This window comes from Lonchura striata, chromosome 14 (genome assembly GCF_046129695.1).
Source record: "Lonchura striata isolate bLonStr1 chromosome 14, bLonStr1.mat, whole genome shotgun sequence".
Taxonomy (NCBI): domain Eukaryota; kingdom Metazoa; phylum Chordata; class Aves; order Passeriformes; family Estrildidae; genus Lonchura; species Lonchura striata.
This window is the reverse complement of record NC_134616.1, coordinates 6,833,887-7,963,411: the sequence shown is the minus strand read 5'-3', so window position 1 is coordinate 7,963,411 and position 1,129,525 is coordinate 6,833,887. Positions and strand designations below refer to the sequence as shown.

The 1,129,525-nt window shown below is 45.0% G+C and overlaps 15 protein-coding genes, 3 long non-coding RNA genes and 1 other non-coding gene across 32 annotated transcripts; 5 read left to right on the top strand and 14 right to left on the bottom strand.

Annotated features, from left to right (window-relative positions):
• Positions 1-142,566: 142,566 nt before the first annotated feature.
• On the bottom strand, positions 142,567-146,081 carry LOC144247123 (protein FAM162B-like). The gene is given in 5 exon segments (XM_077786631.1): positions 142,567-142,637; positions 142,640-142,673; positions 143,326-143,434; positions 144,654-144,759; positions 145,949-146,081. Coding segments are annotated over 5 exon segments (453 nt in total).
• A 10,232-nt stretch (positions 146,082-156,313) lies between these two features.
• SLC6A14 (solute carrier family 6 member 14) lies at positions 156,314-170,846 on the bottom strand. Its single transcript, XM_077786612.1, has 14 exons — positions 170,799-170,846; positions 170,009-170,177; positions 168,120-168,251; positions 166,449-166,610; positions 164,977-165,112; positions 164,118-164,250; positions 162,171-162,311; positions 160,999-161,227; positions 160,789-160,914; positions 160,579-160,697; positions 158,677-158,776; positions 158,172-158,281; positions 157,059-157,226; positions 156,314-156,463 (listed from the first exon to the last, which is right to left on the bottom strand). The coding sequence occupies exons 1-14, from the start codon at positions 170,844-170,846 to the stop codon at positions 156,314-156,316; spliced, it is 1,923 nt and encodes a 640-aa protein (XP_077642738.1).
• Positions 170,847-203,213: 32,367 nt separating this feature from the next.
• On the bottom strand, positions 203,214-206,220 carry AGTR2 (angiotensin II receptor type 2). Its single transcript, XM_021548398.3, has 2 exons — positions 205,989-206,220; positions 203,214-204,382 (listed from the first exon to the last, which is right to left on the bottom strand). The coding sequence occupies exon 2, from the start codon at positions 204,312-204,314 to the stop codon at positions 203,214-203,216; it is 1,101 nt and encodes a 366-aa protein (XP_021404073.2). The 5' UTR covers positions 204,315-204,382; positions 205,989-206,220.
• Positions 206,221-214,201: 7,981 nt separating this feature from the next.
• On the top strand, positions 214,202-215,476 carry LOC110480464 (uncharacterized). The gene has a single exon (XM_021548399.3). The coding sequence runs from the start codon at positions 214,202-214,204 to the stop codon at positions 215,474-215,476; it is 1,275 nt and encodes a 424-aa protein (XP_021404074.3).
• Positions 215,477-218,185: 2,709 nt separating this feature from the next.
• Positions 218,186-981,247, bottom strand: PLS3 (plastin 3). Of its 5 annotated transcripts, none has more exons than XM_077786508.1 (17): positions 981,232-981,247; positions 238,555-238,642; positions 231,805-231,968; positions 229,342-229,471; positions 228,778-228,910; positions 227,407-227,488; positions 226,572-226,737; positions 225,370-225,512; positions 224,129-224,155; positions 223,921-224,016; positions 223,210-223,405; positions 222,483-222,561; positions 222,213-222,327; positions 221,964-222,097; positions 221,002-221,125; positions 220,296-220,420; positions 218,186-219,494 (listed from the first exon to the last, which is right to left on the bottom strand). In XM_077786508.1, the coding sequence occupies exons 2-17, from the start codon at positions 238,619-238,621 to the stop codon at positions 219,362-219,364; spliced, it is 1,914 nt and encodes a 637-aa protein (XP_077642634.1). In that variant the 5' UTR covers positions 238,622-238,642; positions 981,232-981,247; the 3' UTR covers positions 218,186-219,361. The 5 variants fall into 5 exon arrangements, with proteins under 5 accessions (XP_077642634.1, XP_021404037.1, XP_021404040.1 ...); XM_021548362.2 differs by lacking the exon at positions 981,232-981,247 and adding an exon at positions 267,807-267,856 and having other exon boundaries at positions 238,555-238,641; XM_021548365.2 differs by lacking the exon at positions 981,232-981,247 and adding an exon at positions 267,272-267,431 and having other exon boundaries at positions 238,555-238,641.
• On the top strand, positions 330,029-359,018 carry STK26 (serine/threonine kinase 26). 2 transcript variants are annotated; one of them, XM_021548499.2, is made up of 12 exons: positions 330,029-330,072; positions 330,178-330,299; positions 344,945-345,175; positions 349,854-349,910; positions 351,542-351,650; positions 351,742-351,899; positions 354,371-354,556; positions 355,192-355,340; positions 355,813-355,906; positions 356,393-356,455; positions 356,546-356,682; positions 357,926-359,018. In XM_021548499.2, the coding sequence occupies exons 2-12, from the start codon at positions 330,258-330,260 to the stop codon at positions 358,065-358,067; spliced, it is 1,368 nt and encodes a 455-aa protein (XP_021404174.1). In that variant the 5' UTR covers positions 330,029-330,072; positions 330,178-330,257; the 3' UTR covers positions 358,068-359,018. The 2 variants fall into 2 exon arrangements, with proteins under 2 accessions (XP_021404174.1, XP_021404175.1); XM_021548500.2 differs by having other exon boundaries at positions 330,032-330,072; positions 357,092-358,034.
• FRMD7 (FERM domain containing 7) lies at positions 362,913-373,992 on the bottom strand. Its single transcript, XM_077786509.1, has 12 exons — positions 373,909-373,992; positions 369,505-369,609; positions 369,132-369,174; positions 367,495-367,573; positions 366,728-366,825; positions 366,494-366,608; positions 366,165-366,312; positions 364,965-365,060; positions 364,523-364,686; positions 364,240-364,308; positions 364,087-364,162; positions 362,913-363,941 (listed from the first exon to the last, which is right to left on the bottom strand). The coding sequence occupies exons 1-12, from the start codon at positions 373,963-373,965 to the stop codon at positions 362,913-362,915; spliced, it is 2,079 nt and encodes a 692-aa protein (XP_077642635.1). The 5' UTR covers positions 373,966-373,992.
• On the bottom strand, positions 383,428-392,994 carry RAP2C (RAP2C, member of RAS oncogene family). The gene is made up of 3 exons (XM_021548378.3): positions 392,702-392,994; positions 390,679-390,998; positions 383,428-385,919 (listed from the first exon to the last, which is right to left on the bottom strand). Exons 1-2 carry the CDS (start codon positions 392,972-392,974, stop codon positions 390,720-390,722), a joined length of 552 nt encoding a protein of 183 aa, XP_021404053.1. The 5' UTR covers positions 392,975-392,994; the 3' UTR covers positions 383,428-385,919; positions 390,679-390,719.
• On the top strand, positions 393,252-397,794 carry LOC116183633 (uncharacterized). Its single transcript, XR_004148294.2, has 3 exons — positions 393,252-393,333; positions 395,453-395,546; positions 397,158-397,794. It is a non-coding gene; the product is annotated as an uncharacterized LOC116183633 (long non-coding RNA).
• Positions 410,866-497,632, bottom strand: MBNL3 (muscleblind like splicing regulator 3). Of its 7 annotated transcripts, none has more exons than XM_021548437.3 (10): positions 497,526-497,632; positions 464,317-465,332; positions 438,609-438,773; positions 431,244-431,444; positions 429,583-429,819; positions 421,931-422,081; positions 419,627-419,662; positions 417,457-417,551; positions 415,963-416,036; positions 410,866-414,093 (listed from the first exon to the last, which is right to left on the bottom strand). In XM_021548437.3, exons 2-9 carry the CDS (start codon positions 464,488-464,490, stop codon positions 415,980-415,982), a joined length of 1,116 nt encoding a protein of 371 aa, XP_021404112.1. In that variant the 5' UTR covers positions 464,491-465,332; positions 497,526-497,632; the 3' UTR covers positions 410,866-414,093; positions 415,963-415,979. The 7 variants fall into 7 exon arrangements, 5 of the variants coding, with proteins under 5 accessions (XP_021404112.1, XP_077642632.1, XP_021404113.1 ...); XM_077786506.1 differs by lacking the exon at positions 497,526-497,632 and adding an exon at positions 497,312-497,399; XR_002467117.3 differs by lacking the exon at positions 417,457-417,551.
• Positions 517,678-644,750, bottom strand: HS6ST2 (heparan sulfate 6-O-sulfotransferase 2). Its single transcript, XM_021548441.3, has 2 exons — positions 644,224-644,750; positions 517,678-520,524 (listed from the first exon to the last, which is right to left on the bottom strand). Exons 1-2 carry the CDS (start codon positions 644,733-644,735, stop codon positions 519,822-519,824), a joined length of 1,215 nt encoding a protein of 404 aa, XP_021404116.1. The 5' UTR covers positions 644,736-644,750; the 3' UTR covers positions 517,678-519,821.
• Positions 732,404-799,612, bottom strand: GPC4 (glypican 4). Its single transcript, XM_021548377.2, has 9 exons — positions 799,252-799,612; positions 769,530-769,688; positions 755,480-755,871; positions 745,025-745,190; positions 739,136-739,266; positions 738,785-738,931; positions 738,290-738,426; positions 736,003-736,178; positions 732,404-735,167 (listed from the first exon to the last, which is right to left on the bottom strand). Exons 1-9 carry the CDS (start codon positions 799,610-799,612, stop codon positions 734,959-734,961), a joined length of 1,878 nt encoding a protein of 625 aa, XP_021404052.2. The 3' UTR covers positions 732,404-734,958.
• GPC3 (glypican 3) lies at positions 816,732-956,010 on the bottom strand. Its single transcript, XM_021548345.3, has 8 exons — positions 955,742-956,010; positions 946,899-947,060; positions 892,049-892,743; positions 872,202-872,335; positions 869,368-869,493; positions 858,617-858,737; positions 842,415-842,568; positions 816,732-817,898 (listed from the first exon to the last, which is right to left on the bottom strand). Exons 1-8 carry the CDS (start codon positions 955,908-955,910, stop codon positions 817,723-817,725), a joined length of 1,737 nt encoding a protein of 578 aa, XP_021404020.2. The 5' UTR covers positions 955,911-956,010; the 3' UTR covers positions 816,732-817,722.
• A 27,765-nt stretch (positions 981,248-1,009,012) lies between the features above and the next one.
• On the top strand, positions 1,009,013-1,034,993 carry PHF6 (PHD finger protein 6). Of its 2 annotated transcripts, none has more exons than XM_021548361.2 (11): positions 1,009,013-1,009,136; positions 1,013,998-1,014,177; positions 1,014,357-1,014,458; positions 1,017,519-1,017,652; positions 1,017,955-1,017,998; positions 1,027,145-1,027,308; positions 1,027,486-1,027,629; positions 1,028,817-1,028,921; positions 1,029,802-1,029,935; positions 1,030,551-1,030,680; positions 1,030,970-1,034,993. In XM_021548361.2, the coding sequence occupies exons 2-10, from the start codon at positions 1,014,040-1,014,042 to the stop codon at positions 1,030,678-1,030,680; spliced, it is 1,095 nt and encodes a 364-aa protein (XP_021404036.1). In that variant the 5' UTR covers positions 1,009,013-1,009,136; positions 1,013,998-1,014,039; the 3' UTR covers positions 1,030,970-1,034,993. The 2 variants fall into 2 exon arrangements, with proteins under 2 accessions (XP_021404036.1, XP_021404032.1); XM_021548357.2 differs by having other exon boundaries at positions 1,027,142-1,027,308.
• An 11,240-nt stretch (positions 1,034,994-1,046,233) lies between these two features.
• Positions 1,046,234-1,062,488, top strand: HPRT1 (hypoxanthine phosphoribosyltransferase 1). The gene is made up of 9 exons (XM_021548376.3): positions 1,046,234-1,046,329; positions 1,048,054-1,048,160; positions 1,049,590-1,049,773; positions 1,053,748-1,053,813; positions 1,054,449-1,054,466; positions 1,056,719-1,056,801; positions 1,059,077-1,059,123; positions 1,060,921-1,060,997; positions 1,061,607-1,062,488. Exons 1-9 carry the CDS (start codon positions 1,046,303-1,046,305, stop codon positions 1,061,652-1,061,654), a joined length of 657 nt encoding a protein of 218 aa, XP_021404051.1. The 5' UTR covers positions 1,046,234-1,046,302; the 3' UTR covers positions 1,061,655-1,062,488.
• Positions 1,062,489-1,066,202: 3,714 nt separating this feature from the next.
• Positions 1,066,203-1,075,600, bottom strand: LOC110480441 (uncharacterized). Its single transcript, XR_002467109.2, has 4 exons — positions 1,075,582-1,075,600; positions 1,073,955-1,074,020; positions 1,071,668-1,071,733; positions 1,066,203-1,066,583 (listed from the first exon to the last, which is right to left on the bottom strand). It is a non-coding gene; the product is annotated as an uncharacterized LOC110480441 (long non-coding RNA).
• Positions 1,075,601-1,103,966: 28,366 nt separating this feature from the next.
• LOC144247122 (uncharacterized) lies at positions 1,103,967-1,111,994 on the bottom strand. Of its 2 annotated transcripts, XR_013340818.1 has the most exons (3): positions 1,111,862-1,111,994; positions 1,109,371-1,109,454; positions 1,103,967-1,105,076 (listed from the first exon to the last, which is right to left on the bottom strand). It is a non-coding gene; the product is annotated as an uncharacterized LOC144247122 (long non-coding RNA). The 2 variants fall into 2 exon arrangements; XR_013340817.1 differs by lacking the exon at positions 1,109,371-1,109,454 and having other exon boundaries at positions 1,111,874-1,111,994.
• A 5,248-nt stretch (positions 1,111,995-1,117,242) lies between these two features.
• On the bottom strand, positions 1,117,243-1,127,937 carry PABIR2 (PABIR family member 2). Its single transcript, XM_021548406.3, has 10 exons — positions 1,127,759-1,127,937; positions 1,127,367-1,127,445; positions 1,126,043-1,126,099; positions 1,125,617-1,125,660; positions 1,125,482-1,125,536; positions 1,125,159-1,125,260; positions 1,123,782-1,123,870; positions 1,123,186-1,123,250; positions 1,120,822-1,120,918; positions 1,117,243-1,119,793 (listed from the first exon to the last, which is right to left on the bottom strand). The coding sequence occupies exons 1-10, from the start codon at positions 1,127,872-1,127,874 to the stop codon at positions 1,119,643-1,119,645; spliced, it is 855 nt and encodes a 284-aa protein (XP_021404081.2). The 5' UTR covers positions 1,127,875-1,127,937; the 3' UTR covers positions 1,117,243-1,119,642.
• LOC116183662 (small nucleolar RNA U109) lies at positions 1,119,873-1,120,016 on the bottom strand. The gene has a single exon (XR_004148329.2). It is a non-coding gene; the product is annotated as a small nucleolar RNA U109 (small nucleolar RNA).
• Positions 1,127,938-1,129,525: the final 1,588 nt, after the last annotated feature.

Here is a 1,129,525-nt window from a genome sequence, read left to right as displayed (position 1 = left end):
CAAAGCACAGGACAAATCTGAGCTGCAATCATTGCACGTAGAGGTCAGTAAGAGCATATCTGAGTGATCTCATCTAGTTTTATCAGCCACTGATTGTGGAAAGAGTGGGGATTTCTTCCCCCCCCTCCCCAATTTTCTGCCAAGGTTGTTAATATTTCTCAGACACGCTGCGAGTCTGATTCCAGGCAGACTGGGTCATGCAGAGGTTTAAGTAGTTAGGGACATGACTGAGACCTCTTCATGTCACCAAGCATGTGTCCTGTGCTTAGGGATGCTGATAGGAAAAAGCTGTGACCTTGTTTGCTCTCCCTATCCTGACTTCCTCCCCAGAGAAAACCCATCCTCATTGTAAACCAGCATTTTCATTAGACCAGATTGGGAATTTTAAAAGATGCCTCACGTTCTTCATCTCACGCCTCAATTTTGCTGTCTTTTAGAAATTAAGATTAATTTTTTGTCTTACCATCATGTGGCATGAGAGACCAGTGCCATTGAATAAACAGCTGCAGCTTGGAACTTGGGGTTACAGCAGAAACTATGCTTTTTAAAGAATCACATTTCATTTTCCTCTTCCATATTTATACACATATAAATGTGGACTTTCTGGAATTTAGATAACTTGATAGAGATGATATGTGCCATATGGTCTTTAGGACAAATTCCAGCTTCATTAACAGTTCACTGGCTGAAAGAAATAGCAATTAGTCTTTCGTGCAGTCTAAAATCAGCTTGTCAATTAGCAAACAAACTAAAAATTACTGGAGTTTCTTTTTACAGAAGCCTCTGCTCTGAGCCTTCTCCCTACACCCCATGTAGAGCTGACTTTGCAGCATCAAACCACTGCACCCTGTGTTCACTGCTTTGCCACTGGAAATGGGACAGGATTAAGCAGAAGAATCTCAAATGTGTGTAATGCAAGCATGAAAGCAAAGAGACAAGTGAAACCTCTGTATTGCCCTCAATTGTGGGCACAGTGCTGGGAGTGGAGGCAGAGACCTGCTGGAAGAAGCCCTGAACGTTGAGCTGGTGGGCAGAACCCTGCCCTGAGAGAGGAGTGCCTTGAGCCTCCAGGGAGAGGTGGTGTCCAGCAGGGTTGGCTCCTCAGCTTCCCAAAAACCAGCACTGCCATTTACTCAGGCTCTGGATGGGGATGTGGGGAGAGCAGGGCCAGAGTCTGGGAGGGGCACCCTTGGCCTGGCCTGCCCAGGGGCTGGGTCTTGGTCAGAGGGTGTGATATATCTTTATTTTCCCAGTTCCATTTGCTGGAGGAAGACCTTTCTAATTCCTGATTCATTTCTAAGCCACCTGGGATGCCTGTATTCCCTTACACCCATAAAATGGGAACAAATAATTTATCACACTCTTCTAAAGCTGTTTATCAGCTAAGGCTTGAAAGACTTGTTTTCTCCAACTGGTTTTTGATATTACTTTTTGATTTTTACTCAAAAGCTAAGTAAGATCTTGTGATTTACTTGAAGGAGAATGGGAGGTCAGGTGACATTTTTAATGTCATCAGCAAAGACTGTGCTGTCAAGTGGCTGTACTGGCCACCCACAGAAGGTGCAGGAGAACCTGGTGACTACTGGTTATTTTATGAAAACAGCTCTTGAATTGCCACAAGTAACTGAGTAAGGGAATGAAAGTCTGCTGTGATCAAGTATCTAGTGCAGGCTGCCCCTCCTGGCTCTGAAGTCATCCCATGGTTAATGCCTCTGCAAAATGCTGTACATGGCTGCTGTGACCATCAGCCCCTGAACCAACCTGTGCTGTTCCTGCTGGAGGTGGGAAGCCCCTTGTTCAGCTTCTTGTTTCTGCTCTCTTACTATGGACCTTATCCATGTGATTTGACAGCCTCCAGTGGAAACACTTCATCAGAGCAGTAAGTAAATCCACCTGCCAAGGCTCGTGACCCCATTGTCTGCAGAACCTGCACAGTGCATTCTCACATGTGTGGTACTGAGGGGTGGATGTTGGATGGCCTCATGTGCCTTTCAAAACTGGGGAGTAATATTTTGGAAAAACCCCATCAAATTACTGTAAAGGAGCTTCTTCTCTGGATGTTGCTTGAGCAGGGAAGCGGGGTGGAGGGAAGTTGAGAAGCCAAAGCATTGTAATGTAAAGACCCTGGCACGAGAGACCCCAGGTATCTGAATCTGCCAACACCAGAAATGCTCATTTGGGTTTGTTAAACAATTCCTCAGTTTCTCTTTGCCCTCCCAGTCCTGACCCTTTTGCTTGGAAAACATACAGATGATTCCAAGTCTGACAGCTCTGAATACTGGAGGGGAGGGTTTCCCCACAGGCAGCTCTGCTCCTGCAGCTGAGAGCAGCCGTGGGGCTCTGTTCTTGTTCCCATAGTACTGCTGAGGTGGCACAAGGACAAGGTCACAGCACACAAGCTGATGTTCAAAAATAATTTTAGTAACTCTGCTAATGATAGTGGAACTGAGCTGGAAATGTTCCTGTCTGAAAGAGCTGGGCTGCAGAAAGACACTTTTTTCTCTATAATTCAACAGAAACTGGGTTTACTCCTAAGTGCAGCCTGTTTTGAAACCAACCCTTGTGTGGAGCTGCAGGGGTTAATGCCCATCTCCACTGTCAGATGGAAACTTCCAGGGCTGGTAGGGATGATGGAGCGTGCAGAGGAGCTCGCAGGCCCCTTGCGTGTTGTCGGCTGTGCTGTCTGCTCTGTATTTAGGCTGTCTTGTCTTGCTAATCACATCACATCTGTCAGCTCTCTGTGGCTAGAAACAAATTGTAAACAAGATGTCAAGGTGGAGTGGGATGAATTGTTTTTAAAAAGGGGCAAAAAAAATCAAACCATCTAGAATGGCAAAAAAATAATAGGTAAATAGCAGCTGAATGTTCCTTTAAAAATTATTTTTAGTGCATGTTTTATCATAGCTAATGAGTGATGGTTTATACACAAACATTTGGTTGTAAAGATGTGCACCACAGTGGCAAATCTAAAGCAGTTTCATTCCTTCTCCTTCTCATGGCCTATAGCAGGTGCTTTACCATTTTTCCATCATTAAGACACTGGAAAGGGCTGCAGCAGTTTAGTAGCAACTTTTTCTTGCAAACAGTACAACCTCACCAACCAACACCTTGCAGAATGTCTGGTATTTCTGCGTTTCATTTACCAGGTTTGCCCAGTAGCAGGACTCTGGTAATATGATCACAGACAATATGAGAGAGAATATGTCCTGCAGGCACAGAGGAAAGATTTGCAGTTTACTTATTCAGTAAAAGTACTTTGATTACTAATTAGAACTAATTTTACTTACTGAGAATTTCTATCACCAATAATTGTGTGTTTTTAGCTAAAAAAAAGTGATGAACAGGAAGGATGTAACAGAGGAACTGTTTTTTCTCAGTTGAAGAAGATGAATGGTAAATACTCAGATGCTATGGTTTATGTTCATTTAAGGTCCATTTTCCTCCCAGCTCCAATGAATGATGTAGAACCAGGTGAAATGTTTCTGTGTAGGTCACAGATCAGATTTATAGGTCTTGATGGAAAGTTATTTCAAATAATTTTAGGCTTAGAAGACAAATCTGGAGCATATTAATATAGGCATATGAACAAGTTTTGGTTGTGGCTATCACCAAGTAGGGAGTGAACAGTTTTCACCAAAAGAATTTGATAAAATTACAGGTAAAATGAGTTTTATGAAAACTACAGTGGTTTTAAAAGAAATGTTAGGAAAAATACTGTTTGGAAGGATCTTAGGGCTTTGCTGCTTAAGGATGGAGAAGGCCAGGGCAGCGCTCAGGTCTTTAAATGCCCTTTGCCAAAGCTGCTGGTACCTGGGAGCTTCATCCCCCTCTTGGGCACAGCTTCCTCCAGGCAGGGAGCATCTTGCCTGCAGGCTCTGCTTCCAGCTGTGACAGGGCTGGATTCAGCAATTTTGGGTTGCCTCTGGTGTTACCAGCTGCTCCTCACTGAGCTGTGCTTTTGGCCTGGGTGATGGACAGAGATGGAGAAAGGGAGATCCTGAACTGTGACCAGCATGGTCACAAGGAAATGCTTCATATAGTCTTAAGAATTTCCAATTATTTGCTTTAACACTTCTGTAAGCATTTTTTTTTTTTTTTTTTTTTTTTTTTAGCAAATTTAGCCTTAGTGTGCTAGGGCAATGCAAGGCTTATGCTGCATCTCACAGGCAGGAGTGATGTGACAGCATGGAAAAATTCAACAAGACACTGCCTGTAATTGAGGGCCAGCACCTTGTGATGGAGAGACATTGGAAAGCTGTGACTTAAAGAAGAATTGAGCCTGACACAGGTGGCAGATGTGCAGGTGGCACAACCCTGACAGGTCAGTGCAGCTCCTGTCAAGAATCTCCAAGACATGCCACAAAGGGAATAAAGGAGTGTAGCTGTGGGTATGATGCATGGTCTGAGCACAGAGAGGGGTAGGGGCTAATTTATACCCACACAAGATTGTTTCTTGGTTTTGCATGTAGTGGTCTGGTGATTCTTTTGTATTCTCACAAAAAAAACCCTGATTGTTTTTACCCCTCAGAAAGGCAGAAGGATATTGTTTAATTTCTTTGATGCATTTTTCATGTATATTAGCCTGTGCTGTTGTATTAAATAAGAGTAATCATGATTTGCTTATGAGAATCACTGTATTCCCAGGGACAAACCAAGAGTATTTTTAGTAAGGGGACAGACTAATGAGGTCACCGAGAGGATATGTGGTTGAATTAACTATTTCTATTTAATATACAGACATTTTGCAAAGGATTAGACATTGTAAATCCAGTGGCCTTCCCAAGGAGGATAACTATCACTTTGAAATTATATTTAATTGTCCACTCTTGACTTTTATGCCATTTAGTGTGTCTAGCCATGCTATTAGAGACTTATGTCAGGAAAGGCCTGCTGTGACCTTACAATACACAAACCTCCAGACAGTTCCTCTTTATCCTTCTCTCTGGGCAGTCTGTTGTTCAGGAATAAAGGCTTGGCATAAAGGAAAATAAAATTTAGCTGTACCAGTGTGGGAGGGAGAGGCAAAATTAAAGTCTATTTTTGTGTGTAGAAGAGCCCTCGAGGCTGATGGTTTTAGAATACCTGGATGTGTCTGATGGCCTGGATCAGATCCAGGTACTGGATCTGAGCTCAGGATCCAGCCTATCTCAGAGAAGGTTCTAAAGCTGCAGTTGTAGAAATGAACCTGCTTTAAGGCCAAGAGATCTCTGGGAAAAAAAAAAAACAACAAAAAAACCAAAAAACCAAGGAATGGGGATTAAAATACTTTCTTAAAAATAATTAAACTCAGAGGTTTAGCAGTAACTGCAAAATGGGTTAATTCCCAATTGGAGTTGCTTCTCACTAAGCATCTGATAGCGTGAGAGCTGACACACAGAGCTCCCACTGAACTGCACTAAATGAACTTTTGATGGCTTTTCTCCTCCCGCAGGCTTAAAGCTGCCTCCCCCAAATTAAAGCTTCCTTTTTTCATGTAAGGAGTGCAGCAGCAGAACTTGCTGGTACGGTGAGCAAGCTGATCAGATGACTGATGGCCCTCAGTCATGGAAATGGTCCTTGAGGGCTGGTTGCAAATGCTCAGCAGTGGTGAGAGCATCTGCCTACAGCAGATGGACCACCAGAGCCCTGCAGCTCCATGGCCCAGCATTCCAGAGAGTGAGGACTCAGGATCCCTGCTGTCCCTGGTAGGAACAGCTCTGTTCCTCTGAGGCCCCAGTCCTTGGGGGCAGAGGCTGCAATTAAAGCACCCATCCCTGTCCATGGAGAGCAAGAATTCTGGCTCTGGGAGACAGTGGAATGTGAAGTTCACTGGCATGGCAGACTCAAGGCAGCAATCCACCACAGCTGCCTCTGTGAAGGGCACAAGCAAAGGGAGCAAAGTCACTGGGAACATGAGTTTTAAATAATATCAATATGTTCTCAAAGTGAGAGTTTGCTTTATGTAATTGCTCTGGGGCACTGGTGGTCCTTTTGCTTAAGGTGGATGTACTTGTCATTGCTAATCAATTGGTAAATACCAGTACTATGATTTTTTGTGTGTCTGCACAGGCATAGGCTGCTCCTCTGCAGATGCTGACTTGGATGGTGCCTGGTCTTCAGCAGGGAAAATGATGAGAGGGCCTGCATTGCCCAAGTTGCTCTTCAGGCAGCTCACGGGTAAACATTAAATCATGAAAATCCCAGCAAGCTGCCAGCTCAAGCAATGCCTGTGGGATCTCTGGGGGGAAAGTGCCATGATCAGTCATCCATCATTGTGTAGGGTTTTCCTAAGATAATTTAAATTCTCCTTCTTCAGGTGAGAAGACCAGAGCTCATGAAAGGATGCTGTGAGCAGGGTCATCTGCTGCTTCCAGTAGGGAGAGCTGACCCAGCTGTGCAGCTCTGCAGTGGGAGGCAAGATTGAGTCTGCCTCAAAAAAAATAGTATGTTAGAAATCTAAAAAAGTGAAGGGAAAAGTAGAGCAGTAATAGGATAAAGGGAGCATTCAACAAAAGGGAAAGATGTGCAGGAGAAAAGGTTCTTTGATATCTTTCCAAGAATGTCTCAGGTGATGGACACATCAGGCAGCATGCCCTCTGCCCTCAGATGCTCCCCCTCTGGCAGGCCACCAGTTCCCAAACCACGCTTTGCAGAGTCCCAGTGGTCTGGGATTGCTGATCTGTGTGTTGGCAATACTAGGGGGGACAGCCACTGTAGTGACACAGTGAGCAGGCTGCACCTTCCCAGGGCTGGAACTGGGAGCAGAGCAGAGCCTTCTGGTTGCCTCTGGTTCCCTCTGGTCTCTGCACTTGCCGTGGTTGTGGATCTCAAACCACAGGTCACAGTGATACTGACATAGGCAATAAAAAGTGGTGATAAAGAAAAAAAATCAATGTCAAAATCCATGGTTCTAATTACTCATATGCAGTATGGCACCCTAGAATTGTAATTGCCAATTTCATCTTCTCTGGCTGACCACAGACATGAATTCATTCAAGTAGCAAGGAAGGAATTAAGTGTTAATTTTATAAAAAGGAAAGGCTTCTAGGGATTTAAATTAGATTTTTAAATTAAGTATAAACCTGTAAAAAGTCTTTCCAAGTGTTCCCAGTTTCTGTCATTGATAATTCCCTACAGCAATGAAACAAAATGGTATCAAGTCTCTGACAAAATGTCAAGGCACTCCCCCCGTGCAGCAGGACAGGAGCCAGCCTGAGCTGGGAGCATTGGAAGTGCTGGCAGGAGTAGTGGGCTCAAGCATCATCCTCCATCCCCCACCAGGGCCGTACTTGGCAGCGAGGTATTGAGGCTGGCATATCGAGTTTTCAATGGGGCTTTCAAAGTCCTTTCTCTAATGGAGCAGCCGATTGTGCTCCTTAATTAAGGATTGGTCCCGGCGGCTCTGCCTGTGGAGAGGGAGGCAGACCCCGAGTGCCTCGGCTCACTGCCCTCTTATCTTCCCGGCGTGGCTGAGGAGGCTGCAGAGACCTGTCACAGCGCAGATAAGGACAGAAGCAAATTAAGATTTAGGAATTCCTTCTGGGACCTTCCTAGGCAAAAAAGAGGTTTTTAATTGGTTTTCAATTCTGCGGCTGCCAAAGGTCTTTAATTAGGTTTTACATCATTCCCGTTATCACTCTCCTTTTCTATGTTTAGCCTACTGTGGTTTGGGTTTCTTTAAACAGGTAAAAATTCACTATTTGTCTTTTTTTTTCCAAAAATCAAGATGCTGAGTGATTTCATGTTGATGCTAATCAGCAAATGAATTGCTAAAATTTAAGCCTGCAAGACAATGCTTTAGTCTAGTGCTGCTATATTTAGCTTCTCTGGTAAATGTAGTATTAAAAGTGTGATAACTTTATTTTTAATTATGCTTTTTCTCCTTGTACTATTTAGCTGGCAAACTGGCTTTAAATTTTTTTGTCTGAAGCTCCCTTCTTTAAAATCACTTTCCCAATTTTTAAATTCTTTAAAACAGCCTAACAAATACCCTGATTTGCAGAGTTGTGCTGTAGCATCAACACTTTACAGAGTTAATTTTGGCAAAAATAAAAAAAATAAAAATATGCTTGTATAATCCTTAATCAATTGGGTTTTTTTAAGTCAGAGTGATGCCTGAGACTGGTGGGTGCTGGCTTTCACTCAAGCTGGTGAATGGACCAGCTCCAAATCCCATTCCCTGCACCTGGTGCCTGGGGCAGCAAAGCCTCTGAGAGGTGAGCCCTGACCAACACCTTCCAAAATCAGTAAAAATGGTACTTCTGTCCTGAGCAGATTTAGGGTTAGACCAAAAATCCATCAATACTCTGCTAAGAATGGTGGTGGATCATTGCTCAACTCCAGACAATATATTTGTTAAAATCCAACCAGCCAAGGGTGGAACCACACTGTCACTCATCCTTTCTGGCTGAATATGAATCAGCTCCTGAGACTGAATTATTTTCTGGGTGTTTCCATTGATTTAACTGGAATTACTAGGAGTGAGTGCTGCTCTGTTATATGCATGTTGTCAGGAAATAAACCTATTAGTTGATGGGGAGATTTGTCTCTGTATACTGATTTTCTCTACCCTGAAAAACATTTTTATGTCCAAAATCTGCAATGGTTTTGGAAGTTGCTCTCTCCCCTGTGTTCACATCTGCATGTGGATGATGTGATGATGTGTCTTAGTAGTGCAGTTGTCAGCACCTCTCCAGCACCATCCATGGACACCATGGATGCTGTTTACCTCCTTGTGACCAGCAGTGCCATTTTGGTAACACTTTCAGTCCCCAAAGCCCTGGACTCCTTGGGCTTGGGTGCCCTGTGCTGGACCCACATCCCTTGTGCCTCTTCAGCTCCCATCAATGCAAAACAGGAGGTTAATCCCAATTGCAATAAGGGCCTATGTTAATAAACAAATTATAGTACAATGGCTTTATCCAGAGAAGGGAAAACCCCCAAAACTGTTGTTAAATCTCATTAGTTTTACTATTTAAATTATTATTTAAAATTATTATTCCATATGCATGATAGAAGTTTCTGACTTTGCTAGTAATTCCCTTGAAGAAAAAGAAAGCCTTTGCAAGTGCACCTGGGTGCTGCAGGGTCTGAAGGGAGATGCTGCCAGTGGCTTGTGGAATGGGACAGGTCTTGTTCTTTATCACTCTTGAACTTTAGTAAGATAATCTGTGTTCATTAGTCCATGGCTATACAATTTGTTCCACCTTCTCTCCGGGGTCTTGTTCTCCATGCTGTCTGATGGATTTTCTTTCAGGATATCCCCAGTTCAGCACAGCTGAGTGCTATGCTGAACACATCTGGGCAGCAGGATGAAGTTCCCTGAATTTGTCTCCATTCTAGTTCCAAGGAGGAGTTCACATCCCACCAGTGCTCTCAGCGAGGTTCAGTTCTCCCCAATACCTTAGGAGTGGCTTTGTTGCTGCCTCCCTGCCTGTGTTTCAGCCACTCATTACTCCTTAGGGGCTGCAGGGAGGATCAGCACTAAAATGGATAAAAATGTGCATTTGGCAAGGGAAAGGCTCTGGATTGTATGTGCAGCGTGTTGTACAAAGGGCTGATGGGTGACCAAAGTGTCCACAGTGCTGCTGGCCTTCCTTGGGACTGCTCTAAGGCATGAAGGGATCAGTCTGGAGGGTAGATTTCCTTGGACAAAAATAGTAAATTGACTGTGCTGAGAAGTTCTGGGTGTTTTGCTTTCTATCCTGGGAAATGTTTCCAGAGGAGTGGATGCTCAGCAAAATCTGTTGCTTGATGCTGACTCCACAGCTGATCCAAAATAGCAGTATTTTTTCCATAGATACTTATAAAGAGGTTTTTATGCTTAAAAAATCCTGTGGAAATACTTCTATTAATTTCTGTTTATGCCCTGGTTTTTTTGTTGTTGTTTGTTTGTTGTTTTTTTGTTTTTTTCTTTTTAGCCTTCTTTGAAAATGGTGGTATTTTCAGTTTAAAAATTCACTGGGAAAGAGTGAAAAATACCACCTATTTTTCTTCTCTTTCTCTGTGAAAACTACAGTTTCTGAGGAGCAGATGTTCCAGATGAGAGGGGCTGGGTGGCTCTGCCTGCCCTTGGAAGAGCCCAGGAGTCTCTGTGCCCCAGATTGCTGCTGTTTGGGATCCTGCTCAGGTCCCTTAGCTCGCCTTGAAGTTGCAGGGGGATTGGGATGGTTTTGGAGGCAAAACCATCACCTCCCCTCAGCCAGGTGCTAATCCTGCTCTGGGGAAGTCCTGCAGTGGCAGTGAGCAAGGTGTCTGCATCCTCCACGCTGCATCTGGGTGTCAGGGAGCTCATGTCTGAGCTTTGGTCCTCCTGGCTGTGCTGCTGTTCCTGCTCACCCCCATCCCAGCTGAGCTGAGGAAATCCTGCAAACTTCCAAGGGTTTGGTGACCACAGGCAGGTCACCACAGAGCCTCCTGGCTTGCTGCAGGAGTTGCTGTCAACCCTGTGTAGACCAAACCCTTTGTACTATCTGAGCCTTTTTGGTGCACCCTGTGAGAGACAGCCTTGAAGACATAGGCTTCAGCATCTGGCATTATAAAACCTCTTTTTCTTCCACTTTTTGATTATTTAGAGGTGAAGTGTTTCTGGGAGGCAAATGAGAGTATCTCATACTCCTTGCCTGGCACAGAGAAGCTCAAAAGTCACCTGAGCCCCAGGCTCAGCCCCAACAGCAGCATTGACCTGTGCAGAGCTGGTTAGCCAGGCATCAGGCTGGGCAGTGATTGAAAGCTAAATCATGTGCACTGAAGACACTTCAGCAGCAATTCTGATGGCTCTTCAAGGGTGATGGTTCTGGTAGAGTGGCTTTGATTTGTTCCTGGCCCATACATCTCTGCTCTTCAGCATGGTGGTAGAAATTGCTTCATTATGAACTATTTCACTGCAGCAGGCTTCAAATGTTTGGGAATTAGAATCAAATTGCACTGTTGATTGCTTTTCTTTTCCCCTAGATCTTGAGTCTTCAGGAGCTGAAGTACATTTTTGTATTCTTCCTTCACATGGGCCTGTGTCAGTGATCACCTGCTCAATGTAGAGCAGAGCTGAGTCAAGCTGTGCCTCTTTGCAAGGCATTCTCTGTTTTATCTGTGCCAGTCCCTCTGAAGTCACATTTTCACTGACTCTCAGCCTGACCCTTTCAAGGTTTTAGAAAAAGAAAAGCCTGGTAATACAGAGCAGTTTTACACAGGTTTGATGTTATGTCTCCCTCTGTAAAACGGTTCCTGCCTTGAACATGAGCCTGGCATGTTCCTTGAGCACCACAGCTGCTTCATGGGCCAGGATCCTTGATGACAACCATGAACTGGATTGTCATCACTGATAATGCCCTTGCTCTGAGAAATCTCATTTCAGCACAGCCTGCTGGTAATCCCAATGGAGCTGATTCCTGCTCTTAATTCCCAGCTGCTCCATCTTCAAGTAGTAACTCACTTAAGGAGATTTCAATGACTGCCATACTCTGGATAGGTGAGGACAAGTGTGTTTCCTCAGTCCAACAAGGAAGCTTTTGTATAAGAACTTGTGTGCTATTGGTCAGGCATTATTTCCCATGGATGAAAACACATAGTATTTTGTTTCTCACTTGTTTTTATTCTGTTGTTTTACAGCTGATCATTACATTCTGACAGAACAGCAGAAATGCTGTTCTGCTAACCAGGCTGATCACAAATGTCCAGCCTCCCCAGTATTGACAATTAGCAAGTGTTCTTCAGATGAAGATGATTGTCCAATATGGGAACATCAACAAAACAAAAGGGTGATTAACAAAACACTTAAAATATGTGGATAAATCTGAAGGTGTCTGATCTGGCTCTTCACAAAGCAAGCCAGCAAATAATAAGGTTAGTCAGAGGACAGATTCATCACCGTCATGAAACCAAATTGGTTTTTATAGGATTGTGTGATTGAAAAGATTCTTGTGAAATGATCTGGCTGGAGACCAATGAGATGTGACTGAAGGTGTTTGGGGTACTGCAGCTTCTTCACTATAGCCCGCAGCAATTACTTGGAGCAAGAAAGGTAGTCAATACCCACATACATCTGTTGTTCATGCTGGCTGTAAGTCATCTAATCTCATATGTGTATCTCTTCAAGGGTATTTTTCGGTTCTCTCCACTATGGCAGAGGAATAACAGAAAAAGTTATGTCTTAATAGTAGTTTGCATTGATTCCTGCACCAGACAACTGCTGAAGGGATGGCAGGCTGTGCTGTGCAAGCACTGCTGTCCATGAAGAGTGGTTTGGGCTATTTGGGGGAGGTGGTGTTGGTCAGCAATAGGAAAAGGATTACAACGAAGCCTGGATTAAACTTCTCCCAGGATAAAGCTAAAGACTGTATCTAAGCATAGTGGAATTTCACAGTGCAATTTTGCCTTGTTACTGGCTGCTTCATGTAATCCTGTGTCAGGTATCTTTGGCCTCTGGAGAGTTGGGCATCTTCCCTTAGCTCCTGTTACTTTTCTGCAACTCCCTGTTTCAAGCAGGTTCTGGATCTTGCCACCTATCTCTGACCAATTAATATATTTCAGTCTATAAGATCTCCTAGATATCTTCCTGGCACAAATGAGAAGTTTGATGATACACAGACCACATGGGTTGTCTGATCCAGAAAGCAGGGAGGTGATTTCAGGTATCAGCTACTCTTGCTCTTGTCTGTGTCTCGATTTGTTTCTTGCCAAGGACTGGAAAGTGGGTTGCTATTGTCTTAGGCTGCTGTTTGGAAATATCAGTTCCATACCTAATTATGCATGAAATCAGACTGGTTCTTTAGACACTTTGAAGTTTTTACAAGCATGACATAGAGTAAGAATGGTACAGAAATAGACCAGTGTTTCCTTTTACTTTGAAGTTACTAAATGTACATCTAATTACAAAGTGATTAAGACAGAGTCACCACAATATGTCTCTTCTGAACATAGTTATGAAGCAGTATAAATACTCTTAAATATAAAGCATTTCACAAATAGGAGAGCAAGAGTTCAAGTGAAGTTGGGCTCTTTGTGCAATCTGAATTATACACTGAACTTCAAGTTTCCTTCAAGTGAGCAACAGCATTACATAAAACATCAAAGCCTTTCTGTGTGCTGCATGGAAAGAAAGATCTACCTGCTTAAAAAAGCAGAATCAGTGATGGAAGACATTGCTTAGTTGTCTGTTTCTACAACTTTTCTTAGTATTTTTTTAATAATCACTTATTTATAAGTTGTAGGATTAATGCCTGAGCTGCTTTAAAATGAAGACCTGGGGATGCTCCAAGGTTAACAATCACATATTTTTGATTTTCTTAATGTTCTATTTCAGTTAATAAAAGCTATTGCACCCAGTGATAACAGTTACCCAGAACAACAGATAATTGAATAGGTTTAATGGAGCTTTGATTTCAAAATACTTGCCTTGAATGATAATATGCAAAGTTAAATAAATGATGGATGAGCAAGATTAAATGGAACAGAACTGTAATCTTCCTTACATAATATAGGAGATATTAATATAATTCTAAATACCTTAGTTAAAGCTATGAATGTCATAGTCAAGGAGATCACAATGCCACTGGCAAACCTTAATTTGTGGTCTGGGCACAGTTTTGCACAAGCAGGAGCCCCTGAGCAAGCTGGATTTGGAAGCTGAATGCCTGAACACATCCATAGGAAACCTGAGCCTGGTCTGACTCAATGGCAGCAGCAGCTCATGGACATGTGGGTTAATTTTGGGTTAAAACCCAGGTCTTGTTGGGTTCCTCTAGACTTTTGCTCTGCCCTCCAGTCCACTGGGCCCTCAGTGTTACAGGAGTTGTGTCCTTCATAATGGCCACTTTTGGAAGATGGATTTCTGCAGAAATCTTTAAATTACCTTTTTAAAGCCCTTCAGTTGTGAAGAGAGCTGCTGAGATAAGGTGCTCTTGCCCCACTGCTGATTTAAACAAAGGCTCTCAGCATCATTTTCAAAACTATTAGCAGTGCTTCAAAACTATTTTAAAGAGATCCATGAAGGTCATTCAGGGATTTAGAAGTCCAAGAAATGTTAGGTAAGGCTTCCTGCTTGTATACAGCCCAGTCAAGGGAAGAAGCTCATCACTGCTTTCCTCCAGCAAAGCTGTCTGCAGCACTAGCTGAAATGATGGACTTGTCCCACATTGCTCTCATCTCAGGGTGGTATTTTCATTCTATCTCAGCCAGGAGATACTATGGAAAAACAGGTAATCTCTTCATATCAAATCTGCTCTTTCCAATGGTGGACAGTGAGCCAGTGCTCAGTTGGTACAGCTGAAGCAATTAGCAGAGTAACATGGGGTTAGAAAGGCATTCCTGCTATCTAATGATCCAGAAGAAAATAGTATCATAATAATAATATGGTTAATTTAAAAAGTCACAAGTCTGCCCTGATCTGATTATGCACCGTTAAAAAGTAAAAAGGGACTGAGAAATCGAGTGCAGTTGCTTCCCAATATTTTTCAACAGGAAATCCCAAGTGGGTATGCAGTTAGAAGTGAAGCCAGAAGTGCTGAAGAATGGAGAGCTTTAAAGAGGGAATGGTATTGCCAAGCAAAGTGTTCATTGTGATCTAAGACCTAGGGAGAGGCTGTGGCTTTAAGCATTTGGAGCTGTGTTTGTTCAGGATGTGGAGATGATGCTGGCAGGAAACTCATTTTTTTTGTCCTAATCCCTGACACTCTCCATGCATCTCTCTGCAGGAGCATGGTGAACTTGGTCTGATCAGGGAATTATGTATCAATGCTTTCTAGTGATTTTGTCTATTTCAGCATTCACAGTTTGTATAAGATTGACTTGAATCAGAAAATAAAGACATCCTGTATGTTCATCCTATTGACCTAGCTTTCCCCCTAGACAGAACAGGGCTATCCATGCTCATACATAGCTGGGACAGTTTCTTTCAGACTCAGATTCAGTTCAGAGACATATTGCTTCTGCTCTGAGTCTTCTGGATCGTTTTCAGCCACCAGACTGGGATGATAATCAACACTCATCAGACAATATCAGGGTCATGGGTTAATAAGACCGTAAATCTCAGAGTAATTTCTCTGAAAGCTGCGGTGAAGTCATAGTCTTTGGCAAAAAATGTCAGCTGTATCGTTCCAACCTCATTTGTCTGAGAAAAGCAGTTATAGGTAATTTGTGAATTGTGCAAAAACATGAACTCATGCATAATAATCTTAATGGAGCTTGTTTACGTCTTCTTCTTATGCATAATTAGCAAAACATATGATCTGAGTTGTTCTCCTCGTTTAGAGCCCTGTTTTGGCTGGTTGACACAGCAGAGTTGGTGTTGCCAAGAGCTATAGTAGGTAATGTTTTCTGATAGATTTAGTGTGGGATGTCTGTGCGCAGCAGTAGGGTCTGTAAATACACAACAAAAGGATCAAGGCCATCATAAACAGTTGTATCTGCTGCAAACCAGAGCTGCGGGTCCAGCACTGGCATTTCCTCCATGCCCTGCACAAGTCAGTGTCATCAGCTATGTCTCATATAAAAGCCTAATGCTGGGTGACTGATTGTATCGCAGCCTTGAGACTGTGCCTTCTAATTAGATATGAAGAGTGAATAATTTGAGTTCAATTAGGTGTTGCTGGCTGGACAACCAGTGGTGTAATGCATATCTACACTAAATGTTATAATTAACCTGTTTCATGTCCTTGGTTACTGACTTTTGGGCACTGGAAATAGCTATTTTGGATTGTTTGGGATTTTGTGGGTTTTTTCCTATTTTGGCATTATTTTACATCATCCAGCTACATTAAAACCAGCATTAGGTGTTATTTAACATCTTTCTACAAACTTTATAGGAAAGCAGCATTGTTTGCATATGTGTAGCTGTCTTGGAGGTCAGGATTGCTCCTTTCATTCTTTCTCTCAGGGAATTTTCTTGCATCTGTTGCTAGGAGACAATGACTGGTACTTAAGAGAGACCCAAGAAGTTGCCATGGTTCAGGAGAAGGGTGCACCTGGCTACTTGCACTGAGAGCACTGAGGGGTTTCTCTTGGAGGGGCAGAGATACCTCAATAACTGGGCTGTGGGAAGGGCTGGGCACAGTTCCCATCCCTCTCACTATTGAGGGGAGGGGAGACAGGCTGTGAGGGGAATTCACTGCCACCACTATGGGGTTCTGTCTTCTTCTACTTTGAGTGAAGCTCTGCTTGCGGGAGCAGCCACTGAACGGGACCTTATTAACAGCCGATGTCTCTGGAAGGGACCCTCACCATCTCCTCGGGTGCCCCAGGGACCGCCCCGAGCCCCTTCCCCTCTGAGGGAGCCTCTCCCGGCCGTGCTCAGGAGCCGGGCTGCCGCTGCCCAGCCCCGCCGTTCCTCTGCTGCTGCTCGGCTGTTTCACTGCACCGTGACCCACACCCTGCCCGACAGGGCGCCCCGCGGCTCCTGCTCCGGCTGCGGAGCTGCTGCTGCATTTCGTGTGGCGCCCTGGGGCGTCCCAGCCCCGCCGGGCTCCCCCCGCAGCCATTTCCCCGCCCGGCCCGGCGCCATCGGCGCTGCGGGAGACGCGGCCGCGCTGGCGCCACAGCGCCCCCTGCAGGCGCGGGGGAGCAGCGCAGCCCGGCCGGCCGGGAGCCAGCAGCGCCCCTGCTGGCCGTGCCCGGAACTGCAGCGCAGGGAGCCGGGCTGGGTTTGGGCTCTGCTCGCTGGGGCTGCGGCGGCACTGAGACACACGGACAGGGACGGACAGACAGAGCTGGGTGTGCAGGGATGGACAGACACACAGCTGGGTGTGCAGGGATGGACAGACACAGCTGGGTGTGCAGGACGGACAGACACACAGCTGGGTGTGCAGGGATGGACAGACACAGCTGGGTGTGCAGGGACAGACAGACACAGCTGGGTATGCAGGGATGGACAGACACACAGCTGGGTGTGCAGGGACGGACAGACACAGCTGGGTGTGCAGTGATAGACACAGCTGAGTGTGCAGGGACGGACAGACACAGCTGGGTGTGCAGGGATGGACAGACACAGCTGGGTGTGCATGGAATGTACAGACACATCCTGGAGTGTGCATGTAATGTACAGACACATCCTAGATGTACATAGAATGTACAGACACACATCCTAGAATGTACATATACATGCTAGTAAACAATTGTATTTCCTCTTCCCATGTCTTTGCCTGAAAGCCCCATAATTTCAAAGTTAAAATAATTTGGTAGGAGGAAGTAATATTTTCTGTTACAAGGGAGGTTCCCGCCTTCCTTGGCAGACACCTGTTTTTCAAACTCAGAAAAGTTGTTATATTGGTTCTGAGTTCTGATTTCATTCTTGTTGCCAGTTAGGATTCAGTGAACTCTTACCTTTTTTATGCAGCTTTCAAGCCAGTGGTGACTCATACAGATGTAATAAGTTTCTGACTAGTTGTTTATGTAGCCTGCTCCAATTGGAGACTTATTTGCAGATAGATCTCAACAAGTTACCCCTCTCCTATTCACTCTTCATCATGTTGCAGTGTGTAATTTGCTTGCTAATTACACTGTTTTCTCCCTTCTTGGATTTATGAAGCTCTTTTAAAAATCAGTAGATTTTTTATAATACTGCAGGTGGGTGTGCACTCTCAGAGAAGAGTAGGAGGGAGAATGATTTTTGATTTTTGGATATCAGATATTTGCCCGTTGTTGAGAGTGCTGCTGAAAAGTGAAAATGTAGCAGGAAAAGCCTACACAGACTAGATGAAGAGAGTGCAGCTGAAAGGTAGAAGAAGATCAAACTTCACAGCCCCAGGATCACCTCAATTAAACCCCCACACTTAGTCCTGCCAGCTGTATCCTCTCCCACTGCCTGGAGTTGGTGAGATCCTCTGCTCAAGGCAGAGCTGAGCCTGGAATAGGAAATGCTGGGTTGTAGCTGTTCCATCTCCAGCTCATCCACTTCCTCATTACCTTCAAGGGTAACTCTCATTGCAGCTGCTTTGCAGGATATGCTGTGGCAGCCTTAGTGTGAGAATACCCTGATTCTGAAGGGAGGGTAATTGTGCCTCTCCCTGACACCTCTGTGTGTTTTCACCCTGCTCCAGGATCTCCCTCCTTTGGCTTTGATGCTTCAAACAATGACTGCTCATTAGCACAGCAGAGCCAAGCCTTAATTTCCCCAAATCAAAAACTTTTTCTGGCTCTGCAGTTTGTGTGATCTGTCCAGAAGGTGCCTGTGCTGGAGCTGTAGAGAACTGTCTGCCTCACCTGCATCAGAGTCCTTTGTGTGTTGGCAGAGAAATTGCTTATCATATCTTTGCTAGATATGAGCTTTTGCAAGTTGCAAGTGAGCTCAGCATGGGCTCTTTCTGAAACTGAGAGTCTCATCTGAAATCTTTCCTTTTTGGAGCTAGCTCATCCCATTGAGCCTTAGTGATGCTGTCCTGCTGTCCTGTAGTATCTGCAGCACAGGCTGCTCCCATCCTGCAGCTTTGCTTCAGGTCCTGCTTGTATCAGGTATCCAAACTCCCTAGATGGGCTCTGTATCACCCTGCATGCTGTGGGGGTTTGGTACCTTATTAGTTCCTTAAAAAAAGATAATTTTCCTTGGTATTTCAGATACAGGGCCAAAATTTTGCCAGTGAGGCACAGTTCAGTTAGAGATGCTCTAACATTACTGCATTGTTACTGTGCTTGGGGGTGGAATTCTGCTGGTTGGGTTCCTTATGCTGCAGTGCAGTGGCACAAACCGTGAATTGGCTTATCTCCTCAGCACATCTCTAGGACCTGTAACATTTGGTGCTGCTGCAGGACTGTCCCTCTGCCTATCCAGCAGCTCTGCTTCCCCCAGGAGCATCACGATCCCTGGGGTCTCCTGCCCATGGAGCCAGCAGGCAAGTCTCCCAGAGAAGGACAAGTGATGAGGAGTGCAGTCTGGGATTTTCATTCAGACATCCCACAGGAGGATGAGATTTCCCCCAGTATGGGATCATCAATACTCTTCCTTTGTGCTCCCTCCTAAAATTGCCTGTGTTCAATCCTGCAGTGTATTTCAGGAGATGCCAGGCTGTTTCTTTGTGGTTGTTTATGGCTTCAAATGTTTTTCCTTTTACTGCATACTTCAGATGCAATAAAAGAGAAATGAAGGGGCCATTAAAGCAAAATGCTCTTCCCTGGCATTATCTACTCTGTGGGATGTTTCCAGAATTGCTCCTGAATGAATGCTGCCTGTACCCCTGCACCATTTGCCTTGTTACTTACAGGATGCTCTCTTTGCTAGCTGGTGCCCCTTTTCTTGGCTGGCTTCCCACCCCTCCTGCCTGCAGTGCACTGAGGTCTCGCCCACAGGTAGGAAAAAGAGGAGATGCTGGAGCCTGTGGCTGGGGGCAGCTGCAGCCAGAGTGCAGCTGCTGCTCTGGGTACTTCTGCATCCTTTTTGAGCCAGGCCAGCTGGTCTCAGCCCTTGCTGAAAAGCTTGGCAAGGTGCTGCTCATTCCTGAGCTTTCTGTGTTGCTATTAAAGATTGGATACTCTAGGAAGCAGGCCTGGAGCATAAACCTTATCCTTATGATTTATGACTAGAGCTCTTTCTAAATGAAAGAACCAGCTCTGCAGCATGTCCCACATAGATCTGGGAATCTGAGAGGAAAAAAAAGAATCATGTAATTAAAATTGGTCTAACCCATATGCACATAGAGCATTTGCTAGAGTGCAGGGCTCCTGCATACTCTCCCCTTGGTGTTAGGGAAATTCTGGGCTGAGCCTGGTAACTCATCAGGGGGTGCAAAAGGCACAATCCCACTGTTAATGTCCTTTCCCTGCCAATCTTCATGAATCAACTCCAAAGGCATTAAAGAAAAGCAATTGGGGACTTATTAGCAGGCAAAATAACACAGCTTCTCCTTTCCTTGGTCCTGGAAACAACTGACACTTTGGAGACTTCCAAAACAACTCAAGTGGGATGCTACCATTCTCTGAGGAGGCCAGGGACAAGGAGCATCAGACTGGAAAATGGGTACCCTCTGCACCAACAAACAGACCCCCTCTTTTTCTCCCCAGCACTGATGTAGAAGGCGATAAATGATGAGACCACCATTAATTTTCTAATTACAGCTCTTGCCTTGTGACTTCTGCCATCTGCTAGGGGTGAAGGTACCTTGAGGGCATCATTATTTTAAATCCTACTTCATAATGAATAAAATATTAAAGGAGGGCAAGATGACCTTGTCAGACAAATTTGATACTGGTTTTCTGATTGTTTACTTCATAACAAGTTCATAACAGGTTTATAGCAAATGTGATTGATTAAGGTAAAAGGATTGAAGGAGAGTCTCTCCCAGCCTTGCAGATCTTTCCTGCTTTGAAAATAACATCATGAAGAATTTATAATCATCAGCAGTATACTTTGTAGTCAGCACTGGATTGGTGTAGAATAAACTGATTTTAATACAGCTAAATACAAAGCAAGGTACAATGCAAAATAAATGTAGGCTGTGTAGGAAAGATAGTGAATTTGTTGCTTTAACAGAATGCTTCAGAGGCAAATTTATGATGTACAGTTACCAGATGCTTTAGTGTTTGCAATGGCCCTGGGTGTCTAACCTGGGGGTCTGGTGTCTGCTCAGTGTGAGCCAAAAAACTGAACTGCTCTCTGTCATCCCTGCTGCAGAAGTGAGAGGTGGCTGAACAGCTCCTGGCACCACTGGTGCTCCCACAGCATCATCCTGCACTTCCTCTGGCCCTTACAGATGCAAGAACTTTGTCCTTGGCTCTTCCTTAGCCCAAAGGTCACTGTCGCCATGTGTTGTTTTTGTTTTCAGTCTAGCAAAGTCTTACAAAACCTTCTGTTGGCAGGAATAGCTCTCTTCATGCTGGTGCTCAGAACTGTCAGTGGGGACTTAATTTGTCTTTTACAATTTGCAGCTTTGTGTTCTCACTGCTCCACACATCACCCTGTGGCAGTCAATACTTCTAATGGGTGGAATTGGCAGTGCTCTTGCTTAGGCAAGGAAAAATCTGTCTCTGAGGCTGTCATTAGGAGGCAGCTTCAGTAATGCTACAGGTGAGCTCGCAGGAGGGAGAGAAAGGGCTTGCACTGTATGGAGAACCCTGAGTCTGGGAGCTGCAAACAGGAGACTGAGCAGCAGCTGTGGGTGCTCACAGCAGACCTCTCCTGATGGGCTGCACTTCACTGGGAAGGGACCACTGGCCAGAATTTGCCTTTGTCTTCATCCATGATTTATTTGAGCCAGCCCTGGAACATTGTGGTGGCAGCAAAACCTGACATTCCTATATGATAGTGGCAGAGCAGTGGCCCTTGGCTATAGAGATGCGTTTGGCTCTCCAACATTTTCTGTGATCTGTTGACATATATTTGTGAGGGAAAAAACCCCAAACCCACAAAAATCGTGTTCATTTTTGGCAGGTGGGTCTGTTGTTTATAGGAAAAATAACGAAGAAGCCTTCCTTTCTTCCTGCCTTCCTTCCTGCCTGCCTTCCTTCCTCCCTCCCTCCCTCTTTACAATGCATTGCAGATGCCAATAGATGCATTAGGGGGAATTTGTGAAATGATTGAACAGCAGCACTGGCAGATAATGCAGAAAGTCATTTTGCCCTGTGCTTGCTCCAAGGCAGGAACCACTTAGGCATAGATTTCTGTCTGCCCTCATCTCAGGAGCCCATCCCAGGAGCTCTGATGGACCAATTTCCAGATGTCACAACTATTTAGCCCTGTGATCCTGTCAAACCCTCCTTTCCTCTATGAGGAACAGGCATCAGAAGAGTTAATCCTTATCAGGTTTCTCAAGGTCTGTCTCACTGACTTTTAATTTGCATTTTCCATCCTTTCCTTTTATTGGTTGTTTGCTTGAAGTCAGATTTCATCCCAGTGCTTGTCTCAGGCTCCTGCCAAGCTCATCTGAAATGAACCCTTGAATTCATGAGCACAGAATCACTGCTTCCTTGCCTTGCCTTGCCATGTTCCCTCCTTGCCTTGCACTTCTGGTTCCTGCCCTGAAGTCGTTAATTTTCAGGCTGAGGCTTCTGTGGGTTAACTGGAAAAAGAATCCAGCATCTTCCACAGCTTGTGCCCAGCGCAGGAATTTCTGCTTTCATTCATTCCCCTCCAGCACCTTCAGCTCACCTTAAAAGCTGGCAGTGGAAGCTGTGCTGCAGCTTGGAGCATTTGTGGCTGCCCCTGTGTCACTTGTGGATGTGGAAGTCATGGAGTGATCCCAAATTGCCCCATTCTCACCCTGTCCTCAGCTTCAGAGAAACAAGGAAAGCAAAGTACTAATCACTTGGGGTGACAGGCGCTCAGTCTTGTCTCAGCAGCTTCCAGCACAGGCTGTTATATCACAGGATAAAATTAGACTCTGACCTTGAAACCTATATGTGGCTGAGCAGGAGCTGTAGCCTTGAAGCCACCCACATCCCATGTAATTCTCGGGATATTATGCACTTTGAAAATGCTTGTCTTTCATTCTGACAAGTTTAAATCTTTTCTTATAGCACAAAGTGCTCCTGTCTTCTTTTCCAGACTTTGTCTCCCTCCCTTTCTCTCCACTGTGCACCATGCTTAGAACATTTTCTCCTAAAGCATCTTCACCAGAAAAAAATCCTTTTTATCATGCATACAGCAGCGTGAAAGAGAATGTTGTGCCAAGCCTCAGCTCTGCTCAAGAGTTACTGCAGCTGATATATTTATCTCCCAGGCTCAGCTCCCCCTGGCAGTCCATTCATGGGGAAAAAACCCAGCAATCCCCACCCCCCAAAAAAAACCCAAGAGGAAAGCAAGACTGAAGCCTTGATTATAAATAGATTTTGTGGAGAGGCAATATTATCCACTTAAGAAGCAAGCAAACAAGCAGGAATGTACACAAAGAAAGTCTGTCTCTCCTTTTGTCCTCTGAAAGCCACCTTGCTTGCACTTGGTGTGATGGTAGAAATGAGCAAACCCCAGAATATTCAAAATAATTAATGTTTTGGTACTTGTATTTAGTGAGAATGTGACTGCCCCTCCACAAACAATAGGAGTTCAGTGTAAGTATAATAAATCCATAGCAAGTCTGGGTAGATCCCACTGATTTCCACTTCAGTGGAAGCAGATAGCAAAGTCAGGGCTTTTATGACACCTAATCAATGGCAAACGACACAATAACATGTGTACAAAAAGTACTAGGAACTCCAATAGCCCCTGGGAGCCTAGACCAGTCTGGCTGGGCTTCAGGTGTGTACCATCATCACTTTATTTAATTTTATGCCAGTTGTAATGTGCACAAAGCAACAGGTTAATACACTGTAAATCAGGATAGGAACTGTCCTTTCTCATTTGTATTTCCACTATTCCATGCTCAAGTTTTTCATTAGCAGTTAAGTCAAGTTTTTAAAATCAAGTATTGAAAAAACTTTTAAAAGCATATTTTTACAAGAGTTTTTGTAATTTCTCTCAGAGGTTTTTTTAGTATGTCTATAGTAACTACTTACACCTGTGGTTTGGTAGAAATAGTATTTACACATAACACATTAAAAAACACATTTGTTGTGAATCTTGAAAGCTAGAAACCCTTTTCTGCAATGCTTACATTTTAAAGCTCAAGGTATTAGTAATGAAGTCTGCATATTTAAGAAGAAAGAAATTAGTCTTGGCAAACACCTTTGATTGTTTTTCCTTGCTAAGAGCATGCTTTCAAATAAGAGTTGTGTCTCTCCAGTGGAAGCAACTCTCACTGTAAAATGATGGAATGAATCCCGTGCTGGAATATTAGCATGTGAATCCATTTCTCCCTCCCTTCCTTCCTCAGTGCATATCATGTTGCTGACAAGTACTCTTAGTAATGTAGAATATTTTTGCAGTTTCTGGAGGTGAGGACACTGTCTCCCTCATAAACTCCAGGATAAGAGTGAAAGAGAGACTTGAATGAGGCTGGGAAATGTTTGATCTTGTGTTGAAATGATTAAAATAATCTCACCATACATAATACATAATGAAAGTGTAGGTACCCTCCTGGGACAGCCGAGAAGCCCTTTAATAATGGAACATTGCACCTCTGACAATGATGGGCCTTTTGGATTACTGAGTCTTGGGGGAACTAATTTCTGGTTTGATTGGAATAATCTGATTTACACCCAGATAAACCCTGGGCCAGACTGAAAATGTGCCTTTGCTTGATGGAAGCTTTTGCACTAAAATGTGGGAGAGAAGATGGCTCGTGGGGCTGTGCTTAAAGATGTTTTAGTGTCTCATGTCATGCATAACAGTTTAGGGAGACTTCTGAAAGTTCATTAGAGGATATGTTCCACTCCCACTTTCTCTCTCTCTTGATCTCATGATCTCTTCTTGTCTATTCTCTTTTCTTTCATTAGCACTTTATATCATTTGACACTTCATCAGGATGATGACCTGTTTACTATATGCAAATAATTCCTGAATTATGCATGAATAATTATGAATTTGCGTATTGGTTTCCTAAACTGGCATGTTGCCATGTAAAATTAGCTTCACTTTAACGTGAGCACAAAAACACACCGACACATCCAATTAAACTTGAAGGAAGAGCTCACCTTGAAGAGAACACGAAGTATTGAGCCACTGCTGGGAAAGAGCAAAGTACAGCTGGAGCCAGGTAGGTGCAGCCGTGATCCCCAGACCTGGGGCATGGTGTGCAATGGAACGGGGCCTTTTTGCACTGCAGCACCTCTTGTGGATCAAAGGTACCTTCAGGGTATCAGATGTGGCACGCCCGGAGCTGACTCAGCCATCCCTGCCAGGGCAGGGATTTCGTGCATTGCTTGAAGTCAAAGCTGACTGCAGGACCTGACCTGCCCAGCACGGCCCTTGTGAACAGCCTGTGGTGTTCAGATTGTGAGATGGGAAGGATCCACACTGAGGATTTGAAGCCTTCTGCATTTCAAACCTTGTGGTTTTCAGGACTGGGACCCAGCTGAATCACTGTTGCTGACTGGGTCAGTGTGGGCACTTCTGAGGTTCCAGGTGTCTGCCAAGGCACCCTCTATGCCATCCTGGCAGAACTGTGTGTGAAATACTCTGCATAATTGCAAATCAATTATTTAAACTTAAATGTGGTATTTAAATTTTATTTCTCTGCCATTTTAATTGCCTATAAAATCTACTCCTGAGTAGCCAGCCTGCCTCTGATCAGATGAACCGACCTGCTTAAAAGAAGACTTCTAAAGCTGAAGGTACCTTCTTTTCTCTTGCTGCCAAGCAAAGGCCAGGGGTGAGCCCAATGCACCATGCTCTGGCCTCATCATCTTAAGAAGTTCTGCTATGCAAACCCCCTCAGCAGGGCCACTTTGTGTAGCAGATCTAAGAAGGAGGCTGGAGGTGGTAGCAGCCCTTTCACAAGAAAGAGCACAAGTACTGAAGATCTTTTTGCCTTTCTAGTATTTCTCCCAAGATGACATGGAATATATTTAGAGAAGGGCTGAAGACAGACATTCAGTAGGCACAGAGAAACTATTGAAGAACTGTTTTCTGTTGGCAATAATTCTGGTTTGAATCCGTGGTGCCCTTTTGAGTAATCTCTTTCCTAGGTTTGTATTTAATAGATGCAAGCTCACTTGTCTCTGCATAAATGTTCTAGTTATCCTCTCCTCTTTGAATTTCCTGCCAGGACAAAGCTGTTGATTGAACCTGTTTGAGCAAATCCTTAAAACATCTGCACCAGTCATGGTGTTAACAATGCTTTGTTCTGTGATGTTTGACATGGGCTAATTGAAACAATTGTTATTAGCTATTTTATCTGAAATATTATCTGAATTACTCCCTCTGAAGTGTTTTGTGTCTATTGCAGCACAGGAACCCCAGGACAGATGAATATTGCTACCCTGTATTTGCAGGTATTCCTGGCTCTGCTCCGTGTTTGGTGAGTGTTATTCTAGTTGGATTTTTTGGTGAGGTTCTGTCTAAATTCACGACAGCAGTGAGCAAAGGATCAGTTAACATAAAACCCCCTGTTCTTTCTCTCAAAATCTAATCAGTGCACACACTATTCTCCCAATAAGTCTTTTATTCATCAAAACCAGCTTATATAGTTCACTAAAGTAACTTCTTTTTTTCCTATTAAAAAGAGAACCAGTGACAATGGTGACAATGGGGAACGTGGCTCCTGAGCCTGAAGCACTACATCATTTTCACCCATATGATTGTTTACCTCCCCTGTGGTGAATATCCTCTTGATTCCAGCTCAGAAAGTGATTACTAGGGCCTGTGGTCAAGCTGCTGTTTCTACTCACCTTTCTCCCTCTGCAGTTTATCCTCTGACTCCTGACAATCCCTGTGGCTGAGGCTGGTGGGGCTGTGGATTCAGGAGGGCTTTGGGCACCCATGCAGACCTGGCTCACCTGCCCCATTCCCTGTCTCCCTTCCTGCCAGTTCATGTTTCACCTCTGCCAAGTCCTGTGGGTGCTCTGGGCCAGAGTTACAACCTCACCTCTTGATCTTTGTGATTTCATTAACAGCAGCTCGGGATGATCCTCTCGGTGCAGACGAGTCTAATCTTCTGCTTGGGGATTGAACTGGGCAAACACAGACATCTGGCACCAGATCCAACCCACAGAGCTTAGTGGGTCCTGAGAGGGAGAGAGCAGAGGAAGAAAAGGGAGTTTCTGTTCCCACCATCTAAGGATGGGGGAAGTAGGCAGGCTGGGACAGGCCTCCTCCACCAGTGCCAATGGGCACAGCTGGCTGCAGGGCTGAGTTTTCACCTGCTGACTGCCTGTGCCTCTCTGCCAAAGCAAAAGGATGTTTAATTGGTATGGAAATAAGCCAGCAACATCCTACATCTTCTTTTCTCTTCCTGGAAACCCATAGAGAGGGTGATTTGGGATTTGAGCTCTGTGGAGATCTGAGATATTTTTCCCCAAAACACACATTTCAGCCTACTCTGCTCATGCTGTGTTTTTTAATATTTTTCCTATTTTTCATTTGCTTTCCATGTTTTTCTTATCATGACAATGGTGGTGAAAAATAAATACTGTAGCCAACAATGCTGTTCTAATAAAGCTGCAGTTAAAATAGCAAAGAGAATGCAAATTAAATACCATAACCATTTAGAAAATGTACTTTTTATTAAATATGAGTACTTTCCATCTCAGCTTTAAAGTGTGGGTGGATTCTATTATATGTAATAATTTTCCTGGAGGATTTCAGGGTAAAGGTGTTGCACAAATGCACAGATAACAAATGTAGGTGATTTTTAAAAACAGCACAGAAAGGTGCAGTTAAATATATGGATCATAAAGAAGCTCTGTTATTGACTCAACCTCTCCCTTCTCTTTTCAAGTCTGCTTTCTTCTGATGTTGCTGTTTTCCATGGCTCCCAGGATGAATTTTTCAGAAACATTAATTATATATTTATAAACATTAACACCAGTAAATTTGGCTCTTTTAGTGCATTGCAGAGAGGCCTCCCAGCTTTCATTTTGGTTTCAGTCAGAGCAGGATTGAGCATCCAGGAGCTCAGCCTTTGGGCTTGGATTTCAGTGCTGACATCCAGCCCTTGCTCTGGCTGCTGTCTGTCTCCAGGGGCTGGAGATACAACATTTTTCAATATTTACAGCTTGCACCTAGACATGTGGATGCTGTGCCAAATCTTGGCTAACAGGAGATGTCTGTTTTTCTTTCAGGTTCTTGCAGGCAGCTCCTGTTTATAACCACCCAGCTATTGTAGGAACCATCCTGTGGCCACCTGCTCTCCCCAGGTGTCAGCTTGTATTGCAGTCCCTACCCAAATCCTGCTGTGGGTCTGGGCTTTGGTGACCATTCTCAGGTAATTCCAGGAAATTGCCATCATGAGCCTCTTCACAGGCAGTATCTAAATGGCACTGCTTTACAGCAATACTGAGCAGTGCTGCAGTGTTGTGAGTGTGGCTCAAGGCTGGCTGCAGTACACCCCAGCTTCCTGCTGCCTTCCAGTGGGTTGTTGATTCTTCCAGGACTGTCCTTTTCTTGGCAATTTCTGTGTCAGTCTATTCCTCTGGAGGACTCATGAAGCTCTAGCAGTGTACAAACCTGACTTTGCAAAAAACTGATGTTCCTGTAGTTTATTTGCCTGCCAGTGGATCTGCATCACTTTTTCCGTTTCATTTGTTCTGAATTTCCCTTCTGAGAAAAAAATCAAGAAACAGGAGATGCCTGGGGGAATGCTCTTGTCTTTTCCTCTGTCTGGCTCACAGAGCTGTGTGTGCTGCTCCTGTGAAGATGGGTTGGATCCAAGATCTCAGTGCTCATCCTTCCAGGCCTCATGGAGTGCTCCAGTGCTGGGAATGGCTGCACTCCAGAAATGGCCATGCTGAGTTTAGGATTGCTGTAATGCCTCTCATTTTGCAGGTGTTTGGTGCAGTGTGGGAAGGCACAGCACCACCTGCATGGGAGCAGCAACACACCAGGAATCAAAGGACACCACAGAGTGACATTTGCCACAGGAAGTTATCTCCAGCCAGAATTGCTTTTGAGACACAACACACCAGGCTGGATGGTGCAGTTAAATCCTGCATGACAGGGTGTGCTGGTTTAGCACAGCCTGGTTTTTGGTAGTGGAGGGGAGTCACAAAGGTGGTTTTTGTGAGAAGCTGTTGGAAGCTTCCACGATATCCAACAGAGCCGATCTCTGATGGCTCTGAAGATGGACATGCTGCTGGCCCAAGGAGAGAGGTTGGTAACAGCACTGTGATGACACATTTAAGAAGAAAATCAAAACTATGCAGGAACAGTTTTATCTCGGGGGGGTGAGGCGCTGCCACTGAGGCCATCCCGGTGCCAGGTGTGCGGCCTTGCAGCCACCGCGGCCGCCGCCATCCCGGCACAGCCCACGGTGGGCTCTGCCTGCCGGGCTGCTCTGGCCAGCCGGGCAGGGCGGTGGGGGTGGCTCCTCCTTTGTGGCACCCCACATGGACAGAGGTGTTGGATGGTGCTGGTGCCACAGTGGCCAGCACCACCCGTGCAGTGGTGGCCGGGCCAGTGGCCGGCAGCGGAAATGTGGTGAGCGATTCTCCGACACAGAACCTAAATGAAATCATCTCCTCAGCACTGTGAGGTCCTGCAGAAATCTTTAACTAGTGGAATTTGCTGGTGATAGTACTTATGAACAGCAGGGTTTTTTCCTTCCTAGTCAGAGAAAAAGGAGGAAGTGAGGACATGTGGAAAAGACAACATGGTGGCAGCAAGGTCAGTGAAGAGAAAGCAAGAGAAGTGGTCCAAGCATCAGAGTTGAGATTTCTCTGCAAACAATGGTGAAGACTATGATAAAACAAATTATCTCCCTGTAATCCATGAAGTCCATGGAGGGATACAGAGATCCACTGGTAGCCCACGAGAAAAGCTGCTCACACTGGAGCATGTGGATGCTGAAAAGCTGTAATCCTTTGGGAGACACGAACAGAGGGGACCCTTGTTTCCAGAGACAGAGAGCCTTTGCTTCCAAACTAGAGCAGCTTATCCTTAAAGGACTCCACCCCATGAACTAAAATGACCCACACCTTCGCAGTTTTGGGAGGACTGTTTGCTCATGGGAGGGACTCATGTTACAGCAGGTTGGGCAAACTGCTACTCATGAAATTGGAACCATGGAGAATTTCAGGGAGAACTGTCTCCTGTGGGAAGGACCCCAGAGCACAGCAGAAGAGACTCCTCTCCCTAAGAAATTGAAGAAAAATTTTGAGTGATGAACTGACCAAAACCCCCACACCTTGTCTCCCTGCACTGTTGGTGGGAAGGAGGGAGGGGCTGAGGGGAAAAAGCTTATTTTACTTCTCATTATCCTCTTCTGACTCTGTTAAAATTAATTTGCTTTATACCTATAAGTTTGAGCCTGTTTTACCCTTACAGTGCTATTCTCCCAATTCTTAGCTCATGAGCTCTTTATTACAGTTTTTGTGGGTGCCTGGTATGTTAACCAGAGTCAAACCATGACATCAGGACAATAAATTAAAATAAAAGAAAAATTTAAAAATCCCTCCCTCAGGCTTCAGCCCACCAGCTCAGCAGCACAGGTTGAAAAAGCTGCGAGTGTTTTATCCATGGTGGGTTTTGGGACACAAGGAGTTTAAAATCTGTGTCAGTTGTCTGATTGAAAATACTTGGAGGTGCCCAAGTTTGGGAAGCTCTCATGAATACCTGAAAAAATTGTACACATATCTCAAACAAGGGCCCAACTCCAGCACACACTTTGATTTAGTTTTTTTAACAGTCCACAAGTGCTGCATGGAGTAATTGCATCTGTTCTCTTTCCCAGTTGAGTTTAAATGAAGTACAGCAACTTTGCTGACACCAAGCTTGAGATAAACCGGGGCATGTGAGAAGAAAATTACCTTCCATATAATTTCATTCTAAGTAAAACAGTAAGAAGGCCTGAGGATATCTTTCACTCTTTTATGACAAAAATAGAGTGAAAAATCAGATAGTGGGAACTGTCGGTGCTAACCATTATCATCTGTGTATGTGAAGCTTGGAGAGTAGCTGTTAGTAGATCTTTCAAGGTTAATGTAACTGATTTTATTTTGCTGATTGAATAAATGATTATTTCCAGAGGGATTAGTTATAATCCAGAAGTTAACATGTCATTTCATCTTTGATTGTACTCCTACAAATCTTCCATATAACCTCTCAGGCAGACAGCTCTGCAAGCTCAGCACTTTTTATAGAGGGATTTGTTGCAAAGCAAATTATTGTGGTGTATCTTTGCATGAGTTCTGAAGAGAAATACTGCAATGATGCATTTTCCCCTTTCAAAATGCCAATTCATTGAAAATGAAAGGTTTCACAGAACTTTGGCCAAGACATATGACTTCCTTATTGCTATTCCAGTTCTCATGATGCTGAGATTCCTGGTTTTCTACACCTACTTTCCTTGGAACCCTGACTTGCATGTATCCTTTTAGATATCTGTAGGAGGTGGTAAAGGGCAAATTCTGTAAACCTGGTGCTGAAAATCCCCACCATGGGACTTTGTGCACAGACAAATATGACTTAGCAAGTGTAAGGAATGTGAAGTGAGGGCTGGAAGGGAAGAGAGAAAAAGGATGGTTGGATGTATATCTTCTCCAGGAGCTGTTGTGCTATCAGCCCTCTTCTCTGGAGTTCAGCTGGAATATGCAGCAGAGTGGAGTCACCTTTGGTTCTAGGTACAGGGACAAAGAAAATACTTTAAAAGCAAGGCATCTTTCCAAACTTAATCAGCCAAAACATTTTTAAGCCTCACCAATCCAGCCTACACAGCTTTTTAAATTTAATTGGCATTATTAAGTTTTTTAAGGAGGAGAAAGATGCACCATAAAACAAGTGTGAATATAGAGATAGACATTTAGAAGTGCATCAATTTGCCGCTGAATAGAAATATTAGTGAAAGAATGTGACCTGCATAATACAAAATCTTTGCTTTCTCACCAGGTACTGCAAGAGGAATCACAAACATTACTGAAGAGGAATCACAAACTTCTGTTTTTCAGCTTTGCAGAAGTCCAGGTTTCATGATGTTTTAATATAGTTTACTATATATTATATTTATATTTGAATTAACATAATTATATTTTTAGTATTAATATTTTCTATACTGATGCTTAATTTTTTTAATGTGATGGCACCTTGTAGAGATAGCAAGTACACCTGGACTTTTGAGTGCTGCAGCCTGAGAAAGGGGTCTGCTTCAGGTGATTTGTTTTCAAATGCATTTTGGCACAAGAGCAGCAGTGCAGATCTCATGCACAAGCCCAAAGGGATCAGGGGGTGCTCAGCACCCAGGGATGGGCTGCAACAGGCACAGGGACTTTTGGCAAATAATTTGCCATGAATGGCATGTCCTGAGAGGTTGCTGAGGTGTATTCTAGGATTTACAAACTCCAGACCCTCCTGTTCATCCAGAGACAGTCATTGCTCTGTAGTAGCAGTTTTTGCCTCTGCCTCTTGGTAAATCAGCATTTCTCTGAGTACTTCTCTCCCTGCACTGGCTTGTTGTGCAGGCCCCCTCAAGCTACCAGCAGCATCTTCTCTCTCTGAAAAAGGTTTATCTGGCAGAAGTAATCTTCTCCTTCATCCCCTTGGGGATTCTGCCTTTGCTGCCACCCCTCTTCACATCTCAGACACCTTCCTGCAGAGGGTGAGCTGGGAAATCTGCTTGTGCATGGCTGAGGCTCCTCTGCTGCAGCCTGGATCAGCAGGAATCCATAAAGAGGGTGCAGCAGAGGTGAGGCTGAGGTGCAAAGAATTGCTGGTTCAGTGTTTATGGAGAAGTGAGACCCTCAGGTGGATTTGTTTGTGCTGCAGGACAATCCACCCAAGGGCTGGGATGTGCTTCTGGTCTCCATCCCCTCATCCCTCCCATCCCTCCCTGTGCAAGGAGCCAGTGAAACCCTTGGCACAGGCAGGATCTGTCTGCCTCTGCTGCAGCTCTCTAGGGCTGCTGGGGCTGGCTTTAGATTGCAGTCTTGGATTTAATCACTGTTTTGACAGGCTCCAAAAAAATATTGCTGTTGGCACCAGGAGCAGAAGGAACATGAGCAGGTCCAAACAGAATGAACTGAAGAAAAAGAGCTTGTTTAGCTGGGGGCTTCTCTCTCCAATGAATTTCAGTGTCTGGCAGCAAGTGGCAGAGGTGTGAGACCTTCTCAAAAATAGGTGACAGGCATAATTTCTAATAGGAAGTATTAGACAAACCCCAGAAATGGGCTCCAGGGAAAGGTGAGTGCTCTGGGCTGGTTTGCTTTCAAACACAGTGCCCATAAATAACAGCTTCCAAGGCATGAGGTGTGGTAATGATTCCTGTGTTCCTGTTAGGGACTAAATGAGCTGACACCCCACAAGCTTCACTTCCTAGACTTGCATATCTAATATTTTGTAAGGTGTGAAGTTTTCTCCAGCCCTTTCTATTTAGCTGTACACATAAATAAGCAATTATATTGAACCTGTTGTATCTGCCAAGACATGGTCCTTGTGGGGAAGATCCCCCTTTGTGCATGCACTAAAGGAAAGGGAGGAATTCCCAATCAGTGTTAGCTTGCTTCTTCTTATTTTCTCTACCAAAATCTATTATTTTTATACTCAAATTTATCTTTACTGTTTAGGGATATTTACCTAAATAAATCTGTACATCTGCAATGCAGAAAAGAGTGGAAGCTATACTCACTTTTCTGTTCAGCAATACAGGATTTGTACAGGATTTTCCATCATTAGATTCTTTCAGGTGTAGTTTTTCCTTACAATTTTCTGTCACCCAAATGGCATTGAAAGTATCTTAACATTATTGTAGATTAACAGATTTTTTTTTATACCAGTGGTACAAGTTCAGATCTATAATTTTGCCTGTAGATCCTCTTCTATGATATGTTCATTTTTAATACTTGTTATGGAATTCACACATGGAGAAATAGGTATTACAAATTACTTTTATTTCCACTGTGGTGTGTTCCACTCTTCTTGGCAAGCTTGTGGGCAGTTTTATTCAGATATCTATTATTCATCACTTGCCTAATATGTGCAAATGTGGGTGATTTTCAAAATCTCAGCCATTTAAAATCAACAGGTTTTAACATTTTGCTTTTGGTTTCCCAAGAGAAGCTTGTTCAAGGAAAGTGCAAGAAACCAGCCAAATACTTAAAAATTCTTCCTGTGGGATGATCAATCTTTCTCAAATAGAATTGTGACCCTTGGCATGCTTAAATTACTATTGATTTAATGGTAAAAAATACATTTTTATTAGTTTTTATTTTATTTGTCCTTTGCACTTGAGATCCCTCAAAACCGTAAGTATTTATACAAACAATTTATGGTCATATAATAAATAGTCTTCACAATTTAATTAAAAAGTCAAGCAGCATAACTATTTTTCAAGCCCAATGAGTAAAGATCCTGTCATTTTTATGTCATAAATCAGGATACAGAATGTCAGTTTAATCTCCTCTCTTCTCAGCTGATGCACCCATGGCATAACACCGTGTTGATATGAGCACTTGAGCTTTTCTCAAATGCTTCTGAGTTAGCCCAGGAGGGGTAGTAAGCCCAGGCTGTGTTTGTATTTCTTGTTGCCCTCAGGAGGGGATGATCCATGCTCCTTGCTGGTGTGGCATGGCAGGTAATGATGGCTGTGGTCCCTAAATAACCACCTCTGGCTCTTGGCACACACCACAGTGACATTTCCTGTTTGGTGACACAGAAACCCACCAGTGCCCACTGGCATATTGCCATCTCACTGTAAAACTCCTCATTGGATGCATTCTGCCATTAGTCACAGAAAATTGCTGGGTCTGGTCCCCCATTGTCCATGGATGGGTCAGGGAGATGGGGCTGCCTCGCTGGGGGGTGGTGGGGGGAGTGCTGCTCTCCTCCTCCTGCCAGCACTCACTAGGGTGCTGTTTATTACACAAGGTTATGAAATTATCTTCTGCTTCAGGCCTGGGCAGGCTGGCATTTTGTGCAGAAATAATCTGTTAAATGCACCTGTCCTTTCCAAAGGGATCCACAGAGCTCTGCAGGACTCCTGGAAAAGGGTGTTGGAGCACAGGGTCTGCCATGGGGTCCTTTAACTGTGCCAGAGGGGACATTGCAGCCTCTCTATGGTCACCGTGGCTGTGGTGTTAGTATCTGTGCATCATTTCAGCTGTGATGACCGAGCTGGGTGCCCTGTGTGGCACTGGCAGCACTGAGTGGCTCCCAGTGTGGTGGCTTTGCTGGGGAGTGCAGCTGTTCTGGCACTGTCAGATTCCAGTTCTGTTGTTGTTTGAACAGGTTTCCATTTCAATTCATTCTGATGGCTGTGGAAAGGCATTGGAAAGGCTTGTTTCATGCCTTAACCTCCTGTGCTGCACTCACCTGATAGCAAGGTTTCTTACCAGCTGCAAGTGCCTGTGTCCCTGCACTTACCTGTGCTGGTGTCTTGTTCTGCTTTGTAATTCCAGAGATTTTAAACTGAAAAGAGACATATGATTTCTAAGTTCAGATACTGGGCTGAAAATGGCACATGTGGACACCTGCACATGGGCTCTGTGGGACCTGCTGGTGTACAAGTACCAGTGACTACCTGGATCTAGCTCAGATGGTGTGGTTTACCATGGGAGCTTCAAGAAGTTTTCCAGATTTCTTCAGACTGCTGGAAAGTACCATTCTGACAGCCCCTTAGCACAAGATTTATTCTGGAGAAGAGAACACTGATTTGGGATCTCATTAATGCACACAAATATCTCAAAGGCTGGTACCAGAGGATGGTAACAGATTCTTTACAGTGATGTCCAGTGACTGGACAAGGATCAATGCCCATAAACTAAAATATAAGAAATTTCACCTCAACATGAGGAAGAACTTTGGATTGAAGGTGGCAGGGCCCTGGAACAGGAAGGTCATGCAGTCTCTCCCTCCATGGAGACCTTCCAAAACCACCTGGAAATGTTTCTGTGTTCCCCCCTCCAGGTGACCCTGCCTTGGTAGGAGGGTTAGACTATTAATAGTGAGTGAGCAGGTAAGAGATGCTGCCTAGAACCCTGCCAGCCTGATCATCAGAAAAATCAGTGACTGGAGCACTCAACGTGCAGGGAATTGAAATGAAGTTCAAGTGAGGCTGAGTAGGTGTTTGTTCAGCAGCTTGTTTAGACTTTAATCACAGTTAAATCTTTTAGTTAGATAATTGTTCTATCAGCTGATAGTTTGAATTGTATTGAAGAACAGTATGCTAAAACACCTTCAGTGGGTAGCAGCAAAGGAGATGAGTTTGGATTCCTTCTTGTTAATGTCTTGATTATCACTGTGTCAGTTCCTGTGTTTTCTGATTACTTGAGTTGCATGGCGTGCATTTTCCTCTACAAACACCGACTCCAAACACACATTTACCACCACTGCCTGACATGATAGCTTGGGAAGCCAGGACTCATTATCAGAGGTCAAGGCCTCTGTGTAATTTGCCTTGGATCAGGAGTTGTTGTTATACTTCCAGCTGTGCTGTGGGAACTGGGACTAATTTCCTAGTGGTAATATGCCTGCGTTTTCTATTTATGTAGTTTTAGGATTTTGGATCTGTGTTTCTCACAGGCTTTGCTCTACTAAATGCCAAGTTGCTAGGTGATTTCAAAACCCTTGAAGTAAAGCTACATACATTTAAAAAAAAAAAATAATTAATTTAAGCTGTGTTTCAAGCTACATTTTCTTCATTTTATGGTGCTGTGTGCTGGGACAGAGAGCATTACAAGTCTAAAGGGTTTTGTGTGGTGTTTCTGTAGGACACAAGCCATCACAGGAGGCTGTGCCCCCCAAAAGCTGTTCAGTTCATAGCAAAGAGCCCTGGCCTGTGCTGGGCTGGAGGTGTTGGATGCTCGGGCAGCTGGAGGCTTTCCTGCTTCCAGCCCTGCAGCTCCCTGGGCTGAAGCTGTGGTGGGGAAGTCTGTCCACACTGCAAATCATGAGAACCAAGTTCTCCATGTTGCCAGAGAAACATCCAGTTGTAGACACAGCCCTAAATCTTTTTGCCCAGCTTGCTCAGCCCATGGGCTGAGCAGTCCCTCATGGACTGCCAGTCTGGCTGCTCTTGGTGGAAACTGGGACTGTTACAAAATCTGAGGGGGAAAACTGACTTTGGAGACCTCAGCAAAGAATACTCATACAAAGGAAATGAGAAACAAATAAACAAAAAGTGATGCATTTTGTTGTTGAGGTTTTTTCCTCTCATAAGAATGGAAGGCTTTGTTGGCATTTGGGGATTTGCCATGCAAGTGCCAAAACCAGTGTGTTCCTGGGCAGAGGATTGCAGGGGTTTGGTGGCCTCCATCCAAGGCTCAGTAATTCTCCACAGAGACCTCAGAGAGCAGAAGAACCGGTCCAGGTGAGCACCAGGACAAGGGGCCAAAGCCCAGGTGTGAGGGGCTGCCACAGGGCACACAGCCAGCTTGGGGAATTAGAACAAGCTCCATGCTGAGCTGACAGCTGGGTCCTGCTGCCAGTGAAGCCACTGGCAAAGCGCTGACTGTTTTCTGGGGCAGGCAGGCTGAGCCAAAATTGGCTGCCGCTCTGTCTCATTTGCATGGAAGTTAATTACCTACATCTTCAGGTTCACTTATCTTTGTGGAGATGGGCATTAAATCTGGCCCCTGCAGGTTTCTCAGTCCCCTCTGGACTGGTTTCCACAGTCTCTGAGGCAAGACTCATTTCAGGTGCATTTTAGTCTTACGTCTGCAGAGAGAGCCTTGGTTGGTGGCAGTCATGTTGTTGTCCCTGCTTTATTATTCAACCTGTATGGAAATGTGCTTAGGACATGGCAATGAGGTGGAAAATCTGCTTGGACAGGTAATGCACCTGCCAGACATGAAACTTGTAAAGGGTTTTCTGAATGCAGCTCAGACCAGGGTATCAAATGGAAATATTCTCTCTGAGCAACGCCAGGAACTTTGTCCATCTCTGACTTTGGCCCTCCTTTGAGTGGGGGATGGACTAGAGAATACCACAAATACCTTCCAGTCTAAGTTATTATTGGAATCCTTATTACAATACTAGAAATTTGAATTAGTAATAATGGAGTGACATATATGAGCTCTGGGTGAATGTAATTAGAATATATCCCATAGCATCCTCATTTTTCCTCTGCTCAACAAAGTGAGATGATAAAAGTTCGTGTGCACTTTCTATAGACAAATATTTGTGCAGGGCACTTGCCTAAATTGAACTAAAAATCCAGGTTCTGGTTATTCTAAATGCAGCCTGCAGTGTTTGAGTTTTTTGTTTGGTTGGTTGTACGGTTTTGGTGGTGTTTTGGTATTTTCTTTTTCAACTGCAATTTTTCATTTGTACTTGAATTCACTAATAAAGAGAGGGTTTTTTTATGTTGTATTACAAATCATGAATCTGGTAATGAATGTTTCAATGAATGATTACTCATTGCCCATGGCTCTCTAAGCTTATTTCAAGCTGTCTGCAGCTGTGATTCTGCTGTGCAAGTTTTTATCATCCAAGTACAATGTAAAGTCTGATGTGGGTCTTTAAGGTGAAAGGGAGACCCTCTCCTGAGATAAGCAGCTAATTTTCCGTGTTGGTGTTCCCAGTGGTGAACAGCCAGCTGATCATGCAATTTGTGCCTTCAACTGGGGAATACTGGTGCCAGGCATTTCTGCAATGTTACAGGGTGTCCTGGAGTTAGTGGGGCAGCAGGGCAGCAGCTGGACTGAAATGGCTTCACCATGCACATAACCTCTGAGAGCAGCCCAAAGTTGGGAGTATTTTATGTCTTTTTATGTATATCATCTAAAAATATATCTTTTCCCCTGTACCTTTGCTTTCCCTCATTCATTTATTGCTGAACTAGTTTTATAGATTTGATAAAGATTTACCATTAAGAATCAAATGTGGTTTTCCTGAAAGATTATGAAAATTTTGTGTCCTGTAGTTTGCATTTGGACTGTTTTCAAATGTTCTGCTGTCCAGATTAATTAATGGGTGGCAGGTTCCTGCTTACTATTTTCCTTTATTTGGCAATGTATGGGGAATAGAAAGGCAGATGAGAACAAAAAACCTCAAGTTAGATTAACAGAAACATTAAAGCTTTTAAAGGAGAGCTGACACTGTATGCACATGGTAATTATTAGAAAATACATGCACAGATTAAAGAAAGCTGGATAAGAGTTGTAAAATCTAGGGAAGCAGCTCCAGTGTTTTTATTTATAGAGGAAAATACCTGGGGTGGCAAGGAGCAGCATTCCCTGAGTTGCTGTAGGTTAAGGACTGTGGAAGAGTTTGCTATTTAACCTTGTAGGCAGGGGAATGCTGGAGATATGAAAAGTCCACAGGGTGAAAGGTGCACAAGAAGACAGTAAAAACTGTCCAGAAGGAAATAGGTAATATGAGGGGAAACATGCTTAAACCTATTCTGGAATACTCTAGGCTGATTTGTATTGAATGCTCCCTTTTTCCTCCCCTCTTTTTGGCTTTTACTAGCTTCTGTCTATTTCAAGGTTTAAAAAATGTATATCTATTTATTTTCTAAGCACAAGAAGTCAAAGAGCTGAATTTTAGCTGTTAAGCTAAAGCAGCCTAAATAAATGATCACTGCTACATCAGGCAACAAGTGTGCACCCATCCATGCGGCCTTGAGAGGGGAAAATTGCTTTTTTTTTCATTGGAGGACTGAGTTGGTTAAAATATTTAGTAGTTCCTTCTGTTCAGGTTTTATAATGAATATTGGCATTCTCCTCTCAGTAGGAAGGCAGCACAGATTCCCTTCTTGGCAGCAATTTTAAAAACAGCCCCTTTCACCTGCACCCACCTTTGACAGGCAGCCTGTGCTGTGCTTGTGGCCAGAGGTTCACGCAGATGTTCATGCCTGTCCACGGTTTCATTCTGTCTCTGTCCTGCAGCTGCTGTTTTGGCCAGGGCATCCATCTGTGGGGTTTAGCAAGGCTTCACCCCACACCTTCAGGAAGCCCCTGGATCCTCAGTTTGACAGGAAGGTCTCTTGAGCCACCCTCAGAGTGCTTGGCTCTGCTAGACATGAGTGCCTCTGGACAAAAGGTGTTTTCCATAGGCCTGTCTTGCTCCCACTGATAGATGAGGTTTAATTGAGACATTTTATCGAGTCCCTCAAAGGACACACTCCTGGCTGCCTGCAGGGGAGGTGCAGGAGAGCCATTTCTTCAATTGTGAGTCAATTTGCCCAGTCAAAATTCCTTGGAAACATTCCTACCTTTTTGTCCTGGCAGACTTACAGCTCAAGTGCCCTAACAGATTCAAAACACCTGAATGATCACAGTATTAACAAAGTATAAAGAGTTCTATCCTTCTCTGTCATCTCATGGCAGCTAAGAGAAGTGTAATGCCAAATGTAGTGCCAGTGACAAATGCAGAATAGCTCCAGTTGCTGATGGTACAAATTGGATTCAGCTGCAGCTTCACACATGCTAAACAAGCTGGAGAAAATCAAAAGTCTGTTTAACATACTTGAGTGTTTGGGAGTAGTTATAAGGTAGATGGTGTTTCATGCTCATTAATCAAGGACTAGGGGAGAAATTCAATTGTTCAACACTCATTAAACCTGTCCTTGCTACTCTAACTAAAATACACTTTCACTTTGGAGCCTTCCTTAAAAAGATAATGCATCTAGGTTGTATTAAACAGAGTCATGTTTGGGTTTTGCTGGGTAATATTTTAATTTGCAAAATTGCAAGAAAGGCAACACTTGGCTCATACAAAGTGTGAGATGAAGTCTTTGGTTTGAAAAGTCCTCTCTTGAATTGACCCATCTGAGGTCAGTTCTTCCCCCTGGAAAGCCAGGAAATAAAGGAATCATGCCAGAGACAGGAGAGGGAGAGGCTCCCAGGCTGCTCCAGGGTCTGCAGAAGCAGAGCCCATCCCTGGCAGTGCTGGGAGCTGGGAATCCAGCTTTGTCTGTGCTGAGAAATTTGGCCACTGTAGCAAAACACAAACACAGTTCCAAAGCTGTTTTAGTGAGCAGAATAGGCTCAGTTAGCAAATGGAATTAATGCTGGCACTATGTATCTCTGCTATTTTATTTTGCCAGCAGAGAAATGTGGCAGATAGAAGCAAGTGTATTTTTTTTTAAATTCCACCACCAGTAGAGCTTGGCAGAGCCTGGTGCAAGCCTGGTGTGAGTTGCCAACCCCATGGCTCCAGGCATGGAGGGAGGGATTGAAGCAAGCATCAGATCTTTCCTGGGCTCACTGATAAGCTGAATGTGGGCACTAAGCAGAGGAAAAACCTCTCTCAAACTCTCTGCCAAAGGACTCCTTGTTCCCAGAGGTATCTGGGAGAGGAAATATTATGCAAACTTCAATTCTTCAGTGTGGTTTTAGGAGTATATCTGCTAAATTCAGGGGCCTGGGGATTGGGGGGAAGATCTCCGCAAGTAAAACATGCCAGAAGAGTGTCCAGAGCTGGTCACTGCAGGCTTGTGTCTCTGTTGGGTTCACATGGCTGCTGTTGCTGTGTTGGTCCAGGTGCCTCAGATTCCCCAGAGTCATGCATTTCAAGGGGAAAGAAAGGGTCTTAAATATTTTTTTTTCCTAGATTTCTGCGGAGTGTGGTCTCCAAATCCCTTTGGAAAGGGAAATTGCATACTGGGTTTGTTGTTGGGCTTCATGAGTGGGGTATTTTTCTGCTCTATGGTGCAGCATGCTCTGTTTCTCACAGCTGTTAACCTTGTAAATGTGGGGATTTGAGACTCAGCCATTTAAGCAGTTTTAGCTCTTTCCTGGGGCTTGATATATTTTTCCTGAAAATGCATTATTACAAAATTTATTAAGAGAAACTGCCATTGGCAGAGGTCTCTTCCACCATAGCCCAGATCAGGTATGTGATGTGTTGAGGTTTATTCATCTCATTGCACATATTTTTAAAAGTCAGGCTCCTGGGCTGGGGAGGGAGAGATCTGCCCTCTTTTACCTGCTGAAATTAGTAATGACTAGAAGCTGTCAAGTGGTGATGGGATAGGGATGAATCTGAGTAAGGAATAGAAATCAGGAAAGGATTAGGAATAGGAATCAGGAAAGAAATGTCAATAAAGGAAGGCTGAAAAGAAAGGCAAAGAATCCATTTGCTTTATGAGACAGGAAAGACCTGTGGGATATTCACTGGAGTTTGTTGGGTGAGATGTCACCTCCATGGCTCAGGGTAGCTCACTTGCCTGAGGGCAGTGCTGTGCTCCTTGAGAGATCAAACCCATGGAGCAGTGGTGCAGCCTTTGCTGTTCCCATCCCACTCAAGAGGCAGGATTTTCTTTTCTCATTTTAATTTGTGCCACTGCTGGCAGCAGCATTTGCCCAGGCAGAAGTTGCTCTTGCAAGAATTACGTTCCTTTTCTAAAATTGCTTCCACCACCGAGTGCTTAAAAAGAAATGGAATGGCTGCCATGCCAGCCCTTAAATGAGAGCTGCTCAGAGAGTAGCTCAAGAGGTCTCCAGACAAGCAGCAAATAAAAAGTCTTTTCTGTTTCTGGATTCCTATCCTGATCTGAAGCAGGGCTGGGAGCCAGCAGGGTTGGGGGAGCCCTGTCTGTGGATATGGAGCTGAGGACTGGGCAGGCTGGCTGGGCTGGCTTGTATTGAGAGCTGACTTGCTCCTTCTCCCTCCATGCTTGGCTTTCCTTTTGATTTTAAAAATTCCATTTGGAGCCAGAGCAGCAAATTGGAGGCCAGTTGTGTGAAGACAGTGTGGGGAGAGACCTGGACCAGAGCAGGGCTGTGAGCCAGGATGTGACTGGTGGAGATGAAGCCTGCAGGGGAGGGAGAAAAAAAACAAATGCTTTGGGCTGGGAATAAGGTTGTTCTTTTCTGCCTTGGCTGCCAGAGGGATGCTGGGGGTTGAGCGCTACTGAAAAGCAGAGTTTTTCTGGCAGAGGGATGCAAGCCTCCTGACTACACCCCACTGCAAGGAGGATTTGGCACCCAAAGTAATGCTGTGCTGAGGCACTCTCTCCCAAAGACTTGTCTCAGGGGAGAAAAATAAAAGGAAGGGGAAGAAAAACAGCCAGCAGAAAACCCTTAGAAAGAGCAACTCCTGGTTAATGCTGCCCTGCAAGCTTTGAGAACCATGGTGACAATTGCAAGGAGCTGCACGAGGAGGCAGCGGGCACAGAGCTCCGGGTTACTTTGCAGACACTGGGCCAGGCTGCTGGGAGCTGGCTGAAAAGCCACGTCACCAAATGCAGAAGTAGAAATGTCAGATTGCAAATCATGGGACAGGTGACAGCCCTCAAAATGTCACAGTGACACTGCTAAAGAGGAGGCCCAAAGTTGAAGGGTGCCCTGCAGAGGCGCCTGCTGCTGTTTGGTGACCGAGCACAGGGGCTGTCACAAGGGCAAGCAGTGACAGGACAAGGGGCAATGGCTTCAAGCTGAAGCATGGCAGGTTTAGATCAGATATTAGGAACAAATTAGGGAGATGTTGGCTAAAGAGACTCCAGAGAGCCCATTTTTCTGAAGGAAACTCTTTGAACAGCTCTTTTCCACATCCATGCAGATTGAAACACCATTTTTTTTCAGTAAGGGGGTAGAATTAGCAAAATTAAAATTTTTACTTTGAATCCATCACATTGTAGGAAATGGAAGCAAAAAATTAATATTAAAAAAGGTGTTTTCAAACATGATGCTTATTTAACATTATTTTCTATTCTCAAAACCAGTATGTTGACTTTATTATCAGCCAGGTGTCTGTAAGCCTAATAATGACTGCTGTACCCCCACTGTGTATCTCCCAAAATTTTTTGATTGCTGCTGAGAAGACATTGCTGGCAATTCAGGACTAGGATTTCAGAGAGCACCAATTTTTCAGCAGAATATTATGAAGTGTTGAAGAGTTACTGAGAGCCACCAGTCTAAGGCTGATGTTATTTATATCCTCCATGTCTGGTAAAAGTGATAAATCTGCAAAGACAGGGAGGATCATATCCTGCAGCCCATACTGTAAGGGCATTTCTTACCCATAAATTGAAAACTAATGTTTATTTCTCTTTAATTAAATACTCCATTAGCCAAAGACTGTGTTAAAATATTTAAAATGAAGTAATGTAATCAATGTACCAACTGTGCCACTGTAAACATATCTCACATGCAGTAAGTGCCAGGTTTTCTTTCCTTGGTGAATTATGACTGCTTTGAAAAAGACAGGTGGGACATTGTGGGTTGAGATGATCTGTAAATGCAAAAATAGAATTTTTTTCTTGCCTCTCATGAGGACACTTCATCAAGCTGGTGTCTTGGTAATACTCAGTGTATTAATTGATTCAATTTTTTGGGGGGGATAGGCAACATTTCTCCTAAAATCTTCATCTGCTTCTTAGGTATGTTTGTGTGTGTATACATAAAATTATTGTCCAAAGCAGAGGATTTTGTGCTCCCATTAGTTTTACTCTTCATGTTGATTACATTGCTCCTGTCCCTGCTCCTGTGTGGCCACTGATTGCCACTCAAGCAGAAGAGACTTCACATCTCAGAGGCACCAGGGCCTTTCCAAAATATGCCCAAAATAGAAGGGGAGGGAGCAGAAGCCTGGCAGTAACCAGGGGAAGGAATGCAGAGATTATTTTCTTCTTCAGTCTGGTTAAAATCAGGCTTTAAACCACTGAGGAAATAAATGCTTTTTTTCCCCCAATAAAAGAAATATTCTGCAGCCCTTCCTCTCCCTTACTGGTACCTGGAGGAGCTCAACCAGAATCATGAAGTGCCTGATTTATTGTCCACATGTTCTCAGCAGATACTTTCTCCCCTTGTGCTATTGTCTTGCAAAGCATCCATTGTACTGGGGTAATCAAGGGGAATTTTTGCAGCCACTTTCTTTCCTCAGAAAAATATTCCCAGTAGTGTGATGATAGGAAAAAAAAATGCCTTTTGTGAAGATAATCTATCAGATGATTCGTTTACATGTGATTTTAATGCCAAGAACCTCAGACTGCTTAAAAATAATAAAAAATGAAATGTCAAGCAAATAAAAGTTAATTAAACACACAGTGAGAGAGGCTTAATTTTAGCCCTAAAAGGAGCTGAAGCTTTTGCAGAACATCTCTACAAAGGTAACACAATCCCTCACTGCAAGGTGTAAAATATCCCCCACTCCCTGGCAAGAAATGAGCACAGCACCTGAAGAGCATCTGTACTCCAGACACCACCAGATGTGGAAGAGGACATTTGCTGGGGGGTTGGAGAAATAAAAAAGCAGTGAAGTAACGCAGACCCTCCATGAATTGTTGTATATTACTAATATTCTTGAAAATTATCACACAGAAAAAGCTCTGAGTTACTCCAAGCCCAATGCAACACAAGATTTAAAGGTCAGTTCTTTTCCTATGGCAGTCCATGGAGGTGTGTGTTTCACAGGAAGCCAGGCTGAGCTCCAGGCTCTCCCCAGCATGCCTTTTTTTTATTATTTATTCCAGCATATCAGCTGTGCTGAAGCAGAGGAGAGCCAGAAGAGCAAACGAGACAAGGCAGCATGGGCAGGTGGGTTTCTACTGAGACAAGTGTTTGCCTGGGCACAGCAGCAGAGGTTTTCATAGGAATGTTCACTTCCCTTGCTGAGACTCCTAACAGAGGTAATAAACCAGTAATTAAAGGCTTCCCCATCACCACAGCTCAATCAAGGATGCAGCCAACAGGTTTGTGCTCTGGTCCAAGCAGCTCCTGGAGCTTTGGGGTTTGGGAGGGGGCAGAGCTGCAGGAAGGGGGGAAATCCAATATCTGGATCTGTGCCTGGCCCTTCAGGACCACAGTTGGGATAGGGAATGTCCTAAAAAAAGAAAAAAAACAGAGGTATGAAAGCCACAGAGCAAGGGCTGTCAAACCAAAATGAAGGGATACCAAAGCAAAATAACAGTGGTGGGTGGGGCTCTTCTGGTGAGAAACCTCCTGCCCTGGCCAGGATCCCAAGCCTGCTTAAATGTCTCCAACCAGTGGAGAAGGCTTGAGACTATGGCCAAAATAAAGATGCCAGGACTTGTTCACAAACACCCCTAAAAGCCACCATGAGGGTTGTATCTTCAGGCAGCACAAATGCCAGGAAGAAATGGAGAGAGAAGAGAGATTTACTCCCCATTTTATTTATATTGAAGGGCTGTATGCTACATTTCCTGATTAATTTTGAAAATATATAAGTTAGCAGCAGAAGATATGAGACATGCTCTATTTAATCTTGGAGTCTACAAGGCTTTCCTCACCCTTGACCCATCACTGATTTATGTGTGCTGTGGAATGTGCTGACTTTCTTAATGGATGGGTAACATAATTTCATATCCCAGGAAGTGAGAAGCTACCCAAAATGTCAGAGCTTCAGACTGGAGGGTTTCAGTCAGGCTCTTTTCTTTAGTCTTTCTCTGCATTCTGCATGCTTTTTCTTAGCACCATCTAGAAAACATTTGCACAAAGTGGATGGTATTTTGGTAAACACATGTAATCTTTAACAATATAACAACTTTGTTAATCACTGTAACACATAAAATGCTCCTTCTCTGTGCTGGCCTAGTTTGGAGGTTAAAATTACACAGCCTAAAAGAGATAAAAATACGGGGGGAAAAAAGTGCTCTCATTCTGTTTGTATTATTTTGCAATACAAAAAAAAGAGAAGATCGGCATCATCGGGAAAGCAGAATTCATCTTGACAGGTAAGTTTATTTTGAAATGTAATTATTGGGTCAGACTCACAGCATGGGTAACCCCTAAGACTGTGTGTCCTTGGAGCGTGGGAGAAGGAGCAGGGATGAGCAAGGGGATAATAATGCAATGACTGTTTTCTTCATTTTGCTTTATCTGCACTTACAAAGAAGTCGACCTTGTTGCCCTGTTGATGAGCTTGCAGTGCAATGCAAAGAAAAGCAGCCAACATTTGCTGTTAGATGCACAGTGCATTAAATCCATGAAGACATGAGCATACAGGTCCTTTGCTGGGTATGGCAGGCAGACAGCAAATACAGTCATATACCAAAACTTTTTTTTTTGTGGGTGAGCTGTGGGATTACCTGTACAACTTTATATGATCTCTCAGTTAAAGATAAGGAGCACTTTGGTGGCTTTCCCACCCATGACAGATGGTGTGGGCTGGCAGTGGGAGCGTGCAGTGAGCCAGGGGCAGCCCTGCTGTCCGTGCCAGGCTCTCCTCTCCATGGCTGTCCTTTCTGGATGCCCTGACTGCCTGTGGCTCCCACTTGCAGGGAAGGACCTGCACAGAGCTGCCAGCCAGCCCAAGGCAGGCAGGGGTGGCACTGATTAAGTGCCTTTGCTAATGATGTGCTATTAGAGGGGGTTTAACCAATCCTGGAAAAGGACTTTTGTTTTGCTGTTGAACTAGTAAAGATTAGGTGGCATTTGAATTACTGTTTTCCCCTTTCATTTCCAAAGACTATGAACATGTTGGCATTAGTTTCACCACTCAAGAGGTTTGTGTACCCCATGCTTCATCTGGCAGGACTGGCCATCAATCTCTCCTGATGCTGTCTGTTGTCCCAGAATATCCACTGACTATGCAAAGTGCTGGATGCTGCATGCTCATTTCAGATTTATCAGTGCAATTTGCATAGACTTAATATTTGTGCCTCACTGATGTAAAACTTGAATATTATTGGTTTATTAACTTTTTCGGGGGGGAAGGTCATTACTTCTGCTTTATGGAGGTGTTTAAAATGTGCAGAACCTGATGTAGATGCTTTGATTGCATGCATAAAACTTGTAGGAAATACTGTAATAAAGCTAATAGAGCAGATAGTAAATGTCTTCATGTTTGGAAGGATGTGGATGTGCTTTGTGTTTCCTGATGAGTGGTTCATCAGTGTTAAGAAACAATTTTTCCATAATCAGGGTGTATTTCAGCTGCAACCTTCCTCACATGTCTGTGTGGGTTGGTAAAGGAGCAAGTGTCACTTTTTGTGAGGCTGGGTCTGCTTCTGGGAGCCTTCCACCACTGCCCCTTTCAAGCCATGGTCTCTCCTCTCACATACCATGCAATTCTTCAAATTTTCTCTTTCAGCAAGCAAGCAAACATTAAAACTGGCAAAGATTTAGTACTGAAGATGCTTTCATTTTACATGCTGGCAGGATGTGGTTGTATCAAAAATATATATATTAAAAAAAAAGAATTGTGCTTTTTGGAGTAAGAGAACAAATCAAAAAAGCATGAAGGGAAAATTCTCCTGCCAGATGAAATATATCCATCCAAACAAACCTTTGTGTTTGTGATCTTCTACAGCTGCTGAGGGTGCAAGGTGAGGAAGAATAGGACTGGACAAGGTTAAATAATCCTTCAATCCTCCTCTGATACTGAACTCTACAATATCCTAAAAGATATTGTAGTAATTTATCTTCCATATATAGAGGTTTGTAGTGACTTATTTTCAGTTTGTGTGTTCTGAAGTAGTGAAATTAATGAATGGTGCACAATTAATTAATTTATCAATCACATTCAGTAAATGGATTGTCTGATCTGAAACACAGAGGGAGAAATTAAACAGATTAATGTCTTTTCTCAGCTGAAGCAAAAGCAGTGATCAGAGCTGGATGAATTAACTTTGAAATGAATTGACATCATTTCTGCAGACACAAGTAGTTTCTGTCATGTTTGAGGTCATGTTATTCAATGTCCATGAAGCAGTCAGGCATGCTGGCAAAGCTGGGACTTTTCAGAACATCAGCCTGCGTGGTAATTCATGCCAGTCTGCCAACATCCATCTTTTATTGGCCTTTATCCTTTCAGAGGAGGAGGAATGACTTGGTGTTTTCATCCCTCTCTGTCAGTGCCCAGTCATTACAGGAGAAACTGATGATGGAGCCAGGGTGTTTAATTCACAGATCACAGGAGTGCAGCAGGGAAACCTCCCTCCCTCCCTCACTCAGGAGGAGCCTCCATCTGCCTCCCAGCCAGGAGCCCAAGCAGTCCCTGCAGAGGCACCCCTCCAGCACTCAGGGGGGAGCAGGAGGGGAGCTGACACACTCTGCATCGACAGACATGTTCAGGACTGGGGACTCCATAAGGAAGGTGTTTTCTGGGCAAGCTGAACCAGGTATGGTCCTAGAAATAAACACTGCTGGGGGTAGCAGACATTCCATGAGCCAGGCAGAGCGTGCCTTACCCTGTGTCCCATCACCTATTGGAAGGGGCTGTCACCCCACTGAGCTCACCTTCCTGGTGCCCTGCTGCTGGGAGAGGGGGGAAGACCTCTGGAAAGCAGAGGGAGAATGGCTGAGAACTTGGGAGATGCAAACTGAAAGATTTGAGTTCTTGGTGAGCTCAGAAAACACATTGAAATAGGCCAGTGTGGTGCAGGCTGCCTGCTTGTTGTCAACTCCTGCGGTGGCAACCAAAATTTGTGGAGAGACCTGAAAGGTCTGGTTTTGGTTCTTCTGGGCCTCTGAACTGGTGAAAAACAGATCCACTCAGGAGAGAGAAGCCTGAACTGGCAGAGGCAGTGACTTCCCTGCCATGGGCAGTGGTGTTTGACTGCTGCCCAGAACTCTTGGGTCACCTCTGGGGAGCCAGGCTGAGGGGAGAGGAGCAGCCAAGCTGGGCTATCACCTCCCTTTTCCTCCTGAGTGAGCTCACAGCAAGTGGAGCTCCTGTCATGATCTGCTGGTAACGGGGTGTCATGATGGTTTGTTAACTGATCCCAAAAATGCAAAAAAAAAAAAAGGCAAACAGCAGGGGACTATCAGTTTAATTACAACTAATTATTAGGGGCCAAAACAATAAATGCGATAGTGGGGCCAGAAAAGAAATAGAAGGATAGAGAGAGAGAGAAAAGAGCAGGATGGGAATAGCTACCAACACACAACACAGGCGAGGTCCTCACTGGTCCAGATGATGGGGATCCATCCTGTTGTGTCGGGGAGAGGCTCCAAAGTCCTGCTTAACCTAGTTATAGTCCACCAAGAAAAAAAAAGGGGGAACATACAGAACAATGAGGGTCTATTGAAATTGCTGCAGGGGAGTCCACTGAACCACCAAGGCAGGACAAACACAATGAAGAATAAGTCCATTGGAGTTACTGGAGAAGAACAGGTATTGTCATCAGTGGTGTGACCACCAGAGTCACCCCAACAGTTCATTGGGCTCGAGGATGGAGAGTGAAGCAGGCCCTGCAGCAGGCTGGGTCCATGCCAGGTCTTTGCCAAGTTCTTGCCAAGTTCTTGCTGGGCCTCATTCGGAACCGCCTGAGGGCACAGCGGCTGCACCTGCACTGTCACCTTCTCCAAGCCAGAGCTGCACTGGGGGAAGGGGTTTCCTCCTTGTGGCAGGGAAATGGGGAACGAGGGGGTTCAGACAGCCTCTTACAGCTCCCAAAGCAGGAGCCTGCCCAGAGCTGAGAGCAGCTCCCTGCCAGCCACGCTCCCCTCCCTGCCCAGCCCCTGGCAGGCTCTGCCAGCTGAGCTGCTCCTGCTGCCAGGCTCTGGCTTTACTTGTGTGCAAGCAAGTTGCTCTCTGAGAACACAGAACTGCGGAGCTAATCTCTGTTCTTAATTTGCCATTAAGGTTTATTTTCAGCAAATTATTCAAAAAATCCACAGCACAGCTGTTGCACATTAATCTCTTCCTTCTTGCAGTTCTTTTCCTTAGGCAGAAGGCAGTTTCTGTCTCTGTTTGTCTGTTGCAGAGCCATGTCCAAGAGACAGGAGCCTGAGAGAGGTCTGTGGAGGTGGTTTCACCTAATAGGAATTTGGAGACGAGGTGGGGAAGGGTATCCCATCACCTGAGACATCCCTGCCCCAGTGCAGGTTAGGGCAGGGATTTCTGGAGCAGAGACACACCAGGCTGCTCTGAGGAGAGAGGACTCAATCTGAATTATCCTGCCAGCTTCATCACTAACAGCTGTAAAGGCAGTGCATGGGCCAGCTCATTTCCTTTACTGATGACAAGAGGAATTAAAACTGAATGCTTCCTGAAAATCAGATTAGTGCTGTGTTAGTCAGTGGGCAATAGAAGGTTGCCTCTGGGTAACAGTGTAAGCTCAGAAATTTAGGTTTAACTTTTGAAATCACCCTTTGGGCAGCTAAAAAATGATGATACAATAGCTCATTGATACTGTAATCTTGGAAGTAAGTTCTCTTTACATAGGTCCTTTAGACATTAAATAGGTGATTTGAATTAACCATTAACTATTATTGAATTTTATTATTTAATATGTGTATTAAATAATAATGATTTAAAATAATAATGATATATCATATTTATTTATTTTATTTTTCTATTGGATTAATTACTAACTGTAATGGAATATTATTAACTACTACTTGAATTGACTACTAACACAATACAAATTGTTGCCTTTGAATAGCAAAGGCCCAATTTGTAATGCAAAGCCAATTTGTGTAGGTACTTTTAAGTACATGGTTTGCAGTTGTTGTCCCCTTTCTCAACCCAGTTACTCAGAAACATGCCTGCACTACTGTGATAGTTTTTAAAAAGTAATTTATTTTTCTGAGCAGCTCTATCTTTCCTTGTTAACAGACCCTGAAACAGTTCAAAGCAGAAGGTGAATGGGCATTCAAAGTGGGAAATGTAAAATGTGTGAGCTGGTAAATGTTGCATATCTCAAGATGGAGAGTTTAGCACAGACAAGAACTGGGAAATATGTACAGTATCATTTTTTGCTACAAATTTAAGACTGAACTCTTCTGACCCATCCATCCTGTATGCTGCCATATTATTTGATGCAGCATGACATTGGCAGTGCCAGAACTGGAAGGGAAATATGTGTCTTATTAGAAAATGTACCTGGTTGGAAATCAGGTTAATCTATTGCATTTTTTAAAAAATCTTTAGATTCAATTTATATTTACCCCATTCAGTGGCCTAGAAGCCATGGGGGATATTTTCCTGTACATTGAATCCCACTGGAGTCTAAGACAGAGCAGTGTGGCTTTCAACCAGAATTGTGTGGCAGTGCTGTTTGGGGAGTGGAAGCCATGTACAATAACATTGAATTAGGACCAGTCTAGGAAAAATACATTTGAGCAAATTTCATGTCTGCTAGTTCAGACTCCTCTTAGGGCCAAAACACTCACGAGGTACTTGGATAAGAAAAAGGAGGTAGATCTTGATTTCTCCTGCCTCCTTTGGTTGGCACGATGCTGCACAGTAAAGGTTACATTTTCTTTAGTTGCTTTGAAAAAGATGCAGAAGGAGAAGTGAAAGGAAATGGCAGCTGATAAAGATAGACAGCAGGTGGGGTAATGTGGTGCCTGGCAAATCAACTTTATAAAATAAATCTTAAATGGAGGAAGGATGAAGTTAGGAGGATGGCATGTAAAGAGTGATACTAGAGCAGGAAAATGTCAGTGCAGGAAGGCAGAGATGTGGCCAATGTTTCAGGAGGAAGATCTGGCGTCTCCTAAGTTTATGGGAACATTTTTGCTGATTCTATGGAACCAACATTCCCACCTTTTAGCTGGTGGTGCCATGTTTTGAATCTTGAGCAAGGTGCTTTTCTCCCTCTGAGCACAACTTGCAGTGAATAGTAACACACCTTCCAGGACCTTAGGTGCTAAAGTTGTCTTTAATATGTTTCTTACCTTCCCTTTAGTTCAAAGGTTTAATCTTGGCCTCTGAACCACCCACTCTCAGAAACATGTCCTCCAAGCAGACTTAATTCCTATTTAATTCCTATTTCCTTAATTCCTATTTCCTTATCCATTTAGGCCTGTGTGAATATCTACAGGAAGAGAAAACCCACCTGGTTCTCCCATCTGGCTGTGTTTGATATGGAGCTAGGAAGAGTGGTTGGTAAGCATAATCTGGGATAAAAGTGCTCTAAAAATTTTCTTGTCTTAAATCTTTTCCAAAGAGCAGAAAAAAACCTATCAGATGTCAATTTTGATAAAGTTAAGGAAAAATTGTGGTTTGGGTACTATTTAATGAAATATGTTTCTACATCTGTTAAATAAAATTAATTCTTTAATTAGCTGCAGTAAGAGAAGCTTTAAAAAAGACACAAAGTCCAATTTGAGCCACTGCAAATGAAAGAAACTTCAAAAATTTAAAATATGTTGCGTCCTTCCCCCAGTTTCACTTATAGCTTGGTATTTTTGATTCATCTTGTTATTCTGAGCTAAAGGGTTCATGGGCCTAGAAAGCTGTAAGCAAGGAGAGACCAGCTGGGGGAAAAGGAGGCTCTCCAGAGGATTTGTAGGAAGGTGGATTTTCTGACATCCAGGTTGTTGTGGAGAGCTGCTTTATCTCCCCACTGCACCCCCCTGACACCAGGGCTTTGTGTGCTAAGTCCAGCAACCAAATTTCTGCCCCAGTCATGAAGTGTTGCCTTCCTCTGGGGACACTTTGTGGCTTCTGCAAAAACACATCCTGAAAGCATTTTCCTTTCATTTTGCTGAGGAATGGGAATACTTTGAAATCTCAGAAAATGCTCAGGTTAAATCATACCCCACTGAGGTAGCACCTTATCAAACAGCACAGGAAGGACATGCCCTTTCTTTAGGCAAGTGGACTCTTTCCTGAGCTGTCCCTCTCTGTACATCAGAGCAGAGCTGAATCTCTCCAGGTAAAATGGAAATAATTTCCTCTTGACACAAGTTTATCCTGATGTAAGGCTTAATTGATAGCTTGCAGGGCACTTGTGTTTTCCAGGCTGTTGGTTTTGCTCTAAGCACAAATTTACTCAGTGATGTGAATATTTTGACAACTCTGCCTATCTGTGCTCAGGAACTGCAGTTTGGTGTGAATTTCCAGGGTGTGTTGACCCAGTTTTAAAGCCTAAAATGAGCATGCTCTAGACTGATATGGAAATACTGTAGTTGGCAAAATAAAACAAAGAAATGGTAAATAATCAGAAGTAGACTACATTCTGCACAAGAACTTTTAGAGGAGTTTTACTTAGCTGGCAGAGGTGTGTTTTTGTCCTTAGACTTTCTCCAGAAGGTAATTTTTTAAAAAATGGTGCAATTCAGCTTGAAGAAACTTGTCATTCTGACCCACTTGCATGTCCTCACGGATACCTCTCTTTAGCAAATCCCTGCCTAGCTGTAAACACACAAAAATCAACATGTCAAATCAAAGAGAATTAGTTTTCACATGTTACTTCCTTATTCTTTTGCCATCCCAAGTCTAATAAATGTCTCATATAGAATTCTCTCTCACTCATATTTGTGGTGTTTATTTTTATGTGCTTATGAAAGCTTATTTTTAGGCAACTCAAGGCTCATTCTTTAAGAATAAAGAAATCCTTTTTGATTTTATGTGGTGTTGTGTGAGCAGAGCTGGGAAGCCTGCGATTGTTTTCTTTAGATTATGTAACAAATTAGCTTCTTCCAAAATATTATGCTCTGGGGACTGATCACAGGAAGCATGGGAGAGCATTTGGGAAAATTACCAGATTTCTGCAATACATACGTGTGTTTTTTTGTATATAGAACAGGATTTTAAAGAAGGAGTGTTCAAACCATTTTGCTACAAATTCTCCTGACATTGTGTTTGTGCTATCCATACAGTCAGAAAAACATTTACATGCTGGAAGATAGTTGATTTTGGTACATGATTTGAATGTGGAAAAACATTTGTACTAATTATGCACACACACAAAAAAATTAGTAAGGAAGTTCTGTGTTCATCTCTTTTATTTTTGTGATCCAAAATCTGGCTATAAATAAGAGTGCATTTGCTTAATAAAGAAGTATTATCACTTTGCTTCACCATTTCCCTCTTAGGTAAAATTAGCTGTGTTGCTAAGCCATCAAAATGCAGCTGAGAGGGTAACAATGATGAGCCCAGCTGTGCCCCTCGTGCTCCCACAGAGCTGCTCCTGGCCCTTGGTTCATCACTGCCTTTTGTCTCTCCTCATCGAGGAGCACATAAATTATGGTATTGCCATTAAATGTAAATTCTCCTTGGCCACTTTTTATTCCAGCAGCTGCTGGGAAGGTGACATGGATACCTGCTCACTGTTCCTCCCCAGAGCCTTTTTGATGGGGTGGAATGAGGAATAATAACTAGATTATTGCTGCTGTTTGAAGGCAACCAATTACTGGTTGAAGCAGGTAATTATGATGCTGAACACAGCTAGGAAAGTTAAGATCTTGGCAACTAGTTGAAATTTGAAATAAAACCTCAGTCTCATTATGTTCTGTATGCAGAGGAACTGAGCAAATAGTGTTGGCTCAAGCCAAAATAACAAATTTGGATCAGACTTCCCTTGTACCGGGATAATAAGTGTGGGATTTCACATCTGGCCTTTCAGGCTGGGCTGGTTTAAAAAAAAACATCATCAGTAAATTCCATTTTTTACTAAAGCCATCAGAAATTGCTTACCAGGGTTCTGCAGTGTGGTGAATAGCTTCTTGTGACTTCTGACTTTGGCTTGATGAGTTTCCTGTTCACCCTGATAGCTTTCAAAATGGGAGATTCTAAAGTGACAAAAACATCAAGGAATAAAAATCCTGTTGGCAACTGCAAGCTGTGTGAGCATTCAGACCGCCCCAAATGTGGGTGTCTGCAGAGTTACTGCAGAGAACGGCAATGTTCATAAGCAGATTACTGAGTCATGAGCATGTTTTGAATGTGATTACAAGCAGAGAGACAGAATTAGTCTTTGATTTCCATAAAAAATTAATGAGAGAGACAGACAGGGACAGACAAATTGAAGAGTTCACTTGGTTAATTTTCTACCCAGCAGCTATTGTAAATGTTCCTCTTATTTAGCAAAGAAAGATATTAAGTCTATATTGGTTGTGCTGGCCAAGAAAAACTATTAGTGTGCTGGAGGTTTACCTGGGGGCAAACTGTCAGCAAATTATAAAAGCAACGATGTACTAATTTTGGGACATTTTGATGCATCTTTCACAAGTGCAGTCAATTAAGGGCTCCTCTGGAAATGATGTTTGGCTGCTGTGCTCCTGAACGACAGCTCTGTCGTTGTGTGGGCACCAGTGGACTGATTCCCTCCCTTGAAAGTAGAGTCTAGTTGTGTTTTAAAAGGGTGTTAGTGAAATTATGCCCTGCTACAGATGGGATAAGATGGGATGAAATCATCATTAATGCTATAAATGCAGCAAGTGCTACATCTCTAGGATGTAATTTTATTTTTTTTATTCATGGCTGCTGGGCAGCTTATAATTGAAATGATACAACCCTAGCAGTGGGTCTCTGAAGCAGGGCTGTGAGGTTCACACCCTTTCCCATGGATTCTGGTTTGAATCTTGCCAAGGTCTAGCTACTGACTTTAGCCAGAATTTAAGTACACTTTACCTCAGCCATACTCCCTCAACTTTCACTCAAGGCAGCCAAAATGCCACCATTTGGCAGAAATATCAACTCTTCCAGATAATTTGTGAGGAACAAAGAGTTCTGATGTCGTCTACAAAATGGAGTTTGCTCCAATTTGCACTAAATACCAATGAACAAATTTGCAGAGATTTCTTATCCGGATCTAATGTCCTGTATTTAGACTATTTACAGATGGTTAAACGGTGAGATGATGAGTTCATTCCCTATTTAAATGCAACTCACAACAGAACATTGGAAGCTATACTTTAAAAGGAATAATTGCCCTGACTATAGAAGACTTTGTTCCCATGGAAAATGGCTAGGAAACTTGTGTTGTTTAATAGTTTTCAATTTCTTCTTTTTTCTCTATTTTTTTCCCCTTTAAATCTTGCAAAATGCTGACTTTTCAGAGAGAGGCAATAAAACTCTCATAAAGCTTATGATGGAAATGGGCATATCTGTCTGGATGTAATCAACAGGTATTTTCTCTGTTTAATAACAATAATAAAGATTCAGCTTTGGAGTGGAAATATTTAGTATGAATATATAAGGTATTCTAGTTGACTTTGGGCTGAAATATGGAAAAACTCACATCCACTGTGTGTTGGGAGGAACAGCTCACTACAGTAAACAAGGTACTATTTCTTTAGATATCTCATAGAATTACTGGCAGGTAAGACACATGTTTAGTTTCTGCTTTTATGTTCCCTGTTATGATAGTGTCTGCATCAGCATCTTTGTGTTACAGAAGTGCCATAAATAATTCATATCTTTATTTAAATAAATGTGGGTTTATTTCCAATTGACATGGAAAAGACCTTTATTTTCTGTATCATTGTGTACAGTTGTCATACCAGCCCCTTATTTCAAAATGTTTGTGAGTCACTCAGAACACATCAGTAAATCAAACTGCAGCAAACTTAGCCTGAAATTTAATTAGATGATCAACAATTGTAGTTCTGTACTTTCCTAATAAAATGTGTCTCATTTCAGACAGTTTACAAGGCATTGTCAACTCACCTAAACCCATTATTCTTGAAACAACATGGCAAAACATGAAGCAATTCTGTTGATTGTGCTCTGTTGAGTAACAGGGGTCCTTGAGAGTCATTCTAGATTAGTTGGTGATGTGTAACCCAGCAAAGCAGGAAGGAACATAAAACTCTGGCAATCCTTGCTCCTGTGGGATGGGAACCACAATAAAAATAACCTCCACGGTCAGCAAGCATGGCCTGGATAGAGAAAGGATTCACTTAATTATGTGAAGAGAAATCAAATGGGTAAATTAGAGAAATCAGATGTGGGAGGCAGCTCCTGCCACACACAGCAACATATATCTGGAATACAGACTGTTTGTATTCACATTAGTTTGTGCTAAGCTAGGAAGATGGACATCTACATGAGTTAGAAGATAATAAAAAAATTCCACAGATTAAAGCATGCCGGATAGGTTAGAGGAGAATAGAAGACGAGGCAGGAAAATCAGCACTGCCTAGAGGAATATAAATCAATGGAGATTGCAAAAAAATGTGAAGAGGAACACGTGCCTTGATTTCATACTGCAAAGCCCAAAAAGAGCAGAGGAAAAAGTAAAAAACCTGCTGACCAACCATAAGGAAACAAAGAGTCTTTCAGTATATTTAGTTTTTCTGTTTCTAGGGGGAAAGCATCACAGTAACTAGGATTTTCCCTAACTTTCTCTTCCGTTTTTATGATAATGGGAAATTGTTTCACAGTTTTTCTTATAGGATTTTCTGGACTTTTTGTTTAAGTCTCTTTGTCAGCGTGGATATGGAGTCATGGATAAGAGTGCTTCTAAAAAATTTATCTTTGGTGGAATTACTCACATCCAGATCTCAAGTCCTAACTCACTGATAAGAAGCAGTAAAACCTGGGTCTTGTTGTAAGTGGACCTGAAACCTGCTGGGAACAGGGTGTCAGAGAGGAGCCATGGCTTGGAGACCATCCCTCCAGCTGGGGTGGAGCCCAGGCTGCAGATAAATAAGGTATGGAAACAGGGAGCTGCTGCCTCTCACTGGGTGCCTCTGAACTCTTAATCTTTTAATTTATTGTGCACAGTCTGTCTGTTTCTCCTCTCCTAGAAATATTATAACTTGTCTTCCTCTGCTAAAATACCTAACCTATGTCAAATGGTCTAATATTATTGATTATATATGCCATCAACCTTGCTTATTTAGCAAAGAGTATCAGTGCCCCTTGTTTGTCTAACAAAGGTTAAGTTTAACCTTCAAGGCACACTGCAAAGAACATCTGTTTATTCAGACTTCTAGCCTGGGGTCTGAGAAGCACAGTTTGTATTTGGGACTTCTGGCTGACATTTGTTAACTCAGTTTGCATGCATTTTAATGTGGTTTCTTGTACCCCAAGGCAGTTGTTTAGAATATAATATGATGGGATATAAATATATATATATGACCAAATTATTATTTTCCAAGTTATTCCTGCTGGAATATGAAGGAGAAAATTAGTTTTTGAGATTTTAAAACTCTCAGAGTCACCAAGATTTTCATCAAGATTGGGAAGTGGCACTGGACACACTAGAATTCAGCAGCATACAAAGCAGAGAAAAAGAGGAAAAAGACCAAATCTGACTGGTCTGAGCCTTTTGCTTCTGTGGGGAGAAGCTGCTGTTGGGGAGCAAAGGATGGTGACTTTGTGCTGGGGCATGGAGGAGCTCAGACCTCTGGAAATGGAACCTCTCAGCCCCAAAGCTCTTCTGCCTGTGTGGCTCTGTGGCCTCACCAGTGTCACAGTGTCACAGCGTGGTGCCGTGCTGGCAGCAGTGCTGGGGTGGGACACGTGTCACATGCTGGGGGACACCTGGTCCCTCCAGGGTGACCAAATCCCTGTGAGACCTCTCAGCCCCATCCTCGCTGGGTGTGATTTCTTATCTGCCAACACACTTCTGCATGAAGATTGCAAGGAAATGTGGGTTTGCAAGAAAATCCCATTTCCAGTAGAAATCATGCTAAAAATGTAATTTTTAAAATTGTACTTATGATTGCATAGAACTTCTCTTAATGACATTTAAATATGGGGCCAAACTTGAGCTGATGGCATCTCATTAAAGCCAAAGGAATAGAAATTCAAATGTGCATCTTCCTCCAAGTGGTTTATCTAGCAGCAGGAGCTTATTATCTGGTGTGACACTGTTATCTGCCAGGAACTGTGTATCTGTACCAAGCTGAAGACAGATACATTTAAACACAGAGAGTTCTGAGTGTTTTTGATGACTGAGATAACAAAAAACTTGTTTAAGGGTTCAGTACAGTTTACTTAATGGCATCAAATATTCAAACAGGCCTCTTTGTTGGTAGGATTATGGCACTGCAGAAGTCAAATGGGGCGTCTTATAATGCCTTAAGAAACCTAGGAATGGAACAACACATACTTTTAGATAATATTAGTATAGGTGGTAATATAAAGCCTGGCCTTTATTGGAAGACTCCAGGGGCAAAACCAGAAAATGTCCACAAAAGCCCACTTCCCACAGGGGTGCATACAATTTTATAAGTTTATTAAATTAGTATAATTGACAAAAATCACTGATTAAGAACACAGGTGGCGATGCAATTCCCTTCCAGTTCAAGCCCCTGCTAAATCCTCTTCCCTCAGATGGAAACTGAACCTGTTGATGAAAATGTGTCTCTAAGAGCTGTTTTTTGACCTTGAGTCACAGGGAGAACAAAGATAGGATAGGGGCTTTGGAATATATTTTCTTTCTGCCTATCAGGGCAAGGAAAAGTACTGGGAAAACTAGCTCTGAGTGCAATAATAGTCTACAGAGCTACAAATATTTGTGTAAAGAAAACAAAGAATATATAAAAGAAAAAAAGGCAAAAATCAGTATGGCATCACTTAATGCAATGATTTGTACGCAGAGGGCTCAGACAGAAATGGATGTGTGGCAGAACTGTACCCTGCCTGTACTACCCCTCTTGGAGCACTTCACTTTTCTGTAGCAGCACTGCCCAAGGAAAAAAGGAAGCTATTGCTGTGCCCCTTTTCAGCTGTTTTAATTCACAAAGATTTAAACTACAAACTCTCAGTTCTGTTCCTTTGCAGGGTTTATCCCAGTGGCTCTGGCAGCCCCTCACTCCCTCTGTGCTGCCAGATTGGAGATGTGCCTGCAGCCCCTCATGTGCTGCTTACATTTCCCTGCACCCTCTCCTTAAACATCTCCCTGGCAGCAAAAGGCTCTGTTCCCTTTTGCTCAGGCCCCAGGTGACTCTTTTGTTCTCCACTACCTTGTGGGCAAAGAACTGTTTCCTTCTCTGGAGCTCACTCACAATCTTCCTCCACAGCATCACTCTGGGAAGAATCTCAGAAACAGGGAAGTCTTGTATTTCTTTCTGATGGAGCCACCTCATGAAGCCCCAAACCATTTGCAAGGTTGCCTCTAATTTCCATATTCTAATTTCTACCATAATATGGTGTAGGACAAGCAATCTGGATATTTCTCTTGGAGCAGTAGATGGAGATGTCTTTCAAGATATCCTCTGAACCTGTTACCATAAATGTCAAAAACTCCTGATGAATATGCCCTCCCTGGCAAGAAAGCAGTTTGCTTTCAGGTGTTACTAAACATTTTCCCCTGCAAGAAGGTCTTGTGCCTTCCTGGTCCCAGGCAAGCAAGAGCAAACTAATTCATCCTTGGCTTGGTATTTAAGCACATAAAATTATCACCTCCAGAGATGGAGTATTTGTGAACCTTTCTTGGGAAAAGCCATGTTATTGCTTGGAAATCACACGCCCACGTAAGGATGATCATCTGCAGTGGAGCTGTGTATCCTCCAGCAATAGATGCTTAGGGAAAAAAACAAACCCACCTCTTCAGAGGGGAACAGAGACAAAATATTCATCCCAATGTGAAAGGGACAGGAAGGATCTCCACAGAAGATATTTAGGTGCAGGAGGCATCACAGCTGAATGTCTCATCTGAGGTGGGTGCTCCACTGCAGGGAGGGAGCTCTGGGGGCTGCTCCAAATTGCAGGAGCACCATGGCTCCTCTCCATTGCCATTTCCCATTCCTCTGTGATGCTCCAGGAATAGGTCAGGGGCACTGTCTTTGCTCTCTATTTCAGCTCAGAGGGATCTCTGCTTTCCAGGGCAGAAAATCTGCCTTCTTGGTCTTCCATTTCACAGCATGATTCTCTGTGTGAGAGTTTTAAAAATGCACAGCTGAGCCAATGCACTCACTGGGGCAGCATGTGAGAGTTGCACAGCCAGTCGATGTCCTCTGCCTTCAGGGTCCCATGGCCCTTGAGGTGCATTTCATCAGCTCTGTATACATTTCACTATCACTCAATAGGGTGAAAGCTTATTGTCATTAATTGTGAAGGTTTATGTTGGCAACCACTTAGTTCCTATGGTTACATCTCTAAGAAATTGTGAAATAAGCACTTCAAGGCTCTGGGCAGAGAAACAAATTGACTGTTACAGAATTCATGAATGATAATAACTCATTTACTTATAATGCTAATAAATAATTGGTGTAAAATCTTCTAGTACAGCTTTAAAATACTTAGGGTATTTAAAGGTCAGCACTGCTCTTAACTCTCCATTAAAACCTCCATATTGCAATAATGCAGCCCAGATGCAATTACAGAGTTTCAGAGTGTTCACTTAGCAAATCCATAACCTGGTCCTGCTCTGCAGGGCTGCCCTGCCTGTGTTCCCCTAACACCACAGCAGGGCTTTCCAGTCTGTGCTAGGTCAGGGTTAGAAACCCCCATGTTTCTGGATATGCTAAAGCTGTGCCATGGGAACAATACCCACTGTCTTTTTGTCTCATGCAGCCCTTTGTCTAGGCCATAGCAGGATCCTAAAATAAACAGCGTTTTGTGGCAGATAAATACTCTGCAATTTGTCTACAAGGTCACCCCTACTACCCCACCCCACCAGGGAATCTGAATCCTTCTGGTCTTTGAGTTATTTTCCTAGCTGTGTTTCTCATTATCCCTATCTTTCAGTGTTTCTGAGTCCTGAGTATCTGCTTTGTGTTGCTGCTTTCCTAACTCCTTTTCCCCCATGTTTTTTTTCCAGCTTGTGTGCTTTCCCTTTTTGTCACCTGTCCTCTGTCTCATGTGCAAGCAGGCAAGCACCAGGCTTTGCACTGTTTTAGGATGCTCTGCCATGTCCTGTCCTATTTGTCTCATCAGTATTTGTAGCAGTTCAATTTTTGTCACTCTTTACCTGCACAGATCTTGCTTTGCCTAGAATAAATTTTTTATGCCTTTTCTCTACCTTGTTTCTTTTTCTACCTTGTCCTGTGAGAGCTTTCCACAGTGAACCACGGGTGGGGGAAAATAATCCTTTTCTGTAACTATGCTTCCATCTTTGCACAGGATAGCCCCACACTTTGCTTTTGTCCATCAGCAATGTGTACTAAGCACAGGCTTTCCCACTTACAGCTTACAATATATTGAGTTGGCTTTAAATTATTCCTTCGTGATTCCTGGTGTGGGATGAATCAAGATGAATCACACGGTGGTGGAGGTAATTCCTCCCATCAGCTGAACAATGAATCAGTCTCTATTTTTCTCACAGTTAAGATGCCAATTTGCATGTGGTACTAAATAATGTTCCCTGTTAAAATCAAGAGGCTGAATAAAGTGGTCAGTTTGTTACAAGGTTACAGGCTGAGAGACAGAATGCATATCAGCTATACTGCATTCAGTGTAAACAAACAGTGTTTAATCATTTGGAGGGGGAAGTCTGGGCGCAGGTCTGGAAAAACCATCTTCTAGAAACATATGAACGAGCAGTTGCTTCAGACAGAAAAAAAGCCCATGCCCACCCAAGTTTCCTAAAGTCTCTGCAATTTTGCTCTAAAAGCAAACCCAGGACTTAGCTCTGCAGTGCATATCTGACAGTAGACAGTCTTGTCTGTTGGTGAAACAGTATATTTAAAAAAAAAAAAAAAGGCAGAGATTGATATTACTTCAAAAATATTCATAGAAATGTAATGATGCTTGTAGTATCATTAGAAATGTAAGGATACTTGTAGTATCCTAATTGTAGCCTGTGTGTTGTGTATTTAATGAGTTAGAGCTGGGGGAAAAAAGGTTCTTCTCTTTTTCTATGGGCCAAAACCAAGGAGTGGACTCTCTTGAGAGAAGGATGAGAAGCCCAGAGATGCTCTGGCAAGCTGGTTGCTTGTTCTCGAGCAGTTCAGATTAGCGGGCTGTGATATGGAAGGATAGGAGATATCAAAGCCATGTGGAGAAGTTGTGCTGTTGGGAGTGTGGGGTAGCAGGAGATAACCTTGGAGATAAGCCAAGGATCAGAGTGTTAGAGTGGGTTTGGAGGTGCTCAGCCCAGCACACAAAGCCCTGGATTTCCTATAGCCAGGCACAGATTTTCTGTGGTGCTGCTTTGTGGAACAGCAGAGGTCTGGCTGAATGAGCTCTGTGGGGCTCTCCTGGCTGGGAGGTGCTGGCACAGCAAGGCCAGGGGCTGCAGGGTCTCCTGGCTTAGATGGGGCAGGAAAAGGGAGGAGGAGGAGATGGCCAAAGTCCCCAGGGCCCAAAGGGTCTGATAGGTCCCATGTCTGCTACACATCTCCTCTGGGACAAACCAGCAGATTAGCCTATGACCTGACTTGTTTTGGAAATGCCTTCACCTTTTCTAGGTTAAAGGCTGAAAGATTTGCAACACAAACAAGGAGCTTGTGCCCTTTATTCATTATGTCACTTCCAGTGTTAGCCAAATAAAGAAAATCCTTGCTTCACTTGAATTTAAAATGACACCAAGTCATGATTCAAACTTGCAGTGACATTTATCCAGTTAGCTGGTGTTTGCTATAGGTTAAAGGGACACATAAATACATAAATACAGTTGTCTTAATATCTCATGCACATTTCTCAGTGTTCTTTGTCAGTTATTAAGTGCATTAATTCTTCTGATACTAATTTCTGTGCGGTACTGATGAAAAATGCATTTTTCCCAGGGAGCTGGCACTTGGCAAATATCTTGATGGCAATAAATTAACATAGGAACTAAATTTCTGTTGCCATGGTTTTCTTCCCCACTGATACTCACAGTTACTCTATCTTTACTGTATCTTGACTCCAGCAAGGGTGGAGAAGCAAAGCCACATCCCAGATCACCTGGATGCCCCAAACCCTCTCCTCCCGTGGCTCTCTCCCATGGTTTGCCCTGACAGTGCTCCTGCTCTCTGCAGTTCTGTACAAGTCTCGCTTCATCCCAGACCTGGCAGGGCTCCAGGCTCCTGAGGAGCCAGAAGAACAACAGGGATGTTGCTGAGGAGTGTTCAGGCTCTGGAGTGCTCCCCTGCACCCCTCCCCTGCCTCTCCGTGCTCTCACCCTACTGCAAGGCAAACTTTGCCAACAGCACTTCCCTCCTCGGGTGATGAGGCTAAAAGCAAAGAGCTTGAACTCAAAGCATCAAGGGACTGGGTTCAGTGCTTGGTGCCCTTACATTATTTAAGCTTCCTGAGGCTTCCCAGAGGCTTTTGAGGGTATGCAGATAAAATTCAATGGATCATCTGAGATGTGCCCTGCAGCAGAGGTTCAGCTAACAGGCCCATGCTGCACAAACACATTTCTGTTTCCCAAGGTTGAGATGACACAGGGCTGTAAACCATGCTGCTCTTCCCAAAAGAGTAAAGAGAAGCCATGGAGATGGCAGTGGTCAGACTATGCCCTCAGACTCTGTATGAAAGCAAAATATTGATTTGACAGGACCTTCTCCTGCACCTGCAGTACTTCAGCTGTAGCACCATGCCAGTCCCACGTGCCCCAGGAGAGCTTTACTCTGCCTGGTAAATGGTGGCTGGAGGAAAAACAAGTCCCCAGGACTGCTGCTGGGGTCTTCCATCAAGCACTGGTGCTGCTATTGATGGCATGGCTGATGAAGCCTGTACTGTCTTTCTTTGATGGACTGGAAATAGTTCTGTTCTCTACAGCTGGAGGCAAAAATGTTTTTCTCCCTTAAAAGAAAGACTGCAAATAAATTAGGTGTTCTCTTTCTTTCAAATTATGAGTATATCGTTGCTGCTGTCTGTATAGAATCACAGTTCTATTTTTCGTTCAATTTTGTCTTACTTTGTTGGCTTCATTAAGGAAGAGGTTTTAACTATTTTTGCTAATAATGCTAAATCTAAACAAGACCTTCTGGAACCATTTTAGCTCGTCTGACTGGTTAAATATTTGTCTTTGAAATGTACACATCTCTGTTTCTGAATCAAAGGGAATAAACTCTCTGCTTTGCCCTGATTCAGAGATAGGTCCTCTCTCTGGAACAAACAGAAATGATGGAGTGGCAGAATTTCTAGTCTTAAGATACATCAGTTTTACAAAATATATTTGTATGCTTCCAGCAGAAATAAAATACCTCTAAGAAACAAGGCAGAAGACAAGTACATCATAAATTATTCTGGGTGATATTTTTGGGTGGCTGTGCTGGGCTCCTTGGCAGTTCTCAGGGTAGCTGGAGCACTGCCTGCACCTCATCCTGCCACATTCCAGTATGTGTGGGTGGGAAGATGTGCTGCAGAGGGTGCTTTGTCTGCGCTCATGAGATGTTCACATTACCAAAATTTGCTTTGTGTGTTTACAACTTCAGAAAAAGGCAAATGGCTCTCAGGAAAACCTGGAGCCTACAACAAGTATTTGAGGTGCTGCTGCCATTCTTCTCTCTGTGGGTCAAATCCCCATGTGTTAAAATTCCTCATTATTCCAGCACCTTTACAGACTTGGGCACTGCATTTATTGCTGTGTCTAAAGCAAGTTCTGGCTCTTTGACATTCTGGACTGGTGCTGCTGGGTTCTCCCACTCTGCTCAGAGAGATCTGGGGAGGTGGCACCAAACAGCTCTTCCCTGAGATGCTCCTGCTGTTGCTGCCTTAGTGCAGCCAAGGCTTGCTCTGCACTGGTGCCCCAGGGTCTCTCTGGGTGAGGAGTTTGCAAGATGAAGCCCTTGCAGAACTCCTGGCTGTGTATTCTCCCTCTGCCATGACCCGCCCTGGAAAACAATGTCTGATAATATCAGCAGGAAAGGTCAAAGGAACATAATCTACATTAGCTGAAGCAAACAGAAGTCCTGCTCTAGCCAGTGCAAGAGCAGAAATACCAATCCTGGGTGCCAGGGTACGATTGCTGCCAGGTTACTGATGGCAGCCTCCTCAGACCCCATCAGGATTACAGCACTCAGCTGCTATGCAATTTATATTTATTAATACACACAGAGCTTGATTTAAGCACAGCAGCTCAGCAGCAAAACTGCCTCTGATTTATGGTGCAGGCAGGAGGTGACAGTGAGATACAACCCCTGACATGGGTGTGCAGCCTGAAGAGAAAGGAGAGGCAAGGGGAAATGATCTGCATTGTTGCAGGTAACTGGCAGTTAATTTATGATACCCAGATATTTCATTCTATAGAATACTTACTTAAAGGTTTGATCATAGAGATTTGGTTATGATTTTTTAAAATAATATTTGTTAATAGCACAAAATCCTTTCCTTTACCTTGTATCCATTTGTCAGTGTAAAAAAAAAAAAAAAAATCATTCCAGCTCTTTAACCACTGGCACATCTATGCTTCATACAATATTGAATGTTTCTATTTTTTCCTGGTGAGGTTTCTTTAAATTCTAATATCACCTGATCTTTGTGCAGTTAATTCCCTTGTCATCAAGCTATGTAAGTACTGACCTCAGATCTCAGAATAGCCTTTGCAAAAAAATAAAAACCACAGTAATTTGCATCACTGTTGCTGAGGGCTCTGCATATTTCCATTATAAAGTCCCAGTTTCAGCAGGCTGGACAATACAGATTGGTGTGACTGTTTTCAGCTTTCAGGAGGAAATTTATTCTTAGAAATTGGGTCAAAGAATTTGGTTTGGCAGGGCCGACTGAGAGTGACTCCAGTTGAAAATAGAAAATTTGCAGAGCATCTCATTAATTTAAACAACTAGGTTAAAACTTTCTTTATTTAAAAAATGAGAATAAACTTTCAGCAGCCAAGTTACCTAAAGTTGAACTGAGATGTACAGGTGGAATAAACAAATGGGAGGTGTGCAGAAGACAAAAACCAGCAAACTGATGCACTTTTTTTTTTAATTCTTTTCCTATCTTGCTTCCTTAGTATTTCATAGTGTCAGTAAAGTTAGGTCTTTCTCAATATTGCATGTCCTTTATGTTGTTGGCTTTGACATTGAAGAAAGGGAGTTATAAATTACACATCTGGCTGGTGGAGATGGGTTCTGAGCCCCCATGGACACAGACCTTCTCAGAGAGCTGGTTGGAAGATCAAGGTCTGAAAACAAACACTCACATTGAAATCCTGTTTATCTTTGCTTCCTTCTCATCTCAATCAGAGAGATTTCCTAGGGGAAATTTCCCTGCAGGAAATGTGGAAGTGGCAGTGCCAGGCTGGCTTGTTCCTCCTACCATGACCAGAGCAGTTCTGTCGCAGGCTCCTTGTTCCCTTTGTGCCTTCTCCATCCCTTCTTGGATCTGTCAGAGGCTCTTCAGGATCTTGAATCCACTTGGCTGAGAGCCATTCCTCTGAGATGGTCAAGCACACACCATTCCTTTGTGAACTCTTGTCAATTAACTTTCCCAATCAAGGGCTAATGACTCTAAACAGCACCTTGAGCTCATCATTGGGGAAGGAGGGGTGACCCTGCAGCCAGCACAGCTCCAGATCTGGAAAGGTACCTGCTAAGAAGATTAAGTCTGCAATGCTGAGCATTAAGGCCATCAATATTTATGCAGCAGGCAAAATTCATATCAGGCCTGTCAGGCAGAATCTGTCATCGTGATGTTTCTAAAAGGTTACCAGCCTCGAGATACCTGTTTCTCACTTATGAATGAGGTTGAAGATGAATTGTTTTGCAATTTGAGTCTTAGTCTACTGGTAAACTGCAGGATTCATCACTGAATTAATAATTTGCTTGGGTCCATCTGCAGGCACTCCTCTAGTGCACGCAAGGAATAGCAATCTGAAGGATCAAGAGGGTAAGCTGGAAATGTTTTCACCTCAGAAAAAATGCTTGATTAGTTCAAGTTCCCTTTATCAGAGTTCCCATATGAAAGGCAAACCCTCAGTGGGCAGTTCTGGCCTACAAAATGGGGTCTTTGTTCAGTGGCACCTGGCCTTGACAGCAGCTGCTGTGGGGAGCCTGGAGAAGAGCACAGGTACCTTGTCTAATATACTGAAAACCTGAGTGGAGCATTACTTCAACAATTATCAGCTGGCACATCTGCCCCCAGCACCTCCCTGCCTGTGCTCCCTTCCCCCAGAACTGGGCTGAGGAGTGGAGCTATTAGAGCTTTCAGATAAAAAGAAGCAGGAGAGGAGCCTCTGCTCTCATCAAGTAGAAAGAGAAGATTCACAGCAAAAAGGAGCAGCAGAGCACAGAGAGCACAGCAAAATCTGGCATGCAAAGGGTGCTAAATGCAATTCTTCTTCTGACTCATGGTTATGTGATAAACACAAAACCAAGGAGGTGGTTATGCAAGTTTATATCCATGGTCTGGACAGTGTCCTTTTAATTCCTGCTACCCCTGACAGATACTTTCAGCTCACTGTTCAGCATCCCAGTCCCTGCAGGGATATCTGTCCTTTTCCTTTTACCAGAAGACATGCAGACAAAGGAAGGGAAATTTTTCTGATGTGTAATTTATATGGTGAGAGAAGGAAAACCAGCATGTGAGAAAACTATCTAGGTGATGTATTTTGGGGAGCAGAATCCCTCTGCCAGCTCATGCCCTCCCCATGCTGCTGCAGATCATTGCTGCAGTGTGCAGGCAGTGTGCTGGTGAGCAGGTGATGTGTGAGGACTGCAGGCAGTGATGATGCTGGACATTTTCTATTTTCTTCCCTTCAGGCTGCAATTCTGTAGTTTTGACTTGTCTTCTGTTTGCAATAAAACTTATTAACCAACTGTTTTATCAGAGCATTACCTTATTAGTGTGGCACAAGAGTTTCCAGTCTCCTGACAATAATCTGCTGTAAAGGCAGAATCCCACTGAGGCACTGCATGATAAACACCCTCAGGATGCTGAAAATAATTGATATGAGCTGCATCTGTGGCTAAGGAGGAGCCCTGCAGAGGACTGTCAGGATTCTCTGTATCTCCTGCAAAATGTGGCCCTGGAAAGGCTGGTTTAGAAGCCACAGGTACAGGATCTCCAAAGGTCCTGGGACTTTTTTTTTTATTGCTCCAGAAGCTGGGTGAGGAGGGAGTGAGGGCCAGGTGGGCTCTCTGATATCCCAAAGCCATGTTTTCTCTGCCAGCTGTAGCTTGCAGGGGCATGGACACAAGTCGTGGTGCAAACATCAGCCTTGCTCTTTCCTCTGTGTAAAATTTCTGTATGAGTAGAAAATGAAGAAAAGATTGAAAAACCCAACATGGTATTATCACTTGATATATTACCTAGGTGCTGCCTCCCCTTTGTAATCCTTCTGCTCTGTTACATAAAATTTGCTCTGCTTTTTTCCCCCAGGCCTACAAAAAAAACCCCTGTAATTTCCTTCTCATGGGAAATTAGTTGTACAGTAAAAATATATATTGAGGCATGGACACCTTGATCCATTTCCCGTTTGAATCAATAGAAAGGTTGTTATTGATTTTGGTGGTCTTTTTTGAGACAGGCTCTTAAGTTTATCCATTTTTCAGTAGATGAATTCCCTGACGATGCATGCTTTGTCCTGGTTAGTCCTCATTGTGGTTTTTTATGACTATTGGGAAGGAATAGGAACATAACAGAGAGTAAAAATGGCCATTTTATAAAATAGAATATGAAAATGTGGCTTGGAGTTAGTGACTAGAATTGCTTTATCCTGAATACTTACAGGTATGATGGTAGAACTTGGTATTTTTCATCTGTGGTATAAAACCTGCCAACTCCATTAAAATCTGATTCAACATGACATTTGTGTCACATTTTATCTGCTTGCATTGGTTAACATTATGTCAGCTGATGTGATGTAACCAGACACAGCCTAATAGCAAGTGATGTGCAAAACAGGCATTCTTCTTCTTCCTGCGCTCAGGACTAGTGTAAGATAACACAAAAGGCAAAATAATCTTCAACTTCATGAATGTCACATTTTCAGGGGGTGGCTACTGTGTGGTATACACTATGTCCTACCCCATAATGTTATTCATCTAAATACATGAAATCTCCTCATGGCATTCATGATTCCCTGTATTCAGGAGTCTGCTGGAGTTGGTGTCTGGTGGTTTAGATCAATGAATCTCTATGGAAGGGCTTTTTCAGGCCAGCAAGTGTATAAAGAGGTGGGGCATGCAAAGGAGCCACATCACAGGTTTGGGAAACCCCAAGTGACAGAGCAGTAGCCAAATCTGAAAGGAGATGGAGTTTGTGTCCTGATCCCAGCAAGTGTCCTGCATCCTGGGACTCCTCTGAGCACAGCTTCAATTGGAGGTTCTGTGTTTAAGTTTGTCTATGAGAAAGTCCTTTGCAGGTGTTTAGGGGCAGTGTCTGACTGCTGAGAAGGGAGTGAAGGTGGCCCTGTCAGGGAGGGTGCAGGGAACAGCTCTTGGGGCTAGAAATCCCCCAGACTCCAAAGGCATGGTGTGACCTGCTGAAATCCTTTTACAGATTTGATTCAAGTGAGTCTACATCCCATAACTCACCAGCACAGTACTTATTGTGTTTATATTTTGTGACTCTGCACTGGTTTTGGCTGGTGTAGAGTTAATTTTCTCCACAGTGGCTGGTATGGGGCTGTGGCTTGGATTTGTGCTGGAAACAAGGTTTATAATTCAGGGATGGTTTTGGTGAAATCAAGTTCCTTTCTGCTCCTCAGCCCAGCAGCCACAAGGTTGGGGGTGCACAAGGAGCTGGGAGAGGACAGAGCCAGGACAGCTGAGCCCAGCTGAGCCCAGGGACCCCCAGACTATGTGGCACCATGTCCCTGGCATAAAGCTGGGGAAGGAGGAGGAATTGGGGATGTTCAGAGGGATGGTGTTTGCCTGCCCAAGTCACTGTTCAGTGTGACAGAGCCCTGCTGTTCTGGGAATGGCTGAACACCCATCAGCCTGCCCTGAGGAAAGATGAATTCCCTGGTTTCCTTCTGCTGCATGTGAAACTTTTGCTTTGCCTATTAAATTGTCTTTATTTTGACCCATAAGCTTTCTGAGTTTTAGCCTTCCCATTCTCTCCCCCATTCCACTGGAGGGAGTGAGCCAGAAGCCATAAAAGAATCTATCAAATAACCTTGGTGTCCATCACATTACAAACTTCAGGCAAAACAAAAACCCTGGGCAGTCAGGTATTCTTGGAAACTGAGCCAAGGCAGCATGATCATTCTGAAACACCTACATTTCTATGGGACTGCTGCTCCTATAAGTGATGGGTTCAGCCCATCTGGCCATCACGTTTTACCTCAGAGACTACACATTTTGTCAATATTCTTCTTTTTGCAAGATAAAATACTGCTGGAAGAAAGATCTCTAGGCACACTTAACACATATAATGCCAAGTGATGTATTTAAGCTGATCAATAAAATAGCTAGAAAAGGTATTTGAAAGGGAAGCAGTGGGCAAGGTAATTTATATTTTGTATGAAATGCCATTTAGGAACACTTAAATAAAATCATCACAATGCCTGTTTTTCTGCAGTAAACTGGTCCTTGTAGTCATACAACCAGACTTCCAGCCCAACACAGAGGCAAAAGGTAACAGTCTCAAGGCTGCCAACAGGAAATCAGGAATATTTTCACTGTTGGAACATGGCAGGATCCTGCCTGCTCTTCACCCTCCTTGGTCCTGGGTGGGGCAGCTGGGGCTGTTCTGGATAACTCAGCCTGGAGACAGGCTAAACTCAGAGCTGACAGTGGCAGAGAATATGAGGATTAAAGGCCTCAGGAGATGCAGTATCCAAACTCAGCTGGGGCATTGGTACCTCTGCTGCCTTGCTCAGCACTGTTCTATGAATTGATGGCATCTGAGTGCATCTGCAGTGCTGTCACCAGAGCTCTCCTGGACAGCTTCATCTGCTGCACATCTGCCCTTCCTTCATGAGTGACAGCAGCATTCTATTAGACTAGAAAGTCTTGATAAAACCAGACTTAGCAGTGCTTATAGGAAATAAAAATAAAATAAAACAACCCAAAAACATCAGTTCTGCTGGGAATTTCATGCACAAGCAAGGAAAATGGGGTGGGTCACACAGACACCCCACTCCCCCAAGACCATGCCAAGGCTAGAGCTGCTCTGCACAAGCACAGCTGGGCAGGACCCTACAGCAGCTGCCCTCTGCATGGGCACAGCTCAGCAAAGGTGGGGGAAACAGGGCTCAGCCTGGGCTCCCTCCACTCACCCAGGTCTCTGTGGGTCTTGTCAGGGTTGGAACTGAGATCTCCTAAAATTTGGTACCATCCCTGTCCTGAAACCTGTGAAGATCAGAGGGCAATTGTTTTCTTCTTTTTGCTCTGACTTGAGCTGCACACACATTTGCCAGCTTGAAGCCAGCTAGGATAAATATGCTTTATAAGTGGTGCTAGTCTGATTAGGCTGGAGACAGAGCAGACAAACATAAATACTTCCTATTAGTCAGTACTATCTCAAAAATGTGACACCTTAAAGGTCCTTTTTATTTTGGCTAGCTGCTTTCCCAGTACAAGCCTATGATTAATTTCCATGCATTGCTAATTATTTATTTCAATTTAGAAACTTACAGGAATTGTTGTGATAACATTTAAATGGCAAGAGGGGGCTGAACTGTCCCAGCATTCATCCTTGAATCCCTGCTCAACCTGCTGACATTTCAGGGGCTAGAACTCTTATTATCCATGCTGCTCAGCTGTTTCCAGCAAGATCACTTCTGTAACTTTTTCCTATGGACATAATTTCTTCCCTGACACTATCTTGTGCTTCCTGTAACTCCAGCAACTGTGATGGGTAGATGCAATTTGGACGCAGCAAAGGTTGTAGCACACTGGTAAATGAATTGGCAAGTTCCAATTTCTCCTGGCTGCTTTGAGATGGCTGCTGAGCAGATTGTGTAGGGTATAACCAGGATGGTGTCTTGAAATTATAAATAGTGATCAGATGGGTATGTTCAGGTATTAACAACATTTTTCTACTTACAGCAAAAAAATCTTACAAATGCAGCTTCCTGCTTCGTTTGGCCATTTATAGGCATACACACTTCTCCCTTCATGTTTTCTCCTGGTGATATTTGTAGCTGCTGAAACAGATGAAGCTACAAACTTTTCTCCTACTTTATCTGATATCAATGTCTGCTTCCTTCCTCTGGAGAACAGTACAAAGCACCTCACTGAGACATCATCACCCAGCAAGGTAAAACACTGAAGGGTAGAGAAAGGCTTTGGAAACTCCCCCAGAGGAACAGGGGATCCACTTAGGGGTCCCTCACATTAACATTTGCTGTTCCTCTATATTACATCTCTAATATGTGAACATTTGGAAGTGCTGGTTCTCCATTTCCATGTGTTACATGCACCAGGGAGAAGATCTAAACAACATCTGCAATGCCAAGAGAGGTTGCCACTCTGTGCTGAAGCCCAAAATTTTTTGCTAACTATGAAGGATAAATGATGGATAGGAGTTGCTCCTTCTGACCATTTTTGGGAATGATGCCTTTTCTGTGCTAAGAACTCTGCCAAAATGTTGCAAGAAAAAGAAATCAGCTTTGAAGTAATCAATTTTCTCAGCTCTAAAAATGTTGGCACAGTAATTCACTTATTCCTGGTAATTTTGATCTGCAGTGGGGCAACTACACACTGGACACTGCACCTACTGCAGGGAAGGGGACTGCAGCAAAATCTCTGCAGCAAAATATCTGTGAGGAGATCCCACTGCTGACCATAAGGATTTTTGGGCTCAGTGACCTGGGTATTCCAAACCTCTTCAATTTGAAGCTTGGATCCATCCACTGAGCCATGGGATTAATCCAGAGGCTGAATCCTTAAATGCATTCCTGCTGTAGATGGGGCTGGGGCCTCCCAAGACTCTGAGCAATTTAAGCTCTTCTAATTTCACTTCAAATTCAAGGATGGAATTTTATATGCAGTAAGGTGTTAGGTGTAGTATGTGAGAACTGAATACTTGGAGGGAGTGAAAAAGAACAAGCATTTGGAAAAAGTACTTAATATTTTAGTCAGAATTTGCTTATAAAAGGGCATATTTTACATGAAGTAAGCTGTGTTAAAACCCAGTATCCAGTACGCTGTTTAAAGAAGAAAAGGTCAGCACTTCCAGAGCTGAACCAGTGAGTTCCACTGTCCTGCAGTGACACTGTCACATCTGTGGTGCTTCTTGCATGTGTGTCACTGGAGGGAGTTTCAATGGAGCAGGTATTATCATCTACAGATGATACAGAGCCAATGTTAGGCACACCTATGAGGCTGTAGGTTCCAATTACTTTCTTCTGAATAACTGGAAATCTATGGAAACCAGACTCAGATTTCAGACTCCTGAGTTTGTAAATCCTTCCATTGTCATTGTTTGGTTTTAGATCAAAGGAAAGTCTAAGAGTCTTGATAATGAAAAATATGTATCTGTCTATCTACAAGTCCCTTGTCTTGTTTTGAAATCCCACTTGTGTGCTGCATGCCCTCCAAAATGCTTTTACTCTCTTTGTTCACTGTAAACCTTTTGTAAAAGGACTCTTCATTATTTTCTTTTATGCTAAGTCTGCAATATCAGCTATTTCCCTCTAAAGCCCAGCTTAGAAAACTGGGAATTTCTTTTCTCCTGTGATTTTCTCCACTGTGCTTTTCATCTCATCACTGAAATGGAAATATTTTACTAGTTAAATGGGAGGAAAAAAGCAGTTAAGGCAGATGCTGTTTCATCATCTGCCTAATACAGACCTCCTCAGCATTCAGAGTAGCAGTTTACTGCAACAAATTAAGTGCACAAATTTTTCATGTGGAAGAAATGATTCCTGAATTCCCTCTGAAACCTCATTTCTTCAGTAGAAAGATGAGTTAATGAAGAAATTTACAATTTAGTGCCTATTAGTGCTTATTCTGGCTCTCAGAAGCAGTTTTATGTTAGTTCCCATTATTTTAAACTCCTTCAGCCACGATTTGGAAACAGCAGCTGTGGTCATTCCTATAGATTTACTTTTTAATTACCTGCCTTCATTTGCTCAAGCCCTAAACTGACCACTGGGTCTTTAGCCATGTGTTTTTATTGCTAGTCAAAAAACTAGGAAAAGGGAGAGGAAAAAAAGGCTGAGTAAAGCCAGCATTTCTTGGTCTGCCTGGCTGGGGGCTCATCCCAGGTGTTTTGGTCCTGTCCCTCCCTGCTGTGCCAATGCACCACATTTCCAGAGGTGAAGAATCCAATTCATAAGGGTTTTGTCTGGGAAAAGAAGCTGATGCCATTCCAGGTCTGTAAGTCTTGCAGGAAATGATGCCACAGAGCATGGTTTTTCCTGTGAGGCAGTAAATACATTCTTTGTGCTTTCAGAAATGGATGCACCTGGGGATTTTATTGAAAGGAAGAATATGGATGTCATGGGGGAAAAAAATATTTCAGACTAAAAATATAAATTTTGTTTTATTTATATTTTAATGCTTTGGAGGTTTTCTTTCTTACTATCTTCTTGATAACATTATGTACTTTACTTCTGTCATGTCCTTCCTAACTGGGAAATAATTAGATGGATAAACTGAATAGTTCAATAATAATGCTTTGCTCCAGTTTGATTTCCTGTGACACAGAACACTTGACAGCTTTGTCTCAGGCACCACCAGGATCAGTCATCTGTTACACATTTCTGCACTGCACCACCAGATACCAGGGCTGGCCTTTCCCTTTCCCTTTCCCTTTCCCTTTCCCTTTCCCTTTCCCTTTCCCTTTCCCTTTCCCTTTCCCTTTCATGCTTGCATGGCTCAGGCAAAATGCTCCAGCTCAGGTGCAGATCTGGGAGGGAAAGAAGGTGCTGTTTGAAATGTAGATACAGAAGTTTTCCAAAGGCTAAAGAGAAATACTAAGTAAATTAGGAGTGGAAAATAGAAGCAGGAGAAAAAAGTTTAAATACATTAACCAAGAAATACCAAGCAGGGAAGTGCAGAGATTTCTGTGTGCAGGGCAAAGGTTGAATGCTCATTGAAACACAATTCAAGGAACTTCAGATTGAAGCCACTCTTTCAACTTAAGAAGGAGGAACAATTGAGAGAGTGCTTTCCAAAATATAAAGCAACGAATTCCATTTTTTTGTGGAATGAATTATTCTTCTAAGTCTAACTAAAGAGATAAATCTGAAAAGAATTCAAGAAAACTTTGAACGATTTTAGAGATGCAGAACATGACATTGTGAAATGAAGTGAACAGAGAAACACCATTCCCTTAAGGAATGGGACTCGGGGGAGGCACCTCTGTCTGCAGCCTGTGTTCCAGAGTCAGGGTAGCAGGTGCAAGCTAAAGGACCAAAAATAAAGTCTTTAAAGCAGCAGTAATTGAACACCCAAGGCCCCAGCTATGCAGTGGGATGTTCTCCTGCCATGCTGCATCCCCGAGTGCTACCTGCATCATTTGGCTGCATGAAAGCTGGGAAACAGCAAGCCAAGGCACTCATTTCCTGCTGTGGTTCTTTATAGAAAACTTTCAGTTGTCAAATTAATATTTTTTAACCCAACCATTTATTTACAAACCTGATTTTGGGGCCTTAATTAATCTGTCAGTGTTCTTCTTCAGCAGAAAGAACATTTAGACAATTGGCCCCCTGCTGAGGGACATGGAGGGATTGTTGTCATCAGTTCTAATGATGCTCCTATATTAAGAATGCTTTAGGAATAAGAAATCAATGAGACAGTGGTTTGAAATGACCCAAGGACTTTCCAACCCAGTGATTTAATAACACAGTGAATAAAAAAATGAATCTTGGTAAATACTAGTGGCCTAGAACAGAATCTGCCCAAAGGAATTTTCTGATATTACTTTTATTTGCTTGTCATAATCCATTTCAGCTATATTTCCCCCTTTCTGTTCCATACACTATATTAAAGAAGAAAAAAAGGTTTTCTATTCAGTTTGAGTTCTTCATGAGCCTTTTTCCTCTCTGGTTGACTAGAAAGGCATTAAAATAAAAATATGTAATTAACTGACAGAACAATTTAAGACAAGTTTTAAAGTGGTTCTTCTAGCTGTGATGTATGCCTGGAGAAGCAAAAAGGAGAAAATCCCTTATTTTGAGACTTCTTTTTTTTTTTGTGGTTTTGTTTGTTTGTTTGTTTTTGTTTCTTTTTCTCAGAGTTTTTAGGTTTTGTTTTGTTTGCTTGGTTTTTTGGGCAGACTTGAACCTTTTTGATCTCTCTCTTTTGTAAAGTATCTATCTCTTTGTCAGATTAAATATGAAGATCCCTATCAGAATGCACTTGGCTTTGACAAGTCTGGCAGAGTCTTGTGTAGCCTGAAACATGGTAATGGCTGGCACTGAAATGAAAAGGTCTTGGATAATGAATAAAGAATATTTTAGCAGCATGACTCATAAGTAATACAAAGGCAGCTCTGGCAATGTCTGTTCTAATTACAGACTAGTTGCTCTGCTGTAACAATCATGGGTATTAAGTGTGTGGGATGCTGAAATGTGTGGGCATCCCGCTAAGCTTGATCTCAGTTCCTTGCAACTCAAATCCTGTCTGTCCCAGCTGGAAAGTAGGTGCCTAAAAATATACTGAGGTGGACTAAATATGTGTTATCTATTTTTTAATATATTTTGTTGGGCCCTCCGGGCCACAAACTTTTTGAGCTGTCAGAATCACAGAGATGTGCTGCTCAGTGCAGCTGTCCTGTTGAAGCCTGGTGCTCTGGGACTGCTCCTCATCCCCCAGCACTGCCACAGGGCAGCATTTCCAGGGCATCTTGGTGGGATCAAAGAGCAGGAGCAGCAGCAATTCCAAGGTATGTTAGGTCTGTACAGGTTTGTTTTACCTCTGGGATTTCAGGGAATGAGGTAATGTGGGCTGCTGTGCCTTTGAGCAGCAGAGCTGCTGATAAATCTTGGATGGGAAACCTGGAGCTGCTTGAGGGGTGTGTGTGAGATGGGACAGCACTGCTGAGCACTGCCTGCTGAGAGATTGGCTCCCTGGTCTGGTTAGAGAGGCATGGGCTTAGGCAGTAAGATGTCAATGTGAGTCAATCCTGCAATTTAATGAAGGCAGGTCCAGATGTAGAATTTGCTCCATTTCAACAGTTAATGAGTTGGAAAATTATCCAAGCTCAATTTTCTGTTTCCTTCAAGGTTCTTGCTTCCTGAGTTTGGGTGATTATTTCCCTGGGCACCACTTGCCCTTGTCCACTGCTTGTCTTTCTGTTCTTCAGAGTTAAAGGATTTTTCTCCCTTTTCTGAATGGGGGCACCCTCTGCCTATTTCCCAGAATTTTTATGGGTGTTAAACATGGTACATGACTGCACAGGAGAGTGCTCAAAAGCTCTGACTTCACAATACCATGGGATCCTCTTACAGGTGAAGATTTCTGTATTTAGGTGGTATGTAATAAGGAAGGCAGTCCCTGGGCTGGAAAACCTATGCACAGAAAATATATCCACGGGTATTAACACTCCATGAATACCATGTGATGATGGTGCTTTAAAAATACATCTGTGGGTATTAACTATCCACAGCTACCATCTGATGATGTTTTAAATATTAACTGAAGCATGCCAGCAAGCTGAAGGATCACAGACTGCAGCAGGAAAGGAGAACGAACAACATAAGTAAGATTTTGGTAAGGAGGGGTTGGGTTGGTTTTGGATTAATGCCCTCATAATAGAGAACTGTGAGAAGACAAAAAATGCCTCTTGCACTGTGAACACCTCTAATCATGCTAATGTGTCTGTAATAATAATAACATTTATCCTGCCCTTATTCCTCCTTGGATGCTCCCCTAGATTCCCTGTTTGTTGTGACCACCCTGGTGCACAAGGAGAAGGGTGTTTTTCCACACCTCTGCTGTGATAGCTGCCAGCAAATTGTGCTTATGCATTGGCTTTGGAACCAGCCCTCCCTCCTGTGTGGCACAGGGTGCCAGCAAGGGCAGAGCTGGAGCAGAGCCTGGCTGCAGTGCCGGGCACTGGGGAGCAGTGGGGAGAGCCCCAAAGGGCCAGCACAGAGGATTTGCAGGCTGTGCTGTGAGTAAATCATGTTGAAGCTGAAGATGCTGCCTGTTTGAATGCCTGATCACCACTTGGGTAAAGGAGGCTCCTTCTTGTTTGGTAGGTTCACAACAGCACTGCTTGCAATGAGCATTTTTATTAAGTTAAACAGAACACACTGTGCTATAAAGCACCATAATCCCATTAGATGCTCTGCAGGTTCAGACTGGACTACATGTCCTTCACTATTTCTCCTTAAAGGGAGAGAGGCAGTGAACAACCACCAAAACATTTTCCAGCTCTTTCTACCAGCATATTACAAACATATAACTACAAAATCCAAATCAATTCTGCTTTTGTTTTGAAGAAAATAATTTCCTATATGCATTGAAATTAATATTTGCAACTACAGAGGCAATGCAAGTAATTATTTGGACCCCAAGTACACATGCAAAGTATCCTAAAGAATATTTTTTGCCCAACACCTTAATTCAGGAGCTGAATCTAACCAAAGCTCAAACTTCATGTAAATGAATATTCATGTGTTTGCACCACTGAAATGTTAATATTATGAATAAGCTTAAAAGCACTTACAGTAATACTTTAATTCCAAAAGCATAGAGTGAGGTTTCCCAGAAGAGTACCTAGATGTAAAAATTATGAACAATACACAGGATTTTGCTTAGAGGGTGTTTTGAACAGACAGTAATGTTCTAAATGAAGCCTGTGGTAACAGTGAACAAAAAGATGTCCCCAGTCACTGCATGGCTGTCATCTGCATGACTCAAATCCACCCCAACATGGCCAAAGGTGGCACTGGGTTATTTTTCCCATACATGAGGCTGTCATGATGTTGCCAGAGGTGACAAAAATCTCCAAATATTGCAATGTATTGGTAAAATTTACGTGACAGGCAAAGCTACTCACAGTGTGATTTCCAGGGGTTGTAAATATGGAGAGCTTTTCAAACACAGAGAACACTCTCCAAACAAGAGCCACTGCAACAAAAGAACCAAGGAAGCACAGGGATATGGAGAGAACCCAGTCCCCTCTGTCACAACTGTCCCTGTGACACCCCAGTTTCCACTCACAGGGAGCAAAAAGCAATCCAGGAGAAAGGAGAGGAGCTGCCACTTGACTTTGAGAGTACTGTAAGAAAGTGTAGATGGGAAAATACACCTGATAAGTGTTTTGCCTAAGTCTTGCTACTTCCCTGTAGTAACTGAAAGGTGCAAGGGCCTTGGAAAGCTGGCAGAAATCTTTGGCTTTCAAATGCACTGCGGGGAATGGGAGCTGTAAACTGAGCACAGAGCCAGGATGGTTCTGGACAATGGGGACAAAGCAATGTGACCTGCAGAGGGGAATTGGAGGGTGTTCAGCATCCTTCTTGCTGCTCTTAGCAGCACCCTGGGGCAGTCACATTTTCATGGCAGAGTTCCCAGACCAAGGAGGGAGCAGAGCCATGGCTCAGCCCAGGGGACATGGCAGTCCCACAGGTGGAGTGGATGGAGGGAGGGAGGATATGGCAGGACATAGCTCCCTGTAAGGGTGACAGCCCCATTCTCTCCAGCCTGTCCTTCCTTTGCAGGCTGAATTATTTTCAGTACTCAGCCAGGATGTGCAGAATCAGACAGGGATTGCTTTTGCATGGGCAGTGCTCAGCTACAAAGCCACGTGGCAAAGGCAGGTGCTATTAATAACCCCAGTGTCCCTGTCCTTCCTACATCATGTGCATATTCCAGGAGCTCTGCAGCACAAACCCCACAGGCACTAGGGACAGATTACTGTGTTTTGTTTTTCTGACAGTTGGATCATAGGCCAGGATTATGTCCAAGAGGTTGTAATGAGAAGAATACATAAATGAAGTATCAAATTTGCTTTATGTATGTATATATATATATATATATATATATATATATATACATATATATATATATATATATATATATATATATATACACATATATATATATATATATATATATATATGACTGCCTCTCTTTATATATATAGATCTTGCTTGAGAAGGTTAACAGGTGGCCCTGCAGGCAGTGTGGTGTCATTTCAATAAACAAACAAATTACCTGGTGTCCCCATTCAGAGATGTCTTGAAATGCCTTTTGCTACCAGTGCTGTCACACAAGGTGAGTGCATTGGTGCAGGAACCAGCTCTGACTTGGCTGACATGCAGACACAGCTGTGCCACTGCCCCAGCTGCAGAGCTGCCCTCTCCAGAGCAGCAAAATGCCAGGCAGACCCTGGCACTGAGGGAAGATCTCTGCAAGGTCCAGCTGTTGCTCTGGGGTGGTGAATCTCCCACTGGAGGCTGAGCCAACCCTGTGCCCTTCATATTTGGTGCCAGCACCCACACTTAACTCCTGCCCCAGCTAACATTCCTGCACTGAAATAAGGAGAGGCTGTAATAGGACTGCAAGATTTGTATCACATTTTAGGCAAGTTCCAAAGGCTTATTGATGAGAGTTCAATTCAACCCACACCCCAAAGCAGCATTTTCAGTATTACCTTTTTACAGACTACCCAGTTCTGTGTCCCTTCACCACCTGTGTGCTGCATATCCACTTCCCCTCCTGTGCTACAGTGTGCTTGTGTTAGATTTTGAACAAGAGATGAGAGCAGACACCACCTTAAATATTCACAAGGAAATGTCAGCACAGATGAGTCTGTACAGGGGGAAGGATGGAGGTGGGCTCAGCATAAATCATTTATGGCCAGGAGACATGAATAGAGGTCACATCATTCTCAGCAACATTATGTTAATAATGTGATGCAAATCTTCACTTCAATGGCAACCTGAAAATAATGCAAGCACTTATTGGAAACATATTGGTTTCCTAAAGCTGGCTAGAAGCTTGCAATTTGAAGGCTGTCAAGGGACTTGCACTGAATAACCCAGTGGAGTGAGTCCTCCCTACTGCAAGCCCCGACAAAGCTTGTTTTCAGAAAGGAACCAGCTCTGCTTCTGGTGAACCACCTGAACATCTCATTGTTTCAGAAACACCTGCAATTCCTTGGCACTGAAAAGCACAGAGCAGCCCTAGATAGGTGATATGTACTCAGGCAAGGGTGAATATTTTATTCCTTTCACGTGCAGTGCAGCTGTACTAGTGATTCATGGGCTTTAAGGTGTCGGGTATATTAGGTTAAAACAACAAATCTCCTCAGAGACAGTTTCAGAGACCTTTGGTTTCTCGTAATTTCATGTCTGCTTTTGCTTTCAGCAACCACCACTAATTCTGCATTGCTGGCTCAGCCTGGCTTTACAATCAGCCTTGGCACAGCCCAGATGTCACACAGCTGCATTACAGAGCATCCAATAAACTTACCCACAGGTACTCACCTGCCTGTGGGTGACCTCCTGCAGCTCCTCCTTGGGGGCTGTAAGGGCAGTTCTTGCATCAGAGGACAGCTGAATGGACACAATTGATTTCTGCTGTTGCTGAGATATTGTCAAGAACTTGTACAGTCACCTTGTCTGCATCACTGCTCACTTCCTGTGCTATTTTTCCCTGTCCTTTTTTCTCTGCAGGCTTTGATAGAATGGTTTCTCTTGCAACATCCATTTGGCTCCACCTATACTTCCATAACCATGTTTTTTCCAATGTAGTAGCAATGCTTTCTTTCCAGTTTATCTCCTGTTCTGTGCTTTTTCAAGGTGTTATATTGACTTTGTGATGTGCTAACAGGCTTGTATTTTCAAGTTTTTCTTAGACTTCTTGGAAAAGTCAGGGTTTTTTTGCTTCTAGACTGTGAACATAAACTTTCCCTGCAACATATACTGTGATAGACCTGGCTCAGCTTCTTGTTTTAACCTTCTCCCACCATTTATCAGAAATATCTTAATAGGGTAGAAAAGGCAAAGAGCTGTCTGGTCTTAGCTGAGTGTGCAGTTGATTATTTGGGTAATGCCATCTCTGTCTCCCCTGTGAAAATCGTGGCTGGGTAACCAACAAGGCAACTGTCAGAAGCAGAGTACTGTTGATGCTTAGACTGATGCTTGTAGTTATTGTATAGCAGGGAATACCAAAATTATTTGAGGAAATCAATGATGAAAGACACATCAGTGTTTCACATGACATTAGAGGGAAAGTGCTGGTTTATGGGATTAAAAACCCTGGAACTGAGGCCAAAAAATAAGACACAAGATTAGGAAGTTAGCTGTTCTCTATTAAGAGCTGTCATTAAAAAAGTTGCGCCTGTGACATTTGCTGATGTGGAAAATCTAAGCTGCCAAGGTGCCATCTTAAACTATTCCAGCTATCCCAAAGGAAAAAAAAATCTGAACACATTAGGCTTATGTCTTAACTAGTGAGACATCTGAGAAAGGCTCACATAGCTAAGAACAATGCTTTGAATTTTTGTAATACCTGGGATAATTTTATCAGAGAGGGATTTAAGTGGTGATGCATTACATTATCCTAGTGCTGTGCAAGACATATGGAAATTAGTAATGGATTAGATTTAAGAAAGCTTATAAAAATAGACTTGCAAGACCTTTAACCTAAAAATCGTTCATAGCTGAGAAATCCATTAAAATAAGTATTGAAGTAATCCTTGGCCACCACAGTAGTGAGAAATATGCTAGTGATTAATGGCTTTTGGTTATTTTCTTAAAAGTTTAATATGCAGCTGTACAGAAAATATCCGTGATAATGGCAGCCACAAGTCCTCACTCTGCTGTAAGAAAAGTTGGATGTAGAGCTGCTGCTGTTCCTGTGGTTTTTGCTAAGAGCAAAAGCAGAGCCAGGCCCCTGTGCAGCCCTGCAGTGTCTGTCCCAGAGCCTGGCTCAGGCACTGCCCCACCTCTGCTGTCCTGGGGCTCTGCCTCAGGGTGCTGTGCTCACCCACAAGAGTCAGTGAAGGCACTTTGGCTGTGCCTGGGGACCCCTGGAGCTGGGCAAGTCCCCACCCTGGTGGCACCTGTGGCACCCTGGGCTCTCGTGGTGGCAGCGCTGGTGCTTCACACTCGTGCGTGTCCCCGGCCGGGTCAGGGCTCGGGTGTGCAGTGCAGGATTTTCTCAGTGTCAGAGCAGATTATTCTGCCAAGGCAGCAGTGTGACAGTCTTGTCTACACTGTTTTACGGAGCTGGGCTTCCTCTTGTCACCCAGCATAATTTTCTGGGCTGGAAATAGAATCTTAATGGTGGAAATACAAATCAGATTTTCCTGTCGGACGCTCACAGAACTGGCAGCACGTGGCACTTGCTGACTTTGCAGGGAACAAGATGCTGTGCAAAGACTCATCACCAGTCCTGAGTGCTGGAATATATATGTCTGCACCAAAACTCATGCCAGTGGTCTGCCTTTTGAGTTGCTGATGAGAGGCCCAATGCTGCAGGAAAAGAATTTCTCTGGTGATGCAAAGAAAACTGATCTGACAATGTCACTGGCCTCCACTAAAGGGAGAACAGGGGTGAAGTGGTGGCTGTTCCCAAATCACACCCACCTGAGCTGTACCCACCAGAGAAAAGCAGGTCCATCTATGTCTCCCTTTTCAGCTGGGCACAAGGCAGATGTGTGATCTGTGCAGCTGCTGCAGAAGCAATATGACCTGCGCAGCACCAGACTGCCAGGGATCACCATCTAGCAAGGGCATCCCTTGTTAGATGAATTAGAAATGCTTTTTTTTTTTTACAGTTTTGCTGGTATAACAATCTTCTATTTAAAAAGCTATAACAATAATTTCTGTTCTGATACAGGCCTTCAATTTGATGTACACTTGCACACTCTATGCATGCTTTGTCTTCTTTTTAAAATAATTCTCCAACTCATCCACCTGCTTCTGATACATTACCTTAGTTCAAATAAGGATCTGCTGCTCCTTGCTGTTGCTGCCTATTCAGCACAGCACACTGCTGGATGATATTTTCCATCAATAATCACAAGAGTTATTGGTTTATCATCACAAGAATTGCATTAACTCTGCTGACCAACAAAGGCCATTACCCTTGGCTGCAGCAGCTGCTGGAACAAATGAAGAGACCATCAGTGTGCATCACACAGCAACTTTGAGAGCTTGCTTTGCCTCCCACCTTTCTCTTCCAGATGTCAGGTGTTAGTGAAATGTGCCAGGGTTTCAGAGTAGTAATCATCAATTTGAGCACAGAACAAGCTGTTATAATTCACTGTACTAATGAAAATTATGATGACACCACAACAGAAATCCTTGCCAATCTAATCATCTCACACCACCACAGCACAACGTTATTTAAAGACTAATGTCCTTAGTAGCACATACAAGTTTAGCAACAATTTCTGAAGATGATTAAACACCAAAGCAAAGTGGAGCTGTATGGAAAATTTAGCTGTTGCTTGGAGAGAATGGATTCTTCTAAGCACCAGCATGATTCCCACTGTATTAAAGCAAACAAGTTCAATAAAGATCATGGAGAAAAAGCTGGGGAAAAGTAATTTTTGGCCACAAAAATGCTGGGAAATCAATGTTGCTGCCAAGCAGCATTTCTCTAGTAAAAAGATGAAAATGGGGATGCATACTCAATTTGCTACCTCTGAATTCTTCACCTTGGGTCATAAATTAATTGGAGGAGAAAAGGGTTAGAGAAGAGTTCTGAGGAAGAAGATGTGATTCAGGTTTTCTGTGGTGGGTTATCTCAGCATCTGTTCACAAAGAAAAGGGAGGAAGTTGTGGGTCCCCTCCATCCCCAGCACACAGTCATCACCATGTGCAAAAAATACACGTATTTACTTCATTATTGTTCAGGGGGAGGGTGTGGATGAAAGAATCCATAAAGGTTTGTCAAAAAAGAGCATAAAATCAAATTAGATTTAGGGAGCTGTTAGAACTAGTTTGTGTGATTTAATCTGCCTCAAACTCTATCTGCAGCAGTGACTCATAAAACAGCATGTCAAACTATAGTAAATTTAAGGAATAGATACTGCATTAAAAGACTGAAGGAAAGCTAAAATTAATGTGAAAGTGGGCAGTCAAAAGGAAAAAGAACAAACAGGGAGGCTGGTGGGAGGATGGAGGGGGAACAAAGGGAATCTGAGGCAAAGAGGTGAATTGGGAACATGGGATTACGATGGACTCCACAGAAATATTCCCATATGTCATTATATATTCTCTACTTCTTTATTTAGAGGTATTGTTTCGGGAATGAAATTTGAAAAGGTGATTTGAAAGAGAAATGAGAGCCTCAGGTGAGTGAAGGCAGAAGTCTGTTCAGCTCAGTTCCTCCTTGGCTTGTAGTCCAGGAGAATAATACTTGGCAAGTGTGGTCCCGTGAAGCTTGCCAAATAAATATCCAGTTCCTGTGATATACAGAAACACAACATCTCACATCGGATCCAAGGCACTGGTGGTACATTCTCCAGAGGAGAGGTGGCCTGTGGTCCTGCAGATGGCCTCTGGCAGCCCAGGGCCAGCAGCCCTGGGGGCACCTGGGTGGCTTTGTGCAGCTTCCTGGCCTGGTGCTCCCCTGGGACGAACTCACATGGGCTGGGAAAAGGGAGCTGAGCAGCCATAACTACCTCAAAGGAGGAGATGACAACTGAAGAATTAAAAGGAAAACCCTGGAAATCCACAGGACAGGCTGGGCTGCTGCTGAGGAAAGGAAAGGCTCTGGATCTCAGCAGCTCCCAGCGTTCCACTCCCGCTGGGCTCAGCAGGCGCCATTCTCTTCCCACACACCCAGAGCTGCTCACACCCAGCCTATGTGTGCTGGGGAGATTTTTGTCTGATTTCTCAAGGAAATGAGGCATTCACAACCACCCTAACTTCTTCTCCCCATGCCCATCCATGGCCATCCTCTAATGAACTGTTGCAGGATGGATTTCCATCAGCTGCACTCCATGGAACTCTGGGACTGCTTGGCCCTGAAGGCACAGCTGCCTTGCTTAGGATAACTCACCAGCTCAGCTCTGCAGATGTTTCTGGAGATCCCTCACACGAAGATGCTGCAACTGTCACTCTACAGTCACAGATCTTTGTTGCTATTCCTTATATTCTGGCAGCCTGTGTGTCACCAGCAGAGTAAGAGGGATTTCTGAGATGCTCAGGGTAATGAGAATAGCTGCTCCTGGTTTTAAACATAAGCCAGACCTGCAGAGAACCAGCACAGGTTTCTCTGCCCTGCATCCCCCAGTATGCCCTGGTCCAGGAGAGTGGCAATAGCTCTTCCCAGAGTCACCCTCAGTCCAATTTATATCACCAATAAGGAGAAACATAAAAAGACAGTGTCAGTGGCTGCAGACCCGCCCAGCTCTGTGCCCTTCAAGTAGTTTGTGGATACTGAAGAACTGTGTGTATGCTTTTAATTCAAGCACATGATAAGTTAAGTGTCTGTATTTATGAGATATAGGGCTCTTTTTATTGCACAACATACTAAAGTGTTTACTGTATATGCCTCTCTCCTCATCTAGAATGACTGTATATCCTTTCTTGGGACTTTAAGTCTCTCATTTATTTGAGGCAAAAATAATACATTTTTTCTTGTGCAAAAAGGCATTAAATTGGCAGTAAAGCTGTGTGCTAGAGACTCCAAGAATGTGCCTGGAGCCAGCACTCCCAACAGTGGTAAAGAAGCAGTAACAGTATTTAACTGTGCAGCATTTTCTGAAGTGAGGGTGAGCTCCAGCTTCTCACCTGAAGTGACACCTGTCAGTTCTGAGACTCATTAGCCACAGGGACAAACTTACCATCCTGGACAAAAATTTTTGGCGGAAGAGTTAGCTAAGTACTGTTCCATGCACAGGCTGAATTGCTGGACTCTCTTGCTGGGAATCTCCCTTCCAGGAAAATCCTAGGATTTAACCAAGAGAGATGACAGATGTCTTTTCAAGGAGGATATGAGGGAAATGCAAATTGGAGAACTCTTTCAGAAGATAATCAGATATATGATGGTGCTCTTCAAGTTCTGTCTTGCATCCTAAATGTAGCTTAAAGGTTAACAAAATCCACAGACAGGCACACTGGGAGTGCTGAATCGTTACATTTTACACAGTCCTTCACACTAGGAAACCTGGATGGCTCCCAAGAGCAAGCAATTTGGAAATAAAAATGTGTCTGATCAATAAAATGAAATGGCTTGAAGAAATTTGAGTTTAGTGCTCTGTAAGTCCTAATTTGCTTTGTGTGTCTCAGAGTTGACCTTGCCCTTCACAGCTCTTTCAATGTGTGCAGGTAACAACAGTGCAGTTGTGAGCTCAGTGCTCTTAACAGCCCAAAAGACACCAACCACAGGAAAAATCAACACTGGGAAGGGCAGCAAGAATGGAAAAATGCCCCAGTGGCATCTGAGATTTTTATGCCTTGCTTGGGCTAGCAGGCTATAACATCAACTCCCTCTATATCAGACATGGACTAATTCCTATTTGCATCCCTACCTGCCCCTTCTTATTTTATGTCAAAGATACAAAATATAGACATACTTGCCACTACCATGGGTGGGATAATAAAGACAAGTATAAATATTCAAACAGCATGAGCTATTTAAATAGGGAAGTTAAACAAAATCCATCCCAACTGGCTTTCAAGTCTCAGCCCTATGATGTAAAAATCATTCTGTTTTACTTACAGAATGTTAAAATCTCCAGAGGAATTGCTCCTCACTTCTCAGCATATACAGGCAGGATGAACTTCAGAGGCTTTACAAGGGTGAGTCAAGGGAGACAGCTCAGCAGAGCCCCGGCATCTTCCACAAGTGCTCCAGTCCCCTCTAGCATACACACCTGCCCTTTCATCAGTTTTGTAAGAAAATCAGGGAAATTTACAGAGCAAAACATACTGTAAGCCCTCACAAGGGGGAATTGGAAACTCAGTAGATTTTAACACATTGCTTGGCTTCAAAGAGTCAGGTTTGAATGGGATTTCCAGCAATGCCCAGAGGTATCCCCAAAGATATGTTTTAAATTTCTCTGCCACAGGACGAGCCAAAGCTCTCAGTTTTCTTTCCCTTGCCACGTGCATTTGAGCTGACAAAGAGGTTTGCTTCTCTGAGAACATGCAGCCCTGCCAGGCTTCCCTTCACTACCCTTTTTAAAAGTCTGCATATTTCATTACCGCTGTTTTGTAACCTGGCATTGACAACACTCTTTGAGCTAAAATGTGACATTTCTCCCTTGTAATGAGAATATTGCATCCTTGTCCACTTAAAAATTCTAATAATACAAATCTGAAATGAGTTTTGCATATTTAAACACTTTTAAATAAAACACTTGATGTTAGTGAGGAGCAAATGATGACTCTTCAGAGGGGAGCAGAAGTGAAGAGCTCTGCTCTTTGTGCTTCCACTGCTGCAGGCAAAGTATTTGGGATGTTGAGTGCTGATGACCCATTCCATGGCCACAGGCAGCCCCATAACCTGGGGGACTCAAAAAATTATTATTATTTTTCCACCCATATGTATTCTGTGTTTCCGTTACTGCTCTGACTTGCCACAAAAGACATTGCACGATGGGGTATCTGCCAACATCCACCCCAACACAGACACTGGACTGTGCCCTGGGCTGATCCCAGGGTTTCCAGAGCTGGAAGTGCAAACCAGAGTCCAGATGGATCCATAAAAATGTTGTATCTGGGGGCAGCTAGTAGGATTTCTTAAAAGGCATGGAAGTATGGAGACTTCATTACCACGGGCAGGTCTTCCCAGAGCCACTGCAAAGCACAGCCGACCTCAAGGTCACATTTACCCCCACTGTGAGAGCTGTGAAACCAGGGCTTTCAATCAAGCAGCTTTCACAGGGACTCCACAACTTCTGCAGGAAGGCAATCCGTGCCAGCCTGAAGGCTTTTATCCAATTTGACAACACAGTGGTCATAGCTATGAGATTTGCTAAGCCTTGGGAACGTGGAATTGTCAACAAAGGGATGGAGATATCTTTTATTTGAAGTCTTCTCTTCCACCCCCTCCAAAAAATATTCTATAACTCTAGCAACATTTCTACAACTCTAGCAACATTTTTAATAACTCTAGCAATAAATTCTTAAGCCTCCAAGGGCAAAAATGGAAACTAGTGGCAAGCCATGGTGCCTGGGGTGATGATATGCTACTGTGTAATCTCACCATGTCATGGTAAATAACTAGTGTCATTTTCTTGTAATGTTCTTATTGCTTTATCAGAATAAACATTAGAGAATACATCACATTCCTTTGTGTCTTTCAATTCTTATTAAACTCCTGGCTGCTTCAATGTGGCCTCTGCATGCAGCTTGGCTGCAGACTGGTGAGCTGTGACTTTCTGCAGTACAATATTATCATTTCTCAACTCCTGTTCAACTCCAACTGCAACATTTCATGGGTAAAGATGGATGCCATGAGCAAAATCCAGGCTCAGGCAAAATTTATCTCAATTTATCCTGGACAGAAAAAGTAACTGAGGGTACCTTATTGAAAGCAAAATATACTGCTTGAATGAATTTACAGTAAATAATAAAATGCATCAGAGAGAGACCATTTACTGTAGGAGAAGAATGTAATATATGATGTTGGTAATTCCCTTTAAAACTATATTAAGCAAATATTAAGGTGATAATCACCTTTTTTAGGCATTAATATTACATTTCTAAGCCAGTTGGTGTGTGGCATCTACCAATATAAACCAGCCACTTTTAATTTCTTCCAGAAAAATGTATATATGCTTTATATATAACAGCCCAGTTCCTTCTTCACTCCATTTGCTGAGTCCTTCCTACTCCTAGAGGTCACTTGGATCCCTGTTATACACATTTCTGTCATGGATTTATTTGTTTTTGGGGTTTTTTTTTTTGAATATGTGCACTGGGAATTACACAGAATATTCCTGCACACCACCAGTAGCATGTCCCAGTCACCACAGGGAACACATTGCCTGCTGCAGAGGGATGAGCCAGCTCTGAACCTCTGTGATTTCAAAAGCTCTGCTGATACCTGGATACCTCATTTATGGAGCTGCAGATTCCCGAGGCAGATGATTACAGGGAGGATCTCAGCATCTCCTTTGCTTCTCCAAAAGGCTCAGAGTAAAGCCTAAGTATGTGCATTTTGAAGACTTAAATCCTAAAAGGGAAAAAAATAAAACCCAAACAAATCACTAGTTGTATTACTTTCTACATATTTCACGATTTGTAAGTCAATATCATGATACCATCATTGCATTTTGGCTTTGCAAACAGACTCAGAGCAGAATTATCCCCTACACACCCTGGGCAGGGAGCTCTTCCAACATAGGCTTGATCCTTCTGTCTCTGCACAAGCAAATGCTGATGTGTTCAGAGACCTGGTGACTTTATTGCATTTAAATCAATAGTTCCTTTTCCCATCTAGAAATCAGGCTTTAGCTGCACAGGGCAGAGACAACCTTCAGTCTCCAGGCAAGGCATTCCTGTTGATCCCAATTCCTGTAAGCACATTATAAATCTTGCTTTTACAGTTAAACTCCCCTCATCAAGGCAGAAGTATCCTTATTAGATTATTTAGAAAAGCCCATAATTACCAGGGTCTAATTTATTAATGAGATGGGCAATTTACACACCATCTTTGGAGATAATGAAACTGTGCTAACTCTGAGACTGAGGGAACACCAACACCATGGAAACTGTCACCAACAAAAGCCATGGTACTGCAGAGACGTGGTTTGCCCGCCTGCTGAAAACACCCAACACATTCAATCTCTTAAAATGGAAACAGGAGAAATATTACTCAGGCTGCATGTGATGCTGGCAGAGAACAGAAGTGCAGTTTGTGGGCTGCCACAGCAGTTTCCCTTGGCTGCTGCCCCAGCTGTGGCTGTGGCATTGACATCCCAGAGTGTCCCAGAGGTGAGGCAGAAGGGATTCACTAGAAGCCCCACATGTGTTGAAGACAGCTGCTCTCTCCAGGCACTTTCCAGAAATATGTTCATTCTTCAGGGGCCTATTGGGAAAAATGGTTGAAAAGGAAAAAACAATTTGGTCTGTTTTGCCTTTCCTGCTGGTATAAAGCTGTTCACTTACCAAGATTTATAATGTTGGGCTCTTTCTGTAGAGTCCCAGGAACAGCAAGCAATGCATCTCTGCTCCCCATAGTGTTTCTCTCCCAACAGGAGAGAAACCTCAGGGGCTCCTGCAAGGGAAGGAGCCAGTGTCAGGAGCTGTCTGCAGTGCCCCTGTTCTGCAGGACCTCAGAGACAAGTGCCAGCTGCCATCAGCATAAGCTCTTCCCTGGACAAAAAAGTTGCTGCTAGTGGGGTAAGCAGAGCATTGAAGAAAGTGTATTTAACTTTAGGGCCCTGACAGCAAGACTTCAAGCCATGCTGCAAGACAAGCAGAGGTTTCAGAGGATGCAGGAGCATCCCAGCACTGGTGTAAGGGCAGCCTGCTCTTGCAGGGCCCAGGGAGATGTGCTGCCCCATAAACCATCCCAGCACTTGGAAAAGGCAGCATGAGATGTGAGGAAAGCCTTATTTTCTGGTGATAGAAATACTTCTGCCTTTTAGCTGAGAAGCAAAACATTGCCCTGTAATTATTCCTGATGCAGAGTACCAGGCAGCAGCTACATGCAAACCAGGCTTCTCCATCAGATACTTTAATGAGGAGGTCAGTGCATTTTGCATTGAGGGATTTGGGATTTGAACATTAACTGGAGTGGCATGTGTTAGAAGGACATGTGAATTAATGACACTATTTATAACCCATCTCATTATCACACACAGCTTGATGCCTCAGCCAGCCACTAATTCTCTTAACAAATTTATTTCACTGGAAATAAAACTGCTTTGCTTCAGCTGTGATCAGTTAGAAGAATGCTGCTATTGTTATTGTTTGTTTTTTAATGTAAACAGCCCTTTTCAAAGGAAGGTTCCATGGCTGCACAGTGTAACTCAGCCCCAAGTCTAGGTTTCAGATATGAAAATATTCATGCTGAAGCTGATAAATGAACAATGAACAAATTATATGCTTAAATCCCCTCCTTTGTTTTATTTTTGATCTCTAATATTGGAATGCTATAATTGTTTTGAAGCTCCTTGTGTGCACATTACCAATGCATATGTTACTACAGAAATGTAAAATTCATAATCTTGTCCTTTAAATTTTAAAAGAAATGTGCCCTTCCTTTTATTTATGTCCTATTCTTTGAAACAAACGAGAAAAGAAACCATCATCTGATAAATATTAAACACTTGGATATGATTCCAGCCTTTTTCCCTCAGAGGCTGTAGCATGGCACTGGCTTTTTGACTTTTTCAGCTGAAAGAGGACACTGAATCCTAATCATGTTTTTATAGAAAACAAGTTAAAAGGCACTTTTTTGGTTGTTATTCTAGATACCTATTATTTTATATGTGTTTTTAAAATCCAGACACATAAGGGAGAGATATAAGAAAATCAAATCCTCTTCTTAAACACAGACATCCAAGAGTAAAATCCATTCTTCCTCCTTTTCCCTGCTAAAACAAATCACTATTTGCAAGGTTGGCTGCCTGGGGCAACCTCTCTGACCTGTCTTCAGTTTCCTCCTGCATTTGGAAATGACTTTTGAAGCAAGGAACAGAAAGTGTCAGTGCATCTGCTATGGGCTAATTAATGCTTGCCCACGAACCAGGGTGGATTTCTGCTCCTCCTGTGTTCTTTGAGCTGGTACTGACAGCCCTTGGAGGACCCTGGTGCCAGTACAGAAAAAATGTCACCTCCCTATGTCTCTTCTTACCAGCCCCTCAGGGGTGTGCAGAGGACAGGGTTTCATTACTCTTGAGTTGGATGTCTTCATCTGGCCCTGAGTGATCAGGAAGAGAGAGGAGAGACCACATCCTGGTGGAGAAAGAACAGGGCTGAGGGTGGAGGCAACTTCTGCTTGGCAATGAGTGATGCTTTTTCTGTGTCTGAGAAAATAAACACAGGGAATCAATTAGCACTAAATATAAGTGGCAATAATACGACTGATCAGGCATCAGAATTGTTTTAGTGATGGGAGTGAAAAGGAATCCACTATAACTGACAATAGTGTTAATAAAGATCCATTTCCAGAGGTCTGGAGAAGTGGAAAGGGCTGTAATCACAGAATTGCTTTCCCACCCTCCTCTTTTCCAAAGGGATGAAAGCAGAGCTCCTCACTTGCTGCAACTGTTAAGACAGAGGAGAAAAAGACACCAGGAGGATGAATCCCATGCAAGGAAGGTGTGAAGGCACCAGTGATGGAGCCTCTGCTCCCTCAGTCCTTCTGTGCTCACCAGTCAGATCAGAGCCAGCCTCAATCTAAAGGGAAGTACAGGAGAGAGTTCCTGCCTCATTGGTGGAAAAACCTTTGCTGGAAGGTATTTTCAGAAGTCTTTCCCAGCATGCAGGTGCTGTGCTTAATTACAGCTTCCATCAGGTGGCAAATCTACTGCCTTGCAGATAATTTTCCATTGCTGCTGCACCACTGGGAATCATCTTTGTGCAAAGCCTTGCCCAGCTTGGTTACATCTCAGAAGCCTCCTTTCCTTCACACACAGCAATTTCCAGACTACTCAGGGCTTAGCAAGAAGAGGGATAAGCATATGATGCATTGCAGGGAAGGTAGGAGTTGATTTACATCTCTTGTGTCACTGTGAGACTTCCAGGATGGAGCATGGAGGAGGAGGATTTAACAATACATGATGTCTTTAGGCTAAAATGGCATGGACAAAGAGGGCCCCACTAAAACCCAGCTAAAGATGGCCTTTTGCAGGTCTTTCAAAGAACTCTGCTCCCAGTGAGCTGTTCCAGACATCTTCCCCCTCAACGAGCCACTGCTGTGAGCTGATCTGTCATGTTAATTTAATGCAGCAGAATGTGAATAGATTAAAATCCATTCTTGAAAAAGAACCAAGTGTTTGCTGGTGGCTTTTTCCATGGAGGGAAGTCTTTTAGGCACATTTATACCCCTTCTTCTCTCCATCCAGACTGGCCAGGCAGTTTTCTTGCAGATGGCTCAGTGTGCAGCCAGGACTGAGACTAGATCCAGGAGTGTGGCTGTGACCAAGTGTGTGATGATTCCCTGGGTTTTGCTGCCTCTGGCTTCAGAAGAGCTATTGGTGCTTTTCCTGGGGCTCTGTAAGGCACAGCCTGACACCTTTCACAGGGTGACTTACCCAACTCAGCTGGGGCAAGTCAGGGTCCTGCTGTTTCTCCTTGGTGGAGGAGCTCTCTCTCCATCCTGTCATACTGGGAATAGCACCTCACTGATTAACCTGACAATGGGTTTGCAGGGTAAAATAATGTTCTCTTCATTCCTCCCTTCCAGAAGTAGCACAGTGAGTGTGCCATCACCCCCTGCTAACTCCTCTAAGGGCATGGAGCAGCCTGATAACCATTTGAAAATCCATTTTCCCATTTCCACCTCCACCAGAGTCCAATCTCTGGCTCCACAGCTTTGTCTCCTTGCATTTTCTCTGTGGCACAGTTTCCTGCTGAACACACGGAAAAGATCAAGTCTGTCTGTGTGTCCCAAAGATTTCCTTTTTGAGGCAGCAGTTGCCAGTAAAGGCACTAACTGGTGCTGCTTCTCCAAAACAGCAGGGATAAACTGGAGAGTGGTACTGGTATATGGTGTGCAGGGTAATAATCAGCAATAATTAAAGCACAAGCAAACACGTAATAATATGCCTCACAGTCTGACTCTGGTGTATTAGCCAAGTAACCTTGAATACAAAAACTCTCCCAATTTCCTCCAAATTAGGGGTCAAAATTCTGCTGCTGCAACTAAATGAGATGCCACTGAAACTGGAACATTTGTCACTTGGATCTAATTAAACATTGATTAGCTGCTCTGACCCGCAGTGTCCTCAAACACGTAAAGTTGAAATCTCACTCCAAAGATCATCCCTAAGCAAGTGCTGGTTTCTGGAAAGCTGCACTTTCCTCCTGAGCTCTGTAAAGTAGCTCTGAGAAGTCATTTTACAAATGAAGTTCTGAAGCCAGACCTGTCTGTCCCAGGTGCTGTACTGCAACCCCAGCTGCCAAACCTGGCACCTAAAGGGATTTCCCGTGGCTCTGAGGAGCCCAAAAAGAGGGGGCAGATGTCAGTTTGGCCTCAGATTACACCTAACCATCACAAGACAGGGCTCTGAGGCACCCAACATCCATAAAGACAAAGCTGCAATGAAAACATCTCACTCCGAATAAGGCCAGGACCAAGAAAGGATCTCCTCTCAGGGACTGCACCAGTGCAAAAGACCATCAGAAAAACATTCCTCTCTTTGTTACAGCTCTTGCTTCTCCTTTAGCGTAATCTTTGTCTAAAGACGGTTCTGCCACAAGTCCTGTAGCTGTAGGATCCAGAGCACAGATTTCAGAGAGACAAATCTGGCTATGTTTGGGAAAATTTCCAGTTATAATGACTTGACCACAACTCCTCTGCAAATTGGTGCCAGAGTTAATTTCCCTTTTCCCAGGAAAAGCACTACTTTTTCAGTGTGAAGTAGCTTCAGTTTCCACCAAATTTTATTATATTTCATCTACTACCCGGCAGTGCCAGCTGTTACCAAGCTGCCCTCCATTACAAAGACAAGTGTAGATGGTCTTGTAGTCCAGCCAGAATTAATCATACCCAGGAAAATAACTCATTTTCAGTTCTTAGAAACATATCTGTCCCTATCAGGAGCAGGTCAAACACAGATTCCTCCTGTGCCAAATCCATCGCTTTTTGAGTTAGGAGATTGTCATCTATAGTTATCAAATATTTTCAAGACATTTTAGCACTGACAGCCTGAGACCTCTGCGTGTCTGCCAGGCTGAAATCACTTGTGATAACTCAGTTTTCCTCCCCAGAGATTTACCAGAGGGTTCATGAGGATACCATCACCTGGATTTCTGTGGGACAAAGTGGCCTGCAGCAGTGGTCAGTGCCCAATTTCTGGGCCATCTTCAAGCATTTATGTCCCCAGGTATCCTGGTCATCTGCTTCTACAGTGTCAGAAAATGTCTTGCCATGGCAGGACCTGCTCATCCTTCCTGTTTTCAAGATAAACAGATTGTCAAAGGCAACACTGATATCTTTACCTTGATGTACTCTCTCTTTAGTTTTATGCACTTAGAACAACGAAAGCATCACCTGGATTTTGGAAAAAAATATTCTGTATTAATTGCAGATAGAAAAATTATCTGCAGATAATATTTCTATGGATTTGATGATTGTTGTATTGAGATGCTCTTGAAAACAATTTTAAACCATCACTGAAACACTTAGCAATTATTTTTCACAAATAGTATCTAGTTTGGCACCTATTTTTTATTAATAATACCTAGTTTCTTATAAAAACTAAAAACTACAATTTGAGAAACAGAAATTTTTCCAAAGTAAAAAATATCATGAATGTTGCTGAGGGTTTCATCAGTGAGAGCTTAAGTCTTCTTGGGAAGCTATAAAGTGTTCAAAAAAAAATGGTAGAAATTGGAAGTAGTTGAATTTGCTGGCAAGGTGTCTCAGGTTACCAGAGACAGAGGCAAAATTCACACAAATAAAGATTCCATCTGAAAACAATGGCTCCTGATGCTGCTCAGGGACCAGGGTTGTGTCTCTTCCATGGTGTGGGCAGCACACAGAGGTGGCATACTGGTCTCCTTCACGTGCTCTGCCACCACCCAGATAAGTGTGGGGAAATAATTAACAAGATATCAGGTGAAATAATTATACCTGAAAGATACTACATATTCAGGAAAGCAAATAAGCAGTGCTTTGGCTCTCCTTTCCTCTGGCTTAAACTCAGATTTTCCAGGTGATGCATGGGATTGCACTGGAGACTTGAACAGGTAATTACCTCTCTCTGTTTCCTGCCCTTCCTCTGCATCATAAGCATATTTAAAGGGCACTTAGAAAAAGCAGCCACAACCCAAATTAAAATGTAATATGCAAACATAATGTTGGTAGGCTGTCTGGGAAAGTGATGCAGCAGGTATTAGACACTGGACAAAATGTGGCTTTCTCCTCCCCAGAGCTTTGCCCCTGAGTTTCTGGGCTTGCCTGTTTCTATCAGCTCTTCTTGGCTGCTGTGGCAGAAGAGGAGCTGCAGCCACACTTGGGTGGTTGCAGGGGAGCTGCCACCCTCCCACCTGTGTGCAGGACAGGGCAGCTCATCAGAGTGACCCCAGAGCCTCCCCCCTGCCCTGGGACTGGGACTGAGCTCCCCTGCCAACTTTGCCTGTCCCCCAGCATCCACTTCAGAGCATCTCCCTGGCAGGAGGAAAATGTCAGATCTGCTGTTCCTCAGCTAAAAAACTTTTCTGTCTCAGTGGCTGATGACATAGCACAAGACACAGGTGCAGAACAGCTTAGGAAAAGAAAATACAAATCCACACAGATAAAACCCACACAGGCAACAAGAAAGGGGCAATGTAGAAGCAACCAAAAACCATTGACACCAGCAAAATTTTGGTTTGGTTATAAATGAAACTGATTTAGCATTGCAACTACAAAAGGCATGTCAAGGGCAGCATGGCCCTAACATTGCTCCCTGAACAGAAGGCTTCTTTTATTGTTCAGACTGGGGTTATGGTACAGGTTCAAAAAGCCCCAGGGCTTAGAGCTCCAGGGACATTGCAACTACATAATAACCTAAAAGCAAACCATGGAAGATGGGAAAAATTAAATATTTGATGGGATCTGGTGCCACTGAAAAACTGCTGTGTAAATAAATATTTGTTACTTCCTCAAGTGGGACCAAATCTGCCCTGAAACTCCCTAGCTAGCATTGGCTTTAATAACAATAAGCCTGCAGAAAGTGAAGATTAAAAATTTATTCTGAACTAAATGAAGCTATTAAAAGAACAGTTTTCTGCCATTACAAATTTAGGATACATAATATACTAAAACAGCTGCCTTCTTTTGAGAACTCCAAGCCACATTGGTCAGCCTCTCTGATCACCCAGGAGTTCTGCTGCATCCCACTTTTGCTGCTCACTGCTGGACTCTAACACTGGAGGAACAATGAAAACACTTACTTTTTTTTGAATTCTTTAATGAATAAAAAGCTTACATTTCCCTAATTGAAACATTGTGGGAAAGTGTTGGAAGGGATCATCACTAAGTTCAAGATATTTTATTTCTGCCTTTTTTTCACGGAATTTTCTAAGCATAAAATTCCTTTAAAACATCTGCTATAGAATATTCCATTATAAATGATGGAATATTTAGTATAACCTGGAGTAATGAGAAATAAAAACCCATACAGTAAAAAAACTCTGTAAATCAGTCCTCTTAAAGGAATCCAGAAAGAACTGGAGGTGAGGAGGCAACACTGAGTTACAGGAACAAGTAAATAAAAGAGAAGCATGGCATTATTCATGTTGTAGTGACTGCAGACGCCCTGTGATGTGCTCTGTTAGCATGATTAGGGCCCAGGCTCAGCAGGGGCTGGATCAGAGGCAGGGACACCCAGGGCTGCTGTCCCTGCACCCCTGGGAGCCCCCGGGGTCCCCCTTTGCCCACCAGGCCAATTCTGGTCCCACTGGCCCAAAAATCCCAGTGGCACCAGCCCCACACCTCAGGTGCTTGGTAGAACTGCTGAGAAACAATCAGCACCAAAAGGAGCCACCAGGTTTTAAATACAGCAAGATATTGAATTTCTGGCCACACACATGAGCTGTGAACGCTTTGCTGCTTCTCTGCACACCTCCAGTCCCTCTGCTCCCTTCAGAATTTTGGGGGTAAGGCTGTGGTCATGTGGACCAAGTAGGTTTTTGTATTTCTTCCTTTTCTGACACACTGTAACAGCACTCTCAGTTTTATCTAACACTGTGGATAATTCTACTGAAGACAAAAATAACCTTAAATTAAAAAACGTTTTAAAAAAAGAGTAAATTGTTTTCTGGTTGAGGTGCTTGCCAGTACATATAAATTCAGGACAGCGTCTACTTCCCTATAAAATTTTGATGGTGTTCTCTGCTGGAAGGCTGACAAGACATAGAATTCCACATTCAGGAAATGTTTGACTCCATGATGTGTTTATAATTAAATTTATTTCCCTTGAATGCAACTGAGCATCTCCCTGGCTTATTGCACAAGACAGCTGCATGTTATGGATTATGTCGGCAGAATCAAATAGATTGATGACATGATTTAGGATCTATCTGAAAAGATTAATTTATTTAAATATATCTTACATAATTTGCCTTAATCCTCTGAGGAGAACCAGATCAACTTTACACCTTTGTTTTGCTCTAGAAACCTCATTGAAAGAGAGGGGGGGAGGAATGCTTGTTTCATAGAGTTAAGATCTCTATGTTCAATAAATTACTATTCTTTGGAGGAAAAATGTGAAATACTTATTGTCTTATTCCTTGTTGCCTAGTTCACTTTTTGTTTTGTTTTGTGAGGGTTTTTTTGTTGTTGTTTTATTTTGTTTTGTTTTTTTTTTCTTTTTGCTTATTTATGAATCAGCAAGGTGACTGCAGCCCTCATGGTGGGACTTCCAGGTCCCAACAATCTACCTGACCAGATCTCCACCACAATGCCCACACCACACACAGGCAAAAGGAAATATAAATTTTGTATCTCTGGGAATTTTGTGCTGCTCTACACAGCTAATCCCACAGATTTGTCTGGACAATGAGAGATGAGATGTGAGGCTTGCCCTGAGCTCAAGGATCTCCAAGGTTGGTGCAGCCCATGGAACACTCACACAGCTGACACTGTCATTTTCCACATTACTGCTTTGCCTTTGAGCTCAAAATTGCACAGACAATTAATAAATTTAATTACAATATTACAATCTTTTCTCTCAGTAATGTTTAGAGGTCTTTCCCTGCAATGTCCATTTTCCATCATACAGAGCTTTTCCAGGGGTTTTTGGTGCTTGTTGGACAATACAGAAGCTCACAGCCAGCTCTGAGCTTGCACATCAGGTTCACTTTGACTCCCAGTGAATACAAAAGTTCAATAATGGCTTGGTGGAGTTACAAACCCTCAGGCTACCAAGCTGCACATACCAGGGTTCCCTGGCAGAGGCTCTAGAGATGGCAAAACATCACTCATTATATTGCTCAGGTCCTCTGTCACATCACTTGCCTTTGGAGTAGACAGAAAAAGCAACATTACACCACATCTTCAGGAGAAACCAGCAAGAAATACATTCAGCTGTAGCAGCAGGGGCATGTTGGTATGCAGAAGCTCACTCTTGGGCTTGGATTTGGGCCAGAAAACAATATCTAACATCCCTACTGGGGTGGGAAATGGGATTTTAAATCTCAGAGTCTTCAGCCAAGTAATTAGATGGACAATAAAATTCACACCCCCTCTCCCAATAGGTAGCCAGAGGCTTTTCAGTGATTTTTTTCTTTGTAATATCTTTAATGAATGCAGCATTGAAATGTAATATCACATCACCTACAGTTTGAACAGAACTTTAAACTGCACAGTCTTTAAATTAATTATATATTTAATTACTGTGTCCTTGTAGATACATTTATAACTATCTGCAAAAATGACAAGTTAGCCATAAAAACAATGAGGTGTAAAGACTTACAAGGGCAACATCATTTAGAATCAAAGTGTGTGATGTGGCTGTTCCAGTACAAATGCCTGAAAGTTTAGTGCCACGGTTTCTCTGCTATATAGTCATCACATAAATATTTGTGTCTGTAGAAAGAGTGATGTTCTTGCAAGGACACAATTTGTACAACATTTATATATAATTTGGCTTCAAAATAAACAGCCCCCATTTGCTTTCAGTTCAGATCTGGCATAAAGCCACTAAATTTGCTCCAGATTTGTACTGCAAGCGGGAATTTTGCCCACTGCTTCTGTAAGGCAGCTAATTTGCCAGTATTGTGTTTTTGTTCTGTGCCAGCTAATTTGGATACAACAGATTGGATTTAAGGGTCAAAAAGTCAAGAAAATTGACTGACTGAAGATGATGAAATATTTTTTCAAAACTGATTTAAGATAACTGAAACAACTCAGAGAATCACAGAGCATTTTATGAAATCTGTATTTCATAGAAGGTAAAATTGAATCTAGGTACCAGCAGCAGCCTGACATTGGGCTTAGCATGCCTGCCTCAAATCAGTGTTTTCATCAGAAACTATTTTACTTCTGCAATGCTGATGAGAAAAAAAAAAAAAAAATTCATCTGCACTCTAAGGTCTACAAAAACAGACACCAGAAAAAGAGCAAAGAACCAAAGAGCTTTCCTGACCCAAGCTACAGATCTGTTTGGAAACCACCTGTAGCCAGATGTCAGACTGCACACAAGCCTTTTCTCCAGCACAGCAATGATGAACCAAAGTCTGGAATCCCAGCAGCCTGGAAAAAGCGGTTTTCTTTCCTTACAACCCAACCCCATGTGCAGCATTTCTCAACAACCCAATACAACTTCTCTTTCCACGGTGATGAGAACAGTCAGTGTGTGTGTTTCTATTGCAATAGAAGTTATGAAGACAAGCAAAATGGCTTTCTAACCTGGGGTGGTACAAGGGGAATCACTAACTCCACATGGCAGGCAACAGCAGCAGAGCTTGGAGGGACTCTCCATTTCTCTGGGGCTGTGGCAGGATGACAAGAGCCCTGACTAGGAGTCCTGGTGATGTGAGGAGGATTTACAAAGCACAAAGGAAATGGGCCTTGGCATCAGACTAAAGTCACTGAACACCAACTGGGCTAATTAGTGTTTATTGACACTTTGTGGCTCAGAAAATCATACTCTTGCCTGGGAGTAAATCAGCAATTCCATTCACAGGCCGGCAAGCCACTCTGGGGACAAAAGCTGGCACCTGAGAGAGTTGTTCATCCTGGTGACAGGACACAAAGAATGGCAGCCAGTTTGTGGCTCCTCCAGTTTTTCTGAAAAAGGTGCTGCATCTCATTGTGCTCTTCTTGTCCCACAAAGTGCTCTCTGGGTGTGGGATGAGAAAAATGCCATCCCACCTGCTGTCCTCAAACGCTGCTGCCTTTCAGTGAGCTGGGAGCCCCCAGTGCTCTGGACCCTCACCTGGCCCTGCTGCAGAGCACTGCAAGGGCAGCTTTTCATCCTGTGCTGAGGGACACCAGCAGGGCCACCAGGCTGGTCAGCCCTGGCACACTGGTTGTATGGGAAATTCCTCCTGGTTACCTCTCCTAAGGCATCTCCACCGGGCAGAGCCCTCGGGCTGAGCGTGCCATGCAGCTCTCCAGTGCTCAGCAGAGTGAGGGGCCCCTGAGGGCTGAGAGCCATCAAACCACCTGGGAGCACCAGCAGTGCCATGTGAGCCTCAAGGACAGACCTGCAGGATCACAGGAAACAGGGCTGGGAGGCACCTTGAAGGTCCAGCTCTTACATTTTCTTGCCTAGGGCAGGAATAGTTTAACCTCTGCCTGTGAGATGTCTCATCTGTCCTTAACCACCTCCTCAGACTACTCAAGTATTATGTTGCTCACTAGGAAGTTTTTACAGCTGTCTGGTTATGATTGTCCCTTTACAGCTCACCTCTTGCCTTTCCTTCTTTGCTGATGCCAAAAATTTGCTGTGCCACATTTAATGTATTTGCTCCTGGGAGGGGTCCCAGGGTTTGGACAGATAACCCAGGAGCTGAACCACAGCCCACTTTGCCAGAACCCCAGAAGAGCAGAGGGGCAGGGACAGGGGAGGAAGATGAGGGGTTCTGCCATTGGAGAAGCACAACGACCCAGAGCAAGGCAAACAAAGGGTCACAGCCAGCATTGGTTCTGATCCCAGGAAAATGAGAATTACCTGCTAAACACTTTGTGGTTCTGTAGTTATCTAACACAGACCCAAGGAAGGCCCATTTCTGCAGAAATTTGTGCTAAAATAATCCAGAAATGCTGTTTTTCCAGTTCTGCTGTCAGAGCTCTGGTTGCAGTAGCATCAAATGCCACTGCATCATTCCTCTATTGCATCACCAGCACAAGTCCCATTCTAGACAGGGTTGCCAGCCCAGAATAATGCCAGAGACTGTGCTGACCATCTGCCATCCTGTTACATGCACCGCAGTTAATGTGTCTTATGCAAATCTCACATATACCAAAGTGTTGCAGCCAAAGGTTTTTCAGCAGTCCAGTAGTACAAATGTATCTGCTCCAGTCCAAAAACCCCCACACAGAGGGAGATTAAAGATGTTACACCTAACAGCAAAAAATATCTTCTGTTTCTAGTGACAGCTCAATAAATGTTACCCAGAGAATATGATCTAGGTTTTTCAGGGTGGTGGAGAGCTGTTCTAGACAATTATCATACCAAGAAGGTAAATGTACTTGGAGCCCTTTGTTTTCTATATAGAAACATGAAATCATTTAGATTGGAAAAGGCTTTTAAGATGATGAAGTCCAACCAAGAACATAACACTGCCAAGTACCTCTACCATTTCCCTAAGTGCCACGTATCACACACTGGGGACAAAGTAAAAGCTGTTCTATGTGGTTGGAAGTAGTCCTGAGTGTATCTGTACACATAAACACCTATCCTGACAGTCTTTGCTTGGAGGGACCCTTTTTCAAAGTCTGCCTGTAAGAGGCAGGTAGGTTTTGGTAAATCAGAGAGGAGCTTGGATACAGCCACTGAACAGCACCAGAGGAGGCTGCAGGTCCCAAGGGGGTTGAATCCAGTCACACAGCCAGCTGAGGCACTGCACTATAGCCATCTTGCCCCAAAACCCCATCCTGGCAGCACTCAGCATAACATCCACCAGGAAATTCCAGCTTTCCCTCTTCCAGGAGTCTCCAGCTGCTAAATGGCACTATGGATCTGAATTCAAGGTGGGAACTTCCATCACATCTCTATCATTGGCTACCGACTAAAATTACTTTAGGCTTTGTCCATAGCAAGAATTTCTCCATCCATCTTCCAGAATGCATGATCACTCTTGATAAGGGCTTTCCAAGTCACCAGTCTCATTGGAGAGGAAGGCGAGCTGATCCATGAATGCTGCAGCTCTAAAGGCTCTTTGCTAGAAACACCATCCAGGAGGCACAAGGGCAGGAAGGCTGAGTAGAGACCCCTGGGTGACATGCACTGGACTGACCCTGTCCCTCAGGCCATCTATCCCTGTCCCATGCATGCTGAGTGCACTGAGCACCTACAGGGAGCTGCAGAAGCAGGGGGAAAGGAGACTACACCTTTGTGGAGGTATCAGGGACAGAGTCAAGAAACAGGGGATCTCCAAATGTCTCTTGGGGCTTCCCAAATCCCACACAGTAAGATTAAATTTAGCATATTAAGTTTTCTTGGAATGGGTAGCAAGAGGATGTTTAGGGGCCAGTAGAATAGGCACTGAGAGAAAGCCACTGATAATTTTGTGAGGCATGCTGTAGAAGTGTATACACATACACTACAGCAAAATGCATGACCCTATCTTACCTTCTGTACTGTAATAGCAAATTTCTTATTTCGCCAATGGAATGTGCAAATGCGGTGGGAAGTCTGAACCCAGACTCACAGGGGCTATTTTTACAGCTTGTAGAACCAGAGAAAAATACCTCCCAGAGACACAAGGCAATGCAATCAGCCATGGCCAGCAGTTGGCTGCTCCCTTAATGAGCAGACATCTTATCCATGTGTCCAAAAAGGCCACTCCAAGCACAGCTCTGCTCCCACTGTGTTCTAATCCCTCCCCCCATCAAATGGCAAAAATATTTATGCCTGTTGTATTACATTAAAAATTTATATTTCTGAAAATTAATGAGTTATGACATGACACCAGGCATGATAATTGAACCTCAGGGCCCAGCCCTGTTGAAGCTGTTTTAGAGCTGTCTTACTTTTGGGGGTTAGAATAACCTCCAGATGGCATTGGGGATGTTAAAAATAAAGAGACATCCAAGCCTATAGACTGACTTTCCACCAAGGGATATGTCTAATTATACATCCACTTTGCTTTCCCCTGCAATGTATTGGAAGCAATTATTTTAAATAGATAAAGGACGTCAGTGAGGTTCAATTTGCCTCTCTGTCTATCAGCTGTGCAATATGAGCATGCACAGAGTAAAGCCTTAGTCATGGATGTGGATATGTCCTGAAGTTGTATTCTGACATTTGTGAGTCTCATTCAATGTGCTCCCTCCATTGGTTTGTTTTTTATAATTGCAGCATATGAAGATTTTCAAGATTTTTGATTCCACTCTTGGCATTTAATTTGGAGTGATCCTGAGTTTAGTGCCAAGACACGTATTGGAAATGACCTTCAAGCTTGAGAGAAAATAATTTCATTTTTGAATCTGTCAATAAGCAATAGGCAGAAGCCTTATACATTTAGTAGCATCTATCAAACATTTTCCCTTAAGAACTTGCTGACCTTCTTGGCAGAGGCCATTCAACAACGCACCACTTCTATTCACCTCCTTTATCAAAGAGATGGGATTGCTACTAAGCCATTTCTGCACTCAGAAATTAGGTCAGCTATCAGCAGCAACAGATTACAGAGCTCAAATGATCTGTTCTCTGCCTGATGAAAGGGAAGTGTAACGAGGGCCTTTCAGTGCCTTACAGACAGGGCATCCTCATCTCAGCTCTGCTCCTGCATTACATGATTATGCTTTTTAAGGACAACAATTTTAAAAGGAGGCTATTTAGCAGCCAACTGTAAATCCATCCAACAGTTGTTACATTCTGGTTTTGCTAACAGGAGGCTGGCTAACAGCTGATCAGATAATTTGCAATGAATATTCAGAGAAGTATCTCGGGCTTTACAGCTGTGAAAGCAGGATCAGATCCGGAACAGAATTGGTCCCAGTGAATTACACAAGCACATTTGACAGAGAATTCTTTTTGCACATCACAGGAGGGAAGGAGGAAGTTTTGAGTGACAGCCTCTTCAATAATAAGGTTTTGATTGCACAGTAGAAAAACTACAAATTAAAATTTTTAGAAAGCAGGTGATAAATTAAGAAAAGTAAGTGTTCTCAGATGATTTAAAGCTCTAAAAACACATCCCGTGCATACATTAATTTTAGCAGAATGAAATTACCATGTTTCCAAAATTAATTCAGTAGCAACAAGCCTAACAGAAGGTAAACAGTTGCAAGTATGTCCCAGTAATTTATTTCATAGCACACATTCATTTTGTGCAAGAATCCCCTTTGCATTCTCACCAGTAGTCGGCTTTGAAATGTTTGAGCCAGTTAGGGATGCTGCAGACACTCAGCTCACAGATATCCTTGTCACAGGAAGGCAACTTGCAGATGTCCACAAGCCCTGAGCAGATGGTACACTGAAGAATTTCTGCATACTGAGGGGCTGTTCAGAGTTAAAAGGAATTTTTATGAGACCACCAAGAAGTAGCTGCAAGCACAGCTAATTTCTAATTATCAGACTTTCAGCATGATTAGGACAAGTCCTCTGTGTTGTGCTTCAGCACACTGGGGTGGAGAAAAAGCTTCAAAACAAAATATCAGCAACACCAGAGCAGAATCAAACTGGTGTGGTTTTCCTGAGCCCAAATCCTCACTCCTGTCCTCCCCAAGTCTCTGCTGAAAAAGGATGAATCTGTCCCCCAGGAAACCCTTTGGGGTTTATGGGCATTGAAAATGTATGGAACAACAACAAAAACAAACCAACCTACTTTTTAATTTTAAAAAAGTATCAAACTTTTTGAGGCAGTAATTGTAGCCGAGACAGATTTTCTCCAGATGTTGAAAACAATAGCTTCCCCCTTGCATGACAAAATAATTTTGCTAACTTTCTAGTCTACTATTTTTAATGATTCTCAGCAGTGCTGCTAAGTGGAATTTGAGAAGTTAAAACTGACAGGTGGTTGTAAGGAAACCATTGCAAACTTGCAGATGCACCAACAGAATTCAGAGTTTTATACAGGATGTATTTTGGAATGGAGATACTTAAATCTGGAAGCATAAACTTCTAGAACAGCAAATATATATTTTGTAGGCTCATAAAGATTCGTTGCTATTGTGTTTGTGCCATCCCACAGGCTTAAAAGATTTTTTAAAGGTTATTCTGTTTCAAGATGAAAGTAAAAACATATAATTACATAAAATGTAAATAAGAAATCACTTGCAGTTCTCTATCCTGTGTGTTATCTTTGGCAAGTAAACAGTGTATTCACAAGTAATAGGCATTAAAATGCTCTTTTTCTTTTGTTGTTTCATTTTTTATACATAATGTTAGACATAATTTTTACTTATTGTGAAAACAGGTATTTTCGAATGTTAACTGGTAATAAAATTTTCATTGAAGCAAGCGGACCTAGCAGAAAAATGTTCATTAAAATCTCATTATTTTCTTACCATTTCTAGCCTGAGAGATTTTTTTTTTTCATTATGTTAAGAGCTAAATAAGAAAAAAATAGGCTTTTTGTAAAAAAAGACAAGGTATACATTTTAACCCTTACTTAAAACGACAGCAGCCTCCCTTACATCCCCAGCCACTTCCACCCCAGGTCTGTACTCTCCTGCCTGCACCATACTTCCTCTATGTACTCCTGTTGAATGTATCCACCTAAGCTGAATTTTTTAAAGAGAAGGTCCTGATCCCCAGATTAAAAAAAGAAAAAGCCCTTTTCAGTCTGAATCTCCATGAAACATTAAACTAGATGCACATACCTTGACCTGGGTGCACATTAAGAGAACTAGAGCAAATTCAGCTGCAAAATAGTTGTGAGTGGAGACAAAACTTTCCCTTTTGGGGTTAATGTAACAGCAGTGAAACCAACATACCTTCCTGGTTTGTCTGTTTATTATTAACTGAGTTTCCTATTTTAAAAAGTATAAATTTTATTATTAAAACAGTCTATCATGTTTATAAATAATAAAGCAAAATCCAAACATGGTCTTTCTCTCTAGTCAGTTCAGAGCCCTACTATCAAGTGCAGATATTCCCTGCAAAACTTTCAGATTTTTTACTAATTATGTTGTTAATCAAGAGCATGGCTGCACTTTGATTGCACTCAGTTATTGCTCATCTCTTTCTTCTCAAAGCAATAGAAAAAAATCCAGAACAAAAGGTTCACATCTCTCACAGCTGCTCTTTATGCACATCTAATTAATTTTGGGACTATTAAAATTCAATACAATGAGAAACTGGCCAATACCATAATCAGATAACCAAGCTCACACAGTAGTGAAACAATCAAATCAAACAAGCTTCATCAAATATTGCTCAAAAGTGACAGAACAAATATGTTTCAATGCCTGTCCTCAAATTCCTCGATGATGCTCTGATAGCCTTGTCCAATCCTTCAGGGAACAACAGTGGTGTCTCCTACTGCATGTGGTGCATTATCTACCCTTTCAAACACAGAGAATTATCTCTAGTACCTTTCTGGATCAAATACTTCTCAAAATTCTAAAGCAACTAGAAATGGCTGTTCCTGCTTGAAGACAACTCAGCATCTGCAGATCAAAGGAGCTAAACAAACATTTCATCTCCCAAACCCAACAAGAAAATCTTTCCAGTAGCAAAGAGATTCGCTATATAATTACCACATGTTCCTTATCTCTCAGCAGCTTTAGATTTTACATTCAGAAGTGTAATGGACATTATTTGAAATAGAGCATTATTTCTGTCTTGATAATCGAGTTATATTTTGAGCCTGGCATCACAGATTAATGAAATCCTCCTGAAATGCAATGATGAGAGAGTAACTGAGTAGGTTATTTTTACCAGTTACTTAAGACAATTGGGGACAGCATCTCTGAGAATAAATATCTACTCCTCCACAAGAGAACTGTCTCCTATAGGCCTTGCAATAGTCTAATTGCAGTGTTGAAGACAGAAAAAGAATATATGCACAACCTTGGGCAGGCAGGCTGCGGGTTCCTATGGAATAATGGCTGATTAAGAGGGCTGCTGTTCTTCCTGTGGTGTGTGTGGGTGACATGGTGAAAGGCTCTGTGGTTAATGCCATGTGAGCTCATGAACTGAAATCATGCAAGATCCTCATGGGATGTTGGCATTAATTTATAAGTAGTGGAGGAAAATGGGCCCATCCTTAATTGCTTCCTGTGCTTTACCTCACCTGCTTACCAGCCCTACCAGCCACCATCAGAGGCAGTTTGCTGGGATTGCTCTGCTGGCAAACCTTCCCACCAGAGCTGATGCAGTTTGTACAGACAGCGACCAATTAATTCATACCTCTGAAAAGCACCTCTGAAAACCCACAGGAAACATAGCAAAATCACTTTTGGGTGACCATATTCAGACTAAAATTCTTGCCAGCATCACATACATTGATTGAGCTCATAATCCAAACAGCCCTGGGAGAAAATCATTACCTGTGAGCAGGCATTGAGCAATGTGCTTCCCAGAGCAGCAGTCCCTCTACCTGCCCAAAGCTGTTCCCATTCAGATCAGGAATATTTTTTCCAGTCTCTCCAGCAGATGAGATTTAGATCTCACGTTGGTGTAAGTGGCTACTTTTATGAATCCATTCAATAACACCTTGGGAGAATTTGTCAGTATGATTGAAAATATAAAAGTGCTCAAAATGAGTGCCCTTTCCAGTGTTTCATAATGCACCTGAGAGTTATCAGTAGAAATCTGAAAAGCACATTTTAATTAAAATTAAACTTAAGTATAAACTCAATTTTTTTAAACTTAGATCTCATTACAACCCAGTGCATCTCTCCAGGTGAAGAACTGGAGCTGTTTAAGGTTTCATCATGCAAATCCCTTTTCTTGCTGGGAGGTTTTTACTGCTGTTAAACCCAGTAAAAAGGGGAGATGGCCCAGGCTGCTGCTCCTTTGAGCTTCACATTGGTTCTACTGGGGGTGCAGAAAGCCTTCATGCTATGAAGCCCAGTGCATAAGCAGATGGATAATTTCAACTGACTTGAAAATCTCTGTGCCCTTTCCCCCCCACATTCCTTGCTGTTGGGAGTCATGCTGGGATTGAGGAGACCACAGTTTTATCCTGGTTTCTGCTGCAGTGTCCCTGCATGACCTTGCATATTCTCCACTCACATTATATGCTATAATCCAGAGAAATTCACTCTCCTCTTCATATAACACAAACCCTCAATCCCAGCCTGAAGCAAATCAACAACTGCCTGGATTAGGAGGGAAAAGTACAGCAAAGCACCTACAGACACCAGCACATGTAGCCCAGCACACTTTGCATTTCTCTGGCTTTCCTTGCCCTGGGCACCTTCAGCACCCTGTTTCACTTCTTCCTCAGATGTCAGTGTAGCATCAAAATGGCAATTTCTTCCTCTACTGAACTGCTGTCAGTACCCAGGCACACACAGCCCTTCCAAGAAGGGGAGGGTGACAGCATAATTGCAATTCTCAAGGATGCTTCCAGCTTGTATATGTTTTAGCAGTGCTCATAAATTTCAGGGTTTGGCAAACTTTATCTGTCAGTTCATATTAGTCCCAAGTTAAGAATATGCTATTTTTTACTGTTTTCTTTCTAAAAATCCTCTATTGAAAAAGTTACCATTTTATGTCCAAATATCACTAATATTTAGAGCAGTTGAAATTTACAATCAAGTGTCACAAACTCCATCTCAGCTTTGGGAAAGGCAGAGTGTTTTCCCCTACCCTCATGTCATTAATGAATTAGGCAGTTTCCAGAGAAGCAAAGAACTGGGAAGTTTTTGCACCTGGTTATGAGCACTTTTCACGCTCTCAGCTCTGCTTCTTCAGCAGGAATTCAGCATCAGGAAATAACAGACTCTTTACCCATTTTCCCTCTTTCCTTAAGCCATATCCCTCGTTGCTTCCCACTGAGCAAAGGCTTTACTTTCTCACCCCATGGTCCAATTTCCTGAGTTCACACAGTGCTGTCTGAATAACAGCATCCCAAATTGCCTTTTTCTGGTTGTGTGGTCACACACACACTCCCCATAACAAGCAGTCAAGGTTATGGTTGTCCTGAGGAGAGGAGGAACAAGCTGCATAACTCAGAGGCAGCAGTCCACTGAGAAGCTGGGCTTCCACCAGCAAAGTCTTCTTCATGATTATGGATCCTCCTGAGGATGTGGAGAGACTCTTCTAACAGACCCAAGGGTTTGGGAACAGCCCTGCCACCCTGACTGGTAAATCTGCATTGCTACAGGCTTGGCTTGTCCCCACAGCAGCTGCAAATTTGCCCTTTGTGCCCTTTGCCTGGGAATGTGGAGACAGTCTGGTGTGACTGAGTCAGCAGAGAGGGATGGAGGCACAGGGTCAGCATTACCTCCTCTGCAGTGGGCTTATTCTCCACTGAAAAATGAGAATTTTGTCCCACGGGATTTCTGCCAAAGTCATGGATTGCAAAGGTCAGCCCAGAGGCAACGCAGGATCTTTGCTGTACCTCCATCCCTCCAAAGCCTTTACAGATGCCTGACTTCTACTGCAGGGGCTGTAAGCACAAAACTACCTGCTAACTCAACCAGTGCTGCAGGTCCCCAGTCCCCAAAAGCCGGACAAATGCAGGGCTTAACTCTGCCCATCATGAAAGAAACTGGAGAAACCTCACTGTGCCTGCAGACTGAGCCCCCTGCCACCATAGCAAGCAAATAAATCCCACTGCCTAACCCATTAATGCCTCACACTGTGCATTTCCCAGCACTTTCCTTTTAACTACAAAGCTAAATTAATATGAAAAGGAAAAGGGGACCAGATATGCCACCTTGGTTGCCAGGGAACCTTCAAACACAGAGGTTCCTTTCAGCAGGCAGCAGCCTGGCTGCCATCCTGGTGCAGCAGGGCTGCTCTGTGCTGAGGAGCCTGGTACTTCACTGCATGCTGGAATAGCACAAAGTATTTTTTACAAAATCATGAGTGTTGATTTGGCACATTTGGTGTAGTTTTTTGGTAGTGGGGGTTGAACAGAAGTGGCTCCTGTGAGGAGCTGCTGGAAGCTTCCACCATGTCTGACAGAGCCAATCTCTGATGGCTCTGAAGGTGGACAAGCTGCTGGCCTGTTAGAGAGGTTGGTAACACCTCTGTGGTGACATATTTAAGAAGAAAATCAGAACAGCTCACTAGCAGGTTTTTCCAGGGGTGGCAAGGTGCCCCTGGGAAGAGGGAGGTGCTGGGGGTGGGGGGAAGGTGTTTTAAAGGCTTATTTTGCTTCTCATTTTCCCCTCTCTTCTGCCCAACCGTAGCAGGAGAAGGTGAGCAAACAGTTTTCATGGGTGCCTGGCATTTGGCCAGTGTCAAACCATAACATCATGGGAAGTCAACATCACAAATACCTGGTGCCTTCAGCATTTTCATGGCACCTGTAAGTATTTAACTTCTCTATGGAGAGTTACACAGCATCCAGAGTGGCTTTGCTGAGACTGCAGCATTTGTCCCCTCCCCTGCAGTCCTGGAACCCAGAAGAGCTGCTGCAAAACCCTAATGCACCAACACAGACTGTCAGAAAGGCAGAAAGACAAGATGTCCCACACGCACCCTCCTCCTCCTCAGAGGCCTCTTCCAGCCTTCTCCTGAGCAAGCAACAGGGCTTGGAAACAGCAGCCATTCCCAGCAGCTGATTCTCCCAAGAGCAGGAAAGAAGCCTGTAGCACTTCCTGCACTGGAGAAAATCGGTGAGGAGAAACCTGTTTAGTAGTTCTCACCCTAGAGCCTCCCAGAACCTGTTTCTCTAGGAACCAACACTCCTGGTCCTTGAAACCTCCAAAACAGATCTCAGCATCTGATGTTTCTCATTCTGGTGTTGTTTCTTTCTGAAAATAGGATTTCCAAGTAGCTTAAGCTCCCAGCAACAGCCAAGGGAGTTGAGTTTATTCATATATATATGCATATAATTGGTTCTGCAGAAACATGTGGAAAGTCAAAATAACACAGTGGGGGTGAAATCATAACATATTGATTTAAGGCATCTGCAGCCTCTTGCTGAGGCAGCAGGCATCCACACAAGATACACAGTCAGTATCCCTGACAGTAATTTAAAACGCCCTGAACTCTGCTCCTTCATGGAAAAGTGGCACAGCTCTGGCTCCCCAGCATATCCTCAGTTCCAGGATCAGCCCCAGCCCTGCAGACAAGCAGTATCACAACTGAAAAACATCAAATAAAGGGTCAAAGTCACCTGGGCAGGGAGCAGGGAGCCAGCCTGCTGCAGAGCCAATGTCTTCCTCCGTGTTTCTTCTTCTGCTCCAGAGCCCCAGGGAGATGTGTGCTTTCTGACAGGACAGTCTAAGATGGGATATCAAGGAAATCCATGTCCTAATTATCCACTGTCCCCAGCACAGTAACCTAAACCCAGAAAGAGGAGAGACTTTTAGTCTTCCCCCCCTGCTTTCTCTCCAGCTAGCCAACTCTCACTAACTCCATCCAGCAATTGAATCTCATTTGTTTAGTAATGACAGAGAACATTTGTGGGTGGTAACAACATACAATGCTTTGATGTACCTTTGATAACAAAAGTTAATGTAGGCTTAAAGGGAGAAGGGAGCAAATCAGCCAAAGGAGAGTTCTGGGACCAAATACAGTTTGTGGTTATCTTCCAATTTCTAGCTCCATAAGCATTAACTCCCAAGTGCCAGAGAAACCCCTGGTAAATCAGTGTCAGGGCAGTGGGAATGCACACCCAGCTGCACTGGCAAGGCCTGCTCCATTTCTGAGCTGTCAATGCCATGGTATTCACCCAGCAGAGATGATGCTCTGACAAAGCTGTTTCCTCATTGCAATGACCTAAAGAGGACAGCTTGGCTCACCAGAGAGTTAAGTTGCTTGGGCAAGGAGACTGCAGCTGCTCGGAGTTTTAAAGAAGGATGTTTTAAAGAGAAGAAGCAAAAAAATACTATTTGTCACTTCAGTTTCCAGAAGTTTGGATGATGTTTCCTTTTGGGAAGGGGTTTATAATCTGAATGGATGCACAAGCCATGAAAGCAAGACACCCATGAAAGTCCAGGTCCTTGCAGGAGCTCTTCTGAAGGCTGGGGTGGAGAAGCTCACAGACCACACGTGCCCTGTCCCCACCACAGTCTGGCTGTGAGCAGCACACCCAGCACATACTCCTTCCCACATGGACAATTTGTCATTCTGATGCTTTTTAGGTCATGCTAGAAGGAGCCACTGCACAGCACACAAATACCTGTTTGATTCATAGAGCCATGAAATGAATGAGGTGAGAAGGTCCCTCACTGAAAGTCTCCTTCAATTTGTATCTTCCAGATGAAAGTTGCTCCTCTTTCCTTATGCCCCACACTTCAGGTAGGTAATGGTGGAAATTAATTTCTGCCCCATCTCTTTATCTCCAGGCTGAACCATCCAGATCCCACACTCCAACCCTGCCAGCTCCTGATATGTGTTTCAATTAAAACAACAAAAAAAAAAGCAAACCCACCATCAGCAAAAAAATTCAAAATTTACAAAACCTAAACAGCTTCTCCCACCAACAACCCCAAACCAAACGTTTTAGGAAAATAAGAATAAACAATGCTGGCAAATTATCACATCTCTGACTTATATAAAGAAAATTTCAGCTTCTAAATTATATTTCATGCTCTTGGCCTTTGACTGCATTTATATGCTTGGCTCTAACTTAGAAAAAACCTTTTAAGGATGAACAAGCCAAGGCAAAATTTTAACACATTTAGACTGATTCAGATTTCCAGCACTTAGAGAAATTGCAAATTTTGCCATGCTAATCCTGCTCATTCATATTAATGCATGAGAGATCAGTATTAGTACGATCAAAATGCATACTCAGTGTTGTGAGCTTATTTATTTAAAATAGGGTTTCTCATCAGAATGCAACATTAAGAGAACATTAATACTGTGAAGGCAGCAAGACTTGCTAAATTGCTTTCAGGACTTAAAACAACGTTGTACAGAATACCTCAGAAGTTAATCAAGTACTTTATGGGAATTATAGCCCAGGGAATTAGAAGTCATACTGGACACAAGGTACAAGTGATAATCTTTGAGTGATTTGGTACAGTAGAACTAATCCCAGAAGAGACAAAATTATGTCCACAGTGCTCAGTGAGAAAGCACAAAAGTCACAAGATCTGTGAGTGTGAAGCCTGAAGTTTCTTAATGTCAGTTTGTCTGAAGAAAAGGAGCAAAGCCACTTAGCTCATGATATGCTTCGAAGTCTTTCATGGAAGATGACTTACAAGAATTCATTTAAAGATAGATCTAAATTCATTTCTGCAAAGATAAAATGTATTTTTTGAAAATTTATGCCAATATTTTGACTCAGAGGAGACACGGGAGATAAGGGCAAACTGAATCTTTCTGTACACAATAGCTCATGTGAAGAAAGCAGCCTAGCAGCCTCGTGCAGTGGAAATGGATATTGTTCTTGTGGATTACATGCTGCTCCAAAACCAATGTTAAGAAGCTAAGAGAGATAAGAATAGTTTGATGGGTACTACCATATCACTTGTCCAGAAAGGATTTTAAAGCTTGCAAAGTTGATTACATTTTTTACATTTTTTGCTGCTAGAATGACAGTTATTTCTGTTCCCACTGCTAGTGGAGACATCTCCCACATAAAGCCAAAGCTGGCTGTTTGGAAATGAGAACTGTGAAATGCTGACTGCCAGGAAGGGCAGCCAAGACAGACACAGTTCAGAGGGTATTAGTGGGAATCACACAGGCTCTTTTTATGTTTGACATCTCAGCTGATTTAGCTGTAATTTCCAGGACCATCCTAGAAGATATACATTTCTTAAATAAGGATTTTTCTGTATTTGTCATTAATAAACCTGGTCTTTTGAAGCTCTGAGGAGCTCAGCTACTCTCTGAATGAAGCTTTGCACTCATTATTCCAGCTCGTTGCTGCAATGTTCTTGGGTAACGAAGCACAGCACATAATATGGCTGATCATTTAGCTCCAGAGGACACAAAGGCAGAAATTGCACTCCTGTTAGAAGATATTTTTATGAGCCATTCTAAAGAATGGATTGGGTTTTTTTTCCCAGAGTTTAATTTACTTTCCCTCAGGAATCTACACAAGCTCCAAATCTAGACGATCATGAGAACAAATGCTACTGAATTCAATGAGCCAAGGAGTTTGGGTTTTTTTTTAAATTCTCCCTCTTCTGCAAGATAGGTGGTATTTTGTCCTCCACCTGGAGCTCATTTCAGCTGGACTGCATAGGCAGTCACAGCAAGGCTTCTTCTCCTTACTCCAGAGCAGAGGGACAGGGTCTCTGCCTAAATCGAGCTCATGCTTCATTAAAGTCTGCTTACAGCAGCCCTGCACAGGCCAAGCCAAGAAAGATGCAATGAGGGTGGAAACCAAGAGTTCCCTGGAGCAGCCCAAAGCAGGTAGCAGTCAGACAGTCAGCAGAGAGACCCCCAGTGCTTTCACTGGATTCCAATTTGATCTCCAGCGATTTCAATTTGCAGAAGTCTCCCTCTGTGAGGCAAGGTGGGAGGGAGAGAGAGGGAGGGAAGGAGGAGAGCCTGGTCACAGCTCCCAGCAGGAGAGCAGCACGGCTGAGCCATGCACAGGTACCCAGGAGCTTGCTGGGTGCAGAAGGCTGGATTTTGGGGCAGCCTCTGCAATGGCTCAAATTGCTCAAGAACAATGCTGCCCAAGCTGGGGAGCAGGAGCAGCAGTGGAGGGATGAGTTGTCACATCCTACCTTATGTCTGGAAAAGTGTTCTATATATATATGAAAACTTTGCAAAAACAACAAAACGTTGTGCACAACAGTGATCTACAACAAGGCAATATCTTTGTCCTCAGTTGCCCTTCGTGAAATTGCACATCCCTTTTGTAACAGTAGTTAGGGAGCTTCAATTCCACTTCTTGGGCTCCTGCCCAAATTGCAGATTTGAGCCCAGGTGCTCAAATTCAGGCTGCCCCACAGTGGGTTTTAGCCACTCTGTCCCGGGACACTCAGCTCCACAGCAAACCTCACAAGGCTGTTACCACAGGAGCTCTCCTTCCCTTCTGGCAACACGAAATCTGTTTGGGAGCAGGGAGATGGGGCCGAGCTGCAGGCATCTGTTCTGCATTGCTACAGCAAATCCCACCTGGAGAATCAGCTACAGGGCCAAGGCTTCACCAGGGGGATCGGGGAGCTCCAAGGACCCAGGGAGCCCTGCAAACAGGCACAACACATCACCTGTGTCCCCTGCATCACCACACAACCCTCCCTGCCAGAAGGCAGGAGGGGAAATGCCCAGGGAAAGGCTTGTTTAGAAAATATTTATTATTGTGCAATGCCTCTCTAAATAAGTTCTTTGCTTTTGACTCTGTAGACAGTCCCATGCTGCCTTATGCCTAGGAAATGCTGTCTCTACCACATTCACTTGGGTTTTTGGTTGCTAAGAATTTTAAGCCAAGTTGCAAAAATCTCAGAACAGCTTTCCACAGCACAGGAAAGCTGTTGTGTTGGGTTTTATTTAGCTGCAAGTGTTCAAAAGCAAATGCTATGATTTGTAAATCCGGGGAAACAGAGGTAAGAAAGAGCTGTAAAAATATATCTGACTACTATCCTACTGCTGTTTAGCTCCAAGAGGAATAGTGTAGTTTTCTGTATGCAGCCTAAGCCATTCTGCACACCATCATTTCATGCCAAATGACAAGGAAATGTTTGACCAAAATAACCCCTAAAAAACTGAAGAACAGTTTCATAGCCCACAGCCATTACCATCACTCAGAACAAAATGATTGCTAACCCTGACACATGTGCATAAACACAACCTTTGTGAAGCCACTGGAGAAGGGACTGAAACAGCAGATCATTAGGAGACTAATTATGGCCAACTCACAGACATTTTTATGACCTAGTTAACATTTGATGGCCAGCATTAGCAAATGCAGCCGCCTGTGTCAGAGAACTTCAGTGATGCCCATCTTTGTGCACTGCTGAGCCCTTGCTGATCCTGTCCCTGCTGCCCTAAAAACATAGCCCTGAGCCAAAGAGAGAAACTCTTGTCCTCTTCAGAGGTAGGCGCTTTTTTTTAATATTAAGAGAGCAGCTGAAAGACACATAGAAGAGTTCCAGTGATCATAAAAAGATCACGAAACTGCCATCTTCTAAAATTAAACACATATCCTATGAGTTCTGCCACTACTTGTAGGAGTAGCAGGGCTTTTCAGAGTGGATTTTTTTCATTTATTTTATTTAATCCTGATTGTTAGTTTTGCATGACTTAATAAATCTAAACAGCCTTTACTGAACAGAAATGCCAAGACTATCTTCTAACCACAGGGCGTTTAACTCTGTAGTAACACAAAGAAAGATGTTTTTAAAGTCTGTAATTAGCAGAAGTGATTTTGCACCAAATAAATTTTCATGATGATCCAGAGCAAAAAGGTTGTGATCCAAAATAAAACAAAAAAGCCCCTATAATTAAATATCAAACTACTAGTGTTGAACACTACTACTAGTGCTGAACAATTAGAGATAGAGAGAGAGAGAGAGAGAGAGTAGTTCCTGGCTTAGAAGGCAACCTATGGCTGAAGGAACTTTCAGTCAAACTGACACTCTCATAGGAAAATGTTCAAAATGTATCTATACTCTCAATAGCATGGCAGCTTTTCTCAGGAGCAGCTGTGACTTTGCCTTACCTTTAATGATCTCAGGTATAAAAGTAATCATGATGGACTAGTTAATTGCAGCTTTCCTATTCAGTAGTATAAAAGATCCTACTCTGCTTTAAATTTAATGTCAAAAAGGGGAGGTAGAGAATGAAGAGACCTAGGTAAGGAGCATACAATTTTGCTAAATATAATCCATGGCTTTACCAGCCCCCGACTGGCACACATAGAAAAGAAGATATTTCATGCAAATGGGAAGCCCATTTCCTTCCAGCAGTGATACCCAGCTCGTTCAGCAGGGCCATTACCTGCCTTTCCACATGCCAGTGTGGGAGTTCTGCATTTCATCTCCTCCCACACTGGCTACAGCCCCGGTCTGCTCCCTTTGGTGGCAAAAGGGTTTTTGCTCTGAGCTGTGCGGGCTGCTCTGTGCAGATGCTGCGTCTGCAGTTGCAGACCTTCCTGAGCACAAGCCCAGACAGTGGGAGATCAAGCAGAATCACTCTGGCAGTTTTGCCTACCCCATCTTCATCACAGAGGATCTCAGGAAAAGGCTCGCAGTGTTTCCCCAAACCACCGGCTTCTGTATGCAGGTATTTATGAGGGCAAGATAACAGCAAGCAGCAGGGAGCACAGCTCAGCCCAAACCAATACAAAAATGAGCCTCCCTTTTGCTTTCAGAGCACCCTGCCCGTCTCTCTTTGCTATATATTTCAGCCGAGCTAACCCAGCACAGTTTTCAGAGTTGCCCACACGGTAATTGCTCAGGGCCCAATTATCTAGGGATATGGGACATGCTGCCCTCAGCCCCCTAAGAGCTTACAAAAATATTCATGCAAAATGTTTTGTTTGCCTTTGCTTCATTTGGCTTCCACCCTTCAGGCTTACTTCAATGCGCTGAAGGCAGACGGGAGCAGCCCTGAATTTCACCTCGCCTCAGCAGCACAGGAGATTGCTCTGTGCAGAGCTGCGGACACAGGGTGACCTTGCTGCTGTCAAAGCCCAGCCCCAGAGTGGCACAGCCACGGCTGAGCCAAGCTCTGCTCACACCCTCAGTGCCCGTGGGGATCCCCCTGTGCCTGCTCAGGCAGGGAGGGAGCAGCCCTGCACCCCTGAGCCTCTCTGCTGACACAGAGCCCGGGTGGGAGCTGAGCCCTTGGCACAGCGGGGTAAAGGAGGCTTGTTCCAGGGAGGAATTGGGATGCTCACAATCTGTGCTGTCCCAGGGGAGCATGCAGTGCTCTTTCTAGCTGAATGCACATTCTTCTCGGCTCAAAAACATTCAGTTGTGGCATGAAATACCCTGGGAAAAATTCTGCATCCTATTTACACCTGCCGCCATTAGCTGGAAATAATTTTCTATAGGTGGGAACACTGAGGTTTCCTATTCTGTCAAAAATATCAGCAACACTGCAAAACTCTTACAAATAAGCATTTTGCCAAACTCTACAAAAAGGAAAATACTTTTGCTTTTTGAGAGGTGAGGATGCTCTGGGAAAGGCAGGAATGCTAGCAGGTCACTGCTCAATGTCAACCCCCCTGCTGCTTATAAGGGGCAATTAACTAATTGCTTCCTAACTAATTGGTAATAGTAATTAGTATTAGTAAGTACTAATACTTACTAATTACATGCTAACTTACATGCCTTATGGACTTCTAATAAGAAATAAATAATAATGATCTCTTCAGAATCTTTTTTGAAAGTCTGAGTTTCATCCTTAGCTTTAAACACTCTTAAATCTTTAGCACAGCTAGAGCCTCCATAAAGGGGAGCACAGTCCATGGGTGGCCATGCCTTTCAATGGAGAAGGTGAGTTCTAAACAGCAGAAAAATATAAAATAGAACATTCAGAAGCATCTTAGAATAGAAGGACTAGGACACCCTGGATGGCAAGACAGGTATAGACAAAACAAGACAGCCTTCTGCAGACAATATGCCCTGTGTATCCCACTCACACCTCATCAAAAACACAATAAAATTAATGTCTTGCAAAATCACCTTTGCAATAAAGCCTCTAGGATAGGGTCTTTTCTCTTGACCTTGATGGTTGCTTTCAGGGAGGATGGGCAGCATCAGAAGAGGGGAGGAAGAGAGAAGCACCACATCCCACTTTTCTCCAAGCAGAAGCATCCTCCTTTAGAGGAGTCAATAGATGTTGCTCATTTTGGGTTCACATCCCACTCACCAGTCTCCTAGCCATTCTGGAGTTGGCCAGCCCCTCTCCCCAGCTCTCAGAAATGCCTGTGTATTTCTCATTTTGTTCCAGCATAGGACAGAAGTGGCTTCTAAAGCCCCAGCTGTGCCCATAAAGCAGAGCCAGACAGCTCCATGCATAGCTCCACTCATGCTTCCGTGCACCACAAGGAAAGAGATGGCACAGAGAAATTATAACCAACTCCTAGGCAGTCTCCCCCAGCTGGGTTCTGCAATGACAGTAGAGTAGCTTGAAAGAAGAACATAGTGTAGCAAGATTTTTCTAAGTTTTGCTAAACACCCAGTGACCTTTAGCAGCGCAAGGCTGGGGAACAGACTGGCAGGGGGTGTATGAAGTGAGCGTATTCACTTGGCTTCACGTGCTGTCTATGTAACAGGGATTTTTAACAATCCAAAGCTGCCCACTCTCCTGTCATATGAAAGTTCAGCTGCTTTCCCCGTTTCAGGATGAATCACAGGGTGATGAATTTGCCTACTAGCTAAGGGCACAATCCAGCACTGGGCTGGCTGGCTCCTAGCTCTGCCCTAAACCCCACAAGCTTTGTTAAGACCCTCTGAACTGAGTCAACATGCAGGGCTGGGATTTTTGTGCTGGCTCCCACAAAGCAAAGTTATTTCCTTTTGAAATTCTCCAGCCGTGCATTCAAGAAAGATTAACCTGTGTTTAGTAGGTAGAGGAAATGAGACAGACAAATGGATGTCTCTGCCTGATGCCCAGAGAGCTCAGGAGGTCTGTACCAACAGAGGCTGAAAATCCACAGCCAGACAAAATGTCATCTGTATTACTCAGCTTCTAACTATGGGAGCATTTAGCATGTAAATTCGCTACAGTCAGAGTGAAGGGTTTCCTGATCCATCCAGATTCACACAGAATTAAAAAGAGCAAATAATTAAAAAGTGGTAAATTCCCAGTGTGTAAATCTGGGCAGTTCCCAGAAGCGACAGAAGAGAAGGGACATGTCAGAGCAGACTGGTGATCTGTTAGATCAGCTTCCACTGATGGTACTAAAACTGCTCTGTGGTTTTGGATACAGATCTGGTTCACTGCAGTCACACATGCTCTTGGTTCCTGCACAGCCAGAACATGACTTAGAGGGTGGAATCCCTGCTGATCCATAAGAAAGGAGCAAACCTGTTGAAATCCCATGGAATCAGGACACTCACTGCCAACAACCTTCTAGTTCTTGTGAAGGAACTGAACTAGTTTCTCCTAGCTGTATCTGCCTTTCTCTTGCAAATGCATCATGAACCTTCCTGTCATTTTCTCATAAAATTGTTCAGTCAAGATTTCCATACAGCTGGCTTGAGTGCATCCTTCCTATCACATTTATATATGCAAACAGATGGCATTATTGATGCAAGCAAGGGGATAAAAGGTCACTGAAGCAAGTTTAATTAAAGAGAAAGTCTGAAGTTGAGCAAGACTTAGTTAAGCTGAGACATATTGATTAGCTGAGCTAACAGTTTTAATTATTACAACACAACCACAAGTTTGCTTTGTTATTGAACAGAGACAATCCTTCAGATCACACTATCACATCTCTCTGACATTTCTAATCACTTGGGAGATTGCTTAGGCTAAAATCAACAAACGACAACTGCAAGTGAGCAGAGGTCTCCAGCCCAGTGTGGGCAGAGCTCCTGTTCTAGATGAAATTCAAACAGATGCTCCTGCAGAGCACCCTTCTCTGGGGTAAATAAGTCATAGCCATCTGTGTGAAAACTGAACCCTTGGAACAAGACAGCAATGGCAGAATGGCTTAATTAATGTAATTATTCAGCTAACACATATTAAAAATATTTTTTAAAAAAATTACATCTTCAAACATCACCCTATAATTTGAAATCAATAAAAAAAAGAAGACAAAGGGGGGTATACAGTCATCTTAGATCCATAAATTGTGTAGAGAAGGGTAACAAAATACAGTGGGATTTTGTTTTTTTCTTTTAAACTTTGTACAAACCAAGTTCTGGGCAGTGTTCAGCGGCAACCAGCCAGTGGCACCATTCCTGAACAGAAAATTCATTCACAAGACCCTTCTGCCACTATCAGCTTCTCAAGGGAAGGCTATTCCTCCCATTATTGCACCATGAGACAACCCTGAATGCAAGTTAATATTTTTGGGTAAAGTTTTAAAATTATCTTATCCCATAGAAACAGGTCACTTTTCACCAAAGGTCACAGAAGTTTTCTTTACTTCATCTCCCTCATTTTCAAAGCACTCTTTCCCCTGAATAAAGAGATATAGCCTACACATTAGCTCCATCACACATGTGACACTGCAGATATGCACTGATAAAGGAGCACCAAAGGGAAAGGGGAAAGGACTCTGAGAAAGTCTGATCATCTGAGAGGATATATCCAACTGAGATTTGATGCTGGTGAGAGAGGCAGAGAAATACACCTCTGCACCACAGATATAATTTAATCAAAAGGAAACTGCTTCCCATAAATTGTTTCAATTTCCTGAACAATCTGATAAACAATGAGACTCAGAGATAAATACAAAGAACCTGGAGAACGGGTGAGATTTTAGTCATGGCAAACTCCAGCACAAGAGCAAAAATATTCAGGGCAAATGCTGCCTAAGCAGAACAGGAGAGATAGCATCAGATGTGAAGAGCTAATTGAAATTATCCCAGTGTAGCTAAAATAATTAAGTTGAAGCTTCATTCTAATAGGAGCTAATTCTCCTCTGGGGAGGCTGCCCTCTGTGCCAGCTGGGCAGTGTCCCCTTTGTCCCTGCCTGCCCCCACTGCTACACAAATCCACCCATCTCACCACAGCCTTTGCAACGCCACAGACTGGACACTGCCTTCCCCAGCTTCAGCCCCCTGCTCACCTCTGGAATCCGAGGGCTCTGGACTTCAAGTCAGAAGCCCCTGCATGGCACAGGGCTGGAGAGAAGGGGCCCCAGCAGCAGAGGCTGGTCCCCATCACCCGGGTGGATGCCAGAAGGTAGCAAAGACCATGCTTTGAGGCTTAGGAGTTCAGCTGCTGCCTCAAGAAAAGGTCCTCCTACCTAAAGCAAGGGTGCTTCAAGCTCACCCTTGACAGTGAAGGTAAACCCAGCAGAACCTCTGTTAACTGGTGGTTCATACACAGCAAATAACATTACAAAGAGCTGAGCCCCTCCACCTCCCGAGGGAAGAGGCTCCTGCTACATCCTTGCCATTTCACCCCCAGTCCCTGGCAATAACCAAGCCATCATTTCTCTCCACACCTGAGGATCATATTAATTCCTCACAGCTCTTCCTTCAGTCCATCAGCTCCTGCTTGTATTTTCCCAGTAATCTGCTGGAACCAGAGGGACAAAGCCACCTGGTGCTCATCTCCATGAGGCTGTTCCATCCTGCCCTGTCGTCAGCATTGGGTCTTGGCTTGCTGAAGCCCAGAATTTAATGACCTGCAGGCTGCAGTGATGAGGAGTGATTGTACTTCAATCAGCAGCCAGCCCTGTGAAGATCAGCAGCTTTGATTTTTCTTGGTAGGAGAAAGAGAAGTTAGAAATATTCTAGTCTTGATCCCAGCTGGTCAGGTAAATTTTTAAAAGGTGAAATAGAGCAAAGATTGTGTTAGGAATTAGACTTTTGTGGTTTTTCCCCACGTACAGAGTGATCAGTGATATTGTAAATAATATGATGAAGGCACCTGAACTGGAGTAACCCAAATGATGCTCTGAGCTGTACAGAGGACAAGGACTCCACCAGACAAGGAGTTTTTGCAATGAGAAATTGCACTTTAAGGCCATCATTATAGTCACTGCATGAAGATGAGAGGCTGGATCCATATTTAGCTACATCCCTGAAAAACAGCTAACAAAGTGGTTCCAGCTGATTAGTGAAACCAGAGATGAAGAGAGGGTTACAATCATGTCCTCAGCATGAGAGGGGAGAGCTGCTCTGCACAGGACAGCGAGGGAGCAGCCATGGACTGCCACAGAATACCAGCCTCATCTCCTCTGAAACCACCCGATTGCTGCTGCACACTTTCCATTAAATGGAAATTCAAATGCAGGCTGAGTCCTTGTTGGCTTCCCTTGGCTAAGTCAAGAGAGCTAAAACCCATTCACAAGTACTCTACAGTTCAGCCACTGCTGTTTGTACAGCAGAGCCAGCAATAAAACATCTCAGAGTCAAGAATTCGAGGAGCCTGTCTCCAATCCCCCATGGTGGCAATCAGGCTGATCTCAAGCTCATATTTTTCTAATTGAAAGTTAAATTTTAAAAGTTTACAACTAATCTGTCCTGTCTCTTCAAAACAACACATTAAGAAATAATAATTATTTCCTGTATGTGACTTCAGCTTTTTACCTTCATAACTACAAGGTAGAGCTGAGCTTTCTGCAAGGCTGAACCTCCCCTGACCTCCAGGCCTACCTGGCACCCAGGCTGCTCTCTACTAGGAAAAGCTTATTGTTCCGTTTGCTAAAATTCTTGCAGTAAGGGCATCCTGACATAAAATATCACAACAGAACATTTCTGGTATTCAGTTATTGCAGAGAAACAGACCTTCAGTCCCAATGTTAGCTGTATGGTTGCAGGAGAGCAAACAGCTGCTAAAATTAATGATATCCACGCTCTTCACTTCTAGGTTTTGGGCTTTCCACAAATAAAAAATCTTCCATTAAAAGTTTTTAGTCACTTGAACTTGCATCTTTTCATTTTATGTGTAATTTTTCTTACTGTTACTGTAGCCTGAGTTTTTCTGACTAGGGATTCTTTCCACTATACCATGCTCCATGTCAAATCCTGCTTTGAAAACATGATATACCAAATGTCATAGTACCACACAGGATATCTGTCTAATAGATTTTCACTCCTTTCATCTTCTTTCACATCAAAACACAAAGTATTTCAAGGCACTTTAGAAAGTCAGCATGGTCTCTGCAGCACACCAAGATCAATCTATAATTTTAATGTAGTTTTGTCAAAAAATGTTAATGTACCTAATGGCAACATAATGAGGCAAGGCTTAACCCAGCTACATGAAAATTAAAGCAGATGAATATTATTTCACAAGATCTAGTCCTTCAGCAAAGCAGTTACTTGCCTGTCTGCATGCCAGATTTGAAGCTATGGTTGTCTCTGATGTGAAATTCTACTTTCTGATTAAAACATCTACATCAGACATGAAAAATTTGAGCCAACTTGATTTGAGCTGATAATCAATGGTTTTCAGGAAGTTGCCATGTGGACCATCTAGTAGAATCATCAGAAAATCCTGGGGTGGGGTAAAGGATAGCCTCTCTGGACTATGTTTTCAGGTGAAGAATGCTGTACAGAGGCAATGCCCCTGCATTTCACTCTTTGCCATTTTCAAAGGTAGGATAAATCCTTCCCACACTGTGCTAGTGTTACTTCTCATCACGTCACTTCCATTGCCTTCCCTTTTATTTCTGCCTTTATGTGTTTTGGAGGCTTCTCAAGTCCTTGATATCCACACGTTGCAGCCTTCCACACTTTATTCCATGTGAGTTTCCCAAAAAGAAATGTGGGGTTGTTCTTTGCTGTCTTTGCTCTCCCAGGGAGCTTGACTCTCTCCATGTCCAGCACACAGTGAACTGAAAAGCCCAAGTAATGTTATAAACCAGGCAAATGCTCTGAGATTCCTGGATCTGTTTGTTTTCCCACTGTTTCATTTAATTCATGAAAACTGCAGGATTTCACAACAGTCCTTTCAAGCACAATAATGCTCCAGACAGAAAGGCAAACACAAACAATAAGAGGGAATTTTGTGCACCAGAGAAAAGAAACAGCAATAACAAAGCAATGCCCTGAAAAAAAGGACAAATTATAAGCAGCTGAAAAAGCAGGAAAGAAAATGAAAAATGCTGGTGATGGAAGTGAGAGTGCAGCAGAGGAAACACTTGCCAGCTGGGGATGCCACAGGGCAGGGAGGTCAGCACACAGGAGCTGGCTCGTCTGTGCTCCACAGGTTTCTGTCCTGGCTGTGAAAAAACCTGTTCTTGCCAGAACAGTAAAACTGGCCCAAGAAACCACCTCTCATGATGTGTCTGCCCAGGAACCTCCAGGAGGCCACACACACTTCTGCTCTATCTACCACAGCAACTCTGCAAAGGGACCAGAGCCCTCTAGTGCCTCCAGCCACCACTTCAGACAGGCTTCCTTGGCTCTCCAACCAACCATGAGAATGTCATTTATAAATAACCCATCAATTATCCATTTGCGAAAATGGCAGAGTCAGACACCTCCTGGGCTGTCTGGGTCACTGAAACATTTCCAAGTGGGTGGGTGCAGCAATGGATAGTTCTTCACATTTTCCATCTTTGTGCCTGTGGGAGTAGGAGCCCCATTCTAGAACTCGTTTTGTTCTCTTCTGTTTGCTTTTCATATTTAATTTCAAATTCAGGACAAATTTAGCCTAAGTCCTGATGCGCAATAAATGCATTTTTTCTGCTGCTAAATTATTAGTTGTCTTTCATCCCATGCTATCTGGTAAACCCAGAGTGAGCTATTTGCTGCTCTCCACCCTGAATCTAAGAGCATTTTCTTAATAGTTCTACACCCAAATGTGTTCAGCAAAGCACAGAGACAGTGTCATTATTTGCCAGTCTGGGAGAATGCCCTTGATCCAGGTCTGCTGCCAGCTGCTGCATGTGCTGCTCTTTGGAAAAATCTGATTTAATGAATGTAAGGCAGTCTCCCACACAAGCCACAGTGCCACCAGCCAGTCCCACCTGCCACCTTGCTCTGAGCATTACCCACACAGAGGCACCAGGTAAGATGGGCACCTGGTCTTTTTCTTATGGAAGACTGGCAATAAATTGACTGGGACATGAACTTTCAGCTGGATTAACTCTTAGTGATTTCACATTTCTAAGATCATTCCTTTCTTTGCAAAAGCTAGAAGCAGGCTACAAATTCACCTCCTGGTGTCCCTGCTGACTTCCTTGCTTAGGCAACTCTCTGGAGCTGGGTTGAACTTCTGTGCTGTTCATTCTTGGTTCTTTTTGTTCTTCACTAGGAACCTATTCTTTGAAATTTCTTATTTTAAAAACAACAAAAAGCTGAAGTTGTATAAGACTGGGCTCTGTTCAAGATAGCTTGAACAGATGGAAGCTCTGTCCAAGTCAAAACAATAACTCTTAGGTTTGTCTTTTAGGAGCTGATGAAACCCCACACTTTCTCATTGCCTCAAAACCAAGATTTAAAATCTGGAAAGGGCTGCCTCTGAAATGGTTGCATTATTAACTTCTGCACTAGGACTATTTACTAAACTACAGCTTATTTTATTTTAGTCTGGTTTGCCGTAATTTCTTTAGGAAGCTCTTGAATTCTGGCAGGCAGATCTGCAGTTTGAATTTGCTCTTTTCTACAGAATTTATCACTGTAGTGTTGGCTAGTTTGGTGGCATGAGGTGAGCCCAGCTGGGCACAGCTAAACCTCACCCCAGGTTTTGTTTCAGGCTTGGAAACACCTCCACACAAACCATGGATAATGGGTGCTTCCAGCCATCCCTCCAGGCCAGGATGTCCTGTGCTGGGGATCCTGAACTTGGCACCAGCTGAGAGACTTGGTGGGGGAATTTGATGAGAAAATTCACTTCAAGGCAGCAAACACTGTATGAGCTCAAAAATCTCATATTTATGCATGGGGAGATATTTGAGGAGATGCCCATGTGCTCCTGCAGTTGCTAGGGGGATGAATATCCAGAGCAGACAGTTGTGTGAAATGTTGTGAAAAAAATTCAGGAAAAGTAACATTTTTTTTCTTGTTTGACCTGGAATGAATGGATGCACTTATCTGCACTCTGCTTTCCAGGAAGGTTGGCTCTGGGTGCAATTTGCTCAAGGCAGCAATATCAAAGATCTGCACATTTGTCAATTCTAAACACATATAGGACTCCCAGTAGAGCCGAATTTCACCCTATTTGGCCCAAGTTTACATCTGCCAAGCTTTGCTCACAGAACAGCAGAAACAGGGATGAAATTTTTAAAGGCTGGATGACATAGATGTTTCAAACCAGGTACTGAAAAGCTCCCAAAAACCCCAATCTATTTATCATCTATAAAAGCTAGGCTCTTGTTTCCACTCTCTGTGAGCCTTGCCCACCTTCTGTGCTAGCAGGGCACTCTCTGGCAGTAGATCTTTGCCAGTGCTGGGAGCTGTGCTGGGGCAACACAACCACTGAGCTTTGCAAACCACAGAAGCAGGCTGGGGGATTTTCATTTGGACTCACAGCACAGAGAAGTATTTTTGAAAAGTCGCTTGACTGAACTATGAAACTTCCTTGTGATAGTCTCACAAAGAATAGTCAAACCCCATAAAATTTACTTTATGTATCTAAGTCATGCACTGGGACATAGCACCCTCTATTAATAATGCAGTGATCAGATTCAGAGAACACTGACATCAGCCAATATTCTCAGCTAGGAAACAAAACATACTGTCCCCAGCTTACATGGTTTAGTCTTTTCTCTACGTCCATGGAGGTTATGGATGGATCTGTACCTTTTTCTTTTTTTTCTTTTTTTTTTTAATATGACTGGATGTGATGAAGATCTACTTTTTAGTGATTGAACCACTGCATTTTCAAAGGCAGATTTTTTGCTCTATTTTTGCCACTGATAAAACGTTATTATGTTGTTTGTAGGAATTATGGTTTTTATCTTCCTGTCAACAAAATATGCATGCAAATAGACTTAGATTATTTATGGAGCAACATCAAATTAAACTGCTTGTATAATGACTTAAAACTGGTTATCACCATCCTGCATAATATCTGTTTAAACACACCACTTGCAACAAGCTTTGCTAATCAGAGGAGGAAACAAAAACAGTGTCACTAATTTTATGCATGCCATAAAGTGCTGTTCCCCTCTGAGCAATGCAGGAGAGGGATGCTGTTTTTACCAGTACGTGCTCTTCAGCCTCTACACAGCCCTTTGGAGAGTCCTGTATAGGCCAAATCCACAATATAGGACTCAGACACATTTGAAAATCTTATGTAGATTTTCAGGCTCATTCTCTTTCTCCAGCCATGAGGTACAGAAATCTTGCATGGATGCTGCAGGAGCAGAGTCTATAGAGATCTATCCTTTCTACTGGGATGGGAGGTCCAGGACAACTGGGATTATTCAGTTAAACCATGGAGCATTTCAAACACCCACAAACCATGTGGAGCATGGCAGGGTAAATGGGCAAAGGCTCCTGCCAGACTCTGGGACAGGCACCTCGTGGCCCATCTGAGCTAGCCAAGGAGCAGCAACAGGTCTGTGTGGCTGGGATATTGTGGGAGGTGGTTCCCTCTTCACACCCACTGTCTCTTGTTGCCTACACCACCTGGCCCACCAGCCAGTGTGGTTCCTCAGCATCACATTTGGCAGAGCAGGGCTGGTTTGCAGCACCTCAGCTGCCCTCCAGAGCTTGGCATTAGGCTGCTTTCCCAAACCTCACATTCTGGGCTGCTCTATCTGGCTCAGCCTCACCTGCTCGCATTAACTGAAAGCTATTAAAATCACCAACTGCTTCAGAAATTGCTTTTGTCAGTAATAAAGCTGCATTCTGGCTGCCTTTCCTCTGACCAGAGCTGTAATGCAAGTTGCAAGGAGCCTCACCCTGACACCATGAAAGCCTATTCCTACCCAAATTTTCATCCACAAACACAGCGGTCACTTAAAAACCACAGCAACAAAACAAAATAAAGGCTGCACCCACTGCCTGAGCAGGTGGGAGCTGCATGTGTGGTGCACCAGGGACACAGACTCTGAGCAAGGAGAGGCTGCTCAGTGCTCAGAGGGCAGTCCTCATCACACTGTAGCATGTGAGAATCTGACAGGAAATAAATTGGAGCTTCAGTCAACCATTTAGAAGTGTTAGAAACTCCCCAGCGCAGGTCATTTAATTTGGTAAGAAAGGAAAAATAGAGGTGGAATATTTTTTTCCTGCCTCCCTGACTATTTTTTCCTCTTAGACTCACTCTGGTGGTGATGGAGTTCCTGATGCTCTAGAGTAATTGTGGTGTCTCCAGTCCTCAAAGAAGGAGGAAATTACCTCTTTTTCTGTGAGCTCTTTTTTTTTTTTTTTTTTTTTAACAGTTTAATGGTACTGGGTCTAGAATGTTACCATTTACTCATAGAAGAACGTGGCAAATTCTTCCCTGTTTTATCTGTTCTTCATCACAGCCACAGCTCTGGCTTGTGTCACTCCTGCACTCAAAATATTGCTCCAGTTGAGGGGCAGGTGATTCCTTGTAAAATTGATGCCTGGGGCCAGTGATGCCTTAGGCAGGGCAGGCAAGGAGATGCAGAGCCCTCCTGTCCTCCTAAGGTCTTCTGTCATTATCTCATATATGTTCCTACTGGAAAGAGGAGGAAGAAATCATCCCCCACTTCCAAAACTCCCATTGCACAGGAAGAGCAGTGAGAAATTGGAAATATTTTTTCTGTCAAATGGGAAAAGACTGAGGGAAGGATATACAGAGGTGCTTAATGGATCCTACACAAACTCAGTTTTGCACCAGCAAACACCTATTTAGAATGGAAACGTCCTACCCTCAGAGCCTGCCTTCTGCTCAGAGCAAATTTGCTTTATTAACATTTCCTGACAAGATTATGGATTAACTGAACTTTAAAAGTGATTTATCAGCACAATACTGGCCATTAGCAAAGGCAGGAGTGGTTCTGAGGGCATTTCCTGACTGGCAGCCTCCCCTGAAACCCACCTAGGTGCACTGCTGCTTCTCACAATCCTCATGGATAGGTGAGAGTATTTCTAATAATACCTGCCTGCTCCTTGGGTATGTAACAGATGATCTGTCTCTAACAGAAACAAAATTTCACCTGCAGGTGTAAAATAAACCAATGCCAAACTCCTCTGTTTGAGACAAGAGGTATTTATTGACAGCCTAGTTGCTATACAGGCTGAAAAAAAAAAGAGATTATAACACTAAACCCACAGCAGTGGGAAAATCTTTGAGCTCTGAGGGTAGGTTTTACACATCCTGCTGAAAGTTGTGGGCAGACTGCTGGCACAGAAAGGCTTCCTTAAATCAAATTATTCTGTTTCTCTGAAGGCGTAAATGACCTGGTCTGTACCCTTGTGTTGCACCCACATGGAGTGGGTGTGATCTTGGAAAAATCCCTATAGCCAAGGGAGTTCTGTGATGCCTGAGCCAGAGGACCCAGCTCCCTGCACCCCTGCAGCTGGAGGTGGCCCAGGTGGAAAATAAATCAGCCCTGTGACAGGGCTGGGGAGCTCTCACCTCTTGTGCTGTTGTTTGAGACTCACAGCAATGTGAGAGCTGTGCTTCTTAGAAACCATAGCAACAGAGAGTCACTTTTAAAATAAAGAAGTGCTGGTTTTCTGGCAGAGGATGCAGCAGCTCCTGCAAGGTGTGAGCGTGCTGTCTTCCCGAGTCCCTGATCAAACCTGGGCCAGATTCAGCCTCTGCCCTGCTGCAGACTGAAAACTCAGTACTGACAAGGCTGCAGGAGGAAGCAATATCTGCTGCTGATCAAAGGTAAATAAACATCCATTTGGCTGAATCTTGAGTTTCCTACTTAGAAAGGTGAAAGATGGAAAAAATATGGTCAAAACAGGGACTGTAAAGCCTGACTGGATAGAAATTCAGGCCCCACTTTCTCCTCCCTATTTGATAGCTTTCACCTTTTTACTGAACCATAATATTAATAAAGAATGTATTGTGTGCTCTTACTTTCATGGGCTTTTCACTGATACGTTGACATGCAGTTTCTCATCCTTTAATGGAAAGTCTGAGTGGAGCATTGGGACTCTCTAGAGTTAGAGCTGACAGCTTGGAGCTCTCACTCATTGCAGCTAAAGGCACTAATAAAAGCTATTTTGCTCATGTGCATGAGGTTGAATCTGGGCTTAATGGCTTTTTTTTCCTGCCACAAGAAGTAAAAAAATTAAACATTATATTCTGGAACTACTTAAATCTCAAACAACTGAATATAGAAATCCAAAGCAGAAAGTTATTATTAAAATTCACTCAAGCCTCTGAGCAGGACTTCAGACATGCAGAAATGTTATAAAGGAGTTTTCTCTGGAGCAGACTATTGTGCAATGTGCAAACTGTACTGAAACAATTAATTGCTGCATTGTTAGAAGCACTTAAAACACAAAATGGAGCAGAAACAGATTTCTTTACTCTCTTTGTGGGTGGTAGAGAGTTTTGAGATCAATTGTTATGTAAATCTACCTCTAGATTCCACCTAGGTTAAAAACTATTCTCCAGTCACTTAAAATCAGAGTCTCTAAAGTGGTTATTGCATGAAACTTAATTTTCCATAGATGTCAAGATGTGGTTTTTCATTTTAAAATGTAGCTGGGAGCCCCATTCCCCTTTCACAAGACATTTAGGGGACAAATGCATTAATCAAGTGCACCAGAGAACTGAGCTTATCCTGAGCAGACAGCCCAGCCAGGTCCACCAGAAAATCCCACCTGAAATAAGGGCTGGTGTTCTTCAGGGATGTCACCATCTAAGAGCAAGGCTTTCAGCAGGCTGACACAGGTGGACTGAGATGTGTCAGAACAATGGATCAGACATGACCCTGGACACAATGCCTGGTTTTATGGCAAGGCCCTGGCTCAGAGCAGTACCCCAGACCAGAGGCCAGGAACAGCTGGCTGCTATGGTGAAGTCTGCCATGACTTCTGAAATTAGCCACTTCCATCTGCCAGTTCCCTCAGGATGATGCATCTCTTCATGTCCCGTGGACTTATGCACCTTTAGCTTTCCTCAGATGTTCTTGAACCTGATCTACAGTGGAGAGTTCTTCCTTCTCCCAGTCCCTCATTTGCTTTCTATGGTTTGGGCAGTGTGGCTGGAGCACTTGCTTATGAGGCAAAAAGTCATTTAATTCCTCAGCCTTCTCCACATCCCATATACCACACAATCCTCCTCTTTCTTACAGCACTTGGTCTAAAATGAAACATCAAACACTTCATAGCTCAAAACTGCAGAGGTTTGCAATTCTTAGCAGGGGAGTTTACATGAACTTGTGTTCCCAGGTCCCTCATCTCTGACCACAAGCCATTACCTTCACCTCTCCAGAACAAAGCCAACATTTCTGTAAAACTGCTCCTGGGTTTATGGAACCAGACAGCCAGCACACAGCTGATCTAAACACACCATTTTACATCAGGCAGATGGGTTTCCCTGCCAGCAACACACCTTCCCAGCCAGTATGCAAGAAAAACCGTGTAAGGATGTTGTCAGTCAGGACACACAATGCATGTGACAAACAGCACACACAGTGCTGAGCCCTTCCCTGAGGGAACTGGGCTTGCCTGGCTGCAAACACAGCCATCCTGTGCTCGCTGACACCTGAGTTAAGAGCAGCAACACTCAGCAAACACCACAAGCTGGCAAGCATCAATACTACCCCAACCCCGTAATGTGCAGGGGATCGGTGCTGGGGACTCGGGGACACCGATCACAGCCTGGGAGCTGCTGTATGACACAGCACACACCACAGAGAGCAGTGGGATGGCAGGCAGGATAATGGAGGATAATGGCTGTGGAGTGAGAAATCATAATAGCTCAGCCTACGCAGAGGTTAGATTCCAGGAGGGTCATTATCTCAGCTCTGATGTCTGGGTGTCAGAGCTCCTATGCCTGTTTTATTGGTTAAGTACATGGCTTTATTGCTGTTTATAGAAGTATGCCTGCATTCTGAGCAGCAAGGGAGCACATTAGCAGGGAAGCACTGAGCTTGCACCAGCTGCTGTGGGAGAGGATCCAGACCCCAACCCAGCCTCAGTGAGAGGAATGGTAAGTATGTAAAGGAGGCTGCCTCAAATCTCAGATCCCTGGCTGATGTGTAAAAGCACCTCAAAACACATTTTCTTCTTGATAAAAACATTCTTAACAGGGAAGAGGGAGTCAAATGAAGAGGGGGCAAAGCCATCCCTTTTCTATACTACATTGGGGATGTTTCCTCTATCTCACTTCCAGGTTTGTGAATATTTCTGCACACAGCCACTTCCTACAGTAAGTACCACTACTCATTAGTGATACCCTTTCTAGTACTCCCAGGGGAACCCTAAGGGACTGGCCATTGCAGAAGGGTCTTAGGCAGAGTCCAGCAGCATCTCCAGGTGTCTGGGTGATGGGGAACCCCTTCCCAGCATCCCAAACCACGGGCCCTAAACCTCATTATCCTAAGTCCTCAGCTCTTTTTAGAGCAAATAAAGGGGTGATGCCTATGCCAGTCCCTTATGTCCTCTCAGAGCAGCACTCTTCCCAGGGGTTCAATTTCCCCACCTTGAAAAGTTATGGCTTGGCACTGACTGCCTTTGTGGTGCACTTTGGGAGCTGCTGAGGAAGGCATTGTTATTATTTTTTCTCTCTGACTAATTAAAGCAAAACAAAGTATTTGGGCTCAAGATGCTCTGCCAAACACTCTGTCCTAGTTCTTCCAAAGGAATAGCATCCCTAGGGTAGTCACTGTACATTAATAACTTCTCAAAAAGAAGGCCAGTATCCCACCTGATTATCATTGTAGAGTCTGTGTGTTGTGGGAAGTCTGAAGGGTGATGAACCACAGTGTCTGCCCGTGCTGGTGGGCTGGGCAGAGGAAGGCTGTGACATTCCACTGCTCCCACAGCCAGCTCTGCTCCCAGCCCTGTCACCCCATGGGCAGGTGGAAGCCCTGGGCCATGGGACTGTAGCTCACCTGGGGTGGCTGTGCTGATGTTGCCCTGGCAGCCGCAGAGCAGCTGGGCTGTCACAGCCTGGCTTCTGGGAGGATGGCACCATCTGCTGCAGAACACCTGGGTGCCAGGACAGAGTCTGGCCCACAGCAAAGGGCACTGGAAGAGAATCAGCTGCCTTTGGGGAGATGTATGTTAACAGGACACCTGTGTCCTCCCAGTAGCAGGAGACATCCAGCTGTCACTCATGGAAGTCCACAGACACCTGGACTTCACCTGAAATAAGCTTAAAATCTCTCCCAGGTGCATTCAGCAAAGACAACGAGAGGCAAGTAGATTAAAAAGTTCTCAAACCCTAACCATGAGATACCGAAGAGGCTGTGTGTCTCAGTTTGAAAGATAGGTATCTACCAAGGAAGGCAGGAACCTCCATTGGAATGGAAAAAAATATGACCCCCTTCCCTCCAAATTATTATAACCTTGAAATGAAGGGGCTTTCAGGCAAAGACACGGAGTAGCATGTCCGTGTGTCTCAGTGCCGCCGCAGCCCCAGCGAGCAGAGCCCAAACCCAGCCCGGCTCCCTGCGCTGCAGTTCCGGGCACGGCCAGCAGGGGCGCTGCTGGCTCCCGGCCGGCCGGGCTGCGCTGCTCCCCCGCGCCTGCAGGGGGCGCTGTGGCGCCAGCGCGGCCGCGTCTCCCGCAGCGCCGATGGCGCCGGGCCGGGCGGGGAAATGGCTGCGGGGGGAGCCCGGCGGGGCTGGGACGCCCCAGGGCGCCACACAAAATGCAGCAGCAGCTCCGCAGCCGGAGCAGGAGCCGCGGGGCGCCCTGTCGGGCAGGGTGTGGGTCACGGTGCAGTGAAACAGCCGAGCAGCGGCAGAGGAACGGCGGGGCTGGGCAGCGGCAGCCCGGCTCCTGAGCACGGCCGGGAGAGGCTCCCTCAGAGGGGAAGGGGCTCGGGGCGGTCCCTGGGGCACCCGAGGAGATGGTGAGGGTCCCTTCCAGTGACTTCGGCTGTTAATAAGGTCCCGTTCAGTGGCTGCTCCCACGAGCAGAGCTTCACTCATGGCAGAAGACAGCAGAAGATGGAACCCCACAGTGCAAGTGAATTCTCCCCAGAACGACCGCAGCCTGTCTCCTCTCCAGTGTTAAGAGCCAGAAAATGAGGAGCTGCCCTTTCCCCTTACCCCCAGCCCAAATCTCATGGTATCTCTGCCCTTCCCAAGAGAATGCCCCTGAGCCAGCTGCACTTCTCTCCCTTCTCCTTGGCTATGTCTTTTGTCTCTCTGAAGTACCCGTCCTATTTGTCTCAGCAGCAAATACAAGAAAATTCCCTGAGAGAAAGAAACAAAAGGAAAAATCCTAACCCCCAACACTGTGGGAGTTGATACATGGGACACTTTGCCCATTTTTGCAGGGTTTCACTGTGCAGTCCGTGGCAGCCCCACTGTATCTGTATGTGCTCACACCACAGCAGTGGGTGCCCAGCAGTCCCCAGTTCACAGCATCCTCTGTGCCACCTGTGCAATGGCTCCGAGGAGAAGAAAAAAACAAATTAGTGGGAAAGAACAACATTCAATAGCTGTATTTCTGCTTTCCATTAATGCTTGTTTGTCAAGTAAAATTGCCTTCTCCTGGGGCTTAGAGTCCTGAAATATTATGATATTTAACAGCCTGCCTTTCACAGTTTTCTTCTGCTTCTTAAAACAACTTGGGGCCATTCTGGAGATTGTTCTGTTCCCCCTGCAGCACCATTGCTTTAATGATGTCTTTACAGCCTCAGTGGATGTCCTTGGTACACCCTGCTGATAGAAATTTGTTGCATGACAATGTTTAGACTGATAAAATTGCTTGTGGGGGACAAGAAGTTCAGTGCAAGGGGGTACAATTCATAGAGCTCTGTGTGAGCTGTGTTTGCATTCATACAGTCTGCATACAGAGAAAAATGAACCACTAAGAATAGTTGTGATTCACTTGGCTATTTTGGTTCCCAATTCATTAAGAAAAAGTCACAGGACCATACATCATCTGTGGGATGTGTATTACAGACCAGCATGAAAATCCCTCCATGTTCTGGAGCAGTTTCACCAGCAGTTTCCTCTAACTCTGCTCATGCTGCAGAACATACATAAGCCGTGAATGAGCCCAACTCTTCCCTATGAAACCCTGCTCCATGCTGACCTCCTCCCTGCAGTGAGGAGGTGACACACCCAGCAAACAGCAGTCCCTGCCCAAGTAGCTCAAGGCTTGGGTGCTTCACTGAGGAGCACTGCTGCAGGGGAAGAGGCAGATGTGAGGTTTAGGTTTCCATGTAGAAAAACTTTTGCATGCACAGAGAAGGTGCAGAGCCAGCTTGACTAATGCAGTGCTGGAAGTTGTGTCTGGAACCTTTACAGAGCAGAGAAATTAAATGCTCAGGTCCTTTCAGTGCCCTTCAGGAGCTACTTACTCATTATATGACTGTCACAGAGGTTTTGCAATACATCACTCAGCACTAACAATCATCAAGCTACTTAACCATGGAAAATTGCTTTAATGTTATCTCAATGTGTTAATGAATGATTCATTAATTAATCCCAATTATTGAACACTGGCCTTGCTTTCCTGCTAGGCTAGAATAACTCCATGCCAAAACCAAGCCAGCTCTGTTTAAGCCAGCTCTGAAATTGGGTGGTCATGAGAATCCCAGTGCCAGTGGTGGCAGCAACCACCACTTAACTTGCTGCAATGATGCTGAGCAAAGGAGAAATCAGGAGGCTGCTCCAAGCTGGAAAGATCTTTGTGGTCAGAAGGAGCAGGTCCCTTTACAGATCCAAACCATCACTGCATCTCACCCAGAGAAGACCTTTAGCCTTGAAACTCTTTTGAACTGATCCTTGGCAATCCCAGAAATAAAAGCAGATTTGCAGGCATATCTGGCCATGCTGCTCATGCATGTGCTGATGCCTTGGCCACAGACAGAGGACAACCTGTTTCTGATGCATAACCATTGTGCTTTTTAATTTTCCAGGGCAGTCAGTAAAATCTAGGAAGCTTTTACATCCCTTCTTTCTACAAAGAGTACTAGATTATTGATTCTATGCTAAAACCAACAAGTGCAATCCATTTGGATTGTTTATGATGGGGCTACTAATGTAGTAAATCACTTGATTCAGGAATAAATTCACTATAGTGTCAATCACTTACCTGGCCAGTGAGCCAATGACACCCACCAGGCAATGGTTAAAAACTCCAGGTTTTTAAGCATAGCAGCCATACAACTGCAAACAGCAGCTGAGGGGTGACTGGTAACACACAGGGAAAAGTTGGGTTGAAAGTTTCCATGTTGAAGACAATGTCCAATGCCTGGAAGCTGAAGCTGTGTGCCTTTAGACTTAAAACAAGCAAGTGTCACTAGACACTTGATTTGTTTATGACCCTGAGAAGGTCAAAACAAGGTAAAATGAAGGGACTGAGATCTCCTGACTGAGCTCAGACTTTTTTTCCTCTGGTATACTGGGAGACTCATGATGCAGAGCCTCCCATAAAAGCTTGATCTCACCACATTGGAGGAAGAAAGCTCAGTGCACCCAACTCTGCACTGCAGCAGCCTGACTCCCTGGGGAAGCTAAATCTCTGGAAATCACTGAAACTTCAAAAAGTAATGGATGATAACCTTAATCCAGGAGGGACTTCAGCACTGGTTTTAATGGAAGCAGAATTAGATCAACGCCAGCTACTACAGAAGAGCTTCCCCAGTAATTGTTACTGTAATGCAAATCTCTGTGGCACTAACCACCAGTACATTGTTAACCATTGCCATACAAGAATTCATTAAAACAGTAAGGAAGAAGAATCCTTCCCCCCACCACACAGAGCAGTAAATGAGGAGGTGAGAGTTGAAAGGACTCACCTTTGGTCTCTCTGAGCACCACAGCAAACCAGCACAGTCTCAGCTCTATCCCCTGCCTCAGAAAGGACCTGGCCTCTCTCATCAGGGCCAGGCTGGTGAAACACAAGGCACCTTATTAAAAAGGGAAGAATAGCTCCTAGCCAATAACACCTCCCATCCCTTTTTAAATGCCTGGAGAATCAGGTGTGACACTGAAGCAATTCAGATGGGAGGGAAAAATAAAGAAACTCACAACTATAAGGTGGTGAGGATCAGCCAATTATACATTCAGGACTCTGTGTTAATTACAGGCTTTTCAAGAGGAGAGTCAAAGGACTTTGCAGACACAGAAGGAAATGGATTTTAACAAGCAGTGATGAGTCCCAGTGTTGGAGAGGCATGTCCAGTTTATACAGGGGAGACTCCAGCTGGAGGCTATGCTACACCACCAGCCACCCACCACTAACCAAGTGCAAGCCAGGTCAGTCCAATTGATTTTTTGGGGGAGTATTACAATATTGAGATGAATAATGATGTAGGCACTGGTAAGGGATGTTTCCCTACATAATAGTCATAGCTCTTTATTAGAGCCCAAAAGCACCTGGGTCATCTGGTCACTCAGATACTTTCCCAGTGGCTCAGGGAGGAAGAAATTATTTTTTTCTTAATGACTATGTGTAATGTGGCAGCTTTATGCACTGTAGGCAGAGACTACAGCTGTTTAAGAAGGTCTGATAATAGCTCACAACTGCAGCAGGTTTTTTTTCCTAGGCAGAGGGGAGTTCAGAGCAGAGACTGGAACGAGTAACAATTAATTTTCTTGTTGTTTACATATTGCTATGGCCATCTTTCCTGCTTAAGTCAGGGAAACTCAGAACATGGATGTAGATTTGTTTACAAGCATCAAAATGGTTCCTTTAATTGTTACACGCACCTTCTGAAAAAGGCCACATGAAAGTCATTTAAGAATTAAAAAAAATCTGAGCAATTAAAAAAAAAAAAAGACTGAGCAAGCTCTTTTATTTTATCCCCAAATGAGCACTAACTTTGAGGTAATTCTTGCAGTTTATTGCACTAACCAAGAAAACCAGGTCATATAAAATGAAAGAGCCCATATTACCTGTGAAGCAAAAGTGCCTTCTCAGCAGAGACTTGTTCACTCTCTTGTCCCTGACCATTATTTCACTTCCCCAAGATGTGCTCTGTGAGGAATACTACAGGGCCCAGACATCACTTTTGGTGAACTGTACTGCATGGGGCTGTGAGTCAGAAACGAGGACTGCAAGCCTGGAGATGTGAAGAGGTAACATCCCTCTGACCTAAACAGGTGTGCAGCATGGAGAGAAGTGCTCCTAAGAAGCACCAGAGGGAAAAAACTGACCAAAAACCACAGGCACAGAAGATGGAATCCCAGAGCCCAGCAACTGCAGCCCACTTGCCAATGCCTCAGCCCAATTTTGCCAGCAGCTTGTTTGTACAGCGACACTTCAGCAACAAATGGACGTGACTTTTGACAGAATAAACCACAGAAACTTGAGCAGGAGTTTCCAAACTCCCTTGCAGCACAAGGTGACTGCTCCAAGTAATAAACCTTGGAAAGGCCAAGTGCCAGTGTGATGCTCAGGACATTGCCCCAAGGCTGAGCATGGCTACAGCATCTCCTGTAGCAGCTGGAGTCACACTGGCTGGGTTTTACCATGCTGTTTTCCTTGGGACTCCATGCAGCACATCCAGCTCCACCAGCCAGCATTACAGGTCTTGAGGGGTTTCATGTGACACTTGGGAAATCAGAGCATCAGCACCCACAGGCATGAGCTGGGGCCTGTCTTGAAGTAAAGTCACTTTGTGAAAATGTAATTTTCAATATTTCATTAGGACTTCTCCCATCTGTTAAGCATCATCCCAGGGAGTTTGGTGACACTCTAAATGAAGCTGTGAAGATATGTGTTTGTTTTAGATGTAATTGGACAGCTGTTTTATTATGAGTTAATGAACTATGATGATTAAAAAGAATCCAGTTTTAGCAAACCATGTATTAACAATTACTCTGGACTAAAATCACAGCTAAGCAAGTGCTAGACAACTTTAATGACAATGCTTGGAAGCAGAAGATGAAAGGGAAAACCAGTGAGGTCCTACAGGACAAGAGATGTCTCCAGGCCAGGCTTCCTACAGCAGGCATGGATTCTCTGGGCTGCCCCACAGGAACCACTCTACACCACCACCATCTCCTCTTGCCCAAATCCCCTTTTGGCCCAAAACAGTCATCAGAGTCTGTTCACACTCTTCCATCTTTGCAGACCTACTTCATGCTCATGTGCTCCCTTTCCCCTGGCCACAGCATCCCAAGAAATGCTGGGATTTCCCATCTCCAAGAAGGGAGAGGGGACAGTGATGGCAGCAGGCTCAAAGATTATTGAGACAGAGAGATAACTGACAGGTTTGTAGTTGCAAAACATATTTCAGACTGCTTTTCCCCCTGCTCTGGGTCACTTTGGCCAAGGCGGTTTACCCTGGAGGCCTTGCACAGAATGTGTTGCTCCTTGATGTAGGGCCATGTTATTCCTGACTGAAGAGACTTGAGCACAAACAGCACCATAAAAAACTGATCCTGAGCTGGGGAGTCCTGCATTTGTCCTTTCCACAATTTGCAGTTTAAAAGATATTTTTGTATATGAGCTGGGCCTGGTGACAAAGACCAGAAGCCACAAAAAGCAGTTTCCATAGGGGGTTCCCAGTTTGGACAGAGCAGTTTTTAAGCAATTCTCTTTGCTCTGAGAATTTCAGTGAAAAAGCTCTTAAGAGTTAAAGGAAGACAGGTCCATATGCCACATGAGCAAATCACTGATCTTCTTATGTTAAAATAAATCTGTTCCAAATCATTGTGACTTCCCGACAGCTGCCTCCTGACCTTTCTCCACTGCAGCCCTCCATTTGGCCTTTTTTCTGCATTCACCCTCAGCAGAGTCTGATGGTTCTTCACAGCCTGAAAATGATTTGGTGGAAATCATTGCATGCACACAGTTGCCACCACTAAATTTCCCCACGTCTGCACCACCTCCTTTGACACCTCACTGTCCTTTTTGATATTTTGCAGTGATTGAAGTTAATCTGTTTTCTTGTTATACCACATTTTCAGCATTTGCAGCTCTGATTAGCAAGAGAATTACACTGTAAATTGTTTACAGGTGCACTCTGAATTGCAAGTCAAACTGGAGACCCAGCAGTGGGGTGGGATAGGGAGAAGAGTCACAGCTCTTGGTGACCATGGTGGCATCCAGGCCAGGCAGGCAGGACCACAAGAGCCTCATGGCTGACAGATGTCAGGCACAATGAGGTTCCATTGACACTGTATGAGTTATTCCATTATCTTTGGCCCAGGCTCCTGTTGAGACACTGTCATATAGAGCATTGCATTGCACAGGTTTATGGCAGCATGGGTCAGGAGCAAAACATTAAACAGCAGGTTGTGCTTTCCAATGCCAGTGTCTCCTCTAGAGAAGGGGTGATACAGACCTTGTGCATACATTGCCCATGTGTATGTATTCTCAAACCTATCTGTCACCCAGTGCTTATTTCCAAAGAACATACATAGACCATACATTAAGTGAACCAGTTCCTTCAGAAACAATACTCACTTCTTTGCCTGTGATGATCATGGCCACACAGCCCAGCACAGTCAGTGCAATCATGACGTAGCAAACCTTAATCCTGGCAATGTTCCTTGCGGTGTCAAGGACCTCAGACCTGTGGAGGACAGAGCAGATTTTCCATTCTGCAGCAGCATGTGTGAAATGGGATCATGGGAAGATGGGTAATGAATGCTCAAGTCTTGCAGCTACTTCCTGTCAATGTACAATGGCATTCAGCCTTCACTTTCTGCAGCCGATTAAAGGAGAACTGAAAAAAATAGCCTGTGCGGAAAAGATTTAGGTTAAAAGTCATCAGTAATAATAGGATTAAAAACTCCTACTCTCCTGTATTATTTTATTCTGTGAGAGAGTGAACACCTGTAAAATGACAGACATGGGAAAGTCTTTCCACTATAATAATAAAGGACCAACCTTTAGGTGCTGCGGGCAGGCCATGGGGTGCTGTGCAGCACCAGGAGACACTGGGGCCATGCCACAAGAGCCAGGCAATGCCACCCTCAGGGAATTAAAAGCCTATCACAGCACAGCCTCTGCCAGGCAGTTGGCATCAGCCCCACAAGCATCTGCCCATGGTGGGAGGCTGACCAGGTCAGAGCACACAACTGCACCATCCAGGAGTTTTCTTCCCAAGCAGCTGAACAGCCCCATTCATCACTGGAAAATCTCCACCACCTTCCATGAGTAACTCCTGGCATATACCAACGATTCACGTTTGCAAGAAACTGCAGCATGGCAATGAGCTATCCCTGAAATTATATCCATCCATGGATTTACTCACACCTGCAAGGGGAAGGACAGCTGAAGGAGAACCAGGATGTCACAGGTCAGAAGTATTAGGACTCCAAAATTGAGTGACAATCCTTTAAGAAAATATCTCAACAAGGAGGTGAAACCACAGCCCATACAGGAGGAACTCATTGCACAGGTCTGTCACCAAAGTTGTATGTAGCCCCAGCTTCTAATTAAAATTTATGCAGCATTATTAACCACTAATCAATAAAACCTAGAAAAGCCTGTAAAAACCCAGATTGAATGATATCTTATCATGGTGGCTTCTGACTTTCAAAGCCACTTGTCTTGCAAAAGATGCTTCAGCTTAGTTTGAAATTTGTGATAACTAAAATAAGCAAATCCAGTTTACCTCACAGGGAATAACAAAAAGTTACAAGAGTTAAAATTATTTACAGCTAATTTTTGGACACCAGCATGGGGGAGGCACTAACCCCCACAAGAGCACAGTTCTGGGTAATGCAGACTGGGGTCTCAATCTGTGTGCTCACTGCCAAAAGAATCATTCTGACAGGTCCACTTACGATATGTGCCTGGGAATGTCCTCCTCCTTTTTCAAGCGTCCTGACCATACTAGCACCTTTCTATCAAAACTTGTAGGCCTTCTCTCATTCCTGAAAGCTTCTTTACCTGTAAGAGAATTTGTAAAAAGCAATGAGCTAAGCTTCAAAAAGGAAAAAGAGCTGTTGGTACAGAGGGAAAAGAATTGAAAGTTTAAAATTACACTTTTCTATTCTGTGGAAGCTAAATGTGCTTTCTAAAGTCAAAAAGACTCAGCAGCTGGTATGAAGTGCTTTGTTACATTTGCAGCTTATTTTATTTGACTTTCTTTCCTTTAATTTTGGTAGTTTTAAACTAAAATTCTCCTCTAAACTTCCTGATTAAGAGGGCAAATGGTGTGGGGTTGAAGTCCCCAAGCCCACAGCAACATTGAGCACCCTGTGAGCATTGTGCTTTTAAATGGCCCAACTAGTGAGTTAAGCAAACTGCCAGCAGCACAAGTAGCTAACTCCTCAACAGCTTCTCCTGAAATCACTGATGGAGAGATGATGTCTGCTAAAATGCAGCCTGGTGGGAGACTGACAGTTGTTCTCATGCAAGCTGGGTACCACGTTACTGCACTCTAATGATGATACATTACACCCCATCAGGCTACCACGGTGATGCCATTTGCATGCTGTCACCCACAGCACAGTGAGAAAAGTACTCTGGCTCCTCTTGATGGAAACAAGCCCAATAACAGGCAACAACAAGGATAATGGCAGAGAGACCCTGAAAAACATATGAAAGTAGTGGTGCAGGCTAAGAAGAGAAACTGTGTCCATACCAGGAAGCCTGTTCATCTGTGAGCAGACAATGCCTGCTCCCTGCCTCATAATCCAGGCCACTGTCTGGCACAAGCTGTGGCTGTAACCTGACAAGGAGCAGAGCAGGAAGCAGAGGGGAGTAAGTCCCCCACTTGCACAGCCCTGCACGTGGAGGGACATGCACTGATCCTCCTCTGGAGACCTGGCAGCTGAGTAAGAGGAGGAACATTTATTTGTTTTAATTGACATATTCCCTGACATGAAGTATCAGTTGATATTTGCTGCCATAGGAGAACAGCTATAGAATAGAAAAAGCTTTACAACCCTGTGCACTGTGCTGGTCAGAGCTCTGGGTGTGCTCCCTGCCCCAGGAGCATTTGTAGCCCCAGGAGACAAAGCACTGCAGTAACTCAGCCATGGCTGAGAATGAGAATAATTTTCTCACCCTTTCCTGCAAATACCCTTTTCCTCCTTGCTGCAGCACGAAACAGTGACCAAGGCTTTCTACTCACCTGGATAAGCCATCTGCAAAGCCATGTCCTGGGCATTCTCTGCTCTGCTGCTAGCACTTCTGGTGGGGCACAGGACCAGCAGAGCCACCCGCTGCCACAGCCCAGCGCTGTGCCCCAGCAGCCTCCCCAGCATCCTGCCCCGGACCACCACAGCCCCACCAGCCTGGGCAGGAGTCCAGGAGGCTGCTTCTAGGACTTATTAAAGTAAAAATAGCCCTTAAATTTATCACTTGTGTTTTTACCAAAATGACACACCCTGGGAGCTGGGCGGGCAGAAATCACCACACCCAGCCCCGACTCTGCCCGAGGCTCTCCATCCCAAGAAGCTGCTCAGGAGAACAGTGGCTATGAACATTTTTTTCTCAGTCCTTACTATGGAAGAACTAAAATAAGACAGTGTTCTGTATTTCCCCAAAGACAGGCTTAGTGAGTGCTAATTATCACAGCTGGTTAAGCTGTTAGAGTTCTCAGCTACAAAATAATCTTGCAAATCAGTTGCTTTAAACAGATTTTCTGAAAAGGAGCAGTGTTTACTGCATTTCAGAATAAATGTGGTTTGGTGGCAGGAAAATAAAGTTGATGTCTGTACCTATAAATGCAGTCTAGGGAGTCCATCTCATGTGCAGACTGCAAACTTTCCTAGCAAAATAATATACTTTAGATATGCTTCAGGTTTAAAACAGTAAACTAAGAAATCATAACAAAAACCTCAGCTGATGTAGATTTGTCAGTCAGTAAAACTGTCATTGAAATGTAGTGATACCTATAAAGTATTTGCCCTCCACAAAGTCTGGATAGTGCTGACAAACAAGACATGCAAACAAGACCTGCAAACAAGAAGAAATCAGTGGAAGTGATTATGTTAAAAAAAGCAGAAGGAAAAGCTGGTAAAGTCAGAGACAATATTTGTGTCCTGCTCAGGATTTCCCTGTGGTAAAATGAGTATGAGGAAAGACACATTTATAGCCTGAAGTTTATGGCCAGCATGCCTGAGCATTCCCACGAGCTCCCTTCTCATCTTGTGGAAGAGCTGCTGAGTGAAAAAAGGCATTGTACATCTGGACATCCCTCAGTCCCAGAAGGGCAGGAGGGGCTGTGGGCAGTGGATGGGATGTGCTGCTTTGGTGCTTGTGTCTGATTATGGATTTGAAGAGATAAAAAAGAACATTTTTATATTATGTCTTAATTTCTCAAAAGGTGAGAAAACTGTGGGGGTTGCAGGCCTCTGTTGCTTATCCACCTAGGGGTTGCCAATTGTTTCCTCTAGCAGACACACCAGCTAACAGCTGTATTAATCATGTCTGCTGTGAGCAAAAAGGCACTTCAGGATTTATTATGCCAGCATTTGGAAGTGCAAAGACAGAGAGGTCCTCAGAAAACCACAAAGGCAGTTACTTATTCCTCAATTTTACTTATTTGTCTGGAACCATGAATGCTTAATGACAGGCTGAGTTTTAGTGCAGTGTGTGAAAGCTATAGACACCTCTGTCTTAGGAATTCCAGGAATTTCTCTTCAACACTTTGGCTCTCCCTCTGGCCCAGAGCAACTTAGATCCCTTTCTGAACAGCAGAGAGATGGAGAATGTTCTTGGACCAAGGTAGACTTGTGAGCAGCCTGATGAACTCCAATCTCCTTAGAGATGTGTTCTGCCTATCTCAGTGAGTGCACACCCCCCTGCCCAAGTTACAGCAGGAGGCTCATCCAGTCACTCCCCACACTGAGCCATCACTTGATACTCATCAGTGACTCATCAGTGCACCAAAGTGCAGCCAGTATTTCATAACCATTAAGATCATGTGTAAGGAGTTGATTGAATAGGAGTAACAACTTGTTTGGAGATACAGAACTAGCACAACTGGGTCTAAAGCATCATCACCTCTGCCTTCAGCACCCTTCTGCCAGGAGGGGAGCAGGACCCAACTCCTGAGCAAGCCCTGGACAATACAGAAAGCACTGACTAGCTATACAGGCATTGCCCAGGCTTCCTCTGACCTCACTGCAAGGGGAGGGCACAGATCTGAAGGCTTTTGAGTCACAAAGGACCAGACTAGCTCAGACAGAGCAGAGGATGGTCTGCAGCTGTGCTGGTGCAGACTCATGACATTTCTGGTTTCTGTGCGAGAGTGATATGTAGCTGCAGCACTTGTTGCACACTGCTGCCAACACTAAAGATTTAAACTAAACAGAAAACCTCACAGGACTCCATCCTGGTTCTGCGTCCTCTTCACGCCCCTTCTGCCACTTCAAACTCTGCTACTTCAGCTGCCTCCACAGCAAGGACTAGCAGCCAGACCCAAAACATACTCAAAAACCTTTGCAGAACTGGAACTGAGAGATCACAATATGAACCCAGTTGGTGTTTGTGAAACTCCATTGCTCTGGTTTATGGCTGACTTCATACTGTTATTTCCAGTGCCTTAAGTCTGATTTTTGTTACAATTATTGCAGCAATGAGAAACTTGGATTCAGGTTCTCTTCACTTGTCTTTCTTCTGCTGCTTTCAACAGCCATAGGAATGAAAGTGTTTATTCCTCCAAGAGCCCCAGGTTCCCACATATCTCTTTACACCTCTTTTTTCATTTCCATAATAATGCATAACTAATCTTTTTACTCATACACAGAAAAGAATTCATATAAGTATATTTAAAAAAAAAGTATTACTCTGCAAAGCTGTTTTCAGTGTCCTCAAAAACAAGTGGCTTACCATCAGACTCTGGTTTGCATGCCATGAAAACTTCTTACATGAGAGCTGTGATAGGGAACAGAAGATAATCTTATCTTAAAATTCTTTGCCTTCCTTCATCTAATTAAATATGCAGCAGAGCTCTGTCTTGGTTCCTAGACAAGATAAACAGCAATCCTAGATGGGCTTGTGGCTTATGAAATTCTAAGTGAGTCAGGAAATATTTTTCCATGCATCTGGATGTTCTCCAGCAACACAATTTAACACAGCAAGAAAAACAAATTTCTTTGAAATGTCTCATTCACCTGCCGACTCCCAGCCCAAGAGCTGTCCCTCCTCTCCAGGTCCCCAGGGAGCAGCACTCTCAGGGCTTCAGTTCTCTCCAGATGAGTCACCTCCTCCCCATATCAGGGATTAGTCTACCCTAAGGAAACTCAAATGCAAATCCCAAGAACTAAAAGCTCCTTAACTGTTCCTCACCATGGCCAGGTCAATCAAAGGAATAGTTACAGCATCTCACAACAAAACCAAACTTGAGGATTTGTAAAGAGTTCTTTACACAAGCACCAGCATGAGGTCTTCATCAACTCAGAACACTTGAGTCTGGTCCAGCACAGGGCAACTTGACATGTGCAGCATTTGCCTATGCATGGGCTGAAAGATGGGGTAGCCCCAAGTGCAGCTTCATCATGAGGGAACAGCCAAATGAGAGCAGCAAAGATCACAGAACCCATGGAACATCATCCAAAATATTTGGGGTGTTGTGATGCAGTCACAGCTTTTATTACTAGGGAAAAATAATGCACTAATGAGTTTGTACCAGGTCACTGATTTCTGAAATGGTGCACAGTTGGACTGTAGAGTAATAATGTGTGAAACCCCAAAGAAAAAAAAGCATCAGAATCTTAACAGTTTACATTTTGACTCAGAGTTTGGAGAACCATTTAATTTAAATGTTTTCCACACCTGTTTCCCCAGCTGAGCCAGAAAAACACATTGACAAGGACAGACTCGCTGTTCCCTTGTCACTTAATAATTTTCTTTCCTAAGAAAAATGGCATTGTCTTCAAAAACAGATGCATTTACAAAAAAACTCAGTCCATTAGTCAATAGTTTAGGGAAAAAAAACTCCTCTAATTTAAAAGGATTGAACAATTCTGTGTGGAAATTTATTTTCCCTGCACTTGTTTTAATACAAGGATGACTCAAATTTTTTTAGCTCCTGCAGAGAAGTCATATACCATCATTCAGGCCAATAAACTGGCTGGAATCACTAGGACCCCCTCATTTCCCTCTCAGTGACTGGCTGAAAAGATATATAATCAATGCAGAAGCACATGTATCTCAAGTAACACAGTGGGAGGCACTGCCCTGGGCATAATTTGCACCAGTAATGAACAACACAGCAACCATAACAGAGCCAAGTGCCTCCTCAAATATATGAATTGTTTCTTGACAATCCTCCTCAAGAGACAATAAAATGCTCCTGGGTAAAACACGACCTACACATAGGATGAGATTTGCTTCCAGCAGCTTTTATGTGACCAAAGGGACCACAGGGAAACATCTCCTAAGAGATGCATGGCCACCCAAGTGAGCATGGAGAGGGCAGGAGAGTGAAAATCTGTCACACAAGTCTCTACATAGTGGCCTGGGGGCTTTGGTGAAGGAATGTTTTCTTGTTGCCTTGTTAAACCACAGCTCAGGGATGACTTCACTCGTGCTGCTGACTCCTCTGCTCCTTGCTTGTGCAGTGCCTGGCTCAAGGGAGTACCAGGCAGCTCCTGCTGCTCCTATGTAGTCTGGCAAAGCAATAATGAGGAAGGAAACGAGACACTCATCTTGAGAAGATGAATAATGACTGCAGAGGGGCAAGGAGCTGCTTAAAAATAAATTACATCCTACATAAACAGGACTTTAATTCTTCAACAGTAACTCAAAACTGTCCTGCATTTTTTGGACTGTGCATGTCATGGAAACACATACACAACCCATGGCAAAGAGCTGTCTTACCGAAGGAGAGATTTACCCAAGAATAGAGTTTATTATGGATATATGAGATGTTTCCAGTGTGCTACCCACGTTAGATTGGGACCTCTCATTTGCTTAACCTTCAAAATAGTCTCTCACAGGTACAAATACTATCCTTGGAGAATGGGGGGTTCCACAGACAAAGACAATTTGGAAAAGGAAGTAGCTAAAGTGGGGGCCTAAGAAGACCAGAAGACCCTCTGATGTTGTATCAGTGGGACAAAAAGCACATGGTGCAAAGTCAATTCTTCAGGTCTAAGGATGAGGATTTCTGACTGCATTTGGTGAACTCGGGATGACACCAAGCTGCCAAATGAATGCTGCCATGGAAAAAGCAGATGTAATTCTAGGATGTACAAGAAAAGTCATTCCAGTAGAGAGAAAACAGTTTTAGAATTCTCATATAAAACATCTGGAATAGCCTGCAGTACTCTGCTTGTTTAAGATAATTACTCCAGAAGAAAAGGAATAAAGGAAGGAATAAATGAAGAAATTAGAGGAATATGTATTTTTCTTGGCTAACTGATTATAAATGGAAAGGTATCATGGTAGATGTCTCTCTGAGAAACTCAGTGCCAGAGATGAAGGGCAGTCAGGCTGAAGCACAACACTGATACCTGAACAAAGGGAATAAGCTGCTCCTGGTGCATGCCAAGGGCTGCACCTTTTCTGATGGGGCTCCTTGTACCTTCCAGCACTGGCACAGGAGCTGTCCCCACCCTCCCAGTGAAGCACAGGCAGAACAGCCAGGCCACAAAGCTCTCCAGGCTCCTGCAGTGCTGGTTTCACTTCAGGCCACAGCTGAACAGTCATTAGTGTTTACAAAACAAGTTTCCAGAGAAGTAAAATTACACACCGAGGAAATAATAAGCAGCAATGTAATCAGATGAGAGAAAGAGATCATTTCATTACCTGAACCAGGCTTCATTATTCACCATTTCCCTGGCAAGAGCTGATAAATGCAAGCTAATGAATCTTTGCACTCGGACGAGTAGTTGGAACTGCAGGCTCAGTGCTGCCACATTCAGAACAGCCCAGGAGATCCAACTGTCAGCTGAAAGCCCAAGAGGTAAAATAAGAACTCATCCATTGCAGCACTGCAGTGAGAAGAGGGAGAGGATTTAACCATGCCTGGCTTGGTCTTACAGAGTCACCTTGGCTGTGGGAATGCTGTGGCTACTATATGGCTCAGGGGAACAAACTCTAAACATCCCAAGAACAATAGTGTGACACTGTGAACACTGGTGATATGTGCAAAAGTCAGAGCCAGATCTTTGGGAAAAGCCTTTCAGGACCAATAGTATCAGTCCTGACAGTTCTTTCCCCATCCCAACTGTTAAATATCATTTGCAGCCTGCTCATGATACAAGATAACTACAAAGACAGAGGCAACAGCATCAACACACAAAAAGCAGGACCTTTGTCCACTTCTTTGGCACTGTCATTTCTTTAACACAGTTCCCTGTTGTTATTCCTCCTCCTAAAAGCAGGGAAACGGGAAACGCACCACTGTAGATAATTATTTAAAAAAACAACCTCGTCCCCCCAGAAATCCCAAAACACAAACAAACAGAAAACAGAAATGCTAAAGAAAATATCCGATAAGGGCAGCAAACTTCCTTAACATTAATGAATTCTCAGAGTTGTGAAGACAATCTCTGCTTTTCCTATACTTTCTGCATGTGTCACCAGCAATGTGGATCCCAAATTTTATATGAAGAAGCAGAACATTTGGCAAGGCTCCTCTGGAAGGAGCTTAGCATCTTAACAGCCCACATAAGATGAAAACCTATTCAGAGAGGAACACATATGTCCTGACATTAAAGGGAAATACTGCCCTCATCTGTCTTCCAGTGACAGGTTTTATTTTCCTGCCTAGTATGCCTAAGCCATTCATCACTTCCAGGATGAAAAGGTGACTCTGTTGTTGCAACCAGCTCCAAGTCCGTGCTCGGACTCAAGCTATTAAGCAATGCTGCTATTGGTAACTGGAATCAATATGACCATGTTGCTGCAACAGAGTTTAAATGTAGAAATTTCTTGATTCTCTACACTGAAGGCAGTGTCTAGGCTCAAAAGAAGAGAATCATTTGTAGATTCTTTATAAAACTAAAACCAAACAAAAAAAAAATTCCTAATGCCAGGAGAACAAGAACACTGAGATGCAGTACAGGGATTCAGCAAGAGCAGAGCAACCCCTGCTCCTGAAGCCATTTGCATACTCATGCAGCAGGCAGGGATTTGGGCTCTGGATGTCTGCAGTCCAGACAGTTATAGAAAGCACTGAGAATTAGGTTGTTTTGCCTCTTTAATCCACACTGGCAAGAATCCATCCTACACACACACACACATATATACACAGGAGGCACGTTTTAAGCACCCTCAGTTCCCCTCAGGAAGGTGAAATGAAGGAGCAAATAAACACACATTCATTCATATTTCATAAAAGTATAAGCTTTGAAGCTGGAAAATTACATCTAGTAGACAAAGTATAGCACTAGCTGGTTCTGTAAGGGTTTGGGGTGCAGAAGGATCCTCTATTAAATGTTCCTCAGTGAGATAATGCCACTGGCCAGCCCACATCCTCAGAAAGTGCTGTGGCTGGTGAAAGTGAAGTTCCTAGCCCATATTTGGTGGCATTTCAGAGTTCTAGAGGAGCACAGCTTTTAAAGCAGATGGAGGTGCTTCTCCACCAATGCCTATGCCTTATGGTACTTTTATTGAAGCTAGCCCTGCTGAAACTCCAGGACAGGAGCTGGACAAACCAACTCTGCTTGTTCTCAGTTTACTGATGTCTCTCCTTGCTTGTGCCTTATTCCCCTTAACTCCCATTCCTTTTGATTTTATTTTTTAAATCCCAGATTTAATTAAAGTCTGCATCTCCAAAGTTGAGTATACAGTTTCACAACATCTTAATGGTAGGACCATCATCCCAGATCATCCCAGCACAAGCAGACAGGTCTCATTTGATGACAACAAACTGACTCTCTGGCAGCTCAGGGCAGGGGTCTACTCTCAACCACAGAGTCTGGATTTCAGGTTTCCCTCAGCAGCATGATTAGCTCTCACCTAGACAAAGCCTGGAGGTGGTCACAGGCATGGCAGGCACAAGCTTTGTCTGACCTGGAAGGCAGGTGATGGAAACAAGGCTGGATACTTCCTGCCCCGTAGCTCCACACTAACATCCAGGCTCTTGTGTCCCCACCTAAGGAAGACAGACTGGCCAAAGCTTGCCTGAAACATTTTTAACTATACAGAAATGCTCATAGGAACATTTTTAAGGGGTTGGGTTTTTTTAAACAACCCTGAAATTAATTTTGTTTCTAATAGCTACCTAGTTTCCTGGATGAAAATTTTCAAAACAGTCCTTCCAAACTGATTTTCATAGAAACATCAATCCAAAATGATCTTTTCCAAGATCACTAAAGAAGCAGTGCACTCAGGGCTCCCTGGCCTCAGACCCCCCTGTGACTCACCATCACAGTAGTTTTTCCCAGGTCACCATCTCCAGAGTTTGGTTCATGTCTCAGCAGTCTCTCACTACAGCCTTTTTACCTGACACCTTAATTTGATCTGTCATTTCAGAGCCCTGCTCAAGTGAGCCCTGTGTGCAGCAGCAGGGGCTTCTTGCAGGGCAGCAGATGGCTGGTATGGGCATTCAGCATCTCCTTTGCAAAAAATTTCCTGAATTCTTTCTGAAGCTTCTTCAGAAATCTCCTTCCAGTCTCCTTCCCCACCATCTCATTGCTCTCACTCATTATTTCATTAACTTCCCTCTCCTTCTCAGTCCTGTCTCTTCCCAGGTAAGAACTGCTGTCAGCTCCAGCAGATGGAGCATCCTCCTGCTCCCAGCCTCTCCAGGCTGACAGCCCTCTTTTCTGGCTAAACCATGATCCTAAAGCAGCTGGAGTGCAGGAAAAGGGTCCTCTTCACCAGCTTCTAGTACAGGCTCCAGTCCCACAGTCCTTTTTATGAATTCACATTTAATTACTTTCTGTACTTTCTGAGTCCACTCCAAAACAAGACTATTGAACTTTCTAAGACAAGACTTCCTGGAGGTTGAATCTTTCCAGTTCAAGCTCTCAACGGCTTAGGATCATAGAAGCATTTGTGGTCACCAACTCCACACACAAAATTAAAAGTTTCTAGGTCCAAACCCATTAAAAACAGAAAATTATATTTTATTTGCCAGTTCCAAAATCATTAAAAACAGAGGGAAAAAATCACATTTTGTTTGCCATAAAGTGTTGATTTGTCAAAAAAAAAAAAAAAAAAAAAAGAAAACACACAAAAACTCCCAGTATTAAATATACACCAAGATATGCAGCTTGGGCAAGAAAGCCACTATCCACACTCCTTCATGTCCAGAAAAAGTGACAAAGCCCTGAGAGGAAGTGACAGCTGAACACCCTGCTGCTTTGTTCCCAAGGAACCATTATCACAGTGAGAGAGATGTTCCTCAGCACAACAAATGTATTCATTCTCTCCATAGTCTTTTTTCCCCCTTTATCTGGATTCACTTGTATTACAAGTGAAGTCAGTTTCTCTTCACCCAAACCCTTCCTGCCTATGTAGATGCTCAAGTCTGTTCCAAACTGCATTACAAACTTCATAACTTTTCATTAATCTCAGGAGTTCAGCAAATTTTGGAAAAACAGCACTACAAGGTAGTTGTAACCTTCACTTTAAGTTCTGTTTCTTTTTGCCCTACCATAACACTGTTTGAGTCTTTGAAAAAAGCACTTTGGGTCTCCTTTGGAAGGGAAAACCCAAATCTGAGTAAAAGAAGCGGAAAACAACTTCATAGGTAAAGCATTGATGAAAATAGGAGAGCAGACAAACCAGAATTCAATGGTTACTCTTTCATTCTGCAGAGCCTAATGACAAAATATGGAAACATGAGGTTTTTCAATTAAAAACAGATGAGGGCTGAGCACAGGGCATGTCACAGAAGATAGCTCTTTAGGGATCCCAAAGGGAATAATGAGAAATAGAAAGCAGCCTGCCTCTCACCATGTTTAAGCCTTATTTCCTGTGATGGCAATTTTTTGTCACTCAATACTTGTATTTGTTTAGACAACATACACACACACACAGAGCATACTCAACATCAAATCCTGAGCAGACACCCAGCACACTGAGCAAGGCTTAAAGAATTATTTGTGTTCCCTGAGCTCCAGTGCCAAGCAGCAGCAGACCCATTCCCTGGGGGGGGGCAGAGCACAGCAGAAGGCAGCAACTGCACCTCAGGGCACACACACACACATGCACACACACACAGAGCACCTTTGGGCTCCAGCTGGGGAGCACCAGAATGTCTTTACTCTCCTCCACACCTGTATCTGCAGTCCAGCTGGATACCAGTTGGATGGGGTTAGGCATGGCCAGTCCAGCAGCTGGGGAGCCTGCAATGTATTATCCTGCCCTCTCAACCTACATATCTGGTGAGATCTCAGTGCCTAATTGATGTGTTCCTCCCCAAAGACCAAAGCACTAAAAATAAATAATATGACTTGCTTTCATTTGGGGGCTGGATTTATAGGGCAGGGCTGTAAATTCGCTTTTTTTTTTTCTTTTTGCCTAGTACCTTTCCAATATTAAAAGACAAAACCCATATATATACTAAAAAACAGTCATCCAAAGAGCCATCTCAGTGTTGCTTGTATATGATGGCAGACACAGTGGGAATCTCGTGCTCCTTTTTCTTCTGGGGATCCACAATGTGGCTGTATCTCTCTCCTCGGTGACTCTCCAGGTAGGGGCCCCAGTTTGCTGCAGGCCGGCAGCAGCTGACAATGCGCTGCAAAGCAAAACCAAGAGACACTTAATGTTTTTACTTTTAAAGTTCAGTAAAATTATAGCTCTAGACATGCACTCAACAAATGGCAAGTCACCCAAGTTGTTTAAAATCATTCCAAATATATTTAGGGTTATCATTCCAAATATATTTAGGCCCTATTCTGGACACCGAAGTCAAAGAACAGGGAAAGCTGTGACCAACACAACTGTTTGGGAAAGCTCTCCAAGAGCAGAATATCTCAGATCTGTCACTTGCTTCTGTGAGGAACTGGAGGCAAAACTCCAGAAAATTATAAGGGGATAGAAAGCAATAGAAATTCTTCAGAGAATTTAAAGGAGCTAGAATAGCAACAGAACTACTGAAAAATCTTTCTTGAATGGTGTGTGTGCACTCCCAGAGAATTAATCTTCTTATCAGAACATGGTAGGGTAGATGCAACTTTGATGCAGCTACCAGAGATAATGCTTTGGTCTAAAAATCCATTTGAAAAACATGTCAAAGTAGTGGATGTGTTAGAGAAGAAAGCACAGGTGGTCCTGATAATACCAAAGAAATTCAGATTTGAGACTATGACAGTGGGGTTTTTTGCTCTTACCTGAACAATGTTTCCTTCAGCTTTAACTATTTTTACAATAGCAACAATGGGAATCCAGATGACACAGAAGATGATCATGCACCAGCCAACAGCAGTTCCCCAAGTTGGGTATAACACTGAGCCATAAGTGGGATTTGCAAATGTGATCAAAGACCAGACCAAAATAGCCTAGGAACAAATGGCAAAAACAGTAAGAGAGAAAAGCATGTTTCAGCAACATTGAATTTGCACTGCTTCCAATTTGGTTTAATAAAAAGACATCTACAAGTCTACAAGTTCTGCACAGTTCCATCTTGTTTTCTGAGTGTGAGAACAATTGTGCAGGATTTGGTGTTTAGTCATCACCAAACAGCATGACTGAAAGCTAGGACTGAAAAATGACACCAGTGCTGAGATGCACTAAGTATTTGTGTTTAAACATAACATTTAAACATAACATACCCTTCCCTGTATGTTTTATGTGTTCCTGTGTTCCATCATTTACAGGAATACAGGAAAGAAACTAAGATTAGAAATTGGCAAATATTGCTTCAGAAATTGGATAGTTTTAAGCAGCATAAACTATAGTCTGGACAGATTACAGGTAATGTGCTGGCCAGAGTGACTTGCCACTGTTCCTGGATTGGGGATGTTAATACATTCTGTTATAGTAACATAACCCAACCATCTATACTCACATTTGGAAGTACAGGAATAACAAAAACCAGACATGCAACAGGACATTAAAAAGTCTCAGTTAGACAGGAGAACAGCAGAACATCTGACCCAAAAATGGGATTTCCCTCAAAAGGTGTTCAAACCAATCTCAGTCTAAAATTAAGACAATCCAGCTGCCAAGGCAGAGGATCTAATTGCCCTGTGTTAGTCTTTGGGAGTGTAGACCCAGCTCACTAGGAGCTAATCTCTGGCTCCAGCCTCTCCTGGAGAGGATCAAAGGAGGAGGGAGTGTATCAGAAAGCAGAGACAGCCCATAGTTCACTTCACTGGCACAGCTGTGCCCCATCTTTATACACAGAGCCTGGGCAGCCAGCCCTGAATCTTTACAAAGAAACCTCGTTAATATTAAGTTACTAAGTTCTGTCACACTAACACAATCCAGTCATGTGCACACACCATTAACAGCACAGGAGTGATGAAAAACCAGCATACTCTCCACCACAGCCAGAATAAACGACTCTTCTTTCCAATCATCATTTCAATGTCTTCAATGAACCTGTTTCCTCCTGTTGGAAGAAAATCATGAGGCTCACTGTAAAGCAGGTACCTCCTTTGCAGGTGGGGTTACTCAAGAACTATCAAAGAAAGGCAATCATCAAAGATAGTGTCTCCAGTTCTGCATTAAAGGTTTTTTTTAATTATATTATTGTTATTCCAATGGTTAACTTATAAATTCTTCATTGGAGTTATTAGTATTTTATATCCCTGGCACTGTTCAAGGCCGGCTGAATGGTGCTTTGAGAAACCTGGTCTATTGGAAGGTGTCCCTGCCCCTTGCACGGGGTTGGGACAGGATGATCTTTCAAGTCCCTTCCACCCAAAACCATACTGTGACTCTATGATATACACTGTTCCTGGGATTGCTTAGTTTAATTATGTATTTTCAATGCAAATAATTTACCATAAATGTAGACGATGCCTACTATCTCCAGAACAGCTGCAATAAGGATTCCCCATCCAGCACAGAAGTGATCTATTAGGTTAACCCAGTAAATTCCTGCCTGCAGAATAAACATTAGAGGTTAAATTTGATGTAATAACATACAAATAAGATGTGTTTGTTCAAGACAATTTAACTAATCATGACTCTGAGTTTTTAAGTTCACAGTTCTCCAGATCTGTTGGAATCTGAGGTATTGATGATTCCAAGATTGTAAAAAGTCTCTGTTTTTTTTTGCCCTGATGCTAAAGAAGAAGCCATAATTCGTCTGTGCTGTATTTAAGGTTGTTTATTCTTGCTTATCTATAACATGTTCTACTGTCTTGCCGCAGGTCTGTCCTGCAGGGTAGCGTGTGGGGCTCCGCCCCTCAGTGGGATGCTATAAACATTATATACTAGAAACTACATGTGCTATATTTATAATAATGTGCTAATATTTACTATATATGTTGAACAGTGTGTCCCCAGCCTAAACCAATAGAAAAATGCCAACACTACAGTGAAACATGGAGGGCATGAAGAAGGAGAAAAAGGACAAGACACACCCAATTTCCTCCATCTTGTTCCCTTTGAACCCCTAATCTAGAAACTTAAAATTTTACTTTTGCACCTGTGCCAAACTTAATTATTACTTATATCAAACACTCAGAGCTTGCAATTCATCTTGTAAGATTGAAAACTCTTTTCCATGGACAGAGATGAGAGACAGTGTCTCTGGGGGCTCTGTACAGGGGGGTTCCTGACCCCCTGCCATGGTCCTAGGCCCTCCAGGGCAGCCAGAAGGAAGCCCTAAATTCTCACACAGGTCAAATAGAGATTTGTGAATATTATTTTCTTTAAATCCTCTATGTAAAGTTGAAAAGCACCTGTAACAAAATACTATAGATGCTAAAACCAAGATCTATGTATATATAGAGCATATATAAACAGCTGAGAGCAAGATTTAAATTTGGAGCTTACAGGAATAAATCTGGGGCTGAAGTTTTAATACTGAACTACAACAACATCTGTACCAGTTATCAGTTCTGGGAGGCTTCTATCCTCCTACATGCATGACTTCTTCATGGGGTTAACCACAGCTTTTAAACACCAGCCTGCAATAGCAGGATCCCAGAGCAGGAAACAATCTCTGAGGCATTTCAGTCTTGTGTACTAAGTCCCTTGCAAGCTTCCCCACCACCCTGTTTCATGGCTTACTTACTGTGTTTGACCACACAAATGTCTACTCGCCACAATTACCTCCTTCACTTTCTCGGTCTAATTACACACATAAATCTGCATTTCTAGATGGAGTCATTTCAGTGAACCTTTATACCCTTAAAAGCAATTGACTCAAGAAATTTTACACAGTATACTTAAAATTCCTTTTCTGTATATCTATTTATATAAATATACACATGCAGGAGAAGTAACCATGCAATCTACAAATGCTAATAGGGTTTTATCACATTGATAGGCCATTCCTCAATTCCTGTCCTGTTTGGTAGTGAGTTCTGAACAAAAATATCCCATCAGCATTTATTTAGCAGTATCCACTGTGTCACGGACATGTTGTATGTGTGTGTACTTCTGATTACACAAATAAATTCCTGAACTGAGGAACGATAAATCACGCTGATAATTCACAGGCCCTGTAAAGGCCTGCTATTTAAAAGCATGTCTCAGTTCAATAATCACAGAAAACCTTAGGTTCTTCAAGCTTTCACCAGGAATTGCTTACTTGTGTGTTCAGGCACACTGTCAAAATTCAAGGGTCTCTAAAATTTATCCACAAAGACAGGAACAGTTGGAAAGGGTATTTTGATTTGAGTTCATCACTTGCAGCATAACTAAACTCACTACCAATAAAACCTAATTTCTTACCTGAGTAACACAGATAAGCCCAAGAAAAAAGAACATTGCACACAGACCCAGGGTTATAGGCACTCTTAATTTTTTCATCACACTAGGATATATATCTTGAATGGTGGTTGTAAGTGTTTCTGCAAAGGAAGAAGTAGGGAGTTTGAGCAGCACAATTGAGAAAGGCAATGGTCATTTGAAAAGCCGTGAGTCACTTAAAATCCCACTTACCTATGGTGGCAAACTGGGAGTCAAGGCCCAAAAGCAGAAGCATGAAGAAAAACAAGAAGGACCACAGAGGAGAAACTGGTAACTTGGAGAGAGCCTCTGGGTAGGCTACAAAGGCCAGTTCAAACCCTGGAAAGTAGTGGAGAGAAGGATACTATTGTCATGCCTTGGCCAATGCAAGTCCCAGTACCAACAGTGTGACCATCAGCCTACCTGAGTCCACCACCTCTGAGACGGGTCTCTCAGACAAAAATGCCATATGTCCCAGGATGGAGAATATTGCAAACCCAGCAAATACACTGGTGGCACAGTTGGTAACACAAACTAAAATGGCATCTGAGTAGCAGTTGTTGTGGAACTTGTTGTATGAAGACAAAGCAACAAGTCCACCCCACGCCACGGACAAGGAGTAAAATATCTGGGTGGCTGCATCTTTCCAAACCTACCACAAAAAAGAACATGAGAATTACTGTATTACTTACAGTATTTATCATAAACATTTAAGTCTGACCTCCATTGAAGCTCAAGAGTATTTTTTTTCATTCAGCCTGTATATCTAATTCTATTTCAGATGAATTTTAGGGATGATAGAATATAGCATGCTGGTGACCTTGCAGTCTCGATCACAAACAGTATGTCTATTATATCTAAAGTTCACATCCCAAGCATCTTGCCAAATACTTAAATCTTACTGTGCTAACCCTGAAGAAAAGATTAGATTTATTCACATAGGTGATTTGCTGAGCTATGAATCTTGGCACAGAGACAACAAATAAGGACAACCAGGACTGGCTGCAGAAGTGAGAACTTCCATGTACCCTCCCACTTTTGTGACCCAAACAAACCACTCCTGCCCCTGATGTAGCCCCTCAGCTAGTGCCAAGCACTCTTAGGAGTACCAAAAATATCACACTTCATGGGTTTTTTTTGATAAAACTGCAATAATACTGGCATAAGACAGAACAAAGAAAGTTGTGGGTTTCTTTGCATGAAGTGCCCTTCCTGATCCACCTAATTACCCAAGGTAATTTCCCAGGCAAGACATGGCCTGAATTTCAAACTCTGGGATCCCTTCAGTCTTATGATAAAGTCCCTTAAAATTATCAGCAAGAACTTTCTTAGCAGATCTTGCTAAGATTAAACTCCAGCATGATCCCCAATAACTATTTAGAGGCAATAGCACCCTTCTCATCACTGGTGTGGCAGGCAGGGGGAAGAAGGTGGCTGTCTTTCAACTTGAAAGTAGCTGGAATAGGGGCTTGGACTTTTTACACAACCAGTTGCTGATACAAAATACATGGCAGGACTGAAGCACCTGACTGGATAAAAAAGAAGCAAGCCCACATATTCAGGAAAGTGTGTCACACTTCCGAACTACCTCTCACCTCAGCCTCCATCAGCTTGGTGATGTTGGACTGTCTCCCAATGTAGTACTCAATGCCATCCAAGGCGCCTTCCAGGGTGGCACCTCGCACCAACAAGATGAACAGGATGAAATATGGGAAGAGTGCAGTAAAGTAGACAACCTGCAGAAATGGGCAGGGACATGCATTAGTGTGAGGGGATCCACAGACCTTCATGCAGGAAGACTGGACAGGTTTTAGGCTAGGGTCTCCTGGTACAAAAGAAAAACAGGCAACCAGGGAAAGGAGCACATGTCTACCACCAAAGCATCTGGCTTAGCCGGTTCTGGAGCTGCATTCCAGCAGAAGCAGAAGGCCCAAGCCACATATCCACATTTCAGATAGCACTTGATCTGTTTCAGAAATGTGTTTTTCGGGCATAATTTATGGCTGTAGCAAGGTCTGGACTCAGCTACCCCAGACATCTCTTGCTAGGTAGTGCTTCTAGCAAGAACAAACCGAGAGTCACAAAAAACTAGGTGACCAGGGTGGAATTATCTCCTGATGAGCTCCCTGCTACTTCCCACCACTACCCCTCCAAAAAAAGTCAAAACAAAAATTTTGAAAAAGTCACTGTTCTGGAAGCTTTCTTTATAAGAACAAGGACTTATAGGTTCTCTCAGACACAAATCTATTTTGTTGTACTAGCACAATTGGACCAAGGCCAGCAGTAGAATTATTGTCACACAGGCTGTGTTCAACAATACTCTGGTTTCTCGAGTCTTAGTTTCAGTGTTATTCAGACAGGTAATTGACCCAAGATTGCTGGTTCCAACAAGCCAGAGTATTGCACCATTGTGTGATGAGTGACATCTCCGAAGACTTCCTTCATCCTTGCTTAGAATGGACAATTATTTCTGCTTTTCATTCATCTTTCTCCTGCCCAGCTAGATTCTTCCAAGTCTCACATTATTCTCCAAAGACTATTGCCTTTGTTCCAGAAAAAAGTGACCATGGGTAGAAGCAACTACCAGGAACCCAAAGAACATGAGGTTAAGAGGAGCTATGCAGCCAAATAACTGAGGTCAGGAAAGCACAGATACTCCATCCCAAAACACTGAAACAAGGGCAGAAAGTTCCAAATAGAAGGCAAAACAGAAGGAGACATCACACTGAGTATAGAAAAGGAGGCAGCAAGGAGCCAAAGAAAAGCACAATGACAGAAGGAAAAGGAGGGAAAAAGATCTGTGCAGAGAAGGTGAACAAAAGAACAAAGGCAACTGAGGCTAAAGAAGTAAATTATGGAGATGCAACATGAAGGTGAGAAAAGAGTATGAGGAGGAAGGAATAAAACCAAGAAAAGGGTGTCAGGTGAGGAAGGATAAAATTCAGCCTGCCTGAAGTCAGTCTAGCCCAAGAAAAACTCCAGAAAACTATGTTGAAGCTTGTGGAAATGGGAGCTCAGCAGAGATAGATTCTGAAAACAAGCATCTAAGTACCTTGTCCCTACAAATAACTTGAACTCTTGGGAACAAACAACATTTCACAACCTGGCAGGAACCTGCACACACACACCTGTTCACGGCATCTGACCTGTATGGTCCAACCATCTCAACCAGACTGGAAGTACAAAATAATCACCGGGTGTTCCCGGGGCGTGTGCCATCACGTGCACGCTTCCACCACGCAGCCCAGACAACGGCTAAAACTCAGCTGGAATCACTGGCATGACAGCAAGGTCCCAAAATACAGGGCAGCCTGGTGGAGTTGAGGCCCAGGAGTTAAGTAATGGCTGTGTAATCAGCACCTTACTCATATTTTATGTAACAGTTATGAAGCCGAGGAGCAGGAGGGAAGCCAAATGCTGAGCCCAGTAGAGGGGGATGTGTTAGCACTGCGTCCTGCCTTGTGCTAAACTTCCCTGGGTCCATCTGACATTGGAAGGGCAGAATCAGGCCATAAGTCATCTCCTTGCTCTCCCTAACATACCTTTCCAGAAGACTTGATTCCTTTAAACAGGGCAGCTGCAATAATTATCCAGGACAGGAGGAGGCAGAGAGCCAGGTACCACACAATCCTGCCGGTCTCGTCCAGCCCACTCGAGCGCTGCAGAGCCACTTTGCTGAAAGCACACAATGCTCCCGTGAGGAGGGGGCGGCAGCAGCGCTCACACACCTCCTCTTCAGCTACTCCTCAGGAAAAAGTGAGCTGCTCTGTGAGGCCATTACGAGAGTCTGCAGCCTCTTCCAAGAGGGTGCAGTTAGAATTGCATGATTGTCAATGAAAACTCATATTTAACTACCTTTTCCCCCTCTTTCTGAAGCCTACCAGCTCTCATCTCTCCATACATCTCCCATAAGGCCCACCTAAGATATGCTGTGTTAATAATGAAATTCTGACAGGAAGAGTTTCCAGGAACCCAGGGAATATGAGGCAAATTGAGACTGGGGGGCAATAAAGAAATTGCAATTTTACAACAGGCCCAGATTCAGAATAAGGTGAATATATTTTCACACAGTAACTCCTGAGAAAAATAAAATTATATACTATATGTAAAGATGCCAAGTAGTGCCTACCAGGACTCCAGAGAAGAGGAGTTCTTTAAATTGGAGTATTTTTCAATTGGTAAAGGTTGACTCACTTGCTTCTCTTTCTTTACATAATTTCTCTTAAAAAGGCCAAACTTATCAATTAAAATTTAAGTCCCTCTCTAGTGATTTGCATGCCTGTGTCCCTTGACTAGGTTTTTTCTGGACTGCAAGATAGGACAAAAATATATAAAAGGTACATCCAAAACCACAATGCAGAAAAAGGTATTTTTAGTAATTTCTTTAAAGTATTTACTTACTTCCAGTATTGCTCACTGGGAAATTGCACTGGTTTGTAGCTTATGGTGCCATTTATACACGTGAGATTGTTGCCCGTGACAAATGAGTAGTTTGCATGAATGATTTGCCCATGCAAGGTTGTGTTGCAGTCACTTACTGAAATCAAGAAAAAGGAATCATTAGCACTATCAGACTGATACAGCAAATGTGTTTCCTAAGCAATTACAGCTTCAGTTTGCCTGCTAACAATATTTGGAAACAAACCTGAAATGTCACTTGCAGCTGTGACTTCACTACTTGACTGTAAATCAAAATACCAAGAATCTGGTGTGTTCACCACATTTTATTTATCCTCAAGGATACTTATAAAAATGAGAACTGAGCACAGTTAAAATTGTAGCCTTGATTACTCTATGAAAACATTTGTCCCAAACCAAGGTGACACGTGGATCTTCTGGTATCTGATATTCATCTTATTGTGGCAGAGGGCTTATTAGAGTGCTTTAAATATTTTCCTTGGAGCAGAGTTGGAGGAATGGAAACTGGGGTTGGGAAGTTTTTGCCAGGACATACAATAAAAAACACTTTATCAGTATATGTATCAGCATTTACTAGAAATTCTTGTTGAAGCCTATTTGAGGACAGCTTCTTCAGTTCAGTGTTCCCCCAAAACTTAAAAATTCGGTGCTGAAATCTTTTTTGTTTTGCCAATAATCAATCAACTTTTCGTTAAATAAAGCCTCTTAGAAGATATTTTCAGATATATGGTTGAGATATATTTACATTAATACTGTAAACAATGTATTCATCCTCATCTTATCCTTGTCATTTTAATAATCACTGGTTTCCTGGCAAAACATTTCCAGATGCTAATTGGTAATTACCTCACCAACTTCACCTTTTGCCTTAAACTGGTCTGATATGGAAACTGGTGAGGTATGTGCTTGGGCCCTACATCTGCTGTCAAACACAGCAATGGTGTGAGATGCTTTCTGAAGAGTTAATGAAGTGAAACCAGTGCCTCAGTGGTGCTCAGGATTACCACAGCCACAGGAGAGGCAAGGGGTGAAGACCACGATTAAAACTACTGCAGTAGTTTGTCACACAGAAGGAAGGTATTTTTTTTTTTTGCCACAAATCCCGATGAAATGGAAATGCAGTATTTCATGCATGCACTGTAAAAAAAAAAAAAAAAAAAAAAAAAAAAAAAAAAAAAACACAACCTGATTGCATGCACTGTAAAAAAACTGAGGTTTTAAAGGAGAAAAAAAAAAAGATCCAACAAGGTGATTTCAGCCCAGTTCTCTGTAGATTTCCCAAGCACCCAAACTGGTGGCAAAGTGGATAAGCATCATTCCTCTGTGTTCAGGTGCAAAACTCCAGGAAGGACTTTTAAAGCCATGGTTAGCTGTATTGCTCCTATCCTTTCACCCAGAAAACAGTCCAATCACCAAAACCAATAATATTAAACTCTGTCTGGTAAGTATGGTACCTATTCGTGTCTTGCTGCAGAATTCATCTGCCCAGGAAAAGCAGTCTGACCATGGCAGCACTTGTTGAAATGAGGCAAATAAGTAATAGAGTGCATAAGCAATGATAACATTGTAGTAGATAGTTACAAAGGTTGAGATGATGACCATTGTGATGCCCACTCCTAGGAAAGAGAAACACACAATATCTTAATCACTCCAAACTCGGTTGCAAACCCTCCCCCCACCAAAACAAATTGCCTTCACTTGACTTTTAAAAGGCTACTTGGGAAGAAGTTGAAGTTGGTGAAGTTTGTTTGGTTGTAAAGTATTTTTTAACAGCAAACAAACAGTGAAATATTAAACCCATGAAATTATGGATATGATCCAAACTGACCATCTCAAACTTGGTTTTGAAATAGTTTGAATCAGGCTCATAGAAAAATTGGACTATTTACAAAGTCTAAAGGAGAAATTCAGTGTTATGTTCTCTCCCCATTCAGAGGGAAACTTAGTAAAATAAAACAAACAGGACTGCCAAAGCCATTTTAAAGATTCCACTGTAATGAATGCTTTAAACTACAGTAAATCTTGTAAATATTACTATTCTCCCTCTTGTTGAAATGAGTTTTGTTCTATAAGTTTGGGAAAGCTTGACAATCATCTTAATATCATATCATAGAAGCTATATATATACATCATAGAAACTATATATAAGTTTCTGTCTTCACAGACACATAAAATATATGCTGTGTTTAAAACCTTTTGCTTTAAGATAGACACACTGCTTTCATGAAATTTCTTATGCTGCAGAACAGAGACTGGCAAAAAGAGTAAATGATAGGGTAACCAGTTTCTGTAGGTGACAAGCAAATTCTTGTTGCATCAGAAGGAAACTTCCTTGTTCCTACATTAACTCCTCTGATAGATTAAGACAAACAAAACCATTGCATAGTCCTTTACACCCATGGTACAAGACAAGGTGTGAGTAAAGCCCATGGTTAATAGTTTCCAAACAAATCTCCCTATAAGAGAGTTTGAAATACGAACCCTCACCCAGACAAACTATCACTACATGGAACGATTTCTCTTATTTCAAGAGGCACCTCACTTTACAAAGCCAGAGTCTAGGCTATTTTTTATCACACCTGCAGATGACTCCCAAGGCAGTTGGTGGGTGATTGTGCACAAAATTGCACAAAGCACCCAGACCTGTGTGCCTGTGGCTGCAGTGGCAGCCAAATACAGAATTCACCCATCCAACAATTGACTTACAAGCTACACTGGACATGAAGCATAAAGAAACAGTGATAAAGTCAACTTCTAAAATTTATTTTCAATCTGTTGCACACAGTACACCAGTTGTTTTACGGAGGTTTTCCCTCATACAGCAAAACAGGGATATTTCCTTCTGCCTGGACAGCTGGAGTGAGGGTGATTTGCTGCTTAACACTGGAAGAATCACTGATAAAACCTTTCATAACCAAGAACCTTTTTGGGCAAATCTTTACTCAATATCTGTTTATTAACTGAATAATGAGGAAGTATGTACCTGGGTACATAACACTGACCCTGTAACATTGGGAATAGTTGCAACACAGATATCAGTGTCTCAAAATTAAATAATTTCATGAAGAAATCATTAATTCATAACAGTCTATTACTGGAATACAAGGAAAGATAAGAAAACCAACCTTGAAACAATGGTAGTATTCTCCAGATGGAAACTGGCCCTTGACTGGCAAACTGCCCAAGGGAACATTCCATGAAAAATAAGGGCAAGCCAGCTAATGCCAGCATCAGGGTGTAGGGGATTAGAAAAGCACCTGGGAGAAGGAGATAAAAAAATGGGGGGAGAAGCGCCATCATACACACAGAGAAAACAAAGCATCTTTCAGCATTCACCACAGTTTTATCACATTTTATACTCCCCTTTTCCCCCTGCTCAGATACCCCACTGTAGGGGCTTTTTTCAAAATGCAGAGATTTGTTTCTAAATCCTGTTTTCTGTTAAGACTAAATAGTACCTGCAATGAAAGTCAGAACTGCTGATTTAAAAAGAATGGCTTCTCCTATAGAAAGTAAATTAATTTTACAAAAAACTATTGGAGTTGTGCTCAAATACATGCAGGAATGCTGCTCAGCTGTAGGCACCACCAGCCTTGTCCACTTTCTATTTAATCTTCCAGCTTTTAATTTAAAGATGAACAGAACCATTCCTGTATGTGCTCAGCTGTGTTTTGCAACTGCCCTGTTAAGCAGCTACTGGACATCAAAGCATGAAGATTATTTTCTAAGGTTGGCTGAGTCCTGTGTCAAACAACATCTCAGGATGGCTCTTGTTCAAGTCCATTTAAAAGTGCATGTTAACCTGATATCAGTGAGCTCCTTGTTCTGTGAAAACTTCTTTGTGTGTGCACAGAAGACAGGGAAAGCAAGAGCACGAGTTTCATAAACACAACACGATATCCCTGCAGGAATCTGTCCTCATCACTCTCAGTGAATTTAAAGCAATCAAGGACCCAGTTCTGCAAGGAACTGCAAATACCTGATGTAATTTCAGGAAGCAAATTGTTCCAGAGAATTAACTGGATTACTCCTGTGTTTCAAAACAAGGATGCAACAGGTGTCTTTATCAATCATGGGCAAGGGGCACAGAAAATTATGCAAGCACCAGCACAAATATGCTTTAAATGCAAAGTCTCTGCTGCAGCAGGTAAGAAAAAAGATCTAGGACAGATCCAAGGGCTGACATCACAACTTATTTTGTTTTCACAATTTTCTTCAACAAAACTCTAAGTAATGCAAACCAGCCCAGCTCACTCCAATAAAAATTCTGTACTGGGAATGCCTTCTTATGTCCCATGTGCAGCTGTGTGGGCTGTACTGCATTTACAGCCCAGAATTTGACTTCAACTAGTGTTAGGCAGAGCAAACAGGTACATATAAGTAAATTCTCTGCAGTTACTATTTATGTCCTCTTTAATTACCAGTGGTAGCCTGGCAAGTAGATAAAGCTCTGGAATATAAGCCAAGGAAACCAGTGCCTCTGCTTGGCTTTGCCACTAGTTCATTGTGTAAGCAGGTAGAGGCTCTGTCTCACACTTCCCAGGTGTTTGATCTGGGCAATTATTGAGCTGAGATAATTATTCCAGCTTAGATTGTTTGCATGGAAAAACAAAGGTGTAGAGGTGATTCAACAGTTCTCTATATACATACCAGGTATAGTGTATAACAAACTTTCCGGGAGGTAAGCACTGGGGAGGGAGAACAGCTATTTAGACAAGTAGAGGGTATTGGCACATGGACAAAAGGGTATGTGTTGGTTCTGAGTAATTCTGAAGATGAAATTCTCAGGTAGAAATTTGTAACTCAAACTAAATACTATTTCCCTTCTCAGCTGGTACCCCAAAAGCACATAGGTGCCTCTTACTCCCCTTTCCCATGAGCGGGCTCTATCCCAGTTCCCAGGGTGATGTTCACAGAACTTGCCCAGCCTCAGAGCTGGCCCTTGGAGCTTGCTCTCCTCTCTCCCGAGGAGAGCAGGGTGTGCCCACCCGACCCTGCCATTCAGCACAGGTACCTCCTCCATTCTGGTAGGTGAGGTAGGGAAAGCGCCAGACGTTGCCCAGGCCCACGGCATAGCCCACCATGGACAGCAGGTAGTCGCCTTTGTTTGACCAGTTGCCACGCTCTGAGTTCTCATCACTGTCACTGGAATGGGCACCTTTTTCATTTGTCAAACTGAAGTCCTTGGAAGAGAAGAGGGAAGGCTTGTGATCACCCACCAGGCAAGAAGGGCAATCATATCAGCATTTCTCTGTCCAGAGACGCACCTTGGCACAGGTGGGCAGCCAGAAAGGATGGGCACAGCCAGTTGGGCTGCCAGTCCAGCTGATCCCTGGCAGGACAGCACAGATCTGTGAGAGAGGGTCCCACCAGAGAGCCCAAACACCTCCACAGACAGTTTTGCCTTATTCCTGCCTTAGTCCTTTGTGCTATCAGTCCCAGGAGACTCCCCTATTCTGCCCCTGCACATGCCCAGATGCCCCTGTAGTTGTTCAGATGCTCACATCAGCACATACCTGTATGGCCACTTTAAAAAACACCTGTCCTAGTGCCTTATATGCCGAGGTGCTCATCCCACTTTACCTTCCACTACCCGTTTGGATCTCACCTGTCCAGACAACTCCATACCTGCCCACAGCTGCCGCCGTACCTGCACCCTGCTTGCCCGAGTGCCGCTACGCCCACCTGGGCACCTCCACAACCCACCCGCTCAGGTGCGCCCACACTCGCCTACATTCTGGCGCACCTGCCCAAGTGCCTCCGCACCCCGGGAGCCTCGGGCCAGCCTCCCCCCGCCGCCTCACCTTCTTCTTCCCGCAGGACAGAAAGCCGGGCAGGCTGAGCATCCCCATCTCTGCCGCCGCAGCCGCTGCGCTCTGCCCGCGCCGCCCTTCGCCCGGCGCTTTATCGGACCGGCTGCCGCCCGCCCCTCGCTGCCCTGCCGGGAACCGCGGCCCCTGGGCTGCCCCAGGGCCCGGGCGGGGCCGCCTCCCGCCCCCGGGGCAGCCCCTCGCAGCCCGTGCCCGCTTCCCCGCCGCACCCCGCCCGCCGACCCTCCTCCGGCCCCGCGCCCACTTCCTCGGGAACACCCACCTGCCTAACACCTTGCCCGGCCGCCTGCCCACTTCCCCTGCTAAACACCGCCTGCCCTCCGCACGCCCTCGCTCCTCGCCTTACCCCGACCCACTTCCCCTGCCACCAACCTGCCTGGGCTCGCTCCCCCAGCCAGGGCTCTTCAGCTCTCATTGCACCCCTGCCTGGCCGCCTCTCTGGCACCCACCTTCACTTCTAGCATGTCCCCCCACTCCTTCCCCTCTCCCTCCTCTTTCCAGTACCTACCTATACACTCTCTTTGTCTTGTACCTCCAGGCTGCCAGTTCCCCATAAACACTGCCCCTCACCTGAGCAGCTCACCCCGCTGCTCCCTGTGCCTCCCGGCGGAGGCACTGCCTGTCCGCCTCACCTCTGCTCACTGCCCCGGGGACCCTGCTCCACCCCCACCTGCGCCACGCTCGAGCCCAGGCTCGGCAGAGCAGCAAAGCAAAGGGCACAAGGGGGTTAAACACCATGGGAATTTCAGCTTCTGAGCACGCTTTTCAGGTACAGGCACAGAAAGGGCAGGTCATAAAAGTAAAGTCATCTCCAGAGGAAGAATTTGAGCAGAAAGACTTAAGGATTTTTCTACAGCACTTCCCTGCTTCAATCACCAATGTGGCTGTGACATTTCACCCTTTATGGGAAGCGATGTCACAGTGACCTTCCCCAGGCATTCCATAACACATGAGGACACTGCTCAAAGCACACTCTGTGTACAGACATAAGGAGACACAGATCATCTGGTTGCTTAATGGCTCTCCCCTATTTATAAATGGTCTTTTCCATTATTCTTTCAGATCCACACCTTGACAAATACCTTTTCTGTCCAAATTAGTGGGACTTTTCATTTAGCGAAGTGCTACCAGCATGTCTCAATCTAGCCACAACTAAGAGGTACACCAGGACTGAGGACTGTGTGGGACAACATCTGAAAGGTGGGAAGCTAAAATAAGATTGTATTCTATCACCCTGTGCAGCAGACTCTCAAGGAGAGTTATATTTTAGATAATGCAAAAATGCCAGAATAATCTTATCTTTGGAACAAAAAGCAAGTACATGTGCACTGTCCTGATAGGACACAGGCTTTGGGAGAAAATTATAAATGAAAATTAAAGGAAACACTCATCTACAGGTGTCTGCAGTGAGCAGTGGAGAAATTAGTATCCCCAGAGAGGATCATGCCTGAAGCAGGGCTGTATTTCTCCTGTTGGCTCTGCAGCTGAGCAGCACAGCAGCTCCACTGCAATCACTAGGACGGAGTCCATCAGGCTGATCCCTGAAGGCTGGTTTCTCACAGCTGGGACAGCCACTCACCAACCAAGCACCACGTCAGCCAGTCACCCCTGGAATGTCTCAGCTATGAATACAGAATCATCAGCCAGCAAACCAGAGCCAGTTTGGCTCTGCCATAGATGAGATGTCTCATCTCCTGACCAGCAGCCTAACTGACGTCATCTTTCTAGTTTGGAAAGCACCCCTGGATTACTATCAATGCAATTTACTGAATCTTCTGTTAATCCAATGGGGAGGAAAAGTAATTTAGAAATAATTATAATCTTAACATGCTGAGAATACAACAAACAATTCTGACATTTCCTAGGAGCAGTGAGATACCCATGTTTTCCATTTGGTTGCACCAGTGCTATTATCAGATGTTGGGTATTGCCCTTAGCTAACACAAACAGCTCTGGTGATACAGCAGATTGTGTTTGATCTGCTTATTTAAGAATACCATGAGTAAATTCTGTTCTTAACCTATACCTCCTGCGATAGCAGTGCTTACTAATATTGCCACCTGACATCCAAAAGTGATCCAGCAGACAAAGCTGGGGCTCATTTACCTCCCCACTTCCCAACTGGCGTGAGCTAAAGACCAGAAAACCCACTTTGCAAATCACTTTAGAATGCACTAAATCCTGGCAGGCTAACACACACAGACCAACCAACCAATAACAACAAAAGAACCCCATGCTGGCCTTCAGGAAGACTAAATCATTTAACTGTCTATCAACAGCATGTAATTACTCTCATCCAGAGCTCAACTGGCAATGTTACACTCTTTAGAGGAGAGGATCAGACAGGTGAAGCAAGGCAGAAAACTTAGAATGTTGGCTCCTGCAGCAGCAGGAATTATCTTCTCCTCTGCAGTTGAACAGAACCAAGCCCTACAGTTCACATTTAAATTAAGGCTTTCTCCTAAGAAAGCATCAATCTTGATTTAAAGACAAAGTGATTAAAAATGAGACAATCTCCTTGGTGTTGAACTGATCTACAGGCAACTTAGACCAAACCTTTACCACTAACTTAAAAAAAAAAAAAAAAAAACAAAAAACAAACCAACCAGTCACTGGTCTAGTAGCCCATGAAGGCAAGACAGCATTCTCCAGCTGGTGAGAAGTGTCTTATTTCACTGTGAGCCTGCTGTAAGCAAGGTGGAAGAGTATCTACAAGGAGGGCATGTCAAGAAGTGGCCCTTCTGCTTAGAAGACAGAATGAGAGACAAAGATGGTGTTGTCAAGGGAAAATTACAAAGCCAACAGTGTCTGAAATGGCCATCAGGTTTATAGCAAAACACAGTGTGGGAATTATTTGCTGAAGAGGCCTCGTGCCAATACTGGCTTGCCTGGTTCTAATGGTTCATCCAACCATTTATACAACAAAGGTAGGAAGCAAATTTTCCTCCCAATGCTGCCAATTCCTTCGGGGTGATGAGGTTTTGTTCATGGGAAAAGGAGTTGACATATTATATATCCTTCCTGGATTTTTTTTTTTCTTCATCAGTTTTTGCTTTTCTCCATAACTGGGATGTTCACTCCTGTTGCTCAACAGGCCACCAAGACACACACATCTACCCAATATGGATCTCTACCCACAAATTTGTTTTCATTAAAAGGAAATCCTGAAATAATTTGATTCAGAAAAACACAAAAGTTTTCAGTACTGTGTGTAAGTTTGGTTCACTAATAAGAGTAATTTATAATCATATTAAAGACTGTATTGATAAAATCACAATGAGGTACTTAATTCAATTTTCCTCCAACTTCAGGACTTTTGGATTCATCTCTAAAGTCATCTCAGAGGTGAGAAATGCAGCAAAGTCACTCCTACTTGTCTCTATGGACAGTCTGCTATCATAATTCAAAAGAAGCAGCTGAAACCTCACTCATTTTTCTCCTTACAATGGAACAGTTGCAAAAGTGCTATAAATGCAAAGTGCTTAAGCCTTCAAAGTCATGCTCATAGGATGGGTGGAGACTTGAAACTATATGGAAAGCAAATTTGCCCTCAGGCCTTTTCAGCAGGTTGCAACCTGCAAATCATTAATATTATATGCAGTAATCAAGTTAGTGATGGGGAAGTTTTACATATGCATGTAGAGAAAACTTATAAGGCAGAATTAAATTAAAATATGGCAATAAAACTGAAAGGTTCTGCAGAACTGCTCTTCTACTACACTCAGCCTGGAAGATTTTGTTGTCCCAGCCACTCAAGAGGAAGCCACAGGTCTCCATCCACAAAATTAATCAAGGTGTTTTCATGACTCTTGGCAAGATTGACAGATCTGCGTCTATGGAACATTAATCTCAACTTTAGTTAATTTTATTCAACGGTTGGAATGTGCTCCTCAATAACTTCACCCTCTGATCAAAACTCCAGGATAACATGGTCTTTCTTGTATCACTGCTTCTCTCCAGTCCCTGAGAACTCAATCTGTCAGAGATTACTGAAGTGCCATACAGGAAAAAAAAAGTTGTTCTCAAACACAGAGCTCCATCTAAAATAAAGAGAAAGGCAACCAAGAAAGGACTAAATGCTGATAAAGGTCGAAGCTGTTCAAATCACACAACCATATGAAAATCTCTGCTGAAATCCAAACTTGCATTAGAGTTACCAAAGCACAGTGAATAGCAGCCTGTGCGGCCCATCCTAATTCCCCCAGTTCTGCTTCTGCTTTTGGCACAGAGCATCTCAGTTTTCCATGAATCATTGGCACCTTGTGCCAAACAAACATCCAAGCCTTTCCAAGATGCATCAGGCAGGTGTCACTCTACCTGCCCCCTCTCTGACCATCCTAGAGGCAGGTTCCAAACACGTTCAACTTGTCTTTGAGCAACTGAAACTCTCTGTAAACACAAAACCTCAGGAATCGCATGAGCAAAGATGTAACAACAGATATAGCGAAGAAAAGGGAAGAGATAAAGTATGGGAAAATGAAAAACTGGAAGCATGCAGTTAACAAAACTTAATGATCAGGGAGAGCATTGGTGTCAGAATATAATGACTTTTCTCTTAGGAAATATTTCAGAGGTGGGGCCAGTAGAAACTAAGGAGTCATTTTTAATTGAGTAAAATAAAGCATAGGAGGGAGAACAGTAGTAATTTTCAAATATGCTGTACTGAGTTCCTCAATCATTAACAGTTTAATTTTTAAATTCTTCCCCAGCACTAAGTGCCAATATTTCTGGAGGTCAGCACTGCCAAGAGATGCTGGTAGGTAGTTTATCTTCCCCAGCCCCCCAGTTCTATACTGTCTTGCTAGTTACAAAAAAAAAAAAAAAAAAAAAAAAAGCTTTTCACTGAAGATAACATAAATGCATATTCTTGAGAAGCTTTTGACTAAGAGAAAAGCTTTGAAATACAGGTATTGGCTATCACACAGCAAAAAGAAGACCTTTCAGCTCAGTCCTTTCCTTGAGGTAATTTTACATATTGACATGCAGTCTTGCTATGTGATAGCCAAGAGAATTATCTTTGTGATTGTCCTCCTTCACAAAAGGACAAAAGCTGGGCTGTTAGTCCTGCCTGATATCTTTGGAATGGAAATACCTCCATCAACACTTTCCTCTGTGTGATACCTGTTCCTGCAGGTTAGCAATTACTCTCAGAAAGATCTCATCTAAGTCACTGGGGCTTCTCATGTGAGAAAAAACAGCCTCATATCAAGTAGTAATGCCATAAAGTCACCTGCTGTAATAACAAGATTCTGAGTCCAAAACGAAAAAGCAAGATTTGCAGGGACACTAGAACAATTACTTAGCTGAGCATTTTCACAATTTGGGAAAGAAAAAAAAAAAGCGTTTAAAAGAATTTAAATACTAGAGGTATTAATATTATTGCTTCTGCTATCTGGATCTCCTACAATTCTTTTCATCATTAGACTTAGAAATCCTTTCTGAAAGAAACTGGTCTTTTTACCTTTTTTCAAGGATGGTAGCAGAGGTAGGGCTCAGGTATTAATATAGCACAAGTTTTGCAGAGAGCATGTGAACTGCAGTGGTCACAAGCATTAGACCCTGTCATTTCTTTAGTTTCACCACAGGACCTCCTCCCCTCTAAAATCAGGGAGTGCATTTGCATTCCCCTTAAGCAGGGAAGAAAACTGACCACCCCAAAATAATCCATAACTGACTGGGAAGAAAAGCTTTAAGAATCACTATAAGTTATTGTACTACCCACAACACTCACCCTGGTTGCCACAAATCTGGTCACTCCCCTGACATTCCTTTCCAGGCCCTCAGGCTCTCTCCCTCTGGCTCAGGCTCTCCTGAACAGGCATCCCCACAGCCCAGACCTGCAGTACCAGGAGCAGCCATATCTGGGCCCAAAAGCCCAGAGAATGGCTGGGTGGAAGGGACGTGAAGGCAACTCCCATGGCCCTGCCATTAGCAAGGCAGCAGTGGCAACACCTGCTCTGGGGTGGATCCTCTCAGCTCACTCTCACCTGACACAGCAGCCAAAGAGAAGTCATTTTCTAATGAAACACTGATTTTGACCAAGCCTCTCAGAACTCCCAACACTGAGGATTTTCTGGACTTTGCCTGACCTCCTAGGCCTAAACTCAGGGCCCACAGATTTTAAACTTGTTAGGCAGCATCTCAGCATGAAGCTTCTAGAATTAGTTTTGCATTCGTGTTTCACATAATTGCCACTTTAATTTATTTGAGGGAAGGGCTGAAGTCTCTATCAGACTTCAAGGAGTCTCAGGATAGAAAGGTAAGGGACTGAGTACTGTCCTGGTGTGAGGTCTCAGTGCAGCTGTACCTCTGAAAGGTGACTTGCTGAAATTATTGGTATACCCAATGGCAACAAGCTGCTTCCACTAAGTTACAGCTTCTCTGTAGTGCTAAGGGTGCCTACTCCTACAAACGTTTTACTCCAGAGTATAAAAAAAAGTACACTTTCCTGAAAGCTGAAGACTAATGTGTAAAGTTTTACACTGTTATGTTTTCATTCTAGAAGGACCTGCATTTTCTGTGGCTGGTTTTAGTGTTCAAGTGAAAAAAAGTATTATGAAGACATGTTTTTTTTCCTTAAAGCTCGGGCAATTATAAAAAGGCTGATATCTGGTATATCAACATTTGGCACTCATCTGGACACCTCTGGATTGTGAAGCTTTGCGAACTTTTATACAGTCATGAGTTTCTTTGCATAATCTTGGTCTGGCAATCCTATAGTCTCCTACACTCCACATTACAAACTTCTCCTTGACTGGCAAACAAGGGAGTAAAGTTTGAACAGGAGTGCAGGAAGGCAAAGTAAGGAAGTGCACTGACGTCCTTCCCGTGAGATGAAGCAGGACACCAGGACGTGTGTTTATGCACTTGGCAGGGAACACCAGGGCAAGCCAGAGACACTACAAAAACAGTGGATTGGGCAGTCCCTGGAAAGGTGGACAGCAAGTACTGATCCACAGGGGACTAGCTGTGCGAAATGCTCTGCTTTATGGTGACAGTCTGGGTGTGATGGCTGTACCATGTTCTGTTTCTTATCCCCAAAGGCTCACCTTCTCTCTGTTGGTTTGGTTTTGGTTTTTTATGAAGAGCTGCAAAAGCCAAAGGAGAGAACCTGATTTTCTTGTCTGTGATAGGAAGTCTCCAGGACTATTCCACACAGCACAGAGCACCTGGAACTGCTTTTAGGACTATGTGAAAAAATGCCCTACAGATTTATTGCTGAGTTGTGGTATCCAGTAAGAAATTAAAAATAGTAGCAAGCCCCAGATTTTACACAGAATGGCTACTTCAAACCCAAGAAATGTGCACAGAGATTGTATTTGTTTGCATATCCAGATACATACTTTGCAGCCATAAATCTCACACTAGTACACGTAAGAGTATTTGCCCTGTTTTAGCAGCCTGAGGCATGCAGTTAAAACACATCATATTTTCAGGCTACTGAGTAGACCCACCTTGATTAAAGAATTTAATCAAGTAATATGATTAGATGATTTCGTCAAAGCAGATCCTGTCCTACTGACATCATGTAACATGATAATTTTCCCAGTTGCACAGTGCAGCACCTGGGAAAAGTCCCAGGAAACTTCCCTTTGGTATTCCACCCAATCGCATGCCCTTCTGAGCTGATAATTCAAGGCTTAGTACAATCACTCCAGAGCTGTTGCAGTATGGAGAAAATTTGAAACAGTAATTTTTGAAAGCTGATTTTCATTTAAAAATTGATGGTTTATGTCCAAACCACAAGATTCCATGTTTATTGATCATCACTTTGCAGAATTTCATTAACTAAGTACAAATCACTTCCTTCTACAGATGTTTCAAGGTAGCATTTCATTTAGGACATTCTGGTGGTAGATATTAACCAAAAGGTAAATTTACAGCATTGTTTCCAGTGGTGCTTGTAGTGCCAGCAATTGTCCAGTTTGTGGAAGAAATGCCAACCTTGCTTATACAAGTTTCTCTGGTTATGAAACACTCCTGTGAGGCAGGGCTTTGTTAGTTACATGAAAATTTGCTTTCACTTTGAAATTAGGGGATCCTTTGCTGTTGTTATTTTTTTACTTGCTCCCTGGAATGTGAATGTTGGTGTTGGAATACAGTTCCATTTAAGAGGAATTGTTCAGCATGTTACTTGGTTCACCTCTATTCTGATACATGTGCATGGAAAAAAAACAAAATTTGCCTGAATTGGAATCTTCCTAGGGTATAAATCATGCTTGCCTTCTTTCTGGGACACTGAGAAATGGTCCCAGATCTGTCTGAAGCATTAAGATGACACTGATACTAAACCAGGCACTGTAGTAAAAGGGACAACACATGGACACAAGTCCTTCCAGCAAGGGCTCAATACTGGCTGCTTCCTTCTTCTAATGTTCAGTGCTCCCTACGTCTTGGCTTTTGTCCATATACAGTGTGGCTTTACAGGCTAAATTACACAGCTTTGTGTCCTTCCTTTTAGTGTCCTTCCTTTTAGTGTCCTTCCTAGCTGAGTGTTGAAGCAGGGGAGGAAACATTGTGTAGAACGTAAAGCCAGACAAGAGAACTGTGTTTACTCCCCTGCTTAACTAAGAACACAATCACATTTTTTCCTTTGTATTCAAATTTCATGCACTAGGGACTTACCCTGGGTGTATACACCTGAAACACTAAATAAATAGATTTTTTTTCAACCTCAACAAGATTACAAGGAGGTTGATGGTGCTATAAGAAAAACATTTAACCATCAAAGACTAAAAGACTACTGGTGATATGAGTTCAATCAGAAATCCTGGTACATTTATCTTGACTGTTTCCTCAGGCTTTCCAGGGTTCACTTGACAATGAATATTCTTTCTCCATGGGCATGCACTGGCTGATGAAGTGGATGTGGATGGTGGAGAGGAAATTGAAACCTAGAGAAGAGTTCCATCTGCCACGCTAGCAGACTTACTGCTGTGCTGCTGGCTGTTTATATAAAGACTGAGGTCAGGTCCTTCCTTATTTGCCTAAATCAAAGCCAGATAACATCTCTACTAGTTTGAATATTTCAAGCACAATATTTAATGACATGGACACTTGTTTTAGGCCTTTCGTTTTGAAAGATAATGATTGCAAACACAAGAACACAATCACCACATGGCACTCTGAGCAAGGTCAGGAGATTCACAGGCACACTAAGGTCACAAATGATAAAACAGACTGCAAATGGCTAACTTGCTAGCTTTGCTCCAAAATAGAAAGGATATTTGCCAACTTGGCACCTGGATCTTCTTTACTAAAAGAAGGTATCAAGCATTCCTATTACAGGGTGAGGAAAAAGGAAGTAAATTTTTCTATTTTAAAAAAATGTTAGAATGGATCATCTGCAAGGGTTCATCCTAGTTGTCTTCTTTAGAAGGAAGGGTCACTGTGGTGCCAGAAGGCACCAAGCAGGAGTTAGGAGACAGGCAGATCTAGGTTGTACAATCCAATATTCTGTGGACAGTATCATCATTTCATTCCTCTCAAAATTATTAAACCTCAACTTAACCTGTTAAGATTTTACCTGCTACTCCAGATAGAGCATTTCCACAATCTGATACCTCTGAAGACAAAATGTACCTTTCACAACTGTATTGGTGCTTAATTCACTTCCTTTTCCTCCTTTGCTTTTCCCCCCTTCTCTCCTTTCCTTCTGTCTTTCCTTTTGCTCTTTTCTACTGTCATAACTCTTCTCATGCAGGCATTTCTAAGGTAAATAAACCAAATTCCTCTAGTCACATCTCAGTTCCTCTAGTTATTCTGACATCCCTTCTCTGCACATCTTCCAATCTGGATTAAGCTCCTTTGAACACAGGTAACCACAGGCAGGGACAAAGTGCAGGGAGGCCAAGGATTCAAACTTTGAAGACAACACAAGCATCCTGTTTACATGAGAACCCAAATAGAAAAGGCACATTCTCCAGCCATTTGAAAAGCTGTTGATCCTAGCAAGGTGATAAAGTAGAACCAATAAGTCTAAAGTCTTTATCAGTTTAATACATTTATTTATTAAGGTGTTTCTCTGTTTGAAGGTAGTTCCCAGCTGGAAACAAAACAAACAACTATATTTGCAGAGGATTAGATCATATTAGTCTGTTATATAAAGAGAAAAGTATTTAGGAGGAAGTCACTGGAGGTGAGATACCTTTTCTAAATGGTAAACTCAATAGAACTGACTTTCCAAAGAACTAACTCATCTCAAATTCAACAAAAAGCTCAGGCATTGAAAAAAAATTTAAAAGATAAAAATACTGTAACCAGTTTTTAAACATTTATTTGCAAAATGTCTTTTAAATGTTGTTGTAATTCCTTTATTTTTTTTTCTTTCAACTTAACCTGAGCCTTTATATGACAACAGGCTCAGAAACAGAACAACTCAGGCAGGAAAGTACCTGTAGTCCAAACTCCTGCCTATCAGGTTTTTGCCTTTTTTATTTGAAATTAGGTAAAGAGGATGGAAATCTAGGCTGAAGCAAGCAGTCAGGTTTTACTTTACACTGAAACTATTTTTACCTTCAGAAGACAGCCAGGAGAAACAGCTTATCCTCATCTCAGAGTAAGCAGAAGCAATCACAGGTAGCCTTTTTTAATATTGTCACAGCAAACATTTCTGGTAAAAGTCCTAAGATCTGTTTTACTGAACCTGTAGTAGTGGAAATGAGATTCCTGAAAGACGGAAATTGAGAAAAAACTTCCATACTTAAAAAATTAATGCCAAAGCAAAAGCCTACTGGAGATGAGGGAAAGAAAAAATAGTGAAATAGAAATACTAAAAGCTTCTAACATCTTAAAAACATTTAAAGTTATAGAAAAAAATTAAAACACAGCTTTGATAGTCACAGAGAAACAATTCAGCAGGAAAAGGCAGAAAAAAAGTCACTAATGTTCCTGAAGCCCAGAGATGCAGTTAGGATATATTATGGCACTTCACAGGGTCAGCAGGCAGAAAGCAGAACGCAAGTCATCTCCTCTTGGCCCACGAAACAGAAATTCTTGCCCAACTAATGCCAGCAAAAGAGAAGATACTTTTCTTCTGAGGAAAACAAAACCAAACCCAGTAAAGACCTGAAGCATTTCTCCACCCTCAGATCTTCTGCTGAGATGACATTTGAGATAACATGGGACTCCAAAGATTTGAGAGCAGGCATTAGAACAAGAAATCACAGCTGCTATTGCTCCAGAGTCGCTGCTGTGTATCCCATGCCTAAACAATATGGTAGATTCATCACATACTCAAATGTTGTGATGACGCTATGACACCTTACAATAATGAAATAATAACACTGTGATGTCATCCAAACCCTTCAGTTGTCTTTCTGCAAAACTCTGAGTCAATTGGCTGTATCTACCTCATTGGATTGAAATGTATTTCTAAGTCTCTTTTATCTGGTCACAATACCTCATTTCCCACTGTTACTGAAATCTGCCAGGCTCTAAATTTGTGGCCACATTTATTTTGGGTCGCGAATGAAGAAGAATTTGCAAATGAACTAGAAAAAGTGTTGGGGAGGTTTGTGTTGACTATTTTCTTTTCTCTTTGAGAAATTCTTTTGCATATGTTCTTGTTTTTATCAGTTTGCACCGATATATAACCCAGACACACTTTAACCAACATACACAAAACCTAAGCCACATGCAATCACAACAGAAATTCCAATTTCACAGCAGGATGGTGAGAAGGAGGCAAAGTTCAAGCTTGATTGTGGAAGAAGGACAGCAAGCACAACTTGTTTGTTTACTATCACTATCTCCATTCCTCACCCCTCTGCTGAGATGCCAAGCTTAGCCTGTGTACAAGCAAAGCTGAGATGAGCCTTGGAGCCTGTGTTGGCCACGTTGGTCAAAGACACTCAGATGACCTCCAAACTCTTTCTAAAAATACCTACTTCTTCCTCTTCCAGAAGCTCCATGACAATTGTTTTCTTTAGGAGGCTCACTTGTGTTTACAGTTGGTGAAGAAACCAAGATGTGTTAAGAGAACTGAAACCCACAGGGCTGGTTTTGCTGATGACTGAAAGCCAGTCTCCTCCTCCTTCTCCTTGGCCAAGTTTTCAAACCCCAGCAATGATCTGGGACCTCTTTGGACAGGCCATTTGAAACACCTTGCAATGGAGCCTGATGAATGTGTTCTCTGCCAAGGCAGAACCTGCACACGGGCAGCACCTCAGCACTGGGAACAATGGCTCTTGGCTCTGCTGAGGGGCAAATTCAGAGCCAAGAACTGAGAATTTATTTAGAATAAAGCTGTTTGTTCAATAGCAACATTTGAGTACTTGCTGCTGAACAAGTACTAGAACAAACTCCCATGTACACCAGTTTAGTTGTGTGTATTGGACAAAGTCAGCATCTAGATAAAATGCCTGTATAGCCTAAAAATTATGTGGAGCAATCCACAGCAAAACACTTTTCTATATATTTTATTCTTCCTGTCCCCCTTAAAATTACTTGGTCTGGCATTGAGGAAGGTAATTTATTTACATAGAGGGGGCTGCAGTTTAAACACAAAGACGACTTGAGATAACATTCCCTTCTGTATTTTACCCAAAAGGAATTTACTGAAAGCCTTTATCAAACCCTCTCCTCCCTCAGACTTGGGAGCAGGAAGAGGCATAAATGGATTAGTGCATGTTCCACCTGCAGCAGTCACTGAGTCCGGGCCAAACAGTGAAAAGTTCAAGAAAGTAGGTACCATTGTCACCTCACAGAGGTCTGGGGACCAGGTCAGTTGTGAAACACATTAACAGCATGGGGCTGGCCCAGCCTTTGAAACAAAAAGCTGAAAACAAGATTTAGTCTGACACCACAAGGAGAGGAAGTGCTGGAGCCCAATCAGGAGGAATGTGTTGTGCTGCAGACTGCAGGGATTTATTGCAATTCCCACTTCCACTAAAATCGCAAGTGGGGATCAGGGGCTGGCTCTCTCCCTGTCCTTGGCACAAGAGGCAGCTCTTGGCTCTTCAGTTTTGTCTGCTTAAGCCTCTCCTGTAGCTCTGGGTGTGTTGTGGTTTAACTCCAGTACCACAGGCCACTCAAGTCACTCCCTCACCAGCAGGGTCAGGGAGAGAATTGGAAGGATAAAAGGCAGGAAAATCAGGGGTTGAAAAAAAGACAGTTTAATAGGGAAAACAAAAGCCATGCACACAAGCAAAGCAAAACAAGAAATTAATTCACTGTTTCCCATGGGTAGGCAGGAGTTCAGCCACATCCATGACAGCAGGGCTCCAACACACAGAACCATGACCTGGGAAGACAAATGCCATCACTCCAAACGCCCTCCCCTTCCTCTTTCTTTCCCCTACTTTATATACTGAGCATGATGTCATGGGGCATCTTTCTGCAATAAAGTGTTATAACAACAACTACAATTACTGCAGAAGGATTGTTTCATCTGTTCAGACATACAACCTCACCAGGGCAAGGATAAGGCAGAAATAAATGTGGAAGGGTATATATTCCTCACAGCTCATTTTGTGTGCATTTAGCACTCCAGTACAAACTTGCTGCTAGCTCTCTGTAGCTCAGTTGTATTCACTCTTTGCTGAACTTTTCTTCAAAAATGGGCAAAAAAGCTCATGGGTAAATGTGGGTCAAAAGAGATTACACTGGTAATTTAGATTCAACTTTATGAAACTGGAACCTCATATCAGCATTCCAACTCTGAAAGCAAGACTCAAAATTTTAATTTTGGATTCTGCTCAGAAGAATCTAGGCAGACAATCTCGCAAATAAATAAAATTTTGACATTATGAGCATCATTAACAACTTGATTATTTTTCTATAGCTGTCTCTCCACTGCCTGAAGTCAAATGTCCAGAGACAACTGGAACATGATGAAAGAGTTGCAAGAAATTGTTTTTTCAAACAGCAGCTAATTGGTATGTTCTGAAGATTGAAGATAAGGAAATATCAAATTCTCTAACCTTCCATCAGTCTAGAAAATCCTGTGCATTTGTGGAAACCACACACATACAAGGTAGGATTCTGTTAATTTAGGCAATGTGGGACTTCACCTGTGGCTTGGGTATACCTTTCATGCAATTTCCTTCTCTTCAAATAGGAGGAAGATCCTGTATTGCTTAATACAAGGATTTATATCCTACAGCTTGCACTCCCTCCAGCAGCCTCCTCTTCCCAGAGAGCATGGCCTTAAAGACATGCAATGTTCTTCCATGAGTGCCAGCACCAGGATTCAACAATTTTTCACTTTGTTTTGGTCTCTCCTTCACTTACTGCCCTTGCCATGACCTGATCTGTCCCTCAGATTTACCACAATTAAAACAGATTTGTTTTTGTAAGTAACAACATTAGCTTAACTACTGATGCTAGAAAGAGACTCTGTATTAAAAATAGCATGCCTAAAATCATACTGAACACAAATGATCTTGGAAGTCACATGGTTTGGAATAAACACACCACAGGGCTTTTTCATTTACAGGTGCCTGGATTTGGCTGCTTTGGCAGTGAATGCCCAGCAGCTGCTGCCTGTGAGTGCTGAGGAGTTGGCACCTGTTAGAGGAAATTCAGTATTAAACACTCTGTTATCTTGCCCACGAAGCAGTCACCCCTCTCCCTTTATTTGCATAGATAAAAACTTTCCATGCGTGTGTTTGTGCATTGTCATAAACACTGACCTGTAAACCTGAACCATACCACGGTGGCAAACAGTGTGTGAGCATTTATCAAAATGCTGCTCACACCAGAGCTCGTGGCCATGGCAAGGATCCCCAGAAGGAAAATGACCACAAGCCATGACTAACAGAGAAGCAAGAATTGAATGTGAATCTTCATCTTCCAAAGTATCAAAACCAAAACAACATTAGGTGTTGATATACAATACACAATATTGATACACACACATTGATAGAAACAAGCTGCACTTCCCTTGCCAGAACAACACATTCACTTACTATTCTTTCATAAGCAACCAACACGTAATTCCTGATGAAAAGCACACACAGGGCCCTCTCCTACAGTAGCTCCCTCCCTGTGGCAATCCTGCTTTTCACATTTGCTACTCCTGCCCACCATAACCCCTCTGTGCTCGTGCTGCTGAAGACGTGTGGGCAGCAGGAGCAGCTCAGCACAGGAGCACAGGGGCTGTAGGGCTGCTGGCAGAGCTCAGGCAGCTCCTCTGGGAGGGGCACCCATTCTTGTACCATCTTTCATCACCATTACCCTGGCATTCAGGTCAAGGTTAGCATGCACCTCAATCTTCTCTTACTAAATGTAGCAGTATCAACTGCAGGAGTTTGTTTGGGGTTTTTAAGTTTCTGCTTCTGATATTGATTTTGTTGGTGCTGTACGTGCCTAAAAGAGAGAACTCAAATGGCAATGGCAATACAAAGATAGTTTGTTTGAAGCACTATAAAAACCTTATGAGATCACACAAACACATGGCTGAGAGAATGTGTAAACAAAAAGAAATGTCTTGTATAAGCTGCTACAGCAGTCTTAATCAGGAAGCTTTAGTTGATGTCAATCTTAGTTATTACCTTCATTGTTAATTATAACCCTCCCAAATTTTATTCCATATGATTCTTAAGATCTAGGCATTCTGAGACAATCTTTGAGGCCAACACCACAATATAGAAACCTCTGAGACAGAAGTGCCTGTCTATAACAAAAAGTACATGGAGGTCAGCCCAATCAGCCAGGTAAAACTCCTTGTGCATCATAACCAACTTAATGGGTAAAGGTTCCATCTGCTCCTAGTAACTTCAATTTTAATATTTTGTCCTAATACAAAATGCTTCATATTATTTGTAAAACTTATTAAACTTATTAAATGTGAGACAGATGAAAATTCTAAAGATTTAGTAAAACTTCAGAATGGTATTTCACTTTGGCTGAAGTCACAGGAATTTAAAGCAGGAAATGGGAGTGGACATGGACGCTAGACAATGAACAATTTGTTCAAGCAAGCATTTAGAATTTGTGAAAACTCCTACATATTGTGCAAAACACAAATGAAAAACCCTTCATCCTGTGGTGCAATATCCACACTTCTGCCTAGGACTTACATGCATATGGATCTTTCAGTTGCTGATTACAGTGACCTCTGCCCCTGCTTCAGCTCTCAGACTGAAGTGTACTTTTCCACTGAGTAGTTGCTCTTCACGTAAAGATGGTGTCATGGTTTGCATGTTGTGAAGACATTTTGTACTCATTATTAATACAGCAGTATCTCTGTGCTTTGAACATCATCTGAAAGACCATCTGTATAGTTTTCAGAATGAAATAATATGCAAAAAATAAATTTATCAATGTTCCCAAGTTTACTGAGAACACAATTTATGATTGCTTATATACAATGCCCCCTTTTCAACTTGAGAGTACCCCAACAAATATATAGTTTCCTTAGGATGGCTGTCAGGACTTCAAAACTCTTGTGACTGCACATAGAGGAAACATTATAAGCTTCCTCATCCTCTAGAGATGGAATGTTAGGGAAAGGCTGGTTTACCTGAACAACAACAAGGAAACAAGGTCAAGCTCAGAAGTGGAGGCACCAGACAAATTCAGAACCAGAGCTCTAAACTGCAACCCAGATCTTATGACTGAATTTCAATCTGCCTTAGGTAAAATGCCATGTCCTTCCTCAGAATTGGTCAATTAGATTAGAAATCTGGTAGGGAATCATATTTGATGAAGAATTTTGCATGAAAATTTTGCATGTACAGAGTTTGAAGCAGAAAGCAGCTTAAACAATACTGAAGGTCACTACTGACTACAGTGCTGCATTGATATTAACTGGTAGGGAGAACTTGGTTTGGCTTTTGACAAGAAAATACTTCTAAAGGTTATCACAGACTATCACAGACAGATTGTGAAGTTTGGGGAGTGAGCAAGGGGAAGGATTCTGGGAAAGAGAGAAGGAAGAGACTGGAAATAACTGCCAGGTAAGAAAAACTTATTCTCTTGAAAATTGTATTTCCCCAATGTAGTAATAACCTGACCTGATTCAGTGGAAATTATTTCAAGGTCAGGGAAAGGCAAACAAAAGCATGCATCAGAAAGCTGCAAACAGAACTGACACTGCAGGATCAGGATTTCATCACCTCTAGGAAAAGACAGTCTGAGCATTTCCCACGGGGAATACCAAAACAATCTCCCCTGCCCTACAGGCACATGACTGGATCCAAGGCAATTGCAGAGGAGAAACCAAACATCTGCCCTTCCAGTAAGGGGCACAGACAGCTGTCAGTAATGCCATGCCCACAGCAGTTTTCAAGGATGAAGTCAGAAACAACTCTATAAATAATTGGTAGTTGCCAAATTAAATACTCAGAGTGTTCTATTTGTTTCATAACTTAATGTTTGTTTTTACCATATTGCTGTGAAAAGCTGTGGCACTTCTCATTAGATGCCTCTAATTCTAAGTTCCTATAAAAATTATTTGCCACAGAGTCTTAGGAATGGTGGAAAAAGCCCACAAGTCTCATTCTTTCAATTGCTGTTAGACCTGGCTGGAAATTCACCACAGAGCAATTCTTCAAAAGACCAGTAACTTGGTAATGTTGTGCAAGGGTTTTTGGCAACATTAAGTTTGTATCTGTTCTCTACAGAAATATTTTGTTTTGACTTCAAAGAATTCAATGTTAATCTTTCTTGTAGTCCAATAGAATTAAAAATCTTGGGTTTAACACTGCTGAAAAAGTCATGAAATGCCTTGATCTAGTAAAATAAATTATCTTTATTTTGATAATTTAGAAGTAAAATAATAATTGTAGTAAATAAAAAAAAAACCTGTCTGCTTTCCATAATGATTCCAAAGAAAATAATTATTAGAACTTCTAGTCAGAAAAGTTTTAATATTTTTATTATATTGTAAAAGCAGGTGAAATTGCTGGAATTACTGCCATCGTTTCACTTTCTCATGGCTCATAGTACATTCTAATAAATTTTAAATCAGAGACTATGTAGCTTGCCAGACACAACAGGGAACTGGAAAATGCAAACATCCATCCTGAGTCTGACACAGACTCACTGCTGCTCAACTCCCACCTTCTTGCTCGCCCACAGCTCTCGGGGAGCCTGTGGGAGGCTGGGATATGCCTGGAATGCAGACATGTGGCTCAAGAGGGCAATTTCATCTTTCTTTTTCCTCCTATATGGGAACTGGGAGAACTACTAAGCTACAAATCTAACCTAAGATTATCCTTGCACAGCATTTCATAGTGCAGAGCAACTCAAGACCTTGCACCTGTTTGATTTATCAATAGCAGTAGTACAGGATTAAAGATTTTGAGTGATTATTCAAAAAAGCTGTGTATAGAGGTGTGTTCCTCAGTCCTGGCAGCTGATGTGCCTCAAGAGAGAAGAGCCCTTGCTGCTACATCCCTTCCAGGACCTGAGTGCAATGAAGAAAGAGGCAGAGATTCATCTACAAACCCTTAACCTTCCTTCTTCCCTCACCCACCAGCCACTCTGGCCTGGAATTTGGGGGCAGATACCCAATCACCTGTGGGTGCTGGCCTGTGTTTGCAGAAGGTTGTCTGGGAGCAAAGCCTGAGCAGCTGCCAGCCTGCTCCCCGATGGCTCCTGGAGGATCACACCAGTGCTAAAAACACCAAGACCACTTACTGGGGGAATGATATGGACTCCACAGCCCTGGAAGACAGCAAAGCTGAACTTCAGGCAGCCTCTCAGAAGCTGATAGCAGACACAGACAGACTGGGGAGGAGTACCAAGAACACAAGGAGCCACCTAATCTTTTGTTAAATTATCATACCACAAGGTGCAATTAAGTCCTAGGACAGTGTAGGCTCTAAGGGTTGTACCTGTGTGTGGGAGAGGGGTGATTTTCTCCCTCCCAAAATTCATGTACACATTCCTTAGCTCCGCTGACCTCACTGAAAGGGTGGAGAAAACTGATGAGGACTTCACCAAAAGATTGAGGTGTTCCTGCAGTAGGAGAAAGTAAGGGCAAGACTGAGACTTCCTCCTTCTTCCAGGCCCCTATCCCACCATATTCACCCCCTGTTAGGATTCCCCCATGGCTCTGCATTTCAGGAAAGTTAAAACCCCCCAGCCTGCCTCCACCAGGCTGGAGCTCACCCACACAAGCTGCATTTGAAGTCTTGTGCCTGTGGTACATTTTGCCACAGTGAGTTCCCAGAGTGCCAAGGCAGAGGCACTCCCCACTGCAGCGAGAAGAATGAAGACATCTTTCCTGCTGTATAGGAAAGTCCCTCCCTCAAAGGCTTCTCCCCTCAAACTGACCAACTGATTAACACCCCTGGTTGGTTCTTTGACTCCTACATGGATGTAGTTAGGAAGAAATGTTCCCACTCATCTGGGGCTGGTCTGGAATCTGACCAGGATGGTGCCTGATTTCCCAACACCAGTTCCCAAGTGGTGCTGGAGACCTGCCAGCTCAGCAGGATGCCACAGCCTGGCTGCAGAGGGTCACCCTCTCCAGAATGGAACATCACAGAACAGCCCTGGTGGCAGATGTTTGCTTTGTAAATCCTTGCTTTGTGGTTACTCTGTGCTCCAAGGTAGTCCTGCTCCAGAGAAGGAACAAAACTGTTGCTCAATAGGGAGAGTTTTGTGAGCAAATGAGATTAAGTTTCCAAGAAATTGGAAAGAAATCAGGAATGAGCAGCCCCTCTCCCTCTATTCAAAGGTAAATACAACATCAGCCTTTCCCCCCACCCCTCATGTGCTCCCAGCAAGTTCCTGTCCCATCCAAAAAACAGCAGAAAACCTCTGACCTGCTGCCTAGTGGGAGAAAGAAGAGGCAGCAACATCACTGACTTTGTTGATGGTGTCCCAAGGCACATAACTGAGAATTAGAGAAATACCTGTTTGGAGGATTAAGACCCGCAGCAAAACGTTTAGAGGATTATACTGAAATAATACCTGACCAGTTCTTTAGGAAGCACTACACAGATTATTATGTCATGATTTTTGAGGGTAGCTTTCTGTGCAGTCTATGCAGAGACCCGGATGAACATTCACAGTTACACCTACTCAAATAGTTGCTTTTTATGACTCACAGAAGAAGTTTAGAAGACTATTTAAAAAAAAAAAAAAAAGAAAAAGAAAAAAAAAAAGAGCTGATCTGTAGAATCAAAAATATTAGATCAAAAATCTTGGATAAACACCACTATATTTCCTACATCAGGCAGTGATGTAGGGAATATCAAGAAAAAACCAAAACACAGAGAGACAATCAGAATAAACTAAAGAAAGATCCTCCCGGGAGGTGTCTGAACCTGGGACAAATTTAGAAACAGGTATACCTACTGGATGGTTGATTTCTTGTTTTCCTTGGATTTTTCTCAGTGTGGTAAAGAAATGTATTTGCTAAAATGTAGAAAAATCTAACTGCAAATATTTTGTTTTATAAGGCCTTTCTCTACATGTTGAATGTTGGAAAAAGAGGGTTTGATACTGGAGGCCAGAGGTGCCTTGTCAGCCCACCACACCCCTTCTTCTCAAAAATTTACGGGCTTTACTGGTATTACCAAGCATTCCAATTACAAGAAACTTTATTTTCTGAAGCTGAAATGGAAGAAGATGAAGGAAAGGAAGCAGCCACAGTTCCCCACTTTGCAAATCAAGCGGCAAAGTCCAGCAACTAAAGGAAATAATGAGGTTTTTTATTTAAAAGAGTACAAGGTCAAGCTCCTGTATTATCCTCTGTAACAGGTACATGTGCCATCCAAGTGCTGCTTTCATCACCTGTGGGGTGGGGTTTGAGGGAAGAAGAGGACAAGGTTAACAAATTTGAAAGCAACTCAATGTAAACAACCAACTCTCTGTCTGACCATATGCAACTTATTGCATTGAAAGTTAAAATCACTCAGTGAAACATGGTTTTTTATCAGAAGGAAAACGAAAGTAAAGGTTTTGCAAAGCCAGGAAAAATAAAGTAACCATGCCACAGGAGACAAAAGACAAGTAAAATCAGACAGAAAATCTAACTTCAGGTCTGAAGAATGCAGTACTAAAGCTCTGTAATTGCTGTGAACCAAGTAGGAAGATGCATGAGTAGAGATGGCCAGAGATTTGCAAAACAGAAAAGGTAAGCTTAAAAAAAGAGAAGTTGAACCAACAAGGACAAACAGGTTCAGATCTGAAGTGCTGACCTGACAGCTTTGGTAGGCTGCACAAAAACAAAAGGAAAAAAAGAGAATGCAAAGATTTGGCTACTTCTGTCTTCCATCAGGAGTTATTGCAGTGTATGATACTAATGGACAGCATCAGATTTCTCAATATTAGCTTTACTTTATGCGGCAAATAGCAAAAAATATCTGATAGTATGGTATTAAACAGAACCTTACAGAAGAATGTTCCCTCTTGGTTGAAACGTGCCATTTTTGTCTGTGTGTGTTCCTTCTACGTGCAATTTTTATCTGTATTATTTCTTCAGTTTTGGAAAGTTAAGACATTAGTACCAGGGAATTTTGAAGCTTATCAGAAAAGCTCTAGACCATTCCTTCAGTTCTTGTATCTAAGGGGTTTATGAACATTTCCTCAGTTGCACAAGACAGAAAACACTGGAGGATTCTGCAGGCAGAAATTAGAACTGCTAATAAATCTACCACATGGTATTTATTTACTCAAGTAATTACTTTGCTTCAGATAGGAAAAAGAACAGCTTTTGTAAATGCACCAGAGAGAGACATGGCAAATTTGCTTCTTGGGACCATACCTATAGGAAAGAGAATGCCACTGCCCAGCTGCAGCCCAAGGCTCATTGCAGTGTCAAACACAGCATTTGTAAACTCTGATTACAGTGCATTATTCCTGGACTGTGTTTTGGAAGGGAACACAAAGATAAAGTCTGCTGCTCCCTTCAAAGCTGACAAACCTCCAACAAGATTCCCTAACAGATAAAGACCATCAGCAGCAAACCATTTGTTTACCTGAAGTATATTGACCTCCATGTAGTGAATATTTTTTTTCTCCATGATCAAGGCAGCTGGTTTGTAAATGATACTGGTATCAGTGCCTCATGGGTGGAGGCAGTGCTGTGCAGACGTAGAGGGATCAGCAATGGTGCCTATGACACCTTCTGACTTCAGAGTGTGTGAGTTTGTGTGTGCAGATCTTGTCACATGCCCTTTTGTTTGTAGCATGTTCAAATCTCCTTCCACCATGTACGTCACGGTCGTCCAGTCTGACAGAAAACACAGCTCTGTGGTTTGGCATTTCTTGCCCATGATCCCTGCAGGTCAGTGGACTATTTCTACAAAGAATAATTATAAAAAACCAGCCTTGTAGTACTCTCTTGGTCATGCACTTTCATAGGGTTTCTTATTTTTTAGGATTCCTATATCCAAATAGTTAGGAAAAAAACAACCTGGCTGAAGTAGGACTGTGCAGGACATAAGAGCAGTCGATTATAAACACTATAAATATCCCTCTTATCTTAAAATCTTGACATTTCAGATATTAGACAGACATAGTGAAACCCTTAAGCACCCACTAGCCTATGTGAATTGTCCTCCTCAATAACAGAACATGTATCCAAGAGCACACCTGGGACTGACTTGATGTTATGGGCCAGATAACTGGGAGGCATTAAAACCCAGCTCTGAGGACTTCTGTCCCTATTATTAACTTTTGACTAACTTTGTTATTTATTTGCTGTAATCTAACTGTTTTGTTCTGGAATTTATTACCCACATAGATGTCAGACTGAGTTAGAGCATCTACTGAAATATGTAAAAGAGCTGGAATTGTCACATGAAATTGCCACACTTTCCAAACATAATAAATAAATCACCTAGGAATAAAATCATATCCATATTTGTGGATTTTGTCACAATGAGTTCTCTAAATTTAGCTTTTTCTCTGAAGTTATGCAACTTCTAAAAAATATTACTGTTTTTACTATTATATTGCTATCCCCATCTAATCTGGTACACAACAATTTATGCCTGCAGCAAAATGCCTCAAACACAGAACAAAGCTGATTTCATCAATATGTAATCTTACATGTAATCTTACCTTATCTTCTGACTTACCCTTTACTTCTATGTAATTTTTTTTTTTTTTTTGACAAGCCTTGTACAACAGAACTCCATTCTTATTACAACTTCACAACAAATTAAACTGACCTACTGGAATTCCATGTCACCAGGGCATGCACTGATGTGCAGTCCCATCATGGGACTGTCCCCTGTGCTTGCAGAAATTACTAAACCATTTATGTGCATAGTGAATATTTGTAGTATTTTCATGATACTGCTTGCATAAACTGATACAGGCATGAGTACACAGAGACATTGATTTTGGGCACCTCCATTTCTGGATGTTTCTAAGGAGATACTTGGGACCTAGTCTGGAAAGTACTAAAATCACAGAAGGTTCCAGCTCTCAGTAACTGAATGAAACTAAACACCAAAATATGACAAATCTAAAATTTAAGAGCTTTGTTTCAGCCATCTTTTTGGGCAACACTGTGGCACAGAAGAGGAAATAGAAAAGTGATTTTTCTCCTCTCAAGGAAATTGTTTCATGTTGTGTAGATGACTCATGTCACATAAAAACAGGGATTTACCTCTTAGCCTGAACTCTGTACAGCAGGTTCACCTTTGAAAGCAAAGGGTGTCACTGGAACTCTGATTGAAAACTAGAGCATGCAATACCAGTATTTAACAGAGATGCCTGATAGATGCCTTGGGGGATTATTCATGCCATGTGCCTTAGTTATCCAAGTATGAGAAGCACAGTCTCCTAGGAGAACATTTTCTCCTGCAGACAATGCTTGAAAAACCTTGTATCTCCAGAAAACAACAAAGAGACCTTAGGTCAAAACCCCATCAGTTTAGACTCTCCTCCAATACTATCCCCATACTCTCATAAAAGTCAATGCAGAAAGAGGAGCAATGCCACAAATAATTCAGATTTATAACAAACTGGAGGGTACCTTTTTCAACACTGAATATAAAGCAAGCCAGAGATCCTGCAGTGCCAGTGGTATCTCTGCAGCCACAGGGATTTTCTGTGGTGCCCCAGCAGCTGGTCTGGCACCAGCAGTTAATGTTCATGAACCCCTTGCTCAGCTGGGACACACATCTGTGGGGCAGCAGGTGTTCACAAATGTGTCAGGTTAATTACCAGTGGGGCTGTTTTCTGAGTGCCACACTGAATTCCAGGAGCTGAAAGACTCAGTTTTTATGACAAGCAGTGGATCCACCTGTAAAAGTAACACGCTGAATTTTTAAAGTATGGCTAATTGAGATCTGATTCTTAATGTCTAACAATTTGGGTTTTTTAAAAAAAACCTTCCACAAAATGTATTATTATTGCATCAAAGCTGTTTTCATACTTTCCAAGCAGATAGTCTTCTACAGCAGTCTGTAATTCAGCACTAGGTGGCCTCTTTCTTCTTCCAGAGAAGGTCTGATACATCATTATATCACCTAACGACTTAATCAAAAGTAAAAAAAAAACATTAGGCAAATGTAAGGAACTTTATTCAGAAGGATTTTATGACATATATTGCAAAACTGCTCATTGTTTCCTAGCTAGAATGCATTCACTATAGCTCAGAATACAGAACTGATTCTCTGTGACTTGGCTTGCAGCCTAAGCCTTGAGCAATGTTTTATCCGCACAACTTCGTAGGAGGTTCACATAGTACCAACTATCATCCAACTCAAAGATGCAAGAGCATCCAGAGGGGAAGAGGAGGTGAAGATAAAATAATTACACTTTTCCACTCAGCTTAGGTTTTGCCAGGTGAGATCCAAAATAGCAGTCACAGATTCACCTCCCCTGCTCTGAACAAAGCTCATGCACTCCAGCAGTGCTCTTTCTGCAGAGTGGTCTGTAAAAGCAGAATATTGATGAATCATGGAGCATTTAAGAGATTCATGGATGGAATTGAGGTTTCTAAGCAGAGACCAGCATAATTGTTTAATTGAAGCATTTAGCTTTCTTGAAGAGGCTAACAAGGAACTGAGCACTGCCTACAGCAAGAAAGCACTCTGGCAAAATGGCCTCAGGAAAGGGGTTCTTAATTTGCCTGCCTCTCCAAATTTCCCAACCACCAAAAGCACAATCACTTCATTGCAAAACCACTGTGCTTCTGAAGGATAAGCTTTGTGCTGAACAAATGCTTGTAGCAGTATGGGTGATTAGGTGAGTTCATATGAGGAAATAAAGTATGTTTTGCCATGGTGTGGCTGAGCATTGACTTCCTCCATCAGTTCAAAAGGGATAATTTGTTTACAGAGCAGGTAAATGCTTCTTGCTAGGCAAAGAATGAAGACTGGAGCCTGTAGAGCTAGTAAATGTGAGCCAGCAAAAGGGTGATTTATGTAAGGCTGCTTCTCTGGGGAGTTCTCTGGACATCCCCATGAAAAGAAAAGTAGTGACTTCTTTTGGTGACCACATGAAAGGGAGCACGAGGCTGTCTATCCCTATGTGCTGCTGCCTCTCACTTAATGCATCTGCTCCTTTGGAGTATTTTTCTTCTCAAACAAGTAACAGGAAGGGTTTAAGACCCCAGTGAAGATATTTCCTCTGTGTATTGTCATTAAATATTTGGTCTGATACAGAAAGGAAGCAAGGCCAAAGGAACTGCCCTGTGTGAGAGCTTTAGGAGTCAACTGCCAGCACTGGCCTCCTTTATTATGAGTTTGGCTGGTTTGAACACTTCTGCACACCTGCAGAAACGTTACAACAAAGATTGTAGGGCAGGTGGGATCATGAATATATCAGACTGATGACAGGATCCACAGTAGGAGGGAGCTCTGGGATCAGCCTCAATTCTTTGTGTGTCTCCAGCCGTGTCTAACTTGGCTCCCCGGGCTGGCCGCGTGTTGCCGGTGTCGCAACAAGTCCCCGGCACTGTCACCTGCCCGGCCACCCGAGGAAAGCCTGTGAACATTCCTCAGGAATTGTTCAGAGGCTTTCAACAGACCCTCGTGCTGAATCCACCCTGTTCATTCCACATGAATCTCTGGCATTTTTTAAAAGGTGGATTTTTTTTTTCTTTTTTTTTTTTTTTTTTTGATGGCATGCCTTACAAGAGTCTTGCTTAACCCTAGTGCTGACTTTGCAATCAACAAGTACATAATTTCCCACCCAGCTTGGGCATGGATAAAATCTGCTCCTGCCTTCTGCATGAAGACTGCTCTGGGTACTACTGCAGCTGAATTAGCTATAGGGTAGCCCAAGATCAACAACTTTTTGTTTTCGTTACCTGTTTGTGTTCCTCATTCATCCTAAAGTTATCTGCAAAGTATCAAACATCAGAATAAAAATAGCTAGAAAAGCAGCTTGTTGTGTCGTAGTTCAGATTCATGTGTGACTCAGAGCTGAAGGAATAAACATTCCTGACTCCTATCGGTAATTTCTTTTTCAGGTTTTCCAGTGGGTGAAAGAAAAGTCTTTTTCATTCCTGCAGGGGAGGAAGATCAACATAAAATCAGATGAAAGACTGTGAGATCGCAGGCTGAGTGCCAGTGAAATCCACAGGGCTTTACCCAGTTAATACAGAGTATTTAGTATCATACTATAAAGTCTTTTTTACTTAGACTTGTCCTTGAAAACAACTCCCTTGGGTTGTATAATTTCCCTAGTAAAAGCCCATATACACTGAACTACAACAGTCTATTAGCACAGATTTAAAAGAAAAATGAATCTTTTCACTATTAAACATGTTGATTATATTATGAAGTCTGTCTTGGTCTAGAAGTACATTCTTAAGCAGACCTCTGTCAAACATTTTTACTGCATACTGAATGCACATGGAGGAATCCTCTTGCAAAGAAGCACAATCACTAAGAAGAACAAATTCTGCACACTGTACTTATCTATCAGCCTTTCAGAATTTCCCAACCACTGAAATGCTGAGCAGCATTACTGACAGCAGACAGCTAATACAGTAAACAAGGACACTCAGCACTTTATGATAAAAAGGGATTAATAATCACAACGGTAGAGATACGTACAGAGAGACAAATTGCAGAGTCCTTCCCTTGGAAGAAACCTGGCTGTGATCCGTGGAGGTGTTTGCAGGGTGAGATGGAGCACATGAGCATCATACCATCAATTTCACTATGTGTAAAATTCCTCAAAGCACTCACCAGAGCAAATCAAAAACCACAAAGTAATGCTGCTCAGCATCTACTGAGAAAACTTACCATGCTCCCCTGCAAGTGAAGGCCTTAAGTAGCTGTATGTCACACAAACATCATCTCTTGGAGTGCTCCATTTTCTCCAGAGACTGGGTGCTTGCTACATATTTCCACCCTGCCATGACACATCTGCATGCCTAGCACAGGCTGTATCCATCATGTTCACTTTCCTGCCATTGCGAAAGAGCTCGTGCTTGGATGCTGTCCTGACTGCTCCTGCAGATGTTCTTTCACTGTGCTTGTGGAAGGAAGCTGTGCTTTGGGTATGCCACTGCACCCTGGCTAGTGGGGCATCCTGGAGTGCCTGGGGCTGGCATGGCTGAGGGCACAAAGGGCCGAGTTTAAGGCACAAACAAGTTACTTCAGAGTTCAGTCCTGTGCCTCCAGCACAGCAAACAGCTCTACATGCATGCACTTCCTCCACAATGAATGAACTGCAATATGTGTGGGCAGACAGATTCAAAACACAACCTCAGAGGCATCACCAGGGAATGCAGAACACACAGTAAAACCCAAGTTTAAACAGTAATAATTAAATGCTGGTTCTGTCTCCTCATGAATATATTATATGAATGTGACATCTTTTTATTCCATTGCATACAAGCTCTCCCACGCATTGTTCAAGAGTAATTGTATCTCATATATCCATTACATCTCTGTCTAAGTGCATTTAATGATTTTACCATTTCCCTTCTTGTTAGAAATGTTTCTTACAGTTGTTGCAAGGTAAGTGTGATTTCTAGAGACACCCTTGCCTCTGTTCCATTTTAGGTGTCTTGTGTAGAATTGACAGCTGTGTCAGATAAGTCCCATTTGCACTATTGCAGTTGTTGATTTCCTTACATAAATTTACAATACTAGAAGCCAAAAACCACACTGGATCCTAGCTTCCCATAACTGCTTGTCTTACAGGGATGAAGCAGAGCTTTGTGATTTTATGTTTGCTAACTCCAAAGAGCTACTGGCTGTCAGAAGGGGATGGGGGCAAGTTCAGATGTACCTCATGGCAAGGAAATTAATGTCATGACACTCCTCCAACTTCCATGTCCCTCTGCTTTGCCCCTGTGAAGTGCTTTGTAGGATTAACAGGAACTTACAGTGTCAAATCCAGGCTCTGCCTCAGCTGAAGAGGAGGTGGAAAGTAAACATTTGAAAGAGGCAATGAGAAAGGTTGGCTTGCTCCCTGTCCTGGGACACTCTACTCCTGACCCCCACTGCTTTCAATAAAATATCTCCATTTTTACCTAGTTTTATTACTATTTTTTCTTTCCCACTTTGGTTCTAATGAAAGCTGGCAAAGGAGGCAGCATCCTCTCTCAGCCAGGCGCCTCGCTGGATGCTCTGCCACAGCCACAGCAATGGGATGACCACTGCCCACAAACCAGAGGAAATGGGATGCTGAAGAGAGCAGCCTGGGCTCCTTCTAGACAGGTATCTGGTAAGACAAAGCCATGGGGGGCTCAAACCCTTCCTGGCAGAGCCCGTGGGCCACAGGAACAAGCTCCTCTCTGTCACACCCGGCTGGATCCTGCAGCAGGCAGCTGTGAGCAAAGCACATCCCAGGAGCTTGCAGAATGGAGCAGCCCTTCCCAACAACTGCAGGCATTTCCTTCATGGGAAGGAGATTTCAGATGAGATCAATAAGGCTGCCAGCTTGGAGCAAAGGCTTCCAGACCACCTCAATCCCCATGCTTCAGGCTTCCTGCATTCCTGCCAGGACCACTCAGAATATCCAAAAAGCCTCATTTTCGTAGGGGAACATGAGCAGTTCACTTGCTCCCTGGCACCTCCTCACCCTTCAGCCAGGACAAGGGGAGGTGTGAAGGGAAGCCAAGTTGTGGCAGTCAGCTGCAGAGTGGCAAGATGATATTCCTGCTCAGAATTGGGCAGGAACTCCCAGAACTCTTGTGCTGAGTGGGGGCCAGCACAAGATTCAGGCCATGTCGACTCCTCAGGGAGAACATGCTGTACCAAACATTTCTCATTGTATATCTTATATAAAAAAAACATTTAGCTCACCACCCAGCACTAGCTCCTAATAAAAAAGCTAGTGGCTTTCTCTGCTGAGTACATTGAAATTGTGTAGTCCAGTCAGCTCAGGGACACACACAGGATGCTCAAAGTGATCTGAGAAATGAACTGGAGCTAAAAAAGGAAGCCACAAACAGGTTTTGCTGAGCAAATACATCAGGGACAGACTGACCCATGTAGGAAACCATCCCTTCCATCTCTCCTTGGGGAAAGACAATTTGACAGGTCCAGAAGTGCCCCAGAACAATTCCCTCTCCAAACCCATCAGAATTTCCACATGGTACATCAAAAAACACTCCTTCCACAGCAGGCTCTCCTCTCCACTGATGGTGCTGCACCACAGCAGAGCCAAAACCCAGTGGTTGCTCATAAATGCATCTTTCTTCACTTGCAGAGTGGGCAACCCAAAGTGACTACACACTCTCCCGAAGTCCCTGCCAAAACTGTGAGTGGCTCTAGTGTCCCAAAGTCCAGGTGGGTGCTGTGGGATGGCCAGGATGATCTGAGCACGTCCCAGGTTTGCACACTCCATGAAAGGGCTGCCTTGGAGAGGGGTTTGCATTTTTTGGGAGACGCGAAGGCAACACAGGTCTTGCAAAGGACCTTGCAAATATTGGGCTCTGATTGACAGAGGCTGCAGCCCTGCACAACTATCAGAATAATTTTCAAATATCAGCCAAATTTTCTCTTTAAAGGAAAAAAGACACTTCTAAATTGCAAGGAAAAAAACCTGCTTAAATTTCCGTCCACATTCTTTTGCTGAAAACCACAAAAAAATAAATACAACATGCGGAAACTGTGAAACCCCTCCCACACACACATTTTATTTTAAAAGTCCCTCAAAAATCTCATAAGAATTTGAGTATGATGGAAGAAAGTCTTAGAGCTCAACATTAATCAGTTTGCTCTAAAAATAAAGCAAAATCCTTGATACAGAACCTCCCTTGTTTCCCCCCCTCTCAATAGACAGAATTTTTGGGATGTTTGTTTAACCGCACTGCTCAAATTCATGACCTATTAGAGGTACAAGGCAGATCTAGCAAACAAAAATGTCACACTGGGGTCACTAAGTTTGTCACTCTTGCAGAATATGACCTTCAGTGTAGACTTCTTTTGAAACTGTATTTTGAAAGAAATAATTTTCCTCCCCTCTCAGTTCACCTCACATTTAATACTCTTTTTGTTCTCCTGTTTCTAGGAGAGTGACACTGGGTGCAGCTGTCTCAGCCCCTGCAAGTGGTTATCAATCCCTGCCCTCCAGCAGCCAAACATGAGTTTGTCCCATAACAGTAGAAGATGCTGCATTGCTGTTCTCTCCTCAGGAAAGCTTTATTCTCATTTTCTCCAGCCTCTCACAGCTGTAAATGCAACTGGATTTCAGATTCCTGTATTCTTTCCCTATCAGCATAAGTCTGCACACCAGGGAAAAGGCACAATCCTTGTAAAACACTGTGGTTTTTTAGCAGGTCCAACCTGACATGCAGAGAACATGCAGCCTGTCCTCCTCTCAGGACAGGCACAGCTGTAGCACAGGAGGTCAGATGGTGCAGGTTAGCTTTTGATTTGAGCCTCCAAAGATGTCAATTAATGTCCCACTTGTGTTCATTACTGACCTGTATTGCAGCAAAAGTAAAAATCTTCCACAACCTCTTATTATCCCTCTGAGCTTGCCGCCTTGAACACCCGGTGATTTTCTAAGTGTGCTGGTTTGTTTTGCTGGAGCACAATTGCTTTGCTGTCCTCATTGCTAAGCAATTAACAGTTTGTCCTTCCAGAAATACCCAACACCCCAGACACTATTAGCTCCTCGGAACATTTTCAACAAAAACATTCCAAGGGAGCTGCATTAGGAGCCCTGCCACTTTCAGGGCTAAGCATCTCTCCAGCCACATGCCCCATTAGAGAACACCAGAGCAGGACAGGGAGAGGGGGTTACTTATGGTCAGGCCCTGTTCTGCCAAGTTCTGCACATCTGAGATTCACACATTTCTTGTCTAATCCAGTGAAGAAACTTAGCCCTACCTACCAGAGAAGTGAACCTGCACCAGGTTCTCAGGGCTTCCAACCAGTTGGGAATTCCAGGGAGATTGGCTTGACCCCTGGATCAAAGATGTGAATGCAAGCCTCAAGAGTAACTCTGATATCAGAGACAATTCCCTGAAACCAATGATCTTTGGTCACTCACCCTGGGGAAAACCTGCAGGCAATGGTAAAAGGTGCTATAACAGACCCCTCTATCAAAGGGTCCAGTACCTCTCCAGCAAAATCAAATTTCAAATAAACATCAAAAGCAACCTCAACATAGAATCTGTATTTCCCAAATACTTTTTTTCTTATTCATTCTTTTAGTTAAAATGAGTACACTCACACAATTATTTGGCTTCTGGGTGACAAGACAGAATCATTCAAGATTTCTGTATATAGCACTCCAAATTCACATTAGTAATGACATTTAAAATGCAAAAGGTCCATACAATCAGCAAGTCCTTGCCACAAAGGCTGCTGGACAGTGTGTGGGGCTCAGCACACCCACACAGCAGTGGGAGAGTGCATGTCATTTCCCACAGCATTTTTGTCACAAATGACCACCCTGAATCAAAGAAAGGACCATCTGGACTATGGACATGTTACTTGCTATGAGGAAGGTATAAAAACGTGCACTTTGTGGTTTTACTTTCCCACAAGAATACCCTCCTACCTTCAGCAGTCTGCAGAACCATGTCTCCACACAACCTCAGGATCCCAAGCAGAAGCAAGCTGGAAGTATATTTGATACATTTTACATACATCTCTAGCCATTTATTTTAAAAAATTAAAATATACAAAATAAATGTGAAAATATTTTCTTACAGGTAGGTACAGAAGTATCTGCACTGCTTTATTTACACATTCTCTAATGAGAATCTCTTTTAGAATATCAGTTTAGGGTATAATACTCAGCACCTATGCAATTATAGCTGTGGTGCAATGGTCCTTCAGTATATTTAGACTTCTTGTTACACATAAAACTTGCCTGATCTCAGCCATACAAAAAGCTGATATTGAAATGTCATCAATACAGTTATTTGTCAGAACCTTCCCTCTGTGTAAAACTTGAGTTCTTGTTGTGAAAAGGGAGGAGGAATAAATCCCCATGTGTGACAAATCCAGATTCTCCCTCAAACAGCTGGGAGGGCACAAAACAAAGGCAAGAAAGAGAGGAACGGGACATCCAGCTGCACTGACATCACCCCACATCATGCCCCAGTGCCTACAGGAAAGACTCAGGTTCCCCTTCTTTGCCCACGGGGGTTTCAGCCTCTCTGAAGCAGCTGCCCTTCCTGGCAGAGGAGCTCTCCCGGTGGCTGCTGAGCTGGTGAACTCTCCTCTTGAAGAGGCGGTGCAGCTTCTCCTGGAACTGGTTGCCGATGAAGCAGTACAGCAGGGGGTTGGTGCAGCTGTTGGCGAAGGCCATGCAGATGCCGAAGGGCAGCGCCGTGTCGATCAGCCCCACCACCTCACAGCTGTCAATGACCTCCATGTGAGCCAGAGCATTCAGAAACGTTAAAACGTGGAACGGCAGCCAGGAAATCAGGAAGGCCATGACAACGGCAGCCACCAGCTTCAGGACTTTGTCCCTCTTCTGCCTGCTCTTCCCAAACTGCTGTGCTTTAAGCAAGTGCCTCCTGATCCAGATGTAGCAGGTGGTGATCACGGCCAAGGGGATGAAGAAGCCGAGGGTGTTTTTCAGGAAGGCCGTCGCCACGGACCATTTTGCATAGTTCTCATAAGGAAAGGCCATAATGCAAGCATTGACCTCCAAGCTTTCAACGTAGTAAGTGTCTCGGAAATAAAAAGTTGGGAGGGAGGACAAACAGGCGAGGCCCCACACGACCAATGCTACAAAATAAGCTTGTTGTGGAGTTCTCCTCTGGGAGTGGATAGGATGGACAATGGCGTGGTACCGGTCCACGCTCATGCATGTAATGAAAAAAATACTGGCAAACATATTCAGACACAGGACAGAGCTGGAGATCTTGCACATGAGAGACCCGAAGAGCCAGTTGTATCCCTGAGCGTAGTAGGTGGCCCAGAAGGGGAGGGTGGCCAGGCACAGCAGGTCTGCCATGGCCAGGTTGAAAATGTAGACATTAGCAACTGTCTTGGGGCCAGTGTGACGACAGAGCACCACAACCACCACACTGTTGCCAACCAAGCCGAGAGCAAAAACCACAGAGAAGAGGGCTGGAATCACTGAAAACTGATAATCTGAAGATGTAAGGGGGCAGGGAGGGGATGAGTTTGTCAGTGCTGTAGACAGGACTTGGAGACTTTCCCTGGTGGTGACAATCAGGGAGTAGTTGTTCTGCATGTTGGCGCTGGTGGAAAGGGAGTTTCTTCAGGAAATTCATGGGCTGGCAGCACTTTCCTATCGCTCACCTGCAGATCAGAAACCCTGTGTTAGACGTGCACTCTGCAGCTGTCTTAGCTCCGAAATCACACAGACACAATAAAATAAAAACCATTTGAAGTTATATCAGTAAGCTGAGTGCTGAAATAGCAAGCAGCCCTGCTGAATTCCTTACCTCCACCCCACTGACAGAACACAATTAGCCCTAGGGATGTCACAGAACTTTTTAATTAGCCTGGAAGAGAAGAGAACAGCTGGGGTTTATCTGTGATTACAAATGGTGCTTTCTGTGGCCAGCAGAGCAGAAAGATTATGGACTCAGGAGCTGGAGACACTTTGGGAACTTCTGTGACCCAAAGGCCACGCTGAAGCTCCTCATGATCCTTTTCGCAGTTTTCTCATGCTATTTCCAGCACTCTGAGCAGTTAAAATAATATAAAAAGGCAGGCATGAAACCAGCCACTTAAAAGGACTTTTAGGAAAGCAAGCTGTGATTATTTTTTTCCCCAATTCACAGGGCTGGATGCAAAGACATTGAAGGGCCTTTGCAAAATGTCATTCACTGTCAGTGTCCTTCTGACACATATCTGCATCTCCTTCCCTCGTGACAGCTTTAATCAGAACAGTAAAAGAGAGAATTTCAATGTAGACACAACAAACTCAGTCCTTGCAGGCAGTGGATTTAACAGTACTATGTACCATTCATTTACAAATATAAGAACTGGATTTCAGTAGTGGAAAATGTAGCTATAAAACAGCTAAAATAAGAGTTAATTGACAGGTCTGTCTTTGTTACATTTCAACAGCTTGTGTCTTCACTCTGAGCAGTACCTTTTGCAAACTTTAAGACTTTCTAAGTCAATGAAGAAGATATCATTGTATTTTATTTTACATACTAGAAAGAGGAAATTAATTTTTAATTACATTTTTGTGGAACCAGTCAGGCATTTAAGAATTCTCAAGTTCTAAAAATAATAGAACTTTTCACCAAGACAACAGATTTGGGTAGTGATCTCTCGTTTAACAGAAGGCAACTGATAATTTAAAACATATTTTTCTGTATCAACAGTTTAATGTACAATAGCTTATCATTTTCTTAATGCAAAATATGCAATATACTACTTTGGATATACTGACAAAGATTTAATTTTAACTACATTATCTTAACAATGAAAACTCAGCAGGGGAATTTCTGCAGAGTTCTGGTATTTAAAGCCACAAAGAGTTGATCGTAACCCATGTTCTGTATTCAAACAGGTCCTAAACCCAGTGAAAGCTTTTTTGTTTGGGAACACAAATATTCAGAGAGGGTCTGGAGTCCCATTTCACCCTTAACTCTTATATCCTGAGCCCTTCACTTTAACTTATAGAAGCTAAAATATTAGAATTTGTCACAAAGCATTACATACCTCCCTGACTCCTAGCAGATGGAGCACACCAAAATCACTTGCACTGCATGAAAGAGAACAAGGTTTCATTGACAAACACGCTCCCCCCCTCTGGTCATGAGCAAGTGGTGCCTTAGGATCTGCTCTGAGCTGCTCGTTCCTCCTCTCACTGCAGGCACCAGACATTCTAGCCCAAATGGAATCGAATCAATGGAAATTATGTTCTAACAGCAGACAGAAAACCTACCTCTCAAGCCTCCAGAATTCCGTGCTCCTTTTTTCCGCTTTCCTTCTGGTGAGTATTGCCACCAGCAATCTGCTCTCTCATATCTTCCCCTTTCCCACTGGGAGACTTTAACCTACATAACTCGAGAACTGAAATATGAATGCCTGCCAGCTTCTTTTCCTTTTGGAAGCAAAACAGTTTGAGAACCCCCCTTTCCAAGGCCACGTGAGCACATGCAGTAAATCAGGAGAGAGCAGCAAGACAGCTAGAAAAAAAGGAAAAAAAAAAAAGGAAATGAAGCAAGCAAGAAAAAGGAAATTCACAGAAATATCTCTGTGGTTTTCTACTGCAGATCTTGGGCCAGGAGGTTACACCCACACACTGCCCCTTTCTGCCCTCCATGTGCACACACAACATGTGGGAGCCTCCATGAAAGGATTTGTGCATCTCTGAGGGCAGCAGCACTCCCATGCAGTCCACGGGGTCCTAGCACTGGCTAACACATTTGAGGATGAAATAGGCTGTTAGTCCTGGCAGAATTGACTATAACGAGAACACAGAGAGACAGAAAGTGGAGGAACATCACTGCATTCACAACAGCATTGCCTGTGTAAGGGAGCTGATCCCAGCTCCCAGTCAGAATGGGAAAGCCACTGCCCTTTTCCTTACAAAAACATGCACACTGCTGGCACCAAGGAGGGCAGCAGGACAAACCAGGCAGCAGGATGTGGCTGAGAACAGGCTTGGTTCTGAGGCTGCACTGGGGTAGGACATGACCAAAACGAGCTCATGCCAATTCCCCTTCACACAGCACAGAGTTTTTACATCTGCTCTTTCTTTGCACCACATGCTGTGCCTGGCCCCAGCCTCCTCTCCATGGAAGGATCCTCAAGGGGGCTCCTGGAGGATAACAGGGGCAAAGGAAACACCCAGAGAGTTAAACATTTTGCCCTGATGCCTGAGTGTGATCTCTGCAACAACTGCCCATCTACTGTGCTCCCCAGCGATGCTCATGTGCCACGCAGAAAGCAACCACTGGAGCCCCTGCAGTGACATGTCCCTTTGCCCTGGCTCTCAATCACTAACCAGCACTGGACCCAAGCTCATCCCATCCTCTGAACACCAGCACAGCCTTGGGATGAGGTGCATCCACCTGTGGGACTTGGGGAAACCCCAGTGCCTGCCCTTGCTCCAGGACTGTGCAGCACACCAGAGACAGCAACCATCACCAGCTCTGCTGATACCAGTGACCCAGAGGAGAGATGGAAAACAACCTTTTAACAGCATCTTCAGGGGAACCAAGGGCTGAGCAGGCTGTGGAGAACAGTCTCACCAGTTTCACCATAGCCCACCTATGTCTTTGACCAGAAAAAGTTTCAAAGAGTGTTGAAAAAGCTTATTAGCAAATCATATACACCCATCCCTGGAGGTGAGTGCTACATTCAAGGCAGAGAAAAGAGTCCTTAGCAACTTTTGTTTTTATCTGCCTCATAATTCAAAGTCCAGCTCTTAGCATTTTCTGTGCTAAAAGGAGACTGAGTTATTTAAAGAAAGGGAATCCCACGCAGCATTTCTATTTACCACAGTGCAAGGATTTACTGCTTCAAGGACATGATGACAAAGCAGTCCATGGTCAGGACTGTCAAGCTGCAAGCACACAGAAGAGGAAGTCATGAGTCCTGCTGCAAAGGAGCAGAGATGCACCTTCTGCCACCAATTTCCTCAGTACAGGCCTTGCCTGGGGTCTGCAGGACTGCTGGCCCACTTGGTGAGTGACCTGAGATGTCAGCACTCACTCTGAAGTGTATTTATTAATTTTTTTTGGTAACAAGATGTGCCAGGACACCCTTAGCCAGGAGTCTTTGTACACAAACCATTCATAAAAGGTTTTGCTCCATTCCTCAGCAAACACCCATTGAAGGAAAAATGCACAAGAATGTTTATTTTTCAAAAATAACAAACACTAGTTGTTTAGACTTAAATATAAAGTTTTCCTTTCCACAAAACTTTTGATCCTTACAGAAACTGACTGTGTTTATTCTGTTTTGCCTACAGAATTGAGACTTTAGCAGGCAAGAAATGGCCCTGCTGCATGCAGTGCAATGGGGCATAGCTCAGGCTGCCCTTTGACAAATCCTGCTCCCATCCTTTCCCCTGCCAATGCTCAGTGCATCTGATTCCTTATCTGATCCCAAGTCCTCACTGCAAAGCCTCCTCTCACAAATCTCTCTCTCTATTTTCCCCACCATTTCTTTCTTCCTCTCACTATTTCTGAGCACCTTGCATGGATGTAAAACAGATGCTCAAGCTGTCCATGCAGAAAACATCCTCGTGCCATGTAGTGCTGCAGCTGAGCTAATGCCCCCTGAGCTTGTGGGATTTGTTTTCCACAGCTAGGCTGGTAAATCCAGCACATGGATCTGCTGCAGCAGAGCCCAGCACACAGCTCAGCACAGGGCAGAGCTTTTTCACTGCTCATCTGGCAGCAAAGTTACAAAAGCTGAGTGTTTTCAATACAAGACCTGTTCGATTTTAAATTAGTTGAAGCTTGAGGTGTCTGGGGGTTGAATGTGGGGAAGGATTTTGAGTACACCTTTTATACCAACTAAAAAAATTCACAGTTCAAGAGGAGCAAGAAATTTGCTGCAGGCCCATATACAGCCCTTAGGTTTGTCTTTCTACCCGCAAGCCTGTGCACCTAAAGAGGTCAAAAGGTCACCAGAAGTGTTTAAAAAAAAAACAAACCCAAAAAAACCCCAAACCACCACCACCACACAATTCAAATAGCACCTTCTGATCAATTGCACAAATAAAAAGAAAAGGATCCATGCACTCCAAGTCCTAGGTCTTGGGTTTTCCAGGGAAGTGCTGCCACTGTCAGGGATGGAATATTCCAAACAAGCAGCCTGACAGTGCCAGCAGGCTGTCAGAGCCACCTCTTGAGGCTAAACCTTGCCAGCCTGCCAAAAGCTCAAAGTAATGTGAGATTCAGATATAAACTGGATTAATGAGCTTGACTTGTTACCTTCGGAGAAAGCAAGAGGGGGAAAAAAATCTTTTGTAAATGTGCTCCCCAGGATGCATAGCCCAACACAGACCACTGTGGCTGTGTTGGGTGTTGATTTACAGCAGGATCCCCTGACTCCCTGGTCCCAGGGCTGGCAGCAGCAGCTGGGGATCCAGCCCCAACTGCCAGGGCAATGATGATTTTCATCATGCCAGACCCTGGGATTAGCTCACTTGGATGCAGCATGGTGCTAATAATGCCAAGATTGCAGGTTTGCTCCCTGCATGGGCTGGAAGAGCTGGACCTGATGATCCTTGTGGGTCCCTTTCAACCCAGAACATTCTGTGATTCTGGGGTGTTGTGCCAAATATTCCAACATTCCATAAACTTTTCTAAGCATTCCTCCTTCCTGCATTTGTTTATTTAAGGGCTCCTTTAAGGGTTTTTTTAGGGACTCATTGCTCAGTCCTGCAAGGAAGATTGGAGAATCTACCTCCCCCTTTCCCAGCCCCAGAGCACTCCCTCAGAGAAAGCTGATTGCTTGCGTCCTTTCTGGGGACTCAGGGTGGGGAGCAGTTGTGAGCAGTGAATGCTGAGGGTCGAGGCAGTGGTTCCATTCCCATCCAGCACCCATGGTTCTTGCTGGGTCAGTTCTGGGTCCTAGCACTGTCTCAGGTACCTCTGAAGCGTGATCAGTTCTGGCAGTGGCTGTCTGCAAACCTGGTGTTTTGGCCAAGAGGGAGAACTGCCAGCATTCTCACAGGCAAGACCTTGGTCAGTGTTTCACTCTCCCTGCTGGAGCCATGATTTCCTGTGGAGGAACTGAGCAGGCCTGGGGAAAGTGCTGCTTTTCCACTCCACAGCAGCACAGCAGTGACCACAAGGGCCACCCAGAGAGGGCCCATCAGATACTCTGGGAGTGTCTAGTCCCACTGAACAGACTTGCTATGCTAGAAGAGGTCAGTTTTGGAGCAGTTCAGTGAGTGTGACAGAGGCATTTAGGAGTGCAGAGGGATGCTTTTTCCACCTTCAGCATGCAGAAAACTTACCCGAAGCATTTATTTTACGAGAGATGTTTGTGTCCAGCCAGCAGCACTGCCAAGATTGAGGTTATCCTCCCTGACATTGTTTGTTCAAATTATTGGCTGTAAGCATTTTATAAGCTACTAAAAGTAGTAAAGAAAACAAGCAGATAAGTGATTTTGAAAACAAGCTGCACCCGTTGCTATTAAAGGCAGGAAACGCACACACCCTGGCACCACTGCCTGCTCTTGGGGTATGCTGAAGGCAGCAGGACTTGGTCAAAACTCCATCCCTGAGTGCTTCTCAGCTTCCAGCCATGCCCCCAACACAGACAAGACCACCAGACTCCAGGGATTGCCAAAAACAGGCACAGAGCCTTCATGGCCATAGCAGCATCAGCGGCAGAGCAGAATTTCAGCAACTGAGACCAAAACAGGAACCCACAGTCAGCTTTCATAACTCATCACCACATGTAATTTTCTCCTCACTTCTCTCACACCAGTTGCTGTGATGAGCAGCAGAAGTCAGGACACTGGTGCCCATAGCTTGTGGGAGAAAGTTCCCTCCTGTCTAACTTCTGCTTTTTGTGAACTAATATAGTTGTATATAGCCTGGCATTTAAAGGATGGGAGAGAATGCTTCACATTTCTCTTTAGGGTCTCAAGGTGGTCTCTTAGGAAGAGTTAGGACTCTGTGAAAATTTTTATTGAGTTACAGAGCACCCAAAAGTTATCTTTCTAGAGATCTTTTAAAAAGAAAGACCTTCCTCCCTTTGCCATTTTGAACTATAACCACTACAAACAGCTTTCCCACTTTTAAAGTGTTTTTTCTAGAAATTCCTCTTATGTTCCAAGAATACAGAGATACACATGAAAGGGAGTTCACCAGTTAGATAAAGCTTTGGGGGTGTCAGATTATTCCTGATATTTGCATATTCCACATTATTTAATCAATCTTTTAACCAACAAAGCTATTAACTGATTCTACTAATTCCATCTTTTCCCAACAAAGTTTATAGAATGCAAACCTTGCTCTTTTAACTTACTAGACCAGCAAGACCATCCCAAAGTAGATGACTACTGCTTGAATCTTCTAAAAAGAATAAATCTCCTTAAAATCTACAGTATTAGGCAAGGCTCTTGACATCAGCTACAAACAATTTCTGAAGGGGATGTGCTGGCCTATAAATCCCAGATGTCAGATAAATCAGTGACTGAAAAAAAGACAAAAACACAACCATGGTCATGTGGTGGGTGGAATACATTCTAACAGAAGACCTGCAGTGGTTCAGCTTTTCCATTAAAGCTGGGTGGATGAACCACCTCAGCCAAAACACATGATGCACTCCAGAAACCCTCCAAGCAGATGGAGAGAGACAATCAAAATCCCTGCACGTGGAGCACAAAGAGCTGAGCCTGGAAAAGAGAACCCAAGAGCAAGATGCTAATATTTGAACAGAACATAAAGGGAAAGTTTGTTTAAAAAGGTAGGTAGAGGAAAAAACTCATGTGTCATTTCTTCTCAAGGAGCACATCCTTACCTTGTCTCTGCAGCATGGTGTGGCAGTGACTGCAGTAGAAGCTCAGGAAGCTGGAGCAGTGCTGAGCACTTCTTGCCCAGGAAGCACTGGGCACTGCAGCACAACAGGACATTGCTGTGGCCACTCTCTTGGACCAGCACTCAGCCCCCAGCAAAGGTTTAGCTCTCCACAGTGCTGAGTGTTGGCATACCACTGCCTTGCTTCCACCCCAAGGGCAGCTGCAACCTGGGCTGCCAACAGAAAGTTCGGGCAGCCACAGCCAAAATCCTCACAAGGCAGCTGCCACCCCACCTCCATGCTTTATGGAATCCTTACAGGGAGAAAATGGAATTGCCAAACCTGTGACAAAGTGTAAAAATCTGGTTGCTTTGATACTTTTGGGTTTCCTTGGCCTCATAGGCTCTAAAGCAAGGAAACATTCTGCAGCTGCATGGTCCTGCTCCACCACATTGTTTTAGCCCAGTTAAGCAACATCTGGCAGCAATGAGCTCCAAGAGCTGCATGCTTTTGGTCTGAAAATTTCCAATATGAAATCATGGAGAGTTACACTACAGAGAGCACTGGGCTTTACTAAGAGCTAGAACATGGTAACACTGCTGGAATTACACCAGAATTACAACCAAAAATAAAGCCTGCGTAGAATAAAAAGTTACAACCAGAAATAAACCTTGTGTACAATAAAAGGGACACCAGAAAAAGAGATCCATCTTTTTCAGCCTGAGCTACAAACTTCAGCTAAAGGCAAGAGCATTCCCAAGCACACAGTGCAGCTCACTTGTCCTGCACAGAGATCAGCAGAAACCTGTCTCTTTCATAGAGTTGCACTGTTGAAGTCATGGAGTGATGGATATTCCGAGCTGTGCTGCACCAAGAGGCAAAAGAAGCCATGGAGACCCCAGCAGCAGGACACCCCTCCAAGGTGATATCCTCAAAGGAGCAGTCCCAGCTGACCCAGAAATACAGAAAACAAAGATTCACCCCCCAAAACCTTTGGCCTGACCCCAGACACAATTGGCTGGATGGGATGAGCAGTGCACATTTCCACCTTCCTCTGGGGCTCCCAGGACCAGCCCCTGGGCATGGTGCCAGCACTGCTGCTCTTGGTGGAAACCAGATTTTGGCCCCCAGTAACACTGCACCAAAGCCTGTCTAACTAAATAAATGATGTTGTTTACAGCTGGAAGATGGTCTCCATTACACAACATGATCATCCTGGCCAAGCTTCCAGGGAGAAGCTGCTCTTCAGGGGATTGTTGTTTGAAAAAATGAAGAAGAAAACAGAACTAGCTGAAGCCGACATGGCAATTTAACAGCACAGGAAATATAACCTGCTTCTGCTGAGAAAACAACAGAGCTGCAAACTTGTCCAGATCACACTTACTGTTGGGCATACTATATATTTGGAGGTTTAGCCACTGTCTGGACAGAGCTAGCAGAACAGGGAAGAGAAAGAAAACCCAACCTGTAAAGCATGAGAAAAAGAAAAAAGCTGGGACAGACCAAGAAATTAAGAGCATGAAAATTCACAGAAAGGCAGGGGGAGCCTTCCTGTGAAAAGGTGCTTTAAGTGCATCAGAAAACATGAGAACTCCAGCAGAAAGAAGTGGAGAAGAAAAATTTAGAGTGACAAAAACCAAGAGCAGCAATCGTGTCACTGGCTGCCCTAATGACACATCAGCTGCAAGCCCTGGGTCTGGTCCTCCTGCAGAATGATCAGTCTGGAGATCGCTGATCCCTGGCTGTTGAGTTCATCAATCAGGCCCCCAAATGCACTTTCCCTTTGCACTGTGGATATAGGATAAAAAACAGAGCAGGGGCAAGGACACAGATTTTTAAGGACCCAAGTCTAGCTTCAGTTGCTCAGTGGCATCTTCAGACCCACTGGAGACAAGCAGTGCCCTGGGAAAGACAGTGTGCCCTTGGGGTGCTCCATGTTTCAACCACAGGGTTCATTTTTCATCTCTTATAGGGCTTATCCCAAGAAGAAGCACTGCCAGGACACAGCACTCCTCTGTGCTTTCCCAAAGAAAAATGTCAGAGAAACGTCTCTCATGTCAGAGAACACGAGGCTTGCACAGCTCCTGGCAGTCTCCCATTTTACTGCAGGGGAGTCACAGCCATCACCAAGGGAAATCCCTGAGCCTGAGGCATCTGTCAGTGTCTGCAGCCTCTGTCAGGATGAGTGCCCTCACCTCACACTTGGATGGCAGAGCCACCTTCCACTGCCTTTGCTGAAACTCCAGCTGCAGAAAATCACAAAAATTCCACCCAGAAGAGTTTTTTTTTGAGCCAACTGCCAAGCAGACTGAGAATGGTGATAACCCATGAGCAGGAGCCTCTCCCAGACAGCTGCCAGGGGAAGTCTGTTACCTCTTGCTGTTTGCAGAGGGCTGGAGGTGAGAAAAACCATTCTCAGAGCATGATGCTGGGCTGAGAAGTCTCCCTGCCTCTCAGGGCAGCACTTAATCAGCTTTGACGTGCCTAAACACTTAATCCCCACGGGGTTGCAGCAGGAGGAACCAGCTGATTTATTTTCACTGTGCACAGTCCAACCGACCATGCCCTGCCCGCGGTTCACCTGCCCTAAAGGTACACACTCTTTTTCTTGCCTCCTTCTCTACTATCCATCAGGTATTAGATGCTGTGGCTGATGTGTGGCTGGTCATGCTCTTTCTCGTTGTATTTATATTTACTTGTGCAACAAAGGCTGGGCTGAGTCTGAATGTCTCCAATTCATGCCCAAGCATGTGCAAATGTACACCTGAAGAGACCATCCTCTGCAACAGAGCTGGACTGAAAACCCTTCCTGGAGAAATAGCACCATCCACCATCTCTTTAAACCTCTCCAACAATTATTTGCGGAGTCTCAACACCAACACCTTCAGAAACCTGACTTTCCTTCACAACCTCTGGCTAGATGGGAACAATCTGACCTTCCTGACCCCAGGAACTTTTGATGCTCTCAGCAGGCTGCAAGAGCTGCACCTCAGCAGGAACTCACGCCTCACCCACCTGCACGCAAACACTTTCAGAGGACTATTAAACCTCATCAGCCTGGATTTGTCCCATTGTAATATCTTCGAAATCCACCCACTTCTATTTTCACACTTGCCTTCTTTAGAAAGGCTTGATTTAGCCTCCAATAACATGAGGTATGTTCCACAAGCCTTTAGGAACCTCTCCAGCCTCACAAGTCTGTCACTGGAGGGTAATCACATAGAAGCCATCGGCAGAGATTCCCTGAAGGACCTGGAAACTCTGTACGACCTGAATCTCAGGAAGAATCGGATATGGATCATTCAAAACGGAGCTTTTGCAAAGCTTCTCAGACTGGGCACGTTAAATTTAGGACACAACTTCATCACTGATTTGCCTAATCAGCTTTTTGAAGGGTTGATCCAGCTCAAGACCATGCACCTCGAAGCCAACAGAATCACTGCCGTCGACTGCACCTTCAGACAGCTGCTCAACTTGAGGAACTTGTACCTGAACAACAACCAGATCTCCTCGATCTCAGACTCTGCTTTTCTACACCTGAACAAGCTGCACTTCCTCCACCTGAGCAGAAACAACCTCAGCTCCCTGCCCGCGCGCCTGCTCTCCGAGCTGCCCGGGCTCAGGTACGTGCTGCTGTCCCACAACCCCTGGAGGTGCGACTGCAGCGCGCTCTGGCTCTGGCGCTCCCCGCGCCGGGCGCTGCTCCAGGGGCTGGACTGCGCCTTCCCCGGCCCTGCCAACGCCACGGCGCCCGAGGAGCCGCGCCCGGGCCGCTGCCCCACGCCACTGCCCCCGGCCGCCGAGGACCAGTGCGGGGCGGCCGCCGCCAGCGCGGCCCCCAGGCCCCGCGGCCTGCCCGGGCAGCTCGTCCTGCTGGCACTCGCCTGCCACGCATGGCACAACCAGAGGGGATGGGTTTTATATGGAAATAAAGGGATTTAATTATATAGGAATGTGTTGTTTCATTCACGGGCTGAAATGCTACCATCAAAATTCAACGCAAATGCTCGCCGTTGGCAAGTTCAGGGCTGGGGCTTGTGCTGGTGATGTGGGGCTGGGAAGCACGCTCCCCTCTGCCCTCCCCATTTCCCAGCCAGGTGTGACCTCCCTGGTAGGAGCTGCCTTCCTGTGCCCAGCCCACACTGGGCATATTGTGAGCACTGCTGAAATAGGAATAAATTCCACGTGCTCCAGGACATCTGGAGCCCTTAGAAAAGGCTCAGCCCATCAGCAGTGCTGTGAGCACGTGGCACCTTCCCACAGCAGGCACATGGGGATCTCGGCTGTTAGAATGCAAGAAAGTATTGGAGGTGTGGGCAAAACCATCACCATGTAAAACATTTTATCACTCAGCTGTTCTTCACAGCACTGAACCTCAGCTCAAGTGGCTCTGCATTTACCCCTGCAAGGAGGTCATTTGTCTCAGGAAAGGTCTGTACAAGTTGTGTCTATCTCCCTGCATGCAGTCAAAGAGCTCTGTCACAGCATAATTCCGGTGCCATATCCCCAGTCTGCCTCCCTTCAGCTGCTGGGAGACACAGATCAGCCTTCTCTGTCCTCCCAAATGGAATTTTCCATTTGTGCAGGTATATTAAAAGCCCTTATCCAATGTTTACTGGGTGCTCACAGAAGGAAGCAAAGGAATGTGTGCCAGACACACCACATTTGTCCCTGTCCTTAGAGGAATTATCCCAAGCTGATAAGAGGTAAGAGAGGAATCAACCCTTGTTTAGAGGTGAAAACAGACAAACCAGCACAATTTTACATGGGAAACCTGCCATGGACTGCAGAGCAGGACCAACCTTTGCTGTTACACCAGGGAAGGGACAAAGTGGGGCTCCACAGCAAAACCACACATGCTGCATCCTCGTTACATTTGTGATTAGGTTTGTGCAAAGCATTTAACAGTCAATACAATAAATTTTTGCTTACATTCTTTGTGCTGTTTCATCATCTTCACTTTCCTCAGCTTCACATACTTTAAGAAGTGGTGGAAAAATACTCCAGCTGGTTTCTTGCTTTTGCATTACTCTCTATCAAGCTGCAACAGAAAAAGGCAGAAGCAAAAAAGCAAGCAAAGTCCACCTCAGCAATTTCTTAAGTCCCTAAAGGATTCAATTTTTCCCATTGAATAATACAAACTGGTGAAATATTTATAGGTACAAGAACCTTGCCTTCTCTGAACACTTTGAGAAAATATTCCTTCCACTTTTACACCACCACCTCATTAAACAGTAACAGGAACACAACTAAATTGCTTCCTCTGTGCTATGATAAAAAAGTCATAGAAATATTTAACAAGTTATACACAGTATGCTCAGGGAGAATATGCGGCTACATTTTTAATCCACAAAAAATGAATCTTGCAAGGAATACAAGAAGGCCAGAAAACACAGACCCTGAGGAGGCAGTCTGGGCTGGCAAAGACGTTTGAAGGAGGACCTTAAGATGAAGGGTAAGAACAACATGTACCTAACAAGGGCAGCAGCAAGTCCAAATGTTTAAAAAAAAATCAATATGAACAAAGGTTACACTACTAAAAAAACCTTGGAAACAAAAAGTATGTAACTGAAGAAGCAAAACAAAGTATATATACTAACAAATAATTTAATATTAAAGAGCAAGAAGAGTTGCAGGAAGAAGGAAATGTGCTAAAGTTTACATCTCCTGTTGAAAATTTTACACGTGTTTAACAAAACAAACTATTTGAAAACCTGCATGTGAAGGGTGTTTACTGGAGGGAAAGCACTGGGTTTGTCCTGGTTGCCCTGCACTGGGCCTTCAGTGTAAGACATCTGCTTTGTTTGGACTCCAGACCTTTCTTAAATACATCCAGCACAAGGAGATGCTTTCCCATTCTATAATTGACAAAGTACCCATTTCTCCCCCTTTAACCTGGTACCAGGAGGCAAAAGAGGCAAGACAGTACACATGTACATGGCCACTTCCAAAGTCCAAGAATTTTTACTTTAATCACACCACACCCCCAGCAAGTGCCATAAATCACCAGAACATAGTTTCAGTGGGATGGCTGTGGCTCTACTTATGGTATATCACTCCATCTTGAGTAAAAACATGCAATTTCCTGTGGGAAGCTTTGTTAACATACTTTTCTTGTGAAAAAAAATTGTACCAGTGGAAAGTTTCCAGCCAGCTCTGCACAAGGCTTCATGCAGGGAATCACTGGGGTGGTTTGCTGACACCGCACACCCAGAGCAGTGAGCACTCCCAGCCAGTGCCACCACAGCCCATGCCCTCACCCCTGCAGATGCCAGGGCTCCTGCTCATCTCCTCCCACGTGCCCCAGCCCCTCTTCAGCTCCCTGTCAAATTCCTCCTTTTCACCTGCCCTTTTTTCATCTCCTACACACAGGAAAATTAATTCCCTTTCACTCAATTAGCCCTCATACAAATGTGAACCTCTGAAGCCCCCAAGGCACAACAACACAGAAGCTGCTGCTTCACACAAACTTTGCTTTTAAGGGACCTTTCCCTGCTGTGTTCCAGCAGCACCAACCCCTCACCACGCTCTGAAGGACCAGTACCTAGCATCAGATTTACACCAGGCCAATAAAGATTAAGAGATTGAGTGTGGCACTGCAGGCCAGCAGCACCAGCTGCAGCTGGGTCAGTGCAAATAAGGAGAGAAGCATGTATTTAAATGTTTTTATTTCAACTGATGCTTTGCCACCATATTACATCACTTTGAATAGCTTGGAATAGCAATATGATCTCAAAATATAGCAAACAGCTTGCCAAAGCAAGAGAATATGAAATCCTATGGATACAGCATCTTCCTTCTTTGGCGACAATGCTTCCTTCCATTTATCTCTAAAAATAACTTTATATTCCAGCATATTTGCTGTTCACTTTATTGAACCCTGCTGTTTATACCATTTGCCTCTTCCCTGCACAAAACCGCTCCACAATGTAGTATGGTTTTGTATTTAACAGCATTTTAAATAAAAAAGTTATAGTTTTCATGCAAATTTCTGTAAAAATTATTTTCTAGGTGCACAGAACTGAACCAAGATGCATACAAAAATGCATTCACTTCCATTCTCAGGTGTAACCACGCCATCAGCAACATGATCATATGTTGCTGCAAGAGGTCCAAGGATGGTGGTATTAACATATGTAGTATAACCTTAAAAAACAAACAAACAAAACCAAAAACTTTTTATAAGCAGCAAGAGAAAAAACTGCCATGCTTTATCTGTAAAGTAATCAAAATAGTTAGATGTACAAAAAAGCACCATGTACAAAGAATACCAGAGGAAGTACATCTTCCTAATTACACATTTCTCATTTAGCATTGCGAGCTGGCCTGCAGGTCCCAACTTGTACTGTAGATTTACTTGCAAAATTAAGGATGTGGTCAAACCTAAAATATGCTTGGACTGTAGGACAGAAATTAAAGTGGACTGCAGACAGAAATTAGATTTGTTTCCATTACAACTTATACCAACCACCTTATAGCCCTCAAGGGTATAAAACCACACGTCAAGTATCTGAGAAATAATGGAGTGAAAACAGCTCCAGAGCAATATTGCAAGATGCAGGTCTGCTATGAATGCATTTCTGTGAGCTCTTGATAAGTTAAACTTTCCTTTGGGAAAAGAGCACGTCTGTTGGTTATAACTCCTCCCCCTGAGAATTCTGTTAAATTTGTCTTGCAAAGCAAAACAAAGTCCTTTGAACTTCAGCAATTCCAAGGCCAACAGCATTTCAGCGTGGTCACAGCCGATCTGCTACTCATGCACCCAGGGTGGCAGGTTGGGTTTTTGTTGCATTTTGGTTTTTTTTTTCTTCACGTGGATCATCCCTTTTATACTCGCTTCATTCCTCTGCCCATCAAGCAGGCGAACACGGTCATGACCATCTTTGGCTTCACCTCCACAAGATCCTCTGGAAGAGCATAAACTCTGGCACCAATTCTTCTTGCCATGGACACAGCATACCTATTCACCATGGAAAGGTAAGGTGGTCAGCACCAAGACTTCTACCAGTAAATGGCAAGTCAAATCCTGCCCCATGCAACACAATTTCACCTATTCTTTATTAAGATTCAAGATGTGGAACAGTTTAATCACACCACATCCTTTTGTTTTACAAGTTTGTCTCATTTTTTGCTGTTTTCCACAGTAAAGTGTTTTTAATGTGCAAATTGACCTTTGAATGTCAAGTCCACTTTACTGACAGTTAAGGAATCTTAATTAATATTTGTTAGGGCTAATAGCATATATAATGAAGGATTAATCATGTAACACTTCCTTTTCTGTTTGCTCCTTATGAATAACAAAGTGAGACTATCATCTACCAGAAATTTTGCTGTCATTCTGCCACTGGAGAACAGTCACAGAACAAACATTTCAAAGGCATGTTTTAATATGCATACTTTAAACTTGACAATCTGTGATGATTCCACAAGACATAAGATATACAAGGGTTTAATTTCAAAACTCTGAGCCACACACAGATGCCTGAACACTTCAAATGCCTGAACAAACAGGTGAGAAATAAGAGTGTCACTGGTAAGAACAGCATTTCTCTCAGCAAGCCAGAGTTCAGCCAACTGCTCCCTCCAGTGTCACAGGCAAGGACAGCAACTCGATTTCACTAAGTGCTGCCCGTGTAAAAAGTACTGTGCTAAAAGGGACTGAAAAGCACAGCAATAAGCTGGTCAAAACACCTGCAGCTTGAGGCCAGCACATTGAATGTGCCCCTTTTCAATGCAAAAGCTTCTGAGAGAGCAAACTTACTTAGCATTGTTTTGCTTGTCATCTTCTGATAGGTGACCAGTCTTTACTAGGTCATAGTTGATACAACCAGGCTGGATGGCATCGATTAAATCCACAACTGCCAAGCTTGTGCTGATAGTCTTGTCCTAGAGAATACAGGCACAGAGAAGTAAAGGTGATTGTCCAATCCTTAAAGCACAAATCTCACCTCAATTCAGCTGCCCTGCAATATGCAACCAAAGAAGTTTTAAATGAGTCTTTTCAAAGCAGCAGTGTTAGTGACTATTCCCAGGTGGACCAGAAGGAAAACCACACTGCTGCTTCAGCTTTGGTGATAATACAATACTATTACTCCAATTTACAGCAAGCACTCTGGAAATGCAAAGAAGTAATCATTGTGCAGACAGCAGCTCTGCCCTGCTGAGCACAGCCCAAGGCACAATGCTCACCTCCAGATGCACACCAGCTCCAGCCCCTTTGCTTGCCAGCGTCTCACCTCCCATCTCTGCCCCAGATCCTGACCACCCCCAACTCTGTCACTATTCCCCACTATGGGCAGTCCTAAACATTCTCCTCTCTTGTAGCTTGAAGCCACTCTGTTGTTCCCAGCACAGCCTGAATCCTGTCCTGTATAAACTCCTTTATAAGATGCCCCTGCTGCTCCTCCAGACAAAGAAAAAGTTTTTGGGCACTCATGTCCTTTTGTAGGCAAGAAGGGAACCTGTACCTTGAAGTTCTGGATGGAGGTGGACTTGCCAGCTTCTTTCAGGGTCTGGTTTACCCAGCTGACTATAATGTCATCGTTGGCTTTCTGACCATCACCCAGGTCCTCGAGGACATTCAGCGTGTACCTGAGAACCAGCAGAGAGAACAAGATCAGGCACAGAGCCAGGACAAGCCACGCAGCCAAGATGCAACATGAGCAATGGCAGCTTGGAAAGTCTTCACATAGTCTCAGCTCTGGGTTTGGGGATTTTTTAAAACTAGCAAAAAGAAAGAACCACGTATCTTATCTGAAATGTAATTTTCTTAAAGCATTAGTCTTTCTAGCATTTCATGTCTTTTACTAGGAGCTCAAAAAATTGTCTGGGCTCAGGACATTTGTTAAATTGTTTTATCATTGAGCATTTGCTCCATAGGGGTAACACATTGCCTAAAAGGTGTGGATTACCTCAGGAGTTGGCATTCAGACCTGTAATGTCAAATTAGGATCTACCACTCCCCTTTTTTCCAGACATATATTCGCATAATTTACAATTCTTCAGAACTAGGTAACAGGAAGATCAATTTTATCTGTTATTAAGTTTTTTCTTTCCCCATTCCAATGCAAAAGAGGTCTATAAACCAGCCCCAGAACATTTCTCTCTCAATTTCCAATTAAAAATCAAAACATAAAAGTTGCGTAACATTACTGCTCAGGGCTTCTGCTTGTGGACCAGACTTGAGCAGGTGAGAGAGTTGATCCTTGTCACAGGTCCACCAACAGGCTGTCCAGAGGTGTCTGCTCCAGCCTCTCATGTGTAGCTCTATCACAGTTTTGTCCAGGTGTATCTCAGACACTCCCCCAAGGACAGAGGTTTTACAATCATTCTGGGTGACCTGTTACAGGTACTGCAACACTCTCATGGAAGAAACTTCCCAAATTCTGTACTCTGTTCACAAGATTCACATGTTTGAGAGGAGTCCTACCTTCTCATCAACTGCCAGACCAAGGCCAGTGTCAGCGTTGGGTTTCCATCATTCAGATCTTGCCCTCCGATGCCAACCAGTGAGAATTTAGCTGGATGCTTTCCCAAGTCTACAGCATAATTACAGTTTTCCAGCTACACAGGACAAGAGTTTAAGCAGAAAAATTACTCACACACTCATTTGAGTAGAAGCCTCAAACAGGAATTTTTAGTGTCCAGAGCTTCCTTTAAAGTCTTTTGACATGTTTACCTTTTTCATATTTGCTCCAAGTTTAGGGTACGGAGGCTTGTTAACCTTATTCCAGTCAACAGGAACTTTGATCTTTTCATATAACTGTAGTATTACCAGTGCATCTTGGAGATCACTAAAGTGGAAAACATGGATTAAGTCTAATGTTTTGAGATTTGGGTGCACTCTGACTTTGTCACATCATGAATAGCTACTATTCTTTACAGGTGTTTGCAACAGCAACAATAAAAAGAAAAAACCAGCTGGGTCTCCCAAGAGTCTAAAGCTTACCCATAGAGGTGATTTACGTGGGGGTTCACACCCAGGGAGTTCATCCAGTTGCGGAAGGTCCGTTCCTCACGCGTCTCTCCTACATGATGGAAAACAGGTTCATTGCAAATTCTGCAAGTTCAAAGCTGAGCAAGGATCTCCACCTTGCAAGGCAGGGAGCTTTGAGCAGCAGAGCTCACCAGGAGGTTTTAAGCAGAAAAAAAATAGTCTTTTCTTCTACTATAATTTTTTTTCAAAGCAAGAGAGTGACCCTGCTATCTAGTCTTGGATGTCATTTTGATTTCCTCAGGCTTCAGAAGAGCCTTTCACACTTTCTGCAAGAAAAAGGAGCAGAAAGATCTTTCACATGGGTGTCAGCTAACTGCTGTCACAGCCCAGTCCCAGTTCTGCCAACAATTAGCGCTCCCATGAACATCTCACTGCATTTCTGAGGTTTTCTTGCCCATCACAGGAAATGGCAAAACCAAATTCCCCGGAATGGTGAGTGATGGGGTGCTCAGAGTGCCTACAGGTTCAGGCTCCACAACAGGGTCAGAGCAGCTGAACAGGTTGCCAAGTGCCCTTCTCATCTGCCCCACATGAGTAAACAACCACTGCAGCACTGAAGCCTCAAATCATAGGTGTTACTTCAATGGAGATAGCTCTGCAGGGCACAGCCTCCAATGACACAACTGTTTACTTTAGATAGTCCCCTCCTACTAATTTTGTGACTGATAACGGCCATCACCTTCCAAAAGGGTCCAGTCGATGTCCTGGTTTTCAGGCTTGGTAAGTGCTGGGTACTTGTTGAACAGGTTGGCAACGAAGGCCAGGTTCAGTTTGGGGTTGCCACTGACCACGTCAGCCGGAGTGACGAACTGCCGGCAGCCGAGCCGATCCGCCTGCTGCAGCATGTACTCTGCCCTGCGCAGGTCATCCTTCTCCTGCCAGGGATGCAACGGACAAGAGCTGCCATGAGCAGACTGGGCTGCACTACAAAGCAGATGGGAAGCTCCTGACCACGAACTGGAGCAATGTCACAAGTCCACGTTTGGCATCAGTCACTAACTGAGTGAAGGGATGAGGCACACACACCAACCCCTGCTGCTGTGCCATTCTCGTGGCTTGTCTTGCTGTTTTTCTTAGCATGGTGCTTTCCAAGCTCACATACTGACAAATTTTAATGCTTTTGGAACTTAGTGATTCCAAAGAATTCAATACGCTCCTGAATGGAGCAAGCCCACAAAGGATTTCTCAATCATCTCTGTTAATTGGAGGGTAGTGACCAGGCTGGCAGCAAGCACTCATTGAGCACACACCTGAGGTGTGCACATGGCCACTGACACTGTACACGCTCTAGAAATTAAGATACCAGGTTACCCAGATGTCATGGGGCAATGACAGGGTACAAGGAGCTCATGATTCTACAGGATGAGGGCACAACAGCCTGAATACTTACATTGAAACCTGACATGTTAATATCAATCTGAGGCTCTCCTTCTTTCTGCCCTTTGGGAGCAATTTGATTGAGGAGGTGGAAATAGGCTCTGGAATCCTGAAATGAATGGAAAAGAAAATTCAGCCCTCCTGCACAGCAGTGAATACACCATAACAATTCATTTCAAGCTCATTTTTAACAAGTCACCGTGCATAATTGGCTTATGTACCTTTACTGAATTGCCAAAATCTGTAAGCTTAAAAGAGAGCACAATGGTAGAAATCCAGGCAGCAGGAAAGGAAACAAAGGGAAAAGGTTAGAAATATTTAAGATGACAATTATGTGGTTTGACTGTTTGAAAGCTGCCTTTGCTACAAGCTCTGGTGTCACAGCCACCTCTGCAGTGGCTGGAGGAGGCAATGACCCCATGCTTCTCACACTCATGGCCCCCATATGCCTCAAGGCAGCCCTAACCCCTAAACAAGGCAGCCATTCCTACTGCCACAGCAATGATGAAAATGGCTCAGTGAAGACAAATTCCAAGCAAAAAGCTGATTATAAGATGTCTGAATGTTTTCCTCTGTGCCTGTGCATTAGCTAGAACAGTTTAGACAGAGAGGCCAGGGATGGTCACAAGGCAGGATGAGCCAAGAGCTGTAGTGATTATTTATCAACTACATGTCCTTTTAGTCCTCAGCACTAAGGAGGACCTCAGCATATCATGGCAGTCTAAGGGATGCACCAGAGAAGCCAACAGCTATCAGCAAATCTAAGTAATTTTAAAGTTGGAAATAAGAGTACCATGCACACAACAGGTCAGATCTATGACTGTCACACAATTATCAAATATAATTTTTTTTTCCTAGCTCAATCTTCTTTCTCCTACTTGAAACTGCTGGCCGTGTGAATAAGCTCCAGAAAACTGCTGAGCCCAGTGTCCAGATGTCCCACACTGACCGAAAGTCACCATCCTCCATTTCTCACCAGTGCCCCCACTCACATGTGAAAAGCAGCTTTAGGAGTCCCCACTCCCATTCCTACTAAACACAATGTGAAGCATAAGAGGTCTTGTTTCCCTTCCTCTCTCCAGCCCAAAACATTTCAGATGAAATGCCAAGAGCATGTACACGTCTAACTCTCCAGTGAAGAATCTTCCCCTGTTATCTCCATCAAAATACGGACTAAGGACATTTGAAAATATATAAGTAACACCAGTTTCACAGCTGATTAAAACACAGCAGGAGCACTGGAGGAAACACAGTTCAACACTGGGCTCACCCTCATGGCAAGATAGAACAGCACTGCAGGACTTCAAATATAACACTCAAACCCCCTGGTAAGACCAGTCAGTGTGTTAGGGTCAAGAAAGGTCCTGCCTGAGGATGAAAGGCCTCATTTACACATGCAAACACATCCCTGTCCAGCTCCCAGTCTTTTGCCAGGCACTGCAAATCAGGAGAGCTTGGGTACCTTGATATCTGAGCTGAAGTTACTGATTTTGTGCCAGCCTGCGTTTTCCAGGTGGAAGTTGGCCCATCTTAGGAGCAGCTCTTCTGGGGATAGTTTCATAAGGTCCTCCAGATTTTCACCATCACGAAGTAAGGCAGCCAGTGCTACAAGAAAAATTATTGTGAGGGAAGAGTCAAACTTGCATGTCACAATCCAAGCTGCAGCAAGATTTCAGGGGGGTACAATACCAACTACTGATTATGTCAAAATATTCTGGGTATAAGCAGAGTTTTCCTGAGTTGTGTGTTACACAGAGGGGAGTATAAATTATCTAGAAATATATGTGTAAAAAAAAGTATTTTCCCTTTTCTTGTGTAACAAAATTCTCTGGACTTTATGTGCAGTCTTTTAAGCTGATGGCAGGAAGCTAAATGCAAATGCAGTTCTATCTCAATGAAAAATGCTTCCAAGCAGTTTCATAAGCACCATTAAAAAACCCAAAGGAGCCAAGATAAGCACCCTTTCAGCTGGCCAGTGCTTCCTCTGCCATGAATTTTCAATCTAAACCAAACAATGTCAACACTTCATGATGAGGAAGCTTAAATAAAAGACACTGAAGCCTCTCCATCCATCTGGATGCTCTGATAGCACATGCAGGAATATCAGAGCTCTTCAGATGATTTGAAAAGTTTAAATTTTAGAGGCTGTCATGCAGGACCAAGTGACCACAGGGTTTGCAGCATCAGTCTCTCACCACCAGGACAAAGTGAGAGCTCAAACTGCTCCACTGACAGTAGCAAGGAGGATTTTAGCACCAAATAACTACCACAGAGCTGAAGCCCACCTTTCAATATTTTTTTTTGAGAGAGCTATGAAGTTGTCTATAATCCTAAAAGGATCCAAGCAGCTTTTAGCACATCCCAACACCATTAGCAGCCTGCAGCTGGAGCAGCCTAGGGCATCACCAAGCAGTGTGTTCATTCACTGCCAAGCTGCACCTTGACTTACAGGCTGATGTTCAGCCAGCCCTCCACAGCTGAGACATCAGCAGGATGGCAGAGCCCACCTGCAAGAACCTGCTGCACAGCTCCAGACAGAGAACACTCAGCTTGGCACAGGCCCTGCTGATCCCTCTTCCAGCAGAGAGGAGGGAGGGAAGGGGCAGAGCAGGGGCTGACAGCACAAGCAATGCTGTTTTCATGCTTTAGGAGGATTTCATTTACCTTCATTTCTGCTGAGCTCGATGTCAGCGAACAAGCCGATCTTAATGATCTGCCAGAGGAGCCCAAGGACCAGGTGGGGCTTCCCTTCCCTCAGGTCCTCCGCGCCAATATTGACAACATGGCAGCCGATGGCAGATGCAGAATTCAAGGCCAGGTTCAGGTTCTCCTGCAAACAGCAGAGCCCAGTCAGACACAGGGCAGGGAGATGCTGCTTTCCCTTTCATCCAGCACCAGCAGAGTGGAGGTTTCCCCCTTGTCCTTGCTCCAACAGCAGCAGCTCAGAGGAAACACTCCCAGCCACTCTCCAGCTGAAGTTTTAAAAGAGCTGTGTGGCAGCAGGCTGAATCAATAAGAACTGAACTAGGCACCAGGGTTTAATTTCAGCCTCTGGTATTTAGTTTCAGCCTCTGAGTTAGTTGCATCTAGTGGCATCAACAAGAATAAGCCTAGAGAAGTGCTAATTTGCACACATACACATACAAACACAGAGACATCCTCACAAAAACAACCTGCCCTAGTATGAAATGATTCATAGCCAACACCAATAACCACATGGTTTAAAAAACACAGTTCTGTACATAATCACGACAGCAATATCATATGTGCACAACATTTCAGCCACTTTACCCATTTTGTTATTAATTCAGCATTTTTGAACCATGCCCACAGAACTGTCAATTATGCATGGTACAAAACTGCATTTAATAATTAAACAGAAGCTATAAAATTTGCCCCTTTCCAGCATTCCACAATAATGCCTTGAGCCACCATGCTACATTCATTAATTCTATATTAATAAGAATTTCAGAAAATAAAATACAGAAATGCTTTATACCTGAATTATGAATGGTGTGAGTTTCTTCTTATTAATTGCTCTTTCATCAATTGTGTCAGGAACAGAAAGATTGATCATTTTGCTGTTAGGAGGAAAACCAGCGATATTTGAACAACACTTAGTATTTAATCTGAACAAAACTCAATGCACTGTGACAATACTCACCACAGCACATTTCCTCTAGCCTGCTTGTTTTTGTGTAGTTTTTCTCCCATAAAAATCAAGATTGCATAAATCAGAAGTTAATATTTACATTATCAAGAATGTATTTGTAACTAATAGCTAAGCCTGAAACTTTAAACATGTTCCCAGCCACTACTGATCTCAGCTGCTGGAGCAAAAAGAGCACATGAATTATTCACAGTGCAGTCCCTGAACTAGTGAAGACTCATTGCTCTGCTGACATCCACTGCACATTCTAGTAAGACAACAAACTTCCTCCTATTGTAAAGGTTTACTACTGCTGGCAAGAAAACCTGCCCCAAAAAAGAACAAACACTTGGAGAGCTCAGTGGGGAGCATGTGAGCACAATGAATTTTTAATCAACACAAAAAATTTAAACTCTATAGTATGAACTACTTCCTACTCAGTTCAGTCTTTGCCTAAACCCATGAATTTCTTGAAACTTGGGAAATAAATAAACTAAAAATAAGCATCACAAGCTAAAGTTAAAAAATAGAAGTTATTAAAGGGAAGAGGTAACTCACTTAAACTTTCTTTGTGTATTGATACAGAGATCCTGAAATTCCAGGTTGATCCTCCACTATATTAATTCACTTACAAAAAACCAAATTAACCTAACCCATAAAACCAACAAAAATCTCATTCACAGAAGGTTGCTGGTATTTAGTAGCCCTGGATGCCTTCTGTTCTCAGCATGTAACAGAATAAGTCACCTAACCTACTTAGTACAGTTATTAAAAAGAACAAGAAGACTCCCAGAAAATCCATCTTTGGGTTAATGCATAATAAGGTCACTAACGTTCCCACAGAGAACACTGTCTGCCTAAACAGCCAAGAGAATGGGCCATTTATCACATGTGCCCCTCCTCAAGCTACCCTGCACCAGGCTGAGTTTGCACCAGGACAGCTCCTGCTCTCACAAATCACCTTGTGCCCCTCAGCAAACTCAGACTCAAGCCCAGACAAAAGTACTGGATGAAAATATCAGTTGGCACCAAAGCTAAGGCATCCCACAATGGCAATGAAAGCCTGAGGGACTGAGGCTCTTTTTATATGTGCAAAACGTTATGCACACACACCAGTCACAAAACCAGTCTAGAATAAGATGAAAATCCCCAAAATTACATTTTCAGAGTGTTATTTTGCTGACTTTTAACTTCTTTAATTCAGGAGCCATTGTGACTTACCATAGCACAATCCCATCTCCCACAGCTTTGAAGAGGTCATCTGTATTTGGGTTCATTGGAATAACATGCCTACAGTCGGGATCATTTTCCAGGGCTTTGTTTATCCAGTTTACAAAGGCATATTTCTCTTCCTCTAAGATAACCAATCATAAATTTAATACAAGTTTTTTCATAACAAAGATTTTCCCAAAAGAAGAAGAGTACAACAGCCCAAGGAAATAACAGCCCCACCCATTATCATTACCACACATTTTATTAGTCACACAAAGTCTAAAGAAAGAAGACTCTCATAAAATTATCACAATATTCCTGTTATTTACTTAACAACTTTATCATACTCAAGGACTTCATCAGCAAGCACAGTTAACGAAGTAAATGAGAACATATTTAACTCATGCACTGTTAAATTTACAGCATATAAATTCTGTCTTGCTTTCATCCTGACATGAGATCACTCAGCTCTCAGAAAACTAGAGCACAGCACATGGCATGGTGGTAGAAATGGGCTGGGTTTGGCACAGGACCTCCAAAAACCCAAGAGAAGAGTGAGAGGCATAGTGGCACCTGAGTAGGAGTGCTGGGTCCCCTCGCTGGAGAGCTCTGAGGTGCCCCCGATGGCACAGATTCCTTCCTTCCTGTTAATGGCTCTTCGGAATGTTTTGGCAATATCACTGCTTTTCACCTCTTGGAAAATCTACAATTTAAAGTGCTCTGTTAGACAAGAAAAATTCAACTTCATAAACAAAAAGGACCACAGAAGGAGCTATTTCTTCTCAGCTTTAAAGCAAACTTCACAGTAAAATCAGCAAATGTGAAGGGCCCAGCAAGGGTGTAGTTGTATTAAATCTGCCATGGACAGTGGGCAGAGTGTCATCCCCCTTTCTCAAACACACACTGCAAGAGCCTATTGAAACAGAAGCATTAGGCATTAAGTACCTTGCATGTATTTACCTTTACAAGTAGATTTCAAGAGACCACAAAAAAAAAAAAAAAACATGAAACCTTTTCAGTCTGAGCACAGGTAACACATGCAGCAGGTCCTGCAGGGCCAAACTTGAGAAAGCTGTGGTGCAATTTTAACGTTTCTGCATAAGCCAGACTGTGACTGTGACTTTAGTTCACACAAAAGACTTCGTCCACAACCCAAGAAACAATTCTCTTTAAGCATATAGCAGTCAAATCTGCAATAAAGTGTAATAATGAGTGCTCTAAGTAAAGATTCCCCCTTCCTCAACAGCAGCCTTCGCCTAACTGGTGAAACACCCTCTTGTTGGAGGGCAGAAGAGATGCTTTAGCACAGAAGACTGCACATGCCATTCGCACAGGTTGGATGCTACTGTTAGCAGCCCCAAGACCCTACAGAACTGAGCAGCTATTAGTAAAAAACACATTCAGTGGTTGGAAAGCCTACTGTAACTCCTTCAAAACTAAACTAAATTTGTTTCAACCAAGCTGAAAAAACAAATGAAATGTGTACGTGTTCTCTAAACAATACCCAGGAAAAAAACCCAATGAAACAGCACTGTAAAGCAAGACAAAAATGTGCTTCTCCTAAAAGGAAAGGACACCAGGCTGCAGAGGTGTCACTACAGGGCCAGGCTGGTGGTTGTCACACCTTACCTTCCCATCCCTTAAACACAGGGAAGGTGGCAAGTCAAGATGATGATACAGTGCAGTTAAATCATCTCCTGATAACATGCAGAGGTTGATCAGGTAAAGCTGACTGAAGATCTGAGAGCCCAAAAGTTGGGGGATTGTTGCTTCGTTGGCTTTAACCACAAGGATTTTGTTTTAAAATTTCCTGAGTTGACTACTATCTCCTTAAGAATATATGCTCTAATGCTGAGGTACCACTAAGTCACTTGGTCCCAATGTAAAGACAGTTAATGTTATTGTTTGTACCATAAACTCCAGCAAAAATGCTCAGAGCAAGAGCAGAGTTTGTAAAAATGACACAGCTAAGCATTGCTGCTAATGTGCACCTCAGCTGCCCTAAGACATTTTGTCTTTACTCAATCATTGGTACCTTTCAAATGCAACAGAACAGATTTATTTTCTCCTTCCTAGTGCAAAGTTAAGAGTTATGGACCAGCTCAAACCAACAGCTGAAACATGCACCCAGCATGCAAGTGTTTACAAACTGCAAACTCCAACTTACTAGTTGACTCCGAACTCAAAAAGTTCAGAGGGTCTGAAAACAATTAAGGAACAGAAAGTGAAGATAAATTAAGAAATATCAAGAAAACGAATTGACATGAAAACAGCTCCCTCAACGTACTGCACATACTTTAATTACTCCCTTCAGCATTCAGTCATCAGAGCATCAAAAGGATGAAAAATATACATTGAATAAATCTTGCACTTTTGTAAAGAAATAATAAATGTTTAAATTCTGGCCTACTTCTACTAAAAAAGGCAGATCCTCCAACTTGTCCCATCACCTTATTCCCGTTCTTCCCTTTCAAGGTAAGAGATTTGAATTTTCTTAGAGCAGCACCTAACACAAATCCAAGTGTGTCTTGAAATGCCCTTCCAACTCTTTAGCAAATACTTGTAGTCCCATTAAACTGAGAAAGGAAATTATACTGATACACAGGGAAAACAACCATTCATCTGTGTGCCTGGAAAAACTGAATAGCTTCCAGTAAATACAGTAAGCTTGGATCATTGCAAGTCTGTCTCTTTTTCCAGTTGTCATCTCATGTGGAGACAGTATTTTGGCCTCCAATGAAGCTATCATCTAGGAAAACCACATGGATTCTTTTTAGTTGGTTGGTTTTTGTTCAAAAATATTTCAGTATTTCTCCTCTGTCCAAATCTAAAGACTGTCAATAACAGCACGAAAGACTGATCATATACAGATACCTGTACAAAGAACTGATTTTTACATGGCTAGAATGATCAGTTTGTCAGAAGAAAATTAGGATTAGGGTAAGTGGCTGAGAAGTCAGCCACTCTTCTATGGTCATCCTTAGCTTTGTCTTAAAGGGCCCCCCAGGCTGCAGGCAATTCAGAAATATCACTTACATAGACGAACTCCTCAAAACTGATCTTCCCATCTTTATTCTTGTCCCCATCGATCATGAGCTTCTGGATGATCTCCCTCACTTTGTACCCAGGGAGAGGCAGGCTGGCCTCCTTGAACAGCTCATGCAACTCGTAGTCACAGATGAACCCGTTGCTGTTGAGGTCTGAGGAAGAGAAGAGGCAGCAGAAGGTTTTAGAAATGTGCCTGTACCTGACAGAATGACCCCCCAACAGAGGAGCAAAATATGATCCCCCCATATCCAAGAGCTTTATGGAGAGCAAGCTACACACTAAGGACCTGCTGAATCCACGCAGGGCATGGGCACACAGCAGGATGGCCACACCAAAAATATCAGGGAGTACACTGTTCAAAGGACACCCATAGGGACCAAAGGCACACAGTAAATTCACACAACACATCCTCAGAGAGTGCCCCAGCACAAGTCATGGGAACCCTCCAGCTCTGGGCAACAGCAGCTTTGAAGCAGGACTAACCATGATGACTCTGGGCACATGTGACAAGTCTGGTGTTAAAGTTCCACAACAGAACATCTGTATTTTCATAAACAATCTCCACAATGTCTCTTTTTACATCTAAATACCACAGCCCTCTCATGTTAAAAATAGATGGTCATGAAACACAGCACCTCTTATTTTCTGAACTAAAAACACCAAGTCAGCTCTGCAGTTGCATTTTTATCATGCTGTCAATGATACTCTCCATTTAACACTGACAGCAAATTGCAGATATTTTATTGCTGCCCAAGAATGCTCTGCAAGGACATTTTCTTTCACAGTCTATCACCAAGCCACAGCAGCACCGTGTGTTTAGTGAGATAGTGTCACCTACTAGACTGAGGAAGAAAACAAGAATCTAGTGTGACACTGGAGCTTTGCACATAACAGATCCCAGCCTCTTTGAGGACATATCACATCTACCTGACCACACATGGCAAATCCAGCATCCCCAGACCTCTTTCAGGCAAGTGAGGTTTTCCAGCTACTATGGACAGGCAGGGGTTGGGTGCCTCCTTCTTTAGGCTAACCAGGATGAGCAGAATGTTGTTCACAGCAGAGCTGGCACCCAGATTTCAGCAGAATTGGGTCCACAAGCAGACAGAGCATTTGAAGTAGTTGTACAGCCCGGATTCACACCTCAAGACGTAAGTATGACCCTCCAGCCCCATCTTTGGAAAGGCAGGGATTCAGGGAATGTTGTCCTGTTACTGGCTCAGTAACAGGTCGCTATAATCCCTTTGCTGTAAGCAAGTGCTACAGACACTCCAGGGAAGCTAATTTAGTGCCTGAAGTGCTGCTCCAGCTCCAGAATTTGGTTTTCTTCAAGAGGACATCTCACTACAGCACTGGGGTCAGTATTTATGCTTGAAGAAAGATACTTTCAAGAATAAAGAAACCAATCAGGATAGCTCTAAGGTCCAGGGTTATTTTTTTTAACCAAATTGTGGAGATCAATTTACTTTTAATGAGGATTCTGTGGTTTTTAGGTTTTGTTTCACAGCAGTGTTCCAGCAAGCAGCATGCACATTTGCACCACCACTCCAACTGTCCTTATTTTCCAGATCCATATGGGAATATGGGATTTTAATATTGCTTTTATCAGTTAGCAAGAAAGTGAAACTACTCAGTGGCAAATATCCAAAGTAACCAGAGTGAACCTGTACTCCCTCCTACATCCCAGTCTCCGAGTCTCACACTAAGGAAGAGCATCAATTCCAGTGGATGAATAAATACATTCAACTGCTTCATGAAAAGTCAGTGTTTACAATGGTGCTGAGGAAATAAAGTGGTTTGGGGCAATGATTAATGATAACAATAGGGTGCTCTCTGGCCCTCAATTTTAGAATTTTGTTCTGAAGTAATACAAGCATACAAAGGCAAGATTTATTAACAGTCCAGCCTGAGATGTCATGAGTAAACTATTTCCCCTCTAGATAAATCACAGCTTCTTCTATTACAGTATTTTTATTATTGACTCTGACTTTATAATATGCATCTTTTCCCCTCCTTACAGCCAGTGAGGAAAATAAGTCAAGAAGGTATTTCCTAATCTCCAGGGCTTACAAACCTGAAATAAAACTTTGTTTTCACCCTCAGCCTGCAGCCAATTCCCTTGCTTTTGCCTGTGCCTGACTGAACCAACCAAAATCCCCCAGCATGCTGCCAAATTAAGCAGGTAAACCCAAAAACATCTGTTCATCACTTCTTCCAATCAATCCACCATCTAAGTTTTACAGCTACCCAGATGTTAGGGTAGATGTAAGCAGCAGGCAAAGGACAGAGAAAATAAGACTTCAAAGTATAAATTGTATTCTTGACAGGATCCAATTTTGATTCAGATTTGGTAAAGGTTTTCCTCCTGATGTGTCTAGGTTAAGCACTCGGAAGTGCTTCTGATTCAGGCTTGCATGTGCTATGTCTGAGCCTATTCAGATGCAGAAGGGATAAAACCTTATATGATATTTAATGAGGCAGAAGCCTCTTAGGTGAGACATCAGGAAACCCAGCTCCGAAGTCTGCAACTCCAATAAGGGACACACAGATAAAAAGATGCTGAAACCTATTGGGAGGTTGGCTCTACATATGAAGCCCTGCAGGGCAGGTATGAGGAATTTACTCCAAGCTGGGTCAACATCTGCCCAGTTTGGTTTCATTCACTCCTGCAATCAGCAACCTCCCAGTCTTCCAGTTGTGCTTAGTTCAAAGATTTACCTTTACTCACTAGAAAGAAAAAAAAAAAAGTAGCTCTGCCACATGAAGAGCCACATGAAATGCACACTCACAAGGGAGCTCACATAGGTCAGGAGCATGGCACAAAGAAAGATTTTACCCATCAAGAAAGGCTGCACTGGACTCAGACAAAGGGCACAAAATCAAGTGTGAAGGACAACCTTAACTTACCTATAACCTTTGATCCTCACTCAGGACTTAAGTTCTTGCAACTCTTAACAATATCCCAAACACCCATTTGTATAAGCTACTCTTCCATAGTATTCTGGGAAAAAATTAATACTGATTTACTTCACAGAGTAAAAGGGCATCTATGTGCCAGACACTTGGGAGTGAGAATTACAAGTAAATCAGGTCTGTTAGTTTAGCTGTAAGACCACACACCAAGTTACTGGTTTTGCACTGAAGATGCTCTCATTTCAAGTTTTAGCTTCTTGGCCACAGAAGGGGAGATTTGAGTGTTAAAACTGCTGGTTTTACCATAAAGTGGTGCTGGCCTGTGGTTCAGCTTGGTAGCAGAGTCAAGTAGTGATTGACTATGAGATGGAAAATGGACCTGTTCTTAACATGTCAACAAGCCTGACATGACAAATCGACCTGTGACCCCTATTCCACAGGGCAGCTGCTTCCCTTCCTACTGCCTCTGTTCCCCTTCTGGCATCAAATGTACAAAGAAGCAGCACTTAAAAAAAAATAAAACACAAAAAACCCTCCACCTCTGCAGTACCAGACAGTTCCAAAACTTTCTAGCATCACTGCAGGCCCACCATATGGTGCCTTGCTGGATGTCCTGCAACAGGCCCTGACTTCAGACAGAACTCTCTAACAAAATCTGAGATGGTATTCAGCAGCTGAAGAGGCTGTCAAAATAGAAGCTATCCCAATGAAATAGTTCGGCGGCCTGCCCAGAATTACTAATGGAAGAAAGCAAAATTGTTTTAACAGACAAGCTACAGCCTGGATTCATTATAGTCTGCCTGATGGAAAGGAAACTACAGCACATCTGAAGTTTCCTATTTCTACTGAAAGATGCATGCACCAGCGTGCTAAAGCTGGGAAACGTCACGGCAGCCAGGCACAGCGCTGGCCTCTGCCATGTGCAGGTGGTGCAGCAAAGCCGCTATGAATCCCAAAAGCTGCCTCAAGCTCTGGCTCAGCTTCCTCCTGAGTACTTAAAATAGCTTAAATAACAGGATGCAAAAGGGGAAAGTAACCCACACGTTTCCTTTTAAGGACATAAGCTCAGCAGGACACACTAGGATCACAGATCCCTATTTGCCCTAAGCAAATGTTTCGGAGCATTGTTTTACCACCTTACAGCACTGAACAAAGTGTTCAGCTGAGCTCTGACTTTTGAGTACTTCATGTTTCCAGAAAAGATGCTTATCTCTGCTTATCTTAGAAGGAATGAGAATGAAGATAAATAAACAGAGCAAGTTTGTGGACTTCTTTCTGCCACGCCTCCCCTCTGAAGTGCCTGTTTGGCCAAGTACGCACACAGGCACCTGCTCCACAGAACAAATTCAGAGATCCAATGAGATCTGGAGCAACCTGCTCTTCCCCCACTAACCTGTGGGTCACTCAAAGCCTAGACAGTTCCAGTGCCCCACTAATTACTGTTTTCAAACATTACAAAGGTTTTTTTTCCCCTATTGCTCTTTACCACTTGGATCAGTTCCAAGAGAAATAACTGCCTATAGGATGGAGGGAGCTGCTTGTCTGTGCTATAGCTGGCTTTAGTGACAACCTTCCACAGTGGTTTCTCACCTGTGGACTGTTGTAATAAGCAGTAGGATGTCTATGGGACTCATGCCCTTTGCTGGCTGTCAGAGAGCAGCATATCAGTTGCATGGGAGAGAGGAAATACCTTCAAGTGGCATGGAAGGCAAGTGGTGACAGAGCACATAGTAACACACCTCACTGCCTTCCAGCAACCCAGTCCAGCTGCAGACAGAAAAGCTGATCAAACACACACCTTTAAAGCCCCATCAACCTACCCATCTAGAGCAGCAACTTGCCCCATGCTGGAGTTAAAGCAGGTCTCCAGGAAGCCCAACCAGCTGTGCATTGGAGCAGGGCACACCTTGGTGAGCAGAAATCATCCTGTGAAACGTTTCCTCCTCCTCCCCAAATCTCCTTCATGACATCCTAGAAGCCAACCAGCTGAGTTTTGCTATAACCATGGTTCTCAGCTGTGTTCCAAAGCTTCCAGATAGCTGGGAGATAAAAAAGAGGCTTCATTTTACATAGCAGTCTTAGCCCAGCTTCTGTTCACATTCACTGAAGATGCTATTAGAAGTTCACAGTTAAAGGCAGTCACCCAGCCAGTGACCAGTTCTATATCCCAGGGCAAACAGGGCTCCTTTAGGCAAGAATAAAGGGAATGAGAGCATTAAAGACATTCCTGACAGGTGTGTCCCACATGACTGCGGGCTCTACCATGCCTAAAGCACACAAAACAAGGCAGCTGAAAAGAACTAGCAGATCCTATCTCATCAGTGGGTATGTCCAGGATAATTAGCACATTTTTCATTAATATTTAAGTTCTGACACCACCTTTATAATTTAAAACCAAACAGGGACCCACCTCCTGAGCAGGGTGAGCTGGTTTCCTACAACAAACCAGGATTTGACTCACGTTTCTCTGTGTTTCCAACCTAATCTTGATCATTTCCCCCACACTAATGACAAAAAACCACCACGTTCCAGAGAGGTTAATAATTTTAAATGTATCCAAGGACAGAACAGGCTGTCTACATCCCAGCTTTATTGAGACCTGCACTAAGAAGCACATCAGACAGAGAGAAACACTGTGTTTCCTCCCAAGGAACGTCTCCATCTGTGGCAGGTCACTTCTACCTGCTGTAAAAGTCGAAAGAGCAAGAGAGGAGAGGGAACTCCTTAAAATGCAATTTCCTTATCCAATGGGGGATACTGCTCCATGACAATCAGTTGCCTCTCAAATTCACATTTTTCTCTGCAGACTGGAAATTCTGAGCAAGTGAGAGTTTTCACAGCCACCCTGCCCTAGATGGTGGTACCACCCAAAACAGATAAGAGGCAACTATGATTTTATATATATAACCAGTGCTCAAGTGATGCCCATGTCCAGTTAGGAAAACAAAATTCTGTCTCTCACCACTTGTGCAACTCGATCCTGGCCAGTGCCAATCCTGGGTGTGGTTCCCCAGCTGCACACACTGACTTCAGCCCCCCATGGCTGCGCTCCAGTGCCCACCCCACCCCTCCCTGCTGGTTCTCTGATCCTTCAGTAAGCCATATCAAGAAACTAAACCAACAGAAAACCATGTTTTTCCATTCTGTCAGTTGTTTGCCCATTTCAGATTCCTGAAGCAGCCTGCCAGAGGCTCCAGCAATGCCAGCACAGCAGGAAAGCTGGGAGGCAGGCAGAGCAGCCCCTGGAGCACGGCTGGCTGAGGGAGATCAGCAGAGATGGAGCCACCAGAGGGCAATGGAGGTGTGCTCAGCACAAGGCACTGATCATCACCACAAGCTGCTCCATGGGGCCAGGTAAACAAATTGGGTTTTGCTTACGAGCCCCAAAATGCACCTGCACAAGCCAGAAACGCAGCACGTACACTGACCATGCACACAGCTCAGCCACCCTGCCAAACCAACGCCACCACAACCAAGCACTGTGCAAGCCCTGAAGTGCTGCCAAGGCCAAAGCAATGCAAAACCTGTTTGGATATTTCTTCTGCCATCAGGAAGCAACAAAGCCCACCCTGGAGCAAGAGTGCAAGGCTGTCTGCCAGTGCTCCCTGATAGCCAGACTGCCTGCATCCCTGCCTTTGTGCTCCTTGGCCAAAGTCACAAGCAAGAAGCAACTAAGCTGCCAAGGGACTCCCTGGCACAGAGACAATCACAAGAGCAGCAGAATGCCCACATCCTGCTGGCAATGCTGCTCATCACAGGGGTGGGATCAATCCAATTCAAATGTGCAGCACACAGGAGTGAGGTGCCCTCCTTGGTGTGACTTACCAACTTTAGCAAAAGCCTCCTTGAGTTCCTCCAGCTCATCTTTGGAGATTTGCATGGTGTTGGCCATCTCATGAATTTAGGGAGTACCTAAAGAGAGAAAAAGAGCACTGTATGAAGCAGCCTGCATTCAACAACACACAGTTTCCAACAGCAGCATAGCAACAATCAGTACCAGTGTCAGAGTTCCCCAGAACGTTTATATTTCCACTAAGAAAACAGATGTGTCAAACTCAGAGATGGGAAATGCACTCTTTAACAAGTCAAAAAGCCCATTAGCCTTGTTAATATTTAGCTCTGTATATTATTTTATGACTATGCTGTTCTGCACATATTAAGGTACCTGCTGTCAGTGTATTCTGTAGGTCAGAACTCACATCTCCAGAGATTTTCCACAACTTTGAACAAAATCAGAATCCAGTGTTAAAATATTGAGAGCACACAGCTACCAAACCCAAATAAAAGACTCTGAACAGTATATGAAAAGGGTGTTTTGGCACAAAGTAGTAAACCTGGTACTGCTTGCAAAAAGGAAATAGCTTGTTCTTGAATCAACACCTGCTTATTTCCCCAAAGTCAGACTCCTAAGAAGTGCAAGGAACAGGCTGTTTGCATGGCCACTGTTGCCCTGAATGGCAGAAGCACCATGAGCAAGCACAGAACAGCAGGCATGAGAAACAGTGAAAACCCGAGTTCACAGAAACTCCACTTGGATCGGATCTGCTTGGTGTTTAAGAAACAGAGAGGATGAAGCACAGAGTTCCTCCACCCATCTGCCATCATCCTCCTTTCCAAGTGCTGATGAGGTGCCACCCAGCCAGCCTGGACAGGAGGTACCACCACAGGGATGGGAGAAAGACACCTACACACATCCCCAACCCAGACAGTCGTGACAGGGCATGGATGCCCTGGTGGCACTCTGGCTGACACGACCATGAGGGCAGTGATTGATGCAACAAGGAGCAGAGACACAGGCACTGATAAGCATATTCTAACATCACTGCTAGCTCTAGCTCAGGATCTGTAATGGGGATTTAGGCAGGCTTGGTGCAACTTCAAGTAAGATTTGCATCCCGAGATTTTCCAGCTCCCACATTGCTCACTACAATCCTGAAGCTGAGAAATAAAAGGTTCCTCCTCTGCCTATGGGAACAGACACAGCTGCCTCCTCCTTTGTTAGCAAAAGGATGCGGGGTAGATTGAGGTTTACAGACTTTGTCAGAAGGCAGGATCCTGAACAGGCTGGCTCTGGCTCAAGCAACAGGAGGCTCAGTTTAACAAATGCCTGTGCTCTGATTAGCAACCCTCTTTTGTCTGAGATTCCCAGCTGTCTTCACAAGCACTCCATAACTTAAGAACAAAAGTTTGCCTGTAGCTGTATATATTCATTTTCTGTAACACTTCACTCAGTCTGGAAAAATGAAGTTGTTGGAGATGAGAGCGATGGGCAGGTGTGGCAGCTTGGGAAAGCAGCTCAGACGTGCTCACAGCAGAGAAAGTCAACAAGGGTTGCATCACTGCAGAGACACGAAGGAAAGCACTTCAGACCCCACCTCCCAGCATTAGCAGGCACAAGAAGATGTTGAACAGTCAGTAAAAGCCATCAACAGCAAGCCAACAAACTTCATTGGGCTCAGGTTGAAAAAATGGGGCAGAGAGAGGAATCACAGCAAAGTGCTGTGACTGACAGAGGAAAAAAATTCTTACAATTTTTTTTACTGTTTCACAGTAAAAAGGCTAATTGACCAAGGCAATGCTACCATGCAGGTCCCTGCAAGATGCAGGAATGCTGTGTGCAGCACTGTCTTGCTTGATGTCCAGTCTGGGATCTCTCCATTCCTGGAGCAGCCCCTTCCCAGTAGCACTCCCATGGGTGCCGCAGCCAAGCTTCAGTGCCACCAAAACCTGGCTATTTCCAGGGGATAAAGGAGTTGCTTAGCAAGAAAATCAGCTCAGAGCAAGCTTGTTGCATGATACAAAAGATGGATTTCACAACTGACAGAAACACTTGGAGAATGCTACCAAGAGCAGAGCCAGATTTGGCTATGCAGGCAGGTGGCATGAGCTGCCAGGCAGGAGAGGCTGAGCTAAACACTGAAAATTGAACCAAAGCTCCTCCACAAGTTCTGCCCTCCTCCTGATTCTCATTTGCACCAATTTGTTTTCAAACCACAAGGATTTCCCTTAAAAAGGGATTTCCCAAAGCACATAACCACTTAATTGGAATTTAATTTGCTGCTATCTCTAACATCTTTAACACCAAAAGAAGCAGCAAACACCACCATAAGACAAGAGCTTTTAAAAATGCTGCTCTGACTTTATCAAGTAAATATTATGCTCTGGATATGCCCTACGGTTGTTTGTATGGGTCTTGACTTTAAAAAAATCTTCCTTCCAGTCCCTAAACTGTTCAGCTCAATCCATAAAACAGGTTTCACTCTCAGTTTTTATAATATCACTTCTTCCTTCTGTTTCACTGCTTGAGAGGAGGGAGGAAGAATTAAAATCAGCAGAGAAAAAGCAGACACCTGACCTTGTCAGGGCTGTCTGTGAAGGGGAAAGGGTTTTATAACAAAACAGTCTATGGAAAGGTTAGTGGGCCACAAAGTTACAAGCTCCCAAAGCAATTGTACAGAGCTTTTCTGCAATGAAGAGGTATTACACCATCATTGGGACACTAGGCTGGGGGGCAGGGGAGCTTTTCTTGTTCTTCTTGTGTGGGGGTTTTTATGATTGTTTGTTTTTAATAGCTGAGTCTAGGGCATTCAGAATCCAGTTGCATTTTTAAACAAGAGGCTTTGTCTTGTGGGACATAAAAGGCCCTTTTATCACACTGGCACAGGGATCACACATCAGCTGCCTCACTCGAAGCCCTGTGGGGACGCACCACGCTGCTCACGCCTGGCCATGCCACACTCACTCCTGCTGCAAGGAAGCCTCCACCAGGGTATGACAGGCAGGGACCAGCTCACATTTAAACACCCATTTTAGAACAAGAGAAAAGTTTTAGTCTGGTGGCTGACAGCCCATCAGTCAATGCACGGATAAACAAAGTGTACAAGGAAGCAATCACTGCTCCAGATCCCTCATCCTGCCTTCATCCCTCACCCCACAAAATAAAAGCAAGGGCAGCTCTGTCACACACGGATGCACAAAGGCACCTACCTACCTAGAAGAGCGTGGCTCGCAGACAGTGCAGCTCTTTCTGTCCTCTGAAGACTACCTGGGATACAGAGCAGAGCTGCTTTAAGTACAAGTCAGGTTTTGGAATATCAACTCCTTCCCTCAGACAGGCTGTATAAAGTTCCTGTGCAAACAAATTTTACAGGTTCTAAACACACTGCAGTCACCGAACTGGGGTTAGTTTATTTGCAGAACTGCAGTAGGGGAAGGTCAAGGAAAGCTGTCCCAGTGTGTGTTTTGACAGCTGTGAGCCACCTGGGGACAGGCCACTGCAGGGGCTGTCACTGGAGATGTGCCTCTGCTGAGGCACTCAGCACTTCCAGCACAAGTGCCAGAAGCTAACCAGGATATTTGGATGGATTAACTGCTCAGACAGCAACTTAAAAACACTCAAGCACAGAGGAAAATGTTCTCAAGACTCTTCCCCAAGAGGGGAAGCCGTGGAAGCTGCATCCTACAGAGGATTGGTAGAAAACTGAAGAGGAGATATTCAGCCATTTGTACATCTTGAAAGTTGGCAGATTAATTCAAATTTGAAAGCACATGACAACCAAATATTTCCTGACAGCACTTGAACACTTCCAACAGAAACAGAGCTGGAATTTGCTGCTGATCCAAATGGAAGCATTTACTTTCTTAGCAGCTCTATGTTAGTCTGAAAACTGAGTGCTTCATCCCTTCCAGGCCTGCCTTACTTTAATATCTCTACAATGACTGATTAACAATATCAACTTGTTTACTCAAACAGGCCAGTGCAGAGACACATTAAAGAGTCAACAAAAAGGTATTTTTATGTCCTATTTCCATCCAATCTAAAAAAAAATAAAAATAAAATCCAACACAAGTGAGCTAGACCTAGTCTGGAGCAGTGATTCACTCCACATGCATTCCCCATTCGTTTCTGAGGAACCTGTGGTTTTACTCCCTTTTCATGACAAAAGCTCCTGACATCAGAAGGCAAGTCAGATAGAATTAGCTAATTAAAAATACCCAAACCCCACATACCTGTGACCACTAACCCAGCATATATCTTTTGGAATAAGCAATGGGACAGCCAGGCACTCGTCCCCTCCCAACCACAGCAAGTGCCAGAGCCCTGGGGCTTGGGCACTGACACAGCTGCCTGGCCAATTTGGAGGAAAGCGGGTGATTCAGCTGACACAGGATCCAGCCCCCAGGCATCCTGTGGCTCACCTAATGCTCCTTTTCCTCCCTGTGCTGCAGGAAGGGCTGGTCCCTGCCAAGAAAGAGCCACATCGAAGAGTGGGGTGGCTGTGTGCACTCCCCTCTTCACCCTCCCCAGCCCCTTCTGAAAGCAGCCAGCAGCATTGTGCCCATCCCAAAAGGGCTCCCCAAGCTCCAGAGATGCCAGGACAGTCCAGAACAGCCACCCTCAGGACAGTGAGGGAAGAGTCACTGGCAAGGGATATAAGTGTGAGTTTTCTTTGCATCCCTTCCCAGGTGACTGGAAGCTGCAGAGGATGCTGCAGTGACACTGCAGGAACCCTCCTCCACAGGCACAGGCCTGGGCTCATGCTGCTTTTGGAAATGTTTGCAGGCAGGAGAGGGCACAGACACACCCACTCCCATCTCCACCATCAGCTCTGATGGCTGCATTTACTGTCCAGTCCAAGCAAAGCCTTTGGGGTTTTACAGACAAGAGTCCCAAACCTGACAGCAACAGGAGGACATTACAGTGCACAGACTTGGTCTGACGGGTCCTCCGAGGTAAATAGTTTCTAGTGCTTTGGAGGGAGACAGGAGAGCTGAGGGATTGATGGCCTGTAAATGAAAGCTTATCACAAAATCCATCCTCTCCTGCTCATAATCAGTTTGTGTGCTCGTCAAATGCTCACCACAGTGTTTTGCTCATCAAATTCCTACAAGACAGCACCCACACCCTGGATGTGGTTATTAGCAAACACCAAGCTGATGGAAGCACAGAAACTTTTAATTGACAATTACCTTCCAGACAGCCACTGGTCAGGGGTACAGGCTGAAACCAGACCTTCACCACACTTTGGTGATAGATGTCATCCCGGTAAGAGCAGTCATCAGGAGATGCTGCTCCATCCAGAGAGCCTCCACCATGGTGGTGTCTAACCCCTTCCTATCAGCATGATGATGCAGATTCTGAAATCAATTTGGTGTTGCTCTTTGCACAATTGTGGTTCTTGTGCTCACAATCACTGTGGTGCTCCTATCCACTCAGGGAACTGTTTTCCCTGCCTTGGGAAGAGAGGGGCACACAATGCTTTGAGCAGGCATTGCTTTGTGGTGCCAGATTCGGCTGAGTGGCTGCATCTCTCATCTGTGGATGTTCCCTTCAGCAGAGTCTTCCCAGCCCCATACATGTCAGGCTCAGTGAATCTACAGCTCTGCTTTCAGGTCTGCAATGCTTTAACTATTGAACACCACTGTACTCTAACACCAGTAAAGCCATTAGCCAAATCTAGCTTTATTTCACTCTAAATTCAGCTTTTCTTGCAAAGCACCAAAAAGCTCACCTCAACAGGCCAAGACCAACAGCATAAATTCAATTTAATTCTGAATTACTTTAAGCTTGCCTGACTATTTGAACTGACCATCTTACACCACGCAGCTCTCCAGCTCCCTCAAGCTACTGCCTTTACACACAGTACACCTTTTGACTGACCCATGCAGCCCACAGGGAAAGGACACAGGACTGCAGATAGAGATTCCCACTGCACAGGCACCCTTCAGGTCACTTCATCCCAATTCCATATTGAGATTACCTCCAGCTGCTCTTTTGAAGCACCTCTAAAACAGCAGAAGTCCCATTAGAAGGCTTTGCTTTATATTCTTTCAGACTCCTGAAACTGTCATGCTGGGAGAGTCAAGTTTCCTGCTATGCTTATGTTCACCTGGGAGTGGACTGTGAAACTTTGCTCCAGTTGTTGCACAATTCACCACTGCTGCAAGGGAAAAATCTGCCAAATCCATCAGAAGCAGACACACATGTTGGAGTTAGTCACTGCTCTCAGCTTGCCAGAGGTTCTCTCCAAATTTGGAGGCGTGTCTCAATGGAGTATCCACCTCTAGACAAGCAAATCCAGGTTAGAAGCTCAGTTTCTCCTAGCTAGACCTGCCCAGAGTGATGCCAGATATTCTTCTGAGCAGCACTTGGGTAGATGCACAGCAGGTATCTGGGCTGCAGAGAGGCAGGGACACTCCAACAATATGAGAAAAAAATGCAGCAAATCACTGTTTCTATGCCTTCTGCTCAGACTTGAAACACTACCCCTACATCCACTGACAGCCTGGACAACCTGATCCTTCCCCTTTGGCATGCTGGTCCAAGTGTTTTCTCTCCCTTCATGACAGAACCAGATTCACTAGCTTCAATCATCTTAAATCCTTAGTAAAAGCAACTGCTGAGCCATCAGCCAATTTACATGCCTTTGACAGGCCTGCACAGCCAAAGAAGCTCTCTGGGGTGTGGTCAGGGCTGGATAATGATCAGCATGATCAGAACTGAACTGTAGCCAGCACCCAGAGAAAACCCAAAATCAGCATCAAACTTGCTCACAGCATCAAATAGGAATCAGCCCCTTGATAAAAGCCCACGAGAGCCATGTCCTCCACAGCAGCATCCTAAATACTGAAAGCTGGGGATATGAACAGAAATTCACAGGGATTCAAGTACACAAATCCCTCTGTCTCACAGGTAAGAGAAAACAGACAGAGAGAAAGCAGCTAAGGATGATATCAAATTGCCCAGAGGCTGTAAGGAAGCACAAGTCAGAAGAACACAAATGCTTCCACCCCAATTGCCCATGGAAAAAATAAAGCTTCTCCAGCCCTCAGTGAAACTTCCCCCAACACATCCCTGTCCTCTGAGCCAGAGATGCCTCTGATGCACATTAAGGGGTAAGATGCAATCCTGGAGCAGAGTGGATGGATGCTTGGTTACTCTCATCTACCAGAAGAGGCTGAACAGAAACATAAAACTGCTGTGAGACTCAAATGGAAGGAAGAACTAAAAGCTTTCTGCAGACCTTACACTCTTTGAAGGCTCCTGTCATGGAAGACCAGGGCCAAGTGGATTGGATGGATGGATGGACGGATACAGAGGAGACCAGCTGCACTCACACACCCCCATCATGCTGCAGGCTCACAGCTACAGCACACAGACCTTGCTCAGAATCTATTGCACATGTCTACAGAGTACTTATGATATACAGGGCACAAGAGAAAACAGATAAAATACTGCTCAAGGCACCACTGAATCAATCCTTAAAAGCCTTTTTGACAAATACTCCTACTAAGTGTTGCATTTTAACACACCTCCAGTTTTAGGAGAGCAGCTACTCCAGGGTTAGAGAACATTTGAAATCATAACCCACTAGACTGGCTTAACTAACTTTTGAAATATTTGTTCATGTCAGTGGAAACAGAAGATCATATTCTCATTACCTAGCTAGTACAACATGGAACAGGTGATCCTTTCAAGGCGTCTCTGGAAAGGAAGAGCTGAACACTCATCTACCTGGAACTTGCAAAAGCAAACAACATTCAGAGATTATTTAAACTTAAGTGCAAGAAGGTAAAAGAGAGGGGGGCTGAAGTCAGGTGTCGCTAATGGACTGAAACTCAGAAGGCTTCATTTAAATTCCTGGCTCAGACACAGAAAAGTCATGCAAGCCTCTCAGGAAATTCTTATGTTGATAGTAATTCTTATTCTTACGTAGTTCCCTAAAAAAAGAGTAGCATTAACACTTCCTTCTGCTTATTTTGTACCTTAACCATAAATGTCTTAAAGAAAGGACCCATCTCTTACCATCCATTGTGAAAACTCAGCATCCCTCATTTTATGAGGGGACTCTCAGAGCAATAGAGTAGAAGACAGTGGGTTCCCTGCCAGCATAAGCAAGAAGGAATGAAGTTCACAAGGCTGAATCTGAGCAACTTTTCTTCCCCAGAAGTGATTTGGACCTGCTTTCTGGGACCTGCAGGTTACCCTCAACATGCTTTAAGCACATGTCTCTTGATTTCCCAAGATTCCCAAAGAACCCCTTACAAGGTGGGCTGCAGACCTGAGCCTGCAGCCTGGCTCAGGAGCAGCTTAAAGCCCTGCAAAGCCCAAGCAGCCCAGAACACTCTCCATCCCCCCAGCACCTCCAGCTCTGCTCTCAGGTAGGACCTTTGGCAGGTAGAGGGACTGATAGCCAGTGTGCCACAATAAAACAAGGAGCATTACTCAGTCTGTTAAACTTCCCCCCGCGCCCAGGTGGGGGAATCAACCAGATCCCTAAATTAAATCACAGTACAGTCACTGCTTATTCAACACCAGCAAACAAGCTCCTGCAAGCCAAACACCCAGCATGATGGTGCTGATCCCTGGCAAGCTGGACAACAGGGAGTTTCAGCTATCAATTTTGGGAGGGTGGGTTCTGTGCCACCTTTTAGAAGGTACAGCTGTGGTCAACCAGTTTGCAGACTGCTTAATCAGTTGAAGGTAAACAGAGCTGTCTGGAAAGAGTACAGCCAAGGCTGAAATTCTAGCTGCCCAAATGATAAACATTCAGAAATATGTCAATTCATGTTTTCTTAAATAAGAAACAAAACACTAGAAACTACAAACCGTACCCTAAGTGTTGTAATTATGTTTCAAAAGTGTCTTAAACCCCAGGAATTTCAGTAACAGACCTCTAACTAGAAAAAGGCACAGATAAAAGAAAAACCATCTTCCATCCTTCCCCTGCTGTCTGTGAACTTGTTTAGAAAGCACTTGGGAAAAAGGGAAAGAAGTCAAATTAACTTGTTTCAGAGCAAGAAAACAACATCAGACTGCAATATATCAGTGTCAGTACATAGCTGTCCTAGTGGCTTATGAAGTAGGAAAAATCTCTGTAAATTCACCACTTATTTACTGTAGAATAGATGGTGTAGATCCTATCTACTCTTCACAAAATCAGAAACATTAATCTGAAAAATTAATGGGAAATGGCCAGAAGTGAAGGAAAGCTGCTGGCTTTGCCTCCCAGGAGGTTGCAATGACAGTGAAATCACATTTAGTTTAACTGCAGGGTGATACACACACTTCTCTATAATTTAACTTAATATGGGGAGGAGCAACAGGGAGCCAAAGACAGCAGTCACAACCTCAGGATCAGGCAAGCTCTTGGACTTTAGAGAAACATCAATAACCTCCACAAAATGCATTCTCATTAGCAGGTTTCAAGGTTAGGAAAATGCATCCAGCATCAAGGCTAGCAAAATGCATCAGGCACTCTTGGAGACAAGCACTAACTTCTCCTTAGGTCCCTTCAAGCTGCTCTGCCTCCTCTTCCTCCTCCTTCTCCCTCCGTTTCCCAGCTCAGCCAGTGCCCAATACCCCTAGGACAGATGTTGTGGTTAAAGAGATGTATGCACTGTAAACAGCATGCAACCTCACCACTACTTTGAATTTCAGGAGGCTGTGAGAGTCCTCCAGCTGTGGAAATCATTCTTTAGAGACAGATGCTTTGCAGAATAAATGCAGGGTAAAATACCTCTTCTCAGCCTTTTGGCTAAGAGATAATATAGTATCAGTTCAATAAAACATAACTTAGCAAAACCTGAGAGCAATACATTCAGTACAAACAAAATTGGGATGTGGAAAAGCAATACTAGAAGTGTTTTACAGGTTTGCAGACAAATGAAGTTTTTAGAACAAAAAAAAAAAAAAAAAAAATCAGCATTTCAATTCAATAATCAAAAGTACTGGTATGCAAGTGTTTTAAGCTAGTAGTGACTACTAAAGTGTTTAGAGAGGGTCTACATTGGCTTCCAGCATCAGGTATAGCCAGAAACCACAGCAAGCAAGATCAACTCCTCCGTTAGGAAATTAAATTCTGCCAGCCTGTAATGCCTCATGCCATTCCAGCTGGAATGGCCGGGCAGCATTCAGAGCCCAACCCCTCCAGGTGAAAGGCCCCAAAAAGTTCAGCAGCCACCACAGCCAGCAGCCTACAGCCATTCCCTAAAAGCACTCGGAGCTCCTCGCACTTTCTGCAAGACAGAGGTTTAAATATTTAACACTTCACCATGCAAGTTTAAGCAGCTCTGCTCTGTAAAAGCCTGCTGGAGGCTGGGATGGAACAAGAGCGTTCCGGATTCTGAGGAGACAGACACACCTTCAGCCCTGCCCGAAGCACGGACCCGCGGCCGCTGCTGCTCGCACGCATCAGGTGCGCTGGGAAACTCCGAACTTAGACGCACCAAACCCTGAAGTTCGCTCTGCCCTCAGCTGTTTTCCTCTATCTACTGCAGCAGGAGGAATCACAAGACTTTTTGCAGAGAAAAGCAAAGCAAAACAAAACAAGTCGTTGCAGGACAATCTCTGGCACGGGCCCGCATCCGCAGCGCCGGCAGCGCGCAGCCAGCCCGCGCCGGGACACCTTCCCCAGCATTTCTCAGCAATCCTCGGCATTCCTTACCGCTCCTCTCCTCCCGGGAAGGCGAATCGCTCCCTGGCCCGGCCCGAGCAGCTCTCCCACGCCCCCGGCCCGGCACTGGGCAGCCAGCATTCCCCGCTCCTGCTCCCCGCCCAGCGATGGGAGGTCGCTTCCCAGGGATGCGGTCACGCCGCCAAGAGATGCGCGACAGCGGCCCGAGCATCCCGTGAGCACGGCGCACCCACAGGGGATTCTCCCCAAAAAAACAGCTCTTTTGTTGCCTGGAATTTGGGATCAGGAAGCAGTAAGATACAGAGCTTTTAGGTAAGCAAACTATTTTTAATTAATAAAAAAACAAGACACAAACAAACAAACCAAAAAACCCACTACTGCTCTTTACTCTTTAAAACAAATGGATTTTGATTTGCTAAGCTCTCAGCGTGTCCGGTCAAACAGCAATGCAGAGCTTGTATTTGGCTTTATGTACTTATTTTATGGATGTTTTTGAAACAACCAGAAGCTCACAGAATACAAGGATCCAGACCTATTTGGTTTTAGTCTGCACTGAAGGATGATGCTGCCTTCTATTTCACCTCATAGTTCCTCAAAAACAAAAACAAACAAACAAAAAAAAAATATTAAAAATTATCTGAATAAATTAAATTAAATACAGAGTTCAGAGCTGGCCCATACTGTAATATATTGCATTACCTCAGCAATTAATCCTTGTCTGCTCTAGATGAAACAGAAACAGACATCTGCTACTAGCCAGGAAGACACAAGCAACAGAAACATCATGTACTGTGTGCTGCTGATGCAATGAACAGGAGCAGAATCAATTACCAGAAAGGTTAAGTTTGCTTTCCAAACTATAATCATTTATTTCAGAGATTTCTGTTCATGTTAAGTCCATAATGCTTGAGCATTTCCGTAGCTAAAAGGAAAAGATGTCATTTACTAATAAACACAATATTTGAATTAGTAAAAAATTTGAAGAACTCATGACTGTTCTAAAAATTATGGTCACTATGGTCACCGGGTGATTATTTTGTTGTTTCTCTTTAAAAAATTACATCAGCGAGGAAAGTGAGTCGCTACCTGGTACTACTTCTTAGGTATCACCTGAAAATTTAGCTTCCAGCTGTAAAGTTTCAAAAGAGGTATAAAACACACTCCAAAAAACAAAACACAACAAAAAAACTAACCTCAAACCCACAGCCTGCCAGCTTCCTCAGGATGGTAAACATCAGGGAAACCAAAATAGAGGGTTTTATGCCCAGAACTGCAGCTGCAATTTAAAAAGAAAGAAGTTGGACTGGATAAACACTTCTGCAGTCCATGGAGACCAGGCCAAGTGCACATCAGACAGGGTTTAATGAAGAACAAATTCAACTCTGCTCTGACTTGCACCAGCAGCCAGTTACAGCATCACATCCACCTTTGAGCGCAGGGAACCCAACTGGCTGCTCTGACCAAAACCAGGGACTGCATCCATCCTCTGAAGTCTAGGGGCAATCATGCAACAAAAATTAAACAACTCATCTCGTGAAGTTTAGTGTCTCCACTTTCCATCCTACATCTGAGTATATTGCACAGCATAAATTCATCTTGTAAGGGCAAGGGAGGCTTCGGGGCTTGACAGCTCCAGGGGAGAGCATGCCAGAGCCCAGCTTCCAAACTAGGTTGTGACTTTCTGTCAGTGGCAGAGCCATTGCACAAGCAATGTATGCTTTTGGGGAAAAAGAAAAGCCTCCTCTCCTTGTCTCTGTCATCTGTGTTTCTGGAACAGCAAGGCAGCACCTGAGGTGTGCAGGTGGCAGATTGGCACTGCAGAGGGAGACGCCTAAAAGCCACCAGCCCATGGTTCTTCAGACCTCTGCTTACCCACTATTCCTTTTCCAGGCATGTGTAAAGCATCCTACAAGGCAATCAGGTATAATCATTCCCTCTGACTGAGAGGGAGAGGACATCCCTGCCCTGTCACCAGCTAGCACAGGTCCTCAGTGGCTCCACCACAAGGAGTTCAATTGATGCACAGTGCACGTGAAATACCCATCTCCTACATTTGCAAAAGATCAGAGATAGCCAGTTTTTCCAGAGCTTTAAGAGCACTCTGCTCTGTGAATACCCAAAATCCAGTCCTGGCGGTCCAACCTGCAATTACAGTCAAACCTAAAATAGCACCTCGGTGGTGCCAGCACCACTCATCCCCACGTCATGTCCCGAGACTCAGCTCGCCAGTCAGGGAGTGGTGTGGTGACGGCAGGCAGCGAACGCGCAGTTCCCCGGGCACTCCCAGCACACTTCCTCGGCACGCCTAGTCTCACACCACTCCCCACACTCTTCCAAAATAGGAATTTTTTTGCTACAGCCAGTATACCAGTGTATTTTTCCTTTTTTTCCCGCTTTAAAAAGAGCCTCTAAGGAAAGAAAAAGGTGCTTGAGGTGCTCAGGTGACACATCCACTCCCCTGCATGGAACATTGTGATGTAGGTTTATGCACAAAGAGAGCTTCCAGCACTGGCAGGATTCCTCCAGCAGATCATTGCGCAAGGGGAGACATCTCCTCCACAGCTGCCAAGTTTCACTGGGAGGCCACTAATACATATTTGCCCTCCAGAAGGTACTCAGCGATGGCTGTGGGAGTGGCAGCTGCTGCCTCCCAGGTGACAGGGGAGCAGAAAGGGTAAATGCAGGAGTCATCTTTCACCACAAACCCTCAAGATCAGACCCTGTGGCAAAATTCTAGGGGGGAAGAGATCTCGTCCAGTGTGCTGGCCTTTGGCTACTGTGGGCTGTGCAGGCCCACTGCTCTCCCCAGTGAGTCCAGAAGACGACAACCATCTGCTGTTGGACACCAAGTTTTCCTGCCCACTCCAGAAGTAGTGTTTTCCTCACTAACGCCAAGACATACCATGCTAATGTTGGAAGCTGTTCAAGATAACTGGTGATGAAATCCACACTGATGAACGAGTCCCTGGGCATGCTACATCTGTCCCAGTGATTTTTGGGATGGGTTTTAACTGCTGGTACTTCTAGTTCCTGCCTAAAACATCTATTTGCCAGGATACAGCCAGTCCCACTGTCAACTAGCCATGAGAGTATAGGACATGCTGGTCCATTTCAGCATCCCATGCTAGAGAAACCTCCATGGCCAGAGGGCTGGGCCACAGCAGCCTTAGGAGATCCCAGAGCCAGCAGAGCATCTGCTGGTTTGCCAGCAGACCTTGGCAAACCTTCAGGAGCTGCAAAGGTGGCTCAGTGTCCTGCCTCTGCCTGCACTGGTGCTGCAAATCAAGGGTTTTCAGGAACATCCCCTCTCCTTAAAAAAAAAAAATTGAAAGAGAGAGAAGGGGGAGAAGTTCAAGAGTACCTAACTGAAAGAGAAAACCAGTTAACTTAAATAGTCTGCTTCACCAGAGAAAACACACCATGCTCAATGAGCCAGGGCTTTAGACAGCAGAGTGGCCAGCCTCCAGCCCGTTTTGGACTGACATCAGTGACCATTTACCATGTGCAAGATGTTCCCCTCCTCCAGTTCTGTCCACAATCCCTTTTAAATGTAAGGATTTTAATTCAATTATAAACAGATAGACTCTCACCTGTGCTTTTTGATACAAATTGAGAGTTTATGCACTTTTTGCTTTCTCCCTCAGTCCCAGCCAATGGCAGTGTATATCCCACCAATGTAAACAGCTATGGAAAGATGTGACAGCCAAGGAGCAAGCATTTGACCTTAACTCCTCAGTTTATCAGTCTTTCTAAAGAAAAAACAGGTCCATCTTTGCTAGATTTCCCCCTTAAAAGCTTCCTGAGCTGCTCTGTCAGCGAGCCTGTCATCTGGAAGAAAGCAAGACATTAGTCAGGCTCATGCTTATTTAATAAAAATCTTGCATATGCAGGAGGGACTGAAAGTTGATCTTTATTTTTAAAAATGCCTGCAAACTTAAGTATGATTTTGCAGTGCAAAACAGATCTGAGGACTTGCCTGATTTACTCTGTGCTCCACCAGTGCTCAGCTTAGCAATTAACCAGCTAATTATTCACAGCTTAGATCAGGGAGCCAAGCAGTCACCAAAAAAGTCCACAAGTATGCCCGGATCACTGCGCAAAGGCCATTTCATGTCTTGCTTTTTCATAAGGAAATCGGGAGGCTTCAACTGATGTCAGGAAATGAGCCACAGGCAGATGATGCCGGAAGCAGGAGGCTTTATATTTAGTACTGAGTCACCCACTTTATTAAATTCAAAAGACAAAAAAGGTGGGTGTGGGGAGGGGATAAGTGGAAAAAAAGTGAACAATTTATTCTCTGGAGATCATGGGCCATGGGGAGTCTAGCATTGGATAGGGTTTTTTTGTTAATGGAGAAAGAAATTAAGGGATTACCTGGAAACCCTTTCTGCACATCCACTGGAAAAGCAGTTGCCAGATGAGCTGCACTTCCCCGGGCAGAAACCAGCACTGAAAACACTGCAGGAGTCTGCAGCGCCTTTGGGATCTCTCTGGCCAGTCCTGCAGGCCTGAGCAGGGCATCACAGTCCTGAGGCACTTTCCCATGCTGTCTGCTACACATTTGAGCCACAGGAAAAGCTACTGGAAGGAACTTGGAGTGCAGAATATTTTTAAGCCAGTTTTGCAGCTCCATCCAATCAATCACGAAGGGCACCTTGCAACCATCACAAAGAAAGCACTTTGGGTGATTACAACAGCATCAGATGAAACCTGATGGCTGTGACTGAAGCATGGGAAGAGAAAATGCCCTGACACAGTAAAACTGCACCCAGGCAGGCCTGACATCTTCCAAAGGCCATCCTGTCCCTCTCCTTCTCCTCAGCATTTCAGTCCTCCCACCCTGGCTGGCCGAGGGGTCAAATGGACATCAGCACAAGGAAGATGGGCAGAGGGCCCCCTGTTAGCACAGCATCCCAGTTAGAACCAGCTCAGACACCCCACGGACCAGGCCCCTGGAGAAGGAGTGTCACTGGGTCTGGTAGGAGGGTCTTGGAGGCACAAACATATTTTTTCATCTTTCATCTCAGCTGCCAGCTCTGTCCATCACCCAAGTCTGTCCTTGCCATGACTTAGGCAATCCTCTGCTCTCTTGGAGAACATGCTCTAAATAACCATCCAACCCCAGTCACTACTCAAGGAAATAGTATTATTCTACACTAGAACTGCACTACTGCAGAACACAAGCGACTGTTCACGCAGTATTTCTGAAGAGGGAAACCTGTTCTGATCCATTTTTAGCAACACTCAATTTAGACACATCTACAATTAAGAAGTATACAAGCCTCCATGTGGACTGCATCCTCATGGAATGTATTAATATAGAAAAGCTGCCATTCAATAGGGATGTAATTCTTTGAAGGTCTTTTAATATACACTAAAGAAACCTTTAAGAAGCACCAAAAAAAAAAAAAACAATTGTAGTACAAACAGTTGCACAATGCAAATTACAGGAGTACAGATTTGTTTAGAACAGGTTCGTATTTTCATACAAGTCTGTCATAACCCTTTTAACTTTCTATCAGTGATATTCTGCAGCCTGAGCAGCAGAAAAACCTTTGCAAAGTTTTCAGCTACTTGAGCCAGATTTCACCCCTAAGAAGATTCCCTTTCTAAATACTAAAATATAAATACTGTTACCAAAGCCAAGCACTGCATCTCATTTCAACTTTTAAAAAGTCAACAGAAAACAAGAGCTCTCTCTAATGCCAAACACCACCAGGGACTTGCCTAAAGGAGGACTCTATTAGATACTAATAAAATAGGTGTAATCTTCAAAATAAAGCTACAACAGTTAAAAAGATGTGGTTTGTAAAATACCTCGACTGTAGCAAGACTGGCAATTATGCAGAACCAGAGGTCAGGAACTGCTTAATACCTTACACCTATATGCAAGAAGAGATTACATCTCTGCAGTCCCAGCCTGCTCCAGCCAGCAAATGGACATTTGGCCAACTGCTGACCACTGTGCAGACCAGTTTGCTGCACCCACTCCTGGCCAGTGGGAGATTGCCACTGGGTGGCTCCTCAGTCCCACACAACCCATGGACATCTGCAGGTGAGCTCCCACTATCAGAAAGGTTTCAGGTACTGACCAGCCTGGGCAGCAGCAGCACACACCCAGCCCAGGCAGGGAGGATCTCCAGGAAGGGACTGGAATCTCACCTGGGCATCCTGCCAGGGGCACATGGCTCATCATACTGTCCAAGGGGCTTACAAGTTCATCTGTGTTGAAACTAGCCTGAAATCTCAAGAGGCATTGAAGCTTTTTCTGGTATTTTTAGCTCATGCACTTGTTGGCTTCCCTCAAACTACTCATTTGATCTCAGACCTCAACAGAAAGTCTCCTATAGGGTGGATCACTGGATAGGGTAACTCCAGGGGCAACTCCCACAACTCCTGCACTCTTTTCAAATATGTAGAAAGGTAGGGTAGAGCTAGATTTCCACTCTCACACACTGTCAGTTGTCACCCATAGCCTTCAGGTTCTTAGAGCGCAATCTTCACCAGCTCATTACACTATTAATTAGGAAGCCATCTCACATTTTCCAGATCATAAAAAAAAGCTACTAGTAGCAGAGTGATCTCTGTGCTGTGAAGCCAGTATTTGATTTGACAGATTTCTTATATTCTCTAGTCTGTTGTTGCTGTTGGGTTTAATGCTTTATGAATTGTATGAAAGAAACCCTCATCCTAGAAGTTAACAAAACAAAACCAAAAACCAAACATCTACCAATCCTACATAAAGTCAAACAAGGCAGGGCATTTGATAGAAGGCATGAGCTCAGGCAGAAGAGGTAGATCTGTAGCTGGGAGCCATGACACCACAAGGTTCAACATGGATTACACCAAAGAGGTCCAAATGCTGAGCAAGAATATCAGCTGTGAATGTCACACGTGAAAGGGCAACGCACTAAAGAAAGAGCAATGCCTTGCTATGTGCCAACTTGATATCAAACCAGTGCACAAGAGCTTTAATTGCTGAAGCAAATAATTGACTGGTACTGGTTGTAAAGGCTCTTGCATAACAGCAGGTTTCAAGGACTGTACAGGGCAGAATCTTACTTCATGTCATGCCTTTCAAAACTCTTTTTATACAGACCTTCAGAACACAGAAACCAAAGGGACCAACTAAAACAACCCTATATAACCCAGAAAAAGTGTATATACTACTTAGAGAAAGGGAAAGAAGGGGAGAGAGAAATAAAAGCTGTTGCCATTATTGACGGATCTAACAAATGTAGGCTGGGTACTGCCATTACCATCCATCCAGCACATCTACAGTAACTTCTGGGAGCTTCTTAGCTGGGCAGAAACAATGTCAATTCTTCAAGTTTTCAGCAAGAAGTCTGACTATGCTGCCTTTGCTTGAGCATTTGGTTTATATAATACAGTGGCAAGAGCCCAGCTGGAAATCACATCAACAAGAACATTACAAAGGGGTGGGCAAAAGAAGGGCAGGAGCAGGATTGCACAGGAACCTCCCATCCATGTCCCCAAGGAAAGCTAAGTCCCAGCCTCAGCCAAACAGTGCAGAAAGGAACAGGCTAAAGTTTAGGTCAGACATTAAGGCTGCTTATTCAAAGTATTTTCAGTTTTCAGAAGGCCTGGTTTCCCCTCTCTCCATATGGAATGGTGAATTCTAAGTGAGGATTCAAAAACTATTTTATTATTACCAAGAGCACTGAGAAACATTTATTCTCTACTGACCTTCAGAATGTTGCTATCTCAGAAACAGTTCTTAAAAGCAAGGGCCAAATTTGTCCCTGAATGCCTGCCCAATACCAATCACAACAGGGTAACTTTATATACAAACACAACACCCTGTGTATTCCCTAAAATAAAGTCCTCACAATCCATTCCTTCAGGCAAAACATTCTGTGCAAAATGCAGGAAAAAACAGCTTAATTGCAATATTGTTTTGGAACTCACTTCCTTTATTTCTGTGACCAGCTGGAAACAAGCACCTTGTTCTGTGCTGGGTCAAGGAAATGTTTAACTATAGCATTTATAGCACAATATATATGTGTATATATCACCACAGCACTGCAGCTGCTCAACAGTTATAGCAGAAGGCAAACACTGGTTCAGCCCAAGGAAAACAGGGATGGGCTGGAATATCAGCCTGCTCAGAGGCTCCAAGGCCAGAGAACATCCAAGCCAGTCCCTGGGACAAGACTCAGCATCCTGGAATCTCAAAACCACAGCCCTGTTCCAAACCCAAACAACTCCACAAACCCCTCCTGGCTGATTAGCAGGAAGGAGCACAAGATTGCAATGGCAGCATAAACAAGGACCCAGAATTTATGATCTTTGAGACCCAACTGAAGCACTGCTTCACAAAATATGAATGCCAATTACAGGGATGGGTAGCTTGAATTTAGGTTTCCACTTGGTTAGCTCTGCACTGGACAGACGGAGAACTTTGGTACTTGCCCAGCAGTTTCATCTGCAGAGAGGGGCTGCACCGAGAATTTCCATGAAAACAAGGACAGAGACTGAAAACCCACGGGACCTCCTCCAGTTCCTGACCTTCCCAGCAGGGCAGAGTCAAAGGAAAGGAGTTCAGTCCTACTGTTTGTGAAAGTAGAGCAGGACACTCTTCTACCTTGTAGTACAGAAGAGAGAGTGGAAGAGGCAGATCAGCAACTCCCCTTCCCTGTTATTTTGGCCAGAATCCATGGAGCAGAAGTCCTGGTATGTGGGCTTCTGCCACCAGGGCTGAGAGAGTACCACATGCACTAGCAACATCACTGAGGCAAAGATCCATACAAACATCAAAAAAAACCAAAACTGATCAAAAAAAGGTACTTTGAGGGAATGAGCACATTAAAAAAAAAAAAAAGTATTTCAGCTATGGTTTTCCGATAACACAACAGGCAAGGAAGAACATTAAAATAGCACACAGGTGACTGTGCAAATTTGTTCCAGGAACAGCCCACTGCACATCACCTTCCATCTAATCCAGATAGGACACAAGCTTCTGTTATCCAAGGTCTGCAATATGAATTTCAAACATCTTGTGCATCCAGGTCTGGAGAGCCCCTAATTTAACTACAAAAATATTGGTAAAAAATAAACCACACAGATATAATGCAAAATCACATGCCTTCCTATTTGCTTTTTACTATAGAAATACTTTTCATATGTCAACCATCAGAAAAAAAAAAAAAACAAGAGAAAACAATGGGGATTTTTCTATAGCTTCATTTCTCACCACCTCAAAGAGACAACAATCTAAGTAGCAATCTCAGAGGATGCCCCCAAAACTCTGCAATCAATTCTTTCTGGTTTCCCCCTAGCAAGACAGTCTCATCATTTGGACACAAGGCAGGAGAAGCAGTTCTAGCACACAAAACTCCAGCAGAAGCACAAAACTAACAGGACACAGGCCAGGGGCAAGATTACCTGCAGCATCTGAGCCCCAGCCCCATTCTGCAGCTGGTATGGCAAACACTGATGTAAGCCAGCAGCATTTCTGATGTTGCACAGCCTGTCTCATCTACCAGATTATCAGATCTTCTTTATGCTTTTTCCCCAAGTTGGTATTTTGCAGGTTTTTCCTTGTCTTGACCTGACCCTGCAGTGGGCAGCAACTCACTTTGTCATGTGTAAGTTCCTGTATTTATACAATTCTTTAAAACAGCCTGGCTAGCATATTTTCAATAAAAATTTGGTTTCCTCTAGTGTAAAAAAAAAAAAAAAAATCTGTAGTAAAGAACTAACAGAAGCAGTCAGTTTTTCCACTTTAAGAATTTGATATACAAATAAACAGCCCCTTGACTCTCAAAGCAAAAAGCACAACTGAGTTAGACAAAGACTGAAAGCTCATCCCTAGGCTTTGGGAGAAATAAAATCCTTCTAGTGTCCTTCTACAGACAGTTTCATGTCTGTTTACAAAGGTTTTATGAGACAATACAATATTTCACATTTTTAAGCTTTTTTTACCATCTACTCTAGAATGGAATTACCAGAAACAGAACAGGCCAAGGCAGAGTCTAAAAAACTGAAGAGAAGGCAGCATTTTCCCTGATTACAGAGAGACCTTTGATCACCAAGGTCATGTAAACCAGGCACACAGAGCAGGCTAGTCATTAACAGCCATGGAACAGGCACTGGGCAGAGTCTCCCTGCCCTCCTCCCATCACGCTCCCCTGCTCATTTATTCCCACCCCTGCCCTAAACAACCATAAAGGCTGTGGCTGTGCTGGAGGAATTGCCAGGCAGCACCGCCTGCTTCCAGATCCTGGATCAGCTGCATCCTGCCTTTCCCCACAGAGCTGCCCAGAGCCTGCCAGCAGCATTCCCTACCACCCTGGAAAAGGACTCACTCATTGCCCCACCAAGCATGGCCAAGCACAGTGGAAAACAAAAGAAACTACACAAGAAGTCAACACTTGAGGCTCATGAGGCAGAGGACAGATGCCCAGGGCAAGGAGACACTCAGATCTTCCCTCTGCTATCCCATGGCCAACCACTCAGACTTGCCTAAGAAACTTGGGTTTGAGGCATGGCTTTTCCAAGAGGCAGTAGGGGAATGAGATCACCACACCTGATACTGGTCAGCCTCTTGCCCTCAATGTTTTTCTGTTTTATACAAAGAGGAAGGAGTGTGCAGCTCAGGTCTGGACAGACAGGACTGGGCTGGAGGCTTTGGGATAGTTCTCCTGGCCACTGGACATCCCTGCAGCACCAGAGCTGAGACATTCCTAAAGAGGCAGCCTAATGAACAGGCTGTGGACTAAAGTTTCCAATTGTTTCAGGTCCTTCAAGAAGCACAGCTTAACTGTGATCAACATCTATGATAACTACGTGGCTGGCAGTCAGACATCTGGCTCTGTACCTTTCCAACAGCAGTCACCTTAGCACTTCTGGATTAATTAGCAGCAAACGAAGGTATTTTATAGCTGAAGGGCTTCCTGTGGCTGCCAATACCCCAGAAACCAAGACATAGATGTGGTGTGTACAGTTTTCAGCCTGATGAAGACTATTTTTAAATCCAAGCCTACGTAGGGTGGGGCTCAGTCTCCAACCAGGCCAAAAAGCCACTATAATCCACAAGACCAATGCCTGGCAATCTTTGCTTGCAGGCTGATGTCTGTTCTATTTTGGGGATGGGAGGAATTTAGAATAAAAAGATATATAAATTAAAAACAAAGGAGGCTATGAAAAGTGAATAGAGGGAAGGGCCAGACTTATCCTGTGTATTTTGATCTAAAGAACAGGGCTCTAAAAGAACACAAATCAGAATTACTCTATTTTCCATTTCCCACAGCAGTTTATAATTTATAACATGACCTGAGGAGAGTACAGCCCCAGTATGTTTTTTACAGGAGAAAAAGCCAACCCATGGCTCCTTCCACAGCAGTGAGGCCCTTGGGAGGACAAGGCAGGAAAACAGTCACCAGCAATAGACATACCACCAGGAACCCATTCCATTCCTATCTCAGACACCAGTACAACAGCTGCTGGGACGTGTCACCGTTTTGTGCAGTTGGGACTGAAAAAAGGCATAGCAAAGGATTGGAATCTGGCAAGTTTTGTTTATTTAGGGCTTATGGCAAACAGGCAACCAACCCAATAAAGGTAGATTTTTTGTACTCTCAGCACCTAAACAAATCCAAGATCACATGGACTTCAGATATACCATACCACTAGGTTTTATTTGCTACAGACCCTGTCTTAACTTGGCATCTCAAGCCAACTCAATACATCCATTTACTTTGTCACATTAGCCCCACACTCCTTGCAGTGCACAGGTGATTTGTCTGAAAGCAGACACAGACAGCCTCTCTCACTGTCTTCAGGTGCCCCTTTACCACCCAGCCATAAAGTGAAACACCACCTGCATAGGCATCAGCATCTCTACAGCTCCTTCCTCACCTGGCCAGGGCTGGATCATTAACCCAACTACAGAAGTCTGCAATTAATTCTCTTGGCAGAATGCAAAAAGGGCAGGATGAAGAGATGTACACGTGGGTAAGTGGAGGAACAACAATGATGAACCTCAAACACTACTATCACTTTGGCCACAGAGTTCTTTAGAAAAAAAACGCCAACATCTAAGCAACATTGTGAAGTTTAACCCAAACATTATGTATAAGCATAGCAGCAAAACTGGATGTTGAACACCTCAATACATTTTACTTCCTCCTTCCTTGTTCTACACATAAGCAACCTCATGATCTACCTCCTCTTTCATGGACAACACTAAGGGGAGTATGTGATGAGGAAACAGTGAATGAGACTGTTAAGTCTACTGTCAACTTTAAAAAGAAAAAACAAAAAAGCTTACTTAAAACATCAGTAACTAGGCCTCCCACAGAGACACTACACTTTATCTTCTCTTGAAGATCACAGCAATAGTCTCTCTTTCCAGCTATTCAGTGGGGACTCCCAGCAGCATCTGTGAGCTGTCACTCTTTTTACAGGAACAAAAAAACCTACTGAAGCGGCAGGAAAAACAGCTGTAAGCATTTCAGAGAAGGAAATGAGACAAGGAGACTGGTTAGAAGCATATGGCCCATATGGATTGACATGAGCAATATGCAGCAATACTAACCAGAGCTTCTCATTTCAGACAGTCATCCTGCTCCCCACATCCTCAAATCAATCATTATTTTATTTCTTCTATACTAACTCCCAAATGTTATTAGTGCACAGGCCACCACAGCCCATGGGGACAGCCTGGATGTTCCAGGAAGAGTCAATTTGCCCCCAGCAGCACAGGGTGTTGGAGAGTTCAGACCAGCCAGCACAGAGGGACACAAGGAAGGGGACCTAAAGCAAGCAGCCCACTGGCCAAGGATGCTGCATTTCATGGACAGTGGTCACCCTCGTGGCCCAGCTGCTGAAAGGTAGAGACAAACTAACAGGAATCAGCTGGCAAAACAAACAAAAGGGGAAAAATGACTGTAGATAGCTCCATCTCTGCTGATAGCAGTTCTTCTGAGGGCAGGGAAGCCCCCTTTTCATCATCATGCCACTCACAAACTCAGTGCAAAACTAGCTTTAAGAAGCCCAGGCATGAACCCACAAACCCAGACAGGAAACCCCAGCTGTTAGAGGAGAACACATGATATAGTTCTTCCAAGCAGGCCAGACAGGACTTGCTTATCATCCTTGGCATTTTTAATCCATTACCAAAAAAAGCCAACAGATTTTAGATGCCCAGGAGACCAGTGGATGCCACAGTAACTGAGTGGACTGGCTGGCCACCACGCCTCAGCACCCTGCCCAAGGAAGTCCACACCCCTGATGGGAACAGAACTGCTGGAGAAGACAGAGCAACCAAGCAAACAGTCCTGATGACAGGGCAGCTGCTGGTCAGCACTGATGACAGTTGTGACTAGCACTGATGTCAGATGTGCCCACCTCAAGGAAAAGCTCTGTCACCTCCAAATCAAACAGTGTGGCACTAGCAGAGGACAGATGTGCATGTCTTCTCCTCCCACGCCACTTTCCAGGCCTATTAGGAGGGGACTTCTGCCTTCAGCTCCATCAATTAACCACATTTTCTTGTTTAGCTGGTACAGGTTGCTCTTTACATGGCTGACAAGATCACACAGGAACACACCACAACCTGAAATCTCAAATGCAATGTCTGCTGCCCCAGCTGGGCTCTGCAGCCACAAACATGTGAAATCCCATCTTTTGGCTATAATCAAATAATCTCTTCAATCAACAGTTAAAAGAGTGGGCCTCCATCACCCTCCCTAGGCAGCATGTCCCCAGTTGTCACAGCACACCCACCCCAGGTGTGCCAGTGGAGATGGGCTGGCCTGGGGGCTGCAGCGCAGTGAGGTAAGGAAGGAGGATTTCTGACAGCCAGGATCCCTTGTCCCTGTCCCCTGATGGCACAGCTTGGCAATGCCACCCAGGTAAAGCAGAGGAAATCTACACCTTCAGCCCTTCACTTGTGAAGTATTAGCACAGACCAGAAGACTTTTCACAGAGCATTCTGCAGTGCTCCAAGTCGATCTCACAACACATGGAAAGGTGCTATCCAAGTCTTCCCTTCAGAGAAACTTGACCTAGAAGCAGGAAGGATATCCAGGGCAGGAAACAGCAGCAAGGGCAGGACAGGCTTGACCCATCACCTACAACTTGAACATTGAAGAGCACAAAGGCAGCTGCTAAGACTGAAGCTGAACTGATGCTGCTGTGTCTAAACACCACCCACCTCATACTTACTCCCTGCACACAGGAGATACCTATTTTTACTTCAATAAATCCAAGAGAGACAGTACACCCACAGGCACACCCCAACCCCTGTGTATGGAGCAGGGGACACAACAGTAGCTCATTCCTGACCAGCAATCACAAAGCTGAAAGGGATTACAGCAGCCCAGTCACTGTCAGCTGAGCTGCTGCTGCTCAGAGGCACTCCTGAGCATCATTCCAGCCACAGCACCCAGGGTCCAGATACTGGCCCATCACAACTGCCTTCAGCATTCACACTTCCCACCTACTTACCCACCAGTAGCAAGAGCAGCAGGTACCTCTGAGTTAGAAAAGAGCTTTAATGGTGCAAGCAGGGGCAGCTGATTCTGCACAAGAGTCTGAGCAACTCTGGGATGGTCACAGGGTAAGCAGTCCTTTCATGCCCTCCCCTACCAGCAGTGCTGCGGGCAGAGCTCTGCCAAGACATTACCCACCACAAACACAACCACTGCTGCTTGTGCAATAATCCAATTCCCAAAGTGCCAACAGCAATGTGTGTGCAAAGATGTCGACAGATGCTTATCAAGGGGCTTGGGGGCCAGGGGTAGGTGATGTTGTGACATTTGTTACAATAACCCAACAAATTAATTCGAGGTTTAATTCAACCTTGCATCACCCTTATTACAAGAGCTGGTCTCAGTTTTGCAACATGCTTGAAAAAAGAGATATTCAGGAATGTTCTGCTTCGCATATGCATTGAGGCTATTCGGTAAACTTTTTAAATTCAATATCCACCTTTCACACATCTGCTGGTAGGGGTTTCTGGATTCATGTTTGGCTTTTTTTGATATAATTAGCAACTGTAATTATGTCATGAGCTCAATGTCCAAAAAGATACACAGATCACTAAATGCACAGTAGTATTTAGTCCAAAAAGTGCTGCAAAGACCAGTAATTGATTGATAAATATTATCATATCATGTTGTCGCTATTCCCAATTTGACAAGAAATTTAAAAGAAAGTTAAAAATTAATATCTGTTATTGCACAGGCAGGTTGATAACCTGTCAGTCACATGTTTAAACAGCTGGCCTGAAGAGATGAAATCTGCTTTTTTTTATGCTGAACTACTGCTCTAATATAGGTGGAGGCACAGCAATATTCAAAGCCTGAACAAAACATCAACTCAAACCATGTTTTTTTTGCCGCTTAGTGTTACTTGGTGGTACAGAGATAAAAACCAAGTAGCAGCCCCATAAATTTCACCTGTCCAACCCTCTGCAAACTGCACAGCAACACTGTAGCAGCTGGCATCTCCTTCCTTCCTTTCCCACCTTTGCTTTCCAATCCGTTTGTGATCAGAAGCAGCACCATAATCCCTGCACAGGGTTAAACTGCTCCCAACGTGGCAGGTCAAGAGCTGCCCTTGGGGACTTGCTTTGCAGGCGCTGATGGATCCGTACAAAACCTGTGCTGGAATCATACAAGCAGGCTTGATGCTGCCTTTCCATCACCTCCTCTGCCACAGGCAATTCACATGCAAGCAAATCAGGCTAACCGGCCTCTAGCTAAAAAGGGACAAATGTCTCCAGAGAATTCCAATCCACATCTCTCAGTTTTATAAGCAAAGAAATGCAAAACATTGTAACTTAAAAAAACAAGCAAACCCCAACCACAAACAAGAAATACCTCATACTGATATAGAGCAGAACTTACTTGGTCTTTGGCTCTGCTGAAAACACGGCCCCTTTGTGTTTCACCACCTATTATTTAATGCTGTGTAAAATAAGATTACCAAGAACATTATCTGTGTGTTGAGACACGTCACCAAATAAATTATCACCACTTAAAATATCACCACCAAAACAACCTCAGGTGTGAAATGAGCTACTGATCACATCATCTACTTAGATAAGGAAGTATATTACAGTATCTATGATGGGCACACCCTCCCTAAACGCACTGCCAATCATGTAAAAGGAAAGTATGTATCTTCTCCCAATGCACTATGTTATACTTTGTCAAAAATGCCATACTGAAGCTCCAAATGGAGCAGTTGCAGTTTTACCACACAAAAAGTGCAGATAAAGTGGTTCAGAAGGCACACAGATCACTTAGATCACCAGCAGCTGCTTAAGCTACTGAATTAACTGCTCCTAACATCCCTTCCAATCAACCACTCAGCCGCGCTCTCCTTTTCTTCCCTGAAGTCAGAACTGCTATATTTCTGCTTCTCCAAAGCCATTCCAGTCACTGCACTAGAAAGCCAAGTACACACAGGAAAGAGTTACTAGAAGATCCTGCAAGAGTGGATTCAGCACAAACTCATTTAAGACTGCAATTCCTTCACTCACCATCTTAATCTCACAACAATTGAAACCCGGAGCAGAGAAGTCAGTAAGGGAGCCCCAGGGGAAGGGCTTCCTCTGCATTTATCCAAATACCTAATGAAGTCATCAGTCCCCAGAGCCCTGTCCACTGTAAAGCTCATCTAGCCAAAACTGGTAAATAGGTTTCTGGAGTTTGGGGCATTTTTAATCTGGGGAGATGTTTGCGTATTTTACAGGAGGGGAAACTTCATCAGATTAACTTTGATAAGAGAACAAAGACCCTGATTAAAGACAATTCTTTATATCTAGCACTGAATAACTGAGTTTAATAATCACATTATGATCTCTTAGCTCAGACAAAGAATGAGTAATTCATCTTTCACAAGGAAAAAAATTCCTTCAAAGGAGTTTGGTTACAACCAAGCAACATCCTCAAATTGTTAAACCCTTGGCAAGATTAACAGGCTATGATAACAACAGCGTTTGGAAAAGGTTCCATTTAACAAATTATTTTATTACCTTTTTTTCAAGAGTTATTTAGACGCAAACAAACAGATCTGGAAGTTTAAGTCTCTGTGTGTGCACACACCCCTCATAAGGCCATCAAACAGCCCCAGGGCAGAAACGGCTGCAGAATATTGCACCCAGGGGACTTGCCTTGTGTCCACTAATCCCCCTGAATCACTGCTCTCCACTCACAAACTACCAGCAGTTCCTCTTTGCACAAGATTTCTTTTCAAAACAGATTGAATTTCTATACATCATTATGCACAGCACTAGCACATGCTGATCTCGGTAACTATTCCCTCTTTATATCCAGGTTCCAGCTGTTGTCTTTAAAGTTACTCTGAGCAAGTCTCCCTGCATTAAGGAGTTTTGCTTCTCAGGTTACCAGGCTCACTGGAGAAGTCACAAGTGCTACTGGCTGAACAATGGCTCCAAGCTGTCATGCAAAAGCAATTTACTTGAGATATCTATTATCTTTTATAGTAGCTTCTACAGATTGACCAAAAACAGGAAGCCCAGTTTCTCACATTCCACTGGAATTGTGTAACAGCAATAACAATCTCAAAGGCTTGCTTCAGTGGCATTTGCTCAGATCTATACCCGCGACCTCCTAAGAAATCAGTGAGTCCAAGTGATGCCCTATTGAGGCACTGATGCTCCTACAGAATAGGCACATACAGCCTGTCCCAAGGAAGCATTAACTGGAGGTTAACGAAACATGCACGTTTCACCACTATTTCTACTCAGAACTTACTGAACTGGAGCACAGTCATGCCTAAAGAGTTGTTACCTCTGTGAACACCGGGACTTGATGTTATCCATTACAATATTTCCAGACAGCATCAGGGTGCCCCAGTAAAGGGAAGTTTGAAGCTTTAAGTCCTGAAAAATTCCCTGTTCTTCTCTTTCCCTTCCCAGGCTCCCAACAAGAAGCCTTTGTTAAGGGGAGTAGGGTGACACTTCCTCTCCCAGTCCAAATTAGAGATGTATAAAAATAAACCCACACAGCTGTCCCACGACTTCACTTTATTTTACCCCGCTTCAATTAGATGAGAAGTCGTTCCCATTTCCTCACACTCTCTGCTTTGGGAATACTACCCTGCACAAAAGATAAAAGCGAAATACAAACCGAACCCCTTTTCAGTGCCGCTCTGCGGGAACCCACAGCGGGAAGCGGCACCTCCCCGCCCCTCGGCCGGGTTCTGCTTCTCCCAACTCGCACAAAGCCCCGAGTCTGCCGCAGCCGGGGCTCCATCCCAGCGCCGAGCCCCGGCACGGCCGCGGGCAGCGCATCCCAGGCCCGGCTCAGCCCGGGGGCGAAGTTTTCCAGGGGGATGGATCAGACAAGTGCCTTTTCATCGCCGCGGGGAGCGGCGGCAGGAGCGCGCCCGGCGCCCGCGTCCCCCGCGTCCCGCCGGCACCGACGCGCTCCGGGCCCCGCGCCCCGGAACCCCGGGACACGCCGGGCCGGCAGCGGAGCCGGGCGGCAGCGAGGGCCGGGCCGGGCCGGACCGGGCCGGGCCGGGCCCGGCGGAGCCGCCGGGGCCGGTCGGTGTCCCCCCGCCGGGATGCTCCGCGCGGGCTGGCGCACGTCCAGCAGCGGGGCGAGCGCCCGCAACTTTCCCGAGTTGGAGCCCTGCCGGAGGAGCCCCGGGAGCACTCACCGTCCGTGCCGCTCCGAGCCGTCCCGCCGCGCCGCCCCGCCCGCTGCCCGCGCTCGGCGCGCCCCGGCCCCGCCGCCCCGGCCCCATTGGGCCGCCCGCCCGCACATCACGGTGCCCGGCGCTGCGAGTGGGCGGCCGCGGAGTCACTCAGGGCAGGGCAGAGCTGAGGCTCCAGCCAGGGCACGCCCCTGCCGCCGTCGGGCTGCTCCGCCGTGGCTTCACCCCGCCGTTCCCTGCCTTCAGCCCCCCATGCATCCATCCTCATGCCCTGCGTGTATCCCCAATCCCACTTCTGCCGGTAAGCATCCCCCGCTTTTCTCCTGTGTGCAACTCTCCTCCAAGCAGACGTTCTTTCTTCTCTACAGGCATCCCCTCCTGTGCTGTCCCTCCTCCCCTGCAAGGCTCTGTCCTGTCTCCCATGCACAGGCAGCCCCGGCTGCCTCAGCCCTGCCACGCAGACAGAGGAGCTCTGGGCTTCACTTGCAAATTCCCCTTGTTCCCCCGGGAATAACCCTGCGGGCTGACCCTGAGGATGTCCAGGTGGGCACATGGGGCGAGGAGCTTCCCACAGAGCGAGCCAGGGGCAGACTCAGGGCTAAGTGGAGTGCAGGTGCCTGTCCCTTGCACCCTGTTATTCTGTGCTCCTGGACAGAGAGCGTTGCCATGGCCTTTCCCCAGGCAGCTTCCAGTTGTCCAATTTGGGATAGGTGACCTCATAACTGTCCTAATTTCTACATTTGCTACGCAGATATTCACACTGAAAATTGCTAGAAGGGTTCAGGAAATCAAGGGCCCTAGGGACGCTTTTGCGTAAAAGCGGTGGAGAACAGAAGTCAATCCAAATAGGCCTTGAACAGAGAAAGAAAAAGCAAACATCTGCTGTGGGTAGAAGGAGGTGAACAGAGAGAAGGAGATGAGGCCAGACCTGCACTTCAGACCTGGGCCAGAAAAAGGGGAAGTTCTTTCCCCAAATGGGAAATTTGACACTCCTGGCTGACACTGGCACGTCCACCAGGACCAGGGAAAAACATGGGTTTGGATAGTAATGTCTTCTTCTGGTTTTAGGAGAAAAGCAAATGCATTCAGGCACAACAAACCCTTTCCAGGCCAGAAAGATGAGACATTTCCATGCCTGGACATGAGAACAGCAAAAAGTAATAAATCCATATAATACCCAGGAACACTAAGGTGCTGGCTCTTGTATAATGTAAAAGCACATCTCATGTTTTGCTGTTTAACTATTTCCACCAGTGTCAGAAAATTGCCAAATGGTGACAGTTACCTAACAGGCTATTAATAGATAAGGCACACACCAGCATTAGATCATTCCTTCTCTTCTCTTTCAAACTGAAATAAATGTAGGACATATTCAACTAGAACTGCCCAGTGAAATTGATTGCAATGAGTACTTAGTTCTCTGTTGGCAATGTTACAGGTGCACATTTCTGGATCTGAATTGCACAGTCCTATGTTATGAATTTTTATATGAATTATATACAGAAAGGCTGTCAGTCTGATCATTATAACATAAGGCAAAACACATTTTGTTGTCAAAACTGCCAGAAAAATTCATTTTGCAGTGTTTTTTCCAAAGCTACAAAATGACACGGTCTCATAAAGTTGTCCCACATGATGGAAGCGACATGGCTCACAGTGGGAGTTTCCTCATCACATTAGCAGGAGCAGCTTCCTGAGAAAAATTAGACTCTCTTCCCATCATTCTTTTATTCTTTATATATAGTTGGATTTCTCATTGGATATCAGAAACTCGTACATATTCATCAGTTTGTTAGGCTGGGTCTTTGAGATAGGAGTAGTAATTTTAGACTGATTTAAAAGATTAGTTCAATTTTATGCTCTGTGGTGGTAGTCCTGTGTTTAGATTAGACTAATGCTTCACACTGCATTACAAACACAACTGAGCTGGGAATATTTCTGATTCTTATTCTGGATTTTAGCAAAACAAAATATACATTGGTTTTCCTTTTGTCCCCTTCTGCTAGCATGCCAACATAAAACAACGGGAGACATGAAATCATCTTTGTGAATCTTGACTATTCAGAAAATGCAGATTACACATTTCCATGCCCTGCTTTTGCCCAAACCAGTAGTGTGAAACAGGCAACTCTTTGTTCTCTAAATGAGGGAGTAAAGTATTAAACATATTGAACATTTACCAGTTGCCTCTTTATTAGGATTTCCCCATGTCTTCTTGCACAAAGAAAGTTGGGCTATAGTAGATGCATCCATTCATTCAGCTACCACTGCTTAGTACCCTGATATAGCCATCAAGTTCAGTTTAATACATTTATTATGTACTCAGTGTAATTACTATATTCTGAGTGAGTTGTCAAAATGTGGAGTTTCATTTACACATAGTTAGTGAACACCTTGTTTGCAAAAACACAACACTGCACGTTCTTGGGTGATTATTTCTGGTTAAAAACACTCTAACACAGATATTGATTTCCCTTTCTCAGGGCTTTGTGAAAGAGTGGACAGACTTTTTCAAGATCGCCTGACTGCAGGAAATTGGATTCTTATTTCACTGCATCCACAGGTGATGTAATTGGTGAAAGGTGAAATTTCACCAAAGGTCACAAGGAAAAACCGGTCCCCTTAAGAAATGTCCCATGGAGATTTTAAACAGAGACTGAAGCACAGGGTGGGTCTGGAATATTGGTGTTGGCCAATTCCTGAAATTGTATTTGGGGCATTTTTAAAGCCCTTTGAATTATTTTTTTTTATTAAAATTTAGAAAATTAAAATAAAAATATAAAATATAGGAAATTACAAAGAGCACTATTTGCACAGAGGGGCTTTCCACACAGTGCCATGGGAACAGAGGACTTAGGGCCAGACAGGAGACAGGTATTTCCAACCTGACTTAAAACAGGACTAGTGTTATTTAGTATACAACTTTTAAATGAAGTTATAGTGAAATATTCTTGTAGAAAATATGCAGAGTATTCTGACTTCACGAACTATGAGCACATAGGAACTTAGGAGGAAGGAAATAGGCCATACTTTTTGAATACTTGTTTAAACAGTACTTCATTAATTCTCTTCTTCATCAGAGTGCAGTGAATTTAATAGATGTTAGAAGATGCCCTGGCTACAGAGGCACAATGGGAGGAGACTGCCTGTTGTATTTGTTTTAATTTGTAAGGATATGGATTTCTATAAATGCAATTTATTGCCATAATAATCACCAGGCAGATGGAGGGTTAGCCCTGCGTCCAGTATAACTTTGTTACTGGTTCCAGTGGAAGCTGGATGGGCCCTTAAGAGACTTTGCTACTGCCAGGTTAATGTTAGTGTGACTCCGTGCCCAGAGAACTGAAATGAATTTTTACTATCTCTGTTGAAATGTAAGCTTCTTATCTGGCAGCTTAGCAATGCTTCTCCTGTACTGCTTTTCCATTGTATAAAAGTTAATGCATTGCTCTTGGCTGGGTTATTGAACAATGCTGATATCCCATGGCTAAGATAGCTGTCCTAAGATAAAGATCATCACAGACTGTAAGTGAGGGGTGGTAACAATCAGGAAGGAGGAAAGGAAGCCTGACAGGGCAACTAAAAACTTGTCTCTGATGCACAATATGCCAGGGAGAGAGAGAAACTGCAAAACACATTGTAGGAGTTCATGTGGGTTCAGAAGAGGCCTTTAAGGAGTTGGTGTGAAATTCTTCCATTAGAATTAGGGCATCTGTTCTCAACTAGACTTTTGTTTTGTTTTCTACAAATATTTGCCCGCAACATTAACAGAATATAAGAACTAGGATATTAATGTCAAAAACACTTGTCATCAAGCAAAGAGAACAACTGAGTGGTACTATGAACAGATTAATAATCTGGAACTATTTTTTTTCTATTGCAAGAAAGCAGATGGGAATCTGCATAATATTTTGAACTACAGAAAATTGAATTTACCTCCCACTAGAAACATTTACTCAAATAATTCTGGGCACTTCTTTACTTAAAAAAAAAACTTTTATGAGATAAGTATCAGTAAGTTTACCCGTTAAATTTGTCCAGCATAGGGAACTCATATTCAAAATCTACAGAAGTCTCTGAGACTCCTCACATGAGTGCAGATTACCCACCAAAGTTAACAGCCTGCCAGGCTGTGGGCAGGCTGCTTTCCCTCTCACTGTCGTGGCTGCCAGATAACATATCACCTCATGGATTCTAGACTGTGTTGTGAAACCACCAGTGCCTCGTATTTAATCTGCTCTTGCTTTGGCAAAGGAGATTTCCAGAGTCTCATGTTGTCTCTATCCAGCAATGTATGTTTTATTGGTTTAAAATTGCATTCTTTCTTGTCACAGAGTTTTTCAGGGATTGCCCGTGAAACATTCCAAGAGCTCTTCAGTTCCAACTTATGAGTGGCAAGCCAGTTACACATATGATGCCTTTGTACAGCCCTCAGTTACAATATTTTTATGGTCTGAGCTTATAGAGGACTCACTGACCTTCAAAGCACATGGGAGAATGTGTGACTTAAGATTTTATTTGCAGTTCATATCAACAGGGTGAATGCCCTCCTCCACCATTGTGGACCAAAAACCAAAAAAAACATGACAATGAAAAAGTGGCTTTGTATCTTCTCTTTACTTGATTTATCAACTCATCAAGATCAGATCCCGAGGAGTTACTGAATCCACATTTCCTTTCTTGTAGCTAAGGTACAAGCAACTGCTAACAAAGACAATCATCTTTCCAGAGAAGAGGAGATGCAGAAGGTCAGATGCAGGTAGCTTAGGGCAGAAGAACCAAGCAGAGTTAGCTGCAAACTGTGGAAAATAGTCTCTGCCATGTAGTTGACAGGCTGGTCATTTTTTATCTCAGGTGATTTTCTAGTGTGCAGTAACCTGGTTGTTACCAGGACCTGATGTTCTGCGTGCAGCTTCTTATTAAATCCTGGCAATGTGCTCAGAGCTGGACAACACTATCCTGGAATGAAGATTTTAGGAGGGGCTTGAAGGGGGAAAAGCCTGGTGGTTTGGCAAGATAGACCAATACTGGGGGTCAATAATTCATGCAGTTGGTTTTGCACTGGGTCAAGACTGGAGGCAGGAAGCACAACAGCTGCTTATGCAGGCAATTCTGCATGGTATAGAGATCTTGGGATGGGATGAACAGGGACATGTACAGGGCCTCCAGGGAGGAGTCTTGAGAGCACAGTGCTGACCTTTGTGCTGGTCAGGCTTGGAGCAATGGCCTTGCTTTCATTTTTCCCTCCACTCTGCCTGCCTTTGGCTTAACTCAAATTAAAATTAGGTACATAGAGACTGCATGGCAGCTGATGGATTATATTCACCTGCTGCACGCTGAGATCTGGAGGCTGTGCTTGATAACAGAGGAAGTGTTCTTGCTGCTCAAGGACACTTTCTTATGTTCCTAATACTTACTAATTTGTTCATATCTTCACCAAAAGGGTTGTCAAGCACTCAAACAGGCTGCCCAGGGAAGTGGTTGAGTCACTATCCTTACAGAGATTTAAAAGTCTTGTAGATGTAGCACTGAGGGAAGTGGTATTGTTGTGTGCTTGGCAGCACTGGGTTAATGCTGATGATCTTAAGTCTTTTACAACCTAAATTATTCTGTGATTCTAACTAATCTGGGCTTTTTAGTCCTTCTAGTCTGTAACATATCTGTGAATATTTTGTTCTCATTTTCTCTGGACTTTCTCCTTCATTTTTCTTACTATTTTGCTGCTCTAACCTTTGACACCTCCTTCCTTTTACTCACCCTAAATTCCTTCAGCTCCTACAAAACTCAGTCATCCCACAGCCTCCAAAATCTATGGTGAGCGGAAGTGAAGCAGGGCTGTCTACATTCCTGCAAGCCCAGGGCTTGGGAGATGGTGTGGATGTGTGCCAGTGCTAATAAATAGGGAACTATTAGTGACTGTGTAAGGCAGGAAAATTGCAGAACAAGATAAGACTCACAGAATTCTCTTACGCTGATTTTGGATAAGGATATTTACCCAGGGAAAAAAAGAAAATTTTCCTTAAAAGCAATGCTCTCTCTCCAGCCATGTGTGTGTTTGTGCAGGAGCTGTGCCCTGTGTGACAGGAGCAGGACCCTGTGGAGGTGTGGCTGTCACACGCTCACTCCCTTGCTCCCTGCCTAGCACAGAAGTTTTTTGCAGTCTTGCAGCCCAGGCTGTGGCTGTTCCAGCTCTGAGGCCAGGCTGCACCACACCTGCCAAACCAAACACCCCGTGGAGCTCCACTTGGGCCCAGGACACATGAAAACCAATGCAGTGCCTGGGACAAATTCAGCGGAGCAGCTTCTTTAACAGGTCCAGCAGCTGCAAGGCTTTGTTTGCTTCTCCTGTGCTCTGCAGAGCAGAGATCAGGCCAGGTGCCCTGATCTGAGCAGATCCAAGGAAGCTGCTTTGTCCTGAGTGCTTCTCCAGGTAGCTGAGTGCTGCTGGGGCAGGGCTGATCCTGCTGATCAAAACCAGAAGGCTCTGGTGGGTACCAGCCTCCCCAGGATATGTGGGTGCATGGACCGGTGCTGGTGCATTAGCCCACATTTATGTATCTATGCTTTGCATTCCCTAAACTTTATTGCCAAAGACACGGCAGGAAAGAAAGAACTGCTGGAAAGTAGTGTGACTTTTGTGGTAATTGTGTGTGGGATGGGGCAGAAAGCAAAGGTACCCCTTGTGATAGAAAAGAAAATGAGGAATTACAGAGACAGGGCAAACAAAAATCAGCCTGGGTGGGTCAGGTTCACGTCTACTGATGTAGGATATGGCTAGTTACCATCTCCAAGGCACTTCCAATCTTATCTCTTGCTATTGTCACTCCTGTTTGTTACAGGCAAACAAATTTTACTGCTGGTCACACTGGGATTTCTTTCCTTTCCCATCCATCTGTGCAGGATCCCAAGCAGCAGAGAGGGTACAGTGCATGGAGCAGCTGCAAGCTTTGTGTGCAATGGAGTTAACTTCATTTCCAGCCCCATAAGTGGTGCTTAGCTCCATCCCCCTGGCACAGGAGCATGGATCAGTCCTCCAGGCAGCAGCATGTGGGGTGTTACATCCAGCTGGCAGCAGTGCTTTCGCCTTCCTGACCCCACCACTGTACTCCCTGTGCTTAGCTCTTGCTGTTCTAGTTTTTGCTGATCTAGACATGTTAAAATTAATTTTTCTCTTGGTGCCTGACTCTAGGCAAGGTTATTAGATAGCTGGGTCACCAGTCTGTGACTGAGCTGCTGAAATCATTTGCATTGGGCTGTGGGCTGGTAACCCACTGAATACCCACTTTTGATGACTAACCAGCATCAAAATTCCTGCAAGCTTAATTTTAAAAACAAGGAGTATTTTATTGAAAGAGAACAAGAAAATGCAATTCCATGTTGTAAAATCATTTGCCTTCATGTGTCAAGAGCCCAGCTCAATTTCCCTCTGCTCTGCGTTCTGGAATCATTACCACATTTATTTCCAGTAGTGCAGAAAGCCTTTTCCATATGCCTCCACTTCAGCCAGTAGTCTGTAGCTTGTGTTTAGTGTCTCCTAGGCAGGAGAAGATGAGGACAAACCAACAGCTCTACTGTGATGACGACTGTAGAAAACATAAAACCATTCTCCAAAAGCAGTCCCCATCTCTGAAAGCAATCCCAGTTCTTCAAGGAGTGCTTCAATCCCTCTGAGGGGTGTGCAGCCTTGGGACAGTCTGTAAAAGGAGTTCACAGACACCTTCTGTGTCCCAAAAAATCCTCTTTGGCCAGAGCATCATTGTACCTCATCCTGGCTGAGGTGAGAGGGCTCAGCAATGACAAAGATGCATAAAGTTAAAAATTCACCAGGACATAATTTTTTCTGAAGTCATAACAAAACGTGTTTTGCATGGATATTTGCTTTCACAGCATTGAAGGAGATTTGTGCCAAATTAGATGGGTGAGCAGAATGTAATTGTGCATTCATGTAATTTGCATCACAGGACTTTTAACTGGACACTGTTCTGGCATTTCACATTCCAGCCCAACAACAGTCTGCAGATTTTGACCAATGTGTGCTCTATAAAAAAAAAAGTAATTTACTGGAAAAGGACAGTAAACAGCTTATAAAAGGTGTTTCTTAGCATCAGCTGCAGACAGGAATTCCTCCCAGGAGCCCCTCTTGCTCCCTTTGTTAGAGCTGATAGAGGCATGCTGGATCAGAGGGAATTCAGAGATGTGACATGGCTTAAAAACAGAAGAAAATAATACTCTTGTGGGGGGAAAAAAGGCTCTCTAGTGGGCTGGGCACAGGCAGAATTAGAAAACAGGCTGTGCTGTCCTCAAGCAAGGGCATTCCATGTCCTCCTGCTTCTGCAGCAGGTACTGACAGTCTTTTTAAGAGTGGCAGATGGGAGCAGTGAGAGGACCTCCAGTCCCATTGTGGAGGGTACCTGAAATGGCCAGGCCCTGCCCATACTGACCTGTAGAGAAAGAACAAACTGGTTCTTAGAAGGGCACTGTGCCCCTGCTCTCAGCCACATCAAGCCAAGGATTTTATCACCACAGTGTTTAAGGGGTCCACTTCTGTGTCCCTGCCTCAGCAGCCACTCCAGCAGAAGAGTCCAAAACTCTATTTCTTTAGAAATGCAGCTTTTTGGCAAGGGCTATATGGTCCAAGACTTGTCCAAGGGCCACACTTGCAGGAGAGCTGGCCATGTGCAGCCCAGCTGCAGTCCCCAGGAGCTGCTTTGCAGCTTTGCTCTCCCAACCTCAGCACATCCTGTGCTGCACATGGAGACAAATCCAGGTTAAGAGCTGCCAGCACCAAGTACCCAGAGAGAGCAGGGCACCCCTCTGATAGACAAAATAACATGGCTTGGCAGTGAAAGAGTTTTGATCTCTTCCTGCTTTTTGTTGTTGTTGTTTTAGCATTATCTGTCCTCACTTTTCATATTTTTGATGTTCCATCCAGACCAACATCAACTGCTGTGACAACTATGAATAAAAAGCTTTCTTCTAGAAGTTGGGCAAGCAATATTTGGCTTTAGTTTTGATTTTGTCCTAAACACTTTTACAATTTACTTAGTTTTTATGTTCACACATGTATCTCATAAGAAATTTGAGAATGAAGCACTGCCAAAGGCATTAACACACGAAAACATTTTTTAGCCACTAAATATCCCCTCCTGATCTGTGAAAGGAGTTTTTTCCAATCATTATACTCTTATAGTCCATCAAACTGGTACTGGAAGAAAATCTGAGGTAGCTTTCAGTGTCACGTAGCTGCTAAGTGGCTCTTATTCGCTTTATCTTTTGAAACACACCATTTTTGGTGGTGATGACATCAATAGTGTCTGATGGTTTTGTCAGGCCAGCTAGCCAGGAAGGCAGGTTGAAAAACCTGATCTTGTTTACAACTGATTGTAAAGGTCTTTGTTCCCTGTGGATTTAATTCCTGTATTAATGCAACTACTTGACAGATCTGTTTTACAAAGAGTTGGAAATCACACATTGTGAGAGGTCTTGATGGACTGCAGTTCACCAAAAACTGCTCCAGCTCGGGTCCCTTCCGTGGGATGTGGGATCAGTCCTTCAGGAAGAGGCTGCTCCAGGTGAATGACAGAAAGTGTGGAGTCAGGTCAAACTCAGCAAATCACCCCAAATCCTGGGGAATATAAATTCTAACCACAGATTCGAGTGCAATATTTCAAAGCACAATCACTTCTTTTTCAATGTGAGGTTAAACACTTAAAGGAGAAGGAGGCCACAAGTGTTGAAAATCTTCAAGCTGATGCAAAACTAGTTATTTATTTTCACTCCAGCTATAACTTATCCTTCTCCTGTTTTGTTTTGCCAGCCAAACTGTGATTTTCCTATCTTGTAACTGAGAAAAAGAATCTAACTTCCCCACTGGGGACCAGCCTCACAGACCTGGGAACTGGAAGCTGTACTGTGCAGCACACACCAAATAAAACCTTTGCCCTGCAATCCAAACAAGCTGTAATGATTTTACATCCCCAGCTGGGAGGAAGGTTTTTCCACATCCATGCAGCTTTCTGGTGCATGCAGTTCCTCAGATTTAAATGTCAGCTTGAGACCATGGCATCTTCTTCTCACCATGATAGTAATCTCAAAGTGAGCAAAACAGAATTATTAATTCTCCCCTTATCAAGTCCCACCCTAGCTGAAACCACTCAGCTTCTTACTCCTTACAGCCTCTGGGTTGGGTATTCTTTTTGGCACAGCCCAACCTTTTTTGCTAAGACTTGCAATATTTTGCCTAATTTTTAAAAATTTGAACTCTTCTTGAACAGTGCCACCTCCTTGAATCCACCACTGTGTGTCTGCCTGCCACCCTTCACTCTTTATTCAAAGTATTTAGATGATTTGGGGTAATGATGATCATGTCCCCTGGCCATGTGCCATCTGACAGAGTGGGTGCTGATCCACACACAAGGATGCTCAGAACTGTGGTTATGGAGGCAGTGGTGACATCAGCGAGGGGCACAGCAGGGTGATGGGCTGTGAAAGGCCATGGTAACACAAATCCATGTTTTCTGCAGACAAACCCCTGGGTGGCACACATGCTGTGATCCAGGTGGCCTTCAATGGCAGCTTTTCCTTCTGGCCATGGATTTGCCAGGGTCTGACAGCGCCTCTGTCCCAAACTGCCCGTTGAGATTTGCCCTTGGCATCACCTGCAGCTCTGTTTTATCTGTGTGGCCACTGCCCCCACCCCAGCACAGACCACTCAGTTCCAAGAGCCCTCCTCCACAGTGGGAACTGCTCTGAAACCCTGAAGAGAAAAACTTTTATCTTTATCAGTGTGAAAATAAAGACTTCTTGGAGGCCACTGTTCCCCAGCTGCTCTGGCCAAGGGGAGCTGCAGCCATCGCTGGCAGTTCTGGGCATGCCAAGGGAATGCTAACACCTGGTAGGGGATTAGGATGGCACAACTGTTGGGACAACAGCTGGCTGGGCTGACCCTGGGAACAGGCAGCTGCCTGTGGTGTGGCCAGCCAGGGTGGCTTACAGAATCACCTGTTGCATGGGGTGCTTCTCCTCTCAGCCCTCTTGCACACCCACATGTATGCAAAACTGATTTTTCATGTATTATTAAAAGCACAATTTATTCATGCAAGAGTGTAGTACTTCCTCACTGCTGTATGAAAATCAGCTGGGGACAGTCCATAATACTGCTTGCCTTCTCTTCCCTTTTCCTCACACAATGTGGAAGAAAACAGGCAGTGGGAGAAGTCCCGCATGGTCAGACCACAGCCTATTTTAGCAGGATGGTTGAGACCAGAGGCTGCAGTTGTCTGTAAAGGACCACAAACACAGATCAACCCAGCTGTCAGCAGATCCTCCCCAGGATCTCCTTTACTGCTTCTCTGGCCTTGACCATGAAGTAGTTGTTCTGAGCTGCTCCCTTCTTCCTCCAGCAGCCTGCTGTGAGTCCACAAGCTGCTGGGCAAACACACTCTGTTTACTTTTTATTGCCTGTGCTCTGTCCTAGGAGCACGATTATCTGCTGAATGTATAATACACCACCTCTCCTGTAAAACTGCCCCTGTTTATGGTTTTGTCAATGAGGAGTCTCCCATGACATTTCTGTGCCCTAAGGAGGCATTGCAGGAGGATCAGGGATGGTAATACTACATGATGAAAGACTGAGAGGAAGAATTAGACAAGCCACCAGCGTAAATGTTGAAACCTCCACACATCAGTCTGCTGGCCTGTATCTATCTATATGTTACCACTTTAGGCTGTCCCTGATGATCTGGAGAGAGGCACTAAGTGTGTGATAACCACCTGTGCTGGAGTGAACCTTATGGTGACACAATGGATCTCCAAAATGCTTTGTTGGGCCCAAAATCCTCTGAATCCTGATGTCTTTCAAAGTGAGGATGCTTTCAGGAGTGAGAGTTGATCTGTAATATGGCAAGGGACACCCGTGCAGCCAGGCACCACTGGTGCAGCAAGGGAACCACCCACTCACTGGGATGAGAGCTGGAGCTGCTCCCATGCTCACCCTCCATGTGGGAGGATGGGAATGGGGTCTTCTCCTCTGCTGCCCACCCAGTCAGGCTGACAGAATAGGTTCTCTGACCAAGCAAATTAGTAGGTGATATAAAACTCATGATAAGGGAGGACTGTGACCCCATCTGTCGTGCAAGTACTTCTAAAAAAGGTGTAAAGGGTAATCCAGGTCCATGGCCTTGGCTCTGCCCAAGGTGCAACAAGACCTGCTAAGGTCAAGTTGGCTCTTTTACAAGGAAAAAAAAAAATCCATGAAGGGAAAGTCTTTCTTTTCTCCTAAAAGAAACCTCAATGCTGGCATTCAGGGAGGCCATGGGTTTCCACAGCTCCATCAGCCTGCTCTGCCACAGCCCAGCTTGCCCACAGGGCTCAGCATGGCTGTCTCCACCATCACAGTGCTGAGCACGCCTTTTCTCAGCTGGCTGGGGAGAAAATGTGCTGGAAAGCTGAAATAAAGGTTTTAAATTCAAAGAGCTCAAGGCAAATGATAATGCCGAGGGGAAAAACAAGAAGCTTACTAAAGGTGCACTGACTGTACCCTCAAGCAGCCACAGAAGAAGGAGCATTTGTCAGCTCAGAGGTCAAAACAAACCAGAAAGAGAACATGTCTGGGTTAGCAAGACAGGGAGGAGAAAAATATTTAATCTTGAGCAATCAGAAGCATTTTGTTCGACCTGAACATTCCTGTGTTTCCTAACTCTATATTTAACTCCCCTTATACTTAAGGTTACTTGTAATGGAAAAAATGCATTTAAAAATCTTTCATTGGAAATTCAAATAGTTACAGAGGTCCTCAGGTGAAACAAAGGGAAAAACAGAGGATGTTGAATCAAACATGTTTTTCAGCTGTAGTTGTCAAAATCGTGAGTACTTTTTGTTCTCCTCATATGCCTTTGTGCACTCCTTTTGTAAAGGGGAGATGTGAGAACTACTCATGGGCAGCAGCTCTTAGACTATCCAGGTGAAGGAAAAAATCATTAAAGATTTTAAGAAGAAGGAGACAGCTCAAGCCTGTACCTGTGCCTGAGTGTGCACACGATGAAACAGGTTCCTGGCTGCCCTGAACTGATGGCATATTTGTTATGAACATATAATCACCCACCTGCAAATAGCAGTGGGTGCCAGGGTTCATTTACCTTTGCATCTGGCAAGGGCTCATCCCCAATAAACCCCTCTGGCTTAGCTTTTGGACTATCCAGTGCTGCGGGCAGTGATGAGAAAGTAGAACCTCTTTGCCATGGAGCAAGACAGGCTCAGCAGCTCAGAGGCTCTTGGTACCAGGAGCCAAGGATGTGCCAAGCAAGGGAGCCTGGGATTTTTGACTTCTATGTTTTTTGGGGTAGAATGGTGCCAGACACACCTGGGGCCTAATCTCCCTGTGAGTGTTTAGGTGTGACTTGGCCTTTAGCACTTGGAAAGTGAGGGGCAGGTCATCCTGAGGGGTGGTGAGGGGCAAAGGGGGTGACATGTGGCACCTTTCCTTCCCTTCTCCCTGCCAGGACACACCCCTGCAGACTTTGTAGCAGGAATTTTCAGGTCCCTTGTGTGGGAGCACTTGGAACTCATTGCATAGTACTTTGCCCCCTGTTCTGAAAAAAATATATAACTTTTTCAACAGCTAAAGCATGAAGCAAACAACTGAATTAAGAGGGATCTTTGGTTATTAAGAGTTTTGGAGAACAGTTTTAGATTCGTGAGTTGATTACACAGAGTCTGGATGAGAAGGGCAAGCATGAGTGTGTACAGGGCTCCAGCACAGCAGATCCTGGTACAAACAAGCTTTTTCTCTTTCCCTTCCCAGGAGCATCACTGATAGCCATGCATCCTAAGGATCATGGTGCCTGGTAGGGAGCACTCAGGAAAGGTGTCCCACCCTGCACTGGCAGCTTTCAGAGATAGCATCTACACCCACAGCAAAGATTCAGATGTGTTAGAAAAGCAGTATCAGCATTAGGAAAAATATGTCCCTCAGCTAGTCTCAATTTGGACTTTACCTTGGACTGTATCCATTGCAGGGCAAAGGAAGTCAAACCTTAAAAACAACTTTGTAATGGCTTTTTGTATCAGAGGCATTTTGATCCTGATAAGATTTTAAGTTACCATATGCTAAATGCCAGAAGATCCTTGAACCATTATCCTTCAGTTTCAACAACACCATTCCATGGAAGGGCAAACTCCTGCACAGGCAGTGAGGTGACAGAGAGGAGAAATCACCTCTATCTCTCCTGCCTGTCTGGGAGCACAGCCCACGGGCCAGCTCCCACGCAGTGGGGAGCTCCCACACCCCTGTACTGCTGCTGGACAACTGGACCTCAAAATCCAATACCTGCACAAACCTGTGACACAACCCAAGCACTGCCACCAGTTTCCCCCAGTGCAGTCTGAGAAGCTTTTGCTGCTGTGTCCCTCCTTCACTCTATAGAAGGCACCCTGTGATGACCATGACTTCTCTTGTAACCATCTGATCCCCAAATTATGTGCATCTGCAGCTAAATAAGGGTGCACTCTGTGCTGTTTAAGGTGGATCTTCCTGGTCATGCAGGTTGGGCTTTGGACTAGAAATACGGGGGAGTGTCATCCTTCATAGCACCAGAACCAAAACAGATGAGCTCTTTGCAGTATTTGCTGTGTCACAATCCTGATGCTGCCAGACAGTAAGTGTAGATACCATGTTCAAGGGAATTGTAGCCTGATGCTATTGTGTTCTTTGGACGTGAGCCACAGTACCAAGAACCTGCACAGAGACCACTCAGAGTATCACCAGCAGCCAGCATCAGTCCTACAGCCCAGCAGGGACCACTCTGGGCTGGGGGTGAGAGCTGGTGAGTGCTGCCTTCTCCTCTCTAACCCTGCAAAGGTCTCCCACAGCACTACAGAGAAAGCTGGAGGTCCAGCACCACTGCTTGGCTTAATACTCTGCAGAAAGGCCACACAATTTTCGTGCTGCCAATGCTGAAGGTCTCACAGCAGTCATTGTGGTCTCTCTCTCTTTCTTTTCTTTTCTTTACTTTGTACTTAATGTTTCCATTTAAATAATTATATAATAATTATAAATTCCATTTAAATAATTCCTGTTACTCAGCATAGCCAGAAAAATCACACTCATGTACCTGAGAAGCAAAGGCCTGTTTCACCCATATGATTTTGTATGTCAATTGCAGTTAATCAGTGGCATTCTTTGAAAATGAGCTGCAGAACAAGGACTGAGCAGCAGCCTGTTTCAGCTGCATCTGTGATTCCTTTGTTATGATTCACCTTGCACAAATATCCAAATAAACAAGTTTGCTGCCAGGAATATTCTGGTGAGAGGCAAAATGTTGAAAAAGTCACTGAACTCTTGTTCTGAATGGAGAAATCTCTTCCTGACAATTTGATCATCGAAGGTGCCCTGGCTTGCCAAGACTCTCTGTGCCTGAGGCGGGTACCACAACACGTGCTTGGCACAGTCACACCAAGAATATGCACAGCTTTTTCTTGGCACATTTCAAGGAAATGCATATTTTTCCACAGTGCTGTCCTTTTGAATCCTTACATAGAAAAGTATAATTAAATTCTGATCCAATATCCTCTTTGGTTTTGCTGATCCTGTATCTGAATGTAGATGATCTTCTAACCAGGACTTTGCCACTATAACAAGGGTTTCTTCCTTATCAGAGACTTTCACAGTCTCTTCTATTTCTTGAAGGATTCTATCTTTCTAAAAACAAATAGCTGATTTCCCACCTACAGTGTCCAATGTATCATGAGATCTCTTGATTTCAGGAGATCAATGAATATCTAATGTTGCTCTTGCTTATGTGGACAAAGCCCTTCAGCATGTGCCCCAGTGCCAGTGTGGTTTACAGTGTGGCAGCATCATGTGGCCTCTTGACCCAGAGTGAAGCCACCACAGTGGTGTCTGCAAGAATTTAGTACTGTTGCCTGGGCTAGCAGCTTGCAAAATATTTGAGATGCTGAAATATATCCTGAAGACAAAGAAGACAACTGCTTCAGACAGGCTGACAAATGAACCTGTTACCCTCTGTCCCTTAGCAGATCTTGTGCCATTTATTAACTCCTGTCAGAAATGGCTCAGGGCTGATCCCCTGGGTTTAATGCTCTAATTTCTAGGGGTTATGCATATGGAACATGCAGAAGTACAGGGCCTGGAGCACACACAGTCTGGCTCTGAAGGAAAGAGGGTCCATGGAGGGTGAAAAAAGAGCAGAGAGTGAACCCTCCCCCAGATTCAGAGCCATAAATTGTCCCCTTTTTCTCCCACTTAAAGAATTCATTGAGCCTTTCTGAGCTTGGGCTGTCTGTATGTTTGCATTAACACAGGGTTAAGTTGTTACTAAGCAGGTATTCCAGAAAAAGAAAAGAAAATACCTACAAGGTATTTTTAAATGCATTTAACTGTCTAAATCCTCTTGCTAGATTTAAGTTCAAAACTAAAACTATTCCTTCTCATTTTCTTCAGACAGTGCAGACTTCCAGGATACAGAAATAGCCCAGCATCCCTATTCAATAGTTTATGAGCTGTCAATTCATGCTCATTGTGTCCTGTGTTTAGAAATCATCTAGAGCAGCAGGATGTATGTACCAGGCCCAAGAAGTCTGTTTTATTTCGTACACGTCACTATTTAGAGCAGCTGTGCTGGTGAGATTTCCTCACATTACTGCTATTGTGAGAAGAGCAAAAGACACTGAAATACTCCATTTCAGAAGGCTGCTAAATGACAATGTTTGAAGTCTTGATTGCAGAGCAAAGCTTCTCTAATTCAGAATTATGGAATTTTCCCTGGAGCCAAGTGGATGTTTCAGGAAGTCATTCAAAGGAGCAGTTTTGCGAAGGGAGGAGGAAGATCTTTTTTTCATCTCAAACACATTTTGAGCTTTTCTGAAAAGAGACCAGTGTGTTATAAGAGTTATCTGGTGACTATTTTTGTACTACTTCATAAGTTATGTGCCACAAGGACACCAGGGAAGGGGTTTGCAGGAGCCCACACATGGTCCCACCCAGCAGGGAAACCCTGCAACCTTTCCTGCTGACAAATGGCACAAGTAGATAACTGACAGAAATAACGACCATGGAAGAAGCTGGGCAAGGGGCAGGTGCAGATAAACGGGCAGAGACACTGGACATCACCACCTTTTCTCCAACAGAAGAGAAGTTTTCGTTTATATGTCAGCATTGCTGACTGCAAAAGAGAAAAATGTACAATGAAAATATTATAATAGCCATCATATGCTAATGCTGAAATAATTATTCATTGGTTATGGGTTTGCTGTTGAGCCAAGAAGCTCCATGCACCCCTGGCTGTGGAGTTCAGCTGTGATGCTGGCTGTCCTAAAGGACAACTCCTGCTCTGGCTACAGCTCCCCAGCCATAAGTCACACTTCCTTGCTGCTGTGAAGGGCAAAGGAATTTGTCTCTTTCAAAGCTCTTGAAACTAAAAAGTCATCTTCCACAGTGACTTGAAATATTCCAGGGAAGTTATTCTTTCATATGTAATTATTTTTGATTTTTAAAAATTTTATTTAAATGGTCAACACTTTTCAAAATCAGAAGTGAAATTGCAAAGGATGTTAAAAATGACAGTCTTTTCTCTAAATCCTCAGATTTGCTCAAACACAACCATTATCATTTTGCCAGACATCAAAATATTTCCCTAGTCCTGCATTTCTTGTGAATTTTGTCTGTTCAAACCACAAAAAAACCCCAAAAAATTATTGTTCTCTGCTGGACAAATGAGGGATAAGCTGAGAGTCAGACTGTGCTCCTGTATCCTGCCTGCTCCAGGCAGTAGGCTGTAGATGACCTGCTAAATTGGGAGCAGAGGGATGCAGGTATATATGGAAGGGAATCAGAGCTGCCCTGGGAATGCTGTTACTATATAAGCTGTGTGTCTCTATGTGAGCCCAAAAGCAGATCTGACTGCTGCATTGGGCACCTAAATGCGGGGGGAACAGGGCATTTCCATGCAGGAATCTCCAGACATCTCCCTAGGCTGTTCCCTCGGTGTGTAGCTGTGGTGATGTGTGTAGCCCAGAGCAGAAAGCAGCTGCCTGGAGGAAGGATGGTCCCTGGGGCATTGCCTTTCACATCCAGCCCTCTGCAGCAGCCAGTGTTGTTGCAAATAATAACCTCCAGGCAGGCAGGAACTTTTCAAGTCAAGCAGAGTTTGCCTGGAAATGCTCATGTGGTGTGATAGGAAGCATTTGACAATGACTCCCAGACCAAGGATGCAGGCTCAGGGTCCAAAAGTGGAGCCATGCTTAGGGATGGAGTCATCACAGCCCTCCTGGAACTTGCTCTGGAAAACCTTTCATACCCCCAAAAAAATAGGACCCTCATTTTCAAGCCTCTGTGAAAGGATGGCAGGAGGTGAGCTTTCCTTCCTTAACCAAACACACATATTTAGGAGACCAAACCCTGTCCAGTCTGGGGTGGGAGCACAAGCCAAGCTGCTGATGAGGCAATGCCCTGTGTCGTTCATGATGTGCTATGATTACAAGTTACTAAACTAAGCTCAGCTGACTAAACTAGGCTGGACTAACAGCTCCCCCGATGCCTTTCCTTCCCCCATTCCCTGCACAGCCTTTTCCTGTCTGGACCCTTTCTGGGCAGGAGTAGATGGGTGCGTGTGAGACACAGCAATACAGGCTGATGTTATGGAAAGGCAGAGCTCTAACCCAGCAGGGGCAAAGGAAAATTTCTTTTGTTGTTTTTGGTTTAGCTCACCCAGAGTTTCTCTTTGTTTTTTTGCCAGGGCTGCTCTTAAATGTCTGACTGTACACTTTTCAGTGCTTATTGAAAGATCATTGCTTCCCACAGCTCAACATTTTTTCCATCCAGCTCATAAGCCCTCCGGTGCCACGCAGCTCCCCCAAAGCAGCGCTGTGCCCCTCTGCAGCCTGGGGGCAGGGGCTGGGGGAATGGGGGCATCTCTGAAAAATGCATCCTGTTCAGATTCGATCAGCTACAAAGGGAAAAAAAAATCAGGTGCTAATGGCCCTGAACTCAGTGATAACTTTATCACTGCTGCATTCGGGCCACACCAGGACTGGGTGTGAGGGAGCTGCTTCCAGCCGGGAAATTGCCGTGGGGTCAATTGAAGGAAATAGCAGGGCTGAGGTGGTGTTTGGAACACCGTGTCCTTGCAGGCAGAGCTGGCAGGCGGCTGTGACAGGCTCACCTTGTCACAGCTTACCCGTGGGACACCAGCTCCACACCCTCGGCGCTCACGGGAGCGCTGCCCCGCTCCCCACGGACACGGGGCGAGGCTCTGGGTGTCGGGGTGCTGCACTGGGTCTCTGCTTCCTGGGGCAAAGCAACCCTTCAAACAGCATCACCCTCAGGCTTGGCTCAGGGAAATGGCTCAGGCCAGCGGCTTCTCCTGAAATGTGAGTTTGGGGCAAGTTTTCAGGCTCTCAGAAGTGTTTCCTTCCTTGGGCTCTCTCAAAGGCAAAGAGGGATAACTTGCAGGAATATGTGGCTCTCCTGGCACAGCTTTCTTCCATAGCCCCAAATGCTGCCTGATCTCTTCCTTGCTGTCACCCTCAGAGGTGCTTTAATTTGAATGGTTCTAGAGAAAGCAGAGGCCAAGCAGGGAGCATGCCGGGCACGTAAATCCTGACTGAGAACAAGTGCACACCATAATAAGGTTTGAAATCTTACTCTGGCAGATCACCTTGACCCCCATCTGTCTGCAAGGAGCACCCAGCAGTGCAGAAAGGCAGCTGGGGAAATGGGATGCCACGGGCAGAGGGAGCTGAGCAGCCCAGTCCTCTGGGCTGGGTGCCATGTCCTCTACAGCAAGGTCAGGGGTGACCCCAAATGGGGCTGATGAGAAGCATGAGCCATGAGCTGCTCCCCCTGTCCTGGAGGCACTTGAACTGACAGCCTTGTGTAGCACACAGGGTTGATACCCCTTTCCTTGCCTCTGACTGCAGCTCTGTTGCAAAAGTGGTTCTTTATTTCTGATTCTCACAGGAGCAACCTGTATTCAGTCATCAAGTGAACTGGCCTCCCTTTGTTGCTCTTAAGTGGTTTCAATCTGTGTGCCTTGCTAGGAAAAACACCGTCTCCCGTAAGAAAGAAATACATACGGTAAATTCAGAAGCATTTTAGGTGTCCCAGCAGTGCACTAAGACGTTTAAGATGCATTTGAGGAAAGCTGCCCTTTGCTGAACTGTTTCATCACGCTCTGTTTAATGCAATTGCTGTCTCCTTGCCTTGAATAATGTATGTAATAGCCAGGGTTAGTTGTGGTCCCTGGTGTGTGAATAACAAACATCAGCCATGGTCAGAGACTGGCTCTGGTGAGGAGGCACAGTGCTTCTACTCTCATCTCCTCAGAAGAGGAAGTCAGCAAACACTGGCAGCTCTCATAAAATGAAGAATTAATGCACCCTGATGTGCACACAGTGAACATTGGGCAGACAAATTGCTTCCTCTGTCAGTAGTCAATTTTAGCACCCAGCTGAGGTCGCATGTGCTGATATGCACCGGGAGCTGCAGCACTGGGGAGTGGGGCTCTGAGAGCACAGCAGAGGATTGCTGCCCTGGGGAAGGCTCCTGCCATTGCCAGCTATCAGGATGAGAACTGCAGGTAAGGAGGTCTTTTCCCAAGTGATATTTTGTTCTACTGACCCCAGGAGCAAAGGTCATCTAGGAAAAATGACCTCTATGGCTAGGTGAACCATGGATTGTGTAGGTAACAGTGAACTGTGGAGATGGGCTACAGGAGCATGAGGGACAGAGTATTAAAGCAAGGCCACAGGGATGCAGAAGAGCAGCCAAGAGAAGAAAAATGTATTAATAAATATTTTTTTTCCACTATGTTGGCAAAGTGAGCACTGAAAATAATCCATGAAAACTGGAGGAATTTAAAATATTTCAATAACAATCTCTCATATTATCAGGGGGATTTCCCCAGTGCGTCTCAAACACTTTACCAATGAGTTTAATACCCCTTATGCTCAAAAAACAGATAAGAAGACTGAGGCTCAGCTAGGCAAAAACATCCAGCTATCAGCCACAGAGAGCTCCTGTCCCACGCCAAGTTCTGCCCCCACACACTCCCCAGTATACAGTTGTGTGTAGCAAAATCTTCCTTCTCCACACACATGACCCAAAGTGTGATGGAAATGGCAACATTCCTCAGTTGCATATTCCTAATGCTCCCACAGTCTGGATGCCACCACCCTTGGCATCATGAGCCATGACACGCTGTCAGGAGGACAGTGACAGTGCAGCACATTGAATACACAGTTTAGTCTTTCCAGCTTTTGAGATTGAGATGTACCATGCACCCAGAAATGCCCCTTCTGACTTATCTGAAACATCCCCTGAGTTACTTAATCATCCAAAATACTACAGCTCAAGTGAAAGGTGGAAAGAGGGAAAAGCCTGGAATCTTTTCTGTAAAACTGTTGGCTCTTCGCAGTGTTTTCTTCACAGGCCAGGCATTCTGTCCTCAACCAGTTTTGCTAATATTTCATTTCAAAATGGAAGCAACATCTTGACCAGCACTGGATGGAAAACCTGCAGCATCCCTGACGGCCAGTTCAGCTGGTGGGCAGCGTGCTGCATCCAGCTGATCATGTCACAGAGAGCAGCAAGAAACCTGTTGTGATAATTCCATCCTCTTAATCACCAGCTGCTCCTCAGTTTCTCTGTGGCAGGTTTGAAATTAGCTACTGTCTGCTGCTTGACAGCTGCAGAGGGGACAGGTCTCACCAGTTGCTACTGGGCACAGCTGTCCTGTTCCCTGGTCACCCTGAGCCCCCCTGGCCTCAGGGAGAAATGCTGCTCAGCCCCTCACGTGGCACGAGCCAGCCCCACTGGAGCCTTTGGGCACCATCTCAGTGGAAATGGGCAAACAGAAATGATGTGTTTGTGCATACTCCAGAACCCCAAGGAAGGAACCGTATGACACAGTGCCCTCTCTTTTATTTCTGGAGCTTCCTGCTGGAATGCAAAGCTCTTAGGCTTTCAAAGGGTCTAAACTTCCTTGAGTACTAATGCAGGGGAGATAGAAGGCAGCAAAGTGCCCTACTTGCTTTCATTTTCATCCTGGCTTGACAACACATTGCTGCCGCTAGCACATCTACTTTCCCGTTCTCTTTTATTAGCAAATGCACTTTGACTGGTTGAATGATTCATGCAAATAATTTACCAGGCCACATAAAAGAAGCTTTTCTCTTCCTGTGTTATCCTCAAATGAACAGGTACATTTTATGGATGTATTTGCTGTCCGTAACTGCTCAGTGAAAAGGCTGTGAATACTTGAGATGGAGAGTTGTTTGTGAGCCGCTGTGTGGTTGGGCTGACCTGTCTCTGGGTAAGAGAAGGGAGCAGACAGGCATGGAGCAGTCTGACCCCATTTACACTGGAAGCCGTGGAGTAACCATGGTCCCTTCTGTCTCACAAGTGCCCTGATTTGTCAGAGCAGCAGCCACTGTGAATATTATCGTAGGCAAAGCCCTGCACCCATGAATGTTTGCACAAATGGGCCAAGAAAAGGTGACAGATATTTGAACATATCATCTCAAGTGAACATTTTGCAGCACTAGGTCAGGTCAATTGCTCATCCACCGTCAATTTATGCTGTAGGAGAGATTTCAGTCAAATGAAAATCCCAGATTCATTGTACAATATTCACAGTCATTCTGTAAAGGCAGAGCTAAGACCTTCCACAAGTTTGAACAGTCCTTACCAAATCATCTAGATTTTCTCCAGGTGTCACATTTTTCTAGCAGTTTACCCATTTAGTTTGGCATTTTTTATTTTTAAGATGAGTTTCAGTGCTGGTTGGGCAACATTTAACCACATCATTGGGTCTGGAGGCTCTTGGTATTATAGAAGTACAAGCAATTCTGTATTTGTTTATTGTAAAATAAAAGAACTTTGCTTGAAGCAGTGAAGCAGCACTAGTTTACACCAGGGAAAAACACTTCCAGTATATATCACAACATCATCCAGTTTATTTTGTGTTTCTTTTATGGACATGTCATAAGTCTTGATTGCTGGAATATGGTCTACTGTAAAGAGCATTTCCCATCAAGGAGGTTGTTGTGCTCCAGGAGATAAAGAAAATACAGCTTGTGGTGGCTGCTACATCCACCTGTATCACTGGAAACAACCAGAAACCATCAAGGATACTTCTGTGACCTGTGTCATGCTGTTGAATAAAAAAAAATAAAAAGGTGCATTATAAGAAGTGCTATTTGCAATACAAACTTTCTGTCTTGGTTTAGCTTTCTGTCATTAATGTGTTCCAGTTCTTCCTATTCTTAACAGATTTTTGGAATCACACATTTTTTTTTACCTTGCAGAAGTCTTTGTACACTTTTCTCTTCACTTAGAAAAAAGCTGAAGGCAGAGAGGGAAGGAGTTACAAGGTTCCATTGCTTACACTTCAGACTTTGCAACCTTCCTAATTCTGCTCTGCTTCTTTAAATTCAGCCAGACATTAAGTTGGTTGTTTTTTGGTTTGGTTTGTTTGTTGGGTTTTTTTTTTGTTGTTTTTGTTTTTCCACAAATCCAGCTTGTATTCAAAAATTAATTCAGTTTTACAAGTGGAGGGAAAAAATCATTGTTGTGCAGCAAGATGAATGTGAGCTTTGAATTAAGAGTCACTTGCAGCTCTGCCTGTCACTGCACACTCAGAGTTTCCTACAAAGACTTTCTCTGAAGAAAAATCTCCTCATTTACTCCATGAACAGGTCTGACAAGGGTTGAAATTAGACTGCTGAATTCCTGAAGTTTCATCTCTGTAACCTCAACGGTGCAAAGGAAGAAATGCTATCATACTGGAATTCATCCTAAAACCAAAATTAAGTATCCTCAAAAATGGAGATTACTGTGAAAAGGTTATTGGAAAGGTACCGTACTACCACTGCAAGTAATTTTCATGTATTTTTGATTAAAATTAAAATTAACTGAGATCTTAAAGTAATGGAAGATTGGTATTAAATAATCCTGCAGATGCCACTGCAGTCATCTTCTCACTAACAAGATGGAAATCTTTAAAATAAGTTGTCAAGTAGCTAAGCTGTTTTTTTTTTTAATTGTTAAGTGGAGCCCCTTATTAACCTCTTGTCTAGTTTCACTTTCCCTCAAAAATATGGGCTGTTGGAAACACGCAGAACTTTCTGTAGTTTACCCTCTACATCTGCCTGTCCAAGGCAGCAGTGCAAAAAAGCAGTACAAGGAGACTAACAAACTATTCCATCAGCATTTCTAATTCCTGAAATTTGGGAAGGTAATAACAGAAGGCATCGAGTCATCAGCCCCAAGCAGCCTGGGGCAATTGCTCCCTGTTCGTGGCCATCAGGTGGGCTGAGACTGGAGCAGCTGAGCTCGCCCCATCCCCAATCATCCATCACATACATGGCTGAGAACAGATTTTTAGTAAAGGAGGAAAATGACAGAGGAGCTTTCACATGATTCAAATTACTCTCAAGGCAGGTGACTTGTTAGACCTGGATAGTTTTCATTGTTCCAAAATTTTTTCTTGGATGATGAAACCAAAAGAAAATAATAAAAAAAAAAAGTCAAACAAAACCCAGTCATATTGTTGACTGCTGGTGAGTTGCTGTGGTTTGAGGGCACTGGTACTTCCCAGCCACCCTTGCAAGATGTGGTGGCCACTGTCTAGACTAAGGCAAACTCAAACCTTGTGCTGGCACAGCTTGAAACCTCACTGTCAGCCTCAGGTCCTGCTTTAAAACACTCTTCCCCTTTTTCAGTGGAAACTCCTTATAAAACAAAATGGTTCCCTGCTAGGCATAAAACTGACAGACAGCTTTTCTCACACAAATAATTCATGGTAAGTTGAACCTGAGATCCATGCAGGACTGGTACTTCTGCATATGAAGAAAAGTTGCCTCTACTGGCCAAGGGAGTGGAAGAGAGAAAAACAGGCAAACAAAACCCAGCACCTTCTATTCTGATGTAAATATATTCCAGGTTGCTCAATGCTTCGAAGAAGCTCAACAGAGAGCCACAAAAATTGCTTGCAATCTAGAAACATACCTTCAGCATGAGAGCATGGAGCTGAGCAGTCTGTTCATCCAGGAGAAAGGAGGGTGGCTCCATCACAGTCTGCCTACATGAGGATGCATTTTTAACAAGCACTTTTAAAACTGACATAAAATGGTAAGATTGAAATGAAGGTGCAAATAGCCAGTAATGAAGCCAAGTAATCATTAAGATAGAAAGAAGATAAATTTTTCCATCACATTAATAGCAACAGAGAGAGTGGCTGTTCACCTACAAAATATGCTGCAGTACAATCAGCAGTGACAGGCTGAATGCAGGAGATGCCCAATGAGAATGTAAAGTCCACATGTCTGTCTTCCAATGGATGTCATCCCATATCTTGTATTTTTGCTTGGAATATAGCCACATGTAGAATTCCCAGATGTGAGTGATGCCATCTATTTGGCTTTAAATAGCAGTAAGTCTTGAATAATTTATTACTATTAACATTAATGAGACTTTTGTTCATATGCCTCAAAGAGCAAGGAAAATCTCCTGTGCTTGTCTGAATTCTGCAGCACTGATGACAGATTTTTCTCTAAAGGACTTCTTAGGAGTCAGGTCATCATGGGGAGGTTGGTTGTGATAGTCTGCTAAAGAGAGAGTATTTATTCCAGCAACCTTTCCAAGATGATTGTCAGCTGAATTTTTCTTCATATTCAGAGTTCCTCAGGCCTGGTGACCAAAACCTGTGTGACAGTGACACAGCAATTCTGGAATGAAATTATACAAGCAGGAGAAAAAAGTTCATGTCCCCTTGCAGCACCTCTGTCAATTTGCCCTGTGCTTTTGCCATACAGCCCTGAGCTTCTTCACTCCACATTATCTGAAGAATCTCTCTATTAAAACATATTAGTTTGTGGTGACACTCTTTGCAGGATCTTCTCAGTCTTGGCAAAGACAGAGCACATGACAGGAATTGGTGACTATCTCAGATTTTGCTAATATGATTCTTCTTTATTGAATACAGCTTCTTAAAACTGGGTTTTCTGGAGCAGCACGTGGGATGGATGAGGTGCCCCAAAGAATACAAGAGAACACGCTGCTGTCTGGTTGGCCCTGGAGCCAGTTCAGGCCTCACAGTGGCGTTTTTGAGACCAGGAGAAGGAAGCCAGGATATAGCTCCCACTTTAGCCCAGCACCCAGAGAAGCTTGTGGAGCATCGGGGCTGGGATGTGGCACAGGGAGCTCTTGGTGCCTTGTTCCCCATCCCACACGGGGACATCCACAGCAACGCTGCCAGGTCCGTGCCAGGCAGGCTCAGCCCTGATCCCCTGGGCTCCTCAAGCTGAAGGTGCTCTGGATATGGCTCAGGGTATAGTCAGCTGTGCCTCATAGCCATGGCCATCCCTGAGAGCCTTCACCCTGAGCTTCAGGCTCAGCAACACCCTCCTGTCACTGCTCTTCCTCCACAGCACAGCCTTTCCTCTCACACTTGCCATTGCTGATGTGGCAGTTCAGGCTCCAAACTCCAAGTGCCAGTCCAAAGGCACAGGCTTCTCTGCCAGCCAGCTTGTTTCCACTGATCCCTGAGATACCTTTCCAGAGCACTGAGTCCTGAAAAAATGCAGAAATGTTTTAACATTTTCAGTCTTGATATGTGCAATGGCCAGGGCACAAAGACCATATTAGTGTTATGCATTACACAGACTTAACCAAATTATAGCAGTTAACACAGAACCAGTAGGACACAGTGTCACCACCATAAAAAGACAGTTCAGATATAAAAATTTTGGTTAGTTTTAAAATAGGAAAAAAAGTTATTCATTTTCAGTTTGTCACCACATGAAAAGGCTTTTTTCTGCTCTTTTTAAAAAAGAAAAAAAAAAAAGAGTCTAAGATGCAAATAACATTTCCTGATATGGAAAGCAGAAAACACTCCTAGCACATTTTCCAAGGTCAGCTGTGAAAAGGAAGCTGCTTCCAACTCTAGCTACAAAAATTAGCAAGCCAAAAGTTAGAATTCTCTTCTATAGTTAGTCTGTTCATAAAAAAAAGACTGAGCACCTTGGTCCTCTCCTCACCCCAGAAACATCCTGTCTTACATCTTTGGGACATTCTGGGTATTGGGTACTCCCAGAACTTGAGTAAATATCTAAATACAGACTCAGAAGCCTACATTGGAATCTGCTATGTAAAAAAACCCAAAGTCTCTCATTTCAAGCAGCAAGACAGCAGAATAGTAATCTATATTTTCTATATCTTCATTGAAGTCTAAACCTATTCTCTCTCTTCTTTGTTTACTGTGCAAACTGCTTCCCTACACAATGAAATGATCTCTCCAATCCAGATCTCACTTTTTTTAAAGCAGTGGGCAAGGAGTCTGCCCTGGGAGGTGGTGAGCCCAGAGCAGGGCTCACTGACCTCCCCACAGGCTCCTGATCAAACAGAAACCAAAGTGCTGCTGGTGGCAACGCAACCATGAAAGGGCTCGGCAGCAAGCTGTGTGTGCTCAAATCAGCAGCCAAGCAAAGCACCATCGTGAGTTTTCACTTGCACTTGCTGAGGGCTACACACAGTTACTTGCTGTAACTCCACAAATCTGCAGAATCTCAAGAAGCTTCCAGATGTGTCCAGGTATTTTCATCTGGATAAATAAAGGGCATATGCCCATAAACATTTCAGCTCCCCTAACAGGAGTTCACCTTGGTCAGGATGGGTCAAACCCACTGGTTATTTTCCCTTGGTGCTTAGAGCAGATTTAGGGACAGGCTCCAAACAAGATCAGCTGCTCTTCCATCATCCTTGTCAGCAGATGCCCCAGCAGCTGCTCTGGAGGAAGAAGGGGCAGGTTTCTGTCTGTGGCTGGGCCTGGCGTGTCATGCACCTGTAGGTCAGAGCAATATCCATCTGTTTTCTGTGTAACAGTGTCAGGCAAAAGCAACAATCTTTTTCCGGGCAAAAACTCTGGGAGTTTCTGTGGATCTTCCACTCAGAGCAAGGAAGAGACACGAAGAGGTAGCACAACCTATCAATCAAGGATGCATTAAAAATAACTTTAAAAAACACTAAAGTGTGACTTCTTTCTGTCTTTTTGTTCTGTGATCATCCTGAAATAGCATGTGTGATTCAGAAGCAAGCCTAAAGCCACTGCCACCTCCCTCCAACCTGCTCGCAGCAGCCACAAGACCCACTGCCCAGAGGCTGTTGTTCATCTGCCCTGACTCCAAGTTTAAACAATCCTGGGCTGTACTTGCTGTAATGAGTATGATCAAGACTAAGCACATGGGACATAAATAATCCAAACGCAAGATGTACACACAGCCTAATCCAGTTACAGCTCTAATTTGCACATTTCCTCTTTGAAAGCAGTTCTTTCATCTTCTGTAGAGAGCTAAACCTCTCCCAGATGCCATTTGTGAGCCAGGAGAGGTGCTTTGCATCAGAGCCAAGTCAACACAGAGATCTGCAGGACATTTCTGACCCGCCCACCATGTGAAGTGCAGGACAGAGTCCTTCAGCCAGCTCTTTGCATCAGCAGTTCCTCAGCCTCCCCAGCTTTGCAGGGAGCTCTGGGTCCAGATGGGAGAACTCCAGAGCTCAACAGCAGCCCTTAGCTGAGCTCCCCACTCCATCCCTCACTGCAGGCAGCCACAGCACAAAGCAGGAGGAGCTACAAAGAGCTGGCTGTTACTGAAGCAGTACCTGTGGCTCTGTTCAAAAACCTGCTCCTCGTTTGCATCCCCAGACACTTCATTATAAAGTAGAACATGCTAGGATTGACTTTCTTTTTCTTGTTCCTCCCTCAATGTTCTGCTCTTTTCCAGGCTGTTGATGTTATGTGTTATGCTCCTGTATTTATTCATCCTAGCAGGCACAGGCACCCAGCCCTGCTGCTGAGGCTGGCATAGCCCGGGCAATCACTCCTCAGATTTTGCCTTTGCTTGTGGATCTTTGGCTGCACTTGTCAAACAACAAAGTATTATAGAGGCTGCTAAGAGACCTTGTAGGTGTGGGGTGTAGTCAATGACAGAGGGAGAGCACAACACACAGCCAGTTTTTATGAAAATTGTTATTGTTTACCATTCCAGCATTTCCTGCAGTTTTGGGATATTATGGCTCATAGGTCTCATTAACAACTCTTTGATGAGACTATTCTCTAAGAAATCTCATATATATACATATATATAAACAAAATACCATGAGGAATATCGGCTGGAGGCCTGGCTTGGCCTTGGAAACATCTAAACCTAGCTCCAGAGCAGAGCTGTGCTTGTAAAATCTTAACCAGTTAAACTGCTCTGTCAGCTGAGCTGCCAGCTGAGCTCTGTCCATGCAGCAGGGTCTAGCTGCTCACCAGAGGAGCTGTGGCTCACCAGAGGAGCTGTGGCTGCCCCATCCCTGGAAGTGTCCAAGGCCAGGCTGGACAGAACTTGGAGCGACCTGGTCTAGTGGAAGTTGTCCCCACCCATGGAAGGGACACTGCAACTAGAGGAGCTTTATGGTCTTTTCCAACATAAACCATTTTATGATTCTATCTTTCCTGATGGCAGAATTGGAAAATACTACTACACACAGAAAAGACATTTTTACCAGCTAAGGAAAAGCTTGTATTTTCCTGTGCAGATAAGTGGAAGAATTTCATATTCTCAAGTGGAAAACAAGCAGAACAAAAACCTAGAAATGACAGTTTTGTTCAAGAATAGTAAGCTTGGTTTGGCCAGAAAGTTCAGCAACAAAATTTGAATCTCAAATTCTTATACTAAGATGATGTTTAGCAACACTATTGTTTAGAATAATCACTTTAGCTTCATTTTTTAAAACAAATTCCAGCCAAGTCTGGGGGAAAAGATTTTGTAAGAAAAGTAACAGAATAATTCAGTCGTGGCCTCCAAAAAAAACCATGTAGTTTTTGTTTGTTCAATAGAAGCAAATTATGTTCTGAATCAATATTTGGACTTTGTCCAATTACTCACTGTTAAATCCACTAAGAATTATTATTTATTTGGAAATTGGTAGTGTATATTATAAACCAGCTTCAACTGTCCCTGAACAAGCATAACATACAGCCTCTGTGATATTTTTTATTTATTATCCTGAATTCCTTAAGCCAAATCAGTTCCAGCAATTTGCTTCCAAGGCCTGACCCAGTGCACCTTTCTCCACCAGGTGAATGTTGCTGGATGGCAGATGCAGGTCTTGGAGGAGCAGGGGGTCAGTAATCTTGGGGCATTAATGGTGATATGTCTGTTGCTATGAGACATTTTGATTTCCCTGAGGAAAATATTCTGAGCAACTCAGTTCTGATCATTAAAGTCCCTCAAAATATTATTTCAGATAATTCTCGAGGATGCTGGCATAAATCTCTGATTAGAAGCAATTACCACAGGAAATTTACCCTTTCCTGTTTGGCTTCTGCAGCACATGGCAGCTAAAATTTATTCTGTAGTTTGCAGCAGCAGAAAAATGGTAAGTGGATCTAAACACATACATTTAATAGAGACACACATGGCAGAGCAAAAATCTCCAAGATACTGACATAGATGGAGCTGCTTCCCTAGAGGAGCTGCTGGTCTGGAGTTTAAGCAGTGGTCTTTATTTGGTCTTGCCCAGAAGCCCCTGTCTTATCCCAAGTGATTGGATGCCTGGGTTTAATGGGAAGCCATCCTTTATAAGCCTGTTTGAGCCACGGGCTTCAGCAAGAACACACTGTCTGGAGCACTACACTGAGCCTGCTTTATTCTGGGTTGATCACAAGGCAGAGCAGGAAGCCCAAGATTGCTCTGCCCCCTGCAACCTCAAACACCATGATCCACGTGTTGGGAAAGCAAAGCTTTGCATGGCAGGGTTTGCACAGAGGTAACAGCAGAGTTAGAAAGGTTACACTTTCTCTCCCACGTGAATTTGGCTTTTCAGCCTTTCCAGTCTTCCTGCTTAGAGGAGGACTTGCTGGCTTTAAGCAAAGTTTCCACACTAATGATGCAGTTAATACTGTGCATCTCCACTCATGCAGAGTTTCCCTACTGTTCATGCCACGTTCGGCTCTCTCAAGGCTCTCTGGGCTCTGGCTGTGGGCTCTGAGGGTGCCTCTGCAGCTCCATCTGGACACCATCACCTTGCTGTGGCAAGGGACCAGCCCTGTCTAGCACTTCCCATGCCATAAGCTGTAGCTCCATGGATCCCAAATGCCCTTGGCAAGCCAGGAGAAATGCTTTGTACACAGAGACCTCCAGCTAGCGCATTATTTTCTGACCCAAGTGCTACAGGGCAGGGAAACACCTCGGGACAGACCTGGCTGCTGCCCAACTGCCTCCCATGGATGAGACGAAACAAATAAACCCAAGCAAGTGCTGTAACAGGGTATCTGGAGGCAAGCAGGGCTGCCAAGCAATTAGTGTCCAAACAATGCCTAATTAGTCCCTTGGGTGCATCACATTACAGAACAAAGCAGAAGATGTCTGTCGGGGTGTTACATTGGGAGCGTGGGATTCTGATCCGACTGGGGCTGGTGCAAGGCAGCGGGAGCAGGGCTGTTGGATGGTCATGCCCAGGACACACCTGGGGAGAGACCTTTCCTTGCTCTCACAGCACTGGAGGCAGTTCTGTCGGGAGGGCAGAAGAGCTCTCAGTCTGCAAACAGTGCAATACTGAGAGCTGCAGGATTTATTCTGAATTAGCTGCAGTAGATCAGATAAAGAGCTGCATGATTTATTCTGAATTAGCTGTAGTAGATCAGATATAGATGTAAAGGCAGTTTTGTGTAACCTGTTAGTGATACATTGTAGAACTTAAGACTTTGATACACAGTAAATTATACAATGTGAGTAATATAAAACCTGTTGGTTGGGGGGTAGTCAGGAGAAATGAAGCTTCTGATTGACAACATAAGAAATTTCTTAGCTAAAATCAGGCATTCAAAGTTGACCAAATGTAACCATGAAATTCTAGATCCAAAAATAGACAGAATTTGAATGGGGACCGAAATCCTGCTCAGTAACTATTTGTAAATCCCAGCAAACCACACTTCTGTGTCGAAACAAAAACACAGGCATGCATTGGTTGGCTTTGGCAGAGAAAAAACAAATTTGCTTTCCCAAATCTGCTGACATGTTTATCAGGATATCGTGAATGAATGCATTGCATTTGCCAATACAGCACACAGTGGCAGCTGAAGATAGAAAATTATTTGAAAAGAAATTACAAATTATTTGGCTGCACACAAGGGGCTTTATTTGCCCTGCCTGGACAGTGAATTGCACTTCTGAGCAAGATGAGACTGAGCAGCAGAGCTGACTGCTGGCTGTGGCTCTGGGAAAAGCATGGTAGGGGAAGCCTGGGGAGAAACAGGTCACTCAGGCACTGCAGCACCCAGTGGATCCCTCCTGCTGTCTCCAATGTCCTGGACCTCTGCAGAAGCTAAGAGGTCTCTGCCCTTAATGGGTATTTATATTTTAAAAGCCTGAACAAATATTTTCAATGCATTTGCTTTAATTCTTCTGTTTTCACTCTGCACTGCGTGGTTGGAAGAGAGAACATGCAACCAAAAAGGACAGGAGCTAATGATGAAAAATACCCTTTGCTTTCAGCTTTTTGTGTTTGCTGGAAAATAATAGATTTTCTTGGTAAATACCAAGAGGATATTTGTGACTGAGCTTGCTCTAATGAACATGAGCTGTGCTGTGCCTCTAAGGCCTGTTGCACTTTCAGATGATTTCACCACTTTACAATTCAGCTCTTATGATAACATTTAGCACACACTTTTTTAACCATTCAGTGCTAAGGCAGCTAAAGTCCAGCAAAGGGTAGCCCTGGACACAATCAGTTTCGAGGTGGAGTCCATCTTACAGAAAAAAACTCAAGTGAGCAACACAAAGGCTGAGGTGTTGTAACTTTTTAGGGCAGGGAGTAGAATTCATTGGCAGTGCTAATGTGATTTAAGCAAATTGAGCAAAATAACACATGGAACTGTCTTTTAGTGCTCTTGTATTGTGTGGGTTTTACTTCGTCAGTTGTTTCAAAAAGCAACCAGCAATTTCTGGGAATGCTGAGTTTAAAAAAAAGGAGGGGGAGGGGGCAGAAAAACTTATCAGGCATTTCTATAGCTTAGTAAAGATTATTCATCTGACTCAGCAAGACTGAACCAAAGAGCTTTCATTGACCAGTTGATATTCAGAAACATCTTTGTTTAAATATTATTTTAAATTACATGAAAATTAGATCTATTCATGAAACCCTGACACATGCAAATTTCTTGTTTGTACATCTGGGCTTATGGTCAGATCTATTTTAATGTCTTTAAAAAAAAAATGCAAGTGCTAGTAGGCAACCAGAGAGTCATCACAGTTTTTGCAGGGCTTAAAGGAATGCAGAGTTGAAATTAAAGTCTCTAGCCCAAAATATGTTCTGCAGGTGCCCTTTTACCTGTTCATCTGTGTAATTGAGTAGTCCTTGGCAGATCTGCTGGTGGCAGGATGAAGGATGGACTCTCCTCAGGTGTCACTTCACCTGCCATGAGAGACAGGAGCTGAATGTGCTCCTCATCCATCAGCATCACGTACAAGTGACCCTGAGGAGCAGCAAGCACAGGTGGCTGTGGTGCTGTAAACGTGATGTGTCACTCACTTTTTACCTTAAGTGGTACCCCCCATCCTTGCCCTGCTGCAGGGGAGCCCCTCACTGCAGTGTGGCCGTGCAGCAGCTTGACCCAAGTGCAGTCACCACTCAGCAGTGCAGCTTTGGGATTGTGGAAAATGCAACGCTTCCATGGCTGTGGGCAGAAACATCAGTCATGTTTGGGCTTCTCAAGATGTTCACCCAAGTATGGGCAGGATGAAATTTGTTGCTGCTACAAAATGATGCAGCACCTCTGAGCAGGGCCTCTCTCAGCCCATCTGACCCTGACAAACAGTTCACATTAACTCCTATAATTTGTTGACTATTCTTTGAAAACCTTTTAAAGATTTTGTTTCACTGTGTCTGGAGTTACAGCTTATGGCTCCCAGTAGCTGTTGGGAAGGAGAGGACAGATGGATGCAGACAATAGCAGCTCTTGGAAGAGAGACCTATTATAATGACACCTGCAGAGACTGATAGGATGTGGAAAGGAACCCATAAATGAATGATTCTGGGACTTGATTTAATGTATACAAAAGAATCTGAAAAAAGACTAAATATCCTCTATCTTGCCATAACACTTCTTTGCAATAAATAACCCCTATAGAAATGTTTATTTCTTTTATTCCCAGCAGTGAGAGCTTCTTGACAAAACACATCATTTTCATTAGAAATGGTTCTGGTTCTCCTCAAAAACAAAGGAAAAGTTTACCTTAACAGTTCAAAATGTTTGCGATCAAAAATGAATTAAATTCAGAATTCTCATTCCTGGTTCAAGCTGTGTTCTGTAAGGACTTTATTCATAGGTGATGGCTGCTATCCAGAGAACCAAATGAGGCCATTGAAGGAAAAGCAGTGTTTTGTTGGCAGTTTATTGTGAGCTATCAAGTGGTGCAGTCTGGAATGAAATAACCTCCCACAGCCCTTCCACTACCTGTCTCTGATGGAAACCTCTTTGGGAATCATGAATAATTGTGAATTGGTTTTTAGCTGTTCCAGGGTCTTTCTTGGCTCCACCTCCCTCCAGATTTCCATGGCTGGAAATTGCCAGTGTGTATGGCTGAGCAGGACACCCACAGCTGAGATAACAGAGCATCTGCCCCTGGCCCTGAGGTTGCCAAAATCCTCAGTGGCCCAGATGAGCAGGAAATTATCCAGCTATAAATCAGCAACCAGGCAAATATGCCAGACAGCTGGTGAGATGGAGCAAGTGCTGACCTGGAGACTTTTGCAAGGGTTTTCTGCACAGGGATCCAGGATGGAGGTGGGCTCTGGTGTCTCCATCACAGCAAAACCTCTGTGGCAGGAGTCACGCTGGTGGCACGTGGTCCTGACAAGCCCAGGTGGGCAGAAGCTGTGGGCCATTGTGCTATGAGCTGGATTCCACCTTTGTCAAGATATTGCTGCAGCAGGGACTGGCCCTGCCCAGGAATGAGGAGCTGCTGCACAGGAGATGAAGAGGGGAAGGTCCTCACAGCAGACACAAGGATGCGCCAAGAGCAAAGGAGCAGGTGGGGAGCTCACCAAAGGAGGTGAGGTGTGGCCAGCAGCTGTGGTCTGTGTGCACACCACAGCCTGTGCAGAGCTCACTTCTAACACAGACTGTAGCAGGACAGCTCAAAAAAAGGAAAAACACTCTCTTGGCTCTTCCTGGTTCTTCCTGGCTTTGTGCAGCTGCCTGGTGAAATCCTGCCCTATCCCATCAATATATCAGTCAGACCTCAATTCGTGACATTTTGAGTACTTTTTCCTGGCTGGCCATAGTAAAGGAGCAGCTCAGCAAGGAATCAGCTTTTAATTTCAAATTAATATAAAAATGCACTTTTCTAAATACCATACCACCTTTTCAAGCAAAGACAATCAACCATACATAGGAATATGTGACTGGGGGCTCTAATTAGAAGATAGAACCTTGCATTAAAGCTAGGTGCTGGATGGATATTGCTACATTTTCATCCTGTTCATGGCTGCATCCTGTTTTCAACCTTCTGCAATAAATGTCTATTTTAATGAAGACTGCTGGGTCTGATCTAAGTACCAGAACATCTTGTATGCAGTACACAGAAGTCCCTTTTCCCTTCAGAAGTGCTGTAGTGTTCATCTGCATCACAGATCCATGACCAGGCACACAAAGAGGATGGATCAAAGTGCTTCTAAATGCAATGTTAGATCCACTGTAAAATCCAGGGCATCTCCAGAAGCAGCCCAGGTGTAGCTGTACCTGGGCCTGTCGGTTTCTGGATTGCTGTAGAAACACAGCCTAAAATGCTCTTTTTTCCCCCCCGCTCTGGGGTTGCTCAGCAGGGCTTGCAGGCAAACAGGGTCATCCAAACACCTGGGCAGGGCTGGAGATCCCCTGCCTGAGGAGACCCTGGGAACAAGGGTGTCTTTGGTGCTTGCTAACACTCAGATGTACCCTCCACGGCCATGGAAGGGTGCCTAGTGCCTCTGTCTCACCAGCTTCCTTTCTGCTGCTGCTGCCAGGGTTTCCCAGCCTGGGCGGAGGTGATCAGGGAGACAGATACAAAACAGAGGCAAGCTTTGTGCTGTGAGCAAGAAAAAAAACCCTCTGCAGCTCCAACAGGGCTTTGTCTCTTTTTCCCTTCCTCTTGCAGTTTCTCCACCTTCCCCAGCCCTTGTCAGCTGTTTGATGCCAATAGCCAAGCAGGGCACATTCCCAGTGATCCTTCCCCTTCTCATCACTATCAGCAAAATAAACAAATGTATGTTTTTTCCTGTGTTATGGAGCTGGTGAACTCTTAAAAGCCTGTTTTCTTCTCTAAGAACTGAGATCCCTGAGGAATCTGCCTCCCTTGCGTCTTTCTTGTGTTGAGGTGGAATTAGTCACATTTTTTGCAAATGACAGCAGTTTCTCAGGAAAAAAAAAAAAAAAAAAAAAAAAAAAAAAAAAAAAAAAAAAGAGCAAGTTCTGGACAATTTATAGGCTTATGCAAAAAAATAGTAAAGCAGTCTCTAGCTGTTTGGACTGTGCTCTCTTTTCATTGCACACAAGCAACTTCCATCACCACTAATATGCAAATAAAAATATTTGGCCTCAATCTTTCCTACAGGGAGGAAACCCTCAGCAATGCCACGTATCCTACAGCCAAGGCTGGTCACATGTCAGACCATATTTTCTTCCCTAGCTTCAGTCCATGCAGCCTAAGAAACCCAAAGGATCCCTCATATCCATAGACCAGACCTGTAAAGACATTTCAGCTCAGTCCTACCTCAGGTGTGGTTTATCACAAGTTATTTTTCATATCACAGAATTGTTGTAACTACAAAACTGTAGTGATGGAAACTGAGCCTCAGCTGGTGAGAGCTGTTTAGTCTGTTAATATACAGCAGGCAGCTCACAGACACTGCAAATGCAGCTTAGATCCCTGTCCTTACCCAGGCATTTTCTGCATACCAAAATTAACTGTGGTCAACAAAGAAACTTCGGATTGGTTGACACTTCAAGGAAATGCACAGATGAATCATTGTGCCAGGAGTAGGGAAGGGGGAAAATCTGTATTTAGGATGCATGCTCTCTGCAGGCCCAGAGGACTTGTGAAATCCATGAGCTCTTGCAGATTCCCCCTTGGCAAGGCTGACTTAGGGAGGTGCAGAAGAGGCTGGTATTAAATATTGCTGCCTTGACTGGTGGCACTGTGTGGTTGTGCTCCCAGCAGAGCTGTGCTCTGTTGTATGATCCTGAAGGGAGTAGGGAGTTGTATGAAGGTCTGAAAAATTCAAATTAGGGCTGTCCATCTGCAGCAATAACCTGTCTCCTGTCTCATGGGTAAGGCAATTTATTCAACTACATTGCATTTGAGAATGGGATGTCAGGATTGGGAATTTTCTGTTTGTGGGTTTGAAAAAGTACTTTTTAATAGGGCCTCGAGAACTGTAATGAAAGAGGCCACTGTAAATGCTCAGCAAAATGCAGGCTGAGAAGGGACTTCTGACAGCAGACACTCCTGCAGGACACAGGGCAGTGGGGAGGGGAAAACCATTTCAGCAGAGTAGAAGGCTGCCTCAGGGACAGGCAGAGAAGGCCACAAACTCCTTTGGGCTGGAAAACTGAAGCTAAAAAGAGTCTTCAGATCAGTGGATGCTGGATGCCCCAGGTCTTGTGGGTTGCCAAACACCTTGGCTCTGGCAGCCCCTCATTTCTCCAGTGACAGTCAATGGGACGATAAAATGTGTGCAGCTCCTGCACTGTCAGTAACACAGTAGTCTCCACGAGGTTTATGAGCACTCCTGGCAAAAATGACAGAAGTTCTGTTCCTGGAGCAGCTGAGGCAGACATTACCAACTGCAAATAACTCACAGACAACATAAAGCAGCCTCACTCTCTCCTTCCCTCCCTCTCTCCTCCACACCTGGCTTTTCTTTGGAATCTGTCATGGGTTCCCCTTGAGATTTCTGCCAGTCAACACATTCCATCTTCAATCCTACACCTCCTCAATCCATGGTAAGGGGCATCCTCAGCCTCCAGGGATGGGTAGCTGGAGAGTGACAGTGCCATTTGATCATTTGATGGCATAAGGTGGGGAGCCTGTACCCAGACACTTCCTCCTGAAGCCCAGCAAGAGGAGGGTTAATCATTTCAGCCTGGTGTCTTCTCCAGTCATGAGCTATGGAAAGGGTCAATCTCATGTTGCTCAGACCTATGTGCCTCTGCAGCAAGCTGTAGAGGGATGTAGGGACAAAAGTATCCAAATGCTGGCAGTGGCACTGAGATTCCTGGATTTTTTGGCATCTGACACCCAAGCTTTTAAGTTACTCTTAGGTCATGGTCTTTATGGCATAGCCACAGCATTGCAAATTGACTTTTTAATACAGGAAAGTTGAGATTTTTCACCTCCTGACCGGCCTCCAGGAACTGGGGTTTTAATTGCACCATTAAGCATCTTGGGACTTCCAGTGTAATCATAAGAGCTGGCACTAGACCCGACACAACTAGGAAAGATCTGCTTTGGAACATGGCTTAATACTAAATCCTAAATTTCAGATCCTGAAGATTCTCCAGATCTGGTGTTTCTGTTCCTCTTGCCTCCATGTGTTAGCACCTTATGTTATCCTGCCTACAAAAGTGTCCAGAGCTGATCCAGATGACCAGTGGGAATAAGGCATCAGCAAAAACAAACTTAAAATGGGAAAAAAAAGAACTGTCTTACACATGGAAGATCAAGGGCTGATCTCTGGAAGAGGATCCCTTTCCCAGGCTACAAATCATCTGAATCTAGTGCAGGGCACTAGTTCCTGACAAAGATAATGCAGTTTTGGAGCAGGGATGGCCCTGAAAATGGCATCCTACCCATGGCAACACCTCAGTTGGAGGGACTGGGATTGCCTGGTGCTGTCTGTTTGTTGGTCTGGTCTTATGGGAAACAGTGATAAATCCTTTGGGCTTGCAGCCCTTTCCTATACCCCCTTCTCACCCAGCACTATGCTGGAATAGGCCTCTGGTTTGTTTGAAATTGTATGGGATGCCTGGAAATGAGATACTTGATAAAGTACAATTTGAGCTGCCACAGCCTGTTCCTCTTCTCCTGACTGCTTTGCTGTCTGGAGCCCAGTTTAGGCCATCTCTCACATTTCAGTCTGGGGGTTTTCTGGTCTCTTCTCAGCCTCTTGTGGCTCTTTTCTACTGGGTTGCTACCTGGAAAAGGTTCTCCTTGTAGCTCAGCCTATCTCAACTCCAGGGGAAGGAGCTGCAGTGCCTGAGATGCTGTTTGGGTCTCAGGTTTCTGTTTAATACATGCCTGTGGTTTGTGGCTGTCTGAATGCCTCCAAGGACCCCTAAAAATGAACGACTCCTGCTGCTGCCAGCAGGCTCCACTGGCACTTCCCCCTGCACCCTCGAGCTGGGCCACGAGTTCCTGCCCTGCCTGACTCTGCTTTGCAGCCAACCTGACAAACATCAGCTCCAGGAAACCCCTTCAGTGTGGGACAGAATGCCAGCCCCTGGGAGGGATTCCTTGGCTACTGCTTTGGTTCCAGGTCAGAGCTGACTGATGGGTCTGCTCCAAACCATACCTGTTATTCCTCAGGCCCCTCCTGCCACCCTGTTCCTCCAAGGGCACCATTCTGGGACCCTGCCCTGTGCTAGTCTGGCAATACAAGTGCCCCAAAATTCTGGGGCACTTCTTCTACTGGTTGTATGACACTAAAATCATCCAGAATCAACAGAGAAATTAGAAGGGAGCACTGGCATTCTCTCCCATCTGTGAAGCTCATTAAAGGTGGCTTTTAGCATCAAACCAGACATCCCATGAAAAAGAAAGAAAATACCAAATGTCATCTTAGCTGGGGAAGCAGACCCTTGGGCACATCCTCTTGCAGCCAACCTTCCTAGGAGTCCTCTCTCCCACCAGTACGTGGGCTGCAAGACTGGATTCTGCAGAAAATGTTCCCTGGAAACTTGTTGCATGAAACCAATAGAGCTGTGCCTTTCCAATTCCTACTCCAAGTGGCCAGTCTGGGTTAAAAAGCAACTGGAATGTTAGGAATTGTTAGGAGAGGAACAGAAAACATAGCAGAGCCTCCCTATAAATCTGTCTCAAATATTGTGTCTGCTCCAGCCCTGCTGTCTCAGGCAGAGCTACAGAGGTGATGAGAGGGCTGGATCAGCTTCCAGGCAGTGGACAAGGAGATACAGAGAGACTCTTCTAGAACAGAGGTGAGCAAAGGACAGCACAGCAGGGGCTTTAAGGAAAGAGTATTCACCGATAATACTGCATTTTGGTGGCCCAGGGAGTCAGAAAGCAGCCTTGGTGCCCAGCTGGTGGGTGACACGGTTCCGGGAGGCTGATGGATGTGTCAGCAGCGATCTGCGCTGGCTGAGCCCTGCCCGAGGGCACTGCTGAGCTGAGCCTCTCTAACGGGGACAGACTGACAGGGCACATTTCTGGTCAGGGCTGCCTTTGCATCATTCCCTGCCATTGCCCTGAGGGAAAACCCAGAACAGGGAGCTGAGCTGAGCCTCTTGCTGCAGAGGAGATGCCCAGCCCAGGGCGCAGCAGAGCCCAAAACAGAGACTGCTCCGGCAAGCGGGCAAGAGACAGGGGCAGCCCAGGGCCGTGGCTGAAGGGAACCAGGCAGGGAAAAAGCAACTTGAGGGGGCAGAAGCAGGAATAAAAATAAAAGCCATTAAACACAGCGAGACCTCATCACTGTTGGCCAAATTCAGTGTTTGTCAAGAGAGGAACATCTGCACGACTGCACTTCTGCAGTGAAGGGACGTGGTTTGCAAAGAAAATCACTGCTGGCCCCACAGAGCCTGTGAACTTCATTGCTTTTCTGTGCATTTTCTCAGCAAGCACTCCCAGTTGTAAGGAGTGAAGCACCCCAAGGTGCTCTTTGGGAGCTGCTTCCTACAGGCATGCCCTGGTGCCCTCTTCAGTATAGGCAGTGAGCAAGGATATGTCAAGGTAAAAACAAACAAATAAATAAATAAATAAAAATTATGGTCCAGTTGTTGCTTGCCAAGTGCTAGAATTTGGGCATTTAGAGTTGTTCCAGGTTGCTGTGAGGTTGGCTTAGGGATGTTTGTGTCATTTGCGTGTCTGCATCAAAAGGCTTCTCCCATTTCACAGTTAATTCACAACAATGTGAGCTCAGATTGACAGGTTTCCTGATTGAAGTGTTCCTGTCTTTATAAAGAATCAGCTTGGTGGAAGGGTTTTCTATTCTATATTATTTCCAATCAAATAATGTGTTTGTCAATCTTACACAAAATAAGAATATTAGCAAGACCTAAATCATTTCGTATTATGAAAAATAATTTCCTTTTCAGGAATAAATTAATGTGATTCTTGCATCACTATGTATATAAATATTCTTATATTACATTAAGTTAACCTTATAATCAATTTGCAACACTATAATCATAAATCATGTTTTGAAGAATGCTAAAATAGGAGTTTATTTTTGTAGGACATAACTGTTTTAATGAGGGTTTGGAAAACAACAATAAATTTAGAGACAATGCAGGAATACAATTCCTGGTTGTAAGAGAGGAGCAGCTGCCACATTTGGTGGAGTGAGCCCTTTAAATCACCAGATATCAGCTTAAGAGGTAGAAGAATAAGGGAGGTACAGTTGTTCCCAAATGTCATATAGAAATCTGCTGGATTTTATGATCTTTGATCACCTCAAAAAGCATCTACATAAAAATTGTACAGACACAATCCCTTATATGCCTGTGCACAGGATTTGTATGCACAGGTGAGTATAGGTACACATACATATGGAATAGCATTTTCCCAGTTGCTTTTATAAACTTCAGATTTGGCATAATTTTACTGAATCAGCTCTTGTGGGGTTTCACAAAAAAATCTTTAGAAAATGTTTCCTTAAAAACAAATTCCATGTCATCTCACCTTACTATTACTATTTAGAGGAGGCATGTCAAAACTCACCACTATTTGTCCTTCACCCAGAGCATTTTCCAAGGTTCAGTGAAGTAAAAAAGAGACTGTTGGTGCCTTGTCAGGGGGCTGTGGTTCAGAGACACACTTTTCAGTACCAAGGGGATACCCCATACCAGAGACACTGATTCCCAGCACTGTCACAGCCATGTGGCAGATTGGTCTTGCTCTTGCTCATTCATGGCTTTCCCTTTTTCAAGTTCAAACATTTAGGTCTTGTGTCTGCTCAGTAACACATTAAAAATAAAAAAAAAAAGTTTGAAATATTTTCCTTTGAAAATAACTTTTTCAAGGGAGTTATGTTTAAGACTCAAGAGATGGGAAGGGATGTATGTGTTCATCATTAAAGTAATTATTAGGGCTTTGTTCCAAGTTTTGGTAATATTAGACTGGCTTGGTATAGAAGGTGGAAATCCAGTGGGTAGATGGGTCTGGTGAGAGGTGGTTATTATGTTCTGCACTGATGAAAATCTATTCAATTAGCAGGTCATGTGTGCTCTGAAAGCTTTAAAAAACCCCATCGAAGTGGTGAGCATGATGGCACATTTAGTGGCTCTGTCCTGGAGGCATAAATAAGAGAGCCCTAAACTGATCATGCATGTGCATGGAGCGTGGTCATTCCTGGAAATAAAGACTGGCATGACTCAGGTATTGAGTGTGGCTGGGTATTAAGAGAGTAATAAGCAGTTGCTGGGAGGCATAATTCTACAGTAGCTTCCACTTAATAAAGCAAGGGGTTGAACTGGGAGCACAGCCCAGGCAGTGGGTAGGAAGTGATGGTGGCTGTCCCACAGAAGCAAACAGGCTGGAGCCTGCAGCACCTTGTGCAAGGAGCTGCAGGACAGACACTGCTGAGGGCTCCTCTGATGTGCTTCCTGCCTCAGGGCTTGGACCAGGCAATGTACCTGTCCACACCAGAAGGACTCAATGGGCAAAACCAAACCTGAGCAAAGCTATAATAGTGGGCTTTTTTCCTTCCTGGAGCTGACACTTCCGTGCCCAGGGGTGGAGGCACACACACTGATTGCTAATAGCAGTGTAAGCTGAGCCAAGTGCTGGGACTATAGTGGGATTGCTTGGTGGAAACATCCCAGCTGTAGATGAATAACTCCATGGAAGGGACCAGGTTTTAATAGATTTAGTGAGGAAACAGTTTCCCAACAAGAAAATATTGGGGAGGGGAGGAACCCAAATGGCCCTCACAGAGTTCTGCTGCAGAACTGCAGAAGTTGCAAAAGCAAAACAGTTGGGAATGAGAACATAGGGAATGCAGAGCACATGGCACAAGGTTGAGCCCCCTTTAAGCAAACACAGGTGGCACTGAAAACGCCTGAGAGCAGAGAGGGAATCACTGCAGGGTCAGCAATACCCAGATGGACAAAGCCAAAGGAAATACAAAATAAATGATGTGGCATTTCAGGATGCAGCAGTCAGCAGAGAGAAGGACAGCTCTGTGCTGTCACTTGCATTTGCTCCTGTTTGTGTCCCAGGACCGTGGCACCAGTGGCACGTTCTGAGATCTCACTGCTCTCTCAGTGCAAAAACAGCAGCAAGCAGCAGGAGGGGCAGTGACAGTCATCTCCAGGCCCCAAGAGATTCAGAGCTGCCAGCACCCATGGCCCAAGGAGAAGGTAAAATTTTTAGTAACTGGGCTTTTTTGGTTTTCAGCAATTCCCTGGGCAGCTCCTGGGGTTCCCCTTTTGGTGTGTGCCATCTATGAGCTACACACCAAATGAGCTTCCGCAGCATGAGAAAAATAGCCCTGGGTAGGTTAGGAAAGCACCTGGAGAGAAAACATCATGCTCATAGTAAGTAATTCAGATATTACAGATGCCATTTTATTTTAGAAGGCACAGGAAAATGTGACGTTTGTATTTTTATTGACGTTTTCCTCTGTCACTTTGGAGAAAACTTTTAAAGGGTGAAATAGCATTTATTTTTGTAAATGCAAGAATTACAGACAAATTATCTGCAGAGGGAGGGTGTCCCAGTGAGGGCCTGCAGGAGCAGGTGCTGCACCTCAGGAGCTGTGACAAAGGCAGGCTGCCAGTGCTGGGAACAGCCTTGGCCCCTATCTCACTGTGGTCTGTGTGTTCTCCCAGCTCAAAAGGAAGCCCCTTGCAATCACATCTTTCCCTGCTCTGAACAGAGCAGGGACAGAATGACCCCCAGAGGCCCCCTCTGACCCAGTTTTTTCTAAGACTTTCTTCCATGGATTTCTAATTTTATACTTAATGAGCAGACTTCAGAACAAATACAATCTGTTGTTTTATTTGAGTGGAAAAATTCATTTTTCTAATTTTCTGAAACCCTTTGCTGGCAAAACAACCTGCTGGAATGAACCTGGTAACACGCAGGGTTTTGCAATTAGTTTTGTAGGGCTCCCACCCTACCAAATCACCTCATTTACTTCTGTGCTGCTCTGGCTGGGCTGGGAAGTAACCACAGGCTGGGGATTAACCACAGAATTGTCCCTGGGGTGGGTTTCAGATGTCACCTGCACAGACACAGAGATGTCTCCAGGTCTGACTGGAGGCTGAAGGAGCACATTGTGTTTGCAGTGTGCCTTTGTTCTTCCATTGCCTTCTCATCCATGATGGTTTCCCTTCTCTATGAGCATCCATCTAGTGTGAAATATTAAAAAATAAAAAATAAAAAACTTAATTAGCTCTTGCAAACAATTATTCCTTTTACAGTATTTCATTTGATGTGTCCCAAGAATTCCTTCCTTGCATGTTTTCAATAAATTTGCTCACTTGGGTTTCCTGCTGGCACAGTAATCTCTGTGGGGTCACTCTACTTTGGTCATATTGCTGTATAAGTTGCAATGTTTATTTCTATCACCTACCCAGACTTAAATTTACTTACTTGCCATTAAAACTGGCCTGTTCTGCAAATACTTTCCTGGCAATATATACACTCTTCAAGTCATTCAACTCTCCCAGCTACTTTTGAAAGCAAAGTTACAAGCGGGGAAAGGCTGGTAAAACTGAAGGTTTGTCACCACCAGGAGGTTGCAGAAAAAATGTCTCAGTAGTGACCCCTCTCTGAGAGATCCTTTGGAGAACCACTGCAGCACTTGCTTCCCAGTGCTCAGCCCAACCAGCTGGAAACCACATCCTGACTGATGGGGAGCAACAGCAACAATAAATAATCCATTCTTTTTTAAACAGCTTTCCTCATTTTTTACATCAAATAAATGAAGAATAGTAACTTACCATCTGGCAGCATATGGAGATTTCTTCTTATGTTTAATTCTCTAAATGACTGCAATTTTTCTATTTGCTGGGGACGAATATGAAATTCACTACAACTAATATCCTAATAAATACATAATTAAGAAATGAACTGAATATCTTAAATTAAATTAAACAAAGGAAAACTGTTATCAAAAATAGTATAAAGTATAAAATTGAAGAAAGAAGAAATCCTATTTTTCTTGGATGTTTCACATAAAGAAGTTCTACCACAACAAATCTCATTGTTTCTTCAGTGGTAAGTGTACCAAGTTTCAGAAACTCAATTCAAGAAGTAAAATCATTATGAAAGACTGGTTCAGAGATTAAAACTGTAGCCTAAGAATCAGGAGTTCCTGGTTTAGATCCCACATCAGTTAAAAATGTCTTGTGTTAATGTTGGTAAATGACTTGCCAGCAATCAGCTCCTTTCTAAAAATTATTCTCCCTTAAAAACACTGAACCAGTCCATATAGCTAAAAATTTATTGTATAATTTATTGTATAATTTATTCTGTAACAGCAGGCTCACCAACTTCTTGGATCTGAGCACTAGAGGGTGACAGAGCTGCACCAAACAAACACAGACTACAGCACTTTATGCCACCAAGATAACATTTATATATGTAGTCCAGACTGATTCAACAATCACATGGATAAAGACCCTTACTAAACTTTTTAAATTCTAATTTGATAAATTTGACTTCAAAGGTTATTGCATCTACTGCAGGTTCTCCTCTGTCCATGTGACTGAAGTTAAGATGGGATTCCCTTCCTGAAAACATCTCTCTAGCACATGGCTTAGATGTCAACTTCCTTTTTTAATGTGTATATATTTCAATTATGTTCTAAATAGGCATATCACAGGCACTGGAACAAAACCCTCTCTAGAATGCCCTTAATCTGTGTTATCAGGCATGCATTCTAGGTTTGACAGCTCTGAAAAAGAAGCCAAAATAACTACAACTGCAATTCTCAAAAACATTAACTTCCTGTAAACAGTAGCAGTGATCCCACCTTGAAATGCCATGACAGTGAAGTGAGCATAGAGAATTTCTCACTAAATAGTAAAGACATTAGAAAAGACTCACAGGCATTCAGAATATCTCACAGTACTTGTAAATTAAAAGAGAATGTTGAATTATAGTTCAGAAATTAGGTAATGTGGAAAGAATTTCCAGGGCATACACAGCTACTGTGGAAGTGGAATAATGATGCTTTGCACTGACCACAGAATCATGAATGCTGTAAAAAAAAAAAAAAAAGAAAATCTCTGGTCCAAGTGCCAGGTCAGTGAACGGTTTGGGTTGAAATGAAACTTAAAAAATCACCTGCCGTGGGCAAGGACACCTTCCACTAGACCAGACTGCTCAAAGCCACATCCAGCCTGCCCTGGATCCAGCACAGGAATGGAGCTCGCCCCGTTTCCCTGGGGATCCCGGGTGCCTCACCGCCCCGTGTCCCGGCGGGGAGCGGAGCGCTCGGTGCTGCCCCCGGGCCGCGCGGGGCGAGCGAGCAAACGGACAAACAGAAAAAGGGATGTCAGCAAAAATAATCCACACACGCCCAAGGTTTATGGCCGAAAAGGAGAGAGAGGAGTCCTGCAACTTTATTCGGAGAGAGCCCAGTGGGGCACACGCCCGCTGCGTTTTCTCTCTCGAGGTTTCGGAGGGCGCAGCCTCCCTTTATCCTGAATTCCCCGCTCGTTGCCCTCTTCCTTTCCCCACTGGCTGAGGTATTAGGAAGGCACAGCCTTCCCGAACCGCCTACCGCGAATTCCCCCTTTAAACCTGCTCAGAAACTCGAGCTTGTGCAGACCCGTGGCTGTTTCAGGAGCCAGACTGTCTGGGCTCTGCAACAAACCTGCTGCCCAAAATCAGTAGACATTAAGACCCATTTCAAAGCTGTTAACATCCATACCTTCACCCATCGAATTGTTTGTAAAGACATTAGCACACAGCTTCCCCCTCAGGGACAAAGGGTCCCGGCGCTGCGGCGGGAGCAGCAGCGACTCTACCGACCCGTTATCTCTTCTGCCCTCCTCCTCCACTCCCGTTCCCGGTCTCTCTCGCCCTCCTGTGCCCCACCCCGTTCCCGCTGCTCCCGGAGACCCGCCCGGCTCTCGCCGCACCGGCTGTGGCTCCGCCCGGCCCGGCCCGGCCGCTGCCGCCGCCTCCTCTGCGGGTCCCCGGCCCGAGCTCCGCCGCCCGGTGCCCGCTCCGGAGGGGCGAGCCCGGCCCGGACCCGGGAAGGAGAAGGTACCGGCTGGGGCGGCTGCTGGGGACTTGACCAAGGCAGCCGAAAGTGGCCGGAACGTCCAGAAGTTACTCCGGACAGGCCTGGGGGTGACACGGTGACAGCCCTGAGACGAGACGGCACGGCCAGCGTGGGGGAGCAGAGCTGGTGTCACCCGCGGGGACCTGGTCGTGTCCTGCGCACCTCCGGGACGCTCCTGAGGCCGTGGGTTTGTTCGGGTTTTGAGGGGCTTTGGAAGAAGAGTGTGTCTTGGGGACTTGTTTGATTTTTCTGGCGTTTTTCTCAGGGGTGGGAGCGCTGATTTGGGTTTTGCTTTTGCTAAGCTGACGTTTCGAAAGCTGCAGAGCCCCCGCTAGCCCCTGGCCGGGGAGCCCCGGAGAGCGGCGCTGGCTGGAGCCGACACTGGGTGGCAGGAGGCTCCCGCAAACAGCTTCAGTCCGGGGCGTTCGTCCCTTCCCAGCCCATCACCTCCGGCACAGGCTGCTTTGCACCCCCTCGTGTCCGCCTGCATGTGCCCTGGCCCCCAAGTGCACACTTAGCCCCCCACCCACCCCACTGACGCCCGGGCACCCTGCGGCCCCAGCGTCAGCCGCACAGCCAGGGCTGGGTGTGCTCACGGGCGTGCAAGACTGCTCGGGGGATGCAGGTGTGCTCCGGGGAGTGCACGCGTATTCCAGGCTCGCTCGGACCAGTGCTCGAGCCTGGTTCAGCGGGTGAGCAGAGCGAGCGCATCCCTCCCGCAGTTTGAATAAACTGGGGGATGTCGGCCCGTGGGGGATTAACGGCTCCAAGAACGTCTCAGAGCACAGGGACCTTCCATGTGAGAATGTCCCTGAACTGCAGCCTCCCACCAAGCTCCTGCTGTTGTGTGAGAGTCCTCCTGCTCTTCCTGCTTCTCCGCTGTGGATGCACAGTCCTTGACCCAAACACCGAGGAGCACCAGAAGGGGCTTTGGTAGAAGTGTAAAATGTAGCCCAAGGGTGGGAAGGGAGCAGCTGGGGCTCTAGTGATGTGAACGTACCAGGATCTACCTGCACATCCACATCCTGAAATTAAAATTTTTTTTAAGTAAATTCAGTGGGTGAGAGTGCCTCATGACTGTATTGCCCAATAGTCACTCAGTGTCAGCAGCAAATCTCATGTTCCCTTTTGCAGACAGGGCATTTGCAGTCACCTTTGACCCCTACTCCCTGGGAGCAGCCATTCTCTGATACTTCCACAAAATCTGATTTCTTTTGCTTTAACTGACTCTGTTTCCTAGGAAGGAGGACCAAGCATCGTGTAACCTGTGACCAGCTACTCTGGGATGTTTGACAATGCACCACACTCTGCCTTAGCGCTCCCAGTAGCAGAAGATGGGTGCTGTGGTCATGGAGCAGGTGGCTGCTACGCATCTCTAAGGTCAGCAGGTTACCTCTGCACCACTGCCTTCCCATGGCATTGTGGACATCCAGTGCTGGTGCCTGGAGGACCATTTGTCAACACAATACAAACATGCTTTATGCTCTTGCCAGGTCAAGAGGAACATATAAATGTGCAACGGGACAAATAAATAGGAAAGGACTTGGGGCTGCTCTGCCAGAATAGCCTGAAGTGGTAAAGCACTGAGAGAAGGGTCCCTCAGGGCAGAGGGCAGGGTGGAGTGCCCAGGCCCTGCTTGAAAGCCTCAGATGACCGAGGAAGGGTGACATTCTATTAGTAAACTACTAATGACCACCTCTTTGGCATTTCCTGAAAACTACCATAGGTTGGCTGGTTCCTGGAGGAGCACTGTGATGTCAGCAGTCAGAAATCCTGTGGAACCGGCCAGACTGGCAAATGTATGAAAGTCAGCTAATCTGCTGTTTTATCACTCCTCCACCCCCAGATCCCCATCCACTTCAGGCATCGGAGGGAAGCTAATTGACTTGAGCTTCCTTTTTGTGCTCAAACACCTTGGCTGCCTTGGTTATTTTCTCTTATTTTTTGTTTCATACAAACAGATCGGTTTCAAAGGCGGTGCTGGCACAGGTTATGTGATACAGATCTACCAAATAACCCGGGAGAGGCCTTGCTTCACCAGGTGCTCTCTGCCTCTGAGTGATCTGGACACACTTTTGCTGCCTCTCCCCACTCACTGGGGTGAAAGTTACTGCTGGGAAAGGACATCTGTTGTTGCTCACCTTCCCTCTTTTCCTTTATCCCCCAAAGTAGAAGAAATGCAGACTTTTGGGCAGCAAGGGCCAATGTGGAGTGGCCTTCCAGGGAATGGGACTTTAGCAGGGACATGGCACCATTCCTCAGAGTGGCTTTTGTAGTGAGAAGGGCAAGTGTTCATGAAAACAGCTTCCTAGATGTGGGCTGACCCAGAGGCTGAGTCTCCCATCTTCACCTTATCTGACCCAGTAAGTTTGACTCTGATCCTCACCCTCCTCCACCCTGCAGATTGCTGGATGGGCATGCTGCCAGGCTGTATTTTCCCTTACCACGTTGGAGACACAGTATAAACTTGGAGGCAGGTGGGAGGTGCTGAGCTCTTGCCTTGGCAGCAACTGGGACAACCCACCTCCTCATCCCTGCCATCTTACTGGTGTGAGAAAATAGGAGCAGGTTGAATAGAGCTCCTCACAAGCGTCCCACTCTTAAACACCCAGGGAGTTTCAGGGATCCATGCAGGGAAGGAAGCTGTAGCCCTCCTCACTGGCATGTGCCAGGGGCATGCACTGAGCCAAGACCAGCTGGGCGTCACCTTTGCCCCTGGCAGGGAGATGTGCATCCAGGTCTGCACCAAACTGGTTTTTGCACCAAACTGCAGCCAAACTGGTTTTTGAGGCAGCTCTCAAAAACCAATCCAGGGCAAAGGGTCACCTACGTTGGACCCCACAGAAACCACATGGGTCTTTCTGTGCTGTGGCCTGCTCTTCAGGTCCCTCCTGCAGAAAAATTCCAGGCTGGGGGAGTAATTGGGATGAAACCAAATGGCTGAGGAAGCTGTACTGTAGGACGAATAAGGGTCTTTATCATGGTAATGTAAAGAAGGGTCTGCAGGCCATGCACACAAATATTTGTATATGTGTCTGAGAGCTTCATTGTTTCATTTTGATGTAGAACCACAGCAATGATATCCAGCTGGAATAAATTGCTCCAAAATTCAGGTACTTGCATGCCACAGGACTACCAGCATGGGTTAAGTGGGATCTATTTATACAGGCACCTCTAGAGCACAGCAAAGCATCTACAGAAACCACCTGCAGAAACCCCTGGGGAAATCCAGGGGAAGCACTGCAGCTGCAGGTGAGGTTCTGCACAGACCCTGCTGCAGTGTGACAGCACAGGCTGGTCAGGGCTGTGCAGAGCCATAGTGGGAACAGGGAGGTGACTGGGAAGCAGGATGCACTGCCAGGGCCTTACCTGCTCACCAAAACATGCTGTGCCAGATGGGGAGGCATCAGGAGAGGCTTCAATCTGCCCCAGCTATAATTAGCCAAGAGGTGAATGCAAGCATTCAAACAAGGCTGCAGGAGCTCCATGTAACCTGGATGTGATGAGGTCCTGCTGACACTGCCTGTGCCAGGAACAGAAGGGTTGGGAGGGATATAGGTACAGGGACCACTGGGACTTGGCATGAGGGAGCCCAGCACTCCAGCAAGTGCAAACCCTGCAGTTCCTGCAGGACCATGTCATGGTGGGCATCTCTGTTATGGGGGCGATCCACTGCTGCTGGCTGTGTGCCTGCTCCCTCCACAGCCATACATCGGAGTAAAGCAGGTTCCCACTGCCTTTGCCCATCACATCAGAGAGAAATGGAAGGAAAGCATTGCAGCTCAAAACATAGACACAATGGTTGTCCATCCCTGTGGCAGTATGACTTGCCAACAGCAGGAAGTTCAAAATCTGCTCATTGGGTTGGGCCAAGCCAGCCAGCAGCCAGCTATACATCCCTCTGAGCAGCCATAAATCACCAAACTGCATCACTTGAAGACATGCCAGAGAAGACATGTAGGATAATAAACTGGTCAGGTGGGACCTACCTAATCCATAGGGGCATGAGGCCAAGTACCTGGTGGCTGGGCTGGGTTTCTCAGGGCTTGGTGCTGCCTCTGAGCAGCTCATGGGCTGTGGGAATGAGCTGAAGCACAAACCTCTGCAGACTGGCACCACCTTGGGTCAGTCTAGGTGTGTTACTTGCCCTTCTGTCCTTACACTTGTAGATTTGTGACCCATCTTGCCTCAGGAGCTGGCAGAGAAGGAAGAGCACTTTGCAGGGTTTTCTTTCCTTGGTGGCTGGATGTGGGGCAGAGAGGACATTTGAGGTTGCTGGCTCACCCTGCCAGGCAGCACCCCCTTGTCAGATGCACAGGCAGCATGGGCACACAGCAGTGGCAGAGCTGAGACACCACTTGCACCTTGTTCCACTCACAGGACCCCCTGGCCCAGGCTAGTAGCCCCTGGCACTGCAACATTTTTCCTCTTATTTAGCCAGTTTGTGCAAAATCACTTCACTTGTTTATTTGCTTTTGCTACACGTGCCTATATGGCCTAGCCAAACAGTTCATCCTTTTGGCTTGTGCAAGCCCTTTCAAGAGGCTGGTTTATGCCTCATATCTGTGAGTTGATGTTTAACCAAGTCAAGCATTATTTTGTTACAATCTTTCTGCATTGGCACCGTTGCCCTTGCGCCTTCCTTCCCTTCCTGATGTTTTTGGAAAGTCTGTCAGCATCCTCCTTGACTTTCCCTGCCATGAGCACAGGCATTTTATGGTGATGTGTCTATCCTGTTTGACTTGCACAAACTTCCAGATCACCTCTGGTCTTCTGTCCACGTTGTAGTATGAGCTGAAAGTGGAAAGTTCTGTTGGAGAACACTCCTGTGCATTCTCTGCTTTTTACATATGATCCATAAGTTGTCACTGAAGCTGTAGAAACACAAAGTATTGCTTTTCTTTGAGTGCAAAGAGGAGAGGGCAGGTGCACCAGAGAGGAAATGGAAAGAGAAGATATGCCCTCTTGTGCTGCACAGGAGCAATCAGACCAGCACAGTGCAAAACTAGAGCATGTCAAATTTACTCTCTCTGAATTGCAAAAAGAACAACTCTTTTTGCAAGAATACACAGCTTTGCTGCGGTTTTTTCCTCCCTAGGGTTACAAAATCTGCTCCCGGACCTCCAGGCACAGCCTCTGCTCCAAAGGCAAAGCCTTGCTCTGGTGGGATGCTTTCACAGCAGGAGAGCTTTCAGAGTGCTGTAACCTTCCAAAAGAAGGGTGAGCCCACCTTTTCACAGCTTGGTTATGCATTTTATCCTGCCTCCTACAAATATAACTTTAGTCCATATAATCGGTGTGTGAAATAAGGTTAGTCACAGGACTTCCTGGCAGCAGCTCATAAACAAGCTTTCCTCACTTCCCTCTTATGAAAGGTCATCTCTCTCCTGCTGCACTGACTTCTTTGTTTGCCTCTTCTCCCATTTATCCCCTGTCTCCCATTAGTATCTCGATCAGTCTAGTAAACGTTTTGCCCCGTGGCAGCCTTGTCGAACACAGCAGGAAATCAGGCTCTGGAGCCACTCTTGACACATCTCCGGGGGATGGATCTTTTTGCACTTTCTGGTAGGTTATTTTGCTATCGTTCCTCATTCACACATTGAGCAAGGGGGAACCAATGGCCCAAATATTCAGCAGCTCGTTAGCAGTGAAAGGTAATAGGGTCTGTGAAGCTTCCTCTTCCCTTCATCCCTCTCTCACTCATATCCTCCCCCCCCTACTTTTACCTTTGTAGCTGGGATTTTTTTTTTTTTTTTTTACCTTTGTTTCCTGGGCTGAGTCTGCTGTTCAACATGTGGTACAAGAGGGTGGTATTTAACTAGGTCTCACGATTATTTATGTTTCTATGAAAAACACACCCACTTTCCTGGATGCAAAGGTGGCCACGCACTAGCACACATGAAGGATTCACCACCTATTGTGTGTTTTATGGATGCAGCCTTTTAGCACACAGGTCACACTGTCACCATCATGGCATTTACAGTCTCACCAGTAGCCTTGTTGGCCTTGATCCACATGTTTACATCTGACTTCCTCATCAGCACAAGGGATAAGTGTACGTAGCAGTTGGACCAGATAGAGGAGAGTTCCAAAAGCAGCCAGGGGAGATGTGTACTCATGAATCATCAGCTCTTTGGTTGCTCTTAGCTGGAAGAAAAGTGACTCTGTTGTGGAAATTTCCCTTCCTTGCTGCAGCCTCTGTCATTGAACACACTGCACTTAGATCCACACACTCACCATGCTGGTGCCTTGATCTCATCCATTCACACAGAGAAACCCTGGCCCTTGCCTGGAGTTTTATTTTATCTACCAGGCTCTGCATGCACCAGCCGACTGCAGGTCTGGGACTAAGAACTGTCACCTTATTGTCACCCCATTTGCCTCCTGGCTAGTCACAGCTGTGATGGCAGCTGGGTTGGTTTGCAGCATTGCTTGAGGGTTCATTTCCTGGAAACAAGAATTGTGAAGCCAGGAAAATTTTCAGATCACCCTATTTACATATTCAAACAGACATGAAAGCCTAGCAGGATTTTCTGCTAGCCCTGTGTTTCCTTTTCCTCTCTGTCATCCTTTTACCATGTCTTGCTATAAAACTGGCAAAGCTCTCAACTCCTCATCTCAGCCTCAGATTGCCCCCCTTCTCTACTGTCCTTTGAGCATCTCCTGATTTTTTTCACCCAAAAGCCCCATCAGTGACATCTAGCAGTTCACACAAAGCTGCGTGTTTGTGGTTCATGAATGACAGCCCAACTGGGACACAGATGTTGAGTCTCATTTCCCACAATCCGGTGGCTTTTGGACATTTTTCCAAGATATTTGTTCCATTCTCTCCTCATGTTCAAGCTCCCTTTTAACAACCAACTCAACTGAGTATGTTTTTTATGCAAACAGCAATTTCCTTTTGAAGCTCTCAGTGAAGGCCATGTTTGTCACTTAGTGCTTTGAGGGGAATTTGAGTAAATTGGACTGGAAACAAAAATACTGCTGTTCCCTCTCCCAGGAACTTATCAGATTCCTGCATTTCATGTGCATTTCTGCTCTAAGAAGCTCAGTAAAGTGGTATTATCGGACTGTCTCTTCACATTGATTCCTGGCTCAATCACAGACAATTCACTCATTAAAAAGACCTCTTGCCATCATTACTAAGTTCCAAATGGAGGTTCAGGTGAGTCTCCATGACCCAAGCTGTGGTCTTTCCCCTGCTAAGACACCATCACTAAAAGCAAAGGAAATACATGACAAATGCAGGCTGTGACTGTCACTGCCTGGTTTGGACTCAGCTCAGTGTTATGCCACATTGCTGTCTCTGCAGGGACATAGAAATAGAAAGTAAAAAAGAGAGGATTGCATTTAATGTCCCAGTTTGTCTGGGCAGAACCTGTGGGTAGAAGTAAAGACAATGGGTCTCTGCCTATTCTGACCATTACTCAGGGAACTAAATGTAAACTGAGTACCATCAAACACACATCTCCCTGAACAGTTTCTGGGGAAAAATTGTTTTCCACAGCCATATCCCACTGCTTTCTTCCTCTGCCTGCATTGGAGCAACTGGGAAGAAACTGGGCTGGGGTGATGAGCACACATCTCAGCCACATGGAAGGGACCAGGGTGTCATCGTTTCTTCCTAGCTGCCAGCATCACTGCAGGAACAGTGGATTTCTGAGCTGTATTCCTCCAAGGGAACCATGAAGTTATTTCTAGCTTTGACCGAAGTTTTCTCTTCTGAGTGTCCCCGTCTGTGCTCCCCACTGTGCTGTGACCGCTCCATCAGCCTGTTTTCAGCAGGTACTGATAGCTGTGATGTGCCAGGAGCCCCTGGAGGGCTGCCCATGCATTTTGTGAGCCCTGTTGCCACGATACTGAACGCAGAGCAGATGTTTATTTCAATAGAGATGGCTTTGATTCCTTTTCAACTTTTCGCTCGAGCTGCCATCGTGTGTGAATACTTCTTCCCAGGAGCCAGGCGTGCTGTCAGGGCCCAACAGGGCAGGCCTTGTGGCTGTAGCCAGCGAGGAAGGAACAAGGGTGAGAGGCAAGTGGCAGAGCAGCACAAAGCAAGCCGATGGCCCCGGCCTCTCAGGAAGGATGGCTGAAGCTCTGGGGACAGGGACTGAAGATGTGTGTATGTCTGCATTCACGTGTTTGTGCACATTTGTGTTTGTGTGGCCCTGTTTTGGTGCTGGCAGCCTGGCAAGGCTGGGAAAAAGTAGTTTCCTTCTCACAGCTAGTGCTTCCTAGCACTTCATTGTCCTTTTTTCCCCCTCCCAGTTGCCTCCATCAGATTATTGCTGCCTTGCTGCATACATGGACCAGCATAGCTGGAGTGAAGAGAATATCTTCTTGAGAACAACAGAAACCAGGCACCAAAAAATATTGAAGATGTGGTAGGAAAGGTAAGGAGATCCCTTCCTTTAGTACAGTAATTCCATGTGAGAATTATCCAGATGAGATAATTACTTCTTTCTGATTTTTTTTTCCCCTTCTCCTTTACCCTTTCCTTTCCTTCCATTTTTTTTTTTTTTGGTTGGTATATTTTTAAAAATACCTCTTTTTTTTCCTCTTTCCTCTCTCTTCTTTAACCCATCTTGTTTGTCTCTCTCTCCACCCTTTTCTTGGTGCTGGCAGAGCAACGTGCCCTCACAAATACCCAGAGTTCTGCCCAGGGCTATCAGACTCTTTGGAAGGAGTGCTTTGCTAGTGTAGGAATTCCACCAGAACCAGCTTCTTGCTGTTCCCTTATATAGAAATGTTTTTAATTCTATAAATACTGTATGCATTTTACTAAAAAAAAATTAGGGGAAAAAAAGGTTGGACTGGCTATGTAAAGACACTGTGCTGTTGGGGCTGGAGTTTTGTTTGCCCACTGGCAGGGCCTCTCACTTCCTTCACCCTTTCCACTGTTGTGAGCAAACTATTTTTGGTATTCCAAGAGCGCAAGCTTTGCTGAAATTCTGGTTTCCTGCTTAGTGGGGGGAAGAAATTAGAGCACAGAAGAGTTATTTAAAATTACAAAATATATTTACAAACAGGGGGAAGAATATATGAGAACAGTAATTTGAGAACAATGTTCTATGATATTAAACTACTGAATTGGATACAATTACCTATAAATACATATATGTGTGTCTCCGTGTGTGTATTTAGAGGTTGTGGTTTATTTTAGAGATGGAAGTGTAAATATAATATATTTGTAATAAAGAGGTCAGAAACAAAACAGTAGCTCCATCTCACTTATCTTGCAATCTTGGAAGCACAGAACTGTCGTACAGAAGATCATCTTCTTTAAGCCAAATACTGTATTGAAATAAAAAGTTAACTGGCACAAGGATTTTTTGTGTTGAAGGTGGAAATGTTGCCCTTGAACTTGTGAACAGTCCATTCAATATCATAATCCTTAGGAACATAGTGACTCACCATTCACCAACTGGTACAATACACATGCACTATCAGCTTAGTACCCTCATAAAGACAACTCACTGGTTTTTTTACCCCTGTTATGGGAAATTAAAGATTATGTCAGCACAAAATTCCTGTGCTACAGACTCATCTAGCACCACGAGCACTGTGTCTATTGGTCCTGTTAATAAGTGGCTCTGCCTACCATCTACCATTGCAGGGCAGTTCCTCCCATCTCAGCTGAGCACTTTGGCAAAATTTTAACCTCCAGGCTAAACTTCTGCATGGAACAGGCCAATCATGCAAGGACAAAGCCCATCCACCACAGTAGCTCATCTCTGACTACAGCCAGTGGAAGGGGCTGGGGAAGTGGATGAGAATGGAGTGAGCAGGGGCAGTGCTTGCACTCGCCACAGGGGATTTGCAGCTCACCTAATTCCTCAACCAGAGGTGCTAGTTTTATAAACAGTATTTCCCAGTGTTAGAGTTTTTTTTCCTTCCATGAAACTGTCCAGTCACTTTTGGCCTGTAGCAAATAGTTCACCAGCTTAACTATACCCTGTGTGAAGAAGTGCCTTCTTTTGTTTGTTTTGAACTTGGCATCTGCTTGTTTGATTTAATGATCTTTAGTCTTTACATTGAAGGAGATGGTGAACCAGCATCCTTCACCCACCTCTTCCATCCTAGGCATTTAGCTCAGCCTGATTATTTTCCTTAAAAGTACAGGAAGTGTCAATTAAAAAATAGTTCAGACATTTCTAAGAGGAAGATTGCAAGAAGATGTATCATTTTGCCCTGCTAAGAAATATCATTTTGTTCCCTTTGCTTCTGAGGGAGGATGTGGAGCATCATCCTTGTGTCAAGCACGTACCATTGTTTTCTCCTGAAGAAAATGAATGGTTTTACTATATTACATGAAAATCTCAGTTTTTTACACTTAGCTGGCATTGGCAGACTTTGACAGCTGAATTATCTAAATAATCCATTTGTGCTGGAGGATCTCCATGCACCTAGTGTCCTACAGAACAACTGAGCTGCCTCCTCTGGGGGAACCGAGAGCTGCAGAGGCAACAAGGAAGGTGGGATACTGAGAATACTAGAGAGTGAGGAGAGACAAGATGTGTTCTGGGCATGGGAATGAAGGTGGTAAGCAGAAGTGAATGTACAATGGTCTGGGTTCTAGTCCAGCTTCAAGGCTCTGTAATTTTAAATTATTTATTGGATACAGAGATGTCGAAGTTGTAATAAGGGATTGACAAGGACTACGTTTGTCTCCCTTGAGTTAGTGAGTATCAGCAGCTTCTAGTGCTGGAAATTCTGAAGATCCTAAATAAGTTGCCTTGAAGACAAAGTGATTTACCTAATGCCCATGAATCAGAGACTGATTTATGTCAATGGATTGAGAAATTATGTTCTTAAAAAAACATTTTAATTCTTCCTTTGACATCACTGATGTTCTCATTAATAAAATAAATATGTGGCTCTTTTTCCCCCCTAATTCCAGTCAACTTTTAGCTTGCACAACATCTTTGGCAAGGTGTTTCAGACTCAAAAACATGAAAGGCATTTGAAGTTACTGGTTTGGGATGCTGTATGCCACTTCTATAGGAAACCCTTTAGCTGTGCTGTTTCTTTTGAGAGACAGGTGCCAGGCAGGAGAATTGTGGGTGCCTCTAAATGCATTGCATGGGATTGGCACCACAAGCCCAGGTCAGTGCAACACCAGCCAGCTGAACTTTGCAAAGGCACTGAAGGGTTTGCAACACCCATATCCATCCTGATACATAGAAACTGGGCATCATATTTTTAGACAGATGTGTGAGTTTGCATCAGCTCTGCTAGAACCAGATCAGACACCTGTTCCCTCCCTCCCCCCAGTATACCACTGTAAGGAGTCCTTGGAGTTTGTAAAATACAGTATTTTTATGTTTGACACTCTATTTTTGTTTTATTCATTTATGTTTGAAAGTTTAAGAGACATTTCTACCACTTTTTGTGGTAGGTCTAAAGCAACTAACATGGTGCAGGCACTCTCCAAAAGCTGCATGGTTTTGATAGCTCCCTGAAGTCTTCTGATGTAAAAATAATTATATTTTCACACCAGCAAACAAAAATAGTAGTTAAAAAACATGAAACAGTTGAAGGTCTGACTTGGGTCACATTACTACTGTGAGGCCCTGGGAGCTGTCCTAAGTGAATTATAGACACATTTTAAGTCTTGGAAAACAGCAGCACCAAGTATTTAAAGGGCAGGCTGGTAGGGAGAAGGAAAGGTCTTTCATAGAGCAATATCAGCAACTGACCACCTGTCTTTCTTAATGCACAAACTAGAATTTGCTAATTACAGAGGGGAATACAATATTACAGCCCTTTTCTTAGATGTTATGGTGCCAGTCTACCTCACTTCACAGCCTGGCTCAATGATTCAGTCATTGCATGACCAGCTGATTACCTAAGATTCCCTGACAGGTTTTCCTTCCTGGCTCAGCTCACCATGTCATTCCTGGGCTTTCCGACCTGACTTTTCACAGGATGTTTTTCTTTGTGTTTTTGTCACTGCAGTTCCTTAGTCAACCTGCCATGCACAGAAGACAGCTATAGATGTACTTTCTGGGGAGAATACCTTATCACATGATTCACAGTTGTCCTGCAAGACCAGAACTAGAACTCTCTTAAATAAATCTACTACAGTCCCTTTCATGTTATATTAATCTGCATGCAAGTCAGAAATACATAAAAGGCCAAAAGTCACAGTATGTGGCCCCAAAATAGGAAGAATGGATTGGCAATTAGTAGTCTCTGGTACAAAGTAAACAGGGAGAAAATATGTATAGCATCAAGACAAGGCTGAGATAAACAATTAGCAGGAATCTGGAGAGAAAAATCAAGGTAATATATGGATAGAAAGAGAAAAGCAAAGCCTCAGAACCAGAAGAGGAGCAGCAGGTCTGCAATGCAGTAGCAGCATGAAATAAAAATCATCCTATTTCATTTGTCAGGATTTTTTCAGGGCTTATATTCTAAAGATTATTAAAAGCTAGCAGGAGAAGTGATTTAAGTATATTTGAGCAGAATGAATCAGGCCAGGATTCAAAAGTACCATGAGTGAATATTCATTCATTTATTTGCTGAACCACTGTACATAATTAAAGATTTTTGTCAGTAGAAATCCCCATTTCTTTCCAGAAGTTTATTAATGGAAAACATTTTTGAATTTAATTATATGGTATCAACTTTCAGAAAATACTTACCTTAAACATTCCGCACATTAAAATGGACTCCAGGTAGGCTCATAAGTAACTTAGATGTATAACTAAAACACAGAAGCCTTTTTAAGTCATGCTATTTTTTAAAAAGGTGCAGAAGAAAGTAAACACTTTAGTAACAGTAAAGGCTTAACAAACTGGCAAGTTGAAAAAAAAGTATTCCACCACGATCCACAAGCCCGTCTTTGACAAACATTACTGTTTGTTTTTTGGTTCAAACCACAGTGAGTTAAGGATGGAAAGACTGCCTAACTTTGAAATTCTTGTCTTCAGCTTGTTTTCACACAACCTTACCTTAAACAGAGGTGTTTTGTGTTCCTTGCCCAGTGCAACATTCCTCTAAGTCCTAAGAGAGGGAGACTGCCTGCTGTCACATCCTTTCTGAAGGGACCCACCCTCTCAGCAGGATAGCTGTGGTATGGCCAGCAACCCAACACCTCCAGATTACCTTACTTTTTCTTGGCTTTTAGATCTAGAAACCTGTGAATTTGAGGGAAGCCTTCGCATACCCATGAGGATATTTGTGATGGATCCATGATTTCTGTACTCTTGGTCAATGGGCTTCTGGGGAAGACTAGTGCCATAAAAGATGTCAGTTTGAGATTTGCTTTAGTAACCGGCAAAATTTACATGTATAGGAACATGAATCACACACACTAATGTGTGACTCATGCATGAATGGGGAAAAAAGTCACTTCAAAAATACTGTTATTTTCCCCTCTCTAGGCCCTGGTAGAATGTTGGGGCAGCCCAACTCACCAGGAAAGCAGGTGGTGGTGGTGAAGGACACAGGTATGTGTTGGGACAGCCCTGCAGCAGCTGGTGCAGAGTGGGGAGAGCTGCCCAAGGAGGGGGGAACACCCCCAGGGGAGCCAAGAAAGAGCCAACCACCCTGAACTGGGAGCTGAACCTCCAAAGACCAACTGGACCTGCCCTCACCACCTCTGCCACAGCTGGCTGTCAGGAGCACCCCTGAGACAAGAAGACATCACCACTTTTGTCACAAAAGCAAGTAAACCCCATCAAATATTCCCTCAGTTATTTGTACCCGGTTACTACCCTGTGTCTCCGGGGTGCAGGAGCCAGCGGCACAGGGGTGTTGGGGACAGTGGGGCCAAGGAGCAGCGCTGTGACTGTGCAGGAGGGACCCCATGACAGCACCCAAGGGGTCAGCATTGCTGCTGGAGAGGCTGCACCTTAGTGCTGCGTCCAGTTCTGCGTTCAGGAGGGACACTGAGGTGCTGGACTGGGTCCAGAGAAGGGCAGTAGAAATGGGTGAAGCACCTGGAGCACGGGTGTGATGAGAGCTCTCGAGGGAGCTGGGGGTGTTTGGCCTGGAGGAAAGGACGCTCAGGGAGGACCTTGCTGCTCGGTGCAGCTCCTGACAGGAGGCTGGAGCCAGGTGGGGGTCGGGCTCTTCCCCGGGGAACCAGCCACAGGACAAGGGGATGAGATCTTCACTGTGCCAGGGGAGGCCTAGGTTGGACATCAGAAAGAATTTATTCACAGAAAGGGTGATTAGGCTTTGGAACGGGCTGCCCGTGGAGGCGGTGGAGTCACCGTTCCTGGAGGTGTTTAAGCAAAGACTGAGCGTGGCACTCGGTGCCCTTGTCTGGTTGGCAAAGTGGTGTTTGCCATCGGTTGGACTCGATGACCTCAGAAATCTTTTCCAAGCTATACGCTGGTCACTCTGTGACAGCCGGGCGGCCGCGACCCGGGCCGTGCTGAGGCCGAGGGGAGCCGCGGCCCCTCCCTCGGCCGTGCCCCGGCCCCGGCCCCGGCCCGCCCGGGGAGGCGGGCGCCGTGACGCCAGGGCCGTGCGGCGGCTCCGCCCCGCGAGGCCGGAGCCGAGACGGAAGCAGCCGCCGCACAGCAGCCGCCGCCTGCAGCCGGAGCCCGACATGGCGCTCTGAGCCAGCCCCGGCCGCGCCGAGAGCCGCCACCCCGGGGGGCCCCGAGCAGCCGCCCCCGCGCCGGGACCGGGGAGCGGGGCATGGGCAGGGCCGCTGCGGGGAGCCCGGCGGGCAGGGGACAGCGGCGCTAGCGACCCCCGCCCGCCCTTCGCGCAGCGCAGCCCCGCGGCCGCGAGGTGAGGAGCCGGCGGCGGGCGGGGGCCGGCGGGCAGGGCGGGGAGGGAAGGAGGGAGCGCGGCCCGCGCTGAAGCCGCCGCCTCCCCGCCGCTTTGTCCTTCCAGGCCCCGCCGCCGCCGCCCAGGAGAAGGAGGCCGAGATCGGGGAGCAGCGGGCGGCGCCCGCCCGGCCGCCGCAGCCCGCCATGGCCCACTCGCCCGTGGCGGTGCAAGTGCCCGGCATGCAGGTGAGCTCCGCACCGGGCCCAAAATGGAGGCGGCGGGCCCGGCCCGGCTCCGGAAGCGGCGCTTGCGGCCCGCACCGGGCGGAGCCGCCGCCGGGGCGCGGGGGGCCGCGGGTGGGCGAAGCGCCGCGGGGAGGCCGCGTTCGGGCCGGGGCAGGCCGGGCCGCCGCCTCGCCGGGGCAGCGAGCGAGGCAGGGAGGGAAGCAGGGGCTGCTCCGAGGCAACGGGAGGCTTCGGGGGCCGCGTACCTGCACCCCGGCGGAGGAGAAGGGATCCCCCTCCCTCCATGCCTCCCTTTGTTCAGGGGTGGCCGCGCCGCATCCAGGAGCACGTAAGAGCCTCTAAAACTGATTAAAGGCGAAGTGAAGTTAATCGCAGGGTGTGTGGGTGCGCTGTAAATGACATAGCAGGCGCGCTGGCAGGCGGACCTGCAGCAGGACTTCCCCACCATCCTGGCGCTGGGCCTGTAGAGCAGCTTCCCGGAGGACCTTGGGATTCACGGAGAGGTGGTATCCGCCAGGTCTGGTGGGGACAGAGCACCGGCGAACGCAGTCTGTCAGAAACCTGCACCTCTCCTCGCCTGGGAATCAGGCCTGGTGTCACTTTTCTATGTTTGTGTTACCTGCTTAGGAAACAAACAAGTTGGTGTGTTACTGACTTTCATAGGAAAGGTGGAATACCTCTGACTCTTCATTCTTACTCCACTGGACAATCTGATACAAATTTAGCCAGATATCTTTATCAATGTAAAGATTAGCTAATTTCAGTGCTGATTTTTTTTCTTGTCAGGTACTGGCAGCCCAGTCAGTGTTTTTGAGCATTCTCTTAACTTCTAGGATAGTCATACCTGTATAACATCGGAGGTTTTTTTCAGTTCAAATACAGAAACATTTATGATACATTTCTGTGTACGTGAGAGATACAGTAAAGAGTTCAGGAGGCTTCAGAACAGAAATATATCTTTTGGTCAGGTAACTTTATGACTTCTACAAAGTGTAGAATTGATATATAAACAGTATTTACATATTTATAAGTATAAGCCTGTTACAATGCTATGGTTTAGTTTACCTTTCTATTTTCTAATAATTTCTAGGCTTTCTGAAATCTGTTAAATTGTGGTAATTCACTGACTTTCTGTTTCTATAAGAGATCACAAGCCACATCTGCTCAGCCTAGTTGTTCCATTGTGTCAGAATAACTGTTGCATTAGAACATCTTAAAGAAATTTTGTTATAAAAGATTTAAAGGCTTTAGTCTGAGCTTCTTTAATTACAGCCTCTGGGCTTTCTAGTGTGTTTGTATTTGGGAAACTTCTGTTTCAACATTCTAGTTTGTCAATTTCCTATTTTTATATCTGCTTAATGTATTGCTGTTCTATTTTCTGTAACTGCCAACACAAAAGGACCTTGAAATTATTTAAGGTTCTGTTTTTTTCATTGTTACACCAATAAACTTTATCCTAGTAGCATCCTTATCCCCACTAGTATTGTTAGTAGTTTAACTCACAGCCCTTAACATATATGAGTATGTTAAAAACATTTTTTAAACTATTAGATAAATCCAGATGCATAGAATTAAAACACACTTTTTCCCTTGGTGGCCATCTTTTTATGAACGTGATTACACAAGTCCTGAAACCCTCAGAATACAAAAAAATAGAATTTGGTGTGATATTAATCTGCTCATCCTTCTAGAAGAGTCCTAATACAGAGGGTTTTCATTTTTAAAAAACCCTAACCCAAACACAAAAACTTCATGACAGTCTGAGATGGAGGAGTTTCCTTTGGGGTTTTTTAACCTATCTGGACTATTCAGGCAGGATCATCTAAGTAATGGTAAAAGCGTGCCTGCTTCTGCTCAGTGTTAAAGTAGGTGGGTGGTGATTGATTAAAGAAGGAATAAACAGGTTCCTCTGTGATGCAAGATGTAATGGTTATGTTAAAACTACCACTGTGGAATAGTCACAGTGATATTGTCAGAGAATGTCACAAGTTTGAAGTTTTCAGCTTTACTGTCATCTTATGCTTTCCCTTACATTTGATTATACAAAAAAAAAATCAAGAAAAACACAAAAACAAACATGTTATGTAATTTCCATACTCCAAAACCAGACCTTAAGACATTTTATTACCAAAGTATATCAGATGCTTTTTTGACTCTTTTAAGATTTTTCACCTTATGAAGAGTCGGGTCCCCTTTAAAAAAACTCAAACATGGAAAATTACAGAAAATCACAGAGAGTTATTTTGGTGGACTTGCAGTTTGACTTTAGTCCCCTGACAGCAATTGCAGACCCAAAGGTGGTATTATCTGTTGCCCTTATGAGTAGTTACAGAGCCATTTGTTTATGTAGTGGTTGCATTCTGTTTAACCTGTCTTGTGTCCCTAACAAAACCAAATTTTATACCTAACAATTCTTGCTTCTGCAGACAACTTCCTAAACACATTCATTTTCCTTGCTCCTTTGGAAAGGCTCCCCTTGGTGCAATTGTACAGAGTTAACTTAGCCAGCTGCCTAACTTCTAAGCCCATTCAGTAAAATCCAGGTACTCAGTGTATGTATAACATGAGTGGTCTGAAGCTGAACATGATACCACAAATTATGGCATTTTATGCAGAATCCAAGATGAGATGGAAAATGGAAAGGATAATGAGCACAGTTAAGGTGTCCTGGTTACAGGAAGCACAGTTTGCAGTGAGCTTGATTGTCAGGTTTGAGGTTTTATTCAGTAATGTCACAGTAACTTTGTTCCTTGGGATAAAAATACTCAAACTAGTTCTTAGTCTGGAATGCTTTGAGATCTCACAGTGAGAAACCTGTTCACCAGCACTGTCTTCAAGGAATCCAGTTGAACTCCTACAGAACATTTCTGGATACAGCTTGCAGGAGACACATTCCCTGTGTCTTTGGCAGCCCAGGTGCTGAAAACAGCTGGAGTGAAGAAGGTGTTAGACTCCTTATTATTAATCCTAAATGCTCTTCTATTGCCTGGCAGATAGAGTACGTAGTTCAGAGGGTTGTTTGTTTCTAGTGATCAGAACATTTCATGGGTGTAATTTGAGATTAATGTATTTCTGGTGAATATATGTTCTTGGCAGCATCTCACACAATGCTCCAAAACTCTTTACAAATAAAAGAGGTTGGAAACTGTTCATTTGCGAGTGAGTAACAATTAACCTTTCTAAGGTGAACGGGGAGGCTACTTTTCAATGTGTCAGCATTTAAATTTTCTAAACTAGTCTGTAAATTTGCTGGAGCATCACTCAAGTAGTAAATGCCTTTTTTAGCTGGTGGAGTTTTAATGTAACTTACCGTTTTCCTATTCTAATTTGTCATGCCAAACCCTAAGTCTGTGAAATACTAATTTATTAACTGGTGGGAATATTAATTATTCTCATTTATATTTTTTGTTAGTATGTGTGTCTTTGGAACCTGGTTTGGGGCTTTATCCCTATTTTCTCTGCTATCCTACTTATCTAAACACTTTCTGTTTCCTTTCTCATGGCTTTGTTGATATCTCCTGATGCTGTATGACAGTAGTTTTGAGCACAGCCAGAAAGGTTGTTTAGAACTGCTCTCCATCTGTTTTTGTTGGCATTCAGGCTAACTTGCAATAAAGAACCTAACTTCCTCTAAAAGTGTAGCAGCCAGGAGCATGTGACCTGTCAGGCAGTGTACTCTGATTCACAATTGAAGGATTGCTTGATTAATTGAAAACTTGGATGTCAAGGTGAGCTTTGCTCTCTGTGCTGCCAGTTAACAGAGTGACCGTAGGGCGCTGCGCAGTCCGGAGCCTGGCAGCTGGAGAGTCCCTCCCTGCAGGCTGCTCGGGGTAGATCAGTAATGCCTACTTGGGTAAGTAGAGGAAGATGAGAGGTAGTGTTTAATTTTGTAAGTGGTCTTTTTCATAGCCCTAGAAAAAAAACACATTTTCTCTTAACTTAGTGCACATCAGAAATGTGTGATACCTAAAGCTAGTCTTGGAAGTGTGTCAGATTTCTAGTAAACCTTATGCACTGAAGTTAAAAGAATATGGCTTCTGTTAAGAGCAACCAGTGTGTTACTGTAAAATACTTAAATGTTTAGAAAGTGCATGTTAGAGAAACTTAAATCTTTGAAGAAAGATGCATTCAAGGTTTTTTTAATTTATTCGTCTCCTAGGAACTGAGCTGTATCCAGACGCTTCTACAGCAAATTTTTAAAGGCTTTAAACCTTTACTATTTAGAAACATGTCTTACTTAAGGGAAACAGGAGAATCTAGCACTTGTTGGACACCAGGAGATTTCCACAGTGCCTAGAAAACTGATGTCTTATGATTAAGTTGATGTGGACTGTGGTGTTTTTTCCAGTTTCAGTTCCTTGATTGGTACTTTGAGCTGCAGCACAGGTAGACTCTGCAGGAAGAGTATTTTAAGCCTTATGGAGAACAAGCCTGTTTTCTTCTTGAAGCAGCTCTGCTTTAAAATATTGGTGGAATTCAATACTGCAGTTGTTCCTTTCGTAGGAACAGAAAAGATGTTGCAGGACCTACAAGCTCTATTGCAGCTAATAGTAGATTCCTAAATCAGCTCAGGCTGTATTAGCTGAACTTGGTTCTTCCCTCTTATGCCTCCTGGTGAGTTACTCTGGTGGCAAGAAAAGTACGGCTCAGTCATCCTTTGTAACGTCTTACTAGTGTCAAAGGAGGAGAGTAGACAGAGCTCTGAGAAGTATTCAGTACATGGGAGCTGTGCAGGTATCATCTCCTGGAATTTAGCAGATGCTTTTGTCAAGGTTAAAAGAAAAAGTCCAGTCCTGTAGTAGTATTTTCTGTGCATATTTTACAGTTTTATAGACACATTGAGTGTTTTGACTTGGAATTCAGAGGCAAATCAGCTGAAGCTGGAGAGAGTGCATAAACCAGTTCACCTTAATCTCTGTGCTGTTCTGCACCATCATACAATGCCAGTTTTTAGCAGAGAATAAATACACCCCCAGAAGTAAAAACATTACATCTGAAAATAGAGTTCTAACTTTTAAAAGGATAGAATTGTTATTTTATTCTGATTTTAACATTGAATATCTTTGCACTAGCTGTTTTTGGTCTCCAGTGTCTCAGCTTTACAAGTTCTGATGTACATTTTATCTTGCTTTTCTCCTTTTTCTCCAAAAGGAGAATGTACAGCAAGCAGTAGGTCAGTAATATATTGCAATTTTTTATTTAGGTACATATATTAAGGGGAGGAATGTTTCTTTATATCTAGAAACTCGGTGGTGCACCAGGAGGCGTATATATGACTGAGTGTGCCTCTGCAACAGCATTTGTCCTATGATACCTGTGAAATGTGTTGGTGAAGATAGCCAAGAGTAGGAGCCTCAGCTTTCAGCCATCTATAAAAGTGAAAGGCTGGATTTAAAACCAGTAGTAAAAGTACTGCTTGTTTTCTCTTTAGTGACTGTCTTTAAATTTAGAAGTTGAGAAATTAAAAAAATTTTAAGAGACGAGACTGTTGTTTTGCCTTTGATTTATTCTTAGGGACTGAATTTAATAATTGACAAAAGCATTCAGATATGGGTTTGAGGAAGATGAGGTTAATGGTACGAAGTTGAAGCTTTGAAATGTTTCTGTGACAAGTATTTTTTGTCATGCTGTAGTGTCTACGTGTATGGTGTCTTCGAAGAAATAATTGGTGAGGTATCCATTACGTCAGGAGTCACTGTTCCATATCCTGCTATTTCTTTCTTGCAATAATTGGAAAGAAAATTCCTTCCTAATACTGCCTCACCAGTATTTATTTAAAGAACTGTCATTTGTTCTTTAAATTTAAACTTCTTGTAGTTCTTCTGGAACATGTCTGTTCTGCTGATTAGATGAGGATCACTGAGCACACTCCTTAGCTCTGAAGGAGAAGCTTAAATATCCTGGGAAGGGTGCCCACCTGGTGATAGTCACTGAAATCTCCTCTGCCACAGGATTGCTAGCCAAATAGATTTGGCAAAAATAACTGAATCAGAGAAACTATTAATACAGGTACTGACAAGGTAGCAGTAGCTTGCTGGTCTCATTCTTCATCATATTTTGTGCATGTGTTTTTGCAGAGTTGGGCTATATTGATTAGGTCCATAGCTCAGGAAAGAGCATGGCTCCAACTTTATTCCTTCTTCATAAGGAAAACTTTGAAAAATTGCACAAAACTGCAGTTTTTGGAAATATGTAGCCAAGTTTGTGTTGCTGAAATCTGGATTTGAATGGTCTTGATTGAGGCAGCATATCTGAAAAAGCTTTCTGAACAAGGTCTGTCATAGTTCTGCATGAATTCTCTGTGCATCAGTGAAGGAAAAAAAGTAATGAGAAATGTGCAGAAATCTGCAGGTTTCACACTTGAGCCTTGGAAAGGGAGAGTGTAAGAGCCCAGATTGGCTTCACTGTTTACATGAACGAGAATTCAAGGACCATATGTTCAGTCCTGGAGAATGGGTTTTTTTTTCCTGTTTTCCTCCTGTTCCCCCATCTTTTGCAGTCTTTCCTCTGAACTGGGTACTGTTATATTTTCTGAATATCTGAATAATGCTGACTGGGGGAGGATTAGAGAGTGTCTATGCTTTGCTTGATGTCAAGTTGTGTTTCAGTGGAGGCTTCTGTGTTGGGAGCTGAATGCAGAATAATAAAAACAGTGTACAGCTTGAAGTGACCATGAGTGTAGCATGCCTAAATGTAAAACACTGAGTAAAAAGATTGAATTTCTACTGATGTAGATAAGTTAAAAACATACAGAATTGTGAGGGGAGCAAAATGTTCTTGCTGTTGATCTCTCACCTAGGAAGGTGTCATCTGGCAGCTGGTCACAGCAAGAGCACTTTTACATTCCTGCACAGCTTTATTCTAGCCTAGTTGGCAAGAAGAATCTGATTCTTTTTTTTTTCTGCAGGGTGTTTCTTTTCCTCCCCTCCCCCTTCCTCTTGCCTTTTATGTAATGAGATGCTTTGCCATGCTATGAATGAGCTGCAAAGTAATTGAAAAAGGAGTTTCCTGAACGGGCAGGTTGGTTCTGGCAGCAGAGATTTCTTTCTTTGCAGCTCGTTTTGGACTTGTATTTCTGGTTTTTCCTTGTGTGCTTTTTGTAGCTTCAGGTCCAGTATCATCGATATGATCGAGGGCCAGAGTTCAAGAGGAAAGTACAGCTTTCAAGCTTGCGGTCCTCTAGCCTTGGGGGAGAGGACAGAAATGTAGGATTCTAGTAGACTGCTGTTTGTCTTTCTTTCTCCAATCTGGCCCCTCCCCAAATTAAAGAAATGGTGATACCCTGCAAGTGTGGGGTCCCACTTAGGGTTCATTGCAGGCAGTCACTATGCCTGGAGCTTATCTGTGGTAACTAAACTTGTGACCTGCTCTTTAACCCACCCACACTGTGGTTTGGAGCCATCCTTTTTCAACTAGCTTGTTTGTGCCTCACTTTAATTTTGTTTGGCCTGAAAATAAGTAGTGACTTCTTCAATGGAGAGATTTAAGTATGAATGTGTGTCATATTTGATGTCTTTTTGCTACTTTTTAGTTTATGGATTGGCAAGTTAAAACCCTGGATTTTATTGTTGTATTCTAGCTGGCTTGTAGTATAATTCTAATCTTATTTATAGGAGGAAGGTTTGTGTATCAAATTCTGACTTGCACAGGAAATGCTAAAATGGCTTCTAGAGTGAGAAGGCCTGTCAAATTTATATGTTGCCACTTAACTGTATTTAAATATTAGGAAAATGGTTGAAATGCTGTAAAGATACAGGGTATTGCTGGCAGAGTTCTGACATGGTTATTCCTTTAAATGGGTGTGGCAAAAATTAAAAAAAAAAATGTTTGTGTGCTGATAAGCAGGCTGGTGCTGAAAGAAAGGGCACGCTGCTAAAAGTAGGCTGCAGCTCATAAATGGTTATTTTTCTATATTCCTATTAGATGTGGTCTTTGAAATCTCTCTGCAGAGTACATTTTTCAAAGCAGTTCTTAAAGTGGAGAGGTTACAAGTGTTCTTAAGCAAGGAGAAATTGCAGTAGTCCTTCATGTTGTGACTTTTGAATCGGGTTAGTTCATTGAGGTGGGTAAGTTACTCATTCAGCAGTCACTTGTCCTGCACCGTTCAACAGAGAAGATGAAACTTGTGAAAGATCAAGTTGTTGAACTCTTAATAAATGCAGAACAGAGTTAGTTGATACACTGGGACACCACAACCTGTTGATGTCTTGAACTGATTTCTCTCTCCATTTCAGGATGTCCATACTTCTAGCTAGAAAACATTCAGCCACTCACGTATTTTTCAAATTATAGTAGAGACTCAATCATGTAGTTTGTGTGTCCCCCCACCTTAATTTCTCTGGTTTTTTTTAATATGCTGTGCTCCTCAGAGATGTGAACAGACTGGAGATTATGCAGCTGTATGCAGTGGTTTGAGGACATTTAAAAGTATACTAGGTAGTTAAAAGGTATTGATACATAGAATAGAAGCCAAGTGGGACTCCATTTGAACTGTAGGATGTGTAGGATATCAGTTATAGAGAAACTCACTGTCATGGGAAATTGCTCTTTGTTTCCTTTCCTCAGTGCAGAGTACTCTTTATAAATAATTGGTGTAAATGTTTTAAATTGCCTTGTGTCAAAGAGCTAATCTTTGCAACATATGGTATTAGTCTTTTTTTGTGCTTATTTATGCTTTTGCCTAAGCTGCTTTATGTTGTGTGAAAGAAAAGCTAAGAATAGAGGAAGTGAGTTCAGTGGTTTCCATTTTCAGCATAACGTACAATTGACAGCTCGCATCTGCCACAGGTCAGGTGGTTTGAATATGAAGGTAATTCTTTCCTTAAAAATCTGACAGTAGGTGGATTTGAAAGCTGATTTTAGAGTTTTGATAGTCATAGAAATTTTCAAGCAGCTCACCTTATGGCTAACTTGATGAAAACAGCCACATAGGTTTTTCTTGCTGTTTTTGCTTTTTTATGAAGTTCCCTAGGTTCTCACTAAAAATGGCAATGAGTCTTGTCAGATAAGAGAGATGTTTCATAAAGGGTTTAATGGAGGTCAGGTCCCATATAAGGATGGCAAAACCCAGATCAGTTTTTCTTACCCACTGAATAGAAAAACTTGCAGATAATGTAAAAATCTGATTAAATCAAATTGTTTTGTTGTTAAAGTAATATTCTCTGCATGTGTATCATACAGTTCCAGTAAATATAATTACATCTTGATACCTTAGTTTTGAACAGGGCTGCAGGGCAACATCAGAGTTTATTTATATGCCAAAACAGCTGGACAAAAAGTGTGTATATGTTCAAGATGAAGAAAATAGGTGTGTACAGGTTCTGCCCTTGTTTTGAATGTCAGCAGGTTCATTTTTTCTTATTCTTTTTAAGTAATAATGGATCTGCACCTGTGCCTTGATTAACTTCAAACTATTCAAATTTTTATGTATACACACACACATGCCTATGTATACACACACTAATGCCTGGCACTTTCTGTGAGTAACTTTCCATATGCACGTAAAATATGAAAATATATATAATTTATGTGAATATATATTGTTACATGGTTTAATATGCATGGTGTATAATTAGTGTGTATATATATATATATAAAATATCTGAAACAACATGCAGATAGTGTATGGCAAGAGATAAGGAATTTATCTGTTGATTAAGACATTACTCTTAAAGAAGTACTGTAGCATATTACGTTTGTCAATCTTACTCCCTCTTAATTTTATTTTTGGGGAGTCTGAACAGAAGAAAAAATTGAGAGGTACTTTATTATCTGAGAATAGGTAAATGCCTGCAAATGGATTTGTTTGAAATGTCAGTCTTTTAAACACAGGTAATTCTGATGGCTTCCAAAGATACCAGGACCTGTTAGGCTGCCATAGTAGTGGGTGCTTGAAAAACATGAGTAAACACTCTGTGGGGCTTCTCTTACTAACCTTTTATAAAGTCCTTTGAACTAATTATTATATATTTATTTAATACATATTTGGATAATGTAGGTGAGCTGCTCTGTAGCAGTGCTACAATTCTGAGGGAACTTTTGTTCCTGATAAAGCCTGGGAGATGCTTGAAAGTCCTCATAGTGTAACAGCATTTTTCAGTCAGGTTTTAGGAATACTGTAAAGACAAGAGGATATATGTTCTCACACTGACAGACTACTTAGAAGAAATCTCACAAGACTGTTAAAATAATTGCTTTAGGAATCCTAGAGGATGTTGGGTGCCTGATTTTGTTAGAATCAAAGAATTATTAGTTCAGTCTCTGTCCAGGATACTTTGAAGGTTTTGTTGTTTTTTTTTTTTTTCATTCAGTTGTGTTCAGTGCCTTTGAATGAAATTAATTTATGAGCGTTTTCAGAAGGCCTGTTTTTGTAAAAGAGCTGTCCTGTACCAACAAATCTGGACACAGCAGTTTATTCTAATTTGGTCTGTGTCATTAGATTTCTGTATAATCTTGGAAGTTATATATTCAGTATGCGTTAAGTTTGTTTTAAAGAATTCAGAATCTGAAGAACCAGGTACATGACAGGGTCAGAGGTGAAAAGGAGAGTCAGCAAGTCCGTCTTGTAGCAGAGCACAACCAGGACATTGCTTCAGAAACATGTGTTTATTGGAATCAAAGGAAAGAGGTTATATAAGCCAGATTGGCAGAATGCTTGACGCAGCAACTGACAAAAATTATGTTAAAAAAAAAAGAAGTATGCTGGCAAAAATGATGCTATAGTGGTTTTTATTTGGGGCTTCTGAGCAAGTGATAAGGTTGGATGACCTCCTGAGGTCCTTTTGGAGCCAGATTGTGTGACTTTGTGTGCACATACACATGTGTATAAACACATAGAGTGATGGTGTAAGGTTGAATAAGAGAGGAGGAGAGGTTTCCTGAAGGCCCCAGGCTGTGTGGCTGTGCCAGGCTGGTGAAATGGTGCAGAGAGGGCTTGTGTTGTCACGCTCATGCTGGTGCTCTTAGTCACACTGGCAGGACTGGGGCTGGCATGTGAATGTGCCTGTGCTTGTTGCTGCTTTTGTCTGGATCTGGGCTTAGGGAGGGAAAGAGTGAGATATTCTCTGCCTGATTTGTCCACTTGCAGGTATTATCTTTGGAGAGGTGATGATAGAGTTCATATACTGCTTATTGTCTTGTTACCATCTGCTGCCCAACAGACTTGTCTTCCCATGGAAACCAGTATTTATTAAAAAAAAAAAATACTGGTTATTTGTGCAAGCATCTTTCAAAGCTTTTTTCCCTTTCAGTGAAAAATCTGTGAAACAACAAGGAATAAAAATGGGTGGTTTTGCTCAGGAGTGTTAATAGTGTTAAAAATATTAATTTCTATCATATTAGAAGTTTAGCTGGCAGCTGTGTTGCAGAAATTTACTGGTATGTTTTGAGGATGTGTATAAATGCATATACACTTATATTTATATAAAATATATCTCCATCCTTTTCAATACATTTGTTTATGGAGCAGTCTTTTAAAGTTTTGTTTTGTTTTCATTAGTTACAGAAAAACATTCCTGTAGAACAGTAGGCTTAAAGACAAGGAAATTAAGAAAGGTAAAAGCAAATCTGTTCCAAAATGCAGTCTTTGTTCTCAGGCCATGTTTTAAGTTATGTAGTGTTACAAGTTTGAAGTCTTTCCAAAGGACATTATCTCAGTATTCGCTGTAGTTGGTCGGAAATATTTGTCCTTATCCTGGAGTGTCCTACAGTCCCTTGTCAGCCTCGGTGAGTAACAGAAGCTGTAAAGCTGACTGTGCTTGCTGTGAGAGGATTTTCTGAGAATAGAAAAGATGTGACTGTTTCCTGAAGTAGTCCTGCACAGTTTGTTCTCCTCTGATGCCCCTCTGTTCCACCTCCTCCTCCCAGGGATATGTACATGGAGTTCTGCAGCGCTGGGAAGTCCAGCCATGACTGATCTCCCTGTACTCCAGCACTCACACATAATGGCATCAGGAGCTGTTGGAAGATAAAATAGCCTTCAAAGCTCTGATTCACCTGAAGTAGCTTGGGGGAGAGAATTTGTAGGCCTGGTTTGTTCTGTTGATGGTGGTTAAGTAGGTGTATAGGATGGAGTGATGTGCTTTTCTACTGAGGAGCCTGAGGAGTTTTCTACTTAAGGTTTCTCCCCCAGCAAAATCCAAGTGTTGTCCTTTGAGGTGATCAGGCATTCATGAAGGGCTGGATTAGCTGAGCATGTCTGTTATTAAATTGCTTTTCTTTTATCTGACTGGAAGTGCTAAACAGGTTTAATCTCAAATGAACAATACCTGTTAGTATTAATGGCTCCTGGAATCTCAGATTCCAAGTATGTCTTAAATTGAAGCTAGGTTTTGTGAAGATGAGTATTTAAGCATCAATAAAAAGTATTGCCAGTCTTCTCTCTTGTTTCTTGGAAGTGTGTGTTCTTTGTTTATTGTAAATGGAGAACTATATGTTAATTATTCCTTATTGTAACTAATGCAGTTGAAAAATGATTCCTGGCTAGAGGACAGTTTGGCATCTTACCTGGCAGCAGGGTAAGGTTGGGTGGCAGTCACTGCTGCTTTTGCCACACCTGTCCCTACAATAACTTTTTGGAGCATGCCCGAAAATGGATTTTAAATTCAGATTTTTTTAAATATTCTTTTTAGTTTTAGCAATAAAATGATGGCAGGAGCTGGTGCAGTAGTTACAGCAATGTGTCTCTTTTTGGACAGTCTGAAGATTTACTGCTGTTCTGTGACCATTTTAACTAAAAGCTTTATGAGCACTGAAGGCTTCAGTTATTTTCTTTCCTACCATAAAAAAAATAGTTCTTCCAGGTTTCAGACCAAATAGCTTCCTCTCCCTCTCTCTCTTTTTATTGTTTGCTTTGATTATATATTTGTTCATCTTTTAGGTCTTTCACTGTATCTATCAACAGAAGAAAATACAATATTTTTGTTTTAACTATTTCTAGGAATTGTTTTTAATGGAGCAGAGTAGCAATGAGCTCGTTGTAGAGCTCATTGGGGAATTCCTCATTCCACAGTTGTAATGTGCTGGTCAGGAGCAGCAGTAGTGTGTCTTGTCTGTTTGCAAAATCTAGAAATCTTACCTCCACAGATCAGTGTGAACCTGCTGTAGTAATTCATGTTCCCTCCTCTTGTGATAGCAGAAATAACAGCTTGGTATATATGAGCAGTGAACTGATTCAGCTGAAAATAAACCTGGAAAATCATATGGTTAACTCTTAGCTAAATCTGTTTCCTGATTCATTTCATCATATTTTGGGATAAATTCTGGTTCTGGTCAAAGGGAAGAAGCAACACTAAGGGCCCAGATGTAAGAAAATGGGACTGTACATTTTGGGCTAGCTTAAAGTACTAATGCATTTTTTTTCCCAGTAAAGATTTTCTCAGGAATTTGCAAGAACACCACAATGTAAAGTTATTTTCTGGAGTTTCAAGTTCATACTTGAGTATTTGGTTGTGTAGGGTAATCTGTGCTTTAGGTTAAATGTCTGCTTTTGCCAAACCTGCCACTTCTTTTGCTAGTTCTGACTTTTGGAATGTGAGAGAGATGCAAAGCAAAGCATTTCTTCCACGTTTTCAAATTTTCTTACTGAATTAGAGGGCTTTTTCAGGCAGCGACGTTTCTTTATTCAACACTGATTTGTGCAATCAGTTGCCCAGTTCTGATAGCAGTAAGGTATTTAATTCTGTTGCTGTGCAAAGCATTGGTTCTTTTGGTGTGTCTGTCTGACCTCTTCAAAATATTTCTCTGTAAACTTTTGTACTCTGATCTCAAGTTCTGTGCTGGTAAACTGTGGAGTGTGTCATCCACGTCCTTCACAAGCCAGGGCTCTGATGTTCAGATATGCAAGGTTCTCTAAGCAGCTACATGGCTTGCTTTATCTTGAAGGCAAAATGAGAATTTGCTTCCTTTTTGTTGCCCTCCTGACTACTTGTCTACTAGAAATTTACTTACTTGTCTACTAAGAAATCTATTTGACTACTAAGAAATCTAAAATATTTTTATAATAACCAGTCTGCTGATTTTAAGAGTAGTTATTCAGCAGAGATTCCAAACCAGCAGTGTCCTCAGCAGTGCTCTGCTCCCCTCTGTAAGGCATGTGTGGTGATACCAGCCAGTTCTGGGCAATGCCATGTGTTCAGCACTCCATGACAGCTTCTCATTCCTCTGGTCTCACCTGATCTCGGGCTCTGCCATCCCCTCCCAGGCACCCCTCGCTGTGTTACATGACAGGGAGCTGTGCCTGCCCCAGGCTCTTGGCCAGGTGGGAAGCCCAGCCTTTTCTGCCTGGATGGTGTTGGTGGTGGTCCTGTGCCAGTAATTGCATTCCCCAGTCTTCACAATTCCTGCACAGGCAGGATTAATGTTAAGAACAGCTCTATTCTTTAAAAGGTTGTTATGTGAGGAAGTGAAATGAGGTTTGTATCTGACTCCCTCCCTGGTAAGGCTCACTTACCTTTGCCAGAATTGCATAATGTATGTTCTGTAACTAGAATTAGAAGGTAGTGTGTAGGAAATAAATTTACCTGATGCAACCCTTCTGATGATGATAAGTCTGGATGGCGTGCTTCTTGGGGAATAATGAGGGCCAATAACTTGGAAGTAAATTAGGCAACTCATGTGTCTTTTTTCCCTTTTTTTCCTTTTTCTAGAACCACAGAGCAGACCCAGAAGAACTCTTCACAAAATTGGAACGCATTGGGAAAGGCTCCTTTGGTGAGGTCTTCAAAGGAATTGATAATCGGACACAGCAAGTGGTTGCCATAAAAATCATAGACCTTGAGGAAGCAGAAGATGAAATAGAAGATATACAGCAAGAGATAACTGTTTTAAGTCAGTGTGATAGTCCTTATGTAACAAAATACTATGGATCATATTTAAAGGTAATGTATAATATTGCAAAAGATTTGCTAGAATGCTGCTATGAAAATCATCTAAAATTAGGGAAGATTTATCATGCCAAATTGGCATTTTTAGTAGGTTTTTATTTTTCTTTGAACAGAGGTTTTAATTTCATTTTTCTCTTTTTGCTGCTTGCTGTTTGGGACTGGGATTTGCACAGAATGACTAAAGAATGAACAGAGTTGATAAAGGATTCTTTTTGCCATTGCTTTTGAACCTTGGTTTTCTCTCCTCCCTCCACAATCTCTAGCACAATTTTGTGGCCTTTCTGAGCAAAAGAAAAGAAATACACCTTTGTAGTTACAGAAGCAAAAGCTGTTCCTGGTGTGGAAAGAAGCCCTGTGCCATGCAAGATGTGTTGGCAGTTATGCAGCTTAGTGGGCCTGAGACGAAGTAACACTGACATCAGCAGAGTTATGTAACCACTGTGTGAAATGTTATCTAAGGCATAATTTAACAAACAAAAATGAAAACCTACAGAAAACCAAAATGTTGAGTAAAACTTTTCACCTTAAATGCTGCTTAAATGTTTTGTGCTGCTGATGTATTTTGGGTGACTTTTAAAAAATCCCTGAAAACATTTAATGTAAACTAATGTTTTAGTGATAGCTCAGAGTATATTAAGTATCTGGGAGGGGTTATGTGCTTATGTTTGGGATTTTTGTTGGTTTTGGTTTGTTTGCTTCAGTTTGGGAGGTTTTTCTGCTTGGTTCTGTTTTTTGGTGCTTGGTCTCTCTCTCAGCATTTCTGCTTTCTTAAGGTGTAGTGGGGTTTTGTACATTTTAGAGATATATTTCTGATCAGTGTTCTCTGTCTCACCCTTGTGCTGTATCTTTCAGTTATATGTAAAAGTATTTGCAGAATTTATTTAGTAATATTCTTTGTAGATTTTGCTTTTTTCTGTTTAAATTGCAAAAGTATTCAATCTTTTATATTTTAATACTGAGTGGACAAGTTGTTTTCCCAATATTTCCAGTATATTTAGTATACTCCAAATACTAAGTTCTCATTTTGGCTAATGTAAGACAACTGTAGTGGCTTTGCTGTTTACTATGAGTTCTTCACACCTGAGTAAGCATACAAATTGCCATTGATAACCCATTTTTGCTTCTCTTTATTGGACTCAATCAGTGGGATTTTTGTTTTGTTTGTGAATAAGTAATAAATGTCTGAGAAGTAGGATTTACTTTCTACCACCGCAGCATATTAGAACAAGTAGGTTCATTGCAAGATAACTTTGAGTTCAACTTGTAAGGTTCCCCTGGAGCAGTGCACAAATGGTACTGCTGATCCAGACATGATTGGCCTTTTTTACAGTCCTTTATTTTCTGTGTTGAGCCAAGTCCTAAATTTTGTTCTCCTGGATATCCATAATTTCAGCTTTATGCTGTAAAAGTCCAGTTGTTTGCCCTGAAGTACAAACAGGTCAAAGTAAGTCTTGCAAAGTGTTTTTACTTGGAAATGTTTTTGCTTGAAAAAGTGTTTTGTGAAATCTCAGAACTAAACAGTGATTTCAGCAGCTATGAATGGAGGAATTAAACTTTGATTGGGTGGGGATTTGTTTTGTTTGTTCTTTGTTTTCTCAGAGATGGGGGGTGGAAAAAGCTTTATAAGTTATGGATTGAATAGGGAAAGAAAATAGTCTTATCATTATTTACAGCAATATAGGTGTGGAAAGTAAAGTCTAGTTATTCTATCAGTGCTACATAGCTATTAAATTCTGCTTAGGTTTTTTTTTATTTAAAAAAAAAAATCTTGGCAAATGTAGGATTATGTTAATGCTGCAGTACTGTACTCTCTTCACCACTATATGAGTTCTTTCCATTTGTGTTCTAAATGGATACATTCCGAAATATTAATGATGATGTCTTGTTTACTTTTCACACTTGGAAAGTTTTTGGGGAAGGAAAACTTCTGTGCATGGAGTTCGGTGAGATGTTTGTAGAATTGCAGTTACTTTCTCATTCCTGTAAGAAATTCCTCTTAAAAAAAAAAAAAAAAAAAGTAAAAAATTGTTCACAGGAATGTTTTCTATCCCAGAGTAGCATGATAGGTAATTCTGCTGCTTGCTATTCCCCAAGTAAATGAATAAAAAGATCCACAAATAAATGAAGACCTTTAATTCTGTAATTAAAAATAAATAAAGCAACTTTTTAAGTAGTATCTTCTATCTAAATTGTTCTTAGACTAGATTAATCCCTGGCTGCTAGTTTAAGGTCTTTTAGCTTGAGACTCCTCAGGGGAAAGAGGGTATTGGCTTTGTTCATTGTGCAAAGATTGTTTTATTCTGCCTTTTCATTTTAGTAATAACAAGTATTTTGAGAGTTTGTCTGTCTATTTTTTTTTGCTTGTTTGTGATTTTAAAAATATGGACAGTCCTTTAATAGTTTTCCTAGCAGTGCAATGTTCCTTGTCTGTTATCAGGTATTTTAGTCATCATTGGTACAAGATGGCAAAGTCTGTTTCCTTGAGGTTCTTTTGATTAAGTTGATGCTAATTATTGTGACACAAAAGGTACAAAAGCCCCATATCATGGTAATGTGGGATATGTTGAGGTTCAAATGGGAGTTTCCCATTGAATTAACCTCAAAGCTTAGGTATTAGTAATTTTTTCCTAAATTTTCCTTGGGTGTCTGGCAAGATCAATAGTGTTTTCTAAACATACTGGTAGATGATGTGCAAGCATATGTGCAGTCAAAGAATGCACCTTAATAAACACATTTGTGTACAATAATAAAATGTTTTACCTTTATATCATGGCTTTCACTAATGTGGGTAGAATCATATGAGCTTCAGCTATATTGCAACTTTTGTGATTGTAAGATAATTTAAGTCCTGATGGAGATATTTGTAGATATTTGTAGCTATTTCATATTTGTAGAAGGTCAGGATCTAAATTTGTCTCCTCATCCCCTATTGCACTTGGATTGCAATTAACATCTCAATAAATAAAGCATTGGGTGTGGAGGGTCCCCTTGATAAGTTAGGTTAGATAGCTGAAATGAGTGTTTTGCTCCAGCCTAACGGGTTGTCAAAATGCATTACTCGCCTACCAGTTCAGGCAAGAAAAAGATTAAAAGTTACCATAGTTCTGGCATGTTCTGGTTACACAAATTTGGGAAGTGTACTTGAAGTGCTTCAGCTGGACTTCCCAGCAGTACCATAGAGAAAAATCTCTTGATGACTGGAATTCCATTACTGTTTTCCTTATTTGTGCCATTTAGACCAAGGTTTTCAGTATCTAGCCTTGTAACTATTACAGCAACCTGAGCTTTCTCTTTTCTTTTGCAATTAAAACAAACCTGAAGTTATTCTCAGCTTTTCAGACTTGGATATGGAGAAATCCTGCAGTGACATCCAGAGACTTCCATCAGAATTTGCAGCAAAGCTTTGAGACAATCTAAAGATACTGGTTGTTCTGCCCTGTCTATTTATACTTGGCTGACAGAAAATAGCTAGGAAAAAGGTTGTTCATGCCTGGCTAGAAAATATCCACACCCAATTACAGTGGATAGTAGCAATTTCTTTGAGACATTGTTTGAGAAACAGTACTTACTCATTTTCACCCTGTACTGTTTTCAAGTAATAGTCAAATTCTCCAAACATGTCTGGTAACCACAATGTTTGCCTTGAACAGGAGTTCTTTGCAGGTCTTCTGAGCTGACAAAGTTGGGCTTTATAAAAACTGCTAAAATTAGCCAGCCCTTCCCTGCTGAGATCATAATATTGAAATAGACTCTCATAAATTGTGTGGTTTTTAAATTCAGTATAAATCTAATAGAGCACACTTTGTTAGAATGATTGGATGTGGTCCTTTCAGAAACTACACCTTTATTTGCTTGCTGAGTTTTCTTTAGATTTCCATTCCTGGGCAGGCCATAGGGTGGGAAAGTATACAATGGAGAATGCAAGAGGCTTTAAAGAGTACTCCTGCCCTAAGCTTGTGCTCTGTAATGAGAAACTAGCACTGGTAAATATTTGCTGGAAACTTATACAGTGTGTGTGGTACTTCAGCAGCTGTGGTTCAGTTGAGTAGTTTTAATAATTGGGTTTTATTTTAAATAAATACATTTATTAATGAAATTTTCTTGACTAGTACCACACAGATTCATATTTGAGTTTTGTCTTTTGAGAGAACTCTGGCAAGCAAGTAGTCTGTAGATTTGCTACTAAGTGTTTCCAGTTTTATTTCTATGAACCAGCCACTTTTTGCAGTGACAAGCCAAGGACAAAGTCAGTACCTAGAAATCAGTGTTAGAATAATATGTCACTTCTAGAGGTTGAAACATCTTCAGAGAGGAAGTGCAGAAACTCAAAAGATCCATGTTAAATAATTATTTGTATCTAATTAAAACTTAAACCACTGCCGAATCACTTTAACCCCCCCCCCAAGTTCTGTAAATGTGTTCCTTTAAGTGAAATCATTTTAGATGGTGTTTTTTCATTGCTTTTATAAATACAGAAGTCAAACTTACTAATTAATATTTTAGAATTCATAGGAGCTGTGTGATCATTCTACAAGAAGTAATTGCATACAACTGGGTGACTAATGAGACTCTCTATTTGCCGTTTCCTAAGAGTGTGCTGGCATTCTATTGAATTATATATCAATTTTTTATGGCAGCCTTGGACTTTTGACAACTTATGTCTTCTTTACAGGGCACAAAACTATGGATAATAATGGAATACTTGGGTGGAGGGTCAGCTTTGGATCTTGTAAGTATATGATTTTTTTTGTGCATTATAAGTGTCAGTGAACTTTATTTCATTGTGTTTTTTTATAAAAATAAGTACCTAGAGGCAGCTGATATTACATCACTGCTGTGTGGTAGTGGTCTAGAAGTGTGAATTTGAATGGTAGGTCTGTCACATTGAATTCATGTTAGTTTTTCTATTTTGCTCTTTGTAAGCATTAGAAAGCATCCATTTGTTTTCAGTTCTTAGGGTTTTTTTAGTTTGAGTTCTTTTCTTGCTGTATGTTTGATGGAGGCTTGGGGTCCTCTGTCCATCTCTTCCCACTTCCTCCAAGTAGAATTTATTACAGTTCAGTAAAAAACATTTCCTTTAGCTTTGGGTCTCAGGAATGAATCAGGAGAGTGTGTCCACAGACAGTTAATTTTAACTGGTTAAAAGATGTTGGGTTTTCCATGTTCAGGTATTTTCAGTTAAGCATGAAAGTGCCTTTTACTTGAGATAGTGTGGCATTCATAGAGGTATAGCCTGGGGAGTGCACAAGCACAGTCCACTGAGTGTGAATGTGGTTTCCCCATGGTTTCAGTGCAGCTCTGCCTCAGCTGCCACATTACAGACCCACCCTTTCCTGTAAGATAATATAGCTCAGTCTTTGTGTGATTCTGAAGGGAAAATACGATGTCTTCACTATTACAGAGTGGTAATAATTATGTTTGTGCTAACAGGGGTCCTGTCTGTGAGAGCTGAAGTATGTGCTTGACTTCACAAATCTTTTTATAGTTCTTCATGAAATTACATCACATCAGCTCATCAAAAGCATAGTGATTAGGTGTAGCATGTGGTAGTTTGTAGCTCTAGAACTTGGCCCTTTTGAGGAAGAGGCTGTGAGGTACTCTTAACACTTTTGAGTAATTGATTGTATTCTGTGGAGTGTCAGAAACAGGGAAATAGCTATTGCTAGTGCCAGTTTAAATCACTGAACCTGTAGAGGAATAAAATTTTAGAACAAAATTTCAGTTTTGCCTCGCTTTGCCGTACCATAATTTCAGGATGTTCACTGTTTTGGTGCTGAATTGTTGGTATTTTTTTGATTGCTCACTTTAATTTCTTTTATTTGCATAGCTTTCTAATGTGTAAAGGATACACTTAATCCATTAGCAACTTTATAGTAGCATGTCATGGTCTTGATACAAAAGCAAGCATGGAATCAAAAATACTGGGAAAGTAAAAACTGCATCATTAAATTTAAAACCCGCAGTCAACAGATTAATCTGTTTTAAAATAAATTGGTTTTCTTAATTTACGTAATCTAAATTGCAAAGTTCAGTCTGCTGTGTTTGCTGCTTGTAGGAAATACAACTTTTTGGAAAGTTAGTTGTTGCTTTTCTTGTGTTTTGCATGCTGAGGGGAGCAGACAGTGGATGTTTGAGGAGTAAGAGCATTTTCAGTGTGTTTGCAGTAGAGGAGATATGAAGGTGATCATTCCAGTGGCATCTATTTCAATTAGAATATTGACATATTGCATTGAATATTACATTATTTTTGTTAGTTCTCTAATTTTGGAAAATGTTTCAGGTTTAAAATTTAATTTAATCAAAGCAAGGCAAAAATTAGATGCAAGACTAAAATTATTTTAATGTGTCTTTTTTCCAAAGCTGCGTGCTGGCCCATTTGATGAGTTCCAGATTGCTACTATGCTAAAGGAAATCTTGAAAGGTCTTGACTACCTACACTCAGAGAAGAAAATTCACAGGGATATAAAAGGTGTGCAACATTTCAAATATTACTTTGTTAAAGCCTTTTAAAACCATAAAACAGTATTCTAATTAGTTATTATATTACTTCCCCTTGGCAGCTGCCAATGTCTTGTTATCAGAACAAGGTGATGTTAAACTTGCTGATTTTGGAGTTGCTGGGCAGCTAACAGACACACAAATTAAGAGAAATACCTTTGTGGGAACCCCATTTTGGATGGCCCCTGAAGTTATTCAGCAGTCAGCATATGATTCAAAAGTAAGTAGAACTTTTTTTTGTATCTGATTATCCAACAGCATTTGTTTTGATTTTTTGCTTTTAGCTGTATCAGTGTAGGGAGGGAAAAAAAAGTAGATTTGAAATTACAGGGTTTCAAATAATAAAATTAAAGGTAGGATTTAATTGGTTTTATATAGTAGTTACATGTCATTGTATTCAGGTAGAAAGTAAAATGGTGATGTCATGTCTCTTTCAGAGCAACTCCCTGAATGTGGGGTGGTTGGTTGATTTGGTTTCACTTCAATGTTCTGCATTTAATTCAAACAGTAATAAAGCACTCAGAAAGTAAAATGCCACCAGAACATGGCAGTTCATTTAAAGCCAAGATTGTGGCCAAAATGTTAATTTCTTCTTACAGTTCTATACATACAGCTCTGGGTATAATTTCTCAAAGGGTATTTCTGAGGATCTATGTAATGCTGAAAATTTTAGCATGGGTCTTGAGAACATAAGAAGTAACTTTGTGGCTATGGCTTAGTAGCATTGTGGTACCTTGTGCTTTCTTTGTCATGAGAGCTCTTGATGGGTGACTAATTGCAAAGGAGAGTTTCCCTATGTAAACTAGCAGTAGAAAAGCAGAGTTCTTCCATGTTTTTCTGAGAGCTGAGAACTGGTGCTAGAAATGACAATAAGGAGGGAACAGTCCCCTCTTCTGTATGTAAAACCACACAATGTCCTAGAGTATGTGGTGGGTGAAACAGCAGTGTGTTTCAGTCTGGCATTGGACTTTCCACACTCTGTAGACAAAACCTTAAAATAGCATCAAGAGAATAAAAACCTTGGTATGTGTAAAGTAATACTTCCCTAACTGCTTTTTCTCAAATAGTAGACATGAAACTATACTTACATTATGTGCATATAAAGAAAAATTGGTGGATATCTGAAGTGTCCTGAAAGCTTCCACACTCCAGGAGACCTTCCCAGCATCAGTCAGACTTGAAGGAATTTGTGTACTTGTCACAAGTGTTCTTGCTGATAAAAAAGTTGGAATTCTCCTGTTTAGGGTTTCAGTGGTCCCCGTGTAACGTGTTCCCTAGGGCATTTTGGAAAAGCTCTCTACCCTGCTTAAAGAATGTGTGTTGGCCAGTCAGATTGGGAATAATTCTTCTGCTTGCCCTGTGTATAGATCAGCTTTACCACACCTTCATTTACATTTCCCCAGCAACCTAATCTTTTGTGTTCCATATCTCCTCAGTGTCTTGCAAGAGCAATGTCTTCCCCCTTTTTTTTCCATGCCAGTAGGCTGGTGGGAGAGTACAGAAGATAAAAACCTTTGGTAGGAGAGATGAAGGATTTGGATAGCATACACTTTAGTTTCTAGACTAATATTGATGACTGTTTTGGTATCTGGACTGAATTTTAGTCGTCTTCTCTCTCTACTCCAAAAAGCTGGAAAATAAACTGGAAATTTGATACATTTTAGTAGTGCCAGAGATTTGTAAGCCCCATATTCTTCTTTAAAATAATTTTGCTCCAATACACAATTGTTGGTTATGGTATTTCAGTAATAAACAGTGAGTTAGTTTCGTTCTTTGCTATGAAGTACAGCTATTTTAGGTCTTGTGAACAAAAAGGAATATTGGAGAGATGCAAATTATAATTCTTGTTCACTCTGTGGGTAGTTTTGGTTTATGATTCTGTGCCAAGTGTAGTCAACTACAGCCAAACACTTTTTAAACGAGAAACACCTTTAGTGATCTAAGTAGCTAATGTGGCTCATCTAAAAAGATGCAAATAATAATATATTTCACTTGGGAAAAGAAATCAAAATCAGGAAAAAATTTTAAAATACTAGTATTTTATGTATGATATCCAAATATCATACTAAGTTTTGGTAGAAAGGGAGAATTTGTTTATAATGATGCTTTTCGATAAAATAAATAGTACTTCATTATTCTGCTGTGTCTTACACTGTGAACTTGGTGCTTCAAGTGGTTTCAAGTCTAACTAGTTGTCAATAATTCTCCAGCTAAATTCATCAAGCAATCTGTTAGGAAAGAAATTAAGTGATCCCCTGCTGGATTTGATTCAGCTTTCTGCCTTGTTCATTTAGAGTAAGCTGTCAAACAAGGTTGGATACCTAAACAAACTCTGAATTAGACATAGGAAATTTGTGGCAATTTGTCATTAACATGTGGAAAACATCAAAAGAAGATCAATATTTCTGAAGGTTTTCCAAAAGTGTGTAAATCTAGGTGTCCATTTAACTTGCTGGCAGTGTTAGAACACCAACTGCAGCAAAAATTATGATCTAGATGTTTGTCATTAAAGACTGATTAAATCAACCAGGTGAGTCAGGTGTTCCTGAAGTGTTAGAAGGGAATGTTTATCGGCCTAGGCCAACATTAATTTTATTATATAGATGCATTATATGTGAAGATGTCAGTTACTGGATACTTAGTCATGGCAGCCCATAATTTTGTACTAACAGTTCCTTTTCCCTCTCTCAGGCTGACATTTGGTCACTGGGCATCACTGCAATTGAACTGGCCAAGGGGGAGCCTCCCAACTCGGATATGCATCCAATGAGAGTTCTGTTCCTCATTCCGAAAAACAATCCTCCCACTTTATTAGGAGACTTCAGTAAACCTTTTAAAGAATTTATTGATGCATGTCTGAATAAGGACCCAACATTTGTGAGTAGATAAATGTGTGTATGTGTTGTGTAGATGTTTCAGTTTTGTTTTCTGCTCTCCTATGCTTGTGAAGTATTTTGCTGGCATTGTGCATCCTCAGTGAGTGAAATAATTTTAAGGACTGTACTTTGCACTGTGAATTTTAGTGGTGCTTTTTAATATCTCTGTCTTTATCCTAGTTTGTTTTGTTTAAAATACTCAAAAGGAGGAAAGAGAATGCTGAAAGAAATTACAGTGGCAGAGGCAGATTCCTAAATGCAATCTAAACTAGGATAATGTCAGAAGAGAAGCTTTAACAGAGGGGAGAATCATCTGAAATCCTTTTCTTCAGTACAACTTTTGCTGTTTGAATTCAGTTTACAAGGAAACGTTGCATTGGAGAGTTTTCATTAGTCATTTTCCTGGGTGTGACCTTCTAACGTAGAAGGATAAGCTGTATAGTCTATGGGTGACTTGATCATATTTTTAGCATGCTCATAAACGTGGATTACTGGCTTTTCTCACTTCCTGTTTCACTAATTTCCTGATATTATACAAGTTAACTCTAGAAGCCTGTTGTCTTACTAGGTCTCCCCTATTAGCATTTAAAGTCACGAAATGTTAGCATAACATTAAATAATTAATGTTTCTTACAGCGCCCCACTGCAAAAGAACTTCTGAAGCACAAATTCATTATGAAAAATGCCAAGAAGACTTCCTATCTGACAGAACTGATTGATAGATTTAAGAGATGGAAAGCAGAGGGACACAGTAGTGATGAAAGTGATTCCGATGGTTCAGATTCGTAAGTTTATTTTATCGTCTTTAAATTGTCTTTCTTTAAGCTCAATTTCAGTTCTGTTTAAGTGCTGTCTATTTCCTAGTCTGAGGCTAGTGGTTGTACCAAAACCACTGAATCACAATTAGAGATATTGCAGAGCACAGTTGAGGTGCATGAAGAAGTTTGCATAGTGCCTGTGGAACAACATGTTTTCTGTAAGTGTCTTGTTTTTCTGGCTATCAGATAACTCTTAAATGGGATGCCATGGGAGAAGGTAAGCCTTGTAGGCAGATAACATCTTCTGTTTGCTTTTGGTCACATTTCAAATTATTCAGCCTCTTTCAAAGTTCCGATAATGTTTCAATACATGTTTTCCTTCTTATTTTAAGGAATACGGAACTAATCCTGATAGACTTGTTATGTGTTAGGGTTACCTGTGCTTGCTTGGTGTTCTGTTGTGGCTAGTATTATGTACATCATGTCCTTTTTGTTTCAGGGAGTCCAGCAACAAAGAGAATAATTCCCATCCTGAGTGGAGCTTCACTACAGTTCGGAAGAAGCCGGATGCAAAGAAGCTCCAGAACGGGACGGTAAGTACAGACACAGGAGTTCTTCTTTCTAACTGCTGCTTCTGAAGGCAGTTTAAGGAAGATAGTGATAAAGCTTAGTAACTTCACTTTTCATAAGAACTGACTGGATTTTTTGCTGTTCAAGAGATGTTAGTGATATTTCCTATGCTATGTCAGCCTCAAATGCAAAATACACTGCAGATGTACTGTAGATCAGTAATATAGATGGGAATTTTAAACTCTCTTACTAGTGAGGAAAAACTGAACTGTTTTTCTGATGCTGAATGAAATTGTTTCAGATGTGTCATCAGGCATTTGTTTCAACATCCTACAACATTTGTTGATGTACTGTGTCTTTGTGGGTTTTGTAATGTATTTTAAACACTTCGTTAAATTTAACTCAACTTCCAAAATCACATGTGCTGTGCTAAGAGGCCATGTGTATGTTGTATATATGCTTGTATATGTTGTAGTATGCTGATGTAATCTATATTTGTTAACTTCTAGGATCAGGATCTTGTTAAAACCCTGAGTTGTTTAACTATGATAATCACACCTGTGTTTGCTGAGGTAAGTGTTGGCTTAAAAATCTTCGTTGAAAGTATTAGCCAAATGTCTACTAACTTTTCTGAATTTTAACTTCTTTGGTTTGCTCCTCAGCTCAAGCAGCAGGACACAAATAATGCTAGCAGAAAGAAAGCAATTGAGGAACTTGAGAAAAGCATCAATGTGGCAGAAGCAACGTGTCCAGGGATCACAGATAAGATGGTGAAGAAACTTATGGAGAAATTTCAGAAGTAAGTAGCTCAGTGATAAAAGGGAGATCTGCTATGTCCAGTGCTTTAGCTTTGTAGTTAGTTACAGGTAACACTTCTGTCTGAGACCAAAACTAACACTAACAATTACTCTATCTGGTCTTGAAGTGCTGCAGCTTTACTGTAGTTGCTATATCTTGCTTCTTTAATTTAGCCTGCAGGTTTGTCTTAAGCATATTTACAGGCAATAGAGAAGAGACAGAGACTCTTTTTCATACCTTTTTTTGGAGTGTTTTCTTGAGAATATCACTTCTGGTGGGTTTTGTACTATGAGCCATTGAGATGAAGGCATGTATGTACTAGTTTAGTGATGCAGAAATATTTATATGCTGTTTGCCTAGCTGAAGCAATGTGATTAACAAATTTCTTAACTTGCATTTTTTGTCTGTAGATTTTCTGTTAATGACTCATCCTAAGAAACTTCACACAATTGACTGCTGTTTCGTATGGACCCAGTAAAACCCACCAAAACTACTTCAAGCTTGGCAGTGCTTAGCTCATGAGCTCCTTGTGCCTTTTGGATCTTTGCAACATATTGATGGTGATTGAGGATTTGAAAGAACCTACTCAACTATTTTGTGGCAGTGCACATGGTTTTATATTTTCAGGAAATTATTTTGTAAAGGACAACTTTTAATATTGTAGTTTCACCTGTTTAATCTGATAAATGTTGAGGTGCAGTTTTGCTTTTAGAAATAACCATTACTTTAGTTAATAGAATGTGCAAGTACAGTATGTTTTGATGCTGTTTTGTTCCTGTACATGGAGTTGTACAGGTCTTTTATATTCATGAGTTAAACTTTTGTAAATCACTAATGAGCTTCAAAGAAAAATAGCTTTTTCACAAGCATATTCAAGACATGTAGTGGCAAGGGTATTGCTGTAGCACATGCTTCAACCAGCATATAGTTATCGTGCCCTGAAAAACAAACCTGCAACAGTATCTATTTTAATTCTAAATTGGTACAGGATTTTAGGCAGCTCTATGATTAAATATATTTGAGAGCAATATGGCAATAGTTTGCAGGTGATATGTAGCAGCAGGTCTATCCTGATGTACAGTCTGTGTATTACCTTTTAGAACAGGTTTTGAAGTAGTAACTCAATCTTATATCATCATGGTAGGAAAATTTAGAGCAATACAGTTGAGGGGGTGGGGCTTTCGGCAATAATGGACAAAACCTGAAGTCCAGTTTTAACTTAATTTAATTTTTTTTCCTCTGAGTATACATGCCTGGGTGGAAGGGAGCCAGAGAAGCCGAGCGTCGCATGTTACATACCTCACACGCAGGTATCGGTGTAACACCAGCGTTCTGTGTGGTGGTGTTGTTTCTCCTGTAAGATATTTATACACATTTTTGTTCTGAAATACATTAAATACAGTACATCAACATAATTTGTTTATAATTTTCTGAAAGTGTATTTTAAATATGTATTTACCAGTTAATATGCAAATAACTGAGTTATAGATATTCTTTCACGAAAAGGTAGTACTGTGCAGTACGGAGTGATTTTTTTCATAAAAAGTAGGTAAGACTATAAAGTTGCTTTCAGTTATATATTTATGGTACTGCTAGATGGGTAATCTCTTCTGTTGTTTTGTTTTGATTTGGTTTTTTCCCTTTTTCAACCCAGTATGTATATTATGCTGAAGTTTTGAACTGGGATTGTTTTTCAGTACTTAGCTGTGGAACTGTTGGTGTAAATTTATTTTTGATAAAGGCTGGGTGTGTTTATTTTATGGTTCAGACCTGCACATTTTGTTTTTGCACAAAAGTCATTTTAAAGAATCTGAAATATATCTGCCAAATATTGAAAAAGTAATGGTGTGCAAGTAAATACTGCATTTTTCGTCAAATGTTGCCATTACATCGTTTTTATATAAAGGACACTTGTGAGAGATGGTGGTTAGATATGCCAAGGACAATTATTTTCAATGGTGCCTACACTGTAAAAAAAATTACTTTTAACTCCTTGTTTTAATTTTAAAAAAAAATGTTTCTGTTTAAAACTTTCATCTGCTATATAACTGAAATTCAATTAGAATTTATATCTGAGAAAAAGTCTGGAAATAGTTTTTGAAAACAATAATGTTATGGATTAAATAAATATTTTTATAAATGTAAAAGCAGCAAAAGTTGTAAATACAGTTGATCTGAAGCTTTACAAAATAACTGCATCACAGAAACAAATTGTAGTGCTCTTCTAGCTTCTGTAGTTGTTAGTCTTGTAAATCTGTTTATAGATGAAGCTTATTTCAATGTTTTGGGGGGTTTAAAATGGTTTAAAAATAAATATTTAAGTTCTGTAAACTTTCATGAGCTTGTTCTGTTGCGCATCATTTTATTCTGGATTTCAGCAGCTGTGCAGAGGTGGGGACAAGGGTGTTCCTGCATGGGTGCTTTGCAAAGCTCTGGGTGCCCAGCGCTGTCCTTGGCCAGAGAACAGCTCCAGCTGCTGTGTCCCAGGGAATGGGGGGAGCACTCCCGGGGTTCAGTTTGGTTCCTTTCTGAGAGAGGAACTCCGGGATGTGTGAGCTCTGACATGGCTGGCAGTGCAGCTCTGTCACAGCTCTGTCACAGCTCTGTCACAGCTCTCCCTGCCTTTGGCCTCGGCCTGGGGCATGAAGGGACACAAAGGCCCGTGCCACAGCTCCCTCAACTTTCACCTCAGCAGCCTCAACACAAATCTCATTTTAAGGAGCTCCATATACATTTTTCAGAATTAAAACCATGTTTTTACTTGCATGTCACTTCCCTTAAGGTGTTCTTTTTCTGTGGGAGTCTGAGGGATTGCTGATGGGAATTCCTCCTGAGTTTTGTAACTGGTGGCTCTACCCTGTTGACGCAAGATCTTTAATCTATGCAAGTCTGTGAACAGTTCTGGGTAGGTGGGGCTAGCAAATGACATGGGAAATTGGAACCTGACATATTTGAGATACAGCTGTAATAAGTTGCTAAACTATAGTGCCTCTTCTTTTCCTGTGGAATGGATGGGATGTAAACCTACCTTGTGGGACAGCATGGGAAAAACTCCCCCACATGTGTACAAATCAGGCTCATTCATACTACAGTCCATTCAAGAAGGTTTTTTTATTGTGCTGCATATGCCTGAAGTCTCTGTGCATAATAAGACTATAGTTAGCTCCTAAGAAGGGACATCTGTATTGCTGATTCTAGAGATGAGCTGTCTTTTTTCCCACGTTTTAGTTATTGATGAACTGTGTAACTTAATCAGCAGTATTCTGTTGCTGGTAGATAGCTAATGGAAAGATAGATCAAAATATTCATGCAGGAACCATCTTCCTGCTCTTTTGGTTTGCCAGGCTTCCTGCTGTAGGTTGAGAAGAATTGTTGCTGAAGAAATCTTATCAAAGTAATCTGAATTGCAGAATAGAGAAATGTATTTGTTCTTGGGTAGATGAGTCCTTTATTAATGTAATCATTCTTTAAGCCCTTGGTCTCTGACCCTTCTATTCATGTCTGTGCCATCGCACCTGCTCTTGCCTTGCAATTTCGACAGCTGAATAGGAGAGTGTGTAGGTTTGAATGTGTTTGCACAAAGTTTAGTGATTGTTAAAAGTCTGATTTTTATCACACTGTTTTATGACTTAACACTGGAATAAAATTATTTTCCTCTTGGCAAAATTTTAGTGGTGTGTATGTTGGCTTATTTCACAGCTTTATCTATTTTGTCTAAACCTTTATCTGTTTTATATAAACCAGTTACTTCTATCTGAATGCACTGAGAAGCTTAATGTTTTCCCACTGTGATGCTGCAGTGCCTTCCCCCCTTCAATAATCCTTTGTGTAAGGACTATAACAGTTTACATTTTCCAGGTTCTGCTGTTTGTCTTTCACCACCAGCAAACCAAATCTTTCCAGTCCTCCCTCCATCCTTGTTTTCTTCCCTAGGGAAACAAAGTCGCTTAAATAGATGTCCTTATCTCAGAGGTGATTAGGGCTGAGCAGGGAGTGAGGGGAAGGACTTAGGCAAGGGTTGTTTCAATGGTTCCTTGGCAAGTAAGCAACTGCTTACTGGGATTGTTCTTTAGTTTTAGTCAATCCCACTGACTAAAATTTAAAAAGTGGCTTACATAATGAATTTAGCTCGGAGAAGTCCATTTGTGTCACTTACTACTGCTTTGTTGACACTTACACTGGTTGTTGACCATGTGTAGGATGTGCTGAGGCACAGTGCCCACACTGTGCTCCAGTGCTCCCTAGTCCATGGAAAAATCCAAAAATAATTCCCAGATCCTTGTTTCACCCTCTCAATGCTGTTTTCCCAGCATAGTCTTGAAGACCAGACCTGGCAGTTCTTGAAGATTTAGGCAGGATGTTTGTATTGATCTCTTGTGGTGAGACTGTGTCTACTCTGGGACATGCTCAAGGTGTGTGTCCACATGCTTGAGGAGCTGACAGTGATTGTGGAAGTATCCCAGGGCTGTGTGAGCAGCCTGTGTTTAAACACTGCTGCTTTTTTTAACCCTCTACCAAACTGTGCCCACAGACTGCCATTCTTAAATGTTGTACTGAGTGTCTTGCTCTTTCCAAGGTGCAGAGGTTTGGGAATGGGGAAGAAACAACCCTCTAGCCCGAAAGATTATCCTTTTTTTTCAGTAGAACGTGTGCCAGAGCAGCGTGAGGGATCACTGCAGCTCACAGCTTCAGCACAGGGTGACTCAGAGCAGAAGCAAACCTTACAATGTACTCACTTGTTGGGCTAATGCATTTCTTTGGGAACCAACCAAGAATGTGGCTGTTTTCAGCAGGGTTCAGGGATCTCCACAAGTCTTCCCAGTGCAAAGGCACAGAGGAGACCAGACAGCAGAGCAGGAGAGGGAAACCAGCTCCTGGGAGCACTGAGGGAAGCTCCTGAGCTGGGAGGCACAGGGCAAGGTGTGCTGTGGGGTTGTGCCTGCAGGATTTGGGGTGCAGATTCCACAGAACAGAAGGAGGAACTCAAAACTCCAGTGTGAACAAAGGTTTTTTATTGTCCACCTTCTAAAACAAAGGACAGCAACATGCAGAGTGAGCAGGACCCATAAGCCCAAGTCTTTCTACAATTTAATCTATTTTTTTTTGTCCCAATTTTCATATTTCTGAAATCCTTCTAGCCTGCTGCAGTAGTTTCTCCACTGTGGATTTTCTTGGCTGTCTCCCTGCTTACAGTCATGTCCTACAATGACTTACAGGGTTGTTCTTAAAGTTATCAAGATTCCCCCCCCCCACCCCCCACCAAAATATTATGGAGGTGTCATAGTAAGTTTTTCAATAAAAATACTTCCAAGAAGCTGCCTTGTTCCTTTCCTACTGCTCCTGGTATCTTTTCCCCCATGCTGCTAAACTGAAGACAGATTTGGGGAAGCAAAGCACCCCAAAAAAACCCCTCACACGTCTCTCTCCCTCAGATTTAAGCACAGCAGTGAGGTACTGGGGCTGTCACGGTGCTGCCAGGAGGTGATGGCTGATGTGCCTAAGCAAAGCACAGTTAAGCAGAGTTAGAGGGTGTGAACCCATTTCCCAGTACTCACCATGGGGGACTTCTAAAAGCTTGACAAGCACTACCGAGATATTTCTGGAGAAGGATAATCCTCTAAACTGGCCAGGAAGAAGACAGCCATGCACAGAGCCTTGTCTTCGAGTGCCAGCTGCTCCCTGCAGCACTGGAGGGAGGGGAAGCAGATGGAGGAGATAGGCTCTGTGCTGGGGTTTTGCCCTGTCCACATGGCATCAGCTCGAGGAACAACCTCCCATGAAGATCTTGCTCCTTTCCAAAGGGGCCTGAAACACCCTTTCCCCTCCAGTGTGCCACCCTGCAGCTCGGAAAAGCAGCAGCTGAAACTACTCTGTGAGAAGTCTCTTTTTATTTTTTTTCCCTCCCCCTCAATGAAGACTCCAGCAGCTGAGCTCCAAGCATCAGCTTGGGCAGGGCATAGGGGCTTAGCAGGGCTTTAGGAGATACCTCGCACCTGGCTGAAGCAAGAACCCCCCTCAAGTGGGGGGAGCTTCCAAGTGTGCAGGGGTTGAATACTTCTGAACACACCCTGATGTTCATTAAGACATCCTCTATAGCTAAGAGCACTCACACAACACGATCCCATCAATGTTTCATAAGCTGTAAGCAGACCTAAAAGCCAAGAGTGTCACCATCCTTTGACCCCGGGTCAGCACCAGCCACCTCCGCTCCCTCTGGCCGGTGTCAGGCACCTAGGTGAAATATTTGGAGGCCCCTCTGGAAATCCTCTCTTCAGCAGCGCTGGTGGCAAAGGACACCTCCTCATCCTCCTCATCCAGCTGGAGGCTGCCCGAGGAGAGCCGCACGCGGGCCATGGGTGAGCGCAGCACGCGGCCGTACAGGGAGCAGTAGTCGGCGGCCAGCAGGTCGGAGTCGGAGTCGCTGGACTCGGTGCTGCTGCCCAGGTAGCGCTCGGTGGAGCGCCGCGGCCCCGGAGCCAGCCCACGCTGGGCTGGGACGTGCCAGAAAACCCCCCCTTTGCGGCTGCTCAGGGCAGGGCACGGCCCCAGGGGCCTGAACTCGGAGCCGTAGGGGAAGCGGATGGTTTTCATGTCCGACTGGCTCCAAGACCGCTTGGGAGGCTGCTCCTGAAGGCCGTAATCGAAGGAGCGAGCCAGTGACCTGTTCTCCCCCGCCACGCTCATGCCCATGGCTGTGCCTGCAGCCTCACCGTGGAACTGCCCGGCCCGGGTCCCGCTCGGGCTCTGCCGGGGGGGTTTTGCTGCCACAGGGCCACTTGCACCAGCTGCTCCTGCTGTGTCCTCGCCCAGGGCCAGTGCAGGGCATGGGGACTGCAGTGCCCTGTCCAGACAGAGCACAGGGGGGGCCGGGGCCACCACGGGCAGGGGACAGGGCACATCCATGTACACCAGCTGCCGGGCGCTCACTTCCCGCATGTTGCCCACAGAGGTGCTTTTACTGTTCCCAGCAAACTGGTGGGGCCGAAAGGATGTCAAGGGATTCCTGGCTCCGAAGAGGTCGATGGGCTCCCAGGCCCGCTCCATCTCCAGCTCGGCATAGAGGAGGGGGAAGGCAGACGAGCTTTTGGAGTGGGGCAGGAAGGTGGGGGATGCTTCGGGCTTGGAGCGCTCCAGCTCGGCGGCGAACGTCACCTCCACGGTGGAGCTGCGGCGCCGGCTGTCCAGGGTGGGCTCGGAGCCGTGCACTCCGTTGGCGTGGTACGAGCCCCGGCTGCCGTAGGCCAGGCGCAGCTCCTCCACCTGCGCAGGGCAGAGGGGTGGGTGCCAGGTGGGAAGGGAGCCCCCAGAGCTGAGCATCGGGCTTGGCCTCCAGCCGAGCTCCTCAGCTGGGGCAGCAATGCCAAGAGCCTGGCACAGAACTGCTGCTGGTGCCATGGGGACTTACCTGCTTTGATACATCCGTCAGGAGGTCTGGGGAGGAGCGGCACTGCCTCTCATCGTAGCGGGATGTGTAGTGTTTCCTGCAGAACGAGAGCACGTCTGTATGGCCAGGAGGGCCCAGTCCCCTCAGGCACCCCCTCCCTCCATGCCCTGGTACCTCTCGAAGGGCAGGCTCTTCATCTTGGCCTTCCTCCCGTGCTCCAGCAGCTGCCGCTGAGTCCTCCCACTGCAGCATGGAGGGAGAAATGTCAGCCGCACCATCAGCCCCAGCTCTGGGCAGGCCTTGTGCCCCATTTGAGGGGATGCAGCAGGGGGTCTTTCCAGGAGAAGTCACTGGATCACCCCCTTGGATTCAGACAGGGCTGACATAAAAGGGAGGCTCTGAGCCATCCCCAGGCCCTTCCCAGCCCCAGCAGTTTGTGTTTCCCCATGGGATTTACCTGTAGCGGAAGCTGGATCCTTTGCTGCACAGAAGGGCTTTGGGCTTTGACTTGGGCTCTTCAGAGAGTCTGAAGAAGGCGTGGTACTCCACACACGTCTTCCAGAAGGCCTTGCAGGTGTCCCGGCTGGCCATAGTGAACTCCAGCGTGTCCTTGCACAGTGCCTGTGTGCCAGAGACAGGACAGCCCGGGTCAGGAGCATGGGACAAGCTCTGCCATTTGCCCTCTGATCCCCCAAGGGTCATATGGGCTGTCAGTGGCTCCAGGCAGTGCTCTGTCACTTCACTGGGGACACAGGAGTAGCACATGTCGCCCTCAAGAAGGAGCACCATCATGAGCAGCAGGAATGGATTTACTCAAAACTGGGGACTTTGTGTGGCTGACCTTCCATCCACAGCTGTCTGCTCCTGAGCCCAGCAGCTGCCTGTGGCGTGGTACTTACAGAGATGTTTGCATGGAGCTTGATGAGAAAATGCTTCCTCTTGAAACTCAGTTTGCGAATTTTGGACCAGTTGAAGGTGTTGATCTTTGTATTGCCCTGCAAGGACAAACACAGCAATTACAGCTGGATAGGGCAACCTGTAAATACAGAATGCAGTGGGCCACAGCCTGAGCTCACAGGACACTGCACCAGACGCCAATGCAGCTCTTGGAGCTGCTGAGGTCTGGGGAAAGGGTGCTGGGTTTGGTGTTTGACTGCATCAGTTGGTTCTGCAAGTAGAAATTGAGGTTCAGGGCTTAACTCTGCCTGCTGAAGCTCTTTGCAAAAGTCCAGGTTCCCCAGACAAGCCTCAGAGAGGTTGAGGCAGGGAGTCCTATCTGTGCCAGCTCGAATATCATGTGAGTTAAGGCAGAATCAGTGCCCCAAAGAAATAATATTCTCCCCTCTTTTGCTGGGAAGTGTAGCAGTGCTCAGCTCACCCCCACACCTTTAGACCGGGTTTAAGCAGGCTGGAAGCACACATTACTCTGTTATCATTTTTGCACAAGGAAAGATGCAGCCACATGGCAGAACCAGGAAAAATCGTGTTACTGCACTCTGTGGCACCAGAACCCTCTCAGCTTTCTGCGAGAGCCCAGATTTTAATGGGCTCACAGATGCCCTAATCATGAGTGAGGAGTGTTTATGGCTCTGAATAAATAACCAGGTCTGGCAGCACTAATTACCAACAGCAGACCCACAGCTAGGTTTTATGTTTGGGTTTGGCTTTTTTTTTGTTTTTTTTTTTGGTTTTTTTTGCTGTGACAAGATGTTCCCAGGTTGAAATCAGCGGGTGTGGGAGTGGAGCGCTGCTTCACGCTGGCTGAGAGCAAGTCTGTATTTACCGTGCAGCTCGGCCGTGATTACAGCGTTATGTAATTGCACAGACGTGGGGGGCTATTTTCGCTGGAAGATTACACGGTGAGCACATGTGACAGAGCCGTGGAACCTGTGCTGCTCACACGGCCACCACGCTCGTGGGACAAGGGCCAGCCGAGCTGGGCCACGTTCGGTGGCACACAGGGGCTGAATCCCACAGCATCCCCTTCATCCCCGCGGCCTGTGAACACACGCCTGAGCAGGATTTGGGAGAGTTTGGGGCGCTCAAAGGGAGGAGGGTCACCTCCAGCTGCAGAGGCCATCCCCGAGCCCCGGGCTCACCCGCAGCACCAGCACGCCCATGTGTGTCACGGCCAGGTTGATCTGTGTCCCCTCGCCGTCGCTGGCGGGGTGCGGGCGGATCCCGTACATCTCCAGCCTCCTGGCCACGTCCAGCAGCTGGGCGTCCGACTCGGCCGGCGTCTTCCCCCTGCAGACACAAACGCGCAGGGAGAGACAGGAGCGAGAGGGGAGATGCCGAAATGGGATTGGAAAAAAGCCGTTTTGCAGGTGCACAGGCTGGCGTCACAGCCACCCCGCCGCCGCCCTGCCCGGGATGGGAACACCGCGTCGGCAGAGCTCCATCGGGGAGCGAGGCGCGCAGCCCGTACCTGTGCCTGCGGTGGTAGTGCAGGATCTTGTTGTCCAGGTACTCCTGGTTGGGCAGGTACCTGTGCGTGGCCAGGTGCTGCTGGTCTGTCTCCTCGTGGAAGTCGCCCAGCTCGGCTTTGGGACACGGGAGAGCAGGGGTTAGGTGTGAGGGGGCCAGGGGGAGCCCTGGCTGCTCAGCCAAAGCCCGTCCGTGCGGGGATGGGCGCTGGCCCCGCGGGCTCGCTTGCCCTTACACTGCAGCAGGTGCGAGACGAGCAGCGCCGCGCTCTTGTCGCTGCAGGGCAGCCGCCCCTGTGCCAGGTCCTTCTTGATCTGCAGGGTGAAGAGGTACCTGTGCCGGGGACAGGAGCATGTCCTGGGGGGAGCTGGGCTGAGCCCTCAGGCCCGTGCTGCTCCCATCTCTCATCCCAAGGATGCCCATCCGCAGGGTCACAGGATGAGCGCGCAGCCCCTGCAGAAGGCTGCAGCTGGGCACCAGTATGACCAGTACATCCCTGTCATTGGAATGTTCATTAGGAGATTTCAAAATTAACATTCCTTTCTGTTTTGGAGGGCATTTGCCTCTCTTGAGCATGACTTGGGCATTTGCCTCTCTTGAAGCACTGTCTTGGTATTGTTCTTAGTCACCGTTTGCAATGCTTTCTCTAAAATTGTAAAAGCTAACAATGTCATTTTTAAAAATAAAACTAAAGTTGTTCTCTCAGAATGCTGCTTGAGGCAGGAGCTAGACTGAGCAGTCAGACTCTGTGCCCAACTGCTAAAGTGTTTGGCAGTAAACAAATTGCAGCCTTGTAAGACAGCTGATCCTTCAAGTGGATTGTGTTTAAAAACAGAGGATCAAGAAAATATATTCTCTGGTTTTGTTCTGTAAAGCGTAATACTTAGGATACTTAGGATAACTGCTGCACACAGACAGGCTGGGGTGGATGAAGATAAAGAATTAACACACTGCAAAAACACAGCACTGTGTGGCAAGAAAGTAATAAAACAAGCACTGTACCTGGTCAGTTCTTCTCTCAGGTGGCCGGGGTCCACTGGGAAAAATTTCACCATAAATTTGAAAAGAACCTCCTTAGGATCTTAAAACACAACATCTTCATAAGTTTTCTTTTACATGTCTATTGAGAACATTTACAACTCTCTTCACACATGCTGCCTCCTTACAGAGTAAATTATCTGCACCCTTACAAATCAGGGACTACAGCCTGCTTCCCCAAACCAGCCTACCCAGGCCCCCGATATTGCCAATATTCTCCCAAATATCCAAATAGAGATTTGGATATCTAAAGAATATGAAAGAGAAAAATGTCCCAGAAATTCTTTAAACTGCAAAAATCCCCGTTGGAGGGATGTCACACTACTACACGAAATAACTCACACATGGACACTAGATGCAAAAGAAGGAAAAAAAGAACTAAAAGAGAGGATTTTATTTTCTGACTCCACTATATATAAAATAGCAAAAGTGACAGTGGATTGGAGGGTAAAATTGCCACTTCTCCAACTACACTAGTCAAACCAACAGTCCATCAATTCCACCCACAAAGAAAAATACAAAACAATCATTATTTACATGAACAGTGTGAGAAAATTCAGTAGAAATATGTAAGCATCAGAAGGCATAAAAAACTTTTAGAACTTTAAAACTGTCAAAAGAACAGGGTGACAGAGGGGGATTCCATGAAATGGTGCCAGGGAGCATGGCCAGAGCCTTGGTGTAATTGGCATCGCTGGGGCTGTGTTAAACTCAGCCCTCCAAGCACTTGGGATACAACAACTCCATAGGAGGCTTCTTGGGCAAAAGCTTTTTTGTGGGATGAGTGAGAACAAGCAGCTAAGCCCAAGGCAGAATGTGTGGAGGGAGGGAAGCAATTAGGTGAGCGCTGATTGTCACAGAACACCCTGGGATGGCTCAGAGGACAGGCCAGAAGGCACTTGGTAAAGGAAATAGGTGCCTGCAACAATTCAATTTGAGGTGCACCCAGAAAGGGAAGGCTCCTTATCAGGCTTTCCTCTTTCAGGGAAATTCATGCAAACACCATTCTGCAGCCTCCCCATGGCAAAGACTGGGGTCATGGCCCCAGGCTCTCAGTCACCTCCCTGTACTTGGGGGAAATATTCTGGGATAGAAAGGCCTGTGCTGAAAGCAGCACTGTGTTAACATGGGTCATGGCCTGGCAGAGGAGGTGGGCCTGAATTCAGGTCAGGCTCTGCAGCATCTCCGTGGGGCTGGCGAGGAGTTGCAGGGTCTGTGGGGCAGAGGGGGGACCCTGCCTCACACAGGTGCCTGGGCCACTCTGAGCTGCAAAGGGAAAAGGAGGGCACGCAGGAGCAGTGCCTGTCCCACTGCCAGCACGGCCACTCAGCCAGCCCTGCTCCCCTGCCAAGCTGTCAGATTATTAACAGCTCCAGCCTAAAATGGTGCAGATACCAGATTGCAAAAGCAGTGGTATTTCCATGGGATTTTGTATGGATTGAGGTGTCCTTGCAAACAATCCTGCCCAGCCACACCCTCTAAAATGAGCCTGGTTAAGTGAGCCAGAGATCCTGTCCCCCAGCAACAGCACTGCATGAATGTGTCTGTGCTAGACTGTCACTGGTAATGATTTATAACAATTCTATTCTTGAAATACTTACTTTTGACTTGCTTTGTTATGGGTTTTAGTGGTTCCAACCAGACCTGAAATAAGGCAAAGAAGAGCTGGGTAAATAAACAGCACAAGAGATGGGGAATAAAAGCAGCAACAGCATGGTAGAATGCAGCATGAAAATGTTGACCAGCTTGGCTGCTGTGACAAGTGTCCTGCTGGGCAGTGCCACACGGATGGCTATGGATAGACCATGAGCTGTAGATAGCACTGGGGCTTGTGGCTCCCCTCCCAACTCCAATTTTCAGGGTTTTTCTGCCATCATGGCAAAACTTTCTATTTAATTTTCTGTTTGGAATTTCCAGGAAGTGCTAACAATCCTCAGCCATGCAGGCAATGGCAGCTCCAGGGGCTGCACTCACCTGGTTCCCAGCCTGGCTGTGAAACTCCAGCCCAAAGTACTCCTTCTCCACAAGGTTGAGGTGGCTGCAGGTGAGGTTGAAGAGCCCTTTCCCACAGGATTTTTGCTAGCAAACAAACACAGCACAGAGGCAGCAGGTTAGGCAATGCTGACAGTAGCGTGATGGGATTTCAGAGAGGTGGGGAGAATTTCAGCTCCCTCCCTTCACCCCTTTCCTGACCACGTGTGGCTGCAGCTCTCTGGCCACAGAGAGCAGGCACAGCCTTTCCCAGGCATTGTCCTGGGGAAGGCTGGGAGAAGATCAGAGAAAAGAATTATAAACAATCCTTATCTTCACTTGCTGCACTGCTGTTGTGAACATGTGGAATGTGTTATGGAACTTTTTTACCAAAGGGTGGTTTCTTAAATTGGCCAATGGTGATGGTGTTTGGATTCAAGGCCCAATTGTGTCCACCTGTATCGTGACTGTCTGTAAGGGTGATGGGTTTCTTAATAAGTATAGAATAATAGTGATTGATCAGCTTCCTGAGAATCATGGAGTCAATGCTAATTATTACCTGTCTGGGGCCTGCAGTGACAACCATGCTGCAGCAGAACCTTACTCAATAAATGCTGTTGGCCTCAGCATGTACAACAGGACAACTGCATGCTGTGCTCCCAGCTTTTGGAAATCAGATTCTTTCCCATCGCTTCTCTCCCTTACTAAGGAACATAAACCAGAAAGGAGAGCATGAGAAAATAAACCATGTTTTGATTCACTGTTTGCAACTATCACTGTCTGGGCAGTTCTGTCCCTGGCAAGCCAGTGAGTGATCCCCAGGATGGGCAGGGACAGCCATGGCAAACGTGTTCATTAAGAGCCAACGGGAGCAGGCCTCAAACCTGTGCAGTGAGTCCCTGTGTCCCAACAGCTGGGGATGAGCTGCTATTATGGTTAATGGTAATTAACAGCAACAGGATCCTGTGCTGTGGGCTCTGAGTCATCTCTGGGCTTTAGCAATATGAATTAAGTGGTGCTACAATGCTGATAAGGGAGGCCAGGCTGTAGTTATTCCCAGTAAACAGAAACACTTGGAGGGTGTTTTCTTGACTTGTTGCCATGCTGTATGATCTGGCTGGAGAACAAGCCAGGAGGCTCTGACTCTGGAAAATGCTGCACAAAGCACCAGAAATTAAAATGGCAGTGACCCACCCCAACAAAACCCTGATACGCCTTCATCAGCTTGTGAAAAGCAGACCAAAAAGAAGTAATGGTTATTGCAAAAGCAGGCTGGAGCAGAGAGGCCAGGTTAGACAGCTGCTAAATTATCACATGTTGGGTGATGGAGGGAAAGACAGGCTGCAGCTCCCTGTGGCAGTGGCTGTCCCCAGCAGGGATGGGAGGGACCTGGCTGCTGGTGGTGATGCACTCTAATAACCACCTTTCAGGGCTTCTCCTGGGATGAAATTGCTGGCTCTGTGCTGAAAGGCTGCAGAAAAGTGATAGCATAATAACAGCATTTGCTCTGCAGCACTCCCAGTTCTCCTCAAAATTACTGGATCACAAGGGTAATTAAAAAAAATTATAAATGTTTTTTCCCAAGCTAGAATTTTCTAGCATGAAAGGCCTTGGCCTTTGTCAGGCAGCCAGGAAAGACAAGCATTTCTTACTGGGTTATTACCTACCATATGTCTGCTGGCATCAATCCACTCTGCTCCAAGCCAGCACTGCCCAGGGCAGGGACAGGAGCAGCCCCAAACCCAGGAAAACCTGCTCACTGGGAGACACAGCCCTGCTGCTGCAGGGGATGCTTTAGAAGCAGAGCCCTTCTCTTGCAGAGTGGTGCTTGCAGGTGTCCTGTCCTGGATTTTGGGGTGCTAAGGCCAGTGCTTCCTCAAGCACTGGGGTACAGTTTTGCTCAGCAGCATCAGCCCTGCACTGCACCAAGTGAGAGAAGAGGGGTCTGTGCTGGAGGAGCACAGGGCAAGGCACAGGCATGACATGTGGGGCTGTTTGTCCCATGTCCCAGCCTCTGGGTGCCTCTGGGAATGATGCAGGGCCAGGTGAGCGCCCACAGGCAAAAACCCCAGAGCAGAAGGTGAAAAGGAGAGAGGCTGGACTTGCCCTTCACTCCTCAGTGAAAGCATCTGGGACTGGGAGCAGAACCAGAAAGCCAGAGGCACTTGCAGAGGCAGACAGCAACGCATGCAGCACACGGGACACCCACATGCCCATGTCCCCAAAGGGACTCTGGCAGCCCAATGGCAAAGCCCAGCTCTGCAGCACTCCCACAGGACAGGCTGCTACACCCAGATCCTTGGTTTAGGGGTGAGCAACAGCTCATGGGATTTGCTGTGATCTTCTCCCACCACCTTGGGAGATGCCTGCCCTATCAGGTGTGCTGCAGCCAGCACAGAGTGTCAGGCACCAAAAGCCACCAGCCTCCCTGTGCCCTCGCTCCTCGGCCACCCGGCAAGGAATTACCAGCTTTACAAGGGACACACCACCACAGAGACCCTGTCCTTCACTCAGCCTCAGCAGCTGGTTTTTCTGGGCTTTTTGGTTTGCTCAGCAGCATCCCAGGCCCAGCCATGAGGTGCTCAGCAGGGAGGGCACAGTGGGCACATTCAGAGATGTGCCAAGCCCGTCCCTCCCCTTCCCTGAGGGCTCAGACCTGTTATGCCAGGAACCACCTCCAGTGCCCAGCTGAAGGAAATCCTGGGAACTCAGTGGTCCCAGCTGTCAGCAAGGAGGCAGAAACCTTCCTGGGTCAGCATCCAGCACCAGGAGAGGAACTGGTTCTCATGCAAAGCAGCCTGGAAAGGAGACCTTGCTGCACACACCAGCAGCTGTGACACCCACGTGAGGCAGGTAGAGATGTTTACCCTGAGCAGGAGGGGCAGGGGGAGCCAGGCCCTCTGTGTTTTCTTTCTTTTGTCCTCTTCCCTCCCATTATACTGAAGTACTCCCCATTCAAAAGAGCTTTCCAAAGTCAGGAAGGGTTTAGGAAGAGTTGCTTAAAATATCTGCTCAAAACTTAGCCCAAAGCACTCCTTTTATACTGGAGAAGTCACTAATTCAGCTACTCTTTTATTGTACCCACACAGCAGCAGCAAATGCATGAAATGCCTAAAAGGGGTTTCCAATACCATTCCGTGCTAAAAAAGGGAATGACCAGGAGTTCCTCTAATGGAAGCTATTTGCTGCAATAACATGTCGTGCAGAGCTATAGTGCTGTTTTTTGAGCAAATAAGAAAACAGAGATGGAAAAAAAATGCAGCAACATTGTAGCAGAAGCATCTTCTGAATTGTGTCTCACTATAACCTGATCTAATCAATGGGGGAAGGAGGGGAAGGCATTTTAAAATGACCAGTCTCATTTTCAAACTGACTCCTAGACTAGGGCAGATTAATTAAACTGAATCAAACAATTTCCATACTGTATCAAGGGATGGAATTGCCTTATAATCCTCTTTTGTGAAAAATACTGTCACAAAGAAATGGAGCTGTGCATCTGAGAGCAGCTCTCAAGCTGTGCTATAAACCACAGAAGAGGACAGTAGAAGAAAAGCAATAGAACTAGGAAAAAAACCACTTTATATTAAACACTCTGCTCCCACAGGAGATGCAGGTAAGTACTAGAACAAATCTACATTAATTAGCTAATTCAATTAGCTACTGTGATTATCAAACTCTAACCAACAGTAAATGTGCAATCACACTTGTAAAAAGATGCTTCTAACACACAGTCAAGACAAACCTACCTTCAGTTATCTGTACACATATGCATAAATCTAACACCATAGATATTAATACTTAACATTTTAAACCTAGTTCAGATCTACCATTTGTTAAATGTGAAGTATTAATCACAATGTGCTGTGGGACACTGCCATGCAAAAAATAAGATAGAGTGTATTTTTTTCCTCAGCTATTCAGAAAACCACACAGATTTTTTTTTTTTCAACTGAATGCCCAGGAGAAGATATGTGCAGATGTTTCTCAACAGGGATAACTTGGACAAATATGCTATTTTTATTCTGTTCCCAGATTTTACTTCCTTGCTGAATGTTTACACTGGCAGCCAGACAAACGAGAGAACTTGACAATTGTCAAGAGCATCACTTAGTATTAACTGATTTACTAAAGATCACATTGGGTAAGTAAAAGCCATTCCTCCTTCTTCATAAATAATGCCAATAACAGGAAAGCATAGGAGTGTGTTGATACCAAAAAACACCTATACCAATTAGCACTAGAAAGCTTAATTGTAAATTTGAGATTAGTTTTCTTGTTTGTTTGCTGGCTGGGTTTTTTTTTTTAAAGCTTTAAACAATAAGCTATCAGAGACCATGCAACAATTCAGAGCAGCAATGACTTAATAATTAACACCAAAAAATCAGTAAGAATATGATACCCACTTACATCAACTACAAAGATCTTCTGGGAATCATCCAGGAACTGGACTTTCAGGTGCAGCATCCTCGGGCACGCAGCTGGGTGTGCAGCAGACACGGCAGTGCTAGCAGTGTGAGCCAGGAGCTGGGAAGGGAGCCCTGACTCCTCTTGCACACATAATTCCCTCTCAGCTGGATGGAGAAGGCTGCACTCACTGATGTGGAGCAGAGGCTGGAGCAAACGAGCTGACTGCCTAAAAACTAATTTAAAAAAACCAAAAAACCAAACAAACCAACACCTCCCTTGGTTTAAATGTCACCACTGCAATAAAAGATGTTTTCTGCCTGTGAATTATGGGTGTATCAATAGGAGGAAGATTGGCAGTAATGGGGCTGAGATAAATAAATACTCAGCTCTTCCAGCTGGTGGTGAGCAATGTGAGGGCAAAGCAAGCCATGGTTGGTGCCACAGGGTCAGGGGAGAAGAGCTGAGCATCTCTTCTGCCAAAGTCACCCTGCAGTGAGTGTCACCCCTGCTCTGCTCTGGTTAAGGGAGAGCAGCTGGCTGGCAGCTGTGCTGGCTCCATGGGGTGGGCAGATCGTGTCCTGTCCACTGAGTGATGTGTGGATGGGCTGATGTACCTCACCAGAGACTGGAAAATGTTTCCAACTGGACTCAAACCAGTTGCGAGTGTCCTTCCTGGAGAGGCAGAGGAGAACCTGCCCCTAATTCCCACTCACACCGTGGTTGAGTAGCTTAATGAAGTCTCACAAGCCTTTGAGACAAGCTGGTTCCCAGCTCAAACCTGAGAAGCCCACGTCCCCACTCCCCAGCTCATCCTGGCAGTGCCAGAGCCCCGGGCTCAGCCCAGGCTGCTGGTGCAGCCCTGCTCGCTGTGCTGGGTGCCTGGGGGTGCTTGTGCTGCTCCTCTGCCCCAGGTGCTGAGGGTCATGAGGAGTTCTCTGACCCCTCTGGTTCCTCTCATCCATCAGACACCACCTCACTGAGCTTTTGGTGAAAGCAGCCTTTGGGCAGGAGCCCCCACTTTCAGAAATAAATGCACTGAGCAGCGCCAAAGGCAGGCTCTGGACTGGCATAGGGAATTGTTATTGCTGCTGCTGGAAAGTCACAACCACACACGATCCTGGGGGACCCAGAGTGATAGAAACAAACAAAAAAACAGCAACAAAAACCCACAGCAAATAAAAAAAACCCACATTTAGTGCTGCAGAGATTTTGCTTGGTGCTCTCTTGCCTATTTTTATTGAAACTTTCACTGTAAGTCACTTCACTCCATTTGCTATGGCCTCTCTTACACTTCCCAAACATTCCTGAGGAAGTCAAGACAGAGGCTATCAGGGCAACATACCTTGTCATCTCTGGTTCAGAGAGAAAGACCATAAAGCTTTTTATCCACAGAAAAAAACATAAGTCTTCTGCTAACCAAGACAAAAAGGAGCCTGAAAATCAAAGCCAACCTGCTTTTCCCTATGAAGCTGCTCCACAAATCAGCTGAGCCCATTGTGATGCACAGCCAGGAGGGGATGGCCATGCCCCCTGTGCCAGCACCACGTCAAGGACCAAAATTTGCAGATCTGCACGTGGCCCTGGGCTCTGAGATCTTTGTGTCACAGGACAAGGGCAGCATCACGTACAAACCATCCGGGGGGGCTGAGTGCACTTTCCTCTGCAGCTGAAAGTGTTTGTGCTGTCAGATACTGACAGGCACCAAGGAGAGGAGCAGCTCTCCTGTGAATGCCTCTCCTGTCACAGGCACAACTCTGCACTGGGAGCACGGCGGGGACGCTGGGCTGGCAGGAGGGATGTATGGGGGTGCAATAGAGGAGCCCCCAAAGCCCAGAAGAAGCCAAGTCTCTTTGCTGCAGGCTTTCCTGGCATGCCAGGGCACTGACCCTGGACTCCACAGATGCTGGTGGAAGCTGGGCACTGGCCAGTCGGGCTGTGGGCAGAAGGACATGGTTTATTTCACAATCTTGCTATGAAGGAATAAGGCTGATTTGGGTCAGACAGGACCTCTGGCCATGCTATCAAAGCTATCATCCTATCAGAACTATCCATGGATGCAGCATGGAGCCAGCAGCAGCAGCAAACAGGATCAAGCTACATTAATGAGCTTTTTGGGATAAGATACTGAAGGACAGCAAGAAGAGATGTGGGACAAGCAAGGTTTGCTTGGGGCATGAAGATTGCTGCTGTCTGAGCAGATGAGGAACCTCTTTTATCCCCACCTATCTCCCTCTGGAGGTGACTTGGGAGCCAGCCGGAGCAGCACACAAGGGGAACACCAGGAGCAATTCAAGCTCCTGGCCTGAGCCAGTGCCAAAGTCCAGTCTGGTATGTATGTCCTCCCTATCTGCAGGGGCAGGGAAAAATGAAAATGGCACAGGAAAGCACAGAACCTGTGAAGGGCAAGCACAGCCCTAGTGGCAGGTGGGGAGGGGACCCCAGGCAGCAGCACCAGAGCACAGTGGGACCTGAGCAGCAGCATGGTGGAGTGAGTTCTGCTTCAGGGCTCCTTGCTCAGCCAGCTCAGCCCTTGATTTCAAATACTCTGGACCTCACTACCACCATCCCGCATTGCACCAGGAAGGACTTTCTTCCACCAAGTGCATCTAACAATGCATATTAGGCTGGATGCATTGTCTCAGGGTCTTCTTCAGCCTCTCAAATACCCTGCAGCTTGCTGGGATGGACTGAGCAGAGCAAGAAACAAGAAGTTTCCTTCCTCCCAGACTCAGTTGCTGCTTTTTCCAAGGAGAATGCTCACATCCATGTTCGGGTGTTTCTCCTTTGTTCCCTGTCGGTGTTGGAGCAAGGACAGAGACAGGGCAGAGAGCTGAGCAATGCAGCTACACCCTGCAGAGCCTCCTGGAAGGGTGAGCCATTGTCACTGGGCAGTAAACCAGCCAGTTCAGAGCTGCTGTCCTGGTTTGGGGCTGGGGATGGGCAAGGAAATGTCCCAAACCTCCCCACTGCCTCCTCAGAGAGCAGCAGGCTGTGAGAGAACAAACCCTGGACACAACATGCTACCCCTGCATCACTGTGCATTGCTGTCCCTTAGGTTTTGTCATGTTTATCTTCACATTTGGTTTAGAGGAAAGGAAATGAAGATGTATAGAGAAAAATCACTGAATAATCTGCCAGGGGATTTTAAACACCACAGTCCAAGAGGCAAGAACCCACACCCAGCTCGCTGCTGAGCAGACAGAAATGAACACTTGAAATGCCAGACAGGACTCACCCAGGTGGACTTTGGTCAGCTGTGACCTTTCATACACTCACATTTCACCTCCCCTTCCTCAGCTGGAGCTGCAAGGACAACATCCACGTTCCCTCCTCACCCAGCCATAACTGCCCCAGCTGCAGGGCCAGGGAGCAACTCTTGGCTGCATTACTGAGAGCAGACTCTGGCACAGCCAAAATCCTTCTGAACAGCTCCAGGCCCACAACAGGCTACCCCAGTGGTTAAAGGATCCAAGGATGGCACCAGCACTGTAAGCAGGGACATTTATTTCCAGAATAGGGTACCTACCACATTCCTGGTGCCCCTTCCAGGAGGAATGGCTTCACTCTCAGCTGGGGTCCCAGCTTATACACAATTGCTTTAAAATTTTTATAAAATGTACCCCCTAAAAACTATTTTCAAAAAAGAAAGCCTGAAAAAATTGAGTTTGTTAACTTAGAAGAAAGGAACAACATTCACCTGATTGATGCAGAGCCACTCCAGAATGGATCAGCTGTGTTCCCAAGCTAAAGAGAAAATGAAGAGTTTGCTAGAAACTGCAGAGAAGATCTGAGTTAGGTCCTAGGAAAGACCCTTAAATTGTGAGGCAGAAGGAACACTGGAGCAGGCTGAAAAAAACAGAGTTGATTTACACACACCTGCAGGGGACAGTCCAGGTCCTTTAAACCTTTAACAGTGATCATTGTTTTACATTTTCTCCACATTATATCTTGAACATATCTCAATGCTTAGATCTGACTTGCCATGTCCTGCCCTTCTAAAAACTTCTACCTCAAAACTGTTTTTATTGAATATAATAAATAATGATACATTTACATTTTCATCAAATTGTGCTTACCATCAGCTAAATAATCTGACATCAGTGTCCTGAAACTCATTACTCATAAGTAATCGCTTGGAAAAGGGAAATAATTGCATTCTTAATTTTGTGTTTAGGTGGGGTTCACCCATTGCCTTCCAACTGCAGGATAAGAGTTCTCTGAACAGCATTTTGATATCAGAAGGTGACATTGTGCAGCAGCATTTTGCCCCAGTCCCACCCAAGGCAAAATTATTGCATAATCTCAAGGAATCACAGAATTAAAGCAAATCTTATTCTTGTGATTATATTTTTATTTCAGCTTCAGCAGCTAAGGTAAGTGGCTCTTTTTACCCACCTGCAATAACAGAGTAGGAAATCCCAAATAACCTCGATTACGCACTAAAGACTCCACGCACAACTGCAATTCCAGACACCTGAGAAAATTAACCCTAGGTGCAGAACATTCTTTGGAGTCCCGAAGCCCTGAAACATAAATTTATTTCCATTTCTGCTCCGCACCATGCCAGGACAAGGCACTCGCTGCCTCCACGCTCCCTCTCGTGGTGCTGCTGGTGCCCCACAGCAAACACCGAGAGGATCGGTGTGCAGGGATGAGCAGGACACTCCAGCAATCACCCATGGGCACTGCTGACTTTTCCTCCTTTTTCAGATTTTATATGCTATGTAAAAACTATTACCAGGACTGCAGGAGGCAGCTTGCTGTAAGCAAATACAAATAACAGCACGAACTGTACAATGAACTAAATACTGCCCTGACTCTGGTGATATCCAGACCACTTTATATCATTTTTGATATGCCAGTTGCACTGTGTTGTTGGCACAGCTACATAAAAAGCACTCTGATGTTTAATTCAAACAGGTCACTTCAATGACATGAGAAAGCAATTTATGCAGCAAGGGAAAGCCTCTTAAAAGTATTGAATCAAAGGAGCACTGATGCCTCCAAGAACTTGGGCACTGCACAGCATTCAGTGATTTCCAGCTGGGGAGAGGCACCTCGCCACTCCTGTGCAGCAGTGCACAGCACTGGGATGGTACCTCTGTTTTTTGCTGTCCTTTATTTTTTCACACATGCTGCTGCTGGGCTGTTTGCTGAACATCAGGAAGGATCCTACAGCCAATAGCTTCATCTGAGGAAGCTGCCAAATGGAATCTGCAATGCCAGGTGAATCCTAGTGGGAAGGATAGAGTTCTAAGGAGCTATACTGCTTATTTTCATGACAGATGTGGTTTCCCTCTTGGCTCAAGACAAACGACTCTGGTTGAGTAAGCCTTGATTACAGCTAGACAAAGAATGCACTTGTTCTCCAGGTACCTCCAGGCCAATGGATCAGACCCATTCCACCACATGGATCTTCATCCAGAGTTTTATTAACACTTCCCTCCCAGGTAGCCCCTCTACCCCCACTCTTTTTTTTCTTTTATTCTTTCTCAAAACATCCTATCACACTTCAGTCCTACGAGGGCACACCAGATTCCAGGAATACAGCTCACAGCAGAGGGAAAGGCATGTCAAAGCCACTCTTCACAGCAGGCAGGGAAAGAACAGAGCAGTATCCACCTGAAGCTGGGAGCTTGGTACTTTTGTAGTGATCAAAGGTGATCCCAAATTCATGGCTTCTCTTCTAGGGTCTTCTGGCAGGTGGTGACAGCTACAAGACATATTTCCAAAACCAGGAAACATTCCTACGAGGTCCCAAGGTTTCAGGGGTACATTCACAAAACCTTTCCAGGTTATTAAAGCGGGCCCCAAGAGGGAGCCATTCGGATGATCCTGTGCCGACAACTACTTAACAGACAGCTGAGAGAAAAGGAATGCAGCTGGACACACAAGCACTTCTAACCACAGCCTGATAATGGACAGGCCCTGCAGCTAAAATCTTTCTTCTAACCTATTAAAACATCTGCATTACTGAGATTAGACCCAGAGCATTTGGCAAGGCTGTGCTAATTCCTGGAACAACGAATGGAAAATAATGACAAGACCAGTAATGTGACTGTGGTCCCTGCAAGAGACACACATGACAGCCCAACACACAGAGGCAGGAGCTACACTCACCTCACACACTCCTTCCTCCAGCAGGGGTTATCCAGTATCACCTCAGAAAATCCCTCACCACCCCTCATAACTGCAACTTGCTCCAGCACTTACGTGTGCTCTGCAAGCAGCTTTCTCTCTTTTCCAACACAGATCAGCTTTCTGAAATTCAGTGAAATTCTTCTTGTTTTCCACAGAAGCCAGGCTGTTGATGATTACATAATCATTATTAATTTGAAGAAAAAGGGTCTTAGATCTGTCCCAGCAGTAGGATGAATCCCAAGCTGAAAACTAATCATCCTATCTTACCCGTTCCCAAAAAGAAAAGTAGCCCTTCAGAAATGTCACAGTCAGCAAGTGTATTTTCTCTTTTCTGGGCTGACCAAATAATTTAAACAGAATGTCAAGGTAGATCTTCAAAGGACATAAAACTGTATGAACTAGTCAGCCTAGTGGCAGGAGAAAAGAAACAGTTTCTGGAAAAGCCAGAAATTTCCCAGAAAGTTGATTGCTTCTTTTACTGAGTTGCAGTTATAAATCAATCAAACCTTTTAGCAGAAGCATGAGTTTTAAGACTCAAAAGAGACCTTGTAGTCTCCCAAATGTATGAAATATTAAACCTTTTCATAAATCTCAGAATGTTTCAACTTTGTTATTTAAGTTCTAGTCCACTTACTTATTTACATGCAAGAAATCCAATTTAAAAATTATTCTACAATGCTGGTGCATCTGATTCCAAGCAAGTCCAAGCACCTCCACATCTCTAACACACCCTTCCCCATATGCCCCCAGCAGGGAAGTGCTATAGTTATGATTTTTCTTCCCAGGCAAGAACAATGGAGGTCACACAATTTATAATCACTGCAAATATGCTTAGGAGGAAGGAAGGCACTGCTAAGAGAGCTGTCACAGCACTCAGGCTGAACCAGCAGAACACCAAGGAGCACAGATATGCCACAAACCAAACAAGCAGCAAAGCCTCCCTTATGAGTGAATATTTTACAGATTCCTACAACATGAGAGACTCTTTCCCATAAATTATTGCAGTTATTGCTCCAGAGCCTTTGGAGGGACTTGAAGAAAACGGCTTTGAAGGAGAGCACCAGCGGCAAGCAAGCTGATTCCACACTAAATACACTGTTTCCAGAGAGGTTTCCTCCCCTGCAATCCTGCCATCAGCCCACACTGCCAGCCCAGCTCGGTGCTGCCCTCAGCAGCACCAGCACACCACTGCCAGCAGCCGTCCCCTCTGAACGGAGCGCTGCGCTCAGGCACCGCTCAGAGTCCTCCTCCTCTGCTCCTCGCAGCTGCACTGACCAGGCAGAGATAAAAGCAGCTATGGAAAACACCCCAAACCCACATTATTTCACTTTCAGAGCGCAGAACATCGGCCACGTCATCTCCTGCCAGAGCGCGGCCGCAGCTCCGGGAGCTGTTTGCGCTTCCCGCAGCGAGCCGTGACTCACCAGCCCCACAGCCGCCCGGGCTGCCTTTCCAGCACACACCGCTCGCACGGCAGCGGCACTGCTCCGAACCCCTATCTCATTTTAATTAAGACTAGACACTTCCACCTAGTTTCACACTGTAATTACAGCCCAGCCTCCCGGGGCAGATGCCAGCGTGCAGCTCCACACGAGGTGTGGCCGGCGGTTCACCCTCCACCCTGGCAGGGTCTCTCGGTGCCGGCTGTGGGGTTCGTGCGGCTCTGGGTTGTACCCTGCACACCCAGCCGGGCTGCAGGGCCCAGCTCTGCCCTGGGCAGTGCCACAGTTACATGTCACCCCTGCTGCCTGGGGGAGCAGGGTGGGGACAGACCTCCTGCCTGTGCTGCAGTTGGCTCCTGCTCTCTGATGGCTCTGTGGGGACATCCCTGTCCTCTGGCTGCACGGGAGAAGCAGGACACTGCAGGCACCTGTAGAGCAAGACCCGCTAGACCAAAGAAAAAGCTGCCATGAAACACTACATAAACAACCCCAAAACCAGACAGCAACATGACTTTGCCACACCTATTTAACAAAGGATGCTACACAAGTCTGTGCAGCAGCAGTCGAGTTCACTCTCAGCACCAAAGACTTTTGAAAGATAATAGGCTTAAATAACAATCTTATGTCTTTCCTTAAAATCCTCACCCACCCTCTATTACACTGTCACCTGGAAACAAACCGGTGGTGTAAATCACAGGGGCGTAACAGCTGTACTCACATCACTTCCCAACCTGTAAGTGGAAAGAGTAATCAGCTTCCTTAGTTACGCTGAGTGCCATAAGGAATTGGGAGCATTATTGCTGCATTCTGACTTCTTTTAAACCACACGAGAAGTCAGACTCACACAGCAATGAACCCAATAGTAACACCACAAAGCAGACAGATCCTGAAGTGTGAGTTCCCACCCTCAATGACACTAATGAGAACAGGGCATGCTTCACCCTCACATCTCAGCTGGTTAGGGAAGCAGACATTTCACCCAAAATCACTTATAAGCACACCCTGCTCGTCTCTATCATTCTCTCGAGATGGAAACTACTTCTCTATTGCAGCAAAGGAAGTGTGAGCAGGAAGAAGAAACAGCACAGAAACCAACCTACAAGATAAGGCTAATGCTATTTCAGCTGGAGGAGGGGTGGTGAGCAGGCTACGTGGTTTGCCTGCTGACACACTGCTAATGACTGAAGGTACCAAAGTATCAACTTTTTCTCAACTTGAAATCACATTTTCCATTAAAGCACAGCTTTACTTACAGAGGCAGTACTAAAGGTCAGTGTCAAGACTGTATGTCCTGAGGAAGATGCATTTTTTGTTACAGGGCCCAGATGACAATCATTGACTTGGCAAATTCAGGGCTTTTACTGAGCATTTAAGATAATTGCTATCAAATAGCTTTGGGCACTTTGGTTTTCTGGAAAAATCTTGTGCCCCTGCTGTGGCAGAGCTCCAGGAGCACTCACTCTGCCAGGGTGGTGGAAAGATGTCAGCTCTGGCTGGAGGGCAGCTACAGGCACTGCAAGGTGATGCCAGGACTTGTGGCCATCTTCACACACACAAAGCCTGCATGAAAACAAGAACGTTAAAGACTCGCACAAGACAAACACAGATTTCTTTTGAACAAAGCTCCATCACACTGGCCTGTGAGGGGCTGCTCTGAACTGGCCCCCAGCTCAGGGCGTGCCTGCCCTGCACAGGATGACCATGCACAGCCCTTGGTCCCCCTCTGAACACCCAAGACTGTGAGCTTTACACCCAGCTGGGGCACAGCTGTACACCCTGCTCCCCCACACCAGGGCTCAATCGAGACAATTCAGATGTGGTTACTGCATTTAGAATAAAACCAGGACCTCAAAAACAGCCCACAAAACAAAAAGCAGCAGCAGCTTGTCAATTCAGCACACTCCAGAAGAAACTGGACACAGACTACTCACCCTGGTTTGGTAATACAGGTATCTATTTTATTAAAAAAGTTACAAACAGGTGGACTGTAGGGTTGTCTTACAAAATGACAAGAATGAATTCTACTGGAAAAAACTTTTTACAAAGCATTATAGGTAATTGTTCCATTTTTGCACTTGTTATTCCAGATTTCACCTATCACTGATAAAGATACAGTACATTAGATACAAGATGTTAGGTTACATTTTTATTTGTAGAGCCCTACTGCAGTGATTTGAACAACTCCTAAACAGATGCCATAGTAAAGACAATACATATTGCATTTATTATTAGCCTCTTACTCTAATAAGCAACTTCACATGCAAACTATTGAGGAAGCCTAAATAAACTTTTGGTCCCTTTTTCCCCCCAAAGTGTGCTGAAGAAACCATCTCTCATTTTCCCAGTCCTGTCACTCTAAGCTAGTTCAAGTTTAGGGTTTTTTTTCATTTGTTTGTTTTTTTGTGGTTTTTTTTTCTTTTTTCTTTTTTTTTTTTTTGCTGAGGTCAATGAAAATGAACACTGCTTTGAAAACTATCCATAGGAATGAACCACTGATCAATATCAACCAACTTTTTCGTTCTTAGACAAAAGAAAACTAGGATCTTTATGAATTACTTTAATATCCTATTACTTCCTTACAACCTACAAAAAAGATCAACAACCATCACTTAAAAAAAAAGTCTAGTTTGAATACAAGGTTTGGTTTAATTCTGATATTAAAGTGCAAACCTAAGTATTAGCCTCAGCCTGTTTATAAAGTTTGTAAAAACAGGAAAAAAAATTTCAAGTAACCCCACAGAAAAAGAATAAGGTGTTTAATAACCAGGCAGAAATCCTGGAGTCCTCTTCTTTTCAGGATTCAAATTCAACACTGAATGTAGACACAGAATCTTTATTTCTGCTAATGTGGTAAAGTCAGCCTGCATTATTACCAATAAAACACATTAATATTGAGATACTGTACCGGTGATCTTTTATTGTTTTAAATGCCATCATCCACAATACAATTTGTGAGTTCTTAACTGCTTAACCTCATATATCCATCACTGCTTTTACTGGAGCTTTTCTCATAGATATTTAGCTATTACAGGGAAAGAATGTACATTTCTAGAAGCATGTTCAAATGACTAAAGCTGGGCTCCTAAAAACCTAGAACTTTGGTGCAGTAGGTGAGCTGCAGTTATTAAATTTCTGCAAAAAAAATTACACATTTTAAACCACTGCTAGAAAAAGCTCTCATGTATGCAACACGTTAATAGAGGTGAACAAAAAGATTTCATCTGTTCTTTGTACATTTTCATTCTGCTCTTTATACCTGTGTTATTGTTAAAATTTTCAAGTATTCAGAGAAAATGTTGATCAGGTAAACAATAAGGAAGGCAATGGCTGTTTAAAGCACGCTTGCAGTTAGTATCACTGAAACCTGGTGCTTTTCCCCTTGTTACACCAACTTGTCTCTAATATTAAACTTGCTTATTGGGGAAAAAAAAACCAAACTAAAAAGCAATTTGTGACAGTGCAAGAAAAATTTTAACAAATATTGCTTTAAAATATTATTCAGAAAGACAAATATTAAGAACTATAAAATGTAAAGTGATCTTATTTGCATTAGATTTACATATGCAGAGGTCTACTAGATGTCTCTTACTGTGCCAGGCAAAGCTGAGCTGACAGAGTAGGCATAGAGCCCATTTTGAAGGATACATTATCCCTTTTCAAAGGCATAGAGAAGCAATTTGTAAACAAACAAGTTTAGAAACTCGGTAGAAGGAAAAGTGTGCTGCTGTTTTTCAATGCTACAATTGTCGCGTTCAATTGAGAAACCCAAGATTGGGAGAATCATCAGCTGGAGACTTTCTATGCCATTCCAAGTAATCCCTTGTTGTACTGTCAAATCAGGCTAGTTACAAACACATTGTCACAGCTGCATTTGCCAAGAAAAGGGATACTACATCCATACAACAGAGTGCCCTCAATATCTTTCCATGACACTGTCACACGTAAACAAAAAGTCTCAAAGAATGACCAACTACATTGTAGGAGAAAACCTTGCAAATAGAAGTAAGCACTGATGCGAGGTAATATACAGAAGTAACCATTTGTTTAAGGCTCAACTTATTCTCCATTAAAACTCTCTTTTAAAAGGCATTGAGTAGGTAATACTGAGTTTAAGTATTTAATAAATACAAATTCAGAATTGATTAAAGAAATCAATTAAAATATTAAAAATGAACTCTTGCATATTAGCCATTATATGAACTTAGAAAGCTATAAAAGGACTGATAGATAAAGAACAGATTTTAAAACTTATGGTAAACATGCTAAGCATTCTGATTAAGGTGTGTGGATCCTGGAGGCCACCAACCTTATGCACTTAGATGTATGGCAATGTGCTGTAATAGAGACAGGTTTACCAAGGCTCAGCTCTGCAACCTGGGCTGAAAGTTCTCCAAAGCAGCATCTGTGCAAGTTTCCTCTGAGTTTTATCTGCAATTTAAACAAACAAACAAAAAAATACTAATGAAAGCCATATTCAATACACATCCAAAGTGAACACAGCTCCTCCCCTGCCTGGAACAGCAGTTCCATGCTGAGCTCCACTGTTTTCCACAGCAGCATTCCCAAATGCTCCTCTAACTCTGGTAATAAAAGAGGCAAGCAGGTAACAACCTACTGCTATGCACTTTTCAACAGCTGCTGCTGTGGGATACGAAATTGCATCTGAAGATCTGAAAAAGGCAGGAAATTAAGTTCTCTTGTACATATGCACCAGTACAGGACCCAGTGTATGTGTAATAGTCAGTAATATACGGCAACAGCCGTTAACACAAGTTCTGGGAACAGGCAGATGAGCCAACTAACTCAGTTTTGACATCTGTATTCTCAGCAACCAGACCTTTTAATGACTCAAAAAAAAGCCCTTTAGCATTCAGACAGCCTCAGCAGGGCCAGAGCTGTACACCACCATCCTCAGTCAAGCTCACCAACACATTACCAATGTGACCAAACCATCTTTGCATTTCAGATAATTTGCTTGGAGCTCCCAGGATTTATCTTCAGAGATATCCTGAAAGTCTTAGGTGAAGCTCGAAGCCTGTAGAAACCTGCCAGATGTACGTGCATGTACTCCACTCTAGTTTGGATCCGTGACTTCTCAGGGATTTTGAGGAGCCTTCTCAATTCTTGAAGTAATTTCTCCCAATGAGTCAGGACCTTATGTTTCCTACTGCACAATTTCTTTCCAGCTGTTGATTTGCTCTCAGCTAAGTCTGTTACCACAGAGTGCTCTGACATGGCCAGGGTTCCCCTTCTTGCCTAACAACTGGTCAACATTTAGGAGCAGCACTCCTGCCCTGACAGGAGCCAACACCTTGGTTCTTCTTGTTTGTTTGTGTGTTTTCCAACTAACAGCAACTCTCTCCCAGTCTGGTGAGATCATTCCCACTCCACACATTGTTGCTGGCCCACAAGTTTTAGACAGAGTCCCAGTACTGTCAAAAGTAGTGAACCAAATTTAGCTTCTAATGGGGATGGATTAGTCCTGCTGAATAGATGTTTTATCTTTGCTCAGAGCACAGAAGAGGCAAACCATTTACAGTGTAGCTCCTCATCCTACCAGAGTTAGATCCACCCCAAAAACTTCATCTAAACCCAGCATTTAATAATGTGACCAGCAAAGAATTGCTACGAATACTAAGAATAGAAAAATGAAGGACTGGTATTTTCCTCCACATGCCCTTCAGCATCCTTGCATTTGCAGGTTAGGGACCTTCCAATTCAGATTTGTCATCTTTCCATTTGTGTTTAGTTACTAAAATTAACACTACCAGATACCTTATCTGGCTTCATTTGCCCGTCATATTTTGCACCACTCTCTGGTCTCTTCTGTGAGCAGGCAGGAGAGAAGGGGAAGTTAGAAAATATAGTATAGTAAATATGTCTGTGTTGCACAGCCACACAGATCAGAAGAGTACACTTGCAGTTTTTATTCCTAGAGAGGAATACTCTTCCTTCAGCCTTGCTAATACCAGTTACTTATGAACACAGGGGACAGGAACCACTAATCAGAATCAATCTTTCATCCCAACCTTTAATGTGTTACCAATCCTATTAGTATCAGAAAGACTTTAGTGCACAAGCACTGTGCCAGATACCATACTTTAAAGAAGATTCAAAATACAAAACAGTGTCATACTGAAAATTCAAGAGGAATACTGGAGCAAGGAACACAGTGCAGATCCTGGAACTCTCCTATCTCTGAATTCAAGACCAAAACGACAGAAGACCACAGCAGAAACAAAAGAGGAGGTGGGGAACAGGATGTGAGAACAACACACATTTTTTTAAAGGAACTAAGGGTTATCCTTACTATGCAGTTATGTTCCATTCTCCAACTCAGCCAAGGCAGCTGACTGGAACAACAGTTTAGCAAATGCTTCTCAAAAACACCATGAATGAACCTACACATCATAGCTGACAGACAGGCTGAGGTATCAGCACCAAAAAGAGGTTAAGTGGTACCTGGAAGTTAAAACTGACACTGGAACAGCCTCAGGCAAAGCTAAGCCCAGACAAAAAATCCACCCCACCCCTCCTGGGTTTCTGCACCAGAACTGCAGGGACACAAACTGTTGTACGCACTGCTCTGTGAACTGACACTCCCAAGACTCCTTCTGGACACAGCCAGGTTACAGAACTCAGAGATAAAGATAATGATGATCCCAGGACACTGCTGCAGCTCAAGCCCACAGATTTCTGGTGGGCTGGTTCTACTTCCTCAGTTTCAATTTACCTAGGAGTGGTCACTCCTAAAGCAGAGGTCTGACAAGCAGCAATTGTTTCCTGGATCACAGATAAGCAGGATTAGGAAGCTGATTAGAACTATCACAAGACACCATCAGCACCTCTCCTACCAGAGCACATCAGACAGAAATTATCAAGCAGCAAAGGCTAATGATAAAGTTAATGAGATCCTACATCTACTCAATCAAAGAACAAGGATAGAGTGGGAGCTAGGAAGAGCAAAGTACCCCTAAAGTGTTAGCCTGGAATTAAATATACAGAGCATGAAGCCTGTGAAAAGCCAGAATGAGTAATAAAAGTTCCAGACATGGTGAGAACTGGACTGAATAGGAAGTGGATCAGGAAGGAAAGACTTGTTTGGCACAGGTGATGAGACTGTACTAGGCAGAGACAGCATTCCCCAGAAGCAAGGAAGCAGTCTGCTGCTAAAGGCTTGGGGTGATTGCCTAAGCCAGGCAAAAGGAAGGAGAGGAAATCTCTATCACAAAATCTTAGATCCTCTGTCTCAAGACCTCACAAAGACATAAGAATATAGATTTTTCTTCTGAAGCAAAAACACGTTTAGGAAGCCACCAAATCTAGGCAAAAGTTATCATTCAAAAGAATAACATGTGGCCCTGCCCCTTCTTCAATTTCACCTTTAAGATTAAACGTGCTACTTAGTGTTAATCCAGAAGCAGACAGGTTACAAAGCCTCTCTTAGAAGCAATCAATTCCAGAACTATAACTTTCAAGGATGAAAGGCCCGATTTTGTCAGAGTTTAAGACAGTAACCTGCACAAGAGGAACTATTAGTACCACAGAGGATTGCCATATCCTTTGGCATGATACTTCTAGTCCACATAATCTTGTTTGTGAAGCTGCTTTAGAAATAGCTGCAACATTGCATTACTATACACAATTCAGGATATTATCCCTGCAGCACTCATTTTTTTTTTAAGTATTAATTTCTTAGATTCATTTTTTCCTAGAACTCCATAGAATCTGCAGGTGTGATTAATGTACAATGATGTTCCCACACAATGAGAGACTTTATTTGAATTTTCCTGTGCTCCAAAACAAGCTCACCTTTCAACAAGCAAATCTCAAACTTACACACACCTCTTACACAGTGACAGCAGCCCTTCCTAATTTCACAGAACTGGAGATAAAAACATCATGTATTATCTGTAGCATGACAGTGCTAGAGCCATGAGCACCTAAAACTTGATATTTACAAAGCACCTGATAACAATCTCAAAGAGAAGCTTTGAGACTTCACTCTGACCTTGCACTCCAGATTAAAGAGGATACATGGTCCAAAGCTTCCAGTAATAACCTATTTTCCCTGTTGTCACTCAGGCACAAAAAGCTCCTTTGAGTTAAGCAAGTTACTAATGTGGCAGTGGGAGTCTGAGCCTGCAGCAGTGCAGCTGTCAGGAGGGGCAGTTCCTTCCCCTGAGTTTCCACATCATCCCTCATTCCTGCACTTGCTCTCGGAGTTGTTTGCAAAGGTCCAACAGACAACTGGAGGTCTGAGGGAGCAGCTGGCTCCACACAGAGCACACCAACCCTGCTTTGCAGTCACATGGATTCGAGCCAGAGGTGAAACAAGACCTGCAACAGCTACAGGGGAAACAGGAGTGGGAATGCACATTGGGGAGGGACAGACCTATGCACACAGGTGATGAAAAAAAGACCACACATGTGAAAGGCCAAAGGCAGCTGTCCTGGAGGGGAAAAAAATAAAAATCAAAGCAACACCTGACACAGGGGAAACTTTACAGAGGGCCCTCTGAACGCTGGACTCTCATCACACCTCTTTTGAGTCACTGGAAAAGGAGAGCTGTGCATGGGAAGCCATTTTACAGTGTGTTCTCTGCTCTGGAGATTTGAGATGAAGAACACTTTGTGCATGCCCTTGACTGTTGCATGTGGGCTTTGAGCCACTTCTCACCACTCAGGGTGGTTCTCTTGCAAAAGAAACTTATTCCACTGATAAGGCAGAAGGGTACTATCAGTTTCTGTGCTACAGAACTTTATATCTTTTAAACAAGCTCAAAGTCTTCTCAGTAAAACTACTGGGAAACTTGGTCACAATAATCCCATTGAACTCCAAGGTAACTCCCATTACTGGAAAATAACTGAGATACCAGCTACAAGAATAAACCCACTGCAACATCACAAAGCACTTATGCAGAATAACACAGCATCAAATACAGCACTGACAGTCAAAATAGGTGCAGATGAGATCACTCATTTTGTGTCATTGTAAAATTACTGCAAGCAAATGCAGCTTTCCCTGACTAACCCTACTGAGGTAACGCAAGAAGTCCATTTGACTCAATCATGTGCACAATCTCCCATCTTTTGGAGGGAGGCTGCCTCATTTTACACTCCCTGTCCCTTTATCTCTTACTGAAACACCATGTTTAGGCACCTCAGTTAGTTATGTTCCACCAACCTGCTCTGTATGGCCATGGTTGAGGTTTTTCTTAATATCTCTCACTGGACGATGCAAGTTGTACAACACTGATCTTGCTTTTCAGGCAGGGAGGCATAGTTCATTTGCCTGACGATCTCAGCAAACAGTTCATCCACCATTGTTTTGCTCTTGGCTGACGTCTCCATGAAGGGACAGCCCCACTCCTGAGCCAGGGCTCTGCCTTCTGCAGATAGGACTTCCCTCTCCGACTCCAGATCCACTTTATTCCCCACCAGGATCAGAGGAACTTTCTCGTATCTCTTCACCCGGACAATCTGGTCCCTCATCGGCTTGATATCCTGGTCAAACAATCCAGCTGGTTAGTGCATGCAAGGAATCACATGGAATTGCTACAGAACCACTGTAGGAACACATTTTAGTAACCCTCACGTGCAACTGGACATTAAAAATACACCAGAAGACTTTTTAAACTCACAGTCACGCAGATCTAGAATTCTGAGAAAATTTAACACCTATCACTAAACTACTTCTTCTTTCATATAAAAGCATGCACACTTTAAAGAATTTATGTGCATAAACCAACAGAAAGTGACTGCTGTGCTCTCAGCCAGAGGAGGACACGGTACTGCTGCTCTGAAGGCTGGTTTCACCTTTCTGAAGAAGTTGTCTCAAGTCTAACGACCTGTAACCCTAGCAGGGGCGTGCCATTACACAACCATTTAGGAAGTTTGTGCTTAGTTTACAGCTTGAGAAAACCATCAATTTAAATAAAGCCTTCTCAGTCCTGGAATGCTTAGAATAATTCATTGTGAACACATTTAATCACATGTAAGTAACCAAATTAGATGCTGTAAAGAGATTTTATTACCTAGAGATGCATTTATTCAAGTCTGAGCCGACACGGGGCGTTTACACTTGAAAGTCTGAGTCAGCCTCCTCTGCCCCCTGAGTGTTTTAAGTTGCTATCGGTACTACAAATTCTTGCATAGTTCTGAGACAAAGCAATCCCAGCGTTTGAAGTTACCACCGTGCAAAGAACTGCAGAGAGGTTTACACCTACAGCCTTCAGAGCAAACACTACAGACAGACGGGAATAATTAAATATTAACAAGATTACTGCACATGCATTTCTCAAATAATGAGGGCTCGCTGGAACCCAAAAATCAGTGAAAATGAGAGCAGAAGCATCCCAATGTCAGTGCTGTTGTTTTCTAGAGATAAGCGTGTCTTCAGCTCGCACAGGGTTGTTTCGAGGCCTCTGCTGAGATAAGGTTTAGCCTTCAGCAGAAGCAAACAGTGGGGGTGTGGAAGGTCTTGCCAAGCAGCTGGAACACACCCAGCTCAGCAGCCCAAGCCAAGGCAGGAGCTGCAAATTCCCAAGCTGCACGGAGTGCTGCTAAACTCACTTACTGCCCAAAAACAAAGCCCCGTTTCTACAGGCAGCTTAGACCAATTACTGGCTGAGACAGTTCCTTTTTTTGGAGAGTTTTAATAGTAGAAATCAAATCCAGAACCACAAATTACCGTGTATAGCTAGTTCTGCTCTCCAGTACTCCACCTACGCTGGGAGAGCATCGAGCTCGTGCTGGACAGGAATATATTTTGGGGGCAGGGAGCGGAAAATAGCAGCTCACTTAACAAGTCACAACTGTAGAACAATGAGACTCTCTTCAGGAGCAACTGCAGAAACATGCCTTTTAGGAAGGAGAGGGGGTTGGAAGGGGAAGTCTCAGTTTTAATATCGAGTGATTTCTTCACAAAAGGGGATTGCCAAGAGATTTCTGTTGGGGAAGTGGGAGCTAGGCATTGTTCTCCAGCACTGCGTGGGACTTAACAATGGTGGCACCCTGATAAGTACCTGCAAAGCAAGCAGTTTTCCACCGGGAAGCAGGGCTGGTAAACGCGCTTTCAAGCTGGGCATTTACACTTTCGGCCCTTGGGAGATAAAGCGCTGCCACGCACACGTGGCTACCCCTAAAACTTCCTGCTCGGCCCGGGCAGGGCCGGCTCCGTGCGAGGAGGGGACGCCGGGCTCGGTTACCTGGAAGGACTGCTGGTTGACCAGGCTGTAGACGAGGATGAATCCCTGCCCGTTCTTGATGTAGAGGTCGCGCATGGAGGCGAACTGCTCGGTGCCCGCCGTGTCCAGGATCTCCAGCACCGAGGGCGACGAGTCCACCTCGATCTCCTTGCGGTAGAAGTCCTCGATGGTGGGGTCGTACTTCTCGATGAAGGTCCCGGTGACGAACTGCACCGTCAGGGCGGACTTCCCCACCCCCCCGCTGCCCAGCACCACCACCTTGTACTCCCGCATCGGGCCCCGCTGGCCGCTCCGCGCCGGGCCCGGCCTAGGGCAGGCGGCACCGCGGCCCTCGCATAGCCCCGGCCCGCCTCCCGTGAAGGGCGAGGCCCCGCTGCTCCCGCGCCGTCCCGGGGGCAGCCAGACCCCGTCAGCGCCCGGCGCGGCCCCGGCCCCGCTCGCTGCCTCAGCGCCGCGCTCCCGCCATCGCCGCGGGACCCGCCCGCCCGGAAGGGTTTCGCTGGGACACCGGAGGCCGCCCCGCCCCGCCGCCTGCGCTCACTTCCGGCGTGCTGCGTCACGGCCCGCCCGGACTGCGCCGGGGGACAGGTTTGAGTGTGGCACCGAGGCACCCGCGCTGTGCCGGGGGACAGGTTTGCGTGTGGCACCGAGGCAATGTGCTGTGCTGGGGACAGGTTTGGGTGTGGCACCGAGGCAATGTGCTGTGCTGGGGACAGGTTTGGGTGCAACACCGAGGCAGTGTGCTGTGCTGGGGGACAGGTTTGGGTGTGGCATCGAGGCACCCGCGCTGTGCCGGGGGACAGGTTTGACTGTAGCACCGAGGCACTGTGCTGTGCGGGGGGACAGGTTTGGGTGTGGCACCGTTGTGCAGGGGGACAGTTTTGGATATGGCACCGAGGCACTGTGCTGTGCAGGGGGACAGGTTTGGGTGTGGCACCGGGGCGCTGTCCCTGCCCGCCCCCAAGATGGCGGCGCCAAGATGGCGGCCGCCGTCCCGAACCTGAAGGGCGGCTCTGGGAGCGCCGCGTTGTCCCTCCACGAGCTCCTGCTCGGTACTCGATAACTTGAACAAACTCCTTAACAAACTCCTCTCAGCTTCCCGCGGGGGAGGGGACCCGGGCTGTGGCACCGGCACCGCGGTTCTTCATCCCTGGCAGCCCGCTGGGCTGGTGACAAGAGGGCCACCAAGTCACCAGAGGGATGGAGCTCCTCTGATATGAGGAAAGGTTGGGACTGGGATTGTTCAGCCTGGAGATGAGAAAGCTGCGCGGTGACCTAATTGCCCCTGCCAGTGCCTGAAGGGAATTTACAGGAAAGACAGAGAGGGATGTTTACATGTTCACAAATACATGTCGCGACAGAAAAGGGGGAATGGGTTCAGACTGAGAGAGTGCAAGTTCAGATCAGCTATTGGGAATAAAATCGTCCCTGTCGGGCGGTGCGGCCCTCGCACAGGCTGCCCAGAGGAGCCGCCCCAAGTCCTGCAGTGTCCGAGGCCGGGGTGACACGAGATCCCCTTTAAATCCTTCCCAGCCCAAAGCATTCCTGACTCTGCAGGCTGCTGCCTCCAGGTCACAGCTAGAGGTACGCAAGGTCAGGCAAGATCTGCCCCGTGTCCTTGCACTGGTGCAGCTGGCACAGGGCTCACTGCCCGGCTCTGAAACCCCCAGGGAGGAGCGGCGGAGCTCCCGGCCGGGCTGGGCTCAGGGCAGGGGTCAGTAGTGACAGCAGGGGACAGCAGGTGACAGCAGGGGACAGCAGGGTCAGCAGGGGTCAGCAGGTGACAGCAGATGACACCAGGGGTCAGCAGGTGACAGCAGGTGACAGCAGGGGACAGCAGGGGACAGCAGGGGTCAGCAGGGGTCAGCAGGTGACAGCAGGGTCAGCAGGGACACCAGGGGTCAGCAGGTGACACCAGGGGTCAGCAGGTGACAGCAGGGGACAGCAGGTGACAGCAGGGTCAGCAGGTGACAGCAGGGTCAGCAGGGGACAGCAGGTGACAGCAGGGTCAGCAGGTGACAGCAGATGACACCAGGGGTCAGCAGGTGACAGCAGGGTCAGCAGGTGACAGCAGGGTCAGCAGGGTCAGCAGGTGACAGCAGGGTCAGCAGGGGTCAGCAGGTGACAGCAGGGTCAGCAGGTGACAGCAGGGGTCAGCAGGTGACAGTAGGGTCAGCAGGGACAGCACGGCACCAGCGCCACCTGCCCTGGAACTCCCCTTGGCAGGAGGAACCGACTGAAGGAATCCCCGTCTGTTTTCTCCCTAAAATAAACCCCCCCAGTCACTCCAGACCCACGCGATGATTCCCACCTGTAGGAGCAGCTGCCCTCCAGTACAAACACGTTTGTTCTGCTGCTCCCTGCAGGATTTCAGCAGGCACGTGGTGAAGTGCTGGATTTGTTCCTTTCCCCTTTGCATCACCTGTGTGATTGCCAGTCCAGGGCACACACAGCTGCTGCGTTGTGTCCATCCTGGGTTTCCAGCAGCCATAGAGAGGTGCCTGGTCAAGGCGGCTAAAACCATCCAAAGGTACTGAGGAGGTGACTCTGCTTGTGGCTGTTTTCACAAACAGCTTTATTTTGTTCACTTGCTTTCCATAAAGACAACAGGTCCATTATGGGAAAAGGTCAATGAGGATGAGGACTTTTATCCTCCAGAACAAATCTTACTTATGTTACACCAAATTTGACTCACTCTTCTTTATCAAATATAAGTAAAAAGCCCTTGCCTTCCTTCACCGTTGCCTCCAGAATTGTGTTGTCAAGTGAATTGCTGGCAGGAGGCAGACGTGCCTGGCTGGAAGATTTTCATGTGGCTGGTGAATCAGCTCGAAAATGTAAAAAGGTGAGCATTAAAACAGGCTGCCTCCTACTTTAACCCCATTAGAAATCACGAGTTGTTGCGAAGTACCTTAATGCACTCAGGGTGCTCGGGACAAAGGAAAGCCGCAGTGCTCCCAGAGGAGCTTCCCATCTAATTTTAACCATGACACAATCGGTGACAGTGACAAACGGGGGGGAGGGAGCAAAGGAGCAAGGGAGGGTGAGGGTGACAATAATAGGATTACACGGTCACTTAGGTTCATTATGTGCACGTCTTTGTGGCACTGCTGGTCCATTATGTTTGTGATGGGTGGAGGAATGACTGCGGGAGAGGAAGGGGCAAAGAGCACAGCGGGAGAAAAGCCAAATATATTTTTGTGCAATTGACTTTAGCCAGCAACGCCTCGCTCTTGGGCTGAGGGGAAGAACAAGCAGGTGGACACAGGATTGGGAAAATGGATTTTTTTTCCCTCCTCCGTAAATCAATCCCAGTATTGATTTGGATTGCCAAGATTTATTTCCCAGCTCACAGCACTTTATACCTGGGCATAGATGCCTACAGCTGAAAAAAGGGCCAATCCCAAAGTGCACCAGGCTGTTTGTTACCGTTAAGACAAGTCATTCCCTTCATTAAACAGTTTGCACAGCTCTTTCACCGCCTTGTGCCCTACCACATATCCTGAGCCACAAAAATAGCTGGTGATGTAAAAGGTTTTGAAAGTCTGGATGGGAAGAGCTGCTTCTGCCATAAATGGCCAAGCCCTGAGCCAGCCGTGCAGGGCACCTCCTGCCAGTGCCACCTCTGCCACTCCCTCACTATCACCATCCCCTCCCCGGAGGTGCGGCACATCCCGGGTCAAAGGCCTGATTTAATCTCTGCTGTCACTTTCCCCACGGCTCCTGCCAAGAAGAAAGGAGCAGGGCTCAGCCCTCGGTGCTGCCCCAGGAGGGTTTGCCCTTTCTCAGCAAAACAACCTTCCCAAATGAACATCCGGGCAGGATTCGATTGCTGCCAGAGCAGCTCTGTGCTGTTGATGGACTCAGCTGCTCTATGCTGTGCCCGCAGCCAGCAACAATAAAGCAGGCTCTTATTAAATTAACCTGCTAAGACACAGATCCTGCAGGGATGTTCAGGGAACAGACAGATGGCACAAGCAAGGGCCAGGAATAATTGCAATCCCCATCTCACCAATGGGAGAGATGAATCCTGCCCGGTGCTGTGCCCAACAGGGAGGTGGGACTGGGAGCAGTCACCCCAAGAGGTGACAAAAGAGCCTCTCCAAGCCATGGATGGAGTGAGGAGTCTGGAACGTGTCCTGTGGATGCCAGGGTGGGCCTGCACCACCCCCAGCAGCCAAAGCCTCCCCACTGCAGCCACAGTGTGGGTGCTGTACAGCCACCACCTCCTGTGGGCTGTCCCCGCTGCCATCATCGATCTGCTCTGACTCCCTACGTCTGCCCGAGCTACAAAGCAGGCTCTGCCCTGCCAGGAAGGCTGCAGCAGCTGCTGAGCCAGGGCAGCAGGGATAGCCCAGATTTCACCTCAGTTGCCATCTAGCTGGGGACGTCATTTGTGTAAATACATGCAAAACCAGCTTAAGACCCAGCGTCCTTTCTTCTTTGCCTCTTCCAGAGGTTTTGCTAATCCACTTATTGTGCCTTATGGTGTTCAGCGTGGAAGCTGCAGGGCAGGGACATTCCTCAGGGCTGGAATGGCTACTGGAGCACCGGGGGCTGCTCTCACATGCAGCTCATTCAAGGAGGTCGTCGTGTTACACCAGTCACGGAACTGCAATGACAGCTTTTGATCTAAGCCCTGTCAAATTCCAGTGAAATATGTCTTAGGGGTTGGATGTGTCCACCTGGCCCAGACTCCTCATTCTGGGGCTGTTTCAGAACCTGCAGAGATGCTATTCTTTTTTGCCAGCTTTTCCTGCCAATATAGAGATGACTCAGAGGCAAATCCTGAGGACCTTTCTCAGAAATTTCTGATTTTCTGCCATCCCTCAGCTTTTAGCCATTACTTTAGTCGCAACAAAAGGCATGATGGTACTTCAAAAGAAGTAAAGGACATTTTCCAAAGCACTTACTAATTCTGAAACAGAAGTGGGACTGCACTGAAATATAATTGATACACCAAGAAGATTGTTGGGATTTCTGGGAGAAGCATCTCTCTTTGGCTCACAGACGTGGTACCAGATCACCAGCCATTTAGAAGAGCTTGGAGCCGAACAGCACCACAGGGGAAGATGCTGTCGCTACCCCCAGGCACACGCAGTGGCTGCAGCCCCTCCCCTCCCCACCTGCCCTCTCTCCTGGTTATCCCCGCGATGCTGCCTCTCCTGCCGGCAGGATCAGCTCCGGCCGTGATGAGTCACTGCTCCGTGTGAGCAAGCCACCAGTGGTGAAGGCAGAAATGTGGTTTCACGGGTCATTCCTCTTCCTATTTTCTCCAGACATCGAGCTCTCTCCTCGCTGCCCTTCACAGTCCAAGCCATAATCCTTTCTGCTCTGCGGGGCTCGCACCGAGCTGCAGCTCCGTGGCTCTCCGGGACTGGCCTGTCCTGCACACACCCGGCGTGGTGCCAGCACAGCCCCTCTCCTTGGCTGCCGCCTTGCACAGATTTCTGCAAAGCTGAGCGGGCGGGGCTGTCCTCAGGCTTGCCTTTGTTAAATCACCAACACACGGGACAGCCTCTTCATAGAAATACATATACATACGTATTTTAAATTTCTACCCAACAGTAGAGTAAAACTGAAAATACAGCTCCTTAAGGCTAAAAAAGGCAACAGTGAAACACATAAACCAAACCTGTTGCTTTAAACTCCAAATGAAAAGGAAGGGGGAAGGAAATATTCTGTCAAGATATATTTTTAAGATTTGCACATATAAAGCAATTTTAAACTGATGTCTTACAGAAAGGTTGCTTTTAGAATTCCACGTGTTTTTCTTTTTTTATCATATTCCTGCAGCATTTGCAATTCAAATGCTACAGGAATGTGTAACCTTGCTCGTGAAATTTGCTGGCCAAATGAAGCAGACAACAATTAATTAGAGTGAAACCCCCTGCTTTACTCCCATTGGTGAGAACAAGAGAGAAAAAATGTAAAATTCAACCCAAATGGGGTATTGAGAAAATACTTTAATATGATGTTGATCTTAATAAGCAAAACCATTTCTTTCCTCCTTCTTTTTTAGTAAATTGCTTTTCACTTGACAATTTCCTCTCAGAGAAGTGACAAGTATTATTCCGAGTCGTTAATTCCTCCGTGCGGGCTCCGGCGCTGAGCTCACTAAAGCGCGCTGAGAGCCGGGCGGGCCCTGCCAGGCTGTGCCCTGCCCTGGGCCCCGAGCACCCACTGCCTCGGGCTGTCCCCAGCCTGGGACAGGCAGTGCCACCGAGACAGCCCAGCACCTCATCTTCCTGGCTCTTCAGTGCCTTGGGGACATTTCTGTTGCAATATGGTGGCCCTTTCCTGGAGCATCACTCCTGGCCGGCGTGGGATGCACAGTATCTGAGTTCTGGCAGCACTCACGGAGTGTGGGAGATTCTTGCCAGGTGGGCAATGCCACTGTCACCAAATGCTGCAGGGTGGCACATCCCACTTGATTTTGGAACCATGGAATATCAAATCAGAATATCACAGCCCATCGTCCTGGCCTGGTCCTGTTCCCCATGCTGAGGACACTCACTTTCCCATCCATCCCTTTTCTCCAGCCACACAAACACGTCAGCAGAGAGCCCCTGTTCCTGGCACATGTGCTCAAATGGCCTCCCTGCACGTCTGGGATGAGATGCCTCCAGAGATCAGCCTGAGGCCAGAGGGAAAGGCTTTCCACAGCAGTGCAGTGGCAGAGCCATGGGCAGTGGGAGCCAGGCCGAGCTTCTCCCCAGGCTGCCTTTGCCAGCAGCCAACAAACCGTCTGCAGAGCAGGAACACGGCGAGCTCATTATGAGACACTCGATCAGCGTCCCTGTCAAGGGAGGCCAATGGGACAAAGCTGGGTGTCCTCCTCACCAGAGCCTGTCAGCTCTCCTGGAAAGAACACCTGGCTGCTTGGAGACAATCCAGACGCCAGCAAGGGTCATTATAACAACCTGGAGAGCTGCAGCCTGGATGACATGTGGCATCCATCATCATCATCCAAGGGAGCCAAACCAGCAGACCTCAGAGGCTGACTGCTCCAGGAGCCTGGGAACCAAGGGGTTAAAGTGCTTGGCCAGGGAAGGTCCTGGGAGGAGAAAAGCACCGAAACTGCTTAATTAGAGTATTCAAATTAGATGGGGTTGCAGAGCAGTTAATTTCTCAACTTGAAAAAAACCAAAATTAATATTTGCCAGGAAGGATCAGAAGCAGTGGGAGCCATTGACAGCTTTGCTGGGGCTCCTCGTGTTGGGGAAGACTCCAGAGGTCCCTGCCATAATTACCTGCAGTCTTTAGTATTTTGTTCTGCAATTTATGAACTTGCTTGAGCATTTTGTGGATAAAAGGTGGTGATCCAAACCCCAGCTGTATTTCTGTTTAAAGAAGCAAAGGACTGCTGCCTGGCATTGCAGTGTGACACTGGTGTTTCAAAGAGTTTCCTAATTTGCACAGTCTGGAGAGGACCAAACCAGTGGCTGGTGGAAGCAAACTGTGGCTCTGCCAGGCTGGTGCTCCCTCCCATCCTCCAGGAACAGGCAAGCACCTCCCATGCCTGCACAGATGGACCAACAAACAGCCCTGCATGGACTGAGCCACACTCACAGCGAGGGCTCACTGCCTCACGGATCCACAGCCATGGACACCCCACTGTCAGCAGCCCCTGAGCAAGTCCAGCCATGCCAGTGCCAGGGAGAGGATGCTCTTCTCTCTGCCTTGTGCCACAGCTCCAGTGTGGGAATGTGGACTTGGGATGCTGTGTGGACAGTGCCAGGGCTCATCCCCTGGTTAGTCCTTGTATTGTGGGCTGACAGCTTTCCTTGCTCTGGTCCATCTGCCTCACCCCTCAGGCTTTTCTCATCTGCTTTTTTGCTGGTCTAACATTTTCTCTAATATTTAATCCCATGCCAAATTCTTTCCCATCCTCTTAAAATTCTGAAATTCTCTAATTTTTTTTCCCTTAACTTGTCTGCATAATTGAGAACCATCTTGAATCCCTTTGTGTTCAGACTTCATACCTTGTACTGCCACTATGTTCCAATCACTTAAACATGAGATCTTTGCATATTGTTCCTGTGGAGACAAATTTTTGCATGTTCCCTAGAAAGAAAGTCATCCTCCATTAGCAAGTGCTTTGTGGTGAATGAGAGGGAAGTCACAGCAGGAGCAGAGGCAGCAGTGGAGAGTCCCACCCTGCACTGTGCCTCAGAGCGATACTGAGACAAGCTGGGATTTCTTTCCCAGCAATATCTTTGCTCTTCAATGGCTGTGAGTGAAAGGCTTTGACACCCTCCATCAGCACAGCACCAGGTGAGAGCTGGCACACGTTCCCTGCCACCCTCCCTCTGGCAATGCAGCTGCCACTGCCCCTGGTGCCACCCAGCAAGTCTCAGCACAATGGGAAGGGGAGGAAAAAAGCCACTTCCCCCTGCACAGACACATTACACCAAGAGCAGAGAAAATTGATCTCTGGCTGCTGAGCCTCTCTAGCACTTTGTGTTGCTGAAAGGAATAATCAAGCCTGGCCTTGGAGAAGGCAAAGGAAATAAAAGCTTTCCCTGTCTGATGATTTATCTCTGGGGTTGGGGCCCTCCCTGGGAGACCCAGTGGTGGTTCTGGGAGAGGCTTTTGCTCTGGGGCCTGGTTCAGCAGCAGATCCACAACAATCCCACAAAATTTTGCTCTTCCTGCTCACTCAGCAGGTCTGAGGAAAAGGGGAAGAGGCTGCCAGGGCTCCCAGCTGAGCCCCCAGCAAGGGACTGCCACATGCACTTACACTGGGCTTGCCCAGGGATGTCACTTGAGCCACAGCACAACTTCTCTCCTGCCATGGTGTGATGCAGAAGCCTGGCTTTCTCCAGGTTGTGGCCCTCACAACAACTGCAGGCACTGGAGTTTGGGGACAAGGATTAAAGTGCTGAAGTGCCACTCAGGAGGCTGAGCAGGGAGAGAAGGCTCCTCACTTGCCCTCAAGCCAAGGGTTGAGCTTTGCCCTTCACAAGAGTGTGGGCTGTTTGCCACAGCCCATCACCACAGGCTCAAAATCTGTATCTAATACTCTGTTGGCTCAGCAATTACCAGATTAAAAGAAAAATCCACACTGAAAGGGGAGTCCAGAGGCTCCTCCTGGCTCCCGGCAGCACACCCTGAGCTGGCCCAGCCCCAGCTTCAGCTACTTACAGTCCAGGAGACACACATTTCCACAGGCAGCCCCCTCAGCCCCATCCTTGCCAAGCTGTCCAGGAGCTGGGGTAGAGCTGTGGCAGTGTCAGACACCTGTGAGCAGGGGTGTGGGGGGAACATCACATCCCCACACTGGTCCAGGGAAGCTGATTGTCACTTCAGCCCCAGGTAAGCGCTCCCACCCCCTATCATTTGGTGCCCTGTGGAAGATGCAGGTGGGAGAGGCAGAGGAGGAGGAGGCAGCAGATCTCTCCCAGCTCCTGCTCTGCAGCCCCGTGCCAGGCCCGGCCAGGCTGGCTGGCGGTGGGCGTTCGTGACTCATGATCCCTGAGCACTGCCTGTGACACATTTACTGCCAGCAGGATGGGCCTCCCGCCAGCACAGCAGCCCTGCAGCCTCACGGGAGGGTGGCTGGGCTCTGCCAGCAGCTGGGCTGATGCAGACGGGTGGGGAGGTCACCAGCTGCAGCTCTGGGATGCACAACCTGAGGTAGCCCCTGGCTGGGTGATGATAGGGGCAGACCAGGACCCTGAGTCCCAATGTTCAGTGTGGGAGCACAGGGGCAGAGATGGGAGCTGGCCAGGGCCAAGCACAGCAGGCCTTGGAGCCAGCCCAGCTCCCTCACCTCCCACAGCACCTCCTGCCTACCCAGAGCGCTGGCTCCCAGCAGCGGGCACGGTGACAAATGCCTTTAGAACATTCTTTATTAAGTGAGAAATCTCACTGCGCTCCCTATGCCAAGCCCTAATACAGTGCAGACCTAAATACAGGACTAATGCAAAAGCTTAAAGGATTTCCCATAATTGAGCAAAGCTGGCAGAGGGGCGAGAACTTGGTGGGGGGAACTGCAGCCCACCTCCCTCCTCACCGTGAGCTACCCTCAGTCTATCCCCACTGGTCCAAGTGTGGCCACAGCCCCCACCCTCGGACTGTTCAGTGTAGAAAATTAAAATCTTCCAAGGCCTCATCCTCCCCAGCTCAGAGCCCCAGGTTGCCATCGTTACCCTCACCCAAATCCCTTTGATTTATGCAATAGCACAAGTGGCATGGTGATGTGTGACCTGTGCGTCACCCATCCTCCTGCTGCCAGCACTGCTGGGGCCCTGCCTGTCCCAAACCTCCCTGAGGGTCACAACGGGGCCAGGGCAGTAGGACTGGGCACATCCAGCTTCCAAAGCACAAGGGATGCTCCAGACAGGGGAGCTGCTGAGCCAGCACCTGCTGCTCCTGCACACCCCAACGTCGTGGGGTGTGGGTGGCCACCAGCACCCTGCACCCCAGAGAATACATGGTCTTACCTTTGTATTTCCTCTGCCTGGGCACAGCCACACATGGCTCTGAGAACAGCGATGGGAATATCCTGTGTGTCCTTACTAGCACGGCAGAGTGTGACCCTCGGGCAGGCTCACCCCACAGGGCAAGTGGCTGATGGCTTTGATCCAGGCTTCTGTGGGGGAAAGCAAAACAGTTTTCTTCAATGAGAGTTTTCCAGGAGCTTTACAAAGCACAAGCACCTTTGCTTTGGTACAGCCACACGCAGCCCAAAACACCCCCAGCCCCCTTGATGTGATCACCAGGAGCTGCTCACCAGTGGGAGCCCTGCCAGACATTCAGGTGCCACTGTGCTGCAGGTGTGGGGGCAAAACTGAGGGCTGGCAGGGCTGTGGGGCAGGGGGGCCACAGCCAGAGAAGCCTGATGGCCATGGGGAGCACAGGACGTGCAGGAACTGCAGCAGAAGCACTGCCATGGAGATGGGCTGAGGCTTGGTGAAGCATTAAAGCAGAACTGTGTCGATTACAGACACAGGCTCCGAGCACACAGGGGAGGGTGGGAGGCAGCAGCTCCCTTGGGAAGGCTCTGATAACATTTACCAGCAAATCATTTACACGAACCATGGAGCAAAGCAGAAATACCTCTGTGGAGCCCAGCTGTGGCTGTGAAGAGAGAAATGGTGCAGCAGCACCGTAGCAGGGCCTCCTGCCTGGCAGCAGGGATCTTCCTCAGGCAGGTGGTGAGGTGTCACAGTGCCATCCCCTCAGGGCTGGATTTACACATTCCATCCAGGAGAAGGGCAGTAGGAATAGTGGGGCAGATGCCAGGGCATTGCTGCTAAACAGACTGGCAACGCCACCCTGAAAAAGGCAAAAGGAAGGAAGGGCAAAGCAAACATCTGACTGAGCCAGGCCTTGCTGGGACCCATCAGAGCTGGGTGGCTCTCCTCCAAGCCTGTTCCTGTGGCTTTCAGGCTGTGGCTGTTTCTGTCTCCCTGTCCACAGAGAGCTCAGAGGCCTCCCAGCCCACTCCCAGGGATTCTTTGCTGGCATGTGCTGCCATCTCAGATGTACTCAAGGCATGTCTCACCTGGCCTGGAGGAGGCACCTGAGTCCATCGTCTGCAGTAACAGCTCTGAGCACAAGTGAGAGGGTGCAAGCTGCTCCTCACACTGCCCTGCACTCTGACACAACCCCTGCTAGGGAGAGCTAAAAGCTGCTTGTGTTGGAGGCATATTTTAGATCCACAACTCATTGGGGATTAGCCAAACTATTCCCTATTCTCTTATTTCTCATAATAAATAGATCAAATTGATCTATTTATCCAGCACTAAGGCCAGATTGAATAAAAACTGGTTTGGACCATCTGAATATGGAGCAAGTCTTGAAAAGTTGAATTTTTCCCATGTTCCCCACTGAAGCTTCAATAGCCAAAGAGCTAAAAGATATTTTTGTATGAAACTTGACTTTCCTGAACAAACAAGCCCCAATGAAAGAGTAGATGGGCCAGGTACTGCAAGACTTCAAAATGACACATGCTGTAAATAGAGCATCAAGAATAATTTTGGTCAGATCCTTTAATCCAATTCCACCTACAAAGCAGTTTGCAGCAGCTCCTCCTGTAACTTCTGCAAATGTGCCCCAGGTAAAATTCCACATCCTTGGCCCAAGGACGCTGTTTGTCCTTAAAACACAATTTAAAGTCTCTTGTTGATGGACTACCCTAAATTTGCTAGTGTAAGGCTCCAACCCCCAGCCTCCTCCATGGGGAGGTTTCTGAGCAGACCTGGTGTCTCCAGGCAGCCAAGGCCCAGCCATCCCACATCTACATAAAATGCATCACTTGAAAGCTCCTATATCCATCCTGCACAGAAAGAAAGCCAGACCAAAGCTAGCAATAAAAATTATGAGTAATCATTCAGGAAGGATCCCATGCTTCCACATAAACTGCCTAGAAAAGTTTCAGTTCCACTTTTTTTGATTTTAGAAGCAATTCAGTCATTTAACTGTGCCATCAGATGAGGCAGAAGTCATTTATGGAAGAAAGCTCTAAGTGGCCTTGACACACAAATAGAGTCAATTAACCTGCAAAAAGAAGTCAGGGGAACAGGCTGATGAAAAAGCAGCAGTTACATAATTTTTGCTGGGCTCAGTCTGTCTGTTCTCAAAGTCAGCAGCTTGTCCTACTGAGGATGAGGAGCAGTGTCCGCCCAGCTCCCCTGGCAGTGTCTCCTCACCACCACTCCTGCCCTGAGCAGCTGTACTGCACCCACACCCCCTAAAACACATTCTCAAACTCCTAATCTCTCCCCCAAATCCTAAAACCCAGATTCTTAAACTCCTTTGGGAAATCAGCCAAGGATCCCTCCCTTGCTGTCAGGGGGCTTGTGCTGGCACCAGACCCCTCTGGCTGCACGCTCCAGGCTCACCCATCACACCATGGCCCATCACGGCCGTGTCACATCATGCTGTGTCCCATCACACCATGGCCCATCACGGCCGTGTCCCATCACGCTGTGTCCCATCACACTATGTCCCATCACGCCATGTCCCATCACGCTGTGTCCCATCACGCTGTGTCCCATCACACCGTGTCCCATCACACCATGTCCCATCACACCGTGTCCCATCACGCTGTGTCCCATCACAGCCATGTCCCATCACACTATGTCCCATCACACCGTGTCCCATCATGCCATGTCCCATCACGCCGTGTCCCGTCACGCCGTGTCCCGTCACGGTGCCCGGGTGCCGAGGCTGCAGTGACCCTTGCACGTCACCAGGGCAGTTACTCACATCCTCGGGGCTCCAAGTTGTCCTCTGCTGCCCGTGAGCTGAGTGACGCTGTGGCCTGGCGCAGCCACGTCCTGGCCCGCTGCCTCCAGCCTTGATGGGGCAAGTGCAGACCGCAAGGCAGTCTAAGGGAAGAGCCCCTCTGACGCAGTGCCATTGGCAAGGTGATGACCAAGGTGGCAAACAAGCTCATCAAGAAGCAATTTTCTCTTGCAGCAGCCTAGACCCAGCTCAGCCAGGGCAGCTCCAGACCTTGGTGAGAGGCAGCCCCAGTTGGTGCTGGCCAGAGGCGTGAGCCTGACTGAGCAGCCTGGGACGAGCTGGGCACTTGGAAAAGAGCTGGGGAACCCAGGCTGCTGCCAAAGGGGAGCTCACTGCTGTATTATTGCACTGGGACATTCAAAATGGTATCTGACACAAATGCTGAAAGAAAAATTAACACACACGCCACTGTTCTACAAAAGCTGCAAGCCTTTGAATGGGAGTTGATTCATTCTTCATGGTTATCTTCAAATGCACAGCTCTGATCTCCTCTCTAATCACATCACAGACAGGGTCAGAAAGGAAACATGGAAAAACACAAGCCAAGCAGACCACATCACATGTGTCTCTGAAGGTCTAAGGCATGAGAGAAACCAAAAGGCAGCATCTGGAAAGTTTTACTTTTTATTTTTCTAAAATACAAATGTCTGTCTTGTGTTAGTAACTTTAATGACAGGCCAAATGCATCCAGTAAAAAGGAGGCACTGGCTACAGAATTCAAAATACTGAAGGTATTTTCTGGAAAGAAATTTATTCTGTTGATCTACACTTCAGATATAACATTGATTCAAATTCATTAGTTATTATTTTTACATCAGAATCTTTGAAGTTTGGGACTAATAAACTGGAACTTGAAAAGTTTTAAAAGTAAACTCCTATTAATGTGTAGATATGGATCCATAAAAAACATAACCAAGAATTTTATACACTTTATTAAAAGATCAAAAAATAAACAATAACAATATAGAAGTAACATACTAAAATGAGTAGCATTATGCACATTTCTAAAGCACGTACAAGCACTACAGCAATATAATGTGGCAAAAAGAAACATAAATTCAAAGCGTACACCCTGTTGGTAGCAGTTGAGGGAATGAACTATCCTGTTATGGAACTGAAATACTGCATTAACCTACGCCTGTCTGGATCCAATGATATTTTAATTTCTTACAATTCCACAGGGCTAAGTGTAATCATTTGTATATATTTTCTAAACTATTCCATTAAATTGATAACTAATGTTTCCCTTACTTTGTTTTACCAGAAACACCTATGAAAAGAAGAATGTGCTTCAAAGATCTACTTTACACAGTACAGTATAAATGTTTTTATATATTTAAATTAAAAATTGACAATTTAGGAGAACATTCTCTCTTTGATTTTAGTGATTGCCTAAAATACAATTCTCTGTTTATAAAAAAAAATAGTGATCTTTTGTCAGGTGATGTAATAAAGGGTGAGGAGTCAGTTCATTTTCATGATCTAAAAAAAAAAAAAAAAATTAAAACAAAGCTAATTGGAAAGAAAAAAAAAATCCCATAATCCAATCTAAGAATGGTCTTATCATCCCCTCATCTGCTAGGATACAAAAGCCATGGCAACAAAATCATTTGGCTTCCACCACTATCAAATAGCATCTGTGTACAGTAATAAAGAACTGGAACCTTGTAATTCGGTGTCAGGTAATTCTCTCTGTTGTGTGTTTGGAAAAATAACTTCATTTTATTAAACAGTTGTGTTATTTTTGCATGTTTAAATATCTCCTTTGAGAGGCATATAGAGTTATTTTTGATGATAGAGGATGTCAGTAAAGATCACTAGCAAAGATTTTAGCAGTGTTGTCACGATCATGCTCATACCCCGACAAAGTTTGACCAGCTATGATTCATTTCACATAGTGCAAAACATTTTTCTCTCGTAATCCTAGAAATGAGAAAGAACTTGATTATAGAAACTGATGATGGCAAAGGGAAGCCATAATCGTGTGGTGGCTTGAACTAGCTCATTATTTAGTATTGAAATCTAGGTTGTTATATAACACCACGGAGAGAGAAGCAACATCTGATTTTTCCTCATTTTAAAGACCCTGGGGCTGTTCCAATTCAGCAAACCACCACTTGCACAGCCCCGTGGTGCTGGCTGGGCACAAACTGGCATTGCCAGGGGTCAGGAATGCTGGCCAAGGAACAGCTCTTGGGCTTGGCAGCAACAGCCCCCAACCCTGGGGCATCCAGCAAAGGGTGACAGTCACATCGGATGCCACCTCCCACCAGTTCTGCTCTGGGGGACTCGCCTCACTGCTCGAGTCCGGACCAGACTCAGGTTACTTTTCTTAAGCACAACTGGGGCTTGGGTTTTGCAAAAAAAATTAAAAAAAAAAAAAAAAAAAAAAAAAAAACTTAAAAAAATCCAACAAGAACCGAAACTTGCTCCAATCAAAAATAAATGGGTCAACACGCTTCAGCTTCAGCTGTTCCAAAATCCCCCAGCACTGCAGAGTCCCAGCAGTACCAACACAAAAAGGAACAAGAGGCTGCTCACTGAGGGGCCACAGCTTTGCTCTCCTTTGGTGGCAGCTCAAAGGGGCTTGTTAGTCCCAGCCTGCAGCACCCAGCTGGCCACACTGGCACCAGCCTCCACTTCCCTGTCCCAGGAGCACTACCACGCACCTCTCAAATTACACCACGGCTGCCACACAGCAGAAAGAACTGGCCCCAGATAATTCCGACCCATTCCTGTCCATTTATGGCTCACCAGCTCCTTCCATTTTGTTACCTTACCCTAAAAGGTTAAAAAAAAAATAAATCAAGAATTGTGACATTTCAATTTCACTCTGGGATTTAAAACACTTGCCACAATGACAGTCTCCTCCCACAGATAAACACTTCCAGACAGAAATAGGATTAGGTGCTAGGAAAAATGTGTGTGTGCTGCCATGGACCTACCAGTCCTAATAGGATTCACCGAGAACACAACCTATCAGAAACATGACCTGGGGTGTGTTTGAAAATGTAGGCTGATTAAAAAAAGTAATTTGAATCTTTGCTAGTGACCTTACTAATTAATTCCACACCGTTTCCCATTCTCTGTGCTGCAGGTTGGAGCTGACCTGTTATCAGTCTGCTGTATAATAAGCTATGGCAAACTACAAAGCTTTTACAACAGCAAAGCAACATCATGCTTTCAGATAAGTTTTATAGCAAAAAACTCCTCCTTTTCAAAGCCTTAGTAATACCTATCTCTTTTACAAACTTTTCCTGTATTATTACAGACTTTTTATATTCAAAATAAGTTCCAAGGATTTCTTTCGTGGACTATGTACATAAGTGCAAAAAAGGTGTGTCTCACACATTCGTACACTAACTGAATCAGTTTAACTGCAGCATATTTGTATCTTCAACACTGTTACGGGGTCATTCCACAATATTTTTTTTTTATGTACAGTTTTTGCTAATATAAATTAGTATTAAAATAGTTATATGCTTAATTATTTAGCCCTGATCGTAACGTAATCATGTGAGTGTTCAATTTCTGGAGAAAAGAAAATTGCAGGCAAAGCTACAGTACTGAAACTGATTAATTCTGAATTCCCACCGTGTGAATGGATGTGAAATGAAAGCAAGACCAGTCACTACGTTGTAAGTACAGGCTGCTGTGTTTCCGAAGTGAAAATACTGTGGAATAACCCTTGCCACACAACAATTTCTACAAGCTATAAAACCTGACTCTAAATCCATGTGTTGTAAACTTCTTGACTGAAAAAGTGACTTTAAAGACACAAATTCAGCGTTCACATGGGACTTTGGGATTTTAAAAATATTCAATCATATCTTTATCTGACAGTATCGAACTGTACCTTTAACAAGCTCATACTGTTACACATCACTTTTAATTTACATGTGAAAATTTCACAAATAATGTATACAAAGGTAGCCATGTTGTAGTTTTGTTGCCATAGCAACAACAACTTAATATAATTAGTTAACAATGAATCTATCATTGTAGGAGTTACATACAAAGTTAATTTTGTTCTTAAACTGTAAACTATACAAACTAGTTATGGACTGTATTCTATACCTTACCATGCTTCAGTGTTGGTTTAGAATATAACTAAATGGGCTGAATACATGTATTAAAAATTTTAAACTTTCTCTAACTCTCCTTCAAAATTAAATTCATTAGTTACTAAAGATATCAAAAAAAGCAATAATGAAAACCTTAAAAACTAATGGTAGAGAAATGAAAATATATGACATGAATTAATGCGTTGTAGCCTAGTAACAATGAGTTGTAGCTCTATTTACATTTGGATTAGGCTATCAACTATTTTTTTTTTTTTAAAGTTATTACAGTCTTTAACATACAGTATATACTCTAAGGCCTTCAACAGGCACATGGTAAAATCAGGTCAATATCAAACTAAATCCATTCAACAGGAATGGGAAATTAGATTTTCCTCATAAATTTCACCTTTTTCAATTCTCATGTCTGTGAAATGTACAAGGGATAAACAAAACGAGGACTCCAGTTTCTCAATCTGTGTACCCGGCGTGTCCTAGAGCTACTCGAGCCGGGCCAGGGGCACAGCGCGTCCCGCTCCGCCGCCCGCGCACCGAGGCCGGGGCGGCTCCGCGGGGTCCCCGCTCCGGGACAGCGGGAGCGGCGGCGGGACCCCGGCCCGGCCGAGCCCGGGGGATCCCGAGCGCGGAGCGGGGCGGCGGCCGGGGGAGAAGCGCCTCGGGAACGCGCGCGGGCTGCCCGGGCAGGGAACGGCTTCTAGAACGTTGCGATGCAAAAATACACAGTCAAAAATCATCAGCTAAAAATTCCCAACTAAAAAACACGGCTGATTGTGAAATCATGTTCCAAATTACTAAAAACACTGTATTTAACAAAAATAATCTTAATAGTTTTATGAATCCATTTTATTTTAAATCCCTCTTTTTATTGTCTGCTTATGTTACAGTTTAGTAGTAGTACTTTTTATTGAAACTACTAACAACCTTTTTTCGTGAAAATGATCAATCTCAGCTTTCATTTTCCCTCTGCATGACCCGTTTTATCCAAGTTTCAGCATTTCTTGCATATTGTTTGCATAAGGCTGAGAGAAATGGACAAAGAGAAATAACTTTGGATAAATAAAAAATATAGGTTCATGGAAAGTGGGAAGCTTATAAAAATGTCACTAAAATTATATTGATTTAAACAAACTTACATACATCTCTTGTCAAATAAAGGATGATATTCATGCTTTTATGACATTTGTTTAGAGTCACTAACTAGCTCGGTGACTTTGTAATAGTCTATTTAGGAAATTTATAGTCTGGCGACTGGTTTTTTTTCTTTTCTTTCTTGAACAAAGAAAATTAGAGCAAGTCATTGCACAACTAGTTTAAATAGTGCTACCTCAAAATGGCATTTTTGCCGAGATTGTTTTGAATTTGGTGAAGTTTAGTGCTTCAAGCTTTTCTTTCCTTAAACTCATTTACAAATTAACTCTAAATTTGCCAGCAATATAAAAACTGTTGTGGCACCTAATATAACTACCCTGAACATCCCTCATTGGACCTCTTTAATAAAAAATAATCCTTAAACGCCTTTTTTTTCAGTGCTTTAAATGTGACATGAAAACAGCTGTATTCTAGGTTTACATTCTATGCACATCTATGCCAGATGTTTAAGTCGATAAATAAAATAGGAGGTTACATCAAAGTTTCAAGATATACAAAAATCCATTTAGCACTGAAAAAATTTCAACCTCCTTGAACTCATAAAGCCATACAAGCTTGAATGCATCCTTTCTGGCTTAAGAAGATCAGCTCTGTTCTTTGTTGAGGCACTGGCACAGGTTGTGCAAAACCCATTTTTGATACACAAATAATTTCAAACAGGAAGTACTCAAATCCACTTTTTCCACTAACAATGTTATGGTTTTGGGAAACAGAAACACAGTGGTGAAAAGAACAGGTATGTGGTTGCCAATACAAATGAGAGTCACTGATTTCAGGCCACGGCACTGCTTGTGAGCACAGATGGCTGGGGAACATCCATGGACACAAGCGACTGTCAAAACTCAGGGTCCATAAAGGAGGTCTTGGGGGGATGCTTTTTTCTCCTTTCTATCAGGGTTTGGTTCAAAGTCTGCTGAATTGAATAAAAAGATTCCTGCAGGCCTTCTTGCACTGGGCTCCTCACAGGTTCGTGCTATGAGTGAGTCTCCACGGGCAGATGATCAGAGCCTGCCCTGGGGTGCACTGGCTGTGCCCTGGGTGTGCCACCATCACTCGTGGCCCATGGAGATACACATCTAGCAAACTAACTGTGCTCATGCTGCAGGAGAGGGGGCAAAGAATATCCAACCAAGGCCAAGGAACTGGGAAAAGAGAAGAAAATCTGGTTGTCTGAATTTGGCACTCTACAGGACTACTCTGAGCTTGGGGTGGTCACCCCTCCAGACACTGTGAGCTGGCCTCTTGCTTGATTCTCTTTCTCCTTACATGGAGTTTGTGGATTTACAGCAGCAAATCCACCTCTTCCATAATGCCAATGATACTGTAGAGCTATGATAGGGACGAATTTAGCAGTATCCTCAACCAAAATGCATTTCTGCAGCCAGATTGTTCAGCAATGCAGCATAATGACAGGCGGGGCTGTCCAGGGTGCACGGGCTGAAATGGTTTTATTCGTGCGTATGAGAAGGAGGTATTGAGAACTAGCCCTTGTTGTGCAACAAACATTGCTCTTGATCAAGTAGAAGGTGCCAAAATAAATCCACTGACTGACAGGAACTCCATTAAGACAAATGTTTATCTTCAGCAGAAAGCTTATGCTGAACTTTTTGCTGCTTCGCTACTGCTGTGTTTGCTTTAAAGGGCCACAGATCATGGGGTGGAGGTGGGGGGGAAATAATCACCCACTTATGGAAAACAGTGATTAAATAAATGGGGCATGCTGACAAAACTTCAACAAGAGACACATATAAGATTTCAGGCCAAAATGTTTCAGCATGCTTGGTGGAGACAAGCCCCAGAGCTCGGTGCTACCCAGCCTGGGCTGAGCCACGGCCCCGGGCCCTCCCCAGCCAACGGCTGGCACCTGCTCCTCTCCAATGCAATGAGCTTTTGCCCAACTGAAGCTGTCTCACTCCACCACCATCTTTTTGTTGTTTGTTTCAACTGCACCATGAGAACAGCGAGAGAGATTGTGCGCCGTTTGCAGCTGAGAATGCACTTCAATGGACAACAGAGCTGCAGAAATCCCTTGATGCTTACTCCTGTCTAAGCAAATTGTTCCTGTCCCCTTACTGAGCCTGGGCTTTTGTGTTGGTTTTTTTTTTTTTTTTCCCCCAAAAGTTTCCAGAATCAGCTCATTGTATTGAAAGAAGAACCCTGAACTGGACTAAAATGACAACTGTCCTTTCACACCACTTCTAAAAATTTGGAGACTATCTGAAGGCAAGTTTTAAATGATAAAAGGAGCATTTAACATAAGCAACTTAAGCTGACATTAACAGCAAAATCCAGCAAAGGGCAGAACATTCTGTGTCGTGTTTTTCAAGCACATAATTCCTGTTTCCCACAATAACATTTTTAGTAAAAAACAAACAAAACCCCATAAAACCTACAGTATATGAAAACTTAAGACATAACAATAATGAAAAAACGGTACTGAGTATACTTGATAATGATGTACACTTTAAAACAAATCAATAGACTATGATGTAAACAAAACAGTAAGATAACACTTTAAAAACAAGACAAACATTTATCCATCGATAGTATACAGTAAACCAACAGTCCGCTGTGCAGATGCACTTATCATGATGGTAGTCATAAAATGATTAAGTGTGTTAAAGTAATGTGTTATAAAAGTCTATTATAATTTCCTACTTGTATATCTCATATAACAGAGCGCTGTTTGTTAATTGTTTCTATAGTGCTTTTTTTTTTCTTTTTTTTTTGACATTCCCATTGATCAGTTTTTGGTTAACATGTAGGCTGCAACAGGCTTACTGTAGAGGTGGTAGAGAATGATAGAGGGAAGAGGGGAATATATACAGAAAGGCCATGCGCAGCTTCCCACCAAGAAGTCCTGGTGCTCCATAATTTTACTGTTCAGAATTTCAACATGGTCTGCTGCAGGGGAAAGAAAAAAACAACAACAAAGAAATAGTGAGAAGTTAACACATCTATATTTTAAAAGTCATTCTAATACATTTACATCCTCAATGTGTTGTCAAAGAAATTGTCAATAGTGCATTGCAGACAGCCATTTCATTCCATTAATTTTCTGATGTGGGGAGAAATTGCCAGTAACACACTTGGCATCTTCTTAAATCCGCACTTATGACTCTCTCTTTCACACAATGACAGGACAAGTAGTGAAAGAGGGAGGTGAACAAATTGATTTTTGGATGGGATGGCAAGTAGAGGGTGGCTAAGGACAAGGCCAAAGGAATCCCTGATCTGTGTTAGCTCTTGTTTCCTTTAGATGGTCACATTAAATCTGATCCTAAGGATTTAGGCAACTGAGCCCAGAGATAAAACACAGACACAGAAACCCTGTGCTCAGGAGACCCTCTTCTCGGAGCAAATTGCCTCTTTGCGATGTATTAATGAAAATCCTCCACTGAAGGACTGAACAACTTATCTCCTGCAGAGCTAGACCAACTAGTCTGTCTACCAGGACTACTTCAGCCATGGAGGAAAAGAAAAACATCTGTCAGAGCAGCAAATGTTTCAGCTATCAAAGTCCCACTGAAGGAAAGTCTCCTGAAAAAAAGGCTGAAAACTATCTTAAAGACTTCAAGATGAAGCTCTTCCAATCAAATTATCTCCTTATTGGGTAGAACAGGCTGGTTTATGGAAACAGGTTAACATATCATGTCTGTCATTTGGAACAGCAGTACAGTGTAAGCTGAACATTTTCACTAATGTGGATAAGTTTGGTGTCACCCTTCATGAGCAGGGCCCACAGACACAGTTAGCAGGTCATGTATACATATGGTATTTAATTAAGGTCAACAGAGATAAGGGCCACCACTGAGAAATTAGTTTCTGTTGATTGCTAATAGATATCATTACAGGACTGCTTGCCAAATTAATTTCCAGTATTTAAGGACTTGCCTGTAATACATGACCTAGGGAAAAAATGGACTTGCATATTGGCATTACTAAATGGTTGCTTTGAGAAAGACCTCTTATTGAATTGGCTGAACTGCTCTTTACTCTCTTGAGGTAAAAAAACACAGTCAAGAATTGAAACTACCCAGAGATTTTAGCTCATGAACATCAGCTAAAACTCACAAAGAAAAGCAATGGAAAAATGACACCGCTGCTATGGCTGTGAAATAGTACTCTGCAACTCCAAGGACAAATTCCTCCATCATTCCCCTCAGAGAAAACTATCATCTTAGGGAAGCCCAGGATCTGCAGGTGGGGTGAAGACTATGTTGCTTATGACATTCATTCTGGTCTCCAGCCCACCATGAGCCAGGCCCTCTCTGCACCTGACCAGCAGAGTTCTGCCCAGATCAAGCCAGCCTTGCAGATGGCACAGCAGCTGCTGCTGACCCAATCCTGCTTACCCCAGGAAAGAAAATATGTCACTAATAGTAAAAGAGAAGTTACACCTTTTCAGCTGACTCATTACCAGAGCAGTCTTTGCCATCAACACTGCAAATCCCTGAGGCATCTGCAGGCAGCTGAGAGCTGTGCAGGGCAAGAGCAACCTGGAAACAGAGCCGTGGGACTGGGGGATGCACAGGGAGGCTGCGACCACCACAACACAGGCACTTGAGACACAGGAAATTCATTATAAACCACGGGGCTGGTCTGTGTCTGTGCCACAGCAGCTGAATGAATTCCTGCTGGGTCAGCAGAGCATGAAGCCAATGGGGTCCCATGGGCTCAGTCCCTCTGCCTGAGCCAGCCCCGTGTTTAGGGGATGCAGTGCCCATGTACAAATCAATTCACCATAAAGAGAAATACCAAAAAGGAACTTACTGTTCTATCGGGAACTTCTACATCTGTGAAACAAACATGCTGCTACTCAGTTCATCTACTGATAACTGGGATATCTACAGCAAAAAAGAACAAACAAAGAACACAACACATTAAAACATTGCCTTGAGATCAGGCTGATCATTCTGTATTCAGTATCAGGTTAATATGTACATCAGTGTCTTATGAAACAGGATCCACTCCCAAGTCTTTATTTTGCTACACTTAAAGTACAATGTAGCTGCACCACTACTGATGCCTTGAGGAGTACCTGGTGATTCTACTGGGATTTTGATTCCACAGACTACAAGTAAAACAGAAATGCCCTGAAACTATCTGGCTCAATCAGGACTCACACAGCCACAGAGCAACGCTGCACAGGAATTTCTGCTTTCCTCTCATGACCAATACAAGTCTGAGTAAGACCTGCTCTACCTGAAAATAACAACAAAGCACAGAAGAAGACCGGCAATTCTGACTGCAAGCAGTAAAACACTGCCTAGGACTTATGCAGGCAAAATTCCTACTGAAATCCTCATGACCTCACACCAGCAAAAGCCTAGAGGATGCCCCCAGAGATATTACTGGCATTCAGCATGGATAACAGCCTCCTACAGAGCAAAGTGATACCCCAATTTCTTCGCAATAGTTCTAAACCCGAGAGCATGACAAATACAAATGCTAAAATTAGTCCTGGGGGAAAAATTTTTAAGAAGTGTTTGAAATGTCTAACTGGGAGAAGTTGTGTCACACCAAATTATCAGGACGCATCACTTGGACAGGTTGTGCATATACAGTTTAGGACTGGTGCAGAAGCAGCCATCACACTCAGTATCCTCAGAGGAAAGTTTTGGAGAGAATTATGGCTCGGCAGACATGCATGGAATCCTGTACACTTATGGCAGTGCTACAATGGCACGTACTGCACATCCAGAGTCCTCTCTGTAGGGATGGGTGACATGCTATTGGCATAAAAAAAAAACTTCACACTTCACAGTCTCACCCCCGATTTTTGGTTGTTTGGAGATTTTTTGGTAGTTTTTAGAGTCCAATTTTGTGGTGGGGGGAGGCCACTTTGTATTTCCACTTCCACTTTCCAGTCCAGAGAGGACAAGCCAAAATACCACAGGGAAGGATGCTCAGGGTGGTATTTCTGCTTGAGACTGAAAGCAGAAGTGCTGCGGGTCTTGCGTGACTCTACATTCGGGAGATTCACCGCCCGTTTTTGGAGGACCCGGGGGGAGGTGTGTTTTTGGAGGAGAGCCTGCGCCCCTGCCAATCGCCCATCCCTACGCTCGGCCGGGCTTGCGCCCACCCCGCAGGCGGCAGGACGGCCCCTCTCGGACCCCGGCCTCACGCACACACGCACGCACACGCTGCCTCTGCGCGCCCCAGCCTGCGCCGAGCGGGGACGGCGCTCGACCCCGCACGGGATCCAGCCCTCGCCCGGTCCTCAAGATCTGAACACGTGAAAGAAAGCCATTGAAAGGGCCAAACCTGATTGGCGGTAGCTGTTGCAGCGAAGGGGACGCTGGTGGCAGGAGTTGTTGCTGCAGACACAGTGGTGGGCGTAGCACCGTGCATCATGGGCACTTTCGGAAGGGAACCATGGAAGCGACATACAGGAGGGTGGAGCGTATATATATTTTGTTTGTTTGGTTGGTTTTATGTAACCATGGCAACATGTGGTGGATTTGGGGGCGTGGCAGGAATCACAGCAACAAGCCATGTGACATCGTCATGAAGGACACATCGGGGCGCAGCATGCAATCACAGTGCAAAGCAAGACAGCGTTGGGAAAAAAAATAAACAAGAGAGAAGGGGAAAAGCCAATTACAATTATAATTAAGGAAAAAACCAAAACATTCTCAACACTTAGTACATTTATAAGCAGAACAATGATGTATTAGACTCCGAGGGCCAAATTTCCAAAGGGGGGAGAGGATGGGTGTGCTAGCAAAAGCCCACGTCAGCTCGCACCCGTGGGGAGTTAGACACAGCCAGTGCACGTTCCTTTGGGTGGGGACATTTTGGCAAGCGCACCCTCCCGCCCACCTGGGAAAGCTTGTCCCCTTCCCTCCCCACCCCGTCCCCCGCCAGCAACCAGAGGTACATGATGCACTTTGCAGCGGCTGCCGCAGCCCTTTCACCAGGTTTTCTCGCCTCTCTCTAGCACGGGACAGAGCTGGAGGCACGGCAAACGAGCGGCTGGCAGACTGAGCTCTCTCCGTACAAATTCAGCATGCTTCCTTCCCACCCTAATTCTACAGGATTTGGCAAAACTCCCCTCTTGCAGGGTTGGGGGATGGAGAGGGGAAGGGACAGAGAGGGGAAAAATACACAAATGCATCTGAACAGCTACAATTTGAAGGAAGAGCATCCAAAAGTACAACACGGCAGCAGGGAGCTAGGCAGCCTCCTGAAGCTGCACGTCCCGCAGAGCACAGTGCTGGAAGGGATGCTCTGGTGCACACACGGGCATCCCCCCAAACCTGAGGGGGGTTTGTGGGGCCGAGGAGCTCACTGGAAGGCCCAGCCATCCCCACAAACATGCAGTGGGGAAGCAGACTTGCCTTCCCCTCCATCCCAGCAGCCATGGCCAGCCCCAGCAGGGAAGGAGCGTGCCTGTGGCTGGGAATGCTCCGGCCACGGGATGTTGGAACGTGTGGGTTGGGGTTTCCTACAGGCAGAGGTGTATTGAGGGACTCAGCTCCCTATCATCCAGACGATGTGTCTTCCCTGTACTATAGGGATAGGCAGGTTCAAGAGCAGAGTGTTTAAGCCATTCATGCCAGAGCTTCCAGACCTGCTCTTGGAAAGCCTTGCACCCCCCCACCAGGGCTCCTGCCTCTCTTCCTCTGGCTAAAGCAGGCACACACCTGGATGCTGCTAGTCTTGTATAACCTCGGCTAGAGGATGAAAGCTCAGCTTTCACCTGCCCTGCTGTGCCCAGCAGCTGCAGACAAGAGAGGAAGGTCCTCAAAGGCCTGCAGAGGCTTAATCAACACCCAGATGCTGAGCCTGAACAGAGTGGATCCCTGCAGTACTAATGAGCACGTACTCATTGCCTCCCTGCATCCCACGTGCACCTGCAGCGGTACCTCCCTATGATCTCCAGTACCTGCACACCTAACACTGTCCCACAGAGATGATTCTCTAGCCAGTCCATGGTCCAAACCCTGCTTCTCTCACTGTACAAGCAGCACCCTGCTCTGGCAGAGGGGCTGACCCCAGATGTGTTCCTCCTTAGCACCTTGTTAAACCAGTCTCCTAAAATATTCTCAGAAGGACAACTGAAAATCCAAACTTAAGTCCGCCTGTTGCTTGATACAAAATAAAATAAAAATAAGCCAACAGGATCCCCCCCACTTCTACTTCCTTGTGTCAGATGAATTAAATGGGTTGTAAAGACATTTAAGTGACAGATTATTGTCTCTGAAGTGGAACTAAATAGGGGTGGGAACACATCACCTTGGGTTCTCTTATTGTAAGTCACATGAAACACTGCACTGCACAGAAATTAAAAGGGATACAACCATTTAAGCCTCAAAGAAGACAGCAGATAGACAATCACACCACTCAGCCACCCAAGTTCTCACTGATGCATACTAACTTGCAGTCTCTTTCAGATTAGGAAAAGTTGAGAAGTTTGTGTAGAAAAACCTACCAACGCTTGCAGTGGGTGTCATGCACAGAACTGACCCTGCACACCATGCATTGAAGCGTGGAAAGATGAACAAAAGGGATATTTCATTAGTGAAGCTTCAGTGTTAGATATCACTTTAACTAAAAAGCAGGTATTCTCTTTGCTGCATTCAGTATTTTAAGCACATGCAACCAGATTCTGCATATTGGTACATCAATAACTTAAACTCAGTTTAAAGAGATCATAGCAAACCAAATTAATTCTTTAATTCTTTAATTCTTGGGTAGTCAAGAATAAACTCCTACCACCTTAGTATTAAATGATATGATTGATCCCAGAAATCAGGGTTGTTTGAGATTTTTTGGGTATTGGGTATGCTGATTTATTTCTGATTGTGTCAACAGAAAACAAATTGCTCTTAGAAGAATGAATGTCACACTCATGTTAAAATTGACTTTCCAAAAGCAATTTACTCCCACAACCAGAGACTACGATTCAAAGTCTCTAGTTTAAGCTGAAAGAGGCATTTATTTTTCTGGACTCAAAAAAATTGCAACGGTGATGCCATTTTCAAGAGACAGCCTGACTCCCCCCTGCCATGGCAACCCATGATGCTGATCTTTCAACAACTGAACAGGAGACACTAAGAAAAGCAACCACTCCCTTCCCCTCCCCACAGTGAGAGCTGCGACGTGCCACCTCTCTGCTTTACCTTCCTGAGCACAGCCAAGGCCAAACCCAGAGCTGGAGTCTGATGTGTAACATAAATTACACATCACAGATCTGTCCTCTGACTGGAAATTTGCTGCTCTGCCCAGCATTAATGTCTTCAGACAGAGCAGGTGCCAGTAAGCAGCCCTGTTATGCATCAGCCCTGTGTGTAATTTCATTGCCACGAGCCCGGTGCCCAGCACAGAGAGGGCTGGGCACAGCTGATTTATGTTGCTCCATCAGAAATGCCTGTCCTTATGTCAATTTGGGCAACTGCAACCTTGAGGAAGAGCAGTGTATAGCCAGCTGGGGACTTGGCATTCTCCAAGGTGTCCATGTTTCCTGAAGAAGTATTTCACTTGGCACCTACCAGAGCTGTGGTAAGGTCAGTTCAGCCCAGCCCAGCCCCTCCAACGCTTTGCAGAGCACAAGGTAAAAGGCTACTACCCCCTCTCTCCACATGAGAATCCACTTCCCTGGAAGAACATCTTGGTAGCTGCTGAGTTCTGAGTGTTTCCAAGGGCTCTCATAACAGAAAGGCCACACGAGCACAGGGTTTAGGACTCTGCTCCCCAAACCCACACTCCACCTTGCCCTCAGGACCAGATTGTCTCTAAAGCTTTTCCCCTGACCCCAAAGAACAACAGTGCCAAGGTGCAAAAATCCAAGTGTGTTCACCTCCAGGGGTCAGCCCAGAGAAACACTCTGTATTTTTGTAAGTATCATCTGACAAGTAAATACAGCATTAAACATTAAAAACACAGGGCATTAATTTTCCTATGATACTCTGAATGATAATAATGATACTAAAATATGAGCTATAAACTCTGGAATATTCCTAATTCAGCCACTTATAATACTTTCCACTCCAAGCAGGTTTTGTTTTCCATTTGGCTGCAGTTAATTGGCCAGCCAGAAGACAGTCACATCTGCCACATTAATATTTCCAGTCCTATAAGAACTACTGAACTGCATCTTTCAATTTAACTCTGAGACCTTAAAGGTACAATAAAAGCTGGGAGTTAAATTGCTTTTAAAAAGCTTAGGGAAACATACTAGTCAAAAGACAAGGAAGAGAGAAATATATGCCTTTAAAGAGGATTATATAATTTGTATTTACTAAAGACTAACCATTCCCTCTGTAAACATCCCAGCTGCTGCAATATGTAGGTCAGTGAGATACAAGCTCAGGGAGGTGCCTACAGCCTCAAGAGAGCAGGCATAGAGGTCTATAGACATTTTAACGTGAGTCCAAAAGAGCACTATGCAAGAATCAAAGAATTAATTTGGGATTAACCAGTTGAACCATAAGGAGGAAAAACAGAAAGAATGAATTCAAGAAACATGCAGACATTTGTCTTAGTTTGACTGCTTAAAAAAAAACCCAAACCACACAAAAAGGGCTAAGAAGGCTCTTTACATGTGAAAAGCTCTAAATTGTAACAAGTGGAGGGAAAAAAGTCAAACAACAAATGTTAATTTTTCATCCATTTTTAACATGAAACTACACACCAATATTCTTTTGCTAAAGACTCTTACAAAACTGCTCATTAGCTGAACACCAAGGTCATAAAATAAACAACCATGATGATAGGAAAGCAAGGACACACTTACCTGTAGGGATGAACGTAGGCTGTTGCAACTGCATGTTGGCTAGAGCCTGTTGGTAGTGGAAAACGCTTGGGTTAAAGACTGTGGTGGCACCATTGTTTTTTTCAAGTGCTGGCCTCTTTGGTAAAGGTTGAAGTGCACCAGGCGGCAGGGCCTGTGGATAAGGGAGTCATTAAAGACAAGTGGAGTAAATAAAGGGGCCCAGATGTAGGTCAAGCATGCAATAAATAATAGGGGGTCTTGGCTGCAAATCACCTGCAACTCTATCAACTTAGCGAGACAGGAAAGAGAAGAGCAGCTAAGTCACAGTACGTGTAGTAGGCGAAACAACAGCTTCACTAGGTAAGCAGTTAGTAAATGCACCAGGAGGAGGGGCAGAGTCCAGAAAGAGGAGGGATGCTAAGGAGCTTTCCAGCAGGACCGACTTGGGTACAGAGGGAGAAAAAAACCACTGGGAAAAGGAAGGGGAGAGGTGATCACCTGGACAGGATGCTACAAAGAGCAGTTGCAGGCAACAAGCATTAAAAACCCCAAAACAAACAGGAAAAATACAGTAGATGACTATTTAAAACCTAAGAAGATTAGCATAAGCAACAAATGCCATGGAAAAAAAAACGGATGCTTGTCTCTGGTTCAGCACCTGCCTACATGTATGTGTGCATGTGTGGAAGTGTGCACACTGTGCAGCCAACCCATGTGTCCAGATGGTAAAGCTGTAGCTGTTGTCAATTATACACATAACATTACATTCACAGTAAAATGCATTTCCACTTGTCAGTAGAGAGTCTGAGCAACATGGTCAAGACCAGGCCTGATTCTCCACTGGTTACACCAGAGGCACAGCCCACCACCAGCAGATTTGGACCAGATCCCACTTCATAGAAGGTGGCCTCCATCAGTCAAATACTGCTCACTCATTATTAACAGTGGAAAAAGCCATTGACAAATCCCTTCTTTTCATTCTATCACACCAACAGGCTTCTTCCAGCCCGTCAAACCTGTTTCATGATCAGACTTGGTAAAAAGCATTAACCCAACTCAGGAACTTTTCTCAGTGAGTTACTCATCATTCATCCAAGCATGTCTCAACAGCAAAGTAGTATGTCAGGTTCTTAAGAGACAGGAATGTTTCTAATGATTTACAGCTTTTCATTGTACCCAAGTAAGAAACCACATTTTTTTTCTCTACATTGTGATAGAAAAGGGTCCTTTTTAATTATGCCCCGCAGTCCTTTTGCACGTAACACTCCCATTGACGTCAATGAGATTTACGCACGTGGAAGTCATGCAGAATCAGGTCATTTCTGACTAGTTGTTAGTCTGTATCATGTAGCAAAGCAATGGCAGAAAAACAGGGTTATCACTACTACTTTTATTTTAATAGGTCACAAATGAATGGTAGGTAATAGAGAAGGTTTGGCTAATGAAGGGTTAAAACTACAAACACACAATATTCAGAAGGAAGGACACAAGTAAAGAGATTTTAAAGCTTTATGAAGATCAACACACAACAGAATGTAAGTGAAAGCTTGCAACAGTTTGTCACCATCCAGAAACAGGTTTCATTTCATTTGCTATAGGAGACTGCTCATCTGAGAAATGTTAAGCAACATACTTCCAGGCAAAACATTACTCCATCCTATCTCTACTCACATGGTTGCTTTTGGGCGGTTTTAATATTAAAAAAGAAAATTAGAAGAAATTGCCTTGCAAAATTGCCCTCAGACATGCACACATCCTTTGCCTATGCCAGTGGGCAACCACTCTCAGCATTAGGATTTAATCTTCCCAGATTTCTTCTGGCTGCTACCAAAAAACAGCACTCAAAGATGGGACAATATTCTCAGGCACAGACACCAAAATCTTTTACTTAAGATGCATATTTTAGAATGATGTATGAATTTCCATTTCTAGGTAAGCTTTCATTGGTATCTGTGTTAAATCTGCCTGTTATCTACAACTTGTCTATTTAATGATGGCTACGTGCACGTTCCTCCAGGCATGGGACAGATCTGCAGCTTACACAGTCTGGAGTAGTTTCATGTACATCACAGAGGTTTCACAGCTTTAGAACAACTGAAGAACTTGCTACTTAAATTCATGCTCCTTATGGTACCCAATTGCTAAATAATCCTTTTCAGGCACTTCCAAAATATGCCCCAGAAGAAGAATGTACTAATTATAGCAAAGCAACTGTGCCAGGCACATAATGGGCTTTTGACTCCCTGCTTCTTGACCAAAGGCTGTCACCACCCAAACCCCACAACAGCAGTGCCAAAAGCGGAACAGCTGAAGGCTTTGAGACTGTGCTGTCATGTCCCAGCACATCACAGGACAATTCCAAAGCACAGCCCTGCAGTCAGAGGGAGACATCAGAAGGCCCCAGGGATGTCAAGACACATCAGACTATCCCATCAACTCTCCAACATCACCCTCCCTCCTAACCTGCTGCAGCCCCTTGGGAGCAAGGGAAAGAAAAGAAGAATGGCAGCCTCACTGGTGCTCCCTCAACAGCAGTCAGGTGGAGAAACACAAATAAATGCAATATTTCCAGAGTGTTCTAAAGAAACAAGTACTCTGCAGCAGCTCCTGTGCCACCTGATGTCCAGCTCTCCCATGTAGGCTCTGTGGCCAGGGGAGCTGGAACCCATCTTGCTCTACTTCTGGTTTGACCCAGCCCTGTCACCCCTCCACCCCAGCAGCTGCAGGAGTGTTCACACAGAATATGCAAAGATGGGCTCCTCCTGTTGCCAACCGATCTTATTTTAGATACCAAGGTGTAGGAGGGCCCAAGGAGACAGAACCATCTGGCTCCAGCCCTTCCCTGGGCCATGTGCTGAGGTAAGAGCCTCAGGCCAGGAACACACTCACTGAAGGTCCATCTGTAATGCCTTGAAGAGGCATCTAAAATTGCACATGATGAAGCTGGGCCAATACAGCTTCTGCAAGGGAAGCTGGCAGGGACACGAGAGGAAACAAATGTGCCTCATTTGACACAGGCTACAATTTTGTATCACTCTGGACCTGCAAGAGTTGTAGCAGCTCGCAGGGATACATTTCTTTCTTGCACCATGTCCTGGCTCTGAAGGATTCCTACAAGCAGAATATACAAAAAGCAACAGAGATTCCTCACCACCAAATTCTGAAGCTAGTGTCTCCACACTACAGCGGAGGGATTAGACTAAACCCTCCTAAGTAAAGAACTTACTTGATGAGTTTACCTCATCCAGCTGCTTGTGCTTTCCCTCTAGACAAGCTCTGACCACCACAAACACAGCAGCAGCTCTTGGGCAGTAACTTTTTCTGACTTTATTTTTTCCCTGTGTGTTTGTGTGCACACATGGGTATGCAATCTTTGCAAAAGGATCAGGCCATCTGCACCAATGAAAGGGTTAATTCAGTTCAGATTCGATGTGATAGTCCTGCACTGATCCAAACGAACAGTTTGGACTAATTAAATGCCAGGCAGCCTCCTATTTTTGGGCTGGGAAAGCCACATTCCTGCTCGAATGAACATCTGAACAAAGAGGCTTGTGCCACTTCTCTGCATGGCATGGAAAGCAATTCTTCAGCAAGACTGAATGATAAAAAAACACTTCATGCTAAAGTCAGAATTTCCCATGTGCTGGTTAACAAACCTCTCGTTATTTTTTGCAAGACAAGAACTGGATTAAATCTTTGCAACAAACAATTTAATTGCACCTCCAAGTTCCCCTCAGATCTCTATCTCCTGGGATCAGCTCACACTTTCACCCTTCTGCACTCAGAGAGGGGCTGGGTCTGCTGCCAGGCATGACAAACACAGAATGATCTGAGAGAGGGCAGAGGTAGCACCCATCCCCTGGCAGGCAGCAAAATCAAAGTGAGCAGTTTCCTCTGAAGATCATACATGCTCTTGTCACTCATGAAGGGCTCAGAAGAGGTGACATATTCCAACAAGTGGCTGTAAAACTTTTGATGTGTCAGAGCAGGAAGACTCATGCAAGCAGCTTCTCTCGTAGGGCTTGTTCAGTAGGGGAGTAGTTATGGGCTCTCCCACTCTCTGCAGGCCAGGTCTCCTCAGAGGGGTGGCTCTTGGGGAGGGCAGTTGTGCAGGTCCTGCCTGCACTGGCTCTGGGGCTGTGTCTGTGACAGCCATGAGCACAGCGAGTGAGAGCTGTGATGTTTTTCACAGCATCATTCCACCACTGCTGGCAGGAGCTGGGCCTAGCAAGGTTTCCTACTGCAGCTGCCTAAAACTCTGATAAGGAAGCCTCTTGGCTGCTTAAAACCAAAAATAAGTCATTGGAGAGGAAGGGGAACAGATGAGCTTCTCCTCCCTAGCTCTGGGAATGAAAAGCAACATCAGCTTGATGGTTTCACAGCTCTCGTGTGTTCTCTCTTCCTTCTCCCTGCTATAGCTGGGCAACAGATGCTCTCTTTTAAAATGTATTGTATCCCTTATTATTTGGGAAAACAAGAAAGCATTTTCTTCTATGGAGGCAGGACTGACAGAACTGTGAGGATGGCCTTTGCCTCACTTGTCAACATCACAAAGCCAAGTAAAATATATTATTTGAGAGTCATAAAACAATCAAAGACAGCATATATGAAAACAGCTTGCAGGCAGAAGCTCGGGGAGCAGATCCCATGCTTGAGACTGAAGCGAAAGGCACCCAGAGTGAGGTCCCTTTGCTGACACTATCCCACTGGGGAATGGGGGATGAACCACAGACAGAGCCAGCTGAAGGGACGGCCATCTCCCCAGCTTACTCAACACATGAGCCAAGTCCCACACTGAACCTGCCCAGATCCTGTGCAGGATGCTGTTTAGCCCTCTTCCCCCTAAATCTCAGTTGTGCTCCTTACACAGAACACTCTTGTGCAGGGCAGTTACCAGCATGGCACTGCCAGGCAAGGCTGTGATGTTGGGAATACAAAGAAAAGTTACTGGATCTGTCCCACAACTACCCAGACTTCTGACATTTAGAGCACACTGCAGACCTAAAGAGCTAAATTCCTAAATTCTCCCTCAAACATTGCATCTTGTGACTCCAAAGCTGCCAGTGTTTGGAAAAAACACTTCAAAAGCCAGAGCTGCCTCCCCCTGAGATTATTCACTGTCTCCAAAACACATCTAGGCTTCAGAAGGCGAAGCTCAGACGTTAATGGGGCACAGGATCGGCATGTCTGAACGCACACTGAACATTTCTGGCTGGGATGGGCAGTCTCCCCGGGCACTAACACTACAGACCAAGAGCAGGAGGCTTTCATGCAGATTAAGATGGTTACGTGCAAAGCGAGAAGGTGAAAGGTCCAAGTACCAGGTCAAAGGTTGCCTCGAGCGGTCGCTTCAGTGATCTGACAGCTGGCTGAGTCTTAATTAGCAGGCAGCGAGCACATGATGGCAATGGGCCGGGGAGGGGGATCAAGCACAGTAACAAAAACAGCAAGCAGAGGTGTGTCAAGAGAGAGCAACAATTTGGGAAGGCGAAGAGAAAAAAAAAATTAAAAAGTGAATGCGTTATACAATATATTAAAAAGACGAGGCATGCACAACATGGGGTGGCTGGGTAATTACCTGGCCTAGTGGCAAGTCAGTTACTTTGCCTCGGTAAGTTTTAAAAGTAAAGAAATGTCATCACAGGACACGTGCTTTGGAGCTTTGTCACATCGGCTGGCACAGCAGGGCAGGAGCGCTCAGGGATCAGCACCTGCACAGGGACTGGCACTGGGCTCCAGCCCTCATGCTGCAGCTACACAACATGCAGAGGCCAGCAGAGCACTCGTGGAGAGGAAAGGACCACTGGAAAAGGAGGGAGCTTCAAGCACATGCTTAAGTGCTGTCCTGAACTGGGGACAGAGCCTTACCCAGTTCATCCAGTGCTGCACTGACTTCAGCCAAGCAGGAGTGACTAAAGCTGCTACTTGTGCACATCAAGTAACTGCAGGATTGGGTCCCTCAGAAATGCTCAATTTAGATTTGAAGTAATTCTAAATCTGTTTTAGAACATAGACCCACCCTGGCATCTGTTTTTCCCTCCAAGAAAATGGAGCATCTTTCTTCCCTTTGATAAAGTCTTATACCTCAACAGGTACAGTAAATGCATCAAACCTTGAAAAGTCAATGAATAATGTAGGCTGTTTTGGTAGCAGGGGTGATGCAACAAGCCATCAATAAATATTTTAAAGGTTCTCGTTAACAGCATACAAATAGGGTTAATTACATTTTTAAGAGAAGCCAGCTGGATTAATAAAACATGCATTGGCTTTGGTTAAGTAGCAGTGTCCTAGATAATTAGTGAAAAAGTAAAGATTCAATTGTGAAGAACACAAGAGTTTCATTTCAGAAGGTTATTTTTCAACAGACCTGGACTCTTATTTCAACAATAAAACAGTAAGAAAATGAATAAATAAACTCTGCAGGACAAATAAATACTGCAGTATAAATTAATTGTTCAAATTACATTGCAGGTAATATTGATCCTACAAGGAGAGGGCACTTCTTTACTTTCTAGAACTGCCCTGGCTCTGCATTAAATTTCATTATGAATTAAAAACAACCTTCTTCATTATCTTAAAAAAAAACCCAAAAAAGTATTTAGAAAAATTTTAGGGGCCTTAATTCTAAATCAAAGAGGAAGCAAGAGCCTTTTTAATAGTAATTAGAAAAATTTTAAGAAATCATCGAAGAGATGGAAGGAACCTCTAGAGATCAGCTAAAACTGCACCCTGCTCAAAGCAGGATCAACTACAGCAGCTTGCTTGAGACTCCATTCAGGTTCAGATACAGATTCTCAGTATCTACTGGGATGGAGAATCCTGTTGTAGTGTTAGAGCTTTCTTTGGTAAATAAGATTTTCCTTATGTTTAAATGGAATGTCTTGAATTTCAATTTGTGCCCATTGCTTCTAATCTTTTCATTGGGCACCATAGGGAAGAGTTTCCCTCCACCTTCTTTACCTCCCACATGAGGAATTTATGCACATGGCTAGGATCCCCTTGGCCTCTTCTTCCCTCCCCAGCTCTCTCATCTCTGGAATTAACAGGTCCCATTAAACCAAACTCAACAGAATGGCAAACATTTATATGAGCTAGGGGTCATCTGGTGAGTCTTCCTTGACTCACATTCAGAACTGTAGATATAAGTAGTCACAATTCAACTTAAAATGCAAGTGGGACCATCTCTACCAGGCCCAAAGCATCAAACAGGTCAGGAAGCCAGCCTTGTTTTGTGTCTTGTAATTTCACTAAGTCTTGGCAAAGGTATCAGACACAAGCTTGCTAAACTCAGGCAACTGATATAATCTACTTTTTGCAAAGAACAGGCCAGGTTCTCCCTGAAGAGGATATATTGTGTATTGAGGAAGCTGAACTGACCCCTATGACTCAGCCAGGGAAGGTGTTGGGTGATGCTACACTTGCATTCATGTCACACCACGATGTCATGTCAGCAAATCACAGGGCTGGGCACCTTGTCCCTACCTGGTGAGATGTACTGTGCCACTGAGGGCTTCATGCTGTGGTGAGCACAGAGACAGGATGAAGAGATGGGATGCATCTTGCACATGCTCTCAGCTCTCTAGTCAGCCATTTACAAAGCTCTCTACTTTTCCACAAATAACACTTGGAATCTCTTAGCAATGGAAATGCAGCTTGAGAAGAGCTCTACTTACCATTGCAGCTGCAGCTGTCTGGTTCACCTGGTGTTGAGCTGCCTTGATTTTGGCTTGCAGGTGTGCAGGGGGATGAAAGTACTTGCATTTCTCCCTAGAGCATCGACCTTTGATGTAATCCATGCAAACTGTAACAGTATTTTCATTTGTGTCTATCATTGCAATATCTATAGGGTGAGCATAACGGCAATCATTCTCACCACGTGTGCAATTTCCACGCTGAAACTCTCGACAAACCTTAAAAGAAAGTTACATTTTTGAGCAGAACATGAAGTTACTTTTCATTCAGTATTTTCAACACAGCATCAGTTCAGTTGGCCACATTAAACCATGTGTATATTCTAAATCCATGCTCATCTCGGGTAGCACATATATCAACAGACACAGGGGCAACTGGTTCTACTCACAACTGCTTCAGGGGATGAAAAAAACACATTAACAAAGCCAATTACCAAATTCAAGTGAAGTACAGAATTTGTGCAGAATGGAAAGTGACCCCAAAAAATCAATGTCATTTTGACAAAAATTTTGCAGTTCAGGATTTCTCCCCTGCCTATAAAGCTTAAATGTTAATAACTCTGCCATTTGTGTCTCACCTGAATTATGTATTTGTTATGGAGCACACTCTTGGGCAAGATATTTAATTTTAAATTATACAGGCTACTGCTATTTGCAACAACTACTTTTTCTTAAACATGAGGTGTCTCTTTCATATAAATAGTCTCCATGCCCTTCACAATAAAACCCTGACCCTGGCATTACCTGACAGCATATTCGGTTACACAGCAATGTGTTTGAAGGTGTTTCCAAAATTACTAGTTGTACTAGGATCTCGCAGATCCTCCTAAGTTATGACCACTGAAGCATCAGGGGCAGAGGAAAGGGTTTCACAAAAAATCTGCAAGGTTTCTTGTCTGAGGAACTGAGAGAAGTTGTAGAATAATATAGCAAGTGACACAGCTCACGTACCAACGTGCAATCAGACTGAGTGTGGGGAAAGGTGAGACATCAGCAAGGCAAGATAAAGTACAAAACAATGTGTTTTGAAATTACACACTTCTCTGCTATCTTCCCATGTTATAATTTACACCTGCAGGGGCCTCTGAATTCAGGTCCTCAGCCCTTATCTCCTGCAGAGTCTCTGCTTAGGGTTTGAAAGACATTTACAACTCCTCCACCATTAAATCCCAGCACGTCCAGCCAACTGAGGCGGGAGAGACCTCTTTCCAACACCACACACTCTCCACTCCCATCAGTGTAATGCTTAAAGCTTTCAGTAAAAGCTCAATATGCTCATCTCTGGAAAATGGAAACGTTTGTTATCTCCAAAACATCTCCCACCCAACGAAGTTTAAGAGCAGACCATCTACTTGGTTTTTTGGGGTTTTTTTAAGCATAGCAGATCATATACAAAAAATCAATCCTAACCCTGCTCTAATACCTACTAATACCAGACAAGTGAGTTTTCCCAAATTTCCAAAGATTTGGGAAAAGGCCCCACAAAAGCATCTAGTCTGGCAGAGAGCAGCAGCCCTGTGCTACGAAAGCTGCAAGTTCAACTCTGTACTGTGCTGCATCAGGTCATTTTAGCAGAGAGCAACAGCTGGGACCACATGTCGTGTTCATCCCTGTCAGCAGTATTGTATCAGAAGTCCAAATACCTCCAGTTTATCCGTACGCATCAGTTTCTGCCCAGCAGAGCCTCCCGGTACTGTAACAGTAGGATTTCCAGAAACCAGGACAGGAGTATTTGGTAAAAGCTCTGCAGGAACTAAGCCCATCCCAGGAGAAACATGACTCAGGTAGGGACTAAAAGCCATTGTGGGGCTTGTTGCAAGCGATGGAGTCACAGGAAATGTTGTCTGTGTAGAGAAAGAAGAAAAACAAAGTATTAGTTAAAAAGCTCTGTCTTCAAGCTCTGCATCAAGCCTTGCATCACACTTCAATCCTTTTAGACAATTTGATTAGCCACATCAAAATGCTGTGCTCTCCAATCTATTCATTTATTGCCATTTATTTGCAATCCATTTGCTTCTCCTGACTCACAGATTTGTGACTCATCCTGAATACAAGATATCTTTATTTGTCAGATCAAAGCATATTGATGATCTTTATAGTTTAATGACACAATTAAGAATTTCATGCCAGCAATTAGGGCAGGCCCCAAATTAAACAGACTTCTCATTCCTAAATATATGTCTCAGCTTCTTTATGCCTACACTGCAATGCTGTAGAGAGACTCCAAGGTAAACTGCAGCTTCAGGACCTGGAAGCAGGTAACCCTATTAGCTGCACTGCTGCATCCACCATGAGCCTGCCCTGAGCTCCATGTTAGCATGGCCAGTGGGCCTCAGGTTAGACCAAAAGCACCATTCAGTCAGGTGAGCTACCTCAGCTGCAGTATGCTTGGTTGGTCAGGTATCCTGCACATCAAGGGCTGGTTTCAGAGTGTCAAAGTCCAGGCAAAAGCCATTTTGCAGAAGGATCTAAGCCTGTGCTCTATATGAACGGCAGCAAGAGGACACCAAACTCATTAATGTCACAACATGCCAGATCTCATGGCTTTGGCAAAAGCAAGTGACTCTTGGGCTTGGAATAGCAAGGAGAGAGTGTACCAGATGAGATGGCTCAAGTGGACTAGTGGAAGGTCCAAGACCCCACCTGTGCTACAAGGAGCCACGTTCTCTTTGGGACAGAGCAACAGGCCATAAAGATCTTGACCACTTCAAGTCTCTACATTGTGTTAGGCTGGTCCTCTGAGTGCAGCAGAGCTTCAGTGCTAGGGGCCAGAAACACTTCCCTGACTGAGCTGATCCAGCAGCCCTCATCTGGAAAAGGAGCTGCTCTGCTGGCAGGTAGGTGAGCACAAGGCTCCTAAGCCCATGCTCAGTTTAAAGTCTGGGACTAGCCCCTGTAGCCAGGGAGTTTGTGAGGTTTTAAAGCTGTTCAGCTGTTGGGAGACTTTGGCCATTAAAGCCAGAGATCCCCCAATCCATAGCCCTTTATTAAATAATTTTCTTCTCTCTTTCAATTATCTGTAGATCCCAGACATTTTATACCTTTGTTGCTAAAAAACCTCTTTAGGATTTTCAAAGCTGTGACTCCCTGAACACTTTAGTGAGAAAGAAGCATCCATTAGACTGTTTTCTTTTATGCAAGTACCAGTAATTACAATGGTATCTGCTGAACTTCCATCACCATTTGCACCATAAATGCTATTTTAAAGAGCTTCTCCCACCTGGCCAGTCTGCACAGGTTACAGTGGGGCCTGACCTGTTATCAGCATGTGTTTCATGTACCCGTAGTAGCCCAAACCTTGCAGTACGTGTGGCTTGCACAAATGTGTGGGCAAAACTACTTTATGTTTTTCAGCACCTAATACAACAGAAATATCCTGACTGAGTAGATGTGGCACAAACACTGCTCTCCAAAATGCCAGGAGATCCTTTAAAGCAAGCTTCTCCTGCTTGGCTGGGCTCAAATACAGCCAAGGCCCTCCCTGGTTTCTGAGACAAAGGGAAGATGTTCCTCCAATTACAGAAGGAAGGATTTGCGCTGACTGAGAATGCTGGGGCCTTGCAACACCTCACACTGAGTGAATTCACCTGAAACATTCACTAAGAGATGATATACCAACCTCTTCACCACAGCTACTACAAAGGTAGCAGGACCTGCTCCCTGAAACACAATCCCCATCTCCCTCAGAAGCAGTCCCTCTTCTCACTGGGAGCAATCAGCAAGGGCTAAAGGATCCAAACCCAAGCTGAAGCAAGTGCAGAAAAGATGTGCATGAGGAACAACTGAGTAGTATGATCCACCTGTGATCCTGGAGACCTGCAGAGTGATGCTCATAGGAGCAGGAGGAGTTTTTATTGCTGCTGCCGTTTGTTCACCCCTTTTCATGCCCCGACATCTGCTGCTGCCTTCCCAAGGTTTCACAAGGCTCCTTCTGCCTGCCTGCACCATGTGCCTGCTTCCCCGATGGGAAGTGCCAGTTGTGCTCCACACCCTGCCCGCAGGCTGGGGCTGCCGCTCCTCGCAGCCAAGCGGGTGCACAGCCAGGGAACAAACAGACCTCACTCAACATATTAAACCTACAAGAGCTGGGTTTTAAGGCTGGAGTGTGCGAAGCACTCTGAGAACTGCGCCTTTGTGAGCTGGCACCAGGGAACTCTGTATTTATTGTGGCTGATGAGGGGAAAAGATGGGCTGTGCTCACTGCCAGACCCGGCTGCCTGTCTTGGATTGGGAAATCCAGTCTGGCTCATGCATCAGTACCAGTAATAGGGATGCTGCCAGCCAATTCTTTCCTCTACGTCTGTGCAGGTCCCCCATGTCCTCAGGGAATGTGAGAAAATTTCTTCCTTCAGCCAGAACCCAAATGTAATTTTTACTCCAAACAGCGCTGCCCTCCTCAACGTGCCTCCTGTCCACCTCTTGTGACAGCTTTTGGCTGGGATACAGTTAATTTTCTCCATAGCAGCTGGTACAGGGTTGTGGTTTTGATTTGTACTGGAAACAGTGTAGACAATTCAGGGATGCTTTCCTTGTTTCTGAGAAGTGCTTGCACAGGGTCAAGGGCTTTTCTGCCTCTCACCCCACCCAACCAGCAAGTTGACTATGGGGGGCAGCACAAGGAGTCGGGAGGGGACAGAGGACAGCTGACCCCAACTGACCCAAGGTATATCCCAGACTGAATGGCATCATGTTCCTGATATAAAGCTGTGGGAGGCAGAGGAAGGGAGGGACAGGAGATCTGACAGAGCAATGTTATGGCTGTACACTAAAAAACCATACTCCCAACTTAATTGCTGGTGTGCTTTAGGACAAAACAGAGGGATTGAAAGTATCAGCACTTACTCCTGCTGCCCTCCGTTAAAGTTCTTGCTAATTCAGGAAACACAGAGACAGGTTTCCTTGCAAATTAACTTTTATAAATCATAGGACAAAGACACTACCAGTAACTCCTGTACAGAGAGAAGCTGGTTACAGTGCAGCAGCAAAGGGTTGAGGCTGGTAGTAGCTCACAAGACTGGTTTACTGAGTATTTAAATGCTTATAAGAATTGTAATAATTTAAAAAAGCTGAAATGGCTGTTGTGAGAACACATCTCAGGGGGAGGGCTGCCAAGGACTCTGACAGCTCTGAGCTCCTCACAGACCTCAAGCATGGAAGCTGTTGGGTTGAAGGTGTGGGCAGAGAGAAGGAACCATCCCAGGGAGGGACATTTGTCATCACTGGTGACAACAGAACCTGGAACAGCTGATTTTGTTAACAATTCAGAAGTTGCATTCAATTTGGCTAGAGAAGAAACACAGAGTGGGTGTGAAGAGGAAGGCAGAGAAGCGGTTGGTGTTTTGTCAAACACAAGCACTGTTTCAGCCAGAAGTGTTGATTCTGAGTTACCTCAGACCCTAAAAAAGGGAAAGCCTGAAAATGAGAGGCCCACTGTAAATACAGAGGTGTTGATAGCCTGAAGGAGGAGAGACAGGTCGCTGCTAAGAAGCTATGTATGGAAAGCACACAAACAATGGCAGCTTACAGTCTGGAGATAGAAACTAAAGATGAAGATCTCATACTGACAAGATTGTCAAGTACATTTTTAATATCAAGGTTTCCACTGTCAGAAAACCCAAAAATCTGCTTTCCCCTCAGTGTAATTGCATGGGGCTGGCTGGCTGCAAATACACCCTCCAACATGAAGGCTGAGCATGCTGGGGTGAATCCAATGGGCCAAAGCATCCAGCTACCTACCAGCACAGATGCTCATTTCCCCAACCAGACTGCAGAGACACCCTCCTAGCTCAAAAGATCTTTCATTTGTGGGTTGCTGTAGTGTAAAAGACAGGTGTTAACACCCCACAGCACTGTCTCTTGGCAGATACCAGCTCCTGGGTGGGCCAGGATACCTGCTTATTCATTCCTAGCATGCCTTTGACTAGAAGCTGAGATATAAATCAGGCTTTTGCTGTGTGGAAAAAATACCTGTGTAAAGCACCTCTTGAAATTGGCTCCAGCACTTGCTCCAAGCATCACTGGCCAAGCAAGTTGCTCATCCTCTGCTTTAACCCCTCCATCAGCACCAAGGAGTGGCAGCAGGATCCTGCTGCCCCAGAAGGGGACAAAGGGCTGGGTTAAAGTCTGGGCTTCAGGGACATGGGTGACTCAGAACTATCAAGATAGTCCTGATGAAGAGCTTGGAAACAAGACAGGAAACAGCTTCCCTAGGCAGTACAGAGGCAGCTGCAGAGGAGGAGTGGTGGCAGGTGTGTCACCACTGCTGTGCTCTGTCAAAGGCTTGTTCAGGCACTAACAGGAAGCACTGGGCAAAACAGTGCCCTGCTCCACCACATCACTTGGAGCCTGGGCTAAAGCACCTCCATGGTCAGTTCCAAAAGTCTGCCCCACACTGCTGCAAAGGGACAAAGCAGGATGGAGATGGTGGGGACTAGGCCCAAGGTGCAGCACTTTTTGGGTGGTCTTGCACTGGCAAACTCAGGACACAAAGTGACCATATCTGAGACACCAGACATAACATTGACCAAAGCAGCTCTTCCTATCAAAGCCAGAGCCCAGCTCATAGACAGACACCATTTCAGGAAGCCTGGTGAAAAGCTGCTCTGTCAAGTGCTGGTTTGGTTTGGATTTGGTGGGGGTTTTTTGGTGTTTTTTTGTTGTTGTTTTTGTTTTCTTTTTTTTTTTTTTTCCCTTTTTCTAACTCAGTAGCTTTTCTGGTGAAACTGCACTTCAAAATATCTAAGCATTCAGCCACTGTTTGGAGCTATTAAGTAAGCTGTTTCAAATCTCTTCTCTGGCAAGCATCCCAATTAAGCAGGCATCCCGTTGATCAGCTTTCTGATCACATGGGATTTGTTCTGCTGCTGCATCAGATACAATACTTTTTGCTTTGACGAATTTCATGTGTACCAGAAGGAGGCCCCACCCTTCTCATTTAGAGAGAAAAAAATTCTCAAAGCCAGCTTCCACTGACAGCATCTTCCGGAAATCAAAGGCAGTTGAAAGAGCAATCTCTTGTTTGTCCTGAAATTGGTGTGGAGCAAGTTGGGCAGCAGGAATCAGACCAAGAGCTTGTTTAGTCTGAGTAAAGTGTGGGAAAGCACGAAGGGAGCAGTCACTGCAGAACAAATTTTTATTTTTCTTCTTTGCACATGTCTCCCTCATGGCACAATTTAAAAACTAGGGGTTTTTCTCATCAGATAAGGTTACTTCTGAAATGAGAGCACTAACTAGACAAACCAACATATTCAGTCTCAGAGGCAATTTAAAAGGCAGGAGTAAAATTTAGGAGCATAACGGACCTGCAAGATTGCAAAGTGGGAAGATGGGAACTTTCCAAAAAGGAAATCCCAAAGATGCTTTGAATAGCCAGCCAAAGAACATCCACCATGAATTCCCCACAGAGGAAAACTCCAAATAGGAAGGGTTTGCTTTTGGTACAGGGCTTGGAAACCAATGTCACTATTTTGTGAGAATTCAGGATCCTTCTGATGTGGACATACTTTCAAGCTCCACAAAAAGAGGTGTAAGACTACAGCAGCTAAGAGCCTAAGGTACAGCACAACTAAAGACTTTCCTGTAGCCAATTTTCTCTTCTGTCTCAACTTTCCATCTTCAAAATGGGAAGAATAAACAGCATTTTCTTATAGGGCAGGATAAAGCTACTAGCAGACACGCAAGATGATCAGCATGATGGCAAATATGGAAAGCCTCTCAAACCACAGGAGGAATATGCCAGACTGAGGAAACAGCTGAGTCTGGTGGCAGACCACCATGATGAAGGGACACTGACCAGCTTCCTCTGCTGAAACAGGGAAATCTCCATCACAAGCTCTTACACCAAACATCACAACAGCCTCCAATGAGGAGGAATCCTTTACTGTTCTCTGGTGAGAATAAACCATAAACACCTGAGCTTTTCAGCTGGGGTAACAGATGCTGTGTCCCACATGGGCAGAGAGGCCAGGCACTGTAGGTGGGACACCAGGAGGCCAAGTTCAGGCTGGTTCACAGACTTGACTCCTTCAGGCTAGAAGAGCTTGTCCGAAGAATCTGGCCAGCCCTCCCGTGTGGCATAGCACAAGGAGCCTCACCCAGATACAGCACACGAAGTGCACATTGCCCCAGGAAAGATACTCAGTCCCAACTTTAAACTGAGAACTCCTAATTAACTCTCAGTGCAGCTTATTCACATCAGCATTGAAGAGCTGTTTCAAGACCTCTGACAGTTCTTAAAATATACATTGTGACAGACTAAAACTCAGCTGACAAGTGTCATCCCCTCCCAGATACACCAACCAGTAGACACAAGCTATCCTCTCCCTGGCGTAACAGGGTTCTCCAGCCTGAAACCTGTTTTAAATGACAAGCAAAAGCAGGGACAGGCAGTGAAGGCTTCTCTGAACTACCTGCTCTGCAAACATCTATCTGACACAGGCTTCCCTTCCTACCTGAAAAGAAGCAAATTCTTCCTGTTCTTACTCTAAATCAGCATTACTGTGAGAAACAAGTGACAGGGCTGTGACATTAGTACAACTCTCTGCTGGGACAACTGCAGTGAAATGGTTTTACTCCCAGACATTAAATAGGACTGAAGTCTAGGTAGGATTAATTTTCCCCAGTTTTAGTCCAACAGTGCCACACAGCTAATCCAAGGGAGCCAGCATCATCTCAGTGCAAAACAACTATCCACAGCAGGATCCACTGGAATTGAGCCACTCAGAACTTCCGGCATGTATATCAATTAACTAGTCAAATAAGCACCCAGTGGTAAGACCCTTCCACTTGAAACCCTGAATCTCACAGCTCCTAATTTATCAGAGGAAAAGAGAGACACAGCTTTCAAGGAGATGCAAAGGCAGCAGCAGACACCCCTCTGGAAGATTCTGCCCAGTTCTGTGCAGCACAGACAATGGCCTGAGCTTAGCTACAGGGCTGGGGCCTCCGTGAGCAAACAGGGGAGGGACAGGGAGCAGTGTGAGCCCGATGGGCCCAGGGCTGTAACTCACAATTGGCTGTAGCTGCGCGCCCGGTAGCATGAACTGCATCTGCTGAGCAAACATGGCTGCGGCCGTCTTCTGCTGGATCAGGTTGTTGCGTCCATTTATTTCAAGTTGTGTTTTTAAATGTGGGGGAGGGTGGAGATATTTGCAGTTCTCTCGGGTACACCGGCCCTAAAAAACATAATGGAACAGCATTTCAGTGAATGTAACACCCAGGGCAGCCAGAGAAATTTAATTAAGGATTGTTTGGGTTACTGGAACAACACAATCATTGAGGCGGAGGCAGCTTGGTAGCTGCTGTGCCTCTTTTGTGATTTTTCTATAGTAGGTGAAGAGAAGAGCAACATGACTTCTCCTGCAGTAATACTAACTGAATACTATCAAGCTAAACCAAAAAGTCAGGCTTCCTGATGTTAAAATGATTGTTGTAAGAAAAAATCCCAAACAATCTAACACAAACACCAATACTTTCAGAAGCCAATGGCAACAGTTCCAGAAACAACAACAAAAATTCCCTGTGGGTTGCTTTTCCCCTCCTTCCCAACACCAGACCACTTAATTGGCCCTGACAACCAGACAGAAGAAACAAAACTGTCTCCACCACTTCCCCAGCTGCACTGGATAAAACTTTAAGACAGCTCTGTAAGGCAGCACCTCTGGTCCACAACATGTGGGTACCCCAAGATGCTGAGAACTGTCAGTCACAGGAGGAAGGACTTAAATTATTTTCCCCCTTCATCCTTTCATTTGTCAAAAGTGATGTGTGTTGCATCACTGACTCCTTCCTCCCTGCAATAAACATAAGCACTGGCCACACCAGTGGCTCCTAAAAAGCAAGAGATCACTGATGAGATCCCTGCAAGTCAACTGAGATCATCACTTAAAAAACATGTATAAGTTGTGCCTTACTTTAATAGTGTTTGCAGGTAGACACAAGAAGATAAATATCACTAAATAAGAAAGCTAGTAACAAATGTTGTCATTAAGATGAAATAGTTCTTGAAAAATATGGTTTTTTCTGTCCCCTTTTCCTTTTGAATTTCTTCCTCGAGAAACAGAAGGCATACAAAAAAAACATTAAATACTTAACATAACTTCATGCAAAACTTGTGACTTTTTTGAGGAACAAATTCTTCTGAGCTATTCAAAGCCTATTAAAATAAGGCCAGACCTGGAGGCCACAGGGCTGTTCCATGACAGATAACTAATAATGGTTCCTGCAGCCACCAAAGGCACAGGACCATTTATTACCCAGCCTATGCCAGGCACAGTCATCAAGGGCTGGACACAGAGTTCTCAGTCTCAGAGTAATTAAATTTGCTATGCAAAAGGGGCACACCAGATAACCCCATGTACCTGCCCCTGTTAGCAGGAACACGTGCAGCAGAGCTGTAACCCCATAACCAGGCCCACAAGGATACAGCAGTTACATACCACTCACCCAAGGAACCTCCTGGGATCAGCCCATGATGCATCTAGGATACTCCCCTGGGGATTATTTAAATCTTTGCAAACATACAGGTGCAATCAGTGGACAGTCCAAGTACCACTGTAAAAAGCCAACACTGTGACCCACTGCAGGGGCTGGTTTTGAATCCCCAGCTAGGCTCCCCAGCATGCCAGGCTGCTGTAGAGCAGCCTGATATTTCCAAACTTTACTCTGCCTCCCTTCCTGGTGGGGATAAAAGCTTCAATGGAGAAAGGGCTGCAGAGCTTGACTGCAGTTTAAAAGGGGCTGTTTGACATGTGTCATGGGAACAGGCTCCTCTCTTATCTGCTCCGAGGAGATCAGAGTTAAACAAAAGGCAAATAATTAAATGTAAGAAGTGATGGGCTAAAGCCAGTGGGACAGGAAAAAAACTATTTCCAAACTTTAGCAGCCTGGCTTGGTGGAATGAAACTCTCTGCCCTGTTCCTAAAAGAGTCCAGCGGCTCCCAACAACCCAACTCAAAACAAAAGAGGCTTTTTAATGCTATTGTTTTGGCTTCTCAGCAATCCAACAGCCCCAGATCCCAAGCAGTGAATTAATTGCTCACAGGCCCTGAGGACACGAATCCTCATCACCAGACACTTTCTCATATCTGTGTGAAGTAAGGATAAAATGGCACCACAGCAGCTGGCTGGTGCTCAGACACCCAGTGCCACTACAAAGGAAACCACTGCAATAATCTGCAAGGAGAACACTGGGCAGGTTTGGGTCATCCTTCTCATGCTTCGTAGGACCAGGCCTCTTTACAACCTCTCCCATCACCTGGGACCCAGCAGGAGTCCAGGGTTCAGCCTCAGAGCATATCTGCAGTGTCCCACCTGCACAGCTCCTGCTGACCAGGAGCAGACCCCACAGAACCACAGGCTGCCCATGGCCAGGCAGCTGCTTGGTCCTAAGCTCCAGCCTCCATGGGCTCACACATCAGCCTCAGAAATTCCTCCTGACTGTAACTTGGCACAAGTGCTTTGGGTTGGGGAAACACTTATTTCTACCAAATTTGGAATAAATCTGTGTAGTTGTTTCTACACTGCAGGAATGGAGAAGATGAAAAAAACTACTATTTTTTGTAAACAATACTTACACAGTTGACTTCAACTTGAGAAGGACTTTGCTATTTCAACTGAAATTGTGAATATCATTGATATCAGCAACCCCAGCTTGGTGTGAAGCTTTGTTCTATTTTTTTTTTCCTCAAAGCAGTTTGCTTTATACCAACAGGGGGTTCTACAAACAGAATATTTTTACTACCAATTAAAAAAAACCACCATACAGCATGAGGCGCTGGTCTTGCAGACAGAGTCTGTAAGCTGAAACCAGTGCCCACACAGTGCTACTGGTTTCAAGGACATGTAAGAAACAGAGCTGTGCAGGTGCTGCTGCAGAGCAAAGGCTGCGAAATGAAAAGCTGTCAGTCAGGCCTTTGAGAGCCCAGAAAGACTAAATTAATCACTGCTACACTCACAGTCAAACCCATGCTTTTGGTCCAACTCCTCCTTGCCAACATTTTGAACTTGAGCACCACCAACCACTGTGTTTCACTGGGGCATACTGGAAGCCACAGTTGAGCTCCTCTCTACAGCACCACAGTAAGTTCTTTATCCCTCAGACAATTAATTTTAGGAAGTGGTGATGTGACAGAGTGGCACAAAGTGCTCCCAATTTAGACATCTTGCTATGTAACAACTTTCAAGATGCTTGCTCTATAGTGATAGGCGCCACTAGTACCCCCTGAACTCCACCAGTGGTACAGTGAGCCCTTCTTCTACCCTTCCATCACAACACCCACAGTTCTTGGTACTTTCCAGAAACGCACACAATCTTCAAGACCATTTTCAGCTCTACAAAAGCTGCCAGAAGAACAGAGGAGCTGCCATTTTTAACTCCTCAGTACCAGCTGCAACACAGCAGGGAAAGCAACAGGGAACTGGTAGCAAATCTGCTGTGTGGATACTGGGCTGGGGATAAATAAGGACAACTCCTTTTTATACCTGAGTGGCCTAAGAATACAACATGAGAAAATACAACAGGAGTTAGGCCCCCCAGTTTTAGATGAGCATATTTATGCTACAAGGCACAGCTTTCCTGCAGGGACTAGCTATGGCTTCCAGCATATTGAAAGCTCAGCACAGGGCACAGGACAGTTCCAGAGCTGTGCACAGAAGACCAACTGAGGCATTCTCCAAGCTGAGTGTTGCACCAAAAAGCACCATTATAGCACCTGGAGTGGAGTGGCCACTGCATATGTTGGTAGGGGCTTGGTGCTCAAAAACTGATATGTGCTGGTAAGCAGCACATTGAGCCTGCTGGCACCAGTGCAGCCATCCTCCTGTAACTGGAAATGTGAAATTTGCTGCTGTCAATTTAATCTGAGTACTGACTCCAGGACAGGCACATTCCCATCCTGTCCCGGGTGGCACACAAGCCTGCAGCCAGGGAATCACTACCCAGTAACAGACTGCTGCTGGCCTTGGCAACATGCTAAATATAGCTGTATTTTCTGGCTCCTCACAAAATGGAAGGAGTCTGAAGGACCATGTTCATCTGCTTCTTTGACAACTACAACCAGGAGGGAAAAGCATATGGACTGCACTTTCCAAAGACTTGAAAAATGAATATTAAAAATAAATCATTAAAGGATTTTATAAGAGTATCTTCACCCCATTTCTTCCCACACACTCCCCCACCCTTACAGTAGGCTGCTGGCATGTGATTGACTCTGTGTTGCCAACTTAAGTCATGCTGTGATGGCGTATACTGTAAATGGCTGGCATCTGACACCAGCTAACGTGACAGCAGCTTGCACTGCAACAAAGCCAGCTGTTTGGAGTGCAGCACTGAAGGCAGCACACTGCAATCCATTAGAAAAACCTGCATTATACCTGGTTGTGTGGAGTTTGCACCTTGTCATCTGCATCCTAGCGGGATGCAAATAAGGGGATTCTGGGTACTGCACCAGGCTGGATGAATCTTCCCTAAGCATGTTGCACAATTTCTCTCCTCCCTGGCTGCTGAAGTGAGTTGAACTGTGCTGCAGAAACAAGGCTCCCAGCACAAACACCACTGCTTGCTCACATGTGCACCAGTAATGCAGTTTGTTACAGTCTCTTTAATCCCAGACACCAGTGAGGGGTTCCAGACACACATTTCTGGTTTTAATGACTGCACACTATGTCCCATCAATCATGAGCAGTTCTCATATGAAAATCTTCAAGCTAATGCGGCTTTTCACACACTGGAGGCTGCAGTAGGTTGGTGCCCTGACTGTGCAGTCTTTTCCACAGATACTGATGACATGTGCAATGACTGACAGCAAAAAGAATGAAAAGAGACCAGGCAGGAAAGGATTTCCATGTTTTGTACAAAACCAGGCACCAAAACACAGCTTGTCTACATAACTTTTCTCTGCATGAAGCAGCAGATTTCCACCTCCCCAAGAGGAACTCAGTGGGGAGGCACGTTCAGAGATGCGCTGGCCCTGCTTACTCAGTGCCTGTCGCTCCAGTGCTGAGGCATGAAACGCTCTCTGCTTTCCATCCCACTCACCACATGCACACTAAGGCTCTCTCCTGGCTATGGATCCTTGCTCCTGCCACAGCCTTGCACGGCTTTCTCATACACAATACAACCTCAACCACCAGGGTGTCTGCCCCAGATTTGCAGGGCAGGCTGCAAATTCATACCATAGAGCATGAATCGTCCTGCAACAGTGGGAGGCAAAAAGTGGGAAGCTCAGGGTTGCATCCCTGTGTCCATGCAGCACAACTATGAATGTGTACTGAGCAGCACATGCTGCTTTAGGCCTACCCCTACTGCCACCTGCTCTGTAAGGAGAGGTCCCAAGAGGCAGTGTTGGTACCTGGTGCCCAAGCTTTAAGTCACCCATCCTATAAGCACTTGCAACTTTGAAGTTACCCTTCCAGGACAGCAAACCACCAGTGCAACACTCAAGTGCTTTGTTCTCACTGCAGTTTGTCCCTAAACAAATGGAATGTTGGCTGGATTGAGTGGCTCATCCTGCCACCTCCAATGCTGCACCGTGCTCCTCTTTCCACACAGGTAGAGAGCTGTGCTGGAGGAAGGGAGATAGCTGTCCATCTCACTGCTGGATCAAACGCCTTCCACTGGCAAACATCAAATAGCATGGAAATAGCATGTTCTCAACTGGAAAACAAAGGAGGCTGGAGCTGACAAGTCAGTCTGATCATTAGCGAGTGTTACGTCTCAGATAGGTGTTCATGCAGCCCAGTTGTCACTTGCTGCAGTTCAAAGCCAGCTCTGAACACACCTTTATCTGCAAGTCTTTTCTACAGGCTAATGAAATTTCAGAAATTATGCTGCCAACTGAGTCAGTGAGAACTGCAACCTCACAACTTCCCCTGAACATTGACCCTGGCCCAATATATCAGGTAACTTCTGTTTTAGCGCAATGCTTTCCTCCTAGCAGTGTTGGAGCAGCTCACTCTCACAGAGAAGTTTTAAAGTGAAATTATGTAGAAAACACTCCTTGAATATGTTTTTATGGAAGGCTGTTTTAGACCCCCCTACAAGCACCCTAAAAAGCATGTCTGGAAGGATAGAGTGAAGTGATACATCTCCCCATTGCTCACACAAATCACCTATTTTCTTTGTTCCCATTACTTGTGTATTTTCCAGACATGGGACTCCAACACATCACAGCTGATTTTCAACTGCAGTTTTGCTCCACTTGCAACAGAAACCTAAAACTTCTGGTTTAGGCCAGAATAGGAATTATTCCCTTCCTCCTTGAGGAAGGGCCCATACTTAAAGGCTATTGTCACATCTACCCCCTTCCTTATTCTCAGCTCCAGACTATGCAAACCATCCTTTTCCAACTCTCCCTGCACAGTCTCCAAGCTTCTCCTTAGGCTACTCCTCCAGTCCCTGCTGCTGTGGGTATCTGCATGGGGCACTGTGCTCCACCTAACCCCTGACCAGTGCTATGCAGGTACACAGATTTTTTCACGTGTCCTGCAGATGACACTACTGCTTTTACATCCCTGCATGGCATTTCCTTTCCTACTAACAATGTAACATTCTTTGATTCACTCTCAACAAGCCTTTTCCAGAACTACTCCAGACCCAGCTATGCTGCTCCCTGTATGAGGCAGCTGATTCACTCCAACCCTGTATTTCATACTGCTTTTTTTCATACTCACTCACCTTTTTATGGATTACGTTTCCAACCTGTCAAGACTATCTGCAACTCCACATCTGGCTCTCTGAAGAGAGTCTGTAGTTCCTCCCAGCTCAAAGCACCCTACCAATTTAACAAGCACACTCTCTCTATTCCATCATTCAAGCCACCAGAACAAAACAAAACTGAACAGTCCTGCCAAGCACATACTTCCAGACTGCCACTGAACTCAGTTTTCCAAGCTGTTGTGGATAGTCACATAAAAATTTATCCTATGCTTTGTTCCCTGTCTTGTTTGGAAGTGGATTTATGCTGCATCAAAGACTCCCAAACCTAACGCAAGCACTTCATTCTACCTCTCTGAAACAACTCACCACAAAGACTTTCCAGTTCTGCTGCTTTTTCTGCTCCTTCTGGGATAGATGTTGGGATTCTGGAGAGTCTCTACTCTGCACCCCTCCTACACCAGCAGCCCTGCTTATACAGTATTGGGTACAAAGAAGCTGGTGGTCTAAAGTTACTTGAAACAGCAATAAAAAATACAGCACAGCTGGCTGCTGACATTTTTCAAATGCAGGTGTAACACCCATTTACAGAGAGCCCAGAAACTGCTGTTATGGTGAGGATCCTGCTGTGAACAGATCATAGCTGGAAAAAAAAAAGCAAAATGTATCTTCTAGTTAGCATTACCACATGGCAATCAGCCTCGAAGGCAAGGGAAGCAACACAGACTTCCTACCATACAGAACTTTCAATTTCAGTGTGTGTGAATAAAACTGCTAGAGTTAAGGTCAATCTGGTAGTTTCCAGCTATGGATGATACAGACCCTGTGAAATGCATGTTCTAGCCAAGAAAGAGTACAGAACATGAATACAGAATTTGCTGGAAATAGAATTCAAACAGACCATAAAAAGCACAAACCACATTTTTACAATATATCTAGGGTGAGTTTTGCCTAACTTTGAAATTCCCACCTCTGAGTATAAAGAGCCACTTCCCTGAGCCTGCGCAGACAGATGAGAAGAAAAATGCTAAAAACACCTCAGGTGTTATTTTGGCCCAACTCAGCTCCCCTGCAGTCACTTGAGAATCGTTTGCAGATTTTATGCTGTTCTGAACAATGCTCTGAGCTGCAGCAGCAGCATGTCAGCTCTGGCCCAGGGCTGCTGAGGTGAACAGGGACATGTCTTTTGTCAGAGTACAGAGGACAAGAGTAAGACCTGCCTTTCCACACAGCTTCAGTGGAAAAACCAGAATAGCTATCACAAGCTCCCAGAGCTACTAATGTTCCCAGCACTCTCAAGGCAACCCCAGCCTGTCAATAAATCAGGAACTGAATTTCATGGCTTCAATGAATGTTAGATCAAGCCCTTTCTGAGCAAGCCTAGACTTGATCTTGACCAAAATGAATGAACCTTGATGTTTTGCATGATTCCAAATGAAAGCAGGTGACATTTGGCAGCTTTGACGAGAGTTTTGGGTCCTTCTGAACTGAGAGCTCAAAGCAAAGCTCAGTGGCACATGCAAGTGCAAGGCAGCTTGGAAACCCTCGGATAACACCAAGCAGACACTCTGTTCATCCCACTGAAGGGAGGCTGGTACACTTTGCACAGTCCCAATCTACCCAGTTTTCCTCTCCCTACAGCTGTGAAGCAGAGCTGTGAGAAGCCAGTTTAGAAAAGCTAAAAAAACCCAAAACATTATATCCCTCTGCAACTTTAAAAGAACAGGTCAGTGAAACACAACCACCTCAGTCCAGGTAGGGTCTAGCTCTGTGTTCAGGGAGTTAGAAAAATGCACAAGGAATAGAAAGCAAACACAACAATCACTGGGTCTGCGACACTGATGCTGCTCTTCAGCCTCTCCCTGTGACTGTTCTGCTGGGACATTTTTGCTTTGCAGGGAAGATGGAAAGAAGGACACACAAGGTACATAAATCCAGCATCATTTTAGCAAAAGGTATTCAAGTCCAGAAATAAAGCTGCCAACAGCCAGCTGAGGAGACTGCTGAATAAATGCTGCTGAAGAGCTGTAATACTTCCATCTCTCTGTCATTCCAGCCTTTGTCTGTGAAAGCCAACCTGTACCACAGACACAAACCAAGCTGCAGGGGCTGTGTTGTGTGCCACTGGCTCAGGGGGATGTGCTGTGCTTGAAGGCTCTCTCCCATCACAGGACGAGAAAACTGTCCCTTGCCACCAAAACATGATGACCAACCCCTGTGGCACATGGCCAAGCTGACAGGGCTTTGGTCATCTACTTATTGCAGAGTTGGACAGGTCACCACCAAAAGGCATATAAGGGACAGCAGCACTTTGCCCAAGCAGGGGACACACTTCCCACCACGTGGCACAAACAGTTTAGCAGCTGAACAATTTCACCAGTACATTAAAAATGTACACTGAGCACATTGCAGTGCTTCCCTCACAGCAGGGTAAGAGAGTGATCAGGTGCAAATGCTGGGAACAAAAAGATGCACAACGTGGCCAAGCCTGACTGCACATGCCAGTCCTTTCAAATAGTCTGTATAAAAGTGCAAAGCACTTGGACAGGGGTGTTTGCAAGATCAGATGTGCTCTGCTGGAACTCAAACATGCTTATCTAGGACTCACTTAAAATCTGCAGCCTCAAAATGCTTGTCAAGCTTGTTTTTGTTACATAGCTCAAACCAGAGCAGGAGACAAAAACAAAGCAGAAAGCAGCATTTCCATGTCCTCATCTCCCTTTTTAGTAGCACCTTAACTGGTGACAGCCACTCACAGCCATTGCCAATCACTTCAAACCACTGACCCTGGCAAGCAAATCCAACTCCAGAAAGAAACGATGGCTTGTTACCACACAGCTCAAGTACTATCACCCTGACATTTAAAAATATATTTTAATTAGGAACAGGGGGGACATGCAACTACTGCATTCCAGTAGATTCTAAGCAGCCACAGGCACTAGCCTAAATTCCCAAATCCTTATTCACCTGGCAATTAGGGAAGCTGAGAGCTGCTGTGAGTGAAGTTTGCACATTGCTGAATACAGCAATGTTCCACTGAGTTTCCCCAGGACAGCACAAAGAGGTCATGGCTGTCCTCCTGCTCTCACGCAGGATTTTCATTCCAAGCTGTTTGTTATACTTGAAGGTTCTTAAAAACTCAGAGTAGTTATTTTGTTGGGGAAAAGCCCTGTAGCTCCTTCATTATATTTTTACATCTTGACAACTCTTTCCAGCTCTGTTCCCCTGCCAAGCTCTCTTCTTTGAGGCCAATGGCACGCTCTGCTATGCTTAGTGAAAAAAGTGTATTGATTTTAATGTTTTTGGTTTGTGGAACATTTAGCTTGCTCCAAGCAATGGACAGTGTTTACCAAGCCCAAGAAATATATATTAAAACAGTATGGCACTGTCAAAGTATGTTTTTTAAGCTGTAGAGCCATAGAACAGAAAAACATGTTTATCTAAGAGATTACTTCTTCCAATAACAGCAATCTCATGCCACAAAAGACAGGAATAAAGACTTCATCAAGCTCTTTTCTTTTGTATCCACCAATACATTTTGATTATGCTATGTTTGTGAACCATATCAGTCTGTTACCACCACATATTTGAAATTAGGCTTAAACAGAGTAGAATTATCATCATTTAGAGTTTAGAACTGAGCATTTTTAATGTCTTCCAAGTATTATTCCACTACTCTCCTAGGTTCAGGAATGTTAAAAGCACAATAAAATAAGCTTCTTCAATACAGTATCAAGGCTCTCTCCAAGACAAGTAAGACTTTACAGAACAGCCTGGCCACAGACCTGCTGAAGGAAATGATCAATAACAATTACAAAAGAAGGCATTTAGTGTCCAGTAAAGAGGGCATGCTTAGGAGTATGTTTAGCCCTGGGATCACTGCAGGTACAGAGCAGGATGTGGAGGAGGCGACATCCACCAAAGTTAGTATTCCTGTGGGTTTCAATGTGGGACTATTTATAAGTAAAAAAAAAAATCAATTCTACCTGGAAGATAGAAACACTGGAAAGTCATTGATTTTTCTTCTATAATAAATTACAAAAAAAGCCCACACCAGCTCTCTGGAACAATACTGCACAAGTACTGTATTAAAAAAACACCACAAAACCCCAAAGAAAAACAAACAAAATTAAACTTCACATATGTCTTCTACCTTCCATTCTCAATTATGTCCCTCCTGATTGCTATTACACCAGGCCAGGATTAGAAAACAACAAGTGCAGTTTCCCTTGTCCCTTAAACCATCTTTTCATTGCAAATCCCATAATCCAATTCTATAACTTTCACTAGCTGAATCTGTCAAGGTCATATGGAAAGTTGATGCTTCTGACCTTCCTCTACCTACAGTGTCTGTTGAATATTACAGCTGCAGCAGGCAAACCACACGTAGACAGAACCAAGCAAAGTACATCAAAGCCCAGGAGAATAAATGTTAAAGTCCTGTGTTCATGAATACAAATATCAGACATGTGAGCACCTCCAGCAGCCTCACAGCTCAAGTTTACCCAAGGGAAAAGGCACATAGGGATGAGCAGAGATTGATAACTAAGTGTCTGACCCAAACCCTCCCTCCTGTCCTGCAAAGGGCAAAGTCATGCTCAGAAAACCTCATTCTCACTGTGTTTCAGAAAACAAAATTAAATTGCAAATAAAAATATATGGAGGTGGCTAGGTTTGGTTGGGTTTTTCTAAGAAGTTGGCAGAATACAACCATTCCCTGAGCAGGGAAGGATGTGGCTGGGCTCTGCCACTCTGGCTTTCCACACTTCAGGTGGAAACACCAAGATATGTCACAACATGACATGACAGTCCTTCTGTGCAATAGCTTAAGCCAAAAAAGGAGGTGATGGCAGGGCAACAGCAGATGCACCAGTACAGGAGGGTGATGGCCTCAGTTGCCACGACAGAATTTGCTCCCTGACATCTGTCAGAGCCAGGGGTCTGGTGTTCCAAGGCACAGGACACCCTTCTGCTCTTGGCTAGGATTTGCTCCACAGAGAGAGAGTAAAGCCAGCTTGCCCTGCTCCTCACCCTGATGGCCCACTGATGTCCCCAGCTGCTTTCTCAGGCTACAATTCAGTTCACCAAGGACCAAGCTTTGTCCTCGTGCTCCTGTTTCAGCTACACATGCCAGGCATATTTGTGCACAGCAGCATGTTTCCCCTCTGCTCTGGCTTTGCAGAGAAGCTACCAAGCTACAGAAAAGAGCTGACTGTGTGCCACCAACTCCACACATCTACAAGCAAGGACCCCAAAGCTTTCTGGTCCATGCCAGGCCTCAGATTTTGTGCCCACAGTATAATGAACTTGCTGTTGGTCAAAGGATTAAAGGTGCAGATACAAAAAGTACCTTTAAGAGAGCTCCTGCAGCCTGCTAGGCACAGCAGGCAAGGACCACACATCTGACATGGGCCTTGGCTTCCAAAGAGGACACTCAAGCCAAGTGACATTGAATCACAACCCTTCACCTAGGAGGCAGCAAGGCTTGAAGAGAAAGGAAGAAAGAGAAAAAAGGAAAAAAACAAGCAAAAATAAAAAGAAAGCCTGCCTTGCCCTAGGCAAATATTCCACCTCAGTCAGCTTTTGCAGACTGATCTATTTAGTGAGTTGTTTATTACAGCCAGTAACATATGCACATTTAAGTCAAAGAGGGGATTTTTCTCTTAAAAAACACCTTCAGAAGTGCTCTTTAAAAAGCACCTGGCACTAGAAAGCAGATATGTGACCAGTATTTGCTACCATCTCTAGTGAAAGGGAGGTTAAGCATTGTAAATGTTTGTTAGGAGCTCAGCCCATGGAGAAGCATAGCAAACTGTGGTGGCAACAGGACAGAACTTTTTCCACAGAGGCAAATATGATGGGCTCACAATGCCAAATACACTGACATCTCTGTGGGCAAAAGGAGAGTTTGGCAATGACAATTCTGGGATAAAACTGCAATTAGTGAGACATATTTAGGTGCAGTTCCCATGCACTAGTCGCAAGTGCCACACCAGCAGCCAGCTTTAATGACCACGATGCCCACTTCCGTGCCAACATCTGAAAACCTGCTAATATACAATGGATTTACTGTAACAACCTTGGCCAGAGCAAAACTTCTACCTGTTCTAATTGCAACACTGCTCACAGATCCCCGTTCCCACAGTCTGTTATGCAGTCTCGTGAGATCTGTGCAGATTCACACTCCCAACCTCAGTCAGTCAAAGCAGATCCATGTTACAAACTAACAAAGCCTACCCAGGAACAGTAAGACAACACAGATGCTGCAAACCAGACTGCTCAAGGAGGCTTCCTGCTCACCCTGCATTCCAAGCTGACTTAGATAGCCAAAATTCAGGGTCTGTAGGTCTCTACACTGACATACAGTCCAAAACCCCAAAATCTAGCAAGAGTGGTCTGCTTTCTCCATGTGATGCCAGGATAATGTATTTTGCAGAAACCATGATTTAAGCTGCTGAGAGGTTAATTCCATATAGCCACTGGGATCTGTTCCCTTCTGTGTAACAGGAGCTGCAGGACAGGACACTGAAAAGGTTGTATGCCTAGTTAGATGGATGTATCCATTTACTCCTGCGGGATGCAACTTCTGACCTAAATACTCCTCTGCGCAGCACTGGTGTAAGCGCCAGAACAGCTAAGAAAGGAATGTGTCCTGCGTGTGCATACATGTGTGTCTGTCCATCCATCTGTCCCAGCTGACCAACACGAATGGAACTGATCAGGGCTTTCCTTTCATTTGCTTGGTGCTTTGGAGTTCATGTTTTTAATAACTGCCAGATTCACTTAGGTTTGAGAGCACAAGAGAAGAGCTGGGAGAGGCAGACGCAACTAAAGCATATCCATGTGGATGTGCTTGTTTATTCAGACTTGAGGCACAAAAGCAAACTGATCAAATTACCATGGGGTTTTTCTGTCCTTCCTGTATTGTTGCCCTGCTTTCCAAACTCCTGCAGCTCTTCTCCTTGTCCCATTCACCAAATGCAGTACAGACTGCCTGAGATGCTCAACCTTTTGTAGATGAGGAGGCATGCAAGGCTTACCTTTTGAAGGCTGTTTTCTATTAGAAAGCAATCTTAAACAACATGACTTCCTTAGGCAGCAGACACCTGATCTCATGTATTTTACTTTTGCTACTGACAAGAGATATCTTCAGATGCAGCACAATCCCTTCCTAAAAGGGCAGCAAGAAAAAGCCCTTTCACTGCCCTCACCGGGCACAGTTAGGATGAGTCAGCTGCAATGCAAATGTTCATTTGTTTTTAGGTGGGATGGGCCCATATAGATGGGGGTGGGAGGGATTGGAGGGATTTTTTCTGCAAGGAAGAGTGACCTTTTTTGAGGACATCTGCAGTCTCTGCCACGTGAGAGGAGTAGCTGCAAAGAAGCTCCAGGGTCATTAGCAAGTCTGGAATGCAGCAGGACCAGTGCCTACATAAGGAACACTCCAACACTGCTGAAAAAATGCTCAAACTGGTTTAAACCAAGATAGATGGACTTCTGATAGGGCCCTGGCATAAATCCCTGTACAAACTTCTCTTCAAGTGCCTCTGACATAGGCCAAGAAGGACAAAGTAAGGAAAGTGCTAACACTTTTCCCCTGATTGGGCTAAGCACTGAAAGGATGCTTAAAATCATTCTCCAAGAATTAGCACAATCAAAACAGGAAAACAAAACCAGTTTTGAGTAGTGTTGTTGCCCTACCTAATGTGAGCTCTATTCCAAGTAAAGATTTCTAAAGATTTTATATTACTGTGGACTCTTCAAAAACCCATGCAGAGAAACACAAAACAACAATGAAAATCCTCTTAATTCAATCTGTGCTTTATCGCACAAGGCCGCAGCAGGGGATTTCTGGCTGTGGGAATACAAATACTCATCAATGCTACAGCTCAGGGTCCTGCTCCAATTACTACCCAAACACAAAATGAGACAGTCCCAGCCTGAAGAGTTTTCAGTCTAAATACACCAGACTTGGTTGAAAAACCCCAGGCAGCCAGGGGAAACCTCAGCAACACCCAGACTGTATTTCAGCTGCTCTGTCCTGGGCTGCTGCAGCCATGATGCCTTTGATGCCTCCCAAGCTCCTTCCTGCCGGCAGCCTGCCTGTGTCCCACCCCTGCATCACTTGCTAAAAGCGATCCTGCCCATTTGTCTCCCAGTCTCCAAGGGATTTACCCCTCCCCTCTCCCAAGGATGGTGCAGAGCAGTTTGAGTGGGCTGTGCTGGGAAATCCGAGCCCTGCCATGACATGCCAGCCAGCAGATGCTGACAGATCTGGCATGATGGGTGGCCAGGGTCCCTGCTACATCCCCAAGCTCCCCAGTCCTATGGGGAAGTGGCTTGGGGAGCTGCACTGCTCCTCCCCAGAGTCACCCCCCACCTCCTTCCCTTGAGGTCGTCCTTCGCAGCTCAGAGGTTTCAGACATCCGTCTTGCTTTGCTCAGTCCTGATGGCTTTCCAGCTTCGAGCACCAGAGTCACTCAGCCTGCCTGCCTTGCTCCAGCTCCCACCCTGCAGCACATCACTGAGGTTTTACAGGCAACAGGATTGACACAGCAGGGAGTCAAAGTCTGCAGGGAGGTAACCATGATTACATCTTCATCTGCAAGAGCACCAGATGCACTGAGAAATAAAAATGACTGCTGAAGCAACAGGAGAGGAGAGCAAGAGACAGTCCCTGCAGACACTACAACAGGGACAAAGAGGACAGGGGAGCTGCATGAGGGCTTAGGGACAAATAGGCCCAGAGGGGAGGAGGAAACAGAGCAGAAAGAAGCAGGGCATTAGAATAAGGCTGCAAGTCTTGCACCATTGGAGCAATATTTGGGAGGGTTTCTGCATCAGCAGGAGCATCTTTTAACATCTTCATACTACAATGTTTGGGAAGGAGCAACATTCCCTCCAAAGACAACTTGAAAGTCCACTGGTTTATAAAACAAAATTTTCTCACACAGAGGAAAGAGCTTTCCTTCGTACAGCTGACCTAAAACACCATTATCTCTGCCATGCCTGGATGATCTTCCAAGCCCTCCTTAAAGGTTCATCTATATGTCTGGCTTTCAACTCCCTACGACCCTGAGCACTAAAGTGCTACAGCATGGGCTGAAATGTCCAACCCCATGAGGCTCTAGTTTTCAAATCCTGGCAAACTCATCCTGAGTTTGCTATCTGCAGCATCACGTGGAAGGGACTCTGGGAGCAGAGCCCAAGCACTGCACGCAGCACAACACTGCACAAACCAACCATTTGGGATCAAGAGCACATAATGGCTGCAAGCCTTACCCATGCTCTGATCCTTTAGGAATGGACAGCAAGAGGAAGAAACATAGACCACTAGGGTCATCCAATACTACTGGGATTACACACTGAGGTTTTGTATTCAAACTCTCCTCAGCTGAAGCAGGGCTCTTTAAGGACCTAATCTCCGTGTGACTGTTCCCAGCAGCAGCTGTGCCCCTGTGGATAACAGGGACTTATAGAAGCAGCGTCATGATGGCCACATTCTCAGGCACACAGGCTGCAGCTCCACTGTACTGGTGCTGCCCTGGCTGCCTTTGAATACCCAGATATTCCACACTTTTCCAAATGCCCCTCTGTTTAAGAGGTGTCTCCTCTCACTATGAACCCAGAACTGATCACAGCACCCAGAGTTCATAAGGCAAAGAAGTGATGAGACAGAGTTAAAGCACCATGTTTCAGGCTGTTGGCTTAAATCCCCATCAGAACCTGGTGTGGGTACTGCTGGGCAGACGTGGGCATCACTCATGCAACTCAACTGGGTTCCAACACTCTTATGTGTAGTGGTTGTTTTAGGTCTTTTTCTGACACCAATGTAGGAGAACAGCTGAAAGTTAGTGTTGTGTTAATGCAGAGTATAGTCAGAGGCAAGATAAAACTCAGAGACCACTCACCAGTAACCCGGGCAATGCATTGTGATACCATAGCCATTCTGGATTACCAGCTAAACATTCCCAGAACTAAGCAGAATTTGCCTCACTTTTTAATGGTGCTCTGTGCACCTACCTCAGCAAGGTGTGGGGGCCAGCAGCACCCCTGCAGCTGTTATGTTGGACTGGGTGGTGGGTCTTTCTCTCCACTGTGCAGCCATACTAATACACGAAGTAGCTTGTTTTAAACATTCACATTCCACTGCTGCAAGAGGAAAACTTCTTCCTAGAGCACAGGCTGCCACCCTCCAAACAAGGTCAGACACTGACCTCCTCCCCCACCGCCAATGACCTTATTAGCACTGATCATGGTTCTAATAATATCCCGCATTGTAAGCGGGCCATCTGCTGTAATATTTCACTACAAACTTGGGGAATTGCTTGATTTGAGTAGGCTCGAGTCCCAGCAAGCCAATTGTGCCCTCTCAGGAATATGCTTCTTCCTCACAGCTTTAAGCTAAATGTTGCATGCAGAAAGGCACCTCCAGGTCTCAGCTTTTCAGCTTGGAACTGAAGCATGAAGAGAACAGCCCTGAGCCATTCCCACGTGCTGGCTTCAGACAGAGGAGGTAAAAACACAGAGTTAGTGCTTAATAATCCCTGACTCCAGCATCCGGCTCCTCTGACAGTGGAGACATCAATTAACCATGTCACTGCAATCCTAAACCAAGGCCAAACACTAACCAGACATTCAGAGAGCCAGATGTAAAACCCAAGGCTCCCAAGAGATCAGCATTACTTTTGTACCATGTACTTTCTACTGTGTGGACAGCAGAAAGATTTTACTATCCTAACACATTACCTATGGTTAAGCTGAATATTTTCATTGCCATTACAGAACAAGGGCTTTCCTAACAGGCTGATAAGCTTACAGAATTAAGCGTGTTTGATAGCTATTCCTTTGGAAGGAGCCAGGGTTTGAAAAGCTTACTCAGTTATAGGACACCTGTCTAAAACACCCAGAATCTTGCTATTACAGCAGCTCAGCTTACACTCAGCCTTCAAAGACATTTTTTTCTGCACTGCTCCTGTGAGGTCAAAAAGTGCAATTAGGCACGGAGACCAACATTACAACACTTCGAAGCAGTTTGCATCATCACAAGGCTCTGAAAGGTGGTTTTCCAAATCCTTGGTCTTTCCTCTAATCAAAAGACTGTCATCAGACATGGCACGAGGACTATAAGGGGTGAGGAAGAGGGTCAGTGCCTGGGTCCCTGCTGTTTTATGAACAGCAATAAAACAGTATTAATAAGCCAGAAGTAAAACTGTGCCTGTATGGGGCAACATTCACACAAGGTCTTCAAAGCATTTCTTTTAATACCAGCAAAACAATATTTATAGGGGCAGAATTTCAAAGAGCTCAGCTCCTCACTTGGAAATCTAACCACTTATTGAAATGCTCTGTGGGAGATGTCAGGCAATGGGCTCTCCAAAAAGCCTGGCACATCTTGTTTATATTTGTTTTAAAGCTTCTAAACAGCTCAATTACATAAAAGCATGTTACTGCACCCTCCTTCAGAAGGGTGAACCAAGTGGCAGAAAGCTATTGTCAGCTAAGAGATTACATCAAACTGATGCTATGCCACTGAAGAAATCTGCCAACTCCACATATCATTCAGTCACTCCCCCTGAAGGCATCTTTCACCACCTTTTCCCCCAGTGCATTTTGCTGTCCTAATGCAATCAGGAACATGAGAAGTCCCTAGGTAGCTTCACCAACACTGCAGCATCACAGCCAAGCATCCTCTTTGCCCAGACTCTGTCCAGGCACAGAGGCTTGTAGGTTGGGTGCTTCTATTTCAATTCCAATGTTAGCTACTGCTACACATCAGGGCTGGAAGATGTACTGCTTGAACTTCTTCCCTAGAAGAATTTGGCAGTGCCACATTTTGCAACATGGCACCATTTGAGGTGCCAGAGCTCACTGTACACGCACACACACCCCTCCTTTTGTGCTCCCTTGGCCAACTTCTGACTCACAGCAGGCAGAGCCAGCCACTTATTATCTGGGCCCAGCACCTCATCTTCCTCCTCCCTGTGCAGAGAAAGACCCTGGGGCTCACAGAGCATCCCCCTGCAGTTGTGCTGGGTCACAGGCATGGAGCTTGTGCTCGCAGATCCCAGAAGGCTTGTCAAGACTTCAAACTCAAGTTGTACATCCAAAGGAACTCTCAAAAGCCAAAGGTGGCATAGCAAACAAACACAGGCAGCTCTTCCCCTTTGGAGACTGGGTGAGAAGACCACTTCCCATGCTCAGAACTTGATGCAACAGCTCACTCCAGTACAAGGAGCTCTCTGCTGCCCACAGGAAATCTACAGCACTTAAAATCAGGCTTAAGTATTTTGCAGAACTGGAACCTTGGTCTGGAGGGCTTTGCCCTTCAAATGGGAAAGCAAGCCTCAGGAGCAGGAGGGGAATGCCGGGGCCAGTGGAACATTGCAATATGCCCATAAAAGGTTTCAAAATGTATCTGCTTAAGCATACACAGAAGCTCAGAAGGGTTTAAAGTCAACATCTCAAAAGAATTTCTCTCCTGCTTTTTTAGGCAAGTGTAAGCAGCAGTCAGCACTTTACCATCATCTTCCCCACCAGAAACCCAAGGTTACTCTTGGCTAATATTAATAATGTAAATGCTGCTGGCTTTACCCTTTGAGGATGGTGGTTTGCTCACGCCACAGGGAGAAGAATGAGGCAACATGAGCTGCAGGCAGGAGCAGAGGCCCTGCATTGCCAGGGCTGGCTGGTGAGGAAAGGAGAGGCGAGGTTGGCAGCAAAACCCCACTGCTGAATTTGCTTGGCCCATCTCCCTGAAGAGACTGGCCTCCAAAATGTGGTCTCTGCTTTCCAACATGTACAAGGGGAACAGCACACCAGTCTGAGGCCCAAGGAAAAGCTGTAATCAGCTGCAAGGAGACGGACAAGGACGGTGTTCCTGTCCTTGCCCCTTGCATTGGGAGAGGTTACCAACTTACCAGCCTATGCCTACACCTCTGCCAGCCTCTTGAACCTGTCCCAGAGATACCACACATGAGACTGGCACTCACACACATGCAACAGCAAAGGCATCTGCTCCTGTATGGGAGCAATGTGGGGTTAGGAGGTCTGGGGCACAGATGGTGCTCTCAATCTACTGCACAGCAAATACCCAATCACCAAATATCCACCCTCTGCAGGAATACGAATAATAAGCTGAGAAGAGAGCATCCCTTCAGGGTAGCACCAGAACCAGACTATGCACCAGGAAATCAATAGATATCTCACTTTTTTTGCCATGTTACCAGACAGCACCAAGTTTCACAGAGCACGTGTTCTCATAAATGTAGAGGCCAAGGTAGTGTTCTCTGCTGAGGCTGCTCAGCTACAGATAAAGACAAGGCCAACCTCTTCACTCTCCCCAACACACCTCAAAGATCACCTTTAGAGCACAGTCAAGAATTCCTGTCAAGGACTCTGCCTTAAACCTTTGCAAATGGCTGGCAATTAATAAGATCTTCCTGTCTATTGCTGTCCTTGCAGCACAGTCACCAGGTAACACCAGCCTGTTCCAGTTACAGAAGTTCATTCCCCAGCAGCTCTGCAGAGAGCAGGACCAAGGGAATTCCAGCTGCTGGACTTTGTATTCAGTGCCTAAGGCACTCTGTCCTCCTGCTAACCCTGACACAGTGGCAGCAAACTGCAAGAGAAGCAAGGGGACAGCTCAAAGCAGCAATCTTCTAAACCATGACTGCAAAACCCACCAGTGCTCATCTGCCACAGTTCAGCTGTCAAAAAGTCACAGATAAATGAAATGAGACTACTGGGCTACCAGAGAAACCATTGGATAACATTAAACAAATCAAACATGATGTGCACAGACCTCTGTCCCACAAAAAGATCAGCTAGGCAGGTTAAAGAATGAAGGTGTATTCTTTCCCTGGAAAGCTGAACATGCCTAGGGAGGTCCCACATCATCTTCAAGTAACCAACCTTAACCCCAAAGAGAGAATCTGCAGTCAGACAAAGGGACAGGCCTGGGAGATGCTCAGCCACAAGCAGTGCCAGGTGAGCTTCTCCATCAGTGTTCTCCATCCCACAGATGTGCCAAAAACTTCTCTCTCCATTCCACAGATGTGCCAAAGACACTACAGAGAGTATAGACAGTAAATATGCCAATTTATAAATTAAGATGTGAAAACATGGAACTTGTAACCTATAGCTGAGAAGGAATCAGGCCGAAATTATTTTTCCCCCACAAGCTCTCCTATTCTCCTTGAAATACAAATTTAATTCAGAGAGAAATACAAAGAGAAATATAGAAATAAAGAGAAAAATAGAGAGAAAAAAAGTATTAACAGATTTTAAAAATAAAATTGAGTCTAAATACATTTTTCCCCATTTTAAGTTGTTTGATTTGGTAGTTTTAAAAAGCACTTATGACATGCCATAAAACACACTAGCACCCAGAGTGGACAGAAAGCTGCTGCAAATCTACTCTTGCCACACAGGTAAGTGGCTTAATGACCAAGGGAAAGTTGGTGGTTGTCACACAGGCGATGTGGGCTCAACACTCTTCTTGGGGAATATTTACATCTCCATTACACTGAGCTGAGACAGGGAGTCAGAATGTCTCAAAAAATATCACTATGGCTTTGTTTGCTTTCTTCTTCCTCTCTAAAAGTGTAACCATATGCTAAGTTTAGTGGGTGTTTTTAGTTGTTTCTTAATTTGGAGTTTATTTAAATTCTAAAAAAATAGATTTGATTGCCAACCAGTAAGTCAGAAATAATTCTAGTCAAGTCAGCATAAACCAGGTACAAATTAGCATGAAAACTGTGAAAAACAGCCTCAGGTACATCAGTTTCAAGATCATATAGTACATCTATTGCCCAAGCAGTGTGAACTTTTTAGACTGCCGTGGGATTTTGAATATTATTACCGGAGAATAACACTTCTTTTAGAAAACAGACAATTTAGACAAAACTACTTTTAACTTCTTTTTATGCCTGTTCACAGAAAACTTTTCACCTTCTTTTTGTAGAGTATTGCTTTGAAACATGCAATAGTTTAACAATGTTTTTCACACTGTTAAACCTCCCAATTGTCAAAATTCGTATTACTCAAATTTTTCACCCCACTATTTTCCATCTCAAAATGCTCTTTGAAGCTTCAATTCACATTAATGTTCGTAAAGAAAATTTAAAAACCCCTAAACAGCAAAATGCCCCAGCCCACATCTCACAAAGCTGCGTTTGTAAATGTTTTTAAACCTCAAGTCCTCAGTGCAGATACCCAAACTGTGAGCAGTATAAATCAAAGCCTCTGTGAACACCTGATATGCATTACCTACACATTTTTATATAATATGTCACCATCTCCTAATGCCCCATCTCTCAGCTCTCTGCTCCATTAGTGACCAAAGATTATGCTTTTTTTCCCTTCCTGACAACATCAGAAACTGAAAACACAATCAATGACTTGCTGGCCAGGAACTAAGCGTCAGACAAGCTCATATCCTGCCCTCCTGATCCAGCCTGAATAGGAAAGTTAATGACTTGATGAGCAGCTCACCAAAGTGCCAAAACAAACCTTTGTAGGAATTGCCATGAGCCAGCAAACCATGTCCCAGTCCTTACAAAAAGCACTGGCTCTGCATGGGACAGTGCACACTGAGCCTGGGAGAGAAGCAATGAACGAACCCAGAGGCCACCCCAATTTACAAGGATGACATGACATTCCTCCCCTTTGCTCAGAACATCTCTGAGGTACCACAGGACTTGGCTAGGAGGTACCAGAGAGCACTGGCCACTGACCAGCAGCCCTCGTGGTCACTTCTGGAAGCAGGGTGGCCCAGCATAGCCAGCTCTCGGGCCTCTGGACTGCCCTGCAATCAAGCAGTGCAGACTCCTGTCATTCACACAAATTAATTCAGAGAGCACTGCTTCCAGAATAACAAGGAGGGATGCACGAGTAGAGTGAGAGTTCTCTTGGCATCTGATTCAAATAGCAGCTTCTTGCAAGAAACTATTTTTAAGTTTTGTATCAATCTGCTTGAGAAAGGTTCCTTCTGCTGCCTACAAATGTGCAAACTCCTCCTTCGAAGAAACACAGCTCAGGACAGCAAGATCCAGCCTTGCACTTTCAACCTAATAAAGAACAGATATTTCACGACCAAAGCATTGCACAACACACAACGTTCCTGCAGAATATGTTCTGGTGAGGGCCCCCATTACCTTCAATGAGTCCTGTGTGTTCTTCACAAGATTACAGGTAGCACACAGTTCATTACCTGTGAAACAGCCCACACAGAGGCAGTCTGGCTGCTTCTGGAAGTATCACTGCTTTTTCCACTGCAACAGGCATGGAACTGCTATAGGAGATTAAGGAAAAAGGGGGAAAAGGGCAATCCAGTAAGGTATGGATGCTGCACATGACCTGACCAGTGAGGTGAAACCATTGTTTGCTGGGTTATCAGAAGTTCCTGTATGAAGGCATTGTTCAAGCTTAAGAGGTCTGTGAGAGAAAAAAAAAAAAAAACCAAGCAACAGCAGCACACAATGGATGCAGATAAGCAAGGTCTGAACAAAGCCCTGGGCGGCTTCAAGACAACGGGAAAACGTATTAGCCACAAGCATCCTATATCCTGCCTCCAATAAAGCAACACAGATGTTCTGCTAATGCAGGGCAGACAAGAGAGCACTAAGCAGCTATTGAGCCCTCCACAGGAGAGAGGGTCGCTGTTCCACAGCTGTTGGGCACAAAGACATCCACAGGATGGGCAAGAAAAGCCTCTTAAAGGGTCGGAGAATGTAACACCTCTCTGGTGACTGGTAAGGGTGGTCACCCTTATAGCCATGAGCCCCTAAAGACCACTGCAAAAAGTGCTTTGGAAGCCCACCTCTGGCCCAGGAACAGAATGACCATTTTTTGAGGGTTTAGTCCCCAGGGGAGTTATTTCCACTGGGAAATGCATGGCTTTAAGACATGCACACACTCAGGCTGCACACTGGGGACCACAGTCCTCCATGGCACAGGGAAACTGGGCTCTGTCCACTGAGAGCTGCTGGATTCATGGGGCTGAAGGAAGTGCTCCAAGACCCACTGTCCTGTCTGCAAAGAAGGGTGCATCACCTTTGGCCAAAGTGCTCTGCACAGTCAGACTTCTCCTCAAGTACTTCCCAAAGACAGAGCTGTCAGCCCTCCATGAGGCTTTCCTAAGTCCAAAAAACCTGTTCTCTGGAAAATTCAGGTCACTTAACCAGCACATACTAGGCATCTGCTACTGTGTCATGAGGAAACTGCAACCAGAACGTTATTTAACAGCCAGTTACACAGGAAACACTCTGAGCTGTAGAAGATCACACCCTACTCCTTCCCCTGAGTTTTTTTTTTTTTTGTTTTCTTAACATCGTGTTCCCCATCCCATCCCCATTACTGAAGTGGGAGAAGTGTTTGCTCATACCAGTGGGTGGGATTTGAACCCCAGCTGCCCATGGACTTGGTCCTGCACATCGTCCCAGCCCCAGCTGTGCAGAGAGGGGCTGGCACAGCTGGGTGTGCTGCAGGAACTGCACTGCCAACAGCACAGCAGGAAAGTGTCACACACGGGGTGACAGCACAGCTCAGAGCCCAGCCAAGCTGGATGGCTGCACTGGGACACCGCCCAAGATGCTGCAAACATCAGCAAGGGGCACAAAACTATCCTCCACAGCATGACAGCCCTCCTTTCCATTCACAAAGATACACTGTAAAATATTAACATGTTAATCTCTTCATTAAAAATATCTGCACTGCCATTAGCTACAAATCAAAAGTTTCAATGGCAAAAAGACTAAGATTATTTCCCCCTTCAATAAAAAAATGCTTTTCTTTCACTGTCAGCAAACCAGCAATGTAAATGAACATTTGAAAGTCACTGTAAAACTAAGAGTAATTTCATATAATCAGATTAAAAAGAGAAAACCAAATGCAAACAGAAAACTTGAGCTTCTTGGAAAAAGAGAACAGCAATGAAAACATGAAGAAGCCACTAACAGGAACAAAATGGGTAAACCAATGTTAGTCCAGATCCAGTCCTGGTCTGAACCTCTGCATATATAACTCTACCAGTTCTGTTACTCATTAGACTCATAAAAATAAACACAAATCTTTTCAAGCAACAGTTGAAGTTTAAGAGAAAACTTTTAAGATTATAAAATTTTCCAGACTCTTTCTAGAAATTTTAACAGGTTGATTACTTTGGTCAAAACATTAAACACAATGTCAAGAATTCTCATCTGCTATCAGTTATCCATATGGTCTCAGAGCAAAAAATGCTTTTGAGGAGTCATACATTTGGGGAAACAAAAAAAAAAGGATCTTCCTTTCCAAAGAACCATGGTGAAGTGAGGCCAGAAAGAAATGCCCACATCCCCCTCCTGTGAGCCCCTCCACTCCTCACCCTGACTCACAGTCCAGGTCTTTGGTATTTTTGAAAGTCATCCCTGGAACTCCAGCAGGGACAAGCAACCAAGAGAAATTTACTGCCTCCAAATTCAACTCTGCAAGGACTAGCACCAGTCTCATGGCTCAGGCCTAGCAGAGACATTGAGTTCGTGTGTCCCAAGCAGAAAGCACTTCCCCAATGACCATTTCTGGAAATGTTCTCCAAATAGTTTGGCTGGTCTGCATCGACAGGACAACCTTAAAGTGCATTTGCAACTCTGTCTCCAGGAAATACATGTAAAGTTGATTCATTATCTTAAAATGCTGCTTTCATCTTTGCTCACTAAAAACACATTTCAGATCCCTGCACCAAATGCACTGCTGATGTGATCTGGACACTCAAAACTGATTTCAGTTTTCTATACTCTTATTTCATTTGCTACCCACAACCAGTGTTCTCTGTTTCAGGGACAGTTATATCAGACCTGAGCTACCACTGAAAAATGCCCGGGATAAAATCCTCTCTCCCTGCAATGCCTGGCACTCCAGGCAATGGCACCCAAAGTCAGACTCAGCCTAGATTTCAGGAGCAGCATCCTCCCTGCAGACACAGAGCAATAAACAGCTGTTCTGCACATCCCACACCCCTGCCTGAGCCACTCGGAAGGGAAAGAAAAACAAGGCAGCTTAGGCAACGCACGCGTTTCAGTCCTCACCTTTAGGGAGTCAAAGCAGGCAATAACTCGACCATTTTCCACATGGCAACTCCGTGACGGATGGGCGAACTTGCACTCTGCATCAGACCGAGAACAAGTCCCTCTCTGAAACTCTCGACACACTTCTAACGTCAGCCATTTTGTATCACGAACCAGGGAAACGTTTACAGCCATATTAAAAAACAAAAATTAAAATGCAAGCAATCGCACCCCTTCCTCAGGGTAATGTTTACTGCTGATCTTCTTTTTCTTCTTTTTTTTTTTAAAAAAAGGGTAAAAAAGTGAATTCAAGTTAAATGTGAAGAAATAACTAACTTGTTGCTTTGGTAGAACTCCTATTCATCAGCACTTAGGTTTTCATTTAAGTCAAATCGTGTTTCTTTAAACAAGAATTAAACATAAAGCCAATCATAAAATAGAAATCTTATCAGAACAACTGAAAATCAAATTAGAGGCCAGCTCCTAAAAGTGCAATTGTAGAAGTTAAAATACAAGTGTTATATTTTGTGCCACTGCCAAAGTTACTTGCAAATAACTGGCAGACTTTCAAAAGAATTCTGTGCTCTCCAGTTAATGGTTTCAATTATTCTTGCAAAAAGCATATGCTGCTGGCAGCACTTCAGTTTGTGGAATGGTCTCGGTCCTTGGGGAGAAAACTTCGGGTTTGTTTTTTTTTTTTTTTTTCCTTCTATTTCTTGCTTCTAAAAATTATGGTTCACGAGCATCAAAACAGGCAAAAGGATGTTAGATTTTTTTTTCCTCTTTCTTTTCTTTTAAATATTTGCTACATAGTCGGGGGAAGGAAAAAAAAAATAAAATGGCTGAGCAAACTGCGTGTATATGGTGAGCAAAAAAAAAAAAAAAAAAAAAAAAGGGCAAGGCTGGAGGAGCCGCCGTCAGGGCACGGACTGCAAGCAACGCCGAATTAAACAGAGAGGGGGGCGAGGGGCAGAGAGAGGCAGCCCTAGACAGAAATCCAAGCAGCGGTGGCTTCAGGAAAGGCACTTTTCAGCAACCTGCAGGAAAAAGAGAAATAGAATCAGCCAGGAGCCTGCGGCCCCGCTCGGGCGGCGCCGGCGGCCATTGCGGGCACGGGGGCACTGCCCGCGCCGCGCTGCGCATGGGAGGCGGCGCCGGCCAATGGCGCTTGCCGTTACAGCAGCCCCCGCGGGCAGCCGACCAATGGCAGCGCCCGTTCCATAGCGCCGCGGTGGGGGCCGCCGCGCGCCGCAGCCCCGGGACAGCCCCGGCTCGGGCTGCGCCCCACGGGCCCGCCCGGACCACGGGGAATCCTCTGCTCCTCGGCACTTTGGGTTTTTTTAATTCACTAACCCACCCCCTGTTCTGGAGGAAACGTTCAGGCAGCAGGAGCAGCCGGTGGCTTTCTTACATCCCAGGCTCCTGCTCAGCCCTGCACCGCTCCGCACTCCCAAGGTGTTCCATCAAACCCATCCCCAGCGCAGGGCTGCTCCTGCGGTGGCACATGGAGACAAACGACTGCTTCGCAGCCGCTCCTCTATGGATTCAGAGCCTACAAAACTAGGAGCAAACCCGACAGGGAAGCCTAAGCCACACACACACACGGAAAAAATTAACTCATTGCTCACAGCTGTAGTTTTCCACCAGACCAAAGGCAACTCGAATTACTCTGACTCCAGCAACTCGTGTTATACAACAAACAACTTTCAATGCATTCCAGTTGAAGGCTTCCTTGGCATCCATTAAAATGTTAAGCTGTCTCTAGAGTCTCCCATTCTAATATTAGCTGTACCATTGCCGCCTGATAGGATTGGGTTGTTTCCAAGTTCCCAAAATCCGGCCCTTTATCTTCCTAAAGTACGACCGTCCACTTCTGCAAACATTTGACAGGCGCGGGATGTTGCCTGTGTGACTGCTATTAAGATTTCAAGCTTTCGTAGGAGAAAAGCCTTCAACTACAAAAAAAGGAAGCTTAAATTCCTCTTTCATTATTGGTGTGTTATTGCAATTACACTGATCAGTAACTGAAACCTACTGGAGCTGGAAACAATGGAAACAATGCTACCAAGGAAGAAGTGTGGGAAGAGGCTGTCATCAGCAGCAGGGGGTGGGGCACAGAGGCTGTTTGATTCACAGATCGAATTATTTCAGTTTAGAAAAAAAACAACACTCATTAAACCTACACTGCAAGTACTTTCTAGGCTTAATTAGACTCAAGTTGATAACAAAACCTCCCCAGATCCCTGCAATTCAGCTTGAGGCATCAGCACAAAGCTTGGTCTGACCCATGCTTCTGAAAGGACCTTTGCATTTTTGCACATCAGGTGGGGAACAGAGACTGCAAACGTCATATTTGCTAAGCATGTTTTAAACTTCAAAGAGAAGGAAAAAAGGCACACCTAACCATGCTCATGTCTTTTGGGCTTTGTAAAGAGGAACTGCTCTAAATAAATTCCGATTTTGCAAACAGGGCAAATTTATACAGGAATCCTATTCACTGATATGTGGGCTCCCTGTTCAACTGAGCTCAGAAAGCAAAAGAAGGGAGAAGATGGGCAGAAATCTTCTGCAGGGAGCTAAGGACTAGCTGGGTGCAGCTCTTAAAAACGAGCTAGAACAGGTCAGATATGGGTGGGGATTAGAAAGAATGCAGTCTCAGAAGTTCTTTCGAGCAGACTGAAATACAACCATCTTGTGGATTAAGTGTCTATTCCACAGCTTGAGACTCCCAAGGCAAGTAAGGGTCTGTTAATGCTGGGGATAGAATATGATGGGTCTGACTTAACACACAGTTACACCAAACACCAAGATGTCCAAACAGCATAGCAACATCCACCCTTCCCAGCCCCTGAACCTCAGGAAATCTCAATGTAACAAACCAAATGTTGACCTTGCTCTCAAGCCATGCACCTCAGGATCACACACTGCCCACAGGAACACTAAATTGCACTAAACTGTTCAGTCCTCAAAATGAAGGGCATCATGTTAATGAAAGCTAAATCAAATGAATTATATAAAATATTAAACTATTAATATCAAAATATTCAGACACATGTAACACAGTGGATATTTTTCTTTGCAACTTGTGGAGTAGGGAACAAGCCCACTAATGGAAATTGCCCCTGCCCCACACCCTGCAGAAGGGCACATTTATCTGTGCAACATTCAAGAGACAAGAAATTTTCTGTGCCGTGCAAATAACCCCACCTCCCTGCAGAAGGACTGACTCATCTCAGACCCTGGCACTAGAACTTCTGTACTGGAGGGAGCCAAATTAATGAATCTATTTTTCATACCACAATTTCTGCAGCCTGCAAGGCACCTGGCAGGGCACTGCAGCAGCACACACTGCCCCATCACTTGTTTGCTGGGCACTCAGGAGAGCAGTTAAGCACATGCTTAACTCTGAGCATGCCAACAGTCTTTCTGAAAAGAAAATCTGAACCATGTATTTAAGTGCTTTGCTGAATCAGGGCCTAAATAAATGAATCTGCTTCACAGGTTTATCAGGACTGGGAGGCCAGCAAGCACGGGCAGCAGTCATCGTGTTTCGGCTTACATGATCACAGCCCAGAGGAGCACGAGTTAGGCTTTTCTGCAAGTCAACAAATACAGTTCTGTCAGCATTTGGATTGCTGCAAATCCCTCTCTATGTGGTCACGGGGAAGGCTGGAAACGCATGCATGCAGGGCTGACATCACAGCAAGCGCTGCACACTGCTGCAGCGAGGCTCCCACGCACAGCCCAAGGACAGCACACCCCAGACAGGAACACTGACAGTACAGAGCTTCAGCTCTCCAGGTTTCAACTCCTGGCAGTGAACAACTGTTCTCACCAGCATGCACCCTTTCAATTCCCTTGTATTACCCTTTTTTTTGCGGGGGGGGAGGGTGTGGGGTGGCTGGCATTTTATTCCCTTTGTTCTCCCGTACATTTCAAATGGGAGGAATTAAAAAAAAAAAAAATGCATGCCAAAACCAACATACAACCTACAAGGATTAAAAAGTAGCTCCAGAAATCAGGGGCTTCGTTAGCGTACAGGAAATACAACAAAGGGTAGGTGCTGCCTTTTGAACCCTTCTCAGCAAGCCAGATCCGTCTGGCAGGGCTCAGCTCCTCCACTACCAGATGAGCCAATCTCATTTCAACTGCGTCCGCATCAAAGCTGGAGAAAGCAGCAGAGCAGAGAGAAAAGCCTGTGGCCTTTATCCCTGTAAAGAAACTACAATATCCCTGAAGCCTCTGCTCCAGGGCCACTTGCTGGGCCAGGCTCTAATTGCCTCAGCTGCAGGAGGTTGGGGCTTGCTCCAGATGTCAGCCCCAGCCTTACAGCTGCCAAAGTGCAAGGGAACAAGGGCAGTCTGAGGAGTAAGGGTCACACCAGGGCTCGCCTCTGGCGGGACTAAGATGCCCTGACCGCTTGAGGTAACATGAGGATGAGCGTATTTCACTTGATGCTTGAGTTCCTCCTGCTTGCCACGAAACTGATCCCCTTCCACTGACAACCCCCATGGATGTCAACTTGTGAGGACACTTCCTGACAGCCGAGTTCAGAAATGGTAATTTATGTGACAGGATGGATTTGAGCAGCTCCCAAGTGTAAATGATGCTATTTAAAAGATTTTTTTTTTCTTTTTTTTTTCTTTTAAGAAAAAATGACTCAGTACAAGTGCCAAGGTGGGTTCTTCATTTACTATTTTTCAAGGATTTCTGGGTCACAACTGCTCAGCTGAGAAACAGAAGTGCTGTTGCCCTAACTCACAGTCCAGTGAGTAAGAACAGCATCTATTCCCTTTGCCTGAAGAGGAATAGGGATACTGCAGATACATTGGAGTCTTCCCAAGGTTAAGTTCTAGTCGTGCCCGTTTTTTATCATATGCGATGCTGTCCATGCTCCTCTTCCACTCAAACCACCAGCATGTGACCATGGAACTGAGGACTGGCTCTCCTGAGACCCAGCTCAGCCCTACACTGCCAGGCTGCAGTGTGCTTTAGCTAGTTTTGCAAGTTATGGTGAATGAAAGCTCAGACCCATCATGGATGGATGGATGCCCTCAAGGCACAGCAATAGAGAAATTGTGCTTGCAAAATCAAGACCTCCAATTTTATACCAATTCCACTAAAACTAAATATTGCTATTAATGTTCACTGAGTGTCTAGATACTGTCAGAACCCAAAAGAGATTTTGTCTATGGGCTTTCCTCAAAGCAATAAATTCAGCTGTCAGTACAAATGCCACACTCACTCATCAGTCCTTGCACCTTCGAGATAATTCTGTAACTTGGGCTTTTTATTGCACCCTAATGAGTATGGAAGAGCTTGGTGTGCCTACCACCACATCCTTGATAAGCCAGAGTAGGGAACTCCTCACCCAAACAGCAGTGAGATGTTTCTATTATCAAACAATCTTCCAAATAAACAGTGTTCCTGGAAACACTGCAAAGGAAAGAGAAATAGGAGCAATGAAAATAGCATACTGAACTGTTTTGTTCTGAAAGAGAAAGAAAACTCTGTGGACAATACCACCACCGATCCAATAGCCTTCTTTTCTCTTCCACTTTCACAGCAAGTAGTAAAAAACACATGAAACTATATCCTTGCTTATCGAAGGAATAAAAAAGTTATAGAAAAAGGCAAGGTTTTACTGAAAAGCGTTCTACTGTTACATTTATTTACAGTGATGCATGAGTTAAGATAATGCACATTTGTGGGCAGCTTTCCAAGTCAGTGAGGAGGGGAAACAAAAAGGTTAAAAAATTTTCACCTAGGATCTACCAAGCCAGGAACACAGTGACATTAGTTGAGTTGGCTGACATTAGAGAAGTTAATTTTGGGCCTTAGAAAAGCCCATGACAAGTTAGGTGCTGTCACCACTCACAAGGCTTTACTTGGAACTGATGCACAAGTGCTGCTTCATGACAGCAAAAGAAAAAAGAAACTACAAAAATAACGCCCACAAAGTCCAGGTGTGGATCCTCCATTGCTGAAGCACCAATGCCAATGCTCTTACCCTACCCTCACATAAAGCACAGCAGTGGTCAGATTCCCACAGCCACGGTTCCTTTGCTGGTGGAACGGTGACAGTTTGCAAACAGCGGGGCTGCCTCGGACACGGGCCGGTTCCTGCCCCCGGCGCTGCCGGGCTGTGCACTGGGACCGGAGCCATCCCAGCAATGGCAGCTTCTCAGGGCTCCTCAGCGCTTGTGCGCTTAATGGGCTGCAGCGTCAAGACCAAAGAAGGTCAATTTATTTTCTGTCACCTGCAAGAGGTATTTTTGCTTTCAAATTAGAAAATAATCTTCTATTTTTTGCTCTGGCCCTCATACTTTAAAACAAACACTTCAGGGACACAGCAGACACTTTGAATATTTCCTCTGTGAACATTCTGTACCTGGACACTTTCTCCCTCAGGGAACAGTTTACTTAATTTAAGGTAGACCTTTACAGCTAAAAGAAAATAAACCTCCTTTTGTTCTTCTACCAGTTACTCAGAAAAAGAGCAAGTTTCCTCTACCATGGGCATGCATGAAAAGTTTCTGTTCAAGGTCTAATCACAGATGTTGGGGGCTGTGAATCACCAGGGGTCACACTGCGTGCCAGAAAGTCAACTCAGCTCCGAGTGCCGTCTGTTCAGAACAGGATGGCAGAACCCAGACAGAAATAATAAACCCACACAAGCAAAACAAGCAAAACAACCTCCCAATGCTGCTGCAATGGAGAAGCCTCAATTTCAGGACATAAACCCACTACAGAAGTGACAGGGTGGATGTTTGGACATGCAGGTAGCACATAAATCTATGCTGAAGGAACCACTAATGTTTGTCCTTCTTTCCTCACATTCTCTCATTCTGCTGACTTAGGGCAACTTTGGAGAGTGGCCATCACTGGTCATGACCTCTCTGGACAGAGCAGCACAAGGAACATCCTCCTGCCCCTCAGTGGGGAAGGCTGTACATACTGCACCCCATCCCTTCAGAGGCTCGCCGGCCTTGCTGATCCTGGATTTATGGCACCCTGGGAGATGGCTGTGGGGCTCTGCAGGGACAGCAGTGCCACTGTCCTTGGGAAAATGGATCATGCATCACTGGCCTCTGGGTGCTTCCCACTGCTCTTAGCTGCCCTGACACAACCTCAGCACTCTCTTACATGCAGAAGTGGGCAACTCTAAAAAATTAAAGGGTCAGGGGGGAAAAAAGGAAAAGATACAAAATAAAGTAGCATGAGGGAAGGAAGCCCTTCATTGCAGAGAAAAAGAATGTACAAATGCAGGGAACTTTATCCTCCCTTGTGTACATGCAATTCTCCACACTTACACCCTGAAGCAAACAATCACAGGAAAAATTAATGCTGAGTTTAAGGAAGTATGGAAAAAATCCCTTTGTTTTTGAAATCTACCATTCTTCAATGTGCACTGTGGTGCTCCTATTCCCTCAGCCACCTGAAATCTTCAGTCTGTTTACCTTCTTCCTGAACCTTCAGCTGTTACTTGTCCACCAAAGCTCCGGGAACTCCTCTCCCCTTCACTCCTACAGGAGTAATTCCAAAATGCTTCCACAGGCAAACGGCTGGGAGTTATTTCTCGCTATCTGCTGGGGATTTCTAAGCCAAAAATGCAATACAAACACATTGCCGTTTAAGGAGCTTTTTTGTTTATTTGTTTCTCTTTGAACAAAGTCACAGAAGCTGCTGTGCTGGACCCACACACGTGCCTTGGCAGAACAAATACCTTTCCATAGGGTGTTCCAGGGCAGCATGCATTGCGGTGCTTCAAAGGGAACTTCCCCCTCTTTCACTAAATAGATTTGTTGTTAGAATAACCACACGTGCACATTTCTGTCCTTCTGGGCTTTTGATTTTCTGCCATCAGCTTATTTGGAACCAGTTAGAGGTCAAGACCCCTTTTCTACTCCAGCTCTCTACTAGGACTGATAGTGACCCACTGTCATCCCACCCCTCTGGGATCTGGGGGATGCTCTGCTGATCAGGCAGCCAAGTGGGAGTTTTGCTTGACTAAAGCCATCACCAGTAAGAGACACATGGAGAAGGATTCTCCCTTCTACTAGGACCTGTCTGGCAAATCCCTTCTGGCCTCCTACATGAGTGCCAAGGGCCAGGGACCCACCTTACAGCGGGGTGGCTGACCCAAAAGGAGCATTTCCTCTGCAGTGCAGAAGCAGCTACTGCACTTGCTGTGAAACAGTGCTAAAATCCTCTCCAGTGCCAGCACCGCTTGGGAGGGGTTAGGACCACAATTACTCTAGCTGCAAACACAAAAGAACAGGGAAAAAAATTGTTGGCAGGGATCTCTGGAGGTCAGCTAATCCAAACCCCATCTCAAAGCACAGCCAGCTTCAGAGGTGGATTCTTCCATATCCAAGCACAAAGAGAGCTGTCTCACACAAAGAGAGCTCAATTGAGTCAAACAAATTTACAAAGGAGACAGGAAAGGCCAAGGCTCATTAAGGCTTGTTCCCCACCACGTAATCGTAAGAAATAGGATCAAGCAGATGTATCCCACAATCTATCTGATTATCCTACTCAGTGTTCAAGCAACCCACAAGGTCCTTGACAATCAGGTAAGTATCTGCGTGTGTTTGGGACAGCTGAGGGGAGGGAATGCTTTTACCCAATTGCCCTTCCCGGGATTCTGCTGACAGGATGACCCACAGGTATCTCCTAAGCTCCAAGCATGACCCTAGCCCTCAAGACAGGCAATATACTCTGTCAGGAGGGAGAAAAACAGAAACAGGAGCCCAGCTCAGCCATTCAGTGTGCTGCAGAGGCAGCCTGGAACTTTCAGGAGCTATCAGATGTGTTCTATACACAGAGGAGACCAACCCAGGTCTGGTGCTTCTAAACAAATACTACAGCTGAAGGCACTTCAGTGTTAACTCCCCTACCTGGTCACCATAGGCCTGCAAGAAGAGGAGACAGCATTTGAACTGTGGTTTGAATTCTTTCTCAGCTGGAAGAATTCAGAGAAAACAAAAAAAGTTTTTCTTTTAACATTCTTTGTACTGAGCGCTTGGATAAGCCATAAGTAACTTGGCAGCAAACCAGTTTGGTACAAACACAGCACACCAGAACACAATGCAGTCATCACAAAGCCACTGCTCTGGGCCAGACAGTAATTTTCCCCTTTGCACAGGGCAGGCCTCCAAAGGCCTTTGTGCTCCTACATTCGAGTCCATCTGAGTTACATGATGTGTTAAAAATGAGCACTCATGCACAATAGGGAAAACACCTATCATTTATGGGCTACATGGAAGGGAATTCATGAACACAAAGGTATTCAAAATACATTTGCAAACAATTCAGGACTTGAGAAAAGTAAACCCTTGACTTATTTCTCAGCTCAGACCTCTAACAGCATCCTCAGGTTGCAAATCAAATACGCAATGACAGGAGACTGAAAGGCTGGTAACAAAAGCACCCAAAGTATTTACAATATTTTCTTTCAGAATTAAAATAAGTAAGTTAGAACATACAGGAAAGCAGGAAAAACAAACATAGTGACAACTGAGAGCATATCTTCCACTTCCATATTCCAGTGAAAATCCAGACCAGCCTAGTCCCAAACCCCAAAGGCATTATCGTTGCACAGGTAGTCATCATTTTGACAGGAAAGATGTTCTAGTCCTGTCAGACTGGGACCCTGGAAACAGGGGCTCAAACACTGCCGCAGCCACTGGTGCCACAAGTGACATGTCACTTCATCCCTCTGCAAATGGGGGTTGTTACTTCCCCACCTCTCAGCGATGTCTGGCAGATAAAACGCAGGAACTGCAATCAGGCATTAAGAAACTGCTGCGGTAAAGGCTGCACAAGCACCAGATGAACAGAGCTGCTTCAGACCCCACAGCCATTACAGAATGAAGCAGCATAGAGGAGAGAGAGCAAAAAGCATGCACATGCACAGAGATCTGCCCCATTAATCCAGCAGGCTGCAACAGGATGAAAGGCACGTCCAACAATTCCAATCCTGCTTGCGCAGCAGTAAACACCCTCCCAGTGTGCAAGGAAGGCACTGCTGTCATACTTACAGGAGAGCAGCCAAACCAAAAGGCACCTAAAGGTGTAAGGGCTAGTTCTGGCAGTATATCTTAGCACCAAGCACCACCCACTCTGCTCTCTGTCCAGTGCCCCTGTGGGAAACAGGGCTTACGGGTGCATGCAGAGAGAAGCCAGCACAGCTAAGCCCTAAAAAAAGTAGAGGAAGTCAGAATCACCCTTGAGGCACTTCCCAAGCCATTCAGAGTTAGTGTGTTGGCCTTTCCTGCCTTCCATGCATCCCAAAATCTGTTATTCATTATGCTTTATCTTACTGCCAGGTGGATGAATCAACTTTTCAGGTACTGAATATCCTGTGTTTTCCCTGACATGCCTGAGTCATTGACACCAACTGAAATCCTCAGATTATCTCATTACCCTCCTGCATCTGTAACACCACAACCTGTAACTCCTCTTCCCCTGGAAGTCTTAGTGACCTGAATTATTTTCAATTTCCCCCTTAATGCCTATGGACATGCTTGCTTTCAGAAAGCATCCGAATCAGCATGAAACCTCTGGATCAAAACCAGGAGCCCAAGAAGGTGGGCAGATGTACAGATGAACAGTGTCTTCCATGTGCCCCACTCTTCCTGCCACTAGTCAACAGCCCCCAGCCACTTGCAAACACACAAGCACCCACCCCTGCCTGACTGGGTGTCTGTCCAAGCTGAATTTTTAAGAAGCTGGCAAAAATATCCCAAGTAGGGATATATTCCATTAAACCTTGAGCACACACACTGAACCACTAGCTATTAATGCATTTCTGTGCCCCCATCCAAGAGAAGGAGCTTGGGTGATGGCAGAGGGAAGAGGGGATAGATGGCAAGCGAAGTCTTTGTTTTAATTGGCTGCTGTTAAGAACATTAGAAGGATGTTTGAAGGAGAATGATTACGGGCAGAGTGCAGAGGAGGTAATCAGAGATGTCCAACAAACTGAATTTATGATGTGGCTTAGCAATCCATCACCTGGCTATCATTCCTATGTACATGCACATACATAAGCCTCAAAATATATTTAGCTCAGAGGGTCTGGAAAAAAGAGGCTTTTCTTGCAAACCCAGCTAACAGTACTTTGCTCCTTATAATATTACAGAAGCAATCTTTTTCCAACAAGGGAGGAAAATCAGATATAAAGGATAAATTGTTGTAAATTCTTAGTGTGAAGACAACTTTGTTTACTAAACGCATACGAGGGAACATATGTGTACAGCACAAACTCAGCAGTGGAAATTTGGCTCCCTGCAATTCCCTGTTATATAGATGCATTTTTTCCAGAGGAAGTCCAATGGTCTTGTTTGTTTTCACCACTAATAGAGGAGTTCAATGAAATTTTCTATTAGGAAAGTCTAATGAGGTCAGAATAAGAGAACAGAGTAACTAGGAAGGAATGTCATTGCATTTTATTTTTAGAAGAAGGATAAAGGTGGGGCCTCACAAGAGGCAGGGGATGGGCCTGTTTTGGCACAGAGGGCCAGGCTGGAACGCCTGGTCCTTATGAGCCTGAGGGGGTTTAGAGCTTTTTTTTTTTTTTTTTTTGCAACGAATCCCTTGCCAGAATCAGTGAATGTGTGGAGAGGTCCAGCTGGGAGAAGAGCAGAGTGATGTCTGGGGGTGCACAGACAGTCGGGTGGCAGCAGCCCTGGGGAATGGCTGAGGGGCAATTCTCATCCACAATCCCCTACCCAACCTGATCCCCTTTCTTTCCTGGGAAGATGAGCCCCTTCAGCAGCTCCACTGACCTGTGGATCCCTCTACTGCAATTTAAAGGGGATTCAAGTTACAACAGGGTAAACATGGAGGGAATCACGTGTGAGAAAAGCTCAATGCAGAAGTACAGAGGGGCACATGGCTCTGCAAAGAGAGCAGACATGACTATGACAGGAAACAGGACTGATTGTTGTTAAGGCTGGATGTCAAAACCCAGAGAGGCAGCCTCAGGGAGACAAGATAGGCCAGAGTACGGCTGTGAAAATGAAAAGGAAGGAACAAAGCTAAATTAAAGAACTGAGGCAGAACGGAAAGGGGCTTGACTGGGATAAACAGGTAAGGAGGAAAAAGGGTGCATTCAAGAGCAAGCAGGCCATGGTCTGTTTCCTGGCATCAGCTAATCTGATTGGCACAGAGATACAAGAAACAGAGGCTTAAATAGCTCATGGGAGCAGACCTTCAGCTGGAGAGAGCCATCATCACTCAGCAATTAACTCCCTCGCAGGCTCTGCCCTCAAACCCGAAGCGCTGAGCTGACCCTGCTGAGCGCTGCCAATGCAGACTGGAGGAGCATAAGAGGAAGTGTCTTTCCAAGGGTTAACAGACAGCAGAGAACAAGCTGTTCCATGCATTCAGGTCACAAAAAACAGAACTGGGACTCACCACACGTACCATGCAGACGTTGCTCTGCCAGGATCACCAGAGCTCAAGTGCAGGAGCAGCCAACTCTGCCTGCTAGGAATTAGACTGCAAGGAGTTTCACCTTAAAAATGTGCAAGGACAGCATTAACCCAGAGGAGTATTATTTAGGGGACACTGAGGCATCTGAGAAGACCAGAGACTAGAACCTCTGTTTTGCTTCCTAATATTCTGTCTAGGAAAGGAGTAAGGGAAAACTCTTTAGGGGGAAAGTGTGCAGGACCAAGCATAAAGCACTCTTTCACCCTTTCCTGTGCTATCAAGTGCTGCAGGCTTCCTACTTGTGCTGAATATATAAGTGGAAATAACCCAGAAGACTGGAACCAGAACCCCAGGAATGGTTCAGGAAGGGCAAGAAAATGCTCCTTGACAGGGAGTCATGAGAGGCTGGACCTCCCCTCCAGCATGTAAGCCCTCAAACCTCATGTTTCAGAGTGGTGTGCTGTTTGTGGGTCCTTCCTCTGCTCCTGTCCACAGGCAGGTGTGGGCAAAGAAGGCAGGAGCAGGAGTGTGGGGGAATGATCCTCCTTCCAGGTAGGGAAAACGATCCAGCAGCCCCCACAGATGCCCAGGAGTAACAGCACAGCAGACATGCACAATCTCCCACCCTGCTGCTCCAGCCTCCCACTCCTTCTGAGGGCTCCCTAAGCATGCCACTGTTTGCCTGCTCACTATTCCCCATCCCACTCCTTGTTTAGTGCTTGCCCAGTCTCTGCAGCACTTTTGAAAAGCTTCATGTGCCCACAAGACCTTTTGGCAAGGACCTCCAGAGCTCCACTATGACTCATGTGAAGGGAAAGACCTCCTCTAAGTCCCTAGCCACAGGCATGCCCTTTTGATATCCCTGCCCTTCCCCTGGCTAGCTTTATGATATGCCACAGACTGAACAGCAGTCTCTTCCCAGAGACACATGCTTTTTGGGGCTTTTAATATCAGCAATGAACTTAAATTCTATGTACAGTGCTTTACAAAGCTTATTTTTCTGTTAGATAAAGGGAAGGGGCAGAGTGAAACAGAGTAATTGCAGGATGAAATGCCACAATTTCCAACCCTTTCTGGGAGCTTGACACAACAAGTCTCATTTCCAACCCTGGACTTGGGAGAAAGCTTGCAATTAAAAAAATTAACAGTGACCTTGAATACAATGGCTACAGTTTAACTAACTCGAATTCAGTCTTTGTTACTCAAGAAACCCTTCTGTAAACTACAGCACAAAGGCACTTTTCCAAAGATCAGGTTACCTCAGCCCAGCCACACCACGGTGGAAATTTTAGAGACCTTTATTTAAAAGCTCAAAAGAGTTCTCCACTGCTGAAACCATCCTATTCACTCTTCAGCCTCTGCTCTGCAAGGAGCAAGGTGAGCAGGAATCTGGTCAACCCGTGGCTAAGGCAGGGCTTGCAGTTAAGCAATAACAACCACAAAGCATTTCCAAGATGCTGATGACCAGCTGGGTGGGGCTACATCACATCCATGGACAGCATCTCAACCTCTGGAACTGCACAGCAGAGGCTGCACCAGGATTATAAAACAAAATGAGAAGATACTCATAAGACATGCATCTTTCAAGGCTCTGGAGAGCCTTACAGCTACATCTTCACAAATAATCACATCACAGGTACAGGACAAGGTTAGCATGTAAGTGCCCAGAGCTAATGAGCCAGTTTATCCATTTTATCTAGCAGAGAAGTGGTTTTTACCCTCCATCCCATAGTAATGTTACTTTGACAGGTGCAGTGCCCACAGTAAATACTATGTCTGTCCCATATTCTAAATTATCCCTTTAGGGATGAAAGCAAAGATACATATTCAGGGAATGGATGTTTCCTGCAGCCTCCTGCACAGCTCGCAGCATCAGATAATTAAGATGACTGCAAGAGCAAAGCCTGACACTGCTCCTAAACCAGAACTTATTTGGTATCATTACTCATAGGCCAGTTAAACTAGAGAGCTGGCTACTCTGGACTCTTTTCTTCTTACTTTATGGATTATAGAGCAAAATATAAATTTCAAAGAAATGCTCTGGAAATGCCATGTGCCCTAGGACACTGAGCCTAACTTTGCCCCTCTCCATAAATTGTTACCCTTAACAAAATATCAACTGCCTTTGCTCTTACTGACTAGCTGGAATACCACTGAAACGTGGTGGCAGTTGGTAATTAGTATTTTTAACTCTTGGGAAGTGTGTTTTATGGCAGTACTTCCTGCTGGGGTTGGTTTTAACATATTGTCCTCACTCCTCTGGAAGACTCACCAAGACCACATCAGATGTAGACATCTGTGTATGTGGATGGACCAAGGTCTTAGAAGTGTTATCAGACTACAAGACAGCTATGAGGTCCAAGTGGTCTTGTTTCCATCCAGGCACATGTTTAGCATTCTAGATTTCTGCAGTTTTCCCATCATTCTCCTCTCTTGGTAGTTTTAATTGCTAGATCAGCACGTCCCTAAGTTCCACACTATTTCTGCCCAGCCTGAGCTCTGCCTGCAGACATAAGGGCTCTTTTTGTCTGGTTCTTTGTTCTTTCAACATAATCTAAATATCACTCCCTTAACACCTGATTTAGTATTTCAACCCCTCTAATTACACACAGTGAGATTTTATCGGAAATCTGATTATTGTTTGAAAGTCTGAGAATTTCATCCCAGCCTCAGAATTGATCTATTGACTGCCTTTAAATCTCACATTTTAATTTAACATTTAACACTTTATACCCGCATTAATTACATTTCCCGTGATCAATATCAACAAACACCATCTCTGGCCCTCTCCTGATAGAGAGACCTTGGAGACCCTGCTCTGCCAAACACTCAAGACAGCTTTGCTCTTAAACATGGACATTTACAGGGCTGATCTATCCAGTGGAAGAGGAAGAAAAGGGAAAAAGTAATGAGAAACAGCAGTAGTGAGTAAGTAGCAAGATTTAGTAAGCAACACCACTGGAGAAGATGTGGTACAGACTTGGCCATGATGGTGGCACGGGGACTTGTCTGGCCCCAGGATATGGGGAGCAAAGACTCCAGCCAGCTCAACATCCCCCTGTCCCTCTCCAGCTCAACATGCCCCTGTCCCACTCCCACCTTGGATAGAGGGCTCTGAAGCAGGGACTCACCAAGTATAGGCTCCATTGTAATTTCTGCTCACTCCAAACAGTGGGTGAGCTGGACTTGGCCTGTATAAGAGCTGCATGCAAGCCCTGGGCCACAAGAAATGCATACTGGCTCAGTATCTCCTGCCATTTAACCAGCCTGCAGGTCTAACCCCACTGTTTGTCTCCACACAGCACAACAGCAAGAGCAAAGTGCCCCTCTGATCTCTGACTCTAGCAGATCTCTTATTAGCAGACACAAACTGCACACACTAATTAAGGAAGCCACCCATCATGCTGCCTTTGTATCCAGCCACTGCCAGTCTCAAAGGTGGTTGCTCTAAGGCACTGGATCCAGCTTTGCCAGGAGGACAGCACCAAATATCTGTCTCTAGGCCATGGGAAGCAGAAATGGCTGTGCTTGAGGAGGGTCAGGTCCTCCTTGTACCCCATCTGCAATGTATTTGTATTTGTGTTGCAACTGGAGATGGAAGATGACATTGTCCCCAGTACTGCAGAAAACAGGAATATTTGTCCCTGAATAATTTCTCTAGCATATTAAGCACAAGTCATTCTTATGCAAAGACTGCCCTGTACAGCTGGCAAGGTCAGTAAGACCTTGCTTTATTTGCTGCATAAGGGCTGGCTGCGCAAGTTTTACCTTGTACATATTTTTCCATGCGTTGTCTTAGATTTCCCTGCTGCTAGTGTCTATGCATATTGCTGTCTGTTCAGTAGGTCATGCTACCTTCTCCGGCTGTTAATAATAACTACCCAATATCCAGTGCTCCAGAACAGTCAAAATTCCAGCAAACCAACTCTTACAGTATGTTTAATTCAAAAGACAGCAAGAACAACATTGAATAACAATTTTCAAGGAAAACATGCTCCACAGCTTTTGCTAACAACATCAATATGTTTCTATTTTCCAGGGGTTGTGACCTGCTATCCACTCACATAGACATCACTGTTCACATTCTAGTATCTACATACAGATGATTTTTTGTGCAAGGATTGCATTCAACCACATGGCACTGCCTGCACACACAGGCTCTGGATTACAATATCAGTGAGTGCAGTCTTCAGGAAGCAGCCAAATACTGAAGAGCCTGCATTTAAATAGATTACAGGATCTGAAAATAATTCCCCACGTTTTTTAAATTGCAGACACATTTTTACAGACTACAGCCAATAGTTATACCTAAACTAAGGATTGTCCCTCTCCCCAGTTTATTAAATCCTGTAACACAACAGTCAACAGTGCAGCAGTCAAATTTAGATATTCACATAAGGAAGAAAAATAGTATTTTGAAACTGTACAATATCATGACACTGCAAAACTCAAAGTTCTTGACATTTAACCCAAGCAACTCCTTTGCAGAAGAACAGAACTAAACGATCTACCCGAGGTCAGTGGCCATTTAAGAAAACTTCTCAACAGCCTGCCCTGCTCAGGAAGCACCCTGCCTCACCCCAGCCTATCGACCCAAATCAGCGGGGAGATGACAAACAAAAATGTCTAACACATCCCCTGATCTGCCAGAAGCAGTGCAGCACAGTCCCCCAGCAACTTTGATGGTTTATTTCCCTACACCTGATCCACCACAGCAGCATTCGGTGCTGAGCTCCAGCTTATCAGTGTGAGGGGATCTGGTCTGGGTGAGAACAGCAAGCCAGGACCTCAGACAATGGATCATACATACTTCTTCCAGCTCAGAAATCAAGCTGTTTTAACTGTCCCAGTTTGCACCCAACATTGCTTGAGCCTCATTCACAATTTACCACTAATGTCACATCATCCTGAAGGCTACAAGCTCCTCGGGGTAGAAACCCTCTTCCCCTTTACCCTGCAGCTGTCTCTGACCTTGGTAAAACTCCACAGCCACTACCAGTAACACAAACCATCATTCAAACTTAAACACATTCTGGTGCCAGCAGTCTCTCAACTGGAGACAGGCAGCACTAAAATGGGGCTGCACAGAGGGGTTAAGAAGCACTGCTGAAAAAGGATGCAAACAAGGACTCCAGGCTCTGAGCAAGCACACTCTGCCATACAAAAGGTGAGTATCACTTGTGAGCAAGAGCTGTCTGGCTGAGTATACTGCCTTTGTTAACAGAGAAGGCTACATGATGGAGTGGGCTAATTAACTGCATTTTACTTGGGGAAACCCAGGCTTAAATCCTGGCTCTTGTCACAGTTCAAAATGAATTTAGGGACCAGAAGAAAGGCCAAGATAATTTATTTTCTGCAAAATCATCAAATAGTTGACCATCCCCCGACAGAGAGGCCCAGAATTCTATGCAAGGCCACTACAGCTTATGCAGTTATTTCTCCAAATATAAAAGTTATTAACTGACTGACGTGAGTAGTGATCACAGCTATCCATGCTGCTTAGCTGACTGAGCACCCCAACGTGATGAATCTCACCATTCACGTGGCCTGTGCTTCATGATGTAGTGCCACATGGGTTGCAGGTCCTACAGGGAGGGACATCACACCTGGCAGGATTTAAAATTCAGTTTTCATATGGAGTCATTTATCCGTTAACTTTGAAGAGCTAAAGCACAGCTCTGGTGTAACTCTAGTTACTTCACTGGAAAACCAGTAGGACTGGTTGTGGTCCAAGGGAGCTGAGGGTAATTTCCCCACTTCCTCCTGGCTGAAGGCTGCCCAGCAGAGCCAGGAGGGAAGCAAGTACTTTCCCCATAAAGTAATTCTCTATTTTTATCATGCTAAGAAAGTTTTTCATTTGGAAACTAAAACTCCTGCTTCAGAAAGAAGCTGAGCACTCTCTTCCTTTCTGATTTACACCACAGAAATGTTCATTTAATCAAATCAGCCATTTTTTCTGAAAGGCTGAAAGGAGTCATTGTGGAAAAAAAATCAGAACAGCAGACCAGCTCCTGAAGGTCTCCACACAAGAAGTACAGATAAATCACATTCCTGACCCTGGAGGTGGCATGTTCCTTCATAACACTGTTTGCAGTGTCACCTCACCCATCCCATAGGGCAGAGATCCCTGGTGTCAGAGCACTTCTGAAAGCAACATACTTAATGTGTAAGCAGCAGCTAATGATCATGAAGCACAATTCTGGGCACAATATGCTGTTCTACCAAAGTATGAGCTTAGTGCTTCTGAAGTGCCATCACCCTCCTCTTTCCTTCTCAAAAAAGAGACAGCGTCCAACATCCTCAGCTACCAGCACAACTGAATTTGGGCAGAAAGACACAATGGAGGTCAAAAGGAGCACAGAAATATTTTCTGAAGCGGTTTCCAGCACATAATGCTCCAGCATACAGCACAGCTCAGCAATACAGCACCTTTCATCTGCACCAAGCAGGAGACCCAGACACTTAACCCTCCAACACAACAAAGTGAGGGGTGGATGTTGTCATCACAGTAGGGTTTTACACCAAGCCAAAGGTTTGTGTGGGAGGTTTCCCTTGAACAGCAGAAGAGGAAAGCTTAAGTCAAACTTCTATCCAAAAAGTCAGACTCAGGGGGATGGGATCAGTCAGAAGACTCCCATGAACTGAGCAGCAGCCACAGCGTCCTGGGGCCCACAGAGAACTCAGGGATGAGGAGGTCCCTGCTCCCAGGCACAGTGAGATTTCCCACGGCCAACTCAAATTCTGCAAGTAAGGGCCACGCATCTCCCCACACTGTTATCTTTAAATCCTCTTTACTCTGCAGAGCTATTCTCCACCCTCCTTCCCTTTTAATCAGCCCTGACCTACAGATGTCAGCCTCATTTCGGCTAAGTCAACACAACTGCCACATCTAGGATGCTGTTACAGGAAAAAAACCTTACACTCCTGGCTGGATTCCAGAGTCTACTTCTTGGTCTAGACCTGACCTCGTTCCTTTTCTGCAAGCTTAATCCTACACCTTAAGGGCATAGCGAACACACAGCAACTCCATCGTGGGCCTGTCTGTGCTGTCTCCCCTTCAGCCTGCAGAGACTCTTTTGATCACCCTACACAAATACCAACAATTATTGACAGGAGGCTCCCTCAGAACTGATTGTTCTTAAAAACCACACACGTTCAAAAGCCAAAAAGCAAACAAAACACACAATACTTTCTGAAAGTTGAATACTTACCCTAGAGCTCACCCAACAGGACATGAACCTTAAATCAACAGTTTCCAAAGTTTCCTCAGAAGCAGCTCTGGCCTCACACCTAAACCATAGCCAAGTTTGGTATATCCAGCTTCGTCTAAAGGTTAGAATGGGGATGAAACCAACCTTAAATATAATTTCTTTCCAATGCCTCTGTCATGGGCAGGAATATCTTCCACTAAGGCTGCTCAAAGCCCTGTCCAACCCGGCCTTGAGCATTTATTCATCTTTTGTCAGAAACACAAGTCAGGACACCAGCTGAATACAAAGGATTTCAACCAGATACCACAGCACCTTACCAGCTCAGTCACCTGCTGCAATGGTACAGTCAAAGAGCAAGCTGGCTCCTCTGTTTTGCCACGTGTGGCCTGGGTCCCTGCTCTCCCCACCCCATGTAGCCAATATGCAGGAGGCACAGGCTAGAGATGGATGGACAACAGCTTGTTCTGCCTTACCCAAACACACCACACAAACAGGGTATCAACACTGAGCAGGATCCAGCTCCTGCAATCCACCTTGTGACCCAAAAACCTCACATATCAGTAGCAGCAGTGGGAATTTCAAACCACAAATAAGGTATTAGTAGCTAATTTGTTATCTTCTTATTCCAAGAAGGCAGCTAGCTGTGGATTCAACCTTCAGGCAACAATGAAGGTTTTTGTTAGCTCTCAAAAACATTTGCATAGTGCTTTGTAAAGTGTTTGTGGGCAATATTCGAACCCCAAATATCTGTATCTGACATGATGCTGAATCAGTTCTCCTGTAATTCACAGGAGCTGTAAAAGCAAAACTCCATCAAGGCTAGGAAGAGCCTTTGGATCAAATTGTCTGAACTCTGAAACAGTCCTTGACTATGTGCTGCAAGAAATCCTCCATACAAACACACCTTTCATATCGTAGGAGGAGGAGGGGAGGGAGAGAAGAAAAGATTAAAACCAAAAGCCAGATCCTCGGGTAACAGAAAAATCAGAGGTTCTCCCTCAGTTTACAGTAACACAGATTTGAGCCAAAGACTTTTAAAGTCTTTTTATGAAATATTTTAATTTTTCTACCTGCTATGTGTGCGAGCTAGGCAGTGCTTTTCAGACAAATTATTTATTCAGCTTTACAGTGACTAACCTGAATTTCCAGACTCCTTCAAAAGAAAAAATGAAGCATTTCTTTACATTAGGCTTCCTCCCTCCTTGTTTTTCCTTTTCTTTTTTCCTCCATCCCTCAGCTGAAACATCTCTACCTCTCATCTAATAAATAAACAAATTACGTATCTTTCCATTAAAATTTACTCTTCCCTTCACCTCCATGCCAGAAATGTGCTGACAATTTTTTTCTTTTTTCTTTTATTTTTCTTTGGTGATGCCATTCAAAATGGAATAAATTCCTTTCCTATTTTTTAATTGATTTTTCAGTTTAGCTACATACATGAAAAAAAAACAGCAAGTCTTACATCACTGGCTGCAGTCTTACAACCTGGAATAAACTGAACACCATGCTGAAAAGCATGGGATTACCATGGGCCTGGAATTAGTGGGATTCCCTAGAAGAAACACCACAGCCAAAAGGAAATTACAGGGTCAGTGAAAGTGGCCACCCTGTTGCATGAACTGCCTCAATATTACTTCCCAGTAAGTAAGTAGCACCACAACATTTACATACAATCAAAGCTTTAATCCAAGACATCAATTAAAGGATCAGTTCCAAAAGGCATGGACTCACCAGGACATACTTCCTGGCACCCAGGGTAGGTGTCCTGAGGACAGGGAGCTCAGATAGCACATACCTCTCTTCACCATGCCTTCAACATCTGCCTGCCACAGGGGAAGCAATGTCACAAATAGCAGGTCTGGTTTAAGGCAAGGTTTGAGGTTCTTACACTGTATTTCATCAGGAGTAAGCTCTAATTCTGCGATGTGGAAGGCAGATGTACATTTTCTTGGGTGGAGATGCCCTCTACTCAACCCAACCTAAGACCTTCACTTACACGGGGCTATGATTAGGGGATTCAGGTCATAAGCAAGCAGATCTCATGCTTTAATTCTCTCTCTCTCTCTCTCTCGTTTTGGTTGCCTGGATCTCCAGGATGAGCAACATCACATTCCTGCAGAAAGCTGAGCTCTCGTGCAGCAGCTCTCTCCCTCAGAAGAGAGAAATGCATGAGGCTGATCATGATAACCTCCCACCCGAAGCTGTTGGATGTGCCACAGCACTCCTTCCCCACACTGAAAGCTCCAAACAACAATCCTAAAAAGCCAGTCCTCCCTCCTCACCTCCAGAATCCAGCTAACAATACTGCATCAAATTCATCAATACCATTGCATTTGTACCTCCCCTCTCATAAACCATCCAGAAAGTTGTGCATCCAAAACTACAGCAGCCTGCACCCTCTTACACTCACTTTCCTCCTAAGATCACCCTGCTGAGAATCTCTTTGGCAACACACAGATTCAAGACCATCCTAAAACCACCCACAAAGGATATCAGATTGCAGCTCTTACTCTCCTTAAGCACCTTGCAGGATTAACCCCTTCCTAAATGATCTGGGACTATGGTAACATGCTCCCAGTTTGCTATTTATTTGTGGCGGCTTTCACTACCTGCAGATACCGTTCAAAAATACAGGTGAAAAATGTGTGCCCTTCGGAGCTCAAAGTATAAAGGCAGAGGTCAGGAGAAACACTCTGTTCTTATTAATGCAGTTCTACAGAGAGCTGGGGAAAAAAAGAAGCCATGTCTGTATGCTTCTCGGAAGCAGATTATGGTTAATAATACAAAGATTACTGACATTAAATGAATTTAAATTCATTCTTCTATCATTCTGAATATTAAGGTTTTTTTACCTTCCTCTCAGAATCACTCCCATTTGTAGTCAGACTCACTTTCTGCCTATCACAAAGTTATTATATTTGGACAATAATCACCATAGTGGACTTATCTCCCTTGACAGTTTTGTTGTATTAGGAGTCTTATAAAAAGAAGTATTTGTAGCATTACTTTAACCTAAAAAAAAAAAAAAGGAAGACAGGATGTTAAAATTGCTGCATAAATCTCTGAAGACATTTCTGCAATCCTAATGGGTTCTTTGCCTATCAACAGGCAAAGGGAAAGTCTCACTTGTGCTGTAATAGTGTCACTCCTGCAGACAGAACAAGTGGTGTTCAGTCCTGGGCTCTGCCAGGGAGAGGGAGCTGGCACTTGCCAGTGTGGAACATGCCACAACACCAGCACATGTCATAGACACATGGGACCAACAAAATGTGCCTGTTGCTGGTGACCAAAACTTGATTTTAAATTTGAGTTGCTCCTCATTGTTGTTCAGATTCAAACTGAAGACACTGCTCTGCACCACCCCATTAGGAATTTAATGGTTTTACAGCCAGCCAAACACAGATTTATTTTCATGAGAAAAAACTCCTTTTGAAATTTAAGTTCCAGTTCAACTATAAAATCCCTCTCCCCAGTCATCATGACACTGACAGAGAAGTATCTGAGGATGCTCAAGAGAAAGCCATCAGACAAGCAAGTCACCAGTCACGTGTTTGCTGCTGAACATCACGAATTACTGCACTAAAAATTCATCTCACAAGTGTTTAAATCTACATTTTACTGAGAGAAAGGAAACTTCATGTCAAAAAACCTGCAAATCACTGCCAGTCAGCCCCAAACCTGGCATGTTTGGCTGGACTGTGGTATTCTCCCCACTTGCTCTCCTGGTCCCTACATTGGGAAGTCAAGCCAACACATCCCACACCTACAAAACCAGAATCAGTGGGCAGTTGTCCGAAATATAGTGTGTGGTGAAGTGCCACTGCATGGGATCAGTCCAATTCAACTGTCCAGTCCTTCTGTTTCAAAAAGGGAATTACTGCTGTTAAAAGGCACCTGCCTTAGCTCATGGCCTTATGCAATGGATGCTCTAAGCATGTTTTAATTAAATCAGTATATAACTATTTTACTAAAGCAAAAAACCCCAGCACCTTGCAAAAGGCTGCTAGAGACTGACTCAGCCTCACCTATGCAGACGCTCTCCTGCAGCACTGGGCATCCTCCAGCTCAGCCACCTTTTCCAGCTGACCCAAGCACAGGTTGCATTGGCCCTGGTATAATTCCTGCCCTCTCCCTCAGCCATGATAAGCATTCAGGACAAAGCAAAGAGGACAGCACCAGTGAGGAAAAAGAACACACCTTTCAGTGCCAAAAAACATATGAAGTGCATGAAGGACAAGGCTTAGCTCCTCGTGGCACCCATGAAGCCAAGAGCACTGGGCACAGCCAGGGAGCTCAAGCAGCCAATGGCTCTGCCTTGGCAATGCCCAATTGTCAAGAGGTTTCTACCTCTTGTCCCAAATCCACACATTCCCCACAAGATGTTCCAAGATCTAGGGGAAAACTTTATCATATAATCTGGCATGCAAAATGGTGTTACCACCCAACTAGGGGTATCTACAACAGTCTCTGCACCTGGGCTGAATTTAGAAATCCAGGTATCTCCAGAAAAACAAGTGGGTGGCAATGTACAGAAAATAAATAAATCTGTTATTAAACACATGAGAAGTTTCCCTGTACCTTATTAATAGATCTCAAGGTCTTGTCAGAAGCATAACCTTCCACCTAACACAGGACACAGAATGAATTTGGTGTTTGGCAGCAGTATCCTCATTCCAGCTTTGGTACCTGAGCATCAGCTATTGAATGAGTCATATTACAACACAGTCACCAGAGCTGGAAAGTCCCCAACCCAGCAGTCTCTCCCTTCAGCAAGGTTCATAAAACCTCATGCAGAATCTGCCCTACATGCTGTATTCATCTCCACAGTCTCAGAAGAAATGTGGATCACACCTACTCAACACCCTGCTCTGCAGACCCTGAAAATCATGATGAAGGTGGTTAATCCCTTGAGAGAGCCACCCAAGAGAGGTGCCCTGGGCAGACTGGTCAAAGGGAGTGTGCAATGCAGGCACGGGGAGGAAAGGGGATAAACTGCCTACACTTGTGAGCAAGGGGGAGAGGCTGGCTGCACCCAGAGGCAGCAGGGGAGGTGTCACCTCACTGCAGAGATGCGGGAGGGAAGGGGCTCGCTGTTCATCCTGCAGGAGAGCAGCCCACTCTGGTTTCCTTATTTACATGACCTGAAGTGCAGCTTCCTCAAGCACCTTGTGAGAGGTGCTGCTTCATTAGCCAGACCACGCCTGGGCACTTGGGACACCGCCAATATTAGCTCGTTATGGAGGCTCTGCTTAATGAAGGGCACTGAGGTTGTCACACCAAGTGTGACAAGTCACACCAAGTCTGTGTGCTTCACTAAGTAATTAGTCAAGCCAAATTCATCAGTGGTCTGAGGAACAAGCAGAGTACATGGAATGGAGGCGTGTTTTTGTGGATCCAGGAGTAAAGTGCAAACACAAGGTGGAAAAAACCTGGGCAGTCTGTCTAAAGGCATGGAGGCTTCACAAAACACCTCTGCACTCTGACTTCCTCAGTCAGACACAACTCCAGCATCTGGAGGCTTAAGAGAAAGGAGGATAAACCACTTGTAACCCTCCGGATGGCTCTGTGCTACTGTTTCTTTTTTGTACTTCAAAAATAACTTCACTGAAATGTATCTGAATGCAATACAAGCCCCCTGGGCCAGCACTGCTTATTACTATTTATATAAAAATGTTCAGCCTATATTTGAAAGGAGCCCACTGATACCTGGTATGGCCATAAAAAGATTTATCCATCCTGACTTGCTGGCTGCAGAGTAGGAGATCCTACAACTGAGCAACTTAAGAAGAGTGACCAGCATTGGTTAAGAGTTTTGACCAGATTTTGGTGAGAGAAATCCAAAAACCTATGCTGCCCAACCAGGGAGAGCACAAAGAGCCTGATTCTTTCTTCTCCATTAGTTTTGCACCCTATGGCCTGTGGCAACATTTTGCATGCTTTGGACTAACCCAGTGCTCTGGAGAACAGCTCCCAGCAGTCAGCCATGGCTCAGAGCTTGTCCTTTACCAGGCAGATTTCCCGTCAATGACAAGGGGATGTTTTACAGCTCACCATTCCAGCCTTTAGGACCACTTTAACAACTGGTCCATCAACCCACACAGGCTCCTCCCAGCATCACAGTCCTGCATTGCACAACCACACCTCACCACCACACAGCCCCGGAACCTTCCACCAAAACATTACCAAATCCTTAATGAGCATTAATGAATTAAGTCCCAGCATCCCAATTAACTCCAGGAGCAGAGAATCAGGCTGAGGTGTCCCCATCTCCCTGTGAGCCTGCTAAGGAGCCAGGCATGGCAGACAGACCTGCCAGCTCCATCCCTCTGCTCAGCTACAGACCTGTGAGATATTTCAAAGGCTCTTTCCAAAACAGAAGGAAAGAAGAAAAAAAGAAAAGCTTTCTGTTTTCCTTGAAAAGCAGGTCGTGCAACAGAGAAAGCACTAATAAAGGTTTCACCGTCCAAATTAAAAGTCAAAGGCAGCAATCAAGTGTCTCTGAAATATAAGAAACACGTTGTGCACGGTGTAAAATTTATTGCTGCATAGCAGAACGAAGCCAAACTTCTTAATATGGAAAAACACCGCTACTTTTGACCCAAACAGATTGGGAACAGGAAGTAAAAACAAATCACCCAGCTGCGGCCTCCCCACATTAAGAGGAGCAGCAGCCAGTGTTTCCTGCCCACCCTCGCCCTGTCCATGGCTGCCAAAGTCTGCACACTGTTTGCTCAGGGGCCAATCCCACCTAAAATGGACAGCTTGTTACTAAAGCTGTTGTAGGCAAGATCAGGCCTTTATTGAAGCAGATTCAGCTGGGAAGGGCCAGGAAAATGGAACTGCAGGAATCACCCCAAATGCTGCATCCATTTGCAAACTGCACAGGGACATGCTTCCCTACAAGGAGATTCCCCTTCTTTCAGTGGCTCTCTACATTTTCACCAGCCAAATTCCTGACTCAGGACAGGCATATTTCAAGAGTTAATTTTGGTTTTACTACATCATCACCAACAAAACCTGAGAAATTAAGTCAAGCCTCAATTGGCTCAAAACATAATTGCATTTCTCTTAAATAATAGCTTTGCATATTTTTTTTTGAGCTCGTGCATATTACGTTCTAATTATATTTTAAAGCTTTTGTTTGCAGCTACAAGAATAACCCAGAAAGACATACAGATGAGCTAATTTTCAAATCATCACTTGACGAAGGACATGAAGCTTTAAGACAAGTGACAGATAGACCAAAGGACTTGGAAAAAAAAAAAAGATACATGCAAAACTGAAAGTCCATTATCTCTTTTGTTAAAACCAGTGACTCAGTGCCAAAGAGAATGGCTTTAAGACCTCAGCAGAGCAAACGCTGAATATCACATATGTAATGCAGCAGAAAATGCCATTTACACAAATGGTACACACTGAACAGCAGCTCAGAACCTGGTATTCTGACTAGAATTCTGCTTTCAGCAAATCCCATAAGTATAATTTTTATCAGCTCAAGCAGATTTTTCCTACAAGATTTTAAAAGATTACATGCCAGGTGTAGAATACTTCATAAAGCAGAATTCGATTTTTGCCTTGAGTAATTTTTTTTTTTAAATTTTGTTTATATCTAATAGCAACCAGCAAATTACAGCCATTAGTATGACACTGCCTTCACAGCAGATTTATGACACATAACCAAAAGCAGAATTTCATCCAACAACACGTCTGGATAACATACACATCTGCAGAACCAAGGGGGGAAAAAAGCACATAAGCATGCCCAGCCACACATTTTGTGCATTACCATACAAGACTTTTACAAGGATGGGTATTTTGTGCCACTGTTCTGCAAGACAGTACCCTGAGCACGCACAAGGGTATGGTACACACTCCTGCACACAGTGACCTCCAGTCCTACCTCATATTCTTTTAAATCCCTCATGTTCGTGCTCAAAAATACAGCTTTGGCAAAGGAGCTGCACTGCAAGGAAGGAAACTCACCCCACACTCCTGTTACAGTGCTACATGAAATCCTCCCTCTGCCCCAGCAAGCTCCCAGCAAAAATATCCAAGTTTATCAAGGGGAAAGAACAATAAGTGGGAGTTCGAAAAGGCAGTCAGAAGTACCGCCAAAAAATCAGAGTTCTTTCTCAAAAAAAGGCCCTCCCTTAGGAGGCCTGCCAATCAAACCTGATCACGAGGCTGTTTTCCTAGGGTGAATAGAGTTCTTATTGACACAGCTTATGTCTGCAGCATGCAGCCCTCCACAAGGCTTTCAAGAGCAGATCGGATTACACACACACATTCTCTCTGATTTTATGCATTCAGAAGCCGTCAGACATAAAATACCCGGCTCAGAAGGCCACTGCTTTTTCAGCTTGCTATCGGCCTATGTGCTTTTAAAAAAAAAAAAAAGCCCAGGCAAACAGATCCTGGCACCTTTACTTGGGCTCCTAAGGCACTCACCCTCGCTCAGCAGGGCCTTATAATTTGCAGGCCAAGCCACAGATTTACTCCATGTGAATAATACAAGACGACTCATTCCCATGGCGAGTACTTAGCATCAAAATGAGAGAAGGGAAAAAACAAATATCTGCTGACACCATTTAAAATGAGAGACGATAACATCGCTCTAGGTAGACAATCCTTCCTGGAAGATAGCATGGAAAAAGGGGAGGATACACACCTTTTAAAAGAATAACATGCACTGCATAGCTTAGCAGGGAAGAGGTGACCAACTGCAAAAGCATTGCAAGCACAAATTCAGGTAAATCATCTATCCAGGGGCAGCAATTTGCACACATGGAAATCTGGAGAAAACAAACTAAAAGGATCCATTTATACAATTTCTATACTTAGGGGGCACGATAAGGAATTCTATTTCAGCAGCAGACACAGATAAAAAGCCTGGGAAACCTGTGGTGTTGCATTAGAGGTGAACAGAGAATTACAAAATGTTTTATTATAAATGCTCCAGCTTAAAGACTGAATTTCAGCAGAAGAGACAAGTCTGTGTTTAAATAGTATGACAAACTAGAACCTGAGCATTGCCCTAGAGATGGATCCATGCACTGCCCAGAGGTCTGGACTACACCAACTAAAATGAAGCTCACAGTTCCCCCCTCCAAAAACCAGTCTAAAAAGCAAACCAGTACATTACACATGGGTAAGTGGATCCCTATCACCTAAAAAGGAACTGCTGCATCAACTCAACCACACTGAATTGAAACTTCTCACTGAAATATTACATATGGCAAACACAGCAAATCAAGCAAGCTTGAGCTTCAGAGCTTTTAAGGGATTTTAAGAGCAAACACACACTGTTCAGTAAAGACATCCTCTCTTTCCTGCTTCCAGGCTGCAGTCACTCCCCAGTCAAGATTTTCTAGCATTTTGCAGAAGATTTTTCTCACATTTTCCTGATGGCTGCTAGGAGGCTGGAGCTGGGCAATGGAAATGCAAGATGCCATGTCTGTCTGACGTGGCAGTTCTTTGGTTGGATGTTTGCGCTGTTCTCAAAGCCCACCAAGAGAACCATCGCTCCTATTACTACCTTTGGATATTGAGATCTTTGCAAACTGTGCTTTTCAGTGCTCAGCCTCCCTCTCAATGAGTAGCCTCACGTTCCTAGTACCCAGTTTCCACACATTACTTCTAGTATGTCCATGGTCCAAAATGCCTGCTCCTATGAATGCTCCATACTCTTTCCCAACACATGTGAGTCATGCAATGGTTCAGTCCACTGACAAAGACAAGTTGTAACCACCAGTACAGAAGGGGTGTGCTACTGTGGGCATCAGTCACCAAATCCCAACTGTAGATTCATCATCATCACGTGTCCCTGCATTAGCCACAAAGAGAAATTTCATTTGCTTTCAGGCTCCTGACTGACCTGCAGGCACTGGTGACTAGGCCAGCCACGGTTTGACTTGTGCCTTTAGCAAGATCCATTTGCCAGACATTAGCAATGCAGTTATGCCATGGCCCAGCGTCCTCCAGTCCTGCCTGGGCCCCCCAAGTCCCTGTGCCAACACAACCACTTCTGTGACCACATGGAGAAGCTGAGTGATGGCTAAAATTAGCATCTTTTTTTTTCTTGTTATTCTGCAAGATTATTCTTACATTATAAGGATGTAAAAGACTGGAAAATAGGACCAGAAGCAGAACCACTTCCACAAGAGCACCAGCTTCAAAATTGATTTGCAAGCTATGTTGCAAAAAGCAAGAAAGCCAGCCTCTCTGTCTCTCTGCAGTCACAAGTTTTTGAGTTGCACTTTGAGATTCCCTTAAACGTGCAGAACAGCCCCTCAAAACTTCACATGTGATGGCATCATAAGTGCAAAATTCTAAGCTCCACATACTCCTCTTGCCAAGATGGGACAAGCCCAGGAGAAAATTTCTAGGTCAGTAAAGTTCTATGAATAACACATAAGTCTTATGCCAGCCATTTCCCAGCAGAGAATAAGAGGGCAGAGCAGGCCCCCATTGCTTGCTTGTGGAACAAAAACCTCTAGAAAGTCCTCTGTGTGGATTCAACATCTCAGAGGGACAAGTGCCCAGTACCCCGACTGTCAGTAACCTCCCTGCAGCACATGGTCCAGCACTGGGAGGGAGGAATGACAAGTCCAGATCCACTCCCTCTTTCTCCATGTGGGTCCCTCACTCCCTCACAACAGAGGAAAGGACGTGGCACGCTGAATTCTGCTGACCTGGCCAGATGCTGCAGGAGGTTAGGCAGGACAGTTTACAGCACCGTGTAGCTAATTTCCTTGCTGACCACCAGGTCTGCTTTGGGCCCCTGCCAACATATCCCAAAAGGCCCTTAAGGTAGAACCAGATCTGCAGTGGCCACACAGCTGTAAACCAGGTGCACACATAAAATTCAGCTGCTCCTAGGAAGGCCAACTGAGCCCAAAGTAGTCTGTTCCTTCTGCTATCAGCACATCCCATAATACCTAGAAGCTTCAGCACAGTCCATTGTCTTTGAAAAAGAAACACTCAAAACACTGAAATAGTTCTCAAAACTTTTCTGGGCCATCTCTACTTTAAAATGACTTTATTTAAATATATACCATGTCTATATATACACACACACACCAAGGGAAATTAGCACCCGTGAGCAGAGCTGGTGCCCACACACTGTACCTCTGCACAGCCTCCCAGGTCTGCCTGTGCAGCTCCACACCAGAACAACCCTACAGCAAACCAGAGCCGCTGAAGCTGCCCCAGGAAGATCCTGCCCCACTGGCAGGAGCACTGAAAAGACCACAGCCTGCAGGCTCTCCACCAGACTTGCTAATACCCATCGTTCTTGGGGTATGGAGAATAATGGGGGCAGGGAAATTTTAAGACCAAATTACAGAGTTCTTTAATTCCTTCACTTCTTCATGAAGCTGAACCCCCCAAGTCCTCCCTTCAGAATTTTCTTCCCTCCCAAGACCAAGACGCATGATTTGGATGTTCTTTAGTAAACAAAGCTCCAAGGAGCAGGACTGTGCCATGTAAGGTCTTTCTCCAACCTAGACAGCAGCACCATTGCAGCCTCCACATACTACCTTAACAGCAAAACACCCGCAAGGAGGACCCATAGGGGGAAAATATCTCTGCAACCCCATAGAAGCTGCTCTGTGGAAAATTGAACTGCATAACTTCTGCTTCTGTATAATCCCAGAATAACTAGCTTAATTCAGACTGATCCAACACAGACACCCGATAGTTTCAACATGGTATAGACTATAACCTCACTCTAATTACAGGATCATGTTACATGTCCAACAACTGCTGCAATTTAGTCTTGCCTGATACACCCCAGCTGAAAATTGCTCATCCCACCTCTTACTCTCTTACTTTTTGGCAACCTTTGAATGGAGGCAGGGATACCTCACAACACCTCAGCATCTGACACACTCGCATCCCAAGCCCCATAAAGATTAAGTCATTATTTCCTTGCGGTAACAAAGGCAATGACTTCCATCAGTGCAGAATAAACTAGTTTTGGGCAAATAGCACAGACACGACACTACTGTTCATACATTTCTCTATGCAAACACAATATAAGATTATAGCTAAAAGCCACAACACCACGAATTCCCACATCACTCCCCGAGCCCGGTGCTGGTCGCACACGGAGCCTATCTGAACAAGAGGGGAGTTTTCAGAGGCAAAACCTGCAGGACCAGCCAGTCGGACTTTCACTACCTCAAAGGCAGGGGATATTCCTTACAGCAGCGCACGTCTTGCCTTTGAGCTCAGAACTGCATCCACGGCTCCCGCTGCCATGAAACGGGAAGGTTTTCTCCCCGCAGCCGCTCTGCCGCGCCTGAGCCGAATGTTAACAGGTCTCTGCCTCGCCTCAGCTCCGCCACCGCCTCATGCTCGGCCGGGGAATGTTCCGCTGCCCGGGCGGACGAGCTGTCCGGCCATGGCTCGGCGATGATTCAGCAAGGGGGTGGCTCCCGGTGAGAAGGCACACCTCCTGCGAGCTGTCACACCGCGGGGCCGGGGCAAAATGGGAGAGAGAACTTGCTCTGTCTATCATGGCTGCACTTTTCAAAATGCGTAACCTGGCCTCGTAGGGGCGAGGGGGGCGAAGGGGAGAGGCGGGGGTGTATTGCTTCTATCAGCAGGCACATGGGAATAATTGAAGGAAACATCTCGAAGCTTTTACCGATGGCACAAGTAAATGAAGGAAAAGAAAAAGAAAGCCAAAAAAAAAAAAAAAAAAAAAAGAAAAGCCAGACACTTTGGGAGCCAGCATCAACTTCGCCAGGCTGTGTTCTTTGTTTCTAGGCAGACTCCAGTGCGGTGGCAAGAATGAACAAATGCGCATGTCTTCATAAGAGTCAAAAAAAAAAAAAAAAAAAAAAAAAAAAAGGGAAAGAAAAAATCCCCCCTCCCCTCCGGCCCCTCTCTCGCCGCTGCGGCGGCCGGAGCCCTCCGGAGAGTTTGGGCTGCTGTTCCAGAACTACAACTCCGCTTCCCGCTACTCCGAGCAGGGGCTTGCCACCCTGCCAGGAGTCCGGGGCTACGGCAGCGCCTGCAACACTTTCGGCTGCAAAAATTAGTTCTGGTGTGGGTTTTGTGATTTTTTTTTTTTTTTTTCCTATTAAAGAACGGAACGCCGCCCCCGCCACGCTCCTACCGCGCCAGCCGCCCTCCTCAGCCGCCCGCCGGAGCGGAGTCCGGGCCCGCCGCCGCCAGACAAAGGAGCGATGCGGAGCCGCGCCAGCACCCGCGGCCAGCCCGCCTGCGCTCCCGGGACAGCCGCAGCGGGACCGGGACCGGGACCAGCCGCCGCCGCGCCCCCTCCCCGGAGCGCGCCCCCCGTCCCCGGGCGCCCGCGGCTCGGGGGGGCACCGAGCGCCCCGCGGCCGCCCCGGCCTTACCTCGCAGGCAGCGGCGGCCGCTCCGTGCCACGCGCGGCGGCGCGGGGCGAGCCACGGGGGCCGGTTTAGCGCGGGGGCCGCCTGCGCGCCGCCATTTTAACGCCTCCCGCCCGCCCTCCGCCCCCCTCTCCCCCCGGCCACGCGCGGCGTGGAAATGCCACTCAGCGTCCCCCCTCGTCCTCCCCGTCCCCTCCGCCCCCGTCCCCGCCGTTACATTGACGCAGCGGCTCCTGGTCGCCGGGCCCGCCGCGGCGGAGCTATAGCAGCAGGGCAGCAGCAGCAGCCGCCGCCGTCGTGGCCCCTCCGCCGCCGCCTCCCGCCGCCGGGCGCACATGGTACGCTCCGGGGCCGCGCCGCGCCGCGCCCCGCCGGCCGCGCGCGCCGCCCGGCTGCTGCCATGGCAACCGCCCCGCGACCCCCGCCCCGCCGCGACCCGCGGGACGCGCCCCGGGCCGCCGCTCCCGCCGCCGCCCGGGATGCACGGGCACCTCCCGGCACCGCACCTCTGCCCGGCCGCTGTGCACACAGACACCGCGCCCCCGCACCCAGCCCGCCTGTCCCCAAAGCCACCGCCACCTGCTGAGCGGCTGCATCGCCACTGTCCCCAAGCCACCGCCATACCTCCCTGCCGTGTCTCTTTTCCGTCCCCAAATGCCCTCACACCTCCATGGCGTGTCTACTCCATCCCCAAGGCCACCATCGCACCCCACTGATGTGTCCCCTCTATCCCTGAAGCCACCATCACACCTCCTTGCTGGGGCCCCACTGTCCCCGAGACCATCGTGACATCCCCCCACTGACGGGCTGCATCCCTACTGTCCCCACATCACCATCAGGTATTCCTGCTGTGTCTCCTCTATCCCCAAAGCCACCATCACACATTCCCACTGTATCCACACAGTGCCCAAAGTCACTATCGCATGTCCCCACGGTGTCTCTGCTGTCTCCAAAACTGCCATCACACCTTCTTGTGTCCCCAAAACCAGCATCACATCCATGTTCTAAGGGGCTGTAGTCCCGTTGTCCACAAAGCCACCATGATACCTTCCCACTCTGTGCCCTCAGTCCCCAAAGCCGCTGTCACAGCTCCTTGATGAGGGGTTGAATCCCTATTGTCCCCAAACCACTGTCACATACCCCTGCTGTGTCCTCTCTGCCCCCAAAGCCACCATCACACCTTCTTGTGTGTCCCCACTGTTCACAAAGCCACCATCTCATCCCCAGTATTGTGTCCCTACTGTCCCAAAGCCACCACCATATCCCCCCACTGTGTCCTCTCTATTGCCAAAGCCACCATTACACCTTCCTGCTCTGCCTTCTCTGTCCCCAAAGCCACCATCATATCCCCCCACTGTACCCAAAGTCACCATCATACCTTCCCTCTCTGCACCCTGTGTCCCTAAAGCCACTCTTACATGTCCCCACTGTATCCCTGCTGTTCCCAAGGCCACTATTACACCTTCCCGCTCCGTTCCTGCTGTCCCCAAAGCCATCAGCACTTCCCCCACGGCACCCATCCTTATGCCCAAAAGCCATCATTGCACGCCCTCACTGAGGGGCTGTATCCTGCTATCCCCAAGCATCACATCACATCAACCAGACACATCTCATTTGTCCTCAAAGCCACCACCACAGCCTCCCGTCGCCGAAGCTGTTGTGTCACTCCACCCACCCCCCCTTCCCCGGAGGGGCCGTGTCCCCGCCAGGCTTGGCCACGCTTACCTGGGCAGTGGCACGGCTCTTCCACGCTGCAGTGCTCATTTTCACTCCTGTTTTGCAACAGAAGATTGCGTACGCCAGGACAGTCGCGAGGGAGAGTAGGCGCAATGTGAAGCAGATGAGCGAGTAAATCATGAAGCCGCCGTACATGTTCTGCATACTGCAAACGAGGAGCTAATTTCCTGGCAGCCGGCTTCAGGATGCTTCAAGCCTGTCTCTGCCGATGTGGCCCTTAAAAACCTCTCAAGCTGTGGCTGCAAGCAGCCCTGTTCCTTTCTGACTTTGGCATCTAATTCCCGCAAATATAGATAATTGAATTACGCATTCGTTAGGGTGAGCGGAAAACAACCGACAACCGCTGGATCACTGAGGAAAACAAAGTCAGTCACGTTTTTTTTTTCTTAATTCAGCATTTTTTGGGGTTTGGTGACATTTTATCAAGCATGAACTCAACCAGAGGCAGAGAGAAGCAGCTGAGGGTTGTTTATTGGACACAGAATAGCTCTCCCTGACAGCAGCACTAATGGAAATAACACTTATAAAACTGTTATGTTCGTGGTCTGAGCAGCAAAACGTGAGCCCTGGTTTCTGTGCCCTGTTCTGACAACCACTTCCCCAGTGAGCACCAGCAGACCACTTCACCTCCCTTCCTAGTTACCACCACTGATTCATAGTTGAGATCAATTAGTTAATGTTTGCAAAGTCAGTTGAAGATGACAAAGCGTTACATGCTGCTAATAAAACCATAATGATCCCACTGTTAAACATTAAACACACAATGAGGTGTAAAAAAATACCACATTTATGGAAAATTCCTGCAAGGACAAAGGATTAGCTCCTAAAAAATGAAGGATGAGCATAAATTTGCACCACAGGATTGCGTCTCAAGGGTTTGGCTTCTGCTTGAGTGTTTGCTACTGATTATTTGTGTGTCCATGGGCGCGCCACTTGGGCCAGCAGTCGCTGACCCACTTGAATGTGGCAACTTAATCCAGAGCTAGCCAAAAACCACCAGTAGGTTTTGGAAAAGGATGTTCCTTTCCATTTTGTGCCTCTGCTTCCCAGTCTGTAAACGGCATGAGGATTGCAGCTGTGTAGCCTGATTTTTGCAGGCAACATAATGCAGCAGTTAGCAAACCCTGGCACCATGGTCATTAGAAGCCTGGGGAGCTGTGCTGGCTGTGAGACACGTCACACCAGAGTGCGAGGAAGAAAAAAGTGGGCGTGTGGGACTTTCTAGGAGATTTTTCTTGGCAATGAGTCTTGCTTTAAATGTAGAACTGGTAGCTGTGCCACTGGTAGGGCCCCAGGTCGCCGCATGCAGAGCAGCGCATGTCTGATGCTCTGACCTACAGGCAAGAAGGAGGAGAGGAACCAGGAAAACCACATTTGTCTGTAGCTTTGGGCCTGCACGGGGCCACATTCATGGTGATAAGGCACTGGTGTTTCTAGCAGGGCAGAAGCCATGGGTGAGGATTTGCACAGCAGGAACTCCAGGTAGTGTAGGATTTGGCACAGTGATTTCAGGCAGGAGAACTCCTCTCCAAAAAGAGCAGCCCTTTGACAAGGCATCCCTCATTTCCTCCATCAAACTGCCCTTTGCAAGGAACACGCCTGAGCTGCAACAGCCTATTGCATCTTCCTCCTGAAATCTGATGCTGCCCTGCTTTGATGGCGATCAGTTTGATGACTGCAGAAAAGCTGAATCATGAAAGAGAGGTTATAAACAAGGTTATTTTTAACAAAGGAGATGAATCCCACATCATTCAGAAGTCAGGGCAAGGGACTGTCAGCTAGGTCTTGCAGGTCCCACTTCTGCCCCGACATTCTTTATGTCCTGGAGCAAATTAAAATCTCTCTAGCCTTTAATTTACCTCCTTGTAGCATGGACAATGCAGCAGAATCCAGTTGTGCTTTCTTTGTGCAGCAAAGCTCCTGGTGTGACAATAAAGCGATGCTGGGAGCTGCGTGATGCCCAGGGCTGGCTTGCACTGCCACCCGGCACCTTGCAGAGCTATTTTCAGCCATGCAAAATGATCGCACGCAGTATTTCAACAATGTTCATAGACATTTCAAATGCAGAGAGAGACTAACCAGTCTGATTCCTCTCTCCCATATTTCACAGTCTTACATTTCAATTCCCACATGAAGCCCAGTAACTTCTGCTTCATTTTGCTCACTGCAAACTCAAAATAGACAAGTTTTGTAACCCAGAGACTCATGCTGTGTCCTTCAGGCACTGGGGTGCTGCTGCTGAACACCAACCCAGGGGGAAGGAAGATAGATCTGGTTTAGCTACAGCTAACTGGGAAATTTCCTGAGTATACTACTTTCTCACATTTAAATTCTTCCAAGAAAAGCATATTTCATTTTTCCTACAAAAGATGACTCCACTCAGAGAAGCAGGAAGTTGAGGCTGGGGCTGGCCAGGATTCCATGCACTTCCCAAGAAATATGAACAACTCCACATAGAGATCCTTGCAAACCTGTCTTCTCTGCTTCATGCCCGAGTTAACAAGTGTTTTGGGTGTGTCTTCCCAACATTACAGAGATAACTACCAAGGTTAAAGAACTCTAGATTTTTTTAAAATGTTTTGTAAATATTCGTATTTAAATATATACACATGTGTATTTACAAGAACTTTAGGAGATTGTAAACTTCCCTGCCATACTTACTCAAAATGCTGTTAAAAGGACGTTTGCTCCTGGAGGAGCTCACCTTGCTCACTCAAGTTTTCTTTAAGTAGAGACTTCAACACAGAAAATATCAGATAGAACCCAAAGCAGAAATGGGTTGGATGTCAAGTGTGTTCTGCTCCCCCTGGCCCATCTTCACCTACCTGCTGTGGAAGCAGGCACCAAACCTGCACTGGCCTGGGGGACGCAGCAGAGCCTTGGCGAACCTCCAGCCTGGCTGGGAGAAGTGGAACAGGACCAACCTTGCAAGCCAGTTCCCTCTTGCTGGTGCCTGCAAGGACATGTGGCTGTGTGCCAGCAGATGGAATAACCATTGCCCCGTGCTAGTTATGGGGCAGGGATGCTGCAAGACTGTGCTAATTAGTGCTTGAGACGCCTCTGTGATCTGTAGATGAAAGGTGATTTACAGCTGCTAATTATTGCTCTCCTTCATGTGAAGTCTATTATTTCCTGGTGTCCCTCGTTTTGACTCATGCCACATCCCGTATTTGGCACAGGGCAAGTTCCTCATAGAGGTGGTGCTTTGCATCTCCAGCTGCCTGCACGCTGTACAAGCCTGAGATCTGCTCTCAGCATCCATTCGAGGCAGCCTGGCTGTGCCCATGCTTGGGAAACTTGGCCTGGAATTTGCATAAAGTTACAGCATTTGAGCAGGTGCTTAGCCAGTGGATTGAGAGGGGCTGCATTCAGTGCTGGGTACTCAGCTGGGCTGTGCACTCAACTCAGTGAGCAGTCAGAGGACCAGCTGGGTGAACCAGAGAGGAGAAACAGGAATATCCCGAGCTTCTCTGCTCGGGACTGCCCCAGGGAAGGGGAAGAAGCCAGAGAGGACCAGACTAGGGCCTCTTAGTCTATGGCTTCTCATCTGTGTCCCAAACCTCCTGGGCAGGAGTTACAAAGCAGAAGAGGTTCGTGTCTCTGGCAGGTGTCTGGAGGGAAGGGATATTAACGTGGTTTTGTGAACAGCCCATGGATAGCAGAAGGAACAAGTATTTTCAATGTCCTTCCCACGTTATGCCCCATGGCACATACAGGTTGCAAAAGTAAGTGACATTTTGCTCTTATTGCAAAATAAAACAGCACAAAATGACACATGGCGTAAGGTAGTTGTAACAACAGAGGAAGAAATATCCCTGATACTCTCCACCAAAACAATTCTAGCACAGAGTGGGATTTCCTTCCCCCTCACTCACTGTGCAGCTCTCCAGCTGGGAAGTAAATGGCCACTCACAGAAGCTGGCACAAGGCAGTCAGGGATTTTTACAACTGAAAGAGATCTACCTCCTGCCTAGCCCACAGCAGTCTCCACCTTCTTCCCTGAAGTCCACAAGATTTTAAACCTGCAAATTATGAGACTCTCAGGCAGTCTCACGTACCAGAGAACAAGGAGGACTTGTTGGGGCTTCCAGTCCCAGAGCAGCCCTCTCTCCATCACCCTGTTCCCTTGGCTCCACCAAGCCCTCCCAGCAGCTGTTTGCCTACACAGTGAATTGTTCTGGGGCTGCTGTTACTCTCCCCATGGACACAACAGTCACACTCTAATTCCAGCTTTGGCTTGCTCTCAACAAACCCATTTAGGTCCTGTGCCACCTCCCCGGGAGCCAACGATGGTAAGAGCCCTGCCTGTCCTCTGCAAAAACCCCACTAACATAAACACAGCTGCCCACAGATGTGTGACAGGAAGGAATCCGAGTGCTGAGCAGAAGCCAGGTTGCAGAGCTGCACCTCCATGACAATGCAGGTGTGTACAGAAATAGGCTGTCCCAGAAGTGTTTGTGCCAAGTGGGCTGATGGAGGCTGCAGCAGTTCTCTGGGCCAGTGGCACCCTCACACCCACCTGCAGATCCCTTTGTGGGGGCCATGAGACCCATGGTCCCTGCAGCCCATGCTGGAGGAACTTGGTGCTTCAGGCTGATGTTGTGATACTTCCCCTGCTCCACATTCCTGCAGTGTTGTGAATCCTCTGGGGTACTAAGAAAGCCACAAGCTAATTCCTTTTCTTGCTACAAGATGATCAACGGAGTGAGCCAAACACTGCTACGGGGAGTGTGGTTACTCATTAGAGGTCCCACCTATGCTCCAAAGGGAAAACACAGAAAGATCCCCACCATAAAATCTGCCAACTGCTGTGTTGCATTTTTTTGCTGCAGCATTTTCTTCAGAAGGCTTTGTCCTGAATTCCTCAATGTGTCAGGGCAGAGGGGCCTTGGGTCCCAAGTTGCTTTGCACATCATTCACCCTCATGGCAGTGAAACCCAGAATTTGCTGGAACAGGATCCCGCATTGTATTCCTGCACTTCTGTATGGATTCTACTAACTATGGGAAATTCTGAAAATACATCTTCAAAACCTAACCCTGCTCAAGTAGAAGCTGATTTTAATGACCACTGCTGAGCATTAGCCTTAAATGGGTTACGAAGGACTGAGCAGAGATACAGGCCATGAGCACCACTTAGAAATTGACATTTTACATAAAAGGTTGATAAACCAGGATCATTTTGACACCTTCAATAGGATAAATCATGGTAGAGTATTAGAATTCTTTTATTTTTAGCAGCCGAATGGTTGCAAATAACAGTTTTTAATAACCACAAATGATGACATCAAACTGCCACACCCCTAACTGAAATCATTACTCACTTCTTCTGGCAGGTAGGGAGGGATTTCTTAGTGTTCCTCCTCCTTTTAAACAACCTCTGCAGCAAAGAAACATTAAAAGGTGGAAAAAACACACAATGTTGCGTGGTGGTGACATTGACAAATGTGATGGTGCGGGCTGTACATGACGTTGTGATTTTTTATTAATAACTCTGCACTGCAGAGCTCAGTTAGGAAAAGAAGGAGTGCCTGAGTGCGTGGGGAGGACAGCTTTGTTCTTTGGACTTGCAAGAGAAAGAACCTAACGTCAAAGGTAGAAATACAGGAAGGGAACAAGGCTCACAAAGGAGGCAATGGGCTGTGGGTGGCTCTGAGCATCAGGTACAAGCAGCAAACAAGACCCCAGCCATCAGGTATCCAGGCTTTCAAATCAATTGACTTGGATCAACAAGAGGGCAGGGAAAGATGCTCTCAATTTGTGGAGCAGATAAGAGAGGTCCAGTTGTTTTAAACAAAAGGGTTTGGGAGTTTTTCTTTGCTGTTATGGCGGATTACCCACAGAAAAATGCTTGGTCCCTTGCTCCAGCAAGGGAGTGTTCTGGAGTGTTCTTGTCCCCCCGGCCCACACAAATCACCCATGCGGCGGCGTGCAGAGCCAGGCAAGATGGGGAAGGAGAGATTCTTCTCCAAAGCCAGCAAATGGCTCCACACCCCCCATTTGCCCCATTTCCAGGCAGCCACGGAGGAGCTGCTCCGCAGGGAGGACACGGGAGCTGGAGAGCAGCCGGGCTCGGCCCCGCAGAGGGCCCGAGTGCCAGCGGGCGATGAACACACTGTCCCCAGTCACGCCGCTGCACGCCGAGGGGAAGGAAACCAAGCTTCAAAGGGAGGGAGGCAGGAGGGGCCCGAGTTTCCGGGGGCGGCTGCTCCCCAGTGTTTGTCATCATCCGAAAGAAGAGTGAAAGTTTTCACTCTTGGGATAATTATTAAAGACATCTGGGTCTTGCTTTCACATGCCCTCTTCTTTTTTGTTTTATTTAATTAACTGTAAACCCCATCCTGACTGCTAAACAGGGATCTGCGGAATTGAAGCTTGTATAAATGTGGTGATTTATGTTCCTTTGGAAGTGAACTGGCATTTCTGAGGAACCCCACCCAAGCCTAGCAAATACCATGGGAGCGCACTGACTCACTGGCTGCTGGCTTCGCTCCTCTCCCTCGATGGCTGGAGCCTGCAGCCAGCTTGGGCACATGTGAGACAGTCCCGGTAAGTGAACCCGGGTCCCCAGAGACACCTTACACTGAGGAAGCGCCTGCCAAAACCTCCGGCTCCCAGGGGAGGCTCAGAAGGGAAGAACAGCCGCGCTGCAAGGCTGAGTCAAGCTGTAATCACCGGAGCGATGCGCTGCAGGAAGCAGCGTGCTGGCACAGCCTCTGCCTCCAGCGAGGCTAAGAACCTGCTGCCAATTAACAAGCGTTCGAGTCACCCGAAGGCAGAGGAGAGCCCCGCCGAGTGGCAGAAGCCCCTTTGCTTTGCTGCACTGTGAGAGCAGCCGGGAGGGTAGATGAGCATGAGGAAGCTCTAAAAAAAATCCGGTGCTGCCTGCAGAAAGATCAGTCGAGGCAGCAATACCCGCTGAGCACCTGACACAGAGGAGCCTGACTTACAGAAATCTGTTCAGCCATTTGTAGGTGTGATCTTGGTTAAATAAATAAAGAAAAATACATTACCACATTGTTAAAATGACCCCTGCCTCCTCAGTGCTCTGCTCCCTCACATTAATGCAATTGTGTTTGATGAATTGAATGAGAAAAGTCCCTTTTGACTGCAGTGCTCCCAACAGGCTGCAGAGCCACCCTTACCGGCTGCCTCTTGCCTGGCTCATGGGGCACGTCCCAGCTCTTGCATACATCCCATATACAACAAAATCCCCTGGAACCACCAGTTCACTGCCCCACTCACCCTAAGGAGACCCTTTTCCCATTCACCCAGAGAGAGCAACACTGATCATGGGTGTACCTGGGTGGTGTTTGCCTGAAAGAGCATGTACTGGGCTCCTACAGTTCCTAAATGCCATAAAGTGAACCAGCTGGGCTGGTATTCCCCTCTTGGTTTGTTTGTTTGTTTTGGGGTTTTTTCTTTTTTTTTCTTTTTCTTTTTTTTTTTTTTTTTTTTGCTAGCCATCCATTCAATATCAGCTGTAATAAAAAAGGCAAATCAGAAAACAATGCCGTCTGTTTGTGTGTTGTAAACTGGGAGAACAGCTGCTACTCCTGAGCTAAATGGAAAGCCTTTCCTTGAGAGCCATAAAAAGCAGGGTTTCTCCTTTCAGTTGCTGCATCATGTCACAAAGAATGGTTTCTGCCAGCCTTGCTGCCTTTTGTCTAAATAAAACCAGGTACAATGGTGGGGAACAACACACAGGACACTACTCTGCCCCTCAGTGCTCAGCTGTGCCTTTGGAGAGCCTGAGATGCCTTTGAGAACCAGAAAAATTGTTTCCCGACAACATCCAACATGCAGAGGAACCCGGACACACTCTGTTCCTGGTATGTCCCTCTGAACTGTGGCATCATCTCCAAACACAACCAGCACCACCTCCCTGGGGACTTTCCCTGCAGATGACAGCACTGAGAGATACTGTGTCTGCATTCCATTACATATCTCTTTGGAATAATATCTCCATCTTAGGTTGAAACAAACCTCCCTGGGTCATTGGTGGACTCAGGATATGATGATCTATGGAGGTATCACCCTTTCCCAAATGGGTTCTCATTTCTTCCCCCAGGGTCGCTGCTCCAAGCAGAAGAGTGTGACAGGTTTCATCAGAAGCTAAAAGCTGCTCTAAATCTTCTCTTGGGCTGCCTGGGCAGCCCAGCCTGTACACTCCCCACTATCCTCAAACACACAGAGGCTTTGTTTAAGCATTACTCAGCTAATATTTCCTTTTTCATGACTTACAAAAGGTGCACTAATCACTGTGGGAGAGCAGGAGAGGCCAGGAAGGATTGCCACTCCTTGCACCACCACAGCTCCAACCCCTGACCCTCGAATGTGACAGTGTGTGCATCCCACCCACCGAGCTGTGCATCCACCTCTGTGCCAGGGGTCGGCTGCAGTCCTGGAAAGCCCTCCCAGCTGGTTAGCTAGTGGCTGTTACTCTCTCCCAGCCTGTTGCTGGATTTATTTACATCATTGACAGGTCTTTTGGTGACTTGCAGAGTCAGGCCTGGAGCCCCTTTGAAACTTTCTGCAGATGGGAGTACAAAAAGAGCACAGGAGCAAGAGGATATAAATAAATGGGAGATGTCTGCTCTTGGCTGAGAATAACCCTGTTTGATGGGAGAAAACTTCTGTCCTATTTTCTGTTTTATCAGTGGAACAGCACTTGACAAGACCACTGCTCAGCTTTTCTTTTCTTGTCATTCAGAGGGAAACACTTCTGCCTTAACAGAGATGATGTTTCCTTGCAGACAGAAAAGCAGCCTGCACCCGAGCTGCAGCAGAGACAGCTCATCAAAGCCCCAACAAAGCTGCTGTTGTGTTGGAAAGCAGCAAAGCAAACAGCCTGCTCCTGTTGTCATCTGGGCTTCACATATGCAATGCTGTGACCACCATTAACAACAGCATGGGCTAAGTTCTCATATCCCTGCTCTGATTCCAGCCCTGCTCCACTAACAGCCCCGTTCTTTCCCATAAAGCTGCCAGGGCAAATAGTCCCTGTGAAAATGCAGGGCTTGGAGTGGCTGCGTGGCTCATCCTGGCCTCGCACAGTGCATTAACCTCCTCAAGGATCCATCAGCACACAGAGATTGCATCAGCAGCTCCCAATATCAGCTCCCAAAGGAGGAAAAAATGAGTATCCGCTGTGCTAAACCATGCCTTATAAACAAGCATCATTTAGGTGAGGAAAATGGGGGCTCAGGAGGCAGAATCTGGGACTTTGCTGGTGAGCTGGGAGCTCTTTCCCTGTTTCCCAACACAAAGAGGGCTCAGGCAGAAGGAAAACAGGAGCTGCCTCTCTCCCAGCCCCAAGACTCTCCTCTCTGGGAAGTAGTATGGGGAGCACAGGGGACTTTAAGAAGAGATTAGGCAAAATTGTGGGTGGTGGGCACACAAAAATCTGGGAAGCAAGAGAAACAGATGGAATTTCAGATGAAACAGAGTTGCAAAAATAATTTCCCGTCTCCTGAAACATTTTAATTGACTCCTGGATACCTTCAACAATGTCTGTCCTCCTGAGAGCGGGATACTGTGTAAAAACATCTCCTGGGTGCATACACAATGTTTCAGAGGGGAAGAGCAATACAGGGCAACGTCCAAAAGGACCAACATCAGCTAACCTGGGACATTCTCAAAAGACAATATTTAGATGTATTGAAATAAATGCCTTTTCCCATCTAAAATTTTGACTGACACCACCAATACTAGCATATCCAAGCAATTCACTTTAATTTCAACAAACTGCTCCTACAGTTTTGCCTTTTTTTTTTTTTTTTTTTTTTTTTTAAGAGTTTGCTCCTCAAAAACACCCATTTTCCCAGGGGAGAGGTCAGAAGAAGGTAGGGCCCGGGGCTTTGGGGAGAATGGCAGGAGCCTGGCAGCAGGCTGGGGATTGGTTTTTCCATGGCTCCCTCTAGTGTGTACAATCCAAAATGGGATTGAACAGAGACAATGAATTTCGTGTACTCTAATCTAAAATATATTTAATACAACAGGCACTTAAAATGTATTTCCAGAGAAGATGTTTGCTGTGGTAGAAATTCTGCCACTCTTATACAGAAAAACAGCGACTGGGGCTGCAGGAGCATCTGGCTGAATTTTGCGTGCTCACAGTCTGATTTCCTGTGCTTCTGAACCAAAAATTAAAAGGTCAGAAAGACTCTTCTGTAATAGCAGCTCTGGCCTATTTTTCACCTATTGCTTTTTCATTTATTCATATCTTCCTCAGGGACTGATCTACCTATTAGAATAATAGGGTTATTTTCTGAGACTAATCTAAGAAAATAAATTAAAAAGTCTAAACCTTTCATTAGATCTCAAAGAGACAAAATTTCTCGGTCAAGGAGAACTGAGACACCCAGGAATAAATGTCCAGCAAATAACATTTATTAATTATGCATATTCATACTCACAGCCATGGACAAAGGCAGCCTCCACCAGCAGACTGCAGGAGGCTGCCTGCAAACTAATGTGTTAAGTAAACAGCTCCTTTATTGGTCTAAGTAGTCACGTAGTAAAGGAGCTCACATTTTCAAGCAGCTTTGGAGTAAAATAATAGAAAAGCTATTAAAGTCCAGAGAGAGATTGCATTATATTGCCTAAATTAAAGCCTAAATCAGTACGGATGTAAATAATAAGGTTCCTACTTTCTTCCACTTCTGAATACCAAGCAGAACTTGGTCAGTAAATAGAAATCTTTTCAATAAATGCCTCTTTTTCCCCTGGACCTCAGATGGGGCCAGGAGGGCGAGAACTTTACCCTGAGGGCCAAGATCAGGCTGGGTTGTGATGTCCAGGCATCTCTGCTGCTGGACAGGTGGGAACATTGAATACTGTTCCCCCTGATCAGCAATGAAGTTTTCCTCACACAACAGCCCAAGACAAGGAGCATCCTTGGCTTCAGGGCCCTGAGAAATGGGCTCTTCTCTGAGGTCTCACAAGGAGGTCAACCTTGAGATGTGCTTGATAAATCCCCTCCTATCCTGACTGCATCTTCTTTGCTCCCCTGCATGCTGAGCCCTCCCTTGAGGAGCCAGGCTGACCATCAGACAAACCAAAATAAATGAGCCACACCCCAACACTTAGGTCAAGCAAATCCAAGGTGCATCCTGCTTAATTATTATCTGCCCTGAGCATGAATCAGAACAATTTCCCAGCTATGGTGCTGCAGTTGCAGGGGATGCAGCCAACCCTCCCAACAAGGTCTGTGAGGAAGATGAGCAGTGCCAGGGTCAGATGAGGACCATTGGCCTCTATCACGACCAATACATAAATGACCAATATATGAAATGGTCAACAGGCTGCAAAGCAGGACAGTTCTGTTCTGCAGCTGACTGATGGAAGGCAGCTTTGCCACGCTGTCACCCTCAGGGCAGCCTCCCTCCCACCCCAAGGGCAAAGTGCTGCACCTCTCCATGCCCGGGTTTCCCTGCCAGGGAAGGCTGTAGGGCTGCACAGAATGGCCCCTGCACAGCATCCTGCAGGGGACTGAAGCCTGCAGCTCTTGCACCATCCCCAAAGGCACAGAGGACAGCACCAGTGCCCCAGAGGCTGGTGCCAGCTGAGATATTTCTTTAAGGGGACTCAATGAACTGTCCCATGAATATTCAGAACCCACATAGCAGCAGGACCTTTTCTAAGAGCCTGTCACAAGTGTTAAGGGTGGCTGAGATCATTGGATTGTCTCCACTTGGCCTCTGCATTTGGTGGGCTCCCTCCCCAGTTCAGCTGGTTGCACCTGCACAGACTCAAACTTTATCTGGCAGAAGTGTCCCTCACAGAGCAGCAGCCAGCCTTCATCTGGAGACAGCAGGAACTTGAGGATCCCCTGCTCCCCTCAGTGGCGTGTTCCAGCAGTTTGTGCATGAACCAGAAACATAGAATTAATGATTTCTTTCATCTCCTACCTTGGCAGCCTGCTTGGGCTGCTTGTTCTACTGACAACAATGATTTAGTAATCTGAAAAACATTGTACTTCGTTTACAGTATTAACAGCTGAGTGTACAGATACAGAGATTGTATTTACCCTCGTGGAAAGGTTGTTCTGCAGTATGCAGAAGAATGACTCACCTTTACATCTTAATTTGTAATGCTGCCTCTGCAACCTTTGGTTTGGCCTTCACTTTTGTGCAGAAGTGACAGAAAAGCAGCCAGGTCAAAGGGGCGAGGATTTAGGGCATAGGTTGCCAGATTCAGCAAATAAGAAGGAAGCAGGAGTATGTGGACCCCACTCTCCCTTTATCACAGCTCATGGTCCATGCCTTACAAACCTTCAGCCCAAGCACTGTTTTATCCACCACACAGGTATCTTGGGAGGAAAAACTCTGCTGACAGAGTGTGTTCTGTGAGTTCCATCCTGCTCAGGAGCTGAGCACCACCAGGAGAAAGTGGAGAGTCTGATGTTTCAGTTCTGATCTTCTTCTCCCCATCCAAAATCTGACCTGCCACTCCCAGAAAATCAATGCAGCCAAACCAGATAATGCCACCCCTCTGCCCTTCCATGGGAAAGAGAGAGATCGGCTATGACAAATGCAGAAGGCCACAAAAAGTGCACTGCCTTAAAGAGCCATCAGAGTAATTTTAAAATCAATGTGATGTTTGACAAAGAGCCAGCATGACTCCTTCCAGACTGGCAGTGACATCCCGAAAGGCCCTGGAAGGGACTTAGAATTCTGCAGGCAGCACTTTGCACACACTGACGCCGATGCAGCATTTTCTCAGCAAGGCCATAAAAAGCAAATAAAAAATTAAAAAAAAAAAAAAAAAAAAAAAAAAAAGAAAAAGGCAGCATTGCAATGGTGTGACCAGCTGGTGAGGGGAAGTGGCACCGTGTGTGAGTCAGCAGCACCACAGGGACCCTGCAGAGCCACCCACGCACCACGGGCCGGGCAGCCACGGTGAGGAATGGGCTCTGAAGGGCACTGCAGGAAGGCAGGACATCTGTAATTATAATTTGTGTTCTCTCCACAATGGAACTTGAGGACACGATGGAAGGGACTGTTTGGGAAAGCTGTTGCTGCCAACCATTCCCCCTCTGCCTGGTGTGGTGCTGGCAGTGCTTCCCTGGCACATTATTTTGGCAGAGCCTGGTGCACGGGGCTCCCTGGGCAGGATCCGGCTGGATTTGGGATCCGTGAGCAATCCCAGAATGGATGTAGCTGAAACACAGCAGTGCCACCCACGGTATGGCAGGGCAGAGGGGCACAGGGCTGTGACAAGGACTGACCATGGACAATCCTTCTCTGTGCCCTCACTCACCTGCCCTGAGCAGTCCCAGATGTGAGGTCCCAAATGTGGCTTGCTGAGGAGGGGATTAGCCTGCTCACAGCTCACAAATCTTCAGTGATTTCCAGAATGATGGTCACATTCCAGGCTCCTTGGCTAGGGTAAGAGCTCTCCACCATTCCATGTGTCACCTCTTGGCTTAGTGTGCCTGCCAACAGTGGTGGTACCTGGCACCACCTGGGCCACCTCCAGGTGTGAGTCCTCCATGTGCAAACTCAGTCACTGGAGCACAGGACCTGAGGGAATCCCTCCTCATTATTCCCATACATTTATACTGTAAGAATATATTTTTCTGTATTTCAAGAATTCTGCATATCACTACCTTTTATTCTCAATTCATTACTCCCAGGAAGCACCCATAACTTTTATATATATAAACAAGCAACACACCCAGACCTGCTCATTGCATTCATCTGTCCATGCCAGCAATTAGTCCCTCTGATATGAGGGGCTAACCATGTGATTTTTCTATTGAATTAAAATAAACATGTGATTTTCTATTGAATCAAAATAAACACATGTCAATAAGAAAACCTCAAAGGATTACAACAAATGGGGCAAAGGCAGCAGCAGTAAATGCACTTCCCAGCAACAGCAGAGGTTATTCCACATCATCACCTGCCCTGGGAACTGAGGAAAGGGAATTTCCTGGCCTTTGGTCCAGCAGCAGGAGTTACTCCAGGTGTGGCAGTTCTTCAGAAAATACCAAAATCCCAGTAATGACTGTAAATCTGTGCCTGGTGCCTGCAAACAACCATGGGGCTCACTGGGCACCAGGCAGTGGCACCTGGGGTCGATCTGGATGTGGTGGCTTCTACCCACCAGAGCAGACACCCAGCCCAGCTGAGTGCCCAGCTGTGCCAGTGTGTGCCCAGAACACCGGGGCCCAGCCAGGATGTGCACCACAGCATCTTCCTTGCAGGGAGAATTTTGGTTCCTTGTGTATTTACAGCCTCATAGAGCTGTGAAGCTGCTCCTGGGAGCAGAAATTCCTGCCTGGCCCAGGCTGTGAGTCGTGAGCAAGCACCAGCTCCAGCTGCCTGGGGTTTGGACAGGAGGGGTTTTGCCGAGCTGATGTTTGGGATGTGAGTTGGTGCTGATGGGCAGCTGATGCCCAGCTGTGGTTTCTCACCCAGCCATGAAATCGCTTTCTGCACCCCCCTGTGTCCCCAGAGCCCTGCCGTGGGGCTCTCAGCCTCATGCAGAATGCACCTGCAAACCAGGGATGCTCCAGGAGGGCTGGGCTGGGTCCCTGTCCCGTGTGTCCGTCCCCAGCAGCTCCTCCCAGGGCATCCCCCGGCTCTCAGCGACCCCGGACAGTCACAGCCTGCGGGGACAGGGACAAGGGACAGCCCCTGGCTGTCGCCCATTAGCAGGGATTGACTCCAGAGACTGATGCTGCTGAGGGTGCTGTAGCCATTCAGACAGCTTTATTCATTAGTAATTAGGCAGGCGTTGTCTGGCATCTAGATTAATCCCACTTTTAATTATTTTGAAACTGTGTGAGATTTCCCAGGCATTAAAGATTATGCACGCGCTTGCTGATTCCACAGCAATTATTCTAATGTAATGATGTCTATTAATACGCTTCCCAGCCTGCCATGCCCAGAGGGGAAATTCCCAGTCTCCCCCTGTGGAGCACACATCTCCCACGAGGCATAACCCCCCTATTCACTGCTTACGTGGCACAAAAGAACACTTTCCATGTGCTTCACCTAATATTAATAACATTACAGAGCTGTTGCTGTTTCAAGTAGCAAGCAATGATAGCAAAGGGGAGAGAGATCCCTTACAGCCACAGCCCACTCAAAAACCAGCATCTTATAGTTGTAGGATGTTTGGAAAAGAAAAGGTCACATTATTTCTATCCCAAGACAGGCTACACCATTTAATCTGAAACTAAAGGTCTAATTCAGCTTGTGCATCATTTGAGCTCATTACAGATTGCCTTTACAATCTAAAGACAGCATTTAAAAGAATTTTTCAAAGAGGGACAATGAAGTGTAAACTGAGAACCTCAAACCATAGAGCTACTCCAAAATCTCCCCTTTCCTTTGGTCTAAACATCCCCCAAACTCATTCATTTCCCAATATAATTCTCATAATTCCCAAATGTCATGTATCAGAAAGTTTGCTATTTGCTATTCACTGGCAAACAAGTATTGTGCCATTGGCCACCCACTGATACTGTGGAGCTGAGACAGTTATCAGAATGAGGGCTCAAGTAAGTGCTGTGCCAGAACCCATAAGCATCCTTCTGCTCATGAATGCCCATCAGAAAATACATATATTTGACATTAATCTCTCTAGCTCATATAAAGGTTTATGTCCACAACTGCTTGTGCACATCCTATCAAGTGAAAACCTTATTTGCAGTCATACGAGGGAACAGATTAAAATAGCTGAGGATACCAAAAGGCAGTGGTTGTACTGTCCTGAAAAAGAACACTCAGCTCTCACCGTAACTATTTTGTTTGCTTTGCATATATATTGTTTTAGCATTTCATTGCTCCCCAAACAAAAAACGATATAACCTCTCCTGCCTGGCCTAATGTATCCTCACAGAGCTAAACTGCATGACAGAGCTGCTGGGTAGAGACCACGGGTAATTTGGCTGATAGATCCTCTGGAAGCTCAGAGCTAAATTCGATTTCAGGCCCAAACTCGTCAGCCTGTCTCTAGAGATGGCAGAGCAGTGATATTAGCATGATGGCAACACCGTTCACTCTGAACTCAAGAAATGGATTAAATGAAATTACACTCTTCCCTGATGAGGCTGGTGGAACAGGGAGATTGCTTTAGGAAACCCAGAATTGAATTTCATAGGTAAGAGTTCAGATGCTGGGCTATTTGCTCAGGAAGGTTTGTGCAGGCTGCTCCTCCGTGGAGCCACAGCTGCCAGCAGGGCAGGAAGGACATGGTGCCAGCTGCCCCCAGAGCCTGGAGCCCACCCTCATTTGGATCACTGCTTGGTTTGGCAGTGCTCCCTGCAGTTTGGAGGTAGGAGATCCCTTGTCCCCATCCCTGCATCCCCATTCCCACTGGAAAAGGACTCTCCACTTCTCCTTTCCCAGGCACTGCTACCCCAGCAGGGTGCAGCAATAACCAAACCACCCCCAGCTCCACCCAAATCCTTTGGAGAAAGGGATATTTTTAGTAAGTGGAAGATTTAAATTTATCACCTGCTTGGAAAATACCTCTCCTGCAGAAGACATCTCTGTAAGGATGACCTCTCCAGCCAGAGCTACTCTCTGTGCCTCCCTGAGAGTACTGGGCCAGCCTGACAGCTCAGGGCTGCAGCTCAAGGTTTGCATCAGTTTGACATGTTTCCTCAATTACCTGATATTTCTGGCTCAAATTTATGAGAGGAGACGGATCAGGTTTTCTTCTCCTCTCCTCACTGATTTCACGAGCAGAAACAGCTGAAACAGCAATTGCATGGTATCTGTCAGGTGTTACCCATGGCTCTGATATTTGGATAATGTGTGAATTTAAAAAAACTAAACAAAAAAACATTAGTTCATTTTCACTCAAAAATTACATCACTGAAAGCAAATGGATTATAGCACACTAAAATGGATCATTTGCCATATAAAGAGGATGCAAAGGTCATTGACAAAAATCAGCTGAGCAGTTCATGCCCAACAGCTTTTACATACCAGGTACCCTTTAGGAAAGCTTTAGTCTCAAACTCTAAGACCCAAATATGGCCCTTTGCAAGGCCACACAGGTCTCACAGTTATCAACTTCCCAATTTTTTGGAGGGCAAAAGGATCCAAGACTTTAACATTAATTTTAGCACTACATGTCACCATCTCCTCACCAGCCCTGGGCTCCACACTGAGTGCCTGGGTGGATGCTGGCAGTGCCAGAGGTGCTGACATCCCTTTCCATCCCTGGAAACTTAAGAGGCATCTTGGTGCTCAAAAGAGTTTTCCTAACGAGTCTCCATGCTTTTCAAAACTTGCTGGAGGGTTTGAGAGCTACTTGACTCACAGCTGTAGCTCCTCAGTTTCTGAAGTTTGTCTGTCCAAACACATCCCCCACTCCTCCATCCTTCCCCTCCTGCAGTAAGGGTTTTCTCAGCTGTCAAATTACTCCCCTCAAAAGGCAACCCCTGTTGGCTTTACACCGGATTTCACTGCTGGGTGCTTTTTTAGCTGCAGGGAGGCATCTCAAATGACCTCCATCCCATTAGCAGCTCCTGCAGCAGCTCTCCCAGGGCACTAACAGACCTGTCTATAAAGCCAGTCAAACACAGATCTGCTGGCAGAGCCCTCCACCCCCTGCTCCCCAGGGCTCCAAAAGCCTCTCAGAGGTAAGATGCCCCTGCAGGTACTCACAGGAGAAGGGCAGCTCTGTCCTCACAGGGGAGTTCCAGTAGATCAAGGCAAAATCTCCCGTGGACACCTTCATGTCAACTGTCCTGCTGCATGCCTGGCAAACTTGTGGATCTTTTATAGACACCAAGAAAAAAATGCCTCCATCCAAACTGTCAAAAAGTGGCATCTTTGTGGCATCTCTGGCCAAGGAGATGCTCAGAGGGCTGGAGAAGCTCTGCTCTGGAGACAGGCTGAGAGAGCAGGGGGTATCCAGAACCTGGAGAAGGCTCTGGGGAGATCTCAGAACCCCTTCTTGTGCCTAAAGGGGATCCAAGAGTGCTGAAGAAGGAGTCCTTGACAAGGGCATGAAGGGATGGGACAAAGTGGCTTTAAACTGAAAGAGAGAAGGTATACCTAAGATATCAGGAAGAAATTCCTCTCTGTGGGGGTGGTGAGGCCCTGGCACAGGTTGCTCTGAGAAGCTGTGGATGCCTAGAAGTGTCCAAGGCCAGGCTGGACAGCGATTGGAGCAACCTGAGACAGTGGAAGGTGTCTCTGACAATTTTTTTTGTGTCCCCGACAATTTTTTTTGTGTCCCCAGAAGGGATACAGTGGGATGGGCTGGAAGTCAGTGGCTAGGCAACATCCTCCAGAGTCAACATAGAGGGTGGGTATCTCATAAAGGATAAAAAATAAATCATATATGTACAAACAGAGAAAGAATTCCTTAATGCTTCAGACCACAAACAACCATATTTGCTTCACCAGAAACCACAGCTTGTTTTTCTGAGGGCTGCTCAGAAGTCAAAACCTCTGCAGTAATTCCTCAACCAGACAAAAGCCCAAAGTGGTTTTGCCCCTTGAAAGCTGTAGTTTAAATACAATTCAGAAAAGCTGTGACTTCAAATTCCCATACTTGCTGTCAATTGCTATTTCAATCATGTCAGAATTACCATCCATTCTCAACTGTGCAGCTCTCAACACTTTGTCAGAAAAAGAAATAATCACATGAAAATCAGAAGTCTGTAGTTAAATTTTATTTATCAGTTCTATTGTTAAATGACACAATCGAAGTCAGTGGATTGGCCTGTAAATCTACACAATAAGACAGCGTCTACGGTGGAAATCAGTAGAATTTGATATGGTTATGACAAAATGGTATCCTTATATTCGTACATCCCCTATATACAATAAACAGTATACACAAAGAAAATGCAACTAGTCTCTGTAAACCATGCACACCACAGCATAAAAACAAGATGCACCTCCTGCAACAGGCCTCCAGCTGGCCCACAGTTAAGTCCTGTTTACAGCAGTGCCTTTCAGTTTCAAGAGTGAATTATTTTCCCCCGTGAAAACCAAAATACAACTGAGACATCATATTGGCAACTGCAATTCTCATTAAAAAAAACCCAAATTGCTGTACATGAAGTTATTCTCTTCTTGAAGCTGCTAATGCAGGGTATTGGTTTGCTGCTGCTTTGCTCTCCCCTTGCCCTTGGCAGGGTTGCTGCCGCCAGGCAGCCACACAACATCAGATGTAAAACCACTTCCAGGTAACTTAGGCGTGGAGCCGTAAGATGTTTTTAAAGCCTTCTGCCTCATTTTCTGCCCCCTGCCTTCATGGTGTATAGAGTATTACAGGTGAAAGGCAACAGTGCAAGTGAGCCTGTCAGCATGGTGTCCCTGGGCCCGCAGGCCCTGCCCGGCTGTCTCTGCTCAGTGCCGAGCTCGGGAGCACCGCAGGACAAACGTCCTGAGCTTGCTCAGTGTCTGGCCCAAGCCTTGCAGAGGTTTGTATTTTTTTTTTTGCATAGAGATTGATAGGAGCCCCTCGCACCCCGTGCCCCGTTTGCTGTCCCAGTGGGGCTGGGGGAGCCCCGAGGGCTGCGGGGATCCCACTCCAGCTCCCAGCCCCAGCAGCGCCCGCTCGGAGCCGGCTGCTGCACCCCATGCACACACGTCCCTCTCCTCCTCTAACTATGGCTATGGAAAAACTGGCTTCCATCGTTTTCAGTCCTCATCTGTCATCGCTAGGAAGGGCTCAAGAGCACGGGAAAAAAAAAAAAAAAAAAAAAGCCCTGTTCTTATCTGGTGTAGCAAAGATTTACTGGAAGTAAATCCTAATTCAAGTGTAAATCTACTTCCGTTGAGCAATTCTCTTTATAATATTGCTGGGATTAGAGAGTTTTATGACTTTTTAAAGACACTACACAAATATCAGCAACATAATTTCATCTAGTTTATACCACCAATTATTAAGGAATGATAAATTCAGCATTATGTATTCTAATGGGTAAGAAAGACTTAAAATGAGACACTGTCACAGGATTATAACTTGGAGAAGGCTTTATGAAACAAACATGAGAATGTGCTGTAACTTTTCCAGAATGGTTAAAATCATACTGCCCTGAAAAGTTCTGGAAACAGTGTCTATAACGTTGGCATTGAGTTCAGAAAAGTAAATATTTTTTTTCTTTTTTTAAATATGTGATAGACCAAGCTTAAAACTCTAAACAGCAGTAGGTAGAAAAAGTTTAAAATTTTAAATATTTATATAACTAGAGAAATTACTTCTATTCATTTTAAAAGCCAATATTATACATAAAACTAGTCGATAATTTTTCTAGACCTTTACTGTTCCCTTCATCATCCTCTCATTAACTTGGTAAATATCATAAGTAGTTGGTGCCCTTGAAAACACATTATTGAAATAAAATTAAGATAAAATCAAAGGGAAAAGGATTTGTTCATATACTGTATTGTGAGAGTATGCTAAATGCTCGTTATTAGGAAATGAGTTTGCTTCCCAGATAGATTTCAGCCGAGCATCACAAACATTTTCCAGCATCCCATTTTTTACTCATAACTAATTTAAGGATTTTTTTTCTTTCTCTTCTTTTAAATAAATGTCCGAGCAAACATTTCCGATGAGCCGACATGGCTCCTGTATTTCATAAATAATCCAACAAACCTAAAAAGGACAATTTCATTACACGCTAAGATTAAGTGTTCCACGTACAGTACAACATTTACTGCAAAGGCAACTGCAAAGGCAACATTTTGACCTCTTTTTGCTTCAGACCCTTGAGAAGCATCACTTGTCATCTCCGGTTTGCAGGCTGGGTTGGGCTCCGCTTCTTTTTTGCCTGGCAGGTGCCCCCCACTATCGCCGCCACCGCTCCACGTTCCCTGTGTAGTCAGTGCTGGAGCTGTTCTCCCCCCGCTCCCTCAGGTGCGCCTGCTTTGCCCGCAGGATCTTCCGCTGCTCCTGGCGCTTCCGCCGCGCCTCCTGGTGCTCCTTCTGCCGCATGTACTGGTAGCGCTGCAAGAACAGGTCTTTTGCATAATCGTACAATTCCATGTCTAAAAAATTGAGGGCCTCGATGCGCTGCTGAGTCTGCTTGTCTATCTCCACGCTGGAGGCCCTTGTGCTATTGTACTGCGTGAACGGCGAGATGAAGTTCATGTTGAAAGTCTTCTCAAAGAGATACTGAGTCTTGCGCTGGAACTCGGTCAGGCCGAAGAAGGCCATGCGCTTCAGGTTCTCCTTGGCACTGTCCAGCAGAACCTTATTTCTCTGCTCCTCGGGCATGACCGACAGGTTGTAGCATCCCACCAGGCTGAGGTCAGAGAGCATGCGGACCTGGCGGTTGTTGGCCAGGTTGTAGGGGCAATCCATGAATTCCTGCAGGGAACAGCCCGACCAGTCATCCCCGGTGTAGCAGCTGGGCAGCTCCTCGGTGGTCGGGGACCGGCCGTCGCAGACGTGCAGGGACGCCTTCCATGTCGCTCCTCGCTGGACGTGGCGCCACTCGCTCAGGTACCGGGACACGGGGTCACGCAGGATGGTGATGTAGTAGAAGTTCCTGCCAGGGGAGAGGAAAACAGAGCGTTTATTCCCGTGTGTCTCCAGCACAGAGCGCATTAACGCTCCAAATCAATACAAACAGGGAGATGCACTTAAGAGGCTTTCAGCAGCTCTGCTGCAGAGGCTCCTCTGTGAGTTCACCTCTGCAGGGTGAAGGACGACTGAACAAATCCCCAGGGGGAGTGTGAAGGGCTGCATCTACCTGCACACACACAGAGCTGTCTCTGTTCAACAGCTGTTGTCTCTGCAGAGGCCAAGGGGACCCAAGACTCCCCTCTGTGCTGGGCTGTCCATGTGGCTACAGGCTCCTGCTGGTGCTCCAACTGATGGTCTCCCCAGTCCTTGGGGAAATACCTGAAATACCTCCCACGATGTAAGCCACGACCCAGGCAGGACATAGGCAGCTCTGGCTCTTTTAATGTTCTTGTACAACAGAGCTTCTCTGACAGGTTGCCACAGACAGCAAAGAATTGCCCGTGCTATGTTCCTGATGAGCAGCTGTGGGTCTCAGCTGCACCAGCCCCAGATCACCATAATACCTCTGAGGAAGGCATTTTCCTACAGGACCTTTCTTTTCGTACGCCAAATCAACGGGGTGTGCCCAGAAGCCACAAACCACTTCCACCCTAACAAGGACCTTGGCAAAGCCCACATAAATACTGTTTTATTCTCCTGCCTTCATCTGATACAGGACTGAAGTGATGAGGGAGGAGAGCTAAGTGACTAACAAGAAATTAAAGGATGCATTTTTTAAGAGAAAATATTTTCAAAAGCGGTGCTAGCTTTGGTTTGAAGCAACAGGACAGTAGGACACGTGGGGGTCACGCTGCCACAGGGAACCCATCAGGCCACCAGATGGAAAAGCTGCAAGTTCAACCACAGAACTTGCCCAGAGTTCACTCTGGGTTGCACATTAATACCCAGCATCAAACACCATGCTGTCCATCATCACAGCCTGAAGATAGACACAGCTCTTTGAACTTCCATTAACATGACCATGGCCTCACCTGGATGATGCTGGAGGAACATCATCAGGATACCAGCCATCTGCTTAAGCAAATGGAATTGAAGTAGCTCAATAAGCAAATTGTCCTGACAGAGAAGGCTACTCCTCCAGGAGGACACCAAGGAGGGTGTACCCAGGAGCCCTGAGCCCCTGGGGTGTGATTGCCATGTCCTTGGTGCTGAGTAAGGAGCAGAAGGACATTAATTTGCTTTCTCAAGTGACATTGTGACTGGTCACCTTGAAGTCAAACTTTTGTTCCCTGTTGTTTCCTTTGGCAGAAAAGCCACTAGATGTCAATGTTTTACAGAAAATTGTCTTTGAACGGAGTAAGAAGTGAATCACAAGCACAAAAAGGATCCAACTGCACAGGGAAAGAAAACCTGGAGAATCACCATTCCTCTTCCTATTTAGAGCATCCACACTTATGAATAATTAAGTAAGTAGAAAGTACAATAAAGCCAAATAAAGCCAATAAGCCCAGTTACAGCATCAGTGGCTGGAAACAACAACCTCACAACAAACTCTCACACTTGGAGCTGGGACACCACAATCAGCACCACCCCCATCCTCATGCTCGTCTGGGGTGGTTCCTGCCACGATCCCAAGGAAAGTCCTTTTCCACAGAAATGCCATTCAATGATTTCACTGGGAGAGTTGGAGGTAAGAGGGAGCAAGAATAAAACTCACTTTTGTGAGTGAGTGGCAGCTGCTAACCCCATAGTGTCCCTTGCAGAGATGGGCAGTTTTGCTCTGTCTTATCTCAGCAGGTCTCTGGTAGCATTGGAGAGCCCAACCTGGCAAAGAGGAAGGGTTTTCCATGAGCACCACCTCAACCAGCTGCTCCAATGAGCAGGAGCTGTCCCCGGTTGTGGTTGTCCCTCAGGCTCCTTTGACACAGCAGCAACACAGCCTTGTCAGGATCCCCAGCATGGGGAAATGGACAAACCTAATCCCCTTCTTTACCTTCTGCTAGGACTCCTGATCCTTGGATCTAGTTTATTGGGACACTGCACTAAAATAATGACCCAACCATACAGCACTAACTATAGCAACTAACATACAGCAACAAAACTGACGACTGTGGGGGCAAAAGCAAAGCCCTGCTTACTCCAGGGCCCCTTGTACGAGCTGGCCCATGAGCAGTTCAGCTCAGGGGAGAAGGCTGCAGGCACAGGGGTGCTACCAGCTGAAGGAGAAGGCCAACCAGACTGTATGCTCTAAGGTCATCACAGAAATCGATGGGGAGTTAATGCAAGAAGGGAAACAAATCCTGAGCCAAGATCGATACAGGGAGCGTTTTATTATAGTTCAAACTCTCCAGCCACTCTCCCTTTGTGCTCTTTGGTCACAGGCGGTGACAAAGTGTCTCCCTTGGTTACTGTTGTAAAAACAAAATAATGAATAAAAACTCGTGTGCTGGTGGAAGAGGCTGTGTTGTAACAGCGCTCTGTCAGCCTGGAGTGCCTCATCTGGGCAGGTATCTCCACCTGTGCCTGCCAGGGGAATGTTGCAGTCGAGGGAGACTGGGGGGATGAGGCTGAGTAAAGATGCTCACTGGACTCTGCAGTGAGCATGGAGGTGTCTGGGCTTTGAGCTCAGAATGCCAGGCAGGGATACTCACAGGATGTCCCAGGCAGGGCCTATATCCTCCCTGGCCTAAGCACAGTTTGCTGAAACAGGCTCGCAGCTGTTGCTTATTCCACCTTGTTATTTCCCAGATGAATACTGCTTTCAAAAAATGAGATGTCTTAGAGATGCTTTGTTTGCCCCAAGCCTCTCCTCTGAGTTAGGAATCATGGCAGCTCCAGGAAAGCAGCTGTGCTGCTCTGCATTCATCTGACCTGAGCTTCAGAAAGTCATAAAAGCTTTAATGCATCCCCAACTCAGCCGTGCTGGAGATGAATTTGGCCATCAGCACTTGGAGCATCGTTCTGCTGCAACTGAGGAAGACATAAAGATTTGCAATTATTTTTAGCTCTGTAGGTAGCAACTTGTTCTTTCTGCTGTCCTACCAAGGGGGTGTTGAGTTCCTGCCCATTCCTTGAAGCCTGTGCTTCAGAGCCCAAAACAACACGTTTGCAGGTATAGCTCCAGCTACCATGAACCATCCCTCCAACTCAGAGCTGCACCCACCAGAACATGGCTTTTCTGATGAACTTGGGTGGCCATGAAGCAGAGAAAGGGAGCTCGAGGGCAACTCACAAAGTAGGTTGACCCTGGAGGCATCAGGGATGTGGGATGATGTGACAGTGACTTGCTTCTGGTCTCTTCCTGAGCACTGCTGTTCCTTGAGGAATGCGGGGACTGAGCAGTGCCACAATGTTGAGTTTGCTCCCCACGCTGCATCTGTTTGCTTTGAAGGATAATCCTGTGGTCACACAGTCCATTCCTGCCAGCCCTTTCCCCACTTCTGCCAAACCCAGGGGCAGAATGAGATTCCCTTTTTTTTAAACCCAATCAGTTTTTTTAAGAATACTTGCATCAAACTTCTAATAGGGAAAAAAAAAAAAAGGTTAAAGAAAAAAATTGAAGTGCAAGTAAGGAACTGTGAAACCCCAGGGGATGACAACACTGAGTAAAGCCAGAGACTTCAGAGTTTGGAGAAGCTGCCAGGGAAGGGATATGCAGGTACCCACACCACAGTGCTCAGGGGGCTCCTTTTGTACTCCTCACCTAAAGAGGAGAGGAGGGAGTGACTCTAATTATGCATCAAAATGGGTCAGAATTTCCCAAAGTCAGAACACATCTCATCCCAACCCCACTGTCCCACTGTTTAATTGCCTGTTGAGGTCGAGAGAGGCTGGAGGTCAGATGCTGGCAGCTGCCATGGCTTCAGCCTGGAAACTTGAGCCCAGCTTGATGGAACTATGAGGTAAGGACTGGAGAGGGGAGCTGAAAGCTGAACATCCACTCACCATTACATCCATTAGTGGATTAGTAGGTGAGGGACTGAGTGACCTTTTTCCATTTCTGCTGAGAAATGAGGCTGTAGCAAGAAGGGCTTTGTAGGTCACTGAAGGTGAGAAACCTACAGCCTTTGCACAGGGAGCACTGCAGCCCCAGAAACATCCCCATCTCCCCCACAGGCTGTTCCCTGGGGCAAACTAATGCTGGAAAACACAGCTTCAGCACAGGGCTGAGGAAGCAGAGCTATGATTTTCAGGGAAAGTACTGGGGCAGTCCCATTCCCCATGCACAAGTAAGGCTATGCTTCAAGCTCACTCAAACACACCCATTTGTATCTAGGTCAAGTCCAGCCAGATGGCAAGCTTGGCTAGGACGTTTGGAGTCACAGACGGGGCTTGTGCAGTGAATGGGAGGCAATTTTATACGAGTGTCTCCATCTCTTTGAGTGGAGATGGGTGAGGCAAGGAAATTTGTTAGGTTTCCAAATCTGTGTGGGTTTTTTCCTCCCCATTCATGGACTTTGTGGTACATTAATGGGCCGGTGTGAAATCAGGTTCTGCTCCAGGTGAAGATGGGTATTTTGAAAGAAAAGTTCACTCTGAAGGTGCAGGGGCAAAAGGATAGACCAGATTTGTGCCACATCCAGCAGAAATGCAAATAAAACAAACTAAAACCCCACAGCAGAGATTCTGCATATGATGCAAAGGATTAAGGATGGAGCTACTGAAAAAAGAAAAATAATCATAGAGTTGGCACTTCAACACCAGAAACAATGCACAATCACCAGAGCCAGCAAGCAGCACAAGGACAATCCATGTCCTTCCCCCCTCCACACAAACTGCTCATACTGCTGAATAAAAATTTAGAGAGATTGCTTATAAAAGAATAGCCACATACTCATTCTTTTAAAAGCTGCTCAATTTGTTTTTTTTTTTTTTTTTTTGAGATGGAAACTTGTTTCAGCTCATCTGACCACAGGAAGATGCTCCTATGCTGTGACCTTGTGCACAGATCTGAGATCCCATCTCCTTCTCCTCCACTGCTCCCAGCAGCTGTGGGGAAACTGTGAAACTGTGTCGCAGGCAGTGTCCTGCACTTCTCCCTCATCCCACACCACTTGGAAAACGTCCCTGCTCAGGATTCTTTGACAACAAAGACACAGACAATGACAGAAGGTCAGGAACATGAATGGTGTGAGTCTCACATTCCTTGTGCTCTTAGGAACCCTCCCTGTGGGCTCCAAAGCTGCTGATGGATTTTAATCTCTGGCAGAGGGTCTCCCAGCCGATCAATCACGGCCACCACATCTCTCTGAGAAGTCAAACTCTATTATGCCATGCTGAGTGCCAAGTGCTTCGCCCCCAGAACTTGAGGTTAATTCCCATCAAGAGTGGCCCACTGAGAATTTGATTTGCTAATACCACAAATTGCACCTCCAAGAGAAATACCGCTGCTGCCTAATTTGTTGGAGTCAGGCATCTGTTTGGAGATCACTGAGAGAGAGGCAGAGTGTTCATTTAATACTGTGACTCATCCTGATTCTTAACAAACTCTGTCACCTAGAGACACAACCCGAAGGACAGGGGTGAGCATCCTGGTGAGAACCTCTCCTGCCTCAACCATCCCTGCTTGGAACCTCCCCCCAAAATGAGAATGCCTCTTCCCTGCCAAGAGCTGCTCCCACAGCATAACTCACAGAGATGAGGCCAAAATATTTGCCAAGTTTACTGAGGCAGCACTGGGAATAGAATGCTTGCATCCACTCTAGATTGGTCCCAGATGCTTCCCAGCAGTGATGTGGATGGCAATGGCAGCAGTGGAGATGCATTCATTGCCCATGGGCTTCCCACAGAGCTGCTCAGCTCCAAGGCCTCCCAGCCCACAGACAGTGGTGACAAACCCCATCTGGGAGTGGGAGAGGAGCAAGGGGGGCTGTTGAGCTCCTTGTGAGCTGCAGGGAGAAGATCTCATGCCCAGTATTCCACGGCCTGGATCTGGATCTGCAGCCTGGCTGCCCATGCCAGGGCCTCCCCTGCCCCTGTCACAGCTCGTGCAAGGAGGCGACCATGGAGCAGGGGTATTGGAACAGGACTGCTCCCCTTCTCTCCTCTCCCCAAAGACCTCAGTGCAGCTCAGGCCCAGCTGCACCCTGGGCTGGCTACTACTTGTTCCCGAGACCTCTCTTTATTCAGGCATTTCAATGAAACCAAACTTCCAGGTCCACCTCACCCAAAATTCAAAGTACAGTAAAATCTGAATGAACAAATCCCTTCTTCATTAAGGAAGTGATGGATAAAGATTATGGGGAGGGAGAGAAATAGGAACAAACACCCCTTTCCTCTGCAGCAGCCTGCAAGACTACCTAGACTATATTCCTTTACTCTGGGTCTCAAGGCGGCAGAAGCAAATAACGCATTAGCTCTGAAAAAGGGCCTGCAAGGGAAGGAGATAAGTATTTCAGGACTGTGAATTAAAGCTGTTAGCAAATGCAAATTTACATTTCCTCTAAGTAATCATTATGTTTTCACTTCTATCAGCACCCAATGAATCACAGAGATGTTTTGTCTAGAAACACTAATGGTGGGGGTAGGAAGCCAGCAGCCTACCCACAGCAACGGCAGCAGGAGAGAAGTGCCAGAGAAACCCATAAAAAGGAGCTGGATTTTTCAAGAACAGCAATTACATCAGCCCATCATTGCCCGTGAAATTACCAAATATGAAAGATCTGTGGAAAAAAAGCATTTCAGGCACAGAGGAAGGCAGCGATTTAGCAGGTCAAGGTACACATTCATATATGTGCAGGCATGGCATCTGCAAACAAAGATAATGAAAATAAGACTTTAAATAAGTAAAAAATATGCAGCCTCACACACGCACATGCTCCCAGCTACCCTCACGCACAAAATAATTGTCCACAGTGTTGCCTGCAGAGGGGAGAGCAGCCCTGCAGATCTGCCAGAGTGGTATTAATTTCATAATTGCTTGTATTATTAAGATCTCTGCAGGATACCCCCGCTCAAAACCAATTCAGCAAGAATAGTGACCTTTTAAATTACTTTTTTTTTCAGTAGTGCATAACAAGAGAAGCAAGTTTCTGTTTTTAGACTCGGCAAACAGAGGAGTGACTCAGCTGCTGGTGCCAGTCCCCAGTCCTCTGTCTCCACCCTGGGGTCTGGCATGGGAAAGGGTGGCAATGCTGGGCAGAGGGGCCCAGACCCATCCCACCCACCTGACCTGCAGGATAAAGGACTGAACTGCCCCGTGGAAACACCCAGCTTCCATCACAGCCTATCCAGAGCAGTAAAGCTTCCCACCCCATGAGCTTGGTTATATGACAGAGGCATCAGGATGGAGGGCAGCAGTGGGGCAGAGCCCCCAGGCTGGACATGGGAGGTAAAACGCAAGGAAAGGAGAGAGAAGGTGACAGGAGGATCTGTGTGTGCCATGCCTCCATCGTGCTGGATGACAAGCTGCAGCACAGGTGACACTGGATTTGTGAGGTCTCAGCAGCATGCAAGGCCTTGGCTTTGGAAAAAGTGCCTTTCTTGCCTAGGGCGACTATCCCTTAATAAACAGGAGGCAGAGCTGAATTTTACTCTTAATACACACTAAGAAAACACAAGGTCTGAGCGATGTCTTTTCAAACATTAAGCTCAGACACTCACAGAGTGCCAGGAGCACCTTCCTACTCCTGGTGTGAGGAGCTGTCCCTTGTCCCCTGGAGCTACATCACACACATCTTCCAGGTGTGGTACAGCATGGCCCTGATCACAGAGCTCTTATGGACTCATTAAAAAGCATGGCAGACATCCCAAAGTGAAAAGGAGGCCACTGCAACAGAGCTGGTGAATAACCACAGGATGCTGCTATAAATCAGATCTTTACAACAGTATTTACCCCATCTAAATGCTGCTGCAGGAATTAGTTTCAACGTGTAACTGATATTTCTGCGGTGGCAAAGATCGAGGTTTGCAAAGCCTACACTCCATAAGCAGCGGTTTACAGAGATGGAATAGTGGCAGTTTTTCATTTTCCAGAGTCCACTCACCCTTCCAAGAATCTTAATGCCTCATTGATTCATAATACAGTACATAAAGATTTCATTTTTTCTTGCACACAGTGATATATTATGGAGGCAATCTATTTTGCCACTGAAAAGTTTGCTTAGTAGAGAAATTTGGAGTTTTGACATTCAGGAAATTACAGTCATCTGTAAAGTGCGATTGATATGCCAAGGCTAACATTTTCATTGCACTTATAGAGCCAGAATAACTATGCTAAAATATTTATTATATTCTAAAAAAAAAAAAATCCAACTTCTTGTTTATAAAAAGCATGTATTTAGCAATAAAAAAGCTTTATCCTTATATCCATATATATTTTAGCTATGTCTTAAATGCGCAAAGCCACATTCCTTCTGACCAGATGAAAATACTTATAATAATCGAATAAAGCCATTATTTCAGACAGGCTCTGTGTGTGCAAGCAGAGGGCATGAGCTGACACGTGGCTGCATGGAGCTGCACGACAGCAGAGAAATGAGATAGGGGCTGTCACAGCAAACCTGCCCAAGGTCCCCCAGGGCTGTGGACACTCAGCCACCCATCACCCACAGGATGCAGGAGATCACCGAACCCTGTGTGCTTCATTTGCAAGTTCTGTGGCTAATACGATCCAGGAGGAAGTGGGTGTGGAGGGCTCCTGTCTCAGCTTGGCACGCACACTTGTCTTCTTTATGAACACATCAGTGTGTATTTAGAAGTTGTGATTTATCCTATATCCTGAGCACCCACTGAAAATTCATAATCGCTGCCTGAACACCCCTCCCAACTCCTTTGTACATGAGAGTAGCTACTATTGAACATCCCCGCCTCAGGGCTGGAGAAACCTTGGAGCTCTCAAGAAAAAGATTGTACAATCAGCCCCAAGAGCTCTGCATCTCCCACAATGGGAAATTAACTCCAGAGAGGTATTTATAAAATCATTTGTTACTATATCAGAGCTCAATCAATTTGCTTCAATAATACATAAAAGGAGGAGGTTTGGCTCACACGGAAGAACGTAATTCCTTCACAAGTCATTTGCAGATAATCTTCCATACACCAGTTAATACATCCCACGATAGGTTATACAAAAGGGCTTTTAAAAACTAAACGGAGGATATATAGCATATTAAAAAGGAACATTAGTGCAACTTATGTTTTGCTTATCATGACTATTGCGCATACAGAAATCCAGGAAAAGTCCTTCCCAGTCTTTCTAAAATTTTGTCAAAAGCAAGCATCTATTGAAAACATCTCTGCAATGTAATTAATGAAATGATACTAATGTAATTCTCAGCCTGCTGCCAAAAGAGGGACAGAGGAAGGGACAGTGTATTTACAGCTGCAACTTCTACAGTTTTAATTTCAGCTCTCATTGATTCCATTGAGCACCATGAGACTGTATAATGAAGAAATCTGTATCAATTGAAAATACCAAGTGTGCTCCTGCCCCACCAGGGCACTACTGTAATATCATGTAATGGAAGGGGATTCTCATTTAATTGACTTGGAAATGAAACACATATTAGCTAAGAAAACTTAATCAGTGCAATAATATTAAAATGGGCCACTCAGACAAACTATACTGATTAAGTCACTTGCAAACATTTCCGTAATCATCACTGAGACTTGTGGCATTAATGATTTAAACTCACTTTTCTACTCCAGGGAACAAAACTGCAATTTCATGGCAGACAATTAGAGTAGTTTAAGCCCTCCCTCACACACTACAATACAGTCTCCTGGCAGAAGCACAGGACCTCATCCTGCAAGGACACATCTTGAGCTCTGACGTACAAGGTCTGCATGGATGCTGGGATGCTTGATTTAAGATGGGAGACAGCCCTGAAAGCACCTGGCTGGTTGGGAAATATTTCTGGGGTACTGGCTGTGCTTTCTCTGCAGACTTCATCTTTAATCCTGACTTTTTACTGATGGCACACTCCGATCCAGCATAACACACTGAGCTCCAAATGGCTCCCAGCAGACCAGGATTTTAAAACTTTTATTCACACACGGTTGACATAACTGGATTTAAAATTTTCATGGAACAGCAGAGTGTGTTTCTAGTAAAACTCCATGGATGCATTTGTTGTGTCAAAGCTCAGCTGGGAGGGGTTTTACATCAGCTAAGCAAGCAAGACTAAGTAAACATTACAAGATGTGCAGAACATCTTGTTTCCCATGTCTGCTAGTTCCACCCCAAACATTTAGTAAAAGTGTACCTTACTCAGTCTGAATCAGTGAGGACAATGCCCTTAGAAAGCCACGTTAAAAGAAAATAACACTTTAGGCTCTCATACAACAACCCTGAACAAACCCAGGGATGTGTCCATTGTGCTGAGAACGACTATCCACACAGTCCAAGCTCGTGGTGTGCCTGGAAACTGGAGACTGAGCTGGCAAAACCTCATCAGATGCTTTCCTGGCAGTCAGTGACAGCACATCAGCTAGGACACATTGCATTTTTCAGGATTTCAGATGCTCCCTCTATTTTTAATTAATTTGTGGCATTAAGACATTCAAAATCCTACTTGCAGACAGTCAAAAACAAATTCAATTTTCCCATCTTTTCAGTGCCACGAAGCAAACTCCAGCCAAAGTGGCAGCTGAACTGAGGCCACCACAGAAAGGCAACAACCCGGGCTGGGCAATGAGAGCAGTCCAGCTCCCCTGTGTGCCAGCTGAAGGACTGGCACTGCTATGCAAAAAGCACCCAATTCCACTGCCCATGAACAGTGCTACTTGCTTTATCCTTTAGTCTGATTCTCCCACTGTGAGGGTATCACAAGCTTGGGTCAAGATCTGCCCTTTCTTTGAGCAGCTTCTCACTGCAGTTCTTGAACCCTGAGCTCCCAGCCCTCACCAGCCACAGAAGAAGGCAGCACACTGAACCCCCAGCTGGAGGGAAGTCTTGCTAGCTGAGAAACCCTTACCACCAAGCTGATTTCAGCTGAAGCCAAAGATATCCTACCCCTGCCAGAAGGGACATGAAAAACCCATTATGATAAATCTAAAGCAAAATAAACCACATGACATGCAGGGTTATTCACTAAGGTCACAGCACCTTCCAAAAGGATCTGCCATTGCTCTCACTCCCCCAGCCTTGTCCTCAAAATATGAAAAAAAGAAAAGGAAAACCACAAACAAACAAGCAAAAAAGGCAAGAAGCAAAACTCTTCTATGAGAAGCAAGAGATGGTTCGAAACAGTTTTGTTCCTATCTGTGAGTATCTCTTGAAAGATACAGTTCTACTCCTCCATGGATTATTCTGACTAAAAAAATGTGTGACATTTTAATTATCAAGTACAAACATTACTGCAAGTAAGCAATGAAACAGATGGTGTCCTGAATTTTACAGTATAGCCACATTTTCCAGCTACAATTTACAGTTCACCAATCATCAGCTTTAAGTTCTGTCTCTACTGTATCTCCCCTACCCATCTGAAACACCACAACCCTCCAATGCTGAGAGCACAGTTTTGGGAAAGTTGGGAAATTCTGGGAAATTCAACCCAAGCTGTCCTCCTCCAAGCAAATGTTTCCAATGAGGAAACAAAGTGGAGCACAACTCCATACATCAAAAAAGCATGGCAGGTAAGAAGTGGGAGAGCACTGAGGAACTGCCCTAATTAAGTGAGCAAAGAGGTGATCCTGGTACCTCCATCTCCATGAAGGACCTGATACCATCTGTTTATCTCATCCTCCTCCTCAGTGAACTCCACTTGTATCAGTTATAAGTCCTGAGATTTCCTTCTCTACCCATCTGGTGTACTGAGCAATCCCTGCAGAGGGTGCCCCCACAGGGAAGGGACAGGATGGAATGAGTTTCCCTTCAGGATCCACCAGTGCCAAGTCCCACATCACTGGGGAACAACAGAGTAGCAAAGCCAGAAGCTTTTCCAAGCTTTTCCATTAATTGTTGGTCTACCGTCCTCCCAAAAACCCCTCAATGCTTAAGATCAGAGTTGCAGATTCACATGTTTATTTCCCCCCTCTTATGACACAGGAACCACACATGTGGATGGGGACAAGGAGGACCTGGGAATACTCATCTCCTGGATTGACAGCACAATGGCAAATGTGGTCCTGCTTTGAGGAGCTTTATTATCCAGTTCAGACAACACACCAGGAGAGAGTGTGAGCCCAATGACTCCTGGGGAACAGATGTAGCAGCATCCCCAGATTCAAGCAGCAAACACAGTGAGTTTTCAGCTGCCCCTCTTCACTGTGTGTGGCCAGGCTGAGGAGCACATGATGCCCTCATTGAACAGGCTCTTGATTTAACAGGCTGTGACCAAACTGAATCCTGGAAAGCTTTCCTGATCTCCACTCCATTCATCTCCACTAAAAGGGAGCTGCTGCCGGGGCTTATGGCATCAGTGCTGCAATTATGACAAGGAAACATTTTCTGGGAAGGTGTCCCAGAAAGTAAAACACTGAACATTTCCTCTCATCACCAGCAGTGCTGAGCAATAACTCCTCTCACTGTTAGCATCAGCTTCGAGCCAGGTCTCCAAGGAAGGGCACCCTTCCTGTCATGCTGCTCTGCTGGGCTGGGACCACCAGCTCTGCTCTCACCATTCAGCTTGTGCAGACACCTCTGGGACATGGAAATACTCCTGCAAGGATCAGACAAAGGGAGATGCTGCACGGGCCAAGGCATTTATCTTTTGGACCCCAGCCTTTCTCCATTTTGCATTGAAATGGACTGGAGCTTTGGAGGTGGAGGGGCCAAAGCCAGCTTTGCAGACAGGCACTGATGCTCAGGCACAAAAGCATTTGCAACATGGGCTCTGCCTCTTGAGTGCAGGTTTGCTCACTGCCACTTAATCCAGCACCATGCTGGCATCCAGGGTGAAGGTGGCAAGACCTGTGGTGCTCCTCTAAGCCCACCTGGGAACCTCTTCCTAAAGGGAACCAAACAGGGCACTCATAGATCGGAAGGGATCCGAGGACTGAGCTTGTCTTGGAGCACAGCTGCTTTAACAAAACTCTCCAATGAACTCCTGAACCCCTGGGGAAACATGCCTGGGTATTTTGTCCCCAGGAGAGAAGCCAAAGCAGTGTCCAGTGCCCCCAGTGCTGGGGTACATGGCCTGGTTTGCAGCAGATCGATGCTTCTGCATTTGAACTCAGCAAACAGGAGTTCCAGAGCATGGTGAAGTGCATGGCAGCAGCTCAGGCTCTGCTCTCAGTCACACTGGCAGCTGGATTGCTGCGATAAATAAACCTGAAAATCGACTGTCTGAGCAGCAACAGCTTCTTCCTATGTCTTCATCCTGGAGGGGTTAATCTAGAATAATCTAATTTATTCCCAAATTGCAAAAAGCAATGTCTTTCCCCATTTAGCAGATTAAGAAACTGCTCTACCAAATTTATCTGAACAATTCATTCCCACAAAATTACACTGGGTTTTGAACTGAGGTTAATATACTCTATTGTATCTGCAGGCTAAGCAATCCACCAAGGAGCCAGATTAAAGCACAGCTAAACACCACCTGAGTGGGCTTTTCTGGCAGAGCATCCATGCAGGGATGGGGACAAGAGCAGCAGGTGCAAAAGAGGTCCCAGCAGTGGCAATCTGTGCCAGGGCTCAGACACAACAGCAGCACCTTCAGCTGCATCTCCCCCATCCTGTCATTAAAACAGCAGCACCCCCATAACTCATTTCAACATACTGCGACTAGGCTCCTCTTCACATTATTTTAAACAAAATGACACTTTCTCTAGACACTTAAATGCATCCTGGTCTCATCACATCAACAGAGGAAGCATATTTTTTCTGTTTATGTGAAAGGTGATATTGGATGCATCATACATTGAAGTAGTTTGTTGGCTTCCTCTCTTGACGTAAGTAAGGGGAAAGAAAGTCAGAGAAGATAGATTTTAAAGATGTATGCATATGCATGATCATTTTCTAACCTAGAACATTATTAAATTCTTTCATATATTCATGTGAGAACTGCAAAAGATTATGAAAGTAGAGATGCTATCACTCATACTTTCCTACAGCAAGGATTAGGGAGCTTTTCTTCTTAATAAAAACGATATATTTAAATACTATCTCTTTGGCCAAACCCTAGTTAGTACTGACCAAGAGAGGTACACCTCACATCCCTGCTTTGCAGAATAAACCTGTCTGCAGGTCCAGCCCAAATACAGGGCAAGACCGAGTAAGGGATGTCACATGGTTGTCAGACCTTTTTATGGCTACTAGATGCATTTAAATTTCTTCAGTTTCAAGGTCTAGCACCCTCTACCAAAAATACACCCCACATGGCCCATCCAGCTTCTTCCCAGCCCTTGGAGAGCTGAGCCCTGCCAACCCCTGCCTGAGCCATTTACCCAAAGGCGTTGCACAAATCTTCTGGTTTGCAAGTGATGCTAAATTAATCTAAACAGCTTTATTTATGAGTGGTGTTACATCCCACTTCTTGGGGAGACAGATCTGCCACTAGAATTGCCTTTTCCTGCCTGCAGAAACTGTAACTCTGCATCAACATTACACAATTATTTTAAAACCACTATTTAGATAGCTCTATGGTAATGGATATGTACATCAACTCCAGTGCCACAGAATTTGCATAGCAGAATTTTTTATCATGCTTCTTAAAGATTAATAATTTAAAGCAAGTTGTAACTGTGCTAAGATTTAGTCTTATGTTTCCATCTCTGCTTTATATTCTCATAAATATCCTACATTCCCAAGTACATAGGAATCTGAGATGGTATTCAAGAGAAAAAAACTTTAACCAATATATCTTCCATTTATGGAATTGAATATAAGATCATATTCAAAGTGCTGCATTTACTGACTGATTTTGAATACATAAAATATATAGCTATTGCAAATTCACCTTTCATTGCAAAGCTTTGTTCTTGCAGTGACATAACTTATTGCCAGATTAGAGCCCCAAGTACAGCTGGGTCATTTTTTGTGTTCTCCATTCCCACAAACACGACTGGGAGAGACAGGTCACGCTCTCTATCAAAGTTGTGCTTACCACACAGCAATATTGCAACACGTCCCATTAGAGTTATGTCTGCTGAGACTGTGAGCACAGACTTGGCTGCAGGCACCTCCTAATGGAATTACATAATTGGAGGCATGTCATCTAAATCTGAACAAATTGGATTCCCTTGTCATGCACTATTGAATCAGAACGGGAAGAACATTCCTGCTGTTATCTATGGTAAACCAACGATGGCAAATCCAGCGTCACTAATATTTTGATAATGTGATGTTTATTAAAAATGGGGGAGGAAAAAAAAAAAAAGATAAAAGTTTCATGTAAGGCATGTCAAAATCATGTTGCATGGAAAAATGAGCTCATCCGAGCTTGGTTTCAGAGTGGGAATTACGTTAATGGCTTATGACGGTTGCGATGTTAAGAAGATGGAACTGAAGAACCACACGAGGCTGGTTGCCTGTAGCAGCCAGGGAAGAGCAGACAAGGGTTTGAGCCAGGCCCCACCACCAGCTCTGCATCCGGCAGGAGCGACAGCACCGAGGTGTTTGCTCTGCTGCAGCCCCTCCCTGCCCAGCCTGCGGGGGATCACGGCATTGACATTCCCATCCTGCAACCCAATTCTCCAGCCCTTGCAATTCACAGGCATGCCCCGCTTTTCGTTTACAAGCATATCAACTTTAATTTGGAATTACTGGAGGAATCATAACGAGGGAGCAATAATTTTGAGCACACTGAACTGCGCATTCAGGGCAAATTTTCACTGAGCGCTCAGCTCGACCTCCAGCTCTGCACGTATGAAAGAACAGAGGCATTAATTACATTACCAGAATCACTAATCAGCTCATTGCATCTTTACATTTCATCAGCTAAATGCTGGTGCAAAATGAGAGGCTTTCCCCCCCCTGTAATTCTGTTCTTCAAGCCTCACCAGGATACTTCCATGAGCACATAGAATTAATTCATTAACAAAAACAGCAAGAAAAAAGAAACGAAGAAATTAATTGTGAAGGCTTAGAGAATTCATGGTTCTCATAGTTAATTAACTGTGGGCCAGCTGGCTCCTGTGTCCACACCAGGCCATCAGGGCATCTCATGGATGGAGCTGGCCCCCAAGGCAGATGTAAGTGATGAGTTGCAGGGGCAGAGCACCCACCCACAGTCTAGTCCAGGTGATGGGCCGAGGGTCTGTGAGGACAACAGGGGCTGTTTGCAGTATTTCTCCCCTGGGGCTGGCACACTGCAGAAATTCAGGTTTCAGCATGCCAGCAGCACGTTGGCTGCACACTAACAGCACTTGCTGCTCCACTGCTCTGCCCCAGCAGCACTGCAGTCTTGCAGGACTGTGCCAAATGCTGATTTATATTCAGCATGAGGGAGAAACGCTGTCAAATCACCAAATTACCTCAAGTTGTGAGAGCACACAGCAGGGGGAAAGTGTTAACTACCTAGTGAGCCTCTGCCTGTAGATCAGCACTGAAAGGAGCCAGGTGAACATTTACTGAGCTCTGGGGTCTGAGCATGCCCCCAGTCGCAGCACAGGATCACACCACGGCCCAGCAGGATCACACCACAGGCAGCTCCACCCTGCAGATGCACAGTCCCACCTCGGCAGCCCCTTGCAAAGAGACCCCCAAAAAGCTGTACCCCTAAAACGTGCACAACTGCCAGGTCTAAAGGGCCTTTAATCTATGCGGACAAAAGAACTGCTTGAAGAACAACTGCTTAATCCAACACAAATCCATCTTTTGTTAATCTGCAGTTCAGCCTTTTCTGCCACCACATTGTGATCTGTCTCCTCACATGCCCATCTCCACAGAGCTCTGTTCCTTGATGCCAGTGCCTTGCTCTCCTTGACCAAAATGATCCTCTTAAGCGATTGCTGCATACGCAAAGGACCTGAGAGCCTAAATTACATGATACACCCTTCCATCTTCACAGCAAGCGCCAGCCTGTCTTAAAGCCTCAGCACATCTGGTTACACAAATGACCTCAGCCACGTTGCTACGGCTGAGTCGTTGCAGGGCTCGATGACACTGTGCTGTATCCTCGAGTGACACAACTGACGCCACCACACCACGAGGACTTGACACAGCCGTGCTGCAGGGAGGCTGCTGTTTTGGCAACAAACCTGGAGCTGACCTGTGGACCTTCAGGACGAGCAACAACAGATCTGTTCTTGCCATTAGAGCAGGGAACTGGGGCCGACTCAGGTTTTCAATGTGATGTGGCTCTGAAGGAGCCATGACAAACATCCCTCGGGGCGGTGGTGTGGGGTCAGGAGGACTCACCACCTTCTGCAACACCAGCTGCACGCTGAGCCAGCAGAGCCCTCAAGCCACATGGGCTCACCACAGCATGACAAAATCCCCAGAGCACCACAGCAAGAGAGGAGAGGTGGGAAGGGCACACCAGGATGCTGAGAAATGTCCTCAACACATAGGCAAGAACAATATCCACTGAGCTGGGAGACAGCAGCACAGCAGCTGTGAAGCTGTACATACAAACAACATCATTAAAATCAGTATTTTGACTTCCAATTTGTAGGATGCTCCTGCTAGCAGTAATGCACAAAGCCACCTTTGCTACCTGGCAGGCACTTCCACAACTCTCCAGGGCACCTCCAATATTCAGAAAGAAACCTTTACTCATCTAGAGAGGTTATGAACCACATTCTTGCATTCAGCCTCCTTTGCTTTAGAAGTATCAGCTTGCAATTAATACAACTAATTAATATCGCTAATTAATGAATTGAAGCAAGGGCAGGGAGCTGGGAGAACATTGTTTTTCATAGCTATGAAATGGACTAACAAGAGCCAGCTGGATAATTACTCCTCTCTTCAGGAGTTTTTAACTAGTTTGATTTTCCATCAAAAAGGCTCCTGTGAATATTTAAAGAAAAAACTGTAAGATTAGAGTAAGACAACTGCTGTCCAGTTTTGCCAGTGTGACTCATCTTTCCCCCACAGATATGCTGTCGGGTTTTAATGGACATGAGGGAGTCCAGATGGGAGAGGCATGGCATGTGCTCCAATTAGCAATCACACCTCTTTAAGACTAACTGACCATGAGACATAAATCCCCGAGGAGAAGATCCTGCCAATACCCATGGGGATGGTTTGCCTGGAAAGGACTATGCTGGAGTAGAGGTTCATGCACAGGCATGATGCTGAGCTGGGGAAGGAAACACTGAAAAACATCCCTGGAGTCTCCACAGGACCTCATTTTCCTCCTTCATGGCCAGGGTAGCCTTGGTATCTTCCTTGGATGCTAATTTGGGGCTGCTGGTCACCCAGCCTACAGTCAGGCCATGGCTGGAAGAACACCCAAAACCCACACCTGAGACAGCCCCAGCCTGGGTGTATCACTGTGGAGGGGCGGGCTGCACAGTAAAAACAGCTGGCTGGAATAATAAATTAGCACCTAATTAACAGGAGTGTTGGCTGCAAAACACCGAGTTAATGGAATAGGAAAAAAAAAAAAAAGGCAAAGAGCTGGTGCTGTGAAATAGGGAGATTGCTTTAGAAGCTGCTTTGTCAAGGACATCTTCGAAGTCGAGGGTTTAAAAGCTGAAGGAAGAAAAGTGCCTTTGTGGGGGAAAACTTGCCCAGTCCTTACCCAAGGTCAGGATTTGTTTCCCAAGCAAGCATTAGCGGCTAGCACTCGCCAGACTCTCCCTGTCAGGTAGAAAAAGGGGCTGTAATGTCTTTAAGTTGCATGCCAGAGGACAAGGTAAGCATTTGGGATGCAGATAATACAGTCAGGACAAATATTTATTGGGTCAGTAGTCACTGGTGAGAAAGAGGAGCTATAAAGTGGAGATAACAGGGAATAATGCTGCCACAATGGGAAACTGCACTAATGACTTAACAGCTCTTTGCACCTCTCCACAAAAACCTCCTAAGGGAAAACTCCTATTCAGTGCAGAGGAAACAGTGGTATAAATCTGCTTCCTGATACATCTGACCCCCTTTGCTCTCGCAGATGCTGCCAGACCAGCTTCTGCCTTATTTTACTGTGCTTCTACCCTGTTTTTGCTTCCTTTCTCCGCACAAACCAACATAAATCCTCTCCCCAGCTCCATAGCAGGTCGCAGCAGCCCTGGTGGAGCAGAGACCCTTCCCACTGTTCTCCTCTGGGCTTGGGGACAGTCCCAGAGGGGACATCAGAACTGGCACAGAGCAAGGCTGACCTGCACCCTCCCACTCCAGCCGCAGTCCCCAAACCCCAGCCAGCACTTTGGGGACTGTGCGTGCAAGGCAAATGCAGAAGAAGCCTCTCTTCTAGCTAGGAGACACTAAGGACACAGCTTAAATAAAAGTGCCATTTAACTGTCTTTAATTAATATTCCGAACTACACATAAGCCTTTAACACACAGCAGGATCACGGTGAAAGATTTATGAGATTGGTTCACCTTTTGCAAAGTGCTGCCTTGGGTCATCAGCACAAACTTATCATCAGCCCATACCGTAGCAGTGGGGAGCTGGAGCGAAAGGGAAAGGGGAACATCTGCACGAATATGATGTGACCTACTTTTACAGTAATTTGAATGCATATCTGGGAAAAAACCCCACCCTCTAAAATTTTAAAGGGAGAATTATAAATCAAGGCACGACAGTAAACAAGTAGTTTGTGAAGTCGCACTGTCTACTCAGTACAAACAAGAGATCCATCAAATAGTAAAATACTACTTTAGAAGAAAACAAGCACAATTATTTTATAATTATGGCTGTTCTAGTCTTCTGAGGGCAGGAAACCTTCCTACCTCCATAGAATCATAATCAAGACTCATCAAAGTCCTGTAAAAGCAAATCAATACCTGCTCTTGGCAGGACGAGTTAATTAATACCAGAGTGCTCTCCTGCCTGGCTGTCAGGCTGATGGTGCTCAGCACAGCTCTGTGGAGATGAAAAACCTTCTCTATGAAAAAACCATCCAGCACCACTTGGCTACTGGTGAGAAAGGATGCCATACCTGAGGGTCTGCATGAAGGGGCACTGGGGCTGTGCTCTGCTTTGTAAAGGACACAGACATCAGGCCATTCAAATCTCTGAAATGCAATCAACTCCTCACTTCTCTGGATCCTTATTTCCATCGAGCAGGAGACTCAAGCAGCACCATATGGCTAATTTTATAAAGGGAACTCAAAGCCATGTCCTTTTCACCACTATTGCACTTGTGGAGTTGGTCCCTGGTTATGTGTGGTGATCTGAGGTGCTGTGCCACCTCCACATCAGACATGGTTGTTATCAGGTAACTGGCTCACACCACCAGCAGTGGTGGCTTAACACCCTGCCAGAGACTTTGGAGGTGCCACTTCAAATGTTAGCTACCCGAGTGCAAGCTTTCATCTTTTCATGGCAGATTTACTGGAACTCTGTGCCTTTTATTGTGTGATTTCCTTCTCTTTTTCTGCTTATTATGAGACCTTTAAAATGGAAGGTTTGTCTGCCCTCTGTGATTAGCAAAGATCTCACAGCCTCCCTAAAAGTGCAGAGAAAATTACAGCCAAGAATGTGATAGCAGTTAGAAGCCCAGAGCAGGAAGGAGTGAGACACAGCAGATTGCTTTGAAGCAAAAGCTCAGTAAAACATTATTAAACTTATTTTTAGTCTAATTTTCTAAAGAAATCAGCCTCTTATGAGCTCATCTCTCAGCACACTCCCCATAATTTTTAAATTGGTTCCTTTATCTGGATACTCCTCTGTCAAATTGGAGTGGAAGATAAATAAGCACTGAGAAGGGATATAGGGGAAAACACCCAGCTGGCTATGGAGAGCAGGAATTGCTGGGAGCTGCACTCAGCCTGACAGCAGAAGTGTCTCCTGTCACCTGTGCCTGAGATGAGATGGACATGCACAGTGATATTTAGCATGGAAGGCTGGCAGATGCAGCAGGGGCAGGACACAGAGGTGCTGCTTGATGGCTTTGCTGAAGAGCAGCATTCACCACGTCCCAAGAGTGCCAGTGACGTTTTACAGACCTCCTGCCAAGAGCAGCTGATCTGTCATCTCAAATCAGGCATAAAAATGGGACAAAGATGCAAAATGCCAGAAGAGTAGGAAAAGCCAGTTCTGCTGAGTGCCACTGCTGAGGTACTTTTATTTCTGTTTAATGGTTTTCTTGGATCAAACAAGGGAGAAGATACAAGTGTGCAGAGAACTGGCTGTTCCCTGTCACAAGGAAAAGGCATCAAACACAGAGAAGAAGGGCTCAGCAACAAAAAATACATGGGTCAGAAGAGCACACACACAGGAGAAATGGGTGAGGAAACAGGCTGCAAAGTAACAGGATGCAGGAGTACAGAGTGCCCACTGGAGCCAGGACTGGACTGTAGGTGCCAGCATTTGGCTGGGAGAACAGTTTCTCTCTGCCCAGTTAGCACTGACTTCACCTGGGTCAGTGTTTTACTAAGAGGATGAGGAGAGATTGCAGGCTATTAACTTGCCAGAGGGCTAAGTGATGTTAAAATCCATTGCTGGAGCTCAGGTAAGTGGCTGGGTAAATGCACCCCCTGCCCAACACCTCCTGCTCCATTAGCCAGCGCTGCCATCGTCGCAGAGCGGAAGGGACAGCGATCCATACGGATGCTGCTGTTTATAACCCAGCTCTCATTTCAGTGCAGCCTCTGAGCACAATGAAACAGTGCCAGAAACTGGACGGTCAGGAAAAGTCTCCACCATCTACACCCCAGCACCCCTTTCTTTCCATGTACCCATTCCTTCAGGGAGCAGACAAGGACAGGCACATTGCATACTCACACTGATTTCAGCTCATTTTATCCCCTTCCCTCCCATTCCTTAGGTTTTGTTTTGCTCTGGGATTTAAGTAAAAAATAAGTACAACCTCTCCAAACCTTTTGTGACAAGCGAGGGCAGCCAGTCCCCAAGAACACCCAGCACACTCACACACATCCACAGGCTTTCTATTCTTCAGAGCAGGCTCACAGCACCGCCAGTCTGGCTCTCTGCTGCCTTTGGCTGTGGGAGGAATGCAGTGGACATCACTGCACCATTCAACATCTGTCAGGGACTTTGCTTCAAACACTTCTCTGGCAGATGTGGCGAGAGGCTCACATTACCCATGAGAGAGACACTGAAGGAGCATGGCAAAGAGCCTGGGTGCAATTTGTCTGCAAACAGCTGAGCATCCCAGTGCAGAGCTGGCTGACCCAAGACAGTTTGCTATTTCAGTGTGCTGTTTTCTGTTCCAAATAAACATCTCCATGCTCTTCTACATTCAGACAGGGAGTCTGGATACACAACCCACTTCTCTGTGGTGAGCAGAGGGGGCCTCCCCACAGGTACCTTCACCAGGCAGCTTGTGAGGGATGAACCATCCTGTAGGCTCAGGGTTTATTGTAGAAGATGCTCTGTGCATTCGTGGCTCTGCAGTGCCTCAGGAGCCAAAGGCAGGAGGAAAGCTGCCCCTGCACAGCTCCAGCCTGGTAAACAGAAATCTCCAGCCTCTTCTAGGTCACTGCATACAGAGATGCCAATTTGTTTTCAAAACCAAATTTTGAAAGTATCTATACAGCAAAGGCAACATTTTTTGCTATCCAGGCATCTTCCTTGTCTCTGCTTTAGAGACAAGAGCTAGAGCAAGCTGAAGAAATAGGCACAGGGCAAGCACACTTCCAGTGAAGTTACCAGAGAAGTGGAGCAGCCCCAGGGTGGGAGAAGCCCTCAGGAGGAGCAGGGGAAGGAGCACTGCTCCCCTCAGTACCAGTGCAAGCTCCTTGCAAGCTTGCCAGTCAATCCTTCCAACCAGACAATCACATCTCAGGTACAGGCCTGGTGTCCCGTGCCAAGACCCCACAACAGACCAATGCCCCACAAAACTGTGCTCCACTAGAGGAAATGATCTGATTTTTTAAAGATGCAAATTCTTGGACTTGGCAAGCCAAGCTGCCTTCATGTATACAAAGACCAGACTTTGTACTCTTGCTATTTCAGGCAAAAATACTTCTCAACAATCTGAACATCTCTCCAAGCACATTACCTCCCCTTGCATCCAGTGCTCCTATCACACTGCTGAAGGAGACTGTGAGAATGGGAAAGACCACAGACATTCCTTTTTTGCAAGTCTCATCTTTCCTGTGGATTTGGCAATTATTGCAAACAACATAGGATGAGTTCAATAGTAGGTGAATGAAAAATTGGATCTGACAGCCCTAATTGAGCCTGAAGTCCCATTTACTGAAAATGATCTGGCATAATTAAAAATTCACAACTGGAGACCAGTTGTGAACACTATACATTATAGGTTCTCTGAATTACTCTGGGAAACATATGCTCTCCAGGCTTTGGTCTTGCAGCCAAAACAGCTCGAGCTGCATTGATGGGTTCATTTGAGAGGAGTAGCTCTGGATTTTAGGGAGGGAGGGAGCGAGGGCAAGAGGGTGGCTGTGCTGAACTTACACCAAGCACAGGTTTACAAACATTCCTACTTCTTCCAAGATTTCTTCTGCAGCAGTAAGTTGCCATCCTTACACCATGGGCTCTTCACTACCATGTTAAGGCAGTAACAGGACAGCTTCTGCTTTTCTATCCTATTTCAAGTTTCTCATGTTGTCTCAGTATAAAGCAAAGGGATAAACTTTCCTGTGAGCAATAACAGGAGCAGCTCTGCAAGCTCAAGGGCTCTTAAAACCTCAGCCCTGTGCCTGCTGCTGACACAAAACATCCTTGGTGCCCCAGCACAGACCCATGTGCAACTTTGCAATTGCTCTCTCCTTATTAACGTAATTGGGATTTAATTCCAGCACATCATTTGCAAGCCTCACTTAGCCTGAGGCAACTTACGGGAACGTGACTGAAAGCATCTTAATTTCTGCTTTTAACAAACCACCAAGATATGGCAAATAAATAGAATATTTGAACAAACACTGGCCAGCCTTCTCTAGGGCAGGGTGTGGAACCTGGGACATGAATCCAGTTGCAGTATGTTAGGGAAATAAAGGCCTCAATAAACAAAGCATGTTCTGTTCTTCACACAAACATACCAATCACAGCTAAATAACAGGCTTTAGATAATTTATAACAAGACATAACTTTATAACTGTTTTTAGGAACAGCTCTCAACCAGGAGATTTAACTGAGCTGAACACTGAAGGTACTAATCAAATGCTCTAGTGCTGGATCTCGCTTGGTAGGCAGGATGCATATGCAAAAAAAAGAGTAATTGCCTAACATTAGCATTTTTGAGAGCAAACATATCCACAGCTGTAACTGCATTATATTTTTATCTAGACTAGTGTAAGAATCACCCCATACTATACCAAAGGCTGCAATGGATAGAACACGCCATTCAGTTTTCTTCTCTAGCAGGGTTTTGTTGTGGGGGGACTATTTTCTCCTCCGTGTCAGCTGCTGAGAACCAGCATGACAACTAAAACTTTCCAATAAATCACAAGGCAGTGACTCATTTAAACTCTTCACTTCAGAGGAGCAGCAAGGTGTCATCCTGCCAGCAGTGCCGCAGCCATCGTTAGCGATGCCGCTTTTCCCAGGCACGTCACCTGTGCTGCAATCCAAAAATAGGCCATCCCAAAATAGGCTGAGGAGGCAGGAGAGGGATCCGAGTGGCACATGAAGGCTTTTCCAACAGGTAATGCAAAACCTACTGCATGCCCAGGATGGAGAAGAAACCCAAACACATTTAAATCCTGGTGAATCCTGCAGAGCGTCTGGACCTCTCTGGGCTCCGCTGTGATGCTGATTTGAGCATCGAGGTGTGAGACAAGCATTTATGCACCAACGTGCTCATCTGCTGCCAGAGAAGAGCCCACAGCAGTCACACCTTGTCACCTTCCTGTGCTGGAAGGTGGAATGATGCAGGAGCCAGGGCTGGGCACCTCTCCACATGCTGCTGCAGCAGATACGGGGTCACTGGAGAGAATTCCACTGTGGTGGAGGACAGCAGAGCACTGCCAGAGTCCAACACTCTACTTGGGGCTCAGAAATATCAGGATTCAGCTTTATTCCTCATTTAACCAGGGACAACTGCAAGTGGGTTCTGCTTCTCTTGATAGCACCGTGGGAGCAAATGTGTTTTAGTGAGGGAACCTCAAACTCCCCAAAACTCTGTTCTCTGTGCACCAGATTACAAAGGATAAAAGCAGGTAAGCCCTCCTGACAAACTAATGTTGTTTTATAATTCTTTTGTGGCTTTTTGTCATCACCATCTAAGGTCTCCCTAAGATAAACTGCAAAGAGGCAAACTGAAGAGAAAGGAACAGGGCTTAGACCAGATACTCCAAGAGCTTGTGAAAGGATTCAGGAAAAGGCAGCAATCTGAACGCTGAATTTTCATTAATTTCACTGATTTTCTAGGCTATTTACAGGCTCTGCAACAACAGATGAATCAAAAGCACCTCTGCCCTCCAAGTTTGCAAAAGCTTGACTTAGCCCATGCTCAAACTGCCTAGGTCCACCAAAGCACAGTAGAGTCCAGAAGACTAAAAAAATAATAATCTGAAAGAAAAAAATGACACCCAGCACAAACTGCTCTCCCTCTGCTGCTTTCAACCACAGAATTTCATTACTTTTCCTGCTGTCTTGCTGATTTTCTGGCACAACACTCAGGACACTTGAACACACTATTTTGCACAGCATCTGCCATCATCGAGGGACTCTGCAGTCTGCAAACTTGCAGGAAATTTATTGCCCATATTCCTCCCCTGGACAGCCCCTCCTTAAGCTTTACACAGAAAGCATTTTCAGCAGACCTGCTTTGATGTTTTTTGTACAAACTATGACCTCTAACCCTGTCCCCAAACAGTGATACTTTGGAAGCTCTTATCTTTGTACTAGTTTGGTTAAAAAAGAGGTATCCCAAAGTTGCAAAACAACAAGAAAAAAATCTCCTTCTGCCTAGGTTGCTGCTGCCCTTAGCCAAGATTTCCTTCTGTCCTTTAAGGTGTCATCTGATCTTGATGGCAAAATATTCTCCTGGGATCACACACCGCCTGTCCTCATAAATTGCTGGCAAGAATCCTTCTAAGTTTGTCTGAGAACCATCTTGCTTCAAACAAATCCATATTTATAGGCTCCAGATATGTTTTTCAGCTTGCATTTATTTGTTACAAACAAGGCTAATAAAACAAGAAAATTCAGTTCTATGTGCATGTTAGATTCAATGAAGAGAGCAACATTTGCATAACTTTGAAGCATAATCTTCCAAGGCAACAGCTAATCTGCTAGTGATTATCTTTCTATTTGTTTATCACTGCCTGTATTGATAGGGAGATGAAACAGGACAGCACTGCATCAATAGAGAAGCATCCACGACAGAGTTCAATAAATATGAAGCTCAGGCAGGTATCCAGGTGTTTGTTTTTAGTGAGGCTAAAAGTTATTCTATCTTATAAATCCCTGGCCTTTCCCAAGCTGCTGGATCCCAGAGTGTTCCACAGCCTTGGGAGAGTCTCCAGGGTGTGGGTTCAGCTGCCAAGTGATCAACTTTCTATCTATTAAACATCTGAAACGAGCTCAAATCTGGCAAGCCTCCTCTTCACAAGCCCACAGAATAACAAACTCATTGTGAATGGATTTTAGCATGGATTAATTGGTGCACAGAGCCAGCAGTGTGAAGAGGGCAAAAAAACAAGCACCCAGCTCCCCCTCAGAAAAGGCAGCAGGTTCATCAAATTTCATTTGCTCCGGATACTGGGTGAGTAAAGACTTCCGTGCTACACGAGCAGGACAAGCTGTCACCGAGCCTGGCCTCAGCTGTGCAGCACCCTGGCTGTCTGCTGCTATTTTAGCATTTCCTGCCATTCCAGCGGTTGTTTGGGAAAGGAAATAAATTTAAAAAGCATCTGGAAACATTGCAGCTATCATCAGAGTAATTAAATGAAGGGAGAACAGCCCAAAGTGCATCCGTGAAGAAAAGAAACCAGAAACGTGAAGTTAAGTTCTGGCTAAGCTCTGTGTCTCTGTGTTCTCCAACTCCCTCACATGTTAAAAAAGAGCATTAATAGTGTCTTAACATACTGCAGGAGCACGGGAAAGAGGTTTATTTACATAAGGTTAGGATGCTGTCACTAAGAGTTTTTAAAAAATATTTTTGTGGGGCTCTGGTTGTCATTAATCTGTTAAGAATATCTCTGGTTCCAAGACAAACACATGAATTACCAAGTTTTCTGCAAATCACCATTATCTACCTCCTTTACCCCACATCCTCCAAGATGCACTTGCTGTCTTTCAGCCTGGATTTTGGCCATGTGAGTACCTCAGCTCAGGGATTGCATCTGTTCTGCCAGGCAGATCTGCACTGCACAGCTCTGGGCAGAGGGCTGGGTCACACTTTTTGGGTGCTCAAAAGCCCCCGGTGTGTTCCTACAAGCAGTGTACAATGTGTGTGACCCCAGGGAGCATCAGAGAGGAGAAAGAACTGTGACGAGAAACAGGAGGAACATTTTGACATCCCAAGATGCATTTTTCCTGACAGTTCACTGGGCAAAGGACAGCCAAAGGATTGTGTTGTCTAATGAATCAATAATTTTTGGAGAGAATTTCATTAGCTCTGACACCTCTTGCCGATAGAGGGGTAACTGGAAGTCATTCAAGTCATTGGACCCCGTGATAATATCTGCATACTGATGGAGTGCTAATTGTATTTGGGACATCAAAAGGTCATAAATCAAACTGGCTTCTCCCTGGGAATACAATAACTCAATTCATACAGGAAGGATTTTAAAATTTAAACTCATGATCAAATGGGGAACTACACTTATTAACATTTCTTCCACTGTGTTCCAACCCCTCAGTCAAGTGTCTGAATTGTCCAAACAGGCTTAAAACTACAGTTAATCAATACTGAACGTGTTATTAAGCAGCATGCGGCCAGAAAACTGCCTGCTGGTTTGTGTCAGCCCATTCTTCTTCCAAAGACCAAATGATACAAGCAGTCCCTTTATTCCCACTAGATGCCTGCAAAAACTCAGGAACCAAACTTCAGCTGATTTTACATCTCTGCCTGCCTTAACATTTCTCTTCTGGCCACAACTCAAAGCCTGGCTGTATGCCATGTGGCTGAAAGAGCATGTGATGCTGGCAGGAGGGGGCTGCTGGTGGCCACCTTCCTATCCAGAAGGTGTCACAGGTACTGAAAGCATTGCTCCAGAACCAGTGCACCAGCAATTATTAACAGAATATAAAATTTTGACTTTGTCCAGATGACAATTAAAAGTAGTAGATGCAAAGCAAAACAAAGGGGAACACTCAAGTGCTAAACAGATTGCAACATGCACATTTGTGTACTGCTCTGCAGTATGAAAACATGGGACAAATTAGGTACATCATGAAAGAACTGGGCAAGTTAATGTCAAAGAACATGAATCTGGCAGGAATATATATCCACAGTGGAGCCAACCTTAGCTATAAATGTAAAAACTGTACTGACACTTCTGAGGGCTCCAGCGAGCAGTGGAGGAATAATGCCATGCCCTTATTTTGCAGTCAGATTTTTACTTAGTTCTCTGCTCACTGATCAGGGCCACTAAGAGGAGTGAGCTTTAAGCAAAGCACAGCACAGAATGATGCCCATGGGCAGGTGTAGCTCTAACCAGGACACTGACAGATTGCCCAGGGAAGAGGAGGAACTTCGGCTCTTTGCAGGTTTTAAGACACTTCTTACCAACACAGAGGATGGCAAAGGCAGAGGAGAGCCTGCCTTGGACAGGAGCACACAGGAAGAAACTTGGATCTCTAGTGTGGCAGATACAGCTTCAAAATAAAGCAAAACCTAAAAATAAGGCAGCTTTTGGAGTCTGCAAATTTCCTTGCTCCCGTGCTTTGGGGAGTCCCTCCTGCTGAAAACCACATCCAGATAATTGGCTTTTGCACAGCACCGGCTCCGCAGCTGCCTCCCTGCCTGCCCCAGGGGTGCCTGCACCGTCAGCAAGCGGCTCCTGCCCAGCGCTGCTGGTACCGGGATCAGAGCAGGATGCACGAACCCACTGCTGCACGCTCGGCTGCCGAGCCGGGCTGAACCAGCTGCCACACGCTGTCTGGATCACAGATGAGCAGCTTCCCTTGTCTCCTACAGCAATCTCTTCTTCACCGCGCTGAGCAGCAAATATAGCTCTAAATGCAGCCTTATAAAGGTTCCCGGATCCTTGTTTCAGCTCACAAATCCAAAGGAAAATTCCCACGCTCTAATGACAGCCTGGGCTATCCACCCTCCTGCAGGAGGCTAAGGGGGAGTGAATTAACTCTCCTGGGGTCACACAAAGCAGGGCTGGCAAGCACAGCCAGCATCACGTCACACAGAGCACCAGTGCAGACCACCAGGTAGGGCAGGAGCTTTCAGAAGCTTCTGCCCTGGACCAGAGTGTGGGATGCTCCCCTCCTTCCCTAGCATATCCCTGTTCAGCAGGGCAGTCTCCCAGGCTTGTTGCTTGAAGAAAAAGGGGAAGGAGAAAGGAATTAGGCTTTAGACAACCCCATTCCTCCCCTCTTTTCTGCAATGGTAGCCTCACTCCAACAGGCTTTAAATCCCACATTATTATATATATAAAGGTAGAGGAGATGAACTCCCTCCTGCTGACTTGAGACTGACTCAGAAGTAATCATGTTTAACAGAAGTGAAGTTGCAGGCTGAGACTGTGACACCTGAGAGAGGAGCAAGCATGAGAGGGACAGTCTGTGTTTCATCAGCTCAACCTCGTTCTACAAGCAGGGGGAGCACATGGAGGAGCAACACGGAGCAGAGAAGAGAAGCTGTGTCAGAAAGGTGAGTGCCCAGAGCTGCTGACCCTAGCGAGTCCCTGAGCTCTTTACCTGCATGCTCAGGGTATGGTGCAGCCATGACCCAAGCAATAAAATGCATGGAAAACCAACACTCCTGTGTCCATCCAGAAAAGCACCCAGATATCCATTAGGGACCTAAGCTCGTGGTGCAGGTGGCAGGGGAACACATCAGATATGGCACACTAACAAGGAGTTTTTGCTTCCCAAAGAGACACATTCACACTTAAAGATAGATTCTGATCTATGTATCTTGTATAGATTATAATAAAGGCTCTGATAAACATTTTCTCTCAGCTGCTTTATTCCAAAATTTGTGTGATTTTTCTTCCCTCTCTTTGGATTTTTAATTTAACTGACCTCACACAATCTAAATGACAACATAACTTCTTGATGTTGATCTATGCAACAACAGACCCACTCAAAAGAACATTGTTTGGGTATTCCCAGATTATCCCTCCATGTTTCTAATAGCCAGAGTAGTCAGTGGAGCATGAAATTATTATATTAATGGGTTCTAAATGTGCAGGTGTTTAACTGGAAAACTATGATCAGAGGGAGGGTGGAGAAGCTGCAGGTGCATTTATTTAAGTGGCTCATTTCCAGCTTCTCCTTCTGCTTTGGGACCTGCATCCTGCTGAAGGACTCCTCCATACACCTCTCCTAGACTGTCTGTAGCCAAAAATGGCTTGCATGACCACCTCCTCCTGCCAGATTAAATAGGATACACAGCACAAGGACTATTGCCTTCAGTGTGGGCACTCTGATACTGAGTCTTGCATTTGCTACCTGAAACACTGCCTACTTTTATTCCATGCCTTATTCCTTCTGCTAGCCCCCAAGTCCCATAAGATCAAAGCATCATCCAACATCGATGAGCTACAAGACTCAGGCTCACACAATGCCTTCGGCATCTGTAGATTGATAAGGTTAAAGAATAAATGGTTGGGGTTTTTTGGGCAATCCACAGAGAGCTGTGCTGAGATGAGACACTGGCTTATGAGGCTCATTATGATCATACTGCAGCAGTGACCTTCAGCACGCAGCAAAGGAAAGCAGGATTTAGTGCTCATGTCAACAGCATAATGAAACAACTCAGGGGAAGGCCAGCCTCAGCCACAACTTTTATCCAGTTAAAGAACTTGCAAATCCACTGCAGTGAGAGGGAGTTTGCAGACAAAAATAAATAGAAGCCTTCAGCCTTTTCATCCCAGGTTCCCATGTTACAGAAGAAGTCATCAATAAGGCAACAAAACATTTTGCTGGATAAAAAGCCATTAGAGAAAGCAATTCTCTGCCTTTAATCTGGAGCTTTTCCTGACAGTGGCAGTTTGGGTGAGATCAGCTCCCCAGGGACTGGTGGCTCATGCTGGTTGGGCACATCAGAAACCCAGCCCTGGCCAGGCCCTGCAGCGTAACACACAGAGGTGAGGTGCCTGAACAGGGCTGGAGACACAGAACCAGCAAAGAGGAGGAGATCACCAGCATCACCAGCTCCCAGAAAATCCCTTCAACCCCTGGTTTCTTTTAGAGGTGGACTGAGCTACAGTACCCTCTGCAACCTCTCACCTTATCCTGAAAGCAATTGATTGAACTGTTGCACGTAGTAGAAGTCAGCAAGACTTCCCTCAGCAACATTAAAAGAGCCTGCATCCAGCACTCTGAGCCATGGAAACACATCTGAAAATGCAGCAGGCCTTTTAGCTCCCTCTCATTAAACCAAACACATCCCCAATCCCTGGGAACATGCTGACAGGCCAACTACAGCCACAGATGAGGGACAGACCACAGCTTCAGATGTGCTCCACAGCTTAGCAGCTCTCTGCTCTTGAGCCCTGATGACTTTTCATCCTGCTAGTGAGTGAACACTGTGTGACAAAACAAAAGGTATTGGAGAGTCCTTCCCAGCCCTCCGGCACCACATGTGTGCAGCTGGTTCTGCTGTAGTGGCTTAAGTGTCAGATAATTTATTTTCCATATGATATAGCCATCTTGCAATTATAGATGTGATTGACTTACTGGAAATCCCAGAAGACCACCTGCCTCAGAAGGAGAGTCACCCCCTAAGACTTCAAATTAGTAGCCAAATTAATCAATCCTTACATAGTGATTTCACTAATTTGATGAATTACCATCAACACTGCATTGCTGATTTACCCAGGCTTTGATACTTACTTGATAAGCATATTGCTCTGTTGCTACTTTAACACTGTTAACAGTACTGGGGGATAGGTCTTTCTCAGAAGTGTGTTAAAACACTTTGCCAAGATAGTGGTGCACATCTGTATTGACAAACAGCACATGAGCTTAGAAGGAGGGATTTGGGCTCACCTCTCCTTATGCCCACTGCCCCTGCCTTGGGTTACACTTGTCTGTTCTGCAGCCCAGAGCAGGCCAGGACCTGAGTTTTGGGTGATGGGAATGATCACCCTTCACCTCCCCCTGCTGTCAGTGCTACTGGATGGGACAGGACCAGGACAGCCTAGGAAGATCTGCAGAGGAAGAAGGGTATTTTCTCCAGTTACTTACTCAAGTAGCTCTGCTAATGACCAGACCATTCAGGGTTGAGCAGTGGAACAAGAAGAGACAGAAAATGACAGCTTTTGTTCTTCTGTCAGTTTATGAATGAAAATAAGATGCAAAAATTGTATGATCGTGTACAATGGATGGGATGACCAGCTATGACCAGGTTTGAGTGTAACTGTGAGCAATATTTCCTTTCCCAGTCAAAGCTGAATACAAGAAAAGAATGTTTCAAGCAATGTATTAGTTTTCCTATATATCCTCTACTTTTAGGTCACTTTAGTTAATTAACACCAAATTCTAAGAAGTGACTTTCTGGAATGCCTCTTTCAACCCAAGGCAAGTGGTGATCAAAAATCAAACCCAGCCAATTAGCTGCAAAGGTAAGACAAGGGGACCTGGGTTAGCAAGAGGTACCAAACAATCAGACCAGAGCTCCCTTCAGGGACACCACCAGCACACATGAACAGAACAAGAAAATGAAACATCGATTATTTAAACCCAAGGCGCTGTTTGCAATGCAAATCACAATTACAATCAGGAATTTAACAACCACTTTCGATTGAAGACCAGTGCATTGGGATGGATGATTAATGCTTGTTTACTGTGGGGTGGCTGTACTGGGGGAAATGAAGCTGCAGCCCCTTCCCTTTGCTGCAGCTCTGTCTGCTGGGGGAGCAGGAGGATCTGTAACACATCAAGGTCAAGTCCCTGTGCCAGGTTCAGCATCAGGAAGATCTTTAAACATCTGCCAGAATAGTAGCAGCAAAGCTGGAACAGAACAATGACCCAAGCAGTGCTTTTCCATTATACAGATGATGCAGTCCAAATCTTAAGTAGGTTTGAACACTTGCCTTGGCTGTTTCTCCTTTTGCATAATGAGAATCTGCTACAGAAATGAAAAATAGTTTATTGCAAAAAAAACCTCCCAGCAACCCAAAACTGCTGTGTTTGAGCAACTGCTGAGAACTGTGCAGCCAACAGGCTTCCCAGCAGACAGAGAGATGTACAAAACAGCAGCCTGAAAGGCAAACCATTATCATATCACCTGTGGTCATTTATAACCGATTCCTAAAAAAAAGACACATAGGTCTTTTAACACACTTATCTCTACATAAAAGTAGTCTCAAAAACAACCAACATAGTTTCATAAACCTGCAATGATGGCACATTTGTGAGGATGTTCATGTGCACACAGGCTTGGATTTGCTGTTTCTGCCCAGTGAACTTTTCTGGGAAGAGAGAAAAAGCCATCCATGCCAGGAGAGGCCTGGAAAAAAAGGCTTCTAAAATTAGGAAAGCTGATGGACAGGCTGCAGTCTTTCTTTACATTAACATTTTGTTGCACCTTCCATGTTTAAGATGTTCAAGGAGCCTGAGCCTAAATCCTCAACCAGTTTGAGCTCAGGTCTCTGGGGACTGGTGGTGCACCAGGCTGGAAGGGATCACAGTGCATGATCCTGCATCTCACAGTTAATTCTCACACCGACAGAATCACACAGGCATCATTCAGCTCCTTATAAAGAAACCCTGGTTTGACTCCTCTGCCCTCAAGCACCACCAAACAAGTCCTCATCTTTGCAGAAGGCTCTAAGTGCTGCTGTAGCAGACATGAAAATCCAGTTAACATTCCCTTTCAGTTTGATTAACGTGCCTTGATGCAATCCAATTAACAAAGTATTATGGTTTCCAACATCACAGCTTTAATATCCTTTTCTAACCAGGAAAAATCTATGACATATGATACAGCCATTAGAAAGGAGCAGATAGCTCTCACTCAAAAGCCTCCCTATCAACTGATCCAAAGCCAGATAGGGTCAGCAGAAACACATTTGCTGACTCCAGCAGGCCACGGATCAGGCACTAGAGAGTGAAATCTATAAATGCCCTTTCACTGGGGAAGTCACATTACTGAGGACCATGAATTATGTTGGGGAAAAAAAAAATCCCAGCTAAGAGCTGCAGTATTTACAGCACTATCTCAGCTGGAAAAACCTTTCCTGGGAATCAGAGGTTGGGCAGTGGAGACTGCAAAGGACTTAGTGAGAATTATGATCAGATGGATTAGCTAAGCACCATCAGGCCAGAACTGTACAGAAACATTAGACAAGGCGTATTTGAAAGCCAGCACAAAGTCTTTCCAGGATTAAGTCCTTCCACTGTTATTCCTTTCAAAATAAGTAAAAGCAAGGTAAGATTAATTCCTTGTCAAGCCCATGAAGAACAAACTCCAGCACAGAAATAAACACAAATTGAATTTACTTTGGTGGCTTCAGATAGGTCACATCAAGCCAGAACTAATGCAGTATTGACCTGCTCTTACTCTAGGACTACATAACAAAGCAGCCAACAGCATTGCAGGCACTGCAAATTCATTTCCTTTAATAATGTCTGGGCAGCAAAGTTAGCCTGGGATACAGGCTGCATTCAATAGGCACCTCCAGCAGCAGGAAGCAGGATGAATACTAAAAATTGGACATTTAGGTGCTATTTGAGACAGACAAGTGCTTGCCCTACTCCCCACAGCCCCGAGCACTGAGTGGCCACACCATCACTCTCACCTGTAACACCCCAGGGCCTGACTGGGCAGCCACAGCCCAAGGGGAAGGCAGCATCTGCAGGCACTTGGTGTACATTTTGAAGCCACACAAAACTGCCAAATTTTAAGCAGCACAGGCACCAAAAGAACCCCCCATCCTGTGCAGAGCCAGGTTTTGCAGTGCTATGCTTGACCTCTGCTGTGCATTTCCTGCAGATGCTGCTGTGATTTCATCCATCTCTGCAGCCCCCAATGGAAATCAGCTGCTGTCACAACAGCTGTGCTGGGAATCCCTCCCCTCTTAGGCCCCAGGAATCACAGAATCACAGAATGAACTAGGCTGGAAAAGACCTTTGGGATCATCAGCTCCAACCTATGACCTAATACCTCCTCATCAACTAAACCATGGCACAAAGTGTCACATCCAGTCTTTTTTTAAACACGTTCATGGATGGTGACCACACCATCTCCCTGGGCAGATGACTCCATTGCCCAATCACCCTTTCAGTGAAGAATTTTTTTCTGATGTCTAACCTAAACTTCCCTGGTGCAGCCTGTGTCCTCTTGTCCTGCCACTGGTTGTCTGTGAGAAGAGATTGACCCCCACCTGAATACAAACACCCTTCAGGAAGTTGTAGGGAGTGATAAGGTCACCTCTGAGTCTTCTTTTCTCCAGGCTGAACACCCCCAGCTCCTGTTAACAGTCCTCATAGGACTCGTGTTCCAAGCCCTTCATCACCCTTGTTGCCCTTCTCTGGACACATTTGAGCATCTCAATGTCCTTCCTAAACTGAGAGGCCCAGAACTGGACACAGCACTCAAGGTACAGCCTCACCAGTGCCAAATACAGGAGAGTTCAGGACTGATGTTTTATTTACTGATTTTCATGCAAGGCAAGGAACATGAAGACAAAGAACCAGAACAAAGCATTAAGCAGTACCAAGCTGACGGCTTAGGGAAATTTACCTGCCCTTGTACTGGATGACCTTACACAGATCACACAAAAACACCTCAGAATAAAATATTTATCATATTCTCCAGTAAAGCAAGCATGCAGCTTTTAATGGAAATGACATACAAACTTTAGATGGAGCTCAGTGGACATGCACCTTCTCTGCCCTTCCATCAAACCAGGGCACTGGCCTCTCCTCTCTGTAATTAAACTATTATCAGTCACCTAACAGAATGGAAACCAGTGTGAAAAGCACAATGCACCAAGAAACACACCTACACAAGCTCCAGAACACTGTGTACTTTAGACTGATGCTTTTAAATTAATTTCTGCCAGCTATAATTCCATCAAGCAGTCCCTGAAACTTTGGGTTATTCCCACTCATTAATGAAATCTTGAGAAGCATCAAAGAGTTGCTCCCACAACTCACTCACAACCATGGTTGCTTTCAATGGGAGTTGCACATACATCAAAGGGCAAAATAAATCACACCAATCACACCTGCTTCTGCAAATAAAGGGCAAATAAGACCAAAGGTGCACATTCCTAAGAAGTTTCCATCAGAACCTTTTTGAAGGAAAACTAGGCTGTTGACAAAACTATTTATCACAAACCTTTTCCTTAGGGAGCTTCCACAGATCGGGAAGGTAAACATTTGAGACAAAACAATCAGAAAACTTTCAGCCACAAAGAGAAGCTATGCTGCCACATCTCAACAGGCAGTCCTAGAGCTGCCTTTTCTCTGCATTTTCTTCTTTCTGGACTAATTGGTTTGGGCTGCATCTCTTAGCAGGCTGCAGTAGCAAGAAGGGTTGTACAGCACACACTGGGAGAGGTCTTCTGGCCCTGCACACCCTTGGGACACAACAAGCAAATGGTGAGTAAAAGGATGCAAAATAAGGATGCAAAGCCTCTCTGCAATTCCTGTTTCATATCTTCTCCTTGAAAAAAAAACTATATTTCCAGCAGGAAACACACACAAATTTCTTACCTGCCTTAGCTTTTGCTATTCCAGGATACCAGAGATGCTAATTTCTTCCCTGTCTTGAGTCAAGACCTCCCAGTTGTAAACAGGGAACACTCAAATAAGCAACTTCTCTCTTATTCTTATTCAATCTGCAACCCTCTCCAGAGAGTGATCTGTTTGGGGACCCAACCTTGTAGGAGAAAATGGCATCATAAAAGGAGAAAAAAAAAGTAAAAAGAGCAAAGAAGCTCTTAAGATGTCTTCCCTTTTCTCTCTAATGATTTATGCCCAACTCTCCTCTTCCTCACATGAGCATTTATTACTCGTATTACTTGTGCTACCTGACGGCTGAGGAAAGGTGGGAGAGATAGATAAGGGGAAGGGAGCTGGAAAACATCACCACAAGTATCTCCAAGATCTCTCTTCCCTTTCATAAGCAATTTGACTTCGAAGTTCCCAATGAACAGAGAAACACAGATTATGCCCCAAAATGCCTGTTTCAAAGCCATGCAGTCAGAGCAAGACCCTGCTTCAGAGGAAATGGTGGTACAAATGCTCCAGAAGAACACCCTCACAGCCTGATGAATTGAATTGGTGGCTCATCTGTATTGCCAATAGGCACTGCCTTGCATAGCTCAGCTCCAGGAAGGGCTGAGGGACCCACTCACACAGCTTTACCCTTCATGTCTCTAAGCAAGCATAATTTATAGCCTCACACTCAGCCTGTAATAAACGTGAATCAGATTAAAAACCCGTTAATAGTTCATATTTATTAGCAGTGCATGGAAGATACTCATAAAAATAAGTAAATTACGTTGGTGCAAGCCTGCACATTCACTTCTTTAAATGAGATTTTGGGTTCATTGCATATTAAATCATTCTGCTCTTGGATTACACAATATTCTCATTTCAAGGAGGTTCTCTAAAGACACTGTTTTGCCCTTTTAGCCACCATACAGTAGGGCCACCATTTAAGAGCAGTCTCAACCTCATACTGAGGGCCACATGATTTCAGTGACCTGTGCTTCATGGCTCTCGTAGCAGCAGTGCTTCCTTTGTCATGACACTCTAAGTGTTTGCTACCACTAAGGACACGTTCCACGAGTAAGTTACTTTTCTTCAGCATTATTTATGCAGAAAAAGCTGCAGCTTAGTACAGGAAAAGACCCTTACAGCATCTTACATTTCAGGATTGTCACCAAAAGCTTAAAAAGACCTTCTCATCCGATGACTTTTCTAAGCTGTTCATTTTTTCCTAACTCCTCACTGCACAGGTTCAACCACAGGCTCTGCAGACCTTGTTCTGATGTGGGCACAAACTTGCTGCCACCAGGGAGAGATGTGCTGCTTCCTAAACACCAAGGAGAAAGTGGCCATGCAGCTCAACAGCACAAGGCTGGGCAAAAAAATGAACACGGTGAGACGTGCTGCCCCATTTCAGGATCACAAAAAACAGAACTTGTGTTTTTGTCAGGATCCAGCAGCTTCTTGAGGAAGAGCCATGTGCTTTTTAAAATTCCCAAATAAAGTCTACTGCAGCTCAGGATTCAGTAGACACTCAAAAATTGGATAATTCCTAGAGTAAGGTTCTTTGCCAGCATATCTTTTGCTCCATCTTACTAACCCAGCTCTACATCAAACTCAAGCTGTGTGACACAAAACAGAACTCACCTAAGATCTACACTTAAGTGGCTTCAAAAGGAAATGCTGCTCACAGAGGTAGGTTTCCCAGCTCCCACGATTTCCAGTGTACATGAGTGCAAATAAAACCATAATTTTGTACGGGGTCAGTCTGGTCCTTTACATGGGCACGACCAACTTTGCACCCTATTTTCCAAAATCACACCCAGATAAGCAACATTTCTTTTCCAAAGGTATATTTTACCATCTGGAGTGCAGGAACAGGTGAAGCCAGAAAGCAAAGCAGGTCTAATCTTTTGGCAGGGATGCTCTGGCAACAAGCAGGTACCCAAGGTATCACCGGTACCTTGGCTGAGCCCTCACTTCTTATGACAACAGCAGACACAAGGATTCATTGTTGAGAGTCTGAAACACAGCCATGACCATACATTTACATACATTTCACTGCTTAGACAGAACCTTGGGAAAAGACAAGACTTTCGCAGGCGCTGCGCTGCAAACACAACAAATATAATCTGGTTACAACCGACTGCAGAGCCTATGATACCGCTGGCTATGGGGAAAAAAAGAGAGAGGCAGTCTGAGAATTAATGTTCTTCCAGTCTATAGAGAAACAAATGAGTTTCTGGTGCTGAACAATTAGTACTCCTGTTAATTATGCGTGCGGGTTAGAAATAACACCAAGCATTTGGGACTGCTTCCATTTCGATTGTTTTCTTTCTGCACTGGATAACAAAAATATATTCAGACAGCTAAATAAATCCTTCATAACACTGATGGGACTTCTTGTTCACAGCAAGCAGTTATGCAAATTGCTAATTATGAGGCAGAGATAATCATAATCTAGCACATTTATGCAACCACATGTACAACAGGGATAGCTAAAGCAATAGTTGCCTTATTGTCCTCAGTGCATTTTTAAAAGTCATGCCAATGGCTAGCTCACTGCTTGGCAGCACAGCCTGGCACAGTGGGTGTTACAGCCCAGGAGCAGCCACGTGCCCCTGAGATGCCACAAAATAGAAGATTTAATATACTGGAAAATAACACAGTCACAGGAATAAAAACTCCAGGTACCTCCTAGAAAAATAAATGGGAGAGCAGGTATTAAAGCATCCCCACTGGTTTTGAATTGTTTCTTGAGAACTTGCTGCACCCTAAGCTCAGGTAGCTACTCAGACACTTTTCAGTGGTACCAGGCTTCAAATCCTGGGCTCTCAGGACACCACTGGGTCAAGTTCCCTCCACTCAAAACCTGTCTGAAATCCAGACCTGGTGTGCCTGGAACAGAAGCACACAAGATAGTAGGGATCCTCAGAGCACCCATTTTGCAGCATGAACTTTCAAGCCTGAAAGGAAAAAGGCTCAGAGCTACCCAAAAAGTGATCCTCCTAGGATCACTATGAAGTAGGCACATGAAATGAAAGCTTCAGTGCTTATCCTGGACTGCACCTCATGAAAAATATCAGCTTCAGGGATGTCCTTTTGCGTCATACTTGGGAAGACCGATTTAAAACACCTAACAGTCATAAAACAAAAACCAAAAACATGAGAAAGAATGAAGACTGCACACAAACACAAACCTGCCCAGCCTAGAGCAGTTCCTGATCATTTACTCTCAGCCACCACATACTTGCCTTGCTATTTCTGTCCAGTTTCCCAGACCAGTTATTCCAGCATAATAAAACCAGCAATGCATTATCATTTTCATTTAAGGCTCCAAATTCCAAAGTTTACACCACTTACTGCAAAAAAAAATAGAGGTAAGAGCACAAAGTACTGCAATGCTGGGGAAACTACATGGTGACATAAAACAAAACAAAACAAAACAAAACAACCCACCAAAAAAAAACAAAAACGAAAGGAAAGGAAACAGTCTGGAAGGTGGCCTGTTTCTGCCCTAATTAGCTATTGTTTTGGCAAACCCAAGGGAAATGCAGTGAAAACAACCCTGTGACTCCACATACCCAAAACACAGAGAGAAGCTCTGGATGGGCTCTGAACTGGAAATGATGGATGTGGCTCACTCACACTGTAATTAAACCTCCTTCCACAAAATAAGAACAGCAATCTGTGTCCTGCCACAAAAACCTGCTGCATCATGGAAATGGAAAAGACCAGACAGACCTGAGAGGAATTACCAATGATTTTGTTATGCCTGTTGGTAAGATAGCAAACTCAAAAAAGGAAACAGTTTGCTCAGACCTGATTGTCTCTGCTGGGCATCAGGAAAGGGGTCTCAGCTGGAGAGTCTCCCTGAGCTGGTACTGAGAGTGGAGCCACCACACCTGGGTGCTGCTGCTCTGTCCTCTGCTTGCAAGGAGTTGGAGGTGAGCAGGTGAAAGAGTAAATTTGTGCAGGGCTGGACCCTGCTCATCTCATGCCAGCCAACCTGCTCCGTGCCTGGTGGTGCTCATGCAGGACCCAGCACACTAACAGCAGCAGCTTTCCAGGAGTGAAGGCTGTGCTGGGGAGCAACTCAAAACCAGCAACCAGAGGCAGCCCAGGATCAAGCCTTTAAAACCTGAAAAAACCCCCAAGAATCCTTCAGCTACACAAACACATCCATGCTTGGTTATTTGTATTTGGCTTCATCTTGTAGCATTTAGGTTCTTGTCTTTGAGCTGTTTTTATGAGCAGGAGGATTAGAAATTTATTTGCTCCTTGAAGAAGAATAATGCAAGTAGAATCTTAGCTCCTAGAGGGGACCCATCATAATAACAATTTCAAGAGGTTGCATTTGGTAGGTTCCTAAATGTATTATGCTGTGTTTGGCACTCACATGGCCCACCAAATTAATTTTTACCCTGGCTGGTATTTTGCAGCACTAATACGTAATCACTGAGGACAGAATGGGACATACCACAGACTGTTCCATTTCAATTGCTGGCTATTTCCTCTCCAAAATGTAAAGCAAAAGCCAGGTTAGACAAAAGATGCAAATCTGTATGCATTGTGTAATAACAATGAGCTTACCTGCCAGTAGAAATTTCCAGAAGAGTTAAGATGAAAACCAGAAGATACCAAATATCCAATCATTTTGAGTGTTTCCAATCATTGCAGGTGAAAGGCATTAGGAGAGAAACAAAAAGACACTGATTAGCATAACAATACAGTGTTTGCAACACATTTTTAACACTCTTAATTGCATTCATAATACCAGTGAGAACAAAAGCTGTCACGATGGTTTTCCTTTATAGGATTTGCTTATATTTGAGATTGGATTTACACCATTTTTCACAATACTGGGCTCCAATTTATAGCCCTAACTCAGGTAAAGCTCACACAACCACAAAATTGCAGACGAGACAAGGAAAGCTCTGCAAAATTTGGCCTGAAGGTACAGCTCCTCTAGCCAAGAAAAGACAAAAACCCCAAAAAGGTCCAGAAAGGAGACAGCTGTAATTTATACCCTGTGGCAAGCAGAATTCAAAGTCTGCTCTGCTTTTACCAAGATTTCTATCTGCAGCTGCATGGTGCATTTCAAATTCCTTCTTTTTCCTTGTGGAAATCAAAACAAAGCCATAAGAACTTCATTCCAGCACCAGTCTGTTGCCCATATAACTTTATGTGATCAAGCCTCACATAACTGTAATAAAAGAACTCTGTAAAACATAGTTTTATAATACTTGAGCATACATTTAAACAGCTGAGGAGTTCCTCCAACCTGATGGAGCACACTGCTTTCCATCTATTCCTGGAGACTGCAATTTTCAGGTGGCTTTCACTGCTCCTTTGTGGCTCACATTCCTGCCCAGCAGCTGGATGGAAACTCGAAGGGCATTCACTCACAACTGACCTGGCTCTTCGAAAAGAAGCAATTCTCATTTGAGCAGCAAGAGGAATCTACCTTTGCAGTGCATTCTTAGGAAAAGACACACAGGGGGTTGCTACATAGAAATTCTGTCTGGAATTTGTATTTCTTTTTCTTGTAGTTTTTATTTGTTGGTTTGGTTTTTTTTTCCCCGCCTTCTTTAAAATTTAAGGAAAATAAGTGAACTGGAGTCTCAAAGATAAAATAAGAAACACAGGATAAAACAGACAGAAATACTGTAAGGAACTATCTCTTTACATCTGATTACACACTGGACAACCTGAGCTCCTATAATCATATGAAATCAGAATCTGATCTGCTGTTAAACACACAAATAGTTTCTACTCCCTGATTACTAGGAAAAGCTTGAAAGCATGATCCCCACAGGCCTGGAATAAGCAAATAAAGAAAACCCAAGTTTGGCTGTGATCCTGCAAAGCACTTAAGCACAAGCTTAGCTTTGCAAAATCAATGGGACTTTGTGAGCTTCTAGAGAACTTCAAGCTCATGAGAGATTTGTGGAATCAAATCAAGAAAAAAACCTGAAGGTCTTAAGTCTTAACCTAATGGTATTTCAGCTTGTCTAATGCCTGAAGTTTTAATTTAAATGCTGAGGACTAAGCTTAATATGTTTGCATAAAATTATTTACTCAGCAGTCTTTAAAAAGGTGAAAAGTCTTAGAAGACCTTCAGTGGGGGATCTGGCAGAGCATCTATCAACCACCACCCCAGTGTCCCTAGGTGGGCTAGCAGCAGACCCAAAAATGTAGAAGACAAAACCCCCACTTACATCTATCATTACAGCACTTTATCCAGTGCCTTCAACATAAATATTACTTCCATGCCTGTGTCACTTCAAGTCTGCACAGTTTAAAATAGAAAAAACCCTTCAAAATTGTTACTGCAGTTCACTCCAAGCTGTTACAACCTTGAAAAGTAAAATAACAGAAACTGACTAAATTTTGAAGCATTTGGGAAGAAAAAATTTACAATATATAAGGATTTTGCTCAAATGTCTGCCAGGCACTGCATGGCACAATGAGTCTTCAACCAACATGTTTACTCATACCAGCTAACAAGAAAGTGACTATGAACAAGAGCTCAGAATGAGCTTAACACTGTTTATTTGTTTGGGTTTTCTTTTTTCTTTTTAATTCAAATAATTCAGCCCTCAAAACAGACATCTTTCTGATGGGAATTCACTGGTTTACCATCTCCCCAAGAGTCCCTGCATGCAGTTACTAACAACGGGAAAATCAAAAAATCAATGCCAGACTCAACAGCAACTTCTTCATTTACTACTGGTGTTTTTAATGAGTTTGAACAAGAAAGTCAGGGGGAGGTACCTGATGACAGTGAACAGCCCTGATGGTCCCTGCAACCAAAGGGGGAAGGAGAAGGGAAAGGCAAAGCTCCTCTCCCACCCAAAGCACCCATTGTAGCATCATGGCTCTTTGTCCAAAGAGCCCAATGAGAAATGTCAGCAGATCACATCAAAGCTGATACTGTACAAGAAAAACCATAAAAGTGTGACTGCACAGACTTCAAAGAGAGGGAAAAAACTATGAACAAAAAAGATACTGTACTGTAAAGCGAGCTGAAGTGCTTTCCAACCAGTACTGAAGTAGACTAAACCTTTGCTATCCTTGTTTTAAACCTATTTGCAATCAAAAGCAGGATAAAGACTACACTCGAAAGCCATTAGCAAACTACATTTTGAATTATTCCTTTATAGTAGCTGTTAAACCATAAACACACATTTTGCTAATGCTCATTTCTCATGTTTTCCCCCAAATGTTGTTTTTACTGCTGGATTGCAATGATAAACACCAGCGACTCCAATATTTCTTCTACTTTCTTTGAGAATGAAGGCACATTCCCCCAGCAATGTATTCACCAAGGTACCAATCACATTTTTTAAAGTAAGTGGATTTGATGATGAGAACTGCTGAACAAATCTTCAGCAAATGGTGTTTATTGCCTATGTGAACGTTAACTGTGCCACGCCAGCTGATATACTGGTCCTTAAAGCACTCAGCTCCTGTATTTATAGGAACAGCTCTCCTGATCCAGAGCACGAATTAGCTGAGCAAAGCCTGGCCATTTCCATCCCTCACACACCCTCCAGTGCCACCGTGATTTGCATTGCAGACTTCACGCTCATCCGTGCGCATCTTCCCTGTAAAACACATTTCTGCCCGAAGCTCCGCATAGATTAAAGAGTCTTACACTCTGCAGTTGGTTTTCCTAAAGTGCTTCCTGCCTACCTTAGCAAGGGACATTTCTTAGCAGGAGGGTTTAAATAATTTCTTGCTGATGACAGGTTATGTGATGAGTCACCTATCCAAGTGAGGGGATATCCACGTCCACACATGGATTTTTGCCCCAAAAGCAGAAATCGCCTTGCAATTCCTGCAGGCCACTTGACTTGACTGTGAAGCTGGCTCTGCTACAAGGAAAGGATTGAAAAGATGGCCAGAGACCCTTTCCAACTTCCCACATCCCCTGACTCCAGGCAGACACCGATGCATCCGCAGGCAGCCCATGCCAGCATGCAGAGCCCACAGCCCAGAAACGCAAATGTGCAATTCTCTGCCCAAGCACTGTGAACAGCACCAGCAAAAGGCAGCTGCAGGGTGCTTCAATCCTGCAAGCAGTGCAATATTCCCAGTTTACAGGCCGGTTCCTCTGACACAGACCAGTAATTTTGCCATCTCTGCAGCCTCTGTAGAATGCCACATTTCCCTAGAATGAACCATGGGCTGAAACAGCTCTGGATGCACAAGCAGTCACTTGGTTTGGACAGGACAGAGCCCACACATTCCTCTGTAAAATCAGTTTCTCCAGAAAGAAACTTTGTATGCGACAAGGCCAGGAAAAAATGTTACATGAAAATCAGAATATTAAGAATTATTATAAGTTAGTCACTGAATACCATAGTCTAAGCTAATTTTTAATAGCCTGAACACTTTCCAATTTGTCTGTTTTTCTCAGTCAAGAGTTTGTGTTTGCCGAGATCTTGAGAAATTGGAGAAACTGCACAGAGTGAAACAGAGCAAGTCAAGGACAAAGCTGCAAACCTTAGCATCCATTTGGAGTTTGCAAGATTCTTAAGAGATATTTTTTTCCAGTCAAGCTGATTAATGCTGTTTTAATGTGCAATATTTTGTGTTTAATAACCCCGGCCTTGCTTCTGAGAGGAGGAAAGGGTTTTACAGTTCAGCATTTTACAGTCAGTTTTGCAAAGGGCTACCACTAGATTGCACCCATAATTTTTTATGCTGCCACCTCCGACAGCAGATGGCAAACTGCCAAGGTGGAGTCCAACTTCCTGCCTGGAATAGCAATGTTTTGGGGCAGAGGGGGACAAAATGTGGCTGCAAAAATAAGAAATGCAAAACCAAAAGCAAAGCAAAATAGCTTGGCCAAGGCTGCTAAAATTAATTACACAAGTATATGTATTTTTTTTAGAAGTCTCCATCCCCCGGGAACTCCTCAAACAACAAAAAAAAAGGAAAATCATTTTACTCCTCCCTCAATCACTGACCATCCCAGCCTGAGATTATATGCACTAATAAAAACAGGATGGGAAGAACATCTGGCAAAAAGCATTCAGGGTCAGTGTTCTGCATCACTGCTCTGAAGGAGCTGTCCCAGGAGAGCCACTGCCCACCTGCCACTGGTGCTCACAAGAGAGATGGTGCTCAGGGCAAAACCCCCATGCCAGGGGGACAGGCTATTCCTGCTATACATTTCCAAACCCCCTCTTGCAGAAGGTTACATCCAGACCCAAAGCAAATCCTAAAACACAACCAAGAAGCCTATGCTGAAGATGATATGCTTTAGTTAAAACTTCTTTGCATGTCCACAGAGCAGAAAGCCAGCGTTTTATTATGATAAACTCCTACCACAGGAAGGGCTTCACTTTTAATTACACCATTTTAAAGTTATATATTGTTTTCCGTCCCTTAGATGTAATTAAATATAGACATTCTCAGAGCTTAATGTCAGTTTAAATTCCAGGCCAGAGCAAGTAATTTGTTTGCATGTTCAATGAACAAACCATTTCTCTCACGTTTCAAAGACCTGTGCTCATGCATCATGTATAAAGGTTGCCTTTCTCCAAGCTAAAAGGTCAAACAGACCTGAAATTACACTTGGCCCTCTAAGGAGGAAGCGAGGTCCCTAAAAACTAGAAATCCAAATTTTGATCTTCCTGCCTTGAAAATCTAATAGTTCCAAATTTTCTAGTGCCTGACTCACTAGTGTGATCTCAGATGCTTCCACACTGGCTTGTGTCAACATGAGCTGCACATAGCTAAGGGTGCACAGCTATTGGGGTGATTGTGCAAGGGTTTGGGATTATTCTTCCTGGCATCATCTATCTTGATGTTGATGGTGAGCCACAGTCCAAGACAGACCATCAGATTAGATGTAAAATGCCCATAAAATAAACACTGGCATCTCCCAACCTCTGCACCACCAATGTTTGCTCAATTACAGCAGACTAAAACTTAGTCAAAACCCACCTTTTTTGAAAATTTTCTTCTCTGAAGGCCTTGCCCACTATTTGTTTATTTATAAAATTTATTTAAGGTTGCTCCTCATAGATTTGTCTGGGTTGCAATGACTCCTGCACACAAGCAGCCACCACCAAAGAGATGTGCATGTCAAGGCAGTTTGTCTCAAAATTTCAGAGGAAACTTTCCTGCTCTGTAGGGAGCATACCTTTCCCAGCATGGGGTCAAATCATGTACAGAGGCATCCCTACATGGAGCAGGCTGTGTTTTTCCTGTTCCCATGCCAAAAGGCCTAAGAAAGCTTCTCCCATGAGCAACAATGGGTTACTAATCCCAGGTTTCGCTTATCCACTGTGAATGCATCCTTTTCTAAAAAGCATTGTTCGATCCCCTAAAAAAAGCACTGGAAAGACACCAAAATCATTGTGTTGCAGTAATTGCTAGCAATTTTGCTCAGCTTACAAGTACAGAGCTTTCATTTCAATACCACTTCAAAAGTCAGCTGGCACAGGAAGATTGGCCCATTTCTTGATTTACTTTGCATTACTCTTGGTAAAAGAATGTTTTACAAGTGAAGTGCTCCACTGAGACTGAGTGGTAACTTGTTTGTTCTCAGATGCTTCCTCCACTGGGATTACACTGCTCTCACTAGAATTGGCAGTGAGGGCACTGGGGTGAAATCACACCTTCACAATTCTGAGACTCCCACAGGACTGTTATTTAAAGTTGCAAAACTTTATTCACCTAGGGAGGTAGAGGGGCTGTGCAAGCAGACACATTCGTTTCCAACCATTGTCCCCTGGGATCAGCCTCCCCTCTGACACCAACTCTGCAGAAACCATGTCTGAAAACAATTCAGAATGTCAGAAGCCCCCTTGCACATGACCCCGTGCCAGGCTGCGATGCTCCTGTTGTTACCTGCAGCTTCCCACGCACAGCAGCACCTTGCCAGGGAGCTGTTCCAGCCCTTTACAAAACACACAATTCATGACTCCTCCTGGTGCCCAGTGCTCATCCTTCCTTGCCATTGTTTTGTTTCCACCTCTGAAAGCATCTGCAGCATCAGGGGCTCTGCAAACACCACCCATCCCAGTATCCACCACATAAAATTGAGTTTTATCTATTTCAAAGCACAAAGAAGAGACCCTGCAGAAAAATCAGGAGAACCCTGGCAGCGCTGAAGTTTCATCAGTATTTCTTGTCTCCTCTGTTTTGCTGCACCTTTTGTACTGAGAGTCAAAGCACAGACATACAAGGAAGTCAGGCCCAGGTTATTCAGCTTCTGGCCTCTGGCTCTTGCTATGGATCCTGCACTAGATTAAAGAGCATTTTAATAGAAGTGATTTTCTCTGCAGGAAGGTATTTAACCACAGTCCCTTGGCCACCTTTGTGCCAATTTGAAAAGCTCAAGGACATCTGCATCCCACTCCAGCACTCACTTCCAGGTATCTTTTCTAAGGAGGTGCTTCCCATGGTGCCCTGGTGTGCATGGTGGGACAATGCAGTGGCCAGTGGGACAAAGTGCCACCACACTGAGCAGTGAGCCCAGTGCCACCAGCTCCCACAGCACCGACTTTGCATCATCCTCAGCACAGGGCACAGGAAACACTGATGCTGGGGAACAAGAGGGAACTTTCACTCTGTGCAAAAATGAACAGGGATTTGGTCAAGTGATTTTCTTCTTTTCAACTGATGGTTTTCTGAGCTAAAGTAAATTAATTAAAAAAAAAAAAAGTCAGATCTTCTGATAGGTTTCCTCAACCTATTTAATTTTTTAAAAAAGTATTTCCTGATCAGCTGCACAAGAAATCATTTGCCATGACATTAAATATGCATTATTTACTTAATACATGGTAATTTATGTTGACAATGGCAATAATTCTCTGTGCTGAAGGTACTGGATGCTGACTAGTCCCCAAAGGAGATGCCACTACCTAGGCTGAACAAAATACTGCACAGTAATTTGAGACATTGGTAGTTTGATATTAGCTTTGAGGAGACAGAAAACAGCAGAAATGCCTAAAACATCCTTCTAAAATTTCTCTCCACCGAGGTACTTCAGCACCTATTTCATCATAGGAGCAACAGGATTTAGCATTACTTGATCATCTGGGGTTAAAAGAGAGAGGATGGAGGAAGGTTAAGTGACAGCAGTACAGGAAACTCTGTATTTTTGCTATCAATAGTTAATCTACTGTGTCACATTTCTTAGAGAATTAAATGAAATGCAGCAAGTGCTGTGTAAAATTGGAGCTAGGGAGCAGAATGATTTTGCAGAGCAAATAACTGTCTCATACTGGCTGTTTTATGCCCTATTGAACAACCAGCAGTTTATGAAAACAAAGTTTCATAAATACTGGTGGAGATTTCCTTCCTGAAGCACTCTGTGGGTTCAGAGGGGCTCAAATGAGAGTGGGAAGAGCAACCTGAGAGCTGAGGAGTGAGTCCCTGGCCAGTGCTGTGGGTCTGGTGAAGAGAACAAGAAGCATGGGGCAGGGAGGCTCCTTCTGGAGCAGCATCACTGCTTTGCTCCATGCTGGCACAGCTGGACAGGCTCAGCAGCTGGAGTGGCCCAGCAGCAGAAGGAAACCCAGTAGTCAGGGTTTTGAGCATCAGAGCCCATAAAAGATAACATATCAGGAAGAAATTCTTCCTTCTGAGGGTGAAGCACTGGCACAAGTTGCCCAGAGCAGCTGTGGCTGCCCCATCCCTGGACTTGTTCCAGGCCAGGTTGGATGGGATTCTGAGCAACCTGGGATAGTGGAAGGAGTCCCTGCTCATGGCAGGGGGCTTTAAATGATCTTTAAGGTCCTTTCCAACCCAAACCATTCCATGATACTATTTTAAACCTTCCTGCTGCTGGTCAGGATCCCAGCACCTCCGACTGAGAAGGGCCAGAGCACAGCACTCAGCACGTGGATGCAATTGCAATTGGGAGGAAATTTCCACTTTGAGGGCTCTCCTGGCAGCAGGATGGAGGAAAATTTCTGGGAATGCCTCTGAGGACTGTGAAAAGTAGGATCTTAAATGCATTTTTTAAGAAGATTGTAGAGAAAACAAAAAACACCCATGCAAATAACATACAGGCTCACTGAGGCTCCTTGCCACATACCAGGGCTCATCCTGGAGGAGAAAACCCACTGAACCTCATAGAGCATTACAATCCAAATGGAAAAAGCCTGGTCATTAAATCACTTGGTGTTGTGGTACACATGGCTGTTTGCATTATTGAGTCATTTTCACATACAAGCCTTTACCCAGAGCTCTGAATGCTCTGTATCACCCATAGCACGTGACCTGGAGCCCTCAGCATTTTCTAGAGGACTCAGCAGACACAAAAATGTATTACTTTCATCTCAACTAAAAACCTGTTACCTCCATGACTCAGCCTCACCTACGGCATAGTGATAAGTCTGACTTTACTTATAAAACCAGGATTTTTGCCAGATGCTATTGCAATTAGAAATACTATTTTTAACACTTCAAGTGCAGCTTATTTTTTTTAACTTAAATCATGGTGAACCTAAATTAATTTCTACTAAATGATTCAGGCACAAACACTTAATACCGCAATCAAATATTTTCCTCTGTTGCCCTCTTGCCACCCTCACCTCCAAAAACAACCATCAGCATCAGCACAACATGCAGACACACCAGCTTTGTTCACGGGATGCTCCAAGACACACAAAATAACTTTCTGTGTGGATTTCCCAAGGACGAGCAAAATTTAAGAAAAACAAAGAAAACGTTATTGTGAACCACGCTGGTAACGTTTCAAAAATCTGGACTGAAGAATTATTGACCGCCTCTGAAAGCCATTTCACTGTGAGAAAAACACAGTCTGAGCGTCACTGGGTCTGAGAAGAAGTGCTAACTCCCAAAGTATCGAGGCCCTGAAAGCAAAGCAATAAAATGTATGTTTTATGAAGTTTCCTTGCAAGGAGGCTCCATCAGTTACAGCCCCCACGGGAAGCGGCACGCGGCCAGCACCAAGGGCTGTGTTTTTGCCATAATGTGCTAATGCTGGCTTTATTTTATACCTCTCTGGACAACACCACAGCACCCCAGCTCTCTGCTCTGTAGGACATGAGGCTGACATTGAGCATACCATCATTTTCAAGCCTCCCTTCATCTCTCTGTTCAAGCTACACCACAAAACTCACCCTGCACCCCTCTCCCCTCCTGGAGCTCTGCTGGGCTCTGCCTTGCCTGCTGGATGCAGTCAGCCAGCATGGCTGGTGTGAGAGAGGGCGAGTCAAGGAGAAGGTTGCTGTCAACAGCTAACTTTCCAGGCCTGACCCTCTGATAGCTTTTTTTATGTTTAAATGATCTGATAAAAATCAGCAATGAATTATGCAACATCACTTGATAAGTCCAACCCCAACAGTTATTGAAGAATCCCATTTTAAAGTTAAATTGGAGTTTGATCCTTTATCTCAAAGCTTTAATAAACTAAGTGAGCCATGTGCTGTAGTCTCCATGGAATTGTTTTTCAGCAGGCTGGGGAGCTCTCTCCCTCCCCATCCTCAAGTACACAGGAAGCTCAAGAGCTCTCCCTGACCTACACAAGAGCAACTCCTGCAAAACAAAAGTATTGCCCTTCTCCCCTGTGCTGCAAGCAGTTTCATTTGCCAGCCAAGTTTTTCCAGCCTTGCATCCACCAGCTCTCCATAGAAAACATCCATTACTGCTGCTGTCACACCATATCCCTAGAAGCCATCACTTTGGGAAGTGCAACCATTTTTCCTCAGCCTTTTCTTGGTTTCACCCACTCTTTGAAGACATCTTTGCAGTGTCTGTGGCCAGCAAGCCTTGCACCTGATCTTTATCTCAGTTTTGCAGAGTTTAACCTAGACAGCATCCCTGCTCCTACCCCAACACTGCGTTCCCAGCCTGGGAGGGTGATGATTCCTCACTGATTCCAGGACAACTGGCCTCTTTCTCTTTTGTGGAATCATCAGCAAGAAAAATGGCTGTAGCCATTAATGGGACAAGTATTTTGATGGATGAACTATCACAGCACTGCTTGCTGTAACATTTCATACTGCAGCCGGATCTTCTCTTGCCAAATGATGGAAGACCAAATCTGCAAAAGTAAGGGTTTCTACTTGTCCATCTGTTTTCCCCACTCTGGGCAGCAATCATAAAGATTCCATCCATGAGTACTTTAGTGGAGAGGCTGAACAGATGCCTTGCTGGAATGTTAACCACAGTTCAGGTTTCCATACTTCTGGGGCTTCCCTTTTTGGAGATGGGGTGCAGAAGGTGAAGTGCAAGACCCCCAGAATCCCAGCACTCAGCAAAGCAGTGCTGGAGGTGCAAGTTCAAGTTTCATCTTGTGAAAGCAGAGCAGAGCACCACTGTAGGGTCATTCAATAGGCTGGAAAAAAGGACACTGAGAGCACAAATCCAAATGTCCAGAATGGGAACACCTGCCTTGGCTCCACTGCAGAGCTACAGTATTAATGGAGCCACCGCTGAGGGGAAAAAAACAACACACACCTCTAACAAAAGCCTTTATAAAGCACTGAAAGATTGTGCGAGCCTGTGCCACTCCAGGCCTTGACTTCCTGTGCCTCGTTTGTGACGTTACCAAAATGGACAATATAATTAATTAAATTAAAATGTATTAAGCAATCCAGCAGGAAGGCAGAGCTGCCTATTTCAGTTCTCCTGAAGTACCAATTATTACAGCAGGGGGAAAGAAAACAGCCATCATCGTAGCCCTGGTGCCATTAAAAATAAAATCCAGGGGGAAAATAAGCATAAGGAATGGCAAAGCACAATGTGTAATTATGGCCCAGTAAAAACTGGGAACAAGAACAGTCACTGCAGAGAAAACCAGACAGAAACAGGAGTGAAAGAGGCAAGCTGCTTGCTCTCTGCATGACTCCAGGCCATCCTGAATGAGCAGTGGCCAATGGCTCATTACACCCACCCACAGACTGTGCTGGAGAGCCAAGTCATGAACCCCCAAAAAGGAGACAATGCTCTCCATAATTTGAAGCCAAATTACTTTGGTGTAGCAGCCAGGAACAGAACCTGTCCTGGGGAAGAGATCAGCTTCCTTGTTAAGAAAATTCATCTCTATACCAACAGCATTTTTACAGAGGACAATATCCCAAGAAATACCAGAGGATGAGAGTTCTGCATCCCAGCAACACCACCACCAAGCCTGTCTGGCTTGGTGACAGACATGAAAATAAAACACATCTTTGTCAACTGATGCTGCATGTAGAAGGAATTTCACTGTCCTTGCAGGAAACAGCCTTCAAGCTGCAGCCAATGCTTTGAACAAGTTATTTGTTCCTGTATCTATGGCAGCAGCCTTTGGTGCCTCCACAGGCTCTGGGACAGACCAGTGGCCCTGCATGCCTGGCCACAGAGAGCCAGCCTGGAGCCAGCTGAAAGCCAACAGAAGTCTGGAGGATTGTCTGCCAAGGAGGAAGTCTCTTCCTGAGTAATTCTTTTGGGTGCAATTCTTTCAAGCTTTCAGCAAATAAACTGAACAAAATAAACACTAAGATATGCCCCTGGATGCTTGGTTGGAAGCTGACTCCTGGCTTTGTCCACAGCACGCTGGTCCCTTCCTTGCCCAAACCTGCCTGCCCCGAAGCACAGGACCAAGTGATGCCACCTCAATTCCACTGGCTGATGCATTGTTTGAGCCAACTGCCAGAGAGAGGTTGCAGCATCCACATGCAAGTAAGGCCATAATCTGCAATGAAGCTGAGATACAGCATCATCCTGAATCCTGATGCACAAGGAAGAAGCTCTGGGGCCAGCAAGAGATTTCCCATGGTGAGGATCCTCCAGTGGGTGTCTCTGCAGCAACACCATGCTGTGCTCACACCAAACCTCCTCAGTTTCAGCAGGGCCACAATAAGGCAGAAGGCTGAGTGGATTTTATTAAATCCAGACCTTCCCTGCCATGTCCAGAGATCCTGACATGCAGCATCTGCTATTAGAACATTTATCTTCTGGCACGAGGTGTGTCATACATACACCCCCAGGAGCCACAGGCGAGAGATGCGGGCATGAGGTTGGAATAGCTTGCTGATATTTGACTTTAACAAATAAAACCAGAAAACGATTGCAGGCATGGGATGCCCAGCAGATAGCTGGAAGAACTAATTTGGATCGACAGCTACAGGCTCCTGCAGCTGCTGGAGAGAGGTTAAGAGACAAAAATGTTCCCACAAAATACCAGTTTATCATAGCCACATCCATCAGTCCTCCTCCATCTTTCCACAGTAATAACAATAAATGGTTTCTCCATTATTTGGCTATTTCATGCTGCACAGAGCAAGCACCACTGCCAAGATCAGAAAGTTCCTACAAGAGATGGCAAGCTTGATTCCTCTGCTTTGTCCTGCAGACTTCTGACAGAACCTGCAGAGCCATTATCAGGGCTGGCTCCCATCAACAAGCCTTTCATCTGCTAAACCCTCATATTGACACTTGCTTATTTATAGCAACTGCACTGCACCATTCATTTAAACACATCATCATTTGTGAATAAAAGACAAAGTGGACTTTGAAGCACTGGCCTCAAAACACACCAGCCAGAAACAGGAGACAAAGCTCTTTAAAGGTGAAGCTGCAATTGGTTGCTGTCCCTCAGCTCCCTGCACCTGACCTGTACCTGCAGAGGATGCACATCCATTCCCCAAAACTCCTTCTTTCCCGCCAATCTGAACATCACTAGTCTCCAGTGTTTCTTGGCTTCACCTTTAAATCAACTGCTCTTAATTATCTCCTTTGATTTAGTACATTCTAGGTACAAAATGCCTGCTACAGAGCTTTGCCATCAATGTTGACTGTCGGCTGTCAGCATTTCCATCATCATAATTCTATTTAATCATCACCTCTCACTGACACTTACCAGCAGAAAAACAAACAGAACTGTTCACAACTTGACTGCAAAGAACAAGCCAGCTGAAGGGAAAGAAGGGCTCTAATCCTCTCCAGCTGCAGCAAACAACTAAGTTACAAAGGTAATCATAAAATATTGAAAAAATGCAGGGATAACATTAAATATTTAGTGACCATGGCATGAAGTGTGTGTGCTTTTCACTTCATATCATGCACTAGTGAAGGCAATTTTTAATTAACCAAACCCAATGATAAAACTCCAAGCCTGGATCTCCAAGTGGCAGAAGGGCAAGATTGATGCCAAAGAAACTTGGATGCAGATAGGAGGATCCAAGAGTGTGGCATTTCCAAATCCTGTGCAAACACGAGAGCCCCCTCAGGACTGAAAAAGCCTAATTCATGGCCCATCTCTTGCTAGCCTAAAACAGCTGAAGAGGGTTAATTTGGATTTAAGTGAGTAAAGGAAAAGAAAATCAAGCCTCTAGGATTCATCATTGATATTCATGCGGCTTTATGACACAGCTCACAGTATTATATATTCTTATAGTTTCAGCTTTTGGCAATCTGGCTTTCCAGCTATAAAACATTTGGGTCTTTGTCACTCTGGAAATGAAAAAAGAAAAAAAAACAACCAAAAATTCAATGTGATTCAAGTGTATTCAAAGAACGCAAGATACAAAAGAAGTTGCTGCTCCCTCATTCCTGTGATTTTAATATTACAGTCAAAAATATTTCACAGGGAGAAGCCATTGTATGTGAGTTCAGGTCACGGTTGCTGCTATGTGAAGCATCATACACACATTATTAGTCATGCAAATCATGATCCAATTTGAGCTTAAATCGTCACAGAACTCAAATCTCTTTGTGAATAGTCCAAAAGCTCAAATAAGAGGCTGAATTTCAACTTGGCTGAGCCCATTAACAGTTGATCAGCAGGCACCTCCAGAATGTTCCTGCAATCCCAGCTCTGGGTAGATCTTAACTCACAGGAGTCCAGTGGGAGCACCTCCCACAGCTCTCCACAGTGCAATCAACACTCCAGCATCCAGATGTGCATGAGTGAGTATTTATGACCTGGTATTATGAGGTACACCCTATTTCAGTGATACTTTTCTGGGTAACTTCTGAGTCACAACAAAGGGAAGCACATTCTGCAGCAAAGGAAGTTGAGCACTAATTTTTCTGAACCGTTGTCTTCTTACTTTGCTTCTGACAAGAAGTAAGAAGTACAAGCAGGCAAAAAAAGCAGAGGCACCATGTGTGAACCATGGGATCTGTGTCTTCTCTAGGCACACAGAGCCTAGCCATCCACACTGTCTGGCTGCATCACCAAACCTGGGTGAGTGCCACTGATGAGATATAGGAGGAATAGTTGATTAGTATAAATCTTCACACATGAATCTGCATAATGGCAATGTTTATAACCATGGCTTTTCATCACTCTGGTTTACTCCACAGTTGTCAGCTGCCTGCCTTAATTATGTCAAGAGCCTGGTGGGTCAGAGAATAATTTCTTTCTGCTATCTCTCCTAACCCCTTTAAGACCATCATATTCTTTTCTGTCACTGGCACCTGGATGCTTTTCTTGGTAGCAGGATGCTGAATCCCTTTTCAAAAAACAGCAAAATCCTCTATTTAGTTGGCCAGTAAAAAGGAGGAAAGCTTGCTTTTTTTTTTCTGCAGTACCAAAATACATGATAAAATGTTATGCTTTTAAAAGTAGAAAGATTTCATTGGAAGCAGCATGTTACCTAAAGCATTGTTTTCAGCAAAAAGACAGCAGGAAAACACTCCTTTAACATGGGAAGAGCTCTTTACAGGAATAGGGAAGATTTGAGATAACCTGTTTTTCTCTTCACTGAGATGAGCAGCACTCTGGCAGCCAGAATGAGGGGTAGCAATATGATGCAGCAGTTCTGATGGTCTTACCAGACACAGAAAAATACACATCTCCCCATTAAACATCTTCTGAACCCTCTCTCCCACAAGTGAATTGACAGCCTGCAGAAAAAAACTCTAGTTTGCTCAACACTAAGTGCACAATTTTGTGCTAATGCACAATTCTGGGTCTGCAGGAGTACCACATTCCTGTGGCCAAGCGCAGCAGGGAACCACTGCTGAAATCTATATTGCTTATCAATGAAGGGAAAAATACATCCAAACCTTTGAAGACTTCTAAGCTCATTGTAATGAAACTTCCTGCTCTAATCTTGCCTGTGCACACAACAAAACCAGCCAGACTTCTGTTTGCAATCCCTGCATTTTAAATAATTCACAAAGAAATCAAGACAGCTTATCACGGTGCATAGGGAATCATGGTGGATGCAGTCTTGCTGCAGTGCTCTTCCCTCCAATGCCTGTTGCTCCTGGTTCTGCAGGACATTCCTACTCTTTGGTGCCATAAACATTTTAGGAACAGCCCAGGGCAAAGGACCACCTAGACCCTTTGCTCCAGATGCCCTCTGGAGACTTCTCCCACCACTGGGGGAAACACTGAGATTTTATAGAGCAGACTCCTCTAGCAAAAGGGCAGTGCTGGGAAAAAAGGTGAAACCTTCAATAGACAAAAGAGAGATAAAGGCAGACCTTGCTGAGTTCTGCATCCCTGTGGGAGCACAAAGCATAAAGCTCAGAGCAGTGGGATCAGCCCCAGCACCTCTGTGCTCAGCAGGATGCAGCCACCCCTGACACTGCTCCCTGCCCTGGGGCTGGCCTTCATCACTGCCACGGCAGAGTCCTGCTCACTGCCAGCAGCCCTGCTCCATCCTCAGCCCAGGGCACACAGGGGTGGCCAAGGAGAAGCCTTGGAATAACAGCAAGCACAGAACATTGGTGGATGGGGACACGTGTGAGTCCACGTGCGGGAATGGGAGGGAAGGCCAGGGAAGCCCCCCAGGGAGACTCAGCCTGACACCACAGTGAGAATGCATCTTCAGTGCAATGTTTTCCCCTGTTCTCTTACGCTTCAGCATTTCCACTCAACCATGCCCAGCCAAGCTGTTGTTACTGGCCGCAGCATTGCTGCCCCAGGGCTGAATTAGTGCTTCTTCTGCAGCCAGCTCTGCTCTTGCCCGAGGGCTGCCAGGGAGGGAATGGAGGAAGGCTCCCTCCAGCAGCCACCCTCGCGGCATGGACGTGCAATACTTGTGTAACTCACTTTGAAGCTCCCTGCCTCCGGGCATGAGGCAGCAACCAACATAGAGTTGATCTTGCTCTGTCAAACTCCCAGTCAACAGATAGCATTTCTCAGCATTAGTGTCATCCCTGATGTGTTTGTCAACAGCTTTGCCCCTCTCAAAGAACAGTTTTTTTGGAGGTGAGGAGGTAGCAACCCTTCACCTGGGTTGGATACCACTGGTCCAGCATCCCTGTCCATTGAGGCAGGGGCTGCTGAAGTGTCAGGGTGCCTGGCACACACCTACTTGCAGCTTCATCTCTTGCACCTCTATGTTTGCTTTCCCATGACAAGCACTTACTGCCAGCAGCTATTTTTCTTCTTCAAGTTTTAGTTTTAAAACCAGGAAAAAGTTGGCTTGCTTTCCTGATAAAAATCAGGAAGCCTTAGAAGCAGCTTTGTCTAAAGAAACTGTTTTTAAATGATGAAGAACTGTGAGAAACTGTTCTCACCACAGTTCACCTGGCTTGGAACCAATTCTCTGATTCTTTTTCCTCCAGAAACCTCCCCAAGTGAATATGTTCATCAGCCAAGTGGTAGAAGCTCCATCAAAAATACCTCTGCAGGGAATTGCTTACCCAGACCTTCTTCCCTGGGCCCCCTAGGGCTCCATGTCCTGAGCCCACCTGAAGAGTAGAGTGCAGTCCCAAGGCTGCTCAGCACTGGGCTACAGCCCAGAACCCCTGAGGTACCAGGAACAACTAATTTCTCCCCAAATTGCTTGTGTAGCTGCCTCCAGCTTACAGAGAGCACGATGTTCCTAGTTTTCTTAATGCATTTCTGGAACCTGGAGGATGAAGAGTGGAAGATGCCATGAATGGATTCCTGGAGAAGACCTGAGCAGGGGAGTGGGATAGGCCAGTATTTCCTGCAGGAAGCAGATCCTCTCCCTGCCAGGTATTGGATGGAGGGACAAGCAAACACCCAGAGGAAGCTGCTGACACTCACAGCCTATTTCTCAAATCTAGTGCATTTCCCCCTCCCCTGACTGAGAGCCACGGTACTTCTCAGCCCCAGCTTTTTAATCTGATGCTCACATTTAAGTGTCCTGCTAATAAGCATTCCATAGCAAAGCTCCTGCTGGATGCCTCCCTTTCCCCTCACCAGAGCAGAGCAGCACTGTGGAGCAATACACTGTGGAGCAGCCTGACAGTCCTGATAGCTTTGGGAATAAGATGGCACTGGTCCCAGAGAGCACCAAACCCCCACAGCTTGGGGATTATGTTACACTTCAACCTGTCATCCATCAAAACCCAGAAACCAATCTCACCCAGTGGAAGAAAAATCAATAGCTTTCTCTTTCAGCACCAGGGGATGTATTTTGTCTCCTATCCCAGGGTCTTAATCAAGGGACATGATCCCAGATAACTTATCAGTGATGGTTTTGTAGCAGCTAAGGACATCTGGCACATCACAGCAGATTTTAACCATGGGCCAGTTCTCTGGTTCAAAACTCATTCCTGTTAAGAGAGTTTCAACCAAAGCATTAGACAGAGCACTGCAGGTCAAGCCACACATGTCCCTGCTAGAAGGAGAACACCACATACTTCAGGAGCTGAGCTGGAGACAGCACCAGTGACAATCTGGATTTCTGGCTGGATGGCAGCCCAGCAGCACCCCTGTGCCAGCAGGTCACCTTGCCTTGCACTATTTCTGAGAGGTGCAGGAGCACTGCAGTACCTGGGAGCACCAGGAGGCTGGAATTGCTGAGTACTCCTTGGCAGAAAGAAAGTACTCCTAACTCTATCTGAACACCCTGATGGGGCTAATTGCCACATTAGACACCTGAACAAACAATCACCACATTAAACAACTACAGTTAATGCTGTGCTGACGAGCAGTGCCACACTGCCTTCACCTCCAGTGCCCTTCATGACAACCCCTGCATCAGATCAGCTGCAGGGTCTGAATTGGTCCCAGTAACTCTGAACATTCCTGCTCACCAAACCCACGGTGGGGTCATTTCCCCTGGCAGCCTGTGAGCAGAGCCAGCAAACAGCATCAGTGACCTCATTTCCTTCTTTTGGCACATCCTTTGCAGAACACAGCTGCAAAGTGGGCAGAGATGTGTTGCTGAGTAGTGTTTTATTTTCAAAACCTTTTGCATTTTGCTTCCTTCTTCTGGAGCAGCCAGGGAATACTCTTTAGAAGGGAAAGGTGTTTTAGCACTTTGGTAGCTTCTAAGCTCCTGGAGGAAGTGCAGTGACAAGGGACAGACAAGGACATGACAGTGCTTTTGGTCCTGACACTGCTCACAGAGCTGGATCCTGTTCCCACACCAGGAGTGCCCAAGGCAGCCCCATAACTCTTCTGGGATCAGCCAGCATGACTGAGCCTCCCATCGACCATGAGACACCAGGGAGAGCTGGACTATTTTAGAGCCTCTGGCTTGGCAATGAATTTAATTTCATTTATTTACAAAAACAGCATTATTGCAGCAAGCCTGGGTTAAAAGCATAAATAAAACATTTTATGTCACACTGGATTTTCACAGAAGGAATCAATAGAGTTTTGATTTAGTAATAATGAGAAGAGAGCCCTGTTTACTACCTGTCAGAAGGGCAACAAAAAGCTCCAAAGAGTCTCCCTCCCTCTTGGCACTTTCAAGATGCCACTTTGCACTGGCAGTGCAGGGAGCAGCCTGCTGTATCCCACATGGCTGGGAGAACATTCCAAACCAGGCAAAAGCAGACACAGCTCACTCTTATATTTTTCCCCTTTTAACTTTACCCCATGGCTTCACTGGTTTGAGGTCGCTGGCCCTTCTCCATCAGGGTTTCCAAGTGCTCATATTGAGGAGGTTTGCATTAAAAGTAGCACTTACACCTGAAATATCTTTTCTCCACACACAGGACCTGCAGCCAGGAATGGTAGGGAACAACTCAATCACTCCTCTGCAGCAAGGTGCCCAAATCCTATGGACTGGGCATGTTGCACTCTCCCCTGCAGATCACTACCAACCTCCATAGCATCTAGGAATGGATTATGGGGATGACAAGGTGTCACTGAGCCCTTTCCTACTGAAGACCCATCCACCCTTGTGCTGCTACTGCTGGATGGAAGCAGGAATGTGGGAGAAGCCAAAGCGTTCCTGGGAGGATGTTTTGCTGCTGGAAGCTCAGCAGTGGTTCTCTGGGGTCCTGGCAGATGTCACTCAGTGTGACCTGGGCACAGGGGAGCAATGGGCCAAGGCCGGCACCATCTCATTAGCACAGACCCAGTCCCAGCCTTGCTACATCCTCCTCCCAGGTGTCAGCCACCAGTTCCCAATGAATCCTTGTCACTGGGACTGGAAAACACGGAAGCATGAACTTGTTTGCTGAACTCGCTCATCCCTATGTTTCCAGGTGAGGAAAACGAAAGGTTACAACAAGCCTAGAATGGCACCAAGCCCTTGCCTGGGCTTGTCCCCTCCACACCTGAGAGAAAAAAAAGCCTCAGTCCTCTCCACAACATCCAGAATGATTTTCAAATCAAGTCTGCTCACGTAGTCATCATCAGATACATGGGACTTCCAGTTAATTAGTTTCTAATGTTATTAATTACCTGTCTTGCAAGCATTTTACATCAGACGCACAACATTTAATTTCATACATAAGAACCCAGAGCACTCAACTACCAGTATTAATCGGGTGGACTGTTTTTAATGCCAGTCTCATTTTCACAGCACAGTACTAGTACTTACAGGAGGAAAGCTCTGCTACGTCCCATCATCTGGCACTCAGTTATCACCAAGAAGCACAAGAACCACATGCTGTTGTTTAATTAAGTCTCTGCAGCACAAGGGGGTTGCTGTGGTTTTTGTTAAGAAAAAGACCCCCTGGGTACTCAGCACTGCTCCTGTGGTGCCCTGAGCCCCTCCACAGAGCGCAGCCCTGGGGACTCTCCAGGCAGCTTTTGTATTTTCCTCAGATGTTTACTCTCACTGCCTGCCCCTGAATGGGCTTGCTTTGCAGTTTATTTTTGGAGGCTGAATATTGCACTTGGAGCACGTTTCACAGAATGCTTATACCCCACTTTGTCACAGAGTTGCATGCTGTTTCCTTCATCCATCACTCACCCCGAGCCTGAGTGGAGGCAGGGAAGGAAGGGTGGGTGTGGGAAAAAGCATTGTCTGTAAAATGGAACGAGGCATCTCTCCACGGGTCCATCTGCACAGAGAAAATGCCCAGCCTCATTTGCACATACTGATAATGACCACAGCCATTAACACTCCAAGCCACAGGCTCTGAGCTCAGGGTTAGGAAGGAGGAGACTGTGTTCCTTGCAGACAGCAGCCCCATGGAGCAAAGGAGCCATCACCAAGCCTACCTGGTGAGCTGGTACAGCTGAGGGTGGATCAGCAACATCAGAGGAGTCTCAGCCCTTGCCACACTGCACCCACATTCCCCAAAGCAACAGCACCCAGGGGTTCCCCTGTGCTCCATGCTGACTTCACACCAGCTGGGTGCTCTCTTTGCTAACTTGCTTGGGAAACCCCCATGATACTTCAAGCCAAGGGCTCTCAGCTGCTTAAAACAGCTCTACAACTGGGTGAAGTAGGAGACAGTATTGGCACAATTCTGATTATGAGGTGCTGTACAAACTCTGTTTCTATGGCAACACCACATTACAAAGCTATCTGGATATTCATTACAGTTTTCTAATTCTTATAAATCTACTTAGTCCATAATTCCCATGTATTCCAAGATCTTCTGTGCAAGCTGTGTTGCTCCCTCCAAACTGCACAGCAGACCCTTGCTTTAAAACACTCTGCTCACCTGCCCCACCAGGGAGGAGACCTTCATTCCAGGTGTGCTGGGGCCAGCATGACTGCAGAGGGAAGTGAAAGATGCTGCTCTGTATCTGGATTAAAGAGTCAAGAAAACAGTGGCCTTCTGTGACGCTCTTTGAAACTCCTGTCATGGCATGTTGAACAATTTAAGCCTTAAAATAGACTGAGAACAAAAGGATAATACCATTAACAACAACAACAAAAAAAAAGACTAAATGAAAACTCAGAAAAATGCAGACAGTAGAAAGGCTCACAAGCATAAATCAACAGAAGAAAAATGATCACCAAATCAACACCACTGCATTTAGACAATTACCAAAGGACAGAGCCCAGGCATCTGCTAGAACATGGGTCTCATGAGGCACCAGGGCAAGCATTGCACTGCTTATGCAAGTAAAGTCTTTGTTTCAAGAAAAATGTATGCACTGTCATCAATGTACTGCCCCTTGCACCATGTCACCCCAAAGGTACAATCTCCTGAACACTGGGTTCCTCATGAACCTCAGACAGCCTTGGAGAGGAGGTAGTCCTTCCCCGTCCAGGAAAGGAGAAGGGTTGCACACACTAAATTAGTCAAAAGAGCAACTAAAACTGGAGTCCCCACTCTTAAATACAGAGATTCCCTTTTCCTACCACTTTCCCCCTTGCAAAGAGAGCAGATTGACAGAGGAGCCTCAGGGTCCATTCATCCAGCTCAGTCCACAGCACCTCAAGTGATAGCAGCAATGAGGTCAGCTAGGAGCAGCTACAGCCCTGAAATTACAACATACTTTTACTAAATTGTAAAAAAAAAAATCCAAAAACCACCAACAACTTTATTTCTCCTCCAAGCATGCCCAGCATGTAAGGTTATAGCAGAATTCAATGCTGCAGACAGAGGGGAGGCAAGGATATCCACAGATCTGAGAGAGGCATCTGCCTCCCCCAGGCATCACCAGGATCTCTGGCATTGCCACAAAATCCAATATTCTTTGGGACAAAGACTGTGATTTCAGACCTTGCAAGTAACTTATCTTCCTGGGTCTAGGTTATGGTTTGTCTGCACATTCCTCTGAGCCACCGTGGAGCTGATCCCATTTAGCAATTCTCTGTTTTAATGCTGGGCCAGCATGGGGACTGTCCCATTAACACCTTGAAAACAGACAGAAAGCAACTGAAAGCTTCAAAAATTAAATTACACACCAAAGAAAATCCACAATGTCATGCTGCAAACACCACAGACAGGAATCAAGATCACTTTGCTGGTTATTTAGTGTGTACAGGGCTCAATCCCCAGCACTCACTGTTTGCAGTAAGACCCATGGCTGTATCAGCAGCACCATCTGTGACTCCATCTGAACTTGTAAGCTAAGCCACACTGGACACAGTGCTTTCAGCTAGAGCAGCAATTCCCTGCTTCCCTGGTGTGCAATACCAGTGACAACAAATTGTGGCTACCTATTACATTCCAGAAATGGCCCCACTGCAGCGGCAGAGCTTACTTAAAGTTAAACCTAATGTAACATGCACTTAAATATGCACGTGCAAAAAAATCCATGTGGCACTTTAGGCACAAGTATTACTAAGTCTAGATGTCCACTGCCAATTTAAGGTATTAGTTTAAGAACAGTTATAAAAATCATCTCTGCAAACAAAATGGCTGTATCTAATAATCTTGCCAAAAGTAAAAAAAAATTATGGTGTACTATAATTACATTTCCAAAGTTAGAGGAATTGCCATATGAAACAAGAGTTCATGAGATGCTACAAAAATGTGTCACCACAGGAACACATCTCTGCTGGAGCAGGGAGTGATGGAAAGATGTTTGCTTATTCTTAGCCTCTAGAGGTCACAGCCTCACAGTTAAATCCCTGAAGTCAGACAACCAGTCGCTATTTTTGCTCCAATACATGATTTATAAGACGCTGCAATCTTTTAAACAGCCCAATTTAAGGTCTCAGTTTTGTGGAGATCAAAAGAAACTTTGCTTGGCCTTTCTAGCTCCATATAATCCACAGGGCTGAGGCAGGAAGGGTGTCACAGCAATGCTTCAGCTCCTGCAAGTTGCACGGGTCCCATTTGCAACCCACGGTGCTGAGATGACAGGAGTGGGTAGAACTGCTGAAGCATGAAATTGGTTTAAAATGATGAAGATCTGTTTTTCTTTGAGATCAAGCCACATCTGAGAACACTAACAGCAGTCTATTCCCCACTGCAATCTGATCTGTACCATTGTTTTTCATCCTCTTATTTTCTTGTTTGGAAACCAAAACCTACCTATACTATTACCCATGAGTTTTTCACTTGTCCAAATGCCATCATGCAGTTTGCAGCAAGTTCTTGAAATGGAGAGGACAAAATGCCTCTGGCAATTCCTCCAGACTGTGAGATACAAAGCACCATGACCTATCCTGTGCCCTTCTGGAGATGCTCCCAAGTCACTGTAAGTCAGGGCTACTCGGCAGCAGCAGGGTCAGCTGAGCAGTGATGGACACTTCGATCCAATCACCCAAGTGTGGCAACTAGCTGGAACCATTTTAGCATTCCATTAAGTGGTTAAAGGCATTCCTCCTGAGGAGTGAGGAGGAAGCTGAGGATGCTCAGATGATGATGGATGCTGGGCTCCCCTGGTGCCAGATGCCTTACCCACAGACTTGAGTGCCAGACCCATGGTGCCAACCCTTCTAGACTTTGCATTATCACAATATACAACATAAATGTATGCTCCTAAACCTTAATAGGACTTCCAGAGGCAAACAAGCCCTATCTTTTCACACTGTTCCTTGCTTATAAATAGTTCAAACTCATTAATAACTTAAAAGCAGGTGATGCTTGGTGTGGTTCAATTACAGCTGCAGCATTTAGTGTACTACCACTCTCCAGCATGCCTCCATCGTGTACTAGCTTGTATCCAGATAACAGGCTTCCCCAGAGGGAGTAAAACCCTGACTTCCAAGCAAGAAAATTGGTTTCTGTCTAAACCAGAAATTTTAACATAAAAGCACTGCTGCAGGTTCTTTCTGGACACAGAAAAGCTGTGTCAGAAAAGCAGAAGCCAAGCCCAGGCCAAAGCTGAATGTACAAAATAAGGTTCCTATTTTGCAAATATCACCAGTTAGGCAGGGAACCTATTCTTCCTCCCTTGTGCCTCAGTTACTGCTGGCTCACATTGAAACACATTGATAGAGAAGCCAGACTTCAAATAAAACACAAAATTGACCCATCTGAGCACTTTTGCAAATTTCTCTGAGGTCTTCAACAAATGTTAGAAGCTTACGTCATAATACAGCTCTTGCATAAGCTTCATCAAGGCACCTTTATTTAAAACCTACCTTCCCTGAGATCCTTTTCCTGTCATCATTCCTACAATAAGCAAAGCCCATTCAGACCAGACAGTCCTAAAGAACCCACACAACTCCAATGTCTTGAAACAGCAGCCAAGAAAACATTCTGAAGGAATAAAAATCAATCCACTCTTGCTCCCTCCAAACATTACATTTTATTGTTTGGCTGTTAAAAACCTCAACACCACACCAAATATACAATCATCTGCCAGGCACTTCACTTTAAGATTCACTGCTGGGAATGAGCTGTTGACTCCTTACCCCTGTAAGGAGTTTGTCCCCATTCTTCTGGGGAGCACAGCCTTCCCTCCACCCCAGGCTCTCTAAGGCAGCACCCAGGGCCAGGCACCTTTCACAAACCCTGGCTCTAACCACCAGCAATCTTCTTGTCCCAGAAAACTGGACTTGGAACAAGAAGAGATATTACTTGAAATTATCAGATAACCATGCTCTTGGCACAATGCAACCACAGGTCCAGACCAAAATAAAACTACAGCATAACCCAGCCTATGTCACCCCACAGAAACCACGGAGTCAATGGCTTCTGTTGGGAAAGCTGTTAATGCAGTGGACAGCTTCTGAATCCTTTAATCAGCTGAATATGATGATTGCCATTTGTGCTTTGTCAATCTCTTAACAACATATCCATCTTTCAAACTGCCTCAATGAAAGGTATATTGTCTCCAGTTGCAACAGACCAGATTTCCAAACTTTTGCTCAGCATTTCTAAATGCAGACAGGGTGCATTTCCTACTGGAATCAGCTGCAGTTCAATATAGGAGTTGATTAGGTGCTCACTGTGACTGCTCCAGAAGTCAATGTTCATATTCCCATATCGAAGATGGAACCCTGCTCCTCCTGGGTTACGGGGCCTGGGGTCAGGTCTGCTGCTCATTTCTATTACTACAAGGATGTAGGAATGGTCTGAGAGGAATATGTATCACCACTGCTTCCAAATTTCTCTTTTTTCCCAGCTCCTAAGCAACTTCTCAACCTCAAACTAGAAAATATCCTCTCTGCACCTGTTAGCTAGGCTGAGAAAATAACTAAAGTAATTGGATCTCCAGGACAAAAAGAAAAGACCATACCCTGCCTCCACCACCTCTATAACCATGGAACTGCTAAACAGCAACTGGTCCCTCTACCCATCCCAAAGGAATCCCACTTGAAATAGAATTTTTAACAACTCTCCTTTGCATATGATGATCCAGCCAGTTCCCCCACATCTTGCAGTTCACCCATCTCCCTAGTTTGGCGACAAGGATGCTGCAGAAGATTAGAGTCCAGCTGGCATTGAAGTGGTCCAAACCCCCACCATGAGTTCAGACTGCAGCTAGGAGTCTTCCAGCTATTACAGCAACCTTCATCCACCTCCTCCCTTTCAACCTCTGCCTACTTCTTGCATCCCCTTGCTGACCCAACTTCTGATCCTGACCCATAAGCTCTCAGCAAATATTTATAAAGCTACAAATGCCAACATAACCCATAGCAGAAACTGAAAATAACACATACCTACATCTGCACAAGACATTCATATTTATGAATATATGTTTGAGCTGGTCTAGAAATACCCATTTCCCTCAAATAACTGTTTAATTAAAAAGTAGTACCTCACCTCAGTACCATAAAAATGGTACAACAAATCTGCATACTGTTTGCTTAAATCAGTTTAAAAGACTGCATTCAGCCCAAGCCCATCTAACAGAGCTGGGCTGGACAGTTGTTTCTCTGGAGGTTAGTGGTGGTATTTTTAGGAAAACATACACTAAAATCTCTATTAATAGCCACATACAAAAATTACTAATAGCTATGAGGTCTTTTTTTACTTCTTTAATATGTGCCTTGATACAAATAACCTTCAAAAACCTGAATCATCTGCCTGCTACCAGTTTCAGCCCAAGGGCTGTTATTTTGTTATTTTTGAACACTCAGGTGAATTAGCGTTCATACATGCACTTAAGAAGGTGAAATCTGGAAGAACTGCATCAGGACAGAGTTTTGGGAATGCTCTAAGTGCAGATTCATCAGATTGTGCCTCAAAACCAAACCATCACTCTGCTAAAAATGACTCAGTTGTACGTCCGTGTTAATTTGGAAAGACGATACTATTGTTAGGAAAACACGCTAATTAGGATTCCTGTGCTAGTTTCAGCCCGAGTTTCTCTTCAAAATCTGCCTCTAGCAAATGCTGAATCCATTGCTTTTGTTTAACTAAAACAGGCTTATCATTTCTTTTTCCTTTCCTATATTTTACAGCTCAGATTTGAGTAAGAATTTCAGTTTACAAGCGAAAGAACTCTTGCCAAGAATACACTCCTGTAACATTGCAATTTGACGGTTTGTTTTATTATTTTTTCCCCATGTATATGTTTATTTGCAAATGATTAACCATCCCATATATGCATACAATATGCAAGTTAGTGTTTTTCACCTATTCTTTGTCTGCAAGGGCTTAACCACCATAAGCCAACCTGCACATTTAATGTATTTCAAAAGTCTTATTTGTTGCGTTAGTGCTGCAGAGTTTTGGATGGAATCCAAGGGTACTAAGTTTAGCTACAAAACGAGCTCTTTTAAAATAATTTCCTTGTTAAGAAGCTGACTGCAGAGCCTCTGGCCGCTGCTTGGCATGGCAAAGCAGTAAGCTGGGTGCTGCCAGCACTAGGAAACGGCAGGCACATGTGGTATTTCTCCCCATGGGTGACATCCTGAGGGAAGAAGCCCCACTGTCCTGTCCATTCCCCACCTGTGCTGTTTGATGAAACACCCAGCATTGATCACATCAATGCTGCCTGCATGGCTCTGATACAGTGATTTAGTGCTGGGTAACCTCAGGGAACCCAAATCCACCTGCAGCTGGAAAGCAACTTCAGTCACTTAACAACAGTAAAGGGCAGGAAAAACTCCCTAGGAACACTCCCATGCCCCTTCCTGCCTACCTTCAGGCTTGCTGGAACACGTGTGCACAGAGCACAGTGTGGCAGGATGTCACACTGGCACAGGGGGACAGCACGCTGGCAGAGACCATCCTCCTCCTCCGGGCTGTCACTTCAGGTGAACACCACACAAGGAGCCAGTCAGGGCCAGGATGCTGGAAGCCATCCCTCTGGAGCATCCCCGGGGCTTAGGGCACAGGTCACCGAAGGCACACCTGACAGCTCCAGCAGAGACTCATGTCTGAAAAGCTGTAAGCCAGTCCTAGCCAAAGGAAAAGTGAGAACAGATCTGACACTTCTTCTGGGTAGATCTCTTTGACAGACCTCCACACACTGCACAGAGCTGCTGCCGAATGCCCAGAGCATACAGATATCCCAGGTTCTTCCCCAAGATTTAACTGGATTCAGAGCAACCACTGATCTGTAAAATAGCAGGCATCTGCATCAAGAGAAGTATAGAGCTTTCTGTAATGAATTTACAGTATTATTATTTCTTTTATGATTTCTGATTTAAATTAGTAAAACTGCAAAACCACCCTACTCCTACCCTTTCTCAGATGTGACTGGCAGAAACAGAAGAGATTTCAGGATTTTTCAAAGGCTCATGCTTAGGGTCTCCTGAAAAAAAATCCTTAGTAGTTTGGCCCCAATCCCAGCAAATATGTAACACTACTCCAGGTGAGGTGATCTCCAGGCCATAGAATATTATATTCAATTCTTTCTCCTCAGAAAAAACCCCACACTGTAGTTACTTCCTTGGCCTCTGTGTAGAAGCAGCTTTCTTTCACTTAATCTCAGCTTTTATGAATACATTTATAACTATATTTAACTTTCACAGAGATCATCCTCTACTAGGAAAACTGAACACTGTACTAATCCCAATTAGATTTGGGAGAAAGAATAGTATATCTATCTCTTTATAATTATTATGAGAATGTATTCAATTTGCTACTTTCATCTAACAGCAATTACAACTGTTTACTAGTTCTAAGGCACATCCTTTAGGAAGCCATGAGTCATATTTCATGCTAATCACTGTTTATTTGGTATTCTCTTCCAAAAATAAAAGGATCAGCTCACAGACCCTTAAACAGAAATGATAAGAGGGGAAAAAAAAAAACAACTAATGAAGCGGTACATAAGAAAGAGATAAAGCTAAGATCTTCCACACGCTAAACAGTTTTACAAAGCACCCATTGTAAAATTCATCCCCAGGACAAATGCTGACTGCAAGTAAGAGTGTTTAAGGTACTGCTTTGAAGCTACTTGTAAAAAATTAGCAGGCTGCTGGTACTACAAAAAATATCTTCCTTCAAGGAGATTCAAGCTAAGTTTCAGAAAAAGAAAGATTCCAGCAAAGAGATGAGATACCCATGAACAGACCACTAATGAACGCACTGTGTCTCCTGGGCTGTAAAACAAGTCTGTCTGCTCCTGTTTAGTGCAGTCTGGGGATGATGATTGTGCTCCCACAGCAGAGAAATGCTCTCCTGCTTCTGACATCCTGAGGATAGCAGGTTGCTGTGAGCACTTTGCATCCAGGATTTTTCCTGCTTTCCTTGCAGCCCCTCCATCAGCAGGTTTTTGACAGTGTCCTTAATGCCAGAAACACACACAGAACTTCTCCTTTGCTGTTGAAATCTACAGATGGAAAAATATCACAGAACTTGAGCAAGAGACTGATACATTATGATTGGTGATTAGTCTGGATTGAATGAGCACCTACAGGCTGTACATCTCAAGGAACAACAGGGTTGTGTGGCAGGTCCTTGTGTTCTGGCAGGGATGTGACCTGAGACTGGCCTCAGCCATGCCGTGGCTGGCTTCAGGCATGGAATGCTGCTGACCAGTTCCCCAGGATCTCTGTGTGGTGGCTGTGCTGGGGCAGAAGGTCAGAGCCCAGCCAGGGAGGATTAATTTGATCTTATCTGGGTATAGATGGAGCCCTGCTGGAGGGTCAGTGGAGCTGGTCAGCCGATGGCAACTTTCCTCTGGGGTTGCAACACAACCTAAGATAACTCTTCAAGGTTGAAAGCCCTCACCTGATTGTGTGAGTGACTGCACATTCTGGGTTATGCTTTTTAAAAGCATGATAATTGTTAAGTGAGTCACATAATGAGTTTTGACATCACAAATCTGTACTTGTATGTTGACAGGGCTTAAATTGGTTTAATTTGTTTATCTAGTTTAACTGGTTTATAAAATATATCTAATTTGAAGATATCATTTGTCTCAATTTTATAAGCTGCTGCAACAGGTTGTCATCTCTAACCACCCATGATGTACACACACAAATCAGGAAACCACTAGCTGATGGATCAGCAGCAGCTGGCAGCCCAGATCAGCTCCATGTGGCACTGTGGTGGCCTGTAGTGCTTGTGCAAAATCAAGCTCCAGCTATTTGCACTGGTTATCTAAAACTACCGGGAAGCAAATTCCATCTTAATCCAATTACTTATGCTAAATTAAAATCCCTCACTAATCCTTCATCGACGCCTGGTGATTTTACAGAGGAGAGAAGCTGGGAGTTTCTGTAAGTGATGGGAAGCTGCACAAGGTAACACAAGCACAGCAGCTGCTGGCTGCACACCAGGCAGGAAAGGGTGTGAACCAGCAAGAGATCCCTGGGCTCCATCCCAGCCCTGGGCTGGACACAGGCAGCAGGTCCACACCATGGAGCAACCAGGCCCTCCGCTGCAGGCTGCACAACTGGTGATGCCACAGAAAAACAAGGAAAGGGGAAACTACAGAATTACTAAGGCTGAAAGAGACATCTTAGCTCATCATTCATTAGCCCATGAACCCAGCACTGCCAATCCCACCACTGAACCACCCTTTAGGCTTCCATATGCAGACGTGACATCAGTGTGGCACACGCAGGGCACAAGTGCCTTAAATAAATAATTGTGGCCGCATTGCAAAATCATGGGAAATCTCAGCACACTGCAAAGATAAACAAAATCTCAGTTTTTGTCCTGATGCAAGCAGCTCCAACCAGAACCGTATGTCCAAACGGGTCTGAAACCCCACCCTGAGGTCTGAGCACGCTGCTCATCCCTCTCCTTTCTTAGGCTATCTGTCTCCAGCTCCTCCCAGCTGCTTGTGCATCCAGCCTTGGCAGTCCGGCAGGGCAGTGCAAGCATTTCCACAAACCCTGCCCGTAGTGCACTTGCTGTGGGGACACACAGACGTCAGTGCTGCCATCCCAACAGGCTTCACAAGACAGCCATTCACACCAGCACAACCCCCCAGCAGCCACCACCCACGCCTTTTCCACAGCACCAAAATAAACTCATTCATTAGAACATTCAACAGCATTTTCCCTGCAGAGGAGGAAGATGCACGAAGGCTTCTTCTGAAAGCAGCATCATTCAGTGCTCAAGTTGCTGTTTATTTGTTAGGTGATGAGCAAGAAAAGGAAACATTGATGTACAACAGCTCTCTTGAGCAGCGTGTAAGTTTATTCTGAATGTGGGCAACAGCAGGGCAAACAAAGCCAAGAGGTGCTTCTCAAACCACAGCGAGGCAGAGAAACCTACTTCCAATTACTCCAGGACCCAGCAGATTTCCAAAAAGACTCCCTCACAGAGACCTTGCAGCACACAGGCACTTCCTTCATCCACCCACACTGATCAATGACCCAAGGCCAGCAAGACAACACAAACCATGGGAACAACTCCAGGAGTCCACAGGCCAACAGCATTTTTGCTGGAATAAGGCAAACATCAAGCTTTTTTAAATGGCACTTTTATAAAAGGAGAGAAAACAAAAAAGGAAGAAAAAAATATTTCAGCCACTACCAAAAAATAATGTGGATTAGAGTTACTATGCCTATCCAAAAAAGGGCTCTTCTGCTTTAGGAGATGTTGGCAAGGACATGACCTTTAATGCTGTGAGTTAGAGCAAAGGATGGATTTAGTGTCAAAGGACCATCTCCTGTGGAAAGAAGTAATTACAGCAGAAACCCATCTTATGGGGATTTTTATCCAAGAAAAGGTTTTAAAATATAAACCAAAGATGCTCCTGTTAAGTACAAGCCCTAGAAAATACCTGGAGATTTTGCTCTGATCACCATAGGCTGTGTTCAGAATTAAGAAATACTCTCACAGTTAAAAATAACCTGTTGGTGGTTAGGATTTTTCTTTTTCTCTTGGGGAATTTTCTCCTATCTGCTGGCTAAGAGATAATAACTACCAGTACTGAAGAGAGACAAAAGAAGTGGCCAAGGTGGGGTGAAGGGGTGCAGGTGGCTGCAGCCCCTTAGCTGGGGGTTTGCTTTTGGGAAGGGCAGAGATGTTTCGGCATTTTGGTTCAGGGCTGAGGGGCTGGGCTCGGCTCCAAGCTCTCTCTCAGGATCGGAGGGGAATGATCAAATTGCTGCCATGGCTGAGCCCTGCCCGTTACTGTTTCCTCCGTGAGTAAGGCTTTTGTTCATAAGAACTGGGACCTTATTAATTCTCTACCACACTGGAAAATACCCTCATCATCTACTCGGGTGCCTCAGGGGAAAAGCCTGGGACCCGACCCCCTCCCTTTGCGGAGGGCGCGTCTCCCCGCCTGCCTGGGGCAGCTGCCTGCAGAACCCCGGCTGCCGCTACCAAGCCCTGCTGCTTTCTGCCGCTGCCTCGGCCTTTTTTTTACACTTTAACCCAACACCCCACAGCTGCTGCTAGGGCTGAGGAGTTTCCTGCCAGGTGTGGTCGGCACCCTGGGTGTGCCCGGCCCTGCCGCCATTACCGTGCGGCCGCTGAGCGCCCGGCACAGCGCCCCCTGCAGGCGCGGGGGAACCACTGCACCGCCCTGCCCGGCCGGGAGCCAGCAGCGCCCCCGCTGGCCGTGCCCGGAACTGCAGCCAACGGAAACAGCTTGGAGAGCGGGAGGAGACTTTTGGGGTTTCTGTTCTTTGTTTGTTGTTGTTACCATTGTTGTTGTTTGCCTCCTTATACTTATACATACTAGTAAAGAACTGGTGTTCCTTTTCCCATATGTTTGCCTGAAAGCCCCTTAATTTCAAAGTTAAAATAATCTGGAGGGAAGGAGATGATATTTTCCATTCCAAGGGAGGCTCCCGCCTTCCTTGGCAGACACCTGTCTTTCAAACAAAGACACAGACCAAGAGCCAAAATCAAGCAGCAGTGATTCATTTAGTGGTTGCTAATCAAAGCGGAGGAAAAAGATTCCCTATCTTCTAGAATAAAAGGAGGTTTTGCAAGGTCATGTAGTAAAACCTTAACATTAAAATGAGACTTCAAAAACACACCAAGGAGAACCATTACAAGAAATCTATGCATGCACCCCTCTCTGAAATCATGCTTTTCACTGGCTCACAGACATGAGAAGTCACGGCAGTGCCTCAAATAGCTCATCTCTCTCCTCTATACATGTCAGTGCAGAAATCAAATATTTGGGACATTCATAATTCAAACTTCTTAAATCTCAAAATTAAATTTTCTTAAAAAGCTACACATCATGCACTTCTTCTAAAGGGCTTATTTTTTGAAAAATGTAATAAACCTTAAATAAATAAAACATTATACATCAAGAAGTCATAAAGTTCAAACATGATAACCTTGAATTTAGTTTCCTGCACATGGTAATGAAGCTCCAGAGTATTGGAAATTCCTGCTGCTGCAGAGAAAAATAAATTGGGCAGACACAGTGAGTGCTATCCCTTAGTACAAACGAACATAAACAAGATGCAAGAATGCAAAGCCAGCATGTGCGACCAGCTATAATTTTATGTGATTAGAGACAAAAATGAAATGTAAAACAACATCCCAGAGTGTCAAATTAGTGAAAAAAGTCATGGGCAACATAAAAAGAGGATTTTTGAAAGTCTTACAACCTCTTATAAAAATGATGAAAATGAAAACCAGACTCATCTTGGTATATTCAAATGGGTTTTGTTCTTAGCTTCCTCTTGCACCCACTCTAGATTTTTTAAAAGGAGGCTTGGTGGGGTTTGTGCAGTGCAGGCAGGGTCCCAAGCATCCCCCTGCTCCCCTTGGTACATGGTGCTGTGGTGGCACAGAACCCACAGCCCTGCAGTGCCCTTGGCTGGGGCTGCCTCCCACACTTGCCCTCAGTAGCATCAAAAAAGAGAGGGATGATACATGACTGGGATGTTTCAGGCAGAAAACACTGCAAGATGAGCCCTCACCCAAGAGCAATAATGCAATATACTGCCAAATAGAAAAAGATGTCCAGGAAAGTATTTTGGGGCTAGAGAGCATTCCTTCATCCAAACCCAGAGATATCCTAACTGGTGCTCCTACAGTGCTCTGGCTGAGGTCACCAGGAACACCACCACACTTAGATGAGGTGACACAGCACCTGGCCTGAACATACAACTGAGTGTTTTCCATCGAGAGAAGCCGTAAGGCCAGAAGCACCTGATGAGCTCAGACAAGGAGGCAGGCTCACCCGTGGGAAATGCTTGGTCCGAAAGGAACAGTGGAAACACAGCGGTCAGTGAAACCTCCTCAAACTGGCAGACAGGGCATACAGGCAGATGGACCTGTACATGTGCAAATCCTCATTCCATTGTTCCCTCTGCAACCACAAACATGCCCAGCAAGGTGGGATGCTGGTACCTTAACAATGCACAAAAATGCAAAAGGGCTATGGGGGCAAAGTGCTTCGACAGGGAAACAAGATTTATCACTGTGTGCCATCTCACTGTGCCATAACCAAAAATCCCCACGCACCCGTTACCTCACTGGATGAGAAGCCTGATGGTAAAAAAGGCTACAAGGTTTGGAAGAACAATCTTATTCTGCTGTGGGGTGCTGTAGGAAGGCTGGGACACCAGCCTAGAAACGTATACTTACACTGAGCTCTCTCCCAGGCAGCTGCATGGCTTCCTCCCTGACTCTAAGAAATAAGCAAGCTCTATCCTGAAAATAAGCAGGATTTGTCTTCCCCAGGAGGCTGTGAACAACTGCTTGGTCTAATGAACATTTCGACATCCTTAATTTCTAGCCAAAATGTGTTTCTGGGCAGCTCATCCCCACAGTAATACACTGCCCATAAGCATTCAGCTTCAGGTCTGAAGCCTTGCTAGCAGATGAAGATGCATCTGCTTCCCTGCAGATAAACAGCTCTGCTGAGGAGGCTCCAGACAACACATTAATCCTTCTAAAGTCAGCTGCAATTTAAGGTCATTAAACAAATTTAAAATTAACAAACCCCATGCAGAAAGCTGGTGTAGCGGGCTCCTATGGACTGTCACATCTATCAGCACATCTGTGCATCAGGCTGCTTCCCAACACGGTTCTTCATTATCCTAAGATCTAGAGAAAGCAGCCATCGACCTCTGGAGTCAGAGACAAGGGGAGGCAATATGGAAAGATGTGTTCTTTCCTTCTTCCCTTCCGTCCCACGCACCTCCTCTGTAAGACAAGTGGTAGAGTACCAAAGCAGCAGGACCTTACACCATTGATTCCTGACATTTCAGATGTTTTGCAAGTATCTGCGTGTAAGACCCTGGTGAAGAGTGGAAGCTGCAAGTACAGAGATGAGAACTCACTATTTAGCCCAATAAAGCCAAACAAAGCAATGGAGGCCACTTGTTCCACGTCACAGAGGAAGAGGCAGCATCAGGCTAAAAGCTGTTCCTGAGCAGCAGATGGCTGGGGTGGTGGGTCTCAAGGCAGAGGAGGTTCAGATGGGCAGGTGATGCCTCCAGATCTCAAATAGAAGAAGCAGTACAAACCACAAGACTTCATCAACAAAGGTAGTTAGGAGGCAGGAAAGTGCAACACCAGGAGCCAGATCCAGTTTTCCACAGAAACATTTCTCACCCAAAAGAACTTGAATACTTTTGCAACATTCTGAAAAAAGGTTCCAAGTCCAGCAACCTGCATACCTGTCCTGCATTCATGGCCATCCCAACAACAGCTTGTCCTCCCATGCCCAGTTCCTAAGGACTTCCAAGAGGCTTTTGCATGTGCCCACCTGTAACTGGTCCCAGTAACACCATTTCTAGCCCATAGTTCTTTATGCACCAAGAACAGACTGCATGTTTCACTGCATGTGAAACTGCTGCTCATTTACACTGGATGAACTGGTATCAGAGTAGAGACTTCAGACTACGAAGAGCTGAAAATAAAAGATGCATCTTTATTCATCCCTTTCATCTTTGCTTCAGGAGCCCAAGGGTCATGACAGATAACTTTTGTTAGTTTATCACCTTGAGAGGGCAAGAGTATGCAGTACAGAAATGTGTTCAGAACTGAGATCACATAAGGAGGAGAGCCCCTCCTTACAGGCAGAAGTAACCTCCAGCAGAAAACCAGAGCAGATAGAGCTGAATGATCCTGTGCGATCACCTGACTTGCTAAACTGTCATGGGCAAGGCTTCGCCTTTCCCACCCAAGAACACCTCTCAATTGCTAACACTTGCAGCTTTAGCTGACAGTCTCTCGTTGTCGTTTCTTAACCTTTCATCTGGCAGCAGTATCAGTCATTACAGATTTTTCTTTTAAGACATTCAGCTCCAGCACACCTGAAGGTGAAACAAAGTGGGAGGTTATGAATGCCTGGCTCTGTCATCAACCCAGTTCAAGCTACAGCAAGTCTCTAAACTTATTTTACTGCTGCCACAAGACTTTGATATGAGCTCTTCCAGGACAGAACTACTGGAACTCCTGCCAAATAGCACTGTGCAAGAGCCCTGCACAACATGCTGGAACCAAGCACTCGGTAAATTCTTTTCGATGGATGCCCTGGGGACAGACCAAGCTTTAAAGACACCCTACCACAACTACAAATCATCAAGGAAATACCACAAATGCCTGTCTTGTTATCTCTGGGTTTGCCCAGGAGGCTGCACATCATTGAAGGCACAGCTTGCCTCTCTCAAGGAAGAATACAGGGAAGACCATGGCTGATTTCAGCAGCAAAACTGTAAAGCTTCTTTACAACATAATAACTGTGATATGTAGGCCAAAGATCTCTCTAGCCCAGAATCCTAAGGTGATTTTGTTCAGTCTTTGAGCTCATATAAATTTGGAGTACCCACAATGAAGAGGAGTCATGAGGATCCACATCATGGGCTGTTTGAAGTTGATACCTGGCAGCCCTTGCATGGTGAGACAGCAGCCAGTGATCCCCTGTCTGGTCCCTCCAAGCCACACGTGGTTTTGCAGGTTTTGATCATATCTCACTCCCCACCATCAGTTTCCCAGGCAGCATGAGCTCTCCTTTGTGTGCAACTCCGAAGCTCAGTCCTGCTGCTGGCAGTACAGCTGTCACAGCTGCTCCCCACGGTGTGTCACCTGTGCAGAAAGAGACTACTGTGGTTCTGGGAGGGATGGGACATTCAGAAGTCAAAAGAAGTAGTCTCCTTAACTGAGAGAAGCTTAAGGTGACAATGGTAAGATGCAGAAAAAGAATAATTAACCTGTGATCAAATCTATTCATCTTTTTTTAGTTTAGTTGCATAATTGAAGCCAAATGACATGGCTGTATGAGATGCTCAGCAGCACCCTGTGGGAGGGGGAAACCAGCAGAGTTGTAACCTGCCCTTCAGGCTGTTTACTACATAAAAAACAAGTTTTGCTCCCTTCAGACATAAAACTCACAGATTGCTTCTCATACATGCTGCAGGATAAAATCCGAGTTCTTACAAAGCAAGGATGGTGGGACAGACCAGAACCCTCCCGTGCTGCCTCCTGCATTGGGCAGAAGCAGCAGCAGGTCTTGCTGCCACAGGTTTGCTGGGGTCTCAGCCTGACCTGCAGCCAGCCTGCAGAGGGAACCACCATGAAATTAATCCAGGGGAAAAGGCAACAGGCCTCAAAGGTTTTACAAGAAGTAATGCCAGAAACATTGCTCCAGTCCAGTGCTTTCCATGGAAAACAGAAGACTATTTTTTGCTTAGATAGAAGATAATGAGTAAATACAGCGTGGTGGGGACAAAGGTTTTAAATAAGATTTTCCACTAATGACTTGGTCTTGATAATTTCCATTTCCCCATCTCTGCAGGAACACAGTCCCAGAGTCTTCTCCTGGGAAGCATCACATGATGGTTCTTGCACAGCACCTGGCAGGGTGAACAATCAGACCCCAGCCGAGCTCCCAGCACATTACTTTTCATAAATAAAAACTCTATTTGAAACTGTAAACATCCCCAATTTATAATTTTGTTTAAAATCTTGAAAGATTTTCTCCAGAGAGTATTTTGCTTATAGATCACCACCCCCCTCCCCACCCCAGCAATTTGGATGTCTTCTTAGTGGTTATTCTTTCCTTTTTCTTTAGAATGGAAAGTATTCCTCAGCCCCCAGGAAATCTGTCTACACAGAAGGGCAAAAATAAAGGAAAATGCTTCATGGGCAAAAAAAGCAGAGCTCTACAGAAACACTTTATATTCTCTCAATAAAGAAGAATTTAAGTATTAACAAGCTGCAAATGTTAGAGAACTAATTTCTTTCCTCCAAATGAGGCTGTTATTCTTTAAAATAGAAAAAAATAGCATTTTGCATTGTAAATTACTTCCACTTCTGATCCATCCAGCCTCAACAAGCTACACTAAAATTCACAAACACACAACAATCTACACTTTGCCATGAGCCTGAGTATACATCCTCCTCCTTTCGAGCCCAACTCCTAGTAATTCTTTGAGACTTTTAAAATTACATTCTGAGCACAAAAATCCAGCAGCTTACTCCTGTCAGAAGGGCAACATGGGAAATGATGTGCGTGCATCAACTTTCCAAATTAATTGGGGTTCGATGGCACACGGAGCAGCACGGTGCGCGAGGGGAGCGGGGCGTGTGACCAATTAGCATTTCCCTGCTCCCCAGGCATGGAGAGATGTGACTGTGCTTCCCTGCCATCCACATGGCACCCTGAACCCAGGGCTCGCCTAATGAAACACACTGCCAGGCAGGGGCAAGGATTTGGGGGGAATTTTGACAGGAAAAGGAGAAAGGAACCTAAAATATTGTGGTATTTCAGATTTACTTTCACTGCAACCTATACAAAATGTATCCATAGTGGCACTAGTTGCTTGTTATCTTCATACATGAAGGAACTCTACATGAAAGAGCTATGCTCGTGGAAAATAGGTTTAAGGTCAGGTATAATCCCATCCTGAGATACGCAGAAGAGAACAGGCAGCAGTGTCCTCTTCTGCAGTGAATATCTTGGGATCTACTCTCCTCTTACACAGCAAGGAGCACCCGGCAGGCCAGAACTGAAGACTGACAGCATTTAAACAGAGGAAATACTTTTGCACTGGTACATCCCACCTCTTGAGTCAAATGGGTGTAGAAAATTTTTTTATGAAAGCCTTGCATATTGAGCAAAATGTCCACTTCTTTACAAAACAATACCCTAAAACCATCCTATTAGCACAGCGGGTACTCCACACATATCATCCTGGAATAATTTTCATTCATAAAGTATCTCCTTCAACCTTTAAGATGCTCCCTTGCCGTAGACACTTTCAGTGACAGCACTGTACATTGCCAGTGAAAAATCAGAGTTGACATCTACATTTTTAAGTTTAACAGAAAATGCAATTTACAACTTCCATACTTCCAGATGAAAGAAATCTAGTTATCTTTTATGAAAGCAATTATTTAAGCTATCAGAAAGAAAACAAAGCAGCAACATATTTGACAAGCTACATGCCCCAAAACAGATGAAAAAAAGCAGGTAATACCTTTTTTCCCACTAGCCTACATTAAACAGGAGGAAGGGGAAAGGGAGGGAGAAATGCCCCCCTCTTTTCAGGCATAAATTAAATTGACACATTCAATATCATCTGCATTAGGAGTACACTTTAACTGACAAACAGCTCAGGCTATGAGAGAGCCCTTCCCACATCCCCAGCGTTCAGAAAGGCGCGTTGATACGGGACCGCGACCAAACGCCGCGATGTTCCATAGCCAGTAGCTTAGCAACTGCTTTTATTTCTCACGGCTTTTCTGAGAAAGAGGGGCACGAGGGGGCTGAAGGAGCATGGAGGAAGCAAATGTCATGTTTGGTTTCTTTCTGAGTAGTTGATGAGAGAGAATAAGGACATGCGGTCGTTACGGACGGGAAGGATGCGATGCTCGTGGAGGGACGCGGCAGCTGGCGAGTGGCAATCCCAGCCCAGCAGCTTTGCTGCTTCCTCGTCCTCGAAGGCATGGAGAAATCTCACCATGTCTAGAGCACAGCCAAAGTAGAGCAAATGCATTATTTATTACCAGAAGCTTGGGAGGAGAAAAAAAAAAAAAAAAAAAAAAAAAAAAAAAAAGGAAAAAATGCTGAGAGACTTCTTCCTCCCTGTAGCTCTCCAGTTCTTCGGCCACATCAAAATTCTTCCTGCTTAATCTCTGCTGCCTGCTTGAGTGGGGAAGAAAAGCCTGACTAACAAAAGCCAGAGTGTGCCCAGGCCCAGCAAGGCTCTGCCTCCAGCACAGCAGCCCACAACCACCCCGTCTCACTTCCAAAGATATACACATTATTACCAGAATACTTCACCTGAACAGCCTTAATAAAATACGAGGGGATATTAACTAAGCTGTAAAAATCTATAAAAATTCTGCTTTACAAGAGATATTTACCTATGAATCAGCAGTTGGGTTAATTCATTATTCAGTAGGCTTGTTATTTACAGTGTATTACAGCTTTGTAAATTATTTATATGTGCTTGTCTCTGTCTGTGCATGGTTTTCCCTTAAGAGACAAGAAATGTTTATTATCTCCCACACAGGGAGGTTGTTTCAGTCAGAGGTAGGATATTAAAGCATCTGAGGCTTCACTCAGGCTTTCTTCTAACCTGCATTCTGTTATGCTGTTGTGTATGGGATGCAAACACAATGAGCACAGGGATCCCAGACAAATCCACCCCAGCATCTGAGAGATTTCAACTCAAGCCCAGCCTTTTTTCACCATGTAAGCAAGGATCCATTCAGACAGCTACCCCAGGGCCACAGCCAGCTGCAGCTCCAGAAAGAAAAGACTTTAAATTTCATTTTGTGTCAAATTGCAAACACCCAGCATCAAACCTGACTCCTTTTCTAAAATGGGCACTTCTTCTTTGCTAATGGTAGGTTAGGTTTTAAAATTCATTACCTAATTGGCAAGCATGTGAATTTTATGTGGCAGACACCAAGAAAACCATTGGAGGGAACCTATGTCCATCCTTCCAGATAAAGAGCTATGACATTATAGCTATGGAAAAGATGAGCTATGAGGAAAAAAATTCTTTACTCAGAGGATGGTGAGGCACTGAAACAGGTTACCAAGAGAAGTTATGGCTGCCCCATCCCTCAGGGTGAGCATGGCCAGGTTGGGTGGGGCAATGAGCAAGCCAGCCAGTGGAAGGTATCCCTGCTCAGGGCAGGGTGTTGCAATGAGATGATTTTTAAGATCCTTTCCAACCCAAATCATTCTATGGTTCCAAGAAAAGTCAAACACAAGAGCTCTGCAGCACTGCTGCCCGGGGCCAGCTGCTCTGGGCAGCCAGCATGAACCTGGGAACATTAAAAGCTCTCTTAGACCCGAAAAATATCAACAGGAGCTCAGTGGATTCTTTCATGCATCCCAAAATCAGTCAGATACCCAGCTCCCACAGACACCAGCTGCAGAGGAGACTTGCCAGTCCTCACATAGATCTAACAAACAGGGCTTGGCACCCACATCCCTTGAAAAGGACTCCAGTGACTGCTCTGATCCCACCATTCCTTTCCTTAGTAAATAATGAGAAAATAATGATTAAACATGGTTTTTTTAGGGCACCTAGCGATTTTCCATCAATTAAAAAATATGAAGCCCACATTCCTGTATTAATGAAATTCCAACCCCCGTGCAAATGCAGCTTGGTGCTCATCCAAGATAAGCAGTTCATAGTAAACATGAGCCATGGCATTTGCCATTCCCAACATAAAAATACGTGCACATGGACATGTGCTAAGCCACATACTAGCTCTGAGTGTGCTTGCCTGCTCAACAAGTGTTACCACAAATTTAGAGCAGGAATGCTAACAACTGTAAACAGCGTGTTTTAGCACTCTATCCACTGATAAATGAGAACTACTTAAAAAATACCAATTTAACCTGGAAGATGGAAAAATATTGACTCCAAATATTTCCCTTGCTGGCTTGAATAGTGATGAGAGAACTCAAAAGTGGAGTGAATGAGGAATAAAAAGGGTGGATGAGCTTCAGTGCAAATAAAAGTACCAGAAGGTACCACTGAGGTAGAAGACACCCAGGGAGGAGCAGCCAAAAAGCCTTTCAGGGCAGAGCAGAGATGCAAAGGGCCAGACTGATACAATCACCCCTTGGGGCATCTCTAATGTTGGAGGTGATCAAAGATCAAATTTGCTCCAATTGCAGGCAGACAAGGACATGACAGCTCTGGAGAGGCAGGGGAGCCCTTTTTCCATGCTGACCTGGGGCAGGCTGTGACCAGCTTGCACTGAGCTGGCAGTGCCATGGCAGCTTTGCAAGGTCTCACACCAGCCCTGCCTGCAAAGCACAGACACAAAGCGTGTTTAACTTGATTAAATATTAACAACGTTCCCGTGTAAAGTCAGCATTAAATCACTAATCGCATTATCAATTTTTTTAATACTATTGGCAACGTCCGCCCCAATTTATGACAAGTCACTCCAACAAAGAACTAGTCTTTTCATTACCACTAAAATTACAAACTTCTGACCTCAAAGAAGTCTGTCACAAAGCTATCGTTTCTTACTCCCAATCTACTGATCACGAAGACTGAATGAAACTGCTTATAGATAACTTTCTCCCTTTTGAATTATGTGAATGGATTTTCTTCCCGTATCAGAAACCACAGCAGCCCTGAGATGGTCCATTTTTCACTCTCACAGCCAGAGTTCCTATCTTTAGGTCTTAAAGAACATTGGTTTGTTGTCTTGCAAGCTTTTCCTTAGTAAATACTCAAAATATACTATATTTATTCTTACACATTTTGATGATGATATGGTTTCTCCATTCTTAACTGACTTTCCAAGATAATGAAGATTTTTATTGACACAAACTTGCTTCAGCTGCCTGAAAAGTTAATTTATTAGAAGTACTTCCAGTGGCTAAAAGCCTGCACTTACATCTGGGCAACAAATTTTCCAGTGCATCTCCCACATGAAAGTAATGTCACTACAAGACCAAGACCAGAATCCAAAGCAACAATTTGTGTCAGGAATCTGCACGGCTGTTTGTTTTTTGTTTTTTTCTTTTAACAATAAAGTATTCTCAAACCACATCACAAATACATTTTATAATACCCTTTCATTATCAGTTGAAGATTTCAAATACTTCCATTTGTTATTTGTTATCAGAAATGAGATTTTTAAGAGAATAATTTTTAAAAACAGGTTTGGTGACAAAGTTTGGTGTGCAGAAACTATGCCACCAAACTGGATTAAAGAAGGTGACTTCTGCATGCAGGGACTCAGCAGATTCACCCTGTAATAATGAACTACACTAGTCCCAGACTTTTCAAACAACTTTGTCCCTGCACACTTGGAAAAACTAACTGGATTTAGACAAAGTGGGGAGCTTAGTAGTCCTCTCATACGAAGAAACAGCGAGATCTACTAATCCTCAGATTTTCAGAAGCATGATACAAGACAGGCCATCAGACCAAATTTTTCATATTCCAAACTTGATCATTAGAAGCACAGCCCTAATGCAAAGGACAATATTTCTTGTGTGCATCTAATATGCTTTAAATAATTTTATTTCAGTAAAACTATGCAAATGCTATTTTTGTGCAAAGTAATTGAATTCCAGTTTATTTTCAAAGAGAGTCTGAGACAAAATCATAGGCAAAACAACTGTAATTAGTATATCAAGAATCTTACAAATCCTAACACACACATATAAATCTGTACAACTTATTAAATATGTATGCATGTACATTAGATTTTTTTCATGGATAAGAAAGAGGGAACACCAAATCCAATTTAACATATAGCCTCTCTTCCTCAGTATGTTTTATGGCTACCAGCCCATAAGAATCACTTAAATAAATATAAATGCAAACCCAATATTCAAGTCAATTATTTAAATGAAGGTTGTTGCATTCATTTGTTGTGACTAAACCCAGTGGTTTAAGTCCATCAAGCCCAAGTCTGGAGTCTTACACAAGCCTGCCCATCACTAGACTATTTGTGCTTTGCTTGCCTTACCATTTTTAAGCAAAAGGGGTGAAATCCTATCTCTGGAGGAATCCAGGCAATTTTAACATCCTTTTATATGTCCATTGCTCAAGGATTGTCTGGGAAGCTGCCAACCCAACCTCAAGCCATGCACATCTCCCAGCCGCCCTGGGCAGCAAACCCCTCAGCCCCGTCATTGGGGAGGGTAATTGAGTCCCGTGGCAAGGAGATGGCTCAGCTAAAGTCACAGCTGGCCAGAGCCACGACAAAACCACAAGCATGGTGATGAGGGCAAGGAGAAGGTGCCCTCAGCTCCCCATGGATGTACTTGCAAGGATTCCTGCAGATGCAGACCTGAGTGTAGCCCTCATGACTAAGGTAGAAGCACCACAGGCACCCCAAGTAAACTGCATGCCTACTCACAAGCCATAAACTGAAAAGCTCAGAGCCGAGCATGACAGCAGAGGACCTTTCCTGCAACTGCTTTGCTGCTTGTTAACAACCCCCTTACACTAAACTGAAGATGGAACCAAAATTGTGCTTTTCTCTCTGCCTTCCCTCCCCACACCTACCCCGCCAGCACTTAACACGTCCCTCACTGCAGCTCCCTGCCTAGGAGCTGTTTCAGCATTTAAACTCTGGATGGGCTCTAACAGGAATCGCTCAACTGTCCTCAGAGAAAACCTGGTTTCCCAGCTGTGTGTATCGACCGGGTATCTGCAGTGCAGAAGACTCCGTAAGCAAACGGAGAATGATGCCAGCTCTTCCCCCTGCAATCTGGTCCCTATTAATTTAGAATTATTTGAAAACTCCAATGAAATATTGAATTAAAATGTAATTGCAGGGGTTGGGAAAGGTTGTGGCACTAAAGCTCTTATGAAGCTGCTTCATCTACATGACATTTTGGCAGCATTTACTGCCAGCTATGCAATTTAAGCGTGCAAGCTTAATAGCCAAAGGGAGAAAGATCCCAAAGCTGCACATTTTGGAGTATCACCCCGCATTGTAAGATAACCATCCAGAGGCAGGATATCTCAATATACCAATCCTAAGCCTCCCCTGCAGTGAAAGAGAGTTCATACAAAGGAAGAGACATTCCAACAACAGCCAAAAAAAAGTGTAAAACCAGCTCTTGGTTGGTTTCCATGTGCCATCTACGACTCAAAACATGCAATGTTTTTGCTTCCGCCCTGTGGGCACATTTTGGCGAGCATTTCCCTCGGTGGTATGGTGTGCCATAGCTGCACTCTCTCTTCCAGCTCAGTTATTTTTATTCTGCATTGACTCCCTAGCCTGGTTCACTATAGAGCCGTGATGAGGAAAGCAGCAGAGCAGAGGCAGCTTCAGCTGATGAAGAGAAATGCTCTTAAAGCCATGGTCTGAAACAGCGTAGGCAGACAGTTAGATCCATGTTCTGCTGCTTCTGTTTCATATTCATTATCATCCAGCAGCAGCCACCAACGCACTCGCCCGCTCTTCTGGAGCTCAGCCACCGTGGCCACCCCGCTCCCTCCCCAGCACGAGGCAAATGGCCTCCCTCCTTGCTGGGCTGTGCCTAAACCCCCTCTGACCCCTGAAGGGAGCAGGGCTGCAGGAATAACCCCACACCACTGTCATACAGCCTTTCTGGTCAGACCGTGGCATGCAAGGTGAGTGCTCTGCTTCACCTAAGTCACATCCTGCACATGCTGCAGCAAGAGTTAGCAACGGGACAGCAAATATACCAGGTATTACGTACAGCCCCACTTTGGGACAGCAGAGCATCTCTGACCTCCCCAATCTCCATCTGGCTGTTTCCTATCAGCACAGACAACAGCTCACGCAGGAGCTCAGAGCTTTCGCACGCCCACCATCAGCTGCATGTATAAATAGAGACTCGTCTGCTCCACAGACACTGTGTCCTGCAGCCCAAAGTAACTCAATATCCTCCCACCACGCCACCAGCCTCTCCCTCAGATGTCCATATAAAGAAGCCTTTGCAGGCATCTTTAAAAAAAAATCCCACAACTCCAGCAGAGCAGAAGCAAGTTGTAAGTCAGCAGATCCCACGCGAGCCTCACGTTTCAACCAGGATGCTCTGCCCACAGCTCCCTCCTGGCACCTACCCTGCTAAACTGGGACACGTGGAAACAGTCAGACTCCTGTGGCACTGAGCCACATCCCTAAATAAATCCTTATCACCAACCAGCATCTCACTGGAAGGCAGTGGGGTGCCTCTGGGACACACAGTCCCGTCAAGGTGAGAGGTTGAGGAAGCACTGCTGCAGTTTTGGGCTGTCCCCAAACACATCCCTGTGTACCCATCAAGAGCTGAGCCTAAGATGGCACTGAGTGCCACTGACTTGGCCTCCCTGGTTGCAGGAACAAGTCCTCATGTGCTTTTTGAGTGTTACTCCACCACACTCAAAAAGGGTTGGCCAGAACTTGCCATCTATGCATGTTTGTTAGAAACACTGTGGCTGTTGTTTTGTTCAGCCACAAGGAATGCAAAGACATATGCCACAGACATGGCAAATATACCACTTGTCCAGCTAAAAGTAGTAAATCCTGTCTCCCTTCAGGGAAAAAAGCAGATCCAGAATACAAATTAAATCAAATCTACTAAGGCTCTAAACAAGAGCTCCCCTCTTACCCCCTAGCTCTCCACCAGTCCCAGAAGGATGTAGGAGTCTGCACAGAGATGGCTCTTTATTTACAGACACAGATTAGCATACAGGACTCCACTGTACAATATGTCCCCATGAGACAGAGTCCGAGGCGACACAGCCACAGACACTTATTGATTACGAGTCAAAATGAAGAACGGTCTGTTTTGAAATGAACAATTTTATTAGTCTTTGCTACCAAGACACAGTGGCTCTGAAGACTGGCTTCAGCAAGCAAATCTCCAGGCAATCTGTCAAAGGCAATGCCAGCATATTATTTACAGGGTTATGTGAGTGACCTTAAAGCAACTGTATGGACCTCTGATATTTGTGCAGGTCAAAGACTGTCTTCATACATTCTGAAGACATATAGTAGATATATAGCATTGTGTCAAAGAGGAACATTTTTTTTTCTTACTAAAGTCTTTTAGCTCGTTTAGTCACCAAGAATATGGAAGGTCAAGAAGTACCAAGACACCATGAAACTCACTCAAATGTTCATGCTTTCTAACCTCATGAAGAAGCTACCCTACTTTATGGCAAATACCTTACAGATCCCAATATCCTCTCACTCTCCAAAGCCATTTCACTTGGCTGGACACTAATTCCAGTTTCATTAGATGAGTGTCAGCTTCCAGAGTTAAACTGAATCCGTAACATGACATGGAAACTAAACCTAGTGAAACAACTCCCATATATTACCACTTTTAAAAACATGCTCCTGCACAGCATTAGCATGACAGCAGCTCAGCTTCAGCTCTTCATTTTCAACTCAAGGGCACTTGTTAAATGTCCATCTTAGCTGCTTGGGTCAGTGTGTATCCATCCATATTAACGAATTTCTGCACAGCATAAAGTAGTGGTTTTCTCTTAAACTGTCAGCCTAACCTGGGCAGCAGCTACACCTAGGTAGGCAACAAAGCCATGAGCCTGATCCCAAAGAGCTCTTCCCACCTGTCAACAGATGCTTACAGCACCATGATGAATATCAAACAATCAACTTGCACACCAATGTGCAGCTAAGCAGATGCTTCCTGCCTTTCTAATAAAACAACTAACAGAAACAGTTTATTTCTGTCTGGATCTGATGGCAAACAACAGTGAGTACTCCAAATATGCAGCTTTATACGTAACACACCCACTCTGTTGTTCATAATACTTCAGTAGAAAAATAATCACTTTCAGCAGAAGAATAACCACATTAATTGAAAGCCTTGCAGGTCAGGCCTAATCCCAAGCACTGACCCATGCAGGTGAGGGAACACACACGTGCAAAGGTTGGAATCTGTCCCATAGCTGAGATCATAGCAAGTGCATCCTCACTTGTGGGTTAAATAACATCTCAGCGGCATTCCTCACAGCAGAGAGGCAGGACAGCAACCTTCATCCTCCCAAGGAAGCACCAGAGAGGGTACAAGCATGACTTAGTCCCAAAAGGAATATTTATGCAACTAACCTATCCTGCAAAAGCACTCACATATCTGCCTCTTTCTGGCTACAATTACCAGGCATTTGGTATTTCGAGAAAAGCAGGACTGCAATCAGAGCTCAGAGCCTGGAAGGGCTGTTGGATGAACTCTGCAGAAAGGACCTACTGGGATGCATAGGTTTCTCACTTAACCAGCACATAAAATAATGATCCATCAGCCGTAAGAAATGCACTTCTGTTTTGTTTGTGCCATTCCCAACTGGTACATTCTCCTGCTTCAGCTACCCGCCATATTCAGAAAAGCAGATGGCATCATTCAAACAAAATTAAAATAGATAAGAGCATGCTAACTTTTTATGCCTTATGACGATCATCTTTATGATTTTGATTTGAAAGTGCGAAAACGATACCAGATCCAAGGTAGTATAAAGTGCGTCAAGGGAAATGGATTAACAAACATCCTTCCACTCCTACAGCAAATACAGATTCCACACAGGTTTTGCAAACCTACAGTTTTAATATTAATGTGACTGAGGTTGGTCCCAGTTTGGGAAAAGTGAATCAAGGGCACTTGTTTAGGTATGATTATTTGCATACAGCAGGGAAAGTGTGCAACACAAACATACACTGGGCTGCATCACAAAATCCTGGGGCCAAGCTACCTTGCAAAAGTCACAGGCACTTGTGGATGTGACAGCCTGGTCAGAGAGCAAGAAAACCAGGTAAGTTTTCTCACAGCAGGCTTGTGAGACTCTAGGGAGTGTAGAGAAACGATGATAGCTTTTTATTGTAAACAGCCTGCAGGTAGTGTTTTTCCTACTCTCTATTTTCCTGGTTTTCTCAAAGATTGTAAGAAAAGTGCATTTGTTAATTAGCCAATCAGGCGAAATGTACTGATTGATCGACAGTCTGGTCTATATGTATCAGAAAAATGTATAAAAGAATTTTCGTATTAAAGCTGCTGCTGTGCAAACCAGCCTTCTTGTGAGTCTGTATCATTTCTTGCTCAATAGCGACAGATACTTAGGGATGAGGGAATATTAAAAGCACATTTGAAAAAAAAAAAAAAATTAGTTGGAACTGTTTTACCAACACAGCAGTTAGCATTGTGGGAAGCAAATAGTTGGACAAACTGTGGCACTTTCACCCCTTCAATATCCTGAAAAACAGAAGGGAGGCAAGGGTCAGTAGGGGAGGAAAGCCTCAAGAGAGAAGCCTCTCCAGTTCAGACAAGCTCATCCCTTTCCAGACTGGCCTCAGCTGTAACACCAGTGTCACCAGAGGTGGGTTTTCATGGCTGTGTGCACCTGGTGCTCGGACTGCAGACATCCACCCCACGCCAGGAGCCACAACAAGAGATGCTTATGGCCCTGCAATCCTGCTCCACACCTCATCCAACAGGCACCTGCAGCCTGGTGAAAGCCTCTGTGTGTGTTTTTCCAGTAACAGGGAAGTGGAGAAAGGAAAAGATTCAAAGTCATTGCAAAGGCACATCTGAGAATACAGCTTTGTGCAGAGATGTTGTGATACGTAGAAAGCAGCCAAACTAATTTTCTAAAGCATTTTTCTTCCTCCTAAAGGCTCTGCTGCCATCCTGGCAACATGTACCCTTGTCAGTCAGTGGCTAACCTTGTCAAGGGGAAGAAAAGGCTGGGATGTGACAGGTTTGACAACCTGTCGGATGCCTGGTGCTCTGCTCTCCTCCTGATCTGATCACTATCAAACATTAAACCATTGTTCCTCCACACAGGAGTGCAACTTGATGCTTGCAAGCCTCAGCCAAGAAAGATAGCGAGGCTGGTGAGCTGCCAAGATCCTTGCTTTGTCCCTTCCTTGCATGTTCTAGACTTCACTTTTATGATCTGATTGTTGAATGTGTCACACTGGGAGCAGTCCCACAGGAGTCCCAATACAGGGTCACTGAAATTGCCATTGGTTTTCAGGAAATTGAGAACTAGAGGTGGATGATGGACCTGTAATGTATGAAAGGTGACAACCTGGGTGACAACAGTCTGGTTGTCAGTCTGCACAACCTAGCTTGCAAACCACATCCAAAACTTGGAGAAACTTGGAGAAAGACCAAAATCTCCCCCATCCCCTCAAGAAAGCAAAACAGTCCTGCTCCCATGCAAGATGTACTGAAAACCCTGGCACAGTGCACATCACTCAGCCTTTAGACACCCACTGAATGAGATCATCTAAACATAAGGACTCTCTTTCTCCATGTTCAGGAGGGGATAAAATATTTTAATTCATCTCTTCCCTCCACACACAAAACCTCTGCTCTTCCGGAGCAGCTTTTAGGATTCAGGAGCAAATGCAGCAGACTGACTGTAAAACCCTGCTCTTAATGCTCTTTAATTCCACTGACATTGCAAGAGTCAAAGGCTGAATAGTCAGGAGTAAAAAGCATCCTGCAATCAGGAGCTTAGCTACAGCAAGTGAAGTTGGAGCTCTAGTGTATATTTGAAAAGACCATTTAGCCAGCAGATGCCAAGGACAGACAACAAGTAGCACTTAAATTGTTCTTTCATAGATTTCATATTTAACTCACGGCAAGACGGTCTGTTAATCTTCCCAGTTCCCAGTGGGCTTAAGTCAAAACTTGCATCTGGTTAATTTGTTTCATGAAGACCTCAGCAACAAAAGCAAGATGCCTGCTGCAAAGCCCAGCTGCTTCAGTGCAGCATGGCCATCTAACAGGTAAATTGACTCCAGCAAAAGGCTGGGGGTTTCCTTAAGTCTCAGGAGGCTTGTTAACCCTTCACAACCTTTTCTGTTAAAATTCAAAGCAGGCTGGGGAGCAACATCCCCAAAAAAGGAGTCCTCAAGTCACACCATGCTAGGAGGAGGTACAACTGGACTTTCACTGCACTTTGGTCTTGCCTAACTCATCCTGACAGATCTGAAGTGGGGCAGGTCCACCACTGCTCAGTACCACTGCTGCCCCAAGACACTGATGGGCACATGGCTGCAGCATCCCTGGGGCTGGAATGAATGGGCTTTTCCTGCTCTCAGCTGCTGGCAGGTAAGGAGATGGAAACCTGTAGAGCTTGGAAGCACAGAGACCTGCTGGGTGGGAGCAGTGATGCTGTTGTGTGACAGGACAGGGCAGCAAGGCTGGCTCTGCAGAGCTGTCCTTTAGATAAGACCAACACACTAACTCAAAGGACCAGACAAGCTTCATGGAATACACAAACCCTTTGCATGTCTTTGTAGCTTGTTTGCCTGAAGACTTGTGGATTTATTTCCCCCTCCCCAACAGAACTAACTGTTGTTTGAACACTTCAGATTCTGCAGCTCAGGACATTGCCAACACAAAGGATGGGTGAAGTTGCCCCTTCCTGCTCCACTCTGCAGCCTCCTCACCTCTGTTCCCACTGCAAACACCAGGAGCAGAGATCCCACACCATACATTCATCCAACCACGTTTCCCTGCTCTCAACAGAGCCACAACCAAGCTTGTGCAAAGTTTAAAACACAGGTAAGAATCTGGGGAAGAAATACAACATTCTTTAATAACTGAAGTTCCACATCTCACATCACTTATGGATTTCCAGGGCTGCTGCCTTGCTGCAGACAGCTCACTGCTCACTTAGCTTTAAGGATCCTCCCTCTCTCTTTATGCACCAAAATTGTTTCTTTTTTTAAACAAATAAAATCTAAGTATTTTTAAGACTGATTTCCCTTTTCAAGGCAGTGAGGAAATAGATTCCTTTTAGCATGCTTCATGCTTGAAAAGGTTACAGTGGCCTTTCAAAATACCACATGCTGTGCATTCTGTACAGCATTAATGACTTGGAGGATGCTCTGATACTTTCTAGTACATCTTAACCTTTTAAAATTGGGGCTTCATTGTCTTACCTTAATAAGCAGTTTGTTCACCTTATGTCACTTATGTCTCACAAAGGCCACCCCGGCTGAAAATACACATTAGATGTAAAACCACTTGTCTTGCGTGCATAGTTTGGCACATGTGGCAGCAAAGCAACAGCATAAAATAGAATATGCTGATTCTCTCCTCCCATTATTTCTCTCCACTGTGACTAAAGCTACCCAATAATCCCAGAGGAGCAGTTTTCTGGCTCTTCACAGCACTTCTTTTAAACACAGGGCAAGAGGGCACCAAGAAAGGTGTAAGATTTTATTCACTGCACAGAAGTTGACAGACCAGTGCAAGCACAATGGCTCTCTGGGAGAAGGGAGGGCAGGAATCGATAAGACATCAATAGTGATTAAAGCTGTTTGACAATTTTTTACATTAATCACATTTCCATGCTCTTGTGAGTGCGAAGCGCAAAATCTATAGTCATAAAAGTGCAATTGGGAACACCCTATCTGCACTGAGAGGTCAGAGAGAAAATCTTAAAAATATTATTAAATATCTAATTTTAAGTGATACACACAATAGCACTTTCTTATGCAAAGAAAACCTGGAAAGCAAAGAGAGCACCCTGACATCCTCCCTGCCTGCTGCAAGCCCTGCCAGTTTAAACAACGCTGCCTTTGTCCAATCAGCCAACTCTACCATTAACAACCTGAGGAGAAAAAAAATCGTTAAAACACACACCTAGAAGCTAAGATACAGCCACAACAAGAAGTCAATCACTCCTGCTGGAGAACAAGTTACAAGATGCCACGGAAAGCAATGATGTCTTCATTAGCTTTTACAGTAAACATCCCCTTGGAAAACAGCCTTTATGATCCACCAAGGGCAATAAAGATGTCTTTGCAAATTGATGAGACAAATACTTTAGAGGCATAGTTTCCTCCAGAGCTAGTGGGAAATAGAAGATAATAGCATTCTCTAAGAGGAAAAAAACTTATTCATCGTTATCGTGGCACGTTCACACATGTAATAAAATTAGGGTCAAGCACAGAAAGGGCTTTAAGCACATGAGCAAAGAGCGAGGGGAGTTTCTGCCCAGGGAGGGTGCACTGAGGTGCCTGGAGAGGAAAGGTCTGGCTGGCTCAGGGTAAACTGGATACCCACAGATCCAGCTGTAATCTCATGTCTCACCTGTAACCGTGAGGGCCATTCTGTGTGATGGCTTTTCACTGTTAATTTGGGGATGATCCTAAGTGATAAAACAAAGGAGAAGGAAAACAGAAAGATAACAACAAGCATCTGATACACAAGAAAGCAGGTCTGAGATTCGCCTTGCACTAATAAGATATGATGCTGACCAACCTCATTATACAGAAAAGCCATTTTTGAGCAAGGACTGAGTTACCAGAAGCTAAAGAAATTAAATTTTCAGGTCTCAACCGGCAGTCTTAAAATTTCATTTTATCCAAGGCCTCTCCTAGCATGAAAATATGGAATGCCTCAAGTAGAATAGCTCTGGTTCTTCAAAGCAGTTGTGCTTTTCAGAACGGCACTGGAAGCAACTGGAAGCCAGCAGCACAGGTACACCTTTGGGAGGGGACAGACAAGCAAAACAGAGCTAAGATTCTTTCCTTGCCTATTTTTGCTCCAACTACATTTATTATGGATATTTCTGAAGCACATTTTGGGGCACCTGGAGCACTTGAGGCTAAGCCCCAGGGATGGGGAGATCTGGCAGCAGTGATACCCAGCACAAAGCCTGGCCACCCCCAGAGCCAGCTGCAGGACCAGAGGGTTTGCCAGACAGGGAACCTTAGGAAAAGGACTGGTTGAAGCATTTGTCACTGCTTCTGTTACAGCTTTGCAACCAAATTCAATACAGTGCGCCCTAAAAAAGTTACATTTGCCATGAAATCAACTTCAAGTACAGACATCACAGACAGCTCTCCCTTTTAAGGATCCAGGGACTTATATGCTCTCAATACCTTTCTTACCACACATTCCACATGCACTGGGTGAGCCAATCCAGTTTTGCAAGATGTATTGCTTAATTAATAATTTTGATGTTGGCAATTAAGGTGTGTTTGAGGGAAGATAATGAATATTTTTTCACATGAAAGCACCACCTTTTTAGTCTAGCAAACCTCTGTACAAACTATAATTGATAGTTTGGTTTAACGTGGAATATTCCTCCTGCAATTATGTGGTTTTATTGCTCTATGCTACTGCACTTCACACAAAAAATATTTTCATTATCATAAATTCATTTGCTAGCAGATTGCTTAGGATGGGAATGGAAAAAAGTATCAGTTTCTCCAGAGCTGGAAATCTTGGCTTGTTTCTTGTAGCACAGAAGTGGAGAGCTCTCACACTAGATGGTTGTGCCTGTCCTGACTCTATCCTGAAGGCAAAGCAAGATTTCAGCTCTAGGGTATTCCCTGGATGGGAAATGTTAACCCAAAAAGGTTTTTCAGTTCACTGCTAGATCTGTTTCTGCCTTAGCCCCAGGAACGAGCCTGCAAGGAAGCAAAGCAGCACCAGCTCCCTGTGTACCCCAGCACGCCTTCTGGGGCTGCCACTGTCCTTGGCTGGCCCACAGGTCCCTGAAGGCATCTCTAGTTCTTTCTGCATGAGCTGCTGTTCATGGCAGGAGATGTATCCCCCTTCTCTTGGAAAAACACAATTTCTCTGACCAAAATAACAGAGCACTTCATTACCTGCCTCTCCCAGAGCTCCACCATGGTGCCAAAGAATTCCCATTTATCTGTGCTTCTGACCTGTAAAACAGGAAAGCTGCTCTGCAGGATGGCAGAGCCTTGCAGGAAACCAGCTCTCCATCCAGAAACCCATCTAGGGACCCTGACCCACATTCCAAGGGATGGTCCTGGAACAATGGGTCATGTTCTCCCACAGAGTCAGTGGATAGGGACACCAGGATCTCCCACCAGCACCATGACAGCCATTTGATAACACATCTTCTGAGCACTAATGACTTCCTACCATGTCCTCTGCCATGATCAAAGCACTGCTACCTGGAAAAAGCCTTGTCCAGGTCCAATAAAAGTTATCCATCTTCTCTCAGGAGAGATGACATTTACTTAAGTTGAAGAGGAGTAAATACAAGAAAATTCACAGTCTCAGGGCTTAGATGAGGCACACAGCATTTATTTTCCAGAGCTCCTTGGTACTGTCATCAAGCCCCATTCTTGAGCTAAAGCTCTTCCTCCCCTGCTTAGAAAGAGGGTTTACCAATCAACAGTTGCAGAATACACTCAAATCCAAAAAACAAACAAGACTAGCATGAGACAGACATGAAGTTATTTTAATACCAGACAGGGCTCCCTGTGGAAGCAGAGCTCCAGCCACACTTGGCCACTCTGCCAGGACCAGGACCAGCAGGAAGGCTGCTCCAACCACAGAGCTTCTGCAGGACCATCCCAAACCAGACTAAGGAAGCAAAGCACCCACACAGCCAGACACTGAGAGAGCCCTGTGTTCTTGCCCAGCCTCAGCAGTACGAACGTGCTTGAACATGAGGTGCACAAAGCTGCTCAAAAATTCTGCTAGACTTGCTCTAAAATAAGTCTCGGAGGAAATGGCAAACTTCACTTCATAAGCACTTAAATAAATTTAATGCTATCTATAGTTGCAGTTCTAACTATAGCTACAGCTCAGCAACCCTGCAGAGTTGCATTTTAAGACATTCCTTAACTAGAAACAATTTGCATCAAGCTGTGTAAGGTGCTGTTTCTTACCAAGAACAGTGAGGTAATTTGCGCTTTTCCCCCTCTCGTGCTGTTTAATTTCCTAGGAGGCTCAAAGGCTCACCTGGCCATTAATATCACAATACCACTAAGTTTGCAGAACTGCTGTAGACTGTGATCATTAGAACAGCTGTGCCACAAGTAAAAGTTTCCACAGTTCTGTCCCAGAACTCTGCTCTGCACACCTATAAAAGGACCGTGATAATTTTGAAGTACTTGTGGGAGCACATAAACCTATTGTGCATATGGCACAGCAGCCCACACCACTTCTGGGATCTGAACCTTTGGAGCCTGCACTTATAGAAGACCCTGTTGTGTTGAAAATCAATGGGTCCATGTGTCCACTGCACACCCTATGAAGAATGACTTCCTTTCCATGGTACACTTGCAGCAGCAGCCCAGCTACAATTTTTCCACAGTGAATTGGGCCCTAATTACTGAACAGTTTGTGAACAACTGCCCTTAAAATGTTAACAGCTGAAATGATGATAACAATAATTCCGTTTGCAGTTATAATGGGCCCTCATTAGAGCCGCTTAATTAAATATTTTCCAAAACTATCCCAGAAAAAAAGTCTGCTCTCTCAACTGTAAAAGCAGAATCCAAAGCAGCCTCAAGGAAATGGTGGCTTTTCCAGCTGAAGTATTTCCTACAGCCAAAGACAAGGAGTGCCCTCCTCTGTGTTCCTCACACAGCAAGCGTTGCCACCATTAATCCGTTCATTCAACAGGAAAGATGCTGCAGGTCCTACTGAGCGTATTCCCCTGTGAGCACTGTGCCATAAATTAGAAACACTTAAACCATTTACACTTCTTTAGCCTTTATGCTGCCTCTCCACCCTGTTCACCAACTGCCTTTGGTAGGATGACAATTATTCAGCATTCTCCCACAAGTCAAAAGTAATAAACATGTTTCCTTCAACTCAAACACAGCAGGATAAAAAGAGAGTTTCTTTTAAGTAAGTGTTATGGAATAAGCAGTACTATGGCAGATGCTCTTCCACCATCCTTGCTCCCCATCATCTGTCCCTACCTTTGCAGAGCCACATCTAAACATCTTAGCCACGCAACAACAAATAAAGTCTTCAGGCTACCTTCCATCCCATGCAAATGAGACTAAACAGATATAATGTAACACATTATCATTGGTTAACTAATCAAGATTTAACAGCAAACCATGACTGGTTACTCCAACACAACCAGCTTTTTACACGCAGAGAGATGGTCTGGAAAATCAAACACCCTGCTGGGGTTGAACTCAACCCCAAATGAGTTATAAGTACTTCTGGCACACAAGGTGGGTGTCCATTTTTCACCAGTGCAGTTGACAGAATCAAAATGTCTTCATAGGCAATAATGTTCCTTGTTCTCCCAGGCATCTCTGCCTTCCTTCAGGTCTTTGCAAAGCTGTTGGTAAAATCCAGTTTTATCAATGAATGCTTTCCAAAGTGCTATAGATAGCAGCAAGGTCAAAGCATCCATTGAAACCTTGGATAGTCACTGGGAGGCAACATGCAAAATGTACCATAATCCCTGAAGGGGATTACACCTTTGCAGTCTGACTCAAAACAAATTTCCACCTTGATTATGCATCACAAAAAGATCGATCCTGCTCTATTAATCTAAGGGGGAAAAAAGCCAAACAGACTAGCTTGGACAGATCTGAATTAATTTTTATTACTTCTCCAAGTACAATTTTAAAATATCAAAATATTTAGGGCCTTTCTACCACCCACATCAGAATATGAAATAATCGACCGCAATTTTTCCAAAGCCACAGTGGTATTATCTTGAATGCAAAATTCAAATTAAAGCTATTTTAATAGTCAAAAACTATCAAAGCCCCAACATAAACTGCCTTTAAAGCACGCTTATCTGGTTGGGAATTAAAGTGGAAGGACACTCAGCTGCAGCCAAGAGGTAAGAACCAGTACCTTTCAGTGTGATTTTATTTTGGCAAGGTTTGTGTCAAAAGCCTTCACTGAAACCAGTAAACACTTCCTGAAGTACAAGAAAGACACACGAGTCAGGAGCCAGAAAATAAAAGCGATGACGCTAAGAAAAAGGAAGACTGGAGAGGAGAGAAAGCTGTTGGGGCTGGCATGGGGAAGGACTTTGCAGGTAGCCCAGCTCCAGAATGGAGCCCACACCAAGCACACTCAGAGCCACTACAAAACACAAAGGAAGAGGGTCCAGGAGCCTGTGTGATACAGCCAGCTGTTAACAACTCCCTGAATTTGGGGCACAAACACACACAGGAGCACTAACCAGATCTGAGTGTCTCTGCCTTTCCTGCAGACTCTGTCAGGCAAACATCTGTCAGAACGTCTCACTTGTTTAATCACATAAAATGTTTCCTCTTCAGTTTTGGCACCTTATACTGACATAGTCTATGGCAAGATGTCTCTGTATCATGCTCCATCAGCGTAAAGCAAAAGAAAAGCTGTTTATAAATAAAGGAGGCACAGTTTGAGCCTGATATTAGGTTTTCATGTGCTTGCTAGCAGCCAAACATACATTACAGCAGAATAATGGCAAATAAAACATGAGCATATGCATGGTGCAGGAAAAGCACCCCTGAGCAGGTCTGCACCACACTTTAATTTCCTCAAACATTATCTCTCTAACGAACTGCAAGTGTGATGAATGATCCCGTTCCTCTGCCTGGCCATGTTCAGACTGTTTCAACTACTGTTACTGGTTCTGGACACCTGAATGTAATTTTTTTTTTTTTTTTTCTTCAAAGCAGCACTCATTCAATATTGATTTTAACACCAAGGGAAAAAAAAAAACAAAACTAAACAAAAAACAAAATAAGAAAAATTCTCTCACCCCCAAAAAAACCCCAAACTCAAAAGCAGAAGAAGATAGAAATGCATCTCCCCCAAATTACGACTAAAGGTCTTCACCTGCAATTCGAGAATATTTCTGTGACAGATTACATATATTGAAGATCCTACCAAATACCAAATGTATGAACGTTAAAAGCTAACAGGAAAGCAGTTAATTCTCCCTACTTCTGCAACTCCTATCTTATGCAGAATCTGAGACAATAAATCACGGGATCTCTGTCTCAATAGCATTGCTAAAGGATAAAGCAGAAACAGCCAACATCAACTGGTTTCACTAACACACTGTCAAGTTCTTTTAGAAGCCATCTCCTTTTCAAAATAAGCAAAATTTAATCAGAGGTTGAAAGCAGGGCATAGGAAAGAAGAGCTAGTTACAGCCAGGGAGGTTGATTTGGTTTATCCAAGGTGCATCTCTCTGCTAAAGTCTCCCTCCCTGCCTGCCCCAGTTGCAGTCACCACCACCACAAATCAGCTCCCAGATAGCTGTGAGGCAAATTGATCATGGTATCTTAATAATTTATTAAAGTCCTACTAAAACCCAGCAAACCAGTGAGAGGGAACAAGCAGAAAACCATCAATGGGTCCAACTACCTGCACTGTTAAACACTTGCCTTTCCTCTAGCTTTTCATATAAGCAAAAGCCCTGCATCCTTAGTGGCAAAGTGTTAGGATTTTTGTTCCTTTTGGCAACACAGCACATTAGTTCTCCACATCTGTCATGAGAAATAGAAAGCTCTGGGGAAGCAGCACTGTAGCCAGAGTGATGATTCGATGTACCTGTGACTCTAGCCCACCTCCCTGCTCTCCACCTGCTTGTTGCCCTCACCTTCCACAGACTTTTCCCTTCCAGGCTTGGATGCTCTTGTCTCTCCAGCTGCTTTCCCCATCTTCCCTTCACCTCTACACTCATCAAACATGCTTTTAACAAACCACTTGAGATCCTCACAGCCAGCCTGAATCTAAGGATTGCTGATTCTTTCTGAATAAGGTTTAAAGAACAGCTTTTGCCTACCCAGCCACACGTAGCAGCTTCCACCCAGGGACAGCTCATTGCACAAATCAATTACAGCACATTTCTTGACCTCTGCAACAGAATCTTGTCATGCTCATATCCAATCTTAGAGAACTGAGGAGAAAGGTCCTTCCCATAGCCAGCAATTTCAACTGCATCTCTACTGATATAGTCCTCCATTCCTGCTTTTCTACTCAACCAGCTGTTTGGCTTCAGATAAAGGAAAACCTTCCCACCTTTCCTGACTGTTATCTTCCAATTCTGCTGGGAAAAGCTGAATCCCACCTCCAAACCACCCACACCATCCACAAGCCAAGCAAAACAACCAGCCTCTGAGCTTTCTTCCAAAGCAAGATCTTCCACAGAGTTAAAGAAAGAGACCTGGAAAGTAGGTCTGCTTCTTCTGTAAGAACACTTTCAATAAAAAGTATCTTCAGGAGCCTCCAGTTCCTTTGGGACTCTGCTGGTGTTGCCAACAGACCTGGTGGTCCTGGGGTCTCCTGTATAAACGGATATAATTTTGAAGGTCACACACCTTGGAGCACCTTCCAAAAGAATGGGAAGACCAGCTGGATCCCAAGACTTCACTACTTTTCAGCAGTAAAAACCAAGCAAATACCACTTGAAAAAAAAAAAAAAATTCCACACTTCAGAGGGACCCTGACAGCCAAGCCAGTTTTGAAGATGAGTACTACTTGTTACACATCCCACTACTTTTTAGACCCTTATGAATTTTCTACTGTTCAGTGTTTCTGGAGACAGGAGAAGGATGGAGGATCATGGCAAACCTGCACTGCCCAAGAACAGCCCAAACCACTCAAGTTTTGTTATTTCATTAGAGCTCCAGCAAAACTACTTATAAGTAATTCATAGCAATAGAGTCTTTTTCATCCAGAGATCCTAGAGGAATTTCCAGACCTAAAACGCCGCATTACTTGCATCTGTTGCTAGACACAAACTCATTCATCTAAGTCAATGATACCAGAAATTTGTGTAAGAATTCCTTCTGTCCATGTACATCCTCCCCACAGCCAGCCTACTTCTTCCTCTCTCTTACAAGTCCATCTGCTGCATGCACACACTGGCACAGGAATTTTGAAGTCACCATTGCAGCAGCTTTTGGTTAGGATGTGGCTGGTCAGCCACACTCAATAGCAGTGGTTGAACAGAACCAGTTGCACATGGTGAACAGCACTGCCTGAATCAGTCCACAGATCTGTTTAACCAATGGTCTGTTTAATTACAGCAGGAAGGCTCATTTATTATTCCCTTTTCAAATGTAATTTTTCCGCTTTTGTGGGTTTTTTACCTTAAAAAGTTAGTATAACTGGGTTAACATCCATGAAGAATAGGCAGTTAGCTCTATGGATGAGATTAGCTAATTAGCTTGAGCAGGTTTTATGTTTGACTATCAGCTGATCTGGGCACATTAAGTCATTTATGTGGTCTCTGCTGCAGACACTCATTACCTCACTGTATAGGAGTCCTCAGAGCTACTTTTCTATTTTTTTTTTTAAAGTCATACTTGAAGTAACCCTTAATTATTTGTGGTCTGGCAGAAGCTGTAATACTAACCTACTAATGAGAGAAATACAGCACACACAATAATTATCTGCCACTATGTGCACTGAAATGAAAGTGAGCACATTAACTTAAGCCTGAAAGACTGTTTTAACTCTAAATTTGAAAATAGAATTTGATGGTGCATGATTAAACCTCAAATTCTGCAATCAGGCAGGCGTTATTGGAGCACGAACATGTTAACTTTATAACAGCAGCAAGTTTTAGGAAATCTTCCTTTAAAAAAAAATAATCAGGCTAAAAATAAGTACTCACTCTAAAACACCGTTTTGCTCTCCTTCTACAAATCTTTATGATTTACTTTTGAGTCAATAACTCACTAAAATTAACAAGACAAAATTATGTTTTGACAAGTTCCAGAGCTGATGAACAGATTTTTATATCACGAATCCAGCTTCACCTCATTTTTCCACCACAGCTGACAGTCGAGACGTGAATCATTCATTCCTTCTGGCCTTTGTGTATTTTATCAAATGCTACAGGGAACAACTAACTTCAAATCCCTCAAGTCATTTCATAAAATGCCAAACTTAATGTTCTTTCATACTTTGACAAAACTAAGTTCTATAGGAAAGAAAACATACATCTAGCCAAGCTCAACCCTTTTGACCAGATTCTGCCATCAGACCAACATTACCAACACAGATCTACTATACATAATCCTGCCACTCAGCATATATATAAAATATACCACTGGATAAGCTTTCCACCATTTTTTGTCAGCATACAAGGTTATCTTCTGCATATGGCTTTGCAGAATGGGTGGGTGAGTATGACGGATAAACCTCATTTAGGATAAATATTTGTCCCTAGAGCCAAGGAGCTGAAGCAATTACAATACACCCAAGAGGACAGGCACATGTAGCACATGCCCAAAACTTAGTGGAATTCATACAGAGGAGCTTTGGAAAGCTTCTGGAAGATGCTTAACAACCAGGACAGCAGCCAGAGCACTCCCAGAAGGATGCAGACCTGGGACTCCAGGGGGAGAAAGAGCAGGGACCGTTTCTAGGCTGAACAGCAACAGAAAGGATGAGCAAAGAAACTGTTCCCTCTGGTCAGTTCCCTCCTGAGTTGATCTCCAGCTTCACTAACAACCTTCCCTCCTTGGCTAGATAGCTCAGAGAACTTCAAGTTTTGTCTAAATGGTCAAAAAGGAAGTCATTCCCTTTGGACAGAAGTCAGATATGTGCAAGTTTCTTGTTTATCCCAGAAAATTGGAGCTGTTGGGATTCTGGCAAGCTCCTGCCACACAACAAAATTCCACGGAAAAAACCACACCGAATTTTCACCATAGCCACTGAGAGAGGCAAATCTTAAATAATGCTACCAAAGTCAATGGGCCTGCAGTAGACAACATGATCCCTGTGATAACACACCAAATCCATAAAGTCTCCATTTTCTTACACAGACTGGATGTTTTCCATTTAAAGTGTTCAAATGCAGCACCTGAGGTACTGCCCTAGCTCTGCTGAAGGTTCCAGCAAGTTCCACCAGCTCCTTCTACCCCATAAGGAGATCATCCAAGGGCAGGCAGTGTGGGGGGGCTTGAAGGATGTTTCCTGCTCCTCCTCCCCACCAAAACTGAGCATCTCCTCCTCTTGTACCTTTACCAGGAACACCACCAATTGGAGCCACCCGAGCGTGCAAAAGGCTGCTCTATTTGCAGCTGCAAACATTTTATTTATTCTGAAAATTCAACCAACACAGCTGTGAGATCTGAAATATGACTCAGTGGAGTTTGCGTCTTACTGCAGGCAATCACATTTATTATAATAAATAACTATAAATAAATAATGAGGTTGCTTAACAGGGGCACTGGTAACCTGTCTAGACAATTGCAGTGGTGACGTACTCTGCACTGGAATGTCCTCCACATTAGCAATAAGTCTTGATTAAAGGAATTATTTTTTTTTTTAAGTGAGGCAATGATTGCTTATTTAAAAATACTAAAGCCTAGTTCTCAGCTCTGCCAGCATGCACTCAGCAAGCTTAGCTAGTAACACCTCGCTCTCTAGCAAGCCTTCACTGAAGCAGACCCTTAGAAAAATCAGGGAAACACTCCAGCATGCAGAATTCCTCGCCACATAACCCAAATTTTCTTACTTAAAGCAGCAAATACTGCTTCATCCATAGGCTGGCATACCGACGACTCAACAGCACCCTGTGACCATCACCCCAGTCATGGTGGTGCTCTGTGGAAGGGATAACTGTTCTTCCCTTCCCTGGCATTTCACTGTCTGCTTAATGGAGAAAAGCAGTGGCCAAACTAATAGCTGGGACATATGACCTTAATTAATTAGCAGACCTAGTGGAAAATGCCAGCTCTGCACTGTCAGTGCCTTGCTTTCAAGGACCTGCTGCCTGCGTCAGCAGCACAGAGACACTGGGGCCATTACCGGCTGCTCCGGGATAAGGACAGATGATGTGAGGGTGGCTTTAGCAACCTGGTACAGAGAGAGAAGGTCTGAGACAAAGGAGTGACCTCCTGTGAATCTGTTTGTGGTGAATGTCTTCCCTCTCCATAGTGACGGGCTCTAGGAGAAGCTCACCAAGAACAAAGCTAAGGTCAGCTGGAAGGGATGCAGAGCGAGCAGATGGCCGCCTGCCACCTCACCAATCAGCAAAATCATTCACTTCAACTGCCTCATGAAATATTTCCTCACTTCTTCCTCTCTCTCTCTCTTGCCGTTTTCTTTCATCCATGCAACTGCATCCATTTAGGTTACAAGACCATTTAGCACATAGTGGGAATAGCTGGGAAAGCAACCAAAACAAAAAAAATCAGACCACGACCTCCTTCAATGACTCCCAACTGCTAGAGACAACTGCAAAAAGCAACACAAAAAACATTCTCACTCTATAGAAATATCCCCTGCCCTCAAACAGGTCTGCAGTTAAAAACTATTTCAATACTAAACTTTATCAATACTGGTCACCACTCTTCAGGAAAAGATCTTTTTTCCCCTAAGCCATTTGTCTGCCCTTGGAGGAAAATCCCAGTGTTATGGACTTGGTAGAAATCAATTCTGCAAACAGCAGCTCTACTAATGTTCACAGGGTGGCCACAAGAAGTTTGACCAAGTATTTGGAAAACATCTGGCTATGCAGCATAGATGTGCATTCACACAGGCATAGTTTCATCAGTCAGGTCTTAGCACTGGCTCAAAATCTTGTGCATCACAAAAATGAAACCCACCATCACAGCTACCTGTTGGGATTTACATATTTGTTTCTACAGTTCACATTAAGGTATAAATATTGTGTAGTTTTGCAACTAAAAAAAAAAATCTGTTATTGTTATCACCTCTAAATCATTAAGGCACATTCAGATCTGGGTTAAGTATGTTTTGAATACCTGTAATAAATAAAACAAGTAGATGCCACATAGACTACATTTTTTCAGGGAACATGACCTTACCTAGCTCCTCCAGGACCACAGGCAGCCTTGCAATTTAAGCCAAACTTCTCCATCTAATTTCCCATCTCCTCTTTTTTAAAGCTCAATTCCTTCAGTATCCATTGCACGTTAGATTTATAATGCTAATCAAACTTCTCCAGGTAGAGATAGAGTTTATAAATTAATCCTGGGTAAAATAAATACATCAGCCAATCTTGGTACAAACATTCCTGCCTCTGATTAATCTGAATTCCAGGACGTGTGGCATGCATTTCAAAAGGGTGAAGAAGCAGGAAAGATGCTCTCCCAGCACTCAGCACAGCATATTTGCATCAATGTGACCTCAAAGCCACAATGCCTGGGCAGGTGGCAGGATGAGACTCACAGTTATTATGCAAAAGTACAACTTGCTTTGCTGTTCTTCACGCCTCCTTACCCAGGCGCTGAGCTCCAGGTGCACGGTGCCTGCTGCTGCCAGGGCTGCAGGTTTGGCTCTGACCCCCCTGGTGCAGGAGCTGGGACTCCACAGTCCCACACCAAGGGGCACAAACTGCACCTTCCAAGGCTTCCTGCTGCTCTAAGATATTTATACTTAAGTGCCCACAACTCCAGTTGTACTTTCCTGTTTTATGCTAACACCAGGCACCTATAAGAAGCAATCAATAATAGTCTGTGCCATACTCTAAGAACCCTAAAATGTTAAGTGCAGGAACCCTCACAGACAAGACATTATGGCATTTATAGAGGCTGCACTACTGTAACAAAAGCTATTTATACACTAACTCAGCAGAGCTGAAGTGCTCATCTGCTAACAAAACTGGCTGGATGGTTTAAACAGGACCCAGGGCCAGAAGTCTGAGCAGCTCTGAGCCAGCTCCCAAAGCAACCAATAGAAAGAAAATGCATGAGAGCTGCAACTAAGCATTCATACATGAGGAATAGAAGGGCATCAGGGGTATGTCAACCCACTGGGAAGAAATAATCTCAATTATACCATTTTACTGCAGTTCTAAGGTGAGGCTGCCCAGCTTGCCATGCAGAGCCCACGAGCACAGAGGAGGGCACAGAGCTGTCCATCAGTCAAGGTGGACTCAGCCTGGACTCACCCACCTGAGGCCACCTCCCTACCACCCGTGCCAGCTCATACCTTCCATGACACTGGCACCACTGGCTCCTCCTTGGTTGTGCCATTGCACAAAGTCTTGGTTAGTTGCTATCAGTGCCCTAATTTATCAGAGTGGTAAGCATTATGTATCTGATGAGCTTAATTTAAGCAGACACCACTTGTTGGTGTAATAGGTACAGTCTGAAGAGAAGTGCTAAGTACCTTCCTCATTAAATGAAAACACAGTGGTCCCAATCTCTGCCTTCAATTCCACAGTGAAATTCCCTCTCTTTCACCATGGACACCACCCGATTGCCAATTAAAAAGTGAAAGCAGAACTCAATGCAATAGTAAAGCAATTAAACAAGAAAAAAGTCATGAGAGCAGGATGAACACAGCCTACTGGGGAAGAAAAAAAGAAATTAGTCCTCTAAAAGCAACAGTAAAAAACCTGTATGTACTGGGTTTGATTTTAAGAAAATGTTAGCAATAATACATATGCTCAGTTGAGTTGCCCAGAAGAATTAGTTTTAAAGAGAAAACTGAGTTTAAAAAACACACTTAGAAAGCAATACTATTGTTCTGGTTTATGCACTGTCCCTACCATACACTGCTGTTCTTCTGAATGCTTCAGAGATCACAAAAGTACTCTCCCATCCCCAAAATGAAGCCCAGCAAACTGCTAATGATAACAGTTAAAGCAAGAAGTGGAAACCCAGTTGTAAAAATGAACAGTGTCAGAAACAGCACTCTGGTTTAACAGCCCTAACTAGGCAGCCAAGTGCAGCTCACAGGCTTGTCCTCCCAGCAGACTCCTCCAAAGAACCAGGGCAAATCAGGAATTACTAATTATGAGTATCCAAGGAGGATGCAGTGACATTTCTTTGTAAGGCTGGAGCATTTTGTGGCTATTACACTGGCTTTTAACCTCTCATACCATCACACAGCTCCTATGAGTTTTGTGGTCCCAGCATAAACCCTGTGGAAAAGAGCTGACACTGCAAAATCCCAGCTCTTATCATTAAAGCCAACCGGATCCTGCTCTTCAAACAATTTAAGACAGAGCTGATGCAGGGCATGAATTATCTCCTTTCCTGGCAGGCAGCTCCTCCAGGGAAGGGGTTCTTCATGCAGTCAACGGCATGAGTACCATTGTCTTTAACAGGGGTGAGTTGGGCTATGAAAGCATCACCCCTGCCAAGTCCAGGGCACAGACAATGGGGAATCTGCAGCCAGACCAGGCAGCTCTGGAGATCAAATCATGATCAGACCTGGCAGCATCCCAGGACACAGCATCTGCTTTGACATTTTCAATGCCCTGTGGATGCCTCCAGGAGCAAGCTGAGGGTGAGCTGCCAGACACATAACAACCAGTACAAACTCCTTCCCCAGGAAGTTCAAACTCACAGCAAGCTTGCTGTTAACTCCCAGAAAACTTAATTCCAACACAGAACTGAAGTCCTCTAATGTTACCTCTTCTAAAAGTTTACCTTGTGCTCAAGAAAAAAAATAAAGGTTTCATTCCCAAGGGAATGAAAGGGTTACATTATTTGTGTGTTAGACAGGTCTTAAAGTGTTCTAATATCTGGGCAACTGGTAAGAAAGGGGATCTGACCTGAAATAGCTAAAAATTCCTATGTGTTTAGGAAGCTTTACCAGTAAACTCAGCTATCGATCAGAGTATTGACCCTTTCAAGCTTTCACAAACGTAGAATTTTAATATCTCCTCCAGGTATCAAGAAGAAATTCCAAACTAAGGCCGAGTCTTAACAATACCAAACAATGTTATTTTCAAATGTGCTATTATATCATGCTATTAACCTACTGACAGTGAAGCACTTTCAGGTATCCTGTGAGCATCTCTAGCATTAGCCACTGTGGAAACAAATATTTTTGGACAACAAAGCAACCAAAGAGCTTCAGGATGCCCAACTGCACACACTCATCCCTTAACATAAATATTGTTCTGAGACTCTAACATGTACAAAATCAATTGGACTTACTTGCTCATCCTCTAAATCTCAGGTTAATTTCATTTTGACCACCTCCACCACCTTTGGCTTAAAACCCAAGACAGAGTGCTCTAACAACCTTCAGATGAGCTCACTTTCAACTCATAAGCTGAGAGCAAGGAAACACTTAGTCCTGCAGGTCATAAGCCTCCCCTCAGCAAAGAACACCCAGCAAGATGCAGGTCATTCAATCCAGAGCAATAATTCCCACCCCAGGAAGTCAGAGAAGGCACAGCTCAAGACTCTGCACACAACTCCCATCTGTGGGATGTGGGAAAATGCAGCCAACTGCAGCAAGCAGGGAGTTATCACAGGGAAAAGGTGATCTTTCAAAAGCAAAACAGGCAACAGTTTTCACTCTCAGGTTTTGCTTAAAGCAGATGCTATTTGATTTTTAAATCCACACCTATATATAGTTACAGTAAGTGAAAATGTCTGTTACTCAAGAGTCGCTCTAATTATTAACTACAGCTCTATGGTCTATGGTGCCTTCTCCAAAAAACCTTGGGGAACATCTCCACTACCATGAACACAAACACCAGTCCTGACCTCAAGGGCGCCTGTCTGGGAGCAGCCAGAACCCTGCACCCTGCAATGCTGCAGGAAGGAGATGCAGCTTTGCAGCACATGGGACTGTCCTGCTCCAGTTCCATCCCATGCATGGAAATAAGCACAGCCCACTGCCACCACCAACCTCCTGGACTTTAATGAAGCAGAAAGAAAAAGGCTAAAACTCTACAGGGAAAAGCTGCCTGCTGGTTTGCTTCTTACACTGAGTTGTTCCTCCAGCATCAGCCTGTCCCCTCCAAATTGCTTTTATATCTTGCTGTACAAAATGTCTTTATCTTCTCAGAGAGGCTGCAACATCTCATAGAAATGATGACCAGATTTCACAATATGTGGTTTTGAAGGTTGGTGTTAAATTTGACACTGTAGCTCCAAAGTAATTGTGACTAACCACTAAATCAGCATGTGTAATGGATTCCTCTGAACATTTATAGCTAGCAGTTCCATTATGCTCTAATCTGGAAAATGTCTAAACGACTCTCCACAAAAATTAGATGGGAACATAAATGTCTTGATAAAAACAAGATTTCAGAGATACTCCACTTAACCACAGTGACTTCTAAAACATAATGTCTAGTGCAACAGCATCCACTGGAGTGCAGTCATTTGCTTATTTGATTTTTAAACCCATGCTTCAAGACATCAATCTAGAGAGCATTGAGTCTATGTGAAAGGTGAAACAATTAAGAACAAACCTCTAGGACAGTGCTGGGATCTGCAAGGAGAGTGAGTGGCAGCAAAGGAAATGAGGAGCACCAAAAGGCTGCCTGGGAGCTGTGGAGGGAAGTTGCCTCTCCCTGCTGCCAAAGGGTAAGGTCAAAGTATTCCTGGGCTCCTGGATGCTCATTCCTGCACATCATTTGAATGAAAAATCCTCAGTCCACAGAAAAACAATGCACTGTAAGAATTGTCTGTCTTTGCTCAGATTCAGCCTCTACCTAAAGCTGTGATTTCCAAACTCTGAAGGTCTGGGGATAGCACAGCTCCTGAGCGAGAAGCACCACCTTAGAGATCTTGTCTGCCTTCTCTTATGCAGAAAATGATGCCAGAAAAAGGACTTTATGCAATCAAAACCCCAATAAAAATAATACAATTAGGTAAGCATATAAGAAGCAAAAGTGGGAAGCATTACTGATTCATTCCATTTTCCTAGAAAAGCTTGAACTGTGTTTAAGCAGAGGACAAGCTGAAATTTTCCATTAGTGGGGAAAAAAAAAAAAAAAGGAAAAAGCTTGTTTAAAGACAGAAGGGGAAAACTCACTCAGGTTAGTGTTCAAGTACAGCACAACAAAATTTACCACAAAATTTCTGCTAGGCAGAAACCCTGTTCCCAGCCGAAGGAGCAGTGGAGCTTGCAAAAAGACTGCTCATTTAACATAAAAACTGTGTATAAAAAAAAAAGGCCATAAGAGAATCCCAATCTTCAAGGAGGGAGGGAACAGACAGTTTTTTGACAGTCCTCTCAGAAAATTTTCCTCCAGTCTCCCTGCCTGGGGGGCAGCTGGGAGGGGGAACAGGAGGTGAGGAAGAGGAGGCTGGGATGTGACCCCAAAGAGCTCGGCAGCCTGGAGTGAGCTCATCTTACTCTGGGCCAGCAACACAGGCGTCAGTCTAAACCAGGGACTCAAAAACACTTCACCACTACACTTTCCCGAGCTGTGCACTCCTACACCACAGCCAAGGATCAAAGCCAAGTGATTGCAGCACATCCCAGCCCTGCTACCTGCATTAAAGTGAAGGGTTTTGCTTTTGTCCTTAACAGAAAGGGATGTTTCATCTCAGCTGCTCAAGCAAAGATGAAAAACCTCTTGCAAAATAAAAGAATGTTGTCCACACGAGCTAAAAAGTTTGTCTTCTGCTCCTCACTTCTCCAAACATCCAAGATTGGTTCCCAGCAGCTATCACACCACAGATTTTAGGATCACTTACACTAGCACAGATCATGCCCTTGTACACAAGGACACAGTGTACTCTTCAGCTTCCATAAATCCTACAGTAACCTAAATCCATAAGAAAGCACATCTCCCAAGTCCTGTAACAGAGCCCAACACAAACTTCCACAAATACAAAAACAGGAATGATTTCTGGCAGCCCAGAACTGCAATTCCTGCCTCTATATTGCATCCCAGACACCTGCTTCCCCTTTCCATTGGAAAATAAGTCAGTCCTCCGCTGTAATCAAAATTATTAGCCATGCCTTATAAGATAAAGTCCTAGACAGGCAAGCCATTTGTAAATGCTTATGTGTCCAGTGACTGCTGTCTGCCAAATGTTTGGTGGGAGGAGATGAGGTTCCCACCCCAAAGCTGTTCTCAATAAAGGTCTTGGGAAGCCAAATACATGAAAGTCAAAGGAAAGCATTTTGGTAACAACTGCTGCCAAAAAAGAGCAACTCATCTCACAGAGTGTGTTACCTTCTCTTGATGATCAGATTTCAGCTTGAGTGCCCATCATGATGAGATGACTGACCTCAGGTTTAACCAACCTAACCTCCAATATAAACAACTAAATGTACTGGGACTGCAATATGTTCTGAGACATACAAATATCCTTAAAAAGAGTTTTATCACAAGAGTAAAGAGACCAGAATATCACTTATCTTGATGGACCATTTTATAAGACATTAAATATTTTTACTGTAAGGGAAAAAATAAAGTATGATACTGCACTTTATAGCCATAACTCTTCTGTGATTACAGAGGTTTATTGCAGGAAGCAATTCACCTTCCTGACATCAGATGATACATGAGGAAAAGCAGAAGCAAAAATGTTCTGCTAATTTCAGAAAAATAACATAACATGATGGGAAAAGCAAAACCAACCCTTCAGAGAATAAACAAGAGGGCCTTAGATTCCTTAAAAAAGCCTATAATTGCAATTTCCAAAGTACAGTTAATTTGTAACTTTTAATACACAAGTTGTCATCAGCCTTAAACCTCAATTTCCAGACTCAGCTGAAGCTGGGAGAGCAGCAGGACGGGCCAAGCACACAACAAAATCCTCCAGCAGAACTGCTGAGCCTCCGCAGCTGAGCCAGAGAATCTGCTTATATATTTTACAAATAACCAGATCCCTCCATAATCCAGGCTCTGAGAAATTTTTATCTCACCATGAGCTCAGTTATTCTTAAGTCCTTCCTGTGTTTTTTTCTCTAGGCGGCCTGATACACTGACCAATTTTATAAAAAGGATTGGCTGACGCGAGGTCTGGATTCAGGTCAAACAGAGCTGGCCTTTTTCGTGTGCTCTTTCAAATGCTGTTGGAAAAGAGATCTAAAACTCCCATTTTCGCCTATACCCTCAAACAAACCAGGATGCTTGCCCAGGAGAGGCATCTCTTCCTACAGCCTCCTCCTGCAGAGGTCTGGCTGTCACACAGAGTCTGAAAGAGCTGCTGCTTCTGGTTCTCCAGGTCCCCAACCCACGGATGTACCAGCCAGGATGGACAACATCACATGGATCCATCAACCTTCCCAAGCTGCTCCAGGTCTTTGGGTCCTGTAAAAGGGAATCTCAACTTTCACTTGTCTCAGAAAGTCTCTGGAGCCTGCACACCCTGCTTGTCCTGGTGCACACACAGCTGCAGCACTGACCACCCCAAGGTGTAAGACAGCAAGAACTGCAGCATCCCAAGCTGGCATCCCAAACAAGAGAGAAGACACACAGAACCCCAAGTCTGCAGAGCACAAAACTTTGCCACTCCAGGGCAACAAAAGGTGCTGACACTGTTACTGATACCTATTCTGCAAAGCCCTGAGCAATAAATTTAAATGCTTTGAGTCTATGCTTAAGCAATATATTTTAGTACTTTTATTAACACAACAGAGTTCAGGCTTGACAAGACATTGTGAATGACTCTTAAACCTAGTGATGCACAACCTCCTTCTGATCCCATCTCCAGAAAAATCAGCATCATTATGTGCTTACACTTAAATGTCCCAATAAATAACTTTAAAAACATGTATGGCAGATTTTTCCAAAAGCTGTATTGTACCAAACCCCAGGCCACGTGCAATTAACACTTTCATCCTTGCAAGCAACAAAATAGCTCAGTAATGTAAAACACAGGGCAGTGCTAACACATTTCCTGTGCAGTATTTTCTGCTGATTGTATTTCTAGCAAAACTGCAATTTCTTCTTGCATGTGGTACCATGTTAACTATGCCACAAATACTGGGTGATAAAGCAGCTTGCAGAACTCTTTCCCAGTCAAAACTCATCCCTAGCCACTGCCCTCTTGTTCAGCTGTTCTGCATCACTGCTAGCAAACTGTGAGCTGCAATCTCCAGCAGGTATTATCAGCAATACCCCATAAATCTAACTCAGTAAGGAAGTTGTCTCTATCCATAAAATTCTGTGAGTGCCTCGTATTCCAACCCAGAACACTGCTGACATCCAAAATGCAACTATCAGCATGGAAAGTGAACCAGTAGAAGGCTGGCTCATCTCAGGAAAAGCAGCTGCAGGTGCAACTACTCTTTTCATTTCTTTTCTGCCTCTTCTCTGGAAATGGGATGAAAAAAGGTTTTCATAACTCTACTTTGCAAAATCATTTGTTGTGTTTATGGGCTCACCTGGGGTCTGTCTAAAGCAGGACTGACTTAAATGGCAATACAGAATAGTCTTGCACATTAACAGTTTAAGAGATACAAGGAACTGACTTCTGAAGGAAGTCTCATATCAAGGAACTGAAGCTTCTCCTAGGTCTCTGCTACCACTGTGCCTTCTGATGGTCTGGTTCCCCCCACTCTGTGCAGGTGCAGCTTTGACAGCCACCAGACACAGCAGAGCCTAAAGCACAGCAGTTCCATTCCTACTGATTGGTGTCAGATACCCAAAATCTCCTGTTTGGAGGGCAGGTCCTGGCTTTTTTCACTGCACCCTTCAGTCAGAGCACCAGCTTCACAAACACACCTTTAGAGCATGATCAGATTTTACTTTAGAACAACTGTACTTAGGATCTTCCTAAGTTGTTCCTTTCAAAAAGCAAAGCTGTACACTGCTTCAACCATGAAAAGGGGGGAAACCAAGGTGATGCAAGAGGTCTGGCCTGGAAGCCCTGAGTGGTGTGACCCCAATCAGCAGCCACATGGACAGGGAGCTTCTTCTTACCTTCCTGGGAAGGGAAGGAACACCCCAACCCTCCCAGGACACCAGCACACACACAGTAGGCTGCAGTCACCTACCACCACAGCACTCTGGTTTTCTATTAAACACTACAGCTCCCCAAATTCAAAGTGAACACAAATATTTCCAGTGCCTCTGCCTAGGACTAGTCACACAGACAGCAAAGCTACTACCTGCAGTCAGACTAGCAAATCCAACACCCTTTATTCTATGTACAGATGGAAAGATATCCTCGTGCAAAGAGCTGAATTACACAGACAAGGCAGTGGCTGAGAGGAGATGACAGACTTGCTGATGAAGACAGGACTGATCCCAGGTATAATGTTCTGGCTTCTCAAATCCCACTCATGTTTGTGTACCACTTTTCCTTCCTGCAGACCAGAATTAAGCATACAAACCCCAGCAGCAACACGCCACCTGAAAGCCAAACAACTGACCCTTATAGTCAGCTGCATTTGAAAGCAAAAATTCTACCCCACATTTTATTGACCTATAGTTACTGGAAATCACCAAAGTAAAAAAAAAAAAACAAAAACAAAACCAAACAAACCTACTGAAGTTTTGGCTAAAGATGTGCACTTAGTAAAAGAGAAAATGTGGTGGCCATGCCAAGACAAGCCTTCTCTCTTACCAGAGATTGACTTGCAGTAAGAATTGAAGGAGTTAAAAACTAATTTATGCCATTTATGTTTTTGCAAGTCACTCAGCTACTATCCAGCAGGCACATCCTGATGTGTCTGACATTTCCTTGAGTGCTTTTGTCTTCTCCCTTCTTTGTGCTACCACAGTTCTGATTAGATCCAACACCCCCAAAGAAAAAGGAACAGCTCTGTGAAAGGCAGAAGCCCCACAGCCATCTTCCTCCCCTTCTACAGTTGGTGGAATAGTTCCAGGAGGAACAAAAAAGGGCCACTCTTCTGGAAATGTTGCAGGGACAGATGCCTGCTTCCACCTCCAGCCCCCTTTGAGTCCTCCATGGGGAGGAGAACCCCCACAGCACCTTCACAATCAAGATGAGTTAACTCCTGGCAAAAAACATGATAAAGTTAGTACCTGGCAGGTTTTGCTTAAGCATGATACAAGCTTATTCCAAATAATTTTCTCTGATCCCACAGTAAAAAAAAAAAAATCTTGCCACCTCAGAATGGCTTGGGATTGCTCCAGGAACTAACTTTCCCACAGGCAAAAGGAAATGCTCTCCCCTCAGTTACCCTCAAAAAGAAACTCTCAAAAGCAGCTCCTCTGGCTCTGACCAAGGAAACATTGTTTTGCTTAACAGGGGGGTTAAAATAGTTGCTTTTCTCTGAACCCAAGGAAGGCTGGAGAAAATAATCAGTGGCAGAGAGTGTTTCAGTCACTCGATTTGGGCGTCTGCCGAAGGATCTTACAGTTCAAACAGAGCACTGAATGAGCAGATTGCCATTGCTGGGAGCCTTGCAATGTTTCCACTTAGCAAAAAAAAAAAAAAAAAAAAAAAGGATTTATGGCAGAATTGATCTTCCAGCTACTTGGACCTCTAAGAGCATCAAAACTGCACAATCCTTTTGATAACGGGAAATTAGGAGCATTTGCTACGAGGATCTCATGAAAGGCATTCTCTTCTTCATGCCTTTATGGAGATGTGCAAAATCATTTATGCCGCAAGATTATCTCCCTCATAGCTGCATATATTTAGTTATATTACATCAAAAGTTTGGCTCTTTCAGAGTTGGATAAGCAGCTGAGAAGCAAGAAGTAACATGATTTGAGTCTCAACCCTAATGGATCTTATGATTTATAGGCCTCTAAAGACTAATGATTTTTTTCAAGACTAAAAAAGAGAAAATTTCACTCAAAGCTGTATATAATAGCTTAAATGGATTCTGTCTTTAAAAGCATGAACAGCTGAGAAAGAAGGCTAAAGTCGGAGAAGAAGAAAAAAAGCTGGTCCTAATTGCCACTTATTCAAAAACATTATCTTGTTATATGCATACATTCACTATCCACCCAGAGACAGGGAGTGGATGGAAAAGGCAACAGCAAATTAAGTGTTTAGACTTTTCTATTTCCACAAAACCCACCCCACTCCATGTTAAACACTGGTCCTACCTAATGAAAACATATTAAAGGAGATCTACATTAGCTGTTTACATCAGCAATGTGAACTCAAATGCAAAAGAATAGATTGCTTTGGCTTCTTAGTCTCACATTAGCAAATGCAATTATCTTTCATTAATTTTACAGTGTTCACAGTAGAAATTAAATAATTTCTTCATGTCTAAGAAAAACTTTACTGTGTTAATTATTCATAAATACCAAAGTCTCCTACTTATTACTCATCACAAATGTGATTCGTTTCAATAACGCCTGAATAATTCGGTGCTACCCTATTAGTCCCAGAACACAATGTACAATTGCCAGCATCAGCAAGTCAATCACAAACAGTAATCCACGCTTGCCAGCTGCCAAGGAAGAAGAGGAGGAGGAAGAAGGAGGTAGGAATGGCATTTCCCCCCCACCCCAGTCACTGTGCTGCCTCCATCATCCCATAGAAAAGGAGAGTCCCACATCTCCTGTCCTGGTGGACTTTTCTCCCACCTAAGATGCTGCAGACTCAGGCACTGCTGGGGCAAGAATTCCAGCCCCAGGTTCCCAGGGGATGAAGGCAACAGCTGGGGATGCTCCACAGCTTTGCTTCCCTGCCTATTTACATCTGGGCAGGCAGCTATCCAGCAATGGGAATTAACTGATCGAGAAGGGAAAGGGAGATTAATCCTCACAAGTATGTAAGGAGCCTACAAGGATAATTCCAAAAATGGCTGAGGGCTGCTCACCCACAGTAATCCCTGCAGAGTGAAACAAAGCCCAGACACCATTGCTGCAGCAAAGTGGTTAAATAAGGAATTACCCAGAGTTTTGTGCCCTGGCCGCTTGGCTGCTCAGCAGGTTGAGCTTATGGGAGGGGAAGGGATGACTGAAAAGTTACTGCAAGAATAAAATAAGCTGAATATGCTGGAGTTACAAGATTTTGTATTATTTCTTCAGTAATTTAAGAAAGATAAACTTGTCTGCATCACCAAAATCTTAGAGTTGCACCAAATCACAAATAGATATATATACACATAACATTTTGTCCATGAAAATGCCAAGAAAACCTTTGACACAAGGTTCATTTGACATGGATTCCATCCAGCCAAGTTGTCCTGCCCTTGGCATGGCTCCCAGAGGCATCCTGGACCCTGCTGCACTACCCATAGCCTGTGTCTTCTCAGAAAGACCCATTCCACCATCCCATTTTCAGTCACATATCCATTATTTTTGCTTTCTAGCAAGTTACGTGAGCTAATTTGGGCCACTGCCATACAGAAATGCTGCCTTTATTATTACAGTTGTGGAGAAAGTAAATTAATGCAAAGGATTGCACACAGAGGCCTAATCCATTTGAGGTAAATCAATGCATTGCACATTTAAATTGCTCTGCTTTCTTTCAGAAAAGTACATTGAAGTGATTCATTAGGCACTGAACTGTTCACAGAAACAGACCAATTCTCTTAGGCATGCCAGTGCATCTCTGCTAGTTAAATTTAAAAAGCAATCAAATCTACTAATAAGTCCTTTTTGCCGACATTTACATCAGTAGAGAACATGATTCCTGACAATTCAGATTAAATAAATGAAGCACAAATTAATCTCAGTTAATATGTCTCAGAACCAACGCTCGACTTGTTAAACTTAAAAATCTGTCTTTTAATAAAAATAACTGATTGGTAACGCCTGACTTCCAAGCACCTTTGATAACCTTTTTTAAAGGTTATAAAGTTATCAATAGGGATGACAAGCCACAATCTGTGTCCATTTTAATACAGTCAAAGCATTTATTTATAGTTTAATTTGAATATTTATAAATTCCAAAAGAAAAATTAACAGAAAGGTAACCTTTTAATAAAAAGTAATCAATTCTTAGTACAGTAGCACCATGCCACAGTGCTCAAATTCCCACTCTCTTCTTTAGGGAGGACCAACTCAGACAATATATGGAATAAACAATTCAAAGTATAACACCTGTGCTTCATATCTTGCTCTACTGCAATCACTGGAGGTTATTTCTGCAACAATTAATGCCTTCTCTCTACCCACAAGAAATTCTCCAAATTTAAAGGCAGTAGGAAACATATACTTTCAAATAACTAAAAGTCAATTTGCACTTTATTAAAGATTAGAGAATTGAAGATATCTAATATGAAAAATTGGTTTTAAATCCCTTTAAGAAGTCCAACACTTTATCTGCAAAATCAGCAATACCAATTTAGAGAGCTTTACAAGTCCTATAGTCCAAACCTAAAAAACCCACGAACTTAAGTTTATAACCAAGCCTTTCAAGGTTAGTCCTTGTAATGGGATTAAGTGGAAGAAACACTTGTACTTAGGAAAATAGTGCCTTGCCCTTCCCCTCAAAGCCCCTTTTTCACTCTTAGGCTGGTCCCCTGCTCCTACTGCTTTGGTCCCAACAGGTGCCACGCAGGAAAATTCAGCTGCTGGAGGCTTGTGGGTGGCAAGATAACACTCGCTGCAAATCCCACCCTGCAACCACCAGGCTGAAACCAGCAGGGTCATTAGGAAATCTTGCTGATCAAAGCAGCTCAGTCACTCACCTGGCAGCATCTCTACAAAAGCTCTGTTTTTTCATCGGGATTTTTTTTTTGTTTGTTTGTTTGGTGGTTTCGGTGATTTGTTGTTTTAGGATTTTTTTTCCCTTTATAATTGTTGCCCAGTTTTTCCCAGGGAGTTTCAGTGATGCATATTTCAAGGTGGGCAGGCACCCTCTGGGTGCTCTGGCCAGAGCCCAAGCTGCAGCAGGGCATCCCATCTGTGCTGGTCCCCTGTCCCCCAGCAGCCCCCCAGGATTCACCCTGAGAGCAGCAGCACTAGGGGACTCTATCCTTGGAAATAGTGTCTGCTCCACCAGCTCCAGAGGTTTTCAACTGTCCACCTCCTGCTGCAGACTGCATTATCCACCCAAAGCCTTGGGACCCTAAAGCACCTCTTCTGCCTACAAGGGGTTTAGTGCTGATTTATGGGGCTTAATTTCCACCACTACAGGTCAAACATGGAGTTCATCCACTTGCACAGCTATGTGCAGATGGGAGAGGCACACTCAACAGCTGCTAAGAACCAAACCCTACAAATTAATTTTCTCTCCCTGGCAGTGTTTTGGTGATGGTTTTCCCCCTCCACACCAAAGCAGTTCAGTGGGAAACTTACAAATATCATCGTAGCTACATACACACAGCACCAAGACAAAAACTCACTGAAAACTAAACTAAACTTATCCCACCTCAGTTAGAGCCAGTACTGCAGACCTCAGAGTGGATGACTCCACATTTTCAAGAGCATGTGGATTAATCTGTTCAGCCAACAGAGACACACACTATAAGTGTTTCCAGTGTGCTGGAAATATTTTAACCTTTTCTCTCAGATTTTTCTAAGACTCAACTTGGAAGGGTTGCAGTAACGTGCAGGGACAAGATAAGAACACCCATGCATCGCCAGCGGCTTCTGCCCCACATCACAACAACCTGGTGCCAACATCAGACCTCCCAAAAGCCAGCAGGCACCAACCTGGGCCAACAGGCTTGTACCAGCAGCACAAAGTTTCTTCCAATCTCAGACTTTCTGGCTCCAGAGGCAGCTCTACCAGCTTGTTCTGCTTTCAACAGGGAACATCTCCTTCCTGTAACGCTACCCAGGAGGAACATCACACACAGCTGACCTTCAACCACAGCCACAGCTCTCACCCAACAAGGGGACAAAGCCATGACACCACTTAAGAATGTTGGTACCTGTATTTGCTCCTATGTCTCACTACAGTTTCCTGTCTAACCTCAAGGCCTTTTGTTTCTTGCAATGGTGCCATTGGATTTACTGCTGCAGACAACTTCAGTAGACACTTCCCATAATAATTAGCCAGAGCTGAGAGAAATCTCAGTTCTGTGATGCACAGTTACTTTGGATGCTGCCTCCATTCAGTGTGCCAAAAGCTTTGAGACTTCCACAATCAATCAAGTGACCCAAGTCAGTCACTCATGACTAGGAAAAAGCACACTTCTCCTTTCTCACCACTGGTGCCAAGAAGCTGAGACAATCCTCTCCTTTCTGCCACCACCATCAGCTCATTCCACACACCTCCCAAGTGGCAGATCCAGAGCACTGAAAGCATCAATTTTGCCTATACCTTCCCCCTTCCCTCTTCTGTGATTTCTGGATGCTGCAGCAGCAAGCAGGGCTGATGTAACAGGAGCATACAGAACATGCACTCCATTGGGATCCAAGGAAAGAAACCCAAAAATCCCTTCCCCCACCCCCAGAGAATCATGTTCCTCCAGGGGAAGAAAGAACTAAAATATAAGAAGATCTATTTACCTGCTTGCTACTTATTAAGGAGCACAAGACACCATTACAAAAAAATAGGAAGTTTTGGGAACCTATATGCTCACAGACAGGAAAAGACCATGGTGTTAAATCCACCTGAGGATTGTGTTAAAGCACAACAGCCATCCTGAGTATTTCTACTGCTCCAGTGAAGGAATCTGTGCTCCAAACCTGCAATTCCAAGAGAAAAAATAGGCAGACTACTAATGGAATTAAGAGCAGGATGACTGCTGCAGGCAGCAAGGTTCTTCATGTGTACACCCTCCAGGCTGACCCCATCATATCTTACCACAGAGATGCTCTGTACCTGGTGCTGAGCATTACATGGTCCAGGACAGAGTTTCCTCCAGTCTAACAAAGACTCAACTTTTAAACAAAGCAAAAGGCCCTTAGAGACCAGCCCGGGTAACCAGCAATCTAACAAGAAGACTCGCCACACCTGAAAAGACAAACATCTGTGCAAAGAAATCACACATATGTGCAAGCTAAACGGTTTGATGGAACATTTGGGTATTTCCAGACAAGGCTACACAGCCCCAGGACAGTAACTATAGACTGCTTGATGCAGCTGCCAAGGAGTTCAAATCACTCTCACAACAGGTCTCACTTTTCAATCACCTCAACTACAAATGCAGGAATTCCTACCCTTGTCAAGCCAAGGTTCACTTGAGAAAATTCTTCTCTGCTCACGATTGAATTCTTCTCCCTGCCCTCACAATGGTCCCCAAATGGGCCTTGCACTCCTCCAAATTGCTTCCTCTTCTCTCAGGATTTGCACACCAGGGCTGTGACTTCCATTCCCTTCCCACCAGCACATAAGACCCAGGATAGTCAGACCTCCCCCTAAAAACCTCAGTTCAGGAATACCCAAACTGACCTCACTTGGAGCCAGCATGGCTTCCTGGCTTAGACACCCCATCCCACACCTACTGCTGCTCTGAAAACAGCTTTTATCTGCCCAGAAAGGGCTTAGACTTCCTGTGTGCTACTGGCAGTAGGTAGAGTTGCTAATTAACCAGTTGTCAGCTGAACCGCTGCTAAATAGAGAGCACAAACTAAAATTAAAGACAAGGTATTAAAATGGGCAGAAAGACTTGAAAGGACTATTGTTCATTTAAGAACTTCTCTTCCTGTATTTTTTAAACATTTAGAAATTGCAGTCCAAATAATTGCTTGTCAAGACGGTTTTTTTTGGAGAATAACTGTAGCTATTCAGCAAGCTGTGTAATTAGGTTATTAGAAGTATAATATCACTTGGAAGGCTTTGAGAGAGTAGACCTCTACCTAACACAAAATCATCACAGCTTCATTTTCCTCCCTTTCTCCTGGCTTCAATACCAAGTCACAAGTCCTAGAGACCTCTCAGAAGTCAGCTGTGACAGCAGACATTGTTTATAGGATGAGGAATCATGGCTCTGAACTCCTGAGCCAGGTACATGCACTGCTTCCATTCCAACTCAGGAAAGCATGTCTGGTATCCAACAAAGGAAAAGAAAAAGACAAAGCCAAAAGCTGCAGACAAAACCCCAGCTCTCTGAGCCTGGTGTTCCCTTCCCCCTCAGGTGATGGGTTCAGGACAAGGAGCCTCCCATTTTTCTGGAGGGCACAGCTAAGACCAAGCACAGACAGAGTCATCTCTAGGAAAGGAAGGAAATTCCTGACCCACATGTACAGCTTTGGAGGCCAGGCCCATGTCTGAAGAAAGAGGAACACATATCACTGGAAGTGGTACAGCAGAACAGGGCACATGTTATGTGATTTACATTTCTGCTGACAAACAACATGTTTATAGGACAGGTGAAATAAACTACGTAGCTACAAGGCTCAGCAGCCTGAAACCAGGAAGCTATTAGACCCACAGGGCAAGGAATTGGTCCTGATGTAGCAAATGGGATGTCACAAAAATTATACAATTAAAATTTAAAGCAGCAGGGAAGACAAAAGAGCAGGAATCACAATAGCCAAGTCTGATGAAGAGCTGCTCCTTGGGTACAGGACCATAATGATGCTAAGCATTTTTCTACTAGATGGCAGTGTAGTGTCACACTATATAAAAGGAATTCTAGAAAGAAATTGCTTTGTATTACAAGTGAATCTCTGCTTAGACTTGACTTCAGATAGCATGATATATAACAGTAGCCTCTTTGTAAAGAGACCTGCCATTAGTCTCGCAGTGCAATAGGAGTGATACTCTAGTTTCCAATTTCCTACAAAAGAAAGGGAAAAGGCACTGAAACCCTGAGCAGTTCTGCTACATGGTACAGCCACAGACAAGCTCCTGAGTCTGTTACAACTGAAGGTGGGCTCTGATCAAAGAGCTCTGGGAGAGGAAGAAGCAGGTCCTCACTGCTCAGGAGGAAAAGCCCCATGGCTTCTGGAAGGCAGGGGCAACTTTTAGGCAACCCCCTTGCTATCGTCAAGGGAGGCTGGCAACTTGAAAGAAGATCCAGGGATAAAGAGAGAGCAGTACCACTAAAATTCAAAATGCAAGCACAAAATGATCAAGGTTAGGGCTGAAGAATAACGCAAATATTTGCAGGTAATTCAGCCATAACAGTAACCTTCACTTTGAATGGCCACCATCCTGAAGCCAAACTTCAGGTACCAAGAAGATACCAAGAGGCTCACCAACACTCCCAAAACCAACAGGAATTCTTGGCGCACACCGGAGCTGCGGCAGCTCCGTACAGCCAAAGATGGAAAAGCTCAGGGGGAAGCTCGCAGGCAGCCGAAGCACCCTCTCTGCAGCGAGAGCTGCTCCGGGTGTCCCCAAGCTGCGGAGCTGCCAGGCCTGCTCCCGTATCACCGGGCTCATCACCCCCGGCCTCTCCCCACCGGCGGTCACACCCGCGACAGCCGGCGGGACATCACCTCCATCACCTCCCTGCCGGCGGAGCGGGGCCGCCTCTGCCCGCTCCGCAGCGCTCGGGGCACGCCGTGCCCACCGCGGCGGCCCCGGGCCGGCGCGGCTCCCGGCGCTGCCGCCCGCCCCGTGCCGGGATGCTCGGCTCACACCGCGCTCCCCCGCCTCCCCCTGCCGCCGCCGCAGCATCCCCGCCGGGCTGCGCCCCCGGGCCACCGCCCGTCCCGCCGAGCGCGGGGAGCCCCCGGGCACGGCCTCACCTGGAGGGCCGGAGCCGCACCTCCTTCTTGCTGTCCACCACGGAGGGCACGCAGTTGGTGAGCTCGGTCCAGTCGGCGTGCAGCCCGCAGCTCCAGCCGGTGGAGAAGCGGGAGAAGAGCCAGGTCTCCCGCTTGCCGGGCCGGTGGCAGGTGCACTTCTTCTGCCCGGCGCGGCACTCGCAGGGCTGCTCCAGCTGGATGTTGCGGACCAGGTGCCGCCCGAAGGTGGTGCCGCCCGTCTTCTGGATGTGCAGGAACACGATCAGGTCGTCCCCCTTGATGTTGAAGTCCACCCGCCGCAGCAAGTCGTCGGCGGAGAAATTGAAACGGGGAACGAAACGCGCCGGCGTCTCGTCCTCCGCCCGGTACGGGTCGGCGGCGGCGGCGGGGCTGAGAGCGCGGAGCCGCAGGAGCTGGCACTCGGTGCCCGGGCAGACGTACTGCAGCACGATCACGGCGAAGAGGAAGAGCATCACCAGCGCCAGCAGCACCTTGTGGGACCGGTCCTCCATCGTCGCCGGGAGCGCCGCGCATCGCCGCCGCCGCCCCGCTCAGAGCCGCCGCAGCCGCCGCCGCCTCCGCCGCGGCGGGACCCGCGCCGCCGCCATCGCCCGCCGCTGCCCACGGCCCTTCCCGGCAGCCCCCGCGCCCGGCCCCGCCGCCCGCCCCGCCGCGGCCCCGCCCCCGCCGGGACCGCCCCGGCACCGGCCCCGGAGCGGACGGCGCCGCCGCCGCCCCCGGCACCGCCACCGCCCCCGGCACCGCCACCGCCCCGCGCGGCCGCTCCGCCCGCACCGCCACCGCCCCGCCCCGCGAGGCCGCTCCGCACCGGCCCCGACAATGGGACGGGGAGCGGCACCGGCACCGGGACTGGGACCATACCGGCACCGCGCTGCACGCACGGACCGGGACTGGCACGGCACCGGGACCGGCGCTGCCACCGGCGGCAGCCACGGCGCACACCGAGTGTGCTGTGAGCGCGGCCGGCCCGGGGCGCAGCGCGGGGCTCCGTTCTCCGTGCCCGGAGCGGCCCGGGGAGCGCCGGCGGTGCGCGCGGGGCCCCGTGCGGGGAGCGGCCCGGCCGCGTTCCGCGGGGAGCGGCCCGGGTCCGGGTCGCGTTCCGTGAGGAGCGGCCCGGGTCCGGGTCGCGTTCCGTGAGGAGCGGCCCGGGTCCGGGTCGTGTTCCGTGGGGAGCGGCCCGGGTCCGGGTCGCGTTCCGCGGGTCGCGGCCCGGGTCGTGCCGCTGGCGCGGCCGCGGAGCCGCCGTCTCCGTCCCGCCCGTCCAGCGCACACGCACAGTCCCGTCCTTGGGCAGCGACCTGTCCGTGCTCTCTCCACACCTCACACCGACACCCAGTGTTTCGATTTTGTTTTGGGGTTCTTGGGTGGAGAGGTGCATCGACTTTTTTGCACCGATTGTTTTTCTTGATGCCCCAAGTGGTTTCTGTTAAGGTAGCAAATACCTGTGCTGTCTCTGTCAGCGTATTTCAAAGCCTCTCTGCGCAACGAGAGTGTTCTGTAAATAAAACAATAACAAGGACTCTGTGGATTTAGCTCTCATTACAGTGCCGTGTATATTTGTATGCCGGTGTTGTTTAGCCCTCCAGCAGCTGGTGGCTGTTCAATGAGGGCGGTGGGTGGGAGCACATGGGTGCCATTCCACAGGGACACATCCGCACACCATGTGCCAAGACCTGGCAGGGCCACGGAGCACAGCCCAGCCAGTGAGCCCGAGGCTTTCCTTTCCCTCTTGGTGCAACTGATGTTGAAGCAATTAATGCCTGTGACAACTGCAGCCTTGCAAGAAAAAAAACTGTAATAAAAATAAGAGGTTTCTGGCTAAAGGAGATTTTCACCCCATCCCCAGTGTCTTGTTCTTCATGGAAAAGCAGCCGGGGTGGGACCATGGGTTTGGGCAACCCCAGTTTGACTGATGTGCTCCAATACTTACCTGATGTTACGCAGAGGTGCACCCCAATCTCAGATAGGCCTGGAAATGTCTGAGCTTCTCCTTCCCCTCCACATCACAGCACCTCAGCTTTTGCTTCCCTGTCCTTTGTGATGTCTCTGTTTCTCTGCCTGGCCAATCAGCCTAGAGCTGAATTTTCTATTATGCACAGCAGGCAGGAAAGAAAATAGTTTATAAACACTCTCCCCAGACCTTTATTAATCATAAAACCTAAAAAAAAAATATACTTGGCTCCTTTTTCCCCTCTTCTCAAGAAATTCTCTCTAAATAATTTCAGCAGGTACATGTGGTGTTTGGAGGTGATTTCTTTATGGTTTTCATCCTTGAGCAACCTCTCCTGTCTTCCACATTTTTTTCCAGTTGTCCACAATATTTTGAAAACATTTACACTCACAATAATAGGCAATTTTATCACAAAGATTCTAGGCATGAGAACTACTGAGTTCCTTTGCTTCCATTTGGATCTCCAAAATGAATGGATTACACCATTTAATGAAAACTCTGTGTTCTGAAATCTGAACCTTAAAATTATAAAGATGTTTCTATGCTTTATATCCATCACTCACAGTCATTTGTATTAAAAAAAAAAAATGTTTGCCTCCAGTTTTATTTATTTTACATTATGAAATAACAAAGCTGTGTGGTGAGTTAAAACCAATCCTGAATGCTAATACCTGGGAATTAAACTGAGAGAATAACAATGGCCTGAAGTCTACACTAAATTAATATATACTATAAAGGATATGATGCATACTGGGTTGGTGTTCCCAGCAGAGCCATTATTTTGGAATGGGCTAAACAAACAATGATCATCCTTTCAGTAATGAGTGATGGTCTCCAGTCTGCTGCCTTCTCGCTCACAGTATGTAAATGATGCTCTTGAGCTTTGATCCAGGGACCCAAAACATTTGCTTAGGCACTAAAGAAATAAAAAATTGCTCTGAACTAGATAAAAGTAGGACAGAGCAGAGCTGTTAAGGTTTCACAGCACAGGCAAGATTCGATGGCTGGCGGGGCAGCTGGTTTAAGCTAAGAGGTCAATCAAAAGCACTGAGCACCTAGTAACATCAGTGAAAAAAATCTCTGCCTCCTTCTCCACACACGGCATCCCCAGCCACCCCCAACACACGATCCCTGTTCCCACTGCCCACACATGACCCTTTTCTGCTGGCACAGGGGATCCCCTCACCCCATGGTGCATGGTCCTGCCCAGATGAGCACATGGGTATGGCCACTGCTCCTCTTCTCTCCCATCCATAAGTGTCCTCTGCCGCTGGCTGGTCCCTTCTGCGCCCACCCTGTCAGCAGCTGCCTCCCTCCAGTATAGCAGGGCCAAGCTGAGCTGGTAAAGAATCTAATTTTGGGCTGACTCTCTCTTATTACCCATGGGAACACTCAGAAAATCAGGGGTTTGTATGCAAAGGCACGGGGTGTTTGCCCAGAGACAGATCAATACAGCACCTTGTGCCTCAAGCCCTAGATTGATCTTTGCTGCTTTAGGAAACTGTTGTTAGCTCATCAGCTGGGGCTTCTCATCACATCCCTGTGTACTTCCTGAAAACCTTTGTTTCCACAGCATCTGAATTTCACCTCTGCATTTGGCTGGCAAATGGTGACTGCTTGGCTCCAACAAAAAGAAAACACACATCAGCTTTGAGATAAGCAGGCTCTTCATGTGTAAAACAGAGCTTTACCAGGCATTGAGGCCTCCAGCTTATTGAAAGGAGCAAGTCTCTGTATCAGTTCAGCCTGAGTAGGTCCTAGTGTCACTCTTTGGCACAGGTGAGAGCTGGAGTGCAGCCAGCTTGAACCCCCTGGGCAGATGGGCAGGGCTGGGCTGGGGTAACCTCAACTGCTGAGGCACCCACAGCTGCTGGGAGGATGAAGTCTTTTTCAGATGAGAGGGGAAACCTTATTGGCACAATAGCACAATTAGAATAACTTGATTAGAAGAAATGCAAACGAGCTGTTAGGTTTACTTTGTCTCCTTGTAATGTGATTCATCTTGTATTACCTGTGCAGGAAGGGGGAGAAGATAGATGAAATCAGTACAGAAAAGCCTCCTGTGTCATGAAATAACATATTTATTAAAGTAACAAACATAATCATCACCAGCCCAACTGCTGCAGCTTTCCTTTATGGAATTGTCTGCCTTGTCTGATGTCTAAACAGGTTTGTGGCCACGGCATTCAAAACCACTTTTCCCATCATTTCTCCTCAAAGTGATGAAGTGGATGCTCCAGACTTGTCCCCAACTGCCCCCAAAGGACCTCTCCTCCACTTCCATAAGATGTGCAAACCATCAACTTTGATCATTGTACTTCTCCTTTGGGACTGGGTGAAACCAGATTATGGAGTCATAAGGTGTCACCAGGAGACTTCACAGTGTGGAAGACACCACTCTGCTTCCTGAGGAAACAAGTCTTAAAATGAGTGGAAAAGCACAGAGCAGTGAGATGGTCATTGCATGGGAGAAGAAGAAAAGTCAAGAGCAAGGAAATACCTGGGAAAGGACCAAAGAAATGCTGTGGTGGGAGAGAGGTGGAAGCCCTGCTAGCACCTCACTACTTATCTAGTACAGGGTATGCAAATGAGTGAAGGCATGGAGCAGTGGGGTGATGAGTAAACTAATTAGAAAATGAAGCTTGATTATTCATGGACTTGACATATCAGAGAGCAGCTAATCAAAGGAATAATACAAGTTTGCATATTCTTTGTGATGTGGGCATCAAAGTCTTCCTTCTTGTCATTATGGCATCACTGCTGCTCATTCCTAAAACCAAATACACTTGGTACAAGTGTAACATCTTACTCCGTAATAGGAGATGGGTCTTGGAAAGGCTGAGGTGTTCAAACGTGTTCTGTTTTTTCCAGCTATTAAACTGATCTTGCATTTATCTCTACTTATAGATCTTGCCCCCTTGAATACACACATTGCCCAAAGCTCTTTGGGTGTGTGGTAAACTGGGCAGCCTTTAAAAGCTTGAGCAAAGACCTCGATACTCAAGGGACCCAATTTACAATATAATTTCAAGATAATTTCAAAATAATCCCTTACAGTTTCATTTTGCTGTGGACTCAAGCTAAATAATCTTTCTCTAAATGCCACATAGCATTTAGGTGGACTTGGCAGGAGGTATTTGCACAGAACTTGCTGGGTGCAGGAAGCTTTCAGGAGTACCTCCTTCCCAACATATGGCATCAGAAACCTTCTGTCCAGGCTGTTCACTGCAGCAAATCTTGGAGCCAGACAAAAGGCAGGCTAGCTTTCCAAGTTACAAGGCATCAGCAGAATTTCCATTTCACACATAGATCTCGGTCTTGTGAAAGGTTTTAAAGGAGGACCTGATGTGGGACTGACACCTGGCCATGTACCAAGTGTCTGGGCAACAGTTGGAGGGAGAATGAATGATACTGCCCCATCACCACTGATTCTTTCCCAGCATGAAACTGGCTGAGAAACTGCTGAAACATCAAATTCCCTTTTGATGAGGACAGCCTGGGACAACTCCAGGGAACAGGATCCATGGGGATGAAAGGGCTCTTTCAAGTATGCCTCTGAATCAGTGGGAAAAGTGAGAAGTTGGGATTGCTCCTGCCACTGTTTGCTTGTCTGGATAATTACAGTGATGGGTATATTAATACCATCTGGCATTAGATCCAAAGAGCAACCAGGCATTGATAGAGATTACTGGTGAGGTGTGTGAAGAACCCTTTTGGAGGTGCTTATGAGGAGATTAGGAGGAATTAGAAAGAGTGTGAGCCAACAAAACCCAGGGCTGCAGACCATATGGTCCAAGGGACACTTTGTGCCCACCCTCAATACATATCATGCAAAACTGGTGCATCTGACCTAGTTCAGAACAAAACCTGCAGCATTTGCCTGATTAAGGTGGGTAAGAGACTAATGTACAGTGGTTTTACACTGAAGAAAAAGGCTGTTAAAAGACTCATACAAATATTTGTTATAGCTTCCTAAAACCCAGGGGGAACACATGGCCCTGAAAGAACAGTGGGAAAAGACATAATATTACCTCACACTATCTCAATAGGTAGTCCTGTGAGGAGTGAAAACAGTGGGATTTGGTCCAAAGACATTCAAGACATTTGAAAGGTGAAATTTGCCCTTCACAGTGAATTATTCCAGGTTTTGAAATAGATTTGGTTAAATTGGTACCACCTTTTGTCTGGAGACTCTCAATCCTAGAGTAGTTAGTATCAATTTAACTTAATTTGGTGTCATTCTGTGTACAGACTGCATCTTGGATGCTGTATAAATATTTACTTGTTGAAATTGATGCTGAATTTGGGCAACACAACGTTGTGGAGTTAATCATGTGACAGAGGATTGGATGCAGGCACAAAAAATAAAATCTCAGGAGATCTTAAATTTCAGATTACTTCATGCAATTACCTAGTTTTTAAAATGAACAGGAGAATAAATGACGGGGAAGCAAAAATAATCTCAAGCATTACCAAATAATAATAATAAAAGAAGCTTTGAGGACAGCTTCTTCCAGCAGCAGGGCTGATGAATCTTCAGGGAGTGATCCCACAGTCCAATGAAACAAAGAAATGCTCATTTCACAGTGAGGTTTTGCAACAGCAGATTTAGCAGGAATAGCAAATAAATAATTCACAGTTTCTGAAGATGCAGAGACAAATTTTCTTTCTTTTACTTCAAATCTAGGTCTGCCAAGCTCCTAAAGGCTTACAGCAAGCATCCTCCTATAAAATAGGAAATGAGGGACAAAGCAGAAGTTTCACATTCCAGTTATGTGTAAAAAAACTCCTAAAAAAGAAAAAGCTCCCTTTCCTCCATGCCCCACCCCACACACACACTGCTGCCGTGAGTCCACAGGGAGACAGAATATTCGTGTTATATTACACTGAAATTTCTGGAAAAGAAAACAAAAATACAATTAAACATTTAAAATCTCATCACAACAGAATTCAGCAGAAAATCCCCAGCTGGACTGGATGTAAATTACAGATTATTGAGCGCAGCAATTTGTTGTGGTTTCCAAAAAACACTCAGGGTTCATAGCATTACAGCACTTTGCAAAAACTCACAGAAAACTCACAGAATTTATACCTCCTGATCCTTAATTCTACCACCTTGGCCGGGGCCAGCCCTGGGCACCCTGGGCCAGCCCTGTTTGCATCACTGCAGTACCAGGCTGCCCTTGGAATTCCCTCTTTGTGGAGATGCTGCCAGTCCTGCATATGCCTGAGCTGTCACCTCACTGGATCAAAATAGTAGCAGCTATTTTAATCTGCTTCTGGAATACATCTGAAGAAATTCCTTGCAATCCCCTCCTTCTGCTCCCAGCTGACACAGCCACATGGCAGGCAGTGCATGTGCAGATCACGTCTGGCCAGAGGCTTCCTCCTTGCCTTGGGCAGGAGCTGGGAGTGGGGTACCCACTCCATGCTGTGAGCAACCCCTGTTGTAAATGCAGGTGAACCTGGTGGGAAGAAATGCTGATGTCTGACTCCAGTTCAGAAGGCTGAATGATTTATTTATTATAACTATACTATAATACATTAATATACTATTTAAAGGAGATACTAAAACTACAAACCTACCTTTTCTAACTACCATATCTAACTAACTCACAACTCCTGGCCCTCTCGTAAGAGTCCAGCCCCAGGTGGGTTGGATTGGCCATCAGGCTCAAACAATCCTCACCAGAATCCAATCAAGCAATCACCCTAGGTAAACAATTCTCAAACACATTCCACATAAGAAAAACAAGGAGCAGAAATAGAAATAGTTTTCTCTTTCTTTCTTCAGTGCTCCTCTATCAAAAATCCTAAAAGAGAGAAGAATGTGCCTTCCACACCACCCCACCCACCGAGGGCTGAGCAGCATGGGCTGCTCCATCCTGGTCTCAGCCTCCTGCTCAGAGCTTTGGGAATGCTGAATCCGTGGAAAGGATGGCTGGGACCAGCAGCAGGCTCACCACAGCCTCAAAATCCCCTCACCCATCTGATGCCAGTGTGTGTTTTTCATGCTCCAGGCTGAGGGCTGCACAGTCATACACTTGCTATGGGTACTACAGCATCTAGTCTGACACTGCTTAAATCAGAGAAGCCAGCAGATGACCTTCCTTGGTGTCTTGAACCTTTGCTAACTGCTCATTGATATAATCAGAAATTAAGTAGGCAGAGGAGAGGGGGTCAATGCTTTGTTTCCTGCCCTCTCACAGGGATGGGGTCCACTGCTGTTACTCACAGATGTGCACTAGGTTACTGTGCGAGAATTACCTGTCCAAAAATATTGAGATGAAATTATTATAATGTATTTTCCTGCTCATCTTTCCCTATTAAAGATATACAACATGTAATTCTGGCCTTGCACACTAAGGGGTGGAGGACAGCACCTCTCAGCATGAGAATTTAGGAGATTCTCTACAAGAATATGTGTCCTCCTATTGCACAGAGCTCTTATGGACCTGCCTAAGTCCCAAGCGATATAACAGTTTTCCAAGAGCTCCCTCTAACTCTGAATTTTTGAGAGACTTAGGATAATTAATCTGGCTGTGACACTATGCAGAACACTGTAACAACCAGAAGACAAATAGCTTGTAAAAAATATTATTTTCTTTCATGCAAAGAATCAAACTTTAAATGATTCCATCTGTCACCTTCATCTGTACCCTGTTTCATTGGCTGGATTTTGCTCATTAAGATAAATTTCAAGCCAGCAGATCATTTTTACCTTCAGGGCTTTGATGAAATGTAGTGTTTGGGACTTCCTCCCCTCCTCCATTTTTGACAGGTTTGAGAGAGGAATAAGTGTTTCTCTCTTATGATGCTTTGCAATTGTAGGGAATGGCTTTGACCTTCCAAAAGGGAAGCATACAATAGTCAAACTCGTCCTGCTTTCCCCATGGGACTAGGAGCTGGCCAAACCCTCCCAATAAAAGTTTCCCACTCGACCTTGCATAATAAAACCCTCTTTTCTTTATTACTCTGGCTCCTCAAAGCTTTCTTAGCAAACCTCTAGCCCTTTCAAAAGGTGAGCTGAAGATCTTCCATGTTATGCAAATGGTTCAAATATCTTTGTTTCTCCCCTGAAAAGACAAAAAAAGCAATTTGTTGGATTCCTTACCTCATAACCAAACACAACTGTACACTGTGCACTCTGTGTGTTACAGCTCCCTGTGCTTTCAGTCCCAATGACTTATTTTACTGTAAGTGTTAATTATACATTGGAATGGTTTCATGAGGGATGTGATAAATCATCTGCCACTTAAAGTCTTTAAATCAAGGCTGGGTGTTTTCAGTGGGGTCCTGCTCTGTGCCTGGAGCACACAGAGGCTCCCAGTGCATTTACAGAAGGGTAGATAATGACATGGTCATGGTCAGCCCTGGTATTGAGGAATTAGGGGATGGGCGGGATGGCCTTTGTCATGCAGGATGTAAGATTAGTTGGACTTAATGGTCTGTTTTGGCCTTTAAATCTATGAATAGGGAAAAGGAAAGAGGAAAAAGAAAACAAAAAAGAACAAAAGTCCCTATTATAGCAAGCATGTTTCTGCCTTCTGAAAGCAGAGCCAGGGGGGCTGCAGGCAGCTGGGTCTAGAAATGAGTGCTGGGCACTCCTTTGCACTGCCCCTGCTCCCAGAGCTCCCCAAGCTCTCCTAAACTCCCCAAACAGGTCCTGGCAAGCAAAGCCAGGAGCCCAAGCCCACTGGGATTTGCTGACGTGTTTCAGAAAACAACAGACATGAACACACACACACAATGCTCAAATGATTTTCAATTTCTTTCCCCCCTTGAGGTCATTTTAGGTGTTCCAGAACTAGAAATCTAATGCTTTTTCTATTTCTAAATTAAGCTAATTAAAATTTTAATCTGGTGGACATTATCTTATTGCATAATTAGAAGAGCTTATATTGCAGTGGTTTAGTTAGTACCAATCCTTTTTGCTTTAAATTGTGTTTCATTAATTGAACAGGGCTTAGATAGGTGCTTATAAGGTCCTAAGCCAACTATCTGTTCTTAACAAAATACTCAATTCTCCCTTTCAGCTGTACCTGCTCTGAGCCTGCAAGTTTTATGCTATAATAATTTTCCTTTAGTGAAGGGTGGGTTATTACACCCATGATCCACATGGGAATTTCAGGAACTATAGGCTGTCACAGACACCATTGTAGACTGACTTCACAGAGCAAACACAAAGGATCCTTGCTGGAAAATGGCAAATCCAAACCTACCCACTGACTTGCTGATATCATCTGCTTAACCATAGGTTATTGCATAATCAATTACTCCCAGTTCACTATTAAGTCCCAAAGAATTTTTCTATGGACTAGACTGGTATTACTCTGCCATATATTTGAAAGAGACTACTGTTAATTAATTTAGCTCATCTGCATACCTAAAGTTCAGCTAAGCCCTCTATTGTGTTACCTGCTATCATTTCAGACACGTAGGACTTCCAAACTCCTGTAGAAATAGAAAGGGATTAAACTCATCTATAGAGATATAAAACAATTTGAGAAGTTGCTTTTCCACACTTTCCACAGGGCCCTGTGCAGAGTGGGACCTGGGATCTGGCAGAACCTTTCCTGCTGGTTCTCCATCCCACCAGGGCTCAACTTCCCTCTAGTGCTTTCCAAAGGCACTGAATTTCCTGAAAGTGTAAATAACACACTAAACCACAATTTATCTACTCCTGGGGCTAAGGCACCTGAACCAGTGAATGTAAATCACTTGGAATATTTATGATGTACTGACACATTTCCATTCTAAAATAGGAGTCCGACACACACAAATCCTCATAAATGCTTCTCTGGATCCATCCCCATCCCATTCACCCCAGACACGGTCACCAAATCTGCACAGGAACCTCCACAATGCCTGAGGCTGATGTGGATGGGCTGACGGTTCTGCTTCTACCACAACAAATAAGTAAATAATTACATTAATAATGAGCCAGACCTTCCAGCTGGCCAAGTCACAGAAGCCAGGGCACTTTTGCTAAACAATTTCAGATTTTAAAAAAACAAGCAACCTTCTGTCAAAACTAAATAGCTCCATGCAGCAGAAATCCCTTGGATAAAAGCTACTATTTCTCCATAAGGAAAGCAGGAAGCAATTCAGTATAAAAATTCTTGGGGCTTTTTTTCTGGTTGTTTTTTTTTTTTTCTTCAAAACACACACAAAAACTCTCAGGAGAAGATTTCAAAACACTGATTATTCCTCAGGTAGCAGCTTCTTCTGAAAAGATGGAGAGTTTTAGTAAAAAAATTGCATCCGAGGTTTAAAAAAAAAAACAAAAAAAAACCAATTTCATTAGGCTCCATTGTCAGCTCCCCTTATGAGCTGCTTTGGGATTAAGGGGTTGGCAGCAGCTAGCAGGGAATCTGTGGATCTGTGGGATGTGGAGCTCTCAGCATGGCAGTGGCTGGGCACAGCATGCCCAGAGCAAACCTGCAGCTCCCAGCACTGGCTCAGGGTGGGGAAATCCCCCGGAGCTGCCTCTCACAAAGCTGAGCTCAAACATTCTCCTGCTCCTGCAGGTCCTGCTTGGAAATCAGCACCAAGTTTCTCCACAGTTGCAAAACAGACAGTGCTTAAGCAGAATCCATTTCCTAACCAATAACTCATTTCCAGAGCAGTCAGTGACTCTGCCCAAGGTGAGTCCCAGCAGCCCTCTCTGCATTTAATTTGCACACTGGGTTTTGTTCAGGATGCAGTCCCTGCATCGCCACCTCTCCAACACTGGCATTTTCCAGGCTGACAGCCAAAGGGATGCTCTAGGCAGACATTCCTGCAGACAGAAAGCTAAAGCTGGTTTGCTTTACATTTGCTCCAAGAGGGGCAGGATGAAGAACAATGGTTTGCATCCAGGCAAAATATCTGAGCTCATCACTCAGACAGAGTTTGCTTGCAATGAGCATTCCACTATGCTCGAGGCAGGGAATGGGAATGGCTTCTGCTGACCAGACCCTCTACCTCCCTGCCCCCTCTACCTCTAGAGTTGTGTCTCTCACTTAGGTGATGTCAAAACTCAAGGTGTATTTGCTGTGAAGACAAGGGTTCACACCCCATTGTGTCACCCTTCTTGAATTCCCTCTCAGGGATCCTGAAGAATGGGACCACAGCAATGTTGATGGGAAGAGCCTCTCATCCAGCCTCCTCCTCAAAACAGGGTTATCACCAGCACTAAAAAAGCTTGGCCATGGCTTTATCTAGCCAGAACATGAAAACCTTCCAGGCTGTAGGGGCCACAACTCCACTGGATGACCATGCATCTGCTTCACAGAGAAGTTTTCCTGATCTCCAGTTTGAGTCTCCCAAGCTGCTGTTGCCCCTTGTAACATCATTTGCCTTTACCAATAAGAGTTTGGCTCTGTCATTTCTGCAGGTAGCTGTAGGTTGCCATGAGCTCACTTCTTCACCAACACAAACTAGCCCAAGGCACATCAGCCAGAACCTTGAAGGGCATCCCAAGCCCCAGAAATCTCCCTCCTCTGCAGTTTCTTCAGTCAGACGGGTATCAGCCAGTTCTGGTAGCAGAAGTCTAGGTCTTGGTCTGTACGTCACAAAATACATCCCAGTCCCTTCAACCCAGCCAAGCAAAGCCTGCTCAGGACACCACTGAGGGGGGCACAAAGTTCTCCCACACATATTCTCCAACAGCAGTGCTGAGGCACACATGCTAAGCAGGCAGAAAAGAGAAACAGTTCAGTTATTGTTTGTCCTGCTCATTGAGTTATCTGAAATCTGCAGCTTGGGCAGGCATTAAAGCATCTACAGCCTCAGTGGTTCAGTAGATGCCCACTATTTGGTGGCCTCCAGCTATGTCCTAAAGCCTTCTCAGTCTCCAGCCTGACTAAAACCCGCCCTTTCCACTTAACTTCCTAGTTTACATGGCAAAACAGCTTCCCAAAATATCCCTGTGGCACACCAAACAATCTTGCTGTCAGGACTCAAATTTCAGTGTGATTGGTAATAAGTGCACCAGGCATCAGAACTAGGTTATTAAAATATCTTTCATGATGAACAATGTAAAATAAATGTGGATAAATTGTATTATTCTGGGTCATTTAATTTTAAGTGCAGCAGCCTCTGTATTTTTTTGCCACTTAAAAGATATGCAGCATGAAACAGCACAAATAAATACAGATGTAGAGAACATTAGATACACTTTGTAAGAGCAAATTATGCACATTCACATTTCATTCTACTTAGATCAAAATTAGATGGTTTTCCTCCATTATCTCAGTGGATACACTAAAAGTCAGTGATTTATGAAAGAAACCGGTGTGAATGCCATTATAATTGATTAACCTAAGAGACTGGTGACCTACTTATAGATATACAAATATGATTATAATTGTGAAGTAAGTAATTGAATGTTCTGCAGGACTTCTTTATAATGTGACTGTAATGCATAAAAACAAGAGGGAGAAAAAAAACTTCAATGCCGTGCATGGTCTGAGATCCAGGAGAGAGGTGCTGAGTGCTTCCTGCTCTCTCCTGTCAAGGGAATTGGTGTTGGGATCTTGCAGAATCAACCCCCTCCTGAACAACAGCATTTCCCTGAAATAGCCTGTCCTGTGGACAAAAGGCTGCACTGTGCTTTGTGGCTAGGATAACTTCAGACCCCCTGAGCAAATCTCATTGTTTGGGAGATGCTGCACACAGACCCCTCCTGAGTCATCTCTACTGGAGCCCCCTTTCAAAGACCTTCTTTGAGCTAAGAAAACGGGACAGGCCAGAGGTCATGGAGAAATAAAATGAAGTTATGGGTCCCTCTTTCTGAACCACCCCTTTGCAGCACTGCCTAGTGGGTCTGGGAGTCTGCCAAGCCTCAGGTCTCTGCCATGTGTGACTCCGAGTCCAGCACTGCTGCGGTGTCTGCTCATGGGTACGGGCACCCACTTGCCTGTGCTCCAGTCACAGGACACAGCAACAAGCAAGAGCATCTCCCTGCCTCCAGTGTTGTGCAATGCACATACAGAACAGGGGGCAACAGATGAAGACGGTCCCCAAGTGCTGGTAGCTCATGGGTTGAAGCCTAAAGACCTTCCTTAAACCATACAAGTGGGTGTAATCTGTAATCCCGGGCAGTGCTGCTTGCTAATTAAGTTTTCCAACACCTCGGCAGTGTGTATCCTGCTGGACAATGTGCCAGCATCACCCAGCCCACAGCTGCCTGGAGGCCTCATGGCATTATTATGTGTCACAGATTTTGCTGTATCTTTTGCTGCCAGTCACTTCTTCTGACTTAATTTTCCTGAACTCCTCTGCATGGACATGGGTGGCAGAGCTAACCTTTGACAATGACACACACCAGCTCTCTGCAGAACAATATTCCAGATTCCCAATTTGAATGACTAAATATACCAAAGCTCAGTGATGAATTATTTAAAATCTATCCAAATTTTGATGCTGCATACTGAGCTAGAGACTTGAATGCACCTCTGCAATTATGAGTCCCTCTGCCTACAGCTCCATCATGGAAAAGCATCCATTTAAATCCCCTGGGATAAATGATCTGTTACAATTCCCTGGACTGGAAACCCTGGAGATGATATGGGAGCCAGGAGTTGCTAGGATGGGATTGAGTTAATTAGCACTGTGTCTGAGGAGAGCCGTAACAGCATAATGAAACAAATAGAATAAAAGCAGTTTAAAGTGACTCCAGTGGATTGATGGGCACGCTGCTGACTGTGGAACAGTCGGATTGCACCCATGCGTGCATGGCTCTGCATTTGTCATGCATTGCTCACGCTGGGGGAGAGGGATGAAGAAGAGGGTGGGCCACTGCAGCTCTGCAAGAACTCTCTAGCATGATGTGTGTTAGGGGCAGAAAGGTGGAAACCATTGCTGGCAGCCCCTTGCTGCCACAGCACACCTGACTCAGTGTCAGCCCTGCTTGTGAACACCAAAGCCAGCACCCCCTAAATGCTCATGGAGGATGGGGTCAGGTCCAACACACACAGAAGCCACAGTCAGGGATGCACTGTACAGCAGGAATGCCTGGCTTCCCAAGGATAACCTTGTACACAGCTCCTGCATCAGCTGTAGGTGTCCCACTGCTGTTGAGGGGTCCTGGCAGGGCTTGCAGGACTCCTCTCCCCTTGCATCCTGCCATGGCTTTGTCAAGCAGTGCTGGCAATAGCTTTGCTATGCCCTGCAGCAGAGCAGTTTGTCCATGCAGAGCCCCAGACATTTAGAGCCCATCCCAGAGAAAAGTTTGTATCCCACCTCCGAAGGAGCTGCCTCTGAGCTCAGCATTCAAGTGGCTGGATATAGATGGCCATGTTTGATTTCTTCATCCATCCTTTCCAGTGCTGAGAGCTGCCAGGGGATGACTGACAGGTTCTGCTTTTTCAGTGTGTTTTGCATTCTTTTCAATATTCAGTTGTCTGGAAGAGGAATATGTTGGCCCCAGCAATGCTGCATTTGAGAGAGGTGCTGGCTTCTTCAGCATAAATTGTTCAGGGTATTTTTACAGTCAGCATAAAAATACTGACACTGCCGGTATGGATAGCTCTGTTATCATGCCTGGGGCCAATAAAGAAAGTGAAAGGAAAAAAAAGCCACAAGTTAAACCCCTGCTTTACAGCAATCACACTCTTCCTTTTAATTTTTAAACTTCTCAGATTCCAGCTTCCATTAAAATGAATTGGTAAAAGATAAACAGAACTGCCAAGCTGCACTGTTTTGAAAGAGAGAGATGACTCCCAGCTTGGCTAACTATTCTAACTGCCAAATATAATATACACTAAAATGATAAAGCATAACAATGCAAAAGATCACATACGATCTCTATCTCTACCACAGGGAACTGGAGCTGTGCCCAGCAGTGGTATCTAGTTCTAAGCATTGCCTATCTACTGAAACCTAGAGAGAACTGCTGGGGACAGGTAGCAGCTATTAGCTGAGCTACTGAAAGGATATCTGCAGCTTTGCTTAAAAAAGAGGAGCATAAATAAACCCAGTCTGTCTTTCTCCTCAGTCCAAGTCCTCACTGCTGTTGTAGAGGCATTTATGTTGAGGCTTTGCCCAGCCCATTATTGCCAAAGAGCCTGACCCACACAAACCACGTAGGAATTTCATTGCTCCAGCACCATGACATGTCCCTTTCTACAGAGCTGTTCTTCATTCCTACCAGCAGCAGCTGGGCCAAACCCTCACTTTCTGCTTGCCCCCTTCACATCAGTCCTCTCTTCCTTTCAGCTGCACTCCACAAATCCAAGTTAATGAGAGCAGTGGGGCCAAACAAATCCCTATGGGTAGTGCCTGTGCCACTCTCATCCCCCCACATATATCAGCTACTCTTCTTTCCTGAGCATTGCTTGGAGTAAAGACAGACCTGCAGTGGAATAATCCCAATTTCAAACCCATTGCAGAAATTACAAATGACTTGCTTCCAGCTGGATGCAAGGCTTACTCATTTCCCTCCAGCACTCAGGTGGCAAGTTTGCCACATGAATAATTGTGTGTCCAGAAAAGTGTTCCACTGGTAGGGTTATTAGCAGGAAAACAGAAATTCAGTTGGAAAGCATTAATAAACCTTAAAGACAACAGCTGTTATGGTGATTGATCCACTATCCAAGTGTACACAACTCATACAGGATGAAGGAGCAGAGGTTGTGGGAAAGGAGGCAGGGTTGCTATAGAGGCCAGGGATAAAAATTGGTATTATCAGGTTCAAAAGATTTAAAAACTCCACACATCTTTTCCAAACATGACTCAAAATTAAATTTTAGTAGTTTGCAGCATTTGTTACTTAGAATGGTACTTACTTTCTTTTAATACACATGGGCAATGGAAGTATAAGAGTTTAGTGCATGACATAGAAATTTCTGTTTATTCCCCAGGATCAGCAGATGCTGCAGTGTGAAGACTGCAGATGCCCAAAGGAATACATCCAAATGTGCCCAGTACACCCATCCCTCCTGCTGAGGGGAGTGATGAAATCACCAAGCTCCTTCAAGGGCTGAAAGAAGGATTAAGGAGATAACTGAATTGCTCATTGGAATGTCAGGAATTCCTGGCCCACTGTATCTGATCTGGTGCAGGGCTCTCCTGCTCACTAATAGCTGCACATTGGGAACATGACTCCTTTCTGCCTGTGTGCATCAGGAGTTTGTCCTTTGGCACTCACTGAAATCAATTTTTGGTCTGTCTGGATAAGGATGCTGGTAAGAAAAGGAGAAAGTGAACCTAAGGCGGCATGTTTGGAATGTAGGAACATGCTGTACTCTTCTGCAGCTCCCTCTGCCTTCCTGAAAATATCCTTTTCTGCAGGGATATCCCATCCATCCCAGCAATATTGCCTTTGCAAGAGCTGAAAGGACAACCCATGGCATAGCAGAGACAGAGCAGTGGGAGTTCAGATCCCTCCATGCAGGACCATCACTAGGGCTGAGGGCAGGCTGTGATCCACCCCAAAGTGCTCACATCATGGCATTACAGGTTGTGCCAACTGCACTATAGGGTGTTGAGCTCACTGCAGTATGTTTCCTTCCAAAAAGAAACAAAAACAAACACTTTCCAGTTTATTATTTCAGCTAATTAAATGAACCAACAGTATTTCATCCAAACCATTTTAGGAAAATAAGTGGAAAATGTTTGCAAAACCAAAGCAACCATTTTTCTCCTGCCAGGGCGGCAGATGCAAACATAAAGAGTAACATGTCCATACATCTCCAATCTCAACTTCTTATGAAACAAAATAAAAGCAATCTGGTTGTGAACTGATCCAAAGCAAATACAGTATTTCAGAACACGCCACATTTAGTTGGTGGGGCTGATTTATATGATGCAATTTAAGGACCAGTGTGCAAATATGGAGGGGAAGACTATTTCCCCTTCACACTTTCTTACCTCGCAGACATTGTTTTTGTTCTGCATGTAAGTGAGGAGCCCTTGGCCTCTGCAGCAGCTGCCTTTGAAGGATGAGCTCTGACAGGTTTCTATGGCACTTCCAAAAAGCTTTGTTTTACAAACCAGAGGTTCCTTTCGTCATACAGAATGTTTTGCCATTTATTATGTGATCTGTGAGATATCACACAGTGGTCTTCAAAATAAATACTGCCAAAAGCATCCCCTGCCCAACTTCAGTTAGCAGGCACTAACTCTATTCCCAATTCACAGCTGGACAATGAGGCAGGGAGAAGGCAGGCTCCCTAGGGAAGTGGTGGAGTCATCAGCCCTGTAAGTGGCTCAAAAATGAGTGGATGTGGCACTTCACAGTACAGTTTAGTGGAATGGTGGCATTTACTTGAAGGCTGGACTTGATGAACTTGGAGGTCTTTTCCTACCTTAATGATTCCATGGTTCTGTGAGCTTCCTCAGGACAGCTCCATGCACTGAACATCGGTGCTGGCCGTGCTGCAGCCAGCGGCCACCGCCGAGCCTGGGATGGCAGCCTGGGATTGCCCCATGCTGTACAGTCTCCTCTGTCACACATCATCTGAGAGGCAAACAGCTCATTGTGTCGGACATTTCCACAACTCTTTTTCTGAGGAAGTGCTGCTCCAGCCATCATCTCTGTTCTGTTTTTAGATTTCATGGTCAGTTTCCAAGATTTAGTGGCTTTTCAGCAGGCAGAAGAGCATCTCGGTTGTGTGGCACTGCAGTCCTACTTAGAGGTAATTGCCGAAGTAAATCAGAAACAGGGGGAGATCTAGACCAAAAAAAAAAAATGGAAATCACATGTTTTAAAAGTGAAATTTAAAATGAAATAAAAAGGAGGAGAAACAAATACCACCAGGATAATTGTCATTTTCATTAAGGACATCACTAAAGGATTTCCAAAATGAGTCCAGTCCTAGTTTTCAGTTTGCATCCATCCTTGGTCCATCATTTTGCAATGAACCTAGACATCCATTTGTTAGGGACCTGCAGGCTTTCTGAATGCCATCCTACATGGGCTGCAATCAGGAAGGATGTCAAGTGATGGTTGCTGCTGCTGCCTTGAACAGAAGTGCTCCTGAGTCCTTCCCCAGCTCGACCCCATCCCACTCCCTGTTCTCTGGAAGCAGTAGCCTGTTCTGCTTCAGACAAAACTCTGGATGTTTCCATAATTACACACTGACCTGGGTTGAACAAGCTGGCTAAAAGGCTATTTTATCTCAGCATGACCAGATTTTATCAGATTTATTCTGTCTAAAGAAAGTTACATCACAAATGAATGACTTCAGTGGTAGATTGCAGTGTGAGAAAAGCAAATTATTTGGCAGCTATTCCCCTTTTCTTCTCCTCCTTAGTCACCTGGTTTATAGGGCTATTAACAAATTCACCCTGGCTAAAAATGTAGCCTTAGAATAGAAGAGACAACCTCACTGCTTTTTCACTTCATGAAGTTTTATTCTGAGTCCCTTTTTCCTCTTGCCCTCTAGAGACTTCATGCCTCTGCGACACTTGCTGATTCTCTGCTGCCAGTCTGGGAGGGTGGCCAGGAGATGAAGTGAGGGGACTTTTTGGTGCTTTCCCTGAAGGACAATGGCTCCCTGCTGTAACTACAGTTCTGCAAGGTGTTCTGTGCATCACTCAGCTCCTTGCACACAACCTTCCTTCCACCCATCCCTACCCCAGGTGAGTCCCACGGAGGGCTGGGACTGGATCTGCTTGCAGGCAGGAAGAGGAAGCACAGTGGTGCCCTGTTGGGTGGGTCAGCCCAGGCACTGCCTCTCCATGCAAGGTTGCTCCTTTTATTGCCATGGTCCCTTCTTGCTGCAAGCATGATTAATGCCAGAGCTCTTCAACCATTTTCCTGTAGGAGAATTAAAGTTTTAATGATTAACCTTTATAAATTACAAGAGCAATACTCTAAATAATAAATAGTTTCTGGCCAGGTCTGAGCTATTATGTTCCAACATGATATGCTGAGCCCCCATCTGCATTTATTTTCCATACTGTATTCAAGTCCTCTTATGTCATTGAGATAAGCAGTCAGGAGATATGTGTTTTCCAAAATGATGTCCTCATTCATCATTTCTTCCTCGCTGCTCAGCCTGATTACATTTAATTCAAGAAGAAAGAAGCCTTGCCTGGGCCCACTGAGCATATAAGGTTAAAAAAGCAATACAAATGAAGCAACAGCTTCCTGGAGAAATGGCTACAGAAGACAAAATAACAGCATCCCTTATCAGCAGTGGTGCTGTGTATTTTCCTCCTCATTTTCAGAGAAAACTCACAGCACAAATGACCCATTCATCAAGATCAGCAGGTACAACTCTGCTTTAAACACATATACACAAAAGCTACCACCCTCTCCATTAATAGGGAACAAGCTTTGAGCATTAATTTCATCTGGTATTAGTGCAAAGCTTAATTACAAGTAGAGATAGGAGAGCAAAAGCTTGGTGCAGCCTGAATTGTTTCCAGTGGCACTTGGCTTAGGGAGAAATATCTTTTCTTTCTACAAGTTCTTCTCTGTAGCAGTATTTGGCTGCTCCAGGATGCAGCAGGGAGAAATAATGCCAATTTGTGTCTATGCACAATGTGAGCAGCAGCTTCCTAAGCCTGATGGAAGATTTATTGTGACTTTGCACACTCACCCTCACTGTGGCAGCCTGGGATGCAGGGTCTGGGTGCATGGAGCCTTCTCAGTGAGCAGAGGGGGACTGGGAGAGTGAGAGGCAGCCTCACTGAAATGCTTGCTCATCTCCTGCAGGGATGCAGCCACTGTGAGCTGCTCTCCCCCAGCCCGTGCAGTGCAGCACAGCCTGTGCCAGCTCTGCCCTGGGTCCCAGTCCTGCACTCTGCAGGTGCCAGCATAGCTGCTCCTCATTCCCACTGCTCAGGGGCCAAGGAGATGCTCTTGGCAAGACTTGTGTGCTGCAGACAGCAGCTTGGCTCCGTGTGGGAGTCTGCACACGATGGGAATGGGCACTGCAGGTCCTGGCTCATGCATGGCTCTGGAGTGGCAGCAACAATCCCCCCAAGCCCACTCCCCCAGACAAGCTGGGCTTGCTGCTCCAGAGCCAGACTGGCACCCTTGTGTTTGTAGAAGGAATTTCCCACTAGGAAAGGTGGTTTGCATATTCACCCTAATCAGATTTCAAAGACATGCCAAAGGAGCCAGGGAAATGAAACACTGTACTGAGCCAGCCAAACAGGCAAATAAACACAGGGGGGAAAAAGCCAGAGCTTTTTTGACCATCTCTGACCAAATTAACTCAGACCAAGACTCTGAATTTAAAATGAAAATTGAAAAGGACTTAAAGAGATGGGTTGCTTCCAAGCATGTCCAGAGGGCAGCAGTTCCACAGCTCCAAACTCTGCCACACAGCCACAGCACCAGAGTAGGTGTGCAGCTGCTCATCCCACCCTTCCAAAGAGCAAAGGGCTGTGGATGCACTGAGGTCCCAGCTACCACTGACTCTCCAGGGCTTAACATGTTGGTTTGTTCCCAGAGAAGATGGTGTTTGCTGTAGAAAATCCTTAAATAAATACCTAGCTGGGATGTCCTGGGTTTCCTAGAGCTCCCCTCCGAACACTGACACAGCCAACAAACAGGGTGTCAGCTGCATCACTCAGTTTTGGGATGCTTTTCTCAGAGTGCCCCATGAATGCTTTTGAAACACATCCTCAAAGGAACAATGACACCAAATTCCCACTAAGGCAGCTCTGAAGGATAATTCCTCCATATTTTTTCCCTCTCCCTTGGTATGGTTCAAGCTCTGGCCAAGCTGTTCAAGGCTTAGGGTTTCACTAAACAGCCATGGCACTGATGGAATAGTTACAGGGGCAGGCCATGACCTGTCTCTCCCTTGGCCTGGACCAAGCAAGCCCGTGTTTAACCTGCCCTTGGAGAGGAACCCTGGACCAGGGTGGGGTAGTGCAGCTGCTGGCACTGCTGCCCTGCATGACAGGCTGGGAAAGCAAGGGATGGAAGTTCTATTATCCCTCTGAAGCTACAAAAGCAGGCAAAATGTAATTATAATCACCCAAACTGGAGTTCTGCCAGGACATCAGGGCTAATGGTCTTGTTCTTGCAAGAAGTGCCATGGGATTTTTCTAATGATCACAAGTGGTCAGGACCTCAGTTTCACATCTCATTTGGAAGATAATGAAGAACTCTCCCATTTATTTGTGGTCCAAAGGGAGGTAAGGACAAATTGACTGTGTCAAAGGGCACGAGGACTTAGAGATGTAGATTCTTTTGCTCAAGATATCACTGGAAGCTCTGACAGCCAGAAGGGATAGCAGAGGGAAAACAAGAAGCAAGGAAGAAGTGTGTGTGATTTCATATGACTCCTGTTAGTGTTTCAACTTTTTCTGAATCTGCTGCGACTCCAGTGACATTGCTGAAAGGAAGGTGAATCTTTTTTCATATGAGTTATTCCCGCTGTAAAATATATTTGGAGGGAATGAGTTTATAAAGCTATCTTTGAGATAATTGGCAAGGATACTCCACTCTCCCATGAAGGTTACGAGTGGGTTACAAGAGGGTCTTCACTTTAAACTCAGAGCAATGAGAAATTAATAGATCTTGCAGTGTCAGTCCCAAGGCAGAGGATCATGATAAACTGGAAACAGGCAGAAAGACTCTTTTTAAGTTATGAAGCGAGAGAAGAGAGACGTATCAAACTCCTGGGAGTTAGGTGGATTCAGACTGATACATCTGCCAGGCACAAGCGTGGTGATTGCCAATAAAAGGTCAGTGCAATTGGAGAGGACAAATATTGCCTTATCCTCTGAGAAGAAGCAGCGTGACATCTCCAGAGACCCTGCCTGTTGCTTCCCTGGAACAGGGAGCTCTGCCCTGGGAAGTTGCACCATAATCAGCATGCACAAGTGCTGCCTTTTAAAGTGAAAGCTGCTGTGATACAGAGAATTATTTTCCTCTTTCCAGCCCTGATTATTTCCATATCTAAAACCCCTGTAGAGCCCCTCTTTTTCTGTTCTGAGAATAAGAAAAAGTGACCCTTACCTATAAAGCTGTAGAAAGGGGTTTGGACAAGAGAAAGAATTAGAAAAGGCTGTTCTGCAAGGTCATTACCTGGGTATTGGCTGTTGTATAGATGGAGCTGCTGGAGTGGAGAAAGAACTGGCTGTGATATTGATGAGAATGAGTGGTTAAACGAGAGCAGTTTGGGTTGCAAAATATAGACTGCCACTGAGATCAGCACTGGAATCAGTTTAATTAATTTATATGATCAATAACCTGGAAGGGTGAAGGCACAGACCAGCAATGCAATTTGTTCTTGGTACAAAACAATCACAAAGGAGCCATCAAAAGGTGGGATGATGCCCTCAGCTTGGACTGGGACAAGGTGCACATGAAATACAAAGAGCACATGAAATGCTGCCAGGGACAGCAACCAGAGTCAGGATCTGTCTCGGTGATCTCACACAACAAAACAGAGAGGAATAATGAGCAAGGCTCAGCCCTCAAGCACAGCACTTGGATGTAGGGTGCATGAAAGGCACATTGCAAGGGTGTGTCGTGTCAAAAAAAAGGGGGAAAGATGGGCTGGTGTCAACAGGGAAATGGGCAAATCCTGCAGCTATGCAGACTTTGATTTTTTCATATAGGGAAGAGTACAAATGACACATCAGAGGTAAAAAGAACTATCATTTAGGCATGTTTGCATGGAGCAGAGGCTGAGCAGTGAGGATTAGCTGCCCCAGGATTTGGCACAGCAGCTGCAAGGCTGACCTGTGAGAACAGGGATTCCCAAAAGATGTGATGGACAGGGCATGGTGCTGGTGAAGGAGAAGGAGGGAGAACTGGGCTTCATGCTCCTCCTTTGTGTCCAAGAAAATCCAGTTTCAGCCTTCAGGTGAGCAGGACACAGTGTAAGGTGAAAGCACCAGCATCAGGGCTGTCTCTGGCCGCACCACAGGAGCTGCAGGAGAGCCCTGCAGAGAAGGGGTGCTGCTGGTTAGGAGGATTCCTCAAAAGAATTTTGGATAAAACAAGTTTTCTCCTTTTTTTTCCTATTCCTCACCCCCTGGAGGGGAAAGCCCATCTTTCCCTGACTCTGGAAGAGCCATATGCACATCTCTCCTGCCTGCACTCATGCATGAACCCTGCAGGACTGAAAGCCACCCCAGAGCCACCTGAGCTCTGCAGGGATGATGCAGAGACCCTCTCATCACCCTCTCATCGCTGGGGCTGGCAGAGGGGAGCACACCTCAGCCACGGGCAGGGGACACTCCTGAGGGTCCTGTTCCTGGAGCAAAGGAAAGGGAGAGAGCATGCAGGAGTGTAAGCACATAAATGTCAGTCCCTGGGGAGAGAGGCTGAGAATTCCCCTGTGTTTGCTGATCTGCAAACCGTGTCGGAGGCTTTCGATTCTCTCCGAGCAGAGGAAGAAAGAGACAGATGCTGAGATAATTACTACCCTGGCAGAGAACTTATTCTTGTATCCAGAAGGAGAATTACAGCCTCACAGCTGTCTTCAGGATAGAGTGAAAGCGTTTTCTCCATGGTACATTGCAATGGCAATTAATTTTCTTGATAAGCTTAAACTAACCTTTATTTTAAAAAGGAAGATAACTTGTTGTGTGAAGCATCTTCTAATCTGGCATTTACCAAGGGCAATGGGATAGTAATTTGAAAAGCAATTAAAGGTACCTTTTTTAAGATTTCCAGTGCCTTTTTAAGGTGCTGCAGGGCCTATGGCCCCTCTTGCTCAGGATGACTCAGTGCTTCCCTTCTACGGCACATTGCCAAATGTGCAAAGCCCAGACTTTGGAACTAAACTTTGGTGCACAGACTCTTTAAAATAAGCAACAATTTATCCTCTAGGTTTGATCAGAATGTTGGACCATTTTCTTGCATAGCAAGCATGTGAAACCAGGAAAGTTCTTCTAAAATATTAGTTGGAAGGCGTTTTTGAAGTATTCCAGTCTTTCAACAGATGGTGATAAAATGTTAAATTCTGAGAGCTGTCCCCCTGATCCAAGTGCTCTCTTCCAGTTTTTATAGAAGACCTTTTCCCTGGATTAACATTGCTAAAGTGCTTTGAAGAGAAAGAATGCTACATAAATGCTCAACAGCATTCTGTTATAGCAAATAATCCCTTTATCTGGATGGAAACAATATCTGGACTACTTTAAATAATGCATTCTGGATTTTTAATCAACAGAACCTTTATAGTAATATACATGTAATTATTGCCAAGAACATGAGAAATCTCATTCTAAACTAAAATGGAGGAGGCAGCAACAAGCTGAAAGGTACAGTTTATGGAAAAATGATCAGCACGGTCTTGCTGGTGCTTTGCTTATGAAGCATTTAGCCAGGATACAAATGTGACTAGCTCCAAAATCCAAGCAGGCATCCCCACAAGAGCACCAAGGTGGAGACCTTTGGGACCAACACTATGCATGTAGCAACACATCTATATCTAGGAGTGGGGAGGAGGAAGGGAAGGGATCAGACAAGTTACCCCAGGAGCAACTGCTAGCCCTGAAAGCATTGTTTATTTAAAAGTTTTCTTACTGTCGTGTCTTTGACGTGTAGCACACAGAGCAACATAATAAAATATCTCCAGTGTCTCCTAATTGTTTTGTGGGATGACCTGTCAAAGCATAATTAGATCATTCCATGCATTGTTGTTATGGGGAAGCTTTGTGATCCTTGAATGTCAAGCTGCCACAGAGATAACCTAACCTTTGAAATAGCAGTGTGTAAAAACCAGGAGTTATTTATTATTGGCAATGCTCTTTACACAATGTTAGTGCAGAAGCACTGTAAGGGAAAGGCAGACCAAAAACTAAAAGCTTAATAATGACCACATGCAGTAATAATTACAAACATGCAGCAAAATGGAACCTGGTGATGTGGGCTCTGTACAAATCAGCTGCACAGCAGTGAGCTTCAGAAGCCCTTGTGGTGCATCATACTGCACCCTGACCCATCTGTTTCAATATTTGATCTTTTGTACTGCTCCAGCATGATACCTTGGTGCTTCAGATCTCCAAAAACTATACTGCTGGATTTTAGATGAATACAGAAAGTCTGGATAAGACTGCTTACCAGAGGGAACTAGGTTACAATATTGCTTTAGGCAGAGAGACCTATGGGAAAAGAAGTTGTTTTATATAAATAACTCCTCCAAAAGTGTGAGGTGGGCCTGGGATGAATTGATAAGAGAAATTAAATTGCATGCAAAAAGAGATTTTAACAGCTAAAAATACCTAGGAGTCAAATCAGCCAGTGAAGGGGCCATGGTGGAGGAGACTGATGTATCCTTAAGGAAGCACACACCAAAGACAGATCCCAGCCACACCATCCCACTTCCCACATAATCTGCCTGTGTCCCTGTGCCTACACCACATAGCTGCCTTCCTCCAACACATTCACTGACGGAAATTCAAAGTACTCCTTAACCTTCAGTTTATAAATGAAACGAGACAACTCTCACAAAACTCCACGGGGCAGTTTCTCAACACTCTGATCTAGTTTGCAAGTTTTCTCCATACTTTGTGAAACGTGGATGCCCAAAATGAGCACAGCACCCAGCAGCTGTGCAGCAGTGCCAAAGCCGGGGGTAACACAACCTCCCTACTCCTACTGCCTACTATACTTAGCCATATATCCAGGGAATCTTACTGGTCTTTCAGCTGCAGCCACAAGTGGGAACTCATATGCATTTCATTTTCCACAATCCCTTTCCTGGTTTTCTCTTTCCTGAGGCAGTCTCCTCCTCCACAAAGCCAGATCTACATTCCTTGTTTCTATGTGCTTGACCTTGTATTTGCATGTCTTCAAATGCATATTTGCCTGCTTGTCCTTGGCTTAGTGGGCTGCCCAGGTTGTCTATCGGTGATCCTCTCTTTGTTTACCACCTTACCAATCTTCAAATCACTTGGGAACCTTATCAGTACTTTCAGAATATTTTTTCTCCATACTGTAGATAAAAACATTACGAAAAAGCTTAGGAACAGAAGCCGATCTTTAGGAATAAGAAATTAGAGAAACAATTTTCATTTTTGATGTTGGCTGGTCACTCTTTAAACCATTTAATGTGTGCCCTAATGACTAAATATCATTCTTGATTGATACTTAGAATTTGCAAAATCATAAATGCTTACAGACCTCAACATATACTAGGTCAATACTATTGCTTTTATTGATCCCAGGAATAATCTAATGAGAAAACAAAATCATGTTAATGTTCTCAGAGCCCTGCATTGACTGATACAAATTATCTCACCTTCCTTCAGCACTTTATTCACCAGAATCTGCCTTTCATTGCTTTCTGACTACAAATGTCAGCTCCAGTCCATGTTCCTCACCTCCCCTGGACACTGGACAGATGGAGGCTTTTCTCCAGGCTCTTCAAATTGTCCCTGATTTTAAGATTAATCATTTCTGTCCACCCTAAAAAACCAGAACATTTTTGAGAAAATTGTGAAATACAGCTCCTTTTAGGACTCTCCATCAGAGTGAGATGTAACTTCCACACATCCCAGCTCCTGCAGTGTAATCCTACCCTGTGGAAACCAGGAGTGCCATGTTGAAGATATCTGTGTGAAAAATCTCTCCTAAGTTTGGATCAGCACAGTAACACCACAACTGCCTCTGGTGGCCCTTCCTACACTGCAGAATTAAGCAGCCAGTCATGCAATGGTCTCATGAAAGTTCCCTGGCAGGGACCCTGCACTATCTCACTGCCTGCCTGTTTCTCACAGAACAGCCTTTGACCACTTCCTAGAAGAGAATTCCCTTAGCATTTAATCAGTGATGGTTATTTGTCAGGAAATCAGTTCAACATTGATAGGATGAGTATCGACGTTGGATTGTTATTACAATTGTCAAAATGGTTTTGCTAATTGACAGAGAATTTAGGACTAGGTTTTATCTTCCCTTCTATTGTGTGATCCCAAAAAAGTTAACAGAATGAAAAATGAAAGACAATTTGGGAAGGTTTTTATCAGAGCTTCCCAAGCCTTCTCTTTTTTATGAAGGGAAGCCATCATGCTGCATTTGTCTGGGCTAGTTAGTTTTCTTCATAGTACCTGGTATGGGGCTGTGCTTTGAATTTGTCCTGGAAGCAGTGTTGATAATACAGGCATGCCTTAGTTATTGCTAAACTATGGGAATGTACAAGAAATTGGAAGGAGATGCAGCCAGGATTGTTGACTCAAGGGATATTCCATAGCCTGAGATGTCAAACTCAGCAATAAAACTAGGGCAAGGTCACCAGAAGGGTTGCCAACCAATTGGTGAGCAACTGTTTTGATTTCTGTTACATGTCTTTCTTGGTATTTATTTTTCTCTGTTATTTTCCTTTTCAATACAATTTCTGTTACTATTATCATAATCATTATTATTATATTTAAATTATTTAGCTGTTCTCATGTCAACCCCTTCCAATTCTCTCCCCAGCATCCTGCTGGGGTGCTGAGCAAGCAGCTGTGTGGTGCTTAGCTATTTTTAATAGCTATGGTCATTATCAGCAAGTTCAAAGGCTGTAGTCCCTAACACTTGGAGCTTCAAGTCATTTCTTGGCCAAGCACAAGAAATCTGGTTTGATGCAAGACTCAGTGGAAGGACCCATCCTCTCCCTGGGATTTCCTGAGCAGCCCAAACTATCAAGAGGGGTCTCATCTAAAGCCCAGGTATTTCTCACCCTTACCCACCTATTGAAAAGGGCTTCCAGACAGCTCACAGCAAGTCATGCTATGTTCTCACATCCCTCATATGTTGCATTCCTTCTAGACTTCAGTTTGCATGGGGTCAGCAGTTCTGTTTGCCTCTTATGACACTTGAGTGTACGTGACCTACGAGATGATCAGCAGCTGCTGTTTCTCTTGCCCTTTGCACATGCAGCAACAAGGCTACGACTTTGTGCCATGTTTTTCATCCAGGAGGTTATTGATATTTATAGCAGTGATATAGCAGATCATTTGGACATGGAAAAGAGACAGGAAATCAATTAGCATCAATACATGTCTCCAGACTGTTAACTTGCTCATACAAATACCAACGACCTTCCCTCTCGACACCCTGTGGTGCTCAGGAGGGGAAAGACCCCGACCGTCCTCCAAAGGGTTCAGAAATCAGGAGGAAACACAGCTGGGGACTTCTGGAAGAAAACAGCAATTTCTTTGCACACACTGAGGAGTGTGACAACCTCACTAAGCACTAAACAGAACTAACAAAGCAGCAGCAGAACAACAACAGCACAAAACCACTAAAGCAGAGCCATAAAAGTGGCATTATCGATTCACGTGGCAAGCACAGCTTTTCTCCCTCCCTTCTGCTTGGTCAGGGTTGCACACAGTGGGCAAGACATAACACCACACCTGGTTCTTCTAACCCCACTGCAACCAAACTCAGCCACTGTCCTGTGCTGAACCTCAGGGCCACGAAAGGCAAAATTTCCTGTTGCCTGGAACCCAGATTCACAAGCTAAAACTCTTGTATGACCAAGGGGAGGGCTGAGAAGGTGGTAGGATCTCTGCTACACAGGACTGGGAGATGCTAAAAAGATCCCTGGATGCCTCTTCATCATGCTGCACATTCTAGGTATGGCACATGTAGAAACCTTCTCTGCCATGGCATGGGAGTGCTTTACACCCAGACACCCCAAGAGGTTTTTTGATAGAAAATATTCCAATCTGTGGGAGTAGAGGGGTGAGATATACTGCTCGAAGATAAATCTAGTCTTTCTAGAAGTTGTAAATCCCTGCAGCGAAGCTGAGGGAGCTGCAAAAATCAAACCACCAAGGGAGCTGAGTGATATAATATGAAATCAGCTCCTTCTGAGTATCACTTGAGAGTGAGAACATTCTCACTGGAGCTAGGCATAGATGGAGGACCCTAGTCCATATGGGAGAAAGAAGGACAGCAGAGCAAGCAGGCAACACCCCCATGCTGTGACACCCATAGATGTCACTGGGCAGTGCCAGCACCCTGAGCTGGAAGGAGTATGGACAATCTGAGCAGAGGATGGCCAAGGGCTCTCTTCTCTGTAGTGGCACCCAGCAGCTGTGACAATTTGGGTCTCACCTTCCAGCATGGGTTTTCACCTTAGAAAGTCGCTCCCTGCTTCTCCAAGGTTCTTTCTTTGGTGAGCAAATCTTCTCCTCTTAGGTGAGGCACCTTGCAGCCCCCGTGGGAAAGCCCATGCTTACACATCCTCAGAAAATCCCTCCTCACTCGGGAGCCAAGGCAGAGCTCAGCAGGAGCCTTTGGCAAGGCACAGGTCTGAAGCAAAAAGAGGGCTGAGTCCTGGCAGGAGTACAGCTGGTGGGTGTGCAGGGCCACCGTGCTGCTCTGCACACACCAAGCAGCTCAGGGAGGATGGGATGCTCCTTTTTCTCAAGCTTTTTAAGGCCACATTGCTCCTGGCATCACCATCAAGTGCTGAGGATTGCACCCGCTCCCGTCCCTGCAGGCACTGCACGCACACACTTCAGACAGGCTGCTCTCCAAAGCCCTCTGGAAATGTGGTGCAGCTGCCTGTCCTCAAACCAGTAGGCTTTGAAAAAATTAATTAAAAAAAAATTAAAAATTAAGGAAAGAGCTTCTTGCAAATATCTGAAGGGTACAGTGTTATCCAGGACCTTACCATGGTTTCCTTCCTACACCAAATCCCCTCAGGGCTCTATAACCCCCTTCAAACTGAGCATCTCATCACCCCGAGCATGTGGTGATTCACCAGCCTGAGCACATGCAAGGCAATTCTGCATATGTCTGCTGTTCCTGTCAATCTGTCTCCTTGTGTGCTGACAGAGAGAGAGAGAGAGCAGAGATCTCTGACAGTGGGCAGATTAATAATACATTTAATTTCTCCATGCATCATGAGGAAGAGGAAGAGTCATAATTCAAGAGCCTCCCTGAGAGCTTTGCGAATTCTTCACAATAGGAGACAAGAGCAGGAAAGGTGCTTTTGTGCTTCAACTGCTTGAAGCCAGTGGCAATCTATTTTAATGTAGCATTTAAAAGGCACAGAAAGAACTGTGTGTACTATAAATATAAAGAGAAAATATTAAACCAGTTGATACAACCAGGACATCACTTTTCATAAGCTCTCATGACCAGGAGATAGCAGCAAAATGTGGGTCTCTGTGACATTGATGGCTCCTCAATATCTCCAAGGAAGAGTGTTTTGAGCACCCATAAGGAGTCCAAACCAGAGCACTTCTCCATGGGGAAACACCAAGGCTGCTCTGTGGCACCACAGAAGGTCTGGTTGCCCTGCACTGTCCTTTACATGGAGATGCATCCACTTGGAAAATGAAACACGAGCTTTATTTAAGGGGAAGTGATAGGTCTAAACAGCCAAGGTGGGAACCTGGCAATGCCAGCAATGATTGGCATTATTTCAAAGCTTGCAGGAGCATGGCAGCTCCTGCCTGCCTGAGCAGTGCCCTCTCCTGCCTTTCCCACCAGCCAGGTGCTCCCTGAGGCCTCCCAGCTCTCCCTTCCAAGAAGGGTTTCTGCCCCATCTCCTCGTTACCTTCCTAAAGTTTCCACAGTGTCTGGATGAAAAACATGAGGCAGCAAGAGTGCACAATGCACTTCTTGTCTGTTTAAACATTGGTATTTCCATTTTGGAGAAGGAAATTGTAGTTTTAAAACCCAAAGCTATTTCTTACAGTGCTTTTATATATATACCTTGCTTATACATTCACCTACTTTCAAACAAAGGGAAAAAGAAGATAAGATTTTCTGATACTGGCGTTACTTTACCTATCTGACAGGTAGGTACAAAACAGGGAGATAATGAAGGCATGTTGGTGTGTATTCATCAGAAACACACATGGAAAGGCACAGGCTCAGACAGGTAATTTATATGTCTCTTTCTTCACAGTTGCCTTTTTTTTTTTAAACATCAGGAAGAGAAAAATGTAGACAAATCAGAATAAAAATTAGCATTAGATGTCTGCATTTCAGAGAACAGATCTGAGCAGGTCTCCCCAAAGGTGCCAGCCCTGCAAAGTCCTGGTTTCCTTAGGGCTGTGCAAACCTGAGCAAAACCAGCAAACTAGAACAAAACCCCAAAATAAAATATGCAGACAGGGATAAGTTGGGAAAAGCTGAGCTCCTGGCTTGGCTCAGAGGCCCTCAAGGTAACTTGACTGAGAAACTCTTTCAAACACACAGTTTGGCTGAGAGGTTGAGCAGAGCAGTATGAAGAGAACCCTTGTCTTTCCTAAAGGCCAGCTACTCACCTGAGACCACAGACATTGTCCATATAAGTACTAAAATCACTTTTCTTTTCAAAAGACATTTTTTTCATAAAAATGACAACACAGGATAATGCTGCTCCAAATAAACAGCAAAGCCATACCAGGAGCCTCCCAAAGACAAGCCTGCAGCAGGTGTCCTTGTGAGACAGTCTGAGTCCTTATGGTGTCACACAGAAACCAGATGCCACAACAATCATGAAAAACAATTTAAAATAAACTGAATTTAGGTAAGAGTATAACCCCCAGTTTCTAACCTGCTGCATTATCCAGAACTCTTATCCTGACAGCATTATGCAGCTTCATATATGCTTATGTTAGGTCATCATTTGAGTCAGTAGAGCTGCTGTTCCATCAGTGTTTCAATTATAAAACTCCTTTGCAGAGATTAGTAATACAGCTCATGCTTTAAGCCAAGAAGCAATTTTTTTCCCCTTAAAATTTCATTAAAGACTGCTGATATAGCAAAAAGCACATAACTTTCTTGTTGTTTCAGATACTACTTCTATACTCTTTCACTATAAAGAAATTTTGCTCCAGGCAATTAGTTCTTTGCTGGGACTGGTCCTTCCTGACCTCTAACATTCCATAGCTAACATAGCCCAAACACCACTGCAAGAAGTCTGTGCAGCAGCAATTCTTGCACTGCAGCAATGGCTACAGCCTATACAGCACACCTGCATGTGTGTTATTCTCAATACTGACCACATCTCATGCTGGATACAGCCAGCTCGCAGTAAAACATCACATCAAGCCTTAATTCTGCAAATGCCAGGATGTGTGTTGATAGACCTGAGCCACACTGGGGAGCTGCATGGGGCTAACCTGCTAGCCCAGAGCACTTTGGGGCATTGCATTCCCTGCCTGCTTTCCATCAAAGGAATGGCTGCAGACTATGAACAAAACACATGGTCCCACCACTGCAGTCCATTATCCAACCAAGCAGCACTGTGATTTACTACCCACACTGTGTTCTAAACAATGGAAAGAAAACACCATTTGTGAGAAAGATCATTCCAGCAGTGACTGAAGCCATGTCAGGGAACCACCTCCCAGGCTGTCCCCATGATCCCTGCTTCCCAAAGCCTCCTCCATCACAGGCCACACTTCTGGGGGGCCACGTCCATCCTGGTCCAGCAGACAGGCAGCAGCAGGAACTGGGTTAGAGCCTAATCTCATCCAACGTGTGTGTGTAGCCTTTACAGAAGACACCAAATTAGGGGAGATACCATGAGCATTATTTCCAAAATCTAGTGCTTTGCACTAAAGGGTTGCTGTTCCTTAAAGAATTACCTGTGCCTCTTCCAAACCAAATTTGTCAGGTGGATTTGTAATATCGTTTCAGTTTTTATGTTTTCCTTCATGTCTGTGTCTTCTCTCCCTCCAAGTTCTTTCCTGAGCTTCAATAAGCCAAGCAGCAGGATTGCAGAAACAATCATATTTATCTGAAAAGAAATTGAATCATAAAGTTATAGGATTTCTGTCTGTAAGCATCCAGTTCTCAATTTCAGCACGTTTGGTCTTGCTTTGCCTTAATGGTCAATAGAAAGGTTCCCTAAGACCTTGACAGGTTAACAAGAAAACTTGTTAACATAATAATAACATCTAAGGTATTTAATTTCAAAGCCACCAAGGGCTTTCTGCTCCTTCCAAGCTGCCTCAGAGGCTTAGCCCTGAGTGCTCATGGCAAAGATCACACCTCATTCTCCCAACAGGGTCCTGGAGGACTTTGTTCCAGGACCACTTGTACATTAGAAATTCACATTATTAGGCGAAAAGATGACTACATATGCACAAAAAATACACCTGCTCCTGTTATTAGAAAAACTCTACAAAGCATGGCATGTAAGGAGGTTGCAGATGGGTAGGAGTCAGTCCCTGCTCCCAGGTAACAAGTGACAGAACAAGGGGAAATGGCCTCAGGTTACACCAAGGGAGGGATAGACTGGGTGTTAGGAAAAGTTCTTCACTGAAAGGGCAGTCAGGCATCAGAGCAGGCTGCCCACTGTCCCTGGAATGTTCAAAAACCCTGCAGATGTGCTGCTTAGGGACATGGTTTAGTGGTGGACCTGACAGCATTATGTTAAGGACTGGACTCAATGATCTTGGAGGTTTTTTCCAACATTAATGATTCTATGATTCTAAGATGCTAATTCCAGGATAGGGAATTTAAGCTCATCTTTTGCTAGCTGTTTCACACAGACTCCTAGAAAAGAGCCATACACTTCCAGAGGTGGCCTGAAAAATCCCATCACCCGCAGCCATCCCCTCCTGATGTCCACGTGAGCTCTTAAGCAACACGAGTGCAGGCAAAGGATGCTGAACACCAGGACCACAAAATTCCCTTTTTGTTTAATGAGAAGCCTAAAGCAGGAAGCCAGCAGCTCCATCAGGGCTTGCCACAGGCCACAGCACAGCTCAGTGTCCTGGAAGGCTGACATGGGACACAGCCAGCTCAGCAGTGTCACTCACAGTCCAACCAGCTCCAGAGCCTGTGCGGAGAAATCCAGCCCAGCTTCAGAAAAGACAAAACCATGCCATTAAATCACAACCTGAGTATACTTTAAAAAGTACAGTAGCTAGTTTTTTGGTTAATTAAACTATTAAATTATGCTGGAAAATAAACATTTGGAAGTTTCGAGCAAGACAAAGCCATGAATACTAAGAACTCCCCAACTTTGCGTGATTGATTGCACAAACAAACTGTATGTATTGGAGAAGTGCTACAGAAAAGCATCGCTTTCATCAAATTTTAAGTGAACAGTTGTAGAGTGGGGAGGGGGAAATTAATTAATTACACCCTGAAACATTTTACTGATTGAATCCATGACCCCAGCACTTGTAAGGTCACCAAATGATAGATTAGTGCTGCACGGAGTATCACAAATGGCATTTGCGCTGGGAAGCTCATTATATGAGATGTCAGGTCATGTAAATCATAGGAAACAAATACAAACATCCATCAGAAAAATGCAGATAGTCATTACAGGCAGCAGAGAGGAGCTGAATTATTATGCAAAATTTATTTTGACTATTAAAATACAAAGAGGTGACACAAAATTGTCCTTTAAGCAAACATAAACTACAAGTACTCTGACAGGAGGCTTTGTTTATAAATGTTTCATCTCTTCAGTATTCCACGTCTGTAAACATTACTTGAAAAACAAAGAAATGGGGGAAAACCAGGAAAAATATAAAATCAACGATTCAGTGTTTGGGTCTTCAGAGCTTTTTTTTTTAATTCAAGAGAGAGCTATTCTTTCCACATCTGAATAATCAATGCAAGATAGGGAGAAATAGACTGTAATTATTGCATGTGAGTCATTTGTTACAGATACTGTCTGCTGCAAGAGAGCAGAAGCAAGCACTGCTTCTTGACAAGCAATTTTTTTTTTTAGGGAGATGCACTAAACAATTTGGCAGAAATATGTGGGTGCTCAAGAAGAGAAAACCGAGCAGCAGGAGATACTAAACCAGAGGGGCTATTAGCACTCTCCAAATGACCCAACAGAGCCCAGCCACCTGTTCCCAACACCATCCGTGACTCCAGGAGATGGCCTGGCTTCTGCTGGAGCTCATTTCCTTGCTTATTAAAACAAACCCTTGGATGTTCTCCCTATGTCTTGTTAATTTGCTTGGTGAAGCCCAATTCATACCTGGTAACAGGACAGATTATTTTTGGTTTGGATTAGGAAAGTAAATTCTTTCTTAAGTCCAGATACAGCAGCTAAACATTCAAGCCATAACTAATATTGATACTTTTGAAGTACTGTAAATTACACCCCAAGTATAGTTTCTCCATTTAATGCACATAAAAATATCTTCTTCATTTTGAAAAACTTGGTGACACAGTATTTAAAGGACACCATTTTACAACAATATCATGAAGAAGACCAGGGTGTCACGAAGGACTTTTGGGGAGTTTTCAATCTGAATTTCTTGGTCGATTCTATAAAAGATAAAATCAGGGCTGCTGGGGTTTTTGGGTCATGTTTTCAGTGCTGAAAGGCCTCAAAGGTACATCTAAGTCCTCTAGATTGGTTTGGAAAATCGCAGCACATCTTCCTGAGTGAAGCAGGCTCCTTCCAACAGCCTCAGGATTATGTCTAATGAGTCACATCTCTTCTTAGTCTTGTTCCATTTCTCACTATTATAAATCACTCTAATCTCATTTTATGAGCACTGCATAAGAAGGCAGGCACTGAAAATTACAAATAATAGGTCAAACTGTGATTTGTGAATAGCGAATGCAATATCCCTTCCATTACCTGGAAGTTGTTTGTATGATGGAAAGGAAGAACTGGACCTCACAATGAAACAGAATAAAGCAGATATATTGGCTCTTTTACCATCTTAAAAAATGTTTACAGTGTTACTAATGTAAGACTGATTGATACCATCTGTACAGTTCTTGTATTGCTGCTCCATGGTGGGATAAATTAGTATTCTCTGAACTTTCCTTGGGTAACAAGCCATGAGTGCCCGAGCCCTGCCAATCTCAGTACATTCAGTGCTGCCAGTATAAATTGCTCAGTCCCTTTGCCACCAGACAAATGGAGTACAATTCCAGTAAAATAAATACAATTCCAGCACTGAAAGAAATTGCATCTGCTGGTGATGCCTTTTCTACTGATGTACAAAGGAGGTCGTGACAAGGAGCTAAACACAGTTGTTAAAGATGCAGTGAGCAGTTCTTCAATTCACCCAGAGACAGAAAAGAAAAATAATACTGTGGGATCCAGTTCTTCCTGGCTACATTTTTGGAAATCATTGACTACAGCTTTTGCAGAGTCTCACTAGCACCTAGGAAAGCCCTTGGCCTGGTGGGCAGTGAGCCCAGCAAGCCTGAGCCAGCATCTGCAGGTATGGTCCTGCAGAAATGCTGAGAAAATCAGATACAACAGAAATGGGAAGGTTGAAGGTGGGGGGTATTTAAAATCAATGCCATCAGCTGCTGTGCCATTTTGTATCAGGAAAGGCTCCTGTCCTTGTTAGAGATAGTGACCTTGAAAAACCATGAACCCTGGTAAGTGTGGCTGACTGGGGCAAAACATTCCCAGCCTCTAAAGAAGGGTAGGTTCCTGAAGGTCTTGTTATCCATATGCTGGATATGTTAATTGCCATACCCACATCTGAACCTCCCGGGGCAGGATGGAGGCAGGGAGTGCTTGTGCCTCAGGGTAGTGTCGAGGATTAAGTCTCCATAGAGGCTCTGGCAAGAGAGCAGATAGTGTGATCTTTCCTCTGGGAAGCATGGCAAAGCCTTTCCTGGGGAGCCAGCACAGCCCCAGTGCCCCCCAGCACCCGTGGCTCAGCCCTGGCACAGACATCCCTGCACACCTGCGATGCTCACCTTGGGGCTGTGTCTTCATGCCACGTCATGGTGTGGCTTAATATATAATCCTAAAAGAGCTCACCTGGTGATGTCTTTATCTTGAGTGCAGCAGCAGCCGGTGTGTGCTATTTTCAGCCTTGCAGGCTTGTTTGGAGCATCTCTCCTGCTGTTTCTTGAGTTGAAGCCCCAGCCGAGTTCATGCCCAAGGGAATCACAGCGCTGCCTCAGGTGAGCACACAGGAATGTGCTCAGAGTAGGTCTGTCCTGACTCACTCCCAAACACCAGCTGTGAGACAGGACCAGCAGCTTACCCTGCTCCAGCAGCCCTCATGTCTTTGGAGAGAAAGAGTTGTACTGGTTTATGATGGAATAATGCCAGGCTTGGAACTGGAGGCACCGTGCCCCACACCCTCTCTTTTTCCCTTGGACAGGCACTAGTGATCAGCTCTTGTCATACCATTTAAAATAGGGGAGGTTTATTAGAATCCCCTGTAAATCAGGCCTGAAATTACCACTGTGGATTTGCAATAATCCTGAGTCCTGCTGAACAGCTCATACTGCTTCTGCTTGAAATTCCTATTTTAAAACCACTTTTGCAACTCCCCCATGAAGGCAGCTCGATTTGTAGCTGTACACCAGGACACAGCACAGCCAGCCAAGCTGGGAGAGGCTCTTTCCCTTTAATGACAGCCATCTGCAGGTTCCTATAACTTAGCAATGTTCCCAGCCATGATTTATGGAGGGTGCTTAGCTTTACGGTACAATCTTTACTATTTTACAGGGTTCCTTTTTTTCTCAGTTAAATGTTGTTTTCTGAATAATTCCAAGCTGCCAGTAGGTTTACAGAGGAGAAAACTGGAATGAATCTCTCCTTGCTTTTATTTACTCCTATTTGAGTACTGTGTTTCTGCATCCATTTTGGAGATTTACAGTGGTATTAAGGTTGCTTCCCTCATCCTCGTTTTATAGATTTCTGCTGCAATCATTTTGAAAACCAGAAAGCTGACAGGAAAATTAGGAAATTAGATATCATATTCCTGTTCCTTCCAGTGCACTGATGAAGAAGGGGAGAAGAAAAATCAACTGGAGGCATAATAAATAACACTATATATCCTGGAGTCCCCTCACTGATGCTGGCACTTCCTTTGGGCATCCCACTGCATCCCATCCCACCAGCACTGCTCTGACCCCATGGACATTGGGCTGTACCTGCAGCTGTTGAGGCAGCAGCTGTCCAAGTGCCAAGTTCACAGGCTAATTGCTCATCTAATTTAATTGCTAATGGTGGCCCTGGGAGCTGCAGCTCCCCATGCTGAAGTTATCTCAGCCTATTGTTCAAGCTTATTGAAAATAATTGCCCCAGAAAGAGAAAAATATTGGTGGTGACCATCAGCTCTAGGGACAACAGTGTGATGGCTTATCAAATATGACCTGAAACACCATCTCCATCATCACAACACCTGAGAGCAGAGGAGTCTCATAACCTTATGGAGGACAGCAGACAGAGGCCTCCCTGCAGCTCACTGCACACAGGAGTTGCACTAGCTTGCTCCAGCATCACCAGCTCTCCAGAAAAAACAACCTCTAAATCAACATTTCAAATCATCATGCAATTGTATGGGCCAAACTGTATGTGTTCTTTAATTTTTGTATATTTTTATCCCACAAAATGAGTATTTAAAACTCATTTAAATGATAACGTGAATTATTCTCATGAAGTGACTTGCACTTAGATTTGACACCTGATGTTCTAATGGGAAATGGGGGATTTTTTAATGCTGTAACTACACTGGATATAAAATATAAAGATGGAAATGTAGGGAGAAAATGCAATATCAATGGAACAACGATGGAGTAAAGAAAAATCAAATGGGCTGCTGGCTGCAGTGCAGGGGCCCAGCTGTCCCAGAGAGGCAGCCAGCTGGGCAGCAGGCAAGGAGGCCAGGCAGATGTCTGGCTTCTGCTGTTGGCTTTGATGGCATTGATGTGTTCCCACAGAGCATCTTGATACCATCAAATCAACGTTTCCCAACAGAAAGCATCTCGGGAAACAATTCTGATGGAAAACTGTAGATGCACTTCATTGGCTGCTGATCATAGAATAGTTCCTTAAATTAATATCAGAAGGCACCCATAAGGTCATCGAGTCCAACCCCTGCTCCTTGCAGGACTACCTGACACTGAATCATAGAGCTCAGAGCATCCTCCAAATGCTCCTTGAGCTCTGACAGGCCTGGTGCTGTGAGAGCTGTTCCAGGGTCTGGCTGCCCTTCTACTGAAGAACCTTTCCTTTCCTGAGCTTCTGACACAGCTTCATCACATTTCCTCCTGACCTGTAGCTGCTCAGCAGCTCTCCCTCCACTGAGGAAGCTGTAGGCTGTGGTGAGGTTTCCCTCAGCCTGCTCTTCTCCAGGCTCAACAAACCAAGTGACCTCCTCCAAGTCTTGCCCTCAAAGCCTTTCACCACCTTGGTTTCTCTCCTCTGGACACACTCTGAGCTGAGTGCTGCACTTCCAAATAAGTTAAGAAATAAATAAGCCCTCTCCTCCCCAGACAGGCCTTTATCTTTCTCCCTCTTGCATCACAAGCAATGTTCACCCCTATCCACCTTCATATCACTCAGGATGGTGCAAGGCCTTTCCCATCCCCTTTGGTCATGTCCTTTCCAAGCAAGCCTGAACATAAGGAATTTTTAGATCACAGAGGCTGGTTCCTATGTCCAAAATTTTTTGCCTTTCCTTTTCCTCCTCTTGTACTCCTGCAGCCTTTCTGCAATGGGTCACCAGACCTGCAGGCAGATCAGAGGTGTAGGTGTGCAGGGATTTAGCCTTGGCATAGTGATGTTCCTCATTCTTGGAGCTCTCCTCAATCCTCTCCATGGCCATGAGGATGGTGCCAGCCTCTGGAGAGGAGCAGCTGCAAAGGCTCCAGCACATTTTCCTGCTTAAGGGCAAGTGCTAATTCAAAGCTCATCATTCTGGGTGTGTGGGCAGACCTGTTTTAGCAAGGGCATTAATTTGCACTTATCAGTACTGAATTTCACCTGCCAGTTCATATCACCCTGATACTTATTTCTATAAGATCCTGCTGCAGACCTCTGCTTTAGGTATGGCTACTCTGGACAAATCTGTGTCAGCTGCAAACTTCACCATCTCACTACTTGTGTCTTTGTTCCAGGTAATTCTGAAATACGCTGACAGTGTCCAGCACAGGCACCTGCAGGATTGCTGCTCTAATTTCCACACACTGTTAAAATTGATATAGGACATTTTTCCTAGCCCTTGTTTCCTATGTGTAATCAGTCCATAGAAGATTAATCTTGTGAAAATCTAGTCCCATTAAGCCCTTTCAGTGATTCACTTCTGTGCTTCAGCCCTGCTGACTGCTTTCTGGTGCATTTGCCTGCTTTTGGAAGCATTAAATAGACAATCTCTGCTTGTAGGTAGCATAGTAAAGGTCACTTGTCTTGGTTTATTTTAAACTTTTTAATTTAATTCCTTCCCATTTTATCTAAATCTGTTTCCTCATTCTCCTCTAGCTTCTTCAATTAAAATGAAATATAGCTGTGGTAGGATGGTTTTTCCAAAGGGATGCTGAATTTGATAACAACAGTACTAGAGCAGCTCATCAGTACTTACATCTCAAATAAGGTCCTCAGGAATAAATTAAGAGCTCACCATCCTCACCTGGGCACTCTAATGGGTGTCCGCCCCTCTAAAAAAACCAAAAAACAAAAAATAAAGACACTTATGGCACTTCCAAACCTGGTCTGTGAGAGTTCACCCCACATGACCAACTATGATGAAAACTGAAGTCTCCCTTTCTGGGTGGGACATTTTCTTCACACAAATTCTGAAAGTCTGTAGGATTTAAAGATCCTGATAAAAGCCTTGGCATGAGGAAGCTGGGAAGGAGATCTTGCACTTGCCTTGGCAAAGCCAAGCCCTACAGCGTGGGGCAGGTGGGCAGGATTGTCCCACAGGTGAGTGTTCACCATCCACCTCCCAGCCAGCCTGGCAGGGCTTTTCTATACTGACCTGTTTGGAATGAGGATTGATTTTCATAGAATCACATTGCTAATCCTGTTGGATCACTGAGTGGCTGCATTATTTTCTTCTCTGGCTGCTTGCAAGCTCTTCAGTAAAGCTGGATCCTACTGCACTGAGTGCTCAGCTGTGTCCAGAGTTCCTGTTAGAGACCTGGGAGGGATGGGAAGGGGCTATGGCATTGGGAAACAGGCAGTGAAATACTATACAAATCCTTTCTAGTAAATCAGATTTAATACTTTTATGCTATTACAAGCTCCATTGAAAATAGTGCAAAAACTCTTAGTAAATCTGTCCCCTAGGTGTCTTATATCTGTATTTATTCTGTCTTTTGAAATTCGTCCATTTACCCAGTTCAGTTCTTGCTTCTGGGTGTTAGTTTTTATCCAGCATGATTTAATTTTATACTGGGGATTGGGTTTAAAGCTTGCACCATGATATCTAAATAAGTTCATTAAATGCTCTAAGTTTCTCTGGTTACAAGTATAAATTCATCAGCATGGAAATAATGACATCTTAAACCTATTAAATTTAAAATATCTTTATGCTCAACCCCAGAGCTCAGATATGCCAGCCAATGATAATCAAATGCCACCCGACCACTCAAAAATTCCAGAGAAGAGAAAATGAGCTGGTTTGAGGATGCCTGCGAGGCAAATCAGGCTGTCAAAATCCTATCATTCTTGGGAGGAATTTACATAGCTCATATTAAACTCACCAGAGCGACTGGGAACCTGGAGTAATTAAATGCTGCGGGGGGATGCAGGATTCTGGATGTGGCTTAGCCAGGAGGCTCCTGCAAAACAAGGAGGTTCAGGAAGGGTCCCCAAGGAACTGGGGTGCCCCTGGGACTGGAGAAGCTCTGAGCTGGGAGAAGTGAAAGAGAGAGGAGTTTTGGGTGGTCAGGGTGGTGAGTGGGTGGATGGATGTCCAAGGGAGAAAGGCAGAAATCTCTCTGGCCTTAGGACAAACCCTTGGCTTCCCACCCAGCACCCTGCATGGGCTGACAGGGCTTTACACCCTCCTGTCCTGCTGCCTCACAGCCCAGCTCTCTGCACACATATTGCTCCCAGATTTCAGAAAGAAAACACTTTATTTACATAAAGAGAACTGGGAGCTTCTCCCAGCCCACTGGCTTGCTCCTTTCTCCGTGGCAGATGGCCCTGGCTCCAGCCACCCATGGCACAGGAGCAGGTGAGCCTGGGAGCCTGGAGACAGAACACCATCCCTGATTTGCTCAGGCATCCCTGGGTTGCAATAAATGAGGGCAGAAGCAGCTGTCCCCATCCAAATCACTACTCCCCAGCCCCAGAGCACAACTGCACTGCAGAGTGTTTAAAAGGTGATGGCTTTTGTTTCACAGAGGTTGGCAGCAGATAGACTCTGTCACTGCAGCAAGTGTGAGGGACTTTAATCCTCCTCTTATTGACATGACATATTGTAATGGCTTCTTTGGTTACCTATCAAGTCACTGTGTACTTAGAAAGCTTTAATCTGTAGATTATTTACTCAACAGACTGTAAAGGCTTCGCATAATAGCACATAACAGCTTCCAGCAGTTACAGCCTATTGTGTCATGGGGAGTTTGTGTTGATTCCCCCCACCTAAATCTAACACAAGGCATCTAAGCAGCAAAAAGAATAGAAACCCCTTTCCCCCACAAACCAGAGAACTGGATTGTCTCTATCACCTCCTCCTTGGATTTCACTGTGCTCCATCTCCCTTCAGTGCAGGCATCTTTTGGACTCTCTCCCTGTCCTATCTGTGAATTTTCACAACACCTGTAGGAATTCCACAAACCTTGAGCTCTTTGTCCCACTACTCAAAGTGGCTACAACTGGGCAGGAATCTCACAAATACTGAAGGTTGAGGGTACAATACCCACATCCCACTTGTGTTCAGCAAACATATTTAACTGACTTTCTTCCCCACCTTCCTTACCTGGTAGCGAAAGTGCTGTGTTGCACCATAATAAATCTTAATAAAAAAGGAAAACAGTATATTCAAGATTCTACATGCCCGGTTTGACATGGGTGTTGCACAACTAGAAGATGTGTAAATGTTGGTTGTAGCAGACAGAGCCTAAAAGGCTCTAATTTTACTATTCTAGCAATGACAGTAATGCCAGATCATCAGAATATTGGCCATTCTCTGAGAAAAGGGAACCATGTGGATGGGATTTCTTAAAGGCATTTTTAATTTTCATTGTCTTTAAGATGTTCATAATTTAAAGGACATTCCCCACCAGGTGAAAACAACATTAATTTTGAGCCTAACGCCTCCAAATGGATTTGATTTAAAACATAGCTAATTAATTAAAAACACTTGACAATGCCCCTTTAATGTTTAACCAAAGAGCACACCATACTCCAGCTGAGCTGGTAAACGTTTATATCTTATTAGCAGGCTTCCCAAAGCTTAGAGAAAAGGATTTCCATGCAAGTTCTCATTCCCATCTTTTAATTACACCTAAACAACTCAGCTCATTATAATTCTACTACAAACATTGCTCTCAAGAGCATCCTGCAGCATGCATTTAGCAGGTACCACCAATACTTACTCCCACACCCATACTTGCGTGCATTTCTCCATTTTTAAGTGGCAATTCCTCAGCAGAAGATCTCAGAAAGTCACCCTGCTCACCATTTCTGGCACAGCAAGCACTTTGGAATTAATTGCCAACATGAAATAAATACAGCGTGAAGACGTGCATTAAAACCAAGTTATAATTAAGCAATATGGAGATTTGTCCCTGGTAATCAATAAGCTCAGGGAGCTTGGAAGTATCTGTGGGAGGCATGGGGAAAGGGTGTGAACGGCTCTCCCCTGTGGGGTGTCTCACCATCTGCTCCCCACAGTTTTCCCCCCAGAAGCTGTCCCTGCTGGGAGCTGGCAGCGTGCTGTGGTACCCCCGCAGCGTTTGCCTCTTCCAGCCACCCCCTGCTTGGGGCATCTGTCCCCGTAGCAGCCCCTGCCCAGCCACCCTGGCAGCACCCACAGCCCCTGCAGCCCTGCTCGGGTGCAAAGGGAGGAGCAGAGCCCCCAGAGCCACAATTCTGCATCTCTCCAGCGAGAAGAGGCCAGGGCTGCTCTGCTGTGCAAAGGCGTGGCTGGACTTCCAGCCTTTCCCGTGGTGTTTTTCCACCATCACAAATTCCTCCCAGCGTGCAGATGGTTAGTCATGCAAAGCAGAAATAACATCGAATTCAATCTTCAAGAACCATCAGATTGGATCTCACTTCTTAGCTCAGCCTGGGGACTGGGATGATAATTTGCCTGAGATTAAGGAGTCATTTTTGAAAATGTAAACAACATCTTGCCATGTGCTGGCCTTTTTCTGTTTACAGGGTTTGATTTCATGCCTGAAAAACAAGCCTATTGCATCATCCTTGTGGAGGGATTCTGCAAGAAAGTGTTGGCTGAGTGAGGAAAATCACTAATGCCAGCTCAGAAGTCCTAATTGCCCCAAATGAATTACAAACTAAAATAGTCTGGCCCAGTTACTAGCAACCATCATACTCATCAGAGTTTGGCATGACAGCACAGAGGGAAGGCTTCATGTCAGACACCATTCTCCACCCTCTCCCTTTCCCTGTTGCTCTTCTGAACAATTCCATTAGGATTTATGCTGTTGACATGGGATTATTTCCAATACTTCTATTTCTTGTTCAAATGTATAGAAATTAATTTTCTGGTCATAATTTCAGTACCTCTGGGACATTAGCGGGCTGGAAGTAAAAATAGAACGTCATTACAGTGTCAGGTAATGCGGATGAGTGTGACTAATAACCTGAGTGTCATTGATTTAATAATCTAATAATGTCTCTGCACACTCAGCGCTCAGACTCACTGAGTGAAGATAAAGATTTAAGCCCGGCTGAAGCTGCAGATAAGAATCAGCACCTCAGCTTTAGGGATCAGAACCAATGATAAGCAACACACGGCTGGTATCCAAAAAATTAAAGCAGGGAAAGGAGCTGGCTCGTATCTGCAGCTCAGGCTGCACAGGAGGCAGGTTTTCCATTCCCTGGGGTGACAGCAGCAGGAGGCCACAGCTGCCCACAGGAAACACTCATCAAGCTCAAAGAGAGATGCTCACCGTCTAGCAAAGGTCTGGCAGCTCTCAAATAGCTGCTGGCCTGCCAACAGCTTGTTCTATGGTTGTCTAAAATGCAAATGAAAAGCCCATTAATATCAGCTACAACACCAGCCTGGAGAATTCTGGTCCACGGCCTGGAAGCAGGAGGTGGAGTGAAGCGAGTGGGCTTTCGACTGGGACACAAACCTTCTGACTCGGTGTAATCTGAGTTATTCATTCAGAAAAAAGCTGCCACAAGAGCAACCAAGCTCCTTACAGAAAATGCAGAAAGGATCTTTCCCTTGAGAGCATCCCTTTAGCCAGGCCCATCCTCCACCTCCTCTGATCAGCAGTGCTGGGTCTGGCCCCCCATGCTGCTGATGGATGGTGGTAAAGGTGTTGCTTCATCCTGGCAGGCCCTGGATGAGCTGGGAGATGGATCTCACCCACAGAGTATGAAACCACACAGAAATACCTGCTAATGAGACATGACACCAGGTTTATTATAATTTGGTTGGAACAGGGACAATCGATCTTCTCCAACTGCCTGTGAAAATCCCATTCCCCAGCAAGGCACCTCTAGGCTTGGCCAATTTGAGCTCCATATGCTTTATTATAAATGCAGAAAATTTTTCCTGTACCTGGGAGTGTGCTGGCACAACAGAGGACAAGTGTACTTCAGGCAAAATCTTTGACTGCAGGAGCTTCAAGCTTCTTACAGTGAGGAAGGTTCTGCAAATAGTTCAGCTTTTTTTCAGATCATGCTCTGAAGGCCTCATCAGTCTTCCCCAATGCCACTTCATCTCAAGTATATTTACTTGTTTCCAGTTAACTTCACCCAGATAACAGGAAAACTCCCTGGGGAGTTGCTATAGAAACACCCGATGGAGGCAAGGAGAGATTGGGGCAGCAGAGCCAAAAGATGCCGTTAAGATTAAGGGAGATTTTAACTCCTGCTCTGTAAATACAATTTCCCTGGAAAAGTTGCAAAATTAAGAGTTAAAATGGAAAATTTCCTGCATGGTTAGTGATGGGGTTACTGCTGATCACCCCCCCAGGGAGATTCACCACCATGAAGTAGTGGAAAAGCCTTTCCAGGGATCCTCTCTGAAGGTTTCCAAGCTCAGTGAGATTCTGTTTACTCTCAAAAGGACATGTGAATCCCATCTGCAAAAAGGTGGCTAAATTGTCCCCATATCTTTTCCAGTGCCTGGTGACATTGATAACCCTTTAAGCAAAGCAGTGTCCTTCTGCATAATGATCTGAGAAAGATTAAATGCAAGAAAGAAATATAACAAGAAGTCAAGGAGCTACCTACCATTAGCAGCTATTTGAGTGTCAAGCAGTTTTGTTTCAGGTGATTTACCAGTGCTTTTGTCCAAGCCATTCATTCCACAAAACACTATTATGAAAATAGATATCATTAGAAGCACTTTTTAATACATGAAATAGCCTTTCTTTTTGCAATTCAACTATGTATTCAATTCAATTTTTCTCTTAAATTCTTTTACCCTTCCAAGAGTTCAGAAAGCCCCAACAATAAAAAACAGGCATTCTGATCTTCTGAATAAACCAGATTTTTGGAACAGTTAGTGCCCTTTCTCTTATTTGATGCTCACATACATAAATACTGAGGGTCATTAGAAATGAATTATCTATGACTGTAAAAGAGAATGAGGATTCATCAACTGTATTGATTTTTCTCATCTATGTGTATATGTGTAGCTCCTTTGGCAATTAGTCATTAACTAAACCACTGCTTCATTCCTGTGAACAAAATTTTAGTTGCATTTTCCTTCCTTGTATCTGTAAGCTTTTCTTTGTACTGTTTTTCTTCATGTGGGTTATCAGCCTGGATTTGCAGGGGTATTTCTCTTACAGCCAGCAGGGTGGTTAATTAACACGAGCTGCTGGGGGAGCCTAAAGAAAACAAGATCTTCATCAGGAGTGGATATGTGCCTGCCCAGGAGCTCATGGACAGACAGCCAAAAACACATGCAAAATTGTAAAACTCCTAAGGCAAGAAAAAACTAGTTGATGCACACCAAACACCTGAAGGAAATTTGAAAGAAAAAAAAACAAACCAGGAACTAAAAACCTCAGTAATTTTATATAAAACACACAGATTACAGCCAAGTAACCACCTTTCATACTAATTATCATCCAGGAGATTGGCTGGGCTACTGGAATCTGTTGAGGGTTTATGAACACGTTTATCTTAATTGCATTCATGTGGTTGTGGGGTTATTTGATTTGATCTTGAGATATGTGACACCTGATTTTTATGTGCATTTCTAACAGGTTTGAAGGATGAGCAGAGCAGGGAATGGATTGTGCCTATGTGCAGAGTTGTGGAAAATGTTCTTAAGGCCAAGACAAAACCAGCTGTTAAATCTCATAAAGAAACAGGCAAATTCTGCATCTAATGACTTACCATGTAAACTTGTAGTCAGAAGAGATTATATCAGTTTCTGTGAGTTTTGACCACCACAGAGATACTCCTTAAAAGGAAGAATAATATGATTAAAACGAATGTAAAACCTCATAAGAAACATAACTTTTAGGCTTCACTTTTTCAATACTGGGGCTTCTACAACTATTTAGGATACAATAATTTGAAAACATATTGTTTTCCACTGTAACTGCACACACAGAAAAGAATGCTCATAAAAACTAGCATTTTCCTGAACAACAAAAACATAATTGATCACCAACCAGCTCCATCACATGAGCAAACCCCCAGCTGAATCACTCAGTTGCTCCAGGTTCATTACTCGGTATGTTAATGCCCTATGCAATAAACACAACAAATGAAATATGGAATTACTCTAACCACAAATCATTACTAATTGATACAACAAGATTCAAGGCAAGCTACCACTTGGAACAGCTTCCTGCAAAGTTATCCCTGGATATACTTTCAGGTCTGCATCCTCCCTGCCACAGAGGAGCTTAGTCAGGAAGGGCAGCCTGAGAGACCTATTTATCACATCTCATCCATCCTGAATTCCATCATTCCATGCTATTCCCAGTCAATTCAGTTTCAGGGAACTTAACTGAAATTTTTTTCTTGATTTTCTTTCCCCATGGTTTATTTGTCCTTAAATTCCAGGCTGATCCACAATGATTGTTTAAAACAGGATGCAGCCAAACTTTTCAACTCCACATTGACCGAACCCCACATATTATTATGGAAAACATAGCTTATGCTTAAGTTATTCTAATTAATCCATTTACAGGTTATCTTGCTCTTTAGTTTTCTTACTACACGCAGAAGAGCCTGAGGATTTAATAAGCTGTTTCCAGTTTTTGTTCAGGTGAGATTGTGCCCATCTCTTCTATGCACAGTCCCTCCCACATGGATCATTTGATCATTGTGAGGATGAGATGGTTGCACCAGTGACCCGTGAGAGCTTGTGGGGCAACACATCCCATTTGCAAACCCCTGTGCCTTCTATACAGTAGAAAGTCCCCCAAACTGCTCTTATGTATTTTGAAAGGGCACTTTGTGCCTCCCATCAGAGTTGTTATTTAATTTCCAGCTGGATTTAAATTAACATGTTTTGTTCATCAAATATTTAATTCTGAAGAAGAGATCAGCTCTCTGCAAAACTGCAGCATGGCCTGTGTGAAACTCTTCTGGCTGTGCTCAGGAAAGAGGAGCAGACCTTTTTACCATCCCAGACATACTCAGAGGATATTGAAGACAAAACCCTAGAGAAGCACATGTGAAAAGACAAAAAAATTCTTCCACATATTAGGTACAAAAATTCAGCTTACATAGTGCAGTGTTCCAGGCACCAATGAAGCTGACTTACCAGCAGTCTTAATCTTGGGGTGAAGTGTCTTAATGTTAAGAATATAAAAGAGAAATTATCCATGCACCTGTGTGGGCAGGATATTGGAGCCTGGCTCGACAGGGCAGTGTATAATTCTCCCATTCTCACTGAAAGGTAAAAGCCTCACATTACAGCTCATCCAAGAATTGCTGACAGAACTTCATCTCTCTTTCCTGCTCTACTTATTCTTCACGTAGGAAAAAAAAAAAAGGGTGGAAGGTTTGTATGGAGACCTTTCCCAGTGATGTACAAAAGCTGGGTGTTTATTCCAGCACAAAGGGTAGTGGATCTGCAGGGGCACACTCCTGCCAGCATAGCCCAGGGAAAGCACACAGGACTCCTGGTCTAACCTCTCTGGACTACCCAGGTAAATCTCTAACCACAAGGGTCCATGGTTTTCTCTCTCTCCTTTTAAAAAATATATTTCCTTATGGCAATATTTTAATTGCTATTTTTCTGTTGCTGTACCCTGCTTGATGTGCTCCTCACATGAACACTGATTGCCATCCCCTCTGGATTTTAGATTTAAAAGGCACAAACAGTGACTGCTAGCTCAGCACTGTTATTTCAACATAACATTTTCCTTAGGGAAACATCAGCACACAAGGTAAAAAAGAACCCTTAGAAATGTGTTGCCTTTGATTAAGCTTTTTCCTTGTCAGACCATACAGAGAGCTCTGTAGCTGCACAGCAGCATTCCCAGTCCAGGGTGCTCCAGTGCCTCCAAGCTCAGCACAAGATTGTTCCCCCTGCCCTAGACAGGGATGTCCCAAGAGCTGAAAAGTCTTGTGAAAAGTGCTGCTACATCTTAATTTACCAAAGCAGCTGGTGCTGGTCCTTTGCCATGGGATAACTGCTCACCTACAGACCAGCATGGATGCTTGACTTGCTGCTGCAAGAACATTGCTTTGAGTCTGATGTTCATGTGAGAATTATACCTCTAATACAACAAAAATGGCCACATTTGCCACTATCCAAAAATAGATTTGGCTTCATTTGGTGACAATGTCCTGCCAGAAGCCCAGAGGGGCAGTGGACAGAAGTGAAATTGGATGGTGAGTGTCCAGAGAAACCAATAACTGGTTAGAACCAGGGAGCTTTGCCAGTAGAAGAAGCACAACAGCCACAAAGAGCTGTTACCAGCCTTTACTCCCCTGGAAGAAATTGGCTATTTGAGCAGCAATTCACAGGAGAAAAACATGCTGGTGTGTTAAGGCTGCACACCCAGCTTTGCTCTGTGCCAGCCTGCGCCAGCCACGGGTTCTCCTCCACATCCCCATCCCTAGGACAGAAACCAGTGGATCAGCAAAGCAGAATGATGCTCCCACTCAGGTTAAGCCTCTGTGCTGACACTCCAGCCAGCCATGGAGGGGTCAGGTTTCCTACTCTGGAGATGCTTTGCATGAAATGAACTCCACGAGCACCAAACTGCCCAGTGGCACAGCAGGACTGGTAGCAGACACGTGTGACAGGACAGGGGAGCTGAGCAGAAAGGAACATGTTTTCTACAGGCTCTCTTCAGACTTAAAAGGTACTTCTGTAAGTGATGCTAAATGACACCACCCTCCCCCGGCCCCACACTCCCAGTTGTCTACTTACATTAGCATTTGCCAGCTGTCAAGTTCTTGCTCAGTTCCAGTGAAATCTCGATTTTCTCCTCTTTCAGTGATTATGTTGAACCGCTGGGATCAGATCCTCGTGACACTGGACTTGCCTAATAAACTTCTGCTGCTTTTTTATATCTTTCTAACCTCTTCTCCTTATTAATGTGAGCCAATACAGAGCCCAGCACAGACACAATGCTCTCCAGCAGGACACAGGAATGACTGCCAGCCTCCTCAGAATTGTCTCCTAATGGAGAGCTGAGGTTCTTTACAGCAGAAACAGCTCTCAGACACACTGAGAGCTCACATAGCTTACCCAAGAGATCCTACAGACATCACATCTTCAAGAGTTGTCTAAAGCCACCTACTTCTGAATGGTCAGGCTGGCTCTGATCACCAGTCCCTCTAGCCCAGCACCCTTGTCTCTAAGACCAAATAGTTGTGTATGTCTGCAGAAAAGCTTAGGAGCAGGATAAACTCACAGTAATTGCCTGGGGTGCTTTGATGGGCCCCAGTAATCTGGGCTTAGAGACTTTCTTCTGTCTCCTGGTGTGTAACAGCCCTTGCTGCATCTCTTTGCCATGAATTCATCTAATTGTTTCTTGCACCATTTAAGCACCATTTGGCCACCTCAGCCTCCCAGAGTAATGAGTGCCACAGTGGAACAACATGATGGGAGAAGGAACAGCTCACTGGTTTGTGCTGGTGAGGTCCCCAGCTGCAGCTGAGCTCACTCTTTTCTGCATAACCTCCAGCACTCAGCCAAAGCACCCCTTACCTTGCTGGTCTTCAAGCTCCAAAGGAAGCGCTTGTGGCCTCTCATATATTTACCAGGCCCAGCACAACTTCAGGGAAGAAAGATTTGTTAGATGCAAGAATGAGACCAGAACCCCAACTTGACTCCTATTAATGACTAAAAATTAGGCATGGTTCATGTTCTACTTTCTCCTGGACACCACAGCTGCTGCATGTGGATAAAACATCTGGCTTACCTGAACATCTCTGAGGTACTTTGGGCTTCTGGGTTGAGAAATGTTAGGGAAAAAAAAGCAGGCATGTAGATGTGAGATGTATGTAAGCTTGTAGACATCCCTCCATTCCACTCTCAGGTTCTTGAAAATCATTTTCTCCTAAAGCCCAATTTAGAAACTGCAGGAGAGACTTGATGTTTTTATGCAAATTCTCAAATATACAGAAGTGCTGAGCTGAACTGGGATTTGAAAGGATGGCTTCTTTGCTATTTCACCTGCCATTTAAACACCAAGCAGGGATACATTGGCAGAGGTGGTTACTAAAAATAAAATGTGTAAAACGAATTACTTAATTTAAACAATAAACTGAACAAATAGGCAACCTATTAATGTGTTTCTAATCTAGAGGTCAGGAAGGGAGTGACATTTCCAGACATTTTTTATCTGGGCTGTGGTACAAGGTGAAGCAGAAGGAAGCATGACCTTGGCATTCAGCAGACACAGGCTGCAGATCCAGAGCACAGTCTCAAGTGTCAGCTCTAACCTGCCAACCCACCTTCTCTGCTGGGAGAGGCTCTGAAGTTCACCCAGGAGCACCATTCTCGGAATTTCTGTGCAGGATGATGCCCCACGACTGCAGGAGGCACAGACCCTCTGGACAAACCATTGCCTGCAAAAAGACCAGGTAAAACAACCAAGCAGCACTGACAATAAGAGGGTGGGAAGTGACCAGCAGAATTTCCAAGTAAATCACAGCAAACCAATTTGTCAAGATAATTAGCACAGAGGCAAAGGGGAGCGGTAGATGTGATACATCTTGGCTCAGGAAGGCTTGTGACACCATCCCATTTAACTTTCACATGAGCAAAATGAGGAAATGGAAGGTAAGTGAAAATTTACCACAAAACTACACTCTCAAAATTATTATCTGCAGCTCATTGTCAACAGCACTGTGTCCTGTAGCCTGTGGTTTACTGTCAAAACTGCAAGTGCATGGCTGAAAGGGGCACCTTACTCAGGGTATCACAGCTCAAGATGACCTCCCCAGATAGAAAAACTCACCCAACATCCCCATGGTGAAGGCCAATAAAACCACCTGTGGAACATCACAACCCAACAAGTAGGTTGAGGCTCCTTAAAGTTATTCCTTTTCTCCTTGGAAGATGAGGCAGTCCCTTTCCTTGTGAAACCTTCTGTGAGCCTGCCTTGAGAGATTCTCTCTGCAATTAAAACTAAGAAAGCTTTTCTAGTGACAGCTGGGTTTCATCTGTCTCCTTTCTAGATGGATGGTGCTGGGCTTTGCTCCTGGCCTTGTGCTGCTGGTTCCTGAGGGACCTGGGTGCTTACCCTCATCCCCAAACTTGGGCCACAAACCTTTTGCAAGTGAGACTGAGCCTACTAAAAATCAAAGCTCTTTCCCAAATTTGAACCCCACCCTTCAGTTCTTTCATTTTTGGTGAGTGTGTATTTTTACCTTTTAGCATGATGGTGCCTTTAAAATACCATAAACAACATCTTGATAGATAAATAATTTAAAGAAAAGCAAATAGGTGCTTTATGAGAGTACCCAGCTGCTCAGCCATCCAGCAGTGCCTGCAGACTGGGGATGGTGGAGGCCTGGTTGCCCATTAAAGAGGCCCACATTCCACAAAGCCACAATCAAAACTCTCTGGAGAATCAAACATCGTGCCCATGTGTAATATGTCAGTTATTTGCCAGCAGGGGAAGCCCTGTAAGAAGTGAATGAGTTTTACTCTGTTCAGTGACATTGCTAATGACTCATGCAGGATTATGGGTAACAAACCTTTGAAATGAGAGGTTGAGTTGTACACTACATTATACATCTGAATTTCATGGTATATTAGTGACAGTGATTGCTAATACAATATGATGGGGAATTGCTAACATCAGAGAGAAGTTAATATGATGCACTGCAATTTCTCAGAAAGTCCCATACTTTTTCTAGTGTCACCCATAATCTGCTCATTATGGTTTGGCAAAGAGCAATCCCCCTCGTGGAGCGAGCGGCACCAGTGCCCTGACAGCTGCTCATAAATTTGAATGGAAGATACAGAATCCAAAATGTTCATGTTTCCATGGATCGTTACCCAGTTGTATCTCCCCTAAGAAGCAGGTGATTTTTTAACATCCTGCCACTGTTTGTTTCTGCTGATATTTTCTCTCTCCAGATAAATCTGATGCCAGCTTGTGTCTTGGAGCATTTCTTCCCCATTTTGTTGTATAAAAAGGGCTGATACAGTCTACACACACATTAACTAAACACCAGGTAATGGAGCGTAACTAAGAAGAATTAATATATTTACCCCAAAAAAAGTATTTCTAGACCATTAAAATGATAGTCAAATGCATCACATAAGGCATTAAAATTATAAATGTGACCACAGATTTATGTTTATAGACTCTGGCAAATCCCATGGCCACATGTCCCCTCAGTCACTCCTGTTGCAAACAGCATAAACCAATGTTTAAACTATTTATGTGTTAGTAACCTGGAATATTCTGTGGCTATTTTACAAGGCCTGTAAATATCCATCTGACCTTCTCCAACTGTAGGAGATTTGGTTTTCCCTGTAAGAAGATCCCATGAAGACAGCAGAGTCCCTTGAAGACCCAACCCCATACACCCATTAAGCAGAAGCACAAAAACCATCACCTTTCCAAGAAACTTGAAATGGGAGTCATTCCTAGGATAAGGAAGTTCACTGAAAACCACAGCCAAGCTGGAACTGGATGGTAATGATGACAAGTAAATGGAAGAAAGTATCTCCCTCCAGCATTAAATTCAAGCCCTGACCTTTTCCAATGTAATGACTAACTCAACCTTTACATAATAATGTGGGTGATATTTGGAGAGTATAACATATGGGTCATTTTAATTAATTGAACAGAAATAGATTCACAGAAGAAAAATGAATTAACCAATCAGCAATCACCTTTCTATCTATTTGATGTCAGAATAATTAGTTTATTCTCATAATCTCTTGACCCCTCTAGAAATCATAACCTTGCTGACCTCTTTGAGTATGGGAGCTCATTTGAATAGCACCATAATTGTGCTCTGGGTGTATTATCATCTAGTTTCAATTTTATTAAGGTAATCTTACCCCTTATTATTATCTCTCTCTGAAAGGCTGACCCAAACCCTGGGAAAGAGTCCAGGACTCAGCTCAGTAAAACCAGTGTACTTTGGACATCAGAATCCTTCCTCCTAGAAGGTGGGCTGGTTTTGTTAGCTGGAGAATCAGCAATAATTTACCACTGTTGTCTGTGGACAGCAGTATCCCAACATACTTCCTGATGTTGGCAGCTGCAGACTGTTACCAACTAACAAATGCTTAAACAAAATCACAGTTTGTTCCAGAATGACAAAATGACCCTACAAAGTGAATTACACTGTGAAAAATAAATGTAAAACACAGTGTAGATGCACAAATGATTATTTCATTATCTGGCCAATGTAAGAACGACAGATACAAATTGTTCCAATCATAGAGTGATGAAAGAGTAATGAACAATGGGTTCTTGAATGAGCACAGGAACAAAATAATGAATTGCAGTTTAAATGAAATCAGGAGTCAATGGACTGGATCACAGACTGTCCTTCAGACATAGGAATTCTGCATTAGTTAAACAGTGTCATTTGGAAAAACGTCCTTTAAGAGAAGGAATCTAAATGGTTCAGAGAGAGACAAACATGATGAGCCTGGACACTGACTGGCTTTTAGCAAACTGAGCAGGAGCATCCCCATTCCTGATCTTTGATAATTGATCTACCACAAATTAGCAGCTTTCCCTACACAAAGTTATCAAACCATTGTTACTTTTCCCTGTTTTAACCTTGCTATTCTTCTACTACTGAGTAACTTTGATGCAACATCTGATGAGATTTCCACACAGATTCTGGGCACAGAATGGAGACCAAGACACAAAAGCTTCTGGGAGAGGAAGTGTCAATTATGTAGAAATAGCACATATGGCAAAAGCTCTACTGACTTTTTTGTTGGAAAACTCTGCAATAGATGGATTTATATTCTTTTGTTTCATACCAATAAACCAAGGATTTCTAATGTTATTGCCAAAGAAACCTGTCACATTTCATGTATCATAGCTATCCATTACACTGCACAGCTTTTTGTTAGCTCTGTACTGAAGCTATGTTTCAGTTGAGAGTGCAGGACATCTGACCATTTTATCTCTCTGTACAGAATTTTTTTAAACTCTATGAAGACACCTTGGAAATGAGCAGAAGCTAGCTGGTGTCACAGGCAGGGCTCAAAGAGTCTCACAAAGCAGCTCCCCCTCCTGCTGCTCTGCTGCTGTGGCCAGGACAGCACCTGCCCTCCTGCCCCTCACACAGTTCCAGGTACAAAAGAGAGACACCACTTGAAGCCTTGTGTGCCTCAGCAAAGGATTTGGTGCTCTGGGATGAGCATCCCCAAGGGAAAGGTCATCTTTCATCCCTTGGTGCTCAATAGCCTTGAGACATCTGAAAACTAGAATGTCCCAAATCCAGCAAGCAAGAGCACTTTCAAAAGCCACAGAGTGGTGGCAACAAAGGGAAAAGCAGGGGAAACCTGGTTTTGCTTGCTTTGTGGACAGAAATAAATATTTATTGGATAAAAAAAGCTGCAGGAGAGAGGTGGCATCTCTGCTGTGTAAGTGACTGAAAACCACCTGCTTCTGCCCTAATTCAATGACATCTTCTGCAAAGGGTCTGTGCCCTGCAAGGTCAGGGTAAATGTCAGGTGCCTGCCACGTGCACTGAACCAACATCCATCAACTCTGCCTGTGGCTGTGTGTGGGCACCCTGTCCAGGCAGAGTCAGACCACAGCTGGACATATCACTTACAGCCCCTTGCTCCCCCTCTAATCTCATTTATGTTTCAACAGATCCTGATGCTAAGCACATCAGACCCTCAGCAAACATCCCCACAACTCCATCAGCGTGCCCAGGAGTGCTGAGATAGGGCAAGACAGCCAGCACATCTCACCACAGGCACCTACAGAGCCATGAGGCACATTTAACATACAGAGAACAGGGGTAAATACCTTCCTTCCTTGGGATTTTTCCTGGATGTTCAAAACTGTGCCTTGTTGACTTGGAGAGACAGAACTCTCCTCATCTGACAGCTGAATTTTACAAAACATGATGAGGTTTGCAAACTCCAGAGTATTTTGGCTGCCACTGCAAGCCTGATACACAGATAAAACTGTGCTGCAGTTTCATACATTGGGAAGGAGCACTGAGAATGGGCTGGGTTGTGTCTGAAGAGGTGCCCTAAGGCACAGGCATCTCCACCTGCCCCCATGCCAGGGACTTTTCCACTTACAGCCCTGTCCCTGACAATACTTCAAAACAAGAATACCCCATCCCACTGGAGTTTGATAAACTCCCATTTGGCAGAAACCCACACCACTGGGCCCAAAATGGAGCTGATCCAATGCATTAAGTTATCATGGGCTTGCTTTTAGATGACTTTGGATCTCAGATCATCTATATAACATGACATGAACTTTTGTGGTTTCCTCCAACCAACCTGATGTCAGAAGTTCATTCAGCCAAGTGAGATGGCATTCCAAACACCTGGTTCTAAAGAGACACCCAGCCATCAGCTTGGATCTGAAACCAAACTGAAAATGTTCCTGGAACAAGCAGGAGAGAGCCCTACTCCTGTCCAAAAGTCCAATTGCTGCCTGCAAAAATCCACAGCACCCTGCCCAGGTGTTTGGACAGGTGTCCCTGCCCATGGCAGGGAGGTTGGAAGCAGGTGATCTTCAAGGTCCTTTCCAGACCAAACCCTTCTATGATTCTAGAATTCTATGACCCCTGCCTGGCACTAAGCAGCATTCCTGCTGGGGCACTTGGGGACGCTTCAAGTGACACCTGCATTCCCCAGCCCAGAGCCCACCTCTGGTGCTGCTCAGGCCCAGGAGTAGAAGAAAGCTGATAAAAACTGTGTGTCTCACAGCCAGACACTCCATCTGCTCCACCAGCCCCCGTGACTGGCCAAATTCTCCTCTGTGTGGTGCTTGCCAGCTCGAGAAACATCTCAACAGGCAGGAGCTGCTTGCCAAAGGTTTGCTTGCACCTCCTCACCCACCTCCAGAATTACAGATTTTGGAAATAACCACAAACGCCTGCTTGCCTTGCTAACAGTGAGTGCTGTACCAGGGGGCTGCCAGGAGCAGCAAGGTGACAATGCAGGTTACAAAACTGTACAGAAGGGAGGGGGTGAGCACCAGGAGCCAACCTCTTCACTAACACAATCCACTGCAGGAGAACAGCTGGAAAAGAGTTCACTGTGCATCATCCAGAAGAAAAACCTCTGGTGCACAGGGAGAGCACAGCATTGCTGCTGCCAGCGATGCAGGGAGCAGGGATGCTGGCCATGAGGAGGTTTGCAGGCACTCCACACAGCTGTGCCTGTGCACTGCAGGGCTCTCTGGGGCTGCAGGGCTGTCGTTGCTCAGCCTGCATCACTGCACAAGTAATGGATGCTCCTATTAAAACCCAGCCAGAACATTTGTCTCTGTAGCTGGCAGAGGATCCACACCTCAGTGACACGCTGCACTTCTCAGTGCTTGTTCTGAACACTCCACATGCTCAGTTCAGTGTTTTCAGACTCCGAGGCAGATGCACTGGATTGATTTCTAACGTAACTCTCATCATCACCTACACTTTGGAATGGTCTCTACATAAACACAAGGCACAGACTTTGTGGTGTTACACCACATCTCCCATGCATTTTTTGTAGTTGCAGAGCACAGTGCAAAACTCATGCTGGCTCAATATTTGAGCTTCAATTACCCAATTGTGCATCAAGCCCATGGTCAGAAAGTGAGCACAGCTTCACTAAAGCCATCCCTGTTTACATTGCAATGACTTGTTTTCCAGTGTTACATTTGGTTTACTGTCTCGCTCAAACTTGGCCTGTTACCAAAAAAACACCAAAATTTGCATCAGATTCAAAAATTTCATTAGGAAAAAAATAAACTTAAATGTGCACTGCTCCATGAGGGGTCCAGTATGGCCCTCATCCTCTAAAGGGCTTAGAGGAGATCACAGTGGTCTTTCAGTGCCTGGCATTTCCTGACTCCTACACTTCTGTTTTTCCTTTCTCATCATTACATTAACACTTTTGTGTTATGGAATATTTATGAGGCACACCACATGCTTAATGGATTTCCTCATTTATTTGCAGCTAGCATGCATTAATACAAGACTCACAATATTCAATCTGAAATCCATCAAGGATTCCCAGGCTTAATATCACCACCACTTTTAATGAGAAAGGAAATCTGTAAATCCAACATGCAAAAGCAAAAATAAAGCCATGTGGGAGCAGCAAAAGCAGTGCAACTTCATCCTTCACTTTAAAAGCATCCAGAAGTAAATTGTTAATTGAACCGGTTCTAAAGCCATGAATTACAGAGTAACTCCCTGCAGTGGATCGTATCCATAGTCCCCCAAATGGCACATACCATAGTCCATTCTTCTCCCTACTGCCCATCCTGCAACGTGGGGATTCATGAGCAAGGTGAGAGGTCAGGTGGATCAGAGCTGGCCTGGGGACCTGGTGGTACCCAAACCACTCATGTTTATGCACACTTGAGGGAGTAGGAGATCAGCTGAAGATCAGGCATCCATTATGTCACACATGTTTTGATGTCTCCTGCTGGACAGCAGCTGCCTGGCCCTGTGCTGTTGCACCATTAGATGCAGGTGAATATTCACCATTCTTCAACCTTTTCATGTCTCGAGGTGCCAGCAAACTCTGAGCACGTGTGTGGCAAAAGGAGTTGTGTCTCTGGGGCAACACAGACCTTCCTCAGCAAGGGAATACTCTGCCTGATGTGACTGATCAGCTATTGCTGCCAGCTGATGTGATTTCTTAGAGTTCTCTGATGTTTGTGTTTACAGAAGTCATTTTTCCCTATCAACATTGCCCCATTATTGTCTCCTACACACGCATGCACATAAATTAACCCTGAGCATTAACAGAGGAGACAAACCTTACTATTAATGAAACCACTGCAACCCCAAATAAATCAGTCCAACTGCATGAAGTAACAGTAACACTTAGTGCCATTCAGCTGGGAGATTTGCACTGAAAATAAATATGACAGTGTAAAACCAAACTGACACTTCAACAATTAAAAAAAATATAAAACCAGTAGGTTGTTCTTTCCTGGAAGCTTTTAAGGCCAGGCTTTCTTGGATATGCATTAATGCAATTACCTGGCATGGTCAGCAGAACACCTCAAAATTTTCTGTTGAAGAAAATTCACCCTCTGCTCATGGTGAGTGCCCCTGAGCTTGTGCTGGAAAGAGACCACAGCACCAGCCCCTGTGTGCACCCACTTCTCCAGCTGCTTACAGAAAAGCCTCAGCACTGGTAGCAGCAAATTTGAGCTCCTCATATTCTTTCTGTTGTCAGGCTCTATTTGAGAGAGGGACCTCAGGATATGCCTAACTTCCATCTACAGCTCCTTGCCTTTGAAGATAATGGGGCCATCACACATCTAAAGTTAGACATCTCTTCCTCTCTTGGGAAAAACAGTCCTTAATACCTCTGAGTTTAAAGATGATCTGGCAATATTTCTGTTCACCATCACACAAAAGGCAGAAGTTGCAGATTTAAGAGTGGAAGGCAATTTCCCCTTCTGCACTCAGCAGCAAAGAAGAGTGCCGTAGGCTTTCCAACAGCCAATCCATTTGGTACTTCACTGACAAGGTTAAAGCAGTCAAAAATTTATTGTGTCACTCTTGGATAGAGTTTTTTCCCTTTATATGTAACGAATTTCTACTGAGATGTTGGTTAAGGAGAAAGCATTTGATAATCTGATTTTGCAACCAGTAACAGAGTCACCAGGAGGGAAACAGAAGAAATTCAAATATGGGCTAAATTGTTACTTGCCAAGCATTTGATTTCCAAGGAAATGAATACATTCAGCAAATAAAGGGGAATCTGACAGTGCAGGAAAAGAGCCTGAGGACAGCACATTGCTTCTGGGGTGTGCTCATGAGAGAAATGGAGATGTCACAGGCTGGAGACAATCTACCCTGAGACAGCTCCACTCCTCTCTCTAAATCCTGGGTGCACATCTGGTCAGAAATGAGGTGCCAGCCACTCCAAAAGCACATCCCAAAGAACTCTAGCTCTGGGCTTACCTGGATGCCTTCAGGGTCTTTGGGCAGAGCAACCACTGAGGAGGAGCAGGACCCAGCATCTGACTGAATCCAGACAGGAGCCTGAGATAACCGCAGAGGAAACCTGATGTCTGAATCAGCACATGAAAAGAAGTGAGCAGAAATAAATAGATTAGTCTGGTCTACAGTGATTCTGCTCAAAAAGAGGAAAAGCTACTTGCAAACTTAGACTGCAGGTGAGGGGAAAAGCCCTTAGGAAAGCAGGGGAGCTCAAGATCACCACTAGGAATGGGCCCTGGTGCCGTGTAAAGAAAACATGCCAGGTTTTGAGGAAAGCAGCTCCAGAGGGAGGTATTTTGGCAGGCCAGGATGGGCTGTCCAGCAGCACACTGCGAGGAGTCCCCTGCCAGCACCACGCTGCCCTCATCTAGTGCTTGGCTCTGACCACGCTGCAGCATCTGCACAGCACAGATAATGCTCCCACTGAGCACTGCCAGCACTTTGAACCCGAGGCTTAGGGCTGAACAAGGCACCACACACCCAGGGAGACCCCCATGGAGCCAGCCCAGGGTGGCAGGAGCCTCCCCTGCACCCGGCTGTGCTGCAGCCCAGCCCAGCCCAGCCCCTGCCCAGGCTGGAAGAAGCACAAGTTTGTGCTGGAAGCATTCAGCTTCTGGAGAAAACAGCATGCCAAATCTCTCCCAAACAGCTTCCTTATCCCCTCTGGAGAGGCCCAGCTCACATGCCTGGGCACATCTTGCACATCCAGCCAACCTTTTGCATTTCTTATTTTTTTCCAAAATCATCACTTTTGGAGCAAGGTTTATTCCCCCCACCCCTTTCCCCTCTAAAGATGGCATTGGAAATGGGTGGGCTCAAAGGTGAAAACACGGTCACTCAGTGTGAGCTTTGAAAAAAAAAAATAGCAGTCTGAGTAGAATTTGAAAACCCTGTCCCCGTTGGGGCTGCTTGTAGTAATCAGGTCCTATTGGGACAATGCCTTGCCAGAATGTCACCCCCACATGTAACTTACCAGGGAAACAAGGTGCAGTGGTGGTGAGATGGGGAGGAAGGGGTGACAGAGACCACTGGATGGGTATTGACCCCACAAAGAATGTTTAAAATCCACCAGCAAGCACAGAGCAGGGGGTTGCCTCCTGCTAAAAGTGTGTCCTGTGTACCAGCATCTGCAGGTGCTAGGACATCCAAGGGAGTGAGCTCATCCCCGTGCACAGAAAAAAAGAGGAAAAACAAGCTTCAGAAAGGCTCTAGGTTGGCACAGGTCCCAGGGCAAAATGAGACAGGGTTGGTGCTACCACCTCCCCAGAGGACTTGCAGCACAAAGATGCTCTGGGAAAGGGGGAAAGCACATCAGGTGAGGGAAAGGTTGGGAAATCCTGTGCAAGAGAGACCCTGACCCACCCCACACCTATTTGGGTTCACTGCTCTGGCTCATCACGGGTCTGTCAGGGACAGCACTGCTGCATCCCAGACATCATCCATCAGCTGCAGTGCAGCATCTCCAGGGCCCTCACACTGGGGAAAACTGGGAGCTGCCTCCCTGCCTTCAAGATTGATGTTGCATGACTTAAGCACAAATTAAGTGTGGAGCAGAAAACCATATGCAGAACCAGCATTTGCAGCTCTGGCTTTGGGCTGGCCTTGGTTGAAATTCAGCAGATCGACAGCATCAGATTTTCTTGGTGTCTGAGACAGAACCCCCCTGGCATTTTTAGATGACTTTGTGATAGTTATCTTCCCTTTCTAGTATTTGCTTTACGCTCAGAAAAAAAAATTATCTCAGGAGTCCTTTGAACATTAAAATTTATGCCATGCGAGCTACTTTCTTCAAATATTGTAAAATATTCGAAATGTAAGAACCTTGGCACAGTGCCCAGGATCCTGTCTTTTTGGATAAAAGTTTCAGATAACTGACACTTCCAATTACTGTTTCTCCCTGAAGAGGTCATCTCTGCTTTGGCTCCAGAGCAGAGCAGTGGAGGTACCGAAGCTCCCCGAATTTCACAAAAGGTTAAAGAATCTGCACGGGTGCTAATTAAAGCCAACGCACTCTGTGTCTGACCTAGTTCTGCCTTGCTTTCAGGAGGCTTTACCTGAGTATCTTTCAAACCACTTAAAAATTAAAATGGTTAATAATGCATCAGAGCCAAACGTTACCCAGGGGCTGGCTACGTGGGGAAGCTCAGTTTTGCCTGTGGATGGCACGGTTGGTGGGGGTAGGGAGCACTACCAGCCTGATTCCCTGCTTTTACCCCCACCCTGCACACCTTTATGCCACTTATTGATGTCCCAACCCTTTTTTGGATGATTTCTCTAAACGTTCACTATCGTGCTGGCCAAATTAGGAGGTAGAAGTGGGCTGAACTGTTCATCTGCTCCCCAGTGCATCCATCTGCACAGTCAGGGTCTCCTGCTCACTCAGCTTCCCTGTGTGCATTCATACAGCATCTGTATCACCGGCTCCTCCTAAGGTTTAATTTCCTAGGATAAACAGCAGGGCGCTGCCGAGCTGAGGAACGCCAGCTTAGAAATTTTCCTTTCTGCTTCTGCACCTTGCGTTGACATTTCTTCAGGAAAGTTTCATTTTACCATGTTTTTTACTTGGCTGCCACTTAGTGGCAATGCAAAGTCATAGCTCGGGCAGACCCACAGCCTGCAAATCCATCTGATATTCCAGTGACTCTTCCCAGGGCTGTGGGAATTCCTTGCTCAGTCATTCACTTTTCACCCAACACCCTTTCCACAGGTTATGAGTAATGTTCCGGAATCCCATCTCACTGGAAAACGCATTAAAAATCTCACAGCCATGACGAAGGTAGCATCCACCTTGCAGTGCTTTTCATTCATAAAAGAAGGTTGGTGGCATCCTGCACGACCTGCAGGGTCAGGCTGGAGATGCCCACATGGCCTTCAGCCCCTGGCAGGGCAGGCACAGCCCTGCAGGTGGGTCTGCTGCTGTGCTATCCCCCCAGAAAGGTTTGTTTTCTGGGGGAAATTAATGGGAGTTTCTTGCTGGAAGACTAAATTTGAGCAAACTGAAGTGAGCTGTTTCATAAACCCCAGCCCTGTGCTCATGGGGATTCCCAGCAATAGGTGAGGACATGTCCAAGCTCCTTCTTGCCTGCAGTGTTGTGGTTGCCCCTCTGAAGAAAAACAGCTGCATTTTCAAGTTTCTGCTGAAATGTCAACATTTCCTATGGAAACGGTGAAAATAAATCATGGCATTGTGACTTTACAGGGGGCAATAACAGCAACAGGCAATTATCACCCCAGGGCAGAATCTTAAAAAGCCAAGTGAGACTTTCAAAAGAGGAAACTTGAATGTTTTCTGTAGAGGCTCTGTGCTCAAAATCTGGCATCCCTAAGATACACCAACTTTCATTTCCATAAGTTTCATTTCTCTCTCCATAATTGCACTGGAGATATCAAAAAGAACTATTTTTTTTTTTTTGTATTCTCCATGGAGGTGAAAGAAAAGGAGCTGAAATTACAGTGTATTGGAGCCTTCACATTGCAAATGCTTGAAGTTTCCCTTATTTTCTTTTCTTTTATAACCTGCATTGATTACTATCAAGACAAATTTCTTGCTGAGAAATAGAGGTAAGTCCTTGTAACCAGCCCCTGAACTCAAAGTGACAGTCACGTTTTCTAATTAAAAAAAAAAAAAAAAAGAAAGAAAGAAAGAAAAAAAGCCAAGATAAAAAAAAAAAAAAAGAAAGAAAAGTAATATTCAAACCTCACCTAAGCTCTCAATTTCACCTCTCACTCTAATCACAATTGCTGCAGAGGTACATATTGCAAAGTCACCTGAAGAACTCTCCTGCACCTGGAAGCATCTCTTGTGCAGTAACCCAGCACACGCCACAGCCCTGGCAGCAGGATAGGGTGGCAGTGGCTCCTGCCTTTCCCTCTCACATCAAGAGGATAAAGGACACCTCAGCTCCATTTCCTTGCAGTACCTGAACTCCTTTGGATCCCTTGTCACACCAGGACCAGGTTGCAGCTCTGCTTTGCTCAAATGTTATCCTGGGGAGAGGAGAAGAGCCTCCCCTGCCCATGCACAGAGATGTTCTGGACCTTTAGGTCTTGCTCTCTGCATGATGAGGGGCCCCTCATCTGGCTCACAGGACCACAGCAGCACCCCATAGCAAAGTCAGAAATAGGCTGGAAGAAGGTATTTATTGTGCCGTGGATTTCTTTGTTATGCATTTTAATGGTGCCTCAGATTAGCTCAGCTGTTGACAAAAGTTGGCATCCCACCTGAACAGATCTAGCTGCACTGGCATTACCAGGAAATGTTTACTTTCCATACCTCTGCACTTTAAGCCCTGCTGCAGGAATCCAGCTTTTCAAACCCTGAGCCTGCCTAGGCACTTAGATCCCTTTTCATCCACTTTATCAATTGTCTCCTTGAGGAAACATTTTGCCAAAGTTGCAGATGATTAAAGGCTTGGGAGTATGTGCCAAGAGACAGCCGGGAGTGCCCTGCCATGGGACCATCCCGGGCAAACACATGGGACCCTGAGCAGGCTGGTGGCACTTCTGTGTGAGGGGAGGTGGCAGTGAGGGCGCAGGGAGATCCTCGTTGTCAGCCCATGGGAGCAGCTGTGCCATGCTCAGCTCCCTTTGTCCCTGCCCAGAGGCAGATTTTGCTCAGTGCACCTTGAACAGCCCCATTTCACCTGGCACTCAGCCCCAGCCATCCCAGCCACCAGCCTGCCTGCAGCCCAGGGAACTGCAGCCAAAGTTGGCTCCGGGGTCCATTTCCTCTCTGCCTTGTGATATAGCACAGATCAACATCCAGCAGGGCAATCTGCTGATAAACAATGCACAAAAAACCCCTACCTCTTCACAGCTTCCATGACTTTGCTGGACTAATTCCCAACAGATTTTATTCACTTTGAACCACGAGAAAGAATCAGATGGGGTGTCTTGCCTGGTGCAGCTGGACACAGCTTCACAGCCAGCTATATCTAAGAGGAAGCAGGGAAAATAACAGTTTTTCTAACAATTACATATAGTGTACTTGGCCTAGGAAGAGCCCTCTGACCGGCAGCTGCAGGAACAGGTAATATTTAGTTTGCTCCTTAGCAAGGGAGTAATAACATGGAATCAAGAAATATAAACACAGAGCAAAACCATATCACCTAAGTGGGGCAAAACACCAGAAAATTGTCTGATAGGGCTCACTGCATTTAAGACAGAACTGGTTATTGGGAAGGGGGTGCTCTTGATCTAAAGTTACCTTGCCTTTTTTGGGAAGACATTTCGAAACACCCCCTGGCCCTTGGGATTTTTCCTTGCCTGGGCACTGAGGGGCAGAATCACTGGGACACCCTGGGAATGCACTTGCAATGCCTGTTTCATGCTCCCAATGCATGTTCAAAGTTCAAGGCACTTTGTAGGTTGGAGAGATTCCCCTGGCCAGCACCCCAGAGCAACAGGCTCAGCAGGACAGCACTTTTTCCTTTGAGATAATATATTAAGGAAAATGGGATAACTGCATTTTTGTCGAAAGAGCAGCGTTAAAATTCTGCCGTGCTAGCCTTGCCTTGCCCAGGGCAAGGAATTTTTTTGACAGGTGAATAAAATATCATTAGTTTCTCCACTGTCATCAATCATCAAAGTGAAGGCTGGGCGAGTAACCTCTCCAGACAGTCCTGGGGGCTGCATTAGCCCCTGGTTTCTAAAGAAGCAGAGAGGGGCCAAGCCAGGAGGCTCCCTTTATATCTAAATGCATGGGAGGCAGGCAGCTAAAACCTCTCCCCAACTTTGACGTTTTTCCCTAAGTGTTAGAAGCTGACAACAGCATAGAAATGGAGATTTCACGTTGTCACTCCAGCCTTGCCCAGCTATTTGTGGCCAGGTAGCCCAAGCTGGGCTAGATATTGTATCGAGGCATTGCTGAGAGAACAGCCAAAGTTAAGGAGAGAGAATGACAAATCTGAAGCTTTTGTCTAAAGGTCACACACTTGAAGCTTCTTTCGCATTTGTGTGAGTTAATTTACTTCTTAAAAAAAGAAAAATCTTCACAACAAAGAAAAATGAGCAGAAATCTGTCTCTGAGACTGCCATGGCCGTGAACTTCCAAAGCTATTGTGATTTCAATAGAAGAATAGGAGACACTGCCATCGAAAATGCCATTGATATTGTAACAGATCATTGCCTAAATAGACCATAACAGCCCCCATTTCAATGGTTACTGAGAAACGCATTAACCCCTTCCCGTCTGAGCGCCTGCACAATCTCTGCGTGACACATCAAAGGAGACACACCAGATAGTATGAATTTCACACCCTTTTTCTGCCCCTGTCAGCTCCTCTGAGCTTCCCTGTCCCTTTCCTTTTCCACACCGTATCAGAGCGAGCCGCAAGGGCAAATCCTTTTAAGCACAGGCAGAAAACCTGGGGTTAGTGCATTGTCTCATCCCCCCAGCCCCACTCCTCAAACCACCCAGGAGAAGGCAAAGCCTTCCCCAAAGGTCTGGGGCTCAGGGGCAGTTAAGTGCCAACAATTTACAAAAAAAAAGGATAAAAAAAAAAAATATATATATATGTATTCACATTTTTATATATCTATATACATAGATATATTTATATCTGTGTGTATATATATATATATATATAGAGAGAGAGAGAGAGAGAGCTATATCTATTTTATCTTTTAATTCCCAGTGGCTAAGCCCCAAAAACTTCCAAATCTGAGACAGCTTTCAAGGAAAAATTAAAACCAAAACTAAAAACTAATCAAACAACATCCCCTAATCCTCCCCCCCTCCAAAAAAAAAAAAAAAAAAAAACAAACCAACCAACGATAAAAAAAACCCAATAGTACTTTTTTAAAACTTCGATTCTTCTCCAGACCCAGGGAGGTCATTGCAGTGGATGCTTATTAAGCTCCTGTTTGAGGTTACTCATTTACCTTGTTCTTAAGCTCTTTGTCATGTTCTACCACTGTAACCTCCTGAAATATTAAGCTAAATGTCTTTTAAAATACATTGTGCCTCGCTGTCAGCTTGACTTAGAGATGCTGGGGAGACAAAGAATAAAAGTAGGTTTCTTTTGAATAAAAGAATATTTCATAATGCTTCACATTAAATTCAATAATTTAATTTTTTTTCTAATTAAATCCGTGGCCACATTTGCCATTGCTTAGCACAGGTGTTATGGCAGGTAACCAGTGCTGCCTGCAGAGCATCCTCCTGCCTTTCCTATGCCACACTGCTCTGGATTTGTGACATTCTCTCATTACTTCTCAGGCACGCACATATAGGTGTTACATACATATGTATAGATAAATATAAATACAAAATGCAAAACTCCCTACATTTCTTCTTATTCAATCATTCATCCTGAGTTTCTCCAGGCTTATTTTTTTTCTACCAAACACTACCCTGTTGTACTCCAGCTGTTTATTGTTTCATTGACTTTAAAAGTTCTTTGCTACAGTCCTGCATTCTCTTCTACAGAGGAACATATTTCAGAAACACAAGTGCTCCAGATTTCCATGGGGCATGGATATCTGGCACCAAGCTCTGTTTCCCTGCTGGAAGCCCACAGCCGTGGCTCCAAGTCTCTGCTCAGCAATCTGCCACCCCAAAGCACCACGGGGCCACTGCCTGCCCAGATACAGGAACCTTCCCTGGACCTTCCAGCTGCCACCAGACAGCTTTGAACTGATAATTGCAAAAAGCAACTACGTTTTTTGGTAAGTTCTGCAGGCAGTGGAGATCCTGGGGAGGACACTGACTGAGGATTCATTAATCCTAATGAAAGGACCAAGGGTTCTTTAATCCTGCATATCTCCCCAAGGGTCTCCTGGGGAGCTCCTTCTGGCAGCCCAGCATGTGCAGCCTCCGGCAAGACCCTGAGCACTTTCCCCAAAGGGTCTGCAATGGGATCAAAGCTCTTTGCAGCCACAAGCAGCTGGACTAGTGGCTTCCTAGGGAGGAGCCACAGGTGATGAGGATGCTCTCAGTGCCTGATAAGGCAAATGCAGTGCAGGGGCAGGGCAGGGAAGGGTGCTCTTGGTGCCTGGCATGGCTGAGTGCAGCCCCCATGCTGAAGCCACTTCATAAGGTCTGAGCAAGGTCAACAAGACACCAACTAGGACATTATTTTCTTCTTGCTTCTGGGGAGAGGTGGCTGTACTTTCATTTCAATGCCATTATTCATGAGCCTTAATTACTTTTACTTTTTCATAAAATTCAAAGGCAAATAGCCATCTTGCAAACAAAAAGGCAACAGATTCAGAGAGTTGCCACAAAATGACTTCTCTAACCCCCATCCTGTTTCATGGAGGCCTTGGGAGAACCCAGCACAATGAGAAGTAAAGCTGCACTTTGCAGGGCTTCAGTGGCAACTTCCTCCCCATATGTTTCTCAAGACACTCTGTTAATTTAGTTTGTCTATAATGAATTCTGTCATTATTCCAAACATCCATTCTCATGACCTACTCTTATAGCATATCACCACCAAGTATCTTTTTTTGGCTATACAATCTCCCTGGGGAACTGAAAATTGTCTCCGTCTGCAGCACAACTATGCTGGGGAGCAGCCTGGAAAACAGATCCGAGATTATTCCTTTCTGTGTCAGTCATTTAAGCCTCTTTGTGTTAAAGTTGACATTTGTCTCGATGCTGTCTCAATAGGCCCTGCTGGCTGGGTTTCATTCAGTGCTCTGAGCCGGGGGGAGAACTTGCCTCTTGTTTTACTTTCAGGCCATTATTGTGCCAAAGCGTGAAGGGAGGGAGCTGAATAACCACAAACAGGTGAGGCAGGGAGAGGTTTTCTGTCTCTGCTCTCAGCTTGCAAGAGCTGAGCTCTTTGGATGCCTTTCAAAGCCAGGAGAAGCCAAAAGCAATAATCCCCACCATGGGAGCAGGCAGGAAGGAAGGGTATCTGGTGTTGGCCAGAGATGTCCCAGCGCAGGGGAAGTGCATTCCCACACGGTGACATCGCTGTGAGCCAGAGCAGCCTCTTCAGGGCCAGAAATGCAGAATTTGAACAATCTCCAAGCTCCACGCCCACCCTGCTGCAGCAGAATGGGGCAGCAAGGAAGGCTTTTTCATCTGTGCATGTGAAACAGCTGCTAAAAATAAGGAGGCTCTTCCTTAGCCACTGCTGCCTCTGCCTGCCCCTGTCAGCAATCCGTAGGTGCCAGATGTAGGGATTTTGGCAAACCACAGCCATTTTGTCTCTCTTCTACCCCCTACCCTTTGCTTCCATTAAGTCAGCCTTGCAAAAAGAGCAGTTATTTCTGCCTGACCTTCACATGGCTGCAGGCGGGCTGGCAGTAGGAGGGTGTCAATGGGAAGCACAGGGAGGATCCTGCATGCAGGGATCGGATGTGGAGCTTTTGCCACTCCTAATCCTCCCTTCACCATGCAGTGCTTCCTTATTCATATTTTCAGCACCAGCCTGGGGGTGGAATTTTCCTGAGGCATCCCAAAAGTGCCCCGTCCAAACCACGAGCAGAGCCTCTCAGAAGTCCCAAGAACAGGCAAAGCACATGCATGTTCTTGGAGGCAAACAGGATTAACTGTTATTCTCCCTGCTATTCCATCCACCTTGGACTCCCAGTGACAGCTCCAGGACAAAGATTTGGTTCCTTCAGTCCCCCTGCCCATGAAGGCTCCCCAGGATATGGCAAAGCACACAGCAAAGCAGCCCCCCTTTGGAGAAGAACAACCAGGCACCTGTAGGAACACTCCAGCAATATCTGCATCCCTGCCCCAGGCAGTTCCCTGGCTCCATCCCAGCCCACGCGCGCTCACTTCGGGCTCCACATCCTGGGGAAATGTAAGATGTTCCGCCAGCAAGGGCCTGCACAGAGAGAGAGGAAACAAGGGTGCCTTGTTTGGTAGCACCAGGCTTCAGCTCCCACCATTGTGTGAGTTAATCAGAGGCATTACACGCGTGTCCTTGTGCGACTTCAGATGTCTCACCCCAAAAGCTCCAGTAACAAGGGATTAGTGGAGAGGCTGGGGAAGTCAAAAACTCTTCACTGGAAATTTGTTTCAAGATGTTTACAGCCAGCTTCTGAAAAGAGGTTGCATTGTTGGTGCTTTACTTCACGAGCCCAAGGCTGTGGGTGCTCAGGATCTGCTGCTGCCCTGCTCTCACCAAACAGCCCTTCAAAGATGAAAGCAACTGGCAGAAATGTGGCACCCCAGCTGAACCCAGGCCAGATTGAGGACAAAGCATCTGTGCACGTCATGTTCCCTCACAGTAAAAGTCCTGCTTTAATTCAGACACTTGCACAGGCATGCAGGATCTCTCAGCAGCAGCAACACCACTGAGAACACCTTGTGTGATGGAAACAAGCCCATTGAAACATCCAGGGGCCATGCTCCTGATGAGGGCATTGGAGGGCCTATCCCTGTCGAGGCTCAAAGGCATACACTTGCCCATGCCCCCCAAAATCCAAGTATTTCATGTAGCAGAACGAATATCCAGGGTTTCAGTGAAAAGGTAAATAATATTTTCAAAAAAGGGGAGAAAATAACCACAAAAGCCCCTCACATCATGGTGATCCAACTTTCCTGTAGGAACTGTATGGACAGATAACCCAGGCAGGTGCTGGCCCATCTTCACTCAGCAGCGCTCACAGGTCCCAAGCCCTTGAGGATCCTCATCCAGCTCTTCCTCAGCACCTCCTGCCTTGCTCTTCAGAGGGTCTGGGACAGAGCACTCCTGGCACCCCAAGCCCTGTCACTCTGCCTGGCTGCTCTGAGCATCCATCCCGTGAGACGGCAGAGCAGAACACCAGCACTTCCAGGCAGGACCACCTTGGCACAAATTCATGTGCTAGAAACTGAATTTCTCTTCCCAGTTTGGAGCAATGCAGGAAAGGAAAGGTTTCCCAGCCAACACTGGCTGGCAGAGCTGGCTTGTAATCAGGCAGGACAGATGGGAACACACAATGGCTTGAACCCAATCAAGAAAACATCCCAGGAATGCCTGTAAATGTGAACCTTTGGAGGGGTAAAATGGTCATTCAAATCAGAGCAGGATGATTGATTCCAATCTAAGAGAAAAGCACAAATCAAACTGACTCCTATCCAGGGGAAAGAAACCAGTTTGATCTGAGGTAAGGCTTGACAGCAAATGAATCCAATTTTTTTTTGCTTCCAAGATAAAATAATATAAAGGAGATTTGAATGCATAGGCATTGAGGAAAGCTGTGTTAGCATCCCATCTAGGTATTTTGCAAAACTAACAGAGGGGTTACACTCAAAATGCCATGGGCTTTGCTTTCCTCCTAGGAAGCATCCTTTGCTTCCCAGCTTTCCCAGTCAACCTCATTTATCCCTCAGTGTGTCACTGTGGCAGTAAATAAGCATCATCTCCTTGAAAGAGCTTGGGCACTAGCTCCAGTTTGGGTTCAAACCCTCCTCTTCTTAAAATTTCCCTCCAATACAGAATTATAATCTCATGTGTCAGTATGAATTTTGGTTTATAAAACAGGCATGCAACACATCTAGAAGAAAAATTGCACCTGTCAAATGCCCTGCCCCATGAAATAAACCTGTGCAATTTCACTTTTCACCTAGTAAATACCCAAGCACTCTCCAGAGCAGTCTATTCCAGTATTCAAATCTGTTTCCATTAATATTAGAAGCTAGGAGGGTTTGGGAGAAAAGGAAGGAATTGATTAAAAGCAGATGGTATTCATTATCTTGCTAATCACAATCCTACAAGGATTTTTACAAAGAAAAAAGAGAAAGAAAAAAGCAACATCAAGAAAAGGTCATGCTAGTACTTTTCAAATAAAACTTTAGAAAAATAACACTTCCAAGGATTTACTCCCCTCTCATGAGAAAATCAGCTTGTTTCATATCACAGCTCAGCCACGCTGGGAAAATGTCTTTGTGATACAGTCATCATTCTCACATTTTGTGCTGGGACTGCAAACTTTTGCTGAACGTCTGAGAAAAAAACCTGTTGAAAGGAGCATTACCACGTGCACCATCCCACAGCCTCCAGTGGCACTGCTGTACTTCCCAGCCTGTTCTTTCTTTTCCCCAAAGGGAAGTCACAAATAAGCAAAGCAAGCAAACAAAACAAAATAGAACTAAAACGAATAGGCAGTCTATTAGCCAGAACCAGCGCAGTGGGAAAACCAAGGATGGATTCTGTTTGAGCTGACTGGCTGGAGTTCACTCAGAACAATTTTCTTAGGAGGATTTTTGCTCTTGGTATCTGATCCTGCTCCAAAAAAGTCAATGGAGATGGAGTTATTAACAATCCACAGCACTGCAAGAGCGTGAGATGCCTACATCAAAAGCCTTGGCTCTTTTTCACTTTATAAAGTCACAAAATTCAAATGAGTCACACTCAGCCTTGCTTTAGGGCAGCAGAGGAGGAAGTGATATTTCCAATATCCAAAAACCCAGTGGTATTTCCAACTGCAGGAACATAACTGTTAGCTTGCTCACCACCACACTCTCCTTTGGCTTTTCAAAACCCACCAATCTGTCACAAAAACTACCCAGAAAGCATCTTAAACCGGCCCTGGAATGCTCCTGCTCACCTCTGGGTATCCAGGGCAGGGGATACTGGTCCCCACAAGATAATGGCATCTTGGGGTGGGTTCAGTGAAGACAAGAAAAATCCAGTTATGATATGCTCAGCCTCCTGGAATGAGAGGCACTAGGAAACCACCAGCAGTTGTCATTGACAATAGACTTTATTATTTTCCTATAATACTCTTTTTAAAATAGGAAGTGGTTTTACAACACACAGCCAAAATATTCCACAAGTACACATGGTACTACGTAAGCCAAAAAAGCTATGCACTGGTGAGATTTTGTGGTCTTCAGGCTGAGATTCCTAAGCAGCTATTTATATGATATTTTATTTTTTAAACCACAATGACTCAAGGCCGCCCTGAATGGCAGCAGATTCATTGTCAACAGTCTTTCTGTGCCATCTCACAAGGTACTAAATAGCTCAGAGACAACTGAAGCCCAAATATGCCTCAACACCACCCTGCTCCCTGTCTGGGAATGTACAGCATATCCATGAGGATAGCTGGAAGAAAACCTTAGGTCAAGTCTATCTCCAACTTCTCCTGCTGTCACTTATTTAGCCTCAAGTCAGTCCCTTTGCAAGGCAGGGGCCTTGCCTGCAACACATCCCATTTTCAAGACAAGGTGAAAACGTGTGAAATGGAAGGAGAGAAAGATAGATGTAGGTCTGTTTGCAGGCACACATACAAGAAAAACAAGGAGACCTGTGAAAGTTAAACTTAGGAAACCCAGTTTTCTGCAGCTTTCACCTGTGGGTTTTCTGAAGGCAACTGTAAACTCATGCTACAACCTTCTCCACTCAGGGTCCAGCTTGAGCCCTTCCCCACCCTTCTGCTGCTTATTTTTATAAAATTTAGAAAAGCTTGATCTCTTTGGGCTAACAACCCACACATCAAATAAGGCCAGAATCAGGAAATTGAGCTGGAAGTGTTCCCTTTTTTATCTAAGCATTGTTTTCTTATGAAAACAAATGAAAACACAAAGTGATGAGGATGCATCACAGTGTGTCTTCATGGAGTTATAGTTAATCTCTGGATCCTATGTGCATGCAGAGCTGCTGTACCTACCATTGGTAGAGTGTAGAAATCTGTTCTTGTTGCAGTGAAGAGCACCCAGGTCATAACGTGGCATCCCCCAAGGGGTAATAATTAGCATTGACTCCACGATTCTCAGGAAGCTGATCAATCACTATTTTTCTGTACTTATGAAGAAACCCATCACCCTTACAGACAGTCACGATACAGGTGGACCTAATTGGTTATTGAATCCAAACACCATCACCATTGGTCAATTTAAGAAACCACCCTTTGGTAAATAAATCTCCATTAACACATTCCACATGTTCACAACAGCAGGTGCAGCAAGTGAAGATAAGGATTGTTTATAATTCTTTTCTCTGATCTTCTCCCAGCCTTCCCCAGGACAATGCCTGGGAAAGGCTGTGCCTGCTGCCACACACCAGGAGCTGGGCACCAGGCAGGTGTTTGGCCCTCACTGGGAAGTGGGGGCTTTGGAAGGCAGGAGACACCCACACCTTTCCAGAACTGTGATTCACTGCTCACATCATTGCCCAGTTGCATTTAATGCTAATAAAATGCAGCATTGCATTTAATGCCCATTTTTCAGGCCTAAGCTCTGAGCATTCCCACTGGAAATAAACCCAGAGCACAGCTGGGGCAGCAGGAGAATCACTGAGAGGAAAATACAAGACAACAGCCTCTCCTCAAGGAGCTTGGCAATACTCAGAGCTGTCTTTTCCAACATCCCCGTGTTCCAAGAATCTGGTCCCCAGCTCAGAGGGTTAAACCCAACTGTGCCTGCACCAGGGCACTGCAGGTGAGAGCTCAGCATTCCCCCAAGCCTCACGTTGCCCGTTGCCCTGCCTGCAAGCCCAGTAACCAACCCTGCAGTATTTGCAAGAGGGAAGCTGGAAAGCGTGTATTTCTGGTTAGCAGTTACTAAATAAAAATATCTCAGATAAAAGAGAGAAGCACTGCACTAACACTGACACTCTGGAGGATAAGCAGCAGCCTGGGGTCCTCGGGGGCTCTAAGTTATCTGGTTAAATAAACGGCCCCACCCCAGGCGCCGAGAACAAAGCGGGGTACGCGGTCCCGGGGCGCGCGGTGACCGCCCGGCGCTGAGCTCAGCCTGACACCCCGCCAAGAGAGACCACCACACCCAGGAGAGGCAAAACCCTTCAGGAAACATGATTCTCCTTCACTTCGGTTTTTGTTTTAATGATTTGATTTTGTTTCCATTTAGTTTCCCTGCCCTGCCAGCGACACTGCAGGGTCAATCTTCTGTTTGCCCAAAGCCACCGGCCAAAAGCTCCTCCTTCTCTCCTCTCCCACTCCTTCCTCCATATCTGTGGATTTATTTAAAGAATTTGGGGGGAGATTTATAGTACAAGATATCTTTCATTTCAACTACACAGTCAGCATCACAAACAGCTATTTTGGAAAAGCACAAGGAAACCCTGCTCCTCATACTGTTGCCACTGGACCCCTTTCACCTCGCCCCAGCTGAACACCACAAGCTGTCAGAGTCACACAGTGTGTCAAAATCCTTTGGTGCAGCCAATAAGGGACCTGGATATGGCAAAACATCCCAGCCATGGTCCCAGTCTGGCTGGGCTTTTGGGCCAGGGACCAGTGCCCAAGCTCAGCAAGCTCCTTGATGGTCCCATGTGCAAATCTCAGTGCATTAGTCTTCCTCCCTCACCCAGTACTTTTGGCTGGATTTGGTCTACAATATTTTGGGTTAGAACTAAATATGGCAAAATTTCAGCCCCAAGGGCCAGTTTCTCAAAGCAAAGTACTCATGCCAGCTGGTCATAGAGGGAGAGGGGACATCTATTCATTACCCACAGTGAGGACATCAAAACCAAGTCAAAGGCGGCTTCCTTGGCTGGAAAGACGCCACCAGCCAAAATAAGAACTCAACATATTCCCTGCAATGCTTTTTAATTTTTTCTTCTGTCTTTTTTAAACTTGGTGATTTTGGGGCATGAGGAAGGTTTGCTGGTCAAGGTCCTTTGGAATCTACCCTCACTACTCCTGCACATGTGGCACAACACAACCATGTTATCTGCACTCAGGAGAGCATCTCTGAGCCTGGAGTGCACAGAGCACAGGAGCAGCCATGGGAACTTCCAGCAGCTCCCTGGGCCTTGGGAGAGCTGCTTCACAGGAAAGGCTCCAGCTGAGCACACAAGATTTTCCTCAAGACAAAATGCCTCTCTTCTTTTTTTTTTTTTTTTTCCCCTCCTTTCTGAGTTGATGGGAAACTGCAAAACTAGAAATATCCCCTATGGAAAAGTCTGCAAGAACTCAAAATGAGTGAAACAGCTGCATTCTTTAAAAGTCACTGGAGTGGAATTTGATGGAAGGTGAGGTCTACACCATAGTGCTTTATAATACTTTTAAAAATTCGGTGGCAGAGATCTAATTTTCTGTTAATTTTCACAAGGAGGCTATGAACAAAACCCATTGAGATAAATCTCTGTTCAGTACCATATACTTAAGTTTTTGTTTGTTCTTTTTTTCTTCCTAGATAATCAAACCTTCACCTAGATTCTAAACTGCAGAGGTTTAGCTGTAATTCTAAGATTGAGCTCACATACAGGAAAACAAATCATGTCTTGAGCATACCCTAAAACATACTTTTAGGTATTAAGTCTGTTATGAAAGCACTAGCATCAACCCCCAAAGTCAGATAGAGCTGGCTCTCACTTACAACAGAGTTAATCACATTGATACAGGTGGAAAAAAGCACAAAAAAGGAATACCTTCTGCAGGCATATGGCATCAGGAACCTCTGACTGCCAGTTTGCAAGGTGGACTTGCAGGCTTGCTCATTACTGGGATAATGTATGCATTATTACTTCATTTTTGAAGATTGCTCTTAGAAATGAATAGTCTGTGATCAGACTTCTTTTCTCTTTAATTTTAGTGCCAGCAGGGCACAGATCTGCTCTAGCTCCCCAATTCACAAACCCTGCCTATAAGAGTGGGACATTGTTTAGTAGCAAATGGACACTACCCCTCAACACAAAATCACAACCATAGCAAAGCAGTGAAGTGTTTTTTTTATCTTCTGAGAATGATGCAGTTTTATACCCTTTCAGAACAGCAGAAATGTAATGCATCACTAAAAATCAGTACAAATAAGCCCGTGCTACTAGAACAGCTTTCCCAGCTTTCCTGGCTGGGAAAGACCTCACTGGGAATTGCCCAAGTTAAACAGAAAGCTTAGGGTCAGACCTTTGGGAAGAGTTTCTAACCTGCTTTTCCAAATGGAGTCACATGTTGGTCCTGCCAGCTCCAAAGACAGTCTTGTAAAGAGATTTTCTCAAGCCACTGATGATGAGTAGCATGCAATGAAAGTCCAGCCTGGCAGAGTGAGGGCCAGATGAACACTCAGGCAATTTCAATTGTAAATATGAGTATCTCACTTGTTTACCTGGCAGATGAACACTACTTGGAGCATTTGGAGTAATCAGCATGTGTGGAGACTGGCATTCCCAGTCATGCATGCACAGAACCAGCTTCTTTAACAAAGCTGAAGAATGACAAGCTCTCCCACCCTCCTTCTCCAATCACTTATGCTTAGAGTAGTTTCTAGAATTGTGTCCATGCACATTCTTCCTAATTCATCCCATTAAGAAGGACATTACAGATGCTGCTGGTTTATTTTTCATTGTCTTAAAGATACAGGCTGCGCTGCTGGAGGCCTGGGTTTTACACAGGGAACATAACTGGTTTGAGATCACATAAATCTAATGAGATTTCTTTCCTATGTGAGCAGTAAAAATACACATTTCCTGTCCACCTCCCAGTCACTGGTACAGATGTTCTCTCAATATGTCCCATGACACAGGTCTGCAGGAATACCAAAAAGTGAGTTGCATTTCACGTTAGTCAAAAAGGTTGACAACAGTAAATTTATATACATTTTGATGGCACAATTTTTGGCTTCTAAAACAATGTTTGCCTAAAAGAGAAACAAAATTAAACTCAGCTCAGTTTTATATTATGAACCACCAAGTTTTTGCTCAGCATCTTAAGAACAAGGGTGGCTCATGTTGACAAGAGAATGGCCATCATCCATCAGAAATGTCAACACATGGCACTGGTGGGGCCATTGGTGCAGGGCAGTAAATCAGGGAGTTAATGGGAGTACAGAGCCCTGCAGCAGCACTTCCAGCTCACAGCCATCTTAGTTCTCTCTGTTTTCTCTCTGTACCTCTGAGGGGGTAAAAGATAGAGAAGAGACTTGCCAAAGCTCCTACAAAATATCCATACAAAACAAGGCATGAAACCAAGAATTGCTGACTGAACAGTCCTGTGATGGCCCAAACAACACACTCAGGCCAAGTCCTCCTTCCGGGAGGCTCAGCTGAGCACAAATGCTTCATTTTCTAAGAGCAGCTCTACTCCAAGCCTTGCATCTCCCAGGCAGGAAAGGCAGCCAGGTCCCTCTCCATGGAAACTTGAATGCCCAAAGTGGTGTGAGCAGCTCTCCCCACAAACAAGCTCTTAGTTACATGCAGAGAGAAGTATTCTGAAAGGGAAGTGTTGCATCATGAAGTCTCCCACATCACTAGTTTTTAGAAGGTTCCAGTGGGAACCAGGGGGAGATTTACCCTGAACATTTTTCATCAGCATTTCTACAGTGCCAACACTGATGACGTAGCCGAGCAGCACAGAAAGTCACAAGGATACTTTGAGATGCTAACACAACACAAATAATAATTTTGCTGATCATTAGATCTGTTGGCAGCCACACACCAGTGCCCTGAAGGACACCCCAGGCAAGCGAGGGGAACTCTAAATGAAAAACAAGCTGTCAACCCGCCTGAGGACGCGAGATGGAGATGGCAGACGTTTCTAAGGGAGCGTGTTCCTCACTGGCTGCCATCTGGGAAAGCAGGAACTCTGTTTTACTTGAATGCTACTCAGGATTTAGCTTTCAAGAGAAACTGCAAGGCAGGATAGCAAACAATGACACATTTGTCCCAGTGAAGCCTTGGGCTGACACTGGCAGGGCAGGAGGTGCTCACAATCTTGGAGCACAAGAGGGGCTCCAAGCAACCCTGGCTGCTTGTTCCCACACTGTTCAGCATTCCAGAGCTGCACAGTGGCATAGATGCCTGGAGAACCTGCCCTGGGGTGTGCTTCCTGCTTTCAGGGATATGATTGTGCTGCAGATCCAACACAGGTGCTCTTTCTTGATTTTATTGACTTGGTTTGCTCTCCACAACTGGATGTAGGGCTATCAAAAAAACCAGCAACACATCTTTGGCCTTTAGAAAGCAGCTCAGAGTTCAAGGAGCAAGTGACAGTTTAGGAAGGCTCTCTGGATTACAATTCCTCCATTTTTGGCATGCTTTCATGCTTTTCAGGCATTCGGTGCCAGCTGCTGTAGACAAGGAATCAGGTCACAACCCCTCAGGTGCACCCTCTTCCCACAGCTTTCTGTTCAGCCTCAGTGTTACTGATCCCAGCCCAGCAGGGGAGAAACTGGGACAGGGAGGACAGGGGCAAGGCTCTCGCTGGAGACAACAAAAGGGAATAAACAGCCTGCATGGGGAATCAAGAGGCGCTGCTAAACTCCTGATGTCCCTGGTATTCAGGTTTCTCCTCCATATCCCACTGACCTGGCCTTTCTCGTATCTGTCCACCTCATTTGTAGCAGTTGTTGGTGGCAGCAAAGACCATTTCTTGCTGTGTGCCCAGCCCCTGCCCAAAAGCAGGTCCCAGGACGGGCACCCCGCGGGCTTCAGCAGTGCCCAGCACCAGCTCCTGAGCTGCCCACGCCAGCTCCATCCTGCTCTCCCTGCTACAGCCAGCTTCAGGAGCAAAAAGCCACCAGCGATCCCCAGCAGCGCTGCTGGCGCTGCCCCCGAGCCCAGGGGAGCCCACAGCCCCTGTAGCCAGGTTGGCAATGCCATCTAGTGCATGCAGGCAGAAACAGCACAGCCACAGCTGTGCACCGCCCCAGATGTGCAGCCAGATGTGCCCCCGGCCAGGGCGATGGCACCAGCGCACCCCAGCCCGGCCCCAGATATTTCCACCCAAAAAGAGCTTGGCCTTGTCCAGATATCCCACTTGCCTGCAGCGGGAGGGGAAATCCTCCCCTTTCCCCAAAGGCTTTCAGCTGAATTTTTCCAGCTACATGAGCCCGTGGTCATTACTGCCAATACAGCTTCACATTTTGGCTCTCTGGCGTCACTCAAATGTAAAACATCTCCCACATAAACATTTTTTTTGAGCAAGGCAAACACTCTCAGTAACTAGAACCATTTCTCTTAAACATGAACAAAGGGTGAGGTTTCTTCAGACAAAGGAGCTGAAGGTTTCCTTTTAATGAGAGCATTCTCTGACGCAGACCAAAATCTGTGGCATTCTTTTTTTCTTTCATGAATGCCTACTTTAAAAAAAAAAATATCTGGGCTGATCATAATCTTCTTCTTATGCAACTTTTCTGTAATTTCACCAGTAATTTAAAACTTTTTTTAAAGGGGGAATAATTTGGCTTTTAAAAATGTTTTCAACAAAAAAAAAAAAGATACGTCTTCCACTAAAAATGTGTGACCTCTACAAGGAAAATATTCCAACAGCTATTGAAATCAGATATTTTGTTAAGAAAATGATGAGTTATGGACTTCGTGTTTTGTTGAAAAATGGGTCCACTTCTAGCTTATTCCCCAACTGTTATTTTAAGTTGTTCTACAACTCAATTTAAAGGAAATTTTTTTCTCAAAGCTTTCTGTATTTTCCATACCTTTAACAAAGCATTCAAGAAGACTCTGTTACTCATTACAAACCCTTTGCCTTCTAAGTGCTTTATACATTTAATAGGCATAAAAAGTCAAAGAAGGAGGGAGGGGGGGAAATGGGTCTACCTGGGCTTAATTTAGAAATAGAATTTAATATATAGACCAGGTCCAACCCACTCACTGCTGCTGGGTGTAAGAGCCAAGATTGGCTCCCACTGTGATGTGCAGGTAAAGCAGAGGGGATATTTCAGTGGCTACCAGTGTGCTCCAGGGGTTAAATCCACCCTGGCCATGCAGGGACAAGCAAAGCTCTGTGCAGCTGGAGCTGAAGCCGCTGGGGCTGGATGAAGCAGGAGCGGAGCAGGCTCAACCTAACTGCTGCTGGAGTCAGCAGGAGCCACTCTGCAGGCTTGGAGCTAAGTCAGAGCTTAAATAGGAACTGGAAGGATAAAAGCTTGTGGGATCAGGCCTTAAACCAACAGCTCCCGACTCAGTACAGCCTCAGAGAATATCTAAAATAACCAGTATCGTTACGGGCTCACGTTAAAATAAATGGAAATCAATAATGTTAATAGACATTAATTCATGCTAATAGAATCACTGCTCCAAAAGCAGAGTTAATAAGCCCAGTTAGACCACTACCACTGGCTACATGTTAAAAAGATCCAAAATATTTAAATATTGACCACATTCCTTTGAAATTAGTAGTATTTCCTTCAGATTACGCATTGATCTTGGCTGAGCCGTGCTTGACATCTGGAGCAGTTAAAATAGCAACCTGAACAGCCACAGTCTGCCACTAATTTTTAAAAGTAGAAAAACCCCAGTTTTAACTTTTGTGCTCTCATTAAAACCACGCTGCTGTCTCAGTGCAGGGCCCAGAAGAGGAGAACCACAAATACCCTGAGCAGGATTAGCTGAGGCACTGCCAGTGCTGCAGGCAGCTGTACCACCACAGCCTCGGGGCTCCTTACACAGGTCCTGGAAATCCCTGTCTTCCTGGAGGAAAGGGACTTTGCACAGAGCCTGGATTCTCACTCTCATGGTGGAGACATCATTTCACTGCTCACTTTCACAGGAGTCTGGGATCAGCACAGCCAGGACTATTCCTGTGCTCGGCTCCAGGCCATGGTCCTGTCTGCTCCTGGGCATGTGCAGCCCATGGTGGGCTGGAGGGGTTTTGTGTGCTAGTGGGCTTTTTTCTCCCTTTAATGCTTTTGAAAACCAAGGGTGGAACCCATTGCTTCCTCCATTCGTTGAGATAGGATAAATATATAGGTTTGGTCATTGCTTTACTCATGTTTTCCATGCACCTCACAACTGTATGGGTTTAACAACTCCTCACAGCTGGGATTCCTGATTCTTTAATGCTCCATGTGTGAGCAGCAAGGGCAGGACACTGAGGAAGGGAGCAAACCACCCTATGCAGTGCAATGGGGCCAAAATCGTAATGGGGGAAGTTTCTCCCTTCCAGAGGTTGCAAATTCATTTCTGATTGCTGTGAACACTTGGAGGACGCAGTGCAAAACCCACATACAAACCTGGCTCCTCTGGCTGGCTGCCACCTGCATCTCTCTCCCATCCAGGCTCCAAAACACCTGCTCTGCTCCCATCCTGCAGCAGGATTAAAACACTCTGTGAAAGCCCTAAGGGGTGAGCATGGCTCCATTGGGAGGGTGACCAGCAAGCGCCTTTGCAATGCTGGATTATAAAAGTGGTCAAAAAGCTGAAATTCCCACTGTCTTTTGATAGAGAAAACCAGCACAGGAATGTGGGCCCAAAGATGCTACTGCCAGTCCCTCTCAGGAAAGGAGCAGCTAATACAACACCAGGAGATGCATGGGATGCACTTTAAATAACAACAGAGTGAAAGAAAGAACAGGAAACAAGGACAAGGCAGTGATACAGCTCAGCTGTTGCCCAAGGCACTCTTGTCTCCCTCTCATTTCTAACCAGCACCTCTTGGGCCAGTCCCACAACTCTGGGAGCTCCTGTGTGAGCCCCATACCGTGCCTGCACCACCAGGATGGAGCACACCTTCATGGAATGGAATTTTTACAGTGCTTGTCACCAGTCTGCAGTCAAACATGCCCTCAGTGGCAGGGCATTCTTGCACAGGGAAGGAGGGCAGCTCTGCCCACCCACCATCCACTGGGGGATTCACCCCATCACCTGGTCAGCAAAAGGCTTCGAGAGCTTCTCCTGCCTGTCACTATCTGTGCAAAGAACAGCCCCCATCTTCTCCGTGGTGCCCCCTCCCAGGGACAAAGGACAAGCTGAGGTATCTCTGTATGTACATTATCCCTTCCCCTAGGAAGCCAAACGTCGGAATTACTTAGCATGGAGCACACCTAATTTATTTGGCTAATTATTTTCAGACAGCTAGGCTCCAGAAGCCCTCTGTCAAAGACAACAGCTTCTTTGTAACACGGACTCTCTTGGCCCCTGGCTTGCTAAGAGACTTCACTCTAAACTGACCCCCAACTCTTCCTGCTCAAAACTGAAAATCCCACCACTGTTTTGTAGCACAAATTCCTGTTCAATACTCAAGGGGTTTTGAATGCACAACCATCCCAAGAATTTAACAATGAATAAAGAGTGATCGTGTTTTTGAGTTTTCCCCCCCAATTTTGGATTGTTTCTTTCTATGACAAAAGCAAAGGAAGAAGGTTGTGACACACCAGCCAAAGTCTCCATTTGCCCCAAAACACGAAAGGCCCTGGAGCCACTCTTAGAAGTCATCACCTCGTCTCATTCTAAGAGGCATTTTACCTAAAGCACCCTCCTGGAACACAGCATGGCCTATGTTAGTACACAGGAAATTCAGAGCAAACAACAAAGTCACTTAGTTCAAGTGAAAGCCACTTACTCTCTTACTCCACTATCCATTTATAAGGGTGCACGGCTCCTCACCTGCAAATAAGGCAGGGTGGCTGCTCACCCAAAATCAGAGGGGTGGTGTGAAGACACATTAATTGAAAGCTGCCTCCAGAGCCCTGCCACACAGGAAATGATATATTTAGGACTGCACATACCAGCTCCAATACAAGCATCACTCTGTTATGAAGATAAAAATGAAGTCAGCCATAAAAAAAAAAGAAAAAAAAAAAATTGCCTTTCTGCTGCAGGAATCCAGTAGATATGTGAACTTGCTTCCATTAGAGAATCCCTGGAAATGCAGATGCACCTCCTGTAAACGTCAGTGAAATGCCTCTTGTGGACTTAACTGTCCTCAGATTTGCATCTTGCACAAGGCAGCAGGCAGTGTGTGGTAGTGGCATGGGGGAAATGGCTGAACATGTACAACAATTAGCTTTAAAAATGTACAATTCCGGCTATTGTTTCAGTTGCCTGTCCCTGGGGATCCTCAGCATTACTGTGTTATTGGTGATGCTAAATGGGGTTTTCAACAAAGCTGGTCTGAAGGCTTGTGAATGCCAAAATAGCATTTCAACCCATTAAACTTCACAGACGAAACAATTTCTTCTAAAAATAATCATCAGTTCTTCCCACCAGAAAAAAATAAAAAGTCTGGCCAATTCCTACCATGCCAAGTTTTCAGGCAGGCCTGAGTTTTATGGCTGAGCTTATTAAGCCCAGAAGAAAAGCAGGTTAATAATGGAAACAACCAACAGAGCCGAGTTATAGGTGAAAAGAAGCCACCCTACACAACAGGGCTGCCAGGAACTGCTGGCATTCCACCTTGCTAATCCTGAATTTTCCTGTTCAGAGAAAAGATGTCTTAGCTCCTGCTAACATCCTTGCCATTATGTTGATGCAAATACAGTCAGGAGGCAATTACCAGCCCAGCCAAGGGCCAGCCATTGTGGGGCAGACAATAGCTTGTCAGAGGAGAAACAAATACCTTCAAACTTCTCCAAGATTTTAAGTCTCATTAGTATAAATCAGTAACCCAATTAATGAGGGGTTTAGCATATTGATTTGCATGGGATTACACAAATTAATGATGCCCATAGAGGGAGACAGTGTGGCAGGACACGCTGGGGAGATGAGCAGCTGTGCAGGGGAATTGTATTGCTGCAATACATGAATGAGGGGCACAGGCACCCCAGATTTTATGATAGGGAGGAAGCTGCTCCCACTCAGCTCCTGTGAAACCATCAGAGAGACAGACATCACCTGGCTGTTGAAATGAATCATAGATTCATTAAGACTGGGAAAGACCTCTAAGAATATCATTAACCTAGGAATGCCAGGTCCATCACTAAACTATGTCAATGACTAACAAGCAAAGCAGATTTGTTGACGCAAGTAAGAGCTGCTTTTAAAATCAAAACTTCTGTTTAAGCAGTTGCAGCAATCTCTGACTGGTGCTGAGTGGAGATAATCTTCCAAGGGAGGCTACAAAGATCCACAGTTGAGATACATTCCCACTCTGCTCCTGCTGAGACACAGGGAATGCACAAAAGGCACCACCACAAACAACAAAGGTTTGGGAAAAAGGAGGCAGGGCAACAAGAAACCACAGGGCCAAATCACAGTGAGCAGGCTAAGAGGCAAAAGGGTCCTTTTGGTCAAGGCAGAGCAGGTCCAGGGAGGAAAAACATCCCCAGCAATTACCCACCCAACAGCACAGGGAGAGTAACTAGAGGAAGGCAATACCACACCAGGACTTCCCATCAGCATCCCCCAAAACCTTCTGGGTTTAGCAAAAGCCTCTTTGCCACAGCTGCCTGCTCCTCCTGCACCCAGCTGGGTCCTCAGCTGTGCCAGGCTGTCCAGCCCCTGGGATGATGAAAAGGACAGTTCTCCAGAGAAGAGGGGCAAATGGGCCAGCCATGCCCAGGATGCCTTCCCTTCCTCCCAGGGCTGGCAGCCCCTCCTTGCTCCAACAGTTATAAAAGGGCTCTCAATCCATGTAATCCATTAGATACAAATTACTGCAATTTGAGCACACTTAACCTAGCATTACAGCAAGCCCATAAAGAGCTGTGTCTTCCCAGGCAATTTACACAGCTACAAGCAATCAAACAAACCACAGCAGAGGATTAAGCAACAAGAAAAGCATACCAAACCCAGAAAACCTGATTCCTGAAGCAGCATTATCAAGAAATTAAAACTATTACTAGGGTTAGTGGTGGTCCTAAAACCACCACTATTGCATCATCTCTAACCAACCTGTGTCTTCCATATATCTTACACCATTAACTCCCAGCTATCTGAGAGATGCCATGAAGCACAGAACACTTCACCATTTGGGACCAGGACTGCAGTGTTTCTGCCTCAATTTTCATCCCCTTCTACACATTTTACACTTATTTTTAAATTACCACCTGTCCTGGAGAACATTCTGAGGAAGAAGCAGCAGAGGTCAGGCAATCCTCCTGCCAGCCTCCCAGAACTGCAGTGCTGGCTTGTGGACCATTGGAGGTAGGTGTCCCCTGACCATCATATTCTGGCAGAGACTCTGCAGTTATCCCAGTTGAGCTTACATGGAAAAAGAAAGCCATCAGCATTAAAAAAAAAATCAAAACCCCAAGTAGTTTTCCTTCAATAAGAAGATGGATTTATCCAGGCTCTGATTTCCTGCAGCAGCAGTGCCCACCAGCTTTCACTCCCCACCCCCAGTCGCTGGTTCTCAGGGTGCCCAGGATGCTCCAGGCTTGTCTGCCCTGGGAAGACCTGGGTGTCAACCACTCCAGGCTGTGGAGATGTGCCAGTGGCATGGGCTTCCCCAGGAACAAGAGAAAATGCTGTGGTTTTGTGCTGGCAGGTGAAGGGCACAAGCAGCAGCTTCCACTGCTCTGGTTACTGCTGTCAACCATGGGGGACACTGCCACATTCACACCATGGGCTGCACGTAGGAAGGAAGGGAGTGACTTTGTCAGAAAGGTGACAGATAGGGCTGGCAACTACTGTAGGACACATGATAAGTAAAAGCATCCAAACAGATAGAAGGGATTTTTATGTGCCATGCTCTGAGATGCCCGACACCAGATGCTACGATGTGGAAGGAGCCAGGACCAAACCAGAGGGCTTGCCTGGTCCAGCCAGGCATCTATCAGAGCAATTCCAGGATGGTGATGGAAACAATAGCACCATCTGGTCTAAGAAATGACCACTGAGAGGTTCTGAGAGGTTGCACTCTGCAGAATTAAAACACCACCTTGCCTGTGAGGACAAACTCAAGGTGGCTCAGCCAGGAGGAGAAGAGCAGGACCTGCCCTGGAGTGTGGGAAGGCTCCTCTTGTTGCTCTGGCCATTTGTCCTGACTTGGGGGGGCACCAACACAACACAAAATGAGAGACTCTGATCACAGTCCCATTACTGATGCTCTCCTTTTCCCTCTCCATGTGTCATTTCTGAAGCCATTTCAGGACAGGCACTGAGCTGTTAAAACACATCCTATTAAGAGCTGGATCTTTTCATTCCAGCACTTTGGGAGACTGCACCTCCCATGCTGCCAAGGACACCACCTTTCTACTTCATTTTGCATTTGAAGCACACTTACCAGCTCCATTAACTTTAATAATTAATTCTATATATGGAAATTTTTCTTTAAATCATGCTCATAATGGCGCTAGTTATATGGGGAAAAAAATCTGAAAAAGGGGAGCACATGCCTTCCTCAAAGTGAGCAGCATGTCTCATCCCTACCCGAATGGTTTAGTTTACAAGCTCATGTCAGAGAGCCAACTTCACACACAAACACAAAATAAAAGCAGGAACACAACTTTTGATCATCCTATATTGATGTTTACTCTTGTTTCCTGCAGCCCCAGGTGACAAATCTGTCCTTTATATACCGGAAGTCTCTTGTGCTATTAACAAAATCAACTGGACATGCTTAAAACTGACAGGAGGTCCTTGCATTGGTGGCTTGTACCCAACTAAGGAATAATAATTAGTTGTAAAATGATAAATGTAAATTAAGAAGTGTTTTTGTTTGCTGAGCTGAAACACTCAAAACCAGAAGAATTTGCAAGCAACTTTCTTACATGTGAACACTTAGGCCAAGAAGGGAGATGTTGGAGCAGGCAGCCACTCCGAACATAAGGGCTTTTGTTCCACCAATCTCAGAGCTCTGAAGAAGTTTTATTTTTTTTATTCTTTTTTTCTTCATTTAACTCTGCTGGCCTGCCAGCTGGGTACGAGCCAGAAGGGTTATCCAGTCAGACCCTACTGCGATATATTTACAATGCTAGTGCATCTATGGTTTGTTTATTTCAGGATTAAAATTCAAATGGCTAGAACCATTTAAATAATTAAAGGGCAATCAGAAAATGCCATGAAACCAAACAAATCAGGAAAAGTCATGGAAACCATCAGCAATATTTAATTCAGAAATCCTCTTTGTTAGGGAACTTTGCTGAAAGAAAACAGCTGGATGTAGTTCAACCCTCTAAATTAAAAACAATCTAACAAGGTCTATAGGGATAACTCTTTCAGCTACATATTGGAGACCAGATTCACTTCTACCAAGTAAAAGCAATAGCACACAAAGCTAGAAAGGAAATTCCTCAGAACTGAGGTAGTTTCTAAGTATCAGCACATTTTCCAATTCCTCACAAGGCAACTTAGCTATTTACAATCCATTTTTTCCCACACATAAATTTTTAATTTTTTCAATTTTATGGTTCCATGATTTATTTTCTAAAGAAAAATAATCTAACTAGAATATCCCTAACTCTACTAACATCATGTTTTAATAAATAACTGGCTACTTCTAGTAAAATTAAGCCTCCAGGATTATTTATACCAGCCAAGAATACTCTGTCTTTATAGCTTTGCAGAAATTTGGTGTGAAAATAAAGTTGAGTATAATGCTGACCCTGAGCTAACAAGTAATTAATGCTTCAATATAAAAATAGAAAATTATCCTTTATGACACAAGGGTGGAATAGAGCAAACCTTTTCTCTCTGGACTGCTTTCCTGCCCAGATCCAGGCATCCAGCCAGACCTAAAGGCTATCCAAAGCAGGAAGAGACGTGCAGAATAATTTTGAGTCTTTCCAAAGATGTTGCTTCTGCTAAACTCTTTTAAAAATTATTTCATCTCTTTTCTTAAAAATAAACATTTCTTTTATTCATGAGTTGCTGTTCACCACAACATTGTTCCAACTCCAACAGCACGGGCAGAGAGAGGAAGGTGTCTCAGGTAGTGCCGAAAAGCTACAGGTGCTGGGCATCAGATCCCAGGAGACCAAACTCACCCAAAAGGAGGCATCTTCAGCCCTGCCAGCTCCTGCTTCCATGTACCTGCAACAGTGCCTGCTCCTCCTCTTTTGCCCATCAGAGAGGAAACAAAACTCTTGCAAAAACAAACCCAAGCCCTCCCCACCTGCCCTCCCACACAGGATTCCTTAAAACCAGAACCAAAACCGTTACAAAATCCATCCAGCATTCAGCTAACAAACGTGCAGACAAGACACAGGCTGGCGTTTGGATCTGCGAGACGACAAGTTGTTTCCAACCGAACAAGTTTAATGCCTGATTCCCACGGGGGATGCACGTTGGGAACTGACCCACAGGAGTTACAGCTGATTGCAAGGATCCCGGGGAACAAACTGGCAACTCTTCTCAGCATCTGCAGAATGGGAATTCTCTGTAGTCCCTTCCAATTTAACCAAACCTCCTGTAAAGCAAGCATAACCTGCTCCTGGCATGGATGCCCTAAGCAAACGAGGCCCTTGGCACGATGACCAGTTCTGCCTTCACCTTCTGTTTTACTGCATAATTAAGACAAATGACTTCCACTTCTCTCCAGATAAGGCAACTAACATAATGTGGATAAATGGGAAGTTAACTACATGAAACATTTTCTGCTTGTTGGGCAATTATTTTTTCCTCATAAGATAACATGATAAATAAAACCTGCTTCTGTACAGATATTTCTCATTTCAGAAACACATACTTGTTACAGGCCAAGAGAAGACCCTGGGGTTTTTGTTTTCATAAGAAATACAGTAAAAGAAAAAAAAAAAAAAAAGAAGTGATAAAGACACAAATGCAGAGCTAACTACAGGCTTGTATATACATTTTTGTTATCCACCTCTAACATGGACTCTTGGTGAACGGGATAGACTGGTACTTCCCATTCCTGTTATTCCCAGGATAGCAAGGGAAAAAAAAATAAATCAGTATCTTAAAACCAGTGGCAACATAGTAAAAACTGTACACTGTTGTCCATTAACTTAAAAAGCAAAGTCTCTAGATGGTATAAAAGTGAAAGCAGGTGCCTTCTACCTTTGAAAATAAAAGTCTTTTCCCCTCCCCCTATGCTGCACAATTATCTCCATTGTCTTTGCATGGCCAAGAACAAAATGCTAAGGAGCAAGGCTGCTCGTGATAGACCACTTCTGGTGGCAGCAGAAGTGTTCACGGTCTTGTCGCTCTTGTTGGAGCTCCCCGTGACCTCGGTGGCGTTGAACTCGAACTCCGGGGAGCACTGCTGGAGCTCACAGCCACTGCCACTCTCCTCCCCGCTGCTCTCCTCACCTGGGGAGACAAACACACACCTGCTGAACTCCGCTGGCTGCACGAGACAGCAGGGGGAAAAGGAAAGAGTGTGTCTGTTCTGGTCTTTATGGGAGGTAAGCGTGGGTCCCCTGGTTCATGTGATTTCTGTGTGCAGTCATCACATGTGGGCGGTGGGTGCAGCCCAGAAAGGCAACCACCACCTGGGCTGCACCCAAAGCACTGTGAGCAGTGGGTCGAGGGAGGGGATTCACCCCCTTTACTCCACTCATGAGACCCCCACATGGAGTTCTGCATCCAGCTCTGGGGCCCCCAGCACAGGAAGGGTCTGCTGGAGGGAGTCCAGAGGAGGACACAGAACTACTCAGAGGCTGGAACACCTCTTCTACGAGGACAGACTGTGAGAGCTGGGATTGTTGCATTAAGACAAGGGTAATGGTTTTAAATTAAAAGAAAGTAGATTTAGATTTGATATAAGGAAGAAATGGTTTTAAGATGAGGGTGATGAAACACAGTGGCACAGGCTGCTCAGAGAGGTGGTAAGTTCCCCTTCTCTGGAAAGACTCAAGCTCAGGCTGGTTGGATGGAGCTCTGAGTAGCCTGATGTAATAGATGATGTCCCAGCTCATTGCAGGGATGTTGGACTAGATGACCTTTAAAGGTCCCTTCTAACCCAAACCATTCTATGGCTGTGTGGGAACACCCCTCCTCACACAGCCTGTCGGAGAGGCTGGTTCCCACCCTCCTCACTAACACGCTTACCCACAGCTGAAGCTTAACCAGCTACCCGTGTTAGCATGAAATCCAATTAAAAGGGAAAAAAGAAAAAGCAAAAGGCAAACAACAGCAAACATACTTATGTCAATGAAGTCGACGTCGTTCCCACTGTAGGCGTTCTTCAGCTTGTTGGTCATCACCCGCAGAGCCATGATTTGCCTTCGAATCACCATGTCTGGCTTGGTAATGTCCACTTCAACCTCTGGGTTATTCACTTGACTTGCTAAACCATTTCCAGTCACTGCAAAGTCATACCTGAAAAGAAACCATTCCTGCTGGGACCAGAGCTGCAGCTCAGCAGGGTCCCTGTGACACCACGGGAACTCTGCAATGCCATCCCTGCTTTTAGTCTGGGTGATCATCTGAGCCCAACAGCATCCTTCCACATGCTACACCTTACACAGCCCTTCTCACCCCAGCTCCCTTCCCTGCAATCTCTGCAGCATGTGGAATGAAGCACTGTTTTCATTTACACAATGCCACAACTTGAAAAGGAAAAGAAGATCTGGAGTTTATGGTAATAATGGCTTTCAACAGCATAAATCAGCTCGCTGTAGGCTGCAGAGCAATACAAGGTTCTGAGATGCCTTGATGCCAGTTAGATGACACTTTTGGGAACACAACCTTCGAGGTCATAGTTATCCCACAGAAACCTATAGTAACTGTTGGAGGCAAGAGTGTCATTCAACCTTTAAATAATGGACCTTAACCATCAAGCTGAGATATTGAATGTGTGCTTCTCACCACAGAGACGTGAGATGCAATTTCCCTAATAACCCCAGCAGGAGGAACATCTGTGATGCTGAAGATGAGACCCTGTAGCCCCACACATCAGAGAAGGGGAGAGCCAAGAGGCTCAGCTTCAGAAGGTGTGCATGCTCAGGTCTGAACACATGCACAGCCTCCTGGTTTAAAAGAGAGACTGAGTAACAAAACCCAACAGAATACATTTCCTGAGACAGGTATTTGGAGTATCATCTTATACAGCAGGGATAGGATACATTCCCCTTTCCTCCAATTACCCGACTTGCTAGAAAGATCAGTTTAACAGAAGAAAACATTACTTTTCTTAATTATGATGCCAACATCAGTACCACAAGAGAGAGAAAAGCCTTTAGCACAGTCTACTGATCCTGGGCACCAGGCAGTGTGATGTTAGCATACTCTAAAAAGCATGCTCAAACCCTGTCCTACATATGGGAGTGACAATGATGATGATAATTGGTGGTGACAGTTTTATCATTATTTGTGATCAATATTATATGTTTCAAAGAAGTCTGAGACCAAAGTGTAGAAGACTACCAAACTTCTACCTTATTGGATTCATGGAGAAAATAGTAAAACAAATTATCTTGCCCAACCTACATAGGCTATCCAGCCTGACCTGTCTCCTTGCCAAGGGCTGCCAAGTCTCCATCTCCCCTGCATAAACTGGGGGCATCTGCTATGAAAAGCCCATAGAACCTGCTGATAAACAGGATTTCAGGAGGCAGAGCAACTTCTTGTCACATACACCCAAAACACTGCCCTAGCAAAGTATGACAGAGTTTTAGGCACACACAAAACAGTGCAAAAGTTATGAGGTCTGGCTTAGTGCTGTGGCCCAAAATTGTCAAGGGCAGAACCTGCTTTTACTTAGAAAAACTGCTGGAAAACCCCAGACAACTGCTTTTTTGCCTTTTATTTTAATGTAACATCTTGGACTGTGCTTATTTCCTCAGTAAGCAAACAGGAAAAAAAAAAAAGAGAAACTTTTATTTCCAAAATAAAAGTTAAACAGTTACATAAACCATATGACAGAAAAACTCTGGCTTACTCATGTGTTGGCAATTTCTTCCTTACAAGCAAAAATAAAAGTTTTGTAACTCTTTTTTTCCATAGAAAATGTGAATGAAACCACTGGCCCCCTTGTACCACTGACCTCAGCAGCAGAGAAGGTCTCCACCCTCCATCACCCCTGCCCTTGCTCAACAAAGAAACCAGTTCCTGGTGGAAACTCCAGCTGGGGGCACTGGGGCAACAGTGCTGTCAGACAACACAAGCACCTCTGCTCTGTGGCTGGGCTACAGGATTTTGTACAGATCATCTCCCCAGTTCCATGGACAACTAGTAAGGGGATTAAGTCCAAGGAGAGATAACCTATTTGGGTATCCACACTCTGTTCCCTCCTCTAAAAGAAACCCCCATGTAGAGCTTGGACAACACTTTGGCGTTACATTCCACCTCTCCCATCTACAAAAACAAAAGGGATAATGACAGCAGCCTGTCTTGGGTGATCTGGGATCACTCCTGTAGGAGAAAAGGGCTCAGGGAGAAGGATCAGGACACAGGGAAAGGGTTAACCAGAGGCAGCAGCATCACCAAACCTGCTCTTGGCGCTTCCATTCCAGCACTCATTCTCATTGACAGTGCCTACAGACATTTTTTCATCATTGCAAATGTTGCCAGGGAGAGATGACCAAAATTTTTTGGCTTGTTTCAGCTTCTCTTTCACATCAGTAACCTATTAAATAAAATAAAAAAAGGAACATTATACATAATCCAGAATACCAAACGCTCAGTAAAAGTGAAGTTGGGAAGGTTTTTTTTGTTTTGATGGTTGATTTACTTTTTTAATACAAAATTAAATACGTCTCCTCAAACACATATTATTCATAAGCCAATCTTTTAACACAGGCACTTTTCTGACATAGAAGCACTGAGGTAATTAATGTCTAGAGCTCTGGGCAGATTACACCCCTTAGAGAGTTTTAAGACAGCCAAGGAATATTAAGAAAGCCTATCAATTAAAAATGGTAAATTATACACTGTGGTACCGAGTATGAAGCACCTGTGAGGCACCAGCAGGACCAGGCACTCACCAGTCGGTCCAAGCTCGTGCCAGCAGCTGTTGTTGGTCGCTCCTCTGGGTTGTAGGGTCTGAAACGAGGAGTGAAACCACTTTCAGAGACAGAGCGAGCAGCCCGGCCTTGGGCAAGTGTTTTTGGCTGGCCACAACCCTGGAAAACCTGTGTGAGAGAAGGAAAGGATTTTATGAAGTAAGAGGTCACAAGAGCCTCCCTTTTCCAGGCTCCAACACAGCCCCCACCCAAAATAATACATTAGCTTTATATATACGTGAAAGGGCATTCAAGAAAAAAACATATTGACAAGAATAGGGAACTAAAACATATTCAATAAAAAAAATCCAAGTGTTCCTTTGGCCCATTTACCTTCTGAGACACCTGCATGCTGTTCTCCTGCATGTTCATGATTGCATCTGAAATTTTCACATCAATGGGGTCCATGACAGACTCAATGTTGAAAGGTCCCTCCAGCCTCTCTGCTACCAGCAGCATCGAATCTAACACAGAGAGAGAAAACCAAAGGTTTGTAATGGAGGAGGATCTAACACACAGAGAGAAAAAAGAAGGCTTTTCACGGAGGAGCTTCAGGAATAAGAGTTAGGAAGGATAACAGTTTGAGCACGTGGACATTAACCACTGGAGTTGTCACCTCTGACCAGCACGCATCTCCAGGAAACACTTTGCTCGGTTCCCAGAGCTCACACCTTCACCAGGCACTTAGAGGCTGCCAGCACCAAACCACAGCCTCACGTACATCAAAAGCCATCACAACCTGCCAACAGCAGCCTGTAATCAGCTCCTCCCATCAGAACAAGAATTACTAACACTCTCCTTTCCATGCTCGTTTATTAAAGGTTGCCTTGTGTCATTTGTTTTTCAAGACTGCTTTCAAAGCCATCAGCTTCCCCATGCTGGTCTTGAGCACAAGGCACCAACATGCAAGGGTCCAAGACAATCCTTGATACCATCTTTCCCTTATGGAGAGCTACAGGCTTTTTCCTGCCTGGGGAAGCCAAGGGATTGCAACTCCTAGCACTATGTGGACAATTTGCAGGAGGGAGGGAGTCTGCATGAGAGCAGGGCGAATGCTGTGCACTCATGATGTATTTGGCACATCTCTAAGCAAGGGGAGATGGAAAGTCTCTCAGCCAACACCAGGTCACTCCTCCTGTGCCGACATGCACGTCCTCATCAAATGCATCATTAAACCCAGCAGCTACTGGACCATCCACTACTTCCTCTGGGAAATTACTTACAGGCATTAAGGCTTTCACCCTGCACTGCATTTAAGCCCTCTCTCTGGTTCTCCCTGACAAGGTGCCTCCAGGAATACAGCTGGCACTAAGTTCTTGTCTCTTCTCACCCATCACAACCTTAATTTACTGTTAGCTTTCACTGTGGTCCCTCAACCCCAAAGCATTTGCTGGTCTCCTCTCCTGCGTCACTTCATGATGCTCTGCCACAAACTCATCTTTTTCCAGTTGGATGTAATTCTTCAATTTTTCCTAGCCTGAGTGACAAGGACAGAATAGCCCCTCTGGCCCCAAGGAGCTCCTCCCTACTCCTAAGATATGCCTGGTCCCTTCCATTAACAAGAAATGGGTGTTTCACACTCAGGCTATTAATCTTTCTCGTGACATTCATCCTCCTCCTACGTGCAGAAGGTACTCTGCACAAACAGAAAACTTCTGTAGGCTCTGGCTATCTGTTAAATCCCTATAAAGAAACTCTACATACTGAACAATTTAGTAATAGCTCTGCCTGAGTGCCCAAGTCATGTTAAATAAACTACATTAAAAAACCACAAATGATGAAAAATGTAAAACAAAGCTATTTGAGTATGTAAAGTTATTATCATTATTATTAAAAACAACAACAAAACACAACAATTATAATAATAATCCAAAACCATAACCCCCAACATGAATTGCAGATGCCTTTCTAGCCTGTAAATCCAGTTTTTAAAGAAAAGTCAATATTCTAAAGATTTGCTGGGTGTTAGTTAAAGGCCTATCATTCAATTACCCCTCTCACTCTCTCGGCTCCACCAAGGTGTGGGTGTTTAGGGAGTGAGCTCCATAGGAGCTGGTGGCCCCAGGAAAGACCCTCACTCTGCAGGCACACACCACCAGCATCAGTGACAGAGCATTTGCAGGGCATGGCTGGAATTTCACTGTCAGGAACTACAAACAGGTCTGAACTAAATGCATTATAAAAAAAAAAGAGGAAAAAAAAGGGAAAAAAAAAGGGAGACGGTAATAACAAATGAAACAAAGAGTCTTAGACTGTATTGTGGTGGGCTCCAATAAAGTGATGCTTCAAATCTCTGAGTAATGACTGCTAGCATGAATATACCATTGTGCCGGAGGAGAGAAAAATGCTTTTGATGTGCTACCAAATGGAGACTTTTGTAAACAAGTGGAGCACAACTTAAATGTGTTCATCATTGTCAAAGCTTTTGGGGTTTTTCACGCGCATAAAGAACATCCCGGTGCAGCATGCAGGAAGCTGCTCATTTCAAATAAAAATATTATGAGTAGACAGATAATAAAACACACAAAATGCACACGTTAAAAAAAAAAAAAAAAGAAAAGAAAAATCATTCCATTTTGTAACTACTTAATTCTCTGAGTGGCCAGGAAAGGCCACAGATCAATAAAGTGTTTGTGAAAGACTGAAAGGAAACATAAACCCCAATTCTTCTGGCTGTTTGGCATCTTTGTAAACTTTGAGCCGGGCAGGCCATCCACAAGACCATGGGAATGTAGAGCGAATTGGGTCCTTTGTTAGCAGGGGTGCCATGGCGTTGCATGTATCACAGCCCAGGAATGCAGCCTCTGCTTTGACTGCCGATAGAGAAAATGCATTCGGCCTCCAGCAGAGCTGCCAAAGCTGGCGAGAAAAGATAAGGAACGTAGTAATTGGAGTTGGGATTGATACTGGCAAGGAACACTAAACGAAATAAACTTTCATTAGACAGGGGTGGGGAGGAGCAAGAGCTGCGGGTGGGGGGGCTCTGCCTCATCCACAGTTTTGATTTTGGAGACATCCTGCAAACTTTTACCTCCCAGCAGGAGCTGGCTGGTGTCCCCAGAGCGGTGGTGGCGAGCAGTGGTTCCCTCTGGAGCCCCGGCTGACGTTGCTAAGGCTGACTGGGGTTCAGGGCGCCGCCAGCACCGCTGCCTGCAGGAGGGGAGGCTCCTGCCCCAGCGCCAGGAGCCAACCTTCTGAGCAGCTCAGCTCCCAGAAAAAAGATTTTCCATTATGGGGAGCAGAGAGGAGTTGATTACAAATACCAACTATTTGTGCCAGTTCTTGTGCAAAGTAAATGATATTTATAAGCCACGGTGAGATGGCTCAGCTTGCTTCACCAAAATCCCCAATTCTGTCAGAGTGAAAAACGTATGCCGTCCATGTATTACAAACACACAGCATGACAAAGACTGTCTCTTCTCCTGTGATGGGGAGATAGAAGTGGATTTAGGTGAAAAAAAAACCAACCAAGACACACCAGCTAGCACCATCCCTTAAAGACCCTTTTCCTCTTGCATACATTTGTCCTTGCTACTGGCATTGAGACAATCCTTGGCAACAAAGCACCTCACTCTCATGACGGAAAGCAATTCTTTCTCATTGTGCCACCAATAATCAGAAACCCACATCTTCAGCCTCACTGTCTGACTTGAAGAACAAAAGGCAGTTTTCAGTCTTAACCCCAAGATCTGATTTAAAAGGGGAAGGAAGGAGGGGGAAGACCTTGACCATTCATTAACAACAATCTTTTTTTTTTTTTTTTTTTTTAAGCGGGAAAGGGGGGGAAATTCTTTGCACACAAAGTAGTACTCCAGATATGTATATGGAGCCTGAATTCGACATCTTTGAGCAGAGTAAACCTTTGTGGAGAAAAAAAAAAATCATGAAAAGGCACTGGAGATTAACACTGTTCATTCAGGAAAGCTCCAACCCCCCAACAGCCTGTTTGAAACAAAGTATACCCCTGTCTAATTGGTGTACAATTGTGTCAGGAATAGAGGGAGAAATAATTTAGATAGTTAAAGGGGAGAAAAGAGTACAATTCGGTCATTATTTCATACTCCTCAGCTTTAAATGGTACTTTGGAGAAATAAGGAATTACAAAGTCTTCTTGTCTCAAAAAACCTACAAACTTTACATCCAAGCTTTACATAATTGACTTACTTATAGACCCACTAGCACACACAAATGCGTATTTCACACGCACCCACATTCATATAGACTTGCAGGACTTGCTGCAAGTTCTCTGATTTAACTATTTTTAGATTGATTTGATAGGTTCAAAATCTGCTTTTGACTTGTAATAAATCACTGCCATAAGCTGGCACTTAAATCTACAATGCAAAATCTCATTGAGACCATGGAGATGTCTTTTTGGGATTTTGTGAGGTGGTTTGGGGGAAAATTTTTGAGGTGTTATTTCTTTAATAATTTAAACCTTTATACACACATAGAAGATATTTGTGGCATATGCCCTGCCCTAAACAGCAGATATATTTAATTTAATTTGTCTTGAGTGGTAAACTAAGAGAGAAACCGAAGTCTGGAACATAACCAGCATCTGTTCACTTATTAAATTGTCTGAAGAAAGCACAGCTTAAGTTTTCTGTATCTGTATTCCACTGCAACCATCAACCAGGAGTGCAAGAACCAAGCAAATACAATAAATGTAACAAAGCTTAATACCACACTTAAGTAATGAGTGGGCAAGAAGCCCTTTGGGGAGGAAGGACTGCAAGAAGAAAGCTTTGCTTCCAACCTGGAATCACATGTATTTATTTTGTCTTGTTTAATAATCTTAATTATTGTATGCAGTCCCTGATCAGTCTCGTGTGACAAGGCTCGCCGGCTTCCCCGAGGTTCGTTTTTAGCTGCATACCACCTACAGCAATTAGCTGCTTGTGCTTTTGTCTGTTTTCTGGCATTATGCCCTTCCCTTTCATGGGATTCTTCTTTTCTACTTGGACTAGATGTTTGTAAGTCTCCTGGCTTTGAGCTATTTCAGCAACAATTGTAGTTGAAATACTTAATATTCTCATGAGAAAGACGGCTCTGAGGACTGGGGGGCTGGGGTGTCAGCCTCACAGAGAATGACTTGGAAACCCAACTTAGTGGCACATTTAGCTCCCTATATGGAATACACACACACAAAAATGCCTTCTGAAAATAACACCCTGCACACATTCAGTTGGCATGGGCAGCAAAGTGAAAATCCAGTGCACAAAACAGAGGAAAACAAGTTATAAGACATAAATGTAGCCTGGAATGTCAGCTAGCAGCTATTTCCTTTTTTTTTAAATCTTGCAACTTAGTGAAATAGAATATTTTCTTTCTAACAATCTTTACTTTTTCCCCCCATGAGTGGAATGGGAAGAGTACCACAGCCTTTTCAGTAGCAGAAATACTTTACATGTGCACTTCATCACATATTAACTAGAGGGAAGCGACTGTTCCCAAAGGATGCTTGATCACAGATAAATCAAACCTCCTGGAAAAGCAGCACAAATGAAAACATTTAACATTATCTACTGCCTGTGCCCCAAAATGTGATGCACTGCCAATTCTGATGAGCCTTGACCCAAAGTAGGATTTAACATTTCAGTCTAAATTTTATGTATTGAATGATGCTGTGTATAAGCACAGAAGAGAAATAACAAACAGGAGGAAGAGGATGGCAAAACCACTAGCACAGTTTCATTCAAGACCTGCTGACATTGCAAAAGGATGATGGCCAAGCACCAAATGAGCTGTTTAAAACAGATTCAGACATGTCCTATTCAATTTTTTTAGTGTAAAATCCAGGCCTACAGCTTTTCCTGAAGTTCTTCATGGCTGGCAAGGAGAGCCCCAGGCTACAGAAGAAAACTGACTTCAGGAAGGACAGCTGTATAGTGACAGCAAAGTATAAGTAGCATAGAAAAACCAGCTTGCACACATGCTTGGTCCAGCAAGAAGAAACATTCCAAGCCTACAAGCCCACGCTACTTCCATCCTCCTAAAGCTTGCTGCAACAAAAGTCACTAGCACAACATTCTCATTTATTTGGAGGTTAATGTGAATGGCAAAAGGTGTGCTGTACACAGAGGTGTGGAACGAAAAGATATCCATCACAGATACCTGAAAAACCTGCTACAGCTCAGCACAGCCACTCACAATGCTATTCAGGTGAGGGACACACCACCAGTGCAGAATTACCTGCAGTTTTAACCCATATTGCCTTACCCATAAAGATATTCCACTCGGCATCCAGGTCCCCTTGGTTGGCCAAGCAGCCTCTCATGACATTGAAGCAGTAGTTGTAGCAGGGCTTCACCGACACCAGACCTCGGCAGTGGGGGCAGTACATCATCTTCAGCAGTGCTCGCGTGCCCTGCGGCGTGGGGTTTACCTTTACCAGAGAAAAAGAAAAAAGGACAAGAAAATTAGCCCTCAGCCACCAAAGCAAAAACCCCCACACATTTACCCCAAGGTGTGTGGGACAGAGCTGTGCAGAAGAGATGCAGAGGGGTCAGCCATCGCTGTCTGGTCCCTGCCTATGGGGTCCAGAGATCTGGGGAACAAATGAAGGGGTCTGGCTCACCTCCTTGGGTGTATCTGCCACTCCAGGGGACACAGACAGCCCCCATCACTGCATAACATTATTTGCACCATGTACTACACCCTGTATGATGTGGGACCCCTCCCATGGCTGCAAGGACAGGCACTCAAAGGGAACAGGCAGCACTCAAGCTCAGGGAAGGCAGTAAAATAACCCAAGTCAAAAGATGTCACACAAAACTGCACTCTCTGAGCCCTGCTGCAAACACATGCTGAAGATGATGATACTGGGATTTTTCAGGAAATAGTGGGATGTCAAGATGGGATGTCTGACATGATCTCTGTACCAAACCCACTGGGACCATGCCCTCCTCCTCAGCGGGGCTGTGGCTCTTCCTGGACAATCACCCAGCAGGGCTCTCCAGCACAGAGACCAGCTCCTTTATATCACATTCAAGTCTCTCAACACAGCATTTACATGACAGATACCCGGGTTCATTTATACTCAGCACTCATCACGCTCAGTAACACCATTCCCCACACCCAAAGGAGGTGGCAGCTACAACCCTGCAGCTGAGGACAAGCTGGGAGGACCCTCAAAGCCACCGTGCAGCCGCTGGGCGTGCGAGTGGAGCTGTCTGCAGCAGGCACGTCACCCCTGAGCCCTCAACAGGGCTGTTTTCCAAAGTGACTCATGATCATTCATGTTTGATTCACTCTCTGGCCCAGCTTCAAAACATTCATTGAAACCATCTCCATCCAGCCAGTCCAAGGAACATTAGCTCCATCCCGACCACATGGTGGGTCCATCTGAAGCGCTGAATGGAGAAGCTCCCTCAAGAACAAGTTTAAGTGTTAATTAGACACATATGAAAATAGAAAATTAAGATGCAATCAGAGAAACACTGAAAAAACAGAAATGGTGTCTGGTATTTTAAACAATGCACCTGAGACTCCTTCTAAGGCATTTAGGGAAGTGCTCTAAAGAGGCTGTGGTCTAAGACTGTGCTGGAGGAGATACACACCATCCCTGAGAAAGAGCAAAGTCCCTCAACACAAACAGCTGGAGATGTGGATGGCCTTCACATGCTGGAGGTCTGGGAACTAACTTCATGGCAGAGGACAAAGGACTAAGTGGAGATGACTGTACATGAGGAAGATGTGGTACCACACATGCTGAGGCCCTTACAATTGCCCATCTCAGTGCAAGGACTATGGAGAAACTAAGCCTAATCTTCTGGTGCAAAACCTTGTTGACAGTCTGCAAAACTAGGAGGCAACAGATTTTAACAAAAACAAACCAGAAAAGAAAAAGCATTACATAATCAAGCTGGCTTTGTTAATAACATCAGCAAACTTTTAAACCCCCTCTTCTTATGGAAAGAGATGACAGATAAAGATCTGCTGCGTTTCAGACAACTAAAAAAAACCCACATAGTTTCTCTTCAGCAGGCAAGTGAACTGGTTAGAGAGACAGAAGGACAGTTTTCTGCAGCTGATGCAGCTCAGCACTATATTTTGGCTGGCCAGCAAAGTTCATCAGACAGCACTTCACCCTTCTTTTGTCCACAAAGAGCCTGTTTGGCTGAGGAAAAGGAGAGCTCATGTAGAAAGCTGTTTGTGGTGGCTGTGGAATCTGATTCAGATGTTCCAGAGCATATACACATTCTATAGTATATATATATTTGGAAGGCACAGTGGGAGCAGGAGCCCCAGCAGAAGGCTCCCTATTGGGACAGCATGGCTTTAAAGGAGAGCTGGATCAAATAGTAAGAGCTTAAGCAACAGAAACCAGCTAATTCAGATGATTTATAGTTGGAAAACTGGAAACAGACAAATGCAAAGGTATCATCTGCTATCCAGATGGCGCAGTCCTTGCAGAACAAAAAAGTGGCAGGGGAAACTAAATAACATCTCGCACCCAGAGACAAGAGCTCTGAAGGACACTTAAGTTTAATAGTTTAGTTGTTTCTCTGATGAAAATCCCTTCCTGTGTCACTTAGTGGTGGGTGACAGGACCTCCATGCTAAGTCCAGAGGCTTATCAGTTGACCCTGGCCATCCTAGCACTGTTAACCCTCAAAGGAGTGCCCTGCATCCTCCTCGGGAAGAAAAATTAGGAAAATGTTGACAGCACAAGTCAGGTGCTAGAGCAGTTTGAAGTGGAATGAGGAGCAGGAGGAGTCCCCAAACCTACTGTGGAAAGCTGCAGCTTTATGGAAGGGATTGCATGGCAGCATGCTGCAAAAGCCCCCCCAGCAGAGCCGTGACCCAGGAGGCCCCTTCCCATCTTAGGTTCCCACCTCGTCCCACGAGCACCAAGTGGCTGCAGCCCCGCAGCATCCCCCACTTTGATATTCCATAGGGGCTGATCTTTATGAATCCCAGCAGATGCAGGGGAAACTGAAGCTGCTTTCCTGCATTCCACAACAGGCAGTATGCAATGGTCACTTGGATCAGGTCCTTTGAGCAAAGACACGTGATGATTCTAAAAGCAAGTGAGATTTTGCTTCCTTCCCCACAAGGGTTTGAGTCCTGCACAGAGCTGAGCAGAGGGTGATCACAAAAGGGGTGATGGAAAAGACAAACCCAAGCCTGCAGTGACTGCCAAACAGAGCTCTGCTAGTGATGGATGTAACCCACAGGGAAGCTGTTAGTGTGCAATACAGTTGCAGATAAAGAGGAAGACAATGGGCAAATTAATCAGTCTAGAATTGGCATTTTATCGTGTCAAAAAGCAACAGGAAGGCACAATCAGAGATCACTCTAACAGCGAGTTTTGGGGAAGACTATGAACAATTACACCTTGTTACAACAGTGATAAATGCTTAACTGCTTGAGTATCACTGCAAGGAGAACCTTAACCCCTGGCACGGGGCCTGGACCCAGTCCAGACCAGCTCTGGCTCTGTCAGTGGGGTGTGCCATGTGTTGCATTGGCAATTCTTCACAAGCTTTTAATGTTGGCCCTGCCACGCCAGGTGCAAGCTCTTAAAACGCCATTGTATGTAACAGTAAACCCAGATATGCTTTGTTCTGGGGTTGTGTTTATCTTGGAAAGCAACTCAAGTTCACTCAAACTGTACTCTAGAATGACCCTCAAAACCAAGTAATCTCCTCTCTAATAAAGCAGAGTACCAAAGAAAGCTTTATTTGCTGGAGGGGATTTACTCTGGTAGATTTGAGCCCAGGTAGTTGTAGCTCCAGTGCACATACCCTGTAAAAGCTTCTGATAGAAGTAAATGCACTCCAGTCCCCTCCTTTTATCTTGTAAAATTTATTTCCTTTCCATGGCGTTCCACACCACTGCAGCAATCCATCACCCTGTGGTTTCATCATGTAAATTACAATTTGTCCATATCTATACGCTTTGTCAAACGTGAAGATTAAAAGCTGCTAACAGATGTGTTTTGGCACCAATCTTCCTATCAAACTTGCTCCTTAAAAATACAGATTTGCACACAATTCACAAAAATTAAGTGAAAAGCAAACAACTCAGGGCTTAAATGCAAACATCTCATATCACATTTGCTGGGGTAACGTTCCAACTTACATTGACAGGTAAAGGTAAAATCATGTTCCTGTAAAAATTACATGCTCTTGGTATAGTAAAATCTGGTTTTTCTTTGTACCTTGTCATACCCATCCCATTTCAGACTTTCACATGAGGGAAACTGTTACACCCTTATCCTTTTTCAACTTGCTGGCAACTGCAGCTGGATGCATTCCTCTGGCAGAAACATCACCACTAAAGTACACACCTATGGAGTGCAATGCCTTATTCACAGACTACCACAAAACCATCAAAACTCAAGAAAAACTGATCTGTGCACGCGGATAAAATTCAGAGAAGCAACCAGATTCTTTTTCATCTCCTTCCCAAGCAAGGAATAGCTGAGGAAGGATGACAGAGCTCCAATCATGGACAGTCCTGCAGGGAGCTCCCACAGCTGTCAGACAGCCAGAGCTACATTACATTCTCTCATTCTACCCTCAAGTTAACATTAAGAATGTTAATAATAACATTTAAAATCCTGTCAGCTTTAATAACTATTTATAATAACACTGATAACTCAGGCTTTCTTATTTTCCATGCTTGCACAACAACAGCGTTGCCATGCCAGCAGCACAGCTGCCAGAAAACAAAAAAATCCAACAATTTGAAAATAAATGTGGTGAAATTACTTTTGTTTTATACTTTGGTTTATTTGCAAAAAAAAAAAAAAGAACTATGGCAATACCAGCTAAAGTAACTTCCCAGTGACACTGAAAGATGATTTAAAAAACATACTCTGAAGCCGCCTGTGAGATGCTCTAGGTAAGCAGTCATTTCAGACAAGTGAGTTGTCATCGAGTTTTGGGACCAACACAACCCTGCTTGCATCAATTTTTCCTTCTCTCAGTGTTGTGCAAGAACATCATCTTGGCACACGCTGGTCCTGACGTTCAGCTCACTGTGAGGCAGAACATCACTTGGGAGGCTCCTGGTTTGCTTCCCCACCCCAAATATTCCAATGAAAGTGTTTTGGAATTAACTACGCATTTAACCAATTTTGCTGGCCTGGTGCTAGAACATTAATAATTTAGACAGCATCTGGTTCAACCACAGATGTAGGCCCCTGAGGTCTTGCATAAGGGAATACATTTAGGAGTGATCTTGGGAACTGCATGACTCTGTGTCTCAATACTTGCTACCCATGGCAATGTTTGCTGCAGCGTTATCTCGTGCGAGGAAAAGTTCAAGAGTACATTTCTGCTCATTTCCCTACTCACAGTGTGCTCCCCCCACTCCAGATGTGACAGTGCCAAGAGGAAAAGCAGAGCTCCTGAGTCACACCACCAGGCACTCCAGCTGCTGTCTTAACATTCACATTCTTGTCTTCCCCAGCACGGGGGAGCTGAGCATGCCAGCCATGCCTCTCCCTCTGAACACTTACACAGCGATGCCAGGCTCAGCATCTCCTGCTAATGGTGCCCTTGGGACCAAAGGGCCTTTCACATCAAGCTCGGGAGGAACAAGCCTCTCCCTGCCTCAAACACAGATCATGAGGAGTGTCCCATTTGCTTTAATGAGTAAAGCAGCAGGGACACTTATCTGGGCATCTACAACCAAAACCATCCTTAATTATCCTTCACATTGTTTTCAAAAATAGCAGCAGAACCACAGCGCAAGGCAGAGAAAGCAAAAGCCAAAGCCATGCCAGTGGACTGAAGTACTCCTGCATGACACCATCAGCTCCAAATCCACAGTCCTATCCACGCACTCCCAGCCCTAAATCTGAGCTGACTGCTGCTGCAGCGTGCTTTGAAGGCCTAGCACAGGCCCTCAGATGGCTGGAACTGAGGCAGATGCAGTCACATTCTTGGCAGGTCTTCTCAGGGTCATCTTTGATGTGGAGAAGTGCTTGGTATTGTTTTCTGCATTGATGTTTGCCCCTGGTATGTGGAAAGAAATGTCCTTGTGCACGGCAGCCCCTTGGCCTGGCCTCATAGCTTGCAACCCGCTGCCTGGAGAGCACTGTCCCTCTGGAGGTCCCTCTGCTGCACACTAAAAGGGCCCCTCAGATCCTCTGGCTGTTTCTTAGTAACCCACATAGCAGAAGTGCTGCCCTCCTGTCCCTTCCCAATGCATGCAAGCAGCATATTCCATTTCTGTCACTTCCCCAGCAAGGCTGGCTCTTGCCTGAGCAAGATATTGCAGTCTTTGGATACAGGAACATGAAATTCTTTTTGAAAGAGGATTACAGTCACATTCCCCTTAAGTCAAACCAAGGGCAAAAACTGCACAGAGGGAGGTCGGATCTTTGACTAAATTTCTAGATCCTCAAATGGTACAGATCTCTGTGCCCTACTATTTGTGATGACACAGGCCTTAATTCTTATTCATTCCTTGTTTTATTTTCATCACTGCTTCTCCTAAGCCAATGGCTGGTCCACATTCAGTACCCATGCCAAAAGTGACACAAGCCACAGTTCAGTTTGCTCATGCAGACCAGCAGGTCAACCACCAGCTCAACTTGTGTTCTAGAGGTGCCTCATCCAAGATGAGGCAGCTCAAAGCAAAAGGGGGTAAAAAGACACCAGGCTATGGGGTACCTGTGGGAAGGCAATCACCTGTCCCCCTCTGCAATTCTTTTAATTAAGAGTTGGAAGAAAATTCTCTCCTTGGCTGCTACCATTACATTCCATTAGGGCAGAAATGCCAATACAAAGAAAGCTGACCTCCTCCACCCACTGGGAACATCTCCAGCAGCTCCTCTAGGCTGCTAATGTCACCAGAGAAAACTGCATTATTTCATACGGCTTATAACTGTGCTTCCAAACTAAACACCATTTCTTGCACACAACTTCCAAGCTGCTGCCTTTCTCAGGGTTCCCAAGGACAGGCTGGAAGAACCTTTCCAGCAGCCCAGATACTTTGGTGGCAGTAATATCTCATGCGGCTTTCAGCACACAAATGCTTGTTAAGGAGGTGATTTGAGAGCCTCCTGAGCTCCCATCAGTTCTGCATCAAATTATAGCACACAAGAGGGAAAAGTGGTAAAAGAATCCCAAAACAACAGTTTATCAGTATAAATTTCCTGGGGGTCTCCAGAAAACTCTCACCACCACTGGCCAAGTGCAAATGTCACATCCACACATCCTGGTCTGCAGAGAGGGTGACACAGACACAGGGGCTCAATGCTGGGTGGCTGAATGCTTCAGCCTTCATGCGCTTCTGCTGCTGACCTCCAGCCAGACCTCCCTTCCCAGCTCCTCCTGACCCTACAAAATGATGTCAGGGAGCCTAGCCCTTGATTCCATTTCTTCCCTCACAAACAAGGACCTTCACCCCATAGCTGTAGCTGACCTGCACCCTACAAGCCCCAGTGCACTTTGCCCTCAAAGGTGTCATGACCCTCGACCAGGCTGTGGGTTTAAAGGCATGCAGTTATGGGAACATCTCAGCAGCCTGAGAACTGCCCAGTTACAAGTTCTCATCCTTTTTCAGTCACTCATGGCCTCTGCCTTGTATTTGCTCCTTTTTTCCAGCCCTAGCCAGGGCAGGAAATGTCACTTCTGGCAGCAATTTAACCTGGCTGACTTCAGTGCTTGTCCAGGGCTAAGTGGCAGGAGAGTGATTAGGGGACAGACAGATTTCCATCTCCTGAAGGCAGGGGCAGGAAGGTCAGGGAGAAAGCACCCAGCACCAGCACAGGACAGAGAGAAGCACTGGAGGCCCCCAGCCCCTTGCAGCCAACCTCAGAGGCAGGGCACATCTCTAACAGGCAGAAACAGCATCCTGGACAGATCTGCTGTTCAGAACAGATTGAGAAAATATTGTACTTTTTGGGTCCAAAGAAGGGAATTTGAGGGATGAAGACTTGAGCATCAAAGTTATGGGGCTTAGACAGTTTGAAAAAAGTCTGTCTTTTCTCCCAAAACCGTACAGCTTTCCCTGTTATGTATTTCAGCACAGTGGTACAGGTTTTGATCCATTCAAGGCTGAATTTGAAGCTATTTTCTAGCCTTCTGGCTCAGAAATCAAGCATACTTGCAGCTTTTCAATATTCTCTCTTCTTTTACCTCTTTATTCCCAAACTCACACAAGAACAATATCCTTCTAAATGCAACTCCCTAGTGAAGATGTAAAAATATCTGGGATCATTAAAAAGCCATCAAGGCCGTTGCACTGCAGAGTGCTCTTTGCTCTCCTGATAGTATCCCAGGAAAGTACACAGCTGGGCCTTGCAGCAGTTTGTATTTCTCCTCCTGAAGATTTTCAATTAAACATTTTTAACTTACTTGTCACAAAGCACATTAAAAGTAAAACTTATTTGCATTCCTTCGGACATTTTTTCATTAAGAGGAATGAAGATTTATCCCCCAAGTTAATCCCTGGTATAAGCAATCATTCCACTACAACTCCTGAGTAAAAATAATAAGGAAGAAAAGTCAATGGAGTCATTACATAGAGCTCAGCAAAGCCAGGCTAATCTATATGTAATGTGGGAAGCCCCAAAACACAACCGCAGAGCAGGAGGCATAAAAACATCAGCTTTTAAACTCATGTCTAGGATTTCCCATTGTGTCTTGCAGAAACACGATGTTAGATTCCCACTGAATAAGATTAAAACAGGAAAGATTATTATTCCTTCTACTGCTGCAACTAAAGCTTAGGTATTCAACAGCAGAGAGTTTTGTTACTGCTTGAAAAAGTCAATCTGTTGCAGGATTTCCAGTGCAACTTGTGAAATTGAAGTGGAAAGTAGAGCAACTGTGATTGTCCACGGCACGTGAGCTATTTTTGTAGCTGCGTGGGACTCTGGGTAGCTTTCCACACTTAAGCAATTAATTCTAGGGTTGAAGGCAACTCTACACTCAAGGGTCTTCAAAAGGGAAAGAGAAATCACAATGCCACCTCGGGTTCACGACTGATTCGTAACAGATGCAGGGACCACAGCCCTTGTGGTTCCGTGTCAAGTCTGGAGACGTTTTGATGAATTCTGAGCAGATGGAGAATAAACACAATCCCTCACCCATGCACGTTTACTGCCTATGAAGTAATTGTACTATACAGGGGCTTAATGGCCAGACCTCCCACCCAAATACTTCATCCACACTCTACAGCAGTGAAGACCCCATCCCCTGACCACAAGAGCTGCCACACAGCCACAAAACAAGGGCCACCAAATCTGAAACCCCAACTAAGAGTCAGCAGGCTTGGCGAGTGGCCTGGCACAGAGTCATCACACTTCATCTGCCACCACCCCTCCCTCCCACCAGGACAGCATCCCTGAGGCTGAAAGGTTTTGTGATCCTGTAAGAGTGACCCCCACATGCCACACGTAGAGCTCCACACACCCATCCTCAACCAGCAGCACATTAATCTAACTTGAGGGTCACCTCTATTAGGTGGGGAGCCAAGGTGTCCAAGGACCTACACCTGTCACCGCTAACTTGCGACTCACTCCTGGAGTCCGGGTATTTTAGTTAAGCAACTTCTTCCTTGCTAATTTTCTCTGCCCTTCCATACATGTTCTGGCCTATTGCCAGCTGTTTGCCTCATTTCTCTTCAAGAAAAATTAACATGGAAGCAGATTTCTTTTTTCCCCTATCCTCAGAGACAGTATTTTAATATTATCCCCATAAGTCAAAGAAATTTGAATTATTATCTCATTTAAGGATGCTGTTTGTGATGCCTACAGAACTGCATTCTGCTTCTAATAGTATCTGAACAGCTATTCTTTTTTTTTTTTTTTCCTGGCACTCGGGGTGATTCAAACTCCTGCCTGCTCTTTCAGCCTCATGTTTTATTACTCCATAACCAAGTAGAGAGAAAGTAAACGTCTCTCTGCCCAATTAAATGATTACAATAAATCTTCCACAGCCCACAGGAAATGAGCTGAGTTTGTTAAAGGAAATCACTAATATTTGTTATCTTACATAATCACTTCAAGGGGATTATTGACTGTTCCCTATACCATACAATCCAGACTAAAATTAAAGACAAATCTCATGTCAAAAAAGCAGTCATCCCACTTAAACAGCTCCAAAATTATTTATATGAAGAGGGAGGTAAACATTTAAGTAACCAACACATCACAGCTGTTTTATTCCCCCAAAAAGTGACTTCACTATGAAAGTCTGAGGTCTAACTTGTGCTGCATGTGTGGCACCAAGTACAAGTGGCTTCTGCCCTGTGCAGATGGCTCAAGCTTACTGTTGTCACAAAAGAGCTGCTTGCTCATGTGAACTGCCTCTCCCCATGCCCTGGAGCAAGGAGCAAATCATCAGCTGCTCCATAATAGATGCCTGCAGCATCCCTGACTCACTGTAATTTAAAGGCAATATTAAGAAGAAGATATGGCCATTACACAAGCAAATATGGTTATTTGCACTGCAGAAGGCATTTAATTTCCTGCTGTTGTTGTTCCCTAGACAGGAGGAAAGCATCCACCTGGAGAACTAGACTGCAGCACTGGGCAGTGGTGTCCTCAGAACGTGACTCTACCACACAACAGCGCAGCCTACATAGATGGAGCTGGGTCCCACCCGCACCCAACTACCACCACCACCCTTAGGTCCAGGACAACAGGGAGAGAGCTGCCCATCGTGGCTGCAAGGGACACGGGGACAAACACTCGTGGGACGGAGCTCACCGCAGACACTTTGCTGATGACGTCCCTGGCGACGGCCAGGCCCTGCGCGAAGGTGCGGGCGGCCACGAAGGCTCGCGTCACTTGCAGCTTGAGCTTCCGCGGCACGTCCCCGAAGGGCTTCAGCTGCTCCGTGTACTTGCTGACACACTCCAGGTACTCATCCGTGAAGTGGTACTGGGGGTTGACCAGCCGGAACATGCGCTCCAGCAAGCGCGCCCAGAACTCGTTGAGCATCTCCTCCAGGTTGACGTTGCCGCCCACGTAGTAGCGCTTCAGCTCCACAAAGAGGTCCTTGAACAGCTCCGAGTTCTGCATGTACAGCCGGCCGTACGTCCGCACAAACATGTCGTTCAGAGACTTCTCTGCGTTCTCCAGGAGCTCCTTGAAGAACTCTAGGAAAGAGGGAGAGAGGAGATGGTAAACACGGGCGCTGGGCTGTGTGTTCACACAACCCCTGCTTAACGGGAGGATTAGCACAAGACCATCATCAAACTGAAATGGAAAATTAAAGGACTCGCCCGGAAATTTTCAAAGTCTATACCCCAAAACCATGTATATATCTCAAAATTTTTGATTACTCTTCATAAACCAATCCCCAAAACTCTCTACAGACTGGAAGACTTTTATGAGTGAAATCTCTCCTGATAAAAATATGAATATCATGATTAAGAGTCAGCAAAAAAAGACAAAAAAAGTGCAAAAGCTTTTGATGTTTACATTTAGGCATCTTAAAAGATGTAATTTCAAAGAACAACATACTGGGAAAAAAAAAGGTGGTTTTGTGAAACACATGTTTTGCACAAATGAGTCCTTCTTTCCAGTTCTTTTCAATTAATTTTCCAAGATCATCATAAACCAACCTCAAAAATGAAACAAATAGTATATTTAAAAAACAAATTAAAAACTCTACTACAGGTTCTTTCTCCCATCCTACAAGTTCATAATCTCTCACGGCAAGGCCTGACCACTTACCCAATTGGTCCTGATGGCAGAAGGAGCTTCAGCTGTCTGTGGCAGCAGGGAAACCCCCCCAAATATACCAGAACTTGCTAAAATCTAAGGCCTTAACACTTGGCACAATAACAGGATATTTTTCAAATTACAAAAGACAGATAAGGTTTGTGATCTTTCTAATTTTCTAAAAGCAAATCCCCACTTTGGTTCACTCTCTGGGAGCACTGGACAGCCCAGAGTGGCTGCTGCCATGTCTTGGCAGTGCCACATGTGTCTCCAACACCGATAACACGTTGACCTGATGATGATACCACTGCAGAAGCAGTTTAAAGAACACATCCTCCATGAATGCATCACCACAACCCTGACACATGGGTCTAAGCACAAACTACCCTGCCACAAAGCCTTTGCCTGGGAGATTTGGCACAGATGAGAGAAAATAAAATAAAAAACAGGGGAGGGGTCCAGTAGGCCAAAAGCATTTGGGCCATTTTGGAAAACACCTCCCTGCTCTATGGCCTTGGGGACAGCTAAGGAAAGCAAGGTAGGTGCCACAGGGACAAAGCCTCCCATGCCTGTTTGCCCCAGCCCTGCAGAGAGCACTGGCACCCCGGGCAGCGGGCGCAGCCGGGTGAAGAAGCAGATTATTTTATGCATGCCACCAGCAATTGAGGATTCTGACCTCTGCTTTTCTGTGACTCATATTCAATAAATATTTTTTAATAAAACATGCCTCTGTGGTTTTCTAAATCCTCAAAGGAGCAATGCTTAGAGCTAGAAGTTGTTATAAGAGTCGGGGGGAGAAATATTTTGGCCCAGTGTGAATTTAAACCTTGTTAAAAGACATTAAAAGTATGCTGAAGTTCAGATTTTCGTCTTCAAAGTCCTCCAGTACAAACAAAGCCTAACACAGAAAACATTTTCTGGAAAAACTGAAACATTCCATGAGTTCCTGATGAGCAAAGTCATGGGGTTCAATGCCTGACATGGCTGTATATAATGCAGCCTCTTAGGAGCACAAGAGAAATGATCCAGGGAAGAAGAGATTGATTTCAAACACCCAACACGTCCTCTGTCCAATATCAGCAGGAACCTCCACTTTCGTTCCCATGACTGGCATTTCCTCTCCAGGAAGATTTTTTTCTGTTGAGTTTATACTGTAGAGATTAGCTTGGTGTATATTAATTTCTAATTCACTTAATCATTTTGAAGGCTCACTTCCTTCCTTTGCTCAGACCTTTTAGTATCACCAAATAAGTTGTTTATTTAAATACTTCTGTACCAGGCACAAATCCTGCTAGATGCATCAGCAAACTCTTAAAAAATAATTAGGTTTTTTAAATTATACTGATGGCAAATCTAACAGATAGCTCCAACCATCAGTCTAAAGAACCCAAAGCAATGTTTTAAGCCAAGAACATTAACTTAAGTAATACATCCATATTACCAAAACCTATTTATTCTTCTGACCAAACTCATTTTATTGGTTACACTCCAAAGTGGAAGTTAAATAAACTGTATCCAGGCTTTAGAGCTCTTCATCTCTTAGCAATTTTTCATGTGGGCTAGAACCAGGTAAGATTAATTAATTATCATTAAGAAAATCCTGCAATCTAATTAACAACAAATACCTGCACAGCTGCAACCTTCCAGCCAGCAGCTTTTCCTTGCCCAAAAGGAAGGTAAATAAAGCAAATGAAAACTTCCCACCAAAATCAGGCACCTCCAAAAGCCCAAGGCAGCACTGCTGAAGGAGGCAGCATGCATGCACAGTGCTGTTGTCTCTGGCTCAAGCTTCGACCACCATTTTTATGCACAGAAAACTCCCGTTCTCAAGTGCCACTTCCCAAAGAAGAAGGGGAGGAGGGCAGAGGAGGCTGTGTCTGCAGCCTGGAGTCAGTATCCACCCCTGCCAGGGCATGCCAGGCAGGATGCCCTGGTGACCAGTGCCTGTGGCTTGGCCCCTGGGTGCCACTGCTGGCACCTCGAGGCTCCTGGGGTGGAGGTGGGATTGGATGGAGGGGAGGGGTGATATTAAGCATGGCATTGGGGATGGAAATTCCACTCAACACAGCAAGCAGGGATGGACCCAGCAGTGGGATATGCACAGCATCTTCCTTCATGCAACCCACAGCACTCAACCTGGTCAGCAGCAGCCATTGAATTATATTTGTAGATGCATTTTAGTGTAGCTATTGGCACAGTGTAAGTCTGCATCCTCAGTTTCTATCTCCATATCAAGAAATCAGCTTGGGTGCCACAAGGAACATTAATCTTTTCTCTGTGCAAACTATGGGCATAGATGCCTGCAAGGAAAAGAAAAAAGCCTGAAAGTCCTTTTTATGAGTTAAATGCTAATCTGACTAGTAATTCTCGATATCTAATTAGATACTAATTCTCCCCTTCACAGAAATGAGCTGATTAGCAAACACCAACATAACCCAGCATTAACCTTGCCACCACAAGAAGAAAAATGGCAGGTTCCTCTCTTACGTCTTGACTGTTTGCTGGATAAAATAAATGACCACCTTTCATTTGTATTAGAAGTTGACTTGTTCTCAAACAAAGCAAACACACAAAGGCCTCAGTTGCTTATTTTACAGCACTGTAAAAGCACGTTTTACAGCTGTGTTGCAAGCAATCTGTACTCATTAAATTATCACTCTGACAGGCTTCCTGTGAAAAGCTGTCAAATGCAAACATTTTTCACCGAGGACAAATCATACTTTGCCAGTGGTCCCTCAGACATTGCTATCTGGAGGGATGGCAGGCTCTCTCTTCTCTCCAGTTATCTTGTTTAAACTCCCTGGACAAGGGCTGGCCCCTCTTGTTGACAAACAGGCACACACACGGTTGGGAAGGGTTTCACAAACTGACCTGCAAGAGCAGCACGTGGCTCCAAGGTCTGGTTCTCCTGACTAAGAGCAGAGCCTGCAGAGAGAGCTGCCTTACACAGAGAGGATGAACCACAGACAAGGCTTTGGGATAACACGGCACAGCCAGCTCTGGTCCAACCTGACCGAGGAGCAAGGCCACGCTGTACTGCCTTTAACACACCTCAACCAAATCCTGCTGATGCAAAGTCACCTTCTCACTCAAGGTGATGCTCAGGAGGATGAGATCCAGGGTGAGGGAACAAGCACTGTGGGACCAGAGCCACAAAACCTTTCTTAATATCAAAAAACAATTTAAAAATTTGTCTGTGTTGCAGAATGAATCCTGTGCACACTACAGGCTTTGATGCTCAAAGGAAGATGACATTTCCAATTCAACTAACTTTAAGAGGCAGAAAAGGCAGTAATCTGCAGCCAGGCAGTCTACAACTCTGGGCTCTGTTTATTCTTTTAATATTTTTTCAATTTCAGGGTAGAACTTCAATGCCCACCACTTGGTGAAATCCTAGAGATGTCAGGAAATGGTGAGAAAGTCAGGATGTGACATATGTGCCATCTCTGCAACAAAAATCCTGGAGAAAAAAGTCTCTGCTTTTGAACAAATCCTTCTTTAAAAGAGCACATTGAGAAACATAACCATAGTTACTTGGAAATTTCCTTTTTTTTCTGATAATAAGATGTATTACCTGTTTGCAGCTTGAGGGCAGACCAGCCCTGCCAGTAACCCAGTGCAGGAGAGCACTGCATCTCCCCAAGGTGCTTCCACATGACATCAGATTCCTCCACTAGAATAATTCAAAACAATCTTTCTTCCAAATTGCAGATACATGAGCTAATTGAAGAAACACACTCACTCCACCCACTGCAAGACAGAGTAAATTCCACCTCCAAACAGCACATCTACTTCTTTTGACTTTCAAACCCAACATATTTTTGATCTTGGATTCACAGGTGCCACTTGAAAATATTCTTGTTTCAGGTTCTTAAAAGTAAAAAGGGATGCACTAACATTTTCAGATATTTCAAGAGTGGGATTTGCATACAAGAGGGCTTTTGCTGAGGAGAGTCCAGTGCTGCAGAGCACAGTCCTACCTAAATCCAAGGCAGCTCCTGGAAATGAGATGAACATATCAAAGGGGCACGTTCCCCTTCACCCACAGACAGGCTTGGCACTTCCTGGCAACAAAGGGAAAAGCAGAAAAAACTGCCTGGACTGAGCTGCCTCCTGCCACCACCTGCCCTGTGTGAGCACCCCAGGTGTCCTCAGCCTTCCCAGCCCTGCTGCAGGCAGAGTCCTCAGGGCTGAATCCAGAGCTGACCACTGCAGGAGTGCAAAGCTGGGCTTTCAATTTCTTTATTTTCAGGAGCAAAACACATTTATTTCAGGAAATACTTTCACACAGAGAGGCACAGTGCTCCACAGCACCACACTTACTGCTCTTGTAGCCACTGCAGAGTCAAATCATCGGTGACTCAGGGCTCAGCACCTAAAACTCCCACATTTTATAGAACAAAGCAAATGTTAACTACAGTGCAAAAATGGTCAAGTCTCATCCAAGAGTTCAGCAAGGCTGTTAAACCAATGTGCTTGCTACAGACACCCATCTGTTGGCCATGTTCAGGGGTGCTGGTGCCCTTCCAAAAGGACACCAGGGCTGTTTTTCTGCTCCCAAAAGCCACCAGACAAGCTGCATTTCCCATGCACCATATTTCCTTAGCTAAGAGCTGAGTTTTCAATTGGCCTTGTTCTGTTTGAGGCTTGCAAATCAACTACACAAACAGATCCCAGATAGATGTGCAATTACTCAACCACCTTAAAAAACAAATAAAACCAGGTTCAAGCACGCATATGGAACATGCTGAATTTTTATAGGCACAATTAATTAGTTTCAGATAATTTGCCACCCAGCATTTTGAGCATACTCTTAATACATTGTCTAGATTATGATTAATTAGGGACCGTCTGTCTTGCCAAAAACTTTTATTTGTTTGTCTGTGTAGACAATTATGCTTTCTAGTGTGTACAGGAGAACATTGCCACAAAGAGATTAATTATATTTTCTCCTTAAAAGGTTTACTCATAAAATGTCCACAACAGCAAGATGGATTACCCAACAAATGCTCCTACCCAAGCCACAGCCCCACGGGCTGTGCCGTGGAAGGGCCGGCACTGGCTCTGTCCCTGGGTTTTCCAGAGGTGCAGATGCAAACTCCACCCTGCAGCTGCTCCTACTGTATAAAGCAAAATTCAATCCAGACAGATAAATGGAATTAGGGAGAAAAGAGACAAATGTTTTACAGCTCTTTTCACCTGGAGGCTGAAGCCATCCACAGCCATACCACCTAGTCCAAAGGGAGAAAAGCAATTATTTTCTTCTGAATGTGCTTCATTATTTTTAATATGCCTTCACTTCCTTTATTGCATATAGAGCACTTGTAATTTCCACCAGGGAAAAACAAATCCTAGCTTAACAACCTTTTTCCGGAAGTGTTGAGAAACCGATGAACACATAGTGTTAACACATTTATTGAATATGAACTCAGAAGGGCAGGGCAGATCCACAAGCTGTTTATCTGTCCTGTTTTCAAACATGTGTTAGCACTTATTGACATGGGAAGAACTCTTTCACAGGGCTTGAAGAAGTACAGGCTTAAATCTTGCCAGTGTCACAGCAACAGCCACAATATGTGAATGCTGCAGAGCTGGGAGGAACAACATCTCCCCTAAACTTTGCTTGATTAGTGAAAGTCAAGTCAACAAAAACAACTGAGCCACAGTCTCATAGATTAAAAAACCCCAAAATTTCTAGAAGTTCTTATTTCTGGAGCACTGTTGGGCTAGCAGGAGTCCAGAAGAGCAGGACAGAAGACAACACAAAGCATCACCACAGAAGATAACACTGAGTAGCACCATCACACTGACACTGAGCTTGTTAGAGATTAAGGAGCAAGGAAGGAGGAGGACAATGTGGAGACTGCTGTCTGTGATCCAATACACAAACAGCAGCACATTGCATCCTGCTGTAGGTACCAGTCATCCCATGAACCAGGAAAACAGCGAGAAATGCCCTTGGTCCCTTCTTGTTCCATCCTGCTCTGCCACATCCCATGCAGCAGGATGAGCCCAGACTTTGTAGCCTCCTCATCCCTGGTTTCAGGGGCTGTCACTGCTCACACATCCCATTTTTCGTCAGCTATGCTGAGTTTCCCCCCCTTGCCTCCATGTTACCTCCTCCTCAAGCAGCAGGTCCATCATTCCCAGCACTTCCATCCCCCTCCTGCAACAACCCTTCCTCAATGCACCTCTCTGCAGCTGTTTCTTCTTCCTCCATTGTTTGCTCTTCCCTCTAGTCCTCCCATGCCTAATTTTCACAGCACCCATTCCTCAATCTCTTCAGACACACCTGTGATTTCTCAGGTGCTTCAGCCTTTCCCCACATCCATTTGGTACCAATACACCAAATTCCCAGCCCAAGCCTCACCTGCAAGTGAGCTCCTTCAGGCTGCCTCCCACATTCTCCCAACGCAAAGGAACTTTCTGGAACACTCACTAAGGTATTTCACAGGTACATGCTTTCCCAAGCCTCCTTTCCTACTGCTGTCAGAGTGTGAGGAAGGCCTGCACTACTGAACAGTGGGGATGTCTTTCTTGTTCCCATTACCTCAGTTACCCTCATCTCATTACACTTGCACAGAGAGCTCTTCCAGCTGGGGCTGCCTCTTATTTGTTCAGCCAGCATGTGAGTGGCAGGACACTAAGACATTACAGTACATTAAACACTAATAAAATAGCTCCAGCCCTGCACCAGTGGGCTATCACACCCCCAGGCCAAACCACCACCACCAAAATGGGCACCCAGGGCAGCAGCTACCAGGACTCTGCACACAGGCATGGTGGCTCCTTTGTGCAGGAAGGAGGAAGAGAGAGTTAATTTTAAACAGACAAACAATAGCTCATTGACTGGTTGACAGCAATTAGTAACCAGAGAGCACCAGGCACGTTTCCTGTAGCCATGTACAAAGCCTGTTGCCCACATCTTTGCTTTTGGGAAAAAAAAGCCAAAAGGATAAAAGCAGTTTACTTGTGACCTTAAGAGCAGAACTACTTTGATTTGAGATCATATAAGAGTGTGTGATCCCCCCAAACCCATATACTGTATCTTTTTGCCTCTTACTGAAATATTTTCTAAGTTACAAGATCTAGTATATTTTTTTTCCTCTCCTAACCAATAGGGCACAAACCCCCTTCACCTCACCCCATGAGATTTCCTACTTCTGCAGTAACTTGAACTTGACCTTAGGATCTTTCCAAGCCTCCCAAAAGAGAGGTCTGGTTCTCACCACTGTCAGAGAAGCACAACCCTTCTCAATGAACTAGACTAAAAATCATGGTGGTGTATGTACCTCCTTAAAAAGCTCCAGATGGAGGGGAGCCAGCTGGACAAAAACAAAGAATAAACAAACTTCCAAGGCACAGACAGGAGACAATTTGTTTCATTGCTGTTGCACTGAGTGGGAAAGCACAAACAAAGAGCCCACAAGTGGGATTTTCTAAAGGAAGCATGTTTGTGGTTGTTGCTCCCTCCAGTTTCTCCTCAGTCACTCCCTCCCTATCCTCAGTAAACACCAATCCAAAACCAAGTCTAAAGGATTGCCTCTCCACAACAGTTTCTTTGAGGTAAATCTTCCCAACACTTTCTGCCCTGGTTGGTATGAGGTTTGGTGCCATTCATTTCTGGAGAGGGCAGAATAAGGCTGCACCTTCACTTCAATGTGAGTGGCTGCAAAGACCAAACCCTATCATTGTGCCTTAATGATGCCATGGCCACCAGTGCACTCACCTGAAGGTGGGTGGCAAGAGGGGAGCTCTTCCCACCACACAGGTTTATTCAGAAGCTCAAACTCCATGCAGCTCTGGCACAGCAGAGGTCCACCAGGTCTCTACTCAGTGCTCCAGCTGTGCCAACACACCTGGAGCTGCCTCCTGCAGATATGAAGATGCTAGCAGCCAGTATGGACCCCATTGACCTGGGTGCCACAGACATGGGGAGACCCTGCCAAAGGAGCAGGACGAGGGCCCAGATCTCTGCTCTCACAGGCAGCTTCCAGTAAAAGAGTTAATGTGAGATGAAGGTCCCCAAAGGGCAGTTATTTTGGTAAGGCAGAGCACCCCGATGGGCTGCCAAATTCTAACTATAGGAGCAGCAGGCTGGGCACCTGTGGGGCTCATCTTTCACTGTTTGCCTCCACACTGCCTGAAGCAGCAGAAAGGAGACCACCAAAAACTTTCTCTTGTCCCTTCTCTGTCCTTCCCAGTTACTAATACATCCCAGCTACGCATCCCACTGCATCAGCCCATCTCCCTGATAACTCGTACCTGGAGATAGCAGCTGGAAGAAAAGGGTTATCTGAACAACAAAAACTAAACTCAGAAATTAATTACAGGTTTTTGCCTCCAGTTTCAGCAGAGTTTGGAAGCTATTTGGCCAAGTTCTCCTGACCAGTCTCTTGGATTCAGACACATACCAGCTATTGGAAGAAATTCATGCACCCAGGAGTAACATAGGGCTCACACTTTGGTCAAGGGCACCCCGGGATGCTTCAAAGATACTCATCATGATCACACTTTGTACCTGTAGCTACCCTGCCCAACACAAACATGGAGCCCACAAACAGGAATTCCTCTGCCTGCTCCTTGTACAGCAGAGGGGTTGCGTGCACCATGGACCTGGGGACCCCTGGCCAGCTCTTACTTCTTGGATTTGGTTTCTTTCCACTTACTGTCCCCAAAGGGTTTCCTTTTACACTTCTGTATTTGTTTTATCTTAAATACTAATGGAAAATCCAGAGAAATTGGATCAGAAATGGAACTCCTGGCATTTAATCACTTCCCAGATGCTGGCGAGGGCTGTACCATTTGATACAACCCCTTCTGTCGTCTGGGCATTGGGAACACCAAACCCACTGCCAGCCCAGTCCAGAGACAGACCACCTCATACACTTCCCTCCTGTACAATAAGAGTTACAGAAGTTTGCTGCCTTGCCTAAGTCTGGAGTGCACAAAATAAAGGGACACAACTTGGTTTAAGTGCAACAGCAAAAGTGCTTATGAAATGCAGGGGCAGGAGAAACAAGGAGCTTGTGGGACTCAGCAGCCCCTCTATTTTTTTCCCCCCAGAAAAGGCTTCAAGTTACATCTTCCAAGAGATTCAGGATGTGTCTTTAAAAAGTGAAAAGTAAGAACATCTTATCTAGGAAGCAACGGAACAGCGGAAACACTGCAGAAGAGTTATGGGCTATGTCCTGTCCTGGCTCCAATTCCTCAAAACAGCTGAGCAGTTTCCCCAAAGCACTGTTGGCTAGCACAGACCCTAGTGTGGAAAACTTCAGCCTCAAAGGGCAAAAGAGGTGAAAGTTCACATTTAATACATGGAACTGAGCATTTATGAAGTCTTAATGTCACCATTAATTCTAATAATGTAATTAATCCCCAAGAGAGTGAAGGGGAGGGCACTAAGTTGTGAAGATAAGACAAGGCACAAGAGATTTTATTTAAAAAAAAAAGAGGGGGTATTTAAATCCCTGACTGCTATAGCTGCTTCTATGGCATGAGATGCCACCACAGTCAGTTACAGCTTTCCCATGAATGTCATTGTCACAGAGGGAGACACTTACATGGCCAGAAAATTTTACCCATTAATTTCTCAGCAAAGCCCATAAACACATTTGAGATTAACCAGCAAATCTTCACCTCTAAAATAATTTAGCAATGGTGAATCCAAAAACAAAGTATTTTTTATTTTAACAAAAAAGCATTTCCCTTGCTGCTGAAAATACATCGCTTACTGCAAGGCTGGCATCAGGCTGGTGGTTTAAATTACAACAGGAGAGACCTCCAGGGGCATATGTACCTGTACTGTAAGCAAATATTTAAGACAGGATATGTAAGATATGGGACTCCTGAGCTCACAAGTTCTCTGCAAACCAAATATACACAGGAGGATCTGATGCTGTCACATTATGCATTGGGAGCTGAAATGACTCCTGGTCAGCCCTTTGGGGATGGATAATCAGCAGATTGTTCCATGCTCCCGATTAAAGAGGAGATAATCCATTTCTGTACGGCTTTGGTGTCAGATCAGAGCAATTCTGGCAACAGTTCCAACAGCACAAAGTGCTCCAGCAACAGCTGATGCAAATGCTCCAGAAGCCACAGGGCATCCCAGCCTCCATCCAAAGGATGTGCCGCCACTTGGACTGCCCTGCAGCAGCAACTGCTGCAAAGGTCAAGCACATAACGGAGGCAGGACAGGTTTGCCTCTCCTCCCAGACCTGAATGTCAAGGCTGGGAGATTAGCAGCCAAAGAACCCACAACAAAGATTTCCAAAGGGCTGGAGGACAGGGTTTGATGTTTGGGCTGCACCCTGGAGGGGCTGATCGCAGCCTGGGGATGTGTCACCCCACAATAGAAGTGTCCACTCCACTTGAAGTGAATTTGGTCTCTGTAATTACTCATCCTGCCTGCTCAGTCACTCTGCTCAGCTGTAGCACAGAGGATTTCATGTTAAACTAAGGAAGGTGTGCAGCTTCTTTTTGCCAGTTTTATTTCCATTTGAATGGATTTCACTACAAGTGATAAAGAAGCCATGAAGAGCTGCAAATAGTAAAATCAGAGCTTGGGTCCATGCAGAAGAGCAGCTCTGGAAGGGACTGTGTCCTTTTTCAGTCTCATCCCTAAGGATCAGGACAAATATGCAGGACTAAATTGCCTTTCCTTCCAGTAGTTTGGGTACATTAGATCAAAAAGTGTGGGATGAATCATGCTGGGCAAGAGGAACTGAAATGTGCAAGACACAACTGACCACAGCTGATCTGATGACCAAGCACCAACACCAAAGAAAGGAAATGCCATCCCACAAGCAGCCAAACATTCAACAGCAGGCTCTGAAGAAAACAAACCACAGCAGTCTAGGGCATGGAACTCCGACATTTTTACAGCAGTCTAGGGCATGGAACTCCAACATTTTTATAGAAGAACTTGAGGACCTCAGTTAGGAGACTCCTCAACCTGCTCCGGCAACCAGGAGGAAGGTGTGCCTTCAGCCTCTGGGTGACTGGGCTGGAGGGAAAGAGGAGTCATGATAAAAAGCCTCCCAAGAGGTAAATGATGGAGGGTGGTAATCAGTTCATCTCTACTTCCACCCCAGGTAAGATTTAAAAAATCCCTAAATCAGCTTTGTCTGAAGCAAATGAAGATTTAGTTCTGATATTAGCACTCAAAGACAGAGTCATTAGGCTTTGGGACAGGCTGAGGAGGTTGCCAGTTCTTCTTCATTAGTTTCAAATGAGGCAGAGACACACCCTTAAGGGACAGGCCAGGCACACTAAACCCAGTTTTCAGGAACATCCCCTTCCAGACTTGCCAGTCAAGGAATTCCCAGGCTAAAGTGAGAGTGAGACCAGCACAGCCCAGGAGAACCACAGAGCACAGACAGAATAGCTTGTGCAGGCTCCATTCCAAAGCTCACCTATTTTGAAGCCCTGGGCTTTGACAGGCATCTCAGCTTGGCCTTATGTCCCCCTGCCCTCACACAGGCCCTGCAGCCATCCCTCCTCCCACAAAGGGGCAGATGCACCTCCCAGGATGTCTGCTCCACGTCAGGGATGCTAATGCAGCGACCAGTGCATGCTCTTTGTTTCCAATGCAGCATTTCAAAAAGCCTCGTCGTTCATTTAAGGTGAAGCAGATGGTGCTCCTCTGGTCTCTTTGAACAGGCTTATCTATGGGCTGGATTTCATTAAGTGTCTTGTTCTGCATTTAATAAGCTTGCAAGTCTAGACACTTTGGTTCTCCCTCTATCACCCCTTTGGTGTACCAGAAGGTAGAGACAACAGAGGTTAAGAGGGAAATATTTAGCCAGCAGATTTAGATGCTATCAAGATGATTGCATAATTCTACTTTGACTCACTGCAATTTCATACCCAGGGATTTTTTCTCTCACCCTAGTGCCAATCCCTTTTGAAGGCAAGAGGCTGCTACCTGCTGTAGTAATGCAGAGAACATTGCTGGGAGGTTCAAGACAGAGACTTTGGGATACTCATAGAAAACTCATATTGAACCGATGACCAAACAAGGGAACAAATGTCCAGAGGAACTGCATGGGGGAACTGTCCTTTACCACAGAGTGTGATGGTGATGTACAAGCAGAAGTATGTGAACAACCCATCCACTTGAGTTGTCAGATACTTCCATATGCAGCTGGCTGTCACCTCGCTCCTCCAGCCAACAAGGACAGCCCAGGCAGCAGCCTGACATCCTGCTCCTCCTCCCCAGATGCCCAGGCAACAGGGGGCTGCAGTGTCTGGGAGCACTGAGGGACCTACAAAGCCCCACAGGAACCAACCAAGAGCTCAGAAGCAAACCAAGAACTGCCCTGGAACCTCAGCCAGGCGCTGTGCCCAGTGTCTAGGCATCGACTTCAGCTGTTTGCAGAGGTGCTCTCAAAGGAAAAGCACCTGGCTACAAGGTGGGCAGTGTGTGCCAGCTACCTCCAAAGCGAGCTTCTTCCTGCAGCTCCCATGGGCCAGGCATGCCCTATGGAGAGCCAGTCTGACAGGACACATGTGGACCCTAGGGCAATACTGAGACCAGTCATTTGCTTATCTATCAGGAGTTAGCATCACTCCAGTGATGGGAACTCAGCTGAGACTTGTTCATTATGGTTCTGACCCTGCATCACACTTGAACCCTTGGCCTCCACACAAAACCACTGTGTTTATCTGCTGCTCTGCTTAGCCCCAAAGGCTAAAAGTGAGATGGATACAAATCCTGTGGGCTCACAACGTGCTGGGAAAGATCAGCATTGTTGTGAATCGGGGCTGCAAGACGTGCACATTACAATTATGCATGCTGTGGGGATGTACCAACAAAACCAACTGCAATCTTACATTAGAGCAAAATGGCTTTTCAAAAGATTAATCAGAAAGAAGGACCTCTCTCTTTGGGAAACAAGCAGCCATAATCAGCAAATACTTCTCTCTCACAGGATTGCAAAACAAGGCATGCTCTGCCCTCTGAGCCGAGTCATGAACTTTCCCAGCAAAGAGGGAGACAGAGCAGAAAAACTGCACAGAAACAACAGGATGGGGATTTTTCACATTTTTATCCCAAGGAGAGCAAGTTCAAGGTCTCTGCACTTACCGTCAAACTTCTTGTATCGGGAACTAAACATGTTCTGTAGGTGATTGCTAAGCTCTACGACAGCGTTTCTGAAGTCGTGTTTACTCTGCTGACTGTACTTCTCCTCCATTTCTTGAGAGCAGCATGTGTAGCCTTGAGAGCAGACTTTCAAGTGGTCACCTGAAAAGCAGAGAAGAAAATATCCCAAGTTAAAAGGACTCTCTATGCCAGAGAAAAAAGGTCTTATGAGGCAGAGTGTGAAGATTTGCAGCACCATTTATTTCATAGGAGATTCCCCCCGCTGCGAGCACAAGGCCAAGCACATCAAAACCTGATTACTTAGAGAAACTATATAGCAACACAGGCAAAATCCTTGTCTTTCTGTGAGAACATTAGAAGTGTCCTCTTACTTATTCAGTTAATAAACAGAATAAACAGGTACTCATTCTGTACAGAACCAGAAAATTGACCTGTATATAGACATATTGTATATGGTAACTTCCATGAAATTTTTGCTGAGTATTTTAAATACTTCCACAGTTCATTCAGTTAATATACAACATCAGTGGCAATGGCCCTTTTGTCCAGATAAGTGCTTTTTTCTTCACCCCTCCCCAGTCCAATTATCAGAGGAGAAGTAGTCTCTCTCAGAAGCACAGTTGTCACTGACACTAAATTATACTTGCTTTATGCAATGGCTCATGAAAACACTTCATAGTTCCCAGCTCCTAATTCTGCAGTTTTCTGTCATCGTCCTGGAGAAAATAGGGGGTTTGTTTTTGGAGACTTCAAACAGATCTTTTTTCCTTAAGATAAGTCTTTCCTAAGAGTCATCTGACTCTAAGCTGGCTTGGTCAGAGGGATCATCACCAAGTGTTTCAGTATCTGCAACAGCTCCATTTCAAAATCTCTCAGACAATCTGGACACAGGATCTGGACCCATGAAATTTGCTTTTAGATGCCCTGCAGCAGTGTGGGATGAAGCTGTCCCCTTCCAGCACCACCCATAAAATGCCACTGTCAAGTTTTGTGGGCCAAGGTAAGCCCTTGGCACAGCAGTCCTCAGCTCCAGCCCTCTGACAGTTCCCACAACACAGCACCAACACAAAGCAGGTGGGCTGATGCCAAAGTGGTTCAAATTTGGGCAAACTGTGGAAATCCTTGTCAACACAGAAGATATGATCAAAACAAGCAGTCAGGATGAGAAACTCATGTTTCCAAGTAAGATGGTATTTTAAAAGACACAGCCAACATGTAAGCTGCTGCCTTCTCTCCCATTTCACACCCTGCTGCCAGACCTTATCCTTCATTCTGAGGAAACAGATGGAGAAGGGAAAGCCCTTCCCTGCCTGCTCCCTCCCTGGAAGTCACTAAGGACCTCCAACCACGGTGCAGGTTCAGAGAATCACTGTCAGAGCTGCAAAAGACTTGTCAGCCCCCATGCAGAAAATAACATCTTCCTGACAGGCAGCGCACCACACATTTAAGGAAGAGACATCCATCCTATCTGCTACAGCATCAAAACTGGGTTTAGAGAAACAAAAGCAAGTTTTGGACAATTCAAAGCCTGCCCATGGTTAACACAACAGGTTGATGCTCTCCCTGCCTTGTGCAAGATTTCTCAACAATGTCTTTTGCCCAGGTAGTGAGCCTTTGTATCACTGTGCATGACTTCCTAGCCCAGAAAGGTCAGTGTCTCTCCTTACAGACACTTCAGGGCCATCTTAAAAAAGCAACACAAATATTTTTATCTCTTTCTATATATATAGTTCCTAAGAACCTCTCCTTCTAAAATCTATTTCCCTGTTGTGATACAGGGTTTGTTTGTTTCCTGTGGCATTACAAAGAGACCTTGACCAGCAGATAATTCTGATACAGATAATTTATTGCACAAGACCATCCACTGCTCTTCAATTATGGAAAGCTCAAAGTCTGCTATGGGAAGCAGCACTTAAGCACAGCTTTTGGAAAACATGGGAAAAAAAACACGGAAAAATGTCACTGGCTCTTTACAGACATATCTTTTTTCCACAGACTACTTCCTTCTGTCTCAGAGGAGCACCTCCAGCAGCAAATACACTGCTCCAAGGGAGGCAGCTCCAGGTGGCTTCATAAGTCATTTAAAAAAGAGGAAGGAGTGCACCCAGATTTCAGATCCTGCCCACTAAATCCATCCTGGAACATGCCTGGGCTCTCCACTCTGAGCCCACCTTACCAACAAGCATAAAAATAAGAAAGTGCCCAAGCATCACTACTTTATTTCACCCTGGATCTCTGCTCCAATTCCAACACAGGACTAAGGACTCTGACACAACATTAACCATGAACAGCAGCAAAGCTAATTCAGACCTACTGATAGTGGGATTTCCTTTCCCAGTTACACTTCACATACACTCCTGAAGTTGTCCACAGATGCCCTGTGGTCCCTAATATAGTGGTTTTAAAAACTTTTCTGATATATTTATTATTAAAAACGGCCCAGTGTATTTCACAAATACAGGTATCAGTTTCAAATCTATTTACATTACTGAACTACATTTACCATCCAACCTAATGTTACAAAGCAAAGTCATTTCCTCTAATCCCCTTTGTTCCAGATTTGACAGTGCCTCTCCAGGACACACGTGCAAAGCCAAGCAAGAGCACTACTGACAGTAAATCAAGCTTGCACAGATCCCATTTGGTTGATCATTAAGAAATAATGCTCCAAAATGTAACTCAGACATTCAAAAATGAATGACCAAGCAATCTAATTATGGAAGATATTTCTCAGTCATGTCAGCACTATGTGGTCTTGGCTCATGATCAAGAATTAGCTCTGTCTGGAGCTGAAGAGCTCTGGCTACTCAGTGCTAATCATAGGAGGATGCACTCTGCTACCCAGCATTTAAAAAACAGAAAGTTTAGGTCTGTGGGCTGCTTTTCTTGCAGTTTTCTTATGTGGGAGATGTCACTGGAAAGTCACTGGAAAACACTGGGGTAGTTTTCCCATACAGAAGTTTGTCCTTAGCACAGCCGCATCCCTAAGAATACATCCAAACAACATAGGCACAGTGTGTGAGAAATCTCATGTCTGGCCTTTTAAATCTGATAGCAGAGCTGATCCATTCAGGATCCATCCACGGGACTCATCCCACACACAAACAGACCCTGATGCAAGACATCACCAAGCAGCTTTCAAACACCACAGTGCTACAACCAGGGGAATGGAAGGGATGAGCCTGGAGGGCTCCATGTGGGCACAGACCAGTTATGCACACACAAATACTGACCTGGAGCCAAGATCAAAGCCAACACCCTTTGTCAAAGTGGCAGTGAATTCCTCTAAGGAAAACGAGTGAAAAACGTGTATTTAGGTATACTTAGCAGAGATCTAATGTTTATGTACATTATGTAGAGAATGCTCATGGTGTGCTCTCACTGTCAAGGACTCATCAAATAATGCCCATAGAAGGCAACTCTTCATCTGCTGTCGAGTGTGAAAACCTCGGCAGCTTTTCTGATTTATCACCATGTGAGCACAGCAAAAACATAACTCTGCCACAGCCTCCTTTCAAGTTAGGCTTTTTACTGAATTGTTTGGTAGGATGTGCAATCATCACATCAGGGGCTGAATGGCAAAAAGAGCACAAGTAGCAGAGATTGACTCCAAATATCTACTGCATATGCACACCATCACCACACCTTGACATGGATTTGCAGCAGAGCTTTCTCATGGCCTGTTCCAGCAAGACTTTTCCTTATTTTATGATACATATGAGTACAGAGAGAGAAATGAGGGACCAAAAATTACAAAAGATACTTGCTCGTTGGCTAGTTAAGAGCACACCTCTGGGGATTGGAGGTAATTTTTTAAAGAAAAATGTGATGGTGTTGATGATGTTACCATCTGTACATCCAAGCAAATGCACTCCAGGTAATCTTGCAAACTTATGATTTAAGGCATTACAGAAACACTGCATTTAGCAAACTCTAGGCACACAGAGTTTCTTCCAAATCAAGTAATATTTTGCAATGTGTTGAAAAGCAAGTTTTCATCAAATGAATAAGTGAGCAGTGCAAACTCAGGGGCTACATGATACTGAAAAGCAGCTCTCTTTACCAAACAATTTTCCAAGACCTTTTCAAAATGCTGTTTCTGGATGTCTAGCATGCCTTCTCAGCCTGCTTCTCAATCAAGTTCATACTTTAAGCACAGCTAACTGCAAAACTAAAGCTAAAGGTTCAGGAGCAATTTACTGGGAGGTAAGGAGTGGGTATTTCTTTAAAAGGCTTCCCACTCAGCCCAGCCCCTCACTGGAGCTCAGTAAACAAGCCAGAAGTGGTTTATGGTCTGAGACGTTACTGCTGGACTTTGCTCCCATGTGAGAAATCAGGCTGGGGTAAGGTTGGGTGGTGGAGGAGCAGGAGGCAAACACTGCTGAAGACCTGAGAGCAGGGCCAGCATTTCAGCCTTGTGCTCTGCCCCTCCCCTTCAGCACACATGGGCCTGTGTCATCTTTAAAGGAGTTTTATGACTTCCTCTGAACCAACTACCAAAGGAATCCTGGACTGTAATGCCAGACCCTAATCCAATTTCACACTAGACTTGCCTTCTAATTATCACAGAATATTAGGCTTCCACCCATCATATATAATTGACATGCTACCGAGGCTTTACAAAACCCCCAACAAAGATGACAAGAAACACTAGCATCACCCCTGAGCACAGCTCCACTGCTCCAGCCCCGCATTAGCAAGGGGCAAGAAGAAAGAAAAGCATGAGCTTGTGATTGACTCCAGCGGAGTCATTGAGACAGACACAGCTACTGAACTGTCCACTCAATCCAATCACCTTCTATTTACCCCAAATACCAAAAATGTCCAGTTTTCCTGGCTACAAAATGATCTGGGGATGCTTAGCACCTCTGGGAATGGACCATGAACTCCTGTCCATCTTCAACAGCGCTGCCGTAATGCCCACAGGATGTTGGCACAGCCACAGCTATTGTTAGATACCTGCTAATGAAGAGCACGACCAAAATGCACAGAGTCTTGGCATTTAAATATTTCCAGGTGAAATTACACTAAACACTGTGTGTTCCTCCTTGGTGCAGAGCTTGGGCTCAATTGCTCCCTCCCAGAGTGGGACTCCTGAGATCAGTGGGCGCTGTGGCGTGGGTGGCTGGTGGCATGCAGGGCACCAAGAGGAAGGAGGTAAGAGTTGGTGCTCTGCTCCAAAGTCCAGGCTTCCTGTGCTGCTGGGAAGAGAGCCCTGCCATTGGCAGCTGCGTGGGACAAGGAACTCACATGGCTTTTGCTATCAAAGCAAGGGAAGTAAAAGCAGTCCTCCTGTCCATGCCACTTCAGATTTTTGGGTGGCCCTGGCTGGTCCTGGCCCTTTGCTGAGCCTCTGCATCCAGCTTACTCTCCTCCCAAAACTACTCAAGGCAGGGTGAAGGAGCGTGTCTTTACAAGTGGAAAACATCACTCTGCTGCTTCCCAGATACTTGTGTATTTATTCATATGCTGCCCTTTAATATAGTTGTTTGCAGTTGGTCTTATGTTTTTGTTTGGGTTTGTTTCTTTCTTTCTTGTTTTCTTTTTCCCTCTTCTCTTCTGTGTAAAGCTGGTCTCAGAATTGCAGCAGGTTCCACAGTGCCTATTTTTGGATCCTGCAATAGGGAATTAATCTCTCTGGAAGTTAATTAACATGTCTCTTGTGTTCCAATTTATAGATTATATTATTGTTTGTATAAAGCCTGGGATATTTTTTAAATTTTATTTTAAGTCAAAAACAGGAAATTGTGGCTGAATTCCACGAGCTTTGTTTCTTATTTGAGGAATTAAAAACATCTTTAGGTTTTGGGGTTTTTAAAAAAATTTTTGCTTGGGTCACAGCTGCCAGTTTGCATGCCTTTAGTGCTCTCACTGCTGTGGAGCTCATGGAAATGGTAGCTCTGCTTTGTGTCGTGGTTTTGCTTGTGCAAGCAGGAAAGCTTCACTTCTGTTGAGCCCCTGCACAGCTGATAACATTGGAAAGGGGGGATGGATATCCAGGGGTTTGGCCACACAGCCACAGCTCCAGTGCCTTGGGACAGAGCTGCTTGCCTTGAAATGTGCCACCGGCTGGGAGAACAGTGGCTTCCCATGGTAGTGCAGCTCTTGGCTGAGATCTGTCTTTCCGAGCGCCTCCACAAAACCATGGATGTCTTACATCCTTCTGAGTTGCTTTTGTAATTTTTAGGGGTATTTTTCCACCTAAAGGATGATTCTCAGAATCACCAGTGTCATCCACTGCCAGATCTGAGACTTGCCAGTGGATGACCAGCCTGCTGGCATAAACAGGTGAGCCTGGGTGCATCTCACAAGAGCCTACTGTGTGGCTCTGAAACGTGGCTTTGTGCATTGACACTGGAATCAGCTGTGTTTGAAAAGGAAAAAGTAACTGGAAAAGTGGTTGCTGGTAGCATTTTCCTGCTTTTCCCCGCCTGCCACATGTGGTGCCACCCAGCACCGGTGTGAGCATCCCTGGAGGTGCTTGGTGGAGGGTCTGGGGCATGCAGAGGGAGATGGGCCAAAAGCAAAGGGAGAAAATTATTAGAAGGAAAAATATTCCAGTTTAAATGACATTGGTTGTGCTGGAATCAGTTTTGGTCAGAGGCTGCTTTTTTTTTTGCAAATAGCCGAAAGCTTTAGTGAGAAAAAAAAAATACAAACAAGCAAATTTTTTGGTTCTGTTTTGCCTCTTTAGTGGGGAATTTGAGGGGAAAGAAGAGAAGTCTCACAACAAAAGTAACTGTCTCCCAGCCAAATCTCTTCTATTTGCTGATCCGTGTGCCTGAGGCTTCAGTAATTCTGTGTATTTGCTGTTCCAAATGGATTCTCTTCCATGCCTCCCATTTTTCCCCCTTTAATTGCATGAAATTATACTTGGTGAGATTTTTTTTTGACTACCTCAGCAAAATCTGTTGACCAATCTCTGCTGAATTTTGAAGTCAGCTGGCTGTATGCTTTTTCCTGTGACTTTTACCCTTAGGTAAAGGTTAGAGTTACTGACTGCAGGTATTGGGCTTTTTACATATTCTTTGGTAGCTGGTAGAGGGGCTCAGTCATCCTGGAGGTGGGTTGATCTATTATCTGTATCCAACCTCCTCACCAGAGAAGTGAGAAAAAAAGAACAGTAATTTTCAGCATACCTTGTCCCTTGTATAACACCATCCACTTAGTGCGTGTAGGCAGACATATTATGAGAACTATTTCATGCCTAAAGAATTCAGTGATAATAAAGTGAATTTGCATTTCCTAAGTTCTCACTCAGAGATACCATGGAGGGTTTTTTGGTTTTGTTTTTTTAATTAAGTAACAACTCTTGGTTTCCATTGAAGGTTTCTGTCTTAGCTAGAGCCAGGGAGAATCCTCTAGTTAGCCAGAGTTATTTCCTTTCCAGATTTGCTTAAATAATAAGTTTAATTATGTAATATTTTAATATTCTTTTTCCCCCTTGCCTTATTTGTATATTCAGGTCTTTATGTGGTTTCTCTCTCTTTTGATGTTTGCAAAAAATGTATTATCTTCATCTGTCTGGTTAGTGTTAGGTATGCCACTAATTGACTCAATATCCTGTTTGTTGGAATGAAAGCAGGCTCTAGCATAGCATATTTTTCCAGGGTGTAAAACCTTGCAGTATTCAGGCCACCCTGTCGGGTAGGAAATTGTTGGCTGTGCTGTGGAAGCAGTGATGATATTTTTCCTCAGGTGAGCTGCCTTTTAGCTTCTAAAGAACTTCTTAAGCCTCACTAAAGGCAAGATCCTGCATCCTCCTTGCTTAGACATCACCTGCAAAGGGCAGAGTCCCCAGCCCAGATGTGCTGTAGAGTTTTTGGGCTTGGTCCTTGGGGTCTTCCACCTGCACCTCTCCCATTGCCCCAACCTCAATCTGACAGCTGGGCAGGAGGGGATCTCAGCTGACCAATGATGCTTCTCTGGGCTTCTGTGGAGAGCAGAGACAGATATTTTTCTTTTGTTTGGGACTGAAGAGCTGGGTTAGGAGTGTAGGAACGGCTCTCCTGGTCTATCCCTGCCCAGGATGGATGTTCCAAAATCACTCTGGTTGACCTCAGCAGACAGCATCTACCCAGACTTGGTCCTTCAGGGACTATCTCTGTCATCAGGTCCAGGATGAGCTTTGCAGTGGTTATTTGAACCTGGGTGGGTGGATGCAAGAGCCCTCTTTGTGTCCTAAGTTGCTCTTTCCAGTAGAAAATTAAATTTCTTAATGTGCATTTGGCTTAATGTACACACATGGATATAAATCTCTCTTGTTCTCTGCACTCCCTGACCCTCTTGGCAGTAAATTTGGGAACCCAAAGCTGTCAACAAAGCAAAATGGAAAAATAGAAGCCAGACAGACCTTGGTTGTATACGATATTTTAAGTAACTGTAGGTACGCACTATGGAAATAATTAGGATTATTTGTTGTGTTGAAGGGAGGTATGTCACTGAGGTATTGTGTGCACTGCCATTCCCGTGCCTGCAAGATGGATTAGCAGCTCAGTTAACAGATGCAGTAAAGCTCAACTGAAAATAGTTCACTGTTGTTAAGCGTAGGTGAAAGGGTTTTGGTTTGGGTATCAAAGAGTGTATTTTGACTGCTTGACAAGTTTGCAAAAAAAAAAAAATTCATTTCACTATTATAAGCTTTCTCTGAGAGTCTGGGGAATTTTTTTGCCATTAGAGTAATCAGCAAAAAACTGAAATGCACACTGATTAATAACCTAAGTTAAAGTGCAGGGGAAACAAGTGGCTTTAACATTAATAAGGCAAATAAACCATTTATATAAAACGGTTGCTAATTGGGTGGGATGTTAAATATGCTGCATGCTGGCACATGGTGCTAAACTGTGGTACTTCCATAACCCTACCAGTCAACTTTAGGAGCTGACTACATGGTGAAGATGTCTTCTAGCTTAAAAAATCCTGTGTGGTTGGAAAAAAAGGTTCAGGTTGAATTGGCTGAATCCAGGACCAAGATCTTCTGTGACTCTGAAAGAGCTGGATCCCCATGCCTCAATGGAGAGTGGTGCTGGCTGTTGACCTTCATGGTGAGGACCTGAGTTAGGGAACATAGGATGTGCTCACTCTTCTGGTGCTTTGAAGGTGTGAGATCCCAACAGTTACTAACGTTTTGAGGAGAGAAGAAAGGAAAGCTGACTCCAGTTGCATGAGTCTTTAGAATAGGAATGGGAAATAATTCACACTGGAAAATGGGGTATGTTATTTTGTGTCTGGTGACAGATGTAGGGAGGCTGCTGCACAGACTGCTTTCTCCTGAAGTGTGTAGTTGTAGTAAGGGTTTAGGATGGTTGTAACACCATGCACTCAGGAGCACTGGGGGAGATACAGCCCCAGATGTGCCAGCCTGGTTCGCCCTGCTCTGACTAACGGGTGCCAGCAGCTCTGCATCATTTGCAGGATGTGAGCATAGGATTCGAACTCTGCTGCCCTTCGTGGGTGTGTCACCACTGTAAGCAGGACCTCAATGCTGTTTTACATCCCTTCCTTCCTGGCACGCGACCATCTCCACAGGAGTATTCTCCCCAGTAAAATAAACACAAGGCCGACAGCAGCACAGCTTTAAAGCTAGCGGAGAACACTGACCACCCAGTGAAAAAGGAGAGCTCTGGTAAGAAGCATCAACTAAAAACTCAAGTTTGCTGCTTCTGCCAGGAAGAAAGCATATCTTGAAGCAGCGTGTGTGCATGACAGCCAAGAAGGAGGTGTCAGGGCTGCTTTGAGGGTGGCAGCGTACCCCAGAGACAGATATTTTTTCCTCCCTTTGGAGGGAAAACCTATCTTCTCCATTTGCAAGAGTATTGCCTGCTTGGGGCTTTTGGAGTCAGGACTTAGGACTTGTGGTAATTGGAAGTATAAACAACAAGAAGACAAAGTTTAAACGGCTCAGGTGTGGCAAAGTCCAGCTGTAATCTAACAGTTGGGAAATCAGGCACCTCCAGTGTCTCTGCACACCCCCAATGTCACCAAAGGCACCTCTGTACAGGACAGGAAACTGCCCTTTGGACTGCTTCAGTCAGGAACAGCTAAAACCCGAGGCCCAAGGAAGAACGAGTTTGTTTGGGCAACTTGTCCATCCACACCTCTGAGAATCACAGACTCCTGGTGCCCTCAAACCCTGTCCAGCAGACCCCATTCTCATCCTCTCCCTTAACACAAGGCAAATAAACAGGGGTTTGCCCAGAGGGTCCTGCAGCCTTGAAGGGCATCATCTCTCCATCCTCTGTCTGGGATGCATGCAAACTTCACTTTCTTCCATGCAGGGACAGATCTTCCCCAAAGCGCGGAATACAATATGAGTAACTTTTTGGTCTGGCTGCCCTCTAGTACCACTTGATGATGGATGGCTGGCTCCAGACAGCATTTCACACACTGTGGCTTGCTAAGGACCAAGCCTGAGGGCTTTTGCTTCTTAAATCCCCCCTTATTCAAGCTCAGAGATACCCGTGGCCTTTCTGCAAGACCTGATAAGCAGCCTGACCTACGAGGGGAGGCAGAGTCCTCTAAACACCTCTCAGCATTCATGCCATCGCTCAAAACCAACAAGGTCCTTCAGCAGGAGCGTCCTGCCAGCCCCAGGAGCACACTCGGGGGACATCATCGACAGCAAGAACAGAGCGAGGCACGGCCACAACCAGCCTTCCCACCAACTGCAGAAATATTTGCTCCAAAGCCTTTAAGGGAGAACTCAGCTTCTTTATTTTCATTTCCAATCCACTTATTTTCCATTTCTCCACGCAGCAACTAAACCAACCCAAACCCACCTGAGCCCTCCTAACCACCAGCCTTTCCCCCCCTTCTTCCCCTGGCAGAACAGAGCTGCTCCCCGCACGGCCACATCCTGCCGCCCTTCACAGGACAATTAGCCTTAATCCTCGTTAGTTCTGTACGTTTCCTTTAAATCCTGTTACCGCATTCCTCCGCGCACTGGAGCGCGGCCCGGCCGGCCCGCGGCCTCCTCGGCGGCGGGGCCGCTGACCCCGCGGTGCCTCCCGGCTCCTGCCCCGCCGGGGCCGCGGCTCCCGGCCAATCTATCCTCACCCATTAGTTCTTAATCAGGAAGGCAGACGGCAACAAAGGCTGCGGATGAAAAGAGAAGCGCAGAGGGCGGGGGTTTAAATAGGAGGAAAAAAACCCAAAGATTTTCTTCAAGGGGAGGTTCCCCCTTTGCTGCTCTGAAAACCTGGTCCAAACGCGGCGTTTGAAGTCGAGCTACTTTCATATTTATAACGTTTGAGTCACTCCAGAAAACCTACGCCAAAGCAGACCGAGTTGGACTACTAGAGTCATTTATTTTGGAAGTTTATCCAAGCCTCGGTTAAAGATAAGCAAGGTGCCTGGATGTGAAAGAACATCAGAGCCAGGCTACCAGAGCAGCAGGGAGCTTCCATCCCCTTTGATAGCACCAAGGCACGAGATGGTATCGCTACAGCCCAAAATGTACTTATTCCTTCCTGGAGAGGCATGGGGAGACCTTGGGAGGCATTCCTGCCATGCTAATGTCATGCAAAGATTCAGCTTAGAAATCTCAGGCACAATCAAGGCATTTAGTCCTGACTCATTAATGGCCAGCAGTTAATAGGCTGGAGCTGTAATTCCTCTGTCTGGGGACTTGAGGGTGTTTAAGCCAAATCCATAAAATATATACATATATTACCGCTGCACTGCTGATCTGTGACTGAAGATAGGAAGTACCTCTCTATCCAAAACACTCTGAAAAACAAAGTAAATCCAGACTTTTTCAGGTCTCCACTGATTTCCAAAGCCAGTAAGTGCATCAGTCTTCCTAAGCCTGTTTCCTAAACCTGGGAAATCAACAGCACATCTTAGCACTAAGTACATGCCCAAGGAAAACTCTCCATGAAACAAAAATTTAACAGAATGTAATTGCCTTAAAAGCAGCACCTGAATGTCACAATTACGAATCTGTATTTGGAGCTTGCAACCCTCCTTTCAATTCAAAGTTTAAGGCAACAACAACACACCAAAAACAAGGGTCTTTCTTGTGAAAAACCGATCTGCAAACACATGGTCAACATATTGCCAAATTGGAGAGACACCTCAAAAGAGTGACAATGCGAACTTTTGGGACTTCAAATAAACAAATTTGAACTAATCAATCTGGAAAGTCTGTTTTCTATTTGTGGCTTTGGGTTTGCTGTTTTATGTTTCTTTCTTTGTCTTAGCTGTTTGTTTGCTTTCAATTACAACAGGCCCCTCCTTATCCTAACCTCTGAATCTCCCTGTGCCGTGCCGGCCAGGAGGCAAGCAGCAAGGCACCACAGAATATCAAATCGTGGAATATCAAATGTGAGCTAAAGGATGAGCCAGAAGAGGCTTCTTCTTCAAAGGCTGGTGGTTTTGCTCTCAAATCAGCTTTTTTTTTTTTTTTTTTTTTTTTTTTTTTTTTTGGTGCATTCCCTCAACGACAAAGGTATGGCACCAGTAGTTTGGAGACTGTTCCTCTGCAGTGGGGACTATTTGCTGTTTCACAGGTCATCAAGAGGTAGCAAGCAAAGTTTACCAGATGTGGCTTTTATCACCTCAAGTGGAACTATTTTCTTTATGGGAACCCTGGTTTTTAAGGTTTTATCAGATCACTGCGATTAGAAAAGCCTCACTTATATGCTCAAAAGCGCCTATAAAACCTGTAGTTCAAGGTTTATTTGGTCTAGGTGGTTTTCAACTTGGAGGAATGACTTGCAGACACAAGTAATTTGTCCTATAAGCTTTGACTGACCAGTTGCAAAGTACTGTGCCTGCCTCCTAAGCAAAATTCCATCAACTCACTGACCAAAAGATGTTCTTTTAAGAATATTTAAAAAAAAAAGGGAAAAGAAGGGGAAAAAAGGGCTTGCAGCAAAAAGGAAGTTTCAATTACTTTGTGAAATCAAGCAGAAAAATTAAGATCCAAGCAAACTTTATTAGCTCTGACAAGCAAATGCCAATGCCTTTGTTTCCTATGTGCGCAAAACTTTTACTAAGGAGGGGTGTGTGTGGTTTTGATTTTTCTTCTTTTTAAGCCACAGAAATATGCTTATTTTTTTTTAACAACATGCTTTGCTACGACTGGGTTTCGTAACTATATTTGAATGAGAGAACTGGCACAGAGCTATCACAAAGCAGCTGATCCTTCTCTACACATTCACCAACATTTCCATGTGTCAATAGTACTTCACAACCACATTTATCTATGTAAAAACCCACATTAATAAGCCCTTCTTCTGCCTGTAGGGCATGCCAAGCAGAGTAATAGTGCAGATAATATAAGACCTTAGAGCAGGTTAAGAGACTCCAGAAAGAAAATACACAAAAGGCCAGATTTTTCGAATTAATTTTGCATCCACACGTTTTTCAAGGCAGTTTGGCTCCTATTAAGTATTTTATATTCAGTTTGTAGTCTGCAGTCTGGGGGCGACTGGAGGGGTCTGTGGGAGCACAGCAGTAGTCTGAAGGTTGCGATATGGGGAGCTGTGGCCCCCTGAAAACCAGGTTTTAGGCAAGTTTGAGAGAGCTGTGCTGCCCACTGCTCCACTCAGGCTCTGCACTGCTGCTGCTGAACAAACCATCTCCTCTGCCAAAACCCCCCACTGGCTCCCAGCCCCCAAGGCCGGGTGGGCTTCGAGTTGGTGGAGCAGTTATTTCCACCGCCTCAAGGACCAGAAAGTCTCATTTGCTTAGAAAATAAAATTTAGTCCAAGAGCAGGTCCTGGGCAGACATAAATGAGACTTCAGTTCTAAGTGGAAAGTTTTCCACAAGACATTTTCATAGCAACACGGAGACTGTTTTGGCACCAGAGGGAAGGCAGAGCACTTGTGCTGCTCCACAATTCCAGCTCCCTGGTTTTCTCCCCAGTTTAGCTCAGCACAGGATGACCTTCTCAGCCCAGACATGGGCAACGTCCCTTCCACAATGAGCAGTTTGGGGCCAAATATTCCAGCTGAGCATCTCCATTGCAGAGCAGCTTTCTGGGAGTCTGAAATAACCACTGCCATCGTGCCAGAAATGCCTCTCCAGAGCATCACAGCCACAACTCAATTCTGAGGAACCCATGCTACATCTCAGGACACAGCTGCACACTGTGAACACCCAGTAAAGCAGCAAGCTTCTGGAATGCTGCATTTTCCAGCCTTGCCCACAAAGGCCTCTCTTGCTTCATCAACGATCCCAGGGATTGCTGTCAACCCCTTGATCCAGCCTGCCTTCCTGGGAAGAAAGGTGATGCTGCTCTGCCCCAGGTCTTCACTCTGCTCATGACTGTACGAACAGCTGGACCAGAAAGAGCCACCAATTAAAAAGGGGTTTCAGAAATAATTAGCTCACATCAATCTGATGCAAAGCAGGGTTGGGGAAGGGCTCTGGAGGGAATAGCCAGCAGAACTTGATCTTGCAGCAGCTCTTCCACTGAAGATGCAGGACCAAGGCACACATCTGTGCTTCCCAGCTCATCCCCTCCCTCAGTCAGAGCTCCCAGGGGCTAACTGGGACATGCAATAGACTCTCTGTGGCTATCAGACTATCTTGGCTTTCCAGGCTATCAGAAGAAAGGCATGAAAAATTACTGAGCAATCTGTGTACCTGATATTGCATCACAAAAAAAAAAAAATTTAAAAATTATACACTTCTGTCTAGAGAGAGCAGGGCACCAAAATTTAATAGGACATTCCAATTTAAAGGTTAAAAAACTCACAGCACGTGTTACTGCAAAAGGCAGGAAAGAACACGTAGCTCAAAGGGGATGCCAGCACTAAAAACAAGGAGGTGGGTCAGGTTTAAATCTAAACAGGTCCACCGCACATCCATCCTAGGGCCACTGTTTATAATCAGAGAAAGGCAACTTTATACACAAAGATCACACACTAGTGGTTCCTGGCTGTTCCCAGGGAAAAAAAAGCTGCTTTTCAGCTGAACTTTCCGAGAACTGTTCATGTAAATAAGACAAACCTCCAGAAACGCACATGGTCAAGGCTGAAGTAACACATGGAGAAAGGCAAATAAGCAGCACAACAGGAGGCAGGGGACATCCAGTGCCAAAAAACCAAGGTGCAACTTGCCCAGGACCTTTGAAGCTCCCTAAAACTGGGCGACCATACAGAGGGAGGGTGTCAGTGAAAATTGCTCCTTCAGCTACACAGCTCCAGGTTCAATCCCGCTGAAAGAATAAAAAGAGATGGTACCTGGAGAGGCAAGAGGCACCAACCCCAAGCACAAGGCAGCACATTTGCCCAGAGATCCCAATAGTGGGGTCACTGCCTCCTCACCCAGGGCGCAGCAGCACTGGGACAGGAGCACAGCGTGCGCTCCAGTGATGTTCAGAACCATCCCCTACATCTCCCACCTCCCTGCTTTATCTCCCCTTGGACAAAACACCTCAGAGCTAAGACCACAGCTGAGTTCGTAAATAAGATTTTCGGACCTGCAAAACGTGCTTTTAAGCCCTTGCCTGCTACTCCCACCAAGTGTTAGTTTTCCAACAGCCAGGTATCCGTTGCAGAAGCCACCCAGCTCACACAAGCACTGCACTGTGTTCTGCTAGCACAACACGACCTACATCCAAAAACCCATCCCGCTGCTGAAACAGACTCCCAATGTATTCCCAGGTCTGGAACCACCAGCCTGCCAGTGTTTGTGGAAAAGGCGAGGCTGAGTAGTTTAACCTACCCCAGGCGAGAAGGGGAGTGGAAGAGAGGGGAGAAAGGATTAAGATAAGGATAACACAAAATTAAGAATTCCTCCTTCTCCCCCTCTCCAGAATGCCCTATCTTGCCCGCTCTCCTTGGTGCAGCTGTGAACACCAGCCTTATCTGCCACCAGCTTCACACAGGCACTCCTCCTCACCACAGCACAGATAAATCCCAACATCTCCACAACAATTCCCAAGCCAATTTCTGTGCTGCCACGTTTGTTTGAGCAAATCCCTCCCAGGAGGGAGAGCAGCGTCTCGGATGACAACAGGAGAATGCAAGAGGCCACTTCAACCTTTGAAAATTAAAGCTTTTTGAGTTCCCCACCCTCCTCCCAAACACATTTCACAGTGTAAGCATGTGCCTTCTCATTGCCGCTCTACGTGGGAACACGGCACAGGGTCACATTTTCTTTGGTATTTTGGAAAAAGCAAGTTTGAGAGACACCTCAGCCCTGGTGTTGCACAGACTGTTCACCTGCAGACCCCAGCTTTGACCCCCTCTCTTGAACAGCAGCTGGGCTTGTGCAAACAGTTTTGGTGGGGTGGCAAAACAACAGACTGGGCTGACAGCACCCAATTGCACCAGGGGACAATTGCACTGAGGTTTTGCTGGCAAGCAGTGAAGGGGTTTATTCTGTCTCCTTAAGCACAGCCCAGAGCAATCCGGGGGGAGCAGGGAGTGCAGACAGGACTTCTGCCATCCACCTCCCAGGTGGGACCATTGACATCCACCAGCAGGAAGGTAAACAGCCTGTGAGCCCCAGGGAGGAGATGGCTGATTAGAAGAATGGGATGGATTTAACAGTTGTGTTAGTCTTTCTGAAGCAGGAAGAGGAGCTCCCCTCCCTCCCCACAGCCACTGCTGTGTCCTGGCACTCTCCACCAGCAGAAATACTCTATGAAATAAAGTTTGCAGCTAAAAAAAGCCTGGAGGAGCAGTGGGCAGCCCCAGCAATGGGGAGGCACTGAGCAACCCGCCAGCTACATGGGGAGATCCTGGCAGGGCTGAGATGAGGCTTTGGCAGGAGGGCTGCCCTCTGTGGCAGATCCACACGGACTGGGTGTCTCCAGTGGATGACACTGTGCTGTGACCAGAGCAGCTTCCTGCTGCGGGGATGGACCTGTTCTGGAGATGCACCCAGACAAAACAGGCCAAGCCACCCAGACAAGGGCCTGCAGCAAAGCTCTGATGGCCATGCTGCTTCAGTGTGCCTGGGGCTCAGCCAAGGAGATAAATGCAGGGAGCAGAAAGGACACAGAGGGCAGAAAACCAGGAGCCAGCAACTATCCCATGAGAGACCAAGTGCTGGCCACCACTCCGTCAGTGTTTCTGTCCAAAAGCCAAGGCTTACTTTCCTTTCTAAATGCTACCCCCTTCTGCTTAAAATAGAAAATAAAAAACAATCAAAATAAAGCTCCCTGTCCTTACACCACCAAAGGAAGAGGCAGGAATGGGGGAAGTGAAGCCCTCCAACCTGGACACCCTTAGATAAAAGTCCAAGCTAACACTTAAGCATCGAAGCTTCACTTGAGCCCCCAGTAAGAAGATTTCCAAGACTGCTTAGGGACAGCTCCCCTCCTGCTCTTGTGCTATTTTCAAACAATGACATTTCTTCCCAAAACAAAGTGTTTTGCAATCCTTGAGCAATTCTTTCCTTTTCCAATAAAAAGTGAAATTCTCTTCATTCTCAGCCAGTTGAGACTCTCAACCACAGGCACAACCACCAGCTCCAAATCCATCCACCCTGCAGATGGCCACGTCAGAGCCTTCAGCCCAGGCTCCTGCACTGCACTGGCTCCAGGCAGGTCTTGCTGCACCACTGCTCACAGAAGACTGGGAAAGGTTAAATTTTAACTTGGAACTCCTTCCCTAAACTGCCTGACTTGTCTTTTGAACCTTCCTCCTGTAATTGAGGGATTTCACTTAATCTATTTAATGTCCAAGTGTGCTCCTTCTGCCATTACTTGTTTCCCCAAAAAGAAACTGCTTAATGTCTTGCAATATTAATATATATATATATAACTGAAAATCCATGGAGCTGAATATGACCTATTTCTCATAGCAATGTAAGTATTTCCAGGTCCAGCAAAGGCACAGTAAAACTAGCTCTACAGCAAAATGAAACTGAAGCCAATAAAGAGATTTGCTTTGAAAGAAATTAACATGAATCAAATCCAAGGAAGCAGATTTCATGGCACAATCTGCCTATGTTAACTGCCCAGTAGTCTCCCAAACTGCCAGTCCAAAGGCAACACACAGTAAAATTTACATTCTGTGGTCACTCAGACAGACATTTGGTGCAAAGGCTTGCACTTTAAAATAAAAACCCATTGAAAGCACTTCTTAAAGAGCTTTGCAGTTTAAAAACAACACCTAGGAACTACGTGGGACTGAGCAATTTAATCCCAAAAGAAACATGGGCATTGCCAGTGCTCATCCCTGGATCCAGCTGGGAGAACACAAGGGGTTAAACATGTGGTGGCCTCTTGCAGCAGGAGCATGAAGGGCCTATTTAAAAAGAAGAACCAGAAATAAGGAATTTTGCCAGTTTTTACCCCTGATAAATCCACATTCCAGTCTGTCAGCTATCTTGTTATCCCCAGAGCTGCTGAAGTGTCTTTGGCTGTAACTATGCATGACTCCAGCTTTGAGTAATGGAAATAAAGTATGTGCATTGCAACTGCAGTGTTCCTTTCCTAACCCCAGAAAAAGAAAGGCAGAGCAGGAGGAGATCCTAGAAAAGCTTAGGAATTTTGTACAGAGAAGTTGGAAAGCTGTTCACACCCTACATCAACTGCCCACTGCACCAAATCCTGGCAAGAGATGCCTACAGCTTGTAAAGGAGATGCCAAGTTTTAGCCTAACGCAGCAGCTCTTACTGTCTGCAATAACAAACAAATAAATACTCTTCCAGATTCACAAGTCCAGTTTAGCTGGCAATTCAGAGTCAGCAAGCATTTGGAAGCAGTATTGTAAAATTAAACAAAGCTATCATTTACAGGAAACCCTGCCTCGAGTACAAATTATAGAGTTGTTAAGTTTATCTGGGAATGCCTTGCCCCTGAGTGCTGTATAATTATTCCTAAATCTTTCAGGAAAGAATGCAAATATTTTCAAGCCGTAATTCATTGACCAGGAGGAAGTCTCATTTAACCTTTTGTGCATATTTTGATACCTAGAAATTAACCCCTGCTTTCCACAACTGTTTTTCAGGATCCTACTGAGCCAGTTGGGCAGCAAGTGGACCCACTGCCCTTGGTTTGGCCAGCCTGGACAGGAGCACCAGGCTAGCCTGGCACCCTTGCCCACTCCCAGACCACTTCAGCAGCAGCTTCAGGGTTGGTTTGGAGCAGCACCGTGCCAGCCAGGCTGATCCCCTCACAGAACCCTCCCCATAAGGAAGGCTGTTGAAAAGACTGGCTGTTCTCACAGGAGTTACAGCAAGAAGAGGTATAAAGGAGCCTTTGGTAATGCAGAGGGCTGAGTTATGTGGAGTTTTCACTAGCGAGGCGCCTGCACCAGGATCCCCTTGGTGGGCTGGATTCAAAGGGCTGAGCAGCCCTGAGCCCCATCTCTTCCAGCCTCCTCTACCCAGCAAGCCACAGCTCTTCAAACAGCCCCAATTATCTCATGTTGATTAGCAGAAACCACATGGCCAAAAGCAGTCACACCTTTCCCAGCCCCCCCATAAAAGTGTTTTGCTTTGCAAAGGCGAAGAAAATCAATTTATCCTCTGCTCAGGAACCCTCCAGCAGTCCACATCTTAATCTACCCATGGCAAAAATAGAGACATATTTCTAAAGAAACAGTCACTTTGCATGAAGGGGAGAGGGCATGCACCCCCAGGACATCTACAAAGCCACACACACAGAACCCCACACTCCCCATGGCACCCCTGGCTGCGCGCCCACTGCTCCTTGGGGACCCCATTCTGCTCCAGCCCAGTGCTGTGCCAGGGTCAGCCACATCCTCCAGCTCAGAGACGCTCATGCACCAACTACTATGCTACAAAGGGAAAAAACCCACCCAACCAAACAGCAGCCAGCCTTACCTTTTCAGAGGCAGCACTCACGCTGTTGTGTTTTCCTCCGAGTGACATTATTAATTTACAAGAGCTCAGCAGTGGGTGTTATCCCCCGGTGCTCACAGCAGCTCCTGGGCACAGCAGCTGGGTGCTGCAGGAGGCAGGCACCTGCAGCCTGCGAGCATCGCCACCGCTCAGTTACTCAGACATGGGACGCAAACAAGGTTAGGCTGCAGCAGCTGCAGACCAACAATATCCATGGTGCACATCCACTGTCACACATCGGTGCTTCTGATATGGTGGAGGGAGACACAAGGACCTGGCTTCTTCCTCTGTGGTGGAAGCAGGTCACTGTATTCCCTCCCTCGCAAACAGGTAAACCCAGGAGTTTTCAGTACGAAGATGAGAGGAACCTCACGCAAAATGGATTTAAACCCAACTCCGCTGAGATACCAGGATGCTCCAAACCCCTGTGATGACGCTCCAAACCACCACCTGGGTCCCAGCAGTACAAAACCCCTTCACCTCCTCTCCAGTGAGCAATTGTGAGCTTTCTTCCATGCCTGGAGCCGGGGAAGGGAGGCCAGGCCAGGCACAGAGCCCTTGCATTCCCTCCTCATCCCACTGCCATGCTCAGGGAGCAGGGAGGCAGGAGCATGTAAAACCAAACCAGCAAGTGATTGCACTGGAAAAAAGCAATCTCATTATGAGAGCTAATGAAAGCGAACCACAATTATTATGTAAACAGTGCTGAATCATTAGCAGACGCTATTAAAGCCATTTTTCCCCCCACCGAGAAGAAAAGCGTATTGCCCCATGGCACCCTCAGTTCTGTCTCTAAACAGAGCCAAAACTCAGGAGGAAGCCTGTTTGTTTTCCTGCAGTCCACACTAAACCAGCAGCACAGCTCTGACCCCTGATCAGCATGCTGGGTGCTTGCCAGCTGCTCCCAGTGCCTCTGCCCAGGCAAAGGGACACGGCACTACTGCCTCACTGCCTTGGCTCACCAGGCATCCTGTGCTCCCCCAGGACTGCTGGCCACCACGCTTTAGAAACCCTAAGGTTGGCAGGTACACAAAAAAAATCCAGCCCACACTACTCAGAGCAAAGGCAAAGCCTGCCTGGGTGCCCATACGTAGCTGGCAAGGGATTGATTTTCCATCAGGCTTGTAACTGTGCCTGTTGCTTTGATCACATAAATGCTCTGTCCCTCCCATGGGAATGGGCCAAGGAAAGTCAAGGAAGGTGCAGGAGGTTATTTATCCCCCTTATGGCATGGCTCTCCCTATCAATAATTTCTTTCCAATAGCAGCACTCACCACAATTGGGTGAAGCTGTTTCCTTTTTAGTCTTCCATGGGACAAAGTTACCTTTAAAACAAACAAGCCCACTCCCTTACACAGAGGACACTGCCAGCCAGTTGGCTATAAAGACACTCAAACAAGATCCTCATGTTTGTAGGAGAAGCAAAAAACTGCATTTCAGCCCAGTAAAAATCCTGGCTCCGTCTTTATGTTCCAAGAATGCTGAATCAAAACAGGCTCAACTCTTTTTAAAGAGGAGAGTACAAAGAAGCAAAAAGTTTGTATTAAAACCCATGTAATCTTTTTTAAACACCATTATTAGAACCTGTAGTACCAGCCAAGAGTGATTTATCACCCCCTGTCATCACAGCCTGCAACACAGAGCTTTTTATACCAAACTGTCAATGCTACAAAGCTAAAGCTCCAGCTCATAATTTCTTAAAGCTGGCCCTCTGCTGCCAGCAAATCCCCTAAACCCTGGGATTTGGGGGTCCAGAGCACTGCTGCTCCTCCATCAGTGCCATGCAGAGCGATGTGACCCAACACAGAGCATCCAGCACAGGTTCTGCACTGTGCTTCCAAGCAGGAGGATGTTATAAGTCAGTGTAGGTAAACAAATTACCCAGGGTTATTTCAGCTTCTTTCAAAAGGAAAGTCAACGGGCCATAAAGGCTTTAACTGCATTTTCCGATGCAAGAAGGGACGTACCTTGAGGTGCCTGGTTTTCACAAGGCAAGCGGTCAGAGCTCTCTGAAAACCAGACACCCTGACATTTGGGGTTTTCCTGTGAAGTTGTTACTCTAACACACCCCAAATCACCAGTAATTTCTAGAATAGCAATACAAACCACAAGAGGTTAAACTGACTGCACATTACTTAAACTAACCTAAGGGTGACCCCTGGAAAGGAACAGCTATTGGATGTTGTGGTTCTGTAGAAACTCAATTACCAAAGCCAATTTCCTATGAGCATTTTTAAAAAAGGAAAAAGAAGGAAAAAAAAAAAAAAGGCAGCAACAATGCTGACAATGTGTAAGGCCACATATTTTCACCTCCTGAAAGCTGCAGCCTCGCCTGTATAAGAACTACTCCTATTCCCACAAAAATGTTCAAACATATTTTAAACATTTCATCATTGTTTGCTCCCATCTGAATTTGCTTAAAATCCAGACAATTCTCAGCTTCTAAATTGGAAACATTAAGAGAAATACTCCTTCAAAATCCTTTGCTCAGGGTAGCCCCTCTCCACCATCCACATACCTTTCCAACACCAAAGCCTGAAGAGAGAGAAGTGCCTCCCAGGGAACTCCCACAAATCCGAGGCCATCAGCCACTGCTTGTGTAAGCCACAGAAAATACAAATAGAAAGACAGGAAACGAACAGATTTTATTTCTCTCTTTAGAAGACAGACACCAAAAAAAGTAATTCTAAGAGTGTTTTCAGAGAGGTGGGGAATCTAGCAATGCATTATATTGGGAAAGATGTTACTATAGTTCTAATTTCACACTAAAATCAACACTGAGTAGCCCTTAAATAAGATTGATCCCATCCTCACACACACCTTTTAAGCACCATCTCCATCCTTTCAAGCACTTTGCCAGTGAGGTGATGCTCTGCTGCATCACCCCATCCCACCTCCCTCCTCTCCTGGGACCCATGGAGACATCAGAGGTGACAGACTGCAAGGCATGAACTAGCAGGGAAGATGATTGTGCCAACTATGGCCATTCTCAAACAGAAAACACCAGCCTAAGAAAACTACCACAGCAACATCCTCACGGGGCAAAGCCTGCCAACAACCCACACAGCTGCCACCAGCTCTGCACACATAAAGCCTCCAACACTTTCTCACCAGGTTCCCTCTTCCCAACACGCTATTTTTATCTGAGCACCTTTCCCGGACCAGAAAGATGTAAACAAGAAGAAAATTCTCTGGCACAAACATGGTGCTTCAGCCACAGCCTCTGCAGACTGCACATATTCTGCACAGGCAAAGAAAAACACAAAAATCTCTCCTAGAAAAGCCAAATAGTTTAATGAAACACTTCTTTAACAAACCAGGAAGCAGGTAAGACGGGCTACAACAAAGTAATAATCTCTTTTAATTAAAACACTTGGCAATTAAAAAAAAGAATACACACAGCAGCTTTCTTCCCGAGATGCACAAATCCCAGTGAAGAGCACAAACTGCACCTTTCAGGGTACTAGAGGGGTTTGCCATGGGGCACACAAGGTAATTTAGGGAACAAGAGGGAAACTTACTGGGTCCTTGCATTGCTTAGCAATGGGAGAAGGAAGTTCTCTTCATAATCTCAAAAGAAAGAGAAAGCAGGAGGAATGTGAGGAATGCAAGGAGGTTATTGCCCGGGAGACTGGGACTGGCAGCTCACTCTCAGCCCGGCCTCCGGCGAGGAGGAGACACATCCTGACCTCTCTGGCTAACAAGAATGTCCTTCCCCCCACCAGGGAAAAAAAAAGGCGCAGAACAAAAGCAAGTAATAAAGAATTCTGAATTTTGCAGCAGACTGAATAATCCTGATGCCCGATCCTGGTGCTGCCCATACCTGCAGGAGATGTCAGGGACTGAGTCTGTGCAGCTCAACACACACGCACATCCACAGAAGTCCATGGTGAGTCCATGGGAATGGCTATGTGTAAAGGGGACAGGGGATGAGAACCATACATCTGACACCTCTTGAGAAGCACTGGCAGTCCTTCCCCATCCATGCAGGTTCCAGGGTTGGCAACCCATTGCACAGAACCAGGACGGTGGGGTATGCACAAGCCACCATCCAACACCAAGAGCAGGCTAAGACCACAGACATCACCACCTCAAGGAACTGGGACCTTTCCAGCCTCCTGACAGAGGTCTCAGCCCTACTGGGCAGATGCTACCTGCACCTCCTAGACAGAAAATGCTCATCTTGAACCTTCTCCCATCAGAACCATCTCACACACACAGGAGCGATGCTTCATCCTGGACTTCCTTGGCTCCACAGGTACCAAGGAAATACCATGGCACAGGGGAGATGCTGGGACCCAAAACAGCACCTTGCTGTCGTGTTGGCCTCGCTCTGCTGCTGTTTCAGTATTAATAAAAAGCCTGTTGACATACGAAAGCCACAGAAAATCTCTCTGAAAGTACAAAACAGTACTGAAAACATTGTGCAGAAGGCCTGAGCTGCGCAGTGTACACACGCCTATTCAGCCTCTTAAAAAACAGCTACACGTCTAAGGAAACATCTGATAATTAAGGCAATTTTAACAATAGATAATAATTTGACTATGAATTGTATGGAATGTAATGACTGCTTATTCTGGCAGAAAAAACAGAACTTTCTATGAAGTGTCTGCCAAGGAAAACGATACTCCCACTCAGCCCGGACCAGTGCAAGCAGTTGCTGCTAACCACATGCTTGCGCTGCTGGCTGCTAGGACACGGAGCGCCGCTGCAGCCGCACAAAACCCGAACAAAACCCGAACAAAACCTGGCGCTGCACTCTTGCAGGGAAAAGCAGCGAGGAGAGCGGGCGGCGGGGCCGGGCCCCAGCCGGGAGCCGCCGCCAGCCCCGCTGCGCTCCGGCCAGCTCCCCCCCGATGCTCCCCAGTTGCTAAATGACATTAGGAGCAGCTAAAAATACTTCCAAGCAATTCTCTCATTTACTTTCCCGTGCCAGCACTCGCGCTGGCCGCGGGGATGTTCTCCAGTGGTCACTTCCCCATCCACGCGTGGCCGGGCAATCAGTCCTTAACGCAGGAGAACACCCCCTGCCCGCCAAGGAGCACTGCCTTCCTGGATGGAAACCATGGCAAATAGGTACAGCTGGTGGCCAGGTCACTGCCACACCTTCCAGCAGACCTCAAGGATGGCCAGGTGTTATCTGGTACTTCTCATAACACAGCAAGTCCAGAGCTGCCTCCTGCAAACGACGGCAGCAGGCTCAGCAGTGCCAGACAGCAACACCGGCCTGGAGGGGATCCAGAAAGCCTTTCTCAGAGGCCACATGGAAGAGAAGCATGTGAACAACTAAAGAGGCATTTGCTGAACTTGACATGTAAAACAATGGGCTGGTTCTGGCTGGAGTAGAGTTAATTTTCTTCACAGTGGTTAGTATGGGACTATGTTCTGGATCTGTGCTGAGCATAGGGCTGATAATATAGAATTTTTTTTTTTTACTGCTGAGCAGGGCTTACACACAACCAAAGTGTTTTCTGCTTCTTGTACTGATATGCTGATGAGGAAGTTGGAGGAAGAGACACAACTGGGACAGGTGACCCCAACTGACTGAAGAGAGATTCCAAACAATATGATGTCATGGTCAGTATATAAAGTGGGGGGAAGAAGGAGGAAGGGGAGGACATTTGGAGTGATGGTGTTTCTCTTCCCAAGTCACTGTTACATGTGATGGGGCCCTGCTTTCCTGGGATGGCTGAACACCTGCCTGCCCAAGGAAACACTGAATTCCTCACTTTGCTTGCATGCTCAGCTTTTGCTTTCCCTTTTGAACTGTCTTTTTATCAACCCACAAGTTTTCCATCTTTTACCCTTTTGCTCCTCTCTCTAATCCTTTTGGGAGGGAAGTGAAGGAGTGCCTGTGTGAGATTTGGTTGCTGGCAGGAGTTAAACCCCAACAAACAGCAATGCAAACAAAGCAGCCTACCTGACTGACTAAGGGCAGGACACAAGGACAGAGCACCTATTGACAGCCATAAATACACTGGGGACAAGTGAGCAGCAGGACATCAGGGTACACCCGCTCACAGTTACTTTGGGCAAAGTCCCAGAAGTCCAAAAACCAAGGGTCAAACGATTTCCTCTGCCATGGAGAAAGATCTGCTCTCACAAATAAATGCAGCTGTTCAATTAATTTGGTTTAAACAGAGATTAATTACACTGAATACTTCACTAAGACTAAACAGAGTGCTGCTTGCATCCAGCTCCCTGCAAAGGCAGGCTCCAGGTTCATTCTGTGCTCTCCACCACTGGCAGGAGAGCACTGCCAGGGAGAACAGGGATGACACCACTGAAGGAATTTTGCCAGTTAATTGACTACACTTTCCAACAACAGGCAAGATGGTTTTGTTTTGGTTTTTTTTTTTTTTTTCTCCTTTTCAATCCAGGAAAAGAAACATCTAATTCTTCCAATTAACAGGAAAAGGGAAGGAATTTCCGTCTGTTTAACACCTGAGGGCAAGAAGCAGCCCTTTGAAAGAAAGGTTGGGTGGGGGTTTTGTTTTTTAAATCACAGCCACCTACTGTGGGTCTCCAGATGCCACCGCACCAGCTCACTTTGCATTTCACTCTGAAGCCCCACCAGACCAACCAGGGTAAGCAGCCCCTTCAGATGGTCACTCCGGGGAGTTTCGTCCATCAGGACAGCTCAGAGACACAGGGAATCCATAAGGAACAACACATTCTGTGTAGAGTTTGAACAACATCAGTGGCTTCAGGACCCAGAACTTCCCAAGATGTGACCCGTCCTTGGGAAGCTGTCAAAGTCATCTTAAAAGCAGTTAGAGGCTGGTGCTCTGCCCACACCACCTACTATCTACATGCTATCAGGAGTCGGGTTTCACAAACCAACTGTGTAGACATCAGGTCTACGAAAGCACTGACCTCTCCAGCAACAGCAAGATTGCATCTCAGCACTGCCAGGAGCTTTGCCATACACTCATCACAGGGCTAGAGGGGCAGCAGCCACTGAGGAACACTCGGGTACAAAGCAGCACTGAAGGGCCATGGGTTATGAAAAGCTTCCACACAGATTTATAGCAGCAGTCTGTGTTTATACCTCTAACACCAAAGAGACATAAAAGGAAACAAGTTCTCTATGTCCCACACCACAAATAACCCATTTTACACCTCTTATCATGCAAGCAGTGAGCTGACCAGCTGTGCACTTCCTTCAGAAATGCCTAGGTACTTCAGCAAGATATAACCTGCTATTTATGCATACTCTAATTAGGTCCTAAACCTCATCTAAATAAATATTAAAGTGAACTCCTGGGTAATTATGGTGAAGGAGAAGCCTTTTAATGCCACTGAAATAGCAATGATACAGATAAAACGCCTGCTGGAATGGGCATTCCTTTGAAAGAAAAAATTTTGCATATCTACTGCTCCAGAAGAAAATAAATGTGGCCAAAAAAAATCCATGTGAGATGCTATAAAACCCCAAATTACTCCCATGCCCTTCCAGTGAGGATGAGTTTCACTTGCTGTCACATAGCCCAGCACAGGGACACAGCTGCTTCACTTTACAATTCAAGGCCAACATTTTGTAGGCTCAGTAATCACTGACAAGAAATCACTACACTTACAGAAACAAATTTGCCACAGCATTTAGGACACCTTTTCACAAAGATGCTAGGAAGTTTCTGTCTGCACTGTGATCTAAAGCAACTTGCTAAGAGAATGTGAGAATAAAGCATAATCTGTCAAATCAGTACAAAAATCTAACAAAGAAGTTGATGCACTTCAGACACGAACAACCATGTGTCCACACGAGATTCCATTCAGCCCACTGAAACCTCCCCAAGCTGTCCTCTGCCAGTTTAGTCAGCAGAGAGGTGCCACTACCAGAAATCACCAGTTTCCACCATCATCCCGATGGGATACTTGTCAAAGCACATGGTTCGTTCCCTCACACACATTTATCTTGTTCCCACTGATAGCCAGGCGCCCAGGTAACGGCCTTTCCAAACCACTTTCTCTCCTGATGGAAAACACACCACTTATCACCTGAAACACCACCTGAAATCAAAGCTTTGGCAAGTGACTCTTTTCTGGAGACACAATACACACCACAGACCCCTTACCCTGGTGCCAGACCTCAGCCTCCAGCATTATCACCTGGCCCATGGGACTCCAGTGCCCTGTGCTGATCCCACAGGTGAAGTTCTCCATGCTGATAAAGTTCAACACCAGCAGTGGGACTGGTGGTTACATCTGCGTACACCAGCTGAGCAGCAAGAGGGGAGATCCAGAGCCTCTACACACAACCACACCAAAACCACATGAATTCACAGGGGGATGTGAAACCGCAGCAGGTGTAGCACCCCACTCCAGGTTTAATTTTAAATTCAGTCACTCTTGAGGTACACCACTCTTTAAAGCTGTACACAGCACACCTCCTTTAAAGACTTCCACCACCCTCTCTGAAATACCCTGCACAGCAGGATTACATTTAAAACACAACTTAGCAAGACCTGTTGCTTTCCAAGCAAGGCCAGATACAGACTCCAAGCCCCTGGAACAGCAACATAACCCCGGCAATACTTTCAGCATTTCATTACAGAAAGCCCTTCTTCAGTCAAATAATCTTACCTTGCTCATCACTTTTCTCAAATAGACAACAGCTTTAGAGCTCCAAATGGAAGCCCTGTCAGCATGATCTACTCCTGACATTCTCCAAAGCTCACCAAGTCATCTTAAACAACAATATATAAAATAAGGACTAGGTCAAACCATCCTAATACTGGACTTAAGGGGAAGTCTGCTCACGTTCTGATCCTACACTGATGAGGGCTGGACTCAAATGCAAGACTGTTTATTAGAGACCATTTTACAAAGCAGGCAGAGTGAAGGGGCGAGAGTATTTTAACTGCAAGCAGTCAGACGTTTCTCATTAAAATATTTCTTGGAGAAGTAAACGGGCCTGCAATTTTATTCAAACAGATGTAGGCTAAATGCATATCATTAGTCTGACAATACAAAAGCACAAGCGACTGAAATGATTTTAATTTTGTCAGTGAAAAGGATAATGTATGCATATCTGGAGGGCACACCAATGGTAAAGATTACCCCCAGCTTCTATCTGAGCCGTCTAAAGGTATTTACTTGGGGTCTGTCTGTGTTGTGACAGTGTCCCAGACCGAAATGAATGCCTCCAACACTCCACATTTTTGAGCCATTCAGTCATGCATTTTTGTTATTGTTGAAAGTAGTGCGAAATTGCAGTGCATGAGCTGGAGTCCTTGGTGGTCTCCGAGGATTCCAGCTAAAAAGGCACTTCCTTTGTTCCGCGGAGAATGCGGTCCAGTAGGTCATTCAGAAGGGGAAATAAAAGCAGCGGCCCTGGGAGGGAGATGAAGGATGAAACAAAAAGAATAAAATGTTTTGGGTGTGAGCACATTAGCTACCATTTCCTACTGCTGCCGGGTGCGAGCACTCCTGTCCCCGGGATGCGCAAGTACCTCGGGACGAAGGTTGAGGGAAAGAAAAAAGAAAAAGAAAGGGGAAAAAAAAAAAAAAAAAAAGAGAGAGAAAAAAAAAAAAAAGGAGCCGCGTCTCAGTCCCTCCGCCAGCAGCCGCCGGGCACCGGGGCGGGACGGGCCGCCCGCTCCCCGCCGGGCGAACGGCGGCCCAAGGGCAGGAGCGCCCGCGCCGCCGAGCCGGGAGCGGGGCCGGCAACAGGCGCGGTCCCGCCCGGCACGGCCCGGCCCGGCACGGCACGGCACGGCACGGCGGGCGGGCACCGCGCCGGGACCCTCCGCGCGGGACGGGCGCCGAGCTCCGCGGAGCCGAGCCGAGCCGGGCCGAGCCGGGCCGGGCCGGGCCGGGCAGCGCGCCCCGAGCCGAGCCCCGGGCCCCGCTCGGGGGAGCCGGGCGCGCACCCCGCGCTCTCGGCCGGGCCGGGCGCGCACAAAGGCGGCAGCGGCGATCGCGACTCACCGCTGATCTCGTGGCTGGGCGCCTCGCTCTGGCTGAAGCCCTTGGCGGCGTAGAGCCTCCGCACTTCGGAGCAACTTTTGGCGCGGGGCTCGGCGGCCAGCAGCAGCGGCAGGCTGAGGGCGGCCAGCGCGCACAGGAGGGGCGGCAGGCAGCCGCGCCGCCGCGGCATGGTGCGGGCGGGCAGGGGCCGCCGGGGCCGGGCGAGCGCGCCCCGAGGCTGGAGCCGGCGCTCCGCCGAGCCTGCCCCGCCGCGCCCCGCAGCAGCCGCGCCCGCTGCCCTGCGCCCCGCTCCGCTGCGGCTCCGCTCCGCTGGCCCGGCGTGCGGCGGCGCTCCGCGAACTTGGCCCGGCAGGAAGCACATGGGGTGGTGGTGGAGGAGGAGGAGGAGGAGGTGGAGGGAGGCGGGGAGGGCGGCAGCCAAGCAGGATCGCGCAGGGCCGGGACAAGCCTCTGCAGCCCCCGGGAAAATCAGGAGCTGGGATCCGCCCGCCCAGCGAGGCGGAGCGGAGCCCGGGGCTGCCCGCCCGGCCGAGAGCGCGGGCGCTCCCTCCCGCGGGGAGCCCCGGCGGCCGCGGCGGCGCTCGGCCCGAGGCGCTCCCGCCCGGCACCCGCGCTGCCACCCGGGCCAGCTCCGGAGTGCCCCGCGAGGGAAAGAGGGATTCCCCGGGAGGGCTGGAACGGCTGGCTCTGCTGTGCCTCCTGAACTGGAGCTGTAGGTGGTTCAGCTCTGCCCCAGGTTTAATAGGTTCTCTAGGCTGATGAATTTTGACATCGCTGTGACAGGTCTGAACTATGTGCATGAAAGACTTGTCAAAACCGACATTTTTCCACCAGTCTTCTGTTTCCAAGAGTTTAGCAGGGCAAAGGCCTCAGGAACATTGACATCAAGGTGCTCCAGTCACTCCTTCATACCCCAGCTCAAGCACAAAGACACATGCACAGATGTAAAGAAGCCCTGCTGAAACCTTGGACCAGAGTCCAACAGTTGCTCCTTGCTTCAGTTTACTGAAAAATCACAGACATGGTATTGCAAGAATGACAGGCACTGTCATAATTTCACAGGGCTGCAATGTCACTTAAAGGGTCTGCTCAACCCTTGCTGCCTGTCATGGTGAGGTCTCCTTGTCCTTGTCCCCTGGGTGCAGGTGCTGCATGGGGAGCTCTGCCCTGCTGCAGTGTCCGTGAGTCTGTGCTCAGTGCTGTGTCTCAGCACAGATCCATTTGCCCCAGGACAGTGTAATGGCCTGGTGATAACATCATTGAAGAAAAATAAATGTGCAGCAGCTTACAATACAATGCTCCTCCATGAGCTTAATTTCTCCCTTTTTGCCACAGTGGAGAAGGAAAGGCTGAAACAACAGCAAAGGAAGTCACCAGCTTCACCCCCTTGCTTCCAAGCTTTTGCTACCAAGAGTCCTGGTGGATCAGGAGGAAAAGCTCCTCTGTTTATTTCCCCTGTGTGACCAAAGCACAGCCATGCTGTCCTGCCAGGCACTTCTCCTAGGAACAGGATGCTCATCTAGCTCTGAGCTTTCCAGCGGCGACGATGGCAGCTCACCACAGCCTTGGGGCAGCACAGGCTGCTGCAGTCACAAATCACACACCAAAAGCAGGGGAAAACCACATTACCACAGCCCAGCCTGTGCCAGCCACAATGGAGAGACTCGTGCTGCAGCAGGGCTTTCCTCTGCCTGGATGCAGGGAGCATCCCCTGGCTGCACAGAAAATGGGCCCCACCATCACCAGGACAAAAAATAAAAAATGGAATTTGCTTTATCATGCTTTTAAAAGTCTCTACCAGCCATCCTGATGGAAAGGAGTGTAGGGATCTCAGTCATCCTGCCATCCGCTGGGGCCACTCACACTAAGCTGGTGAGACAAGCCAGGCCAGAAGTTCTCATGAAGTTATAAAGTGTCCTGAGAAAGAATAATCCTCTAGGATCTGGCCCTGCAATGTATGACTGAGTTCTGGTTTTCAAAGCACTACCTCACCCTCCCAGCCTTTATTTGAAGAGACAATGTGAATTTTAAAGAGAACTCAGCAGGGAGCACTGCATTTTTTATTCCAAAGTGAGAGAGAAAACGAGAGTGAGAAAGTCTGTGGGGTTAGAGACAGCTTGCCATTTGTTGTTTCTCATAATCCCATACCTCGGTGGGATTTAAGAAACCTCCTGAAAAACACGGAGGATTTTGTCAAATACTTGCTCAAGTAGTTAAATCAAAGGCTGAAGCAAAACAATGGAACTGCCTGAAAATTTTCATGAAAAACTTTTTCTTTTTTTTTTTCTTTTTTTAAGGAATGGAAAAAGTAGCCTCTCTCAAAAGAGAATTTTTTCCCTGAGTTTTTTGCCTCCTCCAGCATTTTTGCACATCTGGCAGACCCTCCCCAGCCCCCTCACCCCAAACTGCTCAAGCAATTTCCCTTTCCCAGGAGAAAAAAATTGAGAAAAGCAGAGGAAAAAACTCGTGTTTTAATTTTAAAAAGACAGAAAACTTCTGACTTTGTATGTCCCCCAAAACTCTGTTCTCTCCATATGTATTCCTGTCCCCAGACTGTGTTTATTTTCCAGCCCTATCTCAAAGCCTGCTGTGGTGACACAGGACGCTCCTCCATCCTGGGTTCATGTCCCCATCTCCCCTGCCTGGCAGAGAGTGCTGCCTGCTAAACTTTCAAAGCTGTCTCGTCTCATCTGTGAGCCTCCTCTCCTGTTTGGGGGGATCCCAGCATGTCCCCCTCACCAGTGTGGGCACCCCAGACTGGGCAGAGCCAGCTGCAGCCAGGACCTGCTGGCACAGCCATGGCTGGCCCTGGCACAGGACACAGTGACGAGGTGACATCAGCCCCGTTGTGTCTGCACGGAGCCTCTTCCAGCGAGTGCCACGGACCTTGCACGGCTTGGCGCTTCAGATTTCTGTCATCTCACTCAGTCAAAAGGTTGCAGCCCTGCCAGCTTTTCAGAGAGAAGGGCAGGGAAGGAGAAGCCAGAGAGGATGTTTCTCCACAGCTTCTTTTCACCTTCCTCCTGTCCAGCTCAGACCTCCAGCCACACTGCTCCTGCCCAAGCCTTCATCCACTCAGCAAAGTTACGTTGGTTTCATTAAAACCACTTTGAATCCACTCTAAAGGAATCAGCACAAACCCTCCATGGGGGTGTGGTTAAACCATGATCAATCTTATTGGTATCAACTGAATCCACTGGCTTACACGAAAAGTTGGTACAAGTAATTGCCAGCTGCACAGGATTCCCAGCTTCAGTTGCAACTTCAAGTTGGCAGGAGTGGAGCAGTTCTCTAGCACTGGCGAATCTTGGCAGCAGAGAGGAACACCAAGCCTAGCTGCAGCACCAATTACATTCAAAAATCCCTTTGGAGTTATATGAAGGCTTAAGCTTTTGGTCTGATTTAATTCTGGTCCTGGTCACAGGTTCTGCCACAACCTTGCAGTGTTTCCAGTCATTTGTCAGGGAATTTACTGGGGGGTTGTACTCAAATTAAGATTTCAGATGTAGCTGTTTAGGAAAACCTGGCTGAATGCTATCCTTGGCCTGGCTGTCATTAAGGATGATTAAATCCTACACTCTGGTAGGAAAGTCTGGGCCATAAGGAGGTCAGAAAGTGTTGAAAGGGAACTGGACAAACATGTCTTCCCAGCTCCAGCTCATCGGCAGGAGATGGCTGATTGTAAACCCGAAGCAGGCGAGTTCCTGCGGCAGAGCAGCCGGGCTGGAATGAGGGATGCTCAAGTGGAAACAGTCTCCTTTGATAAAACCCCAGATACCACAAATTTAGGGGTGTTTAATCCAGGGCATCTGTCATGAGGATGGGGGATCCTGCTGGTTGCAAAATGATGGTCTGAATCTGGTTTCTGAATATCAACAGCCCGATATTTTAGGGCAAGCAGATCTAGTGCTTTGTCATGGGCTGATGTCTCTATTTATTTTCATCACTTATTTTTATCCAAGGGCTACTTCACCCTATGCAGAAGAACAGAAACCTCCTGCAGAAACTGCTCCACTCTGGGGCAAGGGGTAGGTTGCTGGGATAGCTCCTTTTTGCCTTCTGTAGATGGGTGTGAGGGGCTGTGCACTCTGAAGAAAGATAGAAAGATGCTGAAAGGACAGGGGGATCAGGCTGGCTGTGCAGTGAGGCTGCTGTTAGTGTCACTCAGCTTCCCATGTCTGAAACAGCTTGCAGTGCACTGGGCTTCCTCTGAAGACCTCAAGACCATCTCCATTTTAGGGAATGCAAAAGTTTGCCTCCTTCCCCAGAAGGACAAGAAGTCATCCCAGCCCTGTCCCCAGGCACCACAGGAGGAGACCTGGGGACACACAGCTTTGAAGGGCACAGGAGTGCACTCACTTTCACAGATTTTCATGCCTGCACTCCCTAGCTCTCCCAAAAGTGACTGTGTGGCAGATGGCTCTGACGTGTAGCACACTCACACCCAGAGGATAAAAATATTTTCCAACAGATTCCTGGCAAGTGAACGTCAGTCACCATTGCTCCAGAGCTGGCCATGGCTTCCTCTCCTCCTCAATCCCCCATCTGGGGGTGCAAAGAGGGTCCCCAGGCTGCATTTCCCCAGTGGCATCACACAGACCAGTGCTGACAGCTGGGCTGACATCCCAGATCTGTGCTGACTCACCTTCCACAGCACAGCATTCCTGGGGACATGTCCCCATCCTCCCTGCCCCAGGGCCTTACATCTGGCTGCCACTGGCGAGGGGTGAGAGGTGAGATGGGACCCTGTGTCTGCCTCACCCGGGCCTGTCTCAGTGTGATGACAGCCATGACGTTTAATTCTCCATCCACACTCACATAATCTTCCTGTGGCCATGAAGTGGGGCTGCAGTGGGGACTACTTGAGGCAGGGGGATTGAGAGGGCCCAGTGCTTGCAGGGCAGAGAAGATGGGTAGCACAATTCAAGGATGACAGAGGAAACAAGCCCCCAGCTCATTCCTGCATTTCCATCCCTTCCCAAAAGCAATCCCCTGTTCAGCCCTCCCTCGGACATTCTGAGCTGTATTTACAGCAGGTATTGCTGCCTGCGCTGATTTATTTTGCTTTTATTCTACTCCTAAGAGTTGGTTCAATGGTGGTGCCTGCCTGGGACAGGCACTGCCAGGGTAGGGGCAGAGTGAGGTTTGTGGGTGCTGTGAGCAGTGGCACTGCCAGCCCACACAATCCAGAATGTGCAGCCTCCTGGTCCACAGATAAGCTCATCACCCATCTGGAGGGGTCACAAAACTCTGGAGCTGCAGAGATTAAGACTGGAAAAAGCATCAGACACCTGATGCCTTCCTCTCTGGCCCAGAAAAACCGACCTCAAGCTGTCCTCTCCCTGTCTGTTCTCAAAATCCCTCCGTAGTCAGTCCCAGCTACTGACTCGGTATTTCGTTGCACAAAAGCATTTCTTAATGGCTAACCTAAACCTCCCTGGCCAAAATTCAAGCTGGCTATCTTCTTCCTCCTATCTCCTGTACATGGAGAAAACATACCCTGCTACTGGCAGAGCCCAAAGCTCTTGGCACATGTGGCTGGTACAGCATGGCTGGAGATAGCCCCTGCTGCTCTTGGTGGTCCCACCAGCTCTGGGACTTGGCCCCTGCAGACCTGGGGTAGAGGGAAAAACCCCAAGCACTATTTGGAGCAGCAGGAAATACTCTTTGACATGGAAAGGAGAGAGAGGGAGAGGCATGTTCAGAGCAGCAGATAACCCAGCCAGCTGGCACTACTTAAAAATGAGTAATAGCTACATATCACCTGAACTCCCTGGTGCCAGCTAAAACACTGGAGCAGAGCCAGGAGAAGAGGGAGCCTGTTGCCCCATAGTTGTCAGCAAGGCCATCCCAGTCCCCTCGGATGCTGAGCATCACCTCTCATGGCAGTTGCTGCCCGTGGGCTGGCAGCTGGTCCCCACAGCAGCCTGGTTTCCATGCTCCAGGCCATGCTGTGCTTGTCTGGGGATGGAGCTGCACTGTGGTGGTCAGCAGAGAGGCCAGAGCTGGCTTTTGACAACTTTGGAAGATCAGTGTGAGCTTACCAGGGGGAGCTCCAGAGGTCTTAATTACTGCAACCAGCACTTCATCTGGGGCCTCCCATTCCCCTCCAAGCACTTCCACCTGGGCACCAGTCCAGCAAGCGTTTGGTTTGTAGACATCTGCCTCGTTCCAGCAGGGATGTGCATCACTGCCTTTGAGGTTTTTGTTAGCAGAGGAGAGCAGAAGTGGCCAACTCCTTTAATATCACCTGAGATGCAAAACAGGTCAAAGGAGAGCAGAGGGAGCACCAGCTCTGAGCAGGACATCACCCAGTCCTGTTCTGTACCAGCCTTCAGTATCAATGAAATAGATATATAAAAAAATAATTATGAACCTTTCTTTTTTTTACCCTCAGGCACTCTTTTAACTCTTGTTTATAGGCTATTTCAAAAGAATTTGTAAACACAGAGTGGAAAATGTGTGTGCTACACAGGTGGAAGTAAACAAAACCTGCTTTAACTTCCACTGCTGCAGGCAGAAGGTCCTGGCAGCACACACTGCTCACCCTCTGGATCACCTGGCTGGACAGGCTGATGTGGCTCCTGTTCCCAACACTGCACTGCTGGAAGCAAAACCCTGGGATGCAGGGTTGCAGGATGCAGAATGGGACACAGGATGAGTGTTGCCTTAAGTCCTGCTCCTTGAGAGGACTCACCAGACTTTGTCTTGGATCGAAGTGATCACAGCTCCTGTCCCACTCCCAGGTTCCATGCCCATCAGAGAGTATAATGCAGGTCCCAGAGGGTGCAACCCTCCTCACCATCCCAGCCCCTAAATGGATGAAGCACCATCCATACCACAGCAGGGATGTACAGCCCTTGCCTTCAGCTCCATCCTCCTTGTCCATCAGGGCTGGGGCAGTACACTGACTGCTGGACATTCATGGTTATATCATTGCTGCTTGAAATCCCTTTTTTTTTTTTTAATCTTCTTTTTTCATTCTCCTCCATTCTTGCCCCTCACCCCCCATGGTTTAAAGTTTTCAAATGAAAATATGCAAGTTGTGACTTGCGGGTAGTGAGTCGGGGCTTGCAAGGAAAGTGGGAGGGGAGGAGAGAGGAAAAGAAAGAGTGATCGGCTCAGAATGCCAGCAATTGTTTTTATCCTTTCCAGATGAAGGGAAAAGATCATGTTATTTGTTCAGCATACAGTTCCAGATTTTCAGGAATGAAATCTGAGAGCAACATGTCAACGGTCTGTCTTGAGAGCTGGGGTGGATGGCGGCCTTTGTGCTCCCAAACACCAGCAGGGCCAGCACGCTCAGCTGAGGAAAAAAAAAGGCTCCATTCTCACACTCTGAAGTGGTGGCATTAGATATCAGCAAGATAATGGGCCCAAGGCCTAGCCCTATTTCTTCTCCCAACCCAACGGCCCCAGGCTGCTGGCTTTGATGTACTCATTTATTTGCCTTTTCCTCTCACAGATGATATTTTTAACCGGTATTGCGGTTTGGGCATAGACTGGGGAGAAAGGAGCGGGGGGGAAAAAAAAAAAGTCATTTTATTTCAACAGCTGATCAGGAGAGAAGAAAGGCAAAAAAGATGAAAAAAAAAAAAGCCCCAGCCATTGGTTAGCCTGCAGGTCGATGTTTCCTGCTGTAAATCAGCCAGGACACGGTGGTCTCGCAGCTGGAGGAAGATCCTGCACCAGCCTGGGCAGACATGGAGGACTGCACAGCCCAGGCACAGGGCATTTGCACTTGAATCCCGAGGGAGCAGGAGCAGATAGCGGGGTCAGCGAGGTGGCCAGATTCATTCTCGCAGGGCTGATTGATGTGCGGGCGCTGTGGGTGGCCCCGCATGGGATGGGGACAGCGGGAGCACCACTGTCCCCCTGCTGTGCCCAGGGCTGCCCGTCCCATCCCTTGCCGGGAACTCCAGCAGGCAGGCTGGGAGCACCCGTAGCCTTCAGACACATCCAGGGTAGGGTGGGTGAAGAATTAGGAGAGGGAGAATGCAAAAAAATAAAAAGAAAGGACTTTTCTTGATACCTTATTTGACTTCTCACAGCCTGTGTGGGAGCAATGCTCAGCATCCCCAGGTGCACAGGCTGGGAACCTCCCAGGATGACCAGTGCAGGGCTGGGCACAGCCCCACATCTCCTTCCTCTGGAAAAACGTGTCTTGGAGGAGGTGAAGACAGCAAAACACCCTCTGCAGAGCCTTTCATTGGAGGACCTGGCGTCCTGCTGGCTGTTATGTCCACAATTTCCACTCTTGGCTCCATCTTGGTTTGAGAGAGCAGCTCCACGGATGTCCCCTGTGCCATGCTCAGGCCTCACCTCCAAAACCACTTCTGTGCAAAATCACCATCTCTCCTCCCTGCAGCACCCTCCCCCACCTGCCCTCCACCAAAACAACCAGCTCTCGTGGATCCTGTGGTGCAGATGCTCACCATAGATTCTTGTACAAGAGGGGAAAAAAAATACTCAGCAGTTTTTGCTATTCATGGGCAAAAAAATGTTCCCTATGGAAAATTTCCTTGTGACTCACATCTCTGTTTCGGTTGAGAAAGAGAAGCATCAGGTAGCTGTGTGCCTGCTCTTCTCCTGTGACATGGGTCTCTCTGCCTGAAAGTAACCGTAAGCAAAGCTGAGATCCTGCAATTTAGGTTTCACAATACTTAATGTAAGTGCCTGGCACTTGAAATTGTTGTCTCAGCTCTTTAAAGAAGTTTTTTTTCCTCCCCAAGTCCCACAGCTGCAGTGGGAAAACTGAAAACTTACACCCAAGTCCTGCAAAAAACAGATGGCAGGAATGGACATCCTAATTAATTTATTAATTTATTAATTTTTAAGTATTTAAAATTTAATTTGGTTTCTAAGTCAGGCCTGGCTCTGCCAGCCAGCTCTCACACTGCTGGGATAACAATATTGTGACATTTACAATGACACCAGCTCCTATGGGTGTTTTTTTCCCAGAGCCTGTTAGCTGGCACACATGTCCCAGAGACACAGACATGCTTCTAAGTCACCTAAGCCACATCTCAGTTGGAGGACCTGGTGCAGAATGGGCTCCTCCTTGCTGGGACATGGTGCAGCCTCAGTCTGTGTCTTGCCAGAGGTGGGTTGTGCAGAAAGGTGTGCCCCTGTGACAGCAGTACTGGGGTAGGGGATGTTCTCAGCCCCCATAAGTATGCTTCAAAAGCAGGACCATCTGGCCTCTCTCAGAGGGACATTTTCAAGTGGAAAAAATATAAAAACAAAGAGTTTAATTAACCTGGACATCACCATTGGTATGTACCTGCCCAGGACCCCATGGAAGAGTGGAGGCTGAAGGGAAAAAAGAGCATGGGAACATGACAGGAGGTGAAGTATCAGCACCTTTCCATTTGTAAGCACCTCAGGAACACTGAGCAAATTATGTTTTAACACTTTGTCTAACCATGATTATTTTGGGATGGAGCACCACAAACTGCACAAATCCCTTGGCCAAACACTACCCAGGGACAGGTAGCACTGGTGGAGACCCCTTAAAAGAGGCAGAGCAGGTTTGGCTGGGCTGACATGCAGAGCATTCTCTCATCCCTCCTGCATGCTCCAGACACCCTCTGAAAAACACCCTGGCCATGGCTTGCTCTGACCTTGCTTTGCACCCCCAGTAGCAGTGATTTCCCTGCCCCTGCTCATGCATCCAGCTCTTCCCTTGGCTTTCACAGTGATAATAGCAGCAAGCCCAGAGCCCATCCAGGCACTCCTGACAGCCCTGCATACCATCCACATGCCCATCCCACGCTGTCAGGAACAAGATCAAGAGCAGAACATTAACCAAAATGCCATGTGAGGCTGTGTGAAAGAAGTGGTAAAAGGGGAATCCACTTATCCTACAGTCAGCAGACAGGAGCATCAGGATCTTGAGTTCCTCCTTTAGAGATTGGATTAGCAGGTCAAGACCACAATAACCAGGAGCTTCTGCCAGACAGTCACCAGAGATGGAGTCTGGCAGCCCATCAGGCAGTGGGATCAATCAGTCTCCTTAAGAATAATTAAATGATCTGTCTATATCATGCTTACGAAGGCTGTAAAAACAAATTTCAGAAGAGAAGCAAGGAAACTACACAGAGGTTTGAGCGAGTGTGCAGGATGAGCTACAGAGCAGTGGTTGTTGTTGTTTATTATTATTATGGTTATCATTATCATGTTCTCACATACAAGGGCTCTTTGCCCCCCTAGGAGTGAGTGACTGTTGTGGAGGTCTCTGCAGAGGGAGGTGACACCAAGACCATCCAACAGCCACACACAGAGGAGTTGGGGCTTCCCTCCTTCCCTCGGTGCTCAAACCCTAGCTGCACTCTGTGCTGAGACATCCCAGTGCTCCTGCCTCTCCCTCATGCCTTGCTTGGTCCCCCAAAGCTGGGGACTTTGGCTCATGCCACGTACAGCAGCCACTGGCATCTCCCCTCTGTCCCTGTCACCTGCACCCCTAGAGCAGTGGCCCCACAGGGGGATGAGTTATTCCCCAGCTTCAGTGGGCTTGTCTGGCCCTGGAAAAGACATAAATTATTAGTGGTGAAACCCTTCAGCCTCGTGATGCAGCAACAGCCTGACAGGAAGCAACAGCTTCCCACAGAGCTGGAGATGGGACACTGGTGACAAGAGTTTTTCTCCACTTTTCTGCTCTTTTTTACATTTTTAAAGAAACTTTTTTTTTTTTTTGCAGTCACACATTTGGTGTCTGCAGTGTGGTTTCCATAAACATGGCACAGCTTTTACAATACTAAATAAAGCAGCATGGAAATCCCATGTCTGAATTTGCAGACTTGGAGTGTTTAAAAGGTGCAAGACCCATGTCTCTAGTTATTCTTTCACCAGCAGATATGCTGCTGCTAAATATTTGTCTCCAAGCTGTGTGACACAGCCACCCCATGCAGCCAGGCTTATTTCCCTGTTCAATCTTTCTGCTGGATCACCTCCAGCTTTAAGGTAATCCCTGTTATGTTATTGAAATTTCTCCCTCCCAAAGCAGCTTTGTGTTATGGCCCCTGGACTGGTCAAGCCCTCAGCATCATCCTCACATGCCAGAGCAGAGCCTGGTGCCATGGATTTCGTCCCCATTGTGACTCTCAACAAGCTGTTACCTCTGCCATGGCTTGCCAAGTGGGTCACCACCACTGCCTAGCCCAGGCTTGGTGTCCCTTGCTCCGTGTGGAGCATCCCAAGGCAGTGAAAGGGCAAGAACCTGAGCCCACACAGCTGGATTGCAATCCAGGGGGAAACAAGACAGGGCTGCCCTGCACCCCAGCCTTGGGCACTGAAATGCATCCAGCTTAGAGCAAACAGCCCCTGGTTCCCAAAGCCAGCCAGGCTGGCTGGTGGGAGCTCAGGGCAGCAGAGCCCTGGATCCTTTCGGAGCTGTGCCTTAGGAAGAGGCAGCAATTAAGGAAAGAGCTGCTGGCCACAGGCACAGAGCAGCCCCCTTGCTGCCCCTGGTCCTTCATTAACAAACCAGTGTCACCCACAGGCCTGATCTGACCCTCTCTGCAATTAACCAGGCCAATTAGTGCCTCTACTCTCTGTAGGACAGCATCTCCCTGCCCCTCGCTGCCCAGCCTGGCTCTCTGAGCCCCCAGCATTTGCTGGCAGCCCTGGCAAGGGCTCCTGTGGCCACTCAGGTGGCAATGCCAGCCTGGGCTTGCAGTATCAGCAAGGTGATGAGCAGATCCTTTACAGGGGGTTTCACACCACCAAGGCTGGTGACACCAGTGGAAAAAATCCCCTTCCCTTGCCCTCCTGTTCTATCATCCTCGTCACGAGCAGAACAGTCAGGAATCTGGAGCAAGGGCCCTGCTAGAATGATTGAAGAAAGCAAGATACTGATACTTTGGTGGGCTGGAAATAGTATTCCCCTCCTCTGACGTGGTCACAGGAGGCTGAGCACAGCAAAGCCATCCCTGATGCCTCTGTGGCACTGCCATGGCAAAGCGTCCATGCTGGTTACCACATTCAGGAGATATTTATCCCACACACAGTGACAGGCAATAGCAGGAACTTCCACCATGGGTCTGGGACCCTGGGCCAAATCCTGGATTGTTCCACAAGTTTCAGCTCAGCATCATGAGTCACTAATGCCACCATTCTCCCTTTACTCTTTTTTTTTTTTTTCCATAAAACTTTGTTTTTCCATCAAATGAGAACAAATACACCCAATACCAGGAATTTTGCTAGATGGAGTCCAGATGACAAGTTCCCAGAAAATGCTGTCAGCTGCTGAGATTCAGATTCAAGAGACATCATCCAATGTTAACCATAAACAACAAGGGCAACAAAATGTCTGGCAGATCTTGAAGTGACACGAGATGCCTGCACTCCACAACAAACCCGTTTCACACCACAGGAAAGGTCACCACTTTAATCCACTTCTGGGTGGAATGTACACAAACGTCATTCTTCTTCACATCTGTAATTAAACAGCCTCTTGCTTTGCTATCCCGCTCATGTTTATTTTCCCATTTACTAACATGGTGGATGGTAATATAATATGACACTGAAAGGATACAGGCTGCTACAGGCAGGCTTTCCACTTCCTTCTAGTGATTACCCTGCAGAGAGCTGGAGCTGATGGTTGTGCTGCTTGGATCCAGCAGTGATTTCCTTTCTGGATGTGCAGCATCTTTGCACATTGATATAATAACACCAGAGAAGACAGTGAAAACAAACAAAAACAAATGACAGAGATCCCTAAATGTGTTGACTTGTTGCAAGAAGTTGCTGAGGTCTCTACTGGGCTCCTACAAGGGAGAAGACAGCAAGTAAACTGGGAGGTTGAGGCTAAATCTGTACTTCTGCCATGAAAAATCTGGTTTTCAGCACTGGTAATGTGCTGGATCACTTGAGAGAAGTCTTCCTTCTCCCTGTGGCCACCAAGAAGCATCTGAAACATCACTGGATAATCTCCAGTGGGGCCCTTCCTTCCCCAAAAAGTGCTCTCGGGTACCAGCGCCAGCTCCAGCCCCACCACACAGTGCCCAGGAGGAAAAACCCCACACCAGCAAGAAAGTTTTTTCCCTCTCCAAACCTTCTGGGCTGCAGTGCTGGCACATGGCTCACAGGGAGCCTCACCAGGAGCTGGACATGAGGGCTTTTCAGGGAATGGCATTACCTGTCAGGAAAGACTGTGGGATGCATCACTTTGCAGCCCAAGCATGGCCATGTACTTCAGATCCTAGCACGCTCTCAGCAAAACAACACCAAGATGTTTATTTTCAAAAGGACACAATGTTTGACAAAATAAATGATATTTGATTAATACCCACTGCTTTTCTGGAGTTTTTTTTGAAGGCAGTAAATTTGCTGACTGTATAAACATGCCACAGTGCTTCATCTTCCTATGCCAAAATTTCAGTTACCTCATCTCCAGGGAATGCCCTTACTAACATTTTGACAAGCCAATTTAGGAGGTTGTTTGTGGGTTTGGGTTGCTTTTCCCCCCCACACCTTTTACTTCTTAGGGAGGTCTCCCATGAGCAAGCCACAGGCTGGTGCTGAACAAAATCCACCTTTTTTCTTCATACAGGGATCTTCACTATGTCCCTAAGAGAAAACCCAAATTCCCACATTAAGGACCAGAAAGCATCCTCCAATGTCATAGTTTCACCCCATTCCCATCTGGCTGCAGATCTCATTCCCCCAGTACCTCCATACCTAACTCCTTGCTAAGGGAACAAATAACATACTGGGAGAATTTGTGATTTTCCTGGTGCCCAGCTGAGTTACCCCCAGCTGTGGAGCTCAAAAATCCCTGGATTTCTGGGAATGGCCACCTGCTTCTAGGGGGTGTGGTGTGTGCTCTGATAAAGCTTTAGCAGCACTTATCAATCATAAAGCTGCAGTGCTGTTGGAAAGGTCAAGGAAATTCCCACCAAGGCACCCAAGAGTTTGGGAACTAAAGGATATTTTGGGCTGTTTTATATTAGGGCAGCTGGAGAGCCTGCAGGGCAGGACTGGTCTGGAGGGCTTGGCCAGTCCCACCACTGAGCTGTGTGCTCCAGCATGGGAAGGAGAGGTCTCAGCAGCACACCTGGCTGTTTGGAGCATTTGGAGTGTTTGAGTGGTTTCATATTTTTTACTTTGTAGACTGATGCAACGTCCCCTGTGTGGTCCTGCTCAGCCTGCTTGTCTCCCTGCTCCCTTGGTGCCTCTTGCCCACCATCACCACCTCCTCCTGCCCATCTCACCATGGAGCAGCAGCTGCCAACAAAGCAGAGCAGGAGGCAGTGCAAGACAGTCACCTCCTCCCTCCCAGCTCAGCAGTGCCCAGGTGCCACCCCGCCAGGAGCCTGAGCTGTGCACCAACCCAGCACCCTCCAAGGCTGGAAAGTGCCCTTTCACAAGGGCAGCTCCCTTGCTGTGCCCAGCACACCAGTTTGGACTGAAAAGCAAATCAGAATACCTGACAGCACAGGATTCCACGTGTCCCCCTTCTGCTGACCCACAGGAACATGTCCAGCTGCCAGGTCTCTGGTGGTGCTCTCTGCATCCTCCATGCAAGGGGCATTTTTTTTCATTTGAAAGCTCCAGTGAATCCAGCCCTGGATCCTTGTTAGGCCCATGCTCCAGAGGGCTTTGCTCATGGAGATGAATGAGGAATTCCAAAAATTTCCCTGAAAAACAAAACTGAGACGCTCTAGATTTCACTTTCCCAAACAGCATGAGCCATAAGCACCAGCTGTTTTGAGCAGCTGTTCAGTGTGTTAGATTTTACCATTCCAGCACTAAACTATTAGTCAATTGATTAATGAACTAGAACTTCCCATCCAACAAAAATATTTTGGTTTTAAATTATAATTTGATGCGTGGTTAGTGCAGAAATACATTACACATGCTAAGCACATGTTTGCATCTCATCACCACCCTCAGACACAGGGAAAGGTGTCAGCTTCATCACCTTTTTAAGGCTGCTTGCAAACCCCTCCAGGGAATGCAGTTTTACCTTTAGTGCAGTTATTTTGCAGAATACAGAGAGGTGATGCTGCTCAGTCCTGCCCACATGTGGGACAGGGCCAGCAGGCTCCTGCCACCCCACTGCTGTGAGTGGAGCTTAAAGGAGCTGCAGAACTGGCCAGGAAGCATTAAGGTCAACTGGCAGGAGTGAGGGCTCAACCACCTGAGACAGGAAACATTCCCAAGGTTGCCAGGCCTTTATCTGGTGCCAGCACAAGGTCCCAAGCCCACAAGGCACCATTGGGACACAGTGCTGGCAGCTGCACCAGGGAGTCCACAGCTCTGCACAGGGAGACACGGAGACTGGAGTCAGTGACAGCTCAGGTCTGGCCCTGGGTTTCATCACAAAGCTAAAAATTATCTGAAAAGGAGTTGTTCCATTGTTTGTTTTTGTTTTTTTTTCCCCAGAAGTGTCTTCATGGCATAAACTCCTCTACTCAGCTAAAACCCCGGGTATTTACTCTGGGGACACACTTTGCAGGTCAGAAGTGGCCACCACTGGTGCTGAATTCACATCACTGTGTTATCGTGGTGCTTGTGCACAGCTGAGCTGCACCTGCCAGCAGCTCAAGCCCTCCTCCTCCTTGACTCCTATAAACATATTATCATATATATGATATGTATACACTCATTAATAATATATAATAATAGCAATAATGATAAGAATTGAAATAATCTTAGCTGTGTATTGCCCTGGGACAAGGTTTGGAATTCCAGGTACACATGCAGAGGGGAGGTGACAGGGTACCCATCTCCTGATGGAGGGGCCCCATCCCATGACAAGGCAGGTCACAGTACACAGAAGTGGTGCAGAGAAACCAACAGGGAAAAATTATTCCTTATGTCTCATGATGGGGATGAAACTGCCCAAAATTGAACATCAGCTGTATTCCACCTCAGTGGGCAGGGCATTCCTTGCAAACCTCCCATTAAAACATGTGCACAAACCCAGGGCAGGGGAAAATTCAACAGCTGCTTTTTCAGGTTATAATCCATTATTTTATAAACTTGGCAGGTAGTGGGCTCAAAGGCTGTTTTTTGTGATCTCTGATCATAACAAAGTCTCCAGCAAGCACAGCTTTGCTAAACAGCAAAGGGAAACTGGGCTCAGCATGCCTCAGAGGGGTTTTCTGCTGAGAAGCATCAGCATCGCACTGTGGTGATGCAAGTGGGAGAACCCACCAGGCTTTGTGAGACACAGCAAGGCACAGCCCACGCCAGTCCTCAGAGAGAAAACACACTGGACTTGTACTGAAAAACTGCTGCCACCCTCCCAGCCTGCTGCTTATCTAAGGAAGCAGGAGCACACAGAACATTTCTGACATAATATTAGAGGAGATGATGTCCCTGCACTGGTACCAACGATACCTGGCGAGGCAGAGGCAGCACATCATCTCTGAACAAACCCAGCAGCCCACTTCCACCCCCAGCGCTCCCAGGGGATGAAAGGAAAATGATCAGAAGGGAAGAAGCGATTCAAATTCAAGTGGCGCTAATAAAATATTCCCTTTGGTGGAGCAGAGGCTCAGGGGCTCAGCCAGCTGGAGCACAGAGAGCTGGGATGATGCAAGGAGCTGGGCCAGAACAAGAGCTGAGCAGCAGGAAGGTGAAGAAACGCCTCTGCCAGCACCACCCTTAGCTCTCCCTTGCACCACCTCATGCACCAGGACCCCTCTGACCCAGGGTCAAAGTACGGTCCCAAGAGACAGAGAGGATTGCAGTTTGGTTTGTGAAAATGTAAAATATAAAATACAGAAACGTGTAATATACAAAACCACATCACAGTGCATGGATGCAAAAAAATCAGTCCTTACAGGAATATCACGTCACCAGCACTGCCCAAACACCCCCAGCACTCACCCTGGCATGGATGGGACACAAGGATTCTGAAACCCAGAGGATAGGACTCCAAAAATTAACCATCAGGTCATGCCATGAGTTAGCCCAGATCTGCTCCTTTGCATCAGGAGTGGTGAACTGGGAGTTAACAACATGAAGAGGAGTGGAGGAACAATCATCTCTCCTTCTGCCACAAACCCAAAGCACTTCACACAACTCCACAACTCCAAGGCCTCAAATCAGAGACAGGCAGGTCAGCCCCACCACTTAGACTGGGTAGAGTTTCTACCCTCCAAACTGTCTGACTACGTGGTTTGGAATTATCTACTTTCTCCTAAACATAGAGCTGCTGTAAAAGAGGCCTGATGCACACAAATATTTGAGGCATGCACGTGTGTGTGAGGGGGTGTATGCACACATACGTGCATATGCTGAAGCTTAAGATACTGCAGCTATAAACACTCTAGTTAAGGCAGATCTTAAACAGGAATATGCAACCATCTTGGCCAGAAACCAAACCAAACCCAGCCCATCCATTTAATCAGACCAAGCCAAGTGCTGGTGTCCCTGGGCTGGGCACAGTTGGTGTTCCCAGGCTGCCCACTCCAGTACAACACAGGCTATTGTCTCGCACACATGGGAGGCTACTTCCAGGGCACCACTTAGAGAGCAACCAATCTTTATTTTAGTGATAGCTTACGTAAAGGAACATGCAAAGAAACACATGAGTAAGAGTCTCATCTGCCTCAGGCTCCTGTAAAAGGCTGTAAATCCTTTTCTTTTCCCCTTTCATAGCACAACACGTTGGACAGTCATTGTTCACCCTGCAAAGCACAGCGTGTACATCCCCGCCGTCGGTCCTTTGGCTGGAGCTGTGCTTGCAGGTTTCCCGTGGGAAAGGAGGTGCTTCACTTCTGAAGAATGAAACCAGGTTGTTGCATGTGCCACAAGGATGCTGGTGGGGATCAGCCACCTGCAGTGAAGGGCTTCAGGACCTGGCTGGGGGTTGAGCAGCAAAATCACCTGCAACTTGCCATGGTGCAGGTGGGCTCTGTGCCCAGGGGAGCACATCTTCACCACAATCCCAGTGCATGACAGCTTCTCTTCCACAGCATCCTTCCTCCTGCCGAGTGTCTGATCTCTCTCCCTTGTCTTCACATGCTCTCTGTTATGTCCTGACCTGATTCCCAGGGGTGAAACTTGAATTTGGAGTAAGTACAAAAATGACCTGAACTACAGAAAAAATCTGTATTAAGTCAGCTAGGAATCAGGGGTATGATATTTGCTGAGAGTATTTCATAAACCACAGGTGTTCTGTACCCCATGCATGTTCAAACAACTCAAAATAAAATTTGGTCTTCACCTTAACAGCAAGGGAGACCTCAGTGTTCAAAAACTGCAAGGAACACAATTTAATATGAACCTGCTTATATTTAACAGGATTATCTTTAAAAAGCACTGTTAGATATTTACTAGTTTGCCATGAACCAACACATTTTTAATTTGGGATTTTTTTCTGTGAAGAGTCTTGAAAAACTGACTCAGGGCATTTGTCCTGTTTTTGGCAATGTGCATATATTTCAGAAGAGATTCCAAATATCTTCCTCACTAAAAAAAGGCATGGAGGGACACGGAGTGATGGCACCAGACTGCTCATGGCTGGTAGCCCAGCAGCAGCGGGAGGACCAGGGCAATGCCAGCAGCAGGACTGGGGTGGGTGGCTGCACTCCCAGGGTTGCTGCTGGGGACTGCAGCACCATCTTTGCTTTGCTGATTCAGAAGCTGCTTATTTGCAGAGATGTCGTCCATGTCCAGGTCATACGCCAGCTCTGAAAGCAGAAGGAGAGAGGTGGTCAGCAACACGTGGTGTGTGTCAGCATTCTGACACACAGCACATCCAGCCCCCACCAAAACTGGGGTTCTGGGGCAGCCCATGCCACAGCTGAGGGCAGCTGGGTCTGGGCACAGTCAAAGGCATCACAGGGCTTGATGGGCCAGAAGCACTTAGCAAACACCTTGTCAGTCCTGCACCCACCAGTCCCAGTACCCTACACCAAATGGAGAGACCAGAAAATCCCAACTGTGAGGTGCTCCAGTAAGAAAACAAAAGAGATAAGGGATGTGCCTTACAGGAAAGCTACTCCCAAAGAAAACCAGCTGAGCTTTGGAGGGGGTGTTTAGCAATGCAAATTGTGTCTGCTCCCCAGGCACAACAAGGATGAGTGCAGGAGTGAGGAAATCCTGGCGAGCACTAACACTTCCCCAAACCCAGAGTCAGCAGAAGGCCTTGCTCACCAAAGCCTCCTGGCTGTAGGACCTGAGGAGCTCTGCATTCCTGCAATCTTATGTAAGAGTCTGCAAAATATGCTCCTTATAGCACTGAGAACACATCCCATCCCTGGTCCACCTCATCAAAGGAAGGAATGTGAATGGATCATGCACTCTGGGCATGCTGGTGTTGCAACATGGTGACTTTGAGATGAAGCACATGTGGGTTTCAATCAAAGAAAACATCCAGTATAAAATTTTGGATAGTACTGGCAGAGGAGCATAACTTTAACAGCGGGGAAAGCTTGTGGCAAACCATCACTGGCTGCAAGGGACCTGCTGAGCAGTAACTCAAACAGCTGCCCTTGTCTTGCTGGGTCAGTGAAGAATAAAGAAGTCCAAATAGACAATGTGGAAAGCCAAGACACCAGCAAATCTCAGGGCTGAGAACAGAGGGGAAAAGGTGTTTTAAGATGCCATTAGTCAGATCTACCTGGGGCATTACCTGTCAATCAGCTGGACTGAGTGGATGCACTCGTTCTCAAGGCAGTGGGGCCCTTGCTCCCCTGCTTGTGCTGCTGCCACCTCCTTCTGGGGTCCAGGTTTCTCACCCAAATGGGAATCAGGTAAGCCTGTCTGTCCTATCCTCAGAGCCTGGCTTTTGGAGTTGGAGGAAACTGGTGGTTTCCATCAGAAGAGACCCTGGCTCAAGACTTTTGCAAGCCTCCTGGATCACTAGCATGTTGGAAAGGTTTGGATCATCCCACCCCACCCCTGAGAAAGAATCCAACAGACTGAATAAGTACTCTATCTAAAAAATGCCACATCAATCCAATGAACACCACTGCCAAGGCAAACAAGCAGTATTTCTTAATAAAAAAATACCCAAACATTGCAAAACAAAAGCAGAACAATGTTAGCATGACAAGTGAGTCAGCCCAGGCCATCAAAGGAGGTCAGAAATGGCTCAAAGGGAACAGTTATCCATGCACACAGAGGGCCAGGTGCAAGCAGAACCCGCCTGCTAAACTGAATTCTCTAGTAGATTCTCACAAATACTGCAATTCCTCTTTTCCACAGCTTTCCTGCTTTGTCTAAATAGTACAGATATGCTGCTGTCCTCTGGCACTGCACACCCATGGGAAGAGCAGGGAAGAAAGGTGCCACCTTGAAAGGGATGTGCTGGGAGACTTTCCAAGCACAGAAAGAACAAGTCCCTCTGGCACGAGGCACGCTCAGGCTTCAGGGCAGTTTGGGAACAGCCTGACAGCACCACCTTATTTTCCCAAGCTCATTTCTGGAAAATAAGTGAAGGGATTTGGAGTTAATAAAATCACAGCAGATTATTTCACAGCTGGTTGTATGACACAAGACTCCTCAGCTGGCACAATGCTGGATCACAACCTGCCCTAGTGTGCTTTGGAAGGTATTTCCACACATTACAAAGGCTCTTGAAACCTAAAAGATGCTCCATGGGGTCACAAGACTGTCAGGCACCCACACACTCCCAGACCAGTGATCATGAGAGCTTTTGGGGCAGAATATTCTCTTAGTGGACATCCTAGCAAACCTAAAAAACTCCCTAGGAATTGAGTAACTACTCTTGCCTTCCCTTTAGAAAAGAAATTTGAAACAAAAGAGTGTTTCAGCAAGGTCCTTAACAGCACAAAGGGTTTTGACGGCCCCATTTACAGTCTTGTTCTGGGATGTAATTTATGAGATTCGAGTTCCTGCACGGGTCTCAATGCAGCAGCTGAATCCCCTTGGAAATGTTCAGCCAGTACCAAAATTAGCGTTCCAAACATATTCTTTGCGTGGGAAATTTTCCAATTCTGGGATTTCACCTCAACTTGAGTAAGGGTAATTTTTTTAATCATGGCATTTCACCCAAATGGGGATGGTGATTCTCCCTCTATTCCCTTCTGGCCAAATTAAAGAGAAGGGAACAGAAACCCTCTTGTCATCAGAGATTAGAATGCTATTTTCCTCGCCTTAACTGCTTCAGAAATTTAGTGCTTGGGTGTGCCATTTGTTTTCACTGTTCTTCCTTCTATTGTATCCTTCTCCTTATTTGGCCCAACTGTATTTTTAGGCGTGATGGATTTAGGCAAACATCTTTTATTTTGTATTAATAATGGATCTGTAACCCTTGCAAATCCCTTTCACTTAGTTTCTAATGACCTTTGCTACATCAGTAGAAAGGAAAATAAAAGGTATGAGCCTCTAACAGACCTCAGGCAGCCAATCCAAGCAATGCATATACATCACAGAATCACAGAATTGGTAAGGTTGGAAGGGATCACAGTGAGTCATCTGGTCCAAGCTCCCTCTCAAGCCCAATGCACAATGTGCCCCAGGGCACAATGCACAGGATTGAGTCTATCTCCAGTGAGGGAGACTCCACATCCTTTCTGGGCACCCTGCTCCAGTGCTCAGTCACTGCACATTAAAGAAGTTCTTCCTCATATTCAGATAGAGCTTCCTGTGCATCAGTTTCTGCCCACTGCCTCTTGTCTTACTGCTTATATTATTGATAATAAACATATTTCAAATCCAGGAACCCAAGTCAGCAAATGTTCCTAACCAGGTAGTTCTTGAGAGGGCTCCACTGTAATTTCCAGCTTTTGTTAGTATCCCTGGTTAGACCTGGTCACCTCCACATCCCTGCACCTCCTGCCCCCACAGCCTCCAGGAGTGAAAGAGCCTCGGCATCAGAGATAGAGCTGCAGGATGGTTCGTGGGAGAACTGAAATTAACCTTCCACATACTCCATTTTGGCCATGTCCACCCAAAACTTTGCCCTTATGCTTCAAAATAACGTGAAGGTACTCCTCTGCCTCCCCTCTACCCAGCCACCTTCTGCATTAAACATCTCTACCACTCCAGCTCTGATCACCCAACTCACCGGCATCAGCTGCTCAGTACAAAGTGGTCCTTTGGCCTGCAAAGACTTTCGGGGGAGGGCAGGAAACCAGAAAAATCTGTTTCTGTTTATAATCAGAGTCCAGGGGGTATTACCAACAATCTGCACTAATTACAAATTCAATCTTCGCTCATTTTGGTCCCTCCTGTCTTCTGGGCTGCAGATTAGATAATCCCTTTAAAATAACAGTCAATCATTAGCTGTGCTGTTCTCTCCCCTCCTCACGCAAGCCGAGCGTGCCGGGCCGTTTCCCGGAATCCTCGCGCAGCTGGTGGAAGGTCTCCAGCCGCACACGAGCCGGTCCCTCCGGAAGCATCTTTTGTAACCAAAGCCCCTCGAACACAAAGCTGCTGCGCTGTGCTCCCAGGACAGCAACAGCTTCAATGGCCTCGCGGCGTGGATGACAAAACCCGGCGCCAGCCCTACGACACGCGCTTTCCGCATCCACAACATAAAGCGGAGGCATTTTCCCATGGATTAGGGAAAATGCCTACTGACTCTGCCATACTGACTCTGCACAAGCTTATTTGGCAGGAGTCATTAGAAAGCTCTTCTTGCTGAACCACTCCAGCGTGGGAGGCAGCTGAACTGGGAGAAAGTTGGGTTTGAGTTGGGATAAAATGTCCCATGGCAGCTGGCACTGCAGGAGCTGGGCAGAAGAGTACTGGCACAGCACCTTCGCTCTGCCAAATCCAACGCTGCCCACCAAAACACCTCTTTTCCCCCCAAAATGGACAACGTGGGCTTGAGCAAAGAACTGCTAGCAAATGTCTGGCAAATGACCTCCAAGAGCCCTGCTGCAGCAGGCTGGCTCGGCTGCTGCCCAGAGCCCAGAGCCAGGGAATGTCATCTCCCAGCCAGGCATCTCCCAGCCAGGCATCTGGGCTGCCTGCCTGCCAAGCCTGCCTCAGCAGATGGTTCCAGCCATGGACCCAATATAGTAACAGAGCCATAATGGATGGCCAGGCATGAAAACTGCCTCCCCCTGTCACTTGATAGCTCTGCCAGTGCCTCGTGCAGCGGTGATGGGTGTGAGGGGATCCTGACACAGGAGAAACCATTAAGCCTAACACAGCATGTTCAGCCAGCAGGGCTGCTGTGGTGATGGCCCTGGTTTGCAGATGATGGAAACGCTGTGGTGTGAAGGGAATGGATCATGTTTACAGTGAATGTAAAACACATCATGCAGAAATGTCACAGACAGGTAGGGCAGCTTGGCAAGCTTCTGCACCTGCCAGCATCTGCCTGCATCTTTCCTTCAGGACTGGTTTTCCCTAGGAAAGCATATGCTACCATTGCCACCTGAAAATTATAATCTCTGGAGCACGTTCCTTTGTTTAATTTTTTAAAGCATCTTCAGTGTGGAGAAGAAGGTGCCAATAGACACAGTAGACTGGCTGTCTCCAAACCAGGACAGGATTTCTTAAAGTGAGAGATGTTTGAGTCAAGCCCAAACTGTTGACTCATTGCAAGGTGAAGCATAAGAGGCTGTAATTCCACAGACCAGTCTGCTTCAGCTTGGCTCCCAAATCTCTCCTTCTCTACAGTACCAACCATTTAATTCTCACAGGTGTTTGCACCTGAAATGTACAAGAACTATCTAATTTAATCCCAAACACTTCCTGGAACACCAAAAGCTCTGCTCACCTCAGCCTGCAGATATCTGGGTTTTTTTCATGAAAACAGCTCACATTACAAACACACTTCTGCCTCGCCAAAGGTAACACCTGAAACCATCCATTGGGATACATGGCACAAACAGCCACAGCTGCATGGATACAGCCAAGATTCCCAGCATTCTGCTTCTCCAAAACATCTTAAACTCTTCCAAACACCTAGCCAAGCATGGTTTCATCTCATCAGGGAGGTTTTGCCCTCTGGCTTATTACCATTAAAATCCTGGAGCACCAACAGGTTTGCCAGTTGTCTTCTTGCACAACGAGCCGTAGGTGCGGCCGCGCCGGGGTGTAATTAAAGCGCTGAACCAGGGCTGGCCGTGGTGCTTGTGTTGGCACACATCACTGAGATGGATGTGTAGCATGTGCATGGTCTTGTGCCTCTGCTTTTCCACCTCCTCCACAGCAATTTAGGAGGTGTGGCTCTTGGCAATATGGATTTGGAAAAAGAACGAAGAAAAAATCCAACTCAACATCACCCTGCTGCCATTGGCAACATGGCCAAGAGAGCCTGGCGTGGCTCAGCAGGAAGGGGTAAAACCAACTTCCTGGGCAGAAACCCAGAGGAATCAGATTTGGGATTGCTGATTTGCAAACCAAGAATTTTCCCGCCCTTGCCTGTCTGCCACCTCTCGGCTGCTGGTGTGCCACTGCTGGCCCGTGGCTGCAGCACGCCTTCAGCAGCAACCCAGAGAACACAGGTACCACAGGCACCACCACAAACCCAGCACCGACGGGGGAGGAAGCTCCCCTAGGATCAATGCTCTCTGGAAGGCAGCAGTAAATTGTTTTGGGGGGACCCAGATGTGAGGAAGGTCCATCTCAGTCCCATGCCAGGGGTGTAACCAGGTGCTGTTTGGGGTACCCAAGGCATTGAGTCCTGTGAGGTGGCCACTGTGCACACCCTGCCTCCCCAACCTCCACACAAGTCTCCACAAAAGTCTTTCTACCACAAAATGTCTCTACCACAAAAGTCTCTCCACACACATCCACAAGTTTTTGAAGGGACAAAACATCCTCAAAACCCAACACTGTGTACAGGCAGAGGGGCTGCACCATGACGCCAATTCCAGCAACTACTCCTTCCCCCCACCTTGGCCAGAGGACAGTGGCAAGGAAGGGCCATAATTTATGACCTGGGCCTATATTTACTTTGAAAATGTACTCGTTATATTCTTCTTTGGTCCTTGATTTGTTCTAGATCTACCCTGAAGAGAATCTGGCATCTGCAATTGCATTCCTCGTTTTCCCCTTGGCAGAGTGTGAAAGAGTTTCTGAACTGCACTCACGGAGAGGAGCCACAAAAATGTGCTTAGCAAAATGCACTCATGTAATCTATTAAAAATTAAAAAATCTCATTAGCATTATTAATTGGAAGTGCTGGAGTCCTTGTACTTTGCTGATGTTTTTGCATTACCCTGGTCTGATATCCAGATGTACAGTCCAGAACAAGAGCTGCTACCTAAAGGAGCTTAGAAGAAAAGCACTGAAAAATAGGGAGCTAAACATGTACAACCAAAAACATCTACAAAGACAGAAATGAAGAAATAAAAAGAGGACTAGCTGTAAACAGAAGAGTACAAATAGAAGTGAAATTATTTAAGTGGCAGCAATACAGGACTGGGTCAAGCAATGGTCCTACAGATCCCCCTGTATCTCAGCCCACCCAGATGTGGAGTAATTTCTTCCTGCTTGGAGAGCTTCAAGATCTAAATCACAAAGAGATCCCTTCTGATCACTCTGCGTCACCTGAGAAGTCTCCATACATTCTTGATTTGGGGAAGTAAGGTTCCCAATGATAGAAGAGCAAAATTAAATGCTTCATATTCCCTCTAATGACTGAAAACAACAGCTGAAATTTTCTCCTTCATGTTTTCTTCCCCAAAAGCTTTTGGATATGACCAGGAGAGGAAGATCTTTCTTTCTACATGCTGGCCTTCAACTCTCTAAGCTCAGGACATTCAGGAATACCTGACAAAATGTAGTCCTAAGAGGAATGCAATGGTCGCTGCCTTCCAGATGTTAACACTAAAAGCAGCCCACAAGGCAGGAGGATATTTCTCAATGCTTGATTGGAAAGCTCATGGTGGTATTATGGCACCCAGGAGCATCTGACACCTTCCTTTGTGACTCATTGTGTGTGGAAACCAGTCCTGAAAGTGCCCAGGCCACAGAGACCAGGGGCTTGTGGCATTCCTGCTTCAAGTAGGCAACCCGGAATGTGCCTCTTCAATCAGAAGGGACAAGGGCTTTGTGCAATGTCTACACTCAGTGAAAAATCCCTGGACATCCACCAGGCTACAACTCAGGATGCCAAGGGAAATATCTCGAGTGAGATTTCAGGTCAAAACCCAAGAATCTGGGCTGTGCATGGACATACCTGCTCAGCCCACAGTAGAGCTGGCAGGTAGGATCAGGCATGGTGGTACTCCATGCTCCTCTGCTCAGCCTGCTCTGCTCCTGGAGAAACTTCCTGAGGTTTTGTGCTCTGACACTGCCCAGGGTCACCAGCACGGATGGACAGCCAGCTCCCCCTGTCCATGCCAGGGGAATGTTTGCACAGAGCAGGAGCTGAGGTGAGAGAGCTGCCAAGGGAAGGGAGCCAAGTGGCAACAGCATCGCCTGGCTTTTCTCATTGTGCTAACCTGCATAAATAAACAAATAAAAAAAAATCTTGGATCTGCATTAAAACAACATTAAAGTGACTTCAGCCTATAAAAATGGAATAATGAAGAAGGTCCTGGGAAGCATCACTGTACCCAGCTTTTCTACTTTATATACAAGAAAGTTTGGGTTCATAGGGTGGAACATTTTAACAGCTTCAGGACATCTTCCCTGCACTGGAAGCAGCCCCAGGAACAGCCTCTGCAGTCTGACTCCAGGATCTGCCTTTGTACTGCATGGCACTGAAGAAAGACCCAAATTAAGCCCAGCTGCTCACTGGGTGTCTGTAACATCTGATACAAACCCTGGCTGATTTCTGCTCCCTGCCTCCCTCCCAGGCCGAGAGCAAACCCTGACCCCAGAGCACTGGTGGAATGATGGTGCTAAAATCTGGATCTGAATGGTGGTGGCAGTTCCAATGGGAATCCCAGTGTATCCCTGCTGAGCACCAGGACACGGTGGCTGCAGTGCTTGGGCTGTGCTGGGCCTCTGCCATCACACTTACACTTTCCTGGGGGCCAAGGGCCTCCCTGTCCTGCTTGGGATCATGCTGGAGCTCAAGGAGACCACTCCAGAAGGGGGAAGCAAGGGGTGGAGGGGATTGGCTTTGGGCTTCTGCCTGGCATCTCTCCAGGTCAGCTGCTACAGCCACAGGAAAGTGCCAGGGGTGAGGACATACTGCCCCTGTGGGAGAATCCAAACTGTTCTGGGGACACCTCCATTGACCCAGCAAGCAGCAAAACAAGGAGGTGACAACTCAATAGGGCTCCAAGGTCCAAGCCCACAAATGCCTCCTCCATCCTATCTGAAGCAATCATGGCTCTCTCTCTCAGGAATGTCACAATCATAGTGGAAAATCAAAATAAAAAGGCTATGTAATCCAATTTGTAAATCCCTTCAAAAACTCCTCTAAAATGGATTACAGAGATTAGAGATAGGAGTTTCCTGGAAATCAAGAATTGCATTTCTGCCTCCCCCATCTCTTCACTGCCTCATTAAAAAAGTCTTGCTTGTGCCCCCCACCCCACCTCACTCCTTCCCAGCCATCATCCCAGGCTTGGGGAGAAAAAGCAGATCCCTCCAAACCCTAAAAACAGCAGAGCTGTTTCTACCTGACTTTGCCATAAGCAGTATTTTGGGGCACAATCTGCTGCATATACCTGAACCTGCAGACAACGTGGGATGACTGCCAGGTTTCTGCAGGTCCATCCCTACTCCAAACAGGCTCCACGTGGTTGTGCAATGTGCTGCCAAGGTTTTGTGAGCTGCAGGACTTGCAGCTCACCCCAATCCTGTGGGCACCCAGCAGAAAAACATCATCTTAAATCAGGGTGGTCTTCTAAAAATCACCCATGTGCCAGTGGTGACAATGCTACCAAGAAAAGAAAGGTCAAACACCCATGTGGGGATGATATAAAATTATTTAGCAGCATTATTATTCTGATAGATTCAAATCATCATTTTGTTTAATATTTTTGACTCAAGTATCCATAGTCAATGCTGGTAGGACAATTTTCTGTGAGGAATTTTTATTTCGTGAGAGGTTTTGTCCTTTCCTTCTTATTTGGAACAACAAGAAAAAGGGATTGCAATATTAGCATTCCCGGCAGAGCACACATTCAAGTTCCTGACCTGTTATTGCTCAAGGACTTCTGCAGCTGCAGATGCCTGTTTGGAGCTACAGTTAGGTCACTTTGAATGATGCTCATAGAATAAGGATCAAAACACTCACAGCTTGATCAAAAGGACATTTTATGAACATTGCAGCCTGAGTTAAGTGCTGATATGAATACTTAGGTTCGCCCTTATATTACCTCTGCTTGGTTCTAATAAAATTAACACCCTTTTAAATAATGGACTCCATTTTATTTGTTTCATGGTTTTGTGCCTTATGGCTTTGAAAACACATTTTTGAAACCTTTCCATCACTCTGAGAATGTATAGCTGTGTTGGGATCTGCAAATCAACATCTTTGTACAGAGGAATAATAAGGGTTGCACCTTTGTATCATTGTTCTACCTGCTCTAAACTGGATTTATCCACTAAAGGTTGGGGTTTTTTTTTCTGCCCACAAAAGAGGGTAACCAGTCACACCCTTTTCCCAGGAAGAATTACTACCTGTAAATAAACAACTAAAAACTGAATTACAAGCACCAGCAGCATGAACTCTCCTTTGTAAAGAGACAACAGAAAAAACAAAGCTGGGGAAAATCCAGTGTCTCCTCTGCATTTCACTTGCACATTAGAGGCAAAATGAACTTACCAGTCCAGGACAGGGGACATCTTATTGGTGCAATACAGCTGCTTAACTATTCTTTAGAGATATTAATCTCAAAACCAGAACAGAAAGAGCATTTCCCCCGCTTTTATTTATTTATCTTTTTTTTTGTGCCAACTCACCTTAGCTGAAAAGCACATTGAGATTGTAATTATGGGAAGGCCTCATCTAGTAGATTTGTAAACTCAGCTATCGGCTTGAATTACTGGAATTAGCAAGGCTAATTTAATGTCACTGTTCAAAATAGCTCAGATTTGGAATTTCTTAATGGCCTTAGGAAAAGGAGTCTTTATGCATACTGCAATCTAGGCTTCATTCTTAGACTAAATTCCTTCTCATAGATTTTGTGAATGCCCTGTTTTGTAGCCAACACAAACTCTGTCCAGTAAAATAATGTAAGGACTCAGAATGAAAAGAGATTAGCTGTTCCCTGCTCCTGTTATTTTAAAGCAGAAATAACTTTGGCTTCTACCGATTCATAGACAAAGCTTGAAATGCAAAGCATGCTCAACTCCAGAGTCAGCATGAAAAGGACCTTAAAATATTCCCGAGTGCAAGTAATGGACTTATTAGAGGGATGAAAAGAGGCACTTTTCACAGAATCCCAAGCTCTTTAGTCCTGTCATATCAATAATCTTGCTTAAGAATTTCATTCCATTTACATTTCTTTCCCTTCCAAATATCCTGCCCGACTCCTATGAAATACAACATTTACACTTTTAAAGTGTTAATTCATTTCTGTTAATGCTTGGTAGTGTAAAATGTCTGTGGATCACCCAGAGCGTGAGCGATGGTGTCACAAGGGGGTGGCACAGGGAGCAATTCTGTGCACTTATACACCTGAAAACTGATAAATGAGGAGGGAATTTTAATTTTGGTTAAAAGCATCTTCTTTAAATAATGGCAGTTGATTGTGCTGGAACTTGACGTACCTGCAATCTGTTGCATTCTCCTTTATGTTTATGTTTAACACCCACAAAAACTGTGCTGGCGGTAAGGAAAAAAAAAGTTTTAAAAATATCAGGAAGGAAATTTTCCTAGCTCTCCTAAGCTGCAATATATCATTTTTTAACCCTGTTTGCCTAGACTTTGAAACATGGTTTACTCTAAAGCCCAAAGCAACTAGTGACAATTTTCTCTCTTTGTTTGAAGAAATTGCTGAAAAACAAAGGGAATTCAGGAACAAATCACAAAGGTCTGTGTGGGCATGGCAGGGAAGGAGACAGAGATACCCCCTTTCTAAGGAGTGAGGGGACTTTTTCCCCCCATTCGGCTCCATGCCCACAGGACAATTTGCACTGACTGAGGACTGTCAGCACCGAGGGGAAACAGGATTGTTTTGGGCTACATCTGCCCATGGGCCTCCACAAGACAGCACCAGCAGAGGCCAAAAGACCCCCAAACACAGTGACAGGGTGAGTGGCCAGCAATGATTTTCACAGACCAAACCAGATTTCACACCGCCCAAGAGACCCAAGGGTCTCAAAGCACACCACAGGCATTAATTACACCCTCCACTTTGAAGAAATTAATTAAGCACTGAAACCTTCTGGTCCCTGAGAACCAAGCACAAGCCTCTATTCACTAATGGTTAAAACTGAGCTGGGTTGTGGCAATGTTTCAGGAACACTGACAGGAGAGCTGAGAAAAGCACCTCGGAGTGCCCTGAGCCACCCTGGAGCAGCAGAATCCTCCCCCCAGGATACTTCTGATTCCTCTGGACACGTCCAGCAAGTCCCCCTAAGGAGGCAGCCATTCCAGGTTTGGCTCTGAATCACTCTTCATGGCAAGGCAGGGACAGCTGACACACCAGGGAGCTGAGGATGAGGGGCAGTCCCATCCCACAGCCACCCTTCAGGGCTTCCACTCAATCCCTGTTTCTAAGGACTCCTCAAGCGTCTCTGACATGAGCAGTCATTTTTCCTAATAACAAACTGGACACCCTTGAGGAGACATCCACAAGAAGCAACAGGAGCTCCTCACATCATCCTTGTTGCTTTCTTGTGTGCCCAGTTCCTGGGTGAGACATTCTCCAGCCCCATCCTGCCAGCTTGTCCAGCTGCAAGGGGCATCCCCATTCCCACGGGAAGCAGATCAATGGGCAGGCACCCCAATAATGCAGGCGTGCTGCAAGATGAAACCACTCTCACTGAAGAGTTTGCTGAGCTGGTATCCTCCTCTGGAACAAATCCACACAGTGTGACACGGCCTCAGTCACTCTCCTGCAATGTTCCAGTAAAGAAACAAAACCCTCTCTGCTCCTGATTCCCGTTTTGCTCCACTCAGACTTGCTGGATGCTTCCTCATCTTTCCATCTGCCTGGATGGCTTCCTCTCAGAAGCTGGACAAACCATGTGCCCAGGGCTCTCAAAATGGATTTAGAGGAGCAGCCTGCCAACCCACAAACATCTGCTGTCACTGTTCCTTTTGCAACAAATGCCTGGATAAAATAGGTGACAAGTGCATTAAAATATATATGATACCTGTGCTGCAGAGAGCTGGAAGGCAAAGGGGGATTGCCAGCCCCTGCAGCTAACAAAAAGTGGTGGCTGTGCAGGAGCTGAGGCCTGGGAAACCCATTAAGGCCACATGGGGTGTCAAATGGTAACAGGAGTGCTGGGCTTGCAGGGCAAGCAGGAGCTGGGCAGGAGGCAAATTCAGAGACCAGGAACAGCAGGAGTTTCTCAGCACACGCCTGCCTTTACCCTCCCAAAAACTGGGAGGAGCAGGTGAACAGGCACAGCTGAGCTGCAGGACAAGCAGAGGCAGGGGCAGGAGCCCCTGTGCATCCCATCCTGCTGTGGGGAGATGCCCAGAGAGGGATTCCTCAGAGCAGGGCTTGCTCCAGGGGCTGGGTCTGTTAGCTCTGCTTTAGGGTTAGTGCCATCCTGCAGCCATCCAGACCCCCAGTATAGGTTTCAATGGGACTGACGGGATTTAGGAGCCTCCAGGCAATCCCATATAGTGGTCCCAGTTACCCTGTATCCTACATCACAGAATTTGGTTAAGTATTTTTAAAGACAGGTTTCTGCTCCTTAATATATGCAACTAGTCAGGGTGAACCTTAGTTATTAGCAACCAAAGTCAGGCTCTAACCTCTTGCTTTCCAACCCAAGCACAGCAGTAATTTTTGTTCAGTGTGCAGCAATACTGCCTTGCTATGTCCTTATTTTGGGTACACAGAACCATTTTTGTTTTTTCCACATTTTCTAATGAGTTCTGGCGGTAGGAAGTTGTTTGTAAATCACACAAGTATTTGTTTTACTGGAAACATCTGCTTTAACACATTTGTCTTTTTAAAAAGGCCAGGTTTTTTTTAAACAAAGGTATTAAGCTGCAATGTAAATTGGGCACATCTGTTTATGAGTCACTGCAATAGCACAGCCTCTAGTGCAGCAGATCACATGGATCTCCAGGGGCCTGATCCAGCCAATTAGAAACTCACAGCTTGCTCTGCTCCCTTTCCCAGCACTCCTCTTCCAAGAGCACTTCTGCCTGATTTAATAAATTAAGGCCACTAAATAAGAGAGACCTATTTAGTGTCTGCTAATAATATTAGGTGTCTGGCCCAGCAGACACTTAAGTATCACCAAGCTGGTGCTGAAGCCGACAGGCACCCGAGGGCCAAGTCCAGTGGAATTATTTATAGCTGGGAAGCCCAGGTTGCACCAGACCCACCCTGCCCATGGTGCTGCACCCCCTCTGCTGCCTTCAGCTGCCCAGAACTGCCAAAAAAACATTTAGAGAAGGCAAATAGAGGGAAAGATATCAGCTGAACCTCCAGGATCAAAACCTGACCCACCAGCTGATGTTTATCCACTGGAAACAAGGAGGTCAGCAGTGCCTGAGGCCCAGGAAAAAACATTAAAAAAAAACTCTGTAACTGCAGGGGCTGGGGAGCATCCCTGATAATTCTGGAGTAAATAAAGCCAATGAGGGGTAGGAAGGGCAAATCCAAACCAGCAAGGAGATGCCTGGAGAGGGCAGATTCAGCACCTCCATCCCCACAATAGCTGCCAGACTCCAGCTGTCCAGGGCAAAGCTTTCTGACTGTCACCAAAGCCCATACCTAAATAAAGCTTCAAGTGTCAGGATGAGACACAGAAGATGATGGTGCATCAGATGCTCCCTGAGAACAGGCACTGGAGCACAAGTGGGGAAGTTTGCTTCTACAGGGAAGGGGAGAGTGTTTTGGGTATAAATGCATTCTTTCACATTCTCTGCACATGCTTTAGCAGTGATTTATGTGGACAAGAGAGGAGATACTGCAGGCTGTGTTCCGTGATGACTTTGGGGAGCACAGAACCTTTTTTTTTTTTTCATTTACTTTTTACTGGAATGATCTACAGAGAACCAGAAGAGGACAAGCAAACATACCAAAGCTGCAGAGCAGCCAGCAGAGAGATATCAAGGAGACAGAGGATATTACTCAGATTCTGATAATAACCACTGGCTCCCACCTGCCAACTGCAGGCTGTCTGACACAAAAAACTCCAAAAACAGGCTGGAGCAGATGTCTGCCTCCCCGTGCAGGAAGTGTCTCCAGTATCCATGAGACACAAGCAAAATAGCTTAGAGTCCAGCAATTTTTCAGACTCGAGATACTGAATTCAAACAGGAAGGAGGGAGGAAAAAAACAGTAAAGCAAAAGGATGTGTCTCACATTGCAGTTGTAATTTACATTTTAGAAATCCTGCTGGGACTCCTGCACTGGACTGAGGCAGTGACAGATGCCCTGGCAATCTGTCCAGCTGCCAAACCTGATGCTCAACAGCTAGCAGTACTGCAAAACATCCATCCCTACACATCACAGAACCACCAAGGGATGCAGCAGCACCGTGGGCACTCAGTGGTGCACTCAGCACCCAGCAAAGAGTCAGCCCCAAGGCACCAGGTCCCACCTGCCTGGAGATGGGATACACAGAAAGGGCCCTCCAGGGAAGGAAGGTGTGGGAAAGGGAAGGTGCTGCTGGGTTTGCATTCAAGCTCCATGATGGGCACAGACCCAGCCTCCTGCAGGAGGGAAGGGCAGAGCATCATCCCAGGTCCCACGGGAAGCAAAGAGCAAATGAAAAGCAGGAACAGACAGCAAGATGTCATTGAGGGCCCTACATACCATTGAAGACATTTTCTGAAATAACAGAAGCTGGTCAACATGCCGGATTTCCATTCCCATAAAAGAGGGGGAATGTGCTACTGCTCCAAAGCAGAACAAAAGCAAAACGTGTCCAAATTTTGTTGTTTAAATTAAAAAAAAAAAAATCTAAAAGGCAAGTTGACATACCATTCCAACAAAGTCCAATCAATTCATTTGTTTCTGGTTTGTTTTTTTTTTTTTTTTTCACTGTGGTATAATTAAAAATGTAATTTCAAACAGACTTTTGGACAAGAAGATGCTGTGGAGTTAAAGCAGACAGCACTACCTGGTGCTTCAGGCTGCTGCCGCTTCACTTCCCTGCTGCAAGAGCAGAGAAAGATGTTTCATTTAACTACAAAACAAGAAAATCCCATCCATAACCCCAGCATGCTTCACTGCCTCCCAGTTCCAGCAGAGGCAGTTTGCAACACAAAGCCTCCCATCAGAAAGTTTCTGGCTTGCCCTAAAAGCAACATGAGGGGAGATTTATTTTGAAGCCAAGGCACTTTTGCCCCAGCAAAGATGCCCCAGAAAAGCTGGCAAATCCTGCAGACTCCAGAACCACTTGGCTTCCTGAAATTTGTTCTTGGGGAAGAAACCCATCTGGGCCCTCCTTGGAGCTGTGAAAGCCCCAGGGCAGGAAGGCAGGGAGAAGGCAGAGCACAGAAGGTGGCAGGCACGCCGTGGGAAGGAGGACACCCCTCCTCTAGCTCACAGCTCATCCATCCCAGCACCAGGGGTCAGGGATCTGCTGCAGATACACCTGGGAATCGGGGGAGCCTGTGCTCAGGCAAACACACCTGGTTCAGTTCATGTTACTGCTGGTGTCAGCCCAGCAGATGTGTGTGCACAGCTCAGGCTAATGCACAACAGCCGAGGAGAGCTCCTGCCTGACACATGATGGATCCCCTGTTTCTGGAGCACACGGAGCAGTGTTGACTCAGTAATTGATCCTGTCCTGGTAATGCACTGACTGATGAGTGATTTGCAGGCCAGACCCAAATTCATACTATTTTCACTTGCAAAGCGAGGGGTGAGAAGAGAGAAAGAAATGAGGATTAGAACACCAGGATCCTAGGAGGTTTCTCTGGAGAAGCATCCTTCTTCCCCTTTCCAATATCTTTTTGGCAAGAACTAAAAAAGAGGCTGCTTTCTGGGCAGGTCTGTGTTTCTTTATTCTGGAGACCAACAGCAACCAGCAAAAGGCTCTGTGGTCAGGTCTGTGCACAAGTCCAGCATGGGCTTTCCATCAATTTAATTTTGAAAACCTCATCTCAAGTAACGCCTCTTCCTCCATCCGTGTTACATCCAGATCCCAACATCTTCCAGCTATTTAACTCAGAGCTTCATTTAATCAGGCTTGATTATTTCATAGACACATACATTTATATTTATGGAAAAATGTAAAAACTAATTTTCAAAATGCAGCGCTGCTGTCTGCAGCATGCAGGGACCTGTTGGATCCAGGCAGGGAGACACTGCCATGCAGACTCTCACCCAACCACATCTAAGCAAACACCAGCACCCAGAGCTCCTGGCTGCTGCCACAATGCAGTGCTGCAACTCGCACTGCCAGGTCATTGCCACAATAACCACCTGCACAAAAACAAACACATTTGTTCAAATTTGAAGAGGGAAACCAAGAGGTCAGGCTTTTTAAGGCAGCCTGGAGAATTGAAGCATTCCCCATCTTCTTCTGTGTAGGGCTCAAAAAGTGCTCTGAAAGCTGCACCCAAAATGTTTCCAGTGAGGGTTTCCATGATCCACCTGACATATCATCTGTTCTCCTGGACATCTTCAGGGCAAGAGGATGGACAGCAGAGCAGCAGCCACAGCTGAGAGACCAGGGCCTCCTCCTATGCACTTCCAATGAGACAGGGCCACCTGGCCCAACATTCATTGACATAGTTGTACTTCCCCAAGACACTTTTTGGGCAGATGTGTTTTACAATCCTCGATGGACCTTGGTTCTGTGAGCTTGTCTTCTTTTGTCATTGAAAGGGACCTTAAAGATGATCTAGCTCCACCACACTTGCCATGGACAGGGACCTTCCACTGGAGCAGGCTGCTCAGACCCCCATCCACGCTGGCCTTGAGCATGTTTTCTGGGAACAGGAGCTGCAGCAGGCACAGGGCAGGAGAGGGATGGCCCAGCCCCGTGCCCACGGGACATCCTGGGATGTTGGACAGCTCAGTGCTGGCACACCAACACAAGTGCTGGGCACACACACCAGCCAGGACAGCTGGGACACACTCCAGGGCCAGAGCCCTCTCTCACAACACTCAGCAGGGTGGTGCCCAGCAGCCTCATTTATTGCATCCCCATAATCTCTCTTATCAGCTTACCTGCAGTAAGGCATTAGTAAAAGCCAAGCCACTCATGAAAGGGAAACTTTCTCCTATGTGAAAAGTCAATCAACATGTTATATTGTTATCAGGCTCGCAGACAAACCTCTCTTTGTACAACAAAATGTGCAGATACAGTGCCCTGACTATCAGTGTAAGGTTATCTTGCCTTTAGCAAGTAGCACCTGATCTGCTTCTGTCTGAAATATACCTTTACTTTGTCCCTTACAAAGAAAACCACTTACATTATTTTGCCTCTCCACAAGGAAAAACAGCAAAAAAACAAAACCCAAACCAAAAAGCAAAGCTGTATCCAAGTCAGGAATTGTGTTTCCCAACTTCATCAGAATTCATGCCTTTTCAGCCACAAAAAACAGATTCATCACCCTTTAAGGATAAATATGGCCATCATTATTGCAACTGGGCACATTTTTGCATACTTGAAATTGTTTTGAGGTGTTCAGTCATGTAAGATGCTGCACGCAGTAATAATTTAAAGAAACATTAGCTCCCAAATTACACTGTTGAAAAGTATCTCCTTAGACACCCTGGCATAGTACAAACTGTTATTCAAACTTGCAGGCTAACTAGAGGGTGAGTCTTTTGCCAGCAGACTGGCATTATAAACATCTGGGAGTGATGAGCAGTCCCAGGTTCCCAAAGACCTTGGCACATTTTTGGGTGTTATAGCAGAGGCACCATCTCATCTGACCTTTAGTGTGTTTCCAGCCCTTCAGCCTCACCCCACACTGAGCCCACAGACCAGCCAGACCTTCCAAAAGAAGGATTTGGACCAGCTCACACTGGGAATGTGATGCATCATGTGATTTATGAAGATCCCCTTCCTTTGATTCAGCTTTTTAAAAAATGGTACATCATTCTTTGCTTTGGGTCTGAATGGACCAAGGCAGAGGAAGTCCTAAAAATACCAGATACAAATTGCTCAGATGGACTTGGATCTGTTAGCACAACACTGAAAAAGTTAAAAAAAAAAATTTAAAAATGAAGTGAAATTGAAACAAACAAAAAAGATAGAACTATGAGATTAATATGTCCAGTGGATTTACTTGCTGCTTCCATAGATGGTTTTTGCATATATGTAGCTTTTCTCAAAGCACAGATTCTGATAGGTGACTTCCTACTTTGTCAGTTATGGAATTAGTGTTTCTTTGGAGGGATTTAAGGCACAGAGGTCACAAGAACCCTTCAAAATGTACACACTGTGTATAGTGTGAGGCCTGCAAGAGTTAAAGCAACACAGCCAGCTGAAGGATGCTATGAGCAAGTCCTTCTCCAAACACCACCAATAATTTTCTCAGTCTGTCAATAAAAAAAATCATTTTTTGCTGACGTCAGAAGTAAATTAATGAACCTGCCACTCAATTAGAGGGTCAGTCAACTGCTACATGTAACTCTCTCTCCATCTTTTAGCTTTTATTTAGACAATGATGATGAATTCTTGACTTTAAACCAGATCTTCATTAAAAGTAAAACTCAATAAACACAAACATTTGAAATAGAAAAGCAATAATCAGACTATTGCACTGTTTTAGTCAGTGCAATTCCATCTCTTCCATCAGTATAATCTAGCAGACGTTTGGCCTTGTCATTTTTTCACCCTGGGACAGGATGAATGTCTTGTAAAACAGCATGTTTCTGCTATCCTTGCTTCAGTCAAGCATTCAACAGCACTCTCTTTGGAGAAAAAAAAAAAAGCTTAAAAAAAAAAGTAATTTTCTGCTACTAAAATGATAGTTAGGAGCCCTAAAGCTTTCAGCAGATAGCAAACCCCACGGGAAGGATGCTGTGTCAATCCAACCCACCTCACCCAAGGACAAGGCCAGCCCTGCTGGAGGCTGAGCAGAGCCATGCACAGGGAATGTTGGTACTGTACATGATATTTGTCAGCAGGACTATCCAAGCCTGCAGGCTGTTCATCAGGATGGGACAACAGCCACGTGGCCCTGCACTGTCAGCAAAACCCACACAGATGGGGATCTCTCCCACCTGTGGAAGGAGTATTTCAGAAGTCATTTGGGTATTTGAGAATGCAGAGGGATGAACAATGCACAGAGAGGGATGAACAGCCCGAGAGCCAGCTGGAAATGGAGCAGAGCAGCATCAGCAGATACAGGTGCTGGGATAGGGGCACCCTGGAGGCATTGGCAGAGCAGGGATCACTGCTCTTTATTCCCACAAAGGATGGGAATGCACGATCTTGTAAATATTTTAACTGGTGCTCATCTGTCTCCCAGCACACACATGGAGTGAGCCTTGGCAGACTCTGATTGCTATTCCCAGGTTGGGAGCATCCCCTTTTCCAGCACAAATGCTCATTTCTAAGGAACTTTTCCCACAGAAATGAGCAGTAGTCTGGCCTCCCCCTCTGCCATTCACAGCCACCACCTTGACAGGGAAACCCCTGGTACGTGTTAGACCCCCAAAATGAGCAGCCCCAGGGAGGGAGCTTGGATTGATGGAACCTTCCTGAAATAAACCCAGGAGAGGACAGGGGGAGGAGAGGAAGGTCACCAAAGGCTGAGCTGTAGGACCATCTACAGCACTCTAAGACATGGAATGCTTTTCTGGGCATTGGGAGCTGTTTGAAAGCAGAACAGGATGAAAGTTGCAACTCACAGGTTTCAGAGCAGCTTCTAAAAACATGATCCAAGACAGAGAACACAGGGGTCCCACTCTGTGCCCAACAGGGCACAGCCACCACACACACACAGAGACCTCCCCTGCCCTGTGACATGCATCCCAAATTCCCACTTGAAAGCAACTACACCTTTATAACATGGAAAAAGGACTACCAACAAACAGCCTTTCCACCTGGGAAAACACCCCACTTGGCCAGCTCAGAGGCAATATTCAAGTCTGCAATGTGATGATGATGAGAGCGCTCAGAAAAAATCTCTGCCAAGAGGATAAATCAGTGGCAAAGCAAACTAGGAGTCACTAAAGAGTTACAGATCTGGGTAGGTCAAGGGGGAGACTGCTGATCCTTCAAAAAGCACCTTGGTATGTCATGAATTGCTGGAAACCCACAAAGGGTCTGGCAGCAAATGGGCAAGGTGCAGGAAAACCTGGGGCTTCCTTGGGAGCTTAGAAATAGCCAAGGGACAGCAAAACTAACTGCAGGTTATTGCAGCAGGAGCAGCCAGGCAGGGGAGCTGTTTTACACACACAAACTTCCAGAGCCATCTTTATATATTTTTATTGCACACATTTATCCTTACATATCTCATGGGATGAGGCCAACTTCCCTTCCCAGGACAAGCTATTTCTACTTAATTCTGCCAAATCCATCTGTTCCCAAGACAACTTTTGCTGCTGCCTAACACAGATATTTTGGAAGAGTAAATCTTCCCCTCAAACTCCCAACCCCCTCCCCAAGTTGCTGGATTGTTCAGAATGTTCTCTGGGTGCTTCAGCTACTAAAACAGGTATTTTCCTCCCAGAAAAGATTGTGAGAAGCCCAGGGGCACAGGTGAGCTGGACTAAACCACCTTTGCAAAGCCCTGAAACGCCTCCACCTCCTCTCCCCCAGCCTTTAATAAAGCCCACACCTGGCACAGGAGCCTGCCCAGCATCCATATTTTAATTTCAGGCTCCCTGGAAACAACCTCTCTGGTTCCAGGTGGCATCTGGAGTGAGCACACCCGAGGTGAGCTAATTAGTGGCTGGCTGGAGCATCAGCCAAGCACCAACCACCCCAAGCTCTTTTTCTTTTGGGTGCCTGGTTGGTGCTGATCCCAGCAGGCTGTGAGCACATGTCTGCATCACACAGCCTGGAAGACATTTGCACTGACTCATAATTTGGGGGGAAATACTATAATTCATTTGCAGACATGCTTTGCCATTGGAGTGGCATAAATATACGTGTGTGTATGTACAGAGCTCTATTTTTAGAGCTGCATGGCCAGGGTGCCGGCTCCATGGGTACTCCATTGACAAACAGGATGCACTCTTCTCTGAGCTGGGAGGTTTTTCAGCCCTCCCCCTTATTGTAAACATCATCTGCCTTCAAAACCCTTAATGTGTTGCAGATGTGACAAACAATAAAAGACCTATCATGAAAAAAAGCCTGCCATCTCCGTGTTTCCCACTGGGGCAACATAATAATGAATTTATTAGCATATAGGGCTCACCAACATATGTTTATAGTCACTCACAAACTTTTGACTTGACAGTTTACAAGTATGTTTAAATCATTAAAGTTTAGGTTGACTGTCCAGTTACTACAGGCTCATTATAAATAGGAAACAAAGGTTACATTTTATACAACAGGCGATAAATCAAAACTAGTCTGTATTTTAGACTGACTTTTTTTTTTTTCCCTCTCTTTTGCTCTTTTTTTATCTCTTTATTTTCAAGACATTCTGAGGGGACATCTTGGTGAGGCCAGTGCTCAGCAGATGTTTGCAGTTATCTGGCAGGACCAGTGGCACCCATGGCAGGGAGCAGGAGAAAATCCCACTGCCTCGGAGAGATGCAAAGACCTCAGAGGTGGCAAACTCTGCCAATGTTTTCACTCAACCAACAGCCAAAAGTGGTGCCAGCCCAAGGCACTCACCTCTCCTCCTCCTCAAGGCATCACCAAGTCCATCTGCAAGGCTTGGGAAACCCTTTGGAAGGGAGGAGTTCTCCACTGCCAATTTCCTCAACGAAGAAGGAACAATTCCTCAACAATTTCCTGAACAAAGCACCTGAGAAAAGGAGGGAAAAGCCCCAAACTGTGCCCCCTGACTGCAGACCTCGAGGGTCAGCAGAAGGACTCAAACATGCCCAGATGGGGGTCTGCCTTTGACCACTGCACTGCAACACAGCCTGCCATCCATGTTCCTGCCTTAACACTCAGAGCATCCAGCAGGGGATGAAACCAGGGGCTCAGAAACACAACCCCAGCCACTCCCAGTCCCTTCTGCCTTTATTACAGGGTAACCACCTTGGGAAGGACAGAGATAAAGCCACATTAAATGTAAAAGCTCATTTTGTAAATTATTTCCAGATTTCAAAGCCTGGCATCATTTCAAATCAACATGCTACCCTAAAATTTAGAATTTGTGGAAGTTGGGGGGGAATGTGGAATGGTTTCTGATCCCTTTTATTTCTTGCTATGTACATGTGATATGATGGAAAAAATTAATTGAAAAATACCCTTTCAAAGTAAAAAGAAATATCATTCTCAAAAATGTTGAAAGTGAGTATTTCCACACCATCAGCAATTTTTCCTGGGCTGGTTTCCAACATAAAACTTGAACAGAGTCACACTTTATATCCAATACCAACCAAATAGGATTCTGTCACTGTCATATCAGCTTCACCTCTCTGCTCTAAAGCAAAACACAAAAAAAGAGCATAGGCAAGGAAGGAAGAAAGTCTCCCTGACAGCACAGCTCATGCTCTCTGAGCTCAGTCAGTGCCTTAAAGCCCTGCTGGACAAACTCCACACTCTCAGCAACCTGAAAGATTTTACCTGCCAGGAGCCCCATGCCCCAGAGACACAACTGCTTTAAAGTTAATATTTACCCATCCCATAGCAAAGGCAGCAACAAATACCCTCCAGCAGAGCAGCAGAGGAGGACAAATCCTCCTTTCCTGCTGAATGTTCCTGCACCACAGTGACAAGGGGGGCAAGTTACCAGGGAGATCAATACAGTGATTAAACTAGCCCAGAGAGGCACAATAAGGAAGAAAGGATCATATATCTGACTTCAGAGATCACTGATGATAGTGTGGGGAAGGCTTTAAGAGGAAATTAGAAACACATTAAAAATAACATCAAGGTGTGACACAAAGATCATGGAAAATGAAACACGTATCTCTGCTCTCAGCACAGGACACTGTGAATCACCTGTATTTCTTTAACATGAACTTTGTTATTTAGTTCTTGGATGAAATTGTGCTTTATCCCTCTCAAAAGTCTATGTTTCCCTTTCAGACTTGGAGTGGAGGACTTGAAAAGTCTTTTCTTTCCCTTACTTAGTATCTGAATATATGTATTTTATGCATTTTACATAATATGTCAATAATCTTTGATATGAGACTGGCATTTAATATTTCAGCTCTCACTTCATTAAGGATATTTTAATTATCCCAGACCAACGGGAGGGAGTTTATAAACATCTGTGCTTCGTTTAGGAGCCCAAATTTGCCTTTTAAACTTCAAAGCTGCAAAGCTGATTTTATCCAGGTTCAGTTGTCTGGTCTCTCAAAGAGCACAGTGTAGGACTGGAACCAGTATGAACTGGGCCAAGCCTCCAGCCCACAGAGAACATCCAGCACTGCTCATCCTTGCTGGACACAGCCTCCAACAGCCTGGGCTTCCTCACACAAGCAAACCAAGTGATGCTGCTGGGCTCCACAGAGTGGTCAGGGGGCCTAGGAGAAGTTCCACACCAGCAGCACGTGTGACTGCCCAAGTCACAATTGGTCCTTTGCTCTCTTCTCCCAGTGAGTGACCAGGGGCTGCCTCATTAATAACATCAGGAGTGCCTCAGGGCTGTTTTCAGAGTAACCAAGGACATGACACAACAATGGCAAGCAAAGCAATTTTTAGGCTCCCAAGTATCTAGATCACTTCTGCAAAATGAGCCTGAGGTATTTGCAAAAAATCATTGGGGGCTTCTAAACCCTACATCAGAAATAACCATCATGTGCTGCAGTCAGACAAGCCTTCCTGACTTTCTGGTGCCCTCCAGGAAGACGAGAAACTCATCTCGAACCTCAAGATTGCAGGCAGCAGTGAGAAGGAGAGAAGAGGGTGACCCTGGCACCTACATCAGATTTCAACTTGCCTCAAATCCTCTCCAATGGGCTGCACTCAGTACACCCCTACAGAACCAGCCTGGAGAAGCAGAAGCATTTCTCCAGCTGCTGCCTTGACTGGCACCACGGCCAGCCAGCGCCATTCTGGGTGTCTGCAGCTCTGGGCTGTGGCACTGGGGGTGCCTGCAGCGACTCCACCTGAGCAGGGAGCAGCTCCCCACAGCAGCAGCTAAACCTGCACCCCACAGAGGGGCAGCTGCTGCAGTAGCACATCCCCATCACCTGCTAAGAACCGGAGCTGGTTCCTCACTCGCAGCTCTCCATCCCCAGAGCCTCCGCCGCACTCATCTTCGTCGTCGCAGTCTCCGCTCTCCTCCTCCTCCTCTGTGGCTTTTCCTGGAGCTTTTCGACGGGGCAAAGTCATCCCTCTGAGCAGCTGAAAGACAAGAGGGGCCACAGTCACTCAGCTGCTTCACCTCACTCGCTGGGGGAGCGGGTGACACGGGTGGGACAACACTCAGTGGGGCCAGGACAGTGGGACCAGACCCCAGCACACTCCTTGTGCCAAAGCACCGAGGAGCTCAGGTTCATTCATGGACAAAGCTGCATAAAAAACTTCAGTGGAAGAAACAAAAGGAGGAGGCAAACCCACATTGAGTCATTCTGCCCTTCGGCTTCTGCCCAGCAAGAATCACATGAGCCCTGCAAGACCCCAGTGTCCCCAAAGCTCCGGGGTCAGCTACAAAACACAGGTCCAAAGGTAGGCCAGACAGGGGAAAAACAGAAGCAAGAGGAGCCTCTGTTAAGGGAATGTCACTACTTTCAGGGACCCTCTCTCTCCCATTTTAGATGTAACACATGAAAGGAAATGGCAGATCTCTCAGGTCTGTATAGGCCCCACAAACATAACCTAAAAATCTCATTTCTCACTCTTGAGGCACAGAGGATGCTAGTGAAAGTTTTTGGGACAGCGAAGTGATGCAATGAAAGCATCTTTTAAAGGATGTTTTAAAGCTGGGTCCTAAGTAGCAGTGAGAGTTTGCAGATCCCTGAGACAGGGACTTGAAGGCTTGCCCTGAGCACGGGGTCAGGACCACTTTCCAAACATGGGTGGGAGCTTCCCACACTCCCATCTCAGCACACAGAGGGATTAGACACATTATAAACTATCAGCTTCCTCTCTTCACTGATTTCCTGATTTTGCTGTTGCTGAAAGCAGCCAGCTACTCCATCATAAACCCAGATCCCCTTTGAAAAAGTGTGAGTCAGCTAGTTAATATATGCTGAAAATTTCTATCACTGCCACTCTGCTGTTAAAAGCTTCTTGAATTTAATCTCAGTGCTAAGGGAAAGAAAAAAAAAAAAAAAACAAACAAGAAAAGGATAAAGTAACAGAGAAGATATTGCAAAATGGGACCTTTCCACATGCTTCAGGGGTTTGGTTATTTCCATCTCTTGCAGCAATATGCATGCCTTGCAAGGCATTTTTTAATATCTGGAATCTAGGTTGTATTTTTAAACTATTATGCTAGCCTCAGAAAACAGTTTTTAAAATATTTATCTCCTGAAGTTTATACAGCCTTGGAGGAATGCCTTTGGCATCTGGCTCGCCCTGTCCACAGCAATGTCCACATACCTTAGAGTTTATATTAGAGGAGCATAACGTAATGAAAAACAAATGGCTCCATGTGAGACCCCTTGGAGCTCCCCAGCTGCAGCAGAGCTGTCCCTGGCATGTGCCAAAGTCTGTCTGGTGTGAGAACCAGGCTGGCTGAGCCCACACCCATGGCAGGCAGCAAAAAGCAGCTCATCCCAAAGCTCAGGGGATGTGCTTTCATGGCCTCCAACAGGCTTTGGCTCAGGCTGGTTACGTTCACTTTTCAGGAATTTTACTTTGTTTAGACATTTGCAGGCTTCTCCCAGAATATGGTGCAACCACAAAAAAATAACCAACAAAAAGGCAAGTGCAGTGCTGGGGGTAGCGCAGGAAGATCTGGCCCAGGAGCCAAACACGAAACCAGCCAAGCCCTTACCCCATCACTTGCACTTTGCTCCTCCAAACAAAGCCCCAGCCACCAGCAGCCCCCAGCTGAGGTGGAATGAGGCTCTGCCATGAACAGCAGCTAAATTAGCACACAGCAGCTCAGAGCCAGAACCACTGCCAAAACCCAAACCCATCGTGCTGGAAGGGGCCACGACTGCTCAGCAGCAGGATCCTCAGTGCCCTGTGGGATCCTCAGTGTCCTGTGGGATCCTCAGTGCCCCTCTGGGATCCTCACTGCCCTGTGGGATCCTCCCTGCCCCTCTGGGATCCTCCCTCTGCATCCCAGGACCAGAGCAAGCCAGACGGGACCCCACCGCGCAGCCCAGGCGACACAGCTTTCATGACTTACCCAAAAGAGCAGAGGAACTTTCTGGCAGAGAGAATTAAGCTTTGGGATATTTTCAGATTTAATAAGCTCAGTGGGAGGCAAGGGAAGATCAGGATTTTTCAATTGTGCGTTTTCAAACATTAAAATAACTGAGCATTTCTTGTAGTACTACTTTTTTCCTTGGCATGCCATAAATTAGCAGCTTAATTTCTATGCCTTTGTAGCCACAATAAAACAGGAACTTTCTGAGAAACATCACGTGGGCCCCAACTTTGGATCAAGGGAACGTGACATCCCTTTGCCACACTGCTCTTTCCTTTGCCAGGAGAAAAGCTCCATCCTCAGGCACGCCCTCCCCAGCTGCTGATAACTATAGAGAGGTTCAATTAAATTTTGCTGCTGCCTGTGGGAGAAATAGAGCCCATGACACAAAACCTACTGGAAGAGTTAGCAGGAGACCAGGCATGGGGTGGGAATTCCTCTCCACTCCAATGGTATATCCAGACCCAGGAATGCTGTTGGATGTCTCATCTTCATCCAGAGCAGCAGCCCTAGTCCCACTCATCAACCATTCCACAACCTCCCTGATGGTTTGCATGCTTTATGAAATTATATTTGGTGTACTGAACATAGATTCCCCATCCTTAAATAGCAAGCAGAGCTGACTGCACCCTAACATTACAGTTTATTCATGTCTTGTGGTTTAAAGCACATGGTAAGAGGCAGGAAAATACACATTCTGGTGATCACCAAAGTAGTATGTAACAGTGAGATAGCTTTAACTTAATCACAACTCACCCAGCTGTAAGAGTTTACTGTCATATCTGCTCTTCTCTGTTAAACCATAATGGCAAAAATACACTGTAAGATAGCTGATGTAGGCTGGAGCACTCTGCGTGGGAGGCCGGGCGCTGGCATCCCCACACCTCCGGGGGGGCTGTGGGGTTTTCCTCCCCCATCCACACAAGCACCACGGCAAGAAACTCCCCCAAGCTCTAACAGATCCCGTGTCCACCAGTTTTCTTTCCAACCTCATCCCTTTCCAGCCATGACCCTCTGGGTGGGTAGGGTGGGCAGTGCCAGGGCATGGGCAGGAGGGACTCCGAGGGACACTGGCAGTCACATCTGGCTCCCGTGTCCATCTTTGTTGTTTGGCTTGTCTTGTGGCCTTAAAACACAGGGCAGATGGGAACGGTGTGCTGAGCCTTCCTGCTAAGAAAGCTCCCCAGGGCACCCCAGCGTGATTTACACAATTGTTCATAACTCTACAGTGACCAGACAAAAACAGATGCAGCAACACGGGGTAATGACTCAGCTTGTCTTGGACAAGCCACTGTATGCTGAAATCTTTTTAGCTCCTCATTCTTTACAACCACTTTACTCAGAGCTCCCCATCCCACCAGCCCACTGAGCCCACCTGGTCCTATTTTTCCAATTTCAACATACACAGTTGGAGCTGCAACATACTTTTTTATCATTATTCTCCCATCTCTGAAAAGAGTTCAGCATCATGTTTCTTGGACTGCAGTTTAATAGCTGTTTTCTCCTTTTGGAAATAAGCCCACAGTATTGCAAATATCAATTTGAGCAATACCCAAAATTGTGCCCACAAATTCAGATTAAATACTGTCAGCAAGCTACAAGCACTGTGCTCCTTTAGGGCAAAAATCATCCCTTTCAACACACTTCAAAAACATGTAAAGTAAAGAGAACAGCCAAAGAGATTATTAAGGGGAATAGAAGACTTTTAGAAAAACATTTAATTCCTTCATGAGTTTAGGGGAGAAGTCTGATTGATATTTGTAATCTTTTGGTGGACAGAGCTGTCATTTAATTTAGCTTGCATGACTGAAAGAATTTAACAAGTGTTCCAGAGAGTTTCACTGAAATTCTTTGCATGTTTCTAGTAAGCCTCTGGAATACGATCAAACCTAAAAAGCTGGAGAGGATGGAGACTAAACTTACAGCTAAAATAATAATCAGAATTGTAATATATGCTTAATAATCAAGTATTCACATCCAGCAGAAAAAGTGGCTCAGTGCACAAATGACTCTGGAGCCCCAGCCATGTGTCCATGTGCTGCCTGGCATCAGGAAGGGAACCCTGGGAACTCATCCTAGCAGTGAAAAAAGCTCTTGGCTCTGCTAGAAACCTCCCAAAACTCAGCAAATTTCACCAGCTCACAACTGCTTGCAAAGCTCAGGATGCCTTCCTTCAGGAGCCTCGTAAGGAGGAGTTTTGGAGGAGCAAAGGTGTTATTTTCCCTTTCATCACTCCTGTCACCCACTCCAACCATACACTTTCAAGTACCTGACACAGGTGCCAAGGTACTTCTCACAACTCCTGAGATTCCCAATGGATCAGCCTTTTCTATTTTAAATTCCAGCCTGCTAAAAACATTGGTTTTTGGAGGTGAAAAACTAGATCTTATGTGGCCAATCCTGACCTTGAAATCTGCAATACCAAATAACTTATGTGTGGCTTTTGAATCAGGGCAGCATCATGGGAAACGTGCAGATTTTCACACGATACTGTTCCCTGTTAACAGCTCATTACAATGTACAGAAGTATATTCCCATTATGAAATACAGCTGGGGTTGTTTTGCTTACGAAGGTCATTATCTGATCACAGGCAAGAATCAGGGAAAAGAACCCATTTTATAAGGCTGAAGTTGTGGACTTTTTCAAAACTCATGTGTTTTGAATTTGGTGGCCTGATCATACACAAGCATGCAACAGCAGAATCTATTCTCTCCACTTCCTCTGCTTATTAGCCCTTGAAATAGCATGGAAAAAATTATCTTTTATTGGAAAATACTTTATTATTTAACCAACCCTCATGAGATTGCTGGTGCCCTCCACACCACATTTCTATTACCCAGTTCCCTTAGGTTTATCCACTCTGTTGAGAGGCGCCTTGGTGGCACTGGAGTGTGCACCAGCACAAACCCAGTGCAACATCAACAGCATCATTGTTTTCATTGCTTCTTTCCAAGCTCCAGAGAGCCTTCCCCCTCCTGGGCAGCAGCAAAATGCAACACATACTACAGAAAAACTCAGTGTTCCTTGGCTCCAAGCACCAAACTCTATTTGAAAATAAGGATATTTAAAACTTAAACAATATCTGTAAATACCAGGATCCGTAATTCTGTCTAGCAAGAGCAAACACATGAGTGTGTGCACACCAGCAGCACACTACTGCTCTTCTGATCACAGTGCTGGCCCATGGACAGAAGAACTCATTTTGGGAGGAGAACATCTGAATTGTGGTTTCCTTACGATCCTTCCAGTTGGCTGCACCTTGGCAGCACAGACATGGCAGGGAAGAAACCTGTTCCTCATTCAACTCCTACTTCAAGCTCAGCAGAACAAAGAATGATCACTAATCAAAAGTTAATGAAGTGAAAGCAGACTTTGGAGATGGAAAAGTAATTTTCAGTGCTTGGAAAAATGATGAGTTGGACATGGCCATTTTCTCAGCTGCTCTAAAGGCCAATCCTGCATTTCCCTGTGTTGCCTCTTTTGAGACATCACAGGGTTTGTGCTACTGGAGCTGAACACAGCAGAACAAGCCTCAGACAGCACCTCCTGCCTGCTCTGAGCATGAGCAAGCACGGCCCTGGAATTCCCTCCCCACACACTGATCTTGAGTCACTCCTGCTTTGTGGCTCCGCACCACTCCATGGTGGTGGCTGACTAAAGTTGTGAACCATAGCTCTGAGTTTATATTGTGGCTCCTTAGCCATAAACATGTTCTAGTCTTTAATTCTATCATTCAAAATACCTGGAACAGGAAAAATTCCTACCATGCATCACTTGGGGTTTACCAGCACAGCAGGACCCACTTTGCTGTCTTCACAGGCTCCAGAGGAGATGCTCTTGGCTGCCAGTAAATCACTTTTCCTGGTCACTCTCCTGACATCACAAAGAAGCTGGTGACAGCAGTGAATTATTGACCAAAGGGTGGCCCTACTTTATGGATCATCAGCTTAGTTTCAGATTAGCTATCCAAACTGGCAACATAACTATGGGTAAAGGAAGACAGATAAAGACTCCTAACTGCTGGCAGTAATTAACACGAGTCTGCACTGGACAAATCTCTTTTGGAAGCAGAAGGGGCTTCCAAGGCACTATGGATTGCTCTGGTTTGGTGAGGGCAGGCTGATGCCCAGGACTGGATGCTCCTGTGGAGGTTAAGCCCCAGCTGGCACCATGGCAGGCACAGGGACCAGCTCCTGTCTGCAGTCCCCCAGGCAGGGGAGGTGTCACTTCCCTGGCCTGAACAAATGCTCATTCATCACGGGGCACATGTGAAAAAGAGATTACTCAGGCTTTACGATCAGCTCATTCACCTTATATCCAGTTCCTTCCCCTTCCACCCCAGCTATTTACGGCTTGTTTTTGTGCAGCTGTAGGAAGGAACAGGACAGTGTGGGTGCTGAGCAAGGCAGACGGATCCAGCCCAGCTTGATGGGGTCCTGGGCAGTCCCTGTCTGCTTCTGACTCATCCCCTAAGCCCTACATGAATACCAATGCTGGAGAAATGCTGCTTTCCTCTTTGGGCTACTATAGCCCTTTCTCCTGTTTTGCCTTTCCAAGCATTAACTATCACTGGCCCTTCAGTATCCCTTCCTACATTTGCTCCCATCAAACATAGACATTCCCCAAACTCAAAAACCCAGTAATTAGGCCAATCATCAAACACATGGTTGGACTAGGCAATAGATGATGCCTTGAGCACTTTGGTGGAGTCTGCCTGGACCAATTCCTCTTAGGATCAGAAAGGCTTCCATGAGCTACCACTTCCCTAGAAGCACCATAAGAATGCAGCTATTTACTGCAAACACCCCCTTCCAGCTCTTCTTCACTTTGCCTAGGCTGATCAGGCACATGAACTACCCACACCTGTCAAGGTGGTGGAAAAGGTTTTGCAAAGATGCTCCCTTTCTTATTACCTGCAAGGGCTGTGTATCTTGTCCCCTTTCCACACTGTTCTTCTTCTGCCATCATATCCCTGCTCCTTCTCCCCATAAAGTGTCTCAGTCTCCTACCAGTAGCTCCAGCTGCCTTCCCCTCTCCTTTCCACTCGCTCTGCATCACTAGAAATGAGCAATTTCTCCACCTCTCAAGCAGCCACCCCTCAGGGCATTGGCAGCTGAGTGAAGGAGGGGTGTGGGAGCCTACATGGGCCAGGACCCATCACTGCTATTATCCATATTTTCCATATTTTGTTTAGTTTTGTTGGAGCAGAACCCTGCTCTTCTATCCAAACACCACTCAGGAAAACCCAAAGTGCACCTCACCATGAAACATGAGACAACAAGCAAAACAGAAGCACAAGACACAAGACAAAATAGGCAGAGGTGGAGCCATCAACCACCTCATTGCACATCCTTCAGACATCTGAGCAGGGATGTCCTGGATGGAAAGTGCCCTGGATGCCAGAGCACCTAGAAGGATGTGCAGGTCTCACACCACCTCCAACCATTTGCTGTAACAGTCCCATGGTTCAGAAGGGATCAGGTGATCAGGTTCTGTACAGGTGACCCAGGCAGGGGGTGCAGCAGCCAGGGGCTCCCACAGCCTCCTCCTGCCCAGCCCAGCCTGTTGGAGCAGCTGGGAGTTTCCTCTTGGCTCGGCTGCGGCACACGCGGCGGCTCTCCGGCTGTGCCTGCGAGACAAACATCCCACCCTTGGCACCAGGTAGGAAACAGCAAGCTGAGAGCTGGGCCAGAAGGATTTTTTTATTCCTCTTCTCCTTCTGCAACACAAATCCCTGTCCCAGCTGCTTTTCTTTTCCTCTAAAAGCTCCCAGTGGAGAGGCGCTCCTGAAATCGTGTATTTTTGTGCACAGTGTTGTGTTGCATGGAGGTTTCTGCTGGAATACCAGCTTCAGTCACTCTGACTGCATCCTGCCCTCCTGGGGGCTTCTCTTTCCAAGCTTCACTTTTGTATTCACTCCCTTCAAGGTTTTGGAAGTCCAAAAAGCAACTACAAGCAGTTCTGATAGATGTCCCCTGGTCCACAGAGCTTCACAGGGAACTGAACAGCTGCTTTAAAAGCCAGTTATCTCCCCTCAGACAAGACAACCCCAACGTGGGGTTAATTATCAAGCTGTTGATTTCAGCAGAGACTTAAATCAGGCAGGGGGAGGAGGACTCCTTTGCAAACACCCCCAAACCTGTTAGCTAGGCAGGATCAAGCAGCTGGTCTCTAATTAACAGCTGATGGCTGAACTGGCTCCCAGGCAAGGTCTCAGCTCTCCTCTGTGTTCAGAGCACGGATGCTGCTTGCAAAAGCAAAAAACCTCCAAGGACTCAACTTTTCCAGTGTCAGAAATGGCACCTAGGATAGGTCTACCAACAGGATAAGGAAACAACCATCCAGGCTCCAGCATGGGCACTGCTGACACACTGGGGTGCAACCCATCACTGATGCTGAATGCACCCAACAGCAAGGCTCAGGGCTCTGGAGCTGCAGGCAGGAGGAGCCCTGCCTGGTGTGGCTCTCCCACACGCAGATCTACAGACACCATCTGAACAGCTGAAGCAACTCAGAGCTTAAATTAAGTTCAAAGCTGGTGACTTTATATCCTCCCTCAGTGCGACACAACACTCACAAAGGAAGCCCTAAAATGCACCTATGTGAGTCTCACCCTCAGCTTTTAGATTATGTGCTGCAGGAAAAGGTCAGCAAACTCCTTTCCCACCCATAGGCAGGAGGCATTCAAGGGGTCCTGCCAAAAATAAAAGGTAACTTCCTGCCCATCAGGGTATTTGTTGATGGCTCTAACACCCACCTGCTGCCAGCTGCCTCCCGCTTCCTTGCTGACCCTGCTGCATCAGCAGCATCTTCTTACACATGTCCTCAGCCAAGCACATTTCCTTCTCTTAAATATCACTCCTGCCAGTACAGCCAAGAGAGGCCACAGGCAACAACAAATCTTGCTGCAACCCAAACTTCTCTCCTTGCTCACAGTTCGAAGTGCTGCAAGGGCCATTTCTCATCATGGACTTTGGCAGCGTGAGCATGAAAATACAACCCAGCCTCTGCAGCCAGTTACAGGCCAAAACCAAGCTAAGGAGTTTAGTGAGCAAGAGCATTAGCCAAGAGTCTTCCTGAGCCGTGTGGGGTATTCACACCTGCCCCAATGTAGTCAGGTCAAAAGGGTCTCACTGGCTGGGAATGGTCTCACTGCCACAAGTGTGCCTTGTCCCCCTGCAGACACAGGGCTTGGGTGAAATGGCAGAACTGCACTGGGGAAATTCCCAGCTCCAACCTGCCCAGCACACGAAGCAGCTCAGGGTGGAGTGGGAATCTCACAGGCATTTGTGCCACCCTGCCTGTACAGCACAGCCCTGGGCTGGAGAAGGAGATTCCTGTCAGAGCTGGCCCTCTGTGCCCACAGCAGGTCTGACAGTGCTGCCTTTTCCTCCTGCCCAGAGAACATCATCACTGAGCAGTCTTACACCACTTCAGACTGGAATCAAAAGTAACACTGTTATCAAGGCTTTTTCTTGGGAACAAAAGCCATTGGATTTCTTCTGCGACCAAGAAGACCAGAGGTTACCTTCCGAAAAATGAAGATTAACTCTTTGAATCCCAGTCCCCTCTCAGACTGGACCACATTTTAAAAACCTTGACGTTAAGTCAAATTTTGGAGAAAAACATGAGAAAACTACCTAACATCCCATTAACACCAGAGAGCTGTGTCCTTTGTAACTGGGCCCATCAGGGAGGACACCTACCTCAGACATCCACTGATTAAATTACAGCCCAAGTCACAGCACAAGGTGACACCTGATACAATTAACCAGGCCCAGAATAACTGTAATTAACTGTTAATCTGCTAACAATAGCTCCACTTGCACCAGGTTTTGCTCTACAAGGATTTCTTCAAGTTTGTTTCCTCCACAACAGGATAAACTTCAACTCTGGTACAGGATATCTGGTGTTTGTTTTAAGGCACCACTGGGCATCAGCTGCATGTTCAGGACACAAAAGCAAATTAATCTCCTTTAAAGGTGTTGGTCTGGTTTTTTTTTCCACAGCTGATTTCCACAGTATTGTTGGAGGATGGTCCCTCCAGGACACACCTGAAGCACCTGTCTCCTGCTGGAGCTGAAGCCACAAAGTTGAAACCCTTAATATAAATAAGGCCACTCCAGGATACACTTCTGTTTGAAAACAGGCATGAAACACCAGGCACAAACAATCTCTGGTAGTTTAAAAATATTCAGTGTGGGTACAGCACTCCCTCGACAATCCCAATACACCTGGAGGTTTGCCATAGGGTCCAGGCAGGTGTTGCTGAAGAGGGAAAGAAGGGATTTGGGTTTGAAAAGTCAGCTGACAGTCAGATACCCTCAGATTTAATTACATTCTCATTACTGAGGGTCACATTTCCGCTGATTTAACTGCCCTGGCAAAATCCTGTCAGTACCACTTGCATACAGAGTGGGAGAGCATTTACCCAGCATTAATGGGAGCCAAGGCACAGCTAAAAGGACAATGGAATCAGAACTTAAATACCAGGTCTAGACTCAGTGGAGCTATATATTATTTTGTGTACTAAGAAGAATTAACTGATCCATTCTAAAATGCATTTTTTTATTAAAATAAAAATCTTCTGTCATTTTATTTAATAGCCTTAGTAAGAAATAATTGCAATGTCTGCTTGCTTTTCAACAACATGTGGTTTTAATATTTTAATTGTTACAAACTGTTTAATAATGATGAACAAAAGGCGTGTCCAAGTAATTATTGTATTTATTAACATTTCTTTTGAGGACTTGATAGATTATATTGCATATATACAGCACTTCAGACACTGTACTGCTGACTTATTGAAGGTGGAAAATGAGTCAAAAGTGACTTGCTTTGGTGCAATTTAAATATTGTATTTTCAAGTGATTAGTGTTGTGCCTTGCATTATTTAACAATCTGGCAGTTTGCACATTTTTCTAATTATTATGCAGCTTCATCTGATTGGGGAATTAAAATACAGTAGGAATAATAAACCTCAGAGAGTCTAGCAGGCAGAGGGAAACTTTCACCAAATCCATCAAAAGTAATGGATTTTTCTGAAGGGGAGATATATTCCTGCAAAGTGCCCAGCTCCCCAGGCTCTCCCATAATAAACTTTGTATTTCCCTGTGTGCCCTGAGCAGGGTCTAGGTCCCTGTGCCACCCTGAGCTGCTCTCCCCATGGTGGGGTCAGACCCTCCTCACTGGTCCCTGGTGCTCCACCACTCTGTATTTAGAGCCAAGAGGTTGCAGGGGACTCAGGCACAAGGGCATCACACCGTTCCCAGGCCTATTTTGTTTACATTTGATTCAATCAAGTTGTGGCCTTTTGGCCTCTTTCCAAATTAACTTCTGGGTGACCTCCACCATGCCCTCTCCCAGCAGCCAGGCCGCCGGGAAACAGCCCATTAAACCTACAAACAAATATGGGACATATTGGTTGATCAAACCAGCTTCAAACACTGCTCTGGAAATGCCAGGACATGGGTTTTTTTGTGAACTTCAGGTCTATTTTGTCTTCGGTCATTCACACCTCTGGGCCTCCTGCCTTTTTTTTTTTTTCCTTTCCAAGTATAGCTGTGTGGTTTACTGCCTCGTAAAACTTCTAAATTTTGTTCTCATCCTCCTGCAAACCCCTCCAGGAGCAACGTGAGGCTCCTTCACATGGGGCTCACTGCAGGACTGGGTCTTTACACCAAGCACATGAAGAAAGGCAGCAAGACCCTGCTTGGGGGAACAGCTGTAATACTCCAAGAAATTGTGTCTTCCCCTTATTTGCAAGGAAATAAATCAAAGGGAGTTTCTCAGGGTCTGTGAAAGCATGTTGCCTGGATTCCCATCCCCAAAGGGTTTATTTTTTCAAGAGCTTATATGGTAGTTAGATTTCTGGCTAGAAAATATGCAATATGATAAAAACACAGTCCCTATATGGGGCAATAAATTACAGATTGTTTGATGTGGAAACCAAAGAACTGTCAAACTCCAGTATATCTGAAATATTCTAAATGAGCCCTTAACTCGAGTGTCTGGAAATGTACAATATGTTTCCAGGCCATTCAATTTTGTAAAGACACATCTTCCCCGGCTAAGTTTCCTTTTATGGATTTTACTATTAATTTTTGGTGTGTTCTTTCCTTCCTTTTCTTAAAAAATTATGCTCTTCCTCCTCGAGGCAGTACTATGATAAACACCAGGATTTACCTAAGCATAAAAAAGAGATTGCAACTGGGCACGAGCTTAAAGAGGTAATGGCATTAAGAATGAAGTAAGGCATCTGCTGCAACAGTGTCAGAGCCCCATAGGCACTTCAAAGGACATAAAAGTCACTTCAGGACAGGCAGGGACAGGAGGGAGGACCAGGAGTGTCACATCAGCCAATTTGGTACCACAGTCCCGTGCTGCATCCTTACACCAGCATCACTCAGGTCCTCTCTCCTTCCAGAGCCTTCCGTGGAGGAGGATGACCAAGAGGAGGTCACCAGTGTGGCAGGGCTCCCAGGACATGGGACATGTGTCACCACACCTCCCACCTCCAGGCATAGCTGCTAAAACCTGAAGCTCATCCCCATCTGTCAGCCACTCCAACGTCTCCGTGGCCGGAGGAAAATGGAGTGACCAGAGGAAATGGCTCACCCTGCACACAGCTTTCTGCCTGGGGATGTTACCAAGCCACAAAAAATCTGAGCAAGACCCTGGGCTGACACTGAATAACCTTTCAGTTTCAATATAGTTTCACTCAAGGGATGAGTGAAACCCTTCTAGCTAGAAACAGACCCCATCCACTCTGGGAAATAAAAGTTAGGAACCAATTCCAACTCATTTTCCTGAAGGTGACCCTTAGCCTCCCAGCTGAGATAACAATGCTAATATTTATGGATGGGCTGTTCATGCCTCTGGGCACACAACAAAAATAACTCAAATCAAAACTTGGTAGACATCTAACAGAACTGGGGGAAAAAAAAATCCAATATGGCAATAATAAAGCATCTCACCCACCAATGCACAAAAAATAGCATCAGCCACAATCACACGTTTGGGTGAAACAAAAATGTTCTGATGTGATGAATAGGCAGCACTGAGGGGGACTCATCCAGAAAGGGCTGCCTTGAGACAGCACACAGCTCAGGCACTGTGTTTTATTCATTTATTTATTTTAGCTTGATAGGTGCTCAGAGCAAAAAAATACAGTCTGGGCACTTCCCCTTTCCTCTGGGTTAGGTTTTCTCTACTTCTTTCAATCCCCAGGAGTTTAATTCTAATGCACAAACCCCACTCTCATTTCAAACTGCAAACGTTTGATGAGAATTTCTCATGTGAATGTGTGTACATTTACCCAAATTAGGTTTGAGAGGACACAAACTAAAGAGCAAGCACTATTTGTACACACAACACTGAATAAACAGACACTTCCAGCAGCATGAGCATCCTGGAATAAAGGTGAAGCCATCAGCAAATTACACATATCTAGGAAAAATCTCCAAGTAAAAATAAAAGCTGTGGATCTCTATGAAAATTGAACCAAACAGCACGGTTCCTTAGTCTGCCCACACCCACAAAAGCCAGGCTGTAACACAAAACACTGGGAGGAAGCCACAACATTGTACAAGATTCATAATTTAAAGGTAGTCACATGGGAAACCAGTTTACAGCTCTGAGCACCACAAAGATGGTCTTTTCTCCAAAAGATCCTGGATTTCTGAAAATCCTTAAAAACCATTGTTGGCTTGAGCTTGGTGGATGAGGAGATTTTCAACCCTCTCCAGCTCAGGAGTTCCCACTGCTTCCCAAATCTGAAGCCAACACCTGAAAGACACAACTGTAATTCATCCAGAGCTGCTGCTCCTTCCACATTTTATACTCTCTGGCAATCAAGATGCATTCCAGATGTGAAAGAGAGCTCAAAACTTCCTTCAGCCAAGAAAATAAGTGTGATGGTAAGCTCTGGCACCCCAAATCTCAAATTTAAGTAACCTCCACAGTTGCTTGCCCGGTATATAAGCTACTGAACATTGACTACAGACCCTCTATAACAATAGAATCATGTAACAAAATTACAGATTGGTTTGGGTGGGAAGGGATCTTACAGATCATGTAGTTCCAATCCCCTGCCATGGAAAGGGACACCTTCCTTAGACCAGTTTCCTCCAAGCCCCATCCAGCCTGGCCATGAACACGTCCAGGAATGGGGCAGCTACAGCTTCTCTGGGCAAGTTTCATAATTAATTTGCACAAATCACTTCCCATTTTCTCCTGATTTTATTCAGTTCCTCCTCTTTCTCAAACACAGCTTTACAAGAGGGTTTGACATTTTTCAGGCTCTTACATTTATGCTGTTCAAACCAAAACAGCTTACTTGCCCCCTGTAACACATTCCAATCACAAGTGATTGAGACTGTGCTGACCATATTCACCCCCTCACCACAATTCTTCTCTGAGCAGCAGCTGACAGAGACACTGCTGCTGCAAACAGCTGAGCTGAGCACAGCAGTGTTTACCCAGGGTCTCCCACTCCACAGACCTCCACTCCTCAGAAGCCCAAGCTGTTCAACAAAGACCTAACTTGACCCAGTCTGGCAGCCAGCATTTCACAACCACTTTATGTCAGCAGTTTCAAGTACATAATAACCATGTTTTGTTCAGTGCAACTTTCTCACTGTGAATGGCAAAATATCATTATCACCTGCAGGTTGAAGCCTGCCCTCTACCCCATTTAATAGGGAGCTGATTATGCTATTTCCCCCGCTTTTTCCCTTCTAATAATGATGGGCTGTTGGCAGATGGCACTGCCCGGCACAGGGAGCGTGTGGGAAGGCAGAGCAGGCTGCAGGGCTGCTGCCCGTGGCAGCTCCTGCTTTGTGGGGTGCTCCTGGGGACCCCAAATCCCTCGCTGCATCCTGCTCCCATTTTAGACAGCACCTAATGAGGCATGCCTGCCTCGGAGGGCGCGGGGGTTAAACAGGAATGGCTGTGAAAACAGTCCCTGGCAGTCCCGGAGCAGGAAAGCAGAGGTTAGCAGAAAAGTTGCTAAGCCAGCAACTCCAAAGAGAGCCGCCCTCACAGCCCACCCGGCTGGGAAGCAGAGCTGGGCTTAACCCCAGGAACCCACCAGAGCTTCGTGCCAGAGCCACCGTGGGTAAGGCCCCCTCTGGGAAGAGCTCCCTGAGGAGAGATGGGGCAGCTCAGCTGTGTTAACAGCGTTATCACCTGAGGATTCACCCCGTGAGCTCCCAGTGCTGTGTCCTGGCAAAGCAGCAAGCTGGGAGAATCACCTCCTCTAGGCGTTACTGTGACATCCACACTCTGTGACACACGGGGTGCCAGACCCCAGCCCCGTGGCCTAAGGCAGTGCTGGGGAGGGTCGGCCCCAAGCTGAACGCTCTGCAGAGCTGCCACCTCATCCCCTGGCAGCAGCAGGGCTTGTTCACAGGCCTAACCTGGCGTGACACAATGGGTAGAGACAAGATACCACCTGTCCCAGGAAGGATGCCAGGTCTGAGGCAGTGGGAAGGAAGCTTCCTCCCCAGCAGAAAGGATCTCATCCAGCTCTGCCATTTCCCCATTCAACAGTACTTGCCTCATTACTGACTGGGAGAGAATTCCCAAGGAGCTACAGCAAAGGAAAAAGTGACCCTTATTGACAGCCATGAGCAATACCAAAAGGAGATCCTCCAACCAGAGGGGACATCAGGTACGTGCCACATGACCCTCAGCCAGCACACCATGCTCAAGGGCACCCCATCAGCTCCATCTTTCCTGGACTTCCACTGCTAAGGGTGTGGATGCCCAGCAGAAGCATTCTTGTACTGCAGCCATGCATCCACACATGACCCAGGCACAGGCTGAGTCCTGGGAGGCTGCAGCACGCAGAACCACAGCAGCAGGCGTCCAAGAGGACCAGCCACGTGTGCCCTGTGGGCCTGGTGCTGTGCAGGGTGGCACCAGCTCTGCACACAGGGCTGCCAGGGCTGCTGCAGATGCAGCCAGCCAGGATGTCTGTCTGAGCCCAGGGAGAGTGCGGGGGAGGCCGAACTGATTCGGAAACCGCCCACGCCGGAGCCATCCCTGCCGGCACAGCTGCAACAAACCTGGTTGATGTGTTTCAGCTTGTCAATAATCTGGCTGATCACTGGCTCCGGACCTTTCACCTTCACCTCGTGGTTGCCAGCCTGGGCTTTTGCTCCATTCCTTGTGATCTGGGGGCTGTACCTGTAGGAATGAGAACAGAGAAGACAATGATGTGATGGGCTAATAGAGAGGAGATCTTTAAAGTTCAGTACAAATGTAAGAAATCCCAAGACACGCACCAGCCCTTTCCAAAACAGAGAGCACAAGCCAGTTAATAATGCCAAAGAAAGGACAGAAGATTCCCATAAACATTTTTGCTCTGACTTTGCAAGATAATGTAGTTGTATCACTTGAGGACAATGAAGTCCTTTCCAGTCCATTAGTAACCAAGGAAGATGTTAAACAGTATACAATAGAGATAAATATTTTCACATAACTTGCACCCAAGAGTCCTAAAAAAGCTGGCTCAGAAATTCTGGCTTGCTCATGTTTGTTTAAAATAAATCTTGGCAGACCACAGAGACTCCAGTACAAGAGCAGTAGTGTTGTGCCCACAGCCAAAAAAATGAGTGGGATGACCCAGTTAACTGCAAGCTGATTAGCATAACATCAACCCCCTTGCAAAATAATGACTATCACTGATGTGTGATTTCAGTAATAAAGAATTAAAGCATCATAATATAATTAATGCTGTCAACATTGCTAATGGAAAATAGGTGTTGTCAAACAATCCTGATTTCAGTCTTTGATGAGATCCAGCCTTAGGGATCAAAGTAACTGCTCAGACAGAATGTACCCTGACTTTGGTACAGTGCTGGGCTCTGCACCACAGGGTATCCTGATTTACACAAGTACCATGAGAGTCAGCAAAGCCCCCATAGACTAGATTAAACTGCCAGGGCAGCTCTGCAGAGGAGGGCGGCCAAGCTGCACTCAGCTTTTTCATCAGCACTCAGGAAAGAAATATACATTCACCTGCTGCAAGATTTATGGAATGACAAAGTTTACCAGAGTGATTAAAGGGAGGGGAAGAGGGACAGAACTGCTGCACACTTGCCTTTGGAGGAACACATCCCCATACTCAGGACCTGGGTAACAGATGATGATGCTCCAGCACAAGACAAGAACCCAACTCAAACTCAGGTTTGGGTCAGAGCCTGCTGGCAGCCACAGCAGTGACACAGGACACACGGAGCTCTGGGCTGCTGCCACTCATCACAGCCCCAGTGATGGGCTGTGGTGCTCTGCAAGCACAAAACAAGTCCTCATCTCCAAGAACTGGCAGCCAGAACAGGCACTACCAAACCCTGGTACAGCCTCCAAAAGTGAGATCAGTAAGATAACAACAGCAGCAGTCTGCTTTACTGTACATCTGTTTTTCCAGTGCCACAGGTAAACACCATGAATTTTCCTTCCTGCATTCATCTCCCACACATCATGTTTTTACCCAGCTCCCAGCACCAGTCCTAGGGGCTGCCTCCCTGTCTGTCAGCTCCCTGCTCCCCTGCCCAGCTAATCTTCCATCCTGATGCTACCAGGCAAGCTCAGGCAATCACAGTCAGCCCATTTCACATGGATTTTGGGGAGAAAGTGAGACTTTAGCAGGCATTTAAAGAAGGGGAGGGAGACAGGAGGGATGGTGGGGCCAGCTCAGGGAGGATGCTTTGCTAGGGTAGAAAGCAAGAGGCATGTGAACATTTGGCCACAAGAGCTATCAGGGCACATGGAGGGGCTTGGGGATACTCAGGCGCTTGGATTAAACTCTAAACTAGAGGATGAGATCTACTCAGACATGTGGGGATGCAAAGGCAACCCCAGATCTCTACTGGTGCAGCAGCAATCTGCCCTAACCTGAAATACTCACATAGTTTAATTACAGAACTGAGGCAGATTTCCACTCCAAGGCTATCTCAGAGCAGGAGTTCCATGTACAGGAGCTCTCAGCACCTCCAGCTGGGTCCCCAACACCAGGCATTCCCAATATGTATCTCCATTAATGGCTGGCAACCCTGCAGGATGCTGCACTGAAGAGGACACAGGAAAAAGGACAGGAGATGGAGGTGTTTGTTCCTACAGCACAGGAACACATGCCTGTGTAAATTCCTTTTCCAGGTACAGGCAGCACAGATTCATCAGCTTGGCTCTTCCAGGCCCCACCAAATCCTGACCACGGGGGCAGCTGCCTGCCCAGCCAGCCCATCTCCAGCCCTGCACCCCGACACCCCATCCCTGGGACCTCCCGTCAGGACTCAGCATTTTGCAAAACGCCTTTTTTTTAACAGCTGCCTTATCCTGGGAAGCACAAAAAGCGGCTGTACCTGAGAAACAATCGCTCCCAGGTCAGCAAAGCCACCCGGGCGCAGGCTAAAGCTGAGTGATGGGAGAAGGGGCCAGGCTGGGGCCAGCCCATGGCCCTGGCACAGCCCTGCATGCTCCGAGCACCATCTCGTGGGAAGCGGCTGCTGCCGCAGCACGGACCTGCCCGGCTCTGCTGGAATGGAGAACCATTAATCCTGCTGCTTGTCTGTCACACAGCCACTGAATGCCACCCTGCCGACCTGACAAGCACATCTGGAGACTGGACACAGGCATCCAGAGCACGCGCGAGTTTTTAGATGACAAAGAAATTCCTATCTTCGGTGTCACTGTAAATTTAATTTAAAACACTGGTGGAACTCAGAAGTACATTGCTGAAAGGTCTCCTGTGGTTTCAGAGATTTAATTAGGAAATTCACACGGGTTTTAGCAAGAGCAGAACCAAGCCCACTTGGTGCATCCCTAAATTAACACAATCTCTCTCCTAAACAGTTTTATACAAACAAACACAATAGCTTGGGTTTGAGTGGGCGAAATCCCTTCTGAAATCCACGCAGCAGCTGCCAGAGAGGATTTCTGTAGCCTACACAACGTAGTGCAGGAGGAAGGAACACAGCACTACAGCAATACTATTCTATTACTCCATGTCCAGAGACTGAAACTGTTCTCCAGAAGGTTCTCCTGGGGTTGTGAGGACCTCAGATCAGCCTTCTCAGGGGGAAAAGTCTGCTAGAGAAGGAAGCAAACCTGAAAGCATTAGCAGAGTGATTTCTCCCTAAAACAGTGATGTTGGAGAAATGGAGTCTCACCTCCTGGTGCTTCCCACCTGGCCAGATACAAGGGTACATACCTGACCCAAAATGAACCATCTGCACCATTGCACAAGTCATTTGCAGCAAGGCAATGGGCCCAAAGCTGCACATCTTTGAGTATGAATTGCAAAAAAGGAGATGCATGGGGATCCACTACATCCCACCAGGCAGAGACATGGTCCTGTGTGACCTGGGTGCTTTGGGGGACACTTCCTCCAAGCTGAGACCTCCTGGTGTGCTCAGGTACAACAAGGGCACCAGATTCCCTCAGCTGTGCCAGGCTCTGCCCCAACACCAGCCTGGAGTGGCCACATTCAGTGGGATGTAGGCAACCAAAGGGTTAAAAGCTTTGAAATGCAGCTTCAGTGAGCTACCTGCATTCCTGAAATGCCAGAGAAGCTGGAAAAGGCAGCTGGCACCCCTCCCTGCAGCCCGGGCCAAGCAGCCTGGCCTTAATATGGCAGAGAGATGCCTTTGCAGACCCCAACAAGCTGGGGGTCCCAGGATGCACCCTTACAGGCTCCTCTGCATCCCCCCAAGATGAAGGGTTGGTGGGCTCACAGGCAAACAAGCCAAAGCAGCCCTTTCCTCCCATGTTCTCCAGACAGTGCAGAAAAAGAGAAATCTCTGAGCCATCTCGAGCTGTTTTCAGCTTATGCCAATAAAACAGCCCCTTCTGCAGGACACTTGTGCCACCTCATGAAAGCCACCACGTGCCTCTGCCACGGTGATTGATACCAGCATGGAACAGCAAATATGCACAGAGGATAAAGGCCCCCAGCCTGGTCCCCGGGGGTCTCTGGGCCAAAGGGGTATCAGTGTTGCAACATGAGCATGGGCTGGCTCACACTTCATAAGCAAAGCCCAAAATACTTTTCTCTTTGACGTGTCTCAACGTCAGTCAGCAGCATCTCCTTGCCTGGGCTCCCTGGGTGTGGGCTCTTGCTGGGGATGTGGTATTTTCCAAACACAAATGTCACGTTGTTAAACGTGCTGATAAGCAGACCTCATTAAAAATTACTTTAAAGACAACCACCTTATGAAAACACCAATAATCTGAAGTTTTCTGTGGGGAGAGTACAACTGCAGACCCTTCCTGCTTCTTCTCATCCACCAGACCTAAATGCCCAAGTATGCTGTCAAATTGAGGGATTTTCCTTTCCTTTCCTCTCCACCATCCACAAATGTCTCCTGTGAATGTTTGGTCTTTCCAGCCCAAATGCAGCTCATTCCAAACTTTCATTTCAGAGCAAAGAAGACAAGATGACAAATGTTATTTAAACACATGGCAATGAGTGTAAGATGTGTGTTCATCCTACTCAGCCCTGCTAGGCTTTGAGGTGAGTTACTGCAATGCCTGACGTGTAATTTAGAGAAAGTAATCCTGAAAGTCAAACATAAAGAATTACACCTTTTAGAAAAAGGAAAGTAAGTATGTCATTCAAATAACAATTAATTTATGCCTGCCTTCCAGTTGCAAATTATTTATTCAAATGTATCTCCAGTTTAAATAGCACAGAATCCCTCACAGGCTCTCTCTATACTATCTGTGTCCACTGAATTATACCTGTCAGAGAGAGTGGGTGGGGGACAAGCACAGCACAGAAACAACACAGAGGTTTCACTGCACAGGAATTAATAACTGAGTTTGAGAGACCAACATTCCCCCAGACCCCCAAAGCTGCTCTGCATTTCAAAATGTGACTTACTACTGATCATGTGGACTGGTGACATCGAGTCCTTACCACACAGGACACAAAAGAATCCTAAAAGGGGAGAAAGGGAAGAAAAGTTTTGCCACTCCCCCACCTCCTAACATGAACCCAGCTCTTAGCTCCAGCTGGTTTTCACAGATCACTAAAGGTGGGTGCAGTGGTGAAGCCAACATTTCACTCTCTGACCATGCTAATTTCTGGTTCAGTGAGACAATCTCAGTGTCACATCAGCAGTGAGGGCCAAGAGACTTGAAAAGCTGTTTCCAACCCACTCATCCTGCCCTGCAGTCAGGGTGTGACTCCTGGATGTGCCCACAAGCCTCCAAGAAGAGGTGACAGTTCTTTCCCTGACAGTTTCCTCTCTAAAGACAGATTGTCCAGAGACATCTGGTCAGTCACACCCCATCCCAGACGTGGGCTGGTGTGGGGTGCAGGTCCACCCCAGCTCTTCTCTTCCATATGGGCTGTGTGTCCCCACTATCCCATGGCCACATGAAGGCATCTGTTTCATGGCAGTGCAAGAAGCAGGGGAGAGGTGGGGTGTGTGGCTCTCGGGTGCCTTCCTGGCTTTGTTTGCTTGCTTGCAGAGTCCTTGCAGTCACTGCAGAGCTGTGATGCTGCAGTCAATTTACACCACCAGCAGCTCCAAACAAGCTGCTTCAAAAGCATCCAGGAGGATCCAACACTCTCAGTGGGGAGTGTTCTCACCTAACTAAAAAAGAACCATTTTCTGCTGGATTTCCAAATATCAACACCTGGAAGCCTCTGAGAGCCCCCTCAGATCCTGCTGTGTCAGTTCCCTGCCAAAAGAAGTGCTGCTTCTTCCCAAGTGCCCAACACAAAGCTCTGCAGCCAGTGACAGTGCTGCAGATGATGGCTTGGTCATAAACCCAAGGTCTCAGGTAATCCCCTGGCTCAGGGAGATGGGACTTCAGAAGGAACGGCAAAAACTGAAATATTCATAACAAAAAAAAGGGAGTTGATAGCCTGAAGTCTCCCTCTATTCTAATTTCAGTTCAAGACAAATAGATTATGGAAAAAATGGCTAAACCTGAGACCAAACACCAGGATAGAGGAAGATTCATTATCTTATTTTCTGAAATACTCTGGAAACTATCACGGCCACTCAATAACCCACTAAATTTGCCTACTATCCTTTCATTATAGCTTGTACTTGCTACAAAGATGTGTTTTATGGGCTTGAAAAGCTATACAGCCCCCTCTTTGGGGATTCCATTGGATCAGATATTTTGCAGCACTGCCAGAAATAACCAAACCCTTTGTGAACTAAAGGGTTATTGCTGGCATGGAATTTCCTTTGTTCCAATTACAGAATCTCATTTTTCTGTCTTGTTTCCAATTGTGCTTTCATTGTTTATGATTTGTATGATTAAAACAAACCACAGTACGCTGGCAACAGCAGGGAAATATGAGACTTCTAGCTTGAAGAAGAGAATCTGGCAAGGTGCTAAAAATATATTCATTTTTAATTGGTACAAAGAAAACAAAAGTTATGTTGGTTATTTGGATTAATGTGCACGTTTGTCTTGAGAAATTTGGAAATGGCAGTATCTAACAGTAAGGCTTAATGTGCTTACAAGTTTTGCAGTGGGCAGATGTTGATGTCAGTCTATTCAGAACAGCTTCAAAAGAATATACTCATGTAAGCAGATTACTAAACTTTGAGAATCTAGATTTAATAGGTTTTTAGTATTAAATGCTGCAAAACCCTGATACTATATATAAAGTTCGAAACACCTTTCAGATTCCAATGCTGAGCTCCCATAGAAACTGAGGTGAGTTTGGTATCTCAACACCTACTTGACTTAAGCTGAAGGTTTTAAATGAGCTAATTACTCATTCAGGACTTGGTGATAAGAATCAACCTCTGTTTGTTTTTTCGTTTTGTTTTGGTTTTTTTTTCTGCTTGGGATGGAGATAAGGATAAGAGAGGCAGGACAACATTTCACCACCTAACACCACCAGCAGGAGGTCTGGTGAGAGGCTGGGGATGAAGACAGAGAAAGGAAGGGCATCACAAACCCTCACTCAGGCAGGTTTAAGCTGTTGCACACCCACCATGTCTGCCTCAGGGAAGTGCCTGGAGCTGAGCCCAGGAAAGCTGCAGAGGTGCACAGGGATGCACAGAGAGAGGAAGATCCAGCAGGTCTGGTCTCCAGCCACCACAAACACCAAGCACTGTGACCCTCAACAAGCTCTTTGCAAGTGGTGAAAAGCGCCACTTGTGGCTTTTGCTACAAACCTTTGTGGCATCCCATAAAAGCACAGTGTGTTTTTACACACTCTGGAAAGTGTGAAAAGCAGGAATGTGTTGCCTTTTATTTTTTCTTCCCACTTCAGCTTATGTTCTTCAACCACACAAAAGCACAGCAAAAGACACAAGGCACTGCTCTGCATTACAGAAAAATCAACCTTTCTTGTGTGGTTACCACTGTTTGCAAGCAGTCATTTCGAGGCACCATGTCCCTAAATCCACAATAGAGATGACAATCAAACTATTGATCACAGATCAAAACTTGGGAAGGAGGATGAATTCTTCCCATTACATGGTCCAATGTGGAGAAGCAAATGACCACAAAGTAAGATTCAGTTAAGAAAAACCTGAGGGATTAAAAACAGGATAAAATATTCCAGCCTGCTGCAATACACTGGAGCCCCAAACTGAGAGGGGCTTAAGGGCAAGGAGGAAACAGAGGATGGTTCAAGGCTCAAACTGGGAAGTGAGACCCAGTGGAAGTACATTGAGCACATCCAGTCCATGGGGAGGAGAGAAACTTTCATTCTCTCACTGCCTGTGGGTAACAAAGCACTGGGATCAACAGGACAGAGTAAATACCAAGCCAGAAAAACCACAGGAGGAGGACTGCAGAGTGCAGAAAAGACTGCATCAAATAACAGGACACACACTGCTGGTATTATCAAGTCCTTAGGTGCACTGGCAAGGGCTGTGAAGTTTCTATTCCAGGCTGGATTTAACATGTTATAGGAAAAAGGCTTAGAATAACTAACAGATTTTGTCATGACAGGGAGGTCTGGAAATGGTTAAATCAGTAGGGCTCTATTCTAACTTAATGAACACTCAGGTACTACATTAGAAATGCAGGGGGTAAACAGCCACAATCCCTACAAGAACACAATCAAATCCTGGACATGCTCATACAGATGCTCACACTGACCTTACAGACCCAACAAGGGTCAAACAGCTTTATCCACTGCCCACGCAGCACCAGACATGGGAACACATGGAAGCATAGAATCCAGCCAACCACCACCCTGCCCTGGTCTTCATCTGACCAGCAGATTCAGCAGGAGCTTTCTAGTTTATCCAGGAACCCAGGGATTGCTTGTGCCCTGCTGTGTTGTCCCTCCAAGAGAGAGCAGTTAAAGTGACTCGAGGGCCAGGGCTTGTGAGCATGAGTCTGCTCCTGTCTGTCTATAAAGGGTCTCATCCACCCAATATTCCAGGCTGGGAGGCCTGAAGCAGAGCTAGACTATAACACCACCTCTCTGCCCTCTCTTTATCTTGACCCCAAAGCTCTTGGTCAGCTTCTCATCCACACCAAGGTGGAACCCCAGGCACTCCAGCTGGTCACTGACATAGACACTCCATCCTTGCCTCCCCTGCTTGTCCTTGCAAAGAGCCTGTACCCTTCCATGCCACCACTCCAGCCACAGGACCATCCCACCATGTCTCCTCCATCCATTTTCCTGGCAGCCACCACATATGTGGGACAAGCACCAGGACAGCACTCTGAAATTAATACTAAGTATTCAAACTACACCAAATTCCTTGCAAAAAGTGGCAAGATGGAGTCTGATCACCAACAGACACACACCAGTCCAGCAGGAGAACAGAATTTCTCCAGTACATAACACACATTCTCAGAATAGCTTGGGTAAGAGCTGCTACACCATGAACAGCTGCTTGGCTCCCTCTTGGGGAAAACACTGAAATAAAGGAACTGGCAGCTTGGGGCACTCGAGCACTGTTACCTTACATGCTCCTGATTTTCAGGAATCCTCCCAGACACTCTGAAGGAGATGCCAAGCTGGAAAGTGGAAGCACATGAAGCAGCCAGTGTAGAGATCATTTTAACTACATTTAACTACATCTTTGCTTCTATTTGAAACATTCTGCAAGTGGGTCCTGGGAGAAGAGTGCCCTTGACCATTATCTTAGCTCAGCTTTATTTAGCTGAGGTCTCCCTGCTCACAGCAAAAATCTCTAATATTTGTAAGGGAACTGTCACTAATATTTCATAGGAGCTGGCAGAGGTGGTGCAACAGATCGAAGTGGGCAAGGAGAGAAGTGGAAAGGCACAGGCTCTTCAGGTGCAGCGAGGATTTATTCCTTAAGTCAACAGCCAGGGGCTGAAATCTTGGTACCCTCTTCATGCACACAGACTTTATCCCCTCCCTGCCACACCCCCCTGCATGCCATGGCACCTCATGAGGTGCCACATTGTGCCCACAACAGTCCCCTGGTATGCTCAGCAGAAAGCTGAAGGCCATCTCTCACCTGAAGTCATGTTGGATCTACAAAAAGCTCTGAACTTACATTTGCAGGAGGATCTGGACTCAACACCCTCCCACTGCCACACTTCACTCAGCTGTGACATCAGCAGGACCCAGAACAAGGCACTGGCTGTGACCTCAGTGAATTGTTCTAAGCCAAGACCTCACCCCAGCTCCCCCCCTCCAGAGCTGCAGTGTTTATAGCCCTGCTTTAGAAGTTGTAATTAACAATCAGTGAGATAATATTGAAATAATCTTTTTCTTTCCAACTCATTGTCTCAGTCATGGAAACTCAAGATTTTTCAGAAATAAGTACCAATAGAGGACACATTTTTCCTTAGGCAACGTGTACATTTTACTAAGCATGTGATCTTAGATGTTGAGTCTTTTTTTTTTTTTTTTTTTAATAGAGTTTGATGCTATTTTGGTCTATTCAGCGTTTCAGGTCAGTATTGCAAGTACAGGCTAATTACCACTTGAAGTTACTGATCAAGAAGTCATAATTAATATCTCAACATTTCATCACTTCCTGATTTTATTTCTATTTCTTCCCTTATGCAAACTACTTAACAGCAAAGGATGCTTTGCAAAGTAGGGTGATTAGAGCAGATTTATGTATAATTACAAAAAACATTTCCAAGTTCTATTTCCACGTTATTTAACGTTCCCAAGGGGCATTTTTTGCAAGAAAAATCTCCATTTCTATTAACACTTCCTTCCTCTTTATGGTGTGAATCCTGCATGTGCCTGCCTCTGTTAACAACCATCAGTGTCTCCTCTGAAATGGCGAGTGGGGCAGGGCAAAGCAGCCACAGCACGGGCTGGACCTTGGTGGGAATGGCTCCATCCAGAGAGGACGGCCAGGACTCGGTGGGGGAAGGTGGTCAGAGGGCAGCAGAGGCACCACCAGAGTTCAGTGCTTCTCACCTCCTCCAGCTGACAGCCACAGCAAGGAGAAATTCAACAAGGAAGTGTTCCTTGACCCTCCCTGGGTGGGGCGGGGGATGCCAACCAGGCTGTCCTGCCACCAGGGCACCAAGACATCCCCAGTGCATGAGGACAACACCCTTGCTGCTGCTCCAGAGGAGTGTGGTGCACTCTCCCATGGGAGCTGTGTCCAACTGCTGCTGCTCTCCTGGCTCTGTCCCACCCTGATCAAATCCCATCATGGATGCAGAGTTTTCACTATGCAGAAAACTCAGTGGAGGGCAGCACACAACCACTTGTGTCTGTGCAGACCTCACACATCCATCTGAGCTGCAGCACAGCTGGACACCTGCTCTGCACGGGACCCTAAGGAGTGAGGCACGCCCTGGTCAGACTGCTCCTGTGCCTGGTTAACAAAAGCTAAGCAGGATGGAGGAGAAGGAGGGCAAGGGAGATGTGATTCACCTCTCCACGACTTCCTGTCCATTCCAGCAAAGGGTGTCATTGTGAACAGCAGAGCTGTGGTTGCAGATGTACTCTGGCAAGCTGCTGTAAAAACTGCTGTGGGACTTCAGCTTTGCAATCAGTTCCCTGGAAGAAAAGGAGAGAAAAGGGTGCTCAGTCAAAAGAAGAAGAGAAGATGAGGTTGGTGCATTTTAACCAGTGAAGGTAGACACACAAACACAACATTAAAGCAGCTAGGTGCAAACAAACCACAAAGCATCAGTTTTATTTCCAAACCAAAGCAGCTTTTTGTGTTTTACCTTGATGTTATTTAGTCAAAGGCTGAACCCATGTTTCCCAGATGAAAACTGCTGGTGATCGGAGGGATGAGGAGGCAGCAGAACCTCAGCCCAACTTTGCACCAGGCAAAAGTCAGACACAGTCTCTGCACTTTCAGAGCACCTAAGGAAAGGTGCCACTGGCTCAGGCCACACATCCATGGGGTACATCTGAGCAGCAAGGGCACAGTCTTTAGTGTCCCCTCTGCTTGCAGAAGGCAGCAGAGGCCCTCCAGGGGTTTCTTCTGGCTGACAGTGGCCATCCAGCATTGCTGCAGGGTCAGGTGGCATTTTTGGTGGTGGACCAGAGCTGACACTCTCAGCACAGATCTGTACACATGGCTAAGGCTGAGTTTCATGCTGCAGCATCAAAAGGACACAATTTCAAGGGATGCACTGGCTTGGCCATGGGGTCACAGTCTGCATTCAAAGGGGCAGGTTACACTCATCAAAATGGCTGTGTTGCACGAAGGCAGGAGGAGCTGCAGGAGCAGAGCTTGCACCACACAGAGGAGATGTGAATCAGGCTGCACCCCAACCCTGTGCCTTCCCTTCCCAGCAACAAGGATCTCCAGCTGGCCACCTGCAGCAGTGGTCCAGAGGGCCAGAATACAGGCTGACCGTGGGATCTCTGATGTTTCCAGAGAGGTGACAGAGGCTCTGGAGTGGGATGTGACATCCCCCCAGCCTAGGTCTGATCCCTCAGGGACACTCAGCAGCTGTCACCAGAGAATAATAGCAGATTTAATTCAATAAATAGCACCAAAAGTAAGACAACAGGAATATCAGGGCCTGGAGGAAGTAAGACTTGGCCTCACAGTCATCTTGCTCGGTTTCAGCACATTTCCCCCTTTGGCAAGGGGGCATTGCTCAGCCTCCTTGCTCCCTGGGATGAATGATGAGGAATCAGCGCCTGAAGCACTCTCGGGGCACCCCCCGGGTGCTGTACCGGGGTCTGTCCGTGCCCTGCCCGCTGTGGGGAGCTGCCCTGCAGCCTGAGGCACTTTGGGGTGCAGGGGGGTGTCCAGCTCCCTCCATCCTCCTTGCTCTGGGATCCCGTGGGCTTCCCTCTCCAGCCAGACCCGCGACAGCCAGCTGGGGGCAGGCGACACAAAGAGAAGGAAGGCTGTGCTCTGCGCTGCCTTTTCGCTGAGTTTTCGCTGTTCCTGCCCTGCTGGGGCCGGCACAGCCCGCAGGGACAGCCCGGGGAGCAAGGGGGGTCCTGCCTGTGCCCACCAGCGCATCCCGCCCGGGCATCGCACGCACCGACCCGTCTGCACCGCCCCTGCAAATCAACAAGGGTTTGTCTGATGGGTCAAAGCCCCTCCAAAGGGTGGGAATTCAGCCCACAGCCCCTGCATCAATCCCAGGGATGCTTCAGGCAGTCGCCTCCTGCGTGAACCACCTCCCACATCCATCTCCTGCACTAACAGTGGGGCGGAGGTCCAACCAACACCACTTGGAAAGTCAAAATGAGGTGAGACCTGGATCATCAGTTATGGCAAACCCCATAAAGCAGAAGCCTCACTGCTCATGGCACTCAGCTCCTCACATTCTAGGCACTGCCTTGCTCCTCTTCCACAAGCCCCAGCAGAGCTGGGGAGAACAAGCAGAAGGAAACTTTCCTGGGGAGCAGAGTTCCCTGCAGGGCAGGGAGGAACTCTGCCATATCTGCAGGTATGAACCCATGTAATTCATCTCAGCAGATTTCATTAGTCTTCAGAGTCTTCAAAGGACATCTCTGTCAGAGTCTGGGCTGTGTAACCTCCGACGTGTTGAGACAACAGAGGAATGCAAGCCCTGGTGCTGTATCTCATGGGAACCATATCAAGAATGTGGCCCTGTTACTCTTCAGAGAGAAATCCACCCAACTCAGTCTAGCACCAGTTTCAAAAATTGCCAAGCTTGCTTGTTTCTCTTCCACGGGGATTTTTCTTTTTTTTCAAGACAGAAGTAAAGGCACTGTGTATTCCTGGGTGTGTTCTCAGATCCAGAGGGGAGATGCTGCTCGACACATCAGAGTGAGCCCACTTAATTACAGCTTCTACTTACATGGGGAAGGAAGCACAGGGTGCGGTGCCAGCAGTGGAGGCATCTGCTTCCTTTGAAAATATTCAGTAAAAGGCTGTTAACATCTCTGAACTACCATAAAACACTACACAAAAAACATGAAAGACATTCTCCTTACCTACACACAGCGTAACACGTGACAGTTCAATCTGGAGTGACCATTTCTATCTATAACTACACCTGTGAGTATTTCAGACACTACAGCAGTGACCAAAAAACCCAGACAAGGCATTTGGCATATTAACCTGGGTGCATTAGGTGAGAAAACCCATGTGGACGCCTCATTGCACTTCAGAGCCCACCAAAGAGCAGCTCTGATGCTCAGAGCCAGATTTATGGGTAAGGGAAATAAGGAGCTTTTCCATCTGCTTCCACAGGGCCATTCCATATGGTGGCTGCTCCTGCAGCCCATCCAGCAGGCACCACACTCAGCCTGAGCATTCTCACCTCCTCCTGCTTGACAAAGTTTCTTCTTGCTCAACGTGAGTCACTTTCAGGACTTTCTTGTCAATGAAAAGGTCTTCTGGATAATTAGCTGATCGAATCTGCCTCTGCTGAGCGTGGCCACATAAGCGGCTGATCTGGAAAACACAAACACGGCAGTGTGAGGAAGTGCTGGGACTGCAGGGAAACAGCTGAGATGCACACTGGCACCTGCACATGAGCTGCTATCATCCTGTCATCCCCATCCTGCTCATAGCTCAGCAAGCACCTGAAAGCAAAACTCTGTCCTAAAGGTTACAACCTGGCTTCTGTACGAATACCCACCCCCTGGGAAGGAATGCAGGAAGCTTCAGGCAAAATGTCAGGGCATTGAAGAGCCACTGTGGCTATCAAAACCCCTGAGCTGCAGCTGTGACAGGCAAATCTTCCTATGTCAAATCTTCCTTAAATTTAAACTGGCAAGAGGGGGCCTGTGATGTTCCCTGCTCCTTCCTTCCTGAACACCGCAGCATCTCAAGATTCTGCACTCTAGCTCTCTAGTCAGACTTTTAGGAAACACCTCACCTCCGAAGGAAAATCCCAAGACCCTGGTTCTGTATCTTGAGGTAGCTCAGCATCTGCACAGACTGCACTGCAGATACCCAGGGATGAGCATCATACACATCACTACTAATTAAAAAACCCAGGGCCTAAAATACAGCAAGCACTGGGGCCACAGCCTAGTCATATTGTGGGAGGCCCTGATTAACAGGGCTCTGCTAATGGCACAAATTAGCTCATTAGCATACAGATGATTTGGGAACTGCCTGCAGCAGCAAGGGAAGGAATCCAAAGCGCCTCATTCAAGCTCCCTCGCATGGCCACTGTCCTGAGACTCATCCAGCAGTGGCCACTGCTGCAGTCCCTGCTGTGGGTGGGTTTGCCACCATTTCCTTCTCTGGGACACTAACAAGGCATATCTGTCCCCTACGGCACCGCTGCCACTGTCAAAGTCTCCTTTTGATCCACCCTGTGCTGCTCCTGCAGGACTCATCCATGCTGGCTGGTGAAAGGAGCTTTGCTGATTGCTGGGACCACGAAGGCACCACAGTTAACACCATCCTCACTTTCTCTGAGCCTCATCACACCACCCACATTCAGGCTTGGGACCAACCTCTCACCCATAAAAAAATGCCCATTCCTTGCAGCACCTAATTTATCTCTACACCACATCAAATCAAGGCAATCCCAGTAAGCTGCACACCAGAGGTTAAAAGCATACCTGCCACCCAAAGCTACAAGCATCTGATGTGTAAAGAGAAGAGATTAATTCTGTTCTATTACATCCTACATTTGGGTGGGAAAATAAATTAGTAATGTCACCTCTTTCATTATCAAGAGCAGAAGAGTTTGTTTGCTCAGACTGCCATACAACAAAGAGTAAAACAGAAACCTCCTGGGAGCTGGGCACTGCAGTTTCTGTTCACATCAGGGTGGGAAGAGATGCTGCCACCAGTCCTTCTGCACCTGCAGTTTCCTCTGCCAAAGCAGTTCCTCCTGCAGCTGCCAGGGGAGCAGTTTCTGCAGCATCTTACCTGGTTTTTCCTCTTCTGTCCTCCCTTGGCTGAGCTTCCTCTCTGCCTTGCCAAAACCAAGTTTTGCATAAGAATGTATCAGCCCTACTGCCCTCTCTAAATCACTTGGCAGGCTTCAAAAACAGAGGGAGAAAAGGATTCAGAAAATGGATCACATTTTGGGCTTTCTGTTAGCACTCCTCCTTCTCATAACGTTTACACGTAGTCCCCTGATGCAAGCAGACAGGAATAGGAGGAAATCACAGGACAGCAGGAGGCCTGAAGAAGGGCATTTAGGATCTGAGAACCCCCCACTGTGGAATGAGTCTGGATGTCCCACGCCCTCTCTATACTGGCTGGTGCCACTGTCCCTGCAAAGGGACTGTGTCAGGATGCTCAGGGGGTCTCTGTGGGCTTTTCCTCTGCCCAAGTCAGAGATGAGACCTGCCATGAAACCTCCTCCAGGGAAACTCAAGATACACAAAAGCTCCAGGACAGTGGGTCTAGAGGAAACTGTGCCACACAGCAGGATCACTGCACCCACACCCTCAGTGGACACGAAAAGTGGAGAAGTGGGAAGAGGTCGGATATTTTAAGCTGCTGTTTGTGATGACTCCTTTGATTATCCCTAGCTCTGTGAAAATCCTCCCAATCTCTTTCCAAAGCCCAGTTTTCAGCTGGAAAACCTACCAAACCCTGAGAGAAGAGCAAGTCCAGGATCAAGGCTTTCTCCCAAGGATGCAGAGAGGCACTGAATGGGAGGGTCAGAGTGACAGCGTCAACAATGGCAGCACCCGAGAGCTGCTTCAAACAGCAAAGGGACCCGGCAAAGTGGGGATGCTTCACCTCCCACCCAGCACTGGAAGGAGCTCAGCCTCTCTGCTCCCAAGTCCTGCTCAGGAGCTGTGGCTCAGCTGCATCTTCACAGCCCCACACAGCATCTGGGTACCAAGGTACCAGGATTCATCAAATGAATGAGCCTGGAAAAGACCTCTACAATCATCGAGTTCAGTGGCTGATCATCAAGTCAAATCACTGATCACCAAGTCCAGCCATCCCTCCTGTGTGGGATGAAACCACCAACAGGATTGTGTTAGCTGTGACATGGGACAGCAGATGAAAACTTTACAGATAGAAGGATGCACTGTTCAAATGGTCCACCAAGTTTTTACTCATTTATTCCAGCACTAATTAACCTTTTCAGGAAAAAAGCCCAACCCTGGAGCCCATCTTGTGAAGTCACAGTGAAATAGCTGTCACCCTTTAGTCAAACAAAAACGTGGCTGAGATTTGAACTTTAAAATAAAGTGAGCGGAAGTAGAAGTAACAGATTGCCTGCTCATTTGCAGGGGCAGCATCGTGTATGCTTTTTGGGGGAGGGAAGGATTTCACAAACCATCTGCCAAAGTCTGCTGGGCCACAAGCTGTCCTAGGACAACAGCTCAGAAATCCTGTTTCAGTCTTTCCCTCTTTTTGAGTCCACACTGCAGGCTCAGGAACACACAAACAAAGTTTACCAGTCTCTTCCTAACCATTGCCATTCTAAAGCAGGCTCCAAAAAGGAAAGAAAAATGCCACTGTATTGCAGTCAGAGAGGGACTGATACAAGCTCAGACCTTGAGGAGAAGCAAGTCTGATGATTCAGCTCTCCAGGTATTGCTTGCTCTGGCAGGAGCAAGGACAATCAACTCCCCAGCACTGTGGTATGTCTGCAAGAAGGAGATCAAAAGGAAGGGAGCATCTCTAATCCAATTGCCAAATTTGTATCAAGCAACAGTGTTTAATATGTGATTTCCTCCCAACACACAGATATGAACGTGAAATTCAAAGCATATTGACAGAACAGAACCACCGGCTCTTCTCACTCTTCAGGCTCCCCACTCTACCAGGAAGATCATAAATATACACCAGCCCTTATCTTAAGTATAGTCAGTGCAAGAGCTGTGCCTTAATTCAGAATGGGCTGACGTTTGACACATTAAGCCACAAAAAAAAGGACTAAGTAAATCAAATGACAGAGTGTTTTTTAGGTAACAGGAGTTGGACTTTGCTTTTAAAACAATCTGACAGGCCACTGAAAAATTGCTGCAAGGGGACACCAGGCAAGAAAACCTTCCCAAAGCCCTGAGCTTTTACAAACCCCCAAAGCCCCCAACACTGTAACAGCCCAAGCAAAATTAACCTGCCCCAGCTCATTAACACACTCACTAATTACCCGATTTAATTAGCCTCCTCCTTGCGAGTGTGACCCAGGCCACGAGGGGAACACTTTGCCTTCTGAAGGGACCAGCAGCCCCTGCTCCAGCTCCTTCTGCAGCCACCTGAGGGGCTGCACCCGGCTGGGCAGATGTGGAAACAGCTGGCTCCCAGCACCTGAGGGGGCTGCACGCCTGTAAAGGCTCAGCTTTAGAGGGAACACTGACTTGAGAGGAGCACAGCCACAAGGCTAACGGAGTACACTATCAGCCCACTTTAATGCTTCCACATTAATTTAAGATAAGAGGTGCCTGAGGACTGCAGGGACCAGATTCACCACGGCTGCTTCCAGCTGAGCTGATGCATGGGTGTAAAGCACAGCGTGATCCACGTGGGTACCTGCCAGCCCACGGAAACTGGGATGAGTGGGGTTAGTTATCAAAGAAATAGTGACCACAGGACAGGTTCTGGGTAAAGCATCACAGCCCCTGTGCTGGGGGGCACCTCCAGCCTGGCTATGGCAGGATGGCATTCCTGACACCACTGAGTATTGGAAATGCAGGTGAACCTGGTGAGAAGAAATGCTGATGAACTCCAGTTCAGAAGGCTGAATGATTTCTTTATTATAACTGCACTATAATACATTAATATACTATTTAAAGGAGATACTAAAACTACCTACCTACTTTTCTAACTACCATATCTAACTCCCTAACAACTCGTGACCCTCTCTCCAGAGTCCAGCTACAGGTGATTGGATTGGCCATCAAGCTCAAACAATCCTCACCAGAATCCAATCAAGCAATCACCCTAGGTAAACAATTCTCTGAATACATTCCACATGGGAAAAACAAGGAGCAGAATGAGAAATTTTCTCTTTCTTCTCTCTGTGCTCCTCTATTAAAAATCCTGAGAGAGAAGAATGTGCCTGCCACAACTGAGGCTCCTGCTGAACCTGCTCTGCTGCCAAGGCACAAGGGAGAGTGGCCACATGAGGCAAAAATATCTTATCTTGCACATCAGCAAGGAAATCCAGGGGTGAAAGGATTGGAAAGCAGCACAATGGGATCCTCAGTGCCAATCTGAGCTTTGCTTTTAAGAGTAAGAACACTTTAAAGGTAATTTTTTGGATGATATAAAAGAAAGAAAAAAAAGACAAAAAAAGTACCTAATCAGCTTCTCCTTGGACAAGAAGGGATTGCATTAGACACTGCTAGATACCTGCTGCTGCCACTTCTCATTCAGCCCAGGAGCTCCACTCTGCTCTAAAGGAGAGTTTGCTGTATTTGACCTTTGCTTAAACTTTACATGGAGTTTCCATTTGTCTTTTCTATGAATTCTTCTGCTTATAGATTCATTCTCCAGGAAGACACAGTATTTTTTTTTCCCTCAAGGGGATGGCCTCGTTTTTGAAGATTTCCTCCTACAATCTCTTTTGCTCTCTGGAGCTCACATAAGTAATTTTATACTTATTTGTGAGTTTCCTTTGGGAGAAGCCACACATTAAACTGAAAAGAGATTAACTAATATAATTGATTTGAACACGGCTTCTGAAAGGGTGATTTGCTACAGTATGCACAGAACATCAAGAGACCACAGACATGTGGAGGAGGAACCAACTGATGCCCACTAAACCCCAAGCATCCTTCAGTGATGGAACCCAGTCTGGCCAGTGAGGCTGAAAGCCTCAGTAAGGCAGCAGCTTGAATTGGTGCTTCTTCCCCAGTTCTTTTTAACAACCTGCTCCACTACACATCACAAGTCTTATTAGCATTATAAAGATTGCATTTGTGCCCCGTTTATCTTCAAAGTCACCATAAAAGTGAACCTGAAGTCTATTACTCAAAGTGCTGCTACAGAATTCCGCTTAATTAAATTCTAAAGGGCTTAAACCAAAAATATACATTGCGATGATGTGGGATAGAACATAAACTTTTTAATAGTAGTAACCAAGCACATTTACCATTTCTACAGGTGTAATAAAAATGCTAATATATGTTAATGTTTAGTCTGTGGTTAATGTTTTGTCTTGTTAATTTCCCCAGGGCTTTTATTACTGATTTAAATCTGCCACACTGCCCCAGTGATTGCATCGCCTTCCACAAACGGCACCGTGCTCTCAAACGAACGCTGATTAACAGGAGTGGAGAAACATTTGGCTAGGACAAACACTCTTATTATATGCTTCTAATCATTAGATACATTTTGTCAGGAAGATGGGAAGGAGACAATTCCCAGCTCCCCCACTCTTCTCACAGCAGAAAAACGTGATTATGGGCATAAAAATGAATTTACAAGCCTTTATCTTAGGAAGCACATCATTATTAACTAAGTAATGATTGTTCTTCTGGTTCCAGGCACTCGAGCAGAAAGAACAAACTGAGTATGGTAACACAGATGTCTTCAGTGAACACTCCAACAAAATTCCTCATTAATGGAGTACTAAATGTTATTAATCAGCTCTATAGTATTACGATCTCCATTATTCAGACTGCAAGGATTACATAAGAGACAACATCCTAACTCACTCATGCAGAGAGAGGAATCAGAGGAAGTGACCTACTCTCTGTGCCGAGGAGAACGTTTAATAATGCATCACCCTTAAATAATGCAACGTTATAATGTGTAAAATGCACACAAACACTAATGCTTAAAATAACAGAGTGCCTGTCACACCAGTGCCTGCGGTGACGCCCAACACACGCTGCAAACATGGGCTACAAATGCTCAGGGACCCCTGCAGCCACCAGACCAGGTTGTGCTGAAGGCCATCACCACCTGGTTTGGAGACCAGCTCCTTCAAACTGCTACAGAACTACAGAGGCATTGAGGAGGCATTTTTCAAAGTAAATATAGCTGCATTTTTCCTAGAATGGTTTGGGTTGGAAGGTACCTTAAAGATCAACTAGTTCTAAATCCCGACTGCCATCCTTCATGTAGAGCTTCACAAAATACTTTGCAGAGGGTCATTGTCACGGCAGAAACACAGAGCCCAGAGAGGACTGGTGTGACTGGCTCTCAGGACAAGGAGCAGGATGTGCTCCACACACAGCCACGTGTTGATGTGACAGAGGTGACACAGCAGCTGGCAGGTCTGACACACGGCGTGGTTATACCATCCCTCTACCCCAGGGCCTGCATAAGGGTGAGGGTGCACCAGCTCAGCAGAGCAGAGGGGAGCACAAGGAACTTTTTATGCATTTTAATCCTTGGTGGCAATTGCTGAAGCTGCACGATTCCCACCTGCACACCCCTGTGCTGTGTCAGGGTTCATATGCCTTACGTTGGAAAGAGACAGCCCCAGCAGCTCCAATCACTGCTCCTGGTAGGAGCCTGTCCCCAGGAGGATGTGATGGCCAATGCACCACACAAGTGCTGCAGCACACAAGGCACCTCCACAGTGTCCCACCACGTCCCAACCCTTGCACTGACCCAGCTTCTCCCAGCACAGGATGCCCTTTCTCTCCAAGGAGCCACGACCTCGGCTTGAGTCAAGCAATTTCAAACCTACATAAAATAATGCAAACAAGATGTTTCTTCTCTCTGGCGTCCCCAGCATGGAGTGTTTAATCCACCAAAGAAAGCAGCTTTGTGTTTCAGCAAAAGCCTGTTTATTGTTATTTATAGGTAGAGAGGAAGTCAGACTAAATGATCACAGTTGTTCCTTCTGTCTTTACAATCCATGACATATAATTAAGGCACAACTTCTCAAGTCAGCCCTTCTCTCCAGCATTTTGTTAATTCCATATTTAACACAGAATTTAGTATTTCAGTTTGGATGGTTGGACCTCAGCAGCAAACCGCAGGGCAGGCAGCTGTAGCCCCAGCCAGGGCTCAGACCCAACCCAGCCAAGCAACTGGGAGAATCAAGAAAAAAGCATTTGCTTAATTTTTGGCACACACTTAAGCAGTTTTCCTATGTGGAGACATTTCCTGGAACAGGGCCCTGTAGCATACTAATGCACCATTATGGTTTTAACTTCGATCTACACAATCTGATATTTCTTAGACAACCAAACTAAGACTTTATTCTTGGAAGGAGGAGTCAGCCTTGCCTGGAAGGTTACAGCAGAGCAAAAGGGAAGATGGAGCAAAGTCCAGAGAAAACCAGAACATGTTAGACTGACTAAAGCCAGGCTCAGGAGCAGAATGTGGCAGCAGCCAGAGTCCATCTCCTGGTGGAGCCCCATGCTCCCACCGTGCTTCATGACTGATGAGGCAGCACAGCAGAGGTGGGGACTCCTGGCTGCTGCTCTGCCTCTGGGACTGATTCCCCGAGGAAGCTGAAGATGCTCCAAATTCAAACAGCTGATCTCAACATTAACACTGATTCATCCAACCTGACAGAAAAATAGTACTCAAGGTAGCAGAGCCCACTTTGGCTAAGGATGCTAAATACAGTTTAATTATACAACGGCATTCTGTGCATGCTCTAACACATAATTGCTACTATGGGTCTCTAGAAGACTCTCCTATTGCAGGCAATTAAATCTACCCCATCACAACAGACTGGGAAACAAGGAATTGGCTTGAGGGATCACTAGTTTTTACCAAGATCTTAAAAAAACCCTCACTGGGCAAAGCCAGGCAGCACGACAGCTCCAGGCAATCACCACGTGCTTGTTATTTTCCTTCCATGGGTTAATCGGTTTCCTTGGCAGATTTCTGTGGGTTTTAATGTTGCACCGTGTTTGTGCCTACGGCACTACAGAAAGGAACGATCCCAGAGAAATAAATTCCTAGCAGCCTAATTTAGAGAGGAAAAACAGATACCTGCCATCAGTCTGGAACACAAGCCAGAGTCAGAGCCTGTAACAGGGTATTTAACAGCAGCCGTGTCAGCTGGGTTGCAAATGTGGTCAATACCCACCAGCCTCTCTTCCTCCCTGCAGCCATGAACCCAGATTCAATTATTCTTTGAAAAATACTTTGTTAAATAATTAAAAAGTTACTGCATTACTTTTCCCCTTTTTTTTTTCCCCAAACCAGACCAATTCAATTTTGGAAGTATAAAGCCATTATAATGTGTCAGCTAGCAATTAGCTACTGTACACTGTTTATTCTTTAATATAATCTTTGAGTAGAAGGGCAATATTCTCAGAAACGCAGCATTAACTTGTTCCTGAATGACTTTAATATGGCTCTTTTCAAATTACTGCTCATAAAATCTCAGGGAAGAAAAATTTACAGATGATATCCCATCTCCTTAATTAGTTCTCTCTCTTTCAGCAATCCAATAGCAAGTGTAATATTTATTTAAAATAGAGCACATGGGGCTTACCACTAAATCTGCTGTAACTGGTGATATCAAAACAAGCAGGTAAAAGGCAATGCTTGTTTTGCAGCCTGCACAGACCATGCTCACAGGTACACACAGCTTTTCAGGTTTGTATTTCAATAAATGCTTGTATTGAAACCATCCCAAAGGTTTTTTACACCTCTAAGTACTTTTTGCTATAAAATGCCCTTCTCCCTTCCTATGGTGAATGGAAGCCCTTCCTACCCCAAAGAGTTTGGCACTCTCCACCCCTTTACCATCACCCTACTTTTTTTAACCTTCAGATAGGAATAATCCCCCCAGCAGCAACTATTTTCTCCCTCCATCCACCTTTTTCTTTCCAAACAGCAGTCTCTGCTGAGACAACAAGAAGGCTGGAGCCACCAAAACTCCCAAAATCATTTCAGCAGTTAAGTTGCTGAATATCTTCAGCAGAAAAATTACAGGCATTTGTTTTCCAGCAAAGCTCAGAACATCACTCGAGATGCAGCTCCTGGTAAGAGGGGCATGAGGCTTTCCCCGTGGCCATGCCATGGACCTCTCCAGTGAAAGTCTAAAAGAGAAACATAATAATTATCATTAAGGGAAAATGGTAAAAATATCTCCATGCAGCAGAGATTAGCTGCTGGTAAAATTAATTCATTCAAGGCCAACAAAAGGCTTGGGAGGGCCCTGTGTTCTTTTTTCCTTTCTTTTTTTTTAAACTTCATCTGTTGATTTTTTTTCTTTGTTTTGAAGCTACCAGACCCATAGCAATTTTTTCTCCCTGACAGTCAGGCCTAACTTAATCCAGTTAAGGGTCAGAGATAATATACCCAAAACATGGCAAACAAGGCAAAAAGGCTCCCATTAGATTTTTGCTCAATAAAAGAATTACATTTTTTCCCAAAGACAAATAAGGCTTATTGAAAATGTAAATCATTCTTTTCTATAAAGATATACATATCTGCAGGGCTTTTTTGAGACTTTGTTGGAAGACATCTTGTTTTTACATGTACTGTGGTTAGAACAATTGAATTACAGAAAGACTTACAACATTAGATTAGTTTCTGCCTGATTGAGAATATCTTTATAATGGAAATCGGTGTGCACTTTTAACCTTGTTACAATGCTGTATGTCTGATTAACGTACTAAAGGGACTCATTCAACAATAGGCCTTTGCAGACAGAAATTAAATTAATCTGACTTTATCACAACACCTTTATTAACAGCATCAAACAGAGGACTAGTATTTGATTATGAGAAGTGAATTCCAATACACTGATACACAACAATTTCAAAATGAGGTGGGAGAATCATTAGACAGAGAAAAAAAAATTGACTAAAAATGCATAATGCATTTTTGTTTATCCACTCACATTGCAAGCTGCAAGCTGGGCATTTCCCAAGCTCATGGAAAAGACAAACATTTTGCACCAAAATCTACAGGTGGGGAGTTATTACATTTCCTTCTGGCTTCAAATAATGGGAATTGCACGAAGCAAGGCTCAGAGATGACCTTCCTGGATGTTTTTTAGCCTCTGCTGGGCAAACCCTTTTGAGCCCATGCACTGAGCCCATTTTGCTCATCAGAACCACCCCAGCATCCCCTCCCACAACCCCACTGCCCTCAAGTGCCCTCTGCTCCAAGGCTCTTGGGCCATCCCTCGGGGAGGAGGCAGAGGATGGATGACTGAGACACCAGCACGGGCGCTTGGGTACCTCCAGAAACACTTACACTCTGCTCTCTGGGTTTATTTGTACAGTGATACAGATCAATATGTGCAATCCAGGAGTTAATAAGCTTCAGAAAGACATAACTCAGAGCACATCAGTCACCCCCAAGTTATCCTCAGTAACCACCCAGCTCTCCAGCTGGTTCTCTCCAGGTCACTGGTTCAGAGCATCGTCTCAACCTTTGCCAGTAGCATGGAAGAGAATTGGGTGTGAAAATTGAATAGGTCAGAAAGATACACCTGCATAAAGAATTGCAACATTTGCCAACAGCTGCCTTGCTTTTTCTTTTCTTTTCTTTTCTTTTTATTTTTAAACAGAAGTAAATCTGCCCAAGTAGCTGTAGGCTATCAGCACAGCTTTCTGCAGCCAGCCTGCTCTTGCTTAAACAAATCTTCGGAAGAATAATGCAGTTAGAGGCAAACTTCATCTACTGAAAGCAAGCTCCGTGCCCTCGGGGGCTCATTAGTGGGGCAACACAACAGGTAGGGATGGAAAAAGCCACCAGTTCTTTTTGCAGTAGCCTGATAGGGCAGTGAGGACCCAGCAATGAGGGGTGCACTGCTGCAGCAGATGGATAAAAAATCTGCCTCAACTGTTTGTTGAAATTTTTTCCCCAGCAAAACGTATTTAGCATCTTTCATGCCCGGTACCTCAAAGCCACTTTACAGTAAGATGCAAAAATGATATAATTCACAGCACCACACACGGGCAGAGAATTCAAAATGAAGCAAACCACTCACTGCAACCCAGCAAAACAAAACACCTCTGCTCCGCCCGGGCAGCTCTGGGCACTATTCCTGCTTTGCAGAAGGTCGCTTTCAACTTTCTGGTTTGTTCTTGGCTCATTCATCAGCATTGCTAATGGGAGAGATAGTTCTGGTTTTAGGGCAGCAGCACTCACGGGGGTTACTGTCACTGGGAGTAAACTCAGCGCTGTTAAGATGAAGGATGCCCGGTGAATGACCCCGGACGGAGGCCTGAGTGGGAACCGCAGTCACGGATAATGAGGCCAAAAGAGGGTTTAGCGTAAAAAGCACAGGGAGATGGATATTGGTGAGCACAACTCTGGTGTTGCAAAGCTGCGGGTCTAAGCAAGGATAAAAATCTTCGGGAAAGGAAATGGGCCAGAATGTATTTTGCTAATAAAGCATCTATGTTAATGGGGGTTGCAGGAGGCTGCAGTAATCTGGGCAGCAAGCAGGGAGCCGTGTCTGCAGGGCTGATGCTCAGGGGTTTAATCTCTCTGGTAAAAAAAGGTGTGTGGGGATTTTAACAGAGAATTCCACAGGCAGCTCCACCATTCCACAGTAAGTGTACAGGGCAATGGCACATCTGGAGGGACCGAGTTAAATAAGAATAAAGGCAGGTCATGCCATGGATATCACTCCTCTGCAGGCTCCTCAGAAGCTGGGGGATCAGCTCACACCTAACAGTCTCCTGCTCTGTTACCCACCAGCTCGTAGCATCCTTCAGGTAAACCAAATCTAAATCTCAGCAAGGACCCAGAGCATGGGGTTGCTTTATCTCTGAAGAAGTTCAGCTGCAAAGCTCATTTGCAAACACAGCCCCAGTGAAAGGGCTGTGCCCCAGCCCTCCCCATTCAGAGGGGCAGCTCTTCCCTGGCCAGCACATCTCCCATAGTTTTTGATGCAGACAAAGCCTCAAGACACTTGGAGGGAGCTTTCTGATGATCTTTGGTTCAGACTAGAACTCAGGTTTTTTCTTGCTTAAATCCAATCTATTTCAAGACCTCCCATTATGTCCTTGACCATTACAATTTATTTAAACAATCAGACAGCCTGAAATATCAACACTTGAAGCTCAGAGGTGAAGGAAGGCATCCCATATATCCCCTCCCTCAATGCTTTGCACAGCATGACCACAGCTCCCTCCTCTCCTACATCCCAAAGCATCCCAGGTCCAGCTGTCCAAGCCAGCTGTGATGGGAGCCAGGAAAAAGAAAAGAGATGAGAAAAAAAGAAGCTGTTCTGTGCAGTGCAGAAAGCTGCAAAACACTGAAAACCTGTGTACCCTCATTTTTAGCTGTTAGGACTGTATCCTGCCCCACTTACTCTGAGAGTTCTTTGTACTGATGCCAGGGCATCTCAGAACCAAATATCTTTTTAAACACTCAGGAGCCAGTTGCAAAACAACAAATTAGCTCCTCCACTAAAACAAGCAGCATGGCAAGCCACAGTACATGCAGACAGCTACACAGAACCAGTAATTAATCTGCATGAAGTCTTTAGGTTTGTTCTGACTTCAGCTTGAAAAAGATGCAAGATATCCCATCACACACAAACCTGTGTGCATCTCATTTGCAACGCAGGCAATGTGTGATCTTGGAGGGAGATCAAGCCAGGCTCAGTGGGTGCTCTATGATATTCCCACCCATAAAATGCAGCAGCCTTAAAAAACTCTTTCTTAGCTGCAGAGTAGTGGGGATGAAGTTGCCACCAGCCAAGTGATCTGTCTCAAGACTGAAGTTAACAGATTCCTGTGGTCTTCAGTGCAAAGCTGGACATTAACACGCTGTCAAAGGATGCTCCATGTGCTGTCATATGTGCATGCAGGGAAGAAGGGGTGTTGTCAGCACCTTCTACTTTTTATTTTTAAAAAAGGCCCCACTGCAAATTCCCTTGAAATGGCACATCTCAGAGGCCAGAACATGTCCAGTCAAAAGGACAAAAGGAGAACAAAAAAGAAGACTATAATATAAAAGTTTACAACTAGAAGCAAAATCAAACACTATTTTTAAATTAAACCTCTGCTGATGTTCAGTGCCACCTCCTCTGGCTTTGCAGTGACAGGTTTGAGCATCACTGGCCACTGGTTCCACCCAGCAGCTCTGCAGAGCCCCACTCAGTGACAAATTGATTCAAAGCCTTGTCATGCCACCAGGGCAAGCAGAAGGGCACACCAGCGTGCCACTTTGCCCACACTGGAAAAGGACAACCCTGACCAAAGACTACCTGCATCCTCACAGGCAAAAGTGCTACCCTGCATCCTCACTGGCAAAATTCTTGCTAGCAGTGAATAAATTAATTAATTGTGACACCAAGGATCTCCCTCCCAGGCCAGACAAGAGGAAAAGCTTTCACTAGGCTGCAAATAACCCGAGTCTCACTCTCCTAGAGAGGCAAGTGATGGTCAAGACCATTCATGCCAAAGTCCCTTCCAAGAATGAGTTGCAGGTGCCTAATTTGCTATTGTGTGTTTGAACACTAAACCAGAGATTTAAGTCCTGTAGCAGAGTGGATCAAAATTGTTGATACTGGGTTACAAAAATGCAGGTATGAATAACTTTTGTCCTTATTCTTCCAGTACCAGCCAAGCCACCAATCTGGGGATTTCTAGCTCAAAATCAACACCTTGAAATTCAGTGCTTTGCCATATGCTACCCCAAGTGTCGGAAAATCTTTACTACCTGAAACCTCTTCAGACAACTAATCATAGTACTCCCAAGGTCTTTTCACAGGAATGGGAATGCTGCTGATACTGCCCTCATAATAAGGTTTATTTTCATCCTGCAGGGGGAACAGATGCTTGCTTTAACACACTCATCAGGCACCTTACACTGCCTATCACAAAATAGATAACAAAATACACGATACACACACCTTGGGATAGTTCTGAGGGGGTCTAAGATCACTGAAAACTAAAACTTCTCCTGTATTTCCAGCTTTAAGTGAAAAATGGAGCTAGCTACCAGAGAGTATTAGAGAATAGCCTGAGGATTAAACTTTGCCAATAAAGAACTTGAAAATACAGAGGCTGTACATCCAGCTGACTCTCCCAGGAGAGATGCCAACAAAAAGCAACCCACATTAAAAGTACAAAGAAACCGAGTTTGGTGTCTCAGAGGGAAGGACTTTGCAAACAGCACTGTAATTTCAAAGCTTTCCCCACAAATCTCTTGCCAGCTCTAGTACAGACAGAAAAATCCATTAGCAGGTAGGAAAACTCAGCAGAGCTCCCTGCCGGTGCAACCTGCTGAGCAAAGCAGCTTCCAGCATGTCACCAGGTGAGATGGCCCCAAAAGCAGCTCCTGGGCAGTATTTGGGGAAAACCAGCCTGGCATCACTGCTGACAAATGTATTAAATCTCTGTGTATGGCAACGGGTGACATTTTCATTCCCGGGTGCCAAAAGTCCCTTTATTTACATATTCTTGATTTTCAACCCAGTGTATCTGCTGGAACTGCTGTTTTGAACACACACTGCAGCAATGTTTCTGCGGTGCTACAATCAACCAAAGTACCTCGTTATCTTTACAACACAGTCATGAACTCCCTGCCAGGATTCCCTAAAAACTAGGGAAGCAAGGGTCCAGTTTTCCTGACTCTGAGGCTATCAGAGCTGGGGTCACACCAAGCACTCTCCCTGAGCTGGGTGAGATGAGCACTTCAGCTTTGGGATAACATCAAACCCAGCCTGCACAATGGCATCACCTCCACAGCACCCAGCAGCACAGCTGTATAACCTAGTTAACCCAGACCTAAACAGTCTTTTAAAGGTGTTTGCAGGAAAGTAAAGCAGCAGGGATCTGCTCACAGGACAAGCACATTGGGAATTGCATGCTGTTCCCATATAGCACTGCCACCTTTCTGCTTCCCTCCTTCTGATGAATGCAAGTGGTTGAACAAAGCTCTGCCTAATTTTGCAATTTAATTGGATTTTCTAGAAACTCAGTCACCAGTTCTGAGTGGGAAAAAAAAAAAGACTTTGCTGAGCTCCCTGTTCTTTCCTTTCTGGGCAATGCTCTGCAGGCAGAGCTGCACAAACAACTGCAAGGGGAGCAGCAGGGGTTGAGCAGCAGGGATGCATCAAAATGGGGTAGGCAGCAGGGTGAGGGAGGGGATTCTGTCCCTCTACTCCACTCTAGTGAGATCCCACCTGGAGTATCTCCTCCAGCTCCAAGGCCCCCCCAGATAAGAAAGACACGGATCTGCTGGAGTGAGGGTGACAAAGTTGATTGGAGCATCTCTGCTAAGGAAACAGGCCGAGAGAGTCAGGGCTGCTCAGCCTGGAGAAGAGAAAGATTCCAGGAGATCTCACTGCACCTTCCAGTGCCTGATGGGGCTCCAAGAAAGCTGGAGTGGGACTTACTACAAGGGCATGGAGTGATAGGACAAGGAGGAAGGGCTTTCAGCTGACAGAAGTTTAGGTTGGATATTAGGAAGAAATTCTTGACTGTGAGGGTGGTGAGGCACAAGCACAGAGAAGCTGTGGCTGCCTCATCCCTGGCAATGTTCAAGGCCAGGGTGGATGAGGCTTGGAGCAGCCTGGAATAGTGGAAGGTGTCCCTGCCCATGGCAGGGGGCTCAGAACCAGATGATCTTTAAGGTCCCTTCCAACCTAAACTATTCCCTCATTCTAACCTCAAGAGGAGATCAACTTTACCTATACAAGATCCCCTGTCTCCCTTGTAATTCCAATAACAGAGAAAGTATTTAACTTTTGGAAGTATTGGGGTTGAATATTTTATTAAGCTTATTTGTACTGCATCTCTCCAACTTGTCTTGGTTTGTGGTAAAAAAGCACAAAGAGATTGACTAAAATCATTCTTTCCTACACTCATGATTTAAGAGGTGGACATACTAGGCAGATTGTAAACCAGGGAAAAGGTAGGAGATTAGAAAATTAATATAGATATGGACCTAGACAGCAAATTTTTTTCCCAGTGTGTCCTGAGAGTCAGCCTCCTTGATAAAGTATTTTAATAGCAGGTTTTAGGGGTGAAGTTTTTAAGCAGACAAATTGTAGAAATAATAAAGCCCTAACACACACCATGGCTGACAAATTAGCTACTAAAGCAAGGATTGGGATGGGAACTGTTTACTACCACATTACTGAATTCACTCTTCTGCACGGCTGTTTACAGACCTGGAACAACACACAGGCTCCCATTTAAATGCATGCCTGGAGACACACTTCCCAAAAGCACATTTACAGCAGCATGACCTCCTCCTCCTGGAGACTGCAGAGCTCCCCAGAAACCCACCTGGAGGCTCTGCAACACCTCTGGAGCTCAGTTCATGAGCCCTCTGTAGCCAGGCCTGCTCCAAGCTGCAGATGGGTCCAGGTCTGTGTGTGAATCCCACACCCAGCCTAGGGGGTGGGCAAGGGGGAATAAGGAACAACCACGTGGAGAGAAGATGCTCAGTCAGGTAACATGCCTGAGGATCTGAACTACCAGGGGGGAAAGCCACTGCTGCAGAAATGCCACCAACACTGGAAAAAATAGAAAAAGCCCAAAGGACAGGCAAGGGCAGTAGTGCTGTTTTTCATGGTATAATCACTATGGGCATGGAAGATAAGTTTTCCATAATTCCAGAGGATTTTAATGACAATTAAATAACCTGTCATTATTCTTAATACCATGCAGGTGAACTGTTCTTTGCCTACAGAAGAAGTGGTGGCCAAGGTCAGTAATAAAAGAAGTCAGTATGAGAAGCCAGGGTGAGTGTAAAACCTCACATTTTCCAAGACAAGCCCTGTGGCATTTCATACTTTGGTATGGCTACAGTGTCTAAAAACAATCATATTTACAGAATTACAGTAAAAATAACTGTTTGCTTCCAAGTGTATTCTTTGAAACTCAATATGTGCTGATAAGTTTAACAGAGAAACTTTCATCAATAGCACAACTAAATAAAAAAAAAAGGTGTATTCTTTCATTTACAAAGTGATATCTTACAAAGATATTTACCCCAGGTCCTGATGCAGCTCAGCTGTTAGAGTAAGCCCTCTGCAATACTGTATGCTTCCATTATTGCCTTATTTCTCCACTGAACAGCTCATACTCTCACTTGTAAAAAAAAAAAAAAAGTTGCTCTGGGCTCAGGTCTGACATAAAACCCTTAATTGAGCAACATCAGTGATTTAAAAACAAACTTCAAAAACCCAGTGGCCATTCTTTTTTGGTGACAATTGCCAGGCAACTGGCTTTTTTGGCTTGGATTTTTTCTCCTTCACTCCATTAACACAAAAATGTCTCTAGAGCAAAGAAACGAATCACTGAAGTATTAAAAAATCAAGATGAGTTATGTTTAAATAAGTACCCAGCTACATAGGGCACTAATGAATTCCAATAGCTTTACCAAGTACAAAAGCACTGAATGGTTTTGTAATGCCCAGTAATTTTTATTGTAAAGAAGTCAATTTATGTTCTGGTTTGGCAGAGGATGGGCAGCTCTACTGCTTTGTGTTGACTTTAGTGGTGCTCCATCTACTTGTCCTCCCACAAACTCATTCTCTGTGGACAGATCAAGGTCTCAGTATTCAGTAATATTGAATTCAGTCATGTTTGTTCACTATGGTCGTGGGCATCTCCAAGAAAAAGTGCATTTTTGCTGCTGTGCCAATAAAAGAAAGATATGGGAGAACACTGATCCTTTCAGGCCTTACAGCAGTGCTCACAAAACCTGGCAGACAGCCCACAAGCACAATGCTTCTGCTCTGCCTTAGCACCTACACACATGGTGGGCCCACTGATGTAAAACATGTTGGATGCTCTTGCTCACAGTTGAATATGTCAATAAATCTTTTGAGATTAAACAGGCTCACATATAGAAGTAAGTTTTGTTTGTTACTGCCCTGGAAATGCCAACTGGGCTTAGAGCTGAGCTGGGTTTTCTCTCATTATCCACTGTAACGTGAACTCTCCATCTCACCTGAACTCAAGGTAAACCCACAGTTACATCTCTGCTCCTTTGCTGTTCCAGAAAGGGTTGGCAGATGGTTCTGGCTGATTGAGAACTTCCCCTGGCTCTGTGGGAGCTAGAACCTCCCTGCACAAGCAGTGCTTGTCAGGCTGCTGTGAAACAGTGATTTTCTGCAGAAAGGGACTCAGGCAGGTTGAAAGCCAATGTCCTACACTGTTCCCTGGAGCTTACCATGCTGCCCACAAGTCCTGGGCCCACCTGCCCAGGTGACCAACACCCAGCCCAGCCACAGACTCCTCCTGCTCACTCCAACACAAAAGCAATCAACTCAGTGCAGTTTGGTCCCTAAACCCTTCTAAGCAGTGGAGAAAGCTTGCTCCATGTGAGCCAAACTTCCTGGGCTGGGAAACCACCGAGTGCCACCACCATGTTTCACAGCCTGCACAAGGGTGGTGGCTGAGCAAAGCCAGCACAGAGAGCAGCACAGAGGGCTGCTGGCTTAGTGCCACACAGCTCAAAGCCCATAAGCTGATCCATTTCCATGGCACCCCCCAAAAAAGATAAGAGTTACTTACAGTGCAAGTAGTACAGTGACCTACATAAACACAGCTCTTTTGTAAACAGGAGTCAAGAATGGCAGGAACAAGCAGCTAACAGGGAAACAGTGTCAGATTTTAATCATCTTTGGTTTTAAGCAAACTATTACAACGCTCCCACACCTTTGCCCCACCTCCAACTCTTCCCTCCCCACATGGAGCAGCTCAGTTGTGTCTCAAGGAAAATCTCCTCTGCAGAACAAGCCATAGTATCACAGTACATTTGTCCTTGGTGTTCAAATGGAGCAGCAGGATTTTCAGGACAAGACAGACTCAGTTTCCCAGGAGGCTGAGAAATTCCCAAAATGTGTTTTTAAAGAGTAAAATAAAAATAAGAAATAATCTCATTAAATGCAGCCCAAAACTGGAATGAGTTACTAAAAAATGGTGAATCAGCTCTTTTTTGGTAAATCAGGAGATGCTACAGCACATGCCTCTGCCTGGCATCTATTTGGGGGTACATTTTGTGATGTTAAAGGAGGTAGAGGACACCTGGAGAGCAGGACCAGCCTTCCAGAGCTACCCAGGGCAAGCACAGCACTCAGGGCAAACTGAAGATGCTGGGATATCTCAGCTCCCAATCTCACACCCCAGGGCAAGTCCAGACCCTTCTGCTCTGACAAACCTAAAAAGAGGCAAAACCCTTAATGGAAACCCAGGCCATGCAAACACCAGTTTCAAATGCTACCAAAAGTTTTTTGGAAGATTAGAAGGGGGTGGGAAGGTGTTGGTAATTGGAGCCATTTGCTGGCAGGAGGAAAGGTAGGTACAGCTTGGTTTCAACACAAAGAGTTTGTGCATAAGCCACAGCAAAGAGCCCGGGGACCTGCAGAGAGCTACTCACAGCTGTGGAGAGCTTCCCTTCGTTCTTCTGCGCGTGGACGACGGCGTCGCGCACCACGGAGAACAGGCTCAGCAGCACGTGCTCCATGTCATAGATGCCATGCATGCCCCTGGTCAGCCCCTCCAGAGCCTGGATGTACTCCTTCCAGAGGTGATGGATGTCCAGGACGCCCGCCAGGCACCCCTGCATCACCGCCCCGCAGTAGCCGGCGCAGGGCTTGGCCAGGAGCAGCCCCTGGCAGTGGGAGCAGTACCACATCCTCAGCAGCGCCCGCCCGCAGTCCTTGCTGAATTTCAGGTGCTCAGTGGTGTTTATCACCTCGATGCCCAGGTTCAGCGCCTGCAGAAAGACTCGTGTGGCCTGCAGGGACTTGGACACCTGCGTCATCATCGTCTTGGGGTAGTTCCCAAAGACCTTGAGGTCCCTCCTGGCCGCCCGCAGACATTCACTCATTTCCACAGAGGGATCGGGGAAGCCAGGGTTAATCAAGTGAGAGTAAACCAAAGGGAATAAACTGTCAAAAAATTCATTTATCATGTCATTGACACTGATGTCAGAGCCCAATATGTACAGCGAGATATCAGTAAAAAGTTCTCCAACAAATTTGAGAGCCCTGGGCCCCATGCTTTGGTAGTAGGTCCTAAACATGCTGTTGGTGAAGTTTCTTGCATGCCGCACTACAATTTCGAAGGCTTCTGCAAAACAGAACAACAACAACAACAAAAAAAAAAATGTTACTAAGAGATGATGAGCCCAGAAACAGGGAGGATAATGTTCTACCACATCACTGCTGCCAGGACTGGCCCCATCCTGCCTGCCTTGGGTCAAACACCTGCTGGCAGCCGTGCCTGCTGCAAAACACCAGCATCAGCAATTTCCAGGGGAAATGCATAAATTCTTTAAACAGAAGCTACATTTCAAAATGGCAAAAAACCCTATGATCTAGTTAACATTTCAGCTTTTAAAGAAAATATTGATTCAAGAAAAGGGCTGGACTGCAATTTCTTTCTTTACCCCCTTTCATATTGATTTGAAATTAACAGGAATTCTATCTCCAGACTTAATTTAAGGCAGAGATAAATGTTTGACAAACTGTACAGTGTTTAAAATTAGGAAACAGTAAATGCTGACATTCCATTATGAAAAGCAAAATGTTTATAGGAGTTCATCACAGACAATATTCTGACTCTCTTCCCAGCAGGTACCCTGCACCAAGTGTCCTCAAAGGCACTGGAAAAGCCCCCAGAGTACTGCAATTTTCCTAAATGCACCAGGCTCACTTCAGATGCAGATCCAATGTTTCATCTGCCCTGGATGGGAACTGCTCATTGTCCAAAGTGGTGCTGAGAGCCAGTGGTGCCATGTCCCCCTGTGGGTGCCCAGCCAGGAACACTCTGATACACATCAAGCTGTCCCACACTGTCCCGTGAAATTCAAGTTTTAGACAGAGACTGTCATTTTGCTAGGAAAAACCACAATGCATTTTCCCACCTCTGCCTTCAAAAACTTTAGGACTTTCAGCCCACATCTCCTCCACGAGGTGAGCAGGGAAGCCCCCACAGTCATTCCTTTCATTATAGCCCTCCACACCAGGAGGCTTCCCAAATATCCATACCCTACTATAGAAGGACAACATACTGGTGTGTGTACACATACACACACCAGTTGGCATCTTAAAGCATTGGAAGGGGAGGCCATCAGTGCAAACAAAAGTCTTTTTCTTTGGCCAGCTTGCTCTGCCAGCCTGTGTCCCACTCTCCAGGGTACTATTCACAAAATGCTAAAATTAATGAACAGCCTTTCAGTTCACAGGTCACTGACACCCCACGATGTAACTGCTCTCAACTCTGTCACTCTGGAAACACACATCCTGGCTCAATTTGCATGAAAATTATTCATGTTCAATAATTAAAGGGAATGTTTAATTTTTAAAGCCAGAAGAGTTATCTCCCCCATTTGTTAAGGCTGGAACGCAGCTGAGCATGGCCTGACACATCTCCACAGGGGTTCAGTATCAACACTGCCACAAGCAATGTTGGGCCTTGCTGCTCGCCCTGCACTACCTCTTGCTTACTCAGGAGAATTCAAGACCATCACATCTCCAGGACTTTCAGCTCTTTCTTCCTGGGTTCTCCCTATTTAGGGATGCCTGGAAGGACAAGGGGCTGTTGCTGCTCCCCATCCAAGCTGTGGTGAAAGCAGGGATCAGAGCAGAAACCACTGATATACTTCTGCAAGCAGTGTCTCCATCCCAGCTGGTGCCTGCACACCTCCCAGGCATGCTGCTGAAGCATTTTGTCCACAGCTCCAGACACTCACACCAGGAATGTCCCAGCAAGCCAGAATGTCCCATCTGTGTTCCCAGGGGACAGCATTCCTTCCTTCCTCACAGCACAGATTCAAGCAGCAGTGCAGGGACACAGGGCCCCTCTCTCCCTGCCATAGAAGCCAGCATCCTGCTCCTCACCCCAGACAGAGGATGGCAAAGCTCTCCAGGCAAGACAGCAGCAAGTGTGACACAGACTGGGCAATGCAAGCAGAGCAGTTGCACTATTGCACTGTACGAAATTCTGGTTGTACTATTAAAAGTTAAAAAAAAAAAAAAGTCTCTTTAAAGAGGGCACGTGGATTACAAAACTTTTTCCCCCCCACTCTTTATTCTCAAGAACACTAGAATAGCTTTTGCCTCAAAAAGCACAAAGAACATTTTGGACCAGTGGTTTTTTTTTTTTTTGACAGCAGTGGAGACGGTGCCAGGATTTTCATGCTGTGCCTCATGATTCGCCTTTACCCTCTTCTCTGTTAGTTCCCTTCAGAAAAAGCCATCACTTCTCCGTTTTCTCGCTCCTCTGTGCTTTGCCAGTTATCATCAGAGCCAAAAAACTCTTCACTGATTAGAAAAATATTCCAAGCTCCTATGCAAACCTCCTACAGCAAGAAGAGCTTCAGAAAGGAAGGGAGAACAGTGGTGTATCAGAGAGCATGCACACACAGTCCCACTGCTTTAAAGGTCATGACATGCACATAATTTTTATCATAATAACTGGCTGAGAGTGTCTATTTTATGCCCCTTGGAGCTTTTGCATATATCCATTAGAAAGCGCAACAGGGACTATAAAAGCATATGGAGACTCCTGCTGCCCTATTAATAGATGCAAGAAATAATAAAACTTCATAAAAAAGAAGTCTTACACATCCAAAATCTCTCCCACCCAACTCCCACAGTAGCTGCTTATTCTGAAATATTCCTTGGAAAGCGCTGGCTGCAGGAATTCTAAATTCCCAGCTGCCAGCAGCTGCAGTGACCCTCAGCCAGGCTCCGAGGGCTTCAAAGGGGAGGAAACTTTGCAGGTCAGACCCCTGTGCTCCCATGAGGGAACCTCACAGGGACACAGTGGGGACAGTGCATTACAGACGTGACACAGGCGTCTGATCCCCCATCAAATCCCACAGCCTGGATTTCTGCTGGTAAAATCTGCCCCACTCATAACATAGCATTATTGAAACTCAATGCTGGAGGATAATTCAATATTTTCTCTCTTCTATTTCTTTTTTTCAAGGATATTTTCAAAAGCTGCCATTTAAGGCAGCTGTTTTGCAGGTCTGGCTGAAGCAGTGTGAATACAAAGCAAAGCATCAGGCTTGCCCCCAGCTTCAGCAGGCAAAAGCACTGCACAGCTGAGCAGGGCTCACATTTTACAATCTCCATCTCTGCAGAGTACGCACACAGATGCACATGTAGCAGAGTATAAGACGTGTTCCTTTAAACACATTAGCAACAAAAGAAAGGCTCAGGATAATTTCCATCCTTTAGTGGATGCAGGGAGAAACACAGGGACAAAGGCTGAGGAAAAGGCAGATGTATTTAACACCTTCTTGGCCTCAGTCTTTATTTACTAAAACCAGTTTTTCCCCAGGAACCCAGCACCCTGAGCTGGAAGACAGGGATGGGAAGTAGAACAAAATCTCCATAATCCAGGAGAAAATGCTCAGGGCTCTGCTACACCACTTATACACACCAACAGGGCTGGATGGGATCCACCCAAGGATACCGAGGGAGCAGGCAGAGGAACTCACGAGCCACTGCTCATCATTTACCAGCAGTCCTGGTTACCCACAGAGGTCCCAAGTGACTGGAGGCTGGAAAATGAGACAGGACTTGGGAGGGTGAGATGATCTTGAGTGTCATCATGTGGCATGTACAAAACAGCCAGGGCATCAGGCCCAGCCCACGTGGGGTCATGGTCCTGCTTGACCAATCTCATCTCCTTCTATGATAAGGTGAGCAGCTTGGTGGATCTAAGAAAGGCTGGGGATGTTGTCTACCAGGACTCTAGGAAAGACTTTGACACAGTTTCCCACAGTATTTCTCTTGGAGAAACTGTCTGCTTGTGGCTTAGACACCTGTCCAGGAAAGAGAAACCAAGGGAGTGCTTGCAGGATGGGAGGCAGAGCATCATCACCAGCCCAGCACTGGTGCCCTGGTGCTGTACATCTGTTGACTGCCTCAGTCAAGGGCAGTTTATCAGGACTCCCAAAGGATGAATGAAACAGCTGAACCTACTCTGGACCACAGATATCAGTCACTAGCTGAAAAGCACAGGCTATTACTTATTTGTCAGGCTGGACTCTTGCTGAAGTACCTGGAGAGGAATTGCTGCCTGATTCCAGCAACCAGAAGGGAAGGACTAAGCTCCTTTCAAAGTGCAAAAAATTCCCCAGAACACAATCCAGGGAGAGCTGTGTGGCCACTGCAAACCGGCAATTAGAGAAAATAAATTGTAAAAGAGCATAACAGTGCCTTGAGTGGGGATTACTGGCAGGAGAAGGAAATCGCTGTGTTCTCAGCCCAGATAATAAGAGTCTGCTGCTTAGTAAAAATGCCAGCTTTCCTGAGAAAGCACGTTGGCTCTTAAGCTGCAGCAAACTTCAAAGGGGTCGGCAGCGAGGCCAGAGGAGCTCTGGATTAACCTACAGGCTGCCCCAGGCTGCAGGAGGCTCCTGCCCAGTCTGCCACTTGATAGGTTTATTTAAGAGATTATGTGATGCAGTTGCCTGAGCCACAAGGGGTTGGTACAAGTGACCCCAGCAAGCCATTCCCATCCAGCATCCCAGAGAGGGGAGAGCCAAAACCAGATGGCAGCTGCAGAGCTGGGGCAGCTATAGAGATGCACCTCCAATTCCAAGCTCAGCAAGTGCTGCCTCACAAGCAGCTGAAGGTGTTTAGGAAGGTGGAACAAGGTCTGTCCTCTTTCTGCCTCCCATGCCAGCTCACTAAAGACCAGCACCACAGGAGCCACCTCTACACACCACTGTGACCAGGAGGAGGGACAGCAGGGTCCACCATGGCAGTCAGGCACCAGGACGTACCACAGGCTTCATGCTGCCCCTCCACTGATGTGCTGCTCTGGCTTTGCTGTAAAGACAAGCTTCCAACAGGGACAGCTGCCCTTCTCTGGGTGCCACAGCACAGCAATCAAGTCTTCTTTGGCAAAGGCTCAGCAAAGGTGAAGAGGCTGCACAGCAAAACCTGCTGCACCACCAGCTCACCATCCACAGGCAGCTGGGAAGGGAACAAAGGCAGAGGTGCAGAACTGTGTGACCCATGCAACCCATAGCACATGAATACGAAGGCATTAGAACTGCACCTACAACACAGATTTTCCTGTTTCTTGACATCTAGACACATAAATCCTGCAGCCATAAACTCCCTCTGAGCAGGGACGCTCCCACCATGGCTACTCCCACTTACTCTCAGGAGCTGAGCTCACAAGTCCCATCTGCACTTCTGCAAAGGACTTAAAAACTTGTCTCCCCACACATATCTTGACCACCAAGATATCTCTTCACAGTGGAGGAACTACAACCTTTGTTATTCCACTACCAAGAGCCAGTAAAAGCAAGGCTCAGGGTTTTTTGAGGGGAGAAAACCCAGCAAGTAGTTCTAGACAAGGTCATGGTGTCACCATCATTTCCCTATGCCCTTGGGAAACTCCAGGGCCATCTCCTCCAGGAGTTTGTGGCAGAGTGGTGAATCCTCATGCACTATTCCAAACTGTAAAATGAACATAAAACTGATTTCCATGCAGCAGAAACTTCCCTTGGGGTCAACACAGATCACTGGCAGTTAGCTGAATTTCCCTCCACAGATGATGATGATGATGCATTTTATTTCCTGCCCCTTCCCCAGGATGCTGCTGCTTGGAGCACTACACTGCAAATGTGGCACACAGTGATTCCCTGTCCTGCACATGGGACCATTTTCAAATCTTACCAGCTCCACAAAATGCACTTTCCATGCCTTTTAGGTATGAATGTGCTCCTCCTCCCACAATGAACCTCATCTATGATGGAAATGCTCCAGGGCAGCAAGTGACCCAGCTCCAGGAGCTCAGTGCATTTGCTGAAGTTCCTCTTTTAGGCTCCAGTGGCTCTCCTCCTGACCCTGGGTTTGCTCCCAGGCTGTCCCTGGAGGGTCCCTGCTCACCAAACTCTCTGCACAAGGCACAGCAATACCTGCAGGGTCAGAGAGCCTCGGGTCTGGCCAGGCTCCACCTGCCTTGGTCCACCTGATCTCTGGCACTTCCCTGCTGATGGCAAAACTTCTCCCTTCACTTCTCAGGGCACAAATAGCAAATCATCAGGAGGGAGCTGGGCACTGGAATCTCTCAGCCCACAGAGATGAAAGCATGGGTGTCCAGGCAGGACATCGGAAAATTAATCGCTTCATTCATCTGTTTCAAATGCAATCACTGCATTTCCTGCAGGACCAAGGTTCCCAAACCTTTAAAAATTCCTTACATCTAAAAGCCAAAACGGCTCATCCCCTCAAAAATACTACCAACCTTCATGGACTGGAATTCAAATGTTCATCAAGGAAATGCTAGAAGTTTGGGAGTTTGTAAGCTCAACAAGTATTTTCTGACCTGGCTCTTGCTGTGCCACTGCTCAGAAGTGGCAAAAGAAGCCACAGGAATTCTCATGTGAGTGAGCTCTAAAAAGAAGAAATGTTTCTCTAATATCTCCAATGAATCAGACAACTCCAGCCCAATCACAACAGCCTGTGTTCCCAAAACACAACAGAGCTCACCAAGAGAGGAACAACTGTTTGCAATAACGGCCTGGCAGCCACAGGCACTACTGGTGAGATGAACCCCAAGTCATTTTTCAAACAGCAGGTAATATTTATTTACCAACTTGGAAAAGGTTTGCAATATACTGAGCAGAAAGGAAACAAAATCTAAGAGAATTTCCCCTGGCAGCAATAAGAGCAGCCTCCAGATTTGTTCCGTTATGATTTACACTACACTGCAAGTTTTTAACAACATTATCTGCAGACAAAAGCTCTTCTAAGCAGTATAATTACTTTTGTCTATGGCATTACAAAACCCATCAGATGGTGCCACTGCTGCTCTTACAGGGTTTGTTTCACTGAGCACATTTGGGTTTAAAGCTTAGGAAATGCTTTTTTTTTCCAACTATGACACAGCCTTTTGGATTATTTTTACAATATTGTCACCATAAAAATTATGGTCTCGGGCTCCCAAGCTTATGAGATTAGCATCAAAGCATTAGTAATAAAAAGTAGAACAATTCTGTTATTCTGTTTCCTTAATTTTAAGCCATCAAGGTTTGCACTTTCTACCTTTGCTCCATCACCACCAGTCCAACAGCACAAAGGTCCAGTCTTTAAATGAGACAAGGTTTTTCCCAGCTCCATACCCACTGCCTTCACTACCACAGGAGCCAAGCTACAAGTTTCCAAGCCAGTGTTGCTCACCAGCCAATGCTAAATCCTTATGCCTTTCTCAGAAAAGCATCTTCTCCTAATTATCTGTTTCTATCAGAACACCAAGCTGCAAAACCATTTATTTTTAATTGTTCAGCTTATATAGTGCCCTGGCAGTTTGAAATACACTCCCTGAAGTTTCTAATAAAAACACTGTACAATCCATCTCATTATACCCTCTCAAACTGCCCTGAAAACACGTTCCTGTTCCAGTCCAGGTAACAGTCCAACTGTTACACAATTAGTCACACTGTGCTTCTCCCATTTAATATTTATATCCTGCACACAAAAACTTTGTTAATGCAAACTGCAGAGCTCCCCAACACAAGCTGCTACCAGCCCAGAAGCAAGGAAACAAGAAATGCTGGTGCCCACAGCTCCCCATTTCCAGCCAGCCCCACACCTGGACCAGACCCTGCCTGGAGGGAGCTCAGTGCAGTGCTCTGTACCCCTCACTGGCATCCACAAGTCATGACAGCAAAAGGCAGGGTCAAAAAAAAGTGCTGGAATGGATCACAGACAAGCAATATTTTTTTGAGGGGCACCAGGATACCTTGAGAGATCCCTAGAGACCCTTAGGAGTACCCAAGTCAACACAAGGAACCTACATTCCAAGTGAAAGTTAAAAAAAAAAAACTAAAAAAATCTCACGGCAAGCACCTCACAAGAATGACTCGGCAGTAAAATCTTTTCTGGGCATTCTGTTTGTTGGCGTTTTTCATGAAATATTGGTTGCACATCCATTGTGCAATTTGTTTTCCTGAGAATCAAGAAAGATAACGCTTTGTGCCATGACAGATGTGTGAATGCTTAACAGATTCCTGAAAATTTAATACACACAAAGTTAAAAATGCAAACAGTCGAGGCTGGTGCAAGCGGTGAGTGAACATGATTCTTTATCAAAATCAAAGGGTAAGAGGAATAAGGGCCTGGAGAAGCAGGATCAAATCAAGCCCTGGGAGCACAAGCTGGAAAATTTGAGTGAGAGGATGCAAGAGGCTTCTGCAGCTGAAAGGTCGCTGTGGTGGAGGCAAAGGTTGTGCTGTAACCTGTCAGATGAGAGAAAGATAAACTTCTCTCCACACCCCCATGCCTCCATCCTGATGCTGAAACCCACATAAGGCTCAGGATTCAAGTTCACCTTCCCTGTTTTTTTAATCCCAAATACTTATTTTCTTTGCCCCTAGTCTCTCTTACCTCTCCAATTTGCTGCAGACAACAGACTCCATCTACAACACTTATTTCAAGCCAGGTGCTCAGCCTAGTGCAGCAGGAATAACTACAGAAACCTCAGGAAAAAGACCCCTCTGCCCTGGGTAACTGAGCAAATATCACAGACCCAAGCATTTTGCAAAAGCACATCTAGGATTGTTTTGGTTTTATTTTTGAACGCAAAGCACATTTCTGCCCCACACATCCCCAAACCAAAATAAAAACACACAAAACCAAACAAAACTAAAACAAAATACTCAACAAAACAAACAAAACCAATAAAACCCCATCACTTGGTCACCCAGCCTTATTTTACTAATTGGAGGCTGCAACATCCACCCAATGGGGTTATCAAGATATCAAAAAAGCAGCATACATTTTCAAAGGTGAATGACAAGCCACACATATCAAGCAGAGGGCAAGTGATTTCATGCATTCTTACTCAAATTTACAAGCCAAGCATTTCTAAAGACCAGGACACCAGTTTGCATAGTTCTACTTATTTTAAACTAAAAGTTATAAGCAACTCCTGAAAAAAATTGCAAGCCTAGCAAATTCCTTTATTCATCAGAATAAGTGAAGATAAAGGGAGCAACCAGCTCAAATTGAGCTTAGACTCAAAAAGTTAAAAAAAAATTGTTTGGAAGTGCATTGGTCCCAGTAACTTTAGAGCAAGGCAGATCTGAGGCGGGCTTTCCAGGCTCCCTTTCATTCCAGAGGGCTTTTATCAGCCTGCTAAGTCTCCAACAATGGAGAGCAGACTATTTATTTAAGCAGCAAATTCCTTCCTTAATAATCTCTCCTAGCCAAATTCTCTTTAAAGTTATCTCAACTGTCTGAGGAAAAGCAAATGGCAGAAGATCAGTTCTTGATCCCTACAGTAACACACAGCACTTGCACTTATATCAGGGCACCTGTTGACCATCCTTTAGTCACTCCAGCCCCTTTATTTCTGTTATCAGTTTCCTACCTGTGCTGGCAGAACTTGGGAAAGCCATTACTCAGCAACATACAGCAACCGACATCGGAATAACTCTTCCCCCTAAGGAGTGACTGTTTCCAAGACACAGAACAATGTGCAGGCTCCCAAAAGCAATTCAGTGATTTCCAAGCTTTTGTCTCAAGACACCTCAGAGAAGGACAGAGGTTTCCAATATCAGACTGTGAATCTGGATCACTTGAGGAGCACAGGCAGAACCAGCCACTCCAATGCTCCCTGGCAGCACCTGACCCACTGAGCAGATGCAGAATATTTTAGCAGCATTTGCTGGAGAAGGAGCAGGGTACCCAAACCCTCTCCTGTCTGAAACACCACAGGGGCTGACAGAGGACACACAGCCACAGCAGCACCCCTGTGACAGGACTCAGGGCATGCCAGGCACACAAGTCCCAGCCACCATTTCCAAAGACCTAACGATGGCCCCAGTTTCAAGCCTTTGCACCTTCCAAACATTAGACTCACTTCTTCTCTTCCTTCCTCTATGGTACCTTGAGTGAAGCCCCCCAAAACATCAGTGGTTTTGCTGGGGGGGAGATTGTTTTGATGAAAACTGTTTTGTTTGTTTGTGGGGAAGGGTGGTTAATAGGTTTTTTGGGTTGGGTTTTTTGTGGGTTGTCTGTCTTTCTTTGAGCAGGGCTTGCTTGCTTGGCTTTTTCAGGGGGTTGCTGGTTTGGGGGTTTTTTGTGAGTTCTCTTTGTTTGATTGGTTTTGACTGTGTTTTCTAAGTTGGTGCATGGGCAGGTCCCAGCCCAGAGAGGAAGCAGAAGGTGGGACATCATGTCCTGGTGGCCCCAGCTGAGCCCATGGCTGGTCCACACCCAGCATTCCTCATGGCTCCTGCATCCTGCTAGTCCTGGCTCAAAGCCCTGCTTTGATTAACACTCATTTTACAAGGAAGATGCTTTATCATCTCCTTATTCCCCCCTGTGAGAGCAAGGCAACCATTGTAACAGGAGCACGAGATGATAATTTGGCTCTCAAGAGCAAGACTCACAACCACAGCTGCCAGAAATCGATCGGAGGCTCCACTGCCTGCTCCAGAGAGGCTTTCCTTCAAGAACATGAATAATCCTCCGCAAAGTAATGGCACTATTCATCTCTGGAACGTTCCTCACAGGCTTAAATCCCTTGCCCCACGGGGCCCACGTGTTCAGCTGTGTTCCCAGTAAATTAAAATTCAGCTTGTTCTTTTTCAGAAGAGGAACATGGAGAGTATCGATCGATAAATTTACCAAAAGTTTTATGACAGCTGCTTTTCTCAGTAATAGAGCAACCACTGCTCAGACATGGTTTAACGCATAATCTCCAGATCAATACAACTTTTGGTTTATAAATAATGATAACAAAAGGAGTAAGGACAAATATGCCTGGGAAAAAATAAGCAGCTTTTCCAAAGGGTACTTCCATCATAGTCCTCTCAAAATAAAGATAATGTATTTCAAAGGCTGTATGTGGAAACCAACACAGAATATATAAACTCCAAAGCTGAAGGTTCATCTGCATCATTATACTGCTCTGACTTGTCTGTTCTGCAACTCTTGGCACATGTGACCCTCTTGGTGGCATTTGTTAAGTATTAGCTGCTCATTATTCCAAAATCCCCTTTTTTCCCCAAGGAGAAGTTACCACACTGAGAGACTGAACACTGTCTGAACACATCCACACAAGGTCTATGTCCATACTTCAAATGTTATGTCTATTATAGAGTCTTTCCTAGGTATGATAAACACAGGACAGAAAAGACTGTAAATCCTGACAATTTTTTCAATTACTGTGTGTGTTAAAATAATGCCACCACAAATAGGTTGCAAGAGATATGCTGGAAGATCTATTAACTCACTGTAAATCTATTTAAGTTGAGAATTCATGCCTTGCAGAATTTTACCATTAGTCCTGAGAATTAGTTTATTGCTGGACAGGGAGGGCAGAGCCCATGAGGGTCATTTCAAAGACATACTGCATCATGGCCTGTCTAAAATGGGCCCTCTGCAGGTGTTTAATGTGTTAGTGAACCTTTGAGTAACTGCTTGCACACTTCCCTCTACAGACATCCTCCACTGAATAAGAAAAGGTTTATTCTTTTTTCTAAACCTTCACATTGCTTCCCCTCCCATCCATAATCTCCTCTTCCACTGGAAGCACTGACATATTTGAGAGGTTATAACAATTTAGGTACAATTATTCAATTGCTTTGGGAGTAAACACCTGGGATTTCTTTATATCCATGGAGAAAAACCAAGGAGGAAAAGATCTCAGGTTCAAATGCAAAGAATTCTGATCCAAAGACAACTTCTTCCCCTACCCCAAGCCTACCACTGATCCTGCCAGAAGAACACTTCCCTTTGAAAAGCCATTTTTCTTTCACTTCTTGTCAAGAACCAAAAATTTCATTTCCTGTGATATTTGAACTTAACTGACTGGCTCAAGCATGTCAGAGCTGGATCCTTTTTGAGAACAAAATAGTGGGAGTTTTAACAGCCTCTAGAAATGAAAAAGCAGGGCAAACCCATTTTCCACTCTCTGAATGGATCATTTGCTGCTTGTGGGAAGTCGTGGAGTCATCATCCCTTGAAGTGTTCAAAAGGTGCATGGACCTGACACCTGGGGACATGGTTCAGTGATGAACATGGAGGTGTTGGGCTCATTGTTGAACTCAATGGTCCTGGAAGTCTTTTTAGACCTTAATGATTCTGATCTGAGTTCAAACCTCCCTTGCCCAGGACAAGCTGAGCTCCAGCACCATGGCACAGAAAAGATCCTTGGGAAGAAAGAAGGAGAGATCTGTATGCTCAAGTCTGGCACCAGGGAAAGAATTTAGTTCTCAACATGGGCAAAGAGTGGTGAACATCCTCTCTGCAGACATTATCCTGTATTTATATCAAAACCCATTTTCCTGTTTGAAATAAATAGCATTCTACAAACATTCTTGTTTTTCTACAAGGTTTTCAGCTTTTCACCAAAGACCTTGGAAGGTCCCTTGGAACAGCCTCTTACCCTGAGCCAGGACAAAAAGAGCAAAGCACCAGGGCAGTTTGGCCACAGTTGATGGGCAGCCTACACTTCCATCTAGGGATACCCTGAGCCCTTAACAGAGAGACCTTTGGAGGTAGGGACAGAGCTGCAGCCAGCAGAAGAGCAATTCTCTACAGCATCCCTGCATCCCCAAAAACATTTCTGGAAAACATTTAACCACAGCCATGTTGTAACACTGGCTACCCTCCCCATGTGCTTTTCCATTACAAACACTTCACAGATTCCCTGGAACTCCAAGGCAGCTGGAAGCAGGTGGACAAAGCTGAGCCAGGCTCTCAGCAGGCTGATGGAGCCTCAGCCCACGGCTCAGGGAAAAGCTGCCAGCGATCAGATGGGACAGACTCGCTTCATCGCTGGCACCTCTCTTGCAACTCGGTCTGATCACTGTGAGAGATTTTGGAAAAGCTCCTTCTGATGTCCAGAAGCAGCAGCTCAGAGCAGGCCCCACAGACACACGGACCCAGCCTTTCTCTAAAGGCTCCAGAGTGGGGCAGAAACTCCTTTGATTTCCCCTTGCACACAGCAGCAGCCCCGCTGCTGCTGAGCCTGAGGCTGCTTCCTCCTCCTCCTGTTACCAATTTGACAGCATTTTATGTGCTCAAGAAAACCAAAGTGTAATGAAACCACAGTGGCAAAACTCAAACTGGCAATGGAAAAAGCAGCTCCTGCCCAGGGTGGCTGTGCAGGGAGTGTGTTAAAAGCCTTCTGGAACAAGAGGCATTAAAATCTGCAAACATGCAGCTCTCTGCTGCACTGCCCCAGAGACCAACCCCCCCCTGCCCAAAGAGTCCATGGACGCCAGGGCTGCAGAATCTCCCCATAAACACTTTCATTTTAAGCCTGTTTAACTGGGAAAAGGTCAACACCAGTAACAGCACAACATGTGTTATCAGTTAAACAAAGTTAGCAGCTATCAGTTAAACAAAGACCACTTAGACAAGCCAAAGCAAAGATCCTCTGTATTCCAGGCACCCAGATGAATCTCTAATACCCAACTAAGCCTCTGTGTTTTATGTGCTGTCTCCATGAAGTCTGCATTGGGAGTTTTTAATTGCACATGAATGAATTAACGATCATTAACCATGAATTAAGCAGGCTACAACTTTAAAAAAAAAAGGGTAACAATATAAAATGCTGGAAGTGTCATCTATGTCTCTACTGCGCTCCTAATTTGCCATCATCAAGCACTACCTAAATTATCATCCAATTTGTGTATACAGTCAATAGTGTATTTTTCTTCCCCAAAATTATCAAATAGAGACTGCCTTTTGCAAGGTGAATATTTTCATACCTTATTTAAGGGATATAAATACCATCTGGGTTTCAACTGGCACACTCCCCACTTCAATAAGTGACATTTGTACCAAAGTTTCACTTTTGACAAAGGCTGAGTCTATTCCCAGCCATTGGAATTGCTCTCAGAGCTTGCACAATCTGTTGTTTTCCAGCAGCCCCAGCTTCGGACAGAGCAGATTAAATAAAGACCTCAGTTTACAATTAAAAAACCAAAACAATCCAGCTCTTGCTGCTGTGGGAAAAGGCTTGAAACTGTGACCTGTAGTGCTGGCAGACAAGAAAAGTAAATTAAGGAAAACCTCATTTTTCAAACTTACCAATTTTAATGCCGATCACATTGTTCTTAAGGCTTTAATCATGATTTGGTAATGCCTTGAGGTTATGGGAACTGAAAACCACATGCTTCCACTCAAGTGAGACAGCAAAACATTTTGCAAATTCATCTTCCCTATGAAGCCGCTCATGTTCCATCCTAATCTCTACTTCCCTGCTAAAACAAAAATATACCCAAATCTCCCAAAGACTGACTAGCTTAAGACACAATGCCATAAAGCCCCTGAACATTTTTACTCCTTTTCTTTCCTGAGCATCAGTGTAACCCTACCTGACTTCAGGGAGTCCCAGCCTTTACCTTGATATATTAACAAAGCCAACCAGTTTAAAAACATGGGCATCTTACCCTTCCCCATTGCCCAGGCTGACATGCCATTTATTCCCAGACCTAATGAGCAGCATATAAGCACAAGATGCCATTCCAAACAGCCACAAACCACAAATGATTCCTCCCAGATGCAGCACTGGAAATTCTGACGTGTTTTCCCTGTGGGCTGAGTGGCACCAGAGCCAGGACCCTGCAGGGGCTGGGGCTCCCAGCCTTCCCAGCACCAGGGTGTAATGGCACCCCCAGAGCCAACCCCATTCCAGAGCTGGGAAAGGAAAATTAGAGAGAAAAAGCTAATTTCCTTTGCTCTTGAATGAATTACTAGCTACAGTTCCTGTCCTACAACAAAGCATTTCTGTTGGCTTAAGCAGCATGAAAGCAACTCAAACTGAACAGGAAAAAAAAAGGAGTTTGCAAGTGGCAGGTTTGTGTTTAGCAATGCCAGTACATCGACCCTCATACAGGAGAGGAAAAACAAGAAGAAAAAGTGTTTAACAGGAAATGTTGAGGGTTTGTCTCTGAGCTTTGCCACCCTCACTTAACAAACAGAACATCATTTTGATTCCTCACTGCTTTTTGTGAAAGGGGACTGGGAATCCCCACAGCTGGTTTCTCAGCACATGCATCTCAAAGTTTTTCCCTTCATCGAGAAAGTGAAGTAGACAGCAACATCAACAATATGGTAAAAAAAAAAAGGCAAAGAGCAGAAGCTAAATTGTTTCTCGTCCTTCACATTCCTGTGAGAGCCCACTCCTGCATCAGTCCTTCCAGCCCAGGCCTGAAAGTCTTAAACTCTTCTTCCAGCCCAGGCCTGAAGTCTTAAAACCCTGTCTGCAGAGAGAATTAGGCTGGATTTATTGCAAACACCTCCTCTGGACACTTGTAAAGCAATCTGAGAGCACCTAATGGATTTAGGATTTAGCTAAATTGGTGAAACACAATAAAGAGATTAAGAACACAGTCCATCACAAGCAATTGAATTAGCACATCCTTTAAAAGCTACGGGCATCAGCAAGGTCCAAGCAGGGAAAAAGTGGAGCAGAAATGCAGGGCAGAAAATGGGGTTTCCTCCAGCAGATTGTGGGGAAGTCTCAGGGAGCTGCACAGGCAGCCAGCATTGCAGGGACACAGAGCTCTCCATCCCTAACACAGGAATCCCTTGGCATGAGGAAGCAGCTGGTCCAAGCTCACCTGTAGAAATGAAAGCTCACATCACTTCTGGCCATTTAACTTTGGAAAATGCAAGTTTAAAATGGCACATTACTGGATGCAGACACATTCCCACGGGTGACCATCTACATGGATACACTCAGGATCCAGCCAAGACCTCATAGGATCATCTCACAGCCTCATCTGACCCCACTACGCCTCACCAAATGGTGTCACAAAAAAAAAAAAAAAAAATACATGTGGCTGTGTCCAAGCATTTCATGTGCTCTGGATGTGTAAGATCTTTTTGGAGTGTGGAAAGGCACATTTTTTCTTAGTTTTTACTGCATGTTTCCATGTGTCTCCCTGAGTCCACTTTCTCTCCATCTCCACTCCGGCACGCTCCACTGGGGGATGCACAGGAGCAGATTTCAGCCTCTGTGCTGGAACTTCTTCTCCAGCTGGGCTGAGACATGGTACAGGGAGGTCTTTGGTTGGCAGAAATTGAATCAACTCAGGGAAGTTACAGCAGCAACTCCATCAGCTCTCAAATGGCTTGGCACCCCCTTGCACTGGCTGCAGCATATTCCAGCCTAACTCCCAAGAAAAGGCTCATGAAGAGATTTATCATAAAACTGTCTTCTTTGCAGTCCAGAAAAAAAAAAACATGAACCATATTCTGGTTTCATGTTCACAGAGACTCCACACAGGAGCAGAGCCAGTCTCTCCTTACCATCCTATCAATCACATTCCTTCCCGCAAGATTTGCTTCCAAGCAAAAGAAACACAGATAACCTTCCTGCTAATGACCTGAACCTGCATATCTTCAGTTCAAACAAGTCCTACACTATTTCTCTTAGTCCTCACCAACATACCTTCATTTCAGAAGAAGCCATCCATATTCCTCAGTCTCAGAATAATTCTTCTTCAAACAAGTTGCAACAAAAGGTTCCCCCCAGCTCCAGTATCATGCGAGAATACAAGTATCCAAATATTTTGGCTGCTGGAATTATATAATGATAGCCTAGCTTATTGCTTCATCTTGTATCAAACTTAGTGAGGCTTCCAGGCATTTACAATGCCAGCAGAACTTCCTTTACTGTAAAATCCTTTTTATTGACAATTCAATCATGTCAGGTTTGGAAGAGCAGACGCACTGATTTGATCAGCTATCATTGGATTTACAATATATAAATGACAGCATCATATCTGCCCCACGTCGCAAGCAGCTGCCTTTTATCGATTTATATTCCACTAGCAAGGAAGAAAAATTGCAGCACAATGTAGTGGTATAGTCTCAGATCAATACCAATTTTTTTCTTAATGACACGAAGGCCAAGATAAGGACAGCATAAGTCAAAGCCAGACAGATCAAATTTGCCCGATATCCCTTTCAATTACTGAGGAACATACGCAGGGATATGTAACATTAAAGCTGAAGGGAACATTATCAAAACGCTTTAAAATTACAACAGGCTTACAAGGTTGCCTAACGTCCCCACAGTCCCTGGGAATCATGATGGAGAACCCTGGGCTGCCCAGCTCCATCAGCCCAACGTGGAGCCTGAAGGCTGAGGCTTCCCTGGAGAACGTGCAAGACCAGCTCTGGTTCCACAAGGAAAGGAACTCTGCTCTGGTACTAAAAGTCAGTAACAGTCGTGATTCCTGATATCTGCTCCGTGGGCACAGCTTTGGCAGTGCCCAGAGCACCAGGGTGCTGGCATGGGGGCCCTGATGTGCTGGGTGCCACTAACACGTCACCAAAGAACAGGGAAAAAAAAGCAGCAAATGGCATTTGTGCTCACGCCTGGCTCCTCTCCTGGGTTTAGCCCCTCTCCTCTGGACAGCCTCAGTGCCACCTCCCCACCCCTCAGCAAGTGGTGCCCCTACCCCCTGGCATCACTCCTGGGTGACAGAGGAGGAGGGAGGGCAGGTTTACATCCTGTCCCACACTTTGTCCCCGCCAGCCTGATCCCACAGCCCCCACTGGGTCACAGCCTGGCAGCAGGAGCATCCCACCTGAGGATGTGCTCCTCTTCTCAGCACCCAGCACAGCCCAGGCAGGCTCCCGTGGTCCAGGCACACTTCCAGCACAGGCTTCAGGGTTGGCACTCTTTGAGATAATGCATCCCTCTTTAAGAGTCCAACTCATCAATAATAGAAAAGTCCTAATTATTCCACTAGTGCCAGTATTTCATAAATCCAGTTGTTGCTTAATGAGAAGTTATGAGCAAGCACTTTCTTCATTAACTCTTCTGCAAGACACAGAAACTTCCCAACCTAAACCCTCCACGCTCAGGCAGCTTAAATTCCCATTTTTAATTGGCAGCTGGAAAGCAGCACTGTCATGATTTATACCTCTTCTTGTACTCCAAGTTTTAATAATTACAAGTTCTGCATGGCTTGTGATTAATCTATTTGCACTGTATGAATTACAAACCCAAACATATTTGGAAATGAAAATTCATGTACTGGCTCAAATACGGGCAATGTGACAGTGAAGTGATGAAGTCAAATCAGCCCAAGGCTGTGGATGAAACAACAGAGCCCAGGATCAGTCCTGAAAACTAGTTTGGGAGATTTAAAAAAAAAAAAAAAAAAAAAAGGCAGTTAAAAAGTTTTTTCCCTCCTCACTCCTCACCTCCTTTCTGGAGGCAGAAAAGGACAGAAGCACTTAGATAATTATTAATTTATATGACCTTGCTGTGTGTGCATTCCTCAGCTCTTTAAAATGCATTTAGAGCAGCCCATGTAAAAAGCCACTGAGCCAAGCACATGCACACGTTCGAGAGGCGACACAAATTTAAAAGGTAAGTGGGAGGAAATCAAGCACTTCCCTCTGATTATTCCCACAAAATTCAACGCCCCTCACCTAAGTGCTGCAGTTTTTTGGCCACACTGACCTCACACACAGGGCTGAGCACTCCAGGAAGGCAGGAGCAGAGAGGTGACCAGCCCTGGGGCACCTGGGTGGCTTGGCCAGGATACCCAGAGGGGGACAGGGACACTCAAAGGACCCAAATTTGGTGCTCCCACTGCACCAAATTCCCACCCAGCCCACGCACAGCAGGTCAGAGCCAGCATTTCACAGCTCAGCGTGGTGATCACCACTCTGCTCCTTGTGCTGTTTCACGTGCCACTGTCTGCACCACCAAGGCTTCCAAAAACAAACAGGAAACAGAGTTTAGGAGGCACCAACATTTTTCCCCAAAATCCCAGAAATAGCTCCCCAAGTTCTTGTGGCAGGCGTACCTAAGCCAGTCATGTAGTGACCAGCTGTACTTGAGATCATTAATATGGATTTATATCTTTTTCAGAGCTTTAATTGGTTTGTCTGGTCTATAAAATAAGGCTCATTTGAATATATTATTTGTCTCCGTTTTATAAACCTCCATGGCCATTTCACACCTTGAGTAGATTTGACCCAGCCTCAGCACTCACCATCTGCCCACCTGGAGACTACAGAACCCCATTTCCAACTTCTTTTTCAGAGAACAATTTCACATTTGGGTTAACTCCGGGAGTTTTTCCCTCCCCTGCATTTCAAGATCATTTCAATCCATCCTATAAATCAGCCTGTCCTTTTAGTGCAATTATTCTGAAAAAATGTCATGTAGCTGTGAAACTTTTCACTCAACAGTGGCCACGTTCCAAAAGCAACTGGAAAAATGTTACTTCCACTCTGAAAAACAAACATTGATTTTTAATTGCCTAAAAGGATGAGACAATTTCCAATTCTGTTGAGAGATTACTTATCTGGAATAAATATTTATTGATACCTACATCTCACCTACTTAGTCATTTACTTTCTTAAAAATATGCACATTTTAAAATGGGTTTACTTTTTCTGCCATCATAAAAAATGCAGGCTGCATTTCTCATTCATGAGGGCTTCATTTTTAATCTGCCATCTCAGACAGGTTCAGGCTGCATTTGTGGCGAGGACAGGCATGAGAAAAATAAAACTTTACTTTTAGAAGAAAGACTGAAAAAAGCTGAATTAAACTCTCAATCTTCCCGTTGTGTTTGCCTCAGAGAATCCCACAAGTCCTTGTGGCAGCAGATGCAATTTGATGTTCATACGGGGTCCTTGAGTCACATTGTTCCCAGAACACATTAACTTGACATTTAGAGATACTGGTTTTTAAAGACGTTTGAACATTAAGTTCCTGACTATTTCTGGTCTTCAGGGCAGTAAGAGGAGCAAGGGTGGTAATTAATTTCTCCCCCATCACAGAAAAAAAAAAAAAATCAACCACAAATAAAAGCTCTCCCTGGAAAATGACAAAACATGTCCCACAAACACAGCACTGGAGACACAGAGCAAGTGCCACCACTGTGCCAGCTGCATCAAATGGCCTGGAGGGAGCCTGCCCCAGGGTTTTTGGGGGCACCTTTCATGCAGAGAACACTGGCTTGGGCTCCACTGCTTCCAAACTCAATGCAGCAGCTTGTTGTTAAAGCTCTGCTAAGTGGCACAAGCACCAGCAACACTGGACATTTCAGCAGGGGCTCTGTCATCATCTGCCTGGACAAGGAAGGAGCCCAGTCCAGCACCATGGAAGGGTTTAGTGACATGCTTGAGCCCATTATTGTTAAAGGATTTGTCTATTTTCCAGATCTGCTGTCCCCCAACCCCAAGAAAACAAGTTATGCCTCATTTACTACACTGAAGAGAGCAGTCAAGCATGTGCTGTGCCAGCTGAGGGCAAAATGATGCCACCCATGGAAGGCTGAGAGAGAATTTACTCATGCACAGAGCAGTTAATTCCCACAGGACTGCACTGAAGGAAGGGCTGATGGTTTATTAAAAGCTTTCACATGATTTCTGGATACTTGCTTTCCTCCCCAGGCACCCCATACCAAAGTATTACAGATTAAAGTTACAGCTAAAAGAATTTATTAACGAATAAAATAGCGTTAAAACAACTAATAGCATATTGCAAGAGTCCTGGCTGCCTGATGATGATATAAAAATCCCTGGTGTGGAAGGCACAAAGTGCAGGTTGGGACAGTTACCTGGGGCTGAGCCAAGTCTCAGATACATCCTCAAAATCTCTGCCAGGACTTCAGGCCATTAAACCCAGAGCTCAGTTCCCAGCCTAGGCAGCCACCACGTCCATCACAGGGCACCTGTGACTGCCAACATCCCAGCAGGAGAGGCCAGAGATCTTCCTCACTGACCCATGCAGGAAGATCTGCTTGATGCTGCCCAGCTGCATCCCTATCTTCCCCACATTCTGCTTCCCCCATGCTGGCAAAACCAAGTCCACGTGCCCAAGATCACCCACCTTTCTGCCCATCCCTGTTTCTGTACCTGTCTCGAGGGCTCAATTCAGAAGCAATGCAGAAAACTGCCACGAGGAATAAGAAAAGTGTCTTTTATGGTCTGGCAAAAACAAAAGGAGGAAAAGAAGCCTGGATCCTGTGTTGATACAGGTCTCAGGCACCACTCTTCCAGTTGGCTTTGACTGCTTCATTGTCAGGACTTCCTGAACAGGACAGTGACCCAACATTACAGGTGGCAACTGCAGATCTATTGCATTGAAAAATAAATGTTTTGCAGTCTTGCAGGAAAGATGCCAGGGAGATTTTATCCAAGAATGCCCAGGGCTAATGAGCTGCTAAGAGGAATGCTGGAAACCTGCCTTGGTAGAATCTCTTCCTCAGCTCTCTACAAGTTCATGGATCAAAGGGATCTTTAGTGTTGTTGTACCAAGTGGTCTTTAATACCCTTCTGGGGTATTAAAGAGATCTTCAAGCAGCTAAGCCAATACCTCACATCCAGCACTTAACTGCTGTGGGGACATGTCAGCCATCCCAGCTCGAGGGGCTGGGTCCCAAACCCTCCATCCTGCAGCTGGTGAGAGCAACAGAAATGGGGCACAGCATCAGGGCAGCCCCCACAAGGGGCTGAACAGAGTGAGGTAAAGCTGCAGCCCAGCAATTATTAGCCAGCTCTTGCTAACACTGAGACAATTTTTTTTTTAAATTTTTAGATTTCTGAACTGTTGTGCTGCAGAGCACATCTGTTCCTCTGCAGCACCCATGTTCTGTCCCCTGGGACACCTTCAGGTTAGCAAAGGACCAGAACAAAAGCCAAGAGAAGAGCAAGACAGCAATGGGTGGGTACAGGGCAGAGGAGAGCAAGGGGAAGGACCAGCAGCAGGAACTCTGTGACCAGTGACCGCAACTGATAATTGTTTCCCCTGCTTTGAGAAAGATCTCTACCAGAAAGTTTTACATGAGGGTTACTAGTTTCTGACTTGTAGTCCCAACTGACAACTGAGCCCAGAAAAGTGTAACACAGCAACAGGCACATGCTCCAACGAGTCCATCCAGCTGTGCATGGGGAAAGGGAAATGTCCTCCCTTTGCATCCTTTGCAGGATGAGGCATGAGCAGCCTTCACTCCTATCTGCACTCACCACCCTGCTCACAGCTAGTCTAATAGCATAATTCCTAATTCAGGCACACGCATGAAGAGTGAAACAGATCCTGTGTGCAGAAAAGTGGTATTTACTGATGGAGATAATTTCTGCAGCTGATGGACTAGAACTGCTCCCACCGTGTGCTGTAATGGTGTACTACTGACAGAGCAGGCATTTTCCTGCTTTTCCTGTATTTCCTCTAAATCCCAAACAGATGGGTTTGTTGGACAGTTAGTCACCCAAATCTGCCACATTACAAGCAACAGGAATTTCAATCCAGCCCAGCAATCCACCTTGTCCTTCAAAAGGCTTCTTTCAACAGACCCCCAGGATCCACCCCTACCACTGACAGGTGAGCAAGGCAAGACAGAAGAGCTGTCATACATATCCATGGGGAAGAGTTATTCAGAAAGACAACATGCCTTCTTCATTTAAAAAAAATAATGCACAAAACAGCAGTAAGCTCATTCAGTCCAATAAACCCCACGTGCTGAGTTTCATCAGTACCTGCGAGACCCCACAGACAGGAAAATATCTCTCCAAGGTATTTTCACACTTCAGATTTGTTTCCTTTTAGGAAACAAGTGATTTTGGGCTAAAGCAGACATTTGGCTGCCAGCATTGCTTCTGTGATCTCCGTTATCAGATTTAGACACATTTTTTTCTCACTGAGCTAAATGACAAACAGAATATCTGTGATTGCCAATACCCCATCAACTGGTACAAACACCCAGCACCACCTTCCAAAGGAATATGCTAATATCTGTCATTCAGCTGAGAAGGAAAAGGATCTAAAATGTTATTAAGGAAGCACAGGCCTGGCTCTTTGGAGGGGGGCTGAAGCTGATGACTGACACACAGCCGGCTACAGAAACACGTCGAACTTATCAAGACAAAATGTGTAATTGCACACACATGATGCCACATATGGGGCATCCCAGCACAGCAAGCCATCTGCAGAAAGGGAATATTTTAAAGTCACTCAGAAAAAAAGGAAAAAAAAAAAGTGGGGGGGGGCATTCTATAATTTCCTCCCTCTAATTTTGGTCTTTTGTAACAATTTTTACCAACAATCCCAAGAGGGACGACATGTGCTTTCTGGTTTGAAAAGCTTTAAAGCTTTCTTCATCTTATCTTACTGAAATAAGGGGTTTGGTTTTTTTAAATGGGAACTGTGATTTTTGACCAACACAGCCCCATAGCCACTGAGCAGCACAGGGCACAAGACAGAAGATGCGAAGCAAAGTATAAGCAACAACTTTGAGACAAATATTCTTTTTTAAGCTCATTATTAGTGGAGCAAGTTCACGCTTCTCAATAGTTATTATTCAAGCCAAGTCCCATACACATAATTCTGTAATGCAAAAAATAAAGGGAGGAGGAGAATGCTGCTGATTTAGCTGGCATCTGGCTTCATCTGGTTCAGTGTGCTGCCTAGTCTGTGAATAGCTGCAGCCCAAATTACAGGCTACATTCTGCTCTCTTACACCAGCCACATGAACATCCTAAGTGGTATTTTGGGTATAAAACCAGGCAAAGTTTGATGTGAGTTTCTCAGAAATCCCACTTTAAAGTAACTTTTCCTTCTTACTCTTTCTGCTCTGACCAATCTCAAAGCTCCAGAGAGATCCAATTCCATTTCATACCCGTTAGTCAAAAAAAAAAAAAAAAAAAATTCAAACAGACTTGAGCTAAACCACTGTAATTAAGCAGCCTGCTCAGGAAGCACGACTTCAACAGCAGAAGCAGCAAAGCGAATGCCTGCAGACCCTGTTAAAATTAGAAATAGCTATCCAGAGAGAAACTGCTGCCCAGAACTTCTGATTCCTTCCCCCACCTCACCAGCCCTACCGACCCTGGCAGGCTGTGCTACTGGGATTTTCCTATTATTTTTATTTTTTTATGTGATACCTCAGTCAAAATGTAACTACAGCAAGTCCATTCAGTCTGTGAAGTGCAAACATCTGTCAAAGTGACAGCAGAAGCAGCACAATCCTCTTCAGCCTGGATAAACCGAGTTATAAAGCACGTGGCTCCTGGGCACTGCTGGCTCTGCTGTGCCAGAGCTCCTGCACAGCAAGGCTGGAGCCAGAGGGCAGCAAGAGAAGGCTGCAGTGTCCCCAGGAGCTGTCACAGCTCTTGGAAGGGCACACAGTGACACACTTATCCTGCCATCCCTCTGCTCCCCGAGTGCCATCACATGCCACGCACACAAGGAAATTTGGCAGCAGGCTCAGGAAGCTGTGAGGGAGAGGCAGGGGAGAGCCTGGGCTCCTCCTCAGAGCAGAGCCCCCCAGCAGCACACCTGGAGCCCCTGGCCAGCAGCACACCCAGGGGATGCTCCTCCAGGCAGGCTGAAACCTTGCTCAGCAAGGCTTGACAAGCTGGAGGCAAATGGAGCAGCAGGAAAAGCAGAGCAGAGGAGAGGCAGGTTTGGGACAGGCACGTTGCTCTGCAGCAGAGGGTTTCTGGTCACCTGTGCTCGCTCTGTGCCCACCCAAAGCAATAAAAAGAAGTCATTAGGCTGAAAATCGAGAGCATTTACTAAAAACAAGGCAGACTCATTTCATTGGTCTCCTGACATCTCAGACTCTAAAACAAGACCAGGCTGAGTTTTCAAGCCTCTCCCTGCAGTCACCCAGGCTCACCTTTCTTTGGGAAGGAAAAAAAGATAAAAAAACAAACTCTCTTCCTTGCCTAATTGTACAAAACTGGGAGCAGCAAACTTTCCCTTAACATCATGGTAAGTGCTGTAAGAAAGCTATCACTCCTGTTAACCAATAAGCTCTGAAGTGTACAAATGGAATTAAACAATCTCTTCAACAGCTAAATTCACAACAGCACCTGACTTCATGAATGGTTCACTAATTTCAGGAGAAATGCTCAAACTTCTGTGCAACTGCAGGCTGGAAAGAGCTTCTGCACTGTTAAGAGGCCATTTGGGACTGGGTATGCAATCTGCATTTTAAGGCATGGGAGTGACAAGCTTTGTTAAACCCTGACCTTGACAGCCCTTGTGTGTTCATAAGGGATTTTAACTCAAATGTCATTTAATGCTCTGTAATTATCAGAGCATTCAACAGCACCCAACTAGTTGCTGTGTTTATGTGCAGCCTTTACGTTAAAGAACATAAATTTTTGGGGCCTTAATCCTTCTTCCAATGCCTGACCACCCTTTCAGTGAAGAAATTGTTCCTCATAGCCAATCTAAACTTTAACTGATGCCACTTGAGGCCATTTCCTCTCATCCTGTCACTTGTTACCTGGCTTCAGCCTCGTGTCAGGTGGTTGTGGAGAGCAATAAGGTCACCCCTGAGCCTCCTCCAGGGTAAACAACCCCAGATCCCTCAGCCATTCCCCATTCTTGTGCTCCAGACCCTTTTCCAGCTCCATTGCCCTCCTCTGGACTTGCTGCAGCACCTGAGCGTAGTGAGGGGCCAAGAACTGAACCTGCAGGAAAGGTGCAGCCTCACCAGGGCTACGTACAGAGGGATGATTGCCCCTCTCACCCACATCTTATTCCTTCCTTTCCAACAAAAGAGACATCTATTTTAACATAATTCTTGCAGTACAGCTGAAAGAGACGAATCAAGTTGGCGTTGACTTCTTTGTCAGTTTTCCCCAGCAAAACACAACTTTGCATGAAATACATGAAATACAATTAATTACACGGATTGTGAGCTGTGCCAGGAGGCAATCGGGAGCCCAGGTTTCAGTCCTGGCTGTCACTGAAGTCCCTGCAGTGACAAGGCCAGGCAGAGCCACAGTCCTTCCAGAGCAGCTGCCCAGGGGCTGGGAGCAGACAGGAGCTGCCAGGACCCAGGCCTGACATCGGGACAAGCAGCAGCACTGGGAGGATGGGTGGGCTTTGCCACTGTTATGTATCCTGTGCTAAAAAGGGAGACAAATATGAACACCAATATGTTTTCATCATGAATTAAACAGAAGAGGAGACGTGTGCTCTTCAGAAGGGAGTGCTACAGGAAAGTAAATAATGAGACATGTAGCCAGGAACAGGCTCAGATCAAAGAGAGGTTTACAGACAAACCAGACAGTTCAGTGCAGATAACTGCGGAGTAATGACGACTTTGATGAGTCTTTATCACACACGCCTCTGTGTCAGTGACTGCAATAAATAACAAACACGAGAGGAAGCCTCTGCTGACACTTGTGTACATCATTAATGAAGAATGAGGAACTGAAAACACAAACATCCCAATGCTGAGAGCAAACACAAGGAGGCTGCATTTGAGGGAACTCCAGGCAGTCCCGAGGTAGGAAACATACTCCACAAAGCAGACAGCATTCCAAATGTTCATCCCTCACCTCAAATATCAAACATTTCTGCATTGGAACCATGCCTGTTGGAGGCATTGCCCACTGGAGGATGGTGTCAGAGACAGAGATTCATCACATTTAACGATGCCAGGACCAAGCTTAATATTTCACAGTTATGTGCAGTTGGACATCACTATACCCCACGAGCTCTATGAGGCCTAAATCATTTTTGTTAACTCGTGTATTCTGCATGTGCCATCGGGTAATCATTTTAAGCTGGTTCTATTGTTTTAACTGGTGCCCTCTGTAAACTTAAGTGACCCAAGTTAATTCAATATGTTGAAGAGAAAAATTAATGCCCATGAACAGCACCAGGTAAATCAACAGCAAATCACATCTTCATATCAACCCTGCAACTCAACCCTGCAACTCTTGTGTGTGAATCAGAATTTAGGGAGAAGACATCTTTGAAAACAGCAACACCCCAAAGCAGAAAAACAGCAAGACTAATAAACAAAGAGACCACAAGCAGGGAAAGGGAGCCAAATGCAGGCATGGGACAGGGAGCTGCCAGCCCCTGAGCTGGGGTAATGCTCCAAGCTGCAGAGGAAATGTGCAAACTGCAACCCTGCCCTGAGGAGGCAGCTGGACCAGATGAGCTCCAGACATTCTCACCAGCTTAAATTATTCAGTGAACAGACTGGAGAGGTCAGACCTAGCCAGCAGGTTCCCAATGGGCAGATTTTTTTTCCTCCTACACCTCTGTTGAAAGCCCAGCAAGGCCCAGAGCACTCAGTAACTCTGTACTCCTCCAGCGATTCAGCAAACTGAATTTCTTGCACTGTCTCCCACATTTCACATTGTATATTCACCACATGAATGTTTTAGTCTCTCCCACCACTGACTCATAAAGCCCAGTCCAGGTTGGGCCACTTTGAATCACAGGTTTCATTTGTATGTGCAAACATGAAAGAGAGGTTTGCCAAGGCACAGTCACTCCTGAGACCAAGCACAGCTCTTCTCAGCATCCCACATCCTTCCATTTTCTGCACATTAAAAATAAAAAAAAAAATAACACACACAGAGCACCTGAGCAGGAAATTTATGCCAAGTGACAATCCAGTGGTTTTAGTTTCACAGCTCCTTCAGAAGCACACCCAGGATGGGGTCTGCATATTAAAACCCACGGCTTTAGACAGAACAAATCCAGGGACATTTCTGCAGACTGGCCATTATTTACAGATGAACAGAGGCACACAGGAAGCCTTAGAAAGAGGCAGCAAGGCTGACACATTCCCATGGGAGGGGACCCCAAAGCAGGGTGTGAGCATGCTGTGGATGCTCTGGTGAAGGACACAGAGCTGGCACAGCACCCCCAGTCCCATGGGGCTGACAGGGATGGGGGGACAGCACCAAACCAGAGGGTCACTCTCCTCTACATTAAAAAGGCCATTCTTAGTTAACAGCATTAAAGGAAGGAATGAAAGCAGACTGGGCATAAACCAGGATTTTTTGCAAATCATCTTTCTGGTCTTATTGCTTAATACATAACAGACACACAAACTATGTGTGGTTTTAAGAGACACTGCCACTCAAGGGAGAGGCACAGCACCCCAGGCTGTCTGGGAGCACTCCCTTTGATAGAAAAGGGAGCTCTCCTAGAACCTCACTGGACATGAGATTAAAAAAGAAATCAACCAAAAAAATAACCCCTCAAATTTCTGGGAAACAAGACTACAGTTCAAAATCTTCTGATAAATTGGAGAGATGATTCAATTAGCTCAACCAAGAGCCCAGAGATGCCCTCCACCAGAAGCCACATAGACAAACACAATAGGATGGGCAGGAGCACATCAGAAAAAACAGCCAAGGCTGCTCAAGTGGCAAGAACAGGAAGGCAGGAGTGGTGATGGCAAGTGACGTATATAAAAGAGGAGAAATTTCTTCTGCTTTGTGTCATCAAGTGGTGAAATATTAATGGATGTCAAATCCACTCTGCTGTGCCAGATGTTAAGAAAGATGCAAGACAACTACAAGAAATCCAGAGGAAAGCGACAATAATAGGGGCTGGTGTTGGAAGAAAACTGTAGGGCGCATCCCAGAATTCAGTTGGACTAAAATAAAGATAGTTTGAAGTCTGTTGGTAGGGTTCACCCCATCCTTTGTATGGCTTTTCATGGAGATGCAGTTCTAAACAAGGTTAAATAGATGCCTCTTTACCCCAGATCAGCAACACATCTCTAAAACAAACTTCTCCAACCAACTCATCTAAAGCAGCTTTGTTTTTAATAGTCATTAGGGAGGGGGAAAAGGAAAAATGTAAGGGGTGGGGAATCCAGATCCTAAAAACTGCAAAATACCTCTTCTGAGACCAGACTATCCCACCAGTGAAAAAAAAAAATCAGTGTCTTTCACAGACCAGCCTATGAGCAAAGTCACCCACAAGTAGAGACCTACAAAAAATAATTCTGGTAAGTAGCTTACAGAACACAAGATGCAAAGGCAAAAGATTACTTGAGTGAAAAAGGTGATTCCTTTATCTCTTCATTCCCCTTCTCACTGGAAGATCAGAGCTCGCTGTGATCTTATAGCAGGCTGAAGCACACAGATTTCCACCTCCTGGGACTGCCAGCACAACGCCCAAGTGCTGCTGGCTGAGCAGCCTGTGGTAGTGAGGGACTCCTGGGATGAGATGCTCATCTGTCAGCCCAAGTGCTGCCTGGCAGCCCCCAGGGACCACATTACTCAGTGAAGTCCCTGGAACATCCTGCTGTGCTCCTGAATATCATTGCTCTTGCAAAACAAGGCAGAGAGGTCAGGATGTAAAACCCACCCCAACACAGCCAATACCTTGGGGTCTCAGAAACAAAAACTAGAAAACTGTCACGTGAGCCATGACAACTCAATCTTTGCACTGTCTTTTTACTGATGGTGGCTCCCTGGGAGAACAAAAACCACCACGACCCCTTTGGAGCTGAGCTCTACAGAGCCTCTCCAAACTCTGCTGGGTCCTCCCGCCCTGCTGGGGGATGTCAGCCCAGGTGCTTGTGCTGAATGGTGCAGACTGGCTGACACAAACCCTGAGCAAGTGACACCCCATCAGGAGCTCTGATCCACCCCAGCCCAGCACTGGGAACAAAGGAAGGCACTGGGGTACAACCACTGCAAAAGCAATGCAGGGAGGAGTTAAAAAATAAAATATCAGCATAGGAGCACCCAGAGCTGCACCCAGGATGGCAACACACAGATGAGCACTAAAGGGCACAGCCAAAAGCCCAAACTCAGCTACAGAGTTAGACATATTAGGCCATTTATGACATTGCAACAACTCTCCCATAGCCACAGGAGGAGGCCAGGCAGGCTGTGCCTCATTGGTTTTACTGCCTTCTGTGGAAAATGTTGTGACAATAAAGTCTGGGGGTGGTTTTGAGTGCAGTGTCAGTAGTTGTCTAAAGTAATTGCTACTTGTCATACAAATTTCCTCTGAGCAGCAGCAGAGTGGCATTTACCAGCGACACACTCCCCTGGAGATGCACGCACAGGTACAGCCAGAGGCACCTGTGATCTGAGCTGCTCTGGGCCCTCACAAACACCAATATCTTGTAAACAATTCATTTGTCTTCCTTACTGCCCAGCTACACTGGACAAACAGAAGAGTGACCTCATGTTATGCTGATGTAATCAATATTTCATGCAAGGCAGATAAAAGTTTAGATGGTCTGTCCAAATGAAAATTTGAAATATAAAGCAAAGTTCCCTTCAGAGCCTGGCATTAGCAAGCCACTTCACAAGGAAGGGAATTTTCAGTAAATTGCACATTTAATTTCCATGTTATGGGAAGTGGCTTCCCTTAGCTCTTCCAACAGTCACCTCTCCTGCTATTAATGACCACAAGCAAAGCAGTGACCCTTATAACGTCTGATTTCACAGCAAATATTTTAATTTCCAGAGGTGAAATGTGAGACATACTCTCCTATAACACTTATCTTTATGGCTCTCTTAATTCTTTAGGATTTATCGTCTCCACTAAAAGCACACAGAACATAATTGAAATAGATTTTCCAAGATATATCTGAAGTATTTTAACTTACCTTTCCCTGTTAGCCTTTTATATAATCTTATTCTAACACGGGGGGGGGAAGTATTTTCACATTATGAGCTCAGCAGCAGGTTTTTAAACATTAAAAACAAAAATCTTTAAAAAAATAAAAACCACATTGTTCCTGGTAGCAAAGATTTTCAGAAACCAGAACTCAAGGGAGGGCTTTTCTCTCCTATTTCATACAAATAGATGAAATTGAGGCATTAACGCTTCTTGAAATTATGGCTGAAAACAAAATGTTCAATTTCAGGGATTCTAGAATGGGACATGACAGTGAAATAAGTCTCCAGCACATAGAGAAGAACTGTGGTCAGAGCCATCCCTGAGGATAGGAAAACAGCATTTTCCAAATTTTTTTCCAGCTTACAGGAGTCCCACTGTGCTCTGGGAGAGGCTGCCACACCTCCAACTTTGAGAACATCAAGACCGGCTTTGTAGCCCATGAAATTTCTGTTTTTCATTGTTGTTTAATGCGACTTTCTTCCTCCAGAAAAACAGTACTGAGACAAAAAGCACAGTTTGAAGAATGAATGCCTTTTTCAGTGTTATCACTGCAGTAATGTGCACATATGGGAACTCAAAGCAAGCTCCACTCTGATTTATGTTTGATATTTCATTTAATTGAATTTTTGCAAGAAAAATAGTTTCATTATTGAGAAATGGACCTCCCATCATGCAAAGAGAGGGGGGAATCAAATGCTTAAACTCAGTCTCATTTAGCAGTGACACTTCAGGAATGAACAATAGCTTTGTACATAAATTTGCTTGTTTGGCTGCCACAGATATGAATTGTCAGGGCATTTTAGAACAAAAGAAATGACATGTCAAAGCAAATCTATAGTTTAGCTAATCAAAATGCCATGTTTTAAATATTCAAGCTGTTTTACACCAAAAGGTGGCATTTATCAGAAAGCACATAAATTTGACAGAAAACATAAGATGAAAGTGGAATGCAGACAAAATAGGGATTTCCATATACATACAAGAAATTTATTTCTCTGTGCACTTTATCAACCAACACCTTCCACCTCCAAAAAAAAAACCTCTAAAACCAGCACATCAAAAAGCATATCCTCTGCTTCTTTTAAGCAATGAAAACATTAAAGCCAGCTAAAGCAATTTAGCTATCAAAGCTGCTTCAGCATTTGGCATTGCTCAGAGAGCCCTTGCTAGACCAAGGGCCGAGCTTCTCCCCACAATTTCCACTGTGTTTTATCCAGGTATGGTGGGTACATCTGCAAAGCTTCAACTTGTCTTCTGCAGGCAGCCTGGGGAGGACAGGGAGGGGATGCACTTGGTGGCTCTCAGCTGCAGCCACTCTTCACCTGTGAGCAGGTAAAGGCACGTAGATACCTCTGAGGGTACTGCAGCAAAAGCTTACCTAGCTATGGAAAAAAAAACCCTAAAGGAATGAAGCATAAATTGCTCATTTTGCAAGTCCCCTGCAGGACTTTGCTGCTTACAGGCAGCCTCCTGGCACCCCCCCGGCACAGATTTCATCGAGCCTCGCTCCCCCCCGGACCTCTCAGCTCCTGCCAGCCTGCTCTGAACTTACAGTAAAATTTGTCAGATCAAAAACCTTATTATGTAGGCACGGCAGCTCGCTGTGCTTAGCTGCTCCCAGCACAATGCCCAGTTGTGGGAGCTTAACATTATCTCTTAAAAGTTAAACCCCGTTCGTTTATCATCTATTGCCAGAACAGTTACTAGGTTGCTAAGAAAACACTCCAAAGGGAGATTTTTACAGCAGTTGGTCTGTTTTCTGCTTCTCTGTGCTTGGGAGGTGTGAAGTCTATTGCCAGAGTTTTGCCTTTGCAACACAAACATGTTCCAGAGAGTGTAAAATCCCCCTAAGCCCACCAAAGGTGTTGGTCCCGTGGTGAATCTCCCCACTGCCCATGTTCCAGCCTACAAACCTGCAAATAACCTTCCTGGAAAAACACTGGCTCTCTCCTAGTCTGCCACAGCACAGAGAGCTGCTACATCCTAGAGGCACACAAAAAAAGCCACAAAAGGGTCACACACAGTCTCGAGAAGAATTTCAGAAGCTGAGTTTTACAGTCCATTAACGAGCTGGGAGCCCAACAGATTAAGCAGAGCTCAGGAAAACACAGCTGGGGCCCTTCTCCAGGAGGATGGAGCAGCATGAACTCACTGCAGCAGTGTCTGCCATAAGGAGAGCACACCATGCCATCAGATAGCACCATTCCATCATCAGATAGAATGACAGTGCCCTTCTGCATCTGTCACTTCTAGTCCATCTTCCAGCAGGTCCCAAATCATCCCCCACCAGCTTCACAACTGACTCTTCATCGCACATGAAAACACGTATGAAAGTAATTCCATTTACCCAAGTCCCTACATAAAACAGGTTTTTGCATACCTGCCCAGGATTTCTGCTCCACAGCAGGTGCAGCACTGATTCTGGAAGGGGGGAATTTGTACAGACCACAGCCCCCAGCCCAGGGACCAGCAGATGTGCAAGAAGGGCTGCAGAATGAAGCTTCAGAAGAGGCAGCATCTGCTACAGAAGAGACACTTTTTTCGCTGGGCTAAAAGACCAGGGTGTTTTCTACAAGAAGCTTTATTTAGGGTCACTGCACTCTTGATTCAGCAACAATAATTTATGGCAGCCTAAAGTCACAGACAGCAAAGTGACTTCATCAAAGAAAGGTCTTGCTGAATCTGCAGAAGAGTGCTGTGGGAGCAGCATCTCCCTGCTAATGCCAAGCTCCAGCAGCAGCACTGCAAGTTCCTGCTGATTTCCTGAGAGGCTGAGCTCCTGTGGCATTTCTAGTATGTGGCTGGACTGGTAAACATATAAGCTCTAGACAAACACCACCCCCTAAAGAAATCCAAAGATATCGCTGTATTTAGTGCTCCTGGGCAATGATGCCAACTGGAGTTGAAAACAAATGGCACCCAGAGCTGTGTGTTCAAGTGTCTCATTTCTCTGACTCCCCAGGAAGATATCCCTTAGCAATCTGACAAACCTGGCAATTCCAAATGACTAAACACTTGCTGATCCCTTCAAGTGACAGCTAAAAAGCACCATATAACACTTTGGGGCTTTGCTTCAGCTATAGCTGCAAGAAAAGCCATTCATAAAATCTTAAACTGCAGTTAAGAACCCTTTAAATGTTTCTTCTCGCCAATTTGAATAGCCAACATTTCCAGAACAAAATCACCTCTCCAGCAAGGGCTCAGGCAGATGGCATACCTGCTCAGAAGAAACTTCTGATTTCTACTTTGAAGAAGGGCACAAGACTGACAAAAATATCAGTTCCCTGCATGCCCAGGGCTCTCCTGCCCTAAACCCACCCTACCCAAGCTTCCACCAATCTAACCAGGTGCCTCTGCCTGCAGCACCATCCACCCAAACAGAGCAATGAGTGGTGAAACTGCTCTGGTGGTGATGCAAAACAGAACTTCAGACCTGTAAAACCACAGGTTTCAAACACCTGCCATGAATATATTGCAGCATGTCATTATTTGCACAAGACATGTAGCACTATCACCAGATGCAATTCACTGGGGTTCTGGATCTCCTATTTCAAATGACTAAAAGCTCTCTGTTACTGGTAACTACATAACTTTTAAAACTCTGAACCTGTAACAAAGACATTGCTGTGAGTCACTGTGAAGCAATGACACAGTCACACACCCCCAGACTGGACTGGGATTTGGACAAAAGATTGCACTTGCCTAAAACAGTGAAGCCATGCTACATTTAGAAACATTATTAGACTATTTACTTCTTTATTAGTAGAGCCATTGAGATTTGTAGCCTACAGAAAAGGGTTGTTCAATCAACAGGGAGCAAGTGAAGTGAAAAAGTATTAATGTTACCACTGAGGCAATTATTGCAACATGATTACAATTCCTATGCATCTTTAATTTTTTTTGCCAACACAACAGATTCTCTAATGCATGGATCCCTGTTCCATTAAAATAATATGATTTGTAGCAATAATATGAGGTGGGTGAAACAGAACCCAGTCTCTTAACACTTGAGCATTGCTTTCCCATGGGGAATATCAGTACACAAAACGGGGGTTTCAGTAAAGTGCTTGTAATCCCAGAAGCTGGTGCACCTATTAAACACTTAGCAGGGCTCCAGCAGAAAGACAATCCCAGAGAAAACAGCCTCAACTGAGACAAAAAATCCCAGTCCTGGCTCTCAGGAGCAGAATGCTCGTTTAGCTCCATTTAACATCTTATCTATCTGGAAATCCAGACAGGCAAGAAAATGTCATCACCCTCCACAGAGCAGAGCAGCTCAGCAATGCAGGCTTGGGCAGGTGACCATGGGAAAGCAAATTCCAGGAGCACCATCTCCTGCCACACCTCTCCTGCTCAAGGGTGATGCTTTCCTTTGGTAGGCTTGAAATACAAGGAAATTCCCATCCAGAGGGATGGGAACGCCTTGATACAAAAAACCAATCTGGACTGCTGCTTCAGAATTTTGTGGGGTATTTCGTCCCCTTATCCTTTCTGGGGAAAAGAAGGGAAATACAGAAGCAGGCATCATTTGTGTTCTAACTAGAACACACACAAAAAAAAAAAGGAAGATAAAGATTTCTACTAATGGAAAAGTCTACTGCACTGTAATCATCACTTTACTAAAGGATCAGATCCTATCAGGTTATCTCCATTCATCCCCCAAACAAGTTTATCTGAGGACTGTGAAAGATCTGGTCATGGACCCCACTCCTAGCACAGAGCAGAGCTTGGGACAAACTTTCAAACTCCTAAGATTCTTCATTTAATGTTTTAACAGGCTGTAGAAAGGACCCAGTCTTGTCAGGAAGAGAAAACAGTTGCAGCAGAGAGAGAAATGTTTGTGTCTTTTAGAGTCAGAGGTGTGCAAGCCACAGGGCAAGTTTCAGAGCAATGTAAAAGAGAAGGGAAAAGTGAGCCCCTTTCAGGACCAGTGCTGAGCTCTGCAAGGAGGCAAAGAGGGAAGAAACCGTGATTAAAAGAAACTAGAGAGGAGAAAAAAAAATTGAAAATTCAAATTGCTCATTATGCTTTAGAGTGAACATGCCCATTTTCATGCATCAGGGCAGCTGCTGGCCCTATGCACACCAACAGACCCCTGGCAGCATCACCACAAGAAATGAAACAGTCCTGTCCCATCCCTCTTCAGGTCTCCTCTTTGACAGCCAGATTTTTGCCACATGCAGACCTCTGAAATTCTGCTGATCTTGTACAAAGCCACAAACCCCCTTGAAAGTCACACCAGTGTCCTGGTACCTGCTTTTGACCCCCAAAGGCAAGAGCAATCAGAGGACACCACTGCTGTGCCTCTGCCTGAGGGGTATTGTCCCCTTCACACCACTTCCAGAGGGTACCTGCAATAAAGCAAGAGGGGAAAATAAATATGCACAAGGCTCAGCCATTCCCATGGAAACCCTCCACTGGATATCCTGTGGAAAACTGTTCATGAGTCAGGAACCCAACCACAGACTTCCTTGGTTCATGGTAGCTGAAAGGCAACAGCTTGGGCTTATGGAAAATGGAAGCTGTGATATTTGGGATATTTTCTGAAACCAATGTTTTTAGTAGCAGGCATTTTTTCTGTCCAGCTTTCAAAATTATTTTTCCCCTGGAAAAATAACAGTGCTACTATTGCTGCATTATGCACTGAAAATATTTACAAAGACATCAGAATTAACTCTGGGTAGACTTTGGCAAGCAGGGGAGGGAGGTCAAAAGAAAGCAATTCTATATGTGGAGAAGAAGCTGCTTAATTTCACTGTAAAAGAAACAGAGCAACTGGAAAACCAGCTCTGAAGTCAAATAAGATGAATGGCAACCACAGCAAGGGCCATAAAAACACCAATAAAAAGTAAATTGCCATGAGGGAAATACCCAGCTCAACACCTCTCCAACAAGGTAAGCATAATAAACTCACTCCTAGCATGGACACCAGTTTATTTTTTCAGGTGCAACTTCAATACAAAACCAGGGAGAGATGCAGGAGAAGCAGCACTTAAATTCCCTCTGCTATGTAAATAGTCTTGCTTGTTGATGGAGTGAGTTGCATGATTTAGATCAACATAATCTGACCTTAAACAATTAAATTAACATCCAAAAGCCAAAGCTGCTCCTTCCCTGGGGGCTGCAGCAGTTCCTCTGCAAATCCCTTTCTCAGACCCTCAGAGGAGAGATTCCTCCCATGCTTGTCTTGGCACCTGTCAGAGACCATGTTTTATTTTACTTTGCACCAATGCAAAGAGGTTCTAAATATCCTGGAATTAAAACAATCACAAAACATGAAAGTGCTTATAGGGCATTTCCACATTCTCATCTGGCAAGTGAGAGCCTGATTTACAAGCCAGCTGTCAATACAGAACAATTGCTCACCTCACTTTACAGGAAAGCAAAAAAGTACTCAAAAAAAAAAAAAAAAAACTTACAGTGTAGAATACTATGAAAAATTGCTTTTTACCAACATGACAATCAGCAGTGTGTGTTCATAGGTGACAGGTCAAGGAGAGATCCTTGTTTAGCTTTCAGATGAGCCTCCAAAAGCTGGGATCTACTAAGGAAATAACCAGTGGCCACCCCAAAAGTTTCCCTCCCTGCAAAGCAGCGACCAGCCTCTCCTCCAACCATCTGCAGCTTGTGTCAACACAAAGCAGGATCCCACAGGCCCCACACACCCTAAACCTCAAAGGGAAGATAATCCTTGCAGTTATTGTTTATCTAGGCCAGCACAGCTCTCCAAGGAAGATTCCAGCTTGGAAGTGTGAACTGTTGAGGTCTGCAGAGGGTGGATGGCAAATGCTTTGCTCCATTTGGATGTAACCCTCACTGAAATGGAAAGAAAATACAAAAAGCCACCCCATACACCCAGGGACACCTCTGCAGTTTTCCTGAAAGATGGAACCAAATGAAAGCAAAAGAAGTGACCTTCCATCTCCTGCACAAGACTGATTACAATGCAACAGCAGATGGTACTGCTCTTTCCTTAAAGAAAACACACATGCTTTGGGGAACTGTGTGCAACATTACTGCATCAAGGAGGGCAAACCAAGCCTTGTGGGAGGCAGGGAGCTGACTTTTAAGTCAGTAGCTTCAAGTTTGAGGCATCTGGCACTTTTCTGTGCAAGGAAACCTCAGGACTGCCTCCTCACCATTGCAGCACAGCCACCTCAGTGCCAGCCCAGGGCAGCCACCACTGCCCACCAAATGTCCTGGTGCAGTGACACACCAGCAGCAGGACACAGATGACCAAGGTTTACCACGCTGCTCGTGGAAACAAACAGATCCCAGTTACAGCTCCAGTCCATTCCACATCCTCTGGAGGTGCCTGTGCAGGGTCTTCCCTTCCAGCTGGCCCTTGGGGACACCAGACCAGCCTCACACTCAGCCCTGACCAAGCACCAGCCTCACAGCTGCTCGTGCTGGTGCCAAAGCTCCCCTTTTTGGGGACCGCCAGTGAAGTGTTCTGCTCTTTATTTCTATCTGCAGAGGGTTTTGGAAAGAGCTCAACTCAGCTCTACACCTGTTCTTATTAAAATGCTGACAAAACTCTGTGAGACAGTACCACAATGCATTAAAACTAGAATTATCTAATAAGGACAAGGCAACTGCATTTTGAAGGAGCAAGTATGACTTTAGCCTAGCATGTCATTCATTACTATTAGGAAAATACACAAACCAAGGACACTTCACTCTATACCATTAAGCATTTCAAAGTATCTGGGTGACACCACTGTACTAAATAACAGACTACTCACTTTCCCATGTAATTTGTTTAATAGGCAGATGAAAACATTAGAAAGACAAAAGGGAGTTTTTTATATTCTGATCATTTACATTTTATCTACATTAACAATCAAAAGCATCATAAGCAGTGAAGAGACAGTTGTCAGATACCATTTTGATGACATGCATCCTTTTAAGTGTATCCAGTGTTCCTCATATCATTAGAAGCAGGGGGAAAATTAATAGAATACTAATGGCCAAGCAAGCTCCAAGTACAATAACTATTCCTTTTTTTCTGTTCATGTTATCAGCCCATATTTCATCTCCATTTCTTCTTGAAGACCACGTGAAGAAATAAAATGGAAATTTGAATATACTGTCTGGCAAATTTCTCTCTCTGCTCCACTACACCTGAAGGGCTACCAGAACCATGGGCAAAGCTACTTATTTCTAAACCTTCAGGTCCTTCCTTCTCACCCTTGTTTTTGGTTTCTGCTGTGATGCTGAGACCACAGTTCTTTGCGTGCTCATCAATACACATCTGTTTCTTCACATCCCCTTTTCTGTTTTGTCCATACTCAGTTGTTGTCCCCTGTTTACACCTGAACTGCAAACTCCAGAGAAAAGCAAGACCAGACACCACCACCACTGTCCCATACAGGGGCCAGGTGGAAACACTCGTGTATTTATAAGCCAGTGCTACCTCATGACAATTCATGTGGACAAGCTGTCCCTAATCCCAGATTTCAGCAAGAACTTGAATTATCCTTTCCTTAGTCCTACTGCAAAGCTCCCTGATGATCCCTCCCTTTCAAAGGACAAAAGGAAAACCAACACTGAAAAGGTCACAAAGGATTAACAGCACAGCTCTTTGGTATTTTGCCTCCTCTTGTGCTTTTTACTGGATCTCTAACTCTCAAGAAGTGCATGCATGCACCAAACCCAGCTGGTTTTCCCCATTTTACTCCCACATGCTCCCCAGGGCAGCACACAAGGAGCTGTAGCTGGTGTATCTCTGCATGGAGGGGAACAGAGACACACAATATCACAGAAGAGCAGAGAAAGTCACAGCCTGTTATCTGTAATTAGAGAAAAAACAAATTTATGAAGCAAATTAACTCAGATGTGTGTTAGCTCTCAACTGTAAGTGCACACAAGGTAATGCCTTCTGAAGAGTTTCCATTGCTCCCTCATAATCCATGCTTAATTAGATCTTTTTACCTTAATGCAGATTTCCTCTCCCTAATGTTCCTGCTGTCCTTCCACACCTCACCCTTGGCCCTTTATGTCCTCTGACAGAAGCCCACAACGGGCAAAGTGCCAACATAATTAATTTTTCAGTAAAAGCCAAGTTGTTGTTTTCTCAGAAACATTTTACACTTCAGAAAACGTCAGAAATGTCAGAGTCCATAAGCAGAAACAAAATCAGAGATCTGCTTCCCTATTAATACTGCATGACCTCCTCAGCCATCTCACTCCGGGACAGGAAGACAGTGGGAGGGGGCCAGGGAGCCAAGCAGTGTCAGCCACTGGCTGGGTAGAAAAGCCAGCAAGAATTAAATATAAGGAGCACCAAACCAAATGCCTGTGCCTTGAGAGCAGGCTGAAAAGCTGTTCAGAAGGAGGGGCATGCAAAGCCCAGAGGAGAGCAGAGTGGCAAGGCTTGATCCTCAGTGCTCAATCAGCCTTAAATTCCTTCTTTGACACTTCTGCATACAGAGGTGGCAACCCAAAATTACAGCTGTCTGTAGAGAGGATGAAGGAAAGCGCTGTGTTAACTCTGCTTGTCTCAGAGGGACCCCTGCAGCCTCCCCTCAGTGCTCACCCAAGGCAAGGCAGGGGGTCATCTTCAGAAAAAACACGTGGGGGTCCTGACTTGTGTCCCCTGTCACCCCTGAGCTCAGCTGCTGCTGTTTCACTGCAACCTCAGCTCCAGTCCGAGCACAAACACCCTTCCTGCAGCCTGCAAACACATCACAGTGAGTTGTGTGCACTCTCAGACCTCCACAAAAACACAAGAGGAGATCCATCTCTGCATCCCCAGGAGAGCCTCGGCAGGAGGGCTGGGACACCACGGGCACGGAAGGTGCACGACACCAACCCCATTTCCAGAGGAGTTTTACAGCCCTAAAGATCCAAGGGTTCAGTCACCACCCAATTTCATCACTTGTAGCTGATGGCCAGTAGTACCAAAATGGGTATAAACAGGGCAGATTGCCTCTCACCCACAGCAACTCAGCATTTTGGTACTGCTTAAAAATCACAGAACCATTTAGGCTGGAAAAGCCCTTTTAAGATCAAGTCCAGCTGCTGAGCCAGAAATGACAAGTCCATCACTAAACCATGTCCCCAAGGACCAGACCTACATGATTTTTAAATCCCTCAGGGGATAGTGACTCAAACTAGTGAATAGTGATTCCCCTGGGCCATCTGTTCCAAATGAAGCTTTGCTCCAGCCTGCTGGGGTGTCCTTACAATTTTTATTGTTCCATGAACCACAAACATCAACATTACTGACAGAACTGAGCAGTGCCTTCTCCACAAAAGGGTGACGTGAGGCTCCACTTGGGCTACTGCAGCATCTTCTCTGCAGCTCCTGTTGCAGATAAAATCACATCTTTTCTTTCTTTTCTTCCTCCATTTCTCCTCTCCTCTGAGCACTCTAAGGAATTCTAAACATTTTCTGGCACATTCATAGTGTTTAGAGTCAAGTCCTTGAACAGATGATCATTTTTCAGCCCATAAACTAAATTCCCTTGCTGGGTTAGTCCCCAAAGGGTTTAGAAATTTGTATTGAATGGAAAAATACCCACACATGCCTTACTTTGCTTACACTGACTCCTGCAGCATCACAAATACAAATGAAAAAAGAGGCAGAGCCATTTACAAGACTGGAACAAAACTTTTCTTTACAAATGCATCAGTAAATAAGTAATAAACTCAAACTTATGAAAGATTTGCTTATGATCAAGGTTTGTTTTGTTCCTCTATTACACAGACTGATTACAGGATGAATAAAACAACATCAAAGGCACCTGAAGTCTACATGGCCACAGCAGGTACAGCTCACACAGATCCAGCTGAGGAAAGGACACATTCCTTACATCATATATCCAGAGGATAAAAAACCCTCTCACATTCCACAAGCAAACTCATTTTAACTGCAGCTTTGAGTCCCTTCCAAATCTCTGAATGAATGATCACACTTCAGAACAGCATAAGAGCTTTCTGCGAGACACATTTAGATTAAATATCATAACTGATTACAGGAAGAGCTGGTAGCCCTGTTTATTACAGTTGCCTAATGCTTCTGATCTTTAAACCTATTCCTACTTACCTACAATTTTGCCAAACTCTAGCCATCTGGACTGCAACTTCATGGGCCTTTTGTCTGCCTCGGGCAAATTTTAATTTCAGCCAAAACGGTTCGACTGCTTCTAAGAACAAGGCAGAGAAGAAAGATTTATCTTTACTTTTTTGCCTACAGTAAGATATCCTGCTGACCTTTTCTTTAATTAGCTAAAGCATTTCCCAGACTTTGAAACAGAACTCAGCTTTTGACAGGATTTTGTTCAAGTCTGTATAAACATGAACTTTTTGGTCACAATTTGGGGGTGTGGTCAAGTTTGCTGCATTTTTGCTGTATTTGCAGGAACACACTCAGATCCAAATAATTTTTGTTTGAGAATGGTAGATATATAAAAAAACATTCAACTCTTATTCTATTTACAACCATGAAAGCTCATGGTTTTTAAAAGAGAGCCCAGGGCCTGGTGCATTAATGCTTCTTTTTATTAACGTGAAGACCAAGTGGAAGTACTCAAAGCTGGACACTGCCACTCCAGCTCTTTACCTTGCCAGTTTCAGAGGACCAAAAGTGGTGTAATATCAGCTTTAACCAAAGAAACTGAACCCAAGACCTAGAACGTGAATATCTATCATTAAACTACAGGGAACAGAAAGACTTTTTAAGTCTTCATTAGTGTCCTTCTGAATTTTAGTTTTTCCACCTGTGAAAGAAATGTGCTTTTGCTCAGTGTTGAGCATCATGAAGCATCACAAAAATAAAGTACTCACATGCAATTGAAAATTTTGAGGAATTCTCTTCAGGTATAATTTAAAAGTATTCAAAAATAGACATCAAACAACAAGGAGAACGAAAGCAACTCATTAAGGGACACCTATTCAGTGCCTTTACAAAGGGAAACAGCTTGTGGGAATCATAGCTTCACACACATGAAGCTATAATTAAAGACTGTATTCCAGTGCACAAGAAACCAAATTGAGGGATTGCCTGGTTTGGTCATAATCTTTATAAACTTTTCACCCTCAGTGATGTCCTTCTGATGCAGTTTTCTGGACAAAATTCTGTGGTTTAGCTGTTGGTGTGAAACAAATCCAGGAGGATCAACATGCATCTGAAGAGGTTACTTCCTTCCAGCTCTGTATCTTCAAGATGCATTTCAGGACCAAATATTTACTTACTAGTGAGTCTAATTATTTTACATGGTTATGTCACAGTGAAGCATCACAAGCTAGACAAAGAAATGGGTTTCAACTTCTCTCCAGTTCAAACATTGCCTTCTCATTTGATGCGAAGCATTTGCTTTTATTTAACACTGGTAATGCAGTGCACTTTATAGAGCATCTTCAAGGTAAAAATCTATGCAACCTAGTAAAAAAATAGTGTTATACTGTCCATTAGTTTAAGAAGCAGATTCTGAATCACATCCCTTAGAAAATGAACCATTTCTTCAAATGTCAAATGCACTGTTTACTCCTCACTGGTAGCAAAATGTGATGTACAAGGTTACCAATATAATTTCCAGACCATTATCTAAACAAACAACCTATGATCAAAGCAAGAAAGGGGGGAAAGTAGCTTATCACCTCCAGCTTTAAAGCTCCTGCAAATTCCAACATACAAGTGCTGCCTCTCCACAAGCACAGAAGAGATGCTCAGTATGGAAACATACCTTTAGTCTTTCTTCAGAAATCAAAGCTCATTCCCAAGGACAATGAAGGCTCCATCAGTGCTCTTCAAGGCAGATCGTTCCCCCTTTCCAAGGCTACCCATGTAAATGCAGGCACTCCATAGATTACAGCACTGCAGCCTCACAGCAGCTGCAGCAGGAGCGTGACCTCCTGGTCCCTGCAGTGGGTGGCTTCCCTCTGTGCCAGCTGCCAGAGCACCTCAGCCCATCCTGGGTCCCACTACCAGGGGCACCCAGCACAGCTGGGCAGATGTGAGCCCACAGCAGGCAGGAGTTGTTGGGCTGCTCCTGCAGAGCCTGCCAGCGCCCAGGCCATGCCCCAACAGCACACCACCAGCCCAGAAGCCAGGCATCCCCCTCCTGCTGCCCCTCATTTCTACAGAGGGAGAAGTCCAGCACACAGCTCACCCCATCCTCCTGCCAGACCATAGGCAGCAGCCACCACCTCTGTCTCCCTGATCTCCCCCAAAACCAGCTCTCTGCTGGAGCTGGGACAGCCACGGGTTGTGACATTCACATTCTCTGGACAGAGAGACATTTCTGTCTCTCAGGAGAAGCACAGGGAGAAGAAAACAATCTCTGCTCCTTTGTTTTCCCCATGTGGAATGTGGTGTGGGGATTGTTCACCTGCAGTGATTGCTGGATTGGATTCTGGTGAACCTTGTTTGGGGTCAGTGACCAACTGGATCCAGCTGTGGCTCAGGCTCTCAGCTGAGAGTCACAAGTTTTGTTAGTAGTTAGGTAAGTAAGAAGTAAGTATGTAGAATAGTATAGTATCTCTTTAAATACTACATTAATGTAATATAGTATAGTTTTAATAAATCCTATCCTTCAGCCTTCTGATCTGGAGCCAGACATTGTAATTTCTTCTGTGAGTTGGGGTCTGTCACATTTTTACTATAAGGGCTCATCTCACACGTGCTGCCCATGGCAGTGCTTTGGCAGGGCCAGCCTGGTGGTCAAACACCATCCTGCCTCCAAGCAGCACACACAGCTCTTTGCAAAGACAGGAGGGTCACCAGCCATCACCCTGGCTCCTCAAGAAGCTGAGCAGAACTATCCACTATCCACTGCTGGGCTCCTGTGCTTCCTCAGCCAAAAAAGAAGTCCAAATTTTCAATGTGTCTTACTGACATATTAACAGAGGCCAGCTCCTTGTGACTGAAGTGTTTGCTGGAAGCAGAAATGCTGTGCAAGAGATTCAGCACTCTAACCATTTTTCTCTTTAGACAACACTTTTTTTTTTTTAATGTCTTATCTGCACAAGAGGAGGTTTAGCTGCAGAGGCACCCACCAGCTCACTGAGGGGGGACAATGCCTAAATCACATGTGACAATCCTGCTCAGGCCACCAGGCAGCTCTCACTGAGTACATCACCATTCCCACAGGTCTCATAAGGAGGTGGATCATGGCTGTGCAGCCGGACGTTGCAGATCAAGCATTCCCCTGACAGCATAAAAAACAACTTTAAAAGCCTCGTCCAGAGGGAAGTTGTGCACCTAAATCAATGAGCACAGATTTCCACAGTGCAAATGGTAGCTCTGAGCCTGTCATGATCTGGGCTGGCATTCTCAGCTGAAGGACAAGGAATGCTATTTTCTTACATTTAAAGAACTATTTTGAATTTATGAGCCAATATTTAAGAACAGTTGATAGCCCACTTACATGGCAGACTCAAGCAGATTGAAATAATTTCATAATTAAAAGGCAGTAAAAGTATGTGTGTCATTTCAGTATAATTCCTCAGAAATTTAGTAGCAATCTGATTTTATTTTTTAATGAGATAGATTAGAGAGTATGCATTGATCTGATTAGTCTTCACATTCTTTCTTCCTTTTAATGTAAACCAATCTCCTTATATGGATTATTAGGCCTATTTAATTTCCTTTCCCTACAAAAAGGAACATCATTTTTCACTGTGATCATAATAGAAATTTGACCAATACAAATACACTGCATTACTGCAATCTGTTACTCACCAATTTCCTTCAAAAGGAGTGAATTCCAAAGCTGTGAGGTGTAATCCTAGAGGCAGTCTTACTGCTCTCTACTGCTTTTAAAATTTCTTGTTTATGGCACTCAGTCATAGAATTTTTGACTTGAAGATGACAAATTTGGGAAGAGCTAATCAGCAAAAGAATTCATTTCCAATTTATCGACACTGGTCTTTGTTTTGCCTTGTTTCAGAGGGATGGTTTTTTTAATCTTCACTTGCTAACTAACAGGTTTGTGATTTTTTTCCTCCCAAGCACACATTCAGATGATTTTTTTTCCAATTAAGTTTTGGGGTTTTTTTTTAATAGTAGCAGATTAAACAATGCAGTGCTTCCTACATTTAATCTGTCACAGAAGATGCATTAATTCCTAAATGCAATACTTCATGGAAATGGCTTTACTTTCACGCATCAGAATTTTCACTCGTCTGCTGTGCATCCCTGGCTGCCAGACACAAACCCAGCTGTGCTTCTCTGACCAGCCAGTGTGACACAGGACACAATCCAGCACCCATCAAAAACACCTAAATACGCCCAGCTACTGTGCACACCACAGCAATCCCAGATTCCATCTAACATTCCCTCTGGAAGTGTTCAAAAGCCACGTGGATGTGGCACTTGGGGACAGGGGTCAGTGGTGGGCTTGGCAGTGCTGGGTTAAGGGTTGCATCCAATGAACTTAAAGGTCTTTTCCAACCTAAATGATTCCCTGATTCCTATGACAGCTGCACTCTGAGGGCTGCAAGCAGACACAGCACCAGGCACTGCACCCCAGTGTACCTGGATGGAAAGGACATTTCCAGGTATTGCTTTCCACAGTCCAGCCTGCATCCCCTTCACAGCTGCAGGATAAAAACCTAAACTCCAACATACTGCTGCCACAGAAACAAACACAGGAGATCCCTCTCCACCATCCATGCCAGGTGTATCTGCTTTACTTTCTAGTGAGCAGTAATACCACAAACCTGCCACAAGCATTTCTTTGATACCAAAAGCAATGTGGAGAGCTCTGTCTCTTCTGGGCTGAGGGAATAAATCCAATTTCAAACTACTCAATTTCACATGAGTAGTGGAAAGTTTGATCAAGGCACTGCCATGATTTTTTGAACATTTTAAATATAAAGCCCAATGCTTGAAAACTGGATTGTCAGTGCCTCCAGAGTGTCCAAAAGTTACACTTTTGCATGCACCAGATAATCTAAGAGGCACTCGCAGCCACACATACTCATGAGGAAAGCTGTCATCTGTCCTCACTGTCTGAGTGGTGTTTTTCACAGATTAATATACTTTCACAGTAGAATGAAAGATTATAAATTGCTAAAATTGATTTCACATCAGTGGTGAAGTCAGAGTGAGTAACACACCTGAGGTGACCCAGTCTGCTCAGGGGAACGTGAAACCACAGCGTATTGACAGTTTAATTGGCTCAGCAAGAGTTCATTTCCCTCAGATGAAATGCACCATTGGCCATTTTATCGCTATATCTTATTGCTGCTTTAAAAGTGAAGCAGATGACAATCTAGCAAAATGTTTTCGTAACAGAGACAGCCCCTGTCTTTATTGCTGGGTGCTGGCTTCCTTCCCCCTTTCTTCCCCAGCAAATGCAAACTAGCTCTTGTTTGCATTTTAAGCACTTTGCAGGATGAGAATGCCTCTGTATCTCCTTTCAGGACAAGTGATGGAAGATGCTGCTGTGCCCATTTCTGTGCTGGAACTACAAAGGATAAAACACAAATATTCAACAGCACCAAGCAGTTCTATAAATACCACATTCAAGGGTAACATGACATTTATATCACCTTACAGCAAGCTAAAGAGATGTCTTTTGACTGCTTTATAGTGTTGGGAGGCATTTAAAGAACGTTAGTACTTGAACTATCAAAAGATGGTAACTTGGAGCTCAGAAGGTAATTACAGAAAACAGCCCACTTGTGGAAGGAGGAGACGTGGAGGAACAGGGAGCCCTCGCTCCCTGCTGTCTCACAGCTCAGAGCTTTGTGCTCTGCCAGCGTGGCTCAGAGCAGATGGGACAGAGGCAGCAGCACCACACAGATGTGGAAAAGCTGCAGGAAGTTCCACGGGTACCCCAGCAAGGTGATCCTCCTGCAGACCCCAGCCCAGACACCTCCCCATCCAGAGGGGCTACATCCCCTTGGAGCTGCAGCATTAATGCCAGGGAGCAGCTGCAGGTGCACACAGCCAATTCCTCCCTCACCCTCCAGGAAAGCACCGTCCCCTTCCACAGCAGAAAAGCAGCAGGGCTGGCAGGGGACAGCCCCCAGGCAGCAGAAGGCACAAGCATCCAGGAGCTCCTCCACACACTGAACCAGGGCCCTCAGCCCAGCCAAGTGCCATGCTTAAAAACTGCTGAAGCAGCACACAGGCAGTCACAAAATGCCCCTTATTAACCTCCAAGCCTCATTTACCCAACGAGGGGAAGGACGTCAGCAGTGTTTAATTGCAGGGCAGAAACAGAGGCACGACATGGGGGATCTCAACCACACACAGCTCCCCACTGCTGCACCCCTCAAGCCATGAAGGCCCCAAAGGCAAGGGCTGGGCAGGAATATCTCCTACTACACAATTTACTGCTCTGTGGACATGCCAGAGGGTGGCTGCAAACTCTCTGCAAAGGGCATAACACAGAATCTTCCTGCAGCAGCCAAACAGATGCGTGGAAATGTAGGCAGGAGCACGGGAGGCCATCGGTGTGGGGATGCACAGAAACAGCAGCCAAAGCCAACAAGGTCCCTCCTGCAAGGGACACCTCAGACACACGTGCCAAGCTCTCCAACTATGAGCAAGGCTGCCCGAGGGTGCAGCAGGATCTTGGGAAATCATGGGAAATGGGACCACTGTGGTGCTGGATGAGGCAGGAGAGGGGGAGCCCCACACCTCACCCTCAGCATCGTGAGCGGCTCCTCTGAGGGAGGACCCAGCACCCCCAGAGCCCGGCGAGCTGCACGCCAGTGCTGTGCTGGCAGTGAAACTTCAGGCAAAGAGAGGAAGAAACAAAAGCAAAACCAAGCATCTTTCAAAATATCCCTTCCTGGTAGAATGCACTGTCATACAATTCTTCCAAAGCCATGGTTTATGTGGCTCAGGAGGGCAGTTTCATGCCCTAACTCCTGCATGATGGATTTTACAATTTGTTAAAGAAACTCATCAATCCTCAGCAGTCATTTTTAATGCCCAGAGCCTCCACAAACTCCTGCATTTTGCTGATCCCCCAATTTCAAATCATTTGAAATTGCTGCTACTATTACAGCTCTGCTCCTAAAGCTAAGCATTATGGCACACTCCAGACTTCCAGCTTCGTGTGCTGGTGTAATAAACAGATTAACTGTGATTTATGAACAATAAGTTCTGGTTATTTGAAAGGAAACATTACCTCCCTAGACCAATTCTGACAATCAGAGATCTCTCATTATGCAGACATTATTTCCACCTACCCATAATCATTGGTTTAGAGCATCGTTTTCAACCTGGTAAATGTATCACCATAGTTTTCCACTACAAACTTTGTGCATCCAAAGCATCTGGCAGGAAGCCCCACCAAAGGCAGAACACCAGCCTGAATTGACCCAGCGAGACAACTCCTGATTTAAATTCAAATTATTAAAAAAGACAATATTAAAGCAACAACAAATTAAAAAGCTTTTGCAGAGAAGGGCCACAGTGGAGATAGGTGCATCACAGAAGGGTCCAGCAAGACTCCAGTTAGAAGAGGACTAATTAAGAAGAGGAATGATGATACAGAGATCTGTTTCTTGACCTTATTTACTTGCAAAGTCTAATAAGAGTCTTAATATTCTCTTCCAAGAAATGGATTCATTCTTTGAGTCCACTCTAAAATGTCAGCTTAGTATTTTACAAGCCCACAAGCAGGAGTTGACATTTTCACATGCACTTTTCATCTGAAGGTACTAAACTGACCACCTCACTCAGGACACTTTCAAGTCCTGCTAAGCACCATTTTATACATTTATTCAATTATTTGCAATCACTTTCCTCCTGTTTAGAAAAGCTGAGCAGCCCTGCACACTGATTAGACAACCAAGCCCATCCTCACAGCACAGCTGTAACCTGCTGGTCATATCTCCCCCTCTGCAGGGCTGGTTCAGCTCCAAGACCTCCACACTCAGAAATAATTATTAACTGTCCAAGCTAGAGACTTCTCCCACTTGCCCCCATCACCTCCTCCCTCCCCAGCACAGCAAGGGCAACAACGCAGTGCTAAAGTCCACCCAAGGCTCTTCCTACTGCCAACACCTGAAAGACCTTCCTGAATTATCACAACTTAATTGTCTGAAAGACCCTGGAGTGCTAAATTATCCAGATGATAAGAGACAAGCAGTGCTGGTATCAGTAGACCCACCTTGGTGCTTAACATGCAAAAGCTTCCACCACACAGCCCAATCCCTTCTCACCTAATTGCTACGTGTATCTTGGATTTACCTGTGCAAGGCATAATTAGTAAAGATAAAATACTTTATATAGTTTAAACCTCTTTAATAGAATAAAAAGAAATCTCAGTTCCCTCACCTTGACTCTAACATAGTAACAGAGGCTCGTGAAAAATGAAAAGCCTTCAAGGATTTGGAATAAGAAACTTGGAGAGACAATTGCTAATCTTTTATCTTCCAGACTTCCAGCAGAATCAAGTTCTTCAAAGAAAACCCAATAAAGCCCAGACATTTTCATCATAACAAAATAAATAATTCAGTCATACTTTAGAGGACTCCAACATTAGGATTGGCTATTTGATATATTTGTGGCTTAGGTGCCTCTAAACTGATTAAAGATAACCTGATAGAAGCTTGCAATGTCAGAACTGCCTTCATTCCTGACAGATATGAATGGATAGTGTAAATAACTATAAATAACCAAAATGGCTGCATTTATGCCTAATGGAGGATTTACAGCCTTCAGAGCTGCCTGGTAGGACTAAGAGTTACAGCTCTGCCTTTATCCTACCACAGCACACAAGGAGAGATGAATTGACATCCTCCCCACAGCACCTGCTCTGCCAGAACCACCAAGGGCCCTATAGAGAGGAGAAAAGGAGCAGTATTCTCTCATTAATAAGAAAATAAACATGTACAGATAGGTTTGTTGGTGTTGATTTATTAAGGTCTTCCTAGAAACCACTGTGAAACACACATCCCAAAAGCCCCTCAAATCTCAGTAGCCCCTGCAAGTTTCCCCCAGCACAGCTTTTGTTATTTTTCCAGCTGCCATCTGCAGAAGGGAAGATGCCATTGCCTTTGAGGGAACAGACCAGGTATTCATTTACCCCTCCAGGCCTTCACCAAGGGAGCCTCAGCTGCAGCATCCCAGGCAATTTTTCAGTTTGGTTTACTGCACTCCGAACCTTCTCACCACCCACTACATTCCCAAAGCTCCAGCAGCAGTGCAGCCCCACAGGAGCTATTTGGGAAGTGGATGGAAGCAAATTCTGCACCCACACAAGCACTGGGGCAGCTCAACTCAGGGTCAGGAACAGCCACATTTTGTATCTCACGATTTGTGGCACTGCCAGGGACCGCAGAGCAGAGCCACTAACACATCCCAACAGCTCCGTGTCTGCAGCACATCCAAGCCCCTCCAGGATGGGCTGGCACCAGCAGAAGGGGCTGCAGAGAGGCAGCACCAGATCCTGCTGTTCACTTCTTTGAGCAATCACTTCAAATACTGAAAGCAGCTCTCCCCAGGAGCTCGCTGTGCAGAAGCAGACCCCTGTCCCTGCACTTATCACTTGATGGAAGGGCAGATTACCAGGAAATCTGACATAAAATTAGGGTGCAGATGCTGCCCTTCTCCCAGAGGTCCTTCTGTGCTTACTTGTGTCGCCATCTTTCCACTTTTTCAAGTAACTTTTTTCCTTGAACAGAGAACTCGTAAGACCTTACCACAAAACTCATAAGACCTCACCGCAAGTGAGCAATTGCTAAAGCTTTAATTTTCTGTTATCCACAGAACAATGTGGCCAATATGCAGAGCAGGAAATTAAGTGACCATTCAAAAATTCCCAAGCTTGGGAAGCAGGAGGAATAAGGCTGATAAACATGCACACAAGCAAACCCCATGGAACAGAGTTCTTTAGTGAGGGGAAAGGGAGATGAAGAGCTACACTGGTATTTTCCTGCTCAAGTTTACCTTGCACAAAGTTGAGCTACTTAGATTTAATATTTAAGGAATCAACAGAATTCATTGAGGGATTTTTGTTATCATTATTTCAGTAGGAAAAGACTAGATGGTGGCAGGGCCAGAAATTCCCCCATTGAAAAAAAGCAAAAATCTAATATCAGAAGAAAAAGAGAAAGCAAACCAAAGGCAAGGTTCTCACCATTCTCTCCAGCAGCTGAGTTGTACAAACTACTGGTTAGTTTGGATGAGAACATTTAGCAATACTAAATGTCAAATAACAAAAGACATATGAGCAGTTCTGAGGTGATGGGGTTCATCCCAGCTTCAGAGCTGAGAACTCCAACCAGGAAGTACCAGCATGGATACACCAAGGGGAAGTGGAAAAACTGACCACAAAAAAAATCCTGGAGTAAGATTTAACTGCAGTCAAGGCAGCCACAATCCATTTTAATACTGTCAAACACAGCAAGTTTCCAAAAGATTAAATCACTACTTAAATCATCTTCATAATTTTAAAAAATGCCTGTGAGATAAGACCAGGAGCTAATTGTACCATTTAAATTTAGTGAAGGGAGGATTTTTTTTTGGTTGGGATTTTTCCTTCTTAACTGCAATAAAGAAAAAGCCCAAGGGTCTAAAACTAATAATCTAATAAACTTTGCTAAGTGAACATTGTAACAGATAGGCCTGGATGAGATTTCCTGTAAATGCCAGACAATTTCCCTTGATCTTTATCAGCAGAGATGCTGCTCTAGCTTCAGCAGAAAGAAATTAAATTTGGTGCAAAATAATAACATCTGGGTGAGATTTTGCTTGTCAGACTAACAGTCCCTTTAGATGTCAGGGTAAAAATATTAAAATTAACTCTGAAGGATTTCACATTTGTGTTTTTAATATGAGTGGTTGAGCTGTGTTTCCATACCAACACATTTCCCCTCTCTGGAGAGAGATGCAATTATCCATCCTCTGCACTGGGTCCCTAGACTGGGGGTCTGACCCAAAGCAAAACACACTGGGGGCTCTCTTCCCTGCCAGAGCACATCTCAGAGCTGGCACTGCTTCCACTTGTCCCATCCCTGCACTCCCAGCTCCCAAAGCCACAGGGAGTCTGTCCCCAGGACCTGCAGGAGATGCTCAGAGGCCACTGGGGCTCCTCTTCCCTGCCCACTCCAGCATCCCCCCAATAGCTGCCAGGGCATCCTGCACAATTTCTACAGCTGGAACAGCCTCTGGTATTGGAGCTATCAAAATACTCTTAAGCAAGCAGCAATCAAAAGAGTAACCCATCTTAAAAAGTGTTCTTCTACAAACTTCCAGACTAATTTTAAAGATAACAAAAGTAAATGGTGTTCAAAATCTAATGAATCGTTCTTCCAAGTCCAAAACACTTTATACAAGATAATTAAAGTGAGCTCCTCAGTGGTTCCAGCTAGGAATTCCTCCTCTGCAACAGGATTGCAAATTATTTTTAGTCACTTTAGAGCTTTTTTAATAAGCAGAAGTGGTCAGAAACTGTTTAATTAAATGCTTTTCTTCCCCACCACCAAGAATGGCAATTCCACATACCAGAGCTTCTCAGAATAACTTCAGCTTCAAAATTCCTGCATGGGTCCCTGGGCCTGGGTGGAAATAACAGTTTAAAAAAAAGGGGGGGGATAATAAAATCAAAGCAAATTATTCAGCTCTCTCCAGAAGTGGCAGAAAGTTCAGAAGCAGAGCACCCAACTGCTGTGCACAACCTGCAGTTCCACAGGGGTTCATCCCCACACACAATAAAAACTAATGTTGCAGTTTCTGTCAAATGGGAAAGAAGGAGGCAGACAGTTTGTATTCCACACAGGTTATTCACCATTTCCTAAGCTGGTCCACATTTCCAATGCCCAGGAAAACAATCTTTCATTAGTTTTACTCCATTCTGGTTATTAAAGTTGGATCTTTATGGTAACTGCATTAAGAATTACTGGGGGAGAAAAATGTGCTGTTATCTCCTCAGCAATTCATTTGATCTTACATTGAGAAAAACAACATATTAAACTTCATCAGTCAGTTGTGGCCCAGAACAGAGCTCTGCCCTGATCTCACAGGCTTCAGCAGGTCTTGGGTCTTGCTATTAGTGAGGCATAAACAAAAATAAATCAATTATTCTGCAAAGATATCATCATGAAGGAAAAAACGCTTGGCTGCCCATGACTGCTTCTTTAAATACAGGCAAAAACATCATTAATACAGAATGATGGAACCTCAATAGGACAGCACTCAACAAATAAGCAATCATTTCATTGCACATTAACCATAAGACCCCAAAAAAATTACTGCAGATTTAAGTGGCACAAACTAATGTGTATCAACACTAAAAAAATATCTGAAGATCCATTTAAAAAAAAAAAAAAAGAAAAACGAAAAACAAAGAACAGCAAACAAACAAAACCATCATATTATCATTAGAAAGACAGGCGCCCCTGAGGACAGGATCACCAAGCAGAGGACAGGATCACCAAGCACTCAAATACCCCATGGGGCACCAGGGACCAGATTTGGGAACCAGCAGGCTCTGCCACCTTTCCCACACAATAACCAACTTTGTTGTGCAGTGGATAACAACAATAACACACACAGTTGTTGAGAGACAGATCTCAACAAGCATTACACTGAGGTGACAACCAGATCACCTCACTGCAGCTCGTATTTTGAGACTGACAGAGCCAGACAACACAATACTTGCACAGAGATTTTAATTCTTGGAAAGGTGGGATTTTGGGATTTTTTTTTTTTTTGTTTAATTTGCACCTCAAAAAGTTCAGCTTTTAAATTTCTATTCATTCTTACAGGAATGCAGGAATATTTAGGACAAACCCTGCAGAGCAACCAATATAGCAAACCAGGGATATTACAAACCATAAACCAGCATATGTAATATCTAAAAACACATGAAAACAAGCAAACAAAAAGCTTCCAGCCACTTGCACTTCCAATTGCCCAGTGCTGAGGAAGAGGAGCAGAAATGCTGCCTCCTCCTGCACGTGACTGGAGCACCCCCAGCACTCACCTTGGAAGACAGCAGCGTTCTGGATGACCAGGAATTTCAGCTCCATGCTGGCAGACTGCAGCAGCTGCTCTATGTTCAGGCGAGCAGCTGCCTGGTACTTCTCCTCCATCTTCCTCGAGCAGCACGTGGAGCCCTTTGGGATACAGACCTGCAGATCAGTCCCTGGAGAGGCACAGGAGAAGTCGACAATTCACATTAGGAGAGGAAACCAACTCCAACCATCACTGTGGCTGCAATTACTGTTTGGGCAAACTGATGGCATTTCTGGAATTTGTCTTGAGCAAGGATCTTGGCCAAAGGAAAGGGTGGATAAGGCAGAGCCCAGATTGCTGAGCAGGAGCCCCCAAGAGCTGTGCTTGCCTGCTCCAGCTCCAACACACACCCCGAGCACTGAGGTGACAGTGCCAAGCAGAGCAATGCCAGCCTTGCCCTGCTGTCCCCTGTCTGCCCACAGCAGTGAGGAGTCAGTGAGGGCAGGAAAGATGGAGTGGGAGGTGAGAAACAGAGACAGGATTTGAGGCTTTGGATTTACAATAAATAGAGCAATGTATGGAGTACATCAAGGAGGATACACTTGTGATTTACATAAAGACTTGAAAGCAATTTGGAAGTAACAGTGCTATTTGCCTGCAATTTCTACCCTTTTGTATCCCCAGCAACAACAGTAATAGCAGAAGGACACAACTAAAATGATTTATTTGGCTTTTTAGTGCTGACTTTTAAATTGTAAAACCCCATCCCATCCTTCCTCCATTGCAACAGGCAAAGCACAAGTCCCATTGCTTCACTCATGGCTGTCCCACTGCAGAGGACGGATCCTGAGGGATGCTCTGAGCACTGCTCAAGGCAAGAGCCTCTTCTGCAGCACCTTCACTCATTCACCAGGATGGAACAATAGCCAGGGGACAAATGCCAGAAGGATACCACTTGCTCTGGCATCCCCAGCACTGCTCAGTGATACTTAACTTCTTTTTTTGGCACTCCCAAAACATTTATTCATGGAGAAAATATACAACTTCAAGAGAAGTGTTAGCTAAAAATAAATAAAATCTTGGGGAGAAAATAGAAATCTTTCTAGGCTCAGACAAGAGAAGATGAAACACAAGAGCTAGAAGTAGTGGCAAAAAAAAGGTCTCATCTTCCATCAACTTTTAAAAGCAAACTGAGGCCCCAAACACACAAGCAGAGCAATAAGCTCATATCAAAGCAAATAGCTCTCTTCATGCAAAACACATCTAATCTGATGCTGCTCTTACAAACTCAAACAGCTCCATTAAAAACAGCTACCCAGGGTCAAAGAACAGCCAGCACTCACATTTCATTGTCTGCCACCAAACTGCATCATGCCCAAAGCAAAAGCAGTTCCCTGCTAGGTTCAGCTCTGCCAGGAACCTGGATTGGGAAGCAGTCCCCAGACCAACAGCCCTGGCAGAATGAAGGCTCCTCACACCTCTCACTCTGCCTTCCTGCTTGCTATAGAGGGTTTTTCCTCAGTAAAAGCTACTTTGGTAATTTACATCTTTGCTCTGGAAGGATTATGCCTCCTTTCAGGTTCCTGTCTTCTCTCCTTCACAAGAGTCTTTTACCACATCCACTCTCTCCCTAATTACTAGAAAGTGTCAAAAGTCACTTTTGCAAGTGTAGTCTAGAAGAACAGGATTAATATTAATGTCAGTTCAATCGTGTGCCTCCTGAAGAAGAGTCATGCACAGTGCCAAGGGAAAACCAGCTGTCAGGGCTCAGGAGCAGCGACAGCAGAAATCCTCCTCCCTCCAGCCCTATCCCTTCCCCGGCACAGCATGGGAAAAGGAACATGAAACACTTCATCTACAACATGCATTGCATGTGGGGAAAGACAATTTAACCAGTGCAGGCCCTGCTGTTGCTGAAAAAAAACCTCATGCACAGGGGGAGAGAGGGTCCACACCCCCATCCTGGCTCCATCACTTGCCACTGCCTCAGTTTCCCCTTCTGTAAAGCAGGATGCCCAACACAAGTCCCTCCCTTGGGCCCTCTGACACAGAGCCAAGACCACCAATGTCTCAAGCTTAAGCTTCAGTGATATCTGTGAATTCACCCACTCCAGAGGAGCACAGCGACAGGTATTTCATGCATTGAAAAAATAAAAGGGACCATAAAACCACGTAACAGCAAGATACTGCGTTAATGAGAGAAGCAGTTATATAACAGCAAGTTAAAGAGGTTTTTTAAAGTCAAACTCAACTCAATTTACACCACGAAAAGGCTTAGCATGGTCTCTTTAACACTACAATATGCCCATAAATTTCTTTTTAATACAAAGCTTATTTTCTCCTACATTTATTATATTAGGACACATTTCAAATTATAAAATAAAAACCCTTCCATGATTAATGGAAATACCAATATAGAAAATCTGAGAGTTGGCAATTAAGAGGTCGCTGCAAGTTAAAGCCAAGGATAGGAAGCAGCAAGGTCATCTACTCACATCCCATCCTTCTTTTTAGCAATTAAGCCAATTTCTCCCCTTAAATGGATCTTTATTTTTGTGCAGTAAAAAGACAGACACATGCTGTATCAGAGCAATCACAGAGGAGGAGGAAAAAGCCTGGGAATTAACTCAGCTCAAAATGTTTCAGAGACTGCCAACTAAAAAAGAAAGAAACGTCATGGTATACACAACAGGACAACACAGGCAGGACAGGCTCTTGGAAGGTAGCAGGGACAAGGTCTTTCTTGGCACAGTGCTGCTACAGAGGGACAGGAATGGGGGCCTGAGTCCCATCTGCCAGCTCTTTTCTGCGTGTGGCTTCCCCAGATGGCGAGCTGGCTCAAACACTCCATCCCGAGCCCCCAGGAGAGGTAAGGACAGGAGGTTTCAATGCCAGTCCCCCAGGAGCCACTGACCCACCCCGCTGACCCCAGCCCCAGCAGACACAGATGGAACAGAGACAAAGCTTTGACCTGGCACTGTATTTGGGGTTTGTTCGTGCCATGGCTTGAAGAAGGGCCGGGGGCTGTGCAGACCACGCGTGCCAAGGATGCGCCAAGGATGCGCCAAGGATGCGCCAAGGATGCGCCAAGGATGCGCCAAGGATGCGCCTGGGAACACTCAGCAAGCCCACGGAGCAGACACCAGCAGTGAACGAATTAGGGTGCCACACGTTCCCGACTCCAAAAAAATGCATGGGAAAAGGTCCTGTGAGTCATGAAATCGTACCTCAGCCTCCCAGCCCACCCCCTCTCAGCGTTTTATCTAACACAAACACCTCCAGCGATGCTCCGGCTTGGGAGATAGCAGAGCCCATTCCGCTGCCTAATGGCCCTTTACTGTTAAGACCGTTTTTATCTCCCAACCTACACAACCCCTTTTTCTTAAAGTTTCAAGTCATTACACCTTGTAATGCCAGTCTCAGCCCTTGCAAACAACCTTCTCCTTTTGCTATAAATCACTACAAACTCATTTTCAGAAAGGAAGTGTCCCTCAAATTACTGCAGCCGTTTTATTAAATTGCATTTGGATGCTCAAATACCAATCTCGGCAAGATTAGTGAGATGATGAGATGCCAAGCACAGCAGCCTGACCCTCTGACACCCAGCTCCCACGGCTGAGAAGGCACTGGCTGCAGCCCCTTCCATGGGTGCAGGCACCATCAAACTGTGCCATTTATGCCATCTTGGGGAACAGCAGTGTAAATGCTCCAGCAATTTCACATACGCTCCCAGCTGACAGAAATAAACTCTAGAGCTGCACTAATTTCAGCAGCACCCTGCCTCTTCCTCCTCCTGACAGGGAATTTTTACTGGCGGTCGGGTAGCAGTGAATTTAAACCATTACATTTGACTTTGATGTACAATTATTCCCGCAGATAGGTGGTTAGTACAGCAGAAGTGAAAATCATTTCAGCGGATTTAATGTCAAAAATAAAAACCCTCAAGACCATCTATGGGGAGTTGTGGACTCCTTCACAAGGCTGAAGGATTTTCCTTTGATTTTAAGCATTCTAGGATAGCTTCAACCCTGTCATCAGATACAGGCTGTGCACACTGAGGCACACAAGCCTTCCCACCCAGATCCAATGGCAGCTTAAATCAGATTAACATTCCCCCCAAATTTACCCCAGGCATTGCCAAAATAAGAACCTGTCCCTGCTTAACGCTACATTCCTGCAGCCTCCTCCCCATGTGAGGGGGCTCTGCTACTCCATGCAGTGGCACCTTCGCCTTCTGCAGTCTGGAAGTGTCAGAGGAGTTCTTCCCACCCTCTTAAGTCACCAATTTGGTACTATTACCCACAAGAAATATGCTGTTTTGGGTCAATTTTCCTCCTCCAATTGTTTTACAACCAGCATCATGCTTTAAATAGATAAAAGCAGTGACTCAACATTTAAATATAGTGGATTTTCCCCCAGCTTTTCCAATACTTTTTATTAAGAACCCTTTAAATTGTGTGATCAGGGGGTTGTACATCTGTCGGTGCCTTTTAATGCTCAGCATCTAGGGGGAGGAAAAGGAGATGCAACTGTTTAGAACCCAGATTTAATGCTGATCTTTATAAACCTAATTAAAGAGATATAAATTATAAACCAACCTCATTCAATAGGTGATTTAAGTTGGAACAGTATGGGTACTACATGGGATATTTATTAGTGCTTAATTATCCTTTATTTTCTATTCCATCTTGTGATTCACAAGACCATCTGACTCTGGATTCCTCCCCTGGTCTTACAATGTTGGCCAGATGATTCTCATGCAAATCTAACACCCTATAAAAAAACAGATCTTTTAAAATAAGACATTACAGTGAAAAATTGGCTTTAGAATAAAAGTTTCTTCCTAACAAACGTACAAACATTGTCATCAATGGAGTTAACTTTGGGCACCCACTCTCCACACAGATTTGTTACAGTCACATGCACACATCCCACAGCCATTCCAAAGACCAGGAAGAACACTGTTCAGGATGTTGTTAAAGTTAACCCCTGGGGAAAAAAAATAAAATTAATGATCTCACTATAAAACCACTGCCTGGGGAGGTTACTAAATTTTAGGGTTCTGCTCCTGCTCTCTTAACTATCAAGAGAGCAACTTGCAGGCCTGAAATAATTAAGAACAGAAAACTCAATTATCTAGTAAACTAAGCTTTTAAACCACCATGCTAAGCTAAATGGAAAGGCTGCACAGGGAGGAGCATCATTAGTCCCACTCAGGAAAAACAGAATAAAAGAGCAGTAGTACAAAGGGAACCAGCTCATGAGCAAAGGCGCATCGAGTTCAGCAGGAAGAGTTGGGATTTTTAATTTTTAAACTGTACATTGGCATATAGCAGCTGCCAAAAAAAAAAAAAAGAGAAGAAACATGCTGACATGCTCAGCCAGCCACATGTAAAGCATTACACCTCAACTCCAAAAGGTTAAACTCCAATTTTCTTCAGGTGAATCCATATTCGCTTCCATCAAAGAAAATGAACAAAAAGCTGGAAATAACACTTTGCAGTGGGAGAATGAAAACAGACCTGCCAGCAGATATTTCTGTCAATATTCCTCAGCTTTCCATTGTCCCAGAGCAGAGACATCCATCCCCCTGTCCCATCCTGCCAAGGCACCAGCTCAACCCTTCCCCTCTACCTACAGACCCCAGCCCAATTACCTGTCACCACCAATACAGAGAAACCCAAATGGCAAAGAGAAGAGAAACAACAGACCAGGAGAAATGGAAATTCAATCTGCTTTTTATAGATAGGAGAAATTATGCAGAGAAAAGACAAATGGAGGAAGAAAACCAAGACAGGCAACATAGGAAAGAGAGAATTTAGTTATTACTGAGCATGAAGCTACCCCAGCACAGAACCAGAGGCTGGCTCAGGAGCTGGCATTCAGTCTCATCTTCATCAAAACCCAGGAAAAGCACTCTGCCATCACCCTGCCTTCACTCCTCTCCAGCACAAGGTCTCTGATCCAGGTCCAGTCGAGATGTTGCCATGAATTACATCCTCCCACCCCTCGGAACAGTCAGCCACAGCTGACAGTAGTTAGGCTTTGCTGTTCCCCACCTCTAAGCAGGCCAAAGCATGCTCCAGAGTGACAAAAACCTGGTCCCCAGACTGCAGGACCAGAGGAGACCAAGCTTCTCACTGCCTGGTGCACGCCTGCAGCTACTCCCAGAACATCAATACTGCTCACGAAACAGCATGACACTTCCCTCACATTTAACAGAATTGCCTTTTTTTTTTTTTTTAATTAGAAGTGTGGTCTCTGTCTACTTCAGAGCTCTCCTACTGTGCCAGTGTGCCAATGTCCCTCCAGCCCACACACCACTGATGCAGTAAAAATGAGCTGTGGGACACTTCTCCCGAGTGTGTTGGAACTCAGCAGCATTTCCACTACCTACTCCTTCAGCAACAACTGCTCATAATGCAAAATGGGGCTTCCAGAACCAATTGTTTTCTGTTTGTGTCAAAAAAAAAAAAATCCACATTTTAAATAAGTTGTTTAGCTTCAGTTTCTCCAGGGTGATGTGATCCATTGGGAAAGGTTCTCAGAGTTGATTCCAGGGTGATTTGTGGCTGGGAACTCCAAAACTTTTTTAAATTGACAGATGTATGAAAGGAAGAAAAGTAATAAACAGATGCCTGGAAAATAGTCCTTGAGTGATGTTCCCCTATTATAGAGATTTATGCAGCTGCTACTAGGAGAAGCAAGTGCTCTGAAGTGTAATTACCACACAGAGTCATGCAAGATGGGCTAGATCCAAGGTATAAGCAAGCAGTCATTGCTTTAATTATGATCAAGTTTATGTACTTAGGCAAATGTAAAATCCACTTTCGATTCGATATGTGGGAACTTTATCATCGTAACAAGCTGGAAGCGTTCACTTGAAACACCAGCCCTGTTAGGAGGTATTGATCCAGCTGCCCACAGGCTCTGCAGAGAGGCAGAGGGCTCCTTACTCCTCCTGGCTATCAGGGGTGCAGCTGGGGCTCACAGGGGAGTGAGAACGTAACTGAGGAACCCCAGCAACCTGAACCCTGCTGGGAAGGGAAGATACCAGGGCAAGAACACCCACTGCAATCACAGCCAGGCCAGGCTGGAGGATGCTACTGTTTTCTGGGGAAGGACCGATCACATTGCAGCATGGCAGCCCCAGCAGCCCCTCAGTACAATGGGAGTCATTCTCCAGGAACCTGCCCACCCCTCCATCACCTCCCTGGAGTGTGTGAAAACATACTCAGCAAAGTTACTTAAGAATCAAAGCAGGAATCTCACTGACTTTAAAAGAAACAACTTCCCTTCCTTCTGACAAACAGAATTTGTCAATTCAGTGGTGATAAGAGCAGCTCTTTCCTGCAACTCTTCAAGCAAACATTTCTCTGAAAAGTATTTCCAGGGCCACTTCCTTACTGACCAGGAGACCAAGGCCCTGTGGGACAGAGAGAGAAGAGATGCTGTTCCTGCAGCTAGTCTGAAAGGAGCGTTAAGTGTTGAAATTTATACGAGAAGAGAACATAAGGACAGGTAGGGATAGGAAATCTCTCTCACCGGGACTTTCATCTAAACTCCCCTCATATCTCTCACAGCTCTTGATAAGCTGAGGACTGCTACAGTTCTACAGATCAAAAGACTTGGGATTTGCACCAGCAGCCACAACACCTCACAGTCCCAGCTCTGGGCACCCCGTTTCCCCCCTCCCTCCCTCTCCTGTTCTGCAGCAGATCACTGCTGAAGGAACTCTTGCGTTTCTGGCCAGTGCGACACCGAATGCAAGAAACGTAACTCAACACATCGTTATTAAAAGCAGCCACCGCTGGCGATGATCTCATTGCACCTCCCCTGCCTGTTACGATTGCCTGTTATCTCTTCCTTTTCATACTTTGATCACAAGCTTTTCAGGGCAGGCGTTCTCGGCTGCGTATTGAATCCAACACAACAGCAGCGATCTCTCCAGGCAGCTCCGTATCGCAGGCATCAAACTGATCCCGTTTATGTACACACACAGCCACCCACCTGGAGCAGCCGACATTCCCTAGCTCCCAAAAAGCTGCAAAGAACCTTTAAAAGGCAAGGAATTCGAGTATTTCACTTGTATTTCAAAATAGGAACGAGGCATATATACAGAAAGCAGCCTTGCAGGGGGTATGTGGTGAGGTTTGGTGTGGTACCACCCCGGCAGCCACCTGTAACGGGAACTGCAGAGCAGAATAACACCTCTCCCAGACCTACCAGGCTCCCACTGCGCCCTCGCACCCCGCCGGTACCCGCACAGCCGGGGGAACGCCGCGCTGCCTTCCAGCCCCATCCTCCGGAGCTGCGGCAGCCCCGGGCGCAGGCTGGGACGAGGGTTTGGATGCTCTCGGAGCAGCCCTGAAGAGCGGGATTGCCTCGGAGCCTGGCACACCTCGCGCAGGGGAAAGCGGCTCTGGCGGAGCCGGGACCTGCAGGGACGTGACGGGCGCGCGGAGCCTCCGGCCACCGGAGGGGACACCGCGAGCTCCCGGCGACCCCGCACCGGACCCCCGACAGCGGCATGCGAGGACGGTGCCCCCGGCAGCGCCGCGGCTCTACCCGACAGCCGGAGCTCACCTCGGCCACCCCTGAACAAACCGAGCGCGATAGAGACCCGCTCTCCAGCGGGCTCCCACCACCGCGACATAGTCACAGGCTCCGTGCTATTCCCACACCCGAGACGCCGAACCCGGCGGCCGGCAGCCCCCGCCGCCGGGGAGAGCGGGCAGCCCGCACCCGGCTCCGCAGGGTCCCGCGGCCGCGGCCCCGGCTCCAGGCGCTGCGCCCCGCGCCCGACCGGCCCCGGCGACCCCCGGGGAGACGATGACGGCCGGCCGGACACCACGGGGAGAGCGCGCTCACCTGGCACGGGGCTCTCCGGCACCCACTTGGCTCCGGGCTGCAGCACCTGAAAGGCGGCGCGGACCGGGCGGCAAGCGGCTTCCCCCGCCGGCTGCGCGGCCCCCGGGGCACCGAGCAGCGCGGCCGCCAGCAGCGGCAGCAGCAGCGGCACTCCGCCGCTCCCCGACATCCTCCCGGACCACCGGGGCGCTCCTCTAGGCGCTGCCAGCGGGCATGCCCGCCGTGCCGGGGCGCGCCGGGACCGGGAGCAGCGGAGCGGAGCGGAGCTCGGCCCCGCGCGGCGCTCCCCGGGCGCCGGTCCCGGCCCCGCGCGCGCCGCCCGCCCCGGCCCTGATTGGCGCCCGCCCCCGCCCGCGGGAAACTCGCCCCGCGCGCGCCGCCGCCCCGGCGCTCATTGGGCCCCGCGGGGCGGCCCCGCCCCCCGAGCCGCGCCCGCCCCGCCACGCGCCGCACCTGCGCGCGCCCGCCCGCCCGGCACCGGCACCGATCCCGGTACTGACCCCGACACCGACCCTGATCCCGGTACTGACCCTCATCCCGACACCGACCCTGATCCCGGTACTGACCCCGACACCGACCCCGATCCCGGTACTGACCCTCATCCCGACACCGACCCTGATCCCGGTACTGACCCCGACACCGACCCTGATCCCGACACCGACCCTGATCCCGGTACTGACCCCGACACCGACCCCGATCCCGACACCGACCCCGATCCGGCATGGACACTGAACCCAGCACCGACCCCGATCCTGGCACGGACACCGATCCCGGCACTGACCCCGATCCCAGTACCGACCCCGACATCGACCCCGATCCCGACACAGACCCTGATCCCGGTACCGACCCCGACACCGACCCCGGTACCGACCCCGATCCCGACACGGACCCCGATCCCGGCACGGACACTGATCCCAGCACCGATCCCGATCCCAGCACTGACCCCGGTCCCGGCAAGCCGCGGGCTCCCACCGCTCGGAGCGCTGTTCCCGGTGCTCCCCGCTCGCTGCCCGTGCGGTGCAGACCCTGTGTAGCCCCACGCGTGCACCTGGCGCGGGATGCGGGATGCGGGATGCGCGGTCCCTCGTTTGCACCTGTTGCATACGTTCACGGTGCTGCACCGCGAGTGAATGGAGCGTCTCTTAAGCCCTTGGCAGGCGGGGCTGCAAGGGAGAGTGAAGTTCCACACACTGCACTGAACCCTTCCTGTGAGGCTGAGGGACAGTGTGGGATTCACCTGGAAACTCTCCATGAGGGTGGAGTGGTGCTGAGTGCAGGGCCGTAAGCATCACCGAGCTCCCCTGGGGCAGCACTGAAGTCTGGATAGCCCAGAAGAACACCCAGGAGTGCCATGGGTCTGGGGTGTTGTTGGGTGTGCACAGGACAAATCACCAGAGGAGCTACCCTGGAAACAGGCAAACTTTACATGAGCAGATTGTATTCCTCCAGCACGACCATTTCTGCACCAGTTTCCAGATGCAGTTGTTGGGATCACCTCGCTCACTGAGCTGAAGGTCCCCCGGGGTCTCACAGGCCTGGTCAGATCCTGTGTCCCCCAGCTGAAAGGACATTCCAGCTCCATCTCACCAGCAAAAGACCCTAAATACCAACATTGCACCCCCAGCTGGAAGGGGCCCACGCTGCTCATCACTCAGCAAGCAGCTGTACAAAGTGGGAAGCAAGAAGGTGGGGTGAGGAAAGGCTCTATTTAAAACAGCAAGGGTCGTGTATGAAAAACTGCCAAAATAGTGATTGCCCAGGCAGTCTCCTCACTGCTCGCCCCCAGCCTGCACCATGCACAGAAAAACAATGACAGAGCAAGTACAAGCAGAAGAACAGAAGAAAAATCTATTTAAAATTTCCAGTGTAAATGCAGGATCAAATTATTGCTAATGGATTGCTACCAGTTCTTTTTCACTCTGAAATTTTGAACAGGGGTGAAAAATGGAAGTCCAAACTGTGTATTTGTTCTAGGAAAATGCCTGCCAGGGAGAGATTGTTAAAATATATTATGGATATGTGTTTAATAAGCTGGAATGTGCAACACGTCTCATTGGTTAATGGATTGTCGGAGCCTGTTGCTGTCCACAGGCTGCACTATTTATTATCCCTTTATTGTTTCTAGTAAGCATGACTGACAAAAATCCCATTAACCGGGCAGCAAAAAGTCCCGCTTTGCAGGAGTTCAGAGAAATCCAGAGATTTCATTTTGTTCAGAGGTGCAGGTGCTCCACAATGCCAATTGTGCCCGATTTCAGCAGAGCCAAGGGCGGGCGTGTGCTCGGTGATACGCACGAGGAGCCATCCTTCACCCATTCTCATTTCTCCTGGTGCCTTACGTGGAATATCAGCACCCAGACTGCGGCTGATGGGAGCCACATCACCCCAGATAGCTGCCACACCTCTTCTGCATCTCCTTCATTGATCTGGTGATGGATTTGTTATGTTTATGCAGCAGTTTCGGGTACAGCATTGTGTTAGGTCAGGAATCAATTGGGCTGAATTGCAGAACACAAAGGCTGGTATTTGAAGGCAATATTTATATACAATATTGCAATCTATATTATGTTTATGGCCTGAATTACAGTTGTCTAAAAGGCATTCAAGCATCTCCTGTGTTCATCTTCAAACCTGCTGTGTGTATTTCATTTAAGTACAGGAGGCTTGTGCTGCTCCAGGTAAGTACACAGATATTGTCAAGCATGCCATTAGAGCAAAGAATTACACCCAGTGCCAAATAGGTGCCATTTAGGTATCTCTGCTCAGATGAGAGAGTGCTTTAGGATTTCAAACAAATTAGAAGACAACATTACTGCTCTTTACTGGATCTGGCTTCACAGTGGGATCTGACATTATCTTGACAATGACTCCCTGCGAAAATAAGGTATATTTATCAACAGGGAGATGTGTCAAAAGCAAGTTAAAGCTTCTAGAAACACGTAACAAAACCAAGTGGCAACCCTTTCTTTCTTCAGTCATTCTTCTGCTGGCAGGAAGAAAAGGAACTCCATTTCAACTGGAAACTTTTCCTAATGGAAATTCAGTTTCCCCTGTTTTCACTCTAGCGTTACTGAGTTTTCTTGGGGTAACAAAGTCTAGGATGCAGCTAAACGGAAAAAAGAGGTGAATCCCATCCCATCCATGGACCAGCAATACTGTCATGTTCTGTGGCACCTCCAGCCCCCAGTCCAAGGGATGTTCTCCCCCCGCAGTGTCTGCAGAAGCATTCCCAAGGTGACAATTGCAGATCCTCTGACTTCCATCAGAACTGCAGCATCAGCCCCATGAAAATCTGAAGCTATTTTCCTGAGCACAGGCACATCCATATGGCTTGTCCTTTTAATGGGAGGGTAGCAAATGCAGGTTTGTCCTGGAGGAGAAAGCAGAAGACTTGCTCCAAGATCAGAGGCAAAGTCACTGGGTTAGTTGTCTGCCAGCAGATGTAGTAAGAGCCAAGTCATTGTCTCATATCCAGGATGATAATTTCCCTTGTTACAACTGCTCACACCGTAAAAAATTCACTTAATCATCTACCTGCCTCAAGCCTGTGAGTAATGAGAGGCAGGATCATGTGTAGCTGATTTTATCAAATGCTCTTATGAAGTTCTCCACTGGGAAAACCCTGAATCAATTAAAACACCAAGGAGAGATGTAGGAGAGGGATTCATGCTCCCCAGTAGATGCTCACCAGGTTATAAACATATTTCACTTACTCCGTGGATGGGATGGATGAGCTCCATGGGGACAAGGTCAGCTGAGCCATGCCTATAACAGAGGAAATCCTGGAGCATCTGTTGACACATCTGTGTGGTTTTGGCACATACCTGGCAGTCTACATGGGCATGTTTGGCCTGGATTTCTCATCCCTGCTGTGCTCCTGTTGTGCTGTCTACAGCACAGCTGCATCACTTGAGATCTCGTAGGTCCTGCTGGAACCAGGAGCTGCAGACAGTGACGTCTTCTCCCTGTAAAAATGACCCTTCCCATCTTGTTCTGCACCCTGCAGAAGTTGCACTTTCAGGTTTTCATAACTATTTGTGGAGGAGGAGAGGGAGAAGCTCTTCACTATATAACAGTACTCGCACATAGCCTGATGGAAAAAAGAAAAGTTCATTTGCCATGGGGCACTGGGAGAAATGATGGATTGCCAGGTAGCAGACATCCCTCCCCACTTTGGCAGGATATTGTATTCTGTGTGCCATACAGGAATGCTGATAGGTCCATAAAGCATTAGCCTTTTCCTCACCCTAAAAAGCAGTGGCTGATAAATCACTCGCTCTCTGGAGTTTGTTGGGAGCAGATCACACAGCAGAAGCAGTGAAGCCTTCAGAGAGATACATCACTTAAAGACACTGCAGATGCCAATAGGGCTGTACATCAAGAATGCACAGACAAATCACTTTCCCTGTCCAAAATGAGATACTTCAGATCTAGAACTTTTTTCCAAGTATGTATACTGGTTTCAGTCACACATCAGAAACGTTTCCCAGAACCTTGGAAAATCTCTGTACTCCAGTCCTAGATATCTCCTCTTTTTTTTACAAAGGGTTTGATAACCCTTTTCTTTTCTCCTGTTAAAGGGCACAAACTAACAGAATATTTCATGGGATAAAATCCCATCCAAATCCAAATTTTTCCAAAAGAGCTCTTAACTGTGGATGAGGCACGAGTTTTGCAGGGGGCAGCTGGCTGTATAGCTAACCGTGCAGTGACCTGGAGGATTTTGCATCTTTTGTAAAATTAAAAGTGCACAGACACAGTTGATGTGATTCAAAAGCTCCTCCACACACCCTCCATCTCTGGAGAACCCAAAACAGAGCATAAAAGGATAAGACACAGTGTGCTGCAGTTAGGGGCACCCTGGTGGTGGGATCCTTCAGGGAGGAAGGATCTCATAGCACTCCTCACCCCTGCCCTCTCTTCCCCAGCACCCAGAGTGGGGCTGAGCACTGGCAAAGCTCCTGAGTGCACGAGAATCACTTGAGAAGCAGCTCTGCAGAGGGAATCAAACAGAAGAGATGGGAGAAAACTATTCACCATGCACTGCTGCCTCTGCTGGGAGCACAGGGCAGGCATTTCTCAAGCTGATATTTTCATTTATCATCTCCTGGTGATTAATCAACACAAGAGACATCGCCAGGAGCCAGCCCAGAAGGGACCAGCCCAGAGCATTCACCTATGGAAATAAAGTGCTGCCAACAATTACCAGCCCAGGGCTGCCACACCAGGGGCACCCCACTGGCACAGAGAGCTGGGATGTAAAATCCCAGAGCTGTGGATCAGCTCCACACAGTGGGAGCAGCCTGACAGCTTCAGAGGAGGCACAGGGGGCACTCTGGATAGAACTCCAGGGAGAAGCAGCACTCCCACTCCCCTGCAAGGCTCAACAGCACAACACAAGCTCTGGAGCTGCTGGAGCAGAGGTGATGTGGTGCACAGTGCAGGGTCAGAGGGCAGAGCCACACTGCACCTTTGCAGCCCAGGAAGCCCCAGGTAAGAGCTGTGGGGCTGCACATGCTGACAAATGTACCATGAGGAGAACACACAGCTCTGAGATGGGATTTACAGCAGAACCAATGGAAGTTATATTGAATATATAAATTGTTCCCACTCCAAAGGAGGCCACGATGTATTCAGGTGCAATTCCTGGAGTGCTTTTTTCCTGCACATTGGCTCTATAGTAAAACTTGATTTATGCCTTATTAAATTATTTTAATGTTTAATATTATATGCAAAAACTCTGTGAAGAGACATAATAGAGGACTATTTCTGCTGGGCTCATGCAGAAGCTGTCTCCAGTCGCATGGTAATGAGGCATTCCAAAGGTATCAGAAGTGTTAGACTGCTCCTCAAACACCATTTTGTGGGTAAAATAGCAAATGGGTGACCCAGTGTCAGCTTTTATACCAAATAATTCAATAAATTGTAGAGACAGAGAGTTCCTCTCCCTCACAAATACAGATCAGGAGTCGTTGCTGGAGCTAGTGGGTTTGGAGCAGCCCCAGCAAGCACCAAGTCCTGACAAGGGAGGAGACCCTGGAACAAAGGGATGTGAGGAGTCTCCATCCCAGGCAGGGTGGCTCTGGGGCTGCCAGCGCCCTACTGAGGTGCTCAGCCCCACTGTGCACAGGACAGGCACCACCTCTGCTGGCTGACATTTCCTCCACAGCATCTTCTTCCTCCCCCTCCCTCCCTCTCAGGCTTCTTCTCTCTCATTAAGGAAAGGTCACTGCACTCCACGGCAAGGAGAAAAAATTGCAAACCAAAGGAATTTCTGTTTTTTACAGCCACTTTCTCCAAGTACCCACGAGGCCCCTGGGGTTTTTGTGAGCCTCATCCTGCAGAGAGAAGTGCCTGACATTCCCCAGGTGCACATTCTGTTCACGATGGGGCACAGCACTGTTCTGCCCCTCTGCTGCACACACCTCCTGCTCCCAGAGGCTCTCTTGCCCTACTGGGGCTTTTCCTGCCCCAGGTCTCCCATCACAGATGTGATGTCTGCGCTGAGCACGTCCCAGAACCTTTCTCTGCCTGAGAGCTAAGGGTTCCACAAGGTGTGCAGGGCTGTCCCTTGCCATCAGCAGCTCCTTGTCCTTTGTCCCTGCTCCAGCCCATCCCCTGCCAGACCACAACCTTGCACTATTTTTTGTCAGCTGCATTCATGGCCTGACCCTGCCAGAGGTGATGGCAGCAGCATCTGCCCAAGAAGCCATCCAAGTACTGCTGGATGGTCAGGCTCAGAGCTCAGCACACCTTGGGTTTTCAGATCAGCATCCTCACTTGCATCTGTGAGGATATTAATAGATCTCAGAGAGCTTGGCTATTAAGATTGCATCCTTCTTGCACAAGCCAAACATTAATGAAAGAACCCAGCAAGATTTGACACTGCTGCATTTGAAGGCATTTCCCCAAGAATAACTAATGATGCTGCTGGACACTCAGGCAGCTTTCAGTGCTCTGTGGAGGAGGACAGTTCATCGACAGAAGGGAAGTTTTGTTTTAAAAGGAGCCTCACTAAACATTCACATTTGTCTCATTTCCAATCAGTTAGAATAATGAACCACCTTACACAGAGAGATTTATTTTGTTTTTAAATGCTAAATCATTCCTGCATACAATGCATAAATGCCAGACCTCTCAAACAGTTCTTCGGGGATTTGGTTTATATTATTACCATTAAACACAAAGCAGAAATTGAGAAGCAGGTAAGTGTGATGCAGAGGTATTTTCTTCTGACTCCCCCTGTCCTTTAAATAAGACTGCAAAACCCACCTGAATTATGGGTCAATCACATAAAGATTCTCTCCAAATACAGAAATCACTGTGTGAGCATGTCACAGGAACAGGATAGAAAGGGAGAACAAGTTACTGTGCTCCATCCACTGCTCCATGTTGTGACTGTGTAGGGCACTTCAGAGGTTTTCCATAAGCTCAGGGATTAGTGCAATTAGGTCTAAACTTCTCATTAATGAAGAAGGAACAAAGCTATTGACAAATGACTCCAGAGAGCTTGGCCAGCAATGGAAAAAGCAAATAGAAACAAGCCCAAGCTTGTTATTTTTAGTGCTTTGAGGTTGTTTAAATCAGTCTCCTGGTACTGGAGGTGTGGGGGACCTGACTGGGCAGGACTTGGAGCTGACTCTGCCCAACACAGGACCCAGAGCCCTGAAACACAGGTGAGAAAAGCAGGGACTAAGGCCTGCCTGGGGGGCATCTCCAGAGGAACTGAAGTGCAAGTGGCATTTTAGGACATCATTTTAACCTCAGCCTAAGGGCAAAAATTCAAAAATAAAAGTGACCACAATGTATTATTCAATGGTCTGTTTTAGAAGAGAGTGAATAATTTAAACAATACATGCTTGAGCTGCCTCCCCTTGCCCCCCTTTCTCTTGCTGCACCTTCTCTGAGGCCAGCAGTAAATGTCCTGCTGATTTTGGCAGCATGGAGAAAGCAGCATTTAGGTCTTACCCATGGCCTTTAGAGATTTTTCACCATTAGTGACCTGGGAAAGAGTAAGAAGGAAGATCTTATGGAAAAAGAGGTCTGGCTCTATTAGAAACTGCTCTCACAAATGAGAATTGCTGTCAGTCAGCAGTATTTAGTACTCACAAAGTGAGTGTGGGTGGCTTTGGTTTCGCTTCCCCTGGAAAGCAAGACTGATTCAGCAAGAAAGTATATTCAGTTTAAGAGCAAAATACCTCGTTTTTGTGTGATACAAAGCACTGAGCCAATACAAGCACACTCTGTCAGTCCAAGCACCTTGCAAATGCATAAAAGGTTGACTCTGTTCTGCACAGCTTCTGCCAGACCAGGCATTGCCAAGGGAACAGAGACCTATCCTCCCTCCCAGGACAGGAATCCTGCCACAGAGAGCTCCAACACCCTGCACATGGGCCAGCAGCATGGTCCCTTTGGGACCCCTACCCACCAAATGACAACTCCAAACTGCAAAGCAATGCCACTAAAAGCAGCCCTGCCTGCAAACCCCTGGCTGAATCCAGCCAGGAGTCTAGGAAGATAAAAACTTGAGTGTAAAAGGAGTCACTGATAGTCTCGTGCCAGCCTCTTAAGCATGGACAGGAGGGAAGACCAAGCAGAGGTGAACTTTGAAGTGTTGGGATTTATAGTGTGGAAGCTCCACCCAGATGCCTCCAGACCAGACAGCCTTGGGAGCTCCTTCACTCCCACAGCTCTCCTTTTCCAACAGGGGGGAATGGTTTCACTCTGCTTTGCTGGGACAGCGAGCAGATAAATCCATAAGTACTCTGAAGAGGATCAGCAGTGACCACACAGAGGTCACCCTCACACCTTCCTCAGTGACAGCCCAAAGGGACAGGGCCAGACATGTCCCTGTGTCTTCCTGGGATTAGCATCAACTAAATACCCTGGAGAAACTGCATCCTTTGGCAACTCGTGAGGATCATGGAGATGATCAGGCTCCTACCTTGGAAAAAGCCCTTGACAAAGCAGCTAATTCCCACAGGCTGTGCTCAGGCTGCTACTGCAACACCAGAAATCTCCACAGTTCTGAGAAGATGAAGATGCCATCCTAATTTCCAAATGGATTTCCACATTTATTAGATATTCCTGATAGAAATGTACGAGTAAGACAGATCCAATTAGTTCATCTAATGGTCTTGCATGATGAGATTGGCCTAACTATCTGAGCACAGGATTTTGCACAAATGAAAGAGCATTCCCATAAAATAGAAAATTTAATTTAGCAATTTGGAAAGAAAATTGACAATCTTTTGAGAAAACTAATAGCTTTTTACTATGTAATATAAGCTTACCTATCTAGTGTGGAGAAAGCATGTCAAGCATTAAAGGAACAACCCTACACTAAATGTAATAATAATAAAACCTCCTCAAATTATTTCTTATTACCCTTCTTTGTTCATTCTCAGACTCTTCGGAAACAGGGACTCTCTGAGCTTCTGACTGATAATCTCAACAATCCCTCAGAGAGTTGAAAATGGCACACTCCCTGCAAGTTGCCACCCAAAAAACAGAGGGACATTTCTGCTTTGTCACCTAAAAGGTGGCCCTGAGGCCCAGATCATGGCTGGTGTGAGCTGCCCAAGCTACAATTTCATGGCATTGTTGGCTGAGACCAGGTGGTCTGTCTCTTTTCTATAAATATTTGCAATCACCTGAGGTCTTTGTTTCAGGAGACATTAATCCATAATCTATCGGATCAGAAGTACTGGGTGGATTATCTACCCTCCTGTCACCACAAACTGCCTCCTCTTGCACCTGCCCCTCACTCAGTTGTGTTGGTCTGGAGGCATCTGGATTCAATCTGAAAATGCTACAGGATGGAGCCCCTGGGGGTTGCCTGCCTTCCTTTCTTCCTTCAACCCTCTACAACACAACCCTCCTCTGCTACCCATGTCCTGGAAAACAGTGCCTCCAGCCACATCTCTGCTGCCCCTCTACCCCCAGGGTGGCACAGGACACACAGAGCTGACAGCCCTGGCAGAAAATGCCTTTGTCTTTTAGGCTGCCAAACCACAGGCTATGCACACTGACAGCAGCTAAAGCTGTCAAGCATGGCATTAACATCACCCATCTCAGGTTCCCCTAAATCCCCACCTTTGCCACCGCTGGGGCCACCTGAAGCCACTCAGTGCAGCTCCTCTGTCAGGGCACAATGCCAGGAGCTGGGCAGATCGGGGCTGTACCAAAGAAACCTCCCCATCCCTGCTGTCTCCCCAAATCCCTCAATGGCACTGACCCCTGAACCAGGCAGCAGGGCAGGATGCTCACAAACAACATTCCAGAGCTGAGCAAAGAGGAGTTTGCCTCTGGTGAGAAGGTTTAGGCACTCAGCAGAGCATGTGGCACCAGCTCAGTGGTGCATGGAGATATTTACCTGACCCCTCCAATGAAGGCAAAGTGCTTCAATAGCTGCCAAGGGCACAGAAAGTGGCTTCAGAGGCATAGCTAGAGATTTCTCATCAGCAGTGAGAAGTGCAAAATTAAAAGCTGTGCCAGTGTTTCTGGACTGGGTTTTGGGTTATGAATTGTTACAGTTTAATCATGTATCTGTCGTGTTTGGAGCATTCACATCCACCTTCAGCTCATTCTTGAATGCTGCTTCTGTTTTCCAGGTTGCAACAACAGCAGAAATCCAAAAGTTGGTCCCACAATGTGCAAAATTACCAGTTTCTTCAAAGAAACCTCCCCCTCCAGCTGCCCTGCTTCTCTAGGTTATAATGCGTGGAAAGGGAATTAATTAACCCAGGCAGCTCTCTGCTACACACGTGAACTCACTGCAGCCCATGTAAAACCTGCTTGGAAACGCTGGCTTAGCAGGCAGGCAGGCTCTAAGTACAGCTGCAGATGAAATCCCTGAACATTCCAGTGGTAGTTCTGAGCAGGAATAACTTGACATTTAATTCTGGGACAATAGTGAAATGTCAACATCTGTTGTGGAAATACAGTGTAATGATTACATTGACACCACTTGCATCTTTTAATGATGTGATGGTGTCTAAACCACACTGGGACCCACTTGGACAAAGCCATGTTGAGCTTTTATGGTATAAATTAAACAGAGCAACTATCCAGACTGGAGCAGGAAAGGACCAGGCCCTGTTCTGGGCACATGCATTTCAAGTCTGGAGAGAATCCTCCACTCCAGCCTGCCAGCTCTGAGATTGCCACATCCAGATCTTTGATTGCTCCAGTCCCTAAATACATCACCCACAGTCCTTAGAGAGAGGGTCTGTAACTACCACAGACACCTCAGACCTTCCCTTGTGACTTGCAGGAGCCACTCTGGGATACAGCAGAACACACCAAGACTTGTTCAGTATTTAATTACAAATCTAAAGGGTTTTACAAAGGTTTATTCAAGGATTTCACCTTTTGCTTCCTCTGATTATGGAGCAGGCTGATGTCCGAGCCTCCAAACTGTCATGATCATGGTTTGATTGTTTTCCAAGTGAATCTCCCCATGTCACAAGGGTGTGATGGTGGAAACAATGTGAGACCCCAGAGAAGCTGAGGGAGCTAGAAAGCAAGAGCCTTCCAAGGCTCAGCACACAGATGGGGCTCCCAGCAGGAGCTCTGCCACTCGCAGCTCCTCCACACCGCAGGCAGCGAGCGCAGCCGCCAGAAACAGCCTGGAAAAAAGCAAATAAAGGGCATTTTGGGCAAGACACCCAAAGCCCTCTGCATCAGTCAGCCCCAGCCAGGAGCAGAGCTGGGCAGCTCATCCTGCTTGCAGGATTGTGGCTCACTGTGCCCCCCACAGCCCTGAGAGACACCAGCCTGGGCAGGAGCTCATCGGAGCTGCAGGGCATTGCAAGAATTCCTCAAATCACTTCTGCCCATCGTGGCTAAAACAGAATCACAGGACAAGCTGAAGCACCACACATTTGGCACTGAGTCAGCTTCTGAGCTGTGTTCTAGGAATTGGTCTGAACACAGGCCAAATCCCAAAGCATTCAAGGACATCAGTGCCATAGATTTTTTGATCTGAAGGGAAGTTACTGTATTTAACCATTATGGGGTGATGTTAAAGAATGTCACTAAAGCCACTCAGCAATGGGGCAGCATGTTAGCAATCCTGGCCTATTTGGACAGCAATAAATACAAAAACTGGCCTTGTTTTCCCTCCCAATGGTCATGCATCTACAGATTAAAAAAAAAAAAAAAAGCCTAGGTCAGGTGGTTTGTCTCCTTGGACATTTTAAACCTTTCTGGAGCAGCCTTTTGTTTTCCCAGGGTCAGATCCAGAGAAGTGCTGAGTCTTAAATTTTAATTGTGAGTATTTTAAGGGTGAGCTGAATGCAGGAGAGCATTGCATGCAGCACAGCAGATCCTGGTTCTTGGCATCAGGCTGAGCATCCTGAGCCCACAGTCAGGCTGCTGCCAGAGCCACAGAGAAAAGCCCAGAGAGGTCACCAGTGGCTCCAAACTGGGAAAATGAAATGCAGGTTTGTTCCCATATCTAAGTTCTAGGTTGTGCAGGGAGCTGGGGTGGGAAATCCAGCTTGTCACCTGTTAGTTACCAGCTGAAGGAAAGGGGAAGTGGCTGTGAGCAGGGACAGGCTGTGCCAGAGGAGCTCCAACACCCTGTGCAGCGCCTGGCAGTGCCCCAGCTCCTGCACAACCACAGCAGAGCTGGTCAGCAGCACACCCAGAAGTTGTGCTCTGCTAAAATAGAGGTTAGTCCTGTGCTGCAAATGGGGCAATGGAGCTGGGCTCAGCAACAGCACTTTGAGCTTTTAATGCCAACCCAAATCCTGGCCCAGCTGAAGTCGGTGGGAATTTTCTCATTGACATTCAGCCCCTGGATTTTGCAGAGGGCTGGATTTCCCTGCAGAGCAGCTGGAAAGCTTTCCTTCACATTTACCAACATCACACAGCTCTGCAAAGAGATTTGCTCTGGATTTCCTTGGATTTGAGCTTGGCACCAGGTCAGAGACCCTGACACAGAGGCATAAAAGAACTGCAGGAGCTCAGCCCACAGGACCAGCACCAAGAAATAATGGAAATGTTGCTGTTATCCCACAAACTCTGGGACCAGTACAATACCAGCTGCAAGCCAGGAACTAATGCCCACCAATCCTGGGTTTTGTTCATCCAACTATCTCACTCCTGTGCCTGCTGCTACATGATTACATATTTAGCAGAGGAGTCTATTCACCATGAAAATAGTTCTTCAATTTAGTGCTCCATGTTTTCTGGGTGGTGGGTTGGACAGGACTTGGGGACAGAGGGAGCCTTCCTCTGAAAAGCTACTTTAACCTGTTCTACATTAGCAGCCAGAAAGGGTGAACAATTTCCTCAGCCAGCTCCAGCCCTGCCAGCAGACACTGGCAGCAAACCAGCCACACCATCACACACCACTGGGCAGGTCCTGGTCCTGCTGGGACCGCCAAGGAACACACTGGGAGGTGACCCAAAACGGAGTTAAAGCTTTATCTCATCAGCTGATAACACCCACAGAGCACTGACTTCTCTTCCCCCCTCATTATAAGCAGATTAACAACACTCATGGAAGGGGTGGTTTTCCAATTCAGTCCTTAAACACCATCATGACCTGTTTGCTCTTTACTCCTGTAAATCCACAAGAGAGTGATGGCAGAGGAGAGCCACCACTTCCAAAGATAAAGAACATTTCTGGGGCCAAGGGGCCACATCCAACAATTGCCCACCTGGCCACCTCCCTCCCCTGTTGTTTTGATGCTTTTGAATTGCTGGATTTTGAATTGTTGGATGCTGTTTTGCACTTCAACTCATCACACAACAGTGAGAAAAAAACAACAGAGGAAACCACCTCTTCCCATCCTGGAAAAAGCCCAACAGTTCAGCACCAATTATTTATGTCCCTCTAGAAGGAAAAAAAAAATTCCATTTTTAAAAAATGCAGAAAGAGAGAATAAATTTGTCACTGGTCAGGGCAAGGGACCAGCACTTCCTCTGGCTCTGGCAGCCCCAAGCCCAGGATTTACTTGCCTTACATCAGCAGTCACAGTGGCATGCCTGTGGAAGAGTGAGGATGAGCAAGAGGAGGGGTTGCCAGAAGTGCAGGTTGTGTTTTTCTGTCCCATCCTCCACCCAGAATACATCTGTGGCACAGGACACATTTCTCCCACAGAGCTGCAACAGCTCCATCAGATTGAAGATACTAATAAAAACTTTAAATGGATCCAAGGTGTCCTCCCAAATGCTTCACACAGGAGGACATGAAAAATTATTTGAGAGAGCAACAAGCCAGAAGCATTCCTAGGAGGAGTTGACTGGAACAATCTACATTGATTTAAATCCACTGGTGCCTGCAGCTCTGCAGGCACAGCCCTAAGGGCAGGCAGGGGTTGGGCAGAAATCAGGTTTTGAACAGCAGGAGGGCACAAACTCACAGTGAAAGATGGCCAGGGCTCCAAACACCAACACTGGACACTTCTCCCAGCAGCCACCTCTGGGGTCTTGGGGGTTTTCTTTCTGTTGCTCTTCTGTAGGGTTTTGGTTTTTGCATTTCCCAAGTGAAGCTTTGACAAACCTGGAAAAAGCAGCAGAGCAGGAGCGAGCAGGGCAGAGCCACACTGAGAGGGTTTCCCATCACATCTCCCAACTCTATCATTCCCAAGATAACTGAGGGATTTATTGGGGTTTATTGCAGTCACTGGGATGGGTCTGACTCCCAGAGATTGATAATATCCAGCAGGCTTTTGCTTTTGCCCAGCAGCAATCCCATCCCTTCACTGAGGGATTTCTGCTCATCCCTGGCTGTTGTGTCACCTCCAGTGACATGGTAACAGACAGCTGCTCTGCCAACAGTACTGGGAGCTCCAGGAGTCCCTCAGACACAGAAACTGCAGCTGTTGCTGCCAGTGAGAGCAAAGCATTCCCTTAGTGCAGCTGAAGAGGCTTTGGAGAGGAGCGTCCTTGGAGCCACTCCTAGGGCTGCCCCTGGCCCACTCTTGCCCAGGGCACCAACCACAAAGCCTTCAGCATCCTCCTTTGATACCCCAAGTGTCCTTGCCTTGCTTTAAACTCCACAGGTCATAAACCCACGAGTATTATTTGCTACACTGACAAATGCATATTGTTTTATTCCTCAAGTCATAAGTTCCCACTGGGCACTTGCTGCTACATTTTCATTAAAAAAAAAATCAAGGAGAGGGAAAAACTCAAGTCAGAGGCAGCATTAACAACTACCCAACAAACTCTGAACATTTTTTAAACCACTGGAAGCTGTGTTAACTTGCACAGTAGCCAGCAGGCAGAAGCTGTGAAGTCAGGTGAGACCACGGTGGTAAATCCCCACTGAGCTGGATGACAGCACCGTGGTGCTGCTGAGAGCATCCCTGCACTCAGGGGATGTGGGTACCTGGGCAAGAAAAGGCCAAAAACCTGCAGCTGCTGGAGCAGCAGCACGATGGGAAAAGACATTTATTATGCAGAGCTAATAATGCCATTAGAGTAAGTGGAGTTTGCCCAGAGGAGTAACAAAGCAGTGAGATGGTTACAGGAGACGCTGGAGGATTTTCCTGGGCTGGGGGATGATGGTGCTCGGGTGGACTCTGCACATCCAGGCCCTGGGCACGTCCATCCTCATTCAACACATCCCCCTTGGCTTTTGGGGGACAAAACCTGGAGGGGGCTGCAGCAGTTCAGCCCTCCCGAGCCCTCCTGAGCCCAGAGCTGGGAATTTATCCACTGAGCTGAAGATTTCTTGCTGTATTTTCTTTAGAAACAGCCTGCCCTCATGTGGTGAATGAAAAACCAGGAGGTTGAAGATTTTGGACTAAAACTGTCCAGCAATGTGTCAGGGAAGGGGCCAGGAGCCAGGCAGGGAGAAAATCCCTCCCAGCTAAAGCTAAGTCACACACAGCTTTTCCTCAGCACTCTTTGTGCCTGTTCCCCTTCCCATCTGCACAGCACCCACTTCTGCTGGCCTGGTGATTCCCAAAGAGCCACAGGCAGGTGAGTGCCCTGACAGAGCCCCTGTGTGCCAGCACAGCCCAGGGCTGCAGCACCCACTGCGCTGGTGCCACAGCACGGGCATGAGGGGCTCCACAAAGCCAAGGCAACCCTCCATGGAGGCAGAGCACTGGGGCTACAAAGCTGAAATGAGGAAAAGCCCCATCTGCTGTCAGTTTGGGCAGAACAGTAAGGAGATTTTCTTGAACAGCTCCAGTGAGCCTTTCCATGAGGGTGCAGCCTTGGCTCAGACAGGCAATTGCACTCCCATCACATAAGGTGGTTTTCTGGGCAGCCTCTTGGAGCAGGCACAGATTATCATGACAGGGAATAAAAGCTTTACCCAGAATCAACATTAACCAGAATAATAAAACCAAGCTGACTAAGAGCCAAGAAAGCTGCATTTTCCCCACCCAATCCCCTGTTTTTTTACATTAGTGATATGCACAGATCTTCCAAACCAGCACTGAAAAAACACCCGTGATGCAAGACCAGGCTCACCAAGAAGCAGCTGGGACAGTAACTCAGGGGCAGCGGGTGATGCTGTGGGCCAGGAGCCAAGACTGCCCAGCAGCCAGCCCCAGTGAGAGCTCTGGTATGGGGCAGCAGCTCATGGCTCAGACAGGATATGCAAGCAGGACACAATGACTCCTGTTTGGGGCTTGCAGGATCCCAAAATCCAGTGAGAAGACAAGAGAATGTACCTCGAGAGCCAGCACATCCACAGTGCAGCCCCAGCCTCCGATGGGACACAGGACAGCAGAGCTGATTCTCACTGCCAGTCGCTTCTGAGCAGCATGGGAAAAGCAGAACAGAATCCCATCGTGGGAAGGAAGTTGAAGTGAAGCAAATCCTGCCCAACACAGATGCAGTTTCTAACCCCAGGATCAGGAGAGTCCCTGAGGCCCTGTGCCATCACTCCAAGACATGCTGGGGGACAGCTGATGCCCACGACAAGCTGATGTAGAGCCACAGGGAAGACATCTTCCCACTTTTCCAAACTTTTTCATTTAAGGCTCCTGTTTGCAAAACTCCTTGACTGCAGTCCCAGCACCACCGACCTGTCCTGTCCCCATCTCACTTGTGCAGCTTCAAGGCTTCCCCAAAGGCACTGACTTATGAGAGCTGATAGACAATAAGGAGAACTGCAAGGAAAGGCATCAGTCTGGATGGTGGTCATGGATTTTTTTTTACAGTTTAGACAAGCAGCAGCTGCAGCCTCACCTCAACATCTGCATATTCCAGGAGTTTCTCCCAGCAGCGGGTCTGACAGGCAGAGCTTTCTGAGGCTCCTTGGGCAGAGCAGCTGCACAGGGAGGTCCAAGTCCACAGAGCAGGGCATGGACACAGATCCACATCCGAGAAGTTCTGAGAGCTGCTAATCCCAGTTTTCTGCCAGCAACCTCCCAGCAGCTGGAGCGCCAGCACTGCAACACAAACTGCCTGAGCGAGGAACTATGCAAGGCAGCACTGCAGCTCTGCCCGCAGTGAGCAGAGGCTCTAATTCCATTTTATCTGCTTGTCATCACCTCCTAAAACAAGCCAGGCCCGTGTTTTAGTTGGAGAGTGAGGCGTAACTGGGTAAAAGAGATTTTTGGTACATAAAAATAATTCTGAGCAGGTCTGTTTACGACAGGGCTGCCTTGGGAATGGTCCGTCAGCAGAGCCAAGGCAATGCAGCAATCAGGGTTAACACCAGGGTATTTTGCTATATTTACTGTGCTAATAGAATTGCACAGGAAGGAGCAATGAATGGCAAGCAATGCTCCTTCCATCCCCACTGCTCACACATGGGGTTGGTGCTGGAAGAGCCACACTCTGCTGATACAGCCCTAATTCTGTTAGTTTTAAATTTTTCTTCAAAGCTAACCACTGCTTTTACTGCAGATGAAGCACTTACCATGAAGGCTCCCCAAAACAGAGGGTAAGCAGCCATCTCGTTCTTCTTTCGCATCTCATGATAAAGAGGACTTTTTGATTTTTAGCCAATCAAGCTCTGTCATATGCTACTCCAGGGTTGAAGGATAAGGCTTTACATCTTTGGCTGTAGGGTCAATTTACAAGGTTTTCATCACCATCATCATCACCATTTTGTTTCAGTAGAAATTGGCCCTTTGAGGAAAGAAGTATTTGGAGGTTTGCATAAACTCAGAACAAAAGCAAAGATTAAATTCTTTTTACATCCTTTTTACTCCATATCAATGTAAAACCGCATTTTTCACCAGTGAAACCAGTAAACTTCTGTTCGTAACTTCTTTAGTAAGGAAATAAGAAGAGGAAAATTAAAAAGAAAGTGAGAAGCCATGTGAGAAGCCAGTTCTGCAGCCTCTCTGAGGGAAGAGCAATGTCTGGAGTAGATGGGCAGGGCAAACTTCCCATCTCCTGGGACGGTGCTTCCCCATCAGTCCCAAATTCCCCCCACATCCCAGCTGGAAAGCTGCAAACTCAGCTACAGGCAGCACCAGTTTGCAGCTGAAGGTCCATCTACACCAACCTCAGCACAGGAATCCAGGCTGGGATTTCTAAGCCACTTGCAGGGATTTGAACACCCACCTCAGAGCACTAAAAATTAATACAAGTGGATGTTCTGGGAGCAGGTGCTACTTCAAAAACTGCTGTTTATTGAAGCACCAACAGGCACCTGCAGCATTGCTTGGTATGGGAAGGGACAAGGGAATGTACACAGAGGAGTGGTCTGGCCTTGGAGGAAGGAAGGGGGCTGTGGGCTCAGAGCAGGAAGATCTTCATTTTCTTTTCATTGCTGCAATGAAGCTCTGGGCAGGCAGGCTGACAAAGAGTGGCCTTTGAAGTCCCAAGAGATTTGTTCTTTGAAGCTTTCAAGCTGTCCTGCCAGCCATTTGCTGTTGCTGTAGGGTACCTACCCAGGAAACAACTCGGGTGCTTCCTCCAGCAGAGAACAGCACAAGGATGGTACTTAGTACCAAAGAAACCATTTCCATTTAAAAAAACAAAACAAACAAAAAAAGTTTTTAAAAATATCACTTCAGCTCTGTATCACCAGAATAACAAAATGGTAATTTCCAATTTCCTCTTCTGTATTATTTTACACACACATATATATATATATATGAGCATGTGTAAAAAAGCATTGATGGTTTCCCCCTTTGATTCTTTGATTCAGTAGAGCAATTCTCTAAATTTTATAAAATCCTTTGGTGAGTGAAATTTAACCTTTACAAAGCAACACTTCTAGTGGGAAAGGTAATTAGCCACATAACTGGTGACTTATGACCTGGTTTCAGCACACCAACTGCAGAAGTACAGCAACTTAAATCCCTAGGTAGATGTAAAAAGGCAAAAAGAATGAGGAATGTTATTGTGGTGCATCATCACAGGGATTTGATACAAAAGCCAGGAGACAAGGGCAGGTGCAGCACATAATCACTTTCTCAGCCAGCAGGTCCTGGTCAAGAGCTGGTTTGGATCTGAACACTTGGTCCAGTGACCAATATAAGCAAATTAGAAATACTTCTCTCTGTCAGCTATGATTTAAACCTAATAATATGTGGGGAAAAAAAACAAACAAAAAAAAAAAAAAAACAAAAAAAAAAACTTCAGGTTTTTTTTTGGACATGACTGTGATTACTTTGGAAAAAGTAACTTGGAAGCAACCAAAGATGATGGGCAGTGAGTACACAGACTGTGTGAAAAACTCACCAGTTAGAAATGCTTACCTGCCTGTATTGCACTGATTTAGACATGAAAGTGCTATTTAAAAATCACTCTGAACACCATCAACAGCAGAATACAGAAGATACTTTTTTAAAAACAAGATCATTCAGAAGTATTAATAATTATCTTAACAAGCTCCTCTTAAGAGAAAAACAAAGCACACACTGGGTGCTCTGCAGGATAACCACTGATTACAGCTGGGAATAACCACAAACAGATTAAACAACAAAGTGTTGTGTGACAGGAAGGCGACTGAAATAATATGAAATATTCCCACTCTACAAAAATAGCCCAGGCACTGTGATGTCCTCCAGAACAAGAGCTGTCTCTTTCCACAATCAGTGTGCTTGTACCTATTTATGTACTTGCAGTAAAAAATTACCAGTGCTGACTCCTTTCTGACGCCCCATTCCCAGGAACAGCCACTGCAGTAGCTCCTGGAACAGCCCCAGCCCCTCAGCATCAATGTCCAACAACTTCCCATGGGTTAAAAAGCCTCCTTGTTTAAAAAGCAGCACAGCAACAGCAGCACTGCACACACAGCCAGGGGGATTCCATCCTTTTCCTCCTCTGGGAGCACTGAACACCCACCCCTGCACCCCCAGGGCTTCCCATGAGAGAAGGGGCTGCACAGAGCATCCCAAAACAGAGGGAAACCCCTGGCTGCAGCTTTGCCAAAGGCAGGGTCAGGGCAAGCCGAAATGTCCATCAGAAAAGCCCAAGATCCTGTGGATTCCCTCCTTGCAGGGAGCTGGAGATAAAACTTCACAGCTCCAAAAACCCAGTGGATACCGCCCTGCACAGCTCTGCACATCCCATCTCTGCATCCCCCCTCAGAGTTCAGATATCCAGAATACCAAACTCACCATTCTCAGGCCTGCTTGCTTTGGAGTAGAGTTTGTTTGTGGGGTTTTCTGAACTTTTTCTGTCCTTCTGGGCATACAGAGCACCCAAAGCCTCAGAACTAAGGACATTTCCTGAGAAAGCTCCCAAAGCAATGCTCTGGGCTGAAGACAAGGCAATTCTGCTCAGTGCTGCTAGTATTAAAACAAGTCATTTGTTGCTTCTAAACAGCAGCTTTGGCATTTTTAAACCTTTGGAAAACTAAGTCTTGACACAGAGACTGGGGCAGCGTAAGACAGGCTGGAGGCTGGGCACAGCTGGGAGCAACGCTGGGAGACCTCCTGAAAAAGGGGCTCTGCAACGTGTGAAAGCCAAGAGTTTATCCTCAGGTAATAGTTTATCCTCAGCAGGAGGAAAGGGCAGAGGAGCTCACAGATTAAACAGCTGCCTCGATGGGAGATGCAGCGATGAGTTCGTTCAGAACCAGCACTCTGCTGCCACATGGAGCCTCTTTTCACACCATTTCACTCCTCATCAGCCTTAGAGATTTGCTCAGGTGATAATAGGGGCATTTTTTATTTCTAAATCCTGCAAATCCAATACCCTGTGGGTTAACCCCTCCTCACCATTACACCACCTGCCCTGCTGTGCTCTCAAGTACCAGAGCCTGACAATAAAATCAACTTACTGCCCAGCATAAGCGCACACAGGGCACCACTTTGCAGAAGCTGCTCCCAGGGAGCAGATCTCACTTCCCCCGATGCCTGAGCTGGTTTACAACTGCAGGAACATTCAGCTGGCTTCCATATTTCAGCCGTTTGAGCAGAGTCAGTGCAATCCACGCAAGCCACCCAAACTGCACACGGCAGGCTCATCACCCAGAACAGATTGTGTGGATACTCACCAGCACAGCACAACACCCACGCTGCTGATGGAGAGCTTCCTCTCACGGGAACACACAACAGCTCCCCTCACTGCTGGAGCCACGGGAGATCTGCCAACAGCTCAGCCTGCTGGGGTGGCTCCAGGTGCCCTTCCTGGGCTCTGACCCACACGCAGCGCTCAGCAGCCCTGACCAGTGACACACCCCGGGGTGACCACACCAGCCCCTCGCGCCAAACACTGCCCGTGCTGAACGCTGGTGGCACAGAATTCCCTCCAGCACACACCCCACCAATACACGCCTGCATCACCCCAAAACCACCAGTAAGACCCCATGAAAGAGCTGGGTGCAGCTCCAGGATTAGCAATACAAAGCCAGGCTTGGAGCATCTCCCAGAGTGCACTAACACTGCAGCAAACTTGAGCCTGTTCCTGGCACAGACACATCCCAGTACCTTCCACCCAGCAGGGGCATGGGACACTGCAGTAAATCACAATTAGCATCCACTCCAACCCATTGTTCCTCACTGTCACCAAGTGGTGCAGCCAGAAGGGCTCTACACTCAGGGACCATCTTTTCCTCTTGTTTGCACAAGGATTTGAAGCCCAGATTACAGCTTTCCAGGCACAAGGAAGATTACAACTCAGCCTCAGATTAAATCCTGAGGTAGAAAATCACCCAGAAGAGCCACCAGCTGCAGGAATACCCCCATTGATAGGGTTTTCAACCAAAAAAGTATTGCTGTGCTTGGCACGTTGCCCTCTCTGCTGCTCACAACCAGCCCCAGACCACATCTGGGCATGGGAGGCTTGGGGACAGGCTTCCATCAGGGACCCACAGTGGCATCTGCCCAGCTGGCCACAGTAAACCAGACCAGCAATAAGGTTCTTTGGATCTCACAGTATTTTAGCTGGGGAAAAAAGGGTGTTGAAAACTTGCTGGTGTTGCCCACCCACTTCACAGACCACATCTGCTTGTGCTGAAGCCACTGCAGGAACCCCACGCAGCGGTGCTGGGGCACATCCACAAGTTTGGCCACACAATGCACCACTGTGTAACCATAATTTTAGGGGGGCAGGCTAGAAAAAACACCCAGCAACTCAGGAATCCAGGCAACCCTCTCAAGGTTGCCCATAGAAGATAAACCACTCAAAAAAGGCTGAAGTCAACCCAACATTTAGCACAGGACAGCAAAGCAGCAGCAGTCTCAACAACACCATGTCCATCAAGCCTTGCACACCCACAGTTCAGCTCCCTCCCTTTCCACAGCACCCAGGTCCCACCACTCAGCAGAAATTCTCCCAGCTCTTACATTCAGCTTCTACAGCAGCCTCAGCTCCAGCCCTACTTCTGGTCACACCATTCTGCCAAACCACGGGGTCCCCATTCCCAGGGCAGCAATTCCACATGGGAGTGGAGCTGCATCCTAACTTCAAGGCTGAGAGAGTCAAAGAGCTAATAAAAAAATGGAGCATGACCATGGCTGAAGGGTGAGTACTGAGTGGTCATCCTTCTGGCCCTTCCTAGCAAAGACTCTCCTTGAATTAGCAGCAGCAAGATGCACCTTCTTTAAAATCAAGGTGGAAAAGGTTGTTGAAGGCTGTAACCCATAATCAGCAAAAAAACCCAAACTCCTTTATTTCTTACTTGTCTACTGCAACCACATTTAGTGAAATCCACTGAACACAAGTTTTATTTTAAAATTTTTTTATTGATAAGTTCATAGCCATTGACATATTACAGGAACAAACCCCCAAAATGTGCTTCTCTGAACCACCAGAAGTGTTAATAGGGTTTCCTTTTCAGGTCATGTTTTGGGCTTTTTTGGTCTCTTTAAATGGTGGACAAACCTCAGTATTGAAGTTTTCTTTCTTCATGTGCCTTGAAGCTGTGGAGCCAGCAGCAAGGACAGTCCTGTGAGCAGCGATCACTGACACAAGCCACACTGTCAGCGATGAAGGTCTTGCGGTTTACAGATGGATACCGTGCAATTTTTCTCCTACTAAACTAATCAAAATTGCATCGTGATCCACCCGACAACAGCAAAACAAGAGCTTTACCACACTGGCAAGTTTGGGGCAGCTCAGCCTGATGACAAGTCCTCCTTTCCTCCACAGGCCGGGACAAGTGCAATACTCTACATACAGCTACAAGTAATGCAACAAATCCCCACCCATGGAGAAATCAGCGCAAGGCATCTTCAAATCTTCCATTTGAAAGGAAAAAAAACAAGGGGGGGGCAGGGGAGAAGGAAAACAAAAAAGCTTGAGAACCCATTATTCACCACAGATTCACCACCACCACAGTCAGTTTTGCATGGATTTGCACAGCAATTTTAGTAAGCTGGGATGCAAACCTGCAAAACTGACTGTAATCAGCACCAACTTCTCCAACAACTGGCACTGGCTAGGATGCACTTTATCTAGCAGTACTGTAAGTGCCCACATTACAGTAGGTCCATTTCCAAGCTACCTGCACTATGAGCACTTTGATACTGCTAGGACAAAACTACTTCCCGAGCATTTGCCTTCAATGGAAAAGAAATCCCTTTAACTAAAAATGGTAACTGCTGAGCCAAAGCCAGATGGACACAGTTCCTTTGGATGTGCAGGCAGCAGCTTGTGCCAGAAGGAGCATTTAGGGCAGTAGATTCTACGCTACATCACTAACTGCACTAGATGCACCTTAACACAAGGACCTTTTGCAGCGTGGTCAAAGGCAGCACAACAATCCTGGTTTCGTTCATGCCCTGCCACCACCACGGAAGCGCCACAGTAATGCCAGAAGTGCTTAAACTGCAGTAGATCCTGAACTCTACCTGCACTGTAAGCACTTTTGCACAACTCGAGGCCCATCACCAGACACAAATTCTTCAATTTCAAGGTCTTGTTTCAGCGCAGCTAAAGCATCACAGAAGTGTCTTGACTGAAGAACAGGAGCCAACAATACCTGCCAAGAGAGAAGACCAATATTAATGTTGCATAAAACATATATGGATTTGCTTCTCAATTTAGAAGCAATTTTTCCTATTAAAGCATAGAGAAGAAATAGGTCCAAGAGTTTTCAGAAGGCAGTTGAAATGTGGGCACACGAAACGAGGAAAGGTTTGCAGCTGATTTTCCCTTGAATTAAGGTAAAAATGGCTTCTTCCAGATTTTAGTGGCAGTTAAAAAGCATAGTAATAGGGATCAAAACATCCCGGTTTCCTGCTCTCATGTGTTACTACAGCACGAGAGACATTTTAGATGACCTTTCTCCTGGAGCTTTACCGACGGTCTTGTATCACCAACCACCAAACATTTTCCCCCCCAGTAGTGTAAGTAAAGTTCTGACACATGATCCGCACCCTCCGCATCAAATAATGGAGTATCTGTACCTCAGATGATGCGTGAGCTGCGGTGCGGCACAAAAGCGTCGGACCCACCGCACAGGAGGGGAGGGAGAAAATGTCCCATTAACAAATTTCCATTTCCCTCCGGAGCCGCGCTGTCAGAACCCAGCCTTACAAACCTGCGGGGGTGGGAAGGCTCCGGCGGTCGGGGATGCCCCGGGGCAGCGGAGCCGCCCCCGAGGGGCTCTCCCCGAAGCGGAGCCGCTCCGGGTGCCGGTGGCTGTGCCCGGGAGGGCCCGCACCCCCGCGGGGTGTTATCTGCCCCCGGGCCGCCGTTATCTCCCAGCACTGACCATCTGCTCGGGGGGGGCGGGCACCGGGATTACTCGGCCCTGCTCGCCACGTGCACGGCGTCCCCCACGCCCGGTGCCACCGGAGCATCCCCGGGGGTACGGCCCGGCGCTGGCACCGGCACTTGCAGAGGGGCAGCGGCGGCCCCGTCCCGGGAGGGCTCTCGGGGCGCCCCGCCACGTGCTGCCCGCCCCGTCCGGGGCCGCGCGCGGCCGGCGCGGCGGAACAAAGCACGGTGGGAAATGCAGTCCTCCATTCAAAGCCCCAAAAACGCGCCAAGCCGCCCGCCCGCCCCCCCTCCGCACCCGCCGCCACCGCGAGGGACCCCGGCCCGCCCCGCGGCCCCGGGGCGGCGGGGAGCGCCCAGCGCAGCGCCAAGGTGCACCGAGGGCGGCTCCGCACGGCCGCGGGCGGCCCCTTTGTCCCGGCCCGACGGGGCAGCGCGGCCGCGTCCGCGCCGCTCCGGCTTCCCCGCGGCCCCCGCCCCGCCCGGCGCCGCCGCCCCGGCCCCGGCCGCTCCTGCCTGCGCGGGGCCGCCGCGGGGGCGCGCGCGGGGACCCGGCGGAGCCCCGACGGCGGCGGCGGCTCCGCCGAGCGCGTGGTGCGGCGCGCGCCCGACCGCCCCCTCCGCCCGCGCGCGCGCGCCCCGCCCCCCCTCCGCACTACAACCCCCAGCGCGCCCCGCGCTCGCCGCGCATGCGCACCGCCGACACCTCCCCCCCCACCGCCGCCATGTGCTCGCCGCGCGCGCGCCCCCTCCCCCCCCGCCCCACGCGCACCGGCCACGCGGGGGCGGCGCGAGACACCCGCCCCCCCCAAAACACACACACACACACACACACCCCCTCACCGCCCGGGGGGAACACGCGGGGACCCCAAAAAACAGCCCCGACCCCCCCATCCCCGGCCACCCCATCCCCGCACCGCCCCCGAGTTTCGGCCTCTCCCGCCACCGCCGCCTCCCCGGTCCATTGTTGGTGCCGCGGGAGCCGTGGACGGGGCGGGCGTGGCGCGCCCCGCGGCGCGGGGGAGCCGCGGGCCCGCGCGGGGCGAGCCCGGCGCGCTCCTACAGGTGGGTGGCGGCCGCCCGCGCCCCGCAGAGCGCCGCCGCCCCCGCGGCCCCCGCACCGAGCCCCGCGCCGGGGCTGCCCGTCCCGGAGCGCGTCCCCCGCCCCGGGCAGCCCGGCACGGATTGCGGCGGGGCTCGGGAAGGGTGCGGGGCAGAGAGAGAAAGAGAGCGGGGAAAAAAAGAGAAAAGCGATAAAATTAATAAAATAATAGAGGAGGTGCAAAGCGGGGAGTGCCCTCGGGCTCGCGCCGGTTCTGGGAAGGCGAAACAAAAAAAGGAGCGCGAAGGAGAGAGCAGGGAAAGGGGAAGATAAACACGGTACCTTAGAGCCGAGCTGAGCCCTGGAATAAAAAGGGTTTTACGAAAGTGGCGCGAAGACAATATCATGTGATCGGGCCAGGGCGGCTCCTCCCGCCCGGCCAGCCAAAAACGGGGAGAGGGATCGGGGGGAAGCGAGCACATCCGCTCCCCGCGCCATTAGCATAATTAATTGTGTCCTGCAGCTGCGGCCGCCGCTGCCCGGCCAATGGCAGCCTTCGCCCCCGGCCGCCCCTTCCTCCCGCGGGGGGATGGCGACGGAGGAGACCCCGGGCAGGGCCGGGACGGGGCGGGCCGGCCGCGGGGTTCGGCGGGGATGGGGCGTGGGGGATCGCGAGTGAGCGGATACCGAGGCGGCTTTGGGGCGCGGGGGTTGCGCCCGTCCCTCGTGGAGCGCCAGCCGCCGCAGCCGCCACGGCCACGCGTGGCCGCAGTCGCTCCGGGCCACCAGCGCAGCGACGGGAGGAAACTCGTGCCGTTTTGGGGCGAAAAGCCCCGAAATGACGTGGCGGGTGCTGTCCCGGCCGGGCTGGGCTCAGGCGGTGCCGCTGGCGGCTCTCGCCGGGCACCCGCCATGGCCTCCCGGCCGCGCAGCGCCCTGAGGCGCTCCCGAGGGTCCCGGAGCCCCGGGCTGGGCTGCGGACCTGCCCTGCCGGCGGCCCTCGCAGGAATGCTAAAAATGTGCTAATTGTGCCCGGCCAGCGGCCGCGGTTCCTCAGGGATTAGGAATAATCATCTTTTTAGAAAGAGTAAATAACCTCAAATCGATTGATAACGAACAGTTTTGCCCCGCTTCCCCGGGCGGCTCTGCTCGGTTCGGAGGAAAAGCCCCGAAAGCGCCTCAGAGCTCACCCCGATCACCGGGATCTGAAGTCAGAACAAAATGTCCCCATGGAAACCGGGCGGTATATATCGGGACTGCGTTCGCACACCACGAGAAAAGGGCTTTTTGTGTCGTCGTCCCCCCACCCCAGCCCGTATTTATTACAGTTTAATTTCTTTATGAGGAGTCGGCGGCCCCGCTCCCGCAGGTCGGAGGCGAGGCGGGCGAGGTGCCGCTCGTGTGAGGCCTCAGACAAAGCGGCCGAGCCCGGGCGCGGCCGGAGCAGACGGCAGGCTCGGCACACCGGCCGCGGGCTCCCGCTGCATTTCTCACAAACCGCAATTTGCTTCTTCTTCATCACTGGAAATCCTCAGCCGGCTTGCTCTCTGCAAACTTTGGTGCTGCAGTGCCCGGGATTGATACGGGATTTACTCGTTCGGAGCTGCAGGGAGATCACGTGTAATGGAGGACGCAGTCAAATTCGAAATTTGAATTTTCTCCGGATTAGGCGAAGTGCCTTTATGAGGTCCCGCGCCACAAATGCTAAAAGAGAGCAAAATGCTCAGCACTGAAGTCAGCGATTTAGCATGGGTGTGTGAATTTGTTATCAACACCCATGCAGATACAGAATAGTCAATTGACACAGCAATGGAAAATGCAAAAGTGTCCCAGTAACTCATATGTGCACAACAGGGAAAACATTCCCAAAGAAAAGATACTTCATGCCTAGCTCTGCAAAACAAAACTTTTTAAACCCGGCAGCAAATAAACATGACACACTACTGGAAAACTTTATATAAAAATGTTTTATATGCTGTGTGTTGATTTTTAATTCTTTAATATAAACATTTGTATCATAAGCATATTCAAATCTTATATATGAATAAAGTTACACGTAAGGGTAGGAGTTTTTACTCAACTCACGCTGCAAATTGATTATCTCTTTTTGTCAGTTCAGAAATAAATTAGTCTTTCAACAAAGACAGCCTGAAAATGGTGAAATAAGTCTACATGAAGTGTTGCACAGATAAGATTAAATGGTATTTTTACATCCTCCTGCTGACCTTTGACTTGTGTTTTTGTGTATCTTGGAAGGGAGTCCTGGGGTCTGCAAATACATCAGTTGCTAAAAAAAGTAATGGTCAAAGAAAAAAATTCCAGAACTTTTCTTAATGTTTTAAAGGGTAATGTGTAGTGAAAGCAGTTCTCTGCCATGTCAGCTGGGCAGAGAGTTCTGATGGCCTTTTCAAGCACACGGTGATTTATAGGTTGCAAGGTGGTGCTTGTAAAACACGTTACTGTGGAAGGTTTTGGAGGTCTGTTAGCAAAACTAAGCGAGGTGCAATCCATATACAGAAACAGGAAAACAACTTTTAAAAATTACTGAAAATCACTTTCAGAGTTTATTCTGAAAGTATCTATACCTCACCTTTACAACAAATATACTGAAATTTTGATTTTTTTTTTTCCTGTAATGGAAGCACATGTATGCATACGTGCTGAAAAGATATTTCTGTTTCCTTCCCTGCACTTTTCTTCTCAGTGCTGCAGATAATTCTGTTCTCTCTCTTCTTGGTTACTGATTCATTCATACTCTAACAACTATGATCAAGGCTTGCCTTGGACTCTCTGCTCTACTTCTATTCCCTACCAAAATCAGAATTTTTGTCTGAACTTTTTCATACTGAAGAAGGCACAATGAATTGTGCTGAACTATCCAAACGCATAAAAGAAATCAGAAACAACTAAGAGGGATGAATCTTCATGAAACAACAAATTTCTTTTCAAAACAAACTGTCCAAAGATCAGTTCCTGTATGGAAAGATTTCTGGCAGATTAATAAAATCTAACTTATTTTTCAAAATTTTGGGAATAGTTGAAAGCCTGCAGGTCTTCTAAACTTGCAGAGCACCAGCATGAAATCAGTGTCCAAACCCCTCTTTTATAGCCAGGTCTGGAGTCTTTCAGACACCATTCTTTATGCTTTTGGAAGAAAATGTGTGAAGAGATCAGGTCATCTTAAAAAGAAACAAAACCCCAAAGGAATATTTAAGAGAAGAATCTTTAATCATTAGCTACAAAGTTATTCTCCTGATAAGAAGGAGCTGCAAACTTTTTCTATGAATCCTCACACAGTCACAACTCTGGTAAATCTTTGCAGCAGTGGAGTTCTTTAGAGTTCTGTCTTCATTTGTCTTCTGTACACTTTTGTGGGTTTTTTTGTGTAACTGTGGATTACCTGTCATGTGCTGCTGATCTGTCTTTATTTTAAGGCATTCAGCTGAAAAATATGTAGAATGAAAACTTTCATCTTGTGAGGACAGAATAAAAAGAGATACTTTGAGAATTTCCTCAATGTCAGTGAAAAAATTAATTCAGTATTAGTTTTCTGAGTTGTTTCTATGTGCTCACACTTGTCATGAAAAATGGCTGATAATAGAAGTTTTATATAAAAAGATTTCACACTTTTGTCATGGTATTCGTAAGACATTTGAAACTGACATTCACCTTTTAATTTCCATCTGCTTCATTTATAAAATTACTTAATAGGGGAAAATGGAGTACAAATAAGCTGTGTTACCTTGCATTTTAGCTAAGTGAAATATGCTAATAAAAACACAAAGCCCTCCCCTAAATAAGACAAATTTACATATAAAATAAGAAACAAGGGTACAGTAATGGCAAATACTTAATGGCTAATTTTAATTTTTTTTTTTTTACTGTATTGATTGCTGTAATAAATAATGTAACATTTACTCTCTCTGACATGCTGTAAAGGACTATTGCATACTAATGTCTCAGACCTGTCCTTATAGGAGGTGTTTGACAATTTATCATAAATATGTTTATTATAACAAAATTTAAAGGTATAGAATGAACTCTGCCTCATTTATCCTCACAATTTGGTAGCTAAGTATATTAAAGTCTGCATTAGCTTTCTAATCTTTTTCATTTATTATGTATCTGTATTATTTTGTAGCAGGCTGAAATTACATTTCTGTAAAGCTCTTTTATGCAATTTCTCTTGGGTTTGATTCTGTGAGTTGCCTCCACCTTCATAACATCATGGGAAGTTAAAGGAACTCATCCTTTCACTCAGTTCTTCACCTATTTCCTTCCCATTTTAGGTGGGTTAAATCCTGAAAACTGGTTATAAGTCATCAAATTGAAAGGCAGCTACTTGCATAACTAAATGAGCTTTTTTTGTGGTACAGGATAGGGCCACGTGTAATGCTGAAATTAGAAATGTTTCCCACATGAACTTGCTGAGGAGCAGGGTTTTTTTTTTTTCATGTCAAAATCAATTCTTGGAAGGCAGGGTTTTAAATGCTGGCCATCTATTTTCTAGTTCAGATTCTCTGGATATTCTGCCTTGTTAAAAACCTTTTCAGACACCCCAGGCATCCTCCTGCCCTTTTGATAGATCATGGATTTTACCTGCCCACACCACTGCATTAAAGTCTCTGTGGTCTAAGATTTGTCTTTCTCATCAGAAGGTTTTTGTTGTGCAACAACTTCCTTGCCTCATCTCACTTCAGACAGGTGAATTCCTTCATGCACAGGTTTCCAATTTTGCCAAATATTGCTGGTATTTTGATGAGTTTTCTAATTTGTGTATGTAACACAGCATTTTAATTCATGCATATGTCCCTGCATATTAATTCTGAAGCACAGTCTCTATTTTGTAACAGTGCACAACTTCCCCTATTGTAAAATTGCTTAGTAGATTTTATTTCTCCACAGCTGGCAATCAGAATATATTGTGAACTCTCTAGATTTTATGTAAATCTTAATATTTGGGTGAGCCACATAATCCAAATATGTGCTTGAGCCCTTAAAACTGTGTAAATAGCTTAAGTTAGGAGTATGTAAGTTTGCAAACCATAAAAGCTTGTCTTGAGGAGGGGTGTTCTTTCCATCAAAACAAGCTACAAAGGCAGGCTGCTCCATGAATGTGATCCTACACGTTTTATACACACGGTGGGGAATTTGGACGTGGGTGCTCCTGCTGGTGCTTCAGCCCATCCATAGGTTCAGCACAGGAAGAATTGGCCCCAGCCCTGCTCTCTCTGAGCTCCTCCTTCAGGGCAGGGGAACCAAACAGGACTGGTTTAGCCTTTTTTCTGTGCCTAAATTTAAAAATATGCTCAAGTCATTTCTAGACGAGACATCTCTTTCCAAAATATACTTCCCTTACACCATGTGGCATTTTAGAAATGAGTCAATATATTAGTGTTTGACTCCAGGTTACACATAAAATTGTTATTTTGTTGGGCTCATTGACTGTTACTCCAGGATGATGTACAGCATTGCCTGCATTTTTCTCTGAAATCCAAATATATTACCAATATTTGATGTAAGGACCTGATGAGAAGACCCAGAGACCAGACCTTATCTTCATGTTTCTGTGGATTGTATGTTGATCCTGGGGAAGACATGTACCTCTCCCCTATTGAGCAGATTGTGTGCACTCAGGGGAGCCAAGCAGGTACTAGATTTTGAGAGCTCTTTCTGTCAGGCAGCCTCTAAGAGGAGGCAGAGGTTTGGGTATTGTACATGTAAGAAATGTGGGCGTTTACACACACACCTGATCTTCATGCACAGCAAAAAAACAGCTGGTACTTTATTCCACTCTTGAATTCCAACAGTTGCATGCAATAGGAAATGCAAGGATTTATCTTTTTTTTTTTTTTTTCAGCAGAAACATGAGCACGTTACAGACAGAAGCTCTCAGTTGCCTGTTAAATGTATAAAACTTGAGCAGGTGCAGGGCAGGCTCTGTAAACCACCTGCAAGTAGCAGGATGCTCGTCCTTCACCCAGCATCCAAAGCATCCCCCAGGCCTTTTTCTCTGTGCAACACCAGATTGTTCTTCAAGAGGACTGGTTGAGGAAGATGTCCTAGACAGAAATCTCCGTATGTGTTCACTAAATTCAAAATCCTGACAGTTAGATGAGCTCCTTGGAGCAGGACAGTGTGAAGTAGTTTTCACATCCATTTGGGGGAGATATTTCATTATGCAGCTTGTCAAAGTTCCCCTTCAGTGATTTCCGTTCCCAGCACTTGTGCAGGAGCTGGGCACTGGAAATGCATTTTAGAGGCTGTTGCTTCTCACAGGAGCATTTTGTAAATTCAGGGAAGGGCTGAGTTCACAGGTTACTTAAAACGCATTGAGATCAGTCTGACTAAGCACTGGGATGCCTACCCCAGCCTGCAGAGCAGCTCAGGATTAGAAGGGCATAAAACCATCTTAAACCTGCTATATATTCCCACTTCTATGGCTACAGGCATAACACAGGATCTCACCTCTCATCCCAAGGCTTTTTTCCAGTGCCTGCATCGTTCATGCTCCAGATCCCTGCTAAGAAGATAAAATACATTAACAGTAGTTTAACACATTTTGGGATGTGCATGCTAAAAAGATGATCCTGTTATCTCGAGCTCAAAATGTTATGTTGGAAAAGAACAGCATGACAGGAGGTAAACAAACCTTACCACGAGGAGGAATATGTAATTGACCTCAGCACAGTGGGAAAATGTGCTTGCTTGGAGTAATAAAGTCCCACAGATCCAGCCCAGACGGGAAATAAGGCTGAGGATGGATACAGTCTGGAGTTCACAGGAAGATATGCAAAGATGGGGTTAAAAAAAAAAAAAAAAAAGAAAAAAAAAAAAAAAAAAGTCCTTTTAGGAGGGAAGCTCCTTTCTGCCTCAGCATGAGGTAACTAAGTGTCTGTCAGAGGGAAGGGGATGTTATCCCCCGTCCAGAACCTGTCCCACTGCACAGCCCTCCGGCTTCTTCTCCAGCACCAGCCGGTGTGGCTCTGCTGGAGTACAGCGCTAGGAAAGAAAAGTACTCCAAAGACGGAATAATATCCACTCGTTTTAATAACAGGGAGAGAGACAGGGAGGGACAGGGACATCTGGGGTGCAGCCAGAGGCGGCGGGGGGTGGGCTCCGCTGGCAGCCGGGACGCGCAGCAGCATCCCTGCGGCAGCGCGGGATGCGATGGCAGCGCAGGGTGCGATGGAGTCCGGGATCCCATGGGAGTCCGGGATCCGGCACCGCAGGAAAAGCTGCTCTGCACGGCGAATGAGATCGGCTGGCAGCCCCGGCGATCCGCGGGCGGACACGGAGCCTTCTGTCCGTCCGTCCGTCCGTCCGTCCGTCCGTCCTGCCGCTGCCGCCTCCCGCCGCCTTCAGCCGGGAGACGCCTCCTGCCTCCTCTGCTGTGCACAAATCCCCCGTCCTGGCACGGTCTTTCCCTAGAAATTAGGGTTGTGAGTTCGGGAAAGACATCCCCTCTCCCTGTTTGCATAAATTTCCTCCTGCTCTGTAGCCTATTACCAAGCAACACTTCTGTGCTGTGATTTCATTAACCCACAAAGAGCACAGAACTGATGTGGACAAAAGGTATTTTTCCATGTAAATCACGCATCTCGAGACACCAGGTCCTGTCAGTGTTTAAGAACTGTTTACTGTGCAGCTCCTTACATGGAATTACTTTCTGGTTAAACATGAGCCATATGCAACCAGCTAAGGCAGATTTGCAGTTTACATCACAGAGTTGTCAGCTTTGCAAAAATTAGTGAAAACATAGATTATTGTGATTCAGACATTGAAACTCATTATATTCTACCTTTTAGAATGCTCCCCACAAGTTTTTTGCAGGAATAAAAAGTTAAAATTAAAGCCAAAGTGTAAAAATTCTAGGAGGCAACAATTCTTACTTGTATTGAATTTCTATTAAACTGATTTATATTAAACTGATTTGAATTAAGATGAGTTAATAAATAAATAATCTAGTTCTCACACCCTCCCATTATATATGCCCTTTTATTAACTGTTTGAGAAAAATCAGACATTGTTTTCTTTAGATTTTTATGGAAATTATAGGTCAATTCTGCAAATACCTAAACATGCAAGTAATTTTATTTATGTGAACAGATTTACTCACGTATCTAAGTATTTGCAGAATGAGCCTTTCAAAAGTATAAATCAACTAAAAGTATTGATATGTATAACTTCCCTAGTTCAATTAATTCCTGCTAGTGCTGACTAGCAAAACAATGGCATTCGATAGCAAAAATGCCTTTGAACAGCAAAAAATGATGAAAGATTTGTTGGCTTCTGCCTCCTTCAGGATTAGAGTAGAATAAAGTGAGTTTAGTGCTGCAGGCAGAACTCAACCTAAACCCAGACGTTCTGCAAACGACTTTGTCACCATAGCCACACTCATTTGTCACAAAATAGTGCATTCTGAGACTTGAATCTATCACAAATATTTTACTCTCCCATGAAATTAGTAAAGGAAACTGAAAAGAATCAAATCCAAAACGAAGTAATTGAAAGGGTAAGAGTCTTAATCCCAAATTATAAAGCAAAATGCAAAATGTATAGCAAAATTCATTTATTATTGATTTTTTAAGGTCTCCAAATGGATTTATTGAAAAACCTGGGGATTAAAACCCAAAAATGCACAAAATCTAAGGGCAGAAAACTAGAAAGCAACTTACATGCTGGGGTTTCTTTCAGATCAGTGTGTGCTCACATGGAAACTGAAATCCTTAAAAGATAACGACAGCAATCCTTGTTAACCCTGAAATGACATCTATGAGCAAGGAGACAGTTGTACGAGTTTTATGAAGTCTGCAAGGAGTGAAATTCTAACTGAAATATATGTTATGCAAAACTATTTCCCTGCAATTTCAGCTCCGAAATGCTTTGGAGGTACCTTGTGACAAGGCACTGGGTCATGACCCAGGTCTTGAGAAGCCTGAGTTAGGAGATGTTAGTTTTCCTTGGGGCTTTGTTTACCATGGACTTAGACATTTTGTATTATTAAGAATCTGGGGCTTATGAGGACATTCTATTTATCTTACCAGTCTTTTTTGATGGAAATGCCTGAATTTTCTTGGAAACAGGGATTTTATTGTGGATTCCTGGTGCCCCTTGGAGAGGCTTATTTTTCTGGACAATAGTTTTCCTTAGTGTCACTACCCTTTTGATTTCCCAATGGTCACAGGCTCTCAAGGTCGTGCAGAGTGCATCCTTTTGTTATAATGGATCCAGAATTTTGTATTAAAAGGCAGAAAAAAATATATCTGTTTAGTGATTTAAAGTATGTTTTCTGCCATGTACCTCTGTGTTAGATTCTGGGTATTCTGTTAAAAAAAAAAAAAAAAACAAAACTGTGCCATTTGTTAAGAACAATAGAAGGTTTTAAGGCAAAATACAAGAGTACACTCAGTATATATATTATTTTTAGTTTATATGTAAAACTAAAATGCAGATTCTGCAACAAGATTTTCCATATGAACCTCTGTATAATTTAAACATTCAGTGCATCAGAGATTTTGTACCTTACACAGAGTGTAATGTAAAGTATTAAGAAAATATGCCTTTCTCTTTTGTTTATTTTGATTTAGCTTGACTTTTCCTTTCTACATTACTCATTTAGACAGATCCTCTTCTCTTAAATTCCTCCTGATGAGTGATGCATTAAAAAATGCTGATGACTGCCATGGCTTGTGGCATCACTGTAGTTTGTGACAGCGCTTTGCCTTGCCCAGAAGGGAAATAGTTCCTCTTTTTACTCACCAGAAAACACAAGACTGAAAATTCAGTGAGAATAATTTGAATTCTAACATGATTTTTTTTTTCCTGCCCGTTTGCACTCTCCTTCCGACCTCTGGAACAGCAAGTTTGGATTAAATGTGTAAAAAAATACATCAAACTTTTAAAAGCGAGATGACACAGAACTCCGGGTGAATTTGTCCCTTGCCGTGGGGGAAATAACGCGGTAGCTCGGTTCCCAGAGCGCCGCAGCCCCGCGGGTCGGTGCGGAGCCGCCCCGGGGCTCGCGGGGTCACCGCAGCCGTGCGCGCCCCGCGCTTTGTCCCGCGGCTAAACATTCTTTCTTTTTTTTAAAAAAAAAAAACTTCTTCACTTTCCTGATTTAAAACCAAAATGTTAAAGCTACAGATTTTTGAACTGTGGTTTTGTTTGCTTGGGTTTTTTTTTTTTTTTTTCTCCAAATCTGCTGTTGCTTACTGTTTTGGAAAGTCTCTAAGGAGAAATGAGAAAAATCTGTTGATTTCATTTTTGCTTACAAGTAGTATCTGACCATTTTCATTGCCTAAACTTGTTCCACTCGCGCAGCTTTCACTTTGCTCTGCAAATACCCAAGTAACATTTAAACACAAACAAAAGTGCGGAAACTGCAAATTTTACACATTTTTATTGAACAATTTCATGAGAAGAAAATTTAATTATAGTGCTCTGAATAAATTACCAGGCAGTTCCTTGACAAAGCTTACTAAAGTCAATGGAATTTTTTCTCTTCACTGACTTCAAGTTGAATTAGAAAAAGTCTTTGAATAAGACTTAAACAACAAAAACTTCTTTAAAAATTTTCTGAGAAAATATGACATGATAAATTATTTTCAGGGAGTGTAACAGGAGACTCACACATTTTTCTGTATTTTTTATGTGCTAATTTTCTATATCATTCAGTCTTCTGGGGGAAAAAAAGGCTACTAGGTTAAATTGCAGCTTTGCTTAATTAAGAATTTAAGATCAGTCCCTTTTTTTCTTTTTTTCCCTTCACTTTTTTACTTGAAATGTTTTCAGGTCAAAGTACAGCTCATTCTCTGATTGAGCTCTTACATACTGCTGCATTCTAGTCATGAAAGAAGGTAACAAAATCATTAAATCCTCCAGTTCTGACAAATCAGGTTATTTTCCCATCTGCTCCTACTTTCTGGAATAATTTTTTAAATCCACCTCTCCAATTCCCACAGAGAGGACAGGAGGATTCCCATTCCCTCAGATTGACATATTTTATTTGTAAAGAAATTATGAATTCTTAAAATATTTTTTCACTTTTTTTTTTTTTTAATAATATAGATTTTTCTTAGAAACCCAAATTCCTTTTTAGTTTAGATCTTTTTTTGAGCTCTGGGTGATGCAAGCCATAGGCATAAACAGCTACACAAAGGAAACTGGGATTTTATTGTGCATTCCTGGTGCCCCTTGAAGAGCTTATTTTTGTGGACAATAGTTTTCCTTCGTGTCACCACCCTTTTGATTTCCCAGTGGTCACAGGGTTCCAGGGTCGTGAAAAGTGCATCCTTTTGTTCCTCTCAGCCTAAAATTCTGTATGAAAAAGCAGTTAAAAGACCTTAAATTTAGTCAAGGCATAGAGGATATTTCATATAGGAGAACTCAGGTTGCAGGATTTCTTAAATTGCAGTTAAGATTGCAGTTCAAGAGAAAAAGCTTAATTAAACACAGAGTTCAATATCCAAACTTTAATAAATATCTATTCATAAAGTCACATAATTAATCCTGGAATATTTCTTAGCATTCAAATAATGATTGCCAAGCAGCAACAATTTAATATTATTTTAATATCTAGCTGTAATGAAATTGGTTAATTATTTTGTACTGTCTTTTTAAAAGGACTTCACTATTTGTAACTTCTTTGTGAAGCACTAACGAATTCTTTTCTTTATTATCCAAATATTTTATTATTATCTCTTCCAGTTAAATCAGGACCCTTTAGGCTTTTGAAAAGGCTAATGAAAACTAAATTTCAGGCAGGAAATTTACAGCTCACCTTTGAAATAAGCACATTTCTTAAAATTGGCTAGTTCATCCTTAAAATAAGATTAATCATACTAAATAAATGTTGTTATTTGCAATAGAAACATCCTCACAGCACGCCCCATCCTTGTTTCAGCTTTTCGATTTCTGATACAAGGTGGCTCTTTAAGGGGAGCTGCAGTCCAGCATTAAATCGTTGGAATTTGGGGCTCCAAGTGTGGTGCCCTGGGTGAGGTCAGCTCTGAAGGAGAAGGACCCTGGTGGTCACTCCCCCTCCTGCTGCACATCCACAGCCCCCGAGGCACTTCCCAGGTCCCACAACAGAAGAAGGGTAGGGAAAAGGCAGAAGCTGGGTAAGGGCAGGGCTGCAAGGGATGGGGAAGGATCAAACACGAGTTTGGGTCCTGGGCTGGGAGAGAGGAGAGTCATTCCCTGCCGCTGGGGCTGAGCTAAAACTCCTGATTTATTTCTTTATTGGCTCTGAGTGCTGGAGCCTGTGCTGCCGTGTCAGGCTCCTCCATGCTTCAGCAGATGGAAAACGGGAGTTGTTTCCCAAGGTAAAGTGTTCCATGGAAAGTGTGTTGCCTCTGAGCAAGTGCTGCTCTGTTTAATTCCTAATAAATAATAATAAAAAAAGAGCTGTGTGCAAAACCTGAAAGAGTTAATTCCAAAAATCTTCATGGCACTTGCCAAATTCCCACGAAGCAGGCAGAAGCTTCTGTGATCCATTCACTTTTTTCTTTTTTCTCTTTTTTCAGAAAAAGAAATCCATCAAGGTAAGGACGTTTTGTTCTGCTCACAGAAGAGCAGGATGCATTTCCCAAGATAAACACTGCAGTTTGTCTATTAATGGGTTTTATACTGAAATGTATATCAAAGCCTCCCAAATTTTCCCTGAAAAACAAGATAAGAGAATCTATTTAAAGCTAGTTTCTGGGTCCCCTGTATTTCCTCCTCTTTCCAAGAATTCAACCTGGTAGGCTCAAGCTACAATGCTGATTTTCCTAAGAGCAGAGGGCGTGCACCTGGAAATTGGAAGAAAAGACCAAGTATCCACATCCAGAAGACTTTATCTTTTGTGTTGTTCAGATACCTTGTTTCTTTGGAAATGGAAGGTATTTCTAATTTACCAAAATCACCTTAAACCAGTTTACCTATCAGCCACTGAAATGCTCAAATGTTGGTTCTATCTAATCCAGACTGGAGAGTCACTTCCAGAGTAGCAGCCTTGAATCACTGATATTTAACACTGGATGAATGTATAGATCACACTCATCTATAGCATAAGAAGATTATTTCCTTGGCAGCTGGTGGCTCTGACATTTAGTGAGTGAAGGTTTAATTTCTAATGAAGCAGCAGTTCCTGGCTGCTCCAAACTCTCCTGTCTTGTCTGATGACCCAGTTTTCCTAAACTCAGCTTGCCATTTCCATGTGCTCATCTCAGCCTGGTACCTCCAGCAGCCTGAAGGGTAATTTAAAATAGGATTTCCTAAAAGAAAAAGAAACTAATATCAGACAAAAATATAGATTTTGGGGCTAAGAATGGTTTCTTTCTGTTTTGTTCAGTGCTTCCATTTAAGACAAGGACAAAAGCTGAAAAAACTTGAGAGGAAGGCTTATTCCAATAAATGTTCATATACTGAGCTCTTGCTCAATATAGACCAAACACTCACTACTTATACAAATAGGATGTACTTCATTCTATCAAGGTGTTAATTACACTCTTGGCTAAGTAAACGTTGAGGCTGAAGCACACAATAATATATGTCACACATTTCCGTGGCATATTAAATAGATGAACCTGCAGCATGTACAAGAAAGTCACATACAGAATACACTTCAAACCATATAATTGCATTTTAAATATTTTTTCCATAATTTCATGTTTGAAGTTACACACTACAAAAATTGTCATCCTTTATTACAAGCCTCAGGAACATATGTTTGTTGTTTTGATGAAAAGCCAAATACCTTTAAGGGAGTATGAGGAGCTGTAATTGCTCTCCTGTGCCCTTTCAGCTGTGAAAGGGCAACAGTAGGCTCCCCACCTCCATTAACCCTGTCAGAGGTTCACACAGGGCTGTTCTGCAGGAGGATGGAGTGCAGGATGGGAAACAGCTTTTTCCAACACTCCCTTGGACTTCTGTGTCCAACAACCAGTACAACCCACAGAAATCACAGATGTCAGGTGGAGACATCTCCAAACCCTTCCACTGCTCTTAAGGAGCACAGACCTGCCCACAGGAGGAGAAATCTTTATTAAAAGGAGGCAAAGCAAATTCTCCTTAATATACAGTGCTGAACCTTCAGGAACACCTGGGAACCTACAGAGCCATGCAGCTCTTCACAAGTCAGATGGGTCAGATAAGGGATACTTTCCAAACCAAAGCTGCTTCTCCAACATACTTGCATTAAAAAGAAAAAAAAGAGAGAGTGCAGCACCAGTCCTTGAATCTGTGGGCTCAGCAATCTTTGGCAGAGGACTGAGGTAACAAGCTGCAGGCAGCAAAATTTCTCCATTCCCTTCCACAATGTCCTTGTCACTCCACAAATACAGGGCTTGACTGTGGATGCAACATGTTCCTATAACATAATAATGGGATTATCTATCCTCAGAGCATGAGATCTGGTGCCTTCTGATTTTTTTTTTTTTTTTTTTGGCAGGACTGCCCATTTCCATGGTGAGGGGGTTTGGAATTAGCTGATCATTAAGGTGCCTTGCAGCCCAGATCATTCTGTGATTCTGTGACTGGTGGTGTTCTTTCCAGCCTTGTTTGGCACTTCTCTCTGATTGTTCCTGCCCAGCTTTTGACTTACCTAAATAGATATTTCTTTAAGTGAATCTCCATCTGGCTTGTAGGGAGCCAAGGCTACCCAAGCTGCAGGAAGCAACAACTTCCTCTGAGATCCGGCTGCAGCAGGAAATTTGATGAAATTCTCTTTCCCTCCTCTCCTGTGCCCCTTAACTATCACTTTAGCTCAGAGGTCTAATATATATTGAAAGGAATCCCATGTTTAGGGCAAGACTGAGAGGATAAGCTTTCAATCCCAGAGATTTGCAACCAAAATTGTTGCATTTCCAGAGCTTTTCATCAGCACTTGGCTGGAGAGCTGCTGCTTGAGTGTGGGAAGCTCCAAAGGCAGGTATAACTCATGTGAGTTGCTTTGAACTTGTATAATTTACTTCTGTAGTAGAATAGGAGTAAGCTGCCCAGAGTACCTGCATCCATTTGGGAATAGTGTTTTGGTAACTCCTTCTGTTACTATTTAGTTTTTAATCAATTTATCAGGCAATTACACCAGCACAAATTATTTCTGTAGGTCACATTGTACACTGTCTCACCTAGATGCATAAAATCCATTTATGTGATTGGTATCCAGAATTTTAAGATCCAGAGTTACTGTCCTGCTGAGGTTTCTGTGACAAACCAGCTTGGCAGAGCTGGGGGGGTGGTGCTTGGGGCAGTCTCCTGTGTGCCCAAGTTGGTGTTGAAGCAGGACAGAAGCACAAAGGAGGCTCTCCTTCAGTCTCTCTTCCCTGAGCTGAATTGGCTGATTGCAGCATGAAGCAAAGGCTGGAGTCTGAACAAGGATGCAGAAAAGTTCAGCTGAGGATGGTGGGAGGAAATTAGAAGTGCTTCTTCTGCTTATACAGTACCATGTCCTTTGGGGTGTTCAAAAATTCAAACTTTTATTGTCTGACTAAATGAGTATTTGTTCGGTTTTACTTTGTTCATTTGCTGCACTGGAACTCAGCCTACTCTTATTATGAAGCAAATATGTCATGGCTAACTGTATTCATTGGTAAGCTGGTCAGAAATCCTGTTTCCAAAGTTTGGAGTTGAGTTTTGGGATACGCAATTGGAATGAGTCAAAGGTTAGTGAATAAATTATAGTATTTACATTCACTTTTTCCTTCCTTCCTTCCTTCCTTCCTTCCTTCCTTCCTTCCTTCCTTCCTTCCTTCCTTCCTTCCTTCCTTCCTTCCTTCCTTCCTTCCTTCCTTCCTTCCTTCCTTCCTTCCTTCCTTCCTTCCTTCCTTCCTTCCTTCCTTTCTTCCTTTCCTCCCTCCCTTTCCTTCCTTTTCTTCCTTTCCTCCCTTTCCCTTTCCTCCCTTCCCTTCCTTTCCTTTCTGTTCTTTTTCTAGCTGTGGGTTTGTTCCTAACCCATTCCATAAAAGCAGCACTGGCAAATTGCCCTACAGAAACCCTGAAAGGCTGCTCCCTGCAGAACAGGCTGCACTCTTAGTTCACACCACAGCGTTGTAGGATGACTTCAGGGGAAGTTTCCATTCTCTTATGATCAATAAGATACTTCCTGTGTGACTTCAGACTCCTCTCCAGATTAATTTAGTCTCTGAGCCCAGCATGGTGCTGACCTCTGAGACAGAGGTACCTGCTTGTTTGAATCTGGGCTGCAACAACTGTGCTGCTGTCTGATCACTGCTGGACCAGGAGGATCAAAATCCCGCCGAGGAGGAAGACAGAGTCTATGATTATTAATCCTCAGTCAACTGAGACAGAAATTCAGGACTTCAGACTGCCTCCACTTTACACTGAACCTCCTCGAATGTCAGTGAGAAGTTCAAATGGAAACCGAAGTAGAAGACATCCTTTCTGCAGTATTTGGATTTCAATTTACCCATACACTTACCACATAGGGGAACCTCAACACCCAATAAAGCATCTCTGAACTCACTACTGCCCAATTATTTAATTTTGGTTAAGTGAAATATTACTGCTGTTATTTAGTTAATACTTTCCTTAGCCACAAATATAAAGTCTGTGTCAAAAATCTTGTGTCTCATTTATATACCTTAGAATTCTTATATTTTTTTACACTACCAAATTCTGAGAACAAACAAATATTTACCATAATACTTCTGCAATATATTTCACTTATTATAGTTTTTCTTATGGGATTTTGATGCAAATCCAGATAAAATTTGTTACTTTTTTGTTTTTAACAACTTTTTTTCCATTTCCTCAGTTCACCAACTATAGTGCAATAAAACATACCTGAACAGATAACTCTGAGTAAACATGATAATAACCTATTCCAAATTTTTCACTCCTGGAAGTTTTGATTCATGTCCTAATTTAGTTTCAATTGATGGGGATTTGGAGATACTCTTGAAGTTCCTCCAGAAACGTGTTTCTGTATAAATGTGTCTCTGCTCAGTTTGTGCACAAAGAATGGGCTGTGGCTGGAATATCAGGAATCCTGTAGGTCAGGATTAAAGGGCAATTGTCAGGGTTACCAGAGGCAGCCTCTGTTGCCTGTCCATACTCTGCAGAGCTTTCTAGTAAATCGGTGTAATGAAGTCTGACACCTCCACAGTTCTTAACTAACACTTAGTGCCCAAACCGCAGCCGTGTTTCATATATTCAGATCCCAATGCAAATGTTAAAACAAAGTAAGAACCTCTGAGGAGTTTGAGTGGTGATGTGATTAACTTAAGTGAGTTTACAACTAATATAGTTTGAAACACATAAATGTAAACATTTCAAACCTAGGTCCTAGAAAATTGACTGAATTTTGAAAAGAATTCTTGTTTAATGCATTAACTGTAACATTTATTTGGTTTTTAAAAGTGTATATTTCCTCCAACAAATTAATATCATACTTTATAAAGCTTTATCAAGCTTTAATATCACACCAACAGCTAAAACACAGCTGAGCTCCTGTGTGTTTAACTGCTGTATTGTCAAATCCCTTTTCACACTGAATGAAACCACCTTGTTGTGCAAGTTTCCTTATATCAGGACTGCTAAGAAAATGTATTAAAAGTTTTAAACCTTTCTAGAATAAAAACGGTCACCATTCACATCAAAGTGAAATTATATTGTTCAAACTTTTATTTTTGCCCTGTGATAGCAAACAAACTTTTAGAAATGGTGAGAAAACACTGGGAGGATATATCATCTCCTAATTTCAGTGCTCAGGACTTTTTTTGTCAAGCTAATCAATGTGAATCACTGATGACTGAAAAATTGGATTGAGAGAAAAAATAGTGAAAACAAACAAGCAAACAAACAAAAAACCCCACTTGTTCAGTGAGGCAGTTACAAAAATTCTAGAGGAAAGAGACTTCAAAAGGAAAAGAAGGGGTTCCCAAATTCCTTGTTGGAGCATTTGAACCTGAGTTAGGAGGTGCAAAGATAAACATTTCAAAGGAGGAAAGAGCAGGGATTCTGCCTGCTGTGGGGCTGGTGATTTAGATGTTGGAGCTGAAGAAAGCTTCCAGGGAACAGAGGGTCATTGTGCCTGGAATGCAAAGGCATCCGCAGCTTTGCGGCGAGAAATGCCCGGGAGCCGCCGGAGGTCGCCGGGAGCCGCGCGTGGAGCTGCGGGAGGGGGAGCAGCGGTGGGAGGAGGGAACACGGGGCTCGCTGCGGACACCCCCTGCCCGCCCCCCGCTTCCAGAGCGAGCGGGCAAGAGCCGGGAAAGGTCTCCAAACTCAGGCTTTACAACAAGGCTTAAGGGAAAAAGCAGCAGACTTCAGGGGATGAACTGTAAGGGTCGCTTGAGGCAAGAAAAGCAGCGCTCAGCTAAGGTCTGAAATTTGAACAGCCAAGGGTGCGTCCGAGCAAAGTTAAACCAGCAGCCAGGAACGGGGTTTGCACAGAGAGGTGGGAATGCAGCACCGCTCGGGAAAATAAGGAGCGACTTGGCAGCTGTTAAATGGAGAAAAGGGATGTGAATAAATGTAGAAAAGTCTTGCCTGCCTGGTATATTAAAGCTTTACAAATAGAAACCCCCCCACCATGTTTTGTCCCAGCCATTAAATGACGCACGTGGTGACTCGGGGGTGAGCGTTTTCTAAAACACACGAGTGGAAGGAAGTCCGGGAGTTGCAGGGGGCGGAAGGAGGCGGGGGGAGAGGTGCGGGATCCACACCCGCACCGGCGGCTCGGCTTCGTGCTGTCTGTGCAGAAACCTCCCCGGGCCGAGGGGTCGGGCGGGGCCGGGGCTCCGCACCGCACACGGCCGGGATGGGGATGGGATGGGATGGGATGGGATGGGATGGGATGGGATGGGATGGGATGGGATGGGATGGGGATGGGGATGGGGATGGGGATGGGGATGGGGATGGGGATGGGGATGGGGATGGGGATGGGGATGGGGATGGGGATGGGGATGGGGATGGGGATGGGGATGGGGATGATTCCCGCTGCGAAGGGAACTGCGGAGCGCTCGCACAGTTGGTCGTGCTACCCTCGGGAGCCGACCGCCCCCGGCCGGGCTCGCCGCGCCTGCGGGAGAGCTCGGTTTACAATGCAGACCCCCGGCAGTGAAACGGCGCATCGGGCGGGCGGAGCATCTCCGGGCGCTGTCGCACAGGGCCGGAGAACCGGGGCCGCCGGGACCGCCGGGACCGAGGCCGTGGCTGCCCGCGGGCTCCCGGCGCGGGGGAACCGGCGGCTCCGCGGCCGCTGCCCCCGCAAAAGCCATTTGGGGCTCATTCATCGAACCGCCCTAAGTTTAGTCATCACAGAGCCATGGGCTTGCCTTTCCTTCCCCTCCTGCCCGTGCCCTCTGAGTGGTTTAAAGTCTACAGGGCGCTCTGAGCCTCAGCAATTCGTATTTACATGGGGGGCAAAGAGGGGTGGGATGCATTTAAAAATTACTCAGTTCAAAGGTAGTGGCTGGTCTTTGCCTGTCTATCAGATCTAAGAGGAGTGAGTGGATTTTCATGAAGGAATTTCATGGAAATTAAATCTCTACTGGAGTGATCCATTCAACTCCTAAAGCTTCAGCCTAGTTTTGTATCCTGGATGAATGCCCTGCTGAATAGCTTGGTGGGGATGCAAAAAGCTACCTTAAACTAGGGATTTTTCTTCTGCTAAATTGACTTCAAAGTAGTAATTAAACAATAGCTAGCTTAAAAAAAAATCAAGTTATAAGAAGCTATAGGACGAAATTACCCTATAACTAGAGGCTGCATTTTGTGGAAGGGGGGCAGGGGATGAGGTGTTCAAAATGGAAAAGTAACCGGGTAGAGACAATTTGAGGGAAAAAAAAAATGGATGCAAGAAAGTAAAATGAATTGCATTGATTCAAACTTGGTTTTGGTTTGTTAATTTCTTTGTATTACAGCTGTACTATGGTCGAGTCTGGAGCTCGGTAAGTAGAAGAAGGGGAGAGACTGCAGAATTGTTTGGGATGTTTTAAGCAGAAGCATCCAGTTCAGGGGTGACAGGCTGAAGCAGATTTCTGTGGCCTTTGTCCCGTCCTGTGTTTGAGCCTTGTCTTCTCCAGACTGTTCTACATAGGACTGAGCCTGCACAGCTCAGTATTTATCTCTGCTTTTGTAAAGCAAAAACTGCATTTGTGGCCAAGGACAATCTTGCTGCCAATCTTCTCCCTCTTCCTCTGTCTCCCAAACCCACAATCACAACTGCATCCATTTCTCTCTGTGATGATTTAGAAGCACATTTGACTTGAAGATAAACCAAATGAAAACTAATCTCCTGCCTGACTCCCGTGGTGAACTCTCCCTAATTCTCTCCTCTCCTGCTGTAAAACTCCCTCACTTGCCATTTGCTGATTTTAGTCCTTGGGGTCCTTGCTCTCACATGCAGAATGTTGCCCAGCATTGCACTTTCTTCATCATGCCTGTTCTGGAAGGAGGAACCTGAAAATATTACATAATTTAATTTAAAATCTCTTTGGAGTGATTGGTTTGGTGCCTTTCCTGACACCTGGTTCAAATGCTTTTGGGGCTTTAGTCCCCCAATTTTATTGTATAGACAATGTCACCAAATGAGCTACAGAAAAAAGGGGATATAAACACAAATTCAGCACTATAGCAGTTGCTAAATTTTCTGTGTGTTTAAGGTAAGGCTTACTATTTTAAAGTGAAAAGTCCAACACTGCACTTAATCTGATTAGAACATTTTTTTCATACTCCTGGGATATTTCTGAGAATTAATACTCAGGTTCAGACTATGGAAGCATGGCAGTGTACACTGTCAGAATCTGAGCCATGGGCCTTTAAAATACTGTCTATCTCTTGACTTCTGACAAGTGAAACCATGGTAAATGGTACTCCAGGTAATGACTTTATAGTCTTATTAAAGCTTACTACAGTCCTTGGGCTAGACAATCAAGTTTAAGTATTCCCAGTGTCCCAATGTTGTTCTGTTAGTGTGATAGTTACTGTTAGAAGAAAGCTCTTAAAATATAATTTGCCATTGTTACCTTGCTTTTCAAATACATTTCACAGTCTATTTGCAATGAGAATTGCTTTTTGTTTTATAATCTTAAATGTAATAGGTTGCTGATAAGTGCAGTGCATTTCCATGAAGTGATGAGCTGAAAACTGGCAAGAACTGTTTGATGGGATGTGTAAAATCCTGGTGAGTTTTAGCCCACACACAGACACTTTAATTGTTACAAGCCTTTGCTATACCTGTCAAAAGGCTGGTTTCCTGCCAGGCAGTAGTTCTTGCATTAACTAAATTTTATCCTATCCAAGATGATTCAAGAGTATGAAGGCAACACACATTGCCAAAAGTACTGGAAATGGGAAAGCACTTTGGACAACACTGAGATGCCTCTGTGCTGCTGACCAGGTAACAAATAGCAATACACAAAGACTTTGCAGCAGCACTAATGTAATTTGCTGGAAAGTCCACACTTTCAGTTCAGAAAACCATGGAAGTTGCAATAAAACACAATGGCAGTGTGTGTGTTTTGTTTACAGCTTTTCAGGCCGGCTGTTCCACACCATTCAAACAGACAATGTTGCTGGGGTGCAAAGTAATGAGAGCTCTGCAGGGTGGTTCGTGTCAGCTGAGCTGAAAGCCAGCAGCTCTGGGACAAGATCTGGCAACAAGTCACTCGTGTGTGGGTGTTGTGTGAGAGGTAGTGAGGTGCTGATTGCTGATATTTAATGAATAATCAGTCATCTCTCCTTTCTCACAGGGAGAGCTTGGGGCTCTCAGAAATTTACCTTGTGGGATCAGGTGGGCTTCCAGAAAACACCAAAATTTTCATCTTGTGCTTTGAAAAACAGCCTGAAGAAAATGCCTTCCCAAAGTTGTGTCAGTCCCAGCTGGGACTGTGGGTTTCCTCCCCAGCCCCACATTGTCACTCCCAGGCTCAGGCAGAACTGCTGGCCTAAAACCACCCAGAACAGGTTGCTGAGCTGGTTATAAAAATAAATATACAGATGATCACTCGCATCTCCTCTGGGAGTCAAAAGGATCTGTATTCTTTATGATAAAGGGTATAAACTCCACATAGGCAAGAGTCAAGTCCCACATCACATATCAGAGATTATCCACCTATTTTGAGGGAGCCTGACCAAAACTACGGACTGTTCTCTGAGTGTTTCACTCTGAATGTCATTCTAATGCCCATGTCTTACACACTCTTTGCAGCTTTACTTGTCTCATGCAGGTATTCCCAGAGGACAATGTCCCTGCCCTTACTCACAAGCCAATGTTTTCAGATACATCTGACAGTGATCCCTAACTCATAAAAAAGTTAACAGTATTTGTTCATTCAGAAAATTTAGGAACTGCTGGTCTAAGGAATCTTTATCATATGACTATAAAGAAGATGTTCTCTATCAAAAAACACAAGGGTGTAATAAATGCATAGCTGAGAAATCCCCTCATAGATGGAAAACTGAGGTGTACAACTGAAATTGGTTTATTTTTAAGGAAGTGCTGATGGTTTTAAAAATATATTGAATTCAAATGAGAAGATGTTTGCCATAAGCCACAGATGGCTTGAAACAATAGCTCTAACAATGGCTCCCAGAACCATCCAGTGCTCCTGATTTGTTTAATTCAGAAACATAAAGATGGTTATTTAAATGAGAGAAGCATTAGCTATTTATATTTTAGCAGAAAAAAAAAAAAACATTTAAAAATACTAGAACCCAAATGGTTCTAATGTCCTTCACTGATATTTAAATTTATCTTCTTTATACCTCTAGCCTCAATGGTTTGCATGTTTCAGTTACTGACTATAACCACAAACATCTGTTGTGTATTTAAAACAAGGGCAGAATCTATATTAATTACATCTTAAATCAAAACAAGTACAACTTGTATTAATCACTTTCAGAATTGTTTGGAATTGTTCTATTACTTTTGAAAATAAAAGAATACAAAATCCAATCTTCTTGGTCTTAGCAGTGAATTCCACCTGGTTAAGCCTAGACACAGCATTCACATTTACCTCAGTTTTCTCCTTCTCCAAAAGTAGAATATGAACAATGATTTATACTTCCCACCTCATAAATGGTGGGAAATGGTTACTTCTTGTTGCCATTTCATCTTTGTACCTATAATATCCTGATGCTCTGTAATGCTCATTTTAAGGATTAGTGAACTGCACAGGAGCAGCACTGAGTTGGTTGTTTGTGTCATGCTTAACTCTGCAAGGTACCATAGTACAGATAAGGAATCAAGTAACTGAGACACAGACCTCTGTCCATACATATGAAATATCATCTCCTAAACACTTGTATAACACAGCAGTGAAAGGTCTAGGAAATAGCAGGATGCTGGTTGCAGTATAAGCCTGTAGGTATATGTAGGTAGAAACTCCTGCTTGTAACCTTTGCAACCTATCTGGATACCACAGAGAGAAAAAAGCAGTGAGATGGAGTGACATGAGATTCTAGTAGTGGGTACAACACGTACCATGTGAAACATCAAAAACTGAGAGACAAACCTTGGGCTTAGGTTGGGAAAGGCATCTGTTCGTGCTTGAACAGAGCATTTATCCCAGAACAACAGGGAGCAGCGTGTGGCACATAGAGGATGCAGCTATTGAGGTGATAGAAGAATAAACCAGTGTCCTTATGGATACAGCACAGTGTGTGTGTGATGCCTCATCCAGCCAATGTGCTGTTGTACTCGTGTGCTTTGAGCTCAGTTAATATGAATTTGAGTGAGAGAGTGAGGAACCTCTGCATTTTGTAATTGGGGGAGATGAAAGAGCTGCTGCAGGACTGGGAACACTGTACCTTATACACATCTTTATGCTAAAATAATCAGTAGAAGTAATTAGGGTTTCAGTCACCATTGGCAACATTTGTTCTTTTGAAGGGGATTTATGGGGACTTGTTTTGCTTTACTTTAGATTTAACATCTGGACATTTTGTAGCTCCTTTGAGAATGAAAGGAAATAAGATCAGCAGTCCTGTACAAAACCAAGCAAATGCAATTAAGTATTGAATGCATATTGGCTTAGAATTATTCCAGAGTTTAAAACCAAGCTGCTGTTGTAAATCAGAGAAGAGACTTGTTTGCCTGCAGTGTTTTGGGGTGGAGCTCAAAGCTTTCTGACACAAGTTTCTTTAGCACAGGACTTTGATGTCCATATTTGACTCCAACTGGGACATATAGTCAATGTTACTCATTATCATTTTCAAGCTACATTTGAATAGCCATTAATAAAATTACAAGAGGTTTTATTGGTTTGTTTGGGTTTTTGTTTTTCCTTCTGATAAGATTTAAATGGGAGTACCTGCAGGATGGCTGAGCCATTCAGTGTTCCCTTTTCCCAGAACGCTTTACATCCATTATAAATATTCTTATTATTTTCATTCCTCTCCTTGCAATCAGTTTTTTGTGAATGTTGTTAAAGCCAAGTTGGCAGAGTTTGTTTTGGAATTTATCCTGTACGCAGGTTGCTTTTGTTCATAAGGTGTAAAGCACTGTCCAAAGAGAGAGAACATGATGGATGTTTGAGCCAGTAGCTGGGATTTGGTTGGGCTGTTTGTTCTTAGCAGCTCCAGAGGTTTCACCCTGTTTAACTTCAGCTACATCTTGTACCTAAACCAAGATTGCAGAAAGAGCAAGATTTGTCCGACTGCTTCTGTTTGGATGGTGCTTGAATCACTTCACAGCAATACAGCAGCTAAAGAGATATTTTTTTAGAGGGTTCAACATGTTCCTAAAATTATTTTTCCTAAATAATTACCCCCCAGGTTGTTCTTACAGACCTTATATAAGGTTTGGGGGTTGTTTTAATCAAGCATTGCTTCATGGGAAATAAATGAGATTTTACTCCTCAGCATTTTAACTAAAATAATTAGCTGCACACACTGAAGTCACTATAAACTGGACTGCACTATGGCTGGTCTACAGAAAATCAACAGAGCTGATCATGTCTCTGATGAGAGATAAATACTTTCTATATAAGTCTGAGGTCTACAAAGTAACTGGGTTAATGCTGAGTCTGTGACTAAATGACAACTTCCACTTTGTAATTTCAGCCTTTTTAGATTCTTTATTACAACATTTCTTGTTCTCTTGAGATTGATAAAAGTAAATAATCGAGTTTGCGGGTAATGAGTGCCAAACCCAAAGCACTGAGAAGTTCTGAAAGCTCCTGCAGTTGTTAATGCCTGTGGGCTCCTTGCCAACATAGTCAAAACAGTTTACCATAAAGTTTGGATCTCCTTGTGTTGTCATTTTCTCCCATGAAAGCAATTGGCTCATCATAATACTGCATTAGGAATTCACATGAAATCTGTGATGCTGCTCACATAACCATTATTCCTGGGATCTTTGGCTGTAAAACATCACAATGGTGAAACATGAAGTCAGCTGGATGTGCTGTTTCTAAAACTCATTCATTCTTCTGCCTTGCTGAGCCTCTCATTGAAAATGAGTGTGTAAGAACTCGGTATTCCTGTGAGGTGCAGCATCCCTAGAGTGAGTGCTCTTAGATGCTGTGCTGTAAGGAGTAAACCTACTGGCTATGTTCATTTTAAGTTCCTTTAGAAAGAAAGGAAAATACACTTGTGCTTGGAATATCAGGAATAAAATAGGACTAAATGTCACTTTCTGATAAAGTACACAAACTGTAGCCTCCACATCTAGCCCGTGCTCCACACCTTTGCTTCTCAGCCTTGTTCTTGAACATTAAATCTGTAGGATTCTCACCTGAAAACTTTTCCTCCCACAGGTGCCCAGGCTATACAGCAGCACCTGGCACTGCACTGATTTCAACCGCAGCCAAATCAAAGAACCATCACCACCATCTTTTATGTTGTATTTTCAAATGCTACCCTCTAAAGCTCCTTGTGCCAAAGGAGGACAAAAATATTGCCAGAGTAGAACAAAAATACTCTGTATTCAGAGTATTTTTGTCTTCAGAAGTATTTTTGTCTTCAGAAGAAAGCACAACCACTGGAAAAGTTGTTTTCAGGCAAAACTCAAAGCAATTGTTTTATGGCTTGATTTCCCTCTCCAACAGCTGATAAACATTCACTGATAAGTAAACACCAAAGAACCCCAAAGAGAAAGGAGAGGTTTCCCTCAAGACATGCAGCAGCTTCTGGGAATAAATGAAGAAAATTTTAATTAATAAAGTTAATTAATTAATTGATAAAATATAACGAACAAAAGAAGATGGCAGGGATAAGTGTGTAAAACATCCATGTATTGTGATGTAAAATGGATGATGATGTTCAGGTGGTCAGGTGCTGGAATAGGCACCGTCCCTGGAGGTGTTTAAGAGATGTCTGGACCTGGCGCTGAGTGATGTGGTTTAGCATCATGGAATTGTCAAGGCGGGAAGAGACCGTCAAGACCATCAAATCCAGCCACCCACTCAGGGCACCGCAACCCCAAAACCACTAAACCACATCACCCAGCATTGCCACTGCCAGCCCGGAACCAAAGGTGCGTTTGAGAGGCGCCTAGATGTGGCGCTAAGCGATGCGGCTTAGGGGTTGTGGGGGCAGCGGTGGATGGACGGCTGGACTTGATGATCGCGAAGATCTTCCAACCCCGATCATTGCGTTGCGTTCCGTTCGGTTCCGCCCAGGGCGCCGTGAGGGCGGTCGGGGTTGGGGGGGCCGGAGGGGGCACCGTGAGGGAGCGCGCGCGCCGCCGCTCCCCCCTCCCCACGGGGCGCGCGCGCCGTGCCGCAGCGCCGCCCGCCCTTCGCCGCCCGCTCTGCGCACGCGCGCGGCACTGCGGCTGCGCGGCCGCAGCAGCGCGACTCCCGCGTACCCCCCCCCCAACAAACAACGGCTGCGGGTGAGAGCAGCGCATGCGCACCGCTCCCTCTGTGCCCGCGCCGCCCGCCAGCCGCGCTCGCTCGCGCCGGGACCTCGCGGGGAAGCGGCGGCGGCGGCTGCGCATGCGCAGAGTCGCTGTTCCTCACACACCCCCATCTTCCGTTTCCCGGCCTCGCGGAGAAGCTCCGCGGGGGCAGCGGGAACCGGGAGCGGGAAAGGCGTGCGCGCTACCGCGCGTGCGCAACGGAGGCCGCGAGCACACCTCCCTAACCCCCGGTCTCCCGCCAATCGGACACCGCCCCGCAGCGCCGCCGCGGCCCAGGCGCGCCGTGCGTGCGTCCGATCGTGCGTGCGTGCGTGCGTGCGTCTGCTCGTGCGTGCGTGCGTGCGTGCGTGCGCTCGGCGGCGGCGGCGGCGGCGCGTCCCGAGCCCCGAATGAACGCGCCGGTCCCGGCGGGCGAGCGGCCCTGAGCGACCCGCGAGCGGGGACGGGCCGTGCCGAGCGGCTCCTCCGCCCGCGCCCCGCCCGCCGCACGGGTGAGTGACCGACGACCGACCCGCCGAGCGCCCGCTGCCCGCCCCGCCGCCGCTGCGCCGCGCTCCAGCGGCAGGCGCGGCGCCCCCGGCCCGCCCGCAGCCCCCGGCCCGGGGCCCGCCCGCCCGCAGCCGCCGCCGGTCCCGGGGCTTCCGCCGGCCCCTGCCAGCCCCGCGAGGGTCGCGGCACCCCGCAGTATTCCCTCAGGGTGCCCCGGGTGCCGGTGCCGCCCCCCTGCCCCCTCCCCGGGCCGGCGGTGCCGCTCGCTCCGCCCGCCCCGGCCCGCGCCCTCCTTGCAGGGAGGATCCGCCCCCCCCACCTCGTCTCCCGGTCCCGTTTCCCCCAAAATTTCATGGAATCGGGTGGGGGTCGCCCTGCCCGCGTCCCCCCGCGCTGCCCCCGGTACCCCTCGGCTGGGGCGGGCCGGGCCCCGGCGGTGCCGGCCGGGCCCCGCGGGGCGGTCGGGCGGGTCCTGCCCGGGATTTGCCGTCCTGCCCCGTCGGATCCCCGGGGAGGCGGCGGCAGAGGTGCCGCTATCGGCCCATCTCCCGCTCCCCGTGGGAGGATGTAAACTTTCCTGGAGATCCCTCAGCGCCGTCTGCCAGATCTCCCTGGCCGCGGGCTCTCTGTCATTCGTAGTCACCTGCTCTGCTCTCATTGTTTAGGCGTTCGAGGGTTTGTCCTTCTCCCCTCGTGTCTGCCCCTTTTTCGGGGTTTTTTTGGGTTTTTTTAAAGGAAGTTGTATGGATAAATTCCCATCCTACTTTATATAGTGACTGTAGGATGCTGTGTGAATGTAACTCTTGGATAAAAATTTCTGTGAGACTTGTGATTTGGGTTCTCAGCCACAGAACCCTACAGGGTACTTCCTGTCTCCTTTTCTTCACTCCCCCCTTCTCCAAAATAAACCTCCAACAACGAGTGTCCCACCCGGGAAACTGCGAAGCACTTGTAAGCTTGTGACTCTGGTATCTCCAGCGAGCATCCGGGAAAAATCAGCACAGATATTCTCTGTAGCTTTTCCTGAGAGACCAAACCACTTCAGCATCTGCAGTGGCATTTTCTGAAGCTTGTTTACTTCTCACAAGTTTTCCCTAGGTGTCTGAAATTTTCTTCACAAATAAAAATTCTAATCTTTTGACATATAGTTTGGGAATCATACAGGTCACACAGCAAAACAAACTTTACAAGTGCAGCGTGTAGAGATCACTATTTTTTGTAGGAAATACAGGTGAGGTTTTAACTATAATTAGGCTCCTGAAACATGTTTGGGAAATAAACAGAAATTAGAGTCCATGTTACTTTCCATTCTTTGGTGCTGAACAATGTCTCATGCACTGAGAGCATCCCGTGCCTGAGAGTTACTGAACTTGCACTTTTATTTTAGGAAATCTGTTGTCTAAAGCTCAGTAGAGCAGCACAGAAGCTACAAGAGGGTGTAAAACCTGGTGCTTTAAAGATAAAATAAAGATGCTGTGAGGGAAAGCAGCACATTTAATTCTTCAGTATTAACATAAGAAATGTGAATGCAAATGAACCCAAACTTTTCGATGAAGAATGGTTGAGTGAAATTCTGCTTGTGTGATTCTAGGGTACATGTAACTTCTCATTTCTTAAATCAAGCCCATGGAAAATTGATCTGTATGGAATAATCTTTGTGTCTGTAGTATGTGTGTTCCATTTTGGTGGAGACAGTGAACATCTCCCAGCCAGTGATTCCACAGTACATCACTCCTTGTGATCCAGTCTGTGAGACTTGGACAAAGCTGACAAGCAAGATTCTATCAACAGGAGATATAATTACTTTTTTTGTAATTCTTAATCATTTGTTAGCCTGTTAAACGTGGAAAACCAAAATATTGAGCTGTTTTTAAGTTGCATTTTTTCTCATTCCAATGAAATGTAGTTTGGTACTTGGTAAACTAGATTAGTTGCTCTGGGTGATTTAACTTGAGACATGAAAACAGAATTTTGAGTACTTGGATTCAGAATTGTGGGGCTGTAGCTGCATTACTTGGTTCATCTTTCTCAGAAAATCATGTTTTGTTTCTTTTTTTTATGAACAGGATAAGTGCATTTTGACACAAAGAAAAGTGGTCTGAGAGTAGTGTCTTCTCACATTTATGAGAAAGCAGATACAATTTATGGAGAGGTGTATAGATGTTTCTCATGCTAAGGTTTTTTTCAGCACTCTTTAAAAATGTATGAATAGTGTAAATGCCCAGTGAAACAAACAAAAAAAAAGCCACAAGAAATGTGGGATTGGAAAGAAAACTTTTAGATACTCTTGTAAAATGCTTTCAGTGTAATTTAATCCGATGGTGAAAAGAACATGAATTTCCTTCTTGGCCTGTTTGAGTTTTGAATAATTTTTCAAGTGTTAAATTATTTGTAATTGTGAAGTATTTAAAAACATATATTTGCTCTTTTTTTTTTTTTAAACAGTGTCCATGTATCGAGTAAAGATTGACATTATTTTTAACTTTGCTGTGAGCCTTAAAAAATCTAATTATGCAGAAGTACTTGAGGAAGTCAGGCTGTGTCAGGTTGTGGTGCTGCTGCAGTGATGTGCCTGTAGTGTGCTGGAAGGTGGAAAGCAGCAAGCTGTGAGAAGGTTCTTTATAATCTTGTGTTTTGGAAAGTTGTTTTTCCTATAAATTAAATATGGTGAGAGCCACTTAAAAAATTTTATGTGTGCTATGAATTACTTTCATGTTCTAAAATACAAACTTGCTGCTTAAATTGAAGGGCAGCTTTGTTTTATTAGTAATTCTTGTTCCTGAGTCAGTACGACCTGTGCACGTGTACAAGGAAATCCCTAATCTTCCTTTTAATAACTGGTATCATTGGTCAGTATTTTAATAGTATTATCTGAATATAAAATGAAACAGGTAGACCCAAGTGATTGTATGTGTATATACTGAACTGTTTATACAAAACCAAAACTTTTGCCTTTTACATGACTTTGTTAGTATATTTCTAAACATCCCTGTGTGATTTCTGTTGATCTATTGAATGTGAGATGTAAACAAGTAATCTTTGTGATATTGCTTCCTGCTTGTCTTTTGTAGGTCTTTTTTTCTCCCAAATGTTATTGAAATTTTAAAAATTACCCAGATTTTTATTTTTTAATATACATACATACATACATATCTGTCTGTCTGTCTGTTCAGGAACCATTCTTTCTGCTCAGAAGGAATTACAGAATAGTCTTGTTTTATTTTTTTCTTTAGAAGAATACAGTATAATAATTCTTTTGTGTTTAACACTTAAGGACTCCCTATTGCCACTGCAAAAGGGTGTGACTAGTTTATCCAGATTGGCACATTTTTTGTGCAAATCAGCAAGATCCGAAATCTTTGCATTCTTGTTCTGAGTGTGCGTCAGCGGCGTGAGCTGCTCGCAGTCAGAAGAGAAAGCAAATGGAGCTGTTGGGAGGGCAGAGGCGAGGGGCACAGGACAGGCACCTTTTGAGCAGTTTTGCAGCAAACAGTGCAGGGCCAGCAGTTCGAAGATCTGTGAAAATCTGTCGAGGCAGGAGGCAGCAGGAGTGGCCGTCAGCAGCAGGACGCGCTGAGGGAAATTTGAGGACGATCCTTTGCTTTCGGTTAGGGAAGGAGTGAGTGATGCCAGCATTATGAGCTTCTGACAGCACTGGGGAGCCCCGGGTCTGCCTGTGCTAATTCCAGAGACCAGCCGTGTATTTTCATGCAGATCTGTGCCATTGTAGCCCAGTCCAGATGTTTTGCAACTCTGCTCTCTTATTTATGGCTGGATTTTACACTTTTTTTCAACATAAATATCAAACTCTACACTGGTTTTTCTTACTTAGCCGAGTCAAATGAAGAGAAAGGCTGAGGAGGATTTTGTTGCGGTTGTGGCAAATTCTGATAATAAGGCTCCAATCTCCAAAGTAAAAAGGTCTAAGAAAGTCTGTTTGAAGAAGATAATTTTTTTACTTCTTGGTAGATGTAGAAACAGATGAACACAAACTTCTTAATACTGAGCCAAGAAATAAGTACGTTCATTGAGATTCTCACTTTGCATAAGCTATGTCTGCGTGAGTTGGGCACTGTGACCTCAGTGTTACATTTTAAAATGTGTTGCTGGTATCACATGAAAAGTTTGTGATTCATACTGAGTTTAAGTTGCTTTTCTGAGCTGAGAACAGCAGCTCTCGTGCACTGACTGAAACCTGGTGTGGTACTGCTGAACTAACTGTTGGTCACAGAGAGTTTCCACTGCAGCACCTTTGAGAGGTGTCTAAAATTTTGTTCCTTATGCTGTTTGAGTAGCCACAAAATACCTCTGATACCAAAAATAGTAGCATTTTATCATCTCATCTCTACTCTTTACTCATCTGCCCTGAGACTTTGTGAGCCTTTACAGCCAAAACCTGTGCAGGAGGCTGTGCTGGACTCTGTGTTTTTCTTTGCTTCTGTTTTTGAAGAAGTTCAGTAGCATGAATTTCATTGCATGTACATATATTTTTTTTTTCCTACAAATTCCTTTCCTCTAATAAATAACTATAAAAATGAGTTGCAGTAACTTTTTTTCTCTGATGATTCTCTTGTTGTATTTCCCACTTATTCATTTTCCATGTTCTGCTTTTGTATTAGCATCCAAAGTTTTATTTTAATTATCAAACTTTTTTTGCATAAAGAAACTGCTTTATTTTTGCTGAAAAAATGTCATTAAAATTTGGCCAAGTACTGTCCTTGCCAGTCACTTGTTTATTTGAGTATATTGAAGTAGCATAAAGAAAAGGGACAAATCACTTCCAAGCCTACTGTATTTACGAAGCTATGTTAATATGCCTTTTGTTGATGTTAACATGCTGATTGCAGTTCTTTTCCCCTGTAGCATTGAGAGGATTGCAGTGGCATTGTAAGGTCATTTAAAATCATGACAAGCTCAGTCGGACAGAAGAAAGTCTCCTCCAGACAAAGGAAGTGTGGGTTCTGTCGGTCGAATAAAGATAACGAATGTGGGCAGTTGCTGATGTCGGAGAACCAGAAGGTGGCGGCACATCACAAGTGTATGGTGAGTGACCGGGAATGGGATGGAGCCGGGAAAACGCTGCAGACACGTGGAAAAGCCGCCCAGATTGGAATTGGCACACACGATTAACCACTGCAATTTGGTGGGTTTCATATCTGTAAATTTCTCTTTCACTTATACCCTTAAAAATTAAAATACAGGTTTTGTCTTTGCAATTGTAGCTGTTCTCATCTGCACTGGTTTCTTCACACACTGATAATGAGAGTCTTGGTGGATTCTCTATTGAAGATATTCAGAAAGAAATAAAGAGAGGCACAAAACTGGTAAGTCCCTATTTTGGCTCTTGAAAATGGAAGACAGTATTTTCATACCCTCCATAAAGTTTGCAAGGAAGTTGTTCACTGTATTTAATCTATTTCATATTTTCTGTTAGATTTCTGAAAGAAATCCACATTCTAGGCTCCTGGAAGGGTGTTATCATACTTTTACCAGTACTTGGGTTTACTGCCAAAATCTAGTTTTAACTACTAAATACACTTTTTGCTCCTTTTATATTGATTTAAAAAATAATGCTGTGAATATAGAGGGCTTATGAGGTATGTGGGTACAGTAGTCTTGCAGCTCCACCAAGTTAAAGAGATTGAGCAGCAATGACTTTTTTTTTTTTATTTCTTAGAAGCTAATTAATGAGGAATTTAAAAAATAATTATTTATTTAGAACTAATTGTTTTCCATTTGGGGAAATGAGTGAGGCTCTTTTAAAAATAATTTTAGCAGATGATCTGTTCACTCCTCACATTAAAACCTTTCAGCTTAGTTATTTAAAGCATTCTATATATTTACCAGTTCTTGGACCATTAACGGAAGTCCAAAGTATTATTGTAGAACTACAGTTTTATAATAATAATCTACTTTTTCATGCACTGCTTCATTTGCATATTTTCTCATCCAGGGAACTTCATTTGCTCTAATTAGCTGAAACAAGTAACTGTTCACAAGTCATTCATGCTGTGATTAGGACTTCCCAAAGAACATGGTAGTAAATGAAACTACTGGTCATAAAGAAACTTCTTGATTCTTGTGTCTCTTAAAGGGTTTAAAAGGTTTTTTTATGTCTTTGGTGGTTTCTCTTTCTGCTTTTGAATCTCTTTATGTTCCTGCTATTGCAATGGCTCTGTTCTTGTAGCTCACCAGCTGTGTGTAGGCACTTTGTTCAGGTTTTTGTAAAAAGCCTGGATCTGGTCAATCTAATGAATTCATAGTCCCGAGTTGGTTCCTCTTTGGAGAAAACATACAGGAAAATTTTAGATCTTAGCTTAGGTGCTTGTCTCTGTAGCTGGCAGAGAGTTGCAGCTCTGAATCACTCTCTGGAGGAACTTCTTTCTCCACTGGCATGTGGGAAGTTTAAAGGGAAAGGTTTATCATTAACCCAAATCCCTTCTCTCAGGTCTGCTTGCCTGGTCCATTCTGGGGGAGCACATTCAGCAGAAAGCCTCAGAGCACTGGGTTAGGTGAATATTTGGATGGCTTGGGCTCAATTTGTCCTCCCTCAGGAGGTGCTGCTGGCCAGGTGGGCTCTGACAGTGGGGACCTCATTACCAGAGTGACAGTGAGAGAAGGTAGAGACCTTCTGATGGTAATAGATCTGTCTGAGAAGAGGTGGTAGGTTCAAACATTGGTAGGCCAGTCACAAAAGCTTGTGCTAGCTAAATATTTAGAAGTACAAGTCACTGATATCTTAATTATTTTAATTATCTGTATTATTTCTAGTATCTGTGAATGGAAAGGTTTTATTTTTTTTTTCTGAAGAACATACTTAATTTGCAGCTTATCAAACTTCTTATATACCCAAAATAACTTGAGTTAGTGACCATTTGGACAGCAGACATGCGCCAATGGAATAACTTCATTACTTTTTTTACAATTTTATTACTTACTAGAAACATGGATAAAATGTGTGTGCTCTGTTTTACAGACACATCATGCTGTTCATAAAAAGAATGTTTGTTTTTAGTAATTTCTGGCTTTCAAAAAAACTGAGGTTCTGAGTAAACTTGATTGGCTGGATATATAAGCCTAGGCTTTTCTAAAGGACTTTGATCACCAATTATTATATATAAAACCATAACGTATAACAGATTTATGAGATTAAATGCCCATAAAAATTAGATAACAACTAGGCAACAGTACATAACCATGCCATTTCAGAGCTTGCAGAGGAGTAAATGGAGATGATCCAAGGCTTTGACATTTTTACTGTTCAGTTGACTTCGTTAAAATTGAAAAACAGGCTGGTGGTATATTTGGTAACTTTGGTGGTATATTATTTTGGCATATTCGAGAGTAGCAAGGAGAACTTGACTAAATGAGTGTAGTGGAGAAAAAAATGTATCCACGGAGAGAGAGAGATTGATATATATATATCTATGTAGGGAATATCCTACATTGCATACTTAGATTTGGAATTGTTTGTAACCTTTTGGGGGTGTTGGCAATATGCAGGATTCAAAGAAAAAGCTCCAGTTGTCTTGGGAGGTGAGTTTAATAGGAAATTCTGGGATTTTGGAGACTATTAAGTCAGTAGAGAACAATAAAGAAAAATTTTGTGATACTGTCAGTTACTTCCTTTCCTACCACAGTATAAGAAGGACCATGTGCAATTTAAATGGCTAATTTAGATAGCTGCTGTTATCTGTGTGCCTGATACAAGAAGAATTAATTAATGGGAAAGAAGACTAAAGCAACAGCCCCACTTTTAATCTTTTTTTGCAATATAAGAGAAAAATTTAGTTTAGTTGAAATAAATTAATTGTGTTTACCAAGTATTTCACTAAACTCAGTGTTTTGGAAAGGACTTTAGGACATAACTGTAGAAAAAGAAGTAAAGTTAGCTGCTGATACTGAGGTAAATTTGCAGGTTACCAGTATTTCTGACTGCAGGATTCATTCTCAAATGGGTATCATTTTTTTTTTCCCCTGTTGTCTTTATAATATAATTCAGAATCAAACGGGTACAGTTATGATTTTTACTTTTCTGAAATGGTTGGTACAAACAGACTGTCCTTGTGAGAGGGATATTCAGGTGAATAGCTGTGCCACTTTCATTAGATACATTCCACAGAATTAAATTACTTATTTTCTTCATTGAGTTGATAATGGTGGTTGTGTTGATAATGCATCTGATGGTTATTGCACTGTTGCACACTTGTAACAAATGTCTTAATTAAAAAAAAAAACAACTGCAAAACACCTGGGAGCAGGAAGCGTAATACCAAGTGCATAAATCCATTTATTTTGTCACCGGGAGTGGTAAATGTATTGTTTTTAACCTCAGAAGTACTAAACAAAAAGCAACATGAATTGTGCTTTCTTTTCCTTTCTAGATGTGCTCTTTGTGCCACTGTCCTGGAGCGACCATTGGCTGTGATGTGAAAACGTGTCACAAGACATATCACTACTACTGTGCTTTGCATGATAAAGCTCAGATAAGAGAGAAACCTTCACAAGGCATTTACATGTAACTATTATTTATTTGTTATGTTTATTTTGTAATTTGTATTTTATATTCTTTGTTAAAAAACAACAAAGCAAAACAAAACCCCACTTTGGAATCTAAACAAAACTGTTGCAAAAAATTCTAAATATGATTGTGGCATTCAAAATAGTGATGTGCTAGAAAAGCATATTTTCACTGCAAGATTTGTGTATCAGTGAGTCTTATAAGTGGGAGAAAAATGTACTGGCATTTAAATTTAAAAGATGAGTAAATAATCTGTGATTCGTGACTGACTTGACAGTTTTCAACTACTTTGTTTATAGGATTTTATGTCGAAAACACAAGAAAACTACGCATAACTCTGAAGGTAAAATTATTCAATATAAATTTTTCCCATTGTAGAAAGATACTTGGTTAAATTTAATTTTTCTGGAGAATATAAATGTTTTCAGTAAAAATTAGAACTACATATTTTTGAGAAACAATGAGTTTGGAAGTCCATCTGATTTCTGTATTTTCTCTAAAAATTACTGATTGAGGTGGAGAAAAACCTCAACCATAAATTCTAGGATGTTCAAAAGATATGATGTTCCATAAAACCAAAGTTTCAGTAGAAGTTATACATTCCCTTCTTGGAAGAAGCTGGCTTATATTTAGTTAAGTATTCACAATATTAACATCTGATATATTTTGTCAGATAACAGCTGATTCTTGATACTGCTTATGTTCCTAAATATTTATTACTTTTTGGACTAGTGAATAGAGTATAACTCTTGAAAAAAGAAACACCCAATAGCAAATGAAAAGGGTTGTAATGAGTTCACTTACAGATAAGTTTCTGAATCATATTGATTAAAAAAAAAAAGTTTTATGGATCCATTTATTAAAGCTGTGTAGCTTTGAAGAAAAGAACAATGAAATGCCACAAATGTAGATATATTGTGTGGTCTGTTAAAATTCCAAACAACTTGTGATGTTGTGTTTTTACTAAGTATTTTTCTTTTTTTTCTACTATCTCTGAATTTTGGTAAGCAGGCGGGTAGTTTACTTCTTGCATTGTTTTCAACTGAAATGTCCTCAGATTTAACTAATGAAGAGTATGCAACTGTTTAGTGAAAATTAAAGTTCATAAATTACTTAAGTCTCTATGCCAAATGTATTTTTGAGATAATGTATTGCTTTTTATGCTACAGGTAATGGTAAAGGTTTGGATGTTATTTCAATGTTCAGAAAGATTCTGAAGGCAGCAGAAAATACCAAAGAAAATTAATTTCTCTTTTTTACTCTATCTACATAATTATTGTTGTGTGCTTATATATGAAACTCTAATTTTACTCCTACTGGGTTTAAACAAGAAAAATAATATCTGTGTTAAAATAGATATTTTAACATGGCCTCTTCTCTTTGGAGAACAGGCCATCTTATCCTGTATTTGTTTTGGGGTTGCTTTGTGTGTTAGCAGACACAGAACATTAAAGACATTTTGAGTCCAGAGAGATTAATCTCTTTAACTGATATTTTAAAATAATCTTCGGTACTTGCTCACAAATGTCTCAGTGTTTGACATGTGTTTAAAAATGCCTGCAATTCTGCATGGGGCTCAAGACCAATGGATTACTTTTTCTGCTTGGGATTTCTTGCAAGATCTAAACTTGTGCTTATCTTTAAGAGTTTTCAGAAACCATTATCTTCAGTTTTACAGTGTTGTTTTCTAACAGCAAATACTTAAATTTTATATAGATGTAGTGAGGAAAATCAGTGTTTAATAACTATATAATTTTAATTATATGTTGATGATGGTAGTTTATTAAAACATTTATCTAGACTCATAGAAACAGCCTCTTAGTTTGTGTATTTCCTCTCTCCTACCCTCAATGTCATTTAGAATTGCTGAGTCAAAGAATATGATTGTATTTTATGTAGCACTCTGCTCGTATTTGTTTTTGTTTGAAATATTTCCTTCTGTCATGCTTGACATGTCTATAAATAGCTTTGCACTTCTAGAGCTATATGTAGCTATACTTCTCATTCTTTTTTTCAGTTCTTTATTTAATATTTCACTGAAATTTCACCCAGTGCTCTTCCCCAAAGAAAAATGTCTTCTTTTTAGTCCATACAGTTTTGGAAACTTTTCCCGTAAAATAATTATTACTTACAGTTGTGGATTTGATAATGGCAGAAGCTCGGGCTCTTTTGTGATAGACCTCCTTTAAATCAAAGAAAGTAGAAATACATATTGCATATGCCTGATACAATGCTATAAATAATTTCCATAGCAGTGGTATTTTGCTACATTGAACACTGGTTAACTTTAGCAGACAGAAATTACAGGGTGGTTTTCAGAGTTTCAGGAAGGATTTGGGAGGTTTTATCCCTTAATACTTAAATGCTGAAGTTTGCTATGTGAAATGACAACTGGAAGGTGTTGGATGGTGAGATTAAGCTTTATATATATTTTTTGTTTGTTTCTTGATGAAAATGTGAATGTCAAGGAGGCATTTAAATGTGAAAGAATGGTGGTTGTGAAACCAGATAACGGACTTGGCAGAGAAGAGTGACTAGACTAGGCAGTGAAACAAGATGTTAACATGTGTTATTTTAGGGTTTTTTTATCTTGTTTTAGTTTCATTTTCATTAATCTTTGCTTAGCAGTGTTCTGCTAACAGAACAGTTAAAGCTTATCTGTGGTTCTGTCACCCAGTGTGGGTGCAGGGAGGTGCTGGAACCATCGGTCCTTTTTGATGGAAACTTAACTGCTCCTTTTCTGGACTGCTTTTTGGTTGGGGATTTTTTCTTATTATTAATTTGTTGCGGTTTTTTTTCTTGGTCAGTTTAGAACATCTGTGGGTTCTGATGCTTGGTTCTTTGTATCCAGGTTTAATTGCTCCAGTATTTTGTATCCATATTTTAATTGTTCCGAGTATTTTTATTCTGTCACTTATGTTAGTAGATGTTCAAAGAGTTTTTAGGAGAGTTTGGTTTGTCCAGAATTATTTTCTGTAGGCAGCACTGCTGCATAACAGTGAAATTTTTCCTTCCCTTCCCTAGAAAATGGATGCTTCTGGAGTCATACTTGCCCAAGTCTGAGATCTGGCTCGTGCACTTTAGTTACAAGTTCAAGTTTAAAAAGACTCTGTTAAACACTTAATAACAGTTAGACAAAATCTCTTGAGGCTGAATGGAAATAATGTTGGAGGACCTATTTGGAATTAAGTTACTTGCTAAGACTTAATAAGAAGGACTTCACAGATGTTTTTATTACTGTTATGAAATTCAGATGGTGTCAGGATTCATCAGACTTGGTATCCACTCAATAAGACAAAATTAATGAGTAATGGGAATTAATTTTTCTTCACATGACAGGACTTGATGAACTACCTTCTACTTTCTTTGAATATGAAAATGTGAAACATGGCAGCAGAGTAGTATGCTCTTAAATTTGTTATCTGTTTCAACAGATTGGTTTATCTAATTTATCTGTTTAGCCTGGTATTTAGGTGACATAGAATAGGAAAACTGTATTTCTCCTATATTTCCTTTGTGTAATTCAGAGTGATTTTTCTGTGCTTTGTTCCCATTAACTGGAAGAAGGACATCTAAGTTTTTGCCTTGCTGGTTACAAATTTAACAAAACAACTGAACTTCAGGTAACAGCTTAATTCATAATTTTAGGCAAGCTGTCTTAAGTTTTCAGTACCTAATAGGTTACAGGAATTGGTGCCAGTGCTTTCAAATGATCACAGCTAACCATTAGTTGAATTACTGTTCAGTTTGATGCAATTGCATTTATTCTTTTTGAGGAATGATGTATTGTTGAAGTAATGTTTTAGAGCTGTTTGTTGGAATTTATTCCAATGTACTGGAAATAATTGTTGAAAAATTAAAAAACTGGCCTCTGTCAGTTCCCTGCAGGTGGGGCTGCCCTGATTGATGTGTTGAATCTAAAACAAATTCAGCTGATGAGGAACAGTTTAATATAAACTAAGATTAGAATGTAATTTCATCTGTTACACAGTAGTAAGACAAAAACTAACAAAGCTGTGTGACTTCTCTTATTAATGTTTAAAGCAGATGCTTGAGAACTGTGGGGTCAGAAAATAAAATGTCTGTAATTTCTGTTGTAGCTGTGCTCAAAGCCTCGGGGAGCTACGTTTCCACAGTGGAAATAAGGAGATTCCCTGTTTTAGCATCCTTTTAATGTCATTCTAAAGATCAGACATGGAATTTCTGCCTCTCACACTGCTCAGTAAGTTGAGTCAGGGTGATATTTCTCTGAGACCTGTTTAGGGACACTGCAATCTATAGTGCACTGAGTACTTTCCCAAAGTGCTGTGAAGACCACAGACTGGCAGGAAAAGCATCTGCAACTTTTTGGCATTCTAGCTAGGTAACATTCTGATTAATCTTTGGATTTTTCAAGTAGTGTTTGTTCCCTGTTGCATTTTCTGTAGCACTGGTCCTAACACAGGTTGGCCTCACATTTTTTGCAGTAAAAGTCAGGTGTAAATGTTTCTGTAATGTTGCAGTTTGGGGTCATTTTGATTTTGACAGTGAGGAAGTCTTCTGGGCTCTGCTAACTCAGCCTGATGTGCTGTCTGTCTGATGTGTGTCTCCTCTGCTGCTCTGGGTGTGGCATCAAATGTGTACCTGGTGTTCCCACAGGAACAGCTGGTCCAGGCAGGGAATTAGCAGTGTCCCATTATAGACTAATGAGGGTTTGTGCAGAAACATCACACCAGGGTTTTCTTATGGAAAACCACATGGCTAATGGAAAAGAAAAAATGTAAAAGTTATGTGGTGAGTGGTTTGTCCTGTCTGAGGAGCTGTCCTGTGGTGTTCTGATTCTCCCTCCCATCTAGGCAAGGTGTTACATAGAGAGGCTTGAGCTACTCAACAAATTCATCAGACCAGTGGTCATAAGTTTTGTGATTGTGCAAATAAGCCAAGTGCTTCATCTGTCTTCAGTCTTTGCCAGTGCTTCTTTGCTTTAAAATGCATTTAAATTGTGTGGTTAGTAAGGACTATTTATTGGTTTTATGTATTAAATATACTTAATTAAAGAAATAATCTCAAGTACCTCATAGCAAATAACTTCTGGACAAGAGTCATCAGCTCCTTGAAGTATCTGGGGCTTGTGGAAAACATATTATTATCTGTGTGGCATTATCTATATGGCAGGACCTAAGGGGTAATTTAATTTTTTCCTCGCTGTTCTTACTTTAGATGTGTTTAATGTAATTTATTCTTTTTCCATTGAAAAAAATAACACAAAAAAATATTCAACATTTTGGTTGTTAATTTCACAACATCTGCTGATAAAAACTACTATTATTTCATGATTAGTTTACCTGATTTTGTATTTGATTGCAAGGGGTTTATGCAAGTCCCTGATTCTTATTATTGCATATAGATGCATCCACATTTTTAGGATTAACTGCTGGGCCAATAAGGCTCTTTTTTTTTTAATTTTTTTTTTTTTATGTTTCTTTCCAATTTAAAACAATTATGTTGACTCATATGGTTTCTTTGCTTTCAGCCATAGTTTAATGAGATTTTATTCCAGCATGCTGAAGTACTCTTTTCTTTCTCTGCTATATTCCATTTCTCTTCTAAAAATCTTAAGAAATTGATTTTGTTCCTTGAAATTTTAGTTTCTCTTTTATCCCAAATGCACTGTGAAACTTTACCTGCATATGTGTGATTTCAAATTTATGTAGCCCCTTCAACATTCTATGCTTTGGCTTCTTTTCAAGTCAAGTTCTACTTGCAAATATATTTTGCCAGTAGTTTCAGTTTTTATCTTCCTCATACAAAATCAGCCTGCTTTTTTTCTGGCTCTCTTACTCTGCTGTTTAAGGTAATGTAGGATGTAAATAGAGCCATATTTATCGTACACATCCTCTTTTTGCTTGTTCTTTCACAACCTTTAAATAACTTAATTCTTTATTACTTTGCTTTAACCTGGCTTTTGGAAAGGGGTTCCATGTGTATTTCAAGCTGATGCAGTATGGATCAGTGATATCTCACTGATATCTCCTCTTCTCTGCCAAGCCTTATTTTAAACAGCAAAACATCTTGATTCTTTTTCCTTCTAGTCATGATCAAAGGAGAAATTTTAGATTTCTCTCTGAGCTGAATCTCCCTCTTAACAGTTGATGTAATACAGCATTTTGCCAGGGTTCCTTCTGTGGTACTTTGTACTTCTAATGGGTTTCTAAAATGCAAATTAGGGGCTTGTTGCTACTCATCTGAATTTACAATATCATATTCCAAAGTGCTTTTTAAAATGTAGATTGTTTCTTCTCGATTTCTACCCTTACCTCCAACTTCTCAGGCTATGTTGTGTATTGGGCTCTTTTCAGATATAGCATTTAGGGAACTTCAGAGGGAAGCTCATAGAAACCTCCTTAGAACACTGTCTAAAGTTATGTTGAGAAAATTGTCATGATTTTAAAAACCAATGCAGCAATGGGACATGGGATGGGGGCTAGTTGAAGAGGGAATTCTAGGGAATCTCAGGGGACTCAGAGGATGGGTGATATCCATGATAAAACATCACCTGGCCAGGGAGGAGTTGAACAACTTTTTGTGTTTTCCTTAGTTCAAGCTGACATGAGAAGTTGGAAACACCCAACCATCAGATGCCAGGGACACAGGGTAAGCTGGCAGTGGGCTTGAGGGGAGGGCTAGGGCACCCACCAAGCTGTAAATTAAACATGAAGACCCTCCAGGGCAGATGTGTTTGACAGCTGGTTACAGTCTCCCTGTTCTGTTCTGTGAGTTCAAGGCGTTGTAAAAACGCGAGAAGCTTTAATATTTGAGGTATCAGTCTTGGAGGACAGATGTGGTAGAGCACATCCTCACATCTTGGTGCTGTTACTCTGTAGGTCCACATCACTTGAAGTAGGAGATGTAAATCTTCAAGGAATTGTATTTAGTGTAGGGGTGTCATGTAGCATCTGGATTTTAATGTCTGACCTTCTCTGTAAGTCATAGTTTTGAGCACGGAAGAGGGGTTCTCCTCTAAGGAAAGCTGTGTGTTCTTCATGGTTTTTTATCTTACACTGAAACTATCTTTTAAAAATACAGCATTTTTTACTTTTCAAATCTTAAATATGCTAATAATTATAGACTAAAAAACAGCACTTAAGAACTTGTTCTATGAAGAGATTGACACTTGTAAGAAATTGGTTTTCATAAGGTGTGCATGCTTTTTAGCAATTATACCTCACTTCTAGTTTTGTAAGTAAAGAGTTCAGGACATGCTTTAATGTAATTGTAGAAAATAAGGGTGGGCTGGGGTGGAAAGCATTTTAACTGACAAAATTGACAAGGAGCTTTGGAAAAAATAAGGAATGGCAGTGAATGGACTATGCTTCATGAAATAGTAGGGAAGTGAATTATTTTGAAAGGAATATTTTTAACTTCTTATTGATGCCATTTAAAGGGTCATGAATTCAATAGTCACATACTTGTAAGACTGTTTTTCTAACATAACTGTCTATGATTTCTGTAAATGTAAAAATAGTAAAAATAAAAATATTCACACATTTATTTGAATATTCAGTAGAGAGTTCATATGATTAACAAGATAAAATGATTTCTTTTTGAAAGAGGTTCTCAGATTGTAATAAAATTCGCTATATGCTGTCTAAGAGGTTAATACCTGAATTGCATTATCTTGCTTGGGGAGTTTAACAAGTGGCAAAGGAAAAATAATGTTAGGTAGGAAATACTGAGAAGAAAATGTAAAATGTATTGTTTCATTATGTAATCTGTGTCATCATGTATTTAGTTTTTTTCAGAGTAAAATAAATGGTGCTTCTGACATGTAATTAGAAAAGAGTAGTTTATATATTGAAGTATAGGGATGTTGTGGACAGACTGATGTGTCTTAGTAGCAACTTGGGCAAATCTGTATATAGCTGTATAATCTGTAAGTTTAAACCAAAATAATTTGCAGATCTGTATGAATTTCAGTATAACCTGTTGTGATACATTTGGATAAGTTTTCTGTCCTTCCTTAATAACTGAGCAGAAGCTGTAGCTTTTTTGGGGATTAGTGACAGGTACAATAGATGGAGCTGAACTGGATGTCCTTGTGTGCCAGGCTGGGCCAGAGCTTCAGCTGTCTTCTGTTCCCACTTGGTGGCTGTGGAATATGTTCAGCACTTTGACTTCAAGTTTTGTGCAGTTGAGTCACTGTTACCACAAGATAGAAATGTGATCGGATATTTATGTGATAATAGGTAAGAAAGATGAGTGCTGGCAAGGCAGCATTTAGTCTCCAGCTAAATGCTAAGATCTCCTATCTGGATACTAAAACAGTATCACAGTAAACATCAAGTGAATGTTCCAACTCTTCTCATTACCATTTCTTCTGTTTGGAGGCTCATACTGATGTTTGTGGTTTGGATTTTGAGAAGAAAAGTCCTTCAGCAGGGTCTGTGTGTGTTCTTTAAACAAGTCTGCTGAAATATGTTTGTGTTTTGAGCAGGGGTGGGTGCTACATATTAAAGGGAAAAAAGGAGGCTGCTTCTGTGAGTAGGAAAGTTGTTAGGTACTGAACAGAGCTGGTTGTTAGATGTAATTATCAGATAAAATTTAACTAGATCTTACTGGAAGCAATCTTAATCTTGCAGAACTGATCTGTTATCTTCTCTAGAGCTGTGAGTTGTGCAAAGGACAGTGTGCCCAAAGGCTTGGCATTCACAGTAGCATTCACAGCTCAACTGACATTTGCAAAGGAACTTGTCAGGCTTCTTTGGCATGTCTGTATTAAAAAATGTGTTCTTATGTTCCAAATAGTCTGTAAATACTTGATATGGGATGTTGTCAGTGGGGATGATTTCCTCTAAACTGCAGGCTGGTTTTAGCTGCAGATTTTAAAATATTCTGTAATGACATGAAATTGTAGATTTGTTTCACTGAAGGCAAAATACTTTTCAATTTTAAAAGCTTGATGTTATAACCCAATGGATGAACTTTTTTCTTAAGTCAACAGGCATCAATTGATAAAGCAAGGTATTATTTGGGTACACTGGCATACTACCAAGGGCAATTTACATTGGAGTTATGAAGCTTAATAAATTATTAGCATATTTCATGGGTGAAAACACTTTCCAGTTTTAGTGTAGATTAAATGAATGTTATTTTCAGTGAAGGTGAGGATGTATATGTGAGGACACATTTTAGGTCTGAAAGTAGAAGAAACACTAAACCTTCTCATGTTGTCAAGATGCAGAGCTATGTGACGTATAAAAAGTAATGTTTTCAGGATCTGCAGTTGCATGTTTGTAATAAATGGGGAAAAGGTGCTATTTTTATTTCTGACCAAAATTTGGAAAATACAGGTTGTGATTTTTCTTGTCTGGTGTTGGTGGATTTTAGGTTGGTTTGGTGTTTGGTTTTTTGGGTTTGTTTTTTGGGTTTTTTTGTGTTTTTTTCCTTAGTTTGTTTTTTATAAAATTGTGGAGAATCTTATTTAATTATATTTTCTGACTTCTAAAGCAGATTTAGAAGAAAATATCAATGAACATGAATTGGAGCCTTCACCTCCCAAAGGAAAAAGGAGGGGTCGTAAGGGAAAGCCAAGAAAAACAAATTTAAAAGGGCAATCAGAAGATACTAGATCTACATCCTCACACGGCACAGATGAAATAGAAAGCAGTTCCTATGTAAGCAGTAAATATGCTAAACTTCTTAGAAGACAGAATTGCATATTTCTTCTCTGAAATATAAGTTTTATTAAAATTTGCATTTGTCTGAGCCTCCAGCTGGTGGCCACAGGCTTTTAAAATTGCAACCTTATTTGTATCCCAGCAGTATATTTTAGTAAAATGTTTTTCTTTCAGAGAGACAGGTCTCCCCACAGAAGCAGCCCCAGTGATACAAAACCTAAATGTGGATTCTGTCATGCAGGTGAAGAAGAAAATGAAGCTAGAGGAAAGCTTCATATATTTAATGCCAAAAAGGCTGCAGCACACTATAAGTGCATGGTAAGTAACATTATTGTTGTTAACCAATCTAGTCTGTGACTTTTGTCTGAATTACTATTTTGGATTTTAATACAGGACCCTCACATGTAATTATGCTGAGTATTGTCTGTATGCTGATGATCTTAAGCACTGAAGTGTTGCAAAGTGAGCAATTCATTTATTTTCACTGCAGGCAATATGAATAAAAGTTGGCTTCATGCTAAGAGATGGAATTAGCTCAGGGAGATGCTTTAGCTTATTAAAAATGCTCCCTTAGTGTCTTAATGCATATGAAGTATTTAAAAAGGAAAACAGTTTTAGCTAAAAGAATCCTTTCCAAGAATAAAACATCTTTGCAGGCGTTCAGGCACAATCTGAGAAGAGTCCATGAACTTTGTTCATTTGCTGACCTGTTGATTCAGTCTGTGTGACTTAAGTAGAGTGTGGGATATGGAAGTTCTAGAAAGCTCTTGCATTTAGATGATCATGTTTATAGAACTGTCAGCCTGAACAGGATCTAATTGCAAAGAACATGAGCAGACAGTGCCATGAATGAGGTGGGGTTTTTGGTAACAAAATTCACTGGTTCATGTTGTACCTCAAAATGAATAAATAGTACAGGCAATCTGTGGAGCTACTCATTGATTTTCTGTATCCAGCCTCACTAAACAGAGAGCTGGTGTGTGCCAGCAGCTTTGAGTCTTACTCTCTAGAGAAGCTCTTTTTTACTTTGTCTACCTGAACTTCAGTTTTAAGGCAGTTAAAGCTGAATATACCAGGATGATGATGGAAGGGATGGTGCTTCTCCATTTTCATCCCTCAGGACTTCACAGCTGTATTGACATTAGGGTTGAACCTAAATTACATACATGTCACAGGGAAGGAAATGGAATATTCCTAAGAAGTTGAGTAGTGTAATTGATAGTATTTCCCATTTGCTACTTTATGTTTTCATCCTATAATTATTTTTCATCTACTCCTCTGTCTTTTAAAATAAATTTCTCCAAGGCAACAACAGCTCTAATTAAAGCAGTTAGGTGGGGATCAGAAGAAATGCTTTAATTGCTCAGCCCAGGGTTTTTCCTAGTTTGTTGGTAAAGCACATGCTGTCTGACATCACAGAACAGGATGTTCCATGCTCAGTTATTCCTGTAAAGAAAAAATTTCCAAACATCTTGGTGATGTGACATTACTTGCTTGTTTTACAGTTGTTCTCTTCTGGCACTGTCCAGCTAACAACAACTTCAAGGGCAGAATTTGGTGATTTTGATATCAAAACTGTACTTCAAGAAATCAAGAGAGGAAAAAGAATGGTATGTACCTGCAGAATGTGGTGAATGTGTTAGTGATTCTGCTAAGTCCTGTATAGTTCTGCCTCCTTCCATTTATGAAGTAATCTTTTCCATCTTTTTCTAAACACAAAATTAAAATATATTGTTACTTGTGGGAAGGGCAGCCAGATAGGAATCACCCTAATATTAGTGGTGTTTGGGCTTGCATTATTTGGGATTCTTTATGACAATGTACATAACTGTTATTATCATAGAATCATATGATTCATATTAGCCATACTGTAGCTATAAGAGAGTAACAGCTTTGGACCTGTGTTACTAAAAACACACTGTGTGGAGCTGCACATAAAATTAGAGAATATGCAGTTCTTACAGTGAATATATTCTCTACAATTGGAAACAAACCAGTGTTTCCAACTGTTTTGGTGTTTTAGTAGGAAAACATATTAAGATCTCAGAGATGGGGATGCTGGTAAAACATTACACTGTATTTTATTAAAAGGATGTTTTTAAAGTGCTAAGAAATTTATAGGGGATCAGAGAGGGAATAAAAAACTAGCTACATTGTTCCTTGAAAAAAATAATTTAAGACTATATATTAGCATACTAACTTCAGGAGCAATAAAATGGTCTTGGAAATGCAAGAACATGTTTTACAATCATGTAGCAGTTTTCTGTGCAACAGACAGGTAAATCCTAGTGTTCATATTTTTGTGGGTTGGTATCTTACAGCTTCTGGTTTACCATGTCTTTGATTAACTTTTCATTGGAAGGATGATCTGCCAGACGAATTACTCTGTTCCAAAATGTTAGCTATAAATATGAGGAGAACTAAACTGAATACTATAAAACAAAAAACTGAGATGCTGAATGTTGCTGTTCTCTTCGTTCACCTGCACAGAAATGCACACTCTGCAGCCAGCCTGGTGCTACTATTGGGTGTGAAATCAAAGCCTGCATAAAAACATACCATTACCACTGTGGAGTAGAAGACAAAGCTAAATACATTGAGAACATGTCACGAGGAATTTATAAGTAAGGACCTGTGTAACTGTTGAATTTACTATGAAAGTAAACATATTTCATGACACTTTCTGCCTAACTTGGCTAGCCAATACGTTCTTAAAAAAGAAGATATTATTTAACTTAAAATGGTATTTTTAAGTATTCATTTGCTTTATGGAACATTTCAGTTACTCAGCTAATTTAAAATTTCTGTAGTGTTGTAAATAGGAGAAATGAGAAAATTATTTGACTTGTATTACATTTTCCTCCTCCAGTAATCTATAATTTAGATCAAGAAAATAGATGTCATGATTCCTCTATATTGATGTGTTTGTAGCTTCCTTCAGGGGCTTTTTGGACCCCACAACTTGGCATCCTTCCTGAAGAGCTGCAGCTGAGCTGCTGCTCTGTGCCCACGAGAGGGCATTCGCTGAGCAGTGAGAGGCAGTTCTGCAAAACTGGGATTGGTCACAGTTTTGTTGGCTGCTCTTGAACTTTGTTTTCCTTCTCAGTTTGACTGGAAGCTGTAAATGATTCAAGAGTTTGTAACTTACTTGTAGCACATCTCGAAACTAATTGAGAGAAAAGTCAGTTTTTGATGGATATTTTTAGTGTATATCCTCACTGTTCCTTTTATTGTGCCAGACTCTATTGTAAAAACCATAGTGGAAATGATGAAAGAGATGAAGAGGATGAAGAAAGAGAAAGCAAAAGCCGTGGCAAATCAGGCACTGACCATAATGACATTCCTCAGCAGCAGCTCAATGGAAACTAGGTATGGAAGTTACTCCTGACAGATCTCTTACCAAGACTGAAACGCAATATACAATTAATGTAGTTTACTGCAGTGAAGTATTTAAATCTAGTGTATGCAGAGTACTTTTTATTGGCATACTGTAGAAGAATGGGGAGGATTTGTTGTTTTTTAAATCCAGCTGACTTTGTAACAGTGTAAGAAGGGAGGCCCTCATTTCTATTGCTAAATGTAGGTGTAATGTCAGAGCTGTGAAATGCTTTTCTGTATGATTTTAAATTTACTATTGTTTTCATCATTTTTTAAACAGGTTCAAGGGACAGAGTTATAGAACTGGGAATGGCTAAGACATCATAACTACTAATTCTTTTAAATTGTTTTCTAAAAATCAGAAAAGGGTTAGTAACTTTTTACTACCCAACTCTGTTAGAAATTTCATTGAACTGCCTGAAACGTTCATGTGTGTGAGCCTTCAGTAAGTGGCAGAGTTTTACATGTCAATATTATGTAGTTTGTAGTCTGCAGTGTCTGGAAAAAATGAAACACTATATAAATGATATGTAATATGTACAGTGTCAAAAGTTAAGGCAGACATTGAAATGAAGTAAGATCTATATTTCTGGACTGAATAAAAACTTTAAGATTTGGAATGTGTAAGTTGTTTAGTGGATTCACACAATGAGGGAAGGTCTTAGCTAGTTTAATTAACAACCTGGACAAGTCCGTGATGGCAACAAGCTGGTACTTTGTGAATTTTGCATTTTCTTCCTGCACAAGTTCCGGAGGCTGTACATGGCAGAGCCGTGCTGTTTTTGCTTGGGAAGCACCCAGTAGGAAAGGACTCAGTGTACACGAAGCACGCTTGAACATTTCAGGTTGTTCCTGTTGTGATTGCTCATTCCGCCCGGCATTGTTTGCGGGAGATTTACTTGAGCAGCTGTTGGTTCTGAGCTGTGAGCTTTAGAACTCATGCCAAAGGGCTGTAGTTCATTCTTTCCCCAAAAATCCACCTCTTTCTGTGTCCTGATTTACAAAGAACACTTCACCAAGTGTGATTAAAACTCTACTATACAAATGTTTGGACTTTGCAGCCCAATCTCTTTTACTTCAGAGAGTTACAACTCTTAACTCACTATGGAATTTAGCCACCATATCTGACGTCCATACCTCAGGTGTTCTCTGTTGTGTGGAACACTTCATGTTTTGTCAAGAATGTGCATAAAGGTCCCATATTCTGTAAGAAGAATGAGGAAACAACCTTTTTTGCTAGATTGGTATTTATTTTTTAATCATATGACCACTATATTGGAAAGTTTGCGTATCATCCTTATTGTTTTAGTGATTTTTTTTTTTTTCCTTTCTCTGTCAACTCAACAATCACATCATAGAATTCTACTTGCTAGAATTTGATGTTCCTTGAGGGAACGCTCAGATCTAGGCTATACCAAACCTAACAGAACAGTCCTCTGACTGCTTTCAAAACACCTTGTCATTTCTAATGGCTACTGGCTTCAATTGGTCTGTTAAAGCACATCCTCAGACTTGCTAAATAAAACCAAAAAGCTGAATCTAGTCCACATGTTTGTCTGTTGCTACTGTATCACCTTATTGTTTGTTTAGGGTTTTGACTTGTTTCACTCTGAACTCCCAACAAAACTTCTGGATTTGAAGGAAGGAAACAAGCAAAAGACACTGATTTGACTATAAACTGCTACAGTTCTTCTGTGATTGGTATTGCAAAAACGGTTCATTTGTAACATGAGTTTCTGTAGCATTTTTTACTTGTATTTTTAAGACTTAACGTGTGTCATTTGTCTTCTTATGCATTCCCTTAATGTCTTGAGGGACTCAATTACTGTATATTGGAGTTTCTAACATTTTACCTGTTAGAATTCAATCAATTCTGTTTGCTTTCCTGGAGAATAATCCCATTTGGAAAGAAATATTGCTGTGTACAGAAAATATTCAGTTACTGCTCTAAACATGATGCCATTGCTCATTTTTATTTTGTATTTGTAACTTTCAAAATTAAAAGCGTGACTTGAATTGCAATGACAGATGGATTATTGAAATTGTCTATCAAGGTGTTTTGTTTCTCCTAGAACATGGAACATTTTTCAGCCACTCAGAACAGTATTAGAATGCAAAATAGCATCCTTCAATATTTAAATTGCTTCAGTATGTGCCTCAGCCATGGCCCTCCCATGGAAAAAAGGCACTTTGTTTGCAGCTACTGTATTTAACTAAGTTTGCATGGGGTAGATCTGCCAGCATACTGACTGTACTTGAGACTGAGCTCTAATTCATTGTGTCAGTGGCTTAGTATAATATTCAGTCCAATAACTCACCTGTTATGGATAAATTAACCCATACCTTGCCTCAAAGAACCAGAACAGCACTTTACCTTTGGGTAGCAGAAAAGCGAGTGGCTGGTTTCCCTGTTACCCCTGAGTGCTGAAATGGCCTGGTGAAACTGTCATCAATTCAGAATTCATGGAAACAAAGTCAAAAGCAAAAATCTTTTCTTACAAGCCTCAAATTTGTCATAACTGACTTCAACTCATGTATGCTGGGTAAAAGTGCCTTACAATGTAAAAATTGTATTTATATGTTCCCAAGTAGCATCACCTGCTGGGGAGTAATTCTGGTGTGGTGTTAATATTTAGAAGAAATGTACCTCAGCAGTGTATTTACTGTACATCTCTTACGTCCTTAATTGTAGTTTTAAAAAGCATGACAATGTATCATAGTATATAACATTTACATCATTTTTTTAAAAGACAAAATACTGCCATTACTGTCTTTTTATGTGTATTTTAGCTTGGAATTTCAGACAGTCTGTCTGAATTTTTGGGGGTTTGTTTTGGTTTGCAGGTTTTGGGATTTTTTTTTTCTTTTTTTTTTTTTTTTTTGTTAAAGCAATGTAATCTTTGCAAGCATATATTGAAGATTATTCTGGAGCATCTACTGCCTTCCCAGAAATGTTAGAAGTAATGACAGTGCTCTATAGGTGAACTAGATATGTTTAAATTAGCTAGTTAAATTAATACAGTCAATTCGTTACTGAGATTTTTTTTTTACTAGGCACCTTCTGCTTTCATCTCACAATCAGAGAATTCAACGTCATGAATTCAACAAAACTTGTCTTAAAAACTGGTTTCACTTTAATTTTTTAAATTTTATTTTATTATTGTTACTTTTTGCCTTTGGGCTTTTCTTTTGCTCACAAGAGGATTGTGTGCTGTTTAAGATGCCTGGAACCCTCTGAGAAGGGAGTTTTCTCCCCAGCTCCCTGCACCTCTTTATTAAGAAATCTTCTCAACTCACTGTGGTCTCACAGATCTGTGGTTCTGCTATTCCCAGAAGGACTGTGCCAAGGAAGGACAGGCATCACAAGGATCCTGTTCAAATACCTTGAGGATACAGCTGGTGTCCCAAGGTGAAACCCCAGAGCAGTGGGCTGTGCTGTCCAGGGCAGGGGGAAAGGGCTGGATCAGTGTCAGTGCAGCTCCCGAGCATGAGATGAGCAGAACATCTGCTCCTTCAGCACAGGCTGCTCCACAGGAGGTTCTGTGATAAGGCTCCAGTAGGGGCCACACCTACACTCCACAACATCCCAGCTTTAGGTACAAAGAGCTGTGCTGATCTACCGTGGTTTGAGCCTGCCAAATCTGACCCTAAAATGTAGTATAACAGAAGAGAGTTTGCCTCTTACTCCTGCCTATAGGAAAACGAACTTCATGCTAAAACTGAGTGAAAAATGAAGAGATGATAATTTATTTGAAATATCAGACTTATCTGGCAGGTGATAATCAGTGCATTCCAAAAATATTAATACGCTGAATCAGATTGACAAGAAAATTAATCCTCATTAGATTAAATTAATCTGAAGAGAACTGAAAATGCATGATAGCAATTAGTAACTCTTCTTCCATGTCACCAGACTCAGATTCCACTATATTAGTGATGGAGGTGAAAAAACAGAACACAGCCCTTGATTTCTATACTTGGTGAAGCAGTTCCTATACATGCATATGTATGCACAGCCATTAGTCTGCAGTGACATCTCAGCCCTTAACGGATCCTGGAGAGCTGTTGCTTGTCAAAGCACTCAGGTTAGGCCAATGTTTGCAGCTTTTGCTCTAGCATATATTGACATTAGGTGTAAAGACAAGGAATGTATGGAAGAGGGTAAATGCATTCCTATCTACAATGTTATGTATATTTTGTTCCTGTTATATTGGCTTTACTTCCAAAGTTGTAGTTTGCAGTATTAGTTTCTTTTTATTGGTATCCTTGCATATATATATTCAATAAATGAGTTATGAATTCCATGCTTGCATATCTGTCCTTTTTCCAAAAGTATCACTTTTGAAGCTGTCATTTTAATGCATAAATGCAGTATTTCCGATTGAGGTTACAGGCCTGGAAAACATTACCAGGAGAGAGGTGAGAAGGCATCACGCTTACAGTGTGGCACTTGGTGGTAACTCTGCGTGTCTCTGTTCCTAACTCTGCACTGGGTAAGCTGCTTTGGGTTTACCACTGCTTAATGCAAAGTGACTGACTTGCTGGAGGTTCCCTTTCTCACCTTTCAAGAACTTTTTTTTTCCCATGAGTGAATTAATTTAGACTAAGAGACCAAGGGAATGCAGAGTATGTCTTTGTTTCAGCTGGGATAGGGTTCATTTTCTTCTAGTAGCTGGCACAGTGCTGTGTTTTGGATTTGGTGTAAGAATACACTTGATAACACACTGATGGTTTAGTAGTTGCTAAGTAGTGTTTATGCTAAGTCAAGGACTTTTCAGCTTCTCGTGGCTAAAGGACACAAGCAGTTGGGACGGCACAGAGCCAGGACAGCTGACCCAAAGGGATATTCCTACCATATGGTGTCATGAAGTGGGGGGAAAGCTGGCTGGGGCTGCTGCTCGGAAACTGGCCAAGCATCTGTCAGCAAGTGGTGAGAGTTGGATTGTGCATCACCTGATTAATTTTTTCTATTAAAAAATTAAATTTTTAATCATTATTATTATCATCATCATCATAATTATTATTTTCATCTTTTTCTGCACCATTAAACTGTCTTTATCTTAACCCATGTGTTTTCTCCCTTTACCTCTTGCAGTTCTCTCCCCCATCCCACTGGGAAGAGCAGTGAGTGAGCGGCTGCAGGGGCTGAGTCACCAGTCCATGACAGTGCAAGGTGCAAGTTAAGCACACTGCATGCATGCAGCTGCATCCAGGATGCATTTTGGAACCATAGAAATGTAGCAAAAGAGATTAACAAAGCAAAGGATCACTTGGAAATCACTGGATTTGTCCAAGTATGTAACTGCCTTGAAGAAGAGACAGTGATACCTGTCAGCGATTTTAAAGTATCAACAAATGTGCTGGGAAAACTCCATAGGAGAAAGGGCACTATTGCCCTGTTGATGAAGATTTTATTATTATGTCATCACTTTAAACAAGGAGTTGATTTAATGAGCATAGGGTAATTACTGGAACCTGAGAACAATCATATCATGTCTGCACAGACTTAGGTGTCAGGAAAAAATTGCTGAGCATCATGTTCAATTAAGAGTTGCCAAATGATCAGGTCTTGTTGATGAAGTCATAGATTCATAGAATATCCTGGGTTGGACAGGACCTACAAGGATCATTGAGTCCAGCTCCTGGCCCTGCACAGGACAGCCCCAGAGTGTAATAATTGATGCTGTGATCCACAGCCATCTTTGCAAAGGTTTCTTGAAAAGGCTATTCCAAGATTTCTGTTACCTAAGCTGATGTTAGGAGTAGTTTCATCACATGGCTTTTGATGCCATGGAAATTATTACTGGATGCATATTTACTTTTTTTGCTGGATTTTTTTTTTTTTTTTTTTTTTTTTTTTTTTTTTTTTTGTTGTTGTAGTTTAATCCAGTCATCTGAGATCTTTGAGGCAAGTGCAGGATATTGTGGAATAGCCTTCTCTGTTTCATGGATGTGATTTCTCACTGGCATGGCTGAACACTTCTAGCTGGGGAGGGGGACCCATAGGCACAGGAGGAAAAGACTTTAATTGTCCTTGTGTTGTGTGATGTCAGAGCAGAGCAGTGAGTGCTTTGAGGGCTGTCAGGTCCTCACTTAGACAAGCTTTGCTTGCTCTGCCCTGTGTAAAGGATTGCAGCACAAGCACAACTGAAGGTGTCCATGTGCCTAAGTCAGACACCCCATATGGTAAATTACTTCCCAGCATTAGAGACAAAGGGGTTGCTGTAACCTCTGAAGGCTCAGCTTGTCTCTCCTTCCTTCTGCCTGCTCAGAACTCAGGGTCAATAGTTTAAACTGGGGAATTAATGGAAAAGGGAAACTTACCAGTATCTAAAAGAAAGACCAAATTTTGTTAATCTGCACCAAGTTGACAGGCTCCTTGAGCAGAGGAGAAGCAGTGAACACAGCTGTATTTTAAGTGACTAATAACTTTTCATAAGATAGCAGTGAAATGTGGTCTGACACCAATTAAAAAGTGAGGTGATAAAAACTGTTTGGAAAACCCTATCAGAGTAATTATTAAAAATTCACACTGCAGGGATGTATTGAGAGGGATTCTCTGCAGTTCTCTGATTTAAGATTACTTGGTGTTTTTTTTAACAACTTGGATGGCATATGCTGATTAAATTGTAGCAAGCACCAGACTTGAGCTAACCACTGACTGAGCAGAAGACAAATACAACTGAAAGTGAACTTGACAAATTCAAAAGAGTTAGCATGTGATGCAGTTAAGTCCAGCAATGGATTTGACAAATGCATGTTTGTAGACTTCTGCAGAAGCCACAATCAGCTGCCACGGTAGCAGTTGTGCAGAAGAGTTGTCCTGGGGTTATAGCCAATCACCAGCTGAACATGATTCAACAGCATCCTCTTCCTAAAAAAAAAAAAAAAAAATCCAGTGTTGCTATTGGATGTATGAACAAGAATGTAATCTGTAAGATACATGGCGTGGTCCCTCTTCCTCATGTGGTAGCAGAAAGCCTTTCTCAGAACGTGGTATCAAGCTGTGGGCACTGCACTTCCTGGAAAATGGGGATCAGCTGCAGATGACTGGGGAAAAGCAATGAGAGGGGTGACAGGATGGGTGACTGGGCTGGTTTCAAGATGATGGGAGCGATGTTTTCAGACAGTCAGAGGTAGGTGCAAAGAAGGAAATAAATGCTTTTTCCCACTGTTGCAGGTAGGACAAGGAAAAGAGATTCTGTTACAGCAGGAGATACTGAGCTGAGACATCCAAATGGGCGGTTGGCCTTGACAGCAGGAACAGCAAAGCTCTGGAATATCTTTCCTGGGTAGGCTGTGGAATCTCTGGAATTTGAGATTAAAGGAGGGGTTTGTGGGTGTGCTACAGGGCTGGCACAGAGGAGGGTTGAAGGTGCAGGGGATAAAGGGCAGTGCAGAGTTCCCAGTTCATGCACTGCCCCGTGACTCTCTTCACATCCAGGCCTGCAAGGGAGTCAGAGCTGCTCTGGAGCAAACACTGTCCTGGCAAAGCTCTGGAGCACAGCCCTGGGGCTCACAGCCATGTGTTTCCTTTTTCATCCCTTCTTTTAAAAAAACACTTGTGTTGATAACATCTGTGGGCACAGTGGCAGTGTGGCCCACGTCTGCAGAGTTAGTACAAAGTTCCCGACACTGCCCAGTGCAAGGCGCTCTCCATGCTTCCATTTCAAATTTTTGGGAGTACTTCAGCTTTCACAGTGAATGCATCCCACACCTTAAATGTCTATTTTGTTGTGCAAGAATAAGCAGTGACAGCAGTAGTTCATACAAATGTAGGATTAATGCACACAACCCACTTCTTAATTGTGTGGGTATGTGCGCTGGGATGATACAGAGTTTGGAGTGGCTGCTCTCTTACCCAATTACTGTGTCAGGAATCTTAAACCTTTATCTGAATTTTTGCCAGAGATGATATCTTACTTTGTTTAAACTGGATTCTCTGCTTTTATTTTTCCTAAAACAACATTCCAGATGAGAAGAAAGCAACCAGGGCTGGTGCTGCCCAGCTTTTCATACCCTGGGTAGACGTGCAGGTTGCTTGGCACACATGCAAGACCCAATTTTACTCTGCTGGCCAGAAGAAATTCCATATTTCTATGCAAAGACTCCCATCAGGCTTTGCCTGCCAGTGAAGAGCATTTCAGAGGCTTGGGACAGGGGGAGGAAGAAACTCCCTCCCAAGCCATACACTAAAAATAGGTTGATGGTGTGCAAACAGCTTTGCTGTGAACTTCCTTCTGGCAGGCAGCCATGCAGCTGCCTGAGAGTTTTAAGGCCAAATACCTCTCCAAAACAGAAAGTCACTGAAGTTAAGCACAGTTAGCAATGCTTTTAATCTTACTATTCCCTGCTGTGTTGTCTCAATTTCAGCTTCTTCCACTGTGCAGGTAGCTTATTCAGGATCTAAGGTTAGGAGTTTTTTTTAACCTGAACCATGGTTGAGACTGGCACTGTCAATCCCTGGAGTCTGCAAAGTTCAAAGCAGTGAGGAGGCCTCTGATCTAAAACTGAAATGCTCAGGTGATGTATCCAAAAAGTGCTTTCCTGCAGGGTGAGAAGTGCAGTATCTGGGCTGTAGAAGGTTTTAAAATTCTCCATATTGCTGTTAACTAAACATCGTTAAATCCCACTGTGGTGATACGAAATTGGAAAGTTGGTTCCTTAAATAAGACTACTTTAAAAAGAATAAACACAAGACTCTGGGCAATTGGATTGAGTAACAGCAGTGATTCATTCAGGCATTGAAGTCTATGAGCTATTTGAGTTTGCCATATTTTCCAGAGTTTTTACTTCTTATTAGTGTCAATATTTTGCCCTAAAATAAATCACACCGCGTTCTTCTGTACATTTTGACTATGAAGACTGATGTTTCAGTTTCAGTATCAGTCTTCCTTCTTTTCAATAGCTGTTGATTGTTTAGACATAAGAAGATTCAGATTTTCCTTTATCATGATTTTATAGGAAGAACATTTTCCAAGACTAATTAAATCTCTGGGTCATTTTCAGCTATGAAAATGATCAAGAATCACTGATAACACAGTAATTTTGCATAGCTGGTTTTTTCTCTCTCAACTTTGTATTATCAACTACTCAGTTTTTATTTCAATCCTCTGTATCCAATTATCTGGTTTGTGTGGCAATTAAACAGAAGATCAGTGTCATTGTGTTTTACATTCCCTTTAAACTCTCATCAAGAGCAGGACCACACCAGTCCAAGTTTGTAATTTAAGATGCATTTGGCTGGAGTTGAAAGAGACAGGAGCTCCAGTCTGTCTCGCTTCCCCTTGGAAAGCTTTTCTGATGCTGCCAAACAATATTTACACCAGCAGGGAACTGAGTTTTGGAAAACTTTTCCAGGCTCTGAAGTAACCAAGCAACCTGAGACTTTGATAAGCCTTGGTAAATTTAAAAACTCTTGATGCTGTCACTGTGTAAAACTTGTATTAGCCCATCAGATATCACAGATTTGCAATTTGAGGAATGGATTTCAGTTAAGAGATAAGAACAGAGGTTAGGCAAAAAAAAAAGTGTTATTTGGAGCAAAACTCTCCCCCTGTCATCTCTGTTGAGCACTTTATGATATCTTACATTTCCACAGCTACACGTGCTCTGTTCTGCAACGTGTTCACTAGGTCGGGTCAGTGTCTGCAGCTAGCCAGCTTTAAAAAGTATCAAGCCTATTTGTTTTTCTGGGACCTTCAGCTTTCTAGCTGTCTGGAGGGAGGGTTCAGGTGAGGTCCTGTTTTCTCTGTCTCAGAAAAAAGGTTGTTTTCTCTCTGTGCTATGGGGTCTGGCAGTCCTTTGAGGACAGTTCTCCCCCTTCCCACCCCTGTTTCATGGGACTTTTTGAGGATAGATTTCTGAGGGTGCTTTCTACTGGTTCAAGAAGAATTCTGGATGGGTAACAGCAAGAATTGTAGCTCCTGCTGCCTGGTTTAGCTTGGTGCTCTAAAAATTAATTTCTTTTCCCTTTTAAATATAAACTGAGTTCTAAAAGCATTCTTCAACTGAGGTATTTGACTCTGTCCTTGCCAGGCATCTCACGCAGTCTTGCACCCTTAAGACAAATCCAGATTCAGATCAGGTTTTGCTCCTAGAACAGCACTTCATATTTGAGGATCTGAATTACAATCTTGCCAGCTCGTACCACACAACTCAAGACTTGCAAAGGCGAGGGGAGTCCTGAAGTGCAGCTCCCTCCTGGCCTGGTGTTTGTGTCTCATCTTCCCTTGTAATCTGCCCAGAGAGGATTTCTGAGATATTTGAATGGCTGCCAGGATCTGCATGGGAGGCAGGGGCCTTGGCATGTGAGCCCTGACACCTGATGCTTAGTGTGCATTGAGGCAGAGCCAGCTGGATCTGCCAGCCCTGGCGTGTGCAGCCCTTCTGTCTCGTCAGCGAGTTACCTGATCAGGCTGCTGGCTGTGCTCTGTGCTGCTCTTCCTCTTCCTTCTCCCCTGGTACTCAAACAGCCTTGCCACTGCCTCCTGCCTGCTCTCAGATTTCTGTCCTCATGCCTGTTGGACCCTTTGTCACTGCTGGTGTCAACAGGCTCCGGGTCTGGGGTTTTTTTAAGCAATTCTTGCACCTGGCTCAGCTGTGTGTGGCTGTGCAGACACCTCTTCTCAGACACAGGACACAGCAAGTGTTTTACAGCTTTTTAGAAATGCTCCTGCAGTTTGCAGGCAGCTCCTGCACTCAGGTGCCTGGTGGAAGCAGATTAACCTGTTCACTCCTCTGGAACAACTGAGCAATGAGGAGAACCCCACAGCTCTCCCTCAATTGCCCTGCCCTAGTGGGAGGACCTGCCAGCACCAACCTCCTGCATTTGGAGTAGTCCAGCCTTCCCTCAGGCTTCAGTGGAAGGTGTGTGCAAATGAGCTTCCAGTGCAGATTTCCCCAGCTGAAGTCCTGCTGCAGGGTTCCCTTGGTCTCTTGCTTCATGCCACAAAAACAGAGGCTGTGTTAACTAAGTTGTTGGCTAAAATAAGCTGCTGTACTAAGAGCAAGAGCACTTCCCATGCACAAGCTATCTCCCAGAAGTAATTTTACTCCTGGGAGTTTGCTGCATGTGCATGTTGCAATATGGACATCTGTCCTCTCCTGTGTTCCCAGAGACCATTTAATTTTGAGAAAACCAGCAGGGTAACATGGCTGCCATCAGTCACATTAATTTTGGTAGAGTTTACACTGAAATGTCCCACACAGAATCTTTTGGGTCACCCAGGTATCTTGTTGATATATGTGCTGCTGAATGAGGGGAGCAGAAAAGGTTCCCTTGGAGAAAATGTACCTCTCACTATTCCTTGCTGTAGAGCAGAGAAAGGAATCTGATTGTTGTAACTTCCATGGCCCTGCTCTTTGTTCTGCTTTGCTGCTCAAAGGAATTGCTGGGGACCTCAGGTGACTCCTTGAGGGTGGGAAGGGCTGTGCTGCAGGCAGTGGAGGTGTGGGAGGAGTGGAAGGAGGTCAGCCTGGGCTTTACGTGTCCACGGGCTTGCAGCACCATGTGACAGTGGCTGATAAACACTGGTGTCCCCTCGCCTGACAGCAGGGATGGTGCTCCTGCAGCGAAGGGTTGGGCTGCAGCTCACAAAGTGGCCCTGCAGCTGGTGCTGAGCTGTGGTTGTATTTAAGAACTTTCTTATTTTCTTACTCAGTCAGCAACTCCATCAGAACACACCATCCAGTGAGTCAAGCTGAGCTCAGAAAACACCCATTTCCAACAAGAAAAAAGAAATATACTTAGTATTTTCATTGCTCAGGCTTCAACCCTTGCATTAGGACGGGTTCAAACAAACACAATGTCCTGTGGGCAACTCTCTGGATTTCAGGTGTGCCCTCCTCTCCATCCAAGCCACTTCTCACAGCTCTCCTGTGCCAGGGAACAAGGTCTCTGGAGAACAGGGAGAGGAGCAAGCCCAGACCCCCGAGCTGCTGGGGGAAGGTTCACCACACATGTGCTCAGTCACAGCCGTGGGGCTTGGGCTACCAAAGTCTCGGGTGCCTCAATGGGCACAAGCCCCACAGCACAGGGCTGTGCTTCAGGTCTGGCAGCACTGAGCCCATGCCCTACTTCAGTGAGCGGATCTGCCTTTGCTTGTTTGGTGCCACTTTCAGTAATCCTTGCTGCCGTTTCTGCGAGGGCAGGGCTGCGGTGCCAAGGCCCCTCTGCTCTGCTGCCTGTCTGTCTGTCTGTCTGGTCCTGCCGAGCCAGGGCTGTGGGGACAATTCTTAACGGGTGTTTGCAAATGAAAGCTGATAAATGCCAGAAATACCAGTCCAAAGAGCGCCGCGGTCTGCAGCAATCCAGGCTGGATTCGGTTTTTGAACAGCTGCTGCTGAGTGTTTCGTACTACTTGTGTAATTTTTGTGCCACTGACCGGTCCTTGCACTACTGAATAAAGACCAAATGTCTGTAATTCCCCCAACCTCCATCCTGGACTGTGGCAACCTTTTTAGTGAGAAAGGGAAGTTATCTACAGCTCCAGAGAAGTACGTTAGTTCAGATGTTTTGCTTATCTTAGTTTTGGTAAGTAAATTGACACTTATTATCTGGGCAGGGAGAGAAAATTTGATAAACTCTCACCATCCAGGATATACCAGTCTTGAAACCAATACGTAGATAGGCACCACTTTCCAAAATCCATGGAGACTGTCAGCACTGACAACCACTGTGATGACGAATTTTTTGCAGGAATCAACAAGACAAAGAACAAGAACATGATTTTAAAAGGTATTTTGCAATGAACAACATCTATTCTGTATTTCTTAGGAAGGGTGTGTCTCTTTTTAAATAATGTTTTGGTACATCTGGCTTCCTCTCCCATTCAAAACATTTGGCTAGAAAAAGAATGATATGCTATTTAAATTACTAGTCAGAGTGGAAAGATGGCTTTGAAGCCATGAAGAAGATGGGATGTTTGTGCACTAAATTCATATTCTAGTGAATGCTCTCTATCTCTATATAATTTAATCAGATATTTAATTTTGGTTTTCCTCTTGATTAAAAATGGTAGTGCTCCTCTCAGGACTGGGTTGATATCCCTGGAATTCTTCATTTTCCCCCATTTTGTCTGCACAGACAAATTTCTGGTCATAACAGAGTCCTGCTGGTCTAGTTAATCTGCTGAAAATTGATTGTAGTCTTTGTTTTTTTTAGGAGACTTGTTTTGTGAAACAAAACCAGCAGAAAAATTCTTCTGACTCCCTGTGAGTCACCCAGCAGCAATGTCAAAGCTGGGAGGGAAAAATGGGGAGAAGAGCAGGGGATTGGTGAATGGGCACTGACCTGAAGATCTGACCCAGTGCACACCATTTCAGGTGCTTCCAAAAGATGAATACTCAGTTGCTACCTCCAGGTACCCTACCACTGGGGACACATGGTCAATAAGAAAGGTTTTTTAAAGTCTATTAATAAAATTATTTTCAACTGGTGCTTACACTGGCCATGGTTCACTGGGCCTGAGCAATGAGATATGCCTGGCTGGCAGCAGAGGACAAAATAGTTATGAAATTAAGAGTCCACTCAGAGACAAAACACTCTGCACATTTATTACATTATTTTGCCTTGTAAAAGCTGTGCATACCAGAGAAATCAAAACTTTGGCTTTCTGACCTTATGCATCATCTAGACAGAAAATGTGCTGCTCCCAGGTACCTCTGAATCCCCTCCCTCACCCTGCCCTGCAAGCCTTAGTGGCCTCATAAACAGCAAGAGCAAAACTGGTCATCTTCTAAATCTGGTGTTGATCTCAGCTCACCAACTTCCTGTAGTATCAGCAAATATCTTTGCTTTTGTAAATCTGTTTTTCCATCCATAATGGGGTGCCAGTGGGATCAGAAATGCTTTGGATCCAGGAATGTGCTGTTTGGCAGGAGGAACAAAGAAATTGCTCATCCAGAAGGGCAAAACAGGACTAGTGGTTTTGTTTGGTGTGGAGAAACCACATGGAAGTCAAGCCAACAACTTCTGCAGGCCATCTGAAAGGTGCTGTTGGATGCCACATTTAATGGCAGACATTGATATTGGTCGTTAATGAGAAATGTCTTCAGAAACTAAAGTACAATCAGATCCTGCAATTCTTCTGAGGTTGCAGAATCTCTCCATGGATACTGCCCACTGATGTCAGGCTCTCCCTGAACTTGACAGGGCAGCTGTTCTTCCTGGCCTTCTGCACAGTCCAGCTATGACATGTTCCTGATGTCCCTTAGCTGCAGGGCACGTTTCCTTCTGCTGCTCCAGGCAACTCCATAAAGGCTTCTTCCACCCACTCCAGTTAACCCACCCAGACTGCAACAATACAGCACTCACGAGGGATCATCCCCATTTGCTTAGTTAAAATTTGCTTAAATTGGTTGTTTCATACGAAGGAACACCTAATTTGATTTCATTGTGTTTTCTGAGCCAACAGTAATAATGCTAGATGCATATCAGAGGGTGATTGCTACAGTTCTTTATGAGTAAAGTTATTTTTAAGAATCATTATCCTTTTCTTGACACCAAGATTTCATGCACCATGAAATAAAACCTCATTTCCACCCCTTAGAAAAAGAGGGGGAAAGTCTAGCTGCTGCATAATATAAGAAATCACAAATTTCCATTTGCACTGTTGTATTGTCCTTAATTGTCCCTATTGTCCACTAAGGACAATTTTTCCTGCAGGAGAAGTTGGCACTTATTTTTCTTTCTCTCATTTGAGAGCAGTGGAACTATCCATGCTTTTTTATAATTTTACTTCGGTCTGTGGAGCCCCTCCATGGACATGAACACCTGATGGATGTGCATCCCTGTGCCTGGCTCTGGAATGACAGCAGTTACCTACCCTGTTCCCCCAGACATCAGGAGTCACAGAAGCACAGAATCAAAGGTTGGAAAAAACCTCCGAGATCTTCAAGTCCATCTGATGGCCCAAAACCACTTTGCCAACCAGACAAGGGCACCGAGTGCCACGCTCAGTCTTTGCTTAAACACCTCCAGGAACGGTGACTCCACCGCCTCCACGGGCAGCCCGTTCCAAAGCCTAATCACCCTTTCTGTGAATAAATTCTTTCTGATGTCCAACCTAGGCCTCCCCTGGCACAGTGAAGATCTCATCCCCTTGTCCTGTGGCTGGTTCCCCGGGGAAGAGCCCGACCCCCACCTGGCTCCAGCCTCCTGTCAGGAGCTGCACCGAGCAGCAAGGTCCTCCCTGAGCATCCTTTCCTCCAGGCCAAACACCCCCAGCTCCCTCGAGAGCTCTCATCACACCCGTGCTCCAGGTGCTTCACCCATTTCTACTGCCCTTCTCTGGACCCAGCCAGTGTCCTCCCCGAACGCAGAACTGGACACAGCACTGTCATCCTGAGGGCACGGGCAACGCAAAGCGGGCTGCGGGATGCTCAACTCAAGGCACGGAATGGGGACTTGGGACAGCACGGGGGGCACACCTACACCCTTACCGGCACGGGGCCGGTCACCGGGGGATCACCCCCGGCCATCCATCCCCTCTCCCCGTCCCTCCGCCCGCAAGCGGCCATGTTGAGGGCGGGGAGCGCGGAGGCGGCGCCGGGGCCGCAGCGGGCGCGGCGCCTCCCGCTCCCGCCGCCGCCGCTCGCAGCGCCGCTCTCCATGGCGACCCCCAGCCCCTGCATCGTGGTGAGTACCGGGGCTGCCGCCCGCGGGAACGGGGATTTCTTTGGCCGACCCCGCCCGCCCCCGGGAATACGGTGGTCTGTGAGGGAAGGAGAGGGGTGGCGTGGCGCTCCGCGGAGTCACCTTGAGGGCAAACCCCGGCCTTGCCGGGCCCGGCTGCCCGGCCCTGCCCGCCCTGCCCCGGGCGGGCGCGGACGCGCCCGGCCGGGGCAGGGCGGGCAGGGTCGGGCAGCCGGGCCCGGCGGTGGCTGCCGGTGGAAGAACTTCCCTCAGCACGGCACAACTTCCTATTCCTGTTGCTGTTCCCGGCTGTGGTCGGGAGAGCCGCACGTGCGTGAGCTGGCTCTGCTTCTGGAGCAATTGCCGCATCTGCTAAGGCTCTTAATGCTCATTTTCGTTTATCGTTTTAAAGCAAGTGCTGATGAAGTGCGTGCGCTGTCTGATGGCCGAGGGCTGTGACGGCCGCGAGGTTGCGACGGTAAATCCCTGCAGCCCATAAAAAACCTATAAGGAAGGGTCCATTCCCTGCCAATGCAGAACGGAAGGTTTAGTAGACGCTCTGGATATAACGAAAAACACCAGGAGTTTTGGGAAGGACCTGCCTTATTTCTTGCAATTTCTTAAAAATAAGTCCCTGTGGACTGCAGGGACCATGAGCTTGAGCTGTGTGTGCGTAGCTCACACAGGGTCAGTTTTGGATGGGAGGGTGAAATAATAATTAAATTCCTCAGATTAAATACTCATTAAAGATTAATCAACAAAGCTCCCGTGTAAACAGTTGTCGGACCACTGGCCAGGTAAGTGTTTCCGCAGGCATTAAAATAAGATTTGAATCCTGCAAGGGTTCTAGTAGCCAAAATGGATACTTAAAATGCCTGCCCTGGTGAACTGTCAGCACTAACCTTCTGTTTTCCCCTCTGATTGAACATGATAATGTTCGTTTACATAATCAGAGAGGGAAGTAATTGCAAACCACATCATTTTCAAGCTGCAGCAGGGTTAGGGTTCAAGGAAGGCTCTGTTTGATGTAACAGTGTGCCCTGAACCTCAGCAGTGCTCAGTGTCATTATGTATGTTTGCTAATCCCTTGTCCTAATTAATATACACTTGCCAGTGTTGCAGGCTGTTTCATACAGGGAGTTTGCCCGTGTGGAACAGGTTGCCGAAAGCTTTAATTTCAGATTCTGAGTAATCTTGAACCTCTCCATTTTGGAAACGGTGGTTGGAGCAGAGTTGCTTCGCAGCAGCATAAATTGACTCCTGCAAACTGGCTCGTGTGTTTTGTTGTGATTGAGTGTTGTGGAGATATGGAAGGTGTCCATGTCAGAACCTCTGCTTGCTGAATTGCAGATGCAGGTTTTGCATTACACTAGGAAAATCAAAGGGGTTAAAAAGCTGGATTATTTTTGTAATGGAATATAGAGTTTCACTGAGGTGTAGTAACTTCAGTTTCCTGCTCTCCACTGGAGGAGAATGTTGTAGGACTTTTCTTTCACACACTGCATTGCATAACAACTCATGATATTTCAAGTAACTCTTGTGAACTGTTAGATTACACTTTACTCTGTGTTCGGTGTGACTGATGGTTTTAGAGAGGGGGAAAGTAAGGTGGTTCTGATGAGCATTGTGGGTTTGATAGTTTTTATCAATAAAGCAAAGGACGTGAAGTTTCTCAGCACAGACTCACTATAAAGATTAGTAGAAATCTCACCTTATTTTCTTTTCAGATTGGCGATGATGAACAAGGTTACGACCTGGATTTGTTCTGCATACCTAAACATTATGCAGATGATTTGGAAAAAGTCTATATTCCTCATGGGCTCATCATGGACAGGTTTGTTTGACTTCAGACAGTACACTGATTGCATGAAACTGGAATAAACATCTTCCAGTGATAATTTTGCTGCTTGGAGACTGTCTAAATAGATTACATTTAAATCAGAGACTTAAATGAACAATTAATCTCTTTTTATTTTGACTTCTGAGAGTTTGTACATTTGCAGTCATGCTATTCTTTGAAAATTGGTCACAATTCTCAAACAAAATTTTGTAGTATATAGCAACTTAGGACTTTCTTTCCAGTGTTTCTTCGATGTTTTACCTTCTTAAAATCTTACTAGGAATTGTTTTGTTGTGTCAGTTCAGTCTGAAAATATAGATTCTTGAACTTCCATAAGATATTAATAAAAGTAAATTATTAATCACATCATTTTAGACTCTCTCATGTTGATGTGCTAGATAAATAAAGTCCAACTTTCTCCTGCCTTCCAAGAAAGACTTTATTCTCTACAAATATCAATCTGTCACTTGTGTGCTGTGCAAGTTTTATCTTGTATGATCAGACATGTGTTCATAAGCCTACAAGACATTTTTGTTTTACTTTGTGGTTGAAAGTTGCTAATTTTCCTTGTGAGAATGAACAACAAATTCAGTGAATTTAAGCCTTTTATGAGTGGTGCTTGATGGGTCTTCCAGGGGATCTTGTGACTAGAATTGTATTTAGATTTTGCATTGTTCTGTTTGACTAGATACAATGAAAATCCCTATTAAAATTTGTTCTTTTTAAATATTAAAACTTTACACTGGAAGTCCATATAGAGGAAAAAATTGGACAAAGTAGATGTCATTAAGGAATTGGCGTAACATTTATAATGGCTTTCTGTGAGAAACCTGCTGTCAGCTAGCACACAGTAAATGCAGACCATGCTTTCTGAAATAAATGGCAAAATAAATTTAGAAACAATTATTGCAGAAAAACAGTGCAGCGTTCTCTTGCTCTGCCTTGCTGGTATTGTATTCTGCTTTCAGGACAAATTTCTGTCATTATGATTTGGCAAATTTTCATAAACTCTTCACTTTAGAATTTGAGAGTTTTCTTGCTCGTCAGCTGGTGCCTTTGGGGTTGTGTTAGCTTACATTGCTCTTTGCATGGAAGCTGAACGTGTCTTTGGAAGGAGAAAAGACACCTTCGTGTCTCTTACCTGACAGAGAAACAGTTTCAGGGTATTAAGGTTTGCTTTGGCTGCCTGTGATGCAGGAAAACAAGAGCATTTGGCAGTGCTACTGTTGGATTAACCTTGAAAAGCAAAACTTTGTTGACCAAGAAGGTGTAAAAGTGCCCAAAGTGGTGGGCAAATATATCCAAACAAAATGTGTTTCCAAGTTTGCTCTGTGTGTTTGCTGCTGCTAGGAGTATCAAATGCTGCTGCTGTGATGGACAAGTGAAATGTTGTGACAGCTCACTCTTCCTTGGTTTTGTTTAGGACGGAGAGACTGGCACGAGAAATTATGAAGGGCATGGGAGGACACCACATTGTGGCGCTCTGTGTACTCAAGGGTGGCTATAAATTTTTTGCTGATTTATTAGACTACATCAAAGCCCTGAACAGAAACAGTGACAAATCAATCCCCATGACAGTCGACTTCATTAGGTTGAAGAGTTATTGTGTAAGTATCTATGCAGTACTGTGCAATTTTTAGCTAAGTTGACTGCAAATTATTAACAGAGGTGGTTTAATATTGTTACTGCCCTAATATGCTACTATTAAACAAATAATTAAGGGAATTAAGAGTCACAGGCCAATTTACTTTTTCTCTACCTTATTATATAATGTGTTTCCTTTTAGACCTTGATATCTCCTCACTCCAGTAAAATCATTAGCTGAGGAGAGACCCTTTACATGTCCTTTACTTGTTCAACAATTTCCTCTCTGCCCTCTACCCCATCTCTAAAGCTGTGGCTCTAGACTGGTATAGAGAATTCTCCTGCAACTGTTATTAAAAAAAATTAATTCTGAGAGTATTTATATGGCCCAGACATCATTTTTGGACAGGATTACTTGAAAGCTGCAGAAATGGTTCCCTATCTCAGTTTTGTTTTGATGAACCAAACAATGAGCAAAATTAGTTGTATTTGGCCATGAGGAAACACTAGATACATAAACCTAGATTTGTGATTAAGAGCCTCTGAATATGGCATTACATTTTCAAGACAAGGCATAGGCTGCCTTGGGTTTAGATTTTTAGGGAAAGAATTTATTTTGATTCTGAGCACAAGTATCCAACTTTGTAAGGAAACAGAACATGCTGTAACACAAGGTAACTTTTAGGTTTTACAGAAGGAAGCGTAGGGTTATGTTGTGCAGGTCGGGGGAAGAAGCAGGTGTTTGTCAGCACAGTATGATTTCCAGCTTACTGACAGCCAAGTCTCATGTTTTTGTGATTTCAGAAATTCATTATTTTGTCCCTAAGAACGTCTGTAAGATGTAAATAATGACTTTTTTTGTTTTGGTTTAGAGTGTTTGAATACGTTGTTTTACAATGTTATGCTGTTTGATCTTTATCAGCAGCTTTGCATTGAAGTCAGGGTTACTTGTCACAGCTGTAGACCATTCACTATTCCAGCAGAAAAATACAGATAACCGAATTGAAAAAAATCACTATCATCTTTTGTTTCATTCAACTGTGAAACCCGAGACGTAATTATTTACAGACTTAGTCTGGGCTGTTGCAGAACTTGATAAATCCATGATTTCTATCAAGCTCTCCATTAAAGTGTCATGACAAAGCCAAGAAGTGCAAGGGACTTTGGTCCAGTCCTTCTGCAGGACAAGCAGCCCTGGCTGCCCGAGGCACACACACAGAGCTGCCTGCCCAGGGGTTACCTGGAGACCACACTCAGGTTTGCAGAGCACAAGGCACTAATTCAGTTATGTGCTTTAATGAGAGTGCAGAGCTGAGCAGAAGGGCTCCTGCCAGCCTTTGGTTGTATCTCACAAGGCATTTTGTGCTTGTGCACTGTGTTAAAATCAGGGAGAGCAATCTGAGCCTCTTTTCTGCTGTGCCTCCCAAAAGGGGAGGCTCCTCCTCAAGTCGACTTCACCCCAAAGATCCCACATGCCCATATATTCTGCCTATAAAAGCTGCATAAAACTGAATGTCTCTATTACAGAATAGTAGGTTAAATAATAGGAAATTATGACTTCCACCTGTTTTTTCTTGGAGTGGAAATTGTGTCATTTCTGCTTTCTCCACTTAGGAACATTTCCAATAATTTACTTACCTTGTTTAAAGAATCAGTACCCTTCATGCTCTCTACTCTCCAACTCAGAAAAAATACTGGAGAAATAGTTTGAAAAATCTGGAAAAAGTCTCTGCTAAAAAGCAAGGCTGACTTTTACCTGGTGTCCTAGGTGTGTTTTGGTTCATTTCTTTACTACAGTTGTTTTTGTTTATTCCCACTCAGAACTACAGTGCCTTGATATTAATAAGGGAGTAAACAGCAAAGTAAGTTTTATGGAGATTACAATTATGTTTTTACTATAGAAACAATAGATGAGGAGAAAAGCAGAGAAATGTTGTCAGAAAGCTGTTGAAGCCAGACATTTTCCTTGAGGTGTTGGCTTGAGGGTTTTTGATTTTGTCAGGCAGTTCTATAAAATAATGTTTTCTTGTTCTGGATGAGTGAGGAAGGAGCTGCTTTTATGTGATGCCTCCACTACAATATTTATGAGCATTTCTGTTCTGTAGACTCTCTTAGGTGGTTATTAATATCCAAATTTAGGTCCTTTAGATTGCATAATTTGATAGACTGGATAAGATTATCCTGTCCTGGATGTGTATGTAACAGCTTGACTGGGTCTTCCATCAGAAATAGCGTCAGAGTGCTAAATCTGCTCTGTAGTTTTGATCTGTGCTTTGCTACATGAAGGGATCTGTGTTCAGTGGTGTGAAAATCATCACAAACTGTAATGGGCAGTTGAAAGTGGAGCTTTCAGCTCTCTTGTTGCTGTCTCTGGATGTGATTACTGGATCATGCTGCCTGCCTTTACAGGCTGGATAAAAGATGTTAAAAATATCCTGGTCACATAAATGAAGCAGATGAACTTTTTAATGGTTCTGTAATTTATGTAATTGAAGTTCTATTCTTGTCAAACTGATAATTTAATATTTACAAGCTTTTTTTTTTTTTTTTTTGTGTTGCAATGCAAAATTCATGCTGTACTGCACCCAAAATAATTTTCTAAGAATACTGACATGATCAAGCTATGACTAAACTTTTAATTCCAGTTTTCCAAGTCCTTACAGATGAATTTTAGGGGTCTGGCAAGCTGTTAAAAATGTTAAGATAGGGTTTGTGATCAGATCTGGTTCTCAGTATTCTTGACAGTGTATTCGGTTTGTGTTACAAGAAGAATGGCTTTTCATCAGTCTCCTGCATTTAAGCATGGAAATGAGCAAATGTTGATAGTCATGAAGGGCAGCCAAAAGATAGTGGATGTGTTGCACTGTCACTGGTGAAAATAGGGATTTTCAGTGGAGTATGTGGTAAACTCTGGTCACAGCAGTATTCTGAAGGGTCTCTGCTAACCAAAATTTACAGCAGATTCTGTAAGGAACTTAAAATGCCACTTTAGTCACTTGAGTCTGGAGTTACAGTCTTGTAAAACATTATTGTTTTCCAGCAGTGACAACAGGGAGGCAGTGAAAACAGATCTAAACAGTAAACTCTTATGTGTTAAACCATGAAGCATTGAAGTCTTACCAGTACTGAAGTCAGAGATGAGGCTCCTGAAGATCATTAAAACATTGCTTAATGATTAAACAAAGTTCTTGCCAGTGGAAATCTGGTTATAACCAATGTGAGAAATCTTTAACTGTTTTTTCACCCTTTCATTGCTCAGGAACTTAACACCTGCATATGACATCTAATATGAACTGTTAGACACTGTTGAGGTTTAAAGTCAGCTCAGTGAGTTTAATAAACTGCAAAGATTTGAGGCACTCCTAGCAGCTGTTTTTAACTTTCCTGTATAACATTTAATTTACATTTTTATCACAGTTTGGATTTACTGAAGCAAAATGCAGTGTAGTGTACCTGTGTTAGTGTTCAATTGTATAAGAACTAATTTGATTTGTTACCAATATTGGCCATAAACTAAGCATAAGCTTTTCTGGCTATTTTTGTAGCTTATTGTTCTACATAGCAATCAGTGCCTTGTTTGCTGGCTGTTCTTCTTATGATTGCCTATTCTTATTCAGAGTAAGACTTTCTAAAGCATAAAGTTTAAAATGTAAATTACCAGCTATATAGCATCCTGTAACTTGGAAACCAGAAATAGTTTTTTCCTGTTTCTATATCTGTAGACAATGCATAGTAAATCCTTGCTTTTAGATACATATGTGTATATAATGGTCACAGAATATGTGTTGATGCAAATCTCTTGCCAAACAGTCTTTTATCTGAAATACTATCTTTGATGTTGAGCTCTTAAGTTCTTTGTTCATAGAGATGCTGTTGTTGCCATGCTTCTGAAAGCTTTAACATTTACTAGTTGTGTACTTCACAGTTTTGATATTTACTGCAAGAAGAAAGTCAGTCTAATTCTTATCATGTAAATGTTCACTCTCCTCTTTCTTAGAATGATCAGTCAACTGGAGATATCAAAGTTATTGGGGGAGATGACCTCTCAACCTTGACTGGAAAGGTACAGCTGTGTGTGTGTCTGTTTGTTCCACTGAAGGAGTGCTGGGAATTCATACTGTCGAGATGTGTAAGGTGCAGCCCACGTCAGGAACACAGGTCCTCATGATAGGCAGAGACAAGAGGAGGAAATAGGAATGTAAATTGGGAATCTGCTTTTCTCCAGTGACTCTATGGAGATCATTGAGCCAGATATCAGGGGTTAAAGCACCACTGCTCCTGCTCTGTCAGAACACATCACTTTCCCCTTCTCCTCACACATAGGTGATTTTCAAGACGTGTGTCAATGTAAAGATGTAGGTATGACAGAATTGTACATGCCTCTGCAGTAGGACACCCTTCTCTAAAAGAATGGGAATTGTGTAGGTTCTGTTTTGATCTTTCACATATGTCTAGAATTTTCAAAGTCTGAATAATTCAAAGACTGTACTTAACTTGAGCTGTTCAGAAGAATCTCAGCTAATTTTTATTAGAGCATCAGAAACATTAAACTACAAAGCAGTTGCTGTTACACATGTAAACATACATAAATGGTGATGCAAATACTTAAGTGCACTGAAAATGAGTTATGAAGATTAATAAGAAATTATATGTTGTCTAGATACTAATGGATTTGTTTTTCCTTTTCTTTCTTTCCAGAATGTTTTGATCGTAGAAGTAAGTATTGTGTTTTACTTGGAAGTTCTAATGTGTGACAGGCAAAAGAGTTCTAATAGAAGTTGTTCCTAAGCCAGAAAACCTACAGTTTCTGGTTTCAAGGTTTCCAGCTTCTGATTTCAGGCCTGAATTTTGCAAGTGGTCTCTGAATTTGAGCTAAGCTGTGTTTTGAATTCTCAGATTTTGTTCAATTGCTATACTTAACCAGGAAAACATCCATCTAAAATGGTTTGTATTTTCTTTCAGTTTTCTGAGATTTGTCAAATTTTTTCCTTTTTTTTGTTTTGTTTTGTTTTGTTTGAAAAAAAAAGCCTGAAAAAAAAAGTGATACTAAGCATGTTATTGCTCTGAGTTCATCCCAGCAAGTTAGGAAACTAAACTGCAGAGGTAGAGTGTGGTGTGAATATCCTAAAATATGTGAAAAACAGATCTAAGTCCAGTGTCCCTGTGTGAAGTTTGTTTAGAGAATAGTGACACAGAGAATGCTAATTCTTAATTGGCATTTTGCAATTGCTGAATTCCCATTTCTCTGTCTTGTCATGGTTCTCTGGGTGATACCAGGTTCAGTACAGCTCAGTTTGATTGCCTGGTAGGTGCTGTTGCTTAGTTCTTGCTTTCATACCTGTCTTGATGAACACAATTGCTAATGTGCAGCCAGTGTCACTTTCCTTGAGTACAATTGGCAATTTCAGGATGGGGAGGCAGCAGCAGTAGACAGGAAAAGTGGATGGGCAATCTAATAATGTGTTAAGGCTCCAAATATGGAAATGGCATGTTTGTAAGCAAAGAAACAACTATGGCAACTGATGCATCAGCCAAAGGAAAGGATGTTTCCTCCCATAAAATGTGTTTCTGTGTATTATTTTCCTAATTTGGGAAGGTTATATTATTCCACAGGAAGCACATGCGGTTCCAAAACTCCTACCAAAATAGTATATGTACAGCAGTCATTGTGTGATAAGTGGTGTCCTTTGAAGTGTATTTTGCTTCAGATAGACAGATGTGTTTAATTATGTATCTGCTCCATTTCAGATGAATGTAATCCCCAGATTAGTTTAGTTTCTTATTTATTTAGTGAATCATCTGTCCATTGACTCGTCTTACACAGTCAGATATGAGCACTTGCTGATCACCATTTTAACTGTCAAATGATAAAATGCATCTATTGTAAATTTAATGTATTGAGTGCTAGGCTTTACTGCATCCCTTTAATGTCCAAAAAGTTCAGTACAAAATGGAAATTAATCTCAAATAAACAGCTCATCACACAGCAGAAAATCAGTAATAGGTTCTGCTTTTTTCTTAGAGCATGTTTATTTACCAGCTTTGATTTTTATCCATATACCTGTACATCTTCAACTTCTCTGGAGTTTAATGATTAAAGGCATTGAGTGTTAATGGTAATGCTGACAGGTGCTCTGTTGATTTCGTTGTTTGATTTTTATTTAAAAAAACGAAGTCATGGGAAAATCAGCTGAAACCAAGATATTGCTGCTTATTTGCTGTCTGCCTCCTTCACTTGAAATAGATTTGATTTTAGGCCAGGGCAAGGACTGTCCCTCTTAAAGATGGTGTGATTGTTTAGTCCAAATGAGGAGGCCATTTCTGATGCTTCAGTTTCAAGCCATATATTCTCTTTTTATTTTCTGTTTATATGTGCAGTGAATGGGATTAAAATGCTGTGTCAAAATTTATTTTGGTGTGTTTTGGACTTCAGAACTGCACCCAGACTTCCCTGTGTAATTTCTTCAGGTATTTCTTGGCTCTGTAAAGTAGGTTGTACTCCTTTTCCTTTAAGTGCAGTAATGGGTTGTTCTGTCTGTTTTCCCTTTTTGCTTTTTTTCCTGTAGAATACTCTGTAACTGAGCTCAACAGCAAGACTAACACTACTCTTATCATACTCAAATTAAACGTTATCTCATTGCTGCAAGGAGCACAAGCCATAAAATATCCAGAAGGAGTCAAGCAGGTCATTGCAGTAACTGCTTGTTCAGCAGCTGCTTCCAAAGCCATGGTTATCCAGAACAATTAAGCACTCTTGTTAATGTGTGTGATCACTTTACCCAGTGTGGTTGTGCAAGCCCAGTGCTGGGTTTCATGCCACCTGGATTTGGTTGTGAGCATTTTTACAGGCTGTAATTTGCCATATTTTCATGCTGCTGTGGATGAACACTTTTGGTGGTTGAAACTTGAAAGTGCTACTCTGACATGGTTAATATTCTGTCTTACATGAGTATTTTTTTTATTTTCAGGATATAATTGATACTGGTAAAACAATGAAAACATTGCTGTCTCTCCTTAAACAGTACAATCCAAAGATGGTGAAAGTAGCCAGGTAAATGTTTGATTATTATTTGTGCTGGTTTTCACCTTAAGAAGGTTTTAAAAAACCCCAAACCAAAAAGTAAAAAACAAATATAGAACACATTTCTGTGGAACAGACACAGGAGGGAACGTTTCTGCAGGAGCCATATGTGATGTGATCTGTTGAAGTCACTGCTTGTTTAAACTCCTAAAGCACTTTTGCATGCTGTGAGCACATATATATGCTAAGGAAATTGGAAACACTGTTCTCTCCAGTCTTATTGCTGGAAGAGTTCCTGTACTTCAGAAGGGCATAACCTGTGCATGCCTGGAGCACCTCTTGCCTGTCATATTATGGTAAGGTTTGTGGGCTTTTACCACTGAAGCCCAAGTTTAGAAGTATCTAGAAGAATTAAAATCTTAAAAGAAATACCCACTCAAGTTAATAGAGGTATTTTCAGCACAAATTTAGTTCTTAAATGTAGACTTGAACTAGAAGGGGGAATAAGAATAATTAGTGGTTGTCACTTACTTGAGTGCAGTGTCTCTCCAAAGATGTTTGTTTCTGCTGCCACTATCTGCAACTTCACTGTACTGCAGTGGTGTACCTGTGCAATGGAGACATTTTTTTATTTTTCCTTCTTTAATTGTGGAATTTAATTAGTTTGCACACTAGAATGAGTGTGTAAGGTGCATAGTACAGCTGAGCTTTAGAGGTCATTCTGTGAGTCACCCAGCCATATGCTCTTCCAGGCTTTTTCACGTAGTTACACTTTTAATCAATTTGTTTCAAAACATTTCATAATTAAATAACTTGCAACCAACAAGAAATATTGAGGATAATATTGTATTATTAACCAATACCAACATTCCTCCTACTTCTTTTCAAATTGCATCTGTTGCGTTGCTATGCTGTGGTTGTGTATTTTTTAATAAAAGCATAATGATTGCTGGGGATTAGAGATAAAGCAGAGCTTGGTGTAATATCTAATCACTTGTGTTGCCATAACAATGTCAAAGCACTTGTTAGACTTACCAGAACAGCTCTTCTTCCTGGTAGTCTGGAGGTGACCTGCTGAAGGTGAGGCCGTTGTGGATTTCTCCCTGGCCAGTTTTTAAATATGAAGTGTTGTAACACTACAGCGTAAAAATAATATCATATCATATCATATCATATCATATCATATCATATCATATAAACACCTATTTCCTGTATTTTAAACCTGCTGCAGTAATTTGGGTCTGCCCAGGGAAAGACCTGACTAGGGAAACATGATCATTCTAGATGGTTTTACGTTTGTAGTTGCTTGACTTCTCTCTCTTATATATCTTTTCTTCTTTGTTAATGTTTTGGTTGTTGATTAGGTTGGGGGTTTTGAGTTGGTTTTTTTTTGTTGTTGTTGTTGGTTTTGGGGTTTTTTAGGTTTCTATTTATTTTCCTTCAGACAATGAAGTAGTTGTAGTAGGGAGATGTGAACTAATGCCAGCACAATTTTGGGTTTTCTTTGATCAAATTCTACACCAATTATCAAAAATTAAGTCTCCCAATCAGAAATTTCAGAAACTAAAATCAAAAGTGGCAAATGAAGCCACGTCTTCAGGAGTGATGCAGGAGGGAAGGGGGTCGGTGCTTGGTGTACAGAGTTATGATGGTCCTGTTTGCATTCAGCCATCAACCACCTTTTCTTTTCCTCAGACAGACAACTCAGGCCTATGGGATTGTCTCATAAGAGGTAGAAGTGCTTTGCTGAATAGAGAGCAAATCAAACTTTGCTGAATAGAGAGCAAATCAAACTAAGTTAGCAGGGCACTTCTCTCTGCCACTGTACCCCCAGCTCTGTATCTCCTTGCTTTTTACCCTTCTGACTATTAATTCTGATTATCAGAATCAATTAAATTTTCTTTATGGGGGTAATTAGTACTTCCAGTGAAAAGCAGTTAAGGACAAGTTGTGCAAATACAATTGAGGTCACATTCAAGCAGCTCAACTTTTCCTTCATAAAATTTAGGCTTTTGTTGGGCTTTTTTTCTTGGGCCACATCCCAGATTGTTGCCTCTTTACTTACAAGGTAAATTGCACCTGAAGTTCTTAATATATATAAAGTCCCACTAAGTGACTTTTCACAGTGAAAATCCATCCAGATCAGTGTCTCCCAGCCCTTCCCTTGCAGACCTGTTAGTCAGCCTTTAGGCTGTGAACCATTCATGATTCTAGGAAGTTTTGATTTTGTTATTATGATCTTTTGTACCTGACAGTAAAGTAATGGTTTTCCATGTTTCAGTTGTACATTAATTTTATTTGACAGTTTGTTGGTGAAAAGAACTCCTCGAAGTGTGGGATACCGGCCAGACTGTAAGTGACTTTTGACAACCATTTTTCATTATCAAAAGTATGTTTGCTTATTGTGTACCTTTTGCTCAAAGTCCAAGGATGTTCCAAACAGGTTTTCACTAATTCTTCTTGATAAAGCTTGCTCTTATTTTGATAATTTGAATATTTGGAACATCTTTTGGAAAGTTAATCAGGATTTGTAACATTTGCAACTTTTTATTATATTGAAAATCAAACTTTGATATTTTGGTCTAGCTTACACCTCTGTCATGTGCAAATTCTCTCAACTTGCATGTAGTCAAATGCTGCAGTCAGTGGAATCTGCTGGATTCACCTTTGACACTTCTGGGAGTGATTTGTGTGCCTTAGCCTAGCTACCTCCTGCCATTTGGCTGTCCCCAAGAATGTGGGAGGACCACATGGGGTAGCAGGTCTGATAAAAGTTTACAGTGTTAAAATGTCTAAATTGGCACTGGTTATGTCTGAGCATCTGAATGACTCCCTTCTTGTCCTCTCATGTCTGTCCCAAGACTGTTAGTGAAGGAACAACATCCACAGCAGACAGTGGTGGGAGTGACAGCTCCTCCTGCCTTGGGCAGGGCTGTGTGTTTTAACCCTGTTCCATTCATTATGGAAGTGAGGAGAATTGAGCAGCAGAATCACATCCTCTTCCTCCTCCTTTCCAAGGTTGTACAGTGCTCTGTAAGTGAAGCTTTTCCATACCTCGAGGCTTCATCGAGGTGTTCCCCTCATTCAAGGGCACCCCTCGTTCCTGGGATCCCATTATAGGCTTAGCTGGGCTAACAGTGCCTTTGGAGCATCTTGCAGCAGATGACTTGTTTTGCCATCTGTCCCCATAAATAACCTGTCAGAGGAGGATGTGAGCTCTGAAGGAGACAACAAGGCAGCAATGGCTGGGCCTCCATTTTATCCCTGTTTTGTGAGGTCCAGTAAATGCTAATCATCACCTTAATTGTTCTAAAAGTGTCCACAGCCTTTTATTTTAACTCCACAGTTTCTCTCCCTGTTTTCCTCATTGTAGCCAGGGAGAGAAAAGACACAGCTTTCCTGCTCAGGAGTCTTTCATTTTAGCATGATGGGGAAAAGCCCTTTGGAAATTTTAGATAATTTTTTTTTTTTTGTCATTTTATAGTGTGTGTAGACAAGGTGGATTAGTCCTGCCTGACAAAGTGTCCTGCTAGAGCTGTTCAGACAATCTGGAATAGCTGATGTTCTGTTTTTATGCAGACGTTTTGGGAGATACAAATCACAACCAAACACAAAAAACCCAAAGCCCAAAGCAAACCCAAAGCAGCCAGCCTGTTCCTGAAACCTGCAAATGACCCTTCCTGCAGCCCTGTCTGGAGTGCAGCTCCAGTGGTGTGGGTGGGACTTGTGTTGTGCTCGTGAGTCCACTGCTGCTGCACTGGCAAGTCAGGTTATCTAGGAAGTGCCAGGAAGGATTGGCACTTCTGTACATATTTGCAAAATCAAAGGACATTTTCAAGGAATTTTAAATTCTCATAAAAATATCCTGTCAGGAAATTTAAGAGCTTCCATTCATTTCTTGCAGACTAGCACCAGGCAGCTGTGTGGGAACCAATAAATACATCTATTTAATTTCTTTTAGTTGATAAATCAGCAACATAAGTTAAAATTGTAAAATAGCTGAAATATTAATCTGTGGGTACTAGAGTGGAAGAAGTAAAATGAGTTGCAGTCTGTATCTATAAAATTCCATACTGTCTCTGTAAAAAGATCCAGTGAACTTTAGGAAGTTCTTTTTCTACCACTCTGGTGACTTATGGTCTTTTTCAGTTGTTGGCTTTGAAGTGCCAGACAAATTTGTTGTGGGATACGCCCTAGATTACAATGAATACTTCAGAGATTTGAACGTAAGTAATTTCTCCTGTATGTTTTTCTCCATTTAGAACTGGGGAGGAGGAAGGAAGGGAAATCTCCTTACATCATTCTCCTTGCTCTGTAAATCATGCCTCATATTCCAGTGATGAGAACAAGTCTGAGAATAGCAGGGCAGCAGCGAGCTCTGATAAAACGAAAAAAATTATTTTGCTGTGTGGAGAGTGGAGGCTGCACAACTGTCAGCTTTGAAATAATGTGAAGTTTGTGTGAAGTTTCTTGTCTCACCAGGTGCCTGTAACAAATAAGTTCATTTGCTTAGTTATGTCAGAGTTAAAGAGAGACCTGGGAAGAAGTTAAGAAGAGCTCACATTTTATTATTTTTATCATTAACTCTTCATCTGGGTCTCACCATACCCAGCAGACACTGGGTGGGACAATTAGGAGAGGATTAAAAAAAGCAATGTGGAGATTTTTGGACCAAAAAAAGGCCTAAGTTTTTCTGCATAAACAGCGTCAGAAGATTCTTCCTTCTGAAGTGTGTACAGCATGCTTGTGTTACTTTCAGAAGCTTGTTATTGATGTCAAACCTTGGTCTCTTAGGTCACTTTCCTAACAGGAACTTTTATTTTATTTTGTTTCAGCATATCTGTGTGATCAGTGAGACGGGGAAGCAGAAATACAAAGCATGAAAGCAGAGTTCAAGTGACAACAGAGCTTTGAAATGTTTTGTTTACTGAGTCCTATCTTTCACAGGCTTCAGCTCTGGTACACCAGCTACACTTGTAGAATGCCCCAGCCCCATTGCCATGTGCTTACTGTAATTTATTGCATGTACAATATAAGAGCTCATCTTGTTCATTTGTATTTTAGAAATGTAAACACTTAGTGCAGTTCTGCACTCCTTATTTTGATTTGCACTACGACTCTACCGACTGTCGCTGCTGCCCCTGGTTGGGCTGTGCTGTTTGTGAGCTCGAGTCTTAATTCTTGCAGTGGTAAATTGCTTAAACCTCATCAACCCAGAACTGAAATAGTTCAAGTACTGTAAATGTAAAGCATTTTATGATAGGGAAGTCTATTAGTAATATTTTTTAAATCTGTAATTTAAGTTTTATATTTTAATGCACAAGTGTGATTGTCATTAATGGATAGTTGCACCTTTGGGTGGTAATAAAGCATGAGGAGCAGCCAGTTACAGTATCTGTAATCTCCAAGGGGCTTATCCAAATCTCCTGGAGTTGCCTTATTGCTGTAAAGGAAGTCTGGGTGAAAAGTGTGTTTTTTCTGTTTTCTTTTTTTAAAGATGACAAAACAGAATGTTTAAAATCTAGTTTTAGTTGAGCTGCCTATTTCTGTTAGATTTTTTTTTCTTTAAAAATATCCATCAGTTTGTGGAATTGCCTTTTAAATTTAAACAGTTTTAATATATTTGTGGGAAAAAAATAAGTATTGTAATGTTTACTTTATAAGATCTACAAAGCAAAGTACTTTAAATAAAGGCTGTCTCTTTAAAATAAGCCCCACACATCTATCCCACTCATTCTGTATATTAAAGTGTTCTTGAAATTTTGTTCTCAATATTTTTCATAAGTGCTTGTGACAGTGAAGGCAGACTCTGCATTTGTTACCTGTGTTGAGCTTCTGCTTCATGTAATCCTCTCTAAGAGAGAGATTATAAAAGTGTGGTGGGAAGATATTGAAACAACTGCATATTCTCCAACCAAACCAGATTCCAGAGAGAACAGTTGAAGTTCTTTGTTCTGTCTTGGCAAAAATGAAGAGTAGAGGTTCTGTGTTCATTAAACATACCCATGTGGGGAAAAAAGCACGAAAAACCACAACATTTTGTAAGTAATCATTTTGGTTTGTTTCATTAGCATTTCTGTTCCTGTGGAGTCCAGTTCCGAACACGGCAGCCCAGCTCACACCTGTGTCTGTTCTGTGCTTTTTGGTTCTTGTACTTCTCCATGTGGATTCTCCCACATCCTTGGATTTAATGCTGCTCAGTGCCTAATACACAGCGGAGTTATTGAAACTCTGTTCTGAAAGATTTTTCTCTGTTTTTGAAGTTCATGTCTGTACTTTTCCAAGAACTGCACACTACTGCCCATCCACAGCCTGCTCAGTTACAGCTGACTTAATGATTAATAGCAGACCTAAAATATGAATTCACACAATGTAATTCACATCAAATGGCCACATTTCTGGGAGATCTATTTGTAAATCAGAATCTCTTTAACAAATATTAGAACACTGATGAAAATTATACTGTAGGTTATTTTTTCAAAGAACTTTTGTTCTAATGCACTACGAAGTCTGATTATATTTCTGGATTTGTCCTAAATCACCTTTGTATATCTGCCTGTTCAAGATCCTGTGACTTGTTGCAAAAATATGCAGTGCATCTCCAAGGAGAGGAAATACTCAGTCTCCTAAAAGGTTTTCCAGTCGTGGGTAAGACAATTACTCACATGATGTGATTTGGGAAAGAGAGGAGGGGTTGAGTTAGTCATAACAAGGGGTTTATCTTTCAAACTGTAGCTGGAGCAGGGAATTCCTGGTCTGTTGGGAGCAGGGGTTGGAATTGCATGGGCTGTGTGGTCAAAGGAGAGATTTGGGAAGATGCTGTTGAGCCACACTGGCCCCAGGAGTGATGCTGCAGCAGCACAGGTCTGCTTCTGCCACACCACCTGTGTCTAATGGAAAAGGTCTGTACTTAAAACCTCACTGAATATTCCCACATTTCAGGTGCTGTGGAACAGACACTTGAGGTTTTTTCACTTCACATAGGTGCTTGTCAGATCAAGTTCATCACCACAGAGAGATTCCTTATTCAAAAGCTTTTGTTGGTCTGAAAATTGTTTCGATGAAAGGTTACTCCTCCCTTGCCCTTCCTGGAATAGTTCTAGCTACTGCAGCCTTTCACAGCAGCTGTGTGTGCACAAAAGGAAGATAAATCCTCACTTGAAAAATGTTGAAATTGCAATTGTTACTTTTTGTTTGGTAATTTTGCTTAAAAGACTGGGGGTTTAGTCACATCTTTGCCAGTTAAACAAGAGCTTTATATGACCCAGACATACATTGTTAAAGCATTATGAAAGCACAGAGGAATATCTTGTATTTGAACATTTATATGCCATTTGAAATTCATTATAGTACCACATTTTATGAATCACAAATGTATGCTGGAAAAATAATTTCGAATATTTATAGACTTTGCTACACTGTCTCTCCCTGTGACATCTGGCATTTCTGTACATTTTGGTAGCTGAGACAGAAACGTGATGAAAAGTCTCTGTGAACTGAGCTGGCGCTTCACTTGGGGGCTTTTTTTTTTTGCAATCATGGTTTTGAAAATTGAATTAAATAAGGATCTTTGAGCTGCCTTGTAATTGGATATCCTGACTGATTAAATTGTGGTGTTTCATTGTCTATTATGCTGCAACAGTCCTGTCAAACACACACTAATCCAGCAGTGAGGAGCTGACAGTGCTTTACAGAGAGCTGGTTACGAGTCATTAAAGGACTGTCTGCCCTGCCCGACTGCCTTTTTATACCTGTGCAGGTTGCACCTTGCAAGATCAAATCTCCACTCTTGGCAAGCACCTTCATAAGCTGAGACATCACTGTGGTCTGGTTTTTCCGTGTTTTTTTTTTTTTTTTTTTTTTTTTTAATTGTTACCGTATTTAATTACCCAAGCAGATGTAGTTTGTTGAATGTTCTGATGGGGAAAATACTTCCCAGTTCTGTAAAGGTGCCAGTACCCAGTAAGCTCATGGTACTGCAGGCAGCAGGGTGAAGAGGGTAGGGCTAGAAAAGCACCAAGATTCAGCACAGTCTAAGAACTGGCTGTGAGGATTTTCATCCCTAGATAAGCTGACAGAGGGATTGTGCTGGTCACTGCCAGCTGATAAAAGGCTGGTGCAGGGTGTGTGTTTGGGACACATTTTGAATGGCTGCAAATACCCTTCTGTGTGTGGGCTCTGCTCCAGTAAATACCAAGTGATGATTTGAAACTTCATCTTGGAAGGTGGAAATCCTTGTGGAACCAGGTAGGAGAAACAGGCCAGTGATGGTGAATAAATCAAGGTGCAGGAAGAGGCTGGTGTTTATCTAACAGTCATTATTAGTGGCATCTTTATTTTGTCCCTAGTGTAAGCAGAAAGGGAACCAACCCTCGTGTGTTTTCTGCGTATCTGCAGATGAACTGCAGCAAATCACAGTTCCTGTAAGATCCAGCTTTGGGCATTAGGGGTGTGTGAGGGGATTCCCAGACACTCTGTGCCTCTCACCGCTTGTGATTCCCCACGCCAGCCCTTCACAACCAGGAAAACACCCCAGTAAGATTCTGTCTGTATAAATAATGAATCGGCTATTTCCAGCTCCAGCCCCAGCTCTCGTAGGGTGGCTTCTTGGTGCCCGATTTACAACCCTGAAATCTCAGCAGCACCAGCGGGAATGCTACAGGATGGCTTTTTTGAAGAGACTTAGGTAAAACGTAATTCTCCCACGACATTTTGCTACCCGTGGCAGTGAAATAACCCAGTTTAGTTCTCTTGTTCCGGCCCAGCCACGGAAAGCCCGGTGTCTCCCCATGGATTCTGCCCATGGAGGGGAGGGGTGAGGATGGCGGTGGGGCTGCCCTGGAGCCCCGCATCCACAGGGAATTCCTCTGGGCCAGCGGGGCTGTCCCGCAGCAAATCCTTCTCCCGGGGAGGGAACATGGCCTGGAACATGTCCTTCCTGCGCATCCGGCAAGTGCCAGAGCAGTGATGCTGCTGCTTCGCTCGCCTGTTTCCCATCTGAGGAACTGGGACGTGACTAAGCCAACCCTAAAGCAGGGAGGAGCAGGGAAATGGGGTGGGGGTGTGCGTGAGAGAGAGAGCTTCTAAATGTTTATTGATGTGCCTTTAGGAGAGCTTTCCTCCCATTTCTTTTCATGACAAATATTTATCCTCCATTCACAAAATGCAAAATACCCTGTAGCAATCAGAGAATGCAAAACACGGGGTAGAATTATCTTCTCTGGCGTAAACGCCTTAACTTGAAACTAGAAAACCACCCTGTGCTTTCTAGTATAGCATAAGCACAACTCCCTTCTTGCCAAGCTGCGTCTTCCATACCTCCAGTCCCCTCCTGGCCAGCACTTTACCTGGCAGTCCTGCACACTAAAATAATCTCTTTTCAGTATGAGGGGGAAGCTATTTTCTCACACACACTATATGGTATGAGAACTCATCCTAGACACTTTATAAATGAATGTATGCTCTGCTTGAATCACAGTTTGAGTAACCATCAGTAGGCTGAACAGCCACAAGGATGGGTTTACAAGAGAAATTGTGCAGAGCAATGTCTTACACTTTGCTTCAGAAAATAAAATACTTTGTGTTTTTCTTCCATTTGGTGAATTTGTTGCCTGGAACCATTGTGTCATCAGGATGTCAGAGCCATCGTTTGCACTGGTCATCATTGTGACTTTAGCAAACCCTCACGGGAGAGGTGAGCTGGCTTCTGTTTTGCCATGTGGCTGATACCTGCCACATCTAATTTCAGCCAGGATTTTTCCTTTGTGCTTGGGGCAGCTGCACAGCTGGGTACCCAGCCAGGGTCTCCTACCCTGCAAAGAGAGAGTGAGACACATGAAAGGTTTCTGTGGTGCAAAGAGCAAGACCTGAAGTCATTAAGAGCAGGCACTGGGAGTTGCTGTTGTGCAAGGCACTGCAGGAACACCTGCCAAAGCCAGTCCCAGCTCTGAACATGCTGGATGTGAGCTGAGGAAAAGCAAATGAGGTGGGTAGGCAAGAAGTGCAAGAAAAGCAAGACAGCTCTGGATACCACAATGAGCCGCCAACCTTTGCCAAAAATTCCTTCTGCATCAAAGGAGGTGAACAGGAAAACGCTGAAGGTAGATAAGGTGGCTTTTTGGGTTGCTTTCCCAGTGTTTACAGGAATCTGCAACACCTCGTTTGACTCCCACACCACCTCTAATGGAGGTACCTGGTACTGTGAGCAGAGCAACATATCCTCAGTCTTAATATGTGGGACAGTTTAGGTCTGGGGGAAATTAAAAAAAAGATTGGTGTAGAAACATGTGAATTAAGAGACTTGTTTAATAACTGTCTTCTAAGCCCAGCCATGCAGCAGTGTGATGATATGCTGCACGTTTTTACCCACCACAGGGAACTGCTGCCTTCCAGCTTGTTTATAAAATCACAGCAGAAACTACTGAGGGAAGTCAAAGACTTCTCCTTTACACATGCATTCCTGATGAAGCAAATTTCACATATAAACAAAAAAACCCACATCTTGCCTTATCCTACACGAACAAAGACGTTTACCCAGCCTGCTCTGCCTGTGCTGCTGCCCCTCTGCAGATGCCTCGATGAGTGGCACTGTGGGTCTGTGGGGGACTGGACAGCTCAGGGATGCTTTGCTAAGTGTTTTTTTTTTTTCACGTAGTTTGTGCACAAATGCAGCAGGAAAGCCAACTTGCACTTGTGTCAAAGGCAAGTTTCTACACCTCAGGGGAAAAAAATGACAGGAGCTTCCCTAGCTTCTCAGAAAGAAAAGCACAGCTGGATGTCTGTCCCCCATCTGCCCCCTGGACTTTCTGTGTTAATAACTGGCAATATCCTGAACTATCTGGAGCTGTGAGGGGACACACAAAGTCCTGGGAGCCAGGCAGGCATGGAACCTGGTCCCACAGCCCCAGCCCTCACTGCCACAGCCCGTGCTGCTGACACCTGCACAGCCACCTCCCTGTCCACAGGGATCCTACTGCCTCGATTTAGCCTCTATATTTTGTTTGTGCCCACTGCTCTGCAAACTCTGTGGTGCTTTTATCCTCCCATTACTCCCATTTTGATACTACATAAGACTGATGCCTGAACGCAGTTCTAGCAGGAGACTTCAGTTTGTGAACATGGTGAAAATGTCTTTTTCTAGCTGAGTAAAATCAAACTGGCCACAACAGAAATGGCAAAAAAACCCCTGAAATCTTACACTCTACCTATAAATATCAGTAGAAACCTTTCTTTTAAAAAGTGATTCAAAATTAACATAAATGTACAGACAATTACCAACTTTATTGACCAATTATTGACCAATTTCCCTGTTAACCAAGTCACTCATTATTTTTCTGAAGGAAAACAGTATGGTACGTGGCTTGACTTGAGTGGGAATGAACCATTTTACAACTGGAATACCAGTGTCTGGTTTAGAATGCATTGCTGTGCGCCCAAATATTTTGAGTTTGTCCCCTTTGAGGGCAGAGGATTTTAAAAGCTGCTCCTCCCCATTCACACCCCCCTTGCAGCTCCTCATGCCAGAGAATTTGTGTTCCTCCTGTGAATGCTCTGACAACACTGATGCTCCCTGCACAGAGCAGGAGCAGGAATTGAAGCTGTAAATCAGCGAGAGGATTTTCCCCTGCCCTACAACTATTGGCTGTGATTTAGTAATTCCTGAAAGTAGCTGAAAAAACAAATGTTCTGGAATTCACAGCCACCAGGAGCTGCTGGATTTAGGCTGTTAATGATGCACCATCACTGGCAGGACCAAGAAGTTCATTCACCCCACAGCAGATTAATCTTGAGCAGGCAGGCACCACCCCAGCCCTTCTCAGGAGCATCCCTGACTCCCTGCTGGCCCTTGTGTCTATCCCAGCAGGGTTTGGAAGCTTCAAGTGGTGCAATGTTAAGGAAAAACCTTTCACCATGGGGCTGGGACAGCTCTGGAGAAATCACTGCTGCAGTGGTGGGTCTGCAGGCAAATCCTCAGGTGGTCCAAACTCTCTCCACCACAGCCCAAGTGGTGGCAGATGCTGCTAGCCACTTGTAGCCCCCTATGGCAGCTCTACCTGAGCTGGGGTATCCTGAGAGAGGCTGGGCCAGCTGCAGAAAACTGGGGAGAGATCTTGCCTCCTGCAGCAGGATTTCCCCAGGAGCACCCCAGGCACAATGAGTGTCCCTCCCTCTCACCCAGTTGAAGCTCTGGTCCCCACCAGCCCTTGCACCCCCCATGTCCCCCCCAGCCCTCCCCAGGTTCTGAGATAGGGTGCACCCAGGTGCCAGCACTGCCCCTGTGCAGCCCCAGGTCCTCCCTGTCCCCAGAGCCCAGGGAAGGGCCCATCTCCACCTCCTGGGAGCAGGCAGTGCTCCTCTCAGGCTGGGGCACGGGGTACCCACCAGGAGTGTTGGGGGGCAGCCCCTGCCCCTTCCCCATTCACGACACCAAGCCCTCGTTGGTTGCTGCCTCCGCAGTGGTTTATTGGGGTGGGAGCCAGGAGCCCCCTGCAGTGTGGGAAGCACCGTGGGGGTGCCATGGAGGGACCCCAAGAGCCAGAGCCCTGCAGCAGAGACCAATTTCCAGCCTCACTAAAGCAGCAATGCAATACTGGAGAGCAACAGGCAATCCCAAACTCCAGTATTTACGTGCTGCTAGAGCACTGCTGACAGCTCTCCACGGCCTCCAGACCCCCCTCTCTGCCCCAAACAGGGGCAAGGGTTCCTTGGCTGATCCTTTGCCAGGGAAAGGCCCAAAGAGCAATAGCTGAGGGGTAGATATAGTATAGGATGTGGTCATGCCCACGTTGGAGAACAAAAAGGAGCTACAAGCCCTTCCTGCCTGCAGGGCCAGTCACACGAGCTCCCAGGGGATGTAAGGGATGTGCACAGTCCAAGCACCAAGAGAACGTGTCTACACATACCTGAACTAATGAGATACATGGGAATGTGTTAGCTTCCACATCTATGATAACCAGAAGCTCACTTTCTTGTCTTATCCTTGAGGTAATGAGGCAGCCCAGAATGGTCTGTATCTCCTTGTCCCTACAAACCATGATGTGCTGCTACATCTCCTCAAAGCCCACTGAATGTTGACATTCCAAATGGTATTTTGAATATATATGTATATATATAATTTTTTAAAAACCATGATATAAAGAACTGAAGAACACTCTACAATGAAGACATTTAACATGCATGCATTACCACCACAGGACAGGTCTTTTTTTTCCACAGGTGATACCAGACAGTCTGTAACTATAAGAGAACAAGCAGTTATACAGTGCAAACAAACCAATTTCAGAAACAAGGTCAGAAATTAACTGCTCCCCCAAACCACACTCAGTATCGGGTCCCAGCAAATAATACACTTTCAGATCCAGAAGATCTGTTGCTTTTGCTACTGTGAAGAGCCTGCAGAACTTCCCAGCCCTTCCAACTGGTCTGTGGGGAAATATTACCTTGTACTTTCCTCTTAGGTGATGCTGAACATCAAGGATTTCCCAGAAGTCACAATGTTAACATTTCAGATAAATAAATTCATATTCCAATAGTTGAAACCTGTTAAATTTTCCTTAAAATACTTTAATTCACCTAAATTTCACTTTAGAGATATGTAAAAAAATCCTTATTTTTAAAAAGAGCAAATTATGCTTATTTATTATGTGAATGGACAAGCCTTATATGACCAGAAATTAATAATCTCTGGAACTTTATCACATTCCCTGCCTGTACCCAAGCAGAAAGCAGCAGGGCAGGGAGGGGCTGCAGCCCTGCAGAAGGCAGCTGCCAGTGGCACTTACACACCAGCCTGCACAGGAGCCATGCAGACAGACTGATATTTTTTGTATTTCCTTTCAACCTTCCCCCCCCGCCCCACCAGTTATGGGACAACTTCCTTCAATTCATTTTCTTAAAAAGCAGCATCACAAAAAAAACCTCAACAATGTCAGAAATGACGCCTCGGGTTTGAATTCTTGTGCCATCCCCTTGTGCCCAATGGCCAGCGAGTCCCTGCCTCTTTAGCAAACTTAAAAATAGGAATTTCAAAAGCTCTTGTGACCCATGCCAAGCGATTTTAAATTTGAAATCAAATATTTGCCAACAAAAAAGTAGTATATTTTCACCACTTCAGTGTCCTCAACACTGACAGCACCAGGACCAACTCCCTAATGAGCAGCTGCTACTTGCTGCAAAGCAAACACGTACCCAGTGTTAAGCCTGCACGAGCTAAATCAAAACAACCCCCCGCATAATATTACCATTAATTACTTCTGCAACAATGTTTTACTTTACTCTACCTGTGCAATCTTATTTATTTCATCTCTTCAAATGAATCCAAAAGAAAAAAGCAATAGCAAACACGTTCAGCTTTAGAATCCATTTTGATAGTGCTTGAGGTTCACGTTTTAATTAACGTTTTTATATTTATATAAACCAAACTTTTGCCTAGTTGAACAACAAGGGCAAGAGCTCTCTTTAGTAAGGAGGAATTTTCAAAGGAAGGGTTCAATACACCTCCACCAACCTATAGCATAGAGGGAAAATCAACAGTCACACCAAGTATTGGGCAACTGGAAATTTGGGCTAGGCAGTGAAATACGTATCAGAGAAAATATGCACATTTATGACATAACAGCATCAATATTTCATGCAATAAAAAGTTCCATGTCTGAATTACCCCATCTCTCACTTTAGCTTCTTTCAAAAACTTAATTTGTGCTCTGGAAACTCAACTTTACATCAGAAATGGGCACCAGAACAGGGAAATCTGAGTTCACCTGAACGCCTCCTAGGTAGTACCTGCAGTACCCAAGAAGGGATATGTGTGTCAGAGGGACCTGCATTTTCCCAGAGGGATGCAGATGCTGCAGGTATTTTGGAGCAGGTGGGACATGAGCTTACCTTCCCAACTCACCTCTGAACACAGGCACATCAGCTCCTGCACACTCTCTGGACAACCAGATCGCTGCTTCAGTGGGAGCTACAAAGCAACAACAGAAAGGGTTTGAGAGGCAATGGCAGAGAGGGGCAACTCCAGGAGGGGGGACACCAGGGCTTTTGGGCAGGCCCTCTTCCAAAACACACAGACAGGTGCAAGTATTTTTAAAATTAGAGAAGGAAAAAAAGCAAGTAAATCAAGTTTTCAGCTCCAGATAGGGCAGACTATGCAGCAGAGTAACTACATCCCTCCCCTCTCCATCCTCCCCATGCCAGCAGCTGGAGCTACTGGCACCACTGGCACAGGCTGACTCCAGGCAGTGGCACCCAAGGCACACCAAATCATAACCCAGGTGCTGTAGAGCAAGGAGAGATAGCCAGAAAAACCAGGGGCAGCTCTGGGCAGGTGGGAAAGCCACTGAGCACAACCATGGCCAGCACCTTCCTCCCTAAAGCAGAAGCAAGAACAACTCTACTGATCCTGGCAGACCAGAAGCAAAGGAAACATTAATTATGCTGGTTTAGGTGACAAGCCAGGCCTAGGGCAGGAGGTAAAACAGAGAGGCTGTTTGGGGGTTGATGCTTTTGTGGTGGCACCACAAGTGCTCCCTCTCACTGTCACATAGAGGCAGCATCCCAGGAGCACCTTCAACTTCCAAGCAGCACCTCACTACAGCCAGGAACTGGGGTGTCCTGCTTACTGGGAACCCCAAATATGAGAAGAACTGCCCCAAAAGCTCCGACTCAATGCAAAAGCACTGCAACAGCCCTTCTGCTGCCTAGAGCTCCAGCCTGCAGTGTGAGCACCAGCTCCTTCTAGAAATAGAAACTTCTACCCATCATCTATGTAAGCCAGCCACCTACAGAGGTTTAATTAAATCCCCCAAATAACTGGGGAATTTGAACATGCAGAAAATCATTAATGCAATTCACAAAACAATGCAGCTTCAGCTTGCCAAAGTATATTGGGCAATTAAGTAAAAAACACACCCCCTGCTCCAATCCCAAACACACAAAACCCAAAACAAATTCCCTCTGAAATACTGGATTCCCTTAAAATACAGCCTCATCCCTCCTCACTGACACTAACCAGAAAAAAAAGAGAAGGGAAAAAATGTGAGAAGGAGCGCTATGGGAAAGGAAAGGAAATAAATACAGGAGCCCATGACAGGACAGATTTGCATACAGAGCCTTTACTGACCCACACACTTCAGGGCTAGGTGAGCTCAAAGACAAGTAAATATTAAGCATTTCCTATATATAGAAAAAAAAAAAGGAACAAAACCTCCTGCTCTGCTAACCAACAGTTTTCTAGGAGACATGCACAAACAAATCCTGAAGTAATTGTTCTCATTTGAAACAATTGGGGGGAAAAAAAGGAGCACTTATTACTTTACAAAAAGACTTAAGTAAATCATCTCATTACAGCTGAAGGTCCCAGCCACTCATCAATGAGGCAAAATTATGGTGACAAAACGAAAATAAGGGTGTGAGTAACACCACCAGAACACTTCCTATCTGCCTGGCTCTGAAAAATCCCACCGCTTTCGTTGGTGCCTCCTTTTGAACAAGGAGGTTTAAACAAAAGTCACGTCCGAATATTTACAGATGTGGCCGATAGCTGGGATCGGAGCCGCTGCTTGATCGACAGCCACCACATGGCCCCAGCTCAGGCGCTCCCGGCAGGAACTGCCTCGCACAGCTCCGAGGGCTGCGGGAGAAGCGGCTCTGAAGGAGCCCGAGCAGTGGAACCGCACACGGCGAAATTATTTCATTTGCGCGGCACCCACAGCGCATCTCCCATCACCCAAAATCGCCGCCGTGCCCAGCCACGACTCGCTCGGGGGGGGGGGGCACAAAACCAACGCAGAAAATGTATTTCCTGCCTGTTCTTGTCGAAGCCATGTGAGAGCGGGTTGTTCCTCACGCGCTTCATCAAAAATAATTTTTTTCCCCTCACTAATTTACCCATAAAAGGGCCAGGGAGGCAGCACGTATAAACCCCAGCACGGCACACCTTCCCCACGCTAAACCACACGGCATCGACACGCTCTTAGGTGGGGCCAAACACCCGAAACCAAACTGCAGCTACAAAAGGCAGATTGAAATAACGCAAAAAATGAATTCGTTAACTTCACTCGGCGTGAAACTCGAGCCCAACATTGTTACCAGCAGGATCAGCTGTGTTTACCCAGGCGAGGGTGTAAGTGGGACAGGGAGCTACTGGTGCTTAGAAAGGCCTGCGGGACAAGACTTCAACTTACAGCACTCCAGAAAACCAGTAAAATCCACAGTAAAATTCCAGGATCCATAGTTTTTTCTCAACACTGCTGAGGAAAAGAAAAGTATGATGCTTTTTGTTACTTCCAAGTTTTAGCATTGTCATCTCATCCAGTTCTTAACAACAAGGGTCAGATCTGGAAGCCCAATTTCTATTAAGTTTATTTGTTAAGAACAGGAAAAAAAACAAACAAAAAAAACTATTTCTTTTTTGGTCAGATGAAGAATAATTCAAAACAGAACAAGCACACTGATTTTTTTTTTTTCTTTTTAGATTTGGGTTAAGTTTGCATGAAGCATTACTTAAAGCTTCCCTCTAATATTTCATAAGCATTTACTGTATTAGCAGCTGAGTCTAAGTCTATTTCCCACCAAAGTCGATTAACTAAATACAGACTTTCGCAGTTGCCGGTGAGTTCTTTGGATTTCTTCAGAACAGAAGATGATGAAACTTGGCAGATAGCCCCTCACCTACACTTAACACGCATAAGACACACAAGCAGAATTTCTGTTTTTTGGGGGGGAGCAATTAATGATCTAACCTTGGAAAACTCACTCTCCAAACACAAAAAAATTGTCTTTATAGACCCGATGTGTATACGCGGAAAATACTGTATGTAGAATCAATTAGAGAGGGAAAAGTCTCAGTGCTGTGCATGTTGCTCCATCACTGCAGCTCCCAGAGAGCTGCGAGGCTGCCCTGGGAAGCTGGCCCTTGCCAGGATATTCAAATTTCCTGTACAAAGCGAGCAACCAGCGACGGGAGAAGAAAAAATAAAAAGCAAAAGCTGGCTGCCAATTAGATTTTCTTTAATGTCTTAAATTATTTCGGCGAATTATTCTTTGGTTACACCAGCATTTTCTTTTGCGTGTATGAAACTATTTTCTACGTGCGGAGGCGCGCACATTCCGCGGCCGGAACGGGTCCCCGCGTCCGCTTTAAAAAAAGAGAAACGGGGGAGAAAAAAAGGAAAAAAAAAAAAAAAAAAGGAAAAAAAAAAAAAAGAAAAAAAAAGAAGAAAAAAATCAACCCCGAGCCCCACCTGCGGGGGGCGGGCGCGGCTCAAAAGAAAAAAAGATTTAAAAATTATTAATAGTCGAGGGTGGGGGGGAAAGCACGCAGCAAAACCCGGGAGGAAAAGGCAGCGGGGGTGGCCGGGGCGCCCCGCGCCCACGTGGGAACCGGCGCCGCTCCCGCGGCCGGGCCCGCCGCGGGTGCCCCGCGCTGTCACCGCCCGGCCCGAGCCCGGGGCCGCCTTTGTGCCGCGCGGCGCGGCGCCCCGGGCCGGCTGCCGGTGCCGCCGCGCTCCCCCAAAAAGCTTTGCAACAGTTCTGGGGGAGCTTTTGGGGCTTGTTTTAGTTCTTTGCGCCCCGACCCCCGGCAGAGGTTCAGCCGGGCCCGTGTCCGGCCGTGCCCCGCGGGGAGCGGCGCGACCCCGCCCCGGGGCAGCGGCGGAGGGGGTCCCGCCGAGCCCCCCGGCCCGTCCGCGTGTCCCCCCGCGGGGCCGGGCCGCGCCGGGCCGTGCCGCCCGCGGCCGGGACCGGGCACGGGGCCGCCGGCCGCCCCCGCCGCGCCCCGGCCCCGCCGCCCTGCCCGCCCTCCCTCCTCACCTCCGAGTCCACTCGAAAATGGCGCCGAAACCGAAAAAACTTCGCAAATTTCATTGTAGGCGGCTGCAAAGGCTGCTGGGAGCGGGGGCGGCCGCAGCGCCGCCCGCCGGGGCGGGCCGGGCCGGGCCGGGCCGGGCGGGGCGGGGCGGGAGCGCCGAGCTGAGGACCGAGGGGCGGCCGGGGCGGGCACGGCGCGGAACGGCACGGCACGGCACGGCCTGTCCCGGTACAGCCCGGCACGGCACGGCCGGGTACAGCACGGCACGGCACTGCCCTGCCCTGCCCGGCACAGCACGGCACGGCACGGCCCGGCACAGCACGGCACGGCACGGCACGGCCGGGTACAGCACGGCACGGCACGGCCCGGCACGGCACGGCACGGCACGGCCTGTCCCGGTACAGCCTGGCACGGCACGGCCGGGTACAGCACGGCACGGCACTGCCCTGCCCTGCCCTGCCCGGCCCGGCACGGCACGGCACGGCACGGCACGGCCCGGTCCGGCCCGGCCATGTGTGCGGAGCGCGGGGCCCGCCGGGTAGCGGCTGCGAGGAGCGCCGGGGCGAGGATTCACCTGCCCCCGGTCCGGGGCTGTGAACCGGGACCGCCGCGCCCCCGCTGAAAGCCGCTGAAAGCCGCGTGTACAGAGAAAAAACCAAAAAACTCAATTAGGGAAAAAGTAAACAGATGTATGCAAAACACGAGAGCTGCACGGGAGCGGTGGGGACGCCCAGCTTCGCCCTTCGTGCGAACCAGTTCGTTCCGCTGCCTCTTCCGTCGGGGGTTTATGGCCTCTTATAACCCAGACGGGAAAGGGATGATGCTTTTCCACCTCTGCTTGGGTAAAAGTTGATGTTTGATTACCCAGTGTGTGGCTCTGTCCGTGCACTCACATGACATCAAAGCGAGACTTAAAATCGTTCTCTTTTCCCCATTACCGTGTTGCTAAGCTCTGCACAAACACTGATTCTCAGTCTACGTTTCTCTGACCTGCAGACTTTCCCACGTCCAGCCAGCAAAACCTTATCACCTGCCCGGAGTCACACAGCAGCAAAGGGAGCAGGATTTTGGTGCTCACAGTGAATATCCTGGGCGTGCGATGGCACCACGGCACGCTCGCAGGGAGGATGGGATGTTTGCAGACATGATTTTCCAGAGACTTTTAAATGTGAGGAGTCAAAACTTGGGAGAATGGTGGTTTGTGCTGGTGGGGAGCCTGGCAAGCTGAGGCCTGGGAAAAATGATGCTGAGGCAAAATATTCCCTTCCAAAAGGAGAACCCGGATCTGGTGGTCAGAAACTTGCAGATTTGTCACATTCATCATTGGAAGTGGTTAAAGCTGCCAAGTCTCTTGTTGGCCTGGTGGGTTTGAATTCTTCCTGCAGTTTTTATTTCTACCCCCTCCCCAAACAGCAAAAAACCCCTCAAACCCTGTTGCTAAATAATTGCTCTGTTCTCACAGGTGAGCAGCGAAGCTCAATTAATTCTGCTTTGTGAAGTGCTTCTGATCCTCTGATGGAAACATGTAGGGGCAAAACACTTTTATTTTGCAACTTGCAAAGGCTGATAAGAGCAATGAAAACGGAAAAGCCTCACCACTGAGGGGGATTACAGCCCCACACTTTTTCCACTCGAGATCTTAGAGATGAGCTGATGGCTGCTGCTTTTAATTTAGAAGGGTTTTTCCCCCTCTTTTGAAAGAAACGCAATCACTACCAAGTATTCTAGAGGGACTTCATCTTTAAACAAATAATGTTTTTCTTGTTGGGTGTGCACTATTATTTTCTTAATTATTCCTGGATTTATGCCTGTTCCACCAAGAGTTTTCTCAGATGGCAGAAACAATTGGTCCTTTTTTATTACAGTAATAGCAAAAAGTATCCCTAATAAAAAGACTCTGTACATCCCATAAACTCAAATGGGACACATTTTGCCAACAATCACACCTCTTCATTGAGGCATCTTATATGCTGTTTTTTTTTTTTAAACTTTTTTTCCACATTACTATTGTTTACTACTCGGCCTTACTGGCTGGCTAAGTCTTGGTGCCAAAATGAAACGAATCAAGTAATTTATTTAGAACCAGAGCCCTCCCACTCACCCTTAGCATGAATGTTGAGATCTCAGCAGATGTGGTAGGGAATGAATGGGCAAAGAGATTCACCTACACAGAATCACATCTACTTGTGGGTGGCCTCTAATTAATTTGGCTTCGAGGCTCCACTGCAAGGTAGATGGGTTAGGAAGTCTGGCCAGGAGTCATCTGGTTGAATCATACCTATTCTATGGAGAACTTCATTGTGTAGCTGTGTCTGACTCCCACCCCTGTGAAAACTAATTAAAAAAAAAAAAAAAAAAAGTGCCCCACACTTATTGGAAGTCAAATATAAATGTCAGCGTTTCGGATGAAATGGTATCTTGGGAGGCTCCTGCACATTTAATCAGCTGGTTGCACCATGTATATCATGGCCTCAAAAGCTGCAGTGAGAACCACGAAAGGCACTGGCTTAACATCAGCAAAAGTGTTTGCCAAGCTTGGATTATGTCACCGCTTTATGATCTTGCTTTGTAAAGGGAGAATACTCTTGGGGAGAAAGGACTCGGCATGCCGGATCTACAGTGAGAGCAAGGAATGAATGCTGCTCACAGAGCCTGGGGGAGGGCGAGGGGCTCTGTTTGCTGTGGTGTTTTTGCAGATGGATGCTGGACGGTTTCTGCCACCAAGCAGAGATGCACCCCACGGATCACTGGGGCTGAAAGCAAAAAGCCCAAAATACCCCAGAAAAGCTGTTTGCTGCTTGCCCTCCCACGGGCACACCTGTGGAGGCCCTGCCCGGGTCCTGTTTGTCACTGTCCTGGCTCTCGGGGCATCTCTGTCCCACTCCAGGGAATGTGGAGATGTTCTGAGTCCCTCTGGTTTCCCCTTGCCTCAGGGTACAGACACCCAGCCACGCTGGGTCTTGTCAGATACTCCGAATGTGATGCCCTTGCAGAGGTGGCAGCTATGGAACTGGTTAAAACAAATAAACATCCCACACCACACATCTGAAATGTGGCCTGCCGAGATGCTTCTGTTCCCTGTCACAGGGGTGAGCTGTGGCCACTCCTTCTGTGCTGCAGGCTGGTGGTAAAGGCAAGAAACTCTTTGAGGAGACCAATTCTGTTTGCCCAGCACCAGCCCAAATGCTGGGCTTGCATCTGCTTCTGCGAGTGCAAGAGGAATAAAGAAAAAACTTCGAGGTTATGTGCCCTTTGAGGAGGCCTGTTGGTGGGACCAGTAACATTGGAGGGGACAAAGAGCTGAGGAGAAATAGCTCTTGTAAAGCAGCCCCTGGGGTCTGAGAGCTGTGCTGCCCATGCTGCCCTTGCTTTCCTGTTGGAGCAAGAGCCTTGTGCAGCCCCCAGTCCCCGCCTGCCTCGCTGCCGGAGCATCCTGCCCAGCCTGGAAACTTTCCACTGCTACTGGGCTAATAAATTGTGCTGCTTCTGGAACAGTGTCTAGCCAGCCCCTGACTGCATCCTAACGCTGGGTTTAGCATGGGAAAGGAGGTCCCTGTGTCTTCAGGGGCTGTGTAGGGCACAGGGAGTGCAGGGGGGCAGCCTGGGGTTCCTGGGACAGTGGAAAGGACCAGGTGTGGGTACAGCCACAGTACCTTGTGTTTCCTAATGAATAGAACGTGGGTTCCTGGTGTGCAGAATGGGGACCAGGGTCTTTTATTTATTGCATTACCCCTCCAGCACGGTAAACTTCCCATCCTGAGCTCTGACTTCTGCCCTAACCCCTTCCTCCCGCCTTTCAGTCCCTTGTGACCGGACTGAACAGTGGCTTGGTTTCAGTGCTCGGTTTCTTTCCATGTCTCCTTCATCTGCCCTTGTGCCCCAGCCCTGGCGTTCCGCAATCCCCCAGCTCTGTGTGTGGTGTGACATTCCCAGCCCCGGCTCCCCGGACACCCTCGGCGCTCGCCTCAGCCGCTCTGCAGTGTGGAAAAAGGGTGTGGTGGCCACGCCGAGGGGTTTTGGCTGCATCTCCTGCCTTCCCTTGGCTCAGAGGGTGCCCAGAGCACAGCAGTGTCTGCACAGGGATTTCAGTGCCCGCTGTCACTGCAGTTTGTCCCAGGGATCTGCTGTGTGCCAGGAGCTCGCCGGGCCCCGCTCACGGAACCTCCTTGGCTGGCGTCAGGGGCGGCCGGGCCCGCTCTGCTCTGCTCTCGAGGTGTCAACCAGCAGCAGGACATTCCCTCCCATCAGCCTCCTTCCTTTCACTAGAGGGAGGGTATTTTTGTAGAAAATATCTGTTTTTTAGTGAAACACTAATTTTAAAGGGTCTTCTTGCTGTTGGGAGATGGAAACCTTCAGCAGAGGCACCAGCTCCCCAGTCCTCCCTTCCTTGCCTTTGCAGTTATTTGCTGTATTTATTTACTGCAAAATGTGCTGTATTGCCTGACATTTTTTGGTTATCAAAATATTTTGATTATGTGCAGGGGAGGGGGTGGGTTGATAGTACGGCTGACATCTCGATACAAAACTGCCTGTAAAACTTTCTAGCTAAATTCAGGGCGAGGAAGAGTGAGATATTCCAGCCTGTCCCAGGCAAGCCCTTGGCACTGCTGCTGTGACCTGGCTGTTCAGAGCCTGGGCTCAGCTCAGACCCATTTCCCTGTGTATTTCTGTCCCTTTTGTGAGCTCTTCTCATGGATGTATCAACTACAGCAAGCATGGAAAGGAGGGCAGGGGAGAAGATGCTGCTGCAGGATCACATCCCAGAATCACTGCACGGGTTTTTCCATGGAGTTTGAGAGGGGTCAGAGGCAGGATACAAAAATCAGAGCTCAAAGGGGTGGGAGGGAAGTTGCACATGAAGGTCACTCCAGAAAGGGCTGAAGCACTTCCCACTTTTTCCTCTCTGGCAGAAGTGCTGTCTTTGTGAGATGACTACCAGCCCATTGGCTGTGGAGATGTCTGCTGACCCTGTCCTTGAGCAAATGCCATCAGCAGAAGATGTCCCAATTCATGAGTGAAGAGCTGCTCACATCTTGAAAGCAATTTTTGCATTTTGATTTGAAACAGCATTGCGCAATTATCTGTTACAGCAGCTCTCCAGCTTCTGCATGCAAAAGTGTTTACAATTTTGAAGATCAATATTTATCAGCACACAATAATTTTGTCTGTTCCTGTGATTGTTCTGTATGTAAACAAGCTCCTCTGACTTCCCCAATGCCAGTACGCTTAAAACTTTTTCTGACTTGTGTTACCAAACCTGCAATTTGTCACCGATACAGTATTCTGTCAGAAATACAGAGCTGTGGGCATGTACATATAAATATTGTACTCTCTTGGCAAAGCCAAATGTCATGATAGGATAATGTGTTATTTAATACAGAGCTGTAGATTAGAGAAGGACATTTGCAATACAAACCAGTTCCAACATCAGATGGTTGCAAAAGTTTTTGTTATGATGATACTGTAGGACAACTGATATTTCTAGCTGGACATTTTATATACTGTGCTCTGTGACCATCCCATGGACCTCTGCCATATGACACATAGTCTTAAATTATACTGTCCAAGAGCCATTTTGTACAATTCAAGGCACTAGCCCCAGGAGGAACTCCTTAGACATGCAAGGAGTCTGAAATGGAGGGCCCTTGGCCCTCCTCCTAGGAAAGATGGTCTGGCTCCTAGCTTTTTACCTGGAAAATGTATTAATTCCTAAAGGCTAGCTCCTAGAATAGTCCAAAGAAAACCCAAGCAGTGAAGCTGTGCATTTCAGAGAGATGGACTGGGCTTGTGCAGGACAGGAACAAGAGTCCAAATGCCAGAGGCAGCCCAGCACACCAGTCCCAAGCTCCCTGACTGCTGTTGTTTCCCTGGTTCCCCACCCTGGGATGGAATGGAATGGAAATGCTTCGGGATGTGTCACTCACCACTGTGGCTCTCCAGCCCAAGACCACTTGTTTTGGTGGCTCTTGGACCCTGCCTAGGGAAAGTTTATCTCAGAGGGCTTTTGAGGGACCCAGCTCCCACAGAGATTTTGGTTGCTTTTGAAAATCCTGAGTTTTGTTGATGGAAACTGACATTTTTCTGAAGTGAAGTGCTGCTTTCTAATAAGGCATTTTTGAGCTGGGATAACAATTTTATGCTGATCCCAGCTGCTTGTGCTGTGTTCCAGGGGGGAAGGAAATCATGGCACTGGGTGTGCAGGTTGGCTGTGCTCCAGTCATCCTATTAGCAGAGTTTTAACAGGAAGACAAGCGTTGCTCCTGGGGATATACATTAATTAAGTTTCTGTATGGCCAGGGCACAATATACCTTTACACAAGCTTTTTACCCTAAATTGCTCAGGTTTTTTTAATTACTCAATTACCTTGAGTTGCACCTGCTGTACAACAGAGTGTTTTTCACTCAGAGGAGCAGGATGAAGAATTGTTGCTCATACCCTCCCATCAGTGCTGGCAGAGCTCATGGGGAGGCACTTTGTTCACATCTTCCTTTCTTTTAAGTGCTTTTTATCTCACGGTGCCTCCAACTAGAATGGAGACTTCAAGGATGAATCTGGAACTTAAAGCCATGTAAGATCTGACTCTCTGCATAATACTGCAGGTTTGCACCAGGAATTAATTCATCGACTCAAAGTGCGGAAGCAACACCAAAACAGGCTTCAAATTGTATTTCTCATATTGTCCTGGATGCAAAGAGATGTGTGAGCAGGAGGCCAAAGCCTGCATGGAGAGTGATTGCACCACACACTGCTTTACAAATTCACAGACAGTTGTGTCTTTTGGGACAGAATATGGGGCACTTAGCTGCCACATCTGGCCCAATTCCAGTGACTTCTGTTAAGAGCTTTATCCTTGCCATTGAAAATGCAAACTGTAGCAGTATTTGTAGAGAAAGAAGTAGTGGTTTTGTATATATATGTGTGTGTGTCTGTGTTTGTGTGTTTCACATCATCACTGGGCATTGTCACTTGAAAGCTGCAGTCATCCCTGGGGCTTCTCATGCCTTGGTGTGTCTGTACCTGTGACCTGCCCTGGCTTCTGTGACTGTGCAGGTGTCCTGTGTGTTGGGGAAGGATGCAACAGCTTGGGGAGATGGAGGAAAGTCCTGTCCTGCACCCAATCAACCCAGCAGTGCCTTGTGACCCCCAGACACCATGGCCCAACACCACAGAAATCCTCTGCAGAGATGGCTGTAGGCTGGGAAAGGTGAGAGAGGAGAAAAAGTGTGAGAAATGGAAGCAGCAGCAAAACCAGTCTAGCCCAAAAGGCAGAACGCCAAAATGAGACCACCCAGGGTATGTCTAATTAGTGCTTTTCCTAAATTAGTGCTTCTCTCTGCTCGTCTTTCATTAATTTTTCTCCTTTATGAAATGTCAAGTTTGGTGGGTGTGATAAAGCTCTCATGGGGAAGAGGAGAGGATGTGCAGGCAGTGAGCAGGCAGTGCCTCCAGGCTGCCCTCAGGATGGGTGCAGGATCGGCCCCATGCCAGCCCCAAAGCCTGTCCTGCTGGGATGATGCTGGTGGGGGAAACTCGACCAGAGGTGAAGGGACAGAGCAGAGCTCCCTGCAGGAATGCACGTGTACATCCAAGCACTGTGCACGGCAAAATCCCCATCCACCCTGAGAGCTGCACAGCTTGAAAAGTGTCTGCAATTATGTTCGCCCAACATTATTTATTTCAGGGGGTGCTGAAAACTGTGAAAAATAATTAGTATTTTTTAATGGAGAGGCATGGAGAATGTCTTGTGGGGCAGCTCCTGTTGCTGTGCCCTGACTGCAGCCCAGGAGAGCAGAGGGAGGCCCACAGCTGCATGGCAGTCATCAGCTTCCAGGATCAGCTCAGCCCTTCCCAGGAAGCCCAGCCTGGCAAACATGTGCTTTGTGTGGTCCTGAGTGTCCCAGCTTCATGGGAGCACACCGAGGGGCAGGAGACACAGAAACCCAGCAGAGAAAGGCTGTGTAACCCACAGGGAAAAGCCAAGGAGGAAAGCAAGGTGACCTCCCTTTTGTTTTGCAGTCTGATTTGTGATCTGGGAGAGTGAGTGATGAGAAAGGCTATTGAAGCTACTGCCTTTTAGTTTGGTATTTTGCACTGACTACATTTAACAAAGTATTCAAATAAAAAAAATCATTAATTCTAAATTTTTCTTATGAAAAAAAAAAAACCCACATTTCTGTACTCATTGCAGGAAAGAAATCAAATTTTGTTTGCAAGAAGGAGAAATTTCATCCTCTTGGTGAAAATACCTAACTAAAGAGACAGAAGAAAAAGCCCATATTAGTTTCATGATGTCAGGAAATGATACCACGAATTGGGAAATCCATGAGTTTCACTGAAACCAGTCACGGTTTCCATCTCCCTCTGCCTCCCATCTGCTTCAAAACACTTAGTTCAGTCTTGAGCCTGGAGGAGTGCAGAGGTAGCTAAATATTTCCACATCTGGTTTGTGGAAGATTTGGAAAAATAATTTTGCTGCAGAATTAACAAGAGTAATGGAGCTTGTGTGTTTCTCTCAGTATATGGCAATATACTGAGAGCTGCTCCTCGAGCAGATTTATGCCAGACTGCCTCACTTGGTGCTGCCTACTTACCTATTCCTCGGAGAGGAAAGTTTGCTGCCTCCCTTAGAGATAACACGGCTATTCTTAACCATAGGAAAACTTTTACTCTTTCATTTTAGCAACCTCCACTTGGGAAGGTTTCACCATCTGAGCCTCATTCTTCTATGCTCTCACTTACTTTGCCTTTGTGGTTTCATGCACTGAAAGGATATCAGCTGTCCATGATACCAAGGAGAATTAACATGGGAGACAGCTACATGTGTTTAACTGTTTGTTTGCACCCAGAAAAATTCTCCCAGGAAGCAGAGGAATCAGTTTTGAAAGATGATGGATTTTTCTATGGAAAATATTTTGCCTAAAAGTCTGTACAAAGTGAAAGGTCAGTGAAGATGCTTCACCTGGAGAATGCTCCGTGCTGTAGAACACTAGTCCTGCCTGCCTGGTTCTTTATGGCTCTGCAGCAGATGGTCAGATGTGGAGTTTCACCTCCTCTCAGGCAGGGATCAACCTGCCAAATGCAGAAGCAGCTGGTTCCTTTTAACAGCACTGCTCGGGGTCACGGTGGGTGCCTGCACAGGTGGTTGTTCCCTGCCAGTGGTGCCAATGCAGAACAGGACACCCTAAAGGTACTTGGGGTGTGAGGTGGTGGTTAGATGGGAGTAGCCCTATGATGTGCAGAAACCTCTGGTGAGCTCAGCACGAGGAGAAATGTCTGCGGGGCATCACCCAGCACTTGCAGCTGGTGTTGGCAGAAGCACCAGCAGCTCCCCCTGAAAGGGTTTCAGCAGAGTACCCCATGGGCAGACAGGTGCCTTGGGGCTGGGAAAAGCAGCAGCTCATGGTGCTGGTGACCCCTGGGAACCAGCTGCGTCGGGGAAAAGCACTGAGACCTACTGAAAGTTCTGTTCAGGTTTTGTTTTCTCCAGCAGCCACAGTTTACAAACTGGAGCCAGCACTCACCTCCTCTCAGCCGCCTCTGCTGTCCCCATGGGAGGGTGGTGGGCAGCGAGCCACCACACTCAGGAAGAGCCTTTGTTGCAGGGCTCAGCCATTGAATTCAGTGACTTTCAGAGAACCCCACACTTATTTTAAAAGTTTATTGTTTGCTCTGGAAAGCAGCTCTCAAATGCCGAGTCTGCACCCCCTGAACAGCAACATGCACTGTTGGGAGCTGCTGGGCTGCCTCTTGCCTGCAGAGAAGGCTGGACTTGGACACATCGAGTTGCTTGGGTTTTGGGGTGGTGGTGGCAGATGACAGTCAGTGACAGACAATGGGTCTCTGTGGCTTCCAGAGTGCAGTGGTGGTGCTGGACAGGAGAGGAGGGCTGTGTGAGAAGGATAACAGCGTTGTTTTTGTTGTTCAAATTACATCCTCTTCCTTCCCCCTTGCTTTGGAGCTCCTTTTCATGCTGGGCTGCTTCTAGGGCACAGTGAGTTTTAGCTTGCTCGGGGCAGGTATTTCCTCCTTTGCTAAGCAGTAACTCCTGTCTGAGTCTGAAGAACGTCAGGAACATGACCACACCATGGCAGTGAGTGAGACAGCTGGATGTCACTGCATGGACGGGGATGGGGACACAGAGCTCTGACCTGGGAGGGCTGGCTGTGCAGCAGCCTCCCGTGCTGGGTCACTCTCTGAGATGTCTGGCTGAGACGAGGCAGCCTGAGCCATAACCAAGTTATTATGGGGCCTTGGAGAAGGTGTCTTGGCAGCTGCCACTTGCGCCGTGCAGAGAGTAGCTCCCCCACCTCAGTCCCTCGTTGGCAATAACCGCTAGAAAGCAGCCTTAAAACAACAACCAGCTTTCTAATAAAGCTGGCAAGTAATGCTGACAGAAAGCGCAGGAGGACCCCATGCAGTCCTGGAGTGCAGCCTGCAAACCAGACTTTGCAGCATCATGTCCTGGCCTGATTTGGTGTGCTCTTGTCCCCTTCAGCAGGCTGGTGTCTGGTGGCCACTGCCGAGCTGCAGCCTTTGCTGCAAACTGATGTCCTCCATCTCTGCTGGTGGCAGGTTGGTGGCCAGCTGTACTTGTGCAATGTCAGAGCGGGGCACATCACTTCTGACAGTGTGACACCAACAGTGCAAGCTGTGGAGGTGCTGGTGCAAAAAGTTACCCAGTGTGTTTTTGCAAAATTGGGCTGATAAATCTGGCATCCTCTCTGCGTAACTCTAATACCGTGATCGCTGCAGCCCCAGTCCAGTCTTTGCCATCTTCTTCACAGCCATTTCCTGCGATATCTCTCCTGAGAGCATATTTTAAAGTTTTTATTTTGGCCATGCTGATCCCGTCTGGATGCTGGCGTGCCCTGCTTGGAGCAGTCCCAGCAGCACCGTCTGTCCTGCTGGCACTGGGACCTCTCCTTCGCTGCAGGCTACAGTGGAGACACGCTTAGGGTGCTGCTGGTCCTGGGGAGCGCAGGGGGAAACACAAGGGCTCGGAGTGCTGCGCACAGTGGAGTCTGTGCGGGAGCGGGGCGGGAGAGGTGCGGGAGCAGTGCGGGAGAGGTGCGGAGCGGTGCGGGAGCGGTGCAGGAGAGGTGCGGGAGAGGTGCGGGAGCGGGGCGGGAGCGGTGCGGGAGAGGTGCGGGAGAGGTGTAGAGCGGTGCGGGAGAGGTGCGGGAGAGGTGCGGGAGCGGTGCGGGAGCTGTGCGGGAGAGGTGCGGGAGAGGTGCGGAGCGGTGCGGGAGAGGTGCGGGAGCAGTGCGGGAGAGGTGCGGGAGCGGTGCGGGAGCGGTGCGGGAGCTGTACGGGAGCGGTGCGGAGCGGTGCGGAGCGGTGCGGGAGCGGTGCGGAGCGGTGCGGGAGCAGTGCGGGAGAGGTGCGGGAGAGGTGCGGGAGAGGTGCGGAGCGGTGCGGGAGCGGTGCGGGAGAGGTGCGGGAGAGGTGCAGAGAGGTGCGGGAGCGGTGCGGGAGCGGTGCAGAGAGGTGCGGGAGCGGTGCGGGAGAGGTGCGGGAGAGGTGCAGAGAGGTGCGGGAGCGGTGCGGGAGAGGTGCGGGAGCGGTGCGGGAGAGTTGCGGGAGCGGTGCGGGAGCGGCGCCGGGCTGAGGACCAGCAGAGGGAGCACAAGAGTGCAGAAATCCCACCGGGAAGCCGGGGATCGAGGGCTCCGGCCGCGCTGGTGTGCGGTGCTGCAGCGGGGGCCCCACGGCTGCTCCGCCTTGTGCCCCATCCCAGAGCCGCAGGGATGCCCGCAGGACCGGTGGGGAAAGGTCCGAGCGTCGCAGGCAGCCGTCATTGCCCTGGCTCTCCACCAGCAGCCCCCGAGCCGCTTTATCCGGTGAGAGATGCCGAGATAACAGGTCCTGCAGTCAGGACAGCCTACGAGGACAGTCCAGATTCCTCTGCATGGACAGAGTTCTGCAGTGACTTTGCAGGCTCATCAGGTCACATTTCAATTAATATTTCTCCATCCCCTGAAACTGAGTCCTTCTCCTCACGCTGCCGCAGTAAGCAAACCCCTGGCTGGGGCCGGAGGGTGGGACAGCGGGTGTGAGCAGTGCCCCAAAGTGCCAGGCTGCCTGCCAGGCCCTGCAAAGGAGCTTTCAGCACCTCAAAGCCCGACTTGCTTTTGGAGTTCACTATGAAAAAGACACCGTGACAAACCCCAGAGGGTTATTTTTGGCAGAAAACTATATTTGAAAGAAAACAGAGCAGCCATCCTGTTGCAGCCAAAGGAGCCTGGGATATCCCTGCTGCGGTTCAGTGCTGTCTTTTCTCCCAGAGGCAAAAATGCCATGAGACTCTGGTTATAACCAGATTATTCACATGGGAGTATCTGCTCACACACTTAATGTCCACAGCCTGCTTGTCCTCATTGAATGAATCTCCAGCTGTCTGAGCAATGCAATGACCCATCCGGGACCTCCTTCAGCACCCTGTGAAGAGCAGTGGCAACAGGGCAAGTCCCTGCACCAAATAGCCTCTACCTGGGCCAGGGGATCACAAACTGAAAAGACAAATAATTCACAGCACATCACTGCTGGTGGTGAGGTACCAAGGGCTGATTTTGCCAAGAAGAGGTGAATTTCATCCACGAGGAATTCACTCCTTGCCTGTGCTAATATTAAAATGTGCTGGATGATTTAATTTTAGGCTCAGTTATCTTTCTTGCCACAGACTATAACACAATTGTGTGGCAGGATGTCTGCAGCAGTCAGATGGGAATAATAGAGGTGTTAGTCACTCCAGAAAAGGAATTAAATTGCGCTGAGTAGTTTGCACAGTTACTTCTGGTGCTGCTGCAGGGAGAAACCCTACGTCTTGTCTAGCAAAGCTTCAGCATTTTTTTAGGAAAGCACAGCCAGAACTTTTTACATCTTTGTCTGTCTTTCATAGCAGAGCAGGGTGTCCATGTCGCAGCTGCCGTGGGGACTGTCCTGCTGGCGTCCAGGCGCCAAGGGAGGGTCATTGTCCCATTGTGTGGATGGGAAATGTGAGTACAAGGATGCAGAGCTCTGCTTGGAGGCTCTGAGCTCAAGTCTCTGGGGGCCTTGGCCTGAGCTTTAACTACAAAACCATCTTGCACAGTCCTACATGTGCCAAGCAAAGCATTTCAGAGCATCCCCCTCTCTACCCATGACCCTTTGTCAGCAGCTTCCCTGTACTTGCTGCAGGCTGTCCCTCTGGAAACTCAGCCACTCTCTCCAGCTTAGGCAGCAGCATGGATAAGCCTCCATCACAAAAGCTTGAGCCTCAGCCAGATTTCCCAGAGACCAGCCAAGCTCCAGCAGAGCAGAGACAGTTCCAGCACCGATGCCCAGCTCCAAACCCCAGGGGCTGGTCTGTGTGACATGGGCACAGGTGCCACCCTGAAGTCACGGTGACCTCATGGCCCAAGGGCTCAAGCTGTGGAGCAAAGAGCACATCCACCTGGAGCCACCATGGAGGAGAGGGATGAACAAACCCCAGCAGAAGGGAATGGCAGTTTTGGAAATGTGTGAGTCACGCTTGGGTCTGACATTCCTGAAAAAGAGGCTGTGCTGGCTTCCTTGGTGGGTGACAGGGCTCTGGTGGGCACATCCTCGGGGTGCCCCACCACCCTGGGGCATCCAGACACACAAGAGCAATTGTGGGCAATGAACACTCAGTGGTGGGCCTGAATACTTTTGGGGATTTCAATAGAAAATGCTTTCAGATTGAAATGACCTTGATTACAGCTGGCTGAATAATTTGTTGTGAATAAGGTTCTGTGCAAAGTTTGTCATTTTTGCGTTCATTATGTAATATTTGGTGATTACATTTTTTCCAGTTTTTATCCGGTGCTGATCTTGGTATTAGCCTAAAATGCCAGCAGTGCCATGGCAAGAGACAGCATCCATGCCAACATCCATGCAAACATCCATGGAAGCTCAGGCATTACTTGCTTTTTATATGTCAGGGACATAAAGCAACCCAGAACTGCTCTTCCCTCAGAAACATACAACCCACTGATCCTCATTTGGCTATTTTAAATTTGATTAAGGGCTCTGCAAGTCCCCTTGTGGGGACGGATGCAAATAGGAAGATGGATTTGTCACTGTGAACAACAACTTTCTGTAAACATGTATTCCCATGTAAACCAATTTATTCTGCAGTTTATTCAGTTTTCTTTTGCATCATTATGGGATTATGGTTTTAGTAATAAAAACTAGGATGAATAGTGCCTGGTAACTACACTGACAATTTACAGAAGCAGAATTTCTTGCCTTCTATGCAAATTCCAGCAGAAATGTGTCAACACAATTACTTAACAAAATAATAATAAGTATCAGTCATTATTCATAGAAATGATATGTAGATTCAGTGCATACTTTTACATGTGATATGGATATAAGGACACACATGGAATTGCACTGATTAAACTACACATGCAACACTTAAGGTGGGAAAAACATATGTGACCACCACTGTGTCTTAGACTTAAGTCAGAATATGTCTAATTTTAATTGTTTGGAAGTGGGTTTTAAGTAAGACACAAAAAAAATTCTTTTAAACTACCAGTTCTGTCTGTACAGGAAGTTGCATCAGTGTCTTTTAGCTGGTGCAAATCTGCGTGCAGACAAACCCTGCGTGACACCTCCTCGTGGAGACACATTCCAAACTCACAGCACACTGTACCTTTAGTGCTGACAGGTCAGCACCAAGAGCTAGGGCAGGAACTTTAAAAAAATCATTAAAGATTATTAGTTTTTTCTGTGGTGATCAATGAATCCAGGACAAAAAAATTAGGCACTAAGTCATCAGCTGCAGTGAATGAATCACCCAGTATTTGCTGTTCTGCTTCCTCCACTGGGGTTCACTAAATAGTTGCATCCACAGGAACTTCATAGCATTTGTAAAAACTTTGTGTTTTAGGTGAAATGTGACTTATATGAACTGCAGTCAATAACACCAATGACTTCAAATTCTCAATCTGTCTGCCATCATGATGGATTGACTAACAGGAAGATGAGCCTGTTGGTCTCTCTGCATGCTCAGGCTGTTGTAAAACACCAACAGGGGCTCTGGGACCTGCTGCTGCTCTGAACCCAGCAATGCAAAGGGGTGGCTCCAAGGATCCACAGGAATCAGGTGAGAAAGATGTTGCCATAGGTTTTTTAGAAGGGCATCTCCAAGGGACTGCACTGCCAGGTGAGCTTGTGCCTCCCAGCAAAAAGAAATGCAAACACAGAGCTGGAAGGTGGATCTGCAGCAGCAGAGCCCTAAAAGCAGGGCTTGTCCCATGCAGGAGTGGGAGCTGAGACCCCTCTGGCTTCTCCAGCCAGGACCCAGGGCAGTCCAGCCAGCTCAGCCGTAAATGTTATTGTGTATTTATAAACAAGAGCAGGCTGGAGGGATGACATGGCTCTGTTTACCCCAGTGGCATGCAAAAGTAAACACCCCAGATGAGCTGATCATTAACTTGCCTCCCCTGCTTTCATGCCTATGTGAATAGGAACATTCCCCCTCTCTCCTTCACTCTGTCTGGTTTTGTTTGCTCTATCTCCACAGGGCTGATTTAATAGCCCTCCTTGAACTCAGAGAGAGCTATCATTTGCCTGCAGATCAAAACAATGCTGACTGCCTTACATTTGAAAAACCCCCAATTTCTGCTTTATGATCAAGATAAAAAATCCTCCTCTCAGTTTCAGAAGACAGGCAGTGAAACTTTGTGTGGCTCAGGACAATCCCACAAAAACCAAGACTTTACTGAGAGGTTGGGAGCAAGCCAATTTGATGCATTAATCTCAAGAAATAAATCACATAAATAAGAGATAAGCACATGTTTCCCCCCAAGAAAATAGAGGCCACTTGGCTGTGAAAGGCACGTCCTTCTCAAATAATGAGTGGGAGACTCTAATTCCAGGCTTGCAGTCAGTATTTCTGTAGGGGCTTGCAGGCTGTGAGCAGAGGAGTAGCTGAGCATTATCAGGCATCTATTGAGAGGGTGCATGTCTGACACAGCTCACAGAGCCAGCAGAAAAGTCAGCACAGATTATTTTCCCACCCACACACTTTCACAAGGAGTCAACGGCGCCACTACTGCACAGGTCTCGTAAAGGGTCAAGGATTTATTTTTCTTGAGTGAGCAACAAACTTCTTTTACCATCAGCAATAATATTTTGTGACAGTGAGGCACCATCCCCACTGAAACTGCAAAAACACTGTTGGGTAAGTGCCCAGCATTTGGTGGCTTGCAGAAAGCCCCACTTTACACTGGGTGAGATGTCCAAGACAAATGCTGGAAAGGTGAAAAACACCTGAATTGTCACTGAAATCCTAATCCACCTCCTTCATGTTTCATTGCATAGGCCTCAGTAATGAGGGTTTTGTAGGAATGCTGGTTGGGGTGTCAGGAGGGACAGACGGATGGGGCTGGTGCAAGGCCAGGCACCAGAGGGGCAGGAGGGGTTTCAATATGGGCAAGTGGGTACAGAGGCAGAGGCTGTCTGGGCTGTGGTACCCAGCATCCACCCTAATCTGTCTTTTCCCTTTGGACAGTGAAAAGCCAGGGAGTTCTGTGTGGAGAAGCCACATGGAAGAGGTCTGGTGCAGACTACATTTGCAATCCTGCGTGCTGTAATGTGACTGTGGCAGCAAATCTGGGCTAATCTGGAGTTTGGCTTTTGTGGCTCTAGGAGGCATTTCATGAAAACCCAACCTCATGAAAACCCAAACCAGCCAAGTCAAATGAACAAATACCCACATCCTTGGTAGCCTAACTCCGCTGAAATTAAATGCCCTGAGATGTGCTTCTCTCATCAGCTTTTTCCTAAACTTGCCTTTACTTTCTTCCCTCTGCAGCATCCAGAAAGCAGGACCACACTGCAGCTCCTCAGGGCCACCCATCCCCAGCTCCCTCCCAGGCAGTCCCATGTCTGCAGTGTTCCTGAGGTGGCCTGGGCTGGGTTCCTAGGCTCTGATATTTTGCTTCTCCATCCCCACAGCCCTGTTTCAGCTTTTCTCATTCATTCTGGGCCATACTGGCAGCTGGCTTGATTCTTGCAAAGCTACCAAACCACATCTCATGGAGACTGAGCACAGAAGCTATTGTTGTCCTGTGAAAAGCCATTTATTTGCTAGTTAGTCCCCAGGGTGTCTCTGGAGGGACAGGGGAAGGTGGACAATAACGGGAGTGAAGGGTGCCTGGTCAGCTCAGGCTTCCTCAGGGATGTGAAACCCCAGCCAGCCACAGTGTGCTTCCACTCAGACATGGGGCTATTTTTAGTGCAGCATTTCAACTGGGTTCCTGTTCCCTCTGCTCAGAGCCCAAATGTTCTCTCAGGCACTGACTACTGTGAGTGCCCTGAGGCAGGAGGGTGGCACAGCTCTTTCCTGCATGCTGGGCAGCTGTTAGAGCTCAAGATCAGGGCAGGTGGCAGATCCAACAGCCCTACCTGCAAAGGGCTCTTCAGGACCTCCTTTGCTGAGGTCTGGGCTGATAATTCACATCTCACATCTCACATGTCACATCACACAGACATCTGCTGCCCTTCTTCCTCTGCTCAGCTCTGCTAAACTCCCGAGCTGCAGGTCCTTTGCACTGGACCTGTGGAACCAGCCGGGTGTGCAGAGCAGGATGTGTTCAGAGATGCTGGAAGGCTGCAAATGTCACAGAGGTTTGGCTGCTCTCACATGCATCTCTCCGTGCTGTCAGCTCATGTCACACCTGTCTTGTGGCAGCTGAGGCATTGCAAAGGGTATATAGGAAAAAACAAGATCTAAAACCAATGCACCATCAATCTGAATCAACTCTTTTCAGGCTCTTTTCCCACCTGCAGGCAGGGGAGTTCTGGGAAATACTTTGACCTCCTTCTCAGAAGAGTACCCCAACTCCAAACCAGCTCTGATTTTGCCTCCTAGCCAGCCCAGTATACCTTGCCCTCCCCAGGAGCTTTCCCAATCTGCTGGAGACATCTCCTTGGGACAATGTCTCTCCTGCTCGTGGGGTCACAGTGTGCAGGGACAGGAATTATTGCACTGCTGACTCTGGGACATGATTGTATCCTCCAGGATAAAAGAAGATAGGAAATAAATACTCTGTTTTAATGATTGGTTATGGAGACAGAGGTCATCACCATAGCAAACATCTTTCCTTTGGGGAAAGATGAGGGTTGCTGAGCTGAGCTGGGCTGTTTCCACATGCTGTGTGCTCACTGAGATGTTTGGGAAGTGCTTTGTACCAGTGAGCTCTGCTGCATGTGCGTGTGTCTGGGCACAGGGCAGCTCTTCCTGTGCCTGGGCTGGAAACATTTTAAACAGGACGCTGAAGAGTAGCAAATAATAAAAACCACACTCCGATCTGAGATTACTGGATGAATAATCACTGGTGTTGAAATACACAAAACTCTGTGAGTCTGGGCTCTCAGTGCTTTCACCAGTACCCAGTGGATGTCCAAACACAAACAATGAGCAACCACAGCAAACACAGTGGGGGCAGGGGAGTGACAGTCTGTTCTGTCACTGGGCAAGGAGACTGGGACTTGCCAGGTCTCTCGGGGGTGCTGTGGCCTCTGTGTCTGGGATGCACAAAGGAGTTTTTGTGCCCAGACCCCCTCCTTGGTTCCTGGTTCCCTCTCCCTGTGCCTGCCTCTTCTGCTGCTGCTGGGCTGCAAACCTGGGTCTGCTGGCTCCAAGGGGCTCCCAGCCACACACAGCTGCCCCATCTGTGCCCAAGTGCTGTGTCTAGAACTCACCCAGAGCTTTTTCCATGAAGAAATTGGCCTGGGAGCCCAAGGCCATGGCAAGATGGTTCACACTCCCTGCAATAACCTTTGGAAAAGGTCCATAGCCAGCTGAGTGTCGAGCTGCCAGCTCCAGCCAGAGAAGCAGGTTACAAAACAGAGACAGATGGCCAGGGTTTAACTTGGGCACTTTTTCATTACTTCTATCACGACACAGCCATCAGGAGTGTCTCTGCTGCCTTTGCTGTAACTGAAGGGCTGGGCTCCCTCTCACCCCCAGCTCGGTGGCACCCTGTGCCCTTGCTGGACCTGGGGGCAGACCTGATTCTCCCTGCCAGGACTGGAACCAGTCTCTGCATACACAGCCATACTGGGAGTGGTGATGCAGGGGCTGCTGGGTTCAAAGAGGAGGGGAGGGCAGGGGCTCCAATCTGCAGGGTAAGAGCAGTGTCCTACAGGGATGAGGAAGGAGGTAGGTCAGGCAGGGAGGGATGCAGGGAGGTGGTGGAGCAGGAGGCAATGAGGACACATCAGTCCGGGCCTAGCATCTGTGACCAGACCATGGTAGCAAATTTGCCATTCCTCAGACCCCTGGCATCAGCACTGACTACACAGGTGTACTGAAGGACTTGGCTGCCAGATTGAACAAAAAGCTCACTCCAGGCTGGTGTCTGGGTTTAGGGTGGGCAGCAAAGGGTCCTGGGCCTTGTGCAGCACCCTCAGTGTCTGGTCCCACATGCTGCAGGGGATAACTGCACTGGCCATCCCATTGCCCTGCAAACTGGGGAGTGGCAGTTCCTGGAGCTGCCTACCCCTTGGCCATGCCTGGCTGGATCCACCCACACCCTCATCCTGTGCACGACACGTCTGCAGGGGAGAGCTGTGCCACTTGTTCTTCAAACCTCACTGGTCCAGGCCCCCTCAGCCACACCTGGAGTCAGTTGGACCCTGATTCCAAATCCAAATCATTGTTAAATAAAACCAAGAGGGATGTATCTGTAACAACATGAGAGAGATTAATTCTTTGCACGGGTGGAGAGAAAATACATGCCAGGCAATGTCTGTTTTCTATCAGCAATTTAAATGTCTGCTCTGGATGTAAGATGAGTATGTCCCCTTACTGAGGAGCACTGCTCTGCCCTTGCAGGGCTTTTCCCTCTCTCAAGCCCAGCTGCTGCAGAAATACAGGCAGGCAAAATTGTCTGGGATCAGGAGGCACCAGCACTTAGTTTTTAAATAGTTTGGGTATTTTAACAGCTGACAGTGCTTTTTGGTTTGTTTGACCACAAACTTTGCCCAGCCTCCCACTCCAACTCCACCTGAAGCAGACCAGCTGGCCGCTGGCACAGACGCTGCTGTGGTGGCACCATGGTGTGACACATCTGCCCAGGGACACAGAACCACAGCAAATCCTTGTCCAGAGCCCCCCCAAGTGCTGGCTGCTCTCGTGTCCCTATTGTAGGTGGCTCTGAGTGACACCTGGCCATGGGTGTCCCTGGCTGGCACTGGAGCTGCTGGTTTGTGCTGGTCACAGTGCCTGTGCTGGAGTTTTGCCAGCAAACTTCTTGTTCAAACATCAGCTGTACTAAATTTGTACAAGGCATTTCTCATGCTGTCCAGATGCCATTTCTTCTAAAAATAGCCCAGTCTAGTCTGTTTTCCCAGATTCTTGCCTTTTATCAGCAATAGCTTTAATAGTCTTTGCAATATTTTGGGAGTCATTTATCCCTGTTAGGCCAGCAACTCCTGGGAATAGGAGTCAATCCCAGTTGTCCCATACTCCCATTCATGCCCTACACAAAAAAAAAAAAAAAAAAGAGACCATGAGCAAACTTTTGCATTGCAAAGCAGGTTTTGATGCACACTCAACAGGAGCTGGGTGGCAGAGGGTCAAATCCAAGTTTTCCCTGCAGAACTTCCCAGCACACAAAAGCTGCTGTGGGTCCTTCCCTTGGCACTGGTGCAGCACCTAGAGTGGGAGCAGGACATCCCTGAGGATCCCATGGTGAGTTGTGCAGTCTTACCAGGACAAGAAGGGGATAGGATGGGTTGGGGTAGGGTGGAGGAGACAGGAGAACATGACATGAGATTGAGTGGGCTGGGGGTGAGCTGGGATGGGGATGAAGTTGGGGTAGGAGGGACACAATTGGGTGCCCAGGCCAGCATCCAGGGGCAGTTTTGTCCTGCTGCCAGTTTGGTGGCATACACTCCTGCCTCAGTTTCCCCATCTCTCAGTGGGTATCAGTGTGCTCTTTGAGAGCCTGGCAGCTCTGTCAGACTGGAAGTCACCACATCAGCTATTTTGAGTGCCAGACACAGATGCTATCTCTGACACTGCTGTCTTGCTATTACTTTATTTCATGTAAAATTTATGCCATTTCTGAAGCATTTCTGCAAGCATAGCTCTTAGGGACCTTTCATTCATTTAAATATCCAGTGATATGTCCAGTTCTTGAACATTGTGGCTTTTCCATGTGTGTATTTTTCCTCCTCCTGGACCTTTTGCTCAGCAGACAGGCTTGGTTTTTGGGTTTGTTTTTTTTTTTTTTTTTTTTTTGGCTCTGCCTGCCTGGAGTGAGCATCCTAGAAGGTGCAGCATTGACAGAGGTGGCCACAGGGGACCAGAAGGAGGGTGAAGGGTACCTTAAAGAGCAAGTTCAAGGGAAGAGCAGGGGCAGAGCTTTCCTGAAACACAACCAACATCAGCCTGGCTGGTCCTGAGGTTGTGTTTACATTTTAAGGGATGATGGGCCTGAAAGAGACAATTTGTGAGAGAAACATCCCTCCTCTGAATGCTGCACTGGGATCGTACCTGAGAGCCTCCAGCAGCAAAGCTCTGGCTGCTCTCCATGCAGAAAAGCCTCAGGGAGCAGAGGACACCTCCACCACGCAGGGCTGCTCCTGCAGGCTGAAGGATCAGCCAGGACACACGGTCCCGATGGCCGGGTCCCCTCTGCCCTTTATTCTGCTTTTCCCGGCGCGGAACAAACAGCAGTGGGAAGGAACAATGCTACAATGCTTTCCAGGAACCCCGCACTTCCTCCGGGAGCGCCGGGTCAGGGCTGCGAGCGCCGCAGAAACGCTCAGGAACGCCTGCCCAGCCAGGCTGCCAGCGGGTTTGGTAACAAAAACAATAGGAAAAAAAAAATAATAATCAAATTGCCGCTTATCCTCCATCCCCCAAAAGAGCGCTTGAATTGCCGGTGCGAGGACAGGAACACATCGGTGTTTCAGGGAAGGCTCAGAAAGTGCTGATGAGGCATTTGGACTTCGGGACTTACAGACTGGAGGAGAACTCGCGTGGTGAGAGGCTCGTTCCCACAGCTCCCCTAAAAAATGCATCTTGTGCATTTGTGGAATGGGCTGCATATAAATTATCCATAAATAAGCTTAACATCAGTGAGCAGGTGGAACAGGGCAGGGTTCAGGAAATTATACAAAGAGAGTAGACAAAGGGCCAGGCTGCGATTGCTCTTTGTGTTGGGGAGCTGGGCTCACTTTGTGCAGTCACAACGAGTTAGTGCGAGGCACAAAGGCGGCAATTTTGGGTTTGATTAAACTCTCTGACAGCATTCATATGTTAAATGATTATGTGCTACTATCTGCTGCTACAGCATGCATATCACAGGAGAATCACAAATGAATCCGTTGAGGCCAGACTGCAGTGTCACAGGAGATGTAATTAATAAGCCAAACAAGAGCAGGGTAAAAAAGCAAGTCTGTTGTGGGTCTTACTCAATGACCAGGCACATCAAATCAGGAAGAAATTACTAACATGGAGCAACACAGATGTATGTTCTGGCATTTGAAATTCCAATCCAGATGCAAATATTGTAGTCAGGATCCTGTCTCCCACCTCCAAAACTTCAGACAAACACGAACTGCGTGGTAGCCCCGGTGCCAGCCGGTGCCTGTGGAGGCAGGCCAGGGCTGCTCAAAGACATTCCCAGCATAAGGATTATTCTGCCTTTATGCTTGCTGTCCGTTCAGTCTTTTGTGAGGTGCCACGGGGAATCGTTTGAAACAGGAACAAGGATTAGACATATCCCCCCTCCCATGTGGGTCACCCAATGCCTGGCAGAGGAGCCACCGAAGGTGCTGCACACCTGAATCACCTCCAAACAGGAGGGGAGAGCCCCCACGTGTGCTCCCTTCAGCCCCTGCCTCCACCCACAACTGAAAAGATGTCTCTGAAACCCTCAATGATGGGCAGCAGGAGGTGAATTGGCAGCTGATGGGCTGCAGAGCCCCAGGTGTCCCTGTCCCTGCCATGGCCATCCTGACTGGCGTTCACCCAGATGTGGGAGCCATCTCATTTACATTTCGATGGCCATAGCAGTGTCTCAGGGTGGGTTCACAAAGCACCCCCAGCTTCTCTGGAGAAATAAGATTGCATGAAACAGCCATCTCCACGCAGGCTGGGGATGCCCAAATCTCTAGTGGGCAGCCAAAACTGGGTTATGGGGGCTGTGGAGGAATTGCCCCAGCTCCCAGGGCCCTGGAGCACAGCTGGGTGGCTGCCCAGGGACACTAAAAATTCATGCACCAGTCTTGTTATGCTGGTTGGCAGCTACCAGGTTCAGATTGTTTGTGGAGGGATTCACCCAGGCTTAGAAACATCTGTGTCCTGATCCCCAGCAAAGTGCACAGGGTCCTGCAATGTCACCCTGTCACCACTCCTGACCCCAGAATAGAATCACAGAGTGGTTTAGGATGGAAAAGTCCTCTAACATAATCCAGTCCAGCCATTAACCCAGCACCACTGTGTTCACTGCTAAACCACATCCCCAAGTGCCACATCCACATGCCTTTTGAATGTTCAGGACAGCACTCCCCCAAAATCTTTTTATTCCCATTTCACTATTGCCAACTTTCTTCTCACAAAGCATTTCCACCTCCCCTCGAAAGGGCAAAATGGAAATCAAGAGTGCATAAAGATTTCTATCTGGAGTCAGAGGGCTCAGGGAGCACGTCTGCCTGCCTGGTGGCAGGGAGGGCAGGCTCTGGGGGGAGGACAGGATCCGTGGGGAGGGCAGGCTCCATGGGGAGGGCAGGATCCATGGGGAGGGCAGGCTCTGTGGGGGAGGGCAGGCTCTGTGGACCCCCAGATCTGCAGGGAGCCCTGTCCTACTGCAGACCTCGGCACAGGGCTGACCAGTGCTCACCATGCACCAGACTGCAGTGAAAGCTTTTATTGCCCAGTCAGCTCACCCATATCAGTCAGCTATTTGGCTGAAGGGGAGGCATCCATTCAAAGCCAGTTTACAGCAGAGGCTTTACATTTATTTTAAAAGCATCTGGAAATTAAAAATCCCCTTTGGCACTCATCCACTTTGGAGAGAGCCAGGCCCGTTGTCTGGCCAAGCAGCCCTGCTCTAGCTGAGCTGGGTGGATCCAGTGCTGGGACATTTTTCTAACTCGAGCAGGAGTGGGATGTTTGCTTTCTTCCAGCAGCTCTATGAACTCCCCACACTGAGTGTTGGTTTGGTCCTCACTCCGTGTGTGTCCCACAGTGGGATGTCACTCGGAGGCATTTAGGGTGTGCTGTGCTCTTCCCCAGCCCAGGGACTCCTTTGAGGTGGTGCCTTGGCCAGGACAAAGAGTGATGGGATGGGTAGTGAGTGTAGGGTTTGCCTCAGGTGAAGGGCAACCATGCAAAACATGGGTTGTTTATTTCCATTGTGGGATGGCTGCAGGTCTGACAGGTGACTCTGCCCAGAACAGCCTGAACCTGGTGGCAAAGGCATGCTGAATTTATAGCAGAGCCCTGATAAGTTCTCCACGAGCAGTGTATGCCCCCCAAATTCACAACATTTTATTGAATTTTTCCTTGGCAGGGTGGCAAACCCAAGGTGGGGTCATCCCTTGGGTCAGGGGGTGTTTTGGAGAATGGAAAAAAAAAAAAGAAAAGGTAAGTAAATCCAATGCCTGTATGCAGTTATAGTTGCACAGACCTGGTTTGCATCCTGCAGGCAAACAGTAGGCACTGGAAATCCCCAGCCTGCTCTGGCAGCTGGCACCTCTGGCTGCCCAGCCCCTGCATCCCTTCACTGTGGCTCCTCAGCAGGAAGGCAGGTTAGTCTGGAACAAGGCAGAGAACAGAGTGAAGACAAGGATTTATCCATTCTGTGTCACAGAAAATTGAGAAGCCCCTGTCCAGCAGCTTGGGATTGCCACCGTGGAGGCTGAACCTGCTGAGTGCATCAGCTGCGAGACAGAATTGCTTCTTTATCCAAAAAGTGGGTGAGGTGAATAACCATGTGTTCAGCAAAGAGCTGAAGATCTCCAGAGTCAGCTTTCACCTCCATCCCAGGAGGGTCTGGGCTGCCCTGCTGCCCTTGAGGTGGGAGCTCCACAACCTGGGGCAGCTGCAGCCAGAGGCGTGTTCCCTGCCTGATCCACGCCTGGAGGGAATGAGGATTATTGCTTGTGAGTGTCTTTTCAGGCAGGAGAGGAAGGGAATACCCATCAGGCTGGGAGAGGGGATCAAACAGGACAAGAACCATAACCTCTCAACTTTTCCTTCCCAACCCGCCCTGTCCCACTGGCTCCTTCTCCCAGGCACAGCTCCCATCCCTGCTCCAACACGTCAGCACTGCAGTGGATGGGCTTGTCCCTCCCCAATTCCTGCTGCAAGGAGAGGAGAAAGACCAATTCCACCAATGGCACAGGCCAGAGAGGGCCAGGCATGAAGAGACATGAGCAGAGACTCTTCTCTAATCTTAGCTAAGCCCTTGCAAAGCCCTACTGCACAGACACAAACTAGACTTCTTCAGAGTCTCATAAAACTGAAAAAAACTGTGGCCAGATCCTCATGGCAATGGCAACATGCCCTCTTTAGCACAAAGCCTATCTTCCCACATTGGATTTCAAGTCCCCCTTTCAAAGTATGGAAGCATTAGATATTTCCAAAGAAAGGATTTCCTGAATTATTCTAACACTGAAAAAAATAGTGTATTCTTCCCTGGCTCTCACAGGCTGTTGAAGTACTTGGCTGAATTTTTTTCCTTAAAAAAATCCCAAAAGCCAGAGTCATGACATAAGAACAGGATCTTGTACTTTGAAGGGACATGAACCTCCAGAGCAGGCTGTGCTACCAACTCTGCCTCTAATAATAGCTGCCAACTTTGTGAGCATTGTACATTGTTTAAAGAATCTAATCAAGTTATATATTCCTTTTGAAGTCAGACAACTTTGATTTAACAATGGCTTCAGAGCTTTGAAAAACCCAATGTTTTCTAGTTTGTCTTTCACAATAGTTCCTTACCTGTCTCCCATTGCTGAATAAATCATTATAAACATAAACCAGATGCCTAATGCTAACAATAACTTTAGAGAGCCCTGCTTCCCCCAGGATGTATGGGCAATGACTAACACACTTTTAGCCTCCAGACTTAATTTAAAGCATTCTGGAATTGTGCACTGGTGAGATGAAGGCTGCCCAAGACAATAACTTTTACATTAAATATAATCTCTCTCTTTAGCAGCAACAAAGTCAAGGTTGTTCTCCTTTCAGCCCTGGAGTCTCAGTTGGCCATGGACACTCTGTAAGCGTGGAGGTACTGGAAAAGGAAGACCAACTTAAAGAAAATGAAGTGTCTGTGTTTGAATTGCATGGGAGCAGCAGGTTATGTGACTTGCAGTGAGCATGCAGCAGCCAGGCACTGCTCCTCACAGGGAAGTCAGTGTTGTTGTCAGCAGAGGTGTGACGAGGGACAGTGCTGAGTCCCCAGGTGTGACAAGAGACAGTGCTGAGTCTCCAGGTGTGACAAGGGACAGTGCTGAGTCTCCAGACACGTTGTCTCCCTCTGGCAGAGCAGCAAACACTCGAGCTGCCCTCAGCCTCTGTCAGCAGCTGAGCTACAGCACTTCAAAGCCTGGAACTCACCTTTCCTGAAGACAGAGCCTGGGTGTGTGGAGCAGTGCAGGGCTGTGCTGCTGGAAGATGAGTGTTCCTGACCCAGAGACCTCAGCCTGCAGAGTGCCTGTAGCTAACAGCTGCTCCAGAGCTGCTCCACAGGGGATATATTGCTTAACAGAGGAACACATTTAAATGCATTACTAGCACAGCTAAATTAGTGTCTGGAGATTGAGCACTGGCAAAGAAACAAAGTTTTGAAAGCTTCCTTCAGTATTCTTTCACTTTCCTATGTCTGCGCACACTAAGCCTGCAATTGGGTTACTCTGGCCATTTTATTTTCATAATTTTGTCACCCCTGTTCTACAAGGTTTACTATATTCCTTGGTTTGGTTATTTGAAGCCATAATCAAAAAGTGGAGAGAAGAAGAAAGGATGGGAGGAAATCTTTGGATCTGCCGAAGTTAAGGAAATGAATATTAGATAAACTCTTCCACGCAGAGGGGCTTTGCCCTTGTGACGTTGGCGGCACAGCGTGGCACAGTGGGAAGCTCAGTACAGAATTTCCTGACACAGACTGAACTAAGAGGAGCCATTGCTAAAAATATAACAAAAAGGAGGCTCATGGGGAGCTTGATGGGGAATTTCTCCTCCCTGAACTTCACAGCAATATCCCTGGTTTTTTGAGGCACCTTTTGTGGCAGTCTCCCAAGCAACCCGGTCACACCGAAGTTCAAGGATGTGTTTGAAACCCTTGTAAAGATACCCCATGAAAAAGAAATTCACCCCAAAACAACCAGAGGGACATTTTCCAGAAGTTCACCCCTTGCATGAAATTTGTATCACCTCTGCATCACAGCTTAGCCTTTCCTAATACCCAACTGCTTGGTAAAGCTACAGCCCTGGACTGTTGTTTTGTTTTTTTTTTTTTTTTTTTCATTCTAATTTTCAAGTGAAACCTCACTGAATTATTTGTTATGGGGGGCAAAAGCACAGAGTGGCTTGAGGGGAGGAAAGACTCCAGACCCAGCATCTCCAGGAAACTTTTGCCACCTGTTTCATTTTTGTGCTCAACAACAGGAGAGCTCCTTGCCAAACCAGACCCCACCAGCTCTCCAGCCACAGTTGCAGCACCACCAAATTCATCTCCAGAGGAGGCACTAGGGCATTAGAATATAAAAGACTGTAATTTATGTACTTTAAGCCATATTTTTGATTATGGTGGATAGCAAGCAAACCCTGAAAATCATCTTTTACAGAAAACATTAATTCTAGATGATGTTTTTCCCTTATAAAAATTATTTACCTGTCTCTGTGGGGTTGTACTTTTTGTATAATAGAGTACATGTCTGTTCTGGTTCCTTACATATGAGATACAGATCCCAGGCAAGCAGCTGTCCTGGGGTATTGTGGGGTTTCCATGACAAATGGGAATGCTTTACAGGCAGCTTTCATTTTTTCATCTGCAAGCCTCAATACATTGGCAGTTGTCAGAGTCCTGTGAACTTTTATATCTATTATGCCTTCACCACTACAAATGCTTTCAAATTAACAACCAGCCACATTTCCTCTCCATGACCAAACAGGAAAATAAAGAGAAAAGACAGGAATTACTACATTACAGAATACCTTCTCCTCAGTCCCACTTAGCAATCACTTTGTAAAGTGATCTGAAAGGTTATTTACATTGGGATACATCTAAGGGGATGAATAAGAGCAAATGCTCCAAAAAGGGATCACAGCTGTTTCCTTTCCTATCCCTGCCTGTCTCTGCTTCCAGGCAATCACCCTCATGTAGAATCCTCACAAAATAGTAAGAAATATGCATTTTAAGTAATCTCATAAATACATTTTTATTTCAATGTCTAACTTTTTGCTTTTTCCAATTCCTGTTTGCCTTTGAAAAGGGGTATCTTAAATCTGTGCATGCACAAGGGCAGGTGATGCCTTGTGAAGGCTGGAACAGAGACCAGACAAAGCTAAAGAATAAAGTAGGGATTTATTAAAAGGATTCCTCAATGGATGCACCTTGGGCAGCACAAGAGCCCAGCCAGGGCTACACCCAAGATGAACCAAAATGGTCACAAAATGCATGATGGCTCATGGGGTCTCTCATTTTTATAAGTTCTGCTCCATTTCCATATTGGGGTTAATTGTCCCATCCTTCTTGTGTTTCTCTCTTCAGTCCATGTTGTTTATGCTCTTGGGCCTGAAATTTGGGTCAGTTGTCCTTGGTCCCAAGCTAGAGAAGGAATTTTTTTGTCTACCTACTCTGTGAAGAGAGCTCACTATCCCCTAATATGAAGCTCAGAAGCAGTACAGAATGCAGTACAGAATCTGAAAAATATAGAAGCTAAAACCTGAGGCATCACAGACACATGGAGAACAATCCCTTCTGTCGGAGCAGATCCACTGCTGCATTGGCAGTTGCAGGAGGAATAGAAAATCAGGGGGAATAGAATAAAAAGTAACACATCATTGCAAGAGGAAAGTTTTTTAGCAGTGTATTCCAGAGCTGTCCCACCATTGCTGACAGAGGCTTCCAGACATGCACACATGGTGGGATGCACAGCAAAAGGCTGGAATGCTGGAATCACAGCCCAGCACCTTTTCTGAGTATGACATCGGGGTCCCAGGTGTCCATTTGGTGCATCTGGCACAACAATCTTACATCTGAAAATAATGAGAGAGATATTCAAAAATTAAGGACATTAACTATTTCTCAGTCTTTTCTCACAACTTTGAATTCTTCCTGTTAATTTCTCCATCTTTTGACAGTGCCTTTTCAAACCATGACCAACAGCCCCATCTGCTTGGCAATGAGAAGTGGAGACTCAGTCTTTGATGAGGACTTGCAGGGCTCCAAGACCTTCGATGGCCACTGGTGGGAGATCACATTCAGGCAACCCCAGGGATCCTTCTGGTCTGGCAGCCTATGGATAAAATCTGTGTGAGTGACTTAATAGCCTCAAAAATTGCCATGGTGAGTAATCCCCTGAGATTTGGTGTTGCCCTCATAAACACAGGCTGTCCTTTTTTATATTTAAACTTCAAAGGATGCCATTTGCTTTTAAAGTGATGTTTGGTGTTAATATTCTGCTCCTACAGGCCAGTTGGATCATGAGGAGGACAGAGTCATCTCAAAATAAAGGTCTGCTTTGCTGACTGATAGGCTTGAAAAATTGTACAACAAATGCCAATGCATAGCTCATTTATATGAGACACAACTGGTGGCAGATAATATTCTGTCCTGGAAATGTGCACAAATGTTTTACTTCTGCCTTCACTGAGAAGAAAACAGAATGTTGTTCCTACACATCCTAAACAGTTGTGTTCCAATACTTTTTCTAACTCTTCCCTCAAGTGCTTCAGGGCTAAAATTTTGCTATGGTGGCAAAATTTTAGCCCTGAAGAACTGCAGTGGGGGAGTTTTTATCAAGGGGACTCCTTTACGCCACAGGTTCAACCAAAAGGAACTTCCAGGCTGTAGGTTCAGGCCAAATTTTTCTGTCTAAATGGTGATGCAAAAATCAGAAAAGTAGCGAATTTTATTATGCTTGTACTTCTGGGGCAGACCGTGGATCTTCAACAACTTTTGATGTCTTGAGTACAAAGCTGTTTCTTCTCATCCCTGTGTCTTGCACAGCTTTAAGTGTTGTATGAGAGGAGATCACAGCAGAGAGAAAGGAAGATACAAACCCCTCTTTTCTTAGCCTCTTGGCTATACTCCAAGTATTTTAAGCATTTCTGGTAGGGGTTGGTTCCCCCAGTGAGCCCCAGAGCTCTCATCTCTGATGGCTGTAAATCAAAGCCTGTTCACAGGTGATCAGCACATGCCAATACTGCTTTAGGCTTTATGGCATGTGCACTTCATACATGGATAGCAATGGCCCATCCCTCCCTGAAGCCCTTTAGCGATCTTGTGATTGTGTTTTGATATAGTGGGCAAGGCAGAAAAGCACAATGAAAGTCATACAAGTGATTACATGCAAAGATTTGTTCATCTTGTTAGACGCCTTGTAAATAATTTAACAAAGATCTTTAACAAGTCACACTCTAAATAAAAAAATTGGTCCACTTTAAACCCTGTTTTTCCAATTTGGATGCTTAAATCAATACTGTAGTCTTTTAAAACAGTCAGAATCTGTAGAAATTGCCATAGAGAGACAGACACAGAGTTCTGGTTGCCAAGTGTAAAGGAGAAAAATGTGAGAAATTCTGTAACAGGCAAACACGGGGTAATCTCCCTTCCCCCAGAAGAGCTCATCCAAGCCTTGGAGACTAGTTAAAATACTAAAGCTAGAGGTTTTGCCCTTCCCAAACCACTGTTCACTTGAACTCCGCAGTGATGGTTTTCTCCACAGGAAGATTCAGCAAAGCATTTGATAATTTTATGGGAACACCTCATTGCATATTTTAAGTATTTCCTTTATCATCTCTCTTCCAGAAGGACACGAACCTCTCCAGTAAAGCACAGCTGGAAACACCACATCTCAAGGCTGTTGGGCTCCTGCCCATGTGGAGCAGCCTGCTCTGGCACGGCTGCTGCAGGGCACGGGCAAGGCTCGTGCCAGGAGCGTGGATCCTCCCCAGGACACGATTCCCAGGGAAGGGAGTGCAGGGCAATTAGTCACTGTAAAACACTCAAGAAACAGGAATTGCCCACGCTCCGACAAAACCAAGTGCTTTATGTGACTTGAGATGCAGTTGGAGGAATCTGGCTAATCTTCTGCTCTCCTAGTAAATCATTCATTGAGGCCATCTGTGAAATATGAGAAGAGCAGCTTCAACCCAAGATTGCCGCTTAGCAAAGCTCTCACTGGCTTGGCCGGAAAGAAGCTTTCCTGATAAAGCTGATAGCTAGTCCAAGCCCTCATGATTTCCAGAGGCAGTAATCCTGCTGGGGAGATTAGAGAAGCAGCCCTTGGAAGTCCTGAAGTATGGCCGTGCACTCCAGCAAAACTAAAGGGATCAAAAAAAGATAAAATCTGCAGCATTCACCAGAGCCTGGCCCTGATGTGCCCCTCGATGCCCTCAGGTCCTCTGCAGACAGGTCTGACCAGCAGCCCCCAGACCAGTCACAACCTCTCTGGGACACAGGGCATTTATGGAGCTCTGGAACAGCACCAAGGAAAATAATCCCTGCCTTGATGGCCAAGATTGAACTGGGGTTTTCTTCAAGAAGTGTGGATGCCCATCTGGAAAGTGATATTCAGCTCTCACAGCTGATTGCAGAAGCCAAAATTCCCTGCTTCAGGAAAGTTCATGCCTGAATCAAATGAGTACAGTGTGAGGTTGTGTAATAATTCATCCAAAACACCCCTGCCAACTTCCCACACCAGGCTGCTTGTCTGTATCCTTTACCCAGACTTGAGGGATTTTTAAGAAGCAGTCAGTCTTTCTCCACAGGCATTACTACTAACCTGGGGATAGAAGGAAGTTTTCGGGCAAATATTTCATATGGCAAAATAAATAAAATTTTAGTTTACAAGAGAAATGGGCTGAGCACCTTAGCAGAGCATTCAAGGACATGAGTTACAATCCATCTCCTCTGGGAATTAAGACAATACCGTTTTTAAAGGCTTTATATTTTTACATCTTGTAGCTTCCAAACTCTTAGGATCTGCAATTCCCAGGTGACTCAGTAGCTAGTAGGAACAGAGAGTTTCAAAGTGAAAGATGAGATGTACCAATTTCTAGAGCCAAGTGTTTGAAGGGAAGTGAAGCAAAGGCCCAAACAGGAGACAAAATAAGAGCCCAGCAGGGCTGGAGGCAAAAACCTCCAGTCTTACCTGGTGCTGGACTCTCAGAGAAGGTGAGGTTTGCATACAGGGAGCACATCCCACCTTTGAACTGTGTCAAATCCCTGTTGTATGAAGCCAGGCTTTTACATTGTGTTTGGGTGCCTTGCAGAGCTACAGCCGTGGAAGGGAAAATCCACCCCCTCCTGCCCCGTGCTTCAGCTGAGCAAAAACCTGCTCAGTTTAATGTTGAAATCTTGCTTCAAATTACAGTCCTCTTGATGACCAGGTGAGGTTGGGCAAGTGATTATATCTTGGAGCAGCATGGTGGACAAACAGTAGGAGCTGCAGTTCCCAGAAGACAAAGATCCTCTTTGCCATGTGAACTTTAACCAAAGTTTGGTATGATAATCCCTGCATGTTGTGGTTTGTAAGATTTTAACTATTCTTTCTGTGCTTTCTGACTTCCTGGTGTTTGTTCCACTGACTGACCTTGGGGCTAGTGACTGTCTTGAATACATCAAATTTTCTGCCTTCTCCCTAAAATCTCCCCAGATCTAAGTGAAACAGCATCTCATTGACCATTACCCCAGCAAGCTTATTAGTGATGTATTTTCTTCTGTGGAGAGAAACAGGTCAAGACAAGTAAGACTGGAAGTTGGTTTTCTTTTGTTTTAAAAGTGAGGGGTTCTTCCTTGTCACTTCCTAGGTATCTAACTGCTGAAAAAAGTATTTCACCCAGTGCATCATCTGAGGCATTAAGGAAGCACTTCCTCTAGTCCTAATTAAGTGTAATAAGCACTGTAAATGCCCCTTCCTGTACTGCTGTTTCTATTCTTAGCACGTTCTGTACCATCCCTGGAAGTCAGGGCTGTGGGGGCACAAAGTGCAGCTTGGATCACTGAAAATAGCGAAAGTGTGGAAGGAGCAGCAGCAGGGAGAGCAGTTGGCATCCCCAGGTCAGAAAAGGAGGAGGTGAAGAAGTAAAGAAGGTGAAAACCAAAGGGTAACAGAGAAGTGCTCAACCTCAGCAAGACCAAGGACACACCATGGCTGTGGCACTGGAAACTGCCTGAGCAAAGCTGCTGAGGAGATGTGTCCCAGCACACCAGAGCTCTTGCAAGAAGGGAATCTCAGTGTCAGCTGGGCTCTGGGATTTTCTGATTGTCTGCCAGGACTGGTGTTGTTCAGCAGAAAGCTGCCCTGGCCTCCCAAGCATAGCAAAACTGGTGCATCCTCTACTTTCAAATCACACAATGCAGGCTGCAGGAGCATCTGTTATAAATCTTCTTCTCTGAGCAAGGGCAGGAAGCACAACTTTCACAAGACTCTCTTAAACTGGAGAAAGTCATCCAGGCCTTTTCTTTGGAAGTGCTGCACCCCTCCTGGAGCCCTTTGTGATCTAAGTTGTTTAGAAAGTAAATGAAAGTGAGTGAGCCAGAGACAGTAATGGTTATTTCTCCAAGAAGGAAAAGCTTAATTTTACCATGGGGATCTTGCCTCTGCCATGACCCCTCCAACAGCTCACAGGAACACAGGAGGAATTAACCAGCAGTGAGGACTGGTTCATCTTGCAAATTTGTAAAGAGTTTCATCTTAGTTCTTAACAGCAATATCCTTGATCCTGAAAAAAAAAACAACTCAACAAACAAACAACCCGCCCACCACCACAAACTCAAATAAACAACACCAAGTCCTCAGCTAGTAGCACTCAGCTTCTCCATAGCTTGTAGCACCCTCCTTTTTCTGTCTAACCAAGACAGAATTAGGGCTTGCAACATCTTTGGAGACTTCCCTGGGTGGCAGCTGAGATGGTCAGTGCACAAAGAGCAGTGAACATTTCACAGGCAGCAACGCTGGAGGGGCTGGTCCCAGAGAAGATGAGAGGACAGGGAGCAGGATGAGGATTACCAGGCTCAGAACCATTTGTGTTTGCTCTGGATTGGTGTCTGTGCAGCTCGCTGATAAATGAGATCAACAGGATTTTTCCATCTAATCTAAGCAAGCAGTTGGGTTTTATTCAAGTAATTTTTCTAAGGGATAATAATGTCTTATTATGACTATAGGGCTTACTACTAGAATGCTGTACTAAATTCAATAATCTGAACTCACCAAATATTGTCCCTCTTGTGGGAGCTTCAGCTGTTTGAGAGGGAGCCCCAGAATTGTGTGATCATCCCTAAAACCTTCTCCCCTAAGTTCCAGCTTTGGAGAACAAGTTGTTCATCATAAGCTGAATTCAGCCTTGGAGTAACTCCAGTGAAAACAAAAGGAGTAACAACAGGAATGGATTAGGCCCAATTGCTTTCACATTTCTCCAAATTGAATTTTCAATTCCAATACTAAAGGAGGAGTAAAAAAAACCTGACCCAACTTATGGCACAGAGACAAATACACTCCAAAAGGTAAGTCTGCTTTGTGATGTGACCTTGTGCCCTTTGGAAGGTGCACCAAGGAGAGCTTCCCAAAGCCTACCTAGGGGAAAAAACTCTGCTATCATCTGTCAGGAGCAATATATATTCCTGTTTCTGCCACTGTATTGTACCAATTTTTGCACAGAATGGTCAAACCCTGCAGTTTTAGGCTGCTACATCTCGACTACTGACCTTACACATATCTGAAAAAAAACCAGTATCTGCCAAGCTGAGATATAGAGTCATGAGGATTTAATTTAATTTCACAAAAACATACTGAGGAAGATTAAACAGTGTGTTTTCTGCACCAGCCTCATTTTCCAGAGGGAGCTTGCTCAGATCAGGAGAGGGCACAGTCTCACCTACAAATTCTCATCTGACAGATCATCACCTTGGCATCTCTTTGGTTAAATGGACGTGAACAAGAAGAGAGGAAGTGGAATATGGATAGATACAGAGAACTCCAAGCTCCCCTGCTGACTGTGGAGCCTTGCTTTCTTGCACTGCTTGCTGCACCACTCACTCATTAGCTTTTGAGTTCCTTCTAACTTTGACCTGCTGTTTCCTGCCAGGGCTGATGAGCCACGAGTGCAAAGTCTCTTCCTCTGGGCCAGTTCCTCAGAGCACACTTCCAGGGGCTGCCACATGAAGTTAGCTGAAATTAAAAATGTCACTCTTGTTTTCACTGGAGTTATTCCCAGTGAAATTCCCAGGCTATTCCAGTGTGTTATAAAGGGGGTAACAAAATTAACCAGTGATCAAAGAACTAAACTGGATTCAATTTCTAACTCATATTCAACCAACACTAAAGATACGAGCTTTTTGTGTCTCCACACACTCAAGGGTTTTCAATAATAATGATGACACTCAAAGCTACACCTAAACAAATAAGAAGTTTATGAAACATCACAGATGCACAAAATATCAAGGCCACGTTTGACCCATGAGCTTCGCTAGGTGAGTGCAGAGCTGTGTCCAGCTGACAGGCTGCAAGTGGAGGAGTTGGGCTCAGCTGCTATCTAGCTCAGAAATCATGCACATTGTTTGCAAACTTATCAGGAGTGACTTGAATTGTGAATTAGCTTCAGCAAGGCAGCTGGCAGGCTGCTGAGGCATACAATGCCTGCTGAATCTGCACTTCCTGCTGGAGACGTGCAAAGGAGAAGGCAAACTATGAAAGAGCAGAGAAACCGCTCCCAGCTCCAGTCAAAACTACGTGCAGCACAGGCACAACGAGGCCAGTGGCTGGTCCAGGGGCCAAAGCAGTGTTCCCAGCAGCAGCAGTGCTGACAGTACTCAGCCTCAGCACAGCTCTTGCTGTGCAGGGAGCCCAAAGCCCTTTGGGAAGATCATGAGGCTCCCCCACCTTCCCCCAGCTCCCTTCCAGACTGGGTAAGGCCACAGAGCTGGAGGGCAGCAGCTGGACCATGCCAGCCCTGCAGGCAGCTCTCACACCCAGCCCAGAGATGGTGCTGCCCTGTTTTACACCTTGGTTTTCAGTAAATAGCCAAATCTCTGTCCAAAGCAGCAGCAGACACAGGGACCCATCCATGCCAGCCTTACCTGAGCACTCACCTGGCCAGGGCACCAGAGCAGGGCTCCATGGCTGGATGCTCTCCATGCAGGCAGACATTCCCTGTGTGCTGCAGGTCACAGAGCTGAAGCTGCTGTGCGTTCTCCAGGATCCGGGTCTGTGTGTGCCCACTTGGAGAAACAACAGGAAGATGCTTCCTGCATGCTGTCTGATGGGAACACTGCAGCATCAGCACTTGGGAAAAACACCAGCTTGTACTGTGCACTCCCCTAAACCCAACCAAAATGTACCACAGCAGGCTCCTGAACGGCTCCACGGGGCTGGGAAAAGAGCCAATGTGCAATGTACTGCTAGGAAAGCTCCCTTACTGTGAGCAGGGTCTATTCACTCATTTCAGGTTGTCAAGAAAATTTGATCCAAGTGCGCTCTAGCACAGGATTGTGTTATCTTTACAGCCACAGAGAACCTTTTTTAAAATCAGCTTTAAGGTTATTGGCCTGAATAAGTCCATACCCTCAATCTGGGAAGCTGGCGTTGACTCTGAAAGGAACAGGTTAGCTTGTAAGTGAAAAGGAAGAAACCATCAGAAGCTTGTGGCACCAGAAGCTGCAGGGCCGGTGCAGATCGGAGCCGTCCAGGCGCGGCTCCCCCAGCGCCGTCCTGCCTTAGCAAGCCGCCAGACGCCATCCCGCGGCCAGCCGGCTCCCACAGCTTCCCAGCGCTCCAGGCTCCCGGCGCAGGCAGGGATGCGCTGCTCGCTGCCGCTGAGGCTCCCTGGAAGCCCTTCACGCTCCGTGTTCTGCGTTGCTGATGTAAAGCAAGGCTGAAAAAGTCCCGCTACTTCCCCAAACATCGCGCAGAGAGGCGCAGGCTGGAGGATGCGGCCGGGGCAGGTTGCTGCCTGCATTCAGCTGTCCCACATTTCTCCCTCAGCGTGAGCCTTCTTGTGGCAGGAAGGACAGCCCCGACACTCTGCAGGAAAGCCATGGCATCCTGCACGCCGGGTGTGTGCGGCAGCCTGCTGCCAGGCCGTGGCCTTCCTGCGGGGTGGCATTCCTCCCGCTGCCCAGGTACGCTGCTTTACCTGCAGCCCCTTGTGCCTCCAGCTCCCTCCTGCTCGCCCACAGTGCCCAGAGCTTCTGGGGCACCTTTGTCCCGCTCCACCCTTAATCCTCCTCTCATTCCCGCTCTGCCCCCAGAAGAGTTTTGTCCCCCGTGCAGGACACGTTTGACAGAGGCTGACGATCCTATGTGCTCAATTTTCAGCTAAAGTCACAAAGCTGAGCTTCCAGCCTTGCTTTGGTTGTCCAAAAAACACAACCACAGCCTTTCAGGCTGATGCAAACTCCATGTGAAGGGGGTGGGAGGGAAGCTGTGCAATCCCATAGAAATTCAGCTGGCTCTCCCATATCTCTCCTTGTTGCCCATCCAAACTCACCCTACCCATGCTCCTTTCATTGCTCAGCTGCTGTGGTTTAATACAGGAGGGGGAAAACAAAGAGGAAAAAAATAAGAAGTGACCAGAAGCAAAAAGAGTCCTCAACGGCAAATGTTTTCTATTACAGCACTAGTTCTTTCAGGGCCTTTGATGTTGCTTCTCCCACACAGAGCTGTTTCTTTCACAGTCTGTTCTTCCACATGAACAAGATGTTACACGTACTCTACATAGCACATCCTCAACTCTTATTCAAAGCATATTTGTCGCAACTCACTGTACTTTGTAACATTTTTCAAACCAGCACTCATGCGTCATAGGCACAGAGGCATTTTTATTCTAGCTCCCCCTTTTCACATTTAATTTTCTTCCAAATTCTTGGAGGTTCTGGTAATAAATAGGGAAGTGTTGACATTAACTAGGGTTGAGAGAGATGCTAAGTTCATGGCATGAATTTTTCCAAAATTTTAGGGGCTTGTAGAGCTTTATCAAAGGCTAGATCCAACATTTATATTTAGATGCTGGATTAGTTAACTTCCATTACATTCTTTATTTTACTTGGGCCCACAGTTTTTAATACCACCTGCTTCCTACCTGCCTATCAGAAGCCCTAACTTTTGCATACTGAACAAAATTGTTGACCACATATTGCATTGATCAACTATTATAGTTCTCATGATAAATTTAAATTGCAAATTATTTGGGGGAAGGAAAATATTTTTGTTCTAGCACAATAGGGCTTTTGTAATCTGTGCTATAAACTATCCAAACACAAGTAATAGCTGGGAGCTTCTGCCAGCTTACTCAGCTTTGGTGGAAGTTCAAAACTGGTGGCAGAATGCAGGAGGTATCATTAGGTAATGCAGGGGTTAAGCTACTCATCTTCTGAAAAAAAAATAATTTCATGTCACTGTCTCCAAGATTTATTTAACTCATGTTGTCAAATGGGACTTACTTCTGCATAAATTATATCCAAACACCTTGCAGAATCATAACAAAATGGATAATTCATCCAGAAAACATTACATTATCTGAAAAATAATCAAAAATACCAAACTCTGTTATACCCCAAGATGACAGGCAAGAGTCCACCAGGAATTTTACCACAGCTATTCAGTAAGATAGACAACCTGTAGTAATTAAGAGTAAATCATAATTATGTTTGTATAAAAGGTAATAAAATGTTAAGGCCCTCAGAAATAAGCTAAGGAAGAACAAGAGTGTTTGAAGTCTTGTACAATGTAAGAAGATGCTTTTTGGACACACAGGAACTGCTTGACAGTCTGGTGTCATTAACTGGCATGTTGAATCACAGGGACTGTTACTGCAAAGACCAAGAGAGACCTGGCCTGGTCAGCTGGAGATGAACAAAACTTGTGGTCTTTCAGTAATTAATTCTTACTTTACAGTAAGAGGACTTTGGAGGTGGAGGCACATTGGGTTTTGTTGCTGCTACTAAAAATATGCTCAAAAGACTATTGCCTGTGTTTAGAAAAAGAGCCTGGTATCAAACCAGCCAAATTGGTTCACTAAAAATAGGCATTTCTTTGTTCTGTGTTTTCAGGTCTCATTTCTTTTAAACCCCCACAATCTTTTGTGATCATCCAAGCTTTGTTAATAGCAAGAACCCACCTCCTCCCCATCTCCAAACTTCATCATGCAAGAACAACAAACCAAATTGCTCCAGGTTTATAAAGAAAATGCTGGCCCTGGCATGATAATCAGAGGCAAGACTCAAACCAAAAGGCTTTAAGATCTAAGAGCAAGTAATAAAAAGCAGCTTGAATGCAAAAAGGGTTTGGATTGAAACAAGAGACTTCCACCAAGTGCCCAGTCCACTCTAAAGGGATAAAGGGATAGCCTGGAGGTGCAGGGACCCTTTAGAGTGGTTTCTGTGCCTTTGCATTTGTAGGAACAGCAGCCCTGTCCCTGCAGCAGGAAGCAAACCCCAGCTGTCACCCTTAAACCGGCTCTGCAGCAAAATTACTCCCTCAGAAAACAGACATGCCCTAAAAAAATTGACTTCTGGTTTTAGTCTGACGACCAAGATCCTTGTTGGGACCCTTGGGAATTTGATATCCAGTCCTTAAGGAAACCCAAACACCAAATCCCTGCCCTCCCCAAAACCAGCTGGAACTGAGAAAATGCTACTCCAGTTCTGATGTACAAGCACAGCTCTCTCTTTTTGGAGTGGATTAAGCAAAACAGCCCTAGACTTGCCAAAAGGAGCCTTTTCCTCTAAGTCTGAACAGGGGAGACCCCCATGAAGTCTCAGTTGTCTTCATTTCAAAGGAAAAATGCCTTTTTCACTTGAAAATTATCTGGGTAGGACTAACTCAACACTGACTCTTAATTTATAGTTAGGGGAGCAAGTCACTACTTCCTTTTCACTGGGTCTTCTGGTACCTTCAGCGACCCATCTTACACTGAGAATTTACCTCAAGAGAGACTAAAATACTCAAAGATAGGCAAAGATACTTTCCATCTACTGTGGACAGCTGCCATTCATGTAATAGACTTGGAATACAAGGGGCAGTTTGTATATCTCCAAAAATATTCCTTGTCCATTACTCCAAAAAAGCAAATGCAAAAGACCTATGACTCCATTAAATTTTTGAACTCATGTTAATGCAAAGCTTTTTTATTATGAAGTTACCAGGAAAATTACATGCCAATGAAATTCATTCCAGGAAAAAGAGTTCTCATCTTCATTGCCACATAATGTATTAGCAGGGTCTACAGGTAAGAATGTGAATATTTGCAAAAAATCATTTCATTGGACCAGTCTATTGTGTTTGTGCACCACAACTTCAGTTCCAAATGTGCATGAGCCTGCTCAAGTTCCACCTCTGCAAATAACCCCAACATGGACCTGCCTGGAGGAATATGCCAAGCTAAAGCCTTGCATTTGAAAATGTTTTTAGCATTTTGAATCATTAAAATTAGTTATCTATTTCTATAATGACTTACAAAATAATTGTTAAAAAATCCCACTTCAGTGTTTTTATGCAGTATAGAGTTCCTCGAGCCTTTCAAGAATGAGTTTTCCAATAAAGTCTGCAGGACTCAGATTTACATCCTCACCCACTGACAGTTTAATTACTTCCATTGTAGGAGAACGTATTTAATCATATACAGTCAGAAAAACAGCCCCTTAAATACTAGCTTTTGGGCCCATGATCCCCCAATTTGAAATTCAATGAAGGAGAATGAAACATGCACACTGTGATCCATTTCCTGATGCAGAACACTTGATATTATCAAAACACACAGAGTTCCACAGCTGACACACACATTTTTCTTAACCATTGGTAAAATCCTTCCAGCATTTTAAGCCCTTGAAATGAGGATTCAGCATGCTCTGGATATGATCTAAAGGCAGTGCTGGTCAATGAGCTGTACAAAGACCATTGCTGTAATGCTGTGCTAATTAACATATTAAAAATAGTCCATCGAAAATGCTGCTTGAATTACACAGGTATTTTAACTTAGTTCTCAACTATTACATTAAAGGTAACTCATCACTGTGATTCTCAGCAAAAGATATGCACTAACGATCCCTTATAAAAAGAAGGAAGTGGGGGAAAGACAGGGATTCTCAGACACTCATCATGGCAATTCAGCAGCAGTAAGTCTGATGAAGTCATAAAAACCAGTTGTTAAATGCCAATAGTTATACATTAAAGCTGACTACCAGCACCAGATGGACTTCTTTCCAAACTGGCGTCGAATTCCCTTGGACAAGGCAGGTAACAAACCAGAAATGCAACTTTTAAGTCAGTTTTAGAGTATGCTACAGTACCAATGAACCCTCTAAGCAGTGGCGAACTGCAATTATCAGTAATCAGCAGATTAGAAAACTTTGTTTCAAAACGAGCAAGTTGTGTTAGGAATGTGAAAGAGAACCTGGGCCTGCCTCGGGCCTGTCACACAGCAACATCCATTCGTTCTCAAACAACAGACACAGCGAGTGTATGCATTATGGATATATTTTATAAAAGAGCAATGTCTTTTACAAGACCTTCCCAGAGTGGGGAATAGCCAGAACACTACAAAAAAACTGCCGTAACAAGAGTGACTATTTGTGCGCTCGCTTTATGCAGCTTACATCCGAATGTTTACAGAGGCCAGCACTCAGATAGGACACTCCACTAACAAACAAATCTGGAATACATCAACTGTACAGGTAAATCAGCCAAAATTAAGCAATAGCTATGCTCTTCTCAGGTTTAAGAAAGCATGCAATAGGTTTCCCCCTCCTGCCACCCCTCGTTCAGATTTCCAAATCACAGTACCAGTAAAAGCACAGTAGAAGGGAAGCAGGGCACAGGTAATGGGGCTGGATTTAATCACAGACTTTACCAATATTCTGCAAATGGAAAAGCAGCCTTCTTTAAGCATCAAGAAGGCAGAGAAGATACAGGCATGAATAAAAAAAAAATAATTAAACTACTTAAGACATCAAAAATTCAAGAAATAGCACTGTGCATATACAAACAAAATTAACATTCAATACTGTAGAGCTCATTTAAAAATGGCACCAATGGACAATATTTTACAATATGCACATTTATTTGAAGTAGGGAACTAATGTTCCACAGATGGAAATGATCATACAAATAATAGTGCCACTGTTGGCCCATTCTGGTACTTCTTACAATTTAATGGAAACACTTTTAAAAATAATCTGGTATGTACATGTCTTCTGGATACCCAACGGCTTCTTCAGAACAGAAAAAACTACGGTTCTCCCCCTCCCTTCTAGCCAGACAGTATTGCCAGAGATTGTGCTCACATCTAAAGCACATAATTTAAATTCAGTGCTATTTTCTTTCAGAAAGATCACAAGTTGTACTTTTAGGTAACAAAAGCATTTATGTTACAAACATTCAAAAATGGAAGCTTATGATTCTGGCAGACAACGTTGCGTATATTAAATACAAACCAGCCAGCAATTACTGAACATAAAAAACTTATTCAATCATAAAAAAATACTATAATTCATCACCACAGACTTTTTACAGAGTTATAAATAATAAATAGCATAACACAGTAGATTACAAACAGATTTATTTTGCCCCGTTATAGTCTTTAAAAAGTAAAATATCTGTTCCTACCTCAGACTGACCAAGGTACTGTATCAAGACTACTCATAGCTCCAAGAGAACTCCTTCACCAAGCAATTTGCAGAGCTTGTATCCAATCCAAAGCCTTTCCTTTGGAATCCAATGTTTGCTGAGCTGTTTGCTCTGCTCATGACCAAGAACGGGACAAGCTCTGCCCCGAGCAGCTGCAAAGGGTCTCACCTTGGCTGCCCCTCAGAGCTGGGGCTGCCCCCAGCACCTCCACACCTCGGAAAGGAACACAAAGGGAAGCAGCACCCCCGACAGACTTGGGTAAGCACTCTATAAACAAGCTGTACACAAAGGACTTCCCCCACCCACCCCTCTGGTTTACATTCCATAATTTTGTAACAATGTCCCCTAAGGCACAAAAATACTTATGACCTCAATGCCACAGGAGACATCGATGGTGCCATACATGGTTCTCCTACACAGTAGTTTAATTAACTTAGTTATCTGCACTGTATGTCTTCCATCGAGGTGTGGTTTAATTTTTCCTGGCCAAATCTTGCTGAATAATAACCTTATTTCATACAATCTGTAGGACAAATGTTCTGGGAAGAGAACTATGCAGCTAATTTAATTGCTTGCAGAGTATTATTATTTCTTCATTGATGGCAAAAGTGACAGTCATTAGTTATTTTGCTGTGGGGTTTTTAGTTTAATATAATAGAGTGAGATTTCCACACTCAATGTGGTCTTCTGTAAATGAATTCATAAAAATGACTAGCAGCACTAAGGAAATATTTTTTTCTCCCTTCCATAAAGGAATTTCAGGCTAGTGACTGAAAAAAAAAAAAAAAGCAAGAGTAATTTTACTCAATAGTAGAAGTGCCAGAGAATAAATTAGTATTTTCAAATCCTTCCAAACCAAGTTATTTCCCTAGACATAGCAACCATAATGATAGAAGTACATTCCTAAAAATTGCAACACTAATAGGTAAATACCTATTCCTGGAATCAAAAAGTGTATGCAAGTTCCTGAAAGCAAAAGTTAGTATAATATCAGCAGACATCTTGTTTAGAAAATAAATTCGCAAAACCAGACATTAATATGGTCTACAATGTCCATTAAATGGATAAATTAAAAAAAAAAAAAAATCACTGGAAAGTAGCCAAGGATTACAGTAACAACAATTTTTTCCTTTTAATAAACCTCATATGAATGGTTCAAGGATCAGAGTTCATTTCTCTGTACGAGTGTACAGGAAGGGGACAGCACAGCCAGACACGGACTCAGGACTTGGTAAAGTCACTTGGGTGAGAAGTCATCCATCAGAATGAAGGAGGAGCAGGAGTTGGAGCACGTCACTGGAGACTCCGTGGTGATGCTGCCTTTAGTCAGGGAATCAGAGGAAGAGCCAACACTGCTGCTACTCCCGTCGAGAATATCCGAGGACAGGCTGGGGAAAGGGAAAAAGGTCCTTTAGTGCAGGGGCACGAGGCTCTGAACAAAGCTGACATGCTTCACCCCTGGACAGGACTTGTAGGAGACCTATACTACCACTCAGTCTTCACTGCAAGACTGGCAGCCCTGAAAACTCCTTGTTTTCTGTAGCATGTTAGATATATTCATGCTCCTCATGGGAATGAAGAGCAGAATTATTGGGTTTTTTTAACATGCAGAATGAATTATGAAAGTGATTTCAATCAGACATAGAAAGGAGGCGACAACAAGTAAGTATAAAACCTTAAAAGCTTATAGCAAAGGAAAAATAATAAATTAAACAGCAATGCAGCAAAGATGCCATTAATTAGCTGGTATGCTCTTTAACACTACTCAAAGTAAGATTGAGACTTATTTTTCTCACAGAATTCCTGTGTTTAGATTTTGAAGTCTAGATACAAGACCCCAGAGGGCACATAAATGGATGCTTTTACAATTTAGGGGGAAGCAACATGGCAAAAACCATCTAGGCAGTTTCAAGTCTGTAGGTAAACTGAAATTAAAGTAATAACAGCTGATATTTTTGAATACTTAGTATCAGACTCAATTCAAAAAAACCCTTGGTATTTTATGATTGTAATAAAGGTAACAATAAAAATCATGAACTTAGGGACAAGAACAATTAAGTAGCCACACACAATTCCCAAGTATTCAGTGAAGAGCCACAGACTCTATACGACCATTGCCCACAACATACTGTAACAATGAATCAAAGTAACTTTGCTTACAAATCAACAGGGATTTGTAACAATTATATGCAGTGTAAAAGCTTTGATACCCAAAATCAAGGCTAGAGTCTGTTCAGGAAGAATTGATCAAAGGAGAAAGAGCATTGTCACAGGACCCTACCACAGGATAGCTTCCATGAATACACATCCACAAGATACACATGAAGTTTTTTTCCTAGGGAAAAAAAAAACTAGAAAGCTTGTGATAAATACACATTCCTTGTTTTGGCATTTCAGGGCACATGAAATATTTTACCATGAGCTGAGATCTGTCAGATGTGTAACATCTGGAGAAAGCATGTTGGTTGTTCCTTGGAAAAGTCTCTTTGGCTGACTTTCAGTTTCCATTTCACCTAAGGAAAACAGTGCAAATAATCAAACTCACTTGAGTCTCTGCAATATCCACTTAATAATTGTCTGCTGTAAAAGACAGGTTTGACCTACAACACTCCAAGGTTGAATTTGTAACACCAGTTCTCTAATTCAGCCAACCAAACACCTGGCTAAGACATCAATTTGATGACAGCTCTTGTTAGACCATCCAGTCCATCCTAAGGTAAAACTTCAGCAGTATCTGAGGGGCTACAATGATCTCAAAGACATAAAACTTGTTACTTGTACTTCAATCAGACAAAATAATCTAAAGCAAACTAATTACCATGACTTAGTTTTAAGTAAACAGCTGAGATCAGGCAACTGATATAAGTCAAAATATTAAGTTTAAATTGTTAGTGATTATGAAAATAAGAATTACAGCTGGGTTCAGTTTCACCCTCCCCTGTACAATAAATTCTGATGCATGGGTACACTTTTATAGGAAAGGTGAATGGAATAAATTCCACATAAAAATGTGGAAGCATTTCCACTTACTCATCATGGATCAGACTGTCTTTGTACCTGTAATCATCTACAGACATTAAGAGATTAAATATGATGGGGAGAATTAATGTAATCTGTTTAGTATAATCTGCAGTGAGAATGAGCTGTCTCACTAATAGCTGCTCTACAACACACATTTGAAAATATCATGAACTTGGAAATTTAAAAAAAAACCTCTCAACTACAGTATATTTTCATTCTTTGAGAAAAAAAAAACAAAACATGAAATGGTAACAATTTTCTGGCTTTTACCTACACTTTGCAGTAGTTGCAGAATCAGTTCAAAAACCTGAGAGAGGCTGAGCATTAATCCAAACCACTCTATACATTCTGCAACAGAATCACACTGCTACATTTTATAAAAGACTGGTAACTTCCAAACTTTTTATTTCCTTCAGCCCACAGGGATACATTCCAATCTTAAGGCAAGGAATAATTGCTTCTAGTAAGCAGAATGGGCAAAAAAAAAATTATAAAATATTTGGTCTTGCAAAAAATTAACAAAACACCAACTTAGGTAACACTTTTGCCCCTTAAATTTCACAGAGACAAATCTGCACTGCTACAATACATTGCAGAGTCCACCAGTATGGCAGTGAAAAGTTCTTCAGTTCATGTCTTTCCTTCTCCTACTCTAAATCTACAGCTAAAATTCAGAAAAAACAGGACCATGTATTTAGGAAAAGAAAATAAGTTCATTAAAATGGATTAGATGTTTCAAAATTAAGCAGCATTTTGAAAGTTCCTTGACATTTCAAGTAAGAAAAGGAAAACTCATATCTCCACTTTGTAAAAGATGCTCCATGGAAGCACATGGATTTGGTGAGGAAAGGCTTCTCTCTCCTGCACTGCTTTTACAATTTGTGTAAAGTCTAAGTGTGGATATTTATTCCTTACTGATCATTTAGCTTAATAAACTTTTGTTCATTTTTAGTACTTCTAAAATTCACAGAAAATAAAAGCCAAGGTAGAACTGACATCTATGAGAAAACTTGTCTCTCTCCTCTGTCAAATCAGTATCAGTTAGACAATGTTCTTTATCTGACAGGACAAGCAGTACTACAAAAAATTTAAAAAGCCATAACAAAACCAGTAACTTTCCTCAAAGCCTAAATGTAAGCCTTGTACAATAAAAGGACATTTTTGGTCCAGTTAAGAATGCCTAAGTTAAAAAAAAAAAAAAGCAGAAAGGATAAACATAGCTAAAGGCACACTTTAAGAATATCTAATTTTTACAGTATTACTGTGGAGATTTGTTTGAGGATGTTACTTGAAAATCTCCAGTATGGAACAGTTCCAGGAAAGAATGCATTTTCCCCCTTCAGGAAGAGAGGACACTGATCTATTCCATTTCTGTAAACACTCACCTTCTCAACTTTTAGAGTGAAAACAAACATTCAGTACTAAGTTTAGAAGATACTGCATGATAAGCAACATTCCTAAGATGATCTGAAGGGTGTGCACTGTTCGGTAGTGCTTGTAAGAATGTTATGAACATTTGTAAGCTCTGACATTTAATTTCATGTATAACAACGTTTGCCACTGTCAAGCAGTAGCTGTTTATTACGTTTTTTATTCCTGTGTTTTAGATTAGTTACTTTATGTTGTATTTTTGAGTTATGCCTGGCAAATTCCAGTTCACTATGGATACTAGTGCATTGTATTTACCGAATAACAAGAAATGTATCCAGCTAGGAAACTACATCCATATTAAAACATCTGGTAAGGTAAATACGCATACCTTTTCTTTTAATGGGGCCAAGAACACTGGGCCTGATACAGTTGATTGGACTTTGACTCCTCCTGCTGAAGAGAGAATACTGAGAGTCAGGCCTGTAAAGGTTCCAATTTGCATCAAATCAACACAACCACACCATATGAAGCATTCTTCAAAATTATTCCTGCACAACTGGAATTCTTATGGAATCTAAATACATAGGTAAGAAATAAGAGCTGCCTATCAGAGCAGATTATCTGCCACACAAAGTTGTAGAAGATTTTCTAAGGCTCTCTCCTTCCCTTAGTGAATCACATCCTCACTTCAATTCTTTTCTAAATTTTGCAGCATATTTATATAAAACTAATCTGCTGACAAAGTTAATCTGAAATACCTGAGGACTTCCCCCCAGGTTACCAAGTCTAGTTTAAAGCTGACACATGCTCCATAAGAGCACACACATAAAGCTGCCATTGGTAAAGGATGAACTTTCAGAGCATTTTTATGTGGCAATACTTCAGCAGTTGTAAAACTGAAGTCTATTTTAATGCCTTAACATCAACTTGAATTAATCTTTGTCATAAATTCCAATGGTAGCACAACAGGCACTCATTACTTACTTGCAGAATCGCCTTGTTGGACTGGGAATAGGGCTCGGAGGTAATCCATTACTGCTCACAAACATTTGTAATGATGGTGAAAAACATTGCTGCAGGAAGAAAGTTCAAATGAAGATAGCTTAGAATTTCCTTTAAAATATTCAGATGTTACACTCCACCCTCCAAAACAAACACTCCCCCCTTCTATTCCCTTTTTATTCTTAAAGAAAAGCGAGCAACAGATTACACAGACTATCAAATATAATATTACAAGTATTAGAACTTAACTTACAGAAACATACTGGCCCATGCAATTCTGCTCAGATTAAACTAAAATTGAAACCCACAAAAGAAATAAAATTGAAATAGACACTGTTCTCTAAATAAGATAATTGTTTCTGTGTTACATTTAGAAACAGCAGTACAGTACTCAGGACTTACTTCTTTCAAGGGGCTTTTTAAACAAACAAGCTGAGTTTACTCAAAATACATCTGACATGAACACAATATTCCAGAGTAAAACAGAATATGTAGCTCTGTGATTCTGCAGCTAATTTGAGTTTAGCCCATGAATGCTTCTAGCTAAACACAAAAATCTTTCTGTCAAGTTATCTGCTAGTGCTTTATAGTCAGAATTCCAAAGGTACAGAACCAGCTGCCAGCATCAGTGTTTTCCCAGGCACACGTTTACCCAGCACTCATACATGGCTGTTACACGCACCAATGTTACAGCCATGTTACATTGCTCCGGTGGGAGCACACAGATTGCTCCTTTTTTGTACAAAAGCAGAATCACACAAGAGGGTGCCCACAAGGTCAAGCAGCCCGTCTTCAAACCCAGGTGCCAGTTTCTCTGTGCTACATTTCATTTCTCCAATCCTGACTAGAAAAGTAGTTTATCTAACATCCAGTTCTCTCTCTGGCATCTGCCACCAGTATTCAGTACAAGTTCAATACACCCAAGTTCTCCTTCAGAGTGCATTTGTGCTTTCCTTTCCATAAATGATGGACACATTTTCATCTCTCACTATACAGATTTGCAGTCTAATTTTGGTGCTTCTTCCCCAAAATTCCCCCACTTCTGCACCTGGAGATCCTGTCCATGACTATTTTCATGAACTCTTCCAGCTTCCCTAGAAGCAGAACCCCAACCCACTCAAACACTGCACAAACAGCAGTAACTGAAAACATCCAGTGTTTCACTGCTTAAACTCTGCAAGCTCCCAGATAGCAACCATTTGATTCTAAGAAGCCAACAAAATATGGATTTGGCTTTTTTGGTGTTTGTTCAGGTTTTTTTTAAACTATGGAACAATCTGTGAAGTTACAGATCTTGACAGTTCAGTTTGGTCTAGATTTCTGAAATATTGTCTCAGCCTGGTATTTAATTTATCCTACCTTTCCTATTCCTCTCGTAGGCGAAGGTGCAGGCGAAACTGGAATGAAGTCTATTCTCTTTGGGGAAAAAGATTTCTCAGACTTGTCCAAGTCATTGTCGCTCTGTGAATACAAGGTTTCAGACTTAACACTGGCACAGGACCTTGAAATCCAAGGCACAACCTTCTAATGGAAAGTCATAGGGTCAAATGCACCAAGTAGCTAAAGCAGATGGGCTTAAATTCTTCTTAAATCATTTTCACAGTTAATTCCTCTCTTTCCCTTAAATTTGTCATTTGAGTGTAAAAGTGGAATTAAATAGGAAACATCTATAAAAAGATTACCAGGCTCAAGCTTTCCTCCCATGACTGGCTTATCTGCATTGCTGTCTGCACTTCCCTAGAATACAAAAAACCCCATCAGTAGCTACAAAGAGGATAACTCTGGCTATTTTATCATCTTTTTTCAGTAACACTCACCTTTCATGTGCTGCTTCTCTGTTCATTAAATCCACTCCTTCCTCCTGCAAGAGATAAACATCCTAAGTTTTCCCATAACATCTGATTCATCACAGGTACTTGAAATAACACTTGTGATTCCATTTGCCATCAAGATTGAAATATGAACAGCAGAACCACTACACAGACAGACAGGACAGCCACCAGCCCAGCTCTCTGCTTCTCTTAAATTAAATACTTCTAAAATGCAAGGTAGCTTAAACACAACAATAAGCCTTGCATGGGCACTTCCTTGTTGAAATTAAATCTTAAGAAATAGTACTTTTAGTACTTTACTTTAGTAGTTGAAATACTCAGTAGGAAAGAAACCCCCACTGTGTAAGTACTTCAATATCATATAGTACTGTTCATTCTGTTACTGAATATACAGATAAAAACTCCACTCACCCGTCTGATTTGATGAAGTCGGCTGCTAGGAATACGAATAGGAGATGATGACAAAAACTAGAAAAAAAAAGTGACAGCCAAAATGACTAAATCACACACAATTTGCAGGCACACTGTTACCATCAACTACATTCTTAGGGAGTTCAAAATGAGCTGCACAGCTACATGTGGATGACTCAAATAATGTTGCACAAAAGCAAACACTGACCTTCAAGAGAAAAGACTTGTTTTACCACTTACAAATTCCTTGTATCATTCAGCAAGTGGCACGGATCTGACTTGCAGGCAGATTCTGCTCAACATCTCAAGTACACAAATAGTTACAGATGCCATTTAGACAAGGGAGATATTAGAAATGAAACTGTGATTGTTACATCATTCCCCACTGCCCAGGATATGACAAACTTCTGCAGGACACCTTACTCAACCTGCTGGCTATTGTAAAGGAGAAATCTCAGTGTTTCAACTCAGTCTTGAACACTCCCTAAAGCTTAACTTCTCTAAGTTTTCAATTGTGTACAATTTTATGCACCTAATTCCTCTGGATCTCCAACACCACATATAAATGGGCCAACAGTTCCCACTCAGGATGGCCATGTGTCCAATGTCACACCTCCTGACATGCTCCAAAATTCTGGATTCCTAAGAAGTCTCACAACAGAAGACTTTGAATTAAAAATCCCTGACACCTTTCCTGAACAGAAGACATAGAAGAAACTTACGTCAGGATTTTAAGGTTTTGAGAAAAGCAATATTTAATCTTCCCTATCCTCAGACAGGACAAAAAAATTTCAGGGGAAGGAGTGCATAAATCCCTAACCTGATGAGGAGAGGGTAGAAAACAAGAAATGTAACATCTTTGAAAAGTTAAACAACTGCAGTAATAACAGAGAACAACAAATAAATTCCCCTTCTTCCAGTGATTTTCTGAGGTCTAGTGTTCTGCCTTTGCAAAAAAAGAGCATTATGTCAAACAGGTCAACAAAGAGCTGTGACCCTATCCATTTTCAGAACAAAGTAAAACACCCTTTCAAGACACTTAATTTTGACAGCATTCTACTCTTCTAATACAGGCTTAAATTAACTTCAAAACTGGACTTAATATGGGGAGTCATATAAAACGTAGACTGCTCGTCTTTTTGGGGACAGTCAACACATCAGTATTATTTCATTATAGGTTGCAGTTAGAGGTGAAAAAATGCTTATTCTGCAGCTTGGAAGCTTGCTAGGATATTTAGTGCAAATACAAATCAAGTTTAACTTCATTTCTCTACTCCAATTACTCCTTGCTGTGTGGAAACATGACATGCTTAGGATTCCTCACCATTCCATGACGGCTCATAACTGTTGTGCTGTTCCTGCGAGTCCGCAACACGTAAGGCTGAAACACCTGGGAGTTGTCACTACAGGGGGAGAAAACAAAGTCTTGTGAACAGCGTTTTTGGGTGCGCTTTACTTAAAGCTCCACAGCGCTGTGACACGCGCTGCAGCCTCCAGAGCGCTGAAAACATCATTTTATTCGAGCAGGAGCACTGCTGTCGCCGGGAGCGTGGCGAGCACCTTCCCTGAAGCGAGTGGGGACAACGGGGCACAGGCGGCCCGGCGGGACAAGGGACACGATCCACAGGCCGCTGAGGGAGCAGCGGGCTGGCCCAGACCCCGGCGAGGCCGGCGGGCAGCGGCGGCCCCAGGCCGGGAGCCCCCCGGGCCCCTCACCTGAGCCCGTGGATGAGCGGGGCGCTGTTCGACCGCCTCAGGCCGCCGCCGTCGCCCGGGGCCGCGGCGCTCCCCGGCGGCAGCTCCAGGTCCAGCTCCATCTTCTCCTGAGCCATCGCGGCGGCTCCGGCTCCTCCGCCCCGCCGCGGCGCCCATTCACCGCCGGCGGCCGCCGCGGCTCCCGGGGCCGCCGCCGCCCCGGCCCTACAGGCCCCGCGGGCGGCGCCGCGGGCTCAGCCCGGGGGCGCGCCGGGCCCGGCGGGGGGGGCGGCCGCAGCAGCGCCGCATCCCGGGGGCGGCCCGGGGGCGGCCAATTCTTCCAGCGGCTGCAGGCGGTGCCGCTGCCCGCGGTGGCGGAGGGAGCGCTCCCGCTGCTCCCGCGGATCCCGCTGATCCCGGCGCTTCCCTCGGTGCCGACCGCGCTCCGCGCCCGCCGCCGCGCACTGCGCATGCGCGGGAATCGGGGCGCAGGCAGCACCGCCCGCCTCACGCGGCGCATGCGCGGTGGCTCCGCACCCCGGCACCGCTTCGGCGGCGGGAACGCTCCCGACAGCCCCCGGGGCCGGGACGCGCGCTGATTGGTCGCGGGAGGAGCGCGTGTGTGTTTGAAACGCCGCAACGGTCGCTAGGACGCGCGCGCTGCGGGGGCGCGGCCGGGCCGTGACCTGCAGGAGGATTCGGGTTCGAGTCCGCCCCGGCCACAAACCGGGCGCCTTTTCCCCGTTTTAGTGGGAAAAAGATTTTACAGCTTTCTTCAAGGTTAGGCGCACTCCGATCTAAGTCCCGCAGGCTTTCCCAGTGTTCTCTCCAGCTTTCCCTAGCTGCTGTAGCACGTACCGGGGCTTTGATTGCAATGAGGGTATGCTCAGCTTTCAGAAATCTGGTGTAAAACTCGTTATGAGACGTGATCCTAGTTCTTGACAGTATTCAGGTTTGGGACTGACTTGGGCAAACCCACTCTAAGTGATCAAAGCATCAAAGTTTGTGCTTACTTTACAGTATTTTTCTGCAACAACAGTTGCAGAAAGCATACTTGTCTCTTATGTGCAGAGAGGCTTCAGGGTCTTTCCCAGCACCAAATTGTAAAAGGTCCTCATTTTCTCCTGGGATAAAACAGTTCTTTTGCCAGAGAGCCAGGTGTTGAAACCGTTAAGATAAAAAATGTAGTGTTTTTCAATATTTCAACTACCTCAGTTGGCAACATGGCTAGATTAATTATTCTCTTACTTTAAAATGATTGAGGGTAGATGCTTCTATATAACTGATTAGAACTCTTGTTTCTGTACCTTAATATTTATTATGGTACCTCCTTGCATTTTTTGTTAATCAAGACCGACTTGAGCATATTCAATTTTAATATGTTTGGGGACTCTGTGTCTCATTAACTGTTTTTGATGCTTACATTTCTTTCACTGAAATTATACTATTAATGAAGAGCTTTGTGCTGACATGCACAATGATGAATGGAGTTGAGTTAAAAGACCCATAAGATTACATTTAAAATATTTGTGAGATTTTTTGATATGTCTATATATTGAAAAACCCAGAGAAAAAAAATCCTTATCTTGTATTATTGCAGAGGAGAAATACCCTTCACAGTCCTGTGCCCCTTACACTACGGCCTATCACCGCTGGTAATGACACCCTCCTGTGAGGTAATACAGAATTGCCATCTCCTGCAAAGATGGAGAATGAAATATCTAAATAATTTTGATTAATTTCTAATAATTATGACCAGTATGATTCACTGGAAAAATTAGGATCTGC

Bases quoted from the DNA above. Each gene is read 5' to 3' on its own strand.
- SLC6A14 (XM_077786612.1), bottom strand. From the start codon at position 170,846: ATGGGGATGCTCAGCCTGCCCGGCTTTCTGTCCTGCGGGAAGAAGAAG. The intron at 158,777-160,578 runs GTAAGAAATTAG...TTTATTCTGCAG, and splicing joins GGCTTATCTGTGTTACTCAG to GCAGGAATTTACTGGGTTAA. The intron at 156,464-157,058 runs GTAAGAGCAAAA...TTTGCTTTGCAG, and splicing joins CTGAAGGAAACATTGTTCAG to CGCATTGTCAGCTGCTGCCG.
- AGTR2 (XM_021548398.3), bottom strand. From the start codon at position 204,314: ATGCAGAACAACTACTCCCTGATTGTCACCACCAGGGAAAGTCTCCAA.
- LOC110480464 (XM_021548399.3), top strand. From the start codon at position 214,202: ATGCTCTTTCTCGTTGTATTTATATTTACTTGTGCAACAAAGGCTGGG.
- PLS3 (XM_077786508.1), bottom strand. From the start codon at position 238,621: ATGGCCAACACCATGCAAATCTCCAAAGATGAGCTGGAGGAACTCAAG. The intron at 224,156-225,369 runs GTACCCAAGCTC...CTCTCTTTTAAG, and splicing joins ACTTCAGCTCAGATATCAAG to CTTACAGATTTTGGCAATTC. The intron at 222,098-222,212 runs GTAAACATGTCA...TGTCCTGTGTAG, and splicing joins TTGGAGCAAATATGAAAAAG to CTGGAAAACTGTAATTATGC.
- STK26 (XM_021548499.2), top strand. From the start codon at position 330,258: ATGGCCCACTCGCCCGTGGCGGTGCAAGTGCCCGGCATGCAG. The intron at 349,911-351,541 runs GTAAGTATATGA...TTTTTTCCAAAG, and splicing joins GAGGGTCAGCTTTGGATCTT to CTGCGTGCTGGCCCATTTGA. The intron at 356,683-357,925 runs GTAAGTAGCTCA...TTTTCCTCTGAG, and splicing joins CTTATGGAGAAATTTCAGAA to TATACATGCCTGGGTGGAAG.
- FRMD7 (XM_077786509.1), bottom strand. From the start codon at position 373,965: ATGCTGCACCTGAAAGTCCAGTTCCTGGATGATTCCCAGAAGATCTTT. The intron at 366,609-366,727 runs GTAAGGGCAAGC...CGTGTCCCAAAG, and splicing joins CGTCTCGCACCTGCTGCAGT to CCGAGCTGGGCGACTTCCAC. The intron at 363,942-364,086 runs GTAAGTCCCCAT...TGCCCTGCGCAG, and splicing joins TGACGGATGTATCAAAGCAG to GTGGAGGAGCTGCGCCTGGC.
- RAP2C (XM_021548378.3), bottom strand. From the start codon at position 392,974: ATGCGGGAGTACAAGGTGGTGGTGCTGGGCAGCGGGGGGGTGGGGAAG. The intron at 390,999-392,701 runs GTAACCGAGCCC...TTGTTTGACCAG, and splicing joins TCAACCAGCAGTCCTTCCAG to GATATCAAGCCGATGAGGGA.
- MBNL3 (XM_021548437.3), bottom strand. From the start codon at position 464,490: ATGGCTGTAAACGTTTCCCTGGTTCGTGATACAAAATGGCTGACGTTA. The intron at 438,774-464,316 runs GTGAGGACTGAA...TATGTTTTTTAG, and splicing joins CCTGCTTTGACTCCCTAAAG to GGCCGGTGTACCCGAGAGAA. The intron at 422,082-429,582 runs GTAAGTAGAGCT...CCTTATCCACAG, and splicing joins AGACAGCTGCAGCTGCAATG to GCCCTGCCGCCTGGTGCACT.
- HS6ST2 (XM_021548441.3), bottom strand. From the start codon at position 644,735: ATGGAGGACCGGTCCCACAAGGTGCTGCTGGCGCTGGTGATGCTCTTC. The intron at 520,525-644,223 runs GTGAGGCCGTGC...CTCCCCTGGCAG, and splicing joins GTGCGGCTCCGGCCCTCCAG to GAACTTCTACTACATCACCA.
- GPC4 (XM_021548377.2), bottom strand. From the start codon at position 799,612: ATGTGCTTCCTGCCGGGCCAAGTTCGCGGAGCGCCGCCGCACGCCGGG. The intron at 755,872-769,529 runs GTAAGTGCAGAG...CCTCTTTCCTAG, and splicing joins CCGATACAAGAAGTTTGACG to AGTTCTTCAAGGAGCTCCTG. The intron at 735,168-736,002 runs GTATGTTTGCTG...TTGTCTCCCCAG, and splicing joins CGTCGACTTCATTGACATAA to GTGAGGAGAGCAGCGGGGAG.
- GPC3 (XM_021548345.3), bottom strand. From the start codon at position 955,910: ATGTCGGGGAGCGGCGGAGTGCCGCTGCTGCTGCCGCTGCTGGCGGCC. The intron at 947,061-955,741 runs GTGAGCGCGCTC...GTGCCTCTCCAG, and splicing joins GCCGGAGAGCCCCGTGCCAG to GGACTGATCTGCAGGTCTGT. The intron at 817,899-842,414 runs GTGATGGGGATG...TTCTGCTTTCAG, and splicing joins CCAGCTCCGGTTCTTAGCAG to AGCTGGCGTATGACCTGGAC.
- PHF6 (XM_021548357.2), top strand. From the start codon at position 1,014,040: ATGACAAGCTCAGTCGGACAGAAGAAAGTCTCCTCCAGACAAAGGAAG. The intron at 1,027,309-1,027,485 runs GTAAGCAGTAAA...TTTTTCTTTCAG, and splicing joins AAATAGAAAGCAGTTCCTAT to AGAGACAGGTCTCCCCACAG. The intron at 1,029,936-1,030,550 runs GTAAGGACCTGT...TTATTGTGCCAG, and splicing joins ATGTCACGAGGAATTTATAA to ACTCTATTGTAAAAACCATA.
- HPRT1 (XM_021548376.3), top strand. From the start codon at position 1,046,303: ATGGCGACCCCCAGCCCCTGCATCGTG. The intron at 1,046,330-1,048,053 runs GTGAGTACCGGG...TTTTCTTTTCAG, and splicing joins CCCCCAGCCCCTGCATCGTG to ATTGGCGATGATGAACAAGG. The intron at 1,048,161-1,049,589 runs GTTTGTTTGACT...GGTTTTGTTTAG, and splicing joins CATGGGCTCATCATGGACAG to GACGGAGAGACTGGCACGAG.
- PABIR2 (XM_021548406.3), bottom strand. From the start codon at position 1,127,874: ATGGCTCAGGAGAAGATGGAGCTGGACCTGGAGCTGCCGCCGGGGAGC. The intron at 1,126,100-1,127,366 runs GTGAGGAATCCT...TTTTTTTTCTAG, and splicing joins TTATGAGCCGTCATGGAATG to TTTTTGTCATCATCTCCTAT. The intron at 1,125,537-1,125,616 runs GTGAGTGTTACT...TTTGTATTCTAG, and splicing joins AGAGAAGCAGCACATGAAAG to GGAAGTGCAGACAGCAATGC.